At 49.8% G+C, this 877,443-nt stretch overlaps 2 protein-coding genes across 2 annotated transcripts; both read right to left on the bottom strand.

The window, feature by feature from the left end:
* Positions 1-33,017: 33,017 nt before the first annotated feature.
* flt4 (fms related receptor tyrosine kinase 4) lies at positions 33,018-653,156 on the bottom strand. The gene is made up of 30 exons (XM_072512680.1): positions 652,965-653,156; positions 221,631-221,727; positions 206,526-206,791; positions 171,093-171,223; positions 162,976-163,141; positions 161,382-161,518; positions 159,641-159,812; positions 156,390-156,507; positions 155,279-155,454; positions 145,029-145,194; positions 122,744-122,885; positions 118,604-118,712; positions 117,161-117,520; positions 116,127-116,273; positions 106,189-106,320; positions 104,141-104,262; positions 97,658-97,793; positions 97,361-97,465; positions 96,997-97,110; positions 93,950-94,038; positions 92,074-92,227; positions 88,556-88,650; positions 83,154-83,276; positions 71,700-71,811; positions 71,514-71,613; positions 66,865-66,970; positions 64,869-65,008; positions 60,494-60,614; positions 59,585-59,670; positions 33,018-38,058 (listed from the first exon to the last, which is right to left on the bottom strand). Exons 1-30 carry the CDS (start codon positions 653,020-653,022, stop codon positions 37,848-37,850), a joined length of 4,191 nt encoding a protein of 1,396 aa, XP_072368781.1. The 5' UTR covers positions 653,023-653,156; the 3' UTR covers positions 33,018-37,847.
* A 90,039-nt stretch (positions 653,157-743,195) lies between these two features.
* On the bottom strand, positions 743,196-772,278 carry trim105 (tripartite motif containing 105). The gene is made up of 6 exons (XM_072512679.1): positions 771,975-772,278; positions 759,699-759,794; positions 757,183-757,416; positions 755,202-755,221; positions 749,813-749,922; positions 743,196-744,911 (listed from the first exon to the last, which is right to left on the bottom strand). The coding sequence occupies exons 1-6, from the start codon at positions 772,218-772,220 to the stop codon at positions 744,367-744,369; spliced, it is 1,251 nt and encodes a 416-aa protein (XP_072368780.1). The 5' UTR covers positions 772,221-772,278; the 3' UTR covers positions 743,196-744,366.
* Between the last annotated feature and the right edge of the window lie 105,165 nt (positions 772,279-877,443).

Genomic DNA, 877,443 nt, shown 5'->3' with positions numbered 1-877,443 from the left:
TAGAGTTGATGTACGAGGCAAGTTTTTTTACACAGAGGGGAGTGGGTGCCAGGAACTCGCTGCCGGAGGAGGTGGTGGAAGCAGGGACGATAGTGACATTTAAGGGGCATCTTGACAAATACATGAATAGGATGGGAATAGAGGGATACGGACCCAGGAAGTGTAGAAGATTGTAGTTTAGTCGGGCAGCATGGTCGGCACAGGCTTGGAGGGCCGAAGGGCCTGTTCCTGTGCTGTACTTTTCTTTGTTCTTTGTACACCCACTGTGCTGTTGAGGGAGTTCCAGGATTTTGCTCCAGGAACAGTGAAGGAACGGCAATATATTTCCAAGTCGGGGGGGGTGAGTGATTTGGAGGGGAACCTCCAGATGGTGGGGTTCCCAGGTATCTGCTGCTCAGGGGGGACCTGATTGAGGTCTACACAATTATGAGAGGTATGGACAGGGTCGATAGCAACAAGCTTTTTCCAAGAGTGGGCGTGCCAATTACAAGGGGTCACGATTTCAAGGTGAGAGGGGGAAAGTTTAAGGGAGATGTGCGTGGAAAGTTTTTTACGCAGAGGGTGGTGGGTGCCTGGAACGCTTTGCCAGAGGAGGTGGATGAGGCGGGCACGATAGCATCATTTAAGATGCATCTAGACAGATATATGAATGGGCGGGGAACAGAGGGAAGTAGATCCTTGGAAAATAGAAGACAGGTTTAGATAAAGGATCTGGATCGGCGCAGGCTGGCAGGGTCGAAGGGCCTGTTCCTGTGCTGTAATTTTCTTTGCTCTTTGTTCTTGTCCTTCTAGATGGTAGTGGTCATGGATTTGGAAGGTACTACCTAAGGAACCTTGGTGAGTTACTGCAATGCATCTTGTAGATGGTATTCACAGCTGCCACTGTCAATCGGCGGTGGAGGGTTTGAATGTTTGTGGAAGGGGGAGCAATCAAGTGGGCTGCTTTGTCCTGGATGGTGTTGAGCTTCTTGAGTGTTGTTGGAGCTGCACTCACCCAGGCAAGGGGAGAGTATTCCATCACACTCTTGACTTGTTCCTTGGAGATCCGGCCAGTCGGAAAACAGCAGTTTCTGAAAACCGAACATTTGTTCCTCTGCTCTGAGTTGCTTGGGGACCCCCTTCCCCCGCCGGCTGAGAATAAAAATCGGTCATCAACGGGTCCATTCTTCAATGGAAATTGGAACTGGTTCAATTGAGTTAATCCCAGTTGAGCTGCTCCCAGCTGGCTAGTCAAGCTGGTTCTAGTTGTGACCAGACATCCTGGTTAAACTTACTGGCACTGGGTAATTGACGCTTCTGAAATAAAGGAACACTTCAACTGTGCAACCGGGTAGGGGGTGGAGTGTTGGTGACCATGCGAGCAGGGGGTGGGGGTTTGTTAAGTGGGGGGGGGTGTTGAGAGAGGTTGTTATTTTTTATAAATTGAGACCAGGAATATGGGGTTACAACTTATCTTATCGAGGGTTAAGGAAAATCCCAAGGCTTTTTACACGTACATAAAAAGCAAGAGGGTAGCCAGGGAAAGGGTTGGCCCACTGAAGGATAGGCATGGGAATCTCGGTGTGGAGCTAGAGGAAATGGGCGAGGTACTAAATGAATACTTTGCATCAGTATTCACCAAAGAGAAGAAATTGGTAGATGTTGTGTATGGAGAAGGGTGTGTAGATAGCCTGGGTCACATTGAGATCCAAAAAGACGAGGTGTTGGGTGTCTTAAAAAATATTAAGGTAGATAAGTCCCCAGGGCCTGATGGGATCTACCCCAGAATACTGAAGGAGGCTGGAGAGGAAATTGCTGAGGCCTTGACAGAAATCTTTGGATCCTCACTGTCTTCAGGGGATGTCCCGGAGGACTGGAGAAGAGCCAATGTTGTTCCTCTGTTTAAGAAGGGTAGCAAGGATAATCCAGGGAACTACAGGCCGGTGAGCCTTACTTCAGTGGTAGGGAAATTACTGGAGATAATTCTTCGAGACAGGATCTACTCCCATTTGGAAGCAAATGGACGTATTAGTGAGAGGCAGCATGGTTTTGTGAAGGGGAGGTCGTGTCTCACTAACTTGATAGAGTTTTTCGAGGCGGTCACTAAGATGATTGATGCAGGTAGGGCAGTGGATGTTGTCTATATGGACTTCAGTAAGGCCTTTGACAAGGTCCCTCATGGTAGACTAATACAAAAGGTGAAGTCACACGGGATCAGGGGTGAGCTGGCAAGGTGGATACAGAACTGGCTAGGTCATAGAAGGCAGAGAGTAGCAATGGAAGGATGCTTTTCTAATTGGAGGGCTGTGACCAGTGGTGTTCCACAGGGATCAGTGCTGGGACCTTTGCTGTTTGTAGTATATATAAATGATTTGGAGGAAAATGTAACTGGTCTGATTAGTAAGTTTGCAGACGACACAAAGGTTGGTGGAATTGCGGATAGCGATGAGGACTGTCAGAGGATACATCAGGATTTAGATTGTTTGGAGACTTGGGCGGAGAGATGGCAGATGGAGTTTAATCCGGACAAATGTGAGGTAATTCATTTTGGAAGGTCTAATGCAGGTAGGGAATATACAGTGAATGGTAGAACCCTCAAGAGTATTGAAAGTCAAAGAGATCTAGGAGTACAGGTCCACAGGTCATTGAAAGGGGCAACACAGGTGGAGAAGGTAGTCAAGAAGGCATACGGCATGCTTGCCTTCATTGGCCGGGGCATTGAGTATAAGAATTGTCAAGTCATGTTGCAGCTGTATAGAACCTTAGTTAGGCCACACTTGGAGTATAGTGTTCAATTCTGGTCGCCACACTACCAGAAGGATGTGGAGGCTTTAGAGAGGGTGCAGAAGAGATTTACCAGAATGTTGCCTGGTATGGAGTGCATTAGCTATGAGGAGCGGTTGAATAAACTCGGTTTGTTCTCACTGGAACGAAGGAGGTTGAGGGGAGACCTGATAGAGGTCTACAAAATTATTGTTTTAGTTTCGTTTTCAGTGTTGGAGCTGAAGCCAGACCAAGCAGGTGTACTGCTGTTCTCTCTGCCATCAAAAGACTATCTCTTGATCATTTGGTGAATTCAGAATTATAAATGTTTTCAGTAGTGACTTTAACCTGATGTGCTTCTATTAAAGGTTTTGTTTTTTAAGTCGTATGGATCTAAAAGGAAAGCTGAAAGGATTACTTAGTGTTGTAGTCTTTGGGGGTTGTATTTGAGTTAATGGTTGCTAAGATGTTCACTGTATGTTTTAAAAAGGTTAACTTGAGTTCATAGAATAAACATTGTTTTGCTTTTAAAAAATATTTTTCCATTTCTGCTGTACCACACCTGTAGAGTGGGTCAGGTGAACTCCATGATACACTTTGGGGTTCTCTAAACCCTGGCCCATAACAAATTGGGGGCTCGTCCGGGATAAAATTTTATCTATTGGATTGGCTTAGTGAACTTAAAGACAGTGAGGGGTGAGCATATTGTGGTTGCTTTTCAGGTGTGGTATTCTAGTTTAAGTAGGGAGTGTGTTGTGGACAATGGCTTTTTCAGAGGCTCAGATGTTTTTGGGGGTGGAGACGGTCACACGCAGTACCTTATGGACAGAGACTAAAAGCAGACTGTTAAATTTGGCAAAAACATTGCCGTTAACATTACCTGACAAAATGCAAAAAGATGAGGTAATTATGGCGGTGGCTAAGCACTTAAAGTTGCCTGAGATACAGTTTGACTCATTGGAAATGGCAAAAATTCAGTTGCAAATTAAACAAATCGAACATGAGAAAGAATTAAAGCAGCTTGAATACGAAAGAGATAGAGAGGAAAAAGAAAGAGAAAGGGAGATACAGATCTGGGAAAAAGATGAAGAGAGAGAATTTGAACTTCAGAAAATGGCCATGAAACATGACAGTCAGTTAAAATTGGCAGGCACAAAGGGAAACGTACAGTTGGATGATAGTGAGAAAGAGCATTATAGTCGAAGGCTTGGTGGGGATCTATTTAAATATGTCCAAGCATTGCCAAGGTTTGACGAGAAGGAAGTGGAAGCCTTTTTCATTTCATTTGAGAAGATAGCTAAACAAATGAAATGGCCACAGGACATGTGTGTATTACTGATTCAAAGAAAGCTGATAGGTAGGGCTAGTGAAGTGTTTGCATCGCTACCGGAGGAGGTATCTGAGTCGTATGAGGAGGTGAAAAAATCCATCCCAGGTGCATATGAACTAGAGCCTGAAGCCGACAGACAAAGGTTTAGAAATTTAAGGAAAGAATTTGGTCAAACATACATCGAGGTTGAAAGGCTCAAACAGAGTAATTTTGATAGGTGGATAAGGGCTTTGAAAATAGACCAAATGTATGAAGCTCTCAGAGAAATTATACTTTTGGAGGAGTTTAAAAATTCAATTCCTGATGTAGTGAGAACTTATGTGGAAGAGCAGAGGGTTAAAACTGCGAGATTAGTAAGTGAAATGGCAGATGATTATGAATTAGTTCATAAATCGAAGCTTGGTTTCCGACATCAGTTTCAGCCTGTGAGGGATAGAAACTGGGGACATGAGAAATACTCAAGTGGTAAAAGTAAAGGTGATCTGATGGGAGGTAATCAGCAGAGTGTACCTCAGACTAAAAAAGAAATCCAGGACGGTGGGAAAGAAATGAAAAATTTCAAATGTTTTCACTGTAATAAACCAGGCCATGTAAAGTCACAGTGTTGGTGGTTGTAGAAAAGCACTGGGAAGGCTGATGTGGTAAAACAGGATAAGACAGTGGGGTTTGTTAAAGTGGTAAAGGAAAGCCCAAGTGAAGAGAAGGAGGTGCAAAAGATTGTACAGCCTGATCAAGAGGTGATTGATAAAAAGGTGCCAGATCTCTTTAAAGAATTTACTTGTGTGGGTAAAGTTTACTCATGTGTATCAGGAGGAGCAGGTAAAGAAGTCACAATTTTAAGAGATATAGGAGCGAGTCAATCTTTAATAGTAAGAGATGAGCAAGAAAGAGGGATAGGGGACCTACCGCTAAGGAGGGCGGAGGGGAGCTTTCGGTATCTGGGGATCCAGATAGCCAGGAGTTGGGGGGCCCTACATAAACTGAATTTGACGAGGTTGGTGGAGCAAATGGAGGAAGATTTTAAAAGATGGGACATGTTACCGCTCTCGCTGGCGGGTAGAGTGCAGTCGGTCAAAATGGTGGTCCTTCCGAGGTTTTTGTTTGTGTTTCAGTGCCTGCCCATCATGATCACCAAAGGCTTTTTCAAGAGAGTAGGTAGGAGTATTATGGGGTTTGTGTGGGCAAATAAGACCCCGAGGGTAAGGAGAGGGTTCCTGGAACGCAATAGGGACCGAGGAGGGTTGGCTCTGCCAAACCTAGGGAGCTACTACTGGGCAGCAAACATGGCGATGATCCGTAAGTGGGTTATGGAGGGAGAGGGGGCGGCATGGAAGAGGATGGAGATGGCGTCCTGTAAAGGAATGAGCCTGGGGGCACTGGTGACGGCACCGCTGCCGCTCTCGCTGACAAAGTATACCACGAGCCCGGTGGTGGCGGCAATGCTAAGGATCTGGGGCCAGTGGAGACGGCATAGGGGTGCAATGGGAGCATCGGTGTGGTCCCCGATCAGGGGTAACCACCGGTTTGTCCCGGGGAAGATGGATGGGGGGTTCCAGGGCTGGCATCGGGCGGGGATTAGAAGAATGGGGGACCTGTTCATTGACGGGACATTTGCGAGCCTAGGGGCACTGGAGGAGAAGTTTGAGTTACCCCCGGGAAATGCATTTAGATACATGCAGGTGAGGGCTTTTGTGAGGCGACAGGTGAGGGAATTCCCGTTGCTCCCGGCACAAGAAGTTCAAGATAGGGTGATCTCGGGGGTATGGGCCGGGGAGGGCAAGGTGTCGGAAATACTCCAAGAGATGAAAGAAGAGGGGGAAGCGCTAGTAGAAGAGTTGAAGGGTAAATGGGAGGAGGAGCTGGGGGAGGAGATCGAGGAAGGGCTGTGGGCTGATGCCCTCGGTAGGGTTAATACCTCCTCCTCGTGTGCCAGGCTCAGCCTGATACAATTTAAGGTGGTTCACAGAGCGCATTTGACGGGGGCGAGGTTGAGTAGGTTCTTTGGGGTAGAGGACAGATGTGGAAGGTGCGCAGGGAGCCCGGCGAACCATGTTCACATGTTTTGGTCATGCCCAGCACTGAAGGGGTTCTGGAGAGGAGTGGCGGGAGCAATATCTCAGGTGGTGAAAGTCCGGGTCAAGCCAAGCTGGGGGCTAGCAATATTCGGAGTAGTGGATGAGCCGGGAGTGCAGGAGGCGAAAGAGTCCGGCATTCTGGCCTTTGCGTCCCTAGTAGCCCGGCGAAGGATCTTGCTATTGTGGAAGGAGGCGAAGCCCCCTAGCCTGGAGGCCTGGATAAACGCCATGGCTGGGTTCATAAAGCTGGAGAGGAATAAGTTTGCCTTGAGAGGGTCTGCGCAGGGGTTCTACAGGCGGTGGCAACCGTTCCTAGACTATCTCGCGGAGCGTTAGAGGAAGATCGGTCAGCAACAGCAACCCTGGGGGGGGCGGGGGGGAGGTGCTGGGGGGGGGGGGGGAGGGAGGGGGGAACAAGAGATTGTTTGAGGGGATGGATGAGCAGGAGATGACATGGAGGGTGGGGGAAACTAGCACGTGCGGGCAAGAGCCAGTGTATAAAGCTATGTAAATATACCATTTTGCCATGTATATATCTTGCTCAGTGCGATTTTGTGTTATTTTGTAATGGGGGGTGGGGAGGGGGGTTATTATTTGTAAGGGGAAAAAACTGTGTTGTTAAAAAACTTTAATAAATATATATTTTTTAAAAATAGTAAGAGATGAGGAGTTATGTAGTTTGGGAAGAATGTTGCCAGAAAAGGTGGTAATATGTGGAATTCAGGGTGAGAGGAGTAGTGTTCCATTATATAAGGTAAGGTTGGAAAGTCCAGTGAAGAGTGGTGAAGTGGTAGTAGGAGTAATAGAGAAACTATCTTGTCCAGGAATACAGTTTATCTTGGGTAATGATATAGCTGGATCGCAGGTGGGACTGATGCCTATTGTGGTTGATAAGTCAGCAGAAAATCAAACAACTGAAGTGTTGATGGACGAATATCCTGGGATTTTTCCGGATTGTGTAGTAATAAGGTCGCAAAGTCACAGGTTTAGACAAGAGGAGAAATCAATGAGTGAAGATGAGATTGAAGTGCAATTATCAGAAACGATTTTTGATCAGATGGTTGAAAAAGAACAAGAACAGTTGGAGGATGTGGCGGATATTTTTTGTTCAGGAAAATTGGTGGAGTTACAACAGAAAGATGTAGAAATAAAACGGATGTATCAGAAAGCATACACGGAAGAGGAATCTACGTGTATACCAGAGTGTTATTACCGTAAAAGTGATGTCTTGATGAGGAAATGGAGACCTTTACATATGCAGGCGGATGAAAAGTGGGCAGAAGTTCATCAAGTAGTAGTGCCGGTGGGGTATAGAAAGGAGGTGTTGCGAGTTGCACGTGAGGAACCAGTGGGAGGTCATTTGGGAATAAGGAAAACTCAAGCTAAAATCCAGAAACATTTTTATTGGCCAGGACTACATAAAGATGTAGTTAAATTTTGTCAATCATGTCACACATGTCAAGTGATAGGGAAACCTCAAGCAGTGATAAAACCAGCGCCCTTAATACCGATTCCAGCATTTGAAGAACCTTTTACAAAGGTCCTAATTGATTGCGTAGGACCGCTTCCTAAAACAAAAAGTGGAAATCAATATCTTCTGACCATAATGGATGTGTCTACTAGGTTTCCAGTGGCCATTCCAGTACATTATATTACAGCTAAAAAGATTGTGGAGGAGTTACTTAAATTCTTTACTAGATATGGACTACTCACAGAAATACAATCGGATCAAGGATCAAATTTTAACCTCGAGGTTATTCAAAGAATGATGTGGAGATGCCGGCGTTGGACTGGGGTGAGCACAGTACGAAGTCTTACAACACCAGGTTAAAGTCCAACAGGTTTGTTTCGATGTCACTAGCTTTCGGTTATTCAAATAAGTAATTCAAATAGTACGTTATTCAAAGAAGTAATGGATAGCTTAGGAATAAAACAATTTAAATTAACTGTGTACCATCCAGAATCGCAGGGAGCGTTAGAATGGTGGCATCAGACATTAAAGATAATGTTGAGGGCGTATTGTCAAGATTATCCAGAGGATTGGGATAAATGAATTCCATTTGTACTGTTTGCAATTAGGGATGCACCTAATGAGTCTACCAAATTTAGTCCTTTTGAACTAATTTTTGGTCATGAGGTAAGAGGACCACTTAAATTGATTAAGGAAAAATTGGTGAGTGAGAAATCAGAAATTACATTATTTGGATTACGTGTCAAATTTTAATGAACGATTAAATAGAGCAGGTGAATTGGCTAGACAACATTTAAAAGTTGGAGAAAATGTGATGAAACGGGTAGCGGACAAGAAATCCAAAGTTCGTAGTTTTGCCTGTGGAGATAAAGTTTTAGTGTTGTTACCAGTGGTAGGGGAGCCTTTAAAAGCTAGGTTTTGTGGCGCTTATCAGATTGAAAGGAAATTAAATGAGGTGAATTATGTGGTAAAAACACCAGATAGAAGGAAGACTCACCGAGTGTGTCATGTGAATATGCTTAAAAGGTACTTTGAAAGGGAAGGAGAGAAAAAGGAGGAGGTTTTAATGATTCTAACTCAAAGTGACAAACCAAATCCAGATGACTGTGAATTTGACATACCTCAAATTAAATTGGAAAACAAGGATGTTCTTAAAAATTGGGATAAATTGTTGAGTTACCTTCCAGTGGAAAAACAAACTGACCTGAAAGAGTTATTGATATCACATGGGCAAGTTTGTAGAGATAAAGTGGTAAGTACTAAAATGGCTATACATGATGTAGATGTGGTAAATGCTGTTCCAATCAAACAACATCCAGACAGACTTAACCCTTTAAAATTGGCACAGGTTAACAAAGAGATTGAGAGTGTGCTTAAAAATGGCATAATTGAAGTGGGTTGCAGCCAATGGAGCTCACCCATAGTGATGGTACCAAAACCGGATGGTACCCAATGGTTGTGTGTGGACTATAGAAAGGTTAATGCAGTTACAAGAACGGACTCTTATCCTATCCCACATTTGGAGGATTGCATTGAGAAAATGGGACAATCAGCTTTTGTTTCCAAACTGGATTTACTTAAAGGTTACTGGCAGGTACCTTTATCCGAAAGGGCGAAGGAGATTTCAGCTTTTGTGACTCCAGATAGTATATACCAATTCAAAGTTATGCTATTTGGCATGGAAAACGCCCCAGCCACATTTAAACGGTTAACTAACAAAGTTGTTTCAGGATTACCCAATTGTGCGGTATACATCAGCGATCTGGTAATTTTTAGCCAGACATGGAAAGAACATTCAAAACATTTGATGGAGTTATTCGATCGACTTCAGGAGGCGGGTTTAGTGATAAACCTAGCCAAAAGTGAATTTGGAAAAGCCCAAGTCACTTTGCTTGAGGAGTTTCCGATACCCTCAAGACGCAGGGAAATAATGCGATTTCTTGGCATGAGTGCATTTGATTGAACATTTGTGCAAAGGTTTTGTAGCGTGATTGCTCCACAGATGGACTTGCTGAAGAAACGTCGAAAATTCAGTGGACAGCGGAATTTCAGCAGGCATTTGACGGCCTGAAAGCTGTGATAACCAATGCTCATGTGTTGGAGAATTACAAGGGACTCTGTGATCAGATTGAACTAAAGTGTCTGACTTTAAAGAGAAATGCCGAGGCGTAGAGAAATGGGTGGATCGTGCAGAGACCTTCTTGTTCAAAGAGACTGTTAATCGAGAAGGATTTCAGTTGGAGGAAGAATAACAAAATTGGGCTATATTATTATATCTGTTTGCGCGTGTTGTTGTTTTTTTATAAACAAAAAAGTATATTTACTGTGTGCATTTCTTAAAGAATGGTGAAAAGGTGAAAAATGAAACCATATTGAAGTTGATGGTTTTTTTTTTTCTTCGAGGGAGGTGTCATGTGAGAGTACCTTTAAGAAATGGGTGTTTACTACTGCAGTGATTTCAGAGAGTGGGTGGAGCTGGGCTGTCTGTCAGATTTTTACTTTCGTTTTAGGCTGTTTGCTGCAGGGTGTGTTTTAGTTTCATTTTCAGTGTTGGAGCTGAAGCCAAAGCAAGCAGGTGTACTGCTGTTCTCTCTGCCATCAAAAGACTATCTCTTGATCATTTGGTGAATTCAGAATTATAAATGTTTTCAGTAGTGACTTTAACCTGATGTGCTTCTGTGAAAGGTTTTGTTTTTTAAGTCGTATGGATCTAAAAGGAAAGCTGAAAGGATTACTTAGTGTTGTAGTCTTTGGGGGTTGTATTTGAATTAATGGTTGCTAAGATGTTCACTGTATGTTTTATAAAGGTTAACTTGAGTTCATAGAATAAACATTGTTTTGCTTTTAAAAATACTTTTCCATTTCTGCTGTACCACACCTGTAGAGTGGGCCGTGTGCTCCCCATACCACAATCTATTAAAAGTTGTGCGTCAGGTGAACTCCATGATACACTTTGGGGTTCTCTAAACCCTGCCCCATAACAGTATTCAGGTACAGCCTGTAATTAAAAAGATAAGTGGAATTTTAGCATTTATTGCAAAAGGACTGGAGTATAAAAATAGAGAAGTGTTGTTGGAATTGTGTAGCGTGTTGATGAGACCACATCTGTAGAATTGTGTCCCGTTTTGTCCTCCTCATTTGAGGAAGGATGTGGTGGCATTGGAGGCAGTTCAGAGGAGGTTCACCAGATTTAATCAGAGTTGATGTATGAGGAGAGATTAAACTGTTTAGGCTTATACTCGCTGGAGTTTAGCGGGATGAGAGGGGATCTGATCGAGGTATATAAAGTACGAAAAGGGTTTGATAATGTAAACGTAGACCAAATATTCCCCCTTGTGGGGAAATCTAGAACGAGAGGTCAGAGATATAGGTTGAGAGGCGGTAGATTTAGAACTGAGATGAGGAGGAACTACTTCTCGCAGAGGGTGGTGAATTTGTGGAACTCACTGCCCCATAGTGCAGTGGAATCTGAATCATTAAATGGTTTCAAGAAGGAGATGGATATATTTCTGATTTTAAAAACGGGTTAAAGGGACATGAGCAACAGGTGGGGAGGTGGATTTGAGACCAGGAAGAGATCAGCCACGATCTGATTGAATGGCGGAGCAGGCTCGAGGGGCTGAATTGCCGACTTCTGCTCCTAATTCCTATGTTCCTATGCCTTACTCAATTGCACGGTCACTTAAATCACTGGAATTCACCCTGGAGACTCCCAGGGTCAATCTCCACAGGCTCTCCTGGAAAACATGGGACAGTCAATGGACAATCCCTTAAAACACAGGAGACAAACCACCCAGCAGCTCAGGTATGCAAAACTTACAAAAATTAAAATCTAGAAAAGTTACTCACATACCCCATTCACACAATTACCGCGAATAAATGGGAACAATCACCAATAATGTGTCTGTGTGCCTTGTGGTGAAATATAACTGGAATGGATTGCACTGCGAGTTTCAGATTTTATGGTGATGCATAAAAAACACAAAACACCTGAAGCGAAAGCCAAATAAACAGTGCAGGAACTGAAAACTAAACTTAGTTAAAGAGCTGAATTGTTCAGTCTCAGCAGTTAACCAGAAATATTGAACTTTGGCATTATTTACATTTGCAAGCTGAATGCTTCACTGGATTTTTGTCTCTTATTCAGGCCCTTGATTTGTTCAAGTTCTTTGGTGAAAACCTCCTCCCCTGTGGCTGGAGGTGGCAAGTGAAACATGTTGTAAATCCAGAGAAAATGTTTCAGCTTCAGATTAGCTCAGGGCGTCCAATACAGTTTGACAAGAGGTCTCCAAATCAACCATTTGGTGCGAGAACCTGCATCCAGTATGCTGCCTGCAATAAAACATACAACCAGTCCTTTGGACCCACGGATACCGACAGCCAAAGACTTGACGAACAAGGCTATGTGCCTTATTCCACATTTCCTCTGGTATCTCAATGCTACCTGGCAGCTTTACCTGTAAGCCAAATCGGGGACATACTCAGTATCCTTCATGTACAATTGGAAGACAATACAGACTCAGATTAACTACAGACTGTGTGAGGTTATTCAACAGTCCAGCCTCAATGAATGACGAGTCATTGGTGATGGAGGCAAGTTTACTGTCATAATTATCCGTCACTTTTTGCTGGAATCAACATTCATTATTAAATAAAAATGGAAAATGCTGGCTAAACTCAGCAGGTCGGGCAGCAACTGCAGAGAGAGGAACAGAGGGCGCAATTTAACAAAATAAATACAGAGTCCCATTGTGGGTGGGTTTAGCGGGAAGTAACGACGGGAACGGCCCCGCTATTGAACAGGACTCTTGTTATTTTTTTCGGGCCTCGGTGGGAAAGCTCCGTTGAGGCCGCACGTGCCTTCATTTCCTGCACTGAGCAGCTCCACTCGTCAGTTGAGGAAGAGATTGGGGAGCCATTTATAAATGGCACCTCAATCTCCCGATCTCCGCAGCCTTCAGACCCTCCCAATGCCCCACCTGCTGGGGGTGGTCCTTCCCCCCCCCCCCCCCCCACCCTCCCGGCACCCCACCTCATAAGGGGCAGGTTCCCCCGGGGTCGATCCCCAGCATGGGCAAAATGTCAACTAGGCACAGCCAGCCTGGCAGTGCCACCTGGGCACCCTGGCAGTTCCAGGCTGGCACCCAGGTGGCACTGCCAGGGTGCCAGGCTGGCAGTGTGAAGGTAACACCCTGCCCAGAGGCTGACCACCCAGGGGTCTCTGATCACCTGTGAGACCCCCCCCCCCCAACAATACATTCCTTTGTTAACTACTAGAAGCCTACAGTGGATGTCTCGAGCCACCACGTTGGCGACAAGGTAAAAGTTTTTCATCGCAGCCGACAGTCATCACCCCAAGGAAACTGCTCATGTTTGGGAGTTTGTGCGATTCTGATGCAACAGCAGGGGGCACATTCCAACACGTTGATGTGCGAGGCAAGGCTCGCCAATACAAAAAAAACAGCAGCAGTCCATTGCGCCACTGAACATAGCAGGAAAGATTTCTGAAGGAGAACGTGCAATGTTTCTGTTCAATGCAGTCCAATTGACTAGGATGGCTCTGATTGAAATTGTCTTAAGTGGAAACGGGAAATGGAAGTCTACACTGGGGCTGTGGTGACCCTAGTGGGGGAGGAGACTTTCCAATACCTATGTGTAGGAATTTAGTCTTTATGCTTGAAGAATACTACAGTCAAGCTTTCCACATACACGGGGGAAATTTTGAAGATCTTTGGAATCACCAGTGGCCTACAAAGGGCAGGAGGTGAATTTACCTTTGGTTGTCGTGGGAGGACATAGACTCCGTTGAAGGGAATGATTTGTTACAGCAGATTAGGCTGAATGAGCTGGAAATCTTCAAAATAACCCTAACCCTAATCCTAACCCTAATGTAACCCTAACCCTAATCCTAACCTAACCCTACATCAAAATATCCAGTGGCATCCTCCAAAGTGTCCTAAAGAGGTATGAAGACATCTTCACAAGGAACTGGCCACCGGCTACTCCATTGGATGGAGGGGGGTATGGAGGGAAGGCTGGAGTGAGCTCCGGAGGCACCACCCGTAACCTGGCACTGTCAATTCTGGAGACCTGCCCTCGTCTGCACCCAGGTCTCGATGCCCTCAGCCATGGCGCATTGAGACTGAGTCATGCCCCTCAGCGAGTGAGACATGTCCCTCGCTGCCTCTCTCATGTCCCTCACTACCATGGCCATGTCCCTCTGTGACTGTGACATGTTCCTCACTGACACGGACATATCGCACTGTGCCTGCGACATATCCCTCTGACTAAGGTCAGTCATAGCCTGACCAAAGCTCTTGCTGCCCTCAGCCATGATCCTTTGTGAATGGGCCAGGGTCTGGAGTGCCGCAGCAATGTCCATGTGCGCCCAGGACATGTCCGCCTGTGATTGGGCTCTCTACAGTGTGCCCCAAGCCTTGTACATCCGACACATGGCTCTGACCTCTTGCCCCAGGCCTTCCACCGTGGACACCACATTTTCAGTGTTGACCTGGGTACCACTCATTGTCGGCACCAGCTCCTGCTGGACCCCTCCAGCTGGACTTGTGGGTGCTGGAAAGTTGCAGACACCCCAACATTGGAAGCAATATCAAATCTAGGGGGAAAGCAAGGAACAGTTGAGAAAGTAGAGAATTGAGGGGATTATCTTTTCCAGAACTACATCTGTCTGGGCGACAGCTACTCTCTGAGTTTGGACAGCCCTCTGACTGTCCACTCTCTGGGCAGTCCCTGCCTCCACCTGATGTGCTGCAGCATGTGTGTGGTGCTCACGAGAAGGTGACCCAGGAGCCTAATCACTAACATTACCCACCGAGGTGATTGTCTCTAGGATGGTGGATGGTGCTGGTGAAAGCAGTGCCAAGAAGTCGGTGTCTTCGGAATGATGCTTCAGGGTGTGCTAAGGATCTGGCTGGGGGGCAGCAACCCCAGACGGTCTCGTCTGATGGTGAGCCTTCAATACAAAAGACATGAGGTAAGATCTTGGGAAGGACTGATCTGTGGGAGAGGGGTGACTTGCTTGCTATAGGGACATCTCCATTGCATTGAGCTCTGACTTGCTTGGAGCATGCCAAAGTCCATCGAGACGAGTACCAGGCAGGGCAGAAGCGAATTACTGGGAGGGAGACAGTGATGGTGGCTCCGAAGTGCCTGGGAGACAGTGAAGGCAACAGTGTGACCCACTGAGTGGAGAGAGAATGCAGGTCAAGGAGGTCCCATTCAGGACCAACTGACTGGCCACAGTGTTTGTAAATCAGTAATGTGTGTCCCAGCCCCACCTCCTAACCCCAGTACTTGCCCAGCTACCGCAGAACATGCTGGATTCTGGAAGCGAAAATTCTATTTTTGAATTTTCTCTGTGCATGAAGGAGCAATCTTGAGACAAATGGTGTTCTCATGCTGCTCCTCCCTGTCCGTCTGTGACATAAATAGACGCCCCTATTCTGCCTGAAAGAGTTCTCTGCCAGCTTGGACCCCCCCATTGGGAGCAGGTGTGAAGGCGAGATGAGTGTATCCCTGCTGAGTTTAGATTTGATATTGCTTCCAATATACCATGCACACGGACTTTGTAAAGACATGGGTAAAATCACAATTCTAATTACAGGTGCCAAAGTCACAGGAGAGCAGAGTGCAGGGGAGGTTCTAATGCACACATTTAGCACCTGGCTCTATCAGTACAGCTTACTGCATGCAAAGGATCAAACAGCTAGCGGGATAGATGGCAGCTAGAGTGATTTAATTCAGCTACTAAAAATAATGGTGCACTAGTGCAAAATATAATGCCTGCAACCTAAAAAGAACTGGGCCCTTCGAGCCAGCAGACGATAATGTCAGAGGTGAAAATATTCACACGAAGGCCTGAGTGTAAGTAAAAAAAAGCAGTTTATTATATCAGAATTCTGGGAGGAAAAGCCTGAGGCTCCGCAGCCTTTGACAGCACCTTTTCTCACTTGAGCCAAGGCTCACACGGGTTAATATACAGATTCAGGGGGTGGAATTAGTTGTATTCTCATTTACATACAATCAATCAACTATATTCGTGTCACGCTTCATTACATGCAGTCAATCAATTTTCCTAGCATCCCAGTTATCACATATATGGTTAAAGTGGGTGTTGTCCTACCCACCCCTAACTTCATACAGAAGTCATTCAAAACTAACATAATGATGTCCTGTCTGCAACTGGGGTTCTTGATCTTATGAAGGACACAGAGCATTTCTTGTTCTGGGAAACTGTTACCAGCGGCTGTTGAAATGCTCCCTAGGTTCTCATGAGGTAGTTTACACAGTTTGTAACTTAACATTAAAGGAATGTGGCTAGTTCAGCCATTTTGTGTCTTGAGTATTGCGAAAATAGTTAACAAACATTTTGAATCGTTTCTGATATTAACAAGCATTGTGTATACACTATCTATTTCTACAAATTGCCTCTTCTAAACAGGTATCTAAGCCAATGAGTACCTTTTGTCTCATCAGAACTATTCAAAAGTAATATAGGAGCACAAATGTAGTTACAGGGCCACCTATAATTTATGTCATAGTCCAATATCACAAAATGCCCTCCAACAATAGAAAACCAAGAAGTTCGGACTGTTTCAGCAGCTTACTCAGGCTGGGATCTGTTAGTTATCAGATTGGCACAGGCCTGTCTGCTGTGCAGTACCCACTATGGCCTCTGTATATGGTTCGGTGACTTCCTGACCCTCGTCATCTCCACCCCCTTCACCATGCTCCTCATCAGTGGGCCCACCTCAGTCCTCCAAACTGTTTGTCATTTTTATCAATGACCTAGAGGAGGGCGCAGAAGGGTGGGTGAGTAAATGTGCAGACGACACTAAAGTCGGTGGTGTTGTCGACAGTGCGGAAGGATGTAGCAGGTTACAGAGGGACATAGATAAGCTGCAGAGCTGGGCTGAGAGGTGGCAAATGGAGTTTAATGTAGAGAAGTGTGAGGTGATTCACTTTGGAAGGAATAACAGGAATGCGGAATATTTGGCTAATGGTAAAGTTCTTGGAAGTGTGGATGAGCAGAGGGATCTAGGTGTCCATGTACATAGATCCCTGAAAGTTGCCACCCAGGTTGATAGGGTTGTGAAGAAGGCCTATGGAGTGTTGGCCTTTATTGGTAGAGGGATTGAGTTCCGGAGTCATGAGGTCATGTTGCAGCTGTACAAAACTCTGGTACGGCCACATTTGGAGTATTGCGTACAGTTCTGGTCACCGCATTATAGGAAGGACGTGGAAGCTTTGGAGCGGGTGCAGAGGAGATTTACCAGGATGTTGCCTGGTATGGAGGGAAAATCTTATGAGGAAAGGCTGATGGACTTAAGGTTGTTTTCGTTAGAGAGAAGAAGGTTAAGAGGAGACTTAATAGAGGCATACAAAATGATCAGGGGGTTAGATAGGGTGGACAGTGAGAGCCTTCTCCCGTGGATGGAAATGGCTAGCACGAGGGGACATAGCCTTAAACTGAGGGGTAATAGATATAGGACAGAGGTCCAGAGGTAGGTTCTTTACGCAAAGAGTGGTGAGGCCGTGGAATGCCCTACCTGCAACAGTAGTGAACTCGCCAACACTGAGGGCATTTAAAAGTTTATTGGATAAGCATATGGATGATAATGGCATAGTGTAGGTTAGATGGCTTTTGTTTTTTGACTTCCCATGTCGGTGCAACATCGTGGGCCGAAGGGCCTGTACTGCACTGTATCGTTCTATGTTCTATGTTCTAAATCTCCCTCAGCCAAAATAGCCCCCTTTGCAGCGCGAGGCTGTTCAGGACAGGGCAGGCAACAATGATCCAGGCCCTTCTCTATGTTAAATATTGGAGAACCCTGCCTCTGCAATTCAAACATCTGAACCTCATCTTTAGGAGGCCCATTGTCTGCTCCATCGTAGACTTGGTGGAGGTATGTGCATCATTGCTGCTCTCCTCAGCAGCACTTTATTGAGGGTGAACCAGCGTCATCAGCCAGGTCTGTGGTGATATGCATCACTGTAAATACACAGTGGGTTAATGTAAATATACTACGACTAAGTAAACACTAGAGGGAGCACCAGAGACATTATGACATGCAGACATACAGCTAATGAACACATAGAATAGGACACGACCAATGGGCAGTCAAGAAACCCAGAGGTGACACTACCTCAAGGGGGCATTACACAACCCATATATAAGGACAGGGCACACATGCTCTGCCTCTTTCCACAGGCTACACATGGAGAGTAGGAATGGGGCAGATCAGAAGCATCACACCCACCACGTGGCTTAGAGCAGACTGGTTAGTTAGACTGAGTTACTATAGCAAGATTAGCAGGAGAGTCAAACTCACAGAGAACTGTGCTAATGGTTCAATAAATCACCTTGAACTTACTTCAAAGTCTGGAGTATCTTTTGGTCAAAGCTGCATCGAGTTGCAGCCTGTGTTATCCCAGAGTACATAACACAACAAGGTCCTCTGGAGATAACCCTTGCCCCCAAAGAGCCAGCCCTGCAATTGCTGAGGTATTTCAAAAACCTGTAACGCCAGGAAGTGGGTCAAAATGTAGGCATCAAGAGAGTTCCATAAGACCATAAGACATAGGAGCGGAAGTAAGGCCATTCGGCCCATCGAGTCCACTCCACCATTCAATCATGGCTGATTTCAACTCCATTTACCCGCTCTCTCTCCATAGCCCTTAATTCCTCGAGAAATCAAGAATTTATCAACTTCTGTCTTAAAGACACTCAACGTCCCGGCCTCCACCGCCCTCTGTGGCAATGAATTCCACAGACCCACCACTCTCTGGCTGAAGAGATTTCTCCTCCTCTCTGTTCTAAAGTGACTCCCTTTTATTCTAAGGCTGTGCCCCCGGGTCCTAGTCTCCCCTGCTAATGGAAAAAACTTCCCTACATCCACCCTATCTAAGCCATTCATTATCTTGTAAGTTTCTATTAGATCTCCCCTCAACCTCCTAAACTCCAATGAATATAATCCCAGGATCCTCAGACGTTCATCGTATGTTAGGCCTACCATTCCTGGGATCATCCGTGTGAATCTCCGCTGGACCCGCTCCAGTATGTCCTTCCTGAGGTGTGGGGCCCAAAATTGCTCACAGTATTCTAAATGGGGCCTAACTAATGCTTTATAAAGCTTCAGAAGTACATCCCTGCTTTTATATTCCAAGCCTCTTGAGATAAATGACAACATTGCATTTGCTTTCTTAATTACGGACTCAACCTGCAAGTTTACCTTTAGAGAATCCTGGACTAGGACTCCCAAGTCCCTTTGCACTTCAGCATTATGAATTTTGTCACCGTTTAGAAAATAGTCCATGCCTCTATTCTTTTTTCCAAAGTGCAAGACCTCGCACTTGCCCACGTTGAATTTCATCAGCCATTTCTTGGACCACTCTCCTAAACTGTCTAAATCTTTCTGCAGCCTCCCCACCTCCTCCATACTACCTGCCCCTCCACCTATCTTTGTATCATCGGCAAACTTAGCCAGAATGCCCCCAGTCCCGTCATCTAGATCGTTAATATATAAAGAGAACAGCTGTGGCCCCAACACTGAACCCTGCGGGACACCACTCATCACCGGTTGCCATTCCGAAAAAGAACCTTTTATCCCAACTCATTGCCTTCTGCCTGACAGCCAATCGTCAATCCATGTTAGTACCTTGCCTCGAATACCATGGGCCCTTACTTTACTCAGCAGTCTCCCGTGAGGCACCTTATCAAAGACCTTTTGGAAGTCAAGATAGATAACATCCATTGGCTCTCCTTGGTCTAACCTATTTGTTATCTCTTCAAAAGAACTCTAACAGGTTTGTCAGGCACGACCTCCCCTTACTAAATCCATGCTGACTTGTCCTAATCCGACCCTGCACTTCCAAGAATTTAGAAATCTCATCCTTAACAATGTATCCGAGAATCTTGCCAACAACCGAGGTTAGGCTAATTGACCTATAATTTTCCATCTTTTTCCTTGTTCCCTTCTTGAACAGGGGGGTTACAACAGCGATTTTCCAATCCTCTGGGACTTTCCCTGACTCCAGTGACTTTTGAAAGATCATAACTAACGCCTCCACTATTTCTTCAGCTATCTCCTTTAGAACTCTAGGATGTAGCCCATCTGGGCCCGGAGATTTATCAACTTTTAGACCTCTTAGTTTCTCTAGCACTTTCTCCTTTGTGATGGCTACCATATTCAACTCTGCCCCCTGACTCTCCTGAATTGTTGGGCTATTACTCATGTCTTCTACTGTGAAGACTGACGCAAAGTACTTATTTAGTTCCTCAGCTATTTCCTTGTCTCCCATCACTAGATTACCAGCGTCATTTTGGAGCGGCCCAATGTCTACTTTTGCCTCCCGTTTGTTTTTAATGTATTTAAAGAAACCTTTACTATCATTCCTAATGTTACTGGCTAGCCTACCTTCATATTTGATCCTCTCTTTCCTTATTTCTCTCTTTGTTATCCTCTGTTTGTTTTTGTAGCCTTCCCAATCTTCTGACTTCTCACTACTCTTTGCCACATTATAGGCTTTCTCTTTTGCTTTGATGCATTCCCTAACTTCCTTTGTCAGCCATGGCTGCCTAATCCCCCCTCTGATAACCTTTCTTTTCTTTGGGATGAACCTCTGTACTGTGTCCTCAATTACTCCCAGAAACTCCTGCCATTGCTGTTCTACTGTCTTTTCCACTAGGCGCTGCTCCCAGTCGATTTTCGTCAGTTCCTCCCTCATGCCCCTGTAGTTACCTTTATTTAACTGTAACACCTTTACATCTGATTCTACCTTCTTTCTTTCACATTGGAGATTGAATTCTACCATATTATGATCACTGTCTCCTAAGTGTTCCCTTACTTTAAGATCTTTAATTAAGTCTGGCTCATTACATAACACTAAGTCCAGAATGGCCTGTCTCCTCAGGGCTCCATCACAAGCTGTTCCAAAAAGCCCTCCTGTAAACATTCAATGAATTCCCTTTCCTTGGGTCCATTGGCAGCATTATTTACCCAGTCCACCTGCATATTGAAGTCCCCCATGATCACAGTGACCTTGCCTTTCTGACATGCACTTTCTATTTCGTGGTGCATTTTGTGCCCCTGGTCCTGACCACTGTTAGGAGGCCTGTACATAACTCCCATTATGGTTTTTTTGCCTTTGTTGTTCCTCAACTCTACCCACACAGACTCCACATCATCTGACCCTATGTCGTTTAGTGCTATTGATTTAATTTAATTCCTAATTAACAAGGCAACCCCGCCCCCTCTGCCCACCTCTCTGTCTTTTCGATAGGTTGTGAATCCCTGGATGTTTAAATGCCAGTCCTGAACCTCCTGCAACCACGTCTCTGTGATGCCTACCACATCATACCTGCCAGTCACAATCTGGGCCACAAGCTCATCTACCTTGTTCCGTACACTGCGCGCATTTAAATATAGCACCTTTAATTCTCTATTGACCGTCCCTTTTTGTTTTCTTAGTGTGGTGGACCTTGGTTTACTGAGCCTTTCCATACACTGTGTCATATTTTGTGGGATGGGGACTATCGTAACCTCTCCTGAGTTCTGTCTTTTCGTGCTTTTTTGTATTCCTAAGCAGCTACGCTTCCCGCTGATTACTTCACCTCTTGGTTCCCTGACTTTCCCTTCCCCCCCAATCTCTAGTTTAAAGTCCTATTGACCACCCTATTTACTCTTTTCACCAGAACACTGGTCCCAGCTCGGTTCAGGTGGAGACCATCCCAACGGTATAGGTCCCCCCAGTCCCAAAACTGATGCCAGTGTCCCATGAAAAGGAACCCCTCTTTCCCACACCACTCTTTCAGCCACGTGTTAACTTCCCTTATTCTTGCCTCCCTATGCCAATTTGCACGTGGCTCGGGCAGTAATCCGGAGATTATGACCCTTGAGGACCTGTTTTTTAATTTGAATCCTAGCTCTTTATAATCTCTAAACAGGTCCTCTTTTCTAGACTTGCCTATGTTGTTGGTACCGACATGGACCACAACAACTGGATCCTCCCCCTCCCTCTCCAGTATCCTTTCAAGCCGGTCAGAGATGTCCCGCACCCTAGCACCGGGCAGGCAACATACCATGCGGGACTCTTTAGCCTGCTCACAAAGGATACTATCTATCCCCCTGATAATAGAATCCCCTACAACTACAACTTGCCTATTTACTCCCTCCCCTTGAATGGCCTGCTGAACAATGGTGCCTTGGTCAGCTGACTCATCCTTCCTGCAGCCCTGTTCGCCATCCACACAGGGCGCAAGTGCCTCATACCTGTTGGACAGGGTCAAGGGCCGAGGCTCCTGAGTTCCTGACTGCTGGTTCCCTTTACCTGCCTGACTTGCAGTCACACCCTGCTGTCCCTGGCCACTGGCAGGATTTAAACTACTTACTCTGACATGTGTAACTGCCTCCTGAAACACAGTGTCCAGGTAAGTCTCCCCCTCCCGGATGTGCCTCAGTGTTTGAAGCTCAGACTCCAGCTCATCAACTCTGAGCCGGAGCTCTTCGAGCAGCCAACACTGACTGCAGATGTTGTCGCTGCAGCTCGCAATGGGATCTGCCAGCTCCCACATCAAGCAGCTCAAGCACATCACCTGACCAGCCATCACTAATTAATTAATTAGTTGAATTTAAGTTTACGAGTTTAGCTGTGTTTTTTTAAAAATTTGGGGCAGATTTGCTATCAACCAATCAGGGGCGTCATTCTCCGCCCCCCCCCGGCCGGGTCGGAGAATGGCCGTTGGCCGCTGTGAATCCCGCCCCCGCCCCCGCTGAAGTCTCCGGTACCGGAGATTGGGCGGGGGCGGGAATCGGGCCGCGCCGGTTGGCGGGACCCCCCGCTGGATTCTCCGGCCCGGATGGGCCGAAGTCCCGCCCAGAAATTGCCTGTCCTGCCGGCGTAAATCAAACCTGGTATTTACCGGCGGGACCAGGCGGCGTGGGCGGGCTCCGGGGTCCTGGGGGGGGCGCGGGGCGATCTGACCCCGGGGGGTGCCCCCACGGTGGCCTGGCCCGTGATCGGGGCCCACCGATCCGCGGGCGGGCCTGTGCCTTGGGGGCACTCTTTCCCTTCCGCCTCCGCCACGGCCTCCACCATGGCGGAGGCGGAAGAGACTCTCCCCACTGCGCATACGCGGGAAACTGTCAGCGGCCGCTGACGCTCCCGCGCATGCGCCGGGAAACTGTCAGCGGCCGCTGACGCTCCCGCGCATGCGCCGGGAAACTGATAGCGGCCGCTGACGCTCCCGCGCATGCGCCGCATTTCCGTGCCAACTGGCGGGGCAACAAACGCCATTTCCGCCAGCTGGCGGGGCGGAAATCCCTCCGGCGTCGGCCTAGCCCCTCAATGTTCGGGCTAGGCCGCCAAAGATGCGGAGCATTCCGCATCTTTGGGCCGGCGCAATGCCCGTCTGATTGGCGCCGTTTTTGGCGCCAGTCGGCGGACATTGCGCCGTTGGTGGAGAATTTCGCCCCTGATCACAGCTTCCCTCTGTTGTCACTTTTGGGGAAAAAAACTGGAAAACAGGAAGTTACCGTTAGGTTTTTTATACTCACAGAGACTGCTCCTCCTCCTTCGAACGGCTCCCGAAATTAGGCCCGAAGAAAGAGAGAGAACAAAACAGTCGGGAAAAGGCACCTTCTCCCACTCTTCACCGAATTACCTCACTGCCCCAAATTACCAAATTCTTACTCTGTCTGTGTCTCACTCACTCAGGCTGTGTCTCCTTGACCAGCGCAATGCTTACTAAGTGCGCTTTCTGTCTGTCTTTTATACAGACTTTAGGATGACTCACACTAAAACTTCAAAGAGAAGAATACAATGTGTACCTTTGTGCCCCCTTAACAGGCCTCAGGTGACTGCCAGATAACTGCCTCTCAGCAATTAGGGTGGGGGCAGCTTCAGCCAATCAGACACTAATCTACACTGCACTTTTAACTGAAAAACAGCACAATTAGATTAACCACTTACCTTTCCTGGTTACCTCACTGCACCAAATTACCAAATTCTCACTCTGTCTGTGTCTCACTCATTCAGGCTGTTCCCTGGGAACTGAGAACAAACATTCATGGTTTGTCTTCTGCGATCATATGTAAACTGCATGTTCAAATAGTGGCATCTTTTTCTTTTAATGAATATGACTGGCTGATGCCAGGGAGCTCTCGAGGCCTCGTGTGTGCAGCCAGTAGTGTTCTACACTTGCATGAAACATTCCATTTGTGTCTTTTGGGATCGAGGCAGAATTGAACAAATTGATGTGCTCTCCTGAACAGGGCATCTCTCACCTCCTGTATGCACTAGTGCGTCGCTGACGGGAAGATGCTGCACAGGTCCCAGTGAAGCCCTTGACAAAGAAGTTCAAGGCAGCGGTGACCTTCAATGCCACCGGCATGGGTTCTCTCCAAGTCCTTTCTGCTGCAGGTTGTTGTGGAGAAGCTGGCAAACGTGCGGAACCATATTCAGGGACATTCTGAAGAGCCTCCAGCATTGCCTTTTGCTCAGCTGTAGACAGCTGCAATGCCTATGGTGGGGCCAATGCATGCCTTTGCAGTGGACCCTGTTCAGCAGCCATCTGACCTCCTTCCCTCCCTGCTCCCAGCAGCCTCCATTCCTGCTCCCAGCAGCCTCCCTCAATGCTCCCAGCAGCCTCCCTCATTGCTCCCAGCAGCCTCCCTCGTTGCCCCCAGCAGCCTCCCTCGTTGCTCCCAGCAGCCTCCCTCATTGCTCCCAGCAGCCTCCCTCGTTGCTCCCAGCTGCCTCCCTCGTTGCTCCCAGCAGCCTCCCTCGTTGCTCCCAGCTGCCTCCCTCGTTGCTCCCAGCAGCTTCCCTCATTGCTCCCAGCAGCCTCCTTCATTGCTCCCAGCAGCCTCCCTCGCTGCTCCCAGCAGCTTCCCTCGCTGCTCCCAGCAGCTTCCTCCGCTGCTCCCAGCAGCTTCCCTCGCTGCTCCCAGCAGCTTCCTTCGCTGCTCCCAGCAGCTTCCTTCGCTGCTCCCAGCAGCTTCCCTCTCTGCTCCCAACAGCCTCTCTCTCTGCTCCCTGCAGCCTCCCTCTCTGCTCCGAGCAGTCTCCCTCCCTGCTCCCGGCAGCTTCCCTCCCTGATCCCAGCAGCCTCCCTCTCTGCGCTGGACAGTCTCTTCCTTCTCTGGACAACCTCCATCTCTGCATTGGACAGTCTTACTCCCAACCCTAGACAGTGTCAACCTTCCTTTCCTAGCCTCTCTTCCTTCCCTCTGGCTCCCATGCCCAGCCTCCACTCCACCCTACCCTCAATCCACCCTTCGCTCTGCCTCCCATGCCCAGCCGCCACTTCACCCTATCCCCAATCTACCCTTCGCCTGCCTCTCATGTCCAGCCTTTGCGTAGCTTGTCCTCCTGGCACCCAATATGTGGTTAGCACTGTTGCTTCATAGCATCAGGGTCCCAGGTTCAATTCTCGGCTTGGGTCACCGTCTGTGCGGAGTCTGTACGTTCTCCCCGTGCCTGCGTGCGTTTCCTCCAGGTGCTCCGGTTTCCTCCCACAAGTCCCGATAGACATTGCTTGTTAGGTGAATTGGTCATTCTGAATTCTCCCTTAGTTTAGCCGAACAGGTGCCGGAATGTGGCGACTAGGGGCTTTTCACAGTAACTTCATTGCAGTGTTAATGTAAGCCTACTTCTGTCTAATAAAGATTATTATTATGATACGAGTCAGGTTGTGAGCGGTCCCCAAGAAGGCCAAAGCTGTGTCTACTCACCTCAAAGTTGTGGAGCTTGCCTGGCGCACAATAGATCCAGCTGTAAAAATGAACATTCTAGTTTCTGATTGGCTGCTGTGTGGTGTGAGCTGCGTTACAGAGAGAACACAACTGAGCATGGTTATCATCCAGTTGCCTCAAGGCGATTAGGATGTCCCTTTAGTTGGCCAATTGTGTTGAACTTGAACTCCACCCACCCGAAAAGACCCTCCTCCCACAAAATAACGGAGTTTTACATCGACTGTGTTGCATTGTTGGGAATCGTAAAATGATGTGTTACCTTTGCCACTTGGCCCACAGCCTTCTACTCTCCCCGTAACCCTTAACTCACCCAATATAACCATTCCTCTCCCCTCTGTCCCCCTTGAGCTTCCCCACACCCCCCCGTACACCTATCAGTACCACCTCCACATGCCTTCCCTCCCCTCTGAGCTGACACCCGTCACTCACCCCACGCTCACCGGCCGGGTGCTTAATTTGGAGGCGGATCGTAATTCCGGTAATTTGACCTTTTAATGGGCATGTAGGACGTTACAATGCTTGCAAAATGTCTTCCCAACATTGTTGGTCACGGAGCTCAATCCACCTTTCGCCCGCTCTTAAAGTCTCGAGAACAGGGGTCTTTGGGCAGGATTCCCCGTCGGCCAACGGCGGAATTGTGAAATGGGATTTGGTGGAGAATCGCGTGCGAGGTGAAAATCGTGGCTGGAGCTGGGTGCCCGACAGAATGCGATGATCCGGTGCCCCGACAGCAGCGTCAATGATGTGTTCTACTCCGTACATACAGTAAACGCCAATGGCATATCATTGGAAGGCCTGACCCGGTATTCTCCGGGGCTCCCGTGATGCTCCGCCTCCACCAGGAGGAATCACCGACGGCGAGTTTCACTTGTGGTTTTAATAATCGGGAAACAGGCGCCATGGCTGCTGAGGGAGCGGGGGTTCGAAAGGTGTCCCACATCGCTAGGGTGTGCTGACTGTTCTGCCTCTGGCCAGGGAACTTCTGCCAGGGCCGGGGGGGGGGGGGGGGGGGGGGGGGGAGCAGCAGGGGGCAGCCAGGAGGTGAACCCTGGGGTCGGGGTCGGCAATCAAGGACCACCGTTACCGCTGCCTGCAAGGCAGCCATGCGGCAGCACACACCGCTGACTGCCCAGTGAACTTAGTGCCACGGGTCACATGGGTGTCTCCCCCCCCCCCCCCCCACAGGTATCTTCTGGCCTTTGCTGACCCATCAATACTCCAACACAAGAGCCATCTTGTGGCTGGAGTAAGTGTGTGTGGGGAATGGAGTGCTAATATGCGACTGCCGCTTGTCAGTCTCTCAAGTGGCAATCCTGACCCTGGCGAATCAGACTCTGTTTTTCTTTGTGTGAGCGCTCGTGTTCCATGTGGCACTGGTGCTAGTCCATTAATGGTTCCGGACTTGCTCCATGCTCGGCACCAATTTTGCTGTTGCAGAGGTCCACCAATTCTGTCCCTGGGCTCGATTCAACCAAATGGGAACAAAATCCCAGAATGAGCGCATGTAGCTGCGTGTTTCCTGGTGCTCGCTGCAGTGTCGAGAAACACATGGCTCTAAAACGCAACTCACGTTGTATAAGGGGCCTCAGTGGGAAATGCGCAGCCGAAGCCGCACATTTTTGACACTCCGCTTCGCTCAGCGAACTCCCCAGTGTGGCCCAATCTCCAAGGTCACCAAAGTGATCCACGACCTCCCACCTCAGCCTGAACCCACTATGGGAGGGTACCCAGCCCCCCCACACCCTCCCAACACCCACAAAGGGCATCCCCAGCCCAATCATGGAAACACAAAAAAATGCCAGCTTGGCAGTGTCAACCTAGCAGTACCTATGCCAGCTTCCAATGCCACCTGGACAAATAAGCAGTGCCAGACTGGCACCCAGGTAGCACTGCCAGGGTGCCAACAGGAGTGCCAGGGCACCACCCTGTGGAAAGGGCATGAGGCCGGGAGACCTCCACAAATACCGTTCCAATGGTCCCCATTTGTGGAGTGTTGAACAGCGCTCGCCCAAGGTCTCCAAGGTGAAGGGTATGAATCCCAAAGCCTCAGGTACCTCGGCAATCTGCACCTTACAGTGAGACTAACTGCCTCGCTTTAATATGCAGATTTGCCAAAAAGTGATTTACATTGCAACGTCTTGTGAGATCGCGTTGGATCCCGTGAGGCATTGTGAGCCAGATAGATCCCGGGAATGGGGTCTCCCAACTTTTATTGGCCACGTTAGAACATAGAACATTACAGCGCAGTACAGGCCCTTCGGCCCTCGATGTTGCGCCGACCTGTGAAACCACTCGAAAGCCCATCTACACTATTCCCTTATCATCCATATGTTTATCCAATGACCGTTTAAATGCCCTTAATGTTGGCGAGTCCACTACTGTTACAGGCAGGGCATTCCACGCCCTTACTACTCTCTGAGTAAAGAACCTACCTCTGACATCTGTCCTATATCTATCTCCCCTCAATTTAAAGCTATGTCCCCTCGTGCTAGACATCACCATCCGAGGAAAAAGGCTCTCACTGTTCACCCTTTCCAATCCTCTGATCATCTTGTATGCCTCAATTAAGTCACCTCTTAACCTTCTTCTCTCTAACGAAAACAGCCTCAAGTCCCTCAGCCTTTCCTCATAAGATATTCCCTCCATACCAGGCAACATTCTGGTGAATCTCCTCTGCACCCTTTCCAATGCTTCCACATCCTTCCTATAATGCGGCGACCAGAATTGCACGCAGTACTCCAAATGTGGCCGCACCAGAGTTTTGTCCAGCTGCAACATGACCTCATGGCTCCGAAACTCAATCCCTCTACCAATAAAAGCTAACACACCGTACGCCTTCTTAACAACCCTCTCAACCTGGGTGGCAACTTTCAGGGATCGATGTACATGGACACCGAGATCTCTCTGCTCATCCACACTATCAAGAATCTTACCATTTGCCTGGTACTCTGTCTTCCTGTTATTCCACATTGCGCCGTGGTGCGCTCCTTTCCCGTCGCAGCTTGGCCAATGGATCGCGCCCTTAGTCTCTGAAATGGAGAATCCCGTCCCTAATGTTCATCCCGATGTCGGGAAACTGAGTTTTGGCTTCACATCAAATTAAGCTCTCCCGCCCACTCTGGTTCGTGTTGCTGGCAGTACCGGAGCGTTCCGCCCATGGAATCTAGAGGAATCAGGCGAAACGTAGAGCAGGCAGTAAATGAAATTCAGGACATGGGGCCACCTGGGTAGGGATGATCGACCAACTCTGAGCAGGACTACAGCACCAAGATTGTCAGCTTGTTGGGCTTTCCAACAATTTGGGAAATAACCCGTTTGGCCCAACAAGTTTCCAAAATCTGAACGCAAACAAATTTGGTTCAGTGTGAATCAAAACCATGAGGAGAATTTTGTCAGACTTTCACTATCAAAAACAGTGATTTATTTCTGTATGTTATACATGTATTCGAAACATTTCATATTTGGTTTCACACATTATGCTATGTACAATATACATCACACGCAAAAAATGTTTACTATATTGTAAATTGTTAAATGTAGATAAAATCTCAGTGTAATGATTTATTTCTTAGCTATTTCTCCTATAAATGGGATATCGTTCCCCCACCTTCCACACACACCGATCTATGCTGTTCACCAACCCCCCCCCTTATTATTAACGTAACTGTAAACAATAGCTGTGGCTTTAGTGATTGTGGCAGAATTCCATTCAAAAACACCGAGCAGAGACACAATAATAATACAGAGAGAGTCACCAAGTAACACATTAAAGATGGAATTGCAGGAAACACTGGGAGCACCATCAGAACACTTCAGGTTTAAATGTCCGCGCTTGAGCCTCATTGACTGTAGTGAGGGATCAGCTCTGAATCTGGGTAATGTATTGGTGTCAGTTGACACCAGGCTCGGATTCCAAGAGCTAATCAATTGTAGGAGGAAGGGAAAACTTAGGGATGTAAGGAAATGCGCAGTTCGGAGGTTAGGCTGATATGGGGACGGGGGCGGGGTGGAGTGGGGGAATCTGGTCCCACTAGTGGAAGGATTGAGAATAAGAAGGTACAGATTCAAGGGAATTGGCAAAAGAAGCAATGGAGACGTGAAGAAAAACCTTTTCACGCAGCGAGTGGTAAAGATCTGGAATGCGCTGCCTGACAGTATGGTGGAGGCAGGTTCAACCGAGGCTTTCAAAAGGCTCGGTTGCAGGCTTCAGGGGAAAGGTGGGAGAGGGGCACTAGGACAATCGTTCATTCGGACAGCCGGCATTGGCTGAATGGCCTCTCTGCTGTAACCCATTCTGTGACCCACAATCTGGAGAAGACACTGAGGGGAGTGGGGGATCGACAGTCCAGAGTACCTGCAAATGGACCAAAGGAAGGGAATAAGTGTTGGCATCAGCAGGTTGATAATATCTGGATGAGGAAAGTGCACGTTGGAGCTATTTAGAATTCAGGGGACATAATAAGAAGAACGTTAAAACGAGTAATCACATTGTATTATTGATGAAAGAGAGTGGAAATGGTAAGTCATACCGCTGTTTGGCCAATGAATAAAAAGTATGCACCTTTTTACTGCAATCCCATCTTTAAAAGTGATATCAAGCTGTTCCACAGGAGCATTTCCAGTTAATACATAGAGGTATGTGATAACACCGAGTAGGATATCATTAGATAAATCAGCAGCAATTCAATGATCAAGTTCAAAATAGCTGATCATCAGCATTGTTTACCAATTGAAAATTCATTCATTAAAGTCCTGAAGGGCCAAGGTGTGAATATCACAATGAAACCATGTTTTGTGAATGGAACACATTGAAGTCTAGCAGTAACCAGCCACTAAGCATGGCCAAGACACAACTGAGGTTTGATGCAATGTTTATCTAACAGCATGTGAGGAGTAACAAGGTGATTGATTCAGTGAGAGTGTAGGACTGAGGGATTGGGTGAGAAGGTGGGTAGGTGAGGTTGAGGGATAATGTGAGAAGATGGGATTGATCTATCCAAAAGGTCCAGGTATATTTCACCTCATGTTCGATGGGCTGAATGGCCTCCTTCTGCACCGCTAGGATTCCACAATGACCATTTCCTGTATCCCAAAATTACTTTCTCTGTAGGTTCCCCTCCAAGCCACCCACCACCCTGTCTTGAAAATATATCGCCACTCTGTCACTGTTACTACGTCGAAATCCTGCAACTCCCTGCCTCACAGCATTGTGGATGTACCTACACCATAGGGACTGCAGCGGTTCAAGAGACAGCTCACCTCCACTTACTCAAGGGCAATTAGGGATGGACAATAAATGCTTGCCGACCTACCGACGCCCACACCCCATGAATGAATAATAGAAAAGCAGAGGACCAATCACAGTTAAGCCTAAACTGCCCTTGATCGCCTCTCAGTTCAGCCAGCTCCCTAACTAAGATTTCTCCCTCTTCCTTCCTGAATAAAATAAAATCGCTGAGAAGGTTCCAGAATCTCCTCTTTAAAACTAACTTGACTTTGCCTTCAAATCCACTTACCCATATTCTTGTCACTTATTGAATCACGGAATGATGCTGTACAAAACAAGGCCATTCGGTCCACCAGGCCTGTGCCAGCACTCTGAAAGAATTATCGAATAAGTCCCACTCTCTCACGCTTTTCCCTTGTAGCCCTGCAGATATTTCTCCTTCTAAACCCCCTTTGAATGCTACGATTGTAACTGTTTCCACTGACCTTTGAGACGGTGTGTTCCAGATTAATGTTCGCTCACCTCCACGGGAATAAAAAAACGAATGGAGATGCCAAACGGGTTGCTTCTTGCTATGCTGTTTGATGTAGTCAAAGGTGACCCCGAGCTTCTGTCTTTGATTCTTGGTGTTTGCTGAATTAACTGATCTGAGTGAGGGCATGGGCACATTACATCAGTAATCCAATAGACACAGGATGACTGACGGCCAAAGGTGTACGTGCGTGTCAATCCATGCTGATGTGTGCATGTGTGTTGATCTATGTGTGTGCGTGTTGATGTGTGCGTGTTGGTAGCGGGATAAAATTAGACTTGGCAGAGACATGCCTTCCACTGACAAATGGCCTGCCAATGTTCAGAGACTCAACTCACATGTGAAGACAGCCATCTTGGATGAGGTGCTTGGAAGAGAAGGGGATAGATACACCTCCGGGAATATGAGCCATTAGCCCAGGAGACAATGGGCGGAATTCTCCAATAATGGGGCTATGTCCCCACCCCAGTGTCAAAACGCGATTCTTCAATTTGCAGGGGGCTTGTAGGGCCCCGGGGCGCTTCTCGCTGCTCTGGCTGTGGATACGGGCCCCCGCACTCCCGGTCGGGAGTCCAGCATGCGCACGGCGCTGGCCACCTCATGCGACATGGCGGACTCAGCCCGCGGAGTGGCACCAGCAAAGTAGATCCCCCCGAGATTGCACGCGCCCGCGGATCTGTGCCGCCCGATCGTTTGCCTGTCCGGCTGTGAGGCCCCCCCCCTCGGTGAAGGATCCCCCCGCCCCCCCCCCCCACCAGGGCGGTCACGGACTGAGTCCGCAGCCACCACGGGCCGTAGCCGACAGGCAAAACATGGTTAGAACCATGCCGTCGGGAACTCGGCCAGTTCTCCTCGGATAATCGCCGCAGGGAGGCTTAGCGCCGGATTTCGGCATCAACGCCCATTCTCCGCCCCCACGCCGATCGCGATTTCGGTGCGGAGGCTCACAGAATCCCGCCCAATGTTGGGGGAATGAAAAAGCAGGCCGGGCAGCACGGTGGCGCAGTGGGTTAGCCCTGCTGCCTCAGGGCGCCGAGGTCCCAGGTTCGATCCCGGCTCTGGGTCACTGTCCGTGTGGAGTTTGCACATTCTCCCCGTGTTTGCGTGGGTTTCGTCCCCACAGCCCAAAGATGTGCAGGGTAGGTGGCTTGGCAATGCTAAATTGCCCCTTAATTGGAAAAAATGAATTGGGTACACAAAATTTATTTTTAAAAAGATCAATGGTCCTCTCAGTCACAGAGAGATCACAACACATCTGGTCCAGCAACATCTCAATTTTAAATTCCTCATCATCATGTTCAAATCCCTCCACGGCCTTGGCCCTGTACCTGTAACCACCACCATTCCCACAACCATCTGAGATCTCTGCTCCTCTCCAATTCTGGGGCGCCATTCTCCGCCGGCGGGACTCTCCGTTCTGCCGGCGCCCGGGGGTTTCCCGACGGCGTGGGGCTGCCCCACAATGGGAAACCCCATTGACCGGCCGGTGTTACGGAGACTCCCGCCGGCCGGTCGGGGCAGAAATGTGGCGGGGCGGGTAGGAGAATTTCGCCCAAGGTCTTTTGCACATCGCCAATTTGCATTCTTGAATATTTGAAGTTCGGGGGTCACCTTTGACAACATCAAATAATATAGCCGTCAGCTATTTAGGCTCGAATCGCTGGAATTTCGTCCTAAACTTCTCAACCCCTCTACCTCCCTTTTTTCTTGAAGGTACTATTAAAAACCTATGTTTTTAATCAATTTTTTTGGTCACCTGTCCTAATAGCCCTGATGTGATTGGCAGTCAAAGTTGTATTTGATAAGTGCCCGTGAGGCACCTTGGGTCATTTTACTGTGTTAAAAGCTCAATGTTAATACAAGTCATCATTGTATATAATAATTCATGATATTTCGGTGTATCACATATCTCTACAGGACAGGCAACTGCCCAGATTTTGCAATAAAAGTATCAATTTCAACAAGAAGACAGAAGCATTTATAAAACCACAATTTAAGTCATTTAAATCAATGGAATTGCTCGTCACCGAAAAAAAGCACAATTATAATCTTGTTAACATGAAATGCACAGAACAGTCAGTCTCCTCTATCTCCCTTCTTATCCCTCCTCTCCCTCCCAGTAATATTCACATTGATTAATCTGCTTATAATGTAGTTTGTGTAATTTGTTTGTGTTCAAGAATAGAGGCGATGAAGAGAAGGCATGGGGGGGAATTATGTGAGTCAACTACATTGCAGGAATGAAACAAGTTGCTGAAGTGAGTACAATATGTCACAAAACAGAGAACACCAAAATACTAGAGGAACCTAATATTCCGTTTGCTTCAGAAATCAGACAGTAGGAAGTTTAATGAGCAATCGCCAACGTTTCATGGTTTTGCTGTTGGTGAGGGATTGGCTACGCAGAAGGGCAGTCTAGTTTTGAGGCGAGACACAACAGCAGTCTCGGGTCATACAGACAATAGCATGGTCTTGGGTAATGCACTCTGGGTTTGTGATTCGACAGTCGCGCAGTCTGGGTAGCGGCTAAACAGGAGCGCAGTCTGGGTAGCGGCTAGACAGGAGAGCAGTCTGGGCAACGGCTAGACAGGAGCGCAGTCTGGGTAGCGGCTAGACAGGAGCGCAGTCTGGGTAGCGGCTAGACAGGAGTGCAGTCTGGGTAACGGCTAGGCAGGAGCGCAGTCTGGGTAGCAGCTAGACAGGAGCGCAGTCTGGGTAGCGGCTAGACAAGAGCGCAGTCTGGGTAACGGCTAGACAGTCACGCAGTCTGGGAAGCAGCTAAACAGGAGCGCAGTCTGGGTAGCAGCTAGACAGTAGCGCAGTCTGGGTAGCGGCTAGACAGTCGCGCAGTTTGGGTAGCGGCTAGACAGGAGCGCAGTCTGGGGTCATGGCTAGACAGTAGCGCAGTCTGGGCAACGGCTAGACAGGAGCGCAGTGTGGGTAGCGGCTAGACAGTAGCGCAGTCTGGGTAGCGGCTAGACAGGAGCGCAGTCTGGGTAGCGGCTAGACAGGAGCGCAGTCTGGGCAATGGCTAGACAGGAGCGCAGTGTGGGTAGCGGCTAGACAGGAGCGCAGTCTGGGTAGCGGCTAGACAGGAGCGCAGTGTGGGTAGCGGCTAGACAGGAGCGCAGTCTGGGTAGCGGCTAGACAAGAGCGCAGTCTGGGTAGCGGCTAGACAGGAACGCAGTCTGGGTAACGGCTAGACAGGAACGCAGTCTGGGTAGCGGCTAGACAGGAACGCAGTCTGGGTAGCGGCTAGACAGGAGTGGAGTCTGGGTAGTGGCTAGACAGTCACGCAGTCTGGGGTCATGGCTAGATAGTAGCCCAGTCTGGGTAGCGGCTAGACAGGAGCGCAGTCTGGGTAACGGCTAGACAGTCGCGCAGTCTGGGGTCATGGCTAGATAGTAGCCCAGTCTGGGTAGCGGCTAGACAGGAGCGCAGTCTGGGTAACGGCTAGACAGTCGCGCAGTCTGGGTAGCGGCTAGACAGGAGCGCAGTCTGGGTAGCGGCTAGACAGGAATGCAGTCTGAGGTTGCGGCTAAACAGGAGCGCAGTCTGGGTAGCAGCTAGACAGGAGCGCAGTCTGGGTAGCGGCTAGACAGGAGCGCAGTCTGGGTAGTGGCTAGACAGGAGTGCAGTCTGGGGTCATGGCTAGATAGTAGCGCAGTCTGGGTAGCGGCTGGACAGGAGCGCAGTCTGGGGTCATGGCTAGATAGTAGCGCAGTCTGGGTAGCGGCTAGACAGGAATGCAGTCTGAGGTTGCAGCTAAACAGGAGCGCAGTCTGGGTAGCGGCTAAACAGGAGCGCAATCTGGGTAGCGGCTAGACAGGAGTGCAGTCTGAGGTTGCGGCTAAACAGGAGCGCAATCTGGGTAGCGGCTAGACAGGAGTGCAGTCTGAGGTTGCGGCTAAACAGAAGTGCAGTCTGGGTAGCGGCTAGACAGGAGCGCAGTCTGAGGTTGCGGCTAAACAGGAGCGCAGTCTGGGTAGTGGCTAGACAGGAGTGCAGTCTGATTTTGCAGTTAGACAGTAGCGCAGTCTGAGGTTGCGGCTAAACAGGAGCGCAGTCTGGGTAGCAGCTAGACAGTAGCGCAGTCTGGGTAGCGGCTAGACAGTCGCGCAGTTTGGGTAGCGGCTAGACAGGAGCGCAGTCTGGGGTCATGGCTAGACAGTAGCGCAGTCTGGGCAACGGCTAGACAGGAGCGCAGTGTGGGTAGCGGCTAGACAGTAGCGCAGTCTGGGTAGCGGCTAGACAGGAGCGCAGTCTGGGTAGCGGCTAGACAGGAGCGCAGTCTGGGCAATGGCTAGACAGGAGCGCAGTGTGGGTAGCGGCTAGACAGGAGCGCAGTCTGGGTAGCGGCTAGACAGGAGCGCAGTGTGGGTAGCGGCTAGACAGGAGCGCAGTCTGGGTAGCGGCTAGACAAGAGCGCAGTCTGGGTAGCGGCTAGACAGGAACGCAGTCTGGGTAACGGCTAGACAGGAACGCAGTCTGGGTAGCGGCTAGACAGGAACGCAGTCTGGGTAGCGGCTAGACAGGAGTGGAGTCTGGGTAGTGGCTAGACAGTCACGCAGTCTGGGGTCATGGCTAGATAGTAGCCCAGTCTGGGTAGCGGCTAGACAGGAGCGCAGTCTGGGTAACGGCTAGACAGTCGCGCAGTCTGGGGTCATGGCTAGATAGTAGCCCAGTCTGGGTAGCGGCTAGACAGGAGCGCAGTCTGGGTAACGGCTAGACAGTCGCGCAGTCTGGGTAGCGGCTAGACAGGAGCGCAGTCTGGGTAGTGGCTAGACAGGAATGCAGTCTGAGGTTGCGGCTAAACAGGAGTGCAGTCTGGGTAGCAGCTAGACAGTAGCGCAGTCTGGGTAGCGGCTAAACAGGAGCGCAGTCTGGGTAGCGGCTAGACAGGAGTGCAGTCTGGGTAGCAGCTAGACAGGAGCGCAGTCTGGGTAGCGGCTAGACAGGAGCGCAGTCTGGGTAGTGGCTAGACAGGAGTGCAGTCTGGGGTCATGGCTAGATAGTAGCGCAGTCTGGGTAGCGGCTGGACAGGAGCGCAGTCTGGGGTCATGGCTAGATAGTAGCGCAGTCTGGGTAGCGGCTAGACAGGAATGCAGTCTGAGGTTGCAGCTAAACAGGAGCGCAGTCTGGGTAGCGGCTAAACAGGAGCGCAATCTGGGTAGCGGCTAGACAGGAGTGCAGTCTGAGGTTGCGGCTAAACAGGAGCGCAATCTGGGTAATGGCTAGACAGGAGTGCAGTCTGAGGTTGCGGCTAAACAGAAGTGCAGTCTGGGTAGCGGCTAGACAGGAGCGCAGTCTGAGGTTGCGGCTAAACAGGAGCGCAGTCTGGGTAGTGGCTAGACAGGAGTGCAGTCTGATTTTGCAGTTAGACAGTAGCGCAGTCTGAGGTTGCGGCTAAACAGGAGCGCAATCTGGGTAGCGGCTAGACAGGAGCGCAGTCTGAGGTTGCAGCTAAACAGGAGCGCAGTCTGAGGTTGTGGCTAGACAGGAGTGCAGTCTGGGGTCATGGCTAGATAGTAGCTCAGTCTGGGTGGCAGCTAAACAGGAGCCCAGTCTGGAGTTTGAAGAAGAGAAAGGGAGTTGTCTCCCAGTCTCCAGTCCAATGTTTATCCTTCAGCAATATCAAAAATATTATTTGGTCATTTATTTCATTGCCGTTGATGGGATTTTGCTGTGTATAAATAGGCTGTCGTGTTTCCGACATCACCACAGTGACTACACTTCAAAAGTACTTCAATGGCTGGGAAAGCACTTTGGACCATCCAAAGGCCACGAAAGGCACGAAATAATGAAAGTTATTTTTCTCTGTATAGTAATCTCAACACCTTTTCTCGAGTTTATGTGACAGGGTCAGACAATCCAGTAAATTGGCAACAGAGATACAGGGTAGCAGGATGTGATAATCAGGTGTGAGGGATTGAGACAGAGAGAGAGCGAGACTGTCTGAGACAGAAATATTGAATGGCTCAATATCTCAACGATAAACAATACTCCAGAAAAGAAATCATTTGACTTTTCTCAAAGAGGGAAGACTGGCTACTTACTATTTAATGTGAAATCGTGCAGACGTTCTTTATGCAAACATTAACAATCTCACGATAAATAGTTGACACTGAGAAGCTGGGTATACCTGCCCCTCTCCCAGTGTGGAACCTCCGTACAAACAACTTGTAAATGTTCAAAGTTAAACTCTATTATTTTTATATCGCAGTGTCAAAATAGACAGCTTCCCAGTAAATATCTGACAATAAACCTCGAGGGAAAAAAAAAACTAATAGAAACCAACACAGACTTTCAAAAGGACTCTTCAAATGAAGTCATAATTACAAATCTGGTTATGTATAGTTTCTGTTTTTGGAAAGCTAATGTCCTCCAACACAATTGGGGCAGGTTTCAAACTTTTCCCCAGGCAGCTGGTTATAGAGATTCCCAAATTTTCATTTGCGGTGAAATGACTGCAAGTGAAAACCGGGCTGTTTGTATAGTGAATGAGTTACACACCCAGGAAGCCAGCTGAAAATCCACCTCTCTGGTTCCCTCGATATTTGTCACTTCACGCCAGTTGCAGTGGAAGAACTGCTTAGAGCGAGCAAGATATTTGCTGAAACAAGGTCTAAAATGTTGCATTCGGCTGATACAGTGAGCCAGGATTCCTGCGGCGGGTTCCCCAGCGGGAGGCGGGTCCTAGAAGCGGGCGATGCTTTCTGGGGTGATGGGGTCCACAGGCAGTGTACTCCGTCCCTCGCGCTCCTGAGCGCCGTGTGAGAGATGTCCATAGTCATTGCTGTGAATGGTCTGCCCCGAGGTCTCGGGACGCCAGGTTAATCTGCATTTACACCTGTCCGGCAGTCTGCAAAACTCCGAGGCCACATCTGTGTTTTGACTTGAGGGTTTTCTATCGTGAAAGGAGAAAAGAAACAGGAGTTAAGCGATGGCCCAAAAGGTTTCCCGTACCAGCCCCCCCCGAACAGGCGCCGGAATGTGGCGACTAGGGGCTTTTCACAGTAACTTCATTTGAAGCCTACTTGTGACAATAAGCGATTTTCATTTCAAGGTTGGAGCGGGATGTCATTGCTCTCTCTCTACCTCTGGCCCCTCCGTGCACACATACATCAAATGCAAATAGGAAGCACAACACCTCATTCTCCGGCTAGGCATGTTACAGCATTTTGGACTCAACATTGAGTTCAACAACGTTAGGCTGTGAACGTTCCCTTCCATTTTGACACTCTCCTTTTGTTTTCTATATTCAGTACCCCTGGCTTGTCCAAACACAACCCAGCTCTCCCCCACATGGCCACTGTCCCTTTTACAGGAGGGAGATAGAGAACCTAGTGGAGTGGTGTAACGACAACAATCTCTCCCTCAATGTCAGCGAAACTAAAGAGCTGGTCATGTTGATTCCCAAATTTCTTTATCCGTCAGTCTGGCCTCAATAAAAGTCGAGATGGATTTGCAAGTAAAAAGAAGTTATTTTATTCAGCTTGCAAGCTACCTAGTCCACAGTGATACAGATAACATGTTGCTTTCTGCAGCCCCGGGAACTAAGTGAAGGTCCCAGACAAAGAGATCAGTACTCATACATTCAAATGGCATCAAGTTTCACATACTCGACACCCATAGGTCATCCTATGTCCCTCCTGACTTGTTTGATCTATTCTGATTGGCTCACTTCCAATCCCTTTCTCCGGCCCCTATCAATGCAGCATCACTCTCATAGACACACCTCTTCCTGCTTTTTCCATGCGGTCTAAAATCCTTTGTCTCTACTTGCCAGAATCAAAGTGGCTTATTTCTACATTACATTAACTAATATCTCTAAAGTAACTATTTTATATCACATTCGTCAGTCATTGACTTCTGGAAGCAAAGGATCGTACACACTGTGGTGAACCACTGTAATAGGAGATGTAAGGGAGGACCTGCACTACAGGTTCGCCGGTAGTCCCTGCCGGCTGGCTCCGCCCACTAAGAACCGTATAAATATGCATAACCTCCAGTGCCATGCCATTTCGCCAGCTGCAGCAGGAGGCCACGCATCTGACTGTAATAAAGCCACAGTTGTACCCAATCTGCGTCTTTGTGCGATTAATTGCGCATCAATTTATTACAGTCAGACTTTTCCACAGAATGGATATCAGAATCAAACCCGATCGCCTGCAGCTGGATCCGCACTCGCCCGACGCCAGAAAAGACTTTACTCACTGGCTAGCATGTTTTGAGGCCTACATCAACGTGGCGGACCCCGAGCCAACGGAGGCTCAGAAGTTAAACGTCCTGTACTCCAGACTGAGCTCCAGTGTGTTCCCGTTGATCCAAGACGCCACGAATTACACAAAAGCAATGGAACTCCTTAAGGAACACTACGCGCAGAAGGCGAACACGCTCTTCGCCAGGCATGTACTCGCCACCCACTCGCAACTACCTTGTGAGTCCATCGAAGACTTCTGCCAGGCCCTAATCCCACTCATCCGGGACTGTGACTGTCAGACCGTCACGGCCGTCGAACATGCGAATCTCCTCATGCGCGATGCCTTCGTGACGGGGATTGCGTCGGACCGCATCCGAGAACGATTCCTGGAAGGTGCCACGCTCGAACTGGCGGAGAGGAAAACCTTGGCGTTCTCCATGACGGTCACATCCCGTAACGTACAATCTTACCCCGCCCGCCACGCTGCCCACCCTTCTACCCCTTCCTACCCCTCCTGGACCCCGCCAATGATCTCCTCAGCTGGGGCCCTGCCTTCCCAATACGCCTGCGCCGCACGCCGATCCGCGCTCCCCGGGTGTCCCTGCTGCTACTTCTGCGGTCAGCAGAAGCACCCCCGCCAACACTGCCCGGCCCGCACTGCAGTTTGTAAATGCTGCAGTAAAAAGGGCCACTTCACGGCTGTGTGCCAGGCCCGCGCAGTCGCTGCGATCGCGCCCGCTATCGCCCCTTCCCCCACATCAAACGTACAATGGGAGCCACCATCTTCTCCTCCGGGGCCATGTGCGACCAATGGGCGCCATCATCTTGTCCCGCCCCCGCAATGTGCGCACCATGGGTGCCGCCATCTTGTCCCGACCCCGCAATGTACGCACCATGGGCGCCGCCATCTTGTCCCCCACAGGGTCTCCCGACATCCCGAGATCGGAACCGCACACGCTCGCCACCCGAAGCATCCGATGGCTACCCGCAGCTCGCTTCGATGACGCTGGACCAATCTCGCCCGCACAACCTGGCCACCACGTCGATGACGGTGAAAATCAACGGCCACGCGACCTCGTGCCTGCTGGACTCCAGGAGCACTGAAAGCTTCGTTCTCCCAGATACGGTAAGGCGCTGCTCCCTCGCGGTCCACCCTGCCAATCAAAGGATCTTATTAGCCTCCGGATCCCACGCCGTCCCGATCCGTGGCTTTTGTACAGTCACCCTCAGATCCAGGGCGTAGAATTTAGTAACTTCCGCCTCTATGTCCTTCCTAATCTCTGCGCTGCACTCCTGTTGGGCCTGGACTTCCAGTGCAACCTCCAGAGCCTTACCCTCAAATTCGGCGGGCCCTTACCCTCCATTACCATTTGCGGCCTCACGACCCTCAAGGTCGATCCCCCCTCCCTTTTTGCCAATCTAACTGCAGATTGCAAGCCCGTTACCACTAGGAGCAGACGGTACAGCACCCAGGACAAGACCTTCATTAAGTCCAAAGTCCAGCGGCTGCTTAAGGAGGGTATTATCGAGGCCAGCAACAGCCCCTGGAGAGCCCAAGTGGTAGTGGTTAAAACTGGGGAGAAACACAGGATGGTCGTGGACTACAGCCAGACCATCAATCGGTACATGCAGCTCGACGCGTACCCCCTCCCACGCATATCTGATATGGTCAATCAGATTGCGCAGTAATGGGTCTTCTCAACAATTGACCTGAAATCCGCCTACCACCAGCTCCCCATCCGGAAGTCGGACCGGCCATACACTGCCTTCGAGGCGGACGGTCACCTCTACCACATCCTTAGGGTCCCTTTCGGCGTCACAAATAGGGTCTCGGTCTTCCAAAGGGAGATGAACCGAATGGTCGACCAGTACGGTTTGCGGGCCACCTTTCTGTACTTGGATAATGTCACCATCTGCGGCCATGACCAGCAGGACCACGATGCCAACCTCGATAAATTCCTCCGCACTGCCACTCTTCTCAACCTGACCTATGACAAAGAGAAGTGTGTGTTCAGCACGACCCGGTTAGCCATTCTCGGCTATGTAGTCCAAAACGGACTTTTCGGCCCGACCCCGAGTACATGCGCCCCCTCATGGAGCTTCCCCTCCCCCAATGCCCCAAGGCCCTCAAACGCTGCCTGGGGTTCTTTTCCTACTACGCCCAGTGGGCGTATGCGGACTATGCGGACAAGGCCCGCCCACTCATTCAGTCCACCCAATTCCCTCTCGCGGCCAAGGCACAACACGCTTTCGCCCGCATCAGAGCAGACATCGCCAAGGGATGCGCGCAGTGGACGAGTCACTGCCTTTCCAAGTAGAAAGCGACGCTTCAGACGTCGCCCTTGCCGCCACTCTAAACCAGGCAGGCAGACCCGTGGCATTCTTTTCCCGCACCCTTCATGCCTCCGAAATCCGACACTCATCCGTTGAAAAGGAGGCCCAAGCTATCGTTGAAGCTGTGCGACATTGGAGGCATTACCTGGCCGGTAAGAGATTCCCTCTCCTCACTGACCAACGGTCGGTAGCCTTCATGTTCAATAACACTCAGCGGGGCAAGATCAAAAATGATAAAATCTTGCGGTGGAGAATCGAACTCTCCACTTATAATTACGAGATTTTGTATCGCCCCTGTAAACTCAACGAGCCCCCAGCCGCCCTCTCCCGAGGTACATGTGCCAGCGTACAAGTGGACCAACTCCGGGCCCTACACGACAGCCTTTGTCACCCGGGGGTCACTCGATTGTGCCATCTGGTCAAAGCTCGCAATCTGCCCTACTCCGTCGAGGAAGTAAGGACAGTCACCAGGGACTGCCAGGTTTGTGCAGAGTGCAAGCCGCACTTCTACCGGCCGGACCTCAGCGTGGATTTCAAAGGGCCCCTCCCCTCCACCGACCGTAACACGTACATTCTCAGTGTGGTCGATGAGTACTCCAGATTCCCTTTCGCTATCCCATGCCTCGATATGACGTCTGCCACTGTCATCAAGACCCTCAACACCATCTTCGCTCTGTTCGGTTTCCCCGCTTCCATCCACTGTGACAGAGGATCCTCATTCATAAGCGAAGAGCTGCACCAGTTCCTGTTCAGCAGGGGTATCGCCTCCAGCAGGACGACCAGCTACAACCCCCAGGTAATCGGGCAAGTAGACCGGGAGAATGGGACGGTTTGGACGGCCAAAATACTGTCTCACTCAGGGACCTAGCATCATCAGGTTCCACCCCAACACACTCTCCCACCCATGCGCCCCCCCCCCCCCACCCCCCCCCCCCCCCCCACCGCGCTGCCCAAACTGACCCCACCAGACCAACCCCCTTTCCGCACAAGAGGACAAAGAGGACTTTGGCACGCTCCCGGAGTTCCCCGATGACTGGCCAGCATCAGCATCGCCACCACTGCCATCGGTGCCACCTCCACCACCGCCAGCACCGTCTTCGCCGCCACCGTTACGCCGCTCCCAACAAAGCACCAAAGCACCAGACCGGCTGAACCTTTGACGGACTCCGGACCATCAACATAGACTTTTTCTTTTTTTCTTCTTAACACTGTACATAATTGCACTATTTGTATATAGTTTCACATTGTAGCGCACAAAGACTCACGAGAGACGAATAGAGATGAAGTCGATGAGGCTTTTTATTAAGCGTGACTTGTTCCCCGCAGTTCAGTAACAGACTGGCCTGCGGGGGAGAACTCCTGGTTCTTATACTCCACCTTCAGGGCGGAGCTAGAGGTCAACAGCCAACCAGGACCCGGGATCTGTCAGCCAATGACATCACGGCTTCACAGTCCCACATGACCCTTAATGCATACTACCACATTCACCCCTTGTTAAAAATGAACCCGGCGGGGTGGTGCTTCGCATGGTGGTAGGGGTTTACAAGGCTGGTCCTGGGAGGAAAACTTTTGCATGTCATCACAGTATGTACAGGGTGTTTTTTGTTTTGCACTATTTACAGTAGTCGTAAGGGGGAAAAGAAAAAAAGTTCTCGTTAAAGTCCACAACATTGTAGTGTTACATCCATGCCACGAGTCGGTCGGGCGGTCTGGTCGTCCTCGCGATCGCCTCGGCCCCGGTGGTGGTGCTTGTTCCCGTGTTGTCGTCTCCGGGAGCCTTACGGTTTCTGCTTCAGCTTCACTTCCGGTCGGACCTGGGAGGAGGACCGATCCTCCCGGGAAGGGGGCTGTGGCGGGGTGCGCCGGTGGCAGGGATGGGGTGATTGGTGTCGGGGGGGGGGGGGTGTGCGCGTTGCTGGCGGGCGTCAGATCTCGCAGGGAGACCGTGTCCTGTCGGCCGTCGGGGTACTCCACGTAAGCGTACTGCGGGTTCGCGTGGAGGAGGTGAACCCTCTCGACCAACGGGTCCGACTTGTGCGCCCGCACATGTTTTCGGAGCAAGATGGGTCCTGGGGCCGCCAGCCAGGTCGGCAGCGACGTTCCAGAGGAGGACTTCCTGGGGAAGACCAGGAGGCGCTCATGAGGCGTTTGGTTAGTGCTAGTACACAGTAGCGTGGAGTGGAGTGGAGTGGAGTGGAGAGCGTGCGGGAGGACCTCCCGCCACCGTGAAACTGGGAGGTCCCTGGTTACCGTAGGGCCAGTAGGACGGTCTTCCAGACCGTGCCGTTCTCCCTCTCTACTTGCCCGTTCCCCCGGGGGTTGTAGCTGGTCGTCCTGCTCGAGGCTATACCGTTGCTGAGCAGGAACTGGCGCAGCTCGTCACTCATGAAGGAGGACCCCCTGTCGCTGTGGACGTATGCGGGGCAACCAAACAGTGTGAATATGGTGTTAAGGGCTTTAATGACTGTGGCCGCTGTCATGTCAGGGCAGGGGATGGCGAAGGGGAAACGGGAGTACTCGTCCACCACATTCAGGAAGTATGTGTTGCGGTCGGTGGAGGGGAGGGGCCCTTTGAAATCCAGACTAAGGCGTTCAAAGGGACGGGAGGCCTTGATCAGGTGCGCACTATCCGGCCTGAAAAAGTGCGGTTTGCACTCTGCGCAGATGTGGCAGTTCCTTGTGACTGTACGGACTTCCTCCACAGAGTAGGGGAGGTTGCGGGACTTTATAAAGTGGTAGAACCGAGTGACCCCCGGGTGACAGAGGTCCTCGTGGAGGGTTTGGAGGCGGTTAATTTGTGCGTTGGCACATGTGCCGCGGGATAGGGCATCGGACGGCTCGTTCAGCTTTCCGGGACGGTACAGGATCTCATAGTTGAAGGTGGAGAGCTCGATCCTCCACCTTAAGATCTTGTTGTTTTTAATTTAGCCCCGCTGTGCATTATCGAACATGAAGGCTACCGACCGTTGGTCCGTGAGGAGAGTGAATCTCCTGCCGGCCAGGTAATGCCTCCAATGTCGCACAGCTTCCACTATGGCTTGGGCTTCCTTTTCCACTGAGGAGTGACAGATTTCTGAGGTGTGGAGGGTTTGGGAGAAAAAGGCCACGGGTCTGCCCGCTTGGTTGAGGGTGGCCGCTAGAGCTACATCGGAGGCGTCGCTCCCAACCTGGAAGGGGAGGGACTCGTCGATGGCGCGCATCGTGACCTTTGCGATATCCGCTTTGATGCGGCTGAAGGCCTGGCAAGCCTCTGTCGACAGAGGGAAGGTCGTGGTCTGTATTAGGGGGCGGGCCTTGTCTGCGTACTGGGGGACCCACTGGGCGTAATATGAAAAGAACCCCAGGCAGCGTTTTAGGGCTTTTGAGCAGTGAGGGAGGGGAAATTCCATGAGGGGGCGCATGCGTTCGGGGTCGGGGCCTATTATCCCATTGCGCACTACGTAGCGCAGGATGGCTAGCCGGTTTGTGCTAAAAACGCACTTGTCCTCGTTGTATGTGAGGTTCAAGGCTTTAGCGGTCTGGAGGAATTTTTGGAGGTTGGCGTCGTGGTCCTGCTGATCGTGGCCGCATATGGTTACGTTGTCGAGATACGGGAACGTGGCCTGCAACCCGTGTTGATCAACCATTCGGTCCATCTCTCGTTGGAAGACCGAGACCCCGTTTGTGACGCCAAATGGGACCCTTAGGAAGTGGTATAATCGCCCGTCTGCCTCGAAGGCTGTGTACTTGCGGTCACTTGGGCGGATGGGGAGCTGATGGTAGGCGGACTTGAGGTCCACGGTGGAGAAGACCTTATATTGGGCAATCCGATTGACCATGTCGGATATGCGGGGGAGAGGGTACGCATCTAGTTGTGTGTATCTGTTGATGGTCTGGCTATAGTCTATGACCATCCTTTGCTTCTCCCCTGTCTTTACTACTACCACCTGTGCTCTCCAGGGACTATTGCTGGCCTGGATTATGCCTTCCTTCAGTAGCCGCTGGACTTCGGACCGAATGAATGTCCGGTCCTGGGCGCTGTACCGTCTGCTCCTAGTGGTGACGGGTTTGCAATCCGGGGTGAGGTTTGCAAACAAGGATGGGGGCTCAACCTTGAGGGTTGCGAGGCCGCAGATAGTGAGTGGGGGTATTGGGCCGCCGAATTGGAAGGTTAGGCTCTGCAGATTGCACTGGAAGTCTAATCCCAGTAATGTGGGCGTGCAGAGTTGGGGAAGGACGTAGAGCCTATAGTTTTTAAACTCCCTCCCTTGCACCGTTAGGGTTACTATGCAGAAGCCTTTAATCTGTATGGAGTGGGATCCTGCAGCTAGGGAAATCTTTTGCGCACTGGGACGGATGGTCAAAAAACAGCGTCTTACCGTGTCGGGGTGGATGAAGCTTTCTGTGCTCCCGGAGTCGAGCAGGCATGGTGTCTCGTGCCCGTTTATCAGCACCGTTGTTGCTGTCGTCTGGAGCGTCCGGGGCCGTGCTTGGTCCAGCGTCATTGAGGCCAGACGTGATCGTAGTGCTTGAGCGTCTTCCTCGAACCCCGTGGAGCCGTCGACCCTGGGGTCCGTTGTTGCCGTCCAAGATGGCGGCGGGGGGAACAAAATGGCCACCCCCATGCATCGCACATGGCTGGGGGGTCACAAGATGGCGGCGGGGGTGGACAAAATGGCCGCCCCCATGCGTCGCACAGGGCTGGGGGGGTCCCAAGATGGCGGCGCCCCTCCGCCCCTCGTGGTGGCTGGGACCCAAAATGGCAGCGCCTGCGGGTCGCACATGGGGCGCTGGGGGGGTTGGGGAGCGTTTGAAACGCGCAGGACTCCTTGTTCTCCGGGGACAGCGGCGACCTCCCGGGACCGGCACACAGCCGCGAAATGGCCCTTTTTCCTGCAGCTCTTGCAAATCGCTGCGCGGGCCGGGCAGCGCTGCCGGGGGTGTTTCGCCTGGCCGGAGAAATAGCAGCGGGCTCCCCCGGGACGACTTGGAGTATGAACCGCGCAAGCCTGTGGGGTGGGGGTGGGGGGTTTGTCGCGACGGGGATCCACGGAGCCCAAGGGGCTGCCGCGCGGTCGGGGCTGTATGCGCGGGCGTTTCGCGCGGCTACATCCAGGGAGGCTGCAAGGGCCCGTGCCTCTGAGAGTCCCAGCGACTCTTTTTCCAAAAGTCTTTGGCGGATTTGGGGAGAGTTCATACCTGCGACAAAAGCATCGCGCATCAACATGTCCATGTGTTCAATCGCGTTTACCGGCGGGCAGCTGCAGGCCCGTCCCAAAATTAGCAGCGCGGCGTAGAATTCGTCCAGCGATTCTCCGGGACTTTGCCGTCTCATTGCGAGTTGGTAGCGTGCGTAGATCTGGTTCACTGGGCGAATATAGATGCTCTTTAGTGCTGCGAACGCCGTCTGGAAATCCTCTGCGTCTTCGATGAGAGGGAAAATTTCCGGGCTTACCCTCGAGTGCAAGACCTGTAGTTTCTGGTCTTCTGTGACCCGGCCGGGGGCCGTTCTGAGGTAGGCCTCGAAACAAGTCTGCCAGTGTTTGAAAACTGCTGCTGAGTTCACTGCGTGGGGGCTGATCCTCAGGCATTCCGGGATGATCCTGAGCTCCATAGTCCTTTAAGCACGCTTAATAAATTGTAGCGCACAAAGACTCACGAGAGACGAATAGAGATGAAGTCGATGAGGCTTTATTAAGCGTGACTTGTTCCCCGCAGTTCAGTAACAGACTGGCCTGCGGGGGAGAACTCCTGGTTCTTATACTCCGCCTTCAGGGCGGAGCTAGAGGTCAACAGCCAACCAGGACCTGGGATCTGTCAGCCAATGACATCACGGCTTCACAGTCCCACATGACCCCTAATGCATACTACCACACACATCACCCCCGCCGGACTCATTTTTAACAGGGGGTGAATGTGGTGAACCACTGTATTAGGGGATGTAAGGTAGCCCCTGCCGGCTGGCTCCGCCCACTAAGAACCATATAAATATGCATGACCTCCACTGCCCTGTCATTTCGCCAGCTGCAGCAGGAGGCCACGCATCTGACTGTAACAAAGCCACAGTTGTACCCAATCTGCGTCTTTGTGCAATTGATTGCACATCACACACCCCTGTCTGCATCAATGGGGCCGAGGTGGAGATGGTTGACAGCTTCAAATTCCTAGGTGTGCACATCACCAACAATCTGTCCTGGTCCACCCATGTCAACGCTACGGCGTTCAAAAGGCACCTTGACAAAAACATGGATAGGATGGGTATAGAGGTATTCGGCACAAGGAAGTGCTGAGAGTTTTGGCCAAGGTTATGACCATTTCAGGCTTGTTGGGCAGAAGGGCCTGTTCCTGTGCTGTATTGTTCTTTGTTTTAAGAAAGCACAACGGCACCTATACTTTCTCAGGAAACTAAGGAAATTCGACATGTCCAAATTGACTCTTACCAACTTTTACAGATGCATCATAGAAAGCATCCTATCGGGCTGCATCACAGCCTGGTATGGCAACTGCTCGGCCCAAAACCGAAAAAAACTACAGAGAGTCGCGAACACAGCCCATCAAGCGAATCCGCCTCCCATCCATTGACCCTGTCTGCACCTCCCGCTGCCTGGGGAAAGCGGGCAGCATAATCAAAGAGTCCCTCCCACCCGGGTTATTCACTCTTCCAACTTCTTCCATCAGGCAGGAGATACAAAAGTCTGAGAACAACACTAACAGATTCAATAACAGCTTTTTCCCCACTGTTATCAGACTTTTGAATGACCCTCTTACGAACTGAACTGATCTCTTCACACATCTTCTCTACTGAGTAGTACTACACTCCTGTGTGTTTCACTGATGCCTGTGTCTATGCATTTACATTGTGTATTTATGTATGTCCCATGTATTTTTTTCATGTATGGAATGATCTGTCTGGACTGTTTGCAGAACAATACTTTTCACTATACCTCGGTACCCGTGACAATAAACAAATCCAATCCACAAATTTTGTTTAGTTTTGCTCCCACTGATTGCTGATCTTTGTTCTTCTATGAACACATTCTGCTATCTTACCTTTGCCACTATTAACAGTCTTCAGTCCCTAATGGCACCATTAACAGCCCTCTTGTCACATGTCCATGACATCTTTGCCAATCTCCTTAGTTCCAACCCATCACTGACTTTCCATTCTGCCTCCACCCCCCTCCACCAGTATATAATTCATCACATTTCAATCCCTTTTCAGTTCTGTAGCAAGGTTAATGGACTTGAAACTTTAACTGTGTTCACCTCTCCACAGCATTTAATTCAGCATTTTCTGTTCTTCTGTCCTCATGTGGCTTCACCCCTCTGAGGTTTCTGCACTTTTCCAATTCCCATCACTAAACATTGGCAGACACGCCATCAGCTGATTGGCAGACACGCCATCAGTGTCAAATGCCTCCTTTGCAGCGTTTGGGGTGTTTTACTGTAACTGTGCTACTGAAATGCAAGCAGTTGTTGATTACTTCTTTCAGCAGCAAACACATTGGTTGGTAAGGCTGATGTTGAACAAGTGACAGCATCTTTTTGACCTAGAACCTCTCTAGGCAGTACCTTGGGATTGAGAATAACTTTCTTTCACTCTGGCTCAACATACGAGGATGCAAATTAGGAGCAAGGGAAGGCCACTCGGCCCCTCAAGCCTGCTCTTCCATTCAATAAGATCACGGATGATGAGGCCCTCAACCCCACATTCCTGCCCCCCCCTAAATAACCTTTCACCCCCCTTGTTAGTCAAGAATCTCTCCAGCTCGGCCGTAAAAATATTCAATGACTTTGCTTCCACTGTCTTTTGAGGAAGAGAGTTTATGACCCGCTGTGGGCAACAACTCTTCCTCATCTCTGTTTTAAATGGGCGACTCCTCCAGCGGATTCTCCGACCCCTCACCGGGTCGGAGAATCCCCAGGGGGGGCGGCACGAATCCCGCCCCGACGCCGGCTGCCGTATTCTCCGGCGCCGTTTTTCGGGCGGGGTTCACGCCACGCTGGTTGGGGGCCGTTGACAGCGGACCCCCCCGGCAATTCTTCGGGCCCTGATGGGCTGCGTGGCCGTCCATTTTTGGCCAATCCCGCCGGCGTGAATCACTCAGCTCACGTACCGGCGGGACCTGGCAGGTAAGTCGGCTGGGGCGGTCTTCGGGTGGGGGGGGGGGGGGGGTGCTGGGGGTCCAACACCGGGGGGAGCCCCCGCGGTGACATGGCTCGCGATTGGAGCCCACCGATCTGCGGGCGGGCCTGTGCTGTGGGGGCACTCCTTCCTTACGCGCTGGCCCCTGTAGGGCTCCGCCATGGCCGGTGCGGAGAAGAGAACCCCTGCGCATGCGCCAAAATATGCCGGCAGTTCCGCGCATGCGTGAGATCACGCCGGCCCTTTGGCGCATGTGCAAACTCGCGCAGTCCTTTCGGCACCGGCTGGAGCGGCGCCAATCCCTCCGGTATTCACATAGCCCCCGAGAAGTGGAGGTAAGTGGAGAATTCCTCACCTTGGGGGCCCGTTGACGCCGGAGTGGTTGGCGCCGGTTTTCCCGCCGGCATGGGGACTTAGTTACTCCCTAAACCATGAGCTTTTATTTTCTGCAATAACCGTAGATATGGCGCTTTATAAAGTGCCTTCTGGAAATCTAGGTACAGTACACCCACCAGTTCCTATTCACCATAGCATATGCTGCTTCTTCAAAGAACTCCAATAAATTGGTTAAATTGATTTCCCTTTCACAAAACCATGTTGACTCTGCCTCATCACTTTGAATTTTTCTCAGTGGCCCGCTATAACGTATTTAATAATAGTTTCAAACATTTTCCCTGTTACAGATGTTAAGCTAACTGGCCTGTATTTTCCTGCTTTCTGTCAAACATATGAACATACAAGTTAGGAACAGGAATAGGCCTCTCGGCCCTTTGGGCCTGCTCTGTCATTGAATAAGATCATGACTGATCTGATTGTTACCTCTCGTCTTCCCCCAATAACCCTTCATCCCTTTGTTTATCAAGAATATATCAGCCTCTGCCTTGGAAGCATTCACTCTCTTCCACTGCCTTTTGAGGAGGACGCTCAGAAAACTCACTATCTTCTCAGAGAAAAGAATTCTTCTAATCTCTGTCTTCAATGGGCGGCCCCTTATTTTTAAATAGTTCCGGATTCTCCCTCAAGAGCAAATGTCCTTTCCACATCCACCCTGTCAAGACTCCTCAGGGTCTTATATGTTTCAATCAAGTCACCCCTTACTCTTCTAAACCCCAGCAGATACAAGCCAATCTTTCCTCATAAAGGAGGAAATCTTGCTCTCCCTTTTTGAATAAAGTTACTTTGCAATCTCAGGGAACCATCCCCAAATCTAGAGAATTTTGGAAAATTAAAACCAACGCATCAACTATGGTCAGCCTGCATCTCCAACAATTTGCTCAGTAAAGTCGCCATAGTCTCCGATGACCATCGGCTGCTTTCCACTTTGATTGGGGAGAGCTGACCGGTGGTGATTTAATAAAATCGTTATATATTATATTTCATATTTGTGACAATAATGTTATTAAAAACTCTGGTTTAAAATACATAAAGACAGTATACCTACTAAAGTTGTAACTGAAGAGTCGTAAAAGGTGAGGTAATCATTAATTCCAGCCACTTACTTGGTTACGGATAAAGGACAAACAGAATAGTTTCTTGATTGCTGGAGATACCCTGGAGTGCAGATAATGTATGCGGGACTGGTGTTTAGTCCTAGCTAAGCAGGTCATGGAACTTAGTGGGATACAGATGATGTAATTAATGCGAGGAGCCAGGTCTGTCTGTAGTTTTGTAGCCTGTTATAGCATTTGATGTTGAACAACAGTTTTGTCAAATGTTATTAGGTTGAGCAAAAGATTATTGGATGTGCTCTTGAAAGGAATTCTCACCAAAAGTCTCTACATGGATAAGTAAGTAACCTGTTTTGTTAACTTTATTTATAAGTGGCATTTGCACTGTATTGGGTTGCTTAATTGGAATTCTTGGCAGATAGTTCGTTCAAGGTTTTCCTTTTATTTAAGACCTGTTAAACTGTTAATTATAAAGCTATTTCTTTAATGTTAATGTGGTTAATTCTGTGTTTGAATTACTTTTTTTTTAAACACAAAAACTACCTATTGGTCAGAGTCAATACTCCTGGGGTGAAGTAGCCTTTCCTCACAGTTTTACAAATTAAAAAAACATTGTTTGGGGTTATCATCTGGTACCCTAACAGAAGTTGAGGTCTGGTCTGGTATCCTGGCAGTATAAAATAGTCACGGCATAGAAGAACAAGGTTTAGCCTCCTGCCACGTGTGTACCCATTCCATAGAAACTATTTCTTCTGGAAGTGCAATCCTATCCTGCTTACACTTCCCAATGCTTTCAAGTTTTGGATCATCTGCAAAGCTTGAAATTGTACCCTAAACACCCATGTCTAGATTATTAATGTTTCAATGTCACTCGCTTTCGGAGCGCTGCTCCTTCCTCAGGTGAACAATTCACCTGAGGAAGGAGCAGCGCTCCGAAAGCTAGTGACATCGAAACAAACCTGTTGGACTTTAACCTGGTGTCGTAATACTTCGTACTGCGCTCACCCCAGTCCAACGCCGGCAACTCCACATCATAGATTATTAATGTATAGAATGAAAAACAGCATTCTTCGTACCAATCCCTAGGATACCCTATTGTCTACCTTCCTTCAGGTTGAGAAACAATTGTTGACCACCACCTCCACTTCCTGTCACTGAGACAACTTCATTTCAATGTTGCCAATTTCATTTGGAGAATCTTTATCCTGTATTTAACCCATGATTTACCTGCCCTGGGAGTGTTTGATGGGATAGTGTAGAAGAAGCTTTACTCTATATCGAACCCTGTGTTGTGCCTGCCCTCGGAGTGTTTGATGGGGACAGTGTAGAGGGAGCTTTACTCTGTATCTAACCCCGTGCTGTACCTGTCCTGGGAGTGTTTGATAAGGACAGTGTAGAGAGAGCTTTACTTTGTATCTAACCCCGTGCTGTACCTGTCCTGGGAGTGTTTGATGGGGAAAGTGTAGAGGGAGCTTTACTCTGTATCTAACCCCGTGCTGTACCTGTCCTGGGAGTGTTTGATGGGGACAGTGTAGAGGGAGCTTTACTCTGTATCTAACCCCGTGCTGTACCTGTCCTGGGAGTGTTTAATGAGGACAGTATAGATGGAGCTTTGCTCTGTATCTAACCCCGTGCTGTACCTGCCCTGGGAGTGTTTGATAAGGACAGTGTAGAGAGAGCTTTACTCTATATCTAACCCCTTGCTGTACTTGCCCTCGGAGTGTTTGATGAGGATAGTGTAGATGGAGCTTTACTCAGTATCTAACCCTGTACTGTACCTGCCCTGGGAGTGTTTAATGAGGACAGTATAGGTGGAGCTTTACTCTGTATCTAACCCTGTACTGTACCTGCCCTGGGAATGTTTGATAAGGACAGTGTAGAGAGAGTTTTACTCTGTATAGAACACCTTGCTGTACCTGCCCTGGGAGTTTTGATGAGGACAGAATGGAGGGAGCTTTACTCTGTATCAAACCCCAAACTGTACCTGCCCTGGGAGTGTTTGATGAGGACAATGTAGGGGCACAGTGGTTAGCACTTTTGCTTCACAGCGTCACGGACCCGGGTTCAATTCCCGGCTTGGGTCACTGTCTGTGCGGAATCTGCATGTTCTCCCCGTGTCTGCTCCGGTTTCCTCCGGGTGCTCCGGTTTCCTCCCACAAGTCCTGAAAGACGTGCTTGTTAGGTGAATTGGACATTCTGAATTCTCCCTCAGTGTACCTGAATAGGCGCCGGAGTGTGGCGACTAGGGGATTTTCACAGTAACTTCATTGCAGTGTTAATCTAAGCCTATTTGTGACGCTGATAAAGATTTTTATTATTATAGAGGGAGCTTTACTCTGTATCTAACCCCATGCTGTACCTGTCCTGGGAGTGTTCGATGGGGACAGTGCAGAGGGAGCTTTACTCTGTATCTAACCCTGTGCTGTACCTACCCTGGGAGAGTTTGATGGGGACAGTGTGTTGGGAGCTTTACTCTGTATCTAACACCGTGCTTACCCGCTGGAAAGAGTTTGATGGGAAAGTGTGGAGGAGGCTTTGCTCTGTATCTAACCCCGTGGTGTACCTGGCCTGGGAGTCTTTAATGAGGACAGTGTAGATAGATCGTTACTCTGTATCTAACCCTGTGCTGTACCTGTCCTGAGTGTTTAATGGGGACAGTGTCGAGGGAGCTTTACTCTGAATCTAACCCCGTGTTTTACATGTCCAGGGAGTGTTTGCTGGGGACAGTGTAGAGCGAGATTTACTCTGTATCTAACCCCGTGCTGTACCTGCCCTGGGAGTGTTTAATGGGGACAGTGTGGAGGGAGCTTTACTCGGTATCTAACCCCATGCTGTACCTGTCCTGGGAGTGTTTGATGGGGACAGTGTAGAGGGAGCTTTACTCTGTATCTAACCCCGTGCTGTACCTATCCTGGGAGTGTTTGATGGGGACAGTGTAGACGGAGCTTTACTCTGTATCTAACCCCGTGCTGTACCTGTCCTGGGAGTGTTTGCTGGGGACAGTGTAGAGGGAGCTTTACTCTGTATCTAACCCCGTGCTGTACCTGTCTTTGGAGTGGTTGATGGGAACAATGTCGAGGGAGCTTTACTCTGTATCTAACTGTGGTGAACCACTGTAATAGGAGATGTAAGGGAGGACCTGCACTACAGGTTCGCCGGTAGCTCCTGCCGGCTGGCTCCGCCCACGGAGAACTGTATAAATATGCATGACCTCCAGTGCCCTGCCATTTCGCCAGCTGCAGCAGGAGGCCACGCATCTGACTGTAATAAAGCCACAGTTGTACCCAACTTTAGTCTTTGTGCAATTGATCGTGCATCAATTTATTACAGTCAGATTTTCCACAGAATAGATATCCGAATTAAGCCCGATCGCCTGCAGCTGGATCCGCACTCGCCCAACGCCAGGAAAGACTTTACTCACTGGCTAGCATGTTTTGAGGCCTACATCAACGCTGCGGACCCCGCACCAACGGAGGCTCAGAAGTTAAACGTCCTGTACTCCAGACTGAGCTCCATCGTGTTCTCGTTGATCCAAGACGCCACGAATTACACAAAAGCAATGGAACTCCTGAAAGAACACTACGCGCAGAAGGCGAACATGCTCTTCGCCAGGCATGTACTTGCCACCCGCTCGTACCTATCTTGTGAGTCCATCGAAGACTTCTGGCGGGCCCTAATTCCACTCGTCCGGGACTGTGCCTGTCAGGCCGCCGAACACTCGAATCTCCTCATGCGCGATGCCTTCGTGACGGGGATTGCGTCGGACCGCATCCGAGAACGATTCCTGGAAGGTGCCACGCTCGAACTGGCAGAGACGAAAACCTTGGCGCTCTCCATGACGGTCGCATCCCATAACGTACAATCGTACCCCTCCCGCCACGCTGCCCACCCTTCTACTCCTTCCTACCCCTTCTGGACCCCGCCGCCGACCTCCTCAGCCGGGGCCCTGCCTTCGCAATACGCCTGCGCTGCACGCCGATCCGCGCTCCCCGGGTGTCCCTGCTGCTACTTCTGCAGTCAGCAGAAGCACCCCCGCCAACACTGCCCGGCCCGCACTGCAGTTTGTAAAGCCTGCAGTAAAAATGGCCACTTTGCGGCTGTGTGCCAGGCCCGCGCAGTCGCTGCGATCGCACCCGCGATCGCCCCCTCCCCCACGCCAGACACACAATGGGAGCCGCCATCTTCTCCTCCCGGGTCCATGTACGACCAATGGGCGCCGCCATCTTGTTCCCCACAGGGTCCCCGGACATCCCGACATCGGAAACGCATCCGCTCGCCACCCGAAGCATCCGATGGCTACCCGCAGCTCGCTTGAATGACGCTGGACCAATCTCGCCCGCAAAACCTGGCCACCACGTCGATGATGGTTAAAATCAACGGCCACACGACCTCGTGCCTGCTGAACTCCAGGAGCACCGAAAGCTTTGTTCACCCAGATACGGTAAGGCGCTGCTCCCTCGCGGTCCACCCGGCCAATCAAAGGATCTCCCTAGCCTCCGGATCCCACTCCGTCCCGACCCGAGGCTTTTGTACAGTCACCCTCACGGTCCAGGGTGTAGAATTTAGTAATTTCCGCCTCTATGTCCTTCCTAATCTCTGCGCTGCACTCCTGTTGGGCCTGGACTTCCAGTGCAACCTCCAGAGCCTCACCCTCAAATTCGGCGGGCCCTTACCCCCCTTACCATTTGCGGCCTCGCGACCCTCAAGGTCGATCCCCCCTCCCTTTTTGCAAATTTAACTGCGGATTGCAAGCCCGTTGCCACTAGGGGCAGATGGTACAGCACCCAGGACAAGACCATGAGGTCCGAAGTCCAGCGGCTGCTTAAGGAGGGTATTATCGAGGCCAGCAACAGCCCCTGGAGAGCCCAAGTGGTAGTGGTTAAAACTGGAGAAACACAGGATGGTCGTGGACTACAGCCAGACCATCAATCGGTACACGCAGCTCGACGATTACCCCCTCCCACGCATATCTGATATGGTCAATCAGATTGCGCAGTACTGGGTCTTCTCAACATTTGACCTGAAATCCGCCTACAACCAGCTCCCCATCCAGAAGTCGGACCGTCCATACACGGCCTTCGAGGCGTACGGTCGCCTCTACCACATCCTTAGGGTCCCTTTCGGCGTCACAAATAGGGTCTCGGTCTCCCAAAGGGAGATGGAACGAATGGTCGACCAGTATGGTTTGCGGGCCACCTTTCCGTACTTAGATAATGTCACCATCTGCGGCCATGACCAGCAGGACCACGATGCCAACCTCGATAAATTCCTCCGCACTGCCACCCTTCTCAACCTGACCTACAACAAAGAGAAGTGTGTGTTCAGCACGGCCCGGTTAGCCATTCTCGGCTATATAGTCCAAAACGGACTTCTCGGGCCCGACCCCGACCCCATGCGCCCCCTCATGGAACTTCCGCTCTCCCATTGTCCCAAGACCCTCAAACGCTGCCTGGGGTTCTTTTCCTACTACACTCAGTGGGTCCCAAACTATGCGGACAAGGCCCGCCCACTCATTCAGTCCACCCAATTCTCCCTCGCGGCCGAGGCACAACACGCTTTCGCCCGCATCAGAGCAGACATCGCCAAGGCCGGGATGCGCGCAGTGGACGAGTCACTGCCTTTCCAAGTAGAAAGCGACGCTTCAGACGTCGCTCTTGCTGCCACCCTGAACCAGGCAGGCAGACCCGTGGCATTCTTTTCCCGCACCCTTCATGCCTCTGAAATTCGACACTCATCCGTCGAGAAGGATGCTCAAGCTATCGTTGAAGCTGGGCTCCATTGGAGGCATTACCTGGCCGGTAAGAGATTCACTCTCCTTACGGACCAACGGTCGGTAGCCTTCATGTTCAATAACACACAGCGGGGAAAGATAAAAAATGATAAAATCTTGCGGTGAAGAATCGAGCTCTCCACCTATAATTACGAGATCTTGTATCGCCCCGGTAAACTCAACGAGCCCCCAGACGCCCTCTCCCGAGGTACATGTGCCAGTGCACAAGTGGACCAACTCCGGGCCCTGCATGACAGCCTTTTTCACACGGGGGTCACCCCATTGTACTATCTGGTCAAAGCTCGCAATCTGCCCTACTCCATCGAGGAAGTAAGGACAGTCACCAGGGACTGCCAAGTCTGTGCGGAGTGCAAGCCGCACTTCTACCGGCCGGACCGTGCGGACCTGGTGAAGGCTTCCCACCCCTTTGAATGCCTCAGCGTGGATTTCAAAGGGCCCCTCCCCTCCACCGACCATAACACGTATATTCTCAGTGTGGTCGATGAGTACTCCAGATTCCCCTTCGCCAGCCCATGCCCCGACATGACGTCTGCCACCGTCATCAAGGCCCTCAGCACCATCTTCGCTCTGTTCGGTTTCCCCGCTTACATCCACAGTGACAGGGGATCCTCATTCATGAGCGATGAGCTGCGTCAGTTCCTGCTCAGCAGGGGTATAGCCTCCAGCAGGACGACCAGCTACAACCCCTGGGGAAACGGGCAAGTAGAGCGGGAGAATGGGACAGTTTGGAGGGACGTCCAGCTGGCCCTACGGTCCAGGAACCTCCCAGCCTCTTGCTGGCAGGAGGTCCTCCCTGACGCTCTGCACTCCATCCGGTCACTATTGTGCACCGCCACTAATAACACACCCCATGAAAATGTTTTTATCTTCTGCAGGAAGTCCACATCCGGTGTGTCGCTCCCGACTTGGCTCGTTGCTCCAGGACCGGTCCTTCTCCGTAGGCACGTCCGACTCCACAAGGCGGACCCCTTGGTGGACAGGGTTCACCTACTCAACGCCAACCCTCAATATGCCTACGTTGAGTTCCCCGACGGCCGCCAAGTTACTGTCTCACTCAAAGACCTGGAACCGTCAGGTTCTACCCCAACACACACCCCCACCAATGCGCCCCCCCCACCTCCCACCGCGCCGCCAATATTGACCCCACCAGACCACCCCCCCCTCTCCTTTTCCGCACAAGAGGACGAAGAGGACTTCTGCACGCTCCCCGAGTTCCCCAATGACTAGCCAGCATCAGCACCGCTACCACCGCCATCAGCGCCACCTCCACCACCGCTAGCACCGACTTCGCCGCCATCGTTACGCCGCCCCCAACAAAGCACCAAAGCACCGGACCGGCTGAACCTTTGACGGACTCCGGACCGTCAACATGGACTTTTCTTTCCCTCCCACTGTACATAATTCCACTAATTGTGTATTGTTTCACGTCACCCCCGCCGGACTCATTTTTAACAGGGGGTGAAAGTGGTGATCCACTGTAACAGGAGATGTAAGGTAGGACCTGCACTACATGTTCGCCGGTAGCTCCTGCCGGCTGGCTCCGCCCACGGAGAACTGTATAAATATGCCTGACCTCCAGTGCCCTGCCATTTCACCAGCTGCAGCAGGAGGCCTCGCATCTGACTGTAATAAAGCCACAGTTGTACCCAACTTTAGTCTTTGTGCAATTGATCGTGCATCATTAACCTTGTGTTTTACCTGCCCTGGGAGTATTTGCTGGGGTAAGTATAGAGGGAGCTTTATTCTGTATCTAACCCCGTGCTGTACCTGTCCAGGGAGTGTTAGCTGGGAACAGTGTAGAGGGAGCTTTACTCTGTATCTAAAACCGTGCTGCACCTGTCTTAGGAGTGTTTGATGGGGACGTATAGAGGAAGCTTTACTCTGTATCTAAAACCGTGCTGTACCTGTCCTGGGAGTGTTTGCTGGGGACAGTATAGATGGAGCTTTTCTCTGTACCTAACCCTGTGCTGTACCTGTCCTGGGAGTGTTTGATGGGGACAGTGTAGAGGGAGCTTTACTCTGTATCTAACCCCGTGCTGTACCTGTCCTGGGAGTGTTTGATGGGGACAGTGTAGAGAGAGCTTTACTCTGTATCTAGAGGGAGCTTTACTCTGTATCTAACTCTGCGCTGTACCTGTCCTGGGAGTTTTTGATGGGGACAGTGTGGAGGGAGCTTTACTCTGTATCTAACCCCGTGCTGTACCTGTCCTGGGAGTTTTTGATGGGGACAGTGTGGAGGGAGCTTTACTCTGTATCCAACCTCATACTGTATATGTCCTGGGAGTGTTTGATGGGGACACTGTAGTGGGAACGTTACTCTGTATGTAACCCAGGGACTATTTGTGCTCACACTGAATGCCTGCAATGAAAAGTGCTCTGCGCATTTCTTGCCTGCACTCCCAAAAAAGGACATTAATTAAGGAATGAAAGAATGAAGAGCAACAGTTGTTCAAGTCAATGAGACAGGTTGTAGTTTCATGGAACAGTTACTACATTCCCTGAGTCCCCTCTCCCCCTCTATCTCCACCTCACCTGAACACCATTTGCTTTTTATGCTTGGTTTCTATCTTCTCAAGCTCCTCAGATGCCAGGACCATCCCGCTGTCTGTCTGGTTGTCCTGAAATAGAGGTTGGAAGGGAATGGAAATTAAATTGCCATCGTGGTACTGCAAAAATATTGCAGCAATGTTTTGGCAATGATCCTATTTGCAGAGCAGTTGGTGTTCAATGTCACGCAATAGGATCCACAGGATAAACTTTCAAATACATTTTAATATTGAAAAGGTGGTGCTGAGAAGAAGTAAACGAGGCAGTGATAGAATGGGCTGAAAGTTTACAAACAGGATTTGGACTCAATGGAGGTGAATTGGTACCTACCGGCTACACATAACAGTCGATAGTGTCTCTGCTGCTCCGTTTATATCCCATCCCAATTTATTTTCCATGCAAATCAATGGCTTTTATTTCCTCTTGTTAAAGTGGTCATTATTCCTGGGATTCAGTTCCATGGGAGCAGGGAACCCTTCCATATTTCCCAAATCTAACCTGATCTCATCCTCACCCGACAACCGCAGTCACATTCCGGACAGGAACTCTGGCTGACACTTCAGTAACCTCATTAACCTAGGGGCGAACTGAGTCCTATTGCAACAGCTTCAGCTGCACCAAGCTCCATCTGAGGTCGGCTAACCTAGCACCGGCTAAAGATGAACCTCCAGGTACCAGAATCTTAGTGGATCAGCACTGTAATGTGGCGTATTCACTTCCTGCGACAACAAGGCAACCTCTGTCAGAATCTATTGGCTAATCTATTCCGTAATGCTCTGTGTGGTAATGGAGCATGATGTGACAGCAGAAAGCAGAGAGGCGATCACAATAGAGGAAGAGGAGCTAAACATGGATAATGTGTTCACCTTAATCTGGGAGACACGGAATACTCACATTTTGCATGGGCTGAAGTGACTGTTCCGCAGGAACATCTTCAAATGTTTTCACTCTTGCTGGGCACTTAATCTGACTCTCCCCACTTATATGTCCGGGAAAGGCGACACAATTATAGTATCTGTAGAGAAATAATTTACGGGAGACAGTGTCGTCAACACATCCTAAAGACCAATCCAACTCTCAATGCGACCTCCAACTCAATCTGCACCCTCAACACAACCTCCACCCTAAATCGCACCCTCAACATAACCTAATCTGCACCCTCAACACAAACTCCACCCCAATCCTCACCCTCAACACAACCTCCACCCCAATCCCCTCCCTCAACACAACCTCCAGCCCAATCCCCTCCATCAACACAACCTCCACCCCAATCCCCTCCCTCAACACAACCTCCAGCCCAATCCCCTCCCTCAACACAACCTCCACCCCAATCCCCTCCCTCAACACAACCGCCAGCCCAATCCCCTCCCTCAACACAACCTCCAGCCCAATCCCCTCCATCAACACAACCTCCAGCCCAATCCCCTCCCTCAACACAACCTCCACCCTGATCCCCTCCCTCAACACAACCTGCACCCCAATCCCCACCCTCAACACAACCTCCAGCCCAATCCCCTCCCTCAACACAACCTGCACCCCAATCCCCACCCTCAACACAACCTCCAGCCCAATCCCCTCCATCAACACAACCTCCAGCCCAATCCCCTCCATCAACACAACCTCCAGCCCAATCCCCTCCCTCAACACAACCTCCAGCCCAATCCCCTCCCTCAACACAACCTCCAGCCCAATCCTCACCCTCAACATAACGTCCACCCCAATCCCCTCCCTCAACACAACCTCCACCCCAATCCTCACCCTCAACATAACGTCCACCCCAATCCCCACCCTCAACACAACCTCCAGCCCAATCCCCTCCATCAACACAACCTCCAGCCCAATCCCCACCCTCAACGCAACCTCCACCCCAATCCTCACCCTCAACATAACGTCCACCCCAATCCCCACCCTCAACACAACCTCCACCCCAATCCCCTCCATCAACACAACCTCCAGCCCAATCCCCTCCATCAACACAACCTCCAGCCCAATCCCCTCCCTCAACACAACCTCCAGCCCAATCCTCACCCTCAACATAACGTCCACCCCAATCCCCTCCCTCAACTCAACTTCCACCCTGATCCCCTCCCTCAACACAACCTCCACCCCAATCACCACCCTCAACACAACCTCCGCCCTAATCCCCACCCTCAACACAACCTCCACCCCAATCCCCACCCTCAACACAAACTCCACCCCAATCCCCACCCGCAACATAACCTCCACCCCAATCCCCTCCCTCAACAAAACCTCCACCCCAATCCCCACCCTCAACACAACCTCTACCCCAATCCCCATTCTCAACACAACCTCCACCCTAACCCACACCCTCAACATAACCTCCAGCCCAGTCCCCACTCTCAACAAAACCTCCACCCCAATCCCCACCCTCAACACAACCTGCACCCCAATACCCACCCTCAACACAATCTCCACCCCAATCCCCGCTCTCAACACAACCTCCACCCCAATCCCCACCCTCAACACAACCTCCACCCTGATCCCCTCCCTCAACACAACCTCCACCCGATCCACACCCTCAACACAACCTCCACCCTAAACCGCACCCTCAACATAACCTCCAATCTAATCAGCACCCTCAACACAACTTGTACCCCAATCCCCACCCTCAACACAACCTCCACCCTGATCCCCTCCCTCAATACAACCTGCATCCCAATCCCCACCCTCAACACAACCTCCACCCCAATCCCCACCCTCAACACAACCTCCTCCCTGATCCCCTCCCTCAATACAACCTACATCCCAATCCCCACTCTCAACACAACCTCCACCCCAATCCCCACTCTCAACACAACTGGCACCCCAATCCCCACTCTCAACACAACCTCCACCCCAATCCCCACTCTCAACACAACCTCCACCCCAATCCCCACCCTCAACACAACCTCCACCCCAAACCCCACTCTCAACACAACCGCCAGCCCAATCCCCACCCTCAACACAACCTCCACCCCAAACCCCACTCTCAACACAACCTCCACCCCAATCCCAACCCTCAACACAACCTCTACCCCAATCTCCACCCTCAATACAACCTCCGGCCCAATCCTCACTCTCAACACAACTTCCACCACAATCCCCAACCTCAACACAACCTCTACCCCAATCCCCACTCTCAACACAACCTCCACCCCAATCCCCACTCTCAACACAACCTGCACCCCAATCCCCAACCTCAACACAACCTGCATCCCAATCCCCACCCTCAACACAACCTCCAGCCCAATCTCCACTCTCAACACAACCTCCACCCCAATCCCCACCCTCAACACAACCTCTACCCCAATCCCCACTCTCAACACAACCTCCAGCCCAATCCCCACTCTCAACACAACCTCCACCCCAATCCCCACCCTCAACACAACCTCTACCCCAATCCCCACCCTCAACACAACCTCCACCCCAATCCCCACCCTCAACACAACCTGCACTCCAATCCCCACCCTCAACACAACCTCCACCCCAATCTCCACCCTCAACACAACCTCCACCCCAATCCCCACCCTCAACACAACCACCATCCTGATCCCCTCCCTCAACACAACCTGCACCCCAATCCCCACTCTCAACACAACCACCACCCTGATCCCCTCCCTCAACACAACCTGTACCCCAATCCCCACCCTCAACACAACCTCCACCCCAATCCCCTCCCTCAACACAACCTCCAGCCCAATCCCCTCCCTCAACACAACCTCCACCCTGATCCCCTCCCTCAACATAACCTGCACCCCAATCTCCACCCTCAACAAAACCTCCACCCCAATCCCCACCCTCAACACAACCTCCACCCTGATCCCCTCCCTCAACACAACCTCCACCCCAATCCCCTCCCTCAACACAACCTCCACCCCAATCCCCTCCCTCAACACAACCTCCAGCCCAATCCCCTCCCTCAACACAACCTCCACCCTGATCCCCTCCCTCAACATAACCTGCACCCCAATCTCCACCCTCAACAAAACCTCCACCCCAATCCCCACCCTCAACACAACCTCCACCCTGATCCCCTCCCTCAACACAACCTCCACCCCAATCCCCTCCCTCAACACAACCTGCACCCCAATCCCCTCCCTCAACACAACCTCCACCCCAATCCCCACCCTCAACGCAACCCTCAATGGAACCCAAATCCTGACACAAGCTCTAAACATAAACTACACTGTCCATGTGTTTGTACTGGTGGTGGGTGGTGGGTGGCACTCGAGGTATGTGTGTGTGTTGGGGTGGTGATGGATTGGTGAGCATGTGTTGGCAGGCTCGTGTGTAGGACTGGAATTGGGTTGATGGGCATGTGTGTAGAGCTGGCGGTGCATTGGTGGGTGTGTATGTGGAGGTGACGGATTGGAAGATAAGTGTTCACGGGCATGTGCGTATGGTTGGTGGGTTGGCGGGTGTGTATGTGGAGGTGACGGATTGGAAGATAAGTGTTCACAGGCATGTGCGTAGGGTTGGTGGGTTGGCGGGTGTGTCTGTAGTACTGGAGCGATGTGGTGTGGAGATGTGTAGCAGCTATGGGTAGGTTTCTGGATCCTGGTAGATTGGAGTGTTCCTGGTGAAGCCGGGCAGTTTCCTGAGGTTAGGGAATCCTGGAGATAATACTGTGGCCTGCTGGTATTGAAGGGGGAAAGGTCTTCCAGCATGATGCTACTATAGGTGGGGAGGGATCAAAATCTGGGCGTCTTGGGGCAGTTACTGGAGTCTGTTGGTAGAATCGGTGTCAGGGTGGTGTTGGGGCGCATGATTCTGTGGGCTGGGTGTGCTGCAGGAGATACTGGAGTCTGCTATGCTGGAGGACAATGGGGTTTCCTATTGTGGTAATATGATGGGGTGTGAGGTGGGATTGGGATTGGAAAAGTTATTGGGTTCTGCTGAGTTGGGGGTGTGGGTGGCTTTGGGACGTGCAATATCTTTGTGGCTGTCCAAGAGAGTGGGAGCAGAGGATTCCGCAATTAGACCCCACTGGCAAAAGGGTAAGGATGGAGAGCATCGCAGTTGTTGGTCGTATTTCTGCAATTGGCCACTGACGCTTAAAGGACAAACTGGTCTCAGAGAGCGAGATTCCAGTTCTAAGTACGGGATGGGGAGACCCCTGAGCTGGGAAAAGTTGCTGACCAAGAAAACATGATTAAGAACAATGGAATGAAATGGAGTCTGTCCTCGAGTTCCATATGAATTGGTTGAGGTCTGGGCTGTGAGCGAGTCTGATGCTCCCTCTCTTGTTTGCCAAAGCGATACCCCTTACCTTGGTCCTATACTGTCACATCGTAATCTCGATTCAGACCCTCTATCCTGTCCATGAGTCATGGATGAAAGTGGCTGGGAAAAGCCCAAGTCATCTTCTGTACACTGCAACATACTGAGAGGAATGTAATCTTTCCCATCCTAAAAGAAAAGATAGACTTGAATTTATACGGCACCTTTCACAACTCCGAGATGTCCCAAAGCAGTTTACAGCCAATGAAGTACGTTTGAATTGTAGTCAATGTTATAATGGGGCAGCCAATCTGCGCACAGCAAGATTCCACAAGTAACAATGTGATTGTGCGCATATAATCTGTCTTAGTAATGCTGGTTAATGGATAAATATTGGTCTGGGACACCAGGGTGAACACCCCTGAAAGAGAGTGGCTGTTGAACCTTTGCTGTCCACCTGAGTATAGATGAGGCCTCGGTTTGAATCACCGGCTGGATTCTCCGGTCTCCCGGCACAGCCGCGCGCTGTTCGCTGGCAACGGGATTTTCTCTTCCCGCTGCTTGTCAATGGGATTTCCCATTGAAGCCAACGCACGCCGCCGGAAAACCCCGGGAATACTGGCCCACATTTGAGCAGCAGCATTCCTGGCAGTGCCTCAGATTGCTTCCTATCTTAAAAAAATCCAGGAGATAAGGATGTAAATGCAGTGAACAATTCAAAAGTTGTGAGTCGGTCCCTCTTGCAGGATTCTGGCTTGTTTGGCTAGATGATGGGAGGATTCCTGAGGATCTTGGATGATCTCTCAAGTGGCGCAGTGACGCTCTAAGAAAATGATTGGAAGATCCTTCCAAGGCTCAGCTTGTTAATTGTCCACCCTGTGCAGTGCCGAACAAAACAGACCAAGAAGGTGGAAGATTCTTTGGGATCTGGGCGTCATTTTGCAAGGTTAGTATTTATTCCACACTGACACTGCTGGCCTAAACTTTGTGCTCAGATCAACACTCAAGAAGCTCAACCCCATTCAGGACAAAGCAGCCCGCTTGATCCGTACCCCGCCTGTCACCTTCTACATTCACTGCCTCCACTACTGGAACACTATGGCAGGAGTGTGTACCATTTGCAAGCTGCATTGCAGAATATCACCAAGCTTCCTTTGACAGCACCTTCCAAACCCACAACCTCTACCACCGAGAAGGACGAAGGCAGCAAATGCAAGGGAACCTGCAAAATCTCCTCCAAGTCACACATCAGCCTGACGTGGAATGATATCACCCTCCTTCCACTGCCATTGGGTCAAAAACCTGAAACTTCCTTCCCAGCAGCACTGTGGGTGTACCTACACCACAGGGACTGCAGTTGTTCAAGAAGGCAGCTCACCACCACCTTCTCAAGGCCAATTAGGGATAGAAACATAGAAAATAGAAGCAGGAGCAGGCCATTCAGCCCTTCGAGTCTTCTCCGCCATTCATTGTGGTCATGGCTGATCATCCATTATGAAAATGGATGGACAACAAGTGCTGGCCTTGCACATCCCATGAAAGAATGGTGGTGGATAACTGCAGTGGTGGAGAACTTCCATGGTAACGGTTCCTCCCACTTCCCATTAATCGTGCTTCGTGAGTTAGTCAATTAGCTAAGGAGAAATGCAAACAGGGCTCCCGCTTCTGATCACCGCCCAGTAAATCCTGCTTTCAGAAATAGAAATGGAAGTTGGTTGGGTACAAGACTGAACTCGGGTCGCTTCGACCCCATTGTTGACACTTTGCCAACACCCAATGGCCTGGTTCTTATGGGAAGAGTGGAAATTTGGTGAGCTGTTTCAATTCGGCTGAATGGTACCCAGTGAGAGTCAGTGCCTTTCGATTTGGAGGCCTTTAGAGGAAAGCCCAATGAGGATGGAGAAGGGAATGAATTCAGTGCCTTGTCCCTGGCTCTTGCCGCTGCCCTATTGAGCTGCTCTAATGGAAGTACTAAAGAAAATCATTCATTGAGCTGAGCCAGTGCAGTTATGAGTGACCAGGTGAAAGTATTTCAGGTGACCCACCTGTTGGACATTGGCTTGCAGCAGATCTCCGAGGAGCTCCACCAGATCGGAAAAGGTTGGCCTGTCTTTTGGCTCTCCTTGCCAGCTGCCCAGCATTATACGATAGCTGCCGAAGAAATGAATTCACGTGTTAGTCAATGTCAGACTGGTCAAGGCCGTTCAAGAAGTCTGCCAGCCAAAGAACCTCGAGGTTTTAAAATTTTCAGATGTGGAAACCGCAGTTTGCTGGTAGGACTTGGTCATAAAGTGGGAACGTGCATTTATATAGTGCTTTTTATATAAAAGAATAAGATGAAGGAGTAGACCAAATGGTCCATGAGACTGCCTACTCTGTCATTCAGCAAGAATATGGTTGGTCACCTTTCTCAACTTCACTTTCCTACTCTAACCTTGTCCGGGATCCTCTGACCCCCCGGCCGGTCGGAGAATCCCCGGAGGGAGGCGCGAATCCCGCCCCGCCTGCCCGATTCTCCAGCGCCATTTTTCGGGCGGCGATGGGATTCCTGCCACACCGGTCGGGGGCCGTTGACAGCGGCCCCCCCCGGCGATTCTCCGGGCCCCGATGGGCCGAGCAGCCATCCAGTTTTGGCCAGTCCTGCCGGCGTGAATTACTCACCTCACGCACGGCGGGACCTGGCAGGTGAGCATGCGGGTGCGGTCCTCAGGTGGGCGCGGGGGATCCGACCCGGGAGGAGGCCCCCACGGTGGCCTGGCTCTCGATCGGGGCCCACTGATCTGCGGGCGGGCTTGTTCCGTGGGGGCACTTCTTTCCTCCACGCCGGGCCCCTGTAGGGCTCCGCCGTATTGCCCGGGGGCCGGAGTGGAGAAGAGAACCCCCCGCGCATGCGCGGAAATACGCTGGCCGGTCTGCGCATGAGCGGAAATATGCCGCCCAATCCACGCATGCGTGAGATCACGCTGGCCGTTCCGCGCATGCGCGAAACCTGCGCCATCCCTTCGGCGCCGGCTGGAGCGGCGCCAACCCCTCCACCGTCCACCTAGCCCCCAAAAGTTCGGAGGATTCCGCACTTTCGGGGGCTGTTGACGCCGGAGTGGTTGGCGCCAGTTTTCCCGCTGGTGTGGGGACTTAGTCCCCAGAATGGAGAATCCCGGCCTTTATTTCTCATGATTCAGTACCATCAATAATCTATAGATCGCTATCTTCAATGCACCATGACCACTGTCTTCCAGGAGGACAAGGGCAGCAGACACATGGGAACACCACGATCTGGAAGTTTCCCTCCAAGTCACTCATCATCTTGACTTGGAAATATATCGCCGTTACTTCACTGTCGCTGGTCAAAATCCTGGAACTCCCTCTCTAACAACACTGTGGGAGTATATACAAAACATGGATTGCAGCAGTTCAAGAAGATGGCACACCGCTGTGATGAATGTAAGAAGTTGGCCTATATATATCTATATTGTATTATACGCATCTGGTGCAGCAACGGTTTTAAAAGCCTGGCTTACATATATCTGTTGCAGTAATTTAAAAAAAACCTTGGTTCAAAAGACAGCCAGACTTTGTGGCTGAAAAAGGTGCAATTATGATGTTGTAAAAGGAAGATCATCCTCCTTTCAAGTCATGATTATGTTTACAAGAGAGAAAGGGTATACGGAAAGTATCCAACATCGCCATAGTTCGCTGAGAGCTGTGCCACTGGCCGGGGGGAGTAGCGGGGGTTGGCCAGGAGATGGGCTGTGGGGTCGGGGTAGATGGGCATGGAACACCATTGCTTCAGCTGGAAAGGCAGCCATGCAGCTGCGCACGCCACTGACAGCCCACTGTGAACTTAGGGCCACGCACCGTATAGGTGTGTCCCCCAGGCCACCACCCTTGGTGTCCTCTGGCCCTAGCTGACCCATCAGCTGTATGGGAGTGCTCCAGCCAACCAGTGCCACCTTGTTGGCTGGGATAAGTGGATGTGGGGAGTGAAATGTGTCTATGCGGCTGTAGCTTGTCAGCCTCCCGAGTGTCAATCACGGATCCAGCAAAGCCCCCACCATTTTTCATTGGAATCGATTGTGTTCTACATGGTGCCAGTGCCAGCCCCTCAGCAGTTGCTGCATCAATCCAGGTTCGGTGCCTGTTTTTCTGTCGTGAACGTCCACGAATTCTGCGCTGGCATCAACAATTAGTCTCAGAAACGGAGTAGCCCACCCATTGTGTTTAAACTTAAATGGTTTTTGACTTGTGATGGGTTTTGCTTGATTGGAGATAGAGAGTGTATCAGTTAATGTGTTTCCTTTTATTGTTGGGTATTGTTTACCTGATCATGGTAAGCTATATATCTGTGATGTTAAGGTAGTTTAATACTGTGTTAATAATAACGTTTTTTTTAATAGGCCCTATCCCTATTTGTGCGTGGAGTTAGTCCTGGAGGGAAGAAGCCTTACAAATTTAAAAAAATGATTGGGGTTGCTGTCTGGTTTCCGAACAAATGTTGTGGTCTGGTCCGGGATCGTAATACCACCAGCTTCTTAAGGGCAATTGGGGATGGGCAATGGATGCCAGCCTAGCCAGTGAAGCCCACATCCAAAGAATACATTTAAAAAACAGTCCGAGACAACCATTTAAGCACAATTTGTACTTTTGCATGGGAGCTAATTTGTGCACAGCAAGCTCCCACTAACAGCAGTGAGATCATTTTCAAAAGTTTTGGTTTAGTGATATGAATTAAGGGAGTAACTATTCGCCAGGACATCGTGGAGAACTGCCGTGTTCTCTTTTGAATGGTGTGATAGGGTTAATTACACACAGCCGAGAGGGCAGATGGAGAATAACAGGAATGATGCTGATAGTGGAGCATTTCCTCAATACTGCACTGCGTGTGTCGGTCAAGGGTTTGTGCTCAAGTTCCTGAACCCACAATTCCTGACTCAGAGGGCACGTAGAGAACAGGTTAGATACATAGTCATGCTCTCGACAATATCCCATCAAACACGACATATGTTAGACCTGGAATGGGCTGAAAGGGCAGTGGAAACGGATCCAATTGGTTGAGTATAAAAATTAGCAAGTCATGCTGCAGCTGTATTGAACCTTAATTAGTCCACACTTGGAATATAGTGTTCAATTCTGGTCGCCACACTATCAGAAGGATGTGGAGTCTTTGGAGAGGGTACAGAAGAGGTTTACCAGGATGTTGCCTGGTATGGAGGGCATTAGCTATGAGGAAAGGTTGGATGAATTTGATTTGTTCTCACTGGAATGACAGAGGTTCAGGGGCCACCTGATAGAAGTCTACAAAATTATGAGGGGCATGGACAGAGTGGATGGTCAGAAGCTTTTTCCCAGGGTGAAAGAGTCAATTACGAGGGGACATAGGTTGAAGGTGCGAGGGGCAAAGTTTAGAGGAGATGTGCGAGAGAAGTTTTTTTTCCACAGAGGATAGCGGGTGCCTGGAACTCGCTGCCGGAGGAGGTGATGGAAGCAGGGACGATAGTGATATTTAAGGGGCATCTTGACAAATACATGAATAGGATGGGAATAGAGGGATATGGGCCCTGGAAGTGTAGACGGGCAGCATGGTCGGCGCAGGCCTGGATGGCCGAAGGGCTTGTTCCTGTGCTGTACTTTTCTTTGTTCTATACTTAAAGGGGGAGAAAAATTGCAGAACTATAAGGAAAGAGCAAATGGAGTGGAACTAATTGGATGGCTCTCTCAGAGAGCCAGCACAGGCATGGATGGCTGAATGGCCTTCTTTGGCATCATGATTTCAAGATTCAACATGCTATACTGTGACAGTTAATACAATGACACTATAGAACAATCTGACTGCTGGGTTCTATGTACAAATGAACAGAAGGAGGTCATTTAATCCTCTAACCTATTCCATCATATAATTAGACCATGGCCTTGCCCAGTGAAGCAGTTGAGGCTCCTTCTTTAAACATTTTTAAGAAAAAGATAGATGCCTTTCTAAAGAATAAAGGGATTCGGGGATATGGTGTACGGGCCGGAGAATGGAGCTGAGCCCATAAAGATCAGCCATGATCTCATTAAATGGCGGAGCAGGCTCGAGGGGCCAGATGGCCTACTCCTGTTCCTAGTTCTTTTGGCTAATATGTATCTGAACACCATCTACCCACATTAGTTCTGTAACCGCAAATACTCCTGCCAAACAAAAAAATACCACCTGACCTTTCTTTTTTGCCCCACTGAACACTCCCCATTTTCTCAACAGCATAAAACTCATCACGTTTCTGCCTCCCCCAGTTCCAAAGAAGAGTTACATTGGACTCGAAAGGTTATTTTTGTTCCTCTCTCCACAGATGTTGCCAGATCTGTTGAGATTTTCTGTTTTCATTTCAAATGCAATCAATTTTGCATTAGGAATTTCCAGTTGACCTTCCCGCCTCAACAATTTGGGAGTTCCAAATTTCTATACCCTCTGCACCAAGAAATATTTCCTAACTTCATCCTTGACCAGCCGAGCTGTAATTTTAAGGCCGTATCCTTTGCTCCGGAGGACATAGTTTCTTTTTATCTAGCCTAGCCCCTTAAACATTTCAAACAGTACAACTGATCAGCCCTTAATCTTCTGTACTCAACTCAATACCAGCCTTTTCTTTGTAACCTGGTCATGTAATTTATCTCTTTTAATCCCGGTACGATTCTAAGGATTCAGAGGTATGCCCATTACATTTCTGCTGTGGCGTATTCCGGAGCCCGCATCCGGGTGCCTTCCCGCAGTCTCTGGCAGAATTCCTCATTGATCTGGACTCCCGGATAGGGAGAGACGCCTGAAACAAGACAGGAATTCAGGAAGGTAAGAAGGAGATATTTGAGGTCCCACCCAGCCCTGCCCTGAACAATAATTTCTCCTCACCCAGAGAAAAGATCTCCCATAGAAGGACACCAAACGACCAAACATCACTCTGAGTGGTGTAAACTTTGTCGAAGATGCTCTCAGGAGCCATCCACTTCAGCGGGAGTCTAGCCTGGAACAAATCATAAAAATCAAGCGTTACCATTCATTGTGCTTTTAGTTGACATCTTACCCTCAAACTATTGAGCATTTCAGAAAAATTCAAACATTCCCAGGGCAGGTACACCATGGGTTACAGACAAAGTAAAGCTCCGTCCGCACTGTCCCCATCAAATATTTCCATGTATGGCGTGGGTTAGGTTCAGAGTTAAGCACTTGCACTAGCCTTGAGGTATGGGCATGGCCAGCATTTATTGCCCATCCCTAGTTGCCCCGAGAAAATGGTGCCAGACCTGCTTGAATGGTTTAATAAACTGAGTGTCCCGTTAGGCTACTTCACAGGGCAGTTAGGAGTCAACCACAGTAGTGGGGGACTAGAGTCACATAAAGAGCCAGACTAATAGCAGGTTTCCTTCCCGAAAATACATTAGAGAGCACCTGAGGTTTTTATACTCTTTATTTTCCCGAGATCAGCTTTTTAATCCACATATTTAAGAATCTATTCTAATTCTCAAATTGCAATGGCAGGACTTGAACTCATTTGTGATCTGAAGTAATTAACATACACCAATCAAAATAATATATTTGTTCAAAAATTATCCATGTCCATTCACAATTAAGAATTAGGATTGCACAATGCATTATACATGAGTATAGTTACCAATCATTTTTTAAATAAAATATTTTTTAATTCTCCTTTTTCACATTTTCTTCAAAACTTACACCCATCAACAAACAGTAAACGATAACAAATACAATGTCAATCCCCTTATCAACAACAACGATCCCATCCTCCCACCAACCCCCAAACAACAACCCACATGACAACATAAACATCAGATAAAAAAGGAATCAGGAATCGCCCATAATCACCATTAATATAAATAGTCCCCCCCCGCTAATATTCAAGATGTGGAGATGCCGGCGTTGGACTGGGGTGAGCACAGTAAGAAGTCTTACAACACCAGGTTAAAGTCCAACAAGTTTGTTTCGATGTCACTAGCTTTCGGAGCACTGCTCCTTCCTGAGGTGAATGAAGAGGTATGCTCCAGAAACATATATATAGACAGATTCAAAGATGCCAGACAATGCTAGGAATGCGAGCATTAGCAGGTGATTAAATCTTTACAGATCCAGAGATGGGATAATCCCAGGTTAAAGAGGTGTGAATTGTCTCAAACCAGGACAGTTGGTAGGATTTCGCAGGCCAGATGGTGGGGGGTGAATGTAATGCGACATGAATCCCAGGTCCCGGTTGAGGCCGCACTCATGTGTGCGGAACTTGGCTACAAGCTTCTGCTCGGCGATTCTGCGTTGTCGCGCGTCCTGAAGGCTGCCTTGGAGAATGCTTACCCGGAGATCAGAGGCTGAATGCCCTTGACTGCTGAAGTGTTCCCCGACTGGAAGGGAACATTCCTGCCTAGTGATTGTCGCGCGATGTCCGTTCATTCGTTGTCGCAGCGTCTGCATGGTCACGCCAATGTACCACGCTTCGGGTAAGCGTTCTCCGGGTAAGCGTTCTCCAAGGTGGCCTTCAGGTCGCGCGACAACGCAGAGTCGCTGAGCAGAAGCTTATAGCCAAGTTCCGCACACGAGTGCGGCCTCAACCGGGACCTGGGATTCATGTCGCATTACATTCATCCCCCACCATCTGGCCTGCGAAATCCTACCAACTGTCCTGGCTTGATACAATTCACACCTCTTTAACCTGGGGTTACCCCATCTCTGGATCTGTAAAGATTTAATCACCTGCTAATGCTCGCATTCCAAGCATTGTCTGGCATCTTTGAATCTGTCTATATATATGTTTCTGGAGCATACCTCTTCATTCACCTCAGGAAGGAGCTGCGCTCCGAAAGCTAGTGACATCGAAACAAACCTGTTGGACTTTAATCTGGTGTTGTAAGACTTCTTACTAATATTCAAGGTCATCCAATCCCCGAAAGTGTACAATGAATGACATCCATGAATTGCAGAGCCCCCCCATCCCCCTCCCAGACTCCTGCTCTCCACTTCCTCTCAAAAATACCTCACCCAGCATCGGTCCCCTCCCCCAACTTTTCACCCCACCTAGGCTCATCGAAACCTGTTCTACCAGGCTCTGATGGCTGCAGCCCCTCCCCCCAACACACTCCCGTTCACAGGCCTGCTTAAACCAGCCAGTGCGGAGGCCCCTGCCCGGGTCTCACTCCCCTCCAATCCCCTCCCCCCTGCCCGGTCCCAGGAAAACAAAGAAATCCCCTTCAACACACAACCCCAGCATAAACACATGATGCACGATCAATTGCACAGAGCCGAGTGTTGAATACAACTGAGGCTTTATTACTCTAAGATGTGTGGCCTCCTACAGCAGCTGGCGAAATGGCTGCTATATGGGGAGCACACATATTTATACTCCGCCGATTGGGCGGAGCCAGCAGGCAGGGACTACCCCCGTACCTGTTGTACAGGGCCTTACCACACATCTCCTAATATATACAACAGTGGTGATTACCACAACACACAAACCCCAAAGAACCATCATTGCAAAGGAAAATCCCAACTCTTACCTTGTCCATATAGACAACGTCTACTCATTTAGTGCATATACCCAACATGTAGTGAAAAAATAAATCTACATATACTCCTACAAACCCTCTATCCTCAGTACAAGACCAGTCCTCAGTCCCATTTCTCAATTCTGTCCCAGCCCTTCTGCCTTCACAAACACCTCCGCCGCTTCCACCAGCTCAAAATAAAACTCTTCGGATTTGTAGGTCACCCTCAACTTAGCTGGGTACACTATGCCGCACCGCACCCTGCTGTTATACAGTGCCGTCTTCAATTGGCCAAAGGCCGCCTGCCTCCTCGCCAACTCCACAGCAAAGTCCTGGTATATGCGGATACCAGCTCCAGCCCGCTGCAAATCCCGCTTCTGCTTTGCCCAACACAGGACCTTCTCTTTCACGCGGTACCTACGGAAACAATTAGTCACTGCTCTTGGCGGCTCAATCGCCTTTGGTTTAGGCCTCCACGCCCTATGAGCCCAATCCAGTTCGTACCAAGAGGGATCTCCCCCCTCCCCCAACAGCTCCGGCAACACCTTGCCAAAATACTCCGTCGGCCTCGGGCCCTCCACTCCTTCGGGCAGACCCACGATCCTCAGATTTTGCCGCCGAGATCTATTTTCCAAGTCCTCCATTTTGGCTCGCAGACCCTTGTTGGCCTCCACCACCCTCTGCAGCTCCTTACCCATCGAGGTGAGCTGATCACTGTGTTGCGACAAGACCTCTTCCACTTCCTCCAGTGTACAGTCATAACCAAGGCATGTACACAATATTATAATGTGCCAGGCGCATAGGTATCTCTTCTTATCTACAAGTTCTCAAACAGTAAGTAGATTAAGTAGATGCCTGAGCTATAGTTCGCCCAAACTTCCTTCCATTGTCCTGTGTTCTCTGATGATCACGTGAATGGCAGCTGCCTGGTATCAATCAACTTTATGTGTGCAGGCATTCTTGCCTTGGGAGTTTTATCTGTTGCCATAGCAATGACCTGAGGTTATCTATCTCCAGAACCTTCTCGGTGCGATTCTCCGAGCCCCGAGCCCTGATGCCGGCGCGCGATTCTCCGAGGTGCGGAGAATCGTCGGCATTTACGCTGGCGCGTTTGGTGCGGCGCTGGCCGCGGGCCGCTGGAATCGGCGGGGCCGCCGATTCTCCGGCCCGGATGGGCCGAGCGACCGCGCGGATAAGACAGAGTCCTGTCGCCGCCGTTCACCCCTGGTCGCTGCCGGCGGGAACTCTGCGGGAAGGGTCGGGGGTGTTAAGTAATGGGTTAAGAGACATTGCAATTAGTTGTCTCGTTTATGGTAAGTATCCATTAATTGACACTGATATGCAAAGGGGCTTCAGGTGGCCTCTGTCAGGTGGTGTGTTGTTAAGGGTTTTGTGCAGAGGCTGTGGAAGTGAAATAAATAGTGTTTGGTGAAAAGGAAACAAGAACTTTAGACTCTTCATTTCCCAGCAACTAAAATGTCGAACAATGGTACCAGAGGATGGTTGCTGTGTAAATGTGAAGGTTTGAAAGATACAACTTTTCCTGATCAAACCAAGGAGTGAGTGAGAAGGAAAAAAAAAGATACATGGCTGAACCCAGCATAAAGATGGCTGGATATGACTATCCTCCCTTATTTTCTGAAAGGGATCGTACGACCAATGGAGAAGTGCAGTAGTTATGTGGACTAAAGTAACTGCTTTGGGAAAGAGAAAACAAGGTATGGCATTGGCTCTTTCTCTACCATATGGCAGTAAAAGCCGAAACAAAATGCTTTCTGAGCTGGAATTGGAAGAGTTAGACTCAGAAGAAGGTCTGGAGACTTTATTACATTATATGGATAAGATTTATAAGAAAGATGACTTGTTAAGTGCGTATGAAGCATGGTTGGATTTTGATAAGTTCCGGAAAATGGAGGATATCTCCATGGAAGACTATATAATGGAATTTGGCAGACTATATAAAAGGCTGCAGAAACACAACCTGGAATTTCCACAGTCTGTGTTGACCTTTAAATTACTTGACTGTGCTAGAGTGAGCAACATGGATAGGCTCCTGGTTTTGACAGGAGTTCAGTTTACTGATAAGGATACCTTATTCGAACAGATGACAAAAGCTTTACAAAAGTTTCTGGGGAAACATTCGATTCCGATGGCTCTGATGACCCAAATAGGTCAGCCTGCAATAAGGCAAAATATGGAAGATACACTAATAACAGGATGGCGAAATCGTATGGCTACGAACAGGGCTCAAGACTATAGACGGAGACCGAGACAAGGAAATTATGAAGACAGAAACCCAGTTAGAACCTACAATAGGATGATGAACCCCAGAAATGCACAGGGCATGATAAATCGATGATTTCGATGTGACTCTCAATACCATTATGCTTTCAACTGTTCAACTCGTTATGATAGAGTGTTTGAAGCGACACATGACACGGAAGAGTCAGAAGAGGAAAAAGATAGTGACCAGAAAGAAGGCATTGTCCTATTGACAAGCAGTTTTACGCCTGTAATGAGGGTGTTGGTTGCAGAATCCTTCAACTGTGCTGTATTGGACAGTGACTGCACATCTACTGTGTGTAGAATTGACTGGTTAAAATGTTACCTGGACTCTTTGAATGCTGAAAATCGTAACAAGGTTAAGGAATTTGAAAGTTCCACAAGTTTCAGGTTTGGGGATGATAATACTCTGAAGTCGCTGAAAAGAGTGGTGATCCCTTGCAATATTGCCGGAGTGAATCATTTCATTAGCTCGGATGTTGTATCAAGTGAGATACCTTTACTTCTGAGCAGACCATCGATGAAGGAAACACACATGAAACTGGATATGGAACAGGATAAGGCAACAGTTTTTGGAAAGACGGTGGACTTACAATTTACACAGTCGGGACACTATTGTATTCCATTACTGACAAATAATTTTTCAAGTAGAGTGGTTAAGGATGTGTTAATGGCAGTTGAAAATGGGACTTTAGCTGATAAAAAGCTTGTGGTATTAAAACTGCATAGGCAATTTGCACATCCGTCTCCCCGGAGGCTGAAAAATTTATTAAAGGATGCAGGGGTAAGGGATAACGACTATACTAAACTGATAGAACAGGTTAGTGACCGCTGTGAAGTTTGTAGGAAGTACAGAAGGACACCAGCACGACCGATAGTAACCCTACCTTTGGCCAGGGATTTTAACGACATTGTGGCCATGGACCTTAAGATCTGGGATAAAGCAAATAATATATTTATTTTGCATTTTGTAGATTTAGCAACCAGATTTAGTCAATCAATGATTGTACAAAGTAAAGAAAAGAGAGTAATTCTGGATCAAATCGTGGAAAAATGGATAGGGACAGGAATGGGTCCACCGGCAAAATTCCTTACGGACAATGGGGGAGAATTTGCTAACGATGAGTTTAGGGATATGTGTGAAAACATGAATATCAGAGTTATGAATACGGCTGTAGAAAGCCCATTTAGTAATGGTGTCTGTGAAAGAAATCATGCTGTCATCGATATCATGCTTCGGAAAATTTTGGAAAATTGACCAAATTGCAGGCTAAATTCAGCTTTAGCATGGGCAGTACATGCAAAGAATTCATTGCAGATAGTTGGGGCTATAGTCCTTATCAATTAGTGTTTGGTAGAAATCCTAAAATTCCGTCCATTTTGGATGACCAGCCTCCAGCTTGGGAGGGGAATACAATTATCTCTGGCTTTGCTGAACATTTAAATGCATTACATAGCAGTAGAAAAGTTTTTTTGGAAGCAGAAGTCTCTGAAAGAATTCACAGAGCTTTAAGACATAACGTATGGCCATCAGATGCCGTTTTTCAGCAAGGAGGCATGGTATACTATAAGAGAGACAATTCTAATGAATGGAAAGGCCCAGGGAAGATCATAGGCATAGATGGCAAAACAATTATTTTGCAACATGGTAATCAAACTGTTAGGGTCCATTCATCAAGGATAATGGGTACAGATTGCAAATTTTCAAATTTAGACAGAGCAGACAGACATGACGAGGAACCAGAGTCACTGGTACGCATGTGTTACAGAAATATGAGGACCAATTAACTGATATAGACAGGGTTTCTGTGGAGGAACACAACACTTCTGGTGAATTAAAACAGGCCATTTTACTGAAAGGGCAACTGCCAAAAGTTGGTACAAAAGTGACATTCTTGCCTGAAGGGTCTAGTCAATGGAAGGATGCAACTGTTATTAGTAGAGCAGGGAAGGCCACTGGAAAGTATAAACATTGGTTGAATGTACAGCATTCAGGGGAAGGACTCAAGACAATGGGGCAGCACGGTAGCATTGTGGATAGCAGAATTGTTTCACAGCTCCAGGGTCCCAGGTTCGATTCCGGCTTGGGTCACTGTCTGTGCGGAGTCTGCACATCCTCCCCGTGTGTCCGTGGGTTTCCTCCGGGTGCCCCGGTTTCCTCCCACAGTCCAAAGATGTGCAGGTTAGGTGGATTGGCCATGATAAATTGCCCTTAGTGTCCAGGGTTGCCCTTGGTGTTGGGTGGGGTTACTGGGTTGTGGGGATGGGGTGGAGGTGTTGACCTTGGGTGGGGTGCTCTTTCCACGAGCCGGTGCAGACACGATGGGCCGAATGGCCTCCTTCTGCACTGTAAATTCTATGAAAAATGGATTGGGAAAACGATGTTCAAAAATGGAGGGCACAGAAACGCAGTGCAAGTTCAGATAGTACATCGGATAGTGAACAGGTCCGCAGGAAAAGGTCGAGAACTATTGAAAGGACATCCCACAGCAGAAGGGAAAGATCAAGCAGTAGCAGTACAGAATGAGATACCAGGTGGGAGAGGGGACGTAGTTTGTCAAGATCGCAGAACATAAGTAAGACTACGAATACTAATAGGAGTAGAAGCCCACATGCACGTGAGATTTTGGTGGCTTCAAATAAATTAGATGAAAAAGTTATTAAAGAAGGTAAACAGCAAGAATTGCATAGTTGGAGTGAATTTGGGGTATACACAGAAGTACCGGATAGGGGACAAAGAGCTCTATCCCACAGATGGATTTGCATGGAAAAGGTTCTTCCGGATGGAACTTATAAGGCCAAGGCCAGGCCTGTGGCAAGGGGATTTGAAGAAAACTTAGAAGATCAGGATTTAAGGGTAGATTCACCTACAGCAGGAAAGGTTATTTTAAAGATCTTCTTGGCTCTATTAGCCACAAAGGCATGGGAATGCAAATCTATAGATATAAAAGCTGCCTTTTTGCAGGGGCATCAGCTCCAGGGAGACATTTTTCTCCGTCCTCCTAAAGAAGCAGCTAACACAGAAGGGGTACTCTGGAAGTTGAACAAATGTGGATCTGGATTAAATGATGCATCTAGAGTCTGGTATTTTTCGGTAAGGTCAGTTTTGTTAAAGTTAGGCTGTTGCCAGTTGAAAGCAGATCCTGCAATGTTTTACTGGCACTATAAAGGAAATCTTTCTGGCATTTTTATGATGCATGTCGATGATTTTTTGTGGGGTGGGACTAGTGATTTTGAAGCTATTGTAATCTCTAGTTTGAGGAAAGAATTCAGTGTTGGAAGTCAGGCTTCCAATGCATTTAAATATATTGGACTGGAAATTGGACAGACTAAGTTAGGGGCAACTTTACGTCAGCAATCGTATTTGGAAAGCATCACCTCAATAGCAATTAGTCGTGGCCGAGTTTCACAAAAAGACACAATGGTGTCAAAGATAGAAAAAGAGCAACTGCAAAGTTTAATTGGGCAACTGAACAAGTTAGGTAGACAGACTAGACCGGACGTGAGTTTTGATGTCTTAGAGTTGAGTACAAAAATGAATGATCCCAAAGTGGAAGACATAATAAGAGCAAATAAAGCGTTGGCCAAACTAAAAATGCAGGAGTGTGTTTTGAAGTTCCCGGTTTTAGGTGACCTTAAGCACTTGAAACTCATAGTTTATAGTGATGCGTCCTACGCCAATTTATGTGATGGGGTTTCAAGCGCAGAAGGTTTTATAATTTTCCTTTTAGGGAACAATAGTAAATATTGCCCGCTTGTGTGGGAAACAAAGAAAATAAGGAGAGTGGTAAAAAGCACTTTGGCTGCTGAGACATTAAGCCTTGTAAAGGCGGTGGATATGGCTTTTTATATAAGTATGATATTGACAGAAATTTTGGGATTAGGGGATTTGGGTAATATACCTATTGACTGTCACATTGACAATAAATCCCTGTGGGAAAATGTGCACTCTACAAAAAGTGTCAATGAAAAGAGGTTACGGATAGACATCGCAAGCTTGAAGCAGATGTTGGACAGAGGGGAAATAACAAAAATTAAATGGGTCGACAGGAGCTATCAACTGACGAAAAGAGGGGTGAGTTCACAGAAACCTTTTGGATATTGTTAATGAAGGGCGCTTGTTTATGTGACTGTTTTTTTCTTCTTTCTCGTCCAAAAAAAAACATCATGTGTGTGTTTTTGAGTTTCTTGAAATTTTGTTTTCACCTAATTATTTTTTTTCTCCAAGGGGAGACTGTTAAGTAATAGGTTAAGAGACATTGCAATTAGTTGTCTCATTTATGTTAAGTATCCATTAATTGACACTGATATGTAAAGGTGCTGTAGGTGGCCTCTGTCAGGTGGTGTGTCGTTAAGAGTTTTGTGCAGAGGCTGTGGAAGTGAAATAAATGGTGTTTGGTGAAAAGGAACAAGAACTTTAGACTCTTCATTTCACAGCAACTAAAACGTCTAACAGGGGGCGGCCTGTGGGGCGGGGAAGAGCGGTCCTTCACCGGAGGGGCCTCCGATGGGGTCTGGCCCACGATTGGGGCCTACCGATCGGCGGACCGGCCTCTCCCCCCACGGGCCTACTTTCTGCCGTGGCCGGCCCCTGAACACCGACGCCATGTTGAGTCGGGGCCGGCACGCTGAAGAAGTCACCCGCCCATGCGCATGTGGGGGCCTGAATCGGGCGTAACCGGGCCCGGTTCGCGCCGTCGCGTTTCATGACGGCGTTCACGACGCCGCGAACACTTGGGCTCCATTTTGAAGAATCGCCTCCTCTATGTCTGCGCTACAGGAGCTCATGTGAGCCCTCAGGTTTTAATTTAAAACTAGTATATAGGTTTATACCTAAATCTATATTTTTATACCTAAACCTACCTTTTCAGTAATCAAGGTAAAAATCTTTTAAAAAAATATTTCATTCAAGGTATTTTCATAAACAAACAAAGGCAGAACAACCAAACAACATTATAAACAACTAACACCCACTCCCCCCCCCTTCTCCCATCCTGCCTTCCCCATTTTAACCCCCTAACCCCCATTCCCTCCCCAACACCGCTGACCCCTCAATCCTCCTTAAAGAAATCAATAAACGGCTTCCACTTCCGGGTGAACCCAACCACCGATCCCCTGAAGTCGAGCTTCACTCTCTCCAGCCTCAGGAGTTTCGCCAGGTCGCTGACCCACTCCTCCCGCTTTCGGCAGCTCCGAGTCCCTCCACCCGAGCACCTCCACCCGAGCACAGATCCGTCTCCGGGCTGTCAGGGAGGCAAAGGTCAAAACATCGGCCTCTCTCGCCCCCTGGACTCCAAGGTCTTCTGAAACCCTGAATGTTGTCACCTCTGGACTTGGGGCCATCTCCACCCCCAGCACCTCAGACATTACATCCGCAAATTCCTGCCAGAACCCCTTCAACCTTCGGCAAACCCAGAAAATGTGGACATGATTCGGGAATTTCCATGCACACCACCCACACCTATCCTCTACCCCACCCACACCTATTCTCTACCCCACCCACACCTATCCCTCAAAGAACCTACTCAGCTGTGCTACCGTCATGAGCGCCCTATGTATTACTTTAAACTGAATGAGGCTTAACCTCACTCATGAGGATGCATTCACCCTCCCCTGGGCCTCTGCCCCGGTCTCGGCTCCCACCTCCCCTCCCAGCTCCTCCTCCCACTTTGGCTTTATGTCCCCCTCCAAGGCCCACTCCCAGTTCATCAACTCCTTGCAGACATCGCCCTCACCTATCTCGTCCCTCGACAGCACCTTGTCCTGCAACCCCAGGAAACCTCTCTCCTCACAAAATCCAGGACCTCCAGTTATCTAAAACCGCTCCCCCATGGCAACTCATACTCTTTCTCCAGGTCCTCTAACCTCGCAGATTTTCCCCCTATGAACCGATCACCAAATTGCTCAATCCCTGCCTGCTGCCACCCCCAAAACCTCGCACCCCGGCGCAAACCCATGGTTGTCACAGATCGGTGCCCACACTGAGGCACCCTCCACCTGTCCCAAATGCTGCCTCCACTGCCCCCACACTCTTAGGGCCGACACTGGGCTCATGGAGTACCTGGCCGGCGAGAATGGCAGAGGCACCGACAACAAAACCCTCAAACCCGTTCTCCTGCACGATGTTGCCTCCATCCGACCCCACGCCGACCCCTCCCCACAACCCATTTCCTGACCATGCTGAAGTTTGCTGCCCAGTAATAGTTCATCATGTTCGGCAGCGCCAGCTCTCTTCCTCCCTCGCTCCAGCCCCAGCAAAACCCTCCTCAATCAAGGTAAACATTTTCCTTAGCATTTGCAAGGCCCAACATTATTGTTGGAGACACACATCTTTGCCAGCGGTTTGTGTGTCGTGGAAACACTTACTCCAAGTGTCCAGGGTGAGATCATAGAAAGAGGAGGAGGCCATTCAGCCCCTTCAGCCTGTTCTGCAATTCATTTAGATCATCGCTTTTTCTGTATCGTAACTCCATTTACCCACTTCTGTTTTCTAACCCTGAATGACCCTGATCAAACTTCTGGCCGATCTACTTACGTTCCCCTTTCGCACGTAATCGGGATCCTTATAAATATCTCTGGCGAGGCCAAAATCGCAGATCTTCACCACGTTGTTTTCCGACAGAAGAATGTTGCGAGCTGCCAGGTCTCTGTGAATACACTGAACACAGTTCCCAGTCACACAACATGTAGCAAGCTTCACAGATTGGAGTAGAGTTCTGTTTTTACTGCTTTAAGCACTTTGCTGGTGCTGGGTGGGGACGAAGGGAGGGCGAGGGGCGTAGCTGAGGTATGGCGATGGTATTCTGGCCAGGCCCACCACAGAAACCCACCCCCACCCCAATTTATCTGCCGATAATTTGAGTGCTGTTGGAAACTGAGACCCCATTAAACACTCGGAAGATGAGAAAGGTAGGGCAGATCAGGAACAGGATAAATTGAACAGGCTGGGCATCTTTACTCCAGGAAAGGGAAGGCCATGGGGTGATCCAATAAAGGTCTTTAAGGGTTTGATAGGTTAGAGATAAAGGAAATGTTTCCACTTCTGGGAATGCAACATTAGGGGTGATGAATATCAGATAGACACTAATCTATCCAATGGGGGACCGGAGAATGGTGAGAATGTGGACCTCGCTACATCAGCGAGTGTTAGAGGTGAATAGCGTAGATACCTTTCAGGGGGAGCTGGAGAAGCACGCCATGGAGAAAGAAATAGAAGGATATGTTGAAGACTGGTTGGAGGCGACTTGTGTGGAGCATAAACACTCGACCTGTTGGTCTACTTGGCCTCTCGGTGTGCTAGACATTCGATGTAATTCAGCCATTCGAGATTTTGCACCTTTCAGTGAAGCGATGACTGATCTGCACATTACCTCCGTTTACCCACCTTTGCTCCAAAACACTGGAAATCCTTATTCAACAAAACTCTTATCAATCACTGTCTATGAAGACAACAATGGAAAGCAGCCAGAGTTCGAATCCTTTGGGGTGTGGGAGGTGTGTGCTCTGCTTGATATTAAAATCACTAAAGGGTGGGACTCCCTTCTTCAAGTCCGGGGAAGTGTGACATTTCTCGCTGCCCCTGTGCTCGCTTGATGTACAGGCTGGGATCTTGTTGGGTTTCCAGTTGTCAAACGGGAACCTGGTTCTGCGGCAGAGGAGAGCCCAGTGGGACTGCAGTGTCTGACGAGGCAGAGAGGGTTGTTAAAGGGGCAGGGGAACGACAGTATTTGTAGGACCTGGACAAGACCAATGTTAGTGCTGCTGGATTCTAACACATCCTTGAAGAAATAGAAATGTTGCGTGGAGAGGTGGGAGAAACTGGAATTGCAATAATTGGGAAAAGACCCAGAGAGGAGATGAGGGGAATTTTCTTTACTTTATGCAGTGAGCTTTTATGATCTGGAAGGTCCTGTCCGAAAGGGTCGAGGAAGCAGGTTAAATTTCAAAAGGGAATTCAAGATATACTTAAAAAGAAAAACCTTTCCAGGCAATGTTCCCTCTGAGCTGCTGGCCATGCCGCTGTCCCCCCCCCCATTCTGAATGTTCCCTTGCAGGCTGCGCACAATTGGGCCCCCTTAAGTTATCCCTTGCGAGGCCGCAGAAAACAATTTGAAGGTGCATGCACTTAAACTAATCGACTTGCGCACGACAAAAGAAAAATTGAAGGTATTTTTTCTTAAGAAAGATACGGGAAAATGAATAGCTCTTTCTAAGAGCCAGCGCCGACAGTCCGGGCTGAATGGCCTCCCTTTGTGATGGATTACACAGAACACACGGCACAGAAACCAGCTATTCAGTCTAAACAGTCCAGAAACTATCCAGTTTCTGCTGCACAAATCTCCTCCATTCTTCTTCATCGATTTCTATTCACTCTCTCATGTGTCGATCCAATTCCTCGAAAATGCACCCATGCTGCTCACCTCAACCACTCCCTGCGTTCACGAGTTCCACATTTGGTGCAGGCGCAATGAGCCTTCTGCACCATACCAATTCTGTGATTCTTACCATTTTCTGGGCTAACAGGTTTCTTCTGAATTTCCTACTGGATTTCTTGGTAACTATCTTACATGTATAGCCCCTAATTTCCAATGAATCTTGCCTCTATTACGGGCATTGGGGCAGTGGGAGGGGAGTGGGCAGGAAACAAGGCATCTGATAGTGCGGCAAGTCCAATTTGGGGGCAGAAATGTAGTGTTGTCGGCCTTACCCCCGATCTCAGACAGGGGGCATTGGCAGAAGCTCCAGTTTCAGGGGGCCGAACATTTAACTCACCTCCTTGTTAGTGCAACGTTAGACAACAGGGAGGGTTTGACCCTATTGCTGTCGGAGGTCTGCTTTGCTAGGTCAGAAAAATCATAACCTCAATGAGCTAATCTCGGTTGGAAGACACATGGGGCGGAATTCTGCCCCCCCCCCCCCCGCCCCTCGCCGGGGGGGAGAATCGCCCGGGCGCCACGCGAGTCCTGCCACGCCACCCCGACGCGATTCTCCCACCCCCCCCCAAACCGGCGCGGCGCAAATCACGGCTGGCCGCTGGGAGAATCGGCGCTTGCCGTTGGTAATGGGCGAGCGACGATTCTCTGGCCCGGATGGGCCGAGCGGCCTGCCGAACACGATAGGTTCCCGCCGGCACCATCCACACCTGATCGCTGCCGGCGAAAACAGCGTGGGAACACTGGGGGGGGGGGGGGGGGGGGGGGGGGCGGCCTGTGGTGGGGGGCGAGGGGGGTTCCTGCACTGGGGGGGGAGGGCTCAAAAGGGGTCTGGCCCGCGATCGGCCTCTCTGAAGGAGGACCTCCTTTCTTCCGCTGCCCCGCAAGATCCATCCGACATCTTCTTGCGGGCGGCCGCGGGGAAGACGGCAACCGCGCATGCGCGGGTGACGTCATTTATGTGGCGCCGGTCACGTCATTTAGGCGGCGCTGCTTTTACGTGGCGCCAAGGCCCGGCGCGCATAAATGACGCGGCGCCGCTCCTAGCCCCCTGCGGGCAGGAGAATAGGGGGCTGGGAACGGCCTCCAACGCCGGAGTGAAACACTCCGGTTTTCACTCCGGCGTCGGGACTTAGTCTTCCGATGGGAGACTCTCCATCCCTGGGTTAGGGAGGGGTCAATCGGTCAACAATCCTGATGTCTTCCAGTGATACCCCTTCCTCTCAGTTGGATGATGTGGTGATGCCGGCGTTGGACTGTGGTGGGCACAGTAAGAAGTCTTACAACACCAGGTTAAAGTCCAACAGGTTTGTTTCTAATCACTAGCTTTTGAAGCACAGCTCCTTCCTCAGGTGAAAGCTAGGGGAAGGGTTCATCCTGACGTCCTGGCCAAAGTTTATCTGTTAACCAAAATCAGTCATGAACCGATTATCTGGTCATTTAGCTCAATGTTGTTTGCTGTGTACATTTCTTACATCACAACTGTGATTAGACTCCCAAAGTGTGCTGTTGATTGTAAAGTGCTTCGCGCCACTCGGAAGTCATGAACAGGGCTTTATATAAATGTAAGGTGGAGGGATCAATGACCAGGGGGCATAGATTTAAGGTAAGCAGCTTTGGAGGGGATGTGAAGAAAAGCTTTTTTAGCCAGAGGGAGGTGGGAGTCTGGAACTCGCTGCCTGAAAGGGTGGTGGAGGGAGAAATCCTCATTACATTTAAGAAGTATTTAGATGTGCATTTGCAGTCCCAAGGCACACAAGGCTGTGGGCCAAGTGCTGGAAAATGGGATTAGAATAGTTAGGTGGTTGTTTTTGACTGACGCAGACTCGATGGGCCGTAAGGGCCTTTTCTGTGCTGTATGATTCTATGAATCTATTCAACTGCCTCAACAAATGCAGCTAAGAAGCATGGATACATCAGTTCTCATTGTTTGGATACCTGGAGAGGGGCATACTCAGCAAAACCTTTCTAATCGCTTATAGATACTCCTCTCATCAATTCTTTTCTGAACTTCCCTTCATTGGTCTTCCCTCATGGCACAGCGGGTAGCATCGCTACCTCTGAGTCAGAGGTTCTGGGTTCAAGTCACACTCTGTGATTTGATGGGCATGGAAGGTGTGTGCAGAACATGGTCAAACAGGTTGACTATCAGCCTGTAAATCCTTCCAATCTTCTTGATGGCAGGTGGTAAGAGAAAGGTCAGCCATTCTGCAGAAGGCAACAGCAACAACAAACCACTACAATACTTTGCCAAGCATAATCATGGACCAATCTAATAGAACTCCATGGTTGCCGCAAGGTTTCCTAAGGAGGAGGTCCTCCCTGAACTCCAAATTCCCCGTCCCATATACTATCCCTCTTCTTCATCCTCTACAAGTTCCCTCCCTCGTGTCCTCACGGTATTACAACTCAGATACAATACAACATGGGCACTCTACTGCGTGAGGCTTCCCAGAACCTTAATTCCGTGAAATCCTCTCTTCCCTCAGTCTTCCCTCCAGAATCCCCTTTCCCTCCCATCACTAGTCTTTCAAATCCAGGTTTAGCATCATCTCACCCATGGCTTTGACGTTGAAGCTCATTTTGAAACTCAATGCTGATCTGTTGGCTTTATTTTGCCAATTTTATACCTTTAAAATACTATAACAAAAGCCCACGTGAGTGGCAGAAATTAATTTGGTGAGAGGAGGTAAAATCTGTCCCACTCCGCGTATTTGTTAATTGCTCAGTATGGGCTTCAACTCTTTGACAAACAGGTTTCGATGGAACGTTGCCGTTGGCTGTTGGGTTTCAGGTAGTCTTTCAGCAAAAACTAAACCGATGTGTTGGAATAACATCCTTCTCTGAATCTTCTTGGGTTCTCTAGAACCAGCAGCAGGTGGCAACGAAGAGCTGCGCAAGATGGACAATCTTTCCTCGCCAATCGAGGAAGTCAAGAACTCAGTAAATGCAACAAGACAAAAAGGAGGGAAGGAAGGAAGGACGGAAAGACAATAAGGTTGTCTTTCCTGGCCCTGAGACATTCCAAAGTGCTTTATTGCCGATTAACTATTCTTTTGATGTGAAGGTCATTGTTATACCGTGGGGAGACTCCTTCATTGTTACCATTAGGAGATTACCGACTTTAGAATAACAGCTCTAAGCAGCTCTGAACTATGCTGCTGGTTGCTGTTCTTGCTCATGGTTACTACCTGGTGAATCTGGCTGGAAGGGAAATGTTGGTGCCGAGTTTGTTTCTGATTATTCCCATACTCAAATCATAGAATATTACAGCACAGAAGAAGCTGGAGGCCATTCAGTCCAGGCTGCCTGTGCTGGCTCATTCGGACAACATCCCCTTTTGTACTCTCTCCATACACCTGTAAATATTTCTTCTTCAAGTATTTCTCTGATTCCCTTTCAACATAGCTGCTGATATACACAATCTAGGCCAGGGAAGATCAGATTGGGTGGAGTCCCAGGACCTGTCCTGTGCCCTCAGAAACAGCAAATTTGGGGAACTCACCTTTCTGGACGCCAGGAACTCCATCCCACGAGCCACTTGGAAGCTGTAGCAGATCAGGTCAACCAGGGTCAGGGGGCATTGCCAGAGATCATCAACTGTCAGAGGAAAGCAGGTTTATGGCTTTATTTAGGAACAATGGGAATGTTCCAGATCAAAAACCCCAGTTCACAATGCTGGGCAACTCCATCACACTGTCTGGTAACAATGTGTGATTTTTCCCACGCTGTCTCTATCGATGCACTGACTTGCCAATTACATTGAGGCAGTACGGTACACAGAACCACCGCCCACCTTCTCCCTATATCCCTCAACCCACCCATCCACCTTCCCAAATCCCTCAACCCCACTCACCCACCACCCCATATCCCTCAACCCCACTCACCCACCACCCCATATCCCTCAACCCCACATACCCACCTTCCCAAATCCCTCAATCCCACCCACCCACCTTCTTCCCAAATCCCTCAACCCCACCTACCCACCTTCCCAAATCCCTCAATCCCACCCACCCACCTCCTTCCCATGGCCCTCAACCCTATCTACCCACCTTCTCATCATATCCCCCAATCTTACCCACTTCCTTCCCATGTCCCTCAACCCACCTACTCACCTCCTCACATCCCTCAACCCCACCTGCCCATCTCCTTCCCATGTCCCTCAGCCCTACCAACTCACCTTCTTCCAATATCCCTCAGCCCTACCTACCCACCTCCTTCCCATATCCTTCAACTCCACCAACCAATCTCCTTCCCATATCCTTCAACCCTACTTACCCACCTCCTTTCTTTTAAAAAAAAATAATCTTTATTGTCACAAGTAGGCTCACATTAACACTGCAGTGAAGTTACTGTGAAAATTCTCTAGTCGCCACATTCTGCCGCCTGTTCGGGTACACTGAGGGAGAATTCAGAATGTCCAATTCACCTAACAAGCACGTTCTTTCGGGCCTTGTGGGAGGAAACCGGTGGACACGGAGGAAGCCCACACAGACACGGGGCAAACGTGCAGACTCCGCACAGACAGTGACCCAAGCCGGGAATTGAACCTGGAACCCTGGCGCTGTGAAGCAACAGTGCTAACCACTGTGCTACCGTGCTTCCCTGACCATATCCCTCAACTTCAACCCCTTCTCATGTCCCTCAACCCCACAAACCCACCTCCTTCCCATATTCTTCACTAACACCTACCCACCTCCATCCCATATCCCTCAATCTCACCGACCCAGCTCTCCCATATCTGAGGGATAGCGGTATGGTGGTAATGTTGATTGACCAGCAATCCAAAGGCCAAGATTGATGCCCTGGAGAAATAAGTTCATATCTCACCACAGCAGCTGAAGGAATTTAAACTTAATTAATTAATCTGGAACAAAATACTAGTCTCATTAATAATGATGGTGAACCTGTTGTAAAACATCTGTCTGGTTCACCAATGCCCTTCAGTGGAGGATGTCTGACACCAACATCAGCTCGGACCTACATGTGACTCCAGACCCACAACAATGTGGTTGACTCCTAACTGTCCTCAGTTATAAATGACACACCACCACCTGCTGAAAGGCAATTAGGAATGAGCAATAAATACTTGTATTGTCACTCACCCACCTTCTCTCCATATCCCTCAATCCCATTCCCTCACCTTCTCTCCATATCCCTCAATCCCATTCACCCACCTTCTCCCCATATCCCTCAATCCTATTCACCCACCTTCTCCCCATGTCCCTCAATCCCATTCACCCACCTTCTCCCTATATCCCTCAATCCCATTCGCCCACCTTCTCCCCATATCCCTCAATCCCATTCGCCCACCTTCTCCCCATATCCCTCAATCCTATTCACCCACCTTCTCCCCATATCCCTCAATCCCATTCATCCACCTTCTCCCCATATCCCTCACCTTCTCCCCATATCCCTCAATCCCATTCACCCACCTTCTCCCCATATCCCTCAATCCCATTCACCCACATTCTCTCCATATTCCTCAATCCCATCCATCCACCTTCTCCCCATATCCCTCAATCCCATTCCCCCACCTTCTCCCCATATCCCTCAATCCCATTCTCCCACCATCTCCCCATATCCCTCAATCCCATTCACCCACCTTCTCCCTATATCCCTCAATCCCACTCACCCACCTTCTCTCCATATCCCTCAATCTCATTCACGCACCTTCTCTCCATATCCCTCAATCCCATTCACCCACCTTCTCCCCATATCCCTCAATCCCATTCGCCCACCTTCTCTCCATATCCCTCAGTCCCATTCACCCACCTTCTCTCCATATCCCTCAATCCCATTCACCCACCTTCTCCCCAAATCCCTCAATCCCATTCACCCACCTTCTCTCTATATTCCTCAATCCCATTCCCCCACCTTCTCTCCATATCCCTCAATCCCATTCCCCCACCTTCTCCCCATATCCCTCAGTCCCATTCACCCAACTTCTCCCCATATCCCTCAATCCCATTCACCCACCTTCTCCCCATATCCCTCAATTCCCTTCACCCACCTTCTCCCCATATCCCTCCATCCCATTCCCCCACCTTCTCCCTATATCCCTCAATCCCATTCACCCACCTTCTCCCCATATCCCTCAATCCCCTTCATCCACCTTCTCTCCATATCCCTCAATCACATTCACCCACCTTCTCTCCATATCCCTCAATCCCATTCACCCACCTTCTCCCCAAATCCCTCAATCCCATTCACCCACCTTCTCTCTATATTCCTCAATCCCATCCATCCACCTTCTCCCCATATCCCTCAATCCCATTCCCCCACCTTCTCCCCATATCCCTTCAGTCCCATTCACCCAACTTCTCCCCATATCCCTCAATCCCATTCACCCACCTTCTCCCCAAATCCCTCAATCCCATTCACCCACCTTCTCTCTATATTCCTCAATCCCATCCATCCACCTTCTCCCCATATCCCTCAATCCCATTCCCCCACCTTCTCCCCATATCCCTCAGTCCCATTCACCCAACTTCTCCCCATATCCCTCAATCCCATTCACCCACCTTCTCCCCATATCCCTCAATTCCCTTCACCCACCTTCTCCCCATATCCCTCAATCCCATTCCCCCACCTTCTCCCTATATCCCTCAATCCCATTCACCCACCTTCTCCCCATATCCCTCAATCCCCTTCATCCACCTTCTCTCCATATCCCTCAATCACATTCACACACCTTCTCTCCATATCCCTCAATCCCATCCTATCACCTTATCCCATATCTGTTCACTCAATTTTCCCTCTTTTACCTAACTCATGAATTTTGGATTTAGATCTTTCACAATAAGGAATAGTTTATCTGTGTAGGAACCAAAAAGAAAACGCTGGAAAATCTCAGCAGGTCTGGCAGCATCTGTAGTGATAGAAAAGAGCGAACGTTTCGAGTCCAGATGACCCTTTTGCTTTTATCCAGAGTTTATTTGGGTAGGTTCTTTTTATCAATTTACTCCAAAATTTTTAAACAAAACTATAACGCTTCATATTTGAAATCAAAATTAGACTCACCTTCCACCAGATCCTCAGGGTGACTGAGGATTTTCTCCACGGCTGCCCGTTTACAGGTTGCACTCTCGCTGGCACTGCCCCGGCTCCTGTTGTCCAACCCTTTCACTACTTCCACCATTGAGATCACTTGATTTCTCATTTTTGGAGCCCGGTCCTGCAACACAACAGTAATCTGGTCACATCTGGAAAACTCTGGCAGGTTAGATGGAGGGTAAAGCTCCCTCGACATTGTTACATCAAGCATCCCAGGGTAGAAACAATTCTTCTGGGGACGAAGTCTCCACGCCTGCTGGAAACGCACGAGAATCACTCTGGACTTTTCCCTCAAAGGTCTGGGGTGATTCCCCGTTTTCCAGGGGGCTAGCAGAGCCCCAGTGTGCATCCCGCAGCACTGGCTGCTGGCGGGACTCTGCTTGCCAGACCACGCGGCCGCGCATGCGCATGGTGGCCGCAAGCAGGTCCACGCATGCGCGCGGAGAAAGGTAGGTCCCTCCCAGATCGCGATGGCCCGCCGGTCGGTGGCCCCCGATCGCGGGCCTGGCCACCGCTGAAACCTCCCCCCCCCCCCACCGGAGTCAGATACCCCCCACCAGGACCGCCACTGCGGCTGCGGCTCCCAGCTCCCGCCGGCTGGTACCACATGTAAACCACGCCGGCCGGAGTTCAGCCGGTCGACGGCGGGGAATCGCCGCGGGGGCACCGACGGCCCGTCGGCCGTGCGCGCGGGATGGGCAGGTCCGGCGAGAATCGCTGGATTTCCAGCATGAACGGCTATTCTCCACCCTGCGCCTGGCGCGATTCCGGCGCGGAGGGTCGGAGAATCCCACCCAGGGTTAGGAACACGAGGAGGCCACTCAGCCCCTCAATCCTGTTCTGTGCCTCAGTTCCATTTGTCCATCATTGCTCCATATCCCTCCAAACCTTTACCCAATGAGAGTCCATCTGATGGAAGTGTGATTTTAAATCAAGGGCCCCTCTGTCCTCTTAAGCAGACACATAAGATCCCACATTTTATACAAGAGCTGGGGAGTTCTCTCAGGTGTCCTAATCACTATTGATCCTCAACCTACATCACTAAAAGGCAAATTGTCTGCGATTAATTTATTGCTCTTTGACAGGCCTGGCTGTGACAACTTGGCTGCTACATTTCCTACATTGCAACAGTGACCACATTTCACTGGCTGGAAAGCGATTTGGGATGGCGTGAGGAAGTGAGAAGCGCCAGAGAAAAGAAAATCTTCCTTATTCTGCGTGTGGTTCATGCAACATTTGCACATGTTCGCTAGAGTTTTACGAACATGTTTTTCGTCACTGTGGCCTTGGTACCATTTTGACATTCTGGTCAAAGCTTAAAGTTCGTGACCTAGGGTGCAGGGTAATTTCCGAAGAGGATAGGGGAGAAAGTGGGCCAATTTGACGAGCAAAATCCCTGACATTCGCAGCAAAATGGACAAATCTCCATGATTAATATTGAGGTGTTTTGATGGAGTTGTTTCCACTGGTGAGAGGGTGGATAACTAGAGAACGCAGATTTATGATAATTGGAAAAAGGACAAGAGGAGAAGAAATGTTTCTCATTTAACGAATTGTTGTGATCTGTAATGAACTGCTTCAGTGGGAACCTCCAAAGGGATATTGAACAAATAGTTGAATTTTCAGGGGTTGCAGAGGAAGAGCATGATGTGCCAAATAGCCTCAATCTGTAACTGCCCAATTCTATGTTTCAGTGGATGAGTGACAACCATCAGGAGGAAGAGAGATCTGAGAGACACGAGGGGTTTTGAGGCCTTAACAAAGGATAAAGTTGGAGACGGGGCAACAAGACTTTATTTTTGACACAGTGGGGATACAGGGGGGGTGCAGGTGGTAACTTTACCCTGTAAGGGATGAAATCTTCACGCTTGTTCCTCAGGTAGTGGGAAAGGTTTCCATATTTACAGTATTCCACAATCACCATCAAAGGGCCTGAAACAGCACAGAGTAAGGAGTGTTAATAAAGCCCACAACATTACTGTCGGCTCCTCCAAAACTACACCAACTTTAGCTATCTTAGATATTTTAGAAGCTCGAAAAGGTGACAAGAACAGCTCCCCAAACTTATTCTAGAAATCATAGAATCATAGAATTTACAGTGCAGAAGGAGGCCATTCGGCCCATCGAGTCTGCACCGGCCCTTACAAAGAGCACCCTACTCAAGTCCACGTATCTACCCTGTCATAATATACACCAGTATATCATGGTGCAGACACACACTGATGGACACACAGTGGGACCAATCAACACACACAACACCGCAGCCAATCACCAGTGAGAGCACACTCACTATAAAGACAGAGGGCATCAGAGTTCCCGCTCATTCGAGTTGCAGTTAGCTCGGAAAACAGAGCTCACAGCCTGCAACACAGACATTCACCATGTGCTGAGTGCATCGACTGGTTAGGACAAGGCAAAGGTCTTTAGTTAAAGCTAGTATCGTATTAACTCACAGTCTAAACAGTTTAAACAATTAATGATTCAATAAAATAGTGTTGCACTATTTCAAGTGTTGGTGACCTGTATGTGATCCAGAACACCCAACACATCATACCCTATCCCCGTAACCCAGTAACCCCCACTTACACTTTTTGGACACCAAGGGCAATTTATCATGGCCAATCCACCTAACCCGCACATCTTTGGACTGTGGGATGAAACTGGAGCACCCGGAGGAAACCCACGCAGACACGGGGAGGATGTGCAGACTCTGCACAGACAGTGACCCATCCGGGAATCGAACCTGGGACCCTGAAGCTGTGAAGAAACTGTGCTAACCACTATGCTACCGTGCTGCCCATGGATGATCTGTGGTCTAACTCTATATAGCTGTCTTTGCCCATGTCTCTTAATATCGTTAACTAACAATAATCTATCAATCTCAGTTTTAAAACTAACTAAAGATTTTGTGTAATTTGCTGCTTGAGGAAATCTCTACTTCCCTTTGTTTGTGTAAGTGTATTCCAATTTTGCTCTTGAAATGTCTGGCTCTAGTTCTGTGAGTCTTAGTCCTGGACTTGGCTGGTCTTGTGGCGTATCATCCCTGCCCTGAGTGAGATGCGCCACATTCGAGTCCCACCCCAGGGCTTCATGGCCAAGGAAGGTGTGTTCATAACGCGGCCAAACAGGTCCGAGTGTCAACCTGCAAATCCTTCCAAACACACCAATCGCTGGTGGGAAGGGCAAGGGAGAGACTCCTGGTCAGCCACGCTTGATGTCGAGTGGAGCCCCTCAAGCTACAAGCCCCTGGCGGCAGACTAGCGACGTGTTCTGGGAATTATTGGCGATGGAAATTGTCAAAAGTCTGCCTTAGTGCACTACTAGGTGTGGGAAGCGAATTGGAATTCTGGACTCCCCAACTGGCTTAACAGTTGCTCCCAATCTACCTTACTCGTTCCTCTTAATATCTTGAAACTTTGAACAAATCACCCCTTAAATTTCTAAATTTCAGTGCTTATAACCCGACATGTGTAATTTATCCTTTGAATCTAACCCTTTTGGAGTCTGGGAATCTTTCTGGTAAATCTATGCTGTACTAGGCCAACCTTATCATCACATGAATCCATTTATAGAATTCTACAGAACACCTCAGTGTGAAACTATATTTAAATGCATGTCGCTATTATTCCAGATTCACATCTGTCCGGCAATCAACAAAGGAAGCATATGTTCTGGTATAATTATACCAGAATTGGAAGACAGTAAATAATCTTTGATGCCTTTGAGTGTCAATGGATCACTCAGTCCCTTATTCCCAAAAATAAAACACCATTTGTTGAAATATGATTCAGCGTGAAATCCAGCAAGCAATGATTATTGGTTCCCTGAGAATAATTAGGAATAGAGATCAGGATAAGCCTCGGTACCTCACCCATCATCAGCTGTTACTGTCAACCAGTTCACACAGTGACACTCCCTGTGAATTCTGTGACCTGGTGAGAAAGGCTGAGAGGCTCCGTTAAGTAAATGTCCCAGAAAGATAGTATTGGTCGACCTTTTGTGAGTTGTGTCCAGGGCGTTGGGCGTGGGAAATGAATTCCCACTTCACCAGTGATCCCGAGAAATTACTTTTCGAAAAAGATGGGATGGCTCAATTGGACATATTATTGAAGCGTCGAGGATGAAGGTGTGAACTAATTGAAGTGTTTAATATGATTAAAGGAAATTTATGGGGTAGATAAAGAGAAACAATTTTCCTCTGATGGGGTTGGGAAGGTAGTGAGTTGAGAAGAAAGCTGAACAACCTTCGGGCTGGTCTGTTCAAGGGTAGTGCCAAGAAGCACAAAGGATAGGGAAAATCTGGAACTCGCCCCCCCCCCCGCAAAAAAAGCTGTGGAGACTGGGAGGCCAATGGAAAACTTCTTCCAATTCTGTTGCCATCTTGTTTTAAAAAGAAAACCCACAATCATTCACTAAACAAGGCTAACAGGCAATGTGTTGATGCAATTGGAGTAATCTTTCCATGTTGAAATTAGCACGACTACAGCTTGCATTTCTGTGGCACGTCTTCAGCGAGAGAGGTAGAGAGGCAGAGAGGGTACAGGGAGAACTTAGGCCAAGGCGGCTGACGGCATGGCTGATAATGGCAGAGCGACTGAAAATTGGAGATGTGCGAGGCGTCAGAATTGGCAGAGTGCAGATATATCGCAGTACTGTCGGGTGGAAAGGGGTTCAGAGGTATGGAGAGGGTGAGGGCGTGGAGGATTTGAACACAAGGATGGGAATTTTGAAATGACGATGATGTGCGACTGCAAGTCCATGCAGGTAAGCAAGCAAGGGGTGGCTGGACAACGAGTGAACGTTATGAAGGAGTGCAGATTAAGAAAATTGAATGTCGGGCCTCTGTGAGTTACAGAGATTAACACAATGGCTCCTGGTGTCCCTATTTACCATTTGCTTTCGTGCAGGCTCCGAGGAGGTTGACAACATTGAGATGGTTTCCAATGTGAATGAGAATCTTCAGTTCGGACATCAGTGCCTTGTGTTCATTCGCTGTGGCTCCATCTAAACAACAAAGAATTCACCTCCGTATTAACCCACCAAGGTACCATTGGTACCCTCCACAGATACCATTCCCCTATTGGGGTTGGGAGATAAGGGGAGAAGGTGGGTTAGTGGAATCGAGGGATCTGATTAGGAGGTGGTTAGTTGGAGTTGAGAGACATGGTGCAGTTAATTGATGGGGTTGAGGGATATGGGAAGGACCCTGCTTAAATACATTTACATCAGCCCTACTTACGAATTGCAGACTAACCTTTTAACATTTTCACTGCCACAGTCTTGCAGCTGCTGCTTTTGTCGATACCAAAAGCTGAGGCTTCAACAACTTTCCCAAACGCTCCGTGACCCAGAGTTTTTCCTATAAACACACAGCAGGAATTGGGGATTTAGCGGCTGATAAACCACTGTAACATTGTAGGTAGCAGATGAGGAACATATCAGCCACGATAGAATGGCGGAGCAGACCCGATGGGCCGAATGGCTCTTATATCTTATGAACTTTAAAAAATAGGACATCTCGTCCAGCTTGTACGAGCTGAGAGTATCTCACCAAGTCGCAGCCGGTCCCGCGGGAACTCCCACTTGCTGGAATCATAGGGCAGGTACTCGCACTGCTCATCCAACGGGATCTCATCCGGATCCATGATTATCGACAGGTATCCAGTTTTAATATCGGCTGGACTAGTCTGGAACAAAGATCACTGGGATTAGATTTCTGAAAGATTCTCAGCTGTTTCATTCAAAATAAATTCCTTCCTCTCCTCTCCTGAAGTTGCTGATTTTGGGGGGATTACCAGGCCCAAATGGCCCATCATTATGTGCGAGGTCAGCCACAGAGCACAGGAAAGCTATTGAACCTTGAGGACCATCATGCATGTGGTAATTGTCGCCCAGAACTACCACCAACAGGCTCTCTGGGCAGTGACCAGGAACAGGACGCCTGTGTGATATTGTCCTTGCTAAAGGGCATGGGCCTTTAGCTGGGGAGTAGCATGCCCGATCTCACCGTTTGAGCTTGGCTTTGGGCAGCCTCGGTGAATGGAGACTGGAATAGGGTCTCTTTGGAATGAGCTAACACCCAGCAGGGGGTCCGGAACCTGGACAGAGTCACCACTAGCACAAGGGCAGTATTTCAGAAGAGTAAATTTCGGACTACGCTGTATTCAACCATGTACATTGGCTCTGAATACTGAGTTAACATTCGGGAAGAGGATTTGATAGGTGGTTCTCCTGCGTGGTAAGGGGGTTTATGGAGGGGGGCGGGGGTGAATGTGTGGGGGAGGGGGGGGGGTACAAGGGAAACTGAAGCCTGGTTGTAGCCCACCTGGGTACATGCAGGAGGAAAACAAAAAGCCAGGTCAATTACTCTTCCCTCGCAAGTGAGACTGAAGTTGGGATTTCCCAGTGCTGCCAATGGTAGCCATCATCATGGGCGGGATGGGAAAATCTGGAGAGCGACCAAAAGTTAATTGAGCCAAGGACCTGCCCCGGGAGTATGTTACAACAAATGGATAGTGCTGATCAAGAGGAGCCATCTCCTCAGTGAATCTGACACTTTTGTGGGTTGATTGGCTTGCGAGCAAACAGGCAGCGAACTTGAGACTAAACCACGCAGTACATTGTTCACGATAATACAATAAGCGACTTGAAGAAGACAGAGTCGTAGACATAGAATTTACAGTGCTCATGGAGGCCATTCGGCCCATCGAGTCTGCACTGGCCCTTGGAAAGAGCACCCTACCCAAGCCCACACCTCCACCCTACCCCCATAATCCAGTAAACCCACTTAAATGTTTTGGTCACCAAGGGCAGTTTCGCATGGCCAATCCACCTAACCCGCGCATCTTTGGACTGTGGGAGGAAACCGGAGTACCCGGAGGAAACCCACGCACAGATGGGGACAACGTGCAGACTCCGCACAGACAGTCACCCAGCCCGGGAATCGAACCTGGGACCCTGGAGCTGTGAAGCAACTGTGCTAACCACTGTGCTGCCGTGCTGCCAAAGACATCCAGCCGGCGCAAACTATCTCAACTGTGTCAATCTTGGGGACAAAGGGTTTTCTGATGGGTAAATACCAGCACATTCCTCCCTCATCATTACTCGGGGGGGGGGGGGGGGGTGCTGCACTGTCAGAGGGTCAGTACTGAGGGAGTGCTGCACTGTCAGAGGTGCAGTACTGAGGGAGGGCTGCACTGTCAGAGGGTCAGTACTGAGGGAGTGCTGCACTGTCAGAGGGTCAGTACTGAGGGAGTGCTGCACTGTCAGAGGATCAGTACTGAGGGAGTGCTGCACTGTCAGAGGGTCAGTACTGAGGGAGTGCTGCACTGTCAGAGGGTCAATACTGACGGAGTGCTGCACTGTCAGAGGGTCAGTACTGAGGGAGTGCTGCACTGTCAGAGGATCAGTACTGAGGGAGTGCTGCACTGTCAGAGGGTCAGTACTGAGGGAGCGCTGCACTGTCAGAGGGTCAGTATTGAGGGAGTGCTGCACTGTCAGAGGGTCAGTTCTGAGGGAGTGCTGCACTGTCAGAGGGTCAGTACTGAGGGAGTGCTGCACTGTCAGAGGGTCAGTTCTGAGGGAGTGCTGCACTGTCAGAGGGTCAGTACTGAGGGAGTGCTGCACTGTCAGAGGGTCAGTACTGAGGGAGTGCTGCACTGTCAGAGGGTCAGTACTGAGGGAGTGCTGCACTGTCAGAGGGACAGTACTGAGGGAGTGCTGCACTGTCAGAGGGTCAGTACTGAGGGAGTGCTGCACTGTCAGAGGGTCAGTTCTGAGGGAGTGCTGCACTGTCAGAGGGTCAGTTCTGAGGGAGTGCTGCACTGTCAGAGGGACAGTTCGGAGGGAGAGAAGCAGTGAGTGCACATAATCACATCATTATCAAGTTGGCAGGCAGTATGAGGAGAAGTTGGGTCAACTGGACCTGTGTTCACTGGAGTTTAGAAGAATGAGAGGGGATCCCATCGAAACGTATAAAACTTTGGGATTCAATCCCTTTTTTCCAGAGACATCGGGCGAGCGCCGTTTGGTACCGGTCCCCACACCACAAATGGTGACCAGACGGGCGGCACGTGTGGGGATACCCAAGGGGATCAGAGGGCCCCAGCTGCCTGCCCTTTGGGCAGGGTTTTGCTGGCATTGCTGGTGCCACCTGGGTGCCAGCCTGGCACTGTCAAGATCAACAAGTGCCAGCAGGCAGGGGCATTGCCAGGGTGCCAGGCTGGCATTTTCTTCTTGCGATCGGGCCGGGTTGCCTGGCGTGAGTGTTGGGGGCTGGGGTCCCTCAAATATTGCAGTTGGGCTGGGGGGGGGGGGGGGGGGGGTCAGGGATTGTGCGAGGGCCTCAAATGCTGTCCCGATCTCTCGCTGTAACGGAGAGAGTTGTGGCGAGGGGAGCTCCCCATTGTAAAAAACGGGATTATGCGCAGCCTCGGCCCCGCGTTCCTAGTGCAGGCCCCTTATTCAAAGCGAGTCGTGGTGAATAGCCGTGTATTTCTCGGCACTGTTTGGAGTGCCAGGGAACACGCGGCTAAATGTGCTCACTCAGGGTCTTTGTTCCCTTTGGGGAAGATCGTGTCCTTGATGTGCTGGTGGAAGGGTCACAGAAAGTTAGCACGCAGGCGCAGAGAGCAATAAGGGATTGGCCTTTATTTCAAGGGAATTGAAGTACAAGAATAGATAAGACCTGCTACAATTTTAGACAGTATTGATGAGACCATATTGGAATATGTGCGCAGTTTTCATCTGCAGAAAGAATACACTTGCATTGGAGGCGGTACAGCGAACGTTCACGAGATTGGACCCCGGGATGATGGAGAGGCCGAGTAAATTGGGGCCGGGATTCTTCGATCCCGCGGTCAAGTTCTGACGCCGGAGTCAAAAGTGGTGCGAGCCACTCCGGCATCACCAGGCCTCCAGGCCCAGGTTTCACCCCTCCCTAGGGGGTTAGTACGGCACTGGAGTGGTGTCCGCACCTCCGGGGCTCGAAAGCCGGCGCGCTACAGCCGGCGCGAGTTCGCGCATGCGCACCACGGCCGGCGCAATGTGCACCATGGCCGGCGCGAGTTCGCGCATGCGTGTGGGTTCCCATCTCCGGGCCGGCCCCCGGGCAATATGGCGGAGCCCCACAGGGGCGCAGTGCGGAGGAACATAGGCTCCCCACGGAAATAGCCCGCCCGCCGATCGGTAGGCCCCGATCGCGGGCCAAGCCACCGTGGAGGCCCCCCCCCCCGGAGTAGGATCCCCCGCCCCCCCCACCAGGCCGGTCCCCGCAGCCAGAACTCCGAGGCCCCGCCGGGTAGGACCACACGTAACCCACGCCGGCGGCACTCGGTCGAACCCGGCGGGCACTCGGCCCATGGAGGCCCGGATGATCGCCGGGAGCGCTTTCAACGGCCCCGACCAGCGGGGCGGCGATCCCGCGGGCGCCCGAGAATCAGCACCGGAGAATCGGCAGGGCGGCGTGGCGCGATTCACGTGCCACCCCGGCGATTTCTGACCCAGCGGGGGATGGGAGATTCCTGGCCTGGGTCTCCATTCTCTGGAGTTTAGGAGAATGGGAGACGAACTCATTGAAAGGTGGAAGATTCTGAAGGGGTTTGGTAGGGTGGACGCTGGGAGATTGTTCCCACTGGTCGGGGAATCTCAAACACAGGGCCACAGTCTGAGGGTAAGGAGCCGATCATTTAGGACTGAGATGAGGAGAAATTACTTCACTCAAAGAGTTGTGAACTTTGGAATTCTCTACCCCAGAGGGATGGAGATGCTCCATCGCTGAACTGACTGGGATGGACAGATTTGTGGATACGGGGAGCAGGCAGGAAAATGGAGTTGAAGCCCGGGATCAGACATATTGAATGGTGGAGCAGGCTCGATTGGCGGTATGGTCTACTCCTGCTCTTATTTCTTGTGTTCTTGAGTGCTGCACTGTTAGAGGACTGCACTAGAGGGGAATGCCTCCTCTGTCAGAGGCTCAGCACTGAACAAGCCCTGAACTGTCAGAAACAAAATATTTATCATTGAACCAACATCACTAAAAACTGCCATTTATCAATTGCTGTTTGTGGGATCTTGCTGTGCGGAAAACTGCAGCTGTGTTCGCTGTATCGTAACTCTGACCTCACGACAAAAGTACTTCGCTGGTTTTAAAGTTTGCAACATCCTGGCGATTTCCTTCTTAAATCATACGAGAAACGGCAGAACAGAGGCTGAGGGAGGAGAAGCTGAGGGGGGGGGGGGAGAGGCTGAGGGAGGAGAGACAGAGGGAGGGGAGGCTGAGGGAGGAAAGGCTGAGGGAGGAGAGGCTGAGGGGGGAGAGGCTGAGGGAGGAGAGGCTGAGGGAGTAGGGGCTGAGGGAGGAGAGACAGAGGGAGGGGAGGCTGAGGGAGGAGGGGCTGAGGGAGGAGAGGCTGAGGGAGGAGGGGACCTTATCGTTTGGAGGGGAGAAAGAGGGAGGCTAGACTGAGGGAGGAGAGGCTGAGGGAGGAAAGACTGAGGGAGGAGAGACTGAAGGAGGAGAGTCTGAGGGAGGAGAAACTGAGGGAGGAGAGACTGGGGGAGGTGAGGTTGAGGGAGGTGAGGCTGAAGGAAGAGAGATTGAGGGAGATGAGGCTGAGGGAGGTGAGGCTGAGGGAGGAGAAATTGAGGGGGGAAGGCTGAGGGAGGGGAGGCTGAAGGAAGAGAGACTGAGGGTGGCGCGGCTGAGGGAGAGGAGACTGAGGGTGGCGAGGCTGAGGGAGAGGAGACTGAGGGTGGCGAGGCTGAGGGAGAGGAGACTGAGGGTGGCGAGGCTGAGGGAGAGGAGACTGAGGGTGGCGAGGCTGAGGGAGAGGAGACTGAGGGTGGCGAGGCTGAGGGAGAGGAGACTGAGGGTGGCGAGGCTGAGGGAGAGGAGACTGAGGGTGGCGAGGCTGAGGGAGAGGAGACTTAGGGTGGCGAGGCTGAGGGTGGCGAGGCTGAGGGAGAGGAGACTGAGGGTGGCGAGGCTGAGGGAGAGGAGACTGAGGGTGGCGAGGCTGAGGGAGAGGAGACTGAGGGTGGCGAGGCTGAGGGAGAGGAGACTGAGGGTGGCGAGGCTGAGGGAGAGGAGACTGAGGGTGGCGAGGCTGAGGGAGAGGAGACTGAGGGTGGCGAGGCTGAGGGAGAGGAGACTGAGGGTGGCGAGGCTGAGGGAGAGGTGACTGAGGGTGGCGAGGCTGAGGGAGAGGAGACTGAGGGTGGCGAGGCTGAGGGAGAGGAGACTGAGTGTGGAGAGGCTGAGGGAGAGGAGACTGAGGGTGGCGAGGCTGAGGGAGAGGAGACTGAGGGTGGCGAGGCTGAGGGAGAGGAGACTGAGGGTGGCGAGGCTGAGGGAGAGGAGACTGAGGGTGGCGAGGCTGAGGGAGAGGAGACTGAGGGTGGCGAGGCTGAGGGAGAGGAGACTGAGGGTGGCGAGGCTGAGGGAGAGGAGACTGAGTGTGGAGAGGCTGAGGGAGAGGAGACTGAGGGTGGCGAGGCTGAGGGAGAGGAGACTGAGGGTGGCGAGGCTGAGGGAGAGGAGACTGAGGGTGGAGAGGCTGAGGGAGAGGGGACTGAGGGTGGCGAGGCTGAGGGAGAGGAGACTGAGGGTGGAGAGGCTGAGGGAGAGGAGACTGAGGGTGGCGAGGCTGAGGGAGAGGAGACTGAGGGTGGCGAGGCTGAGGGAGAGGAGACTGAGGGTGGAGAGGCTGAGGGAGAGGAGACTGAGGGTGGGAGTGGCTGAGGGAGAGGAGACTGAGGGTGGCGAGGCTGAGGGAGAGGAGACTGAGGGTGGCGAGGCTGAGGGAGAGGAGACTGAGGGTGGCGAGGCTGAGGGAGAGGAGACTGAGGGTGGCGAGGCTGAGGGAGAGGAGACTGAGGGTGGCGAGGCTGAGGGAGAGGAGACTGAGGGAAGGAAGTTCCTCAGTTTGATGGGGGGTGAACTCTCGCTCTTGAGGAAATTGTTACGAGTATGCAGATGGTACATTTGCGTCTAAATTTGTTACAATAGAAACAATTTACCCAGTGGATGACTTACCCCCAGGAATCTTACCCGCTTGACATTACAGAAGATGAGGATGAGCAGAACCCAGAAGAAGACAGCAATAACTCCAGTCCCAACCAGGATCACAACTTCAATATTTGATTTATCATCACCTCCTGTTTAAAATGGGAATACATACACATGAACAACTCAATCACATCAGTACTGCTAGCTTCTTTAAAGTTTCGCTTTGTTTAAAACGTGAAGCAACATCTATTTAATGTCACCTAGAAAAGTTAGTCTTTAGCAGAGAGGAAGAGTCAAGTCAAGGTCATGAACTTAGAATCGCTGGCAAAATATTCTTTTTCATTCTGTTCCGGGAGGTGGGCGTCGCTGCTGAGGCCAGCATTTATTGCCCATCCCTAATTGCCCTTGCGAAGGAGGTGGTGAGCTGCCTTCTTGAACCGCTGCAGTGCGTGTGGTGTAGGTACACCCAGAGTGCTGTTAGGGAGGGAGTTCCGGGATTTTGACCCAGTGACAGCGAAGGAACGGCCGATATATTCCCAAGTCAGGATGGTGGGTGACTTGGGAAGGGAAGATGCAGGTGGTGGTTTTCCCATGTGTCTGCTGTCCTTGTCCTACTAGCTGTTGGAGGTTGTGGGTTTAGAAGGTGCTGCCTAAGGAGATTTGGTGAGTTGCTGCATGGAGCCTGGTGTTGATGGTACACACGGCTGCTGCTGTGCATTGGTGGTGGAGGGAGTGAATGTTGGAGGAGGTGGATAGGGGGCAAATTAATGGGCTGCTTTGGCCGTCAGAGTGTTGTCCGCAATATTTGAGCTGAAAATATGGTAAAGGCTGACGCAATAAAACAATCTTCAAAGGGAGTTGGACAGCTCCTTGAGACTTATGAACCTCTAGGGTTTCCTCCCACAGTCCAAAGACGTGTAGGTTAGGTGGATTGGCCATGATAAATTGCCCTTAGTGACCAAAAAGGATAGGAGGGGTTATTGGGTTACGGGGATAGGGGGGAAGTGAGGGCTTAAGTGGGTCGGTGCAGACTCAATGGGCCGAATGGCCTCCTTCTGCACTGTATGTTCTAAAAAGAAAAAGGGGGATTTGGGACAAAGCATGACTTTTTCAGTGGGTCAGCAGGGCTGTGATGGGCTGAATGGCCTCCTGTGTTTTACTGGTTCTAATTTTCATAGATTATCATAGAATCATAGAATTTACAGTGCAGAAGGAGTGCTGCACTGTCAGAGGGGCAGTACTGAGGGAGTGCTGCACTGTCAGAGGGGCAGTACTGAGGGAGTGCTGCATTGTCAGAGGGTAAGTACTGAGGGAGTGCTGCACTGTCAGAGGGTAAGTACTGAGGGAGTGCTGCACTGTCAGAGGGGCAGTACTGAGGGAGTGCTGCACTGTCAGAGGGTAAGTACTGAGGGAGTGCTGCACTGTCAGAGGGTCAGTACTGAGGGAGTGCTGCACTGTCAGAGGGTCAGTACTGAGGGAGTGCTGCCCTGTTAGAGGGTCAGTACTGAGGGAGTGCTGCACTGTCAGAGGGTCAGTACTGAGGGTGTGCTGCACTGTCAGAGGGTCAGTACTGAGTGAGTGCTGCACTGTCAGAGGGTCAGTACTGAGGGAGTGCTGCACTGTCAGAGGTTCCACCCTTTGGATGAGACGCTAAACTGAAGCCCAGTCTTACATGGATATAAAGGATCCCATGGCACTGTTTTGAAGAGGAACAGGGGAGTTCTCCTGGAGTCCTTGACCAATATTTATCCCTCAATCAACATCATTAAAAATAGATTGGTCATCAACATGTTGCATTTTTGGGGATCTTGCTGGTTGCTATGTACCGCATTTACTACATTATTATACAACTGTGGCCTTATTGTCTCAATGAACGCCTTTAATTCTTCCCCTGGGAGTCTTCATTGAGCTTCAAGGCTCCAGAAGAGACCCTGCTGAGGAACACCCCAAAATAGCGAGGCTCCATGAGGCAGCAAATCGAGCCGTAATGGATCGGTCATTGCTCGTTACTTGTCCTCTGCTCGCCCCTTCAATTCTGACATTACTCCATTGTCAATGATGAAGCGATGACTCACCTTCGACAGAGATGATGGCAGATGAATTCACGCAGCCCTTGGAGTTACAGGCGAAGCACTTGTACAGGCCGGAGTCCTCCTCTTGCACTCGCTGGATGGTCAGTGTTTGATTCTGCTCAGTAAGGATGACCCCTTGATACAAACACACGTTGTGTGAGATAGTTTGTGTCCTCCCTCCTCCACTTCCCTGCAATCACCTGCACACTCCCGTTTTCAGCTCCACTTTCCTGAACACCCGCCCTGGGCCTTCTATTAGCACTGTCGTCCAGCTCAACATTCTCCCTGTGCGAGTCCGGATTGCAGGCTGTTCAGTCACACGAGGCAACAGACAGACCCAATAGGCGGGGTTCTGTAATCCTGAGGCTGGGTGTTGGCACTAAGTGTCAACACGGCATCAGGATCAGCAACTCTGGCCTCTAAAGGGAGCCAGCACGGCACTCCAGCTGCTGATCCCGGCGTGAACTGGGCGCTGCAGGATCCGCGCATGCACAGTGGCACCGGCGGCAACGCGCGCATGCACAGTGGCACCGGCGCCAACGCACACATGCACAGTGGCTTCCTTCACGCGCTGACCCTGACGCAACATGGCGCAGGACTACAGGGGCCGGCGCGGAAGAAAGGAGGCCGCCAGCCAGAGAGGCCGGCCCTGTAAAATTTCTCCTTGAAATATTCATTCAGCACTGATACATTCCTTCAACGTGCAAACTGAGCCAGTCAACTGTGGCTAACAAAGGAAGGGAAGGATTATATAAGATTAAAAGATAGGGATTATAAAGTTGCCAGAAAGAGTAGCAAACCTGAGGATTGGGAGGCTTTTATTACAGCAAAGGAAAATGAGAAACACAGGGAGAACTGAATATTAATGCAATCTAACAAAAGAAAAGCATAAAAAGGGACTGTAAAAGCTTCTATAGGTAAAAAGGAAACATTTAAGTAAGTCGCCTCTGGGTCGATTACAGCCAAAGTCTGGAGTTTTTCTTTTTTAAAAAATGAATTTAGAGTACCCAATTCATTTTTCCCAATTAAGGGGCAATTTAGCGTGGCCAATCCACCTAACCTGCACATCTTTGGGTTGTGGGGCGAAACCCACACAAACACGGGGAGAATGTGCAAACTCCACACGGACAGTGACCCAGAGCCGGGATCGAACCTGGGACCTCGGCGCCGTGAGACTGCAGTGCTAACCCACTGCGCCACCGTACTGCCCTGTCAGGAGTTTTTATAAGAGGGAACAGAGAAATGACGGAGAAGCTAAAAGATTACTTTGTGTCTGTTTCTACTAAGGAAGATGCAGGAAATTTCCCAGATGTAGCGATTCAGAGAGATGGGGTGGGATTCGGTTTGATTGGTTGGCAGTGGAAAATGGAATGACAAAAGGCTGTACTCTGCCTGGTAACAGGTGGTGATTGGATCTCATCTCAGTGGAATGATTTTCAGAGTCCTAAAGAGCTCACTTTGACTCTGGGAGCACAGGGGCAAGGACTCTCTCTCTCTCTCTCTCTCCTCCGTGTTTTCTCCAAAAAGGCTGTGAGTGCTATATTCCTGGAACTGCAGAGAACCTGAATGAATCTACAGTAAAGCCACAGACTGAAAGTAGAGTTGAAGAAGAGTAAGGTGCTGGAGACAACTACCTGAAACAAAGACAAACAAACAAAGACAAACAAAGAAATGTACAGCACAGGAACAGGCCCTTCGGCCCTCCAAGCCCGCGCCGACCATACTGCCCGACTAAACTACAATCTTCTACACTTCCTGGGTCCGTATCCTTCTATTCCCATCCTATTCATATATTTGTCAAGATGCCCCTTAAATGTCCCTATCGTCCCTGCCTCCACTACCTCCTCCGGTAGTGAGTTCCAGGCACCCACTACCCTCTGCGTAAAAAACTTGCCTCGTACATCTACTCTAAACTTTGCCCCTCTCACCTTAAACCTATGCCCCCTAGTAATTGACCCCTCTACCCTGGGGAAAAGCCTCTGACTATCCACTCTGTCTATGCCCCTCATAATTTTGTATACCTCTATCAGGTCGCCCCTCAACCTCCTTCGTTCCAGTGAGAACAAACCGAGTTTATTCAATCGCTCCTCATAGCTTATGCCCTCCATACCAGGCAACATTCTGGTAAATCTCTTCTGCACCCTCTCTAAAGCCTCCACATCCTTCTGGTAGTGTGGCGACCAGAATTGAACACTATACTCCAAGTGTGGCCTAACTAAGGTTCTATACAGCTGCAACATGACTTGCCAATTCTTATACTCAATGCCCCGGCCAATGAAGGCAAGCATGCCGTATGCCTTCTTGACTACCTTCTCCACCTGTGTAGCCCCTTTCAGTGATCTGTGGACCTGTACTCCTAGATCTCTTTGACTTTCAATACTCTTGAGGGTTCTACCATTCACCGTATATTCCCTACCTGCATTAGCCCTTCCAAAATGCATTACCTCACATTTGTCCAGGTTAAACTCCATCTGCCATCTCTCCGCCCAAGTCTCCAGACAATCTAAATCCTGCTGTATCCTCAGACAGTCCTCATCGCTATCCGCAATTCCACCAACCTTTGTGTCGTCTGCAAACTTACTAATCAGACTCCTTTTCAATTTTACCCCTGTCTTACCCTCTGTGTTTGTCTGTCTTTTGTGTGTGTGTGTGTGTGTGCACACAGAGGGAGGGTGTGTGTGTGTGTGTAGAGGGTGTGTGTGTATAGAGGGTATGTGTGTGTATAGAGGGTGTGTGTGTAGAGGGTGTGTGTGTGTGTGTATCATAGATCATAGAATTTACAGTGCAGAAGGAGGCTATTCGGCCCATCGAGTCTGCACCGGCTCTTGGAAAGAGCACCCTACCCAAGATCAACACCTCCACCCTATCCCCATAACACAGTAACCCCACCCAACACTAAGGGCAATTTTGGACACTAAGGGCAATTTATCATGGCCAATCCACCTAACCTGCACACTTTGGACTGTGGGAGGAAACCGGAGCACCCGGAGGAAACCCACGCACACACGGGGAGGATGTGCAGACTCTGCACAGACAGTGACCTAAGTCGGAATCGAACATGGGACCCTGGAGCTGTGAAGCAATTGCGCTATCCACAATGCTACCGTGCTGCCCAATGTGTGAGGGTGTGTGTGTGTAGAGGGTGTGTGTGTGTAGTGTGTGTGTGTGTGTGTAGTGGGTGTGTGTGTGTAGAGGGTGTGTGTGTGTGTGTGTGTGTGTGTGTAGAGGGTGTGTATGTGTAGTGTGTGTGTGGGTGTGTGTGTGTGTGTAGTGTGAGTGTCTGTGTGTATAGGGTGTGTGCGTGTGTGTGTGTGTAGAGGGTGTGCGTGTGTGTGTAGAGGGTGTGCGTGTGTGTAGAGGGTGTGTGTGTAGAGGGTGTGTGTGTAGAACACACAGTGAATGGTAGAACCCTCAAGAGTATTGAAAGTCAGAGAGATCTAGGTGTACAGGTCCACAGGTCACTGAAAGGGGCAACACAGGTGGAGAAGGTAGTCAAGAAGGCATATGGCATGCTTGCCTTCATTGGCTGGGGCATTGAGTATAAGAATTGGCAAGTCATGTTGCAGCTGTATAGAACCTTAGTTAGGCCACGCTTGGAGTATAGTGTTCAATTCTGGTCACCATACTACCAGAAGGATGTGGAGGCTTTAGAGAGGGTGTAGAAGAGATTTACCAGAATGTTGCCTGGTATGGAGGGCATTAGCTATGAGGAGCGGTTGAATAAACTCGGTTTGTTCTCACTGGAACAAAGGAGGTTGAAGGGCGACCTGATAGAGGTCTACAAAATTATGAGGAGCATAGACAGAGTGGAAAGTCAGAGGCTTTTCCCCAGGGTAGAGGGGTCAATTACTAGGGGGCATAGGTTTAAGGTGAGAGGGGCAAGGTTTAGAGTAGATGTACGAGGCACGTTTTTTTACACGAGGGTAGTGGGTGCCTGGAACTCGCTACCGGAGGAGATGGTGGGAGCAGGGACGATAGTGACATTTAAGGGGCATCTTGACCAAGAACTTCTGAGGGTGGACAGACAATATGCGGAAGCACCGGAGGAGGGACTGTACAGGGAAAGGCAAAGGCTACATGTAGAATTCGACTTGCTGACAACGGGTACTGCAGAGGCACAGTGGAGGAAGGCACAGGGTGTACAGTACGAATATGGGGAGAAGGCGAGCAGGTTGCTGGCCCACCAATTGAGGAAAAGGGGAGCAGCGAGGGAAATAGGGGGAGTGAGGGATGAGGAAGGAGAGATGGAGCGGGGAGCGGAGAGAGTGAATGGAGTGTTCAAGGCATTTTATAAAAAATTATACGAAGCTCAACCCCCGGATGGGAGGGAGAGAATGATGGGCTTTCTGGACCGGCTGGAATTTCCCAAGGTGGAGGAGCAGGAAAGGGTGGGACTGGGAGCACAGATTGAAATAGAGGAAGTAGTGAAAGGAATTAGGAGCATGCAGGCGGGGAAGGCTCCGGGACCGGATGGATTCCCAGTTGAATTTTACAGGAAATATGTGGACTTGCTCGCCCCGCTACTGATGAGGACCTTTAATGAGGCAAAGGAAAGGGGACAGCTGCCCCCGACTATGTCTGAGGCAACGATATCGCTTCTCCTAAAGAAGGAAAAGGACCCACTGCAATGCGGGTCCTATAGACCTATTTCCCTTCTAAATGTAGACGCTAAGATTCTGGCCAAGGTAATGGCAATGAGGATAGAGGATTGTGTCCCGAGGGTGGTCCATGAGGACCAAACTGGGTTTGTGAAGGGGAGACAGCTGAATACGAATATACGGAGGCTGCTAGGGGTAATGATGATGCCCCCACCAGAGGGGGAAGCGGAGATAGTGGTGGCGATGGATGCTGAGAAAGCATTTGATAGAGTGGAGTGGGATTATCTGTGGGAGGTGCTGAGGAGATTTGGTTTTGGAGATGAGTATGTTGGATGGGTGCAGCTGTTGTATAGGGCCCCAGTGGCGAGTGTGGTCACGAATGGACGGGGATCTGCATACTTTCGGCTCCATAGCGGGACAAGGCAGGGATGCCCTCTGTCCCCATTATTGTTTGCACTGGCGATTGAGCCCCTGGCAATAGCATTGAGGGGTTCCAAGAAGTGGAGGGGAGTACTTAGAGGAGGAGAAGAACACCGGGTATCTCTGTATGCGGATGATTTGTTGTTATATGTAGCGGACCCGGCGGAGGGGATGCCAGAGATAATGCGGACACTTCGGGAGTTTGGAGAATTCTCAGGATATAAACTGAACATGGGGAAAAGTGAGTTGTTTGTGGTGCATCCAGGGGAGCAGAGCAGAGAAATAGAGGACTTTCCGCTGAGGAAGGTAACAAGGGACTTTCGTTACTTGGGGATCCAGATAGCCAAGAATTGGGGTACATTGCATAGGTTAAATTTAACGCGATTGGTGGAACAAATGGAGGAGGACTTCAAGAGATGGGACATGGTATCCCTGTCACTGGCAGGGAGGGTGCAGGCGGTTAAAATGGTAGTCCTCCCGAGATTCCTCTTTGTGTTTCAGTGCCTCCCGGTGGTGATCACAAAGGCTTTTTTCAAAAGGATTGAAAAGAGTATCATGAGTTTTGTGTGGGCCGGGAAGACCCCGAGAGTGAGGAAGGGATTCTTACAGCGTAGTAGGGATAGGGGGGGGCTGGCACTACCGAGCCTAAGTGAGTACTACTGGGCCGCCAATATCTCAATGGTGAGTAAGTGGATGGGAGAAGAGGACGGAGCGGCGTGGAAGAGATTGGAGAGGGCGTCCTGTAGGGGGACTAGCCTACAAGCTATGGTGATGGCCCCATTGCCGTTCTCACCGAAGAAATACACCACAAGCCCGGTGGTGGTGGCGACTTTGAAAATTTGGGGACAGTGGAGACGGCATAGGGGAAAGACGGGAGCCTTGGTGGGGTCCCCGATAAGAAATAACCATAGGTTTGCCCCGGGGAGAATGGATGGGGGATTTGGAATATGGCAAATAGCAGGAGTAACGCAACTGAAAGATCTGTTTGTGGATGGGAAGTTCGCAAGTCTGGGAGCGCTGACCGAGAAATATGGGTTGCCCCAAGGGAATGCATTCCGGTATATGCAACTGAGGGCTTTTGCGAGGCAACAGGAGAGGGAATTCCTGCAGCTCCCGACGCATGAGGTGCAGGACAGAGTGATCTCAAAGACATGGGTGGGGGACGGTAAGGTGTCAGATATATATAGGGAAATGAGGGACGAGGGGGAGATTATGGTAGATGAGTTGAAAGGGAAATGGGAAGAAGAGCTGGGGGAGGAGATTGAGGAGGGGCTGTGGGCGGATGCCCTAAGTAGGGTAAACTCATCGTCCTCGTGTGCCAGGCTAAGCCTGATTTAATTTAAGGTGTTACACAGGGCGCATATGACTGGAGCACGGCTCAGTAAATTTTTTGGGGTAGAGGATAGGTGTGCGGGATGCTCGAGAAGCCCAGCGAATCACACCCACATGTTTTGGTCATGTCCGGCACTACAGGGGTTCTGGGTGGGGGTGATAAAGGTGCTTTCGAAGGTGGTGGGGGTCCAGGTCGAACCAAGCTGGGGGTTGGCTATATTCGGGGTTGCAGAAGAGCCGGGAGTGCAGGAGGCGAAAGAGGCTGATGTTTTGGCCTTTGCGTCCCTAGTAGCCCGGCGCAGGATACTGTTGATGTGGAAGGAAGCCAAGCCCCCGGGGGTGGAGACCTGGATAAATGACATGGCAGGGTTTATAAAGCTGGAACGGATTAAGTTTGTCCTAAGGGGATCGGCTCAAGGGTTCACCAGGCGGTGGCAACCGTTCGTCGAATACCTCACAGAAAGATAGAGGGAATGGAAAAGAAGAAGGCAGCAGTAGCAGCCCAGGGGTGGGGGTGGGGTGGGGTGGGGGAGGAACCAGAAGGACTCTCAGGGTTGTTAATATATATGTATAATATGTATAGGTCGTTGCTATAAATAATTGTATATTGGACTGTTAAATCATATTTTTGGAGAGTGTTTATCTGAGACAAGGCAGTTGCCATTTAGTTTTAGTTTTCGTTTTTGTTATATATTATTTATTCTTTGTTTATAAAACAGGTCATTGTTATTTATACTGTTATATTATTGTGTAAAGGATACACAATGTACTATGATGGTTGACCAAAAATTTTCAATAAAATATTAAAAAAAAAAAAAAAGGGGCATCTTGACAAATACATGAATAGGATGGGAATAGAGGGATACGGACCCAGGAAGTGTAGAAGATTATAGTTTAGTCGGGCAGCATGGTCGGCACGGGCTTGGAGGGCCGAAGGGCCTGTTCCTGTGCTGTACATTTCTTTGTTCTTTGTGTGTGTAGAGGGTGTGTGTGGGTGTGTGTGTAGAGGGTGTGTGTCTGTGTGCAGAGGGTGTGTGTGTAGAGGGTGTGTAGAGTGTGTGTGCGTATGTGTCTAAAGGGTGTGTGTGTATAGAGGGTGTGTGTGTATGTAGAGGGTGTGTGTGTGTGTAGTGTGTGTGTGTGTGTGTGTGTGTGTGTGTGTGCGCGCGCGTGTAGAGGGTGTGTGCGTGTGTGTGTAGAAGGTGTGTGCGTGTGTGTGTGTAGAGGTTGTGTGTGTGTGTGTAGAGGTTGTGTGTGTGTGTGTAGAGGGTGTGTGTGTGTGTGTAGAGAGTGTGTGTGTGTGTAGAGGGTGTGTGTGGGTGTGTGTTTGTGTGTGTGTGTAGAGGGTGTGTATGTGTGTGTAGAAGGTGTGTGTGTGTGTAGAGGGTGTGTGTGTGTGTAGAGGGTGTGTGTGTGTGTAGAGGGTGTGTGTGTGTGTAGAGGGTGTGTGTGTATGTAGAGGGTGTGTGCGTGTGTGTGTAGAAGGTGTGTGTGTGTGTGTGTGTAGAGGTTGTGTGTGTGTGTGTAGAGGATGTGTGTGTGTGTGTAGAGAGTGTGTGTGTGTGTAGAGGGTGTGTGTGTGTAGAGGCTGTGTGTGTGTAGAGGGCGTGTTTGTGTAGAGGGTGTGTGTGTAGAGGGTGTGTGTGTGTAGAGGGTGTGTGTGTGTGTAGAGGGTGTGTGTGTGTAGAGGGTGTGTGTGTAGAGGGTGAGTGTGTGTAGTGTGTGTGTGTATGTAGAGGGTGAGTGTGTGTAGAGGGTGGGTGTGTGTAGAGGGTGAGTGTGTGTAGAGGGTGTGTGCGTGTAGAGGGGTGTGCGTGTAGAGGGTGAGTGTGTGTAGTGGTTGAGTGTGTGTAGTGGGTGTGTGTGTGTGTAGAGGGTGTGTGTGTGTAGAGGGTGAGTGTGTGTAGAGGGTGAGTGTGTGTAGAGGGTGAGTGTGTGTAGAGGGTGTGTGTGTGTAGTGGGTGTGTGTGTGTAGAGGGTGTGTGTGTGAGGGTGTGTGTGTGTAGAGGGTGTGTGTGTGTAGAGGGTGTGTGTGTTTGTGTAGTGGGTGTGTGTGTATGTAGAGGGTGTGTGTGTGTAGTGGGTGTGTGTGTGTAGAGGGTGTGTGTGCTTGTGTAGTGGGTGTGTGTGTATGTAGAGGGTGTGTGTGTGTAGTGTGTGTGTGTGTGTGTGTAGAGGGTGTGTGTGTGTAGAGGGTGAGTGTGTGTAGTGGGTGTGTGTGTGAGGGTGTGTGTGTGTAGAGGGTGTGTGTGTAGAGGGTGAGTGTGTATGTGTGTGTGTGTAGAGGGTGTGTGTGTTTGTGTAGTGGGTGTGTGTGTATGTAGAGGGTGTGTGTGTGTAGTGGGTGTGTGTGTGTAGAGGGTGAGTGTGTGTGTGCGTGTAGAGGGTGTGTGTGCTTGTGTAGTGGGTGTGTGTGTAGAGGGTGAGTGTGTGTAGAGTGTGTGTGTGTGTAGAGGGTGTGTGTGTGTAGAGGGTTAGTGTGTGTAGTGGGTGTGTGTGTAGAGGGTGTGTGTGTAGAGGGTGAGTGTGTGTAGAGTGTGTGTGTGTGTAGAGGGCGTGTGTGTGTAGAGGGTGAGTGTGTGTAGTGGGTGTGTGTGTGTAGAGGATGTGTGTGTAGAGGGTGAGTGTGTGTAGAGGGTGGGTGTGTGTAGAGGGTGAGTGTGTGTAGAGGGTGTGCGTGTGTGTAGAGGGTGAGTGTGTGTAGTGGGTGAGTGTGTGTAGTGGGTGTGTGTGTGTGTAGAGGGTGTGTGTGTGTAGAGGGTGAGTGTGTGTAGAGGGTGAGTGTGTGTAGAGGGTGAGTGTGTGTAGAGGGTGAGTGTGTGTAGAGGGTGAGTGTGTGTAGAGGGTGAGTGTGTGTAGAGGGTGTGTGTGTAGTGGGTGTGTGTGTGTAGAGGGTGTGTGTGTGAGGGTGTGTGTGTGTGTGGGGGGGGCAGTGACAAGTTAATGTGGGGAATTAAGAATTAGTTAATATTTAACCAGTTGTATTTGCTGCATATTTTATTATAGTTCTTGTTATTAATAAAAAGTAATTGCGTTTACATTCACAAACCTAGTGACTGTGATTATTGGGCAACTAAGATCCAAAGACTTCAGGAACTTTTCTATGAATGATTGGTTAACTCACTTGTGTTGTGACTCCAGGGATTGGAATTGACTGTGCACTAGCCCAGGGTGTCGTAACAGCAGCTACCCCGTCGAGCCCCCTCAGAATCTTACATGTTTCAATTAGAGCACTTCTTATTTGACTGAACTCCAATGAGTATTGTCCAACCTTTCCTCATGACGCAAACCCCTTCATCCCAGGAATCGTCCTTGTGAATCTCCTCTGGGCTGCTTCACTGTAAGTATATACTTCCTTAAATAAGTAGACCAGAACCGTATGTTGTACTCTAGGTGTGGTCTCACCTATGCCCTGTACAGTTGTAGAAAGACTTCCATACTTTTCACCCCCTTTGTAATAAAAGTCAGCCTTCCTAATTACTTGCTGCATGGGTCTGCATGTTAACTTTCATGTACGAGGCCTCTCAGATCACTCTGCACCGTATCATTCTGTCGTCTCTCTCCATTTGAAGTCTGCCCTTGGGATCTTACCTGACATCTCATGGAGTGGTTGTTCATCTTTGTACCAGATGACGCTGGGCTGGGGTGTGCCACTGGCTCTGCAGTTCATATGGATGGAGTCACTGACGTTGACCGTGACATCGGTCAGGTTGACGAGCAGTTTCGGCCTCTCCTGAGCTGCAGGAAGGTTTAGAGCTTAGAATCAGGCAAAACCCGTACAGTGTGGCCTCGTGCTGAAGCACACGCATGGCTCCGAAGATTCCAACATGCTTCCACTCATAGCACATATCTTTAAATATTCATCCATGTGACGAGGGCGTTGCTGGCTAGGCCAGCATTTATTACCCATTACTAACTGCCCTTTGCAGTGTTTTCCTGACTGCAAGGGAGTTTTCGTTGTCAAATTTATTTCTTGGGACTGCCAACATTGACCATGCCTATCTGAAAAGCATTGGTAAACCACGTCGGGTAGAGCTTAAATTGTGCATGGGCCAGATTGGGAGAGATAGCAAGTTCTCTCCCCCGAAGGACATGAGTGAAATGGTTGTCAATAACAGTGTCCATAATGGAGAGGGAATTTTACTCTGCATCTAACTTTATGTTTTACCTGCCCTGTGACTGTTTAATGAGATAGTGTCGGGGGAGCAATTAATCTGTATTTAACCAGTGCTGCCCTTGGAGCCTGCACTCTTCCATCAAACACTTGCAGGATCAGGCAGCAGCTGCCTTTGCAAATGGATGTAAATTATCCTGAGGCACTGCTTCAAGAAAAGCAGAACCGTTTTCCCCAGTGCCTTTTGTCAGATACTTGTCCCTCAACCATTATCACAAAGGGAGATTATCTTGTCTATATTACATTGTTATTTGTGGGATTAAATTGACTGGCATGCGTCCCACCATTACAACACTTTAAAAGTACTTCATTGGCTGTGCTCTGTGCAAAGTTCTGAGGTCAGAAACGGGGCAAAATAAATGCAAATTATTTTTGCAGGTTAGTCCATTTTATAAGGATGCACCGTGTTTACGAGATGGTCACCTCCGTTCTTTATGTTTAGAGCACTCACCTCGCACTAAGATGTATTTCCTGTGGCAGTGTTTCTCCTCGGTTTTCTTATTCTGCACCTCGCACACATAATCTCCCTCGTCGTTCAGAGTAATGCTCGGGATCTGAAGCTCAAGCGCCACGCCTTTCATCTGTGAGTCCAGCGTCATCACTCCCTGCATCTCCTTGGCAAAGAGATGCATGCTCTTGCACTCCAGGACTGGGGGGTCTCCAAGCTCCCCTTCGAGGGCACTGGGCAGGAGCCGGTACCACCGCAGGTTCTCGTACGTGTAGTTGTCCGCATTGCAACGTAGTTTCATGTTCTCCCCTTCCACCGGGTTCTCCGAAGGCTGAAGTTCGATTCCAAACCCTTCTGGGATGCCTAGTGGGAAAGTGGGCAAGTTAATTCAGCCCCTTGATTGAATCCGAATGAGTCACTTTTGTCATCAAAGCCCCTCGGGGGAAATAGATGAATTTTCCTTTGAGAATCCTGAATAAGGAAGTGACGTCTGTTTCCCCTGGCAGCAACCAGTGAACGGTTAGTTAACAAAAGGGAGGGGGAAAAGGGGAATCTTCATTTTAATGTCGGGAGTTATGAAGATCTGGAATGCACTGCTGGAGAAGCCAGTGGAAGCGGATTCAATGCGGGGAGTTTGTGGCAGTGGCGCAGTGATATCTTCACTCGAGTAGTAATCCAGAGACCCAGAAATCCGGGTTCGAATCCCGGGGGTGAAATTTGAATTTTAAAAAAATCTGGAATTAAAAGTCTAATGATAAAAACGATTGTCGTGAAAACCCATCTGGTTCAGTAATGCCCTTTGGGGAAAGAAATCTGCCAACCTCACCATGTCTGGCCTGCACATGGGGCCTACCTGTGACTCCAGAGCCACAGCAATGTGGTTGACTCTTGGTCTAGCAAGCTACTCAGTTCAAGGGCGATCGGGGGGGGCTGGGCAGTAAATGCTGACCCAGCTCCACTCTCCAATCAGCAGGACCGTCTGGAGAGGGGCTTGAACCCTGAACCCTCTGATCGGAGGCGGGGATACCAGCAATTAGCCTGGAGTCTCAGATTTACGTGAAAGAGGTGCAGGCGAAGGCCATTCGGTCCCTTGAGCCTTCGATTGTGGCCTTAACTCCACTTTCCTGTGTGCCCCCGCCATGGCCCCTGTTTAAAATGTAAGTGATGCCTTTCCAACTCTCACCCAATGTCATTGATTAGCCCCCAGAAGCAACAGGCATGTCTGATTTGTTTTTCCTTTGACAGCCCAGTAGCTAAACCACTGCGCTACCATACCCACCTCAGCTTTAACTCCACAAAACTTGGTGCAGTTACAAATCTGGGCCACTGGGGGGGGGGTTGCTTGATGCTTGCGATATTTCTCTGATTGGTCAGTGACCCCCCCCCCCCCCCCCCCTCCCCCACCTTACTTCATTCGATTTACATCAGTCACGTTCTGTTACTCACTCGTCACATAGAAATAGATGACCCGGTCATCCCGTCCGACCTTATTGACAGCAGAACATTTGTACATGACGGAGATATTTGCAGCGAGGATCACCAGCTTGCTGACCGTCTGCCAGAGGAGGGAGAGAAAAGAGTCAGAGGAGTGGTGGGCGGACAACCAAAGCCCAAGCTAGGCAGTGCTGTGTCCAGACAGTGAATAGCCCAGAATGAAACAGCGTCAATCAGAAGGAGGCCAGTCAGCCTCTCGAGTCCGTTCTGTCATCCATTCAATGAGATTATGGCTGGTCTGTGATCGGACCCCATAAACCACCGTTGCCAATATCCCTTAATACTTCTGGTTAACAACATTTTTATCAAACTCAGACTTAAAATTAATAATTGACCGAACCTTAACTGTCAATTGCAGGAGACGATTCCAAACATCTATCACCCTTGAGGACTGTTTTCACACAGCGAGTGCAGCTCAGCTGAACCTCACTGCCCCACGAGGGTGGTGGAAGCAGAGGAGATGAATGATATCAAAATTAAATTGAATGGACACTTGAAGGAGATTCCCTTGCAGGGATATGCCGATATAAAAGGGGAAAGGGGCTGATTGGTTTGCTTTAGAAAGAGCTAGTATGGGCCTGATGGGTGGAATGGCCTTCTTCTGTTCTGTAAATTACTCTATGACCGTGCTGGACTGCAGGAGTGCTGAAACATCATAGGGTAAGTAATGGAGAGGTGCAGCACTGTTGGAGAGACAGTACTGAAGGAGCACTGCACTGTTGGAGGGACAGTAGTGAGTGAGCTCTGCACTGTTGGAGGGACAGTAGTGAGTGAGCATTGCACTGTTGGAGGGACAGTAATGAGGGAGCACTGCACTGTTGGAGAGACAGTACTGAGTGAGCACTGCACTGTTGGAGAGACAGTACTGAGTGAGCACTGCACTGTTGGAGGGACAGTAGTGAGTGAACACTGCACTGTCGGAGGGACAGTAATGAGGGAGCACTGCACTGTTGGAGAGACAGTACCGAGTGAGCACTGCACTGTTGGAGAGAGAGAGTACTGAGTGAGCATTGCACTGTTGGAGGGACAGTAGTGAGTGAACACTGCACTGTTGGAGGGACAGTAATGAGGGAGCACTGCACTGCTGGAGGGACAGTAATAAGGGAGCACTGCACTGTTGGAGGGACTAACCGAGGGAGTGCAGCACTGTTGCAGGGACAGTACTGAGTGAGCACTGCACTGTTGGAGAAATCGTACTGAGTGAGTGCTGCACTGTTGGAGAGACAGTACTGAGGGAGTGCTGCACTGTTGGAGAGACAGTACTGAGGGAGTGCTGCACTGTTGGAGGGACAGTACTGAGTGAGCACTGCACTGTTGGAGGGACAGTAATAAGGGAGTGCTGCACTGTTGGAGAGAGAGTAATGAGGGAGTGCTGCACTATTGGAGAGAAAATACTGAGAAAGCACTGCACTGTTGGATGGACAGTAATGAGGGAGCACTGCACTGTTGGAGAGACAGTACTGAGGGAGTGCTGCACTGTTGGAGAGAGAGTAATGAGGGAGCACTGCACTGTTGGAGAGACAGTACTGAGGGAGTGCTGCACTGTTGGAGAGACAGTACTGAGGGAGTGCTGCACTGTTGGAGGGACAGTACTGAGTGAGCACTGCACTGTTGGAGAGACAGTACTGAGGGAGTGCTGCACTGTTGGAGAGACAGTACTGAGGGAGTGCTGCACTGTTGGAGGGACAGTACTGAGTGAGCACTGCACTGTTGGAGAGACAGTACTGAGGGAGTGCTGCACTGTTGGAGAGAGAGTAATGAGGGAGCACTGCACTGTTGGAGAGACAGTACTGAGGGAGCACTGCACTGTTGGAGAGACAGTACTGAGGGAGCACTGCACTGTTGGAGAGACAGTACTGAGGGAGTGCTGCACTGTTGGAGGGACAGTACTGAGTGAGCACTGCACTGTTGGAGAGACAGTACTGAGGGAGTGCTGCACTGTTGGAGAGAGAGTAATGAGGGAGCACTGCACTGTTGGAGAGACAGTACTGAGGGAGTGCTGCACTGTTGGAGAGACAGTACTGAGGGAGTGCTGCACTGTTGGAGGGACAGTACTGAGTGAGCACTGCACTGTTGGAGAGACAGTACTGAGGGAGTGCTGCACTGTTGGAGAGACAGTACTGAGGGAGTGCTGCACTGTTGGAGGGACAGTACTGAGTGAGCACTGCACTGTTGGAGAGACAGTACTGAGGGAGTGCTGCACTGTTGGATAGAGAGTAATGAGGGAGCACTGCACTGTTGGAGAGACAGTACTGAGGGAGCTCTGCACTGTTGGAGAGACAGTACTGAGGGAGTGCTGCACTGTTGGAGAGAGAGTAATGAGGGAGTGCTGCACTGTTGGGGAGACAGTAATGAGGGAGTGCTGCACTGTTGGAGAGACAGTACTGAGGGAGTGCTGCACTGTTGGAGAGACAGTACTGAGGGAGCACTGCACTGTTGGAGAGACAGTACTGAGTGAGCACTGCACTGTTGGAGCGACAGTACTGAGGGAGTGCTGCACTGTTGGAGAGACAGTACTGAGGGAGTGCTGCACTGTTGGAGAGACAGTACTGAGGGAGCACTGCACTGTTGGAGAGATGGTACTGAGGGAGTGCTGCACTGTTGGAGGGACCGTACTGAGTGAGCACTGCACTGTTGGAGAGACAGTACTGTGGGAGCACTGCACTGTTGGATGGACAGTAATGAGGGAGCACTGCACTGTTGGAGAGACAGTACTGAGGGAGCACTGCACTGTTGGATGGACAGTAATGAGGGAGCACTGCACTGTTGGAGAGACAGTACTGAGGGAGTGCTGCACTGTTGGAGAGAGAGTAATGAGGGAGTGCTGCACTGTTGGAGAGACAGTACTGAGGGAGTGCTGCACTGTTGGAGAGAGAGTAATGTGGGAGCACTGCACTGTTGAGGAGACAGTACTGAGGGAGTGCTGCACTGTTGGAGAGAGAGTAATGAGGGAGTGCTGCACTGTTGGAGAGACAGTACTGAGGGAGCACTGTACTGTTGGAGAGACAGTACTGAGGGAGCACTGCACTGTTGGAGAGACAGTACTGAGGGAGCACTGCACTGTTGGAGCGACAGTACTGAGGGAGTGCTGCACTGTTGGAGTGACAGTTCTGAGGGAGTGCTGCACTGTTGGAGAGACAGTACTGAGGGATTGCTGCACTGTTGGAGAGACAGTACTGAAGGAGTGCTGCACTGTTGGAGGGACAGTACTGAGAGAGCACTGCACTGTTGGAGGGACAGTACTGAGGGAGCACTGCACTGTTGGAGAGACAGTACTGAGGGATTGCTGCACTGTTGGAGAGACAGTACTGAGGGATTGCTGCACTGTTGGAGAGACAGTACTGAAGGAGTGCTGCACTGTTGGAGGGACAGTACTGAGGGAGCACTGCACTGTTGGAGAGACAGTACTGAGGGAGTGCTGCACTGTTGGAGAGAGAGTAATGAGGGAGCACTGCACTGTTGGAGGGACAGTACTGAGGGATTACTGCACTGAACAGCAGAGGTAGGGTTATTGAATATTTTTAAGGCTGGATTAGAAGTATTTTCGTTTGACAAGAAAGCTAAAGAGTGAAGGGGGTAGACAGGGAACTAGAGTTGAGGCCACAATCAAGTCATCCATGATCTTATCAAATGGCGGAGAGGCTAATGTGGCTGAATAGCTTAGTCCTGCTCCTCATTTGTATGCACTGTTGGCGGGACAGTAATGAGGGCGACCTCCACTGTTGGAGAGAAAGTACTGAGTTCAAATCCCTCCAAACCCCTACCCCTCCCTATCTCTGTCATCTCCTTCAGCTCTCGTTGTGTTCTCTGCATTCCTCTAATTCTGGTCTCTTTCCTCATCCTCAATACTAATTGTTCCAAATGGTGGCTGTGCCTTTAGCTCTGGAATTCCCTCCTTAAACCATTAAACCATTCTCTCCTTAAAAGATCCCTCTTTGATCAAGCTTTTGTTCACTTACCCTATTATCTCTTTGTGTGACTTAGTGTCAAATTTTGTTTGATAATGCGCCTGTGAAGTGCGATGGGATGGTCTACTCCATTGAAGGCACAATATAAATACAAGTTATTGCTGACTGTTAAGTGGGTGGCTACCTTGTTTCTCCCCTCCAGGATCTCTGTGCTTGTCTCAATGCTCTCTATCCTGTTGACAGCGTTCCCTGTTGAGATGTTCGACCAGTTTCGGCACTCGGGGGTCCTATCCCGAGGTCGACGCACCATGGTCGCGCGACGACCCCTGAGGTTGTGAGGGAAACAAGCATAAAGGTTAAATCTATCAGACACGAGAGGACTGAGGGCTGACTTGACGGAGGTCTTTGAAATTATGAAAGGGTTTGATAAGATTAGATGTGGATGTAGACAGGATGTTTCCCGAAAGGGAATTCTGGAGAAACATCTTCACCCAGAGAGTGATGAGAATGTAGGGTTTGCTACTGATTGGAAAGTTCTCCTTAACAAGGAGTCATTCAGGTAAATAGTAGAGAAACATCTGAGGGAGACAAGTGAACAGCAGGGAGAAGGGATTAGTAGACTATATTGAGATGAAAAAGGGTAGAAGGAGGCTCAGGTGGAGTGTAAGCACCAGCTTGGGTAAGTTTCTGTATTGTCCATTTAATTGATTTTCCAATGAAATATCCACCCGAGAGTGGAGTCAAAATTCACAGATGTCCCCTTTATGCACTGTGGGTATTCAGTCCTAATACTGGTGAGAGTGATGGATCCTCTGAGGAGGGCAATCAGAGCAAAGTCCAATGCACCACAGGTGGCTCAGCTTTACAGGGTTGGGGAGGGATGATAAAGGTCAGAAAAGCAATAGTGATGGGGTAGTCTGTCGTTAATGGATCACAGGTATGATTCTGAGATGGCACGTTGCCTTCTTGGTGCCAGGCTCTAGGATGGCATTCAGTGGCTGCAGAGCATTCTTTGGGGGGGGGGGGAAGGTGTAGGGAGGGCTGGAGGGGGGGGGGGGGGCGAGGGTAAGGGGGGCACCAAGTAGTGTTCCATATCGGTACCATATCGAAAACTAAAATGACATCCAATGTGCTTGTGACAGAGGAAACATTCCCTCCTCATTCTTCTCGAGCTGTCACAGTCTTTGACCACGCCATCCTCTTCCAAAGCCTCTCCACTGCCACCCAGCTGGACGGGACTGCAGTCGCCTGGTTCTGGTCTTATCGATCTGCTCACAGCTAGAGCATCGTGTCATCAATGGCCTGGTTCCCATTGCTGCACTATTACACTTGGTATCTTCAAGGATTTATTTTTACATCTATTCTCTTTCTCCTCTACATGCTGCCCTTTGGTAGCATCAACTAAAAGCTCAGCATTTTCCTATCTCCTCTGGCGACACCCAGCTCCACCTCACCACCACCTACCTCGACTCCTCCACTGTTGCTAAATTGTCAGACTGCACGTCTGACCTCCAGAGCTGGGCGGGCAGAACGATCCTCCAGTTAAACATTGGGAACACTGAAGCCAACGGCTTTAGTCCCTGCGGCTAAATACATTCCCCAGCTATCAACTCCATCCCACTCTCTGGCAACTGTCTGAGGCTCAACCAGGTTGCTCGCAACCTCGGTGACATGTTTGACTCTGAGATGAGATTGCAGCCACCGCTGACACCAAGACTGCTGACTTCCCCCTCTCTGCTATTGCCCTGGCTCCACAGCTGCCTCGGCTCTTCTGCTGAAACCTTCATCCATGCCTTTCTTACTCCAGATGTGACTATTCGACCAGAGGCCACTCTCTCCCATTGTAACCTCCTCCATCCCTATATTCCTCCAAGACATTTGCTGAGGCATTCGCAACAACCTTCAGCCAGAAGTGCCGAGCGGATGATCCACCTCGGTCTCCTCCGGGGGGTCCCCAGCATCACAGACGTCCGTCTTCAGCCAATTCGATTCACCCCACGTGATATCAAGACAAGGCTGAAGGCACTGGACACTGCAAAGGCCGTGGGCCCCCGACAATATTCCGGCAATAGCCCATTACAGGCTGAGAAGCACCTGAGGATCTTTGATTACCTTAGAGGTGTTATATAAATGCAAGTTGTTTTTGTTGATGGGCTGAGCACATGGAAGACACCAGAGCTACAAAACCACAGCTATGCCTTCGAAAAGAGAAGGAATTCCCGCGTAAAGAGTTTTCAGACAGGACAGGGTGCAACATAAAATATAGCGGGAGGGGAGGTTGTCATATTGCATTTTTAAAAATTCAAACTGTGAGGAGGGAGGATCTGTCAGAAGATTCACCCAATGGGGGTCACACGTGTTGAACTAAAGAATAAGAAAGGGCAATCACCTTGCCGGGAGTGTGTTATAGACGGCCAAACAGTCAGTGGGAGACAAATATGTCAATAGGCAAATTGCCGTTAAGGTCAGAAACAATAGAATCATAGATCACAGTGCACAAGGAGGCCATTCAGCCCTTCAAGTCTGCACTGACCCTCTGAAAGAGCACCTTACTTCAGGCCCCCACCCTATCCCCGTAACCCAGTAACCCCACCGACCCTTTGGGACACTAAGGGGCAATTTAGCATGGCCACTTCACCTAACCTGCACATCTTTGGACTGTGGGAGGAAACCGGAGTACCCGGAGGAAACCCACGCAGACACAGGGAGAACGTGCAAACTCCACAAAGTCACCCAAGGTTGTAATTGAACCCGGGTCCCTGGCACTATTAGGCAGCAGTGCTAACCACTGTGCCACCCGTAATAGAATGATGACAGTAGAGGATTTCAACTACCCTAACAATAGCTGGGCTAAAACCTGTGTAAAAATTATAGAAGGCACACAACTCTTCAAGTGTTTTTGGGAGAGCATGCCATTAGGTAGGAAACCCAACAAAACGTTCAGTTCTGGACATTGTTTTAAGGAATGAAGCTGGGCAAGTGGAAGGGATATCAAAGGGAGAGCCTTTTGGTAATAGTGATCATAAATCAGTTAGATTTAGAGTAATTATGGAATAGGCCAAAGAGGAAAAGTTTTAAATTGGGGGAAGGTTAATTTTACAAAGCTGAGATGTGAATTGGCAAAGTTAAGATAGAGACAGCTATCTGAAGGTGAATCAGTGTCAGAGCAGTCAGATTATTCAAGGAGGAGGTAGAGGATTCAGAACAGATATGTTCTCAGATGCAGAGTGAAGGATTCACAAATCCTGAGAGTCCAAAGATCAAACAGACTTGGATAAGACAAAAAAGCAGATGCTGATTTCAGATATTGAGTGCTTGAGACTACAGGAAACCTTGAGGAGCACAGAGAGGGCAGGGGTGAAATTATAAAGGAAATTAGGATAGCAAAAAGAGGGTGTGAAGAAGTATTGGCAAGTAAGATCAAGAAATGCCCCAAAATATTTTGCAAATATACGAAGTGCAAAAGGATAATAAGGAAAGAGTAGGGCCAAGAAGACAACTTACGTGTTGAGGTGGGAGACGTGAGCATGAGGATTGGAAAACTGCCAGTGTAACACCTTTATTCAAAAAAGGAGGGAGACAAAAAGCAAGTAACTATAGACCAGTTAGCTTAACTTCTGTCATTGGGAAAATGTTAGAGTCCATTATAAAGGATGTAAGAACAGAGCATTTAGAAATACATAATATAATCAAACAGAGTCAGCATGGCTTTGTGAAGTGGAAATCATGCCTGACAAATCTATTAGAATTCTTTGAGGTGGTAACGTGCAGGATAGATGAAAGGGAACCAGTAGATGTAATATACTTGGATTTCCAAAAAGCTTTTGTTAAGGTACCACACAAAACGCTATTTAATAAAATAAGAGCCCATGATGTTGGGGGTAATATATTAGCATGGGTAGAGGATTGGCTAACTGATAGAAGACAGAGAGATGGGATAAGAGGAGCTTTTTCAGGTGGCAGCCTCGAAATAGTGAAGTGCCACAGAATCACAATTATTCACAATATATATTAATGACTTGGAAGTGAATGAAATGTTGCCAAGAGTGCCGAGGACACAATAATAATTGGGGCGGCAAATGGTGAGGATGACACAGAGAGTCTACAGAGGGATGTAGACAGATTAGGTGAGTGGACAAAAACTTGGCAGATGGAATATAATGCAGGAAAATATGAAGTTATGCACTTTGGTAGGTAGAATAAAGGAGCTGAATATTATTTAAATGGAGAAAGGCTGCAGGAAGCTGCAGCACAGAGGGAGCTGGGGCATAAATCACAAAAAGCTAACATGCAGGTTCAATAGGTAATTGGGAAGGAAATGGAATGTTGGCCTTTATTTAAAAGGGAATGGAGTATAAAAATAGGGAGTGCTGCGAAAACTATACAAGGCACTAGTTAGACCACACCTGGAATACAATGAACAATTTTGATCCCCTTATCTAAGGAAAGATATACTGACATTGGAGACATTCCAGAGAAGGTTCACCAGATTAATCCTGGGTATGGAGGGATTTTATTATGAGGTGGGGTTGAGTAGATTGGGTCTGTACTCATTGGTGTTTAGAAGAATGAGAGGTGACATTATTGAGACATAAAGAATTCTCAGGGGCTTGACAGGGTAAATGCTGAGAGGATGTTTCCTCTTGTGGGCGAGTCTAGGACCAGAGGGCAGAATCTCACAGCAAGGGGTCATCTATTTAAGGCGGAGGTGAGGAGGGATTTCTTCTCTCAGAGGGTGGCGAATCTGTGGAATTCTTTACCGCAGAGAGCTGTAGAGGCTGGGTTGTTAAGTATGTTCAAGGCTGAGATACAGATTTTTAATAAGCAAGTGAATCAAGGGTTATGGGAATAAGGCAGGAAACTGGAGTTGGGGATTATCAAAGCATGATCTCCTTGAATGGCGGAGCAGACTGGATGGGCAGAGTGGCCTACATCTGCTCCTACATCTTATGGTCTCTGGTCTTACGACTCTTAATGAATATTTGCACTTTTTTCACAGAAGAGGGGGTGATGCAGTCATTGTAGTTAAGAGGAAGAAGTGTAAAGAATTGGATTTGTTAAATGTAATGAGAGAGGAAATATTAAGGGGTTTATCACTTCTTAAAGTAAATAAATCTCCAGGCCTGTGTGCGAAGTATCCCAGGCTGGTAAAAGAAGCCAGGGAGGAGATGGCAGAGGCTCTGAATATCATCTTCCAATCCTCTCCAGTTGCAGGCAAGGTGAAGGAACACTGCTAACATTGCAACATTGTTTACAATGGAGGAAGTGATACTCCCAGTAATTCCAGGTCAATCAGCCGAACCTTGGAAAACATTCTGAGGGACGGTATAAATTGTTTAGAAAGGAATACCATGAAGGGTCAGCATGAAATTGTTCAGGGGAAGTTTGGCCTGACAAACTTGACTGAAGTTTTTGAGGTGCCAACAAGGATGATGGTAGTTCCGTTTGCTGTATTCTGAATGCATTTCAGCAAGACCTTCGACAAGGCCCCAGATGGCAGGCTGGTGAGGAAAACAAAAGCCATTGAAATTGGAAAGTTGGATCCAAAGTTGGCTCCGTGGCAGGAAGCAAAGGAATATGGGGCTGGATTCTCTGCTGACGCCGCACCTTTCGGGCGGCCCGACGCCGGAGTGGTTCACGCCACTCTGTCCCGCCGGGACCCCCCGCCCCGCCGGGTACGGGAGAATCCCACCCAAAGTATTCATTTAGAGCGCTACCTACATCCTCCTACTCCACACAAATCACCACTGTGGTCCTTAATGGGCCCTACTCATTCCCTAGTTATCCTTTTACCCTTAATACCCTTGTAAAACAACTTAGGATTTTCCTATATTTTACCTGCCAGTATCCTTTCATGTCCCCTTTTTGCTCTCTTAATTTCCTTTTTAAGTTTCCTCTTGCACATTCTATACGCCTCTAGGGCTTCTGCTGTTTTGAGCCCTAGATATCTGCCATAAACATCCCAATTTTCTCTTTATCCAATGCTGTGTATCCATTATTCAATGTTGTGGATACAAAACTGGTTGGTAGATAGGAAATAAAGGACCCGATTCTCCGGAAAGATTTCTAACTCTTGTAGCGAGCGGGGATTGCCGCGAGCTTCTCGGTGCTTGGCCCAGCGAGGCTGGCAACGCTAGTCAATGTTAATTGGTCCATGTAACGAGGCCTCAAGGGCTTCTCACCGCAAATGAAGGCTCTCCAGCTGATTCGCCTGCACTGCGCTCATCAGCTCCCCACTAACTAGGTCGAGCATCACTTAGTCAGCCAACCCTCGCCAGCACGCAACAATGGCGTCCAGGAGACCGGCCCCAAGATTCGGAGATGCAGACCTGGGAAAGCCCCTAGACGCTGTGCAGGCCAGGAGGGATGTCCTGTTCCCCCGAGGGTCCAGGAGGGCCAGTGCTGCCTGGGACAAGGTGGCGATGGCTGTGAGCTCGGGGAGTATGACCAGGAGGACTGGCCTCCAGTGCCAGAAAAAAAGGTCAACGACCTACACAGGGCAGCACGGGTGAGTAGACACCCATTCGGCATGTCCACATTAACCCTTACCAACTATTACAGATGCACCATAGAAAGCATCCTATCTGGCTGCATCACAGCCTGGTATGGCAACTGCTCGGCCCAGGACCGCAAGAAACGTCAGAGAGTCGTGAACACAGCCCAGTCCATCACACGAACCTGCCTCCCATCCATTGACTCCATCTACACCTCCCGCTGCCTGGGGAAAGCGGGCAGCATAATCAAAGATCCCTCCCATCCGGCTTACTCACTCTTCCAACTTCTTCCATCGGGCAGGAGATACAGAAGTCTGAGAACACGCACGAACAGACTCAAAAACAGCTTCTTCCCCACTGTCACCAGACTCCTAAATGACCCTCTTATGGACTGACCTCATTAACACTACACCCTGTATGCTTCATCCGATGCTAGTGCTTATGTAGTTACATTGTATGTGTTGTGTTGCCCTATAATGTATTTTCTTTAATTCCCTTTTCTTCTCATGTACTTAATGATCTGTTGAGCTGCTCGCAGAAAAATACTTTTCACTGTATCTCGGTACACGTGACAATAAACAAATCCAATCCAATCCAATCCACCAACGCCCTCCATCCCCCCCAGACCTTTCTACCCCCAAGCGAGCATCCACCCCCCCAACTCTCCATGCGACCCCAACCCTCCCCCAACCCCTCCCTCTTCAGACCCCCCAACCCTTCATTCACCTGCACTCCTTCCACCACTGTAAACCATGCGTGTGGCTGACGATGCCCTCTCTGTGCCCTTCTTCAAACAGTAGGCTCATAAAAGCAGATAACGTTCTCCTAAGGAAGAGTGTGCAGGAGTCCACTGCAGACTTTGATTCCATTATCAAACCTTTGACACCTATTTTAGCCTGAAGCAAAATGTAGTAATTGAAAAAACACATTTTAAGCAATGCTGGCAATGACCTGGGGAATCGAATGAATTATTCCAAACTGACTTGCATCGCCAAGACAGTTCTTGTGGACACAAGACACTGAAGGATGAGCTAATCCGTGATCTGACTTTCTGCAGACCAAGGATGATCATACATTGGATCAAACGGTCCAGTGTGTGAAGCAGGCCGAGCTTCGAGCGTTGGATGAGGCTAATATTCATGGTGACTGAGGCCTCACATGACTCTGAAATTGGGCAGGCCCACGGCAGTGGCCCCATCCATAGGAAGGCCCACCAAATCAACCGCAACTCTGTGCGGACGGCCACTTTGACATGTTCTTATTGTGAAAACCCAGCATAGACGCCAAGACTGGCTCGCTGGGGGCGCTGAATTCTTCCCGTCTAGTAAAACTGGACATTTCAAGCATTTCTGTAAATCCAGCAATATTAATTGCAGTTGAAGACCAGAAAGTATTTCGGAAACACATGCCTTCCAATCGATGGAAAGTCCAGAAAACGACAATCCTACAGTATTCCTAAGGGAAGTAGATAATTTTATCCAAACTACGGGTTAGTTGCCATCCAAGTTCAAGGCTTTATTACTTTTTAAAAAGTCAATACTGGAGAGGCTGTATCAGCCAATGAGCTTGACTGGCTTCAGCTGATTACTCTTTATCCATCAGACATCGAGTGGCAAGTTCCAGGCAACATAGACCTTCCAATCAATGGTAGGGTTATAGCTCCTCTTAGCGACAAGGAGAGATGGATCATTTATTCACTCGATGTTCTTTACACCCCTGTTGAGTGGCCATGTTGGCATATTTACAGGAATCCTAGAAAAAGCAGATGATGCGCATCAATTGAATGACTCACTGTCTTTCATTCAACAATCTTCAGCTGTTTATATAGAAGCAGTGAAAAATCAACCTTCAGAGGCTGAGGAAGTCTATACGCTCAGCAGTAAGTTCCTTTGATCCAGGGCAGACAAGGAAGTTATGAATCTCAGTTCTTCACGAAGTCAGGCCAGAGATGGAGGATACAGAAAGCACTGCAGCAGACGGTGACCATCCTCATGAAGACCTGCTGGACCTGAATTGGCTCTTTCTAGAGAGCGACGAGGAAGAAACCCTTGCATTACAGAGTGATCTCATAGTTAGAGTCCATAGAGGACCACACTGCTAAAGAGTTGGCATCTTCCCAGTGTGAGGGTCAGTTGTCAGACATACTTCAGTGCCAGCTGAAAGTCTTCTTTTACCCGAGCTGGCAGCCAGTGAACTTGCAGGATCCTGTAAGCAATCTTGCCCCAGGGTTGATTGACGACAGGAAATGTGTCTCATTACAGAAGATGAGGCTGTCTTGTCACCATATTCTTAGCAATTCTTCCCATTGCCTGTACTGGAGTAGCCTCTACAGAGAGAGGAGTGACTCCCTTACTGTTGCCTACAGAAAGTAGACAATCGCCCTAAAATATCATTGGGAAATCATCTCTTCTTCTTTTGCTGACATCTCACATGGAGTTGGTTGTTTTTCCTTCATCGTTTAAGTTCATTAATCCTCAATGCCTTTTCAGTCTTTGATACGGCAGTCCATGATACGGATGTGACAGTTTTCCCTGGCGTTGAAGATCATTATTCTTCAGAAGATCTTTCACCTTGTGTGCTTCGAGTGAGCCACACTTTCCTCCGAGTGTCCTGGGTTCTTCTCCTCTCAGACCAGTGAGTCCAAAGGTTGATTCTCTTCAGTCATCTCTTTTGGATGGGTCTTTCGTTGAAACGTCTTTGTTGTTAATGCCGTTTGGTCGCTCTGAAAAATATACTCGGCTTCCCAGCTGTTCTGACAGCATTGCTGCTAATTGGCTGCCCTATTCTGCAGACGATGATGTCGTACCAGATGCAGAATCTCATGTCTCCAAGGCCATCTTCCCCTGAGGGCCAAGAACACCCTGGGAGATTGAAGCACCCAGAACTGTGACTTGGGGAGGGGAAGAGTGGGAGTTGGGGTTGAGGAGCACCTGTAGTTTGTACAAAGGAAGTTAGAGAAATGTAATGTAAAATAGCTAAAGACAATTTGGCGTTGTTGCTAAAAGGTAGGATAGCATACCTTTTTAACATAGATTTAGAGCACCCAATTCATTTTTTCCAATTAAGTGGCAACTTAACATGACAAATCCACCTACCCTGCACATCTTTGGGTTGTGGGGGCGAAACCCACGCAAACACGGGGAGAATGTGCAAACTCCACACGGACAGAGACCCAGAGCCGGGATCGAACCTGGGACCTCGGCACCATGAGACAGTAGTGCTAACTACTGCGCCACCCCTGTTGGAAAGCATACTTGGGAGAGGTGTACAAAGGGTTAGCAGATGGGATATGCTAAATCTGATAATGTACCACTGACACTAGTCAGTTAAGTGTTAAGTCTTTCTGTCTCTATTTCTTTCTCTCGCTCTCTCGCTCTCTCTCTCTCTCACGCGAGAGAGGTTGGAATCATGCAAAGAACAAAGAAAAGTACAGCACAGGGACAGGCCCTTCAGCCCTCCAAGCCTGCGCGACCATGCTGTCCATCTAAACTAAAATCTTCTACACTTCCTGGGTCCGTATCCCTCTATTCCCATCCTATTCATGTATTTGTCAAGATGCCCCTTAAATGTCACTATCGTCCCTGCTTCCACCACCTCCGCCGTCAGCGAGTTCCTGGCACCCACTCCCCTCTGTGTAAAAAACTTACCTCGTACATCTACTCTAAACCTTGCCCCTCTCACCTTAAACCTATGCCCCCTAGTAATTGACCACTCTACCCTTAAAGAAAAGTCTCTGACTATCCACTCTGTCTATGCCCCTCATAATTTTGTGGACCTCTATCAGGTCGCCCCTCAACCTCCGTCGTTCCAGTGAGAACAAACCAAGTTTATTCAACCTCTCCTCATAGCTAATGCCCTCCATACCAGGCAGCATCCTGATAAATCTCTTCTGCACCCTTCACATCCTTCTGGTAGTGTGGCGACCAGAATTGAACACTATATTCCAAGCGTGGCCTAACTAAAGTTCTATACAGCTGCAACATGACTTGCCAATTTTTATACTCAATGTCCCGGCCAATGAAGTCAAGCATGCCGTATGCCTTCTTGACTACCTTCTCCACCTGTGTTGCCCCTTTTAGTGACCTGTAGACCTGTAAACATAGATCTCTCTGACTGTCAATACTCTTGAGGGTTCTACCATTCACTGTATATTCCCTACCTGTATTAGACCTTCCAAAATGCATTCCCTCACATTTGTCCGGATTAAACTCCATCTGCCATCTCTCCGCCCAAGTCTCCAAACAATCTAAATCCTGCTGTATCCTCTGACAGTCCTCATCGCTATCCGAAATTCCACCAACCTTTGTGTCGTCCGCAAACTTACTAATCATACCAGTTACATTTTCCTCCAAATAGTTTATATATACTATGAACAACAAAGGTCCCAGCCAATTCGCCAATGACTGAACCCTGTGGAACACCACTAGTCACAGCCCTCCAATCAGAAAAGCACCCTTCCATTGCTACTCTCTGCCTTCTATGACCTAGCCAGTTCTGTATCCATCTTGCCAGCTCATCTCTGATTCGGTGTGACTTCACCTTTTGTACCAGTCTGCCATGAGGGACCTTGTCAAAGGCCTTACTGAAGTCCATATAGACAACATCCACTGCCCTACCTGCATCAATCATCTTTGTGACCTCCTCGAAAAACTCTATCATGTTAGTGAGACACAACCTCCCCTTCACAAAACCGTGCTGCCTCTCGCTAATACATCCACTTGCTTCCAAATGGGAGTTGATCCTGTCTCGAAGAATTCTCTCCAGTAATTTCCCTACCACTGATGTAAGGCTCACCAGCCTGTAGTTCCCTGGATTATCCTTGCTACCCTTCTTAAACAAAGGAACAACATTGGCTATTCTCCAGTCCTCCGGGACATCACCTGAAGACAGTGAGGATCCAAAGATTTCTGTCAAGGCCTCAGCAATTTCCTCTCTTGCCTCCTTCAGTATTCTGGGGTGGATCCCATCAGGCCCTGGGGACTGATCCACTTTAATATTTTTCAAGACGCCCAACACCTCTTCTTTTTGGATCTCAATGTGACCCAAGCTATCTACACACCCTTCTCCAGACTCAACATCCACCAATTCCTTCTCTTTGGTGAATACTGATGCACAGTATTCATTTAGTACCTTGTCCATTTCCTTTGGTTTCACACATAGATTCCCTCCCCTGTCCTTCAGTGGACCAACCTTTTCCCTGGCTACCCTCTTGCTTTTTATGTATGTGTAAAAAGCCTTGGGATTTTCCTTAACCCTATTTGCCAATGACTTTCCGTGACCCCTTTTAGCCCTCTTGACTCCTTGCTTAAGTTCCTTCCTACTTTCCTTATATTCCACACAGGCTTTGTCTGTTCCCAGCCTTCTAGCCCTGACAAATGCCTCCTTTTTCTTTTTGACAAGGCCTACAATATCTCTCGTTATCCAAGGTTCCCGAAATATGCCATATTTATCTTTCTTCCTCATAGGAACATGCCGGTCCTGAATTCCTTTCAACTGACATTTGAAAGCCTCCCACAAGTCAGATGTTGATTTACCCTCAAACATTCACCCCCAATGTAGGTTCCTCAGTTCCTGCCTAATATTGTTATAATTAGCCTTTCCCCAATTTAGCACATTCACCCTAGGACCACTCTTATCCTTGTCCACCAGCATTTAAAAACTTACTGAATTGTGGTCACTGTTCCCGAAATGCTGCCCTACTGAAACTTCTACCACCTGGCCGGGCTCATTCCCCAATACCAGGTCCAGTACAGCCCCTTCCCTAGTTGGACTATCGACATATTGTTTTAAGAAGCCCTCCTGGATGCTCCTTACAAACTCTGCCCCGTCTAAGCCCCTGGCACTAAGTGAGTCCCAGTCAATATTGGGGAAGTTGAAGTCTCCCATCACCACAACCCTGTTGCTTTTACTCCTTTCCAAAATCTGTCTACCTATCTGTTCCTCTATCTCCCACTGGCTGTTGGGTGGCCTGTAGTAGACCCGCAACATTGTGACTGCACCCTTCTTATTCCTGATCTCTACCCATATAGCTTCGCTGCCCTCTGAGGTATCCTCCCATAGTACAGCTGTGATATTCTCCCGAACCAGTAGTGCAACTCCTCCAACCCTTTTACATCCCCCTCTATCCCGCCTGAAACATCTAAATCCTGGACCGTTTAGCTGCCAATCCTGTCCTTCCCTCAACCAGGTCTCTTTAATGGCAACAACATCATAGTTCCAAGTACTAATCCAAACTCTAAGTTCATCTGCTTTACCAGTTATACTTCTTGTATTAAAACATATGCACTTCAGGCCGCCACTCCCTCTGTTTTCAGCAACATCTCCCTGTCTGCTCTTCATCAGAGCCATAGTGGCCCTATTTCCTAGTTCTCCCTCAATCTTTTCACCTTCTGTCCTATTGCTCCGGTACCCACCCCCCTGCCATACTAATTTAAACCCTCCCGTGTGACACTAGCAAACCTCGTGGCCAGGATATTTATGCCTCTCCACTTTAGATGCAACCCGTCCTTCTTATACAGGTCACACCTGCCCCAGAAGAGCGCTATGTGCCTACCCTGTAACCTGTTTTGATGCTTTACTAATAAACAAGTGTGAAGTAGATCTCAGAGTATGTCTACAGTCTGTCTAAGGACCAGGTCCCAGTCCTAGCATCCAAGACAGAAGGTCTCAATCTCAGGACAATATGTGGGCCTGACTGATTTGATTTGATTTATTATTGTTGAAAAGTATTGTTTCTTGCATGCTGTACAAACAATGCATACCGTACATAGGGAAGGAAGGAGAAACTGCAGAATATAATGTTACAGTTATAGCTGGGGTGTAGAGAAGAGATCAACTTAATACGAGGTAGGTCCATTCAAAAGTCTGATGGCAGTAGGGAAGAACATAGAACATTACAGCGCAGTACAGGCCCTTCGGCCCTCGATGTTGCGCCGACTTGTGAAACCACTCTAAAGCCCATCTACACTATTCCCTTATCATCCATATGTCTATCCAATGACCATTTGAATGCCCTTAGTGTTGGTGAGTCCACCACTGTTGCAGGCAGGGCATTCCACACCCTTACTACTCTCTGAGTAAAGAACCTACCTCTGACATCTGTCCTATATCTATCTCCCCTCAATTTAAAGCTATGTCCCCTCGTGCTAGAAATCACCATCTGGGGGAAAAGGCTCTCACTGCCCACCCTATCCAATCCTCTGATCATCTTGTAGAAGCTGTTCTTGAGTCGGTTGGTACGTGACCTCAAACTTTGGTATCTTTTTCCTGACAGAAGAAGGTGGAAGAGAGTATGTCCAGGGTGCGTGGGGTCCTTAATTAGGCTGGCTGCCTTTCCGAGGCAGCAGGAATTGTAGACAGAGTCAATGGATGGGAGGCTGGTTTGCGTGATGGACTGGGCTACATTCACAACCTTTTGTAGTTTCCTGCGGTCTTGGGCAGAGCAGGATTCATACCAAGCTGTGATACAACCAGAAAGAATGCTTTCTGTGGGGCATCTGTAAAAGTCGGTGAGAGTTGTAGCTGACATGCCAAATTTCCTTAGTCTTCTGAGAAAGTAGAGTCGTTGGTGGGCTTTCTTAATTATAGAATGAAGACTGAACTGAACTGAAGATTAACTGAAGACTGGATAAGGATGGCCGATTTTCTTCCCTAATGGACATGAACAAACCAGATGGGGTGGCTGCCAAGGGACCATTACTGAGACTAGCTTTACACTTCGGATTTTATGAAATGGATTTGAATCCCGAAAGGTGTCACGTTGGGATCTGAACTCGCATTCCCACTGAGTTACTCGCCCAGCAACTTTGCCACTCTGCTACCATCCCACCACAGAATGGAGGAGGCTGAGGGGGTTTTAACTGAAGTGGGCACAATTATGAAGGGCCGAGATAAAGTGGATAGGAATGAGCTATCTGCATTAGCAGAGAGGCTATTAACTAGGGGCCATAAATTTAAAGTTACTGGCAGGAGGATCAGAGGGGAGTTGAGGAGAGGATTTTTAGCCAGAGGTTAGGAGAGATTTGGAACTCACTGCCTGAAAGAAAGTGGCATTGCATTAAAAAAAACAGCTGTGTATACTCTTGTAGGTGCTGTTACCTATCACGATGCAGACCATGAGCTGCAAAGTGGGATTAAGCAGTATAGCTCCTTTTCAGATGACACAGACATGAGCGACTGAATGTTTTCTGTATTTCTGTGTACAATCTATCTGCAAAGTCTGCCTTGTTTTGTTTTGTCTGGTGGGAAGGATACTTCAGGACATGACTGAGACGTAATCCATGTAATGAGGAGCTGAGTCTTGTCCTGGGGGCACGCACAGAAGGAGCTGACAGGCAGCTCCGGAAAAACAGGAAGAAGACCGAGAGTTGGGATTACTGCAGCATCCTCTCAACTTGAAACAAACAGCAATGTATTGGCAGAAAAGACGGCATGAAGAATTCATCACTGTGTCTGTTTCCTGACCAAATTGGCGTTTAACAAAATGTCTTAGCTATTTAAAGGTGTACCGTAGCTTTATCCAAATAAATCAAATGACCCTTTCTAAAATACTCTGAAATAAACCTCAGCAATAACATTTGGTCTAATTGTTTGAATTTTCTTGCCAGCTATTAAAGGTTTCAGATTTGTGGTTGTATTTTTCCTTAGACTGCATGCACTCCCAGATAGTAACATACTTTCCGGGCTCCGCAGATGAAGAGATCAGTTATTGTGGTTTCATTCGGAGCCTTGCATCTATAATCCAGATGTGCTCCACTGTCGGAGGGTCAGTACTGAGGGAGTGCTGTACTGTCGGAGGGTCAGTACTGAGGGAGTGCTGCACTGTCAGAGTCAGTACTGAGGAAGTGCTGCACTGTCACAGGGTCAATACTGAGGGAGCGCTGCACTGTCAGATCGTCAGCACTGAGGGAGTGCTGCACTCTCAGATTGTCAGTACTGAGGGAGTGCTGCACTGTCAGAGGGTCAGTACTGAGGGAGTGCTGCACTGTCAGAGGGTCAGTGCTGAGGGAGTGCTGCACTGTCAGAGGGTCAGTACTGAGGGAATGCTGCACTGTCAGATAGTCACCACTGAGGGAGTGCTGCACTCTCAGATTGTCAGTACTGAGGGAGTGCTGCACTGTCAGAGGGTCAGTGCTGAGGGAGCGTTGCAATGTCAGAGGGTCAGTACTCAGGGAATGCTGCACTGTCAAAGAGTCTGTTCTGGGGGAGTCAGAGGGGCTGTATAGAGGGAGTTCTGTACAATCATGTGGTCAGCACTGAGGGAGTGCTGTACTGATGGAGGAGCCCTGCTAGTGAGAGCTGTATTGTCAGAGGGGCTGTACTAGGTTGCACTGTTGCAATACTTCTGGCAAGGTTGTTGAGGAAAAAGTGGTGTTTATCACAAAAAGGATAAATCACACTTTTTGGAGGTGGAAGATGCGGAGTTTGAGATCTGAAAACATGATGGAACCAAACAATCCATGGTATCCATAGAATGTCTACAGTGCAGAAGGAGGCCATTGAGTCTGCACCAATTGATTTTGTATACACCTCCCACTGCCTTAGGAAGGCAGGCAGCATTATCAGAGACCCCTCCTGCCCAGGCATTGCCTTCTTCCAGACCCTTCCATCAGGCAGAAGGTACAGAAGTCTGAAGACTTGCACATCCAGACATAGGAACAGCTTCTTCCCCACAGCTACTAGACTCCTCAACGACTCCCCCTCGGACTGATCTGTTCCCTGTAAGAACACTATTTACGACGCCCTATGCTGCTCTTGCTCATGTTATTTGCGTTGTTTAGTCCCTTGTTCCGCACTGTAACCAATCACTGTTTGTCGATGTACCATTTGTCAATGTTCTCGGTTGATTATTCTTGTGTCTACTATGTACGTCCTGTGTACGTTCCCTCGGCCGCAGAAAAATACTTTTTCCTGTACTTCGGTACATGTGACAATAAATTAAATCAAATCAAATCCCGATACAGCACTCTAACCTAGGCCCACTCCCCCGCCCTAAACCCATAGTCCCGCGCATCGATCATGGCCAACCCACTTAACCTGCACATCTTTGGAGTGTGGGAGGAAACCCACGCAGACCTGTGAGAACATGCAAACTCCACAGAGGCAGTCACCCGAGGTCGGAATCGAACCCTGGCACTGTGAGGCAGCAGTGCTAACCATTACAATAATTTGCAACTTCTCGCAATGAATTAGTTAAATAAAAACCCGAAACAACAACTCATATTTGTGTGGTACCTTTAACGTTGCAAAAAGTCCCAAGGCATTTCACAGGAGTCAATGGAGTAGAGATTGGTACAGTGATTATGTTTCCTAGGTACTTCACTAGCTATAAAGTGGACCACCCTGTAATGATGAGAGTTGCTATGTAAATGCAAGTTCCAACTTTTCTTTTCCTGGTCTGTATCTGGGCAGTTTCTACAAGGAACCAGACCTGCTCATAACGCACAATCTCCTTCTCACATCTGACCACCAGCTTCTTTCTTTCAGCCTCTGTAACGTCCTTGGGTTGTTTTGAGATGTTCAGGGCGCTACATAAATCCCCATTACTAGTGCTAACACACAAACATAAGCAAATAGGAGCAGGAGTAGGCCCTCTGCAGCCTGCTCCACCATTCACTTAGATCATGAGTCAGAATTTACATCAACTCCATTTTTCAGTCCTATCCACTATCACTTGGAAATCCAAAATCTATTGATATGTTCACAAGATTTAGGAGCAGAATTAGGCCATTCAGCCCATCGAGTCTGCTCTGCCATTCTATCACGGCTGATATGTTCCTCATCTGCTACCTACAATGCTACAGACCAAGAGCTGGATGGCGAAATCAACCAGAGCATCTCCTCCCTAGACCACATGATGCAGGAGCGGGAATCGGCAATTTAGCCTGCCGAGCCCAACACCCTCAATGTGATCATGGCTGACCCCATCCAGGCCTCAATTCCACCATCCTGCCCGTTCTTCCTAACCCTTCAACCCATCACCAATTAGAAATCAGTTTGACTCCTCCTTAAATTGACTCTCTGTCCCAGCATCCTCAGCACTCTGGGGTAGCGAATTCCACAGATTCACAACCCTTTGGGAGAAGTAGTTTCTCCTCAAATCCATCTTAAATTTGTCACCTCTTATTCTAAGATTATGACCTCCCGTTTTAGAATGCCCCACAAGAGAAAGTATCTGCTCCACGTCTACTTTATCCATACCTTTTATCATCTTGTGTACCTCAATTAGATCTCCCCTCATTCTTCTGAACGCTAGAGAGTTTCGGCCTAATCATTCCTCGGGCTGCATTCTCCGCAGCCCCGCGCCAAAACCGCAGCCGGCATGGAGGCGGAGAATCCACTTTCGCGCCGTAATCGGGCCTGGCGCCGGTTCGGCGATTCCCCGGGCCCTGAAAATCGGCGTGACCGCGGAGTACGCCGCGTGGCTGGGGGCCCATTGACAGAGGCCCACCCAGCAAACCTCCGCTCCTGACCGACGGCGTGGAACTAACCACCTATTGCCGGTCGGGATGCTGGCGTGGCGGCTGTGGACTCAGTCTGCGGCCGCCCTGATCGGGGGCGGGGGGTATGAAAACTGGGGGGGGGCTTATAGGCAGCCGGGGGTTAGATCTGCGCGGTTTGATGTTCGGGCACACGGCCGATCGGGTGGTCTCATTCTTCCGTCTCATTCCGCGGTCCGAGTCCACCATGGAGCGCGACGCCGCAGCCAAACCGGAATTGCACGAAAGCTGCGAGAGTCACTGCAGGTCCCTGCCATCCCCCTGCAGGGCACTGAATTAGCTCAACATGTTTCTCGGAATTTCTGCAGTAAAACTCCACCGTTTTTACGCCGATGTGGGGACATAGTCCCACTTTGGGAGAATCCAGCCCCTCATCTCTGGACTCAACCTAGTGAACCTCCTCTGAACTGCCTCCAAATGCCACTACATTGTTCCTCAAATAAGGGGACCAAAACTGTGCACAAGACGCCAGATGTGGTCTTACCATTGATCTCAGTCTTCAATACACCAGTGATTGGTTATCCACATATTGTGTTAGAGACTTCCAAATATTCGCAACATTTTGAGTGAAGACATTTCTCTTCACCTCAGTCCTAAATGGCCAACCTCTTATCCTGGGACCATAATCTCTAGTTCGAGGCTGTCCAACCAAGATAGTCTTCACAGTACGAACGCAAGAAGAGCAAACTGGAAATGATGTGGCATTAAAGTTTGAACGAGAGCGAGAAATTTAGAGTAACTATTGCTGGTAAAGAAAGATTCATGGGTCTAAAAGCTGACAAATTCCTTGGATCTGATGGCCTCCACCCCGAGGTTTAAAGGAGGAGGCTGCCAGATTAGTGGAAGAATTGTTTTTTTTTTCCTGAATTCTCTCGATTGAAGCACGCTCCCTCTGAATTAGAAGGTTGCAAATTTCCAATAACCCTGTTATTCAAGAAAGGAGCCTGCATCAGTGGATTCAGACACGAAACTATTCAATCTATGCCACCTTCAATTCAAAACCATAATCACTCCAATATTAGTCCTTGAGCTCCAGTATACAGATGCCGTTTGTGTGTGTGCTCACTCAGAAACTGAGTCTCTGGTCATTATCAATTCCTTCTCTGATACATATGAGGAAATGCACCTTTTACTAAACACCCAGAAAACTAAGATCACCTTCTACCTAGCTCCCGCAGCACAACAACAACCCCAACCCTCCCCGCCAATTAAGGTTAAAGGCAAGATTTTGGAAATGTCAACCATTTTCCATATCTTAGGAGTCTCCTCTGCCGCAGGCAGACGCAGGCGACAACCTTCACCTTCACCTTTAATGTGCCAGCTCAGCCTTCAGCTGACTGAGGAAAAGAGTATTTGAAGACCAGGATCTTAAACCCGAACTAAGGTCGTGGTTCACTGGGCCGCAGTGGTCCCCATGCTCCTATGTGCTTCAGAGACTTGGAACAACTTGCAGCAGGTCCCTCAAAGGACTGGAGAAATATCACCGGTGGTGCCTTCGCAAGATCCTCCAAATCCGGTGGCAAGAATGGTGGTCCAAAAGCAGCTCCTCTCCCAAGCTAATAGGCCCAGCGCCAATCACTCAAACCCAGCTCCGCTGGGCACGACATGTCGCTCGCATGCCTGAAACCAGGCGCTTGAAGCAACTACTTAAAACCTGTTTGTGGAGACTCCCAGGAGGACAGGGGAGATGATTTTGGGATGTCCTCAAAGAATGCCTGAAGGCGTCAATCATCCCTGCTGACCAACAGGAGCCCTGGCTTGTTGGACCAAAAAGGAAAAGGTTATTTGGCGATGCACCAAACACATGGAGAGACTTCACTGGGGACCCGGAGAAGTGAAGTTCAGGCACTGAGAGAGTGCACAAACCTCCCAACAACACATCTGCCCAACTTGCCAAGTGCCCCCTGCCCTGCGTGTGAGAAACTTTGCAGAACCCACATTGGTCTTCTCAGCCACCCTAGAGCCTATCAAACCAGAGGGACTGTCTCAGAAGGGGGAGGATGCATTGGTTTTGATCTTTCAGAATCATCGAGCTTCTAGTGTTCTCCCTGTGGTTTGGAAGATAGCAAAGGTGACTCTGCTGTTCAAGAAACGAGTGAGGGAGAAAACAGGAGACCATAGACGAGATGGCTTGACATTAGTAGCAGGGAAAATGCTAGAATCTACTATTAAAGATGCAGAACCGAGCACTTACCTCAGTATGATTTGGCAGAGTCAACATGGTTTTAGAAAAGGAAAATGTTTTGAGTGTTTAACTAGCTGGCGAAATGACGGGGAGCCAGTGGATGGTGCATATTTGGATTTTCAGAAAGTTGCTACACAAAATTAGGGTTCAAGATGTTAGGGTAAAATATTAATATACATTCTGGATTGATTAAATGAACAGAAAAATGGACAGTAGGAATAAATGGGTCTTTTCTGTGATGGCAGGATGTAAGCCATGAGTACTACAATGATCAGGACTTGGCCTCTGTAATTGACAATCCACGTTGCCAACTTAGATGAGGAGATTGAGTGTAAGTTATCCAAATTTGCTGATGATGCAAAGTTAGATGGGAATGTACGCTGTAAGGTGGGCTCAAGGGCAGCACGGTAGCATAGTGGTTAGCACAATTGCTTCACAGCTCCAGGGTCCCAGGTTCGATTCCCGACTTGGGTCACTCTGTGCGGAGTCTGCACGTTCTCCCCGTGTCTGCGTGGGTTTCCTCCGGGTGCTCCGGTTTCTTCCCACAGTCCAAAGATGCGCAGATTAGGTGGATTGGCCATGCTAAATTGCCCTTAGTGTCCAAAATTGCCTTAGCGTTAAGTGGGGTTACTGAGTTACAGAGATGGGGTGGAGGTGTGGGCTTGGGTAGGGTGCTCTTTCCAAGAGCCGGTGCAGACTCGATGGGCCGAATGGCCTCCTTCTGCACTGTAAATTCTATGAAATAAACCACCAAGGATACAGATTGGCTAAGTGATTGGGGAAGAGGCTGCAGATGGAATAACAAGTGTGAAATTATCGATTTTCACAGGAAGAATGGAGAAGTTAAATAAAAGTTGAGAGCCTAGTAATATTGGTATTTGGATGTCCTTGTACACAAATTACAGAAAGTTAACATGCAGGTACAAGTCATTGGGAAGGTGAATGGTATGTTAGACTTTATTGCATCAAGTTGGTGCATGAGAGGAAAGAACTCATGTTGCAATTATATCAAACTTTGTCGGGCCAAATCTGTGGGGATTTGGTCGCCTGCTGATGCTCGCATTCCGGGCATTGTCTGGCATCTTTGAATTTGTCCATGTGTGTGTTTCTGGAGCATACCTCTTTGTTCGCCTGGGGAGGGAGCGGCGCTCCGAGGGCTAGTGGTGTTGAGGCAAACCTGTTGGACTTTGGCCTGGTGTTGTACTTTACTCAGAGAGTGGTTAGGGTGTGGAATGGACTGCCTGCTGTGATAGTGGAGTCGGACACTTTAGGAACTTTCAAGCGGTTATTGGATCGGCACATGGAGCACACCAGAATGACAGGGAGTGGGATAGCTTGATCTTGGTTTCGGACAATGCTCGGCACAACACCGAGGGCCGAAGGGCCTGTTCTGTGGTGTACTGCTCTATGTTCTATGTTCTAGACCGGGGTAGTGAGCACAGTTTTGATCTCCTTCCCTCTCGAAGGATATAATTTGCTTTTGAGGGAGGGATTGGAGTGATTCCCGGGACAGGGGGATTGTTCTATGAGGAGAGATTGAGTGGAATGGGCCTATATTCTCTGGAGTTTAAAAGACTGCAAAGTGATCTCATTGAAATCTATTAAATTCTTGTAGCGATTTGACAGGGTAGTTTCAGAGGGCCTGTTTTCTCTGGCTGGAGAGAACTGAAGGTCGTAGACCCAGGGTCAGGTATCGGGCCATTTAGGACAAAGGTGAGGAGAAATGTCTTCACTCAAGAGGGTGGTGAATCTTTTGACTGGTCTCCCCCCAATCAGCTTCAGACATTCAATCATGGACTATATTCCAGATGGAGATTGACAGTTTTTAGGGACTAAGAAAATCAAGGGACCTGGGGACAGTCAACATGGTAGAGGGTCAGCCATGAAACAGAAAATGCTGGATAAGCTCAGCAGGTCTGTCAGAATCTGTGGAGTGAGAAACACGGTTAATGTTTCGAGTCCATTGACCCTTCCACAAAGGATGTTGTATGGCCTACCCCGCTCCTATTTCTCATGTTCCCCAACATCTGTCAAGCCCTTAGTTAAGGAAAACATATCGGTACACTCACTGTTCAAGATGTGGTCTCACTGAAGCCCAATATAATCACAGCAAGACTTCCATCACCTTTTACTTCAACTCCTTTGCAATGAGGGCCATCATACAATATGCTTGCATGATAAATAGGTTTGACAAAAGGGTAGTTTTAACAAAGAGTGTAAGCTGCTACAAGAGGTGACAACAAGGCCAGAGCTAGACTGTATTAGTTTTGATCTGTTATCCATGGTACTCACTGGCTTCGATAGGAGTTTAAACCACACGGCCCCCATGACCTCCAGTGCCACTGTATTTTCGCAGGAGCAGGGATCCCATAGACGGTGCAGGTCAGTGTCTGGCGACTTCCACGTGGGTAGATGTTGGTCGGGGAAGCCACTTCCTTCTCGTGAATCTGAGGTGGGACTGTTGGAGGGAAAGAAAGAGGCAGGTGCTTGACTGAAGTCCTGGACAGAGCAGGTGAGAAGATGGCCACTGCAGTTCAATTTTCCCACCCGCAGCGCACCCTCGCCAGAGGGTTTCACGGAGACGTGTGGTGGTTACTATGGGAAAGCCCACTGACAACCGGGTGGGGGGGGGAAGGTGGAATCCCGCCAACGGCGAACGGGACGCGGCCAAGAAACACATGGTTGGTGCGCCAGAGAATCCCGCCCGGTGTCTGGTGGTTCAACTGATAACCAACCAAATGTAGAGCTTGGACAATATAGAAAGCCCCCAATATAGAAATCCCCCATGTATATAAACCCCCGATCTGATATGGAAATCCACACCTCCATGTTCCAGTGAAATGATGAAATATATTCTGTGAATATTGGCTCATGAAAGTGCGCAACCACCCCAGTGTCTTCATGTCCACCCCAGTGTCTTCACATCTACCCCCATGTCTTCACATCTACCCCGGTGCCCTCACATCTACCCCAGTGTCTTCACATCTATCCCAGTGTCTTCACATCTATCCCAGTGCCTTCACATCTACCCCGGTGCCCTCACATCTAACCCAGTGTCTTCACATCTACCCCAGTGCCCTCACATCTACCCCAGTGTCTTCACATCTATCCCAGTGTCTTCACATCTACCCCAGTGCCTTCACATCTACCCCAGTGTCTTTACATTTACCCCAGTGCTCTCACATCTACCCAGTGTCTTTACATTTACCCCAGTGCTCTCACATCTACCCCAGTGTCTTTACATTTACCCCAGTGCCCTCACATCTACCCATGTGTCCTCCCATCTACCCCAGTGCTCTCACATCTACCCCAGCGTCTTCACATCTACACCAGTGTCTTCACATCTACCCCAGTGTCTTCACATCTACCCCAGTGTCTTCACATCTATCCCAGTGTCTTCACATATACCCCAGTGCTCTCACATCTACCCCAGTGTCTTCACATCTACTCCAGTGTCATGACATCTATCCCAGTGTCTTCACATCTACCCCAGTGTCTTCACATCTACCCCAGTGTCTTCACATCTACCCCAGTGTCTTCGCATCTATCCCAGTGTCTTCATATATACCCCAGTGCTCTCACATCTACCCAGTGTCTTCACATCTACTCCAGTGTCTTCACATCTACCCCAGTGTCTTCACATCTACCCCAGTGCCCTCACATCTACCCCAGTGTCTTCACATCTACCCCAGTGTCTTCACATCTACCCCAGTGTCTTCACATCTACCCCAGTGTCTTCACATCTACTCCAGTGTCTTCACATCCACCCCAGTGCCCTCACATCCTCCCCAGCGTCCTCACATCTATCCCAGTGTCTTCACATCTACCCCAGTGTCCTCACATCTACCCCAGTGTCTTCACATCTACCCCAGTGCTCTCACATCTACCCCAGTACCCTCACATCTACCCCAGTTCCCTCACATCTACCCCAGTTCCCTCACATCTACCCCAGTTCCCTCACATCTCCCCAAGTGCCCTCACATCTACCCCAGTGCCCTCACATCTAACCCAGTGTCTTCACATGTACGCAGTGTCTTCACATCTACCCCAGTGCCCTGACATCTACCCCAGTGCCTTCACATCTACCCAGTGTCTTCACATCTACCCCAGTGCCCTCACATCTAGCCCAGTGTCTTCACATCTACCCCAGTGTCTTCACATCTACCCCAGTGTCTTCACATCTATCCCAGTGTCTTCACATCTACCCAGTGTCTTCACATCTACTCCAGTGTCTTCACATCTACCCCAGTGTCTTCACATCTACCCCAGTGCCCTCACATCCTCCCCAGCGTCCTCACATCTACCCCAGTGTCTTCACATCTACCCCAGTGTCTTCACATCTACCCCAGTGTCTTCACATCTACCCCAGTGTCTTCACATCTACTCCAGTGTCTTCACATCCACCCCAGTGTCTTCACATCTACCCCAGTGTCCTCACATCTACCCCAGTGCTCTCACATCTACCCCAGTGCCTTCACATCTACCCCAGTGCCTTCACATCTACCCCAGTTCCCTCACATCTACCCCAGTTCCCTCACATCTACCCCAGTTCCCTCACATCTACCCCAGTTCCCTCACATCTCCCCAAGTGCCCTCACATCTACCCCAGTGTCTTCACATGTACGCAGTGTCTTCACATATACCCCAGTGCCCTGACATCTACCCCAGTGCCTTCACATCTACCCAGTGTCTTCACATCTACCCCAGTGCCCTCACATCTAGCCCAGTGCCTTCACATCTACCCCAGTGCCTTCACATCTACCCCAGTGTCCTCACATCTAACCCAGTGTCTTCACATCTACCCCAGTGTCTTCACATCTACCCCAGTGTCCTCACATCTACCCCAGTGCTCTCACATCTACCCCAGTGTCTTCACATCTACCCCAGTGTCTTCACATCTACCCCAGTGTCCTCACATCTACCCCAGTGTCTTCACATCTACCCCAGTGTCCTCACATCTAACCCAGTGTCTTCACATCTACCCCAGTGCCCTGACATCTACCCCAGTGCCTTCACATCTACCCAGTGTCTTCACATCTACCCCAGTGCCCTGACATCTACCCCAGTGCCTTCACATCTACCCAGTGTCTTCACATCTACCCCAGTGCCCTCACATCTACCCCAGTGCCCTCACTTCTACCCCAGTGCTCTCACATCGACCCCAGTGTCTTCACATCTACCCCAGTGTCCTCACATCTATCCCAGTGTCTTCACATTTATCCCAGTGTCCTCACATCTACCCCAGTGCTCTCACATCGACCCCAGTGTCTTCACATCTACCCCAGTGTCCTCACATCTAACCCAGTGTCTTCACATCTACCCCAGTGCCCTCACATCTAACCCAGTGTCTTCACATCTACCCCAGTGTCCTCACATGTACCCCAGTGTCTTCACATCTACCCCAGTGTCCTCACATCTACCCCAGTGTCCTCACATCTAACCCAGTGTCTTCACATGTACGCAGTGTCTTCACATCCATCCCAGTTTCTTCACATCTTCTTCAGTGACAACCTCATCAGTTGAACTGCTTGGAATTACATAATGACGGGGAATCAAAGTAATTTAGGTACATCACATGGACAAAATCGAACAGCACTTAAGAAGGGATGTTCTTGCTTTTGAAGCAGTTCAGAGAAAGTGCACCGGGCTTATTGCTGGGCTGAAGCAGTTTGTCTTATGGGGATAGGTTGTGCAGGTTGGGTCTTTACTCAATGGAGTTTAGGAGAATCAGAAGTGATCTTACGGAAACATATCAGATTCTGAAGGGGTCAATAAGGTAGCTGTTTCCTCAATAGAGAGTTCAGGAGGAATATCGTCTCTCAGGGGGTCTTTACTCTTTGGATTTCCCTTCCCCAGACAGTAGTGAAGGATGGTCATTGGATATATTTCAGATTGAGTCAGAAAGGTTTTTGATCGACAAGGGAGTGATGTGTAACAGGGGTCATGCAAAAAAGTGAGGTGAAAGCCACAATTACACCTCCCGAGAGGTTATTAAATGGCAAAGCAGCCTACGTCTGATCCTAGTTCTTATGATCTGATGGACTTTTATCCACGCACACATTATCCTATGATGGACTCAACCCAGTTATTTCATCTCCTCCCATAGCTCATGTACACTCGATCCTATCAGAGACTCAACCCACCCATTTAATCCCCATCCAAAGCCCATGTATTGTTTACCCTATCATGGACTTGACACATAAATTTAATCTCTTTGCACAGTCCCTGTACACTCTACCCTATCATTGAGGTTAGATTTATCCGAAATCGGTATTGGCAACCTGATAGGAATGGTTGGCTTCCTTCTCTATTTTATGCCATGGGACTGGGAGCAATAATTTGAAATTCGCCGTCGGGCCTTTTGTCCCTGAGCTGTGCAGCCTTGGGTTAACATTGTGCTACCTTACTGGAGAAGCTCTATTGCTGGAGATTTGGCAATTGCTTAATTTGGAGATCTCTAAGTGAGGTGGTGTCAGACATACTTGTTGACAAAAGCCACATGGTAACTGCATGCGCGTTTGCTTTGAAGGCTTGAGGTTTCAGGACTGGAATTGCTGCTCCCGTTTCACCCGTGGGATTTAAGTTTGGAAGAAGCCAGGACAAGGATAACTTCAAATTTAATTTCAGAGCTTTACAAGGTGCCTGATGAGCACCGTCCGATTTGAAGAGGCCGTATAGGCTTCAAATTCAATTCTTCAATCAGTCGGCGCCCCCTCGCCCCAGCCAAAGGTGGCGGCGACACTCCCACCTTCCCTCAGTATGACATTGATATACCCTACCTCCATATGACAGAACCACCCGATGTGACAGGGCCCCCATTCCCAGTGTGACAGGGATAGCCCTGCCCTTGCAGTGTGGCAAGGAATTCCCCCCAGTGTGACAGTGACACCCCACTCCTCTTCCCCAGTGTGACAGTGGGACCCTTCCCCCGTCCTTCACCAGTGAGAAATACAGCAAGGCTCCATGTGTTCGGCACTGGATGAACTACCTCAGCTCAATGTTTTATTGGGTTTTTAAAAATAAATTAATTTAGAGTACCCAATTAATTTTTTCCAATTAAGGGGCAATTTAGCGCGGCCAATCCACCTTTGGGTTGTGGGGGTGAAACCCAGGCAAACACGGGGAGAATGTGTAAACTCCTCAAGGACAGTGACCCAGAGCCGGGATCGAACCTGGGACCTCGGCGCCATAAGACTGCAGTGCTAACCACTGCGCCACCGTGCTGCCCTCTGTTTTATTGTGGTTCAGTGCCCTGGACAAGTAGGAGGCTCAATACAGGGCAGAGCTTTCAGAGTGGACAGTGCGGTTACCACTGAGGCTAGGGACTGGGTTATAATGGCCACAGCAATCAGATAGTCTGGACGTAGAATTGCAGAATCGCTGCAACACAGGAGGCCATTTGGTCCTTCGTATTTGTGCTGGCCCTCTGAAGCAGCAACTGACCTAGTACCACACCCCTCCCTTTTCCTCAACCCTGCACATTTTTCCTTTCCGTATAATGATTCAATTCCTATTAAAAGCTAGTTTGACCCTGCCTCAACCACATTCTCAAGCAGCGCAATCCAGATCCTAACCACTCGCTGCGTAAAGATGATTTTCCTCTCGCCGCCATTGCTTCTCTCACCAATTACTTTAAACCTGGGCCCTCTGGTTTTCGATCCTTCCACCAGGGGGAGCCGCTTCTCTCCATCTACCCTGCCCAGACCCTCATCATTTTCAACAATTTATCAACTCTCCTCTAAATCTTTGCTTCTCCAAGGAAATCTGTCCCAACTCCTCCAGTCTATACCCAAAGTGAAGATCCTCACGCATCAAGAGGATGGAGTTCAGACAGTTGAAGGGTTTGAATTTGATAAGGACGAGGTATTGGGTAGGTTAAAATTAACAAAGTGCCAGGACTGGAACTTTATCCCAACACATTCTCTTTAATTCAACAAATGTACAAAATCTGGACATGTGACAAATGATTCATTCATGCGAAGATGATGCTACAGTGGTAATGTGTGTGGAACCCGTACCCCAGTGAGAGTCAGTGTGTGTGGAACCCGTACCCCAGTGAGAGTCAGTGTGTGTGGGACCCGTACCCCAGTGAGAGTCAGTGTGTGTGGAACCCGTACCCCAGTGAGAATCAGTGTGTGTGGAACCCATACCCCAGTGAGAGTCAGTGTGTGTGGAACCCGTACCCCAGTGAGAGTCAGTGTGTGTGGAACCTGTACCCCAGTGAGAGTCAGTGTGTGTGGAACCCGTACCCCAGTGAGAGTCAGTGTGTGTGGAACCCGTACGCCAGTGAGAATCAGTGTGTGTGGAACCTGTACCCCAGTGAGAGTCAGTGTGTGTGGAACCCATACCCCAGTGAGTCAGTGTGTGTGGAACCCGTATCCAGTGAGAGTCAGTGTGTGTGGAACCCATACCCCAGTGAGAGTCAGTGTGTGTGGAACCCTTACCGCAGTGAGAGTCAGTGTGTGTGGAACCCGTACCCCAGTGAGAGTCAGTGTGTGTGGAACCCGTACCCCAGTGAGAGTCAGTGTGTGTGGGACCCGTACCCCAGTGAGAGTCAGTATGTGTGGAACCTGTACCCCAGTGAGAGTCAGTGTGTGTGGAACCCGTACCCCAGTGAGAGTCAGTGTGTGTGGAACCCGTACCCCAGTGAGAGTCAGTGTGTGTGGAACCCGTACCCCAGTGAGAGTCAGTGTGTGTGGAACCCGTACCCCAGTGAGAGTCAGTGTGTGTGGAACCCATACCCCAGTGAGAGTCAGTGTGTGGGGGACCCGTACCCCAGTGAGAGTCAGTGTGTGTGGAACCCGTACCTCAGTGAGTCAATGTGTGTGGGACCCGTACCCCAGTGAGAGTCAGTGTGTGTGGAACCCGTACCCCAGTGAGAGTCAGTGAGTGTGGAACCGTACCCCAGTGAGAGTCAGTGAGTGTGGGACCCGTACCCCAGTGAGAGTCAGTGAGTGGAACCCGTACCCCAGTGAGAGCCAGGTGTGTGGAACCCGTACCCCAGTGAGAGTCAATGTGTGTGATACCCGTACCCCAGTGAGAATCAGTGTGTGTGGAACCCGTACCCCAGTGAGAGTCAGTGAGTGTGGGACCCGTACACCAGTGAGAGTCAGTGTGTGTGGAACCCGTACCCCAGTGAGAGTCAGTGAGTGTGGGACCCGTACCCCAGTGAGAGTCAGTGTGTGTGGAACCCGTACCCCAGTGAGAGTCAGTGTCTGTGGAACCCATACCCCAGTGAGAATCAGTGTGTGTGGAACCTGTACCCCAGTGAGAGTCAGTCTGTGTGGAACCCATACCCCAGTGAGAGTCAGTGTGTGTGGAACCCGTATCCAGTGAGAGTCAGTGTGTGTGGAACCCATACCCCAGTGAGAGTCAGTGTGTGTGGAACCCGTACCCCAGTGAGAGTCAGTGTGTGTGGAACCCGTACCCCAGTGAGAGTCAGTGTGTGTGGAACCCGTACCCCAGTGAGAGTCAGTGTGTGTGGAACCCGCACCCCAGTGAGAGTCAGTATGTGTGGAGCCCCTACCCCAGCGAGAGTCAGTGTGTGTGGAACCCGTACCCCAGTGAGAGTCAGTTTGTGTGGGACCCGTACCCCAGTGAGAGTCAGTGTGTGGGGGACCCGTACCCCAGTGAGACTCAGTGAGTGTGGGACCCGTACCCCAGTGAGAGTCAGTGTGTGGGGGACCCGTACCCCAGTGAGATTCAGTGTGTGGGGGACCCGTACCCCAGTGAGAGTCAGTGTGTGTGGAACCCGTACCTCAGTGAGTCAATGTGTGTGGGACCCGTACCCCAGTGAGAGTCAATGTGTGTGATACCCGTACCCCAGTGAGGATCAGTGTGTGTGGAACCCGTACCCCAGTGAGAGTCAGTGTGTGTGGAACCCGTACCCCAGTGAGAGTCAGTGAGTGTGGGACCCGTACTCCAGTGAGAGTCAGTGTGTGTGGAACCCGTACCCCAGTGAGAGTCAGTAAGTGTGGGACCCGTACCCCAGTGAGAGTCAGTGTGTGGGGGATCCGTACCCCAGTGAGAGTCAGTGAGTGTGGGACCCGTACCCCAGTGAGAGTCAGTGTGTGGGGGACCCGTACCCCAGTGAGAGTCAGAGTGTGTGGGACCTGTACCCCAGTGAGAGTCAGTGTGTGTGGGACCCGTACCCCAGTGAGAGTCAGTGAGTGTGGGACCCGTACCCCAGTGAGAGTCAGTGTGTGTGGGACCCGTACCCCAGTGAGAGTCAGTGAGTGTGGGACCCGTACCCCAGTGAGAGTCAGTGTGTGTGGGACCCGTACCCCAGTGAGAGTCAGTATGTGTGGAGCCCCTACCCCAGCGAGAGTCAGTGTGTGTGGAACCCGTACCCCAGTGAGAGTCAGTGTGTGTGGAACCCGTACCCCAGTGAGAGTCAGTTTGTGTGGGACCCGTACCCCAGTGAGAGTCAGTGTGTGGGGGACCCGTACCCCAGTGAGACTCAGTGAGTGTGGGACCCGTACCCCAGTGAGAGTCAGTGTGTGGGGGACCCGTACCCCAGTGAGATTCAGTGTGTGGGGGACCCGTACCCCAGTGAGAGTCAGTGTGTGTGGAACCCGTACCTCAGTGAGTCAATGTGTGTGGGACCCGTACCCCAGTGAGAGTCAATGTGTGTGATACCCGTACCCCAGTGAGAATCAGTGTGTGTGGAACCCGTACCCCAGTGAGAGTCAGTGTGTGTGGAACCCGTACCCCAGTGAGAGTCAGTGAGTGTGGGACCCGTACTCCAGTGAGAGTCAGTGTGTGTGGAACCCGTACCCCAGTGAGAGTCAGTAAGTGTGGGACCCGTACCCCAGTGAGAGTCAGTGTGTGGGGGATCCGTACCCCAGTGAGAGTCAGTGAGTGTGGGACCCGTACCCCAGTGAGAGTCAGTGTGTGGGGGACCCGTACCCCAGTGAGAGTCAGAGTGTGTGGGACCTGTACCCCAGTGAGAGTCAGTGTGTGTGGGACCCGTACCCCAGTGAGAGTCAGTGAGTGTGGGACCCGTACCCCAGTGAGAGTCAGTGTGTGTGGGACCCGTACCCCAGTGAGAGTCAGTGAGTGTGGGACCCGTACCCCAGTGAGAGTCAGTGTGTGTGGGACCCGTACCCCAGTGAGAGTCAGTGTGTGTGGGACCCGTACCCCAGTGAGAGTCAGTGTGTGGAACCCGTACCCCAATGAGAGTAAGTGTGTGTGGGACCCGTACCCCAGTGAGAGTCAGTGTGTGTGGGAACCCGTACCTCAGTGAGAGTCAGTGTGTGTGGGACCCGTACCCCTGTGAGAGTCAGTGTGTGTGGGACCCGTACCCCAGTGAGAGTCAGTGTGTGTGGGACCCGTACCCCAGTGAGAGTCAGTGTGTGTGGGAACCCGTACCTCAGTGAGAGTCAGTGTGTGTGGGACCTGTACCCCAGTGAGAGTCAGTGTGTGTGGGAACCCGTACCTCAGTGAGAGTCAGTGTGTGTGGGACCCGTACCCCAGTGAGAGTCAGTGTGTGTGGGACCCGTACCCCAGTGAGAGTCAGTGTGTGTGGGACCCGTACTCCAGTGAGAGTCAGTGTGTGTGGAACCCGTACCCCAGTGAGAGTCAGTAAGTGTGGGACCCGTACCCCAGTGAGAGTCAGTGTGTGGGGGATCCGTACCCCAGTGAGAGTCAGTGAGTGTGGGACCCGTACCCCAGTGAGAGTCAGTGTGTGGGGGACCCGTACCCCAGTGAGAGTCAGAGTGTGTGGGACCTGTACCCCAGTGAGAGTCAGTGTGTGTGGGACCCGTACCCCAGTGAGAGTCAGTGAGTGTGGGACCCGTACCCCAGTGAGAGTCAGTGTGTGTGGGACCCGTACCCCAGTGAGAGTCAGTGAGTGTGGGACCCGTACCCCAGTGAGAGTCAGTGTGTGTGGGACCCGTACCCCAGTGAGAGTCAGTGTGTGTGGGACCCGTACCCCAGTGAGAGTCAGTGTGTGGAACCCGTACCCCAATGAGAGTAAGTGTGTGTGGGACCCGTACCCCAGTGAGAGTCAGTGTGTGTGGGAACCCGTACCTCAGTGAGAGTCAGTGTGTGTGGGACCCGTACCCCAGTGAGAGTCAGTGTGTGTGGGACCCGTACCCCAGTGAGAGTCAGTGTGTGTGGGAACCCGTACCTCAGTGAGAGTCAGTGTGTGTGGGACCCGTACCCCAGTGAGAGTCAGTGTGTGTGGGAACCCGTACCTCAGTGAGAGTCAGTGTGTGTGGGACCCGTACCCCAGTGAGAGTCAGTGTGTGTGGGACCCGTACCCCAGTGAGAGTCAGTGTGTGTGGGACCCGTACCCCAGTGAGAGTCAGTGTGTGTGGGACCCGTACCCCAGTGAGAGTCAGTGTGTGTGGGACCCAGACCCCAGTGAGAGTCAGTGTGTGTGGGACCCGTATCCCAGTGAGAGTCAGTGTGTGTGGGGTACCTCCTCACAGATGAGGAGGATATCTAACACAGATGCTGGATGCGACATCCAAATACAAAGTGATTGAGAGGTATTCCGATCGTTCCTGTTTTGGAAGAGAATTCCGCTGGTGCTTTACCGTTGACCACAAGCTGCAGTTGCAGACGTTCCTCTAGCTTGGCTTTGCTGTTCCGCAGCACTATGGTGTAGTTTCCTGCATCCTGCTCTGTCGCCTCCGCAATCACCAAACCCAACGGGGAAAGTTTCACCTTGTTAAAGGTTGGACTTTTGTTGATAATCCTCCCATTTTTGAACCTGAAACAAAATACACATTTGGTGGTTGTTGACAACACTCAACGGAGGGAGAGAGAGTAGAAGAGGAGGGATTGAGCCAGTGGGAGGGAGAGAGAGTAGAAGAGGAGGGATTGAGCCAGTGGGAGGGAGAGAGAGTAGAAGAGGAGGGATTGAGCCAGTGGGAGGGAGAGAGAGTGTGAGTGAGATTGAGACCGGGGAGGGATTGAGTGGAAGGGATGGGGGAGGGAGACGGGGTTGAAGAGGGTGATTGCTACAGGAGGGAGTGAATGGGAGGGAGCGAAAAGGTAACAAAACGGAGGAACATAGGCCCCTTGAGCCTGTCCTGCAATTTCATGACATGATTGGCTGGTCTGTGGTCTGCCTTTGGCCCATATCTCTTAATATCTTTGTTTCTCAAAAATCTATCTCAGATTTAAAATTAACAACTGTTCTTGCTTCAACTGTTATTTGTGGGAAGGATGGAGGGGGGAATGGAGCGAGGGGTGGAGAGTAGAAGAGGCGGATTGAACCACTGGGAGGGGGAAAGGGGGAGGAATGGAAAGGGGAGGAGGGAGTGAGTGTAAAAGGGGGGGGGTAAGATGGAGAGAAGGTTATGGATAAAGAAGGGGTGTGAATAGAGGTGAGAGAGAGGGAAAGGAGGCGGTAGGGAAGGGGAGAAGGGAGAGGATACAAAGGAGGGAGTGGGAAGAGAGATGGAAAATTTGGAGGAGAGGAAGAAGGGGACAGAGATAAGGAGGAATAGAGGATAAGGTGAGGGAAAGAGGGAGGGGAAGAAGAGGAGCCAAATAAAAGTAAATGAGAAGGAGATATTTATGAAAGGAATTTATCTTGAATGCGGAATGGGCATTCAAATTAAGAAACAGAAATGTTCAGCTGATGACATTGTCTTCGGTCACATGGTAATCCGTGTGCTGAAATGTCCTTATTATCCTCACCATCTGATCTCTGGCTGGGGATAAGCTCGGATCCTCACAGGAAGTTTCACATTTTTCTCTCCTGCCTTTGCCTCGATGACCGAACTCTTCTCATAATCCACACGGATAAAGGGCTTTTCTGGATAAGGTGAGAACAAAAGACAAATCAGGAGGAGAACAGAATAAATACAGCGGCAGCAACTTAAACTCGGCTCGGGGATTGTGACTACATTTCCAAACTCTTTCATTGGCTTTGCTTTGAATGAACAGTGAATTCATGACCCAAAGACGTCGCATTGTATCTGTGAGGGTGTAGTACCGTGCTGTACATAGAACATAGAAAATACAGCACAGAACAGGCCCTTCGGCCCACGATGTTGTGCCAAACCTTTGTCCTAGATTAATCATAGATTATCATTGAATTTACAGTGCAGAAGGAGGCCATTCGGCCCTTTGAGTCTGCACCAGCTCTTGGAAAGAGCACCCTACCCAAACTCAACACCTCCACCCAACACCAAGGGCAATTTGGACATTAAGGGCAATTTATCATTGGCCAATTCACCTAACCCGCACATCTTTGGACTGTGGGAGGAAACCGGAGCACCCGGAGGAAACCCACGCAGACACGGGGAGGACGTGCAGACTCCGCACAGACAATGACCCAAGCCGGAATCGAACCTGGGACCATGGATCTGTGAAGCAATTGTGCTATCCACAATGCTACCGTGCTGCCCTTAAGAACAAATAAATCTACACTATATCATTTTCCCGTAATCCATCAGAGGGGCAGTACTGAGAGAGTGCTGCACTGTCAGAGGGTTAGTATTAATGGAGTGCTGCACTGTCAGAGGGGCAGCACTGAGAGAGTGTTGCACTGTCAGAGTGTCAGTACTGAGGGAGCGCCTCCTGAGGGAATGCTGCATTGCCAGTGGGGCAGTACCGAGGGTGCGTCTCCTGAGGGAATGCTGCATTGCCGGTGGGGCAGTACCGAGGGTGCGCCTCCTGAGGGAACCCTGCATTGCCAGTGGGGCAGTACCAAGGGAGCGCCTCCTGAGGGAATTGTGCATTGTCAATGGGGCAGTATCGAGGGATTGCTATATTGTCGGAGGGGCAGTACTGAAGGAATGCTGCACTGTCAGAGAGGCAGTATTGAGGGAGTGCTGCATTGTCAGGGGGTCAGTATTGAGTAAGTGCTGCATTATCAGAGGGACAGTATTGAGGGAGTGCTGCACTGTCAGAGGGTAAGGACTGAGGGTGTGCTGCACTATCAGAGGGTCAGTACTGAGGGAGTGCTGCACTGTCAGAGGGGCAGTACAGAGGGAGTGCTGCACTGACAGAGGGTCAGTACTGAGGGTGTGTCGCACTGTCAGAGGGGTAGCATTGAGGGAATGCTGCACTGTCCGAGGGGCAGTACTGAGAGAGTGCTGCACTGTCAGAGGGTTAGTATTAATGGAGTGCTGCATTGTCAGAGGGGCAGCACTGAGAGAGTGTGCACTGTCAGAGGGTCAGTACTGAGGGTGTGCCGCACTGTCAGAGGGGCAGTATTGAGGGAGTGCTGCATTGTCAGAGGGACAGTATTGAGGGAGTGCTGCACTGTCAGAGGGGCAGTACAGAGGGAGTGCTGCACTGTCAGAGGGTCAGGACTGAGGGTGTGCTGCACTGTCAGAGAGTCAGTACTGAAAGAGTGCTGCACTGTCAGAGGGTCAGTACTGAGGGTGTTCCGCACTGTCAGAGGGTTAGTATTAAGGGAGTGCTGCACTGTCAGAGGGTCAGTACTGAGGGAGTGCTGCATTGTCAGAGGGACAGTATTGACGGAGTGCTGCACTGTCAGAGGGGCAGTACAGAGGGAGTGCTGCACTGTCCGAGGGTCAGTACTGAGGGAGTGCTGCACTGCCAGAGGGCCAGTACGGAGGGTGTTCCGCACTGTCAGAGGGTTAGTATTAAGGGAGTGCTGCACTGTCAGAGGGTCAGTACTGAGGGGGTGCTATACTGTCAGAAGGTCAGTACTGAGGGAGTGCTGCACTGTCAGAGGGGCAGTACAGAGGGAGTGCTGCACTGTCAGAGGGTCAGGACTGAGGGTGTGCTGCACTGTCAGAGGGTCAGTACAGAGGGAGTGCTGCACTGTCAGAGGGTCAGGACTGAGGGTGTGCTGCACTGTCAGAGGGTCAGTACTGAGGGAGTGCTGCACTGTCAGAGGGCCAGTACGGAGGGTGTTCCGCACTGTCAGAGGGTTAGTATTAAGGGAGTGCTGCACTGTCAGAGGGTCAGTACTGAGGGAGTGCTGCACTGTCAGAGGGGCAGCACTGAGGGAGTGCTGCACTGTTGGAGGGACAGTACTGAGGGAGACTTGAACTATTGTAGGATCAGTGCTGTGCAAATTTTGTACTGACGGGAGTAGTCTCCAGATGAGATTTTAAGTTGACGCCCTGGTCTGTTGCCTCAGTTGAGCATTAATTTCAAAGAAGGGCAGGAGATCTCCCCTGCCCCAAACCAATTTCCGAGCCAACATTTACCCTTTGGCCACCATCCCATTGCTATAAGTGGGGTCTTGCGGTGCACAAATTAGCATGTTGCACATCTTGTGCTAGATTCTCCGTAGCCCCGTGCCAAAATCGCGTTCAGTGCAGTGGGGCGGAGAATGGCCGCTTACGAGGAATTTGGGACTGGCGCCGCTTCATGCGGTGCGACTAGGGGGCCATTGACAGATGACCCCCCCCAAAACTGGATGTTTTTCGAGGGGCTGGTTTAGCACAGGGCTAAATCGCTGGCTTTGAAAGCAGACCGAGGCAGGCCAGCAGCACGGTTCAATTCCCGTACCAGCCTCCCCGAACAGGCGCCGGAATGTGGCGACTAGGGACTTTTCACAGTAACTTCATTGAAGCCTACTTGTGACAATAAACGATTTTAATTTTCATTCATTTTCTCTCTTCGTGCTGACTGATGTTCTCCCTCGCATACAAAGGCATTCAAATATTACAAAGAACAAAGAACAATACAGCACAGGAACAGGCCCTTCGGCCCTTCAAGCCTGTACCGGACATGATACCAACCTTGGCCAAAACCCTCAGCACTTCCTTGTACCGTATCCCTCTATACCCATCCTACCCATGTATTTGTCAAGATGCCTTTTGAACGCCGTTAATGTATCTGCTTCCACAGCCTCCCATGGCAACGGGTTCCACCCCCCCCCCCCCCCCCCCCCCCCCCCCCCCCGTAGCATGGGGAAATATTCAGGTCCCCACTCAAGCACTGGGGAAGTTGTAGGTCCTTACCATGGACAATGACATCGGCCACTCCCTCCTTGATGTCAAAGCCAGTATTGGCCTTGCAAATGTAGGTGCCCTGATCTGCCATCGTCATGTTGTTTATGACCAGAGTGCTGCTTAGTTCTAACCTTTCGTTCAACTCGCGTTTCTGCGAGGAAGTTATCACTGGTCGATCAGCCTGGGTTGGGCGAAAAAAAATAAACACAGAATTTATCAACCCACACACAGGTAAAGGTGTCCAGGAACACGACAGTGACACTAATCAGCAATTAAAGTATTAAAATACCCATTGGATCATTCAGCCCCTCGAGCCTTTTGCCCTTTTTTGGCTTTGGTCTGACCTGTACCTTAATTTCTCCCAGTTGTCCTGGTTCTGTAACCCTTATTACCCCAAACCTGACAAAACTCCCCCAATCTCACTCTTGCCATTTTCAATTGCAGCAGCCTGAATGACATTCTGAGATGTCGGCTTCTCCCTTTGTTCTGGTGCAACCTGTCCCTGCCAGAGGAAATAGCCTCTCCCTTATCTATCCAATCAAATCTCTTTATCATCGTAAACACCTCAGTTAGATCTCCCTTTCATAAGAACATAAGAACTAGGAGCAGGAGTAGGCCATCTGGCCCCTCCTTCTACATCCAAGGGAATACCAGCCATGTCTATGAAACCAGTGCTCATTATGTTCCCTTCAGCATTGATATTAATGGGACTTGCCCACTACAGTGTACCGTAAAAGGGCAAAGTGTTGAATAGGAGGTCTTGCGACACAGTAGGTAACATCTCTGCCACTGAGCCAGAAGCCTTGGGTTCGCGTCCCACCCCAGGACGTGATGGCCAAGGAAGGTGAGTTCATAACCCGGCCAAACAGCTTGAGTGTGCCAACCCGCAAATCCTGCCAAACACACCAACTGCTGGCGTTAAGAGCAGGAGAGACTCCTGGTCAGCCACTCTCGATGTGGAGTGGAGCCCCTCAAGCTACAAGCCCCTGGCGACAGACCAGCCACCTGTTCCGGGAATTACTAGCTGGGGAAACAGACACAAATCTGCTTTCGTGCACCACTAGGTGTGGGAAGTGAATTGAAAAGTGTCGAATAAATACAGTCAGTCACTAGTTCCCGGCTGTACGCTGGACTCAGTACTTGGGCAGGTGGCAGAGTAAAAGAAGACAAGATGAAGCGGAGAAGGAGAATCTTACAAACTAAAACCTTAACCCCGTCTCTTGCTCCACAGATGCCGTCAGACACGCTGGGGTTTTCCAGCAGTGTTTTGCTTTTATAATAAAATTCCTGGAGCCCGAGTGAGGGCCAATGAATGTCTGTGGCTCGCCACTGTGCCCCTGTTTCACCACACTTTCCAATGCAAACAACTTCGCATTAGTCCTGAGACACTAATAAACACTTCAAAATATCTGAAATTAGTGGAACCTTCAAAATCGTAGAGGGGGCAAAGTTATTCACCCCACTTTGCTCAGGTGCGGAAAATGTGCTGGATTGCATTAAGGAGCTGGCACGGTCAGTATAGGATGAGCAGCACCCCTTGCAATCGGCTTCAGTATAAATGCCAAATGGTGAGCTGCACTTGCCCAATGGAGTGGCTGTGTGCGCTGGGGACTGGACCCCACTCACCCTCTTTCCTGGCTTCTTGTCCCACATTACGGTCGCAAGGGTAAATAGGGACGGGCGACAAATGCCACCTTCCGTGAACGAATGAAAGAAACTGGTTATCAAAACCAGAAACTTGCCGCCTTACCTCTTTTCCAGGGTACCCCCACTGAAAGTCAACGGCCACATTGAATTCCGCCTCGATGGTGCAATTCAGCACCAGCCTCTCCCCCACCACCAGCTCGTGGCGACCAGGTTTCACTGTGAACTTATATATTACTTGTCCTTTAGGAAAGAAATGGGCAGACAGTGTGGTTAAACAGCGTTTTGGTGACAAAGTCACAATCGCAACATCCCCCCTAAAGATTGTCCTTCCTGCCTCATGAACCTAAGTCAAAAGGCTACGAATTTAATTCATGCATATTAACTAATTTTTGTTTCGGAATATAACAGGAAGAGGCCATTCAGCCTCTTGGGCTTATTCTGTTATTCAAGTAGATCAGAGGTGAGCTGTACCTTAACTCCAGTTAATCAACTTGGTCCTATAACCCTTAACAGTATTGCCGAACAAAGGTTTATCAATCCCAATTTTGGAAATGTCAACTTCTTTTTACAAAGTATTACAAATATTTGCCGCAGAGAAAAAAAGCCACGTTGGTATTTGTGCTCGACACAAGCCTGCTTCCACCCTCCATCCTCTAACCCCAGCAATACGTCTTTCAATTCCACTCTCCCTCGTGCTCTAGCTTTTCCTTAAAGTATCTCCACTCATCACTTCTGTGGGAGCGAGTTCCCCCTTCTCACCACTCTCTGGGTAAAGACGTTTCTCCGGAATTCCCTGTTGCATTTATCAATGACTGTCTCATATTTATGTCCCCTGGTTGTGGTCTCACCGGCAAGTGGAGGCATCGGGTGGGATTATCCCGGCCTTCCCCTCGTTGGGATTTTCCGGTCTCGCCGGAGGGTACCCCAGCGGAGGGACGGGCGAGCCACACAAAACATCATAGACAACGGCGGGACCGGGAATCACGCCAGCGGCCAATGACAAGCCACCTCCACTGCCGTAAAACACACCGTGGGCGGGGCTGGAAACTCCCACCCCCACTTTTAATTTACATCTACCTTTCATAATCTTAAAGACTTCGATTAGGCCAACCCACAGTTTTCTTTCACCTCTAGAAAAGAGCCCCGGCTCATTCAATCTCCCCATCCCCCCGATAGGTACAAACTTTCATTTCTGGAATTATTCTGGAGAATCACTGTGCATCTTCTTCATTGTCTCCACATCTATTCTTTTTAAAAAGAAATTTAGAGTCCCCAATTCATTTTCTCCAATTATGGTGCGATTTAGCGTGGCCAATCCACCTACCCTGCACAGCTTTGGGTTGTGGGGGTGAAACCCACGCAGACACGGGGAGAATGTGCAAACTCCACACGGACAGTGACCCAGGGCCGGGATCGAACCTGGGATCTCGGCGCCGTGGGGCAGCAGTGCTAACCACTGTGCCACCGTGCTGCCCTTCACTTGTTCTTTTTTAATATGGAGGCTGGAACTGGTCGTGGTGGAACTGACTGTGGTTTAACCAAGGTTTGATGCAAAGTGAACATTGCTTTCCTGCTTTTCAATTCTTTCCCTCTTGAAATGAATCCCAGTGTTTTGACTGTGAGGGTTTACCGGCTCTACGCATTAGATTTCCCAACTTTAGCCCTGGAGAAAAGTAGACAAGGAATAATAGTCTTACCTGTAACCTGAAAGAAGTAGGGTGCCGTAGCGTAGGTTTTTCCACCAATGACTGTTTCACAAGTAACATATAACAGGTTTTCTATTATGTGGCGAGGGATAACCATCCCCTCTTTATCATTCCATATCACGTTTTTTCCATCTGGGGAAATTGTCTTCATAAAACCCTAGCAAATTGTGTCCGAAAGAAAATTGATTAGACGGTTTGAAGCAGGAATGCGGGCAGCTGGGACAGATCTTATTGAGCGGCGAAGCAAGCTTGAGGGGGGTCAAATGACCTATTCTGCTCCTATTTCTTATGTTCTAATCTTTTGTAGAAAGACCAGTTTTAAAGGAAGGCACAAATTTTTAGTCCAACAATAAACTGAAATAATTCCACACTCCACACAGGTACCCGCCTCCCCCTTTTTACCCTCGCCCCCATCAACCCAAAGGGGTAGAATATTTGGAAACAGTTGGCGCTGGAGAGGTGCCTTCATGCCAAAGGAGTCAGGGCTTACAGGGCGAGGATGGACAGGGGTATTCAAATCCCCCATGGAACACAATGCTACTGAGGGAGGGAGGGAACATTGTCTGAGGGATCTGACGGTGGAGAGAGCAGACTTGCGTTGAATACTAGGATGGATAAACGTCCTTAAACTTTTGCTTAGTCTACATGGGCTGGAGGAGGAGATTAAATGGCGGCTATACTCCATGACAGAGGAGGGCGCACACGGGCCTCAATGACTGTGGGAGGAGGAACTTGTTATGACTAATAATCCTTCAACATTCCATTGCCCCCCCCCCCCCCCCCATGAATTTGATGCCAATCCCTCCAATTCCCTCAACTCCAGTTTGGTGAATTCTCCATTTTGCTGAATGGAATGACCCCGTGAAGGAGGGAAGATTCAGAGAGGACCCAACATTCCCATCCCTAACTTTGCCAACCCACAGTACCCCATTCTAGTTTACCGAAACCGCATTTTATTCAAAGCTCTGGCTCGGTCACGGAGCACTGCGTTCAGTTCAGGGCCCCGCACCTTCGAAAGGATCGTTCTTAAATTTGTTGCTGAGATGGGAATGCCAATGAGACACAGAGCGCAAAAGCAAAGAAATTATACTGAACCTTCATGACCCATTGGTTCAGCCTCAGCTGAAGTCCTGGGGTAAACCTTCTGGTCCCGCCTGCCGCGGGAACTGTTGCGGGTGGGACGGAGAATTTGATGGACCATTTAAAGGTCCGTGGACCCCGGGAGGGAGATTCCGATCTCGGGGCGAGCACGGCCGGAAGATCCCACTCCTTGTGTCCAATTCTGGGCACCACAGGTGGAGAGGGGGCAGAGGAGATTTATTAAAATGGTATCAGGTATTAGGGATTTCAGTTATGTGGAGAGCCTGTGATTGTTCTCTTTAGGGCAGTGAAAGTTAAGAGGAGATTTAATGGAGGCCTTTCGTTTTGGACTCCCAACAAGTGGGAACATATTTACTGCATAGGAACCCAGGACTTAGGAGTAGGAGTAGGCCATTCGGCCCTTTGAGCTTCTCCATAATTTAATAATGACTGATCTGGTAGTATTCTCAGCTCCACTTTCCTGTCCGCACGATCTAGCCTGTCAAAATCCTCTCTCAGGTCAGCCCTCAGCCTTCTCCTATTGTAAGAAGAGTTCATATTCAATATTTCTCCGTAGATATAAAATAAAGTCACTACTGTCCCAGTCACCACACCTCAGGCAAGGGGCAAAGTTGAGAAGGTGGGTCCTTCGTGAATAACCTCAGCCGGTACGGGATTTGAACCCTCGTTGCTCGCCTCCCTCTGCATCGCAAACCAGCTGTCCAGCTGACTGAGCTATGGGATTGGCTTTAATGTCTGCCCTTCTCTGCCTCATCATTAAGACGTCATGATTCAAAGTGTGCTACAACTTGATGGTCAAGTTGTCACCATTTTGAATGATTGGTCGCAAGCTCCTCTTTGATGTTAATATGTCGCGCTTCATGGAGAGAGTCACAGTGTCTTTGAGGCGTTTTCTTTGCCTCACCTGGAACGCAGGCCATTTCAGAGTTGAGAAAATAAGAGGTGTTGGGGGAGACTGCTTCAGCCACCTGGAACAGTGAGAGACCAGTCCATCACAGTTGATTTTGAAGATTTTTTGCCCGAGTGCTCATGGAGCTGACTTCGAGGAGGACACCAGCATTTGTTTGACGGTTCTCGGTGGAGGTCTTGCTGTTGGAATTTCTCCAGTGTGCTTTTATTTGTCTCTGATTCCCATGGGAAACAGGATAATCTTTCTGGGGACTTTAGTGGCAGGGTTGGCTGTGACTCCGATGTCTGGAGTGGAACCATCGGGATTAAGGTCCTGGGACAAGCCAATGCAAAGGGCATCCTCCTGCCGACTAGGAGTGCACAGCACGGCCTCATTATAACAAATACCATCATCCAGCAGAAGGAAAAAAAACCCACAAGGAAGCATCCTAGATCAAAGCACTTCCTGGTGCTCGGATCAAAGATCTAAGTGATCGCCTGATCCATGCGGGGAACGCTGGACAGATCGTAGACCTGTTCGATTGCTGACGAACATCCACTTTAACATCAAGAAATCACAAGGTCTAAAAGTCCAAGAGGAAAAAGATCAATGTCTTAGCTCTAAAGCAGCCTTTCCAAAGAGATAAAACTCCCACTACTGTCCATGACCAATCTGATAAATCCTCACACGTCCAATTCAATTCCTGAACAGTGGGATCCCGTACCAGCCTCCCCGAACAGGTGCCGGAATGTGGCGACTAGGGGCTTTTCACAGTAACTTCATTTGAAGCCTACTTGTGACAATAAGCGATTTTCACTTCATTTCATTTCATTTACATCAAATACTGCACTCCTGTACCCAGACCATTGGCTTCGAGCATCACTGTCATCAGGACTGGGTTGATGAAAGCGATGTTGAAAAATGTGGCCTCCTAGAAGAAAAGCGAGCAGCCTACCTTTTTCATTTCATTTCATTTAATTTCATTTCCCCGGCAAAACAACCCGAGGTCACAAGTCAAGAAGACAACATTTCCAATGCTCAACGGTGATGCCCAAAGGCAAATTTGGAAGATAAAGGGCAAGTAATAGGAAAAGAGAGCTCTAGAGATCCAACAATGTGAGAAGCTTTTTCTCGAAGTAACCAGGGTCATCTGATGGCCAAAGCCAAATGGACCAAATCCCCTTGGTTGACAGGATGGGGTGTTTCCTAATGGTGACAATGCCGTCTGCCAACATTTTCCGTGGCAGATGCTAGGCTCCCGGCTGTCCACTGGGTCAATCACCTTCGATGGGAGAGCTGCAACTAAAACAACAAAGCCAGTGACCTCGATTGTATTCCAAATGAGGTCTTCAAAGCTGGCGGCCCTTTGATATCATGAAGACTTCGTATAATCCTGTAGATTTAGGAGGAAAGTCTCCCCTCCCCCACCTTTAGGAATACAATGATTGTAACTATCTTCAAGAAGGAAGATAAATCATTTTGTGGAGAATATCAAGGTTTATCCATCTTGTCTCCAGCAGGGAAAATCCTGTCACGCATTCATCTGAATTGTCTACTTCCTGTGGCTGAGGAAATCCTCTCAGAGACGCAGTGTGGTTTTAGAACTTCCAGAGGAACCTTTGACATGGTCTTTGCTGCCAGACGAATCCAAGAAAAATGTTGGGAACAACACCAGGAACTCTTCATTGTTTTCATCGACCTGACCAAATCATTTGAGTCGGTAAATCACGAAGCTTTGGAGTCCAAGAAACCATCACAATCCTTCCAACTGCTTAATGATGATATGACTACACTGTCCAGAGTCAGAGGTCTGAAACAGATGCCTTCAAGGTGTGATAGCCCCCACACTATTTACAATCCATCGGACAGTGACTATTCAGCTCATCAAAGCTCAGCACCCTTGTGGTGTCGCTATCAAACAGAACCCAGATGGAAAACTCTTTAACCTCAGTCACCTGTGTCAAAACTAAACTGACCACCATAGACGCACATGATCGACAGTTAGTGGATGACTGCGATGTCGTTGCCCACTCTGCACCAGATTTGAAAGTCACTCTTCGTTTCTTCAATTCCGCACGCAAGAAACTGTCCTTGAATGCAGCCCAAACAAAACTCATATCAACCCACACTTGGTTAGCCAAATATTCCGCCTCCCTTATGTGCTCGAGGAGAGACTCTGGAATTTGTTTAGCACGTCCTCTCCCTTGGCTACCAGCTTTCTCTAAAGACATAGATCATAGAACATACAGTGCAGAAGGAGGCCATTCGGCCCATCTGGTCTGCACCGACCCACTTAAGCCCTCACTTCTACCCTATCTCCGTAACCCAATAACCCCTCCTAACCTTTTTTTGGACACTAAGGGCAATTTGGCATGGTCAATCCACCTAACCTGCACGTCTTTGGACTGTGGGAGGAAACCGGAGCACCCGGAGGAAACCCACGCAGACACGGGGAGAACGTGCAGACTCCGCACAGACAGTGACCCAGTGGGGAATCGAACCTGGGACCCTGGCGCTGTGAAGCCACAATGCTAGCCACTTGTGCTACCGTGCCGCCCTTGACAAGGAGATCCAAGACCAGATCAGTTTTCTACAAACTTGACAACAAGACTTCTGCATGGTCAACAGAAATCTTCATGTACGGAGGAGTTGTCAATACCAGGTTCCTGGTGACTGCAGTGAGATCCAGACTTTGTTAATTACATCAGGATTTTTCGCATCATCTGTAAATTTTGAAATTGTTCAAGTTCCCAAGCCCAAATCACTAATACAAATCAGCCTTGTCCAAACATTTTGCAGAGGGAGCCAAATTTACTTTTTTTTTTACACTCAAGGCACCGATAAACAGATTTTGGAATTGAAAACAAAATTGAGCATGAAGAAAAGAAACAACTTGTGGAGCAAAAATAAAGCAATGTCAAAGCAATAAATTGAAAATTTAAAAAGAGGAACAAATGAAAATGACCCTGAAGAGGGTGAGAGTGTGTATCTGGCTGACTCCCAGTCTCAAATTGTTTACTCACTCACCCACACCCACCATGAGAATGGGTCAGGGAATGTGGTGGTGGGTGGGGGTGAGGAAACACACACACAGACACACATACACCACACATGCCACACACACACACACACACACACACACACCACACAGACACACATACACCACGCACATACACCACACACATACACACCACACACAGACACACACCACGTACATACACCACATGCCCATACACACACCACACACAGACACACACCATGCACATACACCACACACACATACACACACCATGCACATACACCACGCACATACACCACACACAGACACACACGCCATACATACACACACAACACACACCACGCACATGCACCACACACACACCACACCACACACAGACACACACGTAGACACACACACACCATACACACACCACACACACACACCACACAGACATACACACACCACGTACATACACACACACACCGCACCATACACACACACACACCGCACCACACACACACCACACAGACACCACACAGACATACACACACACACACCCACATACACCACACAGACGCACACACACCACGTACATACACACACTAACCACGCACATACACACAAACACACACACCATACACACACCTACACACACACAACACACAAACACACACAACACACACACAGACCATGCACATGCACCATACACACACACACCACAGCATACATACCACACCACACATACACCACACACACACATACTGTCACTCTACAATTTCACATATGCACACTCACACAATCTCCTTCTCACTTCCCCCTCTCTCTCTCACACACACACACACACACACACACACAGATAACTCCTCCTCCTTCCCCCCCCCCACCCTAGGTCCCACATCCTCTTTCTCCCTACCAGCCCCACAGCACCTTCTCTCCTGCGCCCCACAGATTCTAACCCTCACTACACTCACAATAACGTCCCAGGCCCCGCACCCTCTCCCCCCCCCACCCTCCCCCCCCACCCTCCCTCTCCCCCCCACCCCCCCCCTCTCCCCCCCACCCCTACCCCCCCCAGGTCCCACATCCTCTTTCTCCCTACCAGCCCCACAGCACCTTCTCTCCTGCGCCCCACAGATTCTCACCCTCACTACACTCACAATAACGTCCCAGGCCCCGCACCCCCCCCCCCACCCTCTCCCCCCCCATCTCCCCCCCTCTCCCCCCCACCCCCCCTCTCCCCCCCACCCCTACCCCCCCCAGGTCCCACATCCTCTTTCTCCCTACCAGCCCCACAGCACCTTCTCTCCTGCGCCCCACAGATTCTCACCCTCACTACACTCACAATAACGTCCCAGGACCCGCACCCTCTCCCCCCCCACCCTCTCCCCCCCCACCCCCCCACCCTCTCCCCCCCCCACCCCCCCATCTCCCCCCTACCCTCTCCCCCCCACCCCCCACCCCCCCCCCCCACACCCCCCCCCTCTCCCCCCCACCCCCACCCCCCCAGGTCCCACATCCTCTTTCTCCCTACCAGCCCCACAGCACCTTCTCTCCTGCGCCCCACAGATTCTCACCCTCCCTACACTCACAATAACGTCCCGGCCCCCCCCCCCCCCCCCCCCCGGTACCTTCTCCCTTCTCCCCCCAGCACACTTAACACCTCCGGTGTTTGCTGTTCATTTTAATCTGAGCCTATCAGCTGTAAGCGTGGGAGAGGAGTGGCCTGTGATTGGTGAAGCAGCCCCTTGCAGAGATTTTTTACTCAACTTGCCTGTCTTGCCAGCATTTTGAACACTGACTCTGGAGGCCACGAAGAATGGCGTTCGGGGGGACACAATCTGCCCAATGGGCCGACAGCCGGACAAGCCTGACCTAAATTGCAAACACCAGTGGTTCCCTGTGGAAAACAACTTTCCATCTTTTGTCAGTCTGACTATCGACTCTTAATCTCCAGTCTCTGTTTTCAATCTTGTAGCCACTTTTCTATCTATTCTGCAACTGTCCCCTGACTGTTCATGCTCTAACCTTAGTCATGGGTGCTGACAATCTTTTGAAATGATGTGGAGATGCCGGCGTTGGACTGGGGTGAGCACAGTAAGAAGTCTTACAACACCAGCTTAAAGTCCAGCAGGTTTGTTTCGACGTCGCTAGCTTTCGGAGCGCTGCTCCTTCAAGGAGCAGCGCTCCGAAAGCTAGTGACATCGAAACAAACCTGTTGGACTTGGTGTTGTAAGACTTCTTACTGTAATCTTTTGAAATATCGGCATTTTACATGGACTACATCCAAGTCCATGGTGACTGCTCTGTTATAATTCTGGTGTCCAGAGATCTTTCCACATGAGATCACAAGAAATCCCTGGAGTCCATAGGATACCTACAGAGCAAAAGGAGACCATCCGGGTCATCGAGTCTGCACCAACCATCTGAAAGGACACCCTCCTTAGGACAAATCCTATCCCCGTAACCTGCCCCCCCCTTAACCTGGACGTCTTTGGACACTAAGGGCAATTTAGCGCGGCCAATCCACCTATCCTGCACATCTTTGGGTCGTGGGAGGAAACAGAAAACACCCGGAGGAAACCCACGCGGACACGGGAAGAACGTGCAAACCCCACATTGACAGTCGAGCATGGGTCCCTGGCGCTGTGAGGCAGCAACTATACCACCCGTGCCGCCCCTCTGCAGGAGTAGGCCATTTGGCCCCTCAAGCAAGCCTCATCACTCAGTACGATCATGGCTGATCTTCCAGCTCAACTTCACTTTCCCACCATATCCCGAAAAACTTTGATTCCCTTGTAGCCAGAACATCCATTGATCTCAGCCTTGAATATACTCAATGGCTGAGCATCCACATGGGAAGGGTATTCCAAATTCACAACTATCTGAGTGAAGATATTTTTCCTCATTTAAATCCTAAAATGGTTGAATAAAGATTCCATTATATTCCTACAAGATATTATGATACGTTGGTGTCAAACCGTTGAGTTCAATATGGTCCTCAAAAATGCCTTTGGTGTTTTCACTCGGTTAAAGGCGCTATGCAAATGGAAATTGCTGTTGTTCGAAAATTGGAAAGAAGAACACGTGTGGTAAACACATGCCGGTGATGAGACTCACCCCTCGCAGAGTAACGTTGAGAGATGGAATGGATACCAGGCAGGGTACGGTAACTGTCGCACCGCTTACGATCAATAATGGTGAAGCTTGGGTACTGTTGGGTGGAGAGTTGAAAAATGGGTTCTGAAAATCTGGAAATGAAGAAGAAGCAATCACATTTTACACAATGAAGTGACATATCGAGGACGCGATTCAACTGCGGCTCCTCCTCCTCACCCACCACCCCTGCTGCAAACTCCACCTTCCGTATCCAACTTGCTGCATCTCTGCTGATGGGTTCACGGGAGAACATCCCAATCTGCCCTGGGACCGGGCAATCATGGCGCATGCTAAGGGTGCCAAGCCATCACCGCCTGCCGAATCTGAGAAACCTCCAATTTGTCCTCTCCATCCGTTGCCAGCTGAGCTTGCCGATGAGCGTGCTGGCCACATGACCAAGCTGAACCTCCAGTAAAAATGCAATCAGAGACCCACCTGATGTATTGCCCAACTATCACCTCTGGAACTCGCCGTCATGGCAACCCCTGCCTGTTGTCCACCCCTCACTTCCTTCATTCCAACATTGGCCACTGTGCATTCAGCTGTGTAGGCCCCAGGCCTCCCTTTCCTAATACTCCCCACCTACCTTTCCTCCTTTTTACATGCTCCTCAAAACCATTGATCACCTTATCCTTATTTCTCCACCTTTGGCTCTGTGTCAATTTTTAATCTGGTGGCACTCTCAAGAAACACCTCAGAATATTTTACTCTGCTAACGGTGTTACACAAATGCAGGCTGTTGTTGCATTCCAACTGACTTTCGACGTCAAAGACTTGGACAATGCTTCTTAACAGGGACAATGTTACTGTTCAAACATTTCTAAACTCACCTTGTTTGTTCCTCATGTGCTCCGAGTACTCTCGCTCCACACGACGCACAGCTTTGGTCGGCTTTGCTGTCACACTGGGACTATCAACCAGGAAAATAAAACTGAGGGAGGTGAGGAGTGCCTTAGTTTGGAGGGAAGACTGAGAGTGAGCAGGAGTTCGCAGAACGGAGGGGAGACAGAGTGAGGAGGGGAGACAGAGTGAAGAGGGGAGACAGAGTGAGGAGCGGTTCTGCAGTTTGGTTGTGGGGGGGGGGGGGGGTGTGACTGAGATAACAGGAGTTCCTCAGAATGTACGGATGGCTGAGAGGGGGGGGGGGGGGGGGGGGGGGAGTTGCAGAGTTCGGAGGTCCTGGGAAAGGTTGAGTTAGCGTGGGCGATGATGCGAGGAATGTTGAAGGAAGAGGATTGTTCATGCTTCTTTGAAAGAATATCCAAATAGTCCCAGTCTTCCGTTCTTTCCCCATAGCCCCGTAATTCTTTTTCCTTCAGATATCCAATTCTCCTTGGAAGTTACAATTGAATCTGCTTCAATGGCCTTTCAAGCAATGCTTTCCAGATCACAGTGAATCACTGAGAAAACCCTTTTTCCTCATGTTGCCTCTCATTTTGTTGCCAATTACCTTAAATCTGTGTCCTCTTTGTTACCGACCCTTTCAGCTCTGGAAACAGTTCCTCCTTATTTACCCTCTCAAAACCCTTCATGGTTTCGAATATTTCCAATAAATCTCCTTGTAACCTGTTGGGTTTTAAGGAAACCAGTCTCCGCCTCTCCTGCCCCTCCAGGTAACTTATCGTTGGTACAGTAACTCCTCTGAACCTTCTCTCACATCCTTCAAACCCTTCCTATAGTGTGATGCCCAGATTAGTCCAGCTGACGCTTAACTAGAGTTGGGCTTTCCACTCCCCAGCTGGCTGGTTTGATAGTGGAGGAGTGTGGAAAATTCAGAGGGCTGCCTTCCCTGTTGCCTACCTGCCTGACCCCTAGCCTGGTCTGAACTTTTACGAGGGTTCAGGGAAGTGTATGACAGTTCATCTGCCCTTGGGCCTATTGAGGTCCTTAAGTGGCTAATTAATGGCCACACATGGGTTTTTATCCTGCACTGCCTGCATGTCACATGGTGGGGGGAGGCCCACCCATGTGGGAAGCCCAGCAGCTTTAAGCTGCTCAGGCTGGTGTCCCTCGATATACCTCTTGACTCCCTCAGGCAGCTCCAGACTTTCTTGTCACTCCAAGCTCCTCAGCGCTGGGGACTGATTGCAGCCCCCTGTAGTGGCTACAGGTGGCACTGCTGGGCCAACAGAACTGCCACACAATCCGACTGGCTAATGTCATGCGAGAGTACCTTTAAGAAATGGGTGTTTATAAATGGGTATCTATATAAATATCTGTAGTGAGAATACCTTTAAGAAATGGGTGTTCACTACTGCAGTGATGTCAGAGAGTGGGTGGAGTGGGCTGTCTATCAGCTTTTTACTTTTGTTTTAGGTTGTTTGCTGCAGGGTGTGTTTTAGTTTTGTTTTTAGAGCTGGATAGCTGCAGTCACAGCCATAAGGGGTATTAGTCTCTCTCTCTGTAATCTAAAGACTGTAAATCGATCCTTTGGTGATTGAAAACTAATAACTGCTCTCAGTAGTGACTTTAACCTGATGTGTTTCTGTTAAAAGTTCTTTTTTAAGTTTTATGAAATGAAAATGAAATGAAAATCACTTATTGTCACAAGTAGGCTTCAAATGAAGTTACTGTCAAAAGCCTCTAGTCGCCACATTCCGGTGCCTGTTCGGGGAGGCTGGTACGGGAATTGAACCATGCTGCTGGCCTGCCTTGGTCTGCTTTAAAAGCCAGCAATTTAGCCCTGTGCTAAGTCTTATGGATGTTAAAAGGACAGCTTAAGGATTACTTAGTGTTGTATTCTTTGGGGGTTGTATTTGAATTGATGGTTGCTAAGATGTTCACTGTATGTTTTAACAAGGTTAACTTGAGTTCATAGAATAAACATTGTTTTGCTTTAAAAAATACTTTTCCATTTCTGCTGTACCACAGCTGTAGAGAGGGCCGTGTGCTCCCCATACCACAATCTATTAAAAGTTGTGGGTCAGGTGAACTCCATGATACACTTTGGGGTTCTCAAAACCCTGGCCCATAACAAATTGGGGGCTAGAGGGGGATAAAAGTCTATCTATTGGATTGGCTTTGTGCACTTAAAGACAGTGAGGGGTGAGCATATTGTGTGGTTGCTTTTCAGGTGTGGTATTTTAGTTAAGTGGGGAGTGTGTTGTGGACAATGGCTCTTTCAGAGGCTCTGACGTTTTTGGGGGTGGAGACGGTCACACACAGTACCTTACGGACAGAGACTAAAAGCAGATTGTTAGATTTGGCAAAAATATTGCAGTTAACATTACCTGACAAAATGCGAAATGATGAGGTAATTATGGGGATGGCTAAGCATATAAAGTTGCCTGAGATACAGTTTGACTCATTGGGAATGGCAAAAATTCAGTTACAAATTAAACAAATGGAACATGAGTAAGATTTAAGGCAGCTTGAATACGAAAGAGAGTGAGAGGAAAAAGAAAAGGAGAGAGAAGAAAGGAGAAAAGAAAGAATAGCCCTAGCACAACAAAAAGAAAGAGAAAGGGAGATGCAGATCAGGGAAAAAGATAAAGAGAGAGAGTTTGAACTTCAGAAAATAGCCATGAAACATGACAGTCAGTTAAAATTGGCAGACGTAAAGGTAAACGTATAGTTGGATGATAGTGATGAGGATAGTGAGAAAGAGCGTCATAGTCGAAGGCTTGGTGGGGATCTATTTAAATATGTCCAAGCATTGCCAGGGTTTGATGAGAAGGAGGTGGAAACCTTTTTCATTTCATTTGAGAAGGGAGCTAAACAAATGAAATGGCCACAGGACATGTGGGTATTACTGATTCAAACAAAGCTGGTAGGTAGGGCTAGTGAAGTGTTTGCATCACTACCGGAGGAGGTATCTGAGGTGTATGAGGCGGTGAAAAAATCCATCTTAGGTGCATATGAACTAGTGCCTGAAGCTTCCAGACAAAGGTTTAGAAATTTAAGGAAAGAATTTGGTCAAACATACAGGGAGTTTGAAAGGCTCAAACAGAGTAATTTTGATAGGTGGATAAGGGCTTTGAAACTAGACCAAACGTATGAAGCTCTCAGAGAAATTATACTTTTGGAGGAGTTTAAAAATTCAATTCCTAATGTAGTGAGAACTCATGTGGAAGACCAGAGGGTTAAAACTGCGAGATTAGTAGCAGAAATGGCAGATGATTATGAATTAGTTCATAAATTGAAGCTTGGTTTCTGACATCAGTTTCAGTCTGTGAGGGATAGAAACTGGAGACATGAGAAATACTCAAGTGGTAAAGGTAAAGATGATCTGATGGGAGATAATAAGGAGAGTGTACCTCAGATTAAAAAAGAAATCCAGGAGGGTGGAAAAGAAATGATAAGTTTCAAATGTTTTCACTGTAATAAACTAGGCCATGTAAAGTCACAGTGTTGGTGGTTGAAGAAAAGCACTGGGAAGGCTGATGTGGTAAAACAGGATAAGGCAGTGGGGTTTGTTAAAGTAGTAAAGGAAAACCCAAGTGAAGCGAAGGAGGTGCAAAAGATTATACAGCCTGATCAAGAGGTGATTGATAAGAAGGTGCCAGATCTCTTATGTGGGTATCAAACTTGTGTGGGTAAAGTTTACTCATGTGTATCAGGAGGAGCAGGTAAAGAAGTCACAATTTTAAGAGATACGGGAGCTAGTCAATCTTTAATGGTAAGAGATGAGGAGTTATGTAGTTTGGGAAGAATGTTGCCAGGAAAGGTGGTAATATGTGGAATTCAGGGTGAGAGGAGTAGTGTTCCATTATATAAGGTAAGGTTGGAAAGTCCAGTGAAGAGTGGTGAAGTGGTAGTAGGAGTAATAGAGAAACTATCTTGTCCAGGAATACAGTTTATCTTGGGTAATGATATAGCTGGATCACAGGTGGGAGTGATGCCTAATGTGGTTGATAAGCCAGTGGAAAATCAGACAACTGAAATGTTGAAGGACGAATATCCTGGGATTTTTCGGGATTGTGTAGTAATAAGGTTGCAAAGTCACAGGTTAAGACAAGAGGAGAAATCAAAGAGTGAAGATGAAGTTGAAGTGCAATTATCAGAGATGATTTTTGATCAGATGGTTGAAAAAGAACAAGAACAGGTGGAGGATGAGGTGGATATTTTTATGTCAGGAAAATTGGCAGAGTTACAACAGAAAGATGTAGAAAAAAAACGGATGTATCAGAAAGCATATACAGAAGAGGAATCTGCGTGTATACCAGAGTGTTATTACCGTAAAAATGATGTCTTGATGAGAAAATGGAGACCTTTACATATGCAGGCAGATGAAAAGTGGGCAGAAGTTCATCAAGTAGTATTGCCGGTAGGGTATAGAAAGGAGGTGTTGTGAGTGGCACATGAGGTACTAGTGGGAGGTCATTTGGGAATAAGGTAAACTCAAGCTAAAATCCAAAAACATTTTTATTGGCCTGGACTACATAAAGATGTAGTTAAATTTTGTCAATCATGTCACACATGTTAAGTGATAGGGAAACCTCAAACAGTGATAAATCAGCACCCTTAATACCCATCCCAGCATTTGAGGAACCTTTTACAAGGGTCCTAATTGATTGTGTAGGACCGCTTCCTAAAACAAAAAGTGGGAATCAGTATCTTTTGACTATAATGGATGTGTCTACTAGGTGTCCAGAGGCCATTCCAGTATGTAATATTACAGCTAAAAAGATTGTGGAGGAGTTACTTAAATTCTTTACTAGATATGGACTACCCACAGAAATACAATTGGATCAAGGATCGAATTTTACCTCAAGGTTATTCAAAGAAGTTATGGATAGCTTAGGAATAAAACAATTTAAATCAACTGCGGACCATCCAGAATCGCATGGAGCGTTAGAAAGGTGACATCAGGCATTAAAGACAATGTTGAGGGCTTATTGTCATGATTATCCAGAGGATTGGGATAAAGGAATTCCATTCGTACTGTTAGCAATTAGGGATGCAGCTAATGAGTCTTTTAGTCCTTTTGAACTAATTTTTGGTCATGAGGTAAGAGGACCACTTAAATTGATTAAGGAAAAATTGGTGAGTGAGAAATTGGAAATTACACTATTGGATTACGTGTCAAATTTTAGGGAATGATTAAATAGAGCAGGTGAATTGGCTAGACAACATTTAAAAGTTGCACAAAATGTGATGAAACAGGTAGCGGACAAGAAATCCAACGTTCGTAGTTTTGCCTGTGTCGATAAAGTTTTATTCTTGTTACTAGTGGTAGGTGAACCTTTAAAAGCTAGGTTTTGTGGACCTTATCTGATTGAAAGGAAATTAAGTGAGATGAATTATGTGGTAAAAACACCAGATAGAAGGAAGACTCACCGAGTGTGTCATCTGAATATGCTTAAAAGGTACTTTGAAAGGGAAGGAGAGAAAAAGGAGGAGGTTTTAATGATTCTAACTCAAAGTGACGAACCAAATCCAGATGACTGTGAATTTGCCATACCTCAAATTAAATTGGAAAACGAGGATATTCTTAAAAATTGGGATAAATTGTTGAGTTATTTTCCAGAGGAAACACGGACTGACCTGAAAGAGTTATTGATATCACGTGGGCAAGTTTGTAGAGATAAATTGGGAAGTACTAAAATGGCTACACATGATGTAGATATGGGAAATGCTGTTCCAATCAAACAACATCCATGCAGACTTAACCATTTAAAATTGGCACAGGTTAACAAAGAGATTGAGAGTATGCTTAAAAATGGTATAATTGAAGTGGGTTGCAGCCAATGGAGCTCACCCATAGTGATGGTGCCTAAACCAGACGGTCCCAACGGTTGTGTGTGGACTATAGAAAGGTGAATGCAGTCACAAGAACGGACTCTTATCCTATCCCACGTTTGGAGGATTGCATTGAGAAAGTGGGACAATCAGCTTTTATTTCTAAACTGGATTTACTTAAAGGTTACTGGCAGGCACCTTTATCCGAAAGGGCCAAGGAGATTTCAGCTTTTGTGACTCGAGATGGTATATACCAATTCAAAGTTATGCCATTTGGCATGAAAAACGCCCCAGCCACATTTCAACGGTTAACTAACAAAGTCGTTTCAGGATTACCCAATTGTGCGGTATACATCGCCGATCTGGTAATTTTCAACCAGACATGGAAAGAACATTTAAAACATCTGATGGAGTTATTCGATCGACTTCAGGAGGTGGGTTTGGTGATACACCTAGCCAAAAATGAATTTGGAAAAGCCCAAGTCACTTTCCTTGAGGAGTTTCCGATACCCTCGAGACGAAGGGAGATAATGCGATTTCTTGGCATGAGTGGATTTGATCGAACATTTGTGAAAAATGTTTGTCGCGTGGTTGCTCCACTGATAGACTTGCTGAAGAAACGCCGAAAATTTCAGTGGACAGCGGACGTTCAACAGGCATTTGACTGCCTGAAAGCTGTGATAACCAATGCTCCTGTGTTGGAGAATTACAAGGGACTCTGTGATCAGATTGAACTAAAGTGTCTGACTTTAAAGAGAAATGCCGAGGCAGAGAGAAATGGACGGATCATGCAGAGAACCTCTTGTTCAAAGAGACTGTCAATCGAGAAGGATTCCAGTTGGAGGAAGAAGGAAAAAAATGGACTATATTATTATACCTGTTTGCGTGTGTTTTTTTTTACAAATAATATATTTACTGTGTGCATTTCTTAAAGAATAGTGAAAAGGTGAAAAATGAAATCATCTTAAAGTTGATGGTTTATTTATTTTTCTTGGGGGGAGGTGTCATGTGAGAGTACCTTTAAGAAATTTATGTTTATAAATGGGAATGTATATAAATATCTGTAGTGAGAGTACCTTTAAAAATGGGTGTTTACTACTGCAGTGATGTCAGAGAGTGGGTAGAGCTGGGCTGTCTGTCAGCTTTTTACTTATGTTTTAGTCTGTTTGCTGCAGGGTGTGCTTTAGTTTCGTTTTCAGAGCTGGATAGCTGCTGTCACAGCCAGAAGGGGTATTAGTCTCTCTCTGTGATCTAAAGATTGTGAATCAATCCTTTGGTGATTCAAAACTAATAACTGCTCTCAGTAGTGACTTTAACCTGATGTGCTTCTGTTAAAAGTTCCTTTTTAAGTCTTATGAAATGAAAATGAAATGAAAATCGCTTATTGTCACAAGTAGGCTTCAAATGAAGTTACTGTGAAAAGCCCCTAGTCGCCACATTGGGATCATAGGCAGGTTCTATCTACCCCAACATTTTAGCCAGGGGGAAGGAGAGGGGGGGGCAGCGCAGTGCCCCATAAAATCCAATCCCATGTGTTTTTTTAAATAGCCTTCTCCATCTGTCCTGCCACCTACAAAGCTTTTTGAATGTATGCCCTTGGATGTTGGTCAACTAACAAAGCAAGCGGACTAGCTGAGTGACTAGTCGGGGCATGATTACTAGACTAAACCGCCAGGGGCCTAGACTAACCAAAAACCTCTCACATTGGCCAGGCTATTAGTCCTGATGGCACAAGTTCAAATCCAGCCATCGCAGTTTGAAAATCTGTACTCAAATCTGGAAATAAAAAATTGGTCTTAGTTAGAAGTGATCACGAAGCTGTTGGACAGTCATCAAAAACCCATCTGGTCATATGTGAGGGTGGCCCGGAGGAGCAGGCTTTTTGGGGAGGAGGACAGGTGTGTGAGGTGTGCAGGTGGGCCCGCAAACCATGTCCACATGTTTTGGGCATGCCCGAAGCTTAGGGGATTCTGGCAGGGTTTTGTGGATGTCATGTCCATGGTACTAAAAACGAGGGTGACGTGAGTCCAGAGGAGTGCCGGAAGACCCGGGAGTCCAGGGGTCGAGAGAGGCTGACGTTTTGGCCTTTGCCTCCTTGGTAGCCCGGAGACGGATCTTACTAGTGTGCAGGGACTCGAAGCCCCCAAAATCAGGGGTATAGGTTAGCGACATGGCTGGGTTTCTCAGGCTTGAGAAAATTAAGTTCGCCCTGAGAGCATCAACGTTAGGGTTTGTTCAGAGGTGGCAGCCGTTTATTGACTTCTTCGGAGAAAACTAATCTGTTAGCAGATTCAACAAGGTGGGGGGTGGGGGGGGGGGTTAGTGGGTAAGGAGGGGTAGGGGGGAGTTAGGATAATTTTTGTCTAGTTTAGGCGGGAACTGTGGGAGATGGAGGGGTGTGTTACGCACTGAACTATGTTTACATTTGTATTTGTATCTTTTATTGTTATAAAACCATAAATGCCTGAATAAAATGTTTGAAAGAAAGAAACCATCTGGTTCACTAACCTCCTTTAGGGAAGGAAATCGGCCATCCTTACCTGGTCTGTCCTACACGTGACTCCTAGATCCACAAGAAAGTGGTGACCATTGACTGCCCTCTGAAATGACCTATCAAAAGCACTAAGGTTCTCTCAAAGACCGCGATTGGGACCTGCCACCGCCTTCTCGGGGTAACTAGGGATGGGCAATAAATGCCAACTTTGTCGGCAATGCCTACATCCCCAGAAAGAATTTGAAAACAAGAGTGCCACAAAGCCCTTTCAGCGGGCGGGAGTTTGCGCGTTGTTGGACACGAGGGCACTCAGCTGTTGGTGTCAAACTGAACGAAAAAAACAAAAAAAAATCTGTTTTCTCAATGGCTTTCGGAAACATACAATAAAACCATTCTTGGAGTCGAGATTCAATTTCCCTCCTCCAGCAGAAAATATCACTCTGTTTCCTTCTGCTTCTCTCTGTACAGGATCCACGTTGCCCCTCGACTGTGCAGCTCTATAAACAAAATGGGGAAGGACGACATCCCGTCCAATCTCCCCGGGGGATCCCGACAAGGACATGGCTTTGCTCTTTATACAAACACACGGCCGTAACTTCCTGTTACTGAGTGTAGTCGTGCCCGTGACTTCTGTTTTCATTATTCAGATTTCACACCGAGATTCAAAGGTTAGAGAAAAGACCTTCAGCCTCACTGCGCTTCATCTGTCGTCAGGCTATGCGGTCCCTCTCTGTGACCTGGATCTGCCCACTTTCCTTGGCTGTGCTTCAACCCGAGGTTGAGGTTTCAGCCTCCTCTTTCAGCAAATGCACGCAGTTACCATCACCGGACGAGCTTATTAATGAACGTGGGTGAAGTGGAGAACAATTCCTGATTTCGGTTTTTCTTTAAAATTCTCATACCTGCGTTCAAATCCCTCCTTGGTTTCTTTCCCTCTCCCTATAACCTCCCCCAGCCCTACAAATCTTCAAGGGACCCACACTCCTTCCTTTTGTGCATTCCTGATACCCATCACTTCACCACTGGTGGCCGTGACTTCAGCTGCCTTAGCTCTGAAATGCCCTCCCTAAATCACTTCACCCCTCTCCGTTCAATTGCTTCTACCTCTTTGACCCAACTTTTAGCTGTGTTCATTGCCTTGACAGAATAATTTGATTAGTTCCACTATTCTATTCTTTCCCTCTCGCCTTTCAACTCTTTTCCTGTTCAAATACGTACCTAACTCCCTTTGGTACTTCCAGGCAGTGTATACCAGGTCACAACAACATGCTGCGTGAATAACATTTCTCCGCCTCTCATGTCTGGTCCTTTTGCCAATGACCTTAAATTGGTTGCCTCTGGACCCTCCTGCAATCGGAAAGCGGTTTCTTCTTTACTCCATCAAAGCCCTCCCCGAATTTGAACCCCTTTCGCCAAGCTGAAAGGGTACCTTGCTTTGTTCCCTCAAATTAGCACCTTCCGGCAACGCTTGCAACCGACTAGGCCTCAGTAACGCTGGTATGGTTTTCCTCCCTGCACATCATCCTGCGAGGTCGAGGCAGGAGGCTGGGGGGGGGCGGGGGGGGGGGGGGGGGCGGCGGTGGGGGTCACAGGTGTGGTTGCTCGGCAAGAACGCACCTCCTAAAACCATGCCTTGGCTATGCAGCAAACAAAGGACTCTCACCTTTCAAGTGGGAGGCCGGAAGGTGAGGATCGTGTGTACCCTGGCATGAACGATGACCTACAACTCCACAGCAAGTGCACACAAAATGGCCCTGATTGACCGTTGGGCTTTGGTGTCGACATTGCCCCTGTACAGGAAACCAGATTAGTTGAGTCAGGGCCTATTCAAGAGGCTAATTACACCTGTGATGGGGACTGGAACAGCACGGAACATCTTATCAACTACCAACACTGATACTTCCCCCAAAGATACAATACTCTAAAGGTAACCCTTAGAAAAGCACGGAAGACCACCATGTGCTTCACACTGAGCCTGATACAGTCAACTGAGTCACTGTAGCAACCTTGGAGTGCCTCATCTCCCTACCCCTGTCAATCTGATGGTGACACAGTGAAAATCGTAAAGACTGGGGGTCAGGAGGATAAGAGTGCACAAAGTGAGAGTAAGAGCGGAGCCAGCGAGGTAAAAGAGTGAAAGAAAGGGCGGGACTGAGAGTGGAGCCAGGAGATAAGAAAGAGCGAGACTGAGAGCAGAGTGCTAGCTTGGAGATTAAAGCTCCTGCGGTAAGATCAAGATTCAAAAGTGATGCGGGGCAAGAGGACGAATCTGAGTGGGTGAGTACGGGCAGGTAGGTATTACTGCTTTTATTGCTTTTGTTTGTATCATCTATATTTTGTGGTCTATAGATTGTAAGGGCTGTATTCTGTCATAATGAGGATCAGGGGAGAAGGGCCCAAGATTAACTGATATTATTTGCCTTCCATGAGGTTTAATTGAAATGGGTTAGTCGTTGCAGTAGGGCTCAAAGTCCTGGTTTGCTAATCGTGCTCCACGTGGGAAGCCGGGATCATTTCCAGTGTCCGGGACCAGCATGTGCAGGAAGTGTCTCCAGTTGCACTTCCTGAAAGCCCAGGTTACGGAGCTGGAACGGCGGTTGGCGATACTGCGTAGTGTTCGCAATGTCATGTGATGTCAGTGTGTGGGTGGAGCTGGGCTCATCTCTGCTTTTTACTTTTGCTTTGAGCTGAAAGCTGTTTTTGGCTTCCAGTTTTAGTTTTGTTTTCAGTTGGGGAGCTGCATTCAAACCAAGGAGGTGTATTTTGGGTGTCTCTCTCTCTCTCTCTCTAAAGAATGTCTCCAGATCATTTGATGATTTCAAAGTAATACCTGTTTCTGTTAGGAATGCAAACCTAATGTCTATGTTAAAAAGGTTTTTTGATGACAAAGAACAAAGAAATGTACAGCACAGGAATAGGCCCTTCGGCCCTCCAAGCCTGCGCCGACCATGCTGCCCGTCCATCTGACTTATGGATGTTGTTAGGAAGGTCACTAAGGGTTACCTATAGAGTATTGTATCTTTGGGGGGAGTATCAGTGTTGGTAGTTGATAAGATGTTTACTCTGTGTTTATAAAATGTTAATTGGATTCATTGAATAAACATTGTTTTTGTTTAAACATACTTTAGATCTCTGTTGCATCACACCTGTTAGATCTCTGTTGCATCACACCTGTAAAGTGGGCTCTTATGCTCCCCATAACCAAACTCTATTCAAAGTTGTGGGCCAGGTGACCTCCATGATATACTTTGGTGTTCTCTAAACCCTGGCCCATAATAAATTGGGGGCTCGTTCGGGATAAAGTCTATCTTTCGTGATTGGGTTGGCTTAGTGAACTTAAAGACAGTGAGGGGTGAGCATATTTGTGTTTGCTTTTCAGGTGTGGTATTCCAGTTTAAGTAGGGGAGTGTTTTGTGGACAATGGCTCTTTCAGAGGCTCGGACGTTTTTGGGGGTGGAGATGGTCACACGCAGTACCTCACGAACAGAGACTAAAAAAAGGCTTTTAGATTTGGCAAAAACATCGCAGTTAACATTACCTGGCAGCATACGAAAAGAAGAGGCACTTATGGCGCTAGCTGAGCATTTAAAATTGCTTGAGATACAGTCTGACTCGTTAGAAATAACAAAAATTCAGTTACAGATTAAACAACTTGAACATGAAAAAGAATTAAAGCAGTTTGAATACACAATGAGGGAAAAAGAAAGAATAGCCCTAGCAGAACAACAAGAAAGAGAAAGGAAGGTACAGATCAGGGAAAAAGAAAGAGAGAGAGAGGAAAGGGAAAAAGAGAGAGAGTTTGATCTTCAAAAAATGGCCATGAAACATGACAGGCAGTTAAAATTGGCGGATGTAAAGGGAAACATACAGTTTGAGGATAGCGATGAGGATAAAGAGAAAGAGCGTCATAGTCGAAGACTTGTTGGAGATCTATTTAAATATGTCCAAGCATTGCTAAGGTTTGATGAGAAGGAGGTAGAATGCTTTTTCATTTCATTTGAGAAGCTAAACAAATGAAATGGCCACAGGACATGTGGGTATTACTGATTCAAACAAAGCTGGTAGGTAGGGCTAGTGAAGTGTTTATAAAATGTTAACTGGATTCATAGAATAAACATTGTTTTTGTTTAAACATACTTTAGATCTCTGTTGCATCACACCTGTAAAGGGGGCCCTTGTGCTCCCCATAACCACTTGGAAAACAGTGGCAGGATCGGACGGAGTCAGCATGGATTTATGAAAGGGGAATCATGCTTGACAAATTTCCTGGAATTCTTCGAGGGCATAACTAAGTGGAGTTGATGAGGGGGAGAGCAGTGGATGTGATTTATTTGGACTTTCAGGAGGCTTTAGATAAAGTCCCACATAAGAGATTAGCATGTAACATTAAAGTGCATGGGCTTGGGGATAGTGAGATGGATAGAGAACTGGTTGGCAGACAGGAAACAAAGAGTAGGAATAAATGGGTCTTTATTATTGGGCGGCGAACGCCGAGAAGGTGCAGGGTTGGGGTAGGGAGCCGGAGGCTATATGGGTGAGGATGGGGGCAAGCTCTTGTGGGGGTTAGAGTTGTGGGCGCTGGCAATGGCACTACTCCCGTTTGCCCCAAGGAAATATTTGGGTAGTCCAGTGGTGGTGGCCACACTGAAGATACGGAGACAATTTTGGCAGCATTTTAAGTCAGGGTCAAATTGATGCCGCTTCGAGAGAATCATTTGTTTGAGCCGGCGAGATTGGATGCTCGGTTTTGGGGCTGGGAGTGGTGGAAATGTTGGACTTATTTCTGGAAGGGCGGTTTGCAAGCTTGGAGGAGAGAGCAGAGACCTTTGGGATTCCACGGGCGGGGGTGGAGGGTGTCTTCAGGTATATGGCAGGTGTGGGATTTTGCAAAGAAGGTTTTCCGGACCGAGAAGGGGGGGGGGGGGGTCATCTCGGCAATTTATGAGAGGATTCTGGAGGAGGATACGGCGTCGTTGGAGGGGGTTAAGGCCAAGTGGGAGGAGCAGCTGGAGGTGGCTCTGGAGGAGGGGTTGTGGTGTGAGGTGTTGTGGAGGGTGAAAGCCTCAACCCCGTGTGCGAGGCTGGGGTTAACGCAGATACAGTTGATGCACAGGGTGCACCTGATGAGGTCAAAGGTGAGCCGATTGTTTGAGGGGGTGGAGGAGGGGTCCGGCTGCCCATGCACATATTTGCTGCTCTTGCCCGTAGTTGGAAAAGTTTGGGGATTCTCCGGTCTGCCAGCCGCGTTTTCCGGCCTGCTGGCAACTGGGTTCACCGTTCCCACAGCCGGCCAATGCGGTTTCCCATTGTGGCCATCCCACGCTGTTGGGAAACGTGCGCGCGCTGCTGACGGAAAATTCCGATGTGTATGTTTGCAAGATGAAGTTAGATATAGCACTTGGGGTTAAAGGAATCACAGGATATGTGGGGAAAGCGTGATCAGATTACTGAGTTGGATGATCTGCTATGATTATAATTAATGTCGGAGCAGGCTCGAAGGGCTGAATGCCTTCTCCTGCTCCTATTTTCTATGCTTCTATCCCCTCACTAACTCTGCATGCCAGAATCTCAGGCAAGGAGCAGCTCCCTGACTCCTTCGGGTGATATTCTGAGGAACATTCAAAATGGTGAGAGGCTATTCATCCTGAGTGACTTCAATGCATGTGCTGTGTTAGACAGTGATTCACGGCCTCGGTTATCACGAGATGGCAAGATTGATGATAACGGACAATGCCTTCTTGAGTATTGTGCCCTGAATGAACTCTGCATCACCAATACCTTCTCTCTGGGCAGCTATTGCCACAGGATATCCTGGCATCATCCAAGATCCAGGCTTGGTCACCACGAGAAGGTGTGATCTGCCCAGTATTCTCCATCCCTGCAGATTGTGACAGCGACCACCGTCTTGTCAGCAACGGTATGATGATTAGAAGATTTTAGAAAATTGGATTATAAATGTAGTGGGCAATTTAAGGATTAAAAGCCTGTGGTTAGTGTGCTTTGACTGGGGAAGTCCACAGAGCGTTAATGATTTTCATCCTGCAGAGGTACAGGTTTTTATCTTGAGGAGGTGAGGTTAGTGCCAGGTGGAGCTCAGAGAGATCATATCCAGTTTGAAAGCACTAGAAGTTTAGTGGGAATGGATTCTCTGTTTCAGGGACTATGTCCCGATGCTGTCGTAAAAACTGTCGTAAAAACAGAAAAACTGGCGTGAAAAGGCTACATATTTATAGCCCTGCAGGGGGCTCGCGGGGACCCATCGTGAACCTAGCAGCTTTTGCTGCAGATACAGGCCACCGACTTCCGGGCCTCCAGCGGCCGCACCATGCTCCATGCCGAACTCAGACCGCGGAGTTCGACCTCCCAAATAGTGGCCCCGATCGGCCGCGCGCCTGACCCGGAACCCCTGCCCAAAATTAGCCCGGTGGCGTACGAGACCCCCCCCGCCCCTTGATCGGCCCGCCCCCGACCATGGCGACCGCGGACTGAGTCCGCAGCCGCCACGCAAATATCCCGAACGGCAGGACCATGAGTGGTCCACGCTGACGGGGCTTTGGCCGGTCGGGGACGGAGAATGGCGGGGCGGGCTTTCAGCAATGGCCGCAGGTAGGGGATACACAGCACGGGGTACTCGCCGAGTACGCCACTTTTCGGGGTCCGGAGAATCGGGGAACCAGCGGCGATCCTGATTCCATGCACGGAAATGGATTCTCCACCCCGGCGCCGGACGTATTTTTGGTGTCGGGGTGCGGAGAATCCAGCCCCTGATCTGGTGACCCTTGTGTGACCACAAGAGAGGCAGTTTTCTTTCCCAGAGAGATAGCTTTAAAAGTGATAATATTGAAAAGCAGAGCAGCCTTGGCTGGAGACAAGGAAAAGGCTGAAACAACCCAGTTGAAGCAACCAATTGAAGATATTCAGCCAGAGTCTGAAGGGGTTCTCACAAGAGCCACAATCTGTTCTGTAATGCGAGTACCACTTTAGGCCTTGCTTGTTTAAGCTGGCTTGAGAGCTGAATGTTTATTTTCTCATTGTTTAGTGGGAAATGGAGTAGTAGTGCTAAAGTGTGATTGTCAGCTGTTCGTTTCGGATTTGAAGTCAAGGCCAGTTTAATCTGGCGATTCATAATAAAGTTTTGTTTTAAAAATAATCAAGCCCGACTTCCTCATGCAATTGCTTCTGGAGCGAATCATTCTTTCCGCGCAGTTTTTAAAAATAAAATAAAATATTGGGGTTTGGGTCCAGTCTCCTAGCCACTGTTGGGGTTTGGTCATGGATCATGGGGTAAAGGTGCAATACTTTCCAATTCCAGGGCCTGTCAACATGACTAAGACATGCTGGTCTCAATTCAGGCAGGGAGTCACAAAGCATCATTCGGTAAAAGTGGAATGCGCAACAAAGGCTGATTAGATTGTCACCCCATCTCCACATTCCCAACTACCCCTGGGAACCTGTCGCCTCCTTGTTTATCGAAAATCTACCCAGCTCTGCCTTAAAAATGTTCAACGTCTCCGCTTCCACCCAGCGTTGAGTAAGAGAGCCCCAGCCACTCACCGCGCAACCCACGTCCCTGGCGCTATGAAGCAGCAGCGCTAACCACTGTGCCCCAGTGCCACCCATTACCCAATTGGATGATGTGACTGTCAGCCAAACAGCCTTTTTTGCCCCCTCATTTTCAATATTTTTATACCCGAAAATGAGAAATATTCAAAGAAAATGATAAGAAAATAATATTTTTTAGTATTCCGATTTATCTCCAGAGTTGTACACAACAGTCTCCTGGAAATTGATCTTCAATTCCTGGGGAGTTGGCAACCCCACATCTTCCCTAAAGTCCCAGACTTTGACACGCTACTCTTGCTGAGGCCTAACTGGTGATTTATCGTAAACCTTTGTAACTTATTGTAATAAAACATAAAGGTCACATGTGCTCTTCTAAAATCTCAATCAATTTGTCCTTCCGACATCAAAAACCAGTGTCTGGACAACCCTTGGTCTCCCCGATCATTTAAACTTTACCATTCGGCTTATATTTCATTTCTACCAAAATGCGTCACTTATATTGGGGCAGCACGGTAGCATTGTGGATAGCACAATTGCTTCACAGCTCCAGGGTCCCAGGTTCGATTCCCGGCTTGGGTCACTGTCTGTGCGGAGTCTGCACATCCCCCCCGTGTGTGCGTGGGTTTCCTCCGGGTGCTCCGGTTTCCTCCCACAGTCCAAAGATGTGCAGGCTAGGTGGATTGGCCATGATAAATTGCCCTTAGTGTCCAAAATTGCCCTTAGTGTTGGGTGGGGTTACTGGGTTACGGGGATAGGATGGAGGTGTTGACCTTGGGTAGGGTGCTCTTTCCAAGAGCTGGTGCAGACTCAATGGGCCGAATGGCCTCCTTCTGCACTGTATAATCTATGATATTCTTTCGGGGTGCAGGGCAGTGCATGGATTTAAGCACAACCAGCTCATCTTTGTCCTCCCACCCCTCCAATACTCTCAACTCTTGGATTTATTTACGTTTGTGTTGCTTTCTCTCCATCTTGTCTCACTACAGAACGGAATGTGGCCCCCAAGGAGCTTTGATGATTAAAACTACCCTAAGGCTGAGATTACCAAAAACTATCCTTCAAAGCTCAGTAAGAGTCACACTGGAGTTTAATTTCCTCCTGACATCCTAAAGGCCGAATGCAAATCAAGGAATCACAAACACTCTGAGCTGCCCTGATCGTTTTCAATATTCAACGAGTCCGTAAGAATTTCATTGAATTCCGATACTCGGCCTTATTTCCCTGGCGAGGTAGCTCTTGGGAACTTTGCCCTCATTCCTCACAGATAGTCTGAGTCAGCTTTGGGAAGAGCTTTGATCTGGGAGCAGATTGGAAAGTGGAGCTCCGGGCGGAAGAGCTGGGACTCTGGGACCCGCTTTCTTGGCGGTCTTCAGGCAAGCTGAGCGGAAATTGGATTGTGCGAGGAACAGCCTGAGCAGCAGGCTGGCCAGCCCCCTCTCCGCACAAAGACAATGCAGGTATTTGAACAACAAAGTGCAGCGAGAGGAGAGTTTTCAACATCAGTTTGTGGCTGTGACTTCCCGGCCCCCTGCTGCTCGAACAAAACTCGCCGATTCCTGAAGCTTTTGTTCAGGTCACTTGTTTGGGTTTATTTATTTACGGACCAATGTTCCAATCTTTATCCCTTGGAGGCGCCATCTCCTGCTGGGGGAGGGGGGCCGTGGGAAATGGGGTGGGGGGAGGGAAGGTGATTTTCACAGGTACAGGGAGCCCCTTCCATCACCAATACCTCAATACAATGGCCACTCTTCGGATCAAGAAGTGAGTGAAGGCAGGCTCGGGAGAATCTCTGGGCAAGTCTGACTCTGCAGCTCCTCACTCACACATACTGAAACAGACTCACAATCTCTAGACACTAAGGGCGCGATCTACCGGCTGCGTTGCGTCAGAAAGGCGGCACAATGCGGCGGTAGGTGCTGGGAGATTCCTCTTCCAGGATCTACCCGGTTCACCACGCCTCGCGAGATCTAACGGGATCTGGCGTGTCGTCGCGATCTTTCCCGTGCCGGTGATTGGGTCCGGAGTGCCTTGCCCATGTAAGGTGGGGTGCGAGGGTGCCCGAGGGGTGCTCTCATTGGTGAGTTGGGGCTTTGGGCGGGGTCTGGGGGGATCGAGAGATTGGGACACCGTTGAGGCTCTGTATTGCAACAAACTCCCATTAAATAGCGCGGTGCTTCTCGATGTTGGGAGCACTCTGAAACATCCGGCTAAACACGCTCGACACGGGACTCTGTTGCAATTTGATTTAATCGTGCACTAAGAGACTGAACACACTTACTCTCACACACTGAAAACCATTAACAATCTCGGAGGCTCACACAACGAAACACAAAGGCATGCGTGTGCATACACAATTGCAAATGCACACACAAAAACACATGCATAAAAACATGCACTCATGCAGAAGAACACGTACTAATAAAAAACGCGAGCACACAAAAACACTGCACATAAATACACAAACTCACGCAGAAACGTATATACACAAAGGCTCACATACACATAGTAAAGACACACGGGCCTGGATTTTTGGGAGCCCACAGTGCAACCCTGCGGGATGCCTCTAATGAATCAAGTAAACCCGCAAAGGAGGATCCGCTTGCCCAATACCAGCAAACAGTTAAAGTTGCCAGGCTCCCCACATGGGGGAGACGGTGATAGAGTGGCAATGTCACTGGGCTAGTAATCCAGAGGCCCAGACCAATACTCTGGGGACCAGGGGTTCAAATACCACCACCGCAGCTGGTGAAATTTAAATACAACTAAAAATCAGGAATGAAGTGCTAATCTCAGATAGGGTGACCGTGAAACCATTGTTGGTTGGCATAAAAACCCATTTGGTTCACTAATGCTCTTTAGGTAAGGAAATCTGCCATCCTTACCTGGTCTGGCCTACATGTGACTCCAGTTGACTCTTAACAGCCCCTCGGAAATGGCCGAGCAAGCCGCTCAGCTTAAGGGGATGAGCAACAAATGCTGACCTTGTCAGCGCCATCCACACCCCCATGAAAGAATAAAGAAGAAACAAACATGGCAGGGCCTCCTGCTGCTCCTGGCAAAATACTGAGATGAGGATGAGATCCTTAAGGGGCTATTAATTGGCCACTGCAGGGCCACAATTGGCTGAAGGGTGGGAGGATGATGCCTCCCCCTGCTCACCCCGGAAATTGCAGACAAGCCTAGGGCAGGCGCGGAGGCCAATGGCCCCGATAAGACACACATTTCTGGCACAGCATGCACTGATTAACAATCAGGCAACAGACCCCAGCTGACTTCTCTCCTTAGCCCAGTAAACTGGGATAAATCCGAAAGTTAATCCCAACCCAAATTGCTTTGGCAGGGATTAATTCACTCACCGCCACCAGGCCAGATATTCTGATCTGTGTTGCACAGAAAACACTGTATTTATTGAATGTGTTACCGCTGCTTGCTTGGGGTGAGCTTGAAGTTGCCCAGAAAGGGGGTAGATTGGGTGGGCCGAAAGCACTTTCCCTGTTCTTCTAAATCCTTCTGTTTGCTACAAACCCACCCTGTCATCAGCATATTGTCAGAAGAATCAATAAATGTTGCTATCACAGCCAAATGTCTAAAAAGGACCAGCTGAAAAATCCAGAGCTTCTGAATGGAAGGGTTAAAATCCAGCTGCAGATTAAGGCCTTTTGGGATCTTTACTAGTTAGGTGTCAGCCATTCAGGTTTAAACAAGAATAAAACTAGTCACCAGTTCCATTTAGTGTTGCCAACTCAGGCTGGATGTACTCCTGGAGGTTTGATAACTTGACCTCCCACGTCCAACCCTCTCACCAGGTCAGACACAACATTTTTCCCCATCTTCAATGTTTTAATAACTGAAAATGAAAAATAAATGTAGTGAACGCCCTGATTAATTTTCTCCCAGTTCATTCGCAGCTGCATCCCGGAGATTAATCTTTAATTCCTCGAGATTCCAGGGTAATGTTGGAGGTTTGTAACCCCGCAGAGTGCAGTTTGAGGTGGATTTCATTCTTGTTTTCTTTGATCTCAGGCATTGTTGAAGTTGCTCCCACAGTGGTGTTAGTTTCAGGATTTTGCGCCAGCTCCATATAGCAGTGGCCAGCGCGGTTCCCAATCAGGACTGTGAGCGACTTCGAGGGGAGCTTGCAGGTGGTGGCGTTCCCATGTGCCTGCTGCCCTTGTCCTTCTCGATCAACTTAAGTAGAAGGAGCAGGAGTCGGCCATATGGACCCTCAGGCTCTGTCCTCCATTCAGTAAGATCATGGCTCACTCCACACACCGGCCAAAACCCTCTGATTCCCTTAAGAGACCAAAGATCTTTCTACCCCAGCCTTAAATATATTCAGCGATGGGCATCAACAATCCTTTGAGTGAAGCAATCTCCTTCACCTTGGTCCTAACCAATCGGCCGCCTAATCCTGAGACCGTTTCCCTGTGTTCTAGATTTCCCAGCCCGGGCAAACAATCTCCCTGTGCCTACCCTGTCAACCTCCTTCAAGAATCTTGTACATTACGATGAGATCATCTCTCAATCTTCTAAGCTCCAGAGAATATAGACCCCAATTTACTCAGCCTCTCAGGACAGGTCAACCAGCCCAGGGACCAACCCACTGAACCTCCGGCGTACCAGGTGGTAGAGGTGGCAAGGTTGAACGGCGCAGTGGAAGGAGCCTTGGTGAGTTGCTGCAGTAGATGGTGTGTGCTGCAGACAGGGCGCGCCACACGTGGAGAGAGCGAATGTTTACGGCAGTGAAATGCACGCGATCAAGCGGGCTGCTGTGGGCTGAATGGTGTTACAGCTTCTTCAGTGTTGTGGGAGCTGCCCTTGTGCAGGCAAGTGGAGAGCATTCCAGCACAGAGATGTTGGAACGGTGTTGGAAGGACATCGCCAGACCAGGGGCAGAAAGAACTCGGGAGTGAGAGAAGGCCATGAATTTATTCACAATCTCAGGTAGATCCGAAGATCTTTCTCACCAAGGAAGGAATTTCGAGGAGTAGTCACGGCTGACATGGAGGACCCGCTGTAGCCACTCCCTGAGTACTGACCCACTGACAGCACAGCACTCCCTCAGTACTGAACCTCTGACAGTGCAGCACTCCCTCAGTACTGACCCTCTGACAGTGCAGCACTCCCTCAGTACTGACCCTCTGACAGTGCAGCACTCCCTCAGTACTGACCCTCTGACAGTGCAGCACTCCCTCAGTACTGACCCTCTGACAGTGCAGCACTCCCTCAGTACTGACCCTCTGACAGTGCAGCACTCCCTCAGTACTGACCCTCTGACAGTGCAGCACTCCCTCAGTACTGACCCTCTGACAGTGCAGCACTCCCTCAGTACTGACCCTCTGACAGTGCAGCACTCCCTCAGTACTGACCCTCTGACAGTGCAGCACTCCCTCAGTACTGACCCTCTGACAGTGCAGCACTCCCTCAGTACTGACCCTCTGACAGTGCAGCACTCCCTCAGTACTGACCATCTGACAGTGCAGCACTCCCTCAGTACTGACCCTCTGACAGTGCAGCACTCCCTCAGTACTGACCCTCTGACAGTGCAGCACTCCCTCAGTACTGACCCACTGACAGCACAGCACTCCCTCGGTACTGACCCTCTGACAGTGCTGCACTCCCTCGGTACTGACCCTCTGACAGCACAGCACTCCCTCAGTACTGACCCTCTGACAGTGCAGCACTCCCTCAGTACTGACCCTCTGACAGTGCACCGCTCCCTCAGAACTGACCCTCTGACAGTGCAGCACTCCCTCAGGACTGACCCTCTGACAGTGCAGCACTCCCTCAGGACTGACCCTCTGACAGTGCAGCACTCCCTCAGTACTGACCCTCTGACAGTGCACCGCTCCCTCAGAACTGACCCTCTGACAGTGCAGCACTCCCTCAGTACTGACCCTGTGACAGTGCAGCAGTCCCTCAGTACTGACCCTCTGACAGTGCAGCACTCCCTCAGTACTGACCCTCTGGCAGTGCAGCACTCCCTCAGTACTGACCCTCTGACAGTGCAGCACTCCCTCAGTACTGACCCTCTGACAGTGCAGCACTCCCTCAGTACTGACCCTCTGACAGTGCAGCACTCCCTCAGTACTGACCCACTGACAGCACAGCACTCCCTCGGTACTGACCCTCTGGCAGTGCTGCACTCCCTCGGTACTGACCCTCTGACAGCACAGCACTCCCTCAGTACTGACCCTCTGACAGTGCAGCACTCCCTCAGTACTGACCCTCTGAAAGTGCACCGCTCCCTCAGAACTGACCCTCTGACAGTGCAGCACTCCCTCAGGACTGACCCTCTGACAGTGCAGCACTCCCTCAGGACTGACCCTCTGACAGTGCAGCACTCCCTCAGTACTGACCCTCTGAAAGTGCACCGCTCCCTCAGAACTGACCCTCTGACAGTGCAGCACTCCCTCAGGACTGACCCTCTGACAGTGCAGCACTCCCTCAGGACTGACCCTCTGACAGTGCAGCACTCCCTCAGTACTGACCCTCTGACAGTGCACCGCTCCCTCAGAACTGACCCTCTGACAGTGCAGCACTCCCTCAGTACTGACCCTGTGACAGTGCAGCAGTCCCTCAGTACTGACCCTCTGACAGTGCAGCACTCCCTCAGTACTGACCCTCTGACAGTGCACCGCTCCCTCAGAACTGACCCTCTGACAGTGCAGCACTCCCTCAGTACTGACCCTGTGACAGTGCAGCAGTCCCTCAGTACTGACCCTCTGACAGTGCAGCACTCCCTCAGTACTGACCCTCTGGCAGTGCAGCACTCCCTCAGTACTGACCCTCTGACAGTGCAGCGCACCCTCAGTACTGTCCCTCTGACAGTGCAGCACTCCCTCAGTACTGACCCTCTGACAGTGCAGCACTCCCTCAGTACTGACCCTCTGACAGTGCAGCACTCCCTCAGTACTGACCCTCTGACAGTGCAGCACTCCCTCAGTACTGACCCTCTGACGGTGCAGCACACCCTCAGTACTGACCCTCTGACAGTGCAGCACTCCCTCAGTACTGACCCTCTGACGGTGCAGCACACCCTCAGTACTGACCCTCTGACAGTGCAGCACTCCCTCAGTACTGTACTAGGAGTTGGTGTGAATTCCAGTGGAATTGTTGAACACACAAACTTCACAAATGTGAGTGCTGCTCACTGAGCTATGGCAGACAGCTGTGCCATTAAATGCTGCACTATGTTTTTCACCACAGCACTGTTGTGGTCCTACCCGGTGAACTGAATGGAGATAGACTTCAATATTCCCTAATCACTGAATAATATAATATTCAACCTCCTCATTTGTGTCTTCCTCACCTGAAGGTTCACAATTATTTTAAACGATATTGGCCACCTGTCCGACACTTAGCCCTGGACAAACATCACCAAAGAATAGTTCCACCTGATTATTCTTCAACTCTGTTTACCTCTGTTTAATAACAACAGTTGTCACCTTTTGAAAGGCAGACATTGCTCATGAACCCTTTGAGGTGTCTCTGTGAGAGGGACTCAGATGCTGAGAAACACAAATCACTTAGCTCTGGTCAATATTTTTTGATGAACCATTTTTAAGGCCATAAACCGAATGGAGTCTTTCTGTGCTGTAGGAATTCTAAAATGTAAATTGATATATATTAACATACATTACATATATAAATATATATATATGTTTCTGACACCCGGGTTCTGAAGAAAGGTTATCCAGCTGAAATGCTAACCATGCTTTCCTCTCTCTGTGAATGCTGCCAGCCCTGCTGATGTGGAGATGCCGGCGTTGGACTGGGGTGAGCACAGTAAGAAGTCTTACAACACCAGGTTAAAGTCCAACAGGTTTGTTTCGATGTCACTAGCTTTCGGAGCGCTGCTCCTTCACCTGAGGAAGCAGCTGTTCTCCGAAAGCTGGTGATTCGAAACAAACCTGATGGACTTTAACCTGGTGTTGTAAGACTTCTTACTGTGTCCTGCTGATGTTTCTAGTCCTCATTTCAGAGTTTCAGCATTTCCAGCGATATCGGAGGGAGAGAGGAGGGACAGTGGGAACATGCTCCAATTAATGCGATGTGCCAAGTGATCTTTCCCAGGGGCCTGTACTGGGACCTCAGCTTTCCACCACATATGGCTTTATCAACCATGTCTGTTGAAATTTAACCTCTGTATATTTAATTGCAGCAGCCCACCACCACCTTTTGATGGGCAATTAGAGGCGGGAAATAAAGATAGTTGTAGCCAGCAAAGTTCACATGAATGGATAAAAAAATGATATATGGTGCTGGAATAGTGAGCTGTGCTTTCAAGTTTTTATGTTATGATAAATCAGGAGGCGTTATAACTTGTGGAGCAGAAAGTTGCAAAGGAACGTTGATTGATTAAATGAGTGGGCAAAATGGTGGCAGATGGAGTTCAATGTGAGGTCCTCCACTCTAGACCTAAGAAAGGGACATCAGAATATTTTGTTTGTGACTGGAAGCTGTGAAGAAGCAGAGATTTGGGTGTCATGTACACAATCACTAAAAACTGGTGCATGGATACAAAAGGCATTCAGAAAGGCTAATAGAATGTTGGCCTTCATCGCAAGAAGGCCGGAGTACACAGGGTAGAAGTTATGTTGCTGTGGGGTATCGCGTTCAGCTCTGTGCACCAGAGTGTATGTCAGCTCACCAGAATGAGCAGGACTCAGGGAGTTCAGTGAATAATAATCTTTATTGTCACAAGTAGGCTTACATTAACACTGCAATGAAGGTACTGTGAAACGTCCCTCGTCGCCACACTCTGGCGCCTGTTCGTTTTAAATTTAGAGTACTCAATTCATTTTTTCCAATTAAGGTGGTCAATCCCCCTACCCTGCATATCTTTGGGTTGTGTGGGCGAAACCCACGCAAACACGGGGAGAATGTGCAAACTCCGCACGGACAGTGACCCAGAGCCGGGATCGAACCTGGGACCTCAGCGCATGAGGAAGCAGTGCTATCCACTGCGCCACTGTGCTGCCCTAAAATGATTCAAGACGTTGATAGGGCAGAGAGAAACTATTACCTGTGGGGGGAGAGTCCAGAACACGGGGGCATAATGAGCAGGCGAGTGTCCAACCCCACCTTCATTCCATCTCGAAGACCACCTATTTTCATCTCTGTAATATCCATAAGACCATAAGACATAGGAGTGGAAGTAAGGCCATTCGGCCCATCGAGTCCACTCCACAAATCGCTCGGCTTTACCCCATCTCAGCTCAGCTGTATGTCTTCATTACTTCGAGACTCAACTATTCCAACACCTGGCTTCATCCAAAACTCTGCTAACCTGCGTCTTAACTCGCAGTTGGCCCCGTTCCCCTATCACCCCTGTGCTCGCTGGACTCCACCTGCTCCTGGTCAAGTAATGTCTTGAGTTTAAAATTCTCATGCTTGTTTTCACATCTCTCCATGGCCTCACACCTCTCTGTAACCTCCTCCAAACCCCAAATCCTCCGAGATATCTGTGCTTCTCTAATTCTGGCATCTTGTGCATCCCCAATCAGAATCTTTCCGCTCTGCCTGCCTGTGTTTTCAGTTGCCTAGGCCACAAGCTCTGAAATTCCCTCCCTCCACCTCTCCGGATCTCTCGTGAGGCAGTCAGCATCAGGGTCCGTTGGGCTGTCGGGATCAGAATCTGGCATGCCTTGTCGTATTGAGCGGGTACTTCTGCGCTGCAGCTGGGATCGCTGGCTGCTGAGCGGTGGAGCGGATCTGCAGAGGGCTGCGTAGTGGCCAAGCTTGCCACACTGGAGACATCGGCGTCCTCTTGCTGGACATTGCCGCTTTAAATGGGCGGAGCAACAATTCAGACACGTCATGACACTGACGTCAGTGCGATCCGTGCGCCATCGCGCATGCGCAGTGCGGTCGGCCTCAGGAAGTACGGTGGTGGTGGCCACACTGAAGATTTTGGAGGTCGAGGGTGATGCCAAAATCACGGATTTGAGCCGGGGAGGATGGATGCGATGTTCCGGGGATGGGGGGAGAGAAGGGGATTAGGGAGATGAATGATCTGTTTCTGGGAGGGCGATTTGCTTGGAGGAGCTGAATGCGAAATTTGGGTTGGTGCGGGAGGAGAGTTTTCGGTACATGAAGGTGCGGGACTTTGTGGGGAAAGTCATTCCGACTTTCCCGATAGAGCCTGCCTCCTCATTGTTGCAGGAGGTGCTGTCAGCACGGGGTTGGAGAGGGGGGGGGGTTTGTCTCGGCCAATAATGGGAAGATTTTGGAGGAGGATAAGGTGTCCATGGAGGGGATTGAGGCTCAGTGGGAAGAGGAGTTGGGGGCGGCATTGGTGGAGGGGTTGTGGTGCGAGGTGCTGCCCAGGCTGAATGCCTCGACCTCGTGCATGAGACTGGGGCTGATACAGCTGAAGGTGGCACGGGACATACCTGACGAAGGCTGTTTGAGGGGGGGTGGGGGATGTCTGTGGGCGATGTGGGAGGGGCCCTGCTCGCCATGTGCATATATTCTGGTCTTGCCCGATGTTGGAAAGATTCTGGAGATCAGTTTTCAGCACCATCTCGGCGGTTTTGTACGTAGATGTGGAGCCCGGTGCCCTGGAGACCAAACTCGGGGTCTTGGATTGGCCAGAGCTGCAGGCGGGGGCAGGGGCAGATGTTTTAGCCCCTGCCTCACCGATTGCTCCAGGCCTCGTCCTGTTGGAGTGAAGGTCAGCTTCTCCACTCTGTGCCTCGGCATGGCGCGGGGGGGGTGGGGGGGTGGGGGGGGGGGGGGGGGGGCCTATTGGAGTTCTTCGTTCTGGAGAAGGTGAAATGTGCCCTAAGAGAGGGGGGGGGGGAAGTGATGGGTTCCCCAAGAATTGGGTTTTGTTCATTTTGCTTCTTGCAGAATTGGTTCCCATTGACTGTTAAGAGGGGGACTGGGAGGGGAGGGGGTGCTTATTGGGTGGTGGTTGGGGGGGGGGGTTAATATGTTTGGTGTGTTGTTTTATGTAAAATGTTAAATATTGGAAGTTGGAATAAAAATACTTTAAAATAATGATAGTATTGGATGGCGGAGCAGGATCGAAGGGCTAAATTGCCTACCCCTCTCCTAGATCTTAGATCGACAGATCATCTCAAGCAATCTGGAGCAAAGGTATGTGGAGTTGAGGGTGAAATCATGATCTGACTAAATCATAGAATCATAGAATTTACAGTGCAGAAGGAGGAAATTCGGCCCATCGTGTCTGCATTGGCCCTTACAAAGAGCACCCTCCTCAAGCCCTATCTACCCTATCCCCAGTAACCTCCATTTAATATTTTTGGACACTAAGGCCAATTTAGCATGGCCAATCCACCTAACCCGCACATCTTTGGATTGTGGGAGGAAACCGGAGCACCCGGAGGAAACCCACGCAGACACGGGGAGAACGTGCAGACACCGCACAGACAGTGACCCAAGCCGGGAATCGAACCTGGGACCCTGGAGCTGTGAAACAACAGTGCTAACCACTATGTTACCGTGCTGCCCAAATGTTGGAAAAGGTTCAAAGAGCTTATTCCTGTTCCCTGTAAACACCGTCTCCAAATAACGAGCAATTTTGCCCGTCTTGGATTTATTTGGGATGGCCCAAAGTTATTTGGTGGATGATCCTTATCGTTAGGAGGTAGAAAGTGCAAGTTAACAGTTACTGGGTTTGAACTAACACTTGACAGTGATGGATAGAGGCTTGTGTGCTCTCAGGGCGTGGACATTTTTCACACTTACAGAGCGACACCTGCTTCCTGTTTATTCAGAAGGAGATTATTTTTTGATATAAATGTATTTTTAAAAATTGGCCTTAAAATTCAGAGCAGTTATTAAAGAAACTGCAATTTTCTGCTGGTGTCTGGAAAGTTAAACAAGCTGATGGCAAAACGCCAAATTAAAACTGAGCATGGCCTCGAGCCTGTAACGTGCTCCCATGAATTATTACCGGTCTGGGGATGGAGAATAATATTCACTCCCACAGAATAAATACAGGATATAACAGAGGCTGAGAGTCCTTTTCCCAAATGTCTCACCCACAGAGGGGTCACGGACAGCGGAGAGGTAAAGTCACCAGCCACCCAGAGGCCAAATTCGACGTGCGGACTCGTGACTTTCAAGATTATAAGATAATTAATGACCAGCCAGCCTATTCAGCCCAGCTTAGCCATTAACATCGAGTGACACTAATGTTGCCCTCATCCTTCTGGTCACTTCTGCATTTACTCATTCCCGAAAAGATTCCAGGCTTTTCAACTTAAGTTGGAGGAAGGCCTCAGGTTTAAGCCCCACGACAGGGACCACAGCATATAAACTAGGCTGACATTTCCCGCACAGTACTAAAGATTATGAGGGGCATGGATAGAGTGGATGGGCAGGCACGCTTTCCCAGGGTGGAGGGGCCAGTCACCAGGGGGCATAGGTTGAAGGTCCGTGGGGCAAAGTTTAGAGGAGATGTGCGAGGCAGGTTTTTTACGCAGAGGGTGGTGAGTGTCTGGAACGTGTTGCCAGGGGAGGTTGAGGGCGTTCCACGCTTTGGAACGGTTCTGGGAGTGACAATGCGGACTCCATGCTCACCCTAAGCTCTGGAACTGTTGCTGGTTCAGTATTTTGCCTTATAGATAGGTTGTGGAAGCAGATACATTAACGGCGTTCAAAAGGCATCTTGACAAACACATGGATAGGATGGGTATAGAGGGATACGGCACAAGGAAGTGCTGAGGGTTTTTGGCAAAGGTTGGTATCATGTCCGGTACAGGCTTGGAGGGCCGAAGGGCCTGTTCCTGTGCTGTATTGTCCTTTGTTCTTTGTGTGCAGCACCATCAGAGAGGAAGTACTGACAAGAGTGCTGCACGGTCGTAGGTGCCATCTGTTAGATGAAGCATTGAAAATCCAGGCCGTGTTTGTCTTTCCAGGTGGATATATAAGGTCCCATTAGTTTGTAGTTGCACAGGGGAGTCCTCTTGGTTGTTGTGGCCGTTTTTATCTCTTAGCCACAGTATCATTAATATGAATGATCCGGCATTGTCTCAAAGCTGTTTGTGGGAACTTGATCTACAAGTCAGCATTAGTATTTGCATATTAATAGTGAATACATTAATTGTTTAGGAAGTACAATGAAATGTTTCTGAGAATATGCCAAGATGCTGTGAAATACCAATCACATATTAATTTATCTTTGAGATTCCCATAGGGGCAATTCTTCGTGAGTCTGTCCAGGTCATTTATAAATGAGTCCATGAACTCACCTGGTTTTTGCCACCCCTTATTAAATTTTGCTTGCTCGCAGATCAAATTATTTTTACCGTTGAAGTATGAATTAAATGCGTTGAGGGCATCCTGTTATGAGTTTGAAGCTTCATTGCTTTAATCTTCCTTGCTTTATTTGTTATGGCCCCGATTGTTTAGGGCAAAGTATTTGGGCAGCACGGTAGCATTGTGGATAGCATAATTGCTTCACAGCTCCAGGGTCCCAGGTTCGATTCCGGCTTGGGTCACTGTCTGTGCGGAGTCTGCACATCCTCCCCGTGTGTGCGTGGGTTTCCTCCGGGTGCTCCGGTTTCCTCCCACATTCCAAAGATGTGCCGGTTAGGTGGATTGGCCATGATCAATTGCCCTTAGTGTCCAAAATAGCCCTTAGTGTTGGGTGGGGTTACTGGGTTATGGGGATAGGGTGGAGGTGTTGACCTTGGGTAGGGTGCTCTTTCCAAGAGCCGGTGCAGACTCGACGAGCAGAATGGCCTCCTTCTGCACTGTAAATTCTATGATATTGCCCAGATCCTTCTGGGCCTCCCAATGTAAACTTGAAGCTGTTCGGCATCTGGAGAATCTCCCCCCCCAGTTCTCGCAGTGTTGGGCCTGTTGAGGGCGTTCCATGCTTTGGAATGGTTCTGGGAGTGACAATGCGGACTCCATGCTCACCCTAAGCTCTGGAACTGTTGCTGGTTCAGTATTTCGCCTTATAGATTGTGATCTATACTCACTGCTGTCTGGGCTCTGGGACTGTGTGTTTGCCTACAGCAGCCACGATGCTTCATTCTCAGGGGAGCCTGCAATCTATTTGTCTTCCTTTCCTTTTTCCAAGGATTTGGAGGGCTTTCAGGTCTGCAATCTTCACTTGCCGTTTTGCTGGGTTTTTATGCCAAGTCCGCTGCCACCATGTTTTAGTTGGTGCACGCGAAATAGAGTCTTAGAGTCATAGAGTTTTACAGCACAGAAAGAGGCTCTTCGGCCCATCCTGTCTATACCGGCCATCAAGCACCTATCTATTTAATCCCATTTTCCAGCACTTGGCCCGTTGACTTGTAAGCTATGACATTTCAAGTGGTCCTCTAAATGCTTCTTCAATGTTGTGAGAGCTCCCGTCTCCACCACCCTTTCACATCTGTCTTCACTCAAGAGAATGAGGAGGTAGGTATGGAACTCAGGGAGACTGTGAGGTTCTTGAGCAAATTGTCACAGGGAATGATAAGGTATTGAAGGTGCTGACAGGTTTAAAAGTGGACAAATCTCCAGGTCCGGATGAATTGTGCCCCAGGTTGCTGCGGGAGGTGGGTGAGGAGATTGCAGGGACTCTGACCCAAATTTTTAATTCCTCTCTGGTCACGGGAGAGGTTCCAGAGAACTGGAGAACCATGAATGGGGTCCCACTATTTAAGAAACGCTGTAGAGATAAGCCAGGGATCTGCAGCCCAGTTAGTCTCATTTCAGTGGTGGGGAAACTATTGGAGAAAATTATGAAGGAGAGAATCTATCTCCACTTGGAGAAGCAAGGTTTGATCGGGAATAGTCAGCATGGTTTTGTCAGAGGGAGGTCATGCCCAACAAATTTGATTGAATATTTTGAGGAGGTGACCAGGTGTGTGGCTGAGGGTAGTGCAGTTGATGTAGTTGACATTGATTTCAGCAAAGCCTTTGACAAGGTTCCACATGAGAGACTTATAAAGAAGGCAAATGCACATGGGATACAGGGGAACTTGATAAGGTGGATTCAAAGCTGGCTGAGCTGTAGGAAACAGAGGGTGATGAGAGACATCTGCTTTAGTGACAGGACGCCAGTGTCCAGTGGCGTACCACAGGGATCTGTGCTGCGTCCCCTATTGTTTGTCATTTATATAAACAGCATGGGTGACTATGTGGGGGGGGTAGGATCAGTAATTTTGTGGATGACACAATGATTGGCCAGGTGGACAACAGTGAGGTTGAGTGTCTTGGGTTACAGGAAGATATAGACGGGGTGGTCAAATGAACAGATAAGTGGCAGATGGAATTTAACCCTGAAAGGTGTGAGGTGATACTCTTTGAAGGAAGGATTTGACAAGGGAGTGTTCAATGTACGGCATGACACTGGGAAGTTCCGAGGAACAAAGGGACCTTGGCGTGTTTGTCCATCAATCTCCGAAGGCGAGAAAGCGGGTTAATAGGGTGGTGAAAAAGGCTTATAGGACACTTGCCTTTATCAATAGAGGCATAGATTACAAAAGCAGGGAGGTCATGTTGGAGTTGTATAGAACCTTGGTGTGGCCACAGCTGTGTGTGCAGTTCTGGTCGCCACATTATACGAAGGAAGTGATTGCACTGGAGCGGGTGCAGAGGAGATTCACCAGGATGTTGCCTGGGATGGAGTATTTTAGTTATGAAGAGAGGTTGGATAGGCTTGGGCTGTTTTCGCTGGAGCAGAGAAGACTGAGGGGCGACCTGATCGAGGTGGACAAGATTATGAGGGGCATGGACAGGGTGGATCGGGAGCAGCTACGAGGGGACACAAGTTCAAAGTGAGGGAAAGGAGAACTTACTGATCACACCGCCCACATTCACACCTAGATCCTTAATATGTACGACAAACAGCAAGGGACCCAGCACTGGCCCTTGTGGTACACCACTTGTCAAAGGCTTCCAGTCACAAAAACAACCTTCCACCATCACCCTCTGCCTCCAGCCATTAAGCTAATTTTGGATCCAATTTGCCAAATTGCCTTGGTTCCCATCGGCTCTTACCTTCTTAACCAGTCTCCCAATATGGGGCCTTGTCAAAAGCCTTACTGAAGTCCTTGTAGACTACATCAACTGCACTGCCCTGATCTACACACCTAGACACCTCCTTGAAAAAGTCAATCAAATTTGTAAAACATGGTCTTCCCCCTAACAAAGCCAAGCTGACAAAGAAACCCCCAGTTGCCACCATGTATCGTCTTGGGTTCGGAGACTAGATGGGGTTTATTTACAGTTTGCCTATTACCCTAAGAAAGCTACAATGGACTGTTATTCGTGAAAAAAGATTCTTGTTCACTTACAGATCTATACATCTCAGTACTCTAAGTGAGGTTGTACTTCTGCTTCTCGCCAGATCTCATCTCGTAATAATGTGACAGTGCATTGTATTTACATCAGGGGATAGATCAGTATCAGGTGTTCCTGACGTCAACCCTTCACTCTGCAGTGGGAAAGGTTTGGATCGTTCTCTTTGGAACAGAAAAGATTCAGCGGTGATTGAACAGAGGTTTTCAAGATGATGAGAGTTTTGATAAAATAGACTGAGGAAAACTATTCCCTCTGGTGATTACCAGAGGTCATAGGTTCAAAATCATTGCAAAAAGATCTAGCGTTGAGATGAGGAGAATTATTTTCCACTTAGTGTTGGCAACATCTGCAATAATGTAACTGGAAAAGTGGTGGAAGCCAATTCAATTAATAATTTTAAAAGGGTGTTTGACAGGAACTTGAGAATGTGGAACTTACGTTGTTTACATATCTAAGGGCTACGGTCAAAAACAGGGATGTGGGACTGAACAGGACTGTTCTCTCAAAGAGACATAATGGGTCAAAGAGCCTTGTTCTGTACTATAAGCATAGGTTTCTGTGACTAATATAATAAGCAGGGTTGTGACCCACAAAAGGCTTCCGCCAGTGTTATAACCCCAGTGGAGGACGGCACGGTAGCACAGTGGTTACCACTGTTGCTTCACAGCGTCATGGATCCGGGTTTGATTCCCGGCTTGGGTCACTGCCTGTGCGGAGTCTGCACGTTCTCCCCAAGTCTGCGTGGGTTTCCTCCGAGTGCTCCGGTTTCCTCCTACAAGTCTCGATAGACGTGCTTGTTAGGTGAATTGGACATTCTGAATTCTCTTTCCTTGTACCCGAACAGGCGCCGTTATATGGCGACTAGGGGCTTTTCACAGTAACTTCATTGCAGTGTCAATGTAAACCTACTTGTGACTCTAATAAAGATGATTATTTTTAATTTCTACCATTGTCTATGCGTTCTGCTTATTGTGGATTCAACAGCCTGGTGATTGACACTGGGCCTAACTTCTAGCAAGAGAGCATCCCATCCCCATCAAAACAGTCCTAATGGAAGCCAGGTTCAACAATATTAATGTCGATGGATGATGAATTAAGGATATTTGGAAACCTCAAAGTTTTGACTCATACCTTGTCCACAGGAATGGGCCTAGAACAATGATTCCCACAAAGCATATTACAGGCGCACAGGTTAAGATGAAAACAAGGCATTGTTCAAATGGTTGGGTGATGATCTTAGATTTTCTGGGAAGCTCCGCCAGTTGTAGGAAAGAACTTATTACATCCTGCAAGTCCTGGCCCTGCCTTCAATTCCTTGACAGACGTTAATGACACTCCGATTTCTGTCAGTGAGGCCTGAATCAGGTCTCGCTTATCTGTCTAAGGCACCCAATCCCCGTTTTATTCGGTTGCCAGGGATGATTGAAAAATAGTTAGGCCCAAAGTTGGGTTGGGTGACTATCCTTTGGGAACAGGAGGTTGGTTCCCAATCCTGGCCTTGGTTAGTCCTGTTTGCACCTTTAGACACAATAAGGTCCAATTCCTACTTCTTTGGTTCATACAACAGTTGGTGTAGAACATCATAGTAATAATTGCCACCTCACAGTAATAATCATGCATCACCATTCCAGGTATGACGACACTACTCAGTAATAATTGATCATCATCCCATCTACATTCAGCAGCACTATCATCGCTGAATTTCCCATCATCAACATCCTGGGTTTATCGCTAATCAGAAACTTAACTGAACCAGCCGTAGAAATAGTGAGGCTGCAACAGCAGGTTAGAGGGAATTCTGCATCAAGTAATTCACCTCCTGACTCCACAAAGCCTATCCATAAGGCAAAAATCAGGAGTGGAATACTCTCCACTTGACTGGACCTGTACAGCTCCAACAATGCTTATGAAGCTTGACACCATCCAGGACAAAGCAGTTCACTTCATCGGCACCCTATCCATCACCTTCAACATTCACTTCCACCGCCACCAACACACAGTGTCAGTAAATATGTACTATCAGCAATTCCACACAGCTCCTTCAACAGCACCCCCCAAACCCGTAACCTCCACCACCTCGAAGGACAAGGGCAGCAGACACATGGGAACATCATCACCTGCAAGTTCCCCGCCAAGTCATTCACCATCCTGACTAAGAAATATATCAGCCGTTTCTTCATAGTCGCTGGGTCAAAATTCTTGAACTCCCTCCCTAACAGCACTGTGGATGCATCTACCACCACATGGACTGCAGCGGTTCAAGGAGGCAGCCCACCACCATCTTCTCATGGGCAACAAATGCCGGTCTTCAGAATATTGGCAACATCCAGGAACAAATGAAAGGAAAACCTGGCATTAATAATTATTCATCACCTTACCTTTTACGAAGACGTACACACTGGTCGCTGTAACTCCATCAACAATCAGCTCAATGTAATGATAAAAGCAGCGGTAATAGCCCGTGTCGTTAGCTCTGGCTCCCATCAATGTGAATGTTTTACAGTATTGATCTCTCTCCGATCCATCGCACTCCCTTATATTCACCATCCTTCCCCCGGGTTCCTCCGACTTGTACGATGCTGATTTTGTGCTACCTTCAACTGCAGATTTTCCAGGCCAGCTCCAACCCAGAGGCCTCTGTCCTCTGAAACACAGAATAGAAAAAAGGCACCTTGTTTAATTCACCTTCACCTTCCGATCCTACTCATTTTTGTTCACATCTAACATCATACCCGTCAGTTGAGACGTTAGATCGAGGCTTTGGCTGCCGTTTCAACAGCAGGTAAAATATCCCATGGCCAAGATATCAAAGAAGAATGGAAAGTTCTCCCTGGTATCCTGAGTCAATATTTACCTGAGACACTATTTACCTGAGACAATATTTACCCTGAGACAATATTTACCTGAGACAATATTTACCCTGAGACAATAATTACCTGAGACAATATTTACCTTGAGACAATATTTATCCTGAGACAATATTTACCCTGAGACAATATTTACCTTGAGACAATATTTATCCTGAGACAATATTTACCCTGAGACAATATTTACCTGAGACAATATTTGCCTGAGACAATATTTACCTGAGACAATATTTACCTGAGACAATATTTACCCTGAGACAATATTTATCTGAGACAATATTTACCCTGAGACAATATTTACCTGAGACAATATTTACTCTGAGACAATATTTACCCTGAGACAATATTTACCTGAGACAATATTTATCTGGGACAATATTTATCCTGGGTTAACATTTATCCAATAACCAGCAGCATTAAGAACAGATAATTTGCCGATTGTCATGTTGTTGTTTGTGGAATCTTGCTGTGCGCAAATTGGCTGCCATATTTCCCTACATTACAACAGTGATTACAGTTCAAAAGGTGTTTCAATGGTTGTGTAGCGCTTTGGGTCATTGGTGCTATCAAAATGCAAGTTCTGTTTGTTTTCCATTGTCCTAACTTTTGAAGTTGGAGAGCAGCCAAGCAGAATGAGGGAGCTCTGGACAGCTCTGCTCACTAGCAGCAACCAAAGCTCAAGGTGAGAAAAGCAGGTATTGGCTGGATCCATGATAGAAGAAGCCTCTCACGCTGTGTTCTGCTTATTTAGTCGGCAGGTGGGGCTGCTACCTAATTGGCCCTAAGGATGGGGCTCTGCCTGATGAATATTGTAAACATGCTGAACTGTTAGTCTGACTAAATAGTCTTATAAATTCAACGATGCAAGATGATACCCTCTCTCAAGTCGCACCGTCTGGACCTGTAAAGACTTAATTACCTGCAAAGACTCACATTCAAAGTATCATCTTGCATCATTGAATTTGTTTATAAAACCTACCTCTTCATTCACCTGATGAAGGAGCTGCGCTTTGAAAGCTAGTGATTCCAAAAAAACCTGTTGGACTTTAACCTGGTGTTGTAAGACTTCTTACTGTGTCTTTTTAACCTGTCATTGTCTGTGTAATGGGAGATGCCGACCACAGTGAATCTGAACAAAATGTAAGAATGTTTGCTGGTCTTCCCTGTATAAATGTGTTTGATGATGATCGCTGTGTACTATGCTTGATTTTGGGTATTTCTTGCGTCTGGTGTTTATATGCAAAATGTCCTTTTAGAACTAATGTCTTCGCAATGTTTTATTTCGTTTTTTTCTTGTTATTTTGGGGCTAAAGAATCGTTGACGGGGTCCTGCAAAGACAGGTCTAATATCTGAGAAAACAAGGTCATAATGTGTTACTGATGCCTCTGGTATGACTGGAGTTGGGGAGATATGTTTTGGTGTGCGTCCAAACATAATGCAAAGATATTATCCCATATTTTCATTGGCTATATGAGCAATCGCTACCTGTGAAGGTGTGCACCATTTCACCATGTGTTCATGGCCTTCTCCCTCATTTTCTAATTCTATCATTCAAGTTCATACAGAAGCACCAAGTTTAATGGTTAAGCTGAACCAATTGTGTTGTTGTTCTCTTATCTTTTTCTGTGTCCATGTCCACTGAGGCATTTATGCTGTGCTGTACCAATCCCGAGGATTTGTGTCATTTGTAAAAATGGAATATATATAAAAAGCTGTTGAGGCTCGAGTTCAATTTAAGCAAGAGTAAAAATGGAATTTAGAGGCAAGTTGAGCAAATGGAACTAGGATACAGATTAGCCACGATCGAATTGGATGGTGGAACAGACTCAAGGAGCTGAATGACCTCCTCCTGTTCCTGTGACTTTTTGCCTCCAACTATCCTTCCTCCAGGCTCCTGCCATTGGCCATCCAATCTATCCACACTCACGTTGCCCTACATTCGCAGCTAATTGGATTCTTGATTGTCTTGATTTGTTAGTTCGAAGAGTCTTTCCCCACCTCCTCCCCATGGACTCCCGGGACTTACCTTATAATGAGCAAAAGAATGTTTTCAAAGAAGATGTTTTCAAGGCACAATTCATTTAAACACCACCTGTAATGTTTCTCCCAGTTGAGAAGATTAATCTTTCCTCCCTGGAGATTCTAGGACAACCGAGCACCAAATCACATGGCTGATGTGTGTGCGGAGGGTGAGCCGCCCAGTCAGCCAATGCCAAAGAAAGTTGAGAACCCCGTTTCATCAATCCTCATGGGACCAGAGAGTCTCCCAATACACCAGGGTTCAATTCAGCCTCTACCATCTCTCTGAAATAGAATCCCCTTCCCTCGTCCTCTCATAAACTTCATTAATTCCCCTTTTTAAAAGCTACTGGTGAGTCAGCCTCCAGAACTGTTACTGGTAAGACGTTCTACACAAAGAGAAAAAGAACTTGTATTTATACAGCGCCTTTCACGACCTCTGAACTTCCCAAAGTACTTTACAGTCAATGTAGCGCTTTTGAAGTGTCATCGCTGTGTTAATGTAGGAAGAGCCCTCTTGTGTAAAACATTTCCGCTGACCCCTCCCTGTGCTTGTTTGGTGGTGATCGTAAATCCATAAATTTGTGCCCTCTAGTTTCTGACTCACCAGCCAGTGGAAGTACTTGGCGTGTATATTTGTGAACTTCTCTACCCCACATCTCACCTCTCGGTCTTAGTAAAGACAGCCTCTCCTCCTCTATTACTGACTCTATTCCCCGTCTCCAAAGAAAATAGATATTTGCCTTTCTTAGTCACTGCTGCAATGTAGGGAAATGTGGCTATTTGTGCACAGCAAGCTCCCACAAACAGTGCTGTTATAGAACCACAGAATTCCTACAGTGCAGGAGGAGGCCATTCACCCATCAAGTCTGTACCGACACTCTCTAGCCTAACCACCCCTCCCCCCCCTTGCCCTATCCCCCTAACGCCACCTAACCTACACATCTTTGGGCACTAAGGGGAAATTTAGCATGGCCAATCCACCTAGCCTGCACTGTGGAAGGAAACCAAAGAACCCGGAGGAATCCCACGCAGACACGGGGAGAAAGCGCAAACTCCACTGTCACCCAAGGCTGGAGTTGAACCCGGGTCTCTGGCGCCATGAGGCAGCAGTGCTAACCTCGATGCCACAGTGCCGCCCATTTTAGTAATGATCAGATCGCCTGATTTTCTTTAATGATGCTGATTGGGAAACACTGGCCAGTACACTGCTGCCTCCGTAGTTGTTCATGAATTATTAAATGTCCAACATTTTCCAGTCCTGAAAATATAGTTTTATTTCTCTCTCCACAGATGCTGTTGCTTCACAGCTCCAGGGTCCCAGGTTTGATTCCCGGCTTGGGTCACTATCTGTGCGGAGTCTGCACGTTCTCTCCGTGTCTGCGTGGGTTTCCTCCGGGTGCTCCGGTTTCCTCCCACAAGTCCCGAACGACATGCTTGTTAGGTAATTTGGACATTCTGAATTCTCCCTCAGTGTACCTGAACAGGGGCCAGAGTGTGGCGCCTAGGGGCTTTTCACAGTAACTTGATTGCAGTGCAAGGCTAGTGGGACAAAGAACAAAGAAAAGTCCAGCACAGTAACAGGTCCTTCGGCCCTCCAAGCCTGCGCCGACCATCCTGCCCGGCTAAACTAAAATCTTCTACACTTCCGGGGTCGGTATCCCTCTATTCCCATCCTATTCATGTATTTGTCAAGATGCCCCTTAAACGTCACTATCGTCCCTGCTTCCACCACCTCCTCCGGCAGCGAGTTCCAGGCACCCACTACCCTCTGTGTAAAAAACTTGCCTCGTACATCTCCTCTAAACCTTGTCCCTCACACCTTAAACCTATGCCTCCTAATAATTGACCCCTCTACCCTGGGAAAAAGTCTCTGACTATCCACTCTGTCTATGTCCCTCATAATTCTGTAGACCTCTATCAGGTCGCCCTTCAAGCTCCTTCGTTCCTGTGAGAACAAACCAAGTTTATTCAAACTCTCCTCACAGTTAATGCCCTCCATACCAGGCAACATCCTGGTAAATCTCTTCTGCACCCTCTCTAAAGCCTCCACATCCTTCTGGGAGTGTGGCGACCAGAATTGAACACTATACTCCAAGTGTGGCCTAACTAAGGTTCTATACAGCTGCAACATGACTTGCCAATTTTTATACTCAATGCCCCGGCCAATGAAGGCAAGCATGCCGTATGCCTTCTTGACTACCTTCTCCACCTGTGTTGCCCCTTTCAGTGACCTGTGGACCTGTACACCTAGATCTCTCTGACCTTTAAATGCAGCTCCCAGACCCGGGCCGGTGGTTCCCGATAGTCTTGGCCTGGGAGGTTTGGTTTGTGAGCCGTGATAGTGGCTTTAAATTCAGTTTAAAATAAATCAGTGTAGCCTTTCACTCTCCTCCTGTAATTATTACAGGCTGTACCATCTTGTCCAGAGCAGTAGAACCCGAGAACTTGGTCTGTACCCAAGTTCAAAATTAATCTGCGGGAACAAATGGTGAACACAGGCTCCTTGGGGAGATAGTGGAAGCGGCCACTCGAGATTCATTCAAAACAAATCAGATCATAATATTTTGGAATCAGAACACGGAATGCTGGAAATACTCAGCAGATCTGGCAACACCTGTGGAGAGAGAAAGAGAGTTAACCTTTCAGTTTGTGACCTTTCATAATACTTTGGGATACAGTTTATGAGTAATTTTGAGATATGACTTTTGGCGATGTTGGGAGAACTGGTGATTGTTGTTCCCCAAAGCTCTCCACAACTGGGGGCTTTCTCACCATGTGTCTGGGTCTGTTGTAGACTAATTAATAAAGCTTAATCGCTCCGCTTAGCCAATAGCTCCGTGATTCTTGTATCAGTTGACAACCAGGACTGTAGAAGAAATGAAAATGAAATGAAATGAAAATCGCTTATTGTCACAAGTAGGCTTCAAATGAAGTTACTGTGAAAAGCCCCTAGTCGCCACATTCCGGCGCCTGTTCGGGGAGGCTGGTACAGGAATTGAACCGTGCTGCTGGCCTGCCTTGGTCTGCTTTCAAAGCCAGCGATTTAGCCCTGTGCTAAACCAGCCCCTTAACGACGAACTAGATGGACCACAGAATATTACCCTTCAGTTCTTCCCACTTTCCGAAAGCTCACAGAGATTCCAGCTACTTGATGGAAGTGATTTGTTACAGGATAAGTATGAGGTTTCTTAAAACCTTTGTTCAACGAAACATCGCGGAAACAAGCTGATCGCTTTGCTAATGTTGATTCATTCGGATTCCCTTTCAAACTATCAAGAAGGAAAGGGAGAACCACGCTGTGACCGGGAATTTAAATCTGGCGATGTCAGCTTTTTTTCTATCAATAAGTGCGAAGGAAGGGATTCGCGAAGAATGCTTTACGGGCAGAGACGGTTGAAATCGTGATCAGGGGAAAGGAAATGACAAAGGCATTAAACAAATACTTTCTGAATGCCTTCTTGTCGAAGATGTTAAGAAAACGAGGAAATTGGGGAAACAAGGGTCTAGGGAAAGGAGGATCTTTGGGGATATTATCACTCTTTATAAAAACAGAATAACTGGAGAAATTAAGATTTAAAACTGACAACGCTGCTGGAGTTGACAGCCTGTGTCCTAGGGTTTGGAAACAGGCAGCCTCAGGGGTAGCAGCAGTATTGGTTGTGACCGTCACGAGATTCTCAAATAGTCCCAGTGGATTGTAAAGTAGCAAATGCAGCAAATTCAAGAAAGGAGCGAGAGAGAAAACAGGGAACTAACTAGAGGCTAATCAGCCGAAATCAGCAACGGGGAAATTGCTGGAATCTATCGGTAATAATTCCAGGTGGGGCGGAGTGAAAGGCCAAACGGTTTATTTTAAACTGAAAATAAAGCCGCTTCTGCGGAAAACAAAACAAACATCCTGGCCCAGACTTGCTGGTCCGGGGGGGGGGGGGGGCGACATTTAAAGGTCCCGCTTTCAAGCCCCACTAGGCGGGTCTTCGCCTGCTCACCATGGGAACTCGTATTTTACCAAGCCCCTGGGAGGTCAATCAGCGATCCCCCGTGGTCCTCCCACTCAAGTCCAGATTATCCCCCTCATATCCATGGCGATGAGGCCTCTTTCGTCGCTTGACACAAGGCTTTGAGTCGGCAGCAGGTGCAGGCGGATCGGGCAGTCATGAAGCGGACTGAGGAATCGTCGCTTCCTTGCTGAGTGGCCCAGATGGAGGCCCGTCTTTGGTGTTGACGTCCGGTGCAGGATCAATCACTTCCGTCTCCATTTTGGACTCCGAATCTTTAGCGTCGGAGGGAACGACTCTCAGGTCCCCCATAAGCTGAGTCCCCTTGCCGGAGGTTGCCACAATGGGGGTGGAGGGGGGGGGGGTGGAGTCAAGGCCATCTCCTCCGCTGGAGTGGGTTCCCTGCTTCTCAGGTGGTCCAGATGTTTTTTCACGACCTTCCCCTGGACTTTGACTTCGTAAGAAACCGGACCAGTCTTTTCCAACATGACTCCTGGGATCCACTGGGAGCCATTTGCAAAGTTCCAAAGCACACAGACGGCATCTCCTGTTCTGAAGATCGTTTTGGGTCTTCTGGTGTCGTAGTTCCTTTATTGGCTCTCCTGCTTTGACTCCACCTTCCACCTAATTTGGGAAACAGCAGCTGAGCCTGGTGTGCAGTCCTCATCCCATTAATAATTCCACCGGTGCGACTGTAGTCATTGTGGGCAGCGTGGTCCTATAATCAAACCGGAACCGGGTCAATGCCGCATCCAGGCAGCAGGGGGCCGATACTTCATTCCGGTATTGAATGTTTGAACTTCCCATTCGGCCAGATCATTAGGCAATGGATGGTACGGTGACATTAATGCTGTTCAGCTTCATGAATGCCTGAAATTCTCCACTGGTAAAGGGGGACCATTATCGGATACGAGGACCTCTGGAATGCCATGGGTACAGAAACTTTGCCAGAGTTTTTCTATTGTTGCACGAGATGTTGTGGAGGACATGCAATGTACTCCTAACCATTCTGAGTGGGCATTGACCAAAATAAGGAACATCGGTCCCAAAAACAGGCCAGCAAAGTCCATATGCACCCGTACCCATGGTCTTCCGGCCATTCCCATGGGTGGAAAGAGGCCGAAGGTGGGAGTTTCTGGTGTTCCTGGCACAAGGAGCACGGCTTCGCCAGTTTCTCGATGCCTGTGAGGGGTCCGGGCCACCAGACATAGCTCTTTGCGATACCCTTGGATACCCCGAGGTGCTCATTGTGTAATTCCGTCATGCTTGGACGCTGACCTGGATGGGGACGACTTCCCGGGCTCCCCAGAGGAAGATGTCATCTTCTACACTCCGGTCATGTCGTTTAGTAAGGGAGGGCTTCATGTCATCCAGGGGGTGTCCTCGGATTTTGCCACTGAGGATCACATGGCGGAATTTTGTCAGTGTGAGATCCTTCTGAGATCCCTTGAATCTGCTTCGTGGATACTGGCAAGGTATCCAGGAAGCTCAAAGTCGTGATGACCTCTCCCAATGCCAGCAGAGGGACCAAGCCTGTGGGCAGCGGGAAGCAACTCTGAGGGTTGGCAATGGGTGTTCCTGGGCATGTTCCTGGGCAGTGCTCAAGACAGTATTGGTAGGCTGCGAACAAGGATGCCCAGCGTTCGATCTGAGCTGAGGCGATGTCAGGGATCGCTTTATCCTCTTACAAAAGGCCCAGCAGGGGTTTATGATCTGTTACTATTGTGAAATTTCGGCCATACACGTATGGATAGAATTTCTTCACCCCAAAAATAACAGCAAATCCCCCGACGAGGTAATTGAAGTTTTTAAAGATTATGGAGAAGTTGATAAAGCAAATTATTCACAGTCGTGAGAGCTTAAAGTCCCAAGCGTCTCTAATTAAATAGAAACATTGAATCAGACGATATAATTTTTTTTCCTGTCAGCATTCCTATCTCTTGTTCTCCCATTGAATTGCTCCATCTCCTCTCCCAGTGTCCTTTCGTTGACACCACCACACAACAACCAAAGCTTTCACTCATCCACCCTACACTGGGCGATTTCCCTTGTCCATTCAAATGGACAATATCCTTCCCTTTAATTAATTCCCACAGGATGGGTGGGCATCATTGGCATTTATTGCCCATCATTAGTTACCCTGACAAGGTGGCATTGGGGCCTTCTTCTTGAACCACTGGCTGTGGGTTTGATATAAACTGAATGTCTTGTTGGACCACTTCAGAGGGCAGTTAAGAGTCAGCCATGTTGATGTGAGACCAGAGCCACATGGATGGCCAGCATTTATTGCCCATCCCTAATTGCCCTTGAGAAGGTGGGGGTGAACCGCCGCAGACCACGTGGTGTCGGTCCATCCACAGCGTTATTAGGGAGGGAGTTCCAGGATTTTGACCCAGCGACAGTGAAGGAACGGCCAATTTATTCCCAAGTCAGCAGGCTGAGTGACTTGGAGGGGACCGTCTCGGTGGTGGTGTTCCCAGGTATCGGCTCTTCTTGTCCTTGTAGATGGTAGCTCGTCAGTGCAGCAAGAGATCTCTCGGCCCCCGCCTCGGACACTCCACCGTGGCCGCCAGACACTGGCACTGCCGCAACGTACCTCTTAGGGGCTCCTTGAGCCCCTCCTCACCCCACCTGTTCAGGGCAGGGCACCTCCGGGCCCGATTTCCTGGCACAGGATACATGGCACCTGGGAACTTTGGCACTACCAATCTGCCACGCTGGTAGTGCCTCCCATGCATCACGGTAGTGCCAGCGGGAGTGGCAGAGTACCACCCTGCCCAGAGCCCGATCACCCGATGGCCTGGGAAAGCCCCCCAGGTGCCGTTTGTGTGGACCCCCGTGTTAAACGGCGACAGGGCATGTTTCCCAGGCGTGGGTGTTCGTACCTGGGCCTGGAGAATCAGGTGCTGACATATTAAAATGAACCTAAACCTTGCCATTGCCCTCTCTCCCTTCCCTTTAGCACTGCTTAATGCCCATCACTTTTCATTGTGTGGCCTTGTATTTACTTCACGTGATTTGGTGTCAAACTCTGTTTGACAATGCTCTTGCTGAGTGGCTTGCGATATTTTACTATGTCAGAGGGCGACACGGTAACACAGTGGTTGGCACTCCAGGGTCCCAGGGTCGGTTCTCAGCTTGGGTCACTGTCCATGCGGAGTCTGCACGTTCTCCCCGTGTCTGCGTGGGTTTCCTCCGGGTGCTCCGGTTTCCACCCACAAGTCCCGAAAGACGTGCTGTTATGTGAATTGGACATTCTGAATTCTCCCTCTGTGTACCCGAACAGGCGCCGGAATGTGGCGACTAGGGGCTTTTCACTGTAACTTCACTGCAGTGTTAATGTAAGCCTGCTTGTGACAATAATAAAGAGTAGTGTTATTATTAGGTGCTATATAAATGCAAGTTGTTTTTGCAGGTTTACACTTTTAGCATTAATGGACAGGAAATGGGGTCGAAGTTTTAATGCGAGACAAACCAGTTTCCACCTCTTTCACCATTCCAAAATTGATCACCGTGGCACATTCCATTGCATTAAAAGGCAATACTAAATTACATTAAAATTAGTTCACACTCACTTATCCTCATGTTGCAGCTGTATAGAACCTTAGTTAGGCCACACTTGGAGTATAGTGTTCAATTCTGGTCGCCACACTACCAGAAGGATGTGGAGGCTTTAGAGAGGGTGCAGAAGAGATTTACCAGGATGTTGCCTGGTATGGAGGGCATTAGCTATGAGGAGCGGTTGAATAAACTCGGTTTGTTCTCACTGGAACGAAGGAGGTTGAGGGGCGACCTGATAGAGGTCTACAAAATTATGAGGGGCATAGACAGAGTGGATAGTCAGAGGCTTTTCACCGGGGTAGAGGGGTCAATTACTAGGGGGCATGGGTTTAAGGTGAGAGGGGCAAGGTTTAGAGTGGATGTACGAGGCAAGTTTTTTACGCAGAGGGTAGTGGGTGCCTGGAACTCGCTACCGGAGGAGGTGGTGGAAGCAGGGACGATAGTGACATTTAAGGGGCATCTTGACAAATACATGAATAGGATGGGAATAGAGGGATACGGACCCAGGAAGTGTAGAAGATTGTAGTTTAGTCGGGCAGCATGGTCGTCACGGGCTTGGAGGGCCGAAGGGCCTGTTCCTGTGCTGTACATTTCTTTGTTCTTTGTACTCCTCCAAAGTTGTGAATCTTTGGAATTCTCTACCCCAGAGGGTTGTGGGTGCTCCATTGTTTAATACTTTTCAGGCCGGGATAGACTCGCGGGGAATGAAGCGATATGGGGAGCGGGGAGGGAGATTGAGCTGAAGACCAACATCAGCCTGACTGTGGAATAATCCGCCTGGTCTACTCCTACCTCTGTTTCTTGTGTGGTGCTTCTCGCTGATTGATCTCTTCTTTACTCTCGCTCTCTTCAACCGGTAGCACAGTGGTTAGCACTGTCGCCTCACAGCTTCAGAGACCCTTGTTCAATTCCAACCTCGCGTGGCCGTCCGTGTGGAGTCTGCACGTTCTCCCCGTGTCTGCGAGGGTTTCCTCCGGGTTTTCCGGCTTCCACCCACAGTCCAAAGATGTGCAGGTCAGGTGGATTGGCCGTGCTAAATTGTCCCTTGGTGTCCAAAGATGTGCAGTGTAGGTGGGGTTATGAGGATAGGGCGGAGGAGTAGGCCTGGGTAGGATGCTCTTTCGGAAGGCCGTTGCAGATACAATGGGCTGAATGGCCTCCTTCTGCACCGTAGGAATTCTATGGTTCCACCCTTTAACATTGTCTTCACCTTTGATGCCCCCCCCCCCCCCCTCACCTGGAGTAAACGTTCAGCCGGTTTGTGAGCTCACTGAAAATTGAAACTCACATTTTCCCTTCAGTAATTCCCTCCTCTCCCCAGCCCCATTCCTCGGCTGACTATGAACGCCTCACTCGAAGCACAGGCCCCTATGGAACAAGGATCTCGTCACAAGAAGCAGCTGACTTCAAGTGGCTGAAAGTTATTCAACTACAGTGGGTGTCACAGCTGCACCCAGTCCTGCGCACATGCAATTCAACGGGGAGCACTAGGCAGGGATTAAGAGGGATAACCGGCTAATATTTTATTGCCTTCTACCTTTTCCTCAGTAATAAATCCAACTTGTGAAATTTGGAGAGATTTATGATATAAAGCACCATGTCATTCCAGATGTTTCCCTTGTTGCCCAAAATATATCAATATAACATCTGCTTTCACTTAGCAGCTGCATGTACTACTGTACTTTTGCTCTCTTGACATTGTCCACAGGTTCTGAGTCAGCTGGGTTCCATTAAAGTAAAATCTTCTCTCTCACGCCTCGCCCATTCTTCACGTCCATTCTCTCAGCGATAGAACTCCTTTTGCCTTTAGAAATAAAGCTCGTTCCCCCATTCATTACCCACTTGTGTAGATCAACCTTATGGAATTAACCGACTTGTGGAAATCCCAAACTCAGATCAGCTCCGCCCTCATGTGGGTTCCCCCTGCATCCCCCCCCCCCCCCTCTGTCGCCACCAACCACTCCCTCCCCCACCCCCCCCAACCCACCACACCGCCCACACCCCAACATGTGCCATTATGGCGGAGCTGCCCGTCAGCCTATCAAACCAAAGACAAAATTCTCAGCCCACCCTCTGCTCCCTGCGCCAACTCACCTTCCCGAACAAATCTAAACTGTGGAACTCCGCGCTACTCCGCCACCCCCACCCCTTTCCTTGCCTCTGAGTCAGGAGGTTGTGGGTTCAAATCACACTCCAGAGACTTGAGGAAATGACTCAGGACGATACCACCAGCCCTATACTGAGGGAGTGCTGGAGTGTCAGGTGGGCAGTGCTGAGCGAGAACTGCACTGGGCAGTACAGAGGAGATGTGGTACTAAAGTGAAGTGGGAGTACTGAGGGAGTACTGTTGGAGGGGCAGTGCTGAGGGAGCACAGCACTGTTGGAGGGGCAGTGCTGAGGGAGCACAGCGCTGTTGGAGGGGCAGTACTGAGGCAATGCTGTACTGATAGTGGGACAATACTGAGGGAGCACAGCACTGTTGGAGGGGCAGTGCTGAGGGAGCACAGCACTGTTGGAGGGGCAGTGCTGAGGGAGCACAGCACTGTTGGAGGGGCAGTGCTGAGGGAGCACAGCACTGTTGGAGGGGCAGTACTGAGGGAGCACCGCACTGCTGGTGGGGCAGTGCTGAGGGAGCAAAGCACTGTTGGAGGGGCAGTACTGAGGGAGTACAGCACTGTTGGTGGGGCAGTGCTGAGGGAGCAAAGCACTGTTGGTGGGGCAGTGCTGAGGGAGCAAAGCACTGTTGGAGGGGCAGTACTGAGGGAGCACAGCATTGTTGGTGGGGCAGTGCTGAGGGAGCAAAGCACTGTTGGAGGGGCAGTACTGAGGGAGCACAGCACTGTTGGTGGGGCAGTGCTGAGGGAGCAAAGCACTGTTGGAAGGGCAGTACTGAGGGAGCACAGCACTGTTGGTGGGGCAGTACTGAGGGAATGGTGTACTGATAGTGGGACAGTGCTGAGAGAAAGCTGCACTGTTAGAGGCCCAGTATTGGAAGAACGTTTCAGACACACTTAAAATACGCTATGGTGCGACTTCAAAGATGAGAAGGGGAGCTCACTGCGGTGCCCTGGGCTGATATTCATTCCTTAGCTAGCATCACCAGAAAACTATCTTTCTGCCCATTATCTCATTGCTGTTTTGGGGATCTTGCTGTGCGCAAATTAGCTGCACCATTTCCTGCATTACAGCTGTAACTGCATTTCAAAAGTGCTTCATCAGTTAAAAAGCACTCTGGCGCGCCTTGGGGTCACGGAAGGTTCCAGATGAATGCCAGTCTTTTCTTTCAAAATGGGGGCAAATGCGCATCACCCACATCTGGAGCACGATGTGAGTTTGCCCCTCATGCCACCTGTGCCAGCAGTTTGGTAATGGGGCACTCCCAGTCAGAAACAGCTGGTGCGATTTGCATGAACGATTTGAATAAAGAGCTGAAAATTGGATCGGGCGTTTATGTGGATTATTATTAGACAAAGGCATTCAATGACTTCAAAGGGCACAGAGATCCTTGAGGCACGATCAATTTGGCTGAGACGAAGTTGAATTCAAACTGAGGCTTTATTAGTCTCCGAAGTGTGGCCTCCCACAGCAGCTGGCGAAATGGCTGCGAGCTGGAGGCCACGCATATTTATAACCCGGCTCCTGGGCGAAGCTAGCATGCAGGGGCCCAGGTGAACCTGTAGTGCAGGTTCTACCGTACAACCCTTAATACAGGAACACAGTGGTTTACCACAATCCTTATATTCCTCATCGAGCGAGGTTTGGAGGAAGGAATTCATGGCTATCACCGAATATTCCTTCCGCACCCCCTCCGCACCCCCAGGGTCCCTCCATTCTCAATCCCCACACTCCGAATTCTTCCAGTAAGGAAATCAAGGGGATAAGGTGGGAAAGTGGAGTTGAAGACTATCACATCAGAGCAGTCATGATTTGATTGAATGGCGGTACAGGCTCGATGGGCCGAATGGCCTACTTCTGCTCCTACATCTTGTGGTTGCTCCATCCCTTCTCCACGTGTTGTACTTTACCTTACTGCTTGTTCAATACTCTCACTCTTTCGCCCTCTACCCCACCATTCGCAGCGGGACCTCCCCAACCCTCTTTTCGACCCCAACCCCCTCCCCCCCCAACACAAATTGCTGCACTTATAACCATTCTCCCCATCACCCTGACTACTTCCCATTTCTTCTTTTGTGCAGCTGGGTCAAAAGTTTTTTTCTCTCCCCTTCAGTCACCTCCCCGAACCAACCTCCTACCTCCCACTTGGTGCCTTGATGGACATCCAGCTTTGTAGTGGGAGACTATGTAAATATCAGTGTTGCTGTTTGTGGTCCCATGGGACTGGCTCACCTACCTGCCAATGAAAGGCAAATGAGAAACAGAGACAGGAGAAGAAAAAAAAAACACCCTTCTGAACTTGCTTCAACATCTGACTTTGAGCTATGCACTTGGATCAAAAGTGAAGGTTGTGACTTTCTTCCTGTGTGTATCTTGGCTCACTTCAGCCCAGCGTTGAGAGGAATTACTGAGAAATGAATGTTTTTGATGCTCTTCGAACTGCTCAAGGTTGCCAAAAGCTCAGGAACCAGCTTCATTATATCCTGAAGCTGGCCTGTGTCAATCATGGTCAATAAATATGTGACAGTCACGGAAAAACCCAACGGGGGCTACAGCAGAAATGCAGATGGAGTGGCGAGAATGTGCAAATCGCCACCATTGGGAATGGTTGAGGTGAATGGCCTCGAGGCGATGCTGGGTAAACATACGAGGGGACCAAAATTGCACATAGTTCTCCAGACGTGGCATCACCAACATCTGTATAATTGCAGTAAGATTTCATTACTCACATATTCCAATCGCTTTGCGAATGAAGCTAGTGTACCATTTGCAACACAAGATCTAATTTTAACCTTCTTTAATATAAAAGTACAGTTTGAAATTTAGGTGGATGAAGATGGGTAAATGGGTTGGGTTCAAATCAATGGCGACTCATCTCGAATGGTTTGTGGAGGGAAGATTCCCACCAGCCACACTCACCTGCAGGTGATGGTAAGAGCGTTGCTTGCTTGGATCGAGTACTCCGTTGCTGAAATGTTGAGTGTGGGCGCTGACATGGAGAATCCCTGCACCAGGCCTGCGGAGAGTCAGAGATATTCCGGTCACTTCAAACATTGGCGACATTCAACACATAGCAGAAGGTACCACGTGATCCCTTGCCGGACTCTAACAGCAAAGAAGGTGCTGCCATTCACCCCATTATGTCTGTACTGGCCCTTTTAAAGAGCATCTAATTAATCTCATTCCCCTTCCCTTTCCCATCACCCTGCAAGTTTTGGTTTCATGGATCGACCCAATTTCCCTTCGAAAGTTACCGTTGAATCTTTCAGGCAGCATGAGGCCATTCGGCCCATCCTGTCGGCACCGGCCCTCCGAATGAGCAATTAATTTAGTTGCATTTTCCTGCCACATTCCCACAACCCCGCACATTCTTCCTTTTCAGATACCAGTCTAGTTTGAGTACTTCAGCTGAACCTGCCTCCACCATACCCTCAGGCAGTACCTTCCAGACCTTGACTGCCCCTGTCAAGAGCGGAGTGGTGGCTCAGTGGTTAGCACTGTGTGGAGTTTGCACGTTCTGCCCGTGTCTGCGTGGGTTTCCTCCGGTGCTCCGGCTTCCTCCCAAAGATGTGCAGGTTAGGTGGATTGGACATGCTAAATTGCCCCTTAGTGTCCAACAGGTTACGGGGATAGGGTAGGGGGCATGGGCCGAAGTGGATTGCTCTTTTGGAGGGTCGGTGCAGACTCGATGGACCGAATGGCCTCCTTCCACACTATAGGGATTCCATGAACAACGAGGAAAAGCACTGCAGCTCCCAATGGCTCCATCTCAACTGTTAAAGGCAGAGTAGCACTTCCTCACACAAAGTCTAGCGATCAGGAATTCTCTTCCCGAGAAAGCTATTGAGCTTGGGTTATGAATTGGGAATTTCGGAACTGAGATTGATAGATTCTTGTTGGGTGAGGGGGGGGGGGGGGTGGGGATTAAGGGTTACTGTCCCAAGCTGGGTAAATGGAGTTAAGCTGCAGGCCAGCCATGCTCGAACTGAATTACAGAACAGGCTGGCGAGACTGAATGACCTTCGTCCTGCCCCTGTGAAACTGAGAGGGTGGATGGATGTGGCGGGCTGTTGAGCGAGTGGGATTGACTTTTGACCCGGGATGAACTGCTGGATCTAATGGCTGGTCCGTCGGGTTCAGACAAACACATCTTGAACCTTGTGGCTTTTACAGGAGCTAATGACAGAGACCTCACCCGCAGGCTTTGTCTGTGCTGCAGATCGGAACCTTTCCAATTAGACATCTTCAAAACACGAGATTCATTTTTACAGCTTCAACTGCCTCACATTCGCATTGGCTAACAAGTAAACTTGCCTCCCAACAAGAAAGTCTTTTCACAAACAGTGCCAAAGGCAGTTTGTGAAATAATTGTTCCCAGATAATGACTGCAATCCTGTTAAACACTTCCCCTGCTCCCCATTTCTATTCAATGTGTGGGTGTACGAAATGCCAGATGTTTGAAAATGGGACAACATTAAAGAGTTTGGTCTTGTCGGTCCACAGCTTCACCACTCGAGACTCAATATCACAGCTTACTTCGGAGATGACAAGCTCTTGGCTTTGTCCTCTCCCCTCTGGGACTTTCCAAGGGTTCCTTATTAACCGCCCAGCATAGTACCCAACAGGCCATTCTTTACACACAAAGCCAAACTGTTCCACGAGGCGATTCAAGGCTAACACTCCCGGTGCTAACACTGAGGGTGTGCTGCACTGTCAGAGGGTCAGTACTGAGGGAGTGCTGCACTGTCAGAGGGTCAGTACTGAGGGAGTGCTGCACTGTCAGAGGGTCAGTACTGAGGGAGTGCTGCACTGTCAGAGGGTCAGTACTGAGGGAGTGCTGCACTGTCAGAGGGTCAGTACTGAGGGAGTGCTGCACTGTCAGAGGGTCAGTACTGAGGGAGTGCTGCACTGTCAGAGGGTCAGTACTGAGGGAGTGCTGCACTGTCAGAGGGTCAGTACTGAGGGAGTGCTGCACTGTCAGAGGGTCAGTACTGAGGGAGTGCTGCGCTGTCAGAGGGTCAGTACTGAGGGAGTGCTGCACTGTCAGAGGGTCAGTACTGAGGGAGTGCTGCACTGTCAGAGGGTCAGTACTGAGGGAGTGCTGCACTGTCAGAGGGTCAGTACTGAGGGAGTGCTGCACTGTCAGAGGGTCAGTACTGAGGGAGTGCTGCGCTGTCAGAGGGTCAGTACTGAGGGAGTGCTGCACTGTCAGAGGGTCAGTACTGAGGGAGTGCTGCACTGTCAGAACGTCAGTACTGAGGGAGTTCTGCACTGTCAGAGGGTCAGTACTGAGGGAGTGCTGCACTGTCAGAACGTCAGTACTGAGGGAGTGCTGCACTGTCAGAACGTCAGTACTGAGGGAGTTCTGCACTGTCAGAGGGTCAGTACTGAGGGAGTGCTGCACTGTCAGAACGTCAGTACTGAGGGAGTGCTGCACTGTCAGAGGGTCAGTACTGAGGGAGTGCTGCACTGTCAGAGGGTCAGTACTGAGGGAGTGCTGCACTGTCAGAGGGTCAGTACTGAGGGAGTGCTGCACTGAAAGAGGGTCAGTAAAGGGAGTGCTGCACTGTCAGAGGGTCAGTACTGAGGGAGTGCTGCACTGTCAGAGGGTCAGTACTGAGGGAGTGCTGCACTGTCAGAGGGTCAGTACTGAGGGAGTGCTGCACTGTCAGAGGGTTAGTACTGAGGGTGTGCCGCACTGTCAGAGGGTCAGTACTGAGGGAGTGCTGCACTGTCAGAGGGTCAGTACTGAGGGAGTGCTGCACTGTCAGAGGGTCAGTACTGAGGGAGTGCTGCACTGTCAGAGGGTCAGTACTGAGGGAGTGCTGCACTGTCAGAGGGTCAGTACTGAGGGAGTGCTGCACTGTCAGAGGGTCAGTACTGAGGGAGTGCTGCACTGTCAGAGGGTTAGTACTGAGGGTGTGCCGCACTGTCAGAGGGTCAATACTGAGGGAGTGCTGCACTGACAGAGGGTCAGTACTGAGGAAGTGCTGCACTGTGAGAGGGTCAGTACTGAGGGAGCGCTGCACTGTCAGAGGGTCAGTACTGAGGGAGTGCTGCACTGTCAGAGGGTCAGTACTGAGGGAGTGCTGCACTGAAAGAGGGTCAGTACTGAGGGAGTGCTGCACTGTTATAGGGTCAGTACTGAGGGAGTGCTGCACTGTCAGAGGGTCAGTACTGAGGGAGTGCTGCATTGTCAGTGGGGCAGTACTGAGAGAGTGCTGCACTATCAGAGGGGCAGTACTGAGGGAGTGCTACACTGTCAGAGTGCAAATAGTGAGGGGGTGCTGCTCTGACGGAGGTTAGTACTGAGGGAGTGCTGCACTGTCAGAGGATCTGTAATGAGGGAGTGCTGCACTGACAGAGAGTCAGTAATGAGGGAGGGCTTCACTGAGCGAGGATCAGTAATGAGGGAGTGCTGCACTGTCAGAGGGTCAGTAATGAGGGAGTGCTGCACTGACAGAGGGACAGTACTGAGGGAGTGCCGCACTGTCAGAGGATCAGTACTGAGGGAGTACTGCACTGTCAGAAGGTCAGTAAAGGGGGTGCTGCACTGTCAGAGTGTCAGTACTGAGAGTGCTGCACTGTCAGAGGGGCAGTATTGAGAGAGTGCTGCACTGTCAGAGGGTCAGTACTGAGAGAGTGCTGCCCTGTCAGAGGGTCAGTCCTGAGGGAGTGCTGTACTGTCAGAGGGGCAGTACTGAGAGAGTGTTGCACTGTCAGAGGGGCAGTACTGACAAGAGTGCTGCACTATCGGAGAAGCCACCTTTAGGATCAGACGTTAAACTGAGGTCGTGACTGTTCTCTCAGGCAGAGGATCCCTCAGAAGAAGTGTGCTGGGATAACAACCATCCATCAACCAATTTCACTGAATATTGATTATCTGTGCGGATCACATTGCCGTCCATGGAATCTGGCTGTGCATAAATGGGTTTCTGTGTTTGCAATCTTATAACAGTGATTACATTTTAGAAAGTACTTTGTTGGCAGTAAAGTGTTCCGTAATGTGCCGCGGCTGTGCAAGGCGCTGTAGAAATGCAAATACTTCTTCCACTTGCAGTAAAGGTGCAGAAATCCCCAGCTCTGTATGAGTTCAGTGCCTGGTGAATAACCCACACACCCTCCAAAATTAAAAAAAACAGGATACTGGAGATGATGTTTGAAAATTCACACGAGGTGGGTGGGGTTCCTGTTTTCCTGCATGTTTACAGAATCTTGAACAGCAAATAATCCAACCCTGTCAGGGCAGTCCGGAGTAGCACATACAGGATATTGCGTGCTCCTCAACACAGCGTTAGTGCACGGCATCAACAAGCTGTGAGACACTTTCGATTCCTGGCCAATCAGTGAGTGGCAGAGATCCTGACACTCAGACATCAATCGCATAGGATTTAGGGAAGAGATTGGCCCAAATGCTTGTAGGACCCCTGTTGCAGTTTCAGCTCGACACGAGCCTCCTCTCACCCCATTTCATCTCACCCCATCAGTACATCTTTTTATTCCTTCCTCCCTCATGTACTTACCTAATTCCCCCTTCTCGACATCGACGCCATTCGCCACAACCACTCCCCCCAGTGGGGAGTTCCATAATCTCACCACTCACACAAATATTAGTGATGTAGATTTGCAGAGTGAGCTATTGGAACAGTGACAGAATTCCTGCCTCTGAATCAGGAAGTTAGGGATTGGAATCTTGCATCAAACAGCCTCAGTGGGTGACAGTACCTGTGGACCTGTACCTCTGTGAGACTTAGTACAGGGGTTCCCAGGGGTGTGTCAATATTTACAGAGCGTTCCCGGGAGTGTGTCAGTATTTACAGGGTGTGGTGTTCTTTGTGGTTCAGATCCAAGGATGGTTGGCATAGTGCTCACAAAGACCACATCTACCTTTTGTACTAAACAAAGCTAAAGACTTATTTACACTACGTAATTGAATTCGACCTCTTACTTCTATGTACTAAACAATTGACAATAAATATACAACCTACACTCATCTACCACTAATCTCTACACTAATACAATAACTATGATCTGCTCTCACTCACACTAACTTTCCTATAGTCTTTCTCCTAGCCTTCTCCTCAACACTCTCCCAGAAGGCTTAGCATTGATGCCTTATACAGTTCTGCATCTTGCTCCCTCTAGTGGTTGATTTGGACATAACATTAACCTTACCAGTTCTGTACATTTCTCGGAATGTCACATACCCCTTTCTTTGAAACAAAATGTTATAAATTCCATTTCCAACATTTTTTGAATATAACAGTAACGAGGATGCATCATTATTTTTTACATTCAATAGCAAAAGTTAAATGTCATACCACAGCAGTGATTACAGAGTAATAGTTATTAACACGTCATTATAAATTCAGTCTAATCGGCAGTTTTCTTGTTCGGGTCGATTTTCTTAGTGTACTTCTTGAAGTGTTCAAATCATCTTCCATGTTTTCTTGTCGACAATGAAGGATTGGGAAAGTCAATGTTGTGGAATATGGTATCCGGAGCAACAATATTAGGAGTTTGAAGTGGAACATAATTCTTTATCTTCAATCATGCCCTTCGATTCCTTCGAAACATTGTGCCATGTTCAGTTTGTACCAAATATGATCTTGGTGCTATCTCTCGTAATACCTTAGCAACATCTGACCATCCACCATCAAGATTCTGTATTCTGACATAATCTCCTCCTTGTAACGGTGGTGAAGGTTTTGTAAGCCTATTGTGGTAGGCTTTTTGTTTTCTTTTTTGTAACCTTATTCTGTCACGTAGTAATTGTTCATCCATATTCGGAAATGAGATTTCTGGTAGAGTCGTACAAATTTTTCTTCCCATCAATATCTGGGCGTGCGACAAACCTGATGCCAATGGAATAGCTCTGTATGTTAACAGTACTAACGAGAAATCTTTGTTGTCATCTAGTGCTTTGCTGAATAGCTTCTTCACTATTCCGATGCCTTTCTCAGCTTTCCCATCAGTTTGGGAGAACAATGGACTTGACGTTATATTTTGGAAATTCTAACTTTCCGCAAATTGTGACCATTCCCAGCTGGTAAAGCAAGGACCATTGTCGGAAACAACTTTCAATGGAATGCCATGTAGAGCAAATACAGATTTTGCTGCTCTGATGACTGATCGAGTTGTTGAATCTGTGAGCATATTAACCTCAGGATAGTTAGAATAGCAATCAATAATGACTAAATAATCATGTCCTTTGAAATAGAAGATGTCCATTCCAACTTTCAACCATGGGTAAGTGACTACTTCATTTGTTTCAAAGCTTTCTTTGCATTGTGCGGGTTGATGCATCTGACAAATGCCGCATTTCTGCACATGACATAGGCAGGAAGGGGCATGAGGAAGGGGCACACGACATAGGCAGGAAGGGGCATGAGGTCCTGCAGCAGGAGTTCAGGGAGCTAGGCAGAAAGTTAAAAGACAGGACCTCGAGGGTTGTAATCTCGGGATTACTCCCTGTGCCACGTGCCAGTAAGACTAGAAATAGGAAGATAGAGCAGCTAAACACGTGGCTAAACAGCTGATGTAGGAGGGAGGGTTTCCATTATCTGGACCACTGGGAGCTCTTCCGGGGCAGGTGTGACCTGTATAAGAAGGACGGGTTGCATCTAAACCGGAGAGGCATAAATATCCTGGCCGCGAGGTTTGCTAGTGTCACACGGGAGGGTTTAAACTAGTATGGCAGGAGGATGGGCACGGGAGCAATAGGTCAGAAGGTGAGAGCATTGAGGGAGAACTAGGGAATAGGGACAGTGTGGCTCTGAGGCAGAGCAGACAGGGAGAAGTTGCTGAACACAGCGGGTCTGGTGGCCTGAGGTGCATATGTTTTAATGCAAGAAGTATTACGGGTAAGGCAGATGAACTTAGAGCTTGGATTAGTACTTGGAACTATGATGTTGTTGCCATTACAGAGACCTGGTTGAGGGAAGGGCAGGATTGGCAGCTAAACATTCCAGGATTTAGATGTTTCAGGCGGGATAGAGGGGGATGTAAAAGGGGAGGTGGAGTTGCGCTACTGGTTCGGGAGAACATCACAGCTGTACTGCGAGAGGACACCTCAGAGGGCAGTGAGGCTATATGGGTAGAGATCAGGAATAAGAAGGGTGCAGTCACAATGTTGGAGGTTTACTACAGGCCTCCCAACAGCCAGCGGGAGATAGAGGAGCAGATAGGTAGACAGATTTTGGAAAAGAGTAAAAACAACAGGGTTGTGGTGATGGGAGACTTCAACTTCCCCAATATTGACTGGGACTCACTTAGTGCCAGGGGCTTAGACGGGGCGGAGTTTGTAAGGAGCATCCAGGAGGGCTTCTTAAAACAATATGTAGACAGTCCAACTAGGGAAGGGGCGGTACTGGACCTGGTATTGGGGAATGAGACCGGCCAGGTGGTAGATGTTTCAGTAGGGGAGCATTTCGGTAACAGTGACCACAATTCAGTAAGTTTTAAAATGCTGGTGGACAAGGATAAGAGTGGTCCTAGGATGAATGTGCTAAATTGGGGGAAGGCTAATTATAACAATATTAGGCGGGAACTGAAGAACATAGATTGGGGGCGGATGTTTGAGGGCAAATCAACATCTGACTTGTGGGAGGCTTTCAAGTGGCAGTTGAAAGGAATTCAGGACCGGCATGTTCCTGTGAGGAAGAAGGATAAATACGGCAATTTTTGGGAACCATGGATGACGAGAGATATTGTAGGCCTCGTCAAAAAGAAAAAGGAGGCATTTGTCAGGGCTAAAAGGCTGGGAACAGACGAAGCCTGCGTGGAATATAAGGAAAGTAGGAAGGAACTTAAGCAAGGAGTCAGGAGGGCTAGAAGGGGTCACAAAAAGTCATTGGCAAATAGGGTTAAGGAAAATCCCAAGGCTTTTTACACGTACATAAAAAGCAAGAGGGTAGCCAGCGAAAGGGTTGGCCCACTGAAGGATAGGCAAGGGAATCTATGTGTGGAGCCAGAGGAAATGGGCGAGGTACTAAATGAATACTTTGCATCAGTAGTCACCAAAGAGAAGAAATTGGTAGATGTTGAGTCTGGAGAAGGGTGTGTAGATAGCCTGGGTCACATTGAGATCCAAAAAGACGAGGTGTTGGGTGTCTTAAAAAATATTAAGGTAGATAAGTCCCCAGGGCCTGATGGAATCTACCCAGAACACTGAAGAAGGCTGGAGAGGAAATTGCTGAGGCCTTGACAGAAATCTTTGGATCCTCGCTGTCTTCAGGGGATGTCCCGGAGGACTGGAGAATAGCCAATGTTGTTCCTCTGTTTAAGAAGGGTAGCAAGGATAATCCCGGGAACTACAGGCCGGTGAGCCTTACTTCAGTGGTAGGGAAACTACTGGAGAGAATTCTTCGAGACAGGATCTACTCCCATTTGGAAGCAAATGGACGTATTAGTGAGAGGCAGCACGGTTTTGTGAAGGGGAGGTCGTGTCTCGCTAACTTGATAGAGTTTTTCGAGGAGGTCACAAAGATGATTGATGCAGGTAGGGCAGTGGATGTTGTCTATATGGACTTCAGTAAGGCCTTTGACAAGGTCCCTCATGGTAGACTAGTACAAAAGGTGAAGTCACACGGGATCAGGGGTGAGCTGGCAAGGTGGATACAGAACTGGCTAGGCCATAGAAGGCAGAGAGTAGCAATGGAAGGATGCTTTTCTCATTGGAGGGCTGTGACCAGTGGTGTTCCACAGGGATCAGTGCTGGGACCTTTGCTCTTTGTAGTATATAGAAATGATTTGGAGGAAAATGTAACTGGTCTGATTAGTAAGTTTGCAGACGATACAAAGGTTGGTGGAATTGCGGATAGCGATGAGGACTGTCGGAGGATACAGCAGGATTTAGATTGTTTGGAGACTTGGGCAGAGAGATGGCAGATGGAGTTTAATCCAGACAAATGTGAGGTAATGCATTTTGGAAGGTCTAATGCAGGCAGGGAATATACAGTGAATGGTAGAACCCTCAAGAGTATTGAAAGTCAAAGAGATCTAGGAGTACAGGTACACAGGTCATTGAAAGGGGCAACACAGGTGGAGAAGGTAGTCAAGAAGGCATACGGCATGCTTGCCTTCATTGGCCGGGGCATTGAGTATAAGAATTGGCAAGTCATGTTGCAGCTGTATAGAACCTTAGTTAGGCCACACTTGGAGTATAGTGTTCAATTCTGGTCGCCACACTACCAGAAGGATGTGGAGGCTTTAGAGAGGGTGCAGAAGAGATTTACCAGAATGTTGCCTGGTATGGAGGGCATTAGCTATGAGGAGCGGTTGAATAAACTCGGTTTGTTCTCACTGGAACGAAGGAGGTTGAGGGGAGACCTGATAGAGGTATACAAAATTATGAGGGGCATAGACAGAGTGGATAGTCAGAGGCTTTTCCCCAGGGTAGAGGGGTCAATTACTAGGGGGCATAGGTTTAAGGTGAGAGGGGCAAGGTTTAGAGTAGATGTACGAGGCAAGTTTTTTACGCAGAGGGTAGTGGGTGCCTGGAACCCGCTACCGGAGGAGGTGGTGGAAGCAGGGATGATAGTGACATTTAAGGGGCATCTTGACAAATACATGAATAGGATGGGAATAGAGGGATACGGACCCAGGAAGTGTAGAAGATTGTAGTTTAGTCGGGCAGCATGGTCGGCACGGGTTTGGAGGGCCAAAGGGCCTGTTCCTGTGCTGTACATTTCTTTGTTCTTTGTTCTATGATTGTCCACCGTACCAGCCTCCCCGAACAGGCGCCGGAATGTGGCGACTAGGGGCTTTTCACAGTAACTTCATTTGAAGTCTACTTGTGACAATAAGCGATTTTCATTTCATTTCATTTTCACACCCTTGTTGATCCCAGGCCAGTACACAGATTGTCTTGCTCGTTTGCGACATTTTTCAACTTCTTGGCGCCCTTCAAGTATCTGTTCCAAGATATCTTTCTGTAGGCAGGAGGGATTGACTATTCTGTCTTCTTTAAGTAGGAATCCGTTGATCACAGTGAGGTCATCTCTGACACTACGAAAACTGGTACAACAGTCATTGGGCTATCCTTCTCTCAGGTATTGGATTACCCATTGGAGTGTCGAGTTTCTTCGCGTATTAGACGTAGCTTGTTGTCAGATACTGGTAGCATGTCTGCAATAAATGAAGGTTGTGCTTCCACAATGTGTACTATTTCTGAAGTCGAGGCATCAATATTATGTGTAGCTCTTGATAACGTATCAGCAACAACTAATTATTTTCCTAGCGTGTAGCTTAGTGCGAAAACGTATTTACCTAGCTTCATCATCATTCTCTGAAGTCATGGGGACATCTCGTTAAGGTCTTTCTTGATGATGCTGACCAAAGGTCTCTGATCAGTTTCAACTACAAAGTGTGGTAAACCATATACATAATCATTAAATTTGGTTATGCCGGTTAAAAGACCAAGGCATTCTTTTTCTATTTGCGCATACTGTTGCTCTGTTTGAGTCACCAAGCGAGATGCATATGCTCTGTCATAATGTCGTCTCTCTTGGGTATGGGATAGTGTTCCCTCTTAATATTATTATTCAGATCTTTTGTATCTATGCATACTCTTAGTTCTCCATTAGGTTTGTGTACGCATATCATCGAACTGACCCAGTCTGTTGGTTTGGTCACCTTGGAAATGATGTCTGACTGTTGCATTCGGTCAAGATCAGTCTTGAGATGATCTCTCAATGGAGCTGGCACTCTTCTGGGCGCATGTATTACAGTTTTGGCATCCTTTTTTGGCCATTCCAGCGAATACATGGTCAAATTTACCAAAACTTGTTCAATTTCATCTTTAAGCATGACATTTGAATTATTGGTTGCGTGTATCCTTTCAAGCAAGTTGAGTTTGCTGCAAACATCCACCCCAAGTAGTGATGCTTTGTCATTTTCTATTATTTCGAAGTCTAGTGGCACGCTGATGTCACCATTCTGAACGGTGAGACAGCAGGAACCTCTCGTGGCTATGGCATTGCCATTATAGTCAGTCAATCGACAGCTTGATTTCCTTATTTGTGGTTTACTGTGCACTTGTCTGAGATCCTGTTCAGTTATTAAATTCGCATGTGCACCTGTATCTAATTTAAATGGAACCTCAGACCCATTAATGTTGAGTATTACAGTGCACTCTTGAATTTGGAGAGCTGATATATTGAATTGTTATCACAGTCCAGTGCATTAACCCTGGTAATCTCATCGACCATGTAAGTATCTTTCAGTGCATACTGGGAGGAATCATCATTATCAGGTAAGACTTTGTTTTCTTTTCCTTCACTCTGTATACTCTGAATCTTCCTATAAATGTTGTACGATCTTTTAAATGTATTTGCGAAACAGCACTGGACTGCAAAGTGTTTGTATTTGCAACATTTGGAACATTGTTTGCCTTTTGCCGGACAGTTGTTTTTACTGTGGGCGTGGCCACAGCGTGTGCATGTCATCACGCTCGTGACGTCACTTTAAAAATGGCCGCCAGCTGTTGCACGCAGTTTTCTGTGCTGCGCCACAGCATTAATGGTGTCGGCCACGTTTTCCGACTGAGAGCCTTTTTCGTTTGCCCTGATCTCCGCATATTCAAAGGTTTCTTGTCCACTGGCTTTACACAAATTAATTATTTCAGCTAGCGGCAAAATCGGTCGCCTCAGCATTTTTTCTCGCAAACGTTCATCATTAATTCCAAAGACAATTCGATCGCGAAGCATTGAATCAGCAATGGAGGAGAAGTTACACGACTGCTGCGCTCTTAATTTTAAAGCAGTAATAAAAGAATCTGCTGAATCCCCTTTCAGCTGCAGCCTTTTTCTGAACATTAGCGCTCGTATGTCTCGTTCACTTGCTTTTTGCAGTGAGCATCAAATTCTTCCAGCACCATATTATATTTGTTTTATCCTCATCTTCAGCAAATTCAAATGAATTGAACAACTCTAATGCCTGCGGCCCAGCCAAATTAAGAAGAAGCATGGTTTTTCTCTGATCGGAAGCATTTTCTAGCACGGAGGCAGATAAGAAAACTTCAAACTGTTGTTTGAAACATTTCCAAGTTTGACACCATTTACTGGTCATCCTGAAGTGTTCTGTTCTTTTCAGGCCTTCCATCTTACTATCCGTTGTTAGCGCAGATTTTTCAATTGGTGTAGTGGCGTGACTGTTTTTCTGCCATACGACCTAAACAAATTGCTCATTTTTTTTTAGAAATCCATTCCTGGTACCATGTGGTGTTATTTGTGGTTCAGATCCTAGGATGGTTGGTATGGTGTTCACAAAGACCACAACTAGCTTTTGTATTGAACAAAGCTAAAGATTTATTTACACTACTTAATTGAATTTGACTCTTACTACTGTATATGGAGATGCTGGCGTTGGACTGAGGTGGGCACAGTAAGAAGTCTTACAACACCAGGTTAAAGTCCAACAGGTTTGTTATGAATCACGTGTTCATCCGTTGTTGCAGGGTCTGCATGGTCTCACCAATGTACCAAGCCTCGGGACATTATTTCCTGCAGCGCATGAGGTAGACAGCGTTGGCTGAGTCGCACGAGTATGTACCGCGTACCTGGTGGGTGGTGTTCCCACGTGTAATGGTGGTACCCAAGTCGATGATCTGGCACATCTTGCAGAGGTTGCCATGGCAGGGTTGTGTGGTGTCGTCGTCACTGTTCGCCTGAAGGTTGGTTAGTTTGCTGCAAACAATGCTCTGTTTGAGGTTGCGCGGTTGTTTGAAGGCAAGTAGTGGGGGGGGGGGGGTTGGGATGGCCTTGGAAAGATGTTCGACTTTCCAACATCTTCTTCACAGCCTTCAACATGTCATTGATGAAGGCGAACATCTTGCCAAGGCCATTGCGATGGATGAACGGACATCGCGCGACAGTCACCAGGCAGGAATGTTCCTTTCCAGTCAGGGAACACTTCAGCAGTCATTCAGCCTCTGATCTTCAGGTAAGCGTTCTCAAAGGTGGCCTGCAGGACGCGCGACAACGCAGAATCGCCGAGCAGAAACTGATAGCCAAGTTCCGCACGCATGAGTACAGCCTCAACCGGGACCTTGGATTCATGTTGCATTACATTCACCCCCCACCATCTGGCCTGGGCTTGCGAAATCATACCAACTTCCTTGCTTGAGACAATTCACACCTCTTTAACCTAGGATTATCACTCTCTCCAGTCGCTCCGTCTGGATCTGTAAAGACTTAATTCCCTGCAAAGACTCGCATTCAAAGTATTGTCTTGCATCATTGAATTTGTCGATATCTGTGTTTCTGGAAACCACCTCTTCATTCACCTGAGGAAGGAGCTGCGCTCCGAAAGCTAGTGATTCATAAAAAACCTGTTGGATTTTAACCTGTTTTAAGACTTTTTACTGTTACTACTATATAATAAACAATTGACAATAAACATACAATCTACACTCACCTACCACAATCTACACTCACCTACCACTAATCTCTACACTAATACAATAACTATGATCTGCTCTCACTCACACTAACTTTCCTATAGTCTTTCTCTTAGCCTTCTCCTCAACATTCTCCCAGAAGGCTTAGCATCGATGCTTAATCTAGTTCTGCATCTAGCTCCCTCTAGTGGTTGATTCGGACATAACACTAACCCTTACAGTTCTGTACATTTCTCATAATGTCACACAGGGGTTGAAGAAAGCATGCCAGTATTTACAGGGCATTCCCGGGAGTGTGTCAGTATTTACAGGAGGGTCCCAGGGAGTGTGTCAGTATTTACAGGGGGTCCACAGGGAGTGTGTCAGTATTTATTCGGGGTCCACGGGGAGTGTGTAAGTATTTACACGGGTCCCCAGAGAGTGTGTCAGTATTTACAGGGGGTCCCTGGGGAGTGTGTCAGTGTATACAGGGGGTCGCTGGGGAGTGTCAGTATTTACAGGGGTGTCCCCAGGGAGTGCGCCTGTCTTTAAAGAGGGACCCCAGAGGAGTGTGCCAGTATTTACAGGGGTGTCCCCAGGGAGTGTGTCAGAAGTTACAGGGGGTCCCGAGGGAGTGTGTCAGTATTTACAGGGTTTCTCCAGGGAGTATTTCAATATTTACAGAGGGTCCCGAGGGTGTGTGTCAGTATTTACAGGGTGTCCCCGGCGAGTGTGACTGTATTTACAGGGGGTCCCGAGGGAGTGTGTCAGAATTTACAGGGGTTCCCCGGGGAGTGTGGGGGGGTCCCCGGGGAGTGTGTCAGTATTTACAGGGGATCTCCGATGAGTGTGTCGGTATTTACAGGGGTTTCCAAGGAGTGTGTCTGGAGGATCCCTGACAAGTGTGTCAGTATTTACAGGGGGTCCCCGGGGAGTTTGTCAGAATTTACAGGGGTTCCCAGGGTGTGTGTCTGTCTTTACAGGGGGTCCCCAGGGTGTGTGTCAGAATTTACAGGGGTTCCCCGGGGTGTGTGTCAATGTTTACAGGGGGTCTCCCGGGGAGTGTGTCAGTATTTACAGGGATTCTCCGGGATGTGTGTCAATGTTTACAGGGGATCTCCATGAAACTGTACGTAGTTACATGGGGCCGGTATTTGCTGATGAATAGTTCAGTTATAGACCACGATGGGCCTCAGCTGGACCCCTGTGTCTAATTCTTGGTTAAATCTTTTCTGAAGGTTGTCGAGATTTCAGATAGAGTGTACGGGAGATTTACTAAAATGGCACTTTGCTCTGTGAGAGACTGGAGAAACTGGGTTATTTTCCCTGGAGCAGAGGAGATTGATTGAGAAACCCTGAGGGTATTTTCATTGCGAAAGAGATGGGGAGAAACTATTTTCTGTGGTAAGAGTGTCGCTAACCTAAATTGACCCCCTCCCCCCCCTCCCCCCGGCCACATCCTCCAGTCCTGTTGACGTCGCCTCCCCGCTGCGTGTTCCGCTGGGCATGGCCGGTGAACAATGGAAAACATCATTGACATTGGCGGGAGTGGAAGATCACACCGCCAGCCAGTGGCGAGCCGCTGTTCGTGGGGAGGGCCACGAAAATCCCCCCCCCCCAATATCTTTGCTTTCCCACTCAGTCCCTCTACAATTGAATCTCAGTGCAGTGTTTACACTATTTGCGGTTTTGTAAAAAATGCCATCAAATGTTTTTTAAAATCCGCCTCAAACCTAACAACATAGTCCTTCAAGTGAGGAACAGAAATGTTAAATGTGTGGAACCTTTGAACAGCTGAGTGGCAAACATGTCTACAGCCTCAGTGAAGTGTTGTTTGATGGGAAAACCGCAACATGTAGCAAGGATGGATGAGGAGTCCCTGCTGGGTTCAGCTGTAAACTCTGGGCTTCAGACTCAAACTCCTGTGAGGGACATTGGGTCCGGTGTTTCCACAGACAAAACGGTTAGCGAAGAGTCAACACTGAAGTGAAGATTTTCTGAGTCCCTCTCCGACTTGGGTGCAGGGGCTGGTTTAGCACACTGGGCTAAATCGCTGGCTTTTAAAGCAGACCAAGGCAGGCCAGCAGCACGGTTCAATTCCCGTACCAGCCTCCCCGAACAGGCGCCGGAATGTGGCGACTAGGGGCTTTTCACAGTAACTTCATTTGAAATCTACTTGTGACAATGAGCGATTTTCATGAGGCCGTCGACCATCCATGATACGCTCGGGATGGGCAACCGGCCCAGGAGGAGAGGACACGGAAAGTCTCCCGTTCCGTGAGGAAGCCATGGGTGTGAAATGCCAAACCAGATTCCTAATGGCAAAACATATTGGTGGAATAGTTGTAAACTTGGCAGAACATACCAAATAGCTGGAGCCTAATAATGGCCCAGATCCTTTTGGTCTCATGACACAGTTAGAGATGATTCAACACCACAAGTTGGGCTTGGAATTTTAAACAAGTGAGTCACCTTCAGCTCGCAGTCCCTGCGCTGTTAAAGTTTCCATCTTCCTTACAGAAGCTTCATACGTTCGGCACTAAGGGTGAGTGAACATTATCCTTTTGCCATTAATAGCCAACCTCCTTCAGCCTTGTCGTCTCTCCTCCTTCTCTCTAGTCTGTGGGTGGGCTCTCCAAATTTCTTATCTTGTTCCTGTTCCCTTTCCTAGAACACCCTGAAACCTCTTGGCTTTTTAATCTCTCTGGTTAGTGGACCTTTCCAATTATTCATTGGCGCAAAGGTAGTTCTGAATGTGAAAGGGTTTCACACCCCTTGACTCCAATACAATGTGAATAAATGGAGAGGATCATTTTCCCTAGTGGATCAATCAGAATCATTTCGTTTCTACCTCGTCTCAGTTAGTTTCACGACCCATTTAAACATAGTACGAAGTCTTACAACACCAGGTTAAAGTCCAACAGGTTTGTTTCAATGTCACTAGCTTTCGGAGCGCTGCTGAATTCACCTGAGGAAGGAGCAGCGCTCCGAAAGCTAGTGACATTGAAACAAACCTGTTGGACTTTAACCTGGTGTTGTAAGACTTCGTACTGTGCTCACCCCAGTCCAACGCCGGCATCTCCACATCATTTAAACATAGCGCGAGCGAATTATCCAGGCTGACACTCGCTGCGCATTCCTGAGGGAGTACTGCACTGCCAGAGGTGCCTTTTTGGATGAGATAGTCAGTCCTCTCAGGTGGGTGAAAGATGACACGGCTCCCTTTCCAGAAAAGAGAAAGGGATTCCTGGCCCAACAATTATCTTGCAACCAGCATTATTGAAAACCCATGAGCCAGCACTTTACATTCCCCGGGTGGATGACGGTTCACATAGCTGGTCTTGGGTTGGAGGGGGCGAACGGGACGTGGGGTGGTACCTCCAAATATCCCCCCCACCCCGCCGTCCATCCCCCACCACTTTGGAGACCCCCCGGTGTTCCCTGGCCTCCCCACATTGGGACCCTTGCCATTTGCAAGCCAGTGGACATATCAGCGAGAGGCAGCACGGTTTTGTGAAGGGGAGGTTGTGTCTCACTAACTTGATAAAGTTTTTCGAGGAGGTCACAAAGACGATTGATGCAGGTAGGGCAGTGGATGTTGTTTATATGGACTTCAGTAAGGCGTTTGCCAAGATCCCTCATGGCAGACTGGTACAAAAGGTGAAGTCACACGGGATCAGGGGTGAGCTGGCAAGGTGGATACAGAACTGGCTAGGTCATAGATGGCAGAGAGTAGCAATGGAAGGGTGCTTTTTTGATTGGAGGGCTGTGACTAGTGGTGTTCTGCAGGGTTCAGTGCTGGGATCTTTGCTATTCGTAGTATATATAAATGATTTGGAGGAAAATGTAACTGGTCTGACTAGTAAGTTTGCGGATGACACAAAGGTTGGTGGAATTGCGGATAGGATGAGGACTGTCAGAGGATACAGCAGGATTTAGATCGTTTGGAGACTTGGGCAGAGAGATGGCAGATGGAGTTTCATCCGGACAAATGTGAGGTAATGCATTTTGGAAGGTCTAACACAGGTAGGGAATATACAGTGAATGGTAGAACCCTCCAGAGTACTGACAGTCAGAGAGATCTAGGTGTACAGGTCCACAGGTCACTGAAAGGAGCAACACAGTTGGAGAAGGTAGTCCAGAAGGCAAACGGCATGCTTGCCTTCATTGGCCGGGGCATTGAGTATAAGAATTGGTAAGTCGTGTTGCAGCTGTATAGAACCTTAGTTAGGTCACACTTGGAGTATAGTGTTCAATTCTGGTCGCCACACTACCAGAAGGATGTGGAGGCTTTGGAGAGGGTGCAGAAGAGATTTACCAGGACGTTGCCTGGTATGGAGGACATTAGCTATGAGGAGAGGTTGAATAAACTTGGTTTGTTCTCACTGGAACGAAGGAGGTTGAGGGGACGACAAAATTATGAGGGGCATAGACAGAGTGGATAGTCAGTGACCTTTTCCCAGGCCACCCCTCTAGAACATAGAACATAGAACGATACAGCGCAGTACAGGCCCTTCGGCCCACGATGTTGCACCGAAACAAAAGCCAGCTAACCTACACTATGCCATTATCATCCATATGCTTATCCAATAAACTTTTAAATGCCCTCAATGTTGGCGAGTTCACTACTGTTGCAGGTAGGGCATTCCACGGCCTCACCACTCTTTGCGTAAAGAACCTACCTCTGACCTCTGTCCTATATCTATTACCCCTCAGTTTAAAGCTATGTCCCCTCGTGCTAGCCATTTCCATCCGCGGGAGAAGGCTCTCACTGTCCACCCTATCTAACCCCCTGATCATTTTGTATGCCTCTACTAAGTCTCCTCTTAACTGTCTTCTCTCTAACGAAAACAACCTCAAGTCCATCAGCCTTTCCTCATAAGATTTTCCCTCCATACCAGGCAACATCCTGGTAAATCTCCTCTGCACCCACTCCAAAGCTTCCACGTCCTTCCTATAATGCGGTGACCAGAACTGTACGCAATACTCCAAATGCGGCCGTACCAGAGTTTTGTACAGCTGCAACATGACCTCATGACTCCGGAACTCAATCCCTCTACCAATAAAGGCCAACACTCCATAGGCCTTCTTCACAACCCTATCAACCTGGGTGGCAACTTTCAGGGATCTATGTAAATGGACACCTAGATCCCTCTGCTCATCCACACTTCCAAGAACTTTACCATTAGCCAAATATTCCGCATTCCTGTTATTCCTTCCAAAGTGAATCACCTCACACTTCTCTACATTAAACTCCATTTGCCACCTCTCAGCCCAGCTCTGCAGCTTATCTATGTCCCTCTATAACCTGCTACATCCTTCCGCACTGTCGACAACACCACCGACTTTAGTGTCGTCTGCAAATTTACTCACCCACCCTTCTGCGCCCTCCTCTAGGTCGTTGATAAAAATGACAAACAGCAACGGCCCCAGAACAGATCCTTGTGATACGCCACTTGTAACTGAACTCCATTTTGAACATTTCCCATCAACCACCACCCTCTGTCTTCTTTCAGCCAGCCAATTTCTGATCCACATCTCTAAATCACCCTCAATCCCCAGCCTCCGTATTTTCTGCAATAGCCTACCGTGGGGAACCTTATCAAACGCTTTACTGAAATCCATATACACCACATCAACTGCTCTACCCTCGTCTACCTGTTCAGTCACCTTCTCAAAGAACTCGATAAGGTTTGTGAGGCATGACCTACCCTTCACAAAGCCATGCTGACTATCCCTGATCATATTATTCCTATCTAGATGATTATAAATCTTGTCTCTTATAATCCCCTCCAAGACTTTACCCACAACAGACGTGAGGCTCACCGGTCTATAGTTTCCGGGGTTGTCTCTACTCCCCTTTTTGAACAAAGGGACCACATTTGCTATCCTCCAGTCCTCTGGCACTATTCCTGTAGCCAACGATGACATAAAAATCAAAGCCAAAGGCCCAGCAATCCCTTCCCTGGCTTCCCAGAGAATCCTAGGATAAATCCCATGAGGCCCCGGGGACTTACCTATTTTCAGCCTGTCCAGAATTGCCAACACCTCTTCCCTACGTACCTCAATGCCATCTATTCTAATAGCCTGGGTCTCAGCATTCTCCTCCACAACATTATCTTTTTCCTGAGTGAATACTGACGAAAAATATTCATTTAGTATCTCGCCTATCTCTTCAGACTCCACACACAACTTCCCATCCCTGTCCTTGACTGGCCCTACTCTTACCCTAGTCATTCTTTTATTCCTGACATACCTATAGAAAGCTTTTGGGTTTTCCTTGATCCTACCTGCCAAATACTTCTCATGTCCCCTCCTTGCTCGTCTTAGCTCTCTCTTTAGATCCTTCCTCGCTACCTTGTAACTATCAATCGCCCCAACTGAAACTTCACACCTCATCTTCACATAGGCCTCCTTCTTCCTCTTAACAAGAGATTCCACTTCTTTGGTAAATCACGGTTCCCTCGCTCGACGCCTTCCTCCCTGCCTGACCGGTACGTACTTATCAAGAACACGCAGTAGCTGTTCCTTGAACAAGCTCCACTTATCCAGTGTGCCCAACACTTGCAGCCTACTTCTCCAACCTATCCCCCCCCAAGTCATGTCTAATGGCATCATAATTGCCCTTCCCCCAGCTATAACTCTTGCCCTGCGGTGTATACTTATCCCTTTCCATCACTAACGTAAACGTCACCGAATTGTGGTCACTGTCCCCAAAGTGCTCTCCTCCCTCCAAATCCAACACTTGGCCTGGTTCATTACCCAAAACCAAATCCAACGTGGCCTCGCCTCTTGTTGGCCTGTCAACATATTGTGTCAGGAAACCCTCCTGCACACATTGTACAAAAAACGACCCATCTAATGTATTCGAACTATATCTTTTCCAGTCAATATTTGGAAAGTTAAAGTCTCCCATAATAACTACCCTGTTACTTTCGCTCTTATCCAGAATCATCTTCGCCATCCTTTCCTCTACATCCCTCGAACTATTTGGAGGCCTATAGAAAACTCCCAACAGGGTGACCTCTCCTTTCCTGTTTCTAACCTCAGCCCGTACTACCTCGGAAGAAGAGTCCCCATCTAGCATCCTCTCTGCCACCGTAATACTGCTCTTGACTAGCAGCGCCACACCTCCCCCTCTTTTGCCTCCTTCTCTGAGCTTACTGAAACACCTCAACCCCGGAACCTGCAACATCCATTCCTGTCCCTGCTCTATCCATGTCTCCGAAATGGCCACAACATCGAAGTCCCAGGTACCAATCCATGCTGCCAGTTCCCCTACCTTATTTTGTATACTCCTGGCATTGAAATAGACACACTTCAAACCACCTACCTGAACACTGGCCCCCTCCTGCGAAGTCAAATCTGTGCTCCTGACCTCTGTACTCTCATTCTCCCTTACCCTAAAACTACAATCCAGGTTCCCATGCCCCTGCTGCATTCGTTTAAACCCCCCCTCTGGACACCCTTATGCCCCAGCTGTTTCATCAAGGGGATGGGCGTGGCCAAACAGAATCTGGGGCCCACCAGGCTCTCCTCAGAAGCGCTACCCCACTGCAGAGGAACAGCAGAGCTCACCCCAACTAAGAGGGCACCTGCAACGTGGCCTTTGGAGCCCTCCCTGGTTCTCTACCCCTCGCAGGACAGAGGTCTCCCTCGTGACTCCCACCCCTCCCGATCTCCAGACATCCCCTCCTGGTCAGACTGGCAGCACTGACTGCGTCTGCCACCACCACCTAATTGGTGTTCAGGAGGGCAAGTTTGAGTCTGTGGCCAACCCTGGGGAAGAGGGTGCGCCTCCGCTCCTCACTGGCATGGAGCTGTGTGTCCACCGCGGACCCCCGAACTAGGGGGGGGGGGGGCAGGTCTTCTGTGAGCCATCTTGGTGGCTGCAGTGAGTGTGTGGTAAGTGGAGCGCTTATAAACAGCTCCAGGTGCCAAACTCTAACTCCAGCCCCAATGGTTAGAACGCCCGCTGGACCGGGAATTGCTGGGAATTCCCAGCAGCACGGTGCTAGCTCATTTGCATGTCCTGACCAGCTAATGAATAGTTCCCCAACGGGAACACGGACCGCACAAAATTCAGTCCCGGCGGCAACGCTTAGTTACCCAAACGGCGAATCCTGCCCAGTGTAATAAGAGAGTGCTGCACTGTGGAAGGTGCCGTCTTTCAGATATGACATTAAACAAAAGTATGTTCTGATTCTTTAGCTGGACATTACTTGAAGAGCCGTACAATCCATTCCTCAACCAACATCTCACGCACATCAACTCAGCGGGTTGACAGGTCCTTTATTGCTATCGCTCACACGCTCCATTTCGAGCTGGATCTTGGCCAGTGACCAAAATCCAGTTCTTTGGCTACAAGGACAAATTCAGAAATTGAGTCAATCACCAGCCCAAAAAACCTCTGGGAGCACATACAGGTCGTGCCTGAGAATCAAGCAGATTCTGGCTACTCCTGATGAATTCTCAGAGCTGTAAGGGTGTTGAGGCTACAGGCTGTGCAGTACAGGTAAACCTGAAAGGATTGTGTCAAGAAAGACTGGCAAGCACTGGTCAAAACCTCAAGCCACCCCTTTGAACTTCACATAACTAATGAAATGCAGTCCCCGTTACCATGTATGCAAACACAACAGTCAATCTACACACAGAAAGATCTAACAAATATCAATTAGATATATGACAAGGTTATCTGTTTTTAGTGATATCGGCCACGGGATAAACATTGTCCAAAACACTGGGGAGGATTCCGCTCTTCAAAATAGTGTTGTCGCAACTTATGAAAATCGCTTATTGTCACAAGTAGGCTTCAATGAAGTTACTGCGAAAAGCCCCTAGTCGCCACATTCCGCCGCCTGTTCAAGGAGGCTGGTACGGGAATTGAACCGTGCTGCTGGCCTGCCTTGGTCTGCTTTCAAAGCCAGCTATTTGGCTCAGTGTGCTAAACCAGCCCCTGTACCAACCGATCCACAATAGTCACTTCTGTAAAACAGTACAATGCTCCCAAAGTACTGCCCCTCTGGCAGTGCAGCACTCGCTCAGTACTGCCCCTCTGACAGTGCAGCACTCCCTCAGTACTGACCCTCTGACAGTGCAGCACTCGCTCAGTACTGCCCCTCTGACAGTACAGCACTCCCTCAGTACTGACCCTCTGACAGTGCAGCACTCGCTCAGTACTGCCCATCTGACAGTGCAGCACTCCCTCAGTACTGACCCTCTGACAGTGCGGCACTCCCTCAGCGCTGCCCCTCTGACAGTGCAGCACTCCCTCAGTACTGACCCTCTGACAGTGCAGCACTCCCTCAGTACTGACCCTCTGACAGTGCAGCACTCCCTCAGTGCTGCCCCTCTGACAGTGCAGCACTCCCTCAGTACTGACCCTCTGACAGTGCAGCACTCCCTCAGTGCTGCCCCTCTGACAGTGCAGCACTCCCTCAGTACTGACCCTCTGACAGTGCAGCACTCCCTCAGTGCTGCCCCTCTGACAGTGCGGCACTCCCTCAGTACTGACCCTCTGACAGTGCAGCACTCCCTCAGTGCTGCCCCTCTGACAGTGCAGCACTCCCTCAGTACTGACCCTCTGACAGTGCAGCACTCCCTCAGTGCTGCACCTCTGACAGTGCAGCACTCCCTCAGTACTGACCCTCTGACAGTGCAGCACTCCCTCAGTACTGCCCCTCTACCTGTGCAGCACTCCCTCAGTACTGACCCTCTGACAGTGCAGCACCCCCTCAGTACTGACCCTCTGACTGTGCAGCCCTCCCTCAGTACTGCATTGGAGGTATCAATCTAGATTACGTCCTGAGGTTTCTGCATTGTGACTGAAGCCATGACCTACCTATTGTGAGACAGCTGAGACTCTCATTTGTCCAAACAGGTACATTAATACATCCAACAAAGAACGCGAGCGCCCCCTCTCATTTTAAAAACCTGGAGCAAATCTACAGGTTCTCTGAAACATAACTAATTACAGCAATGTCAGCGGGTACAACAGCAGCTGTATATCCAGGGCTTGGGACTGACCAGAACTGTTTTTCAGAGAGGCAACTGAATCAATTCATCCCACACCTGGTGGACGCAATGTTGAAGAGAATCGGATTTGTCCTGTCGTGATCGATGGGACATTGGAATTCTTTCCAAGCAGCTCCAGAAACCCTTCAAACTAACAACTCAACAGGAAGCGCCTTTGGCTGGACAGGCGTGAGTTCGAATCAGTATTCAGTATTTTCATGAACAAAAAAATGTTACAATGCAAAAGGAGGCAGTTTAGCTTCAGGTTTTTATCCCGTTCCCTTTCAAAAATTCCTGTCAACTCTGCTTCCATCGCCCCTTCAGGCACCGCAGCCCAGATCACACCCCCTGTAAAAAACCTGCTCCCTCACCTCCCAGCTGGTGTTTGTGCTGTCGACCTGAATTGTGTTTGTTCTGGTTTCCCACCCTCCTTCGAAGTGCAAAGAGTTTCCACCTTATTTACTTCATCAAAACAGTTCTCTTCTCCAGCACGATGCTTGTGGCCTTGGCTCTGGCCAATCAGCAACCAAAGCTTGATCTAAGGGCAGCCCAACCAAATGCCATCAATCTCAGCGTTGATATTTTCAACTGACTGCCAGAACCAACAGCTTTTGGGGTGGGGGGGGGGGAGATTCTCGACTTGCAGGACCCTCTGTGTGAAGATGCGCTTCCTAACATCTCCACCAAATGGCGCAGCTGTAGGTTTAAGGTAATGTCAACCTTGCTTAGGTCTCCCGCACCCCCCCCCCCCCAACCCACTTTGCTGCAACCACCCCCCCCCCCCCCCGCCCCCCCCACCCAACACACACGCACACAAGCCAACTGGAGGAAACAGTTTCTCTCCATCTATCCTGCCAACTCTTTCAATGGGGTAGTAGTGGCTCAGTGGTATTGCCACTGGACCCGTAAGCAAGAGACCCAGTGCATGGTCTGGAGAGCCCCTTGTCTTTTAGGGAAGGAAATCTGTTGTCCTTACCTGGTCTGGCCGACATGTGACTCCAGATCCACAGCAATGACTCGTCAATGGCCTCGCAAGGCACTCAGCTGAAGGGCAATAAATGCTGGCCCAGCCAATAATGCCACCAACCCATGAATACATTTTTAAACGTCATCCTGAACATCTTGATCCGATCACCCTTTCATGTTTCAAACTAAAGGAACCACCCCACCCCCACCCCCACGGTGGTGCACTGCACGGAAATGAACAGGGCTACTCCAGACGGAGTCTGACCAGAGTGCAAGTGGAGGAATCCCGTCCTCCCGTATTCCAGACCCCTTTGAGATAAAGGCCAACATTCCCCTTGCCTTTTTGATGACTTTTGTTTGTACCCTCTGCACCAGCTTCTGGCGATTTGTATCCAGCGACAGCCAAAATTCTTCTGGCTGTGGTGCACTTGGAAACAGGCTGGCTTCTGAATCCCGAGGTGCTGGGTTTTGAGTCCCACTCCAGGACTTTGGCACAGAAATCAAGGCTGACACTTCAGCGCGGTGCGGAGGGAGTGCTGCACGGCTGGGGGCTGCTGATTTCCGATGACAGGTTAGGCCGAGGTTCCACCTGCCTGTTTGAGTGTGTGTAAAAGTCCCCATGACGCTACACTGAAGAGCCGCAGGGGGGTTGTTCCCGGTGCCCTGGACAATGCTTGTCCTTCAGTCAACATCATTCAAGAAAAGTAGGTCATTATCACATTGCCGTTTCATTCATAAAAGAATGTTGGCAGAACACGGATGATGTCGCCGCAACGGAAACAGGAACTCCCCGCTCCTCCACATTTCCTGGACTCTCTTCATTGAGAAAACACTTCTGATTTGCCTTTCTTGGGTCCAAAGTGAACAGACGCAGATTTCCTCACATTGAATTCCATCAGCCACGCGCTCTGACCAAAGTGAACCACGATCATTCCCAGTGGAGTGACACCGGGCCTCACCACGCACTGATTTTCTGTGGGGGGGCGGAGGCAGGTTGCTGGCCTCCATGTCTCTATTGTTGGGGGGGGGGGGGGTCTTACAGGGTGAACAGGGAGCCAGGTCGGAGCCGCAACTGCCAGCCCCTGTTTGTCGTTCCACTAATCTGAACGGCGCCCCCACAAACCACGTTTACACAGCCTAGAACCAGGGGACACAGTCTCCCAGTAAGAGGTAGGCCATTTCGCTCTGAGATGAGGGGAAATTTCTTCAATCAGAAGGTGGTAAATCTTTGGAATTCTCAGTCATTGAATCTGTTCAAGACAGAGATCGATAGATTTCTAGATATTAACAGGATAGTGGGGAAAATGGCATTGAAGCAGAATGTCAACCATGATCTAACTGAATGGCAGAGGAAGGGCCGAATGGCCTGCGCCTGTTTCCGGTGTTCCTCTCTTAATAACAAGCTGATGAAGGTCACATGCGCAGACCCCAGGGATAATTACTCCCATGTGAGGCCATGTAGAACAACAGGGCTCTCAAACTTAACCAAATCACTAGGCTAATTTATGTTAAGAATAAACCCTAACCATTAATTTTCCAAGCAGTGAGTCCTCCAGCAGCTGTGGGGCACATCTGGAGTTGCCAACCCTCCAGGGTTGGCCTGGAGTCTCCAGGAATGAAAGATGAACTTCCCGGACACTGCTCTGAACAAAACAAACCGGAGGAGAGAACTCACAGGGCGTTTTGAAGTTAAAAAAATCCGTTGCACCTTGTTGATTTATTCGTTTAAGAGTATTGGAGATGGGGTCGGATAGTTGACAGCCGGAGGGCATACGATGAAGCCTGCAGGAATATGTCCAACCAGAGTTGGCAACCCTACACACACCATGCCTACCATCTGCCATGCTCACACCTGCGCAGGCTGCTGCTTCAGTTGGCATCTGGCACGGATGAGGTACAGGGGCTCACATCTCTATGGAAGAAAGAAAAGAAAGACTTGCATTTATACAGCGCCTTTCATGACTTCAGGACGTCGCAAAGTGTTTCACAGCCAGTGAAATGCTTTTTTTTTAAAGTGCAGTCACTGTGTCAATGGAAAGGAAACCAGCAGCCAATCTGTGCTCAGCAAGATGCCTTGGGGTATGTGGAGAAAGCAGGAGTATGGCACTGAGTTTGAGGATAAATGGCGGAGCAGGCTCGGAGGGCCGAATGGCCCATTCCTGCTCCCAGTCGCTCTGTTTCAATCTCTCTCAAATAGCAGTGATTAACCTTCGTGGTGTGAGGAGTAAATACGGGCACGAGAGAGAGAGAAATTCGCTTCTCTCCTTCGAAATAGGGACAGTGGGTCTTTCAGGTCCACCTGAGGAGCCAGGCGAGGTCTGGGTTTAACCTGAAGGGTGGCAGAGCAGCACTCCCCCACTACTGCCACAGGGCGCGTCAGCCTGGATTTTGTGCTCTCAAGTCTTTGGAGTGGGATTTGAACCTACAACCTTGAGAGGCCGAGAGAGTTGCCCACTTGATCACGGTTGACTCTCAACGTAGATGGTGTAGGAGTAAAGACATTTTGTTAAACATCACAAGCACATTATAGAATCATCAGAGGGTGGACCCATGTGTCATCGCGCCTGACTCATCCTCCTCACTCTGTGTACTCAGGCCTACAACGTTTTGCTCGCTGTAATCTTGGAGTTGCAGTTCATGCCCAACTTTACTGGGAATAGACAGCGCACATTACACCCCTCTCCTTGGCCACTACGTCAGACTGAACCAGATCATTCACAGCCCTTGTATTCTATTTGATGTTAAATTGAGCTTCCTGCCCCTGTCTCCTCCCCATTACTAAGACCTATTCCCACTATTGTATCACCGCCCACTATCGTTACTGTCTCAGCCCATCTGTTGCTGAAACCCTCGCCCATGCTCTTGTTACCTCCTGGCTCAACCATTCCTACGTACTCCTGACCGGCTCCTCACCTTTTATCCTCTGTAAGTTTAACCTCAGCCGAAACTCCGCTCTCTGTAACCTAACTCGTACCAAGTTCAACTGTCACCCTTGTGCTCGCTCACCTGTATTGACTCCCGGTCCAGTAAAACCACAACCTTAACATTCTCATCCTTGTTTTCGAATCCCTCCATAGCCTATCCCTCCCTATCGCTGTAACCTCCTCCAGCCCTACAGCCCTGTAGATGCAAGAAGGAGGTTCCCGATGTTGGGGATGTCCAGAACCAGTCTGAGGATATGGAGTAGACCATTTAGGGCTGACATGAGGGGAAATTTCTTCACCCAGCGAGTGACCAGCCTGTGGAATTCTTTGCCATAGAAAGTAGTTGAGGCCAAAATGTTGTATGTTTTCAGGAAGGAGTTCGATGTAGCACTTGTGGCTAAATGGATCATAGGATATGGGGGGAAGGTAGGAATAGGCTATTGATTTAGATGATCAGCCATGATCATAATAAATGGTGGAGCGAGCTCGAAGGGCCGAATGGCCTCCTCCTGCTCCTCTAATTTTGGCCTCTTGAGAACACCTTATTTTATTTTATTTAACGGTGGTTGTGTCTTCAGCTGCATGGGTCCTTAGTAAGGTTGGATTCTGCTGGAGCCTTTAGGAATTCATAAATAATCTCCCGGTCGCTGCTGCAAAACCTGGGAGAAAAATCACAGGAGCACTAATAAATTGTGTTTTCAAAAATATTTCCTTGAACCATTTTGTCATCGATAGGAAACAATGGGCGAGATTCTCCACTCCCGCGCCGGTTGGGAGAATCGCCTGGGCCGCCAAAATTTCCCGGGACGCCGGTCCGACGGCCTCCCGCGATTCTCCCAAGCGGCGGGAACGGCCCGGTCGAGTTCCGCGGGCCGCAGGCCAGAGAATCGCCGGGGACACCCAAAATGGCGATTCTCCGGCACTCCTGCTATTCTCAGGCCCGGATGGGCCGAGCGGCCAGGCCAAAATGGCGGGTTCCCCCCCGGCGCCGTCCACACCTGGTCGCTGCCGTCAGGAACAGCGCGCGAACGCTGGGGGGGGGGGGGGGGCGGCCTGCGGGGGGGGCGAGGGGGGATCCTGCACCGGGGGGTACCTCAAATGTGGGGTGGCCCGCGATCGGTGCCCACCGATCGTCGGGCCGTCCTCTCTGAAGGAGGACCTCCTTCCTTCCGCGGCCCCGCAAGATCCGTCCGCCATCTTCCTGCGGGGCGGACTTAGAGAGGACGGCAACCACGCATGCGCGGGTGACGCCAGTTATGCGGCGCCGGCCGCGTCATCTATGCAGCGCCGCCTTTACGCGGCGACAAGGCCTGGCGCGTGTAGATGACGCGGCCCCGATCCTAGCCCATTATCGGGGCCTGAATCGGTCGGGATCGGGGCCGTTTCACGCCGTCGTGAACCTCGACGGCGTTCACGACGGCGTGGGCACTTCGGCGCGGGGGTGGAGAATCCCGCCCCTAATCTGAGATGGGGAGCTACAAATCAGCCAATGAGGTATCCGTTCACTTCTGATTGGCCAAGGATGGACATATTGGATGGCCAATGGCAGGAGTGTGGGGGCAGGCAGTCATGTGATGGCACCTACGGGAATGCGCCCAATCAGAGTTAGGCAACTCCCGGCCTGGATCTCTCAGCCTCTTTCTCTCCTCCTTTAAGATACCCCTAAAAACCCACCTCCTTTACCTTGCTTTTGATCACCCTTTCCAGGATCTCCTCCTTTGGTTTAGTGTCAATTCCTGGTTTCACGACATTCCTGTGATGCACCTCGGAATATTATTGTACTGTTGTAAAAGATGCTATGCAAATGCAAGTTATTGATGTTTGTGTGTGAACAATGAGCACAGAACTCACTTCCCTGTGCTGAGTGTTATAGGAACAAGGGAATTACAGGATGAAAAATACAAAGCTCAATCTAGATCAACTTCCACCATCCTGGTAATCACATCACACAACAGCATTGGTCTCTATCCATTTGCCTACAACAGACCCGAACATGAAGTGAGAAGGCTATGGGCCAAGGCTATGGGACAAGTGCTGGCAAATTGGATTAGGTAGGCAGGTCAGGTGTCTTTAATGCGTCGGTGCAGACTCGATGGGCCGAAGATTCTGAGAAAAAAATACGTGGCAGAGGGTTTGGAGACCATGTCAGCTCAAAGGCACCTCTCCCATCCAGCACACAACACTTCCCAGCTATTATCATAAATGATAGAATTCGAGAACTTGGTATTAGATTTGCGAGTGATAATTGGGATATAAGGTTAACAATCCTCCTGCTCGTCAACATACTCCTCTATCTAACAAGGACTGAAAGACTTGTGACTAAATGCCTCTGCTACCTTTGCTTCTTCAACAACCTGGGATGCATTCTATCTGGGCCAGGGGACTTGCTAACTCTCAGTAATGCTAATCTTTTCAGTACATCTTCTCCACCTGTTAACATTCTGTCCATAAGTTCCACCACCTCCTTTAGTGTAACCTTCACATCATCAATTAGCTTTGTGAAGACGGATGTGAAGTACTCGTTTAATACTTTAGCCAGGTTTATTGCCTCTGCACAAATGGTCCTTAATTGGTTCAGCTTTCTCCACTGGAAACAAATTATACTTTATGTTTCCACAGGCTGGTCACTCTCTGGGTGAAGAAATTTCCCCTCATGTCAGCCCTAAATGGTCTACTCCATACTTTATGTTTATAGGATGTTTTAGGGCTCTATTTAATGCTGCCTCCCAATCTTATCTTGTCGCCTCTCTATGCCTCCTCAGTTGGGCAGTCCCACCCCCTCTCTTCCTATTGGTCCGCAGCTGAAGTCAATCATCCGGGCATTGTGAGGTGTCAGTGTGAGAGGTCAGTGCGAGAGGTCAGAGGCTGCAGACCAAGTGAGATGGACAATGAGGAGAAGTTACCTGAGCCACATCCACACTGGACTGAATTTTTTGACTTCGAGAGGGCCTATTTCAATACTGTGCAGACACGATGGGCCAAATGGCTTCCTTCTGCACCGTAACAATCCTGTGATTGTATTAACTTTTTCAATTCTCTCCTGTAATTTCCACAATCGTCCTGATTATTAACTGAATCTTGCCCCTAACATTGTTTTTATCATAGAATTTACAGTGCAGAAGTAGGCCATTCGGCCCGTCGAGTCTGCACCGGCTCTTGGAAAGAGCACCCCACCCAAGGTCAACACCTCCACCCTATCCCCATAACCCAGCAACCCCACCCAACACTAAGGGCAATTTCGGACACTAAGGGCAATTTCGGACACTAAGGGCAATTTATCACGGCCAATCCACCTAACCTGCACATCTTTGGACTGTGGAAGGAAACCGGAGCACCCGGAGGAAACCCACGCACACACGGGGAGGATGTGCAGACTTCGCACAGACAGTGACTCAAGCTGGAATCGAACCTGGGACCCTGGAGCTGTGAAGCAATTGTGCTATCCACAATGCTACCGTGCTGCCCACGAATTGGTCCGAATTGTTAACGGTAGCATTGTGGACAGCACAATTGCTTCACAGCTCCAGGGTCCCAGGTTCGATTCCGGCTTGGGTCACTGTCTGTGCGGGGTCTGCACGTTCTCCCCGTGTGTGCGTGGGTTTCCTCCGGGTGCTCCGGTTTCCTCCCACAGTCCAAAGATGTGCAGGTTAGGTGGATTGGCCATGATAAATTGCCCTTAGTGTCCAAAATTGCCCTTAGTGTTGGGTGGGGTTACTGGGTTGTGGGGATAGGGTGGAGGTGTTGACCTTGGGTAGGGTGCTCTTTCTAAGAGCAGGTGCGGACTCGATGGGCCGAATGGCCTCCTTCTGCACTGTAAATTCTATGATAATCTATGATAATCTATGATTTGCCTTCAAAGGAATAAGCTTGACTTGTACCTGAGCTATCTCTTATTTCCCAACAGCAGATCCAGCAATTGCTTCTTTCCTGAAGCAAAATGCCCGCGGATGCTGGAAATGTGGAATAAAACAGAAAATACTGGAAACACTTAGTAGGCCCGGGAGAAGCCGTAAAGAGAACCAGAGACCGAGGTTTCTCGGCCCCCGCTTGCCCGAGGGGGTTTTCCGGTCTTGCCGGACGTCGATGGAATTTTGGGTGGCCCATAGCATCCCCCGCAGCGGGTCCGGAAAACCCCGGCCAGAGTTTGTTTCTGAGGTTGACCCGAAAGGTTTTCCTCCCTCTACAGGCCCCGCCTGACCTGCTGAGTACTTACAGCATTTCCCGTTTCTACTTGTGCTTCTTTCCTTATTGGACAGGACAAAAATCCTTTTCCGTACATTTATTCCCAACAACAGCAGCTTGCAGTCGTATCGCACCGTTAATGTAAAGAAACATCCTGAGGCCGAAGAACCACTCAACAAAGTTTGACATTGAGTCACATCAGGTGATATTAGGGCAAAAGGCTCGGTGATAGGGGGTAGATCACAAAGGGCATTTTATAAGGAGGAAAAAGGGATGGAGAGTTACAAGAGGGAATTCCAGAGGTTAGGGCACTAACAGCAGAAGGCAGGGCCACCAATGGCGCAGCAGTTAAAATCGGGCATGTGCAAGACATCAGCATTGGAGGAGCGCAGAGATTTAGAAAGAGTTGTGGGACTGGCGGAGGTCACAGAGCTACGGAGGGCTGAGGCCATGGAGAGATGTGCAAAGAATGAGAATTTTGAAATCTAGGATCCGGGAGCCAAATCAAGCCAGTGAGTCCAGGAGCGATTGGTGCAAGTTAGGATACAGGCGGCTGAGCTGAATTAGCTTAAGTTTATGAAGGTGGGGAGATTGGTCAGCAGTGTGTTGGAATAGTTGAGTCCAGAGGTCACAAAGTCATGACTGGGGGATTCAGCATTGGGTCAGCTGAAGCGGGTTTGAAGTTGGGCAATGAATGGCACAGAGGTGGAAGCAGGTGGTCAAGTGAGGGTGTGGATACGTGATCGGAAGTTCATCTTGGGGTCAAACTAGACACCAAGAAGTTGCCAAAGTTTGGTTCAGACTCGGACTGTTGCCAGGTAGAGGGTTGGTGTCGCTGGCCAGGGAACAGAGGTTATAAAGGGCACCCCGTAGATAATGGCTCTGGTATTCCCAACAACTCTTTGTTTCCTCAGTGTATATCAGAGTGAAGAAATTGGCAAAGGTTAAATTGATCATGAAACTGGCGCAATGTTTTAAAAACCCAGTGAGTTCGATAAAGTCCTTTCGGGAAGGAAACCTGCTGCCATAACCCTACAGGCCTCTCCAGCTTACACCAATGTTGTTGACTCTTCACTGTCCCCACAGGGAGAGAACTCACCAGTTACAAACAATTTACAGCAATTCAAGGCAGCCCACCACCACCTTCTCAGGACAACCAGGGATGAGCAATACAAGTTGGCCTTGACGGCGATATCCCTATCCCAGGAACAGCAGATCAAAATGATAATCGTGCATTTAAGAACATTACAGAGGAAGGAGGGGTTTAAATATGGCTCTGCGCTTAAAAAAAATATATAGATGTGTCTGTCAGTTGCAGCCTGTCAGATTGTGGGTTCAAGTCCTAGTTCAGCCACTTGAGCCCATGATCCAGGCTGGCTAATACTCCCAGCACAGTACTGATGCAGTTCTGTACTGTCGAAGGAGCAGGGCCGTGAGAGTGCTGTACTGCTGCAAGGGGAGCCCTGCAGTGTCGGAGTAGCAATGCTAATGGATTGCTGCTCTGGTGGAAGGGCAGGACAGTGTGAGTGGGCAGTACTGGCAGAGTGGAGCATCAGCTCCATGCAGGAGCGCCAGCGTGTGTTGGAGAGATGGTGCTGAGGGACTGCTGCACTGTTGAGGGGGCAGCGCTGAGTGAGTGTTGCACTGTTGGAGAGGCAATACTGAGGGAGTGCTGCACTGTTGAGGGGGCAGCGCTGAGTGAGTGTTGCACTGTTGGAGAGGCAATACTGAGGGAGTGCTGCGCTGTTGGAGGGACAGTGCTGAAGGAGTGCTGCACTGTTGGAGACGCAGTATTGAGGAAATGCTGCACGGTTGGAGAGGAAATACTGAAGGAGTGCTAGACTGATGGAGGGGCGGTACTGAGGGAGTGCTGCACTGTCAGAGGGACAATAATGAGGGAGTGTGCAATGGCAGAGGGGCAGTACTGAGGGAGTACTGCATTGTCAAAGGGTCAGTACTGAGGGAAGCAATGTGAGGGGAGGTCTGCGTGGGACATAAATGCTATCGTGGATCTGCTGGACCGAATGACCTGTACAGTGTTGTGAATATTATGTAATATTATGCAGGAACAATTTGCATTTATATCAGACCTTTAACATAGGAGAATGGACTGTGGTGCCCCTAGGAGCACTCTCAGACAAGAAATGGATACGGAATCTAAATTGGAGATATTAGGAGTAAAGAATTTGATTTTAATGCGGCCTTTAAATTAGAGGGAGCGAGGTGGAGTTGTGGAGAGGTTTACTGAGGGGATTCCTGCGTTTAGGATTTGGTCAGCTAAAGGCAAGGCCAGGAAAGTTGGAGTGAAGGGGGAAGAGTAAGTGGGCAGAGGTTGGAGAAACACAGAGATCTCAGGGGTTTGTTGGGATGGAGGAGGTTACAGAGATAGGGCGGGGCAAGTGGGGTACCGGATGCTGTTTGCTATTAACGCAATAAATAAAGTTCCATCTCTCTTTGGTATTCGAAGGATGCAGAGCGATGAATTATATGCCCTAATCTGCTGAGGTATGCAATGTCTTAAACCTCCCCCTACATACTCAATGATCTGACTGGTGTGTTAGTGAGCCTCTCTTGTTATAGGCTGCCTTCTCCAGACTGCACCCAGCAGCTGTGTGTCCCCACTGCACAGAGTATCATATTTTATCCGCTGCAGGGAATAAATTAAGTGTGTTACAGGAAGGAGACGCCCCATGTTAGGCACACTCTTTGGGAACTCCGACATGGTTTGTGCTAAATTTAACTCCCTTCCCACCCTCCCAATCCACATTTTGTAAAACTATACCATAAGTAAGTCCTGTGGCATTTGGCTCCACACAGCATGAGGAGTTTGTTCCAACTTAAAGCCCTTTGCTTTCATCAGGCATTGCTTAGTCCTGGGATACAAAATGATGCTCATTGACAAGTAGTGCACTCAGCAATGGCCTCTCGAGAACCAGAAGTCTTTTTGCTGCGTTTTAAAGTCTTTTGCGTTTCATTTCAACACACTCGCACTCTTCCGCATTACAGAGCATTTGTAGAACAGAAACAGGCCATTCAGCCCACTGGACCATGTTAGTGTTTATGCTCCACACGAGACTCATTCATTTAACTCCATCAACATATCCTTCTATTTCTTTATCCCTTGTGTGTTTATTCAGTTCCCCTTTAAATGCAGCAATGCTATTCACCCCCACCAAATTCTTACCATTCTCTGGGTAAAGACCATCCTCCTGAATTCTCTGTTGGGTTTCTAAATGACCATCTTCTACTTACGCACCCTAATTCTGATCTGCCCCGGACACCTACCCTATCGAACCTTCCATAATGTAGAGACCCCTATCAGTCCACATCTCAGTCTTTGCCTTTCTAAAGAAGGGCAGAACAGTAGCATTGTGGATAGCACAATTGCTTCACAGCTCCAGGGTCCCAGGTTCGATTCCCAGCTTGGGTCACTGTCTGTGCATAGTCTGCACATCCTCCCCGTATGTGCGTGGGTTTCCTCCGGGTGCTCCGGTTTCCTCCCACAGTCCAAAGCTGTGCAGGTTAGGTGGATTGGCCATGATAAATTGCCCTTAGTGTCCAAAATTGCCCTTAGTGTTGGGTGGGGTTACTGGGTTATGGGGATAGGGTGGGGTGTTGACCTTGGGTAGGGCGCTCTTTCCAAGAGCCGGTGCAGACTCGATGGGCCTAATGGCCTCCTTCTGCACTGTAAATTCTATGATAAAGGCCTCTGCAGTTTGCTGGTTCCATGTAATTCTCCCCCCCCTCCCCCAACCATCCATCCTCTCCTCGCGCCCGGAGTATTCCCCCCCCCCCCCCCCATCTCTCTATTCCCTACACCTCACAGTTTGTGAACTTTCAATTGAAGCCTGGAGACACAGACAGCATGGGTATCTCCCAGGTGTCATGGCAGAGCGCGGATAGGTGTGGGGAAGGGAGGCAGGAAATATCGGACTGGGAAACAAGCTTGTGTCTGCCCTCCTGCAATGATAAAGGGATTGGATAGGGTGGATACAGAGATGGACAGGAGAGTTCCTCCAGTTTTCCTGGTTAATGTTTACTCTTTGTGATCTCACTGTGTATAAATTGGCCACCTTTCTTACATTACAACACTTCAAAAAAATACTTCACTGACAGCAAAGCACTCCAAAAGGGGCTGGTTTAGCACACTGGGCTAAATCGCTGGCTTTTAAAGCAGACCAAGGCAGGCCAGCAGCACGGTTCGATTCCCGTACCAGCCTCCCTGAACAGGCGCCGGAATGTGGCGACTAGGGGTAATTCTGGAGATTCACTTTGCAATATCTCAAATTCTTGAAAAATTGCCCAGTTAGCAAAGAGTGAAGAAACAAAAGGGGGACGAGGCTGAACAGCTAGCAATGCAGTTTTAAAAGTTTATTCAATGCAGCTGATCCAAAGCCAACTTGGAGTGAGACCACATCCTCCAGGGTGACTGCACATTGCAGAGAAGAATCCCAAGATGTTTCGCTATACGGAGCAGGAAGGACAGCGAGCAGGAAATAGGAGAAAAACATTAGGTGGGAGGATTGGAGGTTGTTTCCACTGACTGCAGAGTCTAAAACTAGGTGGCGCTGTCCCAGGGTTAGGGGGTTTGGCTATTTTGGATTGAAACATGGAGCGATTTCTTCACTTGGAGATTTTGAATCTTTGGAATTCTCGACCCTCAAGAGGTGTGGATGTTCACACCCTCCCTTCGACCCACCAATGTTGCCAACGGCTCTGTTGAAACACCAGAAATTCTTGGTCAGGGTCAATACGGACATTGTTGGGGTTTGGGAATATACTGAATAAAATGTTCATCAGGGAATCATTGAGGGATACAGCACAGAAGGAAAACATTTGGCCTATCATGATAGTGTTGGTTCTTTGAAAGAGTTATCCGATTATTCCCACTGCCCTGCTCTTTGGCCGTAGTCCTGCAGTTATTTGTCCTTTTAGTAGTTGCAGTTGGGGAGGCAGCGGCATTGTTGATTGACTCGTAATCCAGTGACCCGGGGTGGGTAATGCTCTGGGGACCCCGGTTCAAATCCCACCATGGCAGATGGTGAAATTTGAATTCAATAAAAATCTGGAATTCAAAGTCTGATGATGACCATGAAACCAGTGTCGATTGTCGTTAAAACCCATCCGGTTCACTAATGTCCTTTAGGGAAGGAAATCTGCCGTCCTTACCCGGTCTGGCCAACATGTGACAGCAATGTGGTTGATTCTTAAAATGCCCTCAGGGATTAATGCTGGCCCTGAGTACAGTCCCGCCCACACAGTGGACCTCCCGTACCGGCCTCCCCGAGCAGGCGCCGGAATGTGGCGACTACGGATTTTTCACAGTAACTTCATTGAAGCCTACTCGTGACAAGCTATTAATAATAATAATATTAACAGTGATGTAAGAAGACATCCAAACCAGAGCCAAGGTCAGTCAGGAGATGGAGGCAGTTGAGTTAAGATCTAAAATGGAGTCAGCTTCATCGTGTACATTCTGCTGTAAATATATACATAGTTAAGAGTTGTTAATAAAGACCTGCTGTTAACATACTTCAGACTAGGGGCAGCACGATGGCGCAGTGGTTAGCATTGCTGCCTCACGGCACTGAGGTCCCAGGTTCGATTCTGAGTCACTGTCCGTGTGGAGTTTGCACATTCTCCCCGTGTTTGCGTGGGTTTCACCCCCACAACCCAAAGATGTGCAGGGTAGGTGGATTGGCCCATGCTAAATTGCCCCTTAATTGGAAAAAATAATTGGGTACTCTTAATTTTTTTTGAAAAACAAACATATTTCAGACGGGGAGCTTACTGTAATATCCCACACCGAGTGGAGTACCAGCTGCCCCGCTTGGTGTGGGGTATCTCATTATACAATGTATAAAACGTCACCAACCAGAGTAAAAACCCGGTGGAGACCTACTGGGTACTGCACACATCGTATGTGTAAATAAAACTTTATTTCTTATTTCACTCGGGTTTGGACTCACCGTGTCCTTAGAATATGTGTTGAGAACGTGGAACTCACTACCACAAGGAGTAATTGAGGCGAATATTGTAGAACTAGCCAATTAAATGTGGGAGAAAGGAATAGAAGGTTCTGCTGATTGGGTGAGATATGAGGAGGCTTGTGTGCAACTCCAAGAGGGGCCAATTGGGTTGAAAGGGTCCTGTTTCTGTTCTGTAAAAACACAACTGTTATGAAATTTATTAATGGGATGATGGCCTCACTAGCTGGGCCAGCATTTATTGTTCATCCCTAAGGGCATTTAAGATTCAATCACATTGCTGTGGGTCTAGAGTCACATGTCGGCCAGACCAAGTAGGGGTGGCAAATTGTCCTCCCTAAAGTACATTCGTGAACCAGATGGGTTTTTACAACAATCGACAATGTTTTCATGGTCATCATTAGACTTTTATTCCATATTTTGAATTCAAATTTCACCATCGGCCATGGTGGGATTCGAACTCAGATCCCCAGAGCATTACTAATCTAGTGACAATACCACTACGCCACTGCCTCCCCTAGGTGCTCACTACCCAAGGTCTGGGTTTTATGGCCCCACCGACCTGAAGTAAATGACAATTTAAATGGCCCACTCAGGGGAGGAGGGGTTGCAGTGGGGGAGACAGACGCAGTGTGGCAGGGCTGTAAGTCCTGGTCCAAGAACAGGAACGTTCCTGTTTCTTTACAATCTTCGGCTCTTTATGGTTCGATACAGAATCACGGTTTGTGCCTTGCGACTGGTTGCATGGTTCCCGATTAAAAGCCTTTCCAACCGTTGCAAGGAGCTTGCTTTCCATTGAGCTCTGGCCCACTCACACTCGTTCCCAAGAATGGAGATGATCTGGTTAATTGTTCATTGGGTACAAGGGGCGAAATTCTCCGGTATCGGCGCGATGTCCGCCGACTGGCGCCCAAAACGGCGCAAATCAGTCGGGCATCGCGCCGCCCCAAAGGTGCGGAATGCTCCGCATCTTGGGGGGCCGAGCCCCAACCTTAAGGGGCTAGGCCCGCGGCGGACAAATTTCCGCCCCGCCAGCTGGCGGAAAGGGCCATTGGTGCCCCGCCAGCTGGCGCGGAAATGACATCTCCGGGCGGCGTATGCGCGGGAGCGTTAGCGGCCGCTCACAGCATTGCCACACATGCGCAGTGGAGGGAGTCTCTTCCGCCTCCGCCCTTGTGGAGACCGTGGCGAAGGCGGAAGGAAAAGAGTGCCCCCATGGCACAGGCCCGCCCGCGGATCGGTGGGCCCCGATCGCGGGCCAGGCCGCCGTGGGGGCACCCCCCCCGGGGCCAGATCGCCCCAGGACCCCCCCAGGACCCCGGAGCCCGCCCGCGCCGCCTTGTCCCGCCGGTAAGGTAGGTGGTTTAATCTACGCCGGCGGGACAGACATTTTAGCGGCGGGACTTCGGGCCATCCGGGCCGGTGAATCGCGGGGGGGGCGCCAACCGGCGCGGCGCGATTCCCGCCCCCGCCGAATATCCGGTGCCGGAGAATTCGGCAACCGGCGGGGGCGGGATTCACGCCAGCCCCCGGCGATTCTCTGACCCGGCGGGGGGGTCAGTGAATCCCGCCCAAGGGGTTTGAATCAACAGCTGCTTCAGTTTATACCCACTACTCTGAGCTTCTTGAGCTGTGTCTTGACAGGTAGATATTCCTTCAACTATTCGTACAATTGCATCACTTTGAATTTTCTACTTGCGACCATCCCACCCCATCTCCCCCATTTGAGGCAATTTCACTGAAATGACGAAGGAACGAGAAATGACAGGAGGAAAGGTCATTTTAACACGCTGCGTCGTTCTGAACCGCAACTCTCCGGCTGTTGGGATTTTCGCTCCCGATCTGGGATGGGCCGACTGAAACGGCGATGGAAGAGATTCAATAGTAAAATAGGAACTTCAAAAGGGAATTCGATAAATAACTGGAGGGGAAGAAAATACTGTGCTGTGAACGAGGAAATCATGTCGAACAAACTCAATAGCTCCCAAAGGGCTAGTACAGGCATGATGGATCAAATGGCCTCTTTCTGACAAAGAAACAAAAGGACTCAAAATGTTAACTCTGTTTCTCTCCCTACAGATGCTGCCAGACCTGCCGAGTTTATTCAACATCCTCTGTTCTTGCTGCTTGCTACAGCGCCCGCAGTATTTTGCCTTTTTTGGCCTTTTTCTGGTGCTGTATCAAGGAAGGACATAATGGCCCTGGAGAAAGCACAGCATGAATTTATTCGAATGATAACCTGCAAGGGTTAAATTACAAGGAGAGATTAAATGAGCCAGTATTCCCTGGAATTTAAACAGCTAAGGAGTGATCTGATTGATGTTTTGAAGGTTTCAAGGGGAACAGATGATGGCGATTGGGAGAAGTTAGGACCAATAGGGCAAACCCCCCCAACGATGACTACATTTTTGCCCGTTCTTGTCGGTTGCTCAGGCAGTGGAGAAACGGCATTGGTCTCTGCCCTCCCTGAGGACCCCCCCTCTGGTCAGCCAAGCTCGGGTAGAGCACACATGGCATTGGTCGCCGTCCTACCCGGGGATTCCATCCAATTCTTACCCGTCGCGGCCCATACGCACCTCATTTCGGCACTTTTGGTTCAAAAAGTTTTGTTCTGTTTTCATTGCATAGTTATGGTCAGTGTAGAGGCCAAGGAAGAGTGCTCGCCGGGTCAGGGAATGAAGACAATGCAGTCATGTGATCCTTCACTCTTCGCGTTAGGAATCACAAGGAGGGTGGGTAGCCACCTGGGTTGGCCACTTCCCGATTTAAAATGGAGAACCGCAAAGGCTGAAGGGAAATTCAGCCAACACAGGCAAAGACTAGCAAATACAGAAATCATGTGTATTGAAACCTGTAAGAAACCAGACAGCACTGAAACCAGCAGCCATCTGCATAGTAATGAGCAATTCCAAGGCACAATTGCAACAGTTAAGGTGAATAAAGCCAAGCCAGACTCCTCGGCGCCAGCAGGAGCCAAGACAAAGGAAGGCCAACGGACATTTAGGGACCGCCCAGCGATCAGGGAACAAATCCAGTATTGGAGAAATCGATCCAAGTGATCGGAACGCAGTCCAATCACTTGGAACCAGGTACGGGGTCCACCCCAAAGGGCGGGAAGCCCCTGGGGACTATAAAGTAAAGCCCCCAAGTTCAAATCGTCCTTCTTGGGCAGGGTCACTCAGCAACGCGAAGCAACCCCTGAGAGTGAACTGTCCAGCGGCCGCAAACCAAGTAAGTCTCAAGTCAACGCTCGGTACGAGATAGGCGCTCCTAGCTACCAGTCCATACCAGCTTTTGAATCCTGCAGACTCAGGACCTGAACGAAAGGCCATTTGTTCCCCTGACCTGGTGGGCCAATTCCGAAGCTAAGTATAGGCCTTTTAGTGATAGGAATAGTCTAGAAAGTAGAGTTTATGCATGAGTAGTGATTTGTGTGTAATAAATGTGTTTTGATTTGAATCTTACTGATTGGTGTGTTGAGTTATTGATCAGTACTTGAACTTGAACCTCGTGGCGGTACCATAAAGATACCTGGCGACTCTAGAGCAAAGGTTAAACAAACAGAGCAAATTATGAATTAAGAGCCAACCAAAAGTTAGCAACAGATCCCCACCACCCTCTGGGTAAAAAGGTTTGTCCTCACATCCCCCCCACCCCCCCCCCCCCCTTTACCCTAAATCTATGCCCCCTGGTGACTGATCCCTCCACCAAGGGGAAAGGTTTCTTCCTGTCTACTCTATTTATGCCCCTCATAATTTTATACATCTCAATCATGTCCACCCTCCGTCTCCGCTGCTCCAAGGAAAACAATCCAAATCTATCCAATCTTTCTTCATAACTAACACTCTCCAGCCCAGGCAACATCCTGGTAAATCTCCTCTGCACCCTTTCCAGTGCTATCACATCCCTCCTACAATGTGGATCCAGAACTGCACATGATACTCCAGCTCTGGCCTAACCAACATTTTATACCAATGTTTATGCTCCACACAATGCTCCTTCCACTTTGTTCCCCAAACCCCGTCAACACATTGTCCAGTTTATCTACTTTCCCCTGAAGTAAATCCACCCCAATCTCAGCTAATTCTATTTCTCAAGTGGAAGTGGCAGATGGAGTTTAACCCTGAAAAGTATGAAGTTGTCCATTTTGGAAGGATAAATATGAATGCGGAATACAGGGTTAACGGTAGAGTTCTTGGCAATGTGGAGGAGCAGAGAGATCTTGGGGTCTATGTTCATACATCTTTGAAAGTTGCCACTCAAGTGGATAGAGCTGTGAAGAAGGCCTATGGTGTGCTAGTGTTCATTAACAGAGGGATTGAATTTAAGAGCCGTGAGGTGATGATGCAGCTGTACAAAACTTTGGTAAGGCCACATTTGGAGTACTGTGTACAGTTCTGGTCGCCTCATTTTAGGAAGGATGTGGAAGCTTTGGAAAAGGTGTAAAGGAGATTTACCAGGATGTTGCCTGGAATGGAGAGTAGGTCTTATGAGGAAAGGTTGAGGGTGCTAGGCCTTTTCTCATTAGAACGGAGAAGGATGAGGGGCAACTTGATAGAGGTTTATAAGATGATCAGGGGAATAGATAGAGTAGACAGTCAGAGACTTTTGCCCCGGGTGGAACAAACCATTACAAGGGGACATAAATTTAAGGTGAATGGTGGAAGATATAGGGGGGATGTCAGAGGTAGGTTCTTTACCCAGAGAGTAGTGGGGGCATGGAATGCACTGCCTGTGGAAGTAGTTGAGTCGGAAACATTAGGGACCTTCAAGCAGCTATTGGATAGGTACATAGATTACGGGAAAATGATATAGTGTAGATTTATTTGTTCTTAAGGGCAGCACGGTAGCATTGTGGATAGCACAATTGCTTCACAGCTCCAGGGTCCCAGGTTCGATTCCGGCTTGGGTCACTGTCTGTGCGGAGTCTGCACATCCTCCCCGTGTCTGCGTGGGTTTCCTCCAGGTGCTCCGGTTTCCTCCCACAGTCTAAAGATGTGCAGGGTAGGTGGGTTGGCCATGATAAATTGCCCTTAGTGTCCAAAATTGCCCTTAGTGTTGGGTGGAGGTGTTGACTTTGGGTAGGGTGCTCTTTCCAAGAGCCGGTGCAGACTCAATGGGCCGAATGGCCTCCTTCTGCACTGTAAATTCAATGATAATCCATGATTAATCTAGGACAAAGGTTCGGCACAACATCGTGGGCCGAAGGGCCTGTTCTGTGCTGTATTTTTCTAATCCTCTCCTCCCTTCTTTGTCCGTTTTAGTGCCCTTGAACAGGAAGAGCCTCAACCCTCCACCTAGGCAGTTGCCAACCCTCCAGATTGTCCCAGAATCTCCCGGAATTAAAGTTCAAGCTTGTGGAATAAAACCCAGAAAACGCTGGAAAAGCCCAGCAGGACTGGCAGCTTTTATGGAGAGAAAAATGTAGAGCACGATCTACCGGCCGTGTCGCGTCCACGTTCGCCCAAACCGAGTGACGCCGGGAGAGGCTTCTTCCGGGATCTACCCGGCTCGCCACACCTCCCGAGATCTAACAGGATCTCGCACGTCGTCGCGATTTGAATCCCGTGCATTGTGGGCGGGATCAGTATTTGGCCAATCTGTCTATTTGAGTGAATAGCTGGTCTCACTTTAATATGCAGCTCGCCTGATCTACCCAAGGCGCTGGGATCTAACCCCTTCGCCTCGGAGACCATAGGCGAGCGCTGTTTGGTCTGGTCTCCACAATCCGGGACCAGATGGAACCACACTTGGGGGGGAAGGTGTCTCCCAGGGGATTGGAGGCTCCAAACTGATTGCCGTCTGAGCAGGGTGGCATCCTGGCACTGCTGGTGCCACCTGGGCACTGCCGGCCGAGCATTGCCACCTGAGGGCCAGCTTGGCACTGCCCAGGGGGTGCTGGAAGGTCACTTCCAGGCTGGCAGTGCCAAGGTACCAGGCTGGCATTGTGCCGGGCATTGCGCCCAGGGAATGCCCTGCCTGTGTGGGGTGGGGGAGGCGGCCCGAGGACCCGCTTATAGGTGTGCCGAGGGTTCCTGGGGTTGCGTCGAGGAGTCAAGAGATCCTAGGACGCCAGAGTCCCATTCGCTAGCGGGGTCTTGGTGCTGTGAGTAGTGGGAAACACCCGGCTGAACATGCCCGATACAGGATCTGTTGCAATTCGGTTGGATCGCGCCCAGAGTTAATGACTCTTCTTCAGAATCTCTTGGACACTGCTATGAACAAGTAGAAAACTATCACAGTGACACTAATTATTTATAGTCATAGAGCCATTTTACAACACAGAAAGAGGCCCTTCAGCCCATCATGATTGCATCAGCCATTAGACACGTATCCATTCCAATCCCATTGTCCAGCACTTGGTCCGTAGCCTTGTCTGCGATGGACTTTCAGGCGCTCATCTAAATGCTTCTTAAATATTGTGAGGGTTCCCACATCTACCACCCAGGAGGCCCCTGGGAACACTCTCCCCTCCCCCCAACCTGGTAAGGGCCCCCCCCCGCCCCCACTCTCCCCCGGCCCAATCCCTGGCAGTGCCAACCTGGCACCCAGGCAGCCTGGCACTGCCACCAGTGCCACCCTGGCCCAGTACAGAACAACTGGCGTACCAGGAATTAGTTGGTATTCTGGAGGACCAGAATGCCCCAAAACAGAGGGATTCAGATTTCACAAGAGGGAGCAACTGGAAGGGGAATCTGTGGCTCAATCATCACGACCCTTACGTACCTCAGATGAGTTTTCAGAGAAGTCAGTGTGGAAATCGATGCACTGGGAGCTACCTTAATGTGAAAAGTGTTAGAAAAAGAGCTGAGAGTCTCCAGTCTTTGACCAAAGGGGTATGATGCGTGCTTTTGGGAGACGGATAAAGACAACGGAGATCGATTGGGGAAATGATTGGGGAAATGATTGGGGAATTGATTGGTCTGTTTCTAGGTCCTGTGTCATTGCGTTAACCCTCTGTGATCTGGTTTGGTTAGTGATTTCAAACTTGCTTGTTTGGATGTCGCTTTATTTTCAATTAGGTTGGGTGAGGAGCAGGATAAGCTGCGATAAAATGATAAGAGCAGTTGTTAAAATGATAATTCAAGCGGGAGAGTGATTCTGGGGCAATGGAAAAGAGGTGGCACAGTCATTAGCACTGCTGCCTCCGAGGAATCCCCGGGTTCGATTCCCCGCTGGGTCACTGTCTGTGCGGAGTCTGCACGTTCTCCCCGTGTCTGCGTGGGTTTCCTCCGGGTGCTCCAGTTTCCTCCCACTGTCCAAAGATGTGCAGGTTAAGTGGATTGGCCACGCTAAATTGCCCCTTAGTGTCCAAAAAGGTTAGGTGGGGTTACTGGGTTAGGGGGGTAGGGTGCGGGCATGGTCCTCGGCAGGGTCCTCTTTCAGAAGGTCGATGGAGATTCGATGGGCCAAATGGCATCCTTCTGCACTGCAAATTCTATGACCATCGTGGAAGTTACTTGGGACACAATGAACAGAAAGTAAATGGAAAGTTTAAAAAAATCAAAGTACTTGAATACTCTTTATTAGCGTCACAAGTAGGCTTACATTTACGCTGCAATGAAGTTATTGTGAAAATCCCCTAGTCGTCACACTCCGGCGCCTGTTCGGGTACAGAGCTTTTTTTATCCAATTTGAGATAAGAATACCCAGGATTATGCCAAGCTCAAACTAATCATTTCCAAATTCCAAGGGCGGCATGGTAGCTGAGTGGTTAGCACTGCTGCTTCACAGTGGCAGGGACTCGGGCTCGATTCCCGGCTTGGGTCACTGTCGGTGTGGAGTCTGGACATTCTCCCCATGTCTGCGTGGGTTTCCTCTGGGGGATCCGCTTTCCTCCCACAATTCCCGAAAAACATGCTTGTTAGGTGAATTGGACTGTGTGGCAAAATTTGGCTCCAACTCCACCTACAAATTTGCTGATAACATGACCATAGTGGGTCGGATCTCGAACAACGATGAGTCCGAGTACAGGAGGGAGATGGAGGATCTAGTGGAGCGGTGCAGCGACAACAATCTCTCCCTCAATGCCAGCAAAACTAAAGAGCTGGTCATTGACTTCAGGAAGCGAAGTATCGTACACGCCCCTGTCAGCATCAACGGAGCCAAGGTGGAGATAGAACATAGAACATACAGTGCAGAAGGAGGCCATTTGGCCCATCGAGTCTGCACCGACCCACTTAAGCCTTCACTTTCACCCCATCACCCAATAACCCCTCTGTAGTAGTAACCTTTTTGGTCACTAAGGGCAATTTAGCGTGGCCAATCCACCTAACCTGCACGTCTTTGGACTGTGGGAGGAAACCGGAGCACCCGGAGGAAACCCACGCACACACGGGGAGAACGTGCAGACTCCGCACAGACAGTGACCCAGCGGGGAATCGAACCTGGGACCCTGGCGCTGTGAAGCCACAGTGATATCCACTTGTGCTACCGTGCTGATGATGGTGGAGGGGCACAAAATGAAAAAGGCCGAAATCGATGACTTGGAGAATCGCTCCAGGCGACAAAACCTGAGGATCATTGGGCTGCCTGAAGGCATAAAAGGTGCGAAGACCACAGAATATGTGGTAAAGATGTTCGGGCAACGAGTGGGGAGGGGGGGTCTTTGCACGCCTCCCATGAAGTGGACCGGGCCCATCGGTCGCTGAGGAAGAAACTCAGAGCGGGGGAGCCGCCACGGGCGATCACAGTCTGGCAGCATAGTTACTGGGACAAAGAAAAGATCCTGAGGTGGGCGAAAGAAACATGAGAGTGCAGTTGGAAAGACCACCCTGTCCGAATCTACCAGGACTTGGGAGTGAAACTAGCAAAATGGAAGGGGTTTAACAAGGCCTACTCTTTTTTTAGGAGCAAGGTGAGGTTTGGAATGAACTACCCGGCTTTCCTGTGGGTCTCACACGGAATTAGGGCCCATTATTTCGACACGCTGGAGGAGGCGATCAACTTGCTCAAGGAACGTGGACTCGGGGACATTTGAATGTTTTGGGTGGGTTCACTTGTAATGCTAAGTTTTGGTTGTCTGTTTAGTGTCGTTATCATTGGATTTTCTTGTTGGGGGTAGAGAGGGGGGGGGGGGGGGAGTTGGAGGGGTTGTACCATGAGCCCCCCAACCAGACTGGTCACATGGAACATGAGGGGATTGAACGGGGCGATGTAAAGATCTTGGGTGTTGGTCCATTTGAAGAGCTTGAAGGCGAATGTGGTTTTCTTACAGGAGACTCACCGCAGGATGAGGGATCAGATGAGGCTGAGGAAAGGGTGGGTGGGACAACTGTTCCATCCTAGATTTGGCGGGAAGATGAGAGGGACCGTGGTGATCATCAATAAGAGGGTGGCCCTTTCAGTGGGTAATATAGCGGGAGATCCGGATTTGGATTCTCATCAGCTGATTACGGGGAGGGGGGATTTTAATTTCGTGCTCCAAATCCCTGAAGATATCGGTGGTGGCGAAGGAGTTGCTGGGGTTCATGGAACAGATGGGACGGGGGGGGGGGGGGGGGGGGGGGGGGCGTGTAGGTTTAGGCATCCGAGAGAGAAGAAGTTCTTTTATCCCTTGTGCACTGGGCTTACTCGTCCATTTACTTTTTTTATAGTGGGTAAGGTATTGCTCCCTGGGTGGTAGGGTCAGAATACTCAGCAATTTTGAGGGCAGCACGGTAGCATTGTGGATAGCACAATTGCTTCACAGCGCCAGGGTCCCAGGTTCGATTCCCGGCTTTGGTCACTGTCTGTGCGGAGTCTGCACGTCCCCCCCCTGTGTGCGTGGGTTTCCTCCGGGTGCTCCGGTTTCCTCCCACAGTCCAAAGATGTGCGGGTTAGGTGGATTGGCCATGCTAAATTGCCCATAGTGTCCAAAATTGCCCTTAGTGTTGGGTGGGGTTGCTGGGTTATGGGGATAGGGTGGAGGTGTGGACCTTGGGTAGGGTGCTCTTTCCAAGAGCCGGTGTAGACTCGATGGGCCGAATGGCCTCCTTCTGCACTGTAAATTCTATGAACAATTGTCATATTGGACATGCTCCGCATTATGTGGATTTGTGTTCGGAGAGGGGTTGCGGCCAGCGACCTCTGTGGAGGTTGGATGTGACACGGATAAGGGGGCATGTGAGAAAGCATTGAACCAGGTAGAAAGGGAGTGGCCCTTTGAGATACTGGGATGGTTCGGGTTTGCACCCAGGTTTATTTCTTGGATCAGATTGTTGTATAAGGCCCCCACTGTGAGCATTCGTACCAACGCACTGAGCGTGGGGTACCTTCGCTTGTACAGGGGGCCAATGCAGGGGTGTCACTTTCCCTGTTCACTTTTGCTTTGGCAATTGAACCGCTGGATCACATGGAGGTCATTGAAGGAGTTGAAGGGTATAAAGAGGGGAGGTATGGAGCAGCGAGTGTCCCTCGTCACGGACGACTTGCTGCAACAGACCCTCTCTCCTGTGTGGGAAGGATTATGGGGGTGTTGAGTAAATTAAGCTCCTTTTCAGGGAATACAATTAATGTGGAGAAAGGTGAATGTTTAGGGTGAGTGCTCAGCGACAGAGAGCAGATCTGGAGAAATTGCTGTCTTGGCTGGCTAGGTCAAGCTCCAGGTATCTGGGAGTGTAGGTGACGCTCGACTGGGCTTTGTTGCATATGTTGAATTTGGCCAGTCTGCAGAAGGTGTGAAGGGAGATTTGAAGAGGTGGGATGCTCTGCAGCTATTATTGGCAGGACGGATTCAAACAGCAAATATGGTGATCCTCCCAAAATTTGTATTTTTTTTTAAAGAGTTTCCCGATCTTGTTACCTAAATCCTTCTCTGGGACAAATAATAAGTTAATTTTGGACTTTGTTTTGTCAGGCAAGGCACTTCAGGTTTAGAGAGCATTTTTGCAGAGGGATAGGGGGTCAGGGGGGTTGGAGTTGCCGAATTTGCTGAACTACTACTGGGCGGTGAATATCGCGAAGATTCGGAGATGGGTTGTAGAGGAAGGCTCGGTGTGGGGCGAATGGAGCACACCACCTGCACAGGATCATGTTTGAGGGCTTTGGTGACGGCTCCTCTTTCATTCTCACCGGCCAGGTACTCTACCAGCCGGTGGTGGTCGCCTCATCAAGAGTCTGGAACCAGTTTGGGCACCATTTTAAGCTTGAGGCGATGTCATTGTGGGTGCCGATATGTGGGAAGATTTATCCCGGTGGGGTTGGACTCAACATACAGGGGACAGGAGGAGGGAGAGAGGTTTAGGGATTTGTTTGCAGAGATTGGAGGAACTGTTGGAAACGTTTCAGCTTCTGGGGTAAATGGGTTCAGGTATTTACAGGTTAGGAACTTTGTGCGGGAGGAGCTGGCTGCATTTCCTCGATTGTCAGCTCCCTCATTGATGAACACGGTAGTGACTGAGGAAGAGATAGGGGAGTGGAGGACTTTGGAGAGGGAGAGGGCATCACTGGAAGAGATAAAGAGGGAGTGGGAGGAAGAGTTGGTTGGTGTTTTTGAAGGGGGCGTGTGGAGTGAGGCCATGTGTGAGACTGAGTATGGGTCAGTTCAAGGTAGTGCACAGTATGGCCAGAACACGCATGAGTGGGTTTCTTTCCCGGAGGTGAAGGAATAGATGAGAGCGGTGTTGAAGGCGGCCGGTGAGACTTCCGGGTTGCGGCGATGCAGAGCTGAGCCGCGCGATTCGGCAGCTCCCGCGAAAACGGACTTTCGGGCCCGATAACGGAGCCCCAACGGCATTTTTTTGAAAATCAACCCGTGGGAAAGGAAGAAGAAAGGTCCCCAACCAACCTGCATGGATCGGACCCGCAGCGAAACAGCAAGAAAAGCGGCCCTGGAGCAGCGAGAGAAGAAGGGAAAAAAAACAAAATGGCGGCGCCAACGGGCAAAGAAGAGATGCAGGAGTTCATCAAGCGCTGCTTTGAGGAGATGCGCAAGGAGATGGTGGCGCCTATGCTGGCGATAATTGAAGGGCTTGGAGCAACCCAGAAAGCCCAAGAGGTGAAGATCCAGGAGATCTAGGAAAAAGTGAGTGAGAACGACGACGAGCTCGTGGGCCTGGTGGAGAGAGTGGAGCGGCATGAGGCGCTGCACAAGACGTGGGCGGGAAGACTCGAAGACCTGGAGAATAGGTCGAGGAGAAACAACCTGAGGATCCTGGGACTCCCAGAAGGAGTGGAGGGGGCCGATGCCGCGGCATATGCGGGCACAATGATCGGGACGCTGATGGGTGTGGAGGCACCCCCGGGATTGCTGGAGCTGGATGGGGCGCACCGAGTGCTTGCGAGGAAGCCCAAGGCAAATGAGCCGCCAAGGGCGATGGTGGTGAGATTTCACCGGTTTACGGACAGAGAGAGGGTCCTGAAATGGGCCAAGAGGGAACGGAGCAGCAAGTGGGACAATGCAGAGATCAGAATGTACCCGGATTGGAGCGCGGAGGTCGCTAAGCGGAGAGCAGGTTTCAACCGGGCCAAAGCGGTGCTGCATCGGAAAGGAGTGAAATTTGGAATGTTGCAGTCAGCGCGACTGTGGGTTACACATAATGGCCAACACCACTACTTCGAAACGCCGAAGAGGCGTGGGCCTTTATACTAACTGAAAAGCTGGACTCTAATTGAGGGTTTGTGTGGGAGGGGGGTGTTTGAGGGTTGAAGTATGATGGTTGTTGTACATAGGGGGTCAACCACGCGCAGGAAATGTTATATGGCCTGGGGAGGGAGACAAGGCCACGACAGGAGCTGCGCCATGGGGGGCGGGGCAGGCTTTGGAAAGCGCGGGATTTTCTTTCCCGCGCGCGGCAAGAAGGCGGGAAGGGGAACAAAGGAATGTACATTGATTGGGAGATTCCCACACGGGGGGGGTCAAAGGGATGGCGGGAGAAGCCGGGGTCAGCAGGGGTCAGCTGATTTACGGGAGAGATATGGGGGGAGCAAAACAGCTAGACGAGGATCTAGCGGGGGGGAGGGAAGTGGGGGGGAGAGGAGGAGGGGGGGAGGGGGAAAGGGTTGCTGCTGCACTGGCCGAAAGAGAACGGGACACAGAAGAGGTGGCTGGGACGGGGGTCCCCCGGCTGGGGGACTGGAGAGTGAGGGAGGCGCGGACAAGGGACTGGCCCAGAAAAGGAGATGGCTAGTCGGCGGGGGGGGGGGGGGGGGGGGGGGGGGGGGGGGGGGGAGAGTGGAACGTGAGGGGCTTGAATGGGCCGGTGAAGCGGGCTCGAGTGTTCGCGCACTTGAAGGGACTGAAGGCAGACGTGGCAATGCTCCAAGAGACACACCTGAAGGTGGCGGACCAGGTCAGGTTAAGAAAGGGATGGGTAGGGCAGGTATTTCACTCGGGATTAGACGCGAAAAATAGAGGGGTGGCAATTCTGGTGGGAAAGCGGGTGTCATTTGAGGCCAAGACTGTCATAGCGGATAATGGAGGGAGATATGTGATGGTGAGTGGTAGGTTGCAAGGGACGTGGGTGGTGTTGGTAAATGTATACGCCCCGAACTGGGATGATGCGGGATTTATGAAGCGCATGTTGGGGCGCATTCCGGACCTGGAGGCAGGAGGCCTGATAATGGGAGGTGACTTCAATACAGTGCTGGACCCAGCACTGGACCGCTCCAGATCAAGGACGGGTAGGAGGCCGGCGGCAGCCAAGGTGCTCAGGGGGTTTTATGGATCAGATGGGGGGAGTGGACCCATGGAGGTTTGCAAGACCGCAGGCCAGGGAATTTTCTTTTTTCTCCCATGTACATAAGGTTTACCCCCGGATAGATTTCTTTGTTCTGGGTAGGGCGCTTATTCCGAGAGTGGAGGGGACGGAGTATTCGGCCATAGCCGTTTCGGACCATGCCCCGCACTGGGTGGAAATGGGGCTGGGAGAGGAGAGGGACCAACACCCGCTGTGGCGGTTGGACGTGGGACTGCTGGCTGATGAGGTGGTGTGTGGGAAGGTGAGGGGGTGCATCGAAAGGTACTTGGAGGCCAACGACAACGGGGAGGTGCGAGTGGGGATGGTATGGGAGGCGTTGAAGGCGGTGGTCAGGGGAGAACTGATCTCCATTAGGGCTCATAGGGAGAAGACAGAGGGCATGGAAAGGGAGAGGTTAGTGGGCGAGATCTTGCAAGTGGACAGGAGATACGCAGAGGCCCCGGAGGAAAGAGTACTTAGGGAACGGCGATGGCTCCAGACGGAGTTTGACCTACTGACCACGGGCAAGGCGGAGGCATAATGGAGGAAGGCGCAAGGGGCGACCTATGAGTACGGGGAAAAGGCTAGCCGGATGCTGGTGCACCAGCTCCATAGGAAGGCGGCAGCGAGGGAAGTAGGGGGAATCAAAGATGGAAGGGGAGCCACGGTTCGAAGTGCCATGAAAATAAATAAGGTATTCAAGGCCTTCTATGAAGAGCTGTACAGGTCCCAGCCCCCAGGGGGGGAAGGGGGGATGAGGCGATTTCTGGACCAGCTGGGGTTTCCGACGGTGGAGGAGCAGGAGGCGGTTGGTTTGGGAGCACCAATTGGGTTGGAGGAATTGAGCAAGGGTTTTGGGGAGCATGCAGGCGGGGAAGGCCCCGGGGACCGGACGGGTTCCGGTGGAGTTCTATAGAAAATATGTGGACCTGCTGGCCCCGCTGCTAGTGAGGACCTTTAACGAGGCAAGAGAGGAGGGAACCCTGCCCCAGACAATGTCGGAGGCGACAATCTCCTTGATTCTTAAGCGAGACAAGGATCCACTGCAATGTGGATCGTACAGGCCGATATCGCTCCTCAATGTGGACGCTAAGTTATTGGCAAAAGTGCTGGCCACGAGGATTGAGGGCTGTGTCCCGGGGGTGATTCATGAGGACCAGACAGATTTGTAAAGGGCAGGCAGTTAAATACCAATGTGCGGCGGCTCTTGAACGTGATAATGATGACATCGGAGGAGGGAGAGGCGGAGATAGTGGCAGCTATGGACGCGGGAAAAAGCCTTTGACCGAGTAGAGTGGGAGTACCTCTGGGAGGTATTGCGCAGGTTTGGGTTCGGGGGAGGGTTTATTAGATGGGTTAAGCTCCTTTATAGCGCCCCGGTGGCGAGTGTAGTAACGAACCGGCGGAGGTCGGAGTACTTTCGGCTTTACCGAGGGACGAGGCAGGGGTGCCCCCTGTCCCCCCTGTTGTTTGCACTGGCAATCGAACCCTTGGCCATATCACTTAGGGAGTCCAAGAAATGGAGGGGATAGTCCGCGGGGGAGAGGAGCATCGGGTATCGCTATACGCGGATGACCTGCTGCTACACGTGGCGGACCCAGTGGAGGGGATGGTGGAGGTCATGCAGACTCTGAAGGAGTTTGGGGAGTTCTTGGGCGACAAGCTTAATGTAGGGAAGAGTGAGCTTTTTGTGTTACAGGCAGGGGACCAAGAAAGAGGGATAGGGGACCTACGCTGAGGAGGGCGGAGAGGAGTTTTCGGTATCTGGGGATACAGGTGGCCAGAAGTTGGGGGGCCCTACATAAACTGAATTTGACGAGGTTGGTGGAGCAAATGGAGGAGGATTTTAAAAGATGGGACATGCTCCCGCTCTCGCTGGCGGGTAGGGTGCAGTCGGTCAAACTGGTGGTCCTCCCGAGGTTTTTGTTTGTTTTTCAGTGCCTCCCCATCGTGATCACCAAGGGCTTTTTCAAGAAAGTAGGTAGGAGTATTATGGGGTATGTGTGGGCAAATAAGGACACCGAGGGTTAGAAGAGGGTTCTTGGAACGCAACAGGGACCGAGGAGGGTTAACCTAGAGAGTTACTACTGGGCAGCAACGTGGCGATGATCCGCAAGTGGGTCATGGAGGGCGAGGGGGCGGCATGGAAGAGGATGTGAGATGGTGTCCTGTAAAGGAACGAGCCTGGGGGGCGTTGGTAACGGCACCGCTGCCGCTCTCGCCGACAAAACACACCACAAGCCCGGTGGTGGCGGCAACGCTAAGGATCTGGGGCCAGTGGAGAAGGCACAGGGGTGCAATGGGAGCATCGGTGTGGTCCCCGATTAGGGGTAACCACCGGTTTGTCCCGGGGAAGATGGACGGGGGGTTCCAAGGCTGGCATTGGGCGGGATTAGAAGAATGGGGGACCTGTTCATTGACGGGACATTTGCGAGCCTAGGGGCACTGGAGGAGAAATTTGAGTTACCCCCGGGAAACGCATTTAGATATATGCAGGTGAGGGCTTTTGTGAGGCAACAGGTGAGGGAATTTCCGTTGCTCCCGGCACAAGAAGTTCAAGATAGGGTGATCTGGGGGGTATGGGTCGGGGAGGGCAAGATGTCGGAAATATACCAAGAGATGAAAGAAGAGGGGGAAGCGCTAGTAGAAGAATTGAAAGGTAAATGGGAGGAGGAGCTGGGGGAGGAGATTGAGGAGGGGTTATGGGCTGATGCCCTAGGTAGGGTTAATTCCTCCTCCTCGTGTGCCAGGCTCAGTCTGATACAATTTAAGGTGGTTCACAGAGCGCATTTGACGAGGGCGAGACTGAGTCGGTTCTTTGGAGTAGAGGATAGATGTGAAAGATGTTCAGGGGGCCCGGCGAACCATGTCCATATGTTTTTGGTCATGCCCGGCATTGGAGGGGTTCTGGAGAGGTGTGGCGGGAGTAATATCCCAGGTGGTGAAAGTCCAGGTCAAGCCAAGCTGGGGGCTAGCAATATTTGGAGTAGTGGACGAGCCGGGAGTGCAGGAGGCGAAAGAGGCCGGAATTCTGGCCTTTGCGTCCCTAGTAGCCCGGCGAAGGGTCTTGTTATTGTGGAAGGAGGCGAAGCCCCCTAGCCTGGAGGCCTGGATAAACGACATGGCGGGGTTCATAAAATTGGAGAGAATTAAGTTTGCTTTGAGAGGGTCTGCACAGGGGTTTTACAGGCGGTGGCAACCATTCCTAGAATACCTCGCGGAGCGTTAGAGGAAGGTCGGTCAGCAGCAGCAGCAACCCTGGGGTGGGGGGGGGGGGAACGAGAGACTGTTTGAGGGGATGGACGAGCGGGAGATGGCATGAAGGGGGGGGGGGAGAAATGGAACGCGCGGCCAAGAGCCAGTGTATAAAGCTATGTAAATATACCAATATACCATCTTGCCTTGTACATATCTTGCTCAGGGAGAATTTGCGTTTTTTTGTTACGGGGGGGGGGGGGGGGGGGGGGGGGGGGGGGAGGAGGATATTGTTTGTAAGGGGAAAAAATTGTGTTGTTAAAAAACCTTAATAAAAATATTTTTTTTTTAAAAGGTGGCCGGTGAACCACACACACATGTTCTGGTCCTGTCCGAAATTGGGGAAGTTCTGGGAGTCGTTTTTCCCGATAATGGGCGGGATTTACCGACCAACCCGCTGCGTGTTTTTCGGCGGTGGAGGTGTCCCGACAACGGGAATTAATGTGAGGGGGTTGAGTGACCCGGTTAAGAGATCCAGGGTGTTTACGCACCTTAAGACTTTGGGGGCTGATGTCGTGCTGTTGCAGGAGATCCATTCACGAGTTAGAGACCAGATAAGGCGTCGGAGGGGGTGGGTGGGGCAAGTGTTTCATTCAGGGTTCGATGGCAGGGCCCCAGGTGCCGCAATCCTCATTAACACGAGCGTAGCCTTCTCTGTGGGGAGGGTTTTGACAGTCCTGAATGGGAGATATGTCATGGTCACTGGGCTGTTAGCAGGTGCAACAGTTGTACTGGCCAAAGCATTCACCCCAAATTGGGACAACATGACATTTAATAACAGGTTGCTGTTGCTGATCCCAGATTGAGATTCACCCCGGCTAGATAAATCGAGACCCGAGGTGTTCAGACCTTCTGGGATGGTGAGGGCTCTATTGACATTCATGGAGCCGATGGGGGTAACTGAGCTGACCGTTAGAGATTTTTACACCGGGGGAGAGGGATTTCTCCATCTTCCCTCAGGTTCATCAGGCAGGTCGATTCTAGCATTGATTTTTTTTCTGGTTGGTAGGCCCTTGCAGCCGATAGTGGTGGAGTCGGGATACTCAGCAATGGTGATCTCTGATCACGCCCCGCACTATGTAGGAGTCGGGATACTCAGTAATGTGATCTCTGATCACGCCCCGCACTATGTAGGAGTCGGGATACTCAGTAATGTGATCTCTGATCACGCCCTGCACTATGTAGGAGTCGGGATACTCAGTAATGTGATCTCTGATCACGTCTCGCACTATGTAGGAGTCGGGATACTCAGCAATGGTGATCTCTGATCACGCCCCGCACTATGTAGGAGTCGGGATACTCAGTAATGTGATCTCTGATCACGTCTCGCACTATGTAGGAGTCGGGATACTCAGCAATGGTGATCTCTGATCACGCCCCGCACTATGTAGGAGTCGGGATACTCAGTAATGTGATCTCTGATCACGTCTCGCACTATGTAGGAGTCAGGATACTCAGCAATGGTGATCTCTGATCGCGCCCCGCACTATGTAGGAGTCGGGATACTCAGTAATGTGATCTCTGATCACGTCTCGCACTATGTAGGAGTCGGGATACTCAGCAATGGTATCCCTGTTCACATCTCGCACTATCTATGGATCGGGATACTCAGCATTGGTGATCTCTGATCACGTCTTGCACTATGTAGAGACGGGATACTCAGTAATAGTGATCTCTGATCACGCCCCGCACTACGTAGGAGTTGGGATACTCAGCTATGGTGATCCCTGTTCACGTCTCGCACTATGTAGGAGTCAGGATACTCAGCAATGGTGATCCCTGTTCACGTCTCGCTCTATCTAGGGATCGGGATACTCAGCAATGGTGATCTCTGATCACGTTTCGCACAATGTAGGAATCGGGATACTCAGCAATGGTGATCTCTGATCACGCCCTGCACTACGTAGGAGTCGGGATACTCAGCAATGGTGATCTCTGATCACGCCCCGCACTGTGTAGAGTCGGGATACTCAGCAATGGTGATCTCTGATCACGCCCCGCACTACGTAGGAGTCGAGATACTCAGCAATGGCGATCTCTGATCACGTCTCGCACTATGTAGGAGTCGAGATACTCAGCAATGGTGATCTCTGATCACGTCTCGCACTATGTAGGGGACGGGATACTCAGCTATGGTGATGTCTGATCACGTCTCGCACTATGTAGGAGTCGGGATACTCAGCAATGGTATCCCTGTTCACATCTCGCACTATCTATGGATCGGGATACTCAGCATTGGTGATCTCTGATCACGTCTTGCACTATGTAGAGACGGGATACTCAGTAATAGTGATCTCTGATCACGCCCCGCACTACGTAGGAGTTGGGATACTCAGCTATGGTGATCCCTGTTCACGTCTCGCACTATGTAGGAGTCAGGATACTCAGCAATGGTGATCCCTGTTCACGTCTCGCTCTATCTAGGGATCGGGATACTCAGCAATGGTGATCTCTGATCACGTTTCGCACAATGTAGGAATCGGGATACTCAGCAATGGTGATCTCTGATCACGCCCTGCACTACGTAGGAGTCGGGATACTCAGCAATGGTGATCTCTGATCACGCCCCGCACTGTGTAGAGTCGGGATACTCAGCAATGGTGATCTCTGATCACGTTTCGCACAATGTAGGGGACGGGATACTCAGCAATGGTGATGTCTGATCACGTCTCGCACTATGTAGGAGTCGGGATACTCAGCAATGTGATCTCTGATCACGTCTCGCACTACGTTGGAGTCGAGATACTCAGCAATGGTGATGTCTGATCACGTCTCGCACTATGTAGGAGTCGGGATACTCAGCAATGATTTCCCTGTTCACGTCTAGCACTATCTATGGATCGGGATACTCAGCATTGGTGATCTCTGATCAAGTCTTCCACTATGTAGAGTCGGGATACTCAGTAATAGTGATCTCTGATCACACCCCGCACAATGTAGGAGTCAGGATACTCAGCAATGTGATCTCTGATCACGTCTCGCACTACGTCGGAGTCGGGATACTCAGCAACGATGATCTCTGATCACGTCTCGCACTATGTAGGAGTCGGGATACTCAGCAATGGTTTCCCTGTTCACGTCTCGCACTATCTATGGATCGGGATACTCAGCATTGGTGATCTCTGATCAAGTCTTGCACTATGTAGAGTCGGGATACTCAGTAATAGTGATCTCTGATCACACCCCGCACAATGTAGGAGTCAGGGTACTCAGCAATGGTGATCTCTGTTCACGTCTCGCACTATGTAGGAGTCAGGATACTCAGCAATGGTGATCTCTGATCACGCCCCGCACAATGTAGGAGTCGGGATACTCAGCAATGGTGATCTCTGATCACGTCTCGCTCTATCGAGGGATCGGGATACTCAGCAATGGTGATCTCCGATCACGTCTCGCTCTATCGAGGGATCGGGATACTCAGCAATGGTGATCTCTGATCACGCTCCGCACAATGTAGGAGTCGGGATACTCAGCAATGGTGATCTCTGATCACGCCCCGCACTACGCAGGAGTTGGGATACTCAGCAATGGTGATCCCTGTTCACGTCTCGCACTATGTAGGAGTCAGGATACTCAGCAATGGTGATCTCTGATCACGTCTCGCTCTATCTAGGGATCGAGATACTCAGCAATGGTGATCTCTGATCACGCCCCACACTATGTAGAGTCGGGATACTCAGCAATGGTGATCTCTGATCACGCCCCGCACTACGTAGGAGTTGGGATACTCAGCTATGGTGATCCCTGTTCACGTCTCGCACTATGTAGGAGTCAGGATACTCAGCAATGGTGATCCCTGTTCACGTCTCGCTCTATCTAGGGATCGAGGTACTCAGCAATGGTGATCTCTTTTTAAAAAATATATATTTTATTCCAATTTTTTTCGGCAAGACAAAACAATACAAAGGTTTTCCTTTTTACAACAATAAAACAATATAAATAGCAGTGACCGTTTTAACAAATACATAAATAATATATAAACTAAATGGCAACTGCCATAACAAAATAATAACTCTCCAGAGATAAAATCAAACAATCCAATATACATAACCAAGTACAAATATCTATACAAAAACACCCCTGAGGGCGTGCCCGAGCCCTCCCCCCCCCCCCCCCCCCGCCTCCCCCCTGGGTTGCTGCTGATCCTTCCCATTTCCTTTATCGTTCTGCAAGGTAGTTAATGAACGGTTGCCACCGCCTGGTGAACCCTTGAGCCGAACCCCTTAGTGCGAACTTTATCCGTTCTAGTTTTATAAACCCTGCCATGTCATTTATCCAGGTCTCCACGCCCGGGGGTTTGGCTTCCTTCCACAGAAGCAATATCCTTCGCCGGGCTACTAGGGATGCAAAGGCCAAGACATCAGCCTCTTTCGCCTCCTGCACTCCCGTCTCTTCTGCAACCCCGAATATAGCCAACCCCCAGCCTGGCTCGACCCGGACCTCCACCACCTTCGAAAGCACCTTTGCCACCCCCACCCAGAACCCCTGCAGTGCCGGGCATGACCAAAACATGTGGGTGTGGTTTGCTGGGCTTCTCGAGCATCTCCCACACCTATCCTCTACCCCGAAAAATTTACTGAGCCTTGCTCCGGTCATATGCGCCCTGTGCAAAACCTTGAATTGTATCAGGCTTAGCCTGGCGCATGAGGACGAAGAGTTTACCCTACGTAGGGCATCAGCCCACAGCCCCTCCTCAATCTCTTCCCCCAGCTCTTCTTCCCATTTCCCCTTCAGCTCATCCACCATGATCTCCCCCTCGTCCCTCATTTCCCTATATATGTCCGACACCCTACCATCCCCCACCCATGTCCCTGAGATCACTCTGTCTTGAATCTCCTGCGTCGGGAGCTGCGGGAATTCCCCCACCTGTTGCCTCGCAAATGCCCTCAGTTGCATGTACCGAAATGCATTCCCTTGGGGCAACCCATATTTTTCCCTCAGCGCTCCCAGACTCGCAAACGTCCCGTCTACGAACAGATCCCTCAGTTGCACAACCCCAGCTCTCTGCCATGCTCTGAATCCCCCATCTATTCTCCCCGGGACAAACCTATGATTATTTCTTATCAGGGACCGCACCGAGGCTCCCGTCCTTCCCCTATGTCGTCTCCACTGCCCCCAAATTTTTAGCGTTGCCACCACCACTGGACTTGTGGTGTATTTCTTTGGGGAGAACGGCAACGGCGCCGTCACCAGTGCTTGTAGGCTGGTTCCTTTGCAGGACGCCATCTCCAATCTCTTCCACGCCGCTCCCTCCCCTTCTCCCATCCACTTACACACCATTGAGATATTGGCGGCCCAGTAGTATTCACTTAGGCTCGGTAATGCCAGCCCCCCCCTATCATTGCTACGCTGCAAGAATCCCCTCCTCACTCTCGGGGTCTTCCCGGCCCACACAAAACTCATGACACTTTTCTCAATTTTCATGAAAAAAGCCTTCGTGACCATCACCGGAAGGCACTGAAACACAAAAAGGAATCTCGGGAGGACTACCATTTTGACCGCCTGCACCCTACCCACCAGTGACAGGGGCACCATGTGCCATCTCTTAAAATCCTCCTCCATCTGTTCCACCAATCTTGTTAAATTAAGCCTATGTAAGGTTCCCCAACTCCTGGCTATCTGAATCCCGAAGTACCGGAAATCTCTTGGTACCTTCCTCAGCGGTAAATCATCTATTCCCCTGCTCTGCTCCCCCGGATGCACCACAAACAACTCACTCTTCCCCATATTCAATTTGTACCCCGAAAATTCCCCAAACTCCCTAAGTGTCTGCATTATCTCAGGCATACCCTCCACTGGGTCCGCAACATACAGCAATAAATCATCTGCATACAGAGATACCCGGTGTTCTTCTCCTCCCCTGAGTACTCCCCTCCACTTCCTGGAGCCCCTCAGTGCTATAGCCAGGGGCTCAATCGCCAATGCAAACAGTAACGGAGACAGGGGACACTCCTGCCTCGTCCCTCTATGAAGACGGAAGTAGTCAGACCTCTGCCTGTTCGTGACCACACTCGCCACCGGGGCCCTATACAGCAGCTGTACCCATCCAATAAACCCTTCTCCAAAACCAAATCTCCTCAGCACCTCCCACAGATAATCCCACTCCACTCTGTCGAATGCTTTCTTGGCGTCCATCGCCGCCACTATCTCCGCCTCCCCCTCTGGTGGGGGCATCATCATTACCCCTAGCAACCTCCGTATGTTCGTGTTCAGCTGTCTCCCCTTAACGAACCCAGTTTGATCCTCGTGGACCACCCCCGGGACACAGTCCTCTATCCTCGTCGCCATCACCTTGGCCAGGAGCTTAGCATTTACATTTAAAAGGGAAATGGGCCTGTAGGACCCACACTGCAGCGGGTCTTTTTCCTTCTTCAAAGGGAGCGATATCGTCGCCTCCGACATAGTCGGGGGCAACTGCCCCCTTTCCCTGGCCTCATTAAAGGTTCTCGTCAAAAGCGGGGCCAGTAGGTCCATATATTTCCTATAAAATTCCACCGGGAATCCGTCCGGTCCCGGGGCCTTCCCCGCCTGCATGCTCCCAATCCCTTTTACCACCTTCTCCATCTCAATCTGTGCTCCCAGTCCTGCCCTCTCCTGCTCCTCCACCTTCGGGAATTCCAGCTGATCCAGGAAACACCTCATTCCCTCCTTCCCTTCCGGGGGCTGAGCCTTATATAACCTCTCATAGAATGCCTTGAACACCCCGTTCACTCTCTCCGCTCCCCGTTCCATCTCTCCCTCCTCATCTCTCACCCCACCTATCTCCCTCTCTGCTCCCCTCTTCCTCAATTGGTGGGCCAGTAGCCGACTCGCCTTCTCTCCATACTCATACTGTACACCCTGTGCCCTCCTCCACTGTGCCTCTGCCTTACCCGTGGTCATCAGGTCAAATTCCACATGTAACCTTTGTCTTTCCCTGTACAGTCCCTCCTCCGGTGCTTCTGCATATTGCCTGTCCACTCTCAAAAGTTCTTTCAACAATTGCTCCCTTTCTTTACCCTCTTGCTTCCCTTTATGTGCCCTTATGGATATCAGTTCCCCTCTGACCACTGCCTTCAACGCCTCCCAGACCATTCCCACCTGAACCGCTCCATTGTCATTAAGCTCCAAGTACCTTTCAATACACCCCCTCACCCTTAAACATACCCCTTCATCCGCCAATAAGCCCATATCCATTCTCCAGAGTGGGTGTTGTTCTTTTTCCTCTCCTACCTCCAGGTCTACCCAATGTGGAGCGTGGTCCGAAATGGCTATGGCCGTATATTCCGTCCCTGTCACCTTCGGAATCAGTGCCCTTCCCAAGACAAAAAAGTCTATCCGTGAGTATACTTTGTGAACATGGGAGAAAAATGAGAACTCCTTACTCCTAGGCCGACTAAATCTCCAATGGGTCTACCCCTCCCATCTGCTCCATGAAGTCCTTGAGCACCCTGGCCGCTGCCGGCCTCCTCCCAGTCCTGGACCTCGACCGGTCCAGCCCTGGATCAAGCACCGTATTGAAGTCTCCCCCCATTACCAACTTTCCCACCTCCAGGTCCGGGATACGTCCCAACATACGCCTCATAAAATTTGCATCATCCCAGTTCGGGGCATATACATTCACCAGAACCACCGCCCCCCCCCCTGCAATCTGCCACTCACCATCACATATCTACCCCCACTATCCGCCACTATGGTCTTTGCCTCAAACAGTACCCGTTTCCCCACTAAGATAGCCACCCCACTATTCTTCGCATCTAAACCCGAATGAAACACCTGTCCCACCCATCCTTTACGTAGTCTGACCTGATCTATCAGTTTCAGATGCGTCTCCTGCAACATAACCACATCTGCCTTTAATTTCTTTAGGTGTGCGAGTACCCGTGCCCTTTTAATCGGCCCGTTCAGCCCTCTCGCGTTCCACGTGATCAGCTGGGTTGGGGGGCTCTTTACCACCCCCCCCCCTTGTCGACTAGCCATCCCCTTTTTTAACCCAGCTCCTCACCCGGTTCCCACGTACCCGTATATCCCCCCGACGGTGCCCTCCCGCCTCGACCACCCCATCCCATAACAGCTCCCCCTTCTCCTTAGCAGCAGCAACCCAGTTAACCCCCCTCCCCCCTCCGCTAGATCCCCCTCTAGCATAGTTGCAACCCCCATGTTGCTCCCAGAAGTCAGCAAACTCTGGCTGACCTTGGCTTCCCCCCTTGTCCTCGGCTCCCACTGTGCGAGGCCCCCTCCTTCCTGCGTCCCTGTTCCCGCCATAATTACCATAGCGCCGGAACAAAGCCCGCATTTCCCACTCGGCCCCGCTCCTAATGGCCGGCGCCCACAGTTCCTCATGCTCACCCCCCCCCACCGCCCCCCCCCCCCCCCCCCCAACATGGAGAAGAGAGAAAAGTTACAGGATCACAAAATTAACAAATTGAAAAATCATCCCCCCCCCTTCCCCTTCCCCTTCCTCGCCCCACACAATCACCCCACCACTTTGTCCCAAAAGCTCTTTCTCTCGCCAGACTATTCCAGCTACTCGTCCACAATGAATGTCCACGCCTCTTCTGTCGTCTCAAAGTAGTGGTGCTTCCCTTGGTGTGTGACCCACAATCTCGCCGGTTGCAACATTCCAAACTGGACCTTCTTTTTGTGAAGCACCGCCTTAGCCCGATTGAAACTTGCCCTCCTTCTCGCACCTCTGCACTCCAATCCTGGTATACGCCTACAGCTCCGAGTTTTCTTCGCCCATCTGAGGACCGTCTCTCTGTCATTGTAGCGGAGAAACCTCACCACTATAGCTCGAGGTATTTCTCCTGCCTTTGGTCTTCGCGCCAGAACTCGATAAGCTCCCTCCACCTCCAAAGGGCCCGTCAGGGCCTCCGATCCCATTAGCGAGTGAAGCATCGTGCTCACATATGTCCCGACGTCCGCCCCTTCTACGCCTTCGGGAAGACCCAAGACTCTTAAATTCTTCCTCCTCGAGTTATTCTCCAGGGCTTCCAACCTCTCCACACACCTTTTGAGCTGCGCCTCGTGCGTCTCTGTCCTTCCCACCAGGCCCTGTATTTCATCCTCATTCTCCTCAGCCTTTGCCTTCACGACCCGAAGCTCCAACTCCTGGGTCCACTGCGCCTCCTTTAGCCCTTCAATCGCTTGTAACATCGGGGCCAACACCTCCTTCTTCAGCTCTCCCATACCAAACAGCCACCTTCCAACGCCATCTTGCTTCGAGCTTTCCTTCCTTGCCGCTGCTCCAGGGGATCCACTGCAATTTGCCACTATCCTCTCCTTTATCCATATTTATCCGGGGAGATTCCCTCCTATTTCACCGCACAATGATTTTGGCTGTTAAAAATTGCCGTTGGAGCTCCTAATAAGAGCCCAAAAGTCCGTTTCAACGGGAGGTGCCGAAACGTGCGACTTAGCTGGTCATCGCCGCTCCCGGAAGTCGTGCTCTCACTTCTGGTGTGACAATGAGGACATTGTGCTCACTCCTGGTGTGACAATGAGGACAATGTGCTCTCTCCTGGTGTGACAATGAGGACAATGTGCTCTTTTTCTACTGGTGTGACAATGGGGACAATGTGCTCTCTCCCCTGGTGTGACAATGAGGACAATGTGCTCTCTCCCCTGGTGTGACTATGAGGACAATGTGCTCTCTCTCTGGTGTGACAATGAGGACAATGTGCTCTCTCTCCTGGTGTGACAATGAGGACAATGTGCTCTCTTTCCTGGTGTGACAATGAGGACAATGTGCACTCTCCTGGTGTGACAATGAGGACAATGTGCTCTTTTTCTACTGGTGTCACAATGGGGACAATGTGCTCTCTCCCCTGGTGTGACAATGAGGACAATGTGCTCTCTTCCCTGGTGTGACTATGAGGAAAATGTGCTCTCTCTCTGGTGTGACAATGAGGACAATGTGCTCTCTCTCCTGGTGTGACAATGAGGACAATGTGCTCTCTCTCCTGGTGTGACAATGAGGACAATGTGCTCTCTTTCCTGGTGTGACAATGAGGACAATGTGCTCTCTCCCCTGGTGTGACAATGAGGACAATGTGCTCTCTCCTAGTGCGACAATGAGGACAATGTGCTCTCTCCCCTGGTGTGACAATGAGGACAATGTGCTCTCTCCCCTGGTGTGACAATGAGGACAATGTGCTCTCTCCTAGTGCGACAATGAGGACAATGTGCTCTCTCTCTGGTGTGACAATGAGGACAATGTGCTCTCTCTCCTGGAGTGACAATGAGGACAATGTGCTCTCTCTCTGGTGTGACAATGAGGACAATGTGCTCTCTCTCCTGGTGTGACAATGAGGACAATGTGCTCTCTTTCCTGGTGTGACAATGAAGACAATGTGCTCTCTCCTGGTGTGACAATGAGGACAATGTGCTCTTTTTCTACTGGTGTGACAATGGGGACAATGTGCTCTCTCCCCTGGTGTGACAATGAGGACAATGTGCTCTCTCCCCTGGTGTGACTATGAGGACAATGTGCTCTCTCTCTGGTGTGACAATGAGGACAATGTGCTCTCTCTCCTGGTGTGACAATGAGGACAATGTGCTCTCTCTCCTGGTGTGACAATGAGGACAATGTGCTCTCTTTCCTGGTGTGACAATGAGGACAATGTGCTCTCTCCCCTGGTGTGACAATGAGGACAATGTGCTCTCTCCTAGTGCGACAATGAGGACAATGTGCTCTCTCCCCTGGTGTGACAATGAGGACAATGTGCTCTCTCCCCTGGTGTGACAATGAGGACAATGTGCTCTCTCCTAGTGCGACAATGAGGACAATGTGCTCTCTCTCTGGTGTGACAATGAGGACAATGTGCTCTCTCTCCTGGAGTGACAATGAGGACAATGTGCTCTCTCCCCTGGTGTGACAATGAGGACAATGTGCTCTCTCTCCTGGTGTGACAATGAGGACAATGTGTTCTCTCTCCTGGTGTGACAATGAGGACAATGTGCTCTCTCCCCTGGTGTGACAATGAGGACAATGTGCTCTCTCCTAGTGCGACAATGAGGACAATGTGCTCTCTCCCCTGGTGTGACAATGAGGACAATGTGCTCTCTCCCCTGGTGTGACAATGAGGACAATGTGCTCTCTCCTAGTGCGACAATGAGGACAATGTGCTCTCTCTCTGGTGTGACAATGAGGACAATGTGCTCTCTCTCCTAGTGCGACAATGAGGACAATGTGCTCTCTCTCCTGGTGTGACAATGAGGACAATGTGTTCTCTCCCCTGGTGTGACAATGAGGACAATGTGCTCTCTCTCCTGGTGTGACAATGAGGACATTGTGCTCTCACTCCTGGTGTGTCAATGAGGACAAAGTGCACTCTCTCCTGGTGTGACAATGAGGAAAATGTGCTCTCTCCCCTGGTGTGACAATGAGGACAATGCGTTCTCTCTCCTGTTGTGACAATGAGGACAAAGTGCTTTCTCCCCTGGTGTGACAATGAGGACAATGTGCTCTCTCCCCTGGTGTGACAATGAGGACAATGTGCTCTCTCTTTGGTGTGACAATGAGGACAATGTGCTCACTCTCCTGGTGTGACAATGAGGACATTGTGTTTATTCCTGGTGTGACAATGAGGACATTGTGCTCTCACTCCTGGTGTGACAGTGAGGAAAATGTGCTCTCTCCCCTGGTGTGACAATGAGGACAATGCGTTCTCTCTCCTGTTGTGACAATGAGGACAAAGTGCTTTCTCCCCTGGTGTGACAATGAGGACAATGTGCTCTCTCCTAGTGCGACAATGAGGACAATGTGCTCTCTCCCCTGGTGTGACAATGAGGACAATGTGCTCTCTCCCCTGGTGTGACAATGAGGACAATGTGCTCTCTCCTAGTGCGACAATGAGGACAATGTGCTCTCTCTCCTGGAGTGACAATGAGGAAAATGTGCTCTCTCCCCTGGTGTGACAATGAGGACAATGCATTCTCTCTCCTGGTGTGACAATGAGGACAATGTGCTCTCTCTCCTGGTGTGACAATGAGGACAATGTGTTCTCTCCCCTGGTGTGACAATGAGGACAATGTGCTCTCTCTCCTGGTGTGACAATGAGGACATTGTGCTCTCACTCCTGGTGTGTCAATGAGGACAATGTGCACTCTCTCCTGGTGTGACAATGAGGAAAATGTGCTCTCTCCCCTGGTGTGACAATGAGGACAATGCGTTCTCTCTCCTGTTGTGACAATGAGGACAAAGTGCTTTCTCCCCTGGTGTGACAATGAGGACAATGTGCTCTCTCCCCTGGTGTGACAATGAGGACAATGTGCTCTCTCTTTGGTGTGACAATGAGGACAATGTGCTCACTCTCCTGGTGTGACAATGAGGACATTGTGTTTATTCCTGGTGTGACAATGAGGACATTGTGCTCTCACTCCTGGTGTGACAATGAGGAAAATGTGCTCTCTCCCCTGGTGTGACAATGAGGACAATGTGCTCTCTCCCCTGGTGTGACAATGAGGACAATGTGCTCTCTCCCCTGGTGTGACAATGAGGACAATGTGCTCTCTCTGCTGGTGTGACAATGAGGACAATGTGCTCACTCTGCTGGTGTGACAATGAGGACAATGTGCACTCTCTGCTGGTGTGACAATGAGGACATTGTGCTCTCACTCCTGGTGTGTCAATGAGGACAATGTGCTCTCTCTCCTGGTGTGACAATGAGGACATTGTGCTCTCACTCCTGGTGTGACAATGAGGAAAATGTGCTCTCTCCCCTGGTGTGACAATGAGGACAATGCGTTCTCTCTCCTGTTGTGACAATGAGGACAAAGTGCTTTCTCCGCTGGTGTGACAATGAGGACAATGTGCTCTCTCTTTGGTATGACAATGAGGACAATGTGCTCACTCTCCTGGTGTGACAATGATGACATTGTGTTTATTCCTGGTGTGACAATGAGGACAATGTGCTCTCTCCCCTGGTGTGACAATGAGGACAATGTGCTCTCTCTGCTGGTGTGACAATGAGGACAATGTGCTCTCTCTCCTGGTGTGACAATGAGGACAATGTGCTCTCTCTGCTGGTGTGACAATGAGGACAATGTGCACTCTCTGCTGGTGTGTCAATGAGGACAATGTGCTCTCTCTCCTGGTGTGACAATGAGGACATTGTGCTCTCACTCCTGGTGTGACAATGAGGACAATGTGCTCTCTCTCCTGGTGTGACAATGAGGACAATGTGCTCTCTCTGCTGGTGTGACAATGAGGACAATGTGCTCTCTCCCCTGGTGTGACAATGAGGACAATGTGCTCTCTCTGCTGGTGTGATGATGAGGACAATGTGCAATCTCTGCTGGTGTGACAATGAGGACAATGTGCTCTCTCTGCTGGTGTGACAATGAGGACAATGTGCACTCTCTGCTGGTGTGTCAATGAGGACAATGTGCTCTCTCTCCTGGTGTGACAATGAGGACATTGTGCTCTCACTCCTGGTGTGACAATGAGGAAAATGTGCTCTCTCCCCTGGTGTGACAATGAGGACAAAGTGCTTTCTCCCCTGGTGTGACAATGAGGACAATGTGCTCTCTCTTTGGTGTGACAATGAGGACAATGTGCTCTCTCCCCTGGTGTGACAATGAGGACAATGTGCTCTCTCTTTGGTGTGACAATGAGGACAATGTGCTCACTCTCCTGGTGTGACAATGAGGACATTGTGTTTATTCCTGGTGTGACAATGAGGACATTGTGCTCTCACTCCTGGTGTGACAATGAGGAAAATGTGCTCTCTCCCCTGGTGTGACAATGAGGACAATGCGTTCTCTCTCCTGTTGTGACAATGAGGACAAAGTGCTTTCTCCCCTGGTGTGACAATGAGGACAATGTGCTCTCTCCCCTGGTGTGACAATGAGGACAATGTGCTCTCTCTCCTGGTGTGACAATGAGGACATTGTGTTTATTCCTGGTGTGACAATGAGGACAATGTGCTCTCTCCCCTGGTGTGACAATGAGGACAATATGCTCTCTCTGCTGGTGTGACAATGAGGACAATGTGCACTCTCTGCTGGTGTGACAATGAGGACAATGCTCTCTCTCTCCTGGTGTGACAATGAGGACAATGTGCACTCTCTGCTGGTGTGACAATGAGGACAATGTGCTCTCTCTGCTGGTGTGACAATGAGGACAATGTGCACTCTCTGCTGGTGTGACAATGAGGACAATGTGCTCTCTCTCCTGGTGTGACAATGAGGACAATGTGCACTCTCTGCTGGTGTGACAATGAGGACAATGTGCTCTCTCTGCTGGTGTGACAATGAGGACAATGTGCACTCTCTGCTGGTGTGACAATGAGGACAATGTGCTCTCTCTCCTGGTGTGACAATGAGGACAATGTGCTCTCTGTCCTGGTGTGACAATGAGGAATTAACCAAGCGGGCAGGCCCGTGGACTTTTTCCCCCGAACCCTCCACATTTCAGAAATCCGCCACTCCTCAGTGGAAAAGGAAGCCCAAGCCATAGTGGAAGCTGTGCGACTTTGGAGGCATTACCTGGCCGGCAGGAGATTCACTCTCCTCACGGACCAACGGTCGGTAGCCTTCATGTTCGATAATGCACAGCGGGGCAAAATTAAGAACGACAAGATCTTAAGGTGGAGGATCGAGCTCTCCACCTTCAACTATGAGATCATGTACCGTCCCGGAAAGCTGAACGAGCCGGCCGATGCCCTATCCCGCGGCACATGTGCCAACGCACAAATTAACCGCCTCCAAACCCTCCACGAGGACCTCTGCCACCCGGGGGTCACTCGGTTCTACCACTTTATAAAGTTTGGCAACCTCCCCTACTCTGTGGAGGAGGTCCGTACAGTCACAAGGAACTGCCACATCTGCGCAGAGTGCAAACCGCACTTTTTCAGGCCGGATGGTGCGCACCTGATCAAGGCTTCCCGTCCCTTTGAACGCCTTCGTCTGGATTTCAAAGGGCCCCTCCCCTCCACCGACCGCAACATATACTTCCTGAACGTGGTGGACGAGTACTCCCGTTTCCCCTTCGCCATCCCCTGCCCTGACATGACAGCGGCCACAGTCATTAAAGCCCTTAACACCATATTCACACTGTTCGGTTGCCCCGCATACGTCCACAGCGACAGGGGGTCCTCCTTTATGAGTGACGAGCTGCGCCAGTTCCTGCTCAGCAAGGGTATAGCCTCGAGCAGGACGACCAGCTACAACCCCCGAGGAACGGGCAAGTAGAGAGGGAGAACGGCACGGTCTGGAAGACCGTCCTACTGGCCCTACGGTCCAGGGACCTCCCAGTTTCACGGTGGCAGGAGGTCCTCCCGGACGCTCTCCACTCCATCCGGTCGCTACTGTGTACTAGCACTAACCAAACGCCTCATGAGCGCCTCCTTGTCTTTCCCAGAAAGTCCTCCTCTGGAACGTCGCTGCCGACCTGGCTGGCAGTCCCAGGACCCATCTTGCTCCGAAAACATGTGCGGGCTCACAAGTCGGACCCGTTGGTCGAGAGGGTTCACCTCCTCCACGCGAACCCGCAGTACGCTTACGTGGAGTACCCCGACGGCCAACAGGACACGGTCTCCCTGCGAGATCTGGCGCCCGCCGGCAACACGCACACCCCCCCGACACCAATCACCCTCTCCCTGCCACCGGCGCACCCCGCGAGCGCCCCCTTCCCGGGAGGATCGGTCCTCCTCCCAGGTCCGACCAGAAGTGAAGCTGAAGCAGAAACCGTAACGCTCCCGGAGATGACAACACGGGAACAAGCACCACCACCGGGGCCGAGGCGATCGACGAGGACGACCAGACCGCCCGACCGACTCGTGGCATCGATGTAACACTACAATGTTGTGGACTTTAACGAGAACTCTTTCTTTTTCCCCCTTTTTACTGTAAATAGTTCAAAACAAAAAAAAAAACCCTGTACATACTGTGATGACATGCAAAAGCTTTCCTCCCAGGACCAGCCTTGTAAACCCTTACCACCATGCGAAGCACCACCCCGCCAGGTTCATTTTTAACAAGGGGTGAATGTGGAAGTATGCATTTGGGGTCATGAGGGACTGTGAAGCCGTGATGACATTGGCTGACAGATCCCGCGTCCTGGTTGGCTGTTGACCTCTAGCTCTGCCCTGAAGGTGGAGTATAAGAACCAGGAGTTCTCCCCCGCAGGCCAGTCTGCTACTGAACTGCGGGGAACAAGTCACGCTTAATAAAGCCTCATCGACTTCATCTCTATTCGTCTCTCGTGAGTCTTTGTGCGCTACAAGGACAATGTGCTCTTCTTCCCCTGGTGTGACAATGGGGGCAATGTGCTCTCTCCCCTGGTGTGACAATGAGGACATTGTGCTCTCTCCCCTGGTGTGCCAATGAGGACATTGTGCACTCACTTCTGGTGTGACAATGAGGACATTGTGCTCACTGCTGGTGTGACAATGAGGACAATGTGCTCTCTCCTGGTGTGACAATGAGGACAATGTGCTCTCTCCTGGTGTGACAATGAGGACAATGTGCTCTTTTTCTACTGGTGTGACAATGGGGACAATGTGCTCTCTCCCCTGGTGTGACAATGAGGACAATGTGCTCTCTCCCCTGGTGTGACAATGAGGAAAATGTGCTCTTTCTCCTGGTGGTTAATGAGGACAATGTGCTCTCTCTCCTGGTGTGACAATGAGGACAATGTGCTCTCTCCTGCTGTGACAATGAGGACAATGTGCTATCTCCTGTTGTGACAATGAGGACAAAGTGCTGTCACTTGTTGTGACAATGAGGTCAATGTGCTTTCTCCCCTGGTGTGACAATGAGGACAATGTGCTCTCTCCCCTGGTGTGAAATGAGGACAATGTGCACTCTCCCCTGGTGTGACAATGAGAAAATGTGCTCTTTCTCCTGGTGGTTAATGAGGACAATGTGCTCTCTCTCCTGGTGTGACAATGAGGACAATGTGCTCTCTCCCCTGGTGTGACAATGAGGACAATGTGCTCTCTCTCCTGGTGTGACAATGAGGACATTGTGCTCTCACTCCTGGTGTGACAATGAGGACAAAGTGCTGCCACTTGTTGTGACAATGAGGTCAATGTGCTTTCTCCCCTGGTGTGACAATGAGGACAATGTGCTCTCTCTCCTGGTGTGACAATGAGGACATTGTGCTCTCACTCCTGGTGTGACAATGAGGACAATGTGCTCTCTCCCCTGGTGTGACAATGAGGACAATGTGCTCTCTCTCCTGGTGTGACAATGAGGACATTGTGCTCTCACTCCTGGTGTGACAACATGGACATTGTGCTCCCTCCAAGTGTGACAATGAGAACAATGTGCTCTCTCTCCTGGTGTTACAACGAGTACAATCTGCTCTCTCCTGGTGTGACAATTAGGACAATGTGCTCTCTCTCCTGGTGTGGCAATGAGGACAATGTGCTCTCTCTGCTGGTGTGACAATGAGGACAATGCGCTTTCTCTCCTGGTGTGACAATGAGGACAATGTGCTCTTTTTCCCCTGGTGTGACAATGAGGACAATGTGCTCTCACTGCTGGTGTGACAATGAGGACAATGCGCTCTCTCTCCTGGTGTGACAATGAGGACAATGTGCTCTCTGCCCTGGTGTGACAATCAGGACAATGTGCTCTTTTTCCCCTGGTGTGTCAATGAAGACAATGTGCTCTCTCTTCTGGTGTGACAATGAGGACATTGTGCTCTCTCTGCTGGTGTGACAATGAGGACAATGTGCTCTCTACTGGTGTGACAATGAGGACAATGTGCACTCTCTGCTGGTGTGACAATGAGGACAATATGCTCTTTCCCCTGGTGGTTAATGAGGACAATGTGCTCTCTCTCCTGGTGTGCCAATGAGGAAAGTGTACTCTTTCTGCTGGTGTGACAATGAGGACAATGTACTCTCTCTCTGGTGTGACAATGAGGACAATGTGCTCTCTCCCCTGGTGTGACAATGAGGATAATGTGCTCGCTCCCCTGGTGTGATGATGAGGACAATGTGCTCTCTCCTGGTGTGGCAATGAGGAAAAAGTGCTGTCTCTTGTTGTGACAATGAGGTCAATGTTCTTTCTCCCCTGGTGTGACAATGAGGACAATGTGCTCTCTCTCCTGGTGTGACAATGAGGACATTGGGCTCTCACTCCTGGTGTGACAATGAGGACAATGTGCTCTCTCCCCTGGTGTGACAATGAGGACAATGTGCTCTCTCTCCTGGTGTGACAATGAGGACATTGTGCTCTCACTCCTGGTGTGACAACGTGGACATTGTGCTCCCTCCAAGTGTGACAATGAGAACAATATGCTCTCTCTCCTGGTGTGACAATTAGAACAATGTGCTCTCTATCCTGGTGTGGCAATGAGGAAAATGTGCTCTCTCTGCTGGTGTGACAATGAGGACAATGCGCTCTCTCTCTCCTGGTGTGACAATGTGGACAATGTGCTCTCTGCCCTGGTGTGACAATGAGGACAATGTGCTCTTTTTCCCCTGGTGTGACAATGAGGACAATGTGTTCTCTCTCCTGGTGTGACAATGAGGACAATGTGCTCTTTCTCCTGGTGTGCCAATGAGGACAATGTGCTCTCTCTCCTGGTGTGACAATGAGGGCAATGTGCTCTCTCTCTGATGTGACAAGAAGACAATGTGCTCTCTCTGCTGGTGTGACAATGAGGACAATGTGCTCTCTACTGGTGTGACAATGAGGACAATGTGCACTCTCTGCTGGTGTGACAATGAGGACAATATGCTCTTTCCCCTGGTGGTTAATGAGGACAATGTGCTCTCTCTCCTGGTGTGACAATGAGGAAAATTTACTCTCTCTGCTGGTGTGACAATGAGGACAATGTGCTCTCTCTCTGGTGTGAAAAGGAAGACAATGTGCTCTCTCTGCTGGTGTGACAATGAGGACAATGTGCTCTCTACTGGTGTGACAATGAGGACAATGTGCTCTCTCCCCTGGTGTGTCAATGAGGACAATGTGCTCGCTCCCCTGGTGTGATGATGAGGACAATGTGCTCTCTCCTGGTGTGGCAATGATGAAAAAGTACTGTCTCTTGTTGTGACAATGACGTCAATGTGCTTTCTCCCCTGGCGTGACAATGAGGACAATGTGCTCTCTCCCCTGGTGTGACAATGAGGACAATGTGCTCTCTCTCTTGCTGTCACAATGAGGGCAGTGTGCTCTCTCTCCTGGTGTGACAATGAGGACATTGTGCTCTCACTCCTGGTGTGACAATGTGGACATTGTACTCCCTCCTGGTGTGACAATGAGGACAATGTGCTCTCTCCTCTGGTGTGATAATGAGGACATTGTGGTCTCTCTTGGTGTGACAATGAAGACAATGTGCTCACTCCCGGTGTGACAATGAGGACAAAGTGCTCCCTCTCCTGGTGTTACAATGAGGACAATGTGCACTCTCTGCTGGTGTGACCATGAGGACAATGTGCTCTCTCTCCTGGTGTGCCAATGAGGACAATGTACTCTCTCTACTGGTGTGACAATGAGGACAATGTGCACTCTCTGCTGGTGTGACAATGAGGACAATGTGCTCTCTCTGCTGGTGTGACAATGAGGACAATGTGCTCTCTCCCCTGGTGTAACAATGAGGACAATATGCTCGCTCCCCTGGTGTGATGATGAGGACAATGTGCTCTCTCCTGGTGTGACAATGAGGACAATGTGCTCTCTCCCCTGGTGTAACAATGAGGACAATATGCTCGCTCCCCTGGTGTGATGATGAGGACAATGTGCTCTCTCCTGGTGTGACAATGAGGACAATGTGCTCTCTCCCCTGGTGTGAAAATGAGGTGAATGTGCTCTCTCCCCTGGTGTGACAATGGGGACAATGTGCTCTTTTTCTACTGGTGTGACAATGGGGAAAATGTGCTCTCTACCCTGGTGTGACAATGAGGACAATGTGCTCTCTCCCCTGGTGTGAGAATGAGGACAATGTGCTCTCTCCCCTGGTGTGACAATGAGGACAATGTGCTCTTCCCCCTGGTGTGACAATGAGGACAATGTGCTCTCTCCCCTGGTGTGACAATGAGGACAATGTGCTCTCTCTCCTGGTGTGACAATGAGGACAATGATCTCTCACTCGTGGTGTGACAATGAGGACAATGTGCTCTTTTTCTACTGGTGTGACAATGGGGACAATGTGCTCTCTCCCCTGGTGTGACAATGAGGACAATGTGATCTCTCCCCTGGTGTGACAATGAGGACAATGTGCTCTCTCCCCTGGTGTGACAATGAGGACAATGTTCTCTCTCTCGTGGTGTGACAATGAGGACAATGTGCTCTCTCTCCTGGTACGACAATGAGGACAATGTTCTCTCTCTCGTGGTGTCACAATGAGGACAATGTGTTCTCTCCTGGTGTGACAATGAAGAAAATGTGCTCTCTCCCCTGGTGTGACAATGAGGACAATGTGCTCTCTCTCCTGGTGTGACAATGAGGACAATGTGCTCTCTACCCTGGTGTGACAATGAGGACAATGTGCTCTCTCCCCTGGTGTGAGAATGAGGACAATGTCCTCTCTCCCCTGGTGTGACAATGAGGACAATGTGCTCTGTCCCCGGGTGTGACAATGAGGACAATGTGCTCTCTCCCCTGGTGTGACAATGAGGACAATGTGCTCTCTCTCCTGGTATGACAATGAGGACAATGTGCACACTCTCCTGGTGTGACAATGAGGACAATGTGCTCTCTCCCCTGGTGTGACAATGAGGACAATGTGATCTCTCCCCTGGTGTGACAATGCGGACAATGTGCTCTCTCCCCTGGTGTGACAATGAGGACAATGTGCTCTCTCCTAGTGCGACAATGAGGACAATGTGCTCTCTCTCTGGTGTGACAATGAGGACAATGTGCTCTCTCTCCTGGAGTGACAATGAGGACAATGTGCTCTCTCTCTGGTGTGACAATGAGGACAATGTGCTCTCTCTCCTGGTGTGACAATGAGGACAATGTGCTCTCTTTCCTGGTGTGACAATGAAGACAATGTGCTCTCTCCTGGTGTGACAATGAGGACAATGTGCTCTTTTTCTACTGGTGTGACAATGGGGACAATGTGCTCTCTCCCCTGGTGTGACAATGAGGACAATGTGCTCTCTCCCCTGGTGTGACTATGAGGACAATGTGCTCTCTCTCTGGTGTGACAATGAGGACAATGTGCTCTCTCTCCTGGTGTGACAATGAGGACAATGTGCTCTCTCTCCTGGTGTGACAATGAGGACAATGTGCTCTCTTTCCTGGTGTGACAATGAGGACAATGTGCTCTCTCCCCTGGTGTGACAATGAGGACAATGTGCTCTCTCCTAGTGCGACAATGAGGACAATGTGCTCTCTCCCCTGGTGTGACAATGAGGACAATGTGCTCTCTCCCCTGGTGTGACAATGAGGACAATGTGCTCTCTCCTAGTGCGACAATGAGGACAATGTGCTCTCTCTCTGGTGTGACAATGAGGACAATGTGCTCTCTCTCCTGGAGTGACAATGAGGACAATGTGCTCTCTCCCCTGGTGTGACAATGAGGACAATGTGCTCTCTCTCCTGGTGTGACAATGAGGACAATGTGTTCTCTCTCCTGGTGTGACAATGAGGACAATGTGCTCTCTCCCCTGGTGTGACAATGAGGACAATGTGCTCTCTCCTAGTGCGACAATGAGGACAATGTGCTCTCTCCCCTGGTGTGACAATGAGGACAATGTGCTCTCTCCCCTGGTGTGACAATGAGGACAATGTGCTCTCTCCTAGTGCGACAATGAGGACAATGTGCTCTCTCTCTGGTGTGACAATGAGGACAATGTGCTCTCTCTCCTAGTGCGACAATGAGGACAATGTGCTCTCTCTCCTGGTGTGACAATGAGGACAATGTGTTCTCTCCCCTGGTGTGACAATGAGGACAATGTGCTCTCTCTCCTGGTGTGACAATGAGGACATTGTGCTCTCACTCCTGGTGTGTCAATGAGGACAAAGTGCACTCTCTCCTGGTGTGACAATGAGGAAAATGTGCTCTCTCCCCTGGTGTGACAATGAGGACAATGCGTTCTCTCTCCTGTTGTGACAATGAGGACAAAGTGCTTTCTCCCCTGGTGTGACAATGAGGACAATGTGCTCTCTCCCCTGGTGTGACAATGAGGACAATGTGCTCTCTCTTTGGTGTGACAATGAGGACAATGTGCTCACTCTCCTGGTGTGACAATGAGGACATTGTGTTTATTCCTGGTGTGACAATGAGGACATTGTGCTCTCACTCCTGGTGTGACAGTGAGGAAAATGTGCTCTCTCCCCTGGTGTGACAATGAGGACAATGCGTTCTCTCTCCTGTTGTGACAATGAGGACAAAGTGCTTTCTCCCCTGGTGTGACAATGAGGACAATGTGCTCTCTCCTAGTGCGACAATGAGGACAATGTGCTCTCTCCCCTGGTGTGACAATGAGGACAATGTGCTCTCTCCCCTGGTGTGACAATGAGGACAATGTGCTCTCTCCTAGTGCGACAATGAGGACAATGTGCTCTCTCTCCTGGAGTGACAATGAGGAAAATGTGCTCTCTCCCCTGGTGTGACAATGAGGACAATGCATTCTCTCTCCTGGTGTGACAATGAGGACAATGTGCTCTCTCTCCTGGTGTGACAATGAGGACAATGTGTTCTCTCCCCTGGTGTGACAATGAGGACAATGTGCTCTCTCTCCTGGTGTGACAATGAGGACATTGTGCTCTCACTCCTGGTGTGTCAATGAGGACAATGTGCACTCTCTCCTGGTGTGACAATGAGGAAAATGTGCTCTCTCCCCTGGTGTGACAATGAGGACAATGCGTTCTCTCTCCTGTTGTGACAATGAGGACAAAGTGCTTTCTCCCCTGGTGTGACAATGAGGACAATGTGCTCTCTCCCCTGGTGTGACAATGAGGACAATGTGCTCTCTCTTTGGTGTGACAATGAGGACAATGTGCTCACTCTCCTGGTGTGACAATGAGGACATTGTGTTTATTCCTGGTGTGACAATGAGGACATTGTGCTCTCACTCCTGGTGTGACAATGAGGAAAATGTGCTCTCTCCCCTGGTGTGACAATGAGGACAATGTGCTCTCTCCCCTGGTGTGACAATGAGGACAATGTGCTCTCTCCCCTGGTGTGACAATGAGGACAATGTGCTCTCTCTGCTGGTGTGACAATGAGGACAATGTGCTCACTCTGCTGGTGTGACAATGAGGACAATGTGCACTCTCTGCTGGTGTGACAATGAGGACATTGTGCTCTCACTCCTGGTGTGTCAATGAGGACAATGTGCTCTCTCTCCTGGTGTGACAATGAGGACATTGTGCTCTCACTCCTGGTGTGACAATGAGGAAAATGTGCTCTCTCCCCTGGTGTGACAATGAGGACAATGCGTTCTCTCTCCTGTTGTGACAATGAGGACAAAGTGCTTTCTCCGCTGGTGTGACAATGAGGACAATGTGCTCTCTCTTTGGTATGACAATGAGGACAATGTGCTCACTCTCCTGGTGTGACAATGATGACATTGTGTTTATTCCTGGTGTGACAATGAGGACAATGTGCTCTCTCCCCTGGTGTGACAATGAGGACAATGTGCTCTCTCTGCTGGTGTGACAATGAGGACAATGTGCTCTCTCTCCTGGTGTGACAATGAGGACAATGTGCTCTCTCTGCTGGTGTGACAATGAGGACAATGTGCACTCTCTGCTGGTGTGTCAATGAGGACAATGTGCTCTCTCTCCTGGTGTGACAATGAGGACATTGTGCTCTCACTCCTGGTGTGACAATGAGGACAATGTGCTCTCTCTCCTGGTGTGACAATGAGGACAATGTGCTCTCTCTGCTGGTGTGACAATGAGGACAATGTGCTCTCTCCCCTGGTGTGACAATGAGGACAATGTGCTCTCTCTGCTGGTGTGATGATGAGGACAATGTGCAATCTCTGCTGGTGTGACAATGAGGACAATGTGCTCTCTCTGCTGGTGTGACAATGAGGACAATGTGCACTCTCTGCTGGTGTGTCAATGAGGACAATGTGCTCTCTCTCCTGGTGTGACAATGAGGACATTGTGCTCTCACTCCTGGTGTGACAATGAGGAAAATGTGCTCTCTCCCCTGGTGTGACAATGAGGACAAAGTGCTTTCTCCCCTGGTGTGACAATGAGGACAATGTGCTCTCTCTTTGGTGTGACAATGAGGACAATGTGCTCTCTCCCCTGGTGTGACAATGAGGACAATGTGCTCTCTCTTTGGTGTGACAATGAGGACAATGTGCTCACTCTCCTGGTGTGACAATGAGGACATTGTGTTTATTCCTGGTGTGACAATGAGGACATTGTGCTCTCACTCCTGGTGTGACAATGAGGAAAATGTGCTCTCTCCCCTGGTGTGACAATGAGGACAATGCGTTCTCTCTCCTGTTGTGACAATGAGGACAAAGTGCTTTCTCCCCTGGTGTGACAATGAGGACAATGTGCTCTCTCCCCTGGTGTGACAATGAGGACAATGTGCTCTCTCTCCTGGTGTGACAATGAGGACATTGTGTTTATTCCTGGTGTGACAATGAGGACAATGTGCTCTCTCCCCTGGTGTGACAATGAGGACAATATGCTCTCTCTGCTGGTGTGACAATGAGGACAATGTGCACTCTCTGCTGGTGTGACAATGAGGACAATGCTCTCTCTCTCCTGGTGTGACAATGAGGACAATGTGCACTCTCTGCTGGTGTGACAATGAGGACAATGTGCTCTCTCTGCTGGTGTGACAATGAGGACAATGTGCACTCTCTGCTGGTGTGACAATGAGGACAATGTGCTCTCTCTCCTGGTGTGACAATGAGGACAATGTGCACTCTCTGCTGGTGTGACAATGAGGACAATGTGCTCTCTCTGCTGGTGTGACAATGAGGACAATGTGCACTCTCTGCTGGTGTGACAATGAGGACAATGTGCTCTCTCTCCTGGTGTGACAATGAGGACAATGTGCTCTCTGTCCTGGTGTGACAATGAGGAATTAACCAAGCGGGCAGGCCCGTGGACTTTTTCCCCCGAACCCTCCACATTTCAGAAATCCGCCACTCCTCAGTGGAAAAGGAAGCCCAAGCCATAGTGGAAGCTGTGCGACTTTGGAGGCATTACCTGGCCGGCAGGAGATTCACTCTCCTCACGGACCAACGGTCGGTAGCCTTCATGTTCGATAATGCACAGCGGGGCAAAATTAAGAACGACAAGATCTTAAGGTGGAGGATCGAGCTCTCCACCTTCAACTATGAGATCATGTACCGTCCCGGAAAGCTGAACGAGCCGGCCGATGCCCTATCCCGCGGCACATGTGCCAACGCACAAATTAACCGCCTCCAAACCCTCCACGAGGACCTCTGCCACCCGGGGGTCACTCGGTTCTACCACTTTATAAAGTTTGGCAACCTCCCCTACTCTGTGGAGGAGGTCCGTACAGTCACAAGGAACTGCCACATCTGCGCAGAGTGCAAACCGCACTTTTTCAGGCCGGATGGTGCGCACCTGATCAAGGCTTCCCGTCCCTTTGAACGCCTTCGTCTGGATTTCAAAGGGCCCCTCCCCTCCACCGACCGCAACATATACTTCCTGAACGTGGTGGACGAGTACTCCCGTTTCCCCTTCGCCATCCCCTGCCCTGACATGACAGCGGCCACAGTCATTAAAGCCCTTAACACCATATTCACACTGTTCGGTTGCCCCGCATACGTCCACAGCGACAGGGGGTCCTCCTTTATGAGTGACGAGCTGCGCCAGTTCCTGCTCAGCAAGGGTATAGCCTCGAGCAGGACGACCAGCTACAACCCCCGAGGAACGGGCAAGTAGAGAGGGAGAACGGCACGGTCTGGAAGACCGTCCTACTGGCCCTACGGTCCAGGGACCTCCCAGTTTCACGGTGGCAGGAGGTCCTCCCGGACGCTCTCCACTCCATCCGGTCGCTACTGTGTACTAGCACTAACCAAACGCCTCATGAGCGCCTCCTTGTCTTTCCCAGAAAGTCCTCCTCTGGAACGTCGCTGCCGACCTGGCTGGCAGTCCCAGGACCCATCTTGCTCCGAAAACATGTGCGGGCTCACAAGTCGGACCCGTTGGTCGAGAGGGTTCACCTCCTCCACGCGAACCCGCAGTACGCTTACGTGGAGTACCCCGACGGCCAACAGGACACGGTCTCCCTGCGAGATCTGGCGCCCGCCGGCAACACGCACACCCCCCCGACACCAATCACCCTCTCCCTGCCACCGGCGCACCCCGCGAGCGCCCCCTTCCCGGGAGGATCGGTCCTCCTCCCAGGTCCGACCAGAAGTGAAGCTGAAGCAGAAACCGTAACGCTCCCGGAGATGACAACACGGGAACAAGCACCACCACCGGGGCCGAGGCGATCGACGAGGACGACCAGACCGCCCGACCGACTCGTGGCATCGATGTAACACTACAATGTTGTGGACTTTAACGAGAACTCTTTCTTTTTCCCCCTTTTTACTGTAAATAGTTCAAAACAAAAAAAAAAACCCTGTACATACTGTGATGACATGCAAAAGCTTTCCTCCCAGGACCAGCCTTGTAAACCCTTACCACCATGCGAAGCACCACCCCGCCAGGTTCATTTTTAACAAGGGGTGAATGTGGAAGTATGCATTTGGGGTCATGAGGGACTGTGAAGCCGTGATGACATTGGCTGACAGATCCCGCGTCCTGGTTGGCTGTTGACCTCTAGCTCTGCCCTGAAGGTGGAGTATAAGAACCAGGAGTTCTCCCCCGCAGGCCAGTCTGCTACTGAACTGCGGGGAACAAGTCACGCTTAATAAAGCCTCATCGACTTCATCTCTATTCGTCTCTCGTGAGTCTTTGTGCGCTACAAGGACAATGTGCTCTTCTTCCCCTGGTGTGACAATGGGGGCAATGTGCTCTCTCCCCTGGTGTGACAATGAGGACATTGTGCTCTCTCCCCTGGTGTGCCAATGAGGACATTGTGCACTCACTTCTGGTGTGACAATGAGGACATTGTGCTCACTGCTGGTGTGACAATGAGGACAATGTGCTCTCTCCTGGTGTGACAATGAGGACAATGTGCTCTCTCCTGGTGTGACAATGAGGACAATGTGCTCTTTTTCTACTGGTGTGACAATGGGGACAATGTGCTCTCTCCCCTGGTGTGACAATGAGGACAATGTGCTCTCTCCCCTGGTGTGACAATGAGGAAAATGTGCTCTTTCTCCTGGTGGTTAATGAGGACAATGTGCTCTCTCTCCTGGTGTGACAATGAGGACAATGTGCTCTCTCCTGCTGTGACAATGAGGACAATGTGCTATCTCCTGTTGTGACAATGAGGACAAAGTGCTGTCACTTGTTGTGACAATGAGGTCAATGTGCTTTCTCCCCTGGTGTGACAATGAGGACAATGTGCTCTCTCCCCTGGTGTGAAATGAGGACAATGTGCACTCTCCCCTGGTGTGACAATGAGAAAATGTGCTCTTTCTCCTGGTGGTTAATGAGGACAATGTGCTCTCTCTCCTGGTGTGACAATGAGGACAATGTGCTCTCTCCCCTGGTGTGACAATGAGGACAATGTGCTCTCTCTCCTGGTGTGACAATGAGGACATTGTGCTCTCACTCCTGGTGTGACAATGAGGACAAAGTGCTGCCACTTGTTGTGACAATGAGGTCAATGTGCTTTCTCCCCTGGTGTGACAATGAGGACAATGTGCTCTCTCTCCTGGTGTGACAATGAGGACATTGTGCTCTCACTCCTGGTGTGACAATGAGGACAATGTGCTCTCTCCCCTGGTGTGACAATGAGGACAATGTGCTCTCTCTCCTGGTGTGACAATGAGGACATTGTGCTCTCACTCCTGGTGTGACAACGTGGACATTGTGCTCCCTCCAAGTGTGACAATGAGAACAATGTGCTCTCTCTCCTGGTGTTACAACGAGTACAATCTGCTCTCTCCTGGTGTGACAATTAGGACAATGTGCTCTCTCTCCTGGTGTGGCAATGAGGACAATGTGCTCTCTCTGCTGGTGTGACAATGAGGACAATGCGCTTTCTCTCCTGGTGTGACAATGAGGACAATGTGCTCTTTTTCCCCTGGTGTGACAATGAGGACAATGTGCTCTCACTGCTGGTGTGACAATGAGGACAATGCGCTCTCTCTCCTGGTGTGACAATGAGGACAATGTGCTCTCTGCCCTGGTGTGACAATCAGGACAATGTGCTCTTTTTCCCCTGGTGTGTCAATGAAGACAATGTGCTCTCTCTTCTGGTGTGACAATGAGGACATTGTGCTCTCTCTGCTGGTGTGACAATGAGGACAATGTGCTCTCTACTGGTGTGACAATGAGGACAATGTGCACTCTCTGCTGGTGTGACAATGAGGACAATATGCTCTTTCCCCTGGTGGTTAATGAGGACAATGTGCTCTCTCTCCTGGTGTGCCAATGAGGAAAGTGTACTCTTTCTGCTGGTGTGACAATGAGGACAATGTACTCTCTCTCTGGTGTGACAATGAGGACAATGTGCTCTCTCCCCTGGTGTGACAATGAGGATAATGTGCTCGCTCCCCTGGTGTGATGATGAGGACAATGTGCTCTCTCCTGGTGTGGCAATGAGGAAAAAGTGCTGTCTCTTGTTGTGACAATGAGGTCAATGTTCTTTCTCCCCTGGTGTGACAATGAGGACAATGTGCTCTCTCTCCTGGTGTGACAATGAGGACATTGGGCTCTCACTCCTGGTGTGACAATGAGGACAATGTGCTCTCTCCCCTGGTGTGACAATGAGGACAATGTGCTCTCTCTCCTGGTGTGACAATGAGGACATTGTGCTCTCACTCCTGGTGTGACAACGTGGACATTGTGCTCCCTCCAAGTGTGACAATGAGAACAATATGCTCTCTCTCCTGGTGTGACAATTAGAACAATGTGCTCTCTATCCTGGTGTGGCAATGAGGAAAATGTGCTCTCTCTGCTGGTGTGACAATGAGGACAATGCGCTCTCTCTCTCCTGGTGTGACAATGTGGACAATGTGCTCTCTGCCCTGGTGTGACAATGAGGACAATGTGCTCTTTTTCCCCTGGTGTGACAATGAGGACAATGTGTTCTCTCTCCTGGTGTGACAATGAGGACAATGTGCTCTTTCTCCTGGTGTGCCAATGAGGACAATGTGCTCTCTCTCCTGGTGTGACAATGAGGGCAATGTGCTCTCTCTCTGATGTGACAAGAAGACAATGTGCTCTCTCTGCTGGTGTGACAATGAGGACAATGTGCTCTCTACTGGTGTGACAATGAGGACAATGTGCACTCTCTGCTGGTGTGACAATGAGGACAATATGCTCTTTCCCCTGGTGGTTAATGAGGACAATGTGCTCTCTCTCCTGGTGTGACAATGAGGAAAATGTACTCTCTCTGCTGGTGTGACAATGAGGACAATGTGCTCTCTCTCTGGTGTGAAAAGGAAGACAATGTGCTCTCTCTGCTGGTGTGACAATGAGGACAATGTGCTCTCTACTGGTGTGACAATGAGGACAATGTGCTCTCTCCCCTGGTGTGTCAATGAGGACAATGTGCTCGCTCCCCTGGTGTGATGATGAGGACAATGTGCTCTCTCCTGGTGTGGCAATGATGAAAAAGTACTGTCTCTTGTTGTGACAATGACGTCAATGTGCTTTCTCCCCTGGCGTGACAATGAGGACAATGTGCTCTCTCCCCTGGTGTGACAATGAGGACAATGTGCTCTCTCTCTTGCTGTCACAATGAGGGCAGTGTGCTCTCTCTCCTGGTGTGACAATGAGGACATTGTGCTCTCACTCCTGGTGTGACAATGTGGACATTGTACTCCCTCCTGGTGTGACAATGAGGACAATGTGCTCTCTCCTCTGGTGTGATAATGAGGACATTGTGGTCTCTCTTGGTGTGACAATGAAGACAATGTGCTCACTCCCGGTGTGACAATGAGGACAAAGTGCTCCCTCTCCTGGTGTTACAATGAGGACAATGTGCACTCTCTGCTGGTGTGACCATGAGGACAATGTGCTCTCTCTCCTGGTGTGCCAATGAGGACAATGTACTCTCTCTACTGGTGTGACAATGAGGACAATGTGCACTCTCTGCTGGTGTGACAATGAGGACAATGTGCTCTCTCTGCTGGTGTGACAATGAGGACAATGTGCTCTCTCCCCTGGTGTAACAATGAGGACAATATGCTCGCTCCCCTGGTGTGATGATGAGGACAATGTGCTCTCTCCTGGTGTGACAATGAGGACAATGTGCTCTCTCCCCTGGTGTAACAATGAGGACAATATGCTCGCTCCCCTGGTGTGATGATGAGGACAATGTGCTCTCTCCTGGTGTGACAATGAGGACAATGTGCTCTCTCCCCTGGTGTGAAAATGAGGTGAATGTGCTCTCTCCCCTGGTGTGACAATGGGGACAATGTGCTCTTTTTCTACTGGTGTGACAATGGGGAAAATGTGCTCTCTACCCTGGTGTGACAATGAGGACAATGTGCTCTCTCCCCTGGTGTGAGAATGAGGACAATGTGCTCTCTCCCCTGGTGTGACAATGAGGACAATGTGCTCTTCCCCCTGGTGTGACAATGAGGACAATGTGCTCTCTCCCCTGGTGTGACAATGAGGACAATGTGCTCTCTCTCCTGGTGTGACAATGAGGACAATGATCTCTCACTCGTGGTGTGACAATGAGGACAATGTGCTCTTTTTCTACTGGTGTGACAATGGGGACAATGTGCTCTCTCCCCTGGTGTGACAATGAGGACAATGTGATCTCTCCCCTGGTGTGACAATGAGGACAATGTGCTCTCTCCCCTGGTGTGACAATGAGGACAATGTTCTCTCTCTCGTGGTGTGACAATGAGGACAATGTGCTCTCTCTCCTGGTACGACAATGAGGACAATGTTCTCTCTCTCGTGGTGTCACAATGAGGACAATGTGTTCTCTCCTGGTGTGACAATGAAGAAAATGTGCTCTCTCCCCTGGTGTGACAATGAGGACAATGTGCTCTCTCTCCTGGTGTGACAATGAGGACAATGTGCTCTCTACCCTGGTGTGACAATGAGGACAATGTGCTCTCTCCCCTGGTGTGAGAATGAGGACAATGTCCTCTCTCCCCTGGTGTGACAATGAGGACAATGTGCTCTGTCCCCGGGTGTGACAATGAGGACAATGTGCTCTCTCCCCTGGTGTGACAATGAGGACAATGTGCTCTCTCTCCTGGTATGACAATGAGGACAATGTGCACACTCTCCTGGTGTGACAATGAGGACAATGTGCTCTCTCCCCTGGTGTGACAATGAGGACAATGTGATCTCTCCCCTGGTGTGACAATGCGGACAATGTGCTCTCTCCCCTGGTGTGACAATGAGGACAATGTTCTCTCTCTCGTGGTGTGACAATGAGGACAATGTGCTCTCTCTCCTGGTATGACAATGAGGACAATGTTCTCTCTCTCGTGGTGTGACAATGAGGACAATGTGCTCTCTCTCCTGGTACGACAATGAGGACAATGTTCTCTCTCTCGTGGTGTCACAATGAGGACAATGTGTTCTCTCCTGGTGTGACAATGAAGAAAATGTGCTCTCTCCCCTGGTGTGACAATGAGGACAATGTGCTCTCTCTCCTGGTGTGACAATGAGGACAATGTGCTCTCTACCCTGGTGTGACAATGAGGACAATGTGCTCTCTCCCCTGGTGTGAGAATGAGGACAATGTCCTCTCTCCCCTGGTGTGACAATGAGGACAATGTGCTCTCTCTCCTGGTATGACAATGAGGACAATGTGCACACTCTCCTGGTGTGACAATGAGGACAATGTGCTCTCTCCCCTGGTGTGACAATGAGGACAATGTGATCTCTCCCCTGGTGTGACAATGCGGACAATGTGCTCTCTCCCCTGGTGTGACAATGAGGACAATGTTCTCTCTCTCGTGGTGTGACAATGAGGACAATGTGCTCTCTCTCCTGGTATGACAATGAGGACAATGTTCTCTCTCTCGTGGTGTGACAATGAGGACAATGTTCTCTCTCTCGTGGTGTGACAATGAGGACAATGTGCTCTCTCTCCTGGTGTGGCAATGAAGACAATGTGCTCCCTCTCCTGGTGTGACAATGAGGACAATGTTCTCTCTCTCGTGGTGTGACAATGAGGACAATGTGCTCTCTCTCCTGGTGTGGCAATGAAGACAATGTGCTCTCTCTCCTGGTGTGACAATGAGGACAATGTGTTCTCTCCCCTGGTGTGACAATGAGGGCAATGTCCTCTCTCTCATGGTGTGACAAGGAAGACATTGTGCTCTCTTCCCCTGGTGTGACAATTGGGACAATGTGCTCTCTCTCCTGGTGTGGCAATGAAGACAATGTGCTCTCTCTCCTGGTGTGACAATGAGGACAATGTGCTCTCTCTCCTGGTGTGGCAATGAAGACAATGTGCTCTCTCTCATGGTGTGACAAGGAAGACATTGTGCTCTCTTCCCCTGGTGTGACAATTGGGACAATGTGCTCTCTCCCCTGGTGTGACAATGAGGAAAATGTGCTCTCTCTCCTGGTGTGACAATGAGGACAATGTGCTCTCTCTCCTGGTGTGGCAATGAAGACAATGTGCTCTCTCTCCTGGTGTTACAATGAGGACAATGTTCTCCCTCCCCTGGTACGACAATGAGGACGATGTTCTCTCTCTCGTGGTGTGACAATGAGGACAATGTGCTCTCTCTCCTGGTGTGGCAATGAAGACAATGTGCTCTCTCCCCTGGTGTGACAATGAGGACAATGTTCTCTCTCTCGTGGCGTGACAATGAGGACAATGTGCTCTCTCCCCTGGTACGACAATGAGGACAATGTGCTCTCTCCTGGTGTGACAAAGAGGACAATGCATTCTCTCTCATGGTGTAACAATGATGTCAATGTGCTTTCTCCCCTGGTGTGACAATGAGGACAATGTGCTCTCTCTCCTGGTGTGACAATGAGGGCAGTGTGCTCTCTCTCCTGGTGTGACAATGCGGACATTTTGCTCTCACTCCTGGTGTGACAATGTGGACATTGTACTCCCTCCTGGTGTGACAATGAGGACAATGTGCTCTCTCCTCTGGTGTGACAATGAAGACAATGTGCTCACTCCCGTTGTGACCATGAGGACAATGTGCTCTCTCATGGTGTGACAATGAGGACAATGTGCTCTCTCTCCTGGTGTGACAATGAGGACAATGTGCTCACTCCCGTTGTGACCATGAGGACAATGTGCTCTCTCATGGTGTGACAATGAGGACAATGTGCACTCTCTGCTGGTGTGACCATGAGGACAATGTGCTCTCTCTCCTGGTGTGCCAATGAGGACAATGTACTCTCTCTACTGGTGTGACAATGAGGACAATATGCACTCTCTGCTGGTGTGACAATGAGGACAATATGCTCTTTCCCCTGGTGGTTAATGAGGACAATGTGCTCTCTCTCCTGGTGTGACAATGAGGAAAATGTACTCTCTCTGCTGGTGTGACAATGAGGACAATGTGCTCTCTCTGCTGGTGTGATGATGAGGACAATGTGCTCTCTCCTGGTGTGACAATGAGGAAAAAGTGCTGTCTCTTGTTGTGACAATGAGGTCAATGTGCTTTCTCCCCTGGCGTGACAATGAGGACAATGTGCTCTCTCCCCTGGTGTGACAATGAGGACAATGTGCTCTCTCCCCTGGTGTGAAAATGAGGTGAATGTGCTCTCTCCCATGGTGTGACAATGGGGACAATGTGCTCTTTTTCTACTGTTGTGACAATGGGGACAATGTGTTCTCTAGCCTGGTGTGACAATGAGGACAATGTGCTCTCTCCCCTGGTGTGGAAATGAGGACAATGTGCTCTCTCCCCTGGTGTGACAATGAGGACGATGTGCTCTCTCTCCTGGTGTGTCAATGAGGACAAGGTGCTCTCTCCCCCTGTGTGACAATGAGGACAATGTGCTCTCTCTCCTGGTGTGACAATGAGGACAATGATCTCTCTCGTAGTGTGACAATGAGGACAATGTGCTCTTTTTCTACTGGTGTGACAATGGGGACAATGTGCTCTCTCCCCAGGTGTGACAATGAGGACAATGTGATCTCTCCCCTGGTGTGACAATGAGGACAATGTGCTCTCTCCCCTGGTGTGACAATGAGGACAATGTTCTCTCTCTCGTGGTGTGACTATGAGGACATTGTGCTCTCTCTCCCGGTGTGACAATGAGGACAATGTGCTCTCTCCCCTGGAGCGACAATGAGGACAATGTGCTCTCTCTGCTGGTGTGACATTGAGGACAATGTGCTCTCTCTCTGGTGTGACAATGAGCACAATGTGCTCTCACTGCTCGTGTGACAATCAGGACAATGTGCTCTTTCTCCTGGTGATTAATGAGGACAATGTGCTCTCTCTCCTGGTGTGACAATGGGGACAATGTGCTATCTCCTGTTGTGACAATGAGGATAAAGTGCTGTCACTTGTGACAATGAGGTCAATGTGCTTTCTCCCCTGGTGTGGCAATGAGGACAATGTGCTCTCTCCCCTGGTGTGATAATGAGGACAATGTGCTCTCTCTCATGGAGTGACAATGAGCACGATGTGGTCTCTCCCCTGGTGTGACAATGAGGACAATGTTCTCTCTCTCGTGGTGTGACAATGAGGACAATGTGCTCTGTCCCCTGGTGTGACAATGAGGACAATGTGCGCTCTCCCCTGATGTGACAATGAGGACAATGTGCTCTCTCTCCTGGTATGACAATGAGGACAATGTGCACACTCTCCTGGTGTGACAATGAGGACAATGTGCTCTCTCTCCTGGTGTGACAATGAGGAAAATGTGCTCTCTCCCCTGGTGTGACAATGAGGTGAATGTGCTCTCTGCCCTGGTGTGTCAATGCGGACAATGTGCTCTTTTTCTACTGGTGTGACAATGGGGACAATGTGCTCTCTCACCTGGTGTGACAATGAGGACAATGTGATCTCTCCCCTGGTGTGACAATGAGGACAATGTGCTCTCTCCCCTGGTGTGACAATGAGGACAATGTTCTCTCTCTCGTGGTGTGACAATGAGGACAATGTGCTCTCTCTCCTGGTACGACAATGAGGACAATGTTCTCTCTCTCGTGGTGTCACAATGAGGACAATGTGTTCTCTCCTGGTGTGACAATGAAGAAAATGTGCTCTCTCCCCTGGTGTGACAATGAGGACAATGTGCTCTCTCTCCTGGTGTGACAATGAGGACAATGTGCTCTCTACCCTGGTGTGACAATGAGGACAATGTGCTCTCTCCCCTGGTGTGAGAATGAGGACAATGTCCTCTCTCCCCTGGTGTGACAATGAGGACAATGTGCTCTGTCCCCGGGTGTGACAATGAGGACAATGTGCTCTCTCCCCTGGTGTGACAATGAGGACAATGTGCTCTCTCTCCTGGTATGACAATGAGGACAATGTGCACACTCTCCTGGTGTGACAATGAGGACAATGTGCTCTCTCCCCTGGTGTGACAATGAGGACAATGTGATCTCTCCCCTGGTGTGACAATGCGGACAATGTGCTCTCTCCCCTGGTGTGACAATGAGGACAATGTTCTCTCTCTCGTGGTGTGACAATGAGGACAATGTGCTCTCTCTCCTGGTATGACAATGAGGACAATGTTCTCTCTCTCGTGGTGTGACAATGAGGACAATGTGCTCTCTCTCCTGGTACGACAATGAGGACAATGTTCTCTCTCTCGTGGTGTCACAATGAGGACAATGTGTTCTCTCCTGGTGTGACAATGAAGAAAATGTGCTCTCTCCCCTGGTGTGACAATGAGGACAATGTGCTCTCTCTCCTGGTGTGACAATGAGGACAATGTGCTCTCTACCCTGGTGTGACAATGAGGACAATGTGCTCTCTCCCCTGGTGTGAGAATGAGGACAATGTCCTCTCTCCCCTGGTGTGACAATGAGGACAATGTGCTCTGTCCCCGGGTGTGACAATGCGGACAATGTGCTCTCTCCCCTGGTGTGACAATGAGGACAATGTGCTCTCTCTCCTGGTATGACAATGAGGACAATGTGCACACTCTCCTGGTGTGACAATGAGGACAATGTGCTCTCTCCCCTGGTGTGACAATGAGGACAATGTGATCTCTCCCCTGGTGTGACAATGCGGACAATGTGCTCTCTCCCCTGGTGTGACAATGAGGACAATGTTCTCTCTCTCGTGGTGTGACAATGAGGACAATGTGCTCTCTCTCCTGGTATGACAATGAGGACAATGTTCTCTCTCTCGTGGTGTGACAATGAGGACAATGTTCTCTCTCTCGTGGTGTGACAATGAGGACAATGTGCTCTCTCTCCTGGTGTGGCAATGAAGACAATGTGCTCCCTCTCCTGGTGTGACAATGAGGACAATGTTCTCTCTCTCGTGGTGTGACAATGAGGACAATGTGCTCTCTCTCCTGGTGTGGCAATGAAGACAATGTGCTCTCTCTCCTGGTGTGACAATGAGGACAATGTGTTCTCTCCCCTGGTGTGACAATGAGGGCAATGTCCTCTCTCTCATGGTGTGACAAGGAAGACATTGTGCTCTCTTCCCCTGGTGTGACAATTGGGACAATGTGCTCTCTCTCCTGGTGTGGCAATGAAGACAATGTGCTCTCTCTCCTGGTGTGACAATGAGGACAATGTGCTCTCTCTCCTGGTGTGGCAATGAAGACAATGTGCTCTCTCTCATGGTGTGACAAGGAAGACATTGTGCTCTCTTCCCCTGGTGTGACAATTGGGACAATGTGTTCTCTCCCCTGGTGTGACAATGAGGGCAATGTCCTCTCTCTCATGGTGTGACAAGGAAGACATTGTGCTCTCTTCCCCTGGTGTGACAATTGGGACAATGTGCTCTCTCTCCTGGTGTGGCAATGAAGACAATGTGCTCTCTCCCCTGGTACGACAATGAGGACAATGTGCTCTCTCCTGGTGTGACAAAGAGGACAATGCATTCTCTCTCATGGTGTGACAATGATGTCAATGTGCTTTCTCCCCTGGTGTGACAATGAGGACAATGTGCTCTCTCTCCTGGTGTGACAATGAGGGCAGTGTGCTCTCTCTCCTGGTGTGACAATGCGGACATTTTGCTCTCACTCCTGGTGTGACAATGTGGACATTGTACTCCCTCCTGGTGTGACAATGAGGACAATGTGCTCTCTCCTCTGGTGTGATAATGAGGACATTGTGCTCCCTCTTGGTGTGACAATGAAGACAATGTGCTCACTCCCGTTGTGACCATGAGGACAATGTGCTCTCTCATGGTGTGACAATGAGGACAATGTGCTCTCTCTCCTGGTGTGACAATGAGGACAATGTGCACTCTCTGCTGGTGTGACCATGAGGACAATGTGCTCTCTCTCCTGGTGTGCCAATGAGGACAATGTACTCTCTCTACTGGTGTGACAATGAGGACAATATGCACTCTCTGCTGGTGTGACAATGAGGACAATATGCTCTTTCCCCTGGTGGTTAATGAGGACAATGTGCTCTCTCTCCTGGTGTGACAATGAGGAAAATGTACTCTCTCTGCTGGTGTGACAATGAGGACAATGTGCTCTCTCTGCTGGTGTGATGATGAGGACAATGTGCTCTCTCCTGGTGTGACAATGAGGAAAAAGTGCTGTCTCTTGTTGTGACAATGAGGTCAATGTGCTTTCTCCCCTGGCGTGACAATGAGGACAATGTGCTCTCTCCCCTGGTGTGACAATGAGGACAATGTGCTCTCTCCCCTGGTGTGAAAATGAGGTGAATGTGCTCTCTCCCATGGTGTGACAATGGGGACAATGTGCTCTTTTTCTACTGTTGTGACAATGGGGATAATGTGTTCTCTAGCCTGGTGTGACAATGAGGACAATGTGCTCTCTCCCCTGGTGTGGAAATGAGGACAATGTGCTCTCTCCCCTGGTGTGACAATGAGGACAATGTGCTCTGTCCCCTGGTGTGACAATGAGGACAATGTGCTCTCTCCCCTGGTGTGACAATGAGGACAATGTGCTCTCTCTCCTGGTGTGACAATGAGGACAATGATCTCTCTCGTAGTGTGACAATGAGGACAATGTGCTCTTTTTCTACTGGTGTGACAATGGGGACAATGTGCTCTCTCCCCCTGTGTGACAATGAGGACAATGTGATCTCTCCCCTGGTGTGACAATGAGGACAATGTGCTCTCTCCCCTGGTGTGACAATGAGGACAATGTTCTCTCTCTCGTGGTGTGACAATGAGGACAATGATCTCTCTCGTAGTGTGACAATGAGGACAATGTGCTCTTTTTCTACTGGTGTGACAATGGGGACAATGTGCTCTCTCCCCAGGTGTGACAATGAGGACAATGTGATCTCTCCCCTGGTGTGACAATGAGGACAATGTGCTCTCTCCCCTGGTGTGACAATGAGGACAATGTTCTCTCTCTCGTGGTGTGACTATGAGGACATTGTGCTCTCTCTCCCGGTGTGACAATGAGGACAATGTGCTCTCTCCCCTGGAGCGACAATGAGGACAATGTGCTCTCTCTGCTGGTGTGACATTGAGGACAATGTGCTCTCTCTCTGGTGTGACAATGAGCACAATGTGCTCTCACTGCTCGTGTGACAATAAGGACAATGTGCTCTTTCTCCTGGTGATTAATGAGGACAATGTGCTCTCTCTCCTGGTGTGACAATGGGGACAATGTGCTATCTCCTGTTGTGACAATGAGGATAAAGTGCTGTCACTTGTGACAATGAGGTCAATGTGCTTTCTCCCCTGGTGTGGCAATGAGGACAATGTGCTCTCTCCCCTGGTGTGATAATGAGGACAATGTGCTCTCTCTCATGGAGTGACAATGAGCACGATGTGGTCTCTCTCCTGGTGTGACAATGAGGACAATGTTCTCTCTCTCGTGGTGTGACAATGAGGACAATGTGCTCTCTCTCCTGGTGTGACAATGAGGACAATGTTCTCTCTCCCCTGGTGTGACAATGAGGACAATGTTCTCTCTCTCGTGGTGTGACAATGAGGACAATGTGCTCTCTCCCCTGGTGTGACAATGAGGACAATGTGCTCTCTCTCCTGGTGTGACAATGAGGACAATGTGCTCTCTCCCCTGGTGTGACAATGAGGTGAATGTGCTCTCTGCCCTGGTGTGTCAATGCGGACAATGTGCTCTTTTTCTACTGGTGTGACAATGGGGACAATGTGCTCTCTCACCTGGTGTGACAATGAGGACAATGTGATCTCTCCCCTGGTGTGAGAATGAGGACAATGTGCTCTCTCCCCTGGGGTGACAATGAGGACAATGTGCTCTGTCCCCGTGTGTGACAATGAGGACAATGTGCTCTCTCTCCTGTTATGACAATGAGGACAATGTGCACACTCTCCTGGTGTGACAATGAGGACAATGTGCTCTCTCTCCTGGTGTGACAACGAGGACAATGTGCTCTCTCCCCTGGTGTGACAATGAGGACAAAGTGATCTCTCCCCTGGTGTGACAATGAGGACAATGTGCTCTCTCCCCTGGTGTGACAATGAGGACAATGTTCTCTCTCTCGTGGTGTGACAATGAGGACAATGTGCTCTCTCTCCTGGTACGACAATGAGGACAATGTTCTCTCTCCCCTAGTGTGACAATGAGGACAATGTTCTCTCTCTCGTGGTGTGACAATGAAGACAATGTGCTCTCTCCCCTGGTGTGACAATGAGGACAATGTGCTCTCTCTCATGGAGTGACAATGAGGACAATGTTCTCTCTCTCGTGGTGTGACAATGAGGACAATGTGCTCTCTCCCCTGGTGTGACAATGAGGACAATGTGCTCTCTCTCCTGGTGTGACAATGAGCACGATGTGGTCTCTCCCCTGGTGTGACAATGAGGACAATGTTCTCTCTCTCGTGGTGTGACAATGAGGACAATGTTCTCTCTCTCGTGGTGTGACAATGAGGACAATGTGCTCTCTCTCCTGGTGTGACAATGAGGACAATGTTCTCTCTCCCCTGGTGTGACAATGAGGACAATGTTCTCTCTCTCGTGGTGTGACAATGAGGACAATGTGCTCTCTCCCCTGGTGTGACAATGAGGACAATGTGCTCTCTCTCCTGGTGTGACAATGAGCACGATGTGGTCTCTCCCCTGGTGTGACAATGAGGACAATGTTCTCTCTCTCGTGGTGTGACAATGAGGACAATGTGCTCTCTCTCCTGGTGTGGCAATGAAGACAATGTGCTCTCTCCCCTGGTGTGACAATGAGGACAATGTTCTCTCTCTCGTGGCGTGACAATGAGGACAATGTGCTCTCTCTCCTGGTGTGGCAATGAGGACAATGTGCTCTCTCTCATGGTGTGGCAATGAGGACAATGTGCTCTCTCCCCTGGTACGACAATGAGGACAATGTGCTCTCTCCTGGTGTGACAAAGAGGACAATGTGCTCTCTCTCATGGTGTGGCAATGATGTCAATGTGCTTTCTCCCCTGGTGTGACAATGAGGACAATGTGCTCTCTCCCCTGGTGTGACAATGAGGACAATGTGCTCTCTCTCTTGCTGTCACAATGAGGGCAGTGTGCTCTCTCTCCTGGTGTGACAATGAGGACATTTTGCTCTCACTCCTGGTGTGACAATGTGGACATTGTACTCCCTCCTGGTGTGACAATGAAGACAATGTGCTCACTCCCGGTGTGACAATGAGGACAATGTGCTCCCTCTCCTGGTGTTACAATGAGGACAATGTGCTCTCTCTCCTGGTGTGACAATGAGGACAATGTGCACTCTCTGCTGGTGTGACCATGAGGACAATGTGCTCTCTCTCCTGGTGTGCCAATGAGGACAATGTACTCTCTCTACTGGTGTGACAATGAGGACAATATGCACTCTCTGCTGGTGTGACAATGAGGACAATATGCTCTTTCCCCTGGTGGTTAATGAGGACAATGTGCTCTCTCTCCTGGTGTGACAATGAGGAAAATGTACTCTCTCTGCTGGTGTGACAATGAGGACAATGTGCTCTCTCTGCTGGTGTGATGATGAGGACAATGTGCTCTCTCCTGGTGTGACAATGAGGAAAATGTGCTCTCTCCCCTGGTGTGAAAATGAGGTGAATGTGCTCTCTCCCATGGTGTGACAATGGGGACAATGTGCTCTTTTTCTACTGGTGTGACAATGGGGACAATGTGCTCTCTAGCCTGGTGTGACAATGAGGACAATGTGCTCTCTCCCCTGGTGTGAGAATGAGGACAATGTGCTCTCTCCCCTGGTGTGACAATGAGGACAAGGTGCTCTCACCCCTGGTGTGACAATGAGGACAATGTGCTCTCTCCCCTGCTGTGACAATGAGGACAATGTGCTCTCTCTCCTGGTGTGACAATGAGGACAATGATCTCTCTCTCGTGGTGTGACAATGAGGACAATGTGCTCTTTTTCTACTGGTGTGACAATGGGGACAATGTGCTCTCTCCCCTGGTGTGACAATGAGGACAATGTGATCTCTCCTCTGGTGTGACAATGAGGACAATCTGCTCTCTCCCCTGGTGTGACAATGAGGACAATGTTCTCTCTCTCGTGGTGTGACAATGAGGACATTGTGCTCTCTCTCCCGGTGTGACAATGAGGACAATGTGCTCTCGCCCCTGGAGCGACAATGAGGACAATGTGCTCTCTCTCTGGTGTGACAATGAGCACAATGTGCTCTCACTGCTCGTGTGACAATCAGGACAATGTGCTCTTTCTCCTGGTGATTAATGAGGACAATGTGCTCTCTCTCCTGGTGTGACAATGAGGACAATGTGCTATCTCCTGTTGTGACAATGAGGATAAAGTGCTGTCACTTGTGACAATGAGGTCAATGTGCTTTCTCCCCTGGTGTGGCAATGAGGACAATGTGATCTCTCCTCTGGTGTGACAATGAGGACAATCTGCTCTCTCCCCTGGTGTGACAATGAGGACAATGTTCTCTCTCTCGTGGTGTGACAATGAGGACATTGTGCTCTCTCTCCCGGTGTGACAATGAGGACAATGTGCTCTCGCCCCTGGAGCGACAATGAGGACAATGTGCTCTCTCTCTGGTGTGACAATGAGCACAATGTGCTCTCACTGCTCGTGTGACAATCAGGACAATGTGCTCTTTCTCCTGGTGATTAATGAGGACAATGTGCTCTCTCTCATGGAGTGACAATGAGCACGATGTGGTCTCTCCCCTGGTGTGACAATGAGGACAATGTTCTCTCTCTCGTGGTGTGACAATGAGGACAATGTGCTCTCTCTCCTGGTGTGACAATGAGGACAATGTTCTCTCTCCCCTGGTGTGACAATGAGGACAATGTTCTCTCTCTCGTGGTGTGACAATGAGGACAATGTGCTCTCTCCCCTGGTGTGACAATGAGGACAATGTGCTCTCTCTCCTGGTGTGACAATGAGGACAATGTGCTCTCTCCCCTGGTGTGACAATGAGGTGAATGTGCTCTCTGCCCTGGTGTGTCAATGCGGACAATGTGCTCTTTTTCTACTGGTGTGACAATGGGGACAATGTGCTCTCTCACCTGGTGTGACAATGAGGACAATGTGATCTCTCCCCTGGTGTGAGAATGAGGACAATGTGCTCTCTCCCCTGGGGTGACAATGAGGACAATGTGCTCTGTCCCCGTGTGTGACAATGAGGACAATGTGCTCTCTCTCCTGTTATGACAATGAGGACAATGTGCACACTCTCCTGGTGTGACAATGAGGACAATGTGCTCTCTCTCCTGGTGTGACAACGAGGACAATGTGCTCTCTCCCCTGGTGTGACAATGAGGACAAAGTGATCTCTCCCCTGGTGTGACAATGAGGACAATGTGCTCTCTCCCCTGGTGTGACAATAAGGACAATGTTCTCTCTCTCGTGGTGTGACAATGAGGACAATGTGCTCTCTCTCCTGGTACGACAATGAGGACAATGTTCTCTCTCCCCTAGTGTGACAATGAGGACAATGTTCTCTCTCTCGTGGTGTGACAATGAAGACAATGTGCTCTCTCCCCTGGTGTGACAATGAGGACAATGTGCTCTCTCTCATGGAGTGACAATGAGGACAATGTTCTCTCTCTCGTGGTGTGACAATGAGGACAATGTGCTCTCTCCCCTGGTGTGACAATGAGGACAATGTGCTCTCTCTCCTGGTGTGACAATGAGCACGATGTGGTCTCTCCCCTGGTGTGACAATGAGGACAATGTTCTCTCTCTCGTGGTGTGACAATGAGGACAATGTTCTCTCTCTCGTGGTGTGACAATGAGGACAATGTGCTCTCTCTCCTGGTGTGACAATGAGGACAATGTTCTCTCTCCCCTGGTGTGACAATGAGGACAATGTTCTCTCTCTCGTGGTGTGACAATGAGGACAATGTGCTCTCTCCCCTGGTGTGACAATGAGGACAATGTGCTCTCTCTCCTGGTGTGACAATGAGCACGATGTGGTCTCTCCCCTGGTGTGACAATGAGGACAATGTTCTCTCTCTCGTGGTGTGACAATGAGGACAATGTGCTCTCTCTCCTGGTGTGGCAATGAAGACAATGTGCTCTCTCCCCTGGTGTGACAATGAGGACAATGTTCTCTCTCTCGTGGCGTGACAATGAGGACAATGTGCTCTCTCTCCTGGTGTGGCAATGAGGACAATGTGCTCTCTCTCATGGTGTGGCAATGAGGACAATGTGCTCTCTCCCCTGGTACGACAATGAGGACAATGTGCTCTCTCCTGGTGTGACAAAGAGGACAATGTGCTCTCTCTCATGGTGTGGCAATGATGTCAATGTGCTTTCTCCCCTGGTGTGACAATGAGGACAATGTGCTCTCTCCCCTGGTGTGACAATGAGGACAATGTGCTCTCTCTCTTGCTGTCACAATGAGGGCAGTGTGCTCTCTCTCCTGGTGTGACAATGAGGACATTTTGCTCTCACTCCTGGTGTGACAATGTGGACATTGTACTCCCTCCTGGTGTGACAATGAAGACAATGTGCTCACTCCCGGTGTGACAATGAGGACAATGTGCTCCCTCTCCTGGTGTTACAATGAGGACAATGTGCTCTCTCTCCTGGTGTGACAATGAGGACAATGTGCACTCTCTGCTGGTGTGACCATGAGGACAATGTGCTCTCTCTCCTGGTGTGCCAATGAGGACAATGTACTCTCTCTACTGGTGTGACAATGAGGACAATATGCACTCTCTGCTGGTGTGACAATGAGGACAATATGCTCTTTCCCCTGGTGGTTAATGAGGACAATGTGCTCTCTCTCCTGGTGTGACAATGAGGAAAATGTACTCTCTCTGCTGGTGTGACAATGAGGACAATGTGCTCTCTCTGCTGGTGTGATGATGAGGACAATGTGCTCTCTCCTGGTGTGACAATGAGGAAAATGTGCTCTCTCCCCTGGTGTGAAAATGAGGTGAATGTGCTCTCTCCCATGGTGTGACAATGGGGACAATGTGCTCTTTTTCTACTGGTGTGACAATGGGGACAATGTGCTCTCTAGCCTGGTGTGACAATGAGGACAATGTGCTCTCTCCCCTTGTGTGAGAATGAGGACAATGTGCTCTCTCCCCTGGTGTGACAATGAGGACAAGGTGCTCTCACCCCTGGTGTGACAATGAGGACAATGTGCTCTCTCCCCTGCTGTGACAATGAGGACAATGTGCTCTCTCTCCTGGTGTGACAATGAGGACAATGATCTCTCTCTCGTGGTGTGACAATGAGGACAATGTGCTCTTTTTCTACTGGTGTGACAATGGGGACAATGTGCTCTCTCCCCTGGTGTGACAATGAGGACAATGTGATCTCTCCTCTGGTGTGACAATGAGGACAATCTGCTCTCTCCCCTGGTGTGACAATGAGGACAATGTTCTCTCTCTCGTGGTGTGAGAATGAGGACATTGTGCTCTCTCTCCCGGTGTGACAATGAGGACAATGTGCTCTCGCCCCTGGAGCGACAATGAGGACAATGTGCTCTCTCTCTGGTGTGACAATGAGCACAATGTGCTCTCACTGCTCGTGTGACAATCAGGACAATGTGCTCTTTCTCCTGGTGATTAATGAGGACAATGTGCTCTCTCTCCTGGTGTGACAATGAGGACAATGTGCTATCTCCTGTTGTGACAATGAGGATAAAGTGCTGTCACTTGTGACAATGAGGTCAATGTGCTTTCTCCCCTGGTGTGGCAATGAGGACAATGTGCTCTCTCCCCTGGTGTGATAATGAGGACAATGTGCTCTCTCTCCTGGTGTGACAATGAGGACAATGTGCTCTCTCTGCTGGTGTGACAATGAGGACAATGTTCTCTCTCCCCTGGTACGACAATGAGGACAATGTTCTCTCTCTCGTGGTGTGACAATGAGGACAATGTGCTCTCTCTCCTGGTGTGGCAATGAAGACAATGTGCTCTCTCCCCTGGTGTGACAATGAGTACAATGTTCTCTCTCTCGTGGCGTGACAATGAGGACAATGTGCTCTCTCTCCTGGTGGTTATGAGGACAATGTGCTCTGTCTCCTGGTGTGACAATGAGGACAATGTGCTATCTCCTGTTGTGACAATGAGGACAATGTTCTCTCTCTCGTGGTGTGACAATGAGGACAAAGTGCTCTCTCTCCTGGTGTGACAATGAGGACAATGTGCTCTCTCCTGGTGTGACAAAGAGGACAATGTATTCTCTCTCCTGGTGTGACAATGAGGACAATGTGCTCTGTCCCCTGGTGTGACAATGAGGACAATGTGCTCTCTCCCCTGGTGTGACAATGAGGACAATGTCCTCTCTCTCCTGGTGTGACAATGAGGACAATGTTCTCTCTCTCGTGGTGTGACAATGAGGACAATGTACTATCTCTCCTGGTGTGACAATGAGGACATTGTGCTCTCACTCCTGGTGTGACAATGAGGACAATGTGCTCTCTCCCCTGGTGTGACAATGAGGACAATGTCCTCTCTCTCCTGGTGTGACAATGAGGACAATGTTCTCTCTCTCGTGGTGGGACAATGAGGACAATGTACTATCTCTCCTGGTGTGACAATGAGGACATTTTGCTCTCACTCCTGGTGTGACAACGTGGACATTGTGCTCCCTCCTAGTCTGACAATGAGAACAATGTGATCTCTCTCCTGGTGTTACAACGAGTACAATCTGCTCTCTCCTGGTGTGACAATGAGGACAATGTGCTCTCTCTCCTGGTGTGACAATGAGGACAATGTGCTCTCTGTCCTGGTGTGACAATGAGGACAATGTGCTCTTTGTCCCCTGGTGTGCCAATGAGGACAATGTACTCTCTCTACTGGTGTGACAGTGAGGACAATGTGCACTCTCTGCTGGTGTGACAATGAGGACAATATGCTCTTTCCCCTGGTGGTTAATGAGGACAATGTGCTCTATCTCCTGGTGTGACAATGAGGAAAATGTACTCTCTCTGCTGGTGTGACAATGTGGACTTTTTACTCCCTCCTGGTGTGACAATGAGGACAATGTGCTCTCTCCTCTGGTGTGAAAATGAGGACATTGTGCTCCCTCTTGGTGTGACAATGAAGACAATGTGCTCACTCCCGTTGTGACAATGAGGACAATGTGCTCTCTCATGGTGTGACAATGAGGACAATGTGCTCTCTCTCCTGGTGTGACAATGAGGACAATGTGCACTCTCTGCTGGTGTGACCATGAGGACAATGTGCTCTCTCTCCTGGTGTGCCAATGAGGACAATGTACTCTCTCTACTGGTGTGACAATGAGGACAATATGCACTCTCTGCTGGTGTGACAATGAGGACAATATGCTCTTTCCCCTGGTGGTTAATGAGGACAATGTGCTCTCTCTCCTGGTGTGACAATGAGGAAAATGTACTCTCTCTGCTGGTGTGACAATGAGGACAATGTGCTCTCTCTGCTGGTGTGATGATGAGGACAATGTGCTCTCTCCTGGTGTGACAATGAGGAAAAAGTGTTGTCTCTTGTTGTGACAATGAGGACAATGTGCTCTCTCCCCTGGTGTAAAAATGAGGTGAATGTGCTCTCTCCCATGGTGTGACAATGGGGACAATGTGCTCTTTTTCTACTGTTGTGACAATGGGGACAATGTGCTCTCTCCCCAGGTGTGACAATGAGGACAATGTGCTCTCTCTCCTGGTGTGACAATGAGGACAATGATCTCTCTCGTGGTGTGACAATGAGGACAATGTGCTCTTTTTCTACTGGTGTGACAATGGGGACAATGTGCTCTCTCCCCAGGTGTGACAATGAGGACAATGTGATCTCTCCCCTGGTGTGACAATGAGGACAATGTGCTCTCTCCCCTGGTGTGACAATGAGGACAATGTTCTCTCTCTAGTGGTGTGACAATGAGGACATTGTGCTCTCTCTCCCGGTGTGACAATGAGGACAATGTGCTCTCTCCCCTGGAGCGACAATGAGGACAATGTGCTCTCTCTGCTGGTGTGACATTGAGGACAATGTGCTCTCTCTCTGGTGTGACAATGAGCACAATGTGCTCTCACTGCTCGTGTGACAATCAGGACAATGTGCTCTTTCTCCTGGTGATTAATGAGGACAATGTGCTCTCTCTCCTGGTGTGACAATGAGGACAATGTGCTATCTCCTGTTGTGACAATGAGGACAAAGTGCTGTCACTTGTGACAATGAGGTCAATGTGCTTTCTCCCCTGGTGTGGCAATGAGGACAATGTGCTCTCTCCCCTGGTGTGATAATGAGGACAATGTGCTCTCTCTCATGGAGTGACAATGAGCACGCTGTGGTCTCTCCCCTGGTGTGACAATGAGGACAATGTTCTCTCTCTCGTGGTGTGACAATGAGGACAATGTGCTCTCTCTCCTGGTGTGACAATGAGGACAATGTTCTCTCTCCCCTGGTGTGACAATGAGGACAATGTTCTTTCTCTCGTGGTGTGACAATGAGGACAATGTGCTCTCTCCCCTGGTGTGACAATGAGGACAATGTGCTCTCTCTCCTGGTGTGACAATGAGGACAATGTGCTCTCTCCCCTGGTGTGACAATGAGGTGAATGTGCTCTCTGCCCTGGTGTGTCAATGCGGACAATGTGCTCTTTTTCTACTGGTGTGACAATGGGGACAATGTGCTCTCTCACCTGGTGTGACAATGAGGACAATGTGATCTCTCCCCTGGTGTGAGAATGAGGACAATGTGCTCTCTCCCCTGGGGTGACAATGAGGACAATGTGCTCTGTCCCCGTGTGTGACAATGAGGACAATGTGCTCTCTCTCCTGTTATGACAATGAGGACAATGTGCACACTCTCCTGGTGTGACAATGAGGACAATGTGCTCTCTCTCCTGGTGTGACAACGAGGACAATGTGCTCTCTCCCCTGGTGTGACAATGAGGACAAAGTGATCTCTCCCCTGGTGTGACAATGAGGACAATGTGCTCTCTCCCCTGGTGTGACAATGAGGACAATGTTCTCTCTCTCGTGGTGTGACAATGAGGACAATGTGCTCTCTCTCCTGGTACGACAATGAGGACAATGTTCTCTCTCCCCTAGTGTGACAATGAGGACAATGTTCTCTCTCTCGTGGTGTGACAATGAAGACAATGTGCTCTCTCCCCTGGTGTGACAATGAGGACAATGTGCTCTCTCTCATGGAGTGACAATGAGCACGATGTGGTCTCTCCCCTGGTGTGACAATGAGGACAATGTTCTCTCTCTCGTGGTGTGACAATGAAGACAATGTGCTCTCTCCCCTGGTGTGACAATGAGGACAATGTTCTCTCTCTCGTGGCGTGACAATGAGGACAATGTGCTCTCTCTCCTGGTGTGGCAATGAGGACAATGTGCTCTCTCTCATGGTGTGGCAATGAGGACAATGTGCTCTCTCCCCTGGTACGACAATGAGGACAATGTGCTCTCTCCTGGTGTGACAAAGAGGACAATGCATTCTCTCTCATGGTGTGACAATGATGTCAATGTGCTTTCTCCCCTGGTGTGACAATGAGGACAATGTGCTCTCTCCCCTGGTGTGACAATGAGGACAATGTGCTCTATCTCTTGCTGTCACAATGAGGGCAGTGTGCTCTCTCTCCTGGTGTGACAATGAGGACATTTTGCTCTCACTCCTGGTGTGACAATGTGGACATTGTACTCCCTCCTGGTGTGACAATGAGGACAATGTCCTCTCTCCTCTGGTGTGATAATGAGGACATTGTGCTCCCTCTTGGTGTGACAATGAAGACAATGTGCTCACTCCCGGTGTGACAATGAGGACAATGTGCTCCCTCTCCTGGTGTTACAATGAGGACAATGTGCTCTCTCTCCTGGTGTGACAATGAGGACAATGTGCACTCTCTGCTGGTGTGACCATGAGGACAATGTGCTCTCTCTCCTGGTGTGCCAATGAGGACAATGTACTCTCTCTACTGGTGTGACAATGAGGACAATATGCACTCTCTGCTGGTGTGACAATGAGGACAATATGCTCTTTCCCCTGGTGGTTAATGAGGACAATGTGCTCTCTCTCCTGGTGTGACAATGAGGAAAATGTACTCTCTCTGCTGGTGTGACAATGAGGACAATGTGCTCTCTCTGCTGGTGTGATGATGAGGACAATGTGCTCTCTCCTGGTGTGACAATGAGGAAAATGTGCTCTCTCCCCTGGTGTGAAAATGAGGTGAATGTGCTCTCTCCCATGGTGTGACAATGGGGACAATGTGCTCTTTTTCTACTGGTGTGACAATGGGGACAATGTGCTCTCTAGCCTGGTGTGACAATGAGGACATTGTGTTCTCTCCCCTGGTGTGAGAATGAGGACAATGTGCTCTCTCCCCTGGTGTGACAATGAGGACAATGTGCTCTGTCCCCTGGTGTGACAATGAGGACTAGGTGCTCTCTCTCCTGGTGTGACAATGAGGACAATGTGCTCTTTTTCTACTGGTGTTACAATGGGGACAATGTGCTCTCTCCCCTGGTGTGACAATGAGGACAATGTGATCTCTCCCCTGGTGTGACAATGAGGACAATGTGCTCTCTCCCCTGGTGTGACAATGAGGACAATGTTCTCTCTCTCGTGGTGTGACAATGAGGACATTGTGCTCTCTCTCCCGGTGTGACAATGAGGACAATGTGCTCTCGCCCCTGGAGCGACAATGAGGACAATGTGCTCTCTCTCTGGTGTGACAATGAGCACAATGTGCTCTCACTGCTCGTGTGACAATCAGGACAATGTGCTCTTTCTCCTGGTGATTAATGAGGACAATGTGCTCTCTCTCCTGGTGTGACAATGAGGACAATGTGCTATCTCCTGTTGTGACAATGAGGATAAAGTGCTGTCACTTGTGACAATGAGGTCAATGTGCTTTCTCCCCTGGTGTGGCAATGAGGACAATGTGCTCTCTCCCCTGGTGTGATAATGAGGACAATGTGCTCTCTCTCCTGGTGTGACAATGAGGACAATGTTCTCTCTCTCGTGGTGTGACAATGAGGACAATGTTCTCTCTCCCCTGGTACGACAATGAGGACAATGTTCTCTCTCTCGTGGTGTGACAATGAGGACAATGTGCTCTCTCTCCTGGTGTGGCAATGAAGACAATGTGCTCTCTCCCCTGGTGTGACAATGAGTACAATGTTCTCTCTCTCGTGGCGTGACAATGAGGACAATGTGCTCTCTCTCCTGGTGGTTATGAGGACAATGTGCTCTGTCTCCTGGTGTGACAATGAGGACAATGTGCTATCTCCTGTTGTGACAATGAGGACAATGTTCTCTCTCTCGTGGTGTGACAATGAGGACAAAGTGCTCTCTTTCCTGGTGTGACAATGAGGACAATGTGCTCTCTCCTGGTGTGACAAAGAGGACAATGTATTCTCTCTCCTGGTGTGACAATGAGGACAATGTGCTCTGTCCCCTGGTGTGACAATGAGGACAATGTGCTCTCTCCCCTGGTGTGACAATGAGGACAATGTCCTCTCTCTCCTGGTGTGACAATGAGGACAATGTTCTCTCTCTCGTGGTGTGACAATGAGGACAATGTACTATCTCTCCTGGTGTGACAATGAGGACATTGTGCTCTCACTCCTGGTGTGACAATGAGGACAATGTGCTCTCTCCCCTGGTGTGACAATGAGGACAATGTCCTCTCTCTCCTGGTGTGACAATGAGGACAATGTGATCTCTCTCCTGGTGTTACAACGAGTACAATCTGCTCTCTCCTGGTGTGACAATGAGGACAATGTGCTCTCTCTCCTGGTGTGACAATGAGGACAATGTGCTCTCTGTCCTGGTGTGACAATGAGGACAATGTGCTCTTTGTCCCCTGGTGTGCCAATGAGGACAATGTACTCTCTCTACTGGTGTGACAGTGAGGACAATGTGCACTCTCTGCTGGTGTGACAATGAGGACAATATGCTCTTTCCCCTGGTGGTTAATGAGGACAATGTGCTCTATCTCCTGGTGTGACAATGAGGAAAATGTACTCTCTCTGCTGGTGTGACAATGAGGACAATGTGCTCTCTCTCCTGGTGTGACAATGAGGACAATGTGCTCTCTCCCCTGGTGTGACAATGAGGACAATGTGCTCTCTCCCCTGGTGTGACAATGAGGTGAACGTGCTCTCTCCCCTGGTGTGACAATGCGGACAATGTGCTGTTTTTCTACTGGTGTGACAATGGGGACAATGTGCTATATACCCTGGTGTGACAATGAGGACAATGTCCTCTCTCCCCTGGTGTGAGAATGAGGACAATGTGCTCTCTCCCCTGGTGTGACAATGAGGACAATGTGCTCTGTCCCCTGGTCTGACAATGAGGACAATGTGCTCTCTCCCCTGGTGTGGCAATGAGGACAATGTGCTCTTTTTCTACTGGTGTGACAATGGGGACAATGTGCTCTCTCCCCTGGTGTGACAATGAGGACAATGTGATCTCTCCCCTGGTGTGACAATGAGGACAATGTGCTCTCTCCCCTGGTGTGATAATGAGGACAATGTTCTCTCTCTCGTGGTGTGACAATGAGGACAATGTGCTCTCTCTGCTGGTGTGACATTGAGGACAATGTGCTCTCTCTCTGGTGTGACAATGAGCACAATGTGCTCTCACTGCTGGTGTGACAATGAGGACAATGTGCTCTCTCCCCTGGTGTGACAATGAGGACAATGTGCTCTCAATCCTGGTGTGACAATGTGGACATTGTGCTCCCTCCTGGTGTGACAATGAAGACAATGTGCTCACTCCCGGTGTGACAATGAGAACAATGTGCTCCCTCTCCAGGTGTTACAATGAGGACAATGTGCTCTCTCTCCTGGTGTGACAATGAGGACAATGGGCTCTTTTTCTGGTGTGACAATGATGACAATGTGCTCTCTCCCCTGGTGTGACAATGAGGACAATGTGCTCGCTCCACTGGTGTGATGATGAGGACAATGTGCTCTCTCTCCTGGTGTGACAATGAGGACAATGTGCTCTCTCTCCTGGAGTGATAATGAGGACAATGTGCTCTCTCTGCTGGTGTGACATTGAGGACAATGTGCTCTCTCTCTGGTGTGACAATGAGCACAATGTGCTCTCACTGCTGGTGTGACAATGAGGACAATGTGCTCTCTCCCCTGGTGTGACAATGAGGACAATGTGCTCTCAATCCTGGTGTGACAATGTGGACATTGTGCTCCCTCCTGGTGTGACAATGAAGACAGTGTGCTCACTCCCGGTGTGACAATGAGAACAATGTGCTCCCTCTCCAGGTGTTACAATGAGGACAATGTGCTCTCTCTCCTGGTGTGACAATGAGGACAATGGGCTCTTTTTCTGGTGTGACAATGATGACAATGTGCTCTCTCCCCTGGTGTGACAATGAGGACAATGCGTTCTCTCTCCTGTTGTGAAAATGAGGAAAAATTGCTGTCTCTTGTTGTGACAATGAGGTCAATGTGCTTTCTCCCCAGGTGTGACAATGAGGACAATTTGCTGTCCACCCTGGTGTGACAATGAGGACAATGTGCGCTCACTCCTGGTGTGACAATGAGGACAATGTGCTCTCTCCCCTGGAGCGAAAATGAGGACAATGTGCTCTCTCTGCTGGTGTGACATTGAGGACAATGTGCTCTCTCTCTGGTGTGACAATGAGCACAATGTGCTCTCACTGCTGGTGTGACAATGAGCACAATGTGCTCTCACTGCTGGTGTGACAATGAGGACAATGTGCTCTTTCTCCTGGTGGTTAATGAGGACAATGTGTTCTCTCTCCTGGTGTGACAATGAGGACAATGTGCTATCTCCTGTTGTGACAATGAGGACAAAGTGCTGTCACTTGTGACAATGAGGTCAATCTGCTTTCTCCCCAGGAGTGACAATGAGGACAATGTGCTCTCTCCCCTGGTGTGACAATGAGGACAATGTGCTCTCTCCCCTGGTGTGACACTGAGGACAATGTGCTCTCTCTCCTGGTGTGACAATGAGGACAATGTGCGATCTCTCAAAGAACAAACAAAGAACAAAGAAATGTACAGCACAGGAACAGGCCCTTCGGCCCTCCAAGCCCGTGCCGACCATACTGCCCGACTAAACTACAATCTTCTACACTTCCTGGGTCCGTATCCTTCTATTCCCATCCTATTCATATATTTGTCAAGATGCCCCTTAAATGTCCCTATCGTCCCTGCCTCCACTACCTCCTCCGGTAGTGAGTTCCAGGCACCCACTACCCTCTGCGTAAAAAACTTGCCTCGTACATCTACTCTAAACTTTGCCCCTCTCACCTTAAACCTATGCCCCCTAGTAATTGACCCCTCTACCCTGGGGAAAAGCCTCTGACTATCCACTCTGTCTATGCCCCTCATAATTTTGTATACCTCTATCAGGTCGCCCCTCAACCTCCTTCGTTCCAGTGAGAACAAACCGAGTTTATTCAATCGCTCCTCATAGCTTATGCCCTCCATACCAGGCAACATTCTGGTAAATCTCTTCTGCACCCTCTCTAAAGCCTCCACATCCTTCTGGTAGTGTGGCGACCAGAATTGAACACTATACTCCAAGTGTGGCCTAACTAAGGTTCTATACAGCTGCAACATGACTTGCCAATTCTTATACTCAATGCCCCGGCCAATGAAGGCAAGCATGCCGTATGCCTTCTTGACTACCTTCTCCACCTGTGTAGCCCCTTTCAGTGATCTGTGGACCTGTACTCCTAGATCTCTTTGACTTTCAATACTCTTGAGGGTTCTACCATTCACTGTATATTCCCTACCTGCATTAGCCCTTCCAAAATGCATTACCTCACATTTGTCCAGGTTAAACTCCATCTGCCATCTCTCCGCCCAAGTCTCCAGACAATCTAAATCCTGCTGTATCCTCAGACAGTCCTCATCGCTATCCGCAATTCCACCAACCTTTGTGTCGTCTGCAAACTTACTAATCAGACCAGTTACATTTTCCTCCAAATCATTTATATATACTACAAAGAGCAAAGGTCCCAGCACTGATCCCTGTGGAACACCACTGGTCACAGCCCTCCAATTAGAAAAGCATCCCTCCATTGCTACCCTCTGCCTTCTATGGCCTAGCCAGTTCTGTATCCACCTTGCCAGTTCACCCCTGATCCCGTGTGACTTCACCTTTTGTACTAGTCTACCATGAGGGACCTTGTCAAAGGCCTTACTGAAGTCCATATAGACAACATCTACTGCCCTACCTGCATCAATCATCTTAGTGACCTCCTCGAAAAACTCTATCAAGTTAGTGAGACACGACCTCCCCTTCACAAAACCGTGCTGCCTCTCACTAATACGTCCATTTGCTTCCAAATGGGAGTAGATCCTGTCTCGAAGAATTCTCTCCAGTAATTTCCCTACCACTGAAGTAAGGCTCACCGGCCTGTAGTTCCCGGGATTATCCCTGCCACCCTTCTTAAACAGAGGAACAACATTGGCTATTCTCCAGTCCTCCGGGACATCCCCTGAAGACAGCGAGGATCCAAAGATTTCTGTCAAGGCCTCAGCAATTTCCTCTCCAGCCTCCTTCAGTATTCTGGGGTAGATCCCATCCGGCCCTGGGGACTTATCTACCTTAATATTTTTTAAGACACCCAACACCTCGTCTTTTTGGATCACAATGTGACCCAGGCTATCTACACCCCCTTCTCCAGACTCAACATCTACCAATTCCTTCTCTTTGGTGAATACTGATGCAAAGTATTCATTTAGTACCTCGCCCATTTCCTCTGGCTCCACACATAGATTCCCTTGCCTATCCTTCAGTGGGCCAACCCTTTCCCTGGCTACCCTCTTGCTTTTTATGTAAGTGTAAAAAGCCTTGGGATTTTCCTTAACCCTATTTGCCAATGACTTTTCATGACCCCTTCTAGCCCTCCTGACTCCCTGCTTAAGTTCCTTCCTACTTTCCTTATATGCCACACAGGCTTCGTCTGTTCCCAGCCTTTTAGCCCTGACAAATGCCTCCTTTTTCTTTTTGACGAGTCCTACAATATCATTCGTCATCCAAGGTTCCCGAAAATTGCCGTATTTGTCTTTCTTCCTCACAGGAACATGCCTGTCCTGTATTCCTATCAACTGACACTTGAAAGCCTCCCACATGTCAGATGTTGATTTGCCCTCAAACATCCGCCCCCAATCTATGCTCTTCAGTTCCCGCCTAATATTGTTATAATTAGCCTTCCCCCAATTTAGCACATTCATCCTCGGACCACTCTTATCCTTGTCCACCAGTACTTTAAAACTTACTGAATTGTGGTCACTGTTACCGAAATGCTCCCCTACTGAAACATCTACCACCTGGCCGGGCTCATTCCCCAATACCAGGTCCAGTACCGCCTCTTCCCTAGTTGGACTGTTTACATATTGTTTTAAGAAGCCCTCCTGGATGCTCCTTACAAACTCTGCCCCGTCTAAGCCCCTGGCACTAAGTGAGTCCCAGTCAATATTGGGGAAGTTGAAGTCTCCCATCACCACAACCCTGTTGTTTTTACTCTTTTCCAAAATCTGTCTACCTATCTGCTCCTCTATCTCCCGCTGGCTGTTGGGAGGCCTGTAGTATACCCCCAACATTGTGACTGCACCCTTCTTATTCCTGATCTCTACCCATATAGCCTCACTGCCCTCGGAGGTGTCCTCTCGCAGTATAGCTGTGATATTCTCCCGAACAAGTAGCGCAACTCCGCCTCCCCTTTTACCTCCCCCTCTATCCCGCCTGAAACATCTAAATCCTGGAACGTTTAGCTGCCAATCCTGCCCTTCCCTCAACCAGGTCTCTGTAATGGCAACAACATCATAGTTCCAAGTAGCAATCCAAGCTCTAAGTTCATCTGCCTTACCCGTAATGCTCCTTGCATTAAAACATATGCACTTCAGGCCACCAGACCCGCTGGTGTGACAATGAGGACAATGTTCTCTCTCCCCTGGTGTGACGAGGACAATGTGTTCTCACCCCTGGTGTGACAATGAGGACAATGTGCTCTCACCGCTGTTGTGACAATGAGGACAAAATTCTCTTTTTCCCCTGGTGTGACAATGGGGACAATGTACTCTCTCCCCTGGTGTGACAATGAGGAAAATGTGCTCTCCCTCCTGGTGTGACGATGAGGACAATGTGCTCTCTCCCCTGGCGTGACAATGAGTACAATGTGCTCTCTCCCCTGGTGTGACAATGAGGATAATGTGCACTCTCCCCTGGTGTGACAATGAGGACAATGTGCTGTCTCTCCTGGTGTGACAATGAGGACATTGCGCTCTCTCGCCTGGTGTGACAATGTGGACAATGTGCTCTCTCTCCTGGTGTGACAATGAGGACAATGTGCTCTCTCTCCTGGTGTGATGATGAGGACAATGTGCTCTCTCCTCTGGTGTGACAATGAGGACATTGTGCTGTCTCTCCTGGTGTGACAATGAGGACATTGCGCTCTCTCGCCTGGTGTGACAATGTGGACAATGTGCTCTCTCTCCTGGTGTGACATTGAGGACAATGTGCTCTCTCCACTGGTGTGACAATGAGGACAATGTGCTCTCTCTCATGGTGTGACAATGAGGACATTGCGCTCTCTCGCCTGGTGTGACAATGAGGACAATGTGCTCTCTCTCCTGGTGTGACAATGAGGACAATGTGCTCTCTCTCTTGATGTGACAATGAGGACAATGTGCTCTCTCTCCTGGTGTGATGATGAGGACAATGTGCTCTCTCCTCTGGTGTGACAATGAGGACAATGTGCTCTCTCTCCTGGTGAGACAATGAGGTAATTATGCTCTCTCCCCTGGTGTGACAATGAGGACAATGTGCTCTCTCTCCTGGTGTGACAATGAGGACATTGTGCTCTCTCCCCTGGTATGACAATGAGGACAATGTGCTCTCTCTTTGTGTGATGATGAGAACAATGTGCTCTCTCCTCTGGTGTGACAATGAGGACAATGTGCTCTCTCTCCTGGTGTGACAATGAGGTCATTATGCTCTCTCCCCTGGTGTGACAATGAGGACAATGTGCTCTCTCTCCTGGTGTGAGAATGAGGACAATGTGCTCTCTCTCCTGGTATGACAATGAGGACAATGTGCTCTCTCTTTGGTGTGATGATGAGGACAATGTGCTGTCTCCCCTGGTGTGACAATGAGGACAATGTGCTCTCTCTCCTGGTGTGACAATGAGGACAATGTGCTCTCTCTCCTTGTGTGACAATGAGGACAATGTGCTCTCTCTCCTGGTGTGACAATGAGGACAATGTGCTCTCACTCCTGGTGTGACAATAAGCACAATGTGCTCTCTCTTTGGTGTGAAGATGAGGACAATGTGCTCTCTCCCCTGGTGTGACAATGAGGACAATGTGCTCTCACTCCTGGTGTGACAATGCGGACAATTTGCTCTCTCCCCTGATGTGACAGTGACGACAATGTGCTCTCTCCCCTGGTGTGACAATAAGCACAATGTGCTCTCTCTTTGGTGTGAAGATGAGGACAATGTGCTCTCTCCCCTGGTGTGACAATGAGGACAATGTGCTCTCACTCCTGGTGTGACAATGCGGACAATTTGCTCTCTCCCCTGATGTGACAGTGACGACAATGTGCTCTCTCCCCTGGTGTGACAATGAGGACACTGTGCTCTCTCCCCTGGTGTGCCAATGAGGACAATGTGCTCTCTTCCCTGGTGTGACAATGAGGACAATGTGCTCTCTCCCCTGGTGTGACAATGAGGACAATGTGCTCTCACTACTGGTGTGACAATGCGGACAATGTGCTCTCTCCCCTGATGTGACAGTGACAACAATGTGCTCTCTCCCCTGGTGTGACAATGAGGACATTGTGCTCTCTCCCCTGGTGTGACAATGAGGGCAATGTGCTCTCTCCCCTGGTGTGACAATGAGGACAATGTGCTCTCACTCCTGGTGAGACAATGCGGACAATGTGCTCTCTCCCCTGATGTGACATGACGACAATGTGCTCTCTCTCCTGATGTGACAATGAGGACAATGTGCTCTGTCTCCTGGTATGACAATGAGGACAATGTGCTCTCTCCTCTGGTGAGACAATGAGGACAATGTGCTCTCTCTCCTGGTGTGACGATGAGGTCATTATGCTCTCTCCCCTGGTGTGACAATGAGGACACTGTGCTCTCTCTCCTGGTGTGACAATGAGGACAATGTGCTCTCTCCCCTGGTATGACAATGAGGACAATGTGCGCTCTCTTTGGTGTGATGATGCGGGCAATGTGCTCTCTCCTCTGGTGTGACAATGAGGACAATGTGCTCTCTCTCCTGGTGTGACAATGAGGTCATTATGCTCTCTCCCCTGGTGTGACAATGAGGACAATGTGCTCTCTCTCCTGGTGTGAGAATGAGGACAATGTGCTCGCTCTCCTGGTATGACAATGAGGACAATGTGCTCTCTCTTTGGTGTTATGATGAGGACAATGTGCTGTCTCCCCTTGTGTGACAATGAGGACAATGTGCTCTCTCTCCTGGTGTGACAATGAGGACAATGTGCTCTCTCTCCTGGTGTGACAATGAGGACAATGTGCTCTCTCTCCTGGTGTGACAATGAGCACAATGTGCTCTATCTCCTGGTATGACAATGAGGACAATGTGCTCTCTCTTTGGTGTGATGATGAGGACAATGTGCTGTCTCCCTTGATGTGACAATGAGGACACTGTGCTCTCTATCCTGGTGTGACAATGAGGACATTATGCTCTCTCTCCTGGTGTGACAATGAGCACAATGTGCTCTCTCTTTGGTGTGTCAATGAGGACAATGTGCTCTCTCTTTGGTGTGATAATGAGGACAATGTGCTCTCTCCCCTGGTGTGACAATGAGGACAATGTGCTCTATCTGCTCGTATGACAATGAGGGCAATGTGCTCTCTCTTTGGTGTGATGATGAGGACAATGTGCTGTCTCCGCTGGTGTGACAATGAGGACACTGTGCTCTCTCTCCTGGTGTGACAATGAGGACATTAAGCTCTTTCTCCTGGTGTGACAATGAGGACAATGTGCTCTCGCCCCTGGTGTGACAATGAGGACAATGTGCTCTCTCCCCTGGTGTGACAATGAGGACAATGTGCTATCTCCCCTGGTGTGACAATGAGGACAATGTGCTCTCTCTCCTGGTGTGACAATGAGGACAATGTGCACTCTCTTTGGTGTGATAATGAGGACAATGTGCTCTCTCCCCTGGTGTGACAATGAGGACAATGTGCTCTATCTCCTGGTATGACAATGAGGACAATGTGCTCTCTCTCTTGGTGTGATGATGAGGACAATGTGCTGTCTCCCCTGGTGTGACAATGACGACACTGTGCTCTCTCTCCTGGTGTGTCAATGAGGACATTATTCTCTCTCTCCTGGTGTGACAATGAGCACAATGTGCTCTCCCTTTGGTGTGACAATGATGACATTGTGCTCTCTCCCCTGGTGTGTCAATGAGGACAATGTGCTCTCTCTCCTGGTGTGATAATGAGGACATTATGCTCTCTCCCCTGGTGTGACAATGAGGACAATGTGCTCTCTCTCCTGGTGTGACAATGAGGACAATGTGCTCTCTCTCCTGGTGTGATGATGAGGACAATGTGCTATCTCCCCTGGTGTGACAATGAGGACAATGCGCTCTCTCTCCTGGTGTGACAATGAGGACTTTATGCTCTCTCTCCTGGTGTGACAATGAGCACAATGTGCTCTCTCTTTGGTGTGACAATGATGACATTGTGCTCTTTCCCCTGGTGTGACAATGAGGACAATGTCATCTCACTGCTGGTGTGACAATGAGGACAATGTGCTCTCTCTCCTGGTGTGACAATGAGGACAATGTGCTCTCTCTTTGATGTGACGATGAGGACAATGTGCTCTCTCCTGGTGTGACAATGAGGACAATGTGTTCTCTCTCCTGGTGTAACAATGAGGACAATGTGCTCTCTCCCCTGGTGTGATGATGTGGACAATATGCTCTCTCCCCTGGTGTGACAATGAGGACAATGTGCTCTCTCCCCTGGTGTGACAATGAGAACAATGTGCTCTCACTCCTGGTGTGACAATGCGGACAATGTGCTCTCTCCCCTGATGTGACAACGACGACAATCTGCTCTCGCTCCTGGTGTGACAATGAGGACAATGTGCTCTCTCTCCTGATGTGTCAATGAGGATAATGTGCTCTCTCCCCTGGTATGACAATGAGGACAATGTGCTCTCTCCTCTGGTGTCACAATGAGGACAATGTGCTCTCTCTCCTGGTGTGACAATGAGGTCATTATGCTCTCTCCCCTGGTGTGACGATGAGGACAATGTGCTCTCTCTCCTGGTGTGACAATGTGGACAATGTGCTCTCTCCCCTGGTGTGACAATGAGGATAATGTGCTCTCTCCCCCGGTGTGATGATGAGGACAATGTGCTCTCTCCCCTGGTGTGACAATGAGGACAATGTGCTCTATCTCCTCGTATGACAATGAGGGCAATGTGCTCTCTCTTTGGTGTGATGATGAGGACAATGTGCTGTCTCCGCTGGTGTGACAATGAGGACAATGTGCACTCTCTTTGGTGTGATGATGAGGACAATGCGCTCTATCTCCTGGTATGACAATGAGGACAATGTGCTCTCTCTCTTGGTGTGATGATGAGGACAATGTGCTGTCTCCCCTGGTGTGACAATGAGGACACTGTGCTCTCTCTCCTGGTTTGTCAATGAGGACATTATGCTCTCTCTCATGGTGTGACAATGAGCACAATGTGCTCTCCCTTTGGTGTGACAATGATGACATTGTGCTCTCTCCCCTGGTGTGACAATGAGGACAATGTGCTCTCTCTCCTGGTGTGACAATGAGTACATTATGCTCTCTCCCCTGGTGTGACAATGAGGACAATGTGCTCTCTCTCCTGGTGTGACAGTGAGGACAATGTGCTCTCTCTCCTGGTGTGATGATGAGGACAATGTGCTCTCTCCCCTGGTGTGACAATGAGGACAATGTGCTCTATCTCCTGGTATGGCAATGAGGACAATGTGCTCTCTCTTTGGTGTGATGATGAGGACAATGTGCTGTCTCCCCTGGTGTGACAATGAGGACACTGTGCTCTCGCTCCTGATGTGACAATGAGGACTTTATGCTCTCTCTCCTGGTGTGACAATGAGCACAATGTGCTCTCTCTTTGGTGTGACAATGATGACATTGTGCTCACTCCCCTGGTGTGACAATGAGGACAATGTCATCTCACTGCTGATGTGACAATGAGGACAATGTGCTCTCTCTCCTGGTGTGACAATGAGGACAATGTGCTCTCTCTTTGGTGTGACGAAGAGGACAATGTGCTCTCTCCTGGTGTGACAATGAGGACAATGTGCTCTCTCTCCTGGTGTAACAATGAGGACAATGTGCTCTCTCCCCTGGTGTGATGATGTGGACAATATGCTCTCTCCCCTGCTGTGACAATGAGGGCAATGTGCTCTCTCCCCTGGTGTGACAATGAGGACAATGTGCTCTCACTCCTGGTGTGACAATGCGGACAATGTTCTTTCTCCCCTGATGTGACAACGACGACAATGTGCTCTCGCTCCTGGTGTGACAATGAGGACAATGTGCTCTCTCTCCTGGTATGACAATGAGGACAATGTGCTCTCTCCTCTGGTGTGACAATGAGGACAATGTGCTCGCTCTCCTGGTGTGACAATGAGGTCATTATGCTCTCGCCCCTGGTGTGACGATGAGGACAATGTGCTCTCTCTCCTGGTGTGACAATGAGGACAATGTGCTCTCTCCCCTGGTGTGACAATGAGGATAATGTGCTCACTCCCCTGGTGTGACAATGAGGACAATGTGCTGTCTCTCCTGGTGTGACAATGAGGACATTGCGCTCAGTCGCCTGGTGTGACAATGTGGACAATGTGCTCTCTCTCCTGGTGTGACAATGAGGGCAATGTGCTCTCTCCCCTGGTGTGACAATGAGGACAATATGCTCTCTCTCATGGTGTGACAATGAGGACATTGCGCTCTCTCGCCTGGTGTGACAATGAGGGCAATGTGTTCTCTCTCCTGGTGTGACAATGAGGACAATGTACTCTCTCTCCTGATGTGAAAATGAGGACAATGTGCTCTCTCTCCTGATGTGACAATGAGGACAATGTGCTCTCTCTCCTTCTGTGATGATGAGGACAATGTGCTCTCTCCTCTGGTGTGACAATGAGGACAAAGTGCTCTCTCTCCTGATGAGACAATGAGGTCATTATGCTCTCTCCCCTGGTGTGACAATGAGGACAATGTGCTCTCTCTCCTGGTGTGACAATGAGGACAATGTGCTCTCTCTCCTGGTGTGACAATGAGGACAATGTGCTCTCTCTCCTGGTGTGACAATGAGGACAATGTGCTCTCTCCTGGTGTGACAATGAGGACAATGTGCTCTCTCTCCTGGTGTGACAATGAGCACAATGTGCTCTCTCTTTGGTGTGATGATGAGGACAATGTGCTCTCTCCCCTGGTGTGACAATGAGGACAATGTGCTCTCACTCCTGGTGTGACAATGCGGACAATGTGCTCTCTCCCCTGATGTGACAGTGACGACAATGTGCTCTCTCCCCTGGTGTGACAATGAGGACATTGTGCTGTCTCCCCTGGTGTGACAATGAGGGCAATGTGCTCTCTCCCCTGGTGTGACAATAAGGACAATGTGCTCTCACTCCTGGTGTGACAATGCGGACAATGTGCTCTCTCCCCTGATGTGACAACGACGACAATGTGCTCTCTCTCCTGATGTGACAATGAGGACAATGTGCTCTGTCTCCTGGTATGTCAATGAGGACAATGTGCTCTCTCCTCTGGTGTGACAATGAGGACAATGTGCTCTCTCTCCTGGTGTGACAATGAGGTCATTATGCTCTCTCGCCTGGTGTGACAATGAGGACAATGTGCTCTCTCTCCTGGTGTGACAATGAGGACAATGTGCTCTCTCCCCTGGTATGACAATGAGGACAATGTGCTCTCTCTATGGTGTGATGATGAGGACAATGTGCTCTCTCCTCTGGTGTGACAATGAGGACAATGTGCTCTCTCTCCTGGTGTGACAATGAGGACTTTATGCTCTCTCTCCTGGTGTGACAATGAGCACAATGTGCTCGCTCTTTGGTGTGACAATGATGACATTGTGCTCTTTCCCCTGGTGTGACAATGAGGACAATGTCATCTCACTGCTGGTGTGACAATGAGGACAATGTGCTCTCTCTCCTGGTGTGACAATGAGGACAATGTGCTCTCTCTTTGGTGTGACGATGAGGACAATGTGCTCTCTCCTGGTGTGACAATGAGGACAATGTGCTCTCTCTCCTGGTGTAACAATGAGGACAATGTGCTCTCTCCCCTGGTGTGATGATGTGGACAATATGCTCTCTCCCCTGGTGTGACAATGAGGACAATGTGCTCTCTCCCCTGGTGTGACAATGAGGACAATGTGCTCTCACTCCTGGTGTGACAATGCGGACAATGTGCTCTCTCCCCTGATGTGACAATGAGGATAATGTGCTCTCTCCCTTGGTATGACAATGAGGACAATGTGCTCTCTCCTCTGGTGTCACAATGAGGACAATGTGCTCTCTCTCCTGGTGTGACAATGAGGTCATTATGCTCTCTCCCCTGGTGTGACGATGAGGACAATGTGCTCTCTCTCCTGGTGTGACAATGAGGACAATGTGCTCTCTCTCCTGATGTGTCAATGAGGATAATGTGCTCTCTCCCCTGGTATGACAATGAGGACAATGTGCTCTCTCCTCTGGTGTCACAATGAGGACAATGTGCTCTCTCTCCTGGTGCGACAATGAGGTCATTATGCTCTCTCCCCTGGTGTGACGATGAGGACAATGTGCTCTCTCTCCTGGTGTGACAATGAGGACAATGTGCTCTCTCCCCTGGTGTGACAATGAGGATAATGTGCTCTCTCCCCCGGTGTGATGATGAGGACAATGTGCTCTCTCCCCTGGTGTGACAATGAGGTCATTATGCTCTCTCCCCTGGTGTGACAATGAGGACAATGTGCTCTCTCCCCTGGTATGACAATGAGGACAATGTGCTCTCTCTTTGGTGTGATGATGAGGACAATGTGCTCTCTCCTCTGGTGTGACAATGAGGACAATGTACTCTCTCTCCTGGTGTGACAATGAGGTCATTATGCTCTCTCCTCTGGTGTGACAATGAGGACAATGTGTTCTCTCTCCTGGTGTGAGAATGAGGACAATGTGCTCTCTCTCCTGGTATGACAATGAGGACAATGTGCTCTCTCTTTGGTGTGATGATGAGGACAATGTGCTGTCTCCCCTGGTGTGACAATGAGGACAATGTGCTCTCTCTCCTGGTGTGACAATGAGTACAATGTGCATTCTCTCCTGGTGTGACAATGAGGACAATGTGCTCTCGCTCCTGGTGTGACAATGAGGACAATGTGCTCTGACTCCTGGTGTGACAATGAGCACAATGTGCTCTCTCTTTGGTGTGATGATGAGGACAATGTGCTCTCTCCCCTGGTGTGACAATGAGGACAATGTGCTCTCACTCCTGGTGTGGCAATGCGGACAATGTGCTCTCTCCCCTGATGTGACAGTGACAACAATGTGCTCTCTCCCCTGGTGTGACAATGAGGACACTGTGCTCTCTCCCCTGGTGTGACAATGAGGACAATGTGCTCTCTCCCCTTGTGTGACAATGAGGACAATGTGCTCTCACTCCTGGTGTGACAATACGGACAATGTGCTCTCTCCCCTGATGTGACAACGACGACAATATGCTCTCTCTCCTGGTGTGACAATGAGGACAATGTACTCTCTCTCCTGATGTGACAATGAGGACAATGTGCTCTCTCTCCTGATGTGACAATGAGGACAATGTGCTCTCTCTCCTGGTGTGATGATGAGGACAATGTGCTCTCTCCCCTGGTGTGACAATGAGGACAATGTGCTCTCTCTCCAGGTGTGACAATGAGGACATTATGCTCTCACCCCTGGTGTGACAATGAGGAAAATGTGCTCTCTCTCCTGGTGTGACAATGAGGACAATGTGATCTCTCTTTGGCGTGATGATGAGGACAATGTGCTCTCTCCCCTGGTGTGACAATGAGGACAATGTGCTCTCTCTTTGGTGTGATGATGAGGACAATGTGTTGTCTCCCTTGGTGTGACAATGAGGACACTGTGCTCTCTATCCTGGTGTGACAATGAGGAAATTATGCTCTTTCCTGGTGTGACAATGAGCACAATGTGCTCTCTCTTTGGTGTGACAATGATGACATTGTGCTCTCTCCCCTGGTGTGACAATGAGGACAATGTGCTCTCTCTCCTGGTGTGACAATGAAGACATTATGCTCTCTCCCCTGGTGTGACAATGAGGACAATGTGCTCTCTCTCCTGGTGTGACAATGAGGACAATGTGCTCTCTCCCCTGGTGTGACAGTGAGGACAATGTGCTCTCTCTTTGGTGTGATGATGAGGACAATGTGCTGTCTCTCCTGTGTGACAATGAGGACACTGTGCTCTCTCCCCTGGTGTGACAATGAGGACTTTATGCTCTCACTCCTGGTGTGACAATGAGCACAATGTGCTCTCTCTTTGGTGTGACAATGATGACATTGTGCTCTCTCCCCTGGTGTGACAATGAGGACAATGTCATCTCACTGCTGGTGTGACAATTAGGACAATGTGCTCTCTCTCCTGGTGTGACAATGAGGACAATGTGCTCTCTCTTTGGTGTGACGATGAGGACAATGTGCTCTCTCCTGGTGTGACAATGAGGACAATGTGCTCTCTCTCCTGGTGTAACAATGAGGACAATGTGCTCTCTCCCCTGGTGTGATGATGAGGACAATATGCTCTCTCCCCTGGTGTGACAATGAGGGCTATGTGCTCTCTCCCCTGGTGTGACAATGAGGACAATGTGCTCTCAGTCCTGGTGCGACAATGCGGACAATGTGCTCTCTCCCCTGATGTGACAACGACGACAATGTGCTCTCTCTCCTGGTGTGACAATGAGGACAATGTGCTCTCTCTCCTGATGTGACAATGAGGACAAGGTGCTCTGTCTCCTGGTATGACAATGAGGACAATGTGCTCTCTCCTCTGGTGTGACAATGAGGACAATGTGCTCTCTTTCCTGGTGTGACAATGAGGTCATTATGCTCTCTCCCCTGGTGTGACAATGAGGACAATGTGCTCTCTCTCCTGGTGTGACAATGAGGACAATGTGCTCTCTCCCCTGGTATGACAATGAGGACAATGTGCTCTCTCTTTGGTGTGATGATGAGGACAATGTGCTCTCTCCTCTGCTGGGACAATGAGGACAATCTGCTCTCTCTCCTGGTGTGACAATGAGGTCATTATGCTCTCTCCCCTGGTGTGACAATGAGGACAATGTGCTCTCTCTCCTGGTGTGAGAATGAGGAAAATGTGCTCTCTCTCCTGGTATGACAATGAGGACAATGTGCTCTCTCTTTGGTGTGATGATGAGGACAATGTGCTCTCTCCCCTGGTGTGACAATGAGGGCAATGTGCTCTCTCTCCTTGTATGACAATGAGGACAATGTGCTCTCTCTTTGGTGTGATGATGAGGACAATGTGCTGTCTCCCCTGGTGTGACAATGAGGACAATGTGCTCTCTCTCCTGGTGTGACAATGAGGACAATGTGCTCTCTCTCCTGGTATGACAATGAGGACAATGTGCTCTCTCTCCTGGTGTGACATGAGGACAATGTTCTCTCACTCCTGGTGTGACAATGAGCACAATGTGCTCTCTCTTTGGTGTGATGATGAGGGCAATGTGCTCTCTCCCCTGGTGTGACAATGAGGACAATGTGCTCTCACTCCTGGTGTGACAATGCGGACAATGTGCTCTCTCCCCTGATGTGACAGTGACGACAATGTGCTCTCTCCCCTGGTGTGACAATGAGGACAATGTGCTCTCTCCCCTGGTGTGACAATGAGGACAATGTGCTCTCTCCCCTGGTGTGACAATGAGGACAAAGTGCTCTCACTGCTGGTGTGACAATGCGGACAATGTGCTCTCTCCCCTGATGTGACAAGAAAGACAATGTGCTCTCTCTCCTGGTGTGACAATGAGGACAATGTACTCTCTCTTCTGATGTGACAATGAGGACAATGTGCTCTCTCTCCTGATGTGACAATGAGGACAATGTGCTCTCTCTCCTGGTGTGGTGATGAGGACAATATGCTCTCTCCCCTGGTGTGACAATGAGGACAATGAGCTCTCTCTCCTGGTGTGACAATGAGGACATTATGCTCTCTCCCCTGGTGTGACAATGAGGACAATGTGCTCTCTCTCCTAGTGTGACAGTGAGGACAATGTGCTCTCTCTTTGGTGTGATGATGAGGACAATGTGCTCTATCTCCTGGTATGACAATGAGGACAATGTGCTCTCTCTTTGGTGTGATGATGAGGACAATGTGCTGTCTCCCCTGGTTTGACAATAAGGACACTGTGCTCTCTCTCCTGGTGTGACAATGAGCACAATGTGCTCTCACTTTGTTGTGACAATGCGGACAATGTGCTCTCTCCCCTGATGTGACAACGACGACAATGTGCTCTCTCTCCTGATGTGACAATGAGGACAATGTGCTCTCTCTCCTGGTGTGACAATGAGGACATTATGCTCTCACCCCTGGTGTGACAATGAGGACACTGTGCTCTCTCTCCTGGTGTGACAATGAGCACAATGTGCTCTCACTTTGGTGTGACAATGCGGACAATGTGCTCTCTCCCCTGATGTGACAACGACGACAATGTGCTCTCTCTCCTGATGTGACAATGAGGACAATGTGCTCTCTCTCCTGGTGTGACAATGAGGACATTATGCTCTCTCTCCTGGTGTGACAATGAGCACAATGTGCTCTCACTTTGGTGTGACAATGCGGACAATGTGCTCTCTCTCCTGGTGTGACAATGAGGACAATGTGCTCTCTCTCCTGGTGTGACAATGAGGACAATGTGCTCTCTCTCCTGGTGTGACAATGAGGACAATGTGATCTCTCTTTGGCGTGATGATGAGGACAATATGCTCTCTCCCCTGGTGTGACAATGAGGACAATGTGCTCTCTCTTTGGTGTGATGATGAGGACAATGTGCTTTCTCCCTTGGTGTGACAATGGGGACACTGTGCTCTCTATCCTGGTGTGAGAATGAGGAAATTATGCTCTCTTTCCTGGTGTGACAATGAGCACAATGTGCTCTCTCTTTGGTGTGACAATGATGACATTATGCTCTCTCCCCTGGTGTGACAATGAGGACAATGTGCTCTCTCTCCTGGTGTGACAATGAAGACATTATGCTCTCTCCCCTGGTGTGACAATGAGGACAATGTGCTCTCTCCCCTGGTGTGACAGTGAGGACAATGTGCTCTATCTCCTGGTATGACAATGAGGACAATGTGCTCTCTCTTTGGTGTGATGATGAGGACAATGTGCTGTCTCTCCTGGTGTGACAATGAGGACACTGTGCTCTCTCTCCTGGTGTGACAATGAGGACTTTATGCTCTCACTCCTGGTGTGACAATGAGCACAATGTGCTCTCTCTTTGGTGTGACAATGATGACATTGTGCTCTCTCCCCTGGTGTGACAATGAGGACAATGTCATCTCACTGCTGGTGTGACAATTAGGACAATGTGCTCTCTCTCCTGGTGTGACAATGAGGACAATGTGCTCTCTCTTTGGTGTGACGATGAGGACAATGTGCTCTCTCCTGGTGTGACTATGAGGACAATGTGCTCTCTCTCCTGGTGTAACAATGAGGACAATGTGCTCTCTCCCCTGGTGTGATGATGAGGACAATATGCTCTCTCCCCTGGTGTGACAATGAGGGCAATGTGCTCTCTCCCCTGGTGTGACAATGAGGGCAATGTGCTCTCTCCCCTGGTGTGACAATGAGGACAATGTGCTCTCACTCCTGGTGTGACAATGCGGACAATATGCTCTCTCCCCTGATGTGACAATGACGACAATGTGCTCTCTCTCCTGATGTGACAATGAGGACAATGTGCTCTGTCTCCTGGTATGACAATGAGGACAATGTGCTCTCTCCTCTGGTGTGACAATGAGGACAATGTGCTCTCTCTCCTGGTGAGACAATGAGGTCATTATGGTCTCTCGCCTGGTGTGACAATGAGGACAATGTGCTCTCTCTCCTGGTGTGACAATGAGGACAAGGTGCTCTGTCTCCTGGTATGACAATGAGGACAATGTGCTCTCTCCTCTGGTGTGACAATGAGGACAATGTGCTCTCTCTCCTGGTGAGACAATGAGGTCATTATGGTCTCTCGCCTGGTGTGACAATGAGGACAATGTGCTCTCTCTCCTGGTGTGACAATGAGGACAATGTGCTCTCTCCCCTGGTATGACAATCAGGACAATGTGCTCTCTCTTTGGTGTGATGATGAGGACAATGTGCTCTCTCCTCTGGTGTGACAATGAGGACAATGTACTCTCTCTCCTGGTGTGACAATGAGGTCATTCTGCTCTCTCCTCTGGTGTGACAATGAGGACAATGTGTTCTCTCTCCTGGTGTGAGAATGAGGACAATGTGCTCTCTCTCCTGGTATGACAATGAGGATAATGTGCTCTCTCTTTGGTGTGATGATGATGACAATGTGCTGTCTCCCCTGGTGTGACAATGAGGACAATGTGCTCTCTCTCCTGGTGTGACAATGAGGACAATGTGCATTCTCTCCTGGTGTGACAATGAGGACAATGTGCTCTCTCTCCTGGTGTGACAATGAGGACAATGTGCTCTGACTCCTGGTGTGACAATGAGCACAATGTGCTCTCTCTTTGGTGTGATGATGAGGACAATGTGCTCTCTCCTCTGGTGTGACAATGCGGACAATGTGCTCTCTCCCCTGATGTGACAGTGACAACAATGTGCTCTCTCCCCTGGTGTGACAATGAGGACAATGTGCTCTCTCTCCTGATGTGACAATGAGGACAATGTGCTCTCTCTGCTGGTGTGATGATGAGGACAATGTGCTCTCTCCCCTGGTGTGACAATGAGGACAATGTGCTCTCTCTCCTGGTGTGACAATGAGGACATTATGCTCTCACCCCTGGTGTGACAATGAGGACAATGTGCTCTCTCTCCTGGTGTGACAATGAGGACAATGTGATCTCTCTTTGGCGTGATGATGAGGACAATGTGCTCTCTCCCCTGGTGTGACAATGAGGTCAATGTGCTCTCTCTCCTGGTGTGACAATGAGGACAATGTGCTCTCTCTTTGGTGTGATGATGAGGACAATGTAATGTCTCCCTTGGTGTGACAATGAGGACACTGTGCTCTCTATCCTGGTGTGACAATGAGGAAATTATGCTCTCTTTCCTGGTGTGACAATGAGCACAATGCGCTCTCTCTTTGGTGTGACAATGATGACATTGTGCTCTCTCCCCTGGTGTGACAATGAGGACAATGTGCTCTCTCTCCTGGTGTGACAATGAAGACATTATGCTCTCTCCCCTGGTGTGACAATGAGGACAATGTGCTCTCTCTCCTGGTGTGACAATGAGGACACTGTGCTCTCTCTCCTGGTGTGACAATGAGGACTTTATGCTCTCACTCCTGGTGTGACAATGAGCACAATGTGCTCTCTCTTTGGTGTGACAATTATGACATTGTGCTCTCTCCCCTGGTGTGACAATGAGGACAATGTCATCTCACTGCTGGTGTGACAATTAGGACAATGTGCTCTCTCTCCTGGTGTGACAATGAGGACAATGTGCTCTCTCTTTGGTGTGACGATGAGGACAATGTGCTCTCTCCTGGTGTGACAATGAGGACAATGTGCTCTCTCTCCTGGTGTAACAATGAGGACAATGTTCTCTCTCCCCTGGTGTGATGATGAGGACAATATGCTCTCTCCCCTGGTGTGACAATGAGGGCAATGTGCTCTCTCCCCTGCTGTGACAATGAGGACAATGTGCTCTCAGTCCTGGTGCGACAATGCGGACAATGTGCTCTCTCCCCTGATGTGACAACGACGACAATGTGCTCTCTCTCCTGGTGTGACAATGAGGACAATGTGCTCTCTCTCCTGATGTGACAATGAGGACAAAGTGCTCTGTCTCCTGATATGACAATGAGGACAATGTGCTCTCTCCTCTGGTGTGACAATGAGGACAATGTGCTCTCTTTCCTGGTGTGACAATGAGGTCATTATGCTCTCTCCCCTGGTGTGACAATGAGGACAATGTGCTCTCTCTCCTGGTGTGACAATGAGGACAATGTGCTCTCTCCCCTGGTATGACAATGAGGACAATGTGCTCTCTCTTTGGTGTGATGATGAGGACAATGTGCTCTCTCCTCTGGTGTGACAATGAGGACAATCTGCTCTCTCTCCTGGTGTGACAATGAGGTCATTATGCTCTCTCCCCTGGTGTGACAATGAGGACAATGTGCTCTCTCTCCTGGTGTGAGAATGAGGACAATGTGCTCTCTCTCCTGGTATGACAATGAGGACAATGTGCTCTCTCTTTGGTGTGATGATGAGGACAATGTGCTCTCTCCCCTGGTGTGACAATGAGGGCAATGTGCTCTCTCTCCTGGTATGACAATGAGGACAATGTGCTCTCTCTTTGGTGTGATGATGAGGACAATGTGCTGTCTCCCCTGGAGTGACAATGAGGACAATGTGCTCTCTCTCCTGGTGTGACAATGAGGACAATGTGCTCTCTCTCCTGGTATGACAATGAGGACAATGTGCTCTCTCTCCTGGTGTGACACGAGGACAATGTTCTCTCACTCCTGGTGTGGCAATGAGCACAATGTGCTCTCTCTTTGGTGTGATGATGAGGACAATGTGCTCTCTCCCCTGGTGTGACAATGAGGACAATGTGCTCTCACTCCTGGTGTGACAATGCGGACAATGTGCTCTCTCCCCTGATGTGACAGTGACGACAATGTGCTCTCTCCCCTGGTGTGACAATGAGGACAATGTGCTCTCTCCCCTGGTGTGACAATGAGGACAATGTGCTCTCTCCCCTGATGTGACAATGAGGACAATGTGCTCTCTCTCCTGGTGTGGTGATGAGGACAATATGCTCTCTCCCCTGGTGTAACAATGTGGACAATGTGCTCTCTCCCCTGGTGTGACAATGAGGACAATGTACTCTCTCTCCTGGTGTGACAATGACGACATTGTGCTCTCTCCCCTCGTGTGATGATGAGGACAATATGCTCTCTCCCCTGGTGTGACAATGAGGGCAATGTGCTCTCTCCCCTGGTGTGACAATGAGGACAATGTGCTCTCAGTCCTGGTGCGACAATGCGGACAATGTGCTCTCTCCCCTGATGTGACAACGACGACAATGTGCTCTCTCTCCTGGTGTGACAATGAGGACAATGTGCTCTCTCTCCTGATGTGACAATGAGGACAAGGTGCTCTGTCTCCTGGTATGACAATGAGGACAATGTGCTCTCTCCTCTGGTGTGACAATGAGGACAATGTGCTCTCTTTCCTGGTGTGACAATGAGGTCATTATGCTCTCTCCCCTGGTGTGACAATGAGGACAATGTGCTCTCTCTCCCGGTGTGACAATGAGGACAATGTGCTCTCTCCCCTGGTATGACAATGAGGACAATGTGCTCTCTCTTTGGTGTGATGACGAGGACAATGTGCTCTCTCCTCTGGTGTGACAATGAGGACAATCTGCTCTCTCTCCTGGTGTGACAATGAGGACAATGTGCTCTCTCTCCTGGTGTGAGAATGAGGACAATGTGCTCTCTCTCCTGGTATGACAATGAGGACAATTTGCTCTCTCTTTGGTGTGATGATGAGGACAATGTGCTCTCTCCCCTGGTGTGACAATGAGGACAATGTGCTCTCTCTCCTGGTATGACAATGAGGACAATGTGCTCTCTCTCCTGTTGTGAGAATGAGGACAATGTGCTCTCTCTCCTGGTATGACAATGAGGACAATGTGCTCTCTCTTTGGTGTGATGATGAGGACAATGTGCTCTCTCCCCTGGTGTGACAATGAGGGCAATGTGCTCTCTCTCCTGGTATGACAATGAGGACAATGTGCTCTCTCTTTGGTGTGATGATGAGGACAATGTGCTGTCTCCCCTGGAGTGACAATGAGGACAATGTGCTCTCTCTCCTGGTGTGACAATGAGGACAATGTGCTCTCTCTCCTGGTATGACAATGAGGACAATGTGCTCTCTCTCCTGGTGTGACATGAGGACAATGTTCTCTCACTCCTGGTGTGACAATGAGCACAATGTGCTCTCTCTTTGGTGTGATGATGAGGACAATGTGCTCTCTCCCCTGGTGTGACAATGAGGACAATGTGCTCTCACTCCTGGTGTGACAATGCGGACAATGTGCTCTCTCCCCTGATGTGACAGTGACGACAATGTGCTCTCTCCCCTGGTGTGACAATGAGGACAATGTGCTCTCTCCCCTGGTGTGACAATGAGGACAATGTGCTCTCACTGCTCGTATGACAATGCGGACAATGTGCTCTCTCCCCTGATGTGACAACGAAGACAATGTGCTCTCTCTCCTGGTGTGACAATGAGGACAATGTACTCTCTCTTCTGATGTGACAATGAGGACAATGTGCTCTCTCTCCTGATGTGACAATGAGGACAATGTGCTCTCTCTCCTGGTGTGGTGATGAGGACAATATGCTCTCTCCCCTGGTGTGACAATGAGGACAATGTGCTCTCTCTCCTGGTGTGTCAATGAGGACATTATGCTCTCTCCCCTGGTGTGACAATGAGGACAATGTGCTCTCTCTCCTAGTGTGACAGTGAGGACAATGTGCTCTCTCTTTGGTGTGATGATGAGGACAATGTGCTCTCTCCCCTGGTGTGACAATGAGGACAATGTGCTCTATCTCCTGGTATGACAATGAGGACAATGTGCTCTCTCTTTGGTGTGATGATGAGGACAATGTGCTGTCTCCCCTGGTTTGACAATGAGGACACTGTGCCCTCTCTCCTGGTGTGACAATGAGGACATTATGCTCTCTCTCCTGGTGTGACAATGAGCACAATGTGCTCTCACTTTGGTGTGACAATGAGGACAATGTGCTGTCTCCCCTGGTGTGACAATGAGGACAATGTGCTCTCTCTCCTGATGTGACAATGAGGACAAGGTGCTCTGTCTCCTGGTATGACAATGAGGACAATGTGCTCTCTCCTCTGGTGTGACAATGAGGACAATGTGCTCTCTCTCCTGGTGTGACAATGAGGTCATTATGCTCTCTCCCCTGGTGTGACAATGAGGACGATGTGCTCTCTCTCCTGGTGTAACAATGTGGACAATGTGCTCTCTCCCCTGGTGTGACAATGAGGACAATGTACTCTCTCTCCTGGTGTGACAATGACGACATTGTGCTCACTCCTGGTGTAACAATGAGGACAATGTGCTCTCTCCCCTCGTGTGATGATGAGGACAATATGCTCTCTCCCCTGGTGTGACAATGAGGGCAATGTGCTCTCTCCCCTGGTGTGACAATGAGGACAATGTGCTCTCAGTCCTGGTGCGACAATGCGGACAATGTGCTCTCTCCCCTGATGTGACAACGACGACAATGTGCTCTCTCTCCTGGTGTGACAATGAGGACAATGTGCTCTCTCTCCTGATGTGACAATGAGGACAAGGTGCTCTGTCTCCTGGTATGACAATGAGGACAATGTGCTCTCTCCTCTGGTGTGACAATGAGGACAATGTGCTCTCTTTCCTGGTGTGACAATGAGGTCATTATGCTCTCTCCCCTGGTGTGACAATGAGGACAATGTGCTCTCTCTCCCGGTGTGACAATGAGGACAATGTGCTCTCTCCCCTGGTATGACAATGAGGACAATGTGCTCTCTCTTTGGTGTGATGACGAGGACAATGTGCTCTCTCCTCTGGTGTGACAATGAGGACAATCTGCTCTCTCTCCTGGTGTGACAATGAGGACAATGTGCTCTCTCTCCTGGTGTGAGAATGAGGACAATGTGCTCTCTCTCCTGGTATGACAATGAGGACAATTTGCTCTCTCTTTGGTGTGATGATGAGGACAATGTGCTCTCTCCCCTGGTGTGACAATGAGGACAATGTGCTCTCTCTCCTGGTATGACAATGAGGACAATGTGCTCTCTCTTTGGTGTGATGATGAGGACAATGTGCTGTCTCCCCTGGTGTGACAATGAGGACAATGTGCTCTCTCTCCTGGTGTGACAATGAGGACAATGTGCTCTCTCTTTGGTGTGACAATGAGGACAATGTGCTCTCTCTCCTGGTATGACAATGAGGACAATGTGCTCTCTCTCCTGGTGTGACATGAGGACAATGTTCTCTCACTCCTGGTGTGACAATGAGCACAATGTGCTCTCTCTTTGGTGTGATGATGAGGACAATGTGCTCTCTCCCCTGGTGTGACCATGAGGACAATGTGCTCTCACTCCTGGTGTGACAATGCGGACAATGTGCTCTCTCCCCTGATGTGACAGTGACGACAATGTGCTCTCTCCCCTGGTGTGACAATGAGGACAATGTGCTCTCTCCCCTGGTGTGACAATGAGGACAATGTGCCCTCACTCCTGGTGTGACAATGCGGACAATGTGCTCTCTCCCCTGATGTGACAACGAAGACAATGTGCTCTCTCTCCTGGTGTGACAATGAGGACAATGTACTCTCTCTCCTGATGTGACAATGAGGACAATGTGCTCTCTCTCCTGATGTGACAATGAGGACAATGTGCTCTCTCTCCTGGTGTGGTGATGAGGACAATATGCTCTCTCCCCTGGTGTGACAATGAGGACAATGTGCTCTCTCTCCTGGTGTGACAATGAGGACATTATGCTCTCTCCCCTGGTGTGACAATGAGGACAATGTGCTCTCTCTCCTAGTGTGACAGTGAGGACAATGTGCTCTCTCTTTGGTGTGACAATGAGGACAATGTGCTCTATCTCCTGGTATGACAATGAGGACAATGTGCTCTCTCTTTGGTGTGATGATGAGGACAATGTGCTGTCTCCCCTGGTGTAACAATGAGGACACTGTGCTCTCTCTCCTGGTGTGACAATGAGGACATTATGCTCTCTCTCCTGGAGTGACAATGAGCACAATGTGCTCTCACTTTGGTGTGACAATGCGGACAATGTGCTCTCTCCCCTGATGTGACAATGAGGACAATGTGCTCTGTCTCCTGGTATGACAATGAGGACAATGTGCTCTCTCCTCTGGTGTGACAATGAGGACAATGTGCTCTCTCTCCTGGTGTGACAATGAGGTCATTATGCTCTCTCCCCTGGTGTGACAATGAGGACAATGTGCTCTCTCTCCTGGTGTAACAATGTGAACAATGTGCTATCTCCCCTGGTGTGACAATGAGGACAATGTACTCTCTCTCCTGGTGTGACAATGACGACATTGTGCTCACTCCTGGTGTGAAAATGAGGACAATGTGCTCTCTCTCCTGATGTGACAATGAGGACAATGTGCTCTGTCTCCTGGTATGACAATGAGGACAATGTGCTCTCTCCTCTGGTGTGACAATGAGGACAATGTGCTCTCTCTCCTGGTGTGACAATGAGGTCATTATGCTCTCTCCCCTGGTGTGACAATGAGGACAATGTGCTCTCTCTCCTGGTGTAACAATGTGAACAATGTGCTATCTCCCCTGGTGTGACAATGAGGACAATGTACTCTCTCTCCTGGTGTGACAATGACGACATTGTGCTCACTCCTGGTGTGAAAATGAGGACAATGTGCTCTCTCTCCTGGTGTGACAATGAGGACAATGGGCTCTCTCCCCTGGTATGACAATGAGGACAATGTGCTCTCTCTTTGGTGTGATGATGAGGACAATGTGCTCTCTCCTCTGGTGTGACAATGAGGACAATGTGCTCTCTCTCCTGGTGTGAGAATGAGGACAGTGTGCTCTCTCTCCTGGTGTGAAAATGAGGACGATGTGCTCTCTCTCTGGTGTGACAATGAGGACAATGTGCTCTCTTTCCTGGTGTGAAAATGAGGACGATGTGCTCTCTCTCCTGGTGTGACAATGAGGACAATGTGCTCTCTCTCCTGGTGTGAAAATGAGGACGATGTGCTCTCTCTCCTGGTGTAACAATGTGGACAATGTGCTCTCTCCCCTGGTGTGACAATGAGGACAATGTACTCTCTCTCCTGGTGTGACAATGACGACATTGTGCTCACTCCTGGTGTGAAAATGAGGACAATGTGATCTCTCTGCTGGTGTGACAATGAGGACATTGTGCTCTCTCTCCTGGTGTGACAATGAGGACAATGTGTTGTCTCCCCTGGTGTGACGATGAGGACAATGTGCTCTTTCTCCTGGTGGTTAATGAGGACAATTTGCTCTCTCTCCTGGTGTGACAATGAGGACAAAGTGCTCTCTCTCTTGCTGTGACAACGAGGGCAATGTGCTCTCTCTCCTGGTGTGACAATGAGGAAAATGTGCTCTCTCCGCTGGTGTGACAATGAGGACAATGTGCTCTCTCTTTGGTGTGATGATGAGGACCATGAGCCCACTCTCCTGGTGTGACAATGAGGACATTGTGCTCTCTCCTGGTGTCACAATGAGGACAATGTGCTCCCTCTCCAGGTGAGACAATGAGGACAATGTGCTCTCTCTCCTGGTGTGTTAATGAAGACAATGTGCTCTCTCTTTGGTGTGATGATGAGGACCATGAGCTCACTCTCCTGGTGTGACAATGAGGACATTGTGCTCTACCTCCTGCTGTGACAATGAGGAAATTGTGATCACTGCTGGTGTGACAATGAGGACAATTTGCTCGCTCCCCCTATGTGACAATGAGGACAATGTGCTCGCTCTCCTGGTGTGACAATGAGGACAATGTGCTCTCTCTTTGGTGTGATGATGAGGACAATGTGCTCTCTCTCCTGGTGTGACAATGAGAACATTGTGCTCACTCCTGGTGTGACAATGAGGAAAATGTGCTCTCTCTCCTGGTGTGACAATGAGGACAACGTGCTCTCTCACCTGGTGTGACAATGAGGACAATGTTCTCACTCTCCAGGTGTGACAATGAGGGCATTGTTCTCTCACTCCTGGTGTGACAATGAGGGCATTGTGCTCACTCCTGGTGTGACAATGAGGACAATGTGCTCTCTCTCCTGGTGTGACAATGAGGACAATGTGCTCTCTCTCTGGTGTGTTGATGAGGACAATGTGCTCTCTCCCCTGGTGTGACAATGAGGACAATGTGCTCTCTCTCCTGGTGTGACAATGAGGACAATGTGCTCTCTCCTGGCGCGACAATGAGGACACTGTGCTCTCTCCTGGCGCGACAATGAGGACAATGTGTTCTCTCTCTGGTGTGATGATGAAGACAATGTGCTCTCTCTCTGGTGTGTTGATGAGGACAACGTGCTCTCTCCCCTGGTGTGACAATGAGGACAATGTGCTCTCTCTCCTGGTGTGACAATGAGGACACTGTGCTCTCTCCTGGTGTGACAATGAGGGCAATGTGCTCTCTCCTGGTGTGACAATGAGGACAATGTGCTCTCTCTCCTGGTGTGACAATGAGGACAATGTGCTCTCTCTTTGGTGTGACAATGAGGACAATGTGCTCTCTCCTGGTATGACAATGAGGACAATGTGCTCTCTCTCCTGGTGTGACATGAGGACAATGTTCTCTCACTCCTGGTGTGACAATGAGCACAATGTGCTCTCTCTTTGGTGTGATGATGAGGACAATGTGCTCTCTCCCCTGGTGTGACAATGAGGACAATGTGCTCTCACTCCTGGTGTGACAATGCGGACAATGTGCTCTCTCCCCTGGTGTGACAATGAGGACAATGTGCTCTCTCCCCTGGTGTGGCAATGAGGACAATGTGCTCTCACTGCTCGTATGACAATGCGGACAATGTGCTCTCTCCCCTGATGTGACAACGAAGACAATGTGCTCTCTCTCCTGGTGTGACAATGAGGACAATGTACTCTCTCTTCTGATGTGACAATGAGGACAATGTGCTCTCTCTCCTGATGTGACAATGAGGACAATGTGCTCTCTCTCCTGGTGTGGTGATGAGGACAATATGCTCTCTCCCCTGGTGTGACAATGAGGACAATGTGCTCTCTCTCCTGGTGTGTCAATGAGGACATTATGCTCTCTCCCCTGGTGTGACAATGAGGACAATGTGCTCTCTCTCCTAGTGTGACAGTGAGGACAATGTGCTCTCTCTTTGGTGTGATGATGAGGACAATGTGCTCTCTCCCCTGGTGTGACAATGAGGACAATGTGCTCTATCTCCTGGTATGACAATGAGGACAATGTGCTCTCTCTTTGGTGTGATGATGAGGACAATGTGCTGTCTCCCCTGGTTTGACAATGAGGACACTGTGCCCTCTCTCCTGGTGTGACAATGAGGACATTATGCTCTCTCTCCTGGTGTGACAATGAGCACAATGTGCTCTCACTTTGGTGTGACAATGCGGACAATGTGCTCTCTCCCCTGATGTGACAACGACGACAATGTGCTCTCTCTCCTGATGTGACAATGAGGACAAGGTGCTCTGTCTCCTGGTATGACAATGAGGACAATGTGCTCTCTCCTCTGGTGTGACAATGAGGACAATGTGCTCTCTCTCCTGGTGTGACAATGAGGTCATTATGCTCTCTCCCCTGGTGTGACAATGAGGACGATGTGCTCTCTCTCCTGGTGTAACAATGTGGACAATGTGCTCTCTCCCCTGGTGTGACAATGAGGACAATGTACTCTCTCTCCTGGTGTGACAATGACGACATTGTGCTCACTCCTGGTGTAACAATGAGGACAATGTGCTCTCTCCCCTCGTGTGATGATGAGGACAATATGCTCTCTCCCCTGGTGCGACAATGCGGACAATGTGCTCTCTCCCCTGATGTGACAACGACGACAATGTGCTCTCTCTCCTGGTGTGACAATGAGGACAATGTGCTCTCTCTCCTGATGTGACAATGAGGACAAGGTGCTCTGTCTCCTGGTATGACAATGAGGACAATGTGCTCTCTCCTCTGGTGTGACAATGAGGACAATGTGCTCTCTTTCCTGGTGTGACAATGAGGTCATTATGCTCTCTCCCCTGGTGTGACAATGAGGACAATGTGCTCTCTCTCCCGGTGTGACAATGAGGACAATGTGCTCTCTCCCCTGGTATGACAATGAGGACAATGTGCTCTCTCTTTGGTGTGATGACGAGGACAATGTGCTCTCTCCTCTGGTGTGACAATGAGGACAATCTGCTCTCTCTCCTGGTGTGACAATGAGGACAATGTGCTCTCTCTCCTGGTGTGAGAATGAGGACAATGTGCTCTCTCTCCTGGTATGACAGTGAGGACAATTTGCTCTCTCTTTGGTGTGATGATGAGGACAATGTGCTCTCTCCCCTGGTGTGACAATGAGGACAATGTGCTCTCTCTCCTGGTATGACAATGAGGACAATGTGCTCTCTCTTTGGTGTGATGATGAGGACAATGTGCTGTCTCCCCTGGTGTGACAATGAGGACAATGTGCTCTCTCTCCTGGTGTGACAATGAGGACAATGTGCTCTCTCTTTGGTGTGACAATGAGGACAATGTGCTCTCTCTCCTGGTATGACAATGAGGACAATGTGCTCTCTCTCCTGGTGTGACATGAGGACAATGTTCTCTCACTCCTGGTGTGACAATGAGCACAATGTGCTCTCTCTTTGGTGTGATGATGAGGACAATGTGCTCTCTCCCCTGGTGTGACAATGAGGACAATGTGCTCTCACTCCTGGTGTGACAATGCGGACAATGTGCTCTCTCCCCTGATGTGACAGTGACGACAATGTGCTCTCTCCCCTGGTGTGACAATGAGGACAATGTGCTCTCTCCCCTGGTGTGACAATGAGGACAATGTGCCCTCACTCCTGGTGTCACAATGCGGACAATGTGCTCTCTCCCCTGATGTGACAACGAAGACAATGTGCTCTCTCTCCTGGTGTGACAATGAGGACAATGTACTCTCTCTCCTGATGTGACAATGAGGACAATGTGCTCTCTCTCCTGATGTGACAATGAGGACAATGTGCTCTCTCTCCTGGTGTGGTGATGAGGACAATATGCTCTCTCCCCTGGTGTGACAATGAGGACAATGTGCTCTCTCTCCTGGTGTGACAATGAGGACATTATGCTCTCTCCCCTGGTGTGACAATGAGGACAATGTGCTCTCTCTCCTAGTGTGACAGTGAGGACAATGTGCTCTCTCTTTGGTGTGACAATGAGGACAATGTGCTCTATCTCCTGGTATGACAATGAGGACAATGTGCTCTCTCTTTGGTGTGATGATGAGGACAATGTGCTGTCTCCCCTGGTGTAACAATGAGGACACTGTGCTCTCTCTCCTGGTGTGACAATGAGGACATTATGCTCTCTCTCCTGGAGTGACAATGAGCACAATGTGCTCTCACTTTGGTGTGACAATGCGGACAATGTGCTCTCTCCCCTGATGTGACAACGACGACAATGTGCTCTCTCTCCTGATGTGACAATGAGGACAATGTGCTCTGTCTCCTGGTATGACAATGAGGACAATGTGCTCTCTCCTCTGGTGTGACAATGAGGACAATGTGCTCTCTCTCCTGGTGTGACAATGAGGTCATTATGCTCTCCCCCTGGTGTGACAATGAGGACGATGTGCTCTCTCTCCTGGTGTAACAATGTGGACAATGTGCTATCTCCCCTGGTGTGACAATGAGGACAATGTACTCTCTCTCCTGGTGTGACAATGACGACATTGTGCTCACTCCTGGTGTGAAAATGAGGACAATGTGCTCTCTCTCCTGGTGTGACAATGAGGACAATGGGCTCTCTCCCCTGGTATGACAATGAGGACAATGTGCTCTCTCTTTGGTGTGATGATGAGGACAATGTGCTCTCTCCTCTGGTGTGACAATGAGGACAATGTGCTCTCTCTCCTGGTGTGAGAATGAGGACAGTGTGCTCTCTCTCCTGGTGTGAAAATGAGGACGATGTGCTCTCTCTCTGGTGTGACAATGAGGACAATGTGCTCTCTTTCCTGGTGTGAAAATGAGGACGATGTGCTCTCTCTCCTGGTGTGACAATGAGGACAATGTGCTCTCTCTCCTGGTGTGAAAATGAGGACGATGTGCTCTCTCTCCTGGTGTAACAATGTGGACAATGTGCTCTCTCCCCTGGTGTGACAATGAGGACAATGTACTCTCTCTCCTGGTGTGACAATGACGACATTGTGCTCACTCCTGGTGTGAAAATGAGGACAATGTGATCTCTCTGCTGGTGTGACAATGAGGACATTGTGCTCTCTCTCCTGGTGTGACAATGAGGACAATGTGTTGTCTCCCCTGGTGTGACGATGAGGACAATGTGCTCTTTCTCCTGGTGGTTAATGAGGACAATTTGCTCTCTCTCCTGGTGTGACAATGAGGACAAAGTGCTCTCTCTCTTGCTGTGACAACGAGGGCAATGTGCTCTCTCTCCTGGTGTGACAATGAGGAAAATGTGCTCTCTCCGCTGGTGTGACAATGAGGACAATGTGCTCTCTCTTTGGTGTGATGATGAGGACCATGAGCCCACTCTCCTGGTGTGACAATGAGGACATTGTGCTCTCTCCTGGTGTCACAATGAGGACAATGTGCTCCCTCTCCAGGTGAGACAATGAGGACAATGTGCTCTCTCTCCTGGTGTGTTAATGAAGACAATGTGCTCTCTCTTTGGTGTGATGATGAGGACCATGAGCTCACTCTCCTGGTGTGACAATGAGGACATTGTGCTCTACCTCCTGCTGTGACAATGAGGAAATTGTGCTCACTGCTGGTGTGACAATGAGGACAATTTGCTCGCTCCCCCTATGTGACAATGAGGACAATGTGCTCGCTCTCCTGGTGTGACAATGAGGACAATGTGCTCTCTCTTTGGTGTGATGATGAGGACAATGTGCTCTCTCTCCTGGTGTGACAATGAGAACATTGTGCTCACTCCTGGTGTGACAATGAGGAAAATGTGCTCTCTCTCCTGGTGTGACAATGAGGACAACGTGCTCCCTCACCTGGTGTGACAATGAGGACAATGTTCTCACTCTCCAGGTGTGACAATGAGGGCATTGTTCTCTCACTCCTGGTGTGACAATGAGGGCATTGTGCTCACTCCTGGTGTGACAATGAGGACAATGTGCTCTCTCTCCTGGTGTGACAATGAGGACAATGTGCTCTCTCTCTGGTGTGTTGATGAGGACAATGTGCTCTCTCCCCTGGTGTGACAATGAGGACAATGTGCTCTCTCTCCTGGTGTGACAATGAGGACAATGTGCTCTCTCCTGGCGCGACAATGAGGACACTGTGCTCTCTCCTGGCGCGACAATGAGGACAATGTGCTCTCTCTCTGGTGTGATGATGAAGACAATGTGCTCTCTCTCTGGTGTGTTGATGAGGACAACGTGCTCTCTCCCCTGGTGTGACAATGAGGACAATGTGCTCTCTCTCCTGGTGTGACAATGAGGACACTGTGCTCTCTCCTGGTGTGACAATGAGGGCAATGTGCTCTCTCCTGGTGTGACAATGAGGACAATGTGCTCTCTCTCCTGGTGTGACAATGAGGACAATGTGCTCTCTCTTTGGTGTGACAATGAGGACAATGTGCTCTCTCCTGGTATGACAATGAGGACAATGTGCTCTCTCTCCTGGTGTGACATGAGGACAATGTTCTCTCACTCCTGGTGTGACAATGAGCACAATGTGCTCTCTCTTTGGTGTGATGATGAGGACAATGTGCTCTCTCCCCTGGTGTGACAATGAGGACAATGTGCTCTCACTCCTGGTGTGACAATGCGGACAATGTGCTCTCTCCCCTGATGTGACAGTGACGACAATGTGCTCTCTCCCCTGGTGTGACAATGAGGACAATGTGCTCTCTCCCCTGGTGTGACAATGAGGACAATGTGCCCTCACTCCTGGTGTGACAATGCGGACAATGTGCTCTCTCCCCTGATGTGACAACGAAGACAATGTGCTCTCTCTCCTGGTGTGACAATGAGGACAATGTACTCTCTCTCCTGATGTGACAATGAGGACAATGTGCTCTCTCTCCTGATGTGACAATGTGGACAATGTGCTCTATCTCCTGATGTGACAATGAGGACAATGTGCTCTCTCTCCTGGTGTGGTGATGAGGACAATATGCTCTCTCCCCTGGTGTGACAATGAGGACAATGTGCTCTCTCTCCTGGTGTGACAATGAGGACATTATGCTCTCTCCCCTGGTGAGACAATGAGGACAATGTGCTCTCTCTCCTAGTGTGACAGTGAGGACAATGTGCTCTCTCTTTGGTGTGACAATGAGGACAATGTGCTCTATCTCCTGGTATGACAATGAGGACAATGTGCTCTCTCTTTGGTGTGATGATGAGGACAATGTGCTGTCTCCCCTGGTGTAACAATGAGGACACTGTGCTCTCTCTCCTGGTGTGACAATGAGGACATTATGCTCTCTCTCCTGGAGTGACAATGAGCACAATGTGCTCTCACTTTGGTGTGACAATGCGGACAATGTGCTCTCTCCCCTGATGTGACAACGACGACAATGTGCTCTCTCTCCTGATGTGACAATGAGGACAATGTGCTCTGTCTCCTGGTATGACAATGAGGACAATGTGCTCTCTCCTCTGGTGTGACAATGAGGACAATGTGCTCTCTCTCCTGGTGTGACAATGAGGTCATTATGCTCTCTCCCCTGGTGTGACAATGAGGACAATGTACTCTCTCTCCTGGTGTGACAATGACGACATTGTGCTCACTCCTGGTGTGAAAATGAGGACAATGTGCTCTCTCTCCTGGTGTGACAATGAGGACAATGGGCTCTCTCCCCTGGTATGACAATGAGGACAATGTGCTCTCTCTTTGGTGTGATGATGAGGACAATGTGCTCTCTCCTCTGGTGTGACAATGAGGACAATGTGCTCTCTCTCCTGGTGTGAGAATGAGGACAGTGTGCTCTCTCTCCTGGTGTGAAAATGAGGACGATGTGCTCTCTCTCTGGTGTGACAATGAGGACAATGTGCTCTCTTTCCTGGTGTGAAAATGAGGACGATGTGCTCTCTCTCCTGGTGTGACAATGAGGACAATGTGCTCTCTCTCCTGGTGTGAAAATGAGGACGATGTGCTCCTCTCCTGGTGTTACAATGTGGACAATGTGCTCTCTCCCCTGGTGTGACAATGAGGACAATGTACTCTCTCTCCTGGTGTGACAATGACGACATTGTGCTCACTCCTGGTGTGAAAATGAGGACAATGTGATCTCTCTGCTGGTGTGACAATGAGGACAATGTGTTGTCTCCCCTGGTGTGACGATGAGGACAATGTGCTCTTTCTCCTGGTGTGACAATGAGGACAAAGTGCTCTCTCTCTTGCTGTGACAACGAGGGCAATGTGCTCTCTCTCCTGGTGTGACAATGAGGAAAATGTGCTCTCTCCGCTGGTGTGACAATGAGGACAATGTGCTCTCTCTTTGGTGTGATGATGAGGACCATGAGCCCACTCTCCTGGTGTGACAATGAGGACATTGTGCTCTCTCCTGGTGTCACAATGAGGACAATGTGCTCCCTCTCCAGGTGAGACAATGAGGACAATGTGCTCTCTCTCCTGGTGTGTTAATGAAGACAATGTGCTCTCTCTTTGGTGTGATGATGAGGACCATGAGCTCACTCTCCTGGTGTGACAATGAGGACATTGTGCTCTACCTCCTGCTGTGACAATGAGGAAATTGTGCTCACTGCTGGTGTGACAATGAGGACAATTTGCTCGCTCCCCCTATGTGACAATGAGGACAATGTGCTCGCTCTCCTGGTGTGACAATGAGGACAATGTGCTCTCTCTTTGGTGTGATGATGAGGACAATGTGCTCTCTCTCCTGGTGTGACAATGAGAACATTGTGCTCACTCCTGGTGTGACAATGAGGAAAATGTGCTCTCTCTCCTGGTGTGACAATGAGGACAACGTGCTCTCACACCTGGTGTGACAATGAGGACAATGTGCTCACTCTCCAGGTGTGACAATGAGGACATTGTTCTCTCACTCCTGGTGTGACAATGAGGGCATTGTGCTCACTCCTGGTGTGACAATGAGGACAATGTGCTCTCTCTCCTGGTGTGACAATGAGGACAATGTGCTCTCTCTCTGGTGTGTTGATGAGGACAATGTGCTCTCTCCCCTGGTGTGACAATGAGGACAATGTGCTCTCTCTCCTGGTGTGACAATGAGGACAATGTGCTCTCTCCTGGCGCGACAATGAGGACACTGTGCTCTCTCCTGGCGCGACAATGAGGACAATGTGCTCTCTCTCTGGTGTGATGATGAAGACAATGTGCTCTCTCTCTGGTGTGTTGATGAGGACAACGTGCTCTCTCCCCTGGTGTGACAATGAGGACAATGTGCTCTCTCTCCTGGTGTGACAATGAGGACACTGTGCTCTCTCCTGGTGTGACAATGAGGGCAATGTGCTCTCTCCTGGTGTGACAATGAGGACAATGTGCTCTTTCTCCTGGAGTTAATGAGGACAATTTGCTCTCTCTTTGATGTGATGATGAGGACAATGTGCTCTCTCTCCTGGTGTGACAATGAGGACATTGTGCTCACTCCTGGTGTGACAATAAGGACAATGTGCTCTCTCTCCTGGTGTGACAATGAGGACAATGTGCTCTCTCACCTGGTGTGACAATGAGGACAATGTGCTCACTCTCCTGGTGTGACAATGAGGACATTGTTCTCTCAATCCTGGTGTGACAATGAGGGCATTGTGCTCACTCCTGGTGTGACAATGAGGACAATTTGCTCTCTCCCCCTGTGTGACAATGAGGACAATCTGCTCTCTCTCCTGATGTGACGATGAGGACACTGTGCTCTCACTTTGGTGTGATGATGAGGACAATGTGCTCTCTCTCCTGGTGTAACAATGAGGACATTGTGCTCACTCCTGGTGTGACAATGAGGACAATGTGCTCCCTCTCCTGGTGTGACAATGAGGACAATGTGCTCTCTCTTCTGGTGTGACAATGAGGACATTCTGCTCTCACTCCTGGTGTGACAATGAGGACAATGTGTTCTCTACTGGTGTGACAATGAGGACAATGTGTTCTCTCCTGGTGTGACAATGAGGGCAATGTGCTCTCTGCTGGTGTGACAATGAGGACAATGTTCTCTCTCTCCTGGTGTGACAATGAGGACAATGTGTTCTCTCCTGGTGTGACAATGAGGGCAATGTGCTCTCTGCTGGTGTGACAATGAGGACAATGTGCTCTCTCTCTTGCTGTGACAATGAGGGCAATGTGCTCTCTTTCTTGATGTGACAATGAGCACAATGTCCTCTCTCTGTTGTGCTGATGAGGACAATGTGCTCTCTCTCCTGGTGTGACAATGAGGACAATGTGCTCACTCTCCTGGTGTGACAATGAGGACAATGTGCTCTCACTCATGGTGTGACAATGAGGACAAAGTGCTCTCTCTCTTGCTGTGACAACAAGGGCAATGTGCTCTCTCTCCTGGTGTGACAATGAGGACAATGTGCTCTCTCCGCTGGTGTGACAATGAGGACAATGTCCTCTCTCTGTTGTGATGATGAGGACAATGTGCCCTGTCACCTGGTGTGACAATGAGGACATTGTGCTCTCTCCCCTGGTTTGACAATGAGGACAATGTGCTCTCTCTCCTGGTGTGACAATGAGGACAATGTGCTCTCTCTCCTGGTGTGACAATGAGGACAATGTGCTCTCTCCTGGTGTGATGATGAGGACCATGAGCTCACTCTCCTGGTGTGACAATGAGGACATTGTGCTCTCACTCCTGGTGTGACAATGAGGAAATTGTGCTCACTCCTGGTGTGACAATGAGGACAATTTGCTCGCTCCCCCTGTGTGACAATGAGGACAATGTGCTCGCTCTCCTGGTGTGACAATGAGGACAATGTGCTCTCTCTTTGGTGTGATGATGTGGACAATGTGCTCTCTCTCCTGGTGTGACAATGAGAACATTGTGCTCACTCCTGGTGTGACACTGAGGACAATGTGCTCTCTCTCCTGGTGTGACAATGAGGACAATGTGCTCTATCTCCTGGTGTGACAATGAGGACATTGTGCTCACTCCTGGTGTGACAATGAGGACAATTTGCTCTCTCTCCTGGTGTGACAATGAGGACATTGTGCTCTCTCTCTGGTGTATTGATGAGGACAATGTGCTCTCTCCCCTGGTGTGACAATGAGGACAATGTGCTCTCTCTCCTGGTGTGACAATGAGGACAATGTGCTCTCTCCTGGCGCGACAATGAGGACACTGTGGTCTCTCCTGGCGCGACAATGAGGACAATGTGCTCTCTCTCTGGTGTGATGATGAAGACAATGTGCTCTCTCTGTGGTGTGTTGATGAGGACAATGTGCTCTCTCCCCTGGTGTGACAATGAGGACAATGTGCTCTCTCACCTGGTGTGACAATGAGGACACTGTGCTTTCTCCTGGTGTGACAATGAGGGCAATGTGCTCTCTCCTGGTGTGACAATGAGGACAATGTACTCTTTCTCCTGGAGTTAATGAGGACAATTTGCTCTCTCTCCTCATGTGACATTGAGGACAATGTGCTCTCTCTCTGGTGTGATGATGAGGACATTGTGTTCTCTCCCCTGGTGTGACAATGAGGACAATGTGCTCTCTCTTCTGGTGTAACAATGAGGACCTTCTGCTCTCACTCCTGGTGTGACAATGATGACAATGTGTTCTCTCCTGGTGTGACAATGAGGGCAATGTGCTCTCTGCTGGTGTGACAATGAGGACAATGTGCTCTCTCTCCTGGTGTGACAATGAGGACAATGCGTTGTCTCTCCTGGTGTGACAATGAGGGCAAAGTGCTCTCTGCTGGTGTGACAATGAGGACAATGTGCTCTCTCTTCTGGTGTGACAATGAGGACCTTCTGCTCTCACTCCTGGTGTGACAATAAGGACATTGTGCTCTCTCTCCTGGTGTGACCATGAGGACAATGTGCTCTCTCACCTGGTGTGACAATGAGGACAATGTGCTCACTCTCCTGGTGTGACAATGAGGACATTGTTCTCTCAATCCTGGTGTGACAATGAGGGCATTGTGCTCACTCCTGGTGTGACAATGAGGACAATGTGCTCTCTCCTGGTGTGACAATGAGGACAATGTGCTCTCTCTCCTGGTGTGACAATGAGGACATTGTGTTCTCACTCCTGGTGTGACAATGAGGACATTGTGCTCACTCCTGGTGTGACAATGAGGACAATTTGCTCTCTCCCCCTGTGTGACAATGAGGACAATCTGCTCTCTCTCCTGGTGTGACGATGAGGACACTGCTCTCTCTTTGGTGTGACGATGAGCACAATGTGCTCTCTGTCCTGGTGTGACAATGAGGACATTGTGTTCTCACTCCTGGTGTGACAATGAGGACATTGTGCTCACTCCTGGTGTGACAATGAGGACAATTTGCTCTCTCCCCCTGTGTGACAATGAGGACAATCTGCTCTCTCTCCTGGTGTGACGATGAGGACACTGCTCTCTCTTTGGTGTGACAATGAGGACAATGTGCTCCCTCTCCTGGTGTGACAATGAGGACAATGTGCTCTCTCTCCTGGCGCGACAATGAGGACAATGTGCTCTCTCTCTGGTGCGATGAGGAGGACAATGTGCTCTCTCACCTGGTGTGACAATGAGGGCAATGTGCTCTCTCCTGGTGTGACAATGAGGAAAATGTGCTCTTTCTCCTGGAGTTAATGAGGACAATTTGCTCTCTCTCTGGTGTGATGATGAGGACATTGTGTTCTCTCCCCTGGTGTGACAATGAGGATAATGTGCTCTCTTCCCTGGTGTGACAATGACGACAATGTGCTCTCTCTTCTGGTGTGACAATGAGGACATTCTGCTCTCACTCCTGGTGTGACAATGAGGACAATGTGTTCTCTACTGGTGTGACAATGAGGACAATGTGTTCTCTCCTGGTGTGACAATGAGGGCAATGTGCTCTCTGCTGGTGTGACAATGAGGACAATGTGCTCTCTCTCTTGCTGTGACAATGAGGGCAATGTGCTCTCTTTGTTGATGTGACAATGAGCACAATGTCCTCTCTCTGTTGTGATGATGAGGACAATGTGCTCTCTCTCCTGGTGTGACAATGAGGACAATGTACTCTCTCACCTGGTGTGACAATGAGGACAATGTGCTCACTCTCCTGGCGCGACAATGAGGACAATGTGCTCTCTCTCTGGTGCGATGAGGAGGACAATGTGCTCTCTCACCTGGTGTGACAATGAGGGCAATGTGCTCTCTCCTGGTGTGACAATGAGGACAATGTGCTCTTTCTCCTGGAGTTAATGAGGACAATTTGCTCTCTCTCTGGTGTGATGATGAGGACATTGTGTTCTCTCCCCTGGTGTGACAATGAGGATAATGTGCTCTCTTCCCTGGTGTGACAATGACGACAATGTGCTCTCTCTTCTGGTGTGACAATGAGGACATTCTGCTCTCACTCCTGGTGTGACAATGAGGACAATGTGTTCTCTACTGGTGTGACAATGAGGACAATGTGTTCTCTCCTGGTGTGACAATGAGGGCAATGTGCTCTCTGCTGGTGTGACAATGAGGACAATGTGCTCTCTCTCTTGCTGTGACAATGAGGGCAATGTGCTCTCTTTGTTGATGTGACAATGAGCACAATGTCCTCTCTCTGTTGTGATGATGAGGACAATGTGCTCTCTCTCCTGGAGTGACAATGAGGACAATGTGCTCTCTCTCCTGGTGTGACAATGAGGACAATGTACTCTCTCACCTGGTGTGACAATGAGGACAATGTGCTCACTCTCCTGGCGCGACAATGAGGACAATGTGCTCTCTCTCTGGTGCGATGAGGAGGACAATGTGCTCTCTCACCTGGTGTGACAATGAGGGCAATGTGCTCTCTCCTGGTGTGACAATGAGGACAATGTGCTCTTTCTCCTGGAGTTAATGAGGACAATTTGCTCTCTCTCTGGTGTGATGATGAGGACATTGTGTTCTCTCCCCTGGTGTGACAATGAGGGCAATGTGCTCTCTGCTGGTGTGACAATGACGACAATGTGCTCTCTCTTCTGGTGTGACAATGAGGACATTCTGCTCTCACTCCTGGTGTGACAATGAGGACAATGTGTTCTCTACTGGTGTGACAATGAGGACAATGTGTTCTCTCCTGGTGTGACAATGAGGGCAATGTGCTCTCTGCTGGTGTGACAATGAGGACAATGTGCTCTCTCTCTTGCTGTGACAATGAGGGCAATGTGCTCTCTTTGTTGATGTGACAATGAGCACAATGTCCTCCCACTGTTGTGATGATGAGGACAATGTGCTGTCTCTCCTGGTGTGACAATGAGGACAATGTACTCTCTCTCCTGGTGTGACAATGAGGACAATGTGCTCACTCTCCTGGTGTGACAATGAGGACAATGTGCTCTCTCCTGGTGTGACAATGAGGACAATGTGCTCTCTCTCTTGCTGTGACAACGAGGGCAATGTGCTCTCTCTCCTGGTGTGACAATGAGGAAAATGTGCTCTCTCCGCTGGTGTGACAATGAGGACAATGTCCTCTCTCTGTTGTGATGATGAGGACAATGTGCCCTGTCACCTGGTGTGACAATGAGGACAATGTGCTCCCTCTCCAGGTGTGACAATGAGGACAATGGCTCCCTCTCCTGGTGTGTTAATGAAGACAATGTGCTCTCTCTTTGGTGTGATGATGAGGACCATGAGCTCACTCTCCTGGTGTGACAATGAGGACATTGTGCTCTCACTCCTGGTGTGACAATGAGGAAATTGTGCTCACTCCTGGTGTGACAATGAGGACAATTTGCTCGCTCCCCCTGTGTGACAATGAGGGCAATGTGCTCGCTCTCCTGGTGTGACAATGAGGACAATGTGCTCTCTCTTTGGTGTGATGATGAGGACAATGTGCTCTCTCTCCTGGTGTGACAATGAGAACATTGTGCTCACTCCTGGTGTGACAATGAGGACAATGTGCTCTCTCTCCTGGTGTGACAATGAGGACAATGTGCTCCCTCTCCTGGTGTGACAATGAGGACATTGTTCTCTCACTCCTGGTGTGACAATGAGGGCATTGTGCTCACTCCTGGTGTGACAATGAGGACAATGTGCTCTCTCTCCTGGTGTGACAATGAGGACAATGTGCTCTCTCTCCTGGTGTGACAATGAGGACATTGTGTTCTCACTCCTGGTGTGACAATGAGGACATTGTGCTCACTCCTGGTGTGACAATGAGGACAATTTGCTCTCTCTCCTGGTGTGACAATGAGGACATTGTGCTCTCTCTCTGGTGTGTTGATGAGGACAATGTGCTCTCTCCCCTGGTGTGACAATGAGGACAATGTGCTCTCTCTCCTGGTGTGACAATGAGGACAATGTGCTCTCTCCTGGCGCGACAATGAGGACACTGTGCTCTCTCCTGGCGCGACAATGAGGACAATGTGCGCTCTCTCTGGTGTGACAATGAGGACAACGTGCTCTCTCTCCTGGTGTGACAATGAGGACACTGTGCTCTCTCCTGGTGTGACAATGAGGGCAATGTGCTCTCTCCTGGTGTGACAATGAGGACAATGTGCTCTTTCTCCTGGAGTTAATAAGGACAATTTGCTCTCTCTCCTCATGTGACATTGAGGACAATGTGCTCTCTCTCTGGTGTGATGATGAGGACATTGTGTTCTCTCCCCTGGTGTGACAATGAGGATAATGTGCTCTCTTCCCTGGTGTGACAATGACGACAATGTGCTCTCTCTTCTGGTGTAACAATGAGGACCTTCTGCTCTCACTCCTGGTGTGACAATGATGACAATGTGTTCTCTCCTGGTGTGACAATGAGGACAATGTGTTCTCTCCTGGTGTGACAATGAGGGCAATGTGCTCTCTGCTGGTGTGACAATGAGGACAATGTGCTCTCTCTCCTGGTGTGACAATGAGGACAATACGTTGTCTCTCCTGGTGTGACAATGAGGGCAATGTGCTCTCTGCTGGTGTGACAATGACGACAATGTGCTCTCTCTTCTGGTGTGACAATGAGGACCTTCTGCTCTCACTCCTGGTGTGACAATGAGGACAATATGTTCTCTCCTGGTGTGACAATGAGGACAATGTGTTCTCTCCTGGTGTGACAATGAGGGCAATGTGCTCTCTGCTGGTGTGACAATGAGGACAATGTGCTCTCTCTCTTGCTATGACAATGAGGGCAATGTGCTCTCTCTCTTGAAGTGACAATGAGCACAATGTCCTCTCTCTGTTGTGATGATGAGGACAATGTGCCCTCTCGCGTGGTGTGACAATGAGGAAATTGTGCTCTCTCCCCTGGTTTGACAATGAGGACGATGTGCTCTCTCTCCTTGTGTGACAATGAGGACAATGTACTCTCACTCCTGGTGTGATGATGAGGACAATGTGCTCACCCTCCTGGTGTGACAATGAGGACATTGTGCTCTCACTCATGGTGTGACAATGAGGACATAGTGCTCACTCCTGGTGTGACAATGAGGACAATGTGCTCGCTCTCCTGGTGTGACAATGAGGACAATGTGCTCTCTCTCTGGTGTGATGATGGGGACAATGTGCTCTCTCCTGGTGTGACAATGAGGACAATGTGCTCTCCTGGTGTGACAATGCGGACAATGTGCTCTCCCTCCTGGTGTGATGATGAGGACAATGTGCTCTCTCCCCTGGTGTGACAATGCGGACAATGTGCTCTCCCTCCTGGTGTGACAATTAGAACAATGTGCTCCCTCTCTGTTGTGATGATGAGGACAATGTGCTCTCTCTCCTGTGGTGACAATGAGGATAATGTGCTCTCTTCCCTGGTGTGACAATGACGACAATGTGCTCTCTCTTCTGGTGTGACAATGAGGACATTCTGCTCTCACTCCTGGTGTGACAATGAGGACAATGTGTTCTCTACTGGTGTGACAATGAGGACAATGTGTTCTCTCCTGGTGTGACAATGAGGGCAATGTGCTCTCTGCTGGTGTGACAATGAGGACAATGTGCTCTCTCTCTTGCTGTGACAATGAGGGCAATGTGCTCTCTTTGTTGATGTGACAATGAGCACAATGTCCTCTCTCTGTTGTGATGATGAGGACAATGTGCTCTCTCTCCTGGTGTGACAATGAGGACAATGTGCTCACTCTCCTGGCGCGACAATGAGGACAATGTGCTCTCTCTCTGGTGCGATGAGGAGGACAATGTGCTCTCTCACCTGGTGTGACAATGAGGGCAATGTGCTCTCTCCTGGTGTGACAATGAGGACAATGTGCTCTTTCTCCTGGAGTTAATGAGGACAATTTGCTCTCTCTCTGGTGTGATGATGAGGACATTGTGTTCTCTCCCCTGGTGTGACAATGAGGATAATGTGCTCTCTTCCCTGGTGTGACAATGACGACAATGTGCTCTCTCTTCTGGTGTGACAATGAGGACATTCTGCTCTCACTCCTGGTGTGACAATGAGGACAATGTGTTCTCTACTGGTGTGACAATGAGGACAATGTGTTCTCTCCTGGTGTGACAATGAGGGCAATGTGCTCTCTGCTGGTGTGACAATGAGGACAATGTGCTCTCTCTCTTGCTGTGACAATGAGGGCAATGTGCTCTCTTTGTTGATGTGACAATGAGCACAATGTCCTCCCACTGTTGTGATGATGAGGACAATGTGCTCTCTCTCCTGGTGTGACAATGAGGACAATGTACTCTCTCTCCTGGTGTGACAATGAGGACAATGTGCTCACTCTCCTGGTGTGACAATGAGGACAATGTGCTCTCTCCTGGTGTGACAATGAGGACAATGTGCTCTCTCTCTTGCTGTGACAACGAGGGCAATGTGCTCTCTCTCCTGGTGTGACAATGAGGAAAATGTGCTCTCTCCGCTGGTGTGACAATGAGGACAATGTCCTCTCTCTGTTGTGATGATGAGGACAATGTGCCCTGTCACCTGGTGTGAGAATGAGGACAATGTGCTCCCTCTCCAGGTGTGACAATGAGGACAATGGCTCCCTCTCCTGGTGTGTTAATGAAGACAATGTGCTCTCTCTTTGGTGTGATGATGAGGACCATGAGCTCACTCTCCTGGTGTGACAATGAGGACATTGTGCTCTCACTCCTGGTGTGACAATGAGGAAATTGTGCTCACTCCTGGTGTGACAATGAGGACAATTTGCTCGCTCCCCCTGTGTGACAATGAGGGCAATGTGCTCGCTCTCCTGGTGTGACAATGAGGACAATGTGCTCTCTCTTTGGTGTGATGATGAGGACAATGTGCTCTCTCTCCTGGTGTGACAATGAGAACATTGTGCTCACTCCTGGTGTGACAATGAGGACAATGTGCTCTCTCTCCTGGTGTGACAATGAGGACAATGTGCTCCCTCTCCTGGTGTGACAATGAGGACATTGTTCTCTCACTCCTGGTGTGACAATGAGGGCATTGTGCTCACTCCTGGTGTGACAATGAGGACAATGTGCTCTCTCTCCTGGTGTGACAATGAGGACAATATGCTCTCTCTCCTGGTGTGACAATGAGGACATTGTGTTCTCACTCCTGGTGTGACAATGAGGACATTGTGCTCACTCCTGGTGTGACAATGAGGACAATTTGCTCTCTCTCCTGGTGTGACAATGAGGACATTGTGCTCTCTCTCTGGTGTGTTGATGAGGACAATGTGCTCTCTCCCCTGGTGTGACAATGAGGACAATGTGCTCTCTCTCCTGGTGTGACAATGAGGACAATGTGCTCTCTCCTGGCGCGACAATGAGGACACTGTGCTCTCTCCTGGCGCGACAATGAGGACAATGTGCGCTCTCTCTGGTGTGATGATGAAGACAATGTGCTCTCTCTCTGGTGTGTTGATGAGGACAATGTGCTCTCTCCCCTGGTGTGACAATGAGGACAACGTGCTCTCTCTCCTGGTGTGACAATGAGGACACTGTGCTCTCTCCTGGTGTGACAATGAGGGCAATGTGCTCTCTCCTGGTGTGACAATGAGGACAATGTGCTCTTTCTCCTGGAGTTAATAAGGACAATTTGCTCTCTCTCCTCATGTGACATTGAGGACAATGTGCTCTCTCTCTGGTGTGATGATGAGGACATTGTGTTCTCTCCCCTGGTGTGACAATGAGGACAATGTGCTCTCTCCCCTGGTGTGACAATGAGGATAATGTGCTCTCTTCCCTGGTGTGACAATGACGACAATGTGCTCTCTCTTCTGGTGTAACAATGAGGACCGTCTGCTCTCACTCCTGGTGTGACAATGATGACAATGTGTTCTCTCCTGGTGTGACAATGAGGGCAATGTGCTCTCTGCTGGTGTGACAATGAGGACAATGTGATCTCTCTCCTGGTGTGACAATGAGGACAATGTGTTCTCTCCTGGTGTGACAATGAGGGCAATGTGCTCTCTGCTGGTGTGACAATGAGGACAATGTGCTCTCTCTCCTGGTGTGACAATGAGGACAATACGTTGTCTCTCCTGGTGTGACAATGAGGGCAATGTGCTCTCTGCTGGTGTGACAATGACGACAATGTGCTCTCTCTTCTGGTGTGACAATGAGGACCTTCTGCTCTCACTCCTGGTGTGACAATGAGGACAATATGTTCTCTCCTGGTGTGACAATGAGGACAATGTGTTCTCTCCTGGTGTGACAATGAGGGCAATGTGCTCTCTCTCTTGCTATGACAATGAGGGCAATGTGCTCTCTCTCTTGAAGTGACAATGAGCACAATGTCCTCTCTCTGTTGTGATGATGAGGACAATGTGCCCTCTCGCGTGGTGTGACAATGAGGAAATTGTGCTCTCTCCCCTGGTTTGACAATGAGGACGATGTGCTCTCTCTCCTTGTGTGACAATGAGGACAATGTACTCTCACTCCTGGTGTGATGATGAGGACAATGTGCTCACCCTCCTGGTGTGACAATGAGGACATTGTGCTCTCACTCATGGTGTGACAATGAGGACATAGTGCTCACTCCTGGTGTGACAATGAGGACAATGTGCTCGCTCTCCTGGTGTGACAATGAGGACAATGTGCTCTCTCTCTGGTGTGATGATGGGGACAATGTGCTCTCTCCTGGTGTGACAATGAGGACAATGTGCTCTCCTGGTGTGACAATGCGGACAATGTGCTCTCCCTCCTGGTGTGATGATGAGGACAATGTGCTCTCTCCCCTGGTGTGACAATGCGGACAATGTGCTCTCCCTCCTGGTGTGACAATTAGAACAATGTGCTCCCTCTCTGTTGTGATGATGAGGACAATGTGCTCTCTCTCCTGTGGTGACAATGAGGACATTGTGTTCTCTGCCCTGGTGTGACAATGATGAAAATGTGCTCTCCCTCCTGGTGTGACAATGAGGACATTCTGCTCTCACTCCTGGCGTTACAATGAGGACATTGTGCTCACCCCTGGTGTGACAATGAGGACATTGTGCTCTCACACCTGGTGTGACAATGAGGACATTGTGCTCACTCCTGGTGTGACAATGAGGACAATGTGCTCTCTCTCCTGGTGTGACAATGAGGACAATGTGCTCTCTCTCTGGTGTGATGATGGGGACAATGTGCTCTCTCCTGGTGTGACAATGAGGACAATGTGCTCTCCTGGTGTGACAATGCGGACAATGTGCCCTCCCTCCTGGTGTGATGATGAGGACAATGTGCTCTCTCCCCTGGTGTGACAATGCGGACAATGTGCTCTCCCTCCTGGTGTGACAATTAGAACAATGTGCTCCCTCTCTGTTGTGATGATGAGGACAATGTGCTCTCTCTCCTGTGGTGACAATGAGGACATTGTGTTCTCTGCCCTGGTGTGACAATGATGAAAACGTGCTCTCCCTCCTGGTGTGACAATGAGGACATTCTGCTCTCACTCCTGGCGTTACAATGAGGACATTGTGCTCACCCCTGGTGTGACAATGAGGACATTGTGCTCTCACACCTGGTGTGACAATGAGGACATTGTGCTCACTCCTGGTGTGACAATGAGGACAATGTGCTCTCTCTCCTGGTGTGACAATGAGGACGATGTGCTCTCTCCCCTGGTGTAACAATGAGGACAATGTGCTCTCTCTCCTGGTGTGACAATGAGGACAATGTGCTCTCTCCCCTGGTGTGTCAATGAGGACAATGTACTCTCTCTCCTGGTGTGACAATGACGACATTGTGCTCACTCCTGGTGTGACAATGAGGACAATGTGATCTCTCTTCTGGTGTGACAATGAGGCCAATGTGCTCTCTCTCCTGGTGTGACAATGAAGACAATGTGCTCTCTCTTTGGTGTGACAATGAGGACATTGTGCTCACTCCTGGTGTGACAATGAGGACAATGTGCTCCCTCTCCTGGTGTGACAATGAGGACGATGTGCTCTCTCCCCTGGTGTAACAATGAGGACAATGTGCTCTCTCTCCTGGTGTGACAATGAGGACAATGTGCTCTCTCCCCTGGTGTGTCAATGAGGACAATGTACTCTCTCTCCTGGTGTGACAATGACGACATTGTGCTCACTCCTGGTGTGACAATGAGGACAATGTGATCTCTCTTCTGGTGTGACAATGAGGCCAATGTGCTCTCTCTCCTGGTGTGACAATGAAGACAATGTGCTCTCTCTTTGGTGTGACGATGAGGACAATGTGCTCTCTCTCCTAGTGTGACAATGAGGATAATGTGCTCTCTCTGCTGGTGTGACAATGAGGACAAAGTGCTGTCTCTTGCTCTGACAATGAGGTCAATGTGCTTTCTCCCCAGGTGTGACAATGAGGACAATGTGCTCTCTATCTTGCTGTGACAACGAGGGCAATGTGCTCTCTCTCCTGGTGTGACAATGAGGAAAATGTGCTCTCTCCGCTGGTGTGACAATGAGGACAATGTCCTCTCTCTGTTGTGATGATGAGGACAATGTGCCCTGTCCCCTGGTGTGACAATGAGGACATGTGCTCTCTCCCCTGGTTTGACAATGAGGACAATGTGCTCTCTCTCCTGGTGTGACAATGAGGACGCAGTGCTCTCTCTCCTGGTGTGACAATGAGGACAATGTGCTCTCTCCTGGTGTCACAATGAGGACAACGTTCTCCCTCTCCAGGTGTGACAATGAGGAAATTGTGCTCTCTCTCCTGGTGTGTTAATGAGGACAATGTGCTCTCTCTTTGGTGTGATGATGAGGACCATGTGCTCACTCTCCTGGTGTGACAATGAGGACATTGTGCTCTCACTCCTGGTGTGACAATGAGGAAATTGTGCTCACTCCTGGTGTGACAATGAGGACAATTTGCTCGCTCTCCCTCTGTGACAATGAGGACAATGTGCTCGCTCTCCTGGTGTGACAATGAGGACAATGTGCTCTCTCTTTGGTGGGATGATGAGGACAATGTGCTCTCTCTCCTGGTGTGACAATGAGGACATTGTGCTCACTCCTGGTGTGACAATGAGGACAATGTGCTCTCTCTCCTGGTGTGACAATGAGGACAATGTGCTCTCTGACCTGGTGTGACAATGAGGACAATCTGCTCACTCTCCTGGTGTGACAATGAGGATATTGTGCTCTCACTCCTGGTGTGACAATGAGGGCATTGTGCTCACTCCTGGTGTGACAATGAGGACAATGTGCTCTCTCTCCTGGTGTGACAATGAGGACAATGTGCTCTCTCTCCTGGTGTGACAATGAGGACATTGTGTTCTCACTCCTGGAGTGACAATGAGGACATTGTGCTCACTCCTGGTGTGACAATGAGGACAATTTGCTTTCTCCCCCTGTGTGACAATGAGGACAATGTGCTCACTATCCTGGTGTGACGATGAGGACACTGTGCTCTCTCTTTGGTGTGATGATGAGGACAATGTGCTCTCTCTCCTGGTGTGACAATGAGGACATTGTGCTCACTCATGGTGTGACAATGAGGACAATGTGCTCTCTCTCCTGGTGTGACAATGGGGACAATGTGCTCTCTCTCCTGGTGTGACAATGAGGACAATGTGCTCGCTCTCCTGGTGTGACAATGAGGACATTGTGCTCTCACACCTGGTGTGACAATGAGGACATTGTGCTCACTCCTGGTGTGACAATGAGGACAATGTCCTCTCTCTCCTGGTGTGACAATGAGGACGATGTGCTCTCTCCACTGGTGTGACAATGAGGACAATGTGCTCTCTCTCCTGGTGTGACAATGAGGACAATGTACTCTCTCTCCAGGTGTGACATTGAGGACGATGTGCTCTCTCCCCTGGTGTGACAATGAGGGCAATGTGCTTTCTCTCCTGGTGTGACAATGAGGACAATGTGCTATCTCCTGGCGCGACAATGAGGACAATGTGCTCTCTCTCTGGTGTGATGAGGAGGACAATGTGCTCTCTCACCTGGTGTGACAATGAGGACAATGTGCTCTCTCACCTGGTGTGACAATGAGGATAATGTGCTCACTCTCCTGGTGTGACAATGAGGACATTGTTCTCTCACTCCTGGTGTGACAATGAGGGCATTGTGCTCACTCCTGGTGTGACAATGAGGACAATGTGCTCTCTCTCCTGGTTTGACAATGAGGACAATGTGCTCTCTCTCCTGGTGTGACAATGAGGACAATGTGCTCTCTCACCTGGTGTGACAATGAGGACAATGTGCTCTCTCACCTGGTGTGACAATGAGGATAATGTGCTCACTCTCCTGGTGTGACAATGAGGACATTGTTCTCTCACTCCTGGTGTGACAATGAGGACATTGTGCTCACTCCTGGTGTGACAATGAGGACAATGTGCTCTTTCTCCTGGAGTTAATGAGGACAATGTGCTCTCTCTCTGGTGTGATGATGAGGACATTGTGTTCTCTCCCCTGGTGTGACAATGAGGATAATGTGCTCTCTTCCCTGGTGTGACAATGACGACAATGTGCTCTCTCTTCTGGTGTGACAATGAGGACAATGTGTTCTCTCCTGGTGTGACAATGAGGGCAATGTGCTCTCTGCTGGTGTGACAATGAGGACAATGTGCTCTCTCTCCTGGTGCGACAATGAGGACAATGTGTTCTCTCCTGGTGTGACAATGAGGGCAATGTGCTCTCTGCTGGTGTGACAATGAGGACAATGTGCTCTCTCTCTTGCTGTGACAATGAGGGAAATGTGCTCTCTTTCTTGATGTGACAATGAGCACAATGTCCTCTCTCTGTTGTGATGATGAGGACAATGTGCTCTCTCTCCTGGTGTGACAATGAGGACAATGTACTCTCTCTCCTGGTGTGACAATGAGGACAATGTGCTCACTCTCCTGGTGTGACAATGAGGACAATGTGCTCTCACTCATGGTGTGACAATGAGGACAAAGTGCTCTCTCTCTTGCTGTGACAACGAGGGCAATGTGCTCTCTCTCCTGGTGTGACAATGAGGACAATGTGCTCTCTCTCCTGGTGTGACAATGAGGACAATGTGCTCTCTCTCTTGCTGTGACAACGAGGGCAATGTGCTCTCTCTCCTGGTGTGACAATGAGGAAAATGTGCTCACTCCGCTGGTGTGACAATGAGGACAATGTCCTATCTCTGTTGTGATGATGAGGGCAATGTGCCCTGTCACCTGGTGTGACAATGAGGACATTGTGCTCTCTCCCCTGGTTTGACAATGAGGACAATGTGCTCTCTCTCCTGGTGTGACAACGAGGACGCAGTGCTCTCTCTCCTGGTGTGACAATGAGGACAATGTGCTCTCTCCGGGTGTCACAATGAGGACAATGTGCTCCCTCTCCAGGTGTGACAATGAGGACAATGGCTCCCTCTCCTGGTGTGTTAATGAAGACAATGTGCTCTCTCTTTGGTGCGATGATGAGGACCATGAGCTCACTCTCCTGGTGTGACAATGAGGACATTGTGCTCTCACTCCTTGTGTGACAATGAGGAAATTGTGCTCACTCCTGGTGTGACAATGAGGACAATTTGCTCGCTCCCCCTGTGTGACAATGAGGACAATGTGCTCTCTCTTTGGTGTGATGATGAGGACAATGTGCTCTCTCTCCTGGTGTGACAATGAGAACATTGTGCTCACTCCTGGTGTGACAATGAGGACAATGTGCTCTCTCTCCTGGTGTGACAATGAGGACAATGTGCTCTCTCACCTGGTGTGACAATGAGGACAATGTGCTCACTCTCCTGGTGTGACAATGAGGACATTGTTCTCTCACTCCTGGTGTGACAATGAGGGCATTGTGCTCACTCCTGGTGTGACAATGAGGACAATGTGCTCTCTCTCCTGGTGTGACAATGAGGACAATGTGCTCTCTCTCCTGGTGTGACAATGAGGACATTGTGTTCTCACTCCTGGTGTGACAATGAGGACATTGTGCTCACTCCTGGTGTGACAATGAGGACAATTTGCTCTCTCTCCTGGTGTGACAATGAGGACATTGTGCTCTCTCTCTGGTGTGTTGATGAGGACAATGTGCTCTCTCCCCTGGTGTGACAATGAGGACAATGTGCTCTCTCTCCTGGTGTGACAATGAGGACAATGTGCTCTCTCCTGGCGCGACAATGATGACACTGTGCTATCTCCTGGCGCGACAATGAGGACAATGTGCTCTCTCTCTGGTGTGATGATGAAGACAATGTGCTCTCTCTGGTGTGTTGATGAGGACAATGTGCTCTCTCCCCTGGTGTGACAATGAGGACAATGTGCTCTCTCTCCTGGTGTGACAATGAGGACACTGTGCTCTCTCCTGGTGTGACAATGAGGGCAATGTGCTCTCTCCTGGTGTGACAATGAGGACAATGTGCACTTTCTCCTGGAGTTAATGAGGACAATTTGCTCTCTCTCCTCTTGTGACATTGAGGACAATGTGCTCTCTCTCTGGTGTGATGATGAGGACATTGTGTTCTCTCCCCTGGTGTGACAATGAGGATAATGTGCTCTCTTCCCTGGTGTGACAATGACGACAATCTGCTCTCTCTCCTGGTGTGACAATGATGACAATGTGTTCTCTCCTGGTGTGACAATGAGGACAATGTGATCTCTCTTCTGGTGTGACAATGAGGCCAATGTTCTCTCTCTCCTGGTGTGACAATGAAGACAATGTGCTCTCTCTTTGGTGTGACAATGAGGACATTGTGCTCACTCCTGGTGTGACAATGAGGACAATGTGCTCTCTCTCCTGGTGTGACAATGAGGACGATGTGCTCTCTCCCCTCGTGTAACAATGAGGACAATGTGCTCTCTCTCCTGGTGTGACAATGAGGACAATGTGCTCTCTCCGCTGGTGTGTCAATGAGGACAATGTACTCTCTCTCCTGGTGTGACAATGACGACATTGTGCTCACTCCTGGTGTGACAATGAGGACAATGTGATCTCTCTTCTGGTGTGACAATGAGGCCAATGTGCTCTCTCTCCTGGTGTGACAATGAAGACAATGTGCTCTCTCTTTGGTGTGACGATGAGGACAATGTGCTCTCTCTCCTAGTGTGACAATGAGGATAATGTGCTCTCTCTGCTGGTGTGACAATGAGGACAAAGTGCTGTCTCTTGCTCTGACAATGAGGTCAATGTGCTTTCTCCCCAGGTGTGACAATGAGGACAATGTGCTCTCTATCTTGCTGTGACAACGAGGGCAATGTGCTCTCTCTCCTGGTGTGACAATGAGGAAAATGTGCTCTCTCCGCTGGTGTGACAATGAGGACAATGTCCTCTCTCTGTTGTGATGATGAGGACAATGTGCCCTGTCCCCTGGTGTGACAATGAGGACATGTGCTCTCTCCCCTGGTTTGACAATGAGGACAATGTGCTCTCTCTCCTGGTGTGACAATGAGGACGCAGTGCTCTCTCTCCTGGTGTGACAATGAGGACAATGTGCTCTCTCCTGGTGTCACAATGAGGACAACGTTCTCCCTCTCCAGGTGTGACAATGAGGAAATTGTGCTCTCTCTCCTGGTGTGTTAATGAGGACAATGTGCTCTCTCTTTGGTGTGATGATGAGGACCATGTGCTCACTCTCCTGGTGTGACAATGAGGACATTGTGCTCTCACTCCTGGTGTGACAATGAGGAAATTGTGCTCACTCCTGGTGTGACAATGAGGACAATTTGCTCGCTCCCCCTCTGTGACAATGAGGACAATGTGCTCGCTCTCCTGGTGTGACAATGAGGACAATGTGCTCTCTCTTTGGTGGGATGATGAGGACAATGTGCTCTCTCTCCTGGTGTGACAATGAGGACATTGTGCTCACTCCTGGTGTGACAATGAGGACAATGTGCTCTCTCTCCTGGTGTGACAATGAGGACAATGTGCTCTCTGACCTGGTGTGACAATGAGGACAATCTGCTCACTCTCCTGGTGTGACAATGAGGATATTGTGCTCTCACTCCTGGTGTGACAATGAGGGCATTGTGCTCACTCCTGGTGTGACAATGAGGACAATGTGCTCTCTCTCCTGGTGTGACAATGAGGACAATGTGCTCTCTCTCCTGGTGTGACAATGAGGACGATGTGCTCTCTCCCCTGGTGTGACAATGAGGGCAATGTGCTTTCTCTCCTGGTGTGACAATGAGGACAATGTGCTCACTCCTGGTGTGACAATGAGGACAATTTGCTTTCTCCCCCTGTGTGACAATGAGGACAATGTGCTCACTATCCTGGTGTGACGATGAGGACACTGTGCTCTCTCTTTGGTGTGATGATGAGGACAATGTGCTCTCTCTCCTGGTGTGACAATGAGGACATTGTGCTCACTCATGGTGTGACAATGAGGACAATGTGCTCTCTCTCCTGGTGTGACAATGAGGACAATGTGCTCTCTCTCCTGGTGTGACAATGAGGACAATGTGCTCGCTCTCCTGGTGTGACAATGAGGACATTGTGCTCTCACACCTGGTGTGACAATGAGGACATTGTGCTCACTCCTGGTGTGACAATGAGGACAATGTCCTCTCTCTCCTGGTGTGACAATGAGGACGATGTGCTCTCTCCACTGGTGTGACAATGAGGACAATGTGCTCTCTCTCCTGGTGTGACAATGAGGACAATGTACTCTCTCTCCAGGTGTGACAATGAGGACGATGTGCTCTCTCCCCTGGTGTGACAATGAGGGCAATGTGCTTTCTCTCCTGGTGTGACAATGAGGACAATGTGCTATCTCCTGGCGCGACAATGAGGACAATGTGCTCTCTCTCTGGTGTGATGAGGAGGACAATGTGCTCTCTCACCTGGTGTGACAATGAGGACAATGTGCTCTCTCACCTGGTGTGACAATGAGGATAATGTGCTCACTCTCCTGGTGTGACAATGAGGACATTGTTCTCTCACTCCTGGTGTGACAATGAGGGCATTGTGCTCACTCCTGGTGTGACAATGAGGACAATGTGCTCTCTTTCTTGATGTGACAATGAGCACAATGTCCTCTCTCTGTTGTGATGATGAGGACAATGTGCTCTCTCTCCTGGTGTGACAATGAGGACAATGTACTCTCTCTCCTGGTGTGACAATGAGGACAATGTGCTCACTCTCCTGGTGTGACAATGAGGACAATGTGCTCTCACTCATGGTGTGACAATGAGGACAAAGTGCTCTCTCTCTTGCTGTGACAACGAGGGCAATGTGCTCTCTCTCCTGGTGTGACAATGAGGACAATGTGCTCTCTCTCTTGCTGTGACAACGAGGGCAATGTGCTCTCTCTCCTGGTGTGACAATGAGGAAAATGTGCTCACTCCGCTGGTGTGACAATGAGGACAATGTCCTATCTCTGTTGTGATGATGAGGACAATGTGCCCTGTCACCTGGTGTGACAATGAGGACATTGTGCTCTCTCCCCTGGTTTGACAATGAGGACAATGTGCTCTCTCTCCTGGTGTGACAACGAGGACGCAGTGCTCTCTCTCCTGGTGTGACAATGAGGACAATGTGCTCTCTCCGGGTGTCACAATGAGGACAATGTGCTCCCTCTCCAGGTGTGACAATGAGGACAATGGCTCCCTCTCCTGGTGTGTTAATGAAGACAATGTGCTCTCTCTTTGGTGCGATGATGAGGACCATGAGCTCACTCTCCTGGTGTGACAATGAGGACATTGTGCTCTCACTCCTTGTGTGACAATGAGGAAATTGTGCTCACTCCTGGTGTGACAATGAGGACAATTTGCTCGCTCCCCCTGTGTGACAATGAGGACAATGTGCTCGCTCTCCTGGTGTGACAATGAGGACAATGTGCTCTCTCTTTGGTGTGATGATGAGGACAATGTGCTCTCTCTCCTGGTGTGACAATGAGAACATTGTGCTCACTCCTGGTGTGACAATGAGGACAATGTGCTCTCTCTCCTGGTGTGACAATGAGGACAATGTGCTCTCTCACCTGGTGTGACAATGAGGACAATGTGCTCACTCTCCTGGTGTGACAATGAGGACATTGTTCTCTCACTCCTGGTGTGACAATGAGGGCATTGTGCTCACTCCTGGTGTGACAATGAGGACAATGTGCTCTCTCTCCTGGTGTGACAATGAGGACAATGTGCTCTCTCTCCTGGTGTGACAATGAGGACATTGTGTTCTCACTCCTGGTGTGACAATGAGGACATTGTGCTCACTCCTGGTGTGACAATGAGGACAATTTGCTCTCTCTCCTGGTGTGACAATGAGGACATTGTGCTCTCTCTCTGGTGTGTTGATGAGGACAATGTGCTCTCTCCCCTGGTGTGACAATGAGGACAATGTGCTCTCTCTCCTGGTGTGACAATGAGGACAATGTGCTCTCTCCTGGCGCGACAATGATGACACTGTGCTATCTCCTGGCGCGACAATGAGGACAATGTGCTCTCTCTCTGGTGTGATGATGAAGACAATGTGCTCTCTCTGGTGTGTTGATGAGGACAATGTGCTCTCTCCCCTGGTGTGACAATGAGGACAATGTGCTCTCTCTCCTGGTGTGACAATGAGGACACTGTGCTCTCTCCTGGTGTGACAATGAGGGCAATGTGCTCTCTCCTGGTGTGACAATGAGGACAATGTGCACTTTCTCCTGGAGTTAATGAGGACAATTTGCTCTCTCTCCTCTTGTGACATTGAGGACAATGTGCTCTCTCTCTGGTGTGATGATGAGGACATTGTGTTCTCTCCCCTGGTGTGACAATGAGGATAATGTGCTCTCTTCCCTGGTGTGACAATGACGACAATCTGCTCTCTCTCCTGGTGTGACAATGAGGACAATGTGCTCTCTCTCCTGGTGTGACAATGAGGACAATGTGATCTCTCTTCTGGTGTGACAATGAGGCCAATGTGCTCTCTCTCCTGGTGTGACAATGAAGACAATGTGCTCTCTCTTTGGTGTGACAATGAGGACATTGTGCTCACTCCTGGTGTGACAATGAGGACAATGTGCTCTCTCTCCTGGTGTGACAATGAGGACGATGTGCTCTCTCCCCTCGTGTAACAATGAGGACAATGTGCTCTCTCTCCTGGTGTGACAATGAGGACAATGTGCTCTCTCCCCTGGTGTGTCAATGAGGACAATGTACTCTCTCTCCTGGTGTGACAATGACGACATTGTGCTCACTCCTGGTGTGACAATGAGGACAATGTGATCTCTCTTCTGGTGTGACAATGAGGCCAATGTGCTCTCTCTCCTGGTGTGACAATGAGGATAATGTGCTCTCTCTGCTGGTGTGACAATGAGTACAATGTGCTCTCTGACCTGGTGTGACAATGAGGACAATGTGCTCTCTCTCCTGGTGTGACAATGAGGACGCAGTGCTCTCTCTCCTGGTGTGACAATGAGGACAATGTGCTCTCTCCTGGTGTCACAATGAGGACAACGTTCTCCCTCTCCAGGTGTGACAATGAGGAAATTGTGCTCTCTCTCCTGGTGTGTTAATGAGGACAATGTGCTCTCTCTTTGGTGTGATGATGAGGACCATGTGCTCACTCTCCTGGTGTGACAATGAGGACATTGTGCTCTCACTCCTGGTGTGACAATGAGGAAATTGTGCTCACTCCTGGTGTGACAATGAGGACAATTTGCTCGCTCCCCCTCTGTGACAATGAGGACAATGTGCTCGCTCTCCTGGTGTGACAATGAGGACAATGTGCTCTCTCTTTGGTGGGATGATGAGGACAATGTGCTCTCTCTCCTGGTGTGACAATGAGGACATTGTGCTCACTCCTGGTGTGACAATGAGGACAATGTGCTCTCTCTCCTGGTGTGACAATGAGGACAATGTGCTCTCTGACCTGGTGTGACAATGAGGACAATCTGCTCACTCTCCTGGTGTGACAATGAGGATATTGTGCTCTCACTCCTGGTGTGACAATGAGGGCATTGTGCTCACTCCTGGTGTGACAATGAGGACAATGTGCTCTCTCTCCTGGTGTGACAATGAGGACAATGTGCTCTCTCTCCTGGTGTGACAATGAGGACATTGTGTTCTCACTCCTGGAGTGACAATGAGGACATTGTGCTCACTCCTGGTGTGACAATGAGGACAATTTGCTTTCTCCCCCTGTGTGACAATGAGGACAATGTGCTCACTATCCTGGTGTGACGATGAGGACACTGTGCTCTCTCTTTGGTGTGATGATGAGGACAATGTGCTCTCTCTCCTGGTGTGACAATGAGGACATTGTGCTCACTCATGGTGTGACAATGAGGACAATGTGCTCTCTCTCCTGGTGTGACAATGAGGACAATGTGCTCTCTCTCCTGGTGTGACAATGAGGACAATGTGCTCGCTCTCCTGGTGTGACAATGAGGACATTGTGCTCTCACACCTGGTGTGACAATGAGGACATTGTGCTCACTCCTGGTGTGACAATGAGGACAATGTCCTCTCTCTCCTGGTGTGACAATGAGGACGATGTGCTCTCTCCACTGGTGTGACAATGAGGACAATGTGCTCTCTCTCCTGGTGTGACAATGAGGACAATGTACTCTCTCTCCAGGTGTGACAATGAGGACGATGTGCTCTCTCCCCTGGTGTGACAATGAGGGCAATGTGCTTTCTCTCCTGGTGTGACAATGAGGACAATGTGCTATCTCCTGGCGCGACAATGAGGACAATGTGCTCTCTCTCTGGTGTGATGAGGAGGACAATGTGCTCTCTCACCTGGTGTGACAATGAGGACAATGTGCTCTCTCACCTGGTGTGACAATGAGGATAATGTGCTCACTCTCCTGGTGTGACAATGAGGACATTGTTCTCTCACTCCTGGTGTGACAATGAGGGCATTGTGCTCACTCCTGGTGTGACAATGAGGACAATGTGCTCTCTCTCCTGGTTTGACAATGAGGACAATGTGCTCTCTCTCCTGGTGTGACAATGAGGACAATGTGCTCTCTCACCTGGTGTGACAATGAGGACAATGTGCTCTCTCACCTGGTGTGACAATGAGGATAATATGCTCACTCTCCTGGTGTGACAATGAGGACATTGTTCTCTCACTCCTGGTGTGACAATGAGGACATTGTGCTCACTCCTGGTGTGACAATGAGGACAATGTGCTCTTTCTCCTGGAGTTAATGAGGACAATTTGCTCTCTCTCTGGTGTGATGATGAGGACATTGTGTTCTCTCCCCTGGTGTGACAATGAGGATAATGTGCTCTCTTCCCTGGTGTGACAATGAGGACAATGTGCTCTCTCTTCTGGTGTGACAATGAGGACATTCTGCTCTCACTCCTGGTGTGACAATGAGGACAATGTGTTCTCTCCTGGTGTGACAATGAGGGCAATGTGCTCTCTGCTGGTGTGACAATGAGGACAATGTGCTCTCTCTCCTGGTGCGACAATGAGGACAATGTTCTCTCTCCTGGTGTGACAATGACGACAATGTGCTCTCTCTTCTGGTGTGACAATGAGGACATTCTGCTCTCACTCCTGGTGTGACAATGAGGACAATGTGTTCTCTCCTGGTGTGACAATGAGGGCAATGTGCTCTCTGCTGGTGTGACAATGAGGACAATGTGCTCTCTCTCTTGCTGTGACAATGAGGGAAATGTGCTCTCTTTCTTGATGTGACAATGAGCACAATGTCCTCTCTCTGTTGTGATGATGAGGACAATGTGCTCTCTCTCCTGGTGTGACAATGAGGACAATGTGCTCACTCTCCTGGTGTGACAACGAGGGCAATGTGCTCTCTCTCCTGGTGTGACAATGAGGAAAATGTGCTCTTTCTCCTGGAGTTAATGAGGACAATTTGCTCTCTCTCTGGTGTGATGATGAGGACATTGTGTTCTCTCCCCTGGTGTGACAATGAGGATAATGTGCTCTCTTCCCTGGTGTGACAATGACGACAATGTGCTCTCTCTTCTGGTGTGACAATGAGGACATTCTGCTCTCACTCCTGGTGTGACAATGAGGACAATGTGTTCTCTCCTGGTGTGACAATGAGGGCAATGTGCTCTCTGCTGGTGTGACAATGAGGACAATGTGCTCTCTCTCCTGGTGCGACAATGAGGACAATGTGTTCTCTCCTGGTGTGACAATGAGGGCAATGTGCTCTCTGCTGGTGTGACAATGAGGACAATGTGCTCTCTCTCTTGCTGTGACAATGAGGGAAATGTGCTCTCTTTCTTGATGTGACAATGAGCATAATGTCCTCTCTCTGTTGTGATGATGAGGACATGTGCTCTCTCTCCTGGTGTGACAATGAGGACAATGTACTCTCTCTCCTGGTGTGACAATGAGGACAATGTGCTCACTCTCCTGGTGTGACAATGTGGACAATGTGCTCTCACTCATGGTGTGACAATGAGGACAAAGTGCTCTCTCTCTTGCTGTGACAACGAGGGCAATGTGCTCTCTCTCCTGGTGTGACAATGAGGACAATGTGCTCTCTCTCTTGCTGTGACAACGAGGGCAATGTGCTCTCTCTCCTGGTGTGACAATGAGGAAAATGTGCTCACTCCGCTGGTGTGACAATGAGGACAATGTCCTCTCTCTGTTGTGATGATGAGGACAATGTGCCCTGTCACCTGGTGTGACAATGAGGACATTGTGCTCTCTCCCCTGGTTTGACAATGAGGACAATGTGCTCTCTCTCCTGGTGTGACAATGAGGACGCAGTGCTCTCTCTCCTGGTGTGACAATGAGGACAATGTGCTCTCTCCGGGTGTCACAATGAGGACAATGTGCTCCCTCTCCAGGTGTGACAATGAGGACAATGGCTCCCTCTCCTGGTGTGTTAATGAAGACAATGTGCTCTCTCTTTGGTGCGATGATGAGGACCATGAGCTCACTCTCCTGGTGTGACAATGAGGACATTGTGCTCTCACTCCTTGTGTGACAATGAGGAAATTGTGCTCACTCCTGGTGTGACAATGAGGACAATTTGCTCGCTCCCCCTGTGTGACAATGAGGACAATGTGCTCGCTCTCCTGGTGTGACAATGAGGACAATGTGCTCTCTCTTTGGTGTGATGATGAGGACAATGTGCTCTCTCTCCTGGTGTGACAATGAGAACATTGTGCTCACTCCTGGTGTGACAATGAGGACAATGTGCTCTCTCTCCTGGTGTGACAATGAGGACAATGTGCTCTCTCACCTGGTGTGACAATGAGGACAATGTGCTCACTCTCCTGGTGTGACAATGAGGACATTGTTCTCTCACTCCTGGTGTGACAATGAGGGCATTGTTCTCACTCCTGGTGTGACAATGAGGACAATGTGCTCTCTCTCCTGGTGTGACAATGAGGACAATGTGCTCTCTCTCCTGGTGTGACAATGAGGACATTGTGTTCTCACTCCTGGTGTGACAATGAGGACATTGTGCTCACTCCTGGTGTGACAATGAGGACAATTTGCTCTCTCTCCTGGTGTGACAATGAGGACATTGTGCTCTCTCTCTGGTGTGTTGATGAGGACAATGTGCTCTCTCCCCTGGTGTGACAATGAGGACAATGTGCTCTCTCTCCTGGTGTGACAATGAGGACAATGTGCTCTCTCCTGGCGCGACAATGATGACACTGTGCTATCTCCTGGCGCGACAATGAGGACAATGTGCTCTCTCTCTGGTGTGATGATGAAGACAATGTGCTCTCTCTGGTGTGTTGATGAGGACAATGTGCTCTCTCCCCTGGTGTGACAATGAGGACAATGTGCTCTCTCTCCTGGTGTGACAATGAGGACACTGTGCTCTCTCCTGGTGTGACAATGAGGGCAATGTGCTCTCTCCTGGTGTGACAATGAGGACAATGTGCACTTTCTCCTGGAGTTAATGAGGACAATTTGCTCTCTCTCCTCTTGTGACATTGAGGACAATGTGCTGTCTCTCTGGTGTGATGATGAGGACATTGTGTTCTCTCCCCTGGTGTGACAATGAGGATAATGTGCTCTCTTCCCTGGTGTGACAATGACGACAATCTGCTCTCTCTTCTGGTGTAACAATGAGGACCTTCTGCTCTCACTCCTGGTGTGACAATGATGACAATGTGTTCTCTCCTGGTGTGACAATGAGGACAATGTGTTCTCTCCTGGTGTGACAATGAGGGCAATGTGCTCTCTGCTGGTGTGACAATGAGGACAATGTGCTCTCTCTCCTGGTGTGACAATGAGGACGATGTGCTCTCTCCCCTGGTGTAACAATGAGGACAATGTGCTCTCTCTCCTGGTGTGACAATGAGGACAATGTGCTCTCTCCCCTGGTGTGTCAATGAGGGCAATGTACTCTCTCTCCTGGTGTGACAATGACGACATTGTGCTCACTCCTGGTGTGACAATGAGGACAATGTGATCTCTCTTCTGGTGTGACAATGAGGCCAATGTGCTCTCTCTCCTGGTGTGACAATGAAGACAATGTGCTCTCTCTTTGGTGTGACGATGAGGACAATGTGCTCTCTCTCCTAGTGTGACAATGAGGATAATGTGCTCTCTCTGCTGGTGTGACAATGAGGACAAAGTGCTGTCTCTTGCTCTGACAATGAGGTCAATGTGCTTTCTCCCCAGGTGTGACAATGAGGACAATGTGCTCTCTATCTTGCTGTGACAACGAGGGCAATGTGCTCTCTCTCCTGGTGTGACAATGAGGAAAATGTGCTCTCTCTGCTGGTGTGACAATGAGGACAATGTGCTCTCTCTGTTGTGATGATGAGGACAATGTGCCCTGTCCCCTGGTGTGACAATCAGGACATGTGCTCACTCCCCTGGTTTGACAATGAGGACAATGTGCTCTCTCTCTTTGGTGTGACAATGAGGACGCAGTGCTCTCTCTCCTGGTGTGACAATGAGGACAATGTGCTCTCTCCTGGTGTCACAATGAGGACAACGTTCTCCCTCTCCAGGTGTGACAATGAGGACAATGTGCTCTCTCTCCTGGTGTGTTAATGAGGACAATGTGCTCTCTCTTTGGTGTGATGATGAGGACCATGTGCTCACTCTCCTGGTGTGACAATGAGGACATTGTGCTCTCACTCCTGGTGTGACAATGAGGAAATTGTGCTCACTCCTGGTGTGACAATGAGGACAATTTGCTCGCTCCCCCTCTGTGACAATGAGGACAATGTGCTCGCTCTCCTGGTGTGACAATGAGGACAATGTGCTCTCTCTTTGGTGGGATGATGAGGACAATGTGCTCTCTCTCCTGGTGTGACAATGAGGACATTGTGCTCACTCCTGGTGTGACAATGAGGACAATGTGCTCTCTCTCCTGGTGTGACATTGAGGGCAATGTGCTCTCTGACCTGGTGTGACAATGAGGACAATCTGCTCACTCTCCTGGTGTGACAATGAGGATATTGTGCTCTCACTCCTGGTGTGACAATGAGGGCATTGTGCTCACTCCTGGTGTGACAATGAGGACAATGTGCTCTCTCTCCTGGTGTGACAATGAGGACAATGTGCTCTCTCTCCTGGTGTGACAATGAGGACATTGTGTTCTCACTCCTGGTGTGACAATGAGGACATTGTGCTCACTCCTGGTGTGACAATGAGGACAATTTGCTTTCTCCCCCAGTGTGACAATGAGGACAATGTGCTCACTATCCTGGTGTGACGATGAGGACACTGTGCTCTCTCTTTGGTGTGATGAGGAGGACAATGTGCTCTCTCACCTGGTGTGACAATGAGGACAATGTGCTCTCTCACCTGGTGTGACAATGAGGATAATGTGCTCTCTCTCCTGGTGTGACAATGAGGACATTGTGCTCACTCCTGGTGTGACAATGAGGACAATGTGCTCTCTCTCCTGGTGTGACAATGAGGACAATGTGCTCTCTCTCCTGGTGTGACAATGAGGACAATGTGCTCGCTCTCCTGGTGTGACAATGAGGACATTGTGCTCTCACACCTGGTGTGACAATGAGGACATTGTGCTCACTCCTGGTGTGACAATGAGGACAATGTCCTCTCTCTCCTGGTGTGACAATGAGGACGATGTGCTCTCTCCACTGGTGTGACAATGAGGACAATGTGCTCTCTCTCCTGGTGTGACAATGAGGACAATGTACTCTCTCTCCAGGTGTGACAATGAGGACGATGTGCTCTCTCCCCTGGTGTGACAATGAGGGCAATGTGCTTTCTCTCCTGGTGTGACAATGAGGACAATGTGCTATCTCCTTGCGCGACAATGAGGACAATGTGCTCTCTCTCTGGTGTGATGAGGAGGACAATGTGCTCTCTCACCTGGTGTGACAATGAGGACAATGTGCTCTCTCACCTGGTGTGACAATGAGGATAATGTGCTCACTCTCCTGGTGTGACAATGAGGACATTGTTCTCTCACTCCTGGTGTGACAATGAGGGCATTGTGCTCACTCCTGGTGTGACAATGAGGACAATGTGCTCTCTCTCCTGGTTTGACAATGAGGACAATGTGCTCTCTCTCCTGGTGTGACAATGAGGACAATGTGCTCTCTCACCTGGTGTGACAATGAGGATAATGTGCTCACTCTCCTGGTGTGACAATGAGGACATTGTTCTCTCACTCCTGGTGTGACAATGAGGACAATGTGCTCTCTCACCTCGTGTGACAATGAGGATAATGTGCTCACTCTCCTGGTGTGACAATGAGGACATTGTGTTCTCACTCCTGGTGTGACAATGAGGACATTGTGCTCACTCCTGGTGTGACAATGAGGACAATGTGCTCTTTCTCCTGGAGTTAATGAGGACAATTTGCTCTCTCTCTGGTGTGATGATGAGGACATTGTGTTCTCTCCCCTGGTGTGACAATGAGGATAATGTGCTCTCTCTTCTGGTGTGACAATGACGACATTCTGCTCTCACTCCTGGTGTGACAATGAGGACAATGTGTTCTCTCCTGGTGTGACAATGAGGGCAATGTGCTCTCTGCTGGTGTGACAATGAGGACAATGTGCTCTCTCTCCTGGTGCGACAATGAGGACAATGTGTTCTCTCCTGGTGTGACAATGAGGGCAATGTGCTCTCTGCTTGTGTGACAATGAGGACAATGTGCTCTCTCTCTTGCTGTGACAATGAGGGAAATGTGCTCTCTTTCTTGATGTGACAATGAGCACAATGTCCTCTCTCTGTTGAGATGATGAGGACAATGTGCTCTCTCTCCTGGTGTGACAATGAGGACAATGTACTCTCTCTCCTGGTGTGACAATGAGGACAATGTGCTCACTCTCCTGGTGTGACAATGAGGACAATGTGCTCTCACTCATGGTGTGACAATGAGGACAAAGTGCTCTCTCTCTTGCTGTGACAACGAGGGCAATGTGCTCTCTCTCCTGGTGTGACAATGAGGACAATGTGCTCTCTCTCTTGCTGTGACAACGAGGGCAATGTGCTCTCTCTCCTGGCGTGACAATGAGGAAAATGTGCTCACTCCGCTGGTGTGACAATGAGGACAATGTCCTCTCTCTGTTGTGATGATGAGGACAATGTGCCCTGTCACCTGGTGTGACAATGAGGACATTGTGCTCTCTCCCCTGGTTTGACAATGAGGACAATGTGCTCTCTCTCCTGGTGTGACAACGAGGACGCAGTGCTCTCTCTCCTGGTGTGACAATGAGGACAATGTGCTCTCTCCGGGTGTCACAATGAGGACAATGTGCTCCCTCTCCAGGTGTGACAATGAGGACAATGGCTCCCTCTCCTGGTGTGTTAATGAAGACAATGTGCTCTCTCTTTGGTGCGATGATGAGGACCATGAGCTCACTCTCCTGGTGTGACAATGAGGACATTGTGCTCTCACTCCTTGTGTGACAATGAGGACAATTTGCTCGCTCCCCCTGTGTGACAATGAGGACAATGTGCTCGCTCTCCTGGTGTGACAATGAGGACAATGTGCTCTCTCTTTGGTGTGATGATGAGGACAATGTGCTCTCTCTCCTGGTGTGACAATGAGAACATTGTGCTCACTCCTGGTGTGACAATGAGGACAATGTGCTCTCTCTCCTGGTGTGACAATGAGGACAATGTGCTCTCTCACCTGGTGTGACAATGAGGACAATGTGCTCACTCTCCTGGTGTGACAATGAGGACATTGTTCTCTCACTCCTGGTGTGACAATGAGGGCATTGTGCTCACTCCTGGTGTGACAATGAGGACAATGTGCTCTCTCTCCTGGTGTGACAATGAGGACAATGTGCTCTCTCTCCTGGTGTGACAATGAGGACATTGTGTTCTCACTCCTGGTGTGACAATGAGGACATTGTGCTCACTCCTGGTGTGACAATGAGGACAATTTGCTCTCTCTCCTGGTGTGACAATGAGGACATTGTGCTCTCTCTCTGGTGTGTTGATGAGGACAATGTGCTCTCTCCCCTGGTGTGACAATGAGGACAATGTGCTCTCTCTCCTGGTGTGACAATGAGGACAATGTGCTCTCTCCTGGCGCGACAATGATGACACTGTGCTATCTCCTGGCGCGACAATGAGGACAATGTGCTCTCTCTCTGGTGTGATGATGAAGACAATGTGCTCTCTCTGGTGTGTTGATGAGGACAATGTGCTCTCTCCCCTGGTGTGACAATGAGGACAATGTGCTCTCTCTCCTGGTGTGACAATGAGGACAATGTGCTCTCTCCCCTGGTGTGACAATGAGGACACTGTGCTCTCTCCCCTGCTGTGACAATGAGGACAATGTGCTCTCTCTCCTGGTGTGACAATGAGGACAATGTGCTCTCTCTCCTGGTGTGACAATGAGGACAATGTGCTCTCTCTCCAGGTGTGACAATGAGGACAATGTGTTCTGTCCCCTGGTGTGACAATGAGGACAATGTCCTCTCTCTGTTGTGATGATGAGGACAATGTGCCCTGTCCCCTGGTGTGACAATGAGGACATGTGCTCTCTCCCCTGGTTTGACAATGAGGACAATGTGCTCTCTCTCCTGGTGTGACAATGAGGACGCAGTGCTCTCTCTCCTGGTGTGACAATGAGGACAATGTGCTCTCTCCTGGTGTCACAATGAGGACAACGTTCTCCCTCTCCAGGTGTGACAATGAGGAAATTGTGCTCTCTCTCCTGGTGTGTTAATGAGGACAATGTGCTCTCTCTTTGGTGTGATGATGAGGACCATGTGCTCACTCTCCTGGTGTGACAATGAGGACATTGTGCTCTCACTCCTGGTGTGACAATGAGGAAATTGTGCTCACTCCTGGTGTGACAATGAGGACAATTTGCTCGCTCCCCCTCTGTGACAATGAGGACAATGTGCTCGCTCTCCTGGTGTGACAATGAGGACAATGTGCTCTCTCTTTGGTGGGATGATGAGGACAATGTGCTCTCTCTCCTGGTGTGACAATGAGGACATTGTGCTCACTCCTGGTGTGACAATGAGGACAATGTGCTCTCTCTCCTGGTGTGACAATGAGGACAATGTGCTCTCTGACCTGGTGTGACAATGAGGACAATCTGCTCACTCTCCTGGTGTGACAATGAGGATATTGTGCTCTCACTCCTGGTGTGACAATGAGGGCATTGTGCTCACTCCTGGTGTGACAATGAGGACAATGTGCTCTCTCTCCTGGTGTGACAATGAGGACAATGTGCTCTCTCTCCTGGTGTGACAATGAGGACATTGTGTTCTCACTCCTGGAGTGACAATGAGGACATTGTGCTCACTCCTGGTGTGACAATGAGGACAATTTGCTTTCTCCCCCTGTGTGACAATGAGGACAATGTGCTCACTATCCTGGTGTGACGATGAGGACACTGTGCTCTCTCTTTGGTGTGATGATGAGGACAATGTGCTCTCTCTCCTGGTGTGACAATGAGGACATTGTGCTCACTCATGGTGTGACAATGAGGACAATGTGCTCTCTCTCCTGGTGTGACAATGAGGACAATGTGCTCGCTCTCCTGGTGTGACAATGAGGACATTGTGCTCTCACACCTGGTGTGACAATGAGGACATTGTGCTCACTCCTGGTGTGACAATGAGGACAATGTACTCTCTCTCCTGGTGTGACAATGAGGACGATGTGCTCTCTCCACTGGTGTGACAATGAGGACAATGTGCTCTCTCTCCTGGTGTGACAATGAGGACAATGTACTCTCTCTCCAGGTGTGACAATGAGGACGATGTGCTCTCTCCCCTGGTGTGACAATGAGGGCAATGTGCTTTCTCTCCTGGTGTGACAATGAGGACAATGTGCTATCTCCTGGCGCGACAATGAGGACAATGTGCTCTCTCTCTGGTGTGATGAGGAGGACAATGTGCTCTCTCACCTGGTGTGACAATGAGGACAATGTGCTCTCTCACCTGGTGTGACAATGAGGATAATGTGCTCACTCTCCTGGTGTGACAATGAGGACATTGTTCTCTCACTCCTGGTGTGACAATGAGGGCATTGTGCTCACTCCTGGTGTGACAATGAGGACAATGTGCTCTCTCTCCTGGTTTGACAATGAGGACAATGTGCTCTCTCTCCTGGTGTGACAATGAGGACAATGTGCTCTCTCACCTGGTGTGACAATGAGGACAATGTGCTCTCTCACCTGGTGTGACAATGAGGATAATATGCTCACTCTCCTGGTGTGACAATGAGGACATTGTTCTCTCACTCCTGGTGTGACAATGAGGACATTGTGCTCACTCCTGGTGTGACAATGAGGACAATGTGCTCTTTCTCCTGGAGTTAATGAGGACAATTTGCTCTCTCTCTGGTGTGATGATGAGGACATTGTGTTCTCTCCCCTGGTGTGACAATGAGGATAATGTGCTCTCTTCCCTGGTGTGACAATGACGACAATGTGCTCTCTCTTCTGGTGTGACAATGAGGACATTCTGCTCTCACTCCTGGTGTGACAATGAGGACAATGTGTTCTCTCCTGGTGTGACAATGAGGGCAATGTGCTCTCTGCTGGTGTGACAATGAGGACAATGTGCTCTCTCTCCTGGTGCGACAATGAGGACAATGTGCTCTCTCTTCTGGTGTGACAATGAGGACATTCTGCTCTCACTCCTGGTGTGACAATGAGGACAATGTGTTCTCTCCTGGTGTGACAATGAGGGCAATGTGCTCTCTGCTGGTGTGACAATGAGGACAATGTGCTCTCTCTCTTGCTGTGACAATGAGGGAAATGTGCTCTCTTTCTTGATGTGACAATGAGCACAATGTCCTCTCTCTGTTGTGATGATGAGGACAATGTGCTCTCTCTCCTGGTGTGACAATGAGGACAATGTGCTCACTCTCCTGGTGTGACAACGAGGGCAATGTGCTCTCTCTCCTGGTGTGACAATGAGGAAAATGTGCTCTTTCTCCTGGAGTTAATGAGGACAATTTGCTCTCTCTCTGGTGTGATGATGAGGACATTGTGTTCTCTCCCCTGGTGTGACAATGAGGATAATGTGCTCTCTCTTCTGGTGTGACAATGAGGACATTCTGCTCTCACTCCTGGTGTGACAATGAGGACAATGTGTTCTCTCCTGGTGTGACAATGAGGGCAATGTGCTCTCTGCTGGTGTGACAATGAGGACAATGTGCTCTCTCTCCTGGTGCGACAATGAGGACAATGTGTTCTCTCCTGGTGTGACAATGAGGGCAATGTGCTCTCTGCTGGTGTGACAATGAGGACAATGTGCTCTCTCTCTTGCTGTGACAATGAGGGAAATGTGCTCTCTTTCTTGATGTGACAATGAGCATAATGTCCTCTCTCTGTTGTGATGATGAGGACAATGTGCTCTCTCTCCTGGTGTGACAATGAGGACAATGTACTCTCTCTCCTGGTGTGACAATGAGGACAATGTGCTCACTCTCCTGGTGTGACAATGTGGACAATGTGCTCTCACTCATGGTGTGACAATGAGGACAAAGTGCTCTCTCTCTTGCTGTGACAACGAGGGCAATGTGCTCTCTCTCCTGGTGTGACAATGAGGACAATGTGCTCTCTCTCTTGCTGTGACAACGAGGGCAATGTGCTCTCTCTCCTGGTGTGACAATGAGGAAAATGTGCTCACTCCGCTGGTGTGACAATGAGGACAATGTCCTCTCTCTGTTGTGATGATGAGGACAATGTGCCCTGTCACCTGGTGTGACAATGAGGACATTGTGCTCTCTCCCCTGGTTTGACAATGAGGACAATGTGCTCTCTCTCCTGGTGTGACAACGAGGACGCAGTGCTCTCTCTCCTGGTGTGACAATGAGGACAATGTGCTCTCTCCGGGTGTCACAATGAGGACAATGTGCTCCCTCTCCAGGTGTGACAATGAGGACAATGGCTCCCTCTCCTGGTGTGTTAATGAAGACAATGTGCTCTCTCTTTGGTGCGATGATGAGGACCATGAGCTCACTCTCCTGGTGTGACAATGAGGACATTGTGCTCTCACTCCTTGTGTGACAATGAGGAAATTGTGCTCACTCCTGGTGTGACAATGAGGACAATTTGCTCGCTCCCCCTGTGTGACAATGAGGACAATGTGCTCGCTCTCCTGGTGTGACAATGAGGACAATGTGCTCTCTCTTTGGTGTGATGATGAGGACAATGTGCTCTCTCTCCTGGTGTGACAATGAGAACATTGTGCTCACTCCTGGTGTGACAATGAGGACAATGTGCTCTCTCTCCTGGTGTGACAATGAGGACAATGTGCTCTCTCACCTGATGTGACAATGAGGACAATGTGCTCACTCTCCTGGTGTGACAATGAGGACATTGTTCTCTCACTCCTGGTGTGACAATGAGGGCATTGTTCTAACTCCTGGTGTGACAATGAGGACAATGTGCTCTCTCTCCTGGTGTGACAATGAGGACAATGTGCTCTCTCTCCTGGTGTGACAATGAGGACATTGTGTTCTCACTCCTGGTGTGACAATGAGGACATTGTGCTCACTCCTGGTGTGACAATGAGGACAATTTGCTCTCTCTCCTGGTGTGACAATGAGGACATTGTGCTCTCTCTCTGGTGTGTTGATGAGGACAATGTGCTCTCTCCCCTGGTGTGACAATGAGGACAATGTGCTCTCTCTCCTGGTGTGACAATGAGGACAATGTGCTCTCTCCTGGCGCGACAATGATGACACTGTGCTATCTCCTGGCGCGACAATGAGGACAATGTGCTCTCTCTCTGGTGTGATGATGAAGACAATGTGCTCTCTCTGGTGTGTTGATGAGGACAATGTGCTCTCTCCCCTGGTGTGACAATGAGGACAATGTGCTCTCTCCCCTGGTGTGACAATGAGGACACTGTGCTCTCTCCTGGTGTGACAATGAGGGCAATGTGCTCTCTCCTGGTGTGACAATGAGGACAATGTGCACTTTCTCCTGGAGTTAATGAGGACAATTTGCTCTCTCTCCTCTTGTGACATTGAGGACAATGTGCTCTCTCTCTGGTGTGATGATGAGGACATTGTGTTCTCTCCCCTGGTGTGACAATGAGGATAATGTGCTCTCTTCCCTGGTGTGACAATGACGACAATCTGCTCTCTCTTCTGGTGTAACAATGAGGACCTTCTGCTCTCACTCCTGGTGTGACAATGATGACAATGTGTTCTCTCCTGGTGTGACAATGAGGACAATGTGTTCTCTCCTGGTGTGACAATGAGGGCAATGTGCTCTCTGCTGGTGTGACAATGAGGACAATGTGCTCTCTCTCCTGGTGTGACAATGAGGACGATGTGCTCTCTCCCCTGGTGTAACAATGAGGACAATGTGCTCTCTCTCCTGGTGTGACAATGAGGACAATGTGCTCTCTCCCCTGGTGTGTCAATGAGGACAATGTACTCTCTCTCCTGGTGTGACAATGACGACATTGTGCTCACTCCTGGTGTGACAATGAGGACAATGTGATCTCTCTTCTGGTGTGACAATGAGGCCAATGTGCTCTCTCTCCTGGTGTGACAATGAAGACAATGTGCTCTCTCTTTGGTGTGACGATGAGGACAATGTGCTCTCTCTCCTAGTGTGACAATGAGGATAATGTGCTCTCTCTGCTGGTGTGACAATGAGGACAAAGTGCTGTCTCTTGCTCTGACAATGAGGTCAATGTGCTTTCTCCCCAGGTGTGACAATGAGGACAATGTGCTCTCTATCTTGCTGTGACAACGAGGGCAATGTGCTCTCTCTCCTGGTGTGACAATGAGGAAAATGTGCTCTCTCTGCTGGTGTGACAATGAGGACAATGTCCTCTCTCTGTTGTGATGATGAGGACAATGTGCCCTGTCCCCTGGTGTGACAATGAGGACATGTGCTCTCTCCCCTGGTTTGACAATGAGGACAATGTGCTCTCTCTCTTTGGTGTGACAATGAGGACGCAGTGCTCTCTCTCCTGGTGTGACAATGAGGACAATGTGCTCTCTCCTGGTGTCACAATGAGGACAACGTTCTCCCTCTCCAGGTGTGACAATGAGGACAATGTGCTCTCTCTCCTGGTGTGTTAATGAGGACAATGTGCTCTCTCTTTGGTGTGATGATGAGGACCATGTGCTCACTCTCCTGGTGTGACAATGAGGACATTGTGCTCTCACTCCTGGTGTGACAATGAGGAAATTGTGCTCACTCCTGGTGTGACAATGAGGACAATTTGCTCGCTCCCCCTCTGTGACAATGAGGACAATGTGCTCGCTCTCCTGGTGTGACAATGAGGACAATGTGCTCTCTCTTTGGTGGGATGATGAGGACAATGTGCTCTCTCTCCTGGTGTGACAATGAGGACATTGTGCTCACTCCTGGTGTGACAATGAGGACAATGTGCTCTCTCTCCTGGTGTGACATTGAGGGCAATGTGCTCTCTGACCTGGTGTGACAATGAGGACAATCTGCTCACTCTCCTGGTGTGACAATGAGGATATTGTGCTCTCACTCCTGGTGTGACAATGAGGGCATTGTGCTCACTCCTGGTGTGACAATGAGGACAATGTGCTCTCTCTCCTGGTGTGACAATGAGGACAATGTGCTCTCTCTCCTGGTGTGACAATGAGGACATTGTGTTCTCACTCCTGGTGTGACAATGAGGACATTGTGCTCACTCCTGGTGTGACAATGAGGACAATTTGCTTTCTCCCCCAGTGTGACAATGAGGACAATGTGCTCACTATCCTGGTGTGACGATGAGGACACTGTGCTCTCTCTTTGGTGTGATGAGGAGGACAATGTGCTCTCTCACCTGGTGTGACAATGAGGACAATGTGCTCTCTCACCTGGTGTGACAATGAGGATAATGTGCTCTCTCTCCTGGTGTGACAATGAGGACATTGTGCTCACTCCTGGTGTGACAATGAGGACAATGTGCTCTCTCTCCTGGTGTGACAATGAGGACAATGTGCTCTCTCTCCTGGTGTGACAATGAGGACAATGTGCTCGCTCTCCTGGTGTGACAATGAGGACATTGTGCTCTCACACCTGGTGTGACAATGAGGACATTGTGCTCACTCCTGGTGTGACAATGAGGACAATGTCCTCTCTCTCCTGGTGTGACAATGAGGACGATGTGCTCTCTCCACTGGTGTGACAATGAGGACAATGTGCTCTCTCTCCTGGTGTGACAATGAGGACAATGTACTCTCTCTCCAGGTGTGACAATGAGGACGATGTGCTCTCTCCCCTGGTGTGACAATGAGGGCAATGTGCTTTCTCTCCTGGTGTGACAATGAGGACAATGTGCTATCTCCTGGCGCGACAATGAGGACAATGTGCTCTCTCTCTGGTGTGATGAGGAGGACAATGTGCTCTCTCACCTGGTGTGACAATGAGGACAATGTGCTCTCTCACCTGGTGTGACAATGAGGATAATGTGCTCACTCTCCTGGTGTGACAATGAGGACATTGTTCTCTCACTCCTGGTGTGACAATGAGGGCATTGTGCTCACTCCTGGCGTGACAATGAGGACAATGTGCTCTCTCTCCTGGTTTGACAATGAGGACAATGTGCTCTCTCTCCTGGTGTGACAATGAGGACAATGTGCTCTCTCACCTGGTGTGACAATGAGGATAATGTGCTCACTCTCCTGGTGTGACAATGAGGACATTGTTCTCTCACTCCTGGTGTGACAATGAGGACAATGTGCTCTCTCACCTCGTGTGACAATGAGGATAATGTGCTCACTCTCCTGGTGTGACAATGAGGACATTGTGTTCTCACTCCTGGTGTGACAATGAGGACATTGTGCTCACTCCTGGTGTGACAATGAGGACAATGTGCTCTTTCTCCTGGAGTTAATGAGGACAATTTTCTCTCTCTCTGGTGTGATGATGAGGACATTGTGTTCTCACTCCTGGTGTGACAATGAGGACATTCTGCTCTCACTCCTGGTGTGACAATGAGGACAATGTGTTCTCTCCTGGTGTGACAATGAGGGCAATGTGCTCTCTGCTGGTGTGACAATGAGGACAATGTGCTCTCTCTCCTGGTGCGACAATGAGGACAATGTGTTCTCTCCTGGTGTGACAATGAGGGCAATGTGCTCTCTGCTGGTGTGACAATGAGGACAATGTGCTCTCTCTCTTGCTGTGACAATGAGGGAAATGTGCTCTCTTTCTTGATGTGACAATGAGCACAATGTCCTCTCTCTGTTGTGATGATGAGGACAATGTGCTCTCTCTCCTGGTGTGACAATGAGGACAATGTACTCTCTCTCCTGGTGTGACAATGAGGACAATGTGCTCACTCTCCTGGTGTGACAATGAGGACAATGTGCTCTCACTCATGGTGTGACAATGAGGACAAAGTGCTCTCTCTCTTGCTGTGACAACGAGGGCAATGTGCTCTCTCTCCTGGTGTGACAATGAGGACAATGTGCTCTCTCTCTTGCTGTGACAACGAGGGCAATGTGCTCTCTCTCCTGGTGTGACAATGAGGAAAATGTGCTCACTCCGCTGGTGTGACAATGAGGACAATGTCCTCTCTCTGTTGTGATGATGAGGACAATGTGCCCTGTCACCTGGTGTGACAATGAGGACATTGTGCTCTCTCCCCTGGTTTGACAATGAGGACAATGTGCTCTCTCTCCTGGTGTGACAACGAGGACGCAGTGCTCTCTCTCCTGGTGTGACAATGAGGACAATGTGCTCTCTCCGGGTGTCACAATGAGGACAATGTGCTCCCTCTCCAGGTGTGACAATGAGGACAATGGCTCCCTCTCCTGGTGTGTTAATGAAGACAATGTGCTCTCTCTTTGGTGCGATGATGAGGACCATGAGCTCACTCTCCTGGTGTGACAATGAGGACATTGTGCTCTCACTCCTTGTGTGACAATGAGGACAATTTGCTCGCTCCCCCTGTGTGACAATGAGGACAATGTGCTCGCTCTCCTGGTGTGACAATGAGGACAATGTGCTCTCTCTTTGGTGTGATGATGAGGACAATGTGCTCTCTCTCCTGGTGTGACAATGAGAACATTGTGCTCACTCCTGGTGTGACAATGAGGACAATGTGCTCTCTCTCCTGGTGTGACAATGAGGACAATGTGCTCTCTCACCTGGTGTGACAATGAGGACAATGTGCTCACTCTCCTGGTGTGACAATGAGGACATTGTTCTCTCACTCCTGGTGTGACAATGAGGGCATTGTGCTCACTCCTGGTGTGACAATGAGGACAATGTGCTCTCTCTCCTGGTGTGACAATGAGGACAATGTGCTCTCTCTCCTGGTGTGACAATGAGGACATTGTGTTCTCACTCCTGGTGTGACAATGAGGACATTGTGCTCACTCCTGGTGTGACAATGAGGACAATTTGCTCTCTCTCCTGGTGTGACAATGAGGACATTGTGCTCTCTCTCTGGTGTGTTGATGAGGACAATGTGCTCTCTCCCCTGGTGTGACAATGAGGACAATGTGCTCTCTCTCCTGGTGTGACAATGAGGACAATGTGCTCTCTCCTGGCGCGACAATGATGACACTGTGCTATCTCCTGGCGCGACAATGAGGACAATGTGCTCTCTCTCTGGTGTGATGATGAAGACAATGTGCTCTCTCTGGTGTGTTGATGAGGACAATGTGCTCTCTCCCCTGGTGTGACAATGAGGACAATGTGCTCTCTCTCCTGGTGTGACAATGAGGACAATGTGCTCTCTCCCCTGGTGTGACAATGAGGACACTGTGCTCTCTCCCCTGCTGTGACAATGAGGACAATGTGCTCTCTCTCCTGGTGTGACAATGAGGACAATGTGCTCTCTCTCCTGGTGTGACAATGAGGACAATGTGCTCTCTCTCCAGGTGTGACAATGAGGACAATGTGTTCTGTCCCCTGGTGTGACAATGAGGACAATGTGCTCTCTCCCCTGGTGTGGCAATGAGGACACTGTACTCTCTCCTGGTGTGACAATGAGGGCAATGTGCTCTCTCCTGGTGTGACAATGAGGACAATGTGCACTTTCTCCTGGAGTTAATGAGGACAATTTGCTCTCTCTCCTCTTGTGACATTGAGGACAATGTGCTCTCTCTCTGGTGTGATGATGAGGACATTGTGTTCTCTCCCCTGGTGTGACAATGAGGATAATGTGCTCTCTTCCCTGGTGTGACAATGACGACAATCTGCTCTCTCTTCTGGTGTAACAATGAGGACCTTCTGCTCTCACTCCTGATGTGACAATGATGACAATGTGTTCTATCCTGGTGTGACAATGAGGACAATGTGTTCTCTCCTGGTGTGACAATGAGGGCAATGTGCTCTCTGCTGGTCTGACAATGAGGACAATGTGCTCTCTCTCCTGGTGTGACAATGAGGACAATACGTTGTATCTCCTGGTGTGACAATGAGGGCAATGTGCTCTCTCCCTGGTGTGACAATGAGGGCAATGTGCTCTCTGCTGGTGTGACAATGACGACAATGTGCTCTCTCTTCTGGTGTGACAATGAGGACCTTCTGCTCTCACTCCTGGTGTGACAATGAGGACAATGTGTTCTCTCCTGGTGTGACAATGAGGACAATGTGTTCTCTCCTGGTGTGACAATGAGGGCAATGTGCTCTCTGCTGGTGTGACAATGAGGACAATGTGCTCTCTCTCTTGCTGTGACAATGAGGGCAATGTGCTCTCTCTCTTGATGTGACAATGAGCACAATGTCCTCTCTCTGTTGTGATGATGAGGACAATGTGCCCTCTCGCGTGGTGTGACAATGAGGAAATTGTGCTCTCTCCCCTGGTTTGACAATGAGGACAATGTGCTCTCTCTCCTTGTGTGACAATGAGGACAATGTACTCTCACTCCTGGTGTGATGATGAGGACAATGTGCTCACCCTCCTGGTGTGACAATGAGGACATTTTGCTCTCACTCATGGTGTGACAATGAGGACATAGTGCTCACTCCTGGTGTGACAATGAGGACAATGTACTCGCTCTCCTGGTGTGACAATGAGGACAATGTGCTCTCTCTCTGGTGTGATGATGGGGACAATGTGCTCTCTCCTGGTGTGACAATGAGGACAATGTGCTCTCCTGGTGTGACAATGCGGACAATGTGCTCTCCCTCCTGGTGTGATGATGAGGACAATATGCTCTCTCCCCTGGTGTGACAATGCGGACAATGTGCTCTCCCTCCTGGTGTGACAATTAGAACAATGTGCTCCCTCTCTGTTGTGATGATGAGGACAATGTGCTCTCTCTCCTGTGGTGACAATGAGGACATTGTGTTCTCTGCCCTGGTGTGACAATGATGAAAATGTGCTCTCCCTCCTGGTGTGACAATGAGGACATTCTGCTCTCACTCCTGGCGTTACAATGAGGACATTGTGCTCACCCCTGGTGTGACAATGAGGACATTGTGCTCTCACACCTGGTGTGACAATGAGGACATTGTGCTCACTCCTGGTGTGACAATGAGGACAATGTGCTCTCTCTCCTGGTGTGACAATGAGGACGATGTGCTCTCTCCCCTGGTGTGATGATGGGGACAATGTGCTCTCTCTCCTGGTGTGACAATGAGGACAATGTGCTCTCTCTCCTGGTGTGACAATGAGGACAATGTGCTCTCTCCCCTGGTGTGTCAATGAGGACAATGTACTCTCTCTCCTGGTGTGACAATGACGACATTGTGCTCACTCCTGGTGTGACAATGAGGACAATGTGATCTCTCTTCTGGTGTGACAATGAGGCCAATGTGCTCTCTCTCCTGGTGTGACAATGAAGACAATGTGCTCTCTCTTTGGTGTGACGATGAGGACAATGTGCTCTCTCTCCTAGTGTGACAATGAGGATAATATGCTCTCTCTGCTGGTGTGACAATGAGGACAAAGTGCTCTCTCCTGTTGTGACAATGAGGAAAAAGTGCTGTCTCTTGCTCTGACAATGAGGTCAATGTGCTTTCTCCCCAGGTGTGACAATGACAATGTGCTCTCTCTCTTGCTGTGACAACGAGGGCAATGTGCTCTCTCTCCTGGTGTGACAATGAGGAAAATGTGCTCTCTCCGCTGGTGTGACAATGAAGACAATGTCCTCTCTCTGTTGTGATGATGAGGATAATGTGCCCTGTCCCCTGGTGTGACAATGAGGACATGTGCTCTCTCCCCTGGTTTGACAATGAGGACAATGTGCTCTCTCTCCTGGTGTGACAATGAGGACGCAGTGCTCTCTCTCCTGGTGTGACAATGAGGACAATGTGCTCTCTCCTGGTGTCACAATGAGGACAACGTTCTCCCTCTCCAGGTGTGACAATGAGGACAATGTGCTCTCACTCCTGGTGTGACAATGAGGAAATTGTGCTCACTCCTGGTGTGACAATGAGGACAATTTGCTCGCTCCCCCTGTGTGACAATGAGGACAATGTGCTCGCTCTCCTGGTGTGACAATGAGGACAATGTGCTCTCTCTTTGGTGGGATGATGAGGACAATGTGCTCTCTCTCTCCTGGTGTGACAATGAGGACATTGTGCTCACTCCTGGTGTGACAATGAGGACAATGTGCTCTCTCTCCTGGTGTGACAATGAGGACAATGTGCTCTCTGACCTGGTGCGACAATGAGGACAATGTGCTCACTCTCCTGGTGTGACAATGAGGATATTGTGCTCTCACTCCTGGTGTGACAATGAGGGCATTGTGCTCACTCCTGGTGTGACAATGAGGACAATGTGCTCTCTCTCCTCGTGTGACAATGAGGACAATGTGCTCTCTCTCCTGGTGTGACAATGATAACATTGTGTTCTCACTCCTGGTGTGACAATGAGGACATTGTGCTCACTCCTGGTGTGACAATGAGGACAATATGCTTTCTCCCCCTGTGTGACAATGAGGACAATGTGCTCTCTATCCTGGTGTGACGATGAGGACACTGTGCTCTCTCTTTGGTGTGATGATGAGGACAATGTGCTCTCTCTCCTGGTGTGACAATGAGGACATTGTGCTCACTCATGGTGTGACAATGAGGAAAATGTGCTCTCTCTCCTGGTGTGACAATGAGGACAATGTGCTCTCTCTCCTGGTGTGACAATGAGGACAATGTGCTCGCTCTCCTGGTGTGACAATGAGGACATTGTGCTCTCACACCTGGTGTGACAATGAGGACATTGTGCTCACTCCTGGTGTGACAATGAGGACAATGTCCTCTCTCTCCTGGTGTGACAATGAGGACGATGTGCTCTCTCCCCTGGTGTGACAATGAGGACAATGTGCTCTCTCTCCTGGTGTGTCAATGAGGACAATGTACTCTCTCTCCAGGTGTGACAATGAGGACGATGTGCTCTCACCCCTGGTGTGACAATGAGGGCAATGTGCTCTCTCTCCTGGTGTGACAATGAGGACACTGTGCTCTCTCTCTGGTGTGATGAGGAGGACAATGTGCTCTCTCACCTGGTGTGACAATGAGGACACTGTGCTATCTCCTGGCGCGACAATGAGGACAATATGCTCTCTCTCTGGTGTGATGAGGAGGACAATGTGCTCTCTCACCTGGTGTGACAATGAGGACAATGTGCTCTCTCACCTGGTGTGACAATGAGGACAATGTGCTCACTCTCCTGGTTTGACAATGACGACAATGTGCTCTCTCTTCTGGTGTGACAATGAGGACATTCTGCTCTCACTCCTGGTGTGACAATGAGGACAATGTGTTCTCTCCTGGTGTGACAATGAGGGCAATGTGCTCTCTGCTGGTGTGACAATGAGGACAATGTGCTCTCTCTCCTGGTGCGACAATGAGGACAATGTGTTCTCTCCTGGTGTGACAATGAGGGCAATGTGCTCTCTGCTGGTGTGACAATGAGGACAATGTGCTCTCTCTCTTGCTGTGACAATGAGGGAAATGTGCTCTCTTTCTTGATGTGACAATGAGCACAATGTCCTCTCTCTGTTGTGATGATGAGGACAATGTGCTCTCTCTCCTGGTGTGACAATGAGGACAATGTACTCTCTCTCCTGGTGTGACAATGAGGACAATGTGCTCACTCTCCTGGTGTGACAATGAGGACAATGTGCTCTCACTCATGGTGTGACAATGAGGACAAAGTGCTCTCTCTCTTGCTGTGACAACGAGGGCAATGTGCTCTCTCTCCTGGTGTGACAATGAGGACAATGTGCTCTCTCTCTTGCTGTGACAACGAGGGCAATGTGCTCTCTCTCCTGGTGTGACAATGAGGAAAATGTGCTCACTCCGCTGGTGTGACAATGAGGACAATGTCCTCTCTCTGTTGTGATGATGAGGACAATGTGCCCTGTCACCTGGTGTGACAATGAGGACAATGTGCCCTGTCACCTGGTGTGACAATGAGGACATTGTGCTCTCTCCCCTGGTTTGACAATGAGGACAATGTGCTCTCTCTCCTGGTGTGACAACGAGGACGCAGTGCTCTCTTTCCTGGTGTGACAATGAGGACAATGTGCTCTCTCCGGGTGTCACAATGAGGACAATGTGCTCCCTCTCCAGGTGTGACAATGAGGACAATGGCTCCCTCTCCTGGTGTGTTAATGAAGACAATGTGCTCTCTCTTTGGTGCGATGATGAGGACCATGAGCTCACTCTCCTGGTGTGACAATGAGGACATTGTGCTCTCACTCCTTGTGTGACAATGAGGAAATTGTGCTCACTCCTGGTGTGACAATGAGGACAATTTGCTCGCTCACCCTGTGTGACAATGAGGACAATGTGCTCGCTCTCCTGGTGTGACAATGAGGACAATGTGCTCTCTCTTTGGTGTGATGATGAGGACAATGTGCTCTCTCTCCTGGTGTGACAATGAGAACATTGTGCTCACTCCTGGTGTGACAATGAGGACAATGTGCTCTCTCTCCTGGTGTGACAATGAGGACAATGTGCTCTCTCACCTGGTGTGACAATGAGGACAATGTGCTCACTCTCCTGGTGTGACAATGAGGACATTGTTCTCTCACTCCTGGTGTGACAATGAGGGCATTATGCTCACTCCTGGTGTGACAATGAGGACAATGTGCTCTCTCTCCTGGTGTGACAATGAGAACAATGTGCTCTCTCTCCTGGTGTGACAATGAGGACATTGTGTTCTCACTCCTGGTGTGACAATGAGGACATTGTGCTCACTCCTGGTGTGCCAATGAGGACAATTTGCTCTCTCTCCTGGTGTGACAATGAGGACATTGTGCTCTCTCTCTGGTGTGTTGATGAGGACAATGTGCTCTCTCCCCTGGTGTGACAATGAGGACAATGTGCTCTCTCTCCTGGTGTGACAATGAGGACAATGTGCTCTCTCCTGGCGCGACAATGATGACACTGTGCTATCTCCTGGCGCGACAATGAGGACAATGTGCTCTCTCTCTGGTGTGATGATGAAGACAATGTGCTCTCTCTGGTGTGTTGATGAGGACAATGTGCTCTCTCCCCTGGTGTGACAATGAGGACAATGTGCTCTCTCTCCTGGTGTGACAATGAGGACACTGTGCTCTCTCCTGGTGTGACAATGAGGGCAATGTGCTCTCTCCTGGTGTGACAATGAGGACAATGTGCACTTTCTCCTGGAGTTAATGAGGACAATTTGCTCTCTCTCCTCTTGTGACATTGAGGACAATGTGCTCTCTCTCTGGTGTGATGATGAGGACATTGTGTTCTCTCCCCTGGTGTGACAATGAGGATAATGTGCTCTCTTCCCTGGTGTGACAATGACGACAATCTGCTCTCTCTTCTGGTGTAACAATGAGGACCTTCTGCTCTCACTCCTGGTGTGACAATGATGACAATGTGTTCTCTCCTGGTGTGACAATGAGGACAATGTGTTCTCTCCTGGTGTGACAATGAGGGCAATGTGCTCTCTGCTGGTGTGACAATGAGGACAATGTGCTCTCTCTCCTGGTGTGACAATGAGGACAATACGTTGTATCTCCTGGTGTGACAATGAGGACAATGTGCTCTCTCTTCTGGTGTGACAATGAGGACCTTCTGCTCTCACTCCTGGTGTGACAATGAGGACAATGTGTTCTCTCCTGGTGTGACAATGAGGACAATGTGTTCTCTCCTGGTGTGACAATGAGGGCAATGTGCTCTCTGCTGGTGTGACAATGAGGACAATGTGCTCTCTCTCTTGCTGTGACAATGAGGGCAATGTGCTCTCTCTCTTGATGTGACAATGAGCACAATGTCCTCTCTCTGTTGTGATGATGAGGACAATGTGCCCTCTCGCGTGGTGTGACAATGAGGAAATTGTGCTCTCTCCCCTGGTTTGACAATGAGGACAATGTGCTCTCTCTCCTTGTGTGACAATGAGGACAATGTACTCTCACTCCTGGTGTGATGATGAGGACAATGTGCTCACCCTCCTGGTGTGACAATGAGGACATTTTGCTCTCACTCATGGTGTGACAATGAGGACATAGTGCTCACTCCTGGTGTGACAATGAGGACAATGTACTCGCTCTCCTGGTGTGACAATGAGGACAATGTGCTCTCTCTCTGGTGTGATGATGGGGACAATGTGCTCTCTCCTGGTGTGACAATGAGGACAATGTGCTCTCCTGGTGTGACAATGCGGACAATGTGCTCTCCCTCCTGGTGTGATGATGAGGACAATATGCTCTCTCCCCTGGTGTGACAATGCGGACAATGTGCTCTCCCTCCTGGTGTGACAATTAGAACAATGTGCTCCCTCTCTGTTGTGATGATGAGGACAATGTGCTCTCTCTCCTGTGGTGACAATGAGGACATTGTGTTCTCTGCCCTGGTGTGACAATGATGAAAATGTGCTCTCCCTCCTGGTGTGACAATGAGGACATTCTGCTCTCACTCCTGGCGTTACAATGAGGACATTGTGCTCACCCCTGGTGTGACAATGAGGACATTGTGCTCTCACACCTGGTGTGACAATGAGGACATTGTGCTCACTCCTGGTGTGACAATGAGGACAATGTGCTCTCTCTCCTGGTGTAACAATGAGGACGATGTGCTCTCTCCCCTGGTGTGATGATGGGGACAATGTGCTCTCTCTCCTGGTGTGACACTGAGGACAATGTGCTCTCTCTCCTGGTGTGACAATGAGGACAATGTGCTCTCTCCCCTGGTGTGTCAATGAGGACAATGTACTCTCTCTCCTGGTGTGACAATGACGACATTGTGCTCACTCCTGGTGTGACAATGAGGACAATGTGATCTCTCTTCTGGTGTGACAATGAGGCCAATGTGCTCTCTCTCCTGGTGTGACAATGAAGACAATGTGCTCTCTCTTTGGTGTGACAATGAGGACAATGTACTCTCTCTCCTAGTGTGACAATGAGGATAATATGCTCTCTCTGCTGGTGTGACAATGAGGACAAAGTGCTCTCTCCTGTTGTGACAATGAGGAAAAAGTGCTGTCTCTTGCTCTGACAATGAGGTCAATGTGCTTTCTCCCCAGGTGTGACAATGACAATGTGCTCTCTCTCTTGCTGTGACAACGAGGGCAATGTGCTCTCTCTCCTGGTGTGACAATGAGGAAAATGTGCTCTCTCCGCTGGTGTGACAATGAAGACAATGTCCTCTCTCTGTTGTGATGATGAGGACAATGTGCCCTGTCCCCTGGTGTGACAATGAGGACATGTGCTCTCTCCCCTGGTTTGACAATGAGGACAATGTGCTCTCTCTCCTGGTGTGACAATGAGGACGCAGTGCTCTCTCTCCTGGTGTGACAATGAGGACAATGTGCTCTCTCCTGGTGTCACAATGAGGACAACGTTCTCCCTCTCCAGGTGTGACAATGAGGACAATGTGCTCTCACTCCTGGTGTGACAATGAGGAAATTGTGCTCACTCCTGGTGCGACAATGAGGACAATTTGCTCGCTCCCCCTGTGTGACAATGAGGACAATGTGCTCGCTCTCCTGGTGTGACAATGAGGACAATGTGCTCTCTCTTTGGTGGGATGATGAGGACAATGTGCTCTCTCTCTCCTGGTGTGACAATGAGGACATTGTGCTCACTCCTGGTGTGACAATGAGGACAATGTGCTCTCTCTCCTGGTGTGACAATGAGGACAATGTGCTCTCTGACCTGGTGTGACAATGAGGACAATGTGCTCACTCTCCTGGTGTGACAATGAGGATATTGTGCTCTCACTCCTGGTGTGACAATGAGGGCATTGTGCTCACTCCTGGTGTGACAATGAGGACAATGTGCTCTCTCTCCTCGTGTGACAATGAGGACAATGTGCTCTCTCTCCTGGTGTGACAATGAGGACATTGTGTTCTCACTCCTGGTGTGACAATGAGGACATTGTGCTCACTCCTGGTGTGACAATGAGGACAATATGCTTTCTCCCCCTGTGTGGCAATGAGGACAATGTGCTCTCTATCCTGGTGTGACGATGAGGACACTGTGCTCTCTCTTTGGTGTGATGATGAGGACAATGTGCTCTCTCTCCTGGTGTGACAATGAGGACATTGTGCTCACTCATGGTGTGACAATGAGGAAAATGTGCTCTCTCTCCTGGTGTGACAATGAGGACAATGTGCTCTCTCTCCTGGTGTGACAATGAGGACAATGTGCTCGCTCTCCTGGTGTGACAATGAGGACATTGTGCTCTCACACCTGGTGTGACAATGAGGACATTGTGCTCACTCCTGGTGTGACAATGAGGACAATGTCCTCTCTCTCCTGGTGTGACAATGAGGACGATGTGCTCTCTCCCCTGGTGTGACAATGAGGACAATGTGCTCTCTCTCCTGGTGTGTCAATGAGGACAATGTACTCTCTCTCCAGGTGTGACAATGAGGACGATGTGCTCTCTCCCCTGGTGTGACAATGAGGGCAATGTGCTCTCTCTCCTGGTGTGACAATGAGGACACTGTGCTCTCTCTCTGGTGTGATGAGGAGGACAATGTGCTCTCTCACCTGGTGTGACAATGAGGACACTGTGCTATCTCCTGGCGCGACAATGAGGACAATATGCTCTCTCTCTGGTGTGATGAGGAGGACAATGTGCTCTCTCACCTGGTGTGACAATGAGGACAATTTGCTCTCTCACCTGGTGTGACAATGAGGACAATGTGCTCACTCTCCTGGTGTGACAATGAGGACATTGTTCTCTCACTCCTGGTGTGACAATGAGGGCATTGTGCTCACTCCTGGTGTGAGAATGAGGACAATGTGCTCTCTCTCCTGGTTTGACAATGAGGATAATGTGCTCTCTCTCCTGGTGTGACAATGAGGACATTGTGTTCTCACTCCTGGTGTGACAATGAGGACATTGTGCTCACTCCTGGTGTGACAATGAGGACAATTTGCTCTCTCCCCCTGTGTGACAATGAGGACAATGTGCTCTCTCTCCTGGTGTGACGATGAGGACACTGTGCTCTCTCTTTGGTGTGATGATGAGGACAATGTACTCTCTCTCCTGGTGTAACAATGAGGACATTGTGCTCACTCCTGGTGTGACAATGAGGACAATGTGCTCTCTCTCCTGGTGTGACAATGAGGACAATGTGCTCTCTCCCCTGGTGTGTCAATGAGGACAATGTACTCTCTCTCCTGGTGTGACAATGACGACATTGTGCTCACTCCTGGTGTGACAATGAGGACAATGTGATCTCTCTGCTGGTGTGACAATGAGGCCAATGTGCTCTCTCTCCTGGTGTGATAATGAGGACAATGTGCTCTCTCTTTGGTGTGACGATGAGGACAATGTGCTCTCTCTCCTAGTGTGACAATGAGGATAATGTGCTCTCTCTGCTGGTGTGACAATGAGGACAAAGTGCTCTCTCCTGTTGTGACAATGAGGAAAAAGTGCTGTCTCTTGCTCTGACAATGAGGTCAATGTGCTTTCTCCCCAGGTGTGACAATGAGGACAATGTGCTCTCTCTCTTGCTGTGACAACGAGGGCAATGTGCTCTCTCTCCTGGTGTGACAATGAGGAAAATGTGCTCTCTCCGCTGGTGTGACAATGAGGACAATGTCCTCTCTCTGTTGTGATGATAAGGACAATGTGCCCTGTCACCTGGTGTGACAATGAGGACATTGTGCTCTCTCCCCTGATTTGACAATGAGGACAATGTGCTCTCTCTCCTGGTGTGACAATGAGGACGCAGTGCTCTCTCTCCTGGTGTGACAATGAGGACAATGTGCTCTCTCCTGGTGTCACAATGAGGACAATGTGCTCCCTCTCCAGGTGTGACAATGAGGACTACGTGCTCCCTCTCCTGGTGTGTTAATGAAGACAATGTGCTCTCTCTTTGGTGTGATGATGAGGACCATGAGCTCACTCTCCTGGTGTGTCAATGAGGACATTGTGCTCTCACTCCTGGTGTGACAATGAGGAAATTGTGCTCACTCCTGGTATAACAATGAGGACAATTTGCTCGCTCCCCCTGTGTGACAATGAGGACAATGTGCTCGCTCTCCTGGTGTGACAATGAGGACAATGTGCTCTCTCTTTAGTGTGATGATGAGGACAATGTGCTCTCTCTCCTGGTGTGACAAGGAGGACAATGTGTTCTCTCCTGGTGTGACAATGAGGGCAATGTGCTCTCTGCTGGTGTGACAATGAGGACAATGTGCTCTCTCTCTTGCTGTGACAATGAGGGCAATGTGCTGTCTCTCTTGCTGTGACAATGAGGACAATGTGGTCTTTCTCCTGGAGTTAATGAGGACAATTTGCTCTCTCTCCTCATGTGACAATGAGGACAATGTGCTCTCTCTCCTGGTGTGACAATAAGGACAATGTGCTCTCTCTCTGGTCTGTTGTTGAGGACAATGTGCTCTCTCCCTTGGTGTGACAATGAGGACAATGTGCTCTCTCTCCTGGTGTGACAATGAGGAAAATGTGCTCTCTCCTGGCGCGACAATGAGGGCAATGTGCTCTCTCTCTGGTGTGATGATGAGGACAATGTGCTCTCTCACCTGGTGTGACAATGAGAACAATGCGTTGTCTCTCCTGGTGTAACAATGAGGACAATGTGCTCTCTCCTGGTGTGACAATGAGGACAATGTGCTCTCTCTCCCCTGGTGTGACAATGAGGAAAATGTGCTCTTTCTCCTGGAGTTAATGAGGGCAATGTGTTCTCTCTCCTGGTGTGACAATGAGGACAATGTGCTCTCTCCCTGGTGTGACAATGAGGACAATGTACTCTCTCTCCAGGTGAGACAATGAGGACATTGTGCTCTCACTCCTGCTGTGACAATGAAGACATTGTGCTCACTCCTGGTGTGACAATGAGGACAATGTGCTCTCTCTTTGGTGTGATGATGGGGACAATGTGCTCTCTCTCCTGGTGTGACAATGAGGACATTGTGCTCATTCCTGGTGTGACAATTAGGACAATGTGCTCTCTCTCCTGGTGTGACAATGAGGACAATGTGCTCTCCCTCCTGGTGTGACAATGAGGACAATGTGCTCACTCTCCTGGTGTGACAATGAGGACATTGTGCTCTCACTCCTGGTGTGACAATGAGGACAATGTGCTCTCTCTTTGGTATGATGATGAGGACAATGTGCTCTCTCTTCTGGTGTGACAATGAGGACATTGTGCTCTCACTCCTGGTGTGACAATGAGGACAATGTGCTCTCTCTCCTGGTGTGACAATGAGGACATTTTGCTCTCACTCCTGGTGTGACAATGAGGACATTGTGCTCACTCATGGTGTGACAATGAGGACAATGTGCTCTCTCTCCTGGTGTGACAATGAGGACAATGTGCTCTCTCTCCTGGTGTGACAATGAGGACATTGTGTTCTCACTCCTGGTGTGACAATGAGGACATTCTGCTCACACCTGGTGTGACAATGAGGACAATTTGCTTTCTCCCCCTGTGTGACAATGAGGACAATGTTCTCCTTCTCCTGGTGTGACGATGAGGACAATGTGCTCTGTCTTTGGTGTGATGATGAGGACAATGTGCTCTCTCTCCTGGTGTGACAATGAGGACATTGTGCTCACTCCTGGTGTGACAATGAGGACAATGTGCTCTCTCTCCTGGTCTGACAATGAGGACAATGTGCTCACTCCTGGTGTGACAATGAGGACAATGTGCTCTCACTCCTGCTGTGACAATGACGACATTGTGCTCACTCCTGGTGTGACAATGAGGACAATGTGATCTCTCTGCTGGTGTGACAATGAGGACAATGTGCTCTCTCTCCTGGTGTGACAATGAGGACAATGTGCTCTCTCTTTGGTGTGACGATGAGGACAATGTGCTCACTCTACTGGTGTGACAATGAGGACATTGTGCCCACTCCTGGTGTGACAATGAGGACATTGTGCCCACTCGTGGTGTGAGAATGAGGACAATGTGCTCTCTCTCCTGGTGTGACAATGAGGACAATGTGCTCTCTCTTTGGTGAGATGATGAGGACAATGTGCGCTCTCCCCTGGTGTGATAATGAAGACAATGTGCTCTCTCTCCTGGTGTGACAATGAGGACAATGTGCTCTCTACTGGTGCGACAATGAGGACAATGTGCTCTCTCTCCTGGTGTGACAATGAGGACAATGTGCTCTCTCCCCTGGTGTGACAATGAGGACAACGTGCTCTCCCTCCTGGTGTGACAATAAGGACAATGTGCTCTCTACTGGTGCGACAATGAGGACAATGTGCTCTCTCTCCTGGTGTGACAATGAGGACAATGTGCTCTCTCCCCTGGTGTGACAATGAGGACAACGTGCTCTCCCTCCTGGTGTGACAATAAGGACAATGTGCTCTCTCTCTGGTGTGTTGATGAGGACAATGTGCTCTCTTCCCTGGTGTGACAATGAGGACAATGTGCTCTCTCTCCTGGTGTGACAATGAGGACAATGTGCTCTCTCCTGGCGCGACAATGAGGACAATGTGCTCTCTCTCTGGTGTGATGATGAGGACAATGTGGTCTCTCACCTGGTGTGACAATGAGGACAATGCGATGTCTCTCCTGGTGTAACAATGAGGACAATGTGCTCTCTCCTGGTGTGACAATGAGGACAATGTGCTCTTTCTCCTGGAGTTAATGAGGGCAATGTGTTCTCTCTCCAGGTGTGACAATGAGGACAATGTGCTCTCTCCCCTGGTGTGACAATGAGGACAATGTACTCTCTCTCCTGGTGAGACATTGAGGACATTGTGCTCTCACTCCTGCTGTGACAATGACGACATTGTGCTCACTCCTGGTGTGACAATGAGGACAATGTGATCTCTCTGCTGGTGTGACAATGAGGACAATATGCTCTCTCTCCTGGTGCGACAATAAGGACAATGTGCTCACTCTCCTGGTGTGACAATGAGGACAATGTGATCTCTCTGCTTGTGTGACAATGAAGACATTGTGCTCACTCCTGGTGTGACAATGAGGACCATGTGCTCTCTCTTTGGTGTGATGATGGGGACAATGTGCTGTCTCTCCTGGTGTGACAATGAGGACATTGTGCTCATTCCTGGTGTGACAATTAGGACAATGTGCTCTCTCTCCTGGTGTGACAATGAGGACAATGTGCTCTCTCTCCTGGTGTGACAATGAGGACAATGTGCTCACTCTCCTGGTGTGACAATGAGGACATTGTGCTCTCACTCCTGGTGTGACAATGAGGACAATGTGCTCTCTCTTTGGTATGATGATGAGGACAATGTGCTCTCTCTTCTGGTGTGACAATGAGGACATTGTGCTCTCACTCCTGGTGTGACAATGAGGACAATGTGCTCTCTCTCCTGGTGTGAAAATGAGGACATTTTGCTCTCACTCCTGGTGTGACAATGAGGACATTGTGCTCACTCATGGTGTGACAATGAGGACAATGTGCTCTCTCTCCTGGTGTGACAATGAGGACAATGTGCTCTCTCTCCTGGTGTGACAATGAGGACATTGTGTTCTCACTCCTGGTGTGACAATGAGGACATTCTGCTCACACCTGGTGTGACAATGAGGACAATTTGCTCTCTCCCCCTGTGTGAGAATGAGGACAATGTTCTCTCTCTCCTGGTGTGACGATGAGGACAATGTGCTCTGTCTTTGGTGTGATGATGAGGACAATGTGCTCTCTCTCCTGGTGTGACAATGAGGACATTGTGCTCACTCCTGGTGTGACAATGAGGACAATGTGCTCTCTCTCCTGGTGTGACAATGAGGACAATGTGCTCACTCCTGGTGTGACAATGAGGACAATGTGCTCTCTCTCCTGGTGTGACAATGAGGACAATGTGGTCTCTCCCCTGGTGTGACAATGAGGACAATGTACTCTCTCTCCTGGTGTGACAATGAGGACATTGTGCTCTCACTCCTGCTGTGACAATGACGACATTGTGCTCACTCCTGGTGTGACAATGAGGACAATGTGATCTCTCTGCTGGTGTGACAATGAGGACAATGTGCTCTCTCTCCTGGTGTGACAATGAGGACATTGTGCCCACTCCTGGTGTGACAATGAGGACATGGTGCCCACTCGTGGTGTGAGAATGAGGACAATGTGCTCTCTCTCCTGGTGTGACAATGAGGACAATGTGCTCTCTCTTTGGTGAGATGATGAGGACAATGTGCGCTCTCCCCTGGTGTGATAATGAAGACAATGTGCTCTCTCTCCTGGTGTGACAATGAGGACAATGTGCTCTCTACTGGTGCGACAATGAGGACAATGTGTTCTCTCTCCTGGTGTGACAATGAGGACAATGTGCTCTCTCCCCTGGTGTGACAATGAGGACAACGTGCTCTCCCTCCTGGTGTGACAATAAGGACAATGTGCTCTCTACTGGTGCGACAATGAGTACAATGTGCTCTCTCTCCTGGTGTGACAATGAGGACAATGTGCTCTCTCCCCTGGTGTGACAATGAGGACAACGTGCTCTCCCTCCTGGTGTGACAATAAGGACAATGTGCTCTCTCTCTGGTGTGTTGATGAGGACAATGTGCCCCCCCCTGGTGTGACAATGAGGACAATGTGCTCTCTCTCCTGGTGTGACAATGAGGACAATGTGCTCTCTCCTGGCGCGACAATGAGGACAATGTGCTCTCTCTCTGGTGTGATGATGAGGACAATGTGCTCTCTCACCTGGTGTGACAATGAGGACAATGCGTTGTCTCTCCTGGTGTAACAATGAGGACAATGTGCTCTCTCCTGGTGTGACAATGAGGACAATGTGCTCTCTCCCCTGGTGTGACAATGAGGACAATGTACTCTCTCTCCTGGTGAGACAATGAGGACATTGTGCTCTCACTCCTGCTGTGACAATGACGACATTGTGCTCACTCCTGGTGTGACAATGAGGACAATGTGATCTCTCTGCTGGTGTGACAATGAGGACAATATGCTCTCTCTCCTGGTGTGACAATGGGGACAATGTGCTCTCTCTCCTGGTGTGACAATGAGGACAATGTGATCTCTCTGCTGGTGTGACAATGAGGACAATATGCTCTCTCTCTTTGGTGTGACGATGAGGACAATGTGCTCACTCTCCTGGTGTGACAATGAGGACATTGTCCTCACTCCTGGTGTGACAATGAGGACATTGTGCTCACTCGTGGTGTGAGAATGAGGACAATGTGCTCTCTCTCCTGGTGTGACAATGAGGACATTGTGCTCACTCATGGTGTGACAATGACGACATTGTGCTCACTCCTGGTGTGACAATGAGGACAATGTACTCTCTCTCCTGGTGAGACATTGAGGACATTGTGCTCTCACTCCTGCTGTGACAATGACGACATTGTGCTCACTCCTGGTGTGACAATGAGGACAATGTGATCTCTCTGCTGGTGTGACAATGAGGACAATATGCTCTCTCTCCTGGTGCGACAATAAGGACAATGTGCTCACTCTCCTGGTGTGACAATGAGGACAATGTGATCTCTCTGCTTGTGTGACAATGAAGACATTGTGCTCACTCCTGGTGTGACAATGAGGACCATGTGCTCTCTCTTTGGTGTGATGATGGGGACAATGTGCTGTCTCTCCTGGTGTGACAATGAGGACATTGTGCTCATTCCTGGTGTGACAATTAGGACAATGTGCTCTCTCTCCTGGTGTGACAATGAGGACAATGTGCTCTCTCTCCTGGTGTGACAATGAGGACAATGTGCTCACTCTCCTGGTGTGACAATGAGGACATTGTGCTCTCACTCCTGGTGTGACAATGAGGACAATGTGCTCTCTCTTTGGTATGATGATGAGGACAATGTGCTCTCTCTTCTGGTGTGACAATGAGGACATTGTGCTCTCACTCCTGGTGTGACAATGAGGACAATGTGCTCTCTCTCCTGGTGTGAAAATGAGGACATTTTGCTCTCACTCCTGGTGTGACAATGAGGACATTGTGCTCACTCATGGTGTGACAATGAGGACAATGTGCTCTCTCTCCTGGTGTGACAATGAGGACAATGTGCTCTCTCTCCTGGTGTGACAATGAGGACATTGTGTTCTCACTCCTGGTGTGACAATGAGGACATTCTGCTCACACCTGGTGTGACAATGAGGACAATTTGCTCTCTCCCCCTGTGTGAGAATGAGGACAATGTTCTCTCTCTCCTGGTGTGACGATGAGGACAATGTGCTCTGTCTTTGGTGTGATGATGAGGACAATGTGCTCTCTCTCCTGGTGTGACAATGAGGACATTGTGCTCACTCCTGGTGTGACAATGAGGACAATGTGCTCTCTCTCCTGGTGTGACAATGAGGACAATGTGCTCACTCCTGGTGTGACAATGAGGACAATGTGCTCTCTCTCCTGGTGTGACAATGAGGACAATGTGGTCTCTCCCCTGGTGTGACAATGAGGACAATGTACTCTCTCTCCTGGTGTGACAATGAGGACATTGTGCTCTCACTCCTGCTGTGACAATGACGACATTGTGCTCACTCCTGGTGTGACAATGAGGACAATGTGATCTCTCTGCTGGTGTGACAATGAGGACAATGTGCTCTCTCTCCTGGTGTGACAATGAGGACATTGTGCCCACTCCTGGTGTGACAATGAGGACATGGTGCCCACTCGTGGTGTGAGAATGAGGACAATGTGCTCTCTCTCCTGGTGTGACAATGAGGACAATGTGCTCTCTCTTTGGTGAGATGATGAGGACAATGTGCGCTCTCCCCTGGTGTGATAATGAAGACAATGTGCTCTCTCTCCTGGTGTGACAATGAGGACAATGTGCTCTCTACTGGTGCGACAATGAGGACAATGTGTTCTCTCTCCTGGTGTGACAATGAGGACAATGTGCTCTCTCCCCTGGTGTGACAATGAGGACAACGTGCTCTCCCTCCTGGTGTGACAATAAGGACAATGTGCTCTCTACTGGTGCGACAATGAGTACAATGTGCTCTCTCTCCTGGTGTGACAATGAGGACAATGTGCTCTCTCCCCTGGTGTGACAATGAGGACAACGTGCTCTCCCTCCTGGTGTGACAATAAGGACAATGTGCTCTCTCTCTGGTGTGTTGATGAGGACAATGTGCCCCCCCCTGGTGTGACAATGAGGACAATGTGCTCTCTCTCCTGGTGTGACAATGAGGACAATGTGCTCTCTCCTGGCGCGACAATGAGGACAATGTGCTCTCTCTCTGGTGTGATGATGAGGACAATGTGCTCTCTCACCTGGTGTGACAATGAGGACAATGCGTTGTCTCTCCTGGTGTAACAATGAGGACAATGTGCTCTCTCCTGGTGTGACAATGAGGACAATGTGCTCTCTCCCCTGGTGTGACAATGAGGACAATGTACTCTCTCTCCTGGTGAGACAATGAGGACATTGTGCTCTCACTCCTGCTGTGACAATGACGACATTGTGCTCACTCCTGGTGTGACAATGAGGACAATGTGATCTCTCTGCTGGTGTGACAATGAGGACAATATGCTCTCTCTCCTGGTGTGACAATGGGGACAATGTGCTCTCTCTCCTGGTGTGACAATGAGGACAATGTGATCTCTCTGCTGGTGTGACAATGAGGACAATATGCTCTCTCTCTTTGGTGTGACGATGAGGACAATGTGCTCACTCTCCTGGTGTGACAATGAGGACATTGTCCTCACTCCTGGTGTGACAATGAGGACATTGTGCTCACTCGTGGTGTGAGAATGAGGAAAATGTGCTCTCTCTCCTGGTGTGACAATGAGGACAATGTGCTCTCTCTTTGGTGAGATGATGAGGACAATGTGCTCTCTCCCCTGGTGTGACAATGAAGACAATGTGCTCACTCTCCTGGTGTGACAATGAGGACAATGTGCTCTCTCCCCTGGTGTGGCAATGAGGACAATGTGCTCTCTCTCCTGGTGTGACAATGAGGACAATGTGCTCTGTCTCCTGGTGTGACAATGAGGACAATGTGCTCTCTCTCTGGTCTGATGATGAGGACAATGTGCTCTCTCTCCTGTTGTGACAATGAGGACAATGTGCTCTCTCTCTGGTGTGTTGATGAGGGCAATGTGCTCTCTCTCTGGTGTGATGATGAGGACAATGTGCTCTCTCACCTGGTGTGACAATGAGGACAATGTGCTCTCTCTCCTGGTGTGACAATGGGGCAATGTGCTCTATCTCTTGATGTGACAATGAGGACAATGTGCCCGCTCTCCTGGTGTGACAATGAGGACAATGCCCTCTCTCTCCTGGTGTGACAATGAAGACAATGTACTCTCTCTCCTGGTGTGACAATGAGGACAATGTGCTCTCTCTCCTGGTGTGACAATGGGGCAATGTGCTCTCTCTCTTGATGTGACAATGAGGACAATGTGCTCTCTCCCCTGGTGTGACAATGAACACAATGTGCTCTCTCTCCTGGTGTGACAATGAGGACAATGTGCTCTCTCTCTTGATGTGACAATGAGCACAATGTGCCCGCTCTCCTGGTGTGACAATGAGGACAATGTCCTCTCTCTCTGGTGTGATGATGAGGACTATGTGCTCTCTCCCCTGGTGTCAATGAGGACAATGTGCTCTCTCTACTGGTGTGACAATGAGGACATGGGGCTCTCACCTCTGGTGTGACAATGAGGACAATGTGCTCACTCTCCTGGTGTGACAATCGGGACAATGTGCTCTCTCTCCTGGTGTGACAATGAGGAAAATGTGCTCTCACCCCTGGTGTGACAATGAAGACAATGTCCTCTTTCTCCTGGTGTGACAATGAGGACAATGTCCTCTCTCTGTTGTGATGATGAGGACAATGTGCCCTCTCCCCTGGTGTGACAATGCGGACATTGTGCTCTCTCCCCTGGTTTGACAATGAGGACAATGTGCTCTCTCTCCACGTGTGGCAATGAGGACAATTTGCTCTCTCTCCTGGTGTGATGATGATGACAATGTGCTCACTCCCCTGGTGTGACAATGAGGACAATATGCTCTCTCTCCTGGTGTGACAATGAGGACATTGTGCTCTCTCTCCTGGTGTGATGATGAGGACAATGTGCTCACTCTCCTGGTGTGACAATGAGGACATTGTGCTCTCACTCATGGTGTGACAATGAGGACATTGTGCTCACTCCAGGTGTGACAATGAGGACAAAGTGCTCTCTCCTGTTGTGACAATGAGGAAAAAGTGCTGTCTCTTGCTCTGACAATGAGGTAAATGTGCTCTCTCTCCTGGTGTGACAATGAAGACAATGTGCTCTCCTGGTGTGACAATGAGGACAACGTGCTCTCTCTCCTGCTGTGACAATGAGGAAATTGTGCTCTCTCCCCTGGTGTGACAATGAGGACAATTTGCTCTCTGTCCTGGTGTGATGATGAGGACAATGTGCTCACTCCCCTGGTGTGACAATGAGGACAATATGCTATCTCTCCTGGTTTGACAATGAGGACAATGTGCTCTCTCTCCTGGTGTGATGATGAGGACAATGTGCTCACTCTCCTGGTGTGACAATGAGGACATTGTGCTCTCACTCATGGTGTGACAATGAGGACATTGTGCTCACTCCAGGTGTGACAATGAGGACAAAGTGCTCTCTCCTGTTGTGACAATGAGGAAAAAGTGCTGTCTCTTGCTCTGACAATGAGGTCAATGTGCTTTCTCCTGTTGTGACAATGAAGACAATGTGCTCTCCTGGTGTGACAATGAGGACAATGTGCTCTCTCTCCTGGTGTGACAATGAAGACAATGTGCTCTCCTGGTGTGACAATGAGGACAAAGCGCTCTCTCTCCTGCTGTGACAATGAGGAAATTGTGCTCTCTCTCCTGGTGTGACAATGAGGACAATGTGCTCTCTCCCCTGGTGTGACAATGAGGATAATGTGCTCTCTACCCTGGTGTGACAATGAAGACAATGTGCTCTCTCTCCTGGTGTGACAATGAGGACAATGCGTTCTCTCTCCTGGCGTGAATATGAGGACAATGTGCTCTCTCCTGGTGTGACAATGAGGACAATGTGCTCTTTCTCCTGGTGGTTAATGAGGACAATTTGCTCTCTCCTGTTGTGAAAATGAGGAAAAAGTGCTGTCTCTTGCTCTGACAATGAGGTCAATGTGCTTCCTCCTGTTGTGACAATGAGGAAAATGTGCTCTCTCCGCTGGTGTGACAATGAGGACAATGTCCTCTCTCTGTTGTGATGATGAGGACAATGTGCCCTCTCCCCTTGTGTGACAATGAGGACAATGTGCTCTCTCTTTTTGGTGTGATGATGAGAACAATGTGCTCTCTCTCCTGGTGTGACAATGAGGACATTGTGCTCTCACTCCTGGTGTGACAATGAGGACATTGTGCTCACTCCTGGTGTGACAATGAGGACAATTTGCTCTCTCCCCCTGTGTTACAATGAGGACAATGTGCTCTTTCTCCTGGTGGTTAATGAGGACAATTTGCTCTATTCCTGGTGTGACAATGAGGACAATGTGCTCTCTCCTGTTGTGACAATGAGGAAAAAGTGCTGTCTCTTGCTCTGACAATGAGGTCAATGTGCTTTCTCCCCTGGTGTGACAATGAGGACAATGTGCTCTCTCTCTTGCTGTAACAACGAGGGCAATGTGCTCTCTCTCCTGGTGTGACAATGAGGAAAATGTGCTCTCTCTCCTGGTGTGACAATGAGGACAATGTGCTCTCTCTCCTGTTGTGACAATGAGGACAATGTGCTCTCTCCCCTGGTGTGAAAATGAGGACAATGTGCTCTCTCCTGGTGCGACAATGAGGACAATGTGCTCTCTTTCCTGGTGTGACAATGAGGACAATGCGTTGTCTCTCCTGGTGTGACAATGAGGACAATGTGCTCTCTCCTGGTGTGACAATGAGGACAATGTGCTCTTTTTCCATGTGGTTAATGAGGACAATTTGCTCTCTTCCTAGTGTAGAATGAGGACAATGTGCTCTCTCCCCTGGTGTGACAATGAGGACAATGTGCTCTCTCCTGGTGGTTAATGAGGACAATTTGCTCTCTCCTGTTGTGACAATGAGGAAAAAGTGCTGTCTCTTGCTCTGACAATGAGGTCAACGTGCTTTCTCCTGTTGTGACAATGAGGACAATGTCCTCTCTCTCCTGGTGTGACAATGAGGAAAATGTGCTCTCTCCGCTGGTGTGACAATGAGGACAATGTCCTCTCTCTGTTGTGATGATGAGGACAATGTGCCATCTCCCCTGGTGTGACAATGCGGACATTGTGCTCTCTCCCCTGGTTTGACAATGAGGACAATGTGCTCTCTCTCCTGATGTGACAATGAGGACGCTGTGCTCTCTCTCCTGGTGTGACAATGAGGACAATGTGCTCTCTCCTGGTGTCACAATGAGGACAATGTGCTCCCTCTCCAGGTGTGACAATGAGGACAATGTGCTCTCTCTTTAGTGTGATGATGAGGACAATGTGCTCTCTCTCCTGGTGTGACAATGAGGACATTGTGCTCTCACACCTGGTGTGACAATGAGGACATTGTGCTCACTCCTGGTGTGACAATGAGGACAATTTGCTCTCTCCCCCTGCGTTACAATGAGGACAATGTGCTCTCTCGCCTGTTGTGACAATGAGGACAATGTGCTCTCTTTCCTGGTGTGACAATGAGGACAATGCGTTGTCTCTCCTGGTGTGACAATGAGGACAATATGCTCTCTCCTGGTGTGACAATGAGGACAATGTGCTCTTTCTCCAGGTGGTTAATGAGGACAATTTGCTCTCTTCCTGGTGCACAATGAGGACACTGTGCTCTATCCTGGTGTGACAATGAGGACAATGTGCTCTTTCTCCTGGTGGTTAATGAGGACAATTTGCTCTCTCCTGTTGTGACAATGAGGAAAAAGTGCTGTCTCTTGCTCTGACAATGAGGTCAATGTGCATTCTCCTGTTGTGACAATGAGAACAATGTGCTCTCTACCCTGGCGTGACAACGAGGAAAATGTGCTCTCTCCGCTGGTGTGACAATGCGGACATTGTGCTCTCTCCCCTGGTTTGACAATGAGGACAATGTGCTCTCTCTCCTGGTGTGACAATGAGGACGCTGTGCTCTCTCTACTGGTGTGACAATGAGGACAATGTGCTCTCTCCTGGTGTCACAATGAGGACAATGTGCTCCCTCTCCAGGTGTGACAATGAGGACAATGTGCTCTCTCTCCTGGTGTGTTAATGAGGACAATGTGCTTTCTCTTTGGCGTGATGATGAGGACAATGTGCTCACTCTCCTGGTGTGACAATGAGGACATTGTGCTCTCACTACTGGTGTGACAATGAGGACATTGTGCTCACTCCTGGTGTGACAATGAGGACAATTTGCTCTCTCCACCTGTGTGACAAGGAGGACAATGTGCTCTCTCTCCTGGTGTGACAATGAGGATAATGTGCTCTCTCTTTGGTGTGATGATGAGGACAATGTGCTCTCTCCTGGTGTGACAATGAGGACATTGTGCTCTCACTCCTGGTGTGACAATGAGAACATTGTGCTCACTCCTGGTGTGACAATGAGGACAATTTGCTCTCTCCGCCTGTGTTACAATGAGGACAATGTGCTCTTTCTCCTGGTGGTTAATGAGGACAATTTGCTCTATTCCTAGTGTGACAATGAGGACAATGTGCTCTCTCCTGTTGTGACAATGAGGAAAAAGTGCTGTCTCTTGCTCTGACAATGAGGTCAATGTGGTTTCTCCCCTGGTGTGACAATGAGGACAATGTGGTCTCTCCTGGTGTGACAATGAGGACAATGTGCTCCTTCTCCAGGTGTGACAATGAGGAAAATGTGCTCTCTCCGCTGGTGTGACAATGAGGAGAATGTCCTCTCTCTGTTGTGATGATGAGGACAATGTGCCCTGTCCCCTGGTGTGACAATGAGGACATTGTGCTCTCCCCCCTGGTTTGACAATGAGGACAATGTGCTCTCTCTCCTGGTGTGACAATGAGGACAATATGCTCTCTCCCCTGGTGTGAAAATGAGGATAATGTGCTCTCTCCTGGTGCGACAATGAGGACAATGTGCTCTCTTTCCTGGTGTGACAATGAGGACAATGTGTTGTCTCTCCTGGTGTGACAATGAGGACAATGTGCTCTCTCCTGGTGTGACAATGAGGACATTGTGCTCTTTCTCCAGGTGGTTAATGAGGACAATTTGCTCTCTTCCTGGTGTACAATGAGGACAATGTGCTCTCTCCTGGTGTGACAATGAGGACAATGTGCTCTTTCTCCTGGTGGTTAATGAGGACAATTTGCTCTCTCCTGTTGTGAAAATGAGGAAAAAGTGCTGTCTCTTGCTCTGACAATGAGGTCAATGTGCTTTCTCCTGTTGTGACAATGAGGACAATGTGCTCTCTATCCTGGTGTGACAATGAGGAAAATGTGCTCTCTCCGCTGGTGTGACAATGAGGACAATGTCCTCTCTCTGTTGTGATGATGAGGACAATGTGCCCTCTCCCCTGGTGTGACAATGCGGACAATGTGCTCTCTCTTTGGTGTGATGATGAGGACAATGTGCTCTCTCTCCTGGTGTGACAATGAGGACATTGTGCTCTCACTCCTGGTGTGACAATGAGGACATTGTGCTCACTCCTGCTGTGACAATGAGGACAATTTGCTCTCTCCCCCTGTGTGACAATGAGGACAATGTGCTCTCTCCTGTTGTGACAATGAGGAAAAAGTGCTGTCTCTTGCTCTGACAATGAGGTCAATGTGCTTTCTCCCCTGGTGTGACAATGAGGACAATGTGCTCTCTCTCTTGCTGTAACAACGAGGGCAATGTGCTCTCTCTCCTGGTGTGACAATGAGGAAAATGTGCTCTCTCTGCTGTTGTGACAATGAGGACAATGTGCTCTCTCTCCTGGTGTGAAAATGAGGACAATGTGCTCCCTCCCCTGGTGTGAAAATGAGGACAATGTGTTCTCTCCTGGTGCGACAATGAGGACAATGTGCTCTCTTTCCTGGTGTGACAATGAGGACAATGTGCTCTCTCTCCTGGTGTGACAATGAGCACAATGTGCTCTCTCCTGGTGTGACAATGAGGACAATGTGCTCTTTCTCCTGGTGGTTAATGAGGACAATTTGCTCTCTCCTGTTGTGACAATGAGGGAAAAGTGCTGTCTCCTGATCTGATAATGAGGTCAATGTGCTTTCTCCTGTTGTGACAATGAGGACAATGTGCTCTCTCTCCTGGTGTGACAATGAGGAAGATGTGCTCTCTCCGCTGGTGTGACAATGAGGACAATGTCCTCTCCCTGTGTGATGATGAGGACAATGTGCCCTCTCCCCTGGTGTGACAATGCGGACATTGTGCTCTCTCCCCTGGTTTGACAATGAGGACAATGTGCTCTCTCGCTTGGTGTGACAATGAGGACGCTGTGCTCTCTCTCCTGGTGTGACAATGAGGACAATGTGCTCTCTCCTGGTGTCACAATGAGGACAATGTGCTCCACTCTCTCGGTGTGACAATGAGGACAATGTGCTTTCTCTTTGGCGTGATGATGAGGATAATGTGCTCACTCTCCTGGTGTGACAATGAGGACATTGTGCTCTCACTACTGGTGTGACAATGAGGACATTGTGCTCACTCCTGGTGTGACAATGAGGACAATTTGCTCTCTCCCCCTGTGTGACAAGGAGGACAATGTGCTTTCTCGCCTGGTGTGACAATGAGGACAATGTGCTCTCCCTTTGGTGTTATGATGAGGACAATGTGCACTCTCTCCTGGTGTGACAATGAGGACATTGTGCTCTCACACCTGGTGTGACAATGAGGACATTGTGCTCACTCCTGGTGTGACAATGAGGACAATTTGCTCTCTCCCCCTGTGTTACAATGAGGACAATGTGCTCACTCTCCTGTTGTGACAATGAGGACAATGTGCTCACTCTCCTGGTGTGACAATGAGGACATTGTGCTCTCTCTCCTGGTGTGACAATGAGGACAATGTGCTCTCTCCCCTGGTGTGAAAATGAGGACAATGTGCTCTCTCCTGGTGCGACAATGAGGACAATGTGCTCTCTTTCCTGGTGTGACAATGAGGACAATGGGTTGTGTCTCCTGGTGTGACAATGAGGACATTGTGCTCTCTCCTGGTGTGACAATGAGGACAATGTGCTCTCTCCCCTGGTGTGAAAATGAGGACAATGTGCTCTCTCCTCGTGCGACAATGAGGACAATGTGCTCTCTTTCCTGGTGTGATAATGAGGACAATGGGTTGTGTCTCCTGGTGTGACAATGAGGACAGTGTACTCTCTCCTGGTGTGATAATGAGGACAATGTGCTCTTTCTCCAGGTGGTTAATGAGGACAATTTGCTCTCTTCCTGGTGTACAATGAGGACAATGTGCTCTCTCCTGGTGTGACAATGAGGACAATGTGATCTTTCTCCTGGTGGTTAATGAGGACAATTTGCTCTTTTCCTGTAGTGACAATGAGGACAATGTGCTCTCTCCTGTTGTGACAATGAGGAAAAAGTGCTGTCTCTTGCTCTGACAATGAGGTCAATGTGCTTTCTCCTCTGGTGTGACAATGAGGACAATGTGCTCTCTCTCCTGGTGTGACAATGAGGAAAATGTGCTCTCTCCGCTGGTGTGACAATGAGGACAATGTCCTCTCTCTGTTGTGATGATGAGGACAGTGTGCCCTCTCCCCTGGTGTGACAATGCGGACAATGTGCTCTCTCTCCTGGTGTGACAATGAGGACGCTGTGCTCTCTCTCCTCGTGTGACAGTGAGGACAATGTGCTCTCTCCTGGTGTCACAATGAGGACAATGTGCTCCCTCTCCAGGTGTGACAATGAGGACAATGTGCTTTCTCTTTGGCGTTATGATGAGGACAATGTGCTCACTCTCCTGGTGTGTTAATGAGGACAATGTGCTTTCTCTCCTGGTGTGACAATGAGGACAATGTGCTCTCTCTCCTGGTGTGTTAATGAGGACAATGTGCTTTCTCTTTGGCGTTATGATGAGGACAATGTGCTCACTCTCCTGGTGTGACAATGAGGACATTGTGCTCTCACTACTGGTGTGACAATGAGGACTTTGTGCTCACTCCTGGTGTGACAATGAGGACAATTTGCTGTCTCCCCCTGTGTGACAAGGAGGACAATGTGCTCTCTCTCCTGGTGTGACAATGAGGACAATGTGCTCTCTCTTTGGTGTGATGATGAGGACAATGTGCTCTCTCTCCTGGTGTGACAATGAGGACATTGTGCTCTCACTACTGGTGTGACAATGAGGACATTGTGCTCACTCCTGGTGTGACAATGAGGACAATTTGCTCTCTCCCCCTGTGTGACAAGGAGGACAATGTGCTCTCTCTCCTGGTGTGACAATGAGGACAATATGCTCTCTCTTTGGTGTGATGATGAGGACAATGGGCTCTCTCTCCTGGTGTGACAATGAGGACATTGTGCTCTCACTCCTGGTGTGACAATGAGGACATTGTGCTCACTCCTGGTGTGACAATGAGGACAATGTGCTCTCTCTTTGGTGAGATGATGAGGATAATGTGCTATCTCCCCTGGAGTGACAATGAAGACAATGTGCTCTCTCCCCTGGTGTGACAATGAGGACAATGTGCTCTCTCTCCTGGTGTGACAATGAGGACAATGCGCTCTCTCCCCTGGTGTGACAATGAGGACAATGTGCTCTCTACTGGTGCGACAATGAGGACAATGTGCTCTCTCTCCTGGTGTGACAATGAGGACAATGTGCTCTCTCCCCTGGTGTGAAAATGAGGACAATGTGCTCTCGCCCCTGGTGTGAAAATGAGGACAATGTGCTCTTTCTCCAGGTGGTTAATGAGGACAATTTGCTCTCTTCTTGGTGTACAATGAGGACAATGTGCTCTCTCCTGGTGTGACAATGAGGACAATATGCTCTTTCTCCTGGTGGTTAATGAGGACAATTTGCTCTCTTCCTGGTGTGACAATGAGGACAATGTGCTCTCTCCTGTTGTGACAATGAGGAAAAAGTGCTGTCTCTTGCTCTGACAATGAGGTCAATGTGCTTTCTCCCCTGGTGTGACAATGAGGACAATGTGCTCTCTCTCCTGGTGTGACAATGAGGACAATGTGCTCTCTCGTGGTGTGACAATGAGGACAATGTGCTCTTTCTCCTGGTGGTTAATGAGGACAATTTGCTCTATTCCTGGTGTGACAATGAGGACAATGTGCTCTCTCCTGTTGTGACAATGAGGAAAAAGTGCTGTCTCTTGCTCTGACAATGAGGTCAATGTGCTTTCTCCCCTGGTGTGACAATGAGGACAATGTGCTCTCTTTCTTGCTGCAACAACGAGGGCAATGTGCTCACTCTCCTGGTGTGACAATGAGGAAAATGTACTCTCTCCGCTGGTGTGACAATGAGGAGAATGTCCTCTCTCTGTTGTGATGATGAGGACAATGTGCCCTGTCCCCTGGTGTGACAATGAGGACATTGTGCTCTCCCCCCTGGTTTGACAATGAGGACAATGTGCTCTCTCTCCTGGTGTGACAATGAGGACAATGTGCTCTCTCCCCTGGTGTGAAAATGAGGACAATGTGCTCTCTCCTGGTGCGACAATGAGGACAATGTGCTCTATTTCCTGGTGTGACAATGAGGACAATGGGTTGTGTCTCCTGGTGTGACAATGAGGACATTGTGCTCTCTCCTGGTGTGACAATGAGGACAATGTGCTCTCTCCTCTGGTGTGAAAATGAGGACAATGTGCTCTCTCCTCGTGCGACAATGAGGACAATGTGCTCTCTTTCCTGGTGTGACAATGAGGACAATGGGTTGTGTCTCCTGGTGTGACAATGAGGACAGTGTACTCTCTCCTGGTGTGACAATGAGGACAATGTGCTCTTTCTCCAGGTGGTTAATAAGGACAATTTGCTCTCTTCCTGGTGTACAATGAGGACAATGTGCTCTCTCCTGGTGTGACAATGAGGACAATGTGATCTTTCTCCTGGTGGTTAATGAGGACAATTTGCTCTTTTCCTGTAGTGACAATGAGGACAATGTGCTCTCTCCTGTTGTGACAATGAGGAAAAAGTGCTGTCTCTTGCTCTGACAATGAGGTCAATGTACTTTCTCCCCTGGTGTGACAATGAGGACAATGTGCTCTCTCTCCTGGTGTGAGAATGAGGAAAATGTGCTCTCTCCGCTGGTGTGACAATGAGGACAATGTCCTCTCTCTGTTGTGATGATGAGGACAGTGTGCCCTCTCCCCTGGCGTGACAATGCGGACATTGTGCTCTCTCCCCTGGTTTGACAATGAGGACAATGTGCTCTCTCTCCTGGTGTGACAATGAGGACGCTGTGCTCTCTCTCCTCGTGTGACAGTGAGGACAATGTGCTCTCTCCTGGTGTCACAATGAGGACAATGTGCTCCCTCTCCAGGTGTGACAATGAGGACAATGTGCTTTCTCTTTGGCGTTATGATGAGGACAATGTGCTCACTCTCCTGGTGTGTTAATGAGGACAATGTGCTTTCTCTCCTGGTGTGACAATGAGGACAATGTGCTCTCTCTGCTGGTGTGTTAATGAGGACAATGTGCTTTCTCTTTGGCGTTATGATGAGGACAATGTGCTCACTCTCCTGGTGTGACAATGAGGACATTGTGCTCTCACTACTGGTGTGACAATGAGGACTTTGTGCTCACTCCTGGTGTGACAATGAGGAAAATTTGCTGTCTCCCCCTGTGTGACAAGGAGGACAATGTGCTCTCTCTCCTGGTGTGACAATGAGGACAATGTGCTCTCTCTTTGGTGTGATGATGAGGACAATGTGCTCTCTCTCCTGGTGTGACAATGAGGACATTGTGCTCTCACTCCTGATGTGACAATTAGGACATTGTGCTCACTCCTGGTGTGTCAATGAGGACAATGTGCTCTCTCTTTGGTGAGATGATGAGGACAATGTGCTCTCTCCCCTGGTGTGACAATGAAGACAATGTGCTCTCTCTCCTGGTGTGAAAATGAGGACAATGTGCTCTCTACTGGTGCGACAATGAGGACAATGTGCTCTCTCTCCTGGTGTGACAATGAGGACAATGTGCTCTCTCCCCTGGTGTGAAAATGAGGACAATGTGCTCTCTTTCCTGGTGTAACAATGAGGACAATGCGTTGTCTCTCCTGGTGTGACAATGAGGACAATGTGCTCTCTCCTGGTGTGACAATGAGGACAATGTGCTCTTTCTCCAGGTGGTTAATGAGGACAATTTGCTCTCTTCCTGGTGTACAATGAGGACAATGTGCTCTCTCCTGGTGTGACAATGAGGACAATATGCTCTTTCTCCTGGTGGTTAATGAGGACAATGTGCTCTCTCCTGTTGTGACAATGAGGAAAAAGTGCTGTCTCTTGCTCTGACAATGAGGTCAATGTGCTTTCTCCCCTGGTGTGACAATGAGGACAATGTGCTCTCTCTCCTGGTGTGACAATGAGGAAAATGTGCTCTCTCCGCTGGTGTGACAATGAGGACAATGGGTTGTGTCTCCTGGTGTGACAATCAGGACATTGTGCGCTCTCCTGGTGTGACAATGAGGACAATGTGCTCTCTCCCCTGGTGTGAAAATGAGGACAATGTGCTCTCTCCTCGTGCGACAATGAGGACAATGTGCTCTCTTTCCTGGTGTGACAATGAGGACAATGGGTTGTGTCTCCTGTTGTGACAATGAGGACAGTGTACTCTCTCCTGGTGTGACAATGAGGACAATGTGCTCTTTCTCCAGGTGGTTAATAAGGACAATTTGCTCTCTTCCTGGTGTACAATGAGGACAATGTGCTCTCTCCTGGTGTGACAATGAGGACAATGTGATCTTTCTCCTGGGGGTTAATGAGGACAATTTGCTCTTTTCCTGTAGTGACAATGAGGACAATGTGCTCTCTCCTGTTGTGACAATGAGGAAAAAGTGCTGTCTCTTGCTCTGACAATGAGGTCAATGTGCTTTCTCCCCTGGTGTGACAATGAGGACAATGTGCTCTCTCTCCTGGTGTGAGAATGAGGAAAATGTGCTCTCTACGCTGGTGTGACAATGAGGACAATGTCCTCTCTCTGTTGTGATGATGAGGACAGTGTGCCCTCTCCCCTGGTGTGACAATGCGGACATTGTGCTCTCTCCCCTGGTTTGACAATGAGGACAATGTGCTCTCTCTCCTGGTGTGACAATGAGGACGCTGTGCTCTCTCTCCTCGTGTGACAGTGAGGACAATGTGCTCTCTCCTGGTGTCACAATGAGGACAATGTGCTCCCTCTCCAGGTGTGACAATGAGGACAATGTGCTTTCTCTTTGGCGTTATGATGAGGACAATGTGCTCACTCTCCTGGTGTGTTAATGAGGACAATGTGCTTTCTCTCCTGGTGTGACAATGAGGACAATGTGCTCTCTCTCCTGGTGTGTTAATGAGGACAATGTACTTTCTCTTTGGCGTTATGATGAGGACAATGTGCTCACTCTCCTGGTGTGACAATGAGGACATTGTGCTCTCACTACTGGTGTGACAATGAGGACTTTGTGCTCACTCCTGGTGTGACAATGAGGACAATTTGCTGTCTCCCCCTGTGTGACAAGGAGGACAATGTGCTCTCTCTCCTGGTGTGACAATGAGGACAATGTGCTCTCTCTTTGGTGTGATGATGAGGACAATGTGCTCTCTCTCCTGGTGTGACAATGAGGACATTGTGCTCTCACTCCTGATGTGACAATTAGGACATTGTGCTCACTCCTGGTGTGACAATGAGGACAATGTGCTCTCTCTTTGGTGAGATGATGAGGACAATGTGCTCTCTCCCCTGGTGTGACAATGAAGACAATGTGCTCTCTCTCCTGGTGAGAAAATGAGGACAATGTGCTGTCTACTGGTGCGACAATGAGGACAATGTGCTCTCTCTCCTGGTGTGACAATGAGGAAAATGTGCTCTCTCCCCTGGTGTGAAAATGAGGACAATGTGCTCTCTTTCCTGGTGTAACAATGAGGACAATGCGTTGTCCCTCCTGGTGTGACAATGAGGACAATGTGCTCTCTCCTGGTGTGACAATGAGGACAATGTGCTCTTTCTCCAGGTGGTTAATGAGGACACTTTGCTCTCTTCCTGGTGTACAATGAGGACAATGTGCTCTCTCCTGGTGTGACAATGAGGACAATATGCTCTTTCTCCTGGTGGTTAATGAGGACAATGTGCTCTCTCCTGTTGTGACAATGAGGAAAAAGTGCTGTCTCTTGCTCTGACAATGAGGTCAATGTGCTTTCTCCCCTGGTGTGACAATGAGGACAATGTGCTCTCTCTCCTGGTGTGACAATGAGGAAAATGTGCTCTCTCCGCTGGTGTGACAATGAGGACAATGTCCTCTCTCTGTTGTGATGATGAGGACAATGTGCCCTCTCCCCTGGTGTGACAATGCGGACATTGTGCTCTCTCCCCTGGTTTGACAATGAGGACAATGTGCTCTCTCTCCTGGTGTGACAATGAGGACGCTGTGCTCTCTTTCCTGGTGTGACAATGAGGACAATGTGCTCTCTCCTGGTGTCACAATGAGGACAATGTGCTCCCTCTCCAGGTGTGACAATGAGGACAATGTGCTCTCTCTCCTGGTGTGTTAATGAGGACAATGTGCTTTCTCTTTGGCGTGATGATGAGGACAATGTGCTCACTCTCCTGGTGTGACAATGAGGACATTGTGCTCTCACTGCTGGTGTGACAATGTGGACATTGTGCTCACTCCTGGTGTGACAATGAGGACAATTTGCTCTCTCCCCCTGTGTGACAAGGAGGACAATGTGCTCTCTCTCCTGGTGTGACAATGAGGACAATGTGCTCTCTCTTTGGTGTGATGATGAGGACAATGTGCTCTCTCTCCTAGTGTGACAATGAGGACATTGTGCTCTCACTCCTGGTGTGACAATGAGGACATTGTGCTCACTCCTGGTGTGACAATGAGGACAATGTGCTCTCTCTTTGGTGAGATGATGAGGACAATGTGCTCTCTCCCCTGGTGTGACAATGAAGACAATGTGCTCTCTCTCCTGGTGTGATAATGAGGACAATGTGCTCTGTCTCTGGTGTGACAATGAGGACAATGTGCTCTCTCTCCTGGTGTGACAATGAGGACAATGTGCTCTCTTTCTGGTGTGTTGGTGAGGACAATGTGCTCACTCCAATGGTGTGACAATGAGGACAATGTGCTCTCTCTCCTGGTGTGACAATGAGGACAATGTGCTCTCTCCTGGCGCGACAATGAGGACAATGTGCTCTCTCTCTGGTGTGATGATGACGACAATATGCTCTCTCCCCTGGTGTGACAATGAAGACAATGTGCTCCCTCCTGGTGTGACAATGAGGACAATGTGCTCTCTCAACTGGTGTGACAATGAGGACAATGTGCTCTCTCTCCTGGTGTGACAATGAGGACAATGTGCTCTTTCTCCTGGAGTTAATGAGAACAATTTGCTCTCACTCTTCATGTGACAATGAGGACAATGTGCTCTCTCTCCTGGTGTGACAATGAAGACAATGTGCTCTCTCCTGGTGTGACAATGAGGACAATGTGCTCTCTCAACTGGTGTGACAATGAGGACAATGTGCTCTCTCTCCTGGTGTGACAATGAGGACAATGTGCTCTTTCTCCTGGAGTTAATGAGGACAATTTGCTCTCACTCTTCATGTGACAATGAGGACAATGTGCTCTCTCCCCTGGTGTGACAATGAGGACAATGTGCTCTCTCTCCTGGTGTGACAATGAGGACAATGTGCTCTCTCTCCTGGTGTGACAATGAGGACAATGTGCTCTCTGCTGGTGTGACAATGAGGAAAATGCGTTGTCTCTGCTGGTGTCACAATGAGGACAATGTGCTCTCTCTCCTGGTGTGACAATGAGGACAATGTGCTCTCTGCTGGTGTGATAATGAGGACAATGTGCTCTCTCTCTTGGTGTGACAATAAGGACAATGTGCTCTTTCTCCTGGTGGTTAATGAGGTCAATTTGCTCTCACTCCTGGTATGACAATGAGGACAATGTGCTCTCTCCTGTTGTGACAATGAGGAAAAAGTGCTGTCTCTTGCTCTGACAATGAGGTCAATGTGCTTTCTCCCCTGGTGTGACAATGAGGACAATGTGCTCTCTCTCCTAGTGTGACAATGAGGACATTGTGCTCTCTCTCCTGGTGTGACAATGAGGACAATGTGCTCTCTCCAGGTGCGACAATGAGGACAATGTGCTCTCTTTCCTGGTGTGACAATGAGGACAATGCGTTGTCTCTCCTGGTGTGACAATGAGGACAATGTGCTCTCTCCTGGTGTGACAATGAGGACAATGTGCTCTTTCTCCAGGTGGTTAGTGAGGACAATCTGCTCTCTTCCTGGTGTACAATGAGGACAATGTGCTCTCTCCTGGTGTGACAATGAGGACGATATGCTCTTTCTCCTGGTGGTTAATGAGGACAATTTGCTCTCTTCCTGATGTGACAATGAGGACAATGTGCTCTCTCCTGGTGTGACAATGAGGAAAAAGTGCTGTCTCTTGCTCTGACAATGAGGTCAATGTGCTTTCTCCCCTGGTGTGACAATGAGGACAATGTGCTCTCTCTCCTGGTGTGACAATGAGGAACATGTGCTCTCTCCGCTGGTGTGACAATGAGGACAATGTCCTCTCTCTGTTGTGATGATGAGGACAATGTGCCCTCTCCCCTGGTGTGACAATGCGGACATTGTGCTCTCTCCCCTGGTTTGACAATGAGGACAATGTGCTCTCTCTCCTGGTGTGACAATGAGGACGCTGTGCTCTCTGTCCTGGTGTGACAATGAGGACAATGTGCTCTCTCCTGGTGTCACAATGAGGACAAAGTGCTCCCTCTCCAGGTGTGACAATGAGGACAATGTGCTCTCTCTCCTGGTGTGTTAATGAGGACAATGTGCTTTATCTTTGGGGTGATGATGAGGACAATGTGCTCACTCTCCTGGTGTGACAATGAGGACATTGTGCTCTCACTACTGGTGTGACAATGTGGACATTGTGCTCACTCCTGGTGTGACAATGAGGACAATTTGCTCTCTCCCCCTGAGTGACAAGGAGGACAATGTGCTCTCTCTCCTGGTGTGACAATGAGGACAATGTGCTCTCTCTTTGGTGTGATGATGAGGACAATGTGCTCTCTCTCCTAGTGTGACAATGAGGACATTGTGCTCTCACTCCTGGTGTGACAATGAGGACATTGTGCTCACTCCTGGTGTGACAATGAGGACAATGTACTCTCTCCCCTGGTGTGACAATGAAGACAATGTGCTCTCTCTCCTGGTGTGATAATGAGGACAATGTGCTCTCTACTGGTGTGAAAATGAGGACAATGTGCTCTCTCTCCTGGTGTGACAATGAGGACAATGTGCTCTCTCTCCTGGTGTGACAATGAGGAAAATGTGCTCTCTTTCTGGTGTGTTGGTGAGGACAATGTGCTCTCTCCCCTGGTGTGACAATGAGGACAATGTGCTCTCTCCTTGCGCGACAATGAGGACAATGTGCTCTCTCTCTGGTGTGATGATGAGGACAATATGCTCTCTCACCTGGTGTGACAATGAAGACAATGTGCTCTCTCAACTAGTGTGACAATGAGGACAATGCGTTGTCTCTCCTGGTGTGACAATGAGGACAATGTGCTATCTCCTGGTGTGACAATGAGGACAATGTGCTCTTTCTCCTGGAGTTAATTAGGACAATTTGCTCTCTCTCTTCATGTGACAATGAGGACAATGTGCTCTCTACCCTGGTGTGACAATGATGACAATGTGCTCCCTCTCCTGTTGCAACAATGAGGAGATTCTGCTCTCACTCCTGGCGTTACAATGAGGACATTTTGCTCACTCCTGGTGTGACAATGAGGACAATGTGTTCTCTCCTGGTGTGACAATGAGGACAATGTGTTCTCTCCTGGTGTAACAATGAGGACAATGTGCTCTCTCCCGTGGTTTGACAATGAGGACAATGTGCTCTCTGCTGGTGTGACAATGAGGACAATGTGCTCTCTCTCCTGGTGTGACAATGAGGACAATGTGCTCTCTCTCCTGGTGTGACAATGAGGACAATGTGTTCTCTCCTGGTGTGACAATGAGGACAATGTGCTCTTTCTCCTGGTGGTTAATGAGGACAATTTGCTCTCAATCCTGGTGTGACAATGAGGACAATGTGCTCTCTCCTGTTGTGACAATGAGGAAAAAGTGCTGTCTCTTGCTCTGACAATGAGGTCAATGTGCTTTCTACCGTGGTGTGACAATGAGGACAATGTGCTCTCTCTCTTGCTGTGACAATGAGGGCAGTGTGCTCTCTCTCCTCGTGTGACAATGAGCACATTGTGCTCTCACTCCTGGTGTGACAATGAGGACATTGTGCTCTCTCCCCTGGTGTGAAAATGAGGACAATGTGCTCTCTTTCCTGGTGTAACAATGAGGACAATGCGTTGTCTCTCCTGGTGTGACAATGAGGACAATGTGCTCTCTCCTGGTGTGACAATGAGGACAATGTGCTCTTTCTCCAGGTGGTTAATGAGGACAATTTGCTCTCTTCCTGGTGTACAATGAGGACAATGTGCTCTCTCCTGGTGTGACAATGAGGACAATATGCTCTTTCTCCTGGTGGTTAATGAGGACAATGTGCTCTCTCCTGTTGTGACAATGAGGAAAAAGTGCTGTCTCTTGCTCTGACAATGAGGTCAATGTGCTTTCTCCCCTGGTGTGACAATGAGGACAATGTGCTCTCTCTCCTAGTGTGACAATGAGGAAAATGTGCTCTCTCCGCTGGTGTGACAATGAGGACAATGTCCTCTTTCTGTTGTGATGATGAGGACAATGTGCCCTCTCCCCTGGTGTGACAATGCGGACATTGTGCTCTCTCCCCTGGTTTGACAATGAGGACAATGTGCTCTCTTTCCTGGTGTGACAATGAGGACGCTGTGCTCTCTTTCCTGGTGTGACAATGAGGACAATGTGCTCTCTCCTGGTGTCACAATGAGGACAATGTGCTCCCTCTCCAGGTGTGACAATGAGGACAATGTGCTCTCTCTCCTGGTGTGTTAATGAGGACAATGTGCTTTCTCTTTGGCGTGATGATGAGGACAATGTGCTCACTCTCCTGGTGTGACAATGAGGACATTGTGCTCTCACTACTGGTGTGACAATGTGGACATTGTGCTCACTCCTGGTGTGACAATGAGGACAATTTGCTCTCTCCCCCTGTGTGACAAGGAGGACAATGTGCTCTCTCTCCTGGTGTGACAATGAGGACAATGTGCTCTCTCTTTGGTGTGATGATGAGGACAATGTGCTCTCTCTCCTAGTGTGACAATGAGGACATTGTGCTCTCACTCCTGGTGTGACAATGAGGACATTGTGCTCACTCCTGGTGTGACAATGAGGACAATGTGCTCTCTCGTTGGTGAGATGATGAGGACAATGTGCTCTCTCCCCTGGTGTGACAATGAAGACAATGTGCTCTCTCTCCTGGTGTGATAATGAGGACAATGTGCTCTCTACTGGTGCGAAAATGAGGACAATGTGCTCTCTCTCCTGGTGTGACAATGAGGACAATGTGCTCTGTCTCTGGTGTGACAATGAGGACAATGTGCTCTCTCTCCTGGTGTGACAATGAGGACAATGTGCTCACTTTCTGGTGTGTTGGTGAGGACAATGTGCTCACTCCAATGGTGTGACAATGAGGACAATGTGCTCTCTCTCCTGGTGTGACAATGAGGACAATGTGCTCTCTCCTGGCGCGACAATGAGGACAATGTGCTCTCTCTCTGGTGTGATGATGACGACAATATGCTCTCTCCCCTGGTGTGACAATGAAGACAATGTGCTCCCTCCTGTTGTGACAATGAGGACAATGTGCTCTCTCAACTGGTGTGACAATGAGGACAATGTGCTCTCTCTCCTGGTGTGACAATGAGGACAATGTGCTCTTTCTCCTGGAGTTAATGAGGACAATTTGCTCTCACTCTTCATGTGACAATGAGGACAATGTGCTCTCTCTCCTGGTGTGACAATGAAGACAATGTGCTCTCTCCTGGTGTGACAATGAGGACAATGTGCTCTCTCAACTGGTGTGACAATGAGGACAATGTGCTCTCTCTCCTGGTGTGACAATGAGGACAATGTGCTCTTTCTCCTGGAGTTAATGAGGACAATTTGGTCTCACTCTTCATGTGACAATGAGGACAATGTGCTCTCTCCCCTGGTGTGACAATGAGGACAATGTGCTCTCTCTCCTGGTGTGACAATGAGGACAATGTGCTCTCTCTCCTGGTGTGACAATGAGGACAATGTGCTCTCTGCTGGTGTGACAATGAGGAAAATGCGTTTTCTCTGCTGGTGTCACAATGAGGACAATGTGCTCTCTCTCCTGGTGTGACAATGAGGACAATGTGCTCTCTGCTGGTGTGACAATGAGGACAATGTGCTCTCTCTCTTGGTGTGACAATGAGGACAATGTGCTCTTTCTCCTGGTGGTTAATGAGGTCAATTTGCTCTCACTCCTGGTGTGACAATGAGGACAATGTGCTCTCTCCTGTTGTGACAATGAGGAAAAAGTGCTGTCTCTTGCTCTGACAATGAGGTCAATGTGCTTTCGCCCCTGGTGTGACAATGAGGACAATGTGCTCTCTCTCCTAGTGTGACAATGAGGACATTGTGCTCTCTCTCCTGGTGTGACAATGAGGACAATGTGCTCTCTCCTGGTGCGACAATGAGGACAATGTGCTCTCTTTCCTGGTGTGACAATGAGGACAATGCGTTGTCTCTCCTGGTGTGACAATGAGGACAATGTGCTCTCTCCTGGTGTGACAATGAGGACAATGTGCTCTTTCTCCAGGTGGTTAGTGAGGACAATTTGCTCTCTTCCTGGTGTACAATGAGGACAATGTGCTCTCTCCTGGTGTGACAATGAGGACGATATGCTCTTTCTCCTGGTGGTTAATGAGGACAATTTGCTCTCTTCCTGATGTGACAATGAGGACAATGTGCTCTCTCCTGGTGTGACAATGAGGAAAAAGTGCTGTCTCTTGCTCTGACAATGAGGTCAATGTGCTTTCTCCCCTGGTGTGACAATGAGGACAATGTGCTCTCTCTCCTGGTGTGTTAATGAGGACAATGTGCTTTCTCTTTGGCGTGATGATGAGGACAATGTGCTCACTCTCCTGGTGTGACAATGAGGACATTGTGCTCTCACTACTGGTGTGACAATGTGGACATTGTGCTCACTCCTGGTGTGACAATGAGGACAATTTGCTCTCTCCCCCTGTGTGACAAGGAGGACAATGTGCTCTCTCTCCTGGTGTGACAATGAGGACAATGTGCTCTCTCTTTGGTGTGATGATGAGGACAATGTGCTCTCTCTCCTAGTGTGACAATGAGGACATTGTGCTCTCACTCCTGGTGTGACAATGAGGACAATGTGCTCTCTCGTTGGTGAGATGATGAGGACAATGTGCTCTCTCCCCTGGTGTGACAATGAAGACAATGTGCTCTCTCTCCTGGTGTGATAATGAGGACAATGTGCTCTCTCCTGGTGTGACAATGAGGACAATGTGCTCTCTTTCTGGTGTGTTGGTGAGGACAATGTGCTCACTCCAATGGTGTGACAATGAGGACAATGTGCTCTCTCTCCTGGTGTGACAATGAGGACAATGTGCTCTCTCCTGGCGCGACAATGAGGACAATGTGCTCTCTCTCTGGTGTGATGATGACGACAATATGCTCTCTCCCCTGGTGTGACAATGAAGACAATGTGCTCCCTCCTGTTGTGACAATGAGGACAATGTGCTCTCTCAACTGGTGTGACAATGAGGACAATGTGCTCTCTCTCCTGGTGTGACAATGAGGACAATGTGCTGTTTCTCCTGGAGTTAATGAGGACAATTTGCTCTCACTCTTCATGTGACAATGAGGACAATGTGCTCTCTCTCCTGGTGTGACAATGAAGACAATGTGCTCTCTCCTGGTGTGACAATGAGGACAATGTGCTCTCTCAACTGGTGTGACAATGAGGACAATGTGCTCTCTCTCCTGGTGTGACAATGAGGACAATGTGCTCTTTCTCCTGGAGTTAATGAGGACAATTTGCTCTCACTCTTCATGTGACAATGAGGACAATGTGCTCTCACGTTGGTGAGATGATGAGGACAATGTGCTCTCTCCCCTGGTGTGACAATGAAGACAATGTGCTCTCTCTCCTGGTGTGATAATGAGGACAATGTGCTCTCTACTGGTGCGAAAATGAGGACAATGTGCTCTCTCTCCTGGTGTGACAATGAGGACAATGTGCTCTGTCTCTGGTGTGACAATGAGGACAATGTGCTCTCTCTCCTGGTGTGACAATGAGGACAATGTGCTCTCTTTCTGGTGTGTTGGTGAGGACAATGTGCTCACTCCAATGGTGTGACAATGAGGACAATGTGCTCTCTCTCCTGGTGTGACAATGAGGACAATGTGCTCTCTCCTGGCGCGACAATGAGGACAATGTGCTCTCTCTCTGGTGTGATGATGACGACAATATGCTCTCTCCCCTGGTGTGACAATGAAGACAATGTGCTCCCTCCTGTTGTGACAATGAGGACAATGTACTCTCTCAACTGGTGTGACAATGAGGACAATGTGCTCTCTCTCCTGGTGTGACAATGAGGACAATGTGCTCTTTCTCCTGGAGTTAATGAGGACAATTTGCTCTCACTCTTCATGTGACAATGAGGACAATGTGCTCTCTCTCCTGGTGTGACAATGAAGACAATGTGCTCTCTCCTGGTGTGACAATGAGGACAATGTGCTCTCTCAACTGGTGTGGCAATGAGGACAATGTGCTCTCTCTCCTGGTGTGACAATGAGGACAATGTGCTCTTTCTCCTGGAGTTAATGAGGACAATTTGCTCTCACTCTTCATGTGACAATGAGGACAATGTGCTCTCTCCCCTGGTGTGACAATGAGGACAATGTGCTCTCTCTCCTGGTGTGACAATGAGGACAATGTGCTCTCTCTCCTGGTGTGACAATGAGGACAATGTGCTCTCTGCTGGTGTGACAATGAGGAAAATGCGTTGTCTCTGCTGGTGTCACAATGAGGACAATGTGCTCTCTCTCCTGGTGTGACAATGAGGACAATGTGCTCTCTGCTGGTGTGACAATGAGGACAATGTGCTCTCTCTCTTGGTGTGACAATGAGGACAATGTGCTCTTTCTCCTGGTGGTTAATGAGGTCAATTTGCTCTCACTCCTGGTGTGACAATGAGGACAATGTGCTCTCTCCTGTTGTGACAATGAGGAAAAAGTGCTGTCTCTTGCTCTGACAATGAGGTCAATGTGCTTTCTCCCCTGGTGTGACAATGAGGACAATGTGCTCTCTCTCCTAGTGTGACAATGAGGACATTGTGCTCTCTCTCCTGGTGTGACAATGAGGACAATGTGCTCTCTCCTGGTGCGACAATGAGGACAATGTGCTCTCTTTCCTGGTGTGACAATGAGGACAATGCGTTGTCTCTCCTGGTGTGACAATGAGGACAATGTGCTCTCTCCTGGTGTGACAATGAGGACAATGTGCTCTTTCTCCAGGTGGTTAGTGAGGACAATTTGCTCTCTTCCTGGTGTACAATGAGGACAATGTGCTCTCTCCTGGTGTGACAATGAGGACGATATGCTCTTTCTCCTGGTGGTTAATGAGGACAATTTGCTCTCATCCTGATGTGACAATGAGGACAATGTGCTCTCTCCTGGTGTGACAATGAGGAAAAAGTGCTGTCTCTTGCTCTGACAATGAGGTCAATGTGCTTTCTCCCCTGGTGTGACAATGAGGACAATGTGCTCTCTCTCCTGGTGTGACAATGAGGAAAATGTGCTCTCTCCGCTGGTGTGACAATGAGGACAATGTCCTCTCTCTGTTGTGATGATGAGGACAATGTGCCCTCTCCCCTGGTGTGACAATGCGGACATTGTGCTCTCTCTCCTGGTGTGACAATGAGGACGCTGTGCTCTCTGTCCTGGTGTGACAATGAGGACAATGTGCTCTCTCCTGGTGTCACAATGAGGACAAAGTGCTCCCTCTCCAGGTGTGACAATGAGGACAATGTGCTCTCTCTCCTGGTGTGTTAATGAGGACAATGTTCTTTATCTTTGGCGTGATGATGAGGACAATGTGCTCACTCTCCTGGTGTGACAATGAGGACATTGTGCTCTCACTACTGGTGTGACAATGTGGACATTGTGCTCACTCCTGGTGTGACAATGAGGACAATTTGCTCTCTCCCCCTGAGTGACAATGAGGACAATGTGCTCTCTCTTTGGTGTGATGATGAGGACAATGTGCTCTCTCTCCTAGTGTGACAATGAGGACATTGTGCTCTCACTCCTGGTGTGACAATGAGGACATTGTGCGCACTCCTGGTGTGACAATGAGGACAATGTACTCTCTCCCCTGGTGTGACAATGAAGACAATGTGCTCTCTCTCCTGGTGTGATAATGAGGACAATGTGCTCTCTACTGGTGTGAAAATGAGGACAATGTGCTCTCTCTCCTGGTGTGACAATGAGGACAATGTGCTCTCTCTCCTGGTGTGACAATGAGGACAATGTGCTCTCTTTCTGGTGTGTTGGTGAGGACAATGTGCTCTCTCCCCTGGTGTGACAATGAGGACAATGTGCTCTCTCCTTGCGCGACAATGAGGACAATGTGCTCTCTCTCTGGTGTGATGATGAGGACAATATGCTCTCTCACCTGGTGTGACAATGAAGACAATGTGCTCTCTCAACTGGTGTGACAATGAGGACAATGCGTTGTCTCTCCTGGTGTGACAATGAGGACAATGTGCTATCTCCTGGTGTGACAATGAGGACAATGTGCTCTTTCTCCTGGAGTTAATGAGGACAATTTGCTCTCTCTCTTCATGTGACAATGAGGACAATGTGCTCTCTACCCTGGTGTGACAATGATGACAATGTGCTCTCTCTCCTGTTGCGACAATGAGGAGATTCTGCTCTCACTCCTGGCGTTACAATGAGGACATTTTGCTCACTCCTGGTGTGACAATGAGGACAATGTGTTCTCTCCTGGTGTGACAATGAGGACAATGTGTTCTCTCCTGGTGTAACAATGAGGACAATGTGCTCTCTCCCGTGGTGTGACAATGAGGACAATGTGCTCTCTGCTGGTGTGACAATGAGGACAATGTGCTCTCTCTCCTGGTGTGACAATGAGGACAATGCGTTGTCTCTCCTTGTGTGACAATGAGGACAATGTGTTCTCTCCTGGTGTGACAATGAGGACAATGTGCTCTTTCTCCTGGTGGTTAATGAGGACAATTTGCTCTCAATCCTGGTGTGACAATGAGGACAATGTGCTCTCTCCTGTTGTGACAATGAGGAAAAAGTGCTGTCTCTTGCTCTGACAATGAGGTCAATGTGCTTTCTACCGTGGTGTGACAATGAGGACAATGTGCTCTCTCTCTTGCTGTGACAATGAGGGCAGTGTGCTCTCTCTCCTCGTGTGACAATGAGCACATTGTGCTCTCACTCCTGGTGTGACAATGAGGACATTGTGCTCACTCCTGGTGTGACAATGAGGACAATGTGCTCTCTCTTTGGGGAGATGATGAGGACAATGTGCTCTCTCCCCTGGTGTGACAATGAAGACAATGTGCTCTCTCTCCTGGTGTGATAATGAGGACAATGTGCCCTCTACTGGTGCGAAAATGAGGACAATGTGCTCTCTCTCCTGGTGTGACAATGAGGACAATGTGCTCTGTCTCTGGTGTGACAATGATGACAATGTGCTCTCTCTCCTGGTGTGACAATGAGGACAATTTGCTCTCTTTCTGGTGTGTTGGTGAGGATAATGTGCTCTCTCCCCTGGTGTGACAATGAGGACAATGTGCTCTCTCTCCTGGTGTGACAATGAGGACAATGTGCTCTCTCTCCTGGTGTGACAATGAGGACAATGTGCTCTCTTTCTGGTGTGTTGGTGAGGACAATGTGCTCTCTCCCCTGGTGTGACAATGAGGACAATGTGCTCTCTCTCCTGGTGTGACAATGAGGACAATGTGCTGTCTCTCCTGGTGTGACAATGAGGACAATGTGCTCTCTCTCTGGTGTGACAATGAGGACAATGTGCTCTCTCCCCTGGTGTGACAATGAGGACAATGTGCTCTCTCCCCTGGTGTGACAATGAGGACAATGTGCTCTCTCCTGGTGTGACAATGAGGACAATGTGCTCTCTCCCCTGGTGTGACAATGAGGACATTGTGCTCACTCCTGGTGTGACAATGAGGACAATGTGCTCTCTCTCTGGTGTGATGATGAGGACAATATGCTCTCTCCCCTGGTGTGACAATGAAGACAATGTGCTCTCTCAACTGGAGTGACAATGAGGACAATGCGTTGTCTCTCCTGGTGTGAACTTGAGGACAATGTGCTCTCTCCTGGTGTGACAATGAGGACAATGTGCTCTTTCTCCTGGAGTTAATGAGGACAATTTGCTCTCTCTCTTCATGTGACAATGAGGACAATGTGCTCTCTGCCCTGGTGTGACAATGATGACAATGTGTTCTCTCTCCTATTGCGAAATGAGGAGATTCTGCTCTCACTCCTGGCGTTACAATGAGGACATTGTGCTCACTCCTGGTGTGACAATGAGGACAATGTGTTCTCTCCTGGTGTGACAATGAGGACAATGTGTTCTCTCCTGGTGTAACAATGAGGACAATGTGCTCTCACCCGTGGTGTGACAATGAGGACAATGTGCTCTCTGATAATGTGACAATGAGGAAAATGTGCTCTCTCTCCTGGTGTGACAATGAGGACAATGTGTTCTCTCCTGGTGTAACAATGAGGACAATGTGCTCTCTCCCATGGTGTGACAATGAGGACAATGTGCTCTCTGATAGTGTGACAATGAGGAAAATGTGCTCTCTCCCCTGGTGTGACAATGAGGACAATGTGTTCTCTCCTGGTGTGACAATGAGGACAATGTGCTCTTTCTCCTGGTGGTTAATGAGGACAATTTGCTCTCACTCCTGGTGTGACAATGAGGACAATGTGCTCTCTCCTGTTGTGACAATGAGGAAAAAGTGCTGTCTCTTGCTCTGACAATGAGGTCAATGTGCTCTCTCGCTTGCTGTGACAATGAGGGCAATGTGCTCTCTCTCCTGGTGTGACAATGAGGAAAATGTGCTCTCTGCCCTGGTGTGACAATGAAGACAATGTGCTCTCTCTCCTGGTGTGACAATGAGGACAATGTGCTCTCTCTCTGTTGATGTGACAATGAGCACAATGTGCACGCTCTCCTGGTGTGACAATGAGGACAATGTCCTCTCTCTGTTGTGATGATGAAGACAATGTGCCCTCTCACGTGGTGTGACAATGAGGACATTGTGCTCTCTCCCCTGGTTTGACAATGAGGACAATTTGCTCTCTCTCCTTGTGTGACAATGAGGACAATGTGCTCTCACTCCTGGTGTGATGATCAGGACTATGTGCTCACTCTCCTGGTGTGACAATGAGGACATTGTGCTCTCACTCATGGTGTGACAATGAGGACATTGTGCTCACTCCTGGTGTGACAATGAGGACAATGTGCTCTCTGTCCTGGTGTGACAATGAGGACAATGTGCTCTCTCTTGGGTGTGATAATGAGGACAATGTGCTCTCTCTCCTGGTCCGACAATGAGGACAATCTGCTCTCTCACCTGGTGTGACAATGAGGACAATGCGTTGTCACTCCTGGTGAGAAAATGAGGACAATGCGTTGTCACTCCTGGTGAGACAATGAGGACAATCTGCTCTCTCCTGGTGTGACAATGAGGACAATGTGCTCTCTCTGCTGGTGGTTAATGAGGACAATGTGCTCTCTCTCCTGGTGTGATAATTAGGACAAAGTGCTATCTCCTGTTGTGACAATGAGGAAAAAGTGCTGTCTCTTGCTCTGACAATGAGGTAAATGTGCTCTCTCTCCTGGTGTGACAATGAGGACAATGTGCACTCCTGGTGTGACAATGAGGATAATGTGCGTTGTCTTTCCTGGTGTGACAATGATGACAATGTGCTCTCTCTCCTGGTGTGACAATGAGGACATTCTGCTCTCACTCCTGGCGTTACAATGAGGACATTGTGCTCACTCTTGGTGTGACAATGACGACAATGTGCTCTCTCGCCTGGTGTGACAATGAGGACAATGTGCACTCTCTCCTGTTTTGAAAATGAGGACAATGTGCTCTCTCTCTGGTGTGATGATGAGGACAATGTGCTTTTTCCCCTGGTGTGACAATGGGGACAATGTGCTCTCTCTCTTGCTGTGACAATGAGGGCAATGTGCTCTCTCTCCTGGTGTGACAATGAGGAAAATGAGCTCTCTCCTCTGGTGTGACAATGAAGACAATGTGCTCTCTCTCCTGGTGTGACAATGAGGAAAATGAGCTCTGTCCTCTGGTGTGACAATGAAGACAATGTGCTCTCTCGCCTGGTGTGACAATGAGGACAATGTGCTCTCTCTCCTGTTGTGACAATGAGGTAAATGTGCTCTATCTCCTGGTGTGACAATGAGGACAATGTGCTCTCTCTCCTGTTGTGACAATGAGGTAAATGTGCTCTATCTCCTGGTGTGACAATGAGGACAATGTGCCCTCTCTCGTGGTGTGACAATGAGGACATTGTGCTCTCTCCCCTGGTTTGACAATGAGGACAATTTGCTCTCTCTCCTTGTGTGACAATGAGGACAATGTGCTATCACTCCTGGTGTGATGATGAGGACAATGTGCTCTCTCCCCTGGAGTGACAATGAGGACAATGTGCTCTCTCTCCTTGTGTGACAATGAGGACATTGTCCTCACTCCTTGTGTGACAATGAGGACAATGTGCTCTCTGTCCTGGTGTGACAATGGGGACAATGTGCTCTCTCGCTGGGTGATAATGAGGACAATGTGCTCTCTCCCCTGGTGCGACAATGAGGACAATGTGCTCTCTCTCCTGGTGTGACGAGGACAATGTGCTCTCTCTCCTGGAGTGACAAGGAGGACAATGTGCTCTCTCTCCTGGTGTGAAAATGAGGTAAATGTGCTCTCTCTCCTGGTGTGACAATGAGGACAATGTGCTCTCCTGGTGTGACAGTGAGGACAATGTGCTCTCTCCCCTGGTGTGACAATGAGGACAATGCGCTCTCTCTCCTGGTGTGACAATGAGGTCAATGTGCTGTCCTGGTGTGACAGTGAGGACAATGTGCTCTCTCCCCTGGTGTGACAATGAGGACAATGTGCTCTCTCTCCTGGTGTGACTATGAGGGCAATGTGCTCTCTTCCCTGGTGTGACAATGAAGAAAATGTGCTCTCTCTCCTGGTGTGACAATGAGGACAATGCGTTGTCTCTCCTGGTGTGACAATGAGGACAATGTGCTCTCTCTCCTGGTGTGACAATGAGGACAATGTGCTCTCTCTCCTGGTGTAACAATGAGGACAATATGCTCTCTCTTTGGTGTGATGATGAGGACAATGTGCGCTCTCCCCTGGTGTGACAATGAGGACAATGTGCTCCCTCTCTGTTGTGATAATGAGGACAATGTGCTCTCTCTCCTGGTGTGACAATGAGGACATTGTGTTCTCTCCCCTGATGTGACAATGAGGACAATGTGCTCTCTCTCCTGGTGTGATAATGAGGACAATGTGCTCTCCCTTGGTGTGACAATGAGGACATTCTGCTCTCACTCCTGGCGTTACAATGAGGACATTCTGTTTACTCCTGGTGTGACAATGACGACAATGTGCTCTCTCGCCTGTTGTGACAATGAGGACAATGTGCTCTCTCTCCTGGTGTGAAAATGAGGACAATGTGCTCTCTCTCTGGTGTGATGATGAGGACAATGTGCTCTCTCCCCTGGTGTGACAGTGAGGACATGGTGCTCTCACCTCTGGTGTGACAATGAGGAAATGTTCTCTCTCCCCTGGTGTGACAAAGAAGACAATGTACTCTCTCACCTGGTGTGACAATCAGGACAATGTGCTCTCTCTCCTGGTGTGATGATGAGGACAATGTGCTCACTCTCCTCGTGTGACAATGAGGACATTGTGCTCTCACTCATGGTGTGACAATGAGGACATTGTGCTCACTCCTGGTGTGACAATGAGGACAATGCGCTCTCTCTCCTGGTGTGATAATGGGGACAATGTGCTCTCTCTCTTGTGTGATGATGAGGACAATGTGCTCTCTGCCCTGGTGTGACAATGAGGACAATGTGCTCTCTGTCCTGGTGTGACAATGAGGACAATGTGCTATCTCCTGGTGCGACAATGCGGACAATGAGCTCTCTCTCCTGGTGTGACAATGAGGACAATGTGCTCTCTCCTGTTGTGACAATGAGGAAAAAGTGCTGTCTCTTGCTCTGACAATGAGTTAAATGTGCTCTCTCTCCTGGTGTGACAATGAGGACAATGTGCCCTCCTGGTGTGACAATGAGGACAATGTGTTCTCTCTCCTGGTGTGACAATGAGGACAATGTGCTCTCTCCCCTGGTGTGACAATGAGGAAAATGAGCTCTCTCCTCTGGTGTGACAATGAAGACAATGTTCTCTCTCGCCTGGTGTGACAATGAGGACAATGTGCTCTCTCTCCTGGTGTGATGATGAGGACAATGTGCTCACTCTCCTGGTGTGACAACGAGGACATTGTGCTGTCACTCATGGTGTGACAATGAGGACATTGTGCTCACTCCTGGAGTGACAATTAGGACAATGCGCTCTCTCTCCTGGTGTGACAATGGGCACAATGTGCTCTCTCTCTGGTGTGACAATGAGGACAATGTGCTGTCCCCTGGTGTGACAATGAGGACAATGTGCTCTCTCCAATGGTGTGACAATGAGGAAATTGTGCTCTCTCTCCTGGTGTGACAATGTGGACAATGTGCTGTCTTTCCTGGTGTGACAATGAGGACAATGTGCTCTCTCTCTGGTGTGATGATGAGGACAATGTGCGCTCTCCCCTGGCGTGACAATGAGGACAATGTGCTCCCACCCTGTTGTGATGATGAGGACAATGTGCTCTCTCCCCTGTTGTGACAATGAGGAAATTGTGCTCTCTCTCCTGGTGTGACAATGAGGACAATGTGCTGTCTTTCCTGGTGTGACAATGAGGACAATGTGCTCTCTCTCTGGTGTGATGATGAGGACAATGTGCGCTCTCCCCTGGTGTGACAATGAGGACATTGTGTTCTCTCCACTGGTGTGACAATGAGGACAATGTGCTCTCTCTCCTGGTGTGACAATGAGGACATTCTGCTCTCGCTCCTGGCGTTACAATGAAGACATTGTGCTATCTCTCCTGGTGTGCCAATGAGGACAATCTGCTCTCTCCTGGTGTGTCAATGAGGACAATGCGCTCTCTCCTGGTGCGACAATGAGGACAATGTGCTCTCTCTCCTGGTGTGCTAATGAGGACAATTTGCTCTCTTCCTGGTGTGACAATGAGGACAATGTGCTACCCTGTGTGACAATGAGGACAATGTGCTCTCTCCTGTTGTGACAATGAGGAAAAAGTGCTGTCTCTTGCTCTGATAATGTGCTTTCTCCCCTGGTGTGACAATGAGGACAATGTGCCCTCTCCCCTTGTGTGGCAATGCGGACATTGTGCTCTCTCTCCTGGTGTGACAATGAGGACAATGTGCCCTCTCCCCTGGTGTGACAATGCGGACATTGTGCTCTCTCCCCTGGTTTGACAATGAGGACAATGTGCTCTCTCTCCTGGTTTGACCATGAGGACAATGTGCTCTCTCCCCTGCTGTGACAATGAGGACAATGTGCTCTCTCCCCTGCTGTGACAATGAGGTCAATGTGCTCTCTCCCCTGCTGTGACAATGAGGACAATGTGCTCTCTCTCCTGGTTTGACAATGAGGACAATGTGCTCTCTCCCCTGCTGTGACAATGAGGACAATGTGCTCTCTCCCCTGCTGTGACAATGATGACAATGTGCTCTCTCCCCTGCTGTGACAATGAGGACAATGTGCTCTCTCTCCTGGTGTGACTATGAGGACAATGTGCTCTCTCTCCTGGTGTGACAATGAGGACAATGTGCTCTCACTCATGGTGTGACAATGATAACAATATGCTCTCTCCCCCGTGTGACAATGAGGACAATGTGCTCTCTCCCCTGCTGTGACAATGAGGGCAATGTGCTCTCTCCCCTGCTGTGACAATGAGGACAATGTGCTCTCTTCCCTGGTGTGACAATGAGGACATTGTGCTCTCTCCCCTGGTTTGACAATGAGGACAATGTGCTCTCTCTCCTGGTGTGACAATGAGGACGCTGTGCTCTCTCTCCTCGTGTGACAATGAGGACAATGTGCTCTCACTCGTGGTGTGACAATGAGGACAATATGCTCTCTCCCCCTGTGTGACAATGAGGACAATGTGCTCTCTCTCCTGGTGTGACAATGAGGACAATGTGCTCTCTCCCCAGGTGTGACAATGAGGACAATGCGCTCTCTCTCCTGGTGTGACAATGAGGACAATGTGCAGTCCTGGTGTGACAGTGAGGACAATGTGCTCTCTCCCCTGGTGTGACAATGAGGACAATGTGCTCTCTCTCCAGGTGTGACAATGAGGGCAATGTGCTCTCTTCCCTAGTGTGACAATGAAGACAATGTGCTCTCTCTCCTCGTGTGACAATGAGGACAATGTGCTCTCTCCTGGTGAGACAATGCGGACAATGTGCGCTGTCTCTTGGTGGTTAATGAGGACAATGCGTTGTCTCTCCTGGTGTGACAATGAGGAGACTGTGCTCTCTCTCCTGGTGTAACAATGAGGACAATGTGCTCTCTCTTTGGTGTGATGATGAGGACAATGTGCGCTCTCCCCTGGTGTGACAATGAGGACAATGTGCTCCCTCTCTGTTGTGATAATGAGGACAATGTGCTCACTCTCCTGGTGTGACAATGAGGACATTGTGTTCTCTCCCCTGATGTGACAATGAGGACAATGTGCTCTCTCTCCTGGTGTGACAATGAGGACATTGTGTTCTCTCCCCTGTTGTGATAATAAGAACAATGTGCTCTCTCTTGGTGTGACAATGAGGACATTCTGCTCTCACTCCTGGCGTTACAATGAGGACATTCTGCTCACTCCTGGTGTGACAAAGACGACAATGTGCTCTCTCGCCTGGTGTGAAAATGAGGACAATGTGCTCTCTCTCCTGGTGTGATGATGAGGACAATGTGCTCACTCTCCTCGTGTGACAATGAGGACATTGTGCTCTCACTCATGGTGTGACAATGAGGACATTGTGCTCACTGCTGGTGTGACAATGAGCACAATGCACTCTCTCTCCTGGTGTGATAATGGGGACAATGTGCTCTCTCTCTTGTGTGATGATGAGGACAATGTGCTCTCTGCCCTGGTGTGACAATGAGGACAATGTGCTCTCTGTCCTGGTGTGACTATGAGGACAATGTGCTATCTCCTGGTGCGACAATGAGGACAATGAGCTCTCTCTCCTGGTGTGACAATGAGGACTTTGTGCTCTCTCCTATTGTGACAATGAGGAAAAAGTGCTGTCTCTTGCTCTGACAATGAGGTAAATGTGCTCTCTCTCCTGGTGTGACAATGAGGAAAATGAGCTCTGTCCTCTGGTGTGACAATGAAGACAATGTGCTCTCTCGCCTGGTGTGACAATGAGGACAATGTGCTCTCTCTCCTGTTGTGACAATGAGGTAAATGTGCTCTATCTCCTGGTGTGACAATGAGGACAATGTGCTCTCTCTCCTGTTGTGACAATGAGGTAAATGTGCTCTATCTCCTGGTGTGACAATGAGGACAATGTGCCCTCTCTCGTGGTGTGACAATGAGGACATTGTGCTCTCTCCCCTGGTTTGACAATGAGGACAATTTGCTCTCTCTCCTTGTGTGACAATGAGGACAATGTGCTATCACTCCTGGTGTGATGATGAGGACAATGTGCTCTCTCCCCTGGAGTGACAATGAGGACAATGTGCTCTCTCTCCTTGTGTGACAATGAGGACATTGTCCTCACTCCTTGTGTGACAATGAGGACAATGTGCTCTCTGTCCTGGTGTGACAATGGGGACAATGTGCTCTCTCGCTGGGTGATAATGAGGACAATGTGCTCTCTCCCCTGGTGCGACAATGAGGACAATGTGCTCTCTCTCCTGGTGTGACGAGGACAATGTGCTCTCTCTCCTGGAGTGACAAGGAGGACAATGTGCTCTCTCTCCTGGTGTGAAAATGAGGTAAATGTGCTCTCTCTCCTGGTGTGACAATGAGGACAATGTGCTCTCCTGGTGTGACAGTGAGGACAATGTGCTCTCTCCCCTGGTGTGACAATGAGGACAATGCGCTCTCTCTCCTGGTGTGACAATGAGGTCAATGTGCTGTCCTGGTGTGACAGTGAGGACAATGTGCTCTCTCCCCTGGTGTGACAATGAGGACAATGTGCTCTCTCTCCTGGTGTGACTATGAGGGCAATGTGCTCTCTTCCCTGGTGTGACAATGAAGAAAATGTGCTCTCTCTCCTGGTGTGACAATGAGGACAATGCGTTGTCTCTCCTGGTGTGACAATGAGGACAATGTGCTCTCTCTCCTGGTGTGACAATGAGGACAATGTGCTCTCTCTCCTGGTGTAACAATGAGGACAATATGCTCTCTCTTTGGTGTGATGATGAGGACAATGTGCGCTCTCCCCTGGTGTGACAATGAGGACAATGTGCTCCCTCTCTGTTGTGATAATGAGGACAATGTGCTCTCTCTCCTGGTGTGACAATGAGGACATTGTGTTCTCTCCCCTGATGTGACAATGAGGACAATGTGCTCTCTCTCCTGGTGTGATAATGAGGACAATGTGCTCTCCCTTGGTGTGACAATGAGGACATTCTGCTCTCACTCCTGGCGTTACAATGAGGACATTCTGTTTACTCCTGGTGTGACAATGACGACAATGTGCTCTCTCGCCTGTTGTGACAATGAGGACAATGTGCTCTCTCTCCTGGTGTGAAAATGAGGACAATGTGCTCTCTCTCTGGTGTGATGATGAGGACAATGTGCTCTCTCCCCTGGTGTGACAGTGAGGACATGGTGCTCTCACCTCTGGTGTGACAATGAGGAAATGTTCTCTCTCCCCTGGTGTGACAAAGAAGACAATGTACTCTCTCACCTGGTGTGACAATCAGGACAATGTGCTCTCTCTCCTGGTGTGATGATGAGGACAATGTGCTCACTCTCCTCGTGTGACAATGAGGACATTGTGCTCTCACTCATGGTGTGACAATGAGGACATTGTGCTCACTCCTGGTGTGACAATGAGGACAATGCGCTCTCTCTCCTGGTGTGATAATGGGGACAATGTGCTCTCTCTCTTGTGTGATGATGAGGACAATGTGCTCTCTGCCCTGGTGTGACAATGAGGACAATGTGCTCTCTGTCCTGGTGTGACAATGAGGACAATGTGCTATCTCCTGGTGCGACAATGCGGACAATGAGCTCTCTCTCCTGGTGTGACAATGAGGACAATGTGCTCTCTCCTGTTGTGACAATGAGGAAAAAGTGCTGTCTCTTGCTCTGACAATGAGTTAAATGTGCTCTCTCTCCTGGTGTGACAATGAGGACAATGTGCCCTCCTGGTGTGACAATGAGGACAATGTGTTCTCTCTCCTGGTGTGACAATGAGGACAATGTGCTCTCTCCCCTGGTGTGACAATGAGGAAAATGAGCTCTCTCCTCTGGTGTGACAATGAAGACAATGTTCTCTCTCGCCTGGTGTGACAATGAGGACAATGTGCTCTCTCTCCTGGTGTGATGATGAGGACAATGTGCTCACTCTCCTGGTGTGACAACGAGGACATTGTGCTGTCACTCATGGTGTGACAATGAGGACATTGTGCTCACTCCTGGAGTGACAATTAGGACAATGCGCTCTCTCTCCTGGTGTGACAATGGGCACAATGTGCTCTCTCTCTGGTGTGACAATGAGGACAATGTGCTGTCCCCTGGTGTGACAATGAGGACAATGTGCTCTCTCCAATGGTGTGACAATGAGGAAATTGTGCTCTCTCTCCTGGTGTGACAATGTGGACAATGTGCTGTCTTTCCTGGTGTGACAATGAGGACAATGTGCTCTCTCTCTGGTGTGATGATGAGGACAATGTGCGCTCTCCCCTGGCGTGACAATGAGGACAATGTGCTCCCTCCCTGTTGTGATGATGAGGACAATGTGCTCTCTCCCCTGTTGTGACAATGAGGAAATTGTGCTCTCTCTCCTGGTGTGACAATGAGGACAATGTGCTGTCTTTCCTGGTGTGACAATGAGGACAATGTGCTCTCTCTCTGGTGTGATGATGAGGACAATGTGCGCTCTCCCCTGGTGTGACAATGAGGACATTGTGTTCTCTCCACTGGTGTGACAATGAGGACAATGTGCTCTCTCTCCTGGTGTGACAATGAGGACATTCTGCTCTCGCTCCTGGCGTTACAATGAAGACATTGTGCTATCTCTCCTGGTGTGCCAATGAGGACAATCTGCTCTCTCCTGGTGTGTCAATGAGGACAATGCGCTCTCTCCTGGTGCGACAATGAGGACAATGTGCTCTCTCTCCTGGTGTGCTAATGAGGACAATTTGCTCTCTTCCTGGTGTGACAATGAGGACAATGTGCTACCCTGTGTGACAATGAGGACAATGTGCTCTCTCCTGTTGTGACAATGAGGAAAAAGTGCTGTCTCTTGCTCTGATAATGTGCTTTCTCCCCTGGTGTGACAATGAGGACAATGTGCCCTCTCCCCTTGTGTGGCAATGCGGACATTGTGCTCTCTCTCCTGGTGTGACAATGAGGACAATGTGCCCTCTCCCCTGGTGTGACAATGCGGACATTGTGCTCTCTCCCCTGGTTTGACAATGAGGACAATGTGCTCTCTCTCCTGGTTTGACCATGAGGACAATGTGCTCTCTCCCCTGCTGTGACAATGAGGACAATGTGCTCTCTCCCCTGCTGTGACAATGAGGACAATGTGCTCTCTCCCCTGGTGTGACAATGACGACAATGTGCTCTCTCTCCTGGTGTGACAATGAGGACAATGTGCTCTCTCCCCTGCTGTGACAATGAGGTCAATGTGCTCTCTCCCCTGCTGTGACAATGAGGACAATGTGCTCTCTCTCCTGGTTTGACAATGAGGACAATGTGCTCTCTCCCCTGCTGTGACAATGAGGACAATGTGCTCTCTCCCCTGCTGTGACAATGATGACAATGTGCTCTCTCCCCTGCTGTGACAATGAGGACAATGTGCTCTCTCTCCTGGTGTGACTATGAGGACAATGTGCTCTCTCTCCTGGTGTGACAATGAGGACAATGTGCTCTCACTCATGGTGTGACAATGATAACAATATGCTCTCTCCCCCGTGTGACAATGAGGACAATGTGCTCTCTCCCCTGCTGTGACAATGAGGGCAATGTGCTCTCTCCCCTGCTGTGACAATGAGGACAATGTGCTCTCTTCCCTGGTGTGACAATGAGGACATTGTGCTCTCTCCCCTGGTTTGACAATGAGGACAATGTGCTCTCTCTCCTGGTGTGACAATGAGGACGCTGTGCTCTCTCTCCTCGTGTGACAATGAGGACAATGTGCTCTCACTCGTGGTGTGACAATGAGGACAATATGCTCTCTCCCCCTGTGTGACAATGAGGACAATGTGCTCTCTCTCCTGGTGTGACAATGAGGACAATGTGCTCTCTCCCCAGGTGTGACAATGAGGACAATGCGCTCTCTCTCCTGGTGTGACAATGAGGACAATGTGCAGTCCTGGTGTGACAGTGAGGACAATGTGCTCTCTCCCCTGGTGTGACAATGAGGACAATGTGCTCTCTCTCCAGGTGTGACAATGAGGGCAATGTGCTCTCTTCCCTAGTGTGACAATGAAGACAATGTGCTCTCTCTCCTCGTGTGACAATGAGGACAATGTGCTCTCTCCTGGTGAGACAATGCGGACAATGTGCGCTGTCTCTTGGTGGTTAATGAGGACAATGCGTTGTCTCTCCTGGTGTGACAATGAGGAGACTGTGCTCTCTCTCCTGGTGTAACAATGAGGACAATGTGCTCTCTCTTTGGTGTGATGATGAGGACAATGTGCGCTCTCCCCTGGTGTGACAATGAGGACAATGTGCTCCCTCTCTGTTGTGATAATGAGGACAATGTGCTCACTCTCCTGGTGTGACAATGAGGACATTGTGTTCTCTCCCCTGATGTGACAATGAGGACAATGTGCTCTCTCTCCTGGTGTGACAATGAGGACATTGTGTTCTCTCCCCTGTTGTGATAATAAGAACAATGTGCTCTCTCTTGGTGTGACAATGAGGACATTCTGCTCTCACTCCTGGCGTTACAATGAGGACATTCTGCTCACTCCTGGTGTGACAAAGACGACAATGTGCTCTCTCGCCTGGTGTGAAAATGAGGACAATGTGCTCTCTCTCCTGGTGTGATGATGAGGACAATGTGCTCACTCTCCTCGTGTGACAATGAGGACATTGTGCTCTCACTCATGGTGTGACAATGAGGACATTGTGCTCACTGCTGGTGTGACAATGAGCACAATGCACTCTCTCTCCTGGTGTGATAATGGGGACAATGTGCTCTCTCTCTTGTGTGATGATGAGGACAATGTGCTCTCTGCCCTGGTGTGACAATGAGGACAATGTGCTCTCTGTCCTGGTGTGACTATGAGGACAATGTGCTATCTCCTGGTGCGACAATGAGGACAATGAGCTCTCTCTCCTGGTGTGACAATGAGGACTTTGTGCTCTCTCCTATTGTGACAATGAGGAAAAAGTGCTGTCTCTTGCTCTGACAATGAGGTAAATGTGCTCTGTCTCCTGGTGTGACAATGAGGACAATGTGCTCTCCTGGTGTGACAATGAGGACAATGTGCTCTCTCTCCTGGTGTGACAATGAGGACAATATGCTCTCTCCCCTGGTGTGACAATGAGGAAATTGTGCTCTCTCTCCTGGTGTGACAATGAGGACATTGTGTTCTCTTCCCTGGTGTGACAATGAGGACAATGTGCTCACTCCCTGTTGTGATGATGAGGACAATGTGCTCTCTCCCCTGGTGTGGCAATGAGGAAATTGTGCTCTGTCTCCTGGTGTGACAATGAGGACAATGTGCTGTCTTTCCTGGTGTGACAATGAGGACAATGTGCTCTCTCTCTGGTGTGATGATGAGGACAATGTGCGCTCTCCCTGGTGTGACAATGAGGACAATGTGCTCCCTCCCTGTTGTGATGATGAGGACAATGTGCTCTCTCTTGGTGTGACAATGAGGACATTCTGCTCTCACTCCTGGCGTTACAATGAGGACATTCTGTTTACTCCTGGTGTGACAATGACGACAATGTGCTCTCTCGCCTGGTGTGACAACGAGGACAATGTGCTCTCTCTCCTGGTGTGAAAATGAGGACAATGTGCTCTCTCTCTGGTGTGATGATGAGGACAATGTGCTCTCTACCCTGGTGTGACAGTGAGGACATGGTGCTCTCACCTCTGGTGTGACAATGAGGACAATGTGCCCTCTCTTCTGGTGTGACAATGTGGACAATGTGCTCTCTCTCCTGGTGTGACAATGAGGAAATGTACTCTCTCACCTGGTGTGACAATCAGGACAATGTGCTCTCTCTCCTGGTGTGATGATGAGGACAATGTGCTCACTCTCCTCGTGTGACAATGAGGACATTGTGTTCTCACTCATGGTGTGACAATGAGGACATTGTGCTCACTCCTGGTGTGACAATGAGGACAATGCGCTCTCTCTCCTGGTGTGATAATGGGGACAATGTGCTCTCTCTCTTGTGTGATGATGAGGAAAAAGTGCTGTCTCTTGCTCTGACAATGAGGTAAATGTGCTCTCTCTCCTGGTCTGACAATGAGGACAATGTGCTCTCCTGGTGTGACAATGAGGACAATGTGCTCTCTCTCCTGGTGTGACAATGAGGACAATGTGCTCTCTCCCCTGGTGTGACAATGAGGAAATTGTGCTCTCTCTCCTGGTGTGACAATGAGTACAATGTGCTCTCTTCCCTGGTGTGACAATGAGGACAATGTGCTCTCTCCCCTGGTGTGACATAGAGGACAATGTGCTCCCTCCCTGTTGTGACAATGAGGACAATGTGCTCCCTCCCTGTTGTGACAATGCGGACAATGTGCTCTCTCTCCTGGTGTGACAATGAGGGCAATGTGCTCTCTCCCCTGGTGTGACAATGAGGAAATTGTGCTCTCTCTCCTGGTGTGACAATGAGGACCATGTGCTGTCTTTCCTGGTGTGACAATGAGGACAATGTTCTCTCTCTCTGGTGTGATGATGAGGACAATGTGCGCTCTCCCCTGGTGTGCCAATGAGGACAATGTGCTCCCTCCCTGTTGTGATGATGAGGACAATGTGCTCTCTCTCCTGGTGTGACAATGAGGACATTGTGTTCTCTCCACTGGTGTGACAATGAGGACAATGTGATCTCTCTCCTGGTGTGACAATGAGGACATTCTGCACTCGCTCCTGGCGTTACAATGAAGACATTGTGCTATCTCTCCTGGTGCGCCAATGAGGACAATCTGCTCTCTCCTGGTGTGTCAATGAGGACAATGTTCTCTCTCCCGTGGTGTGACAAAGAGGTCAATGTGCTCTCACCACTGGTGTGACAATGAGGACAATGTGTTCTCTCCTAGTGTAACAATGAGGACAATGTGCTCTCTCCCCTGGTGTGAAAATGAGGACAATGTGCTCTCTCCTGGTGCGACAATGAGGACAATGTGCTCTCTCTCCTGGTGTGATAATGAGGACAATTTGCTCTCTTCCTGGTGTGACAATGAGGACAATGTGCTCTCTCCCCTGTGTGACAATGAGGACAATGTGCTCACTCCTGTTGTGACAATGAGGAAAAAGTGCTGTCTCTTGCTCTGATAATGAGGTCAATGTGCTTTCTCCCCTGGTGTGACAATGAGGACAATGTGCTCTCTCTCCTGGTGTGACAATGAGGACAATGTGCCCTCTCCCCTGGTGTGACAATGCGGACATTGTGCTCTCTCCCCTGGTTTGACAATGAGGACAATGTGCTCTCTCTCCTGGTTTGACAATGAGGACAATGTGCTCTCTCCCCTGCTGTGACAATGAGGACAATGAGCTCTCTCCCCTGCTGTGACAATGAGGACAATGTGCTCTCTCCTGTTGTGACAATGAGGAAAAAGTGCTGTCTCTTGCTCTGATAATGAGGTCAATGTGCTTTCTCCCCTGGTGTGACAATGAGGACAATGTGCTCTCTCTCCTGGTGTGACAATGAGGACAATGTGCCCTCTCCCCTGGTGTGACAATGCGGACATTGTGCTCTCTCTCCTGTTGTGACATTCTGCACTCGCTCCTGGTGTGACAATGAGGACAATGTGCTCTCTCCCCTGCTGTGACAATGAGGACAATGTGCTCTCTCCCCTGCTGTGACAATGATGACAATGTGCTCTCTCCCCTGCTGTGACAATGAGGACAATGTGCTCTCCCCCCTGCTGTGACAATGAGGACAATGTGCTCTCTCCCCTGGTGTTGCAATGAGGACAATGTGCTGTCTCTCATGGTGTGACAATGACGACAATGTGCCCTCTCCCCTGGTGTGACAATGCGGACATTGTGCTCTCTCCCCTGGTTTGTCAATGAGGACAATGTGCTCTCTTTCCTGGTGTGACAATGAGGACGCTGTGCTCTCTCTCCTCGTGTGACAATGAGGACAATGTGCTCTCACTCGTGGTGTGACAATGAGGACAATATGCTCTCTCCCCCTGTGTGACAATGAGGACAATGTGCTCTCTCCCCTGGTGTGACAATGAGGACAATGCGCTCTCTCTCCTGGTGTGACAATGAGGGCAATGTGCTCTCTTCCCTGGTGTGACAATGAAGACAATGTGCTCTCTCTCCTGGTGTGACAATGAGGACAATGCGTTGTCTCTCCTGGTGTGACAATGAGGACAATGTGCTCTCTCCTGGTGTGACAAAGCGGACAATGTGCGCTTTCTCTTGGTGGTTAATGAGGACAATGAGTTGTCTCTCCTGGTGTGACAATGAGGAGAATGTGCTCTCTCTCCTGGTGTAACAGTGAGGACAATGTGCTCTCTCTTTGGTGTGATGATGAGGAAAATGTGCGCTCTCCCCTGGTGTGACAATGAGGACAATGTGCTCCCTCTCTGTTGTGATAATGAGGACAATGTGCTCTCTCTCCTGGTGTGACAATGAGGACATTGTGTTCTCTCCCATGATGTGACAATGAGGACAATGTGCTCTCTCCCCTGCTGTGACAATGAGGACAATGTGCTCTCTCTCCTGGTTTGACAATGAGGACAATGTGCTCTCTCCCCTGCTGTGACAATGAGGACAATGTGCTCTCTCCCCTGCTGTGACAATGATGACAATGTGCTCTCTCCCCTGCTGTGACAATGAGGACAATGTGCTCTCTCCCCTGCTGTGACAATGAGGACAATGTGCTCTCTCCCCTGGTGTGACAATGAGGACAATGTGCTCTCTCTCCTGGTGTGACAATGAGGACATTGTGTTCTCTCCCCTGTTGTGATAATGAGGACAATGTGCTCTCTCTTGGTGTGACAATGAGGACATTCTGCTCTCACTCCTGGCGTAACAATGAGGACATTCTGCTCACTCCTGGTGTGACAAAGACGACAATGTGCTCTCTCGCCTGGTGTGACAATGAGGACAATGTGCTCTCTCTCCTGGTGTGAAAATGAGGACAATGTGCTCTCTCTCCTGGTGTGATGATGAGGACAATGTGCTCTCTCCCCTGGTGTGACAGTGAGGACATGGTGCTCTCACCTCTGGTGTGACAATGAGGACAATGTGCCCTCTCTTCTGGTGTGACAATGAGGACAATGTGCTCTCTCTCCTGGTGTGACAATGAGGAAATGTTCTCTCTCCCCTGGTGTGACAATGAAGACAATGTACTCTCTCACCTGGTGTGACAATCAGGACAATGTGCTCTCTCTCCTGGTGTGATGATGAGGACAATGTGCTCACTCTCCTCGTGTGACAATGAGGACATTGTGCTCTCACTCATGGTGTGACAATGAGGACATTGTGCTCACTGCTGGTGTGACAATGAGGACAATGCGTTCTCTCTCCTGGTGTGATAATGGGGACAATGTGCTCTATCTCTTGTGTGATGATGAGGACAATGTGCTCTCTGCCCTGGTGTGACAATGAGGACAATGTGCTCTCTGTCCTGGTGTGACAATGAGGACAATGTGCTATCTCCTGGTGCGACAATGAGGACAATGAGCTCTCTCTCCTTGTGTGACAATGAGGACAATGTGCTCTCTCCTATTGTGATAATGAGGAAAAAGTGCTGTCTCTTGCTCTGACAATGAGGTAAATGTGCTCTCTCTCCTGGTGTGACAATGAGGACAATGTGCTCTCCTGGTGTGACAATGAGGACAATGTGCTCTCTCTCCTGGTGTGACAATGAGGACAATATGCTCTCTCCCCTGGTGTGACAATGAGGAAATTGTGCTCTCTCTCCTGGTGTGACAATGAGTACAATGTGGTCTCTTCCCTGGTGTGACAATGAGGACAATGTGCTCTCTCCCCTGGTGTGACAATGAGGAAATTGTGCTCTGTCTCCTGGTGTGACAATGAGGACAATGTGCTGTCTTTCCTGGTGTGACAATGAGGACAATGTGCTCTCTCTCTGGTGTGATGATGAGGACAATGTGCGCTCTCCCCTGGTGTGACAATGAGGACAATGTGCTCCCTCCCTGTTGTGATGATGAGGACAATGTGCTCTCTCTCCTGGTGTGACAATGAGGACATTGTGTTCTCTCCCCTGGTGTGACAATGAGGACAATGTGCTCCCTCCCTGTTGTGATGATGAGGACAATGTGCTCTCTCTCCTGGTGTGACAATGAGGACATTGTGTTCTCTCCACTGGTGTGACAATGAGGACAATGTGCTCTCTCTCCTGGTGTGACAATGAGGACATTCTGCTCTCGCTCCTGGCGTTACAATGAGGACATTGTGCTCACTCTTGGTGTGACAATGACGACAATGTGCTCTCTCGCCTGGTGTGCCAATGAGGACAATCTGCTCTCTCCTGGTGTGTCAATGAGGACATTGTGCTCTCTCTCTTGGTGTGACAATGAGGTCAATGTGCTCTCACCACTGGTGTGACAATGAGGTCAATGTGTTCTCTCCTAGTGTAACAACGAGGACAATGTGCTCTCTCCCCTGGTGTGACAATGCGGACATTGTGCTCTCTCCCCTGGTTTGACAATGAGGACAATGTGCTCTCGCTCCTTGTGTGACAATGAGGACGCTGTGCTCCCTCTCCAGGTGTGACAGTGAGGACAATGTGCTCTATCTCCTGGTGTGACAATGAGGACAATGTGCTCACTCCTGGCGTGACAATGAGGACAATTTGCTCTCTCCCCCTGTGTTACAATGAGGACAATGTGCTCTCTCTCCTGGTGTGACAATGAGGATAATGTGCTCACTCTCCTGGTGTGACAATGAGGACATTGTGCTCTCACTCCTGGTGTGACAATGAGGACACTGTGCTCACTCGTGGTGTGACAATGAGGACAATGTGCTCTCTCTCCTGGTGTGACAATGAGGACAATGTGCTCTATCTCCTGGTGTGACAATGAGGACATTGTGCTCACTCCTGGTGTGACAATGAGGACAATGTGCTCTCTCTACTGGTGTGACAATGAGGACAATGTGCTCTCTTCCCTGGTGTGACAATGAGGACAATGTACTCTCTCTCCTGGTGTGACAATGAGGACATTGTGCTCTCACTCCTGGTGTGACAATGAGGACATTGTTCTCACTCCTGGTGTGACAATGAGGACAATGTGATCTCTCTGCTGGTGAGACAATGAGGACAATGTGCTCACTCTTTGGTGTGATGATGAGGACAAATGCTCACTCTCCTGGTGTGACAATGAGGACATTGTGCTCTCACTCCTGGTGTGACAATGAGGACATTGTGCTCACTCCTGGTGTGACAATGTGCTCTCTCTCCTGGTGTGACAATGCGGACATTTTGCTCTCTCCCCTGGTTTGACAATGAGGACAATGTGCTCTCTCTACTGGTGTGACAATGAGGACAATGTGCTCTCTCTCCTGGTGTGACAATGAGGACAATGTGTTCTCTCTCCTGGTGTGACAATGAGGACATTGTGCTCTGTCTCCTGGTGTGACAATGAGGACAATGTGCTCCCTCTCCAGGTGTGACAATGAGGACATTGTGCTCTCACTACTGGTGTGACAATGAGGACATTGTACTCACTACTGGTGTGACAATGAGGACAATTTGCTCTCTTCCCCGGTGTGACAATGAGGACAATGTGACCTCTCGCCAGGTGTGACAATGAGGACAATGTGCTCTCTCTTTGGTGTGATGATGAGGACGTAGTGCTCTCTCTCCTGGTGTGACAATGAGGACAATGTGTTCTCTCTCCTGGTGTGACAATGAGGACATTGTGCTCTGTCTCCTGGTGTGACAATGAGGACAATGTGCTCTCTCTCCTGGTGTGAGAATGAGGACATTGTGCTCTCACCCCTGGTGTGACAATGAGGACATTGTGCTCACTCCTGGTGTGGCAATGAGGACAATTTGCTCTCTCCCCCTCTGTGACAATGAGGACAATGTGCTCTCTCCTGGTGCGACAATGAGGAAAATGTGCTCTCTCGCCTGGTGTGACAATGAGGACAATGTGCTCCCTCTCCTGGTGTGACAATGAGGACAATGCGTTGTCTCCCCTGGTGTGACAATGAGGACAATGTGCTCTTTCTCCTGGTGGTTAATGAAGACAATTTGCTCTCTGCCTGGTGTGACAATGAGGACAATGTGCTCTCTCCTGTTGTGACAATGAGGAAAAAGTGCTGTCACTTGCTCTGATAATGAGGTCAATGTGCTTTCTCCCCTGGTGTGACAATGAGGAAAATGTGCTCTCTCTCCTGGTGTGACAATGAGGACAATGTGCTCTCTCTCCTGGTGTGACAATGAGGACAATGTGCTCACTCTCCTGGTGTGACAATGAGACCATTGTGCTCTCACTCCTGGTGTGACAATGAGGTCACTGTGCTCACTCCTGGTGTGACAATGAGGACAAAGTGCTCTCTCTCCTGGTGTGACAATGAGGACAATGTGCTCTATCTCCTGCTGTGACAATGAGGACAATGTGTTCTCTCTCCTGGTGTGACAATGAGGACATTGTGCTCTGTCTCCTGGTGTGACAATGAGGACAATGTGCTTTCTCTTTGGCGTGATGATGAGGACAATGTGCTCACTCTCCTGGTGTGACAATGAGGACATTGTCCTCTCACTCCTGGTGTGTTAATGAGGACAATGTGCTTTCTCTTTGGCGTGATGATGAGGACAATGTGCTCACTCTCCTGATGTGACAATGAGGACATTGTGCTCTCTCTCCTGGTGTGACAATGAGGACATTGTGCTCACTCCTGGTGTGACAATGAGGACAAAGTGCTCTCTCTCCTGGTGTGACAATGAGGACATTGTGCTCTCACTCCTGGTGTGACAATGAGGACACTGTGCTCACTCCTGGTGTGACAATGAGGACAAAGTGCTCTCTCTCCTGGTGTGACAATGAGGACAATTTGCTCTCTCCCCCTGTGTGACAATGAGAACAATGTGCTCTCTCCCCAGTGTGACAATGAGGACAATGTGATCTCTCTTTGGTGTGATGATGAGGACAATGTGCTCTCTCTCCTGGTGTGACAATGAGGACATTGTGCTCTCACTCCTGGTGTGACAATGAGGACATTGTGCTCAGTCCTGGTGTGACAATGAGGACAATTTGCTCTCTCCCCTTGTGTGACAATGGGGACAATGTGCTCTCTCTCTTGCTGTGACAATGAGGGCAATGTTCTCTCTCTCCTGGTGTGACAATGAGGAAAATGTTCTCTGTCCCCTGGTGTGACAATGAAGACAATGTGCTCTCTCACCTGGTGTGACAATGAGGACAATGTACTCTCTCTCCTGGTGTGATGATGAGGACAATGTGCTCACTCTCCTGGTGTGACAATGAGGACATTGTGCTCTCACTCATGGTGTGACAATGAGGACATTGTGCTCACTCCTGGTGTGACAATGAGGACAATGCGCTCTCTCTCCTGGTGTGACAATGGGGCAATGTGCTCTCTCTCTGGTGTGATGATGAGGACAATGTGCTCTCTGCCCTGGTGTGACAATGAGGACAATGTGCTCTCTCTCCTGGTGTGACAATGAGGACAATGTGCTCTCTCTCCTGGTGTGACAATGAGGACAATGTGCTCTCTCCTGGTGTGACAATGAGGACATTGTGCTCAGTCCTGGTGTGACAATGAGGACAATTTGCTCTCTCTTTGGCGTGATGATGAGGACAATGTGCTCACTCTCCTGATGTGACATTGAGGACATTGTGCTCTCACTACTGGTGTGACAATGAGGACATTGTGCTCACTACTGGTGTGACAATGAGGACAATTTGCTCTCTTCCCCTGTGTGACAATGAGGACAATGTGCTCTCTCTCCTGGTGTGACAATGAGGACAATGTGCTCTCTCTCCAGGTGTGATGATGAGGACAATGTGTTCTCTCTCCTGGTGTGACAATGAGGACATTGTGCTCTCACCCCTGGTGTGACAATGAGGAATTGTGATCACTCCTTGTGTGGCAATGAGGACAATTTGCTCTCTCCCCCTCTGTGACAATGAGGACAATGTGCTCTCTCTCCTGGTGTGACAATGAGGACAATGTGCTCACTCTCCTGGTGTGACAATGAGGACAATGTCCTCTCTCTGTTGTGATGATGAGGACAATGTGCCCTCTCCCGTGGTGTGACAATGCGGACATTTTGCTCTCACCCCTGGTTTGACAATGAGGGAAATGTGCTCTCTCTTCTGGTGTGACAATGAGGACGTAGTTCTCCCTCTCCTGGTGTGACAATGAGGACAATGTGTTCTCTCTACTGGTGTGACAATGAGGACAATGTGCTCCCTCTCCAGGTGTGACAATGAGGACAATGTGCTTTCTCTTTGGCGTGATGATGAGGACAATGTGCTCACTCTCCTGATGTGACAATGAGGACATTGTGCTCTCACTACTGGTGTGACAATGAGGACATTGTGCTCACTCCTGGTGTGACAATGAGGACAATCTGCTCTCTTCCCCTGTGTGACAATGAGGACAATGTGCTCTCTCTCCTGGTGTGACAATGAGGATAATGTGCTCTCTCTTTGGTGTCATGATGAGGACAATGTTGTCTCTCTCCAGGTGTGACGATGATGACAATGTGCTCTCTCTCCTGGTGGGACAATGAGGACAATGTGCTCTCTCTCCTGGTGTGACAATGAGGACAATGTGCTCTCTCCCCTGGTGTGACAATGAGGACAATGTGCTCTCTCTCTGTTGTGATGATGAGGACAATGTGCTCTCTCTCCTGGTGTGACAATGAGGACATTGTGTTCTCTCCCCTGGTGTGACAATGAGGACAATGTGCTCTCTCTCCTGGTGTGACAATGAGGACATTCTGCTCTCGCTCCTGGCGTTACAATGAGGACATTGTGCTCACTCCTGGTGTGACAATGACGACAATGTGCTCTTTCACCTGGTGTGCCAATGAGGACGATCTGCTCTCTCCTGGTGTGACAATGAGGACAATGTGCGCTCTCTCCTGGTGTGACAATGAGGACAATGTGCTCTCTCTCTGGTGTGATGATGAGGACAATGTGCTCTCTCCCATGGTGTCAATGAGGATAATGTTCTCTCTCCCGTGGTGGGACAATGAGGACAATGTGCTCTCTCTCCTGGTTTAACAATGTGGACATTGTGCTCTTACCTCTAGTGTGACAATGAGGACAATGTGCTCTCTCTCCTTGTGTGACAGTGAGGACAATGTGCTCTCTCTGCTGGTGTGACAATGAGGACACTGTGCTCACTCCTGGTGTGATAATGAGGACAATGTTTTCTCTCCTAGTGTATCAATGAGGACAATGTGCTCTCTCCCCTGGTGTGAAAATGAGGACAATGTGCTCTCTCTCCTGGTGTGACAATGAGGACAATGCGTTGTCTCTCCTGGTGTGACAATGAGGGCAATGTGCTCTCTCCTGGTGTGACAATGAGGACAATGTGCTCACTCTCCTGGTGTGACAATGAGGACATTGTGCTCTCACTCCTGGTGTGACAATGAGGACACTGTGCTCACTCCTGGTGTGACAATGTGGACAATGTGCTCTCTCTCCTGGTGTGACAATGAGGACAATGTGCTCTATCTCCTGGTGTGACAATGAGGACAGTGTGCTCACTCCTGGTGTGACAATGAGGACAATTTGCTCTCTCCCCCTGTGTTACAATGAGGATAATGTGCTCTCTCTCCTGGTGTGACAATGAGGACAATGTGCTCACTCTCCTGGTGTGACAATGAGGACATTGTGCTCTCACTCCTGGTGTGACAATGAGGACACTGTGCTCACTCCTGGTGTGACAATGAGGACAATGTGCTCTCTCTCCTAGTGTGACAATGAGGACAATGTGCTCTATCTCCTGGTGTGACAATGAGGGCATTGTTCTCACTCCTGGTGTGACAATGAGGACAATGTGCTCTCTCTCCTGGTGTGACAATGAGGACAATGTGCTCTCTCCCCTGATGTGACAATGAGGACATTTTGCTCTCTCCCCTGGTGTGACAATGAGGGCATTGTGCTCTCTCTACTGGCGTGACAATTAGGACATTGTGCTCTCTCTACTGGTGTGATGATGAGGACAATGTGCTCTCTCCCCTGGTGTGATGATGAGGACAATGTGCTTATCTCCTGGTGTGACAATGAGGACATTGTGCTCTCACTCCTGGTGTGACAATGAGGACAATTTGCTCTCTCCCCCTGTGTGACAATGAGAACAATGTGCTCTCTCTCCTGGTGTGACAATGAGGACAATGTGCTCTCTCTTTGGTGTGATGATGAGGACAATGTGCTCTCTCTCCTGGTGTGACAATGAGGACATTGTGCTCTCACTCCTGGTGTGACAATGTGGAAAATGTGCTCTCTCCCCTGGTGTGACAATGAGCACAATGTTCTCTCTCTGTTGTGATGATGAGGACAATGAGCTCTCTCTCCTGGTGTGACAATGAAGACAATGTGCTCTCTCTCCTGGTGTGACAATGAGGACATTCTGCTCTCGCTCCTTGCGTTACAATGAGGACAATTTGCTCTCTCCCCCTGTGTGACAATTAGAACAATGTGCTCTCTCTCCTGGTGTGACAATGAGGACAATGTGCTCTCTCTTTGGTGTGATGATGAGGACAATTAGCTGTCTCTCCTGGTCTGGCAATGAGGACATTCTGCTCACTCCTGGTGTGACAATGAGGACATTGTGTTCTCTCCCCTGGTGTGACAATGAGGACAATGTGCTCTCTCTCCCGGTGTGACAATGAGGACATTGTGTTCTCTCCCCTGGTGTGACAATGAGGACAATGTGCTCTCTCTCCTGGTGTGACAATGAGGACATTCTGCTCTCGCTCCTTGCGTTACAATGAGGACATTGTGCCCACTCCTGGTGTGACAATGATGACAATGTGCTCTCTCCTGGTGTGACAGTGAGGACAATGTGCGCTCTCTCCTGGTGTGACAATGAGGACAATGTGCTCTCTCTCTGGTGTGATGATGAGGACAATGTGCTCTCTCCCCTCGTGTCAATGAGGACAATGTTCTCTCTCCCGTGGTGTGATAATGAGGACAATGTGCTCTCTCTCCTGGTGCGACAATGGGGACATTGTGCTCACTCCTGGTGTGACAATGAGGACAATGTGTTCTCTCCTTGTGTGACAATGAGGACAATGTGTTCTCTCCTAGTGTAACAATGAGGACAATGTGCTCTCTCCCCTGGTGTGAAAATGAGGACAATGTGCTCTCTCTCTTGGTGTGACAATGAGGACAATGCATTGTCTCTCCTGGTGTGACAATGAGGACAATATGCTCTCTCTCATGGTGTGACAATGAGGACAATGTGCTCTCTCTCCTGGTGTGACAATGAGGACAATGTGCTCTCTCCCCTGGTGTGACAATGAAGACAATGTGCTCTCTCTCCTGGTGTGACAATGAGGACATTGTGCTCACTCCTGGTGTGACAATGAGGACAATGTGTTCTCTCCTTGTGTGACAATGAGGACAATGTGTTCTCTCCTAGTGTAACAATGAGGACAATGTGCTCTCTCCCCTGGTGTGAAAATGAGGACAATGTGCTCTCTCTCCTGGTGTGACAATGAGGACAATGCATTGTCTCTCCTGGTGTGACAATGAGGACAATGTTCTCTCTCTCATGATGTGACAATGAGGACAATGTGCTCTCTCTCCTGGTGTGACAATGAGGACAATGCATTGTCTCTCCTGATGTGAAAATGAGGACAATGTGCTCTCTCTCATGGTGTGACAATGAGGACAATGTGCTCTCTCCCCTGGTGTGACAATGAGGACAATGTGCTCTCTCCCCTGGTGTGACAATGAGGACAATGTGCTCATTCTCCTGGTCGTTAATGAGGACAATTTGCTCTCTCCCCTGGTTTGACAATGAGGACAATGTGCTCTCTCCCCTGGTGTGACAATGCGGACATTGTGCTCTCTCCCCAGGTTTGACAATGAGGACAATGTGCTCTCTCCCCTGGTGTGACAATGCGGACATTGTGCTCTCTCCCCTGGTGTGACAATGAGGACAATGTGCTCTCTCCTGGTGTCACAATGAGGACAATGTGCTCCCTCTCCAGGTGTGACAATGAGGACAATGTGCTCTCTCTCCTGGTGTGACAATGAGGACAATGCGCTTTCTCTTTGGCTTGATGATGAGGACAATGTGCTCACTCTCCTTGTGTGACAATGAGGACATTGTGCTCTCACTCCTGGTGTGACAATGAGGACATTGTGCTCACTTCAGGTGTGACAATGAGGACAATTTGCTCTCTCCCCCTGTGTGACAATGAGGACAATGTGCTCTCTCTCCTGGTGTGACAATGAGGACAATGTGCTCTCTCTTTGGTGTGATGATGAGGACAATGTGCTCTTTCTCCTGGTGTGACAATGAGGACATTGTGCTCTCACGCCTGGTGTGACAATGAGGACATTGCGCTCACTGCTGGTGTGACAATGAGGACAATTTGCTCTCTCCCCCTGTGTTACAATGAGGACAATGTGCTCTCTCTCTTGGTGTGACAATGAGGACAATGTGCTCACTCTCCTGATGTGACAATGAGGACATTGTGCTCTCACTCCTGGTGTGAGAATGAGGACACTGTGCTCACTCCTGGTGTGACTATGTGGACAATGTGCTCTCTCTCCTGGTGTGACAATGAGGACAATGTGCTCTATCTCCTGGTGTGAAAATGAGGAAAATGTGCTCACTCCTGGTGTGACAATGAGGACAATTTGCTCTCTCCCCCTGTGCTACAATGAGAACAATGTGCTCTCACTCCTGGTGTGACAATGAGGACAATGTGCTCACTCTCCTGGTGTGACAATGAGGACATTGTGCTCTCACTCCTGGTGTGACAATGAGGACACTGTGCTCACTCCTGGTGTGACAATGAGTACAATGTGCTCTCTCTCCTGGTGTGACAATGAGGACAATGTGCTCTATCTCCTGGTGTGACAATGAGGACACTGTGCTCTCACCTGGTGTGACAATGAGGACAATGTGCGCTCTCTCCTGGTGTGACAATGAGGACAATGTGCACTCTCTCCTGGTGTGACAATGAGGACAATGTGCTCACTCTCCTGGTGTGACAATGAGGACATTGTGCTCTCACTCCTGGTGTGACAATGAGGACACTGTGCTCACTCCTAGTGTGACAATGAGGACAATGTGCTCTCTCTCCTGGTGTGACAATGAGGACATTGTGCTCACTCCTCGTGTGACAATGAGGACAATGTGCTCTCTCTCGTGGTGTGACAATGAGGACAATGTGCTCTCTCCCCTGGTGTGACAATGAGGACAAAGTACTCTCTCCTGGTGTGACAACGAGGAGATTGTGCTCTCGCTCCTGGTGTGACGATGAGGACATTGTGCTCACTCCTGGTGTGACAATGAGGACACTGTGCTCACTCCTGGTGTAACAATGTGGACAATGTGCTCTCTCTCCTGGTGTGACAATGAGGACAATGTGCTCTATCTCCTGGTGTGACAATGAGGACACTGTGCTCACTCCTGGTGTGACAATGAGGACAATTTGCTCTCTCCCCCTGTGTTACAATGAGAAAAATGTGCTCTCTCTCCTGCTGTGACAATGAGGACACTGTGCTCACTCCAGGTGTGACAATGAGGACAATGTGCTCTATCTCCTGGTGTGACAATGAGGACATTGTGCTCACTCCTGGTGTGACAATGAGGACAATGTGCTCTCTCCCCTGGTGTGACAATGAGAACAATGTGCTCTCTCCCCTGGTGTGACAATGAGGACAATGTGCTCTCTCTCCTGGTGTGACAATGAGGACAATGTGCTCTCTCCCCTGGTGTGACAATGAGGACAATGTGCTCTCTCCCCTGGTGTGACAATGAGGACAATGTGCTCTCTCCCCTGGTGTGACAATGAGAACAATGTGCTCTCTCCCCTGGTGTGACAATGAGGACAATGTGCTCTCTCTCCTGGTGTGACAATGAGGACAATGTGCTCTCTCTCCTGGTGTGACAATGAGGACAATGTGCTCTCTCCCCTGGTGTGACAATGAGGACAATGTGCTCATTATCCTGGTGTGTCAATGAGGACAATGTGCTCTCTCCCCTGGTGTGACAATGAGGACAATGTGCTCTCTCCCCTGGTGTGTCAATGAGGACAATGTGCTCTCTCTCCTGGTGTGACAATGAGGACAATGTGATCTCTCCCCTGGTGTGACAATGAGGACAATGTGCTCTCTCTTCTGGTGTGACACTGAGGACAATGTGATCTCTCCCCTGGTGTGACAATGAGGACAATGTGCTCTCTCTCCTGGTGTGACAATGAAGACAATGTGCTCTCTCCCCTACTGTGATGATGAGGACAATGTGCTCTCACTCCTGGTGTGACAATGAGGACATTGTGCTCTCTCTCCTGGTGTGACAATGAGCACAATGTGCTCTCTTCCCTGGTGTGACAATGAGGACAATGTGCTCTCTCTCCTGGTGTTCCAATGAGGACAATGTGCTCTCTCCCCTGGTGTGACAATGAGGACAATGTGCTGTCTCCCCTGGTGTGACAATGAGGAGAATGTGCTCTCTCCCCTGGTGTGGCAATGCGGTCAATGTGCTCTCTCTCCTGGTGTGATGCTGAGGACAATGTGTTCTCTCCCCTGGTTTGACAGTGAGGACAATGTGCTCTCTCCCCTGGTGTGACAATGAGGACAATGTGCTCTCTCTCGTGGTGTAACAATGAGGACAATGTGCTTGTTAGATGTGTTATTTCCTGTGATATGAAGAGTCTAAAGTTCTGTTGCTTTTTCACAAACACACATTAATTTCCTTCCAACAGCCTTTGTACAAAACTCTCACAATACATCACCTGACAGAGGCCACCTGAATCCCCTTTACATATCAGTGTCAGTTAATGGATACTTAACATAAATTAGACAACTAATTGCAATGTCTCTTAACCCATTACTTAAAAGGCTCCCCTTCCTTGAAGAAAAAAAAATTAGGTGAAAACAAAATTTCAAAAAACTCAAAAACACACATGATTTCCACCTTTTTATTTTTGTTTGGACGAGAAAGAAAAAAAAAAACAGTCACATAAACAAGCGCCCTTCATTAACAATATCCAAAAGTTTCTGTGAACTCGCCCCTCTTTTCGTAAAACAATCTGACAGTTGATAGCTCCTGTCGACCCATTTAATTTTTGTCATTTCCCCTCTGTCCAACATCTGCTTCAAACTTGCGATGTCTATCCGTAACCCCTTTTCATTGACACTTTTTGTAGAGTGCATATTTTCCCACAAGGATTTATTGTCAATGTGAGTCAATAGGTATATTACCCAAATCCCCTAATCCCAAAATTTCTGTCAATATCATACTTATATAAAAGGCCATATCCACCGCCTCTATAAGGCTTAACGTCTCAGCAGCCAAAGTGCTTTTTACCACTCTTCTTATTTTCTTTGTTTCCCACACAAGCGGGCAACATTTACATTTGTTCCCCAAAAGGAAAATGATAAAACCTCCTGCGCTTGAAACCCCTTCACATAAATTTGCGTAGGACGCATCACTATAATAAACTATGAGTTTCAAGTGCCTAAGGTCACCTAAAACCGGGAACTTCAAAACACACTCCTGCATTTTTAGTTTGGCCAACGCTTTATTTGCTCTTATTATGTCTTCCACTTTGGGATCATTCATTTTTGTACTCAACTCTAAGACATCAAAACTCACGTCCGGTCTAGTCTGTCTCCCTAACCAGTTCAGTTGCCCAATTAAACTTCGCAGTTGTTCTTTTTCTATCTTTGAAATCATTGCGCATTTTTGTGAAACTCGGCCACGACTAATTGCTATTGGGCTGATGCTTTCCAAATAAGATTGCTGACGTAAAGTTGCCCCTAACTTAGTCTGTCCAATTTCCAGTCCAATATATTTAAATGCATCGGAAGCCTGACCAGAGATTCCAATAGCTTCAAAATCACTAGTCCCACCCCACAAAAAATCATCGACATGCATCATAAAAATGCCAGAAAGATTTCCATTATAGTGCCAGTAAAACATTGCAGGATCTGCTTTCAACTGGCAACAGCCTAACTTTAACAAAACTGACCTTACCGAAAAATACCAGACTCTAGGTGCATCATTTAATCCATATACACATTTGTTCAACTTCCAGAGTACCCCTTCTGTGTTAGCTGCTTCTTTAGGAGGATGGAGAAAAATGTCTCTCTGGAGCTGATGCCCCTGCAAAAAGGCAGCTTTTATATCTATAGATTTGTATTCCCATGCCTTTGTGGCTAATAGAGCCAAGAAGATCTTTAAAATAACCTTTCCTGCTGTAGGTGAATCTACCCTTAAATCCTGATCTTCTAAGTTTTCTTCAAATTCCCTTGTCACAAGCCTGGCCTTTGCCTTATAAGTTCCATCCGGAAGAACCTTTTCCGTGCAAATCCATCTGTGGGATAGAGCACTTTGTCCCCTATCCGGTACTTCCGTGTATACCCCAAATTCACTCCAACTATGCAATTCTTGCTGTTTAGCTTCTTTGATAACTTTTTCATCTAATTTATTTGAAGCCACCAAAATCTCACATGCATGTGGGCTTCTACTCCTATCAGTATTCGTAGTCTTACTCATGTTCCGAGATCTTGATAAACTACGTCCCCTCTCCCGCCTGGTATCTCATTCTGTACTGCTACTGCTTGATCTTTCCCTTCTGCTGTGGGATGTCCTTTCAATAGTTCTCGATCTTTTCCTGCGGACCTGTTCACTATCCGATGTACTATCTGAACTGGCACTGCGTTTCTGTGCCCTCCATTTTTGAACGTTGTTTTCCCAATCCATTGTCTTGACTCCTTCCCCTGAATGCTGTACACTCAACCAATGTTTATACTTTCCAGTGGCCTTCCCTGCTCTACTAATAACAGTTGCATCCTTCCATTGACTAGACCCTTCAGGCAAGAATGTCACTTTTGTACCAACTTTTGACAGTTGCCCTTTCAGAAAAATGGCCTGTTCTAATTCATCAGAAGTGTTGAGTTTCTCCACAGAAACCCTGTCTATATCAGTTAATTGGTCCTCATAGTTCTGTAACACATGCGTACCAGATGACTCTGGTTCCTCGTCATGTCTGACTGCTCTGGCGAAGTTTGAAAATTTGTAATCTGTACCCATTATCCTTGATGAATGTACCCTAACAGTTTGATTACCATGTTGCAAAATAATTGTTTTGCCATCCTGTTAGTAGTGTATCTTCCATATTCTGCCTTATTGCAGGCTGACCTATTTGGGTCATCAGAGCCATCGGAATCGAATGTTTCCCCAGAAACTTTTGTAAAGCTTTTGTCATCTGTTCGAATAAGATATCCTTATCAGTAAACTGAACTCCTGTCTAAACCAGGAGCCTATCCATGTTTCTCACTCTAGCACAGTCAAGTAATTTAAAGGCCAACACAGACTGTGGAAATTCCAGGTTGTGTTTCTGTAGCCTTTTATATAGTCTGCCAAATTCCATTATATAGTTTTCCATGGAGGTATTCTCCATTTTCCAGAACTGATCAAAATCCGACCATGCTTCATACGCACTTAGCAAGTCATCTTTCTTATAAATCTTATCCATATAATGTAATGAAGTCTCCAGACCTTCTTCTGAGTCTAACTCTTCGAATTCCAGCTCAGAAAGCCCTTTGTTTTGGATTTTACTGTCATAAGGTAGAGAAAGAGCCAATGCCATACCTTGTTTTCTCTTTCCCAAAGCAGTTACCTTAGTCACATAACTACTGCACTTCTCCATTGGTCGTACGATTCCCTTTCAGAAAATAAGGGAGGATAGACATATCCAGCCATCATTATCCTTGGTTCAGCCATATATCCATTTTTTTTTCTTTTCTCACTCACTCCTTGGTTTGATCTGGAAATTTGTATCTTACAACCCTTCACATTTACACAGCAACCATCCTCTGGTACCAATTGTTAGATGTGTTAGTTGCTGTGATATGAAGAGTCTAAAGTTCTGTTCCTTTTTCACAAACACACAGTTATTTCCTTCCAACAGCCTTTGCACAAAACTCTCACTTTACATCACCTGACAGAGGCCACCTGAAGCCCCTTTACATATCAGTGTCAATTAACGGATACTTAACATAAATGAGACAACCAATTGCACTGTCTCTTAACCCATTACTTAACAGCTCTCTCCCCTGGTGTAACAATGAGGACAATGTGCTCTCTCTCCTGGTGTGACAATGAGGACAATGTGCTCTCTCCCCTGGTGTGACAATGAGGACAATGTGCTCTCTTCCCTGGTGTAACAATGAGGACAATGTGCGCTCTGTCCTGGTGTGATAATGAGGAAAATGTGCTCTATCCCCTGGTGTGACAATGAGGACAATGTGCTCTTTCCCCTGGTGTGATCATGAGGACAATGTGCTCTCTCTCCTGGTGTGACAATGAGGACAACGTGCTCTCACCCCTGGTGTGACAATGAGGACAATGTGCTCTGTCTCCTGGTGTGACAATGAGGACAATGTGTTCTCTCCCCTGATGTGATGATGAGGACAATGTGCTCTGTCTCCTGGTGTGACAATGAGGACGATGTGCTCTCTCCCCTGGTGTGATGATGAGGAAAATGTGCTCTCTCCCCTGGTGTGACAATGAGGACAATGTGCTCTCTCTCCTGGTGTGACAATGAGGACAATGTGCTCTCTCTCTTGGTGTGACAATGAGGACAATATGCGCTCTCTCCTGGAGTGACAATGAGAACAATGTGGTCTCTCCTCTGTGACAATGAGGACAATGTGCTCTCTCTCCTGGTGTGGCAATGAGGACAATGTGCTCTCTCTCCTGGAGTGACAATGAAGACAATGTGCTCTCTCTCATGGTGTGACAATAAGGACAATGTGCTCTTTCCCCTGGTGTGACAATGAGGACAATGTGCTCTCTCCCCTGGTTTGACAATGGGGGCAATGTGTTCTCTCTCCTGGTGTGACAATGAGGACAATGTGTTCTCTCCACTGGTTTGACAATGAGGACCATGTGCTCTCTCTCCTGGTGTGATGCTGAGGACAATGTGCTCTCTCTCCTGGTGTGACAAGGAAGACAATGTGCTCTCTCCCCTGGTGGGAAAATGAGGACAATGTGCTCTCTCTCCTGGTGTGACAATGAGGACAATGTGCTCTCTCTCATGGTGTGACAATCAGGACAATGTGGTACTCTCCTTGTGACAATGAGGACAATGTGCTCTCTCCCCTGGTGTGACAATGAGGACAATGTGCTCTCTCTGCTGGTGTGACAATGAGGACAATGTACTCTCTCTCCTGGCATGACAATGAGGACAATGTGCTCTCTCTCCTGGTGTGACAATGAGGACAATGTACTCTCTCTCCTGGCGTGACAATGAGGACAATGTGCTCTCTCTCCTGGTGTGATAATGAGGAAAATGTGCTCTATCCCCTGGTGTGACAATGAGGACAATGTGCGCTCTCCCCTGGTGTGATCATGAGGACAATGTGCTCTCTCTCCTGGTGTGACAATGAGGACAACGTGCTCTCTCCCCTGGTGTGACAATGAGGACAATGTGCTGGGTCTCCTGGTGTGACAATGAGGACAATGTGCTCTCTCTCCTGGTGTGACAATGAGGACAATGTGCTCTCTCTCCTGGTGTGACAATGAGGACAATGTGTTCTCTCTCCTGGAGTGACAATGAGGATAATGTGGTCTCTCCTCTGTGACAATGAGGACAATGTGCTCTCTCTCCTGGTGTGGCAATGAGGACAATGTGTTCTCTCTAATGGAGTGACAATGAGGACAATGTGCTCTCTCTCATGGTGTGACAATAAGGACAATGTGCTCTTTCCCCTGGTGTGACAATGAGGACAATGTGCTCTCTCCCCTGGTTTGACAATGGGGGAAATGTGTTCTCTCTCCTGGTGTGACAATGAGGACAATGTGTTCTCTCCACTGGTTTGACAATGAGGACCATGTGCTCTCTCTCCTGGTGTGATGCTGAGGACAATGTGCTCTCTCTCCTGGTGTGACAAGGAAGACAATGTGCTCTCTCCCCTGGTGGGAAAATGAGGACAATGTGCTCTCTCTCCTGGTGTAACAATGAGGACAATGTGCTCTCTCTCCTGGTGTGACAATGAGGACAATGTGCTCTCTCCCCTGGTGTGACAATGAGGACAATTTGCTCTCTTCCCTGGTGTAACAATGAGGACAATGTGCTCTCTCTCCTGGTGTGATAATGAGGAAAATGTGCTCTGTCCCCTGATGTGACAATGAGGACAATGTGCTCTCTCCCCTGGTGTGATGATGAGGACAATGTGCTCTCTCTCCTGGTGTGACAATGAGGACATCGTGCTCTCACCCCTGGTGTGACAATGAGGACAATGTGCTCTGTCTCCTGGTGTGACAATGAGGACAATGTGCTCTCTCCCCTGGTGTGATGATGAGGACAATGTGCTCTGTCTCCTGGTGTGACAATGAGGATGATGGGCTCTCTCCCCTGGTGTGATGATGAGGAAAATGTGCTCTCTCCCCTGGTGTGACAATGAGGACAATGTGCTCTCTCTCCTGGTGTGACAATGAGGACAATGTGCTCTCTCTCCTGGTGTGACAATGAGGACAATGTGCTCTCTCTCCTGGAGTGACAATGAGGACAATGTGGTCTCTCCTCTGTGACAATGAGGACAATGTGCTCTCTCTCCTGGTGTGGCAATGAGGACAATGTGCTCTCTCTCCTGGAGTGACAATGAGGACAATGTGCTCTCTCTCATGGTGTGACAATAAGGACAATGTGCTCTTTCCCCTGGTGTGACAATGAGGACAATGTGCTCTCTCCCCTGGTTTGACAATGGGGGCAATGTGTTCTCTCTCCTGGTGTGACAATGAGGACAATGTGTTCTCTCCACTGGTTTGACAATGAGGACCATGTGCTCTCTCTCCTGGTGTGATGCTGAGGACAATGTGCTCTCTCTCCTGGTGTGACAAGGAAGACAATGTGCTCTCTCCCCTGGTGGGAAAATGAGGACAATGTGCTCTCACTCCTGGTGTAACAATGAGGACAATGTGCTCTCTCTCATGGTGTGACAATGAGGACAATGTGGTACTCTCCTTGTGACAATGAGGACAATGTGCTCTCTCTCCTGGCGTGACAATGAGGACAATGTGCTCTCTCTCCTGGTGTGACAATGAGGACAATGTACTCTCTTCCCACGTGTAACAATGAGGACAATGTGCTCTCTCTCCTGGTATGATAATGAGGAAAATGTGCTCTATCCCCTGGTGTGACAATGAGGACAATGTGGTCTCTCCTCTGTGACAATGAGGACAATGTGCTCTCTCTCCTGGTGTGGCAATGAGGACAATGTGCTCTCTCTCCTGGAGTGAAAATGAGGACAATGTGCTCTCTCCCCTGGTGTGACAATGAGGACAATGTGCTCTCTCCCCTGGTTTGACAATGGGGGCAATGTGTTCTCTCTCCTGGTGTGACAATGAGGACAATGTGTTCTCTCCACTGGTTTGACAATGAGGACCATGTGCTCTCTCTCCTGGTGTGATGCTGAGGACAATGTGCTCTCTCTGCTGGTGTGACAATGAGGACAATGTACTCTCTCTCCTGGCATGACAATGAGGACAATGTGCTCTCTCTCCTGGTGTGACAATGAGGACAATGTACTCTCTCTCCTGGCGTGACAATGAGGACAATGTGCTCTCTCTCCTGGTGTGATAATGAGGAAAATGTGCTCTATCCCCTGGTGTGACAATGAGGACAATGTGCGCTCTCCCCTGGTGTGATCATGAGGACAATGTGCTCTCTCTCCTGGTGTGACAATGAGGACAACGTGCTCTCTCCCCTGGTGTGACAATGAGGACAATGTGCTCTGTCTCCTGGTGTGACAATGAGGACAATGTTCTCTCTCTCCTGGTGTGACAATGAGGACAATGTGCTCTCTCTCCTGGTGTGACAATGAGGACAATGTGTTCTCTCTCCTGGAGTGACAATGAGGATAATGTGGTCTCTCCTCTGTGACAATGAGGACAATGTGCTCTCTCTCCTGGTGTGGCAATGAGGACAATGTGTTCTCTCTAATGGAGTGACAATGAGGACAATGTGCTCTCTCTCATGGTGTGACAATAAGGACAATGTGCTCTTTCCCCTGGTGTGACAATGAGGACAATGTGCTCTCTCCCCTGGTTTGACAATGGGGGAAATGTGTTCTCTCTCCTGGTGTGACAATGAGGACAATGTGTTCTCTCCACTGGTTTGACAATGAGGACCATGTGCTCTCTCTCCTGGTGTGATGCTGAGGACAATGTGCTCTCTCTCCTGGTGTGACAAGGAAGACAATGTGCTCTCTCCCCTGGTGGGAAAATGAGGACAATGTGCTCTCTCTCCTGGTGTAACAATGAGGACAATGTGCTCTCTCTCCTGGTGTGACAATGAGGACAATGTGCTCTCTCCCCTGGTGTGACAATGAGGACAATTTGCTCTCTTCCCTGGTGTAACAATGAGGACAATGTGCTCTCTCTCCTGGTGTGATAATGAGGAAAATGTGCTCTGTCCCCTGATGTGACAATGAGGACAATGTGCTCTCTCCCCTGGTGTGATGATGAGGACAATGTGCTCTCTCTCCTGGTGTGACAATGAGGACATCGTGCTCTCACCCCTGGTGTGACAATGAGGACAATGTGCTCTGTCTCCTGGTGTGACAATGAGGACAATGTGCTCTCTCCCCTGGTGTGATGATGAGGACAATGTGCTCTGTCTCCTGGTGTGACAATGAGGATGATGTGCTCTCTCCCCTGGTGTGATGATGAGGAAAATGTGCTCTCTCCCCTGGTGTGACAATGAGGACAATGTGCTCTCTCTCCTGGTGTGACAATGAGGACAATGTGCTCTCTCTCCTGGTGTGACAATGAGGACAATGTGCTCTCTCTCCTGGAGTGACAATGAGGACAATGTGGTCTCTCCTCTGTGACAATGAGGACAATGTGCTCTCTCTCCTGTTGTGGCAATGAGGACAATGTGCTCTCTCTCCTGGAGTGACAATGAGGACAATGTGCTCTCTCTCATGGTGTGACAATAAGGACAATGTGCTCTTTCCCCTGGTGTGACAATGAGGACAATGTGCTCTCTCCCCTGGTTTGACAATGGGGGCAATGTGTTCTCTCTCCTGGTGTGACAATGAGGACAATGTGTTCTCTCCACTGGTTTGACAATGAGGACCATGTGCTCTCTCTCCTGGTGTGATGCTGAGGACAATGTGCTCTCTCTCCTGGTGTGACAAGGAAGACAATGTGCTCTCTCCCCTGGTGGGAAAATGAGGACAATGTGCTCTCACTCCTGGTGTAACAATGAGGACAATGTGCTCTCTCTCATGGTGTGACAATGAGGACAATGTGGTACTCTCCTTGTGACAATGAGGACAATGTGCTCTCTCTCCTGGCGTGACAATGAGGACAATGTGCTCTCTCTCCTGGTGTGACAATGAGGACAATGTACTCTCTTCCCACGTGTAACAATGAGGACAATGTGCTCTCTCTCCTGGTATGATAATGAGGAAAATGTGCTCTATCCCCTGGTGTGACAATGAGGACAATGTGGTCTCTCCTCTGTGACAATGAGGACAATGTGCTCTCTCTCCTGGTGTGGCAATGAGGACAATGTGCTCTCTCTCCTGGAGTGAAAATGAGGACAATGTGCTCTCTCCCCTGGTGTGACAATGAGGACAATGTGCTCTCTCCCCTGGTTTGACAATGGGGGCAATGTGTTCTCTCTCCTGGTGTGACAATGAGGACAATGTGTTCTCTCCACTGGTTTGACAATGAGGACCATGTGCTCTCTCTCCTGGTGTGATGCTGAGGACAATGTGCTCTCTCTCCTGGTGTGACAAGGAAGACAATGTGCTCTCTCCCCTGGTGGGAAAATGAGGACAATGTGTTCTCTCCCCTGGTGTGACAATGAGGACAATGTGCTCTCTTCCCTGGTGTAACAATGAGGACAATGTGCACTCTCTCCTGGTGTGATAATGAGGAAAATGTGCTCTATCACCTGATGTGACAATGAGGACAATGTGCTCTCTCCCCTGGTGTGATCATGAGGACAATGTGCTCTCTCTCCTGGTGTGACAATGAGGACAACGTGCTCTCACCCCTGGTGTGACAATGAGGACAATGTTCTCTGTCACCTGGTGTGACAATGAGGAGAATGTGCTCACTCTCATGGTGTGACAATGAGGACAATGTGCTGTCTCTCCTGGTGTGACAATAAGGACAATGTGCTCTTTCCCCTGGTGTGACAATGAGGACAATGTGCTCTCTCCCCTGGTTTGACAATGGGGGCAATGTGTTCTCTCTCCTGGTGTGACAATGAGGACAATGTGTTCTCTCCACTGGTTTGACAATGAGGACCATGTGCTCTCTCTCCTGGTGTTATGCTGAGGACAATGTGCTCTCTCTCCTGGTGTGACAAGGAAGACAATGTGCTCTCTCCCCTGGTGGGAAAATGAGGACAATGTGCTCTCTCTCCTGGTGTGACAATGAGGACAATGTGCTCTCTCTCATGGTGTGACAATGAGGACAATGTGGTACTCTCCTTGTGACAATGAGGACAATGTGCTCTCTCCCCTGGTGTGACAATGAGGACAATGTGCTCTCTCTCCTGGTGTGACAATGAGGACAATGTACTCTCTCTCCTGGCATGACAATGAGGACAATGTGCTCTCGCTCCTGGTGTGACAATGAGGATAATGTACTCTCTCTTCTGGCGTGACAATGAGGACAATGTGCTCTCTTCCCTGGTGTGACAATGAGGACAATGTGCTCTCTCTCCTGGTGTGCCAATGAGGAAAATGTGCTCACTCCCCTGGTGTGACACTGAGGAGAATGTGCTCTCTCCCCTGATGTGACAATGAGGAAAATGTGCTCTCTCCCCTGGTGTGACAATGAGGACAATGTGCTCTCTCTCATGGTGTGACAATGAGGACAATGTGCTCTCTCCCCTACTGTCATGGTGAGGACAATGTGCTCTCTCTCCTGGTGTGTCAATGAGGACAATGTGCTCTCTCCCCCGGTGTGACAATGAGGAGAATGTGCTCACTCTCATGGTGTGACAATGAGGACAATGTGCTCTCTCTCCTGGTGTGACAATGAGGACAATGTGCTCTCTCTCCTGGTGTGACAATGAGGACAATGTGCTCCCTCTCCTGGTGTGACAATGAGGACAATGTGTTCTCTCCCCTGGTGCGACAATGAGGAGAATGTGCTCTCTCTCATGGTGTGACAATGAGGACAATGTGCTCTCTCTCATGGTGTGACAATGAGGACAATGTGTTCTCTCCCCTGGTTTGACAATGAGGACCATGTGCTCTCTCTCCTGGTGTGACAATGAGGACCATGTGCTCTCTCTCCTGGAGTGACAATGAGGACAATGTGCTCTCTCTCCTGGCGTGACAATGAGGACAATGTGCTCTCTCCCCTGGTGTGAAAATGAGGACAATGTGCTCTCTCTCCTGGTGTGTCAATGAGGACAATGTGCTCTCTCCCCCGGTGTGACAATGAGGAGAATGTGCTCACTCTCATGGTGTGACAATGAGGACAATGTGCTCTCTCTCCTGGTGTGACAAGGAAGACAATGTGCTCTCTCCCCTGGTGGGAAAATGAGGACAATGTGCTCTCTCTCCTGGTGTGACAATGAGGACAATGTGCTCTCTCTCATGGTGTGACAATGAGGACAATGTGCTCTCTCTCCTGGTGTGACAAGGAAGACAATGTGCTCTCTCCCCTGGTGGGAAAATGAGGACAATGTGCTCTCTCTCCTGGTGTGACAATGAGGACAATGTGCTCTCTCTCATGGTGTGACAATGAGGACAATGTGGTACTCTCCTTGTGACAATGAGGACAATGTGCTCTCTCCCCTGGTGTGACAATGAGGACAATGTGCTCTCTCTCCTGGTGTGACAATGAGGACAATGTACTCTCTCTCCTGGCATGACAATGAGGACAATGTGCTCTCTCTCCTGGTGTGACAATGAGGATAATGTACTCTCTCTTCTGGCGTGACAATGAGGACAATGTGCTCTCTTCCCTGGTGTGACAATGAGGACAATGTGCTCTCTCTCCTGGTGTGCCAATGAGGAAAATGTGCTGACTCCTCTGGTGTGACACTGAGGAGAATGTGCTCTCTCCCCTGATGTGACAATGAGGAAAATGTGCTCTCTCCCCTGGTGTGACAATCAGGACAATGTGCTCTCTCTCATGGTGTGACAATGAGGACAATGTGCTCTCTCCCCTACTGTCATGGTGAGGACAATGTGCTCTCTCTCCTGGTGTGTCAATGAGGACAATGTGCTCTCTCCCCCGGTGTGACAATGAGGAGAATGTGCTCACTCTCATGGTGTGACAATGAGGACAATGTGCTCCCTCTCCTGGTGTGACAATGAGGACAATGTGTTCCCTCCCCTGGTGCGACAATGAGGAGAATGTGCTCTCTCTCATGGTGTGACAATGAGGACAATGTGCTCTCTCTCATGGTGTGACAATGAGGACAATGTGTTCTCTCCCCTGGTTTGACAATGAGGACCATGTGCTCTCTCTCCTGGTGTGACAATGAGGACAATGTGCTCTCTCTCCTGGCGTGACAATGAGGACAATGTGCTCTCTCCCCTGGTGTGAAAATGAGGACAATGTGCTCTCTCTCCTGGTGTGTCAATGAGGACAATGTGCTCTCTCTCCCGGTGTGACAATGAGGAGAATGTGCTCACTCTCATGGTGTGACAATGAGGACAATGTGCTCTCTCTCCTGGTGTGACAATGAGGACAATGTGCTCACTCTCCTGGTGTGACAATGAGGACAACGTGCTCTCTCTCCTAGTGTGACAATGAGGACAATGTGCTCTCTCTCCTGGTGTGACAATGAGGACAATGTGCTCCCTCTCCTGGTGTGACAATAAGGACAATGTGCTCTCTCGGTTGGTGTGACAATGAGGACAATGTGCTCTCTCTCCTGGTGTGACAAGGAAGGCAATGTGTTCTCTCCCCTGGTGTGAAACTGAGGACAATGTGCTCTCTCCCCTGGTGTGACAATGAAGACAATGTGCTCTCTCTCCTGGTGTGACAATGAGGACAATGTGCTCTCGCCCCTTCTGTGACAATGAGGACAATGTGCTCTCGCCCCTTCTGTGACAATGAGGACAATGTGCTCTCGCCCCTTCTGTGACAATGAGGACAATGTGCTCTCTCTCCCGGTGTGACAATGAGGTCATTGTGCTCTCTCTCCTGGTGTGACAATGAGCACAATGTGCTCTCTTCCCTGGTGTGACAATGAGGACAATGTGCTCTCGCCCCTACTGTGATGGTGAAGACAATGTGCTCTCTCTCCTGGTGTGCCAATGAGGAAAATGTGCTCTCTCCCCTGGTGTGACAATGAGGACAATGTACTCTCTCCCCTGGTGTGACAATGAGGACAATGTGCTCTCTCCTGGTGTGATAATGAAGACAATGTGCTCTCTCCCCTCGTGTGACAATGAGGAGAATGTGCTCTCTCCCCTGATGCGACAATGAGGAAAATGTGCTCTCTCCCCTGGTGTGACACTGAGGAGAATGTGCTCTCTCCCCTGATGTGACAATGAGGAGAATGTGCTCTCTCTCCTGGTGTGACAATGAGCACAATGTGCTCTCTTCCCTGGTGTGACAATGAGGACAATGTGCTCTCGCCCCTACTGTGATGGTGAAGACAATGTGCTCTCTCTCCTGGTGTGATAATGAAGACAATGTGCTCTCTCCCCTCGTGTGACAATGAGGAGAATGTGCTCTCTCCCCTGATGCGACAATGAGGAAAATGTGCTCTCTCCCCTGGTGTGACACTGAGGAGAATGTGCTCTCTCCCCTGATGTGACAATGAGGAGAATGTGCTCTCTCCCCTGGAATGACAATGAGGACAATGTACTCTCTCCCCTGGTGTGACAATGAGGACAATGTGCTCTCTCCTGGTGTGATAATGAGGACAATGTGCTCTCTCCCCTCGTGTGAGAATGAGGAGAATGTGCTGTCTCCCCTGATGTGACAATGAGGACAATGTGCTCTCTCCTGGTGTGATAATGAGGACAATGTGCTCTCTATCCTCGTGTGACAATGAGGACAATGTGCTCTCACTCCTGGTGTGACAATTAGGACAATGTACTCTCTCTCCTGGTGTGACAATGAGGACAATGTGCTCTCTCCCCTGGTGTGACAATGAGGACAATGTGCTCTCTCCCCTGGTGTGACAATGAGGAGAATGTGCTCACTCTCATGGTGTGACAATGAGGACAATGTGCTCTCTCTCCTGGTGTGACAATGAGGACAATTTGTTCTCTCCCCTGGTGTGACAATGAGAAGAATGTGCTCTCTCTCTTCGTGTGACAATGAGGACAATGTGCTCTCTAGCCTGGTGTGACAATCGGGACAATGTGCTCTCTCTCCTGGTGTGACAATGAGGACAATGTGCTCTCTCCCCTGGTGTGACAATGAGGACAATGTGCTCTCTCCCCTGGTGTGACAATGAGGACAATGTGCTCTCTCAACTAGTGTGACAATCGGGACAATTTCCTCTCTCTCCTGGTGTGACAATGAGGACAATGTGCTCTCTCCCCTGGTGTGACAATCGGGACTATGTGCTCTCTCCCCTGGTGTGACAATGAGGACAATGTGCTCTCTCCACTGGTGTGACAATGAGGACAATGAGCTCTCTCCCCTGGTGTGACAATGAGGACAATGTGCTCTCTCCGCTGGTGTGACACTGAGGAGAATGTGCTCTCTCCCCTGATGTGACAATGAGGAGAATGTACTCTCTCCTGGTGTGATAATGAGGACAATGTGCTCTCTCCCCTCGTGTGACAATGAGGAGAATGTGCTCTCTCCCCTGATGTGACAATGAGTACAATGTGCTCTCTCCTGGTGTGATAATGAGGACAATGTGCTCTCTCCCCTCGTGTGACAATGAGGACAATGTGCTCTCTCCCCCGGTGTGACAATGAGGAGAATGTGCTCACTCTCATGATGTGACAATGAGGACAATGTGCTCTCTCTCCTGGTGTGACAAGGAAGACAATGTGCTCTCTCCCCTGCTGGGAAAATGAGGACAATGTGCTCTCTCTCCTGGTGTGACAATGAGGACAATGTGCTCTCTCTCATGGTGTGACAATGAGGACAATGTGCTCTCTCTCCTGGTGTGACAAGGAAGACAATGTGCTCTCTCCCCTGGTGGGAAAATGAGGACAATGTGCTCTCTCTCCTGGTGTGACAATGAGGACAATGTGCTCTCTCTCATGGTGTGACAATGAGGACAATGTGGTACTCTCCTTGTGACAATGAGGACAATGTGCTCTCTCCCCTGGTGTGACAATGAGGACAATGTGCTCTCTCTCCTGGTGTGACAATGAGGACAATGTACTCTCTCTCCTGGCATGACAATGAGGACAATGTGCTCTCTCTCCTGGTGTGACAATGAGGATAATGTACTCTCTCTTCTGGCGTGACAATGAGGACAATGTGCTCTCTTCCCTGGTGTGACAATGAGGACAATGTGCTCTCTCTCCTGGTGTGCCAATGAGGAAAATGTGCTGACTCCTCTGGTGTGACACTGAGGAGAATGTGCTCTCTCCCCTGATGTGACAATGAGGAAAATGTGCTCTCTCCCCTGGTGTGACAATCAGGACAATGTGCTCTCTCTCATGGTGTGACAATGAGGACAATGTGCTCTCTCCCCTACTGTCATGGTGAGGACAATGTGCTCTCTCTCCTGGTGTGTCAATGAGGACAATGTGCTCTCTCCCCCGGTGTGACAATGAGGAGAATGTGCTCACTCTCATGGTGTGACAATGAGGACAATGTGCTCTCTCTCCTGGTGTGACAATGAGGACAATGTGCTCTCTCTCCTGGTGTCACAATGAGGACAATTTGCTCCCTCTCCTGGTGTGACAATGAGGACAATGTGTTCCCTCCCCTGGTGCGACAATGAGGAGAATGTGCTCTCTCTCATGGTGTGACAATGAGGACAATGTGCTCTCTCTCATGGTGTGACAATGAGGACAATGTGCTCTCTCCCCTGGTGTGAAAATGAGGACAATGTGCTCTCTCTCCTGGTGTGTCAATGAGGACAATGTGCTCTCTCCCCCGGTGTGACAATGAGGAGAATGTGCTCACTCTCATGGTGTGACAATGAGGACAATGTGCTCTCTCTCCTGGTGTGACAAGGAAGACAATGTGCTCTCTCCCCTGGTGGGAAAATGAGGACAATGTGCTCTCTCTCCTGGTGTGACAATGAGGACAATGTGCTCTCTCTCATGGTGTGACAATGAGGACAATGTGCTCTCTCTCCTGGTGTGACAAGGAAGACAATGTGCTCTCTCCCCTGGTGGGAAAATGAGGACAATGTGCTCTCTCTCCTGGTGTGACAATGAGGACAATGTGCTCTCTCTCATGGTGTGACAATGAGGACAATGTGGTACTCTCCTTGTGACAATGAGGACAATGTGCTCTCTCCCCTGGTGTGACAATGAGGACAATGTGCTCTCTCTCCTGGTGTGACAATGAGGACAATGTACTCTCTCTCCTGGCATGACAATGAGGACAATGTGCTCTCTCTCCTGGTGTGACAATGAGGATAATGTACTCTCTCTTCTGGCGTGACAATGAGGACAATGTGCTCTCTTCCCTGGTGTGACAATGAGGACAATGTGCTCTCTCTCCTGGTGTGCCAATGAGGAAAATGTGCTGACTCCTCTGGTGTGACACTGAGGAGAATGTGCTCTCTCCCCTGATGTGACAATGAGGAAAATGTGCTCTCTCCCCTGGTGTGACAATCAGGACAATGTGCTCTCTCTCATGGTGTGACAATGAGGACAATGTGCTCTCTCCCCTACTGTCATGGTGAGGACAATGTGCTCTCTCTCCTGGTGTGTCAATGAGGACAATGTGCTCTCTCCCCCGGTGTGACAATGAGGAGAATGTGCTCACTCTCATGGTGTGACAATGAGGACAATGTGCTCTCTCTCCTGGTGTGACAATGAGGACAATGTGCTCTCTCTCCTGGTGTCACAATGAGGACAATGTGCTCCCTCTCCTGGTGTGACAATGAGGACAATGTGTTCCCTCCCCTGGTGCGACAATGAGGAGAATGTGCTCTCTCTCATGGTGTGACAATGAGGACAATGTGCTCTCTCTCATGGTGTGACAATGAGGACAATGTGCTCTCTCCCCTGGTGTGAAAATGAGGACAATGTGCTCTCTCTCCTGGTGTGTCAATGAGGACAATGTGCTCTCTCCCCCGGTGTGACAATGAGGAGAATGTGCTCACTCTCATGGTGTGACAATGAGGACAATGTGCTCTCTCTCCTGGTGTGACAAGGAAGACAATGTGCTCTCTCCCCTGGTGGGAAAATGAGGACAATGTGCTCTCTCTCCTGGTGTGACAATGAGGACAATGTGCTCTCTCTCATGGTGTGACAATGAGGACAATGTGCTCTCTCTCCTGGTGTGACAAGGAAGACAATGTGCTCTCTCCCCTGGTGGGAAAATGAGGACAATGTGCTCTCTCTCCTGGTGTGACAATGAGGACAATGTGCTCTCTCTCATGGTGTGACAATGAGGACAATGTGGTACTCTCCTTGTGACAATGAGGACAATGTGCTCTCTCCCCTGGTGTGACAATGAGGACAATGTGCTCTCTCTCCTGGTGTGACAATGAGGACAATGTACTCTCTCTCCTGGCATGACAATGAGGACAATGTGCTCTCTCTCCTGGTGTGACAATGAGGATAATGTACTCTCTCTTCTGGCGTGACAATGAGGACAATGTGCTCTCTTCCCTGGTGTGACAATGAGGACAATGTGCTCTCTCTCCTGGTGTGCCAATGAGGAAAATGTGCTGACTCCTCTGGTGTGACACTGAGGAGAATGTGCTCTCTCCCCTGATGTGACAATGAGGAAAATGTGCTCTCTCCCCTGGTGTGACAATCAGGACAATGTGCTCTCTCTCATGGTGTGACAATGAGGACAATGTGCTCTCTCCCCTACTGTCATGGTGAGGACAATGTGCTCTCTCTCCTGGTGTGTCAATGAGGACAATGTGCTCTCTCCCCCGGTGTGACAATGAGGAGAATGTGCTCACTCTCATGGTGTGACAATGAGGACAATGTGCTCTCTCTCCTGGTGTGACAATGAGGACAATGTGCTCTCTCTCCTGGTGTCACAATGAGGACAATGTGCTCCCTCTCCTGGTGTGACAATGAGGACAATGTGTTCCCTCCCCTGGTGCGACAATGAGGAGAATGTGCTCTCTCTCATGGTGTGACAATGAGGACAATGTGCTCTCTCTCATGGTGTGACAATGAGGACAATGTGTTCTCTCCCCTGGTTTGACAATGAGGACCATGTGCTCTCTCTCCTGGTGTGACAATGAGGACAATGTGCTCTCTCTCCTGGCGTGACAATGAGGACAATGTGCTCTCTCCCCTGGTGTGAAAATGAGGACAATGTGCTCTCTCTCCTGGTGTGTCAATGAGGACAATGTGCTCTCTCCCCCGGTGTGACAATGAGGAGAATGTGCTCACTCTCATGGTGTGACAATGAGGACAATGTGCTCTCTCTCCTGGTGTGACAATGAGGACAATGTGCTCACTCTCCTGGTGTGACAATGAGGACAACGTGCTCTCTCTCCTAGTGTGACAATGAGGACAATGTGCTCCCTCTCCTGGTGTGACAATGAGGACAATGTGCTCTCTCGGTTGGTGTGGCAATGAGGACAATGTGCTCTCTCTCCTGGTGTGACAAGGAAGGCAATGTGTTCTCTCCCCTGGTGTGAAACTGAGGACAATGTGCTCTCTCCCCTGGTGTGACAATGAAGACAATGTGCTCTCTCTCCTGGTGTGACAATGAGGACAATGTGCTCTGTCCCGTGGTGTGACAATGAAGACAATGTGCTCTCTCCCCTACTGTCATGATGAGGACAATGTGCTCGCTCTCCTGGTGTGTCAATGAGGGCAATGTGCTCTCGCCCCTTCTGTGACAATGAGGACAATGTGCTCTCTCTCCCGGTGTGACAATGAGGTCATTGTGCTCTCTCTCCTGGTGTGACAATGAGCACAATGTGCTCTCTTCCCTGGTGTGACAATGAGGACAATGTGCTCTCGCCCCTACTGTGATGGTGAAGACAATGTGCTCTCTCTCCTGGTGTGCCAATGAGGAAAATGTGCTCTCTCCCCTGGTGTGACGCTGAGGAGAAAGTGCTCTCTCCCCTGATGTGACAATGAGGAGAATGTGCTCTCTCCCCTGGTGTGACAATGAGGACAATGTACTCTCTCCCCTGGTGTGACAATGAGGACAATGTGCTCTCTCCTGGTGTGATAATGAAGACAATGTGCTCTCTCCCCTCGTGTGACAATGAGGAGAATGTGCTCTCTCCCCTGATGCGACAATGAGGAAAATGTGCTCTCTCCCCTGGTGTGACACTGAGGAGAATGTGCTCTCTCCCCTGATGTGACAATGAGGAGAATGTGCTCTCTCTCCTGGTGTGACAATGAGCACAATGTGCTCTCTTCCCTGGTGTGACAATGAGGACAATGTGCTCTCGCCCCTACTGTGATGGAGAAGACAATGTGCTCTCTCTCCTGGTGTGATAATGAAGACAATGTGCTCTCTCCCCTCGTGTGACAATGAGGAGAATGTGCTCTCTCCCCTGATGCGACAATGAGGAAAATGTGCTCTCTCCCCTGGTGTGACACTGAGGAGAATGTGCTCTCTCCCCTGATGTGACAATGAGGAGAATGTGCTCTCTCCCCTGGAATGACAATGAGGACAATGTACTCTCTCCCCTAGTGTGACAATGAGGACAATGTGCTCTCTCCTGGTGTGATAATGAGGACAATGTGCTCTCTCCCCTCGTGTGAGAATGAGGAGAATGTGCTGTCTCCCCTGATGTGACAATGAGGACAATGTGCTCTCTCCTGGTGTGATAATGAGGACAATGTGCTCTCTATCCTCGTGTGACAATGAGGACAATGTGCTCTCACTCCTGGTGTGACAATTAGGACAATGTACTCTCTCTCCTGGTGTGACAATGAGGACAATGTGCTCTCTCCCCTGGTGTGACAATGAGGACAATGTGCTCTCTCCCCTGGTGTGACAATGAGGAGAATGTGCTCACTCTCATGGTGTGACAATGAGGACAATGTGCTCTCTCTCCTGGTGTGACAATGAGGACAATTTGTTCTCTCCCCTGGTGTGACAATGAGAAGAATGTGCTCTCTCTCTTCGTGTGACAATGAGGACAATGTGCTCTCTAGCCTGGTGTGACAATCGGGACAATGTGCTCTCTCTCCTGGTGTGACAATGAGGACAATGTGCTCTCTCCCCTGGTGTGACAATGAGGACAATGTGCTCTCTCCCCTGGTGTGACAATGAGGACAATGTGCTCTCTCAACTAGTGTGACAATCGGGACAATTTCCTCTCTCTCCTGGTGTGACAATGAGGACAATGTGCTCTCTCCCCTGGTGTGACAATCGGGACTATGTGCTCTCTCCCCTGGTGTGACAATGAGGACAATGTGCTCTCTCCACTGGTGTGACAATGAGGACAATGAGCTCTCTCCCCTGGTGTGACAATGAGGACAATGTGCTCTCTCCGCTGGTGTGACACTGAGGAGAATGTGCTCTCTCCCCTGATGTGACAATGAGGAGAATGTACTCTCTCCTGGTGTGATAATGAGGACAATGTGCTCTCTCCCCTCGTGTGACAATGAGGAGAATGTGCTCTCTCCCCTGATGTGACAATGAGTACAATGTGCTCTCTCCTGGTGTGATAATGAGGACAATGTGCTCTCTCCCCTCGTGTGACAATGAGGACAATGTGCTCTCTCCCCCGGTGTGACAATGAGGAGAATGTGCTCACTCTCATGGTGTGACAATGAGGACAATGTGCTCTCTCTCCTGGTGTGACAAGGAAGACAATGTGCTCTCTCCCCTGCTGGGAAAATGAGGACAATGTGCTCTCTCTCCTGGTGTGACAATGAGGACAATGTGCTCTCTCTCATGGTGTGACAATGAGGACAATGTGCTCTCTCTCCTGGTGTGACAAGGAAGACAATGTGCTCTCTCCCCTGGTGGGAAAATGAGGACAATGTGCTCTCTCTCCTGGTGTGACAATGAGGACAATGTGCTCTCTCTCATGGTGTGACAATGAGGACAATGTGGTACTCTCCTTGTGACAATGAGGACAATGTGCTCTCTCCCCTGGTGTGACAATGAGGACTATGTGCTCTCTCTCCTGGTGTGACAATGAGGACAATGTACTCTCTCTCCTGGCATGACAATGAGGACAATGTGCTCTCTCTCCTGGTGTGACAATGAGGATAATGTACTCTCTCTTCTGGCGTGACAATGAGGACAATGTGCTCTCTTCCCTGGTGTGACAATGAGGACAATGTGCTCTCTCTCCTGGTGTGCCAATGAGGAAAATGTGCTGATTCCTCTGGTGTGACACTGAGGAGAATGTGCTCTCTCCCCTGATGTGACAATGAGGAAAATGTGCTCTCTCCCCTGGTGTGACAATCAGGACAATGTGCTCTCTCTCATGGTGTGACAATGAGGACAATGTGCTCTCTCCCCTACTGTCATGGTGAGGACAATGTGCTCTCTCTCCTGGTGTGTCAATGAGGACAATGTGCTCTCTCCCCCGGTGTGACAATGAGGAGAATGTGCTCACTCTCATGGTGTGACAATGAGGACAATGTGCTCTCTCTCCTGGTGTGACAATGAGGACAATGTGCTCTCTCTCCTGGTGTCACAATGAGGACAATGTGCTCCCTCTCCTGGTGTGACAATGAGGACAATGTGTTCCCTCCCCTGGTGCGACAATGAGGAGAATGTGCTCTCTCTCATGGTGTGACAATGAGGACAATGTGCTCTCTCTCATGGTGTGACAATGAGGACAATGTGTTCTCTCCCCTGGTTTGACAATGAGGACCATGTGCTCTCTCTCCTGGTGTGACAATGAGGACAATGTGCTCTCTCTCCTGGCGTGACAATGAGGACAATGTGCTCTCTCCCCTGGTGTGAAAATGAGGACAATGTGCTCTCTCTCCTGGTGTGTCAATGAGGACAATGTGCTCTCTCCCCCGGTGTGACAATGAGGAGAATGTGCTCACTCTCATGGTGTGACAATGAGGACAATGTGCTCTCTCTCCTGGTGTGACAATGAGGACAATGTGCTCACTCTCCTGGTGTGACAATGAGGACAACGTGCTCTCTCTCCTAGTGTGACAATGAGGACAATGTGCTCCCTCTCCTGGTGTGACAATGAGGACAATGTGCTCTCTCGGTTGGTGTGACAATGAGGACAATGTGCTCTCTCTCCTGGTGTGACAAGGAAGGCAATGTGTTCTCTCCCCTGGTGTGAAACTGAGGACAATGTGCTCTCTCCCCTGGTGTGACAATGAAGACAATGTGCTCTCTCTCCTGGTGTGACAATGAGGACAATGTGCTCTGTCCCGTGGTGTGACAATGAAGACAATGTGCTCTCTCCCCTACTGTCATGATGAGGACAATGTGCTCGCTCTCCTGGTGTGTCAATGAGGGCAATGTGCTCTCGCCCCTTCTGTGACAATGAGGACAATGTGCTCTCTCTCCCGGTGTGACAATGAGGTCATTGTGCTCTCTCTCCTGGTGTGACAATGAGCACAATGTGCTCTCTTCCCTGGTGTGACAATGAGGACAATGTGCTCTCGCCCCTACTGTGATGGTGAAGACAATGTGCTCTCTCTCCTGGTGTGCCAATGAGGAAAATGTGCTCTCTCCCCTGGTGTGACACTGAGGAGAAAGTGCTCTCTCCCCTGATGTGACAATGAGGAGAATGTGCTCTCTCCCCTGGTGTGACAATGAGGACAATGTACTCTCTCCCCTGGTGTGACAATGAGGACAATGTGCTCTCTCCTGGTGTGATAATGAAGACAATGTGCTCTCTCCCCTCGTGTGACAATGAGGAGAATGTGCTCTCTCCCCTGATGCGACAATGAGGAAAATGTGCTCTCTCCCCTGGTGTGACACTGAGGAGAATGTGCTCTCTCCCCTGATGTGACAATGAGGAGAATGTGCTCTCTCTCCTGGTGTGACAATGAGCACAATGTGCTCTCTTCCCTGGTGTGACAATGAGGACAATGTGCTCTCGCCCCTACTGTGATGGTGAAGACAATGTGCTCTCTCTCCTGGTGTGATAATGAAGACAATGTGCTCTCTCCCCTCGTGTGACAATGAGGAGAATGTGCTCTCTCCCCTGATGCGACAATGAGGAAAATGTGCTCTCTCCCCTGGTGTGACACTGAGGAGAATGTGCTCTCTCCCCTGATGTGACAATGAGGAGAATGTGCTCTCTCCCCTGGAATGACAATGAGGACAATGTACTCTCTCCCCTGGTGTGACAATGAGGACAATGTGCTCTCTCCTGGTGTGATAATGAGGACAATGTGCTCTCTCCCCTCGTGTGAGAATGAGGAGAATGTGCTGTCTCCCCTGATGTGACAATGAGGACAATGTGCTCTCTCCTGGTGTGATAATGAGGACAATGTGCTCTCTATCCTCGTGTGACAATGAGGACAATGTGCTCTCACTCCTGGTGTGACAATTAGGACAATGTACTCTCTCTCCTGGTGTGACAATGAGGACAATGTGCTCTCTCCCCTGGTGTGACAATGAGGACAATGTGCTCTCTCCCCTGGTGTGACAATGAGGAGAATGTGCTCACTCTCATGGTGTGACAATGAGGACAATGTGCTCTCTCTCCTGGTGTGACAATGAGGACAATTTGTTCTCTCCCCTGGTGTGACAATGAGAAGAATGTGCTCTCTCTCTTCGTGTGACAATGAGGACAATGTGCTCTCTAGCCTGGTGTGACAATCGGGACAATGTGCTCTCTCTCCTGGTGTGACAATGAGGACAATGTGCTCTCTCCCCTGGTGTGACAATGAGGACAATGTGCTCTCTCCCCTGGTGTGACAATGAGGACAATGTGCTCTCTCAACTAGTGTGACAATCGGGACAATTTCCTCTCTCTCCTGGTGTGACAATGAGGACAATGTGCTCTCTCCCCTGGTGTGACAATCGGGACTATGTGCTCTCTCCCCTGGTGTGACAATGAGGACAATGTGCTCTCTCCACTGGTGTGACAATGAGGACAATGAGCTCTCTCCCCTGGTGTGACAATGAGGACAATGTGCTCTCTCCGCTGGTGTGACACTGAGGAGAATGTGCTCTCTCCCCTGATGTGACAATGAGGAGAATGTACTCTCTCCTGGTGTGATAATGAGGACAATGTGCTCTCTCCCCTCGTGTGACAATGGGGAGAATGTGCTCTCTCCCCTGATGTGACAATGAGTACAATGTGCTCTCTCCTGGTGTGATAATGAGGACAATGTGCTCTCTCCCCTCGTGTGACAATGAGGACAATGTGCTCTCTCCCCTGGTGTGACAATGAGGACAATGTGCTCTCTCAACTAGTGTGACAATCGGGACAATTTCCTCTCTCTCCTGGTGTGACAATGAGGACAATGTGCTCTCTCCCCTGGTGTGTCAATGAGGACAATGTGCTCTCTCCCCTGGTGTGACAATCGGGACTATGTGCTCTCTCCCCTGGTGTGACAATGAGGACAATGTGCTCTCTCCACTGGTGTGACAATGAGGACAATGAGCTCTCTCCCCTGGTGTGACAATGAGGACAATGTGCTCTCTCCTCTGTGACAATGAGGACAATGTGGTCTCTCTCCTGGTGTGTCAATGAGGACAATGTGCTCTCTCCCCTGGTGTGACAATTGGGACAATGTGCTCTCTCTCCTGGTGTGACAATGAGGACAATGTGCTCTCTCCCCTGGTGTGACAATGAGGAGAATGTGCTCACTCTCTTGGTGTGACAATGAGGACAATGTGCTCTCTCCCCTGGTGTGACAATGAGGACAATGTGCTCTCTCTCCTGGTGTGACAATGAGGAAAATGTGCTCTCTCCCCTGGTGTGACACTGAGGAGAATGTGCTCTCTCCCCTGATGTGACAATGAGGAGAATGTGCTCTCTCTCCTGGTGTGACAATGAGCACAATGTGCTCTCTTCCCTGGTGTGACAATGAGGACAATGTGCTCTCGCCCCTACTGTGATGGTGAAGACAATGTGCTCTCTCTCCTGGTGTGATAATGAAGACAATGTGCTCTCTCCCCTCGTGTGACAATGAGGAGAATGTGCTCTCTCCCCTGATGCGACAATGAGGAAAATGTGCTCTCTCCCCTGGTGTGACACTGAGGAGAATGTGCTCTCTCCCCTGATGTGACAATGAGGAGAATGTGCTCTCTCCCCTGGAATGACAATGAGGACAATGTACTCTCTCCCCTGGTGTGACAATGAGGACAATGTGCTCTCTCCTGGTGTGATAATGAGGACAATGTGCTCTCTCCCCTCGTGTGAGAATGAGGAGAATGTGCTGTCTCCCCTGATGTGACAATGAGGACAATGTGCTCTCTCCTGGTGTGATAATGAGGACAATGTGCTCTCTATCCTCGTGTGACAATGAGGACAATGTGCTCTCACTCCTGGTGTGACAATTAGGACAATGTACTCTCTCTCCTGGTGTGACAATGAGGACAATGTGCTCTCTCCCCTGGTGTGACAATGAGGACAATGTGCTCTCTCCCCTGGTGTGACAATGAGGAGAATGTGCTCACTCTCATGGTGTGACAATGAGGACAATGTGCTCTCTCTCCTGGTGTGACAATGAGGACAATTTGTTCTCTCCCCTGGTGTGACAATGAGAAGAATGTGCTCTCTCTCTTCGTGTGACAATGAGGACAATGTGCTCTCTAGCCTGGTGTGACAATCGGGACAATGTGCTCTCTCTCCTGGTGTGACAATGAGGACAATGTGCTCTCTCCCCTGGTGTGACAATGAGGACAATGTGCTCTCTCCCCTGGTGTGACAATGAGGACAATGTGCTCTCTCAACTAGTGTGACAATCGGGACAATTTCCTCTCTCTCCTGGTGTGACAATGAGGACAATGTGCTCTCTCCCCTGGTGTGACAATCGGGACTATGTGCTCTCTCCCCTGGTGTGACAATGAGGACAATGTGCTCTCTCCACTGGTGTGACAATGAGGACAATGAGCTCTCTCCCCTGGTGTGACAATGAGGACAATGTGCTCTCTCCGCTGGTGTGACACTGAGGAGAATGTGCTCTCTCCCCTGATGTGACAATGAGGAGAATGTACTCTCTCCTGGTGTGATAATGAGGACAATGTGCTCTCTCCCCTCGTGTGACAATGGGGAGAATGTGCTCTCTCCCCTGATGTGACAATGAGTACAATGTGCTCTCTCCTGGTGTGATAATGAGGACAATGTGCTCTCTCCCCTCGTGTGACAATGAGGACAATGTGCTCTCTCCCCTGGTGTGACAATGAGGACAATGTGCTCTCTCAACTAGTGTGACAATCGGGACAATTTCCTCTCTCTCCTGGTGTGACAATGAGGACAATGTGCTCTCTCCACTGGTGTGTCAATGAGGACAATGTGCTCTCTCCCCTGGTGTGACAATCGGGACTATGTGCTCTCTCCCCTGGTGTGACAATGAGGACAATGTGCTCTCTCCACTGGTGTGACAATGAGGACAATGAGCTCTCTCCCCTGGTGTGACAATGAGGACAATGTGCTCTCTACTCTGTGACAATGAGGACAATGTGGTCTCTCTCCTGGTGTGTCAATGAGGACAATGTGCTCTCTCCCCTGGTGTGACAATTGGGACAATGTGCTCTCTCTCCTGGTGTGACAATGAGGACAATGTGCTCTCTCCCCTGGTGTGACAATGAGGAGAATGTGCTCACTCTCTTGGTGTGACAATGAGGACAATGTGCTCTCTCCCCTGGTGTGACAATGAGGACAATGTGCTCTCTCTCCTGGTGTGACAATGAGGACAATGTGCTCTCTCCCCTGGTGTGACAATGAGGACAATGTGCTCTCTCCTCTGTAAAAATGAGGACAATGTGCTCTCTCTCCTGGTGTGACAATGAGGACAATGTGCTCTCTCGCCTGTGAGACAATGAGGACAATGTGCTCTCTCCCCTGGTGTAACAATTAGGACAATGTGCTCTCTCCCCTGGTGTGACAATGAGGACAATGTGCTCTCTCCTCTGTAAAAATGAGGACAATGTGCTCTCTCTCCTGATGTGACAATGCGGACAATTTGCTCTCTCCCCTGGTGTGACAATGAGGACAATGTGCTCTCTCTCATGGTGTGACAATGAGGACAATTTGCTCTCTCCCCTGGTGTGACAATGAGGACAATGTGCTCTCTCTCATGGTGTGTCAATGAGGACAATGTGCTCTCTCCCCTGATGTGACAATGAGGACAATGTGCTCTTTCCCCTGGTGTGACAATGAGGACAATGTGCTCTCTCCCCTGGTGTGAAAATGAAGACAATGTGCTCTCTCTCCTGGTGTGACAATGAGGACAATGTGCTCTCTCCCCTGGTGTGACAATGAGGACAATGTGCTCTCTCTCCTGGTGTGACAATGAGGACAACGTGCTCTCTCTCCTGGTGTGACAATGAGGACAATGTGCTCCCTCTCCTGGTGTGACAATGAGGACAATGTGCTCTCTCGGTTGGTGTGACAATGAGGACAATGTGCTCTCTCTCATGGTGTGACAATGAGCACAATGTGCTCTCTTCCCCGGTGTGACAATGAGGACAATGTGCTCTCTCCCCTACTGTGATGGTGAAGACAATGTGCTCTCTCCCCTGATGTGACAATGAGGAAAATGTGCTCTCTCCCCTGGTGTGACACTGAGGAGAATGTGCTCTCTCCCCTGATGTGACAATGAGGAGAATGTGCTCTCTCCCCTGGTGTGACAATGAGGACAATGTACTCTCTCCCCTGGTGTGACAATGAGGACAATGTGCTCTCTGCTGGTGTGATAATGAGACAATGTGCTCTCTCCCCTCGTGTGACAATGAGGACAATGTGCTCTCTCCCCTGGTGTGAAAATGAGGACAATGTGCTCTCTCTCCTGGTGTGTCAATGAGGACAATGTGCTCTCTCCCCCGGTGTGACAATGAGGAGAATGTGCTCACTCTCATGGTGTGACAATGAGGACAATGTGCTCTCTCTCCTGGTGTGACAATGAGGACAATGTGCTCCCTCTCCTGGTGTGACAATGAGGACAACGTGCTCTCTCTCCTGGTGTGACAATGAGGAGAATGTGCTCTCTCTCATGGTGTGACAATGAGGTCAATGTGCTCTCTCTCCTGGTGTGACAATGAGGACAATGTGCTCCCTCTCCTGGTGTGAAAATGAGGACAACGTGCTCTCTCTCCTGTTGTGACAATGAGGACAATGTGCTCCCTCTCCTGGTGTGACAATGAGGACAATGTGCTCTCTCGGTTGGTGTGACAATGAGGACAATGTGCTCTCTCTCCTGGTGTGACAAGGAAGGCAATGTGTTCTCTCCTCTGTTGTGAAACTGAGGACAATGTGCTCTCTCTCCTGGTGTGACAATGAGGACAATGTGCTCTCTCTCCTGGTGTGACAAGGAAGGCAATGTGTTCTCTCCTCTGTTGTGAAACTGAGGACAATGTGCTCTCTCCCCTGGTGTGACAATGAGGACAATGTGCTCTCTCCCCTGGTGTGACAATGAGGACAATGTGATCTGTCCCGTGGTGTGACAATGAAGACAATGTGCTCTCTCCCCTACTGTCATGATGAGGACAATGTGCTCGCTCTCCTGGTGTGTCAATGAGGGCAATGTGCTCTCGCCCCTTCTGTGACAATGAGGACAATGTGCTCTCTCTCCCGGTGTGACAATGAGGTCATTGTGCTCTCTCTCCTGGTGTGACAATGAGCACAATGTGCTCTCTTCCCTGGTGTGACAATGAGGACAATGTGCTCTCGCCCCTATTGTGATGGTGAAGACAATGTGCTCTCTCTCCTGGTGTGCCAATGAGGAAAATGTGCTCTCTCCCCTGGTGTGACACTGACGAGAATGTGCTCTCTCCCCTGATGTGACAATGATGAGAATGTGCTCTCTCCCCTGGTGTGACAATGAGGACAATGTACTCTCTCCCCTGGTGTGACAATGAGGACAATGTGCTCTCTCCTGGTGTGATAATGAGGACAATGTGCTCTCTCCCCTCGTGTGACAATGAGGAGAATGTGCTCTCTCCCCTGATGTGACAATGAGGACAATGTGCTCTCCCCTGATGCGACAATGAGGACAATGTGCTCTCTCCCCTGGAGTGACACTGAGGAGAATGTGCTCTCTCCCCTGATGTGACAATGAGGAGAATGTGCTCTCTCCCCTGGAATGACAATGAGGACAATGTACTCTCTCCCCTGGTGTGACAATGAGGACAATGTGCTCTCTCCTGGTGTGATAATGAGGACAATGTGCTCTCTCCCCTCGTGTGACAATGAGGAGAATGTGCTCTCTCCCCTGATGTGACAATGAGGACAATGTGCTCTCTCCCGGTGTGATAATGAGGACAATGTGCTCTCTATCCTCGTGTGACAATGAGGACAATGTGCTCTCACTCCTGGTGTGACAATTAGGACAATGTACTCTCTCTCCTGGTGTGACAATGAGGACAATGTGCTCTCTCCCCTGGTGTGACAATGAGGACAATGTGCTCTCTCCCCCGGTGTGACAATGAGGAGAATGTGCTCAATATCATGGTGTGACAATGAGGACAATGTGCTCTCTCTCCTGGTGTGACAATGAGGACAATGTGATCTCTCCCCTGGTGTGACAATGAGAAGAATGTGCTCTCTCTCTTCGTGTGACAATGAGGACAATGTGCTCTCGAGCCTGGTGTGACAATCGGGACAATGTGCTCTCTCTCCTGGTGTGACAATGAGGACAATGTGCTCTCTCCCCTGGTGTGACAATGAGGACAATGTGCTCTCTCCCCTGGTGTGACAATGAGGACAATGTGCTCTCTCAACTAGTGTGACAATCGGGACAATTTCCTCTCTCTCCTGGTGTGACAATGAGGACAATGTGCTCTCTCTCCTGGTGTGACAATGAGGACAATGTGCTCTCTCCCCTGGTGTGACAATGAGGACAATGTGCTCTCTCTCATGGTGTGACAATGAGGACAATTTGCTCTCTCCCCTGGTGTGACAATGAGGACAATGTGCTCTCTCTCATGGTGTGTCAATGAGGACAATGTGCTCTCTCCCCTGATGTGACAATGAGGACAATGTGCTCTTTCCCCTGGTGTGACAATGAGGACAATGTGCTCTCTCCCCTGGTGTGAAAATGAAGACAATGTGCTCTCTCTCCTGGTGTGACAATGAGGACAATGTGCTCTCTCCCCTGGTGTGACAATGAGGACAATGTGCTCTCTCTCCTGGTGTGACAATGAGGACAATGTGCTCTCTCTCCTGGTGTGACAATGAGGACAATGTGCTCTCTCCCCTGGTGTGACAATGAAGACAATGTGCTCTCTCTCCTGGTGTGACAATGAGGACAATGTGCTCTCTCTCATGGTGTGACAATGAGCACAATGTGCTCTCTTCCCCGGTGTGACAATGAGGACAATGTGCTCTCTCCCCTACTGTGATGGTGAAGACAATGTGCTCTCTCCCCTGATGTGACAATGAGGAAAATGTGCTCTCTCCCCTGGTGTGACACTGAGGAGAATGTGCTCTCTCCCCTGATGTGACAATGAGGAGAATGTGCTCTCTCACCTGGTGTGACAATGAGGACAATGTACTCTCTCCCCTGGTGTGACAATGAGGACAATGTGCTCTCTCCCCTCGTGTGACAATGAGGAGAATGTGCTCTCTCCCCTGATGTGACAATGAGGACAATGTGCTCTCTCCTGGTGTGATAATGAGGACAATGTGCTCTCTCCCCTGGTGTGACAATGAGGACAATGTGCTCTCTCCCCCGGTGTGACAATGAGGAGAATGTGCTCACTCTCATGGTGTGACAATAAGGAAAATGTGCTCTCTCTCCTGGTGTGACAATGACGACAATGTGTTCTCTCCCCTGGTGTGACAATGAGGACATTGTGCTCTCTCTCATGGTGTGACAATGAGGACAATGTGCTCTCTCCCCTGGTGTGACACTGAGGAGAATGTGCTCTCTCCCCTGATGTGACAATGAGGAGAATGTGCTCTCTCCCCTGGAATGACAATGAGGACAATGTACTCTCTCCCCTGGTGTGACAATGAGGACAATGTGCTCTCTCCTGGTGTGATAATGAGGACAATGTGCTCTCTCCCCTCGTGTGACAATGAGGACAATGTGCTCTCTCCCCTGGTGTGACAATGAGGACAATGTGCTCTCTCAACTAGTGTGACAATCGGGACAATTTCCTCTCTCTCCTGGTGTGACAATGAGGACAATGTGCTCTCTCCCCTGGTGTGTCAATGAGGACAATGTGCTCTCTCCCCTGGTGTGACAATTGGGACTATGTGCTCTCTCCCCTGGTGTGACAATGAGGACAATGTGCTCTCTCCACTGGTGTGACAATGAGGACAATGAGCTCTATCCCCTGGTATGACAATGAGGACAATGTGCTCTCTCCTCTGTGACAATGAGGACAATGTGGTCTCTCTCCTGGTGTGTCAATGAGGACAATGTGCTCTCTCCCCTGGTGTGACAATTGGGACAATGTGCTCTCTCTCCTGGTGTGACAATGAGGACAATGTGCTCTCTCCCCTGGTGTGACAATGAGGAGAATGTGTTCTCTCTCTTGGTGTGACAATGAGGACAATGTGCTCTCTCCCCTGGTGTGACAATGAGGACAATGTGCTCTCTCTCCTGGTGTGACAATGAGGACAATGTGCTCTCTCCCCTGGTGTGACAATGAGGACAATGTGCTCTCTCCTCTGTAAAAATGAGGACAATGTGCTCTCTCTCCTGGTGTGACAATGAGGACGATGTGCTCTCTCTCCTGTGAGACAATGAGGACAATGTGCTCTCTCCCCTGGTGTAACAATTAGGACAATGTGCTCTCTCCCCTGGTGTGACAATGAGGACAATGTGCTCTCTCCTCTGTAAAAATGAGGACAATGTGCTCTCTCTCCTGATGTGACAATGCGGACAATTTGCTCTCTCCCCTGGTGTGACAATGAAGACAATGTGCTCTCTCTCCTGGTGTGACAATGAGGACAATGTGCTCTCTCTCATGGTGTGACAATGAGCACAATGTGCTCTCTTCCCCGGTGTGACAATGAGGACAATGTGCTCTCTCCCCTACTGTGATGGTGAAGACAATGTGCTCTCTCCCCTGATGTGACAATGAGGAAAATGTGCTCTCTCCCCTGGTGTGACACTGAGGAGAATGTGCTCTCTCCCCTGATGTGACAATGAGGAGAATGTGCTCTCTCCCCTGGTGTGACAATGAGGACAATGTACTCTCTCCCCTGGTGTGACAATGAGGACAATGTGCTCTCTCCTGGTGTGATAATGAGACAATGTGCTCTCTCCCCTCGTGTGACAATGAGGACAATGTGCTCTCTCCCCTGGTGTGAAAATGAGGACAATGTGCTCTCTCTCCTGGTGTGTCAATGAGGACAATGTGCTCTCTCCCCCGGTGTGACAATGAGGAGAATGTGCTCACTCTCATGGTGTGACAATGAGGACAATGTGCTCTCTCTCCTGGTGTGACAATGAGGACAATGTGCTCCCTCTCCTGGTGTGACAATGAGGACAACGTGCTCTCTCTCCTGGTGTGACAATGAGGAGAATGTGCTCTCTCTCATGGTGTGACAATGAGGTCAATGTGCTCTCTCTCCTGGTGTGACAATGAGGACAATGTGCTCCCTCTCCTGGTGTGACAATGAGGACAACGTGCTCTCTCTCCTGGTGTGACAATGAGGACAATGTGCTCCCTCTCCTGGTGTGACAATGAGGACAATGTGCTCTCTCGGTTGGTGTGACAATGAGGACAATGTGCTCTCTCTCCTGGTGTGACAAGGAAGGCAATGTGTTCTCTCCCCTGGTGTGAAACTGAGGACAATGTGCTCTCTCCCCTGGTGTGACAATGAAGACAATGTGCTCTCTCTCCTGGTGTGACAATGAGGACAATGTGCTCTGTCCCGTGGTGTGACAATGAGGACAATGTGCTCTCTCTCCTGGTGTGACAATGAGGACAATGTGCTCTCTCTCCTGGTGTGACAATGAGGACAATGTGCTCTGTCCCGTGGTGTGACAATGAAGACAATGTGCTCTCTCCCCTACTGTCATGATGAGGAAAATGTGCTCGCTCTCCTGGTGTGTCAATGAGGGCAATGTGCTCTCGCCCCTTCTGTGACAATGAGGACAATGTGCTCTCTCTCCCGGTGTGACAATGAGGTCATTGTGCTCTCTCTCCTGGTGTGACAATGAGCACAATGTGCTCTCTTCCCTGGTGTGACAATGAGGACAATGTGCTCTCGCCCCTACTGTGATGGTGAAGACAATGTGCTCTCTCTCCTGGTGTGCCAATGAGGAAAATGTGCTCTCTCCCCTGGTGTGACACTGAGGAGAATGTGCTCTCTCCCCTGATGTGACAATGAGGAGAATGTGCTCTCTCCCCTGGTGTGACAATGAGGACAATGTACTCTCTCCCCTGGTGTGACAATGAGGACAATGTGCTCTCTCCTGGTGTGATAATGAGGACAATGTGCTCTCTCCCCTCGTGTGACAATGAGGAGAATGTGCTCTCTCCCCTGATGTGACAATGAGGACAATGTGCTCTCTCCTGGTGTGATAATGAAGACAATGTGCTCTCTCCTGGTGTGACACTGAGGAGAATGTGCTCTCTCCCCTGATGCGACAATGAGGAAAATGTGCTCTCTCCCCTGGTGTGACACTGAGGAGAATGTGCTCTCTCCCCTGATGTGACAATGAGGAGAATGTGCTCTCTCCCCTGGAATGACAATGAGGACAATGTACTCTCTCCCCTGGTGTGACAATGAGGACAATGTGCTCTCTCCTGGTGTGATAATGAGGACAATGTGCTCTCTCCCCTCGTGTGACAATGAGGAGAATGTGCTCTCTCCCCTGAAGTGACAATGAGGACAATGTGCTCTCTCCTGGTGTGATAATGAGGACAATGTGCTCTCTATCCTCGTGTGACAATGAGGACAATGTGCTCTCACTCCTGGTGTGACAATTAGGACAATGTACTCTCTCTCCTGGTGTGACAATGAGGACAATGTGCTCTCTCCCCTGGTGTGACAATGAGGACAATGTGCTCTCTCCCCCGGTGTGACAATGAGGAGAAGGTGCTCACTCTCATGGTGTGACAATGAGGACAATGTGCTCTCTCTCCTGGTGTGACAATGAGGACAATGTGTTCTCTCCCCTGGTGTGACAATGAGAAGAATGTGCTCTCTCTCTTCGTGTGACAATGAGGACAATGTGCTCTCGAGCCTGGTGTGACAATCGGGACAATGTGCTCTCTCTCCTGGTGTGACAATGAGGACAATGTGCTCTCTCCCCTGGTGTGACAATGAGGACAATGTGCTCTCTCCCCTGGTGTGACAATGAGGACAATGTGCTCTCTCAATTGGTGTGACAATCGGGACAATTTCCTCTCTCTCCTGGTGTGACAATGAGGACAATGTGCTCTCTCCACTGGTGTGACAATGAGGACAATGTGCTCTCTCCCCTGGTGTGACAATGAGGACAATGTGCTCTCTCAATTGGTGTGACAATCGGGACAATTTCCTCTCTCTCCTGGTGTGACAATCGGGACTATGTGCTCTCTCTCCTGGTGTGACAATGAGGACAATGTGCTCTCTCCACTGGTGTGACAATGAGGACAATGAGCTCTCTCCCCTGGTGTGACAATGAGGACAATGTGCTCTCTCCCCTGGTGTGACACTGAGGAGAATGTGCTCTCTCCCCTGATGTGACAATGAGGAGAATGTGCTCTCTCCCCTGGAATGACAATGAGGACAATGTACTCTCTCCCCTGGTGTGACAATGAGGACAATGTGCTCTCTCCTGGTGTGATAATGAGGACAATGTGCTCTCTCCCCTCGTGTGACAATGAGGAGAATGTGCTCTCTCCCCTGATGTGACAATGAGTACAATGTGCTCTCTCCTGGTGTGATAATGAGGACAATGTGCTCTCTCCCCTCGTGTGACAATGAGGACAATGTGCTCTCTCCCCTGGTGTGACAATGAGGACAATGTGCTCTCTCAACTAGTGTGACAATCGGGACAATTTCCTCTCTCTCCTGGTGTGACAATGAGGACAATGTGCTCTCTCCCCTGGTGTGTCAATGAGGACAATGTGCTCTCTCCCCTGGTGTGACAATGAGGACAATGTGCTTTCTCCACTGGTGTGACAATGAGGACAATGAGCTCTCTCCCCTGGTGTGACAATGAGGACAATGTGCTCTCTCCTCTGTGACAATGAGGACAATGTGGTCTCTCTCCTGGTGTGTCAATGAGGACAATGTGCTCTCTCCCCTGGTGTGACAATTGGGACAATGTGCTCTCTCTCCTGGTGTGACAATGAGGACAATGTGCTCTCTCCCCTGGTGTGACAATGAGGAGAATGTGCTCTCTCTCTTGGTGTGACAATGAGGACAATGTGCTCTCTCCCCTGGTGTGACAATGAGGACAATGTGCTCTCTCTCCTGGTGTGACAATGAGGACAATGTGCTCTCTCCCCTGGTGTGACAATGAGGACAATGTGCTCTCTCCTGGTGTGATAATGAGACAATGTGCTCTCTCCCCTCGTGTGACAATGAGGACAATGTGCTCTCTCCCCTGGTGTGAAAATGAGGACAATGTGCTCTCTCTCCTGGTGTGACAATGAGGACAATGTGCTCTCTCCCCCGGTGTGACAATGAGGAGAATGTGCTCACTCTCATGGTGTGACAATGAGGACAATGTGCTCTCTCTCCTGGTGTGACAATGAGGACAATGTGCTCCCTCTCCTGGTGTGACAATGAGGACAACGTGCTCTCTCTCCTGGTGTGACAATGAGGAGAATGTGCTCTCTCTCATGGTGTGACAATGAGGTCAATGTGCTCTCTCTCCTGGTGTGACAATGAGGACAATGTGCTCCCTCTCCTGGTGTGACAATGAGGACAACGTGCTCTCTCTCCTGGTGTGACAATGAGGACAATGTGCTCCCTCTCCTGGTGTGACAATGAGGACAATGTGCTCTCTCGGTTGGTGTGACAATGAGGACAATGTGCTCTCTCTCCTGGTGTGACAAGGAAGGCAATGTGTTCTCTCCCCTGGTGTGAAACTGAGGACAATGTGCTCTCTCTCCTGGTGTGACAATGAGGACAATGTGCTCTGTCCCGTGGTGTGACAATGAAGACAATGTGCTCTCTCCCCTACTGTCATGATGAGGAAAATGTGCTCGCTCTCCTCGTGTGTCAATGAGGGCAATGTGCTCTCGCCCCTTCTGTGACAATGAGGACAATGTGCTCTCTCTCCCGGTGTGACAATGAGGTCATTGTGCTCTCTCTCCTGGTGTGACAATGAGCACAATGTGCTCTCTTCCCTGGTGTGACAATGAGGACAATGTGCTCTCGCCCCTACTGTGATGGTGAAGACAATGTGCTCTCTCTCCTGGTGTGCCAATGAGGAAAATGTGCTCTCTCCCCTGGTGTGACACTGAGGAGAATGTGCTCTCTCCCCTGATGTGACAATGAGGAGAATGTGCTCTCTCCCCTGGTGTGACAATGAGGACAATGTACTCTCTCCCCTGGTGTGACAATGAGGACAATGTGCTCTCTCCTGGTGTGATAATGAGGACAATGTGCTCTCTCCCCTCGTGTGACAATGAGGAGAATGTGCTCTCTCCCCTGATGTGACAATGAGGACAATGTGCTCTCTCCTGGTGTGATAATGAAGACAATGTGCTCTCTCCTGGTGTGACACTGAGGAGAATGTGCTCTCTCCCCTGATGCGACAATGAGGAAAATGTGCTCTCTCCCCTGGTGTGACACTGAGGAGAATGTGCTCTCTCCCCTGATGTGACAATGAGGAGAATGTGCTCTCTCCCCTGGAATGACAATGAGGACAATGTACTCTCTCCCCTGGTGTGACAATGAGGACAATGTGCTCTCTCCTGGTGTGATAATGAGGACAATGTGCTCTCTCCCCTCGTGTGACAATGAGGAGAATGTGCTCTCTCCCCTGAAGTGACAATGAGGACAATGTGCTCTCTCCTGGTGTGATAATGAGGACAATGTGCTCTCTATCCTCGTGTGACAATGAGGACAATGTGCTCTCACTCCTGGTGTGACAATTAGGACAATGTACTCTCTCTCCTGGTGTGACAATGAGGACAATGTGCTCTCTCCCCTGGTGTGACAATGAGGACAATGTGCTCTCTCCCCCGGTGTGACAATGAGGAGAAGGTGCTCACTCTCATGGTGTGACAATGAGGACAATGTGCTCTCTCTCCTGGTGTGACAATGAGGACAATGTGTTCTCTCCCCTGGTGTGACAATGAGAAGAATGTGCTCTCTCTCTTCGTGTGACAATGAGGACAATGTGCTCTCGAGCCTGGTGTGACAATCGGGACAATGTGCTCTCTCTCCTGGTGTGACAATGAGGACAATGTGCTCTCTCCCCTGGTGTGACAATGAGGACAATGTGCTCTCTCCCCTGGTGTGACAATGAGGACAATGTGCTCTCTCAATTGGTGTGACAATCGGGACAATTTCCTCTCTCTCCTGGTGTGACAATGAGGACAATGTGCTCTCTCCACTGGTGTGACAATGAGGACAATGTGCTCTCTCCCCTGGTGTGACAATGAGGACAATGTGCTCTCTCAATTGGTGTGACAATCGGGACAATTTCCTCTCTCTCCTGGTGTGACAATCGGGACTATGTGCTCTCTCTCCTGGTGTGACAATGAGGACAATGTGCTCTCTCCACTGGTGTGACAATGAGGACAATGAGCTCTCTCCCCTGGTGTGACAATGAGGACAATGTGCTCTCTCCCCTGGTGTGACACTGAGGAGAATGTGCTCTCTCCCCTGATGTGACAATGAGGAGAATGTGCTCTCTCCCCTGGAATGACAATGAGGACAATGTACTCTCTCCCCTGGTGTGACAATGAGGACAATGTGCTCTCTCCTGGTGTGATAATGAGGACAATGTGCTCTCTCCCCTCGTGTGACAATGAGGAGAATGTGCTCTCTCCCCTGATGTGACAATGAGTACAATGTGCTCTCTCCTGGTGTGATAATGAGGACAATGTGCTCTCTCCCCTCGTGTGACAATGAGGACAATGTGCTCTCTCCCCTGGTGTGACAATGAGGACAATGTGCTCTCTCAACTAGTGTGACAATCGGGACAATTTCCTCTCTCTCCTGGTGTGACAATGAGGACAATGTGCTCTCTCCCCTGGTGTGTCAATGAGGACAATGTGCTCTCTCCCCTGGTGTGACAATGAGGACAATGTGCTTTCTCCACTGGTGTGACAATGAGGACAATGAGCTCTCTCCCCTGGTGTGACAATGAGGACAATGTGCTCTCTCCTCTGTGACAATGAGGACAATGTGGTCTCTCTCCTGGTGTGTCAATGAGGACAATGTGCTCTCTCCCCTGGTGTGACAATTGGGACAATGTGCTCTCTCTCCTGGTGTGACAATGAGGACAATGTGCTCTCTCCCCTGGTGTGACAATGAGGAGAATGTGCTCTCTCTCTTGGTGTGACAATGAGGACAATGTGCTCTCTCCCCTGGTGTGACAATGAGGACAATGTGCTCTCTCTCCTGGTGTGACAATGAGGACAATGTGCTCTCTCCCCTGGTGTGACAATGAGGACAATGTGCTCTCTCCTCTGTAAAAATGAGGACAATGTGCTCTCTCTCCTGGTGTGACAATGAGGACAATGTGCTCTCTCTCCTGTGAGACAATGAGGACAATGTGCTCTCTCCCCTGGTGTAACAATTAGGACAATGTGCTCTCTCCCCTGGTGTGACAATGAGGACAATGTGCTCTCTCCTCTGTAAAAATGAGGACAATGTGCTCTCTCTCCTGATGTGACAATGCGGACAATTTGCTCTCTCCCCTGGTGTGACAATGAGGACAATGTGCTCTCTCTCATGGTGTGACAATGAGGACAATTTGCTCTCTCCCCTGGTGTGACAATGAGGACAATGTGCTCTCTCTCATGGTGTGTCAATGAGGACAATGTGCTCTCTCCCCTGATGTGACAATGAGGACAATGTGCTCTTTCCCCTGGTGTGACAATGAGGACAATGTGCTCTCTCCCCTGGTGTGAAAATGAAGACAATGTGCTCTCTCTCCTGGTGTGACAATGAGGACAATGTGCTCTCTCCCCTGGTGTGACAATGAGGACAATGTGCTCTCTCTCCTGGTGTGACAATGAGGACAATGTGCTCTCTCTCCTGGTGTGACAATGAGGACAATGTGCTCTCTCCCCTGGTGTGACAATGAAGACAATGTGCTCTCTCTCCTGGTGTGACAATGAGGAAAATGTGCTCTCTCTCATGGTGTGACAATGAGCACAATGTGCTCTCTTCCCCGGTGTGACAATGAGGACAATGTGCTCTCTCCCCTACTGTGATGGTGAAGACAATGTGCTCTCTCCCCTGATGTGACAATGAGGAAAATGTGCTCTCTCCCCTGGTGTGACACTGAGGAGAATGTGCTCTCTCCCCTGATGTGACAATGAGGAGAATGTGCTCTCTCCCCTGGTGTGACAATGAGGACAATGTACTCTCTCCCCTGGTGTGACAATGAGGACAATGTGCTCTCTCCTGGTGTGATAATGAGACAATGTGCTCTCTCCCCTCGTGTGACAATGAGGAGAATGTGCTCTCTCCCCTGATGTGACAATGAGGACAATGTGCTCTCTCCTGGTGTGATAATGAGGACAATGTGCTCTCTCCCCTCGTGTGACAATGAGGACAATGTGCTCTCTCTCCTGGTGTGACAATGAGGACAATGTGCTCTCTCCCCTGGTGTGACAATGAGGAGAATGTGCTCTCTCTCATGGTGTGACAATGAGGACAATGTGCTCTCTCCTGGTGTGATAATGAGGACAATGTGCTCTCTCCCCTCATGTGACAATGAGGAGAATGTGCTCTCTCCCCTGATGTGACAATGAGGACAATGTGCTCTCTCCTGGTGTGATAATGAGGACAATGTGCTCTCTCCCCTCGTGTGACATTGAGGACAATGTGCTCTCTCTCCCGGTGTGACACTGAGGACAATGTGATCTCTCCCCTGGTGTGACAATGAGGACAATGTGCTCTCTCCCCTCGTGTGACATTGAGGACAATGTGCTCTCTCCCCTGGCGTGTCAATGAGGAAAATGAGCTCTCTCCCCTGGTGTGTCAATGAGGACAATTTGTTCTCTCCCCTGGTGTGACAATGCGGACAATGTGCTCTCTCCCCTGGTGTGACAATGAGGACAATGTGCTCTCTCCCCTGGTGTGACAATGAGGACAATGTGCTCTCTCCCCTGGTGTGACAATGAGGACAATGTACTCTCTCCCCTGGTGTGTCAATGAGGAAAATGTGCTCTCTCCCCTGGTGTGTCAATGAGGACAATGTGCTCTCTCCCCTGGTGTGTCAATGAGGAAAATGTGCTCTCTCCCCTGGTGTGACAATGAGGACAATGTACTCTCTCCCGTGGTGTGACAATGAGGACAATGTGCTCATTCCCCTGGTGTGTCAATGAGGACAATGTGCTCTCTCTCCTGGTGTGACAATGAGGACAATGTGCTCTCTCCCCTGGTGTGACAATGAGGACAATGTGCTCATTCCCCTGGTGTGACAGTGAGGACATTGTGCTCTGTCCCCTGGTGTGTCAATGAGGACAATGTGCTCTCTCCCCTACTGTGATGGTGAGGACAATGTGCTCTTTCTCCTGGTGTGACAATGAGGACATTGTGCTCTCTCCCCTGGTGTGCCAATGAGGATAATTTGCTCTCTCTCCTGGTGTGCCAATGAGGACAATGTGCTCTCTCCCCTGGTGTGACAATGAGGACAATGTGCTCTCTCACCTGGTGTGGTGCTGAGGACAGTGTGCTCTCTCCCCTGGTGTGAAAATGAAGACAATGTGCTCTCTCTCCTGGTGTGACAATGAGGACATTGTGCTCTCTCTCCTGGTGTGACAATGAGCACAATGTGCTCTCTTCCCTGGCGTGACAATGAGGACAATGTGCTCTCTTCCCTGGTGTCACGCTGAGGACAATGTGCTCTCTTCCCTGGTGTGAAAATGAGGACAATGTGCTCTCTCTCCTGGTGTGACAATGAGGACAATGTGCTCTCTCCCCTGATGTGACAATGAGGAAAATGTGCTCTCTCCCCTGGTGTGACAATGAGGACAATGTACTCTCTCCCCTGGTGTGACAATGAGGACAATGTGCTCTCTCATGGTGTGACAATGAGGACAATGTGCTCTCTCTCATGGTGTGACAATGAGGACAATGTGCTCTCTCACCTACTGTCATGATGAGGACAATGTGCTCTCTCCCCTGGTGTGACAATGAGGACAATGTGCTCTCTCCCCTGGTGTGACAATGAGGACAATGTGCTCTCTCCACTGGTGTGACAATGAAGACAATGTGCTCTCTCTCATGGTGTGACAATGAGGACAATGTGCTCTCTCCCCTACTGTCATGATGAGGACAATGTGCTCTCGCCCCTCCTGTGACAATGAGGACAATGTGCTCGCTCTCCTGGTGTGTCAATGAGGACAATGTGCTCTCGCCCCTCCTGTGACAATGAGGACAATGTGCTCTCTTCCCCTGGTGTGACAATTGGGACAATGTGCTCTCTCTCCTGGTGTGACAATGAGGACAATGTGCTCTCTCTCCTGGTGTGACAATGAGGACATTGTGCTCTCTTTCCTGGTGTGACAATGAGCACAATGTGCTCTCTTCCCTGGTGTGACAATGAGGACAATGTGCTCTGTCCCCTACTGTGATGGTGAAGACAATGTGCTCTCTCTCCTGGTGTGCCAATGAGGAAAATGTGCTCTCTCCCCTGGTGTGACACTGAGGAGAATGTGCTCTCTCCCCTGATGTGACAATGAGGAAAATGTGCTCTCTCCCCTGGTGTGACACTGAGGAGAATGTGCTCTCTCCCCTGATGTGACAATGAGGAGAATGTGCTCGCTCCCCTGGTGTGACAATGAGGACAATGTACTCTCTCTCCTGTGTGACAATGAGGACAATGTGCTCTCTCCTGGTGTGATAATGAGGACAATGTGCTCTCTCCCCTCTTGTGACAATGAGGAGAATGTGCTCTCTCCCCTGATGTGACAATGAGGACAATGTGCTCTCTCCTGGTTTGATAATGAGGACAATGTGCTCTCTCCCATTGTGTGACAATGAGGACAATGTGCTCTCTCCCCTCGTGTGACAATGAGGAGAATGTGCTCTCTCCCCTGATGTGTCAATGAGGACAATGTGCTCTCTCCTGGTTTGATAATGAGGACAATGTGCTCTCTCTCCTGGTGTGACAATGAGGACAATGTGCTCTCTCCCCTGGTGTGACAATGAGGACAATGTGCTCTCTCCCCCGGTGTGACAATGAGGAGAATGTGCTCACTCTCATGGTGTGACAATGAGGACAATGTGCTCTCTCTCCTGGTGTGACAATGAGGACAATGTGTTCTCTCCCCTGGTGCGAAAATGAGGAGAATGTGCTCTCTCTCATGGTGTGACAATGAGGACAATGTGCTCTCTCTCCTGGTGTGACAATGAGGACAATGTGCTCTCGCTCATGGTGTGACAATGAGGACAATGTGCTCCCTCTCCTGGTGTGACAATGAGGACAATGTGCTCTCTCTCCTGGTGTGACAATGAGGAGAATGTGCTCTCTCTCCTGGTGTGACAATAAGGACAATGTGCTCTCTCTCCTGGTGTGACAATGAGGACAATGTGCTCTCTCCCCTGGTGTGACAATGAGGACAATGTGCTCTCTCCCCCGGTGTGACAATGAGGAGAATGTGCTCACTCTCATGGTGTGACAATGAGGACAATGTGCTCTCTCTCCTGGTGTGACAATGAGGACAATGTGTTCTCTCCCATGGTGCGACAATGAGGAGAATGTGCTCTCTCTCATGGTGTGACAATGAGGACAATGTGCTCTCTCTCCTGGTGTGACAATGAGGACAATGTGCTCTCGCTCATGGTGTGACAATGAGGACAATGTGCTCCCTCTCCTGGTGTGACAATGAGGACAATCTGCTCTCTCTCCTGGTGTGACAATGAGGAGAATGTGCTCTCTCTCATGGTGTGACAATGAGGACAATGTGTTCTCTCCCCTGGTTTGACAATGAGGACAATGTGCTCTCGCCCCTACTGTGACAATGAGGACAATGTGCTCTCTTCCTTCGTGTGACAATGAGGACAATGTGCTCTCTCTCCTGGTGTGACAATGAGGATAATGTGCTCTCTCACCTGGTGTGAAAATGAGGACAATGTGCTCTCTCTCCTGGTGTGACAATGAGGACAATGTGCTCTCTTCCTTCGTGTGACAATGAGGACAATGTGCTCTCTCTCCTGGTGTGACACTGAGGAGAATGTGCTCTCTCCCCTGGTTTGACAATGAGGACCATGTGCTCTCCCTCATGGTGTGACAACGAGGACAATGTGTTCTCTCTCCTGATGTGACAATGCGGACAATGTGCTCTCTCCCCTGGTGTGACAATGAGGACAATGTGCTCTCTCTTGGTGTGACAATGAGGACAATGTGCTCTCTCCCCTGGTGTGACAATGAGGACAATGTGCTCTCTCCCCTGGTGTGACAATGAGGACAATGTGCTCTCTCCCCTGGTGTGACTATGAGGACAATGTGCTCTCTCTCCTGGTGTGACAATGAGGACAATGTGCTCTCTCTCATGGTGTGACAATGAGGACAATGTGTTGTCTCTCCTGGTGTGTCAATGAGGACAATGTGCTCTCGCCCCTCCTGTGACAATGAGGACAATGTGCTCGCTCTCCTGGTGTGTCAATGAGGACAATGTGCTCTCGCCCCTCCTGTGACAATGAGGACAATGTGCTCTCTTCCCCTGGTGTGACAATTGGGACAATGTGCTCTCTCTCCTGGTGTGACAATGAGGACAATGTGCTCTCTCTCCTGGTGTGACAATGAGGACATTGTGCTCTCTTTCCTGGTGTGACAATGAGCCCAATGTGCTCTCTTCCCTGGTGTGACAATGAGGACAATGTGCTCTGTCCCCTACTGTGATGGTGAAGACAATGTGCTCTCTCTCCTGGTGTGCCAATGAGGAAAATGTGCTCTGTCCCCTGGTGTGACACTGAGGAGAATGTGCTCTCTCCCCTGATGTGACAATGAGGAAAATGTGCTCTCTCCCCTGGTGTGACAATGAGGACAATGTACTCTCTCCCCTGGTGTGACAATGAGGACAATGTACTCTCTCCTGGTGTGACACTGAGGAGAATGTGCTCTCTCCCCTGATGTGACAATGAGGAGAATGTGCTCGCTCCCCTGGTGTGACAATGAGGACAATGTACTCTCTCCCCTGTGTGACAATGAGGACAATGTGCTCTCTCCTGGTGTGATAATGAGGACAATGTGCTCTCTCCCCTCGTGTGACAATGAGGAGAATGTGCTCTCTCCCCTGATGTGACAATGAGGACAATGTGCTCTCTCCTGGTTTGATAATGAGGACAATGTGCTCTCTCCCATTGTGTGACAATGAGGACAATGTGCTCTCTCTCCTGGTGTGACAATAAGGACAATGTGCTCTCTCTCCTGGTGTGACAATGAGGACAATGTGCTCTCTCCCCTGGTGTGACAATGAGGACAATGTGCTCTCTCCCCCGGTGTGACAATGAGGAGAATGTGCTCACTCTCATGGTGTGACAATGAGGACAATGTGCTCTCTCTCCTGGTGTGACAATGAGGACAATGTGTTCTCTCCCCTGGTGCGACAATGAGGAGAATGTGCTCTCTCTCATGGTGTGACAATGAGGACAATGAGCTCTCTCTCCTGGTGTGACAATGAGGACAATGTGCTCTCTCCTGGTGTGATAATGAGGACAATGTGCTCTCTCCCCTCGTGTGACAATGAGGACAATGTGCTCTCTCCCCTGGTGTGACAATGAGGACAATGTGCTCCCTCCCCTGGTGTGACACTGAGGAGAATGTGCTCTCTCCCCTCGTGTGACAATGAGGAGAATGTGCTCTCTCCCCTGATGTGACAATGAGTACAATGTGCTCTCTCCTGGTGTGATAATGAGGACAATGTGCTCTCTCCCCTCGTGTGACAATGAGGACAATGTGCTCTCTCCCCTGGTGTGACAATGAGGACAATGTGCTCTCTCAACTAGTGTGACAATCGGGACAATTTCCTCTCTCTCCTGGTGTGACAATGAGGACAATGTGCTCTCTCCCCTGGTGTGTCAATGAGGACAATGTGCTCTCTCCCCTGGTGTGACAATGAGGACAATGTGCTTTCTCCACTGGTGTGACAATGAGGACAATGAGCTCTCTCCCCTGGTGTGACAATGAGGACAATGTGCTCTCTCCTCTGTGACAATGAGGACAATGTGGTCTCTCTCCTGGTGTGTCAATGAGGACAATGTGCTCTCTCCCCTGGTGTGACAATTGGGACAATGTGCTCTCTCTCCTGGTGTGACAATGAGGACAATGTGCTCTCTCCCCTGGTGTGACAATGAGGAGAATGTGCTCTCTCTCTTGGTGTGACAATGAGGACAATGTGCTCTCTCCCCTAGTGTGACAATGAGGACAATGTGCTCTCTCTCCTGGTGTGACAATGAGGACAATGTGCTCTCTCCCCTGGTGTGACAATGAGGACAATGTGCTCTCTCCTCTGTAAAAATGAGGACAATGTGCTCTCTCTCCTGGTGTGACAATGAGGACAATGTGCTCTCTCTCCTGTGAGACAATGAGGACAATGTGCTCTCTCCCCTGGTGTAACAATTAGGACAATGTGCTCTCTCCCCTGGTGTGACAATGAGGACAATGTGCTCTCTCCTCTGTAAAAATGAGGACAATGTGCTCTCTCTCCTGATGTGACAATGCGGACAATTTGCTCTCTCCCCTGGTGTGACAATGAGGACAATGTGCTCTCTCTCATGGTGTGACAATGAGGACAATTTGCTCTCTCCCCTGGTGTGACAATGAGGACAATGTGCTCTCTCTCATGGTGTGTCAATGAGGACAATGTGCTCTCTCCCCTGATGTGACAATGAGGACAATGTGCTCTTTCCCCTGGTGTGACAATGAGGACAATGTGCTCTCTCCCCTGGTGTGAAAATGAAGACAATGTGCTCTCTCTCCTGGTGTGACAATGAGGACAATGTGCTCTCTCCCCTGGTGTGACAATGAGGACAATGTGCTCTCTCTCCTGGTGTGACAATGAGGACAATGTGCTCTCTCTCCTGGTGTGACAATGAGGACAATGTGCTCTCTCCCCTGGTGTGACAATGAAGACAATGTGCTCTCTCTCCTGGTGTGACAATGAGGACAATGTGCTCTCTCTCATGGTGTGACAATGAGCACAATGTGCTCTCTTCCCCGGTGTGACAATGAGGACAATGTGCTCTCTCCCCTACTGTGATGGTGAAGACAATGTGCTCTCTCCCCTGATGTGACAATGAGGAAAATGTGCTCTCTCCCCTGGTGTGACACTGAGGAGAATGTGCTCTCTCCCCTGATGTGACAATGAGGAGAATGTGCTCTCTCCCCTGGTGTGACAATGAGGACAATGTACTCTCTCCCCTGGTGTGACAATGAGGACAATGTGCTCTCTCCTGGTGTGATAATGAGACAATGTGCTCTCTCCCCTCGTGTGACAATGAGGAGAATGTGCTCTCTCCCCTGATGTGACAATGAGGACAATGTGCTCTCTCCTGGTGTGATAATGAGGACAATGTGCTCTCTCCCCTCGTGTGACAATGAGGACAATGTGCTCTCTCTCCTGGTGTGACAATAAGGACAATGTGCTCTCTCTCCTGGTGTGACAATGAGGACAATGTGCTCTCTCCCCTGGTGTGACAATGAGGAGAATGTGCTCTCTCTCATGGTGTGACAATGAGGACAATGTGCTCTCTCCTGGTGTGATAATGAGGACAATGTGCTCTCTCCCCTCATGTGACAATGAGGAGAATGTGCTCTCTCCCCTGATGTGACAATGAGGACAATGTGCTCTCTCCTGGTGTGATAATGAGGACAATGTGCTCTCTCCCCTCGTGTGACATTGAGGACAATGTGCTCTCTCTCCCGGTGTGACACTGAGGACAATGTGATCTCTCCCCTGGTGTGACAATGAGGACAATGTGCTCTCTCCCCTCGTGTGACAATGAGGACAATGTGCTCTCTCCCCTGGCGTGTCAATGAGGAAAATGAGCTCTCTCCCCTGGTGTGTCAATGAGGACAATTTGTTCTCTCCCCTGGTGTGACAATGCGGACAATGTGCTCTCTCCCCTGGTGTGACAATGAGGACAATGTGCTCTCTCCCCTGGTGTGACAATGAGGACAATGTGCTCTCTCCCCTGGTGTGACAATGAGGACAATGTACTCTCTCCCCTGGTGTGTCAATGAGGAAAATGTGCTCTCTCCCCTGGTGTGTCAATGAGGACAATGTGCTCTCTCCCCTGGTGTGTCAATGAGGAAAATGTGCTCTCTCCCCTGGTGTGACAATGAGGACAATGTACTCTCTCCCGTGGTGTGACAATGAGGACAATGTGCTCATTCCCCTGGTGTGTCAATGAGGACAATGTGCTCTCTCTCCTGGTGTGACAATGAGGACAATGTGCTCTCTCCCCTGGTGTGACAATGAGGACAATGTGCTCATTCCCCTGGTGTGACAGTGAGGACATTGTGCTCTGTCCCCTGGTGTGTCAATGAGGACAATGTGCTCTCTCCCCTACTGTGATGGTGAGGACAATGTGCTCTCTCTCCTGGTGTGACAATGAGGACATTGTGCTCTCTCCCCTGGTGTGCCAATGAGGATAATTTGCTCTCTCTCCTGGTGTGCCAATGAGGACAATGTGCTCTCTCCCCTGGTGTGACAATGAGGACAATGTGCTCTCTCACCTGGTGTGGTGCTGAGGACAGTGTGCTCTCTCCCCTGGTGTGAAAATGAAGACAATGTGCTCTCTCTCCTGGTGTGACAATGAGGACATTGTGCTCTCTCTCCTGGTGTGACAATGAGCACAATGTGCTCTCTTCCCTGGTGTGACAATGAGGACAATGTGCTCTCTTCCCTGGTGTCACGCTGAGGACAATGTGCTCTCTTCCCTGGTGTGAAAATGAGGACAATGTGCTCTCTCTCCTGGTGTGACAATGAGGACAATGTGCTCTCTCCCCTGATGTGACAATGAGGAAAATGTGCTCTCTCCCCTGGTGTGACAATGAGGACAATGTACTCTCTCCCCTGGTGTGACAATGAGGACAATGTGCTCTCTCATGGTGTGACAATGAGGACAATGTGCTCTCTCTCATGGTGTGACAATGAGGACAATGTGCTCTCTCCCCTACTGTCATGATGAGGACAATGTGCTCTCTCCCTGGTGTGACAATGAGGACAATGTGCTCTCTCCCCTGGTGTGACAATGAGGACAATGTGCTCTCTCCACTGGTGTGACAATGAAGACAATGTGCTCTCTCTCATGGTGTGACAATGAGGACAATGTGCTCTCTCCCCTACTGTCATGATGAGGACAATGTGCTCTCGCCCCTCCTGTGACAATGAGGACAATGTGCTCGCTCTCCTGGTGTGTCAATGAGGACAATGTGCTCTCGCCCCTCCTGTGACAATGAGGACAATGTGCTCTCTTCCCCTGGTGTGACAATTGGGACAATGTGCTCTCTCTCCTGGTGTGACAATGAGGACAATGTGCTCTCTCTCCTGGTGTGACAATGAGGACATTGTGCTCTCTTTCCTGGTGTGACAAAGAGCACAATGTGCTCTCTTCCCTGGTGTGACAATGAGGACAATGTGCTCTGTCCCCTACTGTGATGGTGAAGACAATGTGCTCTCTCTCCCGGTGTGCCAATGAGGAAAATGTGCTCTCTCCCCTGGTGTGACACTGAGGAGAATGTGCTCTCTCCCCTGATGTGACAATGAGGAAAATGTGCTCTCTCCCCTGGTGTGACACTGAGGAGAATGTGCTCTCTCCCCTGATGTGACAATGAGGAGAATGTGCTCTCTCCCCTGTGTGACAATGAGGACAATGTGCTCTCTCCTGGTGTGATAATGAGGACAATGTGCTCTCTCCCCTCGTGTGACAATGAGGAGAATGTGCTCTCTCCCCTGATGTGACAATGAGGACAATGTGCTCTCTCCTGGTTTGATAATGAGGACAATGTGCTCTCTCCCATTGTGTGACAATGAGGACAATGTGCTCTCTCCCCTCGTGTGACAATGAGGAGAATGTGCTCTCTCCCCTGATGTGACAATGAGGACAATGTGCTCTCTCCTGGTTTGATAATGAGGACAATGTGCTCTCTCTCCTGGTGTGACAATGAGGACAATGTGCTCTCTCCCCTGGTGTGACAATGAGGACAATGTGCTCTCTCCCCCGGTGTGACAATGAGGAGAATGTGCTCACTCTCATGGTGTGACAATGAGGACAATGTGCTCTCTCTCCTGGTGTGACAATGAGGACAATGTGTTCTCTCCCCTGGTGCGACAATGAGGAGAATGTGCTCTCTCTCATGGTGTGACAATGAGGACAATGTGCTCTCTCTCCTGGTGTGACAATGAGGACAATGTGCTCTCGCTCATGGTGTGACAATGAGGACAATGTGCTCCCTCTCCTGGTGTGACAATGAGGACAATGTGCTCTCTCTCCTGGTGTGACAATGAGGAGAATGTGCTCTCTCTCATGGTGTGACAATGAGGACAATGTGCTCTCTCTCCTGGTGTGAAAATAAGGACAATGTGCTCTCTCTCCTGGTGTGACAATGAGGACAATGTGCTCTCTCCCCTGGTGTGACAAAGAGGACAATGTGCTCTCTCCCCCGGTGTGACAATGAGGAGAATGTGCTCACTCTCATGGTGTGACAATGAGGACAATGTGCTCTCTCTCCTGGTGTGACAATGAGGACAATGTGTTCTCTCCCCTGGTGCGACAATGAGGAGAATGTGCTCTCTCTCATGGTGTGACAATGAGGACAATGTGCTCTCTCTCCTGGTGTGACAATGAGGACAATGTGCTCCCTCTCCTGGTGTGACAATGAGGACAATGTGCTCTCTCTCCTGGTGTGACAATGAGGAGAATGTGCTCTCTCTCATGGTGTGCCAATGAGGACAATGTGTTCTCTCCCCTGGTTTGACAATGAGGACAATGTGCTCTCGCCCCTACTGTGACAATGAGGACAATGTGCTCTCTTCCTTCGTGTGACAATGAGGACAATGTGCTCTCTCTCCTGGTGTGACAATGAGGATAATGTGCTCTCTCACCTGGTGTGAAAATGAGGACAATGTGCTCTCTGTCCTGGTGTGACAATGAGGACAATGTGCTCTCTTCCTTCGTGTGACAATGAGGACAATGTGCTCTCTCTCCTGGTGTGACACTGAGGAGAATGTGCTCTCTCCCCTGGTTTGACAATGAGGACCATGTGCTCTCCCTCATGGTGTGACAACGAGGACAATGTGTTCTCTCTCCTGATGTGACAATGCGGACAATGTGCTCTCTCCCCTGGTGTGACAATGAGGACAATGTGCTCTCTCTTGGTGTGACAATGAGGACAATGTGCTCTCTCCCCTGGTGTGACAATGAGGATAATGTGCTCTCTCCCCTGGTGTGACAATGAGGACAATGTGCTCTCTCCCCTGGTGTGACTATGAGGACAATGTGCTCTCTCTCCTGGTGTGACAATGAGGACAATGTGCTCTCTCTCATGGTGTGACAATGAGGACAATGTGTTGTCTCTCCTGGTGTGTCAATGAGGACAATGTGCTCTCGCCCCTCCTGTGACAATGAGGACAATGTGCTCGCTCTCCTGGTGTGTCAATGAGGACAATGTGCTCTCGCCCCTCCTGTGACAATGAGGACAATGTGCTCTCTTCCCCTGGTGTGACAATTGGGACAATGTGCTCTCTCTCCTGGTGTGACAATGAGGACAATGTGCTCTCTCTCCTGGTGTGACAATGAGGACATTGTGCTCTCTTTCCTGGTGTGACAATGAGCCCAATGTGCTCTCTTCCCTGGTGTGACAATGAGGACAATGTGCTCTGTCCCCTACTGTGATGGTGAAGACAATGTGCTCTCTCTCCTGGTGTGCCAATGAGGAAAATGTGCTCTGTCCCCTGGTGTGACACTGAGGAGAATGTGCTCTCTCCCCTGATGTGACAATGAGGAAAATGTGCTCTCTCCCCTGGTGTGACACTGAGGAGAATGTGCTCTCTCCCCTGATGTGACAATGAGGAGAATGTGCTCGCTCCCCTGGTGTGACAATGAGGGCAATGTACTCTCTCCCCTGTGTGACAATGAGGACAATGTGCTCTCTCCTGGTGTGATAATGAGGACAATGTGCTCTCTCCCCTCGTGTGACAATGAGGAGAATGTGCTCTCTCCCCTGATGTGACAATGAGGACAATGTGCTCTCTCCTGGTTTGATAATGAGGACAATGTGCTCTCTCCCATTGTGTGACAATGAGGACAATGTGCTCTCTCTCCTGGTGTGACATATAAGGACAATGTGCTCTCTCTCCTGGTGTGACAATGAGGACAATGTGCTCTCTCCCCTGGTGTGACAATGAGGACAATGTGCTCTCTCCCCCGGTGTGACAATGAGGAGAATGTGCTCACTCTCATGGTGTGACAATGAGGACAATGTGCTCTCTCTCCTGGTGTGACAATGAGGACAATGTGTTCTCTCCCCTGGTGCGACAATGAGGAGAATGTGCTCTCTCTCATGGTGTGACAATGAGGACAATGAGCTCTCTCTCCTGGTGTGACAATGAGGACAATGTGCTCTCGCTCATGGTGTGACAATGAGGACAATGTGCTCCCTCTCCTGGTGTGACAATGAGGACAATGTGCTCTCTCTCCTGGTGTGACAATGAGGAGAATGTGCTCTCTCTCATGGTGTGACAATGAGGACAATGTGTTCTCTCCCCTGGTTTGACAATGAGGACAATGTGCTCTCGCCCCTACTGTGACAATGAGGACAATGTGCTCTCTTCCTTCGTGTGACAATGAGGACAATGTGCTCTCTCTCCTGCTGTGACAATGAGGATAATGTGCTCTCTCACCTGGTGTGAAAATGAGGACAATGTGCTCTCTCTCCTGGTGTGACAATGAGGACAATGTGCTCTCTTCCTTTGTGTGACAATGAGGACAATGTGCTCTCTCTCCTGGAGTGACACTGAGGAGAATGTGCTCTCTCCCCTGGTTTGACAATGAGGACCATGTGCTCTCTCTCATGGTGTGACAACGAGGACAATGTGTTCTCTCTCCTGATGTGACAATGCGGACAATGTGCTCTCTCCCCTGGTGTGACAATGAGGACAATGTGCTCTCTCTTGGTGTGACAATGAGGACAATGTGCTCTCTCCCCTGGTGTGACAATGAGGACAATGTGCTCTCTCCCCTGGTTGACAATGAGGACAATGTGCTCTCTCCCCTGGTGTGACAATGAGGACAATGTGTTGTCTCTCCTGATATGACAATGCGGACAATGTGCTCTCTCCTGGTGTGACAATGAGGACAATGTGCTCTCTTCCCTGGTGTGACAATGAGGACAATGTGCTCTCTCACCTGGTGTGGTGCTGAGGACAGTGTGCTCTCTCCCCTGGTGTGAAAATGAAGACAATGCTCTCTCTCTCCTGGGGTGACAATGAGGACAATGTGCTCTCTCTCCTGGTGTGACAATGAGGACAATGTGCTCTCTCCCCTGGTGTGACAATGAGGACAATGTGCTCTCTCCACTGGTGTGACAATGAAGACAATGTGCTCTCTCTCATGGTGTGACAATGAGGACAATGTGCTCTCTCCCCTACTGTCATGATGAGGACAATGTGCTCTCGCCCCTCCTGTGACAATGAGGACAATGTGCACTCTCCACTGGTGTGTCAGTGAGGACAATGTGCTCTCGCCCCTCCTGTGACAATGAGGACAATGTGCTCGCTCTCCTGGTGTGTCAATGAGGACAATGTGCTCTCGCCCCTCCTGTGACAATGAGGACAATGTGCTCTCTTCCCCTGGTGTGACAATTGGGACAATGTGCTCTCTCTCCTGGTGTGACAATGAGGACAATGTGCTCTCTCTCCTGGTGTGACAATGAGGACATTGTGCTCTCTTTCCTGGTGTGACAATGAGCACAATGTGCTCTCTTCCCTGGTGTGACAATGAGGACAATGTGCTCTGTCCCCTACTGTGATGGTGAAGACAATGTGCTCTCTCTCCTGGTGTGCCAATGAGGAAAATGTGCTCTCTCCCCTGGTGTGACACTGAGGAGAATGTGCTCTCTCCCCTGATGTGACAATGAGGAAAATGTGCTCTCTCCCCTGGTGTGACACTGAGGAGAATGTGCTCTCTCCCCTGATGTGACAATGAGGAGAATGTGCTCGCTCCCCTGGTGTGACAATGAGGACAATGTACTCTCTCCCCTGTGTGACAATGAGGACAATGTGCTCTCTCCTGGTGCGACAATGAGTACAATGTGCTCTCTCCCCTGATGTGACAATGAGGACAATGTGCTCTCTCCTGGTTTGATAATGAGGACAATGTGCTCTCTCCCATTGTGTGACAATGAGGACAATGTGCTCTCTCCCCTGGTGTGACAATGAGGACAATGTGCTCTCTCCCCCGGTGTGACAATGAGGAGAATGTGCTCACTCTCATGGTGTGACAATGAGGACAATGTGCTCTCTCTCCTGGTGTGACAATGAGGACAATGTGTTCTCTCCCCTGGTGCGACAATGAGGAGAATGTGCTCTCTCTCATGGTGTGACAATGAGGACAATGTGCTCTCTCTCCTGGTGTGACAATGAGGACAATGTGCTCTCGCTCATGGTGGGACAATGAGGACAATGTGCTCCCTCTCCTGGTGTGACAATGAGGACAATGTGCTCTCTCTCCTGGTGTGACAATGAGGAGAATGTGCTCTCTCTCATGGTGTGACAATGAGGACAATGTGTTCTCTCCCCTGGTTTGACAATGAGGACAATGTGCTCTCGCCCCTACTGTGACAATGAGGACAATGTGCTCTCTTCCTTCGTGTGACAATGAGGACAATGTGCTCTCTCTCCTGGTGTGACAATGAGGATAATGTGCTCTCTCACCTGGTGTGAAAATGAGGACAATGTGCTCTCTCTCCTGGTGTGACAATGAGGACAATGTGCTCTCTTCCTTCGTGTGACAATGAGGACAATGTGCTCTCTCTCCTGGTGTGACACTGAAGAGAATGTGCTCTCTCCCCTGGTTTGACAATGAAGACCATGTGCTCTCCCTCATGGTGTGACAACGAGGACAATGTGTTCTCTCTCCTGATGTGACAATGCGGACAATGTGCTCTCTCCCCTGGTGTGACAATGAGGACAATGTGCTCTCTCCCCTGGTGTGACTATGAGGACAATGTGCTCTCTCTCCTGGTGTGACAATGAGGACAATGTGCTCTCTCTCATGGTGTGACAATGAGGACAATGTGTTGTCTCTCCTGGTGTGTCAATGAGGACAATGTGCTCTCGCCCCTCCTGTGACAATGAGGACAATGTGCTCGCTCTCCTGGTGTGTCAATGAGGACAATGTGCTCTCGCCCCTCCTGTGACAATGAGGACAATGTGCTCTCTTCCCCTGGTGTGACAATTGGGACAATGTGCTCTCTCTCCTGGTGTGACAATGAGGACAATGTGCTCTCTCCCCTGGTGTGACAATGAGGACAATGTGCTCTCTCTTGGTGTGACAATGAGGACAATGTGCTCTCTCCCCTGGTGTGACAATGAGGACAATGTGCTCTCTCCCCTGGTTGACAATGAGGACAATGTGCTCTCTCCCCTGGTGTGACTATGAGGACAATGTGCTCTCTCTCCTGGTGTGACAATGAGGACAATGTGCTCTCTCTCATGGTGTGACAATGAGGACAATGTGTTGTCTCTCCTGATATGACAATGCGGACAATGTGCTCTCTCCTGGTGTGAGAATGAGGACAATGTGCTCTCTTCCCTGGTGTGACAATCGGGACAATGTGCTCTCGCTACTGGTGTGACAATGGGGACAATATGCTCTCTCCCCTGGTGTGACAATGAGGACAATGTGCTCTCTCCCCTGGTGTGACAATGAGGACAATGTGCTCTCTCCACTGGTGTGACAATGAAGACAATGTGCTCTCTCTCATGGTGTGACAATGAGGACAATGTGCTCTCTCCCCTACTGTCATGATGAGGACAATGTGCTCTCCCCCCTCCTGTGACAATGAGGACAATGTGCACTCTCCACTGGTGTGTCAATGAGGACAATGTGCTCTCGCCCCTCCTGTGACAATGAGGACAATGTGCTCGCTCTCCTGGTGTGTCAATGAGGACAATGTGCTCTCGCCCCTCCTGTGACAATGAGGACAATGTGCTCTCTTCCCCTGGTGTGACAATTGGGACAATGTGCTCTCTCTCCTGGTGTGACAATGAGGACAATGTGCTCTCTCTCCTGGTGTGACAATGAGGACATTGTGCTCTCTTTCCTGGTGTGACAATGAGCACAATGTGCTCTCTTCCCTGGTGTGACAATGAAGACAATGTGCTCTGTCCCCTACTGTGATGGTGAAGACAATGTGCTCTCTCTCCTGGTGTGCCAATGAGGAAAATGTGCTCTGTCCCCTGGTGTGAAACTGAGGAGAATGTGCTCTCTCCCCTGATGTGACAATGAGGAAAATGTGCTCTCTCCTCTGGTGTGACACTGAGGAGAATGTGCTCTCTCCCCTGATGTGACAATGAGGAGAATGTGCTCGCTCCCCTGGTGTGACAATGAGGACAATGTACTCACTCCCCTGTGTGACAATGAGGACAATGTGCTCTCTCCTGGTGTGATAATGAGGACAATGTGCTCTCTCCCCTCGTGTGACAATGAGGAGAATGTGCTCTCTCCCCTGATGTGACAATGAGGACAATGTGCTCTCTCCTGGTTTGATAATGAGGACAATGTGCTCTCTCCCATTGTGTGACAATGAGGACAATGTGCTCTCTCTCCTGGTGTGACAATAAGGACAATGTGCTCTCTCTCCTGGTGTGACAATGAGGACAATGTGCTCTCTCCCCTGGTGTGACAATGAGGACAATGTGCTCTCTCCCCCGGTGTGACAATGAGGAGAATGTGCTCACTCTCATGGTGTGACAATGAGGACAATGTGCTCTCTCTCCTGGTGTGACAATGAGGACAATGTGTTCTCTCCCCTGGTGCGACAATGAGGAGAATGTGCTCTCTCTCATGGTGTGACAATGAGGACAATGTGCTCTCTCTCCTGGTGTGACAATGAGGACAATGTGCTCTCGCTCATGGTGTGACAATGAGGACAATGTGCTCCCTCTCCTGGTGTGACAATGAGGACAATGTGCTCTCTCTCCTGGTGTGACAATGAGGAGAATGTGCTCTCTCTCATGGTGTGACAATGAGGACAATGTGTTCTCTCCCCTGGTTTGACAATGAGGACAATGTGCTCTCGCCCCTACTGTGACAATGAGGACAATGTGCTCTCTTCCTTCGTGTGACAATGAGGACAATGTGCTCTCTCTCCTGGTGTGACAATGAGGATAATGTGCTCTCTCACCTGGTGTGAAAATGAGGACAATGTGCTCTCTCTCCTGGTGTGACAATGAGGACAATGTGCTCTCTTCCTTCGTGTGACAATGAGGACAATGTGCTCTCTCTCCTGGTGTGACACTGAGGAGAATGTGCTCTCTCCCCTGGTTTGACAATGAGGACCATGTGCTCTCCCTCGTGGTGTGACAACGAGGACAATGTGTTCTCTCTCCTGATGTGACAATGCGGACAATGTGCTCTCTCCCCTGGTGTGACAATGAGGACAATGTGCTCTCTCTTGGTGTGACAATGAGGACAATGTGCTCTCTCCCCTGGTGTGACAATGAGGACAATGTGCTCTCTCCCCTGGTTGACAATGAGGACAATGTGCTCTCTCCCCTGGTGTGACTATGAGGACAATGTGCTCTCTCTCCTGGTGTGACAATGAGGACAATGTGCTCTCTCTCATGGTGTGACAATGAGGACAATGTGTTGTCTCTCCTGATATGACAATGCGGACAATGTGCTCTCTCCTGGTGTGACAATGAGGACAATGTGCTCTCTTCCCTGGTGTGACAATCGGGACAATGTGCTCTCGCTACTGGTGTGACAATGGGGACAATATGCTCTCTCCTCTGTGACAATGAGGACAATGTGCTCTCTTCCCTGGTGTGACAATGAGGACAATGTGTTCTCTCTCCTGATATGACAATGCGGTCAATGTGCTCTCTCCTGGTGTGACAATGAGGACAATGTGCTCTCTCCCCTGGTGTGACAATCGACACAATGTGCTCTCTCTCCTGGTGTGACAATGTGGACAATGTGCTTTCTCCCCTGGTGTGACAATTAGGACAATGTGCTCTCTCTCCTGGTGTGACAATGAGGACAATGTGCTCTCTCCCCTGGTGTGATAATCGGCGCAATGTGCTCTCTCTCCTGGTGTGACAATGAGGACAATGTGCTTTCTCCCCTGGTGTGACAATGAGGACAATGTGCTCTCTCTCCTGGTGTGACAATGAGGACAATGTGCTCTCTCCCCTGGTGTGACAATGAGGACAATGTGCTCTCTCCCCTGGTGTGACAATGAGGACAATGTGCTCTCTCTCCTGGTGTGACAATGAGGACAATGTGCTGTCTCTCCTGGTGTGACAATGAGGACAATGTGCTCTCTCTTTGGTGTGACAATGAGGACAATGTGCTTGTTAGATGTGTTATTTCCTGTGATATGAAGAGTCTAAAGTGCTGCTGTTTTTTCCACAAACACACATTTATTTCCTTCCAACAGCCTTTGCACAAAACTCTCACAATACATCACCTGACAGAGGCCATCTGAATCCCCTTTACATATCAGTGTCAATTAATGGATACTTAACATAAATTAGACAACTAATTGCAATGTCCCTTAACCCATTACTTAAAAGGCTCCCCTTCCTTGAAGAAAAAAAAATTAGGTGAAAACAAAATTTCAAGAAACTCAAAAACACACATGATTTCCCCCTTTTTATTTTTGTCTGGACCAGAAAGAAAAAAAACCAGTCACATAAACAAGCGCCCTTCATTAACAATATCCAAAAGTTTCTGTGAACTCGCCCCTCTTTGCGTAAAACAATCTGACAGTTGATAGCTCCTGTCGACCCATTTAATTTTTGTTATTTCCCCTCTGTCCAACATCTGCTTCAAACTTGCGATGTCTATCCGTAACCTCTTTTCATTGACACTTTTTGTAGAGTGCACATTTTCCCACAAGGATTTATTGTCAATGTGACAGTCAATAGGTATATTACCCAAATCCCCTAATCCCAAAATTTCTGTCAATATCATACTTATATAAAAGGCCATTTTCACCGCCTCTACAAGGCTTAACGTCTCAGCAGCCAAAGTGCTTTTTACCACTCTCTTTATTTTCTTTGTTTCCCACACAAGCGGGCAACATTTACATTTGTTCCCCAAAAGGAAAATGATAAAACCTCCTGCGCTTGAAACCCTTCACATAAATTTGCGTAGGATGCATCACTATAAACTATGAGTTTCAAGTGCCTAAGGTCACCTAAAACCGGGAACTTCAAAACACACTCCTGCATTTTTAGTTTGGCCAACACTTTATTTGCTCTTATTATGTCTTCCACTTTGGGATCATTCATTTTTGTACTCAACTCTAAGACATCAAAACTCACGTCCGGTCTCGTCTGTCTACCTAACCAGTTCAGTTGCCCAATTAAACTTCGCAGTTGCTCTTTTTCTATCTTTGAAATCATTGCGCCTTTTTGTGAAACTCGGCCATGACTAATTGCTATTGGGCTGATGCTTTCCAAATAAGATTGCTGACGTAAAGTTGCCCCTAACTTAGTCTGTCCAATTTCCAGTCCAATATATTTAAATGCATCGGAAGCCTGACTTCCAACCCTGAATTCTTTCCTCAAACCAGAGATTACAATAGCTTCAAAATCACTAGTCCCACCCCACAAAAAATCATTGACATGCATCATAAAAATGCCAGAAAGATTTCCATTATAGTGCCAGTAAAACATTGCAGGATCTGCTTTCAACTGGCAACAGCCTAACCTTAACAAAACTGACCTTACCGAAAAATACCAGACTCTAAATGCATCATTTAATCCATATACACATTTTTTCAACTTCCAGAGTACCCCTTCTGTGTTAGCTGCTTCTTTCGGAGGACGGAGAAAAATGTCTCTCTGGAGCTGATGCCCCTGCAAAAAGGCAGCTTTTATATCTATAGATTTGCATTCCCATGCCTTTGTGGCTAATAGAGCCAAGAAGATCTTTAAAATAACCTTTTCTGCTGTAGGTGAATCTACCCTTAAATCCTGATCTTCTAAGTTTTCTTCAAATTCCCTTGTCACAAGCCTGGCCTTTGCCTTATAAGTTCCATCCGGAAGAACCTTTTCCGTGCAAATCCATCTGTGGGATAGAGCACTTTGTCCCCTATCCGGTACTTCCGTGTTTACCCCAAATTCACTCCAACTAAGCAATTCTTGCTGTTTAGCTTCTTTGATAACTTTTTCATCTAATTTATTTGAAGCCACCAAAATCTCACGTGCATGTGGGCTTCTACTCCTATCAGTATTCGTAGTCTTACTCATGTTCCAAGATCTTGATAAACTACGTCCCCTCTCCCGCCTGGTATCTCGTTCTGTACTGCTATTGCTTAATCTTTCCCTTCTGCTGTGGGATGTCCTTTCAATAGTTCTCGATCTTTTCCTGCGGACCTGTTCACTATTCGATGTACTATCTGAACTGGCACTGCGTTTCTGTGCCCTCCATTTTTGAACTTTGTTTTCCCAATCCATTGTCTTGACTCCTTCCCCTGAATGCTGTACACTCAACCAATGTTTATACTTTCCAGTGGCCTTCCCTGCTCTACTAATAACAGTTGCATCCTTCCATTGACTAGACCCTTCAGGCAAGTATGTCACTTTTGTACCAACTTTTGGCAGTTGCCCTTTCAGAAAAATGGCCTGTTCTAATTCATCAGAAGTGTTGAGTTCCTCCACAGAAACCCTGTCTATATCAGTTAATTGGTCCTCATAGTTCTGTAACACATGCGTACCAGATGACTCTGGTTCGTCGTCATGTCTGTCTTCTCTGGCTAAGTTTGAAAATTTGGAATCTGTACCCATTATCCTTGATGAATGTACCCTAACAGTTTGATTACCATGTTGCTAAATAATTGTTTTGCCATCCTGTTAGTAGTGTATCTTCCATATTCTGCCTTATTGCAGGCTGACCTATTTGGGTCATCAGAGCCATCGGAATCGAATGTTTCCCCAGAAGCTTTTGTAAAGCTTTTGTCATCTGTTCGAATAAGATATCCTTATCAGTAAACTGAACTCCTGTCTAAACCAGGAGCCTATCCATGTTTCTCTCTCTAGCACAGTCAAGTAATTTAAAGGCCAACACAGACTGTGGAAATTCCAGGTTGTGTTTCTGTAGCCTTTTATATAGTCTGCCAAATTCCATTGTATAGTCTTCCATGGAGGTATTCTCCATTTTCCGGAACTTATCAAAATCCGACCATGCTTCATACGCACTTAGCAAGTCATCTTTCTTATAGATATTATCCATATAGTGTCATACAGTCTCCAGCCTTCTTCAGAGTCCAACTCTATCAATTCCAGCTCAGAAAGCACTTTGTTTCGGATTTTACTGTCATAAGGTAGAGAAAGAGCCAATGCCATACCTTGTTTTCTCTTTCCCAAAGCAGTTACCTTAGTCACATAACTACTGCACTTCTCCATTGGTCGTACGATTCCCTTTCAGAAAATAAGGGAGGATAGACATATCCAGCCATCATTATCCTTGGTTCAGCCATATATCCATTTTTTTTTTTCTTTTCTCACTCACTCCTTGGTTTGATCTGGAAATTTGTATCTTTCAACCCTTCACATTTACACAGCAACCATCCTCTGGTACCAATTGTTAGATGTGTTAGTTGCTGTGATATGAGTAGTCTAAAGTTCTGTTCCTTTTTCAGAAAAACACAGTTATTTCTTTCCAACAGCCTTTGCACAAAACTCGCACTATACGTCACCTGACAGAGGCCACCTGAAACCCCTTTACATAGCAGTGTCAATTAACGGATACTTAACATAAATGAGACAACTAATTGCAATGTCTCTTAACCCATTACTTATCAACTCTCTCCCCTGTTGTAACAATGAGGACAATGTGCTCTCTCCCCTGGAGTGACAATGAGGACAATGTGCTCTCTCCTCTGGAGTGACAATGAGGACAATGTGCTCTCTCTCCTGGTGTGATACTGAGGACAATGTGCGCTCTCTCCTGGTGTGACAATGAGGACATTGTGCTCTCTCCCCTGGTGTGACAATGAGGACAATGTGCTCTCTCTCCTGGTGTGACAATGAGGACAATGTGCTCTCTCCCCTGGTGTGACCATGAGGACAATGTGCTCTCTCCCCTGGAGTGACTATGAGGACATTGTGCTCTCTCCACTGGTGTGACAATGAGGACAAAGTGCTCTCTCCCCTGGTGTGACAATGAGGACAATGTGCTCTCTCCCCTGGTGTGACAATGAGGACAATGTGCTCTCTATCCTGGTGTGACAATGAGGACAATGTGCTCCCTCTCCAGCTGTGACAATGAGGACAATGTGCTCTTTCCCCTGGTGTGTCAATGAGGACAATGTGCTCTCTCCCCTGGTGTGTCAATGAGGACAATGTGCTCTCTCCCCTGGTGTGTCAATGAGGACAATGTCCTCTCTCCCCTGGTGTGTCAATGAGGACAATAGTGGTCTCTCCCCTGGTGTGACAATGAGCACAATGTGCTCTCTCCCCTGGTGTGACAATGAGGACAATGTGCTCTCTCCTGGTGCGACAATGAGGACAATGTGCTCTCACCCCTGGTGTGTCAATGAGGACAATGTGCTCTCTCCCCTGGTGTGTCAATGAGGACAATGTGCTCTCTCCCCTCGTGTGTCAATGAGGACAATAGTGGTCTCTCCCCTGGTGTGACAATGAGCACAATGTGCTTTCTCCCCTGGTGTGTCAATCAGGACAATGTGCTCTCTCCCCTCGCGTGTCAATGAGGACAATAGTGGTCTCTCCCCGGGTGTGACAATGAGCACAATGTGCTCTCTCCCCTGGTGTGTCAATCAGGACAATGTGCTCTCTCCCCTCGTGTGTCAATGAGGACAATAGTGCTCTCTCCCCTGGTGTGACAACAAGGACAATGTGCTCTCTCCCCTGGTGTGACAATGAGGACAATGTGCTCTCTCTCCTGGTGTGACAATGAGGACAATGTGCTCTCTCTCCTGGTGTGACAATGAGGACAATGTGCTCTCTCCCCTGGTGTGACAATGAGGACAATGTGCTCTCTCGCCTGGTGTGACAATGAGGACAATGTGCTCTCTCCCCTGGTGTGACAATGAGGACAATGTGCTCTCTCTCCCGGTGTGACAATGAGGACATTGTGCTCTCTCTCCTGGTGTGACAATGAGAGCAATGTGATCTCTCTCCTGGTGTGACAATGAGGACAATGTGCTCTCTCTCCCGGTGTGACAATGAGGACATTGTGCTCTCTCTCCTGGTGTGACAATGAGGACATTGTGCTCTCTCTCCTGGTGTGACACTGAGGACAATGTGCGATCTCTCCCGGTGTGACAATGAGGAAAATGTGCTCTCTCTCCTGGTGTGAAAATGAGGACAATGTGCTCTCTCCCCTGGTGTGACAATGAGGACAATGTGCTCTCTCTTCTGGTGTGATACTGAGGACAATGTGCTCTCTCCCCTGGTGTGACAATGAGGACAATGTGCTCTCTCTCCTACTGTGACAATGAGGACAATGTGCTCTCTCTCATGTGTGACAATGAGGACAATGTGCTCGCTCCTGGTGTAATGCTGAAGACAATGTGTTCTCTCTCCTGGTGTGACAATGAGGATAATGTGCTCTCTCTCCTGGTGTGACAATGAGGATAATGTGCTCTCTCCCGGTGTAACAATGAGGACAATGTGCTCTCTCCCCTCCTGTGACAATGAGGGCAATGTGCTCTCTCCCCTGGTGAGACAATGAGGACAATGTGCTCTCTCTCATGGTGTGACAAGGAAGACAATATGCTCTCTCCCCTGGTGTGACAATGAGGACAATGTGTTCTCTCCCCTGCTGTGACAATGAGGGCAATGTGCTCTCTCCTCTGGTGTGACAATGAGGACAATGTGCTCTCTCTCATGGTGTGACAAGGAAGACAATGTGCTCTCTCCCCTGGTGTGACAATGAGGACAATGTGCTCTCTCCTGGTGTAATGCTGAAGACAATGTGCTCTCTCCCTGGTGTGACAATGAGGACAATGTGCTCTCTCCCCTCGTGTGACAATGAGGACAATGTGCTCTCTCTCATGGTGTGACAAGGAAGACAATGTGCTCTCTGCCCTGGTGTGACAATGAGGACAATGTGCTCTCTCTCCTGCTGTGACAATGAAGACAATGTGCTCTCTCTCATGTGTGACAATGAGGATAATGGGCTCTCTCTCCTGGTGTGACAATGAGGACGATGTGCTCTCTCTCCTGGTGTGACAATGAGGACAATGTGCTCTCTCCCCTGGTGTGACCATGAGGACAATGTGCTCTCTCCCCTGGAGTGACTATGAGGACAATGTGCTCTCTCCCCTGGTGTGACAATGAGGACAAAGTGCTCTCTCCCCTGGTGTGACAATGAGGACAATGTGCTCTCTCCCCTGGTGTGACAATGAGGACAATGTGCTCTGTATCCTGGTGTGACAATGAGGACAATGTGCTCCCTCTCCTGGTGTGACAATGAGGACAATGTGCTCTCTCCCCTGGTGTGACCATGAGGACAATGTGCTCTCTCCCCTGGTGTGACCATGAGGACAATGTGCTCTCTCTCCTGGTGTGACAATGAGGACAATGTGCTCTCTCCCCTGGTGTGACCATGAGGACAATGTGCTCTCTCCCCTGGAGTGACTATGAGGACAATGTGCTCTCTCCCCTGGTGTGACAATGAGGACAAAGTGCTCTCTCCCCTGGTGTGACAATGAGGACAATGTGCTCTCTCCCCTGGTGTGACAATGAGGACAATGTGCTCTGTATCCTGGTGTGACAATGAGGACAATGTGCTCCCTCTCCAGCTGTGACAATGAGGACAATGTGCTCTCTCCCCTCGTGTGTCAATGAGGACAATAGTGGTCTCTCCCCTGGTGTGACAATGAGCACAATGTGCTTTCTCCCCTGGTGTGTCAATCAGGACAATGTGCTCTCTCCCCTCGCGTGTCAATGAGGACAATAGTGGTCTCTCCCCGGGTGTGACAATGAGCACAATGTGCTCTCTCCCCTGGTGTGTCAATCAGGACAATGTGCTCTCTCCCCTCGTCTGTCAATGAGGACAATAGTGCTCTCTCCCCTGGTGTGACAACAAGGACAATTTGCTCTCTCCCCTGGTGTGACAATGAGGACAATGTGCTCTCTCTCCTGGTGTGACAATGAGGACAATGTGCTCTCTATCCTGGTCTGACAATGAGGACAATGTGCTCTCTCCCCTGGTGTGACAATGAGGACAATGTGCTCTCTCGCCTGGTGTGACAATGAGGACAATGTGCTCTCTCCCCTGGTGTGACAATGAGGACAATGTGCTCTCTCTCCCGGTGTGACAATGAGGACATTGTGCTCTCTCTCCTGGTGTGACAATGAGAGCAATGTGATCTCTCTCCTGGTGTGACAATGAGGACAATGTGCTCTCTCTCCCGGTGTGACAATGAGGACATTGTGCTCTCTCTCCTGGTGTGACAATGAGGAAATTTGGTCTCTTCCCTTTGACAATGAGGACAATGTGCTCTCTCTTCTGGTGTGACCATGACGACAATGTGCTCTCTCTCCTGGTGTGACACTGAGGACAATGTGCGATCTCTCCCGGTGTGACAATGAGGAAAATGTGCTCTCTCTCCTGGTGTGAAAATGAGGACAATGTGCTCTCTCCCCTGGTGTGACAATGAGGACAATGTGCTCTCTCTTCTGGTGTGATACTGAGGACAATGTGCTCTCTCCCCTGGTGTGACAATGAGGACAATGTGCTCTCTCTCCTGCTGTGACAATGAGGACAATGTGCTCTCTCTCATGTGTGACAATGAGGACAATGTGCTCGCTCCTGGTGTAATGCTGAAGACAATGTGTTCTCTCTCATGGTATGACAATGAGGACAATGTGTTCTCTCTCCTGGTGTGACAATGAGGATAATGTGCTCTCTCTCCTGGTGTGACAATGAGGATAATGTGCTCTCTCCCGGTGTAACAATGAGGAAAATGTGCTCTCTCCCCTGCTGTGACAATGAGGGCAATGTGCTCTCTCCCCTGGTGTGACAATGAGGACAATGTGCTCTCTCTCATGGTGTGACAAGGAAGACAATATGCTCTCTCCCCTGGTGTGACAATGAGGACAATGTGTTCTCTCCCCTGCTGTGACAATGAGGGCAATGTGCTCTCTCCTCTGGTGTGACAATGAGGACAATGTGCTCTCTCCCCTGGTGTGACAATGAGGACAATGTGCTCTCTCCTGGTGTAATGCTGAAGACAATGTGCTCTCTCCCTGGTGTGACAATGAGGACAATGTGCTCTCTCCCCTCGTGTGACAATGAGGACAATGTGCTCTCTCTCATGGTGTGACAAGGAAGACAATGTGCTCTCTGCCCTGGTGTGACAATGAGGACAATGTGCTCTCTCTCCTGCTCTGACAATGAAGACAATGTGCTCTCTCTCATGTGTGACAATGAGGATAATGGGCTCTCTCTCCTGGTGTGACAATGAGGACGATGTGCTCTCTCTCCTGGTGTGACAATGACGACAATGTGCTCTCACCCCTGGTGTGAAAATGAGGACAATGTGCTCTTTCGTGGTGTGACAATGAGGACATTGTGCTCTCTCTCCTGGTGTGACAATGAGGACAATGTTCTCTCTCTCCTGGTGTGACAATGAGGACAATGTGCTCTCTCTCCTGGAGTGACAATGAGGACAATGTGCTCTCTCCCCTGGTGTGACAATGAGGACAATGTGCTCTCTCTCCTGGTGTGACAATGAGGACAATGTGCTCTCTCTCCTGGTGTGACAATGAGGACAATGTGCTCTCGCCCCTGGTGTGACAATGAGGACAATATGCTCTCTCTCGTGGTGTGACAATGAGGACAATGTGCTCTCTCTCCTGGTGTGACAATGAGGACAATGTGCTCTCTCTCCTGGAGTGACAATGAGGACAATGTGCTCTCTCTCCTGGTGCGACAATGAGGACAATGTGCTCTCTCTCCTGGTGTGACAATGAGGACAATTTGCTGTCTCTCCTGGTGTGACAATGAGGACAATGTGCTCTCTCCCCTGGTGTGACTATGAGGACAATGTGCTCTCTCTCCTGGTGTGACAATGAAGACAATGTGGTCTCTTCGCTGTGACAATGAGGACAATGTGCTCTCTCCTAGTGTGATACTGAGGACAATGTGCTCTCTCTCCTGGTGTGACAATAAGCACAATGTGCTCTCTCTCCTGGTGTGACAATAAGCACCATGTGTTCTCTCCCCTGGTGTGACAATGAGGACAATGTGCGCTCTCTCCTGGTGTGACAATGAGGACAATGTGGTCTCTTCCCTGTGACAATGAGGACAATGTGCTCTCACCCCGGTGTGTCAATGAGGACAATGTGCTCTCTCCCCTGGTGTGTCAATGAGGACAATGTGCTCTCTCCCCTCGTGTGTCAATGAGGACAATAGTGGTCTCTCCCCTGGTGTGACAATGAGCACAATGTGCTTTCTCCCCTGGTGTGTCAATCAGGACAATGTGCTCTCTCCCCTCGCGTGTCAATGAGGACAATAGTGGTCTCTCCCCGGGTGTGACAATGAGCACAATGTGCTCTCTCCCCTGGTGTGTCAATCAGGACAATGTGCTCTCTCCCCTCGTGTGTCAATGAGGACAATAGTGCTCTCTCCCCTGGTGTGACAACAAGGACAATGTGCTCTCTCCCCTGGTGTGACAATGAGGACAATGTGCTCTCTCTCCTGGTGTGACAATGAGGACAATGTGCTCTCTATCCTGGTCTGACAATGAGGACAATGTGCTCTCTCCCCTGGTGTGACAATGAGGACAATGTGCTCTCTCGCCTGGTGTGACAATGAGGACAATGTGCTCTCTCCCCTGGTGTGACAATGAGGACAATGTGCTCTCTCTCCCGGTGTGACAATGAGGACATTGTGCTCTCTCTCCTGGTGTGACAATGAGAGCAATGTGATCTCTCTCCTGGTGTGACAATGAGGACAATGTGCTCTCTCTCCCGGTGTGACAATGAGGACATTGTGCTCTCTCTCCTGGTGTGACAATGAGGAAATTTGGTCTCTTCCCTTTGACAATGAGGACAATGTGCTCTCTCTTCTGGTGTGACCATGACGACAATGTGCTCTCTCTCCTGGTGTGACACTGAGGACAATGTGCGATCTCTCCCGGTGTGACAATGAGGAAAATGTGCTCTCTCTCCTGGTGTGAAAATGAGGACAATGTGCTCTCTCCCCTGGTGTGACAATGAGGACAATGTGCTCTCTCTTCTGGTGTGATACTGAGGACAATGTGCTCTCTCCCCTGGTGTGACAATGAGGACAATGTGCTCTCTCTCCTGCTGTGACAATGAGGACAATGTGCTCTCTCTCATGTGTGACAATGAGGACAATGTGCTCGCTCCTGGTGTAATGCTGAAGACAATGTGTTCTCTCTCCTGGTGTGACAATGAGGATAATGTGCTCTCTCTCCTGGTGTGACAATGAGGATAATGTGCTCTCTCCCGGTGTAACAATGAGGACAATGTGCTCTCTCCCCTGCTGTGACAATGAGGGCAATGTGCTCTCTCTCATGGTGTGACAAGGAAGACAATATGCTCTCTCCCCTGGTGTGACAATGAGGACAATGTGTTCTCTCCCCTGCTGTGACAATGAGGGCAATGTGCTCTCTCCTCTGGTGTGACAATGAGGACAATGTGCTCTCTCCCCTGGTGTGACAATGAGGACAATGTGCTCTCTCCTGGTGTAATGCTGAAGACAATGTGCTCTCTCCCTGGTGTGACAATGAGGACAATGTGCTCTCTCCCCTGGTGTGACAATGAGGACAATGTGCTCTCTCTCATGGTGTGACAAGGAAGACAATATGCTCTCTCCCCTGGTGTGACAATGAGGACAATGTGTTCTCTCCCCTGCTGTGACAATGAGGGCAATGTGCTCTCTCCTCTGGTGTGACAATGAGGACAATGTGCTCTCTCCCCTGGTGTGACAATGAGGACAATGTGCTCTCTCCTGGTGTAATGCTGAAGACAATGTGCTCTCTCCCTGGTGTGACAATGAGGACAATGTGCTCTCTCCCCTCGTGTGACAATGAGGACAATGTGCTCTCTCTCATGGTGTGACAAGGAAGACAATGTGCTCTCTGCCCTGGTGTGACAATAAGGACAATGTGCTCTCTCTCCTGCTGTGACAATGAAGACAATGTGCTCTCTCTCATGTGTGACAATGAGGATAATGGGCTCTCTCTCCTGGTGTGACAATGAGGACGATGTGCTCTCTCCTGGTGTGACAATGACGACAATGTGCTCTCACCCCTGGTGTGAAAATGAGGACAATGTGCTCTTTCGTGGTGTGACAATGAGGACATTGTGCTCTCTCTCCTGGTGTGACAATGAGGACAATGTTCTCTCTCTCCTGGTGTGACAATGAGGACAATGTGCTCTCTCTCCTGGAGTGACAATGAGGACAATGTGCTCTCTCCCCTGGTGTGACAATGAGGACAATGTGCTCTCTCTCCTGGTGTGACAATGAGGACAATGTGCTCTCTCTCCTGGTGTGACAATGAGGACAATGTGCTCTCGCCCCTGGTGTGACAATGAGGACAATATGCTCTCTCTCGTGGTGTGACAATGAGGACAATGTGCTCTCTCTCCTGGTGTGACAATGAGGACAATGTGCTCTCTCTCCTGGAGTGACAATGAGGACAATGTGCTCTCTCTCCTGGTGCGACAATGAGGACAATGTGCTCTCCTGGTGTGACAATGAGGACAATTTGCTGGCTCTCCTGGTGTGACAATGAGGACAATGTGCTCTCTCCCCTGGTGTGACTATGAGGACAATGTGCTCTCTCTCCTGGTGTGACAATGAAGACAATGTGGTCTCTTCGATGTGACAATGAGGACAATCTGCTCTCTCCTAGTGTGATACTGAGGACAATGTGCTCTCTCTCCTGGTGTGACAATAAGCACAATGTGCTCTCTCTCCTGGTGTGACAATAAGCACCATGTGTTCTCTCCCCTGGTGTGACAATGAGGACAATGTGCGCTCTCTCCTGGTGTGACAATGAGGACAATGTGGTCTCTTCCCTGTGACAATGAGGACAATGTGTTCTCTCGCCTGGAGTGACAATGAGGACAATGTGCTCTCTCTTCTGGTGTGACAATGAGGAGAATGTGCTCTCTCTCCTGGTGTGACCATGACGACAATGTGCTCTCTCTCCTGGTGTGACACTGAGGACAATGTCCTCTCTCCCGGTGTAACAATGAGGACAATGTGGTCTCTTCCCTGTGACAATGAGGACAATGTGCTCTCTCTCATGGTGTGACAAGGAAGACAATGTGCTCTCTACCCTGGTGTGACAATGAGGACAATGTGTTCTCTCCCCTGGTGTGACAATGAGGGCAATGTGCTCTCTCTCATGGTGTGACAAGGAAGACAATGTGCTCTCACCCCTGGTGTGACAATGAGGACAATGTGCTCTCTCCTGGTGTAATGCTGAAGACAATGTGCTCTCTCTCATGGTGTGACAATGAGGACAATGTGCTCTCTCCCTGGTGTGACAATGAGGACAATGTGCTCTCTCCCCTCGTGTGACAATGAGGACAATGTGCTCTCTCTCATGGTGTGACAAGGAAGACAATGTGCTCTCTCCCCTGGTGTGACAATGAGGACAATGTGCTCTCTCTCCTGCTGTGACAATGAAGACAATGTGCTCTCTCTCATGTGTGACAATGAGGACAATGTGCTCGCTCCTGGTGTAATGCTGAAGACAATGTGCTCTCTCTCCTGGTGTGACAATGAGGATAATGGGCTCTCTCTCCTGGTGTGACAATGAGGACAATGTGCTCTCTCCCGGTGTAACAATGAGGACAATGTGCTCTCTCCCCTGCTGTGACAATGAGGGCAATGTGCTCTCCTCCCTGGTGTGACAATGAGCACAATGTGCTCTCTCCCCTGGTGTGATGATGAGGACAATGTGTTCTCTCCCCTGCTGTGACAATGAGGGCAATTTGCTCTCTCCCCTGGTGTGACAATGAGGACAATGTGCTCTCTCTCATGGTGTGACAAGGAAGACAATGTGCTCTCTCCCCTGGTGTGACAATGAGGACAATGTGTTCTCTCCCCTGCTGTGACAATGAGGGCAATTTGCTCTCTCCCCTGGTGTGACAATGAGGACAATGTGCTCTCTCTCATGGTGTGACAAGGAAGACAATGTGCTCTCTCCCCTGGTGTGACAATGAGGGCAATTTGCTCTCTCCCCTGGTGTGACAATGAGGACAATGTGCTCTCTCTCATGGTGTGACAAGGAAGACAATGTGCTCTCACCCCTGGTGTGACAATGAGGACAATGTGTTCTCTCCCCTGCTGTGACAATGAGGGCAATGTGCTCTCTCCTCTGGTGTGACAATGAGGACAATGTGCTCTCTCTCATGGTGTGACAAGGAAGACAATGTGCTCTCTCCCCTGGTGTGACAATGAGGACAATGTGCTCTCTCCTGGTGTAATGCTGAAGACAATGTGCTCTCTCCCTGGTGTGACAATGAGGACAATGTGCTCTCTCCCCTGGTGTGACAATGAGGACAATGTGCTCTCTCCCCTGGTGTGACAATGAGGACAATGTGCTCTCTCTCGTGGTGTGACAAGGAAGACAATGTGCTCTCTCCCCTGGTGTGACAATGAGGGCAATTTGCTCTCTCCCCTGGTGTGACAATGAGGACAATGTGCTCTCTCTCATGGTGTGACAAGGAAGACAATGTGCTCTCTCCCCTGGTGTGACAATGAGGGCAATTTGCTCTCTCCCCTGGTGTGACAATGAGGACAATGTGCTCTCTCTCATGTGTGACAATGAGGATAATGGGCTCTCTCTCCTGGTGTGACAATGAGGACGATGTGCTCTCTCTCCTGGTGTGACAATGAGGACAATGTGCTCTCTCCCCTGGTGTGACAATGAGGACAATGTGCTCTCTCTCCTGGTGTGACAATGAGGACAATGTGCTCTCTCTCCTGGTGTGACAATGAGGACAATGTGCTCTCGCCCCTGGTGTGACAATGAGGACAATGTGCTCTCTCTCGTGGTGTGACAATGAGGACAATGTGCTCTCTCTCCTGGTGTGACAATGAGGACAATGTGCTCTCTCTCCTGGAGTGACAATGAGGACAATGTGCTCTCTCTCCTGGTGCGACAATGAGGACAATGTGCTCTCTCTCCTGGTGTGACAATGAGGACAATTTGCTGTCTCTCCTGGTGTGACAATGAGGACAATGTGCTCTCTCCCCTGGTGTGACTATGAGGACAATGTGCTCTCTCTCCTGGTGTGACAATGAAGACAATGTGGTCTCTTCGCTGTGACAATGAGGACAGTGTGCTCTCTCCTGGTGTGATACTGAGGACAATGTGCTCTCTCTCCTGGTATGACAATAAGCACAATGTGCTCTCTCTCCTGGTGTGACAATAAGCAGCATGTGTTCTCTCCCCTGGTGTGACAATGAGGACAATGTGCGCTCTCTCCTGGTGTGACAATGAGGACAATGTGGTCTCTTCCCTGTGACAATGAGGACAATTTGTTCTCTCGCTTGGAGTGACAATGAGGACAATGTGCTCTCTCTTCTGGTGTGACAATGAGGAGAATGTGCTCTCTCTCCTGGTGTGACCATGACGACAATGTGCTCTCTCTCCTGGTGTGACACTGAGGACAATGTCCTCTCTCCCGGTGTAACAATGAGGACAATGTGGTCTCTTCCCTGTGACAATGAGGACAATGTGCTCTCTCTCATGGTGTGACAAGGAAGACAATGTGCTCTCTACCCTGGTGTGACAATGAGGACAATGTGTTCTCTCCCCTGGTGTGACAATGAGGGCAATGTGCTCTCTCTCATGGTGTGACAAGGAAGACAATGTGCTCTCACCCCTGGTGTGACAATGAGGACAATGTGCTCTCTCCTGGTGTAATGCTGAAGACAATGTGCTCTCTCTTTGGTGTGACAATGAGGACAATGTGCTCTCTCTCATGGTGTGACAATGAGGACAATGTGCTCTCTCTCCTGCTGTGACAATGAAGACAATGTGCTCTCTCTCATGTGTGACAATGAGGACAATGTGCTCTCTCTCATGTGTGACAATGAGGACAATGTGCTCGCTCCTGGTGTAATGCTGAAGACAATGTGCTCTCTCTCCTGGTGTGACAATGAGGACAATGTGCTCTCTCTCCCGGTGTAACAATAAGAACAATGTGCTCTCTCCCCTGCTGTGACAATGAGGGCAATGTGCTCTCCTCCCTGGTGTGACAATGAGCACAATGTGATCTCTCTCATGGTGTGACAAGGAAGACAATGTGCTCTCACCCCTGCTGTGACAATGAGGACAATGTGCTCTCTCCCCTGGTGTGACAATGAGGACAATGTGCTCTCTCTCATGGTGTGACAAGGAAGACAATGTGCTCTCTCCCCGGGTGTGACAATGAGGACAATGTGTTCTCTCCCCTGGTGAGTCAATGAGGGCAATGTGCTCTCTCTCAGTGTGTGACAAGGAAGACAATGTGCTCTCACCCCTGGTGTGACAATGAGGACAATGTGCTCTCTCCTGGTGTAATGCTGAAGACAATGTGTTCTCTCTCATGGTGTGACAATGAGGACAATGTGCTCTCTCCTGGTGTGATAATGAGGACAATGTGCTCTCTCCCCTGGAGTGCCAATGAGGACAATGTGCTCTCTCCCCTGGAGTGACAATGAGGACAATGTGCTCTCTCTCCTGGTGCGACAATGAGGACAATGTGCTCTCACCCCTGGTGTGAAAATTAGGACAATGTGCTCTCTCTCCTGGTGTGACAATGACGACAATGTACTCTCTCTCCTGGTGTCACAATGAGGACAATGTGCGCTCTCTCCCGGTGTGACAATGAGGACAATGTGCTCTCTCTCCTGGTGTCACAATGATGACAATGTGCTCTCACCCCTGGTGTGAAAATGAGGACAATGTGCTCTCTCCCCTGGTGTGACAATGAAGACAACGTGCTCTCTCTCATGGTGTGACAAGGAAGACAATGTGCTCTCTCCCCTGGTGTGACAATGAGGACAATGTGTTCTCTCCCCTGGTGTGACAATGAGGACAATGTGCTCTCTCCCCTGGTGTGACAATGAGGACAATGTGTTCTCTCCCCTGGTGTGACAATGAGGACAATGTGCTCTCTCCCCTGGTGTGACAAGGAAGACAATGTGCTCTCACCCCTGGTGTGACAATGAGGACAATGTGCTCTCTCTCCAGGTGTGACAATGAGGACAATGTGCTCTCTCCCCTGGAGTGACAATGAGGACAATGTGCTCTCTCCCCTGGAGTAACAATGAGGACAATGTGCTCTCTCTCCTGGTGTGACAATGACGACAATGTGCTCTCACCCCTGGTGTGAAAATGAGGACAATGTGCTCTCTCCTGGAGTGACAATGAGGACATTGTGCTCTCTCTCCTGGTGTGACAATGAGGACAATGTGCTCTCTCCCCTGGTGTGACAATGAGGACAATGTTCTCTCTCTCCTGGTGTGACAATGAGGACAATGTGCTCTCTCTCCTGGAGTGACAATGAGGACAATGTGCTCTCTCCCCTGGTGTGACAATGAGGACAATGTGCTCTCTCTCCTGGTGTGACAATGAGGACAATGTGCTCTCTCTCCTGGTGTGGCAATGAGGACAATGTGCTCTCGCCCCTGGTGTGACAATGAGGACAATGTGCTCTCTCTCGTGGTGTGACAATGAGGACAATGTGCTCTCTCTCCTGGTGTGACAATGAGGACAATGTGCTCTCTCTCCTGGAGTGACAATGAGGACAATGTGCTCTCTCTCCTGGTGTGACAATGAAGACAATGTGCTCTCTCTCCTGGTGTGACAATGAGGACAATGTGCTCTCTCTCCTGGTGTGACAATGAGGACAATGTGCTCTCTCCCCTGGTGTGACTATGAGGACAATGTGCTCTCTCTCCTGGTGTGACATTGAAGACAATGTGGTCTCTTCGCTGTGCCAATGAGGACAATGTGCTCTCTCCTGGTGTGATACTGAGGACAATGTGCTCTCTCCCGGTGTAACAATGAGGACAATGTGCTCTCTCCCCTGGAGTGACAATGAGGACAATGTGCTCTCTCCTGGTGTGACAATGAGGACAATGTGCTCTCTCTCCTGGTGTGACAATGAGGACAATGTGCGATGTCTCCCGGTGTGACAATGAGGAAAATGTGCTCTCTCTCCTGGTGTGACAATGACGACAATGTGCTCTCACCCCTGGTGTGAAAATGAGGACAATGTGCTCTCCCTCCTGGTATGACAATGAGGACAATGTGCTCTCTCCCCTGGTGTGAAAATGAGGACAATGTGCTCTCCCTCCTGGTATGACAATGAGGACAATGTGCTCTCTCCTGGTGTGATACTGAGGACAATGTGCTCTCTCTCATGGTGTGACAAGGAAGACAATGTGCTCTCTCCACTGGTGTGACAATGAGGACAATGTGCTCTCTCTCCTGCTGTGACAATGAGGACAATGTGCTCTCTCTCATGTGTGCCAATGAGGACCAAGTGCTCGCTCCTGGTGTAGTGCTGAAGACAACGTGCTCTCTCTCCTGGTGTGACAATGAGGACAATGTGCTCTCTCCCCTGGTGTGAAAATGAGGACAATGTGCTCTCCCTCCTGGTATGACAATGAGGACAATGTGCTCTCTCCCCTGGTGTGAAAATGAGGACAATGTGCTCTCCCTCCTGGTATGACAATGAGGACAATGTGCTCTCTCCTGGTGTGATACTGAGGACAATGTGCTCTCTCTCATGGTGTGACAAGGAAGACAATGTGCTCTCTCCACTGGTGTGACAATGAGGACAATGTGCTCTCTCTCCTGCTGTGACAATGAGGACAATGTGCTCTCTCTCATGTGTGCCAATGAGGACCAAGTGCTCGCTCCTGGTGTAGTGCTGAAGACAACGTGCTCTCTCTCCTGGTGTGACAATGAGGACAACGTGCTCTCTCTCCTGGTGTGACAATGAGGATAATGTGCTCTCTCTCCTGGTGTGACAATGAGGATAATGTGCTCTCTCCCCTGGTGTGACAATGAGGACAATGTGCTCTCTCTCATGGTGTGACAAGGAAGACAATGTGCTCTCTCCCCTGGTGTGCCAATGAGGACAATGTGTTCTCTCCCCTGGTGTGACAATGAGGACAATGTGCTCTCACCCCTTGTGTGACAATGAGGACAATGTGCTCTCTCCTGGTGTAATGCTGAAGACAATGTGCTCTCTCCCCTGGTGTGACAATGAGGACAATGTGCTCTCTCTCATGGTGTGACAAGGAAGACAATGTGCTCTCTCCCCTGGTGTGACAATGAGGACAATGTGCTCTCTCTCCTGGTGTGACAATGAGGATAATGGGCTCTCTCTCCTGCTGTGACAGTGAGGACAATGTGCTCTCTCCCGGTGTAACAATGAGGACAATGTGCTCTCTCCCCTGCTGTGACAATGAGGGCAATGTGCTCTCTCCCCTGGTGTGACAATGAGCACAATGTGCTCTCTCTCATGGTGTGACAAGGAAGACAATGTGCTCTCTCCCCTGGTGTGACAATGAGGACAATGTGTTCTCTCCCCTGCTGTGACAATGAGGGCAATTTGCTCTCTCCCCTGGTGTGACAATGAGGACAATGTGCTCTCTCTCATGCTGTGACAATGATGACAATGTGCTCTCTCCCTGGTGTGACAATGAGGACAATGTGCTCTCTCCCCTCGTGTGACAATGAGGACAATGTGCTCTCTCCCCTGGTGTGACAATGAGGACAATGTGCTCCCTCTCATGTGTGACAATGAAGACAATGTGCTCTCTCTCATGTGTGACAATGGGGACAATGTGCTCTCTCCCCTGGTGTGACAATGAGGACAATGTGCTCTCTCTCCTGCTGTGACAATGAAGACAATGTGCTCTCTCTCATGTGTGACAATGGGGACAATGTGCTCGCTCCTGGTGTAACAATGAGGACAATGTGCTCTCTCTCCTGGTGTGACAATGAGGATAATGGGCTCTCTCTCCTGGTGTGACAGTGAGGACAATGTGCTCTCTCCCCTGGAGTGCCAATGAGGACAATGTGCTCTCTCCCCTGGAGTGACAATGAGGACAATGTGCTCTCACCCGTGGTGTGAAAATGAGGACAATGTGCTCTCTCTCCTGGTGTGAAAATGAGGACAATGTGCTCTCTCCCCTGATGTGACAATGAGGACAATGTGCTCTCTCTCCTGGTGTGACAATGACGACAATGTGCTCTCTCCCCTGGTGTGAAAATGAGGACAATGTGCTCTCTCCCCTGATGTGACAATGAGGACAATGTGCTCTCTCTCCTGGTGTAACAATGAGGACAATGTGCTCTCTCTCCTGGTGTGACAATGAGGACAATGTGCTCTCTCTCCTGGTGTCACAATGATGACAATGTGCTCTCACCCCTGGTGTGAAAATGAGGACAATGTGCTCTCTCCCCTGGTGTGAAAATGAGGACAATGTGCTCTCTCCCCTGATGTGACAATGAGGACAATGTGCTCTCTCTCCTGGTGTCACAATGATGACAATGTGCTCTCACCCCTGGTGTGAAAATGAGGACAATGTGCTCTCTCCCCTGGTGTGAAAATGAGGACAATGTGCTCACTCTCCTGGTGTGACAATGAGGACAATGTGCTCTCTCTCCTGGTGTCACAATGATGACAATGTGCTCTCACCCCTGGTGTGAAAATGAGGACAATGTGCTCTCTCCCCTGGTGTGAAAATGAGGACAATGTGCTCTCTCCCCTGGTGTGACAATGAGGACAATGTGCTCCCTCTCATGGTGTGACAATGAGGACAATGTGCTCTCTTCCGGTGTAACAATGAGGACAATGTGCTTTCTCCTGGTCTGACAATGAGGACAATGTTCTCTCTCTCCTGCTGTGACAATGAGGACAATGTGCTCTCTCCTGGTGTGACAATGAGGACAATGTGCTCTCTCCCCTGGTGCGACAATGAGCACAATGTGCTCTCTCTCCTGGTGTGACAATGAGGACAATGTGCTCTCTCTCCTGGTGTGATACTGAGGACAATGTGCTCTCTCCTGGAGTGACAATGAGGACAATGTACTCTCTCTCCTGGTGTGATACTGAGGACAATGTGCTCTCTCTCCTTGTGTGACAATAAGGACAGTGTGTTCTCTCCCCTGGTGTGACAATGAGGACAATGTGCTATCTCTCCTGGTGCGACAATGAGGCCAATGTGCTCTCTCCCCTGGTGTGACAATGAGGACAATGTGCTCTCTCCTGGTGCGACAATGAGGACAATGTCCTCTCTCCCCTGGTGTGTCAATGAGGACAATGTGCTCTCTCCTGGTGCGACAATGAGGACAATGTCCTCTCTCCCCTGGTGTGTCAATGAGGACAATAGAGCTCTCTCCCCTGGTGTGACAATGAGCACAATGTGCTCTCTCTCATGGTGTGACAAGGAAGACAATGTGTTCTCTCCCCTGGTGTGACAATGAGGGCAATGTCCTCTCTCTCATGGTGTGACAAGGAAGACAATGCGCTCTCACCCCTGGTGTGACAATGAGGACAATGTGCTCTCTCCTGGTGTAATGCTGAAGACAATGTGCTCTCTCTCATGGTGTGACAATGAGGACAATGTGCTCTCTCTCCTGGTGTGACAATGACGACAATGTGCTCTCAACCCTGGTGTGAAAATGAGGACAATGTGCTCACTCTCCTGTTGTGACAATGACGACAATGTACTCTATCTCCTGGTGTGACAATGAGGAGAATTTGCGCTCTCTCCCGGTGTGACAATGAGGACAATGTGCTCTCTCTCCTGGTGTGACAATGATGACAATGTGTTCTCACCCCTGGTGTGAAAATGAGGACAATGTGCTCTCTCCCCTGGTGTGAAAATGAGGACAATGTGCTCTCCCTCCTGGTGTGACAATGAGGACAATGTGCTCTCTCCCCTGGTGTGACAATGAGGACAATGTGCTCTCTCTCATGGTGTGACAATGAGCACGATGTGGTCTCTCCCCTGGTGTGACAATAAGGGCAATGTGCTCTCTCTCATGGTGTGACAATGAGGACAATGTGCTCTCTTCCGGTGTAACAATGAGGACAATGTGCTCTCTCATGGTGTGACAATGAGCACGATGTGGTCTCTCCCCTGGTGTGACAATAAGGGCAATGTGCTCGCTCTCATGGTGTGACAATGAGGACAATGTGCTCTCTTCCGGTGTAACAATGAGGACAATGTGCTCTCTCATGCTGTGACAATGAGGACAATGTGCTCTCTCTCCTGGTGTGATACTGAGGACAATGTGCTCTCTCTCCTTGTGTGACAATAAGGACAATGTGCTCTCTCCCCTGGTGTGACAATGAGGACAATGTGCTCTCTCTCCTGGTGTGACAATGAGGACAATGTGCTCTTTCTCCTGGTGTGACAATGAGGATTATGTGCTCTCTCTCCTGGTGTGACAATGAGAACAATGTGCTCTCTCTCCTGGTGTGACAATGAGGACATTGTGCTCTCTCCCCTGGTGTGAAAATGAGGACAATGTGCTCTCTCCCCTGGTGTGACAATGAGGACAATGTGCTCTCTCCCCTGGTGTGACAATGAGGACAATGTGCTCTCTCCCCTGGTGTGACAATGAGGACAATTTGCTCTCTCTCCTGGTGTGACAAGGAGGACATTGTGCTCTCTCCCCTGGTGTGACAATGAGTACAATGTGCTCTCTCCCCTGGTGTGACAATGAGGACAATGTGCTCTCTCCCCTGGTGTGACAATGAGGACAATGTGCTCTCTCTCCTGGTGTGACAATGAGGACAATGTGCTCTCTCCCCTGGTGTGACAATGAGGACAATGTGCTCTATCACCTGGTGTGACAATGAAGATAATGTGCTCTCTCTCCTGGTGTGACAATGAGGACAATGTGCTCTCTCCCGGTGTAACAATGAGGACAATGTGCTCTCTCCCCTGCTGTGACAATGAGGACAATGTGCTCTCTCCCCTGGAGTGAGAATGAGGACAATGTACTCTCACACCTGGTGTGATGATGAGGACAATGTGCTCTCTCTCCTGGTGTGACAATGAGGACAATGTGCGCTCTCTCCCGGTGTGACAATGAGGACAATGTGCTCTCTCTCCTTGTGTCACAATGATGACAATGTGCTCTCACCCCTGGTGTGAAAATGAGGACAATGTGCTCTCTCCCCTGGTGTGAAAATGAGGACAATGTGCTCTCCCTCCTGGTGTGACAATGAGGACAATGTGCTCGCTCCCCTGGTGTGACAATGAGGACAATGTGCTCTCTCTCATGGTGTGACAATGAGGACGATGTGCTCTCTCCCCTGGTGTGACAATAAGGGCAATGTGCTCTCTCTCATGGTGTGACAATGAGGACAATGTGCTCTCTTCCGGTGTAACAATGAGGAACATAGAACATAGAACATAGAAAATACAGCACAGAACAGGCCCTTCGGCCCACGATGTTGTGCCGAACCTTTGTCCTAGATTAATCATAGATTATCATTGAATTTACAGTGCAGAAGGAGGCCATTCGGCCCCTTGAGTCTGCACCAGCTCTTGGAAAGAGCACCCTACCCAAACTCAACACCTCCACCCACCACCAAGGGCAATTTGGACATTAAGGGCAATTTATCATTGGCCAATTCACCTAACCCGCACATCTTTGGACTGTGGGAGGAAACCGGAGCACCCGGAGGAAACCCACGCAGACACGGGGAGGACGTGCAGACTCCGCACAGACAATGACCCAAGCTGGAATCGAACCTGGGACCATGGATCTGTGAAGCAATTGTGCTATCCACAATGCTACCGTGCTGCCCTTAAGAACAAATAAATCTACACTATATCATTTTCCCGTAATCCATGTACCTATCCAACAGCTGCTTGAAGGTCCCTAATGTTTCCGACTCAACTACTTCCACAGGCAGTGCATTCCATGCCCCCACTACTCTCTGGGTAAAGAACCTACCTCTGATATCCCTCCTATATCTTCCACCTTTCACCTTAAATTTATGTCCCCTTGTAATGGTGTGTTCCACCTGGGGAAAAAGTCTCTGACTGTCTACTCTATCTATTCCCCTGATCATCTTATAAACCTCTATCAAGTCGCCCCTCATCCTTCTCCGCTCTAATGAGAAAAGGCCTAGCACCCTCAACCTTTCCTCGTAAGACCTACTCTCCATTCCAGGCAACATCCTGGTAAATCTTCTTTGCACCTTTTCCAGAGCTTCCACATCCTTCCTAAAATGAGGCGACCAGAACTGTACACAGTACTCCAAATGTGGCCTTACCAAGGTTTTGTACAGCTGCATCATTACCTCATGGCTCTTAAATTCAATCCCTCTGTTAATGAACGCGAGCACACCATAGGCCTTCTTCACAGCTCTATCCACTTGAGTGGCAACTTTCAAAGATGTATGAACATAGACCCCAAGGTCTCTCTGCTCCTCCACAATGCCAAGAACTCTACCGTTAACCCTGTATTCCGCATTCATATTTGTCCTTCCAAAATGGACAACCTCACACTTTTCAGGGTTAAACTCCATCTGCCACTTCTCAGCCCAGCTCTGCATCCTATCTATGTCTCTTTGCAGCCGACAACAGCCCTCCTTACTATCCACAACTCCACCAATCTTCGTATCGTCTGCAAATTTACTGACCCACCCTTCAACTCCCTCATCCAAGTCATTAATGAAAATCACAAACAGCAGAGGACCCAGAACTGATCCCTGCGGTACACCACTGGTAACTGGGATCCAGGCTGAATATTTGCCATCCACCACCACTCTCTGACTTCTATCGGTTAGCCAGTTCGTTATCCAACTGGCCAAATTTCCCACTATCCCATGCCTCCTTCCTTTGTGCAGAAGCCTACCATGGGGAACTTTATCAAATGCCTTACTAAAATCCATGTACACTACATCCACTGCTTTACCTTCATCCACATGCTTGGTCACCTCCTCAAAGAATTCAATAAGATTTGTAAGGCAAGACCTACCCCTCACAAATCCGTGCTGACTATCCCTAATCAAGCAGTGTCTTTCCAGATGCTCAGAAATCCTATCCTTCAGTACCCTTTCCATTACTTTGCCTACCACCGAAGTAAGACTAACTGGCCTGTAATTCCCAGGGTTATCCCTAGTTCCTTTTTTAAACAGGGGCACGACATTCGCCACTCTCCAATCCCCTGGTACCACCCCTGTTGACAGTGAGGACGAAAAGATAATTGCCAACGGCTCTGCAATTTCATCTCTTGCTTCCCATAGAATCCTTGGATATATCCCGTCAGGCCCGGGGGACTTGTCTATCCTCAAGTTTTTCAAAATGCCCAACACATCTTCCTTCCTAACAAGTATTTCCTCGAGCTTACCAATCTGTTTCACACTGTCCTCTCCAACAATATCGCCCCTCTCATTTGTAAATACAGAAGAAAAGTACTCATTCAAGACCTCTCCTATCTCTTCAGACTCAATACACAATCTCCCGCTACCGTCCTTGATCGGACCTACCCTCGCTCTAGTCATTCTCATATTTCTCACATATGTGTAAAAGGCCTTGGGGTTTTCCTTGATCCTACCCGCCAAAGATTGTTCATGCCCTCTCTTAGCTCTCCTAATCCCTTTCTTCAGTTCCCTCCTGGCTATCTTGTATCCCTCCAATGCCCTGTCTGAACCTTGTTTCCTCAGCCTTACATAAGTCACCTTTTTTCTCTTAACAAGACATTCAACCTCTCTTGTCAACCATGGTTCCCTCACTCGACCATCTCTTCCCTGCCTGACAGGGACATACATATCAAGGACACGTAGCACCTGTTCCTTGAACAAGTTCCACATTTCACTTGTGTCCTTCCCTGCCAGCCTATGTTCCCAACTTATGCACTTCAATTCTTGTCTGACAACATCGTATTTACCCTTCCCCCAATTGTAAACCTTGCCCTGTTGCACGTACCTATCCCTCTCCATTACTAAAGTGAAAGTCACAGAATTGTGGTCACTATCTCCAAAATGCTCCCCCACTAACAAATCTATCACTTGCCCTGGTTCATTACCCAGTACTAAATCCAATATTGCCCCTCCTCTGGTTGGACAATCTACATACTGTGTTAGAAAAGCTTCCTGGACACACTGCACAAACACCACCCCATCCAAACTATTTGATCTAAAGAGTTTCCACTCAATATTTGGGAAGTTAAAGTCGCCCATGACTACTACCCTATGACTTCTGCACCTTTCCAAAATCTGTTTCCCAATCTGTTCCTCCACATCTCTGCTACTATTGGGGGGCCTATAGAAAACTCCTAACAAGGTGACTGCTCCTTTCCTATTTCTGACTTCAACCCATACTACCTCAATAGGGTGATACTCCTCAAACTGCCTTTCTGCAGCTGTTATACTATCTCTAATTAATAATGCCACCCCCCCCCCACCTCTTTTACCACCCTCCCTAATCTTATTGAAACATCTATAACCAGGGACCTCCAACAACCATTTCTGCCCCTCTTCTATCCAAGTTTCCGTGATGGCCACCACATCGTAGTCCCAAGTACCGATCCATGCCTTAAGTTCACCCACCTTATTCCTGATGCTTCTTGCGTTGAAGTATACACACTTCAACCCATCTCCGTGCCTGCAAATACTCTCCTTTGTCAGTGTTCCCTTCCCCACTGCCTCATTACAAGCTTTGGCGTCCTGAATATCGGCTACCTTAGTTGCTGGACTACAAATCCGGTTCCCATTCCCCTGCCAAATTAGTTTAAACCCTCCCGAAGAGTACTAGCAAACCTCCCTCCCAGGATATTGGTGCCCCTCTGGTTCAGGTGCAACCCGTCCTGCTTGTACAGGTCCCACCTTCCCCAGAATGCGCTCCAATTATCCAAATACCTGAAGCCCTCCCTCCTACACCATTCCTGCAGCCACGTGTTCAACTGCACTCTCTCTCTATTCCTAGCCTCGCTATCACGTGGCACCGGCAACAAACCAGAGATGACAACTCTGTCTGTCCTGGCTTTCAACTTCCAGCCTAACTCCCAAAACTTGTTTATTACCTCCACACCCCTTTTCCTACCTATGTCGTTGGTACCAATGTGCACCACGACTTCTGGCTGCTCCCCCTCCCCCTTAAGGATCCTGAAGACACGATCCGAGACATCCCTGGCCCTGGCACCCGGGAGGCAACATACCTTCCGGGAGTCTCGCTCGCGACCACAGAATCTCCTATCTATTCCCCTAACCATTGAATCTCCTACAACTATTGCTTTTCTATTCTCCCCCCTTCCCTTCTGAGCCCCAGAGCCAGACTCAGTGCCAGAGACCTGGCCGCTAGGGCCTTCCCCCGGTAGGTCATCCCCCCCAACAGCATCCAAAACGGTATACTTGTTTTGAAGGGGAACGGCCACGAGGGATCCCTGCACTGTCGGCCTGTTTGTTTTTTTCCCCCTGACTGTAACCCAGCTATTCTTGTCCTGTACCTTGGGTGTGGTTACCTCCCTGTAACTCTTCTCAATCACCCCCTCTGCCTCCCGGATGATCCGAAGTTCATCCAGCTTCAGCTCCAGTTCCCTAACACGGTCTTTGAGGAGCTGAAGTTGGGTGCACTTCCCGCAGGTATAGTCAGCGGGGACACCGGTGGTATCCCTCACCACCCACATCCTACAGGAGGAGCATGTAACTGGCCTAGCATCCATCCCCTCTTACCTTACAGAATATAGCTGCTGTGTGGACTAACTAGATCTCCGCCCTCCGACTCTGCTCCCAGTCAGCTACACTTCCTGTAAACTCCTGGCTCTCTTCGCACTCTTTGCGGAAATGTCGGAAACAAAATGAAAGGAGCACCTTACTCCCTCCTCACCTAACTCCCTCGGTCACCAAACTCTCACTATCGCACTCAAAAAGCACCAAATTCAGCACTCCCTCGGTCACCAAACTCTCACTATCGCACTCAAAAATCACCAAATTCAGCACTCAGTGCAAAAACACCAGGAGAGAGTTCTCTCTGTCCTGATGTGACAATGAGGACAATGTGCTCTCACCCCTGGTGTGAAAATGAGGACAATATGCTCTCTCTCCTGGTGTGACAATGACGACAATGTACTCTCACCCCTGGTGTGAAAATGAGGACAATGTGCTCTCTCCTGGTGTGACAATGAGGACAATGTTCTCTCTGTCCTGATGTGACAATGAGGACAATGTGCTCTCACCCCTGGTGTGAAAATGAGGACAATGTGCTCTCTCCTGGTGTGACAATGAGGACAATGTGCTCTCTCTCCTGGTGTAACAATGAGGACAATGTGCTCTCTCTCCTGGTGTAACAATGAGGACAATCTGCTCTCTCCCCTGGTGTGACAATGAGGACAATGTGCTCTCTCTCCTGGTGTAACAATGAGGACAATGTGCTCTCTCTCCTGGTGTGACAATCAGGACAATGTGCTCTCTCTCCTGGTGTGACAATGAGGACAATGTGCTCTCTCTCCTGGTGTGACAATGAGGACAATGTGCTCTCTCTCCTGGTGTAACAATGAGGACAATGTGCTCTCTCCCCTGGAGTGACAATGAGGACAATGTGTTCTCTCCCCTGGTGTGACAATGAGGACAATGTGCTCTCTCTCCTGGTGTGACAATGAGGACAATGTGCTCTCACCCCTGGTGTGACAATGAGGACAATGTGCTCTCTCTCCTGGTGTGACAATCAGGACAATGTGCTCTCTCTCCTGGTGTGACAATGAGGACAATGTGCTCTCTCTCCTGGTGTGACAATGAGGACAATGTGCTCTCTCTCCTGGTGTAACAATGAGGACAATGTGCTCTCTCCCCTGGAGTGACAATGAGGACAATGTGTTCTCTCCCCTGGTGTGACAATGAGGACAATGTGCTCTCTCTCCTGGTGTGACAATGAGGACAATGTGCTCTCACCCCTGGTGTGACAATGAGGACAATGTGCGCTCTCTCCTGGTGTGACAATCAGGACAATGTGCTCTCTCCTGGTGTAATGATGAGGACAGTGTGCTCTCTTCCCTGGTGTGACAATGAGGACAATGTGCTCCCTCCCCTGGTGTGACAATGAGGACAACGTGCTCTCCCCTGCGATGACAATGAGGACAATGTGCGCTCTCTCCTGGTGTGACAATGAGGACAATGTGCTCTCTCCTGGTGTAATGATGAGGACAGTGTGCTCTCTCTCCTGGTGTGACAATGAGGACAATGTGCTCTCTCCCCTGGTGTGACAATGAGGACAATGTGCTCTCACCCTGGTGTGACAATGAGGACAATGTGCTCTCTCCCCTGGTGTGACAATGAGGACAATGTGCTCTCTCTCCTGGTGTGACAATGACGACAATGTGCTCTCACCCCTGGTGTGACAATGAGGACAATGTGCTCTCTCTCCTGGTGTGACAATGAGGACAATGTGCTCTCTCTCCTGGTGTGACAATGAGGACAATGTGCTCTCTCCCCTGGTGTGACAATGAGGACAATGCGCTCTCACCCCTGGTGTGACAATGAGGACAATGTGCTCTCTCTCCAGGTGTGACAATGAGGACATTGTGCTCTCTCTCCTGGTGTGACAATGAGGACAATGTGCTCTCTCTCCTGGTGTGACAATGACGACAATGTGCTCTCTCCCCTGGTGTGATAATGAGGACAATGTGCTCTCTCTCCTGGTGTGACAATGAGGACAATGTTCTCTCTCTCGTGGTGTGACAATGAGGACAATGTTCTCTCTCTCTGGTGTGACAATGACGACAATGTGCTCTCTCTCCTAGTGTGACAATGAGGACAATGTGCTCTCTCCCCTGGTGTGACAATGAGGACAATGCGCTCTCACCCCTGGTGTGACAATGAGGACAATGTGCTCTCTCTCCAGGTGTGACAATGAGGACAATGTGCTCTCTCTCCTGGTGTGACAATGACGACAATGTGCTCTCTCCCCTGGTGTGATAATGAGGACAATGTGCTCTCTCTCCTGGTGTGACAATGAGGACAATGTGCTCTCTCCCCTGATGTGAAAATGAGGACAATGTGCTCTCTCTCCTGGTGTGACAATGAGGACAATGTTCTCTCTCTCGTGGTGTGACAATGAGGACAATGTTCTCTCTCTCGTGGTGTGACAATGAGGACAATGTGCTCTCTCTCCTGGTGTGACAATGAGGACAATGTGCTCTCTCTCCTGGTGTGACAATGAGGACAATGTGCTCTCTCTCCTGGTGTGACAATCAGGACAATGTGCTCTCTCTCCTGGTGTGACAATGAGGACAATGTGCTCTCACCCCTGGTGTGACAATGAGGACAATGTGCTCTCTCTCCTGGTGTGACAATGAGGATAATGTGCTCTCTCTCCTGGTGTGACAATCAGGACAATGTGCTCTCTCTCCTGGTGTGACAATGAGGACAATGTGCTCTCTCCTGGTGTGACAATGAGGACAATGTGCTCTCTCTCCTGGTGTGACAATGAGGACAATGTGCTCTCTCTCCTGGTGTGACAATCAGGACAATGTGCTCTCTCTCCTGGTGTGACAATGAGGACAATGTGCTCTCACCCCTGGTGTGACAATGAGGACAATGTGCTCTCTCTCCTGCTGTGACAATGAGGATAATGTGCTCTCTCTCCTGGTGTGACAATGAGGACAATGTGCTCTCTCTCGTGGTGTGACAATAAGGACAATGTGTTCTCTCATGTGGTGTGACAATGAGGACAATGTGCTCTCTCCTGGTGTGGCAATGACGACAATGTTCTCTCTCTAATGGTGAGACAATGAGGACAATGTGCTCTTTCCTGGTGTAATGATGAGGACAGTGTGCTCTCTTCCCTGGTGTGACAATGAGGACAACGTGCTCTCTCCCCTGGTGTGACAATGAGGACAAAGTGCTCTCCCCTGCAATGACAATGAGGACAATGTGCTCTCTCTCCTGGTGTGACAATGAGGACAATGTGCTCTCTCCTCGTGTAATGATGAGGACAGTGTGCTCTCTTTCCTGGTGTGACAATTAGGACAATGTGTTCTCTCTCCTGGTGTGACAATGAGGACAATGTGCTCGCTCCCCTGGTGTGACAATGAGGACAATGTGTTCTCTCTCCTTGTGTGACAATGAGGACAATGTGCTCGCTCCCCTGGTGTGACAATGAGGACAATGTGTTCTCTCTCCTTGTGTGACAATGAGGACAATGTGCTCTCTCCTGGTGTGACAATGAGGACAATGTGCTCTCGGGAACTACAGGCCGGTGAGCCTTACTTCAGTGGTAGGGAAATTACTGGAGAGAATTCTTCGGGACAGGATCTACTCCCATTTGGAAGCAAATGGACGTATTAGTGAGAGGCAGCACGGTTTTGTGAAGGGGGGGTCGTGTCTCACTAACTTGATAGAGTTTTTCGAGGAGGTCACTAAGATGATTGATGCAGGTAGGGCAGTAGATGTTGTCTATATGGACTTCAGTAAGGCCTTTGACAAGGTCCCTCATGGTAGACTAGTACAAAAAGTGAAGTCACACGGGATCAGGGGTGAGCTGGCAAGGTGGATACAGAACTGGCTAGGCCATAGAAGGCAGAGAGTAGCAATGGAGGGATGATTTTCTAATTGGAGGGCTGTGACCAGTGGTGTTCCACAGGGATCTGTGCTGGGACCTTTGCTCTTTGTAGTATATATAAATGATTTGGAGGAAAATGTAACTGGTCTGATTAGTAAGTTTGCAGACGACACAAAGTTTGGTGGAATTGCGGATAGCGATGAGGACTGTCGGAGGATACAGCAGGATTTAGATTGTCTGGAGACTTGGGCGGAGAGTTGGCAGATGGAGTTTAATCCGGACAAATGTGAGGTAATGCATTTTGGAAGGTCTAATGCAGGTAGGGAATATACAGTGAATGGTAGAACCCTCAAGAGTATTGAAAGTCAAAGAGATCTAGGAGTACAGGTCCACAGGTCATTGAAAGGGGCAACACAGGTGGAGAAGGTAGTCAAGAAGGCATACGGCATGCTTGCCTTCATTGGCCGGGGCATTGAGTATAAGAATTGGCAAGTCATGTTGCAGCTGTATAGAACCTTAGTTAGGCCACACTTGGAGTATAGTGTTCAATTCTGGTCGCCACACTACCAGAAGGATGTGGAGGCTTTAGAGAGGGTGCAGAAGAGATTTACCAGAATGTTGCCTGGTATGGAGGGCATTAGCTATGAGGAGCGATTGAATAAACTCGGTTTGTTCTCACTGGAACGAAGGAGGTTGAGGGGAGACCTGATAGAGGTATACAAAATTATGAGGGGCATAGACAGAGTGGATAGTCAGAGGCTTTTCCCCAGGGTAGAGGGGTCAATTACTAGGGGGCATAGGTTTAAGGTGAGAGGGGCAAGGTTTAGAGTAGATGTACGAGGCAAGTTTTTTACGCAGAGGGTAGTGGGTGCCTGGAACTCGCTACCGGAGGAGGTAGTGGAAGCAGGGACGATAGTGACATTTAAGGGGCATCTTGACAAATATATGAATAGGATGGGAATAGAAGGATACGGACCCAGGAAGTGTAGAAGATTGTAGTTTAGTCGGGCAGCATGGTCGGCACGGGCTTGGAGGGCTGAAGGGCCTGTTCCTGTGCTGTACATTTCTTTGTTCTTTGTTCTTTGTTTGTTCTTCCCTGGTGTGACAATGCTGACAATGTTCTCTCTCTAATGGTGAGACAATAAGGAAAATGTGCTCTCTCCTGGTGTGATGATGAGGACAATGTGCTCTCTCTCCTGGGGTAACAATGAGGAAAATGTGCTCTCTTCCCTGGTGTGACAATGAGGACAATGTGCTCTCTTCCCTGATGTGACAATGAGGACAATGTGCTCTCTGCCTGGTGTGACATTGAGGACAATGTGCTCTCTGCCTGGTGTGACAATGAGGACAATGTGCTCTCTCCCCTGGTGTGATGTTGAGGACAATGTGCTCTTTCCCCTGGTTTGACAATGAGGACAATGTGCTCTCTCTCCTGGTGTGACAATGAGGACAATGTGCTCTCTCCCCTGCTGTGACAATGAGGACAATGTGCTCTCTCCCCTGGTGTGATGTTGAGGACAATGTGCTCTTTCCCCTGGTTTGACAATGAGGACAATGTGCTCTCTCTCCTGGTGTGACAATGAGGACAATGTGCTCTTTCCCCTGGTTTGACAATGAGGACAATGTGCTCTCTCCCCTGCTGTGACAATGAGGACAATGTGCTCTTTCCCCTGGTGTGAACGGGGCTGGGATGGGAAGGGGGTTGGTCAATTTGCTCCCTCCCGGATGTGAAGTGGGATCATTGCAGTCATGTCTCCCAACACCGCCTTGATGTTGAAACATGCTACACACAATCGTCAAAGTCTTCAGTTAGTATTCTTGTTCTTTCTGTTCCCTGTGCAGTCCTAATGAAATCGAGTATTTAAGAATTTTGGGAAAAATCATTCTGCAACGCAATGCGATCAACCCTCTCATAATTGTCACTCTTTGCACCTTGTTGAGAATCTCTGATACGTTTCCCCCTTAACCATCGCTGACATCTTCATTCCTCCAGACACTCTATACAACCTCAAGGTCAACTGAGCTTTCGAGACACAAAGTTTGGCTTCAACCATTCTCAATGTCAAGTCATCGCTCACTGGGAGCCAGTGTGCAGCCAGGCACGAGTTGAAGTATTTGCTGAGTAAGTAGAGAGAAACAAAGAAAGAAACACGAAGTGGTCAGGTCACCTGAACAATATTTTGTTTACTGTTGTGAAGCCCAAATACAGGGCCTGTGCTGGAGTGAATTTAAAAAATTCATTGGGTAGCCAATAGCCAAGCTGGATGTTATAACACTCTTCGATCAATGAAGAGTCTTGAAGGCGCCATTGTCAGAGTCAATGTTTCTCTGAACTTTCCTCGGATACTCAATCCTACACAATTCCTCCTTTCTGTATCCTCACTTCAACGCCCTTTACATCTCATACTTTCCCAGTGTGTTAAACCCTTTCTTCATTCAGTCTTTCCTCCTTCTAACAATCAAATGCCTTTCAAATCCCAGCTGGTGTCAACGTTTACTTGCTTAATGTAACTGCCGTCGAATTGTGCACAACCTTTGTGCTGTCCTGATCTTTGACCCTTCACCTGGTCTCTTCAATAAGATTGGAGAGCTATTTTTCCACACTTCTTTGCATTTTTTCTGTGTATTCTCATCGATGAATAACAATTCTCCTGTCAAGTGATGACATTTGTAAGTAGCACTTGCTCTAGGGAAAAAATTCCATTCTTATCTCCAATTATTTTCACCCTTCCACCAGTGACATTTTTCCCACAGAGATTCAGTGAGCACCCTGGGACCCAGTCGGTCAGCCCAGAGGATTGGAAAGAGCGGAGTGTGGAACGGCTGGGCACATGAGAACATGATGACTAGGAACGTGATGTGGTGGGAGCGTGTGAATGATTCCTGGGAGGTGAGCAGAGCAGAACTGTTGGAAAAGAGCTCAGGAATCATAGAATCAAAGAATACCGACAGTGCAGAAGGAGGCCATTCGGCCCATCGAGTCTGCACCAACCCTCCAAAAGGGCACCCTACCCAGGAATAAACTACCTTTGTTGGAAGTCCTTGTTGTCGGCGATTTAGGGAACCCACAACCTGGTGTCAGTAACTACCAGCGCGGCACAAGATCTTGGCCGTATCGACCCATTTGTCTTTGATGGACATATTGTGGACAGTTTTGAAAAGTTCTGGAAGGGGTGGCGTATTTACTGCGGTGCTACGACAAGTCGAAAAAGGTACTGCCTTTTACCCTATTAAACTTCGCAGGCCCTAAGGCCATCAAAATATTCGAGTTGTTATTCCAGACAGAGGAGGATAAAGAGGACCCCTAGATAATCCTACAGTTCAAAAACATCTGTCTCCTGGTAAAAAACATAAACCTCAATAGACGTGCATTCACTTCAACCAACTGCAGAGCAAATGAGTCAATACAATCTTACGCTGCCACTCTAAAAATATTGGCAAGGAGATGTGCATTCGGAACTCTCATTGAAGACCTAATCAGGGATCGAGTAGTTTGTGGAATATATAATAATTTAGTCCGCAAGCAGCTGTTATGAGAAAAAGTTTTAACGTTACAAACAGCCATCATTATCTCTATGTCAAACAAACAATCTGAGAAATTATGCAGATGTTTTAGGTGGGAAACCAAAGTGTTATAACCTGCCCGGATCCTACTGGCTGGGGACAATACCCCATGTTACTTGAGGAATATGAGCTCCCACAATGGGGGGGGGGCAATCATTAGCAGTACAGCTGTATAAATAGAGCTGGCCAGTGTGGTACCAGCTAGAGAGGGAACCAGTAATGAACTACTGGCCCTGTGTACATATTCTTGTATATCGTTACTTTCTGCTTTACTCTACAACCCCGTGCTGGATTCTTCTTGGCCCTCACAAAACCAAGGGGTTCAAAGTACACAGGGCGCCCTGCTCAAACTGCAGCAGCCAGCACCCACAGAATAGAACAGCTTGATTTCAGGTGAAGGAGCTGCGCTCCGAAAGCTAGTGATTCCAAATAAACCAGTTGGGCTTTAACCTGGTGTTGTAAGACGTCTTACTGTGCCCACCCCAGTCCACCGCCGGCATCTCCACATCATGTCTTATATGTAATTAGGCAAAGTTCTTTCTCAATGTTACACTTGTGATTATAACTACAGTGAGACAAAACTTAAAGGTTGCATTCATCCAAAGTTGCCTTTGTTTCTCTTCCTAAAACTTCTGTTGAGCTGGTAGTTTCCATTCCTCAGTACCCTCATCCAACAATAACTAAAATCTACACCGTGAGTAGAACAAAAAGGAATCCCAACTGTCCCACGTTGAACAACTAGAAAAGACAGACTTTTCTATCACTACAATGTGACGAATATCAGCACTCCTGAACAGAAATTGACAACCCTGTTTCAATGGCAGGAGGGGCAATATCCGCAGGACACGGTGGCACAGTGGTTAGCACTGCTGTCTCACAGCACCAGGGTCCCAAGTTCATTTCCAACCTCGGGTCACTGCCTGTGTGGAGTTTGCACTTTCTCCCCGTGTCTGCGTGGGTTTCCTCCGGGCGCTCCGGTTTTAAATTTCATAGGATTTACAGTGCAGAAGGAGGCCATTCGGCCCATCGTGTCTGCACCGACTCTTGGAATGAGCACCCTACCCAAGGTCCACACCTCCACCCTATCCCCATAACCCAGTAACTCCACCCAACACTAAGGGCAATTTTGGTCAATAAGGACAATTTATCATGGCCAATCCACCTAACCTGCACATCTTTGGACTGTGGGAGGAAACCGGAGCACCCGGAGGAAACCCACGCAGACACGGGGAGGATGTGCAGACTCCGCACAGACAGTGACCCAAGCCGGAATCGAACCTGGGACCCTGGAGCTGTGAAGCAATTGTGCTATCCACAATGCTACCGTGCTGCCGAATTACTCAAGGCCTCGCAGAAGTAGACATGGAAAAAGCTACTTGGGGGTAGCTGTATTTCAAAGATACGTCACATCAGGGACGTGAGCGCACATTGATGGGAGCAACCAACTCCCTTCGAAAGAGGAGCTGTTTGCTCTGTTTTGTGTTTTTGTCCCCATTCATGTCTTTGTTACCTTCAGCTTTTTACCAATTGTGAAGCAATTGTGCTATCCACAATGCTACCGTGCTGCCCTCAACAGCTAGGGCCTCTTGCTCAGGTACACCTTCAAGTTAGGGTGAGCACAACAGACGTATGCAAATTGCTCCCGCAACAGCCAAACAGCAACTCCGCTCTACTGCCCTCTGCTGGATGCTTGACTTCACTTGAACAGCTAGGGTCTCTTGCTCAGGTACACCTTCAAGTTAGGGTGAGCACAACAGACGTATGCAAAGTGCCCCCACAACAGCCAATCAGCAGCTCCGCTCTACTGCCCTCTGCTGGAGGTTTCCTCCCACAGTCCAAAGATGTGCAGATTAGCTGGATTGGCCATGCTAAATTGCCCCTGCGTGGGGATAGGGCACGGGAGTGGGCCTAGAAGGGGTGCTCTTTCAGAGGGTCGGAGCAGACTCAATGGGCCAAATGGCCTCTTTCTGCAACGTAGGAATTCTATGACATAACTCGGATTGGCACATGGGTAAACACAATTTTTACACAGCGAGTTATTGTGATCTGCGATGCTCTGTCTGAAAGGGCCAGTGTGGCAGACTAAGTAGTGACTTTCAAAAGGGAATGGGGCTAATAATTATACAGGAAAGATCTGGGAAGCTGTGGGGAAAGAACAAGGGAATAGGACTATTTGGGTAGCTCTTTCAACGCACCAGCATGTGTACGATGGGCAGAATGGTATCCTCTGTGCTGTACATTTCTATATCTTCATGTATGAACAGGTGGCTTCTCTGTGCCCAGGTAGAGAGTGGTGTAGTGCCAGCACTGTAACTTGGTGCTGTGACTGGCAACAATGGTGAACTAGGTATCACTGTTTAGAATTAAAACTCTACTAAATTTGTTTTAATTATCCGATGACAAACACTAACACTGGAACATCAGTACCATCTGCAATGTGTCCACCTGCCTTTGGCTTAATGTCTTTTTCTGACAGGCAGGTTCTCAGACAATGTAGGCACCCCTTTGGCAGCCTGGACTATGCACTCAGCTTCTGAAGTGGTTTTAGGACAGTTCTGATAAAGGGTCATCGATCTGAAATATTGGACGTGATTTAACTGCACTGTCACACCCGAGTCAGTGTTGGGATAAGGGCGTTGAATTTCGGGAGAGGTCTGGATCGAGATTTGCGACGCTGGAGACGCCTCGCAAGATTTAACAGAGTCTCACAAGACGTCATGATCTGGATATTGCTCTATGCGTTCACGGGATTCTCCCGACACCAGGACCCAACTCTGTACCTTTCCCCCCAGATGCTGCCTGACCTGCTTAGACATTCCAGCATTTTCTGTTTTTATTTCAGATTTCCAGTAGCCAGTGCTAATGCCAGGAAGTTAAACCATTAGAAAGCATTGGGTCATTCTCAGCTGGACACCAGGCCTTAGGAAGGCCACGGTGGCTTTGGAGATGATACAGAATAGATTTAGCAGTGCGGTTCTGGGGACAAAGGATTAGTTACTTTAGAGACTGGAGAAGCTGGGATTGTTTTCCTTCGAGCCGAGGATTTGATGAAGGTGTTCAAAATAATGATGGGGTTAGAACAAAGAACAAAGAACAAAGAAATGTACAGCACAGGAACAGGCCCTTCGGCCCTCCAAGCCCGTGCCGACCATGCTGCCCGTCTAAACTAAAATCTTCTACACTTCCAGGGTCCGTATCCCTCTATTCCCATCCTATTCATGTATTTGTCAAGATGCCCCTTAAACGTCACTATCGTCCCTGCTTCCACCACCTCCTCCGGTAGCGAGTTCCAGGCACCCACTCCCCTCTGTGTAAAAAAATCTTGCCTCGTACATCTCCTCTAAACCTTGCCCCTCGCACCTTAAACCTATGCCCCCTAGTAATTGACCCCTCTACCCTGGGGAAAAGCCTCTGACTATCCACTCTGTCTATGCCCCTCATAATTTTGTAGACCTCTATCAGGTCGCCCCTCAACCTCCGTCGTTCCAGTAAGAACAAACTGAGTTTAGGTAGAATAAATAGAAGAGGAACTGCTTCTGGTGGTGGAGGGCTTAAGAAGCAAGTGGCACAGATTTAAGGTGATTGGTCAAAGAATCCTGGATGTTTTAAAACATACGAACATAGGAACGAGGAACAGGAGTAGGCCATTCGGCCCCTCGAGCCTGCTCCACCATTCAATAAGATCATGGCTGATCTGATTGTAACCTCAACCCCACATTCCCGCTGACCCCGATAACCTTTCACCCCCCCCCCTTGTTAATCAAGAATCTATCTCGCTTTGCCTTAAAAAGATTCAAAGATTCGACTTCCACTGCCTTTTGAGGAAGAGAGTTCCAGAGACTCACCCCCCTCGGAGAGAAAAATATTCTCCTCATCTCGGTCTTAAATGGGTGACCCCTTATTTTTAAACAGCGACCCCTAGTTCTAGATTCTCCCACAAGAGGGAACATCCTCTCCACATCCAGCCAATACCCCTCAGGTCTTTAAAAAAATACATCTTACGACTGTGGAGCCTATTTCGTTGAACAGCCGCCTGAATGACACTATCGCTATCATACATAATATCCCAACTTGAGGAAAAAAAATCGGCGAGTGGTTAAGATTTACGATACACTTCCCGAGTGTGTGGTGGAGGCAGATTCAATAGTAGCTTTCAAAAGTGAATGGGGGAAGTATTTGAAGGGGAAAAAAAGAACGACAGGGATATGTGGCAAGAGCGGGAATGGGACAAACCAGAATGCTCTTAATAATAATAATCCTTATTATTGTCACAAGTCGGCTTACATTAACACTGCAATGAGGTTACTGTGAAAATCCCCTCGTCGCCACACTCCGGCGCCTGTTCGGGTGCACAGAGGGAGAATTCAGAATGCCCAATTCACCTAACAGCACCTCTTTGGGGACTTGTGGGAGGAAACCGGAGCACCCGGAGGAAACTCACGCAAACGTGGGTGTGAAGTAATATGTGTTACTTATTTGTTTACGCCGAGACGTTCTTAAACTTGATGATGATGAATACTCAAAGTCGTCCAGAGAAGACATATAATTTATTGAGTAATTAATCAATTAACTTGTGAGTTTGATTCTTTAATACTTTTACTAGCTATTAAATTAAACAAGATAGAACTAGATTAAACTGTGAATATTTATACTTGCACTCCGAGCTAACTCTATACCTCTGTTCTCTAGTCACAACACACCGACGAGAGCGGGAAACAGATTGAGCCTGTTTTGTGATCATTTAACTGTAATGACTACACATTAACCCCTTATGTATATACATATACAGAGGTCAGTACAATGGGGAGAACGTGCGGACTCCGCACAGGCAGTGACCCAAGCTTGGAATTGAACCTGGGTCCCTGCTGCTGTGAAACAACAGTGCTAACCACTGTGCTACCATGCCGCTCTTCAAAGAGTCGGTGCCGAACTAATGGGCCAAGTGTACTCCATGTTTACTGGGGCTGGTTCAGCACAGTGGGTGAAGACAGCTGGCTTGTAATGCAAAACAAGACCAGCAGCACGGGTTCAATTCCCGTACCGGCCTCCCCGAACAGGCGCCGGAATGTGGGGACTAGGGGCTTTTCACAGTAACTTCATTTGAAGCCGACTTGTGACAATGAGTGCTTATTATTATTATTCTATGATTCTGGACTGGCAATCTGACATAGTTAAAATGTGACGCCATGTTTCTGCTGGGCATAATCAAAGAGGAAGTTTACACATTATTAAAGATTCAGTTGGTGAGTTGAGTTGGTACTAGTGTCACGGTCATTAAGCGGGGAACATTGCTACCTTTCACTCACAGGAAACATACATACACAGTTTTTTCCTCCAAGTCCGTTTCCTATTTTTTTGGCAAGCTTCTTTTTGTAAAATTAATGTTTCATTTACCCGTCTAATCTGTCCTTTGACAGCCAGATCCACTAATCCGTGTTGTTTCAGCCTCATTGTCTGGGACACACACAGCAGTTCAGCTCGTTCCAAGAGTTAGTGGATGTTTTAAGTGGCCAAGTGTTTGGCTGCTGATGGAGGTCAGCCAGGCCAAGGAACAGACCTCCTGTCTGATGTGTGCTGTCAGCAGATCGGGGGCTCCCCTGAGAGGGGGAGGCCTCCCGTCCGCTATTGGATTCGCAACCCAGCCCGCCCCCTCACCGCGTCCCTTCCCCCTGCACTCCCCTCAGTCTACAACTTCCCCCACTCCCCTCCTTCCCCGCCTCTCCCCACATGCGCCCTTCCCATCCCCTCCTCCATCCACATTCCCCTCCCACTCCGACTCCTCCCCCCTCCCACCACATCTCAATTCATAACCGCCCACCGCCCCAACCTCTCCTTCCACCCCTCCGCCGCTCCCCACCACAATTTCCCCCTCTCCAACAGCTTTCTACCCACAACCTCATTCTTCCCAATTCGCCTGCGCCCCTTTCTCACCCTTCCCCATTCCCAAATCTCCAAATGTCCCCCCCTCTCCCGAACAACCCGAACCACTTGCCAGACCGTTCCCCCCTACCCCACCCCCGTACCCTCCTCATCGACAACCTCCGTCTGCCTCCTTTCCCCTCCCCCCCCCCCCGCTCCCCTCTGCCTCTCCATCTACAATCTCCCTCTTTTCCTCCCACCGCTCTGTCCACAAAATGGCTGCCCTCCCACGCCACCTGGAAGTTCACTGGCTCAGCTTTTCTTTTGTTGGGGAAACCAAGTGCTGTTGGCTTGGTGTTCCTCTGAGGTGCTGTCCGGAAGTGAGCCAGTGCGTGCGACAGTGAGCGTGACTGTCAGTGTGTGTGGCTGAGTGAAAGTGTGGCTGTCTGTGTGTCTGCCTGTTCGAGCGTGAGCCACCTGTGTGTGTGAGTGGCTCTGTGCTTCTACATTTCCTTTTTCCTGCTCCGCAGTTAAATGGATGGACACTGTTCCGACCATCTGTGCTGTCTTCCTAACTGGAAAACTAACCTGACTGGATTGCTTCCTCTCATGCTCGGGGTCCGAGTCTTTTCAAGAAGGCCTCAAGAGTCTCAGCTGCTTCAGTCAGGCAGTTCCCATAGAAACATAGAAAATAGGAGCAGGAGGAGGCCATTCGGCCCTTCGGGCCCGCTCCGCCATTCAGTATGATCGTGGCTGATCATCCAAACTAGGAACCAGTTCCCGCTTTTCCTTCTATCCTTTGATCCTCTTTCCCACGAGTGTGATATCTAACTACTTCTTGAAAACATAAAGGGCGCGATCCAACCGCCACCTCTGCGTCCAAAACGCAGCTCGCCCGCGGCGCAACGTGGCCACGAGAAGTCGGGTGACCCCTGCTCCTGGAATCTACCCAGTTCGCAACGTCTTGCGAGACCTAAGGCAATCTTGCGCGACGTTGCAATGTGAATCTTGCCCATTGTGGGCAGAATCACGTTTTAGCAAATCTGCATATCAAAGCGGGACAGCTCGTCTCACGTTAATGTGCAGATTCCGGAGTTACCCGAGGCGTGGGATCAATCTCCTTTGCCTTTGAGAGTTCGGGCGGGCGTCGTTCAGTACTGGTCTCTGCAAACGGGTACTGGATAGAACGGCACTCGTGGGGGTCCCCCAGGGGAGATGCATGCCCTGTGGGCAGGGTGGTACCCTGGCAGTGCCACCTGAGTGCCAGTCTGGCACTGCCAAGGTGCACAGGTGGCACTGCCAAGGTGCACAGGTGGCACTGCCAATGTGCCAAGCATTTTATGTGCGCCAGTGATTGGGCTGAAGGTGTCCTGTGTGGGCATTTCAGGGTGCAGGGGGGCCAGGGACCCTCCCATGGTGCGTTGGGGCTTGGTGGGCGGGGGGGGGGGGGTCAGGGATCACATCAGGGGCCTCCCAATCTCTTGCTGCACTGGGGTGACATGCGGCCTCGTTCCCTGCTGATGCCCCTTATCGAACATGGCATTTTATCGCCATGTGTTTCTCAGTGCTGCGACACACTCACTATTAGACTTTGTTCCCTTTTAGTTAAAATGTTTTGGCCTCATCTATTTCCTGTGGTAGCGAATTTCACAGGCTCACCACTATCTGGATGAAAACATTTCTCCTCAGCTCAGGACTAAATGGTTTACCCCCTCTCCTTAGACTGTGACCCCTGGTTCTGGACTCCCTCGCCATCGGGCTAGTTTAGCTCACTGGGCTAAATCGTTGGCTTTTAAAGCAGACCAAGGCAGGCCAGCAGTACGGTTCGATTCCCGTACCAGCCTCCCCGAACAGGCGCCGGAATGTGGCGACTAGAGGCTTTTCACAGTGTAGCGCACAAAGACTCACGAGAGATGAAGTCGATGAGGCTTTATTAAGCGTGACTTGTTCCCCGCAGTTCAGCAACAGACTGGCCTGCGGGGGAGAACTCCTGGTTCTTATACTCCGCCTTCAGGGCGGAGCTAGAGATCAACAGCCAGCCAGGACCCGGGATCTGTCAGCCAATGACATCACGGCTTCACAGTCCCACATGACCCCTAATGCATACTACCACATTCACCCCTTGTTAAAAATGAACCCGGCGGGGTGGTGCTTCGCATGGTGGTAGGGGTTTACAAGGCTGGTCCTGGGAGGAAAAAAAAATTTTGCATGTCATCACAGTGCCCTACACTGGGCTATGTACAGGGCTTTTTGTTTTGAACGATTTACAGTATTCGTAAGAGGGAAAAAGGGAAAAAAATTCTCGTTAAAGTCCACAACATTCTAGTGTTACACCGATGCCACAAGTCGGTCGGGCGGTCTGGTCGTCCTTGTCGATCGCCTCAGCCCCGGTGGTGGTGGTGCTTGTTCCAGTGTTGTCGCCTCCGGGAGCTTTACGGTTTCTGCTTCAGCTTCACTTCTGGTCGGACCTGGGAGGAGGACCGATCCTCCCGGGAAGGGGGCTGTCGCGGGTGCGCCGGTGGCAGGGAGACTGGTGTCGAGGGGGTGTGCGTGTTGCCGGCGGGCGCCAGATCTCGCAGGGAGACCGTGTCCTGTCGGCCGTCGGGGTACGCCACGTAGGCGTACTGCGGGTTCGCGTGGAGGAAGTGAACCCTCTCGACCAACGGGTCCGACTTGTGCGCCCGCACATGTTTCCGGAGCAAGATGGGTCCTGGGGCCGCCAGCCAGGTCGGCAGCGACGTTCCAGAGGAGGACTTCCTGGGGAAGACAAGGAGGCGCTCATGAGGCGTTTGGTTAGTGGTGGTACACAGTAGCGACCGGATGGAGTGGAGGGCGTCCGGGAGGACCTCCTGCCACCGTGAAACTGGGAGATCCCTGGACCGTAGGGCCAGTAGGACGGTCTTCCAGACCGTGCCGTTCTCCCTCTATACTTGCCCGTTCCCCCGGGGGTTGTAGCTGGTCATCCTGCTCGAGGCTATACCCTTGCTGAGCAGGAACTGGCGCAGCTCGTCACTCATGAAGGAGGACCCCCTGTCGCTGTGGACGTATGCGGGGCAACCGAACAGTGTGAATATGGTGTTAAGGGCTTTAATGACTGTGGCCGCTGTCATGTCAGGGCAGGGGATGGCGAAGGGGAAACGGGAGTACTCGTCCACCACGTTCAGGAAGTATGTGTTGCGGTCGGTGGAGGGGAGAGGCACTTTGAAATCCAGACTGAGGCGTTCAAAGGGACGGGAGGCCTTGATCAGATGCGCACTATCCGGCCTGAAAAAATGCGGTTTGCACTCTGCGCAGATGTGGCAGTTCCTTGTGACTGTACGGACCTCCTCCACGGAGTAGGGGAGGTTGCGGGACTTTCTAAAATGGTAGAACCGAGTGACCCCCGGGTGGCAGAGGTCCTCGTGGAGGGTTTGGAGACGGTTAATTTGTGCGTTGGCACATGTGCCGCGGGATAGGGCATCGGACGGCTCGTTCAGCTTTCCGGGACGGTACAAGATCTCATAGTTGAAGGTGGAGAGCTCGATCCTCCACCTTAAGATCTTGTCATTTTTAATTTTGCCCCGCTGTGCATTATCGAACATGAAAGCTACTGACCGTTGGTCAGTGAGGAGAGTGAATCTCCTGCCGGCCAGGTAATGCCTCCAATGTCGCACAGCTTCCACTATGGCTTGAGCTTCCTTTTCCACTGAGGAGTGGCGGATTTCTGAGGCGTGGAGGGTTCGGGAGAAAAAGGCCACGGGTCTGCCCGCTTGGTTAAGGGTGGCCGCTAGAGCTACGTCGGAGGCGTCGCTCTCGACCTGGAAGGGGAGGGACTCGTCGATGGCGCGCATCGTGGCCTTTGCGATATCCGCTTTGATGCGGCTGAAGGCCTGGCAAGCCTCTGTCGACAGAGGGAAGGTCGTGGTCTGTATTAGGGGGCGGGCCTTGTCTGCGTACTGGGGGACCCACTGGGCGTAATATGAAAAGAACCCCAGGCAGCGTTTTAGGGCTTTTGAGCAGTGAGGCGGGGGAAATTCCATGAGGGGGCGCATACGTTCGGGGTCGGGGTCTATTATCCCATTGCGCACTACGTAGCCCAAGATGGCTAGCCGGTTTGTGCTAAAAACGCACTTGTCCTCGTTGTATGTGAGGTTCAAGGCTTTAGCGGTCTGGAGGAATTTTTGGAGGTTGGCGTCGTGGTCCTGCTGATCGTGGCCGCAGATGGTTACGTTGTCGAGATACGGGAACGTGGCCTGCAACCCGTGTTGATCAACCATTCGGTCCATCTCTCGTTGGAAGACCGAGACCCCGTTTGTGACGCCAAATGGGACCCTTAGGAAGTGGTATAATCGCCCGTCTGCCTCGAAGGCTGTGTACTTGCGGTCACTTGGGCGGATGGGGAGCTGATGGTAGGCGGACTTGAGGTCCACGGTGGAGAAGACCTTATATTGGGCAATCCGATTGACCATGTTGGATATGCGGGGGAGAGGGTACGCATCTAGCTGTGTGTACCTGTTGATGGTCTGACTATAGTCTATGACCATCCTTTGCTTCTCCCCTGTCTTTACTACTACCACCTGTGCTCTCCAGGGACTATTGCTGGCCTGGATTATGCCTTCCTTCAGTAGCCGCTGGACTTTGGACCGAATGAATGTCCGGTCCTGGGCGGGTTTGTAATCCGGGGTGAGGTTTGCAAACAAGGATGGGGGCTCAACCTTGAGGGTTGCGAGGCCGCAGATAGTGAGTGGGGGTATTGGGCCGCCGAATTGGAAGGTTAGGCTCTGCAGATTGCACTGGAAGTCTAATCCCAGTAATGTGGGCGTGCAGAGTTGGGGAAGGACGTAGAGCCTGTAGTTTTTAAACTCCCTCCCTTGCACCGTTAGGGTCACTATGCAGAAGCCTTTGATCTGTACGGAGTGGGATCCTGCAGCTAGGGAAATCTTTTGCGCACTGGGACGGATGGACAAAAAACAGCGTCTTACCGTGTCGGGGTGGATGAAGCTTTCTGTGCTCCCGGAGTCGACCAGGCATGGTGTCTCGTGCCCGTTGATCAGCACCGTTGTTGTCGTCGTCTGGAGCGTCCGGGGCCGTGCTTGGTTCAGCGTCATTGAGGCCAGATGTGGTCGTAGTGCTTCAGCGTCTTCCTCAAACCCCGTTGAGCCGTCGATGCTGGGGTCCATTGTTGCCGTCCTAGATGGCGACGGGGGTGGACAAAATGGCCGCCCCCATGCGTCGCACAGGGCTGGGGGGTCCCAAGATGGCGGCGCCCCTCCTCCCCTCGTGGTGGCCGGGACCCAAAATGGCGGCGCCTGCGGGTCGCACATGGGGCGCTGGGGGGGTTGGGGAGCGTTTGAAACGCGCAGGACTCCTTGTTCTCCGGGGACAGCGGTGGCCGGGACCCAAAATGGCTGCGCCTGCGGGTCGTACATGGGGCGCTGGGGGGGTTGGGGAGCGTTAGAAACGCGCAGGACTCCTTCTTCTCCGGGGACAGCGGCGACCTCCCGGGACCGGCACACAGCCGCGAAATGGCCCTTTTCCCCGCAGCTCTTGCAAATCGCTGCGCGGGCCGGGCAGCGCTGCCGGGGGTGTTTCGCCTGGCCGCAGAAATAGCAGCGGGCCCCCCCGGGACGACTTGGCGTCTGAACCGCGCAAGCCTGGGGGGGGGGGGGCGGTTTTCGCGACGGGGGTCCACGGAGCCCAAGAGGCTGCCGCGCGGTCGGGGCCGTACGCGTGGGCGTTTTGCGCGGCCACATCTAGGGAGGCTGCAAGGGCCCGTGCCACTGAGAGTCCAAGCGACTCTTTTTCTAAAAGTCTTTGGCGGATTTGGGGAGAGTTCATACCAGCCACAAAAGCATCGCGAATTAACATGTCCGTGTGTTCAATCGCGTTTACCGGCGGGCAGCTGCAGGCCCGTCCCAAAATTAGCAGCGCGGCGTAGTATTCGTCTAGCGATTCTCCGGGACTTTGCCGTCTCATTGCGAGTTGGTAGCGTGTGTAGATCTGGTTCACTGGGCGAACATAGATGCTCTTTAGTGCTGCGAACGCCGTCTGGAAATCCTCTGCGTCTTCTATGAGAGGGAAAATTTCCGGGCTTACCCTCGAGTGCAGGACCTGTAGTTTCTAGTCTTCTGTGACCCGGCCGGGGGCCGTTCGGAGGTAGGCTTCGAAACAAGTCTGCCAGTGTTTAAAAACTGCTGCTGAGTTCACTGCGTGGGGGCTGATCCTCAGGCATTCTGGGATGATCCTGAGCTCCATAGTCCTTTAAGCACGCTTAATAAATTGTAGCGCACAAAGACTCACGAGAGACGAATAGAGATGAAGTCGATGAGGCTTTATTAAGCATGACTTGTTCCCCGCAGTTCAGCAACAGACTGGCCTGCGGGGGAGAACTCCTGGTTCTTATACTCCGCCTTCAGGGCGGAGCTAGAGATCAACAGCCAGCCAGGAACCGGGATCTGTCAGCCAATGACATCACGGCTTCACAGTCCCACATGACCCCTAATGCATACTACCACACACAGTAACTTCATTGAAGCATACTCGTGAAATAAGCGATTTTCATTTCATTTCATTTCTTCGGGAACATCCTTCCTGCATCTACCCTGTCTAATCGTGTTAGAACTTCATAGAATTTACAGTGCAGAAGGAGGCCATTCAGCCCATCGAGTCTGCACCGGCTCTTGGAAAGAGAACCCTACCCAAGGTCAACACCTCCACCCTATCCCCATAACCCAGTAACCCCACCCGACACTAAGGGCAATTTTGGACACTAAGGGCAATTTATCATGGCCAATCCACCTAACCTGCACATCTTTGGACTGTGGGAGGAAACCGGTGCACCCGGGGTAAACCCACGCACACACGGGGAGGACGTGCAGACTCCGCACAGACAGTGACCCAAGCTGGAATCGAACCTGGGATCCTGGAGCTGTGAAGCAATTGTGCTATCCACAATGCTACCATGCTGCCGAATGACTCAAGGCCTCGCAGAAGTAGACATGGAAAAAGCTACTTGGGGGTAGCTGTACTTCAAAGATACGTCACATCAAGGACGTGAGCACACATTGATGGGAGCAACCAACTCCTTTCGAAAGAGGAGCTGTTTGCTCTGTTTTGTGTTTTTGTCCCCATTCATGTCTCTGTTACCTTCAGCTTTTTACCAATGTTCATCTGGCCATCCTGTTGCTCTTTTTAACCTTAGTCTATTTGCTCTGTCTACGTCACCTTTGCTCACGAGTCGCCAGGTATCTTTATGATGCCGCCACGTGGTTCAAGTTCAGGTTATGATTAATAATACAGCACACCACTTAGTAAGGATTAAAACAACGGTCATTTATTATATACAACAAGCAATATTAATACCCTAATACTACTATTTATATAATAAACCTATCACTACTGGCCAATACTTAACTTTAGGAAGAGCCCACCAGGTCAGGGAAACGAATGGCTTGTCCAATCAAATCTGGCCCACGGGATTCAAAAGGCTGCTACAGGTCGGTGGCTAGGTGTCTCTACCGGATAGCGATCGTTGGCTTCAAACTTACAGTTGCCGGTGTCTGGTCTTGCGAAGGTCTCGAGCAGGCGAAGAGGAGAGAGAGAGAGATCTGAACTTGGCCCCTCACTTTTATAGGGCCCAGGGGATTCCCGCCTCCCGGGGCGGCCCTTGACCCTGAGTCCCAAGTGATTGGATCTGTCCCCAATCTCTGGGGTCGATGTGTCCAATGGTGAGGCGATTCCTCGATCGGGGGGTGGTCGCTCACCTGTCTTTGTTTCGGCCACTGCAGGCGCCGACAGGTCTGGCCCGGTATTCAATTGCTAATATGTTGCAATTGTTCCCGGGGATAGCCGATTTAACTGTGGATGTCTGGATAGATGGGCTGCAAACAGTCCTGAATGCAACTGCAAATACCTGGGTTAATGGGCTGTTGATAGCCCTGTGTATCGATCTGGGCTAACTTCCCAGAGCCGAATATGCAAAACTGTCTGCAGCTGCCTGCTTGTGTCTTCTTGGCTGCTTTTCCCAGCAGTCTTTCGGGTTAGCCGTTTTAAACTGGGTTTTGGCCAGATTAATCGGAACGCAGCCATTTTACATGGCTACAATCCTCCCACCTCTTACCCTCTAAATTTCAGCTCAACCTAAACTCTGCCCATGTCTTAACTTGGCCAGAAACTCCTGATCATTCATCACACTGGTGCTCACTGATCTCCATTGGCTCCTGATCTGGCAATGCCCTCATTTTAAAATTCACATCCTCTTATTCGACTCCCCCCCTGGCCTCACCACTCCCCATCTTTGTAACATCCAACAGCCCAACAATCCTCAGAGATCCCTGCGTCCTTCTAATTTCCAAATCCCCATCCTGTCAGTGTTAGGATCCTTGATGAGAACCCAACTATTTGCAATTTACAAAACTGTGAGGAACTTCACCCCAGGAGTTAGGACTCTGACCAATAGGTAGCTTTTATGTGAAAATATGCTTTAATTTAAACACAGAATTAGCCATATTAGCAACAGGGGGTTGGTTTAGCACAGGGCTGGCTTTTAAAGCAGACCAAGGCAGGCCAGCAGCACGGTTCACTTCCCGTACCAGCCTCCACGAACAGGCGCCGGAATGTGGCGACTAGGGGCTTTTCACAGTAACTTCATTTGAAGCCTACTTGTGACAATAAGCAATTTTCATTTCATTTCATTTCATTCACAAAGAAATAACTTTACAGATAACAGTTACAACAGTTCTTAAGTAAAAATAAAAGTTTTAACTTACTCCCTACACCTGCCACTATACATATTCCAATTAAGCAAACCAGTATAGTTCAAATGCCACTTATAAATAAAGTGAGCAATCAGGTTTACCTGGGTTTTTTTCTGTGAAGGCCCTGAGAACCTTTCAACCTTTCAGGAGAAAACTGAAAGACTTTTCTTGACCGACTAAAATCTGATGGCAAATTGAAACTACAGACAGACCTGGCTCCTCCCCTTAATTACAACATCGGTACCCAAAGCTTAAGGCATTCTTCTGTTTCCTCCGACAAGATGTGCCATGACCTGGTTAACCAGGACCAAATACAATATCTCTCATAAATTATCTACATCCCAGGACCTCAAAACAAAAACAATATTCCATTAGCCACCAATCTGTAAAAAGTAAATGTTTCTCAAATCTATCAACAGAACATTCCCCCTGCCAAATCAGGATTACCTTATTCCTATGACCCCTTAATAGCAGCTTCAGAAGACATACTCTGCGGGATCTCCGTCGGCGGGATCCTCTGTCCTGAAACCCAGCACTTTTATTTTTGGAAAATATTTTATTGAGGCATTTATATATTCACACAACAAACATAATCTCAAATCAAAACTAGCCAACAGGGCTGCGAATTACAAACTCAACAAAATATCCCCTCCCCCCCCCCCCATCTCGCCCCCCCACTTCCCAACTCCCCTGCCTCCCCATTTTAAACCCCCCTCCCCCTTCCCCACACTGCTGACATCTTAACTTTTCTCAAAGAAGTCAATAAACAGCTGCACCTCTGGGCAAACCCCTCAAGTCCCTCCATCCAACATTATACGTCTCCGGGTTACCAGGGAGGCAAAGGCCAAGACATCGGCCTCTCTCGCCCCCTGGACTCCTGGGTCTTCTGACACTCCGAAGATCGCCACTTCTGAACTCGGGACCACCTTCACCTTCTGGACCTCAGACATAACGTTGGCTAACCCCTGCCAGAAACCCCCAAGCTTCGGGCATCCTCAAAACATGTGGACATAATTCACAGGCCCACCCGCACACCGCCCCCACCTACCTTCCACCCCTTCCAAAAAAACCTGCTCATTCCAGCCACAGTCATTTGTGCCCTGTGAACCACCTTAAACTGAATAAGGCTTTAGTGCACGGCGACGATGCATTCACCCTCCTCAGGGCCTCCTCCCACAGCCCAGCCTCCAACTCCCTACCCAACTCTTCCTCCCACTGACGCTTCACTGCCCCTATCGGGGTTCCTTCCCAATCCATCAGCCCCTTGTAAATTTCCAACATCATCCCCTCCCCTACCCCTGTTCTTGACACCACCTTGTCCTGCAGCTCCTGGGGCGGCAGGTGAGGAAAGGACGGTAGCTGCCTCCGAACAGAGTCCCTCCCCTGTAAATACCCATTCCCGACGGGCAGCACAAATTCCTCCTCCAAGCTTGGAAAGCTGCCTCAATGAACAGTTCCCCAAACCGCTCAATCCCCGCCTGATGACACCCCTGAAATCCCCCATCCAGCCCCCTGGGAACAAACCTGTGATTTCCACAAATCGGTGCCCAAACCGAGGCCACCTCTTGTCCCAGGTGCTGCCGCCTCTGTCCCCACACCCTCAGGGCCACCACCACCACTGGGCTTGTGGAAAACCCAGCACTTTGACAAAGCTTTTGACCACCTGTCCAAGTATCTCATTATGTGCCCTGCTGACTGTTTGACTCCTATGAAATGCCTTGAGATATTTGAATAAGCAAGTTACGGCAGCTATTGATGATACTGAGTGTTACAGCATCAAATTGAAAGTGGATGACAAACAATCCCTGATTCTGGACATCAATTAAAAAATGGGGTGGCACGGTGGCACATAGTTAGCGCTGCTGCCTCACAGCGCCAGGGACCTGGGTTCAATTCCGGCCTCGGGTGACCATGTGGAGTTTGCACGTCCTCCCCGTGTCTGCATGGGTTTCCTCCGGGTGCTCTGGTTTCCTCCCATAGTCCAAAGATGTGCAAGTTAGGTGGATTGGCCATGATAAATTGCCCCTTAGTGTCCAGGGATGTACAGGTTAGGTTATTAGGATAGGGCGGGGAAGTGGGTTTGGGTGGAGTGCTCTTTCAGAGGGTCGCTGCAGATTTGATGGGCCAAATGGCCTCCTTCTGCACTGTAGGGATTCTATGATTTGAAATCAGTGGTTGTTTCTTGGGAGGGGTATTCAGGGATACGGAAACAATGGGATTGAGTTACCTATCAGACACATCTGACTGGATGAGGAACAGGCTGGATGGGCTGAATGACCTGATCCTTTATCCCTCTGATTCAATCATCAACAAATAGTACTGAAAACCTGCCCTCAAACAACTCACTGGAGGAGGAGGCGGCTCCACAAATATCCCCGCCCTCAATGGTGGGGTAGGCTAAACCAGTGCGAATGGTAAGGCTGCAGCATTGACAACAACCTTCAGCTAGAAGTGCCGAGTGGATGATCCATCTCTGCCTCCTTCAGAAGTTCCCAGCATCGGGCAGCACAGTGGTTAGCACTACTGCCTCACGGCGCCGAGGTCCCAGGTTCAATCCCGGCTCTGGGTCACTGCCAGTGTGGAGTTTGCACATTCTCCCCGTGTTTGCGTGGGTTTCACCCCCACAACACAAAGATGTGCAGGGTAGGTGGAGTGGCCCACGTTAAATTGCCCCTTAATTGGAAAAAATGAATTGGGTACTCTAAATTTATTTAAAAAAATAAATTCCCAGCATCACAGATGTCAGTCTTCAGCCAATCCGATTCACCCCACGATACCAAGATATGGCTGGAGGGACTGGATATGGCAAAGGCCCCGACAATATTCCAGCAACAGTCCTGAAGACTTTTTCTCCAGAACTTGCCGCATCCCTAGCCAAGCTGTTCCAGTACAGCTACAACACTGGCATCTACCCAGCAATGTGAAAAATTGCCCAGGTGTGTCCTGTACACAAAAAACAGGACAAATAATAATAATCTTTATTAGTGTCACAAGTAGGCGTAGATTAACACTGCGGAGAAGTTACTGTGACAATCCCCTAGTACGCCTGTTTGGGTACACTGAGGGGGAATTCAGAATGCCCAATTCACCGAGCAGGCATGTCTTGGGAGGAAACCGGAGCACCCGGAGGAAACCCATGCAGACACGGGGAGAACGTGCAGACTCCGCACAGACAGTGACCCATGCTGGGAATCGAACCCGGGACCCTGGAGCTGTGCCAACCACTGTGCTTCCAACCCAGCCAATTACCACCCCATCATTCTGCTCACGATCATTGTTAAAGGGATGGAAAGTGCTACCGACAGTGCTGTCGAGCAACACTGACTCAGCAATAACCTGCCCTCTGGTGCTCAGTTTGGGGTCTGCCAGGGTCACTCAGCTTCTGACCTCATTACAACCTTGGTCCAAACATGGACAAAAGAGCTAAATGCCAGAGGTGAGGTGAGAGTGGCTGTTTTTCACATCAAGGCAGCATTTGACCGAGTGCGGCATCAAGGAGCCCCAGCTAAAGTGGAGTCAATGGGAATCAGGGGGAAAACTCTCCGCTGGTTGGAGTCATACCCGGCACAAAGGAAGGTGGTTGTGGTTGTTGGAGGTCAGCCATCTCAGTCCCAGGACATCACTGCAGGGGTTCCTCAGGGTAGTGTGTTAGGCCCAGCCACCTTCAGCTGCTTCCTCAATGACTTTCCCTCCATTATAAGATCAGATATGGGGATGTTCACTGATGACTGCACAATGTTCAGCACCATTTGTGGCTCCTCAGACATTGAAGCATGTCCAAATGCAGAAAGGCAGCTTGGGCTGACAAGTGGTAAGTAACATTCGTGCCACAGAAGTGTCAGGCATTGACCACCTCCAACAAGAGAAAATCCAACCATCTCCCCTTGACATTCAATGGCATTACCATCCCCCGCGAGCAACTTCCTGGAGCTACCATGAACCAAAAACTGAACTGGATTAGCCATATAAATACTGTGACTCCAAGAGTAGGTCAGAGGCTAGGAGTACTCGAAAAGCTCACTCTGTTTCTTTCGCCATAGATGCTGCCAAACCTGGTGAGTTTGGCCAGCATTTTCTGTTTTTATCAGATATAATGGGCGTGATTCTCCCAAAAGGAGACAAAGTCCCATAGCGAGCACATTTAGCCACGCGTCTCCTGGAGCTCACAGTGCCGATAAACATGTGACCATTCAACACGATTCGAATTGTGTAAGGGGCCTCAACGGGGAACACTGGGCCGAGGCTGCACGTTGCCCCGTTTTGCACACTGGGGAACCCTGCTGGCGAGGTCTCCCCAGTGCAGTGAGAGATCGGGGCGCCATTTTTAAATAGTCGGCCCAATCTCCGAAGCCCCTGAAATGATCCCCTACATCCCCCACAAACCCCAATTCACTGTGGCATGGTCATCGCCCTCCCCTCCCCCAACACCCAGGCTGGGCAACCCCCCCAGCCCAATCGCACACATGCAACAAATGTCAGCTTAGCACCTTGGCAGCGCCAACCTGGCAGTGCCCATGCCAGGGAACCACCCTGACCAAAGGGCACGCAGCTGGGGGCCTCCGATCCACTGGGAGACCCCCGGCGGTTGAAGAAAGCAGTTCCCCACCCACTACCCTTTACAATGGCAGTTAGGGATGGGGCAGACTTCAAACATTAAATCTGTTTCTCTGTTCAAAGGTGCTGCCAGACCTGCTGAGGGTTTCCAGCATTTTCCCCTTAGCGCAGTGGGGGGGGGGGGGGGGGGGGGGGGGGGGGGTCAATAAGCAGGGGGCATAGACATAAGGTCAGGAGATTTAGAGGGAATTTGAGGAGCTCACTGCCTGAAAGGGAGGTAGAGGCAGGAGCCCTCACAACATTTAAGAAGCCTTTAGATGAGCAAGGCTACGGACCAAATGCTGGAAAATGCCATGAGAACAGATTGATGGCCGGCACAGACATGATGGGGCGATGGGCCTCTTTCTGTGCTGTAAACCTTAATGACTTATTTTCTGATTTGCTTTCTGTTATTGAACCTCTACACCCTAGTCAATAACTTCACTGGAAGTCATATGTAACCCATGTTTTCTGTCAAAGGGGCCTGAAGGTGAAATATTCCCCTGTCTGGTTATTTTTCAGATCCTAATGGATGTTACCCTTCAAAAGGTGGGTAGATAGAGTTGAGGTAAAGTTCAGCCAATGGGCGAACAGACTCAAAGGACTAAATGACCTTCTCTTCTCACGATTTTGCATGATTGATTTGACTATGTTTTTCTGTTTAACTCATTCATAGTCGAAAATTCCATAGTTGAATGTGGACATTGGTCCATTGTGCCTACAGCTGGCTCTTTCATGGAGTTTTCCAACTAGTCATACTAGATCATTTTGTACCCTAACTCTGCAAATTTATTCCCTTCAAATAGTTATCCAGGTCCATTTCGAAAGGTATTATTGAATCTGTTTCCACCCCAGGCGGCGCATTCCCGATCACAGTGGGTGGCGCGGTAGCACAGCGGTTAGCACTGTTGCTTCACAGCGGCAGGGTCCCAGGTTCGATTCCCGGCTTGGATTCACTGTCTGTGTAGAGTCTGCACGTTCTCCCCGCGACTGCCTGAGTTTCCTCCGGGTGCTCCGGTTTCCTCCCACAAGTCCCGAAAGACGTGCTTGTTAGGTGAATTGGACATTCTGAATTCTCCCTCTGCGTACCCAAACAGGCGCCGGAATGTGGCGACTAGGGGCTATTCACAGTAACTTCATTGCAGCGTTAATGTAAGGTCACTTGTGACAATAATAAAGATTATTATTAGTATTATTACAACCCCTCACTGCTTTCAAAAAATTCTCCCCACCTCCCCTCTGGTCCATTTACCAAGTTGCCATAAATCTGTGTCCCCTGGTTACGCACCTTCCTTTCGGTGGGAACAGTTTCTCCTCAGCGCAGAGCTCGTCTCAAGATGGCAGCAAAGCCATCCAGAGCCATTGGATGGAAGGTTTGGCAGAGCTTTGTGCCTGCATTCCCGATAGAAGCGCAGGACGCCACTCACCGCCCACAGGGCTGAAGAACTCACTGAGAGCACCGGGACACATCTCGGAGTACTCGCGAGGCTGGGGAGGGCGAAGTTCAACAGGACCTCACAGGTGGAATAAAGGGATGAAGATCCTTCGGGGGAAATGTCTGGTCAGAAATGTCAGGAGGGTTCTGAAGACAGAGGTTGCTGAGGAAACGAGGACCCGAGGGTGCGGACGTCGATGGCTGGAATTTCCCTGCCCCGCCGTGGAGAGACCCGCCACATGTCTATGACTTCAGCGCGACTGGAAGACGCACCCCCTGGGCGGGACTGGAAAATCTCACAATATCTCACAAGCGGCAATGAAATAGCTGGCAGAAAATCAGTTTTACATGGGATAATGGAGAAGCTATAAAACAAAGAATCCGCGTGCCTTGGAGGGCACGTCGAGGAATTGGCGGTGAAAAAGGTCACAGACAGAGCAAAACGGGAGATCGGATTCTGGAGTCATACAGCCAGGCCTTTTGGCCGATTTTGCCTCTGCTAGCTATTTAAAAGAATCCGCTATCTTGTTCCCACTCTGCTGTGCTGACCCCTCAAATGTGATTTGCAGTGGCGGGAGGATTGGTCAGCAGAGGGCACAGGTATTGGGAGGAGCGAGAGAATATTTCTGACTGGACCAGCTTCTCGGGTCTGCAATGCTCCTCCTGAAAGGTGCTGGAAGCAGATTCAAAGGAACCTTTCAAAATGAGATTAGATAAATATTTGAAAAGGAGAAAATTGAAGGGAGGAGCACGGTGGAGTGAGTGAAAGCTATTGACGTTCTTTTTCAGAGAGCTGCAACAGACAATGGGCCAAATGGCCTCCTTCTGTGCTGTATAATTCCAAAAACACATTCACAAGAGAGTGAGTGAGTGCTCCATTCTATCTAAAGTATAGTGCATCCCATGAGTCACTCTTAGTGCACACGCATCTGTCACAATAGCCATAACTGCGCAGTATGCTGGAGGGGCTGAATGGCGCACTTCTGGTTTTTTTATAGAATCCCTACAGTTCAGTAGAGTCCATTCGGCCCATCGAGTCTGTACCGGCCCTCAGAAAGAGCACCCCCACCTCGGCCCCGACTCCGCACAGTCACCCAAGGCTGGAATTGAACCCGGGACCCTGGCGCTGTGAGGCAGCTGAGCTAACCACTGTGCTACCGTGCCTAAGCTCCATTTGCATGTGGCTAAGACTTGCCTGCTGCTCTTCCCTGCACCCCTGAACAGAGGTGTGTGTGTCTGACAGGAAAAGACGTGACGAAGAGATAAGGGATCCCCTCCCTCAACCATCTGCAGTGTGATAAGTGTGAATTTTCTGTGCGCAAAGCTGTGTGCTGCACTTACACAGAAAGCTCCAGGAGTGATGAAGAGTAGAACGAAGGTTCTTTGCTGCACTAGAGATTCTTCAGTTTGGAAATGATCGTTGTATTTTTATTATTCAAAGGCGAACGTAAATTGTGGTCTAATTTTATAACTCATTTGTTTCATGCCTCAGCGGACATCACATAACACCATAAGCCAGGGTATTGTATTTAGTTATGAGGAAGTCGAGTTTGTTGTCTTTAGTTAAGAACAGCTTCATTTTAGCAAAACTCAAACAAAAAATAGAAATTAAAGTGGTAATCTTGGACTCAGCTCCCCCCTAGGGTTCTGAGAGCCTCGAGATCTCAGATTCTTGGCTGCTCTGTGATGTCACAAGAGAGTTCAGATTGTTTTCTGAATTAAATAGAATTGAGAGTGTGGTAGTCACCACTGTTGTATTGTATATACCGCATACGAGGGGTATTACGGTAAGGCCCCTGTACTACAGGTACGGGGGTAGATCCCTGCCTGTTCTGGGCGGAGTATAAATGTGTGTGCTCACCGAGCTGCAGCCATTTCGGCAGCAGCTGCAGGAGGCAACACATCTCTGCTTAATAAAGCCTCGATTACTCTCTACTCTCATCTCGTCGTAATTGATAGTGCATCAGAGAGCACAGACACAAGCCACACACTCTCATGGGGGAGGGTCTTCCAGCCCTTCCCACTGGGAGATCTTCCGGTCCTGTCCCCCCTCCCCCGCGCACGGCAGCTTCCCTGGCAGTGGGAGTCACGCAAAACGCCATAACCAAAGTCAAGTCGCCTTCGTTGCTGGAAAACATGGCAGGGGGTGGGGGTGGAAGGGGAGCAGTGGTGGGGGGAGGGAACGGAAGATCTGGTGGTCTTTGCCGATGTTTTGTGTCCTCTCACTGCACTTCCTCGGACGTCATCAGCATAACCTTCAATTCCTTTCTCCCTCAAGTGTTTATCTCGCTTTTCCTTAAAAAATGTCAATGCTATCCACCTCAAAAAGTGCTTCTGAAGTGAGTTCCACATTTTCACCACTCTCTGGACAGACAACATCCTCCCAAATTCCTTATGGGATTTGTTAGGCTCCATCTAACTCCCATGGCTGCTCGGTTGCTGGAAGTCCGGAGAGGGGGAGGGAATGGAAAATCCCAGCCAATATCTTTACACCTACCCGTTCAAACCCCATTCATCATTGTAAAGACTGTGACTACCCTCGTTACTGGGGAAAAGTGACACAGCCTGTTTTCCCCCCAGCTCTGGTGTCATTCTTGAAAATCTCTTCTGCACTTTCTCCAATCTCACTATATCCAATGTGGGGAGCAGAAGTGTTCACAATACCCCAGCCACGGTGTTGCACAAAGCTGGTCATGTCTTCTATTTTTCCGTTCTACCCCTCCGGAAATTAACCCCAAGGTTTGCTATGATTTGACATTAAAACGGGCATTAGCAAACTGGCTTTAGTGATTTGTGGATCTTACCCCCCCCCCCCCCCCCCCCCCCAAAGATTCATTATTTTAAACAGGAAAATGCCATTGCAAAGAGTTAAACCGATCGGGGAACTTTTTTTTTCAGGAAACACCCTTTGGAACTGCGGCACTGTTGGTAGTTTGCCAGGACATTCTGCCAAGATCCATAGAAACACCATCTACGCCGTGGGGTTAGATCACTCTGTAACGTTCAATCGCCACACTGTCAAGCAGCCACAGTGGACACAGCTCCATGATAAGATGCTGATAGATCGTGGCACTTGCATGGAAATAGAACACTGCAGCAAAAGAGATTTGTCATCCTGAATAAAGGCCACCTTGTCCGTTAGCTGTCGGTGCTGAGAATTCACAGACCTGGGTTACGACTGGAGGCATTTGGGTAGAAATCGAGAGGGACAAAAGCCTTTCCAGGGGTTTCCACAATTTGCAGCAATGGCTCATTTAAAAACAGAAAGGAGAGGAGCTAAAAAGAGCTTTGCTTCCCAGCTTTTCACTTTCCCCCATCTCTCACTTTCCAAATTCTGCAAACTGTGGCTTTGGGGAGATTTACACCAATGTTTCGAACACACGGACCAGGAATGACTTCATTAACAAAGACTGCAGCAAAGGGAGCAAGGGTGGGATGTCTGATGTTGCCCAGGCACCATCTGTGCTCATCCTTATAGTCCCGTTCCCCCCCCCCCCCCCCCTCCAAATCCCCTCCCCCTCACCATCCCCTTCATCCCCAGAAGTTTAATCACAACTTGTGAATCTTTACGCTGTCATTCAAGGACTAGTTCTTCCGTACAATGGCGACCGAGCTGCAATTTGCAACTTATTCATTCAAAGGTGGATATTATCCAAAGGCATTCCTCGCTCTTCCACCCTGCGGGGGATTGGATATTCCTGGGTTGTCCCCAGTTCTCACGTGTGAGAGAAAGGGCTCCATTAAATACCATCCATATGCAGAACTACCACAAAAGAAAAAAAAACAGAAAATGCTGGAAATCTTCAGCAGGTCGGCAGTCAGCCATGGAGAGAGGGACAGAACTGATGTTTCAGGTCGATGACCTTTGATCAGAGCGAGGAAGTGTTTAAAATGTAGACGTTTTGAGGCACGGACAGAGACAGGGAGAGGAGGGACAGAGAGAAGGCAGGAGAGGTTAAATGAGAAAAGGGATAATGGCGCAAGAGAGATAAAAAGACATGGGAACAGGGCAATGTGGTGTTCTTTGTGTTTCTTATACTCAGGATGGATGTCGTAGTGTTCACAAAGGTGACACAAGTTGAGTTCAATATCACTATTCCTACAGCAGGCAATAATCTATTAAATTACAATCTGCACTACACTAATGCTTGTTTCATGAGCTCTGTCTTACTCTGCTCTCTCCTCTACACTCACCCAGAAGCCTTAGAATCAGTCCTTTTTATCGGTCTGCTCCCAGCTCCATCTAGTGGCCACTTATGATATTACATTAACCCTCTACATACGAGACATTCCACATAATGTCACAGAGAAGAAACTAAAAATGGATCCAGAGGAGGTGTGAAAGGAAATAACTCAATCGTTATCAGAAAAGTGAACTGAACAAAATAGCAACAAGTAAGGTCTGAAATTGTTCAATCTACTGCCAGAAAGCTCGGATTTAATTGGGGTAGGCTGCCAGGGTCTCTGCCCGCCAATTCTTTACTTCTTCCAGTTCAGGCTCAAGGCCTCTGACCAGAATTATTAACATTGAATCCCTCAGAGCAAATGCTGCCGGATCCACTGATTATTATTACAGCATTATCAATTTTAATTTAATATGAATACTGGAGTTATGACAATAAGGATTATTATATTATTATGATGTCCTCCTCTTTATGGAGTTGGACCTATTCTCTGCACGGCTATGGTGACTCAAGGGAAATCACAAGCTCACTGTATGAGGGACCACATCGCATTACATGGTGGCAAGGTGGGCCATACAAGAGGCAGCACTGAGGGTCAGTACTGAGGGAATGCTGCACTGTCAGAGGGTCAGTACTGAGGGAGTGCTGCACTGTCAGAGGGTCAGTACTGTGGGAGTGCCGCACTGTCAGAGGGTCAGTACTGAGGGAGTGCTGCACTGTCAGAGGGTCAGTACTGAGGGAGTGCTGCACTGTCAGAGGGTCAGTACTGAGGGAGTGCTGCACTGTCAGAGCGTCAGTACTGAGGGAGTGCTGCACTGTCAGAGGATCAGTACTGAGGGAGTGCTGCACTGTCAGAGGGTCAGTACTGAGGGAGTGCTATACTGTCAGGGGGCAGTACTGAGGGAGTGCTGCACTGTCAGAGGGTAAGTACTGAGGGAGTGCTGCACTGTCAGAGGGTCAGTACTGAGGGAGTGCTATACTGTCAGAGGGGCAGTACTGAGGGAGTGCTGCACTGTCAGAGGGGCAGTACTGAGGGAGTGCTGCACTGTCAGAGGGGCAGTACTGAGGGAGTGCTGCACTGTCAGAGGGTCAGTACTGAGGGAGTGCTGCACTGTCAGAGGGTCAGTACTGAGGGAGTGCTGCACTGTCAGAGGGTCAGTACTGAGGGTGAGCTGCACTGTCAGAGGGTCAGTACTGAGGGAGTGCTGCACTGTCAGAGGGTCAGTACTGAGAGAGTGCTGCACTGTCGGAGGGTCAGTACTGAGGGAGTGCTGCACTGTCGGAGGGTCAGTGCTGAGGGAGTGTTGTACTGCAGGAGGTCTTGTCTTGTGGGTGAGATGCAAACTGAAGCTTTTCACAGGTGGCTGTGAAAGATCCCGCAGTTCTTTTTGAAGGGTGACAGATGAGTTATTACAGTGTTCTGGTCACTGTTTATCCGTGAACCATCATCACCAAAACAGATGGTCTGGTCTTTTTCCTCATTAATGTTTTTGGGATCTTGCTCTGCACAAACTGGCTGTTATATCTCCTGCACTGCATTAGTGACTACACTCACCAAGTACTTCATTATCTCTACAGTGGTCTGGTGTGTCCAGAGATGGTGAATGGTGCCAAATAAATGGAAGATCTTCCTTTGCTTGAATTCAACTTGTACCTTTGAAAAGGTAGAGGAATGTTCCCAGTGCCCTTCACAAGAAGAGCCATCTCAATAAAGAAGCTGACACAAGCTCTGACACATAGCAGATGGGAGAAGCATTCTGACTGGAACAACCTGATGCACGATCAATTGCACAAAGACTAAAGTTGGGTACAACAGTGGCTTTATTACAGTCAGATGCGTGGCCTCCTGCTGCAGCTGGCGAAATCGCAGGGCACTGGAGGTCATGCATATTTATACAGTTCTCTGTGGGCGGAGCCAGCTGGCAGGAGCTACCGGCGAACATGTAGTGCAGGTCCTACCTTACATCTCCTATTACAGTGGATCACCACTTTCACCCCCTGTTAAAAATGAGTCCGGCGGGGGTGACGTGAAACTATATACAATTAGTGGAATTATGTACAGTTGTAGGGAAAGAAAAGTCCATGTTGACGGTCCGGAGTCCGTCAAAGGTTCAGCCGGTCCGGTGCTTTGGTGCTTCGTTGGGATCGGCGTAACGGTGGCGGCGAAGTCGGTGCTGGCGGTGGTGGAGGTGGCCCCGATGGCGGTGGTGCCGGTGCTGATGCTGGCCAGTCATCGGGGAACTCCGGGAGCGTGCAGAAGTCCTCTTCGTCCTCTTGTGCGGAAAAGGGGAGGGGGGGGTGGTCTGGTGGGGTCAATATTAGCGGCGCGGTGGGAGGTTGGGGGGGGTGCATTGGTGGGGGGGGGGGTATTGGGGTGGAACCTGACGGTGCCAGGTCCCTGAGTGAGACAGTATCTTGGAGGCCGTCGGGGAACACAACGTAGGCATATTTAGGGTTGGCGTGGAGCAGGTGAACCCTGTCCACCAAGGGGTCCGCCTTGTGGAGTCGGACGTGCCTACGGAGAAGGACCGGTCCTGGAGCAGCGAGCCAACACACCGGATGTGGACTTCCTGGGGAAGGTACAAACACATTCATGGGGTGTGTTATTAGTGGCGGTGCACAATAGTGACCGGATGGAGTGTAGGGCGTCAGGGAGGACCTCCTGCCAGCGAGAGGCTGGGAGGTTCCTGGACCGTAGGGCCAGCTGGACGGCCCTCCAAACCGTCCCATTCTCCCGTTCTACTTGCCCGTTTCCCCGGGGGTTGTAGCTGGTCGTCCTGCTGGAGGCTATACCCCTGCTGAGCAGGAACTGACGCAGCTCATCGCTCATGAATAGGGGCTGTTTAGCACAGGGCTAAATCGCTGGCTTTGAAAGCAGACCAAGGCAGGCCAGCAGCACGGTTCAATTCCCGTAACAGCCTCCCCGAACAGGCGGCGGAATGTGGCGACGAGGGGCTTTTCACAGTAACTTCATTTGAAGCCTACTTGTGACAATAAGCGATTTTCATTTCATTTAAATTTCATTTCATGAATGAAGATCCCCTGTCACTGTGGATGTAAGCGGGGAAACCGAACAGAGCGACGATGGTGCTGAGGTCCTTGATGACGGTGGCAGATGTCATATCGGGGCATGGGATGGCGAAGGGGAATCTGGAGTACTCATCGCCCACACTGAGAATATACGTGTTACGGTCGGTGGAGGGGAGGGGCCCTTTGAAATCCATGCTGAGGCATTCAAAGGGGTGGGAAGCCTTCACCAGGCGCGCTCGGTCTGACCGGTACAAGTGCGGCTTGCACTCCGCACAGACCTGGCAGTCCCTGGCGACTGTCCTTACTTCCTCGACGGCGTAGGGCAGATTGCGAGCTTTGACCAGATGGTACAATCGAGTGACCCCCGGGTGACAAAGGCTGTCGTGTAGGGCCCGGAGTTGGTCCACTTGTGCGCTGGCACATGTACCTCGGAAGAGGGCGTCTGGGGGGCTCGTTGAGTTTACCAGGGACGATACAAGATCTCGTAATTATAGGTGGAGAGCTCGATTCTCCACCGCAAGATTTTATCATTATTGATCTTGCCCCGCTGTGTGTTATTGAACATGAAGGCTACCGACCGTCGGTCCGTAAGGAGAGTGAATCTCTTACCGGCCAGGTAATGCCTCCAATGCCGCACAGCTTCAACGATAGCTTGGGCCTCCTTTTCGACGGATGAGCGTCGAATTTCTGAGGCATGAAGGGTGCGGGAAAAGAATGCCACGGGTCTGCCTGCCTGGTTTAGAGTGGCGGCAAGGGCGACGTCTGAAGCGTCGCTTTCTACTTGGAAAGGCAGTGACTCGTCCACTGCGCGCATCCCGGCCTTGGCGATGTCTGCTCTGATGCGGACGAAAGCGTGTTGTGCCTCGGCCGCGAGAGGGAATTGGGTGGACTGAATGAGTGGGCGGGCCTTGTCCGCATAGTTTGGGACCCACTGAGCGTAGTAGGAAAAGAACCCCAGGCAGCGTTTGAGGGCATTGGGGCAGTGGGGGGGGGGGAAGTTCCATTAATGAAATGAAATGAGGGGGCGCATGCGCTCGGGGTCGGGCCCGAGAAGTCCGTTTTGGACTATATAGCCGAGAATGGCTAACCGGGTCGTGCTGAACACACACTTCTCTTTGTTGTAGATCAGGTTGAGAAGGGTGGCAGTGCGGAGGAATTTATCGAGGTTGGCATCGTGGTCCTGCTGGTCATGGCCGCAGATGGTGACATTATCTAAGTACGGAAAGGTGGCCCGCAAACCGTACTGGTCGACCATTTGGTCCATCTCCCTTTGAAAGACCGAGACCCCATTTGTGACACCGAAAGGGACCCTAAGGAAGTGGTAGAGGCGACCGTACGCCTCGAAGGCCGTGTATGGACGGTCCGACTTCCGGATGGGGAGCTGGTGGTAGGCGGATTTCAGGTCAATTGTTGAGAAGACCCGGTACTGTGCAATCTGATTGACCATATCAGATATGCGTGGGAGTGGGTACGCGTCGAGCTGCGTGTACCGATTGATGGTCTGGCTGTAGTCCACGACCATCCTGTGTTTCTCCCCACTACCACTTGGGCTCTCCAGGGGCTGTTACTGGCCTTGGTAATACCCTCCTTAAGCAGCCGCTGGACTTCGGACCTCATGGTCTTGTCCTGGGTGCTGTACCGTCTGCTCCTAGTGGCAACGGGCTTGCAATCCGCAGTTAAATTTGCAAAAAGGGAGGGGGGGATCGACCTTGAGGGTCGCGAGGCCGCAAACGGTAATGGAGGGTAAGGGCCCGCCGTATTTGAGGGTGAGGCTCTGGAGGTTGCACTGGAAGTCCAGGCCCAACAGGAGTGCAGCGCAGAGATTAGGAAGGACATAGAGGTGGAAGTTACTAAATTCTACGCCCTGGATGTGAGGGTGACTGTACAAAAGCTTCAGATCGGGACGGAGTGGGATCCGGAGGCTAGGGAGATCCTTTGATTGGCAAGGTGGACCGCGAGGGAGCAGCGCCTTACCGTGTCTGGGTGAACGAAGCTTTCTGTGCTCCCGGAGTCAAGCAGGCACGAGGTCACGTGAGTTTTACCGGGGCGATACAAGATCTTGTAATTATAGGTGGAGAGCTCGATTCGTTGATGTGTTAGGCTCTGGGCATCATTGGCTTTGAGTGGGCACTGCATCGATTACTCGGCACAATACCAAAACTCAAAGGTGTAGTGTTACCTGCGTGGTCGATAACACGTGTTACTCAATCCTTGGCTGATGGTGAGGTCCTCTGAATCTTGTTGAAGAAGACTCGAACTCGTCCAGTAACAACAAAGGTTTATTGAGTAACTATAACTATTAATGCTTGAGTTCTTTACCTTAACATGGGAACTAGGAATTGGATAACAAGATTTAACAATTGTAACTAACTGTAACTCCACTAACTATCTATGTGATTCTGATGTTTCCCTGTTCACAGCACACCCGAGAGGGAGACAGAGACCCCGTGTGGCTGCCCTTTTATACCCCTGTTGGTCCAGCCCTCTGGTGATCATGTGGTGCTGCTATCTACCCATTAACCCCTTGTGTGCATGCACCTCCAGAGATCACCACAAAAGGGTTAAATTATGAGGCGCGATTACTCAAACCAGGGTCGTACACTCTGGAATGTAGAAGATTTAAGAGGTGATTTGATCTAAATTATCAAGATATGAAGAGGAATTGATAGGGCAGAGGGGCTGAAACCACATCCGCAGGTTGGGGAGCCTGGGACTAGGAGGCACAGGCTGAAGGTTGGGGCATGCAGCTCAGGAATGAAACTGGGAATCTGGGCAGCAGGAATCGGGAACTCTCTGATGGAAATGGTAACTCAAAGCAAGCAAAGAACGATTTACGTCGACATAGCCCATCCCGTTTCCTCACGGCAAAGTGTTTTGCAAAGAAAAGCGATATGTGCACAGGAAGCTCCCGCACGCACACACACACTAGTCTGTGAATGACCAGAAAACCTTTCAGCGATGCCGGGTTGAAGGATGAATATCGATCCGGGCCGCTGGGGAAGCAACTTAAAACAGGAAATACTGGAAATACTCAGGAGGCGGGGCAGCATCAGGGGAGAGAGAAACATTGTGAGTGTTTGAGGTCAGGACCTTTAATCAAAACCGTAAAAAAAAGGCTGACGACATGAAACGTTAACGGTGTTTCGCTCTGCATAGTTGCTGCCAGATCGGCTGAACATTGGAAAGACAGCAACTTATATTTAGAGAGCACCTTCAATGTGACGACACATCACAAGGTGTTTTCCGGCCTTTCCTGTTTTTATTTCAGATTCCCAGCATTCACTGTTTTGCTTGTGCACTGATGGAGAACTCTGCTTCTAATCAGTGCCTTAGGAGCAACATCATCTACTGTCCCGTCTGAAAAACAGCACCTCCTACAGTGCAGCACTCCCTCAGAGCTGCCCCTCTGACAGTACAGCACTCCCTCAGTACTGACCCTCTGACAGTGCAGCGCTCCCTCAGTACTGACCCTCTGACAGTGCAGCACTCCCTCATTACTGACCCTCTGACAGTGCAGCTCTCCCTCAGTTCTGTCCCTCTGACAGTGCAGCACTCCCTCAGTACTGACCCTCTGACAGTGCAGCACTCCCTCACTGCTGCCCCTCCAACAGTGCTGCACTCACTCAGTACTGACCCTCGGACAGTACAGCACTCCCTCAGTACTAACCCTCTGACAGTGCAGCACTCCCTCAGTACTGACCCTCTGACAGTGCAGCACTCCCTCAGTATGACCTCTCTGACAGTGCAGCACTCCCTCAGTACTGACCCTCTGACAGTGCAGCACTCCCTCAGTATGACCTCTCTGACAGTGCAGCACTCCCTCAGTACTGACCCTCCCACAGTGCAGCACCCCATCAGTGCTGGCCACTTGACAGTGCAGCACTCCCTCAGTACGGGCCCTCCAACAGTGCAGCACTCCCTCAGTACGGGCCCTCCAACAGTGCAGCACTCCCTCACTGCTGCCCCTCCAACAGTGCTGCACTCACTCAGTACTGACCCTCGGACAGTACAGCACTCCCTCAGTACTGTCAATCCATCAGTCCACCACTCCCTCAGTACTGACCCTCTGACAGTGCAGCAGTCACTCAGTACTGACCCTGTGACAGTGCAGCACACCCTCAGTACTGACCCTCTGACAGTGCGGCACTCCCTCAGTACTGACCCTCTGACAGTGCAGCACTCCCTCAGCACTGACCGTCTGACAATGCAGCACTCCCTCAGTACTGACCCTTTGACAGTGCAGCACTCCCTGAGTACTGACCCTCTGACAGCGCAGCACTCCCTCAGTACTGACCCTCTGAGAGTGCAGCTCTCCCTCAGTACTGACCCTCTGACAGTGCAGCACTCCCTCAGTACTGACCCTCTGACAGTGCAGCACTCCCTCAGCACTACCCTACCTCAGTGCTGCTTGAACCAACTTGTTGCAACACACTGCAAGGCCGGCTAAACAAGGGCCAATGGGAGTTCCCCCCTCATTATGGTGGAGGTTCAGCCCTCAGGAACTGCCGGCCAATCCAATTAGCTGGCAGCTCCATTGGCCCCGGAAGTGGCAGGAACGATGAAGGCAGAGGGGTATTTACAATGAAACACATGGTTGCCTAGTCACAGGTTCCCTAACACCCAAACAAAGGCAGACCCAGTAAGAGTCAGCTCGACATGACCAGAGCTGACAGTTAGCTAGGCATCCAATCACAGCCTGATTACTCTGCATTTTGCTGCTGATAGGCTCCTTGGTTTCCAAATGTGGAAACCATTCTGAAAATATTTTTTAACAATACCTGTCACCATTGCTTCCATGGTTTAGCACAGGGCTAAATAGCTGGCTTTTAAAGCAGACCACGGCAGGCCAGCAGCGCGGTTCAATTCCCATACCAGCCTCCCTGAACAGGCGCCGGAATGTGGTGACTAGGGGCTTTTCACAGTAACTTCATTTGAAGCCTACTTGTGACAATAAGCGATTTTCATTTTTCATTTCATTTTTCATTTCTTATTGCGAAGAGTTAAAAATTCTTTGCGAAGTGCGATTTGACAATTTCAGCAATATTGACAATTGAAGTTGTGTCTTTACAAGATTTTCCTGCAATGATGTAATTGATGACTTTTGCAATAGCGCGAGGTATCAACGTTGAGGCTGCTTATATCACAAAATAATTTATTCAGACAACAGCGAGGTAAAACTGCATCCAGGAACAGCAACTACAATACCGTTCTTTACAGCTCTTTACTCCTTGACTCCCTGACTCACACTCAGGGTCCGCTAGCTCCCCGGACCCACTCGCTTTCTTGCCATTGACTGAGGTTCGCGCTCTTCCCAACAATCGGCCCAGGGCAGGTCACGTGACCCGGCAAACAATCGCCTGTTAAAGGGGCCAAGCTACCACAATTTTGTGAAGAAAAAGTGCAGAAAAAGCTGTCTCAATTGCCATGCCAACAATGGACTTTGCAAGTAAACCTTAAAAATCTGCCACTCTTCCATGTTCTCGTGTTTAAATTCTGTTTTTCAAAATTGACCGTTGCTAGCCTGATGTGATGGCTGCCGCTGGTCACATGCTAATCGTTCTACCCATCGTCACTCTCAATACTGACCTGCAGAATGTCTCTCGAGACAAGGAACAGAATCCTGCCAGACAGAGTCACGGATATTGGACTTGGACTCACTGGACACTCCCGCCCACTGGACACTCCAGTTACTGGACACTCCCGCCCACTGGACACTCCAGTTACTGGACACTCCCGCCCACTGGACACTCCCGCCCACTGGACACTCCAGTTACTGGACACTCCCGCCCACTGGACACTCCCGCCCACTGGACACGCCCGCCCACTGGACACTCCCGCCCACTGGACACTCCCGCCCACTGGACACTCCCACCCACTGGACACTCCCGCCCATTGGACACGCCCGCCCACTGGACACGCCCGCCCACTGGACACGCCCGCCCACTGGACACTCCCGCCCACTGGACACTCCAGTTACTGGACACTCCAGTTACTGGACACTCCAGTTACTGGACACTCCAGTTACTGGACACTCCCGCCCACTGGACACTCCCGCCCACTGGACACGCCCGCCCACTGGACACGCCCACCCACTGGACACACCCGCCCACTGGACACTCCCGCCCACTGGACACTCCCGCCCACTGGACACTCGCGCCCACTGGACACTCCCGTTACTGGACACTTTGCCCACTGGACACTCCCGCCCACTGGACACTCCCGCCCACTGGACACTCCCGTTACTGGACACTTTGCCCACTGGACTCTCCCACCCACTGGGTACTCCCGCCCACTGGACACTCCCGCCCACTGGACACTCCACCCCACTGGACACTCTGCTCACATGAATTTGCGGCTATAACTTCTTTAATTTTGTGAGGGGAAGTAAGGAAGTTAACTTTCATTTTTGGAACTGAATGAAATGGTGAAAGATGCTGAATAGCAGTGTCTGCATCTTGTTGATTGTAGTATTTGCTCCTCCACTGGACTGACTCATTCTGTCCTGCACTGGCCTGTGCTGTAGCAATGTCACAGGCTGACATCTCCATCTTGTTGCTCATCATCAAGTTCCATGTTTGCTCACCTCAAAGCTCACCCATTGCAACATTGACCATCTTTACCGTCATTCTGACAAGAGGTAAACTTGGGATTTCAATTCAGCAATTATTCATACAGGCGTGATTTTACAAGGTGAAAAGCAGTGATCAATTTGTGCATTTTTGTGGCTTCCGCCTTTCCGTTCTGTGGGGTGAGGGTGGTGGGGGGCGGGGTGGAAGGGGGCAGTGGAGGGGGCGGGGGGACGGAAGACGGGGTGCGGGGGGGCAGAAGTGAATGTGAGCGTGGGACCCCACTAACTGTAAATCCACCTCTGGCTGCTGGACTGTAGTTTAATTATAACACTGTACATAATAAAAGGTTATTTGTATTTAATTAATAATCTTTATTGTGACAAGTAGGCTTAACTGCAATGAAGTTATTGTGAAAAGCCCCTAGTCGCCACATTCCGGCACCTGTTCGGGTACACAGAGGGAGAATTCAGAATGTCCAAATTACCGAACAGCACGTCTTTCGGGACTTGTGGGAGGAAACCGGAGCACCCGGAGGAAACCCACGCAGACACGGGGAGAACGTGCAGACTCCGCACAGACAGTGACCCAAGCCGGGAATCGAACCTGGGACCCTGGCGCTGTGAAGCCACAGTGCTAGCCACTGTGCTACTGTAGCAAACATGGTGACTGCAGTTTATTGGGCTCAGCCAAGGTATATAAAATAAAATCTAACTTCACCTGTGTGACTCCGGGTCAAGTGGAGCTGGAATTGACTGCGCACCAGCCCAGGGTTGTGACACCTGTCAAGCCCTGTTAAGAATCTCGTTCAGGTTGCCTCTCATTCTTCTGAACTCCAATGTTTACAGGCCCAACCTCTCTTCGTAAGAAAATCCCTTCATACCCACTTTTCCTTTCCCAAGCAAGGTTCAACTGGTTTTGGAGGGGGGTCCGGCCCACACTCACCAGGATCATAATGAGGTTTAAAGGGTTAGATTATTGGGCTGGAGTTGAGGCCAGGGTCGAGTTTCTTTTAATTTAAGTATTGGGGGGGGGGGGGGGGGGGGGAATGATCAAAATGAGGTCTTGAAATGGATAAAAGGATTTGATTGTGATGATAAAGTGAAAGCATCCTCTCTGGAGCATATTTGAAATGGGGCTGTGGATTTGCGGGTGGACGATTGCTGGTTTGTGGGGTCAATGGGGATATGAAACAAAAACAGCTACAGATTAGCCAGAACGATGGACCAGGCTCCGAGGGCTTCTATTTACTAAATCTTCTATTGTAAATCTTCTATTTACAAGAAAAAAAAACACACTTTATTTGAGGAACGTTTCCTCATTGTGGCATGAACAGTCAAGAGTGTTCCTCTCGCCTTACAGCTGCTGAATGAGATGGTAAGTAAACCCTCTGAATATATATGGACCCATCCCCAATATATTCGCTTCCTTCCCATGGAGGGCAAGGATGCAACGGTAGACAGGAAGTTCCTGTTGGAAACACTTCCTGTGCTAAATATAGCCAAAGTGCCCAATTTTCGTGTCACTATTGTCACCTTTGAAAATTGATGGGAGTACTTTGTGAAGTGTGCTGCTGACAGAGGACCCCCCCCCCCCTCACCCCCCTCCCTCACCCCCCTCCCCTCCCCCATTTAAAGAGCCAGGCTGTAACAATAGCAGTTTACTATTACGGCTATACAGTTGTGTTTTGCTGTTGTTGACCTTCGACCCTTGACCCATTGCACAAACAGGAAGCGTTCACAATCAGCACCACACACTTTGCTATTCCTCCTTGAAGTATAAAAATGAATCGCGGGTTTCTTCTTCCAAAACATGAGAGTGTTTACATTCGATGTGTATTTCAACGTTAAACATCACAAGAGATTCTGGGGTTGGAGGAGAGATTTAAATCGAGGTGTTCAGAACGATGAAGGGTAATGATCGCGGTAAAGAAGGATAAACTGTTTCCAGTGCCAGGAAGGTCACAAACCAGAGGACACAAATTAAGATCACTGACAAAAAAAAAGACTGAGGAAAAAAAGGGGATTTAATTTCAGTTGGATTGTGTTAAAATAAGCAAAGTCCTGCGGATGTGGAATCTGAGAGGTCGGGACAAGAGAGAAACAGAGTTAAAGTTTCAAGTTCATTGACTATTCGTCAGAACTGAGGGAGGGAGAATGTAGGAAATGCAAAGAATGGTAGCAACTTTAAGAATAAAAGACGGATGGCCTGGTGTGAGAGGGCAGCTTGAGGCCATACATGTCTGGGATATTATTTTTAAAAAGAGAAGAAAGAGGGGTTTAAGATGGAGGAGAGAAGTCAAAATCTTAAGTTGCTGAGCTCCATGTTGAGTCTCGGGGTCTGCAACGTGCTCTACCAGAAGATGATGAGATGCTGCTCCTCCAGCTCGCGCTGGGCTTCACTGGAGCATTGCAACAGGCCGAGGGCACGAGAGCAAGGTACTGGATTGTGTTACCTGAAAGGACACTGAAAGCAGGTTCAACAGCAACATTCTGAAGGAGATTATTGAATACCTACTTGCGCAGGAGCAGGGCTTTATGGAAAGATGCAAGAGACCGGACTAACAAGCAAAATGGGCCGAATGGACTCCTTCTGTCTTGTGCGATTCTGATTATAGGTGAAGAAGCCTATTTGGCCCATCCAGAAAGATCCTTCGTGTTCCCACCTGACAGAATCACAGAATTGTTACAGTGCAGGATGAGCCCATCCAGCCCATCATGTCTGTGTGGTAGTCACCACTGTTTGTATATCTTACGTATATGAGAAGTAATACGGTAAGGATCCTGTACTACAGGTACGGGGTTAGATCCCTGCCTGCTGGCTCCGCCCAGTAGGCGGAGTATAAATGTGTGTGCTCACCGAGCTGCAGCCATTTCGGCAGCAGCTGCAGGAGGTAACACATCTCTGTGTAATAAAGCCTCGATTACTCTCTACTCTCGGCTCGTCGTAATTGATAGTGCATCAGTCTGCACCGGCTCTCTGAATCAGTAACTCACCTGGTGCCATTCGCCAGCCCTCTCCTCAAACCCTGCACATTCTTCCTTTTCTGATAACGGTCTAAGTCCCTTCTGAAAGCCTCGATTGAACCAGCCTCCACCGCACTCTCAGGCAGCCCATCCCAGTCCCTAACCACTCGCTGGGTGGAAAGGCGTTTCCTCAGGACACCTTGTGCCAAGTACTATGAACCTGTGCCCACACTTTCACCATTCTTGTCTTCATATAGCATCTTTCACATGATTAAGAGAGTGTTAATGGAGGGAAGAAAAGAAGAGGGAAGAGAATTAGGAGAGGAAAGAGGTGTAGGAATGGAATTTTGGAGCTGAAGGCCCAGGCAACTGAAGGCATGTGGTCAATGTCGGAACGATTAAAATCGAACATCAGCAACTCACTGGAGGAATTCTGGTATCTTGGAGGGTATGTGGCTTGCAGGAGATTAGAGAGGTTGGGAAGCGCATTGATGGATTTGAAAATGGTGATGAGAATTTCAAAGTGGAGGTGTTCCTCCAGAATGCTCAGCGACAGCAGGGGTAATGGATAAATGAGGCATGGTGCGAGTTAGGATTTGGGCAGAAAGAGTTCTGGATAAGCTCGCGTGGAAGGTGAGAGACTATGTGCCAGGAGTGTGTCAGAATAGTCAAGCTTAGAGCTAACAAAGGCATGGATGAGGGTTTCAGCAGCTGATCAGCTGAGGTCGGAGGAGTGTCTGGGAATGCTTCCAACAGGGTCTTAGAAAATTCCAGGGAGTTTTGTTTTTTTGCTACTCGCTACGGGAGCTCTATTCCACGTGTTAATCACTCTCTCTGTGAAGGGATACTTTCTTGATACCCGTCCTCAATTCAACTTGAGAACCCTGCCCGCTTATCTGGCTCCTGCAGTTTGACGTTCCAATCGCACCTTCCGCATTCCCTTCACCTGCTGCTGTCGGACATGATGGGCTGATCATGGCTTAACTTTCAGGAATGCCCACCTCAGCGTCACTGTTACTGCAGTTCGCAATGACTGAAGGGAATGTTAAGTTGAAGGCAGGAGCTCGATTCCCCCTTGGGGCCTGGAAGGGGCAAGAATGGGGTCCAATTGGACGGGTTGTTTGAAGAACCAGCAGACGCTCAAAGGGCCAACTAACCATCTTCTGGGCATCTCATTTCTCAAAAGAGAAAGCAAAGCCGGTCGAGTTGACAATCTCTTTACAAGTATTGCTGGTGGGGGGGGGGGGGGGGGGGGGGGTCCTTTTTTTTCCAAAACTAACACCCATCGTTAAACAGTTTGACTTCACTTATCTGCTGGTGACAGATTGGATGAAGCGATTCTTTTTAGCTGTCAGCCGAGCTATATAAAGCCACTCGGCATAAACGCGCTAGGAAGTGAGGAAGCGAGGGATATCCGTAGCATCTGCCAGCTCTTCCTTTCCCATGCACTGTTGACCTTGCAAAAAAAGCTGGAGCCGGGACCTGGCATTGGAGGGAGGCGCTGACATCCAGAGAGGACAGAATGAGCCGCACTTTATGCCATGACACAAAAGGAACTGCGTTTGACCTTGACACCATGTTATTTACAACGCTGTTATCTCTCCCGGAGTGATTCTCTCCATGGCCCGTAGCCTGAGCTGTCGCAATGTAAAGCATAGGTGAGTGCAGCTATGAGGAAGGCCTGTCCATACACACAAACACCTCCCCCAGGTCAGGCTAGCCCTGGATCCCCTCTGCATTCAGGAAAACCTGGCCTAAATGTGGCCGAGTTAAATACGAACAGAAAAAAATGCTTCCGTTTCTATATCAGCTTTGAATGCTTCAGGACACCTCAAGGGCTTTTCACAGTAACTTCATACTTGTGACAATAAAAGGTTATTACTATTATTATTAAGGTGGGTTCCAGCCACCAGAGTATGATCAAAGTGTCACCGCTGATGTAACGTGAATAAACGCCTCAGCCAATTTGCACACAGAAATAATAATGTAATAATGACCAGATAATCAATTCTTGCTGATCTCGGACACCAGAGTGAACACCACTGCTCATCTTTTAAAACTGGCTTTGGGATCTTTCGAAGAGGACCAACTTGGTAATACTTGGTTTAATATCTCACCCAAAAGAAGTTACTGAGACATTCCCCCAGAGACAGCGGAGTGAATGATTTTTGATTGGCCCCTGGAAAATAAATTGTGTTTCCGTTGTCCATTAGGAACAGGAGAGGCCATTCAGCCCCTTCAGCCCGTCTGTATTGTAAATTCATCTGCCCCGCCTTGGTTCCATACCCTTAGCAAATATCCCCCAACCAAAACGTAACAATCACAATTTGGAAAGATGAATGAAAAAAAATCATAGTTTTTGGCAATGCAACAGTGATGACACTTGGGGGAAGGTGGTGGCACAGGGGCATTGTCACTCAACTAGTAATCCAGAGACCCTGAGTCGAGCTCTGGGGACCGGGGTTCAAATCCCACCACAGCGGATGGTGGAATTTGAGTTCAATCAGAATCTGGACCATGTAAGCATTGTCGATTGTTGTAAAAACCCATCTGGTTCACTAATGTCCTTTAGGGAAGGAAATCTGCCGTCCTTACCGGATCTGGCTGACATGTGACTCCGGAAATATGGGGTGGCATTCGCCCAGCCTCTGCGCAGAAATCGCACTCGGCGCAGGGCGGAGAATGGGTGTCAAACCCGAGATCGGATCCGACGCCGCTCCCAGCGATTCTCCGGTCCCCGGAGAATCGGCAGCAATCACGCGGCGCCTGTCGGGGGCCATTGAAACAGGCACCCGCGGTGATTCTCCAAGTGCAGCTGCCCGAATTCCCGCCAGCGTGGTTCTCTCATGGTTCCACCCGGCGGGCACTTGGCGTGGTGACTGCGGACTCAGTTCGTGGCCGCCCTGGGTGGGGGGGGGGGGGGGGGGGCTCCAAGATGGCCAGGCTATCAATCGGAGGCTGCTGATCATCGGGCGCGCGCGATCTGGGATGTCCTATCTTCTTTGTGCCGGTCCACGGTGCGGGCCGGCCATGTCGCGCGGGGCGGCCGACACTGGCCCCCGCTTTGCCCATGAGCGGACCCCCGACCGGAAGTTCAGGGCCCCGCATCGGCAGCCAGAGCTGCGAGGAGCACTCCGGGGCGCTGCTAGCCCCCTCCAGGTCGGAGAATCACCCCAGACTTTCTGCAGCTAAGCCCAGAATGATTTGCGCGCATTATTCCGCGGGCGTGGGGACATAACCCCATTATTGGAGAAACCCGCCCAGGGTTGACACTTAAATGCCTCTGGATGGGTAATAGATGTTGTCCCAGCCAGCAACACCCACATCCCATCAACACATTTTTGAAAACCTTCAAAAAGTACCTCATTAGTTGCGAAGTTCAGGGGACCCTGAGGCTGTGAAAGGTGTTACAGAAATGCACGTTCTTTTTTGCAGTCAATATATAAACTAATATAACTTTATATTATTGTATAACATTATAAGAGTCTTTTCATAACAGCATATTTTCTTGTCCACCAAATATTTCTGTAATCATTATTGCTGGGCAGACATTTTTTTAAAATCACGATGTTTTATTCAGAAACTTCCGCCAAACGTGAACGATGAGACAGTTCTTTCAGATGTTGCAAGCTATAAAATCAGTCCATCTTCACTTTTGGATGGTATCGGTATTAAACATCGGTCCCTTCCACAAACCCAAATGTTACACACACTAAATCCCTGATTTCACGACACAACGTCTTCCAGTGTTCTCAGGATCTCACTGTGAATAAAATCAAAAGGACAACTGCTCTAGCCATTCAGAATATCATACAGAATGCAGAGGAAGTCACATACGTAACAGATAACAACAACAGTTGCCGTTGATTGGCACAGTTGCAGTTCTGTTCCTCCGAGTGTAGAGCTTGTTTCAGTCTCACTCTCGAGACTTGAACACAAAATCCAGAATGACACTCTCCATGCAGTACTGAGGGAGAGCTGCACTGTCAGAGGGGCAGTACTGAGGGAGTGCTGCACTGTCAGAGGGGCAGGACTGTACTGTCTGAGGGACATTGCTGAGATAGTGCTGCATTGCCAGAGGGTCAGTAGTGGGGGAGTGCTGCACTGTCAGAGGGTCAGTACTGAGGGAGCGCTGCACTGTCAGAGTGGCAGCACTGAGGGAGTGCTGCATTGTCAGAGGGGCAGTACTGAGAGAGGGCTGCACTGTCAGAGGGGCAGTACTGAGGGAGTGCTGCACTGTCAGAGGAGCAGCGCTGAGGGAATGCTGCACAGTTGGAGAGGCAACACTGAGGAAGTGTTGCACTGATGGTGGGCCAGTATTGAGGGAACACCACTCTGATGGAGGGCAGTATTGAACGAGTACTCCACTGTTGGAGCGGTAGTACTGAGGGAGTACTAAATTGTTGGAGGGTCCGTATTGAGGAATGCTGTATTGTTGCAGGGGCCAGTACTGAGGGAGCACTGCAGTGATTGGGGGGCAGTACTGAGGGAGTGCTTCACTGTTGCAGGGGCGATATTGAGGAAGTGCAGCACTGTTGGAGAGGTGATATTGAGGGAGTGCTGCATTGGTGCAGAGGCGATATTGAGGGAGTGCTGCGCTGTTGGAGGGGCAGTATTGAGGGAGTGCTGCAATGTTGGAGGGGCGGTATTGAGGGAGTGCTGCACTGTTGGAGGGGCGGTATTGAGGGAATGCTTCATTGGTGCAGGGGCAATATTGAGGGAGTGCTGCATTGGTGCAGGGGCAATATTGAGGGAGTGCTGCATTGGTGCAGGGGCAATATTGAGGGAGTGCTGCATTGGTGCAGGGGCAATATTGAGGGAGTGCTGCATTGGTGCATGTGCAATATTGAGGGAGTGCTGCATTGGTGCAGGGGCAATATTGAGGGAGTGCTGCATTGGTGCAGGGGCAATATTGAGGGAGTGCTGCATTGGTGCAGGGACGATATTGAAGGAGTGCTGCATTGGTGCAGTCGCTGTCTTTTCGATGAGATGTTAAAATGAGGTCTCATTTACCCTCTCAGGTGGGTGTAAAAGATTTACTTCAAAGAAGAGAAGGGGTGTTCTCCTTGGCAACTTGGCCAATATTTATCCCTTAATCATCATCTATAATAAATATGTCCTTCTGTAACTTTGTGACAAATTTGCCTGACAATCCATATAAATGCAAGGTATTGTATTGTATGAACGAGATGGATTATTGTCTGAGACTTTCATAAAACTGAATCAATTTTGTAAACTGACCTGGTGGGATTTGACACTATGGGCAATTTATCATGGCCAATCTACCTAACCCGCACATCTTTGGTCTGTGGGAGGAAACCTGAGCACCCGGAGGAAACCCACGCACGCACACATGGGGAGAACGTGCAGACTCCGCACAGACAGTGACCCAAGCCGGGAATCGAACCTGGGACCCTGGAGCTGTGAAGCAATTGAGCTATCCACAATGCTACCGTGCTGCCCAAATGAAAGTAGGCTTCAAATGAAGTTACTGTGAAAAGCCCCTAGTCGCCACATTCCGGCGCCTGTTCGGGGAGGCTGGTACGGGAATTGAACCGTGCTGCTGGTCTGCCTTGGCCTGCTTTCAAAGCCAGCGATTTAGCCCTTTGCTAAACCAGCCCCACTCAACCGGTAGCTATCGTGCTACTTATAGAATGATAGTGACTATACTTTATTGTGCCAAAGTACTCCATTAACTATGTTACATTGTGATTGTTATAAGGCCACGAAGAAGTCGATGCAGAGTAGTTCAAAGAAACTTAGTTTATTTACAATCACTATTATATACATCACACAGTAGATCCCAACTTGCCTAACTGGCCGGCTTTATACACCCTACAACTGGACATTGTTTCGAGGTCCCCCCTCTGTTAACGGGAGAGCTAGTATTGTACAAGTTCCACAGGGAAGTAATCCCTCCTCCCCTGTAAGGTACTAGTACGATGGTTATGACAGTGATGTTCACAAAAAAGAAAACCTTGCATTCTATTGGTCTTTTTCCTAACCACCAAGCAACCCCAATTCGACTTACAGCCAATGAAGTAGTTAATGATGTGTAATGTAATAAATGTCACCGGTAATTTTCATACAGCAGGATCCCACAGATAGCAATTTGATAATTTTCCATCGTGATGCTGATTGAGGGATAGATATTGGCCAGGGTGCTGGAGCTAACCCCCTTGCCCTTCTTCAAAGTAATGGGATCTTTTATGTCCACAGGTTCTGGGCAGACAGGGCCTCAGTTTAACATCTTATCTGAAGTCCAGCTCCACTTACTGTACGGCTCTCCCTCCCTCAGTAATGTGCTGGAGTGTCAGCCGAGATTGTTGTATTCCAAAAGACTTAAACCCACAGCCTTCGGCCCCGGAGACAAGAGTGCAACAATTTGAGTCTAAGCTGACTGGGATGGCGGGGGGTGGAGCCTTCGGATGTGACATCTACTGGACGAGACGTCTGTCTTTTCTCACAGGTAGATGTAAAAGAGCCCATCAACCACTATTTCTAAGAAGGTCAGGGGAGTTAACATAGAACATACAGTGCAGAAGGAGGTCATTCGGCCCATCGTATTGCCGCGTGAAAATCGAGCATTATGGTGACTGCTTGATGAATTCTTCATCAAACTGGAAAGTGATGTAGATGATTCTGAGACTAGGGTCTTGAATCTTAATAAAATAAACTACGATGGTGGGAGGCACAAGTTGGATTGGGAAACGTTGCTGGGAGGAATGACGGTGGATAGCCAATGACAAACATTCAAGGAGCGCATGATTGAACTGCAACAATTACTCATTCCTGTCTGGCGCAAAAATAAAATGGGAAAGGTTCCAAACCATGGCTTACCAGGGAAATAAGATATTGCATTAAATCCAAGGAAGGGGCATACAAATGGACCAGGGTAAATGGCAGACTTGAGGATTGGGAACAGTTGAGAAATCAGCAAAGGAAAACCAAGGGATTGATCAAGAAGGGGAAAATAGATTACAAGAGTAAGCTTGCGGGAACATAAAAACTGATTGTAAAAGTTTATGTAAGTACGTGAAGAGAAAAAGATTGGTGACAACAAACATTGGTCCCTTACAGTCAGAGTCCCTTACAGAAACAGGGGAATTTATAATGGGGAACAAAGAAATGGCTGACCAACTAAATACATACTTTGGTTCTGTCTTCACAAATGACAAACCAGAAATGTTGGCGAACACAGGGTTTAGCGAGAGGGGGGAACTGAAGGAAATCAATATTAGTAGAGAAATGGTGTTGGGGAAATCAATGGGATTGAAGGCCGATATATCCCTGTTAGACATTTTAGTTGCTGTGATATGAAGAGTCTAAAGTTCTGTTCCTTTTTCACAAACACACATTTATTTCATTCCAACAGCCTCTGCACAAAACTCTCACCATACATCACCTGACAGAGGCCACCTGAAGCCCCTTTACATATCAGTGTCAATTAATGGATACTTAACATAAATGAGACAACTAATTGCAATGTCTCTTAACCCATTACTTAACAATCCCAAGGGCCTGATAATCTACATCCCAGAGGGCTTAAGGAAGTGGCTCTAGAAATACTGGATGCATTGGGGGTCATTTTCCAAGATTCGATAGACTCTGGACAATTCCTGCAGATTGGAGGGTAGCTGATGTAACCCCACTATTTAAAAAGGGAGGTAGAGAGAAAACACAGAATTATAGACCAGTCAATCTGACGTCAATAGTGGGGAAAATGCCGGAGACCAGCATAAAAGATATAATAGCAGAGCACTTAAAAAACAGTGGCAGATTAGGACAGTCAGCATGGATTTATGAAGGGGAAATCATGCTTGACAAATCTACTGGAATTCATTGAGGATGTAACCAGTAGAGTTGATGAGGGGGAGTCAGTGGATGTGGTTTATTTGGACTTTCAGAAGGCTTTCGACAAAGTCCCACGTCAGAGATTAGCGTGAAAAATTAAAGTATATGGAATTGGGGGTGGTGTATTGAGAGGGTAGAAAACTGGTTGACAGACGGGAAACAAAGTAGAAATAAACAGGTATTTTTCCAAATGGCAGGCGATGACTAGTGGGGTACCGCAGGGATCAGTGCTAGGACCTCAGCTATTCACAATATATATTGTCGTGTTGGGTGTTCCGCTATACAAACGAACCAACACGGTTGTAGATGGTATAACTCTGTTTTATTACTCTTGATAACAACATCTGTAAACGTACGAGTGTGGTTCGTACTTCACCAGCTAACCTGTGGACTTAGCCCTAACACTACCTTAGAGAAGCACTCAGCACATGGTGCATGTCTGAGTGGCACGCTGTGAGCTCTGTGCCCTGAGCTGTCTCCTGCTGGAACGAACGGGAACTGTGGTGTTCCCCGTTTTATAGTGCGTGCGCTCTCACTGGTGATTGGCTGTGATGTTGCGTGTGTGTTGATTGGTCCGTTGACCTGTCCATCAGTGTGTGTGTGTTTGCACCATGATATGTTTATCTGAATATCATGACATATATTAATGATTTCGATGAGGAAACTAAATGTAATATCTCCAAATTTGCAGATGACACTCGGAGGGTGAGCTGTGAGGAGGATGTAGAGATGCTTCAGTGTGATTTGGACAAGTTGAGTGAGTGGGCAAATGCGGTATAATTTGGATAAATGTGAGGTTATCCACTTTGGTAGCAAAAACAGGAAGGCAGATTATTATCTGTACGGTTATGGATTGAGAGAGGGGAAGTGCAACAAGACCTGGGTGTCCTCGTACACCAGTCACTTAAAGCAAGCATGCAGGTGCAGCAGGTGCTGAAGGAGGAAAATAGTATGTTGGCCTTCATAGCGAGAGGATTCGAGTACAGGAGCAGGGATGTCTTGCTGTAGATATTTAGATTTTGGTGGGACCACACCTGAGGCAGAATGTTCTTGCTGTAGAGGGAGTGTAGTGAAGGTTTACCAAACTGATTCCTGGGATAGCGGGACTGACATATGAGGAGAGATTGAGTCGATTAGGATTATATTCACTGGGGTTCAGAGGAATGATGCTAAAACATTGAATATATTCAAGAGGCGGCTGGATTTAGCACTTGGGGAGAATGGGATCAAAGGCGATGGGGAGAAAGCAGGATTAGGCTATTGAGTTGGATGATCAGCCATGATCGTGATGAATGGCGGAGCAGGTTCAAAGGGCCAAAAGGCCTCCTCCTGCTCCTATCTTCTATGTATCTATGTATGTATCTCATAGAAACTTACAAAATTCTAACAGGATTAGACAGTGTAGATGCAGGAAGGCTTTTCCTGATGGTGGGGGAGCCAGAACAAAAGGTTTCTGTCTGAGGATACGGGGTAGACCAGTTAGGACTGAGGTGAGGAGAAATTCTGTTGCCCAGAGAGTGGTGAGCCTGTGGAATTCTCTACCACAGGAAGCAGTTAAGGCCAAAACATTTATTTTCAAGAAGGAGTTAGATTATAGCTCACTCGGCTAAAGGGGTCAAAGAGTATGGGGGGGAAAGTGGGTTACTGAGTTGGATGATCAGTCATGATCATATTCAATGGTGGAGCAGGCTTGAAGGGCCGAATGCACTCCTCCTGTTCCTATTTTCTATGTTTCAATGCACTCAGTGGATGAATGGTGCAAGATCTTTCATTGGTGAAAGTTTCAGCCTCACAGAGAGGGGTGGTCGGTGGTCGGAACAGACTTGATTCACACAACCTGCATCAGAGTTGAGTATAAAACGGTCAAAGGCCGAGTAAAGCTCCCTCTTTGTTGCGCAATATTGCACAGGCCCAAACTCAGACGCGAGGCCTACACCACAGGGAGCCTTTCTAATTCTAGCATCAGCTATCCTCTGGTTTCATTGTCTGGGATTCTCCTGTGTGTTGAGGTTTTTTTTGTGACTGCGAGTTCAAGGAACCTCATTCAGACTGCCAAAGCTCCGTTACAGGCAGAGTCACAGAATCACAGAATGATACAGCGCAGAAGAGGCCCTTCAGCCCATCGAGCCTGCACTGACGCATAGAAAGACACCTGACCTGCCTGCCTAATCCCACTTGCCAGCACTTGGCCCATAGCCTTGAATGTTAAGACGTGCCAAGTACTTATCCAGGTACTTTTTAAAGGATGTGAGGCAACCCAGCTCTACCACCCTCCCAGGCAGTGCGTTCCAGACCGTCACCACGCTCTGGGTTAAAAAGCTTTTCCTCAAGTCCACCCTCAACCTCCCGCCCCTCAGCTTGAACTTGTGTCACCTCGTAACCGACCCTCCAACTAAGGGGAACGGCTGCTCCTTGTCCACCCTCTGCATGCCCCTCATAATCTTGTACACGTGGCGCAGCTGTTAGCACTGCTGCCTCACAGCGCCGAGGAGTTGGGTTCGATCCCAGCCCTGGGTCACTGTCCATGTGGAGTTTGCACATTCTCCCCCCGTCTACGTGGGTCTCACCCCCACAACCCAAAAGATGTGCAGGGTAGGTGGATAGGCAAATGCTAAATTACCCCTTAATTGTAGAAAAAAAAGAATGGGGCACTTTTTAAATTAAAAGTGAATAACCTTTTAAATTAAAAGTGAATAACCTCAGGTCGCCCCTCAGACTTCTCTGCTCCAGTGAAAACAACCCAAGCCTATCCAGCCTCTCTTCATAACTTTCATGTTCCACCCAGCAAGAGTTTTCATAATGGGGAACAGAGAAATGGCATGGAGGTTAAATGATAACTTTGTGTCTGTTTTCTCTAAGGAAGATAGAGGAGATCTGGAGAGATCCAAAAGACGGCGCAGAATGCAAAGTTAAAGGAAATTAGTAGAAGAAGGTTGTCTTGGAGACACTAATGAAACTGAAGATTGACAAGTTCCCAGGATCATAGAATTATCATAGAATTTACAGTGCAGAAAGAGACCATTCGGCCCATCGAGTCTGCACCGGCTCTTGGAAAGAGCACCGTACCCAAGGTCAACACCTCCACCCTATCCCCATAACCCAGTAACCCCACCCAACACCAAGGGCAATTTTGGACACTAAGGGCAATTTATCATGGCCAATCCACCTAACCTGTACATCTTTGGACTGTGGGAGGAAACCGGAGCACCCGGAGGAAACCCATGCACACATGGGGAGAACGTACAGACTCCGCACAGACAGTGACCCAAGCCGGAATCAAACCTGGGACCCTGGAGCTGTGAAGCAATTGTGCGATCCACAATGCTACCGTGCTGCCTGATCTGATATTATGCATCCCAGTGAGTTGAAAGAGGTTGCTAGAGAGATAGTGGATGCATTGGTGATCATCTTCCAAAATTGTATGGATTCTGGAATGCTTCCTGAAGATTGGAAGGCAGCAAATATCACCCTATTATTTTAGAAAGGATAGAGAGAGAAAACAGGAAACTACAGGCCTGTTACCTTACATTAGTGGGAGGGAAAGTGCTGGAATCCATTATAAAGGATGTGATAAATAGACACTTGGATAACAATGATCTGATTGGACATAGACAATGAGGATTTACAAATAGAAAATCATGTTTGACGAACTTGTTGGCATTTTTTGAAGATGTTACTAACATAATTGATCAAGGAGAGTCGATGGACGTAGAATATTTGGATTTTCAGAAGGCTTTTGATAAAGTCCCCCGCGGGAGGTTAATTAGCAAAATAAAAGTACATGGGATAGGAGGCAACATACTGACATGGATTGAGGATTGGCCGACAGGCAGAAACCAGGGAGTAGGAATAAATGGGTCATTCTCGCATTGGCAGGCTGTGGCTAGTGGGGTACCTCAAGGGTCACTACATATAATAATAATAATCGCTTATTGTCACAAGTAGGCTTCAATGAAGTTACTGTGAAAAACCCCTATCATATACCAATGATTTGAATGTGGGGACCAAATGTAATATTTACAGATGTCACAAAGCTAGGCAGGAATGTGTGTTGTGAGGAAGAAGTAAAGCGGCGACAAAAGGATTTGGACGGACTTAGTGAGTGGGCAAGAGCATGGCAGATAGAGGGCTAGATTCTCCGCTGTCAGGATTCTCCGTGTGTGCAGCCCGGGGATTTCCTGACGGCGTGGGGCTGCCCACAATGGGAAACCCCATTGTTCGGCTGGCGAGACGGAGAATCTCGCGGAACACCAGAAATCTGGTGCGGCGGGACGGAGAATCCCGCCGAGAATATAATGTGGAAAAATGCGAGGTAATCCATTTTGGCAGAGGGAACAGATGTTCAGAGTATTTCCTAAGTGGTCAGAAATTAGAAAGTGTAGATGTGCAAAGGGTGTCCGTGTCCATAGGTCATTGCAGGCGACCAAGCAGGTGCAGCAAGCGATTAGGAAGACTAATGTTAGACGTTATCACAGGAGGATTTGAATACTGGAGTTGCGAGGTCTTGCTTCAATTGTATAGGAGCTCGGTTAGATCGAACCTGGAGTAAGTACTGTGTGCAGTTTTTGTCCCCTTAACTCAGAACGGACATTATTGCCAGAGAGGGAGTGCAATTGCAATAAAGGTTCACCAGATTTGTCCCCGGGATGCAGAGACTGTCTGATGAAGAGCAATTGGGAAAACTGAATCTGCATTCTCTAGGGTTTCGAAGAAAGAGAGGTAATCTCATTGAAACCTATGAAATACATAAAGAAATAGACAGGGCAGATGTGGGTAAGCTGCTGCTTCTCCTGGTTGAGGAGTCTGGAGCCAGTGGGCACAATTTCAAAATAAGGGGGAAGCCACCAAGGACTGAGGTGAGGAGAATTTTCCTTACTCAGCGGATTGTGAATCTTTGGAATTCTCGACCCCACAGGGCTGTGGAAGCTCAGGCATTGAGTGTGTTTAAAGCAGAGATTGATAGATTTCTGATTAACAACGTAAAGGGTTATGGGAAGAGTGGGTGTAAAATGCATTGAAATGTCCGATCAGCCATGATAATATTGAATGTCGGAACAAGCTACGGTCCTTTGAGCCATGGTTCCATTATGAGTTCTTCCCGTCCAGTTATAACATCAACTGGGATCATAACAGGTCCATTCACGATCTTACCAAGGTGCAATTTGATCGGATGTTGATTAGCACCAGGAATCGTGGTTGGTCTTTTTCCCTGTCCCAAACCCAGGGATCAGAGGTTAATTGAAGCATCTCACTCACAATGTACTCAGTACATTCTGCCAACTGAACCTGGCATGGCTCAGTTTTAAACTGGGAGGAGGGAACCCCTGGGCCATGAGGGAAACTCCAGCACCAATTCCGATTGTGCACCTCCAACGTGTAAGAGAGGTCGCGGTAGTGAATAATTGCACAAATAATTCTACATCAGACAGAGCCACTTCAAAACTCCTCGGTAAGTTCATTTCCCCGTGTGGAGAACACCCTGGTTTATTATTTTTTTATATTTGTGCTGAGAGAAATCTAAATACAGTGCGACACTCCAGATGTGGAGAGCCATTCAAAGTTAAAAAGGAAGAAAGGCTTAATTATACCCAACCATATCAAGTTGCTCAGCAACACCTCAACGGTTTCTGTCAGCTGTGTGTCAGTGGGTGGTAGTCATGCCTCTGACTTCATGGGCTCAAGCCCCTGCTGCAGAAACCCGCACTCTGAGTGCTGTACCGAGGGAGTGCTGCACTGGAATGAGACGAGACCCCACCTGACCGCCCAGGTGAACAAAAAAGATTCACGCATACAAAATAGGAGTAGGCCACTCGGCCCCTCGCGCCTGCTCCGCTATTCAATGAGATCATGACTGATCTGATTGTAACTTCAACTCCACATTCCTGCGGACCCCCGATAACCTTTCACCCTCCCCCTTGCTTATCGAAGGCCATTCCATAGTCACTATTTCAGAGAGGAGCAAGGGAGGTCTCCCCAGTGCCATGTAATAATAATAATAACAATAACAATAATAATAATCACAAGTAGGCTTCAATGAAGTTACTGTGAAAAACTCCGAGTCGCCACATTCCGGTGCCCGTTTGGGGAGGCCAGGAATTGAACCCGCGCTGCTGGCAATGTTCTGCATTGCAAGCCAGCTGTTTAGCCCACTGTGCTAAACCAGCCCCTAATTTCCCATATTTGTCCCTTGCTCAACGTCACCAAAAATGTTTATTGGTTCGTCAACACATTGTGGCTGGTGGGGCTCACTGTGGGATATTTGGCTGCCATGTTAACTGCACAACAGCAGTAAAGGAAAACCAAGGTCCCCTTCCAACCAGTTCCCTCAGCATAACTCCTCTCACCATTAATTAAGATCGATGGCAAGACCCTGGGAAATGTGCGCCATTTTCCATACCTTGGGAGCCTCTTCTCTGCGAAGGCAGACACAGACAATGAAATACATCATCACCTCCAATGTGCCAGCTCAGTCTTCAGCTGACTGGTGGGCGGCACGGTAGCATTGTGGTTAGCACAATTGGTTCACAGCTCCAGGGTCCCAGGTTCGATTCCCGGCTTGGGGCACTGTCTGTGCGGAGTCTGCACGTTCTCCCCGTGTCTGCGTGGGTTTCCTCCGGGTGCTCCGGTTTCCTCCCATAGTCCAAAGGTGCAGGTTAGGTGGATTGGCCATGATAAATTGCCCTTAGTGTCCAAAATTGCCCTTAGTGTTGGGTGGGGTTACTGGGTTATGGGGATAGGGTGGAAGTGTGGACCTTGGGTAGGGTGCTCTTTCCAAGAGCTGGTGCAGACTCGATGGGCCGAATGGACTCCTTCTGCACTATGATTCTATGACTTCTATGACTAAGGAAAATAATATTTGAGGACCGCTGCTCGGAACTTGGTTACATCAGGGGGGGACGATGGAAATACCTTAGGGGACAATGGAAATACCTTAGGTATGTCCCCAAAGCATCCATGGAGAGGTCAAACATCCCCACCCACTCGCGGAGGAGCCTGACTTCTGACCAATCAGGAGGCTCATTCAGGAAGACACCGAATACATTGGGAGACTTTGCCGGGAATGTGCGGAGATGATGTCGAGGTGTCACAGGGGGGTGCACAAACCTCCAAACAACCCATCTCACCGACCCAACCGCCCGCCCTGCCTGTGACCGAGTTCACCGATCATGCATTGCACTTAACAGCCACCTCGGAAACGAACTGGACCAGAATGGAAACTGGTCACACTTGGACCTGAGAGACTGTCGAAGAGGACAAAGAATACAGCTCTAAAATATTACTTCATTTCTATAAAATTATTTGGACAGTTTGAAGTCAAAAAAGGCGCCATATAAATACAAATCCTTCCTTTTCAACTATGATGAGTTGTGTTTAAGTGCATTGACTGTCATGTAGTCATGGGCATTTACGAACAGAATGCAAGCAATGAGGTGAATAGCCAGTTAATCTATTTTTCTTTGGTGCAAGTGACTGACGGAGGAACTTAGAGAGATCTTCCTGCTCTTCTTCGACTAGTGCCACAGGACCTAACCACAGATGGAGCCTCAGATTAGCATCGAGATCACTACCAATAAAGCACTTCTCCAGTCCGGCTATCAGCCTCTTCCAGGCTAGGGACTCAGGTTTGAACCCAGAACGTCCAGACCCTCTGGCTGGCATGGTGATACTGTGGTTAGCAGTGCTGCTTCACAGAGCCAGGGACCCAGGTTCAATTTTGGCCTCAGGTGACTGTGTGTAGTTTGCACTTTCTCCCCGTGTCTGCGTGGGTTTCCTCCGGATGCTCCGGATTCCTCCCACAGTGCAAAGATGTGCAGTTTAGATGGATTGGCCATGCTAAATTGCCCCTTAGTGTACAAACATGTGTAAGTTTGGAGGGGTTATGGAGATAGGACAGGGAGGTGGGCCTAGGTTGGGTGTTAATTCAGAGGATCGGAGCAGCTCAATGGGCCGAATGGCCTCTTTTTGCACTGTAGAACTTATTGTTCTATGACTCAAAAACCGAGGTGAAAGCCTTACAGCTTAAAAGCATTGATGGCAACCTCGTCCCAATTAAAAAGCTCCCTAGCCCATGTACAATTCTCCCACTGCCTGTGTACAACCTCGTTCCGATTAATACCTCGTCATTTCCAGAGCTAGCGTAATAGATAAAACACAGAGGAAGAAGTGAAGAGTAAAATGTATTGGTCAAAACATGAACACAGAGGGACTCGACAAAGAGGGGGCCAAACCAAGAGATTTTCAAAGGATTGAAAAATAAAGTGAGTTCATGCAAAGTATTCACGATAGAAGAGGATTCGTGAATCATGCCCAAAACTAAGGACATTAGGAGTAAGGTAGAAAATCCAGACAGAGCCTTTTCATCTAGAAAATCCTATAGATAAAATTCCAGGGCGGGTCAGTGAAGCCGAGAGTATAAGAATTATATTAAATTCTATTTCGTGGCTTGTGGCAATCTCAGGCATTTTTTGCCCATCTCTCCTTGTCCTTGAGAATTGGGAAAACGCTGATACATTGTGAGGGTTTTACACATTGGCTGAGGTTATTATGGTTGAGATAATTGGATTCAGTTTCTGTGTGAAGCGCAGACTCTGTCACCGCCTGACTCAGCAGGAAGGACAAAATTCCCTCGCTCACCTCCCCTCCCAAACTCTCTCTTATTCCTGCAACATCTCTGTAACACATCCATAATTGTCCTTGAGAACAGTTAAGAGTCAACCTGCTTTCTGTGGGTCTGGAGTCACATGCAGACTGGACCGGGTAAGTACACAGATTTCCTTCCCTAAAGGGCATTAGTGAACCAGATGAGTTTTTACGACAATCGATCATGGTTCCAATTACTGCGACATTAACTAATTAAATTCCACCAGTGGGGCTTTGACCTATTAGCCAAGATCCCTGGACTATCAGTGCCACAATTTCCTTCTAGCTTTACATGAATAATTTGATGCATTGACAGTGATGGCCGATGGAACAGCAACAAACTTCAAACAACTCAAAACCTTATCCAGTTCTTCAAAGTTATTTTCAGGAATTTCTTAAGGGTTATGATGAAGACAATGCCTTTATCCATCCAACCTTCCTCTCCCATGTACAATACTCCCACTGCCCATGTACAATCCTCCCATTGCCCATGTGCAATCCTTGCACTGCCCATATACATTCTACCCACTGCCCATGTACAATCCTCCCACTGCCCATGTATAATCCTCCCATTGCCCATGTACAATCCTCGCACTGCCCATATACAACCTACCCACTGCCCATGCACAATCCTCCCATTGCCCATGTACAATCCTCCCACTGCTCGTGTACAATCCTCCCACTGCCCATGTACAGTCTACCCACTGCCCATGCACAATCCTCCCACTGCCCATGTACAATCTACCCACTGCTCATGTACAATACTCCCACTGCTCATGTACAATTCTCCCACTGCCCATATACAATCTACCCACTGCCCATGCACAATCCTCCCACTGCCCATGTACAATCCTCCCACTGCCCATGTACAATCCTCCCACTGCCCATGTACAATCCTCCCACTGCCCATGTACAATCCTCCCACTGCTCATGTACAATCTACCCACTGCCCATAAACAATCTACCGTCTGCCCATGTACAATCTACCCACTGCCCATGTACAATCTACCCACTGCTCATGTACAATTCTCCCACTGTCCATAAACAATCTACCCACTGCCCATGCACAATCCTCCCACTGCCCATGTACAATCCTCCCACTGCCCATGTACAATCCTCCCACTGCCCATGTACAATCCTCCCACTGCCCATGTACAATCCTCCCACTGCTCATGTACAATCTACCCACTGCCCATAAACAATCTACCGACTGCCCATGTACAATCCTCCCACTGCTCATGTACAATCCTTCCACTGCCCATGTACAATCTACCCACTGCATCATGTACAATCTACCCACTGCTCATGTATAATCCTCCCATTGCTCATGTACAATCCTCCCACTGCTCATGTACAATCCTCCCACTGCCCATGTACAATCTACCCACTGCTCATGTATAATCCTCCCACTGCCCACGTACAATCTTCCCACTGCCCATGTACAATCCTCCCACTGCCCATGTACAATCTACCCACTGCTCATGTATAATCCTCCCATTGCTCATGTACAATCTACCCACTGCTCATGTACAATCCTCCCATTGCTCATGTACAATCCTCCCACTGCTCATGTACAATCCTCCCACTGCCCATATACAACCTACCCACTGCCCATGTACAATCCTACCACTGCTCATGTACAATCCTCCCACTGCCCATGTATAATCCTCCCACTGCCCATGTACAATCCTCCCATTGCTCATGTACAATCTACCCACTGCCCATGTACAATCCTCCCACTGCCCATGTACAATCCTCCCACTGCCCATGTATAATCCTCCCACTGCCCATGTACAATCCTCCCATTGCTCATGTACAATCTACCCACTGCCCATGTACAATCTACCCACTGCTCATGTATAATCCTCCCACTGCTCATGTACAATCTACCCACTGCCCATGTACAATCTACCCACTGCTCATGTACAATCCTCCCACTGCCCATGTACAATCCTCTCATTGCTCATGTACAATCTACCCACTGTCCATGTACAATCTACCCACAGCCCATGTACAATCCTCCCACTGCCCATGTACAATCCTCCCACTGCCCATGTATAATCCTCCCACTGCCCATGTACAATCCTCCCATTGCTCATGTACAATCTACCCACTGCCCATGTACAATCCTCCCATTGCTCATGTACAATCTACCAACTGCCCATGTACAATCCTCCCACTGCCCATGTACAATCCTCCCACTGCCCATGTACAATCCTCTCATTGCTCATGTACAATCTACCCACTGTCCATGTACAATCTACCCACTGCCCATGTACAATCCTCCCATTGCTCATGTACAATCTACCCACTGCCCATGTATAATCTACCCACTGCTCATGTACAATCCTCCCACTGCCCATGTACAATCTACCCACTGCCCATGTACAATCTACCCACTGCTCATGTATAATCCTCCCATTGCTCATGTACAATCTACCCACTGCTCATGTATAATCCTCCCATTGCTCATGTACAATCCTACCACTGCTCATGTACAATCCTCCCACTGCCCATATACAACCTACCCACTGCCCATGTACAATCCTACCACTGCTCATGTACAATCCTCCCACTGCCCATGTATAATCCTCCCACTGCCCATGTACAATCCACCCATTGCTCATGTACAATGTACCCACTGCCCATGTACAATCTATCCACTGCTCATGTATAATCCTCCCACTGCTCATGTACAATCTACCCACTGCCCATGTACAATCTACCCACTGCTCATGTATAATCCTCCCACTGCTCATGTACAATCTACCCACTGCCCATGTACAATCTACCCACTGCTCATGTATAATCCTCCCATTGCTCATGTACAATCCTCCCACTGCTCATGTACAATCCTCCCACTGCCCATATACAACCTACCCACTGCCCATGTACAATCCTACCACTGCTCATGTACAATCCTCCCACTGCCCATGTATAATCCTCCCACTGCCCATGTACAATCCTCCCATTGCTCATGTACAATCTACCCACTGCCCATGTACAATCCTCCCACTGCCCATGTACAATCCTCCCACTGCCCATGTATAATCCTCCCACTGCCCATGTACAATCCTCCCATTGCTCATGTACAATCTACCCACTGCCCATGTACAATCTACCCACTGCTCATGTATAATCCTCCCACTGCTCATGTACAATCTACCCACTGCCCATGTACAATCTACCCACTGCTCATGTACAATCCTCCCACTGCCCATGTACAATCCTCTCATTGCTCATGTACAATCTACCCACTGTCCATGTACAATCTACCCACAGCCCATGTACAATCCTCCCACTGCCCATGTACAATCCTCCCACTGCCCATGTATAATCCTCCCACTGCCCATGTACAATCCTCCCATTGCTCATGTACAATCTACCCACTGCCCATGTACAATCCTCCCATTGCTCATGTACAATCTACCAACTGCCCATGTACAATCCTCCCACTGCCCATGTACAATCCTCCCACTGCCCATGTACAATCCTCTCATTGCTCATGTACAATCTACCCACTGTCCATGTACAATCTACCCACTGCCCATGTACAATCCTCCCATTGCTCATGTACAATCTACCCACTGCCCATGTATAATCCTCCCATTGCTCATGTACAATCCTACCACTGCTCATGTACAATCCTCCCACTGCCCATATACAACCTACCCACTGCCCATGTACAATCCTACCACTGCTCATGTACAATCCTCCCACTGCCCATGTATAATCCTCCCACTGCCCATGTACAATCCTCCCATTGCTCATGTACAATGTACCCACTGCCCATGTACAATCTATCCACTGCTCATGTATAATCCTCCCACTGCTCATGTACAATCTACCCACTGCCCATGTACAATCTACCCACTGCTCATGTATAATCCTCCCACTGCTCATGTACAATCTACCCACTGCCCATGTACAATCTACCCACTGCCCATGTACAATCCTCCCATTGCTCATGTACAATCTACCCACTGCCCATGTACAACCCTCCCACTGCCCATGTACAATCCTCCCACAGCCCATGTACAATCCTCTCATTGCTCATGTACAATCTACCCACTGTCCATGTACAATCTACCCACTGCCCATGTACAATCCTCCCATTGCTCATGTACAATCTACCCACTGCCCATGCACAATCCTCCCACTGCCCATGTACAATCTACCCACTGCCCATGTATAATCCTCCCACTGCCCATGTACAATCCTCCCACTGCCCATGCACAATCCTCCCACTGCCCATGTACAATCTACCCACTGCTCATGTACAATCCTCCCACTGCCCATGTACAATCCTCTCATTGCTCATGTACAATCCTCCCACTGCCCATGTACAATCCTCTCATTGCTCATGTACAATCTACCCACTGCCCATGTACAATCTACCCACTGCCCATGTATAATCCTCCCACTGCCCATATACAATCTACCCACTGCTTATATAAAATCCTCCCACTGCTCATGTACAATCCTCCAATCACCCATATACAACCCTCCCACTGCCCATGTACAATCTACCCACTGCTCATGTACAATCCTCCCACTGTCCATATACAATCTAACCACTGCTCATGTACAATCCTCCCATTGCTCATGTACAATCTACCCATTGCCCATGTACAATCTACCCATTGCTCATGTACAATCCTCCCACTGCTCATGTACAATCTACCCACTGCCCATGCACAATCTACCCATTGCCCATGTACAATCTACCCATTGCTCATGTACAATTCTCCCATTGCCCATGTACAATCTACCCACTGCCCATGTACAATCCTCCCACTGCTCATGTATAATCCTCCCACTGCCCATATACAATCTACCCACTGCTTATATAAAATCCTCCCACTGCTCATGTACAATCCTCCAATCACCCATATACAACCCTCCCACTGCCCATGTACAATCCTCCCACTGTCCATATACAATCTAACCACTGCTCATGTACAATCCTCCAATCGCCCATATACAATCTACCCACTGCTTATGTACAATCCTCCCACTGCCCATGTACAATCTACCCACTGCTCATGTACAATCCTCCAATCGCCCATATACAATCAACCCACTGCCCATGTACAATCTACCCACTGCCCATGTACAATCCTCCAATCGCCCATATACAATCTTGTAGCGCACAAAGACTCTGTGAGACGAATAGAACAAAGAACAAAGAACAAAGAAATGTACAGCACAGGAACAGGCCCTTCGGCCCTCCAAGCCCGTGCCGACCATACTGCCCGACTAAACTACAATCTTCTACACTTCCTGGGTCCGTATCCTTCTATTCCCATCCTATTCATATATTTGTCAAGATGCCCCTTAAATGTCCCTATCGTCCCTGCTTCCACTACCTCCTCCGGTAGTGAGTTCCAGGCACCCACTACCCTCTGCGTAAAAAACTTGCCTCGTACATCTACTCTAAACCTTGCCCCTCTCACCTTAAACCTATGCCCCCTAGTAATTGACCCCTCTACCCTGGGGAAAAGCCTCCGACTATCCACTCTGTCTATGCCCCTCATAATTTTGTATACCTCTATCAGGTCGCCCCTCAACCTCCTTCGTTCCAGTGAGTGAAGTCGATGAGGCTTTATTAAGCGTGTCTGTTCCCCCGCAGCTCGATAGTAAACTGGCCTGCGGGGGAAGACTCCGGCTTCTTATACTCCGCCTTCAGGGCGGAGCTAGAGGTCAACGGCCAACCAGGACCCGGGATCTGTCAGCCAATTACATTAGGGCTTCCAGTCCCACATGACCCCCAATACATACTACCACATTCACCCCTTGTCAAAAATGAACCCGGCGGGGTGATGCTTCGTATGGTGGTAAGGGTTTACAGGGCTGGTCCTGTGAGGAAAAAAAACATTCACAAGGCAATACAGTATTGTACAAATTTGTCCTGTTGCAACTATTTACAGAGGGTATGGGAAGAAAAGCAAAATGTTCTTGTGAAAGTCCATATTTAGTTTTAGATCGACGCCACGAGTCGGTCGGGTGGTCTGGTCGTCCGTGTCGATCGCCTCGGCCCCGGTGGTGGTGGTGCTTGTACCGTTGTCGTCGCCTCCAGGAGCCTTACGGTTTCAGCTTGGGCTTTATTCTTGGTCGGTGCTGAGGAGAGGGGAACCGATCCTCCTGGGAAGGGGGCGGTCGCGGGGTGCGGCGGTGGTAGGAAGGGGGGAGGGGTTGGGTTGATGGTGTCGGGGGGGTGTGCGTGTTGCCGGCGGGCGCCAGATCCCGCAGGGAGACCGTGTCCTGTCGGCCGTCGGGGTACTCCACGTAGGCGTACTGGGGGTTCGCGTGGAGGAGGTGAACCCTTTCGACCAACGGGTCCGCCTTATGTGCCCGCACATGCTTTCGGAGCAGGATGGGTCCTGGGGCCGCCAGCCAGGTCGGCAGCGACGTTCCAGAGGAGGACCTCCTAGGGAAAACAAGGAGACGCTCATGAGGCGTTTGATTAGTGCTCGTACATAATAACGACCGGATGGAGTGGAGAGCGTCCGGGAGGACCTCCTGCCACCGTGAAACTGGGAGGTCCCTGGACCGTAGGGCCAGTAGGACCGCCTTCCAGACCATGCCGTTCTCCCTCTCTACTTGCCCGTTCCCCCGGGGGTTGTAGCTGGTCGTCCTACTTGAGGCTATGCCCTTGCTGAGCAGGAACTGGCGCAGCTCGTCACTCATGAAAGAGGACCCCCTGTCACTGTGGACGTAAGCGGGGTAACCGAACAGTGTGAAGATGCTGTTCAGGGCTTTAATGACTGTGGCCGCGGTCATGTCAGAACAGGGAATGGCAAAAGGGAAGCGGGAGTATTCGTCCACCACATTAAGAAAATATGCGTTGCGGTCGGTGGAGGGGAGGGGCCCTTTGAAATCGAGACTGAGGCGTTCAAAGGGGCGGGAAGCCTTAATCAGGTGCGCTCCATCTGGCCTGAAAAAATGCGGCTTGCATCCCGCGCAGATGTGGCAGTCCCTTGTGACTGTACGGACCTCCTCTAAAGAGTATGGGAGATTGCGGGACTTGATGAAGTGGTAAAACCAAGTGACCCCCGGGTGGCAGAGGTCCTCGTGGAGGGTTTGGAGGCGGTTAATTTGTGCGTTGGCACATGTGCCGCGGGATAGGGCATCGGACGGCTCGTTCAGCTTTCCTGGACGATACAAAATCTCATAGTTGAAGGTGGAGAGCTCGATTCTCCACCTTAAGATCTTGTCGTTTTTGATTTTGCCCCGCTGTGCATTATCGAACATGAAGGCTACCGACCGTTGGTCCGTGAGGAGAGTGAATCTCCTGCCGGCCAGGTAATGCCTCAAAGAACAAAGAACAAAGAAATGTACAGCACAGGAACAGGCCCTTCGGCCCTCCAAGCCCGTGCCGACCATACTGCCCGACTAAACTACAATCTTCTACACTTCCTGGGTCCGTATCCTTCTATTCCCATCCTATTCATATATTTGTCAAGATGCCCCTTAAATGTCCCTATCGTCCCTGCCTCCACTACCTCCTCCGGTAGTGAGTTCCAGGCACCCACTACCCTCTGCGTAAAAAACTTGCCTCGTACATCTACTCTAAACTTTGCCCCTCTCACCTTAAACCTATGCCCCCTAGTAATTGACCCCTCTACCCTGGGGAAAAGCCTCTGACTATCCACTCTGTCTATGCCCCTCATAATTTTGTATACCTCTATCAGGTCGCCCCTCAACCTCCTTCGTTCCAGTGAGAACAAACCGAGTTTATTCAATCGCTCCTCATAGCTTATGCCCTCCATACCAGGCAACATTCTGGTAAATCTCTTCTGCACCCTCTCGAAAGCCTCCACATCCTTCTGGTAGTGTGGCGACCAGAATTGAACACTATACTCCAAGTGTGGCCTAACTAAGGTTCTATACAGCTGCAACATGACTTGCCAATTCTTATACTCAATGCCCCGGCCAATGAAGGCAAGCATGCCGTATGCCTTCTTGACTACCTTCTCCACCTGTGTAGCCCCTTTCAGTGATCTGTGGACCTGTACTCCTAGATCTCTTTGACTTTCAATACTCTTGAGGGTTCTACCATTCACTGTATATTCCCTACCTGCATTAGCCCTTCCAAAATGCATTACCTCACATTTGTCCAGGTTAAACTCCATCTGCCATCTCTCCGCCCAAGTCTCCAGACAATCTAAATCCTGCTGTATCCTCAGACAGTCCTCATCGCTATCCGCAATTCCACCAACCTTTGTGTCGTCTGCAAACTTACTAATCAGACCAGTTACATTTTCCTCCAAATCATTTATATATACTACAAAGAGCAAAGGTCCCAGCACTGATCCCTGTGGAACACCACTGGTCACAGCCCTCCAATTAGAAAAGCATCCCTCCATTGCTACCCTCTGCCTTCTATGGCCTAGCCAGTTCTGTATCCACCTTGCCAGTTCACCCCTGATCCCGTGTAATTTCACCTTTTGTACTAGTCTACCATGAGGGACCTTGTCAAAGGCCTTACTGAAGTCCATATAGACAACATCTACTGCCCTACCTGCATCAATCATCTTAGTGACCTCCTCGAAAAACTCTATCAAGTTAGTGAGACACGTCCTCCCCTTCACAAAACCGTGCTGCCTCTCACTAATACGTCCATTTGCTTCCAAATGGGAGTAGATCCTGTCTCGAAGAATTCTCTCCAGTAATTTCCCTACCACTGAAGTAAGGCTCACCGGCCTGTAGTTCCCGGGATTATCCCTGCCACCCTTCTTAAACAGAGGAACAACATTGGCTATTCTCCAGTCCTCCGGGACATCCCCTGAAGACAGCGAGGATCCAAAGATTTCTGTCAAGGCCTCAGCAATTTCCTCTCCAGCCTCCTTCAGTATTCTGGGGTAGATCCCATCCGGCCCTGGGGACTTATCTACCTTAATATTTTTTAAGACACCCAACACCTCGTCTTTTTGGATCACAATGTGACCCAGGCTATCTACACCCCCTTCTCCAGACTCAACATCTACCAATTCCTTCTCTTTGGTGAATACTGATGCAGAGTATTCATTTAGTACCTCGCCCATTTCCTCTGGCTCCACACATAGATTCCCTTGCCTATCCTTCAGTGGGCCAACCCTTTCCCTGGCTACCCTCTTGCTTTTTATGTAAGTGTAAAAAGCCTTGGGATTTTCCTTAACCCTTTTTGCCAATGACTTTTCATGACCCCTTCTAGCCCTCCTGACTCCTTGCTTAAATTCCTTCCTACTTTCCTTATATGCCACACAGGCTTCGTCTGTTCCCAGCCTTTTAGCCCTGACAAATGCCTCCTTTTTCTTTTTGACGAGGCCTACAATATCACTCGTCATCCAAGGTTCCCGAAAATTGCCGTATTTATCTTTCTTCCTCACAGGAACATGCCTGTCCTGTATTCCTTTCAACTGACACTTGAAAGCCTCCCACATGTCAGATGTTGATTTGCCCTCAAACATCCGCCCCCAATCTATGTTCTTCAGTTCCCGCCTAATATTGTTATAATTAGCCTTCCCCCAATTTAGCACATTCATCCTCGGACCACTCTTATCCTTGTCCACCAGTACTTTAAAACTTACTGAATTGTGGTTACTGTTACCGAAATGCTCCCCTACTGAAACATCTACCACCTGGCCGGGCTCATTCCCCAATACCAGGTCCAGTACCGCCCCTTCCCTAGTTGGACTGTTTACATATTGTTTTAAGAAGCCCTCCTGGATGCTCCTTACAAACTCTGCCCCGTCTAAGCCCCTGGCACTAAGTGAGTCCCAGTCAATATTGGGGAAGTTGAAGTCTCCCATCACCACAACCCTGTTGTTTTTACTCTTTTCCAAAATCTGTCTACCTATCTGCTCCTCTATCTCCCGCTGGCTGTTGGGAGGCCTGTAGTATACCCCCAACATTGTGACTGCACCCTTCTTATTCCTGATCTCTACCCATATAGCCTCACTGCCCTCTGAGGTGTCCTCTCGCTGTATAGCTGTGATACTCTCCTGAACAAGTAGCGCAACTCCGCCTCCCCTTTTACATCCCCCTCTATCCCGCCTGAAACATCTAAATCCTGGAACGTTTAGCTGCCAATCCTGCCCTCCAATGTCGCACAGCTTCCACTATGGCTTGGGCTTCCTTTTCTACTGAAGAGTGGCGGATTTCTGAGGCGTGGAGGGTCCGGGAGAAAAAGGCCATGGGTCTGCCCGCTTGGTTAAGGGTGGCCGCTAGAGCTACGTCGGAGGCGTCGCTCTCGACCTGGAAGGGGAGGGACTCATCGATGGCGCGCATCGTGGCCTTTGCGATATCCGCTTTGATGCGGCTGAAGGCCTGGCAAGCCTCTGTCGACAGAGGGAAGGTCGTGGTCTGTATTAGGGGGCGGGCCTTGTCTGCGTTCTGGGGGACCCACTGGGCATAGTATGAAAAGAACCCCAAGCAGCGTTTCAGGGCTTTTGGGCAGTGCGGGAGGGGAAATTCCATGAGTGCGCGCATACGTTCGGGGTCGGGGCCTATTATCCCATTGCGCACTACGTAGCCCAGAATGGCTAGCCGATCGGTGCTAAAAACGCACTTGTCCCCGTTGTACGTGAGGTTCAAGGCTTTGGCGGTCTGGAGGAATTTTTGGAGGTTGGCGTCGTGGTCCTGCTGATCGTGGCCGCAGATGGTTACATTGTCGAGATACGGGAACGTGGCCCGCAACCCATGTTGATCAACCATTCGGTCCATCTCCCGTTGGAAGACCGAGACCCCGTTTGTGACGCCAAAAGGGACCCGTGGGAAATGGTATCATGGCCCGTCTGCCTCGAAGGCTGTGTACTTGCGGTCACTTGGGCGGATGGGGAGCTGATGGTAGGCGGACTTGAGGTCCACGGTGGAGAAGACTTTATATTGGGCAATCAGGTTGACCATGTCGGATATGCGGGGGAGAGGGTACGCGTCTAGTTGTGTGTACCTGTTGATGGTCTGGCTATAGTCAATGACCATCCTTTGTTTCTCACCTGTCTTCACTACTACCACCTGCGCTCTCCAGGGACTATTGCTGGCCTGGATTATGCCCTCCTTTAGTAGCCGCTGGACTTCGGACCGAATGAAGGTCCGGTCCTGGGCGCTGTACCGTCTGCTCCTAGTGGCGACGGGTTTGCAATCCGGGGTGAGGTTCGCAAACAAGGACAGGGGTTGCACCTTGAAGGTTGCGAGGCCGCAGATAGTGAGTGGGGGTATGGGGCCGCCGAATTTGAACGTAAGGCTCTGTAGATTGCATTGGAAATCTAATCCCAGCAAGGTGGGGGCACAGAGTTGGGGAAGGACGTTTAGTTTGTAGTTTTTGAACTCCCTCCCCTGCACCGTTAGGGTAACTATGCAGAATCCCTGGATCTGTACAGAGTGGGATCCTGCAGCTAGGGAAATCTTTTGTGCGCTGGGATAGGTGGTCAAGGAACAGCGTCTTACCGTGTCGGGGTGTATAAAGCTCTCCGTGCTCCCGGAGTCGACTAGGCATGGCGTCTCGTGGCCGTTTATTAGCACCGTTGTCGTCGTCGTCTGGAGTGTCCGGGGCCAAGCTTGATCGAGCGTAATTGAAGCGAGCCGTGGTTGTAGTAGTGGAGTGGGGTCCGTTGTTGCCGTCCAAGATGGCGTCGGGGATGGACAAAATGGCCACCCCCATACATCGCACGTGGCTGGGGGGTCACAAGATGGCGGCGGGGTGGACAAAATGGCCGCCCCCACACGTCGTACAGGTCTGGGGCGGTCCAAGATGGTGGCACCCCTCCTCCCCTCGTGGTGGCCGGGACCCAAAATGGCGGCGTCTGCGGGTCGTACATGGTGTGCTGGGGGGGCTGGGGAGCGCTAGGACCGCGAGCGCTAGGATCGCGAGCGCTAGGACCGCGAGCGCTAGGACCGCGCGGAGCTCCCTCACCGGGGACAGCGGTGGTCGGGGCCCAAGTAGGTGGCGCCGGCTGGTCAGGCGTGGGGCGCGGGGTGGGGGTTAGGGTGGCGTTAGGGACGCGCAAAACTCCCTCCTCTCCGTGGAGAGTGTTGGCCGGGACCCAAAGCGGTAGCGCCGGCGGCGGGTCATACATGGGCTGCGGGGGGGGGGGGGTTGGGGAGCGTAAGCGGCGTGCAGAGCTCCCAGTTCTCCCGGGACCGCGGTGGTCGGGACCCAGAGTGGCTGCGCCTGCGGGTCGTACATGGCGTGCTGGGGGGGTTGGGGCGCGTAAACTGCTTGCAGGGCTCCCTGTGCTCCCGGGACAGCGGCGACCTCGCGGGACCGGCACACAACCGCATAATGGCCCTTTTTCCCGCAGTTTTTACATATAGCTGCGCGGGCCGGGCAGCGCTGTCGGGGGTGTTTCGCCTGGCCGCAGAAATAACAGCGGGCGCCCCCGGTGCGACTCGGCGTTTGGACCGCGCAAGCCTGTGGGGTGTCCGGGGGGGGGGGGGGGTAGGGGGTTTGCCGCGACGGGTACGTACGGGGCCCAATGGGTTGCCGCGCGGTCGGGGCCGTAGGCGCGAGTATTACGCGCGGCCACGTCTAGGGAGGCTGCTAGGGCCCGTGCCTCTGAGAGTCCTAGCGACTCTTTTTCTAGAAGTCTTTGGCGGATTTGGGAGGATTGCATACCTGCCACAAGAGCATCACGCATTAACATGTCCGTGTGTTCGTTTGCGTTCACTGACGGGCAGCTGCAGGTTCGTCCCAAAATCAGCAGCGCGGCATAGAATTCGTCCATCGATTCTCCGGGAGCTTGCCGTCTCGTCGCGAGCTGGTAGCGAGCGTAGATTTGGTTAACTGGGCGGACATAGAGACTTTTCAGTGCTGCGAACACCGTCTGGAAATCCTCCGAGTCTTCGATGAGGGAGAAAATCTCCGTGCTCACCCTCGAGTGCAGGACCTGCAGTTTTTGGTCTTCTGAGACCCGGCCGGTGGTCGTTCTGAGGTAGGCCTCGAAGCAAGTCTGCCAGTGCTTGAAGGCTGCTGCCACGTTCACTGCGTGGGGGCTGATCCTCAGGCATTCCGGAATGATCCTGAGCTCCATAGTCCTTTTAGGCACGCTTAATAAATTGTAGCGCACAAAGACTCCGTGAGACGAATAGAGTGAAGTCGATGAGGCTTTATTAAGCGTGTCTGTTCCCCGCAGCTCGATAGTAAACTGGCCTGCGGGGGAAGACTCCGGCTTCTTATACTCCGCCTTCAGGGCGGAGCTAGAGGTCAACGGCCAACCAGGACCCGGGATCTGTCAGCCAATGACATCAGGGCTTCCAGTCCCACATGACCCCCAATACATTCTACCACAAATCTACCCACTGCTCATGTACAATCCTCCAATCGCCCATATACAATCTACCCACTGCCCATGTACAATCTACCCACTGCTCATGTACAATCTACCCACTGCTCATGTACAATCTACCCACTGCTCATGTCCAATCTATCCATTGCTCATGTACAATCTACCCACTGCCGCCCATGTACAATCTACACACTGCTCATGTACAATCTACCCATTGCTCATGTACAATCTATCCACTGCCCATGTACAATCTACCCACTGCTCATGTACAATCTACCCACTGCTCATGTACAATCCTCCCACTGCCCATGTACAATCTACCCACTGCTCATGTACAATCTACCCACTGCTCATGTCCAATCTACCCATTGCTCATGTACAATCTACCCACTGCCCATGTACAATCTACCCACTGCTCATGTACAATCTACCCATTGCTCATGTACAATCCTCCCACTGCCCATGTACAATCTACCCACTGCTCATGTACAATCCTCCCACTGCTCATATACAATCCTCCCACTGCCCATGTACAATCTACCCACTGCCCATGTATAATCCTCCCACTGCCCATGTACAATCTACCCACTGCTCATGTACAATCCTCCCACTGCCCATGTACAATCCTCCCATTGCTCATGTACAATCCTCGCACTGCCCATATACAATCTACCCACTGCCCATGTACAATGTACCCACTGCCCATGTACAATCTACCCATGTACAATCTACCCACTGCCCATGTACTATCCTCCCACTGCTCATGTATAATCCTCCCACTGCCCATATACAATGTACCCACTGCTTATATAAAATCCTCCCACTGCTCATGTACAATCCTCCAATCACCCATATACAATCCTCCCACTGCCCATGTACAATCCTCCCACTGTCCATATACAATCTAACCACTGCTCATGTACAATCTACCCACGGCCCATGTGCAATCCTCCCACTGTCCATGTACAACCTACCCACTGCTCATGTACAATCCTCCCATTGCTCATGTACAATCTACCCACTGCTCATGTACAATCCTCCCATTGCTCATGTACAATCTACCCACTGCACAGATAAAATCCTCCCATTGCTCATGTACAATCCTCCCATTGCCCATGTACAATCTACCCACTGCCCATGTACAATCTACCCACTGCCCATGTACAATCTACCCACTGCTCATGTATAATCCTCCCACTGCTCATGTACAATCTACCCACTGCTCATGTACAATCTACCCACTGCTCATGTACAATCTACCCACTGCCCATGTACAATCTACCCACTGCTCATGTATAATCCTCCCACTGCTCATGTACAACCTACCCACTGCTCATGTACAATCCTCCCATTGCTCATGTACAATCTACCCACTGCTCATGTACAATCCTCCCATTGCTCATGTACAATCTACCCACTGCACAGATAAAATCCTCCCATTGCTCATGTACAATCCTCCCATTGCCCATGTACAATCTACCCACTGCCCATGTACAATCTACCCACTGCCCATGTACAATCTACCCACTGCTCATGTATAATCCTCCCACTGCTCATGTACAATCTACCCACTGCTCATGTACAATCTACCCACTGCTCATGTACAATCTACCCACTGCCCATGTACAATCTACCCACTGCTCATGTATAATCCTTCCGCTGCTCATGTACAATCTACCCACTGCTCATGTACAATCTACCCACTGCCCATGTACAATCCTCCCACTGCCCATTTACAATCTACCCACTGCCCATGTACAATCTACCCACTGCTCATGTACAATCTACCCACTGCCCATTTACAATCTACCCACTGCCCATTTACAATCTACCCACTGCCCATGTACAATCTACCCATTGCTCATGTACAATCTACCCACTGCTCATGTACAATCTACCCACTGCCCATGTACAATCCTCCCATTGCTCATGTACAATCTACCCACTGCCCATGTACAATCTACCCACTGCCCATGTACAATCGTCCCATTGCTCATGTACAATCTACCCACTGCCCATGTATAATCTACCCACTGCTCATGTACAATCCTCCCACTGCCCATGTACAATCTACCCACTGCCCATGTACAATGTACCCACTGCCCATGTACAATCCTCCCACTGCCCATGTACAATCTACCCACTGCCCATGTACAATGTACCCACTGCCCATGTACAATCCTCCCACTGCCCATGTACAATGTACCCACTGCCCATGTACAATCTACCCACTGCCCATGTACAATGTACCCACTGCCCATGTATAATCTACCCACTGCCCATGTACAATCCTCCCACTGCCCATGTACAATCCTCCCACTGCCCATGTACAATCCTCCCACTGCCCATGTACAATCTACCCACTGCTCATGTACAATGTACCCACTGCCCATGTACAATCTACCCACTGCCCATGTACAATGTACCCACTGCCCATGTATAATCTACCCACTGCCCATGTACAATCTACCCACTGCCCATGTACAATCTACCCACTGCTCATGTACAATGTACCCACTGCCCATGTATAATCTACCCACTGCCCATGTACAATGTACCCACTGCCCATGTACAATCTACCCACTGCCCATGTACAATGTACCCACTGCCCATGTATAATCTACCCACTGCCCATGTACAATCCTCCCACTGCCCATGTACAATCCTCCCACTGCCCATGTACAATCCTCCCACTGCCCATGTACAATCTACCCACTGCCCATGTACAATCCTCGCACTGCCCATATACAATCTACCCACTGCCCATGTACAATCTAACCACTGCTCATGTACAATCTACCCACGGCCCATGTGCAATCCTCCCACTGTCCATGTACAACCTACCCACTGCTCATGTACAATCCTCCCATTGCTCATGTACAATCCTCCAATCACCCATATACAATCCTCCCACTGCCCATGTACAATCCTCCCACTGTCCATATACAATCTAACCACTGCTCATGTACAATCTACCCACGGCCCATGTGCAATCCTCCCACTGTCCATGTACAACCTACCCACTGCTCATGTACAATCCTCCCATTGCTCATGTACAATTTACCCACTGCCCATGTACAATTTACCCACTGCCCATGTACAATCCTCCCACTGCTCATGTATAATCCTCCCACTGCTCATGTACAATCTACCCACTGCCCATGTACAATGTACCCACTGCCCATGTACAATCTACCCACTGCCCATGTACAATCTACCCACTGCCCATGTACAATCTACCCACTGCCCATGTACAATCTACCCACTGCCCATGTACAATCCTCCCACTGCCCCTGTACACTGTATCCCATCATAGACCGCACCGATTAATTTCATGTCCTGAGGAAAGTATGTTTAAGAGTTAGTATTGTTTTATGAATTGGGTTTCTGGGCAGTGGACAGGAAGATCTTTGATGTGTGTGGATAATCCAATCCATTTGCCAATTCTTTGGTCTGAACATTTCATTTATAACACAAGTTCATTTTAAATCTGGACAACTCCGACTGCTGTTTGTAAATACAGGAGCTAAACACCATGAAGTGGTGTCTCTGGAGATTACAGCTGTTTGTTTAACAGTAAAGTCCCTCAGTGGCTCGACACTAATATCTGACGTGGGAAATAAAAAGGAAAAACGCAATAAAATTTTGAGGGTTTTGCTCTTCTGCTGAGGTTAGTGTGGTCGAAATAACAGGATTCAGTTCCTGTGAGAGGTGCTAACTCCGTCGCAACCTGACTCAGCAGGAAGGACAATGTTCCCTCTCTCATCCTCTATTCCCACAGCCTCCCTTCCCACCGCCTTCCATCCCAAAGCCTCCCCTTCAACACTCCTTCGCTCCCTCCCTCAGTCCCTCTCACCTGTTCGCACTCTTCCTCTCCCTCCAGCATCCCCCTAATCTCCTCCTCCCCCCCCCCCCCCCCCCCACAACCACCCCTCTCACACTCCTTCACCCCCTCAGCCTCTCACACTCCTCTTCCGCCTCAGACACCCTCCCTTCTTCAAGAGGCAGTATTCACACCACTAGCCCAGTTGGCCACTGTTACCTGCCTGGGCGTCAATGAGATGGAACCAAGTTATACTGTTGGCTCCGCACTGGTGTGGTTCTCTGGCCACAGGGAGTGCTGAGTCTGTTTAGCTAAGCCTACACCGCTGAGAAACAAAGACATTCATCGTGCCCATGGGATCTTGCTGTGTACGAAATGACAATCCTATTTGATTCCATAACAATAGTCGCCCTCCAGCAAAGTAATTAATTATACCTGAAGTGACTCATTGCTCGAGATAGAACTTCATGATTAGGTAACAACTCTATTATCTATAGAATCCCTACAATGCAGAAGGAGGTCATTTGGCCCAACAAGGCTGCATCGACCCTCCAACAGAGCAGCCTACCTAGGCCCGCTCCCCCTCCCCTATCCTTCTAACCCCAGTTAACCAGCACATCTTTGGACACTGTGGGGCAATTTTAGCATGGCCAATCCACCTAACCTCCACATCTTTGGACTGTGGGAGCAAACCGGAGCACTCGGAGGAAACCCACGCTGATGTGGAGAGAAAGCGCAAACTCCACACAGGCAGTCACCCAAGGCATGAAGTGAACCCGGGTCCCTGGCTCCATGAGGCAGTAGTGCTAACCACCGTGCTACCTTGCCGTCCCTCATCATTGTATCATGTGACTATCAGGATGGTAGAAGCCAAACTACATAAATCTAGATTTTTTGTTTGGCCGAGCAATTCCTGTGGGTCTATTTCCTGCGTCCTTACTTTCTGCTTAAAATCTCAACATTAAACAGGAGCTGGACAAAATACTCATAGGGCTAACCCACCTTCAGAATGATCTCTAAAGCGACACGCTACCAGATGACTATAATCGAGGTTGATACACCCGGTGCCAGAACTAAGGGAGTGCGCACTGTTGGAGAGATACCGCTGTACAGATGAAATGTGAAACTGAGGTTCCGTCTTGTGAATGTAGATTATCCTGTGGAACTATCGAAAAAGATCAGTGAGGCTATCCCCAATGCCCAGGCCAACACTTATTAATCAAATCAACTTCACAAAAACAGATTATCCCTTCATTTACCACATTCCTGTTTGTGGGAGCTTGCTGTGCACATATCGGCTGCCACATTACCTAAACTACAACAGCCACTTCACATCAGAAAGTAGCTTGTTGACCGAAAAGTACTTTTCGGAAATACTGAGATGTGAAAGGTGATATCTTAATGCACGTTTTTCTTTCTTAAATAGTACATTATATCTGTGAGAAACAGTGGTGTGTAAGCAGCCATTTTAGTCCGCAGAATCCCGACAGTGCAGAAGGAGGCCATTCGGCCCATCAAGTCTGCACCGACCCTCTGAAAGAGTACCCTACCTAGGCCAAATCTGCCGCCCTATCCTGCAACCCAGTTAAACTGCACATCTTTGGACACGTTGAGGCAATTTGGCATGGCCAAACCACCTAACCTGCACATCTTCGGACACTTTTTCACCTCATCAAGACTCCCAAATAGTAATGAGGAGAATTGCCAGGGGTAACGGTAAAGTGGCCATAGTCCCGGATGACCATAGGTTGCTTTCCCCTTTGAGGGGGAGAGCTGACTGGTGGTGATTTAACCTCAGGATCACCACACCTCAGGCAGGGGGCAAGCTTCAGAAGACGGAGCCTTTGCGAATAATCTCAGTCGGTACGGAAATTGAACCCGCGTTGATGGCCTCGTTCTGCATCATGAACCAGCTGTCCAGCCAAGTGAGCTAAACTGGCCCCCAGGTCAGGTGTACAGTTAAGGAATGAATATTGAGCAGGAAATCCTGTCTGTGGCCGATTTCTAACCATCATAACTTTGAAATGGAAAGTGTTGCTGTAGTTCTCAATAAGGTAACAGTCCAGGTATATTTGAGTGTTTTGGGAAGAGAGCAATACCTGCAGATTTTGGAAGTTTGTCGATTTCTGTTGCTTCACAAAGGATGGAAGATCAATCAAACTCTCGCATAATCGAAGTGTCGAAAGAGCCTGAAATATGTTGGTGCGCTTTTCAAAAACCTCTGTTTAAATGTTCTCACAAAAGCATCACTCGCCCACATTTCCTGGAATCGTGCCACACTCAAATAAAACACATGTTGGGCATCAATTGGACAGGCCTCAACTGGGGGAAGACCACACACTGCTGTTTAAAATCCTGATCTCCAAGACACCAAAAACGTTTTGTTTTCTCCAAAACTCTCAACTCATATTTAACAATTTGGCAGGGGCGAGATTGGAAATCATTAATAAACAGTTATGCAACATTTGACTTCCACACACAAAGAAAAAAAACAAGTCCTGAATGCCAAAATTCCCAAGCTTCCCAAACCATTTCCAAATTCACAGCATCCAACCTCTAAACAAAGTGCTTATTCTTCTATCAGGACTAAATTCTATTCACAGAAACAATTCCCACCGGGGTTTTCTTCTATCACTTGGACACAGTTCCAGATGTTTGTTTTGTCCTTTCCTGGTTCCTTTGTTTTCCTCCATTACCTCTCTCGTACCTCCCCTTACCTCAAAGTTGCTGAGAGATGACCACGCTTGCACCAGAACCTGAGCTATTCCTTGAGCAAATGGAGTTGCACCCATGATGCTCAATCTAGGCATAGCAACGGCCAACTCAATGAGGGCAAACACACTTGGAACTCAATCAAGCCAGTGATACAACAACTCCTTAATTGCTGGTTCTGGAGCCAGGCATTGGCCACACAACAGTTACTTTTCTCTATCAAGGATACTCATAGAATGTACAGTGCAGAAGGAGGCCATTCAGCCCATCGAGTCTGCATCGGCTCTTGGAAAGAGCACCCTACCCAAGCTCACACCACCCTATCCCCATAACCCAGTAACCCCACTCAAACAACACTAAGGGCAATTTTGGACACTAAGGGCAAGTTAGCATGGCCAATCCACCTAACCTGCACATCTTTGGACTGTGGGAGGAAACCGGAGCACCCGGAGGAAACCCACGCACACACGGGGAGAACCTGCAGACTCCGCACAGACAGCGACCCAAGCCGGGAATCGAACCTGGGACCCTGGAGCTGTGAAGCAATTGCGCTAACCACTGTGCTGCCGTGTTGCCCTCCCAGTCTCCTCCCCTCCACTTCTTGTAAACTCCTCCCCCCAGCATCGGTTCCTTCCCCCAACTTTTCATCCCGGTTAGGCTCACCGAAACCTGTTCTACCAGACTCCGGTGGCCTTTAACACACAACCCCAGCGTACACACTCAATACTTTCTAATTAATCGTCATAGAATAGAACCACAGAAACACAGGACAGTAGAGTGCAGAAGGAGGCCATTCAGCCCATCAGACAGAGAGTTCCAAATCAGCCCATCAGCTCCCTCACCGAGCAATCCAGTCAGTCCCACTCTTTCCCCACATCACTGCGATCTTTCCTCATTTAAAAAAAATATATTTTTATTCTCCTTTTTCACATTTTCTTCAAAGTTTACACCCCACCAACAAACAGTAAACGGTAACGAATACAATATCAATCCCCCTACCAACAACAACAATCCCATCCTCCCACCAACCCCCAAACAACGGTCCGCATGACAATATAAGCATCAAATAAAACGAAACCTCCCAAGAAAAAAAAAGGAATCAGGAATCGCTCCTGGTCACGATTAACATATATAGTCCACCCCCAATATTCAAAGCCGTCCAATCCCCGAAAGTGTACTGTGAAAGACACCCATGATTTGTAGACCCCCCCCTCCACTTCTTGTAAACTCCTCCCCCCAGCATTGGTTCCTTCCCCCAACTTTTAACCCCGGTTAGACTCATCGAAACCTGTTCTACCAGACTCCGAAGGCCACAGCGCCTCCCCCCACCTCACTCCCGTTCACTGGCCGGCTGAAACCAACCAGCGTGGAGGCCCCCGCCCGGGTCTCCTTCCCCCCTGCCTGGTCCCAGGGAGGCAAAGAAATCCCCTTTAACACACAACCCCAGCGTACACACCCAAGCGCCAAAGAACCATCATTGCAAATGAAAATCCCAACTCTTCCCTTGTCCAAATATACAGCGTCGACTCATTTAGTACATACACCAACACGCAGTGAAGAAATAAAGTTCCATGAGGCTACATAAGTACAAGAACAAACCTCAGTCCCATTTCTCAATTCTGCCACAGTCCTTCTGCCTTCGCAAACCCCTCCGCCGCCACAAAATAAAAGTTGTTGGATTTGTAGGTCACCCTCAACTTAACTGGATACACTATGCCGCACTGCACCTTGTTGATGTACAGTGCCTTATTCACCCGGCCAAAGGCCGCCCGCCTCCTCGCCAACTCCACCGTGAAGTCCTGGTATATACGTATACCAGCTCCAGCCCACTGCACCACCCGCTTCTGCTTTGCCCAACACAGGACCTTCTCCTTCACGCTATACCTACGGAAACACAGTCACTACTCTTGGTGGCTCATTCGCCTTTGGTTTAGGCCTCCACGACCAATGAGCCCGATCCAGTTCGTACCGCGAGGGATCGTCCCCCTCCCCCAATAGCTTCACCAACATCGTGGCAAAATACTCAGTCGGCCTCGGGCCTTCCACCCCTTCGGGCAGCCCCACGATCTCAGATTCTGCTGCCTGGATCGGTTTTCCAGGTCTTCCATTTTGGCTCGCAGACACTTGTTGGTCTCTATCACCCTCCACAGCTCCTTCCCCATCGAGATGAGTTGATCACTGTGCTGCGATAATGCCTCTTCCACTTCCTGCTGTGTCTCGCCTTGCTCCTGCACCTCCGCCGCTGCGGTTGATACCGCCGCCCTCACTGGGGCAATCGCCTCCTCCACCAGCACTTTCAATACCGCCCCCATCTCCCTCTTTATCGCTTCCATGTGCTTTGTGAACTGTTTCTCAAGTTCCACAGCCATCACCTTGGTCATTCCTTCTGCCGTGAGCAATGCGGCCTCCCCCCCGTGCCCCAGCCTCCGCTTTCCTTACAGTTCCCGCGCCGACTTTTCCACTCACCGGTGGTCTTTCCTTAGCCCCCATTTTCACGGCCGTTTTTTTTGAAAGCTTGGACATTTCTCCCCACTGTGTCCTCCTGCAACCTTTTCAGCATCCGTTGCCCCTGGGACCGGGCATTAAAACCCCGAAAATTCTGTTCCCGAGCGGGAGCCCTCCAGCGTGCGGCTGCCTCCCGCCCGCCGTCACCGGGAGTTCTCGATCTCTCCTCATTTTAGGAGGTATTTATTCAACAATGGCGAACCGTCCGAACGATCTTTCACAGTGTTCAGAAAAGGTTCATACCGACAAAAAAGAAAGACGGTAGAAAGGGGAAAAATCGACCGTGGATATCTAAGGAGGTGAGGGAGAGTATCAAATTGAAGGAAAAAACATACAAAGTGGCAAAAATTAGTGGGAGACTAGAGGACTGGGAAGTCTTTAGGGGACAACAGAAAGCTACTAAAAAAGCTATAAAGAAGAGTAAGGTAGACTATGAAAGTAAACTGGCTCAGAACATAAAAGCAGATAGTAAAAGCTTCTACAAATATATAAGACAAAAAAGAGTGGCTAAGGTAAATATTGGTCCTTTGGAAGATGAGAAGGGAGATTTAATAATAGGAGACGGGGAAATGGCTGAGGAGCTGAACAGGTTTTTTGGGTCAGTCTTCACAGTGGAAGACACAAATAACATGCTAGTGACTGATGGAGATAAAGATATGATAGGTGAGGACCTTGAGATGATTGTAATCACTAAGGAGGCAGTATTGGGCAAGCTAATGGGGCTAAAGGTAGACAAGTCTCCTGGCCCTGATGGGATGCATCCCAGAGTGTTAAAAGAGATGGCTAGGGAAATTGTAAACGCACTAGTGATAATTTATCAAAAATCACTAGACTCTGGGGTGGTCCCAGAGGATTGGAAAGTAGCAAACGTGACACCACTGTTTAAAAAAGGAGGTAGGTAGAAAGCAGGCAATTATAGGCCGGTAAGCTTAACATCGGTTGTAGGGAAAATGCTGGAATCTATCATTAAGGAGGAAATAGCGGGGCACCTGGAAGGAAATTGTCCCATTGGGCAGACGCAGCATGGGTTCATAAAGGGTAGGTCGTGTCTGACTAATTTGGTAGAATTTTTTGAGGACGTTACCAGTGCAGTAGATAACGGGGAGCCAATGGATGTGGTATATCTGGATTTCCAGAAAGCTTTTGACAAGGTGCCACACAAAAGGTTGCTGCATAAACTAAAGATGCATGGCATTGAGGGTAAAGTGGGAGCATGGGTAGAGGATTGGTTAACTAACAGAAAGCAGAGAGTGGGGATAAATGGGTGTTTCTCTGGTTGGCAACCTGTAACTAGTGGGGTCCCTCAAGGATCAGTGTTGGGCCCGCAGTTGTTCACAATTTACATAGATGATTTGGAGTTGGGGACCAAGTGCAATGTGTCAAAGTTTGCAGACGACACTAAATGAGTGGTAAAGCAAAAAGTGCAGAGGATACCGGAAGTCTGCAGAAGGATTTGGATAGGTTAGGTGAATGGGCTAGGGTCTGGCAGATGGAATTCAATGTTGCCAAGTGTGAGGCTATCCATTTTGGGAGGAATAACAGCAGAATGGATTATTATTTAAATGGTAAGATGTTAAAATATGCTGCTATGGAGAGGGACCTGGGTGTGCTGGTGCACGAGTCGCAAAAAGTTGGTGTGCAGGTGCAACAGGTGATTAAGAAGGCTAATCGAGTTTTGTCTTTCGTTGCTAGAGGGATGGAGTTCAAGACTAGGGAGGTTATGCTGCAATTGTATAAGGTGTTGGTGAGGCCACATCTGGAGTATTGTGTTCAGTTTTGGTCTCCTTACCTGAGAAAGGACATATTGGCACTGGAGGGAGTGCAGAGGAGATTCACTAGGTTGATCTCAGAGTTGAGGGGATTAGATTATGACGAGAGGTTGAATAGACTGGGACTGTACTCATTGGAGTTTAGAAGGATGCTGGGGGATCTTATTGAAACATATAAAATTATGAAGGGAATAGATAGGATAGATGCGGGCAGGTTGTTTCCACTGGTCGGGGAAAGCAGAACTAGGGGGCATAGCCTCAAAATAAGGGGAGGTAGATTTAGGACGGAGTGTAGGAGGAACTTCTTCACCCAAAGGGTTGTGAATCTCTGGAATTCCTTGCCCAGTGAAGCAGTTGAGGCTCCTTCTTTAAACATTTTTAAGAAAAAGATAGATACCTTTCTAAAGAATAAAGGGATTCGGGGATATGGTGTACGGGCCGGAGAGTGGAGCTGAGTCCACAAAGATCAGCCATGATCTCATTAAATGGCGGAGCAGGCTCGAGGGGGCAGATGGCCTACTCCTGTTCCTAGTTCTTATGTTCTAATTCAATTTTAAAGACTATTGCTTCTACCACCCTATCAGGCAGAGAATTCCAAATCCAAACCACCCATCACACAAAAAGGTTTGTCCTCAAATTGCCAATTTTGCCAATCACCTTAAATCAGTGTCCTTCAGTCTTTGGAAGCAGATTCTTTATTTAGTTGATCTAACTCCTTCATGACTTTAATCCAGCCTATTAAATCTCCTCTTGGCTTTTTCTGCTCGAAAGGAGCTTCACTGGTCTATCCAAGCAACTCTAATTCCTCATCCCGGGAAACACTTCAGTAAATTTCCTTTGTATCCTCCTCGAAAGACTTCATTGTGCTCAGGGTTTGGCACAATTATCTATCTGAGGTTGAGCTGGTGTTTTATATCTAATTTCTTGACATCTGTACTCTCTGGGTGGGACTTTCCGGCCCTTTCAGTGGTGGGTTTCGTCGCAGGTGGGACGGAAGAATTTGGAAAGCAGCCAAAAGTCAATTTTGGCCGTTCTCCAATTTTTCCCGTATTCTCACTCTTCCTACGAAGCTATACCACCTCAGATTTTTCTGCATGAACTTCAATCGGCCGTGAATCCGTCCATTCCACAAGCCAGTCTATGCCCTCTTTGAATCTATTACTGTCTTCCTCACAGTTTGCCAAACTCCCAAGTTTGGTGTCATCTACAAATTTTGAAATTGTGGCCTGTATCCCCAGGTCCAAAGTATGAATATGTGTCAGCAACAATGGTTCTCGCGATGAATCCTGAGGGCCATCACTGTAGGGTTTCTTTAGGGTTTTGGCCACGGTTAGTATCATGACCGGTACAGGCTTGGAGGGCCGAAGGGCCTGTTCCTGTGCTGTATTGTTCTTTGGTCTCTTTGTACACTGTACACTGTAAATAGAATAAATGGAGTCTATGGATACCTCCCTCCTGACTCAAAAACAGCTTTTCACCAGAACTCTGGCCGGTGTTTTACAACCTTTCCTACCAGCGGAATCTTCATGTCCCGTTGACAGTGAACCCCCGCCCCGGGTTTCCTGGCAGTGGGAGTGCATACAACAGAAACCCCGTGGATAGCGGCAGGACTAGATGACCGCGCCGCCAGTCAATGGCGGGACACCGCAAAACACACCGTTGGGGGGTGGGGGGGGGGGGGCGCGTGGAACCCACATCCTCTCTGTTTTGTATTCCTCGGCCAATGTATCCATGCTACTCCTGCCCCCCCCCCTCTTTTTTCATCCCATGGTTTCAATTTTGCTCACAAGCCTATAATGTAGTACGTTGTCGAACATCTTTCGAAAGTCCATCGACACAACGTCAACTTCACTGTCCTCATCAACCTCCTCCGTTACCTCATCAATAAGCTTTGTCAAGTCAGCCATTGGAAATGGGACCTGGAGCTGGTGTAGGCCTTTCAATCCTTCAAGCCTGCGCCATCTTCAATAAGAGCATTGCTGATCTGGTTGTACTTTCTCATGTGCCTCCCCCAAATAAACCTCGACTCACTTGTCCATCAAAAACCTGCCTCACTCTGTCTTGAATAATCTCAATAAGCCAGCCACACTGCTTTCTGGGAAGAAAATTCCACAGACTAATAACCCTTTGAGAGAAAGAATTTCTCCTCATCTCTTGTCTTAAACAATAGACCTCTTATTCTTAAACTGTGTCCTCTGGTTCTAGTCTCCCCTCAAGTGGAAACATCTTCCCAGCATCTACCCTGTCAAATCCACTCAGGACCTGATATGTTTCACTGAGATCACCTCTCATTCTTCTAAACTCCACTGGGTATACGCCCAGCCTGCTCAACCTTTCTTCGTCCCTTGTCCCAGGGATGGGTCGCGTGAAATTTCTCTGCAACGCTTCGAACTCAATTGCACCTTGTTTCAAATAAGAAGACAGAAGCTGTACACTGTATTCCGGACATTGCCGGAATTCTCTGTTCCCACCGGCGACACATCAAGAAACAAAGAACAAAGAAACGTACAGCACAGGAACAGGCCCTTCGGCCCTCCAAGCCTGCGCCAACCATGCTGCCCGACTAAACTAAAATAGATCACTCCTCCTGATTGTTATTTTGATTCCTAACAGTTTTTTCCCTTTAAAAAAAAATAAATTTAGAGACCCAATTATTTTTTCCAATTTAGCGTGGCCAATCCACCTACCCTGCACATCTTTGGATTGTGGGAGACCCACGCTGACGCAGGGAGAATGTGCAAACTCCACATGGACAGTGACTGGGGCCGGGATCGAAGCCGGGTCCTTGGCGCTATGAGGCAGCAGTGCTAACCACTGCGCCACTGTGCTGCCCATTGGTTTCCCAGTGGCTTCAATGGGAAATCCCTATGGCAAGCGGCGGCAGTAGAGAATCCCGCCGGCAGTGAACGGTGCACTGGGGGAGCGGAGAATCCAGCCCATAGTCCCTCCAAGGCCTCGTACAGCTACAGTGAAGGAGGTGAGGTCAGTGACAATCTTAGAAATAAAATCACAGAAAAGGAGAATTCTGGGCCAGCAGATACAGGCTTTGATTGGGTACTTTTGTGAAATTCTGCTGTAAATGGTATAAACAGGGCTAGCAGCCTAACCGACACTAATCAGATTAGAATGGGGTTTCGAACAAATAATTTTTTCACTATCCTTAGAAATTTAACAACTGACATCATAAACTTTTCAAAATATCTGTTAGCCCCGCAACTTCCATAACTGCAAAGGGGGGGGGGATATTTGCTTGGTGATTGGTGCAATTCCTGTGAAGTAATTCAAAGAGAAACTCCACAAAACGTCAATGAAGCAATGTCACTTTCCCAATGTCATTTCTCTTTTCCGTGGGGCCGGCTTCTCGGGGCTGTTTTGCCCTGGGAGGCAATAACCAATAGTCACCTTTGTTGACTGTGTAAAATGTTTTCTCGGCAGTGTCAATCAAGTTCTTAGTGCCCGCAGCACAGAATAGTCCCTTCATCTGTGCCAAAATTGGAATTGTCATGAACAAAGCCAAAAGCTAATTACTTTTCAGAAGGTGGCGACCTTCTTGAACCACTGCACACCATGTGGTGTAGGTACACCCACAGTGCTGTTAGAGAGGGGGTGCCAGGATTTTGACCCAGCGACAGTGACGGGACGACCAATATATTTTCCAGTCAGGGTGGTGGGTGATTTGGAGGGGTATGGGCAGGTGGTGGTGGTCCATGTAGCTGTTGCCCTTAATCGTCTAGATGGTAGAGGCCGTGGGTTTGGAAGGTGCTGTCTCAGGATTCTTGGCGAGTTGCTGCAGTGCATATTGTAGATGGTACACACTGTTCGGCAGTGGTAGCGGGAGTGACTGTTGAAGGTGATGGATGGGATGCCGATAAGTGCATTGTCCTGGATGGATTGAGCTTCTGGAGTGTTGTTGGAGCTGCACTCATCCAGGCAAGCGGAGATGACTAAATCACACTTGTGCCTTGTAGATGGTGGACAGGCTTTGGGGAGTCAGGAGGTGAGTCAGCAACAGACAGCACTGTCATAGTTGAGTGATACAGCACCAGACGACGGCTATTCGGCCCCATGGTGTCTGTGCTGGCGGGCTCGATTTCAAACATATGGTTAAGGGCAAACTTTGCTGCCCCTGGCCTAGGAGTGCTGGATGGCGTTGCCTTTTGCTAGCACCGGCATCATTCACCTCGATCCGTAAAATATAGAGAACTGAAGATGAGGTGAGGTGGTATTAGAAAATGAGAGCTGCGAATGTCAAAAAGTAACTCGAATTTCAAAAATAGACAGACAGATTGATCAGAATTTGCTATTTTTAATTTTAAAAGTATCTAGGCAAGGTGTTTTTATTTCACGATATTGCACAGATGAAATTGAAGTGCTGAAGTTACAGATAGTAAGCCTTGCAGCAGATGCAATGTTTTATCTTATTGAGTGTGGGTGACACATGTTGCCCACACTGGCCCAGCAGCAACATCTGTGTGAACATTGCATAGTAAAGATTGGATAAATATTTGAAGTGGAGTGGTTATAGGAGAGGGAGAGAGGGAGGGTAGTGAGATTAAGCTTGTACTGTTTCAGCTCTCTTTCTGTGACCCACTGGAAAAACTGACGGATGCGTGAAATGCAATCCCAAAATAGTAATAATCCTGAAATCTGAACGGGTACAAATAAAATGCGACTCATGTCAGGAACAGGCGGACAGACCTTAGGAAGGATAGGAAGGCTTTAGCGAGGGTGAAGAAGAGATTTACTATATTGGTTCCAAGGGACCAGAATTATGTAGTGGCTGGAGAAGATAGGCTTGTCTCCTTAGAGCAGGGAAGGCAAAGATATTTGATAAAAGGTGTTTAAAACCGTGCAGGGTCCAGGTAGAGTGAGTAAAGAGAAACTGGCTCCAGCAGCTGAAGAGTTAACCAGATAGCACAACCTTTTAAGGTGATTGGCAGAGGACACGAGGAAAAAAACTTTTTACGCTGCAAAGATTCACCAATTAGTTGAATATTCGAAGAAGGAAAAGCTTGCACGATTCAGGGAAAAGAGTGGGGTCGGAGGGTGGTGTGTGGTGTGTGGCGATTAACTGGATTGCTCTTCGGAGGATCTAGTGCCAGCCCAATGGGCAGAATGGCCTGTTGTGCTGTGCTATCCCGTCACCAACATTAACTGATTGGCCTGAAACTGCCAGATTTACCCTTTCTCTGAATGAGGATGAAACATTTACACTCTTCATATCCCCTCCACTGCCCTCCCCCCCACCCCACCTGCCAGCCTTGTAGCACTGACCCGCTCGTTGTAGCAGTGGCATCTTTGCAAGATTCTGAAGCCAGTATCACTCTAGTGATGGGGTCGATGCCTCAGATATACCCTGCTCACGCTGTTTACAAGATTGATACTCTGCAAGGATGACCTTAAAGGGTATAAGAGGTAAGACATCTAGAGCACAATGATGACTGTTTAGTTAGGAACAGGATAAGACTTTATGTAACCGCACAGCCAGAATCATTCTCTGGGTTCTACAGCAGGGCAAAGCAAGACGTTCGCAAAGAATATAGAAACCACACAATCTGACCTCAGCGATCAGAAAGGTCCCAGTTTCAAACAGCTCATCATTCTCAGTTAGCAGTCACGATGTTATGGGCTTTTACCAGGAGGGGGCAGCAGTAGATGGAAAAGGAGGCAGAATATGGGGAGGGAGGAGGAAGTTGAGGAGGAGCTGGAGGAGACGGAGAGGAGGAGGACAAGGACATGGAGGAGGTTGAGTAGATTAAGAGTAAGAAGGTAGGAGGACCATACTGACTGGAATCATGACCTCGGGATGTTGAGCTGGATTTTGATGTTCCCCATCCAACAGATTAATTCAAATTCAGATCCAAACTCTAGTTATTATTCATCAATACATTGTAAACCTCATCCAGATCACATACAACGTTCAATGTGCTAGCTCATTCAGATCTCCCAGTGTCTACTCAAAACAAGCTCGTCCGTAACTCATTTCCATCCGTAAACTGAGAATGAGAATTCTATTGAAACATTTTTTTTCCTTGCAATTTAAATCAGGGTCTGGCTCCAGCCTTGGCCAAGGGAAAGATCAGGAGCTGGATTCTCCGTCAGCGGGATTCTCCGTTTCGCCAGCAGCGCACCAATGGGCCGGGTTTTCCGGCGGCGTGGATCCTCTGTATTGCTGGCAGCGCGCTCACGCCTGCAGATTTCCCGACAGCGTGGGGTGCCCACAATGGGAAACCCCATTGGCCAGCCGCCGGGACGGAGAACCCGCTGCCGACCGGGGCGCGGCGCACCGGAAAACGGGAGCGGCGGGACAGAGAATCCCACCCCAGATTATTCCCCCCTTTTCGGGGTATGTTTGTGGAGGGGATTATTTTTTTTTAATGGAAAGAATTTGCTGGGAGCAGAGACCATTTAAGACACTCAGTGACCTGGGCCATTCATCACTGTGTTGTGTAGGAGGGACCAGATTGGGAAGACTACATAGAGGCAGTGGTCTAATGGTATTGTCACTGGACTAGTTAGTAATCCAGGGACCCAGGCTCATCCTCGGGGGACCCAGGTTCAAATCCCACCAGGGCAGATAGTGAAATTTGAATTCAATAAAAAGTTTAATGATGACCATGAAGCCAGTATGGAATGTCATAAAAACCCCTCAGGTTCACTGACGCCATTTAGAGAAGGAAATCTGCCGACCTTCCCTGGTCTGGCCAACATGTAATAATCTTTATTGTTGTCACAAGAAGGCTGACATTGACACTGCAATGAAGTTACGGTGAAAAGCCCCTAGTCGCCACACTCCAGCGCCTGTTTGGGTACACAGAGGAAGAATTCAGAATGTCCAATTCACCTAACAAGCACATCTTTCGCGACTTGTGGGAGGAAACCGGAGCACCCGGACGAAACCCACGCAGACACGGGGAGAACGTGCAGACTCCGCACAGGCAGTGACCCAAACAGCAAATGTGGTCCCTTTGTTCAAAAAGGGGAGCAGAGACAACCCCGGCAACTATAGACCGGTGAGCCTCACGTTTGTAGTGGGTAAAGTCTTGGAGGGGATTATAAGAGACAAGATTTATAATCATCTAGATAGGAATAATATGATCAGGGATAGTCAGCATGGCTTTGTGAAGGGTAGGTCATGCCTCACAAACCTTATTGAGTTCTTTGAGAAGGTGACTGAACAGGTAGATGAGGGTAGAGCAGTTGATGTGGTGTATATGGATTTCAGCAAAGCGTTTGATAAGGTTCCCCACGGTAGGCTATTGCAGAAAATACGGAGACTGGGGATTGAGGGTGATTTAGAGATGTGGATCAGAAATTGGCTAGCTGAAAGAAGACAGAGGGTGGTGGTTGATGGGAAATGTTCAGAATGGAGTACAGTCACAAGTGGAGTACCACAAGGATCTGTTCTGGGGCCGTTGCTGTTTGTCATTTTTATCAATGACCTAGAGGAAGGCGCAGAAGGGTGGGTGAGTAAATTTGCAGACGATACTAAAGTCGGTGGTGTTGTCGATAGTGTGGAAGGATGTAGCAGGTTACAGAGGGATATAGATAAGCTGCAGAGCTGGGCTGAGAGGTGGCAAATGGAGTTTAATGTAGAGAAGTGTGAGGTGATTCACTTTGGAAGGAATAACAGGAATGCGGAATATTTGGCTAATGGTAAAGTTCTTGAAAGTGTGGATGAGCAGAGGGATCTAGGTGTCCATGTACATAGATGCCTGAAAGTTGCCACCCAGGTTGATAGGGTTGTGAAGAAGGCCTATGGAGTGTTGGCCTTTATTGGTAGAGGGATTGAGTTCCGGAGTCGGGAGGTCATGTTGCAGCTGTACAGAACTCTGGTACGGCCGCATTTGGAGTATTGCGTACAGTTCTGGTCACCGCATTATAGGAAGGATGTGGAGGCTTTGGAGCGGGTGCAGAGGAGATTTACCAGGATGTTGCCTGGTATGGAGGGAAAATCTTATGAGGAAAGGCTGATGGACTTGAGGTTGTTTTCGTTGGAGAGAAGAAGGTTAAGAGGAGACTTAATAGAGGCATACAAAATGATCAGGGGGTTGGATAGGGTGGACAGTGAGAGCCTTCTCCCTCGAATGGAAATGGCTGGCACGAGGGGACATAACTTTAAACTGAGGGGTAATAGATATAGGACAGAGGTCAGAGGTAGGTTCTTTACGCAAAGAGTAGTGAGGCCGTGGAATGCCCTACCTGCTACAGTAGTGAACTCGCCAACATTGAGGGCATTTAAAAGTTTATTGGATAAATATATGGATGATAATGGCATAGTGTAGGTTAGATGGCTTTTGTTTCGGTGCAACATCGTGGGCCGAAGGGCCTGTACTGCGCTGTATCGTTCTATGTTCTATGAACCGGGAATCGAACGCGGGACCCTGACGCTGTGAAGCAGTAGTGGTAACCATGTGACTCCAGGCCCACAGCAATGTGGTGGACCCTGAAGTGGCCTAGCAAAGCCACTCAGCTCAAGGGCAATTAGGGATGGGCAATAAGCCAGCGACGTCCACATTCCCCGAAAAAAAATCCACCCCTAATATTATTCTGTTATAGATCCCACTGGATCGGTCCAAGTGTCATTAAATAGAAGCTTCCATCTATTACAAATAATAAGTATAAATGAAGAATTTGCTCCAAATCGTTGCAGGCGGAATGTACAGAGTTAAATAAATTAATATAAAGTGGTTGAGAGAAATGAGGATTCCTTTGCCATCAGCCTCCAATCTCCCTTACAACGAATAGGTTTTCTTTAAAAACAAACGAGAGGCGAGTTAAATTCTACCCTCTTCCCAGCCGCCAGTAACATTTTCACTGAACACGTTAATTGTAATAAACAAAAAACAAAAAGCAGTCTCAGGGTGAACAGATTTTATCCGCGAGATGTACAATGAAACAGGAACAACTCTCCCCTCAACTCAACACAAGGTTACAAGTTAACTCGGGCACTACCTGCTATTGCAGGGTACCCCCAGCAGAATCCGCCCCCGTCCAAAACAAAAAATCACTGCAGCAAAAGTTTAACACGCACCCTCCAAATGTGCTTCGGTAAAATCAGTATCCCATTCTGGGTGTGTGAACATTTTTCCAATTCTAGGTATCTGGAGATAGAGATAATTGCTAAACGCCCTGAGCAATCTCCAAAGGTTACAGTCAAAAGTAGAACCCTTCGCAATCCAACTCTCAGGGGCAACTTCCCTTCAACCCACTGACAATCTGGAGACACCGGCTGACTCAACCTTCACAACAACTTTTAAAAAGCAAACAAAAAAATCGTCAGGTTTATTCTCCATCTGGAGGAGACACTGCAGAACAGAATGTTAACCGGCTCCTACCTGATTTACAAACAGCTCCAATCCATATGCAGAGAGAAAAGGTAAAAGCTTTCTTCATTTCTAGATCTCCAGTTCCTGGAGTGATTGGATTCTCCGATTGAAGAAATAAAAATGGTTTAATTTCTTCTCCCCTCTCTCTCTCTCTCTCTCTCCCACACACACACACACGCACACACGTGTGTGTAGTTCAGAACCGTGAATGAGGGAAAAGCAGAGATCCGCCGAGCAGCCCCCGGACACAAACGGAACAAGGTTGATGTGGAAACTACAAGGAAATTGATTGAAGGAAATGTACGCCACGATTAGCATCAAGCGACATGCGTTTCCTTTCTGCAAACCTCTCGCCACTTCCACTAACCCACAGGGGAAGGGGGACGACGACGACTATTCTCCCCCCTCAAACTTTATTCTGACCAAAACGCTCCAGATTCGCTGTCATGTCCAGAAAGAATCTGAACTCCAGAACAAGGTTTTTTTGTTTAATTCTTGACGCCAAACTCCTTCAACTGTGTGGGACGATTCAGAAATCCCCAGTGTGTAATTCACTGGCGTTCATTTGTTTATATTTCAAATATTATATCCCTTTGCATTTAAGATTGCATTTTAAACAAATCAGTACTTAACCAGATGTAGTATTGTAATTAACCCTATGACAAGCCTCCAAGAAGAAGGATTCTTATTTAAATACATCAGTCTATATAATGTACGAAGACTGTTCTCCTGCATTGCCTGACAATCCTTTTTCTTTAAATATCCTTAGGCTTAAACTTAAACTGAACATTTCCTATATAAACCTGTCACGCTGTCATTACAGCCTTCCACCATTGGTGGCTGTCGCTTTTTCATAATAAATAATGTGAAATCAACTACATACCAAAAGTCAGAATGGATGATTTTAAAATGAGGACTGAGTTAGAAGTGAAAACTCCAGTCCATTTATCCACACCCTTCCTACTAACCCCATGTCACTTGGAGGAGATGCTAGTAATATTTTAATTAGTAAAATTTACCACGTCTGTTACATATTCCATTTTTGAGCACCATCGAAATGAAAGAAAGACTCGCATTTCTATAGCATCAGTCATAAAATCAGAGCAAATTACAGAGCAGAAGGAGGCTCCTCGTGTGCGAGGTTGGGGCTGATATAGCTGAAGGTGGTGTACAGAGCGCACCTTACAAGGGTGAGGATGAGCCGGTTCTTCGAGGGGGTCGAAGATGTGTGGGAATGTTGCAGGTGGGGGGGGGGGGGGGGGCGCAAGCCACGCTCTTATGTTTTGGTCCTGTCCAAAGCTGGGGGATTACTGGAAGGAGGTGTTTCGGGTAATCTCTAAAGTGGTGCACGTGAAACTGGACCCGGGCCCTCGGGAGGCCATATTCGGGGTGTCGGAACAGCCGGGGTTGGAAACGGGCGCGGAGGCAGATGTTGTAGCCTTCGCCTCGTTGATTGCCCGAAGGCAGATCCTGTTACGGTGGAGATCAACCTCTCCACCCTGTGCCCTGGCTTGGGAGGGGACCTGCTGGGATTCTTAACGCTTGAAAAGGTCAAATTTGAACTGAGGGGAAGGACGGAGGGGTTCTACAATTCCTGGGCGTTATCCATTATGCACTTTTGAGAATTGGATTACATCGAACATTGTGGGGGGGCTGGGAGGGTTGGGGGGAGGGGGACTGTATGTGTTAATGATGATAATGGGTGAATCCTGATTCCTTTTTGTCATTTGCTTATGTTAACATGCGGGCCAATGTTTGGGGTTTGGTGGGAGGATGGGATCGTTGTTATTGATGTGGGGATTGACATTTCATTCGTTACTGATTATTGTTGGGTGTAAATTTGGGAGAAAATTTGATAAAGGAGGCGAATAAAAAATTATTTTAAAAAAAGAGGCCATTCAGCCCATTGCATCCATGCCACGACCCCAGGATGTCTTCAACGTCTTTGGAACTAGTGATGTAGTTGGCATCCAGATCCATCTTTCGACTCCTACATTGTTGGCAAATTATCAAACTGCTTGCCAGCCACCCAGTGACGGATGAGCAGGAATTTATTTCAGTTGTTTTTGGTCATCCCCACTGACCGCCAGCTGTCTTGAGGCTGAAATAGACTGTTCACAAACTTGGTGTCAAATTTGTCCCCCAAGGTGAGCTTCTGAGCACATATCTGCACCATCACTAAGAGCACCTATTTGCACCGTTTTAACAATATCCGACTCCTCCCTTGTCTCCACTCATCTGCTGAAATTCTCATTCACACCTTTGTTACCTCGAGACGTAATTGTTCCAATACCTTGCCGGGTCCCACATTCCATCCACCATTACCCTGGACCCATTAAAAACTCTGTGGCCGTTGTTCTTACTTGTACAGAGTCCTGTCCACCCATTCTCCCTGCGCTCCCTGATCTACCCTGGCTCCCAGCTAACCAACACATCCATTTTTAAAATTATCATTATTTTTAATCTCCTCCATGACCTGCCATTTTCATCCCTCCACCATTGGTGGTTGTGCTTTCAGTGGTGAGGAGGCTAAATACTGAAATTCCCTCCCTCACCCTTTCTGTCTATTTGCCTCTGTCCTCTTTTAGGATGCCCTGAAAAGCTGGCTCTTTGACTACGTGTTTGGCGATACACCTAAGAAAAGACATGGTGGTTGCGGCACGGTAGCACAGTGGTTAGCACTGTTGCTTCACGCCACCAGGGTCCCGGGTTTGATTCCCGGCTTGGGTCACTGTCTGTGCGGAGTCTGCACGTCCCCCCCCCCCCCCCCCCCCCCCCCCCCTGTGACTGCGTGGGTTTCTTCCGGGTGCTCCGGTTTCCTTCCACAAGTCCCGAAAGACGTGTTTGTTAGGTGAATTGGACATTCTGAATTCTCCCTCCGTGTACCCGAACAGACGCCGGAGTGTGGCGACTAGGGGATTTTCACAGTAACTTCATTGCCGTGTTAATGTAAGCCTACTTGTGACACTAATAAAGGTCATTATTGTTATTATAATTGGAGAATGCAGCGCCCCTTCAGTACTGACCCTCTAACAGTTCAGCATTTCTACAGCACTGACACTATGACAGTGCAGCACTCCCTCAGGACTGACCCTTTAATAGTGTCGCACTCCCGCAGTACTGTCCCTCTGACAGTGCAGCACTCCCTCAGTACTGACCCTCTGACAGTGCAGCACTCCCTCAGTACTGACCCTCTGACAGTGCAGCACTCCCTCAGTACTGATCCTCTGTCAGTGCAGCACTCCCTCAGTACTGACCCTGACAGTGCAGCACTCCCTCAGTACTGACCCTCTGACAGTGCAGCACTCCCTCAGTACTGACCCTCTGACAGTGCAGCACTCCCTCAGTACTGACCCTCTGACAGTGCAGCTCTCCCTCAGTACTGACCCTCTGACAGTGCAGCATTCCCTCAGTACTGACCCTCTGACAGTGCAGCTCTCCCTCAATACTGACCCTCTGACGGAGCAGCACTCCCTCAGTACTGACCCTGACAGTGCAGCTCTCCCTCAGTACTGACCCTCTGACAGTGCAGCATTCCCTCAGTACTGATCCTCTGACAGTGCAGCTCTCCCTCAATACTGACCCTCTGACGGAGCAGCACTCCCTCAGTACTGACCCTCTGACAGTGCAGCTCTCCCTCAGTACTGACCCTCTGACAGTGCAGCACTCCCTCAGTACTGACCCTGACAGTGCAGCTCTCCCTCAGTACTGACCCTCTGACAGTGCAGCTCTCCCTCAGTACTGACCCTCTGAAAGTGCAGCACTCCCTCAGTACTGACCCTCTGACAGTGCAGCACTCCCTCAGTACTGACCCTCTGACAGTGCAGCTCTCCCTCAGTACTGACCCTCTGACAGTGCAGCACTGCCTCAGCACTGACCCTCTGACAGTGCAGCTCTCCCTCAGTACTGACTCTCTGATAGTGCAGCTCTCCCTCAGTACTGCCCCTCTGACAGTGCAGCACTCCCTCAGTACTGACCCTCTGACATTGCAGCTCTTCCTCAGTACTGACCCTCTGACAGTGCAGCACTCCCTCAGTATTGACCCTCTGACAGTGAAGTACTCCCTCAGTACTGACCCTCTGACAGTGCAGCACTCCCTCAGTACTGACCCTCTGACAGTGCAGCACTCCCTCAGTACTGACCCTCTGACAGTGCAGCACTCCCTCAGTACTGACCCTCTGACAGTGCAGCACTCCCTCAGTACTGACCCTCTGACAGTGCAGCACTCCCTCAGTACTGACCCTCTGACAGTGCAGCACTCCCTCAGTACTGACCCTCTGACAGTGCAGCACTCCCTCAGTACTGACCCTCTGACAGTGCAGCACTCCCTCAGTACTGACCCTCTGACAGTGCAACACTCCCTCAGTACTGCCCCTCTGTCAGTGCAGCACTCCCTCAGTACTGACCCTCTGACAGTGCAGCACTTCCTCAGTACTGACCCTCTGAGAGTGCAGCACTCCCTCAGCACTGACCCTCTGACAGTGCAGCTCTCCCTCAGTACTGCCCCTCTGAGAGTGCAGCACTCCCTCAGTACCGACCCTCTGATAGTGCAGCACTCCCTCAGTACTGACCCTCTGACAGTGCAGCACTCCCTCAGCACTGACCCTCTGACAGTGCAGCACTCCCTCAGTACTGACCCTTTGATAGTGCAGCACACCCTCAGTACTGACCCTCTGACAGTGCAGCACTCCCTCAGTGCTGACCTTCTGACAGTGCAGCACTCCCTCCGTACTGACCCTCTGACAGTGCAGCACTCCCTCAGTACTGACCCTCTGACAGTGCAGCTCTCCCTCAGTACTGACCCTCTGACAGTGCAGCTCTCCCTCAGTACTGACCCTCTGACAGTGCAGCACTCCCTCAGTACTGACCCTCTGACAGTGCAGCAGTCCCTCAGTACTGACCCTCTGACAGTGCAGCACTCCCTCAGTACTGACCCTCTGACAGTGCAGCTCTCCCTCAGTACTGACCCTCTGACAGTGCAGCACTCCCTCAGTACTGACCCTCTGACAGTGCCGCACTCCCTCAGTACTGACCCTCTGACAGTGCCGCACTCCCTCAGTACTGACCCTCTGACAGTGCAGCACTCCCTCAGTACTGACCCTCTGATAATGCAACACTCCAATGTAAGCCTACTTGTGACAACAATGAAGAGTATAAACTATTTCCACTGGTTGGAGATTCTAAAACTCAAGGGCATAGTCTAGAAATTAGTGCCAGACCATTCAGATGGGATGATAGGAAGAACGTCTTCACTCAAAGGATGGTAGAGATTTGGAACTCTCTCCCACAAACAGCAGTTGAAGCTAGATCAGTTGTTAATTTTAAATCGGAGATAGGTAGATTTTTGTTTAGCAAAGATATTAAGGGGCATGGGCCAAAGGCAGGTACATTGAGTTAGGCCATAGATCAGCCATGATCTCATTGAATGGTGGGGCAGTTTCGAGGGGCTGAATGGCCTACTCCTGCTCCATTGTTCTTTCATCTTTTGTGGCCTGATATCAAATTTGCTTTATTGCATCAGAGGCGCTACAGAAATACAAGTTGTCGTTGTTGGTCCCTCTCAACACCGAGGAAATAAATCTACATAATATGACAAACCTATAGAATAAATCTTAATATTAATAGGCAAGTAATTAAAAGCCAGAAAGAAAAGTTTTTCGATATTAATGAAAATGAAAATCACTTATTGTCACAAGTAGGCTTCAATGAAGTTACTGTGAAAAGCCCCTCGTCGCCACATTCCGGTGCCTGTTCGGGGAAGCTGGTACGGGAATCGAACCGTGCTGCTGGCCTGCCTTGGTCTGCTTTAAAAGCCAGCCATTTAGCCTAGTGTGCTAAATTAGCAGGGGTACATATAACAGTTTTATAATCATTCCTGTCTGGCAATTTAATAGCGACCTCCCTCATTTAAAATAAACAGGATAATGTTTCGGCAAAATCTGTGGTTCGAGAAATATCCAAGTACGCTATAAACATTTCCCTGCTTGCTGTCACAGTCCCTGAACTCAAATCTGGAAGAAAGATTGAGAGAGTTAGCAAGAGTTGCAAAATGAGCAGGTTTGAGGAGATAATCTGATCTTTGATTACGAGAGCTAAAATGTGTGTCTTTCTGTTGTCCCCCATCTTGTTTAGTTTAATGCAAGTAACCAGGATAATTTAATTATCTGAGATCTTGGTTAGAAGACATTTTAATGAGTAAAATGTTCCTTACAGCATGTGAATTCAAACTCTGGTCGTGACAATCCTTTTCTCACCAGTTAAAAATAAAACCCACCATGACACACATGTGAGCTATTAGAAAACAGCTCTTCCTCTACTCTGTATTCTGGAACTAATTTAAAGGCAAACAGCACCAACGTCCCTCTCACAGACTTCCGGCACCCGCTGCTGTCTCCCAGTTCCTTCACTAATAAAAAGACCGCAAATAAAACTATCCTGCACCTGTTGTACTGTTGACCTCATGACTATCCTCACACCCCTTCCCTCCATAACCCTCAACATGACCAACCCATCTTCTCCCCCATCCCTCAATCCCACCAACCCATCTTCTCCCCCATCCCTCAATCCCACCAACCCATCTTCTCCCCTTATCCCTCAATCCCACCTACCCATCTTCTCCCCATCCCTCAATCCCACCAACCCATCTTCTCCCCCAATCCCTCAATCCCACAACCCATCTTCTCCCCTTATCCCTCAATCCCACCTACCCATCTTCTCCCCATCCCTCAATCCCACCTACCCATCTTCTCCCCATCCCTCAATCCCACCAACCCATCTTCTCCCCATATCCCTCAGTCCCACCAACCCATCTTCTCCCCTATCCCTCAATCCCACCTACCCATCTTCTCCCCATCCCTCAATCCCACCAACCCATCTTCTCCCCTTATCCCTCAATCCCACCTACCCATCTTCTCCCCTATCCCTCAACATGACCAACCCATCTTCTCCCCATCCCTCAATCCCACCAACCCATCTTCTCCCCCTATCCCTCAGTCCGACCTACCCATCTTCTCCCCCTATCCCTCAACATGACCAACCCATCTTCTCCCCCATTCCTCAATCCCACCAACCCATCTTCTCCCCCATCCCTCAATCCCACCAACCCATCTTCTCCCCATCCCTCAACATGACCAACCCATCTTCTCCCCATCCCTCAATCCCACCAACCCATCTACTCCCCTATCCCTCAACATGACCAACCCACCTTCTCCCCCATCCCTCAATCCCACCAACCCATCTTCTCCCCATCCCTCAACATGACCAACCCATCTTCTCCCCATCCCTCAATCCCACCAACCCATCTACTCCCCTATCCCTCAACATGACCAACCCATCTTCTCCCCATCCCTCAATCCCACCAACCCATCTACTCCCCTATCCCTCAACATGACCAACCCACCTTCTCCCCCATCCCTCAATCCCACCAACCCATCTTCTCCCCTATCCCTCAACATGACCAACCCATCTTCTCCCCATCCCTCAATCCCACCAACCCATCTTCTCCCCTTATCCCTCAATCCCACCAACCCATCTTCTCCCCTATCCCTCAATCCCACCAACCCACCTTCTCCCCATATCCCTCAATCCCACCAACCCATCTTCTCCCCCTATCCCTCAATCCCACCAACCCATCTTCTCCCCATATCCCTCAATCCCACCAACCCATCTTCTCCCCATATCCCTCAATCCCACCAACACATCTTCTCCTCCTATCCCTCAATCCCACAAACCCATCTTCTCCCCTATCCATCAACATGACCAACCCATCTTCTCCCCCAATCCCTCAATCCCACAACCCATCTTCTCCCCCAATCCCTCAATCCCAACAACCCGCCTTCTCCCCATCCCTCAATCCCATCAACCCATCTTCTCCCCCATCCCTCAATCCCACCAACACATCTTCTCCTCCTATCCCTCAATCCCACAAACCCATCTTCTCCCCTATCCATCAACATGACCAACCCATCTTCTCCCTCAATCCCTCAATCCCACAACCCATCTTCTCCCCCAATCCCTCAATCCCAACAACCCGCCTTCTCCCCATCCCTCAATCCCATCAACCCATCTTCTCCCCCAATCCCTCAATCCCAACAACCCGCCTTCTCCCCATCCCTCAATCCCATCAACCCATCTTCTCCCCCATCCCTCAATCCCACCAACCCATCTTCTCCCCCATCCCTCAATCCCACCAACCCATCTTCTCCCCATATCCCTCAATCCCACCAACACATCTTCTCCCCCAATCCCTCAATCCCACAACCCATCTTCTCCCCCAATCCCTCAATCCCAACAACCCGCCTTCTCCCCATCCCTCAATCCCATCAACCCATCTTCTCCCCCAATCCCTCAATCCCAACAACCCGCCTTCTCCCCATCCCTCAATCCCAACAACCCATCTTCTCCCCCATCCCTCAATCCCACCAACCCACCTTCTCCCCCATCCCTCAATCCCACCAACCCATCTTCTCCCCATCCCTCAATCCCATCAACCCATCTTCTCCCCTATCCCTCAATCCCACCAACCCATCTTCTCCCCCATCCCTCAATCCCACCAACCCATCTTCTCCCCCATCCCTCAATCCCACCAACCCACCTTCTCCCCATCCCTCAATCCCATCAACCCATCTTCTCCCCCAATCCCTCAATCCCAACAACCCGCCTTCTCCCCATCCCTCAATCCCATCAACCCATCTTCTCCCCCATCCCTCAATCCCACCAACCCATCTTCTCCCCCATCCCTCAATCCCACCAACCCACCTTCTCCCCCATCCCTCAATCCCACCAACCCATCTTCTCCCCATATCCCTCAATCCCACCTACCCATCTCCCCATATCCCTCAATCCCACCAACCCAATACTCCCTCTTTCCCTTAATCCCAACAACCCGCCTTCTCCCCATCCCTCAATCCCACCTACCCATCTTCTCCCCATACCCTTCAATCCCACCAACCCATCTTCTCCCCCATCCCTCAACACCACAAACCCATCTTCTCCCCATATCCCTCAATCCGACCAAACCATCTTCTCCCCATACCCTTCAATCCCACCAACCCATCTTCTCCCCATATCGCTCAACACCACAAACCCACTTCTCCCATCTCCCTCAATCGCACCAACCCATCTTCTCCTCATAACCCTCAATTCCACCAAACCACCTTCTCCCCATATTCCTCAACCGCAGCAATTCATCTTCTCCCCATACCCTTAATCCCACCAACCCACCTTTTCTCCATATCCCTCAATCCTATCCACCCACCTTCTCCCCATATCCCTCAACTCCACCTATCCACCTTCTGCCCATATCCCTCAATCCTATCCACTCACCTTCTTCCCAGATTCCTCAAGTTCGCCTAATTCCCCTTGATCCCATTGACCCACTTTTTCACAGTGGGCGCTGGCCTGCTCCTCTGGTTGCTGTACATCAGAAACACGATTATCCCGAGCGAGCAGGTCTTTGCATTTACTCTTGCCAGACAAATTGCAAACCTCTTTTACGAGACCAGACTTACACTTTTGCCATAATTCTGCAAATCCACTCCACATCTCTTTCCAAGTTTCTCTTCAAGTTACACTCTGTGCTTCGCTTATTCCACAATTCACTACTCTGCTGAGGTAAAAGATTCATGTGACGTCCCTACGTGCAGTCACACAGCACAGAAGGAGACCATTTGGCCCATTGTGCTTCTGCCTGCCCTTTGAAAAAGTTGCCCAATTAGTCCTACTTCCCCTCATTTCCTCATTCTAACTCCGGACTCTTGGTAATCAAAGAACTGGATTGGGTGAGCCTTGTCTTGATCTCGAAAATGTCGACACTCATCTTCCTCTTTTCCAAAGCAATTAAATTAATTCTGAAAATCTTCCAGTGTCAGCCCTGACCCACTTTGTAGCACACTTGCCCCTGAGTCACAAGGTTCTGCATTTAGGTCTCACTCCAGGGCTCATGCACAAAAATCAAAGTGTGCAGGGCGATGCTGTCCTGAGGGAGTGCTGCACTGTTGACGGTGCTATCTTTTGGAAGGGACTTTAAACCGAGGAACTAACTGCCTGCCCAGGCCGATGTCAAAGATCTCATGGCAATATTTCGAGGAGTTATCTCGTGTCCCGGACGTTATCACATTGCAGTTTGTGGGAGTTGGTTGGGTGCATCTTAGCTATCGCCTTTTCTAACATTACAACAGTGACTACACTTAAATAAAAAGCATTGGCTGCAAAACATCTGACGGTCACGAAAAGTATCGAAATGCAAGTCTATTTTCCTTCTCTTATCATTTAAATACCTCTTGTGGGTCTCCATCAATTAGAGGACCCCCCCCGCCCCCCTTTAAGATCTCCTATTTATATTTAGAATAAACACTGAGTGATATCTTCAGCTAGTGGTTGATTATGTTGTTGGAGAAATAAGCCAGAATGTGAGCTCAAATCCCACCACTGCGGTTTAAGATTTCAGTGAAAGTGACAATGAAGGTGTTGATTTGATGCAAACGACTGACTGGAAAAGGGGAAGGCAGCGTGGTGATGTCACCAGACTAATAATACAGAGGTCCAGGCGAATGCTCTGGGGACACAGGTTCAAATTCCACCACGGCTCCTGGAGAATCTATATTCAGTTAACTAAATTAATCTGGAACAAAAATCTAATAAAATGGACCATTTATAAAAGTCTACCCGGTTCATATAATAATAATCTTCATTGTCACAAGTAGGCTTACAATGCAATAAAGTTACTGTGAAAATCCCCTAGTCGCCACATTCCGGCGCTTGTTCGGGTACACAGAGGGAGAATTCAGAATGTCCAATTCACCTAACAAGCACATCTTTGGACTGTGGGAGGAAACCGGAGCACTCGGAGGAAACCCACGCAGACACAGGGAGAACGTGCAGACTGCACACAAACAGTGACTCAAGCCGGGAATCGAACCCGGGACCCTGTGAAGCAACAGTGCTACCCACTGTGCTACCCTGCCCACTATTAATGTCCTTTAGGGAAGGAAATTTGCCGTCATTACCCAGTCTGGCCTACATGTGACTCCAAACCCACAACAAAGGGGTTGACTCTGAAATGGTAACTATGGGGTGATAGTGATCTCAGAATGGAGATGAACTCCCCTTGATGAACTATGCAACATTCAAGGGATAGAGTGTTCAGCGGGACAGACCTGGCAGTGGAGGAAGAGGGCGGCTTCAACATGGTCGGCACATTTGGGAGATAAGGGAAGTAGTCCACCTGATCCAGGTTTGATTTCCCAGTGTGGTAGTTTGGCTGGAAGCAAAGGGTCCAGGGGTAATTCTTTTTATTTGGGTGCTGTAGATAATGGAAGGAAGGGGCAAGGTAAGTACAAATCGGTGGAAGTGTAAATTTAGCATTGATATTCGCAAGCTCTTCAAAACAAATTCATGAGATTATTGGCACCACTGGCAAGGCTAACATTCATTGGCCATACCTAGTTTCCCCGAGAAGATGGTGGTGGACTTTCTTCTTAAATTGCTGCATCCATATAGTGTAGGCACACCTATTGTGCTGTTCGGGAGGGCGTTCAAGGACTTTGACTCAGCGGCAATGAAGGAACACCCTGAATAGGATTCTCCGCCGGCGGGATGCCCCTTTTTGCTGGCGCCCAGGGGTTCCCCGACGGCGTGGGGCTGCCCCACAATGGGAGACCCCATTGACCGGCTGGTGTAACGGAGAATCCCGCCGGTGGGTCAGGGCAGAAATGAGGTGCGGCGAGGGGGTGGGGGGAGAATCCAGCCCCCTATATTTCCAAGTCAGGATGATGAATGACTTGGGAGGAGAACATGCAGGTGGTGATGTTCCCACGTGTTTGCTGCCTTGTCTAGAATCTCTGGGGAGGTGCTGCCATTGATCTTGGAGATGGCGTACACTGCTGTTAGTGAGTGGGGGGGGGGGGGGGGGGGGGGGGGGGGGGGGTTGCGGGGGTGCATGTTGAAGGTGGTGGATGGGGTGCCGATCAAGTGGGGCTGCTTTGTCCTGGATGGTGTTGAGCTTCTTGAGTGTTGTCGGAGCTGCACTCATCTGGGCAAGTGGAGAGTATTCCATTGCACTCCTGACTGTGTCTTGGGGGATTGTGGACAGGCTTTTGGGCGTCAGGAAGTAAGTTACTCGCTGCAGAATTCCCAGCCTCTGAGGTGCTCTTGTTAGTAAAACCATTTACGCAGTCGGTCCAAATGGGATTTTACTTAATGGTGATTCCCAACGTTATAGGAGGTTAGCTGGTGTCTGTCATTCTCCTTTTTATCCTCCATCTCTTTCAGTGTTTCACTCTCACTCTTGCACATAGTGTCACAAGATTTTAAAGATATCTTTATGACTAAATCATTGCTGAGGTATAAGTAACTGTATTGCTCCGTCTCTCGCACTCTACCTGGGTGGGATTTTATGGAGTGAGTTTTTGATGGGGTTTCAGAGCCAGAGCTATAGCAACCCAACCCTGCAAGTAAAGGGTCTTCTGGCTGCATTTTATGGGAACCAGCCAGTTAAGCTAGTACCTCCAGCATGATGTCCAATTAGGTGCAGGGGGCAACAGGAGAGGTCCGAGGAATGAATGAGCCCCACGTTCTAGCAGCATACACAATGGTAGAACATTGTGGATCCCAAACTCAAAGCATCAAAAACAGGAGGTGATAGATCCCAGAAGGGGAAAGGCAGCTACATCATTCATGGATGTGGCACTTAAGGACATAGCAGAAGCTGTAAGGCCACAAACGTTACCTTACCCTCTGGAATCTACCAGGGCAGGAGGAAGCCAGCCTCAAAGCAAAAGCAACCCATATTTCTATGTAAGGACATAGCATTAACGGTAATGCATCCATTTCACTATCTGACTCGCCTCAATGGAATGGGACCAGATTCCTATTTTATTATAATCCTGGACCAGAACTCAACAGTTGCTAGGATACTGGACAGAAACCCTAATATTTAATTTTAATTTTGGAAGACTGAGGAAAGGACACTTCGCTCCAGGAGTGATTCCACAAAGAAATAGTGATGTGGAATATTAAAACAAACTTTATTACTAACACAGTATTAAACTCTTTAACATCACACCCCAAACTAGCTTACAATTCGAACAACGACGAGTCAGAATACAGGAGGGAGATAGAGAACCCAGTGGAGTGGTGTATCTCTCCCTCAATGCCAGCAAAACTAAAGAGCTGGTCATTGACTTCAGGAAGCAAAGTACTGTACACACCCCTGTCAGCATCAACGGGGCGGAGGTGGAGATGGTTGACATCTTCAAATTCCTAAGTGTGCACATCACCAAAAATCTGTCCTAGTCCACTAACATCGACGCCACCACCAAGAAAGCATAACAGCGCCTATACTTCCTCAGGAAACTAAGGGAATTCGACATGTCCACACTCTTACCAACTTTTACAGATGCACCATAGAAAGCATCCTATCAGGCTGCATCACAGCTTGGTATGACAACTGCTCGGCGCAAGACTGTAAGAAACTTCAGAGAGTCGTGAACACCGCCCAGTCCATCACACAAACCTGCCTCCCATCCATTGACTCCATCTACACCTCCCGCTGCCTGGGGAAAATGGGCAGCATAATCAAAGACCCCTCCCACCCGGCTTACTCACTCTTCCAACTTCTTCCAACGGGCAGGAGATACAGAAGTCTGAGAACACGCACAAACAGATTCAAAAACAGCTTCTTCCCGGCTGTTACCAGACTCCTAAATGACCCTGTTATGGGCTGACCTGATTAATACTACGCTCCTGTATGCTTCACCCGATGCCGGTGTCTAGGTATTTACATTGTGTACCTTGTGTTGCCCTATTATGTATTTTATTTTATTTTCATGTACTAAATGAGCTGTTTGAGCTGCACGCAGAAAAATACTTTTCACTGTGCCTCGGTACACATGACAATAAATAAATCCAAATCCAATCCAATCCAGCAATTACCCTTGAAACAATGCTCAGAAATGACAATGAAACACTAATTCCTAACTGTTATCTTTTATCTCCACTCAAACAAAACCCATCTCAGGTCACAATCCATTTTAGAATACAGTTAGCAGACTCAGGAATACTTACTGTAAAGGGATGTCTTGGATACACCACTTTGAGAGAGAGATCCTCCAGGAAACAGCTTGCAGATTTTTGCCTTTGCAGAAACCTCCGTTCTGTTCACAGGCAAAACATATTTTTAACTAAGCTGCTGGGGGAGAAGAATCTAGTCTGTTCACTGATAGATCCAAAATGGAACTGAACCTCCAGAAACTGCTTCAGCCCTGGCTCCTCCCATTAACTATACCATCTTAGTAAGTTCAACACAAGGGGCAAAATTCTCCGTTATCGGCGCAAAGTCCGCCGGCGCAAAAACCGCCGCAAATCCGACTTGCGTCATGCCGGAAAAATGGGTCGAAAGTCTCCGGCCCGAAAAGGGCTAGCAGCGGCGTGATGGGATCCGCGCTTGCGCACGTAGTTCACGCCGTGCAGCGTCATACATGCCGCACGGCGTGACGGCTCATAAGGCCAGCTGCTCCCCCCCACCCGACCGGAACACCCGACCGGAACACCCGACCGGATGGCTGGCCGCCGCTCAGCCCCGAGGTTCCAGTCACGGGATGTGGAGGTGCTCCTGGACGCTGTGGAGCATCCCCCCTTCCCCATATCCCCCCCTCCCCCATATCGCCCCCTCACCCATATCCCCCATATCCCCAAGTGAATCCAGCCTAACCTTAACCTCTGCAATGCACGCGCAACCGATGGCGTGCATTCATATACCTGCCTAACACTGTTGCCTTTTACCCCTGCCGCCCCCCCCCCCCGCTACAGGAGAAGCGCGCACACAACAATAGGGAGCATGTGAGGACAGGAGGAGGCCCCGCTGATGAGAGGCCACTGACCGAACACGAGGAAAGGGCCCTGGAACTGGCTGGCGGACCTGACGACCGGGAGGTTGCTGATGCAGAGGTCGGGGGCGTCCTAGCAAGTGAGCCACCCCCGTCCCCATATCCCCCCTCCCCCATATCACCTGATCACTGCCTGCGTGTCTAACCATGCATGCTTCATTGTGTATCGCAGGACCAAACGTCCAGGCACCCATCCCCGCAGATGCAGACCGCCTGCAGGATGCCCCTCGGAGGCCACGGGAGACGGAGAGACCCGGACCCTCTGGCATGCGACGCCCGCAGGATGCCCCTCGGAGGCCACGGGAGACGGAGAGACCCGGACCCTCCGGCATGCGACGCCCGCAGGATGCCCCTCGCACACCACGGGAGACAGAGAGACCCGGACCCTCCGGTATGCGACGCCCGCAGGATGCCCCTCGCACACCACGGGAGATAGAGAGACCCGGACCCTCCGGCATGCGACGCCCGCAGGATGCCCCTCGGAGGCCACGGGAGACGGAGAGACCTGGAGCAACAGGGAGACGACACTCCCGTCACATGCGGGAGCGACCACCCAGCGACGAGGGGGGCAGCCACAGGCCCCCGTCACATCCGAGCCAGGACACCACTACCCAGGACACCACAACCCAGGACACCACTACCCAGGACACCACTACCCAGGACACCACTACCCAAGACACCCCTACCCGGGACAGCACTACCCCAGGAAGACGAAATACCGGACAGTGACTCAGAGTGGATGGTTGGAGACGAACCCCCACCCCAAAGTGCCATGGACTCAGAGTGGGACGAAGAGCACGACACAACACCACTGCTGTCACCAACACCCTCCACCATCGCAGAAACACTCACCTCGGTTGGGCACTTTAGTGATGAGGCGCCTGGTACACTCACTGGTGCGCACAACACAGCCGTCCCGGTACAGCACGAGGAGGTAGGAGCAGCAGAGGGGCCGGGCGGTCGGAGGGCAGCCCAGCCCAAGCGAACATCTGCCGCCCAGATGGATCCCGGGTTCCTGGAGTTACCACACCCACACATAGATCCGATGCAACCACCGACCCGGAGACGAGCGAAGAGGATGACGGCCGGCTTGCGGCGGCTGCAGTCGCAGGTGGAGGAGTCCACCTGCGTCCAGGAGCTGGAAGTGGTGCCGGTCATGCGTGCCACCCAGGTCGACACCGCAATGGGTGCGACGGTGTCAGACATGGGGAACGGTTTGCGAGGCCTGGGGCCTTCCGTGCAGGCGGCGTCTGTGGCCCAGGACACGGCTGCCCTCTCACAGGAGGCCATGAGCCAGTGCCAGCGCCAGATGGCAGAGGCGCTCAACACCATGGCCCAGTCTCAGCAGGCCATGGCCCAGTCTCTGCAGGCCATCGCTGAGGGCATCGGCGCCAGTGGCCATGTGCGAGCCGGCGTCGCACTGTCACAGACAGGGTTTGCCAACCCCCTGGGCTCCATGGCTGCAAACCTGCAGACCCCTGTCGATACCAGCACGGGCCTCCAGGACTGGCAGCGCCAGATGTCGGGGGGGCGTCGGATGGCCAGTCCGTTCGCATCCCCCACCCATGTAGAGGCCTGGGGGCCATCGGGCACCCCGAGGGAGGAGGAGGTGCAGTGGTCCGTCCGGGGTCCCCCTGTAGGGGAGGTCCCGGAACAACGCGACACCTCGGACTCCCCCCCTTCCGTCCCAAGTGCATCGGGTGGGCAACGGGCAGGACAGGCTGGCAGCTCGCCATCCCAGTCGCCCGGGCCGCAGCCTGGCCCATCTAGGCCAGGACACCCCAGGAAACGGCCGCCAAAGGGATCCCGTGTCAGAGGGCAGGAATCACAGGAGTCCACCTCCAGTTCTGCTGTACTGTCTGGGGAACCACGTAGACGTAGTCAAAGGGCCCGTAAGGCCAAACAATTAGACACTGAGTAAGTTGGCACGGGTGCAGGGCACAGATGAGTTTTAGGGGCTAGGGCACGTGCATGAACTCCTTTGGTTATTAAAGTCAATGTTACACCTACAGAGCTGCCTTTGTGCTCTGTCCAAAGCGTGCGGGGGTGTCATGTACGTTGAGCGCAAGTGTGTGTGTGAGGGGTGGTCTTACCTCAGCCCCAGGTGAGTCTGCCCCGTTCCCCCTGGGCCGCCATCAACATCCCCCCAGGCAGAGGACGGGACCGTGCGCTGCAGTGTCACAGCTGCATGCAGGGATGGTCCGGGTGGATGGTGGTACTGTGGCCATGGGTCAGACATAGTCCAACGATGTGGAGCCAGGAGCTCACCGCAGGGCGGGTTGTCATCATCCTCCATGGCCTGCAATAGACACGCGTCCACCCGCAACTGTGTGAGCCTGGCCCGTTGTGCCGCAGGTGGATCGGCAATGGGGGGGGGGGGTGCATGCGGGTGGGGTGGGTGGGGTTGGGGAGGGGGTTGAGGGTGCTGGGTGGGTGGATGGGTGGGAGGTGTGGGTGGTCGGCTGTTGCCATGGTGTGCGGTCTGTGGCCATACTACCCGATTCCCACGCCCATCTAGTCAGTGAAGCGGGCGGCTGTCAGTCTGTCCCGTGCCCGCTGGGCCAGCCGGTAATGGTGGACAGCCACCCGCCTGTGTCTACCCCGTCTGCCCTGACCATTGCCCCCATCCCCCTCATCTGGGGAGGACTGCGCTTCTTCCTGCTGCTCCTCCACTCCGCCCTCCTCTGCCTGCGGCACATCGCCCCTCTGCTGGGCTATGTTGTGCAGGACGCAGCACACCACAATGATGCGGCCGACCCTATCTGACCGATACTGGAGGGCGCCCCAGAGAGGTCCAGGCACCTGAAACGCATCTTCAGCACGCCAAAGCACCTCTCTATCACTCCCCTTGTCGCTACATGGGCATCATTGTAGCGGTTCTCCGCCTCATTGCGTGGCCTCCGTATAGGCGTCATCAGCCACGATCGCAATGGGTAGCCCCTGTCGCCCAGCAACCAGCCCCTCAGCCGGGGATGGCGTCCCTCGTACATGCTGGGGATGGATGACCGCGACAACACGTATGAGTCATGTACACTGCCTGGGTGACGGGCGCAGACTTGCAGGATCATCATGCGGTGGTCGCAGACCACCTGTACGTTCATTGAATAGGTCCCCTTCCTATTGGTGAACATGGCCCTGTTATCTGCAGGTGGCCGCACGGCGACGTGCATCCCATCAATCGCGCCCTGGACCATGGGGAACCCGGCCACAGCAGAGAAGCCCACGGCCCAGCACCTTGGCTGGCCCGGTCCACAGGGAAGCGGATGTAGCGGTGCGCCATGGCATATAGGGCATCTGTCACTGCCCGGATGCACCGATGCACCGATGTCTGCGATATGCCGGACAGGTCCCCACTCGGTGCCTGGAATGACCCCGTTGCATAAAAGTTCAGGGCCACCGTAACCTTGACGGACACGGGGAGAGGGTGTCCCCCGCCAGTGCCATGCAGTGACAGTTGTGCCAGCAGGTGGCAGATGTGTGCCACGGTTTCCCGCCTCAGCCGGAGTCTCCTCCTGCATTCCTGGTCCGTGAGGTCCTGGTATGACTGCCAGGGCCGGTACACACGGGGCGCCCTCGGGTGCCTCCGTTGCCGTGGGGCCGCGACGTCCTCCTCCCCCTCTTCGTCCTGTCGGTCAGGTGTCCCTCCAGCCTGGGCGGCTGCGGCCTGCCCCTCTGCGGCAGCCTGCGCCGCCTCTCTGGCACGCTCCTCCTCCTCCTCCTCCTCATCCAGGGCAACATAGACATTAGCGGCTGCCGCCACGGCGGCCAACATCGCTTGATGATCGGAAAACATGACGGCCTGGGCGGGGGGGGGGGGGGAACGACGACATGTCATCATTGCCCATATCCCCTCCTTCCCCCCAGCCAGGTGGCATGGACCGCATGGGTCCAACTGTTAGAGGCTGGCACCTGGCCAGGTGGACCAACTCACTTACCCTTGCACCGCCCCCCCCCCCGGCACGGACCCCCCCCATCCCCCTCCCCGGCACGGACTCCCCCCCCATCCTCCTCCCCGGCACGGACCCCCCCATCCTCCTCCCCGGCACGGACCCCCCATCCTCCTCCCCGGCACGGACCCCCTCATTCCCCCTCCCCGGCACGGACCCCCCCCCCATCCTCCTCCCCGGCACGGACCCCCACCCCCTATCCTCCTCCCCGGCACGGACCCCCCATCCCCCTCCCCGGCACGGACCCCCCATCCCCCTCCCCGGCACGGCTGGGGGGTCGGAGAATGACGCCCAATGTCTCTAATTATCTACTCCCCAGGGAACCCTCTTAATATAAACAAAAGTCCATTAGCCCAAACTGTTACAATGCTTTAATTTCACATTTGTCTCCAAAATGTCTCGCTGTTTTTCAAACAAGAATTTTTAAAAACATGACTGCACACATTAACCCGGCTTCTAACCTTTACTGCACAAACTAAATATAATACAATATATCTGAAATTCCTACATTTATTACACTGTCACTAAGCTATCTTGTGTTAAGGGGATGTTCCCATCAGCATGAACTAAACATTATGTCAGACCCACTGAATGTTCCTTCATGCAGTGATGGTGGACTGAGCCCTCACGGACAGTCCACTGCCAACTTAACTTCCTTACCGCAGCTTGCTGCCAATTGAGGCGCGGCACTTGCATCGTTAGGAAAGCCAATGCACCTTAATTGTAAGGTGCCCAGGCCTCACGGTCTGGTTGGGATGCTAGGCAGTGATTGTCACCTGAGACATGGCAGGTCTACCCACGGGAATCCACTTGGGGGCTGTGAAGTGCTCACATTATTGGATTGCTAATTCCCTGTTAGCAATATCCTTCAGCTGTGCACCCGGAGGCGGCCACGGTCAGTGGGGATTATGGGTGGTTGGCGGGGCAGGTAGGCATAGGCAGTATCCGGAGATATCCCCAGGGCAATCACTCCATTGATGGCGATCCACCCCCCCCCCCACCCCCCCACCGACTGAGGTTGTTTCTCCCCTGCGATCTCTCCACGCACCGCCCTGCCCCGCTCCCGTCCCCCGCTAGGGTCACCCCCCGAGTACTGGGCCAGCCACCCCAGTGTCTCTGGGTTCACTGGCCAGGGTAGAAGCTGGCCACTCACCTCCTCAGACCCCCACAACAGCCATTCCGCCAGCTTCACATTTTTAAAAAGTTGTGCTGGTTGGTACCCATGTGACCGCTTGCTGGGGAGGCGATTAGGTCACAGGAGGCTGTTAGATTGGGGGTCGTGCCCGTTAATGGTATGGAGCAGCCTGGTTATTTGGCAAACCGATGGGTTCCCGGCGCATTTCCTGATTTTGGCCTCTCTCTCGATCTAACTGCCGTGTCGTGCCCAAGCGAGGTGGCAACGTGGCCGGTACATCGTGACCTTAGTCCTTATTTTGGGCCCTGGGGTGTTTCTCCCTCGTCCAGCCCACACTTGGATATTATTTCAGAAGTGGGGAGCTGAACGTACCAGTGAGACTGGCTCCTCAGAGGACAGGCCGCCATTTTGAAAGGGTGGCCCGATCGCTAAGTGAGTTTGCGAGTCCCAACAACCTCCACCCATGGGCAATGCTGCTCCCCGATGCCACCCCCCCCCCCCCCAGAAATTGGGCATTACTCTCCCCCTCCAAGTCAGAACTCCCTGGTATGGGGTTGCTGAGGGCCTCCATTTCAGGCCCTCCACCACCTCCTTTTTGGCCCCCTTTCAGGACCCCCCTCCCCATTCACCGCTCCTTTAGAGGCCAATCATACCCCCCTTCAACCCTGCACCCTTTATACCCCCCTCACCCACCTTTCCTGAGCATGGCCCCCCCTCAAGCTCCGACTTTGACACTGCCAACATGGCACCCTGGCACTGCCAGGGCGTCTCAGTGCCAGGGTACTACCCTGCCCTGTCCCTGACCACCCAGGGGCACCAATGATCTCCGAGTGGCTATCAAGTCGAGGCCAGTACTAATCAGCGCCCGTGTAAGGCCTTGTCGGTGTGGGGTGACTCCCAGGCGCTGGATGAATGTGGCATCAAATCAGCCGTGCGTATTTAAATGAGCTGATAACCCTCTGATCACACCCAGCGAGGGTGTGATCCAGGTTGTGGCAGATACCACAAGTCGGGTGACTCGCACGAGGTTCATGCCCAGCGTGAAGCTTGATCTGGGCCTCTCCTGCAGTGCACCCAGCGCACACGGATCCGCGCTCGGCACAGCGTGGTGATAGAATCGCGCCCCTAGTCTCCCAAATGGAGAATTCCGGCTGTCTCAGCCTCACTCTCTCTCCCATTCTCTTTCTCTCCCAGCGTGATTTAATAGCCTCGTCACGCCCGACTTGGTGTCGGACCAAGTCAGTTGAATCTCACTGGAGACGTCGCGATCTTGGTCTTGCCCTCACTGGGCGTGATCCAGATCAGCATATTTAAATGAGTCATTAGGCTCAGGATGGGGCGGAGACTCACGATGCTGACCGAGGCAGGGGATGAGGTGGCAGAGGCTGTCAGCGCTGCCAGCCTCACCAGGAGGACCGGCACACAATGCCCAAAGAAGATGACTAACCTCCAATGAGCAGCTCAGGTGAGTAACCACCTCTATGCCAACATCAGTCCCGTCGCACACACTTCACATCTGCCCCCAATCCCCGAGAGACCAACAACAGCCCACCTGCCTGCATCTTAAACCCTCCACAAAACCCCAACACCTGTATTGTCCTCTTTGACCAGGAGCCGTGCACACATGTGTTTTATAATCCTGGCCCCTGGGCAGCACGGCGCGCAGTGGTTAGCACTGCAGCCTCACGGCGCCGAGGACCGGGGTTCGATCCCGGCTCTGGGTCACTGTCCGTATGGAGTTTGCACATTCTCCCCATGTCTGCGTGGGTTTCACCCCCACAACCCAAATATGTGCTGGCTAGGTGGATTGGCCACGCTAAATTGTCCCTTGATTGGAAAATGTGGGCAGCTCGGTAGCATTGTGGTTAGCACAATTGCTTCACAGCTCCAGGGTCTCAGGTTCGATTCCCGGCTTGGGTCGCTGTCTGTGCGGAGTCTGCACGTCCTCCCCGTGTGTGCGTGGGTTTCCTCCGGGTGCTCCGGTTTCCTCCCACAATCCAAAGATGTGCGGGTTAGGTGGATTGGCCATGATAAATTGCCCTGAGTATCCAAAATTGCCCTTAGTGTTGGGTGGGGTTACTGGGTTATGGGGATAGGGTGGGGGGATAGGATGCTCTTTCTAAGAGCCGGTGCAGACTCGATGGGCTGAACGGCCTCCTTCTGCACTGTAAATTCTATGAATAAATAAATAAATAAACCTGGACCAGACCCCAACAGTGGTTAGGGTACTTATTTTATTTTAATTTTGTAAGACTGTGAGCAAAAGATACCTTGCTCCAGGAGTGATTTGGGGTGTCATGGTGGCACAGCGGTTAGCACTGCTGTCTCACAGTGCCAGGGACTTGGGTTCAATTCCGGCCTCAGGTGACTTTCTGTGCGGAGTATGTCCATCCTCCCCATGTGTGCGTGGGTTTCCTCCGGGTTCTCCGGTTTCCTCCCACAGTCCAAAGATGTGCAGGTTAGGTGGATTGGTCATGTTAATTTTCCCCTTAGTGTCCAAATGTTAAGTGGGGTTCTGGGGATAGGGCGGGGGATTGGGCTTAGGTAGGGGGCTCTTTCAAAGGGTTGGTGCAGACTTGTTGGGCTGAATGGCCTCCTTCTGCACTTAGGGATTCTATGACTGTGATGAATGTAGGAATTTCAGATACATTGTATTATAGATATTTGGTGGAGTAAGGGTTAAAAGCTTGCGTTAGAGTGTGTTTGACTGCTGAAGTCATGTTTTAAAAGGTTCTTAGGTTGAAAAACAACAAAGCTTTTGGGAGCTTGAGGTGCAATTAGCCATCGTAAAAAGCTTGGGATAATGCAATTTTGTTTTGATTAAGGGAATTCCCCACGGTTAGTTTTCAGCTGGTGAGATGATGTCATTGTTGGGTGGAGCTAAAGCATCAGGCTTTTTGAGAAAGCATTTTCAGTTCAGCTCTGTTCTGGATAAAGCTGGGATCGCAAGTCAGGTTTTGCTCTCTGCAGTTTAGTTAAAAATAAATGAACAGTCTTTAAAGCAGTACAGACTTGTCTGAGTCATGTGTCAGGATGTCCAGGGCTTGGGGCACACTGTGCTATCCATGGCTGAGGCACAGGACAGAACAGCCCAGTCATAGGCGGATATGTCCGGGCGCACAAGGACATTGGTATGCCGCTCCAAACCTTGTACCATTCACAATGGACCATGGCTGAGGGCATCATGAGCATTGGCCGGGCACTGACTGAATCTGACCAGTCACAGAGGGGCACAGGCCCAGAGTGACATGATGCAGTCCCAGTGGGACATGACTGAGCCAGTGAGGGGCATCCCTCGCTGAGGGACATGACTCAGTCTCAATGCCCGACGGCTGAGGGCATCAAGGCCCATGGTTCAGACGAGGGCGAGCCTCCAGGACAGGCTGCACCAGGTAACGGTGGAACCTCTGGAGCTCACTCCAGCCTCCGCTCCATCCCATGGAGTAGCCTGGGGCCCAGCGTGCACCCCGAGGGAGGAGGAAGTGATGGGGACCATGCCGGCAGGAGGCGCTGCAACACTTGAGCCTTTCTGATTCCCCTCCACCTGACACTGGTGCCTCTCATGGGCAGAGGGCAGAACGATGCCACCTGTGACACCCAAAAGTCGGCTGGGCCCATCCAGCCTCACGCCCTCCAGAGGACGCCCGCCAAGGGCATCACAGAGCAGAGGGCAAGACGAGCATCAGGCTGCCTCCATCTCTGCACCTTTGTTATGTTGTTTGGGGGAAACACAGAGAAGCGGTTGGCCATGGAAGACAAGAAAAACTGGTGACACTTAAGTTGGCACCCCGGGGTGATGCTGGTCAGATCCTCGGAGGTGGGAGGGGGAGCTGTGGTAGGGGGAAGGAGTGGAAGGCTAGGGGGAAGGTGGAGAGAAGGCCTAAGGGAGAGGGAAGGACTGGATGGACTAAGGGAGAGGGAAATGTTGAGTGTCAGGGGAAGGTGGATTTTGTGTGTGTGGGGGGGTTGATGTAAGTGGAGGGAGGAAGAGATGGGACAGGGCAGCGGAGCTACTGCTGGCCTGGCCTCCTAGTTGATAACTCGGGGGGTGATAAGGTTGTCCTGGGTGTGGTGGCCCTGGATCACACATTGGGCAGCCTGTTGTGCCAGTCTGGGCTAAACACCGGGTCTTCATGGAAACCATCCTTGTCCCCCTCATCAGTGAGGTCTGCTGTCCTGCCTCCTCCTCCCACATGTTGCCCAGTGCTATGCAACGTTATGAAGGATGCAGAAGGCCACCACGATGCTTGAGACCCTCTGGGGGCTTTATTGGAGCGTCCCACCAGAGCGGTCCGGGTGTTGGAAGGGCATTTGAGCACGCCGATGTACTGCTCGGAGACGCTCCTGGTTGTTGTGTGCAGCCTGTGCTGAGATCTGGGCAGCATTAGCCATGACCTCAGCGTGTAACACTTGTCACCCATTAGCTCATCCCTGGCCCGAGGTAGCACTTTGAATCATCTGGGAACCGACAAGTTCACCTGGATGTATTGGGCGCAGACATGCATGTTGTGCAATTGATGGTCACACACCAACTGCACTTCATGGAGTGGAAGCCCTTCCTATTGATGAAGGATACCCCATGCTGAGTGCTGGATAATATGCGTGCGATCGATCGCCTCTAAATCTGGGACATGCCAGCGATAGTGGCAAATCATGATGCCTGGGCACCTTGTTGGGCCTGATCCAGTTGAAGTTGGTGTAGTCCGATGCCCAGACCCATAGGGCATCTGTGATAATAAGGATGCACCTGTGTGCAGATGTTTGCGAGATCTCACACTGGTCTCCACTCAAGCCCTGGAATGGGCCAGAGGCAGAAATGTTCAGGGCGACCAACACCTTGACGGCCACCTGGAGCGGGAGTCCTCCTCCAAACCTCCGCAGTGCCAGGTGCTCCACCATCTCCCTGGTGAGCCAGAGTCATCGACGGCACACACAGTCCAGCTGCTCCTGGATGGATAGGCGCTGAAAGTATGAACGTGGCCTGATGCGGCGCCTCCTTCGCGTCTCCTCCTGGGCTTATTGGACGGATGGCACTTGAGCCTCACGAGCTGGTCCCTGTTCCCCTGGGGCAGGCTCCTCTTGTGCAGGGTCCTCCCTGACTGACCCTGGCGCTCTAGCTTACGTGCATCTGCAACGGCAGCAGTGGCGAGATAGATAGAGAGCATAGATGGCTACAGTCCGAAATCCATGTCTCTGCGGCTGGAGGACGTGTGTGGGGTGTGTGTGTGTGTGTGTGGGGGGGGGGGGGGGGGGGGGTTAAGATTTGGGCTTCCAGCCCATTAATCACATTAACACGCATGCAAATGGCCAAACGCATGGCGATGCCGGCGAGGGTGGGCAGCTCGCTGCTCCCAGTGGTGGGGGTCCCGAGCACGGAGCAGGATAGGCGCCCGGCGGCGTTTCCGTTCTTTGGCCAACTCTCCGTCAGACCGGGAAACCCACTACCGGTGTCGGGAAATGGAGAACACCCCCCACCCCCACCCCCCATGCCGCTCCAATCTTCTCCATCTTTCTCTCTCCCACTTTCCACCTCTCTATTTCTGGCCTCTTTCTTTCTGTCTCTCTGTCCGCCGCTCGCTCTCTTTCCCTTTCTCTCTGTCACACTCCAATCCTCTCCCCCTCTATCTTTTATTTCCTCCACCTGGGTTTTATTTGCGAAGTGATAAATCTGCAGCTGGACAGCAGCTTACTCGAGACCAGATATTAATTTGTGTGAATGGTGATGACAAATGGAAATAAATCTCTCTCTCTCTGGGCTTCAATCCTTTCCGCACCCACTACTTCAAAGCTCTCAATCACAGGGTTGCTCGATGAAGAACCAGGCCGGGGGGGGGGGGGGGGGACTTTGAAATGACTTATTTTCTCTTGTCAAAACTGCCACAGATGATAAATCAGACATTATTTGGAAGAGGGTGGGAGGGGGGAAGTGTGCCTGTGTGTCAATGTTAGATCTGGACAGTTTTGGACTTTGCAGAGATGCCTCCCATGCCCGAATATCTGGCCACCTCCGCTCGTACAGGAAGAGTAACCAGTCCAGTGATTTCCTATCAGAATCAGTCAGCAGAGGCTAGGGGGAAACAGGGAGCCGGGTGGTCATAAATATACAAGGAAAATCTGGACAGAAAGGAATTTAAGACTGAATGTCCCATCAACTCTCAGTCCACATTTCTTTTTACGAAACCAACACTCTTTTTAATATATATTTTATTTCCCCTGTTTGCAGGACACATGCTGCTAATATGCAGTTTATCTGGTCCAGAGGGGGTGAGACAGCCTGGGCTTCCTCAGAGATTTCTCACAGAGGGAAACGTTCAACGGTTCACATTCATACCCAAGTTGACAGAGAGAGAGAATCGACAGAGAGAGTGGACAGAGAGGGAGTGAGACAGAGGTAGAGAGAGTGGACAAAGAGAGTGGACAGAGAGGGAGTGAGACAGAGGAGGGAGTGGACAGAGGGAGTGGACAGCGGGAGTGGACAGAGAGGTAGTGAGACAGAGGCAGAGAGAGTGGACAAAGAGAGTGGACAGAGAGGTAGTGAGACAGAGGCAGAGAGAGCGGGCAAAGAGAATGGACGAGGAGGGAGTGGACAGAGGGAGTGGACAGAGAGAGTGGACAGAGAGGTAGTGAGACAGAGGCAGAGAGAGTGGACAAAGAGAGTGGACTGAGAGGTAGTAAGACAGAGGCAGAGAGAGCAGTCAAAGAAAATGGACAGAGAGGGAGTGAGACAGAGGAGGAGTGAGACAGAGGAGGGAGTGGACAGAGAGAATGGGCAGAGAGAGTGGACAGAGAGGGAGTGAGGCAGAGAGAGTGGACAGAGAGGGAGTGAGACAGAGGGAGAGAGTGGACAGAGGGAGTGAGACTGAGGGAGAGAGTGAACAGCGGGAGTGAGACAGAGGGAGAGAGTGAACAGCGAGGGAGTGAGACAGAGGCAGAGAGAGTGGACAGAGAGGGAGTGAGACAGGGGCATTGAGAGTGGATGGAGATGGAGTGAAACAGAGGGAGAGAGTGGACAGAGAGGGAGTGAGACAGAGGGACACAGGGTGGTATTTATTGGTGGTCAGGGATCTCACCCACTGCATCGTGATCCCTAATAATAATAATAATCACTTATCAACACAAGTAGGCTTCAATGAGGTTACTGTGAAAGCCCCTAGTCGCCGCATTCTGGTGCCTGTTCGGGGAGGCCGGTACAGGAATTGAACACACACTGCTGGCCTTGTTCTGCATTACAAGCCAGCTGTTTAGCCAACTGTGTGATGCACTATCAATTACCACAAAGAGGAGAATAGTGGAACAATCGAGGCTTTATTGAACAAGATGTTGTGCCTCCTGTAGCTGGAACCAGAATGGCTGCAGCACAGGAGAGCACACACTTTTATACGTCGCCTACTGGGCGGAGCCAGCAGGCAGGGATTTACCCTTGTTCCTCTAATATATGGGCAGTGCCGTAATACATGTAATACTACTAGTGGTGACTACCACATTCACCCCCTGTTAAATAAAAGTCCGGCGGGGGTGGTGGAAAATATTACAAGTTAAGTATGTCGGGGGCCTTGACCCTCCTCCACGATCACCTCAGTCCCAGCGGTGATGTGGGCGCCGACTTGGTCACCTGTGACTCCGGGATCGTGTTCTCGTCTTCGTCACCCCTGAGTGGAACCAGTGGGAGGACGGATCCTGCTGGGGTGGGGGCTGCGGTGAGGTTTGCTGGAGGGAGGGTGAGTGGCGCAGGGGTGAATGAGGCAACCCGGGGGGCGGGGGGAGGGGGGTGTGTCAGGTCGGGGGTTGTGGGTGGGGATCCAGCGGGTGCCAGGTCCCGGAGGGAGGCTGTGCCCTGGCGCCCGTCGGCGTGTGCCACGTAGGCGTACTGCGGGTTAGCATGTAAGAGGTGGACTTTTCCGACCAAGGGATCCGACTTAAGGGTCCGCACATGCTTCCGAAGGAGGACGGGTCCAGGAACTGTCAGCCATGTTGGGAGCGAGACCCGGGAGGTGGACTTCGTGGGGAAGGCAAACACACGTTTGTGAGGGGTCTCGTTAGTCGCGGTACAGAGGAACGATCGGATGGAGTGGAGCGCGGCGGGGAGGACCTCCTGCCAGCGGGAGACCGGGAGATTTTTAGACCACAGGGCCAGCAGGACGGCCTTCCAGACCGTCCCGTTCTCCCTCTCCACCTGCCCGTTTCCCCGGGGGTTGTAGCTGGTCGTCCTGTGCAGGAACTGACGCAGCTCATCGCTCATGAACGAGGATCCCCGATCACTGGATGTAGGTGGGGAAACCGAATAGAGTGAAGATGCTGTGGAGGGCTTTAATTACCGTGGCAGCAGTCATATCGGGGCATGGGATGGCAAAAGGGAACCGGGAGTACTCATCAATCACGTTCAGAAAGTACGTGTTGCGGCCGGTGAGGGGAGGGGCCCTTTGAAGTCCACGCTGAGGCGTTCAAAAGGGCGGGAGGCCTTCACCAGGTGCGTTCGATCTGGCCGGTAGAAGTGCGGCTTGCACTCTGCGCAGAATTGGCAGCCTCAGGTGATGGTAGGGCAGGTTGCGGGCCTTGATGAAATGGAAGAACCGGGTGACCCCCGGGTGGCAGAGGTCATAGTGGAGAGCCCAGAGTCGGTCCACTTGTGCGCTGGCACATGTACCGTGGGATAGGGCATCCGGGGGCTCGTTGAGCTTCCCTGGGCGATACACAATCTCGTAATTCTAGGTGGAGAGCTCGTTCCTCCACCTCAAGATCTTGTCATTTTTGATCTTGCCCCGCTGTGTATTATTAAACATTAATGCAACCGACCATTGGTCAGTGAGGAGAGTGAATCTCCTGCCGGACAGGTAATGCCTCTAATGTCGCACAGCTTCCACAATGGCTTGGGCCTCCTTTTCAACAGAGGAGTGCCGAAGTTCGGAGACATGGAGGGTGCGGGAAAAGAAGACCACGGGCCTGACCGCCTGGTTGAGGGTGGTGGCCAGAGCTACGTCCGATGCATCACTCTCCACCTGGAAGGGGAGGGACTCGTCGACCGCGTGCATCGTGGCCTTGGCGATGTCTGCCTTGATGCGGTTGAAGGCCTGGCGGACCTCAGCCGCCAGGGGGAAAACTGTGGACTGATTGAGTGGGTGGGCCTCGTCCGCATAATTAGGGACCCACTGAGCGTAATAGGAGAAAAACCCCAGGCATCGTTTCAGGGCCTTGGGGCAGTGGGGGAGAGGGAGTTCCAGGAGCATACGCTCGGGGTCGGGCCCTAGGACTCCATTTTCCATGACATAGCCAAGGATGGCTAAGCGTTTGGTGCGGAACATGCATTTCTCCTTATTGTGTGCGAGATTAAGGAGTTTGGCGGTCTGGAGGAATTTTTGGAGGTTTGCGTCGTGGTCCTGCTGATCGTGGCCGCAGATGGTGACGTTATCTAGGTACGGGAAGGTGGCCCGCAGTCCGTACCGGTCAACCATTCGGTCCATCTCTCACTGAAAGTCCGAGACCCCATTAGTGACGCTGAAGGGAACCCTAAGGAAGTGATAGAGGCGGCCATCTGCTTTGAACGCAGTGTATTGGCGGTCCTCCAGGCGAATGGGGAGCTGGTGGCAGGCGGACCTCAAGTCCACTGTGGAAAAGACTCAATACTGCGCAATCTGATTGACCATGACAGATATGCGTAGAAGGGGGTACGCGTCGAGCGCGTGTACCGATTGATGGTCTGACAGTCGATAACTATCCTGTGCTTCTCCCCAGTCTTCACTACCACCACTTGAGCTCTCCAGGGGCTGTTGCTGGCCTCAATGGCTCCTTCCCGCAGAAGCAGTTGGACCTCCGACCTGATGAAGGTCCTGTCCTGGGCACTGTACCATCTGTTCCTGGTGGCGCCGGGTTTGCAATCCGGGGTGAGGTTCGCAAACTGGGAAGGTGGATCGACCTTAAGGGTCGTGAGGCCGCAGACGGTGAGGGGGGTAGGGGTCCGCCAAATTTTATAGTTAGGCTTTGGAGATGCACTGAAAATCCAGGCCGAGTAACAGGGCAGCGCAGAGGTGGGGGAGGACGTAGAGCCGGAAGTTGCTGAACTCTACACCTTGGACGGTGAGGGTCGTGATGCAGTACCCCGGATTTCCATGGACTGGGATCCGGAGGCCAGGGAGATTTTCTGGGTGACGGGGTGTACCGGGAGGGAGCAGCGCCTTACCGTAGTGGGGTGGATGAAGCTCGCTGTGCTCCCGGAGTCAAAAAGGCAGGTCGTCTCGTGCCCATCGATCTTCACCGTCATCGTCGCGGTCACGAGGTTGTGGGGCCGAGACTGATCCAGGGTGATAGAGGTGAGCTGCAGCTGGGAGGTCCCGGGCTGGTCAGCGGTGGCGGAGGTAGCGGCAGGCGATGAATGGCCAGACGAGCAGGGTTCCTGAGATGCCGTCCAAAATGGCGCCGAAGATGGCGGCGCCCACGGGCCGCACGTGGCTTGCGATGAGGAATATGGCGGCACCCCTGGGTCGCACGTTGGGGGTGTAGGAACGCTGGGCTTGGAAACAGCGGCGACCGACCGGGCCAGGCAAACAGAAGCGAAGTGGCCCTTCTTCCCACACCCGTTGCAGGTCGCGCTCCGCGCTGGGCAGCGCTGCCTGGGGTGTTTGTTTTGCCTGCAAAAATAACACTTGGGCCCCCCAGAGTTGGCTGGCTGTCGCAGTTCCTACCTAGGATGTGCAGGGCACGCCAGAAATCGTCCAGAGATTCCCCGGAGAGTTGCTGTCTTGTGGCCAGGAGGTGCCTGGCGTATACTTGATTGACTGGTCGAACGTAATGTCCCTTCAGGAGTTCCATCGCTTCGGGGTAGGTGGGCGCATCGCGAATGAGGGGAAAAATGTCAGGGCTCTCCCGTGAATAGAGGATTTGGAACATCTGCGAGTCCGAGGGTTCCTCAGCGGATGTTTGGAGGTGGCTTTTGAAGCAGGCTAGCCAGTGGTCAAAGGTGGACGTAGCGTTGGCTGCTTGAGGGCTCAGCTGCAGACGATCAGGCTTGATGCGAAGATCCATCGTTTAAAAATTCTTGCTCAATAAATTGATGCACTATCAATTACCACAAAGACGAGAATAGTGGAACAATCGAGGCTTTATTGAGCAAAGATGTTGTGCCTCCTGTAGCTAGAACCAGAATGGCTGCAGCACAGGAGAGCACACACTTTTATACACCGCCTACTGGGTGGAGCCAGCAGGCAGGGATTTACCCTTGTACCTCTAATACACGGGCAGTGGCGTAATACATGTAATATACTACTGGTGGTGACTAACACACTGCTAAACCAGCCCCTGCCATCCCTGTGTTATCTCTTTTAGGACGGCCCACCCTGGCACTTAACTGAGCAGCAGTGGGCCTTCCCTGCGATCAAAGATCTTGATTGGCTCCAGTCTGTCAGTCAATCAGAGGGCAGCAGCTCTATCGAACAGCAGCACCACTGGGAGGTGGTGGCTGCTGCCGGGATGACACCAACCCAAGGCCCTGGATCTTTGCTGGATCGCAAGCCACATGTATAATAATAATCTTTATTGTCACAAGTCGGCTTACATTAACACCGCAATGAAGTTACTGTGAAAATCCCCTAGTCGCCACATTCCGGCGCCTGTTCGGATACACAGAGGGAGAATTCAGAATGTCCAATTCACCTAACAAGCACGTCTTTCGGGACTTGTGGGAGGAAACCGGAGCACCCGGAGGAAACCCACGCAGACACGGGGGGGAACGTGCAGACTCCGCACAGACAGTGACCCAAACCGGGAATCGAACCTGGGACCCTGGCGCTGTGAAGCAACAGTGCAACCCACTGTGCTACCGTGTGAGTCATGGGAGGTAGGGAGTTGTGGGGTGGGAGGACATGAAGGATGGTGGCCAACAGGAAGGGCAGGGGCCGGCACCAAGCAGCCCCCCCTGCCCTTTCCTGATGCTGGAGCCCACAAGGAGGACTGTTTTGCTTCCTTCATGACAACACCCCCCCCCCCGCCCCCCCCCCCCCCCCCACCTCCCACCCCCCTCCCCAACCCCTGGGTTAACACCAGCAGTAACAGGATGAGGCATTAGTGGACATTCATTGCCCAACTAAAGGCCTCAACTGGTGGCGTGGTGGGAAGGCCATATATGGGCCTTCCCATCACAGACTTAATCAGGGTGGGCGGGAGGGCGAGTGGAAACAAGGTGAATAACTCTTATAAAATAAAATAACTAATGCTTCAACCATGGGGCCAGGGTGGAAGAGTGTTGGGGACCATAAGAGTAAGTGTGGGTGGGGAAGGGGTTGGGGGGGGGGCAACCATAGCTACCCTGGTTTCCCACAGCCACAGTGTGCATACTCACATATAAAAAGGAGGCAGAGGCAAGAGGAGATGCCCCAGTTTCAGTCTCCCACATGCTGTCCTCGAAATAAATGATGCGATAATTGTCCCTTTAAGGGCAACACAGCAGAGTAAGTGTCACAAGATCTGTGCGAGCAATTGGGACTCAGAGTGGATAATCAGCCCGGGGGTGGAGCCTTCTTAGGCAGGAGACATGGAGGGAGCAAGCTATAGCCGCAGGGCTGCTGAACAATTCTTATTCATATATCCTTTTTGTGTTCATTAATGAGACCTGTGAAAGGGCATCTTTACATCTGGCGACAAGGATAAATTATCTTGATACTGCTTCTGGCCCGACATCTTGTTTTAATAAAGTCTGAAAAGAAGGTGCTCACCAGAATGCCTCTCTTTGGGTGAATGAACCCATTGGAGATACAGAGATATAGCCAGACCGTGAGGAACAGGCGCAGAAGAAACTTGAATCGGCTGGCAGAGTCAAAAATTCAGAAAGAAACATATTGACATAAACAGGAGACAATAACCCAGCAAAGCAAGAGCTGTGGCTTTCAGTTAAAAAAAAGAACTTACAGAAAAAAAGAGTTGCTGCAAAGCTTTTTAAAAAGAGCACACAGAAAGCAGTCCTTTTAGTAAAAGAAAATAGCCGAAGTGAGCTGCTCAAGCAGAGAACTTCTCAACCTTTGTAAAAAGAAGGATTTTGGATAAAAGGTAAAGAATTGCTGCAGTTAAAACAGTTCAAAAGCGTCAACAAAAAACAGCTGGCACGAGAACGCAGTGTTGCAGTTTTAAGAGTAAAGAAAAAAGAAACAGTCCGAGACGCTGATACATTTATTGCAAAATATACCTGCAAAGGGAATCCAACTGTCTCTGAGCAACTACAAAACTGCAGTCTTAAAATATCCTTAAAGTGGTAATATATTTAAAGTGCAATGGGACCTTGTGTGAGAACCTCTCTGGCTACATCGAGGGCATTTTGAAACCCATCGTACAAGGTACGCCCAGCTTCTGTCGCGACACGACGGACTTCCTACAGAAACTCAGCACCCATGGACCAGTTGAACCAGGAACATTCCTCGTCACAATGGACGTCTCGGCACTCTACACCAGCATCCCCCATGACGACGGCATTGCTGCAACAGCCTCAGTACTCAACACCGACAACTGCCAATCTCCAGACGCAATTCTGCAACTCATCCGCTTCATTCTGGATCACAACGTCTTCACCTTCGACAACAAGTTCTTCATCCAGACGCACGGAACAGCCATGGGGACCAAATTCGCACCCCAATACGCCAACATCTTCATACACAAGTTTGAACAGGACCTACTCACCGCACAGGACCTTCAACCGACGTTATACACCAGATACATCGATGACATTTTTTTCCTTTGGACCCACGGCGAAGAATCACTGAAACGACTACACGATGATATTAATAAGTTCCAGCCAACCATCAGACTCACCATGGACTACTCTCCAAAATCAGTTGCATTCTTGGACACACTCGTCTCCATCAAGGACGGTCACCTCAGCACTTCGCTTTACCGCAAACCCACGGATAACCTCATGATGCTCCACTTCTCCAGCTTCCACCCTAAACACATTAAAGAAGCCATCCCCTATGGACAAGCGCTCCGTATACACAGGATCTGCTCAGACGAGGAGGAGCGTAACAGACATCTACAGACGTTGAAAGATGCCCTCGTACGAACGGGATATGGCACTCGACTCATCGATCGACAGTTCCAATGCGCCACAGCGAAAAACCGCACCGACCTCCTCAGAAGACAAACATGGGACACAACCGACAGAATACCCTTCGTCATCCAGTACTTCCCCGGAGCGGAGAAACTACGTTATCTTCTTCACAGCCTTCAACACGTCATTGATGACGATGAACATCTTGCCAAGGTCATCCCCACACCCCCACTACTTGCCTTCAAACAACCGTGCAACCTCAAACGAACCATTGTTTGCAGCAAACTACCCAGTCTTCAGAACAGTGACCACGACACCACACAACCCTGCCATGGCAATCTCTGCAAGACGTGCCAGATCATTGACATGGATACCACTATTACACGTGAGAACACCACCCACCAGGCACGCGGTACGTACTCGTGCGACTCGGCCAACGTTGTCTACCTCATACGCTGCAGGAAAGGATGTCCCGAAGCGTGGTACATTGGCGAGACCATGCAGACGCTGCGACAACGAATGAACGGACATCGCGCAACAATCACCAGGCAGGAATGTTCCCTTCCAGTCGGAGAACACTTCAGCAGTCAAGGGCATTCAGCCTCTGATCTCCGGGTAAGCGTTCTCCAAGGCGGCCTTCAGGACGCGCGACAACGCAGAATCGCCAAGCAGAAACTTATAGCCAAGTTCCGCACACATGAGTGCGGCCTCAACCGGGACCTGGGATTCATGTCACATTACATTCATCCCCCACCACCTGGCCTGCGAAATCCTACCAACTGTCCTGGCTTGATGTAATTCACACCTCTTTAACCTGGGGTTACCCCATCTCTGGATCTGTAAAGATTTAATCACCTGCTAATGGTCACATTCCAAGCATTGTTTGGCATCTTTGAATTTGTCTCTATATGTGTTTCTGGAACATACCTCTTCATTCACCTGAGGAAGGAGCAGCGCTCCGAAAGCTAGTGACATCGAAACAAACCTGTTGGACTTTAACCTGGTGTTGTAAGACTTCGTACTGTGCTCACCCCAGTCCAACGCCGGCATCTCCACATTATAGTTAAAGTGGCATTGCACTTAAAGCGGCCACCACAAGAAGGCACAAACCACTGTGGGCAGGAAAATTAAAGAAGACCCCAGATAGAGAACAACTCTCAAAAAAGATCCATCAGCAATGAGGACCTCACAGAAGAGGCAATGAAGACCCCAGAAGGAGGACAACAAGAGTATGGGAACAAGGTTAGAGACAGGCCTAACCAACAGTGAAGCTAAAACAGTTTTTCTGAAGTTAAGACAAGTAGAAAAGAAGATTCCATTTGTGAAATGCGGATGGACAGTAAGAACATGATGGATTCCCCTCTGAAGTAACACACAAACTAAATACTTCAAAAGAAACTTGGAACTATTGAAAAGAAAGAAGAATCTGCAAAATAATTAAAGACTCAATTTATAATTGTCCAATATATGTCGACAATGTTTAGTTAGAATTTCGGACTATATTGTCAGTAGGAGTTAAAGGGGGATGGATATGGTGATTGTCCCTTTAAGGGCAATACAGCAGAGTAAGGGTCTTAATGAAGTCTGTGAAAGTGAATCATTACAAAAGGACACACCCAAACAGTCAAAATAAAACAACCCCATAAAATACAGGACAACTGGTCACCCTGGGAAAGAAAGTATTGGAGTCCTCGCTAACCTCCCATCTGATTTGGAAGAAACGTGGAGAAAGAATGCTGGATTGTTTACCTGATTTTCATGGAGTGGAGACAATCCAGAGCCATTGAGAAATGTCAGTAGAAAGAGATGGTCAGACATCTGTGTATTCCACTCATCATGGGTAAGACTGATAAATGCACCAGCTCATCAGGGGTTCTGTTTTGACAACTGAAGTGGATTGGTTACTTTCCTTGATTGACACCTTTATGTAGCTACAATAGGTTCATCTTTCTGTGATCCTTTCGATAATTTCTGAATGTTTATTTGGGCAAGATTTAAGAGGGGTTAAGTGGTTAAAGCTTCTGAAACCAAAACGACAATTGCCACTTTTACAGGGTGTAAGAATAACGATTTATTTCAAGGAGGATTTCTGAATAGGTGCTTTTTCCACACTTGTCATTGTAATTATTTGACTCATTGGTCCTGTGCATAGTGAATACCGAATAAATACTGGTGTACAAGGGCCATGGAGATGACATTGAGGCCATTAAGAGGCCTTGGAGATGGCATGGGGGTATGAGGGGCTATGGGGACATCAGGGCTAGAGGGTCTAAAAGACTAGATCATAGAATTTACAGTGCAGAAGGCTTTTCAGCCCATCAAGTCTGCACCGGCTCTTGGAAAGAGCACCCTACCCAAGCCCACACCTCCTCCCTATCCCCGTAACCCAGTAACCCCACCTAACCTTTTTGGACACTAAGGGCAATTTATCATGGCCAATCCACCTAACCCGCACATCTTTGGACAGTGGGAGGAAACCGGAGCACCCGGAGGAAACCCACGCACACATGGGGAGGATGTGCAGACTCCGCACAGACAGCGACCCAAGCCGGGAATCGAACCTGGGACCCTGGAGCTGTGAAGCAACTGCGCTAACCACTGTGCTACCGTGCTTCTGTAGTAACGAGGACAAAGTCTCAGAGAACAGAGTTGGCCCTTCTAACCAGCTCGCCTCCGCACTCACCTGGCTCCATGGCCACCTAGGCACTGCCTCCGCATTCCCAACTCCAAACTGTACCAGCACCCTCCAGCTCCACCGCCCCTGGGCCCCTGAGAATTGTACACTTTGGGACACTTCTTAACCGAGGGGTGGTCCAGCAAGTTGGAAAATTTCCTGAACCGAGCTACCCACCGCCCCAGGTAAAGTTCAGCCCCATGCCTTTTCACCTGCCTTCAGATTCCCTGGGGCTGGTTTACTCATGAGGCTAGGAACGGAAAAGTGCAGCTGATTAGGACCATTAAGAAGACATGAAAGATCCCGCGGGAGACTGGACATGTGGTCAGTGGGAGGGAAGGATCATCATCCTGGCATGAACAACACACTTGTGACAGATCATCTGGGCTGTGGCTGGTGGGTACTCACCTCTGTGGCATAGGCCAATCACGACGTCAATGACTGATCTGTCCTCAGCCACCCTCATGACCTCCAGGGTCAGTTCCTCATAGTGGGTGAGGACCCTGAGGTCCGGCACACCGTCGCCCGCCTGGGCCCTCTCCCATCTGCTGTGGGCCAACTTCTCCTGCGGGTCACAGAGAGGGCATGGTGAGCCGCTCATGTCCTGCATTGCTGGAGGGAGGCCGTGGGAGGCAGGTGTGGGCACCACTGCTGGGCATGGGTAAGCTGGGGCACAGTATGGTGCTGAGCTGGGGGTGGTGCCAGGTGTATGATAGTCGGGGGGGGGGGGTGAGGGGTGGGACTGGTGCCATGGGTCGGTGCCAACTCACCCTTGCAGCTGGTGGAAGTCATTTAGCTTCTTGTAGCACTGGGTGACGGTCCTCCTGGTCAAGCTGATGGCGCTGCCACTTCCTCCCAGGTGGCACTGGCTGCCCTGTGGCTGACCCTCTAAGCCACTCAGGGGAACAAGGTGCCCCATCTGGACTCCACCGTGTCCAACAGTCTGACCAGGTTGGCATCTCTGGATCTTGGAGCTGGTCTGCGCAATGGCATGGCTACGTGCCATGTGGGGTTTGCTCTGGGAGATCGGTTTAACTGCTGATTGCCACCGTCAGCGGGGAGCTGCCAAGTGCGGATCAGCGGCGGAACATTCCTTTGCGGTATGCAGCCCATGGGGCCTTGCAAGCGGCCTAATTAACGTTAGATACCGGTGACGGCTTCACCGGGTCGGCTGTCAAGAAACGCCCGGCATTTCCCGCTCGCAACCACACTTGGAACGAACTTGGTTAGATGGTGCCCTAAGTGTGGGTGGATGCCGGTGCGCATCTAATTCAAAAAGCTTTTGCCAAATACGCCAAAAATCTCACTTTGAAACGTTACCATTAAATCGCACCCTTAGAAGTTTTTTGGTTGGGTCACTGTCCGTGTGGAGTTTGCACATTCTCCCCGTGTCTGCGTGGGTCTCACCCCCCACAACCCAAAGATGTGCAAGGTAGGTGGATTGGCCACGCTAAATTGCCCCTTAATTGGAAAAAAAAATAATTGGGTACTCTAAACTTATTTTAAAAAAGACGTGGGTTTTTTTCGGTTGAATTGTGCCTTATATTCTCCGGCCGAAGCTGAATCACAATTGATTTGTGCTTGTGCTGGGAGCACAAATCTGGAAAAGAGTCACGCTCTTTTGCAAAGTTATGCATGTCGGGAATTGCGAGCGATTCCCGCGTGAATCCTGCTATTGTGCCGCCATTTAGAGTGAAGTCTCCCAGATAGCAAGGTCTTTTTTGAAGTACCAGCTGTGAAACTATCTGCAATGATTATAAATATCTACCTATGATTGACAGCTCATGGACCACATTAAAGGGAGTTGAGTGCTTTCTGCAGAGAAAAAGAGCAAGTGAGATCTGAGGGTATTTAAACTCAGCTGACTGATTTTCTCGTTCCAGGAATCAGACAGGCGCTGCTTCCTGGGCCTGAGCTAGCAGGTATACTACCCAGGTGAGTGTTGAAGCAGTGATTTTTTTCACTGCCTCAGTCTGGATTGCTCTTTAGCTTCCTGGCAGGGGTCTCTGCAATGGGGGGCACCCAGGCAGGGGTCTCTGTAATGGGGGGCTTCCAGGCAGGGGTCTCTGGAATGGGGGGGACTTCCAGGCAGGGCTCTCTGTAATAGGGGGCCCCCAGGTAGGGGCCTCACTTATAGGGGGCTTCCAGGCAGGAGTCTCTGTAATGGGGGGCTCCCAGGCAGGGGCCTCATTTATAGGGGGCTTCAGGGAAGGGGCCTAACGTATAGGGGGCTTACAGGCAGGGGCCTCACTATGAGGGGGCTCCCATGCAGGGGCCTCACTTATAGGGGGCTACCAGGCAGGGGTCTCACTTTATAGGGGGCTCTCAGGCAGGGATCTCACTTATAGGGGGCTTCCAGGCAGGGGTCTCACTTATAGGGGGCTCTCAGGCAGAGGCCTCACTTACAGCGGGATACCAGGCAGGGGCCTCACTTATAGGGGGCTCCCAGGCAGAGTTCTCACTTATAGAGGGCTCCCAGGCAGGGGTCTCACTTATAGGGGGCTCCCAGGCAGAGGCCTCTCTTATAGGGGGCTTCCAGATAGGGGTCTCTCTTATTTGGGGCTCTGAGGCAGGGGTCGCACTTATAGGGGGCTCCCAGGCAGGGGTCTCTGTAACGGGGGGCTCCCAGGCAGGGGCCTCTGTAACGGGGGGCTCCCAGGCAGGAGCCTCACTTCTAGGGGGATTACAGGCAGGGGTCTCCCAGGCAGGGGTCTCACTCATAGGGGGCTCCCAGGCAGGGGTCTCTGTATCGGGCGGCTCCCAGGCAGAGGCCTCACTTATAGGGGGCTCCCAGGCAGGGGTCTCTGTATCGGGCGGCTCCCAGGCAGGAGCCTCACTTCTAGGGGGATTACAGGCAGGGTCTCCCAGGCAGGGGTCTCACTCATAGGGGGCTCCCAGGCAGGGGTCTCTGTAACGAGCGGCTCCCAGGCAGGGGCCTCACTTATAGGGGGCTCCCAGGCAGGGGTCTCTGTATCGGGCGGCTCCCAGGCAGGGGCCTCACTTATAGGGGGCTCCCAGGCAGGGTCTCCCAGGCAGGGGTCTCATTCATAGGGGGCTCCCAGGCAGGGGTCTCTGTATCGGGCGGCTCCCAGGCAGGGGCCTCACTTATAGGGGGCTCCCAGGCAGCGGTCTCTCTTATAGGGGGCTCCCAGGCAGCGGTCTCACGTATTGGGGGCTCCCAGGCAGGGGTCCCACTTTTAGGGGGCTTCCAGGCAGGGGTCTGACTTATAGGGGGCTCCCAGGCAGGGGCCTCACTTATCGGGGGCTCCCAGGCAGCGGTCTCTCTTATAGGGGGCTTCCAGGCAGGGGTCTCATTTGTAGGGGCTCCCAGGCAGCGGTCTCACGTATTGGGGGCTCCCAGGCAGGGGTCCCACTTATTGGGGGCTCCCAGGCAGGGGTCTCATTAATAGTGGTTTCTGTCCTTGGGGGTCCCTGGTGAAGGTCTCTGTAATTAGGGGCTCTCTGATTGGGAATCTCTCTCATAGGGGAGCCTCTGTAATTGGGGGATCTCTGGTGGAGGAGGGCAGTGGGTCGGGGGGGGGGGGGGGGGGGGGGGATTGGGGGGGGGTCGGGGGGGGGGGGTTGGCTGTGCTGGCGGTGGGTGGCCAGGTTTTGCATTGTGTGAGAGTGGGAGGGTGGCCCTCTGATGGACTTTGGGGGAAACTCCCTTAAAGAGTTAACCCCTTGGCCGACCGCGATGTCCACTGCGTTAGATCCATGTTTGTCAAGACCTACATCAATTCTAGCCCAAGTGATTTTTAAATTCATGGGATGGGGGTGTGGGCCAGCGTTGTCCATTCCGAGGGCATTTAAGAGTCAACCCCATTGCTGTGGGTCTGGAGTCACATGTAGGCCAGACCGGGTAAGGACGGCGGATTTCCTTCCCTAAAGGACATTAGGGAACCAGATGGGTTTTATGACAATCGACACTGGTTTCATGGTCACCTTTAGACTTTAATTTAATTCAAATTTCACCAATAGCTGTGGTGGGATTTGAACCTGGGTCTCTGGATTACTAACTAGTCCAGTGACAACACCACTAGAACACTGCCGCTCCATAATCTCCCCAATCTGTCCCCTTCAACAAAACACAGTGATGAATGGCTCGGGAAGAAAGAAAAGAGGCAGGGAGAGATAGGGAGACAGAGTGAGAGTAGGGAGGAGGAAAAACAGTGACAGAGAGAGGAGGAGGCCAGCTAGAGGGAGGGAGAAGGAGAGAAACAGAGTGGGAGAGAAAGTGCGAGAGAGAGGGCAAAAACTGAGACAAGGGTGAGAGGGGTCAGGAGACAAAAACAGAGGGAAACAGGATGAGAGAAGGAGCAGAGAGAAAAACATTGACCACCTGGCACAGATAGAGAAATAGAAGGAGAAAAAGAACAGAGAATTTGGCTGGGCAATTGGACCTTGTTGTAACGATGGCATCAGATGGTGAAAGCGGGTTGGCCACTTTCAGCCAGAACCCAATCTCCCTCTCAACAATTCGAAATGGCACCTGGAAGGAAGAGAATGTGACTGAGATTGGTAAGATCCGGGAGTGCTACAGACTGCCTGTTTTTCATTACCTGGTTGATATTGCCTTTTTTACATTACGTGGTTTACATTGCGTGGTGTACTTTGCGTGGTGTACATTGCGTGGTGTACATTGTCTGGTGTACATTGCGTGGCGTACATTGCGTGGTGTACATTGCGTGGTGTACATTGCGTGGTGTACATTGCGTGGTGTACATTGCGTGGTGTACATTGCGTGGTGTACATTGCGTGGTGTACATTGCCTGGTGTACATTGCGTGGTGTACATTGCGTGGTGTACATTGCCTGGTGTACATTGCGTGGCGTACATTGCGTGGTGTACATTGCGTGGTGTACATTGCGTGGTGTACATTGCGTGGTGTACATTGCCTGGTGTATATTGCCTGGTGCATATTGCCTGGTGTATATTAGCTGGTTTACATTGCCTGGTGTACATTGCCTGGTGCATGTTGCTTGGTGTATATTGCCTGGTGTACATTAGCTGGTTTACATTAGCTGGTTTACATTGCCTGGCGTACAATGACTGGTGTATATTGCCTGGTGTATATTGCCTGGTGTACATTGCCTGGTGTACATTAGCTGGTTTACATTGCCTGGTGTACATTACCTGGTGTATATTGCCTGGTGCATGTTGCCTGGTGTATATTGCCTGGTTTACATTGCCTGGTGTACATTAGCTGGTTTACATTGCCTGGTGTACATTACCTGGTGTATATTGCCTGGTGCATGTTGCCTGGTGTACATTGCCTGGTTTACATTGCCTGGTGTACATTGCCTGGTGTACATTGCCAGGTGTATATTACATGATTTATACCACCTGGTGTATATTGCTCTGGTTTACATTGCCTGGTGTATATTGCCTGGTGTACATTGCCTGGTGTCCATTGCCTGGTGTATATTGCCTGGTTTGCATTACCTGGTGTACATTGCCTGGTGTCTATTGCCTGGTGTACATTATCTGGAGTACATTGCCTGGTGTATATTGCCTGGTGCATGTTGCCTGGTGTATATTGCCTGGTTTACATTGCCTGGTGTACATTAGCTGGTTTACATTGCCTGGTGTACATTACCTGGTGTATATTGCCTGGTGCATGTTGCCTGGTGTATATTGCCTGGTTTACATTGCCTGGTGTACATTACCTGGTGTATATTGCCTGGTGCATGTTGCCTGGTGTATATTGCCTGGTTTACATTGCCTGGTGTACATTACCTGGTTTACATTGCCTGGTTTACATTGCCTGGTGTACATTGCCTGGTGTACATTGCCTGGTGTATATTACATGATTTATACCACCTGGTGTATATTGCCCTGGTTTACATTGCCTGGTGTATATTGCCTGGTGTACATTGCCTGGTGTCCATTGCCTGGTGTATTACCTGGTGTACATTGCCTGGTGTCTATTGCCTGGTGTACATTGCCTGGTGTACATTGTCTGGGGTACATTGTCTGGTGTACATTGCCTGGTGTACATTTCCTAGTTTTCATTTCCTTTCCTTTCCTCCCTTCCTCAACTGTTTTTGATGTGGTGATGACCTGTCAACCATAGCTAGATGTTTATAAACATTGTGGTTAGCTTCAGAGCAGGGTACATGAGATGCATTCACTTGTGAGGGGAAATGAAAATGAACAATCTGGACACCTGGTTGGCTGGAAACTATTACCCTATTGCAGCCTATTAAAGCTATTTCTCCTTGAAAGTAAATAGACCAAAGGATTTGAGGGGGTTTACAGCCTTGGGATATGGCTTTTGACTTTCAATGGAGTAACACAACTTCTGCTTTCTATACTTCTGTCTGAGGCAGCAGGTGTAAGGGACAGGTAAGTGAAAAAGCCGTGATTTTTCACTGTTTCTGCCTGGACTGCCCTTTAGCTTTCAGACAGGGGTGACTGATTGGAGGGAGGGGTCTCTACCATGAGGGATCTCTGATATTGGGGGTGGTCACTGATATGGGGATTTCTGATATGGAGGTATGATGGGGTGTCTCTGATGGTGGTCAGTGGGGGGGGGGGGGGGTCAGGTCACTCTCATGCATGCGTGTTGGGGGAGGGGGTGGTGAACCAGCAATTCCTGTGGGTGGTGGGAAGGGGGGGAATGCCCCTACTTGATGCCGGGGAGGGACAGGATTTGCATTGTTGGGGAGGGGGAACAGTCTCCAGACGTCCGTATCGGGCTGCCCACTCCTAAAAGCGGCCTGATAATGGATTCAGAACAGAATCTCGGGAGCTCCCTGCCATGCATTGATTTGCATGGCAAGGGAGAGAAAGTCACTCCGGTGTACTGCTCCAAGTGTTAGTGCAGATCAGGAGCCATTCTACCCGGGTGGGAGTACATAGTCTCCCGAATGAACAATCCTGCCCATGCTTCGAGATGCCCTCAGGTGCTAAGCGGTGCTATAAAAATGCAAATATGAATTATTTTTCCATATGACCAATTTTTCTCTCAATTTTCCTCTCTTATTCCCTTTAAGCTCCAAGTCCTCTGTGGGCTCACTGCATCCTCGCTGTGTTGAAGTTGAACACCATCATCCTGTTTCCCACGACACAGAACCTAAAACAAAGAAACAGGCCATTCGACCCAACATGTCCATGGTGGTGTTTATGTTGTAGATGAGCCTCCTTTTCTATTCATTCAGGGGATGTAGACCTCGTTGGCTGGGCCAGTATTTATTGCCCATCCCTAGTTGCCCTTCAGAAGGTGGTGGTGAGTTGCCTTCTTAAACCGCTGCAGTACGTGAGCAGTAGGTACACCCACTGTGCTGTTAGGGAGGGAGTCCCAGGTTTTTGTCCCAGGAACAGCGAAGGAACGGCAGTATATTTCCAAAACAGGATGGTGAGTGGCTTGGAGGGGAACTTCCAGGTGGTGATGTTTCCATGTATCTGCTGCCCTTGTCCTTCTAGTTGGTAGAGGTCACGGATTTCGAAGGTGCTGGTGAGTTCCTGCAGTGCATCCAGTAGATGGTACGCACAGCTGCTGCTGTGCGTCAGTGGTGCAGGGAGTGAACGATGGTGGATGGGATGCTAATCGAACGGGGCCGCTTTGTCCAGATTCTTGAGTGTTGTCGGAGCTTCACTCATTCAGGCAAGTGGGGAGAATTCCACACTCCGGATCTGTGCCTTGTTGATGGTTAACAGGCTTTGGGGAGTCGGGAGGCTGGATTCTCCCTCACGCCGTGCCAGATTTCTGGTTCAGCACATCGGCGAGATGCTCCGTTTTGCCGGCTGGTCAATGTGGTTTCCCATTGTGGGGTAGCCCCACTCCGTCGGGAAACCCCCAGACTGCCAGCAAAATGGAGCACCCCCGGCGGAGAATCCCGCCCAAGAGGTGAGTAACACACCACAGAATTCTCAGCCTCTGACCTGCTCTTGTAGGCACATTACTTATATGGCTGGTTCACTTCAGTTTCTGGTCAATGGAAATAATAATCATCTTTATTAGTGTCACACGTAGGCTTACATTAACACTGCAATGAAGTTACTGTGAAAAGTCCCTGGTCGCCACATTTGGGCGTCTGCTTGCGTACACAGAGGGAGAATTCAGAATGTCCAAATTACCTAGGAGGAAACCGGAGCACCAGGAGGAAAACCACGCAGACACGGGGAGAACGTGCAGACTGAGCACAGACAGTGACCCAAGCCGGGGATCGAACCTGGGTCCAGGCGCTGAGAAGAAACAGTGCTAACCACTGTGCCGCCCCCATAGATGTTGATAGTGGGGATTGAATGATGGTAATGCCAAGGGGAGATGGTTAGGTTCTTTCTTGTTGGAGATGGTTAGTGTCTGCCCAGTGTCTGGCACTTGTATGGTGGGAATGTTACTTTCCACGTATCAGCCCGAGCCTGGATATTGTCCGGGTCTTGCTGCATTTGGACATGGACTGCCTCACTAACTGAGGAGTCGCGAATGGTGCTGAACATTGTGCAGTTCCAGCAAATACGTCCACTTCTGACCTTACGATAGAAGGAAAGTCATTGATGAAGCAGCTGATAATGGTTGGACTTAGGACACTACCCTGAGGAACTCCTGCAGTGATGTCCTGGAGCTGAGATGATTGACCTCCAACCACCACAACCATCTTCATTCGTGCCAGGAATGACTCCAACCAGCGGAGAGTACCCCCCCCGCCCCCCCGATTCCCATTGACTCCTGTTTTGCTGAGGCTCCTTGAACCCACATTCAGTCAAATATGGCCTTAAGCTCAATGGCAGTCACTCTCACCTCTTCAGCGAATCCCTACTGTGCAGAAGGAGACCATTCGGCCCATTGAGTCTGCACCGACCCTTCGAAAGAGCACTCACCCATCCACCCAGCCCTATCCCGGTCACTCCATAATCTAAAACGCACATCCCTGGACAATAAGAGGCAATTTAGCACGGCCAATCCACCTAACCTGTACATCTTTGGACTGCGGGAGAAAACTGGAGCACCCGGAGGAGTCCCTCACAGACATGGGGAGAACATGCAAACACCACACAGTCACCCTAGGCCGGAATTGAACCCGGGTCCCTGGTGCTGTGAGGCAGCAGTGCTAACCACTGTGCCACCATGCCACCCAGCTTGGCTTCTGGAGCACAAGACTTCAGTACTATTGCCAGGATGTTGTCAGGGCCCAAAGTCTTTGCTGTGTCCAATGTCTTGCGTTTCTTGATATTACATGGAGTGAATCAAATTGGCTGAAGACTGACATCTGTGATGCTGGGGACCCCCCCGGAGGAGGCAAATATGGATCCTCCAATCGACACTTCTGGCTGAAGGTTGTAGCAAATGCTTCAGCCATCTCCTTTGCATTGAAATGCTGGCCTCCTCCATTATTGAGGATGGGGATATTTGCAGAGCCTCCTCCTGCAGTGAGTTGTTTAACTGTCCACCACCATTCCCGGCTGGAGGTGACAGGATTGCGAAGCTTAGATCTGATCTGTTGGTTGTGGAATTGCTTAGCTCGGTCTATCCCTTGCTGCTTATGCTGTGTTTGGCACCCAAGTAGTCCGGCGCTGTCGCTTCACCAGGTTGACACCTCATTTTTTGGTATGCCTGGCACTGCTGCTGGCACGCTCCCCTGAACTCTTCATTGAACCAGGGTTGATTCCCTGGCTTGGCGGTAATGGTATAGAGAGGATGTGCCGAGCCGTGATGCTGGTTGAGTACAATTCTGCTGCTGCTGGTGTTCCACAGGGCTTCATGGTTGGCCAGTTTTGAACGGCTAGACCTGTTTGAAATTGTTTAGCACGGTGGCAGTGCCACTCAACACGATGAAGGTCTGGGCAGCGGTCACTCCTCCTGACACTGCCACGCACTGACCTACCTGCGACGGATAGATTGGAGTGGACGAGGTCAAGTAGGTTTCTCCCATCCCTCTTTACCTCACCCTATCATTATATCCATCTGTTCCTTCCTCAGCCATGTACTTGCCTAGCAAACCCTGCAATGCACACACGTTATTCACCTTGACTATTCTTTGTGGAGTCAAGGTGAATAGGGAGATGAACACTCACATTCTCACCATTCTCTGGGTAAATATGTTTTTTTTTCAAATTTCCTATAGGATTCATTCATTCACGGGGGTGGGGGTGGGGTCGGGGGGTGGGAGGAGCCTGAAGTGACCAAGTCACTAATGATATTAAAATCCACGCAAATGGCGGTTTTGCATGGATCCGACGGCGCGGGACGGGAGCATGGCGTCGGAATCGGCGTCAAGCGCAGCCCTCAATTTTATTGATTCCCGCTTCCGGCATCACGAAGCGAAGAATTCAGCCCCTGGTATCAGCCGTTTAAATAATTTTTACACCTCCTCCAGCTCTGTACATCCTATTTAGAATATGGAGGCCCAAACTGCACAATTAACCACTGGAAATCATTGTGCCCCCCCGCACCTCAAAGCTTCAAAACACTTCCCCTGTCCAATATTGCTGGCTTAGATCATTGAGATAGGGTGTATAATCATCTGGAAAGGAATAATTTGATTAGACATCGTCAACACAGTTTCGTGAAGGGTAGGTCGTGCCTCACAAACCTTATTGAGTTCTTTGAGAAGGTGACCAAACAGCTGGCTGAGGGTAAAGCAGTTGATGTGGTGTATATGGATTTCAGTAAAGCGTTTGATAAGGTTCCCCACGGTAGGCTACTGCAGAAAATACGGAAGCATGGGATTCAGGGAGATTTAGCAGTTTGGATCAGAAATTGGCTAGCTGGAAGAAGACAAAGGGTGGTGGTTGATGGGGACTGTTCAGACTGGAGTCCAGTTACTAGTGGTGTACCACAAGGATCTGTTTTGGGGCCACTGCTGTTTATCATTTTTATAAATGACCTGGAGGAGGGCGTAGAAGGATGGGTGAGTAAATTTGCAGATGACACTAAAGTCGATGGAGTTGTGGACAGTGCGGAAGGATGTTACAAGTTACAGAGGGACATAGATAAGCTGCAGCGCTGGGCTGAGAGGTGGCAAATGGAGTTTAATGCAGAAAACTGCGCTGTATCGTTCTATGTTCTATAGTGTAGGTTAGATGGCTTTTGTTTCGGTGCAACATCGTGGGCCGAAGGGCCTGTACTGCGCTGTATCGTTCTATGTTCTATGTTCTAAAAGTGTGAGGTGATTCATTTTGGAAGGAATAACAGGAAGACAGAGTACTGGGCTAATGGTAAGATTCTTGGCAGTGTGGATGAGCAGAGAGATCTCGGTGTCCATGTACATAGATCCCTCAGGTTGAGAGGGTTGTTAAGAAGCCTTACAGTGTGTTAGCTTTTATTGGTAGAGGGATTGAGTTTCGGAGCCATGAGGTCATGTTGCAGCTGTACAAAACTCTGGTGCGGCCGCATTTGGAGTATTGCATGCAATTCTGGTCGCCGCATTATAGGAAGGATGTGGAAGCATTGGAAAGGGTGCAGAGGAGATTTACCAGAATGTTGCCTGGTATGGAGGGAAGATCTTATGAGGAAAGGCTGAGGGACTTGAGGCTGTTTTCGTTAGAGAGAAGAAGGTTAAGAGGTGACTTAATTGAGGCATACAAGATGATCAGAGGATTGGATTGGGTGGACAGTGAGAGCCTTTTTCCTCGGATGGTGATGTCTAGCATGAGGGGACATAGCTTTAAATTGAGGGGAGTTAGATATAGGACAGATGTCAGAGGTACGTTCTTTACTCAGAGAGTAGTAAGAATGCTCTGCCTGCAACAGTAGTGGACTCGCCAACACTAAGGGCATTCAAATGGTCATTGGATAGACATATGGACGATAAGGGAATAGTGTAGATGGGCTTTAGAGTGGTTTCACAGGTCGGCGCAACATCGAGGGCCGAAGGGCCTGTACTGCGCTGTAATGTTCTATCATAGAATTTACAGTGCAGAAGGAGGCCATTCAGCCCATGGAGTCTATACCGGCTCTTGGAAAGAGCACCCTACCCAAGGTCAACACCTCCACCCTATCCCCATAGCCCAGTAACCCCACCCAACACTAAGGGCAATTTTGGACACGAAGGGCAATTTATCATGGCCAATCCACCTAACCTGCACATCTTTGGACTGTGGGAGGAAACCGGAGCACCCGGAGGAAACCCACGCACACACGGGGAGGATGTGCAGACTCCGCACAGACAGTGACCAAAGCCGGAATCGAACCTGGGACCCTGGAGCTGTGAAGCAATTGTGCTAACCACTATGCTGCCAAATGGAGAAGTGCCTTCAGTTATCTAGGTCTTAAACTGCTATGACACTCCACCCCTCTCTTCTCTTTTTAAATGCTCCTTGAAACCTACCTATTTAATAATAATAATAATCATCGCTTATTGTCACAAGTAAACTTCAATGAAGTTACTGTGAAAAGACCTTAGTCGCCACATTCCGGCACCTGTTCGGGGAGGCCGGTACGGGAATTGAACCCGCGCTGCTGGCCTTGTTCTGCATTACAAACCAGCTGTTTAGCCCACTGTGCTAAACCAGCTCCTTGGCCAACCCGTTTATGTTCCTACTCTTTCCACACCTGGGGCTGGGTTCTCTGGTCGCCGACGCCAAAACCGCTCCGGCCTTTCCAAAGCGGCATACTCTAGGAGTACGCCGCGCCATGTATCGACAGCCACAGGACATTGCGTTAGTACCCCCCCCCCCCGATACTCAGCCCCCGACCGGACCTCGGCGTGGCGGGGCTGCGGACTCAGCCCAGAGCCACCACAGTCGGGGGAGGGCCGATCCGTGGGCAGGGGGGGACATTATTTGGGGCCGGGGGCACGCGGGCCGGCCAAATGGGGGGGGGGACTATTTCGCGGGTCGGGTCCGCGAGCGACCTCCGCCACGTGGCACGGCCCGGCCGCTGCAGGCCGCCGCCGCCGACCACGGACGCGGCAATTCTCCGGGGCAAATCGGCAGCTGGAGCCGGGTCCTCTACGCTGCCGGCAGGCTAGCCCCCAGCAAAACGGGCAATCGGTGGCCGCTTTGAGCCATTTTCTCTGCCACCGTTCTCACGCCGGCGTGGGTACATAGCCCCAGAATGAGAGAACCCAGCCCCTGATGGTGTCCCACAGCGTCCCCCAACCCAGGATCATTGTCCAAATCACTGACCGCTCTTCGGCCGCAGACTGACTGATTCTACCGCTCCAGCAAATGGTTTTAGAAATACAGCATTCCGGGGATTTTAGTGCTGAGACCGAGAAATGAAAAGATTCTCATGTTACGGTTCCACTGAGTGTAGTAAGTGTGCTGACGTGTTGCCAGAGAAACAGGCAGCACTGAATCGATGCAGCTAGAGAAATGAAGCCAGTAAAGACCATCATGTTTTCTCTCCGAGAGTTATATTTTAGTAAGTGAGTGGTATCTATGGTAACACTCTGTTGCCTAATGCTCAGGATGTGGTGTGAGGCGTGGGGCACACACACCCTCGGCATTTGTAAATTCAAACATAGATATCGCAAAGTCACCAATAAATCCAGCAGGAGATTCAGCAGAAGCTCCCCACCCCAGTGATTCGTGGAGCCATCTGCCACAGGAGTTGGTTTAGGTGAAAGATATGGTGGCACAGTGGTTAGCACTGCTGCCCCACAGCTCCAGGGTCCCAGGTTCGATTCCCGGCTTGGGTCACTGTCTGTGCGGAGTCTGCACATCCTCCCCGTGTGTGCGTGGGTTTCCTCCGGGTGCTCCGGTTTCCTCCCACAGTCCAAAGATGTGCAGGTTGGGTGGATTGGCCACGATAAATTGCCCTTAGTGTCCAAAAGGTCCGCAGACAGTCACCCGAGGCCGGAATTGAACCCGGGTCCCTGCCGCTGTGAGACATCAGTGAAAGATGCCACCAGACCTTCCACCTCGACCAATTCCTGTTAGGTGGGGTTACTGGGTTACGGGGATGGGGTGGTGGCGTGTGCTTAAGTAGGGCGCTCTTTCCAAGGGTCGGTGCAGACTTGCTGGGCTGAATGGCCTCCGTCTGAGTTTACTCTCTATTCAAAGTGGTGGTGAAAATTGAGCGGCGTTTAAAACCAGCGTTACATCCAACGCCACAGGATTCCCGCCCTGTGAGATGGGTTGGAATTACACCCTTGGTGCCCCGTGGATGGGCAATGTAGGAGAGCCTTGCCGACTGCCACCCGCACCCCTAGAACAGAGAGGCTAAAAAGATATTCTGCTGAAGAATGGAAAATTGCCCCCTTGGTTCAGCGACAGAAACGCAGACTATTATTCGACTAACTCGGGAATGAAGAGAACAGCAAAGCAGATGGGGGAGGGTGGCTGAGGTTTTTGGGAACTTCAGCACAGACCATGAGTCAGTACAGAAGCTCAGCAGTGGATAGACATCCCTCAGAAACATGCATCTGTGCTTGTCTGTGACTTCGCTGCATTGGCCTTAATCCAAACTCCAGTACAATCTGATCTGCATCACTAAAACTGTCTGACATTAATGTTCATTGGCCAAGTGCCCTAGGAGAATCAGTTGTTGAAGAGCCTCGCTGTACAGAGCAGGGAGCTCCCCTTTTCCAATCTTGGCAGTTTTTGCTGAGTTAGCTGCACTCAGTCAGTGTGATGTTTTGTGCGGTGGATACTGTCAGTCCACATTAGGCAGGGGAATGTTGATGGTCTTTGGCCTCATAGGCATCTGGGCACTAAACAAGGATGTGATGCCTCCCTTGGTTGGTTAGCCTGCTCACCATTGTCTAAATCTAAACGAGTATGCCAGGAATTAGAGATCGTGCATTTCTGTCGAACTTCACACCAACTCATGACGTCCTGAGGGTTTTACAACCAGCGAAGTACTATTTGAACAGTCCCATTCTATAATATAGGAAAAGCAGCCAATTTTCAGAAAGAATGCTTCCCCAAACACAAATGTGATAATCATAATGTTTTAGTTTTTAATGGATAAAGGTGAACTCCCCTGTACTTCGCCAGATAGTGACTGTGGGATCTTTCCCGGCCAACTGGGAAGGAAGCTGAGACCACGGTGTGAAACCTCAACCAAATATAACACAGCTGACAGTGCAGCACTCTCTCAGTACTGACCCTCTGACAGTGCACCGCTCCCTCAGTACTGCCCCTCTGACAGTGCAGCACTCTCTCAGTACTGACCCTCTGACAGTGCAGCACTCCCTCAGTACTGACCCTCTGACAGTGCAGCACTCTCTCAGTACTGACCCTCTGACAGTGCAGCGCTCCCTCAGTACTGACCCTCTGACAGTGCAGCACTCCCTCAGTACTGACCCTCTGACAGTACAGCTCTCCCTCAGTACTGACCCTCTGACAGTGCAGCACTCCCTCAGTACTGACCATCTGACAGTGCAGCACTCCCTCAGTACTGACCCTCTGACAGTGCAGCACTCCCTCAGTACTGACCCTCTGACAGTACAGCTCTCCCTCAGTACTGACCCGCTGACAGTGCAGCACTCCCTCAGTACTGACCATCTGACAGTGCAGCACTCCCTCAGTACTGACCCTCTGACAGTGCCGCACTCCCTCAGTACTGACCCTCTGACAGTGCGGCACTCCCTCAGTACTGACCCTCTGACAGTGCAGCACTCACTCAGTACTGCCCCTCTGACAGTGCAGCACTCCCTCAGTACTGACCTTCTGACAGTGCAGCACTCAGTACTGACCCTCTGACAGTGCAGCATTCCCTCAGTACTGCCCCTATGACAGTGCGGCACTCAAAGAACAAAGAACAAAGAAATGTACAGCACAGGAACAGGCCCTTCGGCCCTCCAAGCCCGTGCCGACCATGCTGCCCGACTAAACTACAATCTTCTACACTTCCTGGGTCCGCATCCCTCTATTCCCATCCTATTCATGGATTTGTCAAGATGCCCCTTAAATGTCACTATCGTCCCTGCTTCCACCACCTCCTCCGGTAGCGAGTTCCAGGCACCCACTACCCTCTGCGTAAAAAACTTGCCTCGTACATCTACTCTAAACCTTGCCCCTCTCACCTTAAACCTATGCCCCCTAGTAATTGACCCCTCTACCCTGGGGAACAGCCTCTGACTATCCACTCTGTCTATGCCCCTCATAATTTTGTAGACCTCTATCAGGTCTCCCCTCAACCTCCTTCGTTCCAGTGAGAACAAACCGAGTTTATTCAACCGCTCCTCATAGCTAATGCCCTCCATACCAGGCAACATTCTGGTAAATCTCTTCTGCACCCTCTCTAAAGCCTCCACATCCTTCTGGTAGTGTGGCGACCAGAATTGAACACTATACTCCAAGTGTGGCCTAACTAAGGTTCTATACAGCTGCAACATGACTTGCCAATTCTTATACTCAATGCCCCGGCCAATGAAGGCAAGCATGCCGTATGCCTTCTTGACTACCTTCTCCACCTGTGTTGCCCCTTTCAATGCCCTGTGGACCTGTACTCCTAGATCTCTTTGACTTTCAATACTCTTGAGGGTTCTACCATTCACTGTATATTCCCTACCTGCATTAGACCTTCCAAAATGCATTACCTCACATTTGTCCGGATTAAACTCCATCTGCCATCTCTCCGCCCAAGTCTCCAAACAATCTAAATCCTGCTGTATCCTCTGACAGTCCTCATCGCTATCCGCAATTCCACCAACCTTTGTGTCGTCTGCAAACTTACTAATCAGACCAGTTACATTTTCCTCCAAATCATTTATATATACTACAAACAGCAAAGGTCCCAGCACTGATCCCTGTGGAACACCACTGGTCACAGCCCTCCAATTAGAAAAGCATCCTTCCATTGCGACTCTCTGCCTTCTATGACCGAGCCAGTTCTGTATCCACCTTGCCAGCTCACCCCTGATCCCGTGTAATTTCACCTTTTGTACTAGTCTACCATGAGGGACCTTGTCAAAGGCCTTACTGAAGTCCATATAGACAACATCCACTGCCCTACCTGCATCAATCATCTTAGTGACCTCTTTGAAAAACTCTATCAAGTTAGTGAGACACGACCTCCCCTTCACAAAACCATGCTGCCTCTCACTAATACGTCCATTTGCTTCCAAATGGGAGTAGATCCTGTCTCGAAGAATTCTCTCCAGTAATTTCCCTACCACTGAAGTAAGGCTCACCGGCCTGTAGTTCCCTGGATTATCCTTGCTACCCTTCTTAAACAGAGGAACAACATTGGCTATTCTCCAGTCCTCCGGGACATCCCCTGAAGACAGTGAGGATCCAAAGATTTCTGTCAAGGCCTCAGCAATTTCCTCTCCAGCCTCCTCCAGTATTCTGGGGTAGATCCCATCAGGCCCTGGGGACGTATCTACCTTAATATTTTTTAAGACACCCAACACCTCGTCTTTTTGGATCTCAATGTGACCCAGGCTATCTACACACCCTTCTCCAGACTCAACATCTACCAATTTCTTCTCTTTGGTGAATACTGATGCAAAGTATTCATTTAGTACCTCGCCCATTTCCTCTGGCTCCACACATAGATTCCCTTGCCTATCCTTCAGTGTGCCAACCCTTTCCCTGGCTACCCTCTTGCTTTTTATGTACGTGTAAAAAGCCTTGGGATTTTCCTTAACCCTTTTCCTTAACCACTTTTCGTGACCCCTTCTAGCCCTCCTGACTCCTTGCTTAAGTTCCTTCCTACTTTCCTTATATTCCACGCAGGCTTCGTCTGTTCCCAGCCTTTTAGCCCTGACAAATGCCTCCTTTTTCTTTTTGACGAGGCCTACAATATCTCTCGTTATCCAAGGTTCCCGAAAATTGCCGTATTTATCCTTCTTCCTCACAGGAACATGCCGGTCCTGAATTCCTTTCAACTGACACTTGAAAGCCTCCCACATGTCAGATGTTGATTTGCCCTCAAACATCCGCCCCCAATCTATGTTCTTCAGTTCCCGCCTTCCCCCAATTTAGCACATTCATCCTAGGACCATTCTTATCCTTGTCCACCAGTACTTTAAAACTTACTGAATTGTGGTCACTGTTATGTGGTCACCGAAATGCTCCCCTACTGAAACATCTACCATCTACTGACCCTCTGACAGTGCAGCACTCCCTCTGTACTGCTCCTCTGACAGTGCAGCACTCCCTCAGTACAGTGCTGGAGTATCAACTTGGACTACGCATCTGCGGCAAGCAACCCATCTCCTGACTCCCCAAAACCTGTCCTCCCTCAGTACTGCACGTCTGACAGTGCAACACTCCCTCAGTACTGACCCTCTGACAGTGCAGCACTCCCTCAGTACTGCCCCTCTGACAGTGTGGCACTCCCTCAGTACTGCACGTCTGACAGTGCAGCACTCACTCAGTACTGCCCCTCTGACAGTGCAACACTCCCTCAGTACTGACCCTCTGACAGTGCAGCACTCCCTCAGTACTGCCCCTCTGACAGTGCGGCACTCCCTCAGTACTGCCCCTCTGACAGTGCGGCACTCCCTCAGTACTGACCTTCTGACAGTGCAGCACTCAGTACTGACCCTCTGACAGTGCAGCATTCCCTCAGTACTGCCCCTCTGACAGTGCGGCACTCCCTCAGTACTGCACGTCTGACAGTGCAGCACCTCACTCAGTACTGCCCCTCTGACAGTGCAGCACTCCCTCAGTACTGACCCTCTGACAGTGCAGCATTCCCTCAATACTTTCCCTTTGGCAGTGCAGCAATCCCTCAGTACTGCTCCTCTGACAGTGCAGCACTCCCTCAGTACTGACCCTCTGACAGTGCAGCACTCCCTCAGTACTGACCCTCTGACAGTGCAGCACTCCCTCTGTACTGCTCCTCTGACTGTGCAGCACTCCCTCAGTACAGTGCTGGAGTATCAACTTGGACTACGCATCTGCGGCAAGCAACTCATCTCCTGAATCCCCAAAGCCTGTCCACCATCTACAAGGCACAAGTCAGGAGAGTGGTGGAATGATCTCCACTTGCCTGGATGAGTGCAGCTCCAACAAAACTCAAGAAGCTTGACACTATCCTGGGCAAAGCAGCCCACTTGATTGCTCCCCCTTCCACAAACATGCACTCCCGCTACCACCAACGAGCAGTTGAAAGATCAGTAACTCACCAAGGTTCCTTAGCACCTTCCAAACCCACAACCACTACCATTTAGAAGGACAATAGCAGCAGATACCTGGGAACCCCACCATTCTGACTTGGTAAAATATCGCTGTTCCTTCATCACCGGGTCAAAATCCTGGAACACCTTCCCTCAGAGCACTATGGGTGTACCTACACCACATGGACTGCAGGGATACAAAAAGGCAGCTCACCAGCACCTTCTCAAGGACAGTTATGGATGGGCACCAAATGCTGGCCTCGTCAGTGACACCCACATCCCGTGATTTAATAACACAAAATCTCTGGAGTGAGACTTGATTCCACAATTTTCTGACTCAAAGACCAGCATGCTCCTCACTGATCCACTATTGACACACGAGTAACAAAAGCTGCAAATGTTCATGCAACATTACCCTAAAACAGAACCGTCCCCCAACATGGAACCCAAACCCAAACATGGAACCGAAACTCCAACATGGAACCCAAACCCAACATGGAACCCAAACCCAACATGGAACCAAACCCCAACATGGAACCAAACCCCAACATGGAACCCAAACCCCAACATGGAACCAAACCCCAACATGGAACCAAACCCCAACATGGAACCAAACCCCAACATGGAACCCAAACCCAGCATGGAACCAAACCCCAACATGGAACCCAAACCCCAACATGGAACCCAAACCCCAAAATGAACCAAACCCCAACATGGAACCAAACCCCAACATGGAACCAAACCCCAACATGGAACCAAACCCCAACATGGAACCATAACCCAACATGGAACCCAAACCCCAACATGGAACCCAAACCCCAACATGGAACCCAAACCCCAACTTTGAACCTAAACCCCAACATGGAACCCAAATCCCAACATGGTACATAAACGCCAACATGGACCAAACTCCAACATGGAACCCAAAGGCCAACATGGAATCCAAACCCCAACATGGAATCCAAACGGCAACATGGAACCCAAACCCCAACATGGAACACAAACCCCAACATGGAACCCAAACCCCAACATGGAACCCAAACGCCAACATGGAACCCAGCCCCAACATGGAATCCAAACCCCAACTTGGAACCCTAACCCCAACGTGGAACCCAAACCCCAACATGGAACCCAAACCCCAACGTGGAATCCAAACCCCAACTTGGAACCCAGCCCCAACATGGAATCCAAACCCCAACATGGAACCGAAACCCCAACATGGAACCCAAACTCCAACATGGAATCCAAATGGCAACATGGAACACAAACCCCAACATGGAACACAAACCCCAACATGGAATCCAAACCCCAACTTGGAACCCAAACCCCAACATGGAACCCAAACCCCAACGTGGAACCCAATCCCCAACGTGGAATCCAAACCCCAACTTGGAACCCAAACACCAACGTGGAACCCAAACCCCAACATGGAACCCAAACCCAAACATGGAACCCAAACCCCAACATGGAATCCAAACCACAACTTGGAACCCAAACCCCAACATGGAACTCAAACGGCAACATGGAACCCAAACCCCAACGTGGAACCCAAACGGCAACATGGAACCCAAACCCCAACATGGAACCCAAACCCCAACGTGGAACCCAATCCCCAACGTGGAATCCAAACCCCAACTTGGAACCCAAACACCAACGTGGAACCCAAACCCCAACATGGAACCCAAACCACAACTTGGAACCCAAACCCCAACATGGAACTCAAACGGCAACATGGAACCCAAACCCCAACGTGGAACCCAAATGGCAACATGGAACCCAAACCTCAACATGGATCCCAACCCCCAACATGGAACCCAAACCCCAACATGGAATCCAAACGGCAACATGGAACCCAAACCCCAACATGGAACACAAACCTCAACATGGAACCCAAACCCCAACATGGAACCCAAAAGCCAACATGGAACCCAAACCCCAACGTGGAACCCAAACCACAACATGGAACACAAACCCCAACATGGAACCCAAACGCCAACATGGAACCCAAACGGCAACATGGAACCCAAACCCCAAAGTGGAATCCAAACCCCAACTTGGAACCCAGCCCCAACATGGAATCCAAACCCCAACTTGGAACCCAAACCCCAACGTGGAACCCAAACCCCAACATGGAACCCAAACCCCAACTTGGAACCCAGCCCCAACATGGAATCCAAACCCCAACTTGGAACCCAAACCCCAACGTGGAACCCAAACCCCAACTTGGAATCCAAACCACAACTTGGAACCCAAACCCCAACTTGGAACATAAACCCCAACATGGAACCCAAACTCCAACTTGGTACCCAAACCCCAACATGGAATCCAAACCCCAACTTGGAACGCAAACCTCAACTTGGAACGCAAACCCCAACATGGAACCCAAACTCCAACTTGGAACGCAAACCCCAACATGGAACCCAAACCCCAACTTGGAACGCAAACCTCAACTTGGAACGCAAACCCCAACATGGAACCCAAACCCCAACTTGGAACCCAAACCCCAACTTGGAACCCAAACCCCAACATGGAACCCAAACCCCAACGTGGAACCCAAACCCCAACGTGGAACCCAAACCCCAACTTGGAACCCAAACCCCAACTTGGAACATAAACCCCAACATGGAACCCAAACCCCAACATGGAACCCAAACCCCAACATGGACCAAACCCCAACTTGGAACACAAACCCCAACTTGGAACGCAAACCCCAACATGGAACCCAAACCCCAACTTGGAACCCAAACCCCAACTTGGAACCCAAACCCCAACGTGGAACCCAAACCCCAACTTGGAACATAAACCACAACATGGAACCCAAACTCCAACTTGGAACGCAAACCCCAACATGGAACCCAAACCCCAACATGGACCAAACCCCAACTTGGAACACAAACCCCAACATGGAATACAAACCCCAACATGGAACCCAAACCCCAACATGGAACCCAAACCCCAACTTGGAACCCAAACCCCAACGTGGAACCCAAACCCCAACTTGGAACATAAACCCCAACATGGAACACAAACACCAACATGGAACCCAAACCCCAACATGGAACCCAAACCCCAACTTGGAACCCAGCCCCAACATGGAACCCAAACCCCAACATGGAACCCAAACCCAAACATGGAACACAAACACCAACATGGAATCCAAACCACAACATGACCCCCCTGACCCGAATGACACGCCCAACCTGAATGACACCCCCAACCGAACGACCCCCGACTTGAACGACTCCTGCCCCCCTGAATGACCCCCCCGACCTGAAGAACACCCCCGACCCGAACGACACCCCCGACCCGAATGACACCCCCAACCGAACGACCGCCGACCTGAACGACTCCCACCTCCCTGAATGACCCCCCCCCGACCCGTACAACACCCCCGACCCGAACGACACCCCCGACCCGAAGGACACCACCGACCCGAACGACACACCCGACCCGAACGACACCCCCGATCCGAACGACACCCCCGACCCGAACGACACCCCCGACCTGAACGAAACCACCGACCGGAACTGCACCCCCGACCCGAACGTCACCCCCGACCCGAACGTCACCCCCGACCCGAAGGACACCCCCGACCCGAACGACTGCCGGCCCCCATATGACCCCCCTGACCCGAATGACACCCGCAATCTGAATGACACCCCCAACTGAACGACCCCCGACCTGAACGACTCCCGCCCCCCTGAATGACCCCCCTGACCTGAAGAACACCCCCCGACCCGAACGACACCCCCGACCCGAATGGCACCCATGACCTGAATGACACCCCCAACCGAACGACCGCCGACCTGAACGAATCCCACCCCCCTGAATGACCCCCCCGACCCGTACAACACCCGCGACCCGAACGACACCCCCGACCGAACGACACCCCCGACCTGAACGACACCCCCGACCCGAATGACACCCCAGACCCGAACGACTGCCGCCCCCTGAATGACCCCCCTGACCCGAATGACACCCCTGACCTGAATGACACCCCCGACCTGAACGACACCCCCGACCCGAACGACACCCCCGACCCGAACGACACCCCCGACCCGAACTACACCCCGACCCGAACGACACCCCAGACCCGAACAACAGCCCCGACCCGAACGATTGCCGCCCCCTGAATGACCCCCCCGACCCAAATGACACCCCCGACTGAACGACACCCCGACCCGAACGACACCCCCGACCCGAACAACACCCCCGACCCTAAGGAGACCCCAGACCCGAACAACACCCCCGACCCGAACAACACCCCCGACCCGAACAACACCCCCGACCCGAACAACACCCCCGACCCGAACAACACCCCCGACCCGAACAACACCCCCGACCCAAACATCACCCCCGACCCGAACATCACCCCCGAACCGAACAACACCCCCGACCCGAACACCCCCGACCCGAACAACATCCCCAACCCGAACAACATCCCCAACCCGAACAATCACCCCCGACCTGAACAACACCCCCGACCCGAACAACACCCCCGACCCGAACAACACCCCCGACCCGAACAACATCCCCGACCCGAACAACACCCCCGACCCGAACAACACCCCCGACCCGAACATCACCCCCGACCCGAACAATCACCCCCCGACCCGAACAACATCCCCGACCCGAACAACACCCCGACCCGAACAACATCCCCGACCTGAACAACACCCCCGACCCGAACAACACCACCGACCCGAACAACACCCCCGACCTGAACAACACCCCCGACCCGAACAACACCCCCGACCTGAACAACACCCCCGACCCGAACAACACCCCCGACCCGAACAACACCCCCGACCTGAACAACACCCCCGACCCAAACAACACCCCTGACCCTAAGGAGACCCCCGACCCGAACAACACCCCGACCCGAACAACATCCCCAACCCGAACAATCACCCCCGACCCGAACAACACCCCCGACCCGAACAATCACCCCCGACCCGAACAACACCCCCGACCTGAACAACACCCCCGACCTGAACAACACCCCCGACCCGAACAACATCCCCAACCCGAACAATCACCCCCGACCTGAACAACACCCCCGACCCGAACAACACCCCCGACCCGAACATCACCCCCGACCCGAACAACACCCCCGACCCGAACGACACCCCCGACCCGAACGAGACCCCCGACCTGAACGAGACCCCTGACCCGAACAACACCCCCGACCCAAACAACACCCCCGACCCGAACAACACCCCCGACCCGAACAACACCCCCGACCCGAACGACAATCCTGACCCGAACAACACCCCCGACCCGAACGACACCCCCGACCTGAACAACACCCCCGACCCGAACGACACCCCCGACCCAAACAACACCCCCGACCCGAACAACACCCCCGACCCGAACAACACCCCCGACCCGAACAACACCCCCGACCCGAACAACACCCCCGACCCGAACAACACCCCCGACCCGAACAACACCCCCGACCCGAACAACACCCCCGACCCAAACAACACCCCCGACCCGAACATCACCCCCGACCCGAACATCACCCCCGACCCGAACAACACCCCCGACCTGAACAACACCCCCGACCTGAACAACACCCCCGACCCGAACAACACGCCCGACCCGAACAATCACCCCCGACCCGAACAATCACCCCCGACCCAAACAACACCCCTGACCCTAAGGAGACCCCCGACCCGAACAACACCCCGACCCGAACAACATCCCCAACCCGAACAATCACCCCCGACCCGAACAACACCCCCGACCCGAACAATCACCCCCGACCCGAACAACACCCCCGACCCGAACAACACCTCCGACCCGAACAATCACCCCCGACCCGAACAACACCCCCGACCCGAACAACACCTCCGACCCGAACAACACCCCCGACCTGAACAACACCCCCGACCTGAACAACACCCCCGACCCGAACAACATCCCCGACCCAAACAACACCCCCGACCCGAACACCCCCGACCCGAACAACACCCCCGACCCGAACAATCACCCCCGACCTGAACAACACCCCCGACCCGAACAACACCCCCGACCCGAACATCACCCCCGACCCGAACAACACCCCCGACCCGAACGACACCCCCGACCCGAACGAGACCCCTGACCCGAACAACACCCCCGACCCAAACAACACCCCCGACCCGAACAACACCCCCGACCCGAACAACACCCCCGACCCGAACGACACCCCTGACCCGAACAACACCCCCGACCCGAACAACACCCCCGACCCGAACAACACCCCCGACCCGAACGACACCCCCGACCTGAACAACACCCCCGACCCGAACAACATCCCCGACCCGAACAACACCCCCGACCCGAACGACACCCCTGACCCGAACAACACCCCCGACCCGAACAACACCCCCGACCCGAACGACACCCCCGACCCCAAAGGACACCCCTGACCTGAATGACAGAGATGCTATGGGAAAGATAGAACAGGAGGTATGAGAGGGGGAGGGGTGGGTTTTTGATTAGGGAGAATATCACGTCAGTACTGAGAAGGGATCTATCCAAGGATTTGCCCACTGGGTCTATATGGGTAGAACTGAAAAATAAGAAGGGAGAGATCACTTTGATAGGATTGTGCCACCGGCCCCCATATAGTCAGCAGGAAATTGAGGAGCGAATATGGAAGGAGATTATAGATGGCAGCAAGAAAAATAGGGTGGTAATAGTTGGGGACTTTAACTTTCCCAACATTGACTGGGACAGCCATAGCGTTAGCGGTTTGGATGGAGAGAAATATGTTGAGCGTATTCAGGAGGAATTTCTCATTCAGTATGTGGATGGCCCGACTGGAGAGGGGACAAACGTGACCTTCTCTTGGGAAATAAGGAAGGGCAGGTGACAGAAGTGTTAGTGAGGGATCCCTTTGGGGCCCGTGACCATATGTCCATTCATTTTAAGATAGCTATGGAGAATGATAGGTCTGGCCTAAAAGTTAAAATTCTAAATTAGGGCAAGGCCAATTTTGATGGTGTTAGACAGGAACCTTCTAAAGTTGACTGGGGGATTCGGCTGCCAGGCAAATGGAATGCTGGTAAGTGGGAGGCTTTCAAAAGTGTGTTAACCAGGGTTCAGGGTGAGCACATTCCTTTCAGAGTGAAGGGCAAGGCTGGTAGAAGTAGGGAACCCTGGGTAACTTGGGATATTGAGGCCCTGGTCAAAAAGAAGAAGGAGGCATATGGCATGCAGCTGGGATCAAGTGGATCCCTTGAAGAGTATAGAGATCGTGGGAGTAAAGAGAAAAATCAGGAGGGCAAAAGGGGGACATGCGATTGCTTTGACAATAAGGCAAAGGGGAATCCAAAGAGCTTCTACAAATACATAAACGGCTAAAGAGTAATGAGGGAGAGAGTAGGGCCTCCGAAGGATCTACAAGGTCATCTATGTGCAGATCCACAAGAGATGGATGAGATCCTAAATGAATATTTCTCATCAGTATTTACTGTTGAGAAAGGCATGGATGTTAGGGAACATGGGGGAATAAATAGTGATGTCTTGAGGAGTGTACATATTACGGAGAAGGAGGTGCTGGAAGTCTTAAAGTGCATCAAGGTAGATAAATCCCCGGGACCTGATGAAATGTATCCCAGGATGTTGTGGGAGGCTAGGGAGGAATTTGCGGGTTCCTAGCAGAGATATGTGAATCGTCGACAGCTACAGGTGAGATGCCTGAAGATTGGAGGGGACGTCCCCTTTTTACAGCACTGGCTGCCATAAAGCAGATGAGATTAAAGGGTGATGATAACTGAATGGAATGCGGGGTGGAGGTTGTGCCTTTGTTTAAGAAGTGCCGCAGGGAAAAGCCTAGGAACTATAGACTGGTGAGCCTAACATCTGTGGTGGGTAAGTTGTTAGAAGGTATTCTGAGAGACGGGGTCTACAGGCATTTAAACAGGCACAGGCTGATTAGGTCTGGTCAGCATGGCGTTTTGAGTGGAAAATCTCGTCTTACAAATTTGATTGAGTTTTTTGAAGGGGTAACCAAGAAGGTAGATGAGGGCAGTGCAGTCGACATTGTCTACATGGACTTTACAAGGGCCTTTGACAAGGTACCGCATGACAGGTTGTTGCATAAGGTTAAATCTCATAGAATCCAGTGTGAGGTAGCCAATTGGATACAAAATTGGCTGGACAACAGAAGACAAAGGGTGGTTGTGGAGGGTTGTTTTTCAAACTGGAAGCTTGTGACCAGCGGTGTGCCTCGGGGATCAGTGCTGGGTCCACTGTTATTTATATTAATGATTTGGATGAGAATTCAGGAAGCATGGTTAGTATGGTTTCAGATGACACCAAGATTGATGGCATAGTGGATACTGAAGAAGGTTATCTAGGATTGCAATGGGATCTCGATCAATTGGGCCAGTGGGCCGATGAATGGCAAATGGAGTTTAATTTAGATAAATGTGAGATGATTGGAAGATTGAATCGGGGCAGGACCTACTCAGTTAATGGTAGGGAGTTGGGGAGAGTTACAGAACAAAGAGATCTAGGGGTACAGGTTCATAGCTCCTTGAAGGTGGAGTCACAGGTGGACAGGGTGGTGAAGAAGGCATTCAGCATGCTTGGTTTCATTGGTCAGAACATTGAACACAGGAGTTGCGACATCTTGTTGAAGTTGTACAAGACATTAGTGAGGCCACACTTGGAATACTGTGTACAATTCTGCTCACCCTATTATAGAAAGGATATTATTAAACTAGAAAGTGTGCAGAAAAGATTTACTCGGATGCTACCGGGACTTGGCTGGATAGGGAGAGGCTGGATAGACTGGGACTTTTTTCCCTGGAGCGGAGGAGGCTTAGGGGTGATCTTCTAGAGGTCTATAAAATAATGAGGGGCATAGATAAGGTAGATAGTCAGCATCTTTTCCCCAAGGTAGGGGAGTCTAAAACTAGAGGGCATAGGTTTAAGGTGAGAGGGGAGAGATATAAAAAGGTCCAGAGGGGCAATTATTTCACCCAGAGGGCGGTGAGTGTCTGGAACGAGCTGCCAGAGGCAGTAGTGGAGGTGGATACAATTTTGCCTTTTAAAAAGCATTTAGACAGTGATATGGTAAGATGGGTATGGAGGGATGTGGGCCAAATGCGGGCAATTGTGACCAGCTTCGTGGTAAAAGCTGGGCGGCATGGATATGTTGGGCCAAAGGGCCCGTTTTCATGTTGTAAACATCTATGACACCCCCACCCCCTACCCGAACAACATCCCCGACCCGAACGACCCCCGACCTGAACGACAACCCCCGACCTGAATGGCCCTTGACCTGAACGACAGCCCTGACCCGAACAACACCCCCGACCTGAACGACGCCCGACCTGAACGAGACCCCTGACTCGAACAACTCCCGCGACCCGAACTACACCCCCGACCCGAACAACACCCCCGACCCGAACACCCCCGACCCGAACTACACCCCCGACCCGAACAACACCCCCGACCTGAACGACACCCCCGACCCGAACAACACCCCCGACCCGAACAACACCCGCGACCCGAACAACACCCCCGAACCGAACGACACCCCCGACCCGAACGAAACCCCCGACCCGAACGACACCCCCGACCCGCACAACACCCCCGAGTCGAACAACACCCCCAACCCGCACAACACCCCCGACCCGAACAACACCCCCGACCCGAACAACACCCCCGACCTGAACGACACACCCTGGCCCGAACGACACCCCCGAACCGAACGACACCCCCGACCCGAACAACACCCCCGACCCGAACAACACCCCCGACCCGAACAACACCCCCGACCCAAACGACACACCCGACCCGAACAACAACCCCGACCCGCACAATACCCCCGACCCGAACAACACCCCCGACCCCGAACAACACCCCCGACCCGAACAACACCCCCGACCCGAACAACACCCCCGACCCGAACAACACCCCCGGCCCGAACGACACCCCCGACCTGAACACCCCCGACCCGAACAATCACCCCCGACCCGAACAACACCCCCGACCCGAACAACACCCCCGACCCGAACAACACCCCCGACCCGAACATCACCCCCGACCCGAACAACACCCCCGACCCGAACACCCCCGACCCGAACAATCACCCCCGACCCGAACAACACCCCCGACCCGAACAACACCCCCGACCCGAACAACACCCCCGACCCGAACAACACCCCCGACCCGAACAACACCCCCGACCCGAATGAGACCCCCGACCCGAACAACACCCCCGACCCGAACAACACCCCCGACCCGAACAACACCCCTGACCCGAACAACACCCCCGACCCGAACAACACCCCCGACCCGAACAACACCCCCGACCCGAACAACACCCCTGACCCGAACAACACCCCCGAACCGAACAACACCCCCGACCCGAACAACACCCCCGACCCGAACAACACCCCCGACCCGAACAACACCCCCGACCCGAACAACACCCCCGACCCGAATGAGACCCCCGACCCGAACAACACCCCCGACCCGAACAACACCCCCGACCCGAACAACACCCCCGACCCGAACAACACCCCCGACCCGAACAACACCCCTGACCCGAACAACACCCCCAACCCGAACACCCCCGACCCGAACAATCACCCCCGACCCGAACAACACCCCCGACCCGAACAACACCCCCGACCCGAACAACACCCCCGACCCGAACAACACCCCTGACCCGAACAACACCCCCGACCCGAACAACACCCCCGACCCGAACAACACCCCCGACCCGAACAACACCCCCAACCCGAACAACACCCCCGACCTGAACGAGACCCCCGACCCAAACGACACCCCCGACCCGAACAACACCCCCGACCCGAACAACACCCCCGACCCGAACGGCACCCCCGACCGGAACAACACCCCCGACCCGAACAACACCCCCGACCCGAACAACACCCCCGACCCGAACGAGACCCCCGACCCGAACAACACCCCCGACCCGAACAACACCCCTGACCCGAACAACACCCCCGACCCGAACAACACCCCCGACCTGAACGAGACCCCCGACCCAAACGACACCCCCGACCCGAACAACACCCCCGACCCGAACAACACCCCCGACCCGAACAACACCCCCGACCCGAACAACACCCCCGAGCCGAACAACACCCCCGACCCGAACAACACCCCCGACCCGAACAACACCCCCGACCCGAACAACACCCCCGACCCGAACAACACCCCCGACCCGAACAACACCCCCGACCCGAACATCACCCCCGACCCGAACAACATCCCCGGCCCGAACAACACCCCCGACCCGAACAACACCCCCGACCCGAACGGCACCCCCGACCGGAACAACACCCCCGACCCGAACAACACCCCCGACCTGAACGACACCCCCGACCCGAACGGCACCCCCGACCCGAACAACACCCCCGACCGGAACAACACCCCCGACCCGAACGGCACCCCCGACCCGAACAACACCCCCGACCCGAACGGCACCCCCGACCGGAACAACACCCCCGACCCGAACAACACCCCCGACCGGAACAACACCCCCGACCCGAACAACACCCCCGACCCGAACAACACCCCCGACCCGAACAACACCCCCGACCCGAACAACACCCCCGACCCGAACAACACCCCGACCCGAACAATCACCCCCGACCCGAACAACACCCCCGACCCGAACGGCACCCCCGACCGGAACAACACCCCCGACCCGAACAACACCCCCGACCGGAACAACACCCCCGACCCGAACAACACCCCCGACCCGAACAACACCCCCGACCCGAACAACACCCCCGACCCGAACAACACCCCCGACCCGAACAACACCCCGACCCGAACAATCACCCCCGACCCGAACAACACCCTCGACCCGAACAACACCCCCGACCCGAACGATCCCCGACCCGAACAACACCCCCGACCCGAACAACACCCCCGACCCGAACAACACCCCCGACCCGAACAACACCCTCGACCCGAACAACACCACCGACCCGAACGACACTCCCGACCCGAACAACACCCCCGACCCGAACAACACCCCCGACCCGAACAACACCCCCGACCCGAACAACACCCCCGACCCGAACGATCCCCGACCCGAACAACACCCCAACCCGAACGACACTCCCGACCCGAACAACACCCCCGACCCGAACAACACCCCCGACCCGAACAACACCCCCGACCCGAACAATCACCCCCGACCCGAACAACACCCCCGACCCGAACAACACTCCCGACCCGAACAACACCACCGACCCGAACAACACCCCCGACCCGAACACCCCCGACCCGAACGATCCCCGACCCGAACAACACCCCAACCCGAACGACACTCCCGACCCGAACAACACCCCCGACCCGAACAACACCCCCGACCCGAACAACACCCCCGACCCGAACAATCACCCCCGACCCGAACAACACCCCCGACCCGAACAACACCCCCGACCCGAACAACACCCCCGACCCGAACAACACCCCCGACCCGAACAACACCCCCGACCCGAACAACACCCCCGACCGGAACAACACCCCCGACCCGAACAACACCCCCGACCCGAACAACACCCGCGACCCGAACAACACCCCCGACCCGAACAACACCCCCGACCCGAACAACACCCCCGACCCGAACAACACCCCCGACCCGAACAACACCCCCGACCCGAACAACACCCCCGAACCGAACAACACCCCCGACCCGAACAACACCCCCGACCTGAACATCACCCCCGACACAAACTACACCCCGACCTGAACGAGACACCCGAACGAGACCCCCGACCCGAACAACACCCCCAACCCGAACGACATCTCCGACCCAAACGACCACCGACCCGAACGACACCCCCGACCTGAACTACACCCCCGACCCGAACAACATTCCCGACCCGAATGACACTCCCGACCCGAACGACACCCCCGACCCGAACAACACCCCCGACCCCGAACAACACCCCCGACCCGAACTACACCCCGACCTGAACGAGACACCCGAACGACACCCCTGACCCGAACGAGACACCCGAACGAGACCCCCGACCTGAACTACACCCCGGCCCGAACTGCACCACGACCCGAACGACACCTCCGACCCAAACGACCCCCGACCCGAAGGACACCCGACCCAAACAACACCCCCGACCCGAACGACTCCCGACCCGAACGACCCCCGGCCCAAATGTGACCCCCGACCCCAACGACACCCACAACCCGAACAACACCCGCGGCCCGAACGACCCCGACCCGAACGGGACCCCCAACCAGACAACCCCCCATTCCGGCCCCACCCCTAATGTCCAAACAACTCTCTCCCTCTACTGCTGTCCAGACCACCCCAACCCGATGTCGGAACCCTACCCCACATCCGATTCAATTATCTTCACCCTTTCAATGGGACCTTTAATTTCATCCGCTTTACGGCAGCTAGTGCTGTAAAAAGGGGCGTGTCCTCCTTCGCTCCGCTCCTTTTGCACTTTGCCAGGGACTCTCATCCGGAGTCAGGAAGGTCGGGCAAGGTGGATACTTTTTGTTTTAAGCGCAGGTAAGGCGCTAGGGTGTGGCAATCTGCCGCTGATCGCCACTCTGAGAAAGCTACCCGCCAATATTTCATTTCAATTCTCTATTCAAATCCATTGTGCAACTAGTTACATTTATGTGGCACCTGTAATCCAACTCTCTCTGATATACTTGGGTATAGAGGGTGATGGCTGAATGGGGCGTGATGCGAGTTAGGAAGGTGCAAGGCAAACACGAGAGGAGTCCAGTCGAGAGACTTAGAGAGGCACGAAAGAGGGTTTCAGAACCAACTGAGCTAATACCATGGAAACGTTTGATGATTTTGTTGGGATTTAGGCTGGTGAAATGGGCAGGGACATGGTGCAGAGACATGCAACGTGACACATTTTGGTTGGAAGAATACGGGATGGAAATAGAAACAAAAATGTTGAAAGAGAGACCTGGGGTTTGTACATACACAAAGTCTTCGAAGATGATGGGACAAGCTGAGAAGGGTCATTAAAAGAGCAAATCAGATCCTTGGATTTAGTGAGGGAGGCAGGGAGCATAATAGAAAGGAAGCTAAGCTCACACTTTTTTTGCACCATTGGTTAGGTCTCAGCTGGGGTATTGTGCCCAACACTGGGTACCGCGCTTTAGGAAAGGTGGCAAGGCGTTAGAGAGGCAGCAGAGGAGATTTACTGGAATGGTGCCAGCAACGAGGGAGAAGCTGGCACGCTTGGAGCAGAGAAGGGTGGTGGGAAATGGTAGGGGGTGTTCAAAACCATGAGGGGTTTAGATAAATGAAAGAGAAGCCGCTTCTAGTGGCAGAAAACCCCTGTCTTCGGGGGGAATGGTGGTGTAGTGATGACGTCACAGGGCTGGTATTCCAAAGACCCAGGTTAATGCTCTGGGGATATGGGTTCAAACCTCAGAGGGTTAAATTTGAATTCAATGGATAAATTTGGAATACACAGCTAGTTTCAGTAATAGTAGCCGCCATCGAATCTTGCCAAAGCCCATCTGGTTCACTAATGCCCTTTAGGGAAGGAAATCTGCCGTCCTGACCCGGTCTGGCCGAATCGTGACTCCAGGCCCATTTAAAACATTTGGAGGTCGAAAAGGAAAAGTTAGGGGGCAATGGGGCTAATTGCATCTCACTTCAGAAGGTCGAGCAGAGGTACGACGGAGTGCTCGATAATCCTGTCAGTTATTGGGAAAAATGCGATCGACAAACACCCAGGCCAGGAGTGAGGGAAAAACTATGACGAGTTGGTTGAATGGCCGGGTTCCGTGTTGTAATTCCGATTTGATTCCAGGAAATTTAATCGTTTTCTCCGCACGTTGCCAGAACCGATTCCCCCCCTCCCTGTTTGCGAGGGTGCTTAAAAATAACTGCCGAGGAAAGTAGGCTGAGGGAAGTGGCCTGGCTGCCTTGTTGCTGTTTGCTGCCGGGTCGGATTGGGATGTTTCCCTTTGAAGGTTGTGTGCAAGGACACAGAGAGGACGCCTGTCCTTGTGTCCTTGCAGTCGGATGTCCTGTAGGCTATTATCCAGGGAATTACGCATTATTTAATTCATGTGGTTTAACGCACTGCACTCATCAGTAATATATTGAGGAGGACGGACATAGACCGCTAATGGTTTTAACTCTAATTTCAGACTGGGCCCCCCACTAATACATTTGGCCAATACATGTCTGTAGCCAAGGAGACGATCTCAGGATTACCACTCCAATAGTAATGGTGATCCGTCAGAGTAAATAGTCTCCCATTCAGTGAGCTTCTACTTTTAATACAGTCCAGGAATTCCACCGCACAAAGACAAGCTAGTTTAATAATCCAACACCTCCAAACTTCTGACTCTCAGCGCCTATCTCAGTGAAGCCCAGCTCAGTGAGTGAGTGACCAGCCCTCAATCCCAGCTCAGTGAGTGACCAGCACTCATTCCCAGCTCAGTGAGTGACCAGCCCTGAATCCCAGCTCAGTGAGTGACCAGCTCTGAATCCCAGCTCAGTGAGAGACAGGCCCTGAATCCCAGCTCAGTGAGTGACCAGACCTGAATCCCAGCTCAGTGAGTGACCAGCCCTGAATCCCAGTTCAGTGAGTGAGTGACCAGCCCTGAATCCCAGCTCAGTGAGTGAGTGACCAGCCCTGAATCCCAGCTCAGTGAGTGAGTGACCAGCCCCGAATCCCAGCTCAGTGAGTGACCAGCCCTGAATCCCAGTTCAGTGAGTGAGTGGCCAGCCCTGAATCCCAGTTCAGTGAGTGAGTGACCAGCCCTGAATCCCAGCTCAGTGAGAGACCGGCCCTGAATCCCAGCTCAGTGAGTGAGTTGCCAGCCCTGAATCCCAGCTCAGTGAGTGACCAGCCCAGAATCCCAGCTCAGTGAGTGACCAGCCCTGAAACCCAGCTCAGTGAGTGACCAGCCCCGAATCCAAGCTCAGTGAGACACCAGCCATGAATCCCAGCTCAGTGAGTGAGGGACCAGCCCTGAATCCCACCTAAGTGAGTGAGAGACCAGCCCTGAATCCCAGCTCAGTGAGTGACCAGCCCTGAATCCCAGCTCAGTGAGTGAGGGGCCAGCCCTGGATCCCAGCTCAGTGAGGGACCCGCCCTGAATCCAAGGTCAGTGAGTGACCAGCCCTGAATCCCAGCTCAGTGAGTGAGTGGCCAGCCCTGAATCCCAGCTCAGTGAGTGACCAGCCCTGAATCCCAGCTCAGTGAGTGACCAGCCCTGAATCCCAGCTCAGTGAGTGACCAGCCCTGAATCCCAGTTCAGTGAGTGAGTGACCAGCCCTGAATCCCAGCTCAGTGAGTGAGTGACCAGCCCAGAATCCCAGCTCAGTGAGTGACCAGCCCTGAATCCCAGCTCAGTGAGTGAGTGACCAGCCCTGAATCCCAACTCAGTGAGTCACCAGCCATGAATCCCAGTTCAGTGAGTGACCAGCCCTGAATCCCAGCTCAGTGAGGGACCAGCCCTGAATCCCAGCTCAGTGAGTGAGACCAGCCCTGAATCCCAGCTCAGTGAGTGAGTGACCAGCCCAGAATCCCAGCTCAGTGAGTGACCAGCCCTGAATCCCAGCTCTGTGAGAGAACAGCCATGAATCCCAGCTCAGTGAGTGAGTGACCAGACCTGAATCCCAGCTCAGTGAGTGACCAGCCATGAATCCCAGCTCAGTGAGTGACCAGCCCTGAATCTCAGCTCAGTGAGTGAGTGACCAGCCCTGAATCCCAGCTCATTGAGTGACCAGCCCTGAATCCCAGCTCAGTGAGTGAGAGACCAGCACTGAATCCCAGCTCAGTGAGTGAGAGACCAGCCCTGAATCCCAGCTCAGTGAGTGAGAGACCAGCCCTGAATCCCAGCTCAGTGAGAGACCAGCCCTGAATCCCAGCTCTGTGAGAGACCAGCCCTGAATCCCAGTTCAGTGAGTGACCAGTCCTGAATCCCAGTTCAGTGAGTGACCAGTCCTGAATCCCAGCTCAGAGAGTGACCAGCCCCTGAATCCCAGCTCAGTGAGTGTCCAGCCTTGAATCCCAGCTCAGTGAGTGACCAGTCCTGAATCCCAGCTCAGTGAGTGACCAGCCCTGAATCCCAGCTCAGTGAGAGACCAGCCCTGAATCCCAGTTCAGTGAGTGACCAGTCCTGAATCCCAGCTCAGTGAGTGACCAGCCCCTGAATCCCAGCTCTGTGAGTGAGTGACCAGCCCTGAATCCCAGCACAGTGAGTGAGACCAGCCCTGAAATCCAGCTCAGTGAGTGAGAGACCAGCCCTGAATCCCAGCTCAGTGAGTGAGACCAGCCCTGAATCCCAGCTCAGTGAGTGAGACCAGCCCTGAATCCCAGCTCAGTGAGTGAGACCAGCCCTGAATCCCAGCTCAGTGAGTGAGACCAGCCCTGAATCCCAGCTCAGTGAGTGAGACCAGCCCTGAATCCCAGCTCAATGAGAGACCAGCCCTGAATCCCAGCTCAGTGAGAGACCAGCCCTGAATCCCAGCTCAGTGAGTGAGACCAGCCCTGAAACCCAGCTCAGTGAGTGACCAACCCTGAATCCCAACTCAGTGAGTGAGACCAGCCCTGAATCCCAGCTCAGTGAGTGAGACCAGCCCTGAAACCCAGCTCAGTGAGAGACCAGCCCTGAATCCCAGCTCAGTGAGTGAGACCAGCCCTGAATCGCAGCTCAGTGAGTGAGACCAGCCCTCAATCCCAGCTCAGTGAGTGAGAGACCAGCCCTGAATCCCAGCTCAGTGAGTGACCAGCCCTGAATCCCAGCTCAGTGAGTGCAAGACCAGCCCTGAATCCCAGCAGAGTGAGTGAGAAACCAGCCCTGAATCCCAGCTCAGTGAGTGAGCGACCAGCCCTGAATCCCTGCACAGTGAGTGAGGGACCAGCCCTGAATCCCTGCACAGTGAGTGAGGGACCAGCCCTGAATCCCAGCCGAGTGAGTGAGGGACCAGCCCTGAATCCCAGCTCAGTGAGTGCGACCAGCCCTGAATCCCAGCAGAGTGAGTGAGGGACCAGCCCTGAATCCCAGCCGAGTGAGTGAGGGACCAGCCCTGAATCCCAGCTCAGTGAGCGAGGGACCAGCCATGTTGTGACTAGGGGCTTTTCACAGTAACTTTATTGCAGTGTTAAGTTGTAAGCCGACTTGTGACATTAAAGATTATTTTTTTAAATGGGGTAAGTGATCGAAAGCTTGGACAAAGACATCGGTTTTAAAGAGCTTCTCTGAGAGAGAGGTTTAGGGGGGTAGTTCCAGATTTTGGGGTTCAGGCAGCCCAGATAGAACGTCTCGAATTGAGGATGCCCAATGGCCAGAATTCGAGGATCACAGATATCTCGTAGAGTCGAAGGGGCTGAAGGAGATATCACAGATAGAGAGGAATTGTGGCATGGAAGGATCTGTAAACAAGGACTGGATTACTGCGGGGTGAGCCTCTGACTCAGCCGACATTGAGCCATGCTGGATAGGGGCTGCCCGTCAAACACCCCCTAGATGGGGTGGACCTTAATGAGAGTCACTCAGATTCAAGGTTGCTTTTTATACTACTGGCTTTTTATTTCACCTTTTTTATTTGAACCATCCGAAATTCAAATTCCAGAACAATCTACCTGAAAAAAGGTGGGGATTCCCAAAAATAATTTCGAAAGGCTGTTGGACAGCTCGGCAATTGTGACAATTCTCTGAAATATCGCGGCCACCATGGTGGAATTGTGTGGGATTATGTTCCGACTGCGCTCAGAGTGGTTTCCTTCATTTTTTTTAGACCATAAACCACAGCTCCCTACATCCACACACCCCCTCCCAACGGATTTCATGGAATGACAAAGGAACATATGGACAGAAAAGTACAAAGTGACCTCCCCCCCGCCCCCCCCCCGCTCTGCTGCTGTGTGCAGGGGCTGTGGTGCAGATACATTTATTGGGTCACTGATCTGTTTCCTAACCTCCTGACACAGAGGATGAAATACAGAAACAACAAACGCTTCCTGACTGTACACAGACAATGTCCCTGAGGATGCTCCCGAAAAAAAAAACAAGAGAGCGAGCGGGAGGAAAAATAGACACAGATTGCAAAAAAGAATTTCTGGCTGGAAATGTATCACTTCTCCACAAATCGAATGCATCCCCTTGCATTTTCCAGTCAGTGATTCCTCTGACCCATCTGCGGATATTTGGAAGAGATTGGTTTCTGCCGACAGGGAGTAACATTTAGAATAATAATTATTATTCTTTATTGTCTTACATTGACGCTGCAATGAAGTTACTGTGAAAATCCCCGAGTCGCCAAACCCCGGCGCCTGTTCGGGTACACGGAGGGAGAATTCAGAATGCCCAATTCACCTAACAGCACGTCTTTCGTGACTTGTGAGAGGAAACCGGAGCCCCCGGAGGAAACCCACGCAGACACGGGGAGAACGTGCAGACTCCACACAGACAGTGACCCAAACCGGGAATCGTATCTGGGGCCCTGGCGCTGTGAAGCAACAGTGCTAACCACGGTGCTACCGTTCAATTTGGAGAGTTTTATTCTGCGCCTGATGTCGAGGACGTCATCTCCATCCACTTCAAACATATCCCTCCTTGCTGCACACAATCGTTTCTTAAAATTAAATTAGACAATGCTCTTGTTGAACGCTGGTTCGACCAGCGGATTTGATCTCTTTTCCTTAAGTAAGAATGCTAATGTTTCAACGTGTGAGTAAGGTCTTGCAATTGTTTCTGTTTAGTTAGGATCATGGAATGATGTTGCACGGGAGGATGCTTTTGCATCCTGTTGTGTTTGTGCAGGTTCTTTCAAAGATCTGGCCAGTTACCCCTCCTTCCCTTGCCTTTTCCCCGTTGCCACCGTAAATCCCCCCCCTTCAAGTATCCATACAATTTCCTTTTAGAAGTTAGGATTGAGGTGGCTTCCACCACCTGGGTTCCCGATCACATCGCTGCGTAAAAATAATTTCTCCTCACTTTGTCAATAACCTCAAATCTGTGCCTCCCGCCCCCAGCCCCCTTCTGCCATCGGAAACAATTTCTCCTCATTTACTCTGTCACAAACACTTTGTGACTTTGAACGCCTCTATTAAATCTCCCCTTAACCTTCTCTGCTCCAAGGAGACCAATCCCAGCCTCTCTCTTACTCCTCTCACTCGAGTCCCTCATCCCGGGTACCATTCTCGTAAATCTCCTCGGCACCCTCGCTCATGCCTCTTCGTCATCCCTAATCTGTCAGGCTCAGAATTGAACTGCAGCTGACGCCGAACCAGTGACTTAGAAAAGTTTAGCACAGCTCCCTTACTTTTGTATCCAATGCCTCTATTTAGAAAGTGACATTCTTTTTTGTTGGCCTTCCTCCCACCTTTAGAGGTTTATGTATACCCAGGTTTCTCTGCTCCCTACAACCCCATTTAACTTATCTACTTTTTAAACTCATTTTACCCCTCCTCATCCTTCAAGCCAAGGACCACTTTTAAAATTCAACAACCAGGAGAAAGATTGAAGGACAGACTGGCACTGAACAGAGATTTAAAGGATTCCTCATTTACACAAAACATTGAACTTCTTCAATCTTTCCAAACAGTGTAGAGTTGAAACAGCGATTGCATCAAAATCCTTGTTAAATGTCAGCTTGTCAAAGCTAAGATAACATCTAAGATAACAGGTAGGGGCTGTTTAGCACAGGGTTAAATTGCTGGCTTTGAAAGCAGACCAAGGCAGGCCAGCAGCATGGTTCAATTCCCGTAACAGCCTCCCCGAACAGGTGCCGGAATGTGGCGACTAGGGGCTTTTCACAGTAACTTCATTTGAAGCCTACTTGTGACAATAAGCGATTTTCATTTTTTCAGACCAAGGCAGACCAGCAGCACGGTTCAATTCCCGTAACAGCCTCCCCGAACAGGTGCCGGAATGTGGCGACTAGGGACTTTTCACAGTAACTTCATTTGAAGCCTACGATAAGCGATTTTCATTTCATTTTTTCAACTCAATACAACTGGCATGACTGCAGTCAATCAATTTCTTGCCTTACGCAAAAAAAAAATCAATGCCACTCCTCTCTGTCGTGGACTCTCCCAGATCCATCTCTTCCCCTGCCCACAGATGCATGAGGCAGACAGAGGCGCATCCTCGTCTCTGTTGCCATAGCTACATTCCCTGAGACATGTCGCTCGAGGCTATAGTTTATTGGGCATCACGCCGCATCAAACATGGCCGACTCGGAGTCTCACCCACTCTGGCTGGCTGCCTGCCTTTGGTGTGTGTTGGAAGGATTTGCAGGTTGATGTTCAACCTTGTTTGGCCGTGTCACCAATCCACCTTCCATGGTCACCAAGTCGTGAGATGGGGTTTGAACCTTGAGCTTCTGATTCAGAGGCAGCGATGCTACCTACTCTGCCATAGGACCTCCCAACCATGGACTCTACTTGGAGCAACCTGTACGGGACATACGGTGTCGGGATGATTGTTTTCTCCCTGTTCCTTGAGGAGTACGAGCTCTCCCGCTAGGGGCGGGGTAGCTTACCCACACTTGTATAAAAGATCGGCCAGCCTGGAACTGACCAACAAGAGAGAGAGAGAGTACCTGGAGAGGTTCAACCGGTACTCATGTATGTAATTGTTGTGAAATAAATGTTTACTTCTACTTATTTTGGACTCCTCGAACTTTATTAAAATACTCACTTGTTTAATATTGTCCCACAGCTCTATCCGTCCGGACGCTACCCACCCATTTAATCTCCTTCCACAGCCCATGTACTCTCCAGCCTATCAGAGACAGTATCCAGCCTTATGCATCATCTGATCAGATCACTCTGAGGTTAATGGCTTTCACACCAGACCATTCTGCCCAGCCAGGACTTCTGCTCCTAACCATCACCTCTGACCCTGTGTAAAGGTCAGCTAAAGGGCAAGATCGGAACTTCTTACCTCCTCCCTAACAATGACCTGTCAGTCCCAGGATGCAAAACGTTGATCAGGCCACAGACAGCACATAGGGGACAACTTTGCAACACTGACCGTCACGTTTACAATGCTGCAGACATTATCTTTGGGGCTCACGGTGCTGGTGACTGTGGTTCCCCAATACCTGGGTAGGATGTAAAATCCAGCCTGGCCCTAGTGTCTCAGTCTTCGATAGGGTAACAACAACAAATGACATTTACGTAACACCCATAACATAATAAAACACCCCAAGGTGCTTCACAGTAGCATTGTAAAACAAAGCACGTCACTGAGCCACTGAAGGTCAGATGACCGTAAACTTGGTCAAAGGGTTTGCGTTTTAATGAATAACTTAAAGGAATAAATAACTTAAATGAATAACTTGCAAAATCCTACCAACTGTCCTGGCTTTAGACAATTCACACCACTTTAACCTGGGGTTACCCCTCTCTCTGGATCTGTAAAGACTTAATGACCTGCAAATGCTCACATTCAAAGTATCATCTTGCATCTTTGACTTTGTCGATATGCATCTTTCTGGAACCTACCTCTTCATTCGCCTGAGGAAGGAGCAGTGCTCCGAAAGCGAGTGACTGGCAGCACGGTAGCATGGTGGTTAGCACAATTGCTTCACAGCTCCAGGGTCCCAGGTTCGATTCCCGGCTTGGGTCACTGTCTGTGCGGAGTCTGCACATCCTCCCCGTGTGTGTGTGGGTTTCCTCCGGGTGCTCCGGTTTCCTCCCACAGTCCAAAGATGTGCAGGTTAGGTGGATTGGCTGCGCTAAGTTGCCCATAGTGTCCAAAATTGCCCTTAGTGTAGGGTGGGGTTACTGGGTTATGGGGATTAGGTGGGGTTACTGGGTTATGGGGATAGGGTGGAGGTTTGGACCTTGGGTAGGGTGTTCTTTCCAAGAGCCAGTGCAGACTCGATGGGCCGAATGGCCTCCTTCTGCACCGTAAATTCTATGCCTATGACTCCAAACAAACCTGTTGGACTTTAAACTGGTGTTGTAAGACTTCTTACTGTAACTTAAAGGAGGAAAGAGAGATTGCGAGAGGCAGGGAGATTTAGAGGGGGGACTCCAGAGCTGAGGACCCAGGCAGCTGAAGGCAGGGCCGCCAATGGTGGAGCGCTGAAAATCAGACTGAAAAGGAGGCCAGAAATCAAGACCTTGGCGTGTTGTCCGGTTGGAGGAGGATGCAGGTGCAGGGAGCGGGTCTGAGGCCAAGCGGTGATTAGAAAACAAGGAGGGGGATTTTAAATTTGAGGCATTGATGGGCCAGGAGCTAACATAGGACAGGGAGTGCACGGGTTGATGGGTGAATGGGATTCAGTGGAAGCTGGAGGACAAGGCAGCAGAATGTTGGATGAGCTCAGGCTTTATGTAGGATGAAGGTGAGAGACTTTGCTGAAAGTCTTTCCCTCCCCAGCCCTTGGCCATTGGCAAATAGTAAAGCAGCACAGCCATTGTTCTGGTGGAGATGGTCTGATTCCAACCAGGCCTGAAACTGTCCTACCTGTACATCTAGTGGGCAAATGCATGGCAGATGCAGTTTAATAGGGATAAATGTGAGGTTATCCACTTTGGTAGCAAAAACAGGAAGGCAGACTATTATCTGAATGGCCATAAATTAGGAGAAGGATATTTGCAATAAGACCTGGGTCTCTTTGTGCACCAGTCGCTGAAGATAAGCATGCAAGTGCAGCAGGCGGTAAAGAATTGGTGTGTTGGCCTTCATAGCGTGAGGATTCAAGAGGCTGTTTAGCACAGGGCTAAATCGCTGGCTTTGAAAGCAGACCAAGGCAGGCCAGCAGCATGGTTCAATTCCCGTAACAGCCTCCCCGAACTGGCGCCGGAATGTGGCGACTAGGGGCTTTTCACAGTAACTTCATTTGAAGCCTACTTGTGACAATAAGCGATTTTCATATTTTTTCAAGTACAGGAGCAGGGTTGTTCCACTGCAGTTGTACAGGGCCTTGGTGAGGCCACATCTGGAATATTGGGTGCAGTTTTGCTCTCCTTATCTGAGGAAGGATGTGCTTGCTCTCGAGGGAGAGCAGCAAAGGTTTACCAAGCTGATTCCTGGGATGGCGGGACTGATGTATGAGGAGAGATTGAGTCGGTTTAGGATTGTATTCACTGGAGTTCAGAGAATGAGGAGGGATCTCAAAGAAAACTATAAAATTCTCACAGGGCTGGACAGGGCAGAGGCGGGAAGGATGTTCCTGATGGTGGGAGTGTCCAGAACCAGTCTGAGGATACGGGGAGACCTTTTAGGACAGAGATGAGGAGACATTTCTCCACCCCGAGAGTGGTCGGCCTGTGGAATTTGTTCCCACAGGAAGTAGTTGAGGCCAAACCTTTGTATGTTTTCAAGAGGGAGTTCGATATAGCTCTGGTGGCTAAAGGGATCAAAGGCAGAAAGTGAGATCAGGTTACGGAGTTGGATGATGTCATGATCACGATGAATGGGGGGACAGAATTGAAGGCCTGAATGGCCTCTCCCTGCTCCTATTTTCTATACTTCTCTGGAAACTCCAGGCACTGATCAACTGCAGGTCTCACATCTGGGTTAACAATCAAAGCTCACCTACCCATTTATTCAGTTACTTTAAGTCAGAAATCGAAAAATGCAATGAAAGTGGTGCCATCTTGGTTCAATGGCCTTCATCTCCTCCCCTGAGTTAGAACATTCTGGATTCAAATCCTATTACAGAGACTTGAGCACAGAATCCAGGCTGACACTCCAACTCAGGCCTGAGGGAACTCTGTACTTGCAAGAGTCAGCATTGGTGGAGCTCCGCACTGTCAGAGGGTCAGTACTGAGGGAGTGCTGCACTGTCAGAGGGTCAGTACTGAGGGAGTGCTGCACTGTCAGAGGGTCAGTACTGAGGGAGTGCTGCACGGTCAGAGGGTCAGTACTGAGGGAGTGCTGCACTGTCAAAGGGTCAGTACTGAGTGAGTGCGGCACTGTCAGAGGGTCAGTACTGAGAGAGTGCCGCAATGTCAGAGGTTCAGTACTGAGGGAGTGCTGTACTGTCAGAGGGTCAGTACTGAGGGAGTGCGGCACTGTCAGAGGATCAGTACTGAGGGAGTGCTGCACTGTCTGAGGGTCAGTACTGAGGGAGTGCTGCACTGTCAGAGGGTCAGTACTGAGGGAGTGCTGCACTGTCAGAGGGTTAATACTGAGCGAGTGCTGCACTGTCAGAGGGTCAGTACTGAGGGAGTGCTGCACTGTCAGAGGGGCAGTACTGAGGGAGTGCTGCACTGTCGGCGGGTCAGTACTGACGGAGTGCTGCACTGTCAGAGGGTCAGTACTGAGGGAGTGTGGCACTGTCAGAGGGTCAGTACTGAGGGAGTGCCGCACTGTCAGAGGGACAGTACTGAGGGAGTGCCGCACTGTCAGAGGGTCAGCACTGAGGGAGTGCTGCACTGTCAGAGGGTCAGTACAGAGGGAGTGCTGCACTGTCAGAGGGGCAGTACAGAGGGAGTGCTGCACTGTCAGAGGGGCAGTATTGAGGGAGTGCTGCACTGTCAGAGGGTCAGCACTGAGGGAGTGCTGCATTGTCAGAGATGCCGTCCCTTGGATGAACTATTAAACTGAATTCCCTTACTCCCTCGTTGCTAAACAATGCCACATAGCTGTTTGGGAGAAGAGTAAGGGGGGTCCGTCCTTCAATCTCCAGAACTAAAGAGACGTTATTTGTTCATTATCTTATTGCTGTTTGTGAGTTCTGCTGTGCGCCTACTGTTTACCACATCCCCTGTACAAAACAACAGTGACTACTTCATTGGCACAGCCTGAGGTGCTGAACGGGGCTATAGAAATGTAAGTTCCTTCTTTTAACATTCCTGATCGCTAAACTACGAAAGGCCCTTTGAAAGATTCAAGTGCAAGACTAAAAACCAGGTGCCAGGCAACTATTTTCTGTATGTTGGTAAAATGTAATCTTCCGGTGTTGCTTTTTACATCAGATGAGGCTTTGAGCCTGTCACAGGATGGAGAGTTTTCCTGTCAGTATATATCTTAGCAACCATCAATAACTCAGCAGGAACGACCCTTTAACACCCAATCCTGCATTGCTGGAACAGTGTCAACACCCGCACATTCCAGCTCTCTTTGTTTCGTTCTTGTGCCCGCTGGCCGACATTAGCTCCCGGTCCGGCAACACCGTGCTTTTCCAGAACTCTGCTCCTGGTTTATAAATCCCTCCATGGCCTCTCCTCTCCCAATCGCTGTAATCGCCTTGAGCCCCCAAACTTTCCAAAATCGCTGTCCTCCTCCAGAATCTCTGTCCTGCCCCGGAACCTCTGTCCTGGCCCGGGACCTCTGTCCTGCCCCCGAACCTCTGTCCTGCCCCCGAACCTCTGTCCTGCCCCCGAACCTCTGTCCTGCCCCGGAACCTCTGTCCTGCCCCGTGACCTCTGTCCTGGCCCGGGACCTCTGTCCTGCCCCCGGACCTGTCCTGCCCCCGGACCTCTGTCCTGGCCCGGGACCTCTGTCCTGCCCCCGGACCTCTGTCCTGCCCCCGAACCTCTGTCCTGCCCCCGAACCTCTGTCGTGCCCCCGAGCCTCTGTCCTGCCCCCGAACCGCTGTCCTGCCCCCGAACCTCTGTCCTGCCCCAGAACCTCTGTCCTGCCCCAGAACCTCTGTCCTGCCCCAGAACCTCTGTCCTGCCCCAGAACCTCTGTCCTGCCCCAGAACCTCTGTCCTGCCCCCGAACCTCTGTCCTGCCCCAGAACCACTGTGTTGCCCCAGAACCTCTGTCCTCCCCCGGAACCTCTGTCTTGCCCCGGGACCTCTGTCCTCCCCCGGAATCTCTGGTTCCCCCCCCCCCCGGAACCTCTGTCTTGCCCCGGGACCTCTGTCCTCCCCCGGAACCTCTGTCCCCCCCCGGAACCTCTGTCCTCGGGTTTGATTCCGGCCTCGAGTGACTGTGCGGAGTCTGCACGTTCTCCTCGCGCCTGCGTGTGTTTCCTCCGGGTGCTCCGGTTTCCTCCCACAGCCCAATGATGTGCAGATTAGGTGGGGTTATGGGGTTACGGAGGAGTGGGCCTGGGTAGGGAGCTCCTTCAGAGCGTCAGTGCAGGGTCGATGAGCCGAATTGCCTCTTTCGACACTAGCGATTCTATGAAATGCTCAACAATCGTTACAAAAAAGCCATCTGGTTCACTAATTCGCGAAGGAAATCTGCCATTCTTACCTGGTGTGGCCTACAGGTGATTCCGGACCCACAGCAAAGAGTCTTAACGCCCCTCTGAAATGGCCGAGCAAACCATGCAATGCGAAGGGCAATTAGTGATGGGCAACATACATTGGCCTTGCCAGTGATGCCCATATCCCGCAAAATAATTTTTTAAAATCTGGGTTTACGGCTTGTTGCCAAGGACGGTGTGTTGATGACGGGGCCAAACCGGTTGAATATTCCTGATCACCCATGTGATGGAAAGTTGATTTTTCTTTATTCTTCCATGGAATTGTGGAGCCTCTGCTATCACTACCCATAGCCCCAGGGCTACAACAGGCAAATGTCGGTCTTGCCTCAGTAACACTGACCACAGTGATGGTCAGTTGTCTGGGTGGCCAGTGTGGTTCAGACTGGTACAAGCAACGTGGGCTCCGATCCCCATTCTGGTCACCGCTGCATTTGGGACCTGCCTCCTTGCTCGGCCCGTAGCGGTGGCCTCTCTGCTGTGGGTCGGACCAGCCTTCTGACCGAGAACTCAAGAAGTCACCTTCTGACCTGCTGAGCATTTCTAGTTTTCTGTTTTGTTTTTCGTTTTCGATATTAAACATATTAAATAGATTTACATCACAGAAATAGGTCATTCGGCCCACAGACCTACACTGGTGCTGGCACTCCACACCGCGCCCTCCCGCTCTGCTTCATTCTCTACTATCAGCACAGCCGTCTCCCCCATCAGCTTATCCAGGCTCCCCTTCAACCAGCTACACCACTCACCTCGACTAGAGCATGTGGTAGGGACTTCCAAATTCTCACCACTCCCTGGATAAAGGGATTTCTTGTGAAATCCCAACTACGTTTATTGGTAATTAGCTTTCTATTTCTGGCTCCGAGCTTTGGTCTCATATTCAAGTGGAAACACCTGCTCTGTGTCTACACTATTGTGGTGCCTGTGCACAGTTTTGTATATAGTTGTCTATCAATGTATATAGTCATCGATGCGATCTCCAACCAGCTGGTGCGATAGAGATTTACACATATTCGGGAGTTGGTAGCAAGTCGTGCAAGAGGACAGTCGCACGAGAAGTAGCTCCAGGAAAATTCACTGAGTTCATTTATTTTGTTACCGTATGTATCAAAGTTTGTTATCTTTCCACGTGTTCATTCTGTTAATAAAGTATCCTATTCGTCAAAGAACTAGATGTTCTGTGTTGATCCACAATTATTTCAAAAAATGTCTCCAAACTGTAGTAACTTCTCACGAACATTTGCACACCTTCAGGTATCTTTCTGGCATCTCACCATCCAATACCTTTTCAACTCTGCAACTTTGCTGACCAGTAATCTGTTCTAATTCCCAGTTTCCTCTGTTCCGTTAAGTCCAGATTGCTTGAAAACTTCTCTTCCTTTCTCTAGTTTCATTAACAAACTGGACTTTAGGTTTCCAGAATCTGTTTTCTTAACCATTACTCCATAGTATGGTTTTTCTTCCAGCAAGCGTGAGAGGGATGTTCCCTCTTTAGCCTTCTAAGACCAACTGATTCTAGCAAAGCTGTCTTCTCTCTCCCTACCTCTCTCCAATTGCAATCAAATTAACTACACTAAAACTTAAAAGCTTCTCTCTACATTACAAGGCCCCAGTTTCCAAGCAACACTTCAGGTTGAATTACTCTTCATGCTGTAGCCCACTCTAAGCACAATTGAGACACAGTTGGAACTGAATCAACCCCCACACATGCAAACACCTTTATCCAGCATGAATCTAACTACAGGTTTTACCCTTCAAGGCACAGAAACATTACATTATCCCACTTAAAACTATACCTTATTGCTAATGTTTACCAATACAAATCTTTTTAAACTACGTTTCCTTTCCTAACACAATGGGCATGTCTGGTCTCCCAAGTGTGATCTAACTAGGGTTTGATACAAGTTTAACATATAACGTCTCTGCCGTTCAAATTCTTGAAACCCCAGATCCTGTTTAAGATTTTGATATTGTGCATCTCTGCTGTGTAACAACAACTCCCCCTTGAGGTCAGGTCGCATGTTGCTCGCAAAGCCGATCTTTCCAAAGACAGACGAGAAACACTTGGTAAAAATGAGTTCACACACATTAAGCTGCTTTATTCATAAGTTATGATCATCCAGCTTGTCAAAGCCAAGACTGACTTGAGAAATCACAATTTTATTGGTAAAATAAATATGATATGCTGGCACTTTTGCAAGGACATGGGGAGTAGAACCCATACATTATGGGAATGATAGGCACTGCCCACAGCAGCACTGACGGGATCATAAATCCAACCCTCTGGACTGCTAGTCCAGTAACAAAAGCACAACATCAGGGTACCCATGATGCAGGTACCTGGTCTAATGCCCACAGTGCCAGCGAGACACTCTGAAAGAGGAAGTAGGTTAGATAGCAGACAGCTGAAATAAAGATCAAAGACCAAGGTTTTTCACCAATTTGGCCCAACAACATTGAAGGAATGGCGATGTGTCGCCAAGTCAGGATAATGTGCAACTTGAAGGAGCGCGGAGGTTCGGCTGCCCTTGTTATTCTTGGGAGTAAAGGTCATGGGTATGAGAGACACTGGGCTGGATTCTCCGATAGCCGATGCCGAAATCGTGTTTGCCGATCGGCCGGAGAATCCACTTTTGCGCCGGAATCGGGGGGCGGAGCTGTTTTGGCGATGCGCCGCCCCCTCTAAACTGGCGTACTCAAAGAGTACACTGCACGGCGTAGGGATGGTCTCAGGGTGGCACCTGAGCCCCTCCCCCGATGCTCCGCCCCGATGGGTCGAGTCCCCGACGGCGTCGCTCGCCTGCGCTCAACACCGTTCAGGGACCTCGCGCGACAGCTGCGAACTGAGTCCCGCGCCGCCACAGTCGGGGGTTGGGGGGGGAGCCATTCCGCTGGCGGGGGTGGGGGGCTTCGACAGGGGCTGTGGGGACTGGTGGGGGGTTGTTCAGGGGTGACGAGGCTGGTTACAGGGGGGGGCAGTGGCAGGCCGGTCCGCGCGCGGCTGGCGCCGTGTTGCACGGTGCAGCCGCCACCCTGCATGTGCGCAGCCACGCACCCGCCCGTTCTGCGGCCGTATCCGCAGGTACAGCCGGGTTTAGTGAGAAGGAGGGACTGAAGGAGATCAATATTAGTAGAGAAATGGTGTTGGTGAAATTGATGGGATTGAAGGCTGATAAATCCCCAGGGTCTGATCATCTACATCCCAGAAGTGGCTCTAGAAATAGCGGTTGCATTGGTGATCATCTGAAAGGCTTCGAGACACACTGGAAAAGTTCCTGCAGATTGGAGGGGGGCTAATGTAACCCCCACTATTTAAAAAGGGAGGTTGAGAGGGAACAGGGAATTATAGACCAGTCCGCCTGATGTCGGAGGTGGGAAAAATTCTAGAATCCATTATCAAAGATTTTATAGCAGAGCACTTAGAAAATAGTGAGAGCAGCGTCAGATAGAGTCAGCATGGATTTATGAAGAGGAAATCATGCTTGACAAATCTACTGGAATTCTTTGAGGATGTAACTAGTGGAGTTGATGAGGGGGAGCCAGTGGATGTGGTATATTTGGACTTTCAGAAGGCTTTTGACAAAGTCCCACATAAGAGATTAGCGTGAAAAATTAAAGCACATGGTATTGAGATGGATAGAAAATTGGTTGGCAGACAGGAAGCAAAGAGTAGGAATTAACAGGCCTTTTTCAAATTGGTAGGCAGTGACTAGTAGAGATTGATACTGAGGCCCCAGCTGTTCACAAATATATATATATATATTGTATATCAATATATATTGAGGGAACCAAATGTAATATCTCCAAATTTGCAGATGACACCAAGTTGGGTGGGAGGGTGAGCTGTGAGGAGGATACAGAGATCCTTCAGTGTGATTCGGACAAGTTGAGTGAATGGGCAAATAAATGGCAGATGCAGTTTAATGTGGATAAATGCGAGATTATCCACTTTGGTATCAAAAACAAGGCAGCAGATTATTATCTGAATGGCCATGAATTAGGAGAGGGGAATGTGCAACCAGACCTGGGTGTCCTCGTACACCAGTCGCTGAAGGTAAGCATGTGGTAAAGAAGGCAAATGGTTTATTCGCTGTGAAGCGAGAGAATTAGAATACAGGGGCAGGGATGTCGTGCTGCAATTATACAGGGCCTTGGTGAGGCCATACATAGAACATAGAAAATACAGCACAGAACAGGCCCTTCGGCCCACGATATTGTGCCGAACCTTTGTTCTAGATTAATCATAGATTATCATTGAATTTACAGTGCAGAAGGAGGCCATTCGGCCCTTTGAGTCTGCACCGGCTCTTGGAAAGAGCACCATACCCAAACTCAACACCTCCACCCAACACCAAGGGCAATTTGGACATTAAGGGCAATTTATCATTGGCCAATTCACCTAAACCGCACATCTTTGGACTGTGGGAGGAAACCGGAGCACCCGGAGGAAACCCACGCAGACACGGGGAGGACGTGCAGACTCCGCACAGACAATGACCCAAGCCGGAATCGAACCTGGGACCATGGAGCTGTGAAGCAATTGTGCTATCCACAATGCTACCGTGCTGCCCTTAAGAACAAATAAATCTACACTATATCATTTTACCGTCATCCATGTACCTATCCAATAGCTGCTTGAAGGTCCCTAATGTTTCCGACTCAACTACTTCCACAGGCAGTGCATTCCATGCCCCCACTACTCTCTGGGTAAAGAGAGTACCTGGAATATAGTGTGCAGTTTTAATCTCCTTTTCGGAGGAAGGATGTTCTTGCTCCAGAGGGAGTGCAGCGAAGGCTTACCAAACTGATTCCTGGGACGGCGGGACTGAGAAAGTGAGTGGGTGAGGATTGTGTTCGCTGGAGTTCAGAAGAATGAGGGGGGATCTCATAGAGACTTATAAAATTCTAACAGGACTGGGCAGGGTAAATGCAGGAAGGATGTTCCCGATGGTGGGTGTGTCCAGAACCGGGGGTCACAGTCTGAGGACACGGAGTAGACCATTTGGAACGGAGGAGAAATTTCTTCACCCAGGGAGTGGTCGGCCTGTGGAATTTGTTCCCACAGAAAGCAGTTGAGGCCAAACCTTTGTATGTTTTCAAGAAGCAGTTCGATATAGCTCTTGTGGCTAAAGGGATCAAAGGTTATGGGGGGAAAGCGGGATCATGTTACTGAGTTGGACGATCAGTCACGATCACAATGAATAGAGGAGCAGACTCAAAGGGCCGAATGGCCTCCTCCTATGTTCTATGTTTCTATGGGGCCAAGCTCAATCCTTGACATGATCAAGTTTCGAGTTCTGCTGTAGCTGCACCAATGAATTGGGTCCCCCGCACTCCAGGGCAGAGCTTTGTAAAGAATGACAAGAGGGGGGAGTCAAGCAGGGCAAGAGGCCAGCTGCTGCTTTTTCTCCTCAGAGCTAAGGCTTTGCTAGGTCTGAGCTTGAAGCCCCAAGGCGTTAACGGTGGGAGGCCTCAGAAGCCGTGCTGAGGGGAACAACACCCGCTCCCCTTCCCTTGACACCTCTCCATGCAGAGATGTAACACCTGGGGCGGGATTCTTCAGTAATGGGGCTATGTCCCCACGCCAGTGAAAACACGGGTGCGAATCACTCTGGATTTACCTGGAGAAAGTCTAGTTATTCTCTGATTTTCAGAGGATTAGCAGGGCCCGGGAGTGCTCCTCGCAGCTTCAGCTGCCAATACGGGGCGCTACACTTCCGGTCGGGGGTCCGGAGGGCAGCGGCCTGTGTCAGCCTCCCCGCTCGACATGGCCGACCCTCCCCGCTCGACATGGCCGACCCTCACCGCGGACCGACACCAAGAAAATAGGACCCCCAGATTGCATGCGCCCGCAGATTGGTGGCCCCCGATCGATAGCCTGGCCATCCTGGAGGCGCCCTCCCAGTGAATGATCACACCCCCCCCCCCCCCCGCCAGGGTGGCTGCAGATTCAGTCCGCAGCCACCACGCCGATTTCCCGCCGGGTGGAACCATGAGATAACCGCACCGTCGGGAACTCGGCCAGCTGCACTCGGTGAATTGCCACGGGGGCCTCTTTCAATGGCCCCGACCGGTGTCGCGCCGACCGAGCGCGCCCGATTGCCGCCGATTCTCCGGGGTCCGGAGAATCGCGGGAGCGGCATCGGACCCGATCTCGGGTTTGACGCCCCCATCCCACCCGCGCCAGTTTTTGAAGCTGTTTAGCTCAGTTGGCTGGACAGCTAGTTCATGAGGAGTGAGGACAACAGCGTGGGTTCGATTCCCGTACCAGACTCATGAAGCGCTCAACGCGAGACAAAATTGACATTCGCTTCCCAAGGTCCTCCATTGTTTCAATTCAAAGAAAGACCAGGTTAGAGTCAATGAAGGACTTCTTGCTGCACCACAGGAAACATGGCAGACAAGGAGCGCACAGAAGGATCTCACAATCAGAAAAAAAAAGGACCAGATAATGCTGATTTTACTGTGCGGAGTCTGCAGGTTCTCCCCGTGTGTGCGTGGGTTTTCTCCGGTTTCCTCCCACAGTCCAAAGATGTGCGGGTTAGGTGGATTGGCCATGATAAATTGCCCTTAGTGTCCCAAAAAGGTTATTGGATTATGATAGGGTGGAGGTGAGGGCTTGGGTGGGTCAGTGCAGACTCGATGGGCCGAATGGCCTCCTTCTGCACTGTATGTTCTATTCTCCGCCCCCGCACCGATCGCGATTTCGGGGCGGAGCTCGGAGAATCGCACCCCTGCACTTTTACCTCCTCCCTTCTCAGTGACCCAGGCCCTATACACTCACACTTTACTCGCTCTTCCCATTTAGTCCACTGTATATTCACTGTTGACAATATGTTCCTCCTGATGCAGACGGGGTAAACCATTTCCAGAACAGCTGACCGGCATGACCCAGAGCTGCTACATGACATTTAAATTGCTCTCATGTTGACCTCGCTGTCCTCTACCTCTTGCAATATTCCTGAGGGCTATTGTCAGTGTAGATGTCGAGAGGATGTTTCCCCTTGTGGGAGAATCTAGAGCTGGGGGGTCACTGTTTAAAAATAAGGGACGGTCAGATAAAGACAGTCAAGGAGATTTTTTTTCTCCGAGGGTGATGAGTCAGCCATGATCTTATTGAATGACAGAGCAGGCAGGAGGGGCAGGATTGCCTCCTCCTGATGAATTTGTTTGTATGTTCAGAACAAGTTGGAGGAAGAGCACCTCAGCTTTTGATGAGGTATTTTACAATCTTCTGGACTCAACAACCACGAGTTGAACAACATCGAATCATAATGATGCCTGCACCCCCCCCCCCCCCCGCCCCCCCGGCCCCCTTCCCCATTGTTCTGTACTTTTGTTTTAGTGGTAGCTGATGATTTAGTTGGCTTTTCCAATTTATACCTCTGCCGGATCCAGCTTTTAGAGTCATTCCACCCAACCAGTCGCAAACCAGTTCAGAACGGGAGAATGTTTGAAACCAAATCAGTCCTTTGCGCAAGATTTTTCACAACGCAAGCTTTATTTTTTTAATCGTTAATACAGCAACATTTCAGTGGGTGGTTCGCATCACAGGCCGGAGCTAAGCAGGAGGTTCAGCAGAACAAAATACGTACAGTGTCCTGATTCTGCACCCTGTTCTGGTCACTGGCCTCGCTTCACAATTTTCACACCAGGACCCTTGGCCGTAAGGATGGGGGTGAAGTCGGGCGCAACGCAGGCGTTAGACAGAGTGACGCTGAAGCGATCACAGCAATTTTCCAAAATTGCACAGTGCAAACCAAATTTAAAAAGTGAATCATTTGCTTCAGGATTGATTATTCTGCTTGTAACATCTAAAATCAGGAAAGATTCCACTTACAACTTTTAAATGAAGAGACATAGATCATACATAATCCATCGATAATCAAAGTAAACTAAAAGGAGCTACTGTTTATTGTCTAATTGATTATTGAGGTGTGTGAGAATAGGGCAGGAGGAGAAGGACGTGATATTTCAACCTGAAACACCATGTGGGGAAGATAGGCAAGAACGAGGGGGGGGTGAAAGAATTTGAAAGAGAAACAAAAGAGGGAGATTGGAGATTGAAACATCTCCCCATTGCCCCCAAACAGTTTTATTGGAGTCACAAAGGGCCACCTCTGCAAATAGCCAAAACTTTCAAACTAATCGATTAATGCCAAAATGGATTTTGGAGGCCGATGTTCTGTGAGCCACCACCAGGTGGCAGCCAGCTCACTATTACATTTTAGAAGGTGAAAATATTGTCACTCTCAAATTTCCCACCCGGATACAAAAGTCTCCCTCAGCGATTTCTCCAATGTTCAAAGTGATTGTCAGCCTGGTCACAACCTCATCTTGCTCTCTCCAACTCAAAGCCAGATGTGAGGAAATGTGGGAACCAGGAAGAGAGGGAAGGAGTTGGGGTAGGAGTGGAAGAGCCAGGGACAGAGAAAAGTATTGAGCGTGGCTCTCTCTCTACCCCCCCCCCCCCCTCCCCATCGCACCCTCAGGTATAAAGCATAGAGGGTGAGGTGAGGTGGGGAGGGAACGCTGTGGATCCGAAGCCAGCATCTCCGAGAAAACCACTTCACTGTCAACGTTCCTGGAATCCCACCTCGCAGATGCTACACTCTTCCCCCACAACCCTCTCTTCCCCCCACCCCCCCGCCCACTATGGGTTGATGTGACAGAGTCGCAGCGGTGCAGAGTTGAGGCCCCCCTCGTTGAAGCAAGTGCTGAAGAAGGGGAAGACCCTCTCGGAGAAAGGCTGACGGAAAGTCAGGAGGTGAGACATATCCTCAGCATCATAGAACGAGAGACGGCCGTCATCAAAATCCAGGAACAGCCCGATCCGCTTCGGCTTCCTCTGGATGGGCAGGCGTTTCCATGGCAACGTGCCAGCCCAGTACTGGTCGCGGTCCCTCAGGCGAAGGGACCAGTAGCCATTGGAAGGCGCAATCTTGACCACAACCTTGCGGTCGACGGACTCCTTGGCAACACCCAGGTCCCACTTGGTCTTGCCGTCTACCCCCACCTCCCAGTAGTGTCTCCCACCCGTGAAGCCTTGGGAGGTCAGGATGTTGACGCACTTAACGAATCGCTCAGGGTTGTTGGGAACAAGTTGCTGCTCATTGACCTCTGACACACTGGTCAGATCCTCGGACAGGGCCAGGTTAGGATGAGCGGTGTTCGAGTCGAAGGTCAACCGGGCCGGAGCTGATGGGAAACATATCAGACCATGGTCATTTTGAGGTCGACAACCATTCATTCAGGCTTCAGACACACGGGTAGCACATCCCACTGAACTGGTACAACTTGCATTTATGTAGCATCTTTAATGTAATAAAACATCCCATCCCAAGGAGCTTCACTGGAGTGACCCTAAAACAGTATTTGACACGGAGATGCTGAAGGAGATATTAATACTGGTGATCTAAAGTTTGAACGCAGCACTAAGTTTTTAGCAGCGTGATAAAGTTGGAGAGGGAGGCGGGAGAGGTTGAGGGAGGGGATTCCTGAGGCCAGGCCCCAGGCAGCGGATGGCATGGCCACCAATGACGCAGGAATTAAATTAGGATTGTTCCAAGAAGCCAGCACTAGAGGAGTGCAGCGTGCTGCAAGACAGAAGATTACAGAGAGAGGGAGAGGCAAGGCCATGGGAGGATTTGAAAACAAGGACGAGAATTTGAAGAGAGGCATTGCCAGACCAGGATTTCATAAGACCATAAGACGTAGGAGCAGACGTAGGCCATTCGGCCCATCAAGTCTGCTCCACCATTCAATGAGATCATGACTGATCTGACATGATAATCCTCAACTCCACTTTTCCGCCTCATTCCCGTAATCCTGGATTCCCCGACAGTGCCGGTCAGCAAGCCCGGGGATTAACAGAACTTGGTGCAAGTTAGGATAGAGGCTGCAGAGTTTTCAATGAGCTCAAGTGTACAAGGTCTTGGATCACAGAATGGTCATAGCACAGAAGGTCATTCAGGCCATTGAGTTTATGCTGGCTCTTTATTTTGGGTAATGGCACTTTGTCCGCCTTTCCATCACAGTTCTGCAAACTTTCTCCTCAGGTGCTTGTTGCATTCCCTTCTGTGAACCATGGTCGACCCTACCTCCACCTCCCTCTCAGGCATTCATATCCTAACTGCTCGTTGCGTTCATTTTTCACCTGTTGCCTTGGTTTCTTTTGCCATTCGCTTTAAAACTGCCCCCTCTAGTCCTCACCCCTTCCCCCCCCCCCCCCCCCCCCCAATGGGAACAGTCTCTCCTTATCTACTCTGTCCGGACCCCTTGACCTCGATCAAATCTCCTTTCAACCTTCTCTCCTCTTTCAGCCTCCAGCTTCTCCAAACTAGCCACCTCACTGCAGTTCCTCATCCCTGGAATATTTCTCACAAAGCCCAGGATTGCAGGTGTCTTTTTAGCTGCTTTCTCAAACTGCCACCTTCAATCGTTTATGTACATCTAGCTCTCTGCTCCTCAGGGGGTGTGGGGGGAGTGCAGGAGTTTGTCTGCGAGACAGAGGATTGGTCATGATTATAATGAATGGCGCAACAGCCTCGAAGGGCCGAGTGGTCTACTCCTGTTTTCAATGTTTCCTGTATCATCTTTAGAATTGTACTCTCTATTTTATATTGTCTCTCTGCAGTCTTCCTATCAAAATGAATCACTTCACACTGAAGTTTGTCACGTGTCTGTCCATTCCACCAGCCCATCGAAGTTCTCTTGAGTTCTATCAGTATCCTCCTCATATTTCATCTGCAAATTTGGAAGTTGTGGCCTGCACAACCAAGTCTAGGTCCATGTGGTCATTGTCCCTTTTATTCCACGGACTTCAACTTTGCTGATAAGCCAATTATGTGGCACTTTATCAAACGCCTTCCAGAAGTCCATGTACACCACATCGACCACGTTATCCTCATCTATCCTCTACCTTCACCCAAAACCTCAATCAACCTAGTTAAATATGACTTGCCCGTAACAAATCCCATCACGAATCTGCTTCATGTGCCTCATCCATCCTGGACCACGGGCACCCATCCCATAATATAAGCGGAGCTTGAATGCTCGTGGACCTGGCTGAGGTAGCACACGCACACACATACGTGCATGGGCACACACACACGTGCATGGGCACACACACACGTGCATGGGCACACACATATGTGCATGGGCACACACATCACATGGCACAAGATTCATGAATGGTCGGCAATTTACAGTAATTTGTCATAAAGCCCATTTCTTGGCACATCAGGAAACTGTGCGTGAATGGGAATGGAGACTGTGCGTGAATGGGAATGGAGACTGTGCGGGAATGGGAATGGAGACTGTGCGGGAATGGGAATGGAGACTGTGCGGGAATGGGAATGGAGACTGTGCGGGAATGGGAATGGAGACTGTGCGGGAATGGGAATGGTTGGTGCTTTGGCCTTTCAGCTTAGGGATCTGGTCATTGTTTTCATTGGAAAATAGAACTAGGGAACACAGTTCAAGAATAAGAGGGTTCCCTTTTACAGCGGATACGAGGAGAAATTCTTCTTTCAAAGGGATGAGAGTCTGTGGAATTCTCTTTCCCAGTGAGCTGTGAAATTCTCACTGAATTTATTCAAGGCCGAGTTAGACAGATTTGTGATCTGGAATTCAGCTCAGGGGTCAGAGCTGCCATCAGTCTCTACCCTAGGCCTCGTCAACTTGGTTTCCAGTCCCAAACTGCGACTGAGCACCAGACCGTCCACAATGGTGAATCGGAGGAGACAGGATCTTTATAGTGTAGCAGGCGCTTTACTCTGTATCTAACCCCGTGCTGTTCCTGTCCTGGGAGTGTTTGATGGGGACAGTGTAGAGGGAGCTTTACTCTGTATCTAACCCCGTGCTGTACCTGTCCTGGGAGTGTTTGATGGGGACAGTGTGGAGAGAGCTTTACTCTGTATTTAACCCCGTGCTGTACCTGTCCTGGGAGTGTTTGATGGGGACAGTGTAGAGGGAGCTTTACTCTGTATCTAACCCCACACTGTACCTGTCCTGGGAGTGTTTGATGGGGACAGTGTAGAGGGAGCTTTACTCTGTATCTAACCCCGTGCTGTTCCTGTCCTGGGAGTGTTTAATGGGGACAGTGTAGAGGGAGCTTTACTTTGTATCTAACCCCGTGCTGTACCTGTCCTGGGAGAGTTTGATGGAGACAGTGTAGAGGAAGCTTTACTCTGTATCTAACCCCACACTGTACCTGCCCTGGGAGAGTTTGATGGGGACAGTGTAGAGGGAGCTTTACTCTGTATCTAACCTTGTGCTGTACCTGTCCTGGGAGTGTTTGATGGGGACAGTGTGGAGAGAGCTTTACTCTGTATTTAACCCCGTGCTGTACCTGTCCTGGGAGTGTTTGATGGGGACAGTGTAGAGGGAGCTTTACTCTGTATCTAACCCCACACTGTACCTGTCCTGGGAGTGTTTGATGGGGACAGTGTAGAGGGAGCTTTACTCTGTATCTAACCTTGTGCTGTACCTGTCCTGGGAGTGTTTGATGGGGACAGTGTGGAGAGAGCTTTACTCTGTATCTAACCCCGTGCTGTACCTGTCCTGGGAGTGTTTGATGGGGACAGTGTAGAGGGAGCTTTACTCTGTATCTAACCTTGTGCTGTACCTGTCCTGGGAGTGTTTGATGGGGACAGTGTGGAGAGAGCTTTACTCTGTATCTAACCCCGTGCTGTACCTGTCCTGGGAGTGTTTGATGGGGACAGTGTAGAGGGAGCTTTACTCTGTATCTAACCCCACACTGTACCTGTCCTGGGAGTGTTTGACGGGGACAGTGTAGAGGGAGCTTTACTCTGTATCTAACCCCGTGCTGTACCTGCCTGGGAGTGTTTAATGGGGACAGTGTAGAGGGAGCTTTACTCTGTATCTAACCCCGTGCTGTACCTGCCTGGGAGTGTTTGATGGAACACTGTAGAGGGAGCTTTACTCTGTACCTAACCCCGTGCTATACATGTCCTGGGAGTGTGTGATGGAACAGTGTAGAGTGAGCTTAACTCTGTATTTAACCCCGTACTGTACCTGCCTGGGAGTGTTTGATGGGGACAGTGTAGAGGGAGCTTTACTCTGTATCTAACCCCGTGCTGCACCTATCCTGGGAGTGTTTGATGGTGACAGTGTAGAGGGAGCTTTACTCTGTATCTAACCCCGTGCTGTACCTGTCCTGGGAGTGTTTAATGGGGACAGTGTAGAGGGAGCTTTACTCTGTATCTAACCCCGTGCTGTACCTGTCCTGGGAGTGTTTGATGGGGACAGTGTAGAGGGAGCTTTCCTCTGTATCTAACCCCGTGCTGTACCTGTCCTGGGAGTGTTTGATGGGGACAGTGTAGAGGGAGTTTTCCTCTGTATCTAACCCCGTGCTGTACCTGCCTGGGAGTGTTTGATGGAACACTGTAGAGGGAGCTTTACTCTGTACCTAACCCCGTGCTATACATGTCCTGGGAGTGTTTGATGGGGACAGTGTAGAGGGAGCTTTACTCTGTATCTAACCCCGTGCTGTACCTGCCTGGGAGTGTTTGATGGGGACAGTGTGGAGGGAGCATTACTCTGTATCTAACCCTGTGCTGTACCTGTCCTGGGAGTGTTTGATGGGGACAGTGTAGAGGGAGCTTTACTCTGTATCTAACCCCGTGCTGTACCTGTCCTGGGAGTGTTTGACGGGGACAGTGTAGAGGGAGCTTTACTCTGTATCTAACCCTGTGCTGTACCTGTCCTGGGAGTGTTTGATGTGGACAGTGTAGAGGGAGCTTTACTCTGTATCTAACCCCGTGCTGTACCTGTCCTGGGAGTGTTTAATGGGGACAGTGTAGAGGGAGCTTTACTCTGTATCTAACCCCGTGCTGTACCTGTCCTGGGAGTGTTTCACGGGGATAGTGTAGAGGGAGCATTACCCTCTATTGCTACTGGGTGTATTCCTGACTGGAAGCATAAAGTCAGGAACTTATGGTTGGACATTGAATGGTGAAAAGCTGCATTCAGCAATGCAGAAATCCCTCAACTCAAAGTGCGAGAGGTAGCAAAGAGAAAACACAAAAAAGACCTGGACTAAAGAGTTCATGATTGGCAGAGATGCTCATAGTTACTTGGTTCCAGGGCTTTGTACATCTTCTTCCAGATGATGTATTGAAGAGGTCCCGTGTAGCGAGCACTGCGGAGATGGCTGCTGACATCTGGCTCACTCTCAACGTGCACACTGTGGAGAACGGAAGAGAAGATCAGTGGTACAGCTGGCCAGCACTGTGGGGAGGGAGCGTGAAACGGGGTTGGGTATGAATGAGGCAGCAGGATCTGAGAGACAGGGGAGAAAAGGGAATGTGCAAAACCTTCCAACATATCCATCCCTGCAAATAAAATTCAGGCACAGGAAAGAGCAAATGGAGAACATAAAATAAAGAGAGGACAGTAACAGAGAGAAAGAGGGGGAGTGGAGGTGTCCACAGAGGTGACAGCAAACTGGTACGTGTACCAGTAAGAAAGTAAATCATGCATTATTGTGAGAGCTCAACTCTCTGACAAAACCACCCACGGGGAGGGAGGGTCTTTATTAGCCCCAGAACGGATGTGATGCACTTTCCAGAAAGTGAGCATGAAATAAAACTGAAGTCCAAATTATTGTCGAGCTTTGGATCTTATTCTGGGCTGCCATTATCTTCTCTGTAGCAGCCGCTGTAATTTCACCCGACATTGACGATAAACACTGGAAACAAAGCCCCCGTCTCGCAACATCGCCTCGCAACAACTGTGAGATAGAGAAAACCTCGGAGTACGGTCCGTCACTGTGGGTAGCAGAGATCGCTCAGGATTTAACCTTCACAAAGATACGACTGCTCCTCACGCTCTGCAGCCGTGTTTTTCAAACTTTTCTTTCTGGCAACCCATTTTTGCAAAATAGCTGCCTCTCACGGCCCTCGCCACGTTCTGGATTCAATAGACAACAGATTCTCCACAGTTACTTTTTATAACATCACGTTCATTGTTGGCAGTTCTGTATTATTAAATGTAAAAAAATTGTAAATGACAATATATTTTCTATTTTGTTACTATTTGGAGATGTAAATAACTTGTAATAAAAATATCTGCACAGATTAGTGAGGCAAGACATTTGATCCCAGACTCCGGAGGTGTTTGAAGGGGGATTGAGGGATTTCTTAGAAACACGCCTGGATTTTGGGCTGATGGGGAAGGACGGAGACTCACCATTGATCGCAAAGTCAGTCTCACCGAGAGAGCGACTGGCCTCGGAGAAAGTGAGCAGAGAGTGGTCCCCAATTTAAGTACACATCAAATCTCTTATGCACCCACAGTACAACTTTAAACATAGATCTGATTGACAAGAGTAACTGAAACTCAACAAGACATCAACAGATTAACTGTCACAGAAATTGAACCGACACTGACGTCAATGGTAACAGAAATTCAAGATTCATTGACAATTTTAACAATGGCAGACATTAACCACGCATCCGATTCAGAACATTAACTCCGAAATCGGTCTCTGTGCTCCCTGTGATCTGCACTTGAACAGATGTTATTTCCCCCCCCTTGACTGGGATGGTTGAAGTTTCCAAACTCACACCCATCGCACCAGAGCGGGTTCAGAATGGGGCAAAAAGAAATCAGCTTTGTGAAAATGGAGCAATTGAAAGGTGGGGAGAACCCCTCAGGAGACACAGGAATTATCTGCTGGAGCTAGGTCCAGTATAAGGGAGTACTCTGCCTCTGAGTTACTGACTGGGGTACTTGTTGATAGATATTCCAGATGGCAGTCACTTGGTTTTGGGTGGGGTGAAGGCCTGGAAGAAAAAGCACGAAGGAGTGCTGGAAACTAATGTTGTGCAGAAGGAGTGTCTGCAGGAAATAAATTTAAAGATAATTGATTTTTTTTTTTCTTTTAAACTCTTCAGTTGTAGATGCAGGTGCCGACTAACCTGGCTGATCAGCTGCTGCAGGAACAGGAGTGGCTGCTCGAGGCTGTGTCGGTGGTAGTGACTACAAGAGTGACGCAGCGAGGCAGAAGGGTCACTCACGGCACCGGCCTCTACCTCAGCCTAACGTGGCTACTATGCACTGCGCTGTCGCCAGAATTCATCCAGGGAGAAAATGGGGAAAAAGGTCGGCGATCCCCGGAGATCATTTTGCGACCCATTTTATATTATCCCACGCCCACCCGCGGGTCGCGACCCCCACTTTTAAAATCACTGCTCTATAGAACAATCAATTCAGTGCTGGCAATTCGATCAGATGCCTCACAAATAATTAGTGTGTCAATTCAGGAACGCACTACACACATTGCTATATGCAGCACTGCAACATGCAACATTCATAGATTACATTCTATCCCATGTATAAGACCACGAGACATAGGAGCAGAATTAGGCCTCTCGGCCCATCGAGTCCACTCCGCCATTCAATCATGGCTGATATTTTTCTCATCACCATTTCCTGCCTTCTCCCATAACCCCTGATCATGTAATCATGTATATATTATAGAACTCACATACACACACACACAATGGGCAATGGGTCTCCTTCAGTGCAGCATTATTCTAGGGACCTATCTTCTCCGATGTATCGCAATGGTAGCGCAAAAACATTTTTATATACAGGCGGTGGCAACCGTTCCTAGACTATCTTGCGGAGCGTTAGAGGAAGGTCGGTCAGCAGCAGCAGCAACCTTGGGGGGGACGGGGGGGACGACTGCCTGGGAGGGTGGATGAGCAAGAGATAACATGAAGGGTTGGGGAAACTGGCACGTACGGGTGAGGGCCAGTGTACAGAGCTGTGTAAATATATCATTTTGCCATGTATATATCTTGCTCTGCGCGATTTCTCATTTTTTTTTTTTTTTGTTACGGGGGGGGGGTTAAGGAGAAAATTGTGTTAAAAAACTTTAATAAATATATTTAAAAAAAAACAAAAACATTTTTATATAAAAGAATAATGTGCTGCCTAATCCTATAGCAGTGCTAGAAAAGGCTTTCCTTGTCCAATCCTCGGCTTGTACAGGTTGACCAGGAGTTGGTCACGTATTTGACTGCAGTATTCCTGTATGCAATCAAGCTCACTTTTCAGAGCTGTTCTCTCTTCTGAAAAAGAACTTGTAGCTGCCTCCGAATCAATATACGTCAAAGAAATATGGAAAATGCCACAACAAAGGATTCTAGTCTCTGTGCACTGTGCATAATGAAACGTCCCCTGTATTCTCAAGGGAGTTGGGCGCACCAGCCCGTTTACCATCAACTTTGCTTTGTGCTCACTGTTTATATTGATTGCTTTCTTTTCACTTTCCCAGCAGATGCTGGACGGTTGGTTTTTCAATGTAATTTACTTTTTGCCCTTCATGTGGTCAATGCTTTGAACTACCTTTAATTAAAAGCAGAATTAAGGCAAGATCTTAAGCAAGTTCATTATCAGATAGCTTTTGTTAAGACCATAAGACATAGGAGAGGAAGTAAGGCCATTCGGCCCATCGAGTCCACTCCACCATTCAATCATGGCTGATTTCAACTCCATTTACCTGCTCTCTCTCTCCATAGCCCTTAATTCCTCGAGAAATCAAGAATTTATCAACTTCTGTCTTAAAGACACTCAACGTCCCGGCCTCCACCGCCCTCTGTGGCATTGAATTCCACAGACCCACCACTCTCTGGCTGAAGAAATTTCTCCTCTTCTCTGTTCTAGAGTGACTCCCTTTTATTCTAAGGCTGTGCCCCCGGGTCCTAGTCTTCCCTGCTAATGGAAACAACTTCCCTACGTCCACCCTATCTAAGCCATTCATTATCTTGTAAGTTTCTATTAGATCTCCCCTCAACCTCCTAAACTCCAATGAATATAATCCCAGGATCCTCAGACGTTCATCGTATGTTAGGCCTACCATTCCTGGGATCATCCGTGTGAATCTCCGCTGGACCCGCTCCAGTGCCAGTATGTCCTTCCTGAGGTGTGGGGCCCAAAATTGCTCACAGTATTCTAAATGGGGCCTAACTAATACTTTATAAAGCTTCAGAAGTACATCCCTACTTTTATATTCCAAGCCTCTTGAGATGAATGACAACATTGCATTTGCTTTCTTAATTACGGACTCAACCTGCAAGTTTACCTTTAGAGAATCCTGGACTAGGACTCCCAAGTCCCTTTGCACTTCAGCATTATGAATTTTGTCACCGTTTAGAAAATAGTTCATGCCTCTATTCTTTTTTCCAAAGTGCAAGACCTCGCACTTGCCCACGTTGAATTTCATCAGCCATTTCTTGGACCACTCTCCTAAACTGTCTAAATCTTTCTGCAGCCTCCCCACCTCCTCCATACTACCTGCCCCTCCACCTATCTTTGTATCATTGGCAAACTTAGCCAGAATGCCCCCAGTCCCGTCATCTAGATCGTTAATATATAAAGAGAACAGCTGTGGCCCCAACACTGAACCCTGCGGGACACCACTCGTCACCGGTTGCCATTCCGAAAAAGAACCTTTTATCCCAACTCTCTGCCTTTCTGCCTGACAGCCAATCGTCAATCCGTGTTAGTACCTTGCCTCGAATACCATGGGCCCTTATTTTACTCAGCAGTCTCCCGTGAGGCAACTTATCAAAGGCATTTTGGAAGTCAAGATTGATAACATCCATTGGCTCTCCTTGGTCTAACCTATTTGTTCTCTTCAAAGAACTCTAACAGGTTTGTCAGGCACAACCTCCCCTTACTACTTTGAACTGCTTTAAGATTTTACTGATTGACTTGGGCCCCCGTTATGTCAATAAAGGAGGAAATCAGCAAGTCCACATTTTCCACTACATTATTCAACACATTTTATATAACGCGGAATGAATTGCCACATCCAGAGCATTTACATCAACTGCATTGTGTTTTAGGCAAACCATTACTAGGGAACAATACTGGGACGGGGGGGGGGGGGGGGGGGGGAGATCTGGAACAGCAAGAGTGATGTGGGACTGGGAAACAGTACCGCCCACAGTTTGATGTAAAAAGACACATGCCCTGTGAGTAGAAAGTTGTGGGCTGGATGGACAGAGACCTGTCTACAAGCAAGCATGGAGTTAACCTGTAGAAATGAACATTGTTACATGTTATCAATAAACACTTAAAATGTTCAACAGCACATGACTCAGAACCTCTTTATGAGGCCTACTGGGCAGACAACACTCAAGGAGATAGAATTGCAGGAGGGTGCAGATCTCAAACCTTTTTATGGTGCTGTAGGAGATTAAAGAGATCAGGAGGGACAAGGCCACAGAGGAATTTCAAGACAAGGATTAGAGCTTTAAAATCAAGGTGTCAGGAGATCGGGAGCCAGTGTGTTTCTGCGGGCATTGGGTCTGACGTGTGAACGGAGGGCTTGATACGAGGCGGGGGCACAGGCAGGAAGGTTTTGCACAAACGCAATGTTGAGCTCAGTCCAATCTCGATCGTTAACAGAGAGCATGTTTGTACAATGAAGTGAAAGTGGAGATAACATACCTGCGCGCTAGACCCCGGGTCTGAAACAGAAACACAATGAGGCAGAGTTAGATACATCTCGAAGCTCCAGTGCGCATCACTCCCATCACTGCTGGGTGCACCGTGCCTCCCATTAACCGAACACACTGATCACCTCCTCCATTAGTCTGGATTCTTGGAGCTCCACATGGTTCAGGGTCAATTTAACTGAACCCATTCCACCAGTGCTGTGGGTTGTAGTCATAGGAAGACCGTGCGTAGGGGCATTGTCGCTGGATTAGTAATCCAGGGCCCAGGCTCATGCTATAGGTACATGCGTTCAAATCCCATCATGGTGGAATTGAAATTCAATTCATAAAGTCTGGAATTAAAAGCTCGCCTTAGTAATGGTGACCATGAAACCCTTGTCGGAAAACCCCATCTGGTTCACTAAGGAAATCTGCTGTCCTTACCTAGCCTGGTCTACATGTGACCCACAACAATGTGGATACTGCTTAACTGCCCTCGGGAAGCCGCCCAGTTCAAGGGCAATTATGGGTGGGTAACAAATGCCCGCATCCCGTGAATTTAAACAAAAGTCTTACCGCACAGAAATAGGCCATTCTGCCCAACTGGCCTGTGCTAGCATTTACACTTTATTAGTCTCCTCCCACTTTATCAACATCCTCTCTCGTAACGCTGACCTAGCTTCACCTTAAACACATCATTGATCAATACAAAACTAATCCCAGAGTCCCACACTCGCCCAAATCAGAATGTCATGGGTTTGAGCATGTAATCCCAGCAGACATGGAGGCAGCTCTGTACTGCCCGAGGTGTAACCTTCTGGATGGAGATGTTAAGCCGGCCCTCTCAGGAGGTGATCGATCCTCCGGCCCCTATTTCAAACACGAGTAGGGAGTGCTCCCCAAATAATTAAACCTGAAACTCTGCTTACCCTTCAAATCAGAGTCACCAAAAGGCCACATTATCTGGTGACTGTCACCTGGCAGTTTGTGGGAGCTTGCTGTGCATAAATTGGCTGCCACATTTCTACAGCTCAACGCTTCAACAACAACAAAAAGGCTTTGGGGCATCCCGAGTTAACCTCTTCTTTACTCAGGTGATTGCTGGTGAATTATTCTTGCTAAGAGTTAAAGTCAGTGGTTTAGAAATAGTGGAAGTGAGAGAAACCAGTCACGAGTTTGTCTCTGTCTTCGCCAACCTCAAACATCTGGTATGTACATGGAACGAGCAACAGACAAGCAGAGACCAAACAGGCCGAGCACGCGGGACGCTGGACTTTCATCTTAATTGAAGCAAGAGTGGAGAGCACCCAGTGCGTTGAACTGGAGTACAGTCAGCCAATTCTACAGCGCACAGTCGGAGGCTATTTGGCCCACTGTGCCTGTGATGGTTCTAGTCCCACACATCGTGCCCTACCCCCATTGAACATTTCCTCCTCAAGTATTTATCCAGTTCCTGGCAGAAAGTTATTAGCCAACCTTTCAGACAGAGCACAACTCACAGCATTAAAAAAAGTCTCCTCATATAGAATAATAATCATAATCGCTTATTGTCACAAGTAGGCTTCGAATGAAGTTACTGTGAAAAGCCCCTAGTCACCACATTCCAGCGCTTGTTCGGGGAGGCCGGTACGGGAATTGAACCCGCGCTGCTGGCAGTGTTCTGCATTACAAGCCAGCTGTTTAGCCCACTGTGCTAAACCCCCTACTGACTCTTCATCTTAAATCTGTGTCTTGATATCTGATACACCATTCCTCTTAGGAAACGGAACCTCGCCAACCAAATTTAGAAAGCTTTGACCCGATTGTTAAAGACTTTTGGTTTCGGCGATGAGTCCATGATGAGAGTCCCCGGACTCTCCACCTGCTGAGGTGTCTGTAAGTCGGATTGGTTAAACCCGCCCAGTTTAACCCGAGCCCGCCGGGAAGGGGGGGGGCACGTCATACTCGTCACTCACACTCCCTCCCCCTTACTGCCACCCCAGTACAGTGGTTACCTCAATCAGCACCGTACTCTTCAGCTGTTCCAGGCAGCTCTGGGTGCTGATGACCAGCTGCTCCAGCTCCGCCAGCCCCGCGCTCAGCTGCTGGACGTGCCTCTGCAGCTTGTCCAGAGCCGAGGCCTCATCCCGCTGCAGCTCCGTCACCAGGCTGCTCTCTTCCTTCCACAGGATCTGGTGCATCTTCTCAAAGTCACTCCTCACCTTCCGCTGGAGTTCGGCAGCGTCTCTCTGTTAAAAGAGAAAACCCATTCTCGAAACGTTTCCAAACCTCTTGTCGGGGAAACCAGCACCGGCTCAGAGAACCACCAGCAGGAGCCATCCGGCCCTATCGCGCCCACTCCGGACCTTTCAAACTACTTAATTCCCAAACCCAAGTGCTCTTTTTAAATAACCCGGCAATTTTTTCTTCTCCAATTATTTATCAGATTCCGTTTATTCTCAGCTGATTTCCACCCCCTCCCCAACCCCCGGACTCAGGATCATTCCCACCCACATCGCAATCAGCTCATTCCAGGATTTAACGGGTCACCACAATTAATCCCAGTCCAAATGAGTTTTATGGTGCTAAAAATATGGGAAGAGCAGAAGGCAGGGCAAGGTAATAACAATAATCTTTAGCGTCACAAGCAGGCTTACATTAACACTGCAATGAAGTTACTGTGAAAAGCCCCTAGTCGCCACACTCCCGCGCCTGGTCGGGTGCACAGAGGGAGAATTCAGAATGTCCAATTCACCTAACAGCACGTCTTTTGGGACCTGTGGGAGGAAACCGGAGCGCCCGGAGGAAACCCACGCAGACACGGGGAGAACGTGCAGACTCCGCACAGACAGTGACCCAAGCGGGAATTGAACCCAGGTCCCTGGAGCTGTGAAGCAACAGTGCTAACCACTGTGCTACCGTGCTGCCCAGATAGAAGGTCAGGCTTAGGTTAGTGGGCAGGAGGTATTAAATGATAAATATGCAATAAGACAAAGGGAGTGATAATGATAGTATTAAAGACTAAAGCTTTGTTCCAGAGTAGGTGTTAATAGCAGATTAAAGGTCAGAACTGTTGGAAAGCAAAATATGAGAACGGGAGAGGGAGATTGAGGGGGGGGGGGGGGGAGGAATTCAAACTGGAGGAGAGAGTTCATGGTCTGAAGTTGTTGAATTTTGAGTTCAGAAAGCTGTAAAGTTCCTCTTCGGAAGATGAGGAATTGCTCCTCCAGCTGCTGTTGGGCTTCACTGGAGCATTGCAGCAGGCCAAGGACAGGAATGTGACCATGAGAGCAAGGTGGTGAATTAAAATGGCGAGATGCCGGAAGGTTGGTTGCGGGGCAGGAGATCCTTGCAGACTCAACGGACGTGCTCGGCAAAGCCAGTCTGCGTTTGGTCTGCCCAATGTTGAGGAGACTTCATCGGGAGCAGCGAATATTGCCTGAAGAGATGGTGCTTCATCTGGAAGGGGTGCTTAGGGTCTTGGGCGGTGAGGAGGCAGGAGGCAAAGGGACAGGGGTTATACCTCCAGGGATTGCATGGGAAGGTGCCGGTGGGAAGGGGATGTCAGAGGTGATAGAGGAGTAGACCAGGGTATCACAGAGGCAATGGAAGATGTATGGTAGTGGCATCATGCTGGAGTTGGCAGAGGATGTTGCTTCAAATACAGAGGCTGGTGGGGTGCAAAGTGAGGATAAGTATGACACTATCAGGGCTCTGGGAGGGCGGGGAAGGGGTGAGAGCAGAAGTGCAGGAAGTGGGCCAGACCCGTTTGAAGTTCCGGCCAACCAAAGTGGGGCATGGGGGCACAAGTTCAGCCAGGCAAAGGAAAGTGGTGGTGAATGGGAGTGGTTGGGGCCTCTGCTCAAGGGAGAAGCAGAGAACCGTCAGGCCCTCCTGATGGGGATGGAAGTGTAGAGTGATTGGACATCCATAGTGAAGAGGAGGCGGTTAAGGCCAGGAAACTGGGAATTGTAGATATGACAGAGGGCAGAGGAAACGCCAAATGTAGGTTGGAAGCAGGACAAGGAGAGAGAAAATAAAGGCAAGATAGGAAGGCACGAGTTCAGTGGGGCAGGAACAGGCTGTTACGATGGGCCTATCAGGACAGTCCTGTTTGTAGATTTGGGGAAGGAGGTAGAAGTGGGCTGTCCAGGCTTGGGGAACTTTGAGGATGGAAACTGTGGAGGGAAGATCTCCAGAGGAGATGAAGTCAGTGACAGCCCTGGAAACAATGATGTGATTTTTGCCGATGGGGTCATGGTCCAGGGAGAGGAGGAGGGAGTGTCTGAGAGTTGGCGCTCAGCCTCTGTGAGGTGGAGGTCAGTGTGCCGGACAACAACAGCGCCACCCTTAGGGCAGATTTGGTAAAGTCAGTGATGGACCCGAGAGAGGTCTGGCTCTCTCGGGTTCAGGGGGAGACAGGGCTGCAGCGGAGAGGAGCGGAGAAATTAAGAAGGCCAAAGTCACTTTGACAATCCTCAATGAAAAGATCAAGAGCAGACAAGGGACCCACAATCCAGTCCAAACTTACCTTGATTCCCACAATCTTTTCCTCGTTCCGCTGCTTCACCCTCACAAAGTTATCCATTTGGTCCCGGTGACATTTCATGATGTCAGTCAGTTGTTTCTGAAAATTAAATGAAAATCGCTTATTGTCACAAGTAGGCTTCAAGTGAAGTTACTGTGAAAAGCCCCTAGTCGCCACATTCCAGCGCCTGTTCGGGAAGGCTGGTACGGGAAAGATAACATCGGGACGCACAGGTTCAGTAAAGAAGATTCCGGAAAGAACATTCCGGTCCTACTCAAGGGAGATCAATAGGTTTTAATAACTATTGGTAATCAAGTTATCGGAGGTGGGGATTCTCTAGTTTGGATAGATCATAGAATTTACAGTGCAGAAGGAGGCCATTTGGCCCATCGAGTCTGCACCGGCTCTTGGAAAGAGCACCCTACCCAAGGTCCACACCTCCACCCTATCTCCATAACCCAGTAACCCCACCCAACACTAAGGGCAATTTTGGACACTAAGGGCAATTTATCATGGCCAATCCACCTACCCGCACATCTTTGGACTGTGGGAGGAAACCGGAGCACCCGGAGGAAACCCACGCACACATGGGGAGTATGTGCAGACTCCGCACAGTGACCCAAGCCGGAATCGAACCTGGGACCCTGGAGCTGTGAAGCGATTGTGCTAACCACTATGCTACCGCGCTGCCTACAATAGGGTAGTTTCCACTTTGGGCACGACAGCAAATGGCTGCCACAAATTAACCCCCCCCTCCCCCCCCCACCCCCACCCCATTTTGAGGAGCGTTCTCCATTCACCCCCCCCCCCCACCCCCACCCCATTTTGAGGAGCATTCTCCATTCACCACCCCCCCCCCCCCCCCCACTCCCACCGCATTTTGAGGAGCATTCTCCATTCACCCCCCCCACCCCCCCCCCCCCCCCACCACAACAATATGTTTTATTTGCATATCTGCCACAAACTAGGGCGAATGGACAATGTTTTAGAAAGTAAACTCATAAAATATTTTCTAAAAAAAAAAAGAAAGTTAACTCATTCGAACAACATTCAATATATTTAAGAGCGGTAACTTGGTGACATTTGATTAATAGAAGGTCTGCAACTTGTAGGACATTTGCCCTGGTAATTTTTGGGGGGGCTTTTTCTCTAACCAGCTGTCCAGGAGATTGATTGGCACCATCCCAGTTCAATGCCAAATTCCGGGCAGTTTTACATCATGCGAGACTCAGACTAGGAGGAGGTTGTCCCACGTCATTTCAGTTCCTCTATCTCAGATGTTGCAATCAGCTTGGAAGACAGCTGACTGAAAGTGATGGAACTGAGGCAAGTGGATCTGCCGGAAGCCAAACGCAACATGGTGTTCCAGGCATAGCTGGAGATGAACAACAACCCTGTTCTGGGTATTGGTGGCCCTATCGTCCTTCCTCCGCCCTGTCGTGGTAGTCCGTGTAGCGTAGGTACACCCAGGGTCTGTTAGGAATAATCTCCAGGATTTTGACAGGGAAGGAATGACGACATATTTGTAGGTCAGGATGGTGTGCGACGTGGAGAGGAACCTGCTGGTGGTGTCGTCCCCAAGAACACATGACCTTTGTTTTTCTAGTTAATTGTTTTGGAAGGTTCTGTTCATGACAGGCTCTCCTGCTCTCCCATTGAACCAGGTTTCATTCCCTGGATTCAACAGAATGGTAGAGTGGGGGATATGTCGGGCAGTGCCCAACATGATGGCGGGCGTCCTCCATATGAAGATCAGACTTTGTTTCGGCAAGGACTGTGGGGTGCTCACTCCCACCAATGCTAAAGTCATGGACAGACGCAATAATGACAGGGTTGATCGGTGATGAAGAGGCCCAGTAGGTTTGACCCTCTTTGGGCTCTACCTGCAGGCCCAGTCTGGCCACTATATTCTTCAACACTTGGTCAGCACAATGATGGATACTGAAGTCACCCCAACCAGAATGCCTTCTCTGTTCCTGTCCCCACCTCAGTGCCTCTTCCAGTTGGTGTTTGACATAGAAGAGCACCGATTCATTAGCTGAGTGTGTGAGAGGCGGGGGGGAGGGGGGGGATGATCAACAGGAAGATTCCTTGTCCATGTTTAAGCTGATGCCATGAGACTTCACGGGGTCGGAGTCAACGTTGAGGACTCTCCGAGGCACTCACTCCCGTCACTGTGGCATCTCCTTTGGTGGGATTGGCCCTGCCTATGCGACCACGGGTGATAATGGAGGAGTCTGGGGTGTTGGTTGAAAGGTTAGAATTCATGGGCAGTGATTAGCACTGTTGCCTCACGGCGCCACGGTCCCAGGTTCGATCCCAGCTCTGGCCCACTGTCCGTGTGGAGTTTGCACATTCTCCCCGTGTTTGCGTGTGTTTCGCCCCCACGACCCAAGGTGTGTAGGCTAGGCGGATTGGCCACGCTAAATTGCACCTAAATTGGAAAAAAATAATTGGGTACTCTAAATTTATTTAAAAAAAATAAAGGTTAGAATTCTATGAGTATTGTTCGAACTCCTGATAGTACAGTGGAGCCGAGTCTTTGTACACTTTCATTTAGGGACAGTAAAAAGTCTCACAACACCAGGTTAAAGTCCAACGGGTTTATGGAAAATGGAAAATCACTTATTGTCACAAGTAGGCTTCAAATGAAGTTACTGTGAAAAGCCCCTAGTCGCCACATTCCAGCGCCTGTTCGGGGAGGCTGTTACGGGAATTGAACCGTGCTGCTGGCCTGCCTTGGTCTGCTTTCAAAGCCAGCAATTTAGCCCTGTGCTAAACAGCCCCTTTATCTGAAGTCACAAGCTTTTGGAGCGCTGCTCCTTTGTCAGATGAAGTGGAGGCAGGTTCACAAACACAGCATATATATGGATGTGGAGATGCCGGCGTTGGACTGGGGTGGGCACAGTAAAAAGTCTTACAACACCGGGTTAAAGTCAAACAGGTTTGTTTGGAATCACTAGCTTTCAGAGCGCAGCTCCTTCCTCAGGTGAAAGGAGCTCACCGGAGGAAGGAGCAGTGCTCCGAAAGCTAGTGATTCGAACCGAACCTGTTGGACTTTAACCTGGTGTTGGAAGCATACATATAGACACAGACACAATTGCAAGATAAATTTCATTTAGGAGGCAGCTGTTGTAATAACCTTCTTGCAGCCTGTGCAAATTGAGAATCAGGGTCAGCCAGATCCCAATTAATACCCACCAGGACTGCAATTAACACCCAACCGATCTACAATTGACAAGAATGATTGTGTCAGGCTGCGGGTCAGTCCCCCCGCCGGCAACGCTCACATCTTATGAGTGAATAAAGAAGATGTTTAGCACAAGTCCCCTTGTTAGTGAGGCGGACCGACTGAGCTGGGGGTACGGTTGTCATCTCCGATGCCCAGGTCAATATCAGTTTGTCAGTACGGTTTTATTACAGATTTCCGAAGCGGTTTTACACCAGTGAACATCTTGCTCGACCATTTCAGTGCCAGTTAAGAGAGGTATGCGGGATCGCATACAGGCCCAGACCAGGCGAGAGTGGCAACGTTTCCTTCCCAAAAAGGACATTGGCGAACCAGAATCCAACAGAACCATGGACACTTTACTGAAATGAGCTTCATTTCCCGACTAAAAAAGAAACAATTACATTTTTCAAACTGCGCTGGCGGAATTTGAATGCGGTTTTGTTTAAATCATGGGATGTTCAGAGTCACAGGCTGGGCCAGTGCTCGTTGGCTATCCATAATTGCCCTTGGAACTGAGTATCCCGCTCGGCCATTTCCGAGGGGCTGTTAGGAGTCCACCACATTGCTGTGGGTCTGGAATCACATGTAGGCCAGACCGGGTAAGGGCGGCAGATTTCCTGCCCTAGACGGGTTTTCACAACAATCGATGAAGTGCCATGGTCACCATTACGGAGACCAGGGGCGGGATTCTACACTACCCGGCGGGGTGGGGGGTCCCGGCGTGATGGAGTGGCGGGAACCACTCCGGCGTCGGGCCACCCCAAAGGTGCGGACGTCTCCGCACCTTTAGGGGCCAAGCTAGGCTAGGCCCGCGCCGGAGCGGTTTCCGCTCCACCGGCTAGCGGGAAAGGCCTTTGGCGCCACGCCAGCCGGGGCCGAAAGGTCTTCGCCGGGCGACGCGGGTCCGCGCATGCGCGGGAGCATCAGCGGCTGCTGACGTCATCCCCGCACATGCGCAGGGGAGGGGGTCTCTTGGCGAAGGCGGAAGAAAAAGAGTGCCCCCACAGCACAGGCCCGCCCGCGGATCGGTGGGCCCCGATCGCGGGCCAGACCACCGTGGGGGCACCCGTGTCCCCAGAGAGTGCATGAGCCAGGATTGCCAGTCCAGTGCAATTATCGCTACACTGCCGCGTCCCCGCAAAGCTTCCTTGAAAACTCTCGGGTGGTTAATTTCTGATACCAGAAACAATCTTTAGAACATAGAATATGCAGTACAGAAGGAGGCCATTCGAGACTGCACCAACCCACTTCCACCTATCCCCGTAACCCAATAACCCCTCCCAACCTTTTTGGACACTGAGGGCAATTTAGCATGAAATGAAATGAAAATCGCTTATTGTCACGAGTAGACTTCAATGAAGTTACTGTGAAAAGCCCCTAGTCTCCACATTCCGGCGCCTGTTCGGGGAGGCTGGTACGGGAATTGAACCGTGCTGCTAGCCTGCTTTGGTCTGCTTTAAAAGCCAGCGATTTAGCCCAGTGTGCTAAACCAGCCCCGCACGGCCAATCCACCGAACCTGCACGCCTTTGGACTGTGGGAGGAAATCGGAGCACCCGGAGGAAACCCACGCACACACGGGGAGCCCTCACAATTTTGCCCTTTTTTTTTGTTGCCCTAACAATGCAGAACAGCCATGATGGAATAGAGCAGTGCAACTGAGTGTAAGGGCTGAATGGCCTCCTGTGTGTAGGGGGAGGGGGATGCCTCCCGCAGCTTAAGCACTGGGATAGGTGTACTCTGCCAAATGGCCCATTTCTGTCCTGCGGGGTTTGACAGGGTCAATCCAGTCTCTCCCTGGCTGGGGTCGCATGTCTCGGGTTAAAAGAAAATTCTTTACTCAATGCTGTAAATCTTTGGAATTCTCTACCCCAGGAAACTGTGGATGTTCAGTCATTGCGTATATTTAAGATGGAGACCGATAGATTGCTGGACACTGAGGGAATGTGGGGATAGTGTGGGACAGTAAAGTTAACATAGAGGATCAGCCACACCTTACTGAATGACAGAAAGGCCCCGAGGGATTGGGAGCTGCGCCAATTCCCATTCATGCTTCTTTCTCTGTCTCAGACACAAGGTGTTAACACGGGTTAGTGTTGATATATTTGCTTATTTCACAATTCAATGGGGACTGGGTCACATGACAAGCTGTAGAGAGACACCGTTAAACAACAGAGAAAATTAGTCAGCGCATTACCTGTCCTACTGAAAACAACAGCCACCAGCGAGCTCTCTGGCCCACACGCAGCCCCTGACATTGAGCTCGCTGGCCCACACACAGCCCCCGACATCGAGCTCTCTGGCCCACAGGCGGCCCCCGACATCGAGCTCTCTCGCCCACACGCGGCCCCCGACATCGAGCTCTCTGGCCCACACGTTGCCCCAGGCAGCGAGCTCTCTGGCCCACACGCGGCCCAAGGCAGCACGCTCTCTGGCCCACACGCGGCCCCCGACATCGTGCTCTCTGGCCCACACGCGGCCCCCGACATCGAGCTCTCTGGCCCACACGCGGCCCCCGACATCGAGCTCTCTGGCCCACACGCGGCCCCCGACATCGAGCTCTCTGGCCCACACGCGGCCCCTGACATCGAGCTCTCTGGCCCACACGCGGCCCCCGACATCGAGCTCTCTGGCTCACACGCGGCCTCCGACATCGAGCTCTCTGGCCCACACGCGGCCCCCGACATCGAGCTCTCTGGCCCACACGCGGCCCCCGACATCGAGCTCTCTGGCCCACACGCGGCCCCCGACATCGAGCTCTCTGGCCCACACGCGGCCCCCGACATCGAGCTCTCTGGCCCACACACGGCCCCAGGCAGCACACTCTCTGGCCCACACGCGGCCCCCGACATCGAGCTCTCTGGCCCACACGCGGCCCCCGACATCGAGCTCACTGGCCCACACACAGCCCCCGACATCGAGCTCTCTGGCCCACACACGGCCCCAGGCAGCACGCTCTCTGGCCCACACGCGGCCCCCGACATCGAGCTCTCTGGCCCACACGCGGCCCCAGGCAGCGAGCTCTCTGGCCCACACGCGGCCCCCGACATCGAGCTCTCTGGCCCATACGCGGCCCCCGACATTGAGCTCTCTGGCCCACACACGGCCCCAGGCAGCGAGCTCTCTGGCCCACACGTGGCCCCAGGCAACGAGCTCTCTGGCCCACACGCGGCCCCAGGCAGCGAGTTCTCTGGCCCACACGCGGCCCCAGGCAACGAGCTCTCTGGCCCACACGCGGCCCCAGGCAACGAGCTCTCTGGCCCACACGCGGCCCCCGACATCGAGCTCTCTGGCCCACACGCGGCCCCCGACATCAAGCTCTCTGGCCCACACGCGGCCCCCGACATTGAGCTCTCTGGCCCACACGCGGCCCCCGACATCGAGCTCTCTGGCCCACACGCGGCTCCAGGCAGCGAGCTCTCTGGCCCACACGCGGCCCCCGACATCGAGCTCTCTGGCCCACACGCGGCCCCAGGCAACGAGCTCTCTGGCCCACACGCGGCCCCCGACATCGAGCTCTCTGGCCCACACGCGGCCCCCGACATCGAGCTCTCTGGCCCACACGCGGCCCCCGACATCGAGCTCTCTGGCCCACACGCGGCCCCCGACATCGAGCTCTCTGGCCCACACGCGGCCCCCGACATCGAGCTCTCTGGCCCACACGCGGCCCCCGACATCGAGCTCTCTGGCCCACACGCGGCCCCCGACATCGAGCTCTCTGGCCCACACGCGGCTCCAGGCAACGAACTCTCTGGCCCACACGCGGCCCCAGGCAACGAACTCTCTGGCCCACACGCGGCTCCAGGCAGCACGCTCTCTGGCCCACACGCGGCCCCCGACATCGAGCTCTCTGGCCCACACGCGGCCCCCGACATCGAGCTCTCTGGCTCACACGCGGCCCCCGACATCGAGCTCTCTGGCCCACACGCGGCCCCAGGCAGCGAGCTCTCTGGCTCACACGCGGCCCCCGACATCGAGCTCTCTGGCCCACACGCGGCCCCCGACATCGAGCTCTCTGGCCCACACGCGGCCCCAGGCAGCGAGCTCTCTGGCCCACACGCGGCCCCTGACATCGAGCTCTCTGGCCCACACGCGGCCCCAGGCAGCGAGCTCTCTGGCCCACACGCGGCCCCCGACATCGAGCTCTCTGGCTCACACGCGGCCCCCGACATCGAGCTCTCTGGCCCACACGCGGCCCCCGACATAGAGCTCTCTGGCCCACACGCGGCCCCAGGCAGCGAGCTCTCTGGCCCACACGCGGCCCCCGACATCGAGCTCTCTGGACCACACGCGGCCCCCGACATCGAGCTCTCTGGCCCACACGCGGCCCCAGGCAGCGAGCTCTCTGGCCCACACGCGGCCCCCGACATCGAGCTCTCTGGCCCACACGCAGCCCCAGGCAGCGAGCTCTCTGGCCCACACGCGGCCCCCGACATCGAGCTCTCTGGCTCACACGCGGCTCCAGGCATCGAGCTCTCTGGCCCACACGCGGCCCCCGACATCGAGCTCTCTGGCCCACACGCGGCCCCCGACATCGAGCTCTCTGGCTCACACGCGGCCCCCGACATCGAGCTCTCTGGCCCACACGCGGCCCCAGGCAGCACGCTCTCTGGCCCACACGCGGCCCCCGACATCGAGCTCTCTGGCCCACATGCGGCCCCCGACATCGAGCTCTCTGGCCCACATGCGGCCCCAGGCAGCACACTCTCTGGCCCACACGAGCCACCCGACATCGAGCTCTCTGGCTCACACACGGCCCCCGACATCGAGCTCTCTGGCCCACACGAGCCACCCGACATCGAGCTCTCTGGCCCACACGCGGCTCCAGGCAGCGAGCTCTCTGGCCCACACGAGCCACCCGACATAGAGCTCTCTGGCCCACACGAGCCACCCGACATAGAGCTCTCTGGCCCATACGCGGCTCCAGGCATCGAGCTCTCTGGCCCACAGAGACCAGATAATGCTGATTTTACTGTGCGGAGTCTGCATGTTCTCCCCGTGTGTGCGTGGGTTTCCTCCGGGTGCTCCGGTTTCCTCCCACAGTCCAAAGATGTGCAGGTCAGGTGGATTGGCCGTGCTAGATTGCCCTTAGTGTTCAAAAGGTTAGGTGGGTTTATGAGGATAGGGAGGGGGGGTGTGCCTAGGTTTGGCGTTCTTTCATAGCCTCGGTGCAGACTCGATGGGCCAAATGTCCTCCTCCTGCACTGTAGGGATTCTATGATTAACACAGCAGCCAATTTGTGCACAGCAAAATCCCACGAGCAGCACCATGATAATCTTTTTTTTAAAGTGATGTTGTTTGAGGGATAAATGCTCGCCCAAGCCGCTAAGTTAGGTATACATCACTCACTTGATACATATCACCCTCGGTTTCAAAATACTGCCATGGGATCTTTCCTATCCACCCGAGAGAGCAGACATGCCCTCAGTTCAACATCCGACCGGATATAATGGTGCCCCCTCGGTACTACACTGGGAGTGGCTGGACCTTGTGCTTAATATAACAATCGCTTATTGTCACAAGTATGCTTCAATGAAGTGAAAAGCCCCTAGTCGCCACATTCCGGCGGCTGTTTGGGGAGGCCGGTACGGGAATTGAACCCGCGCTGCTGGCATTGTTCTGCTTTACAAGCCAGCTGTTTATCCCACTGTGCTAAACCAGCCTCTAACTGTCTCAAGTGGGACCCGAACCCACAATATTCTGACTTAGGTGAAGTTATATTGAACTTCTATAAAGCTCTGGTTAGGTCACAACTAGGAGCATTGAGTCCAATTCTGGTCACCACACTTTTTGGCACATGCGAGGGTCCTTGAGTGGGAGCGGTGGAGGAGATTTACCAAATGGTGTTATGGGCCAGGGTTTAGAGAACCCCAAAGTGTATCATGGAGCTCACCTGACCCACAACTTTTATGAGATTGTGGTGTGGGGAGCACACGGCCCACGCTACAGGTGTGATACAGCAGAAATGGAAAAGTAATTTTTAAAGCGAAACAATGTTTATTCTATGAACTCAAGTTAACCTTTTTGAAACATACAGTAAATCTTAGCAGCCATGAATTCAAATACAACCCCCAAAGAATACAACACTAAGTAATCCTTTAAGCTTTCCTTTTAACATCCATACAACTTAAAACACCTTTTACCAGAAGCACCTCAGGTTAAAGTCACTACTGTTATTAATTTTAAATCACCAGGATCGATTTACAGTCTTTAGATTACAGAGCGACTCTAATAGACCTTCTGGCTGTGACTGCAACTATCCAGCTCTGAAAACGAAACTAAAGCACACCCTGCAGCAAACAGCCTAAAACGAAAGTAAAAAGCGGACAGACAGCCCAGCTCCACCCACTCTCTGACATCACTGCAGCAGTAAACACCCATTTGTTAAAAGGTACTCTCACAAGACAATGGTCCCGGTGACGGGAGATTGTTTTAAGGACAGTGCTCGGCTGGGGATTGTTCTTGGTGCAAAGGCGAGGTTTGAGAGAAACGCACAAGATTATGGAGGGTTTAGTCAACACAAAGAAAATCTTTTCCCATTCGCTGAGGGGAGACAGGTGTAAGGTTTTGGCCAAGAGAGGGGGCAGGGGGTGGTGCGGACTGTGAAGTGAGTGGTAATGGCTTCGAATCCGTTGCCAAGGAGGGAGAGGGAATGGGAAATCTGATGGGCACATTTGCAGGGCAGAGGCAGCAGGGTCGGGATTACTCCAGGCAGAGCTGGCATGGGTCCCCAAAGGGTGGACAACCTCTTTGTGGTCAAGAACGATATGGACGGGCAGCAGGGTGGTGCAGTGGTTAGCACTGCAGTCTCATGGCACTGAGGTCCCAGGTTCGATCCCGGCTCTGGGTCACTGTCCGTGTGGAGTTTGCACATTCTCCCCGTGTTTGCGTGGGTTTCGCCCCCACAACCTAAAGGTGTGCAGGGTAGGTGGATTGGCCACGCTAAATTGCCCCTTAATTGGAAAAAATGAACTGGGTACTCTAAATTAAAAAAAAAAAGAACGATATGGACTGGGCCAGGTCTTAACATTAAATCTGAGTGAAGTGAAATTCAGGGGGCTGGATTAACCGTTTCTGAAGGTGCGTGTTGATGCCAGCGGAGGAACTTCGGCGTTTTACAACGGAAAAATCGGCGACGAATCGTCACCGATCCTGCAACCGCCGTGCCGAGTAAAACTGCCGGCTCCCGCGACAAAAACGGCTGGAGAATGGCGGAGTCTGTGGCCGCGGATGGTGACAACTTGCAGCGGTCCCACCGTAAAACATGGCGCCGGCCGTGCGCGGATCCGACCTGCCAGATACTGTCCCCCTAGCCATCCCCCCCCCCCAGGCAGTATGGCTCCCGGCCGACTGTGGTGGTGCTGGGCACAGTCCGCTGCCACCACGCCGAGTTCCTGACTGCTGAGATCACAAGTGAACCGCACCATCGGGAACTCAGCCCATCGGCGCCGGTGAATCGCAAAAGAATAAAGGGTCAGGCCCGCTAATGATATGCCAACGGTGTCTAGAGGCTGTGTGGCGAGCGACACGTTTACACCATCTTTGGGATGCTGGAGGATCCCGATTTGATGGAAAACCGGCGCTGACCGCGATTATGGCGTCGGCTGACGGTGAATCCCGCCAAGGTCTCCCTCCCCCCCCACCCCCAATCTCTCCCCCCCATCCCCAATCTCCCTCCCTCCCCATCCCCAATCTTCTGCCCATCCCATCCCCGTGCACGCCCCATCCCCAATCTCCCCCCCCATCCCATCCCCAATCTCCCCCCATCCCCAATCTCGCCCCAATACCCTATCTCCCACCCATCCCATCCCCAATCTCCCGCCCATCCCATCCCCAATCTCCTGCCCCCATATCCCCAATCTCCTGCCCCCATATCCCCAATCTCCCCCCCATCCCCAATCTCCCGCCCCCATATCCCCAATCTCCCGCCCCCATATCCCCAATCTCCCCCCCATCCCCAATCACCCCCATCCCCAATCCCATCCCATCCCTAATCCCCCGCCCCCATATCCCCAATCTCCCACCCCATATCCCCAATCTCCCGCCCCCATATCCCCAATCTCCCGCCCCCATATCCCCAATCTCCCGCCCCCATATCCCCAATCTCCCGCCCCCATATCCCCAATCTCCCCCCCATCCCCAATCACCCCCATCCCCAATCCCATCCCATCCCTAATCCCCCGCCCCCATATCCCCAATCTCCCACCCCCATATCCCCAATCTCCCACCCCCATATCCCCAATCTCCCACCCCCATATCCCCAATCTCCCACCCCCATATCCCCAATCTCCCACCCCCATATCCCCAATCTCCCTCCCCCATATCCCCAATCTCCCTCCCCCATATCCCCAATCTCCCCCATATCCCCAATCTCCCCCATATCCCCAATCTCCCCCCCATCCCCAACTCCCCCATCCCCAATCTCCCGCCCCCATATCCCCAATCACCCACCCCCATATCTCCAATCACCCACCCCCATATCTCCAATCACCCCCCCCATATCTCCAATCACCCCCCATCCCCAATCACCCCGATCCCCAATCTCCTGCCCCCATATCCCCAATCACCCCCCATCCCCAATCTCCTGCCCCCATATCCCCAATCACCCCCATCCCCAATCTCCTGCCCCCATATCCCCAATCACCCCCCATCCCCAATCTCCCACCCCATCCCCAATCTCCCACCCCATATCCCCAATCACCCCTCCCCAATCACCCGCCCCCATATCCCCAATCACCCGCCCCCATATCCCCAATCACCCCCCATCCCCAATCTCCTGCCCCCATATCCCCAATCACCCCTACCCATCCCCAATCTCCCAACCCCAATCCCCAATCTCCCACCCCCATATCCCCAGTCACCCCCCATCCCCAATCACCCCCATCCCCAATCTCCCCCCCCCCCATCCCATCCCCAATATCTGCCCCCCCCCCTCCAACCCTTTGAGTGGGAGACTAGCTGCAAGTGACGATGAGCTGAAACTGACCTTGGGTGCTGGATTTAAGAGTGCGCACCCGCAAATCACCTGTACCCCCTCCACCTCCTTACCTGCATCTTTAGCCGAAAGTCCTGGGCGGTCGCCCCTCTCACCCTGTCCACCACCCCGGCCACCAGGTAATTGGTGCGGAAAGTCTTGGAGCTGAACTGGCGGCGGCACTGCGGGCAGGTGATGGCGGAGCGGGAACCCCGCCAGAAGCGCAGGATGCACTTCTTACAGAAATGGTGCATACATTCCAACATGACTGGCTCCTGGAACATCTCACAGCAAATGCAGCAAGTCAATTCATCCGTCATCCGTCACCCCCTCCATCCCGTCCCGGGGCAAACTCCCAAACTCCCCTCCCAACTTTCCCAGATCTCAGAAGCGCTCAGCAACTTTCGATTTCCCCCCTCCCCCCATCCTCTCCACTCCCTCACTCCTTCCTTCCCTTCCTCCCCAGTACAACCAATTACATCCCACACCACCAGGCTGTGAGCATTGCTACTGCCCAGTGAGCCAATGGCAGCTGCTGACTGTCACAGGGGGGTGGGACTGAGGGTGGGGATGTTTATGTGGCAGCAGCTTGACACTGGAGCCAGGCAGCACTGTGAACAAAGATCAGGGCCAGGCAAATCAGAGCACAGGTTTAAAAACATGATATATTCTATGATGCGTTATTATTGATAAATGTCATGTATGGCAGCCGCAACATGTAGATATCAACACAGCAAGGTACTCTCTGTAAATATTGACACACTCCCCCGGGACCCCCTGTAAATACTGACTCCCTGTAAATACTGACACACTCCCCTGGGACCCCCTATAAATACTGACTCCCATTAAATACTGACACACACCCCTGGGACCCCCTGTAAATACTGACTCCCTGTAAATATTGACACACTCCCCTGGGACCCCCTGTAAATACTGACTCCCTGTAAATACTGACACACTCCCCTGGGACCCCCTATAAATACTGACTCCCATTAAATACTGACACACACCCCTGGGACCCCTGATAGATACTGACTCCCTGTAAATACTGACACACTCCCCGGGGATCCCCTATAAATACTGACTCCCTGTAAATACTGACACACTCCCCTGGGACCCCCTATAAATACTGACTCCCTGTAAATACTGACACACTCCCCTGGGACCCCCTATAAATACTGACTCCCTGTAAATACTGACACACACCCCTGGGACCCCTGATAGATACTGACTCCCTGTAAATACTGACACACTCCCCAGGGACCCCCTGTAAATTCTGGCACACTCCCCAGGGACCTCCTGTAAATACTGACTCCATGTAAATACTGACCCACTCCCCAGGCCCCATATGAATACTGACATACTGTAAATACTGACACACTCCCCTGGGACCCCCTAAAAATACTGACTCCCTGTAAATACTGACACACTCCCCGGGGATCCCCTGTAAACACTGACACGCTCCCCGGGGATCCCCTGTAAACACTGACACAGTCCCTGGGGACCTCTGTAAATACTGACACACTCCCCGGGACCCCCTGTAAATACTGACACACTCCCCGGCGGCCCCCTGTAGATACCGACTCCCAGTAAATACTGAAACACTCCCGGGGACCTCCTGTAAATACTGACACACTCCTCGGGGACCAACTGTAAATACTGACACACTCCCCGGGACCCCCTGTAAATACTGACACACTCCCCGGCGACCCCCTGTAAATACCGACTCCCTGTAAATACTGAAACATTCCCGGGGACCTCCTGTAAATACTGACACATTGCTCGGGGACCAACTGTTAATACTGACACACTCACCGGGACCCCCTGTAAATACTGACACACTCATTGGGACCCCCTGTAAATGCTGACACACTCCCCGCTGACCCTCTGTAAATATTGACACACACCCCGGCGACCCCCTATAAATACCAACTTCCTGTAAATACTGACACACTCCCTGAGGCTCCCTGTAATTACTGACACACTCCCCGGGACCCCCTGTAAATACTGACACACTGCTCGGGACCCCCTGTAAATGCTGACACACTCCCCGCGGACCCTCTGTAAATATTGACACACTCCCCGGCGACCCCCTATAAATACCAACTCCCTGTAAATACTGACACGCTCCTCGGGACCCCCTGTAAATACTGACAGACTTTCCGCGGACCCTCAGTAAATATTGACTCAGTGTAAATACTGACAGTCCCAGGGAACCATCTGTAAATTCTAACACACTCCACTCCCTTAACCTAATTGGCCTGTAAATTTCAGCTAACTCTACTTCCATGCCCTCAAAGCTGCTCTTATTTCAGTTCAAAATACTAGTCTTTGACCCACTCTTCTCTACCTCACACTGAATCCAAATTTGAATCATATTATGATTGAATGCTGCTACCTAGGAATGTCTTCACTGTGAGATCATTCATTAATCCTATCTTGTTGCTCCAGGTTCGAGTATAACCTGCTCACTGGTTGGTGACAGAAGGTTCTTTTCTAAGAAAATATCCAGTGAACGTTTACTGAATTCCTCAGCTAAGCTACATTTGCCCAGCTGACTTCCCTGATCCATATACAGAGTAATATCCCCCGTGACACCGGGTGCCCCGGGTGCCCCCCCCTGCTGAAAATGCATGTTTGGGAAGTTTGAAGTCCGGTCCCAGGAGAAGAGATGTTTTGAACATTGATTTGTGAAAATATTTTTTTTTAAATCTTAAAAGGGAACTTTTTTAAAAAAAAATTTTTATTATAATTTTTTATTTATTTAATTTTTTATTTTGTTATTTTATTATTTTATTTTATTATTTATCTCGAGATTGAAGAAAGAAGGAGAAAAATACTAAGTGGTTAAGGGATGCCAAAAACAGCTGTGAGGAAGGGAGGAAACGTGGTCTCGCCACCAAAGGTGAGGACCAGTAAAAGCGCTGACAAGATGGCGGATGCCAGACCGCGTGGTGGGGCCGCACTACTTACAGTGGAAAGGATGACCGAGGTGATGGCTGTGGAGCTGGAGAAGCAGTTTGCGAGGCACATGGAGGCGTTGAGGAAGGAGATGGCGGTCACACTGATATCATTGGTGGAGGGGGCAGTCGCCCCGGTGAGGGTGGATGTGGCAAAGACATCAGCCGAGGTGAGAGAACAGGGTGAAAAGATGAAGGAAGTGGAGGAGGCCGTGTCGCGGCACAGCGACCAGCTCACCTCGATGGGAGACGAACTACAGAGGGTGGGGGAGGTCAACAGAGGACTCCGAGCAAAGCTTGAGGACTTGGAGAACTGATTGAGGTGGCAAAATCTGAGAATTGTGGGCTTGCCTGAAGGGGCAGAGGGCTCAAGGCCAACTGAGTACTTTGCTAATAGGCTGGCAGAGTTGATGGGGAAGGGTGAAGACCCTTCCCGGTATGAACTGGACCGAACTCATCGGTCGTTAAGGCCAAAACCCAAAGTCAATGAGCCGCCGAGAGCAGTAATTATCTGCTTCCATAAGTACTGCATGAAGGAGAAGGTGTTAACTGGGCGAAGCAGAAGCGCGAAGTGCAGTGGGATGGTGCTGGAGTTCGAATTTACCAGGACTTGACGGTAGAGTTGGCAAATAGAAAAGCGGCGTTCAGCCGAGTGAAGGCGGCACTGTACAACAAGGGACTGCGATTTGGTACGGTATACCCGGCAAAGCTGAGGGTGACGTACGCCAAAGATTTTTATTTTGAAACGTTGGAGGCGGCTGAGGCGTTCATGAAGGCAGAAGGCTTGGGACAGAAGTGTGGAGTGGAGCTGGAAGAGAGATTGTGGACCGTGATTGGGGAGCTGGAAAATGTATAAATGTTATAAGAACTAGGAGCAGGAGTAGGCCATCTGGCCCCTCGAGCCTGCTCCGCCATTCAATGAGATCATGGCTGATCTTTTGTGGACTCAGCTCCACTTTCCGGCCCGAACACCATAACCCTTAATCCCTTTATTCTTCAAAAAACTATCTATCTGTATCTTAAAAACATTTAATGAAGGAGACTCTACTGCTTCACTGGGCAAGGAATTCCACAGATTCATAACTCTTTGGGTGAAGAAGTTCCTCCTAAACTCAGTCCTAAATCTACTTCCCCTTATTTTCTTTTCACTGACCTGTATTGTAACTTACTTGACTCACATTGTTATCGAGTTTAAGTTTGTGTTTGGTTTGGTTGGCATTTTTGTGCCCCTTTTTTTTGTTGCAACGGTTATATGTTATTTCATTGAATTGCATGGGTTAGATTATTTTTCTTTTTCTTCTGGGACTGGGTGGGAGGGGACGGTACGTCTTTTTGGGGGAGAGGGGGACTACCCGCACTAGCTAACTAAAGTTGGCTAGTGAACAGAGGTGAGGTGAGAGGAGGGCTGCGGACATTGGAGCCTGGGTAGCAGGTCTCGAATCGATACTGGGTGAGATTTTTTCGAGGGGAAGTGCAGTGGGGGATTCTGCGAGGGGAGGAGGGGTTTCGATGTTAATATTGGAAAGGGGCAGGTCCGGCTCATGGGGCAGGGCCCGGTGGTATGATGATGGTGGATAAGAATGGGGGGGGGCTAAGAGACCCCCAGTTAGGATAGTCACGTGGAACGTGAGTGGGTTGGGAGGCCCAGTCAAGAGGTCAAGGGTGCTAGCGCGTATTAAAAATTTGAAGGTCGATGTAGCAATGCTGCAGGAGACTCACCTGAGGGTGAAGGACCAGGTGAGATTTTAAAAAGGGCTTGGTTAGCCAGGTGTTTCATTCTGGATTTGACGGAAGAGCTCGAGGGGTAGCGGTAATGGTCAGCAAAAGGGTACGGTTCCAGATGGAGAAGGTGGTGGCAGATCAGGGGGTAGGTATGTGATTGTGACGTGGGCGCTGGAGGGGAGGCGCTGGTAAGTGTATATGGTCCAATTGGGACGATGTGGGATTCGCGAAGAAGGTGTTTGGGGCCATTCCCGACTTGGACACACACAAACTGATAGTGTGCGGGGGGGACTGGAACTCGGTGCAGGAGCCAAAATTGGACAGGTCACACCGCGCTCGCTAGCCCCGTCCGGGGGGTGGACCCTTGGAGGTTTCTGCACCCAAGGGAGCGGGAGTACTAATTTTTCTCAGCGGTCCATAAGATGTATTCGCGGATTGACTTTTTCATGGTGGGGAAGGCGCTGCTGGCTGGGGTTAAAGGGTCGGAGTACTCGGCAATTGCAATATCAGATCATGTTTCGCATTGGGTGGATTTGGTACTGGAGGAGGCGATGGTACAGAGACCAGGGCGGAAGTTAGATGCGGGACTGTTGGGGGACCGAGGGTTCTGTGACAAAATTGAAAAAGTAACCGAGGAATATGTAGGTTTTAACTGCACAGGTGAGGTGTCGAAGGCGGTTGTCTGGAAGGCTTTAAATGCGGTGGTGAGGGGTGAGGTGATCTCATTCAAGGTTAGGCTAGACAAAGAGGAGAGGTTGGAACGTCAGAGGGTTATAGATGAGATGCTGGAGGTATACAGGAGGTATGCAGAAGATAGGGACCCAGCGCAGTTGGAAAAGAGGAACAGCAGGCGAGCTTTGACCGACTATCTACCAGGAAGGCGGTACGCCAACTGAGGCGAGCAAGGGGGGCAGTTTACGAGCATGGAGAGAAGGCGGGCCGTATGTTGGCGTGTCAGCTCCGTAGGGAGGCTTGGTTTTGGGGGTGGTGGGGTGGGAGAATGGGGGCTGGGTACTCGGGGTAGGGTGGGCTGGGAGAGTGGGGGCTGGGGCATGGGGTGGTGGGAGATTGGGGCAGGGATGGGGTGGGTTGGGAGAGTGGGGGGCTGGGGCATGGGATGGTGGGAGATTGGGGGCTGGGGCATGGGGTGGTGGGAGATTGGGAGCTGGGGCATGGGGTGGTGGGAGATTGGGGGCTGGGGCATGGGGTGGTGGGAGATTGGGGGCTGGGGCATGGGGTGGTGGGAGATTGGGAGCTGGGGCATGGGGTGGTGGGAGAGTGGGAGGCTGGGGCATGGGGTGGTGGGAGATTGGGGGCTGGGATGGGGTGGGCTGGGAGAGTGGGGGGCTGGGGCATGGGGTGGTGGGAGATTGGGGGCTGGAATGGGGTGGGCTGGGAGAGTGGGTTGCAGGGCTGGTGGGGTTGGAAAAGTGGGGGCTGAGGTGGGGGCACCTATACGGCAGGTGTCACTCTGGGAAGCAGGGCCATGGTGGGTGGTCAGTGGGGTGAGCAGTAAGATGGCTGCCTTGCGGGATGCGGATTTGGCAGTCTGTGTCTAGCCACCGCTTCAGTCCTGTGGGAGGTCACCTCGGCCCCGCGACCCCTCCCCCAGTCAACCCCCTCCCCCCCACTCCACTCCAACCCCCCCCCCCCCCGGCCCTGGCAGGGTGCCCCCCACCCCAGCCTGTGTCAGGAAGGGCAGCCCGCGGTTGCGCCTCCCTCTGTCCTACCCCCTCTCTACCCCCCATCAGCCACGGCGCCTGTTTCCCAATTTTTAAAAGCACGAGTGAATCTTGCCATGGGGAATTCCCCCCAGTGGAGGCAGAGAATCGCGGAGGCTCCGGAGAATACTGGGTCAGGCCCGCTAACGATATGACAACGGCGTTTACAGTACGTGCGGAGTGGGACGCATTGACGCCGCTGTCGAGGCGACAGAGAATCGCGATTTGGCGTGATCCTGGCGCCCGCCACGATTTCGGCGTCAAAATCGATTCTCCGCCCAATCGTGTTTCCCGATTCCGGCATTGGCTGACGGAGAATCCCACCCATTCAGGACTGGGATGAGGTGAAATTCTTTTACTCAGAGTATTCCGAATTTCTGGAATTCTCGATCACAGAGGCTGGTGAATGATACGCAATCAATTACTCTCAAGACGAGGTGAGTCATAACTAATAGGCTTTAATCTGCTAGAACTCTTCCCCAGCAGCTTTGATACAGAAAGTGAAGGCTGCTGGGACGGCATTGGTTCTTATACTCCGCCTCTCAGGGCGGAGCTATGTACATCAGCCAATGGTAGACTCCTGGGTCTAACCAATGGTCATCCACCTCTCAGGTACCGCAATACCTGGTATTACCACATTCACCCCCTGTTAAAAAAGAGCCCAGCGGGGTGATGGCCAGCGTTAATAGTCGCCTTTCGCATGGTATGACCAGGTATGGAGGTACCGTGATGTCGAGGATATTAACAAAGTGTTCATGGTGCAGCAATCAGTCGATCGGGTGGCCTGGTCGTCTTTCTGGAGCGTCTGGGCTTCGGCGATGATTCTGATGGGGGTCCCGGCGGTTGCGACTCCGGGAACGTGATGTCATCCTCCCAGGCAGCTTCGTCACCCCTAGGCGGCGCTGTTGGGCGAAAGGTGGACAGTGGGGGAAGGCGCCTGTAGGGGGCGTCGGTGTGTGTTCGGGCCTAGGCAGGGGCGGCGGGAGTACTGATCCTCCAGTTAGGTGCTGTGGGGAGGGTGGGGGTGGGGGCAATGGTGCGGGTGCGCGTGGAGGTCCAGTGGGTGCCAGGTCCCGAAGGGAGACCGTGTCTTGGCGACCGTCAGGGAATGCTACGTAGGCGTACTGGGGGTTGGCGTGCAGCAGGTGGACCCTCTCGACCAACGGGTCCGACTTGTGCGCCCTCACATGTTTCCGAAGCAGGATGGGTCCGGGTGTCGCTAGCCAGGTTGGGAGCGAGGTCCCAGAGGAGGACTTCCTGGGGAAAACAAGGAGACGTTCGTGAGGTGTCTTGTTCATGGTTATACAGAGCAGTGACCGGATGGAGTGGAGGGCCACCGGGAGGACTTCTTGCCAGCGGGAGACTGGGAGATTCCTGGACCGTAGGGCCGGCAGGATGGTCTTCCAGACCGTTCCGTTCTCCCTCTCTACCTGCCCGTTTCCACGGGGGTTGTAACTTGTCGTCCTGCTCGAGGCGATGCCCTTGCTGAGCAGGAATTGACGCAGTTTGCCGCTCATAAAGGAGGACCCCCAATCACTGTGAATGTATGCGGGGAAACCGAACAGTGTAAAGATACCCTGGAGGGCCCTGATGACGGTGGCTGTGGTCATGTCTGGGCAGGGGATGGCGAATGGGAACCGGGAGTACTTGTCAATCACGTTAAGGAAGTACGTGTTGTGGTCGGTGGAGGGGAGGGGGCCTTTGAAATCCTTGCTGAGGCGTTCAAAGGGACGGGAAGCCTTTATCAGGTGCGCCCTCTCTGGCCGGTAGAAGTGCGGTTTGCATTCCGCGCAGATTTGGCAGTCCCTGGTCATGGCCCTGACCTCCTCGATGGAGTAGGGCAGGTTGCGGGTCTTGATAAAATGAAAGAAACGAGTGACCCCCTGGTGGCAGAGGTCCTCGTGGAGGGATCGGAAGCGGACCACTTGTGCAGTGGCACAAGTGCCGCGGGACAGGGCATCAGGAGGCTCGTTCAGCTTCCCCGCACGGTACAAGATCTCGTAATTGTAGGTGGAGAGTTCTATCCTCCACCGCAAGATCTTGTCGTTCTTAATCTTGCCCCGCTGCTCATTATCGAACATGAAGGCAACCGACCGTTGGTCCGTGAGGAGAGTGAATCTTCTGCTGGCCAGGTAATGCCTCCAATGTCGCACAGCTTTTACTATGGCCTGGGCCTCCTTTTCGACCGAGGAATGGCGAATTTCGGAAGCATGGAGAGTACGGGAGAAGAAGGCCACGGGCCTGCCCGCTTGGTTGAGGGTGGCCGCCAGAGCTATGTCGGACGCATCGCTCTCGACCTGGAAGGGAAGGGACTCGTCGATGGCGTGCATCATGGCTTTTGCAATGTCTGCTTTGATGCGGCTGAAGGCCTGGCGGGCCTCCGTCGACAGGGGTAAGGTTGTGGACTGGATCAGGGGTCGAGCCTTGTCGGCGTAATTAGGGACCCATTGTGTATAATAGCTGAAGATGCCGAGGCAGCGCTTTAGGGCCTTGGGGCAGTGAGGGAGGGGGAACTCCATAAGGGGACGCATGCGCTCAGGGTCGGGGCCTATGACTCCACTTTGCACTACGTAGCCTAGAATGGCTAGACGGTCGGTGCTAAACACGCATTTATCCTTATTGTAGGTCAGATTAAGGATTTTTGCGGTCTGGAGAAATTTGCGGAGGTTGGTGTCGTGGTCCTGCTGGTCATGGCCGCAGATGGTGACGTTATCCAGATACGGGAACATTGCGCGTAAGCCGTACCGGTCAACCATTCGGTCCATCTCTCGATGGAAGACCGAGACCCCGTTTGTGACACCGAAGGGAACCCTTAAAAAGTGATAGAGCCGCCCGTCTGCTTCGAAGACAGTGTACTGGCGGTCACCATTACGGAGGGGTAGCTGGTGGTAGGTGGACTTGAGATCCACCGTGGAGAAGACCTTGTATTGTGCGATCCTGTTTACCAGGTCGGATATGCGGGGGAGAGGGTACGCATCCAGCTTTGTAAACCTGTTGATGGTCTGGTTGTAGTCAATGACCATCCTATGTTTCTCCCCGGTCTTTACCACCACTACTTGTGCCCTCCAGGGACTGTTGCTCGCTTCGATGACTCCTTCCCTCAGCAGCCTCTGGACCTCCGACCTGATGAAGGTCCGGTCCTGGGCACTGTAGCGTCTGCTCCTGGTGGCAATGGGTTTGTAATCTGGGGTGAGGTTCGCAAACAGGGAAGGCGGGTCGACCTTAAGGGTCGTGAGGCCGCAGACAGTAAGGGGGGGTATAGGGCCGCCGAATTTAAAAGTCAAGCTTTGCAGATGGCACTGGAAATCCAGCCCAAGGAGGGTGGCTGCGCAGAGGTGCGGCAGGACGTACAGGCGGAAATTGTTGAATCTCCTGCCTTGGACAGTGAGGTTCGCTAGGCAGAACCCCTTTATCTCCACCGAGTGTGACCCAGAGGCCAGGGAGATCCTTTGATTTACGGGATGGGTGACAAGAGAACAGCGCCTTACCGTGTCGGGGTGAACAAAGCTTTCCGTGCTCCCAGAGTCGATCAGGCACGACGTCTCGTGGCCATTGATGGAGATCGTCGTTGTAGCTTTCGCCAGCGTCCGGGGCCGACTCTGGTCCAGAGTCACCAAGGCCAGCTGCAGTAATGGAGAGTTCTGGTCGGGCAGCATGTAGTCGGCTGTGCTGGGGGCCTGGGGCCCCATCCAAGATGTCGTCACCCATGGGTCGCACATGGTGTCCAGGGATGAAGAAGATGGCGGCGGCGAGGGACAAAACGGCGGCGCCCACCCGTCCAGCGTGGTGTCCGGGGGGCAAAATGGCCATGCCCGCGGGTCACATGTGGTCTCAGGATAGAGGTGTGGCGGTGAGCGCTGGGCGGTCGGGGCCTGAAAGGGGGGTTGCCGATAGTCGCTGGCAGACCCCCCAGGTGGCGGTGCGGGCCGGGCAGCGTGGGTGGGGATGATTCGCCAGCCCACAGAAGAATCAGCGGTGTCCGGCGGCGTTAGGGGGCTGTCTCGCCGCACAGGCTTGCGGGGTCAGGGGAAAGGTCTGAGGGGCTGCCGCTACAGGGTGCCACGCAGCCCAGGGGGCCGCTGCGCAATCGGGAGCAAAGGACAGCACGTTTTTATAGGCAACGTCCATGGACCCTGCCCGGGCCCGTGCCTCTGTAAGTCCCAGAGTGTCCATTTCTAGGCGCCTTCGGCGGATATCGTGGGAGGTCATACCTGCCACGAAAGCATCCCTGATCAAAAGTTCCGTGTGCTCATTCCCCGAAACTGGCGGGCAGCCACAGTTTCGGCCCAGCACCAGCAGCGCCCGGTAGAAGTCTTCCAACGTTTCCTCGGGGCTTTGCCTCCTAGTCACCAGCAGGTGACGAGTGTAGACCTGGTTCACAGCTTTTAGCAGCTCGATCTCGGCAGCATAATTCGCCGCCTCCTCGATAAGAGGGTAGAACCCAGGGCTGACCCATGAGCGTAGGAGATGCATCTTTTGTCCTTCCGTGGGGGTGTTGGCGGCCGTGTCGAGGTAGCCCTTAAAGCACGCCAGCCAATGTTTGAAAATAGCAGCAGAGTTGTCCGCGTGGGGGCTGAGCTGAAGGCACTCCAGTTTGATACGGAGATCCACCCTTTCAACTGAAGTTGTCGCAGATTAAATTGATGCGCAACCAATTACTCTCAAGACGAGGTGAGTCATAACTAATCGGCTTTAATCTGCTCGAACTCTTCCCCAGCACCTTCGATGCAGAAAGTGAAGGCTGCTGGGATGGCATTGGTTCTTATACTCCGCCTCTCAGGGCGGAGCTATGTACATCAGCCAATGGTAGACTCCTGAGTCTAACCAATGGTCATCCACCTCTCAGGTACCGCAATACGTGGTATTACCACAGTGAATTATCAATTATTCTGGATATTTGGGACTGACATTGACAGATTTTTATGTACTGAGGAAATCAAGGCAGATGGACTTTGGTATGATCCTATTGAATGGCAGGCTCGAGGGGTCGAATGGCCTGCTCCTGCTGTTATTTAGCTCTTACGACGATTTCTTCTGCAGCTTCAGTTGCTAAAATGTATTTGTGAAATATCCTGAATGAAACTCGATGAGGAACCGAGTGGGGACCCAGTTTACCACTGTCTTTGTCTGCCACCCCTGGTGAGAGCTGATGTTCAGCCCAGTGCAATACTGAGCCAACAGACCAGAATTGTACGTGATTGGTGCTGAGCTAGCTGGTGGGAACTGGAGCCGCCACACTGAGTTACAAATGGTGTGTGGATTAAAGCAGGGCTTTAGTCTGGGGGATATCTGCCAAGGTCAGGGGCTGATTCCAGCTCCTCTGCTTGTTGCTGTCTGAAGCAGACTGCTTTCCACCTCGCCATTTCATTTCACCCTGACCTGACCCTCCGACCTCATATCCTCTTGACCACCAAGATGGCCGACTTGCATCTCTGGCTGATGATCAGTTTCAACAGTTACAGGACGACCAAATAGGAGGCCATGAAATTTCTGACAGGCAAAGACAAACCGGGTCTCGCTGTCAATGAGGGCCCTCAAAGCAAAGGCTATTGGTCTGCATTCTGGTCACGACTGTGCCATGTCCATGCTGGGAGGTATCTGCTGCTGTAAGTACAGATGCTCGAACATCAAAGTGTGGCATTATGTACTTGCATAGTATGACCCCAAACAAGGATGTCATCAACAATAATCTCGCAAGGTTAGCCTGTGAAGAGTTGTTCCATACCCTGTTGAAAAGCTTCACTTCCATTGGAGATCCATTGGACAGCCGAAGACAACGATATCTGCCTATCGGAGATGCGAACGTGGTTTGTATCGAGGATTCCTCATCTAACGCAATCTGCCAGAAGCCATATTGTGCATCGAGAATGCTGAACACCTCAGCATTTGACAAGTCTGCTGTCACCTATTCCACTGTCTTCATGGGGTGATGAGCTCGGAGCAGCACCTTGTTCACTGGATGAATACACACCCTGACTGTACCATCGTTCTTTACCGCAGCCACCATTGCTGAAACCCATTCCGTGGCCTCGTTTATGGGAGTTACCGAACCCCGTGCTGTCATCCGGTGCAGCTCATTGGCTACTTCCTGCTTCATGGCTACTGGTACTCTTCTCGAAGCACAGAATGTTGGTGATACCGAATCATCTCGTCGTCTCATGTGGTACACCTGGTAGCTTATCAATGATGTCAAACTTTCAGAGGCCTCGATATGCTTTCATCTCTGGGGCTTGGTGCTGTGGAGCCTGCAATTCTGGACCAAGTTGAATGAGCCCCAATTTAATGCTGTCCCAAAGCCCTGGTAATCCCTTGGCAGGCAGTAACCAGTGGGGTACCACAGGGATCGGTGCTGGGACCCCAGCTATTCACAATATATTGTTATGGGGGAGACATTTTCCAAACCCCAAAATGTATCATGGAGTTCAACCAACCTCTCCCTTTAAAGGATTTGTTGCTTTTCCGAGCACACGGCTTTTTCCCTCGGTGTGGGATTACAATTATGGACATGTGGATTTTTAAACACAAAACACTGTTTATTCCATGAACTCAACTTAACATCTTAAATAAACATTGGATCTCTTAACACCCCTTACTTCAAAGATAACTCAGAAAATAGTGCAACAGTAAATAATTCCTTAAAATGTTCCTTCAAACTTCCAAGAGACTTAACACCTTTAAACAGAATCACATCAGGTTAAAGGTTTTACTATTATGAGTTTAAATCACCCAAATGATCCAGAGATGGTCTTTTATGGCAGACATCACAGCAAATCCAGCTCACTGCAAAACACACACTCACAAGCTCTTTTCAAACTAACTGCAGCTCTCTGTAAACACACAGACACACACCAGCTCTTTTTCAAAACCTCAAAATTTCCAAACTGCAAAATGGCTGAGCTGAGCTGAGCTCCACCCACTCTATGACATCACTGTTTTCTTAAAGGTACATTGCTTAAACATTCATGTCTTAAAAGTACTCTCACATGACAATATATTAATGATTTGGATGAGGGAACAAAATGTAACATCTCAAAGTTTGCAGATGATACCAAGTTAGGTGGGAGGGTGAATTGTGACGAGGATGCAGGGATCCTGCAGCAAGATCTGGACAGGTTGGGCGAGTGGGCAAACCAATGGCAGATGCAGTATAATTTGGATAAGTGTGAGGTTATTCATTTTGGAAGCAAAAAAAGGAAGGCAGATTACTACCTGAATGGTTGTAAATTGGGAGAGGGGAGTGTGCAGCGGGACCTGGGTGTCCTTGTGCACCATTCGCTGAAGATAACCATGCAGGTGCAGCAGGCGGTAAAGAAGGCTTATGGTATGTTGGCCTTCATTGCAAGAGGTTTCGAGTATAGAAGCAGGGATATGTTGCTGCAATTGTACAGGGCCTTGGTGAGGCCACACTTGGAGTATTGTGTGCAGTTTTGGTCTCCTTCTCTGAGGAAGGATGTTCTTGCTCTCGAGGGAGTGCAGCGAAGGTTCACCAGACTGATTCCAGGGATGGCGGGACTGTCATATAAGGAGAGATTGACTAGGTTGAGATTGTTCTTGCTGGAGTTCAGAAGAATGAGGGGGGATCTCATAGAGACTTATAAAATTCTAACAGGACTAGACAAGGTAGTTGCAGGGAAGATGTTCCCAATGATGGGTGTGTCCAGAACCAGGGGTCACAGCCTGAGGATTCAGGGTAAACCATTTCGGACAGAGATAAGGAGACACTTCTTCACACAAAGAGTGGTGAGCCTGTGGAATTCATTACCACAGGAAGGAGTTGATGCTAAGACCTTGAATGTATTCAAGAGGCGGCTGGACATAGCACTTGGGGAGAATGGGATCAAAGGCTATGGGGAGAAAGCAGGATTAGGCTATTGAGTTGGATGATCAGCCATGATCGTGATGAATGGCGGAGCAGACTCGAAGGGCCAAAAGGCCTCCTCCTGCTCCTATTTTCAATGTATCTATGTATATGTAATGGCGTCACAGTCTGGTCAATTACATGAAACTGAAAATTCCCTGTAAGCGGTGGAGAGTTGTTATACCGACTGTGTAGATTGTTTGTCTGCCATAAGCCATGAGGTGTGTCTGGGAGCAGCATAGGGGTGTCTTTCCCATAGCTACATCTGGATAGTACATTATCCTTCACTCCAGGGTCCATCTTGACTTTAAGTCTGGAGTTACTGCTGATAATGTTGATGAAGATCTGACTCCTATGATGTTGTCAACACTGTCACAATAGAGTGTTGTTGGAGGCTCTGTAGCTTCCCTGCTTTTGTTGAACTCCAGTTCATTCACCTTTCTAATGCTCCTCCCCCTGGAGGATTGAACTGCTGTCATGTTGATGATGGCAGGGGAGGGAGGGCTGCTATGGTTTGGATCTGTAGCACTTGGCAAAGTGGTTCCATTTCCCGTATTTGTCGCAGCTTTTCCCATATGAAAATCAAGCTCTTCTGCTCAGTTGGTACTGGCTGCCGCAGTTGGACCAGGGGGTGCCCTCTGTACGATGAACACCTCGGTTTCCCACCTAAAATCTCTGCTTCATTTCTCAGATTGTTCATCGGGCATAGAGATAATGGTGGCTGTTTGTAATGTTCAGCCTTTTTCTCGCAACAGCTGCTTGCGGACTAAATCATTATATATTCCACAAACTACCCGATCTCTGATTAGGTCTTCAGTGAGAGTTCCGAATGCACATTTCTTTACCAATATTTGTAGGGTGGCAGCGTAAGATTGTATTGACACATCTGCTCTGCAGTTGGTTGAATTGAATGCACGTCTGTTGAGGTTTATGTTTTTTTACCAGGAGACAGATATTCTCGAATTTTATCAGGATTACCTTGGGATCCTCTTTTTCCCTCTCTGTCTGGAAAACAAATGACTCAAATTTTCCAACAGTTTGATAGGGTTGAATCGTTTTTGACTTGTTGCAGCACTGCAGTAAATACGCCACCCCTTCCAGAACTATTCTCAACTATCTGCAGTACTTTTATCAGAAACAAGTAGGTTGATGTGGCAAAGCTGCCAACTTCTTTTGGAAAATATTTTATTCGAGGCATTTTCATATAAACAAACAAAAGTAGAAAAACAACCAAACAACATTATAAACGACCAACACCCACTCCCCTACCTGCTCCCCTAATACCACCCCGCTCCCATCCTGCCTTCCCCAGCACCTCTTATCCCCCATTACCCCCCCCCCCCTTGCTGACCCCTCATTCCTCCTTAAAGAAATCAATAAACGGCTTCCACCTCCGGGTGAACCCATCGACCGAACCCTCAAGATGAGCTTGACCTTCTCCAACCTCAGGTATTCCGGCAGGTCGCTGACCCACACCCCCGCTTTCGGCGGCTCCGCGTCCCTCCACCCGAGCACAGATCCGTCTCCAGGCTATCAGGGGGGCAAAGGTCAAAACACCGGTCTGCTCGACCCTGGGACTCCTGGGTCTTCCAACACCCCGAATGTCGCCACCTCTGGACTCGGGGCCACCTTCGCCCCCAGCAGCTCGAACATTACGTCCGTGAACCCCTGCTAGAACCCCTTCAGCTTCGGACATGCCCAAAACAGGTGGACGTGATTTGAGGGCCTCCCCACACCTATCCTGTACCCCCTCAAAGTACCTACTCTGCTGTGCTACCGTCATGAGCGCCCTATGTATTACTTTAAACTGAATGAGGCTTAACCTCACTCATGAGGATGCATTCACCCTCTGCAGGGCCTCTGCTCCGGTCTCGGCCCCCACCTCCCCTCCCAGCTCCTTACACTTGCGCTTTATGTCCCCCTCCAGGGCCCACTCCCAGTCCATCAACTCCTTGCAGACATCGGACACCTTCCCCTCACCTATCTCGTCCCTCGACAGCACCTTGTCCTGCAACCCCAGGAAACCTCTCTCCTCACAAAATCCAGGACCTGCAGGTATCTCAAACCGCTCCCCCTGGGCAACTCATACTCTTTCTCCAGGTCCTCCAACCTCGCAGATTTTCCCCCTATGAAACCAAATCACTCGATCGCTGCCTGTCGCCACCCTGAAACCTCGCACCCAGACCCCCGGCGCAAACCCATGGTTGTCACAGACCGTTGCCCAAATCGAGGCACCCTCCACTTCCTAAACGCTGCCTCCACTGCCCCCACACCCTTAAGGCCGACACCACCACTGGTCGTACGGAGTACCCGGCTGGCGAGAATGGCAGAGGTGCTGTTAACAAAGCTCTCAAAACTGTCTCCCTGCACGATGCCGCTTCCACCCGACCCCACGTCGACCCATTTCCTGGCCATGCCATTGTTTGCCACCTAGTGGTTCATCATGTTTGGCAGTGCCAGCACCGCCTACCCCACCTCCCTCCCTCGCCCCCGCTCCAGGGAAACCCTCCTCACCCCCGGGGTCTCCGCCACACGCACAAACCCAGAGATCAGCACATTAACCATCTAGAGAAACGACTTTGGGACAAAGATTGGGAGGTTCTGAAACACAAACAGAAACCTTGGCAGAACCACCATTTTTCCTGTCTGCACCCACCCGTCCACCAGCGACAGCAGCAGCACATCCCACCTCTTAAAGTCCCCTTTCATCTGCTCCACCAGCCAATCCAGGTTCAGCTTGTGCAGCTGTGCCCAGCCCCGAGTCACCTGGATGCCCAAGCATCTAAAGCTGGTCCCGGCCACCTTGAATTGCCGGTCCCTTAACCTCCTCTCCTGCCCCCGGGTCCCTTAACCTCCTCTCCTGCTCCCGGGTCCCTTAACCTCCTCTCCTGCTCCCGGGTCCCTTAACTTCCTCTCCTGCCCCCGGGTCACTTCACCTGCTCTCCTGCCCCCGGGTCCCTTAACCTCCTCTCCTGCCCCCGGGTCCCTTAACCCCCTCTCCTGCCCCCGGGTCACTTCACCTGCTCTCCTGCCCCCGGGTCCCTTAACCTCCTCTCCTGCCCCCGGGTCCCTTAACCCCCTCTCCTGCCCCCGGGTCACTTCACCTGCTCTCCTGCCCCCGGGTCCCTTAACCTCCTCTCCTGCCCCCGGGTCCCTTAACCTCCTCTCCTGCCCCCGGGTCCCTTAACCCCCTCTCCTGCCCCCGGGTCACTTCACCTGCTCTCCTGCCCCCGGGTCCCTTAACCTCCTCTCCTGCCCCCGGGTCCCTTAACCCCCTCTCCTGCCCCCGGGTCCCTTAACCCCCTCTCCTGCCCCCGGGTCCCTTAACCTCCTCTCTGGCCCCCGGGTCCCTTCAGCTCCTCTCCTGCCCCCGGGTCCCTTAACCTCCTCTCCTGCCCCCGGGTCCCTTAACCTCCTCTCCTGCCCCCGGGTCCGTTAACCTCCTCTCCTGCCCCCGGGTCCCTTAACCTCCTCTCCTGCCCCCGGGTCACTTCACCTCCTCTCCTGACCCCGGGTCCCTTCACCTCCTCTCCTGCCCCCGTGTCCCTTAACCTCCTCTCTGACCCCCGGGTCCCTTCACCTCCTCTCCTGCCCCCGGGTCCCTTAACCTCCTCTCGTGCCCCCGGGTCCCTTAACCTCCTCTCCTGCCCCCGGCTCCCTTAAACTCCTCTCCTGCCCCCGGGTCCCTTAACCTCCTCTCCTGCCCCCGGGTCCCTACACCTCCTCTCCTGCCCCCGGGTCCTTTAGCCTCCTCTCCTGCCCCCGGGTCCCTTAACCTCCTCTCAGGCCCCCGGGTCCCTTAACCTCCTCTCCTGCCCCCGGGTCCCTTAACCTCCTCTCCTGCCCCCGGGTCCCTTAACCTCCTCTCATGCCCCCGGGTCCCTTAACCTCCTCTCCTGCCCCCGGGTCCCTTAACCTCCTCTCCTGCCCCCGGGTCCCTTAACCTCTTCTCCTGTCCCCGGGTCCCTTAACCTCCTCTCCTGCCCCCGGGTCCCTTAACCTCCCCTCCTGCACCCGGGTCCCTTAACATCCTCTCCTGCCCCCGTGTGCCTTAACCTCCTCTCCTGCCCCCGGGTCCCTTAACCTCCTCTCCTGCCCCCGGGTCCCTTAACCCCCTCTCCTGCCCCCGGGTCCCTTAACCGCCTCTCCTGCCCCCGGGTCCCTTAACCTCCTCTCCTGCCCCTGGGTCCCTTAACCTCCTCTCCTGCCCCCGGGTCCCTTAACCCCCTCTCCTGCCCCCGGGTCCCTTAACCTCCTCTCTGGCCCCCGGGTCCCTTCACCTCCTCTCCTGCCCCCGGGTCCCTTAACCTCCTCTCCTGCCCCCGGGTCCTTTAACCTCCTCTCCTGCCCCCGGGTCCCTTAACCTCCTCTCCTGCCCCCGGGTCCCTTCACCTCCTCTCCTGCCCCCGGGTCCCTCAACCTCCTCTCCTGCCCCCGGGTCCCTACACCTCCTCTCCTGCCCCCGGGTCCCTCAACCTCCTCTCTGGCCCCCGGGTCCCTTCACCTCCTCTCCTGTCCCCGGGTCCCTTAACCTCCTCTCCTGCCCCCGGGTCCCTTAACCCCCTCTCCTGCCCCCGGGTCACTTCACCTGCTCTCCTGCCCCCGGGTCCCTTAACCTCCTCTCCTGCCCCCGGGTCCCTTAACCCCCTCTCCTGCCCCCGGGTCACTTCACCTGCTCTCCTGCCCCCGGGTCCCTTAACCTCCTCTCCTGCCCCCGGGTCGCTTAACCTCCTCTCCTGCCCCCGGGTCCCTTAACCTCCTCTCCTGCCCCCGGGTCACTTCACCTGCTCTCCTGCCCCCGGGTCCCTTAACCTCCTCTCCTGCCCCCGGGTCCCTTAACCCCCTCTCCTGCCCCCGGGTCCCTTAACCCCCTCTCCTGCCCCCGGGTCCCTTAACCTCCTCTCTGGCCCCCGGGTCCCTTCAGCTCCTCTCCTGCCCCCGGGTCCCTTAACCTCCTCTCCTGCCCCCGGGTCCCTTAACCTCCTCTCCTGCCCCCGGGTCCCTTAACCTCCTCTCCTGCCCCCGAGTCCCTTAACCTCCTCTCCTGCCCCCGGGTCACTTCACCTCCTCTCCTGACCCCGGGTCCCTTCACCTCCTCTCCTGCCCCCGTGTCCCTTAACCTCCTCTCTGACCCCCGGGTCCCTTCACCTCCTCTCCTGCCCCCGGGTCCCTTAACCTCCTCTCCTGCCCCCGGGTCCCTTAACCTCCTCTCCTGCCCCCGGGTCCCTTAACCTCCTCTCCTGCCCCCGGGTCCCTTAACCTCCTCTCCTGCCCCCGGGTCCCTACACCTCCTCTCCTGCCCCCGGGTCCCTTAACCTCCTCTCCTGCCCCCGGGTCCCTTAACCTCCTCTCTGGCCCCCGGGTCCCTTAACCTCCTCTCCTGCCCCCGGGTCCCTTAACCTCCTCTCCTGCCCCCGGGTCCCTTAACCTCCTCTCCTGCCCCCGGGTCCCTTAACCTCCTCTCCTGCCCCCGGGTCCCTTAACCTCCTCTCCTGCCCCCGGGTCCCTTAACCTCCTCTCCTGCCCCCGGGTCCCTTAACCTCCTCTCCTGTCCCCGGGTCCCTTAACCTCCTCTCCTGCCCCCGGGTCCCTTAACCTCCCCTCCTGCCCCCGGGTCCCTTAACATCCTCTCCTGCCCCCGTGTGCCTTAACCTCCTCTCCTGCCCCCGGGTCCCTTAACCTCCTCTCCTGCCCCCGGGTCCCTTAACCCCCTCTCCTGCCCCCGGGTCCCTTAACCTCCTCTCCTGCCCCCGGGTCCCTTAACCTCCTCTCCTGCCCCTGGGTCCCTTAACCTCCTCTCCTGCCCCCGGGTCCCTTAACCCCCTCTCCTGCCCCCGGGTCCCTTAACCTCCTCTCTGGCCCCCGGGTCCCTTCACCTCCTCTCCTGCCCCCGGGTCCCTTAACCTCCTCTCCTGCCCCCGGGTCCTTTAACCTCCTCTCCTGCCCCCGGGTCCCTTAACCTCCTCTCCTGCCCCCGGGTCCCTTCACCTCCTCTCCTGCCCCCGGGTCCCTCAACCTCCTCTCCTGCCCCCGGGTCCCTACACCTCCTCTCCTGCCCCCGGGTCCCTCAACCTCCTCTCCTGCCCCTGGGTCCCTTATCTCCTCTCCTGCCCCCGGGTCCCTTAACCCCCTCTCCTGCCCCCGGGTCCCTTAACCTCCTCTCTGGCCCCCGGGTCCCTTCACCTCCTCTCCTGCCCCCGGGTCCCTCAACCTCCTCTCCTGCCCCCGGGTCCCTTAACCTCCTCTCCTGCCCCCGGGTCCCTTAACCTCCTCTCCTGCCCCCGGGTCCCTTAACCTCCTCTCCTGTTCCTGGGTCACTGTCCCGTGTGGAGTTTGCACATTCTCCCTGTGTTTGCATGGGTCTCACCCCCACAACTAAATTGCCCCTAAATTGAAAAAAAAGACAATTCGGCACTCCAAATATATATTTTTTAAAGCCTCCCTTCCTGCCCTCTAGTCTCAATCGGGAAGATCTCGCTCTTTCGTATATATTCAACTTGTAACTGGAAAATCAGGCAAATTGCTCCAAAATCCCCATAACATATTGTCCAATGGGTCTGAGATAAATAGCAGCAGGTTGTCTGCATACAGTGAGACACTGTGCTCTGCGCCCCCCCTGCACAATCCCTCTCACAGTCCCTCGAGGCACTGAGTGCCATTGGCAGTGGCTCTATCGCTAAAGCGAAGAGCAACGGGGCGAGCGAGCACCCCTGCTCTGTCACCCCAAATATCCCAAACTCACTCGATTTGTCCGCACACTTCCGACCGGCGCCTTGTATAGCAACCGGACCCAATCCACAAACCCCGGCCCGAACCCAAACCGCCCCAACACCGCCCACTCCAGCTGATCAAACACCTTCTCCACGTCCATCACCACCACTACCTCCACCTCCTGTCCCTCTGAAGGCATCATAATTGCATTGAGCAGTCTCCTCACGTTCGCTGTCAACTGCCTCGCCCATCACCCCCGGGACGCAGTCCTCGATTGGCGAGGCCAATGCCTTCGCCAACAGCTTGGTGTCTACGTTCAGTAACGATATCGGGCCCACACTGCTCCGGAACCTTGTCCTTTTTCAGAATCAGGGAGATGGAAGCCTGCGACAATGTAGGGGGGAGTACCCCCTCTCCCTCGCCTCATTCTACGTCCTCACCTGCAGTGGCCCCAGATCCGCCAAAAACTCTTCATAAATCGCCACTGAGAACCCGTCCGGACCCTGGGCCTTCCCTGCCCGTATCATCCCCTGCGTCCATCACCTCCCACAACCCGATTGGGGCCCCCAGTCCAGAACCAGCTCCTCCTCTGCTTTGGGAAACTCCAAAAAATGCCCCCGGCCGGGGGCTCTGACTCGTATAGCCTTTGGTAAAACACCTCAAACACGCCATTCACTCCCTCCGGGTCCAACACCGCCCTGCCCTTATCGTACTTTACTGTGGCAATCTCCCTCGCCGTCTCTTGCTTCCTCAACTGGTGGGCCAGCACCCTGCTCGCCTTCTCTCCGTACTTGTACACCGTCCCTCTGGCAAAAATGCTGCATTGATGTCGAGGGCAGTCACTCTCACCTCATATCTGGAGTTCAGCTCTTTGGTTCATGTGTGAACCAAGGCTGTCACGAGGGCAGGAGCTGAGTGACCCCGACGGAACCCAAACCGAGCGTCCGTGAGCCGGTTATTGCTGCGTAAGTGCTGCTTGATAGCAGTGTTGATGACTCCTTCCATCACTTTGCTGATGATGGAGAGTAGACTGATTGGCTGGGTTGGATTTGTCCTTCTTATTTGTGGACAGGACGCACCCGGGCATTTTATCTGAATGTGCGGCAGACACCAGTATTCAATATTGGAATAGCTGGGCTATGGTTTCAGCTAGTTCTGGACACTGCGATGTTGTCAGGACTCACAGCCTTTCTTACCTCCCAACCTGCTCTCCTGACTAGCGTCCACTTTCCCCCCTCTTTCCGCCCTACAAGCAAATAATATAATCCAAAATCCTGCTGCACTTATCCGTCTTCACACCAAGTCCCATTCACCCGGCATCCCCGCGCTGGCTTCTGCAAAGCAATGTCTCAATTTTAAAATTCTCATCCTTATTTTCCAATCCCCTCATTGCCTTGCCGCTCACTGTAATCTGCTCCAGCCACACAACCCTTCGAGATCTCGCTAATCCTGGCCTCTTTCACATCCTGACTGCCACCATCCCCCATTCGTGCCTGTGCCTTAAGCCTCCATTCAAATTTAATCTCAATGGTGCTCAATTATGCTCCTGTGAAAGAGCTCTGGGTAGTTTTGATTTGTTAAAGGAATCCCTCCGCAGTAACTTCGGCAGCCTGCAGGTGGAGCTCTGGGACCAATAGTAGCTGCCGAGGGTAGCCATCAATCCAGTTGGAATGACTTACTCGCTTAATGGGGCCGGAGGTTACAATCCAACACTGCTGGAGAGTGGGGGCTGGAGGGGGTCAGCAAGGGCCCAGATCAGATGCGGCCAACTGGTCATCCTGGAGTGCAGTTCCTGAGGGTAATGTGTTCAGGGCCTAGATGGGGCTCTTCCGATTTGTGTATTTCTCTAATGTGGTGATATGCCGGTGCACAGTTCTGCATATAGTTAGCACTGCCACCGCAAACCAGCTGGTGGCGATAGAGATCCATCACGTGACTGAATACACCCGCCAGTTGGTAGTAAGTCGTACAAGAGGATAGTCGCACTTAGAGTAGCTCCAGGAGAATTCACTGAATCCATTTAGAAGCCATCTTCAGCATTATAGTTCCCGCGTTATCTTTCCACGTGTTTATTAATAAATTATCTTTCTAGTTAAACAACTATATGCTCTGTGTACATCATTACAACGGTCACCTCACAGGACACAACACTCTATGTAAGCCGCTAAAGACTATAGTTTGTACGAAACATTATTATTTATTTGCAGCTCTAGGTACATCTTTGGAACTCCGCCTGAGGTTCAACTTCGCCCTCCCTACAGTTCTCTGTCACTTAGCCACATCATTACATCACATCAGCTGCTTCTGAGGTTAACCCTTTACTCCGGAGCGAGAACTGACTGTAACCAGCCCGAGGGTTCTTGGTGCTGGGGGGTGGGGCTGTCATTTCTTTCTCTTATTCGTTCATGGGACATGGGCAACAGCAATTGCCCATCTCTAATTGTCCCCCCTGAGGGGGCAGTTAAGAGTCAAACACGTTGCTATGGATCTGGAGTCACATGTCGGCCAGAGCGACAGATTTCCTTCCCGAAAGGACATTAGTGGGTCAGATGGGTTTTTACAACAATGGTTTCATGGTCAGCATTCCAAATTTTTTCTTGGATTCAAATTTCACCATCTTCAGTAGTGGGACTTGAACCAGAATAATCTCTTGATTACTTGTCCAGTGACAACACCATTACGCTATTGCCTCCCCATTCAGATCATCCGCTCTGACTGTGCAGTGAGCTCCGCACCACAGCAACTGTTAAACACTACACAGAGGGAGAGATGTTTTATAAGACCACAATGGAGTCCACAACACATCACATGGTCGATCCCAACTGGGTCTGCCCTGCTGGTGCCTAACTGGCCGGCTTTATGTACCCGACAACTAGACATTGTATAGAGCGCACCCTCCCCCCAACAGGAGAGCTCATATTCTGCAAGGCTCATGAGGAAGTTCATTGTTCCCACCCCGTAAGATATGTGCGGATTATAACAGAGAGGGACAGAGAGCGAGAGAGAGAGAGGGACAGGATATGTGAGTGAGAGAGAGAGAGAGAGATACAGGATGTGTGAGCGAGAGAGAGAAACAGAGGGAGGTACAGGGGGTGTGAGAGAGAAAAGGACAGAGGGTGAGCGAGGGAGAGTGAGAGTGAGAGATACAGAGAGATCGACATGGGGTGTGAGAAAGAGAGCGAAACAGGGTGAGTGAGAGAGAGAGATACGGAGAGAGCAAGAGACAGAGGTCAAGGAAGAGAGAGATACAGAGAAAGGGACAGGAGGTGTGAGAGCGAGAGAGAGAACGAGAGTGAGATACAGAGATGCAGAGAGAGAGAGGGGCAGAGGGTAAGTGAGAGAAATACATAGAGACAGAGGGTGAGTGAGAGAGAGATACAGAGAGAGGGACGGGAGTGAAGTGAGAGAGAGGAACAGGATGAGAGAGAGAGAGAAGGGCAGGATGAGGGAGGGAGATAGAGAGAGAGGGATAGAATGAGAGAGAGATACAAAGAGAGGGACGGGGGTGAAGTGAGAGAGAGGAACAGGATGAGAGAGAGAGAGAAGGGCAGGATGAGGGAGGGAGATAGAGAGGGATAGAATGAGAGAGAGATACAGAGAGAGGGACGGGGGTGAAGCAAGAGAAAGGGACAGGATGAGAGATAGAGATAGAGAGAGAGGGACAAGATGAGAGAGAAAGACAGAGAGAGAGGGACATGATGAGAGAGAGAGAGAGAGAGATAGAGAGTGATAAAGAGTGAGAGAGAGAAAAAGGGTCAGGCATGATTTTCTCTTCATGAAGCCATGTTGACTCTATTTGATTATATTATGGATTTCTAAATGCTCTGTAATTACATCCTTTATAATGGATTCGAACATTTTCCCAATGACAGATGTCAAACAGCCTGGTCCATATTTACGTGTTTTTTGTCTCCCTCCCTTTTTGAACATTGATAGTGTTCCAATCCTCTGGGACTTTCCAGAATTTAAGGATTTTTAGAAGTTTACTATCAGTGCATCCACTATCTCCGTATCTATTTTTTGTAATATTCCAGGATGCAACCCATCAGGTCCAGGGGACTTATCGGCCTTTAGTCCCATTAGCTTCCCGAGTACTTTTTCTCTAGAATCATAGAATTGACAGTGCAGCAGGAGGCCATTCGGCCCATCGAGCCCGTGAAAGAGCACCCTACCTAAGCCCACACTTCCACCCTATCCCCGTAACCCAGCAACCCCAACTAACCTTTGGACACTACTGGGCAATTTAGCCCAGCTCTGGTGATAGTTATTGTATTTATTTCCTCCCCCTATTTTGCCCCTTGATTATTTGGCATTTTTGGAATGTGATCAGTGTCTTCCACCATGAAAACTTACGCAAAGTATTTATTTAACTCCTCTGTCGTTTCCTGGTTCCCCATTATTATTTCCCCAGTCTCATTCTCTAAGGGGCCCATGTTCACTTTGGCCTCTCTCTTCCTTTTTAGAAACTTAAAGAAGCTCTCACTGTCTATTTTTACATCACTTGCTAGTTTACCCTCATAGTTTATCTTCTCCCTCTTTATTATCATATTTGCCATCTTTTGTTGGTTTTTAAAACTTTCCCAGTCCTCCAGCTCACCACTGATCTTTGCCACATTCTATGTTTTTCCTTTCAGTTTAATACTATCCTTTACTTCCTTGGTTAATTGACTTATCCCCGTCATAGAATCCTTCTTCCTCACTGGGATTTATCTTTGTTGCGAGTCATGAACTAGTTTCATAAATATCTGTTATTGCTCACCAACCGTCTTTCCCGCTAAACTCCTTTCCCAGTCCATTCCTGCCAACTCTGCCCATGTTCCTTTATAATCACCCTTATTTAAGTGCAGCGCAGTTGTTTCTGACCCAGGGTTTCTCACTCTCAAACTGAATGCTAAATTCTACCATGTTATGGTCACTGTTTCCAGGGGGATCTTTTACTCTGAGACTGTTTATTAAACGTGCCTTATTACACATTAGCAGATCCAAGATAGCCTGATCACTGGTGGTATCCGCAACATAGTGTTCAAGGAAACGGTCCTAAATACACTCGATGAATTCTTCCTCATGGTTACCTCTGCCAATTTGATTTTCCCAATCCATAGAAAGATGAAATTCACCCGTGATTAATACTGCCTTCTTTATGTGCCCTCATTTATTCTCCATCCTATTGTACAGCTTCTGTTAGGGGGCCTGTAGCCTACTCCCAATAGTGTCTTCTTCCCCTTGTTATTTGTCACCTCCACCCATGTGAATTCTACATCTTCTGATCCAAGTTAGTTTCTTGCTATTGTCCTTATTCCATCTCGTTCTAACAGAGCGACCCCACCACCCTTTCCTTCCTGCGTCTCCTTACGAAAAGTCACGCCCCCCCCCCGAATATTTAATTCCCAGCTTTGATCTCCTTGTAAGCATGTCTCTGTAATGGCTATAAGATCATTCCCATTAACCTCAATTTGTGCCATTAGTGCATTTATTTTGTGCTGTACGTTATGTGCATTTAAGTAAAGAGCCATCAGTTTTGCCTTTTGAGCATTCTTCCCACCCTTTGACCATATTTGCTGCTTTTTTTGAACGTTTGTACTCTCTGTCCTCTCCTATCACACTCTGGGTATCGTTACATAAATAACTGCTTTGTATTGTCGCCACATCCTATTGCTTCATAGGTCTACGTATCCCCTCTCTCATTCTCTAGTTATGCAGTTTGCAGGTTTGTTCAACAAAGACACGGGGAGTCCATACCGAGTAAGAATAAAGAACTTTGGTTTATTTACAGTTATGTTATATACAACTCCCGGTGCCTGCCTCTCTCCATGGTCGGTGTCTTATTGGCCGACCTTTTATACACAGCTGAATGGAGTCACCTCAGTGGGGAGCGCGTACTCCACGAGAATCGCGGTGAAGATAATCCTTCCCACCCCGTAAGTCCCGTGCGGGATATGACACACTGGTCCCACCGCACTTCAGATATAGGCCGCCCCAATGGTACAGCCTTCACTTTCCCCAATACTAATGCCAGTGCCCCACTCTGAGCTGAACCCGCTCCTCCCACGCCCGTCTTTCAGCCACAGATTCATCTTTTTGATTTTCCGTACCCTATGCCAATTTGCACGTGGTTCAGGCGATGATCCAAGATTATATGGCAGCACGGTAGCACAGTGGGTAGCACAGTTGCTTCACAGCTCCAGGGTCCCAGGATCAATTCCAGGCTTGGGTCACTGTCTGTGCGGAGTCTGCACATCCTCCCCGTGTCTGCGTGGGTTTCCTCCGGGTGCTCCGGTTTCCTCCCACAGTCCGAAGATGTGCAGGTTAGGAGGATTGGCCGTGCTAAATTGCCCTTAGTGTCCAAAAAAGGTTGGTTGGGGTTACTGGGTTACAGGGATGTGGGCTTAAATGGGGTGCCCTTTCAAGAAGGGCCGGTGCAGACCCGATGGGCCGAATGGCCTCCTTCTGCACTGTAAGTTCTATGATTCTATGATATCCTGGGAATTCCGATGTTTAATTTACTGCCTAGCTCCTCGAACTCTCCATGCAGAACCTCTTTCCTCGTTCTATCTATGTCGTTGGTACCTACTTGGACGACGACAATGGGATCCTACCTCTCCCACCCAATTGTCCTGACGCTGCCTCGAGTCGACACATGTGAGCATCCTGTTTTAATCGAAGTCTGAGAAAAATGTAAAAAATATACTCGCCAGAATGCCTCTCTTTGGGCGAATAGACACATTTGCGATGATGAGATGTTGCCAGCTCCTGGGTAATGTAGCGTCAGAAAACATGGACCGTTACAGGATGGGTGAAGAAGCGCAACAAAGAGAACACGGCAAGAACCCTGGGTCAGAATCCACAAGAGCTGTGGTTTTAAGTTTTTAAAAGAGGAATTTAAGTCAAAACAAAACAAAGTTCAGGAGGAACAGAAGTACTGCCGCTCTAAATTTGAAAAAGAAAAGGGTCATGGCTGATGGGACGAGCAGTTCCCCACAACAAAGAGTTGCTGGTAAGTTAAAGAGCAGAGCCTACAGAAAGCAAGCCGCAGCTTTAACTTAGAAAAAAAATAGCCCCAGGAGAATTGCAGCGAATTCTCCCTGTTAGACGTTTTAGTTGCTGTGATATGAAGAGTCTAAAGTTCTGTTCCTTTTTCCCAAACACACATTTATTTCATTCCAACAGCCTTTGCACAAAACTCTAACTATACATCACCTGACAGAGGCCACCTGAAGCCCCTTTACATATCAGTGTCAATTAATGGATACTTAACATCAATGAGACAACTAATTGCAATGTCTCTTAACTCATTACTTAACAGTCTCCCCTCCCTTGGGGGAAAAAAAAATAATTAGGTGAAAACAAAATTTCAAGAAACTCAAAAACACACACATGATTTTCCCCCCTTTTTTTCTGTTTGGACGAGAGAGAAAAAACAGTCACAGAAACAAGTGCCCTTCATTAACAATATCCAAAAGTTTCTGTGAACTCGCCCCTCTTTTCGTAAAACAGTCTGACAGTTGATAACCCCTGTCGACCCATTTAATTTTTGTTATTTCCCCTCTGTCCAACATCTGCTTCAAACTTGCGATGTCTATCCGTAACCTCTTTTCATTGACACTTTTTGTAGAGTGTACATTTTCCCACAGGGATTTATTGTCAATGTGACAGTCAATAGGTATATTACCCAAATCCCCTAATCCCAAAATTTCTGTCAATATCATACTTCTATAAAAGGCCATATCCACCGCCTCTACAAGGCTTAATGTCTCAGCAGCCAAAGTGCTTTTTACCACTCTCCTTATTTTCTTTGTTTCCCACACATGCGGGCAACATTTACCATTGTTCCCCAAAAGGAAAATTCTAAAACCTCCTATGTTTGAAACCCCATCACATAGATTTGCATAGGACACATCACTATAAACTATGAGTTTCAAGTGCCTAAGGTCACCTAAAACCAGGAACTTCAAAACACACTCCTGCATTTTTAGTTTGGCCAACGCTTTATTTGCTCTTATTATGTCTTCCACTTTGGGATCATTCATTTTTGTACTCAACTCTAAGACATCAAAACTCACGTCCGGCCTAGTGTGTCTACCTAACCAGTTCAGTTGCCCAATTAAACTTCGCAGTTGCTCTTTTTCTATCTTTGAAACCATTGCGTCTTTTTGTGAAACTCGGCCACGACTAATTGCTATTGGGCTGATGCTTTCCAAATAAGATTGCTGACGTAAAGTCGCCCCTAACTTAGTCTGTCCAATTTCCAGTCCAATATATTTAAATGCACCGGAAGCTTGACTTCAACCCTGAATTCTTTCCTCAAACCAGAGATTACAATAGCTTCAAAATTACTCGTCCCACCCCACAAAAAATCATCGACATGCATCATAAAAATGCCAGAAAGATTTCCTTTATAGTGCCAGTAAAACATTGCAGGATCTGCTTTCAACTGGCAACAGCCTAACTTTAACAAAACTGATCTTACCGAAAAATACCAGACTCTAGATGCATCATTTAATCCATATACACATTTGTTCAACTTCCAGAGTTCCCCTTCTGTGTTAGCTGCTTCTTTAGGAGGACAGAGAAAAATGTCTCTCTGGAGCTGATGCCCCTGCAAAAAGGCAGCTTTTATATCTATAGATTTTCATTCCCATGCCTTTGTGGCTAATAGAGCCAAGAAGATCTTTAAAATAACCTTTCCTGCTGTCGGTGAATCTACCCTTAAATCCTGATCTTCTAAGTTTTCTTCAAATCCCCTTGCCACAAGCCTGGCCGTTGCCTTATAAGTTCCATCCGGAAGAACCTTTTCCGTGCAAATCCATCTGTGGGATAGAGCTCTTTGTCCCCTATCCGGTACTTCCGTGTATACCCCAAATTCACTCCAACTATGCAAGTCTTGCTGTTTAGCTTCTTTGATAACTTTTTCATCTAATTTATTTGAAGCCACCAAAATCTCACGTGCATGTGGGCTTCTACCCCTATTAGTATTCGTAGTCTTATTCATGTTCCGAGATCTTGATAAACTACGTCCCACGCCTGGTATCTCGTTCTGTACTGCTACTGCTTGATCTTTCCCTTCTGTTGTGGGATGTCCTTTCAATAGTTCTTGACCTTTTCCTGCGGACCTGTTCACTATCCGATGTACTATCTGAACTGGCACTGCGTTTCTGTGCCCTCCATTTTTGAACTTCGTTTTCCCAATCCATTGTCTTGACTCCTTCCCCTGAATGCTGTACATTCAACCAATGTTTATACTTTCCAGTGGCCTTCCCTGCTCTACTAATAACAGTTACATCCTTCCATTGACTAGCCCCTTCAGGCAAGTATGTCACTTTTGTACCAACTTTTGGCAGTTGCCCTTTCGGAAAAATGGCCTGTTCTAATTCATCAGAAGTGTTGTGTTCCTCCACAGAAACCCTGTCTATATCAGTTAATTGGTCCTCATAGTTCTGTAACACATGCGTACCAGATGACTCTGGTTCCTCGTCATGTCTGTCTGCTCTGGCTAAATTTGAAAATTTGTAATCTGTACCCATTATCCTTGATGAATGTACCCTAACAGTTTGATTATCATGTTGCAAAATAATTGTTTTGCCATCTATGCCTATGATCTTCCCTGGGCCTTTCCATTCATTAAAATTGTCTCTCTTATAGTATACCATGCCTCCATGCTGAAAAACGGCATCTGATGGCCGTACATTATGTCTTAAAGCTCTGCGAATTCTTTCAGAGACTTCTGCTTCCAAAAAATCTTTTCTACTGCTATGTAATGCTTTTAAATGTTCAGCAAAACCAGAGGAAATTGTATTCCCCTCCCAAGCTGGAGGCTGGTCATCCAAAATGAACGGAATTTTTGGATTTCTACCAAACACTAATTGATAAGGACTATAGCCCCCAACCATCTGCAATGAATTCTTTGCATGTACTGCCCATGCTAAAGCTGAATTTAGCCTGCAATTTGGTCAATCTGCCAAAATGTTCCGAAGCACGTCATTGATGACAGCATGATTTCTTTCACAGACACCATTACTAAATGGGCTTTCTGCAGCTGTATTCATAACTCTGATATTCATGTTTTCGCACATATCCCTAAACTCATCATTAGCAAATTCTCCCCCATTGTCCGTAAGGAATTTTGCCGGTGGACCCATTCCTGTCCCTATCCATTTTTCCACGATTTGATCCAGAATTACTCTCTTTTCTTTACTTCGTACAATTGTTGATTGACTAAATCTGGTTGCTAAATCTACAAAATGCAAAATAAATATATTATTTGCTTTATCCCAGATCTTAAGGTCCATGGCCCCAAATTCGTTAAAATCCCTGGCCAAAGGTAGGGTTACTATCGGTCGTGCTGGTGTCTTTCTGTACTTCCTACAAACTTCACAGCGGTCACTAACCTGTTCTATCAGTTTAGTATAATCGTTATCCCTTACCCCTGCATCCTTTAATACATTTTTCAGCCTCCGAGGAGACAGATGTGCAAATTGCCTATGCAGTTTTAATACCACAAGCTTTTTATCAGCTAAAGTCCCATTTTCAACTGCCATTAACACATCCTTAACCACTCTACTTGAAAAATTATTTGTCAGTAATGGAATACAATATGTCCCGACTGTAAATTGTACGTTCACCGTCTTTCCAAAAACTGTTGCCTTATCCTGTTCCATATCCAGTTTCATGTGTGTTTCCTTCATCGATGGTCTGCTCAGAAGTAAAGGTATCTCACTTGATACAACATCCGAGCTAATGAAATGATTCACTCCTGCAATATTGCAAGGGATCACCACTCTTTTCAGCGACTTCAGAGTATTATCATCCCCAAACCTGAAACTTGTGGAACTTTCAAATTCCTTAACCTTGTACGATTTTCAGCATTCAAAGAGTCCAGGTAACATTTTAACCAGTCAATTCCAAAAGATAGTGCAGCCACTGTCCAATACAGCACAGTTGAAGGATTCTGCAACCAACACCCACATTACCGGCGTAAAACTGCTTGTCAAATGGACAATGCCTTCTTTCTGGTCACTATCGTTTTCCTCTTCTGATTTTTCCGTGTCATGTGTCGCTTCAAACACTCTATCATAACGAGTTGGACAGTTGAAAGCATAATGGTATTGAGAGTCACATCGAAAACATTGATTATCATGCCCCGTGCATTTCTGGGGTTCATATTCCTATTGTAGGTTCTAACTGGGTTTCTGTCTTCATAATTTCCTTGTCTCGGTCTCCTTCTATAGTCCTGTTCATAACCATACGATTTCGCCATCCTGTTAGTAGTGTATCTTCCATATTCTGCCTTATTGCAGGCTGACATATTTGGGTCATCAGAGCCATCGGAATCGAATGTTTCCCCAGAAACTTTTGTAAAGCTTTTGTCATCTGTTCGAATAAGGTATCCTTATCAGTAAACTGAACTCCTGTCAAAACCAGGAGCCTATCCATGTTGCTCACCCTAGCACAGTCAAGTAATTTAAAGGCCAACACAGACTGTGGAAATTCCAGGTTGTGTTTTTGCAGCCTTTTATATAGTCTGCCAAATTCCATTATATAGTCTTCCATGGAGGTATTCTCCATTTTCCAGAACTGATCAAAATCCGACCATGCTTCATACGCACTTAACAAGTCATCTTTCTTATAAATCTTATCCATATAATGTAATAAAGTCTCCAGACCTTCCTCTGAGTCTAACTCTTCCAATTCCAGCTCAGAAAGCACTTTGTTTTGGATTTTACTGTCATAAGGTAGAGAAAGAGCCAATGCCATACCTTGTTTTCTCTTTCCCAAAGCAGTTACCTTAGTCACATAACTACTGCACTTCTCCATTGGTCGTACGATTTCCTTTCAGAAAATAAGGGAGGATAGACATATCCAGCCATCTTTATCCTTGGTTCAGCCATATATCCATTTTTTTTTCTTTTCTCACTCACTCCTTGGTTTGATCTGGAAATGTGTATCTTTCAACCCTTCACATTGACACAGCAACCATCCTCTGGTACCAATTGTTAGATGTGTTAGTTGCTGTGATATGAAGAGTCTAAAGTTCCGTTCCTTCTTCACAAACACACATTTATTTCATTCCAACATTTTGGGGATGTGTTTAGCCTTAGTAAGATGGTCATAGGCCTTTGCACAAAATTCTCACTATACATCACCTGACAGAGGCCACCTGAAGCCCCTTTACATATCAGTGTCAATTAATGGATACTTAACATAAATGAGACAACTAATTGCAATGTCTCTTAACCCATTACTTAACACTCCCAAAGCTCGGGAAAAACGAGAAGGCTCCCAAGGTAACGGAATGGAGGAGTGCCTGTGGGTGATTCCTGGCAGGAATCGCTGCAATGATGACCTTTAATCAAACAGAGAAGCTTTCAAACTTTAAAAAGAAAAGAAAAAGTTGACAATTAATATTAACAATGGCCCCCAATGGACTAAGAGCTTTCCGTGTCTTTAAATGTGGAACAAATAGACAAAGTCTCTGAGAGAGCGTAAAGACAACAACAAAGAGGCAATAGGAGCCCAAAGGAAGGATGCAAGTGAGGAGCTGGGGTAGGGGGGCAGTGAAATATCCCAGAAGGAGGGCAATGAAAATGAAAATCGCTTATTGTCCCAAGTAGGCTTCAAATGAAGTTGCTGTGAAAAGCCCCCAGTCGCCACATTCTGGCACCTGTTCGGGGAGGCTGGTATGGGAATTGAACTGTGCTGCTCGCCTGCCTTGGTCTGCTTTCAGAGCCAGCAATTTAGCCCAGTGTGCTAAACCAGCCCAATGATATTGTTATGATCAGGTATCCATCAAATGATAGACGACAATCCCCAAAGGGATGGCACCAAGTGACCAAATGAAGGGCAGCAAGAGACGCAGAATGGAAACAAGTCAACACTTGACCCAGAAACAGACCTGGCCCCCATTGAAGCCAAAGGGGTTTTACTGCAGTTTATTCAAGAGGAAAGGAAGGTTCCATTTGTGAAATGTATTTATCCTCAGAAGAAACCAGAAATGATTCAACATAATGAGGAATCAGCCAAAAGAACTGAAGCTGTCAAGAAAACGTCGAAACGACAATAACATGGGTGACAGCAAACTTTGGAGAAACAAATAAGTTGCAAACATTTACAAAATTAAGTTAAGAAGAAAGAGAAATTGATGAAGACCATGCAGAATAAGTTCAACGCCATGAAAAAGCGGCTAGAAAATAAGAATGAGTCCAGTAAAGAATTGAATCGGGAGAATAAGAGCTTGAAGGAGGAAGAGTGACAATGAGGAATAAACTGAGGAGGTAAAAACATTGAAACTGACGCCGAGTCAGTCATTCAGACAGAAGAAGAAACTGAGATTAGGGTGCCAGAGCAGGAGTGCTGAAATGGTCACACTGGTAGAAAACCACAAGAACCAATATGATAAAGAGGTTGAGGAAAAAGATGCTGAATTGAAATGCTGGAACGAAAAGAAACTTTATAACATGACCTAAGTACCAGGAACAGAGATCCGCGATCATTCCTTCACACGCCACAGACCGAGATTGTGAAAGAACTGTCAGGTCAAAAGACTTTGTTGTATTGTGATGGAAATATACCAGTTGGCAGGAATTCTTCATCCGTTCACGCCGGCTGGATTCTCCGTTCCAAATTCTCCGTTCCCGCTGGCAGTGGTGGAAGGGCGAAATCCGCTCAGCGAATGACGGCCAGTGTGTTTATTCTCTGTTAGAAGGGAGGAATATTTTTGAAAAAGAAGGGGATACGATGATATGTGTTTGCATGCATTAGAATGTAAGGTGCTCGTCAGAGCAAGGGTTAATATTGGACTGGAGAGTGGCACCCGCCAGCGGCGTGATGTATGTAGTCACATGGTCAGAGAACAGTCTAGTCGGAACTAAGTAAGCAGCATCTAGCATGGGACAGCTCCATGAAAGACCTGGAGCTGTACATAGCTAATGCCTACCAATCAAAGTGTTTATGTTTACACACAAGCCTTAAGAACTTATCGATGAGCCATCACCACTGCAACATGAAGAACCCATATTAAGTACATAATATGAAACTTTGCTAGTGGATCAAGTTGGATCCCTGGAATTATTGCCTCTAATATCGGACCCCAAGTGGATGTGGAGGGACGAATTGTTTGTAAACACGTGGACCACTTGAGGGAGTAGAGAGATGCTTTAGCAGTCAATGTTGCCATCAAGAAATGTTTGCGAACCTGTAAAAGACTTAATTTATAATTGTCCAACTCATATACATAATGTTTAGTTAGAATTTAGGACTGAGTGTTAGTTATTAAAGATTGCATAAAGGAGTAAAAGGGGGAAGATTGTGATGATTGTCCCTTTCAGGGCAACACAGCAGAGCAAGAGTCACTAGGTAGGGGTGACAATCGGGACTCAGAGTGGGGATTCACCCCATGAGGAGGAGTTCTCTTAGGCAGCGACATTCTAGAACTAGCCGCAGTGTGATGAATGCAGGAAATTGATATATATATTATATATTGCAGTAATATTTTAAAAAATCCTGGTTTAACATACATTCAGGTGGTGTGTCTGCAAAAAATGCAATTAAGATGTCATAAAAGTGTGATAATCATTGGCTAACCATTTAATTGCTTACCTATGTAGGGCTAATGGAATATTGTTTATTGAGCAAAGGTTCCCTGGAGTTTAGTTAATTGAGGGGCTGTGTTTAGCCTTAGTAAGATGGTCATAAGACAGCTAGTGGGATAGAGATGATGTAATTAATGGGAGGAGCCAGATCTTTAGCAAGCAAATTTGCCAAAGACAGATAACGCAATTCTCCCATCGGGAGACTAAGTCCCGATGCCGGAGTGTTTCACTCCGGCGTCTGAGGCCGTTCCCAGCCCCCTATTCACCCGCCCCCGGGGGGCTAGGAGTGGCGCCGCATCATTTACGTGCGGCGGGCCTTGGTGCCGCGTAAAAGCGGCACCGCGTAAATGACACGTCTGGCGCCGTGTAAATGACATCACCCGCGCATGCGGGGTTGGGCGGTGCCAACCCGCACATGCGCAGTTGCCGTCCTCCCAGCAAGAAGATGCCGGATGGATCTTGCGGGGCGCGGAGGAAAGGAGGTCCTCCTTCAGAGAGGCTGGGCCGCCGATCGGTGGGCACCGATCGCGGGCCAGACCCTTATTGAGCGCCCCCCCCGGTGCAGGAACCCCACTTGCCCCCCCCCCACAGACCGCCCCCCAGCGTTCCTGCGCTGTTCCCGCCGGCAGCGACCAGGTGTGGATGGCGCCGGCGGAAACCTGTCGTGTTGGGCAGGACGCTCGGCCCATCCGGGCCGGAGAATCGCCGCTCGCCCATTACCAAAAGTAAGCGGCGATTCTCCCCGCGCCCGTTTGGGGGGAGTGGGAGAATCGCGTGCGGGCGTCAGGCGGCGTGGCGGGACTCGCGCGGCGCCCGGGCGATTCTCCCACCCGGCGGAGGGGGGGGGAGAATTCCGCCCAGAGAACTTGCAGGTTGTGCCTAAAAGGGTCTCTCGTCTTGGCTGAAAACAATTCTCTACGCGGAGGGCAGCAAGTATTTGCTATCTTTATTTACAAGTGGCTTTTGATCTGTAATGGGCTTTGATTAATTGGAGATAGAGAAGGTATCAGTTGGTAGTTAAAGTGTTTCTTTTTATTTTAAGAAGTATTAAACTGTTAATTGAAAAGCTATTTTTTGTGAAGGTAATGTGCTTAATCCTGTGTTAATAACAACATTTATTTTACTATAAAAGAACCCTATTTGTTAGTGTAAGCACTCTTGGAGCAATGGGTCCTTTCCTCACACTTTACAAATGAGAAAATTGTGGTCTGGTCCGGTACTGTATCAGCACACAGACTGCTGCTCTGAGACATCGTAATAAATAAACCTTTCGTTCACTGATGAAGTCTCTGAAAGTGCATCATTATAAAGTCTGCGGGAGTTAAACTTAGTCTGGGGGAGTTATACTCTTAGTCTGAGGGATGTATACTGTCACACTGAGGGAGGTGTACTGTCACACTGAGGGAGTTACACTGTCACTCTGAGGGAGTTATACTGTCACTCTGAGGGAGTTACACTGTCACTCTGAGGGAGTTATACAGTCACACTGAGGGAGGTGTACTGTCACACTGAGGGAGTTACACTGTCACTCTGGAGGAGCTACACTGTCACTCTGAGAGAGGTCTACTGTCACTCTGAGGGAGGTGTACTGTCACTCTGAGGAAGTTACACTGTCACACTGAGGGAGTTATACTGTCACTCTGAGGGAGTTACACTGTCACTCAGAGGGAGTTATACTGTCAATCTGAGGGAGTTATACTGTCACTCTGAGGGAGTTACACTGTCACTCTAAGGGAGTTATACCGTCACTCTGAGGAAGTTACACTGTCACTCTGACGGAGTTATACTGTCATTCTGAGGGAGTTATACTGTCACTCTGAGGGAGTTACACTGTCACTCTAAGGGAGTTATACTGTCACTCTGAGGGAGATACACTGTCACTCTGAGGGAGTTACACTGTCATACTGAGGGAGTTACACTGTCACTCAGAGGGAGTTATAATGTCACTCTGAGGGAGTTACACTGTCACACTGAGGGAGTTATCGTGTCACTCTGAGGGAGTTACACTGTCACACTGAGGGAGTTACACTGTCACTCTAAGGGAGTTATACTGTCACTCTGAGGGAGTTATACTGTCACTCTGAGGGAGTTACACGGTCGATTTCGGCGGCGGGAGAACAGCTGGTGAGTCAGTTTCAGCGGGAGCATTGCGGAAGGAGGTTGCTGGGAGGTAAGTCAACCTTTAAACTCACTTGTCTTTGCAGGGGCAGGCCAGTCGATTTCGGCGTGAGAACAGCTGGTGAGTCAGTTTCAGCGGGAGCATTGCGGAAGTGGCTGCTGGGAGGTAAGTCAACCTTTAAAAGCACTTGTCTTTGCAGGGGCAGGCCAGTCGATTTCGGCGTGAGAACAGCTGGTGAGTCAGTTTCAGCGGGAGCATTGCGGAAGTGGCTGCTGGGAGGTAAGTTAACCTTTAAAAGCACTTGTCTTTGCAGGGGCAGGCCAGTCGATTTCGGCGGCGTGAGAACAGCTGGCTGGTTAGTCAATTTCAGCAGGAGCTGAGAATTTTTATTTTTTTTTATTTTAAATTAGTTTTTTAGGCGGGAACAGGAAGTCGACCCGCGGACGTCTGGGAAGACCCTCCCCAATAAATTCTGGTGGAGAGGAAACCCGAGACACTACACGTGTAGTGTCTCCCACCCGCCCTCCTCCTCTAACCTAATAATAAAACCCATTGGTCTGAGGTAAGTACCATATTTTATTATATTATTATTATTTTTTAGCCAGATCTTGGTAGAAAGTTAGAGGAATGGCAGGGAAGGGAGTGCAATGTTCCTCCTGCAGGATATTTGGGGTGAGGGATGCAGTTAGTGTCCCTGCTGATTTTACCTGCAGGAAGTGCTGCCATCTCCAGCTCCTCCAAGACCGAGTTAGGGAACTGGAGCTGGAGTTGGAAGAACTTCGGATCATTCGGGAGGCAGAAGGGGTCATAGATAGCAGCTTCAGGGAATTAGTTACACCAAAGATTGGAGATAGGTGGGTAACTGTAAGAGGGACTGGGAAAAAACAGTCAGTGCAGGGATCCCCTGCGGTCGTACCCCTGAGAAACAAGTATACCGCTTTGGATACTTGTGGGGGGGACGACTTACCAGGGGTAAGCCATGGGGTATGGGCCTCTGGCACGGAGTCTGCCCCTGTTGCTCAGAAGGGAAGGGGGGAGAGGAGCAGAGCATTAGTAATTGGGGACTCTATAGTCAGGGGCACAGATAGGAGATTTTGTGGGAGCGTGAGAGACTCACGTTTGGTATGTTGCCTCCCAGGTGCAAGGGTACGTGATGTCTCGGATCGTGTTTTCCGGGTCCTTAGGGGGAGGGGGAGCAGCCCCAAGTCGTGGTCCACATTGGCACCAACGACATAGGTAGGAAAGGGGACAAGGATGTCAGGCAGGCTTTCAGGGAGCTAGGATGGAAGCTCAGAACTAGAACAAACAGAGTTGTTATCTCTGGGTTGTTGCCCGTGCCACGTGATAGTGAGATGAGGAATAAGGAGAGAGAGCATTTAAACACGTGGCTACAGGGATGGTGCAGGCGGGAGGGATTCAGATTTTTGGATAACTGGGGCTCTTTCTGGGGAAGGTGGGACCTCTACAGACAGGATGGTCTACATCTGAACCTGAGGGGCACAAATATCCTGGGGGGAGATTTGTTAGTGCTCTTTGGGGGGGTTTAAACTAATGCAGCAGGGGCATGGGAACCTGGATTGTAGTTTTAGGGTAAGGGAGAATGAGAGTATAGAGGTCAGGAGCACAGATTTGACATCGCAGGAGGGGGCCAGTGTTCAGGTAGGTGGTTTGAAGTGTGTCTACTTCAATGCCAGGAGTATACGAAACAAGGTAGGGGAACTGGCAGCGTGGGTTGGTACCTGGGACTTCGATGTTGTGGCCATTTCGGAGACATGGATAGAGCAGGGACAGGAATGGATGTTGCAGGTTCCGGGGTTTAGGTGTTTTAGTAAGCTCAGAGAAGGAGGCAAAAGAGGGGGAGGTGTGGCGCTGCTAGTCAAGAGCAGTATTACGGTGGCGGAGAGGATGCTAGATGGGGACTCTTCTTCCGAGGTAGTATGGGCTGAAGTTAGAAACAGGAAAGGAGAGGTCACCCTGTTGGGAGTTTTTTATAGGCCTCCTAATAGTTCTAGGGATGTAGAGGAAAGTGCAATGTTCCTCCTGCAGGATATTTGGGGTGAGGGATGCAGTTAGTGTCCCTGCTGATTTTACCTGCAGGAAGTGCTGCCATCTCCAGCTCCTCCAAGACCGAGTTAGGGAACTGGAGCTGGAGTTGGAAGAACTTCGGATCATTCGGGAAGCAGAAGGGGTCATAGATAGCAGCTTCAGGGAATTAGTTACACCAAAGATTGGAGATAGGTGGGTAACTGTAAGAGGGACTGGGAAAAAACAGTCAGTGCAGGGATCCCCTGCGGTCGTACCCCTGAGAAACAAGTATACCTTGTGGGGGGGACGACTTACCAGGGGTAAGCCATGGGGTACGGGCCTCTGGCACGGAGTCTGCCCCTGTTGCTCAGAAGGGAAGGGGGGAGAGGAGCAGAGCATTAGTAATTGGGGACTCTATAGTCAGGGGCACAGATAGGAGATTTTGTGGGAGCGTGAGAGACTCACGTTTGGTATGTTGCCTCCCAGGTGCAAGGGTACGTGATGTCTCGGATCGTGTTTTCCGGGTCCTTAGGGGGGAGGGGGAGCAGCCCCAAGTCGTGGTCCACATTGGCACCAACGACATAGGTAGGAAAGGGGACGAAGATGATTCTGGATATGAGCGAAAGTAACAGGGTAGTTATTATGGGAGACTTTAACTTTCCAAATATTGACTGGAAAAGATATAGTTCGAGTACAATAGATGGGTCGTTTTTTGTACAGTGTGTGCAGGAGGGTTTCCTGAAACAATATGTTGACAGGCCAACAAGAGGCGAGGCCACGTTGGATTTGGTTTTGGGTAATGAACCAGGCCAGGTGTTGGATTTGGAGGTAGGAGAGCACTTTGGGGACAGTGACCACAATTCGGTGACGTTTACGTTAATGATGGAAAGGGATAAGTATACACCGCAGGGCAAGAGTTATAGCTGGGGGAAGGGCAATTATGATGCCATTAGACGTGACTTGGGGGGGATAAGGTGGAGAAGTAGGCTGCAAGTGTTGGGCACACTGGATAAGTGGGGCTTGTTCAAGGATCAGCTACTGCGTGTTCTTGATAAGTATGTACTGGTCAGACAGGGAGGAAGGCGTCGAGCGAGGGAACCGTGGTTTACCAAGGAAGTGGAATCTCTTGTTAAGAGGAAGAAGGAGGCCTATGTGAAGATGAAGTGTGAAGTTTCGGTTGGGGCGATGGATAGTTACAAGGTAGCGAGGAAGGATCTAAAGAGAGAGCTAAGACGAGCAAGGAGGGGACATGAGAAGTATTTGGCAGGAAGGATCAAGGAAAACCCAAAAGCTTTCTATAGGTATGTCAGGAATAAGCGAATGACTAGGGAAAGAGTAGGACCAGTCAAGGACAGGGATGGGAAATTGTGTGTGGAGTCTGAAGAGATAGGCGAGATACTAAATGAATATTTTTCGTCAGTATTCACTCAGGAAAAAGATAATGTTGTGGAGGAGAATGCTGAGCCCCAGGCTAATAGAATAGATGGCATTGAGGTGCGTAGGGAAGAGGTGTTGGCAATTCTGGACAGGCTGAAAATAGATAAGTCCCCGGGACCTGATGGGATTTATCCTAGGATTCTATGGGAGGCCAGGGAAGAGATTGCTGGACCTTTGGCTTTGATTTTTATGTCATCATTGGCTACAGGAATAGTGCCAGAGGACTGGAGGACAGCAAATGTGGTCCCTTTGTTCAAAAAGGGGAGCAGAGACAACCCCGGCAACTATAGGCCGGTGAGCCTCACGTCTGTAGTGGGTAAAGTCTTGGAGGGGATTATAAGAGACAAGATTTATAATCATCTAGATAGGAATAATATGATCAGGGATAGTCAGCATGGCTTTGTGAAGGGTAGGTCATGCCTCACAAACCTTATTGAGTTCTTTGAGAAGGTGACTGAACAGGTAGACGAGGGTAGAGCAGTTGATGTGGTGTATATGGATTTCAGCAAAGCGTTTGATAAGGTTCCCCACGGTAGGCTATTGCAAAAAATACGGAGGCTGGGGATTGAGGGTGATTTAGAGATGTGGATCAGAAATTGGCTAGCTGAAAGAAGACAGAGGGTGGTGGTTGATGGGAAATGTTCAGAATGGAGTACAGTCACAAGTGGAGTACCACAAGGATCTGTTCTGGGGCCGTTGCTGTTTGTCATTTTTATCAATGACCTAGAGGAAGGCGCAGAAGGGTGGGTGAGTAAATTTGCAGACGATACTAAAGTCGGTGGTGTTGTCGATAGTGTGGAAGGATGTAGCAGGTTACAGAGGGATATAGATAAGCTGCAGAGCTGGGCCGAGAGGTGGCAAATGGAGTTTAATGTAGAGAAGTGTGAGGTGATTCACTTTGGAAGGAATAACAGGAATGCGGAATATTTGGCTAATGGTAAAGTTCTTGAAAGTGTGGATGAGCAGAGGGATCTAGGTGTCCATGTACATAGATCCCTGAAAGTTGCCACCCAGGTTGATAGGGTTGTGAAGAAGGCCTATGGAGTGTTGGCCTTTATTGGTAGAGGGATTGAGTTCCGGAGTCGGGAGGTCATGTTGCAGCTGTACAGAACTCTGGTACGGCCGCATTTGGAGTATTGCGTACAGTTCTGGTCACCGCATTATAGGAAGGACGTGGAGGCTTTGGAGCGGGTGCAGAGGAGATTTACCAGGATGTTGCCTGGTATGGGGGGAAAATCTTATGAGGAAAGGCTGATGGACTTGAGGTTGTTTTCGTTGGAGAGAAGAAGGTTAAGAGGAGACTTAATAGAGGCATACAAAATGATCAGGGGGTTGGATAGGGTGGACAGTGAGAGCCTTCTCCCGCGGATGGATATGGCTGGCACGAGGGGACATAACTTTAAACTGAGGGGTAATAGATATAGGACAGAGGTAGGTTCTTTACGCAAAGAGTAGTGAGGCCGTGGAATGCCCTACCTGCTACAGTAGTGAACTCACCAACATTGAGGGCATTTAAAAGTTTATTGGATAAACATATGGATGATAATGGCATAGTGTAGGTTAGATGGCTTTTGTTTCGGTGCAACATCGTGGCCCGAAGGGCCTGTACTGCGCTGTATTGTTCTATGTTCTATGTTCTATGTCACTCTGAGCGAGTTACACTGTCACTCTGAGGGAGTTATACAGTCACTCTGAGGGAGTTATACTGTTACTCTGAGGGAGTTACACTGTCACTCTGAGGGAGTTACACTGTCACTCTGAGGGAGTTATACTGTCACTCTGAGGAAGTTACACTGTCACTCTGAGGGAGTTATAATGTCACTCTGAGCGAGTTACACTGTCACTCTGAGGGAGTTATACAGTCACTCTGAGGGAGTTATACTGTCACACTGAGGGAGTTACACTGTCACTCTGAGGGAGTTATACTGTCACTCTGAGGGAGTTACACTGTCACTCTGAGGGAGTTACACTGTCACACTGAGAGAGTTATACTGTCACTCTGAGGGAGTTACACTGTCACACTGAGCGAGTTATACTGTCACTCTGAGGGAGTTACACTGTCACTCTGAGGGAGTTACACTGTCACTCTGAGGGAGTTATACTGTCACACTGAGAGAGTTACACTGTCATTCTGAGGGAGTTACACTGTCACACTGAGAGAGTTACACTGTCACTCTGAGGGAGTTACACTGTCACTCTGAGGGAGTTATACTGTCACTCTGAGGGAGTTACACCGTCACTCTGAGGGAGTTACACTGTCACTCTGAGGGAGTTACACTGCCACTCTGAGGGAGTTATACTGTCACTCTGAGGGAGTTACACTGTCACTCTGAGGGAGTTACACTGTCACTCTGAGGAAGTTACACTGTCACTCTGAGGGAGTTACACTGTCACTCTGAGGGAGTTACACTGTCACTCTGAGGAAGTTACACTGTCACTCTGAGGGAGTTACACCGTCACTCTGAGGGAGTTACACTGCCACTCTGAGGGAGTTACACTGTCACTCTGAGGGAGTTATACTGTCACTCTGAGGAAGTTACACTGTCACTCTGAGGGAGTTACACTGTTACTCTGAGGGAGTTACACTGTCACTCTGAGGGAGTTACACTGTCACTCTGAGGGAGGTGTACTGTCACTCTGAGGGAGTTACACTGTCACTCTGAGGGAGTTATACTGTCACTCTGAGGGAGTTACACTGTCACTCTGAGGGAGTTACACTGTCATACTGAGGGAGTTACACTGTCACTCTGAGGAAGTTACACTGTCACTCTGAGGAAGTTACACTGTCACTCTGAGGGAGTTACACTGTCACTCTGAGGAAGTTACACTGTCACTCTGAGGAAGTTACACTGTCACTCTGAGGGAGTTACGCTGTCACTCTGAGGGAGTTATACTGTCACACTGAGGAAGTTACACTGTCACTCTGAGGGAGTTACACTGTCACTCTGAGGGAGTTACGCTGTCACTCTGAGGGAGTTACACTGTCACTCTGAGGGAGTTACACTGTCACTCTGAGGAAGTTACACTGTCACTCTGAGGGAGTTACACTGTCACTCTGAGGGAGTTACGCTGTCACTCTGAGGGAGTTACACTGTCACTCTGAGGGAGTTACACTGTCACTCTGAGGAAGTTACACTGTCACTCTGAGGGAGTTACACTGTCACTCTGAGGGAGTTGTACTGTCACACTGAGGGAGTTACACTGTCACTCTGAGGAAGTTACACTGTCACACTGAGGGAGTTAAAATGTCACTCTGAGGGAGTTACACTTGTCACTCTGAGGGAGTTACACTGTCACACTGAGAGAGTTATACTGTGATGCACGATCAATTAGGCTCAAGACGAAATGGTTTCATAACTGAAGGCTTTAATCTACTAGAACCTGTTCCCCAGCAGCTTCGGTACAGAAAGTGAAGGCTGCTGGGACGGCGCCATCTCTTATACTCCGCCTGTCAGGGCGGAGCTCCGTAACAACAGCCAATGGTAGACTCCAGGGTCTTAACCAATGGTCATCAGCCTCTCAGGTACCGAAATACCTGGTAGTACCACATTCACCCCCTGTTAAAAAAAAGACCGGCGGGGGTGGTGGCCAGTGGTGACAGTCGCCTTTAACATGGTATGACCAGGTATTGAGGTACCGTGCAGTCGAGGATATTTCCAAAATGTTCGTTCACAGTCCAAGTCAGAGTGAAGCAATCAGTCGATCGGGTGGCCTGGTCGTCCTACTGGAGCATCTGGGCTTCGGTGGTGATTCTGGTGGGGGTCCCGGTGGTTGCGACTCCGGGAGTGTGGCTTCGGCCTCTCTGGCGGCTTCGTCACCATTAGGCGGCGCTGTTGGGGCAAGAGGTTGACGGGGGGGGGGGCCTGTAGGGGGCATCGGTGGTTGGGCGGGCCAAGGCAGGAGCGGCGGGAGTACTGACCCCTCCCACTGCTGCGGAGTGGGGGGGGTTGTTGGGGGTAATGGTTCGGGTGCGCGTGGGGTACTGGCGGGCGCCAGGTCCCAAAGGGAGACTGTATCTTGCCTGCCGTCAGGGAACGCCACGTAGGCGTACTGGGGGTTGGCGTGCAGCAGGTGGACCCTCTCGACCAACGGGTCCGACTTGTGCGCCCGCACGTGCTTCCGAAGCAGAATGGGTCCGGGTGTCACTAGCCAGGTTGGGAGAGAGGTCCCGGAGGAGGACTTCCTGGGGAAAACAAGGAGACGTTCATGAGGTGTCTGATTTGTGGTTGTACAGAGCAGCGACTGGATGGAGTGGAGGGCCACCGGGAGGACCTCCTGCCAGCGGGAGACTGGGAGATTCCTGGACCGTAGGGCCAGCAGGACGGTCTTCCAGACCGTTCCGTTCTCCCTCTCTACCTGCCCGTTTCCCCGGGGGTTGTAACTGGTCGTCCTGCTCGAGGCGATGCCCTTGCTGAGCAGGAATTGACGCAGTTCATCGCTCATAAAGGAGGACCCCCAATCACTGTGAATGTAGGCGGGGAAACCGAACAGTGTAAAGATACCCTGGAGGGCCCTGATGACGGTGGTTGTGGTCATGTCTGGGCAGGGGATGGCGAATGGGAACCGGGAGTACTCCTCAATCACGTTCAGGAAGTATGTGTTGCGGTCGGTGGAGGGGAGGGGGCCTTTGAAGTCCATGCTGAGGCATTTAAAAGGATAGGAAACCTTTATCAGGTGCGCCCTCTCTGGCTGGTAGAAGTGCGGTTTGCACTCCACGCAGATTTGGCAGTCCCTGGTGACTGTCCTGACCTCCTCGATGGAGTAGGGCAGGTTGCGGGTCTTTATGAAGTGGAAGAAACGAGTGTCCCCCGGGTGGCAGAGGTCCTCGTGGAGGGCTCGGAAGCGGACCACTTGTGCAATGCCACAAGTGCCGTGGGACAGGGCATCAGGAGGCTCGTTGAGCTTCCCCGGATGATACAAGATCTCGTAGTTGTAGGTGAAGAGATCTATCTTCCACCGCAAGATCTTGTCGTTTTTTATCTTGCCCCGCTGTGCATTATCGAACATGAAGGCAACCGACCGTTGGTCCGTGAGGAGAGTGAATCTCCTGCCAGCCAGGTAATGCCTCCAATGTCTCACAGCTTCTACTATGGCCTGGGCCTCTTTTTCGACCGAGGAATGGCGAATTTCGGAAGCATGGAGGGTACAAGAGAAGAAGGCCACGGGTCTGCCCGTTTGGTTGAGGGTGGCCGCCAGGGCTACGTCGGACGCATCGCTCTCGACCTGGAAGGGGAGGGACTCGTCGATGGCGTGCATCATGGCTTTGCAATGTCTGCTTTGATGCGGCTGAAGGCCTGGCGGGCCTCCGTCGACAGGGGGAAAGTTGTGGACTGGATTAGGGGACGGCCTTTGTCTGCGTAGTTGGGGACCCACTGTGCGTAACAGCTGAAAAACCCGAGGCAGCGCTTCAGGGCCTTGGGGCAGTGAGGGAGGGGGAACTCCATGAGGGGGCGCATGCATTCGGGGTTGGGGCCTGTAACTCCATTTTGCACTACGTAGCCGAGGATGGCTAGGCGGTCGGTGCTGAACACGCATTTATCCTTATTGTATGTCAGGTTAAGGATCTTTGCGGTCTGGAGGAATTTGCGGAGGTTGGTGTCATGGTCCTGCTGGTCATGGCCGCAGATGGTGACGTTATCCAGATACGGGAACGTTGCCCGTAAGCCGTACCGTTCAACCATTCGGTCCATCTCTCGCTGGAAGACTGAGGCCCCATTAGTGACACCAAAGGGAACCCTTAAAAATTGATAGAGCCGCCCATCTGCTTCGAAGGCAGTGTACTTGCGGTCACTATTACGGAGGGGTAGCTGGTGGTAGGCGGACTTGAGATCCACCGTGGAGAAGACCTTGTATTGTGCGATCCTGTTCCAGGTCGGCTGTACGGGGAGAGGGTACGCGTCCAGCTGCGTAAACCTGTTGATGGTCTGGCTGTAGTCAATGACCATCCTATGCTTCTCCCCGGTCTTTACCACCACTACTTGGGCTCTCCAGGGACTATTGCTCGCTTCGATGACCCCTTCCCCCAGCAGCCTTTGGACCTCTGACCTGATAAAGGTCCGGTCCTGGGCACTGTACCGTCTGCTCATGGTGGCGACGGGTTTGCAATCCGGGGTGAGGTTCGCAAACAGGGAAGGCGGGTCGACTTTAAGGGTCGCGAGGCCGCAAACAGTAAGGGGAGGTATAGGGCCGCCGAATTTAAAGGTCAGGCTTTGCAGGTGGCATTGGAAGTCCAACCCCAGGAGGGTAGCCGCGCAGAGGTGCGGCAGGACATACAGGCGGAAATTGTCGAATTTCCTGCCTTGGACAGTGAGGTTCGCTAGGCAGAACCCCTTTATCTCCACCGAGTGTGACCCGGATGCCAGGGAGATCCTTTGGTTTACAGGGTGGGTTACAAGTGAACAGCGCCTTACTGTGTCGGGGTGAACAAAGCTTTCCGTGCTCCCAGAGTCAATCAGGCAAGACGTCTCGTGGCCGTTGATGAGGACCGTCGTTGTAGCCTTTGCGAGTGTCCGGGGTCGACTTTGGTCCAGCGACACCGAGGCCAGATGAAGCAGTTGCGAGTTCTGATCGGGCAGTGTGTACTTGGCTGTGCTGGGGGTCTGGGGCTCCATCCAAGATGGCGTCTCCCATGGGTCGCACAGGGTGTCCGGGGATGAACAAGGTGGCGGCGGGGATGGACAAAATGGCAGCGCCCACCCGTCCAGCGTGGTGTCCGGGGTGCAAGATGGCCGCGCCCGTGGGTCGCACGAGGCTCTAGGATAGGGGAGTGGCGGTGAGCGCTGGCCGGTCGGGGCCTGAAGGGGGGGTTGCGGCGGCGGTCCGGAGTTGCTGGAGACCGCGGCCACGGTGCGGGCCTGGCAGACCCCAACAAAATGGCGCTTCGTGCCGCACCCTTTGCAGGTGGCGGTGCGGGCCGGGCAGCGCGGGCGGGGATGATTCGCCTGCCCGCAGAAGAAACAGCGGGGCCCGGCGGCGTTAGCGGGCCGTCTCATAGCGCAGGCCTGCGGGGTCAGGGGGAAGGTCTGTGGGGCTGCCACTGCGGGGCGCCACGCAGCCCAGGGGGACGCCGCGCGGTTGGGTGCATAGGCCTGCGTGTTTTTGTAGGCAACGTCCATGGACCCTGCCAGGGCCTGTGCCTCTCTAAGTCCCAGAGTGTCCCTTTCTAGGAGTCGTCGGCGGATATCTGAGGAGCTCATACCTGCAACAAAAGCATCCCTGATTAAAAGTTTTGTGTGCTCGCTCCCCGAAACTTGCAGGCAGCCACAGTTTCGGCCCAGCACCAGTAGCGCTCGGTAGAAATCTTCCAACGATTCCCCGGGACTTTGCCGTCTCGTAGCAAGCAGGTGACGTGCATAGACCTGATTTACAGGGCGGATATAATGTCCTTCCAACAGTTCAATTGCAGCATCATAGTTCTCCGCCTCCTCGATAAGGGTGTAGATCCCGGGGCTGACCCTTGAGCGCAGGAGATGCATTTTCTGTCCCTCCGTGGGGGTGTCTCCGGCCGTGTCCAGGTAGCCTTTAAAGCACGCCAGCCAGTGTTTAAATATTGCAGCCGAGTTATCCACTTGGGGGCTGAGTTGAAGGCACTCCGGTTTGATTCGGAGATCCATCCTTCCAGCTTATTTCTAGTGTTTTAAATTGATGCACGATCAATTAGGCTCAAGACGAAGTGATTCCATAACTGAAGGCTTTAATCTACTAGAACTTGTTCCCCAGCAGCTTCGGTACAGAAAGTGAAGGCTGCTGGGACGGCACCGGTTCTTATACTCCGCCTGTCAGGGCGGAGCTACGTAACACAGCCAATGGTAGATCCAGGGTCTTAACCAATGGTCATCAGCCTCTCAGGTACCGCAATACCTGGTACGACCACATACTGTAACTCTGAGGGAATATTAGTGTGAGGGGGTTATGCTGTCAGTCTGAGGGAATTGTACTGAAAGCCTGACTATCTCCCTCACAATCTCCCTCACACCCAGCATCACCCTCCCCCTTCACCCACCCTCCCCTCTTCCCTCACTCGCACCCTCATCCTCTCCCACACACCCACCCTCACCCTCTCGATCACACGCACCATCACCCTCTCCACTCACCCTCACCCTCTCCCTTCACCCACCATCACCCTCTCCCTCACACCCACCCTCACCCTCTCCCTCACACCCACCCTCACCCTCACCCTCATATCCACCCTCTCCCTCACACCCACCATCACCCTCTCCCTCACACCCACCATCACCCTCTCCCTCACACCCACGCTCACTCTCTCCCTCACACCCACCCTCACCCTCTTCCTCACACCCACCATCACCCTCTCCCTTACACCCACCCTCACACCCACCCTCACCCTCTCCCTCACACCCACCCTCTCTCTCACACCCACCCTCACCCTCTCCCTCACACCCACCCTCCCCTCTCCCTCACACCCACCAAGGCGGGCGTTTGGACCAACACCACCAGCTCTGAATACTTCCAGCTGCAGAGGGGCACAAGGCGGGGATGCCCACTGTCCCCGGTTGTGTCCGCCCTGGCAATCAAACCCCTGGCGATCGCTCTGCGGGACGCGAAAAGCTGGAAGGGCATCCAGAGAGGGGACAGAGAGCACCCGCGTCTCACTCGATGTGGAGGACATGCTCCTCGATGTCTCGGAACCGCAGGAAGGCCTGAGGGCAATCATGCAGATCCTGAAAGAGTTTGGAACCTTCTCGGGTCACAAACTCAACCTGGGCAAGAGCGAGGCATTCCCGGTGAACCCAAAAGGGGGAGGGACAGAACTGGAGGGACTCCCATTCAAACTAGCCCAAAACAAATTCCGCTACCTGGGGATCCTGATAGCCCGGGACTGGACACGGATCTGCAAGTGGAACCAGTCTTGCGGAGGAAGTTAAAAAGGACCTACAGAGGTGGGATGCACTCCCACTTTTCAAGGCTGGGAGAGTGTGGACAGTCAAAATGAACGTACTGCCGAGGTTCCTCTCCCTATTGAGATCCATACCGATCTTCACCCACGAAGCCTATTTCCACAAAGTAGACAAAATGATCATGGCGTTTGTGTGTGCGTGTGTGTGGGTGGGTGGGGGGGGCAGGAACCCAAGAATCCCCAAGGCAACACTGCAAAGGAGGGAAAACATGGGCGGTCTGGCCCTGCCAAACCTGCAGTACTCCCACTTGGCAGCCACAGCCGAGAGGGTGAGGGGATGGATAGGTGAACCAAGCACAGAATGGGAAAGGCTGGAAGCAACTTCCTGCAAGGGAATGACCCTCTGGGCCCTCGCCACGGCAACGCTCCCATCCCCCCCCCAACAAAGTACACATCCTGCCCAGTGGTTGAAGCAACATTGAGGACATGGAACCAAATGAGGCAGCCTTTCGGTCTGACCGAGATGTCCCCCATGGCCCTCATCTGCGGTAAACACAAGTTCCAGCCAACCGTGATCGACGCCATCTTTAGAAAATGGAAACGGGATGGGGGACACTAGCAGTCAGGGACTTTTACATAGGGGACAGACTAGCGACCTTGGACGAGCTGACGGAGGACGTGGACATGCCGACGGGACAGGTCAGGCACCTCCAAATTAAACACTGTCTCCGCAATGGGGAGGTGAGGTACCCTCAGGCCCCGAGGGACACACTACTGGAGGAATAAATAAATACGGACAGCAAGGAGGGGGGAAACTGTGGGAACATATACAGACAGTTACTGGACAGGGCAAGACTAGCATTGGACGAAGCTAGACGGAAATGGGAGGACGAATTGGGGACAGAAGTGGGTTGGGGACCCTGGAGCGAAGCACTGAGCAGGTCCAACTCCACCTCCTCCTGCGCAAAGCTCAGCCTCCTGCAGTTCAAAGTGGTGCACAGAGCGCACCTGACCAGAACCCGAATGAGCAGGTTCTTCCCGGAGGTGGGGGATCAATGTGAGCGGTGCCAGAGGGGCCCGGCCAACCACACCCACATGTTCTGGACTTGCCCCAAACTTGTCAGGTTCTGAACAGCCTTCTTCAAGGCAATGTCACAGTTGAGGGGGTGAGGGTGGAGCCGTACCCGGGAGTGGCAACCTTCGGGGTATCAGAGCAGCCAGAACGACACATGGAGAAAAGGGCCGACGCCCTGGCATTTGCTTCCCTGCTCACACGCCGGAGAACCCTGCTCGGCTGGTGATCGGCAGCACCACCCACAGCTGCGGACTGGCGGAATTCCTCCCCCTGGAGAAGACCAAGTCCACCATCCGGGGGTCGGAAGAGAGCTGCTACAACGCGTGGGGCCACACACCAGTCTGGGAAGACACACACAAGGAAAAGAGGTGCCGAAGGGGCGGGGAGAAGGGAACCCAAGGGGGTCAGAGAGTGGACCACAGGGGGAAAAGGAGAAGAAGGGAGCGACCACCAAGAGGGTCAATGAATGGGGAGGGAGTGAGTGCAGTGGGGCAGATGGGGAGACCCGCTGTTGAAATAAGAAACAATTTTATTTCTAAACATCAAGCAGACTTGAGCTGTTACTCTGAAAAAGCTGGAAAATACCAATAAAAACACTGGAAAAAAATTAGTACACCCACCTCCACACACACACATGCCCACCCTCACACGAACCTTCTCCCTCAACCCACCCCCACCCTCACCCCCACCCTCTTACTCACACCCACCCTCATCCTCTCCCTTACACACCCCCTCACCCCCACACTCATCCCCACCCTCTTTCTCGCACTCACCCTCACCTTCTCCCTCACACGCACCCTGTGCCTCAGACCCGCCCTCAGTCTCTCCCTCACACCCACCCTCACTATCTCCCTCTCAACCACCCTCACTCACTCCCTCACAACCACCCTCACTCTCTCCCTCACACCCACCCTCACTCTCTCCCTCACACCCACCCACACTCGCTCCCTCACACCCACCCTCACTCTCTCCCTCACACCCACCCACACTCGCTCCATCACACCCACCCTCACTCTCTCCCTCACACCCACCCACACTCGCTCCCTCACACCCACCCTCACTCTCTCCCTCACACCCACCCTCACTCTCTCCCTCACAACCACCCTCACTCTCTCCCTCACACCCACCCTCACACTCTCCCTCACACCCACCCTCACTCTCTCCCTCACAACCACCCACACTCGCTCCCTCACACCCACCCTCACTCTCTCCCTCACAGCCACCCTCACTCTCTCCCTCTCTCCCTCACACCCACCCTCACTATCTCCCTCACACCCACCCTCACTCTCTCCCTCACACCCACCCTCACACTCTCCCTCACACCCACCCTCACTCTCTCCCTCACAACCACCCTCACTCTCTCCCTCACACCCACCCTCACACTCTCCCTCACACCCACCCTCACTCTCTCCCTCACACCCACCCTCACTCGCTCCCTCACACCCACCCTCACTCTCTCCCTCTCTCCCTCACACCCACCCTCACTCTCTCCCTCACACCCACCCTCACTCTCTCCCTCACACCCACCCACACTCGCTCCCTCACACCCACCCTCACTCTCTCCCTCACACCCACCCTCATTCTCTCCCTCACACCCACCCTGACTCTCTCCCTCACACCACCCTCACTCTCTCCCTCACACCCACCCTCACTCTCTCCCTCACAACCACCCTCACTCTCTCCCTCACACCCACCCTCACTCTCTCCCTCACAACCACCCTCACTCTCTCCCTCACACCCACCCACACTCGCTTCCTCACACCCACCCTCACTCTCTCCCTCACACCCACCCACACTCGCTCCCTCACACCCACCCTCACTCTCTCCCTCACACCCACCCTCACTCTCTCCCTCACACCCACCCTCACTCGCTCCCTCACACCCACCCTCATTCTCTCCCTCACACCCACCCTGACTCTCTCCCTCACAACCACCCTCACTCTCTCCCTCACACCCACCCTCACTCTCTCCCTCACACCCACCCACACTCGCTCCCTCACACCCACCCTCACTCTCTCCCTCACACCCACCCTCACTCGCTCCCTCACACCCACCCTCACTCTCTCCCTCACACCCACCCTCACTCTCTCCCTCACACCCACCCTCACTCTCTCCCTCACACCCACCCACACTCGCTTCCTCACACCCACCCTCACTCTCTCCCTCACACCCACCCTCACTCGCTCCCTCACACCCACCCTCACTCGCTCCCTCACACCCACCCACACTCGCTCCCTCACAACCACCCACACTCGCTCCCTCACACCCACCCTCACTCTCTCCCTCACACCCACCCACACTCGCTCCCTCAAACCCACCCTCACTCTCTCCCTCACACCCACCCTCACTCTCTCCCTCACACCCACCCTCACTCTCTCCCTCACACCACCCTCACTCTCTCCCTCACAACCCACCCTCACTCGCTCCCTCACACCCACCCTCTCTCCCTCACACCCACCCTCACTCTCTCCCTCACACCCACCCTCACTCGCTCCCTCACACCCACCCTCTCTCCCTCACACCCACCCTCACTCTCTCCCTCACACCCACCCTCACTCGCTCCCTCACACCCACCCTCACTCTCTCCCTCACAACCACCCTCACTCTCTCCCTCACACCCACCCTCATTCTCTCCCTCACACCACCCTCACTCTCTCCCTCACACCCACCCTCACTCTCTCCCTCACACCCACCCTCACTCTCTCCCTCACACCCACCCTCACTCTCTCCCTCACACCCACCCTCACTCTCAGGCTGCCATCTCTCCCTCAGGCCAGTCAGTTCTGCAGGTTTAGGCTATAGAGGGAAATGTACTTTCAGCCCCTGAGCCAGAGGAATAACGTCAACTTGAGTTTCCTGCTGACTCAATAAATTATTTTTTGAACAATTCTGCAAACAAAGGGAGCGGGAATATTACCAACAGGAAATGAAACAAATTTACGCCGGCTTCACACACAGGTTGGAAACACACAGATTTTGCTGAGTGGGTGAAAGCAACGGAACTGTCCTTAAACTGGCAAACCACACTCATAGTGTCATACTGTTAGAATAGTCTTTGACTGGTCCAACCTGCAAACACCATTCCTTAAAATATTAACACAAAGACTCACTCACTGATCCATTAACACCGAGAGTCACTCACTGATCCATTAACACCGAGAGTCACTCACTGATCCATTAACACCGAGGGTCACTCACTTATCCATTAACACCGAGGGTCACTCACTGATCCATTAACACCGAGAGTCACTCACTGATCCATTAACACCGAGAGTCACTCACTGATCCATTAACACCGAGAGTCACTCACTGATCCATTAACACCGAGAGTCACTCACAGATCCATTAACACTGAGAGTCACTCACTGATCCAATAACACTGAGAGTCACTCACTGATCCATTAACCCCGAGAGTCACTCACTGATACATTAACACCGAGAGTCACTCACTGATCCATTAACACCGAGGGTCACTCACTGATCCATTAACACCGAGGGTCACTCACTGATCCATTAACACCGAGAGTCACTCACTGATCCATTAACACCGAGAGTCACTCACTGATCCATTAACACCGAGAGTCACTCACAGATCCATTAACACTGAGAGTCACTCACTGATCCAATAACACTGAGAGTCACTCACTGATCCATTAACACTGAGAGTCACTCACTGATCCATTAACACTGAGAGTCACTCACTGATCCATTAACACCGAAGTCACTCACTGATCCATTAACACTGAGAGTCACTCACTGATCCATTAACACCGAAAGTCACTCACTGATCCATTAACACCGAGAGTCACTCACTGATCCATTAACATTGAGAGTCACTCACTGATCCATTAACACCGAGAGTCACTCACTGATCCATTAACACCGAGAGTCACTCACTGATCCATTAACACCGAGAGTCACTCACTGATCCATTAACACTGAGAGTCACTCACTGATCCATTAACACCGAGAGTCACTCACTGATCCATTAACACTGAGAGTCACTCACTGATCCATTAACACCGAGAGTCACTCACGGATCCATTAACACTGAGAGTCACTCACTGATCCATTAACACCGAGAGTCACTCACGGATCCATTAACATTGAGAGTCACTCACTGATCCATTAACACCGAGAGACACTCACGGATCCATTAACACCGAGAGTCACTCACTGATCCATTAACACCGAGAGTCACTCACTGATGCATTAACACCGAGAGTCACTCACTGATCCATTAACACTGACAGTCACTCACTGATCCATTAACACCGAGAGTCACTCACTGATCCATTAACACCGAGAGCCACTCACTGATCCATTAACACTGAGAGTCACTCACTGATCCATTAACACCGAGAGTGACTCACTGATCCATTAACACCGAGAGTGACTCACTGATGCAATAACACCGAGAGTCACTCACTGATCCATTAACACTGAGAGTCACTCACTGATCCATTAACACTGAGAGTCACTCACTGATCCATTAACACCGAGAGTCACTCACTGATCCATTAACACCGAGAGTCACTCACTGATACATTAACACCGAGAGTCACTCACTGATCCATTAACACTGAGAGTCACTCACTGATCCATTAACACCAAGAGTCATTCACTGATTCTTTAACACTCAGAGTCACTCACTGATCCATTAACACCGAGAGTCACTCACTGATCCATTAACACTGAGAGTCACTCACTGACCCATTAACACTGAGAGTCTCTCACTGATCCATTAACACAGAGAGTCACTCACTGATCCATTAACACTGAGAGTCACTCACTGATCCATTAACACCGAGAGTCACTCACTGATCCATTAACACCGAGAGTCACTCACTGATCCATTAACACTGAGAGTCACTCACTGATCCATTAACACTGAGAGTCACCGAGAGTCACTCACTGATCCATTAACACTGAGAGTCACTCACTGATCCATTAACACCGAGAGTCACTCACTGATCCATTAACACCGAGAGTCACTCACTGATCCATTAACACCGAGAGTCACTCACTGATGCATTAACACCGAGAGTCACTCACTGATCCATTAACACTGACAGTCACTCACTGATCCATTAACACCGAGAGTCACTCACTGATCCATTAACACCGAGAGCCACTCACTGATCCATTAACACCGAGAGTCACTCACTGATCCATTAACACCGAGAGTGACTCACTGATCCATTAACACCGAGAGTGACTCACTGATCCAATAACACCGAGAGTCACTCACTGATCCATTAACACTGAGAGTCACTCACTGATCCATTAACACTGAGAGTCACTCACTGATCCATTAACACCGAGAGTCACTCACTGATCCATTAACACCGAGAGTCACTCACTGATACATTAACACCGAGAGTCACTCACTGATCCATTAACACTGAGAGTCACTCACTGATCCATTAACACCAAGAGTCATTCACTGATCCATTAACACTCAGAGTCACTCACTGATCCATTAACACCGAGAGTCACTCACTGATCCATTAACACTGAGAGTCACTCACTGACCCATTAACACTGAGAGTCTCTCACTGATCCATTAACACAGAGAGTCACTCACTGATCCATTAACACTGAGAGTCACTCACTGATCCATTAACACCGAGAGTCACTCACTGATCCATTAACACCGAGAGTCACTCACTGATCCATTAACACCGAGAGTCACTCACTGATCCATTAACACTGAGAGTCACTCACTGATCCATTAACACTGAGAGTCACCGAGAGTCACTCACTGATCCATTAACACTGAGAGTCACTCACTGATCCATTAACACCGAGAGTCACTCACTGATCCATTAACACCGAGAGTCACTCACTGATCCATTAACACCGAGAGTCACTCACAGATCCATTAACACTGAGAGTCACTCACTGATCCATTAACATTGAGAGTCACTCACTGATCCATTAACACTGAGAGTCACTCACTGATCCATTAACACCGAGAGTCACTCACTGATCCATTAACACCGAGAGTCACTCACTGATCCATTAACATTGAGAGTCTCTCACTGATCCATTAACACTGAGAGTCACTCACTGATCCATTAACACCGAGAGTCACTCACTGATCCATTAACACCGAGAGTCACTCACTGATCCATTAACACCGAGCGTCACTCACTGATCCATTAACACTGAGAGTCACTCACTGATCCATTAACACCGAGAGTCACTCACTGATCCATTAGCACTGAGAGTCACTCACTGATCCATTAACACTGAGAGTCACTCACTGACCCATTAACACTGAGAGTCTCTCACTGACCAATTAACACCGAGAGTCACTCACTGATCCATTAACACCGAGAGTCACTCACTGATCCATTAACACTGAGAGTCACTTACTGATCCATTAACACCGAGAGTCACCCACTGATCCATTAACACTGAGAGTCACTCACTGATCCATTAACACTGAGAGTCACCGAGAGTCACTCACTGATCCATTAACACCGAGAGTCACTCACTGATCCATTAACACTGAGAGTCACTCACTGTTCCATTAACACTGAGAGTCACTCACTGATCCATTAACACCGAGAGTCACTCACTGATCCATTAACACTGAGAGTCACTCACTGATCCATTAACACCGAGAGTCACTCACTGATCCATTAACACCGAGAGTCACTCACTGATCCATTAACACCGAGAGTCACTCACTGAACCATTAACACTGAGAGTCACTCACTGATCCATTAACACCGAGGGTCACTCACTGATCCATTAACACCGAGAGTCACTCACTGACCCATTAACACTGAGAGTCACTCACTGATCCATTAACACCGAGGGTCACTCACTGATCCATTAACACTGAGAGTCACTCACTGACCCATTAACACTGAGAGTCACTCACTGATCCATTAACACCGAGGGTCACTCACTGATCCATTAACATCGAGAGTCACTCACTGATCCATTAACACTGAGAGTCACTCACTGATCCATTAACACCGAGAGTCACTCACTGATCCATTAACACCGAGAGTCACTCACTGACCCATTAACACTGAGAGTCACTCACTGATCCATTAACACTGAGAGTCACTCACTGATCCATTAACACCGAGGGTCACTCACTGATCCATTAACACCGAGAGTCACTCACTGATCCATTAACACTGAGAGTCACTCACTGATCCATTAACACCGAGAGTCACTCACTGATCCATTAACACCGAGAGTCACTCACTGATCCATTAACACCGAGAGTCACTCACTGATCCATTAACACCGAGAGTCACTCACTGACACATTAACACTGAGAGTCACTCACTGATCCATTAACACCGAGAGTCACTCACTGATCCATTAACACCGAGGGTCACTCACTGATCCATTAACACCGAGAGTCACTCACTGATCCATTAACACCGAGGGTCTCTCACTGACCCATTAACACTGAGAGTCACTCACTGATCCATTAACACTGAGAGTCACCGAGAGTCACCCACTGATCCATTAACACTGAGAGTCACTCACTGATCCATTAACACTGAGAGTCACCGAGAGTCACTCACTGATCCATTAACACTGAGAGTCACTCACTGATCCATTAACACTGAGAGTCACTCACTGATCCATTAACACCGAGAGTCACTCACTGATCCATTAACACTGAGAGTCACTCACTGATCCATTAACACCGAGAGTCACTCACTGATCCATTAACACCGAGAGTCACTCACTGACCCATTAACACTGAGAGTCACTCACTGATGCATTAACACTGAGAGTCACTCAGTGATCCATTAACACCGAGAGTCACTCACTGATCCATTAACACTGAGAGTCACTCACTGATCCATTAACACCGAGAGTCACTCACTGGTCCATTAACACTGAGCGTCACTCACTGATCCATTAACACCGAGAGTCACTCACTGATCCATTAACACAAAGACACACTCACTGATCCATTAACACCGAGAGTCACTCACTGATCCATTAACACCGAGAGTCACTCTCTGATCCATTAACACCGAGAGTCACTCACTGATCCATTAACACCGAGAGTCACTCACTGATCCAATAACACTGAGAGTCACTCACTGATCCATTAACACTGAGAGTCACTCACTGATCCATTAACACCGAGAGTCACTCACTGATCCATTAACACTGAGAGTCACTCACTGATCCATTAACACTGAGAGTCACTCACTGATCCATTAACACCGAGAGTCACTCACTGATCCATTAACACCGAGGGTCACTCACTGATCCATTAACACCGAGAGTCACTCACTGATCCATTAACACTGAGAGTCACTCACTGATCCATTAACACCGAGGGTCACTCACTGATCCATTAACACTGAGAGTCACTCACTGACCCATTAACACTGAGAGTCACTCACTGATCCATTAACACCGAGGGTCACTCACTGATCCATTAACATCGAGAGTCACTCACTGATCCATTAACACTGAGAGTCACTCACTGATCCATTAACACCGAGAGTCACTCACTGATCCATTAACACCGAGAGTCACTCACTGATCCATTAACACCGAGAGTCACTCACTGACCCATTAACACTGAGAGTCACTCACTGATCCATTAACACTGAGAGTCACTCACTGATCCATTAACACCGAGGGTCACTCACTGATCCATTAACACCGAGAGTCACTCACTGATCCATTAACACCGAGAGTCACTCACTGATCCATTAACACCGAGAGTCACTCACTGACCCATTAACACCGAGAGTCACTCACTGATCCATTAACACCGAGGGTCACTCACTGATCCATTAACACCGAGAGTCACTCACTGATCCATTAACACCGAGTGTCACTCACTGATCCATTAACACCGAGAGTCACTCACTGATCCATTAACACCGAGAGTCACTCACTGATCCATTAACACCGAGAGTCACTCACTGATCCATTAACACTGAGAGTCACTCACTGATCCATTAACACCGAGAGTCACTCACTGATCCATTAACACCGAGCTTCACTCACTGATCCATTCACACCGAGAGTCACTCACTGATCCATTAACACCGAGAGTCACTCACTGATCCATTAACACTGAGAGTCACTCACTGATCCATTAACACCGAGAGTCACTCACTGATCCATTAACACCGAGGGTCACTCACTGATCCATTAACACTGAGAGTCACTCACTGATCCATTAACACCGAGAGTCACTCACTGATCCATTAACACTTAGGGTCACTCACTGATCCATTAACACTGAGAGTCACTCACTGATCCATTAACACTGAGGGTCACTCACTGTTCCATTAACACTGAGAGTCACTCACTGATCCATTAACACTGAGAGTCACTCACTGATCCATTAACACTGAGAGTCACTCACTGATCCATTAACACTGAGAGTCACCGAGAGTCACTCACTGATCCATTAACACTGAGAGTCACTCACTGATCCATTAACACCGAGAGTCACTCACTGATCCATTAACACCGAGAGTCACTCACTGATCCATTAACAGTGAGAGTCACTCACTGACCCATTAACACCGAGAGTCACTCACTGATCCATTAACACCGAGAGTCACTCACTGATCCATTAACACTGAGAGTCACTCACTGACCCATTAACACCGAGAGTCACTCACTGATCCATTAACACCGAGAGTCACTCACTGATCCATTAACACTGAGAGTCACTCACTGATCCATTAACACCGAGAGTCACTCACTGATCCATTAACACTGAGAGTCACTCACTGATCCATTAACACCGAGAGTCACTCACTGATCCATTAACACCGAGAGTCACTCACTGATCCATTAACACCGAGAGTCACTCACTGGTCCATTAACACTGAGCGTCACTCACTGATCCATTAACACCGAGAGTCACTCACTGATCCATTAACACAAAGACTCACTCACTGATCCATTAACACCGAGAGTCACTCACTGATCCATTAACACCGAGAGTCACTCACTGATCCATTAACACCGAGAGTCACTCACTGATCCAATAACACTGAGAGTCACTCACTGATCCATTAACACCGAGAGTCACTCACTGATCCATTAACACCGAGAGTCACTCACTGATCCAATAACACTGAGAGTCACTCACTGATCCATTAACACCGAGAGTCACTCACTGATCCATTAACACCGAGAGTCACTCACTGATCCATTAACATTGAGAGTCTCTCACTGATCCATTAACACTGAGAGTCACTCACTGATCCATTAACACCGAGAGTCACTCACTGATCCATTAACACCGAGCGTCACTCACTGATCCATTAACACTGAGAGTCACTCACTGATCCATTAACACCGAGAGTCACTCACTGATCCATTAGCACTGAGAGTCACTCACTGATCCATTAACACTGAGAGTCACTCACTGACCCATTAACACAGAGAGTCTCTCACTGACCAATTAACACCGAGAGTCACTCACTGATCCATTAACACCGAGAGTCACTCACTGATCCATTAACACTGAGAGTCACTTACTGATCCATTAACACCGAGAGTCACCCACTGATCCATTAACACTGAGAGTCACTCACTGATCCATTAACACTGAGAGTCACCGAGAGACACTCACTGATCCATTAACACCGAGAGTCACTCACTGATCCATTAACACTGAGAGTCACTCACTGTTCCATTAACACTGAGAGTCACTCACTGATCCATTAACACCGAGAGTCACTCACTGATCCATTAACACTGAGAGTCACTCACTGATCCATTAACACCGAGAGTCACTCACTGATCCATTAACACCGAGAGTCACTCACTGATCCATTAACACCGAGAGTCACTCACTGATCCATTAACACCGAGAGTCACTCACTGAACCATTAACACTGAGAGTCACTCACTGATCCATTAACACCGAGGGTCACTCACTGATCCATTAACACCGAGAGTCACTCACTGACCCATTAACACTGAGAGTCACTCACTGATCCATTAACACCGAGGGTCACTCACTGATCCATTAACACTGAGAGTCACTCACTGACCCATTAACACTGAGAGTCACTCACTGATCCATTAACACCGAGGGTCACTCACTGATCCATTAACATCGAGAGTCACTCACTGATCCATTAACACTGAGAGTCACTCACTGATCCATTAACAACGAGAGTCACTCACTGATCCATTAACACCGAGAGTCACTCACTGACCCATTAACACTGAGAGTCACTCACTGATCCATTAACACTGAGAGTCACTCACTGATCCATTAACACCGAGAGTCACTCACTGATCCATTAACACCGAGCGTCACTCACTGATCCATTAACACTGAGAGTCACTCACTGATCCATTAACACCGAGAGTCACTCACTGATCCATTAGCACTGAGAGTCACTCACTGATCCATTAACACTGAGAGTCACTCACTGACCCATTAACACAGAGAGTCTCTCACTGACCAATTAACACCGAGAGTCACTCACTGATCCATTAACACCGAGAGTCACTCACTGATCCATTAACACTGAGAGTCACTTACTGATCCATTAACACCGAGAGTCACCCACTGATCCATTAACACTGAGAGTCACTCACTGATCCATTAACACTGAGAGTCACCGAGAGACACTCACTGATCCATTAACACCGAGAGTCACTCACTGATCCATTAACACTGAGAGTCACTCACTGTTCCATTAACACTGAGAGTCACTCACTGATCCATTAACACCGAGAGTCACTCACTGATCCATTAACACTGAGAGTCACTCACTGATCCATTAACACCGAGAGTCACTCACTGATCCATTAACACCGAGAGTCACTCACTGATCCATTAACACCGAGAGTCACTCACTGATCCATTAACACCGAGAGTCACTCACTGAACCATTAACACTGAGAGTCACTCACTGATCCATTAACACCGAGGGTCACTCACTGATCCATTAACACCGAGAGTCACTCACTGACCCATTAACACTGAGAGTCACTCACTGATCCATTAACACCGAGGGTCACTCACTGATCCATTAACACTGAGAGTCACTCACTGACCCATTAACACTGAGAGTCACTCACTGATCCATTAACACCGAGGGTCACTCACTGATCCATTAACATCGAGAGTCACTCACTGATCCATTAACACTGAGAGTCACTCACTGATCCATTAACAACGAGAGTCACTCACTGATCCATTAACACCGAGAGTCACTCACTGACCCATTAACACTGAGAGTCACTCACTGATCCATTAACACTGAGAGTCACTCACTGATCCATTAACACCGAGGGTCACTCACTGATCCATTAACACCGAGAGTCACTCACTGATCCATTAACACTGAGAGTCACTCACTGATCCATTAACACCGAGAGTCACTCACTGATCCATTAACACTGAGAGTCACTCACTGATCCATTAACACCGAGAGTCACTCACTGATCCATTAACACCGAGAGTCACTCACTGATCCATTAACATCGAGAGTCACTCACTGACACATTAACACTGAGAGTCACTCACTGATCCATTAACACCGAGAGTCACTCACTGATCCATTAACACCGAGGGTCACTCACTGATCCATTAACACCGAGAGTCACTCACTGATCCATTAACACCGAGGGTCACTCACTGACCCATTAACACTGAGAGTCACTCACTGATCCATTAACACTGAGAGTCACCGAGAGTCACCCACTGATCCATTAACACTGAGAGTCACTCACTGATCCATTAACACTGAGAGTCACCGAGAGTCACTCACCGATCCATTAACACTGAGAGTCACTCACTGATCCATTAACACTGAGAGTCACTCACTGATCCATTAACACCGAGAGTCACTCACTGATCCATTAACACTGAGAGTCACTCACTGATCCATTAACACCGAGAGTCACTCACTGATCCATTAACACCGAGGGTCACTCACTGATCCATTAACACCGAGAGTCACTCACTGACCCATTAACACTGAGAGTCACTCACTGATGCATTAACACTGAGAGTCACTCAGTGATCCATTAACACCGAGAGTCACTCACTGATCCATTAACACCGAGGGTCACTCACTGACCCATTAACACTGAGAGTCACTCACTGATCCATTAACACTGAGAGTCACCGAGAGTCACCCACTGATCCATTAACACTGAGAGTCACTCACTGATCCATTAACACTGAGAGTCACCGAGAGTCACTCACTGATCCATTAACACTGAGAGTCACTCACTGATCCATTAACACTGAGAGTCACTCACTGATCCATTAACACCGAGAGTCACTCACTGATCCATTAACACCGAGAGTCACTCACTGATCCATTAACACTGAGAGTCACTCACTGATCCATTAACACCGAGAGTCACTCACTGATCCATTAACACCGAGAGTCACTCACTGACCCATTAACACTGAGAGTCACTCACTGATGCATTAACACTGAGAGTCACTCAGTGATCCATTAACACCGAGAGTCACTCACTGATCCATTAACACTGAGAGTCACTCACTGATCCATTAACACCGAGAGTCACTCACTGGTCCATTAACACTGAGCGTCACTCACTGATCCATTAACACCGAGAGTCACTCACTGATCCATTAACACAAAGACACACTCACTGATCCATTAACACCGAGAGTCACTCACTGATCCATTAACACCGAGAGTCACTCTCTGATCCATTAACACCGAGAGTCACTCACTGATCCATTAACACCGAGAGTCACTCACTGATCCAATAACACTGAGAGTCACTCACTGATCCATTAACACCGAGAGTCACTCACTGATCCATTAACACTGAGAGTCACTCACTGATCCATTAACACTGAGAGTCACTTACTGATCCATTAACACCGAGAGTCACTCACTGATCCATTAACACTGAGAGTCACTCACTGATCCAATAACACCGAGACTCACTCACTGATCCATTAACACTGAGAGTCACTCACTGATCCATTAACACCGAGAGTCACTCACTGATCCATTAACACCGAGGGTCACTCACTGATCCATTAACACCGAGAGTCACTCACTGATCCATTAACACCGAGGGTCACTCACTGATCCATTAACACTGAGAGTCACTCACTGATCCATTAACACCGAGGGTCACTCACTGATCCATTAACATCGAGAGTCACTCACTGATCCATTAACACTGAGAGTCACTCACTGATCCATTAACACCGAGAGTCACTCACTGATCCATTAACACCGAGAGTCACTCACTGATCCATTAACACCGAGAGTCACTCACTGACCCATTAACACTGAGAGTCACTCACTGATCCATTAACACTGAGAGTCACTCACTGATCCATTAACACCGAGGGTCACTCACTGATCCATTAACACCGAGAGTCACTCACTGATCCATTAACACCGAGAGTCACTCACTGATCCATTAACACCGAGAGTCACTCACTGATCCATTAACACCGAGAGTCACTCACTGATCCATTAACACCGAGGGTCACTCACTGATCCATTAACACCGAGAGTCACTCACTGATCCATTAACACCGAGTGTCACTCACTGATCCATTAACACCGAGAGTCACTCACTGATCCATTAACACCGAGAGTCACTCACTGATCCATTAACACCGAGAGTCACTCACTGATCCATTAACACCGAGAGTCACTCACTGACCCATTAACACTGAGAGTCACTCACTGATCCATTAACACTGAGAGTCACTCACTGATCCATTAACACCGAGAGTCACTCACTGATCCATTAACACCGAGCTTCACTCACTGATCCATTCACACCGAGAGTCACTCACTGATCCATTAACACCGAGAGTCACTCACTGATCCATTAACACTGAGAGTCACTCACTGATCCATTAACACCGAGAGTCACTCACTGATCCATTAACACCGAGGGTCACTCACTGATCCATTAACACTGAGAGTCACTCACTGATCCATTAACACCGAGAGTCACTCACTGATCCATTAACACTTAGGGTCACTCACTGATCCATTAACACTGAGAGTCACTCACTGATCCATTAACACTGAGGGTCACTCACTGTTCCATTAACACTGAGAGTCACTCACTGATCCATTAACACTGAGAGTCACTCACTGATCCATTAACACTGAGAGTCACTCACTGATCCATTAATACTGAGAGTCACCGAGAGTCACTCACTGATCCATTAACACTGAGAGTCACTCACTGATCCATTAACACCGAGAGTCACTCACTGATCCATTAACACCGAGAGTCACTCACTGATCCATTAACAGTGAGAGTCACTCACTGATCCATTAACACCGAGAGTCACTCACTGATCCATTAACACTGAGAGTCACTCACTGACCCATTAACACCGAGAGTCACTCACTGATCCATTAACACCGAGAGTCACTCACTGATCCATTAACACTGAGAGTCACTCACTGATCCATTAACACCGAGAGTCACTCACTGATCCATTAACACTGAGAGTCACTCACTGATCCATTAACACCGAGAGTCACTCACTGATCCATTAACACCGAGAGTCACTCACTGGTCCATTAACACTGAGCGTCACTCACTGATCCATTAACACCGAGAGTCACTCACTGATCCATTAACACAAAGACTCACTCACTGATCCATTAACACCGAGAGTCACTCACTGATCCATTAACACCGAGAGTCACTCACTGATCCATTAACACCGAGAGTCACTCACTGATCCAATAACACTGAGAGTCACTCACTGATCCATTAACACCGAGAGTCACTCACTGATCCATTAACACCGAGAGTCACTCACTGATCCATTAACACCGAGAGTCACTCACTGATCCATTAACACCGAGAGTCACTCACTGATCCAATAACACTGAGAGTCACTCACTGATCCATTAACACCGAGAGTCACTCACTGATCCATTAACACCGAGAGTCACTCACTGATCCAATAACACTGAGAGTCACTCACTGATCCATTAACACCGAGAGTCACTCACTGATCCATTAACACCGAGAGTCACTCACTGATCCATTAACATTGAGAGTCTCTCACTGATCCATTAACACCGAGAGTCACTCACTGATCCATTAACACCGAGCGTCACTCACTGATCCATTAACACTGAGAGTCACTCACTGATCCATTAACACCGAGAGTCACTCACTGATCCATTAGCACTGAGAGTCACTCACTGATCCATTAACACTGAGAGTCACTCACTGACCCATTAACACTGAGAGTCTCTCACTGACCAATTAACACCGAGAGTCACTCACCGATCCATTAACACCGAGAGGCACTCACTGATCCATTAACACTGAGAGTCACTTACTGATCCATTAACACCGAGAGTCACCCACTGATCCATTAACACTGAGAGTCACTCACTGATCCATTAACACTGAGAGTCACCGAGAGTCACTCACTGATCCATTAACACCGAGAGTCACTCACTGATCCATTAACACTGAGAGTCACTCACTGTTCCATTAACACTGAGAGTCACTCACTGATCCATTAACACCGAGAGTCACTCACTGATCCATTAACACTGAGAGTCACTCACTGATCCATTAACACCGAGAGTCACTCACTGATCCATTAACACCGAGAGTCACTCACTGATCCATTAACACCGAGAGTCACTCACTGAACCATTAACACTGAGAGTCACTCACTGATCCATTAACACTGAGAGTCACCGAGAGACACTCACTGATCCATTAACACCGAGAGTCACTCACTGATCCATTAACACTGAGAGTCACTCACTGTTCCATTAACACTGAGAGTCACTCACTGATCCATTAACACCGAGAGTCACTCACTGATCCATTAACACTGAGAGTCACTCACTGATCCATTAACACCGAGAGTCACTCACTGATCCATTAACACCGAGAGTCACTCACTGATCCATTAACACCGAGAGTCACTCACTGATCCATTAACACCGAGAGTCACTCACTGAACCATTAACACTGAGAGTCACTCACTGATCCATTAACACCGAGGGTCACTCACTGATCCATTAACACCGAGAGTCACTCACTGACCCATTAACACTGAGAGTCACTCACTGATCCATTAACACCGAGGGTCACTCACTGATCCATTAACACTGAGAGTCACTCACTGACCCATTAACACTGAGAGTCACTCACTGATCCATTAACACCGAGGGTCACTCACTGATCCATTAACATCGAGAGTCACTCACTGATCCATTAACACTGAGAGTCACTCACTGATCCATTAACAACGAGAGTCACTCACTGATCCATTAACACCGAGAGTCACTCACTGACCCATTAACACTGAGAGTCACTCACTGATCCATTAACACTGAGAGTCACTCACTGATCCATTAACACCGAGAGTCACTCACTGATCCATTAACACCGAGCGTCACTCACTGATCCATTAACACTGAGAGTCACTCACTGATCCATTAACACCGAGAGTCACTCACTGATCCATTAGCACTGAGAGTCACTCACTGATCCATTAACACTGAGAGTCACTCACTGACCCATTAACACAGAGAGTCTCTCACTGACCAATTAACACCGAGAGTCACTCACTGATCCATTAACACCGAGAGTCACTCACTGATCCATTAACACTGAGAGTCACTTACTGATCCATTAACACCGAGAGTCACCCACTGATCCATTAACACTGAGAGTCACTCACTGATCCATTAACACTGAGAGTCACCGAGAGACACTCACTGATCCATTAACACCGAGAGTCACTCACTGATCCATTAACACTGAGAGTCACTCACTGTTCCATTAACACTGAGAGTCACTCACTGATCCATTAACACCGAGAGTCACTCACTGATCCATTAACACTGAGAGTCACTCACTGATCCATTAACACCGAGAGTCACTCACTGATCCATTAACACCGAGAGTCACTCACTGATCCATTAACACCGAGAGTCACTCACTGATCCATTAACACCGAGAGTCACTCACTGAACCATTAACACTGAGAGTCACTCACTGATCCATTAACACCGAGGGTCACTCACTGATCCATTAACACCGAGAGTCACTCACTGACCCATTAACACTGAGAGTCACTCACTGATCCATTAACACCGAGGGTCACTCACTGATCCATTAACACTGAGAGTCACTCACTGACCCATTAACACTGAGAGTCACTCACTGATCCATTAACACCGAGGGTCACTCACTGATCCATTAACATCGAGAGTCACTCACTGATCCATTAACACTGAGAGTCACTCACTGATCCATTAACAACGAGAGTCACTCACTGATCCATTAACACCGAGAGTCACTCACTGACCCATTAACACTGAGAGTCACTCACTGATCCATTAACACTGAGAGTCACTCACTGATCCATTAACACCGAGGGTCACTCACTGATCCATTAACACCGAGAGTCACTCACTGATCCATTAACACTGAGAGTCACTCACTGATCCATTAACACCGAGAGTCACTCACTGATCCATTAACACTGAGAGTCACTCACTGATCCATTAACACCGAGAGTCACTCACTGATCCATTAACACCGAGAGTCACTCACTGATCCATTAACATCGAGAGTCACTCACTGACACATTAACACTGAGAGTCACTCACTGATCCATTAACACCGAGAGTCACTCACTGATCCATTAACACCGAGGGTCACTCACTGATCCATTAACACCGAGAGTCACTCACTGATCCATTAACACCGAGGGTCACTCACTGACCCATTAACACTGAGAGTCACTCACTGATCCATTAACACTGAGAGTCACCGAGAGTCACCCACTGATCCATTAACACTGAGAGTCACTCACTGATCCATTAACACTGAGAGTCACCGAGAGTCACTCACCGATCCATTAACACTGAGAGTCACTCACTGATCCATTAACACTGAGAGTCACTCACTGATCCATTAACACCGAGAGTCACTCACTGATCCATTAACACTGAGAGTCACTCACTGATCCATTAACACCGAGAGTCACTCACTGATCCATTAACACCGAGGGTCACTCACTGATCCATTAACACCGAGAGTCACTCACTGACCCATTAACACTGAGAGTCACTCACTGATGCATTAACACTGAGAGTCACTCAGTGATCCATTAACACCGAGAGTCACTCACTGATCCATTAACACCGAGGGTCACTCACTGACCCATTAACACTGAGAGTCACTCACTGATCCATTAACACTGAGAGTCACCGAGAGTCACCCACTGATCCATTAACACTGAGAGTCACTCACTGATCCATTAACACTGAGAGTCACCGAGAGTCACTCACTGATCCATTAACACTGAGAGTCACTCACTGATCCATTAACACTGAGAGTCACTCACTGATCCATTAACACCGAGAGTCACTCACTGATCCATTAACACTGAGAGTCACTCACTGATCCATTAACACCGAGAGTCACTCACTGATCCATTAACACCGAGAGTCACTCACTGACCCATTAACACTGAGAGTCACTCACTGATGCATTAACACTGAGAGTCACTCAGTGATCCATTAACACCGAGAGTCACTCACTGATCCATTAACACTGAGAGTCACTCACTGATCCATTAACACCGAGAGTCACTCACTGGTCCATTAACACTGAGCGTCACTCACTGATCCATTAACACCGAGAGTCACTCACTGATCCATTAACACAAAGACACACTCACTGATCCATTAACACCGAGAGTCACTCACTGATCCATTAACACCGAGAGTCACTCTCTGATCCATTAACACCGAGAGTCACTCACTGATCCATTAACACCGAGAGTCACTCACTGATCCAATAACACTGAGAGTCACTCACTGATCCATTAACACCGAGAGTCACTCACTGATCCATTAACACTGAGAGTCACTCACTGATCCATTAACACTGAGAGTCACTTACTGATCCATTAACACCGAGAGTCACTCACTGATCCATTAACACTGAGAGTCACTCACTGATCCAATAACACCGAGACTCACTCACTGATCCATTAACACTGAGAGTCACTCACTGATCCATTAACACCGAGAGTCACTCACTGATCCATTAACACCGAGGGTCACTCACTGATCCATTAACACCGAGAGTCACTCACTGATCCATTAACACCGAGGGTCACTCACTGATCCATTAACACTGAGAGTCACTCACTGATCCATTAACACCGAGGGTCACTCACTGATCCATTAACATCGAGAGTCACTCACTGATCCATTAACACTGAGAGTCACTCACTGATCCATTAACACCGAGAGTCACTCACTGATCCATTAACACCGAGAGTCACTCACTGATCCATTAACACCGAGAGTCACTCACTGACCCATTAACACTGAGAGTCACTCACTGATCCATTAACACTGAGAGTCACTCACTGATCCATTAACACCGAGGGTCACTCACTGATCCATTAACACCGAGAGTCACTCACTGATCCATTAACACCGAGAGTCACTCACTGATCCATTAACACCGAGAGTCACTCACTGATCCATTAACACCGAGAGTCACTCACTGATCCATTAACACCGAGGGTCACTCACTGATCCATTAACACCGAGAGTCACTCACTGATCCATTAACACCGAGTGTCACTCACTGATCCATTAACACCGAGAGTCACTCACTGATCCATTAACACCGAGAGTCACTCACTGATCCATTAACACCGAGAGTCACTCACTGATCCATTAACACCGAGAGTCACTCACTGACCCATTAACACTGAGAGTCACTCACTGATCCATTAACACTGAGAGTCACTCACTGATCCATTAACACCGAGAGTCACTCACTGATCCATTAACACCGAGCTTCACTCACTGATCCATTCACACCGAGAGTCACTCACTGATCCATTAACACCGAGAGTCACTCACTGATCCATTAACACTGAGAGTCACTCACTGATCCATTAACACCGAGAGTCACTCACTGATCCATTAACACCGAGGGTCACTCACTGATCCATTAACACTGAGAGTCACTCACTGATCCATTAACACCGAGAGTCACTCACTGATCCATTAACACTTAGGGTCACTCACTGATCCATTAACACTGAGAGTCACTCACTGATCCATTAACACTGAGGGTCACTCACTGTTCCATTAACACTGAGAGTCACTCACTGATCCATTAACACTGAGAGTCACTCACTGATCCATTAACACTGAGAGTCACTCACTGATCCATTAATACTGAGAGTCACCGAGAGTCACTCACTGATCCATTAACACTGAGAGTCACTCACTGATCCATTAACACCGAGAGTCACTCACTGATCCATTAACACCGAGAGTCACTCACTGATCCATTAACAGTGAGAGTCACTCACTGATCCATTAACACCGAGAGTCACTCACTGATCCATTAACACTGAGAGTCACTCACTGACCCATTAACACCGAGAGTCACTCACTGATCCATTAACACCGAGAGTCACTCACTGATCCATTAACACTGAGAGTCACTCACTGATCCATTAACACCGAGAGTCACTCACTGATCCATTAACACTGAGAGTCACTCACTGATCCATTAACACCGAGAGTCACTCACTGATCCATTAACACCGAGAGTCACTCACTGGTCCATTAACACTGAGCGTCACTCACTGATCCATTAACACCGAGAGTCACTCACTGATCCATTAACACAAAGACTCACTCACTGATCCATTAACACCGAGAGTCACTCACTGATCCATTAACACCGAGAGTCACTCACTGATCCATTAACACCGAGAGTCACTCACTGATCCAATAACACTGAGAGTCACTCACTGATCCATTAACACCGAGAGTCACTCACTGATCCATTAACACCGAGAGTCACTCACTGATCCATTAACACCGAGAGTCACTCACTGATCCATTAACACCGAGAGTCACTCACTGATCCAATAACACTGAGAGTCACTCACTGATCCATTAACACCGAGAGTCACTCACTGATCCATTAACACCGAGAGTCACTCACTGATCCAATAACACTGAGAGTCACTCACTGATCCATTAACACCGAGAGTCACTCACTGATCCATTAACACCGAGAGTCACTCACTGATCCATTAACATTGAGAGTCTCTCACTGATCCATTAACACCGAGAGTCACTCACTGATCCATTAACACCGAGCGTCACTCACTGATCCATTAACACTGAGAGTCACTCACTGATCCATTAACACCGAGAGTCACTCACTGATCCATTAGCACTGAGAGTCACTCACTGATCCATTAACACTGAGAGTCACTCACTGACCCATTAACACTGAGAGTCTCTCACTGACCAATTAACACCGAGAGTCACTCACCGATCCATTAACACCGAGAGTCACTCACTGATCCATTAACACTGAGAGTCACTTACTGATCCATTAACACCGAGAGTCACCCACTGATCCATTAACACTGAGAGTCACTCACTGATCCATTAACACTGAGAGTCACCGAGAGTCACTCACTGATCCATTAACACCGAGAGTCACTCACTGATCCATTAACACTGAGAGTCACTCACTGTTCCATTAACACTGAGAGTCACTCACTGATCCATTAACACCGAGAGTCACTCACTGATCCATTAACACTGAGAGTCACTCACTGATCCATTAACACCGAGAGTCACTCACTGATCCATTAACACCGAGAGTCACTCACTGATCCATTAACACCGAGAGTCACTCACTGAACCATTAACACTGAGAGTCACTCACTGATCCATTAACACCGAGGGTCACTCACTGATCCATTAACACCGAGAGTCACTCACTGACCCATTAACACTGAGAGTCACTCACTGATCCATTAACACCGAGGGTCACTCACTGATCCATTAACACTGAGAGTCACTCACTGACCCATTAACACTGAGAGTCACTCACTGATCCATTAACACCGAGGGTCACTCACTGATCCATTAACATCGAGAGTCACTCACTGATCCATTAACACTGAGAGTCACTCACTGATCCATTAACAACGAGAGTCACTCACTGATCCATTAACACCGAGAGTCACTCACTGACCCATTAACACTGAGAGTCACTCACTGATCCATTAACACTGAGAGTCACTCACTGATCCATTAACACCGAGGGTCACTCACTGATCCATTAACACCGAGAGTCACTCACTGATCCATTAACACTGAGAGTCACTCACTGATCCATTAACACTGAGAGTCACTCACTGATCCATTAACACCGAGAGTCACTCACTGATCCATTAACACCGAGAGTCACTCACTGACACATTAACACTGAGAGTCACTCACTGATCCATTAACACCGAGAGTCACTCACTGATCCATTAACACCGAGGGTCACTCACTGATCCATTAACACCGAGAGTCACTCAATGATCCATTAACACCGAGGGTCACTCACTGACCCATTAACACTGAGAGTCACTCACTGATCCATTAACACTGAGAGTCACCGAGAGTCACCCACTGATCCATTAACACTGAGAGTCACTCACTGATCCATTAACACTGAGAGTCACCGAGAGTCACTCACTGATCCATTAACACTGAGAGTCACTCACTGATCCATTAACACCGAGAGTCACTCACTGATCCATTAACACTGAGAGTCACTCACTGATCCATTAACACCGAGAGTCACTCACTGATCCATTAACACCGAGGGTCACTCACTGATCCATTAACACCGAGAGTCACTCACTGACCCATTAACACTGAGAGTCACTCACTGATGCATTAACACTGAGAGTCACTCAGTGATCCATTAACACCGAGAGTCACTCACTGATCCATTAACACTGAGAGTCACTCACTGATCCATTAACACCGAGAGTCACTCACTGGTCCATTAACACTGAGCGTCACTCACTGATCCATTAACACCGAGAGTCACTCACTGATCCATTAACACAAAGACACACTCACTGATCCATTAACACCGAGAGTCACTCACTGATCCATTAACACCGAGAGTCACTCTCTGATCCATTAACACCGAGAGTCACTCACTGATCCATTAACACCGAGAGTCACTCACTGATCCAATAACACTGAGAGTCACTCACTGATCCATTAACACCGAGAGTCACTCACTGATCCATTAACACTGAGAGTCACTCACTGATCCATTAACACCGAGAGTCACTCACTGATCCATTAACACTGAGAGTCACTCACTGATCCATTAACACCGAGAGTCACTCACTGATCCATTAACACTGAGAGTCACTCACTGATCCATTAACACCGAGAGTCACTCACTGATCCATTAACACCGAGGGTCACTCACTGATCCATTAACACTGAGAGTCACTCACTGATCCATTAACACTGAGGGTCACTCACTGATCCATTAACACCGAGAGTCACTCACTGATCCATTAACACCGAGGGTCACTCACTGATCCATTAACACTGAGAGTCACTCACTGACCCATTAACACTGAGAGTCACTCACTGATCCATTAACACCGAGGGTCACTCACTGATCCATTAACATCGAGAGTCACTCACTGATCCATTAACACTGAGAGTCACTCACTGATCCATTAACACCGAGAGTCACTCACTGATCCATTAACACCGAGAGTCACTCACTGATCCATTAACACCGAGAGTCACTCACTGACCCATTAACACTGAGAGTCACTCACTGATCCATTAACACTGAGAGTCACTCACTGATCCATTAACACCGAGGGTCACTCACTGATCCATTAACACCGAGAGTCACTCACTGATCCATTAACACTGAGAGTCACTCACTGATCCATTAACACCGAGAGTCACTCACTGATCCATTAACACAAAGACTCACTCACTGATCCATTAACACCGAGAGTCACTCACTGATCCATTAACACCGAGAGTCACTCACTGATCCATTAACACCGAGAGTCACTCACTGATCCAATAACACTGAGAGTCACTCACTGATCCATTAACACCGAGAGTCACTCACTGATCCATTAACACCGAGAGTCACTCACTGATCCATTAACACCGAGAGTCACTCACTGATCCATTAACACCGAGAGTCACTCACTGATCCAATAACACTGAGAGTCACTCACTGATCCATTAACACCGAGAGTCACTCACTGATCCATTAACACCGAGAGTCACTCACTGATCCAATAACACTGAGAGTCACTCACTGATCCATTAACACCGAGAGTCACTCACTGATCCATTAACACCGAGAGTCACTCACTGATCCATTAACATTGAGAGTCTCTCACTGATCCATTAACACTGAGAGTCACTCACTGATCCATTAACACCGAGAGTCACTCACTGATCCATTAACACCGAGCGTCACTCACTGATCCATTAACACTGAGAGTCACTCACTGATCCATTAACACCGAGAGTCACTCACTGATCCATTAGCACTGAGAGTCACTCACTGATCCATTAACACTGAGAGTCACTCACTGACCCATTAACACTGAGAGTCTCTCACTGACCAATTAACACCGAGAGTCACTCACCGATCCATTAACACCGAGAGTCACTCACTGATCCATTAACACTGAGAGTCACTTACTGATCCATTAACACCGAGAGTCACCCACTGATCCATTAACACTGAGAGTCACTCACTGATCCATTAACACTGAGAGTCACCGAGAGTCACTCACTGATCCATTAACACCGAGAGTCACTCACTGATCCATTAACACTGAGAGTCACTCACTGTTCCATTAACACTGAGAGTCACTCACTGATCCATTAACACCGAGAGTCACTCACTGATCCATTAACACTGAGAGTCACTCACTGATCCATTAACACCGAGAGTCACTCACTGATCCATTAACACCGAGAGTCACTCACTGATCCATTAACACCGAGAGTCACTCACTGAACCATTAACACTGAGAGTCACTCACTGATCCATTAACACCGAGGGTCACTCACTGATCCATTAACACCGAGAGTCACTCACTGACCCATTAACACTGAGAGTCACTCACTGATCCATTAACACCGAGGGTCACTCACTGATCCATTAACACTGAGAGTCACTCACTGACCCATTAACACTGAGAGTCACTCACTGATCCATTAACACCGAGGGTCACTCACTGATCCATTAACATCGAGAGTCACTCACTGATCCATTAACACTGAGAGTCACTCACTGATCCATTAACAACGAGAGTCACTCACTGATCCATTAACACCGAGAGTCACTCACTGACCCATTAACACTGAGAGTCACTCACTGATCCATTAACACTGAGAGTCACTCACTGATCCATTAACACCGAGGGTCACTCACTGATCCATTAACACCGAGAGTCACTCACTGATCCATTAACACTGAGAGTCACTCACTGATCCATTAACACCGAGAGTCACTCACTGATCCATTAACACTGAGAGTCACTCACTGATCCATTAACACCGAGAGTCACTCACTGATCCATTAACACCGAGAGTCACTCACTGACACATTAACACTGAGAGTCACTCACTGATCCATTAACACCGAGAGTCACTCACTGATCCATTAACACCGAGGGTCACTCACTGATCCATTAACACCGAGAGTCACTCACTGATCCATTAACACCGAGGGTCACTCACTGACCCATTAACACTGAGAGTCACTCACTGATCCATTAACACTGAGAGTCACCGAGAGTCACCCACTGATCCATTAACACTGAGAGTCACTCACTGATCCATTAACACTGAGAGTCACCGAGAGTCACTCACTGATCCATTAACACTGAGAGTCACTCACTGATCCATTAACACCGAGAGTCACTCACTGATCCATTAACACTGAGAGTCACTCACTGATCCATTAACACCGAGAGTCACTCACTGATCCATTAACACCGAGGGTCACTCACTGATCCATTAACACCGAGAGTCACTCACTGACCCATTAACACTGAGAGTCACTCACTGATGCATTAACACTGAGAGTCACTCAGTGATCCATTAACACCGAGAGTCACTCACTGATCCATTAACACTGAGAGTCACTCACTGATCCATTAACACCGAGAGTCACTCACTGGTCCATTAACACTGAGCGTCACTCACTGATCCATTAACACCGAGAGTCACTCACTGATCCATTAACACAAAGACACACTCACTGATCCATTAACACCGAGAGTCACTCACTGATCCATTAACACCGAGAGTCACTCTCTGATCCATTAACACCGAGAGTCACTCACTGATCCATTAACACCGAGAGTCACTCACTGATCCAATAACACTGAGAGTCACTCACTGATCCATTAACACCGAGAGTCACTCACTGATCCATTAACACTGAGAGTCACTCACTGATCCATTAACACCGAGAGTCACTCACTGATCCATTAACACTGAGAGTCACTCACTGATCCATTAACACCGAGAGTCACTCACTGATCCATTAACACTGAGAGTCACTCACTGATCCATTAACACCGAGAGTCACTCACTGATCCATTAACACCGAGGGTCACTCACTGATCCATTAACACCGAGAGTCACTCACTGATCCATTAACACTGAGAGTCACTCACTGATCCATTAACACCGAGGGTCACTCACTGATCCATTAACACTGAGAGTCACTCACTGACCCATTAACACTGAGAGTCACTCACTGATCCATTAACACCGAGGGTCACTCACTGATCCATTAACATCGAGAGTCACTCACTGATCCATTAACACTGAGAGTCACTCACTGATCCATTAACACCGAGAGTCACTCACTGACCCATTAACACCGAGAGTCACTCACTGATCCATTAACACCGAGAGTCACTCACTGACCCATTAACACTGAGAGTCACTCACTGATCCATTAACACTGAGAGTCACTCACTGATCCATTAACACCGAGGGTCACTCACTGATCCATTAACACCGAGAGTCACTCACTGATCCATTAACACTGAGAGTCACTCACTGATCCATTAACACCGAGAGTCACTCACTGATCCATTAACACCGAGAGTCACTCACTGACCCATTAACACCGAGAGTCACTCACTGATCCATTAACACCGAGGGTCACTCACTGATCCATTAACACCGAGAGTCACTCACTGATCCATTAACACCGAGTGTCACTCACTGATCCATTAACACCGAGAGTCACTCACTGATCCATTAACACCGAGAGTCACTCACTGATCCATTAACACCGAGAGTCACTCACTGACCCATTAACACTGAGAGTCACTCACTGATCCATTAACACTGAGAGTCACTCACTGATCCATTAACACCGAGAGTCACTCACTGATCCATTCACACCGAGAGTCACTCACTGATCCATTAACACCGAGAGTCACTCACTGATCCATTAACACTGAGCGTCACTCACTGATCCATTAACACCGAGGGTCACTCACTGATCCATTAACATCGAGAGTCACTCACTGATCCATTAACACTGAGAGTCACTCACTGATCCATTAACACCGAGAGTCACTCACTGATCCATTAACACTTAGGGTCACTCACTGATCCATTAACACTGAGAGTCACTCACTGATCCATTAACACTGAGGGTCACTCACTGATCCATTAACACTGAGAGTCACTCACTGATCCATTAACACTGAGAGTCACTCACTGATCCATTAACACTGTGAGTCACTCACTGATCCATTAACACTGAGAGTCACCGAGAGTCACTCACTGATCCATTAACACTGAGAGTCACTCACTGATCCATTAACACCGAGAGTCACTCACTGATCCATTAACACCGAGAGTCACTCACTGACCCATTAACACCGAGAGTCACTCACTGATCCATTAACACCGAGAGTCACTCACTGATCCATTAACACTGAGAGTCACTCACTGACCCATTAACACCGAGAGTCACTCACTGATCCATTAACACCGAGAGTCACTCACTGATCCATTAACACTGAGAGTCACTCACTGATCCATTAACACCGAGAGTCACTCACTGATCCATTAACACTGAGAGTCACTCACTGATCCATTAACACCGAGAGTCACTCACTGATCCATTAACACCGAGAGTCACTCACTGATCCATTAACACTGAGAGTCAGTCACTGATCCATTAACACTGAGAGTCAGTCACTGATCCATTAACACCGAGAGTCACTCACTGATCCATTAACATTGAGAGTCACTCACTGATCCATTAAGAACATAGAACATAGAACAATACAGCGCAGTACAGGCCCTTCAGCCCACGATGTTGCACCGAAACAAAAGCGATCTAACCTACACTATGCCATTATCATCCATATGTTTATCCAATAAACTTTTAAATGCCCTCAATGTTGGCGAGTTCACTACTGTAGCAGGTAGGGCATTCCACGGCCTCACTACTCTTTGCGTAAAGAACCTACCTCTGACCTCTGTCCTATATCTATTACCCCTCAGTTTAAAGTTATGTCCCCTCGTGCCAGCCATATCCATCCGCGGGAGAAGGCTCTCACTGTCCACCCTATCCAACCCCCTGATCATTTTGTATGCCTCTATTAAGTCTCCTCTTAACCTTCTTCTTTCCAACGAAAACAACCTCAAGTCCGTCAGCCTTTCCTCATAAGATTTTCCCTCCATACCAGGCAACATCCTGGTAAATCTCCTCTGCACCCGCTCCAAAGCCTCCACGTCCTTCCTATAATGCGGTGACCAGAACTGTACGCAATACTCCAAATGCGGCCGGACCAGAGTTCTGTACAGCTGCAACATGACCTCCCGACTCCGGAACTCAATCCCTCTACCAATAAAGGCCAACACTCCATAGGCCTTCTTCACAACCCTATCAACCTGGGTGGCAACTTTCAGGGATCTATGTACATGGACACCTAGATCCCTCTGCTCAGCCACACTTTCAAGAACTTTACCATTAGCCAAATATTCCGCATTCCTGTTATTCCTTCCAAAGTGAATCACCTCACACTTCTCTACATTAAACTCCATTTGCCACCTCTCAGCCCAGCTCTGCAGCTTATCTATATCCCTCTGTAACCTGCTACATCCTTCCACACTATCGACAACACCACCGACTTTAGTATCATCTGCAAATTTACTCACCCACCCTTCTGTGCCTTCCTCTAAGTCATTGATAAAAATGACAAACAGCAACGGCCCCAGAACAGATCCTTGTGGTACTCCACTTGTGACTGTACTCCATTCTGAACATTTCCCATCAACCACCACCCTCTGTCTTCTTTCAGCTAGCCAATTTCTGATCCACATCTCTAAATCACCCTTAATCCCCAGCCTCCGTATTTTTTGCAATAGCCTACCGTGGGGAACCTTATCAAACGCTTTGCTGAAATCCATATACACCACATCAACTGCTCTACCCTCGTCTACCTGTTCAGTCACCTTCTCAAAGAACTCAATAAGGTTTGTGAGGCATGACCTACCCTTCACAAAGCCATGCTGACTATCCCTGATCATATCATTCCTATCTAGATGATTATAAATCTTGTCCCTTATAATCCCCTCCAAGACTTTACCCACTACAGACGTGAGGCTCACCGGTCTATAGTTGCCGGGGTTGTCTCTGCTCCCCTTTTTGAACAAAGGGACCACATTTGCTGTCCTCCAGTCCTCTGGCACTATTCCTGTAGCCAATGATGACATAAAAATCAAAGCCAAAGGTCCAGCAATCTCTTCCCTGGCCTCCCATAGAATCCTAGGATAAATCCCATCATATCCCGGGGACTTATCTATTTTCAGCCTGTCCAGAATTGCCAACACCTCTTCCCTACGTACCTCAATGCCATCTATTCTATTAGCCTGGGGCTCAGCATTCTCCTCCACAACATTATCTTTTTCCTGAGTGAATACTGACGAAAAATATTCATTTAGTATCTCGCCTATCTCTTCAGACTCCACACACAATTTCCCATCCCTGTCCTTGACTGGTCCTACTCTTTCCCTAGTCATTCGCTTATTCCGGACATACCTATAGAAAGCTTTTGGGTTTTCCTTGATCCTTCCTGCCAAATACTTCTCATGTCCCCTCCTTGCTCGTCTTAGCTCTCTCTTTAGATCCTTCCTCGCTACCTTGTAACTATCCATCGCCCCAACCGAAACTTCACACTTCATCTTCACATAGGCCTCCTTCTTCCTCTTAACAAGAGATTCCACTTCCCTGGTAAACCACGGTTCCCTCACTCGTCGCCTTCCTCCCTGTCTGACCGGTACATTAACACTGAGAGTCACTCACTGATCCATTAACACTGAGAGTCAGTCACTGATCCATTAACACCGAGAGTCACTCACTGATCCATTAACACTGAGAGACACTCACTGATCCATTAACACTGAGAGTCACTCACTGATCCATTAACACTGAGAGTCACTCACTGATCCATTAACACTGAGAGTCACCGAGAGTCACTCACTGATCCATTAACACTGAGAGTCACTCACTGATCCATTAACACCGAGAGTCACTCACTGATCCATTAACACCGAGAGTCACTCACTGATCCATTAACACCGAGAGTCACTCACTGATCCATTAACACTGAGAGTCACTCACTGATCCATTGACACTGAGAGTTACTCACTGACCCATTAACACCGAGAGTCACTCACTGATCCATTAACACCGAGAGTCACTCACTGATCCATTAACACCGAGAGTCACTCACTGATCCATTAACACTGAGAGTCACTCACTGATCCATTAACACCGACAGTCACTCACTGATCCATTAACACCGAGAGTCACTCACTGATCCATTAACACTGAGAGTCACTCACTGATCCATTAACACCGAGAGTCACTCACTGATCCATTAACACCGAGAGTCACTCACTGATCCATTAACACTGAGAGTCAGTCACTGATCCATTAACACTGAGAGTCAGTCACTGATCCATTAACACCGAGAGTCACTCACTGATCCATTAACACTGAGAGTCACTCACTGATCCATTAACACCGAGAGTCACTCACTGACCCATTAACACCGAGAGTCACTCACTGATCCATTAACACTGAGAGTCGCTCACTGATCCATTAACACCGAGAGTCACTCACTGATCCATTAACACTGAGAGTCACTCACTGATCCATTAACACCGAGAGTCACTCACTGATCCATTAACACCGAGAGTCACTCACTGATCCATTAACACCGAGAGTCACTCACTGATCCATTAACACCGAGAGTCACTCACTGATCCATTAACACTGAGAGTCACTCACTGATCCATTAACACTGAGAGTCACTCACTGATCCATTAACACTGAGAGTCACTCACTGATCTATTAACACCGAGAGTCACTCACTGATCCATTAACACCGAGAGTCACTCACTAATCCATTAACACCGAGAGTCACTCACTGATCCATTAACACCGAGGGTCACTCACTGATCCATTAACACTGAGAGTCACTCACTGATGCATTAACACTGAGAGTCACTCACTGATCCATTAACACCGAGAGTCACTCACTGATCCATTAACAATGAGAGTCACTCACTGATCCATTAACACTGAGAGTCACTCACTGATCCATTAACACCGCGAGTCACTCACTGATGCATTCACACTGAGAGTCACTCACTGATCCATTAACACTGAGAGTCACTCACTGATCCATTAACACCGAGAGTCACTCAGTGATCCATTAACACCGAGAGTCACTCACAGATCCATTAACACCGAGAGTCACTCACAGTTCCATTAACACCGAGAGTCACTCACTGATCCATTAACACTGAGAGTCGCTCACTGATCCATTAACACCGAGAGTCACTCACTGATCCATTAACACTGAGAGTCACTCACTGATCCATTAACACCGAGAGTCACTCACTGATCCATTAACACTGAGAGTCACTCACTGATCCATTAACACCGAGAGTCACTCACTGATCCATTAACACTGAGAGTCACTCACTGATCCATTAACACCGAGAGTCACTCACTGATCCATTAACACTGAGAGTCACTCACTGATGCATTAACACTGAGAGTCACTCACTGATCCATTAACACCGAGAGTCACTCACTGATCCATTAACAATGAGAGTCACTCACTGATCCATTAACACTGAGAGTCACTCACTGATCCATTAACACCGCGAGTCACTCACTGATGCATTCACACTGAGAGTCACTCACTGATCCATTAACACTGAGAGTCACTCACTGATCCATTAACACCGAGAGTCACTCAGTGATCCATTAACACCGAGAGTCACTCACAGATCCATTAACACCGAGAGTCACTCACAGTTCCATTAACACCGAGAGTCACTCACTGATCCATTAACACTGAGAGTCGCTCACTGATCCATTAACACCGAGAGTCACTCACTGATCCATTAACACCGAGAGTCACTCACTGATCCATTAACACCGAGAGTCACTCACTGATCCATTAACAATGAGAGTCACTCACTGATCCATTAACACTGAGAGTCACTCACTGATCCATTAACACCGCGAGTCACTCACTGATGCATTCACACTGAGAGTCACTCACTGATCCATTAACACTGAGAGTCACTCACTGATCCATTAACACCGAGAGTCACTCAGTGATCCATTAACACCGAGAGTCACTCACAGATCCATTAACACCGAGAGTCACTCACAGTTCCATTAACACCGAGAGTCACTCACTGATCCATTAACACTGAGAGTCGCTCACCGATCCATTAACACCGAGAGTCACTCACTGATCCATTAACACTGAGAGTCACTCACTGATCCATTAACACCGAGAGTCACTCACTGATCCATTAACACCGAGAGTCACTCACTGATCCATTAACACTGAGATTCACTCACTGATCCATTAACACCGACAGTTACTCACTGATCCATTAACACCGAGAGTCACTCACTGATCCATTAACACTGAGAGTCACTCACTGATCCATTAACACCGAGAGTCACTCACTGATCCATTAACACTGAGAGTCACTCACTGATCCATTAAAACCGACAGTTACTCACTGATCCATTAACACCGAGAGTCACTCACTGATCCATTAACACCGAGAGTTACTCACTAATCCATTAACACCGAGAGTCACTCACTGATCCATTAACACTGAGAGTCACTCACTGATCCATTAAAACCGAAAGTCACTCACTGATCCATTAACACTGAGAGTCACTCACTGATCCATTAACACCGAGAGTCACTCACTGATCCATTAACACCGAGAGTCACTCACTGATCCATTAACACCGAGAGTCACTCACTGATCCATTAACACTGAGAGTCACTCACTGATCCATTAACACCGAGAGTCACTCACTGATCCATTAACAATGAGAGTCACTCACTGATCCATTAACACCGAGAGTCACTCACTGATCCATTAACACCGAGAGTCACTCACTGATCCATTAACACCGAGAGTCACTCACTGACCCATTAACACTGAGAGTCACTCACTGATCCATTAACACTGAGAGTCACTCACTGATCCATTAACACCGAGAGTCACTCACTGATCCATTAACACCGAGAGTCACTCACTGATCCATTAACACCGAGCTTCACTCACTGATCCATTCACACCGAGAGTCACTCACTGATCCATTAACACCGAGAGTCACTCACTGATCCATTAACACTGAGAGTCACTCACTGATCCATTAACACCGAGAGTCACTCACTGATCCATTAACACCGAGAGTCACTCACTGATCCATTAACACTGAGAGTCACTCACTGATCCATTAACACCGAGAGTCACTCACTGATCCATTAACACTGAGGGTCACTCACTGATCCATTAACACTGAGAGTCACTCACTGATCCATTAACACTGAGGGTCACTCACTGATCCATTAACACTGAGAGTCACTCACTGATCCATTAACACTGAGAGTCACTCACTGATCCATTAACACTGAGAGTCACCGAGAGTCACTCACTGATCCATTAACACTGAGAGTCACTCACTGATCCATTAACACCGAGAGTCACTCACTGATCCATTAACACCGAGAGTCACTCACTGATCCATTAACACTGAGAGTCACTCACTGACCCATTAACACCGAGAGTCACTCACTGATCCATTAACACCGAGAGTCACTCACTGATCCATTAACACTGAGAGTCACTCACTGACCCATTAACACCGAGAGTCACTCACTGATCCATTAACACCGAGAGTCACTCACTGATCCATTAACACTGAGAGTCACTCACTGATCCATTAACACTGAGAGTCACTCACTGATCCATTAACACCGAGAGTCACTCACTGATCCATTAACACCGAGAGTCACTCACTGATCCATTAACACTGAGAGTCAGTCACTGATCCATTAACACCGAGAGTCACTCACTGATCCATTAACATTGAGAGTCACTCACTGATCCATTAAGAACATAGAACATAGAACAATACAGCGCAGTACAGGCCCTTCAGCCCACGATGTTGCACCGAAACAAAAGCGATCTAACCTACACTATGCCATTATCATCCATATGTTTATCCAATAAACTTTTAAATGCCCTCAATGTTGGCGAGTTCACTACTGTAGCAGGTAGGGCATTCCACGGCCTCACTACTCTTTGCGTAAAGAACCTACCTCTGACCTCTGTCCTATATCTATTACCCCTCAGTTTAAAGTTATGTCCCCTCGTGCCAGCCATATCCATCCGCGGGAGAATGCTCTCAGTGTCCACCCTATCCAACCCCCTGATCATTTTGTATGCCTCTATTAAGTCTCCTCTTAACCTTCTTCTTTCCAACGAAAACAACCTCAAGTCCGTCAGCCTTTCCTCATAAGATTTTCCCTCCATACCAGGCAACATCCTGGTAAATCTCCTCTGCACCCGCTCCAAAGCCTCCACGTCCTTCCTATAATGCGGTGACCAGAACTGTACGCAATACTCCAAATGCGGCCGGACCAGAGTTCTGTACAGCTGCAACATGACCTCCCGACTCCGGAACTCAATCCCTCTACCAATAAAGGCCAACACTCCATAGGCCTTCTTCACAACCCTATCAACCTGGGTGGCAACTTTCAGGGATCTATGTACATGGACACCTAGATCCCTCTGCTCAGCCACACTTTCAAGAACTTTACCATTAGCCAAATATTCCGCATTCCTGTTATTCCTTCCAAAGTGAATCACCTCACACTTCTCTACATTAAACTCCATTTGCCACCTCTCAGCCCAGCTCTGCAGCTTATCTATATCCCTCTGTAACCTGCTACATCATTCCACACTATCGACAACACCACCGACTTTAGTATCATCTGCAAATTTACTCACCCACCCTTCTGTGCATTCCTCTAAGTCATTGATAAAAATGACAAACAGCAACGGCCCCAGAACAGATCCTTGTGGTACTCCACTTGTGACTGTACTCCATTCTGAACATTTCCCATCAACCACCACCCTCTGTCTTCTTTCAGCTAGCCAATTTCTGATCCACATCTCTAAATCACCCTTAATCCCCAGCCTCCGTATTTTTTGCAATAGCCTACTGTGGGGAACCTTATCAAACGCTTTGCTGAAATCCATATACACCACATCAACTGCTCTACCCTCGTCTACCTGTTCAGTCACCTTCTCAAAGAACTCAATAAGGTTTGTGAGGCATGACCTACCCTTCACAAAGCCATGCTGACTATCCCTGATCATATCATTCCTATCTAGATGATTATAAATCTTGTCCCTTATAATCCCCTCCAAGACTTTACCCACTACAGACGTGAGGCTCACCGGTCTATAGTTGCCGGGGTTGTCTCTGCTCCCCTTTTTGAACAAAGGGACCACATTTGCTGTCCTCCAGTCCTCTGGCACTATTCCTGTAGCCAATGATGACATAAAAATCAAAGCCAAAGGTCCAGCAATCTCTTCCCTGGCCTCCCATAGAATCCTAGGATAAATCCCATCATATCCCGGGGACTTATCTATTTTCAGCCTGTCCAGAATTGCCAACACCTCTTCCCTACGTACCTCAATGCCATCTATTCTATTAGCCTGGGGCTCAGCATTCTCCTCCACAACATTATCTTTTTCCTGAGTGAATACTGACGAAAAATATTCATTTAGTATCTCGCCTATCTCTTCAGACTCCACACACAATTTCCCATCCCTGTCCTTGACTGGTCCTACTCTTTCCCTAGTCATTCGCTTATTCCGGACATACCTATAGAAAGCTTTTGGGTTTTCCTTGATCCTTCCTGCCAAATACTTCTCATGTCCCCTCCTTGCTCGTCTTAGCTCTCTCTTTAGATCCTTCCTCGCTACCTTGTAACTATCCATCGCCCCAACCGAAACTTCACACTTCATCTTCACATAGGCCTCCTTCTTCCTCTTAACAAGAGATTCCACTTCCCTGGTAAACCACGGTTCCCTCACTCGACGCCTTCCTCCCTGTCTGACCGGTACATTAACACTGAGAGTCACTCACTGATCCATTAACACTGAGAGTCAGTCACTGATCCATTAACACCGAGAGTCACTCACTGATCCATTAACACTGAGAGTCACTCACTGATCCATTAACACTGAGAGTCACTCACTGATCCATTAACACTGAGAGTCACTCACTGATCCATTAACATTGAGAGTCACCGAGAGTCACTCACTGATCCATTAACACTGAGAGTCACTCACTGATCCATTAACACCGAGAGTCACTCACTGATCCATTAACACCGAGCGTCACTCACTGATCCATTAACACCGAGAGTCACTCACTGATCCATTAACACCGAGAGTCACTCACTGATCCATTAACACTGAGAGTCACTCACTGATCCATTGACACTGAGAGTTACTCACTGACCCATTAACACCGAGAGTCACTCACTGATCCATTAACACCGAGAGTCACTCACTGATCCATTAACACCGAGAGTCACTCACTGATCCATTAACACCGAGAGTCACTCACTGATCCATTAACACCGACAGTCACTCACTGATCCATTAACACCGAGAGTCACTCACTGATCCATTAACACTGAGAGTCACTCACTGATCCATTAACACCGAGAGTCACTCACTGATCCATTAACACCGAGAGTCACTCACTGATCCATTAACACTGAGAGTCAGTCACTGATCCATTAACACTGAGAGTCAGTCACTGATCCATTAACACCGAGAGTCACTCACTGATCCATTAACACTGAGAGTCAGTCACTGATCCATTAACACCGAGAGTCACTCACTGACCCATTAACACCGAGAGTCACTCACTGATCCATTAACACTGAGAGTCGCTCACTGATCCATTAACACCGAGAGTCACTCACTGATCCATTAACACTGAGAGTCGCTCACTGATCCATTAACACCGAGAGTCACTCACTGATCCATTAACACTGAGAGTCACTCACTGATCCATTAACACCGAGAGTCACTCACTGATCCATTAACACTGAGAGTCACTCACTGATCCATTAACACCGAGAGTCACTCACTGATCCATTAACACCGAGAGTCACTCACTGATCCATTAACACTGAGAGTCACTCACTGATCCATTAACACCGAGAGTCACTCACTGATCCATTAACACTGAGAGTCACTCACTGATCCATTAACACCGAGAGTTACTCACTGATCCATTAACACCGAGAGTCACTCACTGATCCATTAACACCGAGAGTCACTCACTGATCCATTAACACCGAGAGTCACTCACTGATCCATTAACACTGAGAGTCACTCACTGATCCATTAACACCGAGAGTCACTCACTAATCCATTAACACCGAGAGTCACTCACTGATCCATTAACACTGAGAGTCACTCACTGATCCATTAACACTGAGAGTCACTCACTGATCTATTAACACCGAGAGTCACTCACTGATCCATTAACACCGAGAGTCACTCACTAATCCATTAACACCGAGAGTCACTCACTGATCCATTAACACCGAGGGTCACTCACTGATCCATTAACACTGAGAGTCACTCACTGATGCATTAACACTGAGAGTCACTCACTGATCCATTAACACCGAGAGTCACTCACTGATCCATTAACAATGAGAGTCACTCACTGATCCATTAACACTGAGAGTCACTCACTGATCCATTAACACCGCGAGTCACTCACTGATGCATTCACACTGAGAGTCACTCACTGATCCATTAACACTGAGAGTCACTCACTGATCCATTAACACCGAGAGTCACTCAGTGATCCATTAACACCGAGAGTCACTCACAGATCCATTAACACCGAGAGTCACTCACAGTTCCATTAACACCGAGAGTCACTCACTGATCCATTAACACTGAGAGTCGCTCACTGATCCATTAACACCGAGAGTCACTCACTGATCCATTAACACTGAGAGTCACTCACTGATCCATTAACACCGAGAGTCACTCACTGATCCATTAACACTGAGTGTCACTCACTGATCCATTAACACCGAGAGTCACTCACTGATCCATTAACACTGAGAGTCACTCACTGATCCATTAACACCGAGAGTCACTCACTGATCCATTAACACTGAGAGTCACTCACTGATGCATTAACACTGAGAGTCACTCACTGATCCATTAACACCGAGAGTCACTCACTGATCCATTAACAATGAGAGTCACTCACTGATCCATTAACACTGAGAGTCACTCACTGATCCATTAACACCGCGAGTCACTCACTGATGCATTCACACTGAGAGTCACTCACTGATCCATTAACACTGAGAGTCACTCACTGATCCATTAACACCGAGAGTCACTCAGTGATCCATTAACACCGAGAGTCACTCACAGATCCATTAACACCGAGAGTCACTCACAGTTCCATTAACACCGAGAGTCACTCACTGATCCATTAACACTGAGAGTCGCTCACTGATCCATTAACACCGAGAGTCACTCACTGATCCATTAACACTGAGAGTCACTCACTGATCCATTAACACCGAGAGTCACTCACTGATCCATTAACACCGAGAGTCACTCACTGAACCATTAACACCGAGAGTCACTCACTGATCCATTAACACCGAGAGTCACTCACTGATCCATTAACACTGAGATTCACTCACTGATCCATTAACACCGACAGTTACTCACTGATCCATTAACACCGAGAGTCACTCACTGATCCATTAACACGGAGAGTCACTCACTGATCCATTAACACCGAGAGTCACTCACTGATCCATTAACACTGAGAGTCACTCACTGATCCATTAACACCGAGAGTTACTCACTAATCCATTAACACCGAGAGTCACTCACTGATCCATTAACACTGAGAGTCACTCACTGATCCATTAAAACCGAAAGTCACTCACTGATCCATTAACACTGAGAGTCACTCACTGATCCATTAATACCGAGAGTCACTCACTGATCCATTAACACCGAGAGTCACTCACTGATCCATTAACACCGAGAGTCACTCACTGATCCATTAACACTGAGAGTCACTCACTGATCCATTAACACCGAGAGTCACTCACTGATCCATTAACAATGAGAGTCACTCACTGATCCATTAACACTGAGAGTCACTCACTGATCCATTAACACCGAGAGTCACTCACTGATGCATTCACACTGAGAGTCACTCACTGATCCATTAACACTGAGAGTCACTCACTGATCCATTAACACCGAGAGTCACTCACAGTTCCATTAACACCGAGAGTCACTCACTGATCCATTAACACTGAGCGTCACTCACTGATCCATTAACACCGAGCGTCACTCACTGATCCATTAACACCGAGAGTCACTCACTGATCCATTAACACCAAGAGTCACTCACTGATCCATTAACACAAAGACTCACTCAGTGATCAGTTAACACCGAGAGTCACTCCCTGATCCATTAACACCGAGAGTCACTCACTGATCCATTAACACCGAGAGTCACTCACTGATCCAATAACACTGAGAGTCACTCACTGATCCATTAACACTGAGAGTCACTCACTGATCCATTAACACCGAGAGTCACTCACTGATCCATTAACACTGAGAGTCACTCACTGATCCAATAACACTGAAAGTCACTCACTGATGCATTAACACTGAGAGTCACTCACTGATCCATTAACACTGAGAGTCACTCACTGATCCATTAACACTGAGAGTCACTCACTGATCCAATAACACTGAGAGTCACTCACTGATGCATTGACACTGAGAGTCACTCACTGATCCATTAACACTGAGAGTCACTCACTGATCCATTAACACCGAGAGTGACTGTCTGATCCAGAAACACCGAGAGTCACTCACTGATCCATTAACACCGAGAGTCACTCAGTGATCAGTTAACACCGAGAGTCACTCCCTGATCCATTAACACCGAGAGTCACTCACTGATCCATTAACACCGAGAGTCACTCACTGATCCAATAACACTGAGAGTCACTCACTGATCCATTAACACTGAGAGTCACTCACTGATCCATTAACACCGAGAGTCACTCACTGATGCATTGACACTGAGAGTCACTCACTGATCCATTAACACTGAGAGTCACTCACTGATCCATTAACACTGAGAGTCACTCACTGATCCATTAACACCGAGAGTGACTGTCTGATCCAGAAACACCGAGAGTCACTCACTGATCCATTAACACCGAGAGTCACTCACTGATCCATTAACAATGAGAGTCGCTCACTGATCCATTAACACTGAGAGTCACTCACTGATCCATTAACACCAAGAGTCACTCACTGACCCATTAACACTGAGAGTCACTCACTGATCAATTAACACTGAGAGTCACTCACTGATCCAATAACATTGAGAGTCACTCACGATGCATTAACACTGAGAGTCACTGACTGATCCATTAACACCGAGTGTCACTCACTGATCCATTAACACTGAGAGTCACTCACTGATCCATTAACACTGAGAGTCACTCAATGATCCATTAACACCGAGAGTCACTCACTGATCCATTGACACTGAGAGTCACTCACTGATCCATTAACACCGAGAGTCACTCACTGATCCATTAACATCGAGAGTCACTCACTGATCCATTAACACTGAGAGTCACTCACTGATCCATTAACACGAGAGTCACTCACTGATCCAATAACACTGAGAGTCACTCACTGATCCATTAACACTGAGAGTCACTCACTGATCCATTAACACTGAGAGTCACTCACTGATCCAATAACACCGAGAGTCACTCCCTGATCCATTAACACCGAGAGTCACTCACTGATCCATTAACACTGAGAGTCACTCACTGATCCATTAACACTGAGAGTCACTCACTGATCCATTAACACCGAGAGTCACTCACTGATCCATTAACACTGAGAGTCACTCACTGATCCATTAACACGAGAGTCACTCACTGATCCAATAACACTGAGAGTCACTCACTGATCCATTAACACTGAGCGTCACTCACTGATCCATTAACACGAGAGTCACTCACTGATCCAATAACACTGAGAGTCACTCACTGATCCATTAACACTGAGAGTCACTCACTGATCCATTAACACCGAGAGTCACTCACTGATCCATTAACACCGAGGGTCACTCACTGATCCATTAACACTGAGAGTCACTCACTGATGCATTAACACTGAGAGTCACTCACTGATCCATTAACACCGAGAGTCACTCACTGATCCATTAACAATGAGAGTCACTCACTGATCCATTAACACTGAGAGTCACTCACTGATCCATTAACACCGCGAGTCACTCACTGATGCATTCACACTGAGAGTCACTCACTGATCCATTAACACTGAGAGTCACTCACTGATCCATTAACACCGAGAGTCACTCAGTGATCCATTAACACCGAGAGTCACTCACAGATCCATTAACACCGAGAGTCACTCACAGTTCCATTAACACCGAGAGTCACTCACTGATCCATTAACACTGAGAGTCGCTCACTGATCCATTAACACCGAGAGTCACTCACTGATCCATTAACACTGAGAGTCACTCACTGATCCATTAACACCGAGAGTCACTCACTGATCCATTAACACTGAGTGTCACTCACTGATCCATTAACACCGAGAGTCACTCACTGATCCATTAACACTGAGAGTCACTCACTGATCCATTAACACCGAGAGTCACTCACTGATCCATTAACACTGAGAGTCACTCACTGATGCATTAACACTGAGAGTCACTCACTGATCCATTAACACCGAGAGTCACTCACTGATCCATTAACAATGAGAGTCACTCACTGATCCATTAACACTGAGAGTCACTCACTGATCCATTAACACCGCGAGTCACTCACTGATGCATTCACACTGAGAGTCACTCACTGATCCATTAACACTGAGAGTCACTCACTGATCCATTAACACCGAGAGTCACTCAGTGATCCATTAACACCGAGAGTCACTCACAGATCCATTAACACCGAGAGTCACTCACAGTTCCATTAACACCGAGAGTCACTCACTGATCCATTAACACTGAGAGTCGCTCACTGATCCATTAACACCGAGAGTCACTCACTGATCCATTAACACTGAGAGTCACTCACTGATCCATTAACACCGAGAGTCACTCACTGATCCATTAACACCGAGAGTCACTCACTGAACCATTAACACCGAGAGTCACTCACTGATCCATTAACACCGAGAGTCACTCACTGATCCATTAACACTGAGATTCACTCACTGATCCATTAACACCGACAGTTACTCACTGATCCATTAACACCGAGAGTCACTCACTGATCCATTAACACGGAGAGTCACTCACTGATCCATTAACACCGAGAGTCACTCACTGATCCATTAACACTGAGAGTCACTCACTGATCCATTAACACCGAGAGTTACTCACTAATCCATTAACACCGAGAGTCACTCACTGATCCATTAACACTGAGAGTCACTCACTGATCCATTAAAACCGAAAGTCACTCACTGATCCATTAACACTGAGAGTCACTCACTGATCCATTAATACCGAGAGTCACTCACTGATCCATTAACACCGAGAGTCACTCACTGATCCATTAACACCGAGAGTCACTCACTGATCCATTAACACTGAGAGTCACTCACTGATCCATTAACACCGAGAGTCACTCACTGATCCATTAACAATGAGAGTCACTCACTGATCCATTAACACTGAGAGTCACTCACTGATCCATTAACACCGAGAGTCACTCACTGATGCATTCACACTGAGAGTCACTCACTGATCCATTAACACTGAGAGTCACTCACTGATCCATTAACACCGAGAGTCACTCAGTGATCCATTAACACCGAGAGTCACTCACAGATCCATTAACACCGAGAGTCACTCACAGTTCCATTAACACCGAGAGTCACTCACTGATCCATTAACACTGAGCGTCACTCACTGATCCATTAACACCGAGCGTCACTCACTGATCCATTAACACCGAGAGTCACTCACTGATCCATTAACACCAAGAGTCACTCACTGATCCATTAACACAAAGACTCACTCAGTGATCAGTTAACACCGAGAGTCACTCCCTGATCCATTAACACCGAGAGTCACTCACTGATCCATTAACACCGAGAGTCACTCACTGATCCAATAACACTGAGAGTCACTCACTGATCCATTAACACTGAGAGTCACTCACTGATCCATTAACACCGAGAGTCACTCACTGATCCATTAACACTGAGAGTCACTCACTGATCCAATAACACTGAAAGTCACTCACTGATGCATTAACACTGAGAGTCACTCACTGATCCATTAACACTGAGAGTCACTCACTGATCCATTAACACTGAGAGTCACTCACTGATCCAATAACACTGAGAGTCACTCACTGATGCATTGACACTGAGAGTCACTCACTGATCCATTAACACTGAGAGTCACTCACTGATCCATTAACACCGAGAGTGACTGTCTGATCCAGAAACACCGAGAGTCACTCACTGATCCATTAACACCGAGAGTCACTCAGTGATCAGTTAACACCGAGAGTCACTCCCTGATCCATTAACACCGAGAGTCACTCACTGATCCATTAACACCGAGAGTCACTCACTGATCCAATAACACTGAGAGTCACTCACTGATCCATTAACACTGAGAGTCACTCACTGATCCATTAACACCGAGAGTCACTCACTGATGCATTGACACTGAGAGTCACTCACTGATCCATTAACACTGAGAGTCACTCACTGATCCATTAACACTGAGAGTCACTCACTGATCCATTAACACCGAGAGTGACTGTCTGATCCAGAAACACCGAGAGTCACTCACTGATCCATTAACACCGAGAGTCACTCACTGATCCATTAACAATGAGAGTCGCTCACTGATCCATTAACACTGAGAGTCACTCACTGATCCATTAACACCAAGAGTCACTCACTGACCCATTAACACTGAGAGTCACTCACTGATCAATTAACACTGAGAGTCACTCACTGATCCAATAACATTGAGAGTCACTCACGATGCATTAACACTGAGAGTCACTGACTGATCCATTAACACCGAGTGTCACTCACTGATCCATTAACACTGAGAGTCACTCACTGATCCATTAACACTGAGAGTCACTCAATGATCCATTAACACCGAGAGTCACTCACTGATCCATTGACACTGAGAGTCACTCACTGATCCATTAACACCGAGAGTCACTCACTGATCCATTAACATCGAGAGTCACTCACTGATCCATTAACACTGAGAGTCACTCACTGATCCATTAACACGAGAGTCACTCACTGATCCAATAACACTGAGAGTCACTCACTGATCCATTAACACTGAGAGTCACTCACTGATCCATTAACACTGAGAGTCACTCACTGATCCAATAACACCGAGAGTCACTCCCTGATCCATTAACACCGAGAGTCACTCACTGATCCATTAACACTGAGAGTCACTCACTGATCCATTAACACTGAGAGTCACTCACTGATCCATTAACACTGAGAGTCACTCACTGATCCATTAACACGAGAGTCACTCACTGATCCAATAACACTGAGAGTCACTCACTGATCCATTAACACTGAGCGTCACTCACTGATCCATTAACACGAGAGTCACTCACTGATCCAATAACACTGAGAGTCACTCACTGATCCATTAACACTGAGAGTCACTCACTGATCCAATAACACCGAGAGTCACTTCCTGATCCATTAACACCGAGAGTCACTCACTGATCCATTAACACTGAGGGTCACTCACTGATCCGTTAACACTGTGAGTCACTCACTGATCCATTAACACTGAGAGTCACTCACTGATCCATTAACACTGAGAGTCACTCACTGATCCATTAACACCGAGAGTGACTGTCTGATCCAGAAACACCGAGAGTCACTCCCTGATCCATTAACACCGAGAGTCACTCAATGATCCATTAACACTGAGGGTCACTCACTGATCCGTTAACACTGTGAGTCACTCACTGATCCACTAACACCGAGAGTCACTCACTGATCCATTAACACTGAGAGTCACTCACTGATCCATTAACACCGAGAGTCACTCACTGATCCATTAACACCAAGAGTCACTCACTGATCCATTAACACCGAGAGTCACTCACTGATCCATTAACACTGAGAGTCACTCACTGATCCATTAACACTGAGAGTCAGTCACTGATCCATTAACATTGAGAGTCACTCAATGATCCATTAACACCGAGTGTCACTCACTGATCAATTAACACTGAGAGTCACTCACTGATCCATTAACACTGAGAGTCACTCAATGATCCATTGACACGGAGAGTCACTCACTGATCCATTAACACCGAGAGTCACTCACTGATCCATTAACACTGAGAGTCACTCACTGATCCATTAACACTGAGAGTCACTCACTGACCCATTAACACTGAGAGTCACTCACTGATCCATTAACACTGAGAGTCACTCACTGATCCATTAACACCGAGGGTCACTCACTGATCCATTAACACCGAGAGTCACTCACTGATCCATTAACACCGAGGGTCACTCACTGACCCATTAACACTGAGAGTCACTCACTGATCCATTAACACCGAGGGTCACTCACTGATCCATTAACATCGAGAGTCACTCACTGATCCATTAACACTGAGAGTCACTCACTGATCCATTAACACCGAGAGTCACTCACTGATCCATTAACACCGAGAGTCACTCACTGATCCATTAACACTGAGAGTCACTCACTGATCCATTAACACCGAGAGTCACTCACTGATCCATTAACACGAGAGTCACTCAGTGATCCATTAACACCGAGAGTCACTCACTGATCCATTAACACCGAGAGTCACTCACTGATCCATTACCACCGAGAGTCACTCACTGATCCATTAACACGAGAGTCACTCACTGATCCATTAACACCGAGAGTCACTCACTGATCCATTAACACTGAGAGTCACTCACTGCTCCATTAACACTGAGAGTCACTCACTGATCCATTAACATCGAGAGTCACTCACTGATCCATTAACACCGAGAGTCACTCACTGATCCATTAACATTGAGAGTCTCTCACTGATCCATTAACACTGAGAGTCACTCACTGATCCATTAACACCGAGAGTCACTCACTGATCCATTAACACCGAGAGTCACTCACTGATCCATTAACACTGAGAGTCACTCACTGATCCATTAACACCAAGAGTCACTCACTGATCCATTAGCACTGAGAGTCACTCACTGATCCATTAACACTGAGAGTCACTCACTGACCCATTAACACTGAGAGTCTCTCACTGACCAATTAACACCGAGAGTCACTCACTGATCCATTAACACCGAGAGTCACTCACTGATCCATTAACACTGAGAGTCACTTACTGATCCATTAACACCGAGAGTCACCCACTGATCCATTAACACTGAGAGTCACTCACTGATCCATTAACACTGAGAGTCACCGAGAGTCACTCACTGATCCATTAACACGGAGAGTCACTCACTGATCCATTAACACTGAGAGTCACTCACTGATCCATTAACACTGAGAGTCACTCACTGATCCATTAACACCTAGAGTCACTCACTGATGCATTAACACTGAGAGTCACTCACTGATCCATTAACACCGAGAGTCACTCACTGATCCATTAACACCGAGGGTCACTCACTGATCCATTAACACCGAGAGTCACTCACTGACCCATTAACACTGAGAGTCACTCACTGATCCATTAACACCGAGGGTCACTCACTGATCCATTAACATTGAGAGTCAATCACTGATCCATTAACACTGAGAGTCACTCACTGATCCATTAACACCTAGAGTCACTCACTGATGCATTAACACTGAGAGTCACTCACTGATCCATTAACACCGAGAGTCACTCACTGATCCATTAACACCGAGAGTCACTCACTGATGCATTAACACTGAGAGTCACTCAGTGATCCATTAACACCGAGAGTCACTCACTGATCCATTAACACTGAGAGTCACTCACTGATCCATTAACACCGAGAGTCACTCACTGGTCCATTAACACTGAGCGTCACTCACTGATCCATTAACACCGAGAGTCACTCACTGATCCATTAACACAAAGACTCACTCACTGATCCATTAACACCGAGAGTCACTCACTGATCCATTAACACCGAGAGTCACTCTCTGATCCATTAACACCGAGAGTCACTCACTGATCCATTAACACCGAGAGTCACTCACTGATCCAATAACACTGAGAGTCACTCACTGATCCATTAACACCGAGAGTCACTCACTGATCCATTAACACCGAGAGTCACTCACTGATCCATTAACACCGAGAGTCACTCACTGAACCAATAACACTGAGAGTCACTCACTGATCCATTAACACTGAGAGTCACTCACTGATGCATTAACACTGAGAGTCACTCACTGATCCATTAACACCGAGAGTCACTCACTGATCCATTAACACCGAGAGTCACTCACTGATCCATTAACACCGAGAGTCACTCACTGATCCAATAACACTGAGAGTCACTCACTGATCCATTAACACCGAGAGTCACTCACTGATCCAATAACACTGAGAGTCACTCACTGATGCATTAACACCGAGAGTCACTCACTGATCCATTAACACCGAGAGTCACTCACTGATGCATTAACACCGAGAGACACTCACTGATCCATTAACACCGAGAGTCACTCACTGATCCATTAACACCGAGAGTCACTCACTGATGCATTAACACTGAGAGTCACTCACTGATCCATTAACACCGAGAGTCACTCACTGATCCAATAACACTGAGAGTCACTCACTGATGCATTAACACCGAGAGTCACTCACTGATCCATTAACACCGAGAGTCACTTACTGATCCAATAACACTGAGAGTCACTCACTGATCCATTAACACCGAGAGTCACTCACTGATCCATTAACACCGAGAGTCACTCACTGATCCATTAACATTGAGAGTCTCTCACTGATCCATTAACACTGAGAGTCACTCACTGATCCATTAACACCGAGAGTCACTCACTGATCCATTAACATCGAGCGTCACTCACTGATCCATTAACACTGAGAGTCACTCACTGATCCATTAACACCGAGAGTCACTCACTGATCCATTAGCACTGAGAGTCACTCACTGATCCATTAACACTGAGAGTCACTCACTGACCCATTAACACTGAGAGTCTCTCACTGATCCATTAACACCGAGAGTCACTCACTGATCCATTAACACCGAGAGTCACTCACTGATCCATTAACACCGAGAGTCACTCACTGATCCATTAACACTGAGAGTCACTCACTGATCCATTAACACTGAGAGTCACCGAGAGTCACTCACTGATCCATTAACACTGAGAGTCACTCACTGATCCATTAACACCGAGAGTCACTCACTGATCCATTAACACCGAGAGTCACTCACTGATCCATTAACACCGAGAGTCACTCACAGATCCATTAACACTGAGAGTCACTCACTGATCCATTAACATTGAGAGTCACTCACTGATCCATTAACACTGAGAGTCACTCACTGATCCATTAACACCGAGAGACACTCACTGATCCATTAACACCGAAAGTCACTCACTGATCCATTAACACAGAGAGTCACTCACTGATCCATTAACACTGAGAGTCACTCACTGATCCATTAACATTGAGAGTCACTCACTGATCTATTAACACTGAGAGTCACTCACTGATCCATTAACACCTAGAGTCACTCACTGATGCATTAACACTGAGAGTCACTCACTGATCCATTAACACCGAGAGTCACTCACTGATCCATTAACACCGAGAGTCACTCACTGATGCATTAACACTGAGAGTCACTCACTGATCCATTAACACCGAGAGTCACTCACTGATCCATTAACACTGAGAGTCACTCACTGATCCATTAACACCGAGAGTCACTCACTGATCCATTAACACTGAGCGTCACTCACTGATCCATTAACACCGAGAGTCACTCACTGATCCATTAACACAAAGACTCACTCACTGATCCATTAACACCGAGAGTCACTCACTGATCCATTAACACCGAGAGTCACTCTCTGATCCATTAACACCGAGAGTCACTCACTGATCCATTAACACTGAGAGTCACTCACTGATCCATTAACACAAAGACTCACTCACTGATCCATTAACACTGAGAGTCACTCACTGATCCATTAACACCGAGAGTCACTCACTGGTCCATTAACACCGAGAGTCACTCACTGATCCATTAACACTGAGAGTCACTCACTGATCCATTAACACTGAGAGTCACTCACTGATCCATTAACACTGAGAGTCACTCACTGAACCATTAACATCGAGAGTCACTCACTGAACCAATAACACCGAGAGTCACTCACTGATCCATTAACACCGAGAGTCACTCATTGATCCATTAACACCGAGAGTCACTCACTGAACCAATAACACCGAGAGTCACTCACTGATCCAATAACACTGAGAGTCACTCACTGATCCATTAACACCGAGTGTCACTCACTGATCCATTAACACCGAGAGTCACTCACTGATCCATTAACACCGAGAGTCACTCACTGATCCATTAACACCGAGAGTCACTCACTGATCCATTAACACCGAGAGTCACTCACTGATCCATTAACACCGAGAGTCACTCACTGATCCTTTAACACCGAGAGTCACTCACTGATCCATTAACACTGAGAGTCACTCACTGATCCATTAACACCGAGAGTCACTCACTGACCCATTAACACTGAGAGTCACTCACTGATCCATTAACACTGAGAGTCACTCACTGATCCATTAACACTGAGAGTCACTCACTGATCCATTAACACTGAGAGTCACTCACTGACCCATTAACACCGAGAGTCACTCACTGATCCATTAACACCGAGAGTCACTCACTGATCCATTAACACCGAGAGTGACTGTCTGATCCAGAAACACCGAGAGTCACTCACTGATCCATTAACACCGAGAGTCACTCACTGATCCATTAACAATGAGAGTCGCTCACTGATCCATTAACACTGAGAGTCACTCACTGATCCATTAACACCGAGAGTCACTCACTGATCCATTAACACCGAGAGTCACTCACTGATCCATTAACACTGAGAGTCACTCACTGATCCATTAACACCGAGAGTCACTCACTGATCCATTAACACCGAGAGTCACTCACTGATCCAATAACACTGAGAGTCACTCACTGATCCATTAACACCGAGAGTCACTCACTGATCCATTAACACCGAGAGTCACTCACTGATCCATTAACATTGAGAGTCTCTCACTGATCCATTAACACTGAGAGTCACTCACTGATCCATTAACACCGAGAGTCACTCACTGATCCATTAACACCGAGAGTCACTCACTGATCCATTAACACCGAGCGTCACTCACTGATCCATTAACACTGAGAGTCACTCACTGATCCATGAACACCGAGAGTCACTCACTGATCCATTAGCACTGAGAGTCACTCACTGATCCATTAACACTGAGAGTCACTCACTGACCCATTAACACTGAGAGTCTCTCACTGACCAATTAACACCGAGAGTCACTCACTGATCCATTAACACCGAGAGTCACTCACTGATCCATTAACACTGAGAGTCACTTACTGATCCATTAACACCGAGAGTCACCCACTGATCCATTAACACTGAGAGTCACTCACTGATCCATTAACACTGAGAGTCACCGAGAGTCACTCACTGATCCATTAACACCGAGAGTCACTCACTGATCCAATAACACTGAGAGTCACTCTCTGATCCATTAACACTGAGAGTCACTCACTGATCCATTAACACCGAGAGTCACTCACTGATCCATTAACACCGAGAGTCACTCACTGATCCATTAGCACTGAGAGTCACTCACTGATCCATTAACACCGAGAGTCACTCACTGATCCATTAACACCGAGGGTCACTCACTGATCCATTAACACCGAGAGTCACTCACTGACCCATTAACACAGAGAGTCACTCACTGATCCATTAACACCGAGGGTCACTCACTGATCCATTAACATTGAGAGTCACTCACTGATCCATTAACACCTAGAGTCACTCACTGATGCATTAACACTGAGAGTCACTCACTGATCCATGAACACCGAGAGTCACTCACTGATCCATTAACACCGAGAGTCACTCACTGATGCATTAACACTGAGAGTCACTCAGTGATCCATTAACACCGAGAGTCACTCACTGATCCATTAACACTGAGAGTCACTCACTGATCCATTAACACCGAGAGTCACTCACTGGTCCATTAACACTGAGCGTCACTCACTGATCCATTAACACCGAGAGTCACTCACTGATCCATTAACACAAAGACTCACTCACTGATCCATTAACACCGAGAGTCACTCACTGATCCATTAACACCGAGAGTCACTCACTGATCCATTAACACCGAGAGTCACTCACTGATCCAATAACACTGAGAGTCACTCACTGATCCATTAACACCGAGAGTCACTCACTGATCCATTAACACCGAGAGTCACTCACTGATCCATTAACACCGAGAGTCACTCACTGATCCAATAACACTGAGAGTCACTCACTGATCCATTAACACCGAGAGTCACTCACTGATCCATTAACATTGAGAGTCTCTCACTGATCCATTAACACTGAGAGTCACTCACTGATCCATTAACACCGAGAGTCACTCACTGATCCATTAACACCGAGAGTCACTCACTGATCCATTAACACCGAGCGTCACTCACTGATCCATTAACACTGAGAGTCACTCACTGATCCATTAACACCGAGAGTCACTCACTGATCCATTAGCACTGAGAGTCACTCACTGATCCATTAACACTGAGAGTCACTCACTGACCCATTAACACTGAGAGTCTCTCACTGACCAATTAACACCGAGAGTCACTCACTGATCCATTAACACCGAGAGTCACTCACTGATCCATTAACACTGAGAGTCACTTACTGATCCATTAACACCGAGAGTCACCCACTGATCCATTAACACTGAGAGTCACTCACTGATCCATTAACACTGAGAGTCACCGAGAGTCACTCACTGATCCATTAACACCGAGAGTCACTCACTGATCCATTAACACTGAGAGTCACTCACTGTTCCATTAACACTGAGAGTCACTCACTGATCCATTAACACCGAGAGTCACTCACTGATCCATTAACACTGAGAGTCACTCACTGATCCATTAACACCGAGAGTCACTCACTGATCCATTAACACCGAGAGTCACTCACTGATCCATTAACACCGAGAGTCACTCACTGAACCATTAACACTGAGAGTCACTCACTGATCCATTAACACCGAGGGTCACTCACTGATCCATTAACACCGAGAGTCACTCACTGACCCATTAACACTGAGAGTCACTCACTGATCCATTAACACCGAGGGTCACTCACTGATCCATTAACACTGAGAGTCACTCACTGACCCATTAACACTGAGAGTCACTCACTGATCCATTAACACCGAGGGTCACTCACTGATCCATTAACATCGAGAGTCACTCACTGATCCATTAACACTGAGAGTCACTCACTGATCCATTAACACCGAGAGTCACTCACTGATCCATTAACACTGAGAGTCACTCACTGATCCATTAACACTGAGAGTCACTCACTGATCCATTAACACCGAGGGTCACTCACTGATCCATTAACACCGAGAGTCACTCACTGATCCATTAACACTGAGAGTCACTCACTGATCCATTAACACCGAGAGTCACTCACTGATCCATTAACACTGAGAGTCACTCACTGATCCATTAACACCGAGAGTCACTCACTGATCCATTAACACCGAGAGTCACTCACTGATCCATTAACACCGAGAGTCACTCACTGACACATTAACACTGAGAGTCACTCACTGATCCATTAACACCGAGAGTCACTCACTGATCCATTAACACCGAGGGTCACTCACTGATCCATTAACACCGAGGGTCACTCACTGATCCATTAACACCGAGGGTCTCTCACTGACCCAT

The sequence above is a fragment of the Scyliorhinus torazame genome, chromosome 7 (assembly GCF_047496885.1).
Source record: "Scyliorhinus torazame isolate Kashiwa2021f chromosome 7, sScyTor2.1, whole genome shotgun sequence".
NCBI lineage: Eukaryota > Metazoa > Chordata > Chondrichthyes > Carcharhiniformes > Scyliorhinidae > Scyliorhinus > Scyliorhinus torazame.
This window is presented reverse-complemented; position numbering and strand designations above follow the sequence as displayed.

Bases quoted from the DNA above. Each gene is read 5' to 3' on its own strand.
- flt4 (XM_072512680.1), bottom strand. From the start codon at position 653,022: ATGAAGAAAGCTTTTACCTTTTCTCTCTGCATATGGATTGGAGCTGTT. The intron at 88,651-92,073 runs GTGAGTCTAATT...TTCCTCTGACAG, and splicing joins CCCTGAGGATCTGGTGGAAG to TTGATGATCTCTGGCAATGC. The intron at 60,615-64,868 runs GTAAGGGGTATC...ATTTCTCTACAG, and splicing joins TGTGACAGTATAGGACCAAG to ATACTATAATTGTGTCGCCT.
- trim105 (XM_072512679.1), bottom strand. From the start codon at position 772,220: ATGACGGATGAATTGACTTGCTGCATTTGCTGTGAGATGTTCCAGGAG. The intron at 757,417-759,698 runs GTAAGTTTGGAC...CTCTTTTAACAG, and splicing joins AAAAGATTGTGGGAATCAAG to AGAGACGCTGCCGAACTCCA. The intron at 749,923-755,201 runs GTATGTTATCTC...CGTTCTCCACAG, and splicing joins ACCCGGGGTCTAGCGCGCAG to TGTGCACGTTGAGAGTGAGC.